The sequence below is a fragment of the Halichoerus grypus genome, chromosome 2 (genome assembly GCF_964656455.1).
Source record: "Halichoerus grypus chromosome 2, mHalGry1.hap1.1, whole genome shotgun sequence".
NCBI lineage: Eukaryota > Metazoa > Chordata > Mammalia > Carnivora > Phocidae > Halichoerus > Halichoerus grypus.
In genome coordinates, this window is record NC_135713.1 from 153,095,663 (window position 1) to 154,214,732 (window position 1,119,070).

The 1,119,070-nt window shown below is 49.1% G+C and overlaps 11 protein-coding genes, 2 long non-coding RNA genes and 2 other non-coding genes across 45 annotated transcripts; 7 read left to right on the forward strand and 8 right to left on the reverse strand.

The window, feature by feature from the left end:
* Nucleotides 1-253: 253 nt before the first annotated feature.
* PIK3R6 (phosphoinositide-3-kinase regulatory subunit 6) lies at nucleotides 254-50,999 on the reverse strand. 3 transcript variants are annotated; one of them, XM_078067909.1, is made up of 20 exons: nucleotides 50,839-50,999; nucleotides 36,401-36,502; nucleotides 28,163-28,246; nucleotides 27,647-27,738; nucleotides 26,918-26,986; nucleotides 25,982-26,114; nucleotides 25,755-25,824; nucleotides 24,543-24,678; nucleotides 21,120-21,285; nucleotides 20,350-20,436; nucleotides 18,966-19,389; nucleotides 18,574-18,652; nucleotides 17,756-17,878; nucleotides 14,972-15,082; nucleotides 9,110-9,197; nucleotides 8,760-8,830; nucleotides 8,164-8,254; nucleotides 7,226-7,341; nucleotides 1,533-1,645; nucleotides 254-949 (listed from the first exon to the last, which is right to left on the reverse strand). In XM_078067909.1, the coding sequence occupies exons 2-20, from the start codon at nucleotides 36,411-36,413 to the stop codon at nucleotides 796-798; spliced, it is 2,220 nt and encodes a 739-aa protein (XP_077924035.1). In that variant the 5' UTR covers nucleotides 36,414-36,502; nucleotides 50,839-50,999; the 3' UTR covers nucleotides 254-795. The 3 variants fall into 3 exon arrangements, with proteins under 3 accessions (XP_077924035.1, XP_035950552.1, XP_077924034.1); XM_036094659.2 differs by having other exon boundaries at nucleotides 24,543-24,726; XM_078067908.1 differs by having other exon boundaries at nucleotides 24,543-24,726; nucleotides 27,647-27,742.
* Nucleotides 51,000-60,785: 9,786 nt separating this feature from the next.
* Nucleotides 60,786-124,598, reverse strand: PIK3R5 (phosphoinositide-3-kinase regulatory subunit 5). 5 transcript variants are annotated; one of them, XM_036094669.2, is made up of 19 exons: nucleotides 124,470-124,598; nucleotides 83,613-83,728; nucleotides 81,492-81,592; nucleotides 79,216-79,284; nucleotides 78,325-78,463; nucleotides 69,900-69,969; nucleotides 67,903-68,077; nucleotides 67,246-67,399; nucleotides 66,912-66,995; nucleotides 65,900-66,638; nucleotides 65,631-65,793; nucleotides 65,214-65,321; nucleotides 64,627-64,752; nucleotides 64,425-64,518; nucleotides 64,232-64,308; nucleotides 63,497-63,590; nucleotides 63,313-63,395; nucleotides 62,734-62,846; nucleotides 60,786-62,625 (listed from the first exon to the last, which is right to left on the reverse strand). In XM_036094669.2, exons 2-19 carry the CDS (start codon nucleotides 83,713-83,715, stop codon nucleotides 62,478-62,480), a joined length of 2,640 nt encoding a protein of 879 aa, XP_035950562.1. In that variant the 5' UTR covers nucleotides 83,716-83,728; nucleotides 124,470-124,598; the 3' UTR covers nucleotides 60,786-62,477. The 5 variants fall into 5 exon arrangements, with proteins under 5 accessions (XP_035950562.1, XP_035950560.1, XP_035950561.1 ...); XM_036094667.2 differs by having other exon boundaries at nucleotides 64,627-64,755; XM_036094668.2 differs by having other exon boundaries at nucleotides 66,912-66,998.
* Nucleotides 124,599-154,147: 29,549 nt separating this feature from the next.
* NTN1 (netrin 1) lies at nucleotides 154,148-330,771 on the forward strand. 5 transcript variants are annotated; one of them, XM_078067914.1, is made up of 7 exons: nucleotides 154,148-154,315; nucleotides 169,553-170,634; nucleotides 270,553-270,741; nucleotides 285,610-285,759; nucleotides 288,342-288,395; nucleotides 317,383-317,457; nucleotides 330,410-330,771. In XM_078067914.1, exons 2-7 carry the CDS (start codon nucleotides 169,617-169,619, stop codon nucleotides 330,736-330,738), a joined length of 1,815 nt encoding a protein of 604 aa, XP_077924040.1. In that variant the 5' UTR covers nucleotides 154,148-154,315; nucleotides 169,553-169,616; the 3' UTR covers nucleotides 330,739-330,771. The 5 variants fall into 5 exon arrangements, with proteins under 5 accessions (XP_077924040.1, XP_077924038.1, XP_077924043.1 ...); XM_078067912.1 differs by lacking the exon at nucleotides 154,148-154,315 and adding an exon at nucleotides 168,670-168,755; XM_078067915.1 differs by lacking the exon at nucleotides 154,148-154,315 and adding an exon at nucleotides 168,696-168,735.
* Nucleotides 330,772-339,643: 8,872 nt separating this feature from the next.
* STX8 (syntaxin 8) lies at nucleotides 339,644-584,487 on the reverse strand. 2 transcript variants are annotated; one of them, XM_036085744.2, is made up of 9 exons: nucleotides 584,358-584,487; nucleotides 579,033-579,132; nucleotides 571,328-571,422; nucleotides 561,134-561,244; nucleotides 536,931-537,055; nucleotides 524,836-524,928; nucleotides 435,133-435,234; nucleotides 412,561-412,592; nucleotides 339,644-339,818 (listed from the first exon to the last, which is right to left on the reverse strand). In XM_036085744.2, exons 1-9 carry the CDS (start codon nucleotides 584,372-584,374, stop codon nucleotides 339,813-339,815), a joined length of 681 nt encoding a protein of 226 aa, XP_035941637.1. In that variant the 5' UTR covers nucleotides 584,375-584,487; the 3' UTR covers nucleotides 339,644-339,812. The 2 variants fall into 2 exon arrangements, with proteins under 2 accessions (XP_035941637.1, XP_035941635.1); XM_036085742.2 differs by lacking the exon at nucleotides 412,561-412,592.
* On the forward strand, nucleotides 356,370-356,895 carry LOC118531617 (uncharacterized). Its single transcript, XR_004915292.2, has 2 exons — nucleotides 356,370-356,534; nucleotides 356,635-356,895. It is a non-coding gene; the product is annotated as an uncharacterized LOC118531617 (long non-coding RNA).
* Nucleotides 584,488-585,071: 584 nt separating the features above from the next.
* On the forward strand, nucleotides 585,072-633,535 carry CFAP52 (cilia and flagella associated protein 52). The gene is made up of 14 exons (XM_078067918.1): nucleotides 585,072-585,237; nucleotides 599,226-599,425; nucleotides 599,864-600,000; nucleotides 605,958-606,086; nucleotides 608,543-608,642; nucleotides 609,627-609,743; nucleotides 612,086-612,186; nucleotides 615,234-615,404; nucleotides 621,909-622,057; nucleotides 624,054-624,199; nucleotides 626,947-627,098; nucleotides 628,973-629,075; nucleotides 632,120-632,231; nucleotides 633,096-633,535. Exons 1-14 carry the CDS (start codon nucleotides 585,087-585,089, stop codon nucleotides 633,269-633,271), a joined length of 1,944 nt encoding a protein of 647 aa, XP_077924044.1. The 5' UTR covers nucleotides 585,072-585,086; the 3' UTR covers nucleotides 633,272-633,535.
* Nucleotides 633,536-635,193: 1,658 nt separating this feature from the next.
* Nucleotides 635,194-724,774, forward strand: USP43 (ubiquitin specific peptidase 43). 3 transcript variants are annotated; one of them, XM_078067919.1, is made up of 29 exons: nucleotides 635,194-635,879; nucleotides 643,227-643,358; nucleotides 651,241-651,344; nucleotides 656,711-656,803; nucleotides 658,301-658,436; nucleotides 660,430-660,565; nucleotides 661,851-661,986; nucleotides 664,398-664,509; nucleotides 667,630-667,733; nucleotides 670,095-670,172; nucleotides 670,966-671,092; nucleotides 671,191-671,539; nucleotides 673,173-673,331; nucleotides 674,483-674,647; nucleotides 692,664-692,748; nucleotides 696,681-696,892; nucleotides 697,871-697,907; nucleotides 699,886-700,166; nucleotides 703,412-703,469; nucleotides 703,827-703,857; nucleotides 705,698-705,835; nucleotides 709,519-709,570; nucleotides 711,828-712,023; nucleotides 713,384-713,414; nucleotides 714,743-714,834; nucleotides 715,370-715,403; nucleotides 719,327-719,436; nucleotides 721,757-721,790; nucleotides 724,260-724,774. In XM_078067919.1, the coding sequence occupies exons 1-29, from the start codon at nucleotides 635,358-635,360 to the stop codon at nucleotides 724,281-724,283; spliced, it is 3,768 nt and encodes a 1,255-aa protein (XP_077924045.1). In that variant the 5' UTR covers nucleotides 635,194-635,357; the 3' UTR covers nucleotides 724,284-724,774. The 3 variants fall into 3 exon arrangements, with proteins under 3 accessions (XP_077924045.1, XP_077924046.1, XP_077924047.1); XM_078067920.1 differs by lacking the exons at nucleotides 692,664-692,748; nucleotides 696,681-696,892; nucleotides 697,871-697,907; ... (10 more) ...; nucleotides 721,757-721,790; nucleotides 724,260-724,774 and adding an exon at nucleotides 684,831-686,591 and having other exon boundaries at nucleotides 635,223-635,879; XM_078067921.1 differs by lacking the exons at nucleotides 692,664-692,748; nucleotides 696,681-696,892; nucleotides 697,871-697,907; ... (10 more) ...; nucleotides 721,757-721,790; nucleotides 724,260-724,774 and adding an exon at nucleotides 684,831-686,591 and having other exon boundaries at nucleotides 635,223-635,879; nucleotides 671,191-671,524.
* A 4,403-nt stretch (nucleotides 724,775-729,177) lies between these two features.
* On the reverse strand, nucleotides 729,178-745,094 carry DHRS7C (dehydrogenase/reductase 7C). Of its 2 annotated transcripts, none has more exons than XM_036090656.2 (6): nucleotides 744,941-745,094; nucleotides 736,858-736,970; nucleotides 734,667-734,877; nucleotides 732,932-733,024; nucleotides 730,397-730,552; nucleotides 729,178-729,386 (listed from the first exon to the last, which is right to left on the reverse strand). In XM_036090656.2, the coding sequence occupies exons 1-6, from the start codon at nucleotides 745,092-745,094 to the stop codon at nucleotides 729,178-729,180; spliced, it is 936 nt and encodes a 311-aa protein (XP_035946549.2). The 2 variants fall into 2 exon arrangements, with proteins under 2 accessions (XP_035946549.2, XP_035946548.2); XM_036090655.2 differs by having other exon boundaries at nucleotides 734,667-734,880.
* Nucleotides 745,095-757,332: 12,238 nt separating this feature from the next.
* GSG1L2 (GSG1 like 2) lies at nucleotides 757,333-779,432 on the reverse strand. The gene is made up of 5 exons (XM_078066434.1): nucleotides 779,123-779,432; nucleotides 770,766-770,813; nucleotides 769,542-769,694; nucleotides 767,654-767,765; nucleotides 757,333-757,591 (listed from the first exon to the last, which is right to left on the reverse strand). Exons 1-5 carry the CDS (start codon nucleotides 779,430-779,432, stop codon nucleotides 757,333-757,335), a joined length of 882 nt encoding a protein of 293 aa, XP_077922560.1.
* Nucleotides 779,433-782,456: 3,024 nt separating this feature from the next.
* GLP2R (glucagon like peptide 2 receptor) lies at nucleotides 782,457-832,567 on the forward strand. Its single transcript, XM_036100081.2, has 13 exons — nucleotides 782,457-782,681; nucleotides 788,403-788,490; nucleotides 790,466-790,570; nucleotides 793,970-794,091; nucleotides 802,814-802,920; nucleotides 804,918-805,071; nucleotides 806,773-806,932; nucleotides 807,916-807,976; nucleotides 808,389-808,458; nucleotides 816,925-817,013; nucleotides 823,018-823,156; nucleotides 831,183-831,224; nucleotides 832,133-832,567. Exons 1-13 carry the CDS (start codon nucleotides 782,568-782,570, stop codon nucleotides 832,469-832,471), a joined length of 1,590 nt encoding a protein of 529 aa, XP_035955974.2. The 5' UTR covers nucleotides 782,457-782,567; the 3' UTR covers nucleotides 832,472-832,567.
* Nucleotides 832,568-838,697: 6,130 nt separating this feature from the next.
* Nucleotides 838,698-846,262, reverse strand: RCVRN (recoverin). The gene is made up of 4 exons (XM_036100082.2): nucleotides 846,035-846,262; nucleotides 844,944-845,439; nucleotides 841,875-841,986; nucleotides 838,698-839,077 (listed from the first exon to the last, which is right to left on the reverse strand). Exons 1-4 carry the CDS (start codon nucleotides 846,127-846,129, stop codon nucleotides 838,962-838,964), a joined length of 819 nt encoding a protein of 272 aa, XP_035955975.2. The 5' UTR covers nucleotides 846,130-846,262; the 3' UTR covers nucleotides 838,698-838,961.
* A 2,994-nt stretch (nucleotides 846,263-849,256) lies between these two features.
* GAS7 (growth arrest specific 7) lies at nucleotides 849,257-1,049,825 on the reverse strand. 14 transcript variants are annotated; one of them, XM_036100092.2, is made up of 15 exons: nucleotides 963,067-963,210; nucleotides 961,843-961,928; nucleotides 932,369-932,489; nucleotides 907,992-908,072; nucleotides 893,564-893,649; nucleotides 884,071-884,124; nucleotides 877,378-877,467; nucleotides 874,106-874,221; nucleotides 871,202-871,276; nucleotides 867,387-867,465; nucleotides 863,032-863,160; nucleotides 862,149-862,272; nucleotides 857,866-857,945; nucleotides 856,118-856,216; nucleotides 849,257-855,543 (listed from the first exon to the last, which is right to left on the reverse strand). In XM_036100092.2, exons 3-15 carry the CDS (start codon nucleotides 932,478-932,480, stop codon nucleotides 855,430-855,432), a joined length of 1,239 nt encoding a protein of 412 aa, XP_035955985.1. In that variant the 5' UTR covers nucleotides 932,481-932,489; nucleotides 961,843-961,928; nucleotides 963,067-963,210; the 3' UTR covers nucleotides 849,257-855,429. The 14 variants fall into 14 exon arrangements, with proteins under 14 accessions (XP_035955985.1, XP_035955984.1, XP_035955979.1 ...); XM_036100091.2 differs by having other exon boundaries at nucleotides 961,836-961,928; XM_036100086.2 differs by lacking the exons at nucleotides 961,843-961,928; nucleotides 963,067-963,210 and adding an exon at nucleotides 1,049,460-1,049,811.
* LOC118540781 (U6 spliceosomal RNA) lies at nucleotides 953,825-953,928 on the forward strand. Its single transcript, XR_004919796.1, has one exon. It is a non-coding gene; the product is annotated as a U6 spliceosomal RNA (small nuclear RNA).
* LOC118540774 (uncharacterized) lies at nucleotides 962,630-973,270 on the forward strand. Of its 4 annotated transcripts, none has more exons than XR_013446012.1 (4): nucleotides 962,630-962,754; nucleotides 963,424-963,628; nucleotides 963,802-964,223; nucleotides 973,136-973,270. It is a non-coding gene; the product is annotated as an uncharacterized LOC118540774 (long non-coding RNA). The 4 variants fall into 4 exon arrangements; XR_013446011.1 differs by lacking the exon at nucleotides 973,136-973,270 and adding an exon at nucleotides 965,812-965,913; XR_004919794.2 differs by lacking the exon at nucleotides 973,136-973,270 and adding an exon at nucleotides 965,063-965,804.
* Nucleotides 1,049,826-1,081,332: 31,507 nt separating the features above from the next.
* Nucleotides 1,081,333-1,081,458, reverse strand: LOC118540782 (small nucleolar RNA SNORA25). Its single transcript, XR_004919797.1, has one exon. It is a non-coding gene; the product is annotated as a small nucleolar RNA SNORA25 (small nucleolar RNA).
* Nucleotides 1,081,459-1,119,070: the final 37,612 nt, after the last annotated feature.

Genomic DNA, 1,119,070 nt, shown 5'->3' on the forward strand with positions numbered 1-1,119,070 from the left:
TTTTGGAACTCAAAAGCCAAGGATTTTCATGTCTTTACTATCTGGCTCCTTTGAAATGACTTTGCATCCCCATCTCTGTTCTGGGACGGTGCTGGTCAGAAGTCCCTAAGTCCACGTGAACGGGGAGAGCGGTGGGCGCCAGAGAGAACGCACCAATAATACTCCACAGAACTCCCAACTGGCCTAAGAGGACTCATTAGGTCAGATCACGTACGGCCCTGGATCTCTATTAAAATCCAAATGTCACTAGGTATTAGATAAAAGCAAAAGGGCTTTAGTGTGCCTTTATTGAATCTGACATTTTCCTCTCCTCCAGGAGAGACACCTGCCTGGGCACGCAGGGTGTGGGTGGTGGCTGGAGGGAGGAAAGGAACAGACTCAGGAGAGAGGAGGTGCCTTTGCCCTGCTTCCCATTTCCCCCAGGCCATGGGGCCTGGACAAAACAGCAGCTCTCACTTGGGTTTTAAGGGGCGAGGGGGGAGCTTGAGTGGGAGAGGTGGGGACTAAAAATAAAGACGTGTGGACATTTGTGCTCAGAGCTGGGTCTTGCTTGTGTGTGTACAGCTTTGCTGGGACCATCTTTGGGCCTGGGTGTGGGCCCTGCACCATCACCTGCCACGGCCAAGCTCCCTGTGCTCCGGTCACTCGCTGGCTCCTACTCACAGCCAGAAGCCACCCAGGGCAGCCAGGCCTTGTCCCGGCTGCTGGTGTGAGGGTTTGGAGGCCAGCGGGGTAGTATATCCTTCCTCTTGGTCTGGGGCTCTCAGAGTTAGCGCTTCTGCCGCCCCTTCGGGCTCACTGGACGATGCCGGAGAACGTGTTGATGGGCATCAGAAGGGGCTTGGGCTTGGCTTTGGTCCCTTCCACCTCCAGCCGGGGTGAACCGAGCCATGGCGCCTTGGACTTGTGCGTCCCGGAACACGGCTCTGGGCAGGGAGCAACCTCGAACCTGTGGGTGGAGAGAGGCCGGCTCAGGAGACCCATCTCTGGGGTCAGATCGGCTGGGGCATTGTGAAGACATCCCCTCTATTACAGGATATACGGGAGGAGGCCTTGCAGACAGAGGAGGGGGAGTCAGGGCAAGGAAAGAGCACCCAGGCCAGGGGTGGACCCCGGGAGAGGAGGTTTGCCTGCGTGGGTCCCTCTGTGTACACCCCGTCCATACCCAACTACTCCGCCCCGGGGGAAATGGCTAGGGGCTTGCATTAACTGGGGCACAATTGCCCCAGAAAGCCAGCCTGTGTGGGAGGGATCAGTGCCCGCACGGGGGGTTGCATCTGTGGCTATGGCCGCCGGCTGAGCAGATGCAGAGGAAATCTCCGGAAACATTGGTATCCTCGGCTGCCCCATTCATTTGCTCTTTTTCCTGGATTCCCAGGAAGTCACCGGGCAGTGGCCTCAGTCCACGCCAGCAGGTGGACCCCACCTGCCCGGCCCCAGGCTCTGCCTCCGACAGGTGTCCTGGGCTAGAGGCAGGAGGTGGTAGGGGATCGCTCCGTGGGGCACGGAGGGGTGGCGAGGCCCGGCCTCACCTGACCACATCCCTGTACGTGCGCCGACTGTCCTTGTCCAGCAGCAGCGTCAGGAGCCTCTGGTCCTGGCTCTGGATCTGGATGGTGGCCGTCCGGAAGGTGTTCGTCACCGTCTACAACAGAGAGACAGCTCGTGTGCGTGTCACCTTCACGACCTTCACCTTGCCAACACATCCTGCCTCTGCGGTGTATTTCCACAGGCTAGCCCACGGGGTCCCCAGCTCTCTTCCTGCAAGTGACTTGGAGCACTGACAAGTCTGCAGAAACTGCATCTGGGCTCCCCCCGGCCCTTGGGTCTCTCATTTCTGCAAGTCTTCTCCCAATCTGTTGTCCTAAATTTCAAACCACCGCGAATGCTGTGGCTGGTGCTTGCCAGGTTATCCAGGTGCCTCAGCACCCCCATATCCCAGGTGCATATATCACAAGTGCAATGTTGGGGGGGCAGTATTTCAGGGGTTCTATGAGTCCTGACTGCCGATCTCAGAGTTGGATTACATGCAAAATTATTTCCCTGGGAAGCAGCCACCTAGTCTCACGACGCAGACCGGGCCTGTATCTGTTTGTATCGTGGAATCATCTAGGGGTCAGATAGTGGGGCAGTCAGATGGCCTTTCCAGGTGGCCGGCGCCCCCTACGTGCAGACAGCAGCTTTGGTGGTTCATCCCCACAACGTTCTGAGCCTTTAGGATTCATTCTCATTCAAGAATTCGCAAGTCCTGGCTGCTCATGAGCATCACCTTTCCAAAATATAAAATTAGAGATTCTGATTTAAGTGATCTGGAGTCGAGCCCAGGCAAGGACATTTTTTTTTTTAAGAAAGATTTATTTATTTATTTGAGAGAGAGAGAGAGAAGAGGGGGAGGGCCAGAGGGAGAGAGTCTCAAGCAGACTCCCCACTGAGTGTGGAGCCTGATGCGGGGGGTTCGATCCCACAACCCTGAGATCATGACCCTGAGATCATGACCTGAGCTGAAATCAAGAGTCGGATGCTTAACCAACTGAGCCACCCAGGCGCCCTACAGACAGACTGCCTGGGTTCCGGTCTCAACTCTGCCACTTATTAGCTGTGTGACCTTGGACGTATTTCTTAATCTCTCTGTGCTTTTATTTCTCACCTACCGAGAAAACAAAAACAAAACGTGGTAGTAATAGCAATTACCTTGTAGGATTGTTTTGTGAAGATTAAAAGGGAGAGAATATACCACGTGCCCGAGACACGGTAAGCCCTGTATTTCTGTTGGCCCGTTGTTACTCTCCTTCTTCTTAATTATAATTGTGCAAGAAGGAGCCAGGCATGAGTAGCGGCTTCAGTTGTCAGAGGGGATGGGGACCCCACTGTGGGTTCTTTTGCTGCTCCATCTGTCTCTTAGCCCAAGCCCCCTCCTGCCATCCCTCCATCTATAGACTCCTATGAGTCAGAACAGGTGGGTTTGAGCAAAGGCAGAAAGCCTTAAGCCTTGCTGGGACAGAGAGTGACACAAGGGGAAAGGGGACTTCTCCCCTGTTGTGCATCAGGACCCACGGCAGCATCGGGGCCTGGGGCCCTCAGCTATGGTGGGCAGTTGTGGTCCATGACCTTCCAGAAGTACCTGGAGAGAGGGAGGCTGGAGTCCTATGCGGGCTGGGGAGTGGGGAAAGCCAGATGCATTATGATAGCTTAGGGGGCCCCACCTGAACTGACCCCCGCTGGTGAGGGAAACTCCGGGTTCCCACAGAGGACAAGACCAAGGTCCGGAGGTATTGACTGTGATCTTCTAAAGCTTTCACAGTAGTAGGTGTGGGATGTATCTCCCTGACTCCAGACACAGTGCTCTTTCTCTGCATCAGGCCGCTCTAGGTAACTCCCAGCAGGATCTGGGCTCCCATGACCCTGCCCTCCCGGTAGCCAGAGGCAGTCTAAAGGCCTCCTTCCACGTGCTTGCTGTGTAGACAGATGCCTTCATTTCCCCTTTGTGGCCTGCATGCCTGGACACATGCAGACCTGCCTGGCTTTGGCCCCGTGGGGGACCACAGGACTCTGGGATTTCACTCTGTAAGTGCAGCCGTGGAGGTCAGTTGAAAGGGATCCACCTTGGGGCTTGAGGCTCGCGCACAGAGCTGTCCAATAGGAAGGCAGATTTCAGCTGGGGGGGGGGCAGTGGAGACCTCTCAGCCAATCAGAGCTCTCCTACAGTGGACAGGCTGTCCCAGAAATAGTGCACTATTTAGGGGTGAGGTGCGGGGGGAGGGATGGGAGCCACACTATGCAAAACTAGAGGGTTTTTCTGCCCTTCTGCCGTGGAGAATGGGAAATGACAGAGGGGTTTTAGAAAGAGCACTCGGGCAGAGATGTGGAGGGTGGACCTAAGGGGCATTGCAGTGGCATGAGGGGGACCAGCTAGGAGGCTACAGCGTTTGTCCAGGAAAAGGGGATGGTGAAGGTCTGGAGCAAGGGTGACCAACCCGCCCTGATTTGCCTGGGACTGTCCAGGCTTTAGCACAGAATGTCCCATGCCCCGGGAAGCAGTCCTCGGTCCTGGGCAAATTGCGGTGGTTTGTCAACCTAGGTGACTCAGAAGGAGGGGGATGGGGGAAAGGGCGAGGTTCGAGAAGTGTTGAGAGAGAAAAGCAGCAGGACACAGGGAAGGGAGGAAGAGGAGGAATCTGAGGGTTCTCCCAGGATCCTGGCAGAGGTGACTGGGTAATGATGATACCATTAAGTGAGAGGTCAGCCACAGTGGTGAGAGAATGAATTAAAAATCATTGTTAGCACATGCATAGCTTTTACTTGGCCACACACTCTTCTGAGAGCTCTGCATGTGACCATCACTTCATCCCCGCAACGACTGGGTAAGTTCAGTGCTATTACTATCATCCCCATTTACAGATGATGAGACTGAGGCACAGGCAGCTTGATTAACTCGCCTGAAGTCACACAGCTGGTAAATGGCAGAGCTGAGCTCCGAAACCCAGGCTGTCTCAGTCTGGTTCTAGAGAGCTCTTAACTATCTGAAAGTACTGGCTTTGGTTTTGCAGGTCTTGAGTGTGGAGTGTTGTGGGACGTCTGGTTCATGCGGAGTTGAATGCAGAGTCAGAAACTCGGGGTTTGACTACCAGAGCAGGGGATAGAGATTTGGGTGTCCTGAGCACATCGGACTCAAACCACATATGTGGGTTAGGTAGTCCAGGGAATGAGAAAAGAAGTGAGCTGTGAATGAAAGTTGAGAACAGTAGCTATTTAAGGAACGGGTTTAGGAAAAAGAGCCCAGGAAAGAGGCCAAAAAGTCACAATTCAGATATGTAGAACTTTGAGAAAAAGAGGGAAGAGGAAGGAAATAATTTTTAAAACTACATTAGGAAATATGTTAGAGCCAAAAGATGGGAGTCTCCAGATTGATAATGTCCTTTAAAGATCCACAATAATGAATGAAAAAGATTCCACCAAGGCATGTGCTTGTGATGTTCCAGAACCTTCTATGAAGTGAAGCATCAGAAGCTTCTAGAAAGGGAGAGAAAGGAACAGTCTTATACAAAGGCTGGGCAGAAGGAGGCATCCTATTCCACAGCAGCAGTATCAGAAACTAGAACACTCAGGTTTGAACAAACTGAGATCAAACTGATAAAATCAAAGCCATACTGGGAATGCGGACAAACCTTTCTTGTTTTGGATAGATGAAGCAGACCAGCATTTCTACATGGCAGATTTGAGTAGTATGATGTGTTTGACCTAATAAGTACCTTAGTTTGTATTCTGTAGACAGAAAACACACATGTCCTCTTTAGTTATCACAGGATATTTAAAAATCGATCATATATGGGGCAGTGAAGACAATGCCATATAAATTCTAAAGTTGAAGTCGTGTGGGTCACATGCTTTGTTGTCCCAGGGTCATTTGGTGATGTCAGGAATCAAGGGGCTTAGGTTTCAACAGCCATGGGGACCAGGGGACAGGCCCAAGGGATTGGAAACTGAGATCGCCTTCAAGAACTCTTGAAGGCCATGCTCTTAGCAAAAGACTCGATTAGAAAAACAGCAGCTGTGCTATGGGATGAGGAGAACGAGTCTCCCCTGGGAATTCCAAGCCACGTCTGCCCTTAGGGGGATCTGGGGTATACGTGTTCACTGTTTGCATGGTCTGGGAATTTCTGAGCCTAGAAATTAACTCCAAATACGGTCCTGGGCTGATGATATCCCGGGGGCCCGTGGCAAAGGCAGATACAGAATTCTCTAGAAGGTCAAGGTTTCAACCCAGATTTCCCACAGAGAAAACCCCAACAGGTAGGAGCTCCCAGTTGAGGAGACATACAAGGAAGTAAGCATCCATGTGTCTATAGCTATCTATTATGTACAGATATACAAAAAAGAGGCTGGATGTTTGCACCTTGGAATAGTAACAGTCATCATCTCTAGAAAATGGGACTCGAAGTGGTTTTACCTCTTTGTGCTTTTTAAAAATTTTTTTTGCATTTCTCCCATATCACTAAACTTTTGTTTATAGGTTAAAACATTATTGGGGCGCCTGGGTGGCTCAGTCGTTAGGCATCTGCCTTCAGCTCGGGTCATGATCCCAGGGTCCTGGGGTCGAGCCCCACATCGGGTTCCCTGCTCTGTGGGGAGCCTGCTTCTCCCTCTCCCACTCTCCCTGCTTGTTGTCTCTGTCAAATGAATAAATAAAATCTTTTTAAAAAACAAACATCATTTTTAAAGGGGAAGAAAAAGGAACATTAAGGACTCGAAGGTGAACTTTGGTCTTAGTGGCACGGAGGTGACTTTACCAAGGTGGGGTGGGCTGTATGCAGATGGCAGTGGGGAGGAGAGTCTTTGGCAAGGGACTGGAAACTCCTGTGGGGTATCTCTCAAGACCCCTGACCAGGAAGAGAAGGAGTACAGTGGTAGCTAGAGAGGTAAGTGGATCATGGTAGAGATTTTCCTTCTAGGATGGAAAAGACCCGAGCACATTTCCAGGCTACGAGGGAGGAGTGGTAGAGAGGGTCCACGCTGGAGAAAAGGAACTAACATAGATGAACAAGAGCCCAGAAGAGGTGCAAGAGAAGAGGGTTGAGCGATGCCAAGGGTCCTGTTGAGGTGGGAGGTCGGGTGTTTGCTCCCGTGGATGTAGAATTTATTCCAGAAGAAGCCACTGGAGCCAGACTGAGTAGGCGGCTTGATCCCAAGGGAGTGTCTGCCTGGTCGGTGGTGTGGGGGAGTGGAGGGCGTCTGGAATAGGGTTCAGGTGTAATCATGGGATTCACAGCCCGGTTGAGTAGGGAAGTGAAGTCCAGAGAGGCCATCAGATAGGGAGCATATGGGCAGGTCCTAGGTCTGTACCGATAAGGGAATCCAAATCAATAAGTATCAATAAGGACAAAGGGCAGCGAGGTTAAAAGAGCTGGTTCGATTTGGTCCAAGGTTTGTTGCATAGGAGTCTGACTGCTGGGTCCTACAGGGGAAGCCAGAATGTGCACGCAGTTTCTATTTGGGGGCATGTTCTAGGTCCTTGGAGGGCCAGCAGGTGGAGGGCAAGGCTTTAAGTCTCACTGTGTCTTACTTACGCTCAGCACCTCACAGATGGGGGGGAAAGCAGATTCTTTCCAATAGGAAGACCCACTTCGACAGCAAAGGCTCAAAAGACATTTCCCCTTCTCCGAACACCCCCAGCCCAGGCTCCCATCCACCTGCCCTGTCGGAGCATCCCATTCAAACCAGTACTTACAGAGAAGGACCTGCCCGCCAAGTTGGAGGACTTGACCACCTCCATCACGCTGACATTCAGGCACCTGAGGTCTATGACTGGAGCAGCAGATGGGGGGGCGTGGGTGGGCCCCGAACCTGGGAGGAAGGAGGTGGGACATGACCTTGGGTGGGTCATTTTTCTGGCTTCATTACCTCTCCAGTAAAAAGCTGCTAACAGTAATAATGCCTATCTCACAGGATTCAAAGCGTTGACGTGTTTGACGTTGAACGTGGCCTGGCCTCCGATGAAGGTGTTCGGTGACGTTAATCCACCTTACAAAACTTTTCATCATTTCAGAAGACCAGGGGGCTAACGGGAGAGCTCATATGTATAATTTACGATATGCATATAAATCGGTATCTTTTTTCATCCCCATTTTAGATTTAGGTAGTTAGGTAATTAGATCGACTGACTATCTGATTATCTACTGTATAGCTCTAATTAGGCAACTGGCCAGAATTAGATAATTTGGACCAGTGGTGCCTTTTGCGAACTGGAGAGTACCTGCCCCGTGGAACGACATTCAACATCTCCAGACCCAACACAACTAGCTCTGCGGGCCCGACGCAGAAGCAGGAAGGCAACTGCACCTGCCTCCATGGGGTGCCTCCAACTTCTAGCTGTTGTCTCATCAGGTCTACAGGGCACAGCCAGAGGCCATGGCCACGGTGCGTTCCCTGCTGGTGAGCAGCCTGATGGTGGGGACCACGCCTCACCCAGGTATCCAGTGCCCGGCCCTGGGCCCAGCACTGGTAGGGGCTCAGCCTCGTTCTAGGATCTCAGGGACAGGTGGGAGGCCCGACTCCCCTGGCTCTCCCCGTCTACTGTCACTCGACTGTCATTCTCCTTCTCCCCCGTCCTCCCCGCTTCTCGTGCCTTCTCTCTGTCTCTCTCTCTCTGCTGTCCCCACTCCTCACCCTCAGTGTCACTGGCTGGAAGGGCCTTCAGGACCAGCCCAGTGGCCCGCAGGGAACTGGAGACCTCTTGGGCGCGGTGGCTGAGCAGGGCCTGGGGAGAGGGAGGCAGGAACAGATGGGGGTCCTCAGAAGAGCCCTGTTCCTGGGCATCCTCATGTCAACAGTCCTGCTTCCCGCCCCTGGCCTGACTGAGATTCTTGTCTGTGTCGCTCCTGTCCAACAAGGGGCTGGCGGAGAAAGGCTTAGAGCACTCTTGGCCTCAGGGAACACGTTCAGCCTCCCGGACCCAAGGGAATATGTCTCTGATGCCATCAGTTCAAGCATCTGGTCGGCCAGGGAGGAAGGTATTGTTGAGCGATGGGACAGCCCCCTTGTTCCTTAAATCAGATGGCCTCCTGGGCTGCATGCAAGGCCAATTGTAATCCGCCCATCCCTGCAAAACTCTCCAGAGGCTGGGAGAAGTCTGGGGGCAGCTTCAAGAAAAGAGGCTGAAGGTTCTGGCTCGATCTGCTCCCCACCTGCCCGTCCCTGACACCTGCTTCCATCCTGCCGTACCCACCCCCCAACCTCCTCTGACCACGCCCATGGCCACGCACCTTCTGGTAGCAGATGGACAGCTCGGCCCCTGGGCCCTCGGCCGCGCCCTTCCTCCTGGGTGAAAAGCCATCTGAGGGACAAGGGGAGAAGAGGCTGAGGGTGGGAGGCTCCCACCCGTCCCGTCTTGCTCCCCACCTCACCCAGGGCGAGCTAAGCTCCTGAATTTTGACAGAACTTCTCCCTGGATGGAAGGAAGCCCCTCGAGGGTTCCAGTCTAGGCAGGCTTGGAGGAGCCAAGGGCATCCTGGTATTCAGCGAAGGTGAGAGCTGGGAGGACTTTCTGGAAACAGGGCTTGGGCGGGGGCAAGCGGAGTCAGCCAGCTCCGGGAAAGGGGAAACAGATGCTCACCTTTGGGGAATTTGGAGTCTTGGATCTTCACCTTCAGCTCAGTGAGGAAAATGTCCTCTGCGGGGTCTTGGCTCAGGTCCCTGAAGATCTGGAGGCAAGGGGGACAGGGAGGAGGTTTGGAGGAGGCCAGCTCACCCTCCTCCCCCAGAACCCGAGGGTGTAGATAGTTGAATAGTGTCTGGAAGCAGGGCGGAGGGTCCCCCACCATCCTGCTAGCGCTAGATTCTGAGCCGCATCCAGTGACTTCCTGCACCTGTGGTCCACATGTCTCCAGCCACGTAACATATTTATAAATCAGGGAAGAAGCTGGTCTTGAAACCCTAACTACCTGTAACCAGTGTGGTCTAATGGGGAGGGCAGGAGCGGGGAACAGAATTCTCACGTTGTGGGGCTGTGTCCGGTGAGGGGAACCACATTCCTGACTTGCACTGTGAGCTGGGCTGGGAGGGAAGGGCTAGAGGGAGCTGAGCCGCTCAGGGGTGGGGGGTGGGGGGTGGGAGGGGCCAGAAATGTGGGGCTGCAGGGGCCTCTGAGGGGAGCCAGGCAGCACAGCGGGGAAAGGTGGCTGCAGGATTTTTGAGAGCAGGGATCTGGAAAGAAAAGTGGCTACCGAGAGTGGGCCATGAGCTGGGCGGGCGCTCCCAGCGAGGCCTCGCGCTCCCATCGACTATCAAGGACTTCACAGATGCCAGCATCCTTAGGGGAGGCCGCTCTGTGACCCTGATGGGTCAAGACTGACACCAGGCCCTGCCACGGTCGCAAACACGGGAAAAAACGGGAACGCTGTGCGGGCCGCATCCCCCTACCCTCCCATCGAGGCAAACGTGAGGGGGACTGCTGCCTCTCAGAATTGAAGTGATCGATCACTCTGAATTAAGAACGTCCGAGATGCCCAATCACAGAACCACTCCCGGCGGTTGCCCATGCTGTGCACTGCTCCTCCCTTGTCCGCAAACCCAGCTCCGTGCTGGGGCAGGTGCGCTCCTGGGGCCTCCGGCTGAAGGCGTTGACCGTGGACGGATGCCTAACCTTTCCTTTTATTTGCGGTGCTGAGATGTTTACTCCCTTTACCTGCGTGAGAGGTTTCTCCCAATTGTCACAGTTTGTGTTGTTTGGTTTTGTCTTCTGGAAACCCAAGAAAGGGCCTAAATCCCTCAATTAGGTCTGGAAGGGGGGAAGGTGATAAAGATCCATCTCGGGATGCCAGGGGAAGAAGGAGAATTCAGAAGGGGAAGTCAGGAAGGCAGAGGCGGCCCCCAGAAATCTCTGGGGGATGGGGCGGTGCGGGGCCTTCCTCAGAACATGGAATTGGACAGCCACATGCAAAAGAATGAAACTCGACCATTCTCTTACACCATACACAAAGATAAACTCTAAATGGATGAAAGACCTCAACGTGAGACAGAAATGCATCAGAATCCCAGAGGAGAACATAGGCAGTAACCTCTTTGACATCGGCCACAGCAACTTCTTCCAAGACACGTCTCCAAAGACAAGGGAAACAAAAGTGAAAATGAACTTTTGGGACTTCATCGAGATAAAAAGCTTCTGCACAGCAAAGGAAACAATCAACAGAACAAAGAGGCAACCCACGGAATGGGAGAAGATATTTGCAAATGACACTACAGATAAAGGGCTGGTATCCAAGATCTATAAAGAACTTCTCAAACTCAACACCCAAAAAACAAATAATCAAGTCAAAAAAATGGGCAGAAGACATGAACAGACACTTCTCCAAAGAAGACATACAGTGGCTAACAGACACATGAAAAAATGTTCAACATCATTAGCCATCAGGGAAATTCAAATCAAAACTACACTGAGATACCACCTTACACCAGTTAGAATGGCAAAAATTGACAAGACAAGAAACAACAAATGTTGGAGAGGTTGCGGAAAAAGGGGAACCCTCTTACACTGTTGATGGGAATGCAAGTTGGTACAGCCACTCTGGAAACGGTGTGGAGATGCCTCAAGAAGTTAAAAATAGAGCTACCCTATGACCCAGCAATTGCACTCCTGGGTATTTATCCCAAAGACACAGATGTAGTGAAAAGAAGGGCCATATGCGCCCCAATGTTCATAGCAGCAATGTCCGCAATAGCCAAACTCTGGAAGGAGCTGAGATGCCCTTCAACAGACGAATGGATAAAGAAGATGTGGTCCATATATACAATGGAATATTACTCAGCCATCAGAAAGGATGAATACCCAACTTTTACATCAGCATGGATGGAACTGGAGGGGATTATGCTAAGTGAAATAAGTCAAGCAGAGAAAGACAATTATCATATGGTTTCACTCATATGTGAAACATAAGGAATAGCATGGAGGGCATCAGGAGAAGGAAGGGAAAAATGAAGGGGGGGAAATCAGAGCGGGAGAAGAACCATGAAAGACTATGGAAACAAACTGAGGGTTCTAGAGGGGAGGGGGTGGGGGGATGGGTTAGCCCAGTGATGGGTATTAAGGAGGGCACGTCCTGCATGGAGCACTGGGTGTTATACGCAAACAATGAATCATGGAACACTACATCAAAAACGAATGATGTAATGTATGGTGACTAACATAACATAATAAAAAAAAAGAACACAGAATGGGGACTCACAGAAATAGTCATTAGACTTGCACTAGCAGGGAGATCCTAGCGGAAGCCCGGGACACGTGCCGACGTCCAGCTCTGTCGCAGACGTTTGCTGGGGGAATGCGGGCCGGATCTTTGGATGAATGAGACCTGGAGCAGGAGGAGGCTCAAGAGTCCCTTTTGTTGGGACCTTACTCTGCACTAGACATTCTGAGAAAGGCCCTTGACCTACGTGACCTCATTTAACCCCCCAGCAGCACCAGGGGATGGGTCTCATTAGCCTCCATTAGGACCCTGGACACTAAGGCTCGGAGATGTGCGCTGACTTGCCCCAGGTCACAAGCGGCAAAGCTGGGCTGTCATTCAGCATCCCAGCCACTGCTCTGGAATTGCTCTGGAATCATCTGTGTGCCTACCTCCTTGCCCTGCCCCCCCCCATGTCTTTACCATACTTGAAGCCTCATGAAACCCCTAAGGCAGGTGAAGATCATCATGCCTCTTTTCCAGGTGCCCATGACCACAGAGCTAGCAAGCGGAGGGGCCAGCCAGGCTGTGGACTCTACCACCCCACGTGGCCCCTGATTCCACACCTGCTGCACCCTGACGGCCCGCCAGTGCCACACGGATTCACTGTCTGCACGCACACACACACACATGCATGCATGCACACACACACTATTTATTGTGTTAATGGCGGGAGACTCAAAACTCAGATACAGGGCGCGCCTGGCCGGCTCAGTAGGTAGAGCACACGACTCTTGATCTCCAAGTTGTGGGTTCGAGCCCCATGTTGGGTGTAGAGATTCCTTAAAGATAAAATCTTAAAAAAAATTCAGATTCAAAGTGCAGAACCATGTCTCCAGGGACTCACAGTTTGGGTGGGAAGTGATGCACAGGGCAGGGATGCGACAGAGGTGTAGGGAGAAGCAAGGGCTGTGCCCACAGCACTGTGGACACAGAGGAGAAGCACCTGAGCCCGCTTGCGGGGGCAAGAGGAACAGAGGTGAGGACTGGCGAGGAGGCAGGGGAGGATGAGGTGGGGTCAGGAAGGGAAGTCCAGGATGGGGCACAGCGTGAGCAAAGCCTTGGAGGTGGGAGCATCAGAGTGTGTATGGAAAGCAAAGAGAGAATGAAGGGGCTGCTGGGCAAAGAAGCCTCTCTGAAGGTCACAGAGGACGAGCAGCAGGAGAGAAGGTTCCAGAAGTCAGGCGAGGGGCGAGCTTCAAGAAGGGGAAATGCGGGCCTTGATTTTTGCTGTTGTAACACACACATGGATATCACACATTTAATTGTACAGACAAAGGAAAAAAGTATTGTGGCCCGGGATGTCGAATGCAGAAGAGGGCCCAAAAGAGAGGACAGGAAGCATCCTTTGGGCCTGGCGTTGGAGGTCACTGGCAAGAATGGTGTCAGAAGTGCCAGACTGCCTGGTTGGAGGACAGAGCGAGACAGAAAGAGACGGAGATGGTGGTCGGGCCATCTAACCCCACAGCCCTGGCTTCAGGGTGGACGGACGTGTGGCCCATCTCTTGGGTCATAGTGATCGGTGTACTGATGAGCATTGGCCTCGATCCCATTGGGAAAGGGACACTCTCTCCCCAACTGGGGTTGCTGAGCTTGAAAAAATGCTGACCCGGGACTGCTGCCGGTTATCTGGTCACCAGGACGGGAGACAAAGCAAGGCAGACGCTGTACTGATCACCCTGTTTAAAGCCCCAGACCCAACTTTTCCAAAACCACGTCAACTCTGCCCTTGCCAGCGAGGTGAGCCAAGAGAACTCTTTTCCTGACACCGATTTTTAAGATGTCTGTTACTTGCAACTCCAAGAGTCTTCCCCGACACAAAATGGGAGCCAGGAGGGGCATTTTGCAAGTGAACAGTCCAAGAGGAGTGGAGGGCAGTGAGCATCCTTCCACCCGGTGGGGACTGGGAGGACTGCCCACTGGAGACCCGCGCTCAGACGCCAAGCCTACGGAGGCTGAAGCATCAGGGGGCGGGGATGCAGGTGTGCGTTGGTGAGGGACGCTAAGAAAGTGCAACTGTCAGCAGACGCTGGTGGAACTTAGCACAGAGGGCAGAAACACTTCTCCTCCAAGAGAGCTCCTTTCTGACCAGATCAGCCTACAAGAGCTGGACAGTCTTGGGAACTAGAGGGTCTAAAAACCTGACTTCCCTGCCACCTTTTGAGCCTGGGAGCTTGAAAACAAGGTGGGAGATAAGGTTGAGACAAAGTCTGGGAAGAGTCTGATTCTCAGGCTCTCCCTCCCAGGCCCTGTCACTAGGCAACACGCTTAGCAGGAAAATGAATGGAAACCTTGCAGGCTCCAGAGGCTGTTCTGTGCATTTTCGGTGACAAGGACAGCATGGGGGAGGGGAGGGCCCAGGAGAGGGGCTGGCTGAGGGGGAGGTCCGGGAGGAGGTGGGTGAGGACAAGAAGGGCACGGATAACAGGGTTTTGCTGGAGCTGGATGTGCTCCGCGTCCACTGGAGAGGCGCACGCGAAGGTGTGGATGCATCGATAGGTGTGGACAGCATGCGTGGGGACACCTAATGGTCTCCATTTTCCCCAGAGGTGTGGATGACAAAGTCACTTGCTGAAAGTGAAGGACAGGAGAAAAGCAGGGAAGGGGGAGCTTGCCAAGAAGGTGGTGTAGGCCCAGCTGAGGCTGGACACCACGGAGGTGTCTGTGTCCAGCCAGAGGGCTTCGGAATGTTTTCCAGATGGTGCTCAGGAGCCCGAGCTTAGTGAAAGGTAAGGCACACTGCAGCACTGCTCTGGGCTCGGGAGACAGCAGGGCAGGGAGGCCAGGGTTGGGACAGGAAACCACAGCAAGGGGCCAATGGACATGAGAAAGTAGAAGGACCTGCCCATCTCTCTAAGGAGGCAGGTCCTGGAGGAGAAGGTGAGAGGGTCTTGCAGGGATGGGAGTTTGTGATCAGAGACTAGAAAGTGAGCATCTAGGAATTCTGAGGTAAAGCAATTCCTGGTGATAATTTTCACAGCTGCCTGTCCCCCATCCTCTACAGCGTCAAAGCCTAAGGCATCCCTCCACATGAACAAATTCTGTTTCTGCTTGCAGTGGAGGTCTTTGAAGCTGAGAATTATCCGATGCATCCAAAGATTAGGAGGATACAGTTAACAACCAAGTCCAGTGAGTCTGTGATTTGTACCCTAGTAACCTGCATTTCCCCAGAGCTAGGGTGTTTAGGGGGTGGGGTCCCAGGGTCCTGCAGGCTGGTACACTACCCGTGGAGTCCCAGGGCGGGGGATACCTACCTTGACAGTATAGATCTGGAAGTAGATGGGTTGGGTGCCCATGCGAACGTAGTAGGTGATGACATCCAGGATGAAGGGGTCCACAGTCCGGGATGTGTCCAGGGAAGGGGGCTGTGAAGGGGCAGAGAAGGTCTTCAGCCACCGCCCTCCATGTGACTGTGGGGGGTGCTATTTTGGTAACAGAGAAACTCCAATGCTCCCACGTACCCTCCATGAGGCACTAACCCAGCTGGTCCCTCAACACACTCTAGGCCTTTCCTCCCACCCGATTTCCACCCCCAGGTCCCCAGGGCCTCTGATTCATTCCACTTGCACAAAGACACATGGGGTGCGTCTAGGTGGAAGGCACTGAGCTGGGTGCCTTGGGTATAGACAAGATGCTTGGGAATATAGCCAATGATCACAGAGTGTGGGCTGGGTCCCAGCCACTCACTGGCCAAGTGACCTAGGGCATGAGAAGTGAAGGGATCTGCTGTCTCCTTCAGCTCTTGGGGTATTTAAGTATATCACAGATTAATTTACATTTGTAGGTTATTGGGAAAACACTAGTGCCATGTCCTACAGGCCTTCCTCATATGATTATAAAGCAGAACCATAGTTTTTTTTTCTTTTAGATAAATAGAATGCTCACATAGTACCAGAATTGGAAAGCAGCTAGAGTTTATCTCATCCAACTCATACCCAATCCTATAACATCTCTTCTGACTCTCCCATCTGGCCTACCGAAATATTGCTCCCTTCAGAAAGGCCACATGGAGGAATGGTGAACGTACTCTAACAAGGCTGTCCTCGCTCACACTGTTTCCAGTCTCTTCCTGTGGAAACCGCTTTTGGAGGAAGCATTGGGGCCGTACAAATTGTTAATTATGAGGGCAAGGAGAACAGGGAGGACCCTAAGTCCTGCATGTGTACCAGCATGGGAATAAAAGCTACTGATAGAAGAGGACAAATAAGACATTCCTCCTCTAACAGCCTCCAAGTTTTGAGCAAAAAAGTATTTCAATACCCAGCTAAACAGTCTCCTGTGCATACGCAAAGACATTTTTCGGGTAAGCAGTAATTCAGGAAATAGGCCTCCCCCCGTGCCTCTATTAGAATGTACAAGAAACCACCCTAATCAAGTCGAGTGTCAAGTTAGAAATCAGGTACCTAAAATCAAGAGGCTTGTTTTATGTAGGAGTACCTGCCGCCCAGATATAAGGGGGGGAGAGAGACACCATCCACAATGGCAAGAAAAAAACTAGGAAACATAGGGAGGAAATTTAACCAGAAATGGGTAAAAGCGCTGTGATTAACAGTGTAAGGCTATTCTGAGGGACACACACAAGACTTCCCTATATGAAGATAAACACCATGCTCCCAGAGGGGGCTGTGTAACACCCTAAAACAGGCTGATTCTCTTCCAAATTTCAATTGAAATCCCAAGGGAGGTGGAAGGATTTAAAAAAAAAAAAACTTGACCAAATTTCTAATATTTATCTGGAAAGAGACACGAACAAACATAGTCTGAAAGGTTTTCAAGAAGGAGAGTAACGGGGTAGGCTTACCCTGCCAACTATTAAATTAAAAAATGCTAACGTGGCCGGTAATGAATGGATTAACGAGAAAGAGTTAAGTGTCCCGGAATAAACTCAAGCATCTGTAAAAATTTAGTGGATGATAAAATGCGCATTTCAGACTGACGGGGCAAGATGGCTCGTGCAATAAATAGCTTTAGGACAACTGGCTAGCCATTTGGAAAAAAACAATTTGCATGCCTCACACTCAACCCTGAAATCGATTGCAGGCAGGTTATTTAAATGGAAAAACCGAGACCTGAAAAGTTACAGTAAATGATCAGTGAATATTAGTTTAATCCTGGATATAACGTAATCAGTGGAGAAGACCTCTCAATGCAGGACGCCAACGGCAGGTATCACAAAGGATAAAAGTAAAATGCATAAAAATATCGAACTTCTGTAAGTCATAAAACCCTACTGACGAGATTGATAGGCAAGTAAACAAAGTGGGAAAAAAAAGTCTGCAACACCAAAAAGGTTAAGATTCTCTTAATGTGAGGGGTGCCTGCCTGGCTGGCTCAGTTGGTGGGGCATGAGGCTCTTCATCTCAGGGTTGCGAGTTCGAGCCCCATGTTGGGGGTAGAGTTTACTGGAAAGATATAAAAAAAGATTCTCTTAATAGATAAAGGCCTTTTCAAGTCAGGAAAAGATGGGAACTCTCTCCCTACCACCCGGGAGGGTTGGGGGGTAGCAGCCTGGTTTTGTGGTCAAGAGGATATGCTCTGGAATCAAGCTGTCTGATTCCAAGTGGGACTCTACCTCTCATTTTGCAACTCTGGACTAAGTTACCTAATTTATTTGCATCCCCGCGGCTTGATCTGTAAAATGGGGACATGGCAACATTAGCATCCGCCAGCAAGAGTGCCTACTTGGTAGGGCTGCTGAGTGCCTGGCCCGTGTGAGCGCTCAGGAGGCACGGGCTCTTACAATCACAGAGAAACCATCCCAGGAACCTCAGAAGAGAAGGAAGAAAAGGGCCTACACCCTTATGGAAGAAGGTTCTGCTTCACATTGTCCCCAGTGTCCCCCCGCCCCCAAAGCAGGTGCCTGTTAAGAGTCCCGAGTGAATTTCCACCACGAGCTGGTTAGGGCTCCTCCCTTGTGCTCCCTTCCAGCCTCATCCCACCCCAGCGGGCCCTGGGGCTGACTCTTGAGGTCGAGAGCCAAGGGTGGTATCTGAAAACGGGCCCCTCCCACCTCCCCCCTACCCTCGCGGGCCCCCTACCATCTCTGCCAGCTTGTGGATGGCCGGGCATAGTGTGTTGACGGTGTTCTGGTACCACGGGTCTGCACGGCCCAGGAACGTGGCCAGCTCTCTGAGCTCCGAATGTCTGCATGACGGCGGCTCCTGGGGACAGGGGGAGAGGGCGGACCCATCAGGCCAGGTCTCTGGCACTTTCTTCCTGGCCAGAGGTTCCCCTAGGCAAACTGGCCAAACACTGAACCTCTTGGGGCCTCAGTTTCTCTGCCATGTGAAGACCATTAGGTTTTACGCCTCCGGTGAAGCTGGGATACCCTTGACTGAGGGCCGCTTGCCAGGGACATTGAAAAATGACCATGAGCCTTGGAAGTGGAGAGACAAGGACTGCTTTGAATTTACTGATCCCGGAAAAGCAAGCAGAGTGGGACAGCAGAAATGCAAAGCTGCAAGGGTAAGTTTGTCCCCCACCCCCCAATAGAACAATGGGCTCCCACTGTCTGAAATTTCCTTTTATGTGACCCCAGGAAGCGTGCTGTGTGTGCGAGCCCCTGTTTGAGGAGAAGCTTGCAATGAATTCCATTAGAAAAGCCAAACAAAATTCAGCCATGGGCAGGCTGCCCCCGTGAGGGGACGTTCAGCCTCCAGGGCCCGCATCTGGGGCTTCTGGAACACAGACCTGATCTAGACGGGCTCCCCCGGCCCCGCAGCCTAAGGAAGGACGATCCTAGTCCCTGGAGCCAGGGATGCGGCTGCCCAGCCCCTAAGCCAGACCCCTGCTGCGGACAGCCCCCCCACTCCTTCCCCCACGTCCCTCCCCTCCCTCCCCTGCCCTGCCCAGCCACCTCGGGCGCCAGCACGGGGATGTAGTAGAGCTGCAAGCTGAGTCTGGGGGTGAGGCAAAACTTCTGGGTCTCTCGTTTCCTGGAAAGGGGCAGCAGAGCACAGGGGTAAAGGCAGGTGTCGTGGCTCCCAACAGTTCCACATCCTGGTTCTGGTATTTAGTATCTCTTGACTTGGGGCGACATGCTCAATCTCTCTGAGCCTCTGTGTTCCCATCTACAGAATGGGTACAGTAATGTCTGTCTCGAGGGGCGGTGGCGGGGCTTACGGAGCTCACTGCAAAGTGCCGAGCTGGTGACCGCACCCCTGCTGCATGGGCCCACCTGTGCCCCAGCCAGCACCACCCCCACCTCCAGTTGCCCTCCCCCGCCCCCCCCCCGCCACGGGGCCCTACCTGAGGCTGTGGTAGGCCTGGGCCAGGCGCCCCAGCATCCTGTCGTCCCCCAGCACCAGCACCCTGGCCGTGTGGAGCCGGGAGACACCGGGCAGTAGCTCCCCATCCCCACTGGGCATGCCCGTCCTGCGGTGCAGCCCCTGGGGCCCGTCCCAGCACGCAGGCATCAAGATGTCGGGGGGCCACACCCGCTTCTTAATGCCTCCTTTGCGCTGCAGCCCAGCACGCTCCATCTCAGGGCTGCCGGGGACAGGCAGCTCGTCGGCTCCTGCAGGGAGGTCCCGCTCGATGCCACTGTCAGTGGACAGCATGGACGCCCGGGCCAGCTCCCGGTCTGGCCAGAGGCCCTGCAGATCCAAGGCCTCCAAGTCGGCACTGAGGCGCAACTGGGATCGCGGGCGCAGGAAGAGTACCAGTTCCTTCCCTGGGATGCCGAGAACAAGGGGACCGTCAGGGCGGAGAAGTTACGTGAGGCTGGCAGGGTGTCACCCCAGCAAGGCGTGTGGTTCCGTGTTTCTCAAACACCATTCAGCCAAATAGAAGCCCCACAAGATGCCCCACGAAGGAATAAAGGTCCTGTGGCTAACAAAGACGGAGCATCCCGCATATTCCTGCCACCTCTTGTTGAGTTCCATTAGTAAACATATTAAAGGCTCTGAGAAGTCCTGCAGTAAAGAAGTCAGCTTCACTCAGTACCTCCCACTTAGCTGACCCTGGAGTCCTCTTTATCATATCCACTCATCGGCTTCCTCCCATCCTCCCACTGTCTGTAGCCTCCCCCGGGACAAAGAGAACAGACCGCACCTGCTCCAGGAAAGACTTCTAGGCTTTTCTAATCTGCTTTCATTTTATTACCCATGAGAAAACTGAGTCAGTGTAGGGTGACCCAGCATAGGAAAGGAAGTGCCAGGACTTGGACCTGGTTCACTAGCCCAGCACTTCCCACCATAATCCACACCCCTGTCTGCCCCCCACCCGCCTGCCTTGAGAAGGGCTGGGGACAGCCGCATGGGAACACAGGTGGATAGAAGTGTCAGGCAGGCGGGTCTCTCTGGAAGGCCCCCTCCAGCTGCTGGAACTGGAACTGCTTTTGGTGACTGCCTCCTCCCTGGGGACATTCATTGTCTATTAGCATCAACATGGCATGTGGCAATTCCTAGGCACGTGAGCTATTCTGACATAGAGAAAATGGGTCCTCCTGGATGTGCAGAACGACTCGGGGAACAAGGAGCACACACGCGAACACACACACAACAGATACACACAGGCGGACGCAATACACACAGTCACATGAATGCATACACAGATGCCGAGAAATACACACACACACACACACACACCTATTTCCAGCCAGCTCTCCACGGAGAAGATGCAAGGCACTTACAGAGCTGCTCCTCATCGGTCCACAGGTGGAAGGTGATGTGAGGGCTGGGCAGAGGGATGCTTGGCTGCGGGTCCTGCAGGCGGTCACCTGAAGGCAGGAGGAGGGCTGTGGCATTCTCTGCCCTCTCCCCTCCAGTTCCTATAGGGCCCAGAGAGGGTGCAGAGACCCTCTCTCCCATATGGTCCAGCTCAGGCTTCCTCTCTGTCCCATCGGCTCACCCAGGGCCCAACAGCCACCTGTCCCCTCCCTGCCCGAGGCTGTTTAGCGGCCCCCTGTTTCCTGCAAACTTCCTAGTGTCCTTCGGGACCTTTCCTCCTGTGGTTGGTCCCCTCCCGCTAACCCCGAGCCAGAAGCGCAGCCAGGCCAGGTCGCCTTTCTTGCTGCCGTGTTTCTATAACACAGCCTGGGTCTGATTCTTAGTATCCGGGTGATGCTGGGCAAGATTTTTCAGCCTCTTTCTGACTCAGGCTTCTCGTCTATAAAACGAGGGGCATAATTTCTATCTCAGAAGTTTGCTCTGAGGATTAATCCATGCAATATTTAAATATATGTCAAGTGCCTCGAACAGCAGCTGGGGGACAGGCGGTGCCCCGCAGGTGACAGCTGTCATTGTGACCAAATCACCCACCTTCTTAGCCGCTTCCCCCCCCCCCCTTCCAAGTTCCTGGGCGGCCCTCAGTCCCCAGGCTCCCCGCGCGCGGCAGGTGCAGCGCTGCTCTCTGGCGCCCCCTGCGGGCCCTCGCCGGGCCTCGCTGCCCACGCCCGCTTACCGCAGCAGCTCCCCCTGGCGGCCGCCGCCGGCCCCAGCAGCGAGCAGTAAATCTCCTCTAGCCTCTCCAGGTGTCCCTCCCGGCTCGGGTTGGGTTCGCCGGCCATCTGCTCCACGGCTGCCACCACGGCGTGGAAATAGCGCTCCAGGGCGTGGCGAGGGCTGGCCTGTCGTGGGGGGGGGGGTGCGCGCCAGAGCCTGGGTCCCGGCCCAGCACCCACCCACCCCAGCTCCGACGTTGCCCGAAGCTGCTTGCACCTGCGGGTCCCCTCTGTCCCTCCCACTGTGGCTCCCTGCAAGGGCTGGACCCCAGAGCGGCAGGGATCGCCATCCTGGGATCAATGTGCTGCCCCCACCTGGATGCAAACTCCGGGAAGGCAGGCCTCTGTTCGCAGCTGCACCCGATGCCCCTAGAACATCTTCCGACACAGCAGGTGCTCGAGAAACAGTTGCTGAATATTCCCTAGACTTCTGTCATTCCTACGCTATCTTGACATACCGCCTATGCTAGTATTTACTTGCTATTTTTCTTTCAATCAGCTCACTTTTTTGGGTTCAGAATGATTTCAGAGGGGCAATTTATGTTGCTACTCTCTATAAAAAGGCTAGTGTCGCAGAGGTAACAGACAATAACTAAGGTGACTATAACGATCACAAGGCACGATTATTAAATTCTAGCCAGGTACTCTGGCCTGCCAAGCTTTAGAGCTTGGAGCTTCCCTTCTCTCTCTCTCTTTTTAAAGGTTTATTATTTATTTTATTTTATGGTTGTTTTTTTTTAAGATTTTATTTTTATTTGAGACAGAGAGGGAGAGAGAGCACAAGCAGAGGGAGAGACAGGCAGAGGGAGAAGTAGGCTCCCTGCTGAGCAGGAAGCTGGATGCGGGACTTGATCCCAGGACCCTGGGATCATGACCTGACCCGAAGGCAGATGCTTAACCGACTGAGCCACCCAGGAGCCCCAAGATTTATTATTTATTTTAGAGCGAGAGTGCATGCATGAGCGCCAGGGGGAGGGGCAGTGAAAATCTTAAGCAGACTCTGCACTGAGCTCCACATGGGGCTCCAATTAGGGGCTTGCCTTAGGGCGTTGTGGAGCTCGAGCTCACAACCCTGAGCTCACGACTCGACCTAAAACCAAGGGTCAGATCTTAATTAACTGCACCACCCAGGCGCCCCTGCTGCCTTCTCTTTTTAGAAAGGGAAGTTAGTGTTAAAGAAATTAGGGGTAAAGCACCAAGCTGAGCCTTTCTCCTTAATGGAAATTAATGGAAACAGGTTTTGTAAGCCTCTCGTTGTGCATTCTGTGCTCTTTAGCATGGCTGCTTCCTGCCTCCAGTCATATACACCTTCAAGATCTGTCCCACCACCTCATTTACTCTCTGATTCCATCTGATTCCATCTTCTATACTCTCCCTCTCTTCTGCTCTGCTTTGGCTACACAGGTCTCCTTATCGTTCCTCAAACGCACTAGACATGCTTACACCCCAGGGCCTTTGCACTTGCTGTTCCCGATGCTTGGAATGTTCTCTTGGATATCCACATGGCTCGCTCTTTCACTTCCTTTAGGACTTGACTCAAAAGTCACCTGACAGGGAGACTTCCCTGATCGCATGATCTAAAATTTCAGCCCCCCCCCCAATTTCATGTCCTTCTTCTCTGCACATTTTCCCCTTTAGCTGTTAGAACCCCGCATCCTCTAAGCTAGAAGATGGGATTCTTTAGTGGTGGGTGAGGGTGAGGGAAGACAGCCAGAGAACATAATCCAGGGCACTTGCTCTCAGAGGGTATTATAGGCCAGAAACAATCACCAGAGCTGCTGGGAGGCGGTGGGGGCTGCTGGGTCAGTAGACAAACTCCTCCCCTCCCCACATTTCTGAGACCCACGGCCCATTGCGGGGAGAAGGGACAGTAACCCCATCTGGGGCCATAGGTGTCTGGGCTGAAACCAACATGGGGCTTAGGTATGAGCTGGGGGTGCCTTCCTCCAGGATGTGGCCCAGTGCTGTGAACTCCCCAAAGGGGGTGCTATCAATGAGGGACATAAAGGATAGTGGGGAAGGGGAGTGAGTTGGGAACCTTCCACAGGTCCCAGCAACCACAAAGGAATGGAATTCTGAAGGCACGAAGGGCTCTTTGAGAGCAAAGGAATGATGGAAATCAGTCATCATGGTTTCAGGAGGGACCTAGCCATACATAAAAGTCACTGTCAAAGGAAGTGTCCAAGATGCTGGGCTCAGAGCATGGATGGAGGGTTCCAGATGGAGAACGGCAAGAGGAACGGGGCCGCATCTGATGCATCTTGATGGGCAAAGCAGGGTCTGAGACAGGGCTGGATGAAGGACTGATACCCCTTCCTGGGGCAGGACAAGCGGGGGATAGCTGAGCCCCTAAGAGCACCCCCCCTTCTGGTGCCTGTCCCTCCCATAGCAGCAACCCCACAGCCCCGAGCTCGGAACCTTAGCCACGATCCCACCCAGCTGCCCCAGAGGACCAGAGCCTTTCCCCTCAAAAAGGTCGCCTCCCACGGTGCGGGACGCACAGCCCCAGGTGGCATCCTCCCCCTCTAAGAAGTCCTGCACCTGCTGCAACCCTTGGCTGGAGCATCTCTAACCTACCGGAGTCTTGGCTGTGTACAAGGGCCCAGGCTGAGTCAGAGAGAGAAATTAGGAAGTAAACAGGTGAGCGTGAGAAATGAATGAAATGCCCACAACAGGAACAGGGGACTAGTTAAATAAATAACAGCACATTCATAGGTGAGAACATGGTGCAGCCATTAGGGGTACATATTTTCCAAAGAAAACGTTTCCCTATGGCGTATTTCCAGTGGCACGGGGAAATCAGTATTCTCTAAAGGCACATACCCGTGCGGTATATAAAAACTGTATACAGAATTTGGTATCTCCTTTTGTTAAAAAAGCACTGGTGGGGAGTTGGGGCTGGGAGGCGGCGGAACGTAGGTTTGAAGTCAGAGGGATCTGGGTTCAAATCCCGACTCGGTCCCTTTGTATCTGTGTGACCGTGGGTAGGTTAGCAACCTCTCTGTGCCCATTTTGACAATTATATCCATTTCACAACGTCGTTAAGATGTGGTGAGAATTTTGCGATACCCGTGAAGCGTTTAGCGCTGTGCCCGGAACAGAGCAGACGTTCAGTCAACAGCAACTATGATGATGAGCGTCGTCAGTATGATTCAGCAAATAGACCACAATGTTCATTGCTAGTATGTCTGGGTGGGGGGCGTGAGGGATTTTTGTTTCCTCTTTTGGCTTACGTGCATTTTTTTTTTCCCCCAGATCTTCCTCCGTGAGTGTGTACTCATTTTTGATTGAGGGCAAAGCGGTATGAAAATAGAAGAAGCGGGAGGATGAGTCAGAGCGCCGGCGTGGGCTACAGCCAAGGAGGGCTGGGGCAGGGCAGTTACCTTCAGCTTCCTCTGCAGGGAACTTGCATGGCAGGCGTCCCCAAGTGCGGCCTGCAGGGCGTGGGAGACCACGTGGCGCATGCAGGCCTCTGGGGTCTGCTGCGCCTGGGCTGCCTCGATCTCCAGCAGCAGGGCGCTGCACACGGAGGGAGACACCAGCTCAGGATCCACGAAGAGGAACACTCTGAGGGCAGGGGGTGGGGGGTGGGGGGGCTGGTGAGGATGACTACCAGGAGAGGAGCCCCTGGATGGGCACCCTCAGAGCCTCGCAGCCCCCAAGTGTTTTGTTTCTCCAAAAACAGGAGCCTCGAATTCGAAAGTCTAGGAGGGGGGCGGCGATAGGGAGCGGTGGGGACTGGGGCAAATCAGAGCAGGCAGGAGCAGCTCGTCCCTGTTGGGGCGGGGGGAGAGGGAAGGCTAGTCTAGAGTCCAGGTAAGCCCCAACCTAAATTCTGCTCCCTCCCCTAGCTCTGGGGCCCACTGATGACATCAGCCTCCAGGAGGGACCCTAAATCCTTCCTGCCCAAATGAGCTCTGGACCCTGAGTGGGCCCCATCTCCTCCCATTGCCCGATCACACCCGAAAGCCAGCCTCCCGCACCTGCTCCCCCTCCCCGCTGCCAGCTCCCCTGGGTCCCTCCACCTCCCTGCACCCTCTGTGAACACCGCCTCAAGCTGCCCCTTCCGGTGCTAGCTCAGCAGTGGTGCCTACAGGGCGGGAGGCGCGGCACCCCCAACTCCATCAGCCACTCTTCCCAACATGACAAGTGGACATTGGCTCAATCTTGCGTAAAGGGCGAGGCACACACAGAGGAAAGGCCCAGATTCCATGGTGTGCTTGTGGCCTGAGCTATAAATGCCCCGGAGCGACCTCTGGCTGCCTGGATGGTTGATGCTGCTTCACGGCCAAGGGCGGGATGGAGGTGGGACGACAGAACTCCAGAGTGGCTCAGGGCTCATGTCACCTTCTGCACGGGAGCAGGATGGCTCGGAAGCCCAGCCCAACAAGAAAGACCTACCCTGCTTCCGGTGATCTCCGGAGAAGGCAGGCCCCGCCCACCCTTGAAAATACACCCCACTGCTAGACACGTGTCATGCATGGGAAGCTCCGCTAGGGTTCCTCTCCACCCCGCCTGGTCCCCCTCAGTGAGCAGTCACGTAGTCCCAACACCTGGACGGGACAGAAGGCAGCAGTCTTCCTGGGGACACTCACCTCTCCTGGTAGGGGTACAGCTCACTCGTCAGGTTCTGTTCGGCAATGACCAGCCTTTGGTACAGCGTCCCTGCAAAGCAGACCACCTCAGCCAACCAGCCCCTGGTCCCTGACCCCCATTCCTCACCCTCCTCAGAAGGTGCTGGGGCTTCAAGGCTCCAGGAACCTTGGAGAAAGAGCAAGACGATGACGCGCTGCAGCTGGGACTTAGCTGGGATGGCTCTTACCTGGGACAGCTGTCTCTGTTTTCAGCCTTATGGCGCAGTCCAAGGCTACTGTGCAGTAGGGGGCGGGCAGGGTTAGCAGCCTCGTGCAAAAGTTGTAGGTTCTCCGGTAGAGCTCCTCCCTGATGCCGGTGGCCTGGGTGGGAGGGAGGAGTCGGGTGCCCAGAGCCCTAGGTCACAGAGGGCTCTGGGCGGGGTGGGAGAGTGGGATGGAGAGGAGGAAGGACGGGCTGACAGCCAGACCTGGGCTCACACCTCCCTCCCAAATGTACACCCCTAGCCTCTTCTGTCACCTGTAAGACACCTCTTCTCTGACACCCCACTCAGATTCACTATGGTATGGATCCATCTCACCCTGTTCTGCTGGCAAATCCACGCCCCTCACCACCCTTCGGTTCCTCATTCCTGCAGTGCTCCAGGCTCAAAGCTTGGGTATCCAGTGGGCACGATGCTCGCAGTGCAATGCCCCGGGGGCTCCCCTTCCCCCCGCCCAGCCTCCTGCCTTGGCCAGAGCCCAGCCCCATCCTGTCCCTGGATTCCAGCAGCCCCTGAACTGCTCTTCGTGCCCCTCATCTCCCTCGCTGCCCACTCCCACCCCCTGTGACTATACTCAGCTCCTGGTTCCTGTTCTCAAGACATTTTCTCCGTGGCTTGTCCGTTCTCTGTGCAGGGGTCAGTGATGGCCCCCAGTGCACACAGGAGCAATCCTGAGGACCTCATTCTGGCAGTCGAGACTCTCGTGCATTCTGTGAACCGCTTTCCCCACTTCCCCTCCGTGTATTAGGGAGAGGGCGCCGCGAGGGTGGAGAAGCCAGTTTGGGGCTTCCAAGAGTTCTAGGCTCACCCAGGCAGAGACCGGGTGTCCTCTGAGGGAGAGGACGGTTCTGGCCCTGGGACTTGTGGGGTTCCACGACCCCCCGGCCCTCAGCCCCAGCTCACCTTAGTGAGCACGTACAGTAGGGTATGCAGCAGGGGAATGATGACATGCCGGAGGTCTTCGCTTTCTGCCTGGAAAACAGGAGACCGCAGGGCATTTACTGGGCTGGGGCTCTGGGGGCTCCCCACATCCTAGCAGGATGCAGCTTGGGGGGTGGGGGTGGGCAGGAGATGGGGTGGAAGGCAAGCGTCCCATCACACCAAGGGGAGGGAAAAGGGCACAGTCTGCCCCAGTAGGGGAGGGGTAGGTGGGGAGGGAGCACAGGGGTGGGAGCCGGCTGGGAGAGCCTGGGGGGCGCGGGGCATCCACGCAGGGCAGGAGCTCGTGCCAAGCAGCAGGCCAGCCGCCCCCCCACCCCAAACAGGGAAGTCTCCCAAACGGTTGCAACACAGAGCATCGGGTGGTGTGGGGGATAATTTTGGGTGGTACAAGAACAATTTTGAAACATTTTTAATAGGTCTGCATTTATGTTTATCGGCGTTTTCTGTTCCCGCAAGTGGGGGTTTTCCATGTATGGCCACGGTACAGAGTTTTTGAAATATGCAAAGTCAGGTGAAACCATGGGATCCCTTATAGAAGTACAGGAGGGAGACAGAGCTGCTGAAAATCATGCAGGCGGGCCACAAGGGACCAGAGTTTGGGGGATGCAGCACTGATGGGACTGAGGCCCCGCCTCTCTCTACCTCCTCCCACAACCCATCTGCCTCCCCGCAGCCTGAGAGAGAACCCACCTTTTCCAGTTCTCTGAGCAGAATTCGGACCAGCACCGGACTCTTACCAGGATCTCGCTCGACCTTCTTGTGCAGGGACCATCTCCACATGCCTGGCTAGGACAGAGGAGAGCCCAGCACACAAGCGGGGCAGAGGGCTCTTAGAGGGGACCCTCCGGAGCAGGACCCTGAGCCCTGGAGCCCCACACCATGACTCTGACCAGCCACGGATCCGACCTCTCCGCCGGGCGCCTGGCTCTGGGGGCACAAGGGTGGGCTTGTCACACATGGGGGGATTCTGCTCTGCTACCCGTCGAGGACAGCAAATTCTCAGGGTGGAAAGGATGGGGACTGTGGAACGTTAGTGGGGCGGAGTGTGCGTGTGGCTTATGGGCTGGCTATGTTTGCAGCTCAGCTCCTCGGGCCACATTTCTGGAAGTCGTGCGGGCTCAGAGGTCAAGAGTAATTCTGATTGCACGGGGAGCTGGGGAGATGGTTGAGAAAGAGCGGGCGCGGAGGCTGCCTGCTGGCTCTTACCTTGGTTGTTCTGCAGGGCTGGGGCCTGGGTGCTGAGCTCCCGGAGGACTGCCTGCACACTCCGCTGGAGGTCCAGCTCCACATCTGGGCAGCAGGGGTGGGATGGGGGAGCACTGAGGCCAGGAGCTTTGGAGCTCAGCGCCCCTGGCCTCACCCTTGCCCCTACCCCTGCTCTCCCTGAGACCATCTTTCGCCCCTTCTATAAGCCCCAAGAGGTGCCCCAAAGTGAGCAGCTTAGAGCGGGCAGCCCACACACGGGTCTGCAATAGAGCCTTTCAATGAGCATCTCCGTGTTCTCTGGAAAACCCACGGTCCCCAAAGCGCTGGAGTGTAAAACCTGAATAATTACGCACTTTTTAAAATGTGTGTTCGAAAAAAATATAATGTGTTCCTAAGTTTCAAGTCAATTTCACGTCAGATCAGTGCTGGGACAGGAGGTGACAGACTGTCCCCTCATCAAACTTAGCTCAGGCTCCGCTAAGCCAACTTTCCCTCCAGACCCCGGCGTCGGCCCCGGTTCTGTCTCCCGCCCGCCTGGCCCAGTTTGAGCAGAACGGTGTTGGCCGGAATCCAGACGCCCCGTGTCTCCTCGGACCGATTTCCCACCCGCCGACCCCCTTGCGGTCCGTGGGCTTGTAACTCCCCAGGTTTGTGTCATTTGGGACTGAGCCCCATCTCTGTCCCCTGGTGTGATGGTCTAGAATAAAGTCTCCCTGGCCATTGGAACCAGGGTCACGGGATCGTTCTTTCTTCAACTGTGGTCCATTGACGTGGCAAAGCGTGAGCGTGGTACAAGGATGAGCCCCTGACATCGGGAAGCATGGGAGCAGTGAGGATGCCCCTGGCCCATCTCCCACTGCAGGGAGGTTAGCTGGCCGGGGTTGGGGGGTGCTCGGGGCTGTGCACCTGCAGTCCATCGCCTGGCATGGGGCCACGCTTCCGGCCACCGTGGCACTCCTCCTCCAAGACTTGGATACCCTCCAGGCACCTGACTTCAGCTCAGGGCTCCCTAACCGCCCTGCCGAGCCTTTCTTGGTCACAGCTCAGTCAAACGCATTTCCACGAGCTCGTCGACTATTTCTCCTTCCCTCGGAGCTGGATGTCAGTCAGCATCCTCTTCGTATCCCGCCGCTGGGCTGTGTCCCCACCTCAATCCCTGCATGGCCACCCTATTGTGAGGTCTGCTTCTTGGAGTCTCCAGACTAAAAACAGGAAGCATGAGAGACACTTCCCGCACCATAAATTCCTCTTTATGGCTGGCTTTCACCAAGCATTTGTCTTCATAGGCAAGCGTGCCTTCTTTGGTTGTCATACAATACAAACCACATGCCTCGGGGGTTCCTCTTTTGCTGCGTTGTCAGGAAACTTACAAAGTGGGGGCCCCAGCCCCAAAACCCAGCTCATCTCCAGGGACACGGACGCCTCCCCTCTGCTCCTTTTTGGTGCTCTTGCTTTATGTTCTACTAAACCTGTATCTTAATTCCCTCGCATTCCTTTGGAAGCAGGCAGAATAGAGATCACACATTTTACAGAATCAGCAGGTAGAATGTGTCCAGCCAAGGCGCTGGTGCTCAGGGACCGGCCCCTCCAGGGCTCCGGCGTGAGCTCGGCTAAGTCGGCCAGGGCCCCCCGGCTTCTCTGAAACCCCCACCTTTCTCCTGCCACTCACTTGGTCCCCCTGGACCTCATCAAGGTCTGTTCCTGAGTCTCCCCAAGGCTGAGAGTGGGCACCTCTTACAACCCAAGTCTCTCCACCGGCCACTCTGCTGGGCAGTGCAGCATTCCCCCGCCCCCACACTGGCAAAGAAATCTTTAAGCCTGGCACGAAGGCTGGTCACAAGTTATCTTTCCATCTACCTGTCTCCACCTTGCATGGAGATTTAAGGAGTTAACACAGGCGGAGTTATTAAAACATTATGTTATGTCTACTTTCTTCTTTTCCTCCTTCCTTCCTTCTGCCCTCCCTCCTTCCCCAGCCGCCAGACCATGGACAGCACAAACTTAAAACTATGATAACCGTGATCTCACTAGAAGGGCAGCCCCTCACTAGAAGGGCAGCCAAGCTTTTGTCTTCTGAGCCCTAGGTTCCCCTGCCTTGCACAGGGAGTCAAGCTTTTATGTTTCAGAGAAAAATAGAGAAGTTGCCAGTAGCCCCAGGAGACAGCCCCAAATAAAGTTATGTTTTCGAAAGTCTGGGCGGCTGGAACAAACGCTCAGGCTTTGGGCCACATCTGGCTTGCAGACATGTTTTGTTTGGGCTTGTAGAGTGTCTTGGAGAAAAAAAAAAATCGAATCAGCTGCCAACATGTACAAATCAGGAGATTTTGCATGAAAGTTTGGGTTCCTGGCATCTCTTGAAAGTCTGTTGACACCAGGAGCGCATTCTTCGCACATGTGGCAATCCACGGGGCTGGGGAGGGGGTCTCCCCCTTGAGACGGGGCATAGCTACTCTGGTTCTTCACAGTGCCCCCTCTCCTTGTTTCGCTCATCGACACCCTGTACCCGGTCCCTTGGGTTTGAGACCCCGGATTCTGGGACTGAGACAACCCAGCTGGATTGTCTCAAAGGGATGGGGATGAAGGCTGCTGGTTTTAGCTACTGAGGACAGTGGCGGGAGGCTGGGTTCCCCAGGACTGTGAGCGCCCAAGAGTTACGGGGACCCAGGGAATGAGGACTGGGGCTGGCTGGGACACAGCCTCACGGGGGTGGCAGAGATCTCAGCTGAAGGCAGGCGAGCAGTACACTCTGTGCTTGAGGGTCACTGCTGTGGTCTCCTGGGTCACCTTGGCCAGTGCACAAGAATGTCTCCAAAGGAACCCTCTCTCGCCCTATGGACCATGCAGACCTGGCCAACCTGCTCGGTGAGGGGGGTGGGCTGTAGCTACAGCGGACTGAAGACCACGGCCTCTTCCCATCATGAAGACTTTGTAACGCCTGGGCTTACAAGATCACAAAGACGGGGGAAGCACCCCAAGCGAATGACACTGGAATTTGTACCGACCTTGGAAAATGAGAGCTTGAAGCTGGATTTGATTTGATTAAGCAAAAGAAAGAAATGGGATATTTCTTGTGCCTCGAGCGTCTCAGGTTGTTCATACACGACATGCATGTCTCTATTATTCTTGACTCAGAACAGCCAATAAATAAATGACATTCAAAATTATTATCTTCCCCTCCATCCAGGAATGTGAGATATTACTATCAGGCATCACATTACTATTAATAACTAACATTTAAATAGCACGTAAAAGGCGTACACACAGAGTCTTACAGAGGTGTGGCAAGACAATGTTATGTGTTGGGCGCCTGGGTGGCTCAGTTGGTTAAGCGTCTGCCTTCAGCTCAGGTCATGATCCCGGGGTCCTGGGATCAAGTCCTGTATTGGGCTCCCTGCTCTGCGGGGAGCCTGCTTTTCCCTCTGCCTCTGCCGCTCCCCCTGCTTGTGCTCTCTCTCTCTCTCTGTGTCAAATAAATAAAATCTTAAAAAAAAAAAGACAATGTTATGTGTTCATCAAACTGATTTCATGTTTGTCCCAGGTCACTGGGAAGACTACATTTCCCAGAATCCCCTACAGGTAGATGGGTACCATGGGCTGAGTCTTGTCCAGTGGAATGCAGTGGACACAACGTATGACATAAAATCCTCTGCACTGGGGCGCCTGGGTGGCTCAGTCGGTGAAGCATCTGCCTTCAGCTCAGGTCATGATCCCGGGGTCCTGGGATCGAGCCCCGCCTCGGGCTCCCTACTCAGCAAGGAGCTTGCTTCTCCCTCTCCCTCTGCACCTTCTCCTGCTTGTGCTCTCTCTCACACACATTCTCTCTCTCAGATAAATAAATAAAATCTTTAAAAAAAATCCTCTGCATTATCCTCCACCTCTGTCTTCCCATTCCTTGGTGACCTTGGAAGACGTGTTGGAGAAGACGGTGCCATAAGCAGGAAGGAGCCTCAGTCCCTAAAGGACTGGAGCCTGGACTGGATGGTGTAGTGGGTGAGACATAAGTATCTGTTGTGCTAACCACCAACATCGGGGTCATTGTTATAGCGGCTAGACTTCTCTGACAGACTCGCGGACGCGCAGAGAGTTTTCTGGAATCTTATCTCATTGGATTCTGAGCAGAGCCCTGGGAGTTTGACAGGGCAAATACTGTTCTCCCTGTTTTGTTTCGTAGATTCCAAATCAAGAGCTCTTACTCTTGCCCCATATTGCCTCTCCAAACACAGAAGTCAGACCCAGAGGGACCCCAGAGGCTCTGGTCCCATTTGAGAGCTGGGCAAATGAAGCTCAGAGGGGAGAGGTGATTTGTGTAAGGCCACAGAGCTATTGGAACAGAGCTTTCTCTTTGGCAGGTGCTCTTCCTCGAAAGCTTCACCCTTCTATGTGCCCTTATATTCACCTGCTTACCCGGAAAAGGGAGAAGAACACACGTCCATCTATGTGTGTCTGGGCTTTGAATGCCAAAAGCCAATGCCCCAGATAAAGTTGCCTGGAAAAAGAGTCCCAGCTCTCGAGGTAGTTCAAGGTCCAGTCTTCGATGTCAGGCCACCTGAAGCTATAGCAGCATTTGGTCATCCCAACTCTGTGTTGCCCTGTGATCCCAGACAGAACCAGATCTCTCCCAAACATCTTTGTAGGATGTTTGCCTTTTCCCTCCTTCCCCATCTTGGCCGCACAGGAGAATCACCTGGAAAGCTTTCAAAAGCACTAATGTACAGCCCGCCCCAAACCAGTTTAAATCAGATCTTTGAGAGTAGGGACTAATAATGTTTTTGGTTTTGTTTTTTAATAGCTCCCCAGGACACTCTAATGGATAGTTAGGGTGAGAATTACTGTCTTAGGTGATAAGCTGAGAGTTCTGGACAATTAACCTGTTAGTCAAGGAAGGAGTCAGGTGCCAAAACACTCAGAGTTCACAGACAACAATCATCCCTGCATTAAGGATGAAGGTCACAGGGTCAGAATGGCTCCTCCCTGGCTGTCACAGTGGCGGGAGGAGATTCAAAGAATATAATTGGAGAAAGTTTGATTTTTGTTTGTTGCTGTTTCTGAGCTTGTTTTGCAACAGATATGGCATTCATCCAGAAATGTGACCCTGGGAGCTAGGAAGCAGACACTAGGTCTCTAACTCTCTTGGGGTCCAGCCATGACATGAATAATATCTTCTCAGATTTTTCTATTCCTACTTGTCATGGTTAATTTTATGTGTCACCTTGACTGGGCCACAGGGTGCCCAGACATTTGATCAAACATCCTTCTGGGCATCTCTGGGAGGGTGATTTTGGATGAGGTGAATATTTAAATCACTAGACTGAGTCGACAGATTGTTCTCCCTAATGTGGGTGGGCCTCATCTAATCAGTAGAAGGCCTGCATAGAACAAAAGGCTGACACCACCGCACCCCCTCCCCCCTGCCCCAAGTAATAGGGAATTCCTCCTGCTTGACTGCCTTCCAGTTGGGACATTGGTTTTTTCCTGCCTTTGGACTTGGAACTACACCATCAGCTCTCCTGGATCTCCAGTTTGCCAACTGCAGATCTTGGGACTTGACAGCCTTCATAATAATGTGAGCCAATTCCTTATAATAAATCTCATTCTATGTATGTGCATACAGTAGGATACCCTTCCTAACACACCCACAGAGGACCATGGCATCAGGATGGGGAGGGCTGATAGAATAATCAAACTTAGTGCTTCCTCAGCCTTCTTCAGCCAAGGAGTGGAATTGGGAGGTGGACACGTCCATCCAGATGCAAAGGTTACAGGGACACTCAGGTCATTTGGTATCCACAAAATTATTACCAAAGAGGTTGAATTTGTAATTCCTAAAGGATGTTCCCCTCAAACTAGAGTGTTGAGAAGAATTGTCCTTTTCTACTTTCTGGATATCAACCATCCGAATCAGCACCCCCTCCCTGGGATGGAAATGGATATTCACCAACAAACTCTTTCCGGTCTGTTCTCTTTTGAAATCACTATAAAATCACTAACCCCGGGTCCCGTTTCCTCATGCGAGGTGAGCCATAAAACAACTGAGAGGAACACGTTGGTCTATGTGTGTTCCGATTCAGACCTGGGACTCCCGAGGTAGGTACACATGGATGTCACTTGGTACACTGGTTTCCACTTCAGAGGATGACCTTTCTCTGACCTTGACATGTTGACCGTCTGGACCTCGCGGACTGCCCTTCCAACCAGGGCTGAGGACTTGTCTTGGAATCTCCTGGTGCATAGACCGCTGTCTCAGCATCTCAGCTGCTCACTGAAATCTGGGCTCAGCACCCAGATGCACCGTAAGCTGGAGTCATGTGGCTCAAGCTTTTCTTCCATCCCATGCTTGATCCCCCTTACCGCCATGTGGAACAAAGGCTCAGATTGCTCTAAAAATGTTTGCAATCTTGGCCCTGTTTGCAGGGGTGGCTAAGTAACAATAGCGTTGGTATCTGCAATTTGCCCTTTTGTATCCCTTAAAATAAATATCTTACTTTTCAGGTGCCCTTCTTCTTAACTCTAGAATGACAGAACCCCTTAGGGCTATAGGAAGGTGGGAAGTTATAAACATTTGTAATTTGGGAAGACAGCCCGTACAACTGCATTTCTGATCATGATGGGAAAACTCCCCTTCAGAGCTCCCAGGGCAAGCATCTTAATTTTGGGATGTTTCCTTCTGCCCATTTGATTTGGGTGGGTGGTGGGTCATCTGTCACATCTTTGGTGGTGGATATCTGTTGTTTCTTCTGCCCAGCAATCCTCCCTGCTTGTTGTTGTCTTGGTGAGACTGTGGCCCAGGTGCCCTGCTTTGCCTTGGCCTTGGAGTGGGCACAGGACCGAACTGGCCAATGGACTCTCTCTCCTTCTAGGCAAACCTTGTGCAGATGATGGCCAGCAGGGAAGAACGCGTGGAGCGCTCTCTGAGGTCACTGTCCACCTCTTCCTGTCCTGGTGGTGGGTCCACTCTGTTCCCTGCCCTTACTGATGCCTGAGGCTTCACTTTTCCTTCAATGCTTGGCCACTCTTTATTTTTGACAATTAAACTAGTCCTATGGGTTTCTACTGCTTGTATCCAGAGAAACTTTATTGGCACACCTCTCTTCCTAAAACAGCATGGCGTGCATCTATTATTATAATTAAAGTTGGGGCAAAGTAAGTTGGTTTTGAAATATTTAGATTTTCACAGGGCTGGCTCCACCACCATCCTCCTGGTGCAAACCCCAGCTGGTTAAAGACAACCCAGAATATCTCAACACCAGGATTCACGGACTTGCCTGATTCAGATGGAGCTTCTTCTGGCTGGGTGAGGCACTGTGACGGTGGGGGTGAGGAGGTTGTGGAAAGGATGCGTGTCTTAGGGATGGTAACAACCTGGTAGCTGCACCTGCGTTGGACGTGCCCTCCCCTTCCCTGGGATCAGGGTCTTCAAGGTCATTAGAGTCAAGCCTCGTGAGGAGTGCTGTGGGACTTCCTGGGTGACCACTAGGTGATACACATCTTGAGGGAAGGGTCGTCTCTCCTTGCTGTCCCAGGTTGATAGAGCATGAAGAGTCTGGGTTTGGGAAATGAGCTAGACCTTGGTTCTGATCTTTGCTCTGCCACTTACTAGCTGTGTAGCTTTGAGCAAATTACCTAACCTCTCTGAACCTCTGTTTCCCTTTCAGTAAAACGAGGACAATTACATTGATACTGTACCTCACAAATCCTTCTGATGAATGCACAGGGCAATCCTCAGTGAAATCATTAAGGGCATAGGGCTGGAGCTGGATTGAGGGGGTCAAATACTGGTTTGACGATACAGTATCAATGTATGGCCTTAGAAGTAATACCTGTCCCCTCTGGGTCTCACTTTCTCCTTCTGAGAAATGGGAGCAATGATAACCGTTATCTCATGGGGTCTTTATGAAGACTAAATGAGTTAATATTTGTCAATTGCTTCTATCACTACTTGATAGAGTATAAGCACTAGAGAGGTTTTTGTTAAATAAATGCAAGCATTTGGTGACAGATCTTGGCTATTATTGTCATTATCCCCAGTGTCCAGCTCAGTGACCTGCAAGCAGCTGGGGCTCACACAAGTGTGTGGATGTCCACTTCTCAAGATGTTCTCCCATTTGGGCAGCTGAGTTGGGGGTCGGGGTGAAGGTGAAGGTGGTCTTGCCTGCCCTGGGGGCCTTCTCACCTGCAAGGGAGGCCTACCCTGCGATGCAGCCAGGCGCCCTGGACCCCTCTGCCCCCAGTCATACTGACCTGAGCTCTCCATGGGAGCCTGGGGTATGTGTGAGGAGGATGTGGTTGTCTCAGACAGCAGAATGGAAAGTAAAGTGGTTGTTTTTCCGCACAGAGGTGGTTCTGCAAAATAAAAGGCAGTTAGTGTAAGTGGCGGGAAGGTATAGAAAGTATATTTGGGGGAATGGAGGGCTCCTCGGGGACCTAGGCTTCTAGTGCGTTGGAGGAAAGCCTAGATTTATTTAAGAAATTCTTCTATGGTGCTGGCTTTGTGCTGGGTACTCTTAAACACTTAAAGACGATCAACTTTTTAATATTCATATTAACCTTATAATCTAGGTACTATCTTCCTCCCCATTCTACAGATGGGGAAATTGAAGTACGGAGAGGTTAAATAATGATTCAAGGTCAAAGAGCTGGTAAGTAAAGGAATGAACTCAGACTGTCTGGCTCTCAAATGCATGCCCTTAGTCATGACCCCTGGCTGCCCGACCATGATCCCCGTCGGAGGGACCCCCAAAGCCTGCTTCCCAGAGCAATAAACTCCACAACTAAAAAGCAGAGGAACTATGAACAAATCCAAGAATAAGTGAATAAAAATATGCCTGAGAAAGCTAATTGAGAGAGAGAGAGAGAGAACAATAAGAAAATATCAGGAATGGTAAATATCAAATATACTCAATGGAATAAAATATAATGTACTCTGAATGATTGTAGCCTGTTGATAATCATAGAAATGAATATTAAAATGTGATATACCATTGGCAATGATTTAAAACGATAACATACATGCATACCACATATGCACATGTATATGATATGTGATATATGTTTATTTGTAGCAAAAAAAATATGAACTCTATATCTCACGCATGGTTTTCTAGGGAAATAAAAATGACGCAAAAGGCTTCATAAGAGTTAGCAAAACTGTTTATGTTAGTGAGCAGCGAAGAAATAAAGAAAGCTGTCAAAGAATTAGCTCTTAAAAAATGATATACGTCAGGGCACTTGGGTGGCTCAATTGGTTAAGTGTCCCACTCTTGGTTTCGGCTCAGGTCATGATCTCAGGGTCGTGAGATCAAGCCTGCATCAGGCTCTGCGCTCAGTGTGGAGTCTGCTTGAGATTCTCTTCCTCTCTCTCTCTCTCTCCCTCTGCCCTTCCCCCACTCATACACATGCTCTCTCTCTAAAATAAATAAATAAATCTCTTTAAAAAAAGGTGATATATGTCTCAGATGGTTCCTCTGATAACCTCTCTCAAACCAGCGAAGAAAAACGTTAAGCTATTTCAACTGTTCAAAAGCATAGAGAAAGAAGGAAAGATTCTCTGAAAAAGTCAACTTATTCTTGATAGCAAAATCTAATAAAGATAGTTTAAAAAGTAGATGAAGCACTCCACACTCACTGGGACAGCTATTTAAAAAAGAAAACGACAGAAAATAACAAGTGTTGGCAAGGATGTGGAGAAATTAGACCTGGTGCGTTGCTGGTTGGAATTCAAAATGGTGCAGTTGTGGTGGAAAAGAGTAGAGTGATTCCTCAAAAAGTTAAACATAGATTTACCACAGGACCAAGAAATTCCACTCCTAGGTAAATACCCAAGAGAATTGAAAATAGGGACTCTAACAGATACTTGCATATTGATGTTCATAGCAGCATTATTCAAAATAATCAAAAATTGGAAATACTCCAAATGTCCATCAACAGTTGAATGGGTAAACAAAATGTGGTATATCCATACAAAAGAAAATTATTCAACCTTAAAATGGAATGAACTTTGGACACATGCTACAACATAGATGAGCCTTGAAAACATCATGCTAAGTGAAATAAGTCAGGCCAAAAGGACAAATATTATTTGATTCTATTTACATGAGGCACTTACAATAGGCAGATTCACAAAGACAGAAAGTGTAACAGAGGTTCCCAGGGGCTATGGGGAAGGAGGAATAGGGAATTATTACTCAGTGGGTACAGAGATGATGAAAAAGTTCTGAAAATGGACAGTGGTGATTGTACAATGTTGTGAATGTACTTAATGACACTGAATTTTTGTACTTTAAAATGGTTAAAATGGAAAATTTTATGATATGTATATTTTACCACAATAAAAAATTAAATATTAAAAGTATAAAATAAATATCACTGATAGAATTCAGTGAATTAAAATTATAATGTATTCTGAATAATTCTAGATGATTGATAATCATAGAAAGGAATATTAAAATGTGATATGCCATTGGCAAAGATTAGAAAAGATAAAAACAACAACTGTTGCTGAAGATATAGAAAAATTTGCTCTACTCAACTGGTGAGAGTGGAAATTTGTATAGCTTTTCTGGAGGGTAGCTGGGCAATAAGCATCAAAATTCAAAATGTGTATACTTTTTGTCCAAGCAACTCCACTATTAGGAATTTCTCCTAAGGAAATAATTGGATGAGTGCATAAGGAAAGTATACAACAATGTCCATCGAAACATTGTTTATAAAGGGAGAAAAACAGAAGAAACTTAAAGGCCCAATGACAGAGCATCAGTTAAGCAAATAAAAGTTACTTGTGCAATGGAATACTAAGCAGACATAAAAATGATACATTTATTGAATTAAAAAGATTTTCAGAAGTATTCATTTTCAACACTAGGTAACAAAACAGTTAACACCTTTCTAACACATTAATTTTAAAAAGTATATTTCTAAATTTGCTGAACATCAAAACTTGACATTGGAGGAGGTCCTGGTTCTTAACATGGAGTAAGTATACTCGGCTGTAACTCTCCCACTCAATACAACTAAAAACTCTGGATGGTATGCATGGAACGGCTATCTAAGGATTCTGAAAAGTAAATGGTATCATGCAGAATGGGGAAGAAAATCAGTATGTGAACAATCTGACAATGAGTTTTCTGCACGTCCCCCCTCCCCATTATACCCTGGCCTGGACACAAAGACAGCCTGAAACTCACAAGTGCACACTTAGGGCAGACAGAAAGAGCTAGAAGAAAAGCCTCTCTTTCTGGTCTGAGGATCAAAAAATGGGTCCCCAAAGGATTGGAGAGATGGGGGAATTTACTTTTTCTTTTGCAATTCCTCCTTCCATATCCCCCAGGCAATCTTGTAATAACAATAGCAGCAACAGGGATGGCACTGGTGGCCATGCAGGTGCCTAAAATTCTGAAAAAGGGAAATTCTTCCCTCTGACTAGAGGAACTATAGTTCCAAGGGCATGGGAAGAATCCTTAATGCTTTCTTCCCTCTATCAGAGGAACAAAAGCCAGAAATAACAAACAGAAGATGAATATTAAAGAGGCAGACCTGAATAAAAACATATCGATAGTTATATTAAATCTAAATAGTCTAAACACACCAATTAAAAGACATAGACTGTCAGTATTTTAAAAAACCAGAACCAACTCTATGCTGTTTACAATAAATTTACTTCAAATATAATGCCATAGATAAGCAAAAGAACAGAAAAAAATATATACTACTTGAATATTAATCAAAAGAATGCTGAAGTAGCTGTATTAGTATGAGACAAAGTAGATTTCAGAGCAAGGAAAATTGCTAGGAATAAGCTTCTTATTACTTTTCATAATGATAAGAGAGTCAAGTCATGAAGAAGCTATAACAATCCTAAACATGTATGCACCTAAAAACAGGGCTTCAAAATACACAAAGGAAAAACCAATAAAACTAAATTACAAGTAGGCAAATCCACAGTTACAGTTGGAGATTTTAACAGTCCTTTCTCAGGGATTGATAGGACCAGCAGATGGAAAATCAGGAAAGACATGTAAAAACTGAATAATACTATCAACCAACTGAATTTAACAGGCAATCATTGAACACTACACACAACAATAGCAGAATATAAATTCTTTTCAAGTGTGCATGAAACATTCACCAAGATAGACAATACCCTTGGTTATAAAACAAACCTTAATAAATTTAAAATAACGGAATTATACAAAGTAGGTTTGCTGATCATAATGAAATTAAACTTGAAATCAGTAACATAAAGATAATTAGAAAATCTCCAAATATTGGGATATTAAGCAACACATTTCTAAATAATCCATAGGCCCCAGCAATAAAATAAGTGGGTTAACACTTCCCAACTCATTTTAGGAGTCTAACACTCTCCTGATATCAAAACCAGACAAAGATAGTACAAGAAAAGAAAATAGACCAATATCCCTTATAAACATATATGAAAAAAATTCTGAGCAAAATATCAGCAAACTAAAACCGGCAATATATAAAAAGAATAATGTGTAACAACTTGATGGGGTTTATTCCAGGGATCCAAGACTGGTTCAATATTTGAAAGTTGATCAGCGTAATCTATTATATTAAAGACTAAAAAAGAAAAACCATATGTTCCTATTAACTGATGTAGTAAAAACATTTAACAAATTTTAACATTCATGATAAAAACTTAGAATAAATTAGGAATATAAGGGAACTTCATTAATCTGATAAAGGGCCTACACCAAAAAGCCTCCCAACTAACATATATAATAGCAAAAAACCCTGAATATTTCCCCTCAAAGTTTAGGAAAAGGCAAGGACATTCACTCTCACCACTTCTATTCAACAAATCAACATAATATTGGAAGCCAGTGTAATAAGACAAAGAAAAAAAAGTAGAAAAAGAAAGGAAAAGAGGTATACAGCTCGGAAAGGAAGAAATAAAACTATTTGCAAATAATACAACCCTATGCACAGGTAACAGGTGTACATAGAAAAATCCCTCAGAATCTACCAAAAAACCTCCTAGAACTAATAAGTGAGTTTGCCAGGATCACAGGATATATGGTCAGCATACAACATCAGACATATTTATATATGCTAAAAATGAACAACTGGAAACCAAAATTTAAAACACAATGCCATTTAAAATAGCTCCAAAAGAAAAAAGAGAGAGAGAAATACTTTAAAAAAAGAGAAATAAAGCTAACAAAGCATGTGTAGGATCTGTCCAATGAAAACCACAAAATGCTGATGAAAGAAAGCAAAGAACACTGAAATAAATGGAGACACGCACTGTTTCTGATCTGGAAGACCCAATATAGTTGAGATGTCAATTCTCCCCAGTTGATTTATAGATTTAATATAATTCCAATAAAAATATCAGATTTCTTTTGTAGATAGAAGATAAGCAGATTCTAAAATTTCTAAGAACTGAAATAGCCAAAAAATTTTGAAAAAAAAATTTGAGGACTCATCTCCCTATTTTAAGAACAACTATAAAATTATTAGTGAAGGACTAGACACAGATCCAAGGAACAGAATGGAGTGTCCAGGAATAGACCCACATTGAAACAGCCAATTGATTTTTTACAAAGTTGCAAAGACAAGTCAATGAGGAAGGATATGTCTTTCCAGCAAATGGTCTGGAACAATCAATCAATCATCAATATGCAAAAAAACTGAAGTACCTCAACTTAAATCCCACACCTCAAAGCAAAGTGAACTTAATATGTATCACAGATCTGAATGTAAAAGGTAAAACTATAAAAGGTTTAGAGGAAAACAGGGAAAAGTCTTTGAGACCTTGGGTTAGAGAGAATTCTTAGATATGATACCAAAAGCACGATCCATAAAGGAGAAAATTGATAAATTGGACTTTGCCAAAATTAAAAACTTTGGCTTTGCAAAAAGTAGTTTTAAGAAAATGAAAAGACAGTACAGACTTGGAGAAAATAGTTTCAAATCACATATCTGACAAAGAACTTGTATCCAGGACATATAAAGAACTCTCAAAACTCAATAGTAAGAAAACAAGTAATATTCCCAAGCAGGAAAAATATTTGTTTAAACAGTTCATCCAAAAAGATATGTGGATGGCAAGTAAGCACAAGGAAAAAAAAAAAAATGCATGTTATTTGTCATCAGGGAAATGCAGATTAAAACCGGGAGATACCACCATACAACCATTGGAATGCCCAAAATTTAGTGGTGACAATACAAAATGCTGGAGAGGATGTGGGAGAACAGGAATGCTCACACATTACTGGTGGGAATGCAAAATAGCACTACCATTTTGGAAAACAGTCTGGCAATTTCTCATAAAGTTAAACATCGCTTACTATGTGATCCTGAAATCCCAGTCCTAACGACTTCCTGTAGAAGAATGACAATTTCACACAAAAACCTGTTCATGGGTAGGTATAGCAGCTCTGTTCATAATGGCCCCAAACTGGAAACAACCTAATGCCCTCAAGGGTGAAAGGACAAGCAAACTGATACATTCATACCATGGGATACTTGCTGATACAAAGAGATGAACTACTCTTACATACAACAACATGTGTGAATCTCATACTGAGTAAAAGAAGCCAGGTTCAAAAGGTTACATGCTGTATGTTTCCATTTATAGGACATTCTAGAAAAGGAATTTTTAAAACTTGTGCATGTTTTATATATTCTAAAAGCAAACAAGCCTCTACATCCGATGACCAATTTATGAAAAATACAGAATACGCAGACACATACTACCAGGATGCAAAAACCAGACTCTGAGAACCTCTACAGGACACACACCCTGTTCTCTCTTAACAGAGTAATTGCAAGGAAGATGGGGTGGCGGTGAGAACACACATGGAAATGAATGGCGTTGGGTGGGGGGTGGCTAGGAATTCACAGGGACCGAAGAGACTTTAATCAACCAAGATGATGTGTGTATCTTGTTTAGATCCCAATTCAAAATATTACAAAAACTACTACACAGAGGCAAGTGGGAATGTAAACACTACAGAAATTTGTGGGGAGGGAGATCATAGTATTGTAGTTACATTTGAAAAAAAGAAAGAAAGAGCTGCTATCTTTTTGAAAGTTCAGCTTTTCATTTTGAGATAATTGCAGATTCACCTGCTGTGGTAAGAAGAGATCTCACGTACGCTTTACCCGGTCTGTTCAGTGATAGCATCTCGTGAAACCACAGGATGGTATCATAACCAGGACATCGACATCAAACCTCCTCATTCAGATTTGCCCAGTTTACCTGTGTCTGTTTATACTCTGTGTGCGTGTGTGCGTGCACACGCGCACATGATATCACTTACCCATAGACACTGGGATCACAGGTAATTTTCATTGTAATGCTTTTCTACATCTTCTGATTTCCTAATACGATGTCTGGCTTTATTTTTATTATGGAACAGATGGTGCCCAAGAGGCGAGCTAACATATATGTACGTTGTGAAACCTAATAATAAAATGGACACCTGTGAGCCCACCACCCAACTTAGGAAGACTGCCATCACGTTGCCCTGTGGTGTTAACTTAAAAGCAGGGTAACTTAAAAAAGAAAAAACCACAATAGAACTGTTAAAATAATTTCCCTTCTCTCCCTTCCTGGGCACTGGTGGGACTCGTCACTGGCCTCTCAGAGCTATAGCTCACCCCTTGGTGAGATGGGTGCCCCAAGCGCCAGGTAGAATGTCAAACTGCTTCGTGACAAAATTTTGAAAAAGGGCTGGGTGTAGAGATGAAGGACCCAAAACTCCACCAAAGAGAGGAATGCGTTGAGCATTCATGCTGCTCATTCCTTCCGAAAAGGCTCCGTGGTGTGTTTTTGTGGGTGAGAATAGACATCGAAATCTGCAGGAATTGTGAAAACACAAACCTGAAGATCCAACCACAGATGAGAGCGTGTGGCTGACCCTGGGATGTCCCCAGTCTGGGGGGAGGGCCTGGAAATGGCAATGTGGGGTGGTCTGAGCCACTGCACAGTGGGGACAGGACAGACCCTGACTCCAGACCCAGTGATGTGGGGAGGCCAAGAGAAACTTCCCAAGTGGGACCCAAGACGTTGGATTCCCAGGTCCCCCCCTATTAGCTGTGGTTAAGGAATGATCATGATAGAGGCGCCTGGGTGGCTCAGTTGGTTAAGTGTCTGCCTTCGGCTCCGGTCATGATCCCAGGGTCCTGGGATTGAGCCCTGCATCAGGCTCCCCGCTCAGCGGGAAGCCTGCTTCTTCCTCTCCCACTCCCCCTGCTTGTGTTCCCTCTCTCACTATCTCTCTGTCAAATAAATAAATAAAATCTAAAAAAAAAAAAAGAAGAAAAGAATGATCATGATAATCTCTGCCCAGTGCATGGGGACCAAGCTACCATCGTCACCTCTTGCTCAGATCGTGGCCGTTCCCTCAATAAGTCCCCCTGTATCCACTCTTTCCCTATAACCCAGTCCTTGATTAAAGCCCACCAATGGCTTCTCTTAGATCCTAGAATAACTCCCCACTCCTCACCCTGCCAAATCTTGCCACATCTCGCTCTGGTGCAGCTCTCCAGCTTCAGGTCCTCCCCCTCTCCCTCTGGCTCACCAGGCTCTCACCTCATGGCTCGTTGTGCTACTCACACTTCCCAGACCTGCCTCAGGACCTTTGCACGCCTGTGCCTGGAACACCTTTCTGCACAGCGACACTCCTTCTCAATATTCAGGTCTCATTTTAAATGTCACCTCCTCAGAGAGGCCTTTCCTGGTCAATCTATCTAAAATAACCCCCCACCCACCCACCCCAGGTGATACTCTAGCACACTCTTTTTTTTTTATTCATAGCATTTATCAGTATCAAAGTTTTCCTGTCTCATGATTAATTTTCTCAGCTACTCATTAGAGCGTGAGCTCCACAAACACTGGGCCCTCCTGTGTCTATTCACCACAGCACGTCTAGCACCTTGGGCAGTGCTGGTACCCAGTAGATGATGAATAAACATCCTGCGGAACAAAGGTGAAGGATCTTGCCAAAAATCACATGGCTAATGAACGATGAAACCAGGGCTAGAGCTCGATCTCAACTGAGGGTATGAAGTCACGGCCACCTCCCCTGCCCTCTGCACCCCTTCTTCTCCCACCTCCAAACCTCGCAGGGCACCCTCTGCCCTAGTAAAAATGAAATGAACACACAGGTAAGTGTCTCTCCAGGTGGAATCAGCAGATATGGAATATTGAGCATGCTCGAAGGAAAAGAAATCACAAAGAGATAGATTAAAAGAGGTGCTTGTCTCAGGACTCGCGGTGGAAAACTGGGGCTATTCTGGGCTGATCTTTAACTGAAAATAAAAATTGTAAGAAGCGTAAACAACCAAGGTCAGAAAGCCTCCTTATCCATTTTTCTCTTCATTCATTTGCTCGCTCATTCATTCACCAAACATTTCTTCAGTACTTATATATACTTGCACAAGTGCTGGAGATGCTCTGTGCTCACCCCCCTTTACTCCTCTGCAGGGGACCTCTGTACTCTATTTCCTGTCCTTTGGGGCTGTTGACCATAAGGCGGTGGGGGAGCCCTCAGGGGACAAGCTTGCACCCAGACAGGAAATGGCAGTGAGCAGCACCCAGGTCATACTCAAAATGCAGCATCACCTCTGTCTTCACTTCACGATGACATGCATTTCTTAGGAAATGAAGCTTGCCCATTTTAGCACTGAAACAGGTCTCTGGAGGTTTTCTCGATGAATCTCAGGGGAGCTCGTTGCATGTTGTTGCACGCCGAAGATTTCAGGGGCTGTCTGCAGAGGACGGCAGCCTCCATCCTACCCTGAATGTCTGCTCAGAGGGGGTGCTTCTTTCTAATTCCAACAAAGACTCCCCTGTGTTGGCAGCAACCGTGTCTCAGCCATCTCTGCTCTTCCAGAAGGCTGGGAAGCCAGATAAGCACATGGGATTGTCTTGTAGGTAAAATACAAAAACAAAGCCTGAGGAAAACAGATCCAGGAAAAGAGCGGGAAGCTTCCATCCACAGACGTGGAACCTCTAGTTGGGCAGCTCAGAGGCCCCGCGGCTCTCTTCTTAGTTCCTGGCAGTGTTCGGAGTGACTGACTTGCTGAGCAATCAAAGAGCATCTATGGAACACGGTCCAATCCATGCGGCCAAAATTGGGCAAGGGCGTGGGAGTTCAGACATGAATGAGGGAGACGCGGTCCTTGCCCTTCGAACTGGGGGCCCTGACTTTTTAAGGACTTCTTAAGGATGGCAGTGTGGCCCTAGCTGCCTCGCTCCTGGCCCGAGATCAGCACACTGACACTCTCATGGACCCATGTCCACAACACGCCTGACAAAGAACCCATTTCACAGATTCACACCGGGGCCCCAGTGACACACTCTGCCTAGTAGATTGATAAAACTCACCTTTGGAAGAACAACCACGCCAATAGTAAATCGAAAAGGTTCAAACTGCTCTACAGTGAAAAGCCAGCATCCTCACCCCTCGTCTGGGCCATCACCCCCCACCCCCATCCCAGAAGAAGCGAGAGCTTCAGAAGATCTGAATCTGCAGCCAACTCTTAAAAAGTCGTATTTCACATAAAAATCCAGATTCCCAGCTTTTACATAAAAGGAATAACTGGGAGATCTGGCAAGACAGGGCCCACCGTTCTGCATGGCAACAGCCTGCAGGCATGCCCAGCCCGTGGGGATGGCCAGAGGCACAGCTGTTCCCTGGTGCCCGGGAGCTTGTCCGGGGCATCATTCATGCCCCCGCAGGACCCCTGGAGGCAGACATGAGCTATGCTGTGTCTCCAGTCCTGATGCTCCAAGAGCAGCCAATAAAGAATGGCTTTTGTGGGGGCACCTGGGTGGCTCAGTTGGTTAAGCGTCTGACTCTTGGTTTCAGCGCAGGTCATGATCTCATGGGTTGTGGGATCGAGCCCCGCGTTGGGCTCCACATTCAGCGGGGAGTCTGCTTGGGATTCTCTCTCCTCTCCCTCTGCCCTTCCCCTGCTCTCGTTCTCTCTCTCAAATAAATAAATAAATCTTAAAAAAAAAAAAAAAAAAAAAGAGGGCACCTGGGTGGCTCAGTTGGTTAAGCAACTGCTTTTGGCTCAGGTCATGATCCCCGGGTCCTGGGATCGAGTCCCACATCGGTGCCCATGTGAGTCAGTCAACAAACACCCACGGGGTGCCTCTCCACTTCTCTAGGCACCATGTATGGAGTCCCATTTGTGGATGGACTGGTTGCCTCTGCTAGAATGTTCCATGAGGGCGGGACTCTGTTTATTCACTGCTGGCTCCCCATTACCTGACGCCGCTTATACCAATAGAAGGACCCTGATAAATACCATTGAATGAACGACCACCAGGCACTCGTAGGAAGACAGAACAGGGTCACTGTTCCCAACCGCTCTCAGGCTAGGGAGCAGAAACAAGACTGTGGGGCGCGGCTGGTTGGACAAATGGCACATGACATGAAGATTATGTTGATGCTCAGAAAGCTGGCAAAGGAGACGACCATCCCATGGGAAGGGGACCCAGGCACAACGGTGAGACGGACATCGTGCTCTGCCACCTGGGCATGGGGGTCTGGGTCAGACCGCACCTGGGACAACCCAGGCTGCAATGTCCCGCTGTGGCTTTTGTGCCACTGCCCAAGGAAAGGGCACCGCAGGGCTCTGCAGGGCTCCAGTCACGTGCCCCCGCCCTCTCCCAGCTCCCCCAGTCACCGCAAGAACCAGACAGCACAGGAAAGGAACACACCAGCCTCCGCCACCAGTCGGGAAGATTCTCAGCAGCTGGTGTCGGCAGCAGGGAAAGCAGCCCGGGGTGAACCCCCACCACCAGGGAGAAGCCCCCAGTCCCTGTGGGCCGCCTCTCACCCTGCCCTGCCCCCCCACCCAGTGTCCATTCAGTGTCTCCTTTACTGAGCCCTGCTGTATGCCAGACACCGTCCTCCAGGCCTTCAGTGGGGGACCCAAGAAATGGATGGATTCACTCACTCATTCCTTCATTCAGCCCCTTCTAGATGTGAGACACCATTCCAGGTCCTGGGGAAATGGCATAGTTTAAAACAGACAAAAACACCTGCTCTCATAAAGGCTTCGCTCTATAGGGTGTGTAGTGAGCACGCAGGGGATGGATGATAGACTCAGGAATTAAGTCGTATTATTAGCTGATGGTCAGTGCTGCAAGGACGAGGCCGGGCAGGGGAATGTGAGCCTCCAGAGCTGGGGGTGAGGTTTCTAAGAGGTTGCTCAGTGAGGTCTCACTGAGGAGGTGAGCTCTGGGTGGAAACCTGCGAAGGCACGGGAATGAGTGGGGCCAGATCTGCCCGAGACGCTCCAGCCTGATGCTCACATGCTTGTCACGCCCTGAGTCATCAAGTCCTTCGTCTTGGACTCTAGACTCTTAGGTTTTCTGCCGGCGAAACTGTGGCCGGCTAACCAAATAGTTACAAGGAGGGGGAGATCTTAGGCGCTTCACAATTCTTGACGTAGGGACAAGATCAGAGACAAAGGATGAATGAGTGACTTGGGATTCAGAGGGTATTATTCCTTAAATATAGAACATTCACAATAAACAGTCCTCAGAGCAGGTGCAAACACCAGCTGGTCACTGCCTTGGGGTGAAACACGCCCCGGGACCCACCACAGAACCACAGTGGTGGCTGTAGGGGACGCAGCAGGAAGAAGCCAATGGGAGCCCGTTCCCTACTGCTGTTCCCAGCCCATGGCTGGTGCAAGACGAGGTGGGGAAGACTTCTAGCTACAGGAAAGACTCAAGGAAGCAGGGTTCAGAGGGGGATCTGGGGAGGCCTGGCTCAGGGCCAGTGTTCCAGCAATGAAGACCCTGGCTTCTGAAGATCCCTTGCCCACCCCGGCACCCCAACCCCACCCCCACCACCACCACCGTTGCTGGCTTCTAGGCCAGGCTCTTTACACAGAACCCACCACGTACCCTCCCTGCGGCCAGCCCTCCAGGCCTACAATCCGGGAACGAAGACACAGTTTCCCAAGATGGTAGCTCTGCGGCCCACCTGTCGTCCGCCCCCGACTCTGGCACAGGGAAAAGGGAATTCCCTGCCACCAAACCCACTTCCTCCTCTTCCCACCAGTGCTGCCTCAGAACCCCCTGAGTTTTGGGGACAGATGCTATTTCCAGTACTCTGAACTTTGCCTCCGTGGAGAAAGTCATACTTGCCAGAGTATGTGAGTATCGGACTCACAGTAGAAATGCAGAGCTCGGAGTCCTCAACCCTCAACCCTCATCCCGTGAGGCCCACTTGGGCTTTCTAGATTCCCGAGGCGCCAGGGACGCGGGGGCCCTGCTCCCAGCTGTCCCCTGGGGATGGGGCAGGCCTGTTTCCCTTGCTGTGTCTGCCCCTGGCCGGGAAGGAAACACCTGGATGTGAGGGAGGCCAGTCTGGGCGGTGAGGGGTGGGGGAAGGACAGCATTGTTCTGCGGGGCCTGGGGGGTGGGGGGCAGGGGTGTGCAGGGGAGGAATCTCACGGGGGACCAGATTCACAGCCACCACGTCAGCCAAGGAGCAGGCTGCGGGGAGGGGCTGTGTGGCAAAGTGGCTGGGCTGATGGCATTTGGTGCCAGATTGCCTGGGTTCTAATCTTCTCTGTTGCTGCGACATCTTGGGCTAGTTGCTTAGAGCCTTTGTGACTCAGCTTCCCGATCTTTAAAGGAGGGCTAATAATAGCACCTACCTCATAGGATTACTGCCAGGACTAAACAGGAGGATGCTCACTAACCTCTTAGAGGAAGGGAAGGCGCGGAGCGGGCTCACGCCTGCAAGCCCTCTACGGGCTCCAGCCTCAGCAGCCAAACGGAGTCAAGAGCTGTGCTTTCCCATAATCCCCTCCTCCGCACCCACTCTCCTGCTCTGTGGGTTTGCACACCTTGCTCCCCACTGGGACGCTTGCTGTCTCTGCACACAGACCCTCCCTGCCCCTCAAGGCTCACATGCCGCCTCCTGCAGACGCCCCCCCACCCCCCCGCCAGATCCCACACCCCAAGGTCACCTGCGTACCTGCCTGCCCTCACCAAGGGCCCTCACGCCCTTTACTTTCTGTCTGTCACTCACGCTGCATCTCAACGCCACATCAGCTAGAGCACGGAGACCTGGCCTTGCGTGGCCTCGGGCTCCTGCTCGATTGTGCGTGCGGAGAGAAGCAGCCAGCCCAGCATGATGGTCACCTGCCACCCCGGGAAGAGGGATGGACAGAGGATGTCCCAGAAGGGGTGCGGGCGGGACCAGAAGGCTGACTCTGAGTCCGGCGCCTTGCTTACCTGCCCTGCAATCCTTGGCAGCCTGCCTCATCTCTCTGAGCTATAAAACGGGCACTAAAACACGTATCCAGCCCACCTCCGATTGCTTGGGAGAGCCCGCGGGACGGAGAGTATACTCTGCTGCGCCGGGCATGTGTAATCGGCTATATTATTATTGGCACTTACAGGATTCGGGGAAGAAAGGAGAGGTCCTCTCATGGATCCTGGGTCCCTAGTTCTTGTGAAAATGAGTTAAATGATCTTAACTTGGCACAGTGCTCCTAGCAGCCACATATCTCGGTAACCCTTCTCCGGAAGGCTTTTGTACATAAGCGCCGGGGGCATCTCAACCCCTCGAGGGCTCCCTGCCAGAATCCCTCCTCCAGGCCCCTCCATCTGCTCTGCTTGGATCTGCCTCCCCAGCTTCCTCCCTGGACACCTTACCCCAGCCAGCACCTACCGTGGTTCAGGAGGAACTTGGTTCCCCTAAGTCTTTCTGCCGACTGGCTCCCCACAGTCCTGCCCAGGAATGTTGCCCGCACCAGAGACCCCGATGTTTTTAGTCTCCACGGCAGCCTCCAGATCTGCAGAGAAAGGCCCTGTGTCGCCCAGGCCCGGCTCTGTCCCCTCCTCTTCCTTCCCCTTCCCCGTGGCCTTCAAAGCTCCTCCCAGAATACATCCTGCAGTGAGGCTGCTTTCTACAGAAGCTCTGTGGTCACTCATGGGCACTGGAGGTTCTTTCTTTGGAGGGGGCACCTCCATAGAGTCCCGCCTGGTGCTGACTGGGCTGTGATGCCCGGAGCCCAGACCTCTCTCCCAAGCTCCAGACACACCAACCGCACTGTCCCTGCCCCGGACACTGTCAGCCAGAGGGTCATCCAGCACTTCCAGCTCAATGCGAAAAAAACCAAGCTCTCTTCCCCCACCCCCTGCAAACCCACCTCTCTGCTCCTCATCTCAGATTCAGAAACTTGAGTGTCATCCTCAACACCTCGCTCTCCCTCAACTGTTCCATCTAAATGGAACCAAGTCCTATGTAGCAAATCGTCCCCTTTTTCCACCCCCACAGCTGTCACCCCTTCATCAGGCCACCATTGTCCTCCTCCTGAATGGCCATAGAAGCCTAATCCTGCCTCCACCTCCCAGCCAAAGGGCTCTTTCTGGTGCTGAAACAGAAATCTGATCACCTTATGCTCCCAGTACAGCCTTCAATGGCTCCCTGTTATCTTTAGGAGAACGGCCAGACTCCTTGGTGTGACTGGCAAGGCCCGTCTCGAGCTGGTGGTTCCTTGATCCCCAAGCCCAGGCTTCATTCTGTCACTGTGACCCCTCCCGGGGGTCTTGGACACCTGCAGCTCTGTAGTGGTCTGGGCGGCCCCTGAGCTCCAGGCTGGAGTATATGCTGTGGAGTCCCCTCCAGACCTCTCAGCTCCAGCAGAGAAGAGCGAAAACACAAGTGAGAGAGGCCTGAGGACAGCAGAGTGCCATGCAAGCTGGGGGAGGGGAGGGTGTCAAGGACATGGCGGTCAGCAGTGTCAAAGACTGCAGAGAGGACACGGGTGAGGAGGCCATCAAAAGCATCTGCTGACCTTGGCAATTAAGAGAGAACAGAGCCAGGGAGCAGATCACCTCTAAGATATGGACCCATTGGCTAGCTCCTCATAGTCTTTCTTTTTCTCACACTTTGAAGCCAAGCAATACTTTGGGAAATCTTCAACACACTCCTAGACCTTTGAAAAGCTCAGAGTCGCTATGCCCTCAACTGATTTGGCCTAATGGTAAATGGTCCTGGAGAGAGACAGATTGCTGACAGCGCCGTTTGAACGCCTGGATTCAGCCGCGCCTGAAACCCTGATACCTAATTGTTTGACTACACGATCCAATACATTCTCTTGCCCACATTTTTTCAGTAAGACAGTTTGAGTTGGATTTCTGTCGCTTGGGTTTCTCCTTTGCAATCAAAGAAGTGACTGGTCTTTTTTTCTGCCAGGATTTGAATGGATTCTGCAGAAGAGGAGGAGGAGGAGGAGAAAAAAGAGGAGGGGGGAGGAGGAAGAGGGAAGAGGAGGGAGGACGAGGGAGGATGAGGGAGGACGAGGGAGGAGGAGAAGATCATTTGCTCCTCAGTTCAGTCTCCCTGCCATATGTACTTTTCTGCGCTCCCTCATGTGACTGGAATCATATTCTATCTTGTATCTTTGAGTTCTGCCTCATCCGTCCACCCTCCCCCAGTAAGTCCTGGGGAGGCAGAGGCTAGGTCTTATTCATTATCCTATCTGTCCCAGGGTAAGACACTGTTAAGAGAATGTTTGGCTCATTAAATACAACAAATGGATGGATGGATGGATGGGTGGATGGATGGATGGATGGATGGATGAATGGATGGATGGATGGATGGATGGATGGGTGGATGGATGGATGGATGGATGGATGGGTGGATGGATGGATGGATGGATGGATGGATGAAGGGATAGATGGATGGATGGATGGATGGATGGATGGATGGATGAATGGATAGATGGATGGATGGATGGATGGGTGGATGGATGGATGGGTGGATGGGTGGGGGAGTGAATGAGTGCAATGAGTAAGTCCAGGGCAGGATAAGGACCAGGGACTCCGCCCCTGCAGACCAGCACTCAGCAGCAGGCAGCCAGTGTGGCCCTAGTGGGCAGCCCCCTCTCCTTATCAGTTTTGGCCTAACTGAATCGGAAATCACAAGCTGATGAGGGCCTCCTGTGGCTGCACTCTCCTCTTTCAACAGCTAATGTCTTTGCCCGAGTACTGGGCGTGGTAGCCATGGGCTGCCTGGTGACCGTGGACAGCCCCAGAGCTGTCCCCTGCAAGGAGGGGCTGCGTGATAGGCAGCCAGGAACAAGGAGGAGTGAAGAGGAGGGAGAGAGGAAGGACAGAGGGCCCCTACCTGTCCCTTGCAGCATCCTACCATCACCAAGTCACTGCCCTTTTGACTGATCCCAGGGAACCTTGCCTTTCCAGACGCTGTTCTTAGGGTTGAATCTCTTTTCCGGGTGCGGGGTGGCTAGGTTTCCCATCTGCACCAATGTTGCCGAAAGACCCCCTCCTATTCAGGGAGATACTTTGTATCACTGCCTGTCCATTACTAAGTAGCCCAGGGCTTCAGACAAATTACATTTTTAACTTCCAAGCACCTTACATTAAATCCTCTTGATATGGTGGTGGCAGGGGGACCAGTGCTGGGATCGGGGCGCCCTGGAGGACCAGGGCATTGGAATCACTCAAGATTGTTTGCTTTGGATACCAGACACCCAGGGTCACCTGTGCCCTCGCTCCAGCTGCACCTTCTGTGGGAACCGTCTCGAGAAGCTCAAGCAGCAAACGCAGACTTCATCAGCTCTTGGCAGTTTCCTAAGGAATCCACCCACAGAAAATCCCAATAAACAATGTAGATCTTACTGAAGATTACAGGGCGAACATGGCAAAAGTGTGTACACATCTCTTAGCAAGCAATTTAAAAATCCTCTGTGGGAAAGACAAAGCTCATTTGATGCCACTCATATGTGGAAGTTAAGAAACAAAACGGATGAACAAAGGGGAAGGGAAGAAAAAATAAAATAAGACGAAAGCAGAGAAGGAGAGAAACCGTAAGAGACTCTTGACTATAGGAAACAAACTGAGGGTGGCTGGAGGGGAGGGGGATGGGGGGTGGGGTAACAGGGATGGGCATGAAGGAGGGCACGTGATGTAATGAGCACTGGGTGTTACATGCAACTGATGATTCACTAAATTCTACCTCTGAAACTGATAACACATTGTATGTTAATTAAATTGAATTTAAGTAAAAAAACTAAAATAAATAAATAAAAATCCCCTGTGGACATTTCTATTGTCCAGACAGTCTTGGTCCATGCCATGCCATTGGACTGGTGGGCTGGGGTAGGGTGGAGGGGTTTTTCTGTTTTCTCTTCTCTCCCCCAGTGACTCTGAATCACACACTCCTGGTTTCTTCCGCCCAGACTTTTTCACAAACAAAGCTAAGTCCTCTTAGAAGTGCATTCAAAGCGGGTGCCTGGGTGGCTCGGTCAGTTAAGCATCTGTCTTTGGCTCAGGTCATGATCCCAGGATCCTGGGATCCAGCCCCACATCGGGCTCCCTGCTCAGTGGGGAGCCTGCTTCTCCCTCTCCCTCTGCCTTTCCCTCCTGCTCATGCTCTCTCTCAAATGAACAAAAAGTCTTCAAAAAAGAAGCGCATTCCGAGCACTATACCTCCATTTTGACCCTTGACTCCAGTTTTATACCCCCAAACTCATGAACAACACCCAAAACCAAATGGCTCTCTGGTTGGTGAGAAAGGTGTGAGAGGTAAGCAGACCAGAAAAGAGGTGTGATGGAAACACACCTTACTTCATGCATACAACCGCCTCATGAACTAGGACAGTTATGAAGATGGCTCACCTACGTGGTGGGGGTGGGACTTGAACCAGGGGCCCCCGGGTCCAGGGGCTTCCCGCAGCTCCCCAGGGAGGACGTGCAGGGCCAAGTCAGCGAGAAGGCTGGCTCACCCTCCTCGGCTCCCATCCCCAGTCCAGGAAGACGCCTGCAGGGACATGGCTGGTATCCACCTGCCGCGCACCGCTGCTTCCAGTGAATTCCCTCCAGCCCTCAGAGCCGTGGCCCAGGGAAGTGGGGGCAGCGGGACAACATCATGCTCTAAAACAGTGGTCCGCCCAGTGGGGCCCCAGGATCAGCAGCATCATTATCACCTGGGAACCTGTTAGCGTCCAGGACTGTCTGCTGTGGGTGTGGAGAATGAGGAAGGATACAGTGTCGGGAAACTGCCATTCTTATCCCTGGCAGTGTTGTCCTATGGGGTGAGTGTGCGTGCAGAGTTAGGACTAGTGGGGGGATCGTTGTAGGAAGCAGGTTTGTGCTCTATACCCATCCACTCATTCTTTCAGACATTCTTCTTATTTTTGAGGAAAGACGGAGTTTTGATTGTAACATTAACGTGTTTTGTTTTGTTTTTTAATTTTAGTGTTTCAAAACATTACTTAAGCAACTCACAGATACATTTTCATTACAAAAAGCCACTCACGGGATGCCTGGGTGGCTCGGTCGGTTAGGCGTCTGCCTTCGGCTCAGGTCATGATCCCCGGGGTCCTGGGATCGAGTCCCGCATCGGGCTCTTTGCTCGGCGGGGAGCCTGCTTCTCCCTCTTCCTGCCTCTCCCCGTGCTTGTGAGCTCTCTCTCTCTAATAAATAAATAAAATCTTAAAAAAAAAAAAACCACTCACACATCACAGGAGCACACAGAGTGAAAAGAAGCCCCCGGCCCCGCCTTCCCAGTATCTTTTTTCTCTCCATCCAGTGATAATCGCTGCTGCCTGGGGTGATTATACAAATCGATCTTCCACGTGCTTTGTTTACTTGGAGAGTGTGGTAGATCAGAACCTAAGGATCAATTTCTTAAATGTAAATGTCCGTATTTTCCGGCCCAGCACCACACTGACATGGGTCGAGATGCAGAGAAAATCCGCCCGCTCCCCCTCGTACACACCTGCCTTCAAGGTGGGGAAGAAACCTTCCCTCCCCAGGATTCTCTTGGTCGGTGCACCTGTCGACCTTCCCAGACTCCTCTGGGGCAGCGGGGGGAGGGGCGGAGAGAGCGCTGGGCTGCCTTGGGGGCGGGGCCTGGTCTCCCCGCACCTCCTCAGGCGGGGCGGGGGCTGGAGGAGCAGAGCTAGGGAGCCAGCCTGCGCGCTCCCCCGAATGTGGAGGGGCCTGGAGCCTCTTTCTGTATAAGAGATCTAGCACAGTCGCTGTGTTCTTGCACACGAATTCCCGCTAGGAATAGGGACCGGCCGGCAGGGCAAGAAAGCTGGGGGTCAAGAGGGCTGGGGGGTAACTAGGATTGTTGAGAAAACTCAAAGACCCCAGCCCTTTATTATCCATGCCAACTGCCTGTCCCCCATGCACACGCGCACACGCACTCAGGCGCACACATACACCCCAAATAGGGGCTCTGTTGTAACTTCCCTCTAGCTGCGCAGGCCCCTCCTCCTGTCTGGCTCTCAGTTTCCTCCTCTGTCACAGAGGGATTGGGGAGGGCCTTTGCAAAGCCCTTGCCCGCTTCCTCAGGTCCCTGAGGACAATCCTGGTTCTGGTTCTGGCCTTGAGACTTGCCACTCGTTTTGCTCTGAGAAGGCCTCTGTGCAGGGGTGGGGGTGGGGTAGGGCTGCTCTGTCCCCTCCCGCCCCTCCCACTTCCCCTTCTTCAGAGGTCTCCGGGGACCCCCTGGGGCCAGCTCCTGGGCCTGGAACACTTCCACAGAGGGCCCCTTTCCTGACTGCGACCCCCCTCCGCCCCCCTCCAGTGGAAGGCTCAGGCTTGCCTGGAGTCCTGCCAACCCACCCGGGCCTCAGCTTCCCCGTCCTGCTCCCCCACCCCACCCCACCCACTTTCCCACCCACCCCCATTCCTGGGGGTCTGCGAAGACCCTAGCTTCCATTTTGAAACATCAGAGTTCCAGAATTCCATGACAACGAAGCCAACCCTCTGGGAGAGCTGTGTGAACTTTATTTTTCCAGGCTTCAGTTTCCCCAACTCCGACCTGAGCAGCTTGAGGGAGCAGCCTAGCTTAGTGGTTAAGAGCCCAGACTCTGGGACTCAGCGACGTGGGCTTGAATCCTGGCTTCTCCTTTCCGCGGTCTCTGTGACCTTGACCGAGTTCCTTAGCGTCTCTGTTTCCTCATCTGTAAAATGGGCCTAATAGTACCCACCCCAGGGGGCTGTTGGGAGGCATAAGCTGACAACAGAAGTATGTAAAGCGCATGGACAGTAAGCGCTGTTTGCTAATATCTCATTTTGTGCTTGCCTGACATTCGGTGGAGATTTTCCCCATCAGGTTGCAGTGACGAGGAGGCTCAGCCTTCCAAGCCCTAAATTTCTGAGATTCCTCCAACGGGCACTGCACGCGTGCAGGTGACTGGTGTGTCCACAGCCACCTTTCCAGCGACCACACACTCAGAGTTGCAGGGTGTTATGGACTGAATGTTTGGGTCCACTCCAAATTCATATGTTGACCCTCCAGTGTGATGGTAGTTAGGAGGTGGGGACTTTGGGAGGGATTTCGGTCTAGATGACATCATGAGGGTAGAGCCCCGGTGTCCGAGGAAGAGCTTCTTCTCTCCACCACGCGAAGACACAGTGAGAAGGTGACCATCTGCAAAGCAGGAGGTGGGGTCTCACCAGATGCAGAATCTGCCGGCGCCTTGATCTTGGATGTCCCAGCCCCCAGACTGTGAGAAATAAATGTCTGTTGTTTAAGCTGCCCACTCTATGGTGTTTGTGATGGCAGCCTGAGCAGACCAAGACACAGGGGACTGTGGTCGGAGCCGGGACGCACATGTGCTTGCTGCAAGGAAGAGAGAGAAATAAAGTGGCACAGGTAGGGACAGTCTGCCACCTGTCTGTCTCTGCCCCCAGAGAGATGGGGAGGACAGCCGCTTCCAGGATAGCCAGCTACCTTTACCCTGATTTTACCGGTAGGGTTGAGGAAATAGAGGGATTCAGAGATGGGAAAGGAGGGAGAAGCCCCCACCCGCCACCCCCAGGGCGACAGGCTGGATCCCAGTGCTGGAGGGGGTGGTGGGTGTGACAGTGGGGGAGGAGAGTCTGAAGCCCTGGGCAGGCACCAGACAGGTGGGGTCCACACACATCTCTGCTAAGGGGCTGGAAACAGCTCTGATGCCTCTGCTTTGAGCGGACTGAAGGGGATGTAGACATTCCCTGCCCCAGGGGTTGTGGGAGAGCTGATCCACTGGAGGAGGCATGACTTGGATGTCAGGGACCTCAGGGAAGGGTCTGAGGATGATGACAGACCAGTGCGTCCAGGGCCCCAGAGGAAGCTCCAAGCTGTTAGAGGAGAACAAATCGATAAATTGGACGTCATTAAAACTAAGACCATTTGCTCTGAAAAAGGCATCACTGTTAAGAGAATGAAAAGACAAGCCACAGAATGGGAGAAAATATATGTCAGACATGTATCTGATAAAAGACTCGTATCCAGAATATACAAAGAGCTGTTAGAACTCAACAAGAAGAAAATAAACAACGCACTTAAAAAATGGGCAAAAGATCTGAAGAGATACCTCACCAAAGAAGATATTTGCATGAAAAACACATGAAAAGATACTCAACGTCGTCATCCTCGTTACTAGGAACTTGCAAATTAAAACAACAATGAGATATCATCACTACGTACCCATTAGAATAGATAAAATCCAAAAAACCATGACGCCACCAAATGCTGATGAGGATGTGGAGCCACAGGGACTCTCATTCATTTGATAAGAATGAAAAAGTGCAGACACTTTGGAAGAGCTTGGCGTTTTTTTTTGTTTTTTGTTTTTTTTAACTAAATATACTTATACCATATGATGGAACAATTGTGCTCCTTGGTATTTACTCAAACGAGCTGAAAACATATGTCTGCACAAAAACCAGCACATGAATGTTTATATCAGCTTTATTCATAATTGCCAAAAACTGGTATCAACCAAGATGTCCTCAGTCTGCGAGTGGAGAAGCAAACTGGGGCACATCAATAAAATGGAATATCATTCAGCAACAAAAAGAAATGAACTGTGAGGCCATGAAAAGACAAGGAGGAACATTTACTACATATTGCTAAGTGGATGAGCCAGTCTGTAAAAGGCTAGTTATTATGGTTCCAATTCTATGATATCCTGAAATATGCTAAGTACAGGGGCAGCAGAAAGAAAGATTGGCTGCCAGGCTAGTTAAGAAAGGAATAGTCTCCTTTTCTGGAATATATATTTGCCTATCCAGGAAATCCATTTCTTTCACAAATTGTACTTCTGAGAAACTTCTCCATCTTATCCAAATTGCCAATTTATTGGTGAATTTATAATATCCTTTCATTATATTTTTAGTGTACGTAGGATCTGTAAAGATGTCCTTTTTTCCACGCATATTGATCATTTGTTCGCTAGGGCCTTATCCACTAGTACATTGGTTTTTTAATTCATAGATTTCTGCTCTTACACTTCTTTCCTTTCTTCTACTTTCTTTAGGATTGAGATGAATATACTCCCTTTGATTTCAGTCACTTGAAATTTGATATTCTAGTTGTACTTGAGATAATATGAATTCTGTGTCTGGATAGTGTTCTATTTTAACGAGATCAAATGTGTTCATTGTGTTGTCCAGATCCTCTATATCTCTATTATTTTTTGTCTATTTGTTCTATCAGCTACTAAGAGAGGTGTAATAAAGTCCTTCATTATGGTTGTGGAGATGTTAATTCTGTCAATTTTTGCTTTACAATTTTAAAGTTATGTTATTGCATGCATACAGATTTATGATTGTGGTATGTTTTTGTTGGATTGACTCTTTGATCTTTATAAAATGTCCCTTTTTTTTTTTTTAAATGCTTCTTGCCTTAAAGTCTTTGTCTGATATTAGCGTAATACCACCAGCTTTTTGGGTCAGGTTTGTATGGTGTTACCCTTTTAATCCTTTTGTTTTCAGGCTTTCTGTGTTATTAAAGTGTGTCTCTTGTGAGCAGCATAAAATTAAAAACAAAAATCATTGAACAATTCTAGATTGAATTTTCCAGCACTTAAAAGATGTCATTTCATTGTGTTCTGGCTTCCAATGTTTCTATTGAGAAGGGAGTTCTCAGTTTAACTGTTGATCTTTTGAAGATAAACTATGTATTTTTTTCCTTTGTCTGTCTTTAAGATTTTTTTATTACATTTTTCTCCCCCAGGAGTCTTACAATGAGGTGTGTGTGTGTGTGTGTGTGTGTTTGTGTGTGTTTAAAAAACTAAACTCCAGACTTTATAGGGATTTCACCAGTTTTTCCATTAATATCCTCTTTGTTTCAGGATGCAGTGTAGAGTACCATGTTGCATTTAGTTTTCAGGTTTCCTGTCTCCTTGGTTTTTGAGTTTCTCAGCCCTTCCTTGTTTTTCATGACACTGACTTCCTGGAGGAGTACTAGTCAGACTATCGTATAGAATGTCCCATAATCTGGATCTGTCTGGGATTTTCCTCATGATCAGACCGGGGCTATGGGATTTTGGGAAGACTATCAGAAGTGAAGTCCTCTTCTCGTGTGATTTTGTTTTTATCCTGTGTGAGATCTGCCAAGTTTATTCAATCTATGGGTTGATATGCTTCCTTGATTTGGATCAATTGAATTTTGGCAGAAGAGGCACTGTGCCGGTTCCAGGCCCAGGCCCTAGGAGGCATCCTATGTCTCTGCTTACCCTTCTCGTGCACAAAGAGAGAAACAGGACAACCCCCAAGAACTGACTGCTGCCGCTGCGTGTGCACTGGTTGATGTTAACGAAGCAACGAGCAGTTACTCATCGTGCAGCAAAATAACTGGGGATCAAGAAATACGAGACTAACCAAGTTTTATTTGAAAATAATATTAAATTCTATTCATTTATTCTTCGATATAGGTTTATCATGTAGTAACCTGTTCACCCAACAAAAGAGTATGGAAAGTATATGGCCGACCACTCTCTGGAGCCTGGAGCAAGTACAAATGGTGAGGACAGGGGAGGAACGGTGACACAGGGTAGGAGCCGGCTCTGTTCACTTCTCTCCAGTGGTGAGTGGTCCAGGCTGGGGTTCGGGGGCTCCTGTAAGCCCAGAACCTTTGGAGCTGGGTGAAGCAGGAGAAGGAGGGGACGGAGAGGCGCTGGGCAGGATACGATCATCTTCCATGGCTACTTTCTCCACCTGTACCGTCCAAATCCTGGTCCTCAGCCCTGCCCTCCCCCACTACCACCCTAGCCCACATTTGCTTCCAGCTTCCAAACCACTCCGACCCACCAGCTTTACGTTTTTGGCTCTCACGTCCTGTGACCCATTTCCCCCAGCCAGGCTCTCCCTCGACCCCTCCAGGATCCTGCCCAGACGCCAGAATGGTGCCAGTGATTGGGCTGGAAGCCTCTATATGCAATGTGCACCAGCCTAAGGCGTGACATGGGAGCGGAGGTCACGGGGCCCAACCCGGGAGAGAAGTCAGCGAGGGCTTGGGGGCACCCGTGCAACCCTCCTCCTAGCCTCGCCAAGGCCATTCCTCCTTCAGAGGGTAAAACTGACCACTCCTCACTCCCTCAATCTCGGTTCTGCCTCAAGGGTGAATGAAGAGCATCCCAGAGGCCGTGAGCGTGTCCCAGTGCCAGGCCGGGGGGGCGTCGGCACTTAAGGGTAAGGCCACTCATCTGTACTGAGCACCAGCTATGAGCCAGCCACTGGGCCAGGTGCTTAGCGGACGATTTCTTTTCAACCCCTAAAAGTCTTAGTGCTGAGGATGTTGAGGCTCGGAGAAGCTAATTCACTTCCTTCTGGTCACTGAGCTAGAAGGTAACCGAGCTGTTGAATCTATGCCTGTCCTGTCTCCCAAGGCTCTCAGATCCAGAAATGGGCTCCTGAGAGAATATGTTCCAGGGGCTGAGAGTAGACAGGTAAAGTATTAGTGCTGTTTTCCAGAAGACCCAGGGAACTTGTGAGACACGGCGGGGGGGGGGGGGGGGGGAGAGAGAGAGAGAGAGAAAGAGAGATGGGGTGGTACTGAAGGTCTGAGAAGAAATTCCTAGTCTTGTTACTACCACCTGAGCCCCAGAGTAGAGGGGACTGAACCCCAGATACAAAGGGCCCCCCAAGATTTTGACAAACTAAGGCGGGGGGTCCAGCCAAGCATTGGGAGAGGAGGCCTAAACCACACCCCAGAGCACCAGAGCCTCAGATCTTTCTAGAAAGGATCCTAGACCACACCAATGGCCGGGGCCTCTGGAGGTCAGCTCATCCATCCCTCTCCTCTCTACCGTGAGGAATCTGAGGGGCAGTGTGGCCAGCCGCCCTCTCCCTAATGCCTGTGTCTTTCCTAAACACAGCCCGGGGCCCAGAAACCACCAATCCCCTGCCCACTGTCCACTGCAGGGCCCATAGCAGGGCCTGATCCAACAGAGGGCCATCTAGTTCCCCAGAGGGAGCGAGACCCTCGAGGCCACCGTGTGGGGAGGGCCTCCCAGGAGGCTGCCTGCCCAGGGCTTCCTGTCCAGGCTGGTGAGGGTCCCACTAGGGCAGAGCTCCACTGAACGTCATGATGGGCAGGCAGAGGAGGGAGCAGAGGTCCGGCGGGGCCTGGGCTGGCGGGTCCGGGGTCCTCTGGGGTTGGGGGCGGAGGCTGCTCTTCTCTGGCTTGTAGCAAGGTGAGACCTCACACCTGTAGGGCAGGCGGGAGTAAGGGCAGGCCCCCCCATCCCTGCAGCTCCTTCCGGGGTTCTAGCACACGGCGCAGAGGCGGGCCCCTTCCCTGGGCCCCCCTTCCTACCGGACCACACTCTGCAGGATCTTCCTCTCATCCTGGTCCAGGCACACGGCGAAGGGGCAGCCATTGGAGCCGATGATCTGCACCTTGTCCACTTTGATCTGTGACGTGCTAATCTGGAAGCAAGGCCCCCATCAGTCCTCCCCGATCCCCGGCCCCAGAACTGCCAGCCCTCGGCGGCTCTCTGCCTCAGGCCACCCCGGCAGCGGCTCTGCGGGACTGACGGCCAGCTCCGGCGAGGGTCCGGCAGCCTCCGTGAGGCCCTGCCTCCTCTCCGGCCTCCACCCTCCCCGAGTCTGGAAGAAACAAGGGCTCCCAGGAGAAGTTCCCACGGCCCCACTGTGAGGCCCCGGGTCCCCGACACGGAGCCGTTCTGCGCGCACCCAGGGCTCCCCCGGCTGCCCGCCAGAGCCTTTGCACGCAGACACATCCGCCCGTAGGGCACCCCACAGCGTGTGCACCCCAAACCGCACCCCCGGCCCGCCTCTCCTCCCCACCCGCACCCGCGCATGCGCGCACACAGGCGCCCACCCGCGCCAGGGTCTCCGGAAGGTACGACGGCGGAGAGGGGGGCGTCTTTACCTGGTTGAAGCCCTTCTTGGACTTGGGGTTCTGCCTTTTCACCACCTCTGTCAGGTTTAGCGTCAGGGCCTCCATGCTGGAGTCTGAGGGGCAGGGGCGGCTCAGGCCAGGCTCGGGGCCCCGCCGTCCCGTCGCGCCCCCCACCCCCGCGCCCCTGCGCCCCCGCGCCCCTGCGCCCCCTCACCTAGGTCCTCCTGCTTCCGGCAGGCCTTGCTGAGATTGACGGAGGTGCACACCTTCTCCATGTTACTCCAGCGGCTTCGTCCACTGATGGCCCCCTGGAAACGCAGCCAGGCCCTCTCAGCCGGAGGCCCCCGGGGCCCACCAGCCACAGGGAGCTGCCTGTAGTCGGCGCCCCCCGGGAAGCTCTCACCGGCTCGCTTCCGCACCAAGAGCCCTCCGACTCCCGATCCCCTATAGACCTTGATGACTCCGCGGAGGAGCGTTAAGTCGCTGGCCTGGTCCATGGATCTGAGGGCACGAGAGCTCGGAGCACCCGCGCCCTCTGGTGGGCTCATGGGCGCCCCTCCCACACTCCGGCCCCCCAGATCCCCCCTTTCCCTTCCGACACGGCCCCACCTCCCATGTACCCAGCCAGGCACGCCAGCCCCGTGGACGCTGGGCTCTCCCTCACTGTGCCTCTGGACCCCTCACCCTCAGCCCGCAGCCAGGCCCTAACACTTCACGGGAGCTGCTGAGCACATCCAGGTGGGGGGAGAGCACACCGGGGGGAGGGGGGGCGCTTTGGAGGCCCAAGGGGAGAAGGATGTTCACTCCCTCCCCTTCTGTCCAGGGGAGCCTGCTGCAGCCTCCCAGCTTAAAGACTGGGGCCCGGGCACATGCGCGGGGGGCTGACTCTGGGTGAGGACGGGTCAGGAACGGGCCCCAGAGGGACAGGGGCCCCAAGCAGCAGCCTCACCTTGCTGTAAATAATCTGTAGTGTTAGAGGGACGGCCTCGCGATCACCATCGATGCCCAGACGCTTGCTGCCAGGACCTGGGCCGCAGGGACAGACCTTCACTCCCTCTGGTTTCCGGTACCCCTCCCAGACCCGGGGGCCGCCACCTCCCGGGCCCCGGCCCCCCCCCCCCCGGGGCTCAGGCAGCACCCACCTGAAGCCTTGATGGCCCGCGTGGCGGCAGAGTGACCCAGCTCCAGGGAGTGGATGAAGATCTCTTTCATCTTCTCCCCGGTGATGAAAGTCAGCTGCAGAGGACAAGGGCCGGCGTCAGTGGGGACCTCCCGGAGCGGCCCCCCGCCCCGGGGCTGCTGGCTGCAGGGGTGGGGCGGTGCCTGCGGTGGGGGGGTCCTCACCTCTGTCTGATAGACCTGCAGGAGCACCGGCCGGGCCGCAAAGCGACAGTAATACAGTAGCATGTCCGCCAGGATGGGCAGCTGGGCCGAGGAGCCGTCCAGGGGCCGGGGTTCCGCCTTCAGAGACTGCTGAGGGTGGGCGGCGGAGCCCGGTCAGAGGCACCGGTGGCCAGCGAGCGAGCGAGGGAGCAAGGGAACGTGAGGGCAGGAGACACGGACACACACACGTGTGGAGACTGAGGCAGACCAAGCCAGGCAAGGGGGTGGTGGGATCACAGCAGGACACACAATGGTCGGGGGACGACCCACAGTCCAGCCTCCGGAGCCCCCTCACCGGACACCAGGGCCACCAGGGAGGGCCCTGGCCGAGCTGGACAAAGCCGGAGGAAGTGAGGAAGGGGGCTGAAGCCTAAGGTCCCCCGGACCCTGCTGGGACCCGCCGTGACACTGCCCTCAATTTGGGCTCAGTCGCACTTCTCACCCCGGTCCTCCCTGGAGGCCTCAAGCTGGATCCCCCGAAACCAGGGCCTCCGAGCAGCGCCGTGAGACTGCAGTCAGTGCCCCCCGCCCCCCCGGGGGCCACTCACCTGGCACAGGACTTCAGGGGGCAGGTGCATGAGGCCCAGCACGTTGCGCTCATACCAGGGGTCGAGCATGCCGAGGTAGTGGGAGATGTCATTGGTGCTCTCCAGCTCCTGGGGCAAGGGGGGAGAGTCATTCCAGCCCCCCGGGGCCCCAGATGGCATCTGCAGCCCCAACCATAGCTCCTCCCGGCCCTGAGAGAAGTCTGTGAATCTTTAGTCTGTGTCGCACAGCAAAGCGCCGCCCCCACGTGCAGGGCAGGAGCTGCTCCCAGAGCGAGGCTCAAGCGGGAGAAGGCGACTGCAGTCGCCTAGACACGGTGACTGCTCTTGGCAACTTCTCACCAGCGCCCGTCGGGTCACCGGACCTGCAGGTGCCCACTCTGCGCCCCCACTGCATGTGGCCCGGGGCTGGGGACATACCGCAGGGCTGGGGTGCCTCGGGGAGTCTGTGGGGGGTGGGGGCGTCTGGCTGGCAGGGGGGGGGCAGGCGCTGGAGCCGGTCCCCTGGCTTCGCTTCACGGGCACGTAGAAGAACTGAAGCTTGAAGAACCGTGTGAGGAGCGGGCGGTTGTTCTCCAGCTGCCTGGTAAAGAAGAAGGCGAGGAGAAGAGTGGTCCCTCTCGGACCCTCAGCCCCCCCACCCCGCCGCCCCCCCAGGGCAGAGCGAGGCCCCCAGGTCCGGCTCCTACCGCAGGTTGCTGTAGGCCCGAGCCACCTTCCCCGAAATCCGATCAGAGCCAAAGACCACGACGCGTAGTGTGGACGCCTTGGGGTCCTCGTCCCCGCTCAGGAAGGGCCGTCGGCGCTGGTGCCGCGAGGCGGGGACCAGGAGCCAGCTGGGCAGCTGGGCGCTGAGCTTGGGCTGGGGCAGGGAGCGCGAGCGCTGGGCCCGCGTGGGGGGCGGCGGCGGCAGCAGGCCGTCCAGGGGGCTGCAGAGGCTCCCCGCGCGCCGCAGCGGCAGGCTTGAGCCTGAGCCCGAGCCCCCCTCCAGGCCCCGGGAGTCCCTCCGCAGCACCAGCTGGCTGGTGCTCTTGAAGAGTTTATAGATCCTGTTGAACTTCTGCCCAGGCCTGCGGTGGCCCCGGCGCTCCTGGCCGCCCAGCCTCGTGGGCCACTCGGAGGAGCTCTCCTCGCTGTCCTCCACGTAGCCGCTGTCCATGCCGTCCGAGAGGCCCGAGACGAAGGAGGTCAGCAGCTGGGGGGAGAGGGTGGGCCCCGAGGCCTGGGACGAGGCGAGGGACAGGGTGGAGTCGTGGAAGACCGCCGAGCTGGTGGAGAGCACTGAGTCCCTCTGGGCACAATGCCCGTCCGTTTCCAAGTCCTCCTCCTCTTCCTCCTCTTCTTCCTCCTCCTCCTGCTCCTCATCGTCCCCCAGGATCCCTGGCTGGAGCAGCTCCTGTTCCTTGAGCAGGATTTCCTGCAGGATGTCTGCAGGGAAGCCAGGGGAGGCACCATCTGGGCATCTGGGTCCTTGAAACCCCTCTTGCACCCCCTCGGAAGGGGCGACAGGCTCAGACCAGCCGGAGGAGGAGGAGGGCGAGGGCAGAAGGAGGTGAAGTGCAGCCCAGGACTCGAGCACCACCCCCTGCTCTGCTTAGAGCCTGCCCAGGCGGCAGGGGGCAGGACCAGGAAGCAGCATCCCCCCCCCCCGCCCCAGGGGGTGCGGGGTGGGCGCCACGAGGGCCCCAGCCGGCTGCTTACCGAAGCTGTCCTGGTTCCAGCTGTATGTGTGACACCTGGCGACAGGGATGGGGATGGTGCGGAGCTGGCCAGGTTGGGCAGTGTCTGCTAGAACAGGGGGACAGGGGGTGAGGGCTGGAAGGCGCTCACAGAAGAGACCAGCGCCGGCCACACAGCTGGACGGGGCTGGGGCCGAGTGGGAAGCTGGCCAGCCTCTTTCCGCCCTCGGGGGTGGTGGAGCACCCGGATGAGGAGAGCCTGGGTCCCCCACGGGCGGTGTGGGGCAGAACTGCTGGCCGGACTTGGACTGCTCACCCCCCGGGGAAAAGGCACCACGCTCTCCCAAGAGGCTCACCTAACACGCCGGGGAAGCCAGCTTTCTGTCCCACCGCCTGCAGCCTGGTCCTGAGCCACTGCCGGGCCTCGGCTGCGTCCCCGATGCCAGAAGCTAGCTCCTGAGCTTCCGCAGTCTCCGTGAAGATGTCTTCGAGCTCGGCCAGGCTCTTGGACTGAAAGGCCAGGAGGAGATGGGCTCGCCCCCCCGAACCAAGGCTTGGCTGCCCGACTCCTCAAGCTCCTAGGGGCTTCCCGATGGCGGCCGTGGCCCGTCTCCTCCCCTGCCTCAGCACCCACCTCCCCCCCACCTGGCCGGGGCCTCCCCAGGCCCCTCTTCTCAGGAAGTGGTCGCGAGAGAAAGGCCCAGAGCCAGGGCACTGCCGAGTTCGGGGAGGGTCCTTCACAGCTCCCCACCACGTCCCAGACTGGGGAGGGGGCTGTCCAGGGCCACAGAGCTAGTAGAAGTCAGGTCTTCCAGCTTCCCTCTACAGCCTGTTCCCAGCCCACCCAGCCCATGCCATCCTCAGAGGCTCCTGCCCAGCCCCCTGCCCAGGCTGCCACCCACCTCTGTCGGGATCCAGTGCCACCGAAACCTCTCAGTGTGGCCAGCCCTCCAGCCACTACCCTGCCACGTCAGCCACAGTGACGCTAAGGCCCCGGGGCCCCAGGCACGTACCTGCAGCCTGCCGTGCAGCCCCGGGAGGTCACAGTGGGCCCCGAAGGTGGCCTGGAAAGCGTGCAGGAGCAGGGTGGTATAGGCGCTGTGGGGCGAGTGCCCGGGCGTGCTCAGCTTGTTGGCCACAGCGAGGAACTCAGCCTGCACCTCCACTGGGTTCAGCAACAGCACGGTGCTGGGGACACAGAGGGCAGGCTCTGGGGGGGTGGGGACAGCACAGCCCCTCACTCTGGCGCCTGGCGGAGCTGCTGAGCCCCAACCCCCCTGGCGGCTGAGGCCAGGAGAGAGGCAGGGGGCTGGCTCAAGGGTCCCAGGTCCAAGTGCAAAGCTTACGGTCTACTCCTGAGTATTTTTCAGCCAGTGTTTTCAAAGGGCCTTTTGAAAGCGGGACTTCATTTTTACAAAAGGAATTTCACCTTAATTTTTATATCAACATTTTTCCTACAGGACATCGGAATGGATGGAAGGAGGACTCAAGAGGACTGCCCTCTCAGCGGAGGTGACTTGGAGCTAGGGGCTCATTTTGCAGGGGGGAGGGAGCCGGGCAGCCACATACCTGCATGCAGGCTGGCCTGGAAGTTCAGGCTAGGTGTCAAGGCTGCCTGTGAGTCTGCAGCTCACCGGGGACCCCTTTTCTAACTCCCGAAAGCCATCACCCCAGCTAGCTTGTACGGGGCTGGGAGTGGACTGTGTGCCCAGCCTCCCCCACCCCCGCCTCTCCTCTCCTGGACCCTGGGCTCCCTCTCCGGGCCAGCCTTGACATTCTGTTCATCATGGAAAACTTCAAACAGACCCAAATGTTCAAAGAATCGTGAACCCCCCAAGGTGTCGATAGCTCAGTTAACAGCCACATGACTGTTCTCACTTCGCCCACATCGGCCCTCCCTCGCTGTGTTTTCTCGAAGTGTGTTGGAGACATCACAATATCCCAGCTGTAGAGACTTTGGTGTGAGCTGCTTGCACTGCCCCCCGCCCCCCCAGGCTCCATGCAGAGAAGCAAGGTGAAGGCGGCCCTCCTGTCCCGTCTCTGCGGAGGGCCGCCCCGGGTCAGGGCCCCCCGGACGGGACTGGGCTCTGTCAGAGTCCCCATCCTATAGGGGGGAAACTAATGTTGATTTCTCTATTTGTCAGAAAAAGGGGACAGGCTTGCACAAGCCGTCCCTGCCTGAGCCACTGTCCTCCACTGCGTGCTTGCTCACTCCTTCCACGTACGTGTGCTGAGCTCCACTGTGTGCAGGACGAGACCAGCCAGGCGCATGCCCTCCCCCTGCATGCCTTCTCGGCACGCGTGTTCACCTAAAACTCATTTCAGTTCTGTGTGCGTGTGCGTGTGCGTTTGTGTGTATATGAACGTAGGCTTTCATATAAAATGCATTGTTTAGGGGTGCTTGGCTGGCTCAGTTGGTGGAGCATGCCGCTCTTGATCTCAGGGTCGTGAGTTCGAGCCCCACAGAACTCGGGCATAGAGATTACATAAAATAAATAAATAAATAAAAATGAAATAACACGCATTTTTTACTGTCGAAAAAAGTTTGGAAAATGCTATTTTAGTAACAGGCAGAAAGACACCGTAGAAAGCACGTGGGCTTTTGAGTAAGACTGAGGCTTAAATCCCGGCTCAGACGCTTACTAGCTGTGTGACCATCGGGAAGTAAGACCCGGCCTCTCTGACCTCCAGTTTCCCCATCTGAAAAGTGGGGGCAAAGTGAGGTCATGTGTGCCCAGGACCTGGCATGATCGGTGCAGGTGGTTTTTAACGTTTGTTGTTTAAGTTTCTGAGCCATTTAGAACTCGGAGGAAAACCCCTCCGCCCAGAGAAACAACCTTATGTACAAAGCATCACCAACTATTCCAAGGCGTTCCTGGTCCTCTCGAAGACTGTTTGTTGGTGGCTGGGGCGGGGGGGTACAGTGTTGGAGGGAAAACCAGATGCATGGGGCTGGGAGGGGGGACGGTGTGGGTGTGGGGATGGGGGAACCCCCCTCAAGAACACTCACACGGTGGAGCTGCGGTGACTTCTAATGGGCAGGCCCTGCTCGGCCCTCACCAGTCGCTGGTAGGTGATTCCTGTTGCCAGAACAAACGAGAGTTGGTAGGTTTATCTGCAACTTCAGCAGTCATGGCCTTGGGCCTCCCAGTGGCCCCGCACCGGCCAGCGAGGCTGCCCCCCCCCACCGCCCGCCATGAGGCTCAGGCCCTGTGCAGCTCTGCTCCCCACAGACGGTGGGTGCAGTACCCGAGGCTTTAGGGTGGCCAGCCTGCGGCTGCCCAGGGGTTCCCTGACCCTCTCTCGGCTCCCCCGAGGGTGTGTGGGCCCCCAGCTCAGTCTCCTCCAGCCCTCTGAGCCTCTGCCCAGCTTCCCACTGGCTCTCAGGGCAGCTCGCCCTCCCTGCTGCTGTCCCTCCCAGGCTGAGCCCTGCCTCTGCCCCCAATAAAAAAGTTAACCTTATGTCTATTTTGGTAGGAAAGTCCCTGAAACTGGCTACCGCTATCAGGACCTGGGACGCCACCTGGTGGCCACTCACATGCATGACCGAGGCGAGCTCCCCTCCCCACCCCCTGCAAGCCCCCCAGGGAAATGCTGTCGTGCAGACTTCGCTTGCTCAGTCTTCTCCTGACCCTCCTGTCTGTGGGATGGCTTCCAGCTCTGCAGAGCCACCAGCTCTGGGGGGGAGTGAAGCGAGACCTTCCATCTCGCTCCTTCACTGCCCTCCCCACGGTCACGACAGGACCAGACCCGCTCTGCCACGCCACTCTTCCTGGTGGGCCACATGCAGCAGAGACTTGTGGGCATCCACCCAACACCCATCCTCCTTCTTTACCAAAGGGACCCTGGGCACAGGGCAAGAGGTCACATTTCTCAACCTCCCTTGCAGGGGTTGGGTGGGGCTCCTGGAACACGCCTTTCTGCAACTCCCGCTTTCCTCCTTTCTGTTAACTGGAATAGGGCCATGAAAGCCGGAGCTCCTGCAGCCATTAGACCACGAAGTGGCATCAAGACCGATGTTTCCTGCTAAGGATGGTGGCGCAGAATAAAAGGAAAGGGCTGGTTTGGAATGTTAGTGGGACTCCTGTGCCCACTGTGGACTGCCTTCCACCGGATTTTTTTTTTTTTTAATAGAAGGAAAAAAATAAACCCTTATGAGTTTCTACCAGCCTTATACTGGGGGGGTTTCTGTTATGGGCAGCCAGCTTACTACTTTTTTTTTTTTTAATTTTTTTATTGTTATGTTAATCCCCATACATTACATCATTAGTTTTAGATATAGTGTTCCATGATTCATTGTTTGTGCATAACACCCAGTGCTCCATGCAGAACGTGCCCTCCTCAATACCCATCACCAGGCTAACCCATCCTCCCACCCCCCTCCCCTCTAGAACCCTCAGTTTGTTTTTCAGAGTCCATCGTCTCTCATGGTTCGTCTCCCCCTCCGATTTCCCCCCCTTCGTTCTTCCCCTCCTGCTACATTCTTCTTCTTCTTTTTTTCTTTCTTAACATATATTGCATTATTTGTTTCAGAGGTACAGATCTGAGATTCAACAGTCTTGCACAATTCACAGCGCTTACCAGAGCACATACCCTCCCCAGTGTCCATCACCTAGTCACCCCATCCCTCCCACCCCACCCCCCACTCCAACAACCCTCAGTTTGTTTCCTGAGATTGAGAATTCCTCATATCAGTGAGGTCATATGATACATGTCTTTCTCTGTTTGACTTATTTCGCTCAGCATAATGCCCTCCAGTTCTATCCACATCGTTGCAAATGGCAAGATCTCATTCCTTTTGATGGCTGCATAATATTCCATTGTATATATATACCACATCTTCTTTATCCATTCATCTGTTGATGGACATCTTGGCTCTTTCCATAGTTTGGCTATTGTGGACATTGCTGCTATAAACATCGGGGTGCACGTAGCCTTTCGGGTCCCTACTTTTGTATCTTTGGGGTAAATACCCAGTAGTGCAATTGCTGGATCATATGGTAGCTCTATTTTCAACTTTTTGAGGAACCTCCATACTGTTTTCCAGAGTGGCTGCACCAGCTTGCATTCCCACCAACAGTGTAGGAGGGTTCCCCTTTCTCCGCATCCCCGCCAACATCTGTCATTTCCTGACTTGTTAATTTTAGCCATTCTGACTGGTGTGAGGTGGTATCTCATTGAGGTTTTGATTTGGATTTCCCTGATGCCGAGTGATATTGAACACTTTTTCATGTGTCTGTTGGCCATTTGGATGTCTTCTTTGGAAAATGTCTGTTCATGTCTTCGGGCAGCCAGCTTACTTCTGATCCCACCCCATGATTTCTGGAACAGCGGCTCCCCACTCCTTTCCCTACATCTCCCCCTGTGACTCCGTGATACAAGAAATACATTATGTGGTCGTAATGTCCTCTTTCAGTTCCAGGATCCTATCAGGGTCCCACACTGCATGGACTTATTTCTCCTTAGCCTCCTCCACCTATATCGCTTCCTCAGTCTGTCCCGGTCTTCCGTGATCTTGACCCAAGTGTCCTGATTGGTTCCCGTAGAATGTCCCTCGAATTGGGGTGTCTCATGTCACCCCAGGATTGGAGTGATGCAAGAATCTTTGACAAGAATACCAGAGAAGTGATGTTATGTCCCTCCTAACTACTGTTTTTCAATCATTAAAATCTCTTTCACTGATGTTGTGTCATCAAATACTCAAATTTTTAAAAGTTCTCTGTATTTTTTTTTTTTTTTTTTTTGGACAGACCACTTTTGGTCAGTGATAATTAAGACTTTGAAAGGTAAGGAGTAGATTTCAATTATAATGTTTTCCCCTGCCAGTTGCGTCTCTCACTTTGGGTTCTTATCAAAGTGGGACTTGGAACTGGCATCCGAAATGGGTGTAGTCTATAGGATTGAGCTCTTAACCTGTGGGGTCTGCGTTAACTCTGGGTAGCTAGTGTCAGAACCGAGCCGGGTACTGGGACACTCAGGTGGTGTCTGGAGAGCTGGAGAATTCGTGGTTGTCTGGGGTGGGGGGGAACCTACGCATTTGGTGCAAGAGCGTTCTTTGAGGAAAACCCCTACCTGCTATTCAATGATGCTTGACTTTCCTTCAAGGGATCTACACCTTTTATTCCATAATCAGAGACAAGAAAAGTATGAAATGCAAATGTCTCTGGTCAGTAATGTTCTGAGAGAAACTTACGGCCATTGAAGATTATTCAGAATTCACCTGCCACCAGTTGATGAGCCAAAGTGACCGAATCTAGGTTTGTACCTGCTTCGACAGAAGGTCGAAGGGTCGAAGGCACCAAGTGAAAGGAAAAGCGGCCGAGATTGCCCAGAGAGGAACGTGCTTACAAAATGGCAGCTGGGACAGCCCCGGGTTTTCCCGTCACACACAACTCCCGGCCTATGCCTCCTGGCAGAAAGAGCTTTATGCAAATGTGAGAATAGGTTTCTGGAGTCAAAGGATATGGCTTTCGGGGATCAAACAGACATAGGCTCAAGGGGTAGAGCTCTTGTAAGCTCTGTGAGCGTGGCCAAGCTACCTACCTGTCTAGGCTTCAGGTTCATCCTCTGGAAGATGGGAATAAACTATATACCCAAAGGGGTGTTCTGAGGACAGAGGAGACCAACCCTTAGCAGCGGTCAACGCATGGGAAGCCCATGGGAGATGCAAACATCAGCAGCAGCATCATCATCATCACCAAAAATTACAGTCCTACTTTTGACAGGGAGGCTCAGAGAGCTTATATAACCTGTCCAAGGTTATCAGCTAGGAAGTGACAAAGCAGAGGTCATACCAAGGCCCGTGTTCCCTCTCTCACACCTGACTCTATAGCGTGGGCAAGACACATTAAACTTCCCTGAGTCTTGGTTTTCACCTGCATGAAATGGGAGGAATATTGCTTTTCCCTCTGCCCAGAGGGGCCGAGGTCTGGGCGGAATGCAATCAGCGTGTGCTTTGGAAACTGTCCTGTGACTCCCGGATGATGCTCACTGTCGCCCCTCACGATTACGGATCTGTTCTTTGCAGGCAAGTACTGTGGTCTACGCAGCTGTGCGGGGGGCTCAGAGCAAATACTCAACAAACATGTGGGCTGAACCCAAGAGGGCTGTGGTGGGCGGGAGCCGGCAGCACTGACCTGAGGCTTCCTGCCACCCCCAGACGAGAGGCGGGGGGCCACCCTACAGGGGTGGAGTCAGGAAGAAGGGGGAGGCCCGAACGCTCGATAACCTGCCCACTTCCTCTGCCCACCCAGCCACATCAAAGCGGGATCAACTGTTTCGCTCGTCGCTACGGCAACCGGCTCCCTAAGGCTCCACGGGTGGAGGGCCCGGCTCCCCAGGTCCCTTGTCACGACCTGTGTCTTCGCTACCACTGCCCAATCCACCAGCGACGTGAAGTCCATGGAGGCCAGCATTAACCCTCACGGTGCTCCGAGAGGGAGGCGTTGCTATGCTGCCATTCTACGGATGAGGAAGAAAAGCTCCTATAAGTGAAATAAAGGTCTGCCACCCCATCACGGCCTCATACCAAGTACTGGTAACCACTACGTGATTCAGCCTCGGCTTCCCCTCCAAGGGCTCATTCCGTGGCCTCCGTTCCAGCCTCCACCCCGCTGCCTCCCTCAGCAGGGAGAACTGGGGATGGGGACACTCTGCAAAGAGGCAAAAATATTCGCCTGTGCGGTAACAGAAGCTCGCTACGGCGCTTTCTAACAAGCCTACTTTGGGATCATGTAGGAAACGGTAATTTAGCTTAATTTACCAGTCGCCCCTGATGAGGGCTGAGGTTCTGCGAAGTGAGAGGTGAACCCATGGGTGTGAGACGATTGAAGGGATTTTTGTTCGGTGGAAAAGCGCACCCCATAGGTTACGGCGTTACCCCCCTCTACGATATTAACTCATTTCGCATCTAATTCTGCAATCTTACTCTGGCTTATCGAGAAACTTCTATCAGGCTCTCATACCCTCCTTTAAACCAGCTCTGCCATCTCGCCGGTTCCGTCGGTAACGAGCTCAGCGTCTTTGATGAAGACTCGCTACATGTTCATCCGGGTGAGGGTGGTTTTTTTTTTAACTGTTTGAAAGTAACTGATGTGCGAAAGGGTCCGTGATTTCCTATTTCGGTTCTGCTTTCCCTGGAAGAGGATGAGTTGCTAGCACAGGCAGTCTCTCCACCCGGGTGTTGGCCTTCTCCATCACCAGGACATCTGAAGTGTCACACGGTCCCCGGGGCAATGTCGAGGGGAAGGCTCTCAGCAGCGAGTGACCGGGCTTCCCGGGGTCCTCTACTCTGAGTGCAAGAGCCCTCATCCCATCAACGGCTCCCATTGTTGCTCTGCCTGGTTCTTGTCCCCCAGGCTTGGAAGGCCGCCGTCCCAGTGTCAGGCCCTCACCCTCCACAGCCCGCCCTCCATGCTCACTGGGCTGCCCAGAACAGAGTCCCCGCTCAGCTGCCCGCCCCCCAAATATCTCAAGGCATAGCGTGCATTCAGTGGAGAAGAGCCAGCTGGTTCTACCTGACATTGGGAGGCGGTCTCCCCGCGTGCAGGTGACAGCCTCCCCCAGCCCTACATCTCCCACCCGTACCCATTTCAAAGTAAGAAAGAGTCACTTGGATCTTTGCTTAGCCACTGAAGGCCCCGCCAAGGTATCTGCAGTTTGAATCCTTTCTGCCTACATTATAGAAGGGAAGAAAAGCTTCGCCTTCTTGTTAAAGGAATTCTGGTCACCAGCGAGAAGCCCAGACGCAATGCAGACCCGTTGGTTTGGGGGAGGAGTTGGAAGGAAGGGAATGGAAGAGATTAACCCTGAACTGGCTGGTTCACCTGGCGCACCTTGCAAAGTTAAGACTGGCAAACTGTCTATTCATCACGTGCCTGAGCACCTGTCCTCGTCCAGCACCTTCTCCTCGGGGCCTCCTGGTTTTCTAAATTCTTGCACCCAAGTCTCTACCACGCAGTGAGGTCCCAGGAACAGGTGGGCTTTGGGGCCGGCCAACCCTAACTTGTGCCGGGCTCTGCGCCTTTGTAACCGCAGACGGCTGATTGGTTGGGCCCGCAGATCAGCGGATTGGTTGGCAGGAGACGGATAAGCTGATTGGTTGGGAGAAGACAGACCCACTGATTGGCTGGGAGGAGACAGCTAGGCTGAATGTTTGGGGGAGGACAGCTCAGCTGATTGGCTGGGAGGAGACAAATCAGATGATTGGGGAAGGAAGTCAGGAATCCCTGCAAAGGAATTTACACACACAGCCGCAGTCCTGAGCTCTCTAGGGTTCTAGGAATTGTTGGGGAATAAGATTTGGTACTCCGGTCCTGTGTGTGTTCAATGTGTATGATGAGAACTAAGTGCTGTGGGCACTAAACAGGGTCTGGTACCTGTACAAATTTTAAAAGAGAAAAAAAAAAAAACCCCAAAAATGAGATTTATAATATACATAGTATTCTGGGGACCTGCTTTCTAACTCAGCAAGTGACTCGACATCTTTTGCCCTCGGTACCTCTGTATCTATATCTTTAATGATTGAATAGCTATATAAAAGCTTTAAATTTTATGCTCTCAAATCTGTCAGCCTTATCTTTTATCATTTTTGCCTGGGGGAGGGGGTGGCTGTTTGGTATCTCTTCTCTACTCTAGGTGGTTCATGTAACCTACTTCTCTTCTATTACATTCGTGGTCTCGTTTTCCACACTTCAACTTTTAATCTACCTGAAATTTATTTTATGTTTGAGACAGAACTCTTAATTTTTTTTTTTTTTGAGATAGAACTGTAACTCAGTTTTAATGGTCTTTCAATGGTCCTGATACCATTTATCAAATGACCGATTTGATTCATCACTGGTTTCAGGATGCCACTTGGTCATATAACAAATCTTTATATATTTAACCTGTTTCTAGCCATTCTATGTTGTTCCATTAACTTATCTATTCTTATACCAACAGTGCACTATTTTATTTTTTTTATTTTTATTTTTTTAAGATTTTATTTATTTATTTGAGAGAGAGAATGAGAGACAGAGAGCACAAGAGGGAAGAGGGTCAGAGGGATCAGGGAGCCCAATGCGGGACTCAATCCTGGGACTCCAGGAGCCGAAGGCAGTCGCCCAACCAACTGAGCCACCCAGGCGCCCCAAGAGTGCACTATTTTAATATCTATAGCCTTATAGTTATAGTTACAACCTTCAAAGACCTAGTATGGGAAATACCCCATTCTTCTCCTGTAAGAATGCATCAATACATACATGATAAATGCATAAATAAATGTTACTGGAGAGCATTTATTCTTTCAGACAGACTTTATCTATTTTGGTAAATTTTAAAAGATATGGTTGGTATTTTTTTTATCACAGTTGTATTTATTTCTATAACACCTGCTGTTACTACAATACTGACTCAGTCTGGCAACACATCTCTTAAATTATTTATCCTTAAGTTTGTTTCTCTATGTAGGTAATTCACATATCTCTTTACTTCTTTTATATGTTTAGTTGCTATTACAGATGTTTTTTTCCCCCCATCACTATGTTCCCTTACTGGTTAATGCCATTAGCTACCTGTTTACTAGGTCTGTCAGTTCTTTGGGTGATTCTGTTAGTCTTGACAGATAAGTAATTGTTTGATCTCTGCATAATTACAATGTTATCTTCTCTGGAAGAAGAAATATTCTTTATTTTTGCCTTTTTGCCTAGGCAAAATCCCCATAAGCACAAGGAGGAAGGTTACTGACTTAAATGGAAATGCCTCTAGCATTTCACGGTGGGCTGTTAAGAAGAATACTGCCACGTGTTAATAGTATCCATATATTAGAAGGGTTTTGAATATTAGGGATGGATCTTGACTTTTATTAAATGTGTTAAGGGCATCTATCAGGATGTTTATGTGACATTATTTCTTTGAGCTACTGACATTGATGAATTACTCTCTCAGGCCACCTTGCCGTAAATCTTACCTACTTAGGTTTTCTCTTGCTCTAGAACAGTTTGCTGGGCCCTCATTTTCGTATTTATTAGAGCACTTGCAATTTTTCAAGAATTCCTCCTTTCCAGACCCCACGTGTGAAAACTTGGCCCCAGGCCCTTGTCCATACCTGTCATGGCGCCCATCAACCCGTCCATTCCTAGACCCGGTCACTCCCCTGACCAGAACTGAATCGATCCACACACGCATTTCCCCATTTGCTCCTGAGGCAAAGAGGACAAGCAAAGGCCTCTTGTCAGGATTGTGGGGGCCCCTCTGTCTGACCTGGGCAGTCTCGGAGACCCTTTGGCAAGCCAGAGCACAGGCACAGACCATGCACTGGGGTCTCCTTGCCTTGAACCCCTGCTCAGCTTCCCCTAAGAATTCCTCCTTGAGTTACCGCCTGTGTTCACTTCTGTCAGCCATCGGATCCTTTGTGCACCATGAAGGCCCCACGCGCCTGCCACACCAACACTCACCTGGGGCCTTGAGTTCAGCATCGATGAAGGTGAGCAGCTCCTGGTAGATGCTGCAGTACGGGACAGGCCAGGTCAGGAACCGGTGGTAGGTTCTGGCTGCTTTCAGAAGGAGATCTGAATCGGGTGGGAAGTGTGGCGTCTGGATGGAAAAGGGAGCAGCGAGCAGAGAGGTCTGGGTGAGAGAGAGCTCACTGATATTCCAGAACAGACCCTGCTCCTTTCTGGAACGTGCCACAGAAGGCACTCTGTTCCTGGCGGCAGTTTGTCCCGGGACAAGGTCAGAAAGAACCGGAAGTTACCACTGGGAGTGAGTTACGGATGGGCAAGATGGCACCCGGGGGGCCCCTCTACCGTAAGGGCCATGTTTTCACCACACATAATACCCAATACGTAAGAGCGCCTCTCTGAAAAGCTGTCACCGGGGAGGTCAGTCTAATGGTGCCATTGCTACCACTCACTTGGGGGAGTGGTCTTCAGTGCCTGAACCACCTGTATTTACACATCCCCACGGGAGGCAAAGGTCTATGCTTGGAAGTGGACTGGCTCCCGCGTAGGTGCGGTCATTTGGTGCCACCGGTCTGGTGAAGACAGGATGCTCACACCGGGTGAACTGACTCCTGGGGTACAGAATGGGGTGGACCGAAAATCTCTCAGCAGGACCTGTGTCACGCCTCGTGAACAGGCCGGGGACGGCAGGCCCTCCACGGGAACCCGGAGGTGCCAGGCACCGTGGCGTCCTGCATGGAGTTCTGGAGGCCTCTCACGGGGGCCGCTCGGAAGCCATCAGAGGGCTGACACCCGTTTCAAGGGTCCCGGCTTGTCTCTGGAGGGGCGAGGCCGCCCCTCCGGGGCCCCTCCCGCCTCCCCCTGCTGGCCGGCGCTGGAACTTACGCAGAGGACAGTGGAGTAGAAGAGCAGGGCCAGGGGGGCGAGAAGGTCATAGGTGCCCTTCTCTTGGACCTGTGGACAGGACAGGAGAGGAGCGTGAGGCTCATCACAGGTGCAGAACAGAGCAGCGCTTTCTCGTTCTGTCCTTTCTTTTCTTTCTTGCTTATGGGGAAAAGTAATGTAAGCACTAGGCAAAAATTTGGGAAATACAAGTTAAAAAAAAAAAAAAGCACTCACAATATCCCCCCTCCAAAAGCGACCACAGCTGATGTCGCAACGATTCTCCTGACACCATTTTTCCTCTACGTATTTTCCTCTGCAAACGTGTAAATCATAGTGTGTATATTTTTACTCCTCATGCTTCTTACCTATTATTATTATTACAAATGAATTTCTGTTTTGCTACATCATCTCTAAGACCGCCTTTTCCCCCGCTCCTAGTTATGCAGTTCCTTTTTATTTCTGTTATAAAGATTTTTTTTTAATTTGTGGTATCTTTTTTTTTAAGATTTTTTAATTTATTTGAGAGAGAGAGAGAGATAGCAACAGAGAGCATGAGCAGTGGGGGGAGGGAGAAGCGGGCTCCCTGCTGAGCCCGGAACCCAACACGGGGCCCGATCCCAGGACTGAGCCACCCAGGTGCCCCTGTTGCGTATCTTTTAATTTTATAGATTTTTTCCCTGAAGTCCCGATATTAGAAGTGTTCAGTTTTTTTCCCTTATAGGTTTTTGCTTTGGCATGCAAGCACCATGTAAATATTCATATATCTTTTTTCTTCTTTTCTCTGAAGCTTCGTTTTCATAAATGTAAATCTTTAATCCACTTAGAATGCCATGTGCTGTATGGTATGCGCTAGGAAACGCACTCTGAATTTTTCCAAATGTTTAGTCAATTTTCACTAAACCATTTAATAAATCTTACTGATGCAATTTTTTTGTACCTTAAAATTTGTTTATGCCATTGGACAATGCCCATCTTTTTATTACCTGCATAATATTTCTTCTGCTAGACCTCCGTCATTTATTAGCTTCATTTTGGACATTTGAGATTATCGTCCGGCTGTTTTAAATCTTTTTGCAATGCACATTACTCTGTGCACATTACCTTTTTCCATAATTTGGATTACTTCTCTAGGTTCGAGTTCAAGAAGTGGGATCAACGGATCAAAGACTATAAACATTTCTGATCTTTGAAGCTCATTGCCAAGTTGCTTTCCAGAAGGATGGTGCCAATTTTAATATGCCATACTTGTATACAAAAGCACAGGTTTCACTCTACCCTTCCCTGCATTGCTCGTTATAATTTTTTTGCTAATTTGCTAGGCAAAGACTGTCTCATTATGGTTTTAATTTGCATCTGTTTTATTGTAACTGAGGCAACATTTTTTCCATATTTTTTTCCAAGGTCTATGTATTCTTCGGTGCATAATCCCTTTGACCCACCCACCACACTACATATGCACATGATTTAGAATTCTTTGGTCAACATGCTAAAGGTCTCAGCCCCTTCTGGAACTCGTGGGCGTTGAAGATGCAGAGAAAGTCCCACCATCTGTGCTGGGCTCCACAGGCTCAAATTGAGAATTCTCCTTTTCTTTACCCTGAACAGACCACGTGTCCAATACACCTGCTGCCCCATCCCTTCTACAAGCCCCCCCTCCATTGTTACAAGGTAGTTGATATTTACGTTTATAAAGTAAATACCCCAAAGGTGGTTTAGCTTTTCTGAGTTGGTCTGCTTGTGATCAGGGTCTAACAGCACCAGGTAAGTGGTGGGACCAGAACTGGGACCTTGGGCGTCTTGATAAAACAAGACTTTCCAGGGACAGCTGAGACAGTCACATGTCTTCCAACTCAGTCATGTATTTAAAAAAAAGAAAGAAAGAAAGAAAAAAAAAACACTTAAGAATTCTTTATACGAGAGCCAGCATCCTCTGTAGGGATTCCCAGCTGTTCTGGAAGACCAGCCCAGCTGAGCCTCAAACACACCCCTCTTCTTAGTCATAAAAGCCTATATTATGGACCTGCTGTTAGACAGGGTCTCAGTTTAATCACTTTTCTCTTCTGTGTCTACTTTTATGGATCTTTTCAAGGAAAGGAATTCGGGAGAGCTTCCCCCCTCCTTTCTAGTCAGAAACCTTCAATCCACAAGCAGTGCTGGAACAGAAAAGTCAGGGGTTCCCAGTGCCTTTGCCAAGCCCCACGCCGGGCCAAGCACCCCAGAACCGACACTCCGTGGGGACCTTTCCCTTGCGTCTTCGGTCCCCGGCCGGCGCTCACCTCTCGGGTTTTCTGCAGGATCTGCTCCAGGAGGATGAGGAAGTGGCCCGGGTCCCTGCTGACCAGCTCCTGCAGGCTCCAGCAGTTGAGACACAGGCCAGCTGGAAAGGCAGAGAGGCGAGTTCAGCTCAGGTTTGGAGAGCAGCGGGAATCCCCGCGGGGATTGCACGGGGGCACTCCTTGCTATAAAGTAAGAGTCTGAGAAAACTCTGGATCAACAGTCATCTCTGTCATGCCTCATCGAGACAAGTGTCTTAGTCCTGCAAGAGACACAGAGATGGGCCGGGAAGCTATGGTTCTTCCACAGCCTCCCCTGTCCCCGCTTTCCCACAGGGGTGCTGGAACCTGCAAGGTGCAGAGAAGGAGCGCAGAGGCAGAGAGTGCTGGAAGGAGGAGGAGAACAGCCGTGGCTCGCGCCGCTCCCCCAGAAGCAAGAGCAAGTCTCTCCCGGCCGTGGGGCTTTCCCAGGACTGCCTGGCAGGGGAGCGCAGGAAAGGGGTAAGCTCCATGCCTTCATCTTTTGAAAGCCAGAGTGGGCACTTGGTCATTCTGTAACTTCCCCAGACTTCCTTACTGTGTCGGTCTCTGTTTCCCCGCAGTCAGCAAGGGCAAACCCCTAGAAATTAAAGGGGTGGTCATGGGGGCCCGTGTGTGTGTGCACGCGTGCGCGTAGTGGAGGTCAGAGCAGTAGGGGCGAGGCGGGAAGGGAACCAGCCGTGAGTTTCGTGGAACTTGAGCTCCGCGCGCCTGCAGGTGCACCGGCTCCTTCCAAGGTTGGGGAGACCCTAACAGTGTTTTCATGTGGACACGGGGTTTTGTAAAATTGGCCAAAGTCAGATATTTTTGTCTTCTTTTACTTAATGATGCCCCCCCCACACACACACTCCATTCTATAGGCTTAGGCTCCATCAAACCCTAGGCAGGAAGCAAACTACCATTTACTGAGCACCTGTGTGCCGATAAGGTGCTATGCTCTTGTACACTCTGCCCCACGGAGTCTCCCATCCTCCCTTCAGGAAGTGGCCCCTGTTGTCGCTACTCTCACTTCATGGCCGAGGCGGGTGGGGTTCCTGGGAGGTTAAGCGACTTGTGTGAGGTGACAGCAGCCAGAGAGAGGCAGTTTTAATCTAGATCTGTGTAATCCCAAAGACCAAGGAAAGCCTCTCAGAGGAGGTGACACTTGGGCTGAGACCTGGATGAGAAGGAGCTAGCTATGTGCGGTTCTGAGGGAAGAGTTCCAGGCAGCAAGTGCAAAGGTCCTGAGGTAGGAAGGAACCAGGGAAAGAACCAGGTGAGTTCAAGGAGCAGTGGCTACCTATCTCTTGGGATAGTTAGAGAGGCAAGTGAGACATGGGATGTGCACAATCTCAGAAGCATGAGAAATTATTACAAGTAGGCACCAGTCTTCAGAGATGCAATTGCCCCAGCCTGCAGATAAGCCCGTTTCTCAGTCCTGGGAAACATGGAAGCCTCCCGCTCCCTGAAGCTCGGCTGACATTCCCCCTTGTCCTGCAGGGAAAAAGGAGATGGGGTTCTTGAAGGAACCAGAAACCAACTAAACAGAACTCTGGGGGGAGCCATCTACAAATTCTTAGCTGTTCTTTTGGAATCAGCAGCTGTGTTTTTTTTTTTTTTTTTTAAGATTTTATTTATTTATTTGACAGAGAGAGACATAGCAAGAGAGGGAACACAGCAGGGGGAGTGGGAGAGGGAGAAGCAGGCTTCCCGCAGAGCAGGGAGCCCGATGCGGAGCTCGATCCCAGGACCCTGGGATCATGACCTGAGCCGAAGGCAGACACTTAACGACTGAGCCACCCAGGTGCCCCAGCAGCTGTGGTTTCTCTAAGCAGGACCAATACCTTTTCAAGGAGCTGTGCTTCTGGCACATGCAGAGAAAGCAAGATACAGCCCTGAGGAGGAGGAGGAAGATGTCAGGGGAGGACAGACAGACTGCCACATTCTGACGGGCTACTCTCTATCAGGTGCTGTGCCGAGCACCGGCCCACGGGAGGTCCCACACACGGGCCTGGAACCCAAACCTGCGGGCTTCTGTATGCGCTCCAGTGCTCGCTGTAGCCCCCGGGGCTTTCTTGGGCCCCACCCCTGCGCCCCCAGACCTACCTGACCAGGAGGTGGAGCAGCGGCTGAGGCTGAGCCCATGTAGGCAGCGCTCCAGGGCATGCTGGATACGGTCCTCCGTGCACGTCGTGGCCCCTGGCTGCATCCTGAGTCATCGCCTGCACGGAGGACAGACGCCGGTCAGCCGGGAGAGCCCCAGGCTGGGGGAGCAAATGGCCTAGCGGAGCGGACGGCAGAGTCCGTGGGCGCTCGCAGCCCAGCTCGATCAGCCCTGCCGTAGCTCCGGTGTCCAGAGCACAGCACGGAGGTGGGGAGCTCAGTCACTGCGGCCCAACAGCACAGCAATGCAGGCAGTGAGGGTCAGGGCGGGACGCGGCGAGGTGGACGGGGGCAGTGGCAATGTCCCCATGAGTGCCCAAGAGAAGCCAGACCCCAGTGGGCAGGAGGACTCCTGGACAAACATCAGAATCACGGGAAGAATGCCCCAGGGGATGTGCCAAGCGTGCTCTCGAGACACGAAAGCCATCCTGCCACGGGCTTTGGCACACTCCCACTTTCCCGCATTCACCCCTTCCAGGCAGATCCAGTCGCTGGCCCGTCAGGCCAGGTCCTGGAGAGGAGCCGAGGAAGCAGTGGTCCAGCTCTGTGGAACTGGGGACAGACCAGGAAACCACAAGCAGAAGCACGGAGCTCAGAGCTGAGCCATGCAAACGACATGCAAAACTGCGAAATCTGAACGCGGACCCAGCTGCGTGACTGGAACCCCTGGCTCGCGGGGGCCCCACGTAGGCAAATCCTCCTACTTCCCCAGCCCGGGAGGAACCACGTACCCGGGGAACCATCAGCCCTCTGTGAGCTGTCCAGCGTCTCCCCACCTCAGTGATGTCCCCGCTGGGCTGTGCTCCTTGGCGTCAGACATTAACACTGAACAGTTCAATAGACCAAGAAAGAAGTCAGCACAGAAGGTGACGCTGTGAAGATGGATGGTGCTGGGGGCAGGCCAAATGGGGAGCCCACACTAGGTCATCAGGATGCCTCCCCAAAGGGACCTTGAAGCCGGACGAGGAATCGAGAAGTGAGGGGAAGAACATTCCAGAAAGAAGAGACAGCATGTGCAAAAGTCTGGGTGCAGGGACGAGCCTGCCAAGGACTGAGACACTGGAACAGAAGGCCAGGTCCCCCACCTCCCGGCTGTTGAGGTGGCAGACTGAACTCAGAAAAACCTCTCACTGGGGATTCAGGGCCGTGCATGCTGGGTGTTTCCGTGGGCGGCATCTGGCACCCAAAGATGTCCCTGGGCCCTTCCAGGGCAACTTTCCCAGTACACCTTTGGGCCTTTTGTCTGCGGACTCCTCCACGGGTGGCCCAGGCAATGAGTCCAATGCCACTGAGCCAGACGGGGCAGATTCCAAGCTTTCCGGCCCCTGCCTCGCCTGCCATGGGTGTGCGTCCTGGGAACGGACCCTAGTGATGAGGCCTCAGCCTTCTGCCTCCAGTGGAGCCCCAATACAAGACCCTCTCCAGCTTAGTCTTACCCAGACTCAGGGCTACCAGTATCCGTTGCAGAAGCTGGAAGCTCAGGCACCTTCAAAAGGATGACTTTGGGGCATGGATGGTTGGTCGGATGGATGGCATCAACGGACCCTCTGCCCCGCAGGCTGATTTCTCCCCGTGAGCCCCAGGGTGGGTTCTTGGAGGGAGCTCAGATGTTGCCCACCCACCCCTGCCTCAAGTCCTTCATTTCACAGTCCTTCATCGTAGGGAGGGGGAGGGGTGAGAACTAGCCACAAAAGCTGGACCGTAGCTGTTCTGCTGATACTTGGCCCTGGAGGGCTGGGGTGGGGGGGCGGGGAGGAGGGGAAGTTAGCAGTAGGAGGCTGATGGGTAGATCACCTTTGGGGAGGCGGATGGAGAGATGGGTCATCTGTGGCACAGAGAAGTTGGACGACTTGCCCAAGGCCACACAGCGAAGAGGTGGCAAAGCCAGGATAGGAACCCAGGGAGTCTGGTCCTGGCCGCTACAGTGCGCTCTCAGTACAGTCAAGATGCCAGTTACCAGAAGAAAAAGAGAACCAAATCGTGTTCATACCCCCCAAAATGGAGACTCAATTAGCTGTAACGTGATCTTGCTTTAAAAGACCTACCTTCCCAGCTGCTAGGGATCTTGAGCCCCCCACATCTGTCTACACCAGCTGCCCACCCTCCAGGGAGGGGATCAGGACTCACAGAAGGGCGCTACTCACTGAACTGGGCGATCTCTAGCCTGGAGCAAGGGCTGAACCACACCGACTGGGTTTAAAGTCCCCTCCGCCCAGTCCCTGCTGCCAGGGACAATTGGGTTGTGTCACGAGGCAGGCATGAGTCACCCTGCCCTGTTGCGTCCCACTGTAAACACAAGATGCAAATGAATGTTTTCAGCCAACACTGCCTCTGTTGCACTGCTGTCCTTAGGGGTCAGGACACAGTGTCCTGGGGCTTCTGGGAGCAGCCTTCCCAGCACCCTTCCAACGCCTGCCGGCCCACACTCCTTCCCTTCCCCAGGCCCCCGAGACTCCCACCTCCTGGCCTCAGTGTCCCCCGCGGTTCGCTGAAGACAATCAAGACCTTCTCCGCAGATGGGCCAGGTAGCCCCAAGGGCACGGGGCACAGTTCCCGGTGTGCCAGCTCCCCCGCCCCCCGGGCATCCTGACACCATCTAGAGTTTGCCCCAAGCTTTTCTGAGAGGCTGGACTTGCCCAAGGCACTGGGCCCTGGGAGCCAAGGCAGGTAGGAGCCCAGCCGGGGGATGCTCAGATGAGCTGCCCTGGGGGTTAACCCAGCGCCCCGTGGCTCACCACCTGGTCCTTTGGCACCCTCATTTCCGTTTGATGAGTCAGTCATCAGCCGTTTCTTGTGACTTGTCAGCAGAACCCTAGTGGCTTTGGGGTGGAGATGAAGAGGGAAGAAGGTGGCACTCCCTCCCTCCCCAGGGATGATGTCTTTTTTTCAAACACTTGGCAGGCAAGGCCTGGCTTCCCCGAGCACCTTCTAAGAGGAGCGTCTATTGTGAAATCCCAGCTGCTGCCTGGAATGGGAATGCCCCTCACCCACCGGTGGAGTCGTGTGGAAACATTCAACAGCCGGGCTTGCCCCCATCTCCAAGTTCCTCTTCTGAGCCAGTAAGGATGAGTCCTTACTAGGGACCCTGAGCAGAACAGGGAGGCCTGGAGCTGGGGGGGGGGGGGGCGGGCAGTGACCGCAGAGGGCACAGAGGGAGACCTCCTCTTCACATGTTGACCTGATCCCATGATGCAAGACAGGATCATCTTCCCAAATGCACAGGACTAGTCGAAGGTCTGCCTGGGTCCGACTGTCCTGGGCAGCCCCCACATGGGGCAGAGAGGGGTGCTTCTTTCTTGGAGGATTTCTCAAACACTGTGGAATGGTAGGGGTAGAGGGCCTACCTCTCATGGGGGAGAAGCATATACCTCCAGGCTCTGGCCGGCACCCACACAGCTTCCCTGCTGTTCTGGAATAGTCCAGGCCTATGCTTTGAAGCCTTAGTTCCACAGGTGGGAATCACAGAGGCACCAAGGCATGTGGTCCTGCACTGATCCCGCCCGTGTTGGTCCTGCATCACTCCTCCCTCTGCCCCTTCCTATGGTCCCCTGTGGTTTGACCTCCCCTCTCTGGCCCCCGCTCTTCTCCACGTGACTGTTCAAGGCAGAATCTCTTCTGCGACCTAATTTTAAAATTTCTCGCCATCAAAGCAGGAAGGATACACCCGAAACTAAAGATACTGGGGTAAGAAAGGGGTGAAAAGGAGAGGAGAATGAGATGGGGAGGAGGAAAGGCAACACTTCTTTGGGGCTATTTTTAAGGTATCCCTTTGACTCTTAGAACCATAGCCAAGATTTTTACATACCCCAAATTAGAATAACTCAAGTCAACTAGGATTGCGGGGGGCAGGGGGACAAAAATCCAAACAAAACAAAGGAACCCAACTGCATTATAAATGAGTAACATAACCACATTGAAGGGATAGGGGACGAGAGAATTAAACGGAGGAACTTTGGAAAATAGTATTGTGACTGGATACTGTCAGAGGACACGGGAGCCAGCTTGAAGGAGCTTCCAGTGGCCAAAGCCAGGACAATTTTAACGACAAAATAAATAATGAAAGTGTTGGACTATAATTTGTAGAATGAAATAAATACCCATGATTCTACACTCATGTCATAAACAGTTGAAGAAAAGAATAAATGAAGAAGGAACAGATCTTCTTTATGACAGAATACCAATTAATAAATGTGGCCAGAATGAGAAAAATACAAAAATCACCATTAGGCAAACACCACAGTAATAACCATCCTCAGTATGGATGTTAAAATCTCTGGATGAAATTCTGAGAGGGGACAGGATATTTGCATAGTCTCAGAGTATTTCCTCTAAGAAATTAATTGATTACAAGGGAAAAATAATAATTTCACAGTGGAGAAACCCACCACCACCTTAATCTCATGATCAAAGGTAATATTACCAGTAATAAGACATTTCAAGATCCTATCTCCCCTGAAGCATGGAGAGGGACCTAATGTCACTTCTGCAGGATTCTTACCAAAAAAATGCATAACTACAATTGAATCATGAGAAAACATTCTATAACATAACTGCCCAGTCCTCACCAGAATGTCAAGGTCATAAAAGGGAAGACTGAGGAACTGCCACAGATTGGAGGAAATTAAGGAGACACAATGTGGGATCCTGGATGGAATTCTGGAACTAAAAGGAGACGTTAATGGGGGGAAGATGGCTAAAATCCTAATAAGGTCCACAATTTTGTGAGCAGTATTGACCAATGATCATTTCGTGGTTTTGGTAACTGTACCAAGTCACGTGAGTTGTTAACATTAGGGAAAGCTGGGTGGATGGCCTCCATAGTTCTAAAACCCTTTCCATAGCCTTACATATCCTTTGAACATACTTCCAGGTAGTTATTCAATGCCTTGCTGTCCTTCATTACCCTGTTTCAAGTTCCCACTTCACGTGTGGTCACAGTTCCTAGTTACTGGTGGGTGAGCCAATGCAGGGCTAGCTGCCTCCCCACTAATCCAACGTTCCTCAACTAGGGTGGAGAAACTCTGGGGCTCTTGGAGGGTCTCTGAGGGCTCTCTGTGAGAATAGTTAGACTGTGTTTTCATTTTGATGGCAATCTAGAAGTCAGTAGTTAGTATATTTTGGAGCACATTGATGACACCTATGACCAAATGTTACCATAAAAAGTCGAAGCCTGGTTTGCATTTGAGACCATCGCCTAAAAGGACAGGGCATGCAAGGTGTGTTCTTGGGGTCAACTAGGGATCAAGGCTGCAGAGAATGAGTTGATGGAAAATGTTTAGTAAGAGGAGAAACACTTATATCATCTGAGGAGAAACCAGAATGTAAATTAATGAAAAATGTTTTTAAAAAGTAGTGGCATTCAGTAAATGCTATCTATTAGCTATCAGTGTGCTTTCTTCGCATAAACAATTCTATGGCCCAATTCCAGATAGCTTTGAGACTGGGCCAAGAAATAAAACACTCCCTGGATGATTCTGCTGCAGTCAGGCTTGAAAAGTAATGTTTTCTATTATTCAAAGACACACACGTACTAGACTATTTGACTAGGAAAGCATCCTGGAGGCCAGCTAGTGCAACCTTCCCATTCTACAGATAAGAAAATGAAGGCTCTGAGCAGGGAAGGGCCTTGCTCAGATTAAAAAGTGGCAAATCTATCACTAGACTCTGAGCCTAGGACCCAGGGGAGTCATGGCACCCTCTTGCTTAGGTGGGAGTCAACCTCTGCCGTCCATCAGTGAGACCTCGGCTCTTCCTCAAGGTTATTTCTAGACTCCTTTTCTAAATTTCTTTTGAAGTTATCGTATAAGTATTCAACTTCTTCATGTGTCAACTTTGTGAATTTAGGCTTTCTGACAACATCATTCATTTTAATCCAGATTCAAAATTTTACTAGCCAAGATCGGGGTCTAGAATTTCTATATAATTTTTTTTTTAATTTTATTTATTTGACAGAGAGACACACAGTGAGAGAGAGAGCACAAGCGGGGGCGGGGGGCAGCAGAGGGAGAGGAAGAAACAGGCTTCCCGCTGAGCAGGGAGCCCGATGCGGGACTCGATCCCAGGACCCTGGGATCATGACCTGAGCTGAAGGCAGATGCTTAACAACTGAGCCACCCAGGCACCCCGGAGAATTTCTATATAATTTTTAAAAATTGTTTCTGAACCTGCGATTTTAGCCCTTCTCTTAATCGAAATGTTGTAAAATTACATTTTCTTTTAAAATACAGATCTGGATCAGATTTGTATTACCTACTTTTACACTACATCACAATCCTTTCAATAATTCTTGTTGACATTCACAGTAAATGTAATAACTGAAAATGGCAGTATTTGGTCTGGGGGGAGGCAGCAGCTTTAGGATTGATTTACTTCATTGCTTGCTGGTTATTTTTGTTTGTTTGTTTCTTTGTTTTTAAACTATGTCATCCCTAGTTATGAGTTCTTTATTTTGACTCATGTCTTGCTCAGCTGGAGCATTTCGAGTAACTTCACGATGAGTGTGTGGGTGGGGTAGTTTCTGAGAGTTTATATGTCACATGTCATTTCCTTCATTGAGGCTCACGATGAGTTCTACCTTTGCCGATTAAAGAGCTGGCGTAACTCAAAATTTTTTCACCTTCAAAATGTTTATATTGAAACCCAAAATAGGGCGCCTGGGTGGCTCAGTCGTTAAGCGTCTGCCTTCGGCTCAGGTCATGATCCCAGGGTCCTGGGATCGAGTCCCACATCGGGCTCCCTGCTCGGCGGGAAGCCTGCTTCTCCCTCTCCCACTCCCCCTGCTTGCGTTCCTGCTCTCGCTATCTCTCTCTCTGTCAAATAAATAAATAAAATCTTTAAAAAAAAAAAAAAAAAAGAAACCCAAAATAATCAACCAAAGACATGGCTACCACAAAGAGAATTAGGTAAGGTGGTTTGGTACAAATATAGAAATTTGGTACAAGACAGAAATTAATTATTGTTCCATTATATGAATAAAAAACAGAAGTTGCATTGGAAAAAAAAGACCCTGCCTATAATAGCAAGAAAAAAATAATAAGAGAAAATAAGCTTTAAAAATAGGCAAAATTTTGATGAAATACAACTTTTGGAGGGATACAAAAGAAGGCAAATAAATGGAAATACATATGCTATTAGGAGACAGGAATATTCAGGATCAAAGAATTAATTCAAAATGGATCAGAGCCTCAATGTAAAGAGCTTCAGTGATAAAACTCTCAGAAGAAAACATAAGAGAAAGTCTTCCTCACACTGGATTTGTCAATGATTTCTTGGAAATGACACCAAAAGCACAGGCAACAAAATAAAAACAGATAAAGTGGACTTACACCAAAATCTAAAACTCTGCCCATCACAGTCAAGAGAGTGCAAAGGTAACCTACAGAATGGGAGAAAATATTTGCAAGTCATATATCTGATGAGGAGTCAATATCCAGAATATATAAAGAATTCCTACAACTCAAGAACAGCAACAACAACAACAAAAAAATTTAAAAAAATGGACAAGGGACTTGAATAAACATTGCTCCAAAGAAGACACCCAGATGGCCAAGAGCTACATGAGAAGATGCTCAACATCACTCAACAATAGGGAAATGCAAATCAAAACCACAATATAAGGAGCGCCTGGGTGGTTCAGTTGGTTAAGCGTTTAAGCATCTACCTTCGGCTCAGGTCATGATCTCAGGGTCCTGGGATCAAGCCTCACGTCTGTCAGGCTCCCTGCTCAGCTGGGGGATTGTGGGGTATGGGGGTGTCTGCTTCTCCCTCTCCCTCTGCCCGGCCCCACCCCGCTCATGCGCACTCTCCTTCCCTCTCTCAAATCAACAAGTAAAAAAATCTTAACACCAAACCACAATAAGATACCACTTCGCACCCATTACAATGGCTATTATAAACAAAACAAAACTAAAAGAAGTGTTAGTGAGGATGAGGAGAAATGGGAACCCTCGTGCACTGCTGGTGGGGATGTGAAATGGTGCTGGTGATTTCCCCAAAAATTAAAAATAGAATTACCATATGATCCAGTAACTCCACTTCTGAGTGTATATCCAAAAGAACTGAAAGTGGGGACTTGGAATAGATCTTCTACATCCATGTTCATGGTATCATTATTCACAATAGCCAAACAGTAGGAGAAACCCCAGTGTCCCCGGACAGGTGAATGGATACATAAAATATGGCGTATACCAAAATGGGATATTCTTCAGCCTTAAAAAGGAAGGGAAACCCTGTCACATGCTCCAACATGGAGGAACCTTGAGGACACTGTGCTGAGTGAAATAAGCCAACCACAAAGAGAAAAATACTGTACAATTCCCCATATATGAGGCACCCAGAGTAATGAGATTCATAGAGACAGAGCTGAATGGTGGTTGTCAGCGGCTGGGGGAGGGGACACAGGTGCAGAGTTTTAGTTTTATACAACGAAGTCAATGTGCTTCGCACCACTGAACCATACACTTACCAACATGAAGATGGTAAATTTATTTTATTTATTTTAAGATTTTTATTTATTTATTTGACAGAGAGAGAGAGAAAGAGCACAAGCCGGGGAAGAAGCAGAGGCAGAGGGAGAAGCAGGCTCCCCACTGAGCAGGGAGCCCCACGCGGGACTCGATCCCAGGACCCCAAGATCACGACCTGAGCCGAAGGCAGACGCTTCACCAACTGAGCCACCCAGGCGTCCCCGAGATGGTAAATTTCACATCATGAGTATTCTACCACAATTTTAAAAAAGGAATAAAGAAATAATTAATTGACACCTTTGCAATATTACACAGGAATGTCAATTCTCTATAAGTTTTAGCCTAGAGAACAGGAAGGAAGGAAAGAGGGCGGGCAGGCAGACAGACAGGCTGGCTATTCCAAGTGGCTGTTCTGTGTCAGATACCATGGGGGGGCACTTTCACTGGATTGCCTAGTTTAATGACCATAATCACCCCATGACATAGTCATAGTCATCACAATCCCTGCAGCTCGGGGAGAGTCAGCCATGTATTTGCCCAAATTCTTGTGGTCACAGTTCCTATGATCCAGGCTGGAAGCATATCCAAAGTTGGCCGGGCTCTCAAAGCCCACATTCTTTCCTGTGCCGTGTTCACAGGAAATCATCCCTGCTGTTTTCTAGACACTCAGAGGTCTAAGTATGTGGTTGCACCTCTGCGTTATAATTTGAGGCTTCCAGCGAGGACATCCTGCACACAAATGACCCGAATTCTCATTGCCAGTGATTCATTCTCCATGGGTTAGGATGGCTCATTTCCTCTGGCCTAGCTTACTCTTCAAGATGCAAGATTTGTGGAGGTACATTTAGCTAACAGATGCGTCCAACACAGTGGCGACAGTGGACGGTGGACATCAGAAGGACTCCAGGGCCGTGGAAGGGAGGAAATGGGAAAGGGTAAGCAGTGATGGTTGGAGGGGGTGCGGGGAGCAGGAAGGGAGCAGGGTGAAGCAGATGGGCACGAAAAGGGAGAACCGCCAAGGAAACAAGAGATATAAGCCTTCACTTACTTCTCACCTTTGCTCACGCCCTTCTTTACCAAGGAAAGGGTGCCGGGCTGCTCGGGAAGACCAACGTTGTGGTCAAGACCAAGAGGAAATAAGATGAGGGAAGGGAAGGAGAAAGACACTCAACAATGTGCGTGCGACTCTATGCCAGAGACCGCTTAGGGCTTGAAGCCCACAATCTCGTTCCTTCTGAGCAACCTTATAAAACTCTGACCACACAAGGATGAGGAATGTCCCGGTGGCTATATGACTTTCCCAAGGTCGCACAACTAGCAAGTAGCATGGGCAGGAATATTTGAGCCATATGAACCCAGTTCTGTCTGACTCCCTTCTACCCAGGGAATCATCTGGAAGGAAACAGGATGCCTATGCTGCCTTTGCCTATAATAATTATAATAATAGCAGCTAATGCTAACTGGAGGCTTACTATGTGCCAGGCACTGTTTAGGTTCTTTCTACGAATTAATTCATAGGAGGTAGACACGTTCTTGTCCCCATTGTACAGATGAAAAGAGTGAGGCGTAGAGGGCTCTCTCGCTGGCAAATGATGAATGGCCTTGCTTCGCATATGCTAGCAACTTAGCATCCCTGTGCAATAAAGGGGACCTTAAGACGGGCAAACTGAAATTTCTGCCAAGATGGGGAACAAAAGAAAGACTACAGGAACTTACCAAGGTATAAACTCCCAGGCTAACCCCTGGGCACTTAGCACCGGAGGCTGTTTTAATCCTGCCGCCTTTCAAACGCAGAGCCTGTCTTGTTTGCCAGCAAACGCTCGCACGGTAACAAAGCGACCAATAAATGTAAATGTCAAAACTCAAGAAAGGCCGATTACACATACACGGGCAGCTTTCTGAATTTTCTGGATGTGGCAAAAGATGGCGGTTGTCGTGATGAGTCGCGTTCGTTACAGGCTGCTCACTCTCGGCAGGATCATTTCCAGTTTGTAAGACGCAGTGACTATTTCGTAGTTTCAGGCAAAGAAGATTGTATGGAGCATTCTGACGTCCAGATGCCTTACCACTGGAACAGATTCGGCACAGACTGGTCTCATCTGTTATCTCTTCCCTCCCAGAGTGAAAACCACTCAGCAGCCCCCTCTTCTCTCCATCCTTCCAACAGCAGGTCATTGATCTCAGACCGGCACATCCACCTTCGTCAGCTGCCTTCTCCTCCCTCTCTTTAAACTCTTGCCAATTATTTAAGAAAAAAAAATCTCTCACCTCCTCCCTTTCCATCCCATTCATGAATATGGTTTATGGGTGCAAGAGAAACTGCTCTAACAAGAAAAGAAATCATCAAGGTTTGTGGATGGAACTGAAATCAGAAACTCGTCTTGATACTTGGCCAGGTGTGGTTTTTACAACTTTTTACGAAACAGACACTGCTTTCGAGAGTCCCAGTTAGCCCAGTCTAGAACCCCCTAGGACTCTGAGGGGCTATTCACTGATATTAGGGCAGCAGTGCTAATGCAGTCTTTCCCGTCTCACCAAATACACTCACAACGACACAGAAGAGCTCACAGTCCACACTGAAGACCAATATTTGGTATGGTTTGGGCATCATGTCTAAATCAGATGGAAATGGATTTGGCAAACCCAGGCTACAGTTCTGGCCAAAATCTCTATGGAAGGTGGGCGGGGCTGGCATCATGGCTGATTAAAACTTGGCCCCCAAGTGGATGTGCCCCCTTTCTGGATGCTTGATTGCCTCTGCCTTCTCCATTCATGAAGATTGGTGGGTCACATTCACCGACATGGGGAAGTTTGGGGAGAGGACAATTTGGGAGGAGAAAAGAAGAGTCCTCCTCTGTCCACGTTATATCACATTTCGAGCATCCAGTGTTAAGAGGTGGCATGTGAAGAATCAGCAAGAGGATGCTGAGAAGGTGAGATTCATGCAAAAAGAGGGGACAATGGTGTCACAGACACTCAAAACAAGAATGATGCGAGGAGGGAGAATGGAATACTGCTGTGGCATCCAAAACATGGGGACAGAGAAGTGGCCACTGGACTTGATGACATGGAGGTTTTGACGAATGAATTTGGAATGAATATGAAGGGGGCTAGAAGACCCAATGGAATAGGCTGAGGAGAGAAAAGGAGGTGAGGGAGAGTCTACTCCTTTGAGAAGCTTTGCTTGGTTGGGTTTTATAAGATACCCCGATATCCTTCTGCTGAGTTCTTTTTTTTTTTTTTAATTTACCCAGCACAAGTTCATTTCTGCTAAGTGTGACCAAAAGGATCCAAGATGCTTCCAATTATGTTTTTTTAAAGTCCTATATCTACACCTAAAAAGGGGCACCTAGCTGGCTCAGTCAGTAGAGCATGAGACTCTCCATCTCAGAGTTGTGAGTTTAAGCCCCATGTTGGGGGTAGAGATTACTTAAAAAATTTTTACATCTAAAAAAATTATATAGGGTTACCTGCCAAGTGTTAATCCGAGAGGCAAGATTAGATACCATTTTTACTTTATCTAAAAACATTTGTATAATAACATATTTTATACAGTACTTTTTGATCACACAAATAACAGGTGTAAAGTATATAAAAAATAGACAATGGTCTGGCAAAGTGGAGTAGATGTACTTGTCCCTATTCCTCCTGCAAAGTACAGCTATGAGCCCCGACATTATATACAAGACTAACATATGAAGGAGAGAGAAGGCCAAGGACCTTGAGAACAAAAAGGGACATGGTGGTGATCATGGTGGAAAAGGATTTCCTTTTTGCCCCATATATCCCAGACTTGGACCTGAGGTGCCGACAACCTGGAAACACCAATGGGTAGAGACAGAAAAAGCCCCAAGAAAAGCCTGGTCTTTCCAGCCAAAGGCTCAGCAAAGAGGCAGCCTAACAAGACACAAAACTTTTAGAGAATAACCGCTCTACCCCAGCCAAACACCACAGAAAGAACTATGGCACCATCTCCACAAGCAAAGGCCAAATGGGGGCCTGAACTTCACTCTGGCTGGGCTCTAATGAGGTGCCTGACCCCTCCTCCCCCAACCATGGGTGGTGTCTGAGAAAGCCAGGCCTTTCATCTTCTCTGCCAGTAACGAGCCCCCTACCGCCCCACGGTGTCAGTGAGGACCTCCAGGGATCCTGGACTTCCAGCCCCACCAGACAGTTAAGAGCCCCACCACCATCACCCCCTGACTAGGGTGGTGTCAAAGAAGCCTAGTGAGAGCCAAGACTTTCACTGCTGCCCAGTGGTGGTGAGGTCACTTCCTCCATCCCATGGTGTCGATGGAGCTGTAATGAGACACCCTTGTGCCTCCCAAGCAGGGAGGCATCAATGGAAGCCTAGTTGGAAGCCATAATTCCCACCCCACGCAGCAGTAATAAAGAGCACCTCCTTGTCAATGGAAGCTGTGAATGGCACGTGGACTTCTACCCTCCCCTGGTAGTAATGAGGCAGTACCCTCTCCGTTCAGCGAAGTGTTAGAGGAAGCCAGCTAAAACAGGGGTTTAAATAAGACCCAGAGCCTCTTAACTCTTATAATACCCCAAACGCCAGGTGTCAATGGAAAATAACCTGTCACACCAAGGACAAGGAATGAAATGAAGGGGATTCTATAAATTGAGTGAAAAAAAAAGACAATCAAGAGGCGCCAACACCCAAATCACAGATGTTAAAATTATCTGGCAAAGCTTTTAAAGCAGCTTCATTAAAAATGCTTCAATGGGCAGTTATAAACAAATAAAAACTAAGAAAGTCTCAGAAAAGAAACAGAAGATAGGAATGCATAGCTATGGAAATTCTAGAACTGAAAGATACAATAACTTGAAATAAAAACCGCAGTGGACGGGCTCCACAGCAGATGGAGGGGACTGAAGAAAGAATCAATGAACTTGAATCCAAAACAACAATGTTACCCAAGCCGAACAACAGAGAGAAAACCAACTAGAGAAAAATGAACAGAGCCTCAGGGACCTGTGGGGCTCTAACAAAAGGTCTAACACGCATATCATCTGAGTCCGAGTGGCAGAGGGCAAAGCTGGAAAAGTACTCAAAGAAACAGTGGCTGAAAACTTGCAAATTTGGCAAAATACATAAAATTACAGGTTCAAGAAGCTATGTGAACCCTAGACAGGATAAAGCCAAGAAATACACACCAAGACACATCACAGTCAAAGTTCTGAAAACTAAAGACAAAGAAAAAATATCTTGAAAGTAGCAAGAGAGGAATACCACCTTCTCTTAGAGGGAAAACAATTCAAATGACAGTGGATTTCTCATCAGAAGTCATGAAGGCCTAAAGGAACGGAACAACATTTTTCAAGTGCTTAATGAATAGCCAACCCCGAATCCTACATCCAGAGAAAATACCTTTCAGGAATGAAAAAGAAATTAAGACGTTCTTAGATGAAGGAAAGCTAAGGGAATTTGTCACCAGCATAGCTACCCTAAAAGAATGGATGATGGAAATTCTATAAACAGAAAGAGCATGATTAAAAAAAAGAAAAAGTATCTTGAAACATCAGGAATGAAGAAAGAACATGGCAAGCAAATATCTAGATAAATACGATAGGTTTTCCTTCTCTTCCTTTGTTTTCTAAATTGTATTTGATGGTTGAACCAAAAATTGTAACATCATCTGATGTGGTTTAAGTGTATACAGAGTAAATACTTAAGACTGTTATATTATAAATGAGAAAAGGTAAAGGGGCCTAAAGGGAAGTAAAGCTTCTACGCTCCATTAGAACTGTAAAACGATGACATCATTCAACTATGATATGTATATAAAATATAATAGGTAGAGCAGAGACTAAAAAAGCTATACAAAGAGATATATATAATAACATTACAGATACATCAAAATGAATTCTAAAAGTTTTTCAAGTATCCAGAGGAAGGCAGGGGGGGAAAAAAAAACCGAGAAACAACAACAAAAACAGACCCCCCCAAAAAAAAGACCCCAGAAAACAAATAATAAAAAAAAAGCAGACTTAAGCCCTAACATATCAATAATTACATTAAATTTAAATGGGCTAAATATATGAATTAAAAGACAGAGATCAGTAGTGGATTGCAAAACATGACCCAACGGCTTGCTGTCCATAATAAACTCACAAATATGATACCGGCAGATTGAAAGTAATAAGTAGGCAAAGACATACCATGTAAACATTACTAAAAAAAAAAAAGGAATGGCTATATTAATATCAGAAAAAGTACACTTCAGAACAAAGAAAATTACCAGAGACAGAGAGTGACATTACAGAATGACAAAAAGATGAGACCACCAAGAAGACACGGCAATCCTAAATGTGATTCCCCAAACAATGACATTGCAAACTACGTGAAATAAAAATTGATAAAATGGAAAGGAGAACAAGACAAACCCATAATTACAGCTGGAGACACCAACTTCCCTCTCTGAACAATGTAGGGAGGAACTATATAGAAAATTAGCAAGGACACATAAGAATTAAGTCACACCATCAGCCAACAGGATCTAATTGACACTTACAGAAAACCCCACCCAATGACAGCAAAACACACATTCTTTTCAAGTACCCATGAGACGTATACCGAGATAGACCATATCCTGGGCCATAATATGCAAGACTGTTGAATCACAGATCTGTACCTCTGAAACAAATACTACAATATATGTTAAAAAGAAGAAGAAGAAGAAGATGATGATGATGATAGCAGGAGGGGAAGAATGAAGGGGGGAAATCGGAGGGGGAGACGAACCATGAGAGACGATGGACTCTGAGAAACAAACTGAGGGTTCTAGAGGGGAGGGGGGTGGGAGGATGGGTTAGCCTGGTGACGGGTATTAAAGAGGACACGTTCTGCATGGAGCACTGGGTGTTATATGCAAACAATGAATCATGGAACACTACATCAAAAACTAATGATGTAATGTATGGTGACTAACATAACAATAAAAAACTTAAAAAAAAACCAACCTCAACAAATGTAAGAGAACTGAAATCATACAGAGTGTGTTCTCTGACTACAACAGAATCAAACTAGAAAGCAAACAGAAAGATAACAGGACAACCTCCAAACACTTAGAAACTAAACACACATCTGGATAATCCATGGGTCAGAGAAGAAGTCTCAAAGGAAATCCAAAAATACAATGAACAGAATGAAAAGGAATATCTAACATATCAAAGGTTGTGGGACATGGCTAAAGCACTCTGAGAGGGAAATTTATAGCACTAAATACATACATTAGAACTGCCATATGGCCCAGCAGTTGCACTCCTGGGCATTTATCTCAGGGAAATGAAAAGTTATGTTCACCCAAAAACCTATACATGAATGTTTATAGCAGCTTTATTCATAATAGCCCCAAATGGAAAACAACCCAGATGTCCTTTAGTGGGTGAAGAGTTTAACAAACTATGGTTCATCCATACCAGCAATAAAAAGGAAATAATTATTGATATACACCACAAACAGGATGAATCTCCAGAAGATTATGCTGACTGGAAAAGCCAATCCCAAAAGACTATCTACGGTATGATTCAATTTATATAACATTTTGAATTGACCAAATTATAGAAGGACTACAGACTGGGAGACAATATTCACGATACGCATTATCTGACAAATGACTTGCATCTTGGAATTGAACAAATAGGAACGGACACTTCACAAAAGATATCCAAATGGTTGATAAACATGTGAGAATATGCCCGCCATCGTTAGTTCTCAGGGAAATGGAGATTTAAAACCACAATGCGATCACACTACACTAGAATGGCTAACATTAAAAAGATTAACAATACCAAATTGGCAAGGATATGGAATAGCCGTACGTTGTTGGTGGAAACATCAAATAGTGCAGCTACTTTGAAAACCTGTTTGGCAGCTTTGTAAAGTTAACAAGTACCTACCATTTTGACCCAATAATTCTACTTGCTCACCCCAAACAAATGAGGACATATGTTGACATAAACACTTGTACAAAAATGTTCAGAGCAGCTTCATTTATCGTGGCGTCAAACCCGAAACAACCAGGTCCATCAATAGAGAATGCGAAAACGTGTTTGGTACATGTTTACCCATTTACTCAGCAATGCAAGAAACAAAACAAAACAAAAAAGCAAACTGCTAATGCAAGTAACAGTATGGATGAAAACCAAAAACATGGTGTGCATATGAAACCGGACACAAAAAGACAGATACTCCATGGCTGCATTTACAGGAAGTTCTAGAATAGGCAAAACTAATCTACGGTGAAATAAATAAAAATGGCAGTTGCCTCTGGCTGGTACAGGGAGAGCTGACCAGAAATGGGCGTGAGGAAACTTTCTGGGATGATGGAAATATTCTATCTCTTGCTAAGAACAGCCTGAACAGGTATATATATTTTCCGTAACTCACCAAACCGTACAATAAAATGTGTGTACTTCACTGCATATAAACCAGACCTCAATAAAAATGTTTTTAAAGACTCATGCAATACCTAAGTGGACAGAATAAATCTTCAAAGTTCTTCTTAGCCTGACCATTGATCTGCACCCCATTTTCCTTTTTCAAACACACGGACATTTGCTGCCTGTCTGACCTTGTTATCCTTCTAGTCCTTTTTAATGCATGAATATGCCCATATGCATACCTACAACATGCATGCATTTTCTTCGAACATAGATGGGATCACAGCATAGACATGGTATTCTATGCAGAGTTGTCCCCCAAAATGTGCATCTGATTATCACTCCCTCCCTGTCCCTTAAAGCTAATGGTCTTTTTGTTGCCTTAGGACAAGGTTCAACCCCCAACCTGGATTATAAGAACCCTGAGAAGTCCGAGCCCTTCCTCCCTGGCCAGTCTCATATCCTCACCTTCCCTCTCCATAATGTACATCTCCCTGCCTGGACCCCCTCTGCCTGAAACATTTCCACCACCTTCCCCTGCTTCTGCTTGTCTAATATGCATTCTTCTGTCGTCGTTTATAAAGTCACTTCTTCCGGGAAGCCTTCCTGACTTGCAACCTGGGCTGGGTGCCCACTCCCGCCCCTGTTCCCCCATGCCTATGTTGTAACTGTTTCCTCTACTGGGCTTTCAACTTAGCAGTAGTGGCCCACTCACCATACAAATGGTTCTAACTCCAGCCTCTGGAGCAAGGCCCCGATGGATTCTCCCCGGACATGTGAGCATGCTGATGTGCTCTGCAAACCAAAAGCCCCATCCAAACATGTGGCCATGATGTTGTGACCACACGAGCAATAGGGGATCTTCCTCAGGCTTTGGGGGAAATCACATCTACTGTAACCTCCCAGTAAGTCCGTCCTCAGAGGTGTGGAACAGGTCAATTTTGACTACCCGCGGTGTGGGCAGGTTGCCCCAGAGATCTCCTTCCTCCTGCATTTCCCTTCCTGGGACCGAAGGAAGAGATTCAGGTCAGAACGCAAGCTTTCCAGGAGCCGTTCCTAAGGCCACAGAGTAGAGGACAATTTACAGTGCTATTAATGTGTTTCCTTCTGTATACTGTTCCCTCCCCTCACTGCCTCCATGCTAATAAGGCAACCACCTCGGGGAAGGTTTGTGGCAGGAAAATGAAAATCTCTGAGCTCCTGGACAGCTCCCGGAAGGACGGGTGAAACTCAGACCTGGATTTCAGTTGATGTAAGAAGGGTCAAGAAATGGGTTCTTTTTTTCTTTTCATAAACTGCAATTTGTAGAGCAGTTGTAGGTTTACAGAAAAAAAACGAACAGAAAGTACAAAGTTCCCACATACTCCTTCTGACCCCCCAACTCCCTCCCGCCCACAGTTTCCCCTTTTATTAATACCTTCCATTACTGTGGTATGTATGTTACAACTGATGAACCTATGTTGATACACCAATATTAACCGAAGTCCACAGTTTACATTACGGTTCCGTCTTTGTGTTATATAGTGTTATATACAGTTACCAAATACAAAATGCCATGTATCTACCATGACAGTATCATAAGGAATCGTTTTACCCGCTCTAAAAATCCCCTGTGCTGTCATCTATTCATCCCCTCCCCTCTCTTCAACCCCTAGCAACCACTGATCTTTGTACCGTCTCTATGTTTTGCCTTTACCAAAATGTCACCCAGTTGGTGTTATACATTATGTAGACTTTTCAGACTGGCCTCTTTCACTTAGTAATATGCATCTAACGTCCCTCCGTGGCTTTGTGTGTCTTCATAGCTTCTTCCTATTACTAAATAACATTTCATTCTATAGATATACCATAATTTGTTTATCCACTCACCTACTGAAGGATATCTCGGTGGCTTCCAATTTTGGGCAATTATGAATGAAGGTGCAGGTTTTTGTGTGGGAATAAGTTTTCAACTCCTTTTGGTAAATACCTAGAAGCCCAACTGCTAGATCATATGGCAAGACTTCTTAACTTTCTAAGAAGCCTGCCAGACTCTCTTCCAAAGGGGCTGTACCATTTTGCATTCCTACCAGCAATGAACCAGAGTTCCCGTTTCTCCACATCCTCGCCAGCATTTGGTGTTGTCAGCGGTTTGGATTTTCGCCATTCTAATAGGTGGGTACTGGTATCATTTTAACTTCCAACTTCCCTAGGGACATACGATGTTGAGCATCTTTTTATATGTTTATTTGCCATCTCTATCTCTTCTTTGGTAAGCAGTTCAGATCTTTTGCCCATTTATACTTTTTATTTTTTAAAGGGAAATTTTTATTCAAGTATGACGTTATGTATAAAACGTACACAGATCATAAGAGTAGTTTGATGAGCTTTCACAAAGTGATCACACCCATGGAACCAGCACCCAGATCAAGACGCAGAACACAATCGATATCCTTAAGAACACCACCCCCCCAACTGCCTCTCCTGATTACTACACTATTGCCTATTTTTATTTTTATTTTTTAAAAAGATTTTATTTATTTATTTGACACAGAGAGAGACAGCAAGAGAGGGAACACAAGCAGGGGGAGTGGGAGAGGGAGAAGCAGGCTTCCCGCTGAGCAGGGAGCCCGATGTGGGGCTCAGTCCCAGGACCCTGGGACCATGACCCCAGCTGAAGGCAGATGTTTAACAACTGAGCCACCCGGATGCCCCAACTATTGCCCATTTTTAAATTGGGTTGTTTATTATCTTATTGTTGAATTTTAAGAATTCTTTGTATATTCTGGACACAAGTTATTTATCAGAGAAGTGTTTCGCAAATACTTTATTCCAGTCTACGGCTTGTCTTTTCATTCTCTTTACAGTGTCTTTAACAGAGCAGAAGTTTTCATGTTAATAGAGTCCAACTCATCAAATTTTTCTTTCATGGATCATACTTTTGGTATTGTACCTAAAAACTCATTGCCAAACCCAAGGTCATCTAGGTTTTCTCCAATTATCTTCTAGGAGTTTTATGGTTTTGCATTTTATCTTTAGGTGTATGATCCATTTTCAATTAATTTTGTGAAAGGTTTAAGCTTAATGTCTCAATTCACTTTTTGCTGTCAAAGATCAGTTGATCAGGGCACCTGGGTCGGCTCAGTCGTTAAGCGTCTGCCTTCGGCTCAGGTCATGATCCCAGGGTCCTGGGATCCAGCCCCGCATCGGGCTCCCTGTTCTGCGAGAAGCCTGCTTCTCCCTCTCCCATTCCCCCTGCTTGTGTTCCCTCTCTCGTTTTCTCTCTCTCTGTCAAATAAATAAATAAAATCTTAAAAAAAAAAAAACAAACACAAAGATCAGTTGATCATATTTGTGTTGGCCTATTTCTGGGCTCTCTATTTCATTCCATTCATCTATTTGTCCATTCTTTCACCTATATCACATTGTTTTGATTATTAAAGCTTTATAGTAAGTCTTGATGTTAGAAGTGTCAGTTCTCCAACTCTGTTCTTTTTCTTCAATATTGTGTTGGCTATTCTGCATCTTTTGCCTTTCCATATGAACTTTAGAATCAGTTTGTTGACACAAAGTAATCTGTGGGGATTTTGATTGGAATGGCATGGAATCTGCAGCTTGAGTTTGGAAGAACTGGCATATTGAGTCCATGAACATGGAATATCTTTCCATTTATTTAGATCTTCTTTGACTTCACTCCACCAGGGTTTTGTAGTTTTCCTAATGTAGATTCTGTACATATTTTGTTAGATTTATTCCTAAGTATTTCTTTTTTTTTTTTTTTTTTAGTGCTAATGTCAATGGTGTTACATTTTTTATTTCAAATTCCAACAGTTTATTGCTGGTATATAGGAAAATGACAGATTTCTCTGTATTAATCTTGTATCTTGCAACTTCCCATAATCACTTACTAGTTTCCGGGTTTGTTTGTTTGTTAGCTTTTGGTCAATTCTTTAAGATTTTCTACATAGATAATCTGGAACATATTGTAAAGAATTGATATAATTGTTCTTTAAATGTTTGGCAAAATTCACCAGTGAAACCATCTGGGCCTGGTGCTTTCTATTTTGGAAGGTTATAAATTATTGGTTAAATTTCTTTAATAGATACAGATCTATTCCAATGATCCATCCTTGTGTGAGCTTTGATTGTGTCTTTCAGGAATTGGTCTATTTTGTCTAAGTTATCAAAGTTGTGGATATAGAGTTTTTCATAATATTCCTTTATTATCTTTTTAATGTCCATGGGATCGGCAGTGATTAACTTTATAAAATTCAGATATAATTCACATAATAGAATATACACCATTTTAAGGTGCACACTTTAGTGCTTTCGGCATATTCACTATGTTGTGTATCCATAACCACGATCTAAATCCACAACATTTCCATCACTCCAGAAAGAAACCCCATACCTATTAGCAGTGACTTCTCCCTCCCCCTATCATCTGACAGCCACTAATCTACTGTTTCTATGAATTTCCTTATTCTGGACATTTCATATAAGTGGAATCACAACATACTATTTTTGGCATCTAGCTTTTTTTACTTAGTGTGTTTTCTAGATTCATCCATGTTGTAGTGTGTTATAATACTTATTCCTTTTCATGACTGAATAGTATTCCACTGTATGGCCATATCACGCCTAGTTCTTAAATACTTCAGTTTATGGATCAACATTCATATTGGATACCTGTAGACCACCTGCTCCTGTCCAGAGCAAAAGAAAAAGATGGTATGCATGTTTCCCTTCTGCATAAGGGACAGTAAGAAATGGACCTAGCCTGGAATCTCCTCTGTGATAAAAAAAAAAAAAAAAAAAAAAGGAGCCTGCTTGAGTCTCGTGGGCTTAAATAAACCACTGTCACTATCACCTACCAGGCAGGCATATGCACAGAGCAAGCTTTCAAGGTAGACCTTCTTTTACCTCCATTGACACGTGAAGAGACTACGGCTCCGAGAAATAAAGCCACTTTCTCAGGGTCTGCAGGAAGGATGCCAGTTAGGTCTGCCTAACGTCGAAGCCCCCCTCAGCTCTCAGGTAACATCCAGAATTTTTTCCCTAGTTGCTCTAGCAGCGGGAATTCCTAACCTTTTCATGCCCTAGATCTGAAGTCTACAGACCCTTCTTCAGAATAATGTTTCAAATGCACAGAACAAAATACATGGGACAGCAAAGGAAATGAATTACACTGAAATACTGATTATTACAACAAATTGGCAGTCTACTAGTTTGTTGTAATAATCAACCTTGTGAAATGGTCATTTATGTTCTCCTCATCAACACATGAAATAACAAAATCCAGCAGCCGTCTAAGCACTATTATCACTTGAAAGTAGTCAAAAGCATAAATGACATTTGAGATGTTCCCAACATGACATGCAAAGTGATAGGACCACACCTGGATTTCTACTGGGGACCAAGTCATAGGTGCTACTAATATGACTGTGGCTTGTTGTTTGCGTTCATAATGGAAGAAACACTGAGCTTCATTCAGTTAGAGGTGGGTGACAACAAAGATGGTGCAGGCTTCCCACGCAAGTTCTTGGACCCCCTGGGTAAGAGCCGTTGCTCCCCAGAAGCTGTGTGACCCAGAGGAACAGGCATGTGGGCAGGGAGAGTAGGGCCTGATACAGATCACCGTATTCAGGAGTCCTGCTGTGAGGAGGGGTCACCTTCCTGCTCACCCTCCTTCCCTAGTCCAGAACTCCTCAAATCCCCTTCTCCTCTGGGAAGGGCCCTAAATAGTGTTTCCATTTCCCCTGCTGGTTCCCATCTTATTCTTAGTCTTACCTGTCCTAGCTCTCTCAAGACAGTTTAATGCCTTCTTAAAATAACACCCTGGAGAGGTTTGGGGAGTTTCTAATCTCTCATATCAGACTTCTTATATGACTTCAGAAGGGCAGTCCCTAAGCACAGGTCCCCCGGGAGAGGGGGAGGCCCCAGCTAAATGTGTGGTACGGAGACACTGAATGAAAACCCAGGGCAGAGCCCAGCAAGGGGGGCCCTGGGGGCACAGCAATTCCCTGGGCAGAGAGCCACTGCCCTCCCGCCTCCTGGGGGGCTGCTTGGGTTAACAGAGAACAGTGAGTTAAGCCACATAACGTCTGTGGACCTCAGTTTCTTCATCCATAAAATGGGAGATGGGCCTCTCCATAGTGGCCCATTATGGGGTGGGGGATGGACAACAAAAATCCTTGAATACAGCCCCAAACGAACCATCAGGCATGTTCAGAGTTCACCCCCTAGCAAGATGAGACCCAGGGGAAACTCACCAAGTGGTGAGCACCAAAGGGGGGCTTTCTGGCCTCCTACTACAGGCTCAGTGCACAAAATGACCACAGCTCCCCCTCCCCCAACTGCACACCTCCTGCTGTTCTGAGACATAGCCACGGAGGGGATGGTTTGGGGCAGAGCCAGAGCATGGACCCAGACCTCTTCAGCCCCTTCCCGTTCTTCCTCTAAAGTCAAGGCACCCCATCTGGGGCCCGTGCAGAGTCCCCTCTGTCTTGGCCTCAGCGTCTCCATAGAAAAAGTGCCTTCTGAGGGCCCTTCCAGCTCCAGTCTGACCCAGGAGGGATGAAGCATTTCCCTTCCCACCTACGCCACCCACCTCCGTCCCCCAGCAAGGGGACAGTGGCCCCAGATGCAGTAGTCCCGGTGCACAGAGACTACTTTGCTTCCTGTCTAACCACGGTGATAAAGGTTGGGGGGGACCGCAGACGGGGCGGGGGGACAGGTGCAGGGAAGCCCGACTCCACAAAAGCACATGCCCCTGCATCACCAAGTGACGGCATCACCAAGATGCGACACCTGTTTCCATGGCTCTGGAGACCTGCCTGCCCCCCGCAGCAGTGATTGGGGGTGGGGGAGAAGGGGGCACAAGGCAAGAGGGACAGACAGAGAGAGAGAGAGGATAGGCAGCAGGGGGAGGCATGGTGAAGAGGGGGCTTAAAGGCCAGGGCTGACCAGAAATACCCTTAAAACGTCCTGGGCCTGGGGACAGATGAAAGAAGTTCAAAAACAAAAACAGAAAAGTCAAAATGCACACCAGCAGCCCCAGTGTTTCCTGTTTTTCTAACAAATCACCAATGATTTCCAAGAAAAGCAAGCCGTGCTGCGCTCGGCCCCGGGCACAGCCGCAGAATTTGCACATCTGGCCTGTGCTTCGAGAGCGCCCCGTGCCCCGCGCACCCCGGGGCACAGGATGTGGCCGAGGGAGAGGTCTGCAGCTCCGGGGTACACAGGGGCACAGGGCCGTGAGCGCTGGGGAGCCCTCTCTGCAGGAAGACCCCTTGCAGACCCTTCCGGGGCGGGGGGGTCACGTAGGGGGGCTTCCCCAGGTCTGATTTCTCTGAGAATTTCCAGGCTGGTGGTGCGGGGGTTTCGGGGAGACCCCGTGGGGCCAGGTTTCCCCTAGAGGAGGGTGAGGCACCCAGGGGCTTTTCCCAAGTGCCCCCCCCACACACACACAAAGGGTCTTGGGCTCTTTCAAAACCTCCCCTGGAGGGAAGAGCAGACCCTGGAGCTGGGCAGAGGATCAGCTCCCTTCTCACCTCCCCGGGAAGCGTACCCTGCTCCTACCTGCCCACCCTTCTAGGAAAATCCAGCTGCCCCTGGAGAGCCCCTCTCTGCACCCCTTCCCCTGCCCCAGTCCTCTTCCCTCCTCATCCTTAACCAGAGCCTCCTTCAGCGGTTCCTCTGCGCACTCCCGTGCTTCACCCACAGCTGATGCCCCAGGCCCTGAGCAGATAGATGCCTCCTTCCCTGCCAGCGATGCCAGGGCAGGGAGGGGGTCTCTACGCACAGACACTGAGCAACCTCGCATCACCCATTCAGGCTGGGGGCAAGTCCTATGGGCCTGCAGGCGCAGTGAACCCCCCCAGCAGCCGGGGCTTGGGTCAGTGGGAGGCTGTGGGTGGGAGGCATGGATGGAAGGAAGGCAGAGGTGTCCTACCTCTATCTGCTTTCAGCCTCACCCCTACTTAGCTGCTAAGCCAGTGGGCAGAGTAATCCTTAGGTTGACAACACACACACGCGCGCATCTTTTGCTGAACCATTTGAAAGCAAGCTGTTGGTTGCGATATCATGACAAATCACTATTAAATGTTAGATTGAACTCTATCAAACAGGAGTGAGTATCAGCAAGTGCATATGGTTCAATCTAACACCTGAGCACGCACCCCTTAAGAACAAGGGCGTTCTCCAACCTGAAGATACCATTCTCACACCGAGCAAAAAAATAACGACAAGGTTTGTCTGCCGCGCCCCAGGCGTGTACATACTTTGCAGAGCACAAGCTCTGTGCCTGACTCCCCACCATCCCCACACCTGGGGGGTGGGGGGGGGCTCATCCCTGGGGCAGGAGGGTGGGCAGGCGTGGGAGGAGGGAGGACGCTGGGCTCAGCAACCACCTTCCACTGGGAGTTTATGCTGGCCGGGCTGCCCGGCAAATATCCGAAAACCCTCCACAACCCCATGACAACAGAAAATGAGAATTCTTCCCCAGGGAAAACAGAAGGTAGGTGACGAGGCTGTATTTTCCCAAGATGGGGTCACCCCATCTCTCATCCCGTAGCCTCTTCCACGGTGCAGCCGTGCCCCTTGCCCATCAAGACGTGGAGCCTGAGCGGGCTTGTGACTGTTTTGACCAACTGGTGACAGCAGACGCAACAGTGTGTGGCTTCCCAAGCTGGGTCATCAGGCAGAGCAGCTCCTGCCGCATTTGCTGGAAGCCTTACACTTGGCGCTCGGAGCGGTCGAGTAATAGATCTGACTAGCCAGCTAGAGGTTGCCATGATAGGAGGAAGCCTTTAAGAGGGTGTCCAACCTAAATTCATTTACTCACAGAAAAACTTCCCTTATCGAGTGAATATGTCCACAAGATATTTTGCTCGATGCTGTGGTAGATACAAACATGACTAATACACCACCCTTCATTTCAGATACTGAGATCTGCTGACGCCACCCTGGAAGGTGCCACCTCCTGGGGACTAGAATGACCACAGCCGAAACACCAGGCGTGCTCCTGCCTCAGGACCTTTGCACTTGCTGTTCCCTTTGCCTGGAGTGCTCTTCTCCCAGATGTCTTCTAGGTTCACTCCCTCGCCTCTTTCCAGTCTTTAAGTTATGTTCTCAAGGAGGGCTTCTGGCAAACCCTACCTCTGGCACATCCTGTTTTATTTTTCCTCCCCTTACTACCAACGGACACACTATACATGTTACTTATTATTTATCATATGTGCTGCCCATCCTTTTCCTCCAGCCCCATTAGAATGTAAGCTCCACAAGGGCTTAGAAGAGTGCCTCGCACATATTTGCTGGATGAATGAGTGCATAACGAATGAATGAGGGAACAATAAAGAGATTTCAAGGATGAAAAAAGAAGAAAAGAAGAGAGACAGATATGGGACCACGCACACCTCGCCTGACTGAGGTAAGGATGCTGCTTTTCTCAGATGAATCTTCAGGTTGATCTGCAGCAAGGCCTCGGGATGGTGGCATGCTTCACCTGGACAGCAGCTGGAAGGTTTCCTTAGGTTAAAATCAAGCCATCTGATAAACTGTTGTTCCTCTAAACATCTGATGTCTTGGAAGCGTGATTCCTGGGACGTATGGCAAAGACAGAAGGGAGGTCCCCAAAAGAGAATGGACACAAAGGAGGAGTGAGCGTGTCAGGAAAGGAAGGCTTGAGAAAAGCACCAAGGACCCAAAAAGGGCCTGTAGAGTTATTTTCAGAACTCAAGCCTGGGGATAAGGCTAGCCACTCCGGGCAGGTGGGGCAATAGTTACAGATGCTCTAGAGAAAGCAGAACCACTCTACCGCCTACTTCCTCCATCACTCTTTCTCAAAGAGAATGGTCATCCTACTGGAAAGTATGGATTAGAGAGGGTTTATTTAACCAACAGTGAGCACGTATTCAGAGTCTACTATTGGAGGGTCTTAGTAGGCACTGGGGGTCCAGAAATCTCAAGGAGCTCACGATCAGATGGGAAGATGGGATCCTCAAAGGTCACCACGCATAGTGACAGGACCACCACTACCACCAATGACAAATACGAACCAGACAGAAATCACTAGAAAAACAGGCAAAAGACTTGAATACATCTTTCATGAAAGAGGCTCTCCAAATGGCCAATAAACATGAAAAGGTGCTCAATTTCATTAGTCATAAGGGAAATGCAAATTCAAACCATGATATAATACCACCACACACCCACCAGAATGGCCAAAATGAAAAACATAGAAAACCCTGTTTATGAGGATGTGAAGCACCTTGAACCCTCATGGCTGCAGGTGTGGGGGGGTGCAAACCAGGACAACCAGTTAGCAGTACCCACTCAAGTGCAACCTGTGCATGGCCCATGACACAGCAATTCCACTCCCAGACTTTTACTCAAAGGACACACACCACAAACTTCAGAGCAGCACTATTCGAACTGGATTGTACCTAAGGGGTGAGGCATCCAGTGAAGGTTAATATGCAGTGCAATAGGAACTTGGAAGAGGGAGAAGGTCAATTAGCAATGCTTCTCTGAGAGGGTAATTCCCAAGATAATTCTTCAGGAAGGAACAACTGCCCTGGGATTCAGGCACAGCAGTGGGAAGATGGACAGAGGTGGGATGCAGGCTCAGTGGTGGGAAGATGGACAGAGGTGGGATGCAGGCTCAGTGGTGGGAAGATGGACAGAGGTGGGATGCAGGCTCAGTGGTGGGAAGATGGACAGAGGTGGGATTCAGGCACAGCAGTGGGAAGAGGATAAAGGTGGTATTCAGACATGGTGGTGGGAAGATGGACAGAGGTGGGACTCAGGCACGGCAGTGGGAAGATGAACAGAGGTGGGATTCAGGCAGAGCAGTGGGAAGATGGGCGGAGGTGGGATTCAGGCACAGCAGTGGGAAGATGGATGGAGGTGGGATTCAGGTGCAGCAGTTGGAAGATGGGCAGAGGTGGGACTCAGGCACAGCAGTGGGAAGATGGACGGAGGTGGGATTCAGGCACAGCAGTGGGAAGAGGATAGAGGTGGGATTCAGGCAGAGCAGTGGAAGATGGACAGAGATGGGATTCAGGAACAGCAGTGTGAAGATGAACAGAGGTGGGATTCAGGCACAGCAGTGGGAAGAGGATAGAGGTGGGATTCAGGCTCAGCAGTGGGAAGATGGACAGAGGGGGATCCAGGCACAGCAGTGGGAAGAGGACAGAGGTGGGATTCAGGCTCAGCAGTGGGAAGATGGACGGGGGGGGATCCAGGCACAGCAGTGGGAAGAGGATAGAGGTGGGATTCAGGCTCAGTGGTGGGAAGATGGACGGAGGTGGGATTCAGGCAGAGCAGTGGGAAGATGGATGGAGGTGGGATTCAGGCACAGCAGTTGGAAGATGGGCAGAGGTGAGACTCAGGCACAGCAGTGGGAAGATGGACGGAGGTGGGATTCAGGCACAGCAGTGGGAAGAGGATAGAGGTGGGATTCAGGCAGAGCAGTGGAAGATGGACAGAGGTGGGATTCAGGAACAGCAGTGGGAAGAGGATAGAGGTGGGATTCAGGCTCAGCAGTGGGAAGATGGACAGAGGGGGATCCAGGCACAGCAGTGGGAAGAGGACAGAGGTGGGATTCAGGCTCAGCAGTGGGAAGATGGACGGAGGGGGGATCCAGGCACAGCAGTGGGAAGAGGATAGAGGTGGGATTCAGGCTCAGCGGTGGGAAGATGGACGGAGGTGGGATTCAGGCACGGTGGTGGGAAGATGGACAGAGGCAACAGGCATGAGAAAGCATGATTCCTGTAGGGAAGGGCAGGTGATCAGCTCCACTGGAGGATAAAGTATGACATGGGGCGCACTGGGAAATCTTCCTTCATGGGCTGGGGTGGCAGAAGGGAATGGCCTTGGATAGCAGGCCAAGTGTTAAGGGTTTATTCAAGAGCCTCGTGTGGCCATTGCTGAACTTTCAACCGGCGCATAACACATCAGCCTTGGGATTCAGAAGATCACACTGACAAGGGGGTGAGGGGGAGACCAGGGGAGAGACAGCCGCCCCACAGGGCTCTGAAGTCAAATAGAGAGTTTGCTGCTTAAAAGGAGCTGAGAATTGCAGATGAGCATAAGTACATCCCCGAGTCATAAGGAAACCAGAGTTTGTGAAAGGGGACTGCTACTGATCATCTTTGAAGAATTGGAGTAAATGAAAGATGTACAAGAGAAATATGGAGAGCGAGACAGACAGACAAAGACAGAGACGGACACTAGAAAGGGCCGTCTCAATTTTAGAGGATATCAAAAGCATAGAATCTTGGGAGCTACAGTCTCTGAGCCGGCCAGAACCCTGGCAGAGTTCTCTGTATGCCATTAAAAGCAGTTTGAGAACGCTCATGAAAGGACCCGGGGGTCACCAGGGGCTGGAATGGCCTCATGAACAGTAATACAAGAAAATGCACGAAAATAGCATCTCTGGATTTCAGCGAGTCCTGCTAGAGCCTCATGAGAACGTGGAAAAGTGCGAGCTGAAGAAGGACACAGACAGAGGGATTCACCACTGGCTTAATAGTGGTGTCAGCTAAAAGGATGTCGAGGATCTTCATCAGAACTCAGCTTTTGGCCCTTTAAAGCACGCCATTTTTCAATACACAGCTCAGTGGCATTAAGAACATTCACATTGCCGCGTAGGCACCACCACCATCCATCTCCAGAACTTCTTTATCTTCCCGAACTGACACTCCACACCCAAGAAATGCTAACTCCCCAAGCCCCTCTTCCTATTCCCCAGCCCCTGGTAATCACTGGTCTTCTTGCTGTCCCTATGAGTTTGACAACTCTGGGTTCCTCATATACAGGGAACCATACCGTATTTGTCCTTTTGCAGCTGGCTCATTTCACATCACATAAAGTCTTTAAGGTTCATCTATTTCGGAACATGTCAGAATTTTACTCCTTTTTGAGGCTAAACAATATTCCATCACATGTATATGCCATGTTGTGTCTACCCTTCAACTGTAGACGGACATTAGGGTGGATTCCAGCTTTTGATAGAGAATGCCATTTGTATTTTAAGGGTTTTCAACAGAGCTCAGAAAGCACGCTTGCCACACAACAGAAGGGATAAAGAACCTTTATATGACAGTGAGGATTCAGAAAGACCTCAAACTAGTGGAGTCCAAACGTGGATGAGACTCTCCTAATTGTCCTCCTACATCCATTCTCCTTTCTTCTATAATAATATAATGTTTAGAAATCTTAGATTACACTTCCCAGATTCTCTTGTAGTCAAGTGTGGCCATGTGGCTATCCTCTGGCCATTGGAATAGAGGTAGATATTGATGAGTGCAATTTCCACATCATGCCTTTGAAAGGAAGAGGCATGCCTCCTTCTTTCTCTTTCCTCCTCTTGCTAGCTGGAACGCAGATATGATGGCCATTGCTAGGCAGCCATTATGCACCACAAGATGAAAGCCACATGTTCAGGCAGGCAGATCAAGATAGAAGGAGCACAGGTTCCCAACCTACGAAGCTGTCTTCTTTACGCCACCACCATGCTGTCTGTCTGATACAATACAGTTCAGTCAATACTGAGTTGTCTAAGAAGCAAAATTAGATTTTTGTTTGGGTTCTTACTATGTCATTTTGATACAGCTGGTAGGATTTTCCCCAAACTGGTGGAGTAGGTTTTATGATCTGACCTTAGAGACCACAGAGTGTGCCCCCACATTCCCCTTTAAGGAGACACACCACAGAAGATGAAGTCATACTCCCAGAAAAGCAGCACGCAGCTTCTCTACGGCGAGCCCACCTCCGTGTATCCCACTCTGGGGGTGCAGGAGCAGGGACTGACTCATGTAAAGGTCAGACATCCTTTGGAGTGAACTGGGTTGGCCAGCTAGTATCGAAGCAATTCAAGTCGAGAGGGACAGTTTTGATAACTGAATTCGAGATAATCTCCTACTGGTTGGGTAGCCGGGACCACGCAAATACAGTCTAGGCATTAACAGAGCTTGTCTTCCTGAAACAAGATCACATAGTTTTGTGAACAATTACGTCCCCAGGGCAAAGCTATGAAGACAATAAAGATCAGTGATTGCCCAGGGTGGCGGAAACAGAAGAAAGGAACGGGCAGGGCACAGAGGAATTCTAGGACATTCAAAATGCTCTGTATAATATTACAACGATGGCTATGGGTCACTATACGTTTACCAAAACTCACAGAATGCCCAACACCAGGCGTGAACCCTGAGGTAAACTATGCATTCGGTGTGATTATGATGTGTCAATATAGGTTCATCCTTGGTTAAAAAGGTACCATTCTGGTGGATGATGCTGAGAACAAAGGAGGCGATGCATGTGTTGGAGGGAGGGGACGTGTACAGGAAATCTCTGCACCTTCCTCCCAATTTTGTTGCAAACCTGAAGTTGCTCTCAAGAATTAAGTCTTTAGGGGCGCATGGGTGGCTGTCTTTAAGCGTCTGCCTTCTGCTCGGGTCATGGTCCCAGGGTCCTGGGATCGAGCCCCACATCGGGCTCCCTGCTCCGCGGGGAGCCTGCTTCTCCCTCTCCCGCTCCCCCTGCTTGTGTTCCCTCTCTCACTGTGTCCCTCTGTGTCAAATAAATAAAATCTTTTAAAAAAAAAAAGAATTAAGTCTTTATTTAAAAAAAAAAAAAGATTATCCTGTTGCCGCCTCCATCCACTGGGCAGGTTGTAGGAGTAACAGGCAGTGAGAAGTAATCCCTGATCTTCAAAAACACTGAATGGGGAGGAGAAGGGGGGAAACTGGACTCTGAGGGGTTGAGCTCTGGACCCGAGGTGGGACTGTACCAACCCGATCTCTTTAACAGTCCCCATACAGGAGCCTTGATGGGGGGCCAGCAGAACGGAGCGTTGGTCCAAGAAGGGCCGTTCTCCATCCACCTCGGGATGATGCTGGACCATGACAGCAGGCTGCCTTGGGCCAGAGGCAGGAGAACAGGAGAATGAAGAATGGGTGGCACCTCCTTCTTTATCCACGGCCTCCAACACATGGCCATACAGTCTCGAAGGCTCGCTTCTGCCAACTCCCACAAGTCCCCAGCACCTTGTTTTTCCAGCTGACTCGGGAACCTTCTAGAACAGCCTCCTCTTCCAACCCCACACAGATTGCACGCCATAGGCCTGAGCTCCTTAGCATCACTAGCTCAGAAATGTGTTTTCTGGATGCCACCCAAGGCCAGTCCTTCCCCAAGGCCACCTCCTCAAATCACCTCCCGCAGCCAACTTCTGCCTCACGTAAGGGGTTTTATGACCAATCTCTTTAAAAAGTCATACCCTTGCTTTTTGTCCTTCCTCTGCATCTTAGAGCACCTTATACCCAAACCAATATTATCACACCAGGACCCGTAGGCTGCTGTGACGTCACAGGAGTCCTCGGCACTTCTGCCCTGCAGCTGGGCAGCTCATCTCTACCCTTCTCTAACGGGTTCAGAGGAAGAATTCACGGCAGAAAACCACCTCGGGGCGTGAAAAGTCAGGTGGCGATGGTGAGCCCCATCTTTAGATCACCCGCTTGCCACAGAGGGAACCCTAGAGTATTCCTGTCCCCAGGGCCACCAGAGCCCGAGGTGCTTTACCAGCGCCGTCCAGACGCTGCTGTCAGGTCGCAGGGATAGCAGGGGATCCTGGACACAAGCTTGTGCTCTTCTACGGGTGGTCCCAGGCTGCCAGGGGGAGCCCAGGGCCACTGCCACAGATGTTGGAGGAGGTGGGGAAGCCAGGCTCAGCCCCCTCGGCCCGTTTCTCAGGGGGCACAGAGAATGGCGTCACTGTCCATGCTGGAGGAATCAGGATGAGAGGGTTCTCTCTCCTAGGTAACCTTTCCCAGTGCTCTCTCCTTCCCAGAAAGCCCTCTTTCCTCTCCAAAGCATTACTCCCATTCAAAAGGTGGGGGAAGGAAGGGGAAAAAAAACCCAAACCTCATCCACGCTTACCCTGGCCCATCGCCCTGCTTGGGAGTGACCGAAGGGAATCTCCCTTTGCTCTAAAGGGTGCCCACTTGACTAGCAGCACCACGTTCGGGAACAACGCTTTGTAAGCTGGAAAGGGCAATATGCAAACTAACAATACTTAATGGTAGTACTTTACTTTCTCCCAATTTAAAAACTCCCAAGGGAGTTCTATGCCTCCCTTGGCCTCCCCCAGGGTCAGCATGGCCGGGCACCCCTGGGGATGTTTGCAGAATCCCCAGAAATCCTCCAAGCATTTCTTTGTCCCGCTCCCGCCTAAAAACACGGCTCCTGATTGCCCCACAGCCTGCCGGGTAGGCAGGACAGGAAGCCCCTCTGCCTTGTAAACATCGTGTTGCAAACAGACTCTTTACTTCCCCAGGTCCCTGTATAGAAGCAGCCATCGGTCTGGGAGTGACTTGTTTGGGGCCGGCTGCCCCGGGCTTCCCCACTGTCAGACTCACAGAACTGCTCGTCTTAAAGCTGACTCACCTGGAGGGTGGCACGAGGGTTCCCCAGGAGTGGGCTCTCAGCATGTGGAATTGGCCAGGGGCCCCTGGGGCCTGGAGGGACCCCACGATGGGGAGGGGGAGACATGTGCCTTGTCCTGTCCAGGAAGGCAAAGACACAGGATTTTGGTGCTCCTTCGGATGCCCACAGAATCCACTGAGGTGCCTGGAGGGTGCAGTTCCTGAGCTGGGGGATGACTGAACCCCGCGAGATCTCAGATGGGGGGGGCGGTCAATCACCTGCCATCCGAGGCGGGGCCCCGGGCTTCCTCCCTATGGAGGCTCAACCGGCCAACACAGACTGAGCACCGCCAAAGCCTGGCCCCGCTGGGCATTGGGGAGAAGGGGCTGAACACGACGGCTGGGGAGTCTCCTCATCGGGAGCAGGGAGGAGAGAGGCAAGAGCACATGTTAGGTCCTGGAGAAACTGAGGCAGGCAGCCTGGCTGGAGGAGGGGTGAGCGTTCGGGGAAAAGACTCCAAGAGCCGGACTCAGCGTTGACACCTGAACGGGAAGCCAAGGACTCTGGGCTTTCCCTGGGAGGCAGGGCGTCACCAGAGGCTTCCAGAAGCTTCCGAGCACGGTGACAAAGGGGTTTTCGCAGGAAGAGCCTGCTGCCGAAGCAAGGAAGGCCGCCGGCCGGGCTCACGGTGACAAAAGCTGAATGGCGAGCAGCAGGCGTGGTGGGGAAGTGACAGAAGCCAGGACCCCGGGCGAGGCGGCGCCATGACACGGGCCGGGGAGCGGGAAGATGGAGGGAGGACCCAGAGGTGACTCCAAGGTTTCACGTCTGGGAGGCTGTTGTCACCAGAGACAAGAATGGGGAAGTCCGCAGCGGAAGCCCTCTCTGTGGGTGAGGAGCTGGGCTCCCGACAGGGGCTGAAGTCGAAATGGTGCAAACGGCAGGCATGGGCTTGGAGACGCGGGTGTGGGACAGGGACAGAGACGTACCCCGGGACGGCTGGAAGAGGAGGGGCGGGCGGGAAGAGAGAAAGCCCCAGGGGAGCTGCGGGCATCGGAGGCCTGGGAAACCCCAAGAGACATACCAGGTAGGAGGAGGCCACCAGAATTCGCCATTACGGAGCCACCAGTGACCTTGGAGGGAGCCGTCCTATAGACAGAGGACTGGGTGGCAGGAGGCATGGCGCCCCTGGGGTCTGAACCTGGCAGCCGCCAGGAGTCCTGCCATTAAGACAAGTGCCATGTGGAAGGAGCAGCTCCTCTAAGTCCACACTCGGAGAGCAGATGGGGCAACTCACGGGCTGGGCCCCTTTGATCCAGGAGGGAAGGGGCTGGGAGGGATGAGCGCGTGACCCAGGGACAGAGGCCGGGACGGGGACCTGTCACCTCCCACCCCCACCCTGTGGTCTGAACATCAGGCCGCAGGCCCTGGGGTTCCCTCAAGCGCGATAGCAGGCCAAGGAAAACTCTGACTTTGTCTTCTCAGAACGCAACTCCCAAGATGTCAGTACAGAAGTGAATGCAAAACACAAAGATCTATGAAACACTGGCTCCCAAAACCCCACAATAAGAGGCCATTAATCCCCAGGTCCACCACCCGGAGGTTGGGCAGGCTGGCCCTGATAGCGGGTCTCGGATAGCCACCCGGGAAGGTGATCCTCAAAGTGGGGCTCGATGCGTGTCCCTCAGCAGGGGCTGGAAGGAGCCAAGAACAAAAGAGCCCCCCACAAAAGCCCACGCTCCAGCACAGGATGTGGGCGAGGGTCCTGGGGTCTCCTGCCCTGGATGGCAACACTTTTCTGACCACCAAAGCACCCCCACTCCAGAGGAACAGGCTGTGGGTTTTGTGGGGGGAACCGGCCAGCTTCGGGATTTGTTTATTCAAGGCCACTGAACTTCTTAAATTCAAATTCCGTTCTCAGAACAACCGATTTGTATACAACCAGTCAGACGTGGCCACTATGATTTGGAGAACTAGAGACCTGGGAATGGAGCAGCCGTGGCCTCCATTCTCACGACAATCATGTCTACATATGACATGTATTTCCCCTGAATGCTTCCCCCAACGGGGAACTCATTACCACAAGGCCACCCAGTCCATTGTTGATCTGTTCTGAATTTGTCCACGATCTTCCTTGTAGCAAGCTTGAGGCCTATTTAGGTCCTGTTTTTTCCTTCCTGGAGTATGATCCTCACAGAGCAGGCAGCCTTCGCCTTTTCCCTTCAAACATCTGGAGATAGACACCACTTGTCCCTGGTGCCCTCTTCTTCTTAGAGGAGGAAAACCTCTCTGCTTCTTCGGTCCTTTGGCATGATGTCATCACCGTCTTGGCGACCTGTGCCGTGTATGACGTGGTTTATCAGCGTCCTCACCAGACGCAGCACCTGGAGCCAAACTGGGGCCATCTGGTCGCCCAAGGGCGTGGGAAGCAAGGACTCGTGGGAATTCGTGGCTGACTGCTGGAGGCCAAGAATTAAAGGGGACGCCCAGCTGGGGAGCACTGAGGTAGCACCCGACGACAGCAGGACAGAAAAGCAACACACGGGCCGACCTTACTTACGAGAAAGGATGCAAAAAATCCGAAAGAGGTTCTGAGCACGTCAAACCTGGCACCGCCTTTAAAGAATAAAACGCCTTGACCAAATGGAGTTTGTTCTAGAAATGCAGGACGGGCTCAATCCAAGGAAGCTAAAGATATCATCTGTCACATAAATCTATGGCAAGCCAAAAAAGGATGCAAGAATCTCCTGGTAAGATGCCGACAGAACTATTCGACAGACTTCACTTCCATTCATGCTTCTAAAAATCCTTCGTCATGAGGAACTGAAGGAAACCTCCTTCACATGTGGCACCTGACTGGGCCCCCGTATCAGAAATACAAGGCCCCGGGCTCAGGCTGGTCCCTGGGCGCTCGGGGAGCTGGGAGCATCTGTCGCAAAGAAAGTCCCAGTGCTGGGACGGAGCAGAGGGTTTCTAGTAAGGACGCCACGAGCAAAAGTAACGCTTTTACGTCATCTTGAAAATGGGCTGAATTCAAGACTTGATGAGAAATCCAGAAACCGTAAGCATGGAGGATGGGGGCTCCGTGAGCAGTCAGGGAGCTCATCCCCTGCGCCCACCCCACCCCCACACACACACTTTTTTTTTTTTTTAAAGATTTTATTTATTTATTTGTCAGAGAGAGAGAGCACAAGCAGGGGGAGCGACAGGCAGAGGGAGAAGCAGGCTCCCGGCTGAGCAAGGAGCCTGAGGTGGGGCTCGATCCCAGGACCCCAGGATCATGACCTGAGCTGAAGACAGTCGCTTAACTGACTGAGCCACCCAGGCGTCCCAACCCTGACCTTTTATGCAAAACTTTGAAAGAGAGAGGGAGAGAAATCATGTATATGTGTGTACGCACACATGTGCCTTTTTTCTGCCCGGGGCGGAGGGGGGGGGGGAGTAGAAAATCTACCATCTCCATTATCAAGGAAGAGCTATAGGTGCAAACGTGATCTAACCCAGAAGAACACACCGAGGAGGTGGGCCGCCCCAGCCCAGCTGTGTGGACGTGGCTCTGTGACCATGTGCCTCGTGCCAAGAGTCCCAACCACGTGGCCATTCAGGCACAGATGCTCAGACCCCAAGCGCCCACACGGACTTCGTGGTTCTGGGAGGACAGCTCTGGATGGAGAAGGATGTGGTGGGGGGGGGGGGGCATTGACCGGATGATAGAAAACCAGCGTTTCTTAACCCTGTAAGGGCAGCTGCTCTGGAAAGGGACTGAATGAAGGCTCAGCAGACAATGTGGCACAGGGCCTCCCTTCGAAGCTGGGGGCCTCCTGCCAGGAGCCCACGGGGGCAGCGGTAAAACATGCTCCCTGCTGATGATCAGTGCCGAGGAAAAGGGGAACACCGCTAATAGAACTGATGGCCTCCAAGGGCCTGAGCCCCTGGTCCATGCCACACACTGGGCGAGCTACCTGCCTAATGGCAGGGATTACTACGATCGGCATTACTGTTTCTTTCTGTCTTGTATCTCTCAAGTCTCACCGTGAATAGGATTTGGCTAGGGAAGCCTTTCCTTCACCCTCCAAGCTATATGGAGCTCCCTTTGTGTAAAATCACAGGCCCCCGCTAAATCTCACCAGTGTGATGAAATGGGATGTGGGTCTAGTGTCTCGCCCGCCTGACGAATCTCATGAGGGCAGGAACACTGTCTGTGTTGCTCAGGAGGGAGGGAGGGAGCCCAGCACGTGCCCGGGACAGGGAAGGTGTTCCGTAGAAAAGTGCTGAGCCAGTGAAGGGAAGGCGGGAGCTCAGGAAGGGACTGCAGAGAGCACCTGTTACACACCTCCCCACAGGTGAGAACGGACACCCCCGGGGATGTGCGCGGATGCAATCAAGGTCACATGCCTATCAGCGCAGGAGACCCGCAGAAACAAGGCCAACCAACTCCAAGAGAGGCAGAAGCCCAGACGCCGCTGCCTTCAGCCCTCACGCCCCAGCCCCTGCCCCCAACAAGGAAACCACACAGCCTCATTTGCCTAGGTCAACAACAGCAGATAGAAGACTCCAGAGGACACGAAAATGAAAAGCACACCCCTCCCTCCTGACCCCACCCTCCTGCAGGCGGCAACTCCCACTGTTGGCGTGCACGGATTTCTTGCCTCTGACATCCTGGCTGGGGGGGTTATGGTGAGAGCTGAACAGCCACACAGAGCATCAGGTGGCTCAGGTGAGCAAGCCAACACGTTGCTGGTCGGACCCTGCAGGCCAGAGTGGTCAGTGCTAATGCAGGAGGACACACAAGGTGTGCTGACAGGGGGAGTGGTCAGGGCCGGGGAGTGGGGAGGGGGTAGTTGGAAAAGACTTCAAAGATGATGAGGTTTGAATGGGGGTGGGGGGGGATGGAGTCACAGTCCACTGGGCAGTAGAGGAAGGGAATGGCAAGGTGAGGGAAGGAATAGCAGGTGCAAAGGCACTGGGGTTTGCCCAAGCTTCCGGAGGGACAGCAGCACAGTGGCCCTGAGCTGGCTGGCGGGAGGCCCAGCTAGCCATGCCAAGGGGTATGGGCCTTCTCCAGGGGGTGGTGGCAGCTCTAAAGGGTTCACAGTCAAAACTCTTGCTTCGATCTGTCGCTTTACATGACCACGACAACAGGAGCAAGGTTGAGCTGGGAGCTGGGATAAGGCTGGAGCCTAGTACCCCAACTGGTAGACCCACCAGACCCAAGAATGACCCAGCGCCCACTCTGTGCCCCCAGTCACCCACTGCGTCCTATCCCTCAGCCCCCAGCCTCCACCTTGCTACAGCTCTATCTCCCTTATCCAGAAGGCACCTAACTGAAACCCCCCGTTATCCAGAGCCCAGCCGCGAGCCTGGAAGCAAACAGAAAAGACCCGTGGCGGGCCACCACTCATGTCCCCAAAGTCATTATTTTGTGCGCCACCAAGAAAGAAATATTGTTGTCTATTATAATGGTAAGATGCCATAGATGGTAGATGCATCTTGATTTCTGAGTCATTAAAATGTGAAAATATGTATGTCTTCACATCTATGGAATATCCTAATATGTCATACATGGTTGCTCTAGGGACGTCTCATCTTCCCTTTGGGCCCAAGTCAGATGTAACCCTTCCTTCGTTCCCTCCCACACACATCTATGGCAGAGCCTCAAAAATCAAACTTACCCCCTCTCCCCTGAGGGACTGCTCATCACTCTCTGGCCCCTCTAGTAGCTTCCTCTCTTAAGAAGCTGATCCAGGCCTTCAGCCCACCCACAGCTGAGGCAAACAACACTTCTGGTTCACGGGGATCCCACAGGGCTGGCTAGGTCAGCCCACTGGGGTGAGCCTCTTGGAACAAAAGCTGGAGAGCTTAGGTGAATCCAAGCTGGGGCTTCTAGGCTGTCCAAGCCAAGAGGCTACTGGGGGCTTCTGGCTCTCCTCCTCTGCCACTTCTCAGCCAAGAGGCCCCTGATCAGTGTGGGGAGCCTCATCATCATGACCCCTCCAGTAACCCCAAACATGCTTTTCACCTAGTACCACCACTTAGCTTCCACTGATTCCTCTTGAAAGAAACAAAGAGAGCAGCATGGGAACGAGGAAGGGGAGGCCGAGGTGGTCTGCTTCCATTACAGCTTGGGGAGAGAAGATAATCATCTCCGTCTTAAGCTGGAGGTGTGTGTTGGGGGGGGGGGAGACGACGCTTAAAATCCCAACGAGGCCCAGCATACAGAGACCCCAAGCCTGCCTGTCCCTACGGTCCTGGCAGCTTATGCTTCAAAAAGCAAGGAAGGGTATCCTGAAAAGAGAGGGTATCCAGGAAAAGAGAGCTTGACCATTGGAAACCTTCTTGTCTTCCTGGACCCGCACCATGGTGGGGAGCTGAGGAAGCAGGGAAGCCCCCTGATCTCCATACTCCTGTTCTGCAAACGCGCAGGAAACATCTCCCATGTGCAGCCAGTCTCATCACACTTTTCTCATGGAATTTCCCCACAGCCCCCGCCCCCGGGGGGGCACTATTAGAGCCCATTTCACAGATAGGGCAATGGGCTGGGGGAGGGACAGAAGATGCTCAAGGTCACACAGCAAGACCCCTGCGGCCGCTCAAGTCTCCTTTCCACATCACACAGGGCTCCCCAGCAATGGGTCCAGGGCATCACTGAAGGAGCTTATCCAAATTTTAGAAAAATACAGATTCCAGACTCTCCCCGCCCCCCCCCCCGCCCCCCTTCCCAAAGCTGGGCCCGGGGCCGGGGAATGCGTGCTTTAACAAGCTCTGGGAACCAGCGCCTTACCAGGTGGTCCAGGGCAGGAGGAAGAGTGTGGACGAGAAGATGCAGCGACCACGGGAGGGAGGAAGGGAAGGGCGATCCAGAAGGGGCCTTCCGGGCAGACCTGGCCTACTTTGAGCCCTCATTTCGCCTAAACCCACCCCTCCTCTCTGCGCAGAGGCTTGTTAACTCACTCGATACCACATCCTGCTGCTTTCATCTCGCGTTCCCTTTCCCTCTGAACGCTCGCCTTCCTCCTGACCTGAACCTCTCACTTATTTACCCCGGAGCCTGGGATGGGCCAGCGCGCGCGCACGCGCACACACACCTGCACACACGCACCCGCGGAGTCACGCAGGGACACCCGGGTGTCAACACGGCTCCTGCCGCGCGCCGACGAGCGGTGCTCCCGAGGAGCGGCCGGCGCCTGGGCACCTCCGCGACGCCCGGGGCCTGGCGGCGACGCCCACGCTCCCCGCGACCGCTCCCCACGACCGTCCCCAGGCGGAGGGGGCGCGGGCTTCTGACCCCCACTCGGGCCGGCCTTCGAAGGGGGCGGGAGGACGCGGCCACACGCACCGCCCCGGCGTTCGGCAGGGCCCCCCCGCCCCGGGACGCCCCTTCTGTCTCCGGGAGTACGGGGACGGCAGGTGCGCGGACCCCCGTGCCCCCGGGGCCGGGACACGGCAGGACCGCCCAGCCCGACGGCGGCGGCCGCCGCTCTCAGAGCCCACTGCTCCCCGACGGTCGCCACGCTGCTCCGCCCGCCCCGCCACGCACCTGCAGTCCCCGCCGGGCGCCGAGCCCCTCTCCAGCGGCGACTCCCCGCGGCTCGCGTGCGGTCGGGACCACGACGCCGGACAGGAGCAGCGCTGCGAGTCCCCGCATCGGCCCGGGCTGCGCTCGGACTGCGGGCCGGGGGCGGGGCCACGCCGGGGCGGGGCGGGGCGGGGCGCCCGGCGGGTCTCTAGCGCCACCTGGCGGCCGGGGCGCGCGGGCGCCTGGCCCACGCATCCCCCGAGTCCCACCGACCCCGCGCAGCGCAGGAGCGGCGGCGCCAGCGTGGAGCGCGTCTGCGCTGGAAGGGACAGTCCCCCGCGGGTGCGCGGCCGCGGCCGGAGGGGCCCCGAGCGCCACCGACCCCCCGCGAGTCAGGTGCGGCGGGTCCCGGGGAGCGGAAGCGCGGCCTCGGCCCCGCAGGACGGGTGGGCGGAGCCGGAGGGAGGCTTGGGGTGGGGGCTTCGGGGAAGGAGGAGAAAGGGGAAGCTCCGACGAGCTGCTTCCTTCTCTCACTGCGACCCAGCGCCCCACTTCCTCCTCCTACTTCTATTTTCTTTGGGTGCTCTTAACCTTTAAAATGCCTGCACCCCTGGTGCGCAGACGGGCGCCTGGACCCCCACCCCTCTGCAAGAAGGCAGGCTTTCAGCACCGCACCTCCAGCCCCCTGGCTGCCTTTCCCCCGTTACTCCGCCGGTGGCTGTCCCTCGGCCATTTCTCAGCCCCCGAAGCGGGGGGTAGGGGTCATGTCCAGAGTCCAGGCAGGCCCTCTTCGCCCCTTCCCCACCCCCGACGACGCTGGCAGGAAGAACTCAGCACGGAGTCGCGGGAGTCCCTGAGCTGCCCTAAGCCTCGTTTCCACACTTACAAAATGGGGGTAAGAAAGTTGTGCCGGCAGCCCTTGCAAGGGAAGAATAGCCTTGATTTCAGAATTAATACAGGGCAAGGCTGAAATTTCCACTTCCACTGTTGAATGGGACTCTGTGTCACAACAGCTGTGGAAGGCGCTTGAAACTGACCACAAGGTCGGACGTTACTGTTGGTCAAAAGCCACAGCCCTACCTGAGGCTTTGAGGGATGTGAACACCAATGGCTCTTCTCTTCCTGACTCCCAAAATACCAAGAAAAAGCACTTCCCCAAAGGCACAGAAACAGAAAGTACCCCTGGGCCGACACGACGGTCTGGTTCCAGCCTACAGTTGGAAAGGGCGCTCAGAGCCCGTCGAGCACTTGTATGCGCGTCATCCACCAGCCGGACCCCCGCACGCCACCCTTTCACAAATAAGGAACCAGAGCCACGAAAGACTGGGAGGGCACGCTGAGGTCACGCGACCTGATAAGGGTGGGCGCGGACTCTAGTCTCCCCAGTCCCTACTCTTTTCCACCACAATAAAAGGAGAAAGGGGAAGATGGAGACAGCCCAGAGATGGCCAGGGTGGGGACACTGGGGTGGAACTGCTCTGGAATCAGGAACTGAGTCTCCAGAATGGCGCAGTGTATCCCGGATTGACGTGTTGGATTGTGAGATCACTTTGCAAGGCTCAAGAAGACGCTAGAGAAGTTACGGCATCCTTGACCTCCTCCATGTCCTTGGTATTCCTAAAACTGAAGATGGAGGAAGGCAGAGTTGCCTGTTAGAGCTCACTGCCAGGGAGCTGAGCACGCCATGACGCCCACTTAGTCCCATCCTGCATCCCCCGGGCTTGCACGGTGTCCCACCCCCTCACCGAGCTCCACTCTGTCCTCAGAGGGCTGGCCACTGACCTGGAGATCTGGTGAACACCTGACACCTATTGGCCAGAACTTGGAACTACAGCCACTCTGGCACATTCTGCCACCTTCTACTCCCACCTCCCCCAAGCCACTGGTTAAGACTCAAGGTGCCCTTGTCATTCCTGTGGCACCTGATTATGTAACACTTTGTACAGCTCTTTGTCGTTGCTCCATATGTCTGGGGCGCCTGGGTGGCTCAGTTAGTTGGGCAACCGCCTTTGGCTCAGGTCATGAGCCCAGGGTCCTGGGATGGAGCCCCGCATTAGGCTCCCTGCTCAGTGGGGAGCCTACTTCTCCCTCTCCCACCCCCCGCCCCCGCTTGTGCTCGCTCTCTCTGTCAAATAAATAAAGTCTTAAAAAATAAATAAAAATAAAAACATATGTCTATCTATAATCTCTCTCCTTTAAACTGCCTTGTTTTCAAAAAGGAATCTACCCCGTCTGCTTCCTCTTCTTACATTTATCCTCAACGCTCTGAAAATAATCACCAAGGAAACACTAAAATTGAATAAATAAATAAGTAAACGGAGAAAAGACAACGCTCCCTTAATGGTAGAATTCCAGTGACTAAATGTAGGAGGAATGATGGAATTAGAAAATCACCATTTGGCAGACGTCACAGTAATCATGTTTGCAGGCAAGAATCATCAATGGATGCTCAGTGTGGTGGCCAAAGGTGTGATGATGAATGGGTTATTTGCTTAAAGTCGCTCCCCACAAGACACCTGTTGGCTACAAAGGAAAGAATAGTAACATGACAGTGGAGAAACGGGGAGACCCTACTTTCACCAAGTGAAAAATATCGACAGTATCATAGCAAAGCATCACAACGTCATTTACCTCTTGATTTGATGTGCTAAGAAAAGCACATCATTTCCATGGCATTCTGGTCAAAAATGCCTTACCCCCAGGGGCACCTGGGTGGCTCAGTCGGTTAAGCGTCCAACTCTTGATTTTGGCTCAGGTCATGATCTCATGGGTCATGGGATTGAGCCCCGCATTGTCGGGCTCCCAGTTACTTGTACCCTCTCCCTCTGCCCTTCCCCCCAATCTCGTGCTTACTCTCTCAAATAAATAAATAAATCTTTTTTTTCAATGCCTCACCTCAATCTAACCATAAGAAAATATCAGACTAAACCAAATTGAGGGAAGGTCTACAAAATCTTCCAACCGCATAAAAGTCAGGACACAGAAGACTGAGGGACAGTGTCACACAACAATTAAATGCAATGAGGGATTCTGGACTGGATCCCAGACCAATAAAAAGGACATTAATGGGACAGTTGGCAACATTTGAATAAAGTCTATAGGTTCATCAATAGTACTGTATCAATATTAATTTCCTGATTTCAATAATCATACTATGTTATGTTCTATCCTGATATTTAGGGAAACTGGTTGAAAGTTTTATGGGAACACTCTTTGCAACTTCTTTTGTAATTCAAAAATTGTATCAATATATAAACTTTAAAGAACAACAACAAAAAAATGTTCCAAATCTTACAAGCATTTGAAAAACTTCCCCTTTCATTTTCTGTTATTAAAACTTAAAAAGGAAACTATAGACCACTCTTCTCTATGATACAGATATAAAAATCTGAAATAAAATAAGCACAAACTACCTTCAGCCTTCAGTGGAAAACAGTAATATGCCACGACAAAGTGGGGTTTGTTCAAGGAATGCCAACATCCTGGAGGAGCCTAAAGGAATTCGGACATATTCGATGCCTCAGGTGGACTGGTTTGCCCAAAGCATCTCTGGTCAAAATTCAGGGGCCTGTGAAGAGGGGTTTGTGGGTGGACCAGAAAGAGTGGTCTCCAGTGGAAGTTCCAGAAGGTCAACATAGGAGAGGCTGAGGCTCTGACTGATCGACTGCCATCTTGAAATTTAGATGGGACGTTTGGGGAGCAGCTGGTGGACGTGGGGCCAACCTTCACCTCCACTCCTGCCAAGCCTGTCCTTCGGTGTTGCAACCAATGGGCCTGTGACCGCTGTACCTGGCCATCCCCACAGCTTAGCATCTGAACCCGATGGGGAAAGAGTTTCAGGCAGAAGCCCAAGGAGCTGCTTCCATTAGGGTCTTCCAACCTGGACACAGCAGCAGAAGGGCCAGGGGAGAGGGCTGGGGAGAAGCACACAGTGAAGGAAGCTTTGAAAGAAGCTGGGAGACTGGCATACGGGCCAGAAGCTCAAGTGTCTCTGAGAGCCAAGAGGTCAAGCTTATGGACCGAACTGGCCAGAAGGTGTTCATTTCCCCATATGAGGGCATTTCATGGCAGGATTGTTTATACTCTGTGCCTCCTGAAACAAACCCCGTTGATATTTCATTCTTTTATTTTCCCCAGTTCAGTGAGATTTTCTTTCCCCACACACAGTATTCTTACGATTTCTTTTCTGGTGGCATCTTAACACTGTATTCTTCCAAGAGACACACTTTGCATATTAAACATATAGGAATATTCTTCGCTTCCACTGATAAATATGTTTGCTCCCATTTCTCTTGAAGCCCATAACCCTCTTGGCTTCTTCTCTTATTTCCACATTTGCTAGAGACATGATTACAAGAAATATTTCACCTTCGCCTAATCCCATTATAAGAAAAACAACTGCACGAATACAAAACTGGCAATTGAACCTTGACCTTGATGTCTAGGAAACAATGGGGTATGGAGAAGACAAGGTGTGGAAAACATGCAAATAAGCTAACGGAGCCCCTCTCCCGGCCCCCCCCACCCACCCAGGGGGGCAGCTCCAGCCCACTGTGGGCATGTGGGAATGCAGGCCTTCTGAGGTCAGATTTTATAATTTTTAAAGAGAGATCAGAAATTGGAACTATTAATCTGAAATCTCTTGATTTTTAAATCCTGGCAGCTAATTCAAAATGGTATTTTAAAACCCCTGGCAGGCCAAGCCAGACATGACCCTATTGAGTTCCAGTCTGTGACATCTGTTTTATATTATGCAGGTGGGAGCTGCACCAGTGAGACCTGAGTTATTTCTGTTAATGTGAGCTAATTTGTTCCCACTGGCTCCGGAGACACTTCGTTTATGGAAGGAGGGCCAACGTGAAAAGTTTATGAATGTTGTTCATCATACGAATAGGACACAGGAGAAAAACCATATAATTATTCTAATAAGATGTGCCCTGATGAAAATGCATAGTGACTGGGGATAGAAGGACTTTGTCAAGATGACAAATGTGTCGATCTCAGTCCAACAAACAATAGGATACCTAGTGAGGACCTGGAATGGAGAACAAATACAGTCCTTAATAGCAAAAGCATTCCTGTGAAAATGAGGAGCAAAACAAGGATGTCACTCTGTGGATGGTGTCAATAATATTCTGAAATTCAAGGGAAATCCATAACAGTCAAAAAATGAATACGAAAAATAAATTCTGGGGCGCCTGGGTGTCTCAGTCGGTTGGGCATCTGCCTTCGGCTCGGGTCATGATCTCAGGGTCCTGAGATCGAGCTCCGCATTGGGCTCTCAGCGGGGAGTCTGCTTCTCCTTCTCTCTCTCTCAAATAAGTAAATAAAATCTTTTAAAAAAAGATAAATAAGGGTGCCTGAGTGGCTCAGTTGGTTAAGCGACTGCCTTCGGCTCAGGTCATGATCCTGGAGTCCTGGGATTGAGTCCCACATTGGGCTCCCTGCTCAACAGGGAGTCTGCTTCTCCCTCTGACCCTCTTCCCTGTCGTGCTCTCTGTCTCTCATTCTCTCTCTCAAATAAATAAAATCTTTTAAAAAAAAAGATAAATAAGTTTGTGAAGGAAACGTCAAGCTTATTGTTATTTGCAAAAGATACGATTGTCTACCTGAGAAACTCTAGCTGATGAACTGAGCAATGTTTAGAACCTATGAGAGAGTTCAGGAAGTAGCTGGATGCAAAAACAAATATATGACCTTCAGTAGTTTTCTGTACACTAGCAATGACCATATAGAAAATAGAGCTCATTCACCCTAGCAAGAAGAACACCTAGGGATTGGAAATCCAAGGGACCCAGAATAGCTAAAACAATCTTGAAAAGAAAAAGTTGGAGGACTCAAACTTCCTGATTTCAAAACTTACCACAAAGCTACAAGTAGACATATAGATCAGTGGAAGAAAGTTGAGAGTCCATTAAATAAACCCAAGCATTTACAATCAATTGATTTTTGACAAGGGCGCAAAACAGTTCAAAGGGGGCAAGAATTGTTGTTTTCCAAAACGATGCTGAAACAGTTGGCTGTTCATACGGAAAAACAAATCAGCTTGAATTGGAAAATGATATTATCAAAGACATCCGTTCTTCCCAGTTGAGTATATAAATGTAATACAGTTTCGATTAAAAGCCAAATAAGACTTTGGGGAGGGGAAAGGAGATTGACAAAATGATTTTACATTGTATCATTAAAAAAATGCTGTGTGAGAATAGCCAAGAAAATTTGTCAAAGGTTTAGTAATGAGAGGAGTTGCCATCTGGGATAGGAAGATGTTCTATAAAATCACAGAGTTCCATAAAATCACAATAATACTATATATAGAAGGTGTAACATCAATGGGACCAAACTGATTTGTCAGAAACAAACACGAGTATCTGAATGAATTTAATAGGTGCTAAAGAAGATAGGATCCATCATCCAATAAACGGATCAGGACAACTAACTAACCATAGAGGGGAAAAAAACGTAAGTGTGGCTTCTACCTCAAATCTTATACCACAAAAAACCCTGACTAATTAAAGATCCACATGTAAAAATTAAAATAAAACAAGAGAAGTCAGAAGGAAAAAAGGAAGTGTGTATATACTGTTGGAATTGTAACTGGCATTTTAAAGCTTGACACCAAAACCAGAAGTTATGAAAGAAAAGGTGGATTTGAATATTTTACAGTAAAATGACTTCTCTATATGAAAAATTACCATAAGCATTGAATTAAAAGGCAAATGGCACACTAGGGCAAAATGTTTGCAATAACAAAGGACTCCATCTTTGATATAAAACATATTTTTTTACATTAAAAAATTATATCCCCGAAAGAAGAGTGATCTGAGCAGATAAGTTGACAATTCACCAAATATATACAAATAGCCATAAGTATATGAAAAGTGTTCAACTATAAGTGAAAATGTAAATTAAAACAAGGAGATATAAACTTCCATCTGACAGCTGGGCAAAGATAGGAGAATTTATATTACCCACAGTTTTCAAACATTTGGAGACCTACTTCTCATAAGCTGTTCAGTAAGTATAAATTTGGTATTGTGTATGGAAACATCAAAATGCATGTACTCTTTAATCCAATAATGGTGCTTCTAGGAATTTATTTGAAGGAAAAATAAATCAATCTTGTATGCAAGATTGTATGCAAGAGTATTAATCACCAGTTTGCTTATAATTTAAAGCAGTGAATAATTTATTAGTAACATGAATATGTAAACATAGAGAATTAGTTTTAAAATATGCTTAATCTATGCGATAATAAAATATGAACAATTAATTAATAATATTATAGAAGAATATTTAGTGACATGGAAAAGTGTCAAAATATGAGGTTTAAAATGCAGTTTCAAAACAGTATAAAACTTTTTGACCTAGAAATTCCATTTCTGGGAATCAATCTTTTTTCTTTAAGATTTTGTTTATTTATTTGAGAGAGAGAGAGAGAGCATGAGCAGGGAGAGGGGCAGAGGGGGAGGGAGAAGCAAACTCCCCACTGAGCAGGCAGCCTGACATGGGGCTCATTCCCAGGACCTGGGGATCAGGACCTGAGCCAAAGGCAGACACTTAACTGACTGAGCCACCCAGGCGCCCCTCTGGGAATCAATCATACAAAATTTCCTGTGTATGAGTATTTGTGTATGTATATATACATACATGATGTAGGCTTCTAGTCACACACACACACACATACACACACACACACACACACACACACACACATACCAAAAGCAGCAAGAGAGGAGGAAAAAAGAAACAGAAAAAGTGAGAAATATAGAAACCAAGCTAAAACGGCAGAAACAAGCCAAAATATATCAATCATCATAATGAATGTAAGTGAAACAAAGTGACCTATTAAAAGGGATTGTTGAATTGGATAAAACAAAATCCAATTTGTTGCAGTTTATGAGAGGTAAATCTGAGGTATGAAGACCCCAAAGGGTTGAAAGTTAAAGGCTGGAAACAGAAACACCCAGCAAATACTAACTAAAATAAAGGTGGCTGATTGTGTTCATTTCACATTAAAATAGACATAAGTATTATTAGAGATAGAGATAGTCACTATACAGTCATATAGGTTTAATTCACCAACAGATAGAACAAATCTGAACTTGCACAAAACCAATTTTTAAAAAGCTAAATAATATATAAAGCAATGATAAATAGAACTACATGAAGAGGTTGAAAAATCTATTGTCATTGTGATAGCTTTCAACAATCCTCTCTGGATGATTAATACTTCAAAATATAGAATATAGTAAGCCTATAGAAAATTTGAACAAAACCAATTTAACTGAATTTGATGAACATATATAGAACCCTACATCCAATAATTGGAAAAAAATCATGTTCGTCTCAAGAACACATGCGACAACAGAAATTAATCATGTGCAACATCATAAATCAAGTCTTAATAAATTTCAAAGAATTGATGTCAGACTACATTCCTGACCACAGTGCCATTATGTTAGATGTCAAAAAGATTTTAAAATTACCATAAAACTTGACACTTCTGAATAGCCCCTGGCTCAAAGAAAAACATCACAATGGGAAATTTTAAAAAAAATATTTAGAGCTGAACGGTAATGAAAATAGTACATATCAAAACTGTGGAGGGGCGCCTGGGTGGCTCAGTCGTTAAGCGTCTGCCTTCGGCTCAGGTCATGATCCCAGGGTCCTGGCATCGAGCCCCGCATCGGGCTCCCTGCTCAGCGGGGAGCCTGCTTCTCCCTCTCCCACTCCCCCTGCTTGTGTTCCCTCTCTCGCTGTGTCTCTCTCTGTCAAATAAATAAATAAAAGAAAAAAGAAAAAAGAGATGTAAAACCTGCTGTGCCCTAAGTAAAATCAAATGCTACCTACCAAGTGTACATTCCATTTAGGAAAACAAAAACAAAAAAAACTTGTGGAATTCAATAAAGCAGTAGATAGAAGGAAATGTATAGCCTCTTAAATGCTAATCTTTGTTCTTTTGAACAAAGCCTGAAAATTTAGCTAAGTGCCTGATTTTAGAAGTTAGAAAAAGAAAACAGAGTAAGTCTCCAGTCCACCCCCCAAAAGAAGGAGATAAAGAAATAAGAGCCCAAATCAATGAACTAGAAAACAAATATTCAACAGAGGGAACCAAATAAAGCCAAGAGATGGTTTTTTAGAAAGAAAAACACATATCTGGCAAGATAGAAGAGAAATAGAAAATACAAGTAAATAATATTAGGGATGAAGAAGGAGACGTAACTACAGATACAGTGAAGATCATGAAAATAATATAATACAACAAACAACTTTATGATGATGCATTTTAAAACTTAAGATGAAGGGATTTTTTTTTTTCCCCTAGAAAACTTAATAAAACCAACTCAAGAAGAAACGGAATGCCTACAACCCCGCAACAATAAAACATTGAAGCAACTGGGGTGCCTGGCTGGCTCAGTGGGTTGAGCGTGGACTCTTGTGTTTGGCTCAGGTCTTGATCTCAGGATCCTGAGATGGAGCCCTCCCCCCGCCCCGCCCCGCCCCGCCCCGCCCTGCCCCAGGCTCTGCACTGAGCACACTGGGCAAGGAGTCTACTTAAGATTCTCTCTCTGCCCTTCCCCCTGCTTGAGCTTTCTCTTTCTAAAATAAATAAATAAATAAATAAATAAATAAAATCTTTTTTAAAATTAAAAATTAAAAAAACCATTTAAGTGACAATTTAAAATCTTTTCTCAAAGACAATCCCAACTTCCAAGGAACAGATCATTCCAAACGTGTATGAACCCCTTGAGACAACTGAAGAAGGAAAGGTCCACAACTCACTCTATGAGACCACCATAACCTAGATATTCACATTCGAGAAAGATGGGAGAAGAAGAGAAAGATTATAGGCCAATTTATTTGTGAATCTAGATGCACAGATATTGAGAGGCCAAAACGGATTATATATTATGGCCACTTGGGTTTATCCCAGGAATGCAAGGGTAATGTGATGTTAGAAAATTCTATGATGTCATTCATCATATAACAGTGAAAAAGGAGAAACGTCATATAATTACCTGGTTGGATGCCGAGAAGGCATTTTGTAAAGTCCTTTTAGAAAACTAGAAACAGAACTTCCTTAACCTGAAATAGGGCATCTATCAAATACCTATAATAGAAAGCTTCAGTGAGGAAATATTGGTAGTATCCTCTTTAAAATCAGGCACAAGTTACAATGTAGATGAACCTTAAAAACTTCATTCTAAGTGTGTCTTGGTCTCTCAGGTGCAGGGGGCTGCCTCAGCCTCATCCCCATGTTCTAGGATGCTCTCAGTGATGTCTTGTTCTTGAATAGATGTTGGCTGTTCTTCTTCGAAGGGAGAATGAAGTCAGGAACAACCTATGTTGATAGCTTGGTGACTATTCGGTGAAAGAAGCCAGTCACAAGAACCACATAGTGTATGGTTTCCATGTATTATGAAATATCCAGAATGGGCAAATCCACAGAGATAGAAAGTAAATTGGTGTTTGCTTAAGGGTGGGGTAGTTCGGGGGATATTTGGAGGGGGGTGACTGCTGAAGGGTATGGGGTTTCTTTATGGGGAGATGAAAATGTTGATTATAGTGATGGCTGCACCATGCTGAATATATGAAAAACCATTTGATTGTATATTTTAAATGGGTGAGTTGTCTGTGCATTTTATCTCAATAAAGCTGTTTTTGAACGAGCAGTTAATGAGCAGAAGGATGTTGCCAAGAGCAGTCAATTTGGAATAAAAACATCTGGAGTGAAAAAAAGAAGCAAGTACAAGACAAGGACGTGCAATGTTACCACTTCTATTCATCATTGTATTAGAAATCGTAGCCAGAACATTGGGATAACAGCAACAGCACATGTAAAGTCACTGTAAAAGAAGAAAAGATTCACAGATTATAGCACTGTTGACATACAAAACTAAAAAGAAGATGCAAAGAAATTAATCCAAACAAGAATAGATGGGTGTAGGATCACTGCACAAAAAATGGATTCTGTTGCCGTATACCAGCAACTAACAAAAGACACATCTTTTAAAAAAAATTTACAACACCAACATAAGCAATAAAAATTAATATAAGACATATGCAAGACAATAAGCAAAATATTGTAGAATGTCACCAAAAGACATTTACGTAGACCTAAATATTTGGCAAAGTATCCCATTTTCATGGATGAAAAGTACTACAGAGATATCGGTTCTCTCCAAACTCATCTGTGACACTTAATGCAATCCTGGAGAAGCACTTCCAAAATAGCAGAGTAAAGACCTCCTAAAATGTGTCCCATGAACCCAGTAAAAACAGTGGCCAAAAAACAAACAAACAAACAAGCAAGCAAAAAGCGACAACAAAATCCACAGACTGTCCAAATCAACTTTTTTTCAGAACTCTGGAAATTCACCAAAGGTTAATCCTCAGACGGTGACAACCTGGGGAGCATTTATTCAAGAAAAGCGTCCGACTGTCAGTGATAACAGCAGGTTTTGTGTCACTTTTTTTTTTTTTTTAAAGATTTTATTTATTTATTTGACAGAGAGACACAGCGAGAGAGGGAACACAAGCAGGGGGAGTGGGAGAGGGAGAAGCAGGCTTCCCGTGGAGCAGGGAGCCCGATGCGGGGCTCGATCCCAGGACCCTGGGATCATGACCTGAGCCGAAGGCAGACGCTTAACGACTGAGCCACCCAGGCGCCCCATTTTGCGTCACTTTTAACTTGCCCTCTCCCCAGCTCTGAGGTAGACTTGAAAACCAGCAATCTTACAGACACTGAGGGAGGCAGAATGGGCTTGGGGAACCCCAGAGTGGCCCACCCCGATAACTGTCACTATTTAATTCATTGGGCGGCTCCCTAGAAAAGCCCCACTCACCTGGCTCAGAGCTTGCCCTCCTCCCAGGTCCCTTGTTGGAAGCATCAGGAGGGATTATTTAACAGCACAGATGCCCGGGGCAACAGTCCCAGTATGGGCAGACAAAAGGCTGGCCAAAACACGTAAAAGAAAAAAATCTGGGGAATGAATTGTCCATAAGGGGCTTTGAAAAGTTCAGACACATTCCTGGAAATCTAGAAGGCTGTGCACATGTGCAGGGCTGTTTGTACGCCCAAGGAAGACCCCGGAGAGGGCCCTCATCTTTCACCTCTGACTGACCTTGAGGATCTGCTTGAGCAGGAAGTGGATAAGGCAGCATTGTAAACTGTCAGAGCACTGAGGTTTTCACCCAACACATACACACAGCCTGCTGGCAAAAGGTGGGATACTTAGTGTTTTAAGGCATGTAAGGAAAGCTCTATCGAATCTTTAGCTGACCACCAAGCTAACCGAACAGACTTCCTTACCATGTGCTACAAATAATCCAGGCTTGTTACAAGATTCATCCAGGAAACTCACTGAACGAATACCAGGACCAACAACAAACTCTGGGATGGAGGTATGAATTTGATTTCCGGGTTTAAAATACCCTGTATTCAATGAGAAATGATGACCCTCAAAGAAACAGTGAAGAATGGCCCATACACGGGAAATAAAACAGAAAATATTGGCTGTCCTTTAGGAAGCCCAGGTGCTGGACTTACTAGACAAAGACTTTAAGTCAGCCATTATAAATGTATTTTAAAAAACAACAACTAAAGAAAACCATGCCTGAAGAATTAAATGAAAGTATGAGACGATGTCTCACTAAATTTCATGAAGATTCAATGCCATCCCAAGAAAAATCCCAACAGAGTTGTAAATCAAACTTGCTAAGGTGTTCTTAATGGGATAGGGAAGACCAAGGGACTAAGAATATCCAAGACACTCCTTAAGAAGAATAAGTGGATGGGCAGAGGTGGTGATGGGTTACTTCCACACACGAGATTCTAAAGCTATGATTATGTGGTATTGGTGCGGGTATAGACATCCAGGTCAGGGGAAACAGGAAATGTGATTTATGAGAGACGGTATTACAGACAAGTGGGAGAGGGGCATGCGTTCAATAAAATGGTGCTTGCACAACTGATTATCCATATAAAAATTGAAATAAAGTCCTTACAATCTTAAACTTAACACAGAATTAACTGCATATGAATTATGCTTTATCTGATTAAGGGAAATTTCCTGTTTGCTGAGAGTTTTTATTCTGAACAGGTGTTAAATTTTATCAAGTGCTTTTTCTGTATCTATTAAGATCATCATATGATTTTAAAAAATTTTTAACTTTGTGAATATGATGAATGACATTGATTTTTAAACCTAATCCAATCTTGCAATTCTGGAGAACACCCCACTTTATCATTATGCACATAATCTCATTTATATGATTGCTAGATTAAATTTGCTGACATTCTACTTAGAACTCTGCATTTATATTCATAACAGAAATTGTCCTGTAATTTCTCTTCTTAGAATGTGTTTGTCAGGTTTTAGGATCAGGGTATACTGGCCTCACGAAGAGTTAGAATGTGTTTCCTCATCCTGTATACTTTGAACTTTGAATGAATTTATGTTAAATTGGTCTTATTTCGGGGCGCCTGGGTGGCTCAGTCATTAAGTGTCTGCCTTCAGCTCAGGTCATGATCCCAGGGTCCTGGGATTGAGCCCCGCATCGGGCTCCCTGCTCAGCTGGGAGTCTGCTTCTCCCTCTCCCTCTCCCCCTGCTTGTGTTCCCTCTTTCATTGTGTCTCTCTCTGTCAAATAAATAAATAAAAATTAAAAAAAAATTGGTCTTATTTCTTCCTTAAATATTTGGAAGTGTTAATCAGGAATGACATCTGGGTCAGAGTTTTCCTTGTAGGATTTTTTTGAAGATTTTATTTATTTATTTGGCAGACAGAGAGAGAGAGCAGGAGCCCAAGCAGGGGAAGCAGCAGAGGGACAGGGAGAAGCAGCCTCCCTGCTGAGCAGGGAGCCTGATGTAGGGCTTGATCCCAGGACCCTGGGATCATGACCTGAGCTGAAGGCAGATGCTTAACCAACTGAGCCACCCAGGCTCCCTCTTTGTAGGATTAAAAAAAAAAATTTTTTTTTTTTTTACAGCCTCATTGAGGTATATTTGAGATAGTGCATAACAAGGACACATATGTGAAGAGTACAATTTGAGAAGTTTTGCCATACATGTATACATATGAAAATACATCTCCACAATCACAGTAATGAACATATCTATCATTCCCCCAAATTTCCTTGTGCTCCTTCTTACTCCCTCCCACCCATCCCCTGCCTTCAGGCAACCACTGATCTACTTTCTGTCACTATAGATTAGTTTTCATTTTCTAGAATTTTGAATAAATGGAATCATACAGTATGTCCTCTTTTATTTTTTCTTTCTGGAGTGTTTTCCAACACCAGCAATCAATGCTCTAATTCTCTGGCCACCAACTGGGTGTTCAATTAGTCTGACATTAACTACCTGACATTAGCACAGATGCTGCAGTTGTAGGGCTTGGCCCCACAAGACTGGCCCCCACTTTAGATGCCAGTCACAAATCCCAGCGTTCCTGTACTTTTGACCAACTATATATATATAGAATTTCCAAAAGCCCTTCCTAAGCTTCAATAATTTGCTAGGAAAGCCCATAGAACGCAGAAGGGCATTTTACCAATGTTTATCATTTAATTATAAAGCATACAATTCAGAAACAGCCAAATGGAAAAGATGCAAAGGACACTGTGTGTAGGAGGGGTGCACAAGCTTCCAAGCTCTCTGCAGATGCGTCACTCTCCCAGCACCTCCACCTGTTCACCAACCAGAAAACTCCTCCAATCCCATTGTTCAAGAGTTTTTATAGGGCTTCATCTCCGAGACACCTCTTCCTAGAGGCTGGTGGGTGCGTCTGAAAGTTTCATCTCTTCAATCAAGTGGTTTTCTGGTAACCATGCCCATCTCATTAGCATAAACTCAGGTGTGATCAAAAGGGGCTCATTACAAAAACCAAAAAACACTCCTATTCACTCAGGTTTTAGGAGTTTCTGTGCCAGGAACCGGGGACAAAGACTAAATTATTTCTTTTTAGCCACAGCTTGGATTTTCTCACTTAGTAGAGTTATTTTGAGGTTTTCCGCCCATCCTGTTGCATATATCAAAAGTCCATTCATTTTTTTTTAAAGATTTTATTTATTTATTTGACAGAGAGAGAGAGACAGCGAGAGAGGGAACACAAGCAGGGGGAGTGGGAGAGGGAGAAGCAGGCTTCCCGCCGAGCAGAGAGCCCGACGCGGGGCTCGATCCCAGGACCCCGGGACCACAACCCGAGCCGAAGGCAGTCACTCAACAAACTGAGCCACCGAGGCACCCCAAAGTCCATTCATTTTTGTTGCTGAATAATATTCCATTGTATGGATTTACCATAATTTATCCATTTACCTATGATGGACATTTGGGCTTTTTCCAGGTTTTTTGGCTATTATACATAAATCTGCTGTGAACATTCATGTACAAGTCTTTGAACAGATATATGCTTCCATTTCTCTTGGGCAAATACCTAGGAGGGAGTGGCTGGATCATAAGAAATTTTAAGCATTTTAAGAAACTTCCTATTTTCAAACTGGCTGTATTATTTTACATTCCCTCCAATAGGTATGAATTCCAATTGTTTTACATCTTGGCTAACATTTAAAATATTTTTTAATCCATTCTACTGTGTAAGTAGTGGTATCTAGTTGTGGATTTGCTTTACATTTCCCCAGTGACTAATAGTGTTTGACATCTGTTCATGTGTTTATTTGCCATCTGTATATCCTTTTTGATGAAAGAGGTCTGTTCAAATAGTTTTCCAATTTGGAAGCATGAATTTGTTGTCTTAATATTGAGTTTTTAGAGTTCTTTATACAGTCTAGATACAAGTTCTTTACCAGATATATGACTTGCAAATATTTTCTCCCAGTCTACAGCTTTTCATTCTCTTATTAGTGGAAATTGTTACTTTTGAAGAAGTCCAATTTATTAATTTTTTATTTTATAGGATTGTACTTTTGGTGTCACACCTAAGAAACCTTCACTTAACCTGAGACCACGAAGATTTGTACCCTTTCTTTTCTTTCAGAAGTTTTAAAGTTTGGGGTTCTAAATTTATGTCTGTGATCCATTTTTGTTCATTTTTAACAGGTATGGATCCAAACTTCTGTTTTTTTATTGTTTTTTTAAATTTGTTTTTACATTGTTTTACAAATGTTCTAACACAATTGCCTCTGTTGAAAATCAATTGACCATTTATGTGTGGCTCCATTTCTTGACTGCATTCTGTTTCATTGATATATTTATGTATCTCCATGCCAAAAGTACTCTGTCTTGATTACTGTAGTTTTATAATGTCTTGAAATCAGGTAGTGTAGAACCTCCAACTTTAAACTAGTTTTGCTATTCTATGTCCTTTGCATTTTCAGATAAACTTTAGAATCACTTTGTTAATTTACACCAAAAAGATGCCTACTGAGATTTCAATTGGGATTTCATTGAAACTGTAGATCAATTTGGGCAGAACTGATAAACTGATAACACGTATTAAGTCTTTTAATCCATGAACATGGTATATGTCTCCACTTACTTAGGTCTTCTTTACTTTTTCTCAGCAGTGTTTTGTAGTTTTCAGTGTACAGGTCTTTAATATTTTTATCAGATTTATCACTAGGTATTTCATCTTTTTGATGCTATCATAAAAGGTATTGTTTTTAATTTCAATTTCCAATGATTTGTTGCTAGTCTGTAGAGATATAATTGATTTTTTGTGTGTTGATCTTCCAACCTGAAACATTGCTAAACTTGCTTATTAGTGCCAGTAGCTTTTCATAGATTGAGGTTTCTACCTAGACAATCATGTTGTCTGTGAATAAAGACTATTTTCCTTCTTTTCTTTTTTTCTTCTGTGCTACAGTTGTATATTTTTGGTTGCACTGTGTTTGAGTTTACCAGTCCTGTCTCCTGCTGTTAAACCCATGAGTTCTTGGGGCGTCTGGGTGGCTCAGTTGGTTGGGCATCTACCTTCAGCTCAGGTCATGATCTCAGGGTCCTGGGATCGAGCCCTACATCAGGCTCTCTGCTCGGCGGGGAGTCTGTTTCTCCCTCTCCCTCTGTGGGCTCTCTCTCTCAAATAAATAAATAAATTCTTAAAAAAAAAAAACCAATGAGTTCTTCTTAATTTCAGGTTCCATATTTCTTAGTTCTTGGATGTCCACTGGATTCTTATTTAGATCCAGTTCTCCATCTTCTCGTCCATTTTGTCTGCCTCTTCCTCTGTTTCCTTTAACATACTTTCCATAGTCATTTTTAAGTCCCTGTCTGCCTGCTCCAACATCCAGATCACCTGCAAGCCTACTACCATTGTTTGTGTTTTCCTCTTGATAATAGGTCATGTTTTCAGGCCTCCATACTTGCCATGTTAATTTTTATTGTATTCTGTACAGTGTTTATAAAAGAACCAGGGAGACTGAAGCCAATGCTGTTTTCTCCCAGCAAGGGTTTGTCCTCTCCCCTGTTGGGCACAAAGAGTGAGGGGTTGACCATCTCAGCCCAATCAAGAACGAGCCATTTCAGGAATGGGTCCTCCAGCTCCACTCAACCCACAAGTGCTTTCACATGTGTCCATGTTGAGACCTGTCACATGTTTGTTATATGACACTCTCTCTCTAAGCACTACAAGAATGCAGGAGATTTCATGCTACCTTTATAGCTTGCTCCCCAGCCTCCATGCCACCCCAGCACTCAGCAAATACATCCTTGGGGAAATCAGCCTTCAGTCTGAGGACCTCCTAGATTCTGGTTCATCATGCCCGGCCATGAAGTCATTAAACGTGCAGCTGATGTCTCTTTCCCCAATTAGAAGCCTCCCCTATGGCAAGCCTGAGCCTCAGTCTGTGCTCAGATTCAACAAATGCCCTTTGGAAGAAAATGTTGCTGATTGTGGCTCACCTAATGAGCATCCTTCCTTTTCTGAAATTTTAGTGAATCTAATTTTGTTTGCTTCCACAGCGCTTTGATGTGTTTACAAGTATGACTTTTATAATTTACCCAGCTGTTTCTGGTTGTTGCAACAAAACCTCACCACTACTTACAACATTCGATTTGGAAGTGGAAGTCTCCCATGTGGATGAAACACTTAAATGTGAAAAACAAAACCTTAAAAAGAAAATAGGAGAATGTCTTTATGACCGTAGGTTAAGAAAGGCTTTCTTAAACATGATATCAAAGTCATCATCATAAAATAAGATTAAAATATTTAAATCATTTTAAAAATAATTTCTGTTAACTAACAGCACAAGGAAAGTGTAAAAGACAAACCTCAGACTTGGAGAGTTTATCTCCAGCACATATAACTGACATTTAGCCACCAGAATATATAAGACACTTTTATAAGTCAGTAAGTTAAAGAATATATCCGAGTAGCAAATGGGCAAAAGACATGAACTTGCACTTCACAGGTAAAAAATAAAAGCATAGCTAATAAACATATAAGATGCATAATCTCCTTAGTAAACAGCAAATGAAAACCACAAAAGTGGGGATAGTGGTTACCTCTGGGAAAGCAAGTTATGATCAGAGGGAAGCCCATGGCAGGCTTGTTAAGGGAGAGGCTAATATTTTATTTCTTGGTGGTAGTTACGCATTTTGTAATTATTTATTAAGCTGTGTTTTGTAATTATTTATTAAGCATTGTGTGTGCTGTATGCTGTATGTCGCCTGAAAGCACTTGGCATTTCACAATTTTAAAAGTTTTTAAAGTTCTTTAAAGGTAGAGATCTTTTCCCCCTTTATATCAACATTTGCAGCCACATTATATGCTTCTGGGACCTGGTAGCCATTCTCCCTCCTTAAGGTAATTTTGCCTTGTTCTGTTCGACCAGATTCTATCTCACTGTATTATCATATGTTTGTCTTAAAATGCAACCGCCTGGCCAGCATTTGCTGGCCCCTGGGAGGAACCCCATTGCCCACTTGTGCACAAATACCAGTAGGATTTGGAGATTCCAAATTTTGATGTTTCGACTTGAACCACTGTGTCAGCCGTGCATCAGCCTAAGGCAGACACCACAGTGGTCCCTCTCTCCACTCGCCTTGATCCTGGCCATCCTGAATCCTATAAATGCACAGTGGGTCAGCAGCCTCTGCCTCTATGGCAGAAGAGGATCGGACTAACCCTGCTCCTTCCAAAGCAGGGTTCCTTAACCATTTTTATATCGTGGACTCCTTTGGCAGCCCGATGAAGCCTGTGGATCCTGTTTCACAATAACGTGTTAAATGCAGAATATAAAACACGTGTGGCCGCAAAGGAAAAACGACGATACTGTATTATATTTGTAACATAAATAAAAACAAATCAGAAATCCAGTAACACCGGCCTCTTTATCATTGTGCAACATAACATGACCCAGGGGCCAATCTAATAGCTGGCATCGTTTTAATGTCATGATAAACATAAATAGTATTTCAAGTTACCTGTAAAAACCCTAATGTGTTATAAAATACCTGTTAGGTTGCTGGGGACTGTGTCACGGGTACCATTTGCCGACACTACTGTGATTTGCGGCAGACGTTCATTATTAAAGGAAATGGCAGATTTTGGTTGGAGGTGAGTGAAAATTAAGATGTGTACTCTCCCCCTCCCAATTCAGACACTCCAGATGAAGACCCCTGAGGGGCGAGTGGAGGCTTACTCCCACTAGGGGGTGCTGGTATTTAAGAAAGAGGAGTTGGCTCCTCTGGCTAAGGGAGCATCAGGTGCCCATGGCTGCCTCGGATGAGGCTCAGATGTCTCCCCAGACCACCTCCTCCTCACCCTCCTCCACACCCTCACACACACACACACACCTTGACAGGTGTGACCATCTGAAGCTCACGCAGAGCCTTCCCGGGGGTGAATCACCTGCCAACATGGCTGTCCAGCTCTGGGTCCTTGGCTGTGAGCGAGAACCCAGAGGAATATCACAGGGGCTGGTTCCTGGCCAACCGCCATCCTTTCTTCTGCGACTGGTGGGGAGTCGGGCCTCGCAGGGGTAGCTTCTGAGGAAATTGGAGGTGGGCCGCTAGCCTTCTGGAAAGTTCACTCCTCCATATGTGGGGGCTCCTCAGGGAAGAATAATGGTCTGCCCCTTGAGTGGTGATGCTAGGATAGCCAGAGCAGCGTAATTCCTCCCAGAGTGAGAGGAGAAATAATGTCCCCTGGGGGCGGAGCACCATCATGTTGCTGTGTATTCAGAGCAGAGGACGGGGTCAGCTGTCCCCACCGTGGCCTCCCATTGATAGATGAGCCCGCCTTGGAGTCATTGGAGAGGTGATGTGACAGAGTGGTTGGGAAGCAGACTCCAGACCACCCGGCTTAGAAACCCTAGCCCTTCCACCTGAGTCAGCAGGTGGCTTTGGGCAGGTTACTTAACATGGGCGCGTCCATTTCCTCCTCTCCAAGATGACATTAATAACGTTACTGATCTTATTGGGTTGTTACGTGGGGTCAATACCATGTGACACAGAGGGCACTTAAAAGAGCGCCCGGCTGACAGGAAGTGTCAGATGAGATTTTGCTGTTACTGATCATAAGCATGAATTTAATAAAATAAACAAATAAAATACATCCACTGTTCCTTCCTTCCTTGCCTCCACTTACCCAAATGCCCACTCTAATGCCGTCCTCCCTTCACTACTCTGTTTTTATCTGAGAAATAAATCTTTCTTCCCTTTCTGAAGAGCTTATTCCTTTCCCCCCACCCCCAGACTTGCCCGTCCCTGTCCCCCACGATCTTTCCTGGGGAGACCAGTGGAACAAGCATTGGGGATGGAGCCCAGAGACCTGGGTCCGGTCCTACTTCTCTGCTGCTCTTCCCTGAGCCTCAGCTAAACGTCCAGGGTCCCCTTGTTGTAAAGTGTAGGATTTGATATTATTCATGTACAGTAAAGGCCCCTGCAGAGCTAAAGATGACAGCCAGCAAACAGACAGTTTATTACTCACACTTCCCAGGGCCATGAAGGGTCTCCTGGGGAAGCCCCAGCGGGGGTCACGAGGCAGAAGAAACGACAGGGAAACGTGGCAAGAGGCTTTGTTGTGGTTTCTGCGGGAAAGAACTGGTAATGCAGGTTCAGGATTGGCTGGTTTGAATCATTCCAGAAGGCTCTGGTGTTTAGGGGATGTTTCTAGTTGTCTGATACTTGGCCTGGGGTGGTTAGGACCCGGGGTGGGGGAGTAGAGGGTGGCTGGCAGGGGAGAGCCCAGGTGTGGTCTCAGGATTGGCCGGCTTGCATATCCAAAGCATCCTCATGGTGGGGGGTGGGGAGGTGGGGGAGGCTTTGCTATCTCTAGAATTAGCCCCATTTTGCCCGCATTATCCCATCCCCTGGGCGGGTGCTACTGAGGGCCAGGAGGGCACTCCCGGTCTAGACAGCTCCCCTCGCTGGGAAAGGAAGAGAGGGGTGAGCCACCAGCTTGCACAGCCTTTCAGGGCACTGCATGGAGGGCCCCCTTAAGTTTCACCCCACTCAGAGAGACTGGTAAGGCTGAGATGTGCAGAGATGGTTAGGAACATTGAAGAAGAGCAGGGGATGGCCAGCAGTAACCATGCAGGGGAGGGACCATGCAGTGGGAGGGATCTCCTCAGCAGATGACCCAGCCCCTAACAGCCAGCACGGCTGCCGCAGACCCCCGCAGATACCACCCGTTTTCACCCTACAGGTATTAACATTTATAGACACCAGTCGCCTGAGTCCCTCCCCACTCCTTTCTCTACCATGCGCCCTCCTCCCCCAGAGCCTGGGGTCTGCATGGGCAGCGAGTCCAGGTGTCTGCAGCCCTGGGATTGCAGGACGCCAGCCTGGACCCCTGCAGCTGATCCTCACCACTATGCGTGTTCTCTGGCTGTGCACCTGCATTCTGCCAGCCTGGTGCCTATCACTGGCACCCACTGCCATGCACAGGCTCAAGGGGGAACCTGAAGCCACAGGAGTACATGCCCACAGCCTGGGCCCCCACAATTGCCAGTGTGCCCACAGCTGGCCCCGGCCCCCACCACTATGGGTATGATTGCAGCCGGCCCCGGCCAGGACACAGACACGCGTAGTTGCGAGTGTGCCCAGCACTGACTCTGGCCACCACCACTACCACCACCTGCCCCGGTCCCTAACTGCTGGCCCTAGAGGCAGGGCTGAGACCCCATCAGCCCTTGTAGCTGATGGACCTCCCACGGCACTCGCCGAGAACCACACTGTTGACCCGTGGTTCAACAAGTGGTCAAGTGGACCTCCCACGGCACTCGCCGAGAACCACACTGTTGTTGATGCTGAAGACTCCCGTGGCCTGAGCTGACAAGACATCATGCTCCCCTGGACCTGCACACCTGCACTTGGTGCCCCGCACCACTAGATCCAGGGTCGCAGGATGCTCCAGCATGCCCCCACCCACAGGTGAAGGTCTATCCCTTATCTTATGCCACTCACAAAAGTTAACTTGAAATTGACTTTAAATATGAAACTTGAAACTATAAAAATGCTAGAAGAAAACATGGTGGAAAAAGCTCATTGACATTGAGCTTGGCAGTGTTTTTTTGGATATGACACCAAAACCTAAGCAACAAAAAGCAAGATCAACAAGTGGGACTACATCAAACTAAAAAGCTTGTACACAGCAAAAAAAATACCAAAACAAACAAACAAACAAACAAAAAACGATCAACAAAATGAAAAGGCAGCTTCCAGAATGGGAGAACGTATTTGGAAACCATCTACTGATAAGGGGTTAATATATATAATATATATAAAGAATATATATTAAAATATATATAAAGAATATATATTAAAATATATAATAATATATATAAATATACAAAGAACTCATATGACTAAATAGCAAAAAACAAAAACAAAAACAAACCAAAAAAACCACCCAAACAATCATGGGCAGAGGACTTGAAGAGACATTTCTCCAGAGGAGACATGCAAGAGTCCAACAAATACCTGAAAACATGCTCAACATCACTAATCATCAAGGAAATGCACATCAAAACCTCACACCATGGGGTGCCTGGCTGGCTCTGTCGGTGGAGTATGCGACTCTTGATCTCGAGGTCGTGAGTTTGAGCCCCGCGTTGGGTGTAGAGATTAGTAAAAAATAAAATCTTAAAAAAACAATTCAAACCCGTGAGAATAGCTGTTAAGAAAAAGGCAGGCGATCAAATTCTGGCAAGGAGATTCACCATCAGTGGGAATGTAAATTAGCAAAGCCACCACGGAAAGCAGTATGGAAGTACCCCCCAAAATTAAAAATAAAACTGCCCTATGATCCAGCAACCTCACTTCTCGGTGTCTATATCCAAAGGAAAGGAAATCACTATCTTGAAGAGATATGTGCACCCCCGTGTTCATTGCAGTGTTACAACAACCAAGACACAGAAAAAACTACTGTGGCCATCCACAGATAAATGGATAAATAAAATGTGGTCTATATAGAGAACGGAATATTATTCAGCCATAAAAAAGAGATCCTGCCGTTTGCAACAACAGGGATGGGCCATGAGGCCATTATGTCAAGTGAAATAAATCACACAGAGGAAAGCAAATACTGTCCGAGCTCACCTGTAAGTGCAATCTAAAAACTTCAAACTTGCAGATACAGAGAGTAGAGTGGTGGCTGCCAAGGGCGGTGGGGGGAGGTGCTGGGGGAAAAGGGGGGAAGTTGGTCAAAGGGCACAAAATTTCATTTATAGGATGAATAGGTACAGCCTGGTGACTATAGTTAACAACATTGTATCATAGGCTCGGAAGTTGCTTTGTATATGTATCAAACCGTGGCATGGTACGCCTTAAAATTACCCCATATTGTATGTCAATTCTATCTTGATAAAGCCGGGGGGGAAAAACTAAAAAAGGAAAAAGAAGAAGAAGGATACAGTTTCTGGAGTAAGATGATTTGGGTCCAAATGCTGGTTCTGTCACTTTGTAGCTGGGGACTTTGGGACATTTACTTAGCCTCCCCATGCCTCAGTTTCCCTATTTGTAAAACAGGGCTTACAGTACCTTATTTCATACGATCGTGAACATTAGAACGGATACCCATAAAGCTCTTAGGACAGACGGGGCATACAGTGAGGGAACCAATAAATGTTGACTATTATAATTTCTTGACCACACCAACCTGCCTTCTGGTTTTCGGGACTTTATCTGTGCTGTTCCCACCCCTGGGAAGTCTCTTCCCCACTCTCTTCACCTGGCTGACAGACACCTCATCTCTCAGGTCTCAACATAAATGTGACTTCGTCGGTGACTCCGGAGTCCCAGGTCCCTGGTCCCCTTCAGCCTTTGTGATGCTCCCTCACCTGGCCTCCATGTTCCTTGCAGTTCTTGCTGCAATCACATAGCTGTTTGTGTTATTGTCTATTGAACGTCTGTCTTTTCCACCAGCCTGTAAGCCCTAGGAGAACACGGCTTGTTCTCCTGCCCTGTTCCCACTGGACCATAGGGCATGGCATTCAGGAGGTGGTCAATAAATGTCTGTGCACTAGGTAAGCCACGTAGGTTTACAGCTGCAGGTGCATGGATATCTGAGTGAGAAGGCATTCGGACTCTTGTCTAAAGAGCAGAAATATACAGTTAGAGAGGCTTCTGACCCTTTTGTTTGATGGCAGGACGCATTCCGGGCCCTTTGGCTGCCCTTTTTAGGCCAGAGAGTCTGGAAGGAAATTCTTGAGGTGTCCAAACCTGTGTTGTAGATGACCAGCTGGCCCTGAAACATCAATTGGCAGAAGGGCTGGAATGTGTACAGAGAGAAGCGGCTGCCTCGCTCGGGAGGGATCCAGTCTCGGTTTGCTAAACTAGCTGAATTCCAGGAATACCAGCAGGGAGATTGGGTCATGTCATACCTGCTTCTCAAGACAAACAAGCTGAAAGCTGGGGTGGGGTGGGGGGAGTTCGGGGGAGAAGTGCCCTAACTGCTGGGAGAAAGGAAAGACCAGATGCACGGACCGGAAAAAACCCCATAGCAGGTGGAGCCCAGGGACAAGCCTGGACATGCCAACATGTCAGAACCTTGTTCCACCGAGCCCTGGTCTCTCTAAACCCATCCCTGAGAAAGCAGAGCAGGAATAGCTTGAGACTTCCATGCCAAGCAAACGTACAGCAGGAAATTCTCCTAAGCCAGGGGTTTGCTCAGAGGCCCCGGCCCCTGTGGCTAAAATCAGGATTCTGTCTGTGCTGATTTACTTCCCAGCTGGGTTTTAGGAAAAGCCTCAAAAAGACCACTGGGCTGTGCCCGGGATCGGCTGTTGAGGCCAGCCTCCCTCAGGGCCACCCCCCCCTTTCCGGACAAAGAGCCACATGAAGGGACGTCCTCGAAGTGTCCCCCTGAACATTCATAAAGATGCAAAAAAAATCATCTGTGCCCAGAGCCCAGTTTTATTTTGTTAACGAACACAAAGGATCTGCCTTGTTTTGTCTTGATGCACTATCTTTTTAAAAATTTTTTATTGTTATGTTAATCACCATGCATTACATCATTAGTTTTAGATGTAGTGTTCCATGATTCATTGTTTGTGCATAACACCCAGTGCTCCATGCAGAATGTGCCCTCCTTAATACCCATCACCAGGCTAACCCATCCTCCCCCCCCAGAACCCTCAGTTTGTTTTTCAGAGTCCATCGTCTCTCATGGTTCGTCTCCCCCTCCGATTTCCCCCCTTCATTCTTCCCCTCCTGCTATCTTCTTTTTTTTTTCTTAACATATATTGCATTATTTGTTTCAGAGGTACAGATCTGAGATTCAACAGTCTTGCACAATTCACAGTGCTCACCAGAGCACATACCCCCCCAATATCTATCACCCAGCCACCCCATCCCTCCCACCCCACCCCCCACTCCAGCAACCCTCAGTTTGTTTCCTGAGATTAAGAATTCCTCATATCAGTGAGGTCATGATACATGTCTTTCTCTGTTTGACTTATTTCGCTCAGCATAATACCCTCCAGTTCCAACCACATCATTGCAAATGGCAAGATCTCATTCCTTTTGATGGCTGCATAATATTCCATTGTATATATACACCACATCTTCTTTATCCGTTCATCTGTCGATGGACATCTTGGCTCTTTCCACAGTTTGGCTATTGTGGACATTGCTGCTATAAACATCGGGGTGCACATACCCCTTTGGATCCCTACATTTGTTTGATGCACAATCTTAACATACACGAACTTCGCTGGACGGCAGCTCGACGGAAACGTGTTGACCCGCTTTGAAAAATCACGTTGCCCAGGGCGGTGGCCACTGGTGATGTTGGAATCACCAGAGCTACTCACCTCGATCAGATATCATTTGTCACAGAGGTCTTCCTGGTAATTCTACTCCAAGACGGAAGCCTGCAAACTATTTCTCTACATCACTGAATGTAGCTGTGCGGTGCATTAGCATATTGAAATGCGTGTTATTTGACTTATATGTGACTTTCTTTTTATTTTTTGCATATGTCACTCACGGGGGGCTTATGTTGGAGGAGGAAGTTATGTGTGCGGGAAAGCTGCATGATTGTAAATTTCATTTCAGGATGATAAGGGAGGGTGTTACAAAATATTTGTAATCCAAAGGAGGAGGGTGCCCTGGGAGGGTGCATCACAGCGACCGTTCCATAGCAGGTCCTGAGCTGGTGCACAGCGGACATTTTGCCCCGGGCCACGCACTTTATTTGTACACCTGCACTGGTTTCTCTAGATTGGAGAACACTTTTCCCAGGGAGTGGCACTGACTAGCGAGATCTGCCGAGTCATAGATGATGTTGCTATCTAGAGCTCACAGATGGAACCAGCAGGAGCAAACTCTTGGGGTGGTTTATCAAAGCCCAGAGTTAACCATGCCGGGACCCAGGGATCCTTTTCCGGCGTCCGAAGTGGTATGTCTGCGCCACCTAGTGGGACATGAGAAAATAGCAGGTCTGTGAGCTAAGTCAAGCACCTTGATTGGCAGATGGGTAGCAAGGACTGAGTGGTAGCATCAGCTAGTACTTACCGGGCGCCCACCGCAGGCTATCATTTTATAGATATTAACTCATTCTCTCCTCATGACTTAGGAACTGTTATGCCCCTTTTGCCCATAGAGAAGCAGGCCCAGAAAAGGTAAGTGACTTGACTATGTGCCTGGCCAGAGGCAGGGCTGGGATTTGAACCCTGGAGGTCTGGCTCTGTCTACAGGTGCTGCTCTTAATCACTGCGCCATGGCTTTGCGGGCGGCTGCTCTCTGGGGAGACACTATTCTGAGAGCCAAAGTCCACTAAGTCTTCACGGCTACCGTAGCCTTTTCTTTCCGGGCAGGAGAAAAGGAGGAAAAAGAACGGGAAAGTAATACCTAAGCATCACCTTTGTCTTGTCTTTGTATGGGCCATGGAAGTCTTTGTGCACAGTGTGAGGAGGACGCTGTTTCGTTCTTTTGGCAGATCCTGAAAGAGCTAACCTCCCAATTGTGCCGTAAGCTTCACGCAAGCTTCATGAGCGCAGAGCCCACATCTCATTCACTTCTGTAACCCCGTACTCACCCCAGCACCTGACACTCACTGCGTGCTCAGGAAGGACTTTGGATATAACATCTGTATTGAGATATAATCCACATACCATCTAATTCATGCATTTAAAGTGTACAGTGGTTTTTAGTGTAGTCACAGGGTGGGTGCAACCAACATCACAGTGTTTATCAGCCCCCAAAGAAAGCCCATTCTCCTTAGCATTCAGTCCCCATAGCCCCCAAGCCCCATCCCCAGCGCTAATCAACCACCAGTCCACTTCCTGTCTGTATGGATCCGTCTATTCTGGACATTTCAGAATAAATGGAAGCATATGACATGTGGTCTTTGGTAACTGGTTTCTTTCACTCAGCATACCGTTTGCAAGGTTCATCTACTTTGTAGCATGCATTAGTATTTCATTTCTCTTACGGCTGAATAATATTGCGTTATAGGAATATGCCACCTTTTATGTATCTCTTCATCAGTTAATGGACATTTGGGTTGTTAACCCCTTTGGGGTTCCTACAAATAATGGCTACTAGAAACATTCATATACGAGTTTTTGAGTAGACTAATGTTTTCATTTCTCTTGAGGATATCCCTAAAAGTGAAATTGCTGGGTCATAGGGCAACTGTATGTTTAACCTTTTGATGGATTGCCAGACTGTTTTCCAAGGGCTACACCGTTTTCCCCATTCCCACCAGGAATGCATGAGAGTTCTGATTTCTCTACATCCTCGCCAACACTGGTTATTACCTTTTTTATTACAGCCATCCCACTTGGCGTGCAGTGCTATCCTGTTGTCGTGGGATGGTTGCTTTTTAATCATCCGCTAATAGGCTCCCAGCCCCCTGGCGCTAAATGGGACCACAGCAGTCATGTAGCCCAATTTGTTCCTTTTACAGGTGAGGGGAGAAGAAAGGACTAACCCAAGGTCAGTAACAGTAATTAATAAGGGAGGCAGTAACAGAACCTATATGTTTGTTTTTTTCTTTCAAGAAAGTGAAGAAAACTAAAGTCAGTGGCCAAAAAAAAAAAAAAAAAAAAAAAAAAGAAAAAGAAAAAGGGAAGAAAGGTCTGAATGATGTTATTCTCTAAAACTTCTCTAGGAGAAGTTCCTGCAACTATAAAAACCAGAAGACAATGAATCAATAACTTGTAAGGGGTCGTCACAAACAGTTAGGTCCAGGGATCCCCCAGGTGTATTAGCCACAAAGCAAAGCAAACACTTTCCACTCGTTTTCCTGTTTAGTGCTAACGACACCCCTATCTTAGACGGGTACATAAAGGGTTATGGGTTCTAGATCCTACAGGATCCTATATGCAACCAGTGTCTGCTTGGAAGTTAACAGAGACATTCCTGGACACGCAAAGACTCAGAAAGTCCCCATGCCCACATGTCCTTCCCGGGGGGTTACTCAAAGCAACATTTCAGTTGTGTGAGAAACTACAGTGAGAAACTCAGGAATGAGGAAGGCGTTTGTATAAACAGTAAACAACGTAGGCAGAAAACCTGAGTTAATTATTAATGCAGCCTGCAATCTCAATATAAATGTCAAAAAATAATTTCTGAGAGGGAGGACCCATGAGTCACAATTTTAATAATGGCCTGGGGCTAGAACGGTGGCTTGCGCCTGGCAGTCCGCGCCGGGCGGCAGCCGTGAGCCCTGCGCCGCGTTCCCAGGTGCGGCCCGCGGGTGAACGCACTCGCTCCCTTGAACTTGGAGCCGCCGCGCGGCGGACAGGCTTGCTCTAGGCTCTTTGCAGGCCGACTCCTGCTTCTCGCCGGAGGAACTGGAGTTCCTTCAACATTCCCTCGGGTCCTCTTAAACTTTTCTGGTTCAGGAGTGTGAATGGCACTTCCCCCTAGTTTTAAGTGGCGACAGCTCTCGGTCTGTTTAATCGCTTCGGTCTTGTCCGCGGCGATTGGGGGAGGCGTGTCAGCTCGCCATCTTGGATCAAGGGCGACAGGACCGGTTTAGCACGGACCTAAGGCGCGTCCCAAGGTGATGACAGCGGGGACGTAATCGCACGTCCTTGGACAAGACTTTCCAGCCCGGTCCTCCCCCGGCGCCACCCCAGCACCCGGTCCAAAAATAAGATTCCTCCCAGCCCCGGGCCCTCCTGAGCTAGAGTGGGTAGGATGAGTGGCTTCCTCTGGGGCATCCGGGGGTCCGCAGCTGTCCCCATCCTGTCCTCCTGTGCTCCCGGCTCAGCGCGGCAGGAGCGGGCGCCGCGGGGCGCGCAGTGGGAGCGCGCGGCTGCGGCTCTGCCCGGGGCGGGCCGGGAGCAGGGCGGCCGCGGGGGTGAGGAGCCGCCCGGGCCCGGCCGGCCTGACACCACCTGGCGGAGTCTCGGGGAAGAGTCTTAAAGGCGCGCGCTCCTCCGCGCCCCTCGCACTCCAGCGGGAGCCGCCGAGAGCTCGCCTCGCTCTCCCGCGCGGCGCCTCGGGAGGTAAGTGCCGTCCGGCCCGCGGGAGTCGGGGCCCGGGGGCGCGGGGTGGGGGGTGGGTGGGGGACACGGGGCGGCCCCGCGCTCGGGGAGCTCCGGCCCGGGCTGCGGTCGGAGGGCGGCGCCCAAGTTTGGGGAAGGCCTCGGAGGGCAGCCGGAGCGGCGCAGCGCCGGGGCGGGGACGGCGCGGGTGGCGGCGGGCTGGGGCCGTCCGGGGGCGGCGGGGCCCGGCGCCGCCTCGGGGACCCGCACCGGCGCGCGGCGCACGGCCGAGCCTCCGCCCCGCGCCCGGCGCACTTGGCGCGCTCCGCCCGCGGTTCCTGGCGAACCCCCGGGGGCTGGCCGGAGCCGCCACCCCCGCCCCGCGCCTTCCCGCCCGCCGGGTCCCCGCAGCCCGCTCGCCCCGCGGTCGCGCCGGGTCACGCCGGCAGGTCGCGCTCGGCCGCCGGCCAAGCCCGCCCGGGCCCCGCCGCGCCCGCGCCCGCGCCCCGGGCCACCCCGCCCGGCCTCTCGGCGCTGCGCCCCTCGCCTCTTCCCCAGCTCCAGCCGCTCGCTATTTTCACACCTCCCGGTGCCCCGGCCCCGGCGCCTGATTCAGTGCTTAGTAATTAATTTGGCGTTTCAGAATGGTCAGCGGGCTGGATAATGGGCGCATTCATCCCCCGGGCTAATCTGAACAGAGGTGGGAAGAAAGGCTTTCACAGACAGAAAATGCCATTCGCTGAGCGCTCAAAGGGGCTGTCACTCCCAGAATAAATCGCCGCCGCGCCCGCCGGCTTCTCTGGCCATTTCCATACAGCCCCGGCCCGCGCCGCGGACCCGCCGGCCTCGGCCTCGGCTCCCGGGAATCACTCACTCGAGGCCCTTCGACGGGAAAGTCGGGCGAGGGCGAGACCCGGGCGGGGGTCGAGGGAGACGGGGAAGCTGGGGGCTCGGGTTAAGGCCGCAGGGGACAAAGAGCTTGATTAGAAAATCAAATGCTAAACTAGAAGGAGGCGCCGCTAATTCAAGGCGCGGACTTTGGAGCTGGGGCTTGGGGAGCATCCGTCCCGAACCCCGCGGTTCGCAAAAGAGGAGGGCCCGCGGCCCCGAGCGGTCCGTTGCGTGCCCGAGGTCACGCAGCAAGCTTCTGGATCTCCCGAATTGTCGATGGAATCCAATGCACAAGCGTACGTAGATCGTAGAAACAGGGCCCGCTCTCCCGGAATCCCGACCCTCACCAGGCGCTTGATTCTGGGTTCCCGGCGGTATCAGCTCCGTCTCCCCGGGGACCTGGAGAGGGGACACCGTGCCCTCCGCGGCCTCCAGCTGGCCACTCCTGCCCAGACCCTAGGGGCTGCCCTGGTGCACCCGCTGAGTTCCAGTGGCTTGATCCTCTGACCTCCTCTCGACCCGAGGTCCCCGCGAGTGTTGCGCACAAGCGGTCTTCGAGCTCTGAAAGGGCCTTTCCCTGGCGGCGCCCTGTGCCCTCCCTCCGGCCGAGCGGGATCGTGCGCTTCAGCCGCAGCCCTGACCCGGCCGACCACGGACCGACAGCGCCCCCAGCCCGGCTGTGGGGTCTCCGGGTGGGCAAGGCTGGCTTGGCTCTCTCCAGGGTGAAGCTCGGGGCACTTGATTTTCCTGCTGTTGGGGCTCACCGTGCGTCCGCCTCGAGGGGCAGATTTGGCTCTGGGCCCTTCCGCCCAGTGGGACCCTCCCATCAAAGGAAGAGAAGGAGCTAGAAGGAGCTGTGGCCCTAAGAGCCAACCTCTTAGAGGCTAGAATGACAAGGGAAACCGCTGGGGGAGAAGGGGTCTTTCTGGGATTGCCAGATGGGTGTCCCAGGGTGTATAGGGGAGGGCATCCCATGCCTCTTCACCAGCTGCTGGGTGGAAGTCACTCCTCCTTACTGTGACTCAGTTTCCCTGTCTGCAAAGGAAAGATGAAATCGCATTTGGCTCCCAGTGGGGACCCTCAGTACAAGGATCCCACACACCACTCACACCCCCAACCACCAGTCCGGCCTCACACTCCCCTGGCATCTGTCCAAATCTTCACCAACACCTCTCCTGGGAGCTTCCGTGACTCCCCAAAATTTGTCTCAGGCTGCTTCCACCCACCCTTGCTGCTTCTGGGTTCTAGTACCCAGCTGTCCCTGAAAACACACCATCTGAGAGCGGGAAGGGTCTTTTCAGAGTCTGGGGCCGCCGTGCAGGTGGTGATCGTGAGTCCTGGAGTGGCTTGCTGGGGTCATCCAGCGAGTTTAGTCAGAGGACTTGAGCTAGAGAGGATTTCTCAGACTCTGGCATCAGCCCGGGGCCCTAACCCAGAGAGAGCTTCCCTCGGCCTGGGGAGGGGCCCAGAAATCTGCATTTTAAACAAGCTTCCCAAAGCATTTGGGTGCAGGTGGTGTAAGGACTATATTTAGGGAGATAATTTAGGAAACTGGGCTCTGTCCCCAGCTGACCCTCCTTTCCCAAGACCATGCCCCTGCTCACTTTCTGTGCTTCATATTTGATCAGCATTTACTGTCTCCTACCCCATGGGAGGCCTGAAGTGGGGGGGGGTCTATTTCTAGGAGATACTGGGGGATTCCCCCCTCCCCCAATGTGCAGCCTGAGAAGGAAAAGCTGTGGATGAGCTGAACACCCCTCCAGATGAGGATGGTCTAAATGGGCTGGCTGTTGAACCCCCCAAACCCAGGAGCCTTTTCTTACCAACACGCTTTCACAGCTGGATCTAACACTGTGCACCACAGCCCCGCCCCCCAACAGTACAAATGTGCCCAGAGGGGCCCCCCCCTTAGCAAGGCAAACCCCTGCCCACACCAGGGACAGAGCAGCCCACCCACCATAGGGGATCCGTGCCAGCAATAACCCAGGTGTGACCTGTGGTCCAGAGTACCCGACACCTGCCCCTTCACCAGGCTGGGGCTCAGAGGAGAGAAGGTGTGAGGGGGGCAGGGGGAAGGCCTGAAGAGTGGAAGGGGGGGGAGGAGAAGCTGTTAAAAACGGGGTGGGGGGGGAAAGGAGGGGACGAGTCCCTATTTATGTAAGCCGTTTGTAGCTGTGAATTGTAAAACTGGGCAGGATTCTCTGGAGTAATTCATAGTGTTTGGACAAGACAAACATTGTTCTGCTTTAAACAAACCTCCAGAAAGGTCAGCCTGGTTCATCCCTTTGCTGCGAGTCGCTGAGACTATCCAGATGATGAGAAAATCAGATCTTAGCTGAGGGGGCTCAGGCAGGAGGCAGCTGTCTCCTGAGTCCCTTGGACCCAGGGTGAGGGCACCCAGCCCCGGGAGGGTCCTTGGCTCCTGTTGAAACAGGCTGAGTCCCGCTCTGGAGCCAGGACGCATGGTACTTTGCGTGTGTGTGTGTGTGTGTGTGTGTGTGTGACAGATTATGGAATTTTGATGCTTCCAAGCATCATGTGAGTTCTAGAGTGAGGCTAACATGACCTACAATCTGAGTCTTCCTTGCTCGGGTGAAGGATTCATGGGAAACAAATGTTCACGGATGCAGAGCCGGATTAGACCCGCTAGCCTCGAGCCCAGACATGCGTCTGGACGTCAAGAAGTCCCTAATCCTTAAGTGCGGATGCTCTGTCTGGGCCCCCTGTCTGTTCCATTCAGCAAACGTTTCTCGAGTGCCCGCAATGTGCCAAACCGTGCTAGGGGTTGGGCACGCAGTCGTGGGGCTGGGGCTGGCTTCCCCTCCCCCTCCCTGTCTTCCCTAAGTCACGCTCATTGACTTATTCGTAATTAGGAAAGTATTATTAACCCAAAGACCAGTCTTTTGCAGTGCTGGTGTCACTGTCCCCTACCTGATCTCCGGTGGCCCAGGGCAGTTTGTCATCTGCTCAAGAGCAGGGTGACCCTGGGGGAACCATGTGATGGCAGCTGTACTGGGTTCTTTATAAAACATAAATCTGTTTAGGGCTTTGGACACCTCTGGGTCTCTTGCCTCTGCTTGTTGGCTTGGGACTCCTGGTACGCATGGCAGAGATGGAAGGAAGGGCGGGAGGGTGGGAGGCAGGAAGGAGACGTAATGTCACCATCCACGTTTTTCAGGAGAGCAGATTGCTGCTCAGAGAGGTGAAGTGACTTGCTCACTGATGTAACTGAACTCCACCTGCTGGGTGGCTTGAGCTATAGACATTTACTTCTCCCAGTTGGGAGGCTGGGGAGTGCAGGACCAAGGTGCCAGCCAGTTTGGCTCCTGGCAAGGGCTCTCTTCCTGGTCTGTAGATAACTGCCTTCTTGCTGTGTCCTAGTATTATCAGGAGTGCTCCACCTTCATGATCCCATTACCTCCCAAAGGCCCTCCTACCTCCAGATGCTATCACCCTAGGGATTAGGGCTTCGGCATATGGATTTGGGAGGGACGCACCATAGCACTCACCCTCACGGAGGTGTGGATGGAGATCTGGGGTGGGCATGACGGGAGCACTGCCCTGCTGAGCACTCAAGGAGCTCCCTGCAAGCAGGGCTAGGAAGCTGGGCGCCCCGAGAGCCCCCAGAGACCGTGTGCTCAGCCAGAGGCTAGGAGGTTGCTCCGTAGGGTAGGTCACATCCATGCAGGCTTCTGTCTACTTTCTGGCATCATTCCGGGGGCTAGCATGGTGGCTACTCCTTGCCAGGTGGCAGCATTGGTGACAGAGGTCCCCTCCCTCCCTCCACCCATTCCACGTTCCTTTAATACCTCGTTAGGTTGAATAATCTGTGCACTCACCCAAATCTCAATCAATAATGGTCTGTGTCTGTTTCCATCCTGTACCACCTCTTAGAATTAAGTCCCCTAAACTTTCTCCCTGTGTGACATGCGGCCCGGGAATACCTCATTTGAGTGACATTTGGGGGGAGGGTGGGGAAATAAGCTCTTCTGCATAGTTGATTTTTTGCAATTAACCGAAGCTTACTCCTTTAGGCAGAGAAACTTTCTATATAGTTGTTTGTCACGAGAAACGTTTTTCTGTCGAAGTCATGATTTTTTTTCCCCACCTAAGTTAGCAAGATCGAATATAGCAGGTTTTCCCCGAGTGCGGTTGAACAGGAGACCCGCCACCTACTTGGATGACTCACAGCCATCTTGAGGAACATCAGCTCCTGGGCAATTTGCTCAGCCTCTGGGCCTCAGCTTCTTCCCTTGTAAACGGGGGAGCAATAGATGGACATTCTGGAAGGGCTATTCCTACTTCTTCTCCAATACAGTGGTGCCCTCGGGAATTTGGGTGGGACCTGTCCGGCATCCCTCAGTGGTGGCTGGGATAGAGTCCACGGTCAGCTGTGACTTCATAGAGTAACAATGTCCAGTGATCTCCCATTCTTTCAAGCATCCTAATCTGTGGTTCCAGAAAAACAGAATATACCTGACCTCAGCTGACAAGCACTTCGAAGTAAAGACACATCCAGGCTTCCCCGTGGACTGGAGTCCCCTGAGAGTGTGGCTCCTCTTTTCTCAAATGCTCAGGAGACTCCGGACTTCCTTCTGGACTGAATCATAAAGGGGTTGGAATCCTGGCTTCCAGAAAAGGGGGTTTACAATACCTCAATACTGACAGCAAGCTCTTGGCAAGTGGTTGCGGAAAATGCTCCGCTCAGCGATGTGGGAGGGAATGAACAGCCAGACATGGTCCCTGCTCCTGAGAAGACTTCAGGAACATTTCAGGACCAGCGCGTTAGTGGTCCCTCGCTTTGCTCCTTTCTCCCATCCCCCAAGTCACCTTTTAAGATGTGAAGGGGACCCTTTTAATTCTGGCAGCTGTAGGATTTGCCAGATGTTGGAAATCAGCATTCCTGGATTGAAATCAAGGGCCGTGCCTCCTGTAGAGGCTGCAGCGGAGAATTGGTTCCTTGTCTCTTTCAGCTTCTGGTGGCCGCTGGTGGCCACTGGTCTTCTTGGCTTGTGGCTGCATCACTGTGATTTCTGCCTGTGGCTTCATGTGGCCTTCTCCTCCTCTATCTTGTCAGTGCTCCCTCTGCCTCTCTCTTGAGGCATGGCATTTAGGGTCCACCCAGATAATCCACAGCGATCTTCCCAGCTCATGGTCTCCAACTGGGTCCCGGCGGCAAAGACCGAAGGCAGGGCGACATTCACAGGTTCCAGGGATGAAGACGTGAATAATCTTCTTGGGGGCGGGGCGCATTTTTCTGCCTGCCAGAGCTATCACCAGTTGTCCATAATTCTGTAGGTTTTTAATTACTTAATTGTCATGAATTTGTAGTGCATTCCTATGCTGTGCCTAGAAGCGCGTGAAGACACTGGGGAGTCAGAGGGAGAAGATACGATTCCTCCCTCAAGAAGCTCACGGATTAGTCGGGGCAACAATGTGGTATTAAGAGCTACGGGTACCCAGGATGGATCCTGAAGTGTTCAGATTCCTTACCAAAGTCCGCGAGACTGTGTGTACCCTGACCTGCGCTCACCTCTCTGACCTCATCTCCTACCACTCCCCGTCTCGCTCCTCAAGCCCGCACCAAGCTGGCCTCCTTCCTGTTCCTTGGCAAGTCAAACTGTGCCTCAGGACCTTTGCACTTGCTGTCTTCGGTGCCTGGAAGGCACGTTTCTCCCCCCTCCCAACCTCCATATCCCCACAGCTCCCTTTATTACTTAACTCTGCTCTACTGGATCCTTCTCAGAGAGGCAACCCCCATTCCCCCACCCCAGTACCTTGTGTAAGATGCACCTTCCCTCCTGGCACTCCCCATCATCCCCTCCTCTGCTTTATTTATGTTCCCAGCTCTTACCACCATCAAGTTACTCTTGTCCCGGCCATCTCCACCTCCACAAGCATTTTGAGATACGAGGACTAGACCTTCCCAGAAGATCCTAAACATAAGTGCATCTTGTTTCGTTTCCAGTTCTCTTTCTGAGAATTTATTTAGCTTTTTCCTTTGTGTGTGTGTGTGTCGGGGGGAGGTGCTTAGTGGCACATTAGGTTAAATTTCAGGTAGATCAGAATGGGGTGGGGGAGTGGGAGGTTCTTCTAGGGGGGATATATAAATGTGAGGAGCTGTTTTCCAGTGATGGGAGTGATTGGTGTGTGTGTGTGTGTTTGGGGGACCTACTGGCATTTAACAGGCAGGGGTCAGGGATGCTAAATGCCCTGCCATGGCATAGAACTGTTCTGCCCAGTGAAGAATTTTCCGGCCCTAAATGCGAACAGCATCTCTGTGGAGAAATGATCTTCAGGAAACAGCCCGTGTTCGGGCCCTAAAAGAGCATTTTTCAATCGCAACTGAAAACCTTTAGCCCTATAAAAGTTTTTCAAGCTATTTCTCCCCCAAATACATCACCTTCTGCGAACCCTGTCTGTGTCCCCAGCCCATGTATTCTGTTTCTTGAGATCACCTCTGTACTTTGAGGTTTTCCTGAGAGAATGTCCTCCTTCAGAGCTCATGTCAGTGTTGAAGGAGCTGAACCCCAACTCTGGGCTCAGAGCCCCCCCCCCACTTTCTCCATCCAGAGGACTGTCCCTTTATGTGAACTCTTTGTTTCCTTCCATCCCTGACAAAGCTTCCCCCCATGGTGAAGCATTTTCTTTACTTTAATAGCGTTCAGGGTGGGACCTTGTCAAAAGGTTTTTGCAAATGAAAATAAATTACGTCGGCCGGTTCCCCTTATCCACAGGCATTTTCACCCCTTCAAAGAACTCTGGTAGATTAAAGGATTTGGTGGATTTGGGGTTTGTACAGCCTTCTGTGCCCAAATCCTGAATCCTCAGCCAAGAAGCTGGCAACTGGGGAGGCCCGAGCTGGAGGTGAGGACCATCCCCAACACTGAGGAAATGGATGGGTAAACCTCCAGAAACCCTCCACACTATACAGGCCTCTTCTTCCATGCTCCAAAACCTTTCCCCAAGCTGTCCCAGCTCCCGAAACCCTGCCGAGGGAATGGGATCACCTTGAGCAATCCTCCCTGAGGCCTGTCGGGTGAGCATCCCCTCATTCTTCCAGGGTGAGGGATCTGGGAACCAGATCTGGGGATTTTGAGAATAAAAAACCCAAAGTCCAAAAAAACCCTAAACTATCATCTAAGAGGCCAGCTTCGTTCTTTTCACAACCCACCTTTTTAATCACAAGCCTTTTGTCTCACAAGCCTATACGACAGGTGTGATGATCCCCGTTTCACCGCGAGATGGGCAGAGTCCCTTGCTCAAGGTCACACGAGGTCAGCTCGGGGGGACTTGGAATCACGGTTTGTCTGTGTCCAGTTCTTCCTGTTTCCCAGAGAAATGCTATCGAAGCAGGCCACCCTGACCCTTTTGGGGAGGCCAGATGCCTGCAGCAGACTCCAGAATCTTCCATGCCTCTGGTGCTAGAGTGTTCAGCTTCTGTCGGGGGTCCTAGGGACCAAATGGTTTCATGTCTGCCCTAGTAAGGGAACCAGACACGCTCAGAAGCTCAGTCAAGCCAGCTCTCGGCTCCTACTGCAGGTAGATCTGTATCCCCCTTCCCCTGTCCAGCCGTGGCGGAAGCCCATGGGTGCCAAATGTCAGCCAAGTCTGTCCTACCCGTGAGCGGTGACTGAGAGCTCCCAACCCTGGTACCGCATCGTGTTAGTTCAAATCCCTGCTCCTCTGCTCACCTGGGATGTGATCTTCAGCACATCACCTCCCTGTAGCCCAGTTTCCTTCGCCGTAAAGAGGAGAGAATCATATACCTGTCCTGTCAGGTGTTAGGAGTATTCTGAGCTAGCGATCGATGGAATGCTTGGAAGACGGCTTGGCACAAAGTAAGCATTAAATCAGTGCTTGATTTAAGAAGTAGGACCCTCGGTCACGCCCACGATGAAGGCCCTGGGTTATCTCATTTCTTCCGAGCCCTTCTTCTCAAGCCATGAGCCTGTGACATCCGGTGCCCCCCATCGCTGGGCCTTGCCTTCTCCTGCATCCTCCCCATGTTCACCGAGTGCTCCCCCTGACCTGCCTTCTTGCTCATGCCCCATTCCAGCCCCCCCTCACTCACACCACAGGCCTCTTCAGTGGGACTACTCTCCACACCACACTACCCCACGCCCAGGACCGGGGGCGTGGGGGGACCGTCCTCCTCAACACCCAAAGCTCCTTCCATCTTCATCAAAGAAATAATACCCATCTCCTCCTCTGAATCCCCACCCCACACCCCACAATCTAGGTCACTCTCCTCCTCTTTGAAGACACCAGCCCCTGGTTCAGCCTTCATCTCACCCCAAGTCCTGAGGCTGGTCCTGCATGCCTTTAAAACCCAGGTGGACAGCCCATCCGGCACCTGGACCTCCTTACGCCCAGTCCCCTTCACCTCTGCCTCCCAGCAGGAAGCCCCCTCTTGTCCTCAGCGGGCCTCGTCATCACCCAGAGCTGTTCCCACTCTGGAATCTTCCCTTCGGACTCCAGTTTGAGACTGCGATCTTCTCGGCTACTCACCACATCTCTTCTTTCTTCTTGAATCTTCCAGACCAGCTCTGTCCAACAGAACTTTCTGGGATGATAGAAATGTTCTTTATCGCCTCTGTCTGTAAATGAGGATTAACGGAGGACACTTTAACTTTATTTCCTTTTGATTCATTCAAGCCCAAATTGAAATAGTTACAATGGTTCCCGTCTATTGCACTGGACAGCACAGTTCTAGAACGCTGGGCTCTGTTTCCTGTTCTCTCCATGTGCTGTCTTCATGTCTTCTCTCTTTAGCTTTGCTTCCGTGGTCCATCCCAGCAGCCACCCCCCTACCCCTTCTGTCCTACTTCCTGGAAGAAACCTGCAACTCTAGATTAATCCGGTGGTCCTACTTTCCCTGGGTCTACACAGGGGCTGCCGAGCCCTGCTGGGGCAGTGGCGGAGGGCTGTGCCTTGGACGGTTGGGGCTTTCTTTCTCATAGATGGTCACCAACCTCAGCAGGAGCTTGAGTTCTGGCCAGCAAGCATCCGCCTCTCCTCCATAGTGACCCAATCAAGCTTTCCCCTGTCCTCCAACCTCCAGTGTTCCCACCTGCTCCCCCGCTCTCAGAAGATGCTCCCACTTCCTGACGCTTTGGTACCTGACCGCCTATTCTAAAAGGCTGGCTCTGTGTGTCTTCAACCTCTCTCCTTCCGTTCCTTCCTATCACCCTATCTCTTTCCTACCACTCGTTTCCACACTTTGCGAACTGCTGTCTACACTTGCCGTCCCCGCTTCCATGACCCGAGGCAGTCTGGCGTCTGTCCCCAGCACTCCTCTGCCCCTGCTAGCCAAGGTCACCGGTGACTTCCCTATCGTTCAGATCCAAAGGACTTGTTTCAGATCTTATCTTGACCTTGAAGGCACGTGACACGCTCACCAGCCCGCCTTCCTTAAAACTTCCCTGTTGGCTTCTAGGGCACCTGAGTCTTCTGGCTTTCCTCCCCTCCTCCTCTGGCTCCTTATAGATTTTCTTGAAAGGGCCACATTCTCCTCTTCCTAGAGTGATCCTCAGGCTTCCCAGGTGAGGCTGGGCGCCGAGAATGGCGGCTCCCTGTCCCCCCGCATTGCTTGCAGGAACACCTGGGAATTTGCTTTCTCATCCACGAGCGGCACTGTTGTGTTTTGAACTATTTGTGCCGAGGATCCTGCTGCCGGAGCCCGACATGCCTTTTCGGGTGTGTATTTATAACCCCCACTTTGAGAAGCTCTCACAACACTTGGACATCTGTTTTTTTCATTTGTCCCCTCAGAGGGCAGTATGCTTTAGGGAGGGACACTGACAAATGAAAGGGCATTGGGAGCGGCTGCCGAGGGGCCAGAAAACTGCCCTGTGAGAAGTCATGGAAAGAACTGGAAACATTTTTGCTTAACGGATAAAACTGAAGGATGATAGAGGGCTGATTGCAAAACTTGGAAGAGGCAGATCCTTGGGCTGGGCTGCCGTGTGGGGCTGGAATTGCATGGACTGTATTAGTTGCAGGGAGGTGGGTTTTGAATGGAGGTAGACATGCTCTACTGCGTCCCAGAATGTTCCGGACCTCCAGGATATCTTGGGGTCGTGAGTTCGAGCCCCACGTTGGGTGTAGCGATTACTTAATAAAAAAATAAAAAAATAAAAAATTCTCTGCGGACAGAAACAACACAGCAGGAGGAAGGCTTGGAGCGCGCTCTGCAAGCCAGCCTAGTAGATACCCCAAAAACAGACCCAACTTGGGTGGGCAATGAGCTGGGCACCCTGATTTGCTTCTTTCAGACCTGTCCTGGCCAGACTGGCTTTCCCTGACTTGTGTTTTGGTGTGATGCCACCAGCTTCTATCGCGGGCCGTCAGAGAGAAACTGTCCCATGGAGGTCACTGCTGTCACCACCATGGGGATGTTCTTGAGGTTGTGTGCTCAGTACCACCTACTGTGTTCCCTTTATGTCCTCCCCCACCCCCACCGCCCCGGGGAGAAATTCCTGTCTGATCTTAGTCCCAAGAATAGTTGTAATTCTCTTGAGTAATAGGTCTGTCTGTTTTTATCTCATGGACACCGGGAATCCTGTAACTGCATGGTTTCCTTTTCATTTGGGCTGCGGGAAAGCTGAGGGACAAATTTGTGGCCCACCCACAGGAGGTGAATAGAGCATTCCAGGGAGCATTTTTGCTTTATTCCCATTTCCCCCCTTCCTGGTTTTTCTTTCTTCTCTTCGCTCTCCTTCTTATTCTACCATACAAAATTGAGAACGCCCAAGCAAAAAGCAATAAAAATCACCTGTAATCTCACTATCCAGAGATGACCACGGTGAACCAAGTTGTCTTTTTATGCATACTTAAAAAAAATAAAAATGAGCTTATACTGTGCATAGTGTTCTTTTGGGGGAGACATCATGTTTTGTAATTTTTTTTTTTAAAGATTTTATTTATTTATTTGACAGAGAGAGAGCACAAGCAGGGGGAGTGGCAGGCAGAAGCAGAGAGAGAAGCAGGCTCCCCGCAGAGCAAGGGGAGCCTGATGTGGGACTCGATCCCAGGACCCTGGGATCATGACCTGAGCTGAAGGTCATCGCTTAACCAACTGAGCCACCCAGGTGCCCCTCATGTTTTGTAATTTGCTTTCCCCCCTTTTGTAATATGTCATGAATTACATTTGCATGTAATTAAATGCTCTTCTTTAAATTATTTTATTTTTTTAATTTTTAAAAAAATATTTTATTTATCCTTATTTGAGAGAGAGTGAGAGAGAGAGAGCACAGAGGGAGAGTGAGAGGGAGAAGCAGACTCCCTGCTGAGCAGAGAGCTGGATGGAGGGGGGGATCTATCCCAGGACCCTGAGATCATGACCTGAGCCGAAGGCAGATGCTTAACCAAGTGAGCCACCCAGGCGCCCCCTAAATTATTTTAAATATCTATAAAGATCTAGCAACTTAGTAGTCACAATGAACATTGCTACATCTCTTTGCTATGTGCCTGGCTTTATGCATATTTACATATACACTTTATTCGTGTAGATTATGTAAGTGCATTATGGGTGTGTCCACATATTATAAGTTACAGTCTTCATATGAGCTAACTCATTTGATGCTCATAACCCTATGAGATAGATATTATTGTCCCCTTTTTACAAACCAGGAAAGCAAAGCACAGAGAGATGGAAAACTCGCCAAGGCCACACACTCTGGCTTCAAAGCATTACTCCTCACTGCTATGCTTTCGACATGGCCCTTGGATCTCCCAGCCCACAAGAGTTAAATTTTCCCTCTGTCTCCTCTCACCTCACTGTCTAATTTATGTTATTTTGCCATGTTCTAAGTAGCCTCGTAAGTCACCGAGAATCCTCTCTGCCACAAGGCAGAAATAAACAGTGTAGGGAGTGGTAAATGGCACAGGGAAAGCAAAGCTAAAGCGTTCCCCTAGGGCAGAGGATGAATCCGGGCTGTCTGTCGTGCAAGGGAATGCATTTATTTCCTTGGGCTGTGGTGAGCTCCCATCCCTAAAAGAGCTGGCTTGGGTGGCCCTCTCTCAGGGAGGCTGGGGAAGGCAGTTTTCCAAGGAGACTGAGCTGGGCCAAACGAGCCTTGAGGCCCCTTAGATTCTCAGTTTATGAGAATGCCAATAAGACAAAAGGAGACACTTGATGGAGATAATGCAGCAAGCCGGCTCTTGGGCCAGAACCAGAACCCTGGGCTTTCAGTCCAGATTTATGACTAGATCACTCATCTAAAAGTAACAAACCAACAGGGATTGAGTTTCAAACTCTCAGCCCAGGGTATTCTTCCCCTAAAGGGCTTTGGCTGCGCAGCAGGATAGTCAAAGGATGCTGTCACTGTCCTCGGTCCTTCTGTTAAGGTGGCAGAGAATGAGGCAAGAAGGAGAAGCTGGGTGGCCCCAAGGCTGCCTCGTGAGACTATAATTGGGTGGGATTATTATCCACTTGACAAGGAAGAGAGGAAGGAGCCCTGGTTTCTATTCCCGGATTTGATCCATGTTGACATCTCCATGGGAGAGTTGGGCAAGCTTCTTGACCTCAGTTTCTTCATCTGCGAAATGGAGTTAAGACCTACTTTGCAAAGCTGTCGTGAGGCTCGCGTGAGCTTGTGCGGGGCAGAGCACCCTTGAAAATACAAGCCTGCCTCAGGGTACCTGGGGGGGGGGGCTGGGCTGCCCCCAGCCCGAGGCCCGCAGACCCGTCTGGAAGGGGCGTGGGCCCGGGCCCCGGTGCTGTCCGGCTGCTTTCTCATCTTCAGCCTCCAGTCCACCACAGGATCCCCGGGACGCAAGGAGCCAGCCGCCTTCCCGGCACACAGGCCCACCGCACGGTGACAACCGTGGGGGGACAGGGTAGCGGCCCCTTCTCGCCCGCGCCGGTGGGCTTCAGGAAGAAGGGGTGAGCTGGCAGAGGTTACCTCCCCCCCTCCCTCTTCCTCCGGATTCCCGGCTGTCCGCCCACGGGGGCACGGCCCTGTGCGCGGTGCCACCGGGGCCATCAGGCCGGGTTGGAGGAAGGCCCGACCTCGGCGCAGCAAAGAAAACAAACACAGATGTGTTTGGCCGGGACCAGGAGGGAGCACGTCGTCCCCTCCCCCCCCACGCCCGCGCGCTCCCCCGGGGCGTGGGGCCGGCGGAAACCTGCGGGGCTCCCCGGGCGGCGCGGGGGGCCCGGGCGAGGCTGACAGTCCCCGGCCGGCCCCTCCTCCCTCCGTGGGGTGCTCGCCGGGCCCAGCCCCCTCTCCGGGGTTTCCCCGGGCGCTCTCCTCGCTTTCTCTTTGTCTCTGCCGCCCTGCCTCGGGCTCCCCGGTTCCCACCCGCTCGCGCTCCCGCTCGCTCCGCGTCCCGGGCCGCTTCCCTTTAACTTTCTTCTTTCCCGGGGTTAAAACTTTGCTCGCGAGCGGGCGGCTGCTCGCCGACGTTATTGGCCGGCGCCCCGCCCGGCGGCCCCGCCCCCCGCCCCCGCGCTCCCCTCCGCCCCCCACTCCCGGCGCGAGCGGCGGCGGCGGCGGCGGCGGCGGCGGCGGCGGCGGAGCCTTCGGGGGCGTGCGTGCGTGTGTGTGAGTGCGCGCCAGCGAGCGTGAGTGTGTGTGCGCCCCGGGCGCGGGCTGGGCAGCACTCCGACCGCGGCGGGAGCGGCGGGAGCCGGGCGGCCGCGTCGTCACTCGGGCGAGCGAGGCGGCGGCGGCCGGGGCCGGGGGCCGGGGGGCCGGGGGGCCGGGGCTGGGGCAGCGGCGGCCGCGCCGGGCATGGAGCTGGCAAGCCCGCGCTGAGGCAGGACGCGCCTGCTGGCCGCGAGCGAGAGGCTCTCCGGCGTCCGGCGCGCGGGCTCCCGGCCGGGGCCGGGCAAACTTTTCTTTCTCTTTTGCCCTCGCCAGAGGTAAAGTCCCGAGCGCGGACTCTGCGGCGGGGACGCGACCTGGGCCAGCGCGGAGGGACCCCCGGGGCTGCGGGAGGAAGGGGCGCGGGGCCGTGCGGGCCGGCGGGCCCCCGCGCTGTCCCGCACCGAGGCTTGGGGCGCTGGGCGGGCTGGCTGCGGAGCGGCAGGCGGGCGCGGGCATGCCCCCCTCGGGCGGCGTGGAGGCGGCGGTGGCCGGGAAGCCGAGCGTTCGCCCGCGGCCCCGGCTCGCCGCCCGGCCGGGAAGGACGGGCGCGGGCGGTGCGGGCTCGGGGGAGGGGCGGGGGCCTGGGATTCGCCTGCCGCCCCCCTCCCCCCGGGACTGTGGGGAGCGAGGCGGGCGGGCGGCCGCGGGGTTGGTGCCGCGGAAGCCGGGCGTTTGCCCCGCGCCCCGGCTCGCCGCCCGCCCTGGGAGGGGAGGGAGGTGGAGTGGAGGGCGCGGGGCGGGCTGGCTGAGCGCAGCTCCACTCTCTCCGCAGGCGCCTTCTGCGGCGGGCGGACCGACTCCTCGGCGCGGCCGGGCCGGGGCAAGCTGGACGCAGCATGATGCGCGCAGTGTGGGAGGCGCTGGCGGCGCTGGCGGCCGTGGCGTGCCTGGTGGGCGCGGTGCGCGGCGGGCCCGGGCTCAGCATGTTCTCGGGCCAGGCGGCGCAGCCCGACCCCTGCTCGGACGAGAACGGCCACCCGCGCCGCTGCATCCCCGACTTTGTCAACGCGGCCTTCGGCAAGGACGTGCGCGTGTCCAGCACCTGCGGCCGGCCCCCGGCGCGCTACTGCGTGGTGAGCGAGCGCGGCGAGGAGCGCCTGCGCTCCTGCCACCTTTGCAACGCGTCGGACCCCAGGAAGGCGCACCCGCCCGCCTTCCTCACCGATCTCAACAACCCGCACAACCTGACGTGCTGGCAGTCCGAGAACTACCTGCAGTTCCCGCACAACGTCACGCTCACGCTGTCGCTCGGCAAGAAGTTCGAGGTGACCTACGTGAGCCTGCAGTTCTGCTCGCCGCGGCCCGAGTCCATGGCCATCTACAAGTCCATGGACTACGGGCGCACGTGGGTGCCCTTCCAGTTCTACTCCACGCAGTGCCGCAAGATGTACAACCGGCCGCACCGCGCGCCCATCACCAAGCAGAACGAGCAGGAGGCCGTGTGCACCGACTCGCACACCGACATGCGCCCGCTCTCGGGCGGCCTCATCGCCTTCAGCACGCTGGACGGGCGGCCCTCGGCGCACGACTTCGACAACTCGCCCGTGCTGCAGGACTGGGTCACGGCCACTGACATCCGCGTGGCCTTCAGCCGCCTGCACACGTTCGGTGACGAGAACGAGGACGACTCCGAGCTGGCGCGCGACTCGTACTTCTACGCCGTGTCCGACCTGCAGGTGGGCGGCCGCTGCAAGTGCAACGGCCACGCCGCCCGCTGCGTGCGCGACCGCGACGACAGCCTGGTGTGCGACTGCAGGCACAACACGGCCGGCCCGGAGTGCGACCGCTGCAAGCCGTTCCACTACGACCGGCCCTGGCAGCGCGCCACGGCCCGCGAGGCCAACGAGTGCGTGGGTGAGTGGGGGGCGCCGCGGGGACGCGCGCGGCGGGCTGGGGGTGGGGGCCTGGCGGCCGCACCGGACCACTGCCGGCCGCGTGGATGCGGCGCGGACCGTGGGAGGCGCGTTCCGGGCCGTCCCGGGACCGGGGAGGGCTGAGAGCCGGTTCACGGGCTCGCGTGGCGCTGGCCCTGGACGCTCGGATTTGCGCCCAGTGCGCTCTGCGAAGCCGGGAAGCATGAGAAATGCTTCGGGGCAGAGGGTTTTGCAGAAAACTTGCTGACTGGTCTCCCTGACTCCGGACTCGAATGCAGACATGCGTTGCCTTACCCTCAGTTTGGCGGGGCTCTGGGATCCACCTCCGCCTTACCCTCCCCGCCACCCCCCACCCTTTCCCAGGGCTGCAGCTGGGCGCGCAGTTGGGAACCCCGGCCCGGTTCCCGGGAAGTTCCAGCTCCCCAACCACAAATCCTTTGGGAGATGGCAGAGGGATTTGCAGTTTGGGGCCAGTTCGGCACCGGACGAATATATCACTCCTGCACCCTCTATTTGTCTTTTATGGTTTGAAAAAAAAAAAAAAAATCCCTCCCCCCTTTTGAACAGCGTATTTGTGTTAGCAGAAGAATGATGTGATTTAAATTAATTACTATCTACAGATTACAAAGGAGAGTTCAGTAATTATTTTAAAATAATTCAATCCTGGTCCCAGAAAGTATATCAACGTGTGTGTGTGTGTGTGTGTGTGTGTGTGTGTTGTTAGCATCAGGGTTAGGTGAAATGGAAGAGCTTTGAATTAACCAAGGGTCCAGCTTCTCGCTTTTTAATGGGGTTTCAAGTCCTGAAAGAAATCTGACAAAACCAGGACTGGTGAATACTGTTGGGTCAGAAATGAGGCTTAAAAAAAGGGTGGGGGGGGGGGGGAGAGAGAGAGAGATCCGTTCTATTTCTGAATTGTACAACTTTGCTGCTGTAGAAACTTTCAGGCATCAGTTTCTCCCCAGGAAAACAAAACAAAACAAAACAAAAAACAAAATGGGGGGGGGGGAGGAGGAATGCCAGAGAATTCCAGTATGAGATGTAAATTTCCAAATCCCACATTCTATTTTAATGAACAGTATTTAGTTCCTCCATACACCGTTCGGTGTGCATCTTTTGTGAACATATAGCTATCCCGCCCTCCCCCAACCCCCAGGCAGCCAGCGCGGGTTTCTTCAATCTCTTCCCGGTCGGAGGCACATTGCTAAGTGTGCTGGTCCCCACAAACACACGTTTTGAGGTCTGGTTCTGATTAATTGTGTCATGTTGTTGTCGAATAGTTTGTGCCTCATGACTGTGGATGCAGACTTTTGAGCAAGCGGATGGAAAACATGTCTTGGAGAGCTGGGTGGGCACTGAGGCCCAGTCAGGCGTCCTGGGCTGCAGAGGGCTGCAACTCCTGTTGCTTGGCGCAGGCCTCCATTTTTTGCACCGGGTCCCGCTTTTGCAGACCTAATTGTTCATCCCCCTCATTTAAGGGACTGAACGGGTTGCCAGCTTGAAGAGACTTTGCAGGATTCCTCGGCGAGCTAGTAGTTACACCCTGACTTAGTGGTCTTTGAGAATAAAATTGCTTTGATCTGCTCCATTCCTTTAGAAATGTTGGTTTTTCCCATCCCTTCTCTTTCCCCCTCCCTCTTTTCTTTGCTTCCTTTTGTGCGTAAAAGCCCTTTATTGACATTTAAAGGGCCTCCCACGGTTTTGCTATCAGTTTTAGTTTGCATGTGCATATGAAAGATATCTTCGGGTTGTCAACAGCGGGGTCTAATTGGGCAAATGCAAGTGAATACATTGAGGCAAATACACTGGATCTTGTGGTAACATTGTATTGGCTTGAAGATTCGTCTTAGCCTTGGTATTGTTCAGATTCACCGCCCGCCCCCATCTCTTCCCTGTCACTTTGGATGTGGAGATGGAACCCGTATTTGTTGTAACAATGGTCATGCACTTGAAATAATCTCTGTAGTTTAGGATTTTGTCTTTTGACCACAGCATTAACTATGTGCACAAATTGGATTGACTTTTTTTTTTTAACAGCCAAATTGAGCAATCAACATATTAACTAATGTAATTAGTAAGTGTTTTTTGTTCAAAAAGTTTAATTGGGCCTAATAAGTACATAATCTGCATGACAAATAATCGGCTAACAATATTTTCTGGTTTTTCCTGAAGTTATTTTAATTCTCAGTAGTTAGAGTATCTTTAAATCTTGCCAATTATTCAGTCATCTCGTAAAAGCAAAGCCAATTCAACTAAGTTAAAGTTATTTATAGTTTCCTTTTTGAATAGATGTTCTGATATCTTGTAGCTACAGCCCCGGGAACGTCAGGTTGAAGTTCCCATAAAGTCTTAATTGAAGTCTTAGTGATTTTTCCATCATTCCGCAAAAGAGAAAGCCAGCAAAGACAATTTAGAAGTGATTTACAATTAAAGGTCGAGCTTTTTATGAAAAGGCCCTGTAGTGGAGATATGTGAATGAATTAGTATTTGACAGGTGTTCTGAGACACTACAGGGCACTGTGCTAGGGAAAAAAAGCATTAATAAATCCTTCACACACTGACTTTTGTACTATCAGCGGCTCAGATTTTTTCCCCCAACATAATCCCAACTTGTGAATTTCACACTGTTGACATATAAAGTCAAGCTACCCAGATTATTTACAGTGAAGGCAAAGTCAAGAAGGATGTTTTTAAATTCCAAAAACCAGTCCTGATTAAAAAAAAAAAAAAAAGAAGCATTATCACTGTGATATTTTGTTTTTGCCTTTATAAAATAATGAGACAGTGATTTATAATAGACTAAAATGGCATCCTTCCCTAGGTTACTTCCCATACCGCCTCCCCCCTCAAAAAACCCTCCAAAAATTTAAAAAGACATGGATATTATGATTTGACTACACGGTTCTACACAGGGCCGAGGTACTTTCGGATTGCTAAGAAATGCGTACATCCTATAGGTTTTCTTTGGTCAAGCTTTCTTTTTGGTACCTTTTCAAGGTTGAGTTCTCTACGGAATAAATGTGAACTTTTCGTAAAGCCCAATTTTATTTTAAATGCAATTTTAGATTTCTTCTGGAAGAAAAAACCCCTCAAAACAATATGAAAGACAAGACCGTGTATAACGTTACAGTCTCGACAGCTCTCAGTGGAATAACTAAATACTTTCTTCCGCCCATATGTATCAGCGGTGCTCATATGCTCTTATACACATGTGCATTTACATTCATCGCGTAAAGAAGCATCCATGCATGGTGGGGGTGTGTGTACATTCAAGGGAGAATGCATGAACAGTTTTAAACCACCTGGGTTGCTAGGCCCTCTCTCTCCCCCCCTTCTTCTTCTTCTTCTTCTTTTTTTTTTCCAGAAGAGCATCTGAAGACCATATTGTGTTTCATAAATTATTGACATCAGTTTTAATCAGTGTCCCCCTGACGTCGGAGCTGTGTTAGTATTTAGTGCCTGACGAAGCATGCTGTTTAATCTTACTGTGGGGATGTCAGCATGAACCCCTGCCTGGTTTGTGACAGGGTGAGCTTATGAAAACTCGTTTTGCGACTCACTCTATGGCTTTGCGTTGCCCAGCTGAAACCCAAAACCCACACAAAAGACGTCTCTGCAAGATGAGCACCGTGCTGGGCTGGCCTCCTATGGTCATGGGTACCTGCAACATAATGCTGGTAATTGTTTAAACATGGCTTTGTGTGTGTGTGGGGGGGTCCTCATGCTGCAAATGGCTCTCACGCGCATCATCCCCAGCAAGAGAGGGGTGTTGTATTGGAGGTGTTGCTGTGAGAAATCCAACGCCCCACTAAAGACTCTTGCAAAATCAGAAGGCTAGAATTGTTTGCTGCTTAGTCTAGAGCCTGGCACATAGCTGTAGATCAGTGAGTGTTTTTATAGTCTTAGTAATTATTATAATTATCATCATTATGGTGGTTAAGTCTTGAGAGCTTATTTTTTTTGCCAAGCACTTGTATTAGTCATTTAATCATCGCAACCATGCTAATAATACACAGTATGATTGCACTTATTTTACAGATGAGAAAACCATAACCTAGGGACATTAAAATGGTTTTCCCAAAGCCATGGTGGTTAGTAGGTGGTAGAGCTGGATGTTTATGCTTTGTCTTATTGCATCCTTTGTGCTGACTCCACAGAGAATGGACGGATGGATGGATAGGTCGGTGGGTGGATGGTAGTTACGTATCCACGTATAGGAGAGAATTGAAACAACCTGTTACTTCTGCCAGAATTGGAGATGGTTCCCTTGTTGTGTTGGTTATGTTATGTTGTATTAATTACGTTCATACGTATATAAATATGAAGTTGTATGTAAGAAACCATCCTTCAGGGGCACCTGGGTGACTCAGTTGGTTAAGCGTCTGCCTTCGGCTCAGGTTATGATCCCAGGGTCCTGGATCGAGCCCTGCGTTGGGCTCCCTGCTCAGCGGAGAGCCTGCTTCTCCCTCTCCCTCTGCTGCTCCCCCCTGCTTGTGCTCTCTCTCTCTCTCTCTCTGTCAGATAAATAAATAAAATCTTAAAAAAAAAAATCATCCTTCATTTTAGCCATCAGGCCTAGTGGGCGCTGGGAGTTAGGAATATAGTGAAGAGGGTTTAAATACTTTCTTGCAGGTCTTGGCATCCACCAGGGTTGGTGATGGCCAAGTCTCTTCTTGATTTCAGGGCCCGTGATCTTTCTCAAAGGTGGGGAAACAGAGCTCATAATCACAAAATCCTCTTTGATAAGGCCTTTTCCGTTTCCCTAGTGCTCCGTAGCCCCCTTGCTTCTCTGGAACATGTAGAAGAAAATCTAGGAAGTAGGCTGAGAAGTGCTTTTGAAGAGATGAGCTTAGCGGCATACCCTGGCTGCTAGCATGGTAGGTGAAGTTCATGTGTGTTCGCACAGGGCCGTTGGTGATCTCGGTTGGCTGCATGGCAGCTGGAGTGAGGGTCTCTGCTGCGGTTCTCCCCAGCATCCGGTGGGCAAGGAGGCTGCTCCCTACTCTACCCAGAGAGAACGGAGACGGAGTTATGTCAGGGTAAACCTCCCAGGGTGGGTCTGTGCATTTCCAGGCTTTGCCAAGAAGCCTTTGGCCCTGCCCAGACTTCTCTCTGACCTCCTCCTCCTCCTGTAGAAAAATGAGATCCTCGGAAAAGTATTTGAGACTTTATGTCCAGAGTAAATATTGGAAAGGCAGTGGGTTGAAATTCAGATGTTCCCTGGAAGGAATCCCCTCCTTTTCTGCTCACAGCTGGTACCGATATCTCCTTCTGGAGATGAGTTGTGCTTTTCATTAAGTAAATTTTTTGTCTTGGGATTAAACCAACATTGTATTCTTAATAGACTTTTATGTTTACACTTCAAAAGTCCACTGGGTTGTTATTCCTGTTATCTTGATGGCTTTCACAGTGTCTGCTAGGAACACTGGCCTCACCAAAATAAATGGCTCCCTAGGGAACCGGATTATAAAACCTCCTTATCTGTCGAGGCACCAGGATGGATATTTTGTGAGCCAGTATTTTTTTTTTTTCTTCCTTTCAGAAGTGATAATCATACCTTGGGTTTCTGCAGTGCCTTTCATTAGAGGGAGCCCGGAGGTCTCAGAGGGCTTTTTGAAAGGCTCCGGATTTAAGCCTAATACTCGCAGAGTGGCCCACGGCATTTTGCCTGTCGTCTGGGAAGACCCACAGCAGACTCTGTGGGCTCTGTGGCCTTGGAAGACGTGGCATTAGTTTGGGAGGCCGGGGAACTGAGGAGTTGACAATGTCAGTCCAAGGCAGCCCAAGTGACATCCTGAAGATGGACCACAAGCCCCTACTAAGCACCAACCATTGTAATAGGTGCTTTATATGGGTTTTGTATCAATACATCAGATGGCCGCCAGGAACGGAAGCCTCCCCCAAAACGGATGTCCCTGCCACCCACAGAACTACCCGCAGACTGGTCCGCAGGGCACATCCTGGCTTAGTCAGTGAGGCCCTTGCAGACACAGAGAGCAGGGGGTTATCAGCGGTGCTGGTTTCAAGGCTGATCACATAACAGCCGCGTCCTATTGTACCCAGCCCCGGTGGGACGGCTTTTTTGGGGAGCACCTGGAGCACGGGAGCTGCCGGGGACAGTCCCCTACGCTGTCTGCTGTCCTGACGTTCGACCTGTGTCACATAGCCTAGCAAGCTCTGCATTGCATTCCCGCATGCTTATCCCCAAAATGCATTCCTGCTGTAAACTCGGAATTGGATCTTCATCGGCCTTCGGAACCCTGTACCACTGATGTGCCTTTTCTCCCCACGTCAGAAGGCAGACACCCGTTCCCCTGGTCAGCCCTTGGCCCGTGGCGGTAGCTCCTCCTTCCCATCCCCAGCTCCCGGGAGGCCTCAGCTGGGTGTGCGTTCAGCCCGGCCACCTTCTTCTGTGCCAGAGAGAAGGGGCTGTGGGCACGCGAGTGGCCGAGTGTGGAATGCCTCTTATCTGAGACGTCCCCTTCTTGACACTTCGGTGCTTGCCCCAAACCTCCTTCCCGACAGACCTTTCTTTGAGATGCCCACTGATAGAGCTCAAGAGCAGATGTCACCGAGAGGGGACAGGGCTACTGGTGACTGAGCAGCTCTGCCCGGGACTGGAGAAGCGTGCCCTGGCTTTGCCCGTGTGGGAGCCGTCCCCGGACACCCCTGGGCCTTCTGCTGATGGGACTAGTGTAGAGGCCATTGTTAGGGGGAGAGGAGTTCGTGTTGCAGTGCACGTGCACATGTAGAGAAGATCCAGAAGACAGATGTCTCTAGGTGTGGTTATTGAAAGGGGTGGCTTTTCAGCGGGCGAAGGAAATCTGTTGGGTGAGACCCTTGAAAGGCAGGAAGTTAACACCCTAGCGCGCTGCATCCACTGATAACCAAGGAGTCTTCCCAGCTCACCCTTGAAGCTGGAAGAAGGTGCCGGAAGTCCATCTCTGTGGAGGATTCAGGACTGGCCTGGGTGAGGTAGGTGAGGTGTCACCCCCTTGTGCAGGTGGTCGAGCTTCACATTGGAGCCCCTCCTTGCCCTCTTCCCGGCTGGTGCTATTGATAGATTTCTAGATTCTTCCCCAGGTCCTTTTCTGCCTACAGATAAGAGGGAGTATTAGTTGTCATGTGCAATTCTCACACATCGCCAGAGGCCCTGCACCTGAGTTCGACAATCTGTAGGACCACAGGGATCTTTAAACGGCCTGGGTTTGAATAACTGAGCCTTAGGTAACAGGGAAATGAGAATAGAGCTCGTTTAGTTTCCCAAAGCCCCTGTATATTGCATTCTGTTCTATATTTGATGGGGCATCCCAAAGGCAGGGACACTCCCTGCCTGCCTGATTATCACTGTTGGGGCTTCTTGGCTCATCCGTTCCAGCTTGGGGTGGCCGTGGTGCATACTTAGCAATCGCACCTTCACTCCCCCATTCTGAAACCGGGGCAGACATTGCTAATCAATCACAGCACTCTGTTCTTGCTAATCAGTCACAGCACTCTGTTCTTTTAAGGCCAGAGATGATCCCAGGGTATTAGCATCCTTTTCAATAGAATACCCTAGACTGCCATGATTTCTTAGAATTAGCCTCGGAGATGAAAACCGTGTGACGTTTTCGGCCCCAGAAGACCTTCCCCAGCTCCCCGAGCCTGCAGTCAAAGGAGAACCCTGTAAGTGGACGTTTCTGGGGCCATCAGCGGTGGTAGCCCTCTCTTGGGTCTGGGAGGTAAAGAAGTGTGAAGTGGGTGCCCTCCCTGCGAGTGGAATGCACTCTCGTTGGGGAGGTTGTGCGTGTGAAGTGTGAATACTTGTACCTTCATACTAAACGGTGAACAGGGCTGGGCCCTCAGAGGGAGGCACTTTGCCGAACGCGGAGGGTCTGGAGAGGAAGCGGGTTTCAGATTTAGGTCCTCTAGCGTGGGAGGATTGCATTGCAGTCCACTGCAACACATTTCCCACGTGCATTGGCTCTGCGGTTAGTATTTTTGTTTTCTCCCATGCCATGAGCTCGTGAGAGACCAGGTTCCCTGAAAAGGGTGCCTTCCAGGAGGGTCCGCTCCGAAGCTTCCAGGCAGGTTACCCTGGACGGGGAGAGCTCTGGAACCACCTCCCATGCCAAGGAAAGCATGCCCCAGCTGGGGGCAGGGCTCTGGTGCCTGAGGCTTCCTGGGGCCCTTACCACCTGAGAAGCTGGGTCCTGGCCCCCAGGCCACAGCTGGGGGGCATTGTGAGACTCTTCCCCGGCCGCTTCCCCCCGGTGCTCTGCTTCCATTTGAGCCAAACGGTAACTGATGGCTCCAACCCCAGCATGAAAAAGGAAACACATTGTGTTTGCAGATACAGAATCTGGCATCCGAAACATGAAAGTACCTTTCAGTCGGACGCCGCAGGGCAGGGCTGTTGGACACCCTGCCCCCGAGTCCTGCGGCCAGTGTGTTTCCTCTCCCCGAAGCCCGCCCTCAGAGGTGGGCAGGTTGATCGCAGCCAACTCTTCATTCCCAGGCCCAGCCCTGTCTTGCTCCGTGGCTCAGACCTGGGGAGAGTTTCTGGGGAGAGTTTCTGGGGAGAACGTGGCCCAGCCTTCCCAGCTGCCGCTCCCGCCAATCCACAGAAACCAGCCCCTTCTGAAACTGTGTTCTCAGGCCAACGGGCCACCGTGATAGCCAGCAAGGCCTGGGAAGAATGGGACAGGGCATTTCTCTGTGTTTCTCACCCCTGCTTATGGTTAGGACCAGGGCGGCGGGGAGGGCTGGTTGCTTTTCTTAAGTCAGTGATGCCTGCAGGAGAGTATGGCCCACATTTAAGCAGGTTCTGATTCTCCTGCTCCGTAGGAATTAGTCCGTTCAAAAGTCAAGATCGGAGAGCACAGCTTTCTATTTAATCATATATGGAAGAGCTGGATGTGTGTGTTAGGGGTTATGGTTGAGACCAGCCGTGTCCAGCCTCACACTGCACTCCACCCGCCCTGTCCCCGTGGGCACGCTGTTGAACCCCTGTGTGCCTTCAATGCCTTCAGCATGCTGGGGGTTCTGTGCAAGACCCCGGTGGGATATGGGGGGCCAGGGAGTGAGGAGACCCCCTGCTGCAGAGGGGGCTCAGAAGGAGGAAGGAGACCTAGAGGGAGAGCGCTTGCCCTAGACTTTGAGCTTTTATCAGTACACGTCTATCCCCCTCCTCCTGCCGCACCCTGTTCTGAACGCTGCACAGATACGGCCTCATTTTATCCTCACAACAGACTACGACGTGGGTTCTATCATCATTGCCCTGAAGTAAATTCCTTTACTGTGACATCCGTATGGAAAAGCACTCGGATCCTAAGCGTCCAGCTCAAGGACCGTTGATGAGCACCCACATCGAGAACAAACCAGCTCCCCCGAAGCTGCCCTGGGCTCCCTCCCTGTGGCCACGCCCCCTTCCCACCGGACATTGTCTTTGACTGCTTTTGAGCTCTATGCAAGTGGAGTCGTGTTCTGGCTCCTTTCGCCCCATATTCTGTGCGTGGTGTTTATCCGCGGGTCATCTCCTTAGTTCCCATGGCTGTGTAGTGTCCCGTGGTATACACCTGGCCTGGTTTAGTTATCCACCCCGTGCGTGGTGGACACTTGGGTGGTTGTCACAGGCCAGCTCATACAAAGGACGCTGCTGTGGACAGACTTGTCCACGTCTTTTGACTTGTGCGCGTGGGAACGCGTTTCCGTTGGGCATGTATCCAGAAGTAGAATCACCTGGATCCTGAGGTAGCGGTCAGTCCAGCTCCGTACATCGTGGTTCTACCTTTTGCAGAAGGTGGATGTACAGAGTTACATTTGTACATAATTTTATGGGTGAAGAAACAGAGGCACGTGGGGGACACGGACCTTGCCCAGGGTCACCCAGCTAGCAGGCGGTGTGGCCCCCGGGGGTCCTGCTTCTCACCACTGTGTCTGCTTGCCGCCTCTCATCTTTAATCTCTATATACCCTGTCAAGGAAAACTGTTAATACTGGGGGGCGGGGCAAAGGTTCCCTTTACTTCTCTGGGTCTCAGTTTTCTCTTCTGTAAAGTGAGGGGTTCAGCACCAAGACCGTCTTCAGCTCTGATAGTTTGTGTTCCAGTGGAATGTGCCTCCTTCCTGAGGCGTCTTCTGCTGTGTTACCCACCCCGCCCCTGCTAGCCGGTCTCCTCTAGTCAGATCGTGCGTGTGGAGCTGGATGGATGTTGACAAAGTCAACTCACCTGTGTAACTAGCTCAGCCATCAAGAAAGAAAACATTTCCAGAAGGCCTTCGTATGTCCTTCAAAATCACCACTCTGCGGTATACCACCATCTTGTCTTCTAGCACCGTGGATTTAGTTTTGTCTGCTCTTGAACTGTGCAAATGAAATCATATCGAATGTTCTCTTTGTACCTGCTTTCCTTTGCTCAGCCTTATTTGCTTGTAAATAGTCCTAAACATAACATACCCTAGAGTCCTTTTTAGTTTGATGGATGATCTCAGCTTCTTGGGGGTACTGATCATCCTGCTCACTTTGCTGACCTTTGCTCATGGGAATGATTTCCTTGTGTGTTTTGTGATGTCCGACTGTGAGCTTATCTTTTTGGGGAGATTTTATGGAAATCCCACTGGTCTTAGTTCTAGAGTATCCCTATTGAGCTGATTTTGCCAAATCAGCTCAATAATTAGCGGTATCATTGGCGTGGGACTGACTTTTCCGTTACTTAATCATCTTGGACATTCCTGTATCACGTGAGGATTTTCCTCCAGTCCCTCCTAGGCCTGGATTGCTGCTAGTTTTCCAGCTGGTCTCCTTGCCCGTCTATCCTGTACCCCAGCCCCTGATCTGTTCTTACTGATAGTTCCTGCTGCCAGATACCCAAATGGATGGTTTCCTCAGCCCCTTGATCAGTTGTCATTTCTTGGGGCAGCTGGCCCTGATTGTCCTACTTAATAATATCCTAAGACAGCTCCCTCATCTGTGTTTGTCTGTCTCCTTCACACACACACACATACACACACACATACACACATGCACTCACGCACTCACACATTCCTGATCACCCTTTCCTTGCTCTGCTTTCTCCTTCTCCCCCCATAACACTTACCACCTTCTGACACACTATGTAATTTTTTTAAAAAAGATTTTATTTATTTATTTGTCAGAGAGAGACAGAGCACAAGTAGGGAAAGTGGCAGGCAGAGGGAGAAGCAGGCTCCCCGCTGAGCAGGGAGCCTGATGTGGGACTCGATCCTAGGACCCTGGGATCATGACCTGAGCTGAAGGCAGCCACTTAACTGACTGAGCCACCCAGGCGTGTAATTTACTCCTTTATTATGTTTATCAACTGTCTTTCCATCCTCCCACTTATTCCATTTTAATACTCGCTAGAAAGTAAGTTCACGTAAGGGTGGGAGGCCTTGTCTGGGTCGTTCACAAGGGGTCTAGCATATAGTAGATGCTTACTAAGTATTTGTTAAAGGAAAGAATGCAGGGTCTCATTTGTACCTCCTGGCCTTGGAAGACCCAAGGCCTCATCTCCTTTCTGTGTATGGGTGCTAAAACCTGAACCCAAACCCACAAAGGCCTGTTTCCAGGTCAAATAACCAGGCTTTCTTTCCTTTGATCTCTTTCTCCCTCTCATCCAGCTCCACTCATACATACCCGTGGTCATCACGGTCTTAATGTTTCTCTTAATACTTTGGCTTTCAGATTCTTATTTCCCCCAGCACCTGGGGATTTCCTTTTATTTCTTGTGAGATCTGCTCTGCATTAAATATTTTTTAAAATTACATTTCATCTAGTATTTCTAGATGTTTGCGGTGGTAGGGGTTCTGCATGAGCTCAGTCCACCTTGTTGCCAGAACTCGAAGCCGTGTATTTTAAACTTTCATCCATCTGGAATTAATTTTGACATATGGTGTGAGGTAAGGATCTCTCTCTCTTTTTTTTTTTTCATCAAATATTTAGCCAGTTATTCAGTGACAATTTTGGGGGAAAAATCATTCTTTCTCAGTGATTTGAGATGCCATATTTATTAAATGCTTACGCTTTCTTATAAACTTGGATCTGTTTTCTGGATTTTCCATTTTGTTTCACTGACCTATTTTTCTGCCCCTTCCTATCTGTTCGGCTAGTGCATTTCGGTGTCTGGTGGGCTCAGTACTTACTCACTGATTCTTTCACATTGGTTCTTTTCCAGGTATTCTCATTGCTCTTCTTACATGTGTATGCATGCATGTGTTCATCAGCTCTAGGTGGCTTTGTCAAACCTCAGTACACATGCCATGGATAATTTGATGGCAGTGTTCTTAAACTGAACTTGGTGACAATGGATAGCTTTACACTTTTTAAATTGTTACCGTATCAACTGGACTGTTGCACTTAATGATTTGATGACTTAAACATCTCCGTTAGGGTTGTAAGGATATGAAATGGGTAGGATGGAAGTCTGGAAAAAAAATCACGGATTGTGTGTTTCTTTTTGTTGCTTCTTCTGGATGAATTTGTAAGACGTTTTATTGAGTTATAATTGAAATTCAATAAACTGCACATATTTAAAGAGTGTAATTTGGTAAGTTTGACATATGTGTGTATCTATGAAAGCATCACCACAATCAAGACACAGAATGTATCCGTCAGCCCCAAATGTTTCCTAATGCTACTTGGTAATTCCTCTCACACTTCCTGCCCTTTTCTCTGAGAGCACTTTCTGTCATTTTATATGAGTTTGCCTTTCTAGAGTTTTATATAAATGGAATCATATGGTATATATTCTTTTTTGTCTGGTTTCTGTCAGTCTGCACGATTATCTTGAGACTCATCCATGATGCGATGTGCATTGATAGTTCGCTGCTTTTTCTTGCTGGTAGTATTCCATTGTGTGGAAACAGCACTTTGTCCATTCACCTGCTGATGGACATTGAGGTCATTTCCCGTGTTTGGCTATTGCTGATAAAGCAGCTGTGAACATTCCTGTGTGCGTATTTGCAGACACACACGCTTTCATCTCTCTTGGGTAAATGCCTCGGAGTGGAGTGACTGTATAAGATGGTAGGTGTATGTTTAACTTTTTAAGAAAACAGCTATGCTGTTTTCCAGAATGGTTGTACCACTTTACATCCACACCAGCAGCGTCAGTGTTCCAGTTTCTCCAATTTCCAGTCCTCACCAGCATTTGTTATGGTCAAATCTTTTAATTTTAGCCATTCCAAGAGGTATATGGTAGATACCTTTACAATTTTAAATCTAACAATCCAGAAGTGTTGGGGGACGCCTGGGTGGCTCCATTGGTTAAGCCTCCACCCTCGGCTCAGGTTATGATCCCAGGGTCCTGGGATCGAGCACCGCGTGGGGCTCCCTGCTCAGCAGAGAGTCTGCTTCTCCCTCTCCCTCTGCCCCTCCCCTCCACTCATGTTCTCTCTGTCTCTCAAATAAATAAATATAAATCTTAAAAAAAATCCAACAATCCATAAGTGTTGAACATTTCCATTTATTCATGTCTTCTTTTATGTCCTTCCGTAGAGTATATAAATTTCTTTATATTAGCTTCACACTTTTTTAAAAGAAAGTTGATTTCCATGTATTTATAATTTTGGTTACTATTATGAAAGGGGTTTTTTTCCCTTCTCATTTTATCTTCTAACTGGATATTGCTGACATGTAGAAAGGCTGTTGATTTTTGTGTATAGGTGCTAAAACCTGAACCCAAAATTTTATGCAAGTATTTTGCAACCTGCAACTTCACTGAACTTTTTAAATTAGTTTGCATAGTGTTTCTGTTAATTCTCTTCTCTTGGATTTTTTCAGACTCAACTGTAATCCTCAAATCATGAATTTTTTAGCTCTTTTTTCCTAATACTTGTACTTTTATTTTTCCTGTCTTACTGCATTGGATAGAACTTCAAAGTAATGGTGTATAGGAATGCTGACATACACCCTTGTGTTGATTCTGACCTGACTAAGAATGTCTCTAGAGTTTTATCATTAAGTATGTTTTTGTTACTAGTTTTAGATATTCTTTATTGTGCTCAAAGAAATGACTTCAATTCCTGGTTTACTGGGAGGCTTGCTCCTTTTTGTTGTTGTTGTTTTAAATTAAGCATATGTGGAATGGTAATCCTTTGGATATCAATCAAGATGATCATATACTTTCGCTTTCACTATTACTGTAATGAGTTGCATTAATTTCATTCCTAAATTTTTTTTAACAGATTTACTGAGATATAATTCACGTATCATATAATTCACCCACTTAAAATACATGATTCAGTGTTTTTGAGTGTGTTTATAGAGTGGGGCAACCATCACTAAAATTAATTCCAGAACATTTTTGTCTCTCAGCAAGAGAATCTTGTACCCATTAGCAGTCATCCTCCATTCCCTCCTTCCCATCACCACCCCAACCCTAGCCAACCACTAATCTACTTCCAATCTCTGTAGATTTGCCTCTTCTGGACATTTCCCATAAATAGAGTCATACCGTATGTGGCCTTTGTGACTGACTTCTGTTAGTTAGCAGTGTTTTCATGGTTCTTCCATGTTGTAGCATGGATGAGAACTTCATTCCTTTGTATGGCTGAATAGTATTCCACTGTATGCATATGCAGCATTTTATTTATTTGTTCATCTGATGGTGATATGTGGGTTGTTTCCACCTTTTACCTATTAGGAATAATGCTGCTGTGAGTATTAATGTGTAAGGTTTTTGTATGGATATGTGTTCCTATTTCTCTTGGGTTATGTATCTGAGAGTGGAGTTGCTGGGTCATATGGTAACTCTGTGTTTAACTTTTTGAGGAACTGCCAGACCGTTTTCCAAAGCAGCTGTACCATTTTATACTCCCACCTGCAACATATGAGGGTTTCATTTTCTCCACATTCTTCTTGTCGATACTTATTCCCTATCTTGCTGATTGTAGCCTTTCTGGTGGGTAGGAAGTGGTATCTCATTGTGGTTTCGTGATTTTCTAAATTTGAACGATTCTAGCATTTTGTTTTTTTTTTTTTTTTTAAAGATTTTATTTATTTATTTGACAGAGAGAGAGATAGCAAGAGCAGGAACACAAGCAGGGGGAGAGGGAGAGGGAGAAGCAGGCTTCTTGCCGAGCAGGGAGCCCGATGTGGGACTCGATCCCAGGACCCTGGGATCATGACCTGAGCCGAAGGCAGACGCTTAACGACTGAGCCACCCAGGTACCCGATTCTAGCATTTTGGAATGCATTTATTTGGTGACATGTTGTTCTTTGCTAATATTTTATTTTTGATTTTTTAGATCTCTTCAAAAGTGAGATTTGCCTGAACTTTTTTTCTCCTTATATTGCCTTTCATATTGGGGCTATTCTAACTTTATACAGTGGAGCGAGAAGTTTCCGATCTTTTCTGTGCCCTGGAATAATTTAAGTAGCATGAGAGATAGCTCTTCCTTGAAGATTTGCCTGAATTAGCCCATCTGGGCCCTATGCCATTTTTGGAAGTAGTTATCTGATAACGATTTCAATTTCTTCCATGTTTATATGTTTGTTCAGGAATTTTTCATCTGCTTTTTGAGTCAAATCTGGTAACTTGTTTTCCAAGAAAATTAGCATTTACCCAGATTTTCATTTTTTAAGCATAGTTGTATGTAGCAATCACTAAAACACTTTTTAAAAATTTCCATATGTGCCTATATCACCTTTCTGATTTCTAATAGTGCATATTTATTCTCAGTCTCTGCCTAGGTTTGGTGTTTTTCTTGTTATTTTTGAGAGCAATGGTAATAACACCTGATAATATCTATTGAACACTCAATGTGTACCAGGCCCTGTTTTGAGCACTCAATTTTAAAATCTTTAGAACTTCATGAGTTGAGTACGATTATCCCCTTTTTACAGGTGGTTGAAAAGTTCGGAAATTCACCTTGCTTGATGTCACCCCGCTACAACGCCCAGAGCTGTAATTCCAACAGGACCCGTCAGCTCTCCGTGCTGGAGCTCTTACTGACTGCTTGAGCCTGCTGCTTGTTTTTGAATGTTGTATATTGCTTCCAGTTTTCTTTTTATTAATTAATTAATTAATTAATTTATTTATTTTAGAGAGAGAGTGTGTACATGGGAGTGTGCATCGTGGAGAGGGGCAAGGGCAGAGGGAGAGAGAGAATCTTAAGCAGGCTCCACGCCCAGTGAGGAGCCCGAGGTGGGGCTTGATCTTACGACCCTGAGGTCATGACCTGAGCCGAAATCAAGGGTCAGATGCTTAACCAACTGATGCTAAACCGACCCTGTTTCCAATTTTCTAATTTCCATTTCACCTTTATTCATTCCTTGTTTAGGTTTTTGTGACCTTCCTGATAATTTTCGTTAAATGCTCAGTTCAGGAAATAGCATGATTTTCTTATTCCTGCTTGACGGTGAAACCATGGAAGGCTGTGACCTCTCTCAGGAGCAGCTTTCACCACCTGCCCTTCGTTTTGATTTGTGCCTGCTCCCACTGTCACTGCTTTGACGATGACTATGTCATTGTCGTTTTGACCTTCTTTCTGCTCCTGGAGTTATTTATGAATTGCATTTTCATTTCCGGGGGAGTAGGTCCTTAAAATATATGTGTTGTTATTAATGGCCAACTTTATTTTATTGCAGCTGGTACAGTTTTTAACAATCTTGTGTGTGTGTGTGTGTGTGTGTATAAGATCAGTTCTCTTGATATTCCATAGGAACTGAAAGGGAACTCTGTTTTTAGGGCAGAGTTCAATGTATTTGTTAAACTGATCTTACTAATTTTTTTCTCCAGATACTCAGTATCTTTGTTTTTATGTTTGCCTACTTGGAGCAAAAACATAATCTTAGTGGGAGATGCTAACATTATCTGTCACTCTCAGTACTTAACTAATTAAGTGACAAAGTCATGCAACCTTTTAAAAATTGAGATAAATGTGCAAGTGTATAAGGCACGTGGACGCAAAGTAGAAGCAGAGGTCACAAGATCGTATCTGAAATGTTGAGTTCAGAGCAGAATGCAGTGAGCAAGACAAAGCTGGTTGTTTGATACTGCTATCAGGAAAAATGCATGCACTGTACCGTGAACTTGAATGGATGTCACCTGGGCCTTGGTCTCCTCCTCAGTGGAAAGAGGGAGCTGGCAGAGGATTTCTCAGTCTCTTCCAGTGCTCCCATTCCATGATGATGGTTTTGGGGTTCCCCACTCAGGGAGGGAATGAACTGGGAATAAGGATGAGAAGCAGAGAAAAGGCCAGGATGATTCCTGGTTGAAACTGGAGCAGTTTGAGCTGACAGCTGGGCTGAGTTTATTGCTTTGGCTTATTCCTGTCCATATATGAGGATCTGCCTCATTGCCTTTCAGCCTGGCAAAGGAGGTTTGCTGAAACACGAGTCAGTCTGCAAGGACAAGATGGTGAGGCCACGAGAACTCGCTGACACAGGGTGCCACCTCCCGCAATGACATATGACCCCAATGGCTTGGTTTGGTTCTGGAATATGCCCCTTGCCCCACCCCAGGAGCTCTGAGCTCCCCAAAAAGAGTGTTTCCTTGGGTGGCTTCCTGCAGGAACAGGCAGGATAGCCAGCTCCATTGCCTGCCTCTGTTTCTCCTCCCTCTCCTGCCAAGAGGTGATTAGTTCATGGAAGAAGGAGGGTTTGCTGAAGAGAGGCAGGCATTTCACAGGATAGCAGAACCATAAGAAAGGCTGAAAATGAATGAGAATGAGCTAAGTATCCAATTTAAGAAGTGAGGGGAAAAAATGAACAGAATAAGCCAGAAAGAAAGTGGTGGGGGGGAAAGAGAAAAATAAGAAGTCCATGAACTAGAAAACAAATACTCAACAGCGAAGATCAACCAAAGCCAGAAGCTGGTTGTTTGGAAAGACTCATAAAACAAACAAATATTGGGGAAGATTGGTCAAGAAAAAAGAGAGAAGGCACAAATAAAAACATTAGGAATGAAAAAAGACATAACTAGAGATCTGGCAGAGACAAAGGTAGCACCATGCATAACTTTATGCTAATAGATTCAAAAGTGTCATTTCCAGTATCATGATCAAACCCTGGAGCGTTTCTCATGGAGCTGCCCACAGATAATGTGCATCAAAATCTGACATGGAACCAAAGAAAAAAACCAAATAGACTGGACTTCATCAAAATGTAAAACTTGTGCTTCAAAGGACACGATCAAGAAAATGAAAAGACAGCGCATAGAATGGGAGAAGATATTTGGAAATCATGTATCTGATAAGGGTCCAGAATATATAAAGAATATCATATCTATAGAAATCTTACAACTCAACAAGAAAGGGCACACTTAAACTAAAAAACAGGCAAAAGACCCGAATAGACATTTCTCTAAAGAACATCTACGCATGGCCAATAAAGCATGTGTGAAAAGATGCTCCATGCCATTAGCCAGTGAAATGTGAATCAGTCTCATACTGAGATGTCACTTCACACCTGCCAGGATGGCTCCTAATCGAGATGCCTCTCTTCAGCAAACCCTCCTTCTTCCATGAATTAATCACCTCTTGGCAGGAGAGGGAGGAGAAACAGAGGCAGGCAGTGGAGCTGGCTATCCTGCCCGTTCCTGCAGGTGTCGAAAAGAATCTGGAGCAGTTGGAACCCTTGTGCATACATTGCTGGTGGGAATGAAGAGTGATGTGGTTGCTTTAGGAAAGAGTTTCTCAAAAGGTTAAATATAAACACAGAGTTACCCCGGGACCCACAGTTCTACTCCCAGGTGTATACTCGAGAGAAACAGAAATATGTATGCAGGCAAAGACCTGTACACGAATGTTCATAGGGGCATTATTCATAATAGCTAGAAAGTGGAAACAGCCCAAAATGTACATCAGTGGATGAATGGGTAAGTTAAGGGTGGTATATCCATTCAATGGACTATTACACAGCTGTGTAAAGGAATGGAGTACTGAGACATGCTTAAACATGGATATACCTTGGAAACTTCATGGTACTTAAAGCCAGTCACACAAGACCACATACCAATGATTCTACTTATGTGAAATGTCCAGAATAGGCAAATTCATACAGGATGCAAATTAGTGGTTGCTAGAGACTGGAGGGAGGGGTGAATGAGGATTTGGGGTTTCTTGTTGGGGTGAGGAAATGTTCTGGAATAGATAGTGGTCACGTGCAACCTTGTGATGGTGCTAAAAACCATGGAATTGTGTACTTTCCAGGGGTAAATTGCATCGTATGTGAATTATATTAATTAAAAAAAAAACCTTGTGGGGAGTGGGAAATGCTTATTGAAATGTGCATTTCTGAGCCTTTCCCTGGCTTCATGAAGTCACATCTCTGGGAGGTAGAGCCTACAAATCTGCCCTTTGGCTAATAATTTCAATGAAACCAGTGCGCAGAGAGGTTTCGGAATCTCTGTCCATGTTTCCTTGTAGTTGAATTCCAGTTAATCAATATAAAAAGAATGATGGATGTAGAAAATCTCTATTTGGGGGAAAAAGTTCCCAGGAACAGTTGTAGAGAATCATAATGTCTGCTAAAGTTTGCGAGCGAAGGCGTAAGAAATAGAAAGTTGCCATAGTGTCGGAATATCTCGCCGCAATTTCAGATGGAAAAGTGATCACTTTACAGTGAAGACACGAGGCAGACATCATCTTAGCCAAGCGATCAGAACTAACATAACTAGTAATGGGACATACGTCGTGTGCCTTCTGGTAGTATGCTATGCACGGAGGGGAGATACAACATCCCTTCTGTGGGATCTTGCTAAAAATCCACGACCGAATTTAATCACGACAGAGCATCAGAGAATCCCAAACGAGAGACATCCTCCAATGTAGCTGGCTCATACTCTTCAAGAGTATCAGGGTCTTTTATTAAAGGTAAAGAAAGACTGGGGGAGATCTGAATTGAGTGTCAGCCTCTGGCTCAGATCTGTCCTGGGCCAGGAAAGCACGTTAGTGGGACGGTTGGTGAAGTGTGGATAAGGTTTATAGATTAGATGTCCGTTTCCTGGGTTTTGATCACTCCTGGGTGTGTAAGATATTAACATTTGGGGAGGTTGGGTCAAGGGTACGCAGGAATCCTTGGCGCCATTTTGCAACTTTTTGGCGAGTCTCAAATTACTTCAAATTGAAAAATTAACAAAGAAACCACTCTCCTGGAGCATCACGATTCGCCATCTGAAAGGCATCCGTGTTTGGAATCCGACAGGCCTTAGCTGCACGCCTGGCGCCGTCACCCACCAGCTGGACGTCGAGCTTCTCAGCCTCAGTTCCTCATCTGTGAAATGGGATTAATCATGTCGGTGTTCTAGAAATTAGATGCTGCGTGTAAAGGACCAAGTGCGGTGTCTGCGTGTGGCAGGTGGCCAGGAAATACCAGTCCCCCAGTAGTCCACGCGTTCCGAGCTACGCCCCCCGCTCTTTGGGCTCAAGTCCGCATCTCACCTTGGAAGGAGAGGATCGGTCCTCTGGGCTGCGCTCCTCCGGCCTGGCAGGGAGCCACCCCAGCACCCCGGCCCGGCAGCTGAGAAAAGGTGCATCTCGGGAGAGGCAAGAGGAAAGCAGCGGGCCTGGGGAGTTTTCTCGTAGGTTCCTGCTGGCAAGCTGCTTAAAGTTATACCAACTTCAAACAAAAAGGGTTTTCAGACACAAAGGAAGGCCCCGCCGGGCCAGTGCCAGGCCTGGCTTGGCATTGGAATTCAGAAATCCAAGTCCTCAGAGCTCACAGACAGGCCTGACCATCCTGGTGACTCTCCTGCTCCCCCCTTCTCCCCCAGTGCAGGAATGCCAAGAACCTAGGGCAGGGCTCCTCTCCCGGGCTCGCTCCCATTGTTGACCCTGGGGACAAATTAATTAGACTTAAAGAAGAGCCCGTTCCCCCACGGCGTGTATTCTGCGGACAGCCAAGACTGGGCGACAGGCCCGAGGGTGGTCCTCCCATCCACCTGCCTCCCCGTCTGACTCCTCCCTGCATTGCGGCATGTGGGTGCCTGGGCTCCGCTGGTTTCCTTCATGGATTATTTTTAAATAAAACAAAGCAGGTGGTGTGCAAAGCAGGCCACGTACTTTACAGGGTTGCTCAGTCCGTGTTATTACATAGGCCCCTCCGGGTTCTGTCCCCTGGGTCTCCAGCGTGACCAGAGGGACACAAGAGAGAGCGAGCCAGAGTTAAAGGCACAGAGGACGAAAGGAACGACTGAGTGCATTTTAAAATGTGCTTTCCCTGTGGCTTGGCAGGTCCACCTCTCGGTGCTCACCCTTGGGGAACACACAGGTGCATGAATAGGTACTTGCAAGCGTTTGTCCCAGATTTGTATGGTCTAGATCTGTTTGTCTTATCTTCATTTTATCTCTCTATGTCTATAATCCATATCTATACTATCTACATGCACACAGAGTGAGAGAGAAACACAGCCTGGAAAGAAATGGCTAACTACACGGACGTATTCACACCCTAGAATGTAATGCTGCAGGTAAAGATCGTAAATTCCTGTGCGTGTGGCCACCGACGGGACTCCGTGATAGACAGAGTGTGATAACCACTGATGCATCAGAGCAAACTCCCATGCCTCAGAGCTCCCCCGAGGGTTCTATGTCCATCCCTCTACCCTCACCACAACCCCAGCACATAGTAGGTGCTTTTTAAAGAAGAGCCCTGATTTCCGGAACTTTGTGACCTAACGGACTTCGCAGTTACTGTGTGGATTATTAATTGAATTTGTTAGATTAACGAAGAATCAGGCCCGGACTTGGTCTGTCTCAGGGCTGACCTAGACCCTGTATGTAATTGGCAAAATCAGCCTCTGGGCCAAATTCTGCGTGGTGCCTGGTTTGTAAATAAGCTCCCATTGGCACGTGGCCACGCCCATTTGTTTATGGACTGCCTGTGCCTGTTTTCCGAACAATGGCAGGGCCAAGTAGCTGCAACAGAGGGTGTGTGGCCTGCAGAGGCCCCAGTCGTTATTATTTGGCTTTTTCCAGGAAAAAAAAAAAAAAGGTTGTTGTTGAACCTTGTCTTAATCCCTTTCTCCCAGACTAGCCCCCGTTCCTTCCAATACCTGGGCAATGTTCAAAAGAACCAGCCTTTCTTTGACTTTAGTGAGGTTTGGAAGAGCTGCCTGTAAGAACCCGGACTAATGGTCACTTTATTAGAAATTAATCCTTAAGAAAGTCACCACGTCCCCCTTTGCCTCTTCGGCACATGGAGTCCTGCAGCCACGTCCCATCGGGGGAGTTCTCTGTGGGGGTTAGCTATAGGACTTCTGAAATGCGTTCTTTCTTAAGTGACCCCCTCAACCTGCAGACCCTGACCCCCTTCCTTCCCAAGGACAGTCCCCTGGCCTTTTGTCTTTTTGTCCTTAGAGCCTAGCAGAAACACTGGCCCCGAACAGGTGCCTCACAAACATGCTGTGGTTAATACATTAATGAAAAGTATTTAAAAAAAGAAAACACACGCAGTCACCTTCGTTCTCTTGCTCTGGGCAACCCCTTCAGAGGGCAGCCCCCAGGGATTAAGGACATCTATGGACCTGAATGAAAGGACAGTCTGTATACATGGTGAGCAAAGGGCTCGAGGGTCGAGCACTTCGTGGGTGGAAAGGGAGTGTTTTGCGTCCCTTCACTGGGGACTGGGGACAGTGGAAAGGGAGCTGGGTGCTGTGTGGAGCCGTGAACCCCTTGGCCCCTCTGGGTGCCCAGGCTGCAGGAGGGGGCTTTCCCCAGGGACTGGTCAGTCCCCCATGTGCTTTTTCCCTATCGGACACCTGACATCTAATTTTGTAGGCTGTATGGAGGGACATGCCAGGCTGCCATGAGAAAGGAGAACCCAGTCTGATGGGAACTCAGAGGCAGACAGCGAACGCGATTCTCTGTCTCAGAGAACCTAGCAACTGGGTTAGCATTTCCAGGAGGGTTTTTGTCTGATTCAGAGGCTAATTTCAGCAGCAGGGCGATTATCTAGAACAATGTGCCGCTCAGAGCGACGTCCCTGACAAGCCCAAATGTTAACTCGAGGAGGAGTCGCTCATTCAGGCCTGGAGGAGGATGGAAAACTTAGAGCCGTGTCTGCCCAGGTTTGTCTGACCTGCCTCGCTTGCTCGGCGGATTGGCTTCTTCTTTCTCTTTGAGCAGGGATGGAGGACAAGGGGAGGGGGTGACAAGGGAAGGATTAACACCCCCACCCCCCCACCCCGTTTGTTCTATAATGGGGATATTCATCTTGCCTTGTAGAGGGGGTCTTTCTTTGGAATGAAAAGTCCCCCCGTGTGGTATTTGTCAAAAGGTGCCCTCATGAGGCCCCAAGAAAAGGGGTGGGGGGCGGAATTCTTCAGAACAGGAGTCGGAGGGCGAGAATACACACTAAATATCTGGAATGAGAGGACTGGTTGGGTTTGGCGAGCGAGGCGGGGAGATCATGCCAAGTGGCAGGGGGCTGAGAGGGGGTGGGGGTTAGGGGGTGGGGGGCGAGTTTCAGCTCCAGCACTGCCTGGCCTGGCCGGGGGGCAGCCGCCCACAGCCCCTTCCTTCAGGAACAGCCTCCAGCCGAGCAGCTTTGGGATGCTAATGGGCCTTTAGGAATGCTAAATGGAGCATTTCTGTCGCAACACAGGGGAAAATGAGTGGAGAAAGGAATTTTAGTTTTCAGGTTTCCTTCGGGGAGGGCCAAACAATGGTGGTGTAAATGGACAGAGTAAAAGTTTTATCTGGGTTACGGAAAAGAAGAACAAAGTGCACATGCCCTCTTGGCAGCGTCTAGGTTGGGCTACTTGGGCACTGAAGCGGATCCGCAGAGGCTGGATTGGACTTTGCTGGGTTCAGCGCCCCCCCTGGGCAAAGGGTCGCAGGCGGGGCAGAGGACCGCTAGGTGGGTGCCTGTCTGATCCAGATACTTCTGCATACCTTGCTGCCTTCATTCAACTACTCACTTGTTCATGGGCACATTCACTCAGTCAGTCATTCACTTGTTCCTTTTCTCAATCACTCATTCAATCATTCATTCATCATCCATCCGGTCATTCATGCACAGCTTCATTCCATTCATTTGCTTATTCCTTTTCCCATCCATCCATCCACACATCCATCTGCCCATCCATCCACCCATTCTTCCATTCGTCCATCCATCCGTCCATCCATCTGTCCTTCCATCCATCCTTCCTTCCACCCATCCATCCACCCTTCCTTCCTTCCATCCATCCACCCACCCATTCATCCCTCACACATTCATTCCATTCATCTGCTTATTCCTTTTCCCATCCATCTATCCATTCATCCACCCATCCATCCAACCATCTGTCTGTCCATCCATCCATCTGACGATCCATCCAACCACCCACTTATTCACATACATTCATTCCCTTATTCCTTTTCCCATTCATTTATTTACTCACTTATCCACTCATTTGCTCACTCAGCCAGCAACCAGTTGCTGAACAGCCACTGTGTCCAGGCAGAGTTCTGGAGGCTGCAAACACCAGTGTGGACAAGCAGGGTCTCTGCTCTCATGAAGCTCAGGTTCTGTGGGCAAAATCCACGTTCTAGATGTAAATGATGGGAGGTAATAGCAGGTAGTGATTGGTTGGAGGGCAGCGTTAGACAAGGCACCAGGAGACACCTCTCTGAGAAGGTGCATTTGAGCTGAGACCTGAATGGGAAGGAGGCAGCCGCACGGGGAGGGAAGGTAAGACCATTCCAGGTCAAGAGAACAAGGAGGAAGGTCCCTATGTGGGAAGAAGCTTGCTATATTTGAGGAACAGAGAACAGGCCGGTGGGAAGGAAGGGGGCTGTGGGAGAGGCAGTGGAGAGCAAGGCACGGGGGCTGCCATCAGGATAGGCTTTGTGGGCTCAGTAAGAAGGTTAGATTTTATTCTGAGGACCATAGGAAGCTTTAGGAGGGTTTCAGGTAGGCTGGTAACCTGTCTGGCTGCTGGTGGGTAATGGGCACAAAGGAGAAGCAGGGAAGGGCCCCGGGCTGGAGGATCAGAGCTAGAGACACCCAGGAGGTCTGGCCTTTGACCCCATGGGAACATCCAGGAAGCTTGCTCCAGGCAGGGGAGCAGGGTGGACAGTGGCCTGGGCCCCCCCAGGAACTGGCAGTGGGAGGGATGTTGGACTCAGGTGAGGGGCAGACTTGCCTGGCTTAGCAGCAGAGGGGGTGGGAAAGAAGCCAGCCAGTGTTTTGAAGGAAGAAACTGGTAGGATTTGGGGCTGGTCCAGCACCAAGGGTGAAGAGAAGCTGGTGAGACAGACAGGTGGTCAAGAGAACGTGCATCATGCAGGTGTGCTTGCTAGGAGCTCCACGTGCTCAGCAGCCGAGCAGAGACCCTCTGCTACTCTAGGGGTCGCCTTCTTGCCCCACCTGCTCACCAAGTGTTTTTTTATTCTTGGAATTCTTCTTCTTTTTTTTTTTTTTTTTAAGATTTTATCTTTTTAAGTCACATCTACACCCAACATGGGGGGCTCGAACTCACAACCCCAAGATCAAGAGTTGCACGCTCTACGGACTGAGCCAGCCAGGCGCCCCCATAAGATTCTTCTTCATATAAAATCTCAGGTGGGGGTGCCTGGCTGGGCACCCCTAGGGCCCCAGGGGACATGGTTTGTAAGGAGAGGCCTGGTACCACCTTATACCACCTTTTATTTTTGACCTCACTCAATTTACTGTGTAAACAACAGGCAGACGGGTACATGGGCTGAAATAATTTCATCACTTAATCCTCACTTTGACGTGTGAGTGGTTGATTGCACACAGATCCCGCGGTGACCCCCTGAGTCTGTTACCTAGTGATTGCTCAGGGCTGTCACTTGTTTCTTTGCTTTGTGCTCTTTCTGCTGATCTGCTTCCACGGGCCAGAGCCTGACCTGTCAGGCTCTTTCTTGGTGACCCTTCCCATTCTGCTTGACATAGCCCATCTCTGCCTGGATTGATTTCTTGGGTGTTTCTGATACTGTGGTTGCTGTTTCTCCCTTGTTTTTATCATTCATCTGCTGATTGCGGTTTTTGGAACATCTCCATAAAGCCGGCAGGTGGCAAGGCAGCCTTGTCTCCCCACCTCGTAGGCTCACTGACCGGCCAGCCACCAGCAGGCTTGAGAGCTTCTGCAGAAGAAAACTTTCCGGAAAATCACCCCAGCTCCTCAAGGGCAACACTTTTATTTTATCGGAGTCACTTTGATGCATCGTTCTGTAATGCATTTTATACGTACCTGCCTTCTTACACAGGGAACCCCAAACATAATTGGGCTTTTGTCTTGAATGATTTAGGTCATCGCTATGAACATCGGTGATCCCATCTTGTTGAACATGGTGTGTGGAAGTGCATAGGACTCTGTCCTGGCCCAGACGACCCCAGATGGGGTCTTAATAAATAGCATTGTGTATTTAAGGTGTCGTTTTGGGCGCCTGGGTGACTCAGTCGGTTAAGCGTCTGCCTTCGGCTTGGGTCATGATCCCAGGGTCCTAGGATCCATCCCTGAATCGGGCTCCCTGCTCAGCGGGGAGTCTGCTTCTCCCTCTCCCTCTGCCCCCACCCCCTGCTCATGCTGTCTCTCTCAAATAAATAAAATCTTTAAAAATAAATAAGTAAAAGCATCACTTTTCCTATCCATAACATGGAGGTAATTATACCTATCTTTATTGGATTTTTGTGAGTATTAGGACCTATGTGGGATACTTGACACATGATCGGCCCTTAAAAAAAAAAATAAAAAGAAAGAAAGCTTAAAGAAAAGAACAAAAAGTAGCAGTAGATGCTGAAGACCAGATATTTTTCATCATGAGCTCTTTTACTATGTTTTACCTGGTTTTGCATTTTGATCCTCAGGTATCGGACTACTCCCCCCACCCCCGAACACACACACACACACACACACACACACACACACACACACACACCCATCGTGTTTATTTTTAAGGAGGTGAGGGAAAATGCACCCAAAGTTATTAATTTTACATGTTATTTTTTTAAAAGATTTTATTTATTTATTTGACAGAGAGAGAAAGAGAGCACAAGCAGGGGGGCCAGCAGAGGTAGAAGCAGGTTCCCTGCTGAGCAGGGAGCCTGATGTGGGGCTCTATCCCAGGACCCTGAGATCATGATTTGAGCCAAAGGCAGATGCTTAACTGACTGAGGCACCTAGGCGCCCCGACTTCCTGGGTTCTAATTCATCTTGGCCCTGCCACTTCCTGGTCACGTAACTTTGGGCGAGTTCCTTAATTTCTCTGCATCTCAGTTCGCTCGTCTGAAAGATGGGGTTGGTAATAACAGTACGTACCTCACAGGGCTATTGTGAGCATGAACTAAGTCAGTACACATAAAGCAGTTAGCAAAATGCTTGGCACATAGTGAGCTCTCTGTGTTATCATTGTGACGTTCATCGTGATGCCTACCTACTACGTACGAGGCAGACACGATGCTGAGGTCGGGGTATGGTGTGCGGGTATGACATGAAGTTGTCTGAGCTGTCATTCCTGCTCGCAGACGACGCTGGGGGAAGATGGAGCAGATGCAAACTGAGGAACTCGTGCAGGTATCTCAGAAAGTTAAACATCGAATTGCCATATGACCCAGCAATTCCACTCCTAGGTATAAATCCAAACTAACTGAAAACAGGGGATCAAACAGAGTCTTGTACATCAGTGTTCTTGACATTCTTCACAGTGGCTGAAAAGACGGAAACAATCCAAATGTCCATCAGTGGTTGGATGGATAAACACAACATGGTGTATATAACACACAATGGAATATTACTCGGCCATAAAAAAGAAATGAAGGACCATAACACCGTTGGACCACAAAGACATCATGCTGAGTGAAAGAAGCCAGACTCAGGAGTCACGTATTATATGACTTCATTTATTCATTTTGCCGGGATAGGCAAATCCATTGAGATAGAAAGCAGATTAGTCTTTCCCCAGGGGCTGGAGGGAAGGCGAAATGGGGAGTGACTGCTTAGAATGGGTATGGGGTCTTCTCTGGGGGCGATGGAAATGTTTCGGAACTAAACAGAGGTGGTGTTTGTACAACCTTGTGAATGTCCTAACTGCCACTGAGTCGGATACTTTAGGTGATTAGTTGTATGTTATGTGAATTTCGCCTCAGTTAAAAAAAAAAAAAAGATTCACGTAGATGGGAAGCCACCAGAGGGCAGGTCCAAACCCCCAGGACCACGTACAGCTGAGTGTGTTGAGTCTTTGAGCCCTGGGGGCGAGGGAGGCTCTGATCCCACCAGGAGAGCCGCACAGTTCCCAGGCAGGTAGAGGAGGCCTGGTGGAAGAGGGATCCGAGGGCTCCATCTGGGTTACTTTAGTGGTAGTGGAACAAATGGGGCAGATTCTCGGGAGTGCAGTGAGTGCTGATGGTCCGGAGGGAAAGGGTGGGGCTGGCATTTTCAGGGGGCATCCGGTCCGTGAAGGAGTTTGGCTAGGACCTAGGCTTGGAATGGGGGGAAGCATAGGGGATGGAGCGGAGAGTAGCATGGGCAAGATGGTGGCAGGTTGAACCATGTGGGCTTTCTATAGGCAAGTGGTGGTCAGAGCCACAGATTGCTGGGCCCTTCCCCTAGAGACTCAGGAGGTGGGGGAGAAGGCCCCAGAATGTGCATTTCTAACAAGTCCCCAGGTGGGGCTGGTGCCGCTGGTCTGGAGGCCACACCTGGAGAACCACTGATAAGCGATGGGGAACCAGGACTGGTTTTTAGTTGGAGACAAGCTTGATGGGAAGCTACAAATGCTGGCCACTGGATGTGGCCTATCTCGGGGGATCCTCATACCTGGATGCTCGACCTGCTAGCAAAAAAGCTTCTGAGGCCACTGTTACAATTTGATGACCCCAGGCTTTCCTGGTATGGTTTTCTCAACTCGAGGTTGGAGATTGTGGCCTCACGGAAGACCTTGATGCCTATTCCCTGGGCTGGAGAAGCAAGGTAGAAAAATGTTTCTGTGCCGAAAGTGTTGAGATTTTCAGGATGTTTTAATGAATTCCAGGGGACGTTGAACAAAATGTTTAAACTTAAGACAGTTTGGGGAAATTTCAGGCTGTGTGATTACGGAGCCAGAATGCTCCTTGAGCCTTTTGACACATTTTTTGAAAGCTCTCTCCAGTATTCCCCGACCGAAATATGGCTTCTCCAGGTGGGTACTGAACACTTGCTTCTTTGCAGCCAGCAGTCTTTAGCGCAGGGAAAAAGCCCTCCTACCCTTGGTTTCAAAAGGTTTTGAAATGCTAATTCACAACCACGAAATATTCTGACAGCCTGGAATGTTATTCAGGGCAATCAGGCACCTTGATTATTACAGAAGTGTGAAAGGTAAATTACTACTACCCAAGAAGTTACCCTGCTTTTCAAGAGAAAGCTCAGAAAAATAGCACATAACATTATGTTCAGGCATTACATTTCATGGATCATGTGATGAGGATATCTGACACCCAGTGTATCTGTAGGTGTGACAATGTCAACTCGTAGTAGAAATCACACAGCTCTTGCCAGCATTGCGTTTATGTTAAGGGGGAAAAAAAAAAAACAGGGTTGTGGCAACATTTTTAGAATTTGTTAGATGCCTATTTAAAACCTGAAAGCCCATCTTCTCAAACTTCTGCTTTTCCTTTTTTTCTACTAAGAAATCCCACCCCCGGGACGAGACGATAATACCTTTCTTTCTTTCTTTCTTTTTCTTTTTTTTTTTTAAGGAAAGACTAATTTCCATCCGTCCTGTAGCCTTTTATAGATATCGTTATTAATGACTATCTGAGCTTTGTTGTGTTTTTGCTACACTAAGCACAGAATGGTGTTTCTCCGTGGTCTGAGCTCAGAGGCAGGCTTTAGTCCATAATCCGAAGGTTCCACGCCTTGCTATGAATGAGGTTATTACGTGTGTTTAGCAGAGTAATGATTCGCTTTTAGCCCAGACTGATGCGTACCTCGAGGAAGGGGCTATTGTCACAGCATTATTGTCCTGTGGGAAGGAGAGAAATCCATCGTGATCACTTTACCCAGCATTTTCCAGTATGATTTATTTATCTTTCAAGCATTAAGTAAGCAATGCAGAGCATCCCAGTTATAGGTCCCTTATTTGGCTATTGCTTGGTCAAGGTCTAGTGACCAGTGGTGGTTTGTTGCCATCTTTGGAGGAGTGGGAAAGAGGGGTTATATTGTCTTGTAGGGATGTAGAAACCATAAGCCAGCAGGGAAGATAATGAGTGTATTGGGGAAGTAGTCCTATTTACTTTGCTGATTACAGTCATTGGTTGGGGTTGTTTGCATATAAATCTGTGCATGGGTGCGTGCATCCTTCCATGCATGGGTCCATCCATGCATGCGTGCATCCATCCAGGCATGCGTCTGTCTGCGCATGCGTCCACCTGTCCATTTCCTGCACAGCCTTGTCTCCCGGCTCCTCCTCGTCTGTCTGACTGCCACATGGGGGAGTCAAGCCCGAGTTCTCTCCTCTCTTCATTGTATACATCCTCTCTGTAGATGATCTCACCCTTTCTCTTGGCCTCACACGAAGCCATTCAAACCCTCTCCGTTTTCTGTCTCTGGCCCTGGCGCGCCTCTGAGCTCCAAACCTTGCAACTCCCAATTTCTTGCCTCACTTGAAGGTCTCATAGGCGTGTCGCACTGCTCAGGCCAGACACCTAGGAGAGGACGCTCCACATCCTCTTACCCCGTGTGAGATTATATACATGCATCTGGAGCGTCTGGGGAAAGGTATAAAATGCTTGTATAATGTGTGCCTAGAGAAGAATGCAATAGAGTGGACACCCCCCCGCCCGTGGATATAGTCATAAAATATTAAAAAACGAATAAAATGCAATAGCATATATTCTTGTTGGGTGAAGAAAAATCACTGGTTGTATTGAAGACGTCATAGACTTGTTTTGGTTGCATTCTGTGTGGGCCAAACAGGAAATCCAATGACGGATGACCAGAATGGTCAAATCGAACTCCGGGGTGCCGTAAGTAACTCGTATTGACCATGGAACCTTCGGTAGGGATGCAGACATGATATTGACTCCTGCAATTGTTGAAGACCTCTTCCATAGACTGTGGACATGAGTATGGACAAGGAATCTGTGCTCTGAGTTTTAGAGTAAGCCATAGAAGAGAACAGATATTTTGTATCTTAGTGTCTTTGAGCCTTGTGCCCCCGTGGAGTAACGGTTTTCATGATAATAGTTACATGTGTCAGCGAAATAAGGTACATTTGCCATGGGCTGTAGACATATTCCTTCACACACCCCTTGTTCATTGGCACACCCACCTCCGAGCTCCCTGCTCCTATGATTCTGAGTCTCCATCCCCGTCTCTTACAGAATCAAGTCCAAACTCTGCACAGAATTCGAGGCCCTCCTCTGCCTGTTCCCAGCTCCCATCTTCCAACCTCTTTAGCCGGCTCCCGGGTCCTGTTAGGTTTGTGTAGCTCTAGTACTCTGGGCCTGGGTGTGGAGTTCTTGCAGGCATGTCTGCGTGTCCAGCCCGCCACCAGGTGAGATGAGAGTGGAGGCTCTGGGCTTGGGGGACGAATGCCAAGTGCATCGCTCCTAGGCCAAAATGCTCCCTGCCCAGGGCACAAACCCACACATTTGCTTCTGCCTACGTAGAGCTCCCAGCACAATGCTCAGTGTCTCCCTGGGGACACTTAATAAAGGTTTATTGGCTGGATAGATCCATAAACCACTGAGCTAAAAAGGCATTGATGAGCTTATGGAAGGACCTCTTTGGTGTGAATAGAGAGAGTCGGATTATGTTCCCTGGTGAAGGTCCTTTTTTTTAAATAGGTCTTTTCTCACTTTAGACCCTTGGGAGGGAACAGTATGTCAACCTCAAGTTTTTAGCAGGGGATCCACAGTGAAGGAGGGGGAGTGGCAGGTTTCCAAGTTACGCAGAACAATCCAAACTGACCCCTAGCTTTCTCTTCCTGGCTGGTGCCCTGCATTCTGGACACGCATCCACCCCTCCGTGAGTATAGGAATAAGCTTGTCTGCTTTTCAAAGTAGGACACCAAAGTTTCCCATCCTTGCAAATAGCCTCTGGCTTCCCAGCCTGGCTTCTTCCACGGTTTACGAAGACCCAGCACCAGGAGCCGCGTGCTGGTGAATTTCACAATCCTGTGGGCATTGCGGGCTGCTGAGACACATTTCTCAGCTGTTAAATTTGAACCTCTTAGACACCAACATCTCACTTCCCCTCCCAGGAATTTTCCTATTAAAACATTTTAAAGGTCTATTCAGCTAGTTTATAGTTATGGGAATTAAACAGAATGAGTAGGAATTAAGTTTTAGGGACATTTAAGCAGAGGAATGAATATTTTTTTCTTTCATATTTCATAATTACAAAGCCCTCAGCAGACCCCCGCGTATAAACTATTTTGGTTTGAATGTGGATTAATCCACTTTCATTTTGGCAAAAACAAAATAATAAGGCCAAGGAGGTCATTTCCTTTTCGAGAAGAGTTTGAGTCTGCTGAGCATCATCTTCCCTGGCTCCTTCACCTTTGAGATCTTGCCTTGTCTGCATCTCGGGGACCTAGCTTTTTGTCACCAGCTGGGATCTGGGGACAGAAGAGCCAAAGGCAGTTTGGAGGATGAATATGCAGAGCCCAAGAAAAAGTGTTTTACAGGGCTTCCAGGTGTTTCTAAGGAAGAAAGATTGAGTTGATTCCCCATGTTAAGAAAATGTTTGAGGTCTTGACCCTCTATTTGTGGCCCTAGTATGTTCCACCTTTGTCTTCCTTGGTGAGTGGGCCAAGACCCTATGTTATGCCACAGGTCGAGTGAACCACCTAGGGACCTCTCTCCTGGGAAGAGTTCGGTGGGTAGCCTGGGTGTAAGCGAGCAGCCTTCTGAGAGAGAGCCCTTCCCAGGAGGGTTCTCCTAATGTCTGTTGGGGGTGATGGTGACGTCCCCTCACGGGATTGCTGTGCATCAGATGGGTTATTTCAAGTGCGTGGGACCGTATTTGGTTCGTAGCAAGTGCTCGAGAAATGTTAGCTGTGATCCATATGGGTGGATTTTACTTAAGCACCTGGTGAGGACAACTCGGAAAATTTCATCTGTGGCTATTTCCCCCCTTATAGAAAGGGAACTGTGTTACTTTTGTCTAAACTCACTCCACTATTTAGAGAGGTCATAGAGACACAGGGAGTGGACATGGTGGAAGCCCAGCTCCTTTAGCCTAACCCCCACCCCCACCCTGGACCTTGGACAAGTGTTAAGGAATTAGGGACGCCTGGGTGGCTCAGTCAGTTAAGCGTCTGCCTTCGGCTCAGGTCATGATCCTGGGTCCTGGGATGGAGCCGTGCATCGGGCTCCTTGCTCAGCGGGGAGCCTGTTTTTCCCTCTGCCGCTCGCCCTGCTTGTGATCTCTCTCTCTCTTTCTGACAAATAAATAAAATCTTAAAAAAAAAAAGTGTTATGGAATTAGAACCTAAATCTCTTACCTCTCTGTTCAGCACTTTTGCCACTAGTCCAAGCTGCCACTGACCTGCAGCTTGCTTTTAAGAGACACGTGCTTTATGTATCAATTCATGGTGGCTAGACCCCCAACTGGAGCTTCCCAAGACTTCTGGACTCCTCTGTTCCAGAATGTTCCTGCCCCAGGTGACCTCCACAGTGTCTCCCAAAAGCCCTTCCCCGGTCCCTAGCTGTCCCCTTCCCCACAGACCTTGGTTCCTCCAGACTCTTGGAACTTTCGGTATTGAGAGAATAGCCACAGGCCTCTAAGGCCATGGGGCTCAAGAACCCAGGTTCTGTTCACCCCCATGGGGTGCCTGAAGGAGTCTGCTCTCTCCCAGGATACAGATCTAATTTTGATGTAACACAGGTTGAACGCCGATACCCTTGGACGTAGTGATTTTCTTCAGTATTTCTGGAGCATTTAAAGGGCAGTCTCTGGAACCGCCACATTAAGCTCCTGACATGGTCGAAGGCTTGCTCTAAGCCCGTTTTGATCACTTCTCTGGTATAATGATACCTCTTCACATTCTCGGTAATTAGACTTTATAATCCCTCCGTTCCACTCTGTTTGACCTTTATCTTAAATTAAATTTTTTTTATATGAAGTTGAAAAGCAAACAAAAGACCAAAAATTCGCAAAGACAAAAATGTTATTAAAATGCATTATAGTTTCTCCATCCGGCACGGTCGTGGCCCACGGAGGCCAACGCACTTGGCTTCCACCGGACCCTGGGTCCGGGGGTGGGGGTGGGGGTGGGGTGGGGTGGGGTGGGGGCGCACGGTGCCCACCTGCCTGCCCCGCGGAGGGAAAGCCCACGCGCATGCGCCTCAGCCAGCAGCCTGGATTGGAGGCCTGGGGGGCGGGGCGATGTGGCTGTCGCAGCTCAGTGGCCGATTTCACTTCTTTTCCCTACACCCTAGAAAAGGGACTTAAACCACAAACATATGTCTCAGAGTCACGTCCAGGGTCTTGTTTCCCTCCAGGATTCTTCAGATGCTCCGCGTCCCGGCTCGAAACCCGAATGGATGCTGGGGGCTGAGCGGGGACCTTAGGTGCCAGGGTGGTCCCTGCGTGCCACAGCCCCTAGCAGGTGCTGGAGTTTTAGCATCCCTGGGGAGGAAGGGGGGCTGGAGAAACCGCAGCGTCCTTTGTGGGGTCTGAGCAGACAGGCAACCCCGAGAGATGGGAGGGAAGCCAGGGCCAGGAGACAGAGCCCAGGTCTGCCTGGGTTTCTCCGGCCAGAGCCCCAACGGGACTGCCTTCCTGTGCGACCCCACCATTTCTTGGGTGTCTGCATGAAGGCCCTGGCCCCAGCTTTGCAGCTTCACACCAGCCCCCTCCCCGGCGGCCCCTGGAGCCTGGGTTATTTGCTGTTTTTTCAAGCTAGCACCACACCCTTGGACTGTCTGCCAAGAAGGACCATTGTTCATGAGAATTCCTCGCTGGCTCCAGCTAACCCTTAGATGCACTGTTCTGGGATTGTGCCCTGAATTATTCCTTTTCTTTTTAGAAGCCCCCCCACCCATCCTCCTGAGTTCTCCTTGCCTTCTCTCAACCCGACCTTCTCACCAAGCCTCATTTTGTGGTCCGAAAAGCCTTGATAGGTGGGCAGGGGGCGTGGAAGCGAAGCCCTTCGGGGAACCCTGGTCTCTAGAGCAGCTCTGCATCCTGGCCTTGGAGAGGAGGCAGGGAGGCCCTGAGCTCAGGCCCAGGAGGATGTCAGGTCATCTCAGCTGGGGGCGGGGGGTGGGTGCAGGGTGCTAGGGAAGTGAGTGGAGGTGGGGGTGGGGTGGGAATAAGAGGGAGGCTGGGGAATGAAAACCAATATCTCTCCCCCTCCCCTGAATTGAGCTGATTAACCTGTAGAAATAGAGGCCCTGCCAAGCCCAACTTCCTTGTTTCCAGAAACCTTGGCACCGAGGCCCCCGTTTCTGGCAGAGGCCCGTCCTCAACAGGGGAACCAGCAAAGCAGCTGCTGTGATTCCCCCCCCCCCCCTCATTTCTGGCAATCTCGAATGGGACTGTTTACTTTTTTCTTCCCCTTTCCTTCCCCACCCTGCTGTAGCAGGGAGTTGGTTCTGGTTAATGTTGAAGATCATAACATGATTACCCCAAAGTCTCATGAAATTAAATCACTTTTCTTCAAAGAGAAAAGGGTGGGGGGACCGTCTGGCTGGTAGGCCAGCGAGGGACGAGCGGATATTGAAAGCAGGCTGGCAGCACGCTTTGCTTTGCACGCTTTGCACGCTTTGCACAGCGGAGGCCCTGCGAGGAGGAGGCAGTGCCCATGGGGGCCCCCGGCTTGGCCAGCAACGGCTCAGAGGTGGCGGCGGGTCTCCCACCTGGGCCCCCAGACACCTGCCTCCTGTGTACAGAGAGCAGGGCTGGAAGAAGGCGAAGCTGCCCATGGGGTCGTGGCCGGAGCCCGACAGTGAGTCGTTTGGGAAGAACTTGAACTCAAGCAAGTCCCTATGACCGTTCTCAGTCACCTCCTGCCCGGAGAGTTCATCAGGTCAGGGCGTGAATTTGGGGGGCAGCTCCATCCCTGCAGTAGCCTGGGGTCAAAGTCTCAGTCTCTGCAAGAAAGGTGCTTTAGTGTCCGGGGTAGGCTGGGGGTGTGCGCGTGCATGTCTTTGCATCGGATTTTTATAGACTTATTGAATGTAAGGGATTGAGAGGACCTTAGAGATCATCCAGCATCTGATCCCCCGCCCAGTGGAGGAATCCCCTTTACACTTAACCCCGGCAAAGAACACTGAGCCTCTGCTCTGTCCCCTCTGGTGGCAGGTGCTCACTCTCTTGCAAGGTCAGTCCTTGGAGAAGGATTCTGGAAGTTGCACCTGTTGATCCCACTTGTGCCTCCTGGGGACGCAGACGGCAGCATCCGGCCTGGTTGGTGCCTGGCACGTAGTAGGTGCTTGGAAAGTGTTTCCCGTGAACGTGGCTGTGGCCTTCTCTTTGGTGTGGCTGCCTTTTGGGGTTCCCGGCTCTCCTGGGTGCGGGGGGTTTGGTGCCTCTCTAGGAGTTTCCCGGAGCTGGTTCCGTACCATTTTCAGCGGTCTTGCAAGGAAAGAGGGAAGCCGTTTGGAAACGGAGCCTGAAAGATGCGTGATTCTTGTTACCAGTATCACAGCGCCCTGAGCTCTCTGGGGACAGTGACCAGCGCAGGAGGCCCAGGGATTGGTGGATATGTTGAATGAGGACTCCAGGGGATCGGTCTGTTGGCACCAAGGGCCAGAGGCACTGCTCAGGCAATGGAGGGGGCATCCAAGAGAAGTCCGTGGTGCCGGCCGCTCATGGCACTGAAACCCAACCGATGCAGGAAGGAAACAGGTTGACGAGGATGGCGGCGTATAAGTTCAGCGATTGCATTTTTCAGAGGGATTAGGGATGGGACTCGGCCAGCTCGAGCTGGTTGGAGCTCAGTGCTGTGACTCATGCTCATCCAGGGTCAGCGAGCGTCTCTCTGCGCACGGCCTTGGGCTGAACTCCTCACCTGGCCAGCCTTCTCGAAAATGTGTGTCATTCCTTACGAAGCAGAGCTGAGGAGCAGGTGAGCGGGTGTGCACATCAGTGGAAATTCGTCTCCACCGCTGGAAAAACAACTCCCAAGTTCATGACTCCTTGGCTTCGGAGGTGTGACTCTAAAGGATGGAGCCGACTTTCTTGTTTTTCACCAAACAGACCCGGGTTGACAGGCCCAGATGAGTGTCCTGTCCACGTTAGTAGCCACCTTGGGAGGAGCAACACTTCCACTGGCCTGGGCAGCCCTTTTACCAGCCCCACGGGGGAAGCCGGTTTTGTTGCTTTGCAGCCCCAGTTCGTTTTTATCCAACAACAACATCACCTAGGCTTGATCCCTGAGCCAGTTCACCAGACTTGACACCCAAGGTTTGGGGCTTGAAGTCGTGTCCAGATCCCAGGGTCGAGAAGCTGCCACCCCCTGGGATATTCAGAAGCTCCTGAGGGCAGGTCCTTAGGACACGTGCTCACCCTGCCTTCCCCAGCATGCCAGCATCTTACTCAAAGGCACGCGTGCGTGTGGACGTGGAATGCTCTGGCTTGTGAAAGAGTGAGCCTCGCTGTGTTGTGGTCAGGCCTAGTTGGTTTGACTAAGGGTCTGAACTCTGGAGCCAGGCTATCTGAGTTCAAATCCCAGCTCCACCAGTTATGGTGGGTATGACCTTGGGCAAGTTACCTACTTTCTGTGGGTCAGGTTTCCCATCTACTTCTCAGCCTCCAGCGTGCCTAACACATGGAGTCCGAAACGAATACACAGAAATATGTATTTTGTGCTGTTATTAGTGATGGACATATTTTGACGATCAATTATTTTCACCTCCTGTGTGACTTTATCAGCTACCTCCCACCACCCAGGGTGTCCTGGCTTCATGCTGTCAAAGGAGCTTTCTTGCTGGGGGAGCTCCCCGGTACCCACTCTAGGAAATCCAGTGTAGAGCATCATCACATTCTTAAATGGTGACGATTCGTAGTGCCTCAACTCCAAGCTTTGTGTCGTGGGTCCCAGCGTCTTGCTCACCTTGCATAGAAGTCAGAGGGCAGGGCATGCATTTTTGAAGCTGAGCCAGCCACACTGCTGCTTCCCCCCTCTTTCCTGGAGTAGCACCCTGCCCTGTTCTGCAGCAGGTAATGGTCACACAGTTGGGTGAACGTGGGATCTGGCCATGTTATCGCTGTCTTTCCTGTTTGCGGCATCTTGGAATTAACAAAGGAAGAGGCAGAGGAAAGAACTGATAACAGCTGGAGATAAACTGTCTCCAAAACGTGGGCAACTAGCCCCAACTGTCCTGTTGGAAATGGAAATTAAAAAAAAAAAAAAAAAAAGAAGTGGAAGAAATGATTGTGGGTTTTGGCCAGGAAGAGGGACAGGGTTTGGGGCTACCCGTTGTTTGAGGAACAGACCCAGGAGAACATAAGGTCGGATGCAGTAGAGGTGAAAGGGAGGGCATCCAGAGGCAACAGGATATTGGAGGTGGGGCACTGGGTTGGGAGGGAAAAATGCCAGGTTTCCGAGGCAGGCGGTACCGTCAACTCATTTTAGCACTTTGAGGAAGTTGCTTCACCTTTGCAAGCCTCAGTGTCCTCACCTGCAAAATGGAGGCAGTGTTTCCCACCTGTCCCCCAGGGTAGTTGTGAAGACCAAATGAGCAAAGACAGAGCTGAAATACTTGATTTTTAGGGTGCTGTGCCATCACCATCATCATCACCATCATCACCACCATCACCGTCACCATCATCATCATCACCATCACCACCATCATCATCACCATCATCATCATCATCACCACCATCATCATCATCATCACCACCATCATCATCACCATCATCATCATCACCACCATCATCACCATCATCATCATCATCACCATCACCATCATCATCACCATCATCATCACCACCATCACCATCATCATCACCATCATCATCACCATCATCATCGTCATCATCATCGTCATCACCATCATCACTGACCTGATATATCCGGTAGAAACAAAGTGGGGAGAGGTTGGGAGGATGACCTTTAACTGCTAGTAAACTATTCAGGAAGATTGGCAAGATGGTGAAGAGGTCACTGGGGAGAAGTGAAGACAGAAGAGATGATGTGTAAACCGCCCTTTTCTTGGCTCCCAGACAAGAGATCCAGACCTCAATCATCCCAGAGAGCCAAGATTCTGTCTGAGTGGGTGTGGCAGGGCTGACGCTCAGTTATGGTCTGCTGGTCATCAGTGTCTGTGGAGGCTTCTGGGGCCCTGGGCTCCATGCTGGGAGCATGAAGGTCATCCCAAGGAAGATGTTTTCCATAACAGGTTTTATTGTCATTGCTCAGCTCATGTGTTCCCATTCCCAGATGATGGCTAAGGTCTCCTTGTCAACACTCCACATGCTATTTGGTCTTTTGCCCTTCCAACCCTCCCTCCCTCCTTCTGTTTGACTTTGAACCCACTCTTTGGGCTACGTAGAAACTGACTTAGGAGTCTGGGATACATCCTCTGGAAAGGAGCTGCCTATCTAGGGAGGTTCCTGGTGACTTCTGTGGTCCTTTAGCTCCCCCACTTCTCCCCTCCACACACCAGCCTTGGGCCCTGGGAGAGGAGCCCACAGCAGGAAGCAGGGCCTGAAATGGCTCCCAGGGTCCTTTGTGCATCGCGGAACTGAGGTCCTGACAGAAGGGCCTCCTCTGTCACCATGCTGTGGGAGAGGAGCCCTGCCTGAGGATGGCGGGTTGTCCGTCTTGGGCATGGCAGATCCCCAAGGGGAGAGCGTGGTGACCTCTTTGAAGCATTTGCCTACATGGACCTATCTTTCCCCACTGAACTGTCTTCACCCTTGGCTTCATGGCCACGTCTGTCCCCACGTCTCTGCTCAGGCCTTGTCTCTCTCCCTCCTTGGCTTGCCCTCCTCGAGCTCCTGAGATGTGGGTGCATTCTGAGGTAAGCCCTGTGGTCCACTTAGCCTTCTAGATGTCTTGTCTCAATGACTCTGTTTATTCTTAGAGTTGAAATGTAAATGGCTCCCAAATTATCTATCCACATTCTAGTCTTTCTTGAAACATCAAATATCATCATCTCAAACTTAGAACATTTGAAATCTCACCTATAAACCAAAATGTACTTCCTCTGTGCAGGCCAACGAGAGTCACCCAGGAGCTCCATCTTGGTCTTCTTTGACTTGTCAACTGATCACCCAGTCTTGTTGATCCTCCCTTTGTAATGCCCCATTCACACCTGTTCCTTTCTATTCTTAGTGCCAACACTCAAGTTTTCTTCACGTGGAGACTTGACTACCATCCCAACCAGTCCCCCCAACCTGCCCCACAGATCCTTGACTTGACTACCGTCCCAACCAGTCCCCCCAACCTACACCCACTGTCATAAAGTACCTCCTCCCATCATCGGCATCAACAAGAAAGCAGACCTGTTGGCACATTGAGTTCTAGGCTCAGGCCCTTCTCCACGTTCTTACTCTTTTGAGGAAGAGATTGATGGCCGGCCGGTAGAGTTCTGAATGGCAGGAAGCTGGGTGTGTGTGGGGTGGGATAGCCATGGGGGAAGCCTTTTAATGTTTCCTGGCTGAAGGCAGTAGTTGGCTGAATAATCAAATAAGTCAGATAAACACTTAAATATTTGACTTTAAGACATATAAATGTACATCCATTTGCCAAGCTTTTGATGCAGGGCCAAGGCATTTTCTTTGAGTTTGGGTCTGCTGGTTGGGTTCTGTGTTCTTTCTTGCATAAACCCTGCCTGTGATGCATGGTCTCTGGTCTCCGGTTTCATTAAAGTGAAGTGATTCTCCAAAGAAGCTGGTGAAGTTATCGGAGTTCAGAACCCTTTTCTTTTTTGACAACTGCTGCCCAATTTGTTCCCGATACCTCTTCCACATCTCAGTGGACGTCACTTTTATAAATTTAGTGACTTACTTGTGCTGTCTTTCCAGTTCATTTTTCTTAGAAACAACAGCCCTTTACTCGCTGTTTTGAATGGGCAGGGAACCTGCAGCACTTCCTAGAGCAGCAGAGAGCCACAGAGCCCCTGTAGCTAGCACTCACTTGGCTGAGGTTTCATGGCGAGAACAGACAGTGTAAATGATGCTGGCAGGTGCAATGATTAGAGATTGGTCGTAAGAGGTTTTTTGTCTTCTGTTCGGGTGAGGAAATTCACTGAGTCAGCCCAAACAGAGGAAGAACGTTGGGAAGAAATCTGAAGTCTTTGCCACAGGTCCAAAAAGTGAATGGCACCATCACCGTGTGATGGGTCCTCCTATGATCGGACAGACTTAAGGATTTTAGTTGAAGGGAGGATTTATGTGTGTCAAATATGGGATGTGGCTGCCAAAGGAAGTTAGTGTAATCTTCGGTCACTGATCATCTGCCCAGCACCTGTTCCGTCCTTTCTCCTCTGTGTATAGCCATGTGGTCCTGGGGGGGGGGGGGTTGGGGCGGGAATTGTCTGTGATTTGTCTAATCCGATCAGGATGACTCCATCTTCCTTGCCATGTGGTTGGTCAACACACAGCATTTCTCTGGCTATAAGAGTTGGTTCAGGAATGGACGTGTGACCCAGTTTGGTCTAGAATCATAAGAGCACATTGGCTGGAGGCTTTTGTAATAAGTTCCCTAACTCTTCCAGGGGAGATTCTGGAAGCCAGCCCTTTCTTTTTCTTTCTTTTTTTTTTTTTTTAAGATTTTATTTATTTATTTTAGAGAGAGAGGGGAGGAAGAGGAGGGAGAGGGAGAGAATCCTAAGCAGACTCTGTGCCAAGCATGGAGCCTGATGTGGGGCTCGACCCCACAACTCTTAGATGATGACCGGAGCCGAAACCAAGAGTTGGATGCTCAACCGACTGAGCTACCCAGGTGCCCCTTTCTCTCTTACCTTAGATGGTGTGGCATGTGGGTACGAAGCCTGGAACTGCTGTATCCATTTTGCCCCCATGAGGACACCCACCCTAGGTTGATACTGATACCACAAAGGCCTAGAGGACAGGTAGAAGCCAAATCCTTGATGACATCAATGAAACCAACTCTACCTCCAGACCTGTCAGTTACCCAAACCCACAAAAATCTCTTAAGCCATTTGGACTTGAGTTTTCCATTACCTGGCACATGGAGACTCTCATTTGCCACAGGACTGAGAGCCCTTGCTCGCCTGGGGAGAGACACCCTTGTTTTGAACGTTGCATTTGCTTCTGGGCCCCGGTCTTTTAGAGGCACCTCAAGGATCTGCAGTGTGGCTGATGAACAGCTGCTAGACTGGGTAGGCGTATGGGATCCAGGTTTAAAAAGAATCTCCAATGAGGGTGATGATCCACTTTTATGTATGGGTGCGTAATAGCACTTCTTTCAATGGAAAAGCTCACCACATAACATTTTTAAAAGGACAAGGTTTTGTGGAAACGCTGAGTTGTTAACTTCCCAGGAGCACGTGTTTTGCATGAGATAAGATGTCCTGGTAGCTGCCATGAACATGCTGGGAATAGCAAGAGAAAATTCTCACAAAGGCACAGAATGATGTGAATATGAATAAAAAGCTGTTTTGTCTAGTCATCTTGTGAGAGGAAAACCCAGATGCCACAAACTGTCATCATTCCAGTGTAGAAACAGCCACTGGGGTGTTGTTTTCATAAGTTGCTGTCACACCGTGGCCCTTGAGGGAGTATGGAGAGTGGCTTGTCCGGGAGATTTCCATCTGGGGAGCAGTACCCCTCGCGCGTTGGCTCATCCATCCTGCCACGCTATGGAGCTTTGGTGGGAGGAGACCTCTGGCCATGTCACAGCTCATTCCACGCCTTCCAAGGGGCTTCTTAGCTTTGATTTTGTTTTTTTGCAGCTTTCGCACTTCCTTCTGATCCTTAAAGCAACAAGCGTGAAACCAGCAGCTCCACTCCCTTGTACCAGGATGCTACGGAAACAAACAAATGAAATGAGCTGTGGGTCTTGGGCAGGGAATCCCTAGTTAGCAGTAGGCTTGGCTTCTGGAACACAGAGGCCTCAGAACACACTGGCTCAGACAAAGTGGATGTTTATTTTTCACTTAATAGCTGGGAGGTGGGCAGCTCTCTCCATGACGTCACCCAGCAGGACAGGACCCAGCCCTCTGTCTTGTTGCTCCACCACCCCATGGGTGTTGTCTTCATCTTCATGGTGGAAGCTGGTCCCCCAGCACCCAATCTTTGTTCCAACCTGCCCGAAGAGGGGAGAGAGAGCAATTTCTTTAAGGAAGTGATGAGGGAGGTGCATATATCACTTCTGGTCATATCCCATTACCTCAGACTTCATCACGTGACCACACCTAGATGCAAGGCATCCCTGGGGAGTATGGTCTTTAGCCGGATGGCCATGAGCCCCCATAGCTAAAAGGAAGGGTACTGGGAACAAGGACAATTAGATTCTCTTCTGTGACGCTTCTCTGTCTGCATCTATGGAGTGAGGTCCACAGGATCGCTCACAGTCCCTGCCTCAGCCTCTCTGAGCCTCTGTGCCTTCATCTGTGAAACAGAAATAACCAAAGTGCCGACCTCAACGACACATGAGAAAGGACTTTGCCCACCACCCACACAGAGTTGGGTACTCAGATGGGAGCTGCCATCATGGCTGTTTTCATTCAGCCAATCAACAAATAGGTCTTGAGTGTCCACTATGTGTTCTGCAGTGAAACCAAACCAAAGTCCCCATTCTCAGAGCTTACATTCTAGTGGGGGGACAGCAGTGCACATGGGGAGAATTGTCACCTCTTCTGACCACTCTCTCCCTGGCTGTCAGTGTTACTAAACATGGGATTTCCAAGTTGGGGCACTCTGCAAGAGTCTTCCAGGTGGCTTCTTATAGTTAGTGGTAGAGCCCAAGTGAGATGCATTTCTGCTGATAAATGTGAAAGCCATGCAATAAAAACCAGGTAGCACCCCACTTGTCCCCTTGTCCCTATTTTTAAAGTCACTGTTTTCTCCATTCTTTTTATGAGGGCTATTTTTTCTTTTAATGGTAGCAAGTGGAAGTAGGTGTAGGGAGATAAGTTGTCATGGTATCTTTATAAATAAAGACCAACAAATATTAAAATCCTTCAATTACTATTTCTTAAGCATCTTTCTCATGCTAAGTTTCTGTATAAGTGATGGAAATAAAATGGAGCCCACCACGAGGGTCAGAGGGGAACACACACCAGCAATTACAATACAGGGCAGTAGGTGCTGCAGTAGGGGTCAGAACCAGCACTGTGGAAGTAGGAAGAGGAGGCACCTGGGCCAGTTGTGGGGCAAGATCAGGGAAGGCTTCCCGGAGGAAGTGAAATCATCAAACAAATCACCACTACCACCTTCATTATCACTGCTCTTGTCACCATTGTCATCACCATCACCACACTTGCTGTCATCATCATCACCATCATCATTGCCATCTCTGCTCCCATCATCATCATCATCACCACTATGATCACCACTGTCTTCATCTTCATCACCACCATCATCATCACCACCATCACCATCATCACCATCACCATCATCATCACCATCATCACCATCACCACCATCACCATCATCACCATCACCGTCATCACCACCATCACCATCATGATCATCACCATCATCACCACCATGATCACCACTGTCTTCATCACCTTCACCACCATCACCACCATCACCATCATCACACTCACTGTCATCATCATCACTGTTATCTCTGCTCCCACCATCACCATTACCACCACCATCATCACCACCGTCATCATCTCCATCATCACACTCACTGTCATCCTCACTATCATCATCATCTCTGTTCACACAATCACCATCATCACCAGTATGATCACTATTGTCTTCATCACGTTCACCACCATCACCATCATCACTATCATCCCATTTACTGTTATCACCATCATCATTCAGTGTCATCATCACCCAGTGTCACCACCACCATCACCATCATCACCACCATCACCATCATCACTATCATCCCATTTACTGTTATCACCATCATCATTCAGTGTCATCATAACCCAGTGTCACCACCGCCATCACCATCATCACCACCATCACCATCATCATACTCAACTGTCATCATCATCACTGTTATCTCTGCTCCCACCATCACCATCTTCACCACCAGTCACCACTGTCCTCACCATCACCATCATCACCATCATCACCATCAACATCATCACCATCATCATCACCATCACCATCACCACCATCACCGTCATCACCATCATCACCATCACCATCACCATCATCATCATCACCATCACCACCATCACCATCATCACCACCATCACCATCATCACCACCATCACCATCACTCTCCTGGTCACCATCATCGTGACTGGCATTCATCAAGTACCTTCTGTGTGTGGGGCCCTGTGACAAACCCTTTGATGTGCTGTCTTACTGACTTCTCCCCATGGCCCCATGAAGTCAAGTTATTATTCTCATTTTAGAGGTGAGAAAAATAGGCTCATAAAGGTTAAACAGCTTGACCAAGGTCACACAGTGAGTTTGTCCGTGTGGGACTTGGGATTCAAGCCCAGACTGTTTGCTCTGGAGCCTTGTTTTACTGACCACATTCTAAGGGCGGGTGGGAGTTGGCTGGGCAGGTTGGGATCAGGAACATTTCGGGAAGAAAGGGTCACAGGCACGGGGCCCAGAGGTGGCAGATGGCTGGGTGTTTGGAGTCTGTGCGTGAGGGGCGAGAGATGAGGGCGGGGGGGCAGAGTCCACTCTACAAGCCCCTGTTGGTTGTGTCCAGCATTTGGATCCTGTGATGCCAGCAGGAGGAAGACAGGACAGAAGAGGCAGGAATGACTGGATTGTGCTGTGGATCACCACAGTCGCCAAGTGGACAGTGGCGCTAAGAGGGGAGACTGAGGCAGGGAGACAGCAGTTGGTGGAGGGGGAGGCATCTGAAGTAGACCACCTCCCACATTTGAGAGGCGTGGGGCTGAAAGAAGAAGGACGCCCCATGTGCTTTTGGGGTCCCCTCAGAGTCCCCTTTGTTTGGGGCCGTGATCCCATAGCCTTCAGATGAATTCACCATCTGATGATATCTCTACCTTCTGTGTATTTCCTTGGGGGAGGCTGAAGAAAAGGTCCACATGAGGCCAGAGGTGGCCTTTGGAGGACTATGACCTTGTAGAGCCCAGGACAAGAGGGGTCAGAGGCCAGTGCTCCCGAGTGCTCCCGTGCTGTGGCCACTGGACCCTCGAACCTGGTCCTGCAGTCCAGGGAGAGTGCACCACATCTGAGCCACTCCTCTCGAGGCTAAGGTTCAGGCCTCGGCGGGGCGGATCAAGGTTTAGGGGTGCCTGAGCTCCCAGGGTATTAAGGTGGCCCCTTGGGCATCTTGCCCCTCAGGGAGCTCACAATCTACTCAGGAGCAGATGCAAAAACACCCACTCCGTTCCGTGCTCCCTACTGCTGTCCCCTCCTCCCCGGAGGCTGCCGCATGGCTCAGTGACTTTCCTAGAGAACAGGGCCATCATGTCCAGAGCTGAGGGCCTCATCATGGCCAGAACCCCAGTCCCACCAGCCCAGTGTTGGTGGTGAACAGGCAGCCCCCCTGGGGACAGGCAGGAGGCCTTTTTGGGGGACGCTGTGGGTGCCCCAGTGTGGGTCCATCTGCCGGTCTGCCTCAAGGGTCTTGGGCCACCTGTTCTAAGAATTGAAATTTCCTGTCGTCCCGCTCTTGAGGTTTGGAGGGATCTCTCTGGAGCTGGAGTCAGGAGCTCTGGGTCCTGGGCCTGGCTTTACCACCGGCTGGCTGGGTGAGGTCGAGCCAGTCCCTCCCTTCTCGGGGCCTCAGTGCCTTTTTAAGAAACAAGGGCTTGGCCTCAGAAGTCCTCTGAGGTCCCTTCCAGCTGAGGGGCTGTATGGTTCTCCAGAGCTCCTAGAACCCCAGCCACCGAGGCTCAGACAGATGGGCGGGCCAGCTCCGAGTCAGCCCGAGACCCCACTCCCAGGTGGGTTGTGCATTTGAGGACTGAGACCTCAGGGCAGACCCGGAGGCCTGGCACGCGTTCAGTTGTCCCAGATGGAGGATTTTTCTGCTTCAATTATCTTCTTTGCAGGTTTTGGGTTTTCAGACAGGGCTGGCAGCTTGGCTGAGTCACGGTAACTATTTCTGAGCTGGCTAGAAGCACGCGTGGAGGACCTCGGGGTTGAAAATCTGTTCTTCTCCTTCCAGTATCCAGAGTCTGGATGACTTCAAATCCAGAGAAACAGCCTCTCTCTGGGTCCCTCGTGGCCAGCCATCACGAGCACCTCGCTCGCACCTGTCCACCCTGCAAAGCGTGATGAGCCCGCGCAATTCACATGGTTGGGTTTACTGATTAATTTCTCCGCAGCCCCCACGCCTGGACCTTGGGCGGTGATGGGTGTGCAGTGAGTGCTCCCAGCCCCGGGGAGAGGCTCTCCTCCGTTCTGGACGTCTGAGAAAACCAGGCAGGAGGAGCCTGATTTGCGCTGCTTTATCATTAAGTCAATGTACCTATTTGGGTTTACTTGACAATTTTTACTTTTCATACCTTGATGCACACGTCGGAGCCGTGCTCTGGGTGATGATCATTTCCTGGGCAGGCCACATGCTGTGATGAAAGTTTCTTTCTCAGACGTGCCCCCTTACAGGTCCCTGGTGGGTCTGTCACTACTGGCCGACCCTAAGGGGTGATTGCCTCCCCTCCCGAGAACCCCAGTCCTTCCACCTCCCTGCCTGCACGGGCCCCCTAAGTCCGGGTGCCCCAGCCACCCTGAGGCCTTCTCTCCCTGCTCACCCCGAACATCACCGCCCTGGAGATGAGGCTTGTGTTCATAGCTGCAGCCCCTTGCCTAGGATCGGCTTTTTCTGGAGGGTGGGGGGGTTCCCTCTCCCTTCTCTAACCTGGCTCCCGCCGCCAGCCAGCCTCCTGCTGTTTCAGGCGAGCACTTGTTAGAGCGGCCAAAGGTTGTTTTTTTTTTTTTTTTTTGCACTGACAAAGCTATCTGGACACAGCACTGCAGTTACTGAGCAAAATTAACACTAGTTTCTTCTGTGCTGAGAAATCCCGAGGCACACGTGCCTGCCCATCCTTTTGAGGGCCTGAAGGGGGAGATGGGCATTTGAGGACACGGGGGACATACCGAGGCTGCCGGACAGGCCACGGTTGTGAGCAGAGGATGCCGTGAACACCTGCTTCCCCCCAGCCTTGGACAATGGGTCATCTTTTGGTGGGAGCCTGGGGCCGGTGCCCTAGGCTGACTTGATTTCTCTCATTCTCCCCAGCAGTCAGGGATTTCATCTGTGATACTGAGCAAGAAAGTCCTTTGATATCTCTGGCCACGGATGAGCAGAAAAACGGGCTCATCGATGCCGATTTGTTGACCGGCGGGCGCGTGAGCACAGACTGGGGCTGGCTTCTTGCAGCCTGCGTTCCTCGGCCATCTCTGCTCCAGTACAGAAACCAGGCCAAGCGCCTGGGGAATGTTCAGCTTTTTGTTGTGGGAGGAGGGGAGAATCAGAAGAAAGTCAAATGCTCCTTCGGGACTGGGAGCCAAGAGAAGGGGGGCAGGGAGGCTGGTGGGGCTGGCGGAGGCTCGGCCACACTCGGGCGCCTGCCCATCCTGAGGCTGCTGCTGGGAGGGAAGGGGGTGGCCAGGGATGGGGGGACCCTGCTGTCCCCCACCATTCTGCTGTGGGACCCCCTGGGCCCCAAGCCCAGTGGACGGAGCTGACTGGAAGGAGATGGGCTGAAAAAAGGGCTCGCTTGGGAAGGGCACTGGGTGCCAAGCGGAGGAGAAAGGTCTCTGGAGTGTTGGTTGTCTCACCGTCTGCGAGAACACCTCATGCATTCCATATTATCAGAGAGTGAGCTGTTTTTCCTAAGTGACTTTTCTAGAGAACTGAGGCTCCTCCACCAAACTTGAACAATTGAATCATCGATGGTGTGTGTCCATCCGTTGGTGGACACTCGGGTTATTTCTGCCTTCGGGCTGGTGTGAATAATGCTGCTGTGAATGTGGGTGGACTCGTGCTTTCTTTGGCAAATGGCTTTTTACTTTTTTATTTTTTTAAGATTATTATTTATTTGAGAGAGAGAGCACAAGTGGGAGGGGCAGAGAGGGAGAGAGAATCTTCAAGCAGACTCCCCGCTGAGCGCGGAGCCCAATGTGGGACTCATTCCCATGACCCATAAGACCGTGACCTGAGCCGAAACCAAGAGTCGGACGCTCAACCGACTGAGCCACCCAGGAGCCCCTGCAAATGACTGTTTAAAAATGCTTTTTCTTACTGCAGAGGTATATTAATTAAAAAACATTTTAAAAATGTAGGCAAGTTAAAAGAACATGAATTGTCCATAATCCTGCCATCCAGGGAAACTTTTGGCATATATGTATACATATATATATGCCAAAATATATATATATGTATATATATATATTTACATTTTGGTATATGCCCTTGTGTGTCACTTAGGAATGCATATATGCACCTAGTTTCTAAAAACAGGATTTCATATTCAAACATATACCATTTTGAGGGGCGCCTGGCTGGCTCAGTCCATTAAGCATCTGCCTTCGGCTCAGGTGTGATGCCAGGGTCCTGGGATAGAGTCCCGCATCGGGCTCCTTGCTTGCTGGGGAGCCTGCTTCTCCCTCTGCCTACCACTCCCCACTGCTTGTGCTCTCTCTCTCTCTGACAAATAAATGGATGTAATTTAATAAATAAATAAATACACAAAAATTAAAAAAAATCTTTGCCAACTTGAATGGTAAGGAATAACATCTAGGTTTGAAAAGTGTGTATTTCTTTGAACGTTTTTTGATATATGTCCGTAGGCCATTTGTGTTCCTTCTTTTGGGAATTGCTTATTCATGACCTTTGTGTATTTTTTTCCTTGGGGGAATTAATATTTTTTTTATTAATTTGTAAGAAATCTTTTTGTATCAAGGATGTAACTTGTTTGCCGTATCGACTGCAAACAATTTGTTCCTGGTTTGCCCTTTGCCTCTCGGTTTTGCTTTTAGTGCTTGTTGATGTGAAAAAAAAAAAAAAAGCATTTTGTTTTCATGTAGAGACATTTCTAAATGTTTTCTTTTAAACATCTACATTTGGTGTTATTCTTCGCAACCCATGCTTCTCTGAGATGTTACAGCTATTTGTCTACATTTCTGTTTATCCCAACACGTTCATACTTAATTTTCCACACTTAAATCTCAAATCCTTTCCTAAAATGATCTGATGACTCATGTGAGCTAGAGAATCCAATCTTACATCTTCCTGACGTTGTCCTTTCCCTACCGGTTCAAAACACTCCCTTTACCATGTGTTAATTCTTGCATATTTTTGGTTCTGTTTCTGGAGTGTTTTTTTTTTTTTTTCTGTCCAATGATATGAATCTATGTTCTGTTGCCAGTTCCACACTGTTTTAATATATTAATTATTTTAGGGCATGAATCCCATGATTACAAAATTTCTTGGCTGTTCTCTTGCATTTTATTTCCAGATGAACTTTAGAATGATTTGGTCAACTTGGAAAAAAAAAATCCTCTGCGATTCTGATTGAAATTTCACTACATTTCTAGATGAATGTAGAGGGAATTGGAATCTTTATAATATTGGATCTTCTCATTTGCAACTTCAGTGTGTCCGTCAGATATTGTTTCACATGGTTTTCTCATGTGAAGTTTATACTTGGGCATTTTGAGATGTTTGCAGCCAAGGTGGCATTTTCCACTATACTTTCTAATTGTTTGCTTTTAGCATATATAAAAGAAATTGCTTTTCATGTATTTATTTAGTAATTGGACTGCTCACTAAACTGTGGGACTGTCTTCCTGAGTTTCATGGGTAGACCATCATAGCATCTTGGTGGAGCCTTCTGTCTCTTTCCAGTGTTTCTGCTGTTCATTCTCTTTTCTTATCTTGTTGCATTGGCTACACCCTCCAGAACAACTTTAAGTAGTAAGGATGACAGCAGGTATGCTTATCTTAATTCTGACTTAAGTGGGAATGTCTAGCGTTTCAAACTTTTCTGCTTAAAGACTGTTCAAGGCAATCTAATCGTATTTTGATGTTTCAGAGGCATCGTTAGTACATAATTTAAAAGTATGCTATATTGTAGTAATATCACCAGGGATCAGTGGGTCTTGCATATCTGTTTGACTTGTAGGTCCCAGACTTCTATTTTTCTCTCACCTTCATTCTGTCTCTCTCTTGCATTACGGACTTACTGAAACGTTGTTGTATCTTCTCTCTTGTTCCAAAGCTGTCTGTTATCAATTATTTCTGCTGTCACTGGGTCTACATCCAAAAGTTATCCCTCTCCCTGTTTCTTTTTTTAAACCATTGTTTTAATTGAAGTCATAATCCATGAGCATGGAAAACATTTCAAGCACTACAGAAGTAAAAATTCAAAAGCAGAAAATTCAAACATCATAATAAAAAGTATCTCCCTCTCACACCAAATGCTTATTCACTCTGAAAAAGGGAATGTTTTGTATCCTTCCAGTTATGTTTGGTGCTTGTACCAGGACATATGTGAATACATATCCTTGTGGGCTTTTTAAAATACAAATCGAGGGGTGCCTGGGTGGCTCAGTCGTTAAGCATCTTCGGCTCAGGTCGTGATCCCAGGGTCCTGGGATCGAGCCCCCGCATCGGACTCCCTGCTCAGCGGGAGGCCTGCTTCTCCCTCTCCCACTCCCCCAGCTTGTGTTCCCTCTCTCGCTGTCTCTCTCTCTGTCAAATAAATAAATAAAATCTTTAAAAAAAAAAAAAAATACAAATCGAAGCACACCATCACACAATTAAGCACATTTTCTCACTTACTATATTGTGACAGTCTTTCTAAATCAACATGTATGAATCTCTTATTATGCTGTTCAATGGAGGTAACAGAATTTATTTGTACAGTCACCGAGGTACTTAGGTTTCCCCGTGTTTTGCTGTAACAAAAACAGCTACACTGAACATCTGTATAAGCCTTTTTGCTCGCCTCTTCTGATTTTCTGCTCCTAATCTCCTTACTCTGATTTCCACAAGAAAGGGCATAGGTGAACTATTGAAAACTGAATGTAAACGGAGAATAGATAGGTTCCAAATGAGGGTCTGATGATTCTCTTGAACAAAACAAATGAATTTTAGTCAAGGACTTTGTGTTGTTTTTTGCAACTCTAAAGCAGACCCTTTGCTCATTTCTTCATTGTCACCTGGCCTTGTTGACTTCTGAGTTTGCCAGATAAATGGTCCCTCCCACTCCCACGCTCACAGGTGAGGTTGATGCCACCTGGCCATGTGACCTGCATCCACCACAGCGGTCATTTAGTCTCCGTTAGTTTCACCAGCATCACACACGGGCAAGGTGAGGCTTACCTGGGCATGCAGCACCCCAGGGATGCAGCCAGGTGCCCCAGGAGGCACCTGCGGAGTCTTGAGAGTTACACATCACAGTGAGCTGAACTGCAAGCCAAGGGGGATGAAGGAGGAGCTGTCTTGAAGGATGTGTGGAGAGTCATTGCTGCAGGTGGAAGCAGAGAGACTCTGGCACCCGGCAGGAACCTCATCCTTGAGGCCCATGTGGCTCCAGGCACATCTGGATGCTTCCATTATAGGACCTGGGCTGGTGCAGGCCTTAGGATGCTGCTGGGCGTTTCCAGCCATACCAGCACAGGAAGTAAACAAGCACCATCCCTAACTGGGTTGTGGGCCAGAGAGCTTAGTGAGATGCTGCTGAGAATGGAGGTGTGGGGGGGGTTAGGGTGTTGAGATTGATGGGCAGTTTTTCTCTTGCTTTTCCCTCGGTGTTAACCACTTAATGTTCGTTTCCTTTCTGATTCCAAAAGCAATGTGTGTTTTTTGAGACATCTAAGAAAATACAGAAAAATACAAAAGGAAAAAATGATCTGAAATCCGTCTAGAGAAAACACCAATAACATTTTGGCATACATTCTTCTGGTATTTCTTTTTCTTCCTTTATATGTACATGAATCTTTAAGGGCGATAGAATTATCCATATTGTTCTGTAATCTAGGCTTTTTATGTGCTTCATCGGGTATGTTTTTCCATGTTATTAAATATTTTATAACATCATTTCAATAGTTTCATATAGTCTTACTTTATGAGTATAGGATAATTTATTTAAAACCAAGCCCGTAATGTTAGAAACTTAAGCTGTTTTTATTTCTTTTTCTTCTTCCTTCCCTCCCTCCCTCCCTCCCTCCCTCCTTCCTTCCTATTAAAAAATTTTTACAATGAACGTCCTAGATGTATATTTGTGTAAATTCATAAATTCCTAGAGGTGAAATTTCTGGGTCAAAGAATAAGCATATTTAAATTTAACTTTGCTCTCCAAAAAGATGAAAGCAATCATGTTTCCACCAGAAATCTAGGAGAATGCCTTAAACTCTTGCCCAATAGTTACCATTTTAAAAAAAAATCTTTGCCTATATATTAGGCAAAATAATTATCACGTACATATATTTTTTAAGTAGGCTCTGCACCCAGCGTGGGGCTCAAACTCATGACCCCGAGATAAAGAGTCATACGCTCTCCCAACTGAGCCAGCCAGGCACCCCACACGTATCATATTTTCTTTTTTTTTTAAATTATTATTTATTTTATTTATTTATTTTTATTTATTTATTTTTATTTATTTTTATTTATTGAGAGAGAGAATGATAGAGGGAGAGCATGAGAGGGGGGAGAGTCAGAGGGAGAAGCAGACCCCCGCTGAGCAGGGAGCCCGATGTGGGACTTGATCCCGGGACTCCACGGTCATGACCTGAGCCGAAGGCAGTCGCTTAAACAACTGAGCCACCCAGGCGCCCCCATATCATATTTTCTAAAGTTGAATTGTTTCTTTCCTGAATTTTAATCAACGTTATTTTAAAACATTAACATAGAAAAAATGTGAAGAACAAAAAGTAACTGAGTAATCCTTTTCTACCTAGAAATAATCACCACTAACATACTTCCCTGTGTCTTTAAGTTCATGCTTTTGCCCATCTGGGGGGCCTTCCCTACCAGTTTCCAACTTTTGAGATGCCCTATCTGTTTTTCAGAGTCTATCTGAAGCCCTCCTTCCCCCATCAAGTCTCCTTGGTTCTCCACAACCAGGCATTTTCTCTCCGTTAAATTCATGATGTCTTGCCTGCATTACATTCATACCTGACTACATTTATTGCATCCTGCTTTTCTATTAGTTATGTTCTTGGAGATCATAAGCTCTCCGAGGGCTAGGACCATCTTCCGCGTCTGCGACCCTAGCATCATCAACCCAGTGGTGTGTGGCTCCTAGTAGGGACCTCAATAAATACTTGCTAGGTGGAGTTAAGTTGAATATGGGAGGACCAAGGGATCAGGTTCTAGCTCAGGGAGTTGGTTGGCATGACTCTTAAGACCAGACACGGATTCGGCTTCATCCCTTTCCTGATTGCAGAATTCTCCATATTTGTGGTGCGTGTTCCAGAGAGGGACTTGTTGTTCCTACGAATTGCACACTTGTGTTTGTTGGCTTTTTGCATCAGCCAGTGCCAGCCCAGTGACATCTGGCACTCTTGGCTAAAGGCCGGGCCCTTGGGACACTTATGAGCAAAGAGTTACTGAGGGGGGGGGCAGCCATGCCTAATGCAGCCCAGGGCCCATGACGGTCTGGCCAGGTGAGTAGAGAACTTAGCCTCATCTCCTGTAACACGGCTCAGCTTTGGATTTCATCCTGCACCCTGGCTGCGTAGGAGGCTGGAAGACCCAGCCATGCAAGACACTGAGATCATCCCTGCTGCACCTTCTTGTTGGGGGTTTGTGACCCGTCTCTAAGACATGAGAGGAAATAATAAACGTGACAAGGTGCTCGACCTCATTAGTCATCAGGGAAATGCAAATTAAAACCACAAGGCACTCCCACTGCATACCCACCAGAGGGGCTAAAATGAAAAGGAATATCAGGGATTGGTGAAATGCTTTGCAGGCAGGAGTACAAACTGGTACAAGCATTTTGGAAGACTGGCTTTATCTACTAGAGCTGATGTGTACACCCTTTGACCCAGCAGTTCCACTCATGGGTATATACTGACCGGAAAAGCGTCCATAGGCTTACCGAGAGCCATGTATTAGGATGTTCATAGCAACATTATCTGTAACAGTCCGTACCTGCCCATCAACAATAGAATAGAAAAATAAATTGCGATACCGCAGACGTTGGAATGCCATACGAAGAGTGAGCGCGAATGACCCACAGCGACACGCAGCAGGTAGCCGAACCTCACAAACCATAATGCTGAATAAAAGAAGCCAGACGCACGCTGCATGATTCCACTTGTGTAAAGTGTAAAAATGGGCAAAGCTGATGTACGCTGTTAGGAGCCAGGATATTGGTGATGCAGGTTGGGTGGAGGGTAGTGACCTTGGGAGAGAGGGTGACATGAGGGGGCTTCTGGGGAGCGGGGAACGTTCTGGTTCTCCATCTGGGTGCTGATTTCATGGGTGTGCTCAGTCTGTGGAAATTCCATGAGCCCTGCACTTATGTGAGCAATTTTCTGACAAATATTCTATGTCAAGAACAAGTTAAAAAGTAATTCATGGAGGGGCCCCTGGGTGGCTCAGTCGGTTGAGCGTCCAGCTCTTAGTTTCGGCTCAGGTCATGGTCTCATGGGTCGTGGGATCGAGCTGCACATTGGGCTCCGTGCTCAGCGGGGCGTCTGCTTGAAGATTCTCTCTTCCTCTCCCTTTCCCCCTCCCCCCTAGAATAAATAAATAACATCTTTTTTTAAAAAAAAGTAGTTCATGGGGAATATACCCAAAAGAGTTCATGGCAGGGACTTGAGCAGCTATTTGGCACACGCGTGTTCAGAACAGTGTTATTCACAACGGCCAAAGGGTGGAAGTGACCCAGGTGTTCTTGGATGGATGAATGGCTAAACAAACTGAGGTATCTATACCCAGTGGGATACGATTCAGCCTTAAAAAGGAAGTTCTGACACCTGCTAGAACGTGTTGCAACCTTGAAGACATGATGCCAAGTACAATAAGCCGGCCCCGAGAGGGACAAATGTTGCATGATTGCCTTACGGTGAGGTACGCAGAGTAGTCAAGTTCACAGGGACAGGAAGTAGAATGGTGGTTTCCAGGGCTTGGGGGGAGATGGAGCGATGGGGAGTCAGTGTTCCGTGGGGACAGCGTTTCAGTCGGGGAAGATGCAAGGGTTCTGGAGACGGACGGTGGGGACGGTTGCACATCGTGCGGCGTGAATGTACTCAGTGCCTCTGAACTTCACGCTGAAAGCTGGTTAAGGTGGGAGGGTTTCTGTTGTGAATGTGTTACTGCATTAAATAGCTGCAGCTCACGATGGATAGCGGGACGTCTGCTCTGCGGAGGGGCCGGGCTGAGCCCCAGGCAGGAGGTGCTGCAGCCACGCCCAGGAAGGGGGCTCCGAGCGCAGGGGGGGCTCCTCCACCTCTGGAGGAGGTTCTGAGCGGTGGAGGGGGCCCATTGACCTTGGAGGCAGCACGAGGGTCAGACCAGCGGGCACGCGGGCCATTGTCTGAAGCCAGCACCGCGCTGCTGTCAGGTCCAGGGGACAGGAGACTTCAGACGGGCGATTTGGCCTGAGGACGGGCAGGATTTCCCCTGTGGGCTTTATTCTGTGGAGTGAAAGTTGGAACCACCACGGAGCTGGCGTGACAGCCAGGGGCTGCTGACTGCAGGACATGCAAAGGCAGGCAAATCCCGGCACCCCAAGGGCCGCGTGGCAGGGAGCGCCTCCGAGGGGGCAGGGCCGGGGCGGGGGGCACCCCGGGCCGGTGGCGTGGGGGGGGGGCTTGCAGAACGCATGCTTCCTGAATGCGCCAGAACCCAGGGCAGCTGCGTGGTCAGGTGTTATGTTTTGAATGTCCACTTTGGAACGGGAAGGCGTGTCGTTAACACTGTTACCAGCAGGGACAGGCTTCCCAGAAAAGCCGCCTCCCGACACCTGGACTTCGGGGCCCGCCCTGGCCGGTCAGCTCAGGCCACTCTGCCTGCCCAGGCTTGCCCTCCAGGTGGCCAGCTGCAGACCCGGGGCCTTTACTGGAGCTATCCGGGGCCTGGTGTGTTTGCCTGGTGGCCCAGGAAGCCCGGGGAACATTTTTGGGCTGAGGAAAAATGCTCCCAGCTGTCAGGTAAGGGTAGGAGGCATGAATCCAGAATAATTTTTCCTGCTGAGACAGTTTTGTTATAAATCTGTAGAGACGTGGGAGTTCCTTGGTGCTCGTGATATCAATCCTGGCGTCTATGTGGAGAGTGGGGTGGGGGTGAAGCCTCCACGCTAAGGAGCAACGGGATTTGCCCCTAAAAGGTTTTCTTGAGTTCCTTGGGATCTGCGTGCACGCTCTCTGTCCATCTCTTCATGCTCTTGATAGAGAACAGCCAACCTGTCTCGGCTTCTTTAGGAACTATGGGATTCCTCCTCACCCCCAGAACCCATGGCTGGGGAGGTGAATGGATGGTGGGCAGACCTGCCTCGTGTTGTAATCAAAGCATGCTAGGCTGGGTCTGGGGCAACCAAGAAATCTTCTAGGCCGGTGCTCCCCGAAGTGTGTTCTCAGGGTACCTGGGCGTCACCTGGGAACGCGTGAGCAAAGCAGATTATTGGGCCCTACCTCCCACCCACTGAAGACTGCCAACTGGCCTTTTAACGAGATTCTCCAGCTGATTCACATGCACCTCAAAGTTTGGGAAGCGCTAACCGGGCCACACTTCCTGGCCCAGGGATATAAAGTGGCTGTCTGTGACCCCACAGGTCGTTAACCGCAGGGGGGCAGCCCCCTGCCCGCCGTGTAGGTGAGATGGGGCAGCAGAACCCCACTCTCGGAACTAAGGATTTGTGCCTGGGTGAATCCATTTGTGTTTTGTGACCCTGGGAGGGGTGGGAGTTTTGGGCGAGCTGTTGTCATGGGGAGATGCTAGCCCTGCGAAAGTGGAGAGCGGCCCCACAGTGAATGCGCAGAGCTGAGGGCCCCAAATGCTGCGGGCCTGGTTCCTAGGACCAGGTTGCTCTGTGATCACTGACATTTTTTTTTTAAAGATTTTATTTATTTATTTTAGAGCGAGAGGGAGAGAGTGCGCAGGCAAGGGGAGGGACGAGCAGACTCCTCGCTGAGCGCAGAGCCCACGCGGGGCTGGATCTCATGACCCTGAGATCTTGACCTGAGCTGAAACCAAGAGTCGGACGCTCAACCTACTGAGCCACCCAGGCGCCCTGACATTGCAAAACAAGCTTTTTTCTGTCATCATGGTCACCATCATCCCAGCACTGAGCCTTTATTGAGCGCCCACTGGGATCCCCACACTGTGTTTAACAGGTAGATTATCTCCTTGTCCCATCTGCCCTGAACAGGTCTCACTTTGAACCTAGGAAACCAAGGCTCAAAGGACAATCGTGGTCACTCACCTTGGTAACAGAAGAGATGGAATTTGGGCCGAGGCCCAGGTGAGCCCAGCACCACACTTACTTATACTCGGGAGGTCAGGCAAAACTGCAGTGTGACAGTCCCCAATTTCCATGATTGTGGGGCAGAAGTTCTCCTGTAAGTGCCAAAATTGGTGTAGTTATTATTACCATATGTTGAATTGCGTCGAGGCATTTTACAATATAAACACTAATGTCTGTATTAGTTTCAGTTTCCACACGCATTTTAATTGTGTTTTAATTAAAGACTGAAGTGGAAATCCTATATATCTTGGCCAGTTGAAAGAAAATCCTAAATATTTGCTCAAATAAAATGTAATTTATGCTGTTCTAAAAAAAAAATGGAAAGGACACGTGGATACTGTGGCCCCCGTTGTGACTATTTCCAGATTATACATTTTAAGAGAAAGAGGAAGTTGGGGATGGGGGGGTGGGGGACCCTGTGTAACCATGGAGACACGAGATCATGTGTGCAGCTCCTTCAGCTGGGAACGGGACATGGATGCCCGCGGTATGGCGGAATTATCCTACCTTTTGTACAGGTTGGGGTGGCCTTGGTGATTGGTTTATTGTATGTTTAACCTCTGGTGGGTGGTGGTTGGCAAACTATGGTCCACGGGCAAAATCCAGCCTGCCACCTCTTTTTGTAAATAAGGTTTTATTAGAAAGCAGCTACACCCACTCATTTACATACCGTCCAAGGCTGCTTTCAGACTGTGACACTGGAGTTAAGTCGTTGTGATGGAAATTGTATGGCGGGCAGAGCCCCAAATATCTGCTGTCTGGTCCTTTACAGTAAAAAAGTTGGCCAGACCCTGGTCTAATGTTCATGTTTCGGATGGTTCCTAAATTTTCTTCCTGCTGTAGGTCGTACATGCTCGAATCCCCCTCCTTTATTCATCAGAAGTGGTTTGATCCCAGCGGTGAGAACTCTTAGCTCAGGGGCCGTCGGCTCGTGAGAAAAATGTCATCAAAGACCACAGGCTTGATAAAAAAAAAAAAAAAATTCAGTGAATTTGCGTGGGTCAGGGTTCTTAGCTGCAAATAACAGAATCCACAACCTCAAGCAGAAGGGGATTTGTTAGAGTTTAGTACCTCTTGGAGGTGCCAGAAGTGCTGTAGGAAGATTCTATGTGGACTTGTAGGAGCTGAGTCCCCCCAAACCACCCCCGGAATGGCCACCAAGGGACCTGCTGCCTCTGCCACATGCCGTGGAGCGGTTGAGAACCACAGTTCTTTGGCACAGCCCACCCCGTGAATGGACGCTCCCACCCAGGCTCTCTCCCCGCCAATGCACACTGAAGCCTGATTGGTAGAACACAGGTCACACGCAGAGTCTAGCTGCAAGGGAGTCTGGGAAGGGTTTCCTGCCCTCTAGCCCCTGGGTGCTGATCAGGCAGTCCACAGTACATGGCACTACCACCTTGGTAGCTTTGCCTTGGAAGGTAGATATTTCACTTTCTATATTGAAATCTGAGCACTTAAGACATTATTCAGGAAACATGGCAAATGAGACTGGCCCAGAGTGCCCGAGAGAGCAGGCCTAGTATGCTATGGAGGGGGTTCTCAGACCCATCTCCAAATTCCACCCCTCCGTCTTTCAAGGCTCTGCTCCCACCTCCTCCGGGACGCCTTCCCAAAGTGGAAGTCTCTGTCCTCCGCCTTCTGGGAACACTTTATCTCTTATTCTCCAGGAAGTTACGATGTTTTCCCTCATTTGATAGTTATATGCTTTCCTGTTTTCTCTTCCATGTCTTTGTGACCTTTTTTTGAAGAAGAGAACAGTACCTTATTCTCCATTGAATTCCATTAAACTCCCTTCTTTGCAGAGACAAATCGTGCAACTTAGTCTTTCTGTATTTTTTTCAATGTGCACTACATCTGTGTATCTGTGCATGATACAGGGTGTTGTGTTTTTAAAGATTTTATTTATTTGTGAGAGAGAGAGAGAGAGAGAGAGCACGTGGGGGGGGGGAGGAGCAGAGGGAGAGGGAGAGAATCTCAAGCAGACTCCGCACTGAGTACAGATGCAGGGCTTGATCTCACAACCCTGAGATCATGACCGGAGCTGAAATCAAGAGTCAGACGCCTAACCGATTGAGCCACCCACGAACCCCCAGAGCATTGTTTTTTGAGCTAATGCATTTATCTGAATGCTTTTGCTCAAAGTGTATCATTTTGTAACTTGCTGTGTTTTTGAGAGGGATCCATGTTGCTTTGTAGGGCTGTGCTTCATTCATTTTAAGGCTTATCCCGTATGACATCATATAAAGAAGCTACAATTCATTTATCCGTTTCCTACTGATGGCCATTCACTCTTTGCCCCCAGTCAGCTCTGTCTGTCCTTCCATGTGCAATTTCTCTAGGATCGACACCAAGAACTGCGATTGTTTGGCTATTTCCAGCCCTACCAGATACTGTCAGATTGCTGCCCAAGATTGCACCAATTCCCACCAGCTCTGCATGGACATTTTCATTTCCCTCTATCTTAGCTAACACTTGATATCTGATCAGACTTGTATCTTTTTGTCAGTCTGATGGGTGTATTGTTTAAATCTGCATTTGCGTGGTGGTTTTAATTAGCATATGTCTGATAATTAGTGAGGGTGAGCATCTTTTCATGTTTATTGGCTGTTCACATTTCCTTTTCTCTTACATGCATATTCATAGCTATTGTGTGTATGTGTATGTGTTCTATTGGGTTTTCTTTTTCTTCTTCGTTTGTTGGTGTTCTTTATATATTCTGGATACTGATCCTTTGTTGTATGTGGTGCCATTCTTTTTGCCCAGTCTGTTATTCTTTTTCCCTTCTGTTTTCTGTTTTGTTTTGTTTTGTTTTGTATCCCCTGACCTGGTTTTTCTTCATGAAATGCTTGGGTGAGGGCAAAATAATCCTTCCCCACTGGATGCCCCCTGACTCAGAACCTCAGTGTCTACATCAGTGAGAAAACCCCAAATCCCTTTTGGTGCTGCCCCTTGAGGTGGGAAGAGCAGAATTCCTTTCCCATCTTCCCACCTCCTGCATCTGTTTCTCTCCAGCTGCATGAGTTTCCTGCAGCTGTTGTAACAAAATACCGTGAACCGGCTGGCTCAAAACAACAGAAGTGTATTTTGTCACAGTTCAGGAAGCCAGAAGCCTGAAATGAAGGTGTTGGCAGGGTTGTTCCCTCCTGGAAGCTCTGCGGGAGAGTCTGTCCATGCCTCTCTCCTAAATGGTGGTGGCTGCTGGTGACGCCCAGCATCCCTTGACTTGTACATACCTCATCACAGTCTCCACCTCTGTCTTGACATAGCCTTCCCTACTGTGTGACTGGGTGTCTTCTCTCTTTCCCTTTCTTAGAAGGACACCTGTCATTGGATTTAGGGCCCAAATCCAGGAAAACCTCGTATCAAGATCTTTAGCTTTAATAACACCTGCCAACGCCCTGCAAAGGTCACACTCACAGGCACCAGGGATTGAGACATGGACATATCTTTTAGGGGCTGTTCAATCCACTACATTTGGCATACTCCACAAATCCCGGAGAACGACTGTGCTAAAAGCAGGGTGTGTGTGTGTGAGGTAGGGTGCCATGTAGGGAAGGAAAGGCACATTCTAACAGAGGCATTATATTCTATGTGGTGCCATTGCCCCAGAGAGGAAGGGTTGTACATGTTGGGCATTGTAGTTATCAAAGTTTTTCGTTTATTCACAGTCTCAGAAAACAGGCAGTGGGCATACAGGAAGGTGTCCCATTGCATGAGCAGGTATAAGCCAGGTAGAACCTTGGAAGTGGCCATCAACCTGCCCCACACGGGCTACCGTACCCAGTCGAAATGGGTCAGGACTGGACCAAGGGTGAGCTACTCTGTCCCTTCACAGATACTAAACTTGTGTCGATCTTACCCTTTTGATGATACGTAAAGGGAGAACAAACAGGACCCTTAGGAAAGATCGAGCAGAGTCAAGGAAAAAGAGTAGTACCGTTGACTCTCATTATTTGTGGATTCCATATTTGTAAATCTCCCTACTCGCTAAGATTTATCTGTGGCCCCAAGAATAAGACTTCCATGGTCTTTTCCAAGTCACCATGGCACGAGGGTCGCAGTGAAGAATTTGAGTCACCTGATGGGCACAGCCCAGCTGGGGTCAAACAGGGCGATGCTCTGCCTTCTGTTTCAGCTCTCGTTCTGTTAACAAGTGTCCTTTTTGCAGACTACGTGGTGCCACATTTTTTGAATTTTTCTGCTTTTTGTTAGCGATTTCGCTGTTTATGACAGCCCCCGAGGGTGGTGCTGCAGCGCTGCTTGGTGCCTCCTAACCACAAGGAGGCTGCAGGGTGCCTTACGGAGAAAATACGAGTGTTAGATAAGCTTCCTCCAGGCATGAGTTACAGTGATGGTGGCCATGAGTTCGATGCTAACGAATCAGCCACATATACCAAATACGTGTCTTTAAACAGAAACACACATACAACAAGGTTAAGTATTGATCAGTTTGTGAAAAGGCTGTGATCAGTGGCTCGCAGGAACCTGACCTGTATCTCCCTTAGGAGCATAGTTCAGTATTTGCCAACTGAGCGTTCTAGCAACTTCATAGACTGTAACTACCAAAATGTTCACAGCGCCGCGGGTTAACTACACTGGAATTAGAATAAAAGTGAAAGAAAGGATAGAACCACCGTGAATAATGAGAATCAACTGCATCTGAAAGAGCCCACTTCTGAAAATGACTATCCCGCCAGATCCAGGGGCAGATGTCTGGACATCGGCGCCCTCCAATTGCGAGCACACCGCATTCTCTGCTCCACGGGAGCTGAAATTCCTCAGTGGAATGACATTGGGCTGACGTTAAAAGGCAGAATAAGATGGCATATCAGGAAAGATGACAAGAAAACGAAAAAGTTAATCGCAGGAGCGAGATCCATGTAGCATGCAGTGAGGAACAAAAAAACGCCTCCACCAATAGAATATAGTAAAGTGAGCTCTGATAGAGCCGTGAGGTGAAACGTGTATGATTCAGCTATTAAGGTATTGTGTATTATTCATTGACTTACAAAGAGGAAGGGGGGGGGAAGCAGGATTTAAAATAGTATGAGCACACGATCAGTTTTTTTATTCCCATTTTTTAAAAAAAAGGCTTACTTAGAGGAAGGTCTGGGTGACTGTGTTGCTTAGGGTGGGATAAAAGTTACTTTTAGTGTATACTATACATGTTTCTGTACTGTTGGATTTTTTGCAAAAAACGTATTGCTGTATTACTTGAGTTAAAAAAAAAAGTGGGGATAAGGAGAACCACGGTGTTTCCAGTGAAACCTGCGCAGAAACATGTCTTCTCCCTCTCTTGCCTCTCAGGGGTCCTGGTCCTGCCTGCCTATTGGCATCTGTCACATTGCTATCTATACTCATTTGGGTCTGCATCCAGCTCCCTCTTTAGACTCTGAACTGCCGAGGGCAGTCTTAGTATTTCTGGAAGCTGACAGAGTGGGCAGTCCATGTGAGATGCTCAGGGCACCCTTCCACGGGGATGTGGTGGGCATGCAACAGGGAACTGGTGCTCGGGGCCTGGGTGCTAGGGAAAGCATCCCCCATCCTCCGGCTCCTCGCTCCTCGGGTCTGCCGGGCAGCTCTCCCCTCCTCCGGCCTGAACTTCTTCAGGATGGGAACCCTGGCGCAAGGGAGGGGGAGAGAACGAAGAGCTTGACCTGGAGCTCATTCATGGGGGAGGACCAGAGGGTGTGTTGAGACCAAATCAGTAAGTTCAAGGCTTTGGAGAAAACCTTTTTTTTTTTTTAATTTTTTTTTAAAATTTATTCATTTGAGAGAGAGACAGAGAGAACACAGCAGGGGGAGAGGCAGGGAGAGAGGGAGAAGCAGGCTCCCCGCTAAGCTAGGAGCCCGATGTGGGGCTCGATCCCAGGACCCTGGGACCATGACCTGAGCCGAAGGCAGACGCTTAACCATCTGAGCCACCCAGGAGAAAACCTTTTGAGTTTTGGATGGGAGGGTAGGAACTGGAGGTAGCTCCATGGGGTTCTCCAAAGACCCACTATGTTGGCCTCAGCTTGGCCTATGGCCCCAGGCATCCTGCGGACCCGCTAACGGGTTCCCTCTCAGATCTGTGTCTCTGCCGAAGCTGTGTCCTGGTCCACAGAGGCTCTGGAGCTGGACAGATCCCGGCTGCGTCTGGAGCAGGGTTTGATAAATGCTATAAACGCCCCCACTCGAGTGTGCCGGAGTTAATTTAAAAACCAGCTTCGCAAACACAATCAGGAAGCCTCAGAAGGAAAGAAGGCAGGCAGGAGCGAGGTCTGCGCACTGACTCATCTTTCCCCCAGGGGCGGTGACACACGGCTCTGACATTTCCCGCGGCCACAGCCTCCAGAGACAACAGGCCGCGGGGAGGCCTCTGGAGGCCCAGGCAGCCTTGCGGGAGGCTGGCTGCGCCCTGCGCCCAGGGTGCCATGCAGGAGAGCCTGCGGGCCGGGAGCTGGGGCCCGGGAGGAAGGGCCCTCCTGCCTCCCTCCGCGACCAGTCTGAGAATCTTCCTCTCAAACAAAACAAACATGAGCTGATGGGGTGGAGGCCCCAGGGACAGGCTGGGTGGCCCTTGTCTTCAAACTCTCTGCGTTTGTTTCTCCGGGGGACAGATTGGAGACGCGTCGCAGAGATAGAACTTTGCCGCGAGAGCCGCCTGTGGGTCTCATCATCTTATTTGGTGAACCGAGCACATCGCCTCTTGGTGTTGACGAGGGCTCTGTTGTTCTTGGAGGAGAGGCTGTGGGCCTTTCAGACCCTTGTCCACACAGGCAAAGTGTCTGCAGGATGCAGAGCGGTAGAGCGGGTGCTCCTGGGCAGGGGCAGAGCCCCCAGGGGGTTGGGAAGCAGCCCCGGGTGGCCCCCCACCTGCCAACTAGCTGTGTGGCCTCCCCTTCACTGGACCTACACGCCCCATCTTTCGCTCCTGGAGGTCAAGCTGGATGACGGCTGGAGTTTCTGCTAGCTGTCCGGTTGTGCGAACCATGGAAGGGAGCGCCGTGATGGAGGGGGGACTTCCTCCTGAGGCCCCCCCCCCACTCCCCTGCCTCCTTCTCCCCTTCCCCCCTCCCCCCCTCCCCCTCTGGCTCCCTGGCTTGCCCCCTGTTTTATTTCCAAAGCTGAAATTCCCGCCTCTCTGTGGAGCAGAGGAAGACAGGGCCAGAAAACGCTCCCATCCACCACGTTGTCATTGTCACTTTAGAAGGTCCCAGAAGGTCAGCTTCCAGTGCCCTCGCGGCACAGAGTCTTACTTGTACTGCTTGGGCACGGCCCTTTCACAGGGCTGTGGAAAAATACCCCTCGTCCTCCCCAGAAAAGGTGGTAAGAACGGATAATTTCGAAGGCAGACGACAAGTAGAAGGTGGGAGAATATTCTGGTACATTAACGTACTGAGGATGGGATGTAAATATTTTTTGGCGGCGGGCACATCCTGTTTATTTTCTCCTTGATTGAGGATATCTTGTCTGCTTTCAGGAAGGATTTGTGGCCGAGGTACAAGGGGTGGCTTTTGATATGAAAATGTGCATTGTGGCTCCCTGAATGGGGTGTGGGGGAGGGGCTGGGAGCCCCCCCCACCCCACACCCCCACCCCGCCAGGCTGGGCAGAGGAGGGGCCTCGGTGCGGTCCAGCCCGGGGGAAGCTGCAAGGCCTCAAAGGGTGCTTTTAGGAAAGTCTGGATCAGACATGATGTTATAGGAAAAAATGCAGCATCTAAGGCAACCGCGTGTGAATAGAGAGAAAGCCGAGACAGGGCAGGGAGACAGAGAGGACACAGCACAGATTGTCGTGGGGGGTTGGGGGGGGGGGCGGGAAAGGGGCCATGCAGGGGAACGGAGCAAGGATGCTCTGCTCCCCAAGGGAAGGCCGGCCATGGGGGTGGCTGGTGATGCCAGGAGTCAGGCCTGCACATTTCTGGTCTGTGCCCAGCGGAGTGAGCTGTTTCTTCCAGAAGCCTTGCAGCCACCCTCGACCCCCAACGTTTGGGGTCAGGGACAGGGTCAGCCTAACACCCCTTCGGGGAAGGCCTGAGGGGTGGGGTCTGCCCCTCTTTGTCCCTTGCACGTTGCAAGCCAAAGAGGGACAGGTGCCCTCGCTGCAAGCAGTTTCCAGCAATGCTTGAGAGCCTGGCCCAAATCGTGCCTCTGCCCTTTTCCAAGTGACCTGGGGCAGGTTACTCTTTGAGCTTTGGTTTCTCCACCTGTAAACCAGGACTCACGTCCGCGCCTACCTCAAAGGGACGTGGGGATTAAGTGAATTGTTTTTGAAAGCAGCTTTATTGAGGTGATAATTCACCTGCCATATCATGCGCCCGTTTAGAGCATACAGTTCTGTGGTTTCGAGTCTGCTCAGCTGTGTAACTATCCCCAGCATCAGCGTGCATCGCCCCCAAAAGAAATGCTGTACCCACTAGCTGCTACTCCCCATTTCCTCCCATCCACCCACCCTCGATGGCGGGCTGATATTCCCGTGTATGGATATACCGTATTCTATTTATCTGTTCATCCGTTGCTGGACATTTGGGTTGGTTCCACTTTTTTGGCTCCTGTGGATCTGTGGGTAGGTTCTGGGTGGGTGTGTGTTCTCATTTCTCGTGGGTAGACCCCCTGTGTTCAGCTTCTTGAGGACTGTTTCCCAGGGTGGCTGCACCATGTTATGTCCCCACCAGGAATGCATGAGGAATGCATTTTCCCCATCTCTGTGCCAGCACCTAATACATTTGCCTTTTTTGATCGGAGCCATCCCCGTGGGTGTGCAGTGGTAGCCCGGGGTGGTTTTGAGTTGCATTTTCCTGATCGTGGCCTAAAGCCTCTTTTCACGTGCTAATTGGCCACTTGTCGATCTTTCTTGGAGAAATGTTTCTTCAGATCCTTTGTCCCTTTTGATAAGGAAGTTCGTCCTCAGAAGAGCTTGGAGGCATGCGTTGAGCAGCGGAAGTGCCCTATAACTTACTCGTAGGGAGATTTCCCAGGACTTGGCCTGTCAGGCTTCCCGCCTACCTGTGCTGAGGGATTGGGACCAGGGGACCCTGCCTAAATGGCCAGTGGATGGCTTTATGTTTTCTTCAAATATTCCTCCACTTGGGGAGAGGCTGAACGATTGCCACCCCCACGCCCCCCCGACCCTTTCCAATTTGGTTTTCCCCAAGTCCCAGTGGTGGCCACCTGCCTGCCCACATCTGGCTGCCTCGGATTTGGATTCTGTTCACCTGCAAGCCCCCAGGAGCTGCGGGAGGTGCACAGTGTTGATGGGGGCCCCATCAAGACGCCCCAAGTCCTGCCCTGCCCATCTCGTCCCGGCGACTTCGTCTTGAGCCGCAGTTCACTTACGCTTACGTCCCCCCGAATTGTTTGGTACCAGCTGCTTGCTGCTCTGGTGGCCGATTGACTCTGTATAAACCTTCGGCTCCTTTCATTTGCCTTTTGCTTAAAAATATTCCGGTTTTCCCAAGAGTTAATAGTCCTTGGCGAGGATCGAACTCAGGTTTGGTTTGACCTCAGCATTTCAAGGACATCTCTGGCTCTCGCAGGGGACCTGTCCTGAGCCCCGAGGTAGGGGATGTCCAGGGACCCTGGGGATGAAGCCACCAGGCTGTCCCCCACGCGGCGGGACCAGGAAGGAGGCCAGCCCCGTGTCAGTCCAGCGCCCGGGTGGGGGGTGGCGAGCGGTCCAGATGGACACATTGGACAGAGAGCTGGAGGGCATAATTAGAATTCCCATGGGGGATGAGCTGCTCACAAGGTGAACCAGCTTGTTAATGACCCACTGGTGATGAAAGTCCTGTCTCCTCCTGAAGGACACTTTTCTCCTTTTCCTAGAGGCCATTTTCATTCCGCTTGGAGCTCCCCGTGGCTTTCTGTTTCCCCTTGAACCCGCACCTCCCCTCGCTGGGTCAGGAGTGATCCTTCTTCCTTCCAAAGTAGAGGATCTGGGAATGGTGCCTCCTCCTAGTTTTGATTTCCTCCTCCCCAGCTTCTCTGTGAATCTGGCCTGTTCCGAACCTGTTTCCGCTGTCATTGTGCCCCCTGCTCGGTTCAGGCGCCTCATTTTTCTATCCTGGGACCTCTGGGCCTTTCCCATTCGCTAGGACTGTTATGATTCTGGCACTGGGATAATCTGTGCTTGCTCTGAGGAGACCCTGCCCCCTTTTTTTGTGCCCCTGTGTCCTCCCCACCCCCTTAGCAGAATGTGGTCTGCAGCACGTGGTCAGCCATACCAAGGCCCAGCCCAGGGTTGGTGGCAAATCACACATTTCTCCGGGGACGCTGCAGAGCACCTGTCCACTCCTTCTGCCCAGACCTCTCATCGCCTCTTGTCACCTCCCCCGATGCCCCGCAGTTGGTCATTGCTCCTCCTGATGTGAGAAAGCTGGAACGTGACCCCGGCAGGGCCAGGGGGCTATTGTCTTTCTCAGCCTGTTTGCATGTGGGATTTGAGAGAGTTACTTTGACGGTGGTTTTTTTTTTTTTTCAGTTAGCAACACTATGCCCCTCCTCGCACCCCAAAGTCCCTTCCAGTGTGGTTCATAGCTAGCAAATGGTGATTTGAATAAGAATCTTTGGCTTGGGGGCAATGGGTTTTGTTCCCCAGGGAGACCCCTGAGTGGAAATGGGGGCGCTGTGAAGCTTGACCTACAGCAAGCGAGGGGGTCTAGGAGAGCCTTCCATACCAAGGAGTGCTTGGGTTCTCAGGGCATAACCTCAGCCTCCCAGTCGTGGGCTCCTGTTTCTGATTAAACTAATTCATGGTCTTGTTTTCCGTATTACAAGGCAATACCTGCTCATTGTTAAAAAAAAAAAAAAAAAGCTATGAGACATAGGAATAAAAGTGACTAAGTAAGTAAAAATGTAAGCGGCAGGTAACCAGCCTGGGCTACTGTGCTAGCGCGGGAGAGGGTCTGTCACCTTGTGGGTCTTTTTCTGAGTGCGCGTGCATGTGCGTGCATGTGTGTGTGTACATGTGTGTCTGTGTGTTTCCCCATGCAGTCTTCATACTTCTCACTAATGCATCGTTGTTGTTTTCCATACTATTGCATAGCCTTCTACCCTGTAGTTTTGCTTGGCTGCATAGTCTTGTATCAGTGGGATATACCCTGACTCAGTTAATTGGGCATTTAAATTTGGACGCTTGGCCTGCTTCCCTCTAAGCTCTGCCGTACAGACCATCCTTCTGGGTTGACCTCTGTGCCGTTCTCAGTGTTCCCTTAGGATGGATTCCTGGCTGTGGAATTGCTGGGTCAAAGAGTGAGCACAGGCTTAAGACCTTTGATCCATGTTGTGTCCTTGCTCTCCCTAAAATTATCCCAGTTTATAGCCCATGGAGTGCTTGTCCCTATTTCCTCATGTGTACTGGGCACGGACTACTCTGAAAAATCCTGGCCAACCTGGAAGACAAAAAGTGGCATTTGATCGTTTTAATTTGTATGCCTCTCATAATCAATAAGAAAGATTGAATGTGATTCCTAAATTTATATCTTATGGATTGCTTCCTGGGGCCATTCATACATGTTTCTAGTAAAAGTTCATCTTTTTTCTGAATGAACTCTTTGTATATTAAAGATTGTAACTTTTCGGTCCATCTTTTGTCTTACAGATATTTCTCTCAGATTAATTGATTTTATTGTTAGCGAAATTTTAAGATCTGTGATGCTTTTGACATAGGATGCTTACAGTTGTCATGTGGTCAAATATATACGTTATAGCTTTTGCTTTTGGTATCATAGAGCCCAAGATGATAGAACTCTTGACTTCCTTTTTCTTCCAGTATTTTTGCAGGTTCATTTTTTACATGTAAACTTTTCATCTTTCTGAAGTATCTTGGCAGAAACGATGAACGTAGAGTAGAACTATCATAGTTCGTGAATGGTAGACCAGTTGTCTCAGTGCTACTTCCTACCCAACTGTCCTTTCCTTCCTAATTCCCCCTTCACCCATTTGATGATACAAACAGGTCTTGTTTTAGACTTTCCATTTGATTAAGTTTTCTCTCTGTTCTTGTATGCCAGCTCACACTGTTTTGACTCTTGTGGCTCATGCTATACTTTTAAGACTTCGGGAGGCTTTGGGAACAGAACGACACCACCCAAAAAGCAAGGGATCGTTCATGTTGCTGTACCAAGTCTTTGAATGTACTTAACGATCCCTGTCCTCCCTGGTGAGAGTAACCATCTGTGTTATTTTAAAGCTTTTCTTCAGGGATCTTCTGAACCCGTGAGCATTCATAGCTGTGAGCAGCGTGAGGCTTGTCCCCTGCCCCTAAGCCCCGCCACATGCCGATACCCAGGAAAGGCGGGTCTGTGTCAGCCCGGGTCCCTCAGTTCTATGGCATCCCATAATCACATCCGTTTTTCTTAAAAATCAGCAACCCCACTCTGCTGACTCATGTTCTCTGACTCCTAGACGCTTTTCTTCCATAATTGGGTGTGCCGGGCACAATCCTTGCTTTTTCCTTCCTGAGGTGGGGAATTCGGGCTGGAAATGCGGTGGAGGACAGGGAGCTCCAGCGGGTGAGGGACGCCCCTTCCCCGCTCCCCCTGTAAGGGCTGTTGCCATGACAGTGGTCGGACAGACATGTCCTCCTGTGCCCTCCTCCCTCCAGCTTCTCTCTGGATCCCACTTCCTGAACTCGGAGGGAGCTTGTGGGTGGGAAGCCTGCTGGGTGGTCTGCCCAGACTTCCAAGAGATCCTCGGCCACACCTTGTGCTGAGCCTAATACGGGCCCGGGCCACACTCAGACCACGCTCAGTCGTGCTTTCTTTTCCGATGACGAGGCCGGCGCGATAGTGACGACGAGGAGGGGCCCAATGATGACCAGGCAGTAGCTGGGTGATGTAGTGCAAATCCCCCAGAGGCCTCCCGTGCACAGATCACTGTTTAATTACTGAACACCTACCTGCTTTGTGCCCTGAATAGTCGCTGATGCTGGGGGGTGGGGTGGGGGGTCAAAGAAACCTGCCTTTTCAGTGTGTGTCCCAATCCTCTTTGCTATGGAAGCAGATCCAGGTAGTGGAGCTCTCAGACCCAGGACCTAACTGCGTGGACTTGAACCCCGACTCCAGCCCTACTATGATGCGTGAACAAACGACGTAACTTTACCGTGCCTTGCTCTCCTCATCTGTAGAATGGGGATGCTGCTTCACAGGGTTGGTGTGAGGGGTGCATGAGTTAGGACGGTGCCGGGCACATACTGTTTGCAGTTTGTGTGTGTGTGTGTGTGTGTGTGTGCGCACACGTGTGCGTGCATGTCTCCCTTATACTTCTGGCAAACCACAAGCTCCGTGCGAGCCTTCTGTCCTCCTAGTGTTCACCGTGGCTCAAGTGATTCCACAGACTGGAGGCTCAGTAAGCATCTACTGATGGTACTACTGATGCGAATTATTACCATCCTGTGCGGTGCTGGGCTTGTTATCACACTGTCTGATGGAACCTTCACAAAGCCTTTCAACTGGGCGTCACGTCAGCTTTATAGATGAGAAACCCGAGGCTCAGGGAGTCCAAGTCACTTGCCAAAGATGGTCCAGCAGCCAAGTGGCAAGGCCAGGAGTCATCCCCAGTTGGCCTGACTCCAGAGCAGAGCCCGGATGAAGGGATGGATGCAGAATGGGGTGGACGCAAGGGAAACCCATCCGAAAGGATTGGAGAACAAGATAGCATTTAAGGAATTTAATGGGATCTAGGGAAGTGGGCGTCATAACAGTGAAGGGCTCATGGGCACTGAGGAAGGGAGACGGTGGATTTCCCGCCTCTTGGTTTACGAGGGAAAGGAAAAGCGAGGGGTATGGAACGTGCTGGGCACATGAGGGGGTGTAGACCCTCAGCGTGCTCCCCAATGGTGCCCGTGCCTGGCCATGCTGGTCTGCCCGGCTCGGTGCCTGAGCTATGGGGACAGGCCCGTGGTCTGCGGGGACCCGACAGGAGCCACAGGAAACAAGGAGGGACATCCAAGCACACTGGAGAGTCATGGCCTCAAGGATGTCATGCTGTTGGGGGGCCACAGTCATGAGCTGCAGGAAGCTTGTGTTTAGGCAGCCGGGATGGGTGTTTGAGTGACGGACTGAGGGGTGGGGCTGTGGTGCAGGCTGCATGAGTCCCGTTTCCTCCAGAGAAGGATCTGGCACATGCCTGAGCGGCAATAGGTGGAGCACGTGGGAGGAGGGAGGCTGGGCGGCGGGCAGGGACTGGATTGCGGAGGGGGGGGTGGGGGGTGGGGAGAGAAGGCATTGGGGTTTTCCTCCAAGTGTAAAGGAAAGCTGGGGGCTGTGTGTAGACCTGATGTGATCTGCTTAGGTTTTCCTAAGATCACCGGGGCTGCCCTGCAGCAGGCGGGGAGGGGCTGTGGGAATTTCCAGGTGTACATGGTGGAGGGGTGGGTGTAGACGGGACGGTGGAGAGAAGCGGGCACATTTGGGGTCGGCGTGGGAGGGAGTGCCGCCAGAACTTGGTGGCTTGCTTTGGGGAGCAGAAGGCACGTGGGAAGCCCCCGTGTTGTCCTTCTCAAGCGCTGGTGGGGCTCTGGAGCTTGGTGCTGCTTGCTGGGGGACACGGGCCAGTGGCAAAGGGTGAGAGTGGTGCTTTCTTCGTCCCCAGTTTGTGGCCCTGGGAGCCTGGTGCAGGCTGCAGAGCCGGATGACGAGAGGCGGGGGCTCCGATGCAGAAGAGAAGGCACCAGACTCGGTCGTCTGACTTTCCTGGCTGTGCTCAGCCTTCCCTGGGCACACCTGACCTTACGAACCACTGTGGGCTCAGCGGGGGGTGGGGAGGCAAGTACCAGGTGCCCCAGACTTCCTGTAGCCCGGCCCTGGGGAACGGTGGAAAGTCTCCTAAGAAACGTGTGCCATCAGTGATTTCATTGATGATTAAGACATGGGTGGCTTGGGATGGAGTTGATCCTGGGACTCAGAAAAGAAAGCTCAGGTTCATGTACAGGTGTCCCAGGCCATCTTGACCCCTGTGGTCCAGATGCAGGAGCTTCTGATCCGACTGGCCCACTCCAGAACTGTTCCTGAGGTTCACCAGTGAAGTGGGAGGCTTTCGAAGGACCGGCCATAAACTTGATGCTCCTGGCCATCAGCCTGGGACCCAGGGAGCCTGCTGGAGGGAGGTGGGGGGGGGGGCTCCCCAGTCTGGTGCTTATTTTTTATCAACCCTTGTCCCCAGAGCAAAGCAGAGGAAATGCTCCTTGTCCCCTCCCATGCCTTCCCCTTGCCTCAGACTCCCATTTTTGTACTTTTCTCCATGTGAACCCAAGGCTGTACCTGGATGTTTCCCTTGTATTCAGATCTTTGGAGGAGCAAGAATCCAGGGCCCTCGGCATGCCTGCTCCCTGGAGTATACCACCAAGGGGGTCTTGCCCAAACAATGGGGCCTCTAGAATGTTCCATCCCACCCCATTCCCAGGGCTTATGTGGTTGATGCTCACCTAAATCGAGTGCAGAGTCGTAACCAAAAGCAGAATCTTCCTGGAGTTTCTAGGCACTGAGAACAGAAAACATGGTCCCTAGAGTAAAAAAAAAAAAAAAATCCCATTTGACATTTATCTGAGGTGCTGTGGAGAAGAAGAAAGAGAATTTGAAAATGAACCAAGGGGACTGCAGCCCCATCTTGGACACTGCCCTGTGTGACCCGGGTGGGGGCCTGGTTTTTTCACCTGCCAAATCAGGGTGCTGGCTCTGTGTTCCCCAGGCCCTGCTCGGCAGCAACACTATCCCATGCAATGCTCGCTTTCACTGCCCTAATCCGGCAAACAACGAGGCCCGAGATTCACACCCGCAGTTATATCTTTGCAGAAATTGGAAAAGTTGCCCCCAGTCGGCATGGAGCTGGATTCCAGCAAGTCCACCAGAGGCGCCATTCAGGGGATCACCTCCTGCAAGGCTGCAGAGCCCCCAGGGAGTCACTTTGCCTGGAAGGCTCCCCCGGAGAGCCGTTCCTTCCCTGCCGAGGGAGGAGCTGTGGGAATGGAGGTCGAGTCCCAAGCTGCCTGATGCGGAGAGTCTTAGGCGCCTCCGGTCTGAATGCGGCCACTCTGGAGTTACTTTTATTCCCCTGATGGATTCTTCCTGTCTGGGAGGAAGCAGTCCCTCCAGCCCCAGCACTGCGTGAAACCTATCACATGTAAGATTCCTGGGTGTGTGCATATGTGAAAAGGAAGAAGGTTTGGATTCCTCACCTCTGGGAGGTAGGGGTGCAGTAGGAAGGGCAGAGCCTTTGGATCAAGACAGATGTGGATGTCCTTCCAGATAACACGTGCCCCTGTTCTCTTGGCTCTAAGATGGGAGGTAATCCCGAAGACTAAGGGGGGTGGCAGAGAGACCTGTGCTTTGCTCACAGTTGCTCAGAGACTCCCTCCCCCACCCCCTCCCTTTCCTAGGTGCTGGGGAAGGTGATCAGAGAGCAGGAGTGGGGCTATTCCTGGAGTTTCCAGTCCTATTTGGAGACCTCTGTGTCCCCCACAGCCGCAGTGGGGGTGGCCAGCTCCCTCTTGCTGGCTGCCCCTCAGACTCAATCACCCAGGGCTGAATCCATCTGTCCTCTACCCCAGACCTGCCCCTGCTCTGGGTTTCTCCTTTGGTCCCTGTAGTCTCTTGGACCCTAAGGACCTCAGGGTCATCCCAGATGCCTCCCCCTTCTTCACACACTGACATAGAACCCCAGGTCTCCCTGACTGCTCCCCCAGTGTGCTTCCTCCCCTGTTCCCACTGCCTCACCCTGATTCAGGCCCGCAGCCCACACCTGAGTGGCCTCCAGGCTCCATACCATCCCCCCCAAGTTTGCAGCGCCTTGTGGCATGATGGTTGTTCTTACCTGTCATGAGCAGTGTATCCTGATTATCTTAGTGTCTTGGACTCTTTATTTGCTCATTAACATTGAGGCTAGGCTTACATCCACCAGGCAGTTTTCACTGTCCTGTCTTTGCTTGGGGCCAGATTAGGTACCCCTCCTCTGTCCCAGCCCTAATAACCTGTGCGTCTTCTAGGTATGGCCTCCTGCTACTCCCTAACCAGCCAGGTGCACTCTGCCTCAGGGCCTTTGCACTGACTGTTTCTTCTCCTGAAAGGCTTTCTTCCCCTATGTATCTGCATGACTTACACTGTAACTTCTTTAAAGTCTTCACTCACATGCTACCTGCTTGATGAGGCCTCCGTCACCACCGTTTAAGATCACAGTGCTCCTCCCTGACACCCAGCATACCCTGTCCTGCTTTCCTGCCTGATTTTTCTTCACACTTCTCACAAGCCATACGATTTCCCTGTGTGCCTTGTTGCTTCTCTCTCCTCAGTCACTAGTGACAAGGACTTTTGTCTGTCTGTCCACTGCCGAATCTGCTGTGCCCAACACTTAGGCTTTCAATGAATATCTGCTGAATGAATGAATGAAGTGCACAACTACATTTTTAAATAGTACATCTCGGCCTCTCCTGCACTAGAGCCCGGCCTCCTTGAGGGCAGGACTCCATTGTGTTTGTCTTTGTTTTGGACATAGGATGTCCTTGGTTCCTTTTTGATGAAGGGATGGCTGTCTCAGCCTCCCTCTGAATTCTCTGAGTAGAAATCTGAGCATGTCACTTCGGTCTTCGAGAGGCTGGCTTCTCCACAGCACGTACCCCAACCCCTTATCATCTGCCCATGGCCTACATGGCGCCTTCCTTCTCTGCCCCAACCCCTCACGCTCACTCTGGGCTCATTTTTTCCCTCCCTTTGTCCACGGGCGAGCCATGTGCTTTCATGAACATCATCTGTTTCCACCTCCAAGCCCTTTGCTCCTGCTGTTCCATGTACCTGGAATGGCCTCACTTTTGGCCTTCTGGGAAACTCCTGTGCATCCCTCACTTGCTTTGAACCCTTCTTCCCAGTGCACACCTTACGTCCGTCCCCTTGGCTAGAATATGAACTTTTCAAGCCAGCTACCCTCCACATGTTCCGCTTTGTGCCCCTTGGGTCTAGCACAGTGTCTCACTCCTGGTAGGTTAGAATTACCTGGGGAGCTTTTAGAAACTACTCACTGGGGCCTCACTTTGGACTGGTTCATCAGATGAATCAATCCCCCATCTAGCAGTGGGGAAGCCACACTTACTTCTAAAGCTTTCCAGGGGAGTCCGATCTGCAGCAAGAGTAGATCTCTACCAGAACATATAGACGATTGCTTCACTCTAAAAATGAGTTCTTCCTTCCAGCAGCCCTGTGGTCTCGGGGCGGTGCAGGAGGGGGTATGGTTCTAGGCACAGGTGCTCACACTTATTGCCCTGCTGGGACTGGTCCAAGTGCAAGGCGAGCGTGCAGACACAGCCCCTGGGCCTGATGCCTGAGGCCTGGGTTTTTTTTTCATGGTGGTTGCTTGCTAGGTATTTGCAGGCTTGAAGTGAACCTAGCCAGGACTCCTCAGTCCTGGGTCCTGAGAGAGGTGAGCAAACTCGTTCCAGGACTCGATGGTCTGGTTTGGGAGGCCTGTCTGGGTTCTGCTTGTCTTGCTGCCTTCTGAATAGACACCCCATCACGTGTCCTCCAGCACCTCTAACCCCCATACCCTGGACCAAGCCCTCCTAGCTCTCTGCCCAGAAACTGGCATCCCCATCTGCTCTGGGCCCAATCAGGCACGATGCCCCCCAACTCCTGACTGTCCCTGGTCCATCCCTTCTTCTCTGTCCCTACGCTTGCAGCTCAGGCCTCCACCACAGCTCACCTTTGCCACATCCACGCACCTCCACCCTCATCACCTGCCTGACCTGGCCTTTACTGGCCACCGGGGCGTCCCTGTTCTGCAGAACGTATTTGAGAGCAACTGCTTTCTGGGTCTGCATGCGCCCGGTCCCCAGCACACGTTTGCCTGACTCCGTGCCTGCCTCCAGTCCCTGAGCCTGTGTAGCCTTCCCCCCAGCCAGACCGTACCCATGTGGTTCTCATGCTGCCTGCCTCTGAGTCTTTGCACGTCCTGCCCCCCGGTTTGCGAAGGCCCCACTTGTCCCCTGGTCCCCAGCAGTAGTAAGCTCATTAGCCACTCTCAGGGTTAACTCCGTAGCCCTTTGTGACCGTCAGACTCTCTCCTGGCCCCGGGAGGAGAGGATTAGCTCAAGTCCATGCTCTGTGGAGCCCAGCGGCATCCCCCTGAATTGTAAAGACCACCGGTGCTGGTGGGGTTCACGTGGTGTTTGTGGAGCCTGTTCTCTCTGCAGACCCTGGACCCTGTCCCATCTACGGGGTGTGGAGCTCCCTGGTGTGGCCGTGCTGGAGGCCTTGCCCTGGGATCACACCCTGGCCATCGGATTTGGCTTCCAGAGTTCACAGAGCATTGGTCCCGGCTTTATATTTCAGGAGACCAGAGTGCCAGCCCTGGGCCCACCCCTGCCAACCAAGCGTGACTAAGCATCCCTGAGCCCAGCCCGTCCCCAGAGCGCAGGGTGAACACTCCCAGCCAACAGCGTGTGTGTGTGTGTGTGTGTGTGTGTGTGTGTGTCGGACCCCCACGCATGTGCCCTCCCACGCCCGCCTGCCCTCCTGCGGGCTCTGAGCGCCTTCCTGGTGCTCTGACCCATGCCGTTTTCTGGAATCTTCCTAAGAAGCTGTCACAGGCTACAGAAGGGGCAGCTTTTCCTGCAAGAAGTGGACAGGAAGTTTTCTAGCACCAGGCCAGCGGCTGGGGTCGGCAACACCTGTGCTCACCGCCCCCCCCCGCCCCCCATCCTTCAGTCTTTACAAAACCAGAGCGAACCAAAATTTGTTTTATTCTGAAGTAGTTAAGAGAAGAGGATACCGTAATGGGTACCTATGTGTCCACCCCCAGCTTTATCAAATTGCAACATTATGCTTTTTTAATTTTTTTTAAGGAAATTGGTCTTTATGACCACCCCACCCCTACCCCAGGTCTTGCAAACTGAGAACATGCACCGCGGAGAGAGAGAAAGGACTCCTCGGCCTGAATGCTTTTCTCACCTGCCCCATATACCCGGCTTCTGTTCATCCTCGTATCCCATGCCCCAGCCCACCTGCCCCGCCCCGGTCCGTTATGATAGGAAGCTGAAGCACTGTGAATGTTTGCTGAGTGAATATTTGTTTCCTGCTGTGTTCTAGAGCAGAACCTGTATGTGGTGGGCATGCCATGAAGATTTGTTGAGCGGGTCAATGAATGAACAAATCCACAGAGTGCCCTATCTCGGGGGGCAGGCATGTCTCCACTAGTAAGAGCTGATGACCATTTTGGGGTGTTCTGGGCTGGAATGGTGCTTTCCCCATGTCTGGTTCCAGGAATGAGGGGGGGTGTTTAGGGATGCCGGGCCAGAGGCTACGTCCCTACAGTTTGCTCAGGACGGGCCCCACTGAAGTCCCAGTAGTCCAGCCATGGGGAACAGTGAGCAGCAGGGCAGGCTCCCCGTCCCCTCCCCAGCCCGGCCTCCCCTGCTCCCCCACGGTGAGGCCAGCAACCTCCAGGATGAAGCCACAGGGCCTGCTGGTTTGCGGGAATCCCGGTGTGTTTTTTCCCAGCCAGTGACTTTCAATCGTCTTTAAAATGATTGCTCAACTTGAAAACCCCTGCAGGCGGGTGTCTGGGGTGGTTTGGATCCTGCTCAGCCTTTCATTCCTTTCCCCAAATTGCTCATTATTTCATTTGCATAAATTTTAGTGGCGAGATATCGCCCTAGGCCAAGGAAGCTCGAGTAGATCTGGTAATGGGGCAGCAGAGACGAGTGCAGAAGCTCCTTCAGGAGCGGCTGGGAGGAAGTGGGAGGAACACCAGAACACGCTGCTTCCAGGAGGCTGGATGCCCGTCGTCCGTGACCTTGGTCTGTCCCCTTCTCTCCTCACGTTGTCACCAAAGGCCCTGCCCCGGCAGGAGACAGAGGCCAGATGGACCCCCGGCTTCCACCTGGGCTCTGGTATCCCCTCCCCGTCAGTCAATCCGTCCACACCGACTTATTGAATGCGCGCACCGTCGTACTGACAGCCGGGCCCTGGGTGCCGTCCCGGGGAGATGAAGCTGAGAAAGACACAGGAGATAAGACATGGTCGGGGGCAGTGTGCACAAGACAAGGCAGCTGTGTTAGGTGCCAGGCCGGCGGGGGCCGGGGGGGGTGCTGGGCTGTCGAGCTTTGGGGCACAGGGTAGGGGGAGGGGAGGGTGGGCGGAGACAGAACTGGGGACCCACGGGCTGAAGAGGGAGACTTGAAGAAGGTCTTGAGGGTTGGCCAGGAGCCCTCTGGGGCTGGGCTCCCAGCAGGTGAGCCCCGGGTCACTGGTGTCTGGGAGCCCCCGGCCGGCCCCCCACCCCGTGGTGAGCAGACGAGTCTCCTGCGAGCCCAGCACTGGACCCAGCTTCTGGGTCCAGTGAGGGAGTAGGAAAGAAAGAAAACATGGCCCTTGTCCTCAGAGCTAACCATACCCACAGTCAGTGGAACCTAAATTAAATCGTTGGACCATGACACACAGTAGAAATATATTTACCATTATGAATCATGACCTAGGACGCCTGTCTATCCATCATCCGTCCGTCCGTCCCTCCATCCCTCCATCCAAGTCGAATGCACCCTTGCTATGTGTGACTCACCCTGATATTCCCTAAACTTCTTCTTTTTTTTTTAATGCTGCCCCAGAACCCATTACCCCCATCCTAGACCCGCTAATGGGTGGTTAGCGGTTAAGCACCGGCCACCCTGGGGAGCTGAAGCCAACACGCTTACATGGGTTAGCAGGTCTGTGTGCTTTGGGTCAGCAGGCAAGCAGCCGTCATCGCATGGACAGGTGGAGAGTGAGGGGGGGCTCAGAGCCCAAATTGGGGACCCCTGTGCAGGTCAAGGAGGGTGATGACTCAGACTAAGGTAGGGGGGGTCTGGGGGAGATTTGGGAATTTAAGAGTCCACAGGACTTGGGACTTGGTGATGGGATAAGTAGCAGGATGAGGAGGCGGGAGGGGGTGACTCCTTCGCGTCCCGCCTGCACTTGCTGGCAGATGTCCTGGAAGGCAGCCGGGTTTGGGCTCCCGAGACACCTGAGTTAGGGGGCGGTGGGGGGGGGGCGGTGGGACATGCATCAGGAGAGAAGCCCAGCTTGTTCTGGAAGAACCGCAGCTTCGATTAGGGCGATCCTGGAGGGGAGACGGGGCTCAAGAAGGAGAACAGGCATGGTGACTCTCTGAACATCTGAGCAAGCGGGGCCTGCGAAGAGCCGGGGACGCGCCTGGCAGGAGCGCTCGTGGACATTGGTGGGGTTCACGGCGGCGGGGCTGTGGGTGGTCTTAGCATGGTGCTCTGGTAGGACCGCAGGACGAAGCAGGCGGAGGGGGGGGCGGGCCGAGGTGAGCTGGAGGGGAGGCCCGGGGGAGCCAGGAAGGCCGGGAGAGCAGGTGGCTGCCGGGCGGTGTGGGCTGGACGGGGGTGCTTGGGGTCCTGCCAGTGGAATGAGGGGATGAAGGGGGACACAAGGGAGAGGTCGGGTATCTGAAGAGAGGGCATGCATGATGCTGGGCTTCCTGAGAAGGCACAGGGGTGAGGTCAGAACCCTGCGGTGGGGTGCGGGGACCGGCTCCACAGGGGAGGCAGGGGGCGCCCCACCCCCCGAAGGTGGCTTCAAGGTGGGAGCACCAGGACGGAGGAGTTCTTGTCTCCTCTGAGAAGCAGGAGGTGAGGCCACAGACTGCAAAGGTGTGTAGTCGAGGAGGGAGGTGCTGGGGGCCGTGGGTTTAAAGAGGGCGGGGGTGCTTGACCTGGGGAGTCGTCCAGGGAGTGGGAGACAGGGTGGACAGGTGTTGACTCAGCAGATATTCCTGGGGGCCTATTACATAGCAGGCCCTGTGTCCCAGGCCCTGGAGGGTACGGCAGGGAAGCAAAGAAACACAAAAATAAATTCCTGCCCGGGGCACCTGGGTGGCTCAGTCCTTAAAGCGTCTGCCTTCGGCTCAGGTCATGATCCCAGGGTCCTGGGATCGAGCCCCGCATCGGGCTCCCTGCTCGGCGGGAAGCCTGCTTCTCCCTCTCCCACTCCCCCTGCTTGTGTTCCCTCTCTCGCTGTCCCTCTCTGTAAAAAATAAAAAAATAAAAAATAAATAAATAAATTCCTGCCCTCAGGGAGCTTCCGTTCTGCACGGCGGGGGTCACGTGAGCGCAGGTGCAGGTCTGTGTCTGCGGTAAGATGATAGGACTGGCGAAAGTGCCCGCGCACAGCGCATGCGTGCGCGAAGCCACGTGTGCTGCGAACGCAGCAGGGGTGTGGGAGGGCGGGCCGTGAACTTGCGGTGTTCGGGGTGGGGGCAGGGGAGGCCCCCCGGGAAGGGACCGCTGAGCACTGAGCGGTGAGGTGTGGCTGTCTAGGGGGGGCCTGATGGCCACAGATTTATGGGTTGTCCCTCTTCCCTGTGGTGTGACTTGCCCAGAAAGGCCGGCTGTGCGGGCCGGAGTAGAGGGGAGAGGAGGAGGTCATGGCCATGAAGGGGCCACAGACCCAAAGGCCCCCCCGGGGGGCCCTGACGCTGCACGCTCCCTGAGCCCTCGCCTTGCTCGCGTCCTGTCTTCTGCCTCAGTTCCCCCTTCTTCTTGCTGTGTTGGAAACTCCGCGTAACGAAGACGAAGGAGAATCTGGGGACGGGGTCTCATGGGCGAGTAGCATCGCTCTTAGTGGAGAAAACTGGTGACCATCACTGTGGCCGCTCAGAGATGTTCCTCCTTCTGCATCATTGTCGCCTCTGCTCTAGGCAGTGTCGTTCCAGAAAGATCACCACAGTGAGAATCCCTTCAAACCCTGGGCACAAACCACGCCGGACCAGGGCTGGAATGGTCGTGTCTTAACCCTGGAGGGCCTTCCAGATGCGCTGGTCATGCTTCCCCAGGGACTGAGTCTCAGGAGGCCCAGGGTCGCCCCTGCGGTGACCCCGCTTGACATTCCCCTGGCGGAGCGTGCTGAATGCGTCTTGTCTGCTTTTGTATCTGTCTCCCCGTTAGGGACCCAGGCAGGGCACGGCCGGTGTCCGAGCCCTGTGTCTTCTGCATGCACTAGGTTTCCCACAGAAACCTGCACCAGGGGTGTCTGAGTGATGATAGTCACTCTGGTCACTGGTCCCGTGTTCGCTGCTGGAACAGATGGACCCCATTATGGCCCCCGTTTCCAGAGAAGGCAACCAAGGCACAGAGAGGCTCATGCGCGTGCCGCAGATCAAGTACACCGTGCTGGTGTGACAGGCGGGATTCGAATGCAGGTGCCCAGCTCGAGGCTCACCTTCTTCACTGTGTTTTACAAGCCGTATCTCATCTGATAAGAGAGAGTGTTCATAATTCCTTCTCTCTTTACGGACAGGCGGGGTGGCAGGGTGGCGGGGCCCGGCCGGTCAAACAGGTGCACGACGCGAACAGGCCCCTGAGCCCCGTCTCAGCACCTCCCTCCTGCTTCAGTGGCTTTTGCTGGTGAAGCAGACATGAAACCTCTTCCCTCGCCCCGACTGCAGCCCCAGTGAATCCCGTGATTGCAGCTTGTTTGCATTTGTGAAGTTAATTGGTTTTCCAGACAGAACCACAGACCAGTGTCCCTGCCGCCTGCCCACTGTGCACTCCCATCCCCGGGGGTCCTGACAGCCAGCCGCCCAGCCATCTCGGGTCCCAGTGTGGGCCGGGGAGGGGGGGGCGGAGGAGGACTCGAGAGGCAGGACGGCCATGAGGACAGCCGGCTCCCCGGCTTGGGGCAGGCAGATGAAATCTGAACTCTGGAGGGAAATTTACTGCACAATAAAGAAAGAATGGCCCGCTTTGGGGACAATTAAAGCCACATTACTGTGGAATTACAGAGGGCGCCCGGGGAATTAGCCAAATCCAAAGCAGCCAGAAGCACCGGGGCCAAGAAATGTGGGGCGTTCACATGCGGCGCCCCCGCTCCTTGTACAGGGGACCTGTCTGGTTCCCAAACCCCCTCATTTTAGGGCAAGAAAAAAACATTTCCAAAGACTTTACCTGAGGAGTACCATTGTCAAAACAACCCCGGTCCAGCTCAGCCTGTGCCTTAAATAGTTCTGGTTTCAAAGCCACCTGAGTCACCGTGGAGGTCCAAGTGGAGACTGAGCCCCACTGTTTGCAGCTGGGAGCCCAGGACCATGCCGGGATTTGGAGCTGGAGCCAAGCAGGGGCCCCGTGGGCTCTGCCCGGGGCCTCAACATCCTCGCCTGGAAAATGGGCTGTTTGTGAGGCTGTCAGGCTGACAAAGCATATAAAGTTAAGCCTCCTTAGTCCTCCATCTCTTTTATTTTATGGCTTCTTCCGGTGAGATAAAAAGGGAAAGCTGTAGGGTGTGGGGCGTTTGGAAGCATGCATGTGTTAGTACATTCCCCTCGCGGAGAGGAAGGGGACCAGGAGATGCTTCTGTGGTCACTAGCCGGCTTCGGGGCTGGGGGACCCTTCCGGAGGCCTCTGTACCTTTCACGACATCCCTCAGTCCCCTATCATGGCACACCTGGCCGGCGGGGGGGCGGGGGGGGTGGGCATCAGGGGTGGGAAGCAGCTGAGGGAGGGACAACTTCAGGAGAGGTTGTGGAGTCTGGGGCTCACCTGGGTGCACAGAGACGGGCCCCAGGCCGGTCACCTGTCTCTGCTGTCCTTCGTGTGTGAAATGGGCCCAGGCGGTCGGGAAGCAGTTTCCCCATCTATGCGGACTGCCTCCTGCCCTCTACTCCCACCGCTTGCCCACCTCCTCCAGGCCATGGCCGGGAGGGAGGTGTTCGGCCCCGCCATTGGCACTCTGGACAATTTGGAAGAGGAAGGTGAAGGGGTTGCTCAGGAAAGGACCCTCCTCTTTCCTGTAAGGGCCAGTCCCTTGTTTGGTTCTTCCCTGGGAGTTTCAGCCTGATAGAGCCAGCAAGCCACTGGGGTGGCTTGTTGTCCTAAATCCAGGGGAGGTGTTCAAAGTGCTCAGTAACCCTTACTTCCCGGCGCCAATCATCATGGAGGTGCCAGCCGCATACAGCTGTGTTGGGGCATTTCCATGGTAGATCCGTCAGCCCTAAAGCCTTTGAAACCCTTTGAAAGAGTGGCTGGTTTTTTTGTTTTTGTTTTTTAGCTAAGCCCCCATTGTCCCCTGTCCCCGCACTGATCTGAATGCCCAGGCAGAAGATGCTCGGCGGCAGAGCCATACTCTGCCCAAGAGGAGGAGGTGACCGTAGTCTCCGGGGCCATTTTCCCTAGATAACTAGGACGTCATTCCAGAAGGACCATTGGGTTTGTTTTCTGCGAATAAAGCCCCCACATTTGCCCGCTTCCGCTGTCTCCTTCAGACATACACAGCCCCTACCCCAAGGACGCAGGGTCAGTTACAGATTGGAAGATTTCTTCAAGACACCCCTTCTACCAACGCATGTATAAGAATGGTCACCAGGCTGGTCCTAGCCTCAAACCTGGAACGATCTCCCAGCCCAGAGGCAGAACAGTGTCTCCTCCAAGGCTGAGTTGGAAGGGAGTTTATCAGCATCATTCTGCCTTCTCAGAGCTAGAATCTCCTATACTGCATCTCTCTACTTGAATGCCTCCAGAAGTGGCAAGATCACTCTCTTCCCCGGGGGGGCCCCTTCTGTCCTGTGGTCGGCCACCTACATTCTTCAGTGACATGATGCTTAATTAAAGCCTTTAATTGTGATCTTGTGAACACTTTACCGATATCTAAATACATGATACCTGCTGGTTTGGTTAAAATAACTGGATTCAGAATGGGGGTGCAGAGTTGTGGGTCCACTCCACTGCAAAGCTTGCCCCAGTGAAAATGGGTAAAGCATTTGGGCCATTCTGATCATAATTACCTTCCTCCCCCTGTTTCTCCCTAAATGGCAATGTGGTTTCCCCCTGGGGATCTTTGCATGGGAAATTGGGGCATGCTGGGGAATAGCGAGCCCCCGCAGAGCCTGGTGGGGGCAGAGAGGCGGCCTATCCACTCAGCACTGACGGTGGTGTCCACGGCCAGGAGGACACTTTGGGGGTCATGAGATGGGCAGGGTCTGCCCCTACTGTCACATCTCCAACGTGGCCTCAGACATGTGATTTCTGTCCTCATCGAGCAGATGCGGAAAGGGAAGTGATTGAGAAAAGACAGGCTGGCATTGACCAAGCAGGAACGGAAGCCTCAGGCAACCGTGGGAATGCAGAAAAGCCTGAGCAGACCTCTTCCCTCCCGCTCCTGCTAAAGCGCGGGACCCCCTGCCACCCTCTGGTGGGACTCGCGGATACCCAGAAGATCACAGCTGCCTTTGATTTAAAAAAAAAAAAAGCTGTTATGTAAAAATCACACATTTCAGGCAAAGCACACATCTGATGGGGATCTGGAAGGTGCTGGAGATAGGATGGCCTTGCAACACTAGGGGCATACTTTCAGCAGAAAGTATTTGTTGAAATTCCACTGTAACTGGGCATCCCCGTATATTTATTTGCTGAATCTGGCGACCCTAGTTGGTAGAGTGCATTTGGTGTTGACCCGGCGCGACCCCCCGGGAGCCCGCTTTCAGCCTGTCCCCATCCAGGGGCAGGGGGCTCTGGCCCCTGGGCTCACGAGGCGCCGTGTGCTGTGTCAGATCCCTGGAGCGGTTTGGGCTGCAGGTTAGGCTGGTCTCCGGAGCCTGCAGCCCGAGTCAGAGTTGAAATAAATAACAGGTCCAGCACAGGAGGGACGCTGCCCGTGGGTCAGCAGTGTCGGGAATGGGAAAGGTGTCCTGGGAATCGAATGTGTTTCCGCCCGGTGTCACGGGGGCAGAATCTACTGCAAGTCATTAAACCTCCCTTGCCGCCAGCCTCGCCCACAGCCGCTGGAGTCCGGCCTCGCATCTCCAGCCCGGCATGTGCCAGATCCGGTGATGGTACCCATTACAGATGGGAAATGACTCTGGGAAGCCAGGGGCCAGGTTTGGCCAGCGCGGCTGGCAAATCAGCCCTCATATGTCCGTTTAATAAAACACAGGGAGTGTGTGCGCCACCTCCGGGGAAGCGGGCTTGGAAGGGAGCCCCTTCCGGGCAGGGCAGACAAGCCACAAGGCAAAGAGGATTTCGTGGCCACCAAAGCCCGGGAGGGGAGCTTGGCTCAGATGACCTAGCTTCTACTTCGAGAAATTTCTCGGCCTTCGGGAATGCGTTCCAGCGGCCGCACGCGGGGGTCTATCAAGCTCGGTCCTGCCCACGACCATGCCGCTCTCGCGTGCTGGAGGTCTGGAAAGAGCCCTGAATTAGGAGTGCCCCTAACGAGTTCCAGGTCCTTGGCAAAGTCCCTTTGCCATTTGGGGCTGCATTTTTCTCATCTCTTCGACAAGAGGGTAAGCTAGGAAACGCTGAAGGCCCGCACCAGCTCCAAAAATCCTGTTTTTGCCCTTGGGGGACAACATCCCCTTTTCCCTGTGAGGATGGGGATGGGGTGGGGGCGTTCATACGGGGTCCTACTGTAATGAAGAAGCAAGACCCCCTCGTCTCTGGACCTCTGCTTTGCAGCCAGGAATATCCTTGAGGGCAAGAGAGTTTGCATCTTGTAGTTAGCGCGCCCCCCCTCCCCCCCCCCGCAGAAGGCTCCAGAACAGGGCCCAGAAGGTTCCGGAACAGGGCAGCAACAAGGTGAGAGGAGCTTGAAGGGGAATTTGGGAAGGAGGGCCATGGGAGTCAGGGAATGCCACACAGTGGGCCCGGGCTGGAGTGTCCCCGCACCCCCCCCCCCACGGGGGAGGTGACAGGGCAGGGCCCCCTCCGCCTGGGGCGGGGCTCTGGAAGGGGCCGGGGAGGGAGGATCTAAGGACGGAGGGCTGCAGACAAAGGATTGATGACTGCTCCCGGCTCACCAAAGCCTCCTCGGCATTTCCTCCACCGAGAGGGGCGAAGAGGAGGATGTTTGTGCGGCAGGAGCCCTGAGTTATGCCTTAAGGCCTGCGCAGCGCGAGGAGCTATGGCGTCAAAGCCTGAGGGGAGACAAAGCAGCCAAAAAAGGGCAGAGGGAAGAAAACCCAAAGATGTTTACAGAGAGAAAAAGTCGGGGGGAAAAGTGACGGCGAGGTCAAGCCGATTCGGGGGGTGGCCCTGCGCCGCCCACAGTTCCCGGATGCCTGTGCCTGGGGGACAGCGGGGCCGCTGACCCGGGTACCCCTGACCCCTGCCCGCCGCCCGGTCCAGCCCCAGCTCCCCACCAGTCTGACATCGGGGTGGGGGCCCCCATGATGGGCCGCTTTCCCTGCCCAGCTGGAGTCCACGTTTGTGCTGGAAGAAGGGGGCGAGCCCCACAGACCTCAGATCTGTCCCCCACTCCCAGTCTGTCCTTCTCCAGCAGCCAGGAGAGGGTCTGGCTGGGTGGTGGTGGTGGCGGGGACGGGCTCCCAGCCGCTCTTTTGTCTGACATCTTGACAAAGGGGCCGGCCTTTCCCAAGCCCCACAGGTGTGAAGAGCTTGTTACGCCTAGTGTTTGTTCAGCCCTATTAGTGGCCTGAAGGACTGTTGACAGAGGGCCCCTTTGTGTGCAGACTGGGCTAAAGCTCTCTAAGCCCTCGGCAAACACAGGCCACTTATCTCTGGGGACTTTATCAGAAACCATCTAAAGCCCGCCGTGGCTGCTGGGAACCCCGGCCTCCTTGACTGACGTGGGGGACCCGGTTTCCCACTCCGTTTTTATGGCTCATTTTCCCGACCACCTTGATCCACCTCTTGTAGATTCTGTTTCTGATATCGGAGATAAAGCGCAGGTCCGGGGGTCAGAGTTTCTGTTTTCAAGTTGGAGCTTTTTTTAAAACAAAACAAAACCACAATACAAAACCATGCCTTGGCTCTGCAGGCCTTCTGTCCACCGAAGGGAGGCTCGTCAGAGAGACTTGGGGGGTGGTCGGGGCTCCTCCCCGTGAGAACGTGGCTTCGGCGGGGCTCCCGAGCCCACCAGCCAAGATCCCTGCTGCTGACCACCAAACCACTCCCCCCCACCCCGCCGCTCTGGGACCCCCACATGCCCGAAAGTGGATTCCTTCTCTTTCTCAGAATAGTTTCCTCTGCCTGATACCCCGCTGAGTATCCTTGCTACACCCTTCCCTTCTGGAACTCCCAGGTCGCCACTGTCCTGTCGGCTGCTCCCCTGCCCACCCCCATCACCTCCTCCCTGAGCAGGTGGAAGCTACAGGATGCCCCAGCTGGGTAGCAGGGCAGACCCTCCTGCCCCATCTACAGCCTACCTACGGAATCAGAAGCTTCCAGGGCCGGGCCTCGGCCGTCTGGGTTTTGGTAGGCAATTTCAGTGATTCTCTGCACCCGCGCTTGAGAACTGTCACATGCTGGGGTCTTGGGTGGATGGGGACGGTGAGTGAGTGTCTCCTCGAATTGCCAACCAGAGCTCGAGAGAAGGAGGAAGGGGGCATCATTTCGAGAGCCCCAAAGTGCACAGGCGTCAACCCCCTAGCAGCTGTTCTTCCTGACACTTTTTTTTTTTTTTAAAAAAAGCGGCGTTCACCAGACCTGTTCATGCCAGCTAACGGCAGAGACTCGGCGAGCGCGGGGACCGCGTCTGTCCTGCGCACTGTGACATCCCCAGGTGCTCAGGCGGTATCTATGGAAGGAAGAAATAAATCCATTTGCCATTAATAAGGTGAATTGACTGTTTTCTAAATGGATCTAGGTGTGTGTGGTCATCGCTTTTCTACTCTGCTCACCTATAGTGTAGGCATGAGAGGGTCCGGGCCCCAGAAATGCGGGGGCCAGCCCTGCCTCGCTCAGCCCCCGTCCAGGAAGGAGCCCTTGGGGAGCCCGGCTCTGAGCGTCCCCCGGGTGCTGGCGGGGGCCAGATGTGGGGGTGTAAGGAGCAGCGATGGCCCGGCCTGGTCACCTCAGGAAAAGCTGAGATCTGGTCTCATACAACACGCCACAGGGGGCGGAAAGCGTGAGATTTATAAACAAGGGTCAAACCATTTCTAAATAAATAGGATACCAAATAGAGTAGCAAAGTAACAGACAAAAGGGTATACAAACTGCCTCAGACTCTTAAAAACAACTCAAATATTTGCCTCATTCTGAACCAATCGGCCAAGGAGTTGTGTCTTTCGAAACCAGACCTCTGCCCGCGGCCCCAGCGCGGACGCCTGGCCATGAACTCTACCCAGCATCTCCCTGCAGGCTCCCTCTCAGCGACTGGCTCATGTTCCGACCCATTTCTTTTGCTTTAGTTCCGGCCCGCTAGCCTGGGGGCTTGTCTGGATGCAGACTCCCAGGCCCAGCCCCAGACCTCCCGAAGCCGAATCTGCATTTGAACCGGATGCCCAGGTGACCCCCACGTGCAGGTCGCGTTCGGGGCAGTGCTGGCCGGCTGGAATGTTCCGTCTGTGTCCTGGTTCTCTTCTGAGGCCCTGTCCTGTGCCCCGGTCCCCAGAGGGCCGAGCAGAATGCTCTCCCTGACAGGCAGTCCTTACGGCACTCAGGACACTTGGACATGCCCGATGGATTTCCTGTGCAGTTGCTAGACGGCTGTCCCTCTCCCCTCTGAGGCAGAAGCACGCTGAGGGCGGGACTCTGCCCTATGTGCTGCTGGCTCCCCTATAGTCCACCAGCTCCCCGTCCGTTCAAAGGCTCCAGGCGGCGTCTGCGGGAGGAGCGAACATCTCTCACCCCCTGGGCAATATTCGAATTTGCTCTTAGAGAATAGCATCTTGATCAGCTGTAAGGGGTATAAAAGCTCCCATGGGTGAGACCATTACAATCTCTCTAACCCAGGCTTTGCCACACTTGGCCCTACTGTGCCTGGTAGGACGCACACCAGCGTCCCTGGTCACCATCCTGTAGACGCCAGGAGCCCCTCCCTGAGTTGTGACAACCAAAAATGTCTGTGGATGTTGCCAGCTGTCTGTTGGGAGGCAAAACCGTCCCAGCGGGGAACTGTGAGTCCCCACCCCCGGGGAAGTTGTGAACACTTTGCACGTGCTGAGCGAGTCTCGTGGTCCCTACCCAGCAGCCTCAGACGAAGTCGGCGAAGGAACCATTGAGGGAGGCAGCACCTGCCCCAGCCTGCCCCTGGGGCCTGGACATGTAGAGATTTGTCCGTAATCTCGGCAGATCTGAGGGCTGTGCTTCCCCGGGGCTGGGTATCCCGGGGCTGCGGACCGGTTTCTTGCCTATGCAGCCTCCAGCCTGTGGATGGTGCACACGTGGGCCAGTTACTTTGGACAGTTTAGCTGCAGATATGTAAATCTAAAATTCCTATGCTGGGGGCACCTGGGTGAGGCGTCTGCTTTCAGCTCAGGTCATGATCTTGGGCTCCTGGGATCGAGCCCCGCATCGGGCTCCCTGCTCAGCGGGGAGTCTGCTTCTCTCTCTCCCTCTGCCCCTTCCCCCTGTTCATGCGTGTGCTCTCTCTCTCTCAAATAAATAAAATCTTAAAAAAAATTATAAAGAAATAAAACTCCTATTCTGCTAGAGCAATAACGTGGGGTCGCCTTCTCAGAAGAACTGCTCTAGAAGGGAGGAAAAAATTGAGAGCGATCCCCTGTGCTGGGAGAGCATAGGAGGGCCCCTGGCCCCAGCCCAGAGCTCTGAGGAGGCCCATTGTCAAATGGCCTTGCTATTCTATTGAAAGAACCCCGAGCCATGTGAAATAAAAGGGACCCAGGGCCAGAGTCCCTGAGAGACAGGGCCAGGACACAGCTTAATAATGTCTGCAGGATCCTTTCAGCCTGGGATATCCCAGGGAGGTGTGTGTGTGTGTGGCGGGGGGGGGCGAGGGGCCGTGGGCATTGGGAGTTAGTTTATAAGGGTCTCTCAGGAGAGGGCTAACGCCTGTTTTTGGTAAACTCATCAAACCAATGGATGCAGATTCAGTCCCTATTGTGTACCAGGTCCTCCTTGGGGTCCTGGGAGGAATCCAGGGCATCCTAAATGTGGGTTTTTCTCCTTAAAGCACTGTAGTTGACTTGAGCAGATACACTGGTGAGTTAAAGCAGCAAGACAAGTTTTAAGTAGCTCAAAGCAACAATAAAAGAAATGTCAAAAATGTCACAAAGCTGTATCTTGTCGCAATGTGGCCCAGGCAAACCACATAATTCTCCATCTGTCCTCTCTTTCTACTCATTCACCCATCCACCTACATACCTATCCACCCATGCATGCATGCATCAATCCATCCATCCATGCATCCATCTTTCCATCCATCCATCCATCTTTCCATCCATCCATCCACCATCCATCCATCCACCATCCATCCATCCATCCATCCATCCACTCACACACCCAGTCATCCATCCATCCATGCATCCATCCATGTATCCATCCATCCATCCATCCATCCACCTATCCATCCATCTATCCATCCATCCATCCATCTATCCTGCCATCCATCCACCCACTCACACATCCATCCATCCATCCATCCATCCATCCATCCATCCATCCATCCACGTATCCATCCATCCATCCATCCATCCACCTACCCACCCACCCACCCACCCATCCATCCATCCATCCACTCACACACCCACTCATCCATCCATCCATCCATCCATCCATCCACCCATCCACCCATCCATCCGTCCACCCATCCACCCATCCATCCATCCACCCACTCACACACCCACTCATCCATCCATCCATCCATCCATCTATCCACGTATCCATCCATCTGTCCATCCATCCACTCACATACCCACTCATCCAGCCAGCCAGCCAGCCACCCATCCACCCACTCACACACCCACTCATCCATCCATCCATCCATCCATCCATCCATCCATCCATCCATCCACTCACACACCCACTCATCCATCCATCCATGCATCCATCCATGTATCCATCCATCCATCCATCCATCCATCCACCTATCCATCCATCTATCCATCCATCCATCCATCTATCCTGCCATCCATCCACCCACTCACACATCCATCCATCCATCCATCCATCCATCCATCCATCCATCCATCCATCCACGTATCCATCCATCCATCCATCCATCCACCTACCCACCCACCCACCCACCCATCCATCCATCCATCCACTCACACACCCACTCATCCATCCATCCATCCATCCATCCATCCATCCATCCATCCATCCACCCATCCACCCATCCATCCGTCCACCCATCCACCCACTCACACACCCACTCATCCATCCATCCATCCATCCATCTATCCACGTATCCATCCATCTGTCCATCCATCCACTCACATACCCACTCATCCAGCCAGCCAGCCAGCCACCCATCCACCCACTCACACACCCACTCATCCATCCATCCATCCATCCATCCATCCATCCATCCATCCATCCATCCATCCACCTATTCATCCATTCACCCACCCACTCAGCCATCCATCATCTACTTTCTGACTTTCTTACTTTTGCTCTTTCTTATTTGTATAATGAAAACGTATTGAGATGTGCTTTGGGTTGGAGGATGTAAGGGCAAACACTGTCCTGTAGTCAAGGAACTGGCACAACTCAGGAGAGCATTTATCCTACTTTATCTGAAAGCTTGCTGCCGAGAGCCCTCATCTGCCCCCTCCTTCTGTCAGACAGGGAGCCCCTGGACAGTTGAGGATGCATCGTCCATCCCTGTCTCCCTCATGGCCTGTGGCATAGGGCCTGGCATGTAGCTAGAGCACTCAGGTGTGTGTTGAATTGAACCAGCTGGGGCGGTGGGGAAAGGAGGGCATGGATGGAGCTTGGGGTCCAGACCAAACCAGCTCTCTCTGGGTGGCTGGGGGACCCCTGGACAGGATGCAGAGCCTGCAGGGCTCCTGGCCCTGGCTCATGGAGGTTCCTCAGAAGTTGTGCTGCCCCCTGCCCCCTTCTCCCCCAGGCTGACCTCTCTGTTCTCACAAAGCTATCCTTTCCTTCCCTCCTTGAAATCTGATAATGAAACTAATACCCAATATTTTTGCCTCCAAGAGAGGCAGGAGATAAACAGGAAGGCATGAGGGATTAAGGTGTCTTTTTGAGGAAGAGGCTGGGGCCCAGCTGGGAGTGGGGTGACATCTCTGTGTGGAGCCGAGGGACCCAGATGGGGGCTGCTTTGCCTGGTGCATTTTTCCATTTGTGTAGAGAAAATAAAACACAGAGAAAAGAAAACAAGCTGTAAAATACTTTGCAGAAGCCTGAGCATGGGCAATTGCCACTTGATGTCCCCTGACAGCTCCAAGAGGAGGTGGGAGGGAGGGGAGCCCTGCCTTTTGAAGTTTGGCCTCTGAGCTTTCTTTTGTGTGACCGGTTGTTTGGGAAGAACTTTTGTTGGTGTAAGGTGCATATGGAAGAGAGATATCACCCAGGGGTTCCCCTTGGGATGGGGAAGGGGGCGCGCTGAGCTCCCTGGAGGGGCTCAGAGGTCAGGCAGCCCCATTGGGAGCTTGGGGGACACCTGGCACTGTCTTTACAGAGGAGGACACAGGGTGAGCATCTGCCTCCAAGAAAGACCAGAAGATGCTACTAGTGAGGCTTTTCCTGGTACAAGAGAGCCTTAAGGAAGCCAGACTTGAGTGATCTTCCCAGATCCCTGTCCCTAGGCAGGTGGGCCAGGCCCTGTGACTTCTATGCCCATAGGAAAGGTCCAGATTCTGTGCTGTAGTCCCCACTGTTCCTTCCAGGGATGTGGGTCCTTTCCTCTAGGGTAGTGGGCCAGGAGCCAGAAGACCTGGGTTCCAGTCCTGGGCCCCCTATTTACTGCCTTGGCGGTCCTGGGCTGGTGGGTCACTTAACCCTGAGCGGCCCGCAGCATCCTCGTCTGGCTGAGTGAGTCCAAAGGGACAGTGGATGTGCGTATGTTTGTGTGACGGTCCCTTGTGCTAGTGGACAGGCGAGGCTGAGCCAGAGGCTGGAGGTGCTGAGAGACCCTTGGTGAGGCTCTCAGGAATCATTCTGTGGCCTAATTTACCTTCCAGTTGTTTCCAGACTCAGGTGTGAACTGAACCTTTCCTCCTGTGGCCCCCACAGTGCCTGCCCTTAAGCCCCGTTCTTCTCTGCTTGTCAGCTGAATGATTAATGGGCGTGCCTCTAGCAAGAACATCTAAAGAAACTTGTAACGTCAGAGAGAAAAGTTAAAGAGGCAAATGTATAATTTTTAATCACAAAAGTAATAAATGAACACAGAGCTGGTACAAATTTGTGCAGCTTGTGTGATAGAAAAGACACATAGTTTTTAATCCATCATTTATAAGAGCATTAGACGTTGTAAGAAAAAAAAAAAAAACCACCTTATTTGAAAAGTGGGCAAATGGCATGAACAGGCAATGCACAAAAGAAAAAAATATATAAAGAAAAACAAACATATGGGGAAATGTCCAACCTCATGGTAACCAAAGACACACAAATTAAAATGTGTGTGTGTGTGTTTTCCAGACGAATTGGCAGAGATGAAAAATAAAGAGTACTGATAGCAAATGGGTCCTGTTGTTTTCTTCGAGGATGTGGTGAGACAGTAGCTCTCAGATTCTGCTGGGAGGGCCTGGAAGCTAGGACTGCCTTTCTCCAGGGCAGTTCAGCAGTTTGGATCCTGAGTTAAACATACGCGGATCCAGAAGTTACCCCAGGCATGCCATCAGAGCAGAGCACAAATGCGCAGGTCCAAAAGTGGTTACCGTTGGTGTTGTTTGTAATAGTGACAAACCCAAAACAACTTAACTGCCCAGCCCCTGGGGAGGCCCGGCTTTGAAATGCACCCACTGGGGATTCCAAAGAGCCCATTGCGCACATGCGTACAGGGGAGACTAGACAGCCTTTCACAATCATGCAGAACAGTATCTGGCATTAAAAGATGTTCATCATCCTGGGAAAATAGGCCACGGAGGGAGATGCACGAGTATGATCCACGTTTGTAGGAAAGAATGACGGAGCTCCACAGCTGAGCAAACGTTAATTAAAGCCTGCAAGGGACGACCCCTGTGTTAACAGTGGTTGCTGCAAATCTGAGTGCGTTTTTTTCCTCTCTTTTCTGCTTTTGTTTATCAAGTGTCTGGCACTAAGCATTTCTTTAGACATTACATAAAATGCGATTTGAAACAAACTTAGCACAAAAGCAGGCGAAGTATGTTGAAGAGGGAGCAAGAGTAGACCAGATGGAAGCTGGAGTTATCCTAGAGGTCGGAGCCCACAGAAGCAGGTCATGGGCAACACGGGGTGGTCTGAGGGGGCCACGCGGGATGCCCGGGTTGGGGGTGGGGGGTGGAAGGAAGGTGGGTCAGGACCAATATTTGACACCAAGGCGTGGAGGATGAGAAGGATGCAAGCAGATGAGGAGGGGTCTGGGGAGGAGACCGTCTGACAAGCCATGGAGGGGGCAGGTGAGGGGTCCTCACGTATGCATGGCATGTTCTAGAAGCTGAAAAAAGCTGGGGACCGCTCAAGCATCAGAGCAAGGCGGGGGGGCGGTGAGCAGAGCTAAGGAGAGGGTGTGGAGAGAAGCAGGACCAGCTTATTTGGGGCCCCGAGCGTGTGACAACCGACTTAGATTTTACCCAGAGGAAAAAACGGGAGGGCCATTGAAAGACTTTCAGCTGGTGATGGACATCCTCAGATTGGAGCCCAGAACTCCTGCTCTGGTGGCGGTGGCCGTGGGAAGGGAAGCAGGGCTGGGCAGGAGGGAAACCAGATGAGGAGGATGCCCGAGGAGAAGGTGGGATGGAAGCTGGTGCAGCCGGCCCCTGAGCCCTCGGTGGCTTGTGGAGCGGCCGCAGGAGAAGACAGCCTGGTGGCCGAGCTCAAGGGAGGGGGCAGTGTGCTGGTGCAGAGCAGAAAGCCCTGGAAACAATGCAGGAGTCTGCTCAGGCTGCTGTCACCGAAAACCTCAAGCTGGGGGCTTAACCAACACACATGTCTTTCTCACGGTTCTGGAGCTGGAAGTCCAAGGTCAAGGTGTCAGCAGGGTTGGCTTCTCCCAGGGCCTCTCTGCTTGGCTTGCAGACCACCTCTCCTCTGTGTGTGTGCGCCCCTGTGTGTGCAAACTGCCTCTTCTTATAAGGACTCCAGTCAGATTGGAGGAGGGCCCACCCTCAGAGCCTCATTTTGATGTAATCAGCTCTGTAAAGGCCATGTCCCCAAACACAGGCCTGTTCACAGCTGCTGGGGTAGGGCCTCTGCATATGAATGGGGGGAGGAACACCACTGGGTCCCTCGCAAGCAGGATTGGGGCACAAGGAGGATGCCAGCCCCACCTCCCAACTTTAAGGTGCGTGCGTGTGTGTGTGTGTGTGTGTGTGTGTGTGTGTGTGTGTGATGGGGGGTGCGGGCCGGCAGCTTGGGGGATGGAAATGAACAGTCTCCCTATGAGAGGGGAGCAGAGCCCTTGGCTGCTGGGTGGCTAGTAGGTGCTTCTGAGTGCAGACAGGGGAGCCAAGGAGAAGCTCCCGGGGAAGGACTGCGGTCCAGCAGTGGACATGGGGGGGAAGCTGGGGACAGTCTCTCCTGGGGTCCAGCAGTGGAGCTGGGGGGAGGCTGGGGACAGTCTCTCCTGGGGTCCAGCAGTGGACATGGGGGAAGCTGGGGACAGTCTCTCCTGGGGTCCAGCAGCGGGCTGGGGGGAAGCTGGGGACAGTCTCTCCTGGGGTCCAGCCGTGGACATGGAGGGAGGCTGGGGACAGTCTCTCCTGGTTCCAGCAGCAGAGCTGGGGGGAGGATGGGGACAGTGTCTCCTGGGTCCAGCAGTGGACATGGGGGGAGGCTGGGGACAGTCTCTCCTGGGGTCCAGCAGTGGACATGGGGGGAGGCTGGGGACAGTCTCTCCTGGGGTCCAGCAGTGGACACGGGGTGAAGCTGGGGACAGTCTCTCCTGGGGTCCAGCAGTGGAGCTGGGGGGAGGCTGGGGACAGTCTCTCCTGCGGTCCAGCAGTGGAGCTGGGGGGAAGCTGGGGACAGTCTCTCCTGCGGTCCAGCAGCGGAGCTGGGGGGAGCTGGGGACAGTCTCTCCTGGGGTCCAGCAGCGGAGCTGGGGGGAGGCTGGGGACAGTCTCTCCTGGGGTCCAGAGGCGGAGCTGCGGGGAGGCTGGGGACAGTCTCTCCTGGGGTCCAGCAGCAGAGCTGGGGGGAAGCTGGGGACATTCTCTCCTGGGGTCCAGCTGTGGACATGGAGGGAGGCTGGGGACAGTCTCTCCTGGTTCCAGCAGCAGAGCTGGGAGGAGGCTGGGGACAGTGTCTCTTGGGGTCCAGCAGTGGACATGGGGGGAAGCTGGGGACAGTCTCTCCTGGTTGCAGCAGCGGAGCTGGGGGGAGGCTAGGGACAGTCTCTCCTGCGGTCCAGCAGTGGAGCTGGGGGGGAAGCTGGGGACAGTCTCTCCTGTGGTCCTGCAGTGGACATGGGGGGAAGCTGGGGACAGTGTCTCCTGGGGTCCATCAGCAGAGCTGGGGGAAGCTGGGGACAGTGTCTCCTGGGGTCCAGCAGTGGACATGGGGGGAAGCTGGGGACAGTCTCTCCTGGGGTCCAGCAGCGGAGCTGGGGGGAGGCTGGGGACAGTCTCTCCTGCAGTCCAGCAGTGGACACGGGGGGAAGCTGGGGACAGTCTCTCCTGGGGTCCAGCAGCGGAGCTGGGGGGAAGCTGGGGACAGTCTCTCCTGCGGTCCAGCAGTGGAGCTGGGGGGAGCTGGGGACAGTCTCTCCTGGGGTCCAGCAGCGGAGCTGGGGGGAAGCTAGGGACAGTCTCTCCTGAGGTCCAGCAGTGGAGCTGGGGAGAAGCTGGGGACAGTCTCTCCTGGGGTCCAGCAGTGGACATGGGAGGAAGCTGGGGACAGTCTCTCTGGGGTCCAGCAGTGGAGCTGGGGGGAAGCTGGGGACAGTCTCTCCTGCGGTCCAGCAGCAGAGCTGGGGAGAAGCTGGGGACAGTCTCTCCTGGGGTCCAGCAGTGGACATGGGGGGAAGCTGGGGACAGTCTCTCCTGGGGTCCAGCAGCGGAGCTGGGGGGAAGCTGGGGACAGTCTCTCCTGCGGTCCAGCAGTGGACATGGGGGGAAGCTGGGGACAGTGTCTCCTGGGGTCCAGCAGCAGAGCTGGGGGAAGCTGGGGACAGTCTCTCCTGCAGTCCAGCAGTGGACATGGGGGAAAGCTGGGGACAGTCTCTCCTGGGGTCCAGCAGTGGACATGGGGGGAAGCTGGGGATAGTCTCTCCTGCGGTCCAGCAGTGGACATGGGGGGAAGCTGGGGACAGTGTCTCCTGGGGTCCAGCAGCAGAGCTGGGGGGAAGCTGGGGACAGTCTCTCCTGGGGTCCAGCAGTGGACATGGGGGGAAGCTGGGGACAGTCTCTCCTGCGGTCCAGCAGTGGACATGGGGGGAAGCTGGGGACAGTGTCTCCTGGGGTCCAGCAGTGGACATGGGGGGAAGCTGGGGATAGTCTCTCCTGCGGTCCAGCAGTGGACACGGGGGGAAGCTGGGGACAGTCTCTCCTGGGGTCCAGCAGCGGAGCTGGGGGAAAGCTGGGGACAGTCTCTCCTGGGGTCCAGCAGCGGAGCTGGGGGGAGCTGGGGACAGTGTCTCCTGGGGTCCAGCAGCGGAGCTGGGGGGGAGCTGGGGACAGTGTCTCCTGGGGTCCAGCAGCGGAGCTGGGGGGAAGCTGGGGACAGTCTCTCCTGGGGTCCAGCAGTGGACATGGGGGGAAGCTGGGGACAGTCTCTCCTGGGGTCCAGCAGTGGACATGGGGGGAAGCTGGGGACAGTCTCTCCTGCGGTCCAGCAGTGGACATGGGGGGAAGCTGGGGACAGTCTCTCCTGCGGTCCAGCAGTGGACATGGGGGGAAGCTGGGGACAGTCTCTCCTGGGGTCCAGCAGCGGAGCTGGGGGGAAGCTGGGGACAGTCTCTCCTGCGGTCCAGCAGTGGACATGGGGGGAAGCTGGGGACAGTGTCTCCTGGGGTCCAGCAGCAGAGCTGGGGGAAGCTGGGGACAGTCTCTCCTGCAGTCCAGCAGTGGACATGGGGGAAAGCTGGGGACAGTCTCTCCTGGGGTCCAGCAGTGGACATGGGGGGAAGCTGGGGATAGTCTCTCCTGCGGTCCAGCAGTGGACATGGGGGGAAGCTGGGGACAGTGTCTCCTGGGGTCCAGCAGCAGAGCTGGGGGGAAGCTGGGGACAGTCTCTCCTGGAGTCCAGCAGCGGAGCTGGGGGGAGCTGGGGACAGTGTCTCCTGGGGTCCAGCAGCGGAGCTGGGGGGAAGCTGGGGACAGTCTCTCCTGGGGTCCAGCAGTGGACATGGGGGGAAGCTGGGGACAGTCTCTCCTGCGGTCCAGCAGTGGACATGGGGGGAAGCTGGGGACAGTGTCTCCTGGGGTCCAGCAGTGGACATGGGGGGAAGCTGGGGATAGTCTCTCCTGCGGTCCAGCAGTGGACACGGGGGGAAGCTGGGGACAGTCTCTCCTGGGGTCCAGCAGCGGAGCTGGGGGAAAGCTGGGGACAGTCTCTCCTGGGGTCCAGCAGCGGAGCTGGGGGGAGCTGGGGACAGTGTCTCCTGGGGTCCAGCAGCGGAGCTGGGGGGGAGCTGGGGACAGTGTCTCCTGGGGTCCAGCAGCGGAGCTGGGGGGAAGCTGGGGACAGTCTCTCCTGGGGTCCAGCAGTGGACATGGGGGGAAGCTGGGGACAGTCTCTCCTGCGGTCCAGCAGCGGAGCTGGGGGAAGCTGGGGACAGTCCCTCCCTTGCCGCGGCCTGACGTCTCTCCCTGCCTCCCGCAGCCTGTAACTGCAACCTGCATGCCCGGCGCTGCCGCTTCAACATGGAGCTGTACAAGCTGTCGGGGCGCAAGAGCGGGGGCGTCTGTCTCAACTGCCGCCACAACACGGCGGGCCGCCACTGCCATTACTGCAAGGAGGGCTACTACCGCGACATGGGCAAGCCCGTCACCCACCGCAAGGCCTGCAAAGGTAGGCAGGGGCGGCGCCTCGCGAACCCGGTCCTCCTGTCCCCTCCTCTGTCCTCCCGCTTTGCCTTGCGTCCCCACGCACCCCGGCCTTGACCGGCACCGCGGCGCCCGCACGGCCGCCCCGGTATGTGGGGGCGTAAGCCGAAACAAAGGGGCGATGGAGCCACGGCCTTAAGGAGAAGAAAGGAGAAGGTGTGATCCCTGCGCGGGTGCGGGGCCCCCGCCCCCGGCCGGCTGCCTCCCCGCCTGCACAGGTGTGGTGCATACCACAGGGCGGGGGTCATGTTCACCGGGCTTCCGGCGGCACAAAGGGCCCTCTCTTACCCAGACCACGCAGACGTATTTCTCTGGATGTGTGCGCGCCCCCCGCCCCATGCCCCCACCCCCGGCGCTCACAAAGACACGCACGGTCACGGTCCCAGTGAGGTCAGCGGCTCCGGGGGCAGGGTCTCAGAAGGAACATTTAATCCACCTGCAAATAGCTTTCCTTCTGAGGACAAAAAAAAAAAAAAAAATTAAAGGGAGACCGGAGACTCTTTTCGTTTGCTGGAGCGAGCACGAGTGTTTTCACTTTTCCGCTGTTGTGTTTCCCCCGCTCCCCTCACAAAAATGAAGCCATGGTCAGGTGACTCAGAGGAGCTGTTGAAATGCCAGGGAACTCAGTGCTGTTGTCGGGGGGAGACCTGGGGGCCTCCCACCCCACATTTGCTTTTGGGAATTCCAGGAACCGGGGCTGTCCGTGTCTAAAACTTGAGGCCTAGAGGCAGGGCTTGCTGTAAGCATGGCTTCCCAAGAAGAGATTTCTCTCCGAGGGCTCTTGGGGCCACCATCCAGCATGATCGGGGTCCTGACACAGACCCGTGTAGACCCTGACACGGGCAAGACCCTAGCCTTGTCAGGCTCAGGCTCAGATGAGGAGCTGCGGTCCAGAAACCGGTCGGTGGGCACTGCCTAGCCTTTGGATGAAGCCAGAGTATCTTCTTATCAGGAAATCTGCACGATGTCGGGCACTCGTGGGTACCACCGCCTACAGGACTCGTGGCCTCAGTGCAAAATGAAAACACGGGCCTTGCTCAGGAATTGCTAAGAATTTTTAAATGGCAGCAAGCAGAGCTTCCACCAAGCGCGTGTCCTTCCGAGCATCGGGCCCATGAAGCCGGCCCTGCTGGTGGAGAATACTTTTCTCCAAAACGAAACAGGTTTCCAGCCTGTCTCCTCCGGGGGGGATCCCTTCGGTGCCACAGGAACGGGGATGAATCGGGTGGTTCCCCAGACACAAACAGAGCTGTCCTCCCAGATCTGTGGACTTAAGGCTGCCTCTGGTGGTTGTCAAGAGAAGTTTACTCCTAAAGGTAGCTCGGCGATTTCCACATCCCAAACCAGAGAATCAAGGTGAGACTCCCCCGGGGAGACTTGGAGCAGGAACCGACCAACCGACCTCAAGGTGGCCTGAGCCAAGGGACCCAGAAACACCTCTGGTGGCAGGAAGGCATGAGCAGGAGCATGACCGGGGAGAGAGAGAGGGCTTTGGGTTTTCAGAGACCGTACTTGGAAGGTATCCAGCCCCTTCTTCGCCTGTTGTCTTCCCTTTACAGAGAAATCAAAGCCAAGGAGTTGCAAACAACGGGTTGCACGTAGCTTTCTTGGGGATTTGGCAAGGGAATTTTAATTAGCAGGGGCCACTCAGGTGGGCAGCCCTGTGTCCGTGGTTGAGGGGGTCTCGGCTGGGCATGGAAGGGCAGTGGTCATGCACCGTCACAGCAGGAAAGGCACGTCCCCTGGAGAGGCAGGAGGGAGCAGAGCCTGGTCATCTTGCCCTTTGCCTCCCCTCCCTCTCCTCTGTTGCATGCAGAATGATGCAAGAGCCACCTGTGGCCTCTCCTGGCTCAGGCTGAGATGTCAGGAAGCCACCGGGTCCTAGGAACCTGCAGGTTGTCCTCTGGGGCTTTCCCACTCTGCTGGTTTCCAGGCGGGACAGGCCTGCCTTCTTCCTTCAAACCCTGTGGCTGGCCTTGGTGGCTCTGTCGTCCCTCGGAGCCTTGGACAGCAGTTGCCCCCAGCCTTGGTGGGACCCTGAGGGAAGGGCCCGAGGAGGAGAGAAACGTGAGGACAGATTCTGCGCGGAAGGACGCCTGCGTGTCCTGCCAGGGAAACATGGCAGGTGGGGGCGGGCCTCGGCGGTACCTCCTGCCTGGCGGGGAAAGACAGTGCTTCAAGGATCCTACCACCTGATTGGCGAGGAAAGACCCTACCTGGCGGGTCCTGCGTCCTGATTGGCGAGGGAAGACCTCACCTGGCGGGTCCTGCGTCCTGATTGGCGAGGAAAGACACTGCCTGAACGATCTGTTCTCTGATTGGTGAGCAAGAGGAACGTGACCTGAAAGGTCCTGCCTTCGGTGCAGAAGGTTCTAGATCTTTCCCCTTGTGCTCTCTTTTTTCTGGTGTCAACCCCTCGGGGCGAGTGGGAACTCTGAATCCTCTGTTTCCCCATGGGACATTTCCCACCAAATGGAGACCCTGAGATCTTGGGGAGGCGTGGGGAGACCAGCTGTAGGAGGTCAGACGCCAGCAGAGAGGGCTTTATACCCTTGAGGTCTTCAGATGGTAGTCTCTCTGTCCCCATCCCACCCCCACGGAGTCCGTCCGTTTGCCTTGTCTTCCCAGGGTAGGTCGGTTTCAGGAAACGTCTCCTTTGCTGGAAGCATTTGGCCCCAGCATTTTGATCTCTGGTGGGTTGCGCTCAGAGGCTTCTGCAGTCCCCTAGGCATGCAGCCACCCCAGGCCCCGGCCTCCTGGGGCTGACCTCGGGAGAGCCCCATTGTAGCCTTCGGTTATGTCCTTCTTTGCTCTGTTTCAGAGACATTTCACTGGGGAACTGGGACAACTGGCAGAGGCTCTTGACTCAAGTTGGCAGTTGACCCGAGGGTGCTTGGGAATGGCCACTGGGGCCCTCTTTACCCTTGACTTCCCAGGGCCTGGGGAGGAGCCCCAGGCAGGGGGCTGAGGCCACCCAGGCCCTGCTGGCGATTGGCTGGGCTCCCGACCTTGCTCAATTTAGAGCAGGGGTGGACCCAGACAAGAACAGCTTGGAGCAAGGGCATCGGATTCCAAACGTTATTGGGGAAGTTTCATAGCAACAAATTCGTTGGGTTCTTTCTCCCCTCCCCTGGTTTAGAACCAACCCGGGGCTGGCCGGGCTGGTGCATACAAAGGGCTGTAATAAACGTGCCCAGGGACGCAGGCGGCTGCAGCCCGCGCCTATTCAGCGCGATTTCCCAGCACTGGGAAGGCCTCATTATGGCGCGGGCTGTTGTCCTATACAAAGTCCGATGAGATGAATCTCTCCCTTTTCTCCGCAGAATGGTTGGTGAGCGATACTCGTCCTGGAATCTGTCAAAAGATAGGCGGTTTTGTTTACCATTTGTCTTCTTTATGGACTCGGGGGCTCTTTTTCTCTTTGGGGCCTGCAAAGAAGACGGTGCTATTTGACCATTCTAGCCATGTCTCTATTTGAACGATATTAATTTATCATCTTCCCAAACCATCTGTGATGGATAAAGACATTCCGGGAGTCTCCCGTGAACCGAATCGCGATGAGAGTTAAGAAATTAACCACTGCATCCGGCACCCCACCCCTTCAAGGCCACGGTCAGCATGGCCGAAATGCAGGCCGCCAAGAAGGTGTCCGGGTGCTCGGAAGATGCAGGCGGTGGCCGGCAGAGGCAGGCACTGGTCCTGGCTGTCTTGCCCAGTGCACGCCCGAGGCTCCCAGCCACCCCGTTTCTTCCAGCAGCTCTGTCAGAGCTCAGGGAGGAAGTGGACACCTCAGGGCGCCCCCTCGGGCCCCCTGACCACTGTGTGGGGCTCCCCATGTCTTTCTCCACCTCGATTCCCGACCTTCACTAAAGGGCATCCTCGGTCTATTTCTCTCTAACTGGTTCTCGCCCTTGGCTGCCCTTGGGAATCTCCTGGAGATTTGAAAATCTGACACCCCCAAGAGATTCCGTTTCAATGAATGAGTCCAGATGAGACCCAAGCACTTGGGGAATAAGGAGTGCAGGTGATGAGAAGGGGGGGCGGGGGGGGGGATTTATTGTCAATGAATTTAAATGTTTTTTTAAGGCTCTCTTGATGGAAATTGGGTGGGATGGGATTGTTTAAAAATTTTTTTCTTTTTAGGGTTTTATTTATTTATTTGACAGTGAGAAAGGGAACACAAGCAGGGGGAGCGGGAGAGGGAGAAGCAGGCTTCCCGCTGAGCAGAGAGCTGGACATGGGGCTTGATTCCAGGACCCAGGGGGATCATGACCTAAGCCGGAGGCAGACGCTTAACGACTGAGCCACCCAGGCGCCCCTGTTTAAAAAATTTTTTTTTAAATTATATTTTGCAGGCTGGGAGCTTAGCTGGTGCATCCTGATGATCTAGTGTGCAGAGGAAGGCATAGGATTGAATGGTTATCACAGCTAGATTGTGTGTGTGTGTGTGTGTGTGTGTGTGTGTGCACATGCTTGCATGCGTGCAAGCTAGATTGGATCATTTGAGGGTTTTTTTTTTTTTTTTAATTTTTGAAGTTCCTTTTAATTCCAATGTTATTTTTTTAATTTAAATTCAATTAGCCAACATATAGTACGTCATTAATTTCAGATGTAGAGTTCCATAATCCATCAGTTGTTTATAAAACCCAGTGCTTGGGGTGCCTGGGTGGCTCAGTCAGTTAGGCGTCTGCCTTTGGCTCAGGTCATGATCCCAGTATCCTGGGATCAAGCCCCACATTGGGCTCCCTGCTCCGTGGGGAGCCTGCTTCTCCTTCTCCCTCTGCTTGCCACTCCCCGTGCTTGTGCTTGCTCTCTTTCTCTCTGTCAAATAAATAAAACCTTTTTTTTAAAAAAAAGCCAAACCCAGTACTCATCACATCACGTGCCCTCCTTAATGCCCATCACCCAGTTACCCCATCCCCCCCCACCTCTCCTCCAGCAATCCTCAGTTTGTTTCCTAGAGTTAAGAGTTTCTCATGGTTTGTCTCCCTCTCATTTGAGGGTTTAGTCACACCGCAGCTAGGAACCTGGGATCCCACACTGCTTCCTGACTCTAAGATGATGTCCAGGGAGGCTACTAAAGCCTAAAAACCTCAGGAGTGCCCTTTGTTCTGTGGGTCCCATGTGACATTTACTTCTGGTCTGTGATCATGTTGGGAGTGCAGGGAAAAGCATGGCCATCTTAGGGAGGAAGGCACTCAGTGGCTGCAACAGCTCCCAGCTTAGAGGGTAGAGCCCACAACACAAGGAGTGGGCTCTGTCGGGGCCGATCTGGCCTAGCACTCACGGGGGAGAGGGAAAGTCGGAAGGAGAGGAAATTCCCCCACGGAAGAGCCAGCTCCATCTGTGGTCTCCGTTGCCACATCCTTCCCCTGTTCCCTGGGGACTGTGGGGGTCACAGACCCCGATCTCCGGATTTGGCTCCAGGTTCAAAGCCTGTGGAGCATCAGGCAGGTCACCTGACCTCGCTAGACCTCAGTATCCTCATCTGTGAAATCGTGTTCAGATTTATGGTCTCTGAGTCCCGGCCAGCTTCCACATTCCACGTCCTGCGTGCTCTTTTTAAATCTTCAGAATTTTACGGGTCCCCGATAACAACGGGACAATGTCCTGTGTCGGTGAAGTTTGTGACCCTGGAGCTTGGAAGAGTGGGCAGAGCCGGGAAATCGGGTGCAGGTGACGTTGTTCTGGGGTCTTTACAAGTCAAGAGAGTCCCCCGCTCCCATGACCCACACATGTGCCCTGCTTCTAAACGGGGTCTTTCAGGCTCAGCTCTGTGTCTCATTTCCCTGGCACCTCAGCCAGTTGCCTCTCCCCGCCCCCCAAGTGTCACCCACTCTCAATCTGTTTCCACACGGACATTCCTGGGGGGCCCCCAGGGCCCTCCTCTTGAGCAGAAAAGCCCTCGGATCTCTGAGCTGCCCCTAGTTAACGGAGGGCATTTTACTTGGGGGTGTCGAGTACATGAGATGGTGTAGGAGAGGTCCCAGGTACACAGGGCATGCACTCCATACCTGTTAGCATTTAGGATTCTTTGTCCAAGTAGAAGATCCAGTAACCAGAGCCCCCTGCCATTGGCCGCATGTGCATAGAGCAGAGACTGGTTGCCTTAGTTCCTTCAGTGAGTGGTGGCACGTGGGGGAACCGGCCCCTGTCACTGGAAGGGCTCAGCCCCGGTGTTTGCCCTAATGCTGTTGCACACTCACCATAAAGGGTTTATCGCCAAAGGATTTTGCTTTGGGAGCAAAAATGACACACGAGTTGAACAGCAGAGATGAGTGCCCAGCAGCTGCTTGTGGAAACGCTGAGTGGAGAGGTGGGGACGGGCTGTGTGCATGCAGAAGTACATCTAAAGGGGCGCCTGGGTGGCTCAGTCGTGTAAGCGTCTGCCTTCGGGTCAGGTCATGATCCCAGAGTTCTGGGATCGAGCCCCGCATCAGGCTCCCTGCTCAACGGGAAGCCTGCTTCTCCCTCTCCCCCTGCTTGTGATCCCTCTCTCACTGTGTCTCTCTCTGTCAAATAAATAAAATCTTAAAAAAAAAAAAAAGTACATCTAAAAGTGCTGCTAAGAAAGGTCTGGCAGCCTCCCAGGGGCTCCTGACCAGCCTGGGGCAGGGAGAGGGATGCAAGTTCCAAGCTGGTCCCCACTGCCCTGGTACATAGGACCCAGGTGCTCTGGTGCCTCCCCACTGTGGTGCTGTCCGGCCTCTGCTCACCTGCCCCGAGCCTGTGCGTGTAGACACACACACACACACACACACACACACACACACACACACACACACACTCTGTCTCTCCCCATCTCAGTCTCTCTCTGGGAACCATCTGTAGGACCCATGCCTTCCGCCTCAGTTGTAAATCAGGTGCAGGAAGGCTATGGTTAACTAGATCACGGAGGGTCAAATAACCCAGCTTGGGATTACGGGGCTCCCCTCCCCTTCTACTTCCTGCTGTCTGCACCTTGATCTGAAGGTGGCAGGGGAGAGGCGAGGTAGTGCAACTTGAAACATTTATTCTTTTGTGCCTTGTTAGCAACTGCTGGGAGAAAGGAAAGCATAGCTGCGGAGGAGGTAGACACAGACAGACAGCTGAGATGCGGTTTGTGCATAATTTACGGAAGTAAATTATCCTCGCTCCCTCGGGAGCATGCAGAATTTAGGAGTGGGGAGTGTTCCACATGGAGGTTGCTGATGATCTAGGATGTGAGGGGATTATCTTTCCTGCTGCCCCACTTCTTCCCTCCAGGGAGGGGATTTGGCCCGAGTTTGTGCACTGACTGCCCAAGTGATTATTTAGCACCTGCTGCATGCAGGAGAGGGGTGGTTACAGTGGTGACCAAGGCAGATAGGTTCCCTTGGAGCTCACTTCCTGGAGGGAGGTCGATGGTAAACAAAGGAGAAAAAGTAAGTAGAAGATTATATGGACTGTGAGTCACGTAGAGGAAATACACAGGGTGGTAGGAGAGTGTGACGTGGCGGGGTGGGGAGCTGCTCTGCTAGGTGGCCAGGGATGACCTCTCTGAGGACAGAACATTTGAGGCGACACCTGTGATGTGAGGAGCAAGAGGAAACTGAGGAATGTGCAGTACCAGCATCCAGAAGCAGGAAAGGGAGCTGAGGCAGGGGCAGGGCCAGCTCCTGGGAGTGTGGACAGGAGGAGGACCCCATTCCAACAGCAGTGGAAGTCATGGTTGGGGGGGGCAGTCAGGAGAGGAGAGACTTGAGTGATGCATCTGGCTTACTTTTTAAGATGCTCCTTCTATGAGACGTGCCACAGATGGGAGAAAATGTTTGCACATCACATACCCAACAAAGGACGTGATTCACAATATGTAAAGAGCTCTCAAAACTCAACAATAAGAAAACAGACCACTCAGTTAGAAATGGGCGACATACTTGAACAGGTACTTACCAAAGATGCACAGATGGCAATTTAATTAATGAACCATCATTAATCACTAGAGAAATACAGATTAAAACCATGAGATACCATTGCACACCTATTAGAATGTCAAAAATACAAAGTACTGACAATTCCAAGCATCGGCGAGGATGTGTAATAACTAGACCACTCATACACCACTGGTGGGAATTCAAAATGGCACAGCCATTCTGGAAAACAGTTTTGCAGTTTCTTATAAAATTAAACATAGATCTGCCATAAAAACCTTGTAGTCTGTGTACCAGGGAGCACTACTGGGCAATGAAAATGAAAGAGCGATTGATTGACACAGCAGCCTGGACACATCTCAGATGTATTTGGCTGAGTAAAGGAGGCCAGTCCCAAAGACTCCATACGGTACATCCATACATCGTACATACCGTACAGTCCCAGAATACGACGTTCTGAGAAGGTGAAGCTAGAGGGACAGAATAGATCCGTGGTCACCAGGAGTTGGGGTGGGGGTGCTGACCACAGAGGAACACAAGGGACTTCTTGGGAGAGTTGGAATGTTTTATATCCTGATTGGGGTGGTGATTACAGGAATCTACATGTGCGAAAAACCCATAGAACTGTACAGCAAAAAAGGTGATGTTGCTCCATGCAACTGAAATGATGATGATGATGATGATGATGATGGTTAGAAGCTTCTTCCATAGGGCTCTGTGACACCATGTTTTTGGACCTTTTATTCCCCATCTCCCGTTACTCACAGCTCTGAGCTCACTTGGCAACCAGTCCCCCTCGGGTCAGTCCCCCTCCGCTCCTCCTCCTGCCTGGCTTCCCTGAGCCCCACCCTGCTGGTCTGCCACCTTGCGTCTGTCCCCTCCATTCGGGAACACCCCAGCAGCCTTGGCCAGCTTCCAAGTTTCTCTTCTTGGTGGCCAGTCCTCCTCACCCCGTTTTGGGGAGTAGAGAAAAATCAGGTTCTTGGACACCCCTTAGTGCCCGACATTTGTCCTCTCCCAGCACCACCTCTGGGTGAGGGGGTTCCCACCGGGCTTCCCCCTAGAGGCCAGACACACATACGAGAGACATGGGAACCCTTCGGATCTGAACCTGATTTTCTCTGAAGACGCTGACCTTTTCTTTCTTTATGCGCTACTCTCACCTGCACTGAGCATGCTCCAGTCCTCCTCCTGACGGTCCTCCCTTCCTCCCTCTTCCTCCTTCCTCCTCCCTCCACTGCCTCCGCCCCCCTCCTCCCCCTCATCTCTCCCCCTCCTCCTCCTCACTTCTTACTCTTCCTCCCTCCTCCTCCTCCCCTTCCTCCTCTTTCCTACTCCTTCTCCTTCTTCCTTTATCCTACCCTCCCCTCTTCCCTCCTCCTTCCCCCTCCTCCTCCTCTTCTCACTCTTCCTCCCTCCTCTCTCCTCCTCCTCCCCCTCCTCCCCTTCCTCCTCTTTCCTACTCCTTCTCCTTCCTTTATCCTACCCTCCCCTCTTCCCTCCTCCTCCCCCATCTCTCTCCCTCCTCCTCCCCCTCCTCATCTCTCTCCCTCCTCCTCTCTTCTCACTCTTCCTCCCTCCTCCTCCTCCCCTTCCTCCTCTTTTCTACGCCTTCTCCTTCTTCCTTTATCCTCCCCTCCCCTCTTCCCTCCTCCTTCCCCTCCTCCTCTCCCTCCTCCTCTCTCCCCCTCCTCCTCCTCTCTTCTCACTCTTCCTCCCTCCTCTCTCCTCCTCCCCCTCCTCCCCTTCTTCCTGTTTCCTACTCCTTCTCCTTCCTTTATCCTACCTTCCCGTCTTCCCTCCTCCTCCCCCCTCTCCTCATCTCTCCTCCTCCTCCTCCTCTCTTCTCACTCTTCCTCCCTCCTCTCTCCTCCTCCTTCCCCTCCTCCCCTTTCTACTCTTTCCTACTCCTTCTCCTTCCTCCTTCCTCCTCCCCTCCCCTCCTCCCTCCTCCTTACTCCTACCACCTCTCCCCTCCCTCCCTGACCCTCCACAGCAGCTGGAGCTCAGCTTGGCTCACACGGAGGGTCCTGCCTGCCTTTACCTTCATTGTGGATGGCATCCAGGCACCCAGAGAAGCAGAGAAGGATGTTTCCCCCTTACCCAGCACCACAGGCAGACATGGCCTTGGGCATGAGCTGCAGGCCTTAGAGCCCCAGGCGGCCCCGTGGTCGGCTCTGGGGAGCAGCCACATTCACTGACAGCATGCTCAGGACCCCCAGGCTGTTCATCTGCCAGCGATGGGCCTAGGGAAGAAGATGCTGAGTCAAGGCTTAGCACAAGATGTGAGTGTGTGAGCCATGGTGACCTCTGAAGCCAGGGTCGGTGCTGGGTTGTTCCAACTCTCCCCTCCTGCCTGGAGCAGCTCCAGGGGGTCTGGGTGCCAAGGCAGCTCCCCTCTCCTCGCAAGCATGTCCCCTGGAGGGTCCTGCCTGACCCCGGGGGCCCCTGGAGTCAGACCTGCAGGAGAAGTAGCCAGATCTCCTGATAGGAGGGAGGAAATCCAGGATGGGTTTCCAAATACTGTGTGAGCTGTGGTGGAGGAGGCCAGCCTCGGACACGCATCCTCTCCTGATGAAGGCCATCAGGGACGGCCCCATCCTCAGGGACCCAGGGCAGAGGGCGTCAGGAGAAGCTGGGAGAGGCAGTGCTGGAGACAAGCAGCCCGGGATCGGAACTGTCTGCCTTTCAGGTCAACTTTGCCAGGGCTCTGGGTGTGGACGGAAGGCCTGGTGCACCAGGCAGCGTGTCCTCTGGGCCAGGACTGCGGTGACCTCTAGCAGTGGGGGGGTGGGGGTGCTGCCTGAGGCCTTGAAGCCATAGACACCAAGCATTGGACTGTTAAAGTGGAAGAGCCACCTGTGGTCCAGAGAGGGCAAGGCACTAATCCAGAGTCACACAGCGGTCCTGGCAGGATGGGCCCAGCCCTGGGTGTGCTGCCGCCCCTAGGAAACCTTCCGTATGCCCTGAGCCGGCTGTCCTTGACTGATGGCCCAGAGCAGAGACGGCCCAGGCTCCCCTCCGCGCCGGGAGGCACTCCAGCCCGCCGCGTGCGTGAGAAACCTAACCCTGCTGCCTTCTCAGGGCCTTGGGCTTCCGTCTGGTCTCACCTTCCTCTTGACGGAAAAACCCTGGGGTAGATCGGTTCCCATGACCAGGTGCTGCCTGCCCCATGAGCACAGGGTGACCTGCCACAGCAGGGATTGACCTCCTCCGAAAAAGTGGCTGACTTCCAGGGAAATAGGAGTCCGGATGGCCCTCCAGTGGCGGCAGGCGCTCTGCCCCAGACCCCGTTCTCGGAAGGATTAGGGAGGCTCTCTCCCTGTCCCCTCACCAGACCCCTTGCCCCGGGGGAAGATCTGCACTTCCCCCCACACCCCTGCTCGGCCCCGCCCCTCCACTGCCCTGCCCGCTGTGGTCCCAGGTGAGCCTGTGCGGTCTATGTGTGTGGGTCTAAGCGTGTCTGGGTGTGTTTCTGGGGTGAATGAATATGGCGGGATCCCTTTGGCTTTCTCTCCCTAAGGGCCGGGGTCCGGAGCCTCCTTTGTAACTGGTGGGCTCAGACTCCCTTCCTTGGACATTGCCAGGTGCTTGTCTTGTCTCAGGCTGCAGAGGAACCCACCGTGGGGCATGGTCACCTGTCACTTGTTCTCACACCTGGAAGCTCACCCTTCTTTGCATAGAGGACATAACTTGGGCTTTCCCTATATGTGGGCTTTGGGGGGAAGGTCCTTGCTTTGGGGCTCTGTTGCTTGGAATCGAGAATGAGTGCAACGCAAGTCTGTTGGGATTACATTTGGCTCCCAGGTAACAGAAAGCCCTCCAAGCCAGGTAAACTGGGATTTCTCCTTCTAGACCAAGAAGTGCAGAGGGGGCTGTCCGGAGTGGGTGAGGGTCTCCGTGATGCCCTGAGAGATCAGGCCCTTACCGCCTCCCTTCCCCTGGGGTTCTCCTGGGCAGCCTGCAGTCTCGTCCTCTGGGGTCGTGCGGACTCCACAGGCAGGTGGGAGGACCCGAGGGGACGATGTGTGGATGTGCTCAGGTGTTCCCAGGTATTCGGGTGGTGGCGCCGTGCTGGAGGCACCCTCGCCCCTAGTGATGGTCCCACCGCCCTGGAGGCCCCCCCGCCCCCCTTTGGCGCCCCGATGGCTTCTCTTCCCGGAACAGGGATTTTTTCATGGAAACACAGCTAGCCTGCTTGCTGCCTCTGTCAGACCAGGCGATGGGGCCAGGGGCTCACAGTCTCTGCAAAATCTGGGGAGAAAGATTAGAAACCCAGCAGTGAAGCACCCCCTTCTTTAATCAAAGGACGGGCCCGGAGGACGTGCCGGATCCCCGCCATCACTGAGGATGGCCCTTGTCCCCAGCCGCCGTCAGCTGGTGCCTGGCTATCTGCCCCCTGGCCCCGGCGGCTTGCCAGCCCAAGCGGCTGATGGGTCACCAAGCTGCGAGGGGCCACGGGCAAGGACAGTGCCGTCCGCCCACTGCAGCCCCCCGAGATTTTGCTCTGCACCGCTCCTGCTTCGGGAAAGACGACCTGTGCCTCTGGGTGACTCGGCTCTGACCCCTCAGTGCCCGAGCAACCTTTGGTGACCTCCTCCCAGCCAAGGGCTCGGATCCAGAAGTTCCTGGCGCACAGCTGTGTTCCGTCAGCACGGAGTGGGGGAGGGTTTGGCACGAATCTTAGCATGACCAGCAGGCTTGCAAAGCAGGCCATGGGAGGTCAGCTAGCATGAGCCTTGGGTGTCCACATCCGCCTGGCGCCCCGTGGCCCCACCGGGCTTGGGACAGCGGGTTCCCATGCTGTGGTGCTTTTGCCCTCTCAGAGATGCTGCCCAGGCCCGATCCGCCTTCCCACCGCAGGAGCGGGATTTCAGGGCGCAGGGAAAGGTCAGAGGGCTTCTCCAGACATCCCCTCCTCACGGCATCGTCCCCAGCCTGAGTCTTTTCTCACCACGAGAGAAGAGAGAACGCAAGACCAGACCAGCGGGGGATGAACTTGAATTTAGGGGAAATTGAAGAAGACATGTTCCTAACGGGAGGATTTACTGCTGCTTACAGGGACAACACGGGGACAGCCCCACTGTCCTCCCATGGATCCTGCAATAGGAGAAACCTGCTGACAGCCCCCCACCCCACCCACCCCACCCCACCCCACCCCACCCCAGCCCGGGCTGCCCGTGCGCCACCCCCGTTCCTTCCGTCCCCGGCCCGTGTCCCCAGCCCTCCGCTAGCCTCACCGGGAGGGCGCCCATGGCCAGGACCCCCACCCAGAGAGCTTCCAGAAGCTTCCACATGTCCAGACACCACTTTGACAAACAATTCCTCACATTCCTGTCCTTTCTGCCTCCTGCTTCCAACTTTTCCTCGTCTGGGCCAGTCCGGGCCAACTTTGGGGGGCGGGGGGCGGCCACGTTCTCACCGGCGGGCTCGTGCCTCATCGGGCAGTGCTGGCTGGACGCTCTGCTGGACGCTCTGCTCACACTTCTGTTCTTGGATGCTTTTTCTCCCCATTTGGAGCAGAAACACTTAGCAGCTTTCGGCAGACGGCTCCCCCCCCCACCCCCCTGCCTCTGCGCCCCACACCTGGGCTTCCCCGGGGAAGGGGGTGGGCAGTGGAAGGAGAGCCTGCATGTCTGCCCCCTTCATCCTCCCTGCCTCCCCCTACCTGCACCCTGAGCCCACCCTGGATTCCGGGAAGCGGGATTGGGCCGGGAACTCGGGTGCCCCCTCTGTGCGGGCATAGCTCCTCTTGCCCGAGCCCCCCGGGGTTGGTGGGCACCTTGGATGCTCGGGCTGCTATAACAAACACCACAGACGGGGTGGTTTAGACAGCAAGCATTTTATTTCTCACGGTTCCGGAGGCTGAGAAGTGCAAGATCAGCGCACCCCACATCCCGTGTCTGGGGAAGGCGGCTTCCTGGGGTGGGGGGGGGCGACCTTCTTGCTGGATGCTTGTGCAGACAGATCTCGCTCTTCCTCTTCTTAGAAGGGGGCCCACTTCCATGACGCCCTCTAAACCTGACCACTACCCGAAACACCACACTGGGGTTTAGGGCTTTAGCGTGAATTTGGGGGGGACACAAGACTTCAGTCCATAGCAGTGGGGATGTCCCCCCCCCAAAGTCCTCTGGCCACTCTGTCCCTGGGATCATGTCCTTGGAACACAGGGAGGTACCCTGGGATGTAGCACACCAGGGTGGGCCACCCCAGCTTTCTAGACTGTTCCGAACCAGGACAAGGGGTGCAGGGCCTGCTCTGTGGGGGCCTCCGCCTCCCAGCATGGCCACTCCCTTTTTGCGCAGCCCCGGGAGGCTCCTTCACACCTCGCTGCTCTCTGCACTTCTAATCAGGGTGTTTAACTAGGTGATTGCTGTGGTCTGGTGCCACAATTTACTGGTGGCACCTCGGACCTCCTGGCTGCAAATCAGGGCGGGCACGGCAGCCTGGTGGGTCTCACCTCCCTGGCCACCCCCTCTGACCTGGCAAACCCCAAGGCTGTATTGCGTCCCAAACGTGGAGGGTAGGGAAGGAGGCCTGGGGGCAGAGGAGTGGGGAGACACAGACTTACCTTGTGGGGAGTCAGACCCCTCCGCTTATGATCAGCCTGAGGGCTTTGCCTTCCTTCCTGTCTTCCCCTTGGGGCTTTGGAGGGGCTCCCCTGCCGTACTTCGCGGCTGCCCAACAGCCTTTCACAGTGGTCCATTCTGACTTCCAGTCCCCATCTCCAGGGAGGCAGGTGGCTGGTGATCAGAGCTTTTAGAATATGTGTGTGTGGGGGGGGCCTGACTGGGCCTGCCTCCCTCATCCCCACTCTTCCCCCCGTCTGCCGGGGTGGGGGTCCATGGGGCACCCCGAAGCGGGGCGGGATCGCGAGGGAGGGGCCGACCACCCCTCGCCCCCGCCCGCCACCCTCTAACCCTCCTGTCGTGTGTCCTCCACAGCCTGTGATTGCCACCCCGTGGGCGCGGCCGGCAAGACCTGCAATCAGACCACGGGCCAGTGTCCCTGCAAGGACGGTGTGACGGGCATTACCTGTAACCGCTGCGCCAAGGGCTATCAGCAGAGCCGCTCTCCCATCGCCCCCTGCATAAGTACGTGGTGCCAGGCGCCCCCCCTCCTCCGGGCTCCGGCTGGGCTGTGGGGGAGGGAAGTCCTCTCTGAACCCCGCTGATGTCCAGCGGGTTGAGCGCTTTTCCATGTGGGACCCCATGAGAGACCCCCAAGCCTGGGGGGTTCTTGCAGAAGCAGCTGGGAGCTCAGCATAGGCAGCCTGCTTCTTCTCTGTCCTGATAAAGACTGAGTCTCCCGTTCCCAGGGAGAAGCAAGCCCCTTTCCTCTACCTGGGGCCTAGTCCCATGTTCTGCCTTGGCTCCCAGACCTGGGGTGGCCTCGTACCAGGGGTTGCCATGGTGGCTGTGGTGGGCATTCCAGGATCCCCGGACCCTGGCAGATTCGGAGCAGAAGGGGCTGACCCTATAGCCTCCCAGGTGTGGCCCCCTCACGGCCCTTATGACAGATGATGGCTCCCCTGAGAGTCCTGGGGGCCCTTTGGACCAGCTGTTAGCCCCTTTGTTGCTGGAACTAGAGGACGGGGTGAGCAAGACGGCAGGGGCCACTCAGGGGCCCTGGCGCAGAAGGGACTTAATATTTTATAACTGGTAGGATCGTACCAGGTATTATGGGTGGAGACTTAGCCTTGGTTGGAAGTCAGGCCTGGCTGGGAGCTGGGCCCTGGCCCCGGCCTTCCTGATTCCTTTGTGCAGGGCTGACCTAACCCAGAAGGGAGAGCAGAAAAAGGAACGGATCCCGGCGGGTCTGCTTCTCCAGAGCAGGGGTTAGCTGGCCCGGGGATTTGACCCCACCACCTGTTTTGGTGGGGCTCAGTGTTTTCTTTTAATAATTCTTTAATGATTGAAAGCAAAGTCAGAAGACGAATATTTTATGACACGTGGAATGCTTGAAATGAAAAGTGGAGCATCCACGAAGTTTTATGGGGACGGAGCTGCGCCCGCGCGTACCTGTTATCCATGGCTGCTTTGAGCTCTAGCACAACTGAGTAGCTACAATGGAGTCCGTAGGACCCGCGGAGCTGGGCATATTTACTAGCTGACTCTTTCTAGGAGAGTCTGCTGGCCCAGGGGTCTGGTCCCAGCGGATAACCCAAATTCCGGCCCCGGGAAATTGAAATATCCATCCGGCACAGATCACCTTGAGACGGTTTCCACGACCACCTCTACTCATCAGAGTCTCACAGTTTGCAGAAACCCTTCTCTTCCGTCTAGCCAGAAAGCTGCAAAGTGAACATTTTGAGAAAGCTGGGAGGAAACCCAGCGCTGCCCACGGGGGTTGTGAAAACATAAGAAAAACAAACAAGCTCAGAAGTGGCTGGAGCTGCCACTTCAAAGCCCCAAGGGGAAGGACCTTGAAATGGAGCTGATGGTTCACAGTCAGGGACAGAAACCTGGGGAAGCGGGAAGTCTCGCTCTGCGACCCGCTCCGGCAGAGGCCAGGCATTCCCGCCAGCCATCTGAGGACCTGGCTGTCCACCCTGGGGTTTCTGGGAGCTCTTCCTGCGGCCGCCAGCTACAGGCACCCAAACCGTGTTCCCCCCGGGGGGCTCCTGCCTGTCTGGGCACAGCTCTGGGAGCCGGGCCCTCTGTGCACCTCCCGGAGCTCACCCGAGGCCCATGCCCGTTGCTGCACGTACCTGAGCCATCAGGACCACGGAGCTCCTGGGGGCTAAGAGCAGGCCCGGTCTGTGGTCCGCGTCTTACTGAGCTGCTGTGGCAGGACACCTGTGGCTTCAGTGCTGATAAAATCCCACCGAGGGCAAGAGCAGGCCCCCGAATGGAGGGCTGGGTCTCAGGCATGCCCCAGGCCCGAGCATCTCAACCCACCAAGCCTCAGGTCCCAGCTGATCTTGTCTGGAGGTTGAGGGAGGTCTTACCCCGAATAGTCAGATGGTGGCCAGAGTCTGAGGGGTTCGTGGAGACCTCTGTGGCCCCCCTGTTCATGGAGGAGGCGAGTCCCTCCCCTTGGGGACTTTTGGTGGCTGCCTGGGCGACTTTCCCAGAGACTGGAGGAACCTCCTCACCTTTCCTGAGCACAGGGCGGAGTCAGGAGCTAGTAGGAAAGAATTGGCATTCGAGGTAGAAAGGGAACAACCCCAGTAAAGTGCATGCTTCTCTCAGGCCCTCGGATCCTCCTTAGTCAGTCTTCTGGCCACCGAAAAAAGTGTGAGCCCGTGGGAACCTGGGCCAGGGGTGCAGACCTCCCCCCCGCCGCATGCGTGAGACACCTCCCAGCTCCCTCGCCTGCCACCCCTGCCACGGAAGCCTCCCCCCCACCCGCCAGCCGGGGGAGGTCAGAGGGGAGCGATCACATCGTACGGCGGGGGGGGGGGGCGGTCAGCCCTCCACGCTGTGGGCCCGCCCTGCCTTCTCCCCACTCCTGTCCCTGCCTGGTGGGGGGACAGCATCCAGAGGAGAACAAGGCCACGTTCCGGGCCCCCATGCTGGCTTCCTCCAGCTCCTGGCCCTCCTCCTCTAGGGCTGAGGAGTGGGGAAGGGAGGAGGGCCCAAGGAGGAGTCTGTGCTCTGCCCATCCTCTTCTAAGGTCATAAATAACATCTTTTTTACCTCGTTTTCTCTTCCTCCCGTCCCGAACCTCACAGAGATCCCTGTGGCACCGCCGACCACGGCCGCCAGCAGCGTGGAGGAGCCGGAAGGTAGGCGTGTCCTGCTTTGCCATGGGGATGGCAGGGGTGGGGCGGTCAGAGCTGCTAGACTCCTCAGAACCACCATCGGGGAGCTGCTGGGTGTGCGTGGTGGCCCCCGGGGCTGGATTGAGGAGGATAGAGCCACACGGCATTTTTCCGGTGATGCCCCCTCCGAGAATAAAAGGGAGGGGAGCTTCCTGGTGCCTGCAGGCTAGCTTTTTACCCAGGCCCGAGACCCTCCTGCTTGTCCACCCAGGGTAGCAAGGTGCGTGTGTGCCCAGCACCGTCGGGGCGCGTACTCCTTCCTGGGGCTGAAGAGAAGGCAGGAAGCGGGGATGGGGATGAAAAAGGCATCTTGAGCACAGGGGTCCACAAACAGGATTCACGGGGCCGGGAACCCGGACAGGAAGAGCATCACACCCTCACTGCCCCTCACTTCTGCCCAAAATCGAGCGCTCTCTCCGTGGGCCACAAACCCCTGGCGGGGTGGGCAGCCCACAGAAGTCACAGCGAATTTCACACCGCATTCGAGTCGCTGCAGAGATCATGAAATGCTGTGTGTGTTCGTTGTTGCTTCGGAAGGACGAAAGTTACCGGACCCGCAGCTAGATCCTGATTTATAATCGTTAATAAAGAAGCACGTATATTATGCAACTGTATCGTAAAGCTGGGTTTTTGGAAAATATTTGGATGGGTATATTCCAGTATTATTCGTTTCCTGTATTCCACAGGACTAGCTGTGTGTTTTATTTTTGCATTTAGAAATATTGCTGGGAGAAAGGGCCCCCGGGTGTCCCCAGACCCTTGGTACAGGAGGGGTTACGCGGCCTGGGCTTTGGGCACAAGGAGGGCTCATGGCCTGGCTGGAAGGTGCGCCTGGTGGAGAGCAGGCCAGGCCCGCTGTGAGGTCAACAGCCCTCAACTAGGAAAGGACAGAGGAGCATTGCAGGGAGTGCCCGAGGCCACACGGTGGAAAACCACAGAGATCTCGGTCTTGGGTTGTTGGGCAGTCTTCATTCCCCTTTGGTTGAGCTGCAGGGGACCCTTCCAGGAGGAACAGCAATGGGAAGGCGTTGTAGAGAAGTAGCATCCCCCAGTACCTGGGAGGCGGGATGAGGGAGCTCTTTCTGTAAGAACATAATTCAAAGGAACCTCCAGCTCTGGGGGGTTGGGGGGAACAGTGAAGACACTTCCCTTCAGCGGAGTTTTGATGCTAGCTTCCTCCTCATGACATGGGTCACAGGAGGACTCACCTGGCCAGGCTCCTCCTCGGGGCCGTGTGCACAGCTGGTCCAAGGGCAAGGCGGCTCCCGCCTCTCTCGTGCCTCCCTGTTTCTGGTCCTTGCAGCTTGACTTGAAAACATGCAACCGTCTTGGCTCGGCAGGTAAAAGTCTCCTGAGCAACCACTTAGAAACACTTGTAGCATCCTGCTCGGAAAAGTCTTTCTTAGCCGTTGTTTTGATTTCGTTACCATGACTTGCCTTTCTTCCCCCCGCACCTTTCAAATCATGGCTTAAATGGAAGCAGGCATCACATGAACGCCCTGACCAAGCGCTTTCCTCACGGAGGGGTGAAGTGCACAGGTGTGATGCTTGTCCCGGTGCCCGTGGCTGTGGCCCGACCCTTTCTGACCTCCTCCGGAGCTCTCCAGGTGTCCGGAAATCTCTGGTGCTCCCTCCGGAGAGCTGAGGCCACTGCCAGGCCCGGAGCGCCGGACTCTGGAGCCGGCCACCACCACACAAAGCCCGGATCGCCTGTCTGGGCAGGCCAGGACGTCGTGGGCAGGAGGCCAGGGGGCCCCCTGGGAAGCGGGGCTGGGAGCTCATACTTCCAAGCCTGTCGATTCTTGCAGTGTTTGAATAGGGAAGGCCTCTGTGCCAGGCCGCCCAAGAAAAGCTTGTTTACTTTTGCCTGCGTAATGGAGGAGAATTAATAAACCGAGAATTTGTCCTGAAAGCTGATGGACATAACCTCGCCCTGAACCCATCCCCTCGAACAAACGCCGTCCACCTGCTCACTGAGCTGGCTGGGACCCTCTCCTGGGGCAGGGAGGTGAGGAACGCCTGGCCCGTGGGAGGTCTGGGGCCCTGGGGTGGGGGGTGGGGTGGCGGCCCTGGAGGAAACCGAGTAGGAACGGGATCGGGACCACCCACTCCAAGCCCACCTGCTTATGGTCATAGAGACCTCCAGCCCCCGGGCCTAAAAGAGGGCCACCTGTCTTCCCTTGCCGTCCATCAACTCCGAGATGGTTGTTGATCTGCACGTTTGTTTGGTTCAGCGGGAGGAGCGTGGTTTGGAGCCGGGCGACCTGGGGTTGATTCTCCACTGGCTGCGAGATCTTGGACAGTGATCGGCTTCTTCCACGGTCCCTTATAGAGCTGTCCGCGGGCAGAAGCGCCCGGGGAAATGGTTGACAACTGGCTGGGCCAGGCCTGGTTTGTAGCATTTGCCACTTTCCCTGGTATAAACACTCCTCCCGTGTCCAGTTTCCCCCCACCTGGGGCCCTGCAAGGCACCTTCTGCCGCAGGCTCCCAAGGTGAGGCGCGGGCCTGGGCAGTGAGCCCCCCAGGGGGGCCTGCAGAGAACTCTGAGGAGCCCAGCAGCGGTAGGAAGGGCTCCATCCTCAGGTGCTCTCAGGTGGGGGTGCTGGGCTGGGGGCTGACCTTAGACGTGTCCCATCTGGGAGCCTCTCAGCCCTTCCATTTTTTTCTCATGGAAGAAAATCGGGTTTATATACACCTGCAGCCTGGATTAGCTTGGCTCTTTCTCATTTTTGGCTCTCGTTTTGCAAGATAAAGAATAGGTTGGGTGAGTATGGAAAACCAACTGGTAACACTTGAATGCAGTACTGGCCAGGTGTTCGGGGGCGGGATAGTGGGGAGGAAAGAGCACTGGCTAAATTGGGAGCCTGGGGCCTGAGTTCTGTCTGATCTGGTTTCCTGAGACAGTGGTCCCCCCACCTCCATTATCCATGCGGGATACGTCCCCAACACCCCCAGTGGATGCTTGAAACCACGGATAATGCAGAACCCTGTTCATACTGTGTTTTTTCTCATACATGCATCCCTGTGGCAGAGTTTAACATATAAATCAGGCACAGTAAGAGACCAACAATAACTCATAATAAAATAGAACAGTTACAGCAAACGTGAACTCAGTCTCTCGCTCAGCACGTCTTACTGTCCTGCACTCACCCATCTTCTGGTGAGGATGAAAGATGGGGAGGTGCCCGCGTGGGGTGATGAAGGAGGTGAATTGAGCCGAGCAGAGGTCTCCCGCCTGCTCACCTGCTCACGGGGAAGGTGGGATTACGGCAGGACTTGTGGGCATGAGGACAGGTGTGGAGGGTCAGCTTGCTGGAGGTGTCTTGAGAGGACCTTGGGAGGGAAAAGGTGGTGCTGCCCAGTGCGGGTGTGGGGGCAGCTGAGGGGACTGCTGGGGGTCCTTGTTACAGCCTTCCCAGCAGCTGCTATTAGACCTTGAATGTAGCGGAGAGTTGAAAACCGGAAGTCAGTTAAAGGTCAAGTGCTTGACTTCGTGATAGCCGAAAGGTGGGAACAGCCCACATGTCCATCGCTGCACAGATGGGTAAATGCAGCGTGGCACGTCCATACGGGGGACTAGTATTCGGTCATAAAAAGGAATGAGGTACCGATACACGCAAACTTGGATGGACCTTGAGGATGGTTTGCAGAGTGAGGGAAACCAGAGATAAATGGCTGCATGGCATTATGATTCCATTCCTATGAAATGCCCAGAATGAGCAAATCCAGACACCAGAAGTAGATTAGTGGTTGCCAGGGACTGGGAGGCGGGAGGAATGGCGAGTGATGTTTGATGGATATGGGTTTTCCTGTTGGGGTGGTGGGAAGGTTTTGGAACTAGACAGTGGGGATGGGTCATATTGTGAATGTGCTTAATGGCACTGAATTGCCTCTTTGAAAAAGGGTAAAATTGGTAAATTTTAGGTGTATTTTATCACAATTTTAAAAAAAAGTCACGTGCTTAAGATCAAGGGTCCAAGAGAGACGTGAATCTGGGTTGCTTGGGGTGGGCTGAGTGGAGTGTAGGAGCCATGGGGACAGGAGTCTGGGGCATGAGCAGCAATGGGGGACATGGTTGGATCACTGGGAGAATTTAGAGGCCATGGGGTATCTTTGAGCACCTTCTCACGTCACCTCCACGCAGGAGTAGCTCAGACAGGGAGATGGCAGACAGCCTCTGGGCTTCCTGGACATTCAGCAGAGGCCATGTTCCCTCCCGTTATGTAGAAAAGGTCTGGCCACACAGGCTGCATCCTCTTTCTCCTTTTGGGGGTCATCAGGGAAGGATGGGTTCCTTCCCTAGGTATTGGGCCTTCAGTACTCCTGCTGTAGGAGAAAGGGACCTGTGGGTCCATGGGGGGGGGGGGCTGCTGACAGGAGCTGGGGTCGCTGACCCCGTAGGCAGCCCATGCCACTTGTAAGAACAGTCTGTTAATGGACTGAAATCCTGGTTTTCAAAGGTGGTACGAAACGGGATGTTAGGCCGTCCGGGATCAGCTGTTTAGGTACGTGACCGTCAGATAAGTATGACCAGATGAGGCTGGACCAGACGCATGATTAAAGATAAACAGATTCTGGCTCAAAGAAGAAGCGGAAGGAGATGACATTCACGGAGTGCTTACTCTCTCCTAGGCACGCTTCTCAATTATTAGCCGTTAATCATCCGTTCCCCCCAGAGGAGGTGGGCACTGTTATTAGCTCCCATGGTACCGAGGAGAGACTGAGTCACAGGGAGGTCCATAAGGACCCATAAGTAGCGCAACCAGCATCCCAGGCAAGGTCTCCTGGCCTCGGAGTTGACCTCCGTGTCATTCTGTCTCCAGGGAGCTATGCTGGTTGGCCAATTCAGGGTAATTTCTAAATATATCTTCCTGACCGTGTGATAGCATTCTACCAGGAGAGAAGACAAACCGGTGCATCTGTTGGGACCGAAAACCAAGGTAGAGGCAGAGGGGCAGCCGGTTAAAAGCTTCTGGTTTTTTGCAGGTGCCTGTTACAGTGGCTCTTGGGGGTGTGGTTGGTCGGCATGTGGGGCTGGCGTGGAGGACCATGCAGAGCTCTGTCTCTTTGGTCACAAGGCGGCCCCAAGTGAGACGGGGCAGATGGATCAGCTTATAGGAGAAAACAGTTTGGGTGGGGGAGCAGGTGCCTTTCTCACACACAGGATGATACTTGCATCCTAAAAACATGCCAGTAGAGAACCAGCCAAAAATTGGTACAACGGATAGGAGCATGGCTGGGAGGCCATCACACAATTAACATTTAAAGGGCAGTAAGTTTTCTTATGTATCAGCAAGAACTACATAAAAACAGTGTCCTACTGAGTGAAAATGTTCAGGGGATGTCTGGCCTATAGTAAGTGATCAATGAAGACACAGCATTGGTATAATGGAAACAGAATCCCTATTAGAACAGTACCAGAAATATCAAATATACAGAAATAAGTGTAGCATTAAAAGTACAGAATGTAGATTTTTACAAAGGGTAAAATTTTTCTAAGCGACACTATGGAAGACCAGAAAAATAAGGAAAAAAAAAAAAAAAAAAGGAAGATCTTACTGCATTCTGGGAGGGCAAGACTCCACACTATAAAGTGCCAATTCTCCCCAAGATAATCTGTAGGGTTAGCATGATTCTAGTCAAAATCCTAATGGGACAGGACAGGATTCTTAAGTTCAGCTAGAAAAATAAATGAGCATTAATAGTCAAGAATTTTTTGAAAAGAAAAGTAATGAAGGGTGACTTGGTCTACCAGATTTTTACAATATTATAACCAGGATATTTAAATTAGTGTGATAGAGAAATCAAACAAGCTGAGTAGAAGTCCAGAAATAGACTCAAATGTAAACATAAGAATTAGTAGACAGTAAAGCTGCGATTACTAATCAGTGAAGAAAGGATGAATCAATCAGCAAATGGTGCTGGGAAAACTGGCTGTTTATTTTAAAATAATAATAAATGAGATTTCTACTACAGGCTGTGAGCCAACATAAATCCCAATGGATTAAATATTTCTATATTTTTAATGAATCCTTAAAAGTTATAGAATAAAACGTATCAGTGTCAATGTAATCTTGGGGTGAGGAAGCCTTTCTAAATATGATACAAAAGTCAGAAATCATAAGAGGAGAGATCTTAGGTCAATAAAAGTGGAAACTTCTGTACGTCAAAACTCTATAAGCAACAGAAAGACAAACTAAAAGCTGAGAAAAAGATTTGTGACATGGATGACCAAAGATTAATATCCTCAATAAATAAAGAGCTCTTACAGTTCAACAAGAAGGGGGGAGATTCCATTACAAAATTGGGTTGAGAGAATGAACTAGAAATTCAGAGAATTTGTACACATGGCAATAAGCATCTGAAGTATTATACTTACCTAGTAATAAAGAAACGACATTAATAAAAATACCATTTCAAAACTTATGACAACTATTTACAAAACAAAAAGTAATTCCCTGTGTTGAAAGGGTTGGGAAACAGGCACTCACCCACCCTGGTGATGGGAGGTCAGGTTGGTACTACTTTTTATGAAGGGTGATTTGGCCTCACGTATCAAAATGTATCTTTGACCCCATGCCTTTCTAGAAACTTAGCCTAAGGAAATAGTGATGTGTGCCAGGATTTAGCTATAAGGTTTCTTTTTGTGGCATTGTTTATAATAACAAAAGAGGGAAACCAGATATCTTTCAGTAGAGTTTTAGTTACTCAATTATGGGATATCCGTATAATTATGTTGTCGGAGAATATTCAAATACGAAATGGAAAGATACAATACATTGCCAGAGCAGATTACACATGGAGGGTCAGCTTTAGTGAAGAGTTGGACCAGATGCATGATTAAAGATAAATACATTCTGGAGGGTCAACTTTGGTGAAAACCTGGCTCGTAGAACATTTTAAATAAATGATTTCATTGTGCTCACATATTTCTGTGGTTCTCGGCAATGGGGCTAATTTTGCCCCCAGGAGACATTTGGACATTTCTGGAAGACATTTTTGACTGTCACAACTGGAGAGAGGGTGGTGTTGCTGGCACCCAGGGGGGAGAGACCACCCCAAAGACAAAGGGCAGCCCCCACAACAAAGAATTATCCAGCCCCATATGCTAATGATGTCATCGAGGTGGTATACTGATATAGGATAAAATCCATGTGTTCGCTCCAAAAGCATTAAGGAAAGATGTTGCTACATTCGTAGATAGACCAGCTCATTTCTTACTTACGTGTGATATTGAGATGGGTGCAGCTGGGGGTTTAGAAAGCGATGTTTTCTCAAGTCAGCAAGGAAATCTTGTGTTCCCATAGGAAATGTTTGCCAGTCCATTTTCCATGGGAAATAGCCCAATCTAAAATAAAATTTATCCCAAATTCTCGGTGTTCCTATAAATTACTGTATTTTGGAATTAACGTGATTTAACCGATTGTTAAACTTTTTATTCCGGAAAAACCTCAAGAGCCATAGAGAGGACAGAGTGATGGATGGATACCCACATTCCTATCATCTAGCCTTAGTGAGTCACATTTTGCCCCCTTTGCTTCAACCATTTGTTTTTTGCTGAAACATTTTTATTTTTTATTTTTTATTTTTTTATTTTTTTTAAAAGATTTTATTTATTTATTTGAGACAGAGAGAATGAGAGAGAGAGAGAGAGCACATGAGAGGGGGAAGGGTCAGAGGGAGAAGCAGGCTCCCTGCCGAGCAGGGAGCCCGATGCGGGACTCGATCCCGGGACTCCAGGATCATGACCTGAGCCGAAGGCAGTCGCTTAACCAACTGAGCCACCCAGGCGCCCTTGCTGAAACATTTTTAAAGAAAAGCTTAGGGATGCCTGGGCGGCTCAGTCGGTTAAGCGTCTGCCTTCAGCTCAGGTCATGATCCCAGGGTCCTGGGATCAAGTCCTGCATCAGGCTCTCTGCTCAGCATGGAGTCTGCTTCTCTCTCTCCCTCTGCCCCTCCCCCTGCTTGTGCTCTCTTTCTCAAATGAATGAATAAATAAAATCTTTAAAGAAAAAGAAAAGCTTAGACATTATGACATTTCACCCCGAAATATTTCAGAATACCATTTCTGAAAACTAAGAACATTTTCCTGAATCTTCTCAATAACATGGTTACACCTGACAAAATTAACAAAAAGTCTTTTCATGTCCTCTGGTACCCAGTCACCCTTCAGACTTCCTTGGTCATCCCCCATGTGTCTTTTTTTTTTTTTTTTTTTTTTTTTTTAAGATTTAATTTATTTATTTGAGAGAGGGCATGAGTGGGGAGGAGAGGGAGAAGCAGGCTCCCCGCGGAGCAGGGACCCTGATGTGGGACTCGATCCAGGACCCCGGGATCATGACCTGAGCGGAAGGCAGACGCTTCACCGACTGAGCCCCCCAGGCACCCCTTCCCGCACGTCTTCTATACCTGGTTTGCCCGATGGTTTCAGTGTTAAAGGGCTATGCAGTAACGTGCTTTACAAAGTGTTGTCTTTAGAGGTGCATCTAGTCCCTGGGCATGGGCTGCTTCTGAGGCTATAATGCACGTGGAATGGCGTATCTCATGACAAGTGCGACGTGGCTGCCACCCATCATCATCATTAGTCTCGTGGCTTAAAGAAGGGGAAGGGCCACGTCTGGCCTGAATGTGGCCCGCCCTGTGGCTTTGGGTGGGGGGTGGGGTGGGAGGTGTGAGCTCTGAGCTTCCTTTAGGGGAATGTCCCCGAGGAGGGGGCACCTCCACGGGGGCGGGGACAAGGGAGTGAGATGCCATCGTAAATCCTTGCCACGCCCCTCCATGGTGGGAGCCGAGACGTTCTGCAGTGAATTGTCTTTGGCCATTGGTGACCCACAGAGAGGGCAACTTCAGAGGGTCCAGCTTAGTGTTTGCTTCCCCTTGGCCAGGAGACCCGGCTCTGGGCAGCCTGCATGAAGCAGACCTCTTTCCTTCCTTCTCACTCTGTCTGTCTGTCTGCTTTTCTCTGCCTTTGCTTCTGTCTCTCTTCTCCACCCCTCGCCACCACCTTCCTTATTCCCTCTCCTTCCCCTCCCCCTTTGCTCTTCCCCGTTGGGGGTCTGCACAAAGGGTTGGGGCAGAGGTCAGGCTGGGGGGGTGAGCAGGGCCGGGGAGAGCACGGCCACCCCCACCCCCTGCCTGGGGCCTCGGTCACCCCAGGGGGCACAAAGGAAGCCATTTCCATAGTGGGTTTCAGGACCCCATTGTTTCCTCTGCAGGTGGGGCGGCCACCAGCCTGGAGGAGGATAAAGGGATGAGCCTGGAGGCCAGAGGAGCAAGCGGGGGCGGAATATTTAGCCCTTCCTGGGAGCTCTTCCCACTGGGGACTCCAGGGGACGGCTGATGGGAATGGGACAAGTGACAGGTGTCAGAGAGGGGATTGGAATCCCTGGGGCCCGCCCCTGTGTCACACAAATGTCACAGAGTCCTTACAGGCAGAGGCTGAGGGGGTGGTGTGCAGGCTGCCGGGCTGGGCAGAGGCAGGCTGGAAGCCTCCCCGCAGGCCCCCGGCTGGGCACTGGTGGGGGGCGCACCGTGTCTGGGCTGTGCCGGGAAGCTGCCCGAGCCCCTGAGCCCATGGTCCGTCCTCTCTCTTGGTCAGGATTGCGGTCAGGCTCGGCCCCAGCAGAACCTCAGCAACCACTGACCTGGAGCAAATAAGGCTCCCCAGCCCAGGGGTGGGGGTTGGGCAGCACCCACAGCGGTCCCCTAGATTTCCTCTATACCTTGTATTAGTCTGCCGGGGTGACCGTGCGGCTGAAGCAACAGAAATTGACTTTCTCACTGTTCCGGAGGCTGGAAGTCCAAGATCAGGGTGCCCGCGTGGCTGGGTTCTGGTGAGGACCCTCTTCCTGGCTTGCAGAGTGCTGCCTCCCTGGGTCCCCACGTGGGTGGGGAGAGAGCTCTCTGGCGTCTCTTCTGCTAAGGGCCCTGATCCCACCATGGGAATTGTGGTGGGAAACCATGCAGTCCTTAGCAAGTCATAATAGACAACCTTAAACCATATAGTTTTTTACTTAAGGGCATGGATTATGAGTATTTCATGATTCTCTCCCCACCCCGATTAAAGTGTCCCTCCAGGCGAATTGATAGCGTGGGGCTCAGTCTTCTCAATGAAATGAAGCCAAATGGGCTACATGATCTATTTGGTCCCTCCCAGTTGGTGAGGAAGCCAACTGAAGTCTTAAGGCCTGGTGGTCCCCGAGCTTGGGGGGTTGCCTTGGGGGATTTAGACCACAAAGGGTGCTGAGGCCCAGGGGAGGGAAAGGGAGGGGGAGAATGGACTCGGATACTATCTGCCCACTAACTGGGCATCCTCCCTACTGTGGACATAGACTTCAGGGTTGGAGGGAGCAACGTGGCCTTGAGGCGGGGACGCTACCAGCTGCCTCCTCCTACATCTGGGGTGATGCTCAGACAACCAACCCCTCCTCCTGCTGAGTACAACTCTGTTCTCTGCTGCTTTGTTCCTTTGCTCCTAAAGCTCTGGGTCCCTGCTGTGCCCCAAGGCATGGCCACAGAGATGGGGGACCTTGTGTCTTTGCCCTCCAGGGTAGAGTGTGAATTCAGTAAGAGCCACCCACATTGGAGTGGTCAGCTTCTCCCTAGGGAAGATGGTGTCAAGTGTCATTTGCCCCATTTTGTGATCTCTGCTCAATAGTAAAGGGCTCTGTAGGATTGAGAAAAGGAGAAAGTTGTTTTGTTTGCAGAGATTAGAAATGGACTGGGGTCCAGGCTGGATTAGGCTTTCCACCCATTGCCTTCCCCTGTCCCCTTCCATACCCAGCAAGTGGGACACACCCTTGGTTTCCTGGCCAAGCATTCCTTCTGCCCCACGAGGCCACCTCCTTCGGTGTCAGGGTTGGGAAGTTGTACTTCAGCGTCTTTAGCAGATGGAGAAAGCTCTGACAAGGTGGTCATCTTTTTAGGCTCCATAGTCCAGGATTGTCCTGGCTCTGGACTTCATCCCTGCCCTTTTTCCTCTTTGTGGCAAAGGTACTGCTGTGGATGGGAGAAGACGTGGAATGCCAGCCATTCTTTTGGGTTATCGGGGGCCCCAAGACAGAGATTCTTGTGCAGATGATTTATTGAGGGGTGTTCTTGGGAGAAACCAGTAAGGGAGCGAGGGAAGGACAGGGCAGCAGAAGAAGCTAGGAAAACATGTGGGTTTGGGAGAAGTCTGGCCTCAATCTGATCCCGCAGAGAGCTCTAAAGAGTGAATCCCACCACAGTTATCCTGCCTAAAGGTCAAAGGGCTGGACAGTTACACCTGCCCGGGTAGCCTGGCCGAAGGCTATAGACTGCCCCCTCCTCCGTGGGGGGGGGGGGGGCAGCGGTGTATGCAACTTCCCAGATATTTGCAAGCAGGGCAGTTTCCATCAGCTAAAGGCAAGCCTTCAGAGAAGGTGCAAGTGGGAGCCGTTAGCTGCCAGCACCTGGAGCTGGAGGTGGGTGCACTGGCCCCCTAAGGGGGCTCTGGGCAGGGCACCAACTACATCTGCTATACTGAGGACATTATTCGAGGGGGGCAACAAGTTTTATTGGGATTTGGGGACCATCTATGGGTCTCTGTCTTGTCTACTCCAACCTCCCTACACTGTAAAGAGACCTGGTGGTTATTCTCTGGGGCCCTGTGTCCCCCCTCTGATATCCAGCCAGTCAGTAATGACTATTGGTTAGGGCAGGCTATGGCTACAACAAGAGGTCCTAGCAGTCCAACGCAGGTGTTTCTGGTTGGGCGGCTCCGTTCCAAGCAGGGAGTCGGGCCCAGGCTCCTTCCATCATGTGGCTCTGCCATCCCCTAGGGCCTATGCGTCATCATTGGTTTGGCAGGCGAGAACTCAGGGCGGCAGTGGGAGACATGTCCGGGCATCACTTGCACCCGTGTCCCATTGGCCAGAACTTAGTCACATGATCATACCTGACTGCAAGGGATGCTGGGTAATGTAGTCTGTAAGCCTAGTAGAGACTTCTCCGGGTATCACTTCTACCTGTGTCCCATTGGCCAGAACTCAGTCACATGACCACACCTGACTGCAAGGGGTGTTGGGTAATGTAGTCCCTAAGCGCAGGACGTGCCTGAACCGGGCACACTCTTTCGCCAAAGACCTTTGTTCGCTCTGCTGACTTAAGGGACATCTGTGGCCACCTCTGTGATCGTGGTGCCCCAGTTATTGGCACTGGAAAGAGATGGTAAACTGTGAAGGCCTTTTCTCTGTGTAGGAAGGACGAAAGACGTGCATCCTGCCCGACAGCTGCCAGGGTTTGGGGTATAGCTCCCTACCCCGCCCCCCCCCCCCCGGGAAAGTAAGCAAAGGCGACACCGGGTTCCAAGGCATGACCTCATTGGCAGTGGCTTAACCAGCTGGGCTAACCCGCCAACCAACCAGCCGGCAGACGCTACGGGGCTATAGGCATGCCTCTTTCATGACCTTCCCGGGGAGCCCCAGCTTAGCCTCCCTCCCTCTTGCTCCCCTGAATCACCCTTCAGTGTAGACAGCAGCTCCGGGCTGTGTCCACCATTGGCTCTGGCTGGAGAAGTGTATCCAGAGCCAACTGGATCCCCATCGGGACAGCTTTGTTTTCCCTGCCGAACACAAAATCCCCTGTTCACTGAGAGAGCCGACAAGGAGACCCCGTGGGGCTGGCCCTGTGGGAGCAGATTCCAGTGAATACAGCGCCCGAATGCCTTCAGCTTATTAAAGGCGAATACACAGGATAACTCTGCCCTCCAAGTGGGAGCCAGAATGGAGAGCACAGAGCTGTTGGAGCGGATTAGCAGCCGCAGAGTGACGCGGGCAGGTGCAGCCTTTTCTGCAATTTGGAAGGGTTTATGAAATGCGGATCCCGTGCTCTATGAATCCTTCCCTTGGCCTCTTCTGGGCTGCAGGCTGAAAATGGGGATTTCTTGTCCAGCCAGGCTCCCTGATGGTTTGGAGGACTACCCACCCCTCCATTCCCAGCATTCCTTGGGAATTCCAGTCCGAGGATGTGTGCACTTGTCTGTTTATTCATTCGGTCTTCATTCATTCATTCCCTGCACGTTTCCTGAGGGATTGGTAGGGCCTGTGCTGGGTTTACAGAGATGAGGGAACACGGAGCCCTGAGTTCTGGGGACTGTGGTTCACTGTGCGGGAAAGACGCATAGATGATTCTGAATCAGACCATTACCTGGTACAGTAGAGCTAAGTGTTCATGTGTCAGCAGCTACCCACGTGGCCTTCCACGGGCCTTCCAGGGTCAGGCTTCCCAGAGAGCCTGCTGGGTCTGTTCCTCCTTCATCCAAAGCCTCAGGTCCAAGGTGGCTCGTCGCCCCTGCAGACAAGCTTCTCTTCCCTAACGGCAAACAAGGAGAACCAGTGGCAGAGCTAGAAAGTTGGGGTCCTCGAGCGAAACCCCTAGAAAGTTCATCTAACGTGGCACAGTTTACATCTTAAAACAGCTCAGGGGGCTGTATTTCTCCGGCTCTGAGGCAGATTCGGTCTGCATGTCTTTCCCTCGTAGAGATGGGACCCCCACCATCTGCCCTGGCCGGAGACCCCTCATTTAGCTAGGCAGCTCATCTTTCTGCAGCAGGGTGACCTCCTTGTCTGTCCTCTTCAGCGGGTTTTCAGGGCTCATCTCTGGTGCAAGAGTTTTGTTCAAGGTTTTGGTGAGCGTGTTATAGTGGGGAGGGGGAATGAAGGGGGTGGGAGGGACCGCAGGCCTACCATAAAGCCTGCTCTCCTAAGGGCAGAGGCACATGCAATGAAATCAACGGGCTCTGAATAACTGTCGGGGTGGGTGGGTTGCTATGGCCGGAGCTGGTGCTTGTGGATGCCCGGTACGGAGCTAAATGGTGTGTCCCACACATATGCCCCCACTCCGGGGGGTCAGAACCTGTTAGTCGTTTTGCACCCGAATTGTCCCGGCAGCTCTCCGGGAGGCCTGTGCGTGAACTTCCGGTGCAGCACTTGGCAGGTCTGCAGGATGCCCAGCCAGGCCTCAGCTCCTGAGGCACGTTGTCCTCTCTGTGGTTCCCTCTCATTTGTGGGTGGCAGCGGGGGGTGCGGGGGTAGTCGGGACGCCCTCCAGGACTGGGGGACGGATGCGGAGCACCAGTTGGAAATCCCGTGTCTGGGGAGTTCCTGGAGACCGAAGAGGTGGTTGGTTACAAAATGGAAGACCGGTATAAAAGATGACCTTGGCCATCTCGTGAAAGCCTGGACGTGTCCAGGTGGGGAGGGCAGGGCAGGGATGAAGTCCAGGGTGTCCACTGGCCTCTTGGTGACCTCCAGCCTCGAGGCCCTGCAGTGGCTCAGGGAAGAGTGGCTGTGCCTCCACCAGGAATGTGAAGACTTCTAGAACCTTCTACGTGGCGGGGTGGGGGTGGGGGGGATTTGCGTCTGTGGTTACATGGAGCCTGTCGAGAATTCTTTACTTCCCCAAAGCAGACACAGTACCTTCGTTCTCCCCGTGGTTTCGTCTGGACAGGGCGGATTTCAGTGTTTGCCAGGGTTCCTGCGCCGCTGGGGAATGAGAAACCCCCCTCCCCCCGTAAATACGGTTTGCAGACACCTGAGGCATTAATTCACTGAAATGCCGTGTACCTTTTTTCTCTTTTTAATCATTTTGGATGGAAATCTTTCTCAGATGCCTCGCCAACTTTCCTGCTCACGGAGCAGCGCCCATTGAACACGATCCCGCCTTTCAGGATGACGCAGTGGTTGCAAGACGGGCTGGTGCTGGGGTGCTCTCGTCATCCCGAAGCTGTCCAGCTGTGGTAGGACCGCTTGCCTCTGTTTGCAACGGCCCTCGGACGTGCCACATCTGCTTTTCTTGGTTTCCTTCTTCCGCCAGTGGGTCAATCTCCAGAGGGTCCCCCCTACCCTTTAAATCTATCTGTCCTTCCATACCATGTTCTGGGGCGGTGCTAACAGCATCCGTTCCTAGTGTCTGTAAGGGAAGGATACCTAAGCTATGAACGAAGACCCAGAGGGATTTACTTTGCGATGGCGGTTGGGCTGCTTGGACCTGCTCCTTCCTGGTTCTCCCCTGTCCCCATCCCTGAGACAGGTGGCCTCAGCTTCAGCAGGACATTGTAGTCATGAAGTATCTCCACACGCTGCAGAGATGCCCGTGAAGTGAGGAGGAGACAGGATTAGTCCCTTTGGCTCTCACTTCAGAGAACGGAGGAACAGAGAGGTTAAGGAGAGGGACCAGCATGGTGGGGCTTCTGAAAGCCGTGGTTTTGGAGTTTGGGGGAACCAGGGAGGCTTGGAAGGGAGGGACGCTTTCTTTGAAGGTCTTGCAGGCTGATCTGTTGCTTAAATGGGTGGTGGGCGTGTGCTGGGCTGGTGCAGAGAGGGGAGCTAAGGCCACCTGGAGGAGTTACAGAAACAAGTGAGGCTCAGCTCACGGAAGTCCTGTGTAACCCTAGGATCTGTGGTGAAGCAGATTCAGGCCCGGGGTGGCAGCAGGGAGGGGCCAGGGAGGGCGGGCCGACCTTCGAGAACCCTTCCAGCTCTGAGAAGCTGGACTCCCTGGCCGGTGTCCAGTGTATCAGTCAGAATAAACCAGGGATGGCAAGAATGTGTCAGCTTTGCCCTGGAGTACCCAGAGCACGTCGATGAGTTCTGAGGTTGATTAGTGATGTCTGCCGTGAGCTCGGCCGGGGAAGCTGTTGGTCTGTGTGCTGCCTGTTTGCTTTTCCTGCTCCAGACTTGCTCTTAATCCCTGTCTCCTCTGGCAGTCCTCGTTTTTTTGGTTTTTTGTTTTTTCTTTTTTTCCTGGAGATAAGTTGCTAATGATCAAGCCCTACAACCAGGAGCCCCGAGTTTCATACCTGCTTTCCTCTCTTTTCTGTCTCCTGTGCACTGCCTGGGGTCTTGTTTGACACTTAGGGCCAGAAGCTCATCTGCCATTTCAATGGGGAGCTTCTGAAACACTTGCAGGCGGAGGAGACTAGTCCCTGGATGTGGCAGCTTCTTGAGCGCCTCACAAGGGCTGTGGGGCAGCTGGTGTTAGCAAAGGTGACGTGTCCCCACCAGCCGGGGACCCGGGATACTGAACGTTCGGGGCCTCGGTCTTCTCATGTTTGTAACAGAAACGGCAGTGCTGACCCTCGCACCCGGTCTCCTTAGAGGTTGTTACGCAGCTCAAAGGAGGTTGTGGGTGGAAAGCGCTGGGGGCAGGCTGCCCAGGTGTAGACTCAGCACTGGGCAGGTGTACAGGCTGGAGATGGGCTGAGCCTCAGCTGCATCACGTGGACGGGACAGGATCTGCCGGCAGGGAACGGGGTGACCCCAAGCCTTGTGGGGCTGGTGGCAGAGCCCGGTCTGGGGCCATCTTTGCGGTAGAATTAATCCTCTCAGCGTGGTTCACACCAGCTGGGGAGGACTGGGGGTGGGCGGCCGGGGATCAAGAGAAAATTCTGGATGTCCAGGAGCTGGTTCAGCCTGCCGAGCTGTCCTGCCTCCAGTCGGGAGGGCTTTTTGCAGCCCCAAAGGCTCTGGGCAAGAGGCTTTAATCTAATTACATGCTTTATTTGAGCCAATTTGTTTTCCAATCCATCTTGTTCAGCAAGAAGAAAGAGCATGCTGGGGACTCATGGCACCCTCTTGTTCCAAGTGGAGAAGAGGAGATGCTCTCCTGCTCACGTGGCCAGTGCAGCCCCTGACCTCTCCCAGCCTGGCCACCCCACCCCCAAAACCAGGCTGGAGGCCGCCCTACCCCCTCTCCCCCAGAGAGGGTCCGGGGCTGGTGACCACAGTCATCAGCTGAGGGAGGGAAAGGCTGCTTGCTGCTCCCCTTTTCTGGGAGGCCAGTGTCCCTATGTCTTGCATCAGGCGGACGGAAACGGGACAGGCTTCCAGGGCAGGTGGAGGAGGAGGGTGGGGGGGGTTCTCATTCCCATGGGATCAGCCCGGCCCACAGCCTTCCCAGCTTCTGCTGGACGAGCTGCCCTCAGCATCCCAGGCCCAGTATTTTAAATCTGCAAATATATTTTCATAACGAGGCAGCGGATTTAGAATCTGTGTTATTAAAGTCCAAACCAAACACCAAAGCCCTTGCACCCTCCCTGGAGAGGGAAGATTTATGGCCCGGCTTTTGTGTTTCCCAGCGTTTTCCAGAACTGTCTTTCTCCACCCTCCCTTCAGAGTCCTGCTTCGGGCCTTTGCTTGCCTGCCTTTTATGCAAACTCCCGTGTTTCGGGGTGGGGTCCCTTGAGGGGCCTGGTGTCTTCCGCCTTTGGACAGGGGAGCACGGTGGTGGCAGCTGAGCGCCCCCCTTTTTACTCAGCTCATTCAACAAATATTTATCGAGGGCCTACACGTGTCCCGGGCCCTGGGGAGAGAGCAGCGACCAAGGCCGTGGCCCCCATGCTCGGGGAGGGAAGCAGAAGGTAAAACAAACTGAATATGCGCTGTGTGGCAAGTGCTGGGAAGGAACCAGATCCCCTAAAGATGGGTTTGCTTTTCCAAACAGCCAAAAGTCAGTCAGTCCATATTTGAGTGAGAATTGTAAAAAAAAAAAAATACATATATATATATATATATATATATATATATATGTATTTTTTTTTTTTTTTAATCGGGTGTGCCCAGCAATTCAGTCAGTGAGAAATCTCTGATTGAGAGAGGTGCAGTAACGTGCCCAGAGACACACAGCTTGAATGTCCCAGGGTCAGCATTCCCAGTTCCTCGACAGCCTACCTGCTAATGTCCACCCCACCCCCCCGCCCCTGGGATCCTGCAGCCCTGAAGTTCATGGGTATTCTGATAGACCATTCCCGCTGGATCACATCCCGGGGTGCAGGTAGAGATGGGCGCTCCAAAGAGAACAGGCCGAAGAGACCCGCAGGAGAGCCCCCCGGGGCCGGAGCTCGAGGATGTCACTTTTCAGCCACCAGCCGCAAATCCCAACATAGGCAGCGGGGCCTCCTGATTCGGGGGGGGCCGCTCAAGCCCTCTCCAGCCCAGCTCATGCCCTCTTTCTTGTCACAGAGCTTAGCCGGCTTCACGGACTCCCAAGCCTGAACCCACGCTTTCTCGTGGGTGTCACCGAATAATCGCAAAGGTTGCTGACTGCGTCCCTCGTTTGGGGAGCCCGTATCTGTGGGTTCGCTTGGCCAGGCAGGCTTGGTACCTCACAGGGGCGACTGCTTTTGGCTTATTTTACACCACGATGTCTGGTGGGTTCAGCGAACATTCAGGGGTGACCTGCACTGCGCCAGGTGCTGGGACCAAGGTCCAGTGCTCCGCTGGGAGAGGGGTGCAGCCAGGCTGTTCTGGAACGTCGGATGGGCGGCTCCGGGTCCAGAAAGGATGGTGATCTTGGAGGCAGATGAGGCTCCTGCTGGGGGCCCAGACCCCTCCACACCAGCTGCTTCTTGGTTTGGGTCAGTTTTGTAGTCTCAGCTGAGGACCAGGGTCCGGCCCCAGCTTTCCTGCTGCTTGTCATTCACCTCGTTTAGCTGGGGACCCGCTGAGGGTGCTCTGAGTGCGGGTTGGCAGGCAAGAGGTCACGTCCTCGAGAGGCCGTCTCTGTGTGATATGCCTGGTCTCTGTCACCACACCATCGTTACTCCCTCCTAAATCCTACACGTGGGCAGGACGGTTACTGTCATCACCGTGACCCCATTTTGCTGATGGGGAAACTGAGGCTTGGAGTGGTTAAGGGCCCCAGATCATTGGGCTGGTGATGTGACCCCTTTTGATAAGAAACAGCTGCTTCCCCCAGAGCCCCTCCCAGGTGACTTCCAGTGACGCCGTCGGGGCCAGAAGCAGGTACATGGCCAGGGTGGGCCACAAGGGAGTGTTGGAGAGTATTTAAATTGGAAACATTGGGGTTTGCTGTCTGGGAAGAAAGGAGGGTGGGTCCTGGGGAGGCAGTAGCAGATCTGTCAGACCCAGGTCTGATGGTTGAGCCGTCACACGCGGATGGCTCTGTGGGAGGAAGTATGGGAAAGGAGCGCCCTGGGTGGGCTTTGTGCAGTGCACCTGCCGCCCGCCCCTGCAGGTGCAGCAAGGAGACTACCCAGGAAGCCCTGGGTGCCCGTGGCCGTAGTTGGGGAAGGGGCAGAAAGGCAGGGCAGGGCTCCCCTTGGAGCACGGGGTGGGGGCCGGAGCACCAGCCTCGGCTCTAACCCGCTGAGCCCTGGGCCCCCAGCTTGGTGCAGGAAGAGGATCCGGCACTTAGTTCCTGCCAATAGAAAGCACGCGGGTCCATACTTCCTCACTGGAATACGTAGCTGCACTCTGAGAAGGAATGAGGCTCCTGGGGCCGAACAACAAGGTAGGTTTCTAAGAGCTTGGGAGCTGGCTCTTTTTAAGGACAGCACAGAGTGGAGGTCGTGTTCCTGTAGCCTCAGGTGTGAGGTGGGAGGGTGAACGCCTCCCTCCTCGCGCACAACCAGAGACCCTGTACCCCGCAGCGCCGTGCAACCAAGGCCGGGCTAGAACCTTCTAGTGGCTTTGCATTCCATTTAAAATAGAATCCAAACCATACCTGGCCCCACATGGCCCATCAGACTATGTGAGTCGCCTCTCTGCCCCCTTTCTTCATTCACTCTGTGCAAGGCACCCCAGCCTTCATTCAGTTGCTGGGAGGTGCCGGGCATGATCCTGCCTCAGGGCCTTTGCACAGGCTGTCCTCCCTGCTTGGAACCCTCTTCCTTCAGATCTTCTTGCCCTGCCCCCTTCACACTGTGTAGGTCTCCATGTTGTGTTACCTGCTCAGGGAAGATCCTTGGCCACTCTAGCTAGAGGAGCACCCTCACTCCCAACCACCATACGCACACTTGGCTGACAACTCACTTTGGGTTTGTCCCTTGATACTCATGTGTACGGAATTGCAAGAGAATGGAAGTTTGCGCGTGCGCGTGCACACACACACTCACCATCTCTTGGGGGGATAGAGCACTTCCCAGTGGCAGGGGCCCCATGGATTACAAATACAAGTGTCACCTGGTTGACGACAGATATCAGCTTTTTATAGGATCCCCCATAAAGAAGTGGTCCCCATCCTCACTGAGGAGAGACTGGCTTCGGAATAGTCTTAGGGTTTTTTTTTCTTTTGAATACAAGAATTATATAGTTGTTATAGTAAAATGAAAAATATAGAGAAGCCAAAGCAAGAGCATAAAAACCAACCATGGTCCCACCAACCCACATTTCGGTGATAACATACTCTTTTAGAATAAAATCCAAACCCCTGCCAAGGTTGGCCAGCCCCCAGGGACCCCTGGTCTCTGGCTGCCACCCCCTTCATTCGCTTCCTCCCTCCTGCCTGGCCCTTTGCTGCTCTGTGTGCTTCACGGAGCTAAGTCCTTGTCATCCTTGATGTCACCTCCCTCAGACTGGCCTTCATAAATCCTTCCCCTTGCCTGTTCTCCACCAGCGCACTCTGCTCATCGTCTCCCCTTTATGAGTGTCACTCTTGGGTGAGCGTGATCACACCCATGTTATTGACCTGTCCCTTCCTGCTGCAAAGCCCCCATGAGTGTTCCTGAGTACACCCAGCACCTCCCAGCCCTGGCCATGCGGAACTCGTTTAGCCAGCTTTGTAAGGGGGTGAATGGATGATACCTTCGTAGACGTGGGGGTGCTGCACCAAAGGGTGTGCATCTTTCCACGGTTTTGACATTTCGATACCAGTTGCATTCAGAGAAGAGGAATTTGCTCCCCTACCTCGTTGAGTGTGCGTATGTTTGCCTTTGCCTGTTTGCGAGCCACAAGTCCTGTATTCCCATTGATTTAAGCTGCATTTCCTTCATTACTTGAGATTGGCCATTTTACATCTCCTTGTCCCTCTTTTCCCCCCTTCCTGTGAATTGCCTGTTCTTCTCCTTTGAATTTTAAGTTGCTTGTCTTATTGATTCGGAAGAGTTCTTTATATATGAAAGACCCCAATCCTTTGCTATCTGTGTTACAAATGCTTTTGGCTTTTTTCTAGTCATTTGCTCACAAGGTTGCATGCCTAGCTCCTCTGGCTGTCCATTACTGGGGGCTGCCTCATTTCGCAGGGGGGTCCTTGGCTTTTCTGCCCCAGAGCCCCAAGTCAGAAGGGCATTATGTTATAGGAGGCAAGTAGGGCTTAGAGGTGTTGGAGTGGACGGGCAAGACCAGTGTGGGTTTAGAGAGATGTCTGGGTGCTCAAGAGCTGCCTGTGAGCCCAGCCCTACTCTCCCAGAGAGGTGGCTGAACCCTGGGTACAGTGCTTGTGGGTGCAGATTCTAAAAATGTGGTCTTACTGGGGGAAGAGCGTTAAGTCACCTGCAGCCTCGGACAGAGAGGCGAGAGTTGGCTTCATGAGGAGTGCCTCTTCCATCCTCACCATGCCTTCCCTACAATGGCCTAATTTACGAAACGCACGGACACCTGCCATGTGCAAATGGGACTCTGGCCTGAGGGCTTCCAGGTGGCTCTGTGGCTCCCGGTCAGATGAAGCCAAAACACACTTCCTCTGGGCAGACTGGCCTCACCTGCCTTTTGTCACCTGCTGGTGGGCAGAGTGGCCCTGTCGAAATGGATGGAGCCAGCAGGGGGTCCCTCCTAGCCCCACCCCCCTGAGCTCTTCCACCCTGGCCAGGGGGCGACCAGGAACCCCTCCCTCCCCTGCACCCAGCTGGTGGAATCTGCCAACTCACCCACCCTTCAGGCCTCAGCCTTGGGATGGACCTCAGGGGCTGGTGTCCCTTGCTCATCCCCCCCACGGCCCCACCTTCCCGAGCCCGACAGCCCAAAAGCAGAGAGGCAGGGGTGCTGCTCAGAGTGAGACCTTGGCCAGCTCCCCGCCCTGCTCCGAGGGAGGCACCAGATGCAGCGCCCTTGGCTCCGACCGGGGGACGCTGGGCCCCGCCTGCCATATGTTCCGAGATGAGCTTCGATCCGGCGAGCAGGCCTGCCCAGCAGGATTTTTGGCACCTGGGACACAGGCAGACCAGAGGGATGAGCTACCCAAGGTGGTGGGAGAGGAGGAGGCGGCTCGGCCGCTGGGATTGGGCCTGTATGGCCCCCTCTTGGCTCTTGGCTGTGGCTTGGTCAGGGGAGCAGGTGGGGGGAATAAAAGGGAGGTCGGCTGCTCCCAGGAGGAGCCAGGATGCCAGCCAGCCAGGATGGGCCTGCTGTGAGTCGCAGATGGCAGCCTCCGGGTCTCCACGGCTCTCCTGGGTCCCCGTGTCCCTCCCTGGCAGCTCCCTGTCTTTTTGGGGAGGAGGATGGGAGTGGCGGGGGACCCGGGTATTTCACTGTATTTACCTGTACTGTCAGTTCGAGCCCCAGAGGGTCCCCTGAGAGAGTGGGGGCCGCCGAGCATCCTGCTCACCCCTCACTCGGTACTCCCGTGCGGGGGCAGACCGAGGCGCCGGGGCCCCGCCACTGTTTCGGGGAGGCTGGGACCCCGCCGGGCAGAAAACATCGGGCCCAACTGGTGAATGAGATCAGTCGGCTGGTCTGCAGGGTCTGTGTGTGGATAAGCTCATGCTGGCTTTTATATCAGGGTTGAATCATAGGATGCTGCCCCCCCCCTTTTTTTAAGTTGCAGAACGATGGATTTTAGGTATTTGCACGTGGTCCAATTTCCACCTTTTCCTGTTTCTGCCCAGATCAAGTAGCATTGGATCCAGAGATTGCTGAAGATTCTTTGTCTCTTCTTTAGTTTGACTTGGTCATTTACGTTTTCCTAAAAAGTCACGCAGTTCATTCCGTGTCCAAGATTTCGGCCTAAAGCTGAATACTGTAGCAGCCTTATAATTTATAATTTATAATTATAATTTCGACTCTTACAATAGTCCCTTCCTCATTACTTCCTAACGCGCGGATCTGATTTCTCTCTCGTATTCATAAGTAGACATGACAGTGTTTTGTCTGGTTTTTGTTGTTGTTGTTGTTTGGTTGCTTTTGGTGTGTGTGTGTGTGTGTGTGTGTGTTTTAAGTTTATTGGTTTGGGGACTTTCCTGAGAATCCGTTTTTGGGGGTGTTTACAACGTGTGAGTTTTTTCTGATGTTCCATGCTGTTACTTTCTACTTCTGCTGCCAGTCTCTCTCCGACTTTCTTTCTAACTTCTAGAGTTGAGTACGTATATTTTTCATTCTTTTCTGTTTAACAGTAAATCCTGTTTATTACATTGTGGTCAGGAAATGTGGCCTGTCTGCTTCCAGCTCCTTTGGAATTAATTTAGCATCGTTTTACTGCTCAGGTTACTGTCTGTTCCTTTTTGTGTTCCTAACACTTTTGTTCTTAATATATTTCAATAAGATGTTATTCCACACAAAACATTCTCTCTTTTTTTATTATGAGGCAAACTTCTTAGTTAGTGGGTGATGAACTTAGAACTTTAAAGAAGCTTACAGCATCTTCTTTCAAAGTTGTAAGCTTTAAAAACAAATTGCTTCATTTAGTGATGTCCCTCTGAAATGGTTATTTTCATATTTTTTAAATCCATTTTTCAGTAGAGGGGTTGACTCCGTTAAGAGGCATTGTTTTGTTTTTAGATAGTTGCTCTTCTGTAATCTTGATTGATCTCAGTTGCTTTTTATATATTCCACTTTTTCTATTTTTCTTTTTTTTTTTAACATATTACCTATAATTAAAAAAAAATTTTTTTTAAGTAAGCTCTACACCCAACTTGGGGCTTAAACTCACAACCCTGAGATCAAGAGTCTCATGTTCTACCCACTGCACCAGCCAGGCACCCCCATATTACCGGTAATTTATTTCCCATTTTCTCTAGTGTTTTGTGGTTGCCTTTGGACTTTTCAAAAGCACTATTTGATCTAATGGCTCTTATTTGTCAGAGCCAAGCAGGGAGGAGCATGTCTTACATTCTACCTACTTAAGACTCATTCCACTGCTTAGTTTTTGTTAATATGATCTAGGTTTCAGACTACATTTTATAGTTATTTATACTTATATGTATTTATACTTAGATATACACAGACATTTTCTTTCAAACATTTAAAAATTATTTTGACATTTGCCTTCAGTTTTAGAACCAAATATGAAATCTCCATGTTCACAGGTTTCCGAGCCCATGACCAATGCATTCGTAGTGTACGATCTCACCAAGACTGTCCCCCTCTTAAACTCTTACTTTTGATTCATGTCATGGTTGGTTGGAAAACATTCTCAAGTACCTCTCTCAAAAGGGATGCATGATGAGAATATTGTCTGTATCCTTGCACGCTGGAGAATGCCTTCTGCTCATTGTGGCCTGCACACATATGAGACAGTCTAGCTGGGTATAAAATTCCTCGATCACAGACTTTTCCCTCCTCAAGACCTACGGGCTGGCTTCTTTTTGTTGATTTCTAATCCATCTATAATTTTCCCTCATCCTGGTATTTCATATGTTGTGCAAAGATGTGTCTGGGTGTCAGTCTCTCTTCCTTGATGTTTTTCCAAAAAGTCAGTGAGCCTTCTCCTTGTGCCTATGTTGATCTGCCTTCAGCTCAGGAGTCCGATCTTCGATCCTTGTTTCTATCCCACTGCCTTCGTTCCCCATCGTATGTTACCCTCCACGTTCTCTCTTATATCCTTACCATTCTCTCCTTCATGGTTTCCACGTCTTTATCCTTTTCCTCTAGAATTTGCGAGAGTTTCCCCAGTTTTTATTCTCTGTGTGTCCGAATCAGGTGTCTCCAGGATCATTTCTCTTTGCTGCTTCCAGAGTAGGTTTTAACTGTGCTACTGAGTTTTTAGGTTTTGGTTTTGGTTTTCCCAGCTCTTCTTTCTTTCCCGTGTCACGTTCTTAGTATTGTCATATGGCCTCTTCAGCTCAGGCTCGTCTTCCCTTCGGGCTTTCTTCTCCAATTTCACAGAGACTGTGTCTTTTTAGATCTTTTTTCATCTGCCATGCCGCATTTGGTTACACGTTGTCCGTGCCTGGTGTCAAGTCCCAGCAACGGACTTTGAATACTTGTGATACAGACCGTATGGTCTGCAAAGCCTAAAATATTTACTGTTTGGCATTTTGCAAAAAAATAAGTAAAAATTGCAGATCCCTCTACTAGCACAACAGCTGGATACCCATCTCAGCTGCAAGCTGGATGGCAGAGGAAGAGATGCCGCTCTGGCCCTACTCCCTGGCTCCTACCAGTGTTTCCCCTTGATTCACTTTTGCTCCATGGAGATGGTTATCCTTCTATCTGCACCACCTGATTTCCTCATTCTCTGCACCAGTAATTTTGATAAAAATGCAAATTGAAATATGCTGTCTGTCCTTCCGGGCCCTACCCTTCCTTAAGCTTCTCCTCCCTAGAGGAGGGCACCATCCCCAGTGCCCCTGCCTACTTCCTGCCCATTTGTTTTCTGGTTCTTGTCCCTGTGCCCTCTCTTTTTTCAAGATCTTCCCGTGTGTCGGACAAAAGGCCGTGTCTTGAGGTAAAACCTTGGACAGGTTTTGCTCATTCCAACACCATCTGCCTTTAATTAATAGAGATTGCTCCCAGATTCCAACATCGGGTCATCTATCAGTTTGGTTTTTGGCGTGAGTGTGAATTTTCATTTTTCTCATTGTCTTTACAGCTATTTTGGAACCAAACAAGGAGAGGCTCCATGGGTGGCTGCCAAGTAGATATGCCATTTTGAAGGAGTCAGAACTGCATGTAAAAGTTGTGGTTTGTCCATCTTGAGGCAGTCTCTGTGGCTGTGTGTGTATTTGATAGAAGAAGAAAAGGCGGGAACATTTTCCCTATCCAGGGACCACTTGTCCAATGACCTCAGTTCTCTGGAATACACCCAAAACAAAGAGTCCACAAGCCGCCAGATAGCTGCCACAGTGTCCACGTTCTGGACGTTATTCACATTACCCAAAGGAGAGCGTTTCCGTCTCCCTCATTGCAAGCCGATTTACCCGTGTTTTATGTACAGGTTCTAACAATCTCGGTCTTTGTTTCCCTAGCTCCACAACCAAATTGGAATCGGCAAATCTGAAGGGAGTGGGGAACATTTTACAATGAGCACACTGACCTAAGAAGTATTTCTGGGGCACCTGGGTGGCTCAGTCAGTTGAGTGTCTGTGTGCGGCTCAGGTCACCATCCCGTAGTCCTGGGATGGAGTCCCACGTCAGGCCCCCTGCTCAGCGGGGAGTCTGCTTCTCCCTCTCCCTCTGCCCCCCCCATTCATGCTCTCTCTCTCACTCTCTTTCTCAAATAAATAAATAAATAAAATTCGTTTTTAAAACAGAAGTATTTCTGATGGACAGAAAGGAAAGACATAGGACCCCCCCCCCCCCCGCCCCCTGCAACAACTATAAATGCTCAGAGGCTAGCGCCGTTTCCCAGAAGAGCAGGCAGCTTAGGGTTCTCTGTGTGAGCACCCTCCAGTGTGAGTCCACAACCACCTTCTCTGAGCCTCTCCTCTGCCAGTCTTCATGCTCCGTGCACCCTGTCCCCACCTCCCATAGCTCCAGGTGCTTCGGACAGTGGCTCCCAGGACCCTGGCTGGCTGCACATCAGGCTCCCCTGGGGAATGTCAAGAATCAGGACATGCAGCCTGCCCCCTAAACCAGGGAAATCAGGTCTTGGGGACGGGACCCAGGCATCAGTGTTTTTTAAGGCTTCCAGCTAATTCTGCTATATGGCCCGGGCTGAGAAGCAGGGCTAGTACTAAAATGTTCTCATTGGGCAGGGAATGGATGCCACACGTTCTAGGATGATTTCTGTCCCAGGTGGATACTTAGTTCTGGAAAGAACCACCGTAGATGTCACCAGGAGGGAAGGCAAGAAGTGAGAGCTCGAGGTGCCCTGGGAGGAGGTTGTCACTGGGCTCTGCCACCGTGCCTTTGGCCCCACAGCGTGTGGCGTACGTGCGGCAGGTGTTCTAGAACCTTCCTGAGCCCTAGCTTCCTGGCTTTCAGGCGGGACCAGCAGGGCCTCCCTCGCAGGGTTGCAGAGCCCGCGGCTGCAAGGTGCTGTCCTCACCCCCAACCCCAGGCTGTGTGCCTCAGGAGGAGGCAGGACGTAGGTGATTTCCTGCCGACCGGAATGCAGCCTCTGACGTGGGCCAACGACTTCTGACTTGGGTAAAAAAATAACAAGAAAGCGAGGAGCGAGGGGGTTCAAGGCTGTCCCAGGAATCACGTCACCCAGTGCTGCTCGCATTCCAATTAGCTTCCCTAAGTGGCGAGAGCAGGGAGGGATCCCAGCCAGCTCGCTCGGGACCGCGGGACTTAAGCACAACCTGGATTGGGCCGCGGTGGTGGCTTTGCTGTGCGCGTCATCTGTCCCTGAGCTGGCCGACACGTGGCCCAGAGCAGCTCCTCCCCAGCGGGAGGTGCGGTGCGGTGGGCCTGGTGCTGGTGCCACCGGTCTGTGCGTTCGGGCCGCCATCTCCTCGCCTTGACTTTGGCCGCCCTAGAATGCAGGCCGCGGTCTCTGGACGGCCCTGGCCCTGCCTCCCAAGAGGTCCGCCCTCCCCCGGTCGCCAGCTAGCCAGCCAGCCACATGGCAGAAGTCTCTAGCACAGTAGCCTCCCGGTGCCCCTGGCAGGGCGTCCTGGTGGGGGGCGGGGGGTCCCAGGGCTCAGACCACAGGGGAGCAGGAAGGGGGGCTGCTTTTTTCCCCCATTTCCTGAGACTGGTTCCCAAATGGGTGCCCCTCCCCTCCGCCCCCTGCCCCGGACCCGGGAGCTGGCTCAGGAGAAGCAGGGGGCTGCCAGGCCCGTGACCCCCAGGGCAGTGGGATGGAGCTGTTTCAACTCTAACCGAGGCACCAGTCAGTGTATTCTGGGACCTGGAAGGAGGCAGCCACCTTCCATGGGGCCAGACGCTGACTCTGGGGGCGGGGGGGATTTGCTGGAACACGGGGTACTCTTCATTCCCCGCTCTGAGCTTCATGCCCTGCTCACATTTGAGGGGATCCACCAGTGTTTGCTGAGACGCAGCATGGCATAACCAAGAGCGCAGTAATCAGGCATCCCACGTCCGAGTTCAAAGCCCACCCTGGGCACTAGCTGTCAGGGATGCCTTGGGCAGGGGGTCTCCGTGTTCTGATCTGCAGAACGGGACTACCACCCCCACATCCAGGAACGGTGGTGAGAATTGAGCGAGGCCCGGCACGTCGGGCAGTGGTGTGGGGCAGGCCGGGGTGATTTCTTGGGCCTCGCTGCCGGGCTGGCCATCGTGCTAAGGGTGTCGGTCCCCCGCGGATCCAGCCGAGCAGTCCCAACCCCTCATCAGAAGAGCGGGGAACACTGGCAGGGAGAGGGCCAGGCTGGGCCGAGGGGAGGCTTGTTCCGGTGGGTGGACATAGGCCACCCCCAGGAAAAGCAGGCCCGGTGGCTGGCAGGCCCTGGGGGGCCCTGTGCTTTCCGCCGCGCTCACGCTCCGGCTTCGAAAGCCCCCGACGGGCTCCCTGGCGGACGCAGGCCCAGCAGCCCTGCCTCTCAGCAGTAGGGCCCATTAGAACTGAACAACTCTTCGCAGGGCATTCTATTTGCACACTCCAGTAGAGTGGACACCAAAGGGGTTTTCTAATGCTTCATGGGCTGCTAATTTCCTCCGTGACCTCTTTTGTTGGGGTCTGACCCCAGCCAGAGGCTCTGCGCCATGCAAGCTAGCGCCTGACACAGACCCAGGGCGCGGGGTGACAATGAGGCTTCTATCAGCTTTAATCAGGCTCCGGTTGGGTCTGAAGAACGGGGTGGGGGGAATTTGTGTGGCGTTCAGAAAGCCCTGGGTGGCACAATACCAGAGCCCCCAGCGTCCCTCATGGAGGCCAAGGGGGCTCCAGGCAGCGGCTGAAGGGTTGGTCGGGCCACGGGGCGGGGGGGTGGGGGGGGTCGGGCGGGGGCCCTTTGTCCCAAGCGCCTCTTCAGAAGGCCGGGCCTGCCCTGAATGGCCGCCCGCCCGGCCTGGCCCATGGGTATCACAGGCCCCTAGGTATCTGGGGAGGCGGCCTCCCCCTCGGCCCCCAGCCTATTCATCGCCGGCCTAATTAGGTTTTTTTGTCTGTGTTCTCCCTCCCCTGCAGACTGCGATTCCTACTGCAAGGCCTCCAAAGGGAAGCTGAAGATTAACATGAAAAAGTACTGCAGGAAGGACTATGGTGAGTGCCAGTCCCCTTGTCTGGCGGGGCCCGCGGGGGCCACGTGACCAGCCAGGAGCCCGGCTCGGGGGGCAGGTGGCCCTGGCTGCGTGCTGGTCGTGGTGTCCCGGTGCCCGGACAGGGGCCTGGCTGGCGGGATCCCACGCCCAGGGAACTTGTTAGCTCTTCCTCCAAGGCCCTTGGAGGCAAGGGGCACGAGGGGCCTTCTGGGGTCGCGAGGGGCTGCAGGGGGGCACGAGGGCTGGGCTCTCTCCCCCTGGCAGGAGCTCCCCTGCGGCTGGGATTCCCAGCCTGGCCTCTGGCCTTCACTCTGCCCCGGGTGGGAGCCTGTGTGGCCTCAGACTAGTCGCTTCACCTCTCTGGTCTTCCGTGCCTTCATCCATACGATGGGCTTTCAACCTGAGTCTCCCTCCATGGCTTAACGTGGGGTGGGGTCCTCCAGGCAACAGGAAAGGGGGTTTAAAAGCCTTCTCCTCCTTCCGGAGGTTGACTCTGCAAAGGCTGAGGTGGGCCGGGGAATCTGTATTTTAAATGGTTCGCTGAAGTTTGAACGCATCTTACAGGGGGGTCCTTGAGGGTGCTTTGCAGTCAGGAGCTGTGGGGCTGACAGCCCTGTCCCCTGATCCGTCAGGCCTGGGGTGACCCAGCCCCTCGCTCACTACACACCAGCCCCCCTGCGCCCCCTCTCTGTCGGGCAGCCGTGCCCGCCTTCTGTATGCGCTTGCTGGGAGCCGCCTCGTGCCAGGCTGCCCCGGGGGAGGTAAGGAGCCGGCTTTGTGGCGTCTGGTCCCTCCGTCCCTCCGGGACCCAGGGGTGCCCAGCAGCCCGGCCTGCCGTCTTCCCGGGGCTGGCCATTGCAACCAGACCGAAGGGGTTTCTCTTTAATAAGGACAAGCGTCAGGCCCGTTGAGCATAACGAAAGGCATGAGGGAACCCAGAGGAATTTTGAGAACTTACAAAACGTAATCAGTGTACCCCGTGCGAGTGTGTGTAAGTACACGGATACACACACACACATTACACACCCCACACTGGAGCCCAGAGCGCCCCCCACCCCCAGGCCGCCTGGCCTGCCCCTTGATGGGGGTGCGTCCGTGGGTGGCCCTGTTCAGACCCCCGTGGGGCCCGCAGCAAATTCCCCAAAGCCCCTTTCAAGTGTTTACACCAGACACAGTGCAGAGACGTCTGACTCCCGCTGGAAAAAGAACAAGCTCTGAGACAGTTTAAGGATAAAGGGGGTGCTGTCTCTGAGCCCCGGGGACATGCACAAGAGAGGGATGAGGGCTCAGGCAAGAAGGCCCAAGGGTTCTGTCCCGTTCCCAGGCGTGGGGCCTGGGGTCCAAGCGCGGGCTGTCTGCGCAGGCCTGGAGAGCTCGGGGTCGTAGAGAAGAACCCTGCCCAGGACAGGGGGCAGGGGGAAGGAATGGTGGGTGTCCTTGGGGAAGGATTGCTTTGAGTTTTGTCTGGAAGCATCCTTTGGTGGACACCTGAGAGGGGCTGGAAAGGGAGGGCCAAGCTGTCCTTCTGGGAGGGGTTGGCCTGCAGCCCCTGTTCTGTTCTAAAAGTGAAGAAAGGAAGAATTAGGCTTTTTAAAAGTTACCAGAATAGCTCCTGCATTCCACCTGGTTCTATCCGACTTGGCTCCATTTTGTTCTCTTCTCTTCTTTTCCTCCGTTGAATTCAGCTTACCTGACCCCCAAGGTTCCGGGGGACCCTTGTCCCCCTCGGTGCTCTCCTGGCCCCCTACCAGCAGGAAGGCTGAACACCCTCTTTTTGCCAAAGGGAGCCGGACACCCTCTTTTTTATGAACTCAGAGGGGCCCCACAGGCTTGTTCAGGAAGGAGGGGGCGGCCCCCCAGGGCTGGGCAGGGGCCCACAGGTGCAGCCAGAGGCCTTGCGCTGGGGCTGGGGGGTGAGGTGTCATGACTGGGTTCGCAGGACTTCGTCGAGAATCTTCCCTGCATTCTGTTGGGACCACAGACCCCCGGGTAACATGCGAGTGGGGGCATCCCTCCCCTGCCTGGGGCAGACCTGGGCCGGCGCAGGGGTGCGATGAGCAGGAAGAGGACGAGGAGGGAGCTGGCCTGGGGGTCCGCAGGGAGGTGAGGCAGGCAGAGCGGGCCAGGCCAAGGAGGACTGGGGACCGGGCTTCTGAGGGGCTGCACCATCTCTGCTCTGACTGACACCCGGCAGGGAGCCAATTAGAAAACGTAAGCCGTGCCCTGGACATTCCAGAAGCTGCTAATGAGCACCCCGGGTTTACTGCCCCTGCCAGGTGAAGAGCAGGCCCCAGGCCCCCTTCCTCCTGCCGGGGACGTGGAGCTGGGTCTCCGCTGACCTGGGCAGCGGGCGGCAGGGGTGTGCGGGTGGGTCCCGTCCTGTGTTCGCTCCGGCGCGTTCCCGACGAGAGGGGCCCGGCGCGGGCAGGGCTGGGGTGGGCACCAAGCAGGGCAAGGAGGACTGGGGTCAGGGGAGGGCCGCAGGGCCAAGCCCCGCCATGCTTCTCACATCCCGAAAGCGCCCCAGGTGGGGAAGGGTGGCCCGTTGTGTTCCCGTCTGCGGGGAAGGGGCCCCACAACCTGGAGGCACAGACCCCTAACGTGCTGCGGGACTTCGGGCAGGAGCCTCACCGGCCTGGACCTCGGTTTCCTGTCACATGGAGGTGTCATCCAGGGGACACGACGTCCTTCTGGATGAGACCCGATCTGCTCGGGGCAAGGGTGCAGGGTGATGCTGTGGTCTGCGGCCACCCGGCCTTCTGTTGCCCTCGAGGGGACGCCGCCAGCGAGCCGCCCGTGAGGAACGGTTGTTCGCATTATTGCCCAGTGTCTTAGCGATACTGGCCGGCTCCTGGGGGACCCCTCGCCTGGGAGGGGCCCTGCCTTGGTGTGAATGCCCCGGTGGGTGCTCGTGTGACGGCGTGCGTGAGTGTGCACGTAAGGGTGTGCACGTGGAGGTGTGACTGTGCGAGCAGGTGCGTGTGTGCTCGTGGGTGTGCATGAGTGAGTGTGGGCGTGCAAGTGGGCGTGTGTGCACGTGTGTGCGCCAGTGTGTGGGCGTGTGAGTATGGGTGTGCTCGTGTGACAGTATGTGAGCGTGTGCGTGTGTAAGCGTGTGAGCATGGTGTGCGCACGTGGGTGTGCATGCGTGTGTGCCATGTGTGAGTGTGCACACGTGCCCGTGTGTGACCACACGTGTGGGTGTGCTTGTGTGACAGTGTGAGCACGTGCGTGTGCGAGCGTGTGAGCATGGTGGTATGCACACGTGTGCGCACACACGCGTGTGTGCCATGTGTGAGTGCGCTACGTGCCCGTGTGTGACCACAGGTGTGGGTGTGCTCGTGAGTGTGCACGCGTGAGAGTGTGTGTGTGTGACCCTGAGTGTGATCCCCTTTGCACACTCACGGAGCGCCTTTGGTGCGCCCTATCCTGACCTGGGTGCTGAGCTTACGGATGTGCAGGAGACGCCGGCTTGGCCCTCGGGGCCCTTACAGTCTAGGAGGGGAGAAGGACACAGACGAGAGCGGGGAAGGTGGACCAGCCTGAGGTCCAGAGGCTGGTTCTCCAGAGAGGGTGTGGAGGGAGGGCTTCCTGGAGGAGGGGGCCCCCGGTAGGCAGCGCTCACGGGGCAAAGCAAGGCTCCCAGGCAGAGGGAGGAAGAAGTGGAAACAGGCTGGGGAAGTGGGTGCTGGGTTCGGGGGTGTGGGGGCCAGGGAGGCTGGGGAAAGGCCCGTGTGGGCCTCAGCCGCCACAGCCACGTGCTCAAACCACCCTGAGCCCACCGAGAGCTGCCTCCTGCCTCTTCCTTCTCCCTGGGATTCGAAAGTGGGGGGCAGACAGACAGCGCACATTCTGAAAGGTGAGATCATCTCACTTTTGCCAGTTCTTGGAAAAATTATTCGTTCCCAGAAATGTTTATTAGTCACCCCTTTTGTTGAAAGACATTTTGGCACCGCCAGATGGAAAAATCAAAATGCTTTTCACAAGATGATTTGTGTCAAGAAGGCCTCCTGAGGTCCCGCAAGGATCATTCCTGGGGTACAGCTCAAAGGGGAGACTCTGTGGGCATCTGTGGGGGGAGACGGGGCTCGCCAGGCTGTGCACGCGTGTGTGCACGCGCACACTCCTGCTTTCTCGGGGCCCGTGGCAGAAGCGGGCTGGGACCTAAGCGGAGCTGTCATTCACACCGACATCCCCCTGTGGGCCCCGGGACCTCCTGCGGCCTCGCCAGGCCCGGGATGGGGCACCTCACTGCCTTCCTTCCCGTCCTTGCTGAACCCACGTGAACACCTGCCCGTGATGCTGAGACTCACCGAGATCCAGTTACGTGCTCCAGACCGGGGACTCCAAAGCTCCAGAGGCTTCTCCTCCCCCGGGCCAGGGCCCGGAGCCTCTGGCCGCGCAGAGGGGGCACAGCTGTCCCTTAGAAGGCTCAAGAACGCGTTTCCCCCCACGGGACCCTTGACTCCCCGTTCCTGGTAAGCCAGACACATCCTCCTTGGGAAACCGGCAGGTGTGGTCCCCGTGGTGTTGGGGTGACATTTAGAGATGATGGAGCCGACGTGGCGGACGTTGTGGCCGGGCCTGGGGAGGGGCTGGCGATGGGCATGGCCGTGTGGGGGAGGGAGTCGCGGGCCGATCCCTGATGGGGGACAGGTGTGGGGGTGCCCGCGGATTACCGTGGAGCTGGGGGGGGACAGCGTGACGGGGCCTGGCCCTTGCCTGGCTCTCGTCCAGCTACTCAGGCTGGAGATCAGATGGGGTCGGGGGAGAGGCTCCTAGCTCAGGCCTCTTTTTGTCTCACCAGCCCCAGGGACGCGGGGGGCCCCCCAGCAAAGGATGGCCTCTCCCCTCTTAGCACTCCCTTCCCTTCCGTTTCTTGACCTTGAGTTCAAGAGCTATTCCTGATCAGGATCAATCCCGTTAAGTGCGGAGAACTGGATGGGTTCTCAACCCCGTCCCGGGGGCGATGCGCCTGTGTGTATAGTGGGCTGCGATCTCGGGGCTCGGGTGTGGGTGCGGATGTTTCCCCGTCCCTGGGGGCCGTTCCTGGGAGACGCCATGCCCCCCCACCCCCAGAGCATCCCCCCCAGCCCCAAGGAGCGGGACGCAGACCAGCCGGCAGCACGTGGCGTGGTGTTTCAGAGGCTCGCTGACCCTTCCCTGGGGGTCACTGGCCCCCCTGGGGATCCTCCGATTTCCCCAGCCAGATGTGACCTCCCCTCGTCCCCAGCCCCAGAGGGCCAGCCCCATCTGGAGGCCAGATGTGGAGCTGGGTCCGCGTGAGTCAGGCCGAGGTCGAGGAATGCGGGTGACCACCAGGTTGGACAGGGAGGGCCCAAGGGCCCCCGTGACCGCTTGACGGAAAGGCCCCTGATCCCTCAGGGTGCTGCGCTGACCGGGCCCCCGCCACCCTCCCCAGCACAGTGACTCCCTGTCCCTGCAGACAGGGGAGCCCGGAGCCCGCGCCTCCCACCTCTGCCCCTCCCAGCCGGCTGCAGGGTGCTGAGCTCCAGAGGGGCCTGCAGGCGGCCGGGCGGGCGGCTCCCGGCTGTGTCTGTCCCTGTCGCTGGAGCTTCCTCCCCTCTTCTCTCTCACAGTTTCCTCTCCTCTGAACATCCTTTCTTAGGGAGGCAGGGCGGGAGGGGAGGCTCTAAGGGGCCAGCGAGCCTGGCTAATGAGAGGTGTCTCCTCCCATTTCACAGATGGGGACGCGGAGGCTTGGAGGCGGCAGGGGCGGGGATCTGTCCAAGGTGCCTGGAGAGCTGGGCACCTGGGGCTGGGGACCCCGGCTGTGTCCCACACCTGTGACGAGCAGCACTTGTCCCCCCTGCTCACTGGGGGCCTGTCTCCAGGGTCACAGAGCATCTCTCAGCGACGCAGGGCCGCCCCGTGGCAGGGTTCTGGTGGGTCCTGACGCTGCCCTGTGCTGGGAGCAGTGCCCAGCACCCCGTTCACTGTGCCGGGGGCTTCCTGCCCCAGGCCTGCCCCCAGTGTTGGCACGCCTGCTGCGTGCAGCTTGGCCCGGCTAGAAAATAGGGCCAGGCCCCCGTCCCCAGACCCGAGGGCACCCTCTGGAGCAGGCTGCGTGCGTGGCAGGGGACCAGGGACACCCTTCCAAGTGCTTGCAGGCACCTGCTTGTGCCCCCAGGGGAACGTGGCTGGCCAAGGACTCTGGTGCTGTGGGCTGGATCCCGCTTGGCTCCTATTTCCGGGCCGGAGGCCCTTTCTTCGGGGCTCCTTGCAGAAGCAGGTTCCGTCCTTTGGGTGTGGGTTGACTTTTAGGAGCTAGAGCTGAGTGGGGTGCATGAGAGGGTGCATGAAAAGACTCGTAGCTGCTGGACGCCCCCACTCCAGGGCTCCAGCTGGGGAGGCGGGGCCGCCCTTTGAGCTCCTGCGAAGGGGCTGCCTGGAGGTGGTGACCTAAATGAGGACTGGGCTGTGGGCTGTGTTTGGGGACCTCAGACGGGAGGGACCTGGGGGGGGGATGCGGGGCCTGGACTGAGGCCATATTCGGGGAGGTCGACCCTCTTGCTTTCCCCTCCTTCAGAGGCCAGAACCCCTCTGGTGCACCGGCCTGGGGCGGCGCGCCTCGCTGGGCCTTCCAGGGGGTGCTGGGAGGCAGGTTTGGTCGTCGAGCATCTTCTGGGCCTGTGTGACGCCATCCTGTGGGGGTGACACTCCGGCAGCTCTGGCCAGGCCTGGGGTGGGGGGCGGGGGACAAGCCAGGCTGTTTCAGTCCCTCCTGACTGGGAGCGGGGGTCCTCTCTCCCTTTGGCTCGTTTGAGGAAGAGACCAGCCCCGTGACGAGGGCGCCCCACTGGGCAGGCAGGGCTCAGGTCCACTCTCCTACGTGAGCCTCTGGCCAAGCGGGGCGGCCAGCGCCCCACCCCTTCTCACTTGTGAAGGGGGTGCAGGTGGCCAGGCCTGTTGTCCAGGGAACGGGGCTCCTGTCTTCTCCAGAGTTTGGCCCTCCGATTCCCAGATCTCCCGGCATCCCCTCCTCCGCGGATCCCTGTGCAAGGAGATGGTCCCAGGCACCTCACCCCTCTCCCCTCCCAAGAATGGAGCCTAAGCACCGGGGCCTGGCCAGGAAACTGAGGCAGCCTTCACATTGCTCTTGGTGCTGAGAGAGAGAGAGAGAGGCAAACCAGGAGTTCTTTGCTGAGAAGTAAAAAGGAGGGACCCTCAGCGTGCCCTAAGGTGGGCGTCCCCGCCTTCTTTGAGGTCTGAGGTGGGACTTTTTCAGTGTGGCAGCCCGGGGATTCCCAGGGACTCCCGTGGGGGGCTGTGGCCCGTGGCCTGGTCTGGCCACAGTGAGCCTCCAGCTCACCACCCCGTTTCACGCGGACGGCCGCGACACCTCGAGGTGGGTGCGCGGGTCCCGCCTCGCCGCCCCGCACCCCCGGCCCGCACGCTCGCTCGGTCCCCCCTGGCGGGTCAGCATCTCCGAGAACAAGACTTGGCCGGGCTCCGGCCTTTCTTACCTTCACGGGGGACTGGGAAACATGTGGTCAGGGCTGCATTTTATGAAGCGGCTGCAACTCATGACACACTTTCTATGCCGGGAGATTTATGGGGCTGCATGGTTTTCATGGTTTCCGTGGGGTTAGTGTCCTCCCCCATTCGTCCTGCCGCTGTCTCCGAGACAGATGGGTGACAAGCCTTCCCCGGCTGGACCGGCCCAACAGGAAGGTATGGCTGGGCGGGCAGCCGGGTGGGGGGAGGCCAGGGGCTGGCCACCCAAGCCTCCTTGGGAGGGGCCGCTGCTGGGAAGCCCCTGGGGCCCCCCCTGAGCAGCCCATAAATCCAGGAGACCTCCGGGCGGCAGGAAGCCTCCCCGCGGAGGTGTCCCAGGGCTCCAGGCCTGTGGGAAGAGGGAGATGGTTGGCAGCCCCTCTCCCCGCGGGGGGCCGGTGCCAGGGCCCCTCCCCCAGGGCCCGGCCCAGCAGGTTGTCTCGGGCTGAGCCAGCAGATGATTGAGCGACAACTGTATACTCTTCACGGAGCAAACAGGTTTCCTAGAACCTGGCCTAGGCCGGGAGCTTTGATGCCAGCAAGAGGTCCCCAAAATCTACCAGCAGGGCATAAGTCGGCTTGGAGCTACTTCCTGTCACTAACTGTCCCGGGAACGTGGCCGTGCCAGGTCCTCCGAGGGCCCAGAGCTGACAGGCTCTGAGTCTCTTGGGTCAGGGCTGGAGCTGGGGAGGGAGGCTCGGAAGGACCGGAGGCTCCGGACAGAGAGGACAAGCACAGGACCCGGAGCTTCTGACTTTTTAGGTTGCCTTTGGTGGCCCGAGAGTCTCCCAGCGTTGGGACCCATAGAGGTGGAGGCTTCCTGGAAGGAAGGTCTGCTCCTATAGGACATAGGGGGGCCTTGCCCACCCAGCAGCCGAGAGGACCCCCAGCGCTGGCCAAGGCACCCAGCCTGCCCTGGGCCTGCCTCCGAGCCCCCCGCCCACCTCCGACACAGGCCGTTCTTGCTGACTGTGGCCTCGGTGGGCCTGGCCCTCGGGGGGCTTCTCACCCGCTCGGAGTCACGGCCAGCCCTGCAGCCGAGGGATGGAGAGGTGCGTGCCCCCAGCCAGCCCAGCAGCAGGCTGGGATTAAGAGAAGTCAGTCGTCACAGCCCTGCCCTGGGGGCTGATAAGTCCTTCCTGTGAACCCCGGGATTGCTAAGGGGGGGTGGCTGCTGCCCCCCCCCGCCTGCCGCCTTGTTATCGGAGCTGTGCAGCTGACCGCAGCTGTGGGGGCTCCCAGGCCAGGAGTGCAGCCTGGCCCCTAGGACCTGGGCCTCGGAGGCCAGCTCCTCGCTCCCCGGAGCCCGTGAGCTCTCTCCTTGCCTTTCCACGGGCATCTGCCCCATTCTGCAGCTTTGCTCAGGGGCGCCCACGGAGAGAGGGGGCTGACCTCACCCATCCTGCCTCGTGGGCTCCAGGCCCCCCCCGCCCCCCCCACAATGCCTGCTTTTGTCCGGGCGGAGAGCAGGGCCCCAGGCCCCGGGTGCACAGCTCTCTTGCAGCCTGAGCCCTTATTTTGGGGGATGAGCAAGGGCTCAGCGTAAGGGAGGGCGTCCGCGGTGTGGACCCCGAGATGCAGCCGCTTATCACTGAGAGAGGGGCCCGAAGCGCCAGCAGCCTGGGGGCCAGGCTCCCCGGCGCGGCCACTGCCCGGTCTCAGCATCAGAGAGGGACCCCTCTGGCTGGTCCCTGCACGCCTCTTCCTGTCCTGGTCTCATCTCCGGCTGCCTTTCTCAGGGTCATCTTCCGCATTTCTGAAGACGGGATGGGGGATCCTCACCGGGCCCCCACGTTCTGCCCTCCTGGAGGCCAAGCTAGGACAGCGGTGCACGGACGGGGGTGGGGGGCGGCTGAGGCTCATTGGCCTGGTGTTGAGTGTCGTCGTGTGGGTGTAAGGGGCACGCCCGCAGGGATCGTGGTGCTCGGATGGGCAGAGCTGCCTGTGCTCGGCGCGCGTGGTGGGCGATGCCACGGGCCCCCAGGAGACCCCAGCCATCCCGGGCTCCCGGCCAGCAGGCCCCGCAGAGGTGGCGGCCGTCCCCGCGCCGCGCTGTGGCGGGTGCGGCCCCCGAGCGTGCGGAGTGGGTCTGCCTGAGGTCACTGTTTCAGTGTGTATTTTGAATATTTTCAGCTGTATGTGCACGGCAGGGACTTGGCCCGTGCGCCGCGTGTGCGGCTCATACTTGGTGGGCTGTGTAATGTGCCGGGGCGTTGCCAAGGGCAGCGGAACTGCGGATTTTTTCCAGCATAATCATGAATTCTACCGCCACCCTCCCCTGCCCCTGCGCCCGCCTGTGCCGTCCGGCTCCAAGGCCCGGGGGCCGCCGGGAGCTGCTGGGGTGGAGGGAGGACGGGGACCGTTGCTTTGTCCCACTGGACCGGCGTGCACCGCTCTGGCCCCTGGATTCTCGGGGACGGCAAGGTGTTCCGGGGTGGGGTACGCCTTTGGGCTGCGTCCTCAGTGTTGAGCGGATCCCCTCTAGGCCTGTACTAGCCGGGCCTGGGGAAGCGGGGTGGGGGTGGGGCTGCTTTGGATGCCCTGCCTGGTGTTCCAGAACATTCCTTCAGGGGAGGGAAACTCCAGACCCGGGAAGGTGGGTCGGGGGTCTCCAGTCCTCCTGCTGTGTGAAGGGCCACGTTCTTGCAGCCCCAGAGAGTAAGAAGGGCCAGCCCAGGGCCCGAGCGGGTCCGGCTAACTCTCTCCGGCTGGCCCACCTCACCAGGGCTGCCCTCCCGCCTGGCTCTGGGCTGACACCCCAGATCCTGAGCCCCTAGTTCCAACCGTACAAGTTTGCTCGGGCTGCCAGAACCACGCACCACAGGCTGGGGGCTGAAACAACAGAAATTTATTGTCTCACGGTTCCGGAGGCCGGGAGTCCGAGATCGAGGTGTCGGCACGTGGCTTCTCCGGAGGCCCCCCTCCTCGGTTCACAGACGGCTGCTTCTCGCTGTGGCCTCACGGGGTCTTCCCTCTGTGTGTCTGTGTGTCCGTCCTGATCTCCTCTTCTCACGAGGACACCAGTCATATTGGATTAGGGCTCCCTCTAATCACTTCCTCTGAACTCCATGACCTCCGTAATGACCCTGGCTCTGAATACGGGCACATCCTCAGGTCCTGGGGGGTTCGCACGTCATCCTATGAAATCTGGGGCCGGGAGACACGGCTCAGCCTGTCACACCACGAGACGCTCAGTGCCTGGGGTCACAGCCGCGTTCCCCCGGCGCCTTCTGCAGCGTCTTTGCGGGGCCACCCCCTGCCCACCCCGGCTGGATGGGAGGAGGGCCCCGTGGCTGGGCCGAGGGTCTGAGATCCCACCCAGGGAAACAGTGGCATCCTGATGGAGCCTCATTCTGCATTCAGCTCAGTCCTGAGGAGAGGAAACCGGGGTTCTCAGGGACACCGGCTCCCCCGTCGCTTAGCCGAGGGGCACTCAGTTGCCACGGTGACCTCCGTGTGCACAAACACACGGCCCAGCCTACTTCTGCGAGCTGGAGAGGGCTCCCCACCCCACCTCAGAGTTCACACTGAGTGTTGAGTCCCTTGGTGACAAAAACATGGAAACGGTTGCCATGGCAGCCATTCTTTGGAGCCCTCAGACTGGAGTGCAAAGTTCAGGATGCCCAGGAACGGCTGAAATGGAATATGGGAAAATCTGCCGCATCCCTCACCCCATAAGGACGAGCTGCAGGGTGGCGGACGCGCCCCTGGGCCCCGCCATCCCCGAACCTCCCCGCATTGTGGGCCAAGCGCAGGGACAGAAGGGGAGCAGCAGGGAGGGCCCTGGGAGTGAAGGTGGCAGGGTGGGCCCCAGGGACCGTGAGAGAGGCTGGCCGGCATGGGTGGCCAGGCCGGGCCATAAGCGGGCAGGTGATGACTGCTCAGCATGCCCCGGGGACATGTCCTCGTGGCTGTTGGAGCCGCTGAGCTGGCCCACGGCTCGGTTTCTTCAGGTGTAATCTGGAGAGACGAGCTGTTGCTCATTTTCCAGGAGGGCTCAAGTCCACTCATCCGCCAGGGCCATCTTCAGCCTGGTCCAGGGGTGAAGGGTGCGGGGGTGGCAGGCGAGCTCAGCAAGGGCAGCGTGCCCCGTCCTGACCGTGGGGATGGGGAAGATGACCAGGTTTTCCTTGGTCGGTCAGTGCAGCAGAGACCTCTCCCTTTATCCCCTGGAATGATTATGTGTCCCCCCAGCAGTTCCCCAGCTGGGCCCCATGGGGCTCTGCTAACTCGAGATGCACTAGCCCAAGAGGCCTGCAGTCAGAATTATTTGGGAAACCAACACACATGCGTACACACGCACGATTTGTAGATTCAAGGTTCTGAAAAGTCCTGCAGTTAAGGAAACCTCTTGACTTTAACCCAGAATTTCACAAACCCATCTAAGCAAAGTGCCCCCTTTTTCTTTAAAAGGCATTTCCTCCTACTTTTAAAATACCTCCTAATATCCTGCAGAAATGACATTTATTAACAGTCACTAGGGCACTGATTCTCAAACTGTATTCCCTGGAACAGCACCACCACCACCTGTGAACTGGTGAGAGAGGTGGGCTCTGGGGCCCATTCCAGATCCGCTGAATCAGAAGCTCTGGAGTGCGGCCCAGCAGTGTGTGCTTGACAAGCTCTCCGGGGGATTCTGACGCAGGCTCCAGCAGAGAACCCTTGTGCCAGGGGACGTTTCAGGGGAGAATTAGCAGGGGGATGGCCTGGGGAATTGGAGAGGGTCAGGAGGGAGGGGGCGCAGCACCAGGACCCTGGACTCTGGAAGGGGTGCCACGTCCACCTGGAAGGGTAGGTTCACGGTGCTCTGCACCTGGCACTGAGATCCCATCATGGTTTTCGGAGACTGGGTGTCCAGTCAAGGACACCCCTGAGAAGCCCCAGGTGGTGTGCCTGGAGGTGCCATGAGGCTTGATGTCAAGTGCTCGGAGCCTTTGGAAGTGCCACGGCGGGAGGCCGGGGGGGGGGGGGGGGGGGGCACTAAGGAGGTTCCCGCCCAGCCTGCGGGGAGTGATGGTTGCTGCTGTCACAGAGGCACCTGTCCTGGGCAGGCGACTCGGCCCAGAGTGCTGGGAGGCGGGGCGGTCAGTTCCTGTAAGCTTCTTCTGGTCCTGCCGGCCAAGCCCCAAACGCAGAGCTTCAGCCCAGGCATGAGTAAGGCCTGTTGGAGCAGCGGCCGGTCCAGGCGTCGGCAGGTGGGGTTCCCAGGATCAGCTTAGGCACCACCCACGCGTGCCCCAGTGGGGTACCCTGTGCCGTCCCTTCCCAGCTGTGCCTTCTCCATCAGACCGGCTGCCCGGTGCTCGGCTCTGAGAGGGCTCGAGCAGGCAGGGGCCACCCGACCACAGGAGCCGGGGGTTTGTGTGTGTGGGGGGGGTGCCCAGGCGGCACTGCTCGGCCCCGGGGCCCACTCTCCCGCCTGTGCTTCCTTGCAGCGGTCCAGATCCACATCCTGAAGGCGGACAAGGCAGGGGACTGGTGGAAGTTCACGGTGAACATCATCTCTGTGTACAAGCAGGGCGCGAGCCGCATCCGCCGCGGTGACCAGAGCCTGTGGATCCGCTCGCGGGACATCGCCTGCAAGTGTCCCAAAATCAAGCCCCTCAAGAAGTACCTGCTGCTGGGCAACGCGGAGGACTCGCCCGACCAGAGCGGCATCGTGGCGGACAAGAGCAGCCTGGTGATCCAGTGGCGGGACACGTGGGCGCGGCGGCTGCGCAAGTTCCAGCAGCGCGAGAAGAAGGGCAAGTGCAAGAAGGCCTAGCGCGGAGGCAGCGGCGCGCCGGGCGGCCGGGTGGGCGGGGCGGGGCGCGGGGCCGAGCGGGCTTTCCCGGGCGGTGGGGCGGGGGGGGGGGGGGGCGGGGGGCGGGGAGTGGGACGGGCAGAGGGCGGGGGCCGCGGGGCGGGGCTTCGGGCCGCGGCCCCGCCCCCCGCCACCCCCCACCGCCGCGCGCCCGGGGCGGGAGAGATGAGGACGAGACTTAAGCTACCTCACGGGCTCCTTCCAGAGCGGCGGCGCGCTCCCCGGGCGGGGCGGGCCTGACTCGGGGGTGGGGGGGCCGAGGGGCCGGGGTGGGGGCGCAGAGCCGCGCAGGTGGGGCCGCCCCCGCGGCGCCGGCCGGCTCTGGAGAGGGGGACGTGAGAACTGTGAACCCGGGGCGGGGGCGCTGAGCGAGACGCCCTCCTCCCCGCAGACCCTCCTTTGTCTGGGGATCCCCACGCGGGACCCCTGGCCGCGACAACTTGGGCCCCGTCCGCACTTGGGGGCGGCCGCAGTGGTCTGTCCCCCCCCCCCCCCCCCGGCAGTCCCCAGGCGGCCCGTGGCCTCCGCTGCCACCTGCTGAGTCCTGGGGTGGGGGATCTTGGGGCGGGGGGGGGGGGGTTCCCGTCGGTGGAGCCAGAGGAGCGCGATCCGGCGTCGGCGCCTGTCCCCGCCCGGCTGCGCGATGGGTGCTGGCCCGGGCTTGTGGCCCAGGTGGAGGGCAGCGGGCCCAAGGACACCCCTGAGAAGCCCCAGCCGGGTGGTCACCGCCTCACGCTGGAGCTGCCTGTCGGAGGAGGCATTGCGAAGGCAGAACCTCCCAGAGAGTTTCCTTTCTGGAAACTTGGAACCAGCCCCTTGATGACATTTTCCAGGGGAGGGGGTAGGGGCCCTGACACTATTTGTGTAATGATGTCAGCTCCTGGGAAGGGCCTGGGGCATGGAATGCAGGTTTGCACAGGCAGTTGGGCCGGGCTGGGGTAAGGGGCTTGCCCCCCGAAGGCCGGGGTTTGCGGGCTCAGCAAGGTCCCCGGGTGCCCGAGCCTCAGGCAGGCAGTGGCAGGGATGAGCGGGTTCCTGTGGGCCGGGGAAGCCATGACCACTTCCCGTTGCTGCCCTCACTCCTGGGTCCCTCGGGAAAGGGACAGCGGCTGCTGGACCAAGAATGCCGGCTGCAGCTACCCCCGCCCCGGGGCTGCCCCCTCCAGCCGGGCAGCACCTCGCCTGCTCCTTTCCGGCTGCCCCTTCTTTGTGGAGGCCTCCCATGCCCCCTGGTGTGGCCAGGCCCCCTTTCCAAAGCTTTCTGGAGACACTGTCCCCAAACGGGCGGCCCCAGACCTTTGGCCCTTCGGCTGGCCCGTCGCGGGGCCCTGGGGCCCCCTGCCGCCCTGCCTCGGAGCTCTCTGCACTGCCCCGGGGCCCCGGCCCGCGTCCTCACACCCGGCACACTGAATTAGAGGCCTGGCTCCTCTCTCAGTCAGGAAGTTGGTTTCATTTTCCCTGCCGGAGCTCGGCTCACGAGGGTCATACCGAGTATGAAGCTTGTGCCCTCGCGGTCTGGCTTCCCTCCGCCTCCCCCCGCTTCGGCCCGCAGCTCGGCGGCCTTTTACTGAGCACCTGCTCTGTGCCAGGCACTTTACCCACGTGATCTCACATAAGCCTCATGACAACCCTGAGACAGGGATCCTCACCCCGCCTCTGCCAGCGAGGACACTGAAGCCCATGCGCTCAAGGTCACAGGCAAATACGAGGCCGAGCCGGGGTCAGACTCCAGAGCCGGGCCTTCTGGCCACACTGCCCCTCGCTGCTACCGCAGCCCGCCCACACCCTCGGTTCCTGCGGCTGGGTCGCCGCTGAGACACTGGCCCTGGTTACTGCCTCTAGCCTGCGGAACAGAAGTCAGGGTGGGGATGGGGACCGGGTGGGCTGGGGGATGGACAGAGCATCTTAAGAGGTGGCGGCAAGAGTGGGTGAGGCAGGGCGTAAACTCGCCACAGGTCCAAGAAGGCAGGCCTTGGCTCATGCTAAAACGTCGTAGGATGGACATTCGGCCGCCTGGGGGTGTTTGGAGGGCTTCCAGGACAGACCGGGAGAGATGCCTAAGGGGGCAGGGAGGAGAGAGCACTGCTCTGGGAAGGAATATCCAGGCCCAAGGCTGGGTGCACAGGGACCCGTCCGAGCGGCCAGCCCTTCTCCAGGCCCCATGAGGTTTGCGAGCGCCATTAGCATCTCTAATTGCTGGGCCCTGTCCTTGAAAGGGCCTGGTCTCATTTCTGCTCACACTGACCTGGCTTCTTCACCCTGCCCAGAAGGGCTGTGCCCTCCTGGGCCTGAGTGTCTCCCCGCGTCCACCGAGGGGCTGGCACTGGTGGTCTCCGAGGCCCCCTCAGTTCTGGAGCCAGCGGCCTGCCAAGTGACAAGGCCTCTTGCTTTAAATTCCACCAGCTTCCAGCCTCGCCCTGGGCTCAGCACCCCGAGGGCGCAGGCTGTCCCCGTCCCCACCCCCACCGTGGCCGTGGCCGGGGCCCCAGAGCAGCGGGGTGGGGGTGAGGACCGTGTTCGGGAGTTCAGTCATCCCAGCCTGCCTCGCCCATCTCGAGGACCCAGCCCTCGGCTCCTCGGATTCCAGCCACCCACTTCAGCAGCGAGGGCCCATCCTGGGGAAAGCACCCTCTTCCCGCCCACCCCCCTCCCTGGGAGGAGACGGAAGGAGGAACGGAGGCGGTCCGGTTTGTACAGTTAGGAACGGATGTAAAATGGAGCTAGCTTTTGACTTTGAAGAGTGTATTAACCAGAATTGTGATATGTAGGTGTTCGAAGAAAAACATACCAGATTAGTTTTTAAAAAGAAAACAGACTGCCCACCTGTCCTTTTTCTTACCTGCTGGGTGGTCTGGAGCCCCTGACAGCAGAGTGCCTGCTTGACTGACACACAGTAACACTACAGATTTTGGGGGTGGAAGGGAAGGGGAAGGAGAGGGGCAGCCCCAGGTGCCCACAGATGGGAAGGAGGGAGGGAGGGACCCCTGTGGTGCAAGCCAGGGCGGCTGGGGGCTGCCCCAAAGCCCCTCATGTCCCCCTGGAGCTCTGCCTCCATAGTAGCTTGCAGGAAATGGGTACAGACGCCCTCGGGTGGGCCCCAGATTGGAATGAGACTGAAAAATGTCAGGGTCTCAACACTTGAAGGAAGCCCCCTATGCCCCCAAGAGAGAGACTGGCGAGTGGACGAACTAGACTCACGGATGGGGTCAATGGGCCACCGGTCATGGGCACAGCCACGCCATACCCTAGCGGTATCCAAATGTGTACTCGTGGGGCCTCGCCCCCCCCTCCCCGCCAAAACCAAGCCAGCCCCACTCCCGTGTCATCAGACTTCTCTTCGCTCTGCTCCCAAAGGCACTTCCATCCCCCCTCCCCCCAGCTCCCTCCTGCGTTTCTGAGTTCTGTTCACTCAGAATTGTAAATGTTTAGTTGTGACCATGACATATTGTTTGGGTCAGTGTTTCTTTCCAATGCATACTAATATATTATGGTTATTATATATGAATATATTTAATGACATGGAAAAAGTTGTGGATTTTCTTTTTTTTTTTTAAGTTTCTTTTTTTTTTTTTTTTTTTGGTTAGAGTTGTAATGGACCCAGATGGAACTTGTAACGTGGGCCCCACATGATAGAACTAAGTTCAGATATCATTTAAATAAACTCTTGTACACTGTTCACTGTCTCCTCGTCTTCATTGGAGGCCTGAGCGTGCTGTGGGGAGAGGAGAGTGAGTCTTCAGGCAACTCTTAAGGAGTATTGCTTCGTCTCTTACAACTCCCCAGCGACAGAGCCCTAACTACCCCAAAAAGACAGGAAAGGGGCCACTTTGCTTGCAAGGTCCTAGGGTTTGCTGGCTCTGCGATTTAGAGCAAAAAGCCTTCCAGATGGGACCATGTGTATTTCAGCCCCCCAGAAACCGCCCCCGGGATCCAGCCTTGACATTCCCCGGGGGGGTTCCAGGTCAGGGGCACCCCAGGGGGCAGCGAAAAGAGGTGTCCTCGCACACCTTTGAACTTCCCCTTCTCATTCAGAACGTGCAAGTAGTTTTTGCCTTTCACAGAATCCGTGTCTTCTCAAAGCCAAGAAGAGACTCCGGGGGAAAGCCAACAGGGTTGGGGAAACTCAGTGGGTTTCAAGCCACTGCTAAAGGCTTCGTGCGGGGCAGGCCCTGGGAGCTGAGCTCACTGGGTTTCTGGGAGGCTATATTTAAACCTCCAAATGGTCGCGCTTTCTTTATTAAATAAACAATTCAGTCATTAGGAACCCGTTGTGTTGCTATGCAAAGTGGGGGGCCCGATTGTCACCAGGAAGCTATAATTTCTGCACCCAGCTGTTTCGAAGATAGGTCTCGGCGATGGGCCTAGTGTGGCCGTGGAAGGCCCGGAAAGCCCTTTCCTTGAGGCTTGGAGAGGTGACAGAGATGCCTTGAGCTTCTCCTCGGGAAGAGCCAGGGCCAGCCCAGCTGCCACGGGGTCCAGCTCTGAGAGATGGGGGCCGTGTTCTCGGAACCAGGGGTGAAAGCCGGGCCAGCCGTGATGTCCGGTGTCCTCATCAGCTCGGGAGGGAGTCCCCGCTGGGGTGGCAATGCCTGGACGGGCCGAGAGGAGAAGAAGCCCCAGGGGTGGGGGGGGCATCTGCAGACCGAAGACCCTCCGAGTTGCTGGTGCTGAGGTGTGTGCTGCACGCACGGGCCGCACGCTCACCTTGGGTCATCCTAGGTCAGGGGTCCAGTTCTCAAGGATTTTCATGATGTGGCTTTTTTCCGTCCTTCATAAAAATCTTGTCTGTGCCCGAGAGCACTGTGACTCCTTTGGGACCCCGCCGTAGCCAGGCCCTGTGAGCAGCCGCGGCCACAGGCCAGAAGGAAGCTCGCCGTTGGTCAGAGACAACATGAGAGCATGGTTTGTAAAGGTAGCAGCCTGCCTTCCGGGGCCTTATGCTCTCGCTGGGGAGGGGACGCGCTGCCACCTGCCGCAGCTGATGCAGGAAGTAAGCCCCGGATGCTGCTAAGTGCTGGCCCGAGGTGGCCGACAAGCCCATTGAGAGATGGCCGCTGGTGCCCAAGGAAGCTGAGCAACCCTGTCCAGGACTCCAGGTCCCAAGCCCAGACCCTCCGGGGCGGGGACGCTTCCCGGGGTCTGCCCGACTTTCTGGGAGGCCAGGCCCCCGCCTTTGAAAGCCACCCCCTCCCAAGGCAGTGTGCGGGGACTGCCCGCTCACGGCCGAGACGCCGTGGGTTTCAGATTATGTCGAACAGGCATCTCCTTCCGTGCTCTCTTAAGACTAAATAAAGACAGAGGGCACATGCCAAGAGAAATGGGGAGGGAAGGACGGACAGAATGAGACACACGGTATATGGGTGCATGAGCTCACTGCTGGGAAGAGGTAAATGCTTCTTGTGATTGGCAGGTGGTTGGGAGGAAGTCTGAAACTGTACGAAGCAATTAGAGGAAAGACGAGTCTTGGCCCACGTTTTAAAATAAGGGGGAAAAACACCCCATTTAACTTGAGCGGGGCTAGGCTGGAAAACCCAACAGATAAAAGGAGATCTGTGGTCTATGCACAGAGGTCCCAGGGCAACCTAGCTCGGGCTAGCTGAAGACGCTGCGGGCATTAAGGGATCTAAGAGGCTGGGGCTGGCCTTGCGGACTGGGAGGGGGGACACAGCCACAGGCCGGCCACGCAGCCGGCCTCCGTCGCTGGCAGTTCTAGAAGCAGAGGGGCCCATGGGAATTCCGCAGCAGCCCCGTGGACGGATAGGGCTCTGCTGGGGCCCCGTGGGCCCTGAGAGGAGCCACAGGGTCCTGGGGCTGCTTAAGACTAAGGTTTAGTTACAGTTATTAATAATAAGGAAACTTAACAGAATGTAAGTACCAGTCATAAGCAGGTATCTGGACTTCTTTATATGGTATCCAGCCTTTAAATGCTTATCATTCATAATGAGTTAAGTTAAACAATACTTATACTGTTATTTTAATATAGTTTATTTTCACGGAAAAGGGCCCTATGTTGTCTCTCTTCTCTATACTTAGGGTGAGGTCCTAACTGCTCACATCGCCGATTCAGAGTACTGCGGGGGGGAGGGGGGGGCCCTGGGACTGCAGTCCTGACCCCCCCTGGGGTTGGGGGCCGGGGGGCAGGGGGAGACCAGGCCTTGCCACACCAAGCTGGAAAACGCCCCCATTACGTTAGCCACGTTAACTCCGGAGGGAGTCTCGACGCAACAGCCCCCCAAACGTGGCTCATCCCAGCCAGCTGCCCTTTACTTCAGAGAGGTGGGTGTCTCCCATGAGAAACTCAGCCGTCAGGAAGCTAAGGAGAGGGGGCATCCGTCCTGCCCGGCACCACCCCGGGGCTCAGACGGAGGTCCTCACGGCCGAACCAGCCCGCGTTTCGCCCCCTCCCCTGCCTGCGGGTCCAGAGAAGTGAAGTCACTTGTCCAGGGCGCCCAGCTAGCAGCGCTGGGGCCGGGCCCCGAGCCCACTCCGTCAAAAGAACAGAAGCCGCTGTGTGCAGACATCAGCTCAGTGTTTGGCTTGAAAAGGCCTTTCCGTGTGACTGAGCCAGGACGCCGTGGCTCTGGTTCAAAGACGCCCCACAAGTTGCCGGGGCTCCGTGCTGAGCAAGTCAAGAGGAGGTGAGAAAGTCAAACAGACCTTCAATGCCGCCTCCCATGAGCCCCAAGGTGGGGGGGGGTTCCAAGGAGACGCTGTTTATGCGGATTCGGGGGTTTCGCACGACAAGGCTGGAAGACCGGCTCTGCGGATTCTTGATCGGCCTTTGGGTGATCCATTAGCAACCACCCGCCTCCCCCCGTCCCAACAAGGAACACGCATCCTGGGGCGCCTTACTGTCCGTGAGCCCTTGGCCCCCTGTCCGGCACAGCCCCTCTCCTTCGAGAACACACCCACCTCGAGACAAGCCCGCATCAGTTTCCTGTCTCGGCGTCCCAGTCCAGGTCCCCGACAGCGCGGTTCCTGCTCCCCCCGCTCCCCGAGGTCTAGCCTCGCTTGGGTGTGTGGGCCGCTCCCAGAGGTCAGCGGGGAGCAGGGTCCAACGAGGCAGGAGAGCCTCTTCTCCGGTCCGGCTCACTCTCACGGCCTCCCCAGTCTGCTCCCTGCACGTGGCCAAGAGCGTGCGGTAGAATCCTGGGGCTCCGATCTGGAGACCGCGCGGCCCGACGGGTTCCGTCTTGGGTCAGAACCGGGGGGTATGCTCTGTGCGTGCACGCACTGCCTCACCGACTCCTCACAGCGGCGCTTGGGGGAGCGGTCACACCCAGCCGGCGGTCACACAGCTGGTCGGCGCTGGGGCTGACCCCGGGGCCGCTCCCCACCTAGCTCGGGCTCTCTGCCTTCTGGGCCACGTCCTGGGCCCCTCGTGGTTGAGCAGGGCCAGGTGACTGGTCCCGGCCAGTGAGCTGTGAGCAGAAGCAATGGGTTCACTTCCGAACAGAACATTCCACAGCTGCTGTGAGGGTTCCCGGAGTCCCCCTTTCCTCTGCCAGAGCCCGCAGTGGCTGTCCCCCTGGCTGTCACCCTGGCTCGGGGTGTGCAGTGAGAAGACCGGTCCCACGATGGACAGGCAGCAGGGCCAAGACACCCACGACCGGGACGGAGCCCGGCCATTCGGGTCTGGGTGGTTGTGGGTGCAGCACCATCCTGTCTGTTCCGGCTGCCACGGGTCAGGGTGCGGGCGTGAAGCCAGGCAGGCCAGGTCCAGGGCTGGACCACCTCGCCGACGAGAAGCAGGCGGGTCACGGCCGCACGCACACATCACGGGGAAGCGGGACCACTCAGGTGGAGTGGGGGCTGGCGGGAGCTTGAAGTGAGCCCACACCACCAGGGAAGGGCTGGTCACCCCCCCCTCACCCCCGCTTCTGCACGATCTACGACTTACCCAGCCTCTGACTGAGGGCCGGGCCTCTGGACCCAGGTCTCGGGCTCCCAGGACGCCCTGCACTGGGCGGTGCCGCGACTCTCCCTGAGCCTGTCTCTGCCCCCGGAGGGTCCGGCCGTGCCCTCTTGAGGGCAGTTGTCCGCAGTATCTGGGAAATCCATAGGAGACCCCAGGATTCCCCTCTCAGAGGCCACTCTCTCCTTTTTCCTCAGTGAAACCTCGGGCTTTGGGAAGGGCCCCATCACCAACCCTAATTCTTTCCCCCTTTGCCAGGGAGAGCAAAAGCCCGGCCAGCTGGCCATCCTGCTCTCTCTACACACAGGACAGAGGGCACCCTGGAACCTGGAACTCACCGAGGCTCCCACGGGCCTGGGGTCCTCTGCAGGCCCACCCCACCCGTCTGCCCTTACTCACGTGCGCACGCACGCACACGCACACTGCCCTCCATTCACACACACGGGGTGCTCAGAGCCATGTTTCAGGCTGGGAAAATGGGTTTACTGTCACTGAGAAAAGCAGAGGGGGGTGCTTCTGGGTCTGAAGGCGGCTCCCAAAGTAGAGTCTGGAAATGTTCCTGCGTAATGGCAGCAAGCCCCGGGAGCGCTGACTTGGGCAGGGGGGCGGGGTGACGGGTGCACACGCAGACACGCGCCCTTCCTCCCCGCCTGGACACCCCGGGCCTTGGCTGTTCACTCACTGTCTCCTTTGCGGGCACACGACTTCCCCAAGCAGACGATGCCTATTAATCTGGTAGCCCCCCCACCCCCCCCACCCCCCGCCAACCGAAGGACACCCAGCATGCTGCAGGGTGGCCAGAACCCACGGGCAGCCATGGGGCACGGCCACTTGAGGCTGGCACCCAAATGACCAGTGCCGAGAGCAAAGGGGTCGCACGGGGCCGGCAGCTCCAGGCAGCTCCAGGGCGGCCCCGCCACACACCTTTACTGAAGCAACGCGCAGCCGCAGTTCAGAGCTTTGGGGGGATTTATTGAGAGCGGGTTCGCGCACCGCGGGGATGCTGGGCTTCTCTCCAGCGCTGCCAGGCTTCACAGCTGGTGGTCCCCTTCCTGCCACTAGTTGGTGGGCCAGACGGCCACGACCACAATCGCCACGAGCAGCAGTAAAATCACCATGATCATCCCTGGAAAACAGAAGCACCGGAGAGCGCTTTAGCGATTCATGCCGGAAGGGCAACATGCAGCCCCGAACTACCGTGGCGGGGGACGGCGCATGTGGCTCTGTTTTCAGTTTGCATTGATGAAGCATCGAGAAAGCAAAGGGCTTTAGGGTCTGCAAGGAAAAGTTAAATCTAGACTCCATTTTCTCCACTGTCTACATGGCTTTGCCTTTTCTTCTTGAGCCCAAGATACTTAATGTCACTCATCAGTAAAAGTATCCAGTGGAGGGGCACCTGGGTGGCTCAGTGGGTTAAGTGTCTGCCTTCCGCTCAGGTCATGATCTCCGGGTCCTGGGATCGAGCCCCCTGTTGGGGTCCCTGCTCAGCGAGGACCCTGCTTCTCCCTCTCCCTCTGCCCCTCCTCCCCGAGTGTGCTCGCTCTCTCTCAAATAAATAAAATCTTAAAAAAAAAAAAAAGATTTATTTATTTGAGAGAGAAAGAGAGGGCGTGTGGGGGGAGGGACAGAGGGAGAGAATCTCAAGCAGACTCCCTGCTGAGCGCAGAGCCGGATGCAGGGTTGGATCTCAAGAACATGAGATCACAACCTGAGCTGAAACCAAGAGTTGGACACTCAACCGACTGAGCCACCCAGGTGCCCCACGTAGCATGCTCTTCAAACTCAACCCTCGTGAAGCACAGCATGGGCACAGTGTCAAATATTAAGAAGGGACATAAAAATATATCTCCCTGTGACAGTGGATGATTTTTTTCTAACACCCCCTGTTTCTCTGATGACCTGACCTTTCACGAGTAACCCCTCTCGGGACCTACGATTTCTCCCCAACTTCACATGGACACTAACCCAAGCCTCTCCATCAGGGCTCGGCAAACTGTGGCCCCTTGGGCCAAATCTGGCTGTTGGCCTGTTTTCGTACAACCCCTGAGCCAAGAATGGTTTGTACATTTTTAAGGGTTGTCAAAAGAGACAAAGGAGAAGATGTGACGCGCTGTCTGTGGTCTGCAAAGCCTAAACTATTTACTATCCGGTCTTTCACAGAAGTGTGCAGATCTGTGCTCTACATCACTGTGGCCGGTAACGACCCAGCTGCAGCCCGGCTCATCCACGGAGGCTCTGGTTTCCAGCTGTCCCTCCATTTCTCTCCTCTGGGGATTTTCTCTCTTCCTTGTAAATTCAGCTACGCATCAGCATTTGAGGGGCGAGGCTGGGATATTTCATCTTGCGTTTCGAGACGCGTGTAGTAAGGTGCGCACGTCTGTGTGTGGGTGAACGTTATCTCAGTCCATCTTCTGGCCAGAACCAGAAGAACATATCTCCTCTTCATTCATTTCTGCCTCCAGAAACATCTTCAGGTTGACCAAAAGCTCCCCCTGGGCAGGAATCCCACGACTTCCTGGCTGGGCTGAGAGATTGTCCTGTTTAGCATCAGGGACCCAGCATGGAACTGGAGGACAAAGATGGACTGAGGAGCGTTGGGGGGCACCTGCTAGCCCTACAGAGCGCAGGGTAACCTCAAAGACAAGGGGGAAGCCTGGGTGCTGAGAAAAGACGGGAGACGAGGCATGATGTTTCAGTTACTGCTGCTCAGGCAGGATCGGAGCTGGGGGAGCGCTTGGGGCGGCGAGGCTGGTTGTGCAGCCGGGGTCCTGGACTGGTGGGGGGAGGGGACGGCCGAAGGAGAGGCTGACACCAGGGACCCTGAGATTCACAGCGGGTGGTGACAAGCACCGCGCAACAAGAGACGGGAGAGAGGAGATGGAGGACAGTGACTGGCTGGGAAGAAGAAACCACACGCCCGGTTTGAGCTCATACACAATCCCAGGGAAGGGGCCTCTACGAGCCAGTGGCTACCTCCACCCCCTTCCTGGGCCACGGCGGCGTGCCCACCTGCCGCCCGCTCTGCCCAATCTGTTCCCCACAACTGAGCCGGAGTGTAAACCAGATCAGGTTACTGGCTACCTTGCAACTCTCAGAGGGCTCAGCTGAAATCCAAACTCTACGGGGGCCCCGAAGGCCCCACGTGATCTGGGTCCCGCTACCCCGGCAGCCACGCTCTGCCCCTGGGCTCCAGCCATCCGGTCTTCGGCCTTGGGTTACGCCCCTTCCTGCCCCCCCTTGGCCTACTTGCTCCCTACTCCTCCCCCAGAACCCAGCATCAATGTCACTTCCTCAAGGACCTCCTCCCTGGCCTCCCAGGAACTGTGCTCGGGCTGTCCCTCCGATGTGCCCGCAGTGCCCCTTCTTCAATCACGATTTAGGTGCTCAGACACGGTCCCCACCACTGGCACGTGAGGGTCCGACCCAGGGGCTGAGCCTGTCCAGCTCACCGCCACATCCCCCGTACCTAGAACAGAGCCTCACCCACAGAAGAGGCACGGACCATTTGCTGGGTGTTTTTTATATAAACACATAAATGTATTGACTATCTGGAAGGGATGAGAAGAACCAAGAAGAAAGACAAAGCAGGAACAGTCAACAGAGAGAGAGAGAGAAGCTGAGAACGTGTGTCAAGGATGCCAAAGGGAGAAAAGATTCAAAAGGCGGTCAGTGCCAATCAACAGACACCAGGAGGCCAGACAGAAGCTTCTGGGCTGGGAGTCCTTTAATGGGACAGTTCAGCTGCCGGGTGGGTGGGCCTCCTGGAACCATCATTAATACAGCAATTCCTCTGTAAGCTGGTAATGATTCTATCGCAGAAACTGCGAGTCACACACTGCATGGGAGCAAACGGGGGCCCTCTGGCTGCGACATTTTCACCAGGTTTCGGTAAAGGGGTGCGCGCGGACAGTCAAGTGAGGAAGTCATCTTGAGATGGCAAGTGACCGTGACCAGCCGAGGCCAGCGCAGCCTTCGGGATTCTCCCAAAGAGCAGGTGTTCACATACCTTACCCCATGACAGCACTTTCTCTTTAAGAGTCTGGCCTTCTTGGAGTGAGGCCCCGGCTCTGGCACCTTCCTTGAATGGAGTCTCTCTTCTCTTAAGGATGTTTCGGGAAGAGTGACCAAGGCTCGTACTGAAGCCAGGGAGGGCTAAGCCGTGCCAGGCATGGAATACGCGCGGGCCCCAGGTGGGACGGTGGGCACATCGCCTTGCTCACTGACTTTCTCAGCCGGGGACAGCTCCCCGTGTCACCTGGGAGGGAAAGCTCTGGAACTGGTGAGCCCAAGAGCCAGCCCAGGAATCCAGGTGGGACCCACCCCTGTTCCATCTCTTCCCCTTTCTCTGCACCCGCGGGGCCTGTGCAGGGGGAATCCTGGCCCCCGACACAAAGTGGGGCTTATCAGGGACAGGGAGCCCCAGGCTCGTTGGGGCTGAAAATTAGGGATACAGAGTTTCGACTCGGTTTCCTCCTCTTCTCTTTTCTTTTTCCTTCCTCCTCCCCCCCTTTGCACTTTGTATGGTGGAAACTTAAATAGAGATGAAAGTGGACAGGAGGGCATAATGCACCGTGATGCACAAGGATCGATTCGTGGCCAGTCTGGTTTTACCTGTGCCCTCCCCCGCACCCTGGATTCTCTTGGAGTGAACCCCACACATACTTCCTCTCCCACTATGTCAGTGCGGATCACTCACAGATAAAGCATCATTAACACAAAAAAAGTCACCACCACACGGAAGGGCGGACGATTTGCCTTTTCTTCAAGACAGAGGCAGGGAAGAGCCTCCAGCCCTTGAGACACAGGAAAGTGGCTCCGGCCTAGAGGTCGCAGGAGACCACATGGCCGGAGGGAATAGTATTGTTGAGAGACAAAGAGAGAGAGAGAGAGAGAGAGAGAACTTCTTTCTTTTGCCTCCGAGTAGTGAGTAAACCTCAGAGGGTCTGCTCATCCATCCCCCAGCTAAGGAAATGTTTGACATTTCAGAACAGCAAAAGACAGTTGAACTTCTGGGAACCTGCCAACTTCTCGAACAATGAAGGCTCTCTGCCCCCAGCCCCAGCACAGAAACACCTGGCGAGGCTCCTGAGCACGGGACCCTTCCCGCCACGCTTCGCTCGGCTCCACGCACTGCTGGGCAAGGCACACACACCCACGTGCCCCGCGCAGGGGCAGGCTCGGGGAGCCGGAGGCCCAGGCGTGGAAAAAAAATGGCCATTGCCTTTGGTCAGTTTACCAGATGGGGATTACTCAACCCCTTACAATATTTACAAGTCCAGCTCATGGCAATTAAAAAAAGATGTAAGAAAACAAACTCCTTTTCGGACTGGGAAGGGACACGGTTCTCTCTGGAACAGTGCTGTGTTTTCTGAAGGTTGTTCATCGGGATTAATGGCCCATATTTTTTCCAGTGAAACACTGGAAACCTGCAAATTAATGCAATGCATCTGCCACAGTTGAGCATAGGTAACAGCTCTTGCTGCTTACGGAGGAGGGAGGGGAGGGGGAGGAGGGGGAGTAGGAGGGAAGGGAGGAGATGGGGAGGAGGAGGGAAGGGAGGAGAAGGAAAGGGAGGAGGAGAAAGGGGAGGAGGAGGGGGAGGAACACGGACTCTGTCTCTTCTTGGGAGAGTGAGGGCGGACCTCAGCACAGCGCTCAGCTGTAGGGGACACGCAGCTAAGCGCTAAGCGCAGGGGGAGCGGAGGGGTGACGGGGTAGCAGGGAGGCGGATGCAAAGGGCAATGTTATCTGAAGTCTCCTGATCTGGTTTTGCTTATCACAGGCTGCCTGTGATTGTCCCCGGTGTACCTACACTGTTAGCGCCCGCGATCACCACCGGAGCTCCGCGGCAGACATTTAGGAAAGACTCCCGTGGCTGGCTGGGCTTTTTCCAGTTGTGCCTGTTGACAGGTGACATTTGCTTATGCATTAACCAGTGGGTTCTCCCTGATCAAACAGATTTCTTGCAACAGACTGCCTGAGCTGAGGTGGGGGATGAGCAGGAGAAAAGACAAAACTGGAATATTTGTTTTCCAAAGTTCATGTAAATGTTCCCTTTAATCCCATTACTGGGCAAATAAGCTAAGAAAAGAGTAGACGCCCAGCAGAGAAGGTGAGCATATTTACATTCTGAGTCTTGGGCCGGAGGGCGCAGAACAGCAGGTGCCCCTGAGACCCCCCCCCACGCGGGAGCTGGGTGCAAGGCGGCGCGGGGTGGGCCCCCCAGCAGCCTTCCTGCCCCCAGCCTGAAGTTCAGGTGACTTGGGAAAGGGGCATGGACAGCCTCACCCCTCCCCTGCAGCCCCTCCTTCACGCCACAGTTCTGCAAACAGTGCTTTCGTTAAAAAACCAAGCACAAGTCTTCTCTGATGTTCTGACTTTGGTTCTGTTCTCACCTGGCACTCAACCCACCCCCGGGCTTTCTGCTCTCCATTGGAGGGTGAGCCCTCCTGGGTAGCTCTGGTGGGCTCCGTCCCCTCAACAGACCTCCTGGCCCCCCTCTCCCCTCTGCTTTTGCCCTCTGCCCCGTCACCCTCCGCAGGGCACAGCCTGGGACCCTCGGCTGGGACCCTGCTTCCTCACTGCCCCTGCAGCCAGAGACGCTCGTCCTCCACCCTTCAATGCCTGCATTAGTTACTAATATTCCTTCCCTTAGGCCGAATGATCTGCAACAACAGGGATCCTGCGGTCTGATGTGGTGGCAGGGGCGCTGGTCGGGGGAGTCAGGGAGGCCCGACCTCCATTCCTTCACGGCCAGTTCAATTCCACCATCTGTAAAAGCCCCGAAATACCGACCTCCTAGGGGTGTGGGGGGAATTCGGTAAGATGAGGTGCGGGAGGCTCTCAGGGCGAATCTGGCGCACCATAAAGGGCAGTGCGGATGACAGTAATTACTCCTGCTTATGGGACCCGAGGCCCAAGAAGAGAGCCCGCGTGTCTGCATGCAGGTGCTGCCCAGTGTCCCAGACAGAGCCAGGCTCACGGCTTAACGACAGAACTCAAGATGCCATTCCTCCCCGAAGGGAAGGGAGAGGAGCAGAGCCGGAGGGAACCCCCGGGTGGCACTCCGTTCAGACACGGAGCCCTGTTCCAGCTGCGGCCGGGCCGTGATGACGGGTATCCAGGAAAGGTTGGAAGTTCGGGGCGGAATATCTGGCAGCCCTTTGGGTCATCAGCCACAGGAAGGGCAGCTGGGCTGGGCGTGGGCTGGTTGCAGCAGGAAGGCGAGCAGAACCAGCCAAGGGGACACCAGGTGATGGGAGCGGCGGGCTCCGGGGTGGGGTGCAGAGGGGGACCCCGCAACAAAGGCCAGATCAGAGGGGAGGCAGTGCCGAGGCCGGGGTCACGGGCAGGAGGACTTGGAGAAGCACAAAGCAAACCCAAGGGGAACCTAAGAAGCCTGACTCTGGAGTCGTGCCCGGCCCTGGAAGCCGGTCAGCCCCGCGGGGGGACGCCGGGCACCCCAGCAGCGCCCGCACAAGGTATCACAAGTAACAGCACTGCAGCGAGAACAGAAGGAACACAGGGGAAGGGCTGCCGTCGTGCCGCTAGACATACGTGGGCTCAGAACGTGCCATGCTCCCATCCCGTGCCGTTCCCACCAGAACAGTGCCCCCCGGTTTGTAGGTGAGGAAGTGGGGGCTCAGGGGTTAGCCCCGCCGGCCCTACGGGAGCCCCAGGAAGGCCGTAGGCCAACAGCAGGGCTGGCTCCAGGCCACGCTCCCTGGGAGGAGCTCCGGCCGGGGAGCGGGCTCAGGAGGGGACCCAACCAGGGCGACAGTAGGAGGCCGTGTCTGTGACACCGAGTGACGGACCCCTCAAAGAAACACGGGAGAAGGGGCACCCGGGTGGCTCAGTTGGTTAAGCGACTGCCTTCAGCTCAGGTCATGATCCCAGGGTCCCAGGATTGAGTCCCGCGTCGGGCTCCCTGCTCAGTGGGGAGTCTGCTTCTCCCTCTGACCCTCCCCCAGCTCTCTCACTCTCTCTGTCTCTCTCTCAAATAAATAAAACCTAAAAAAAAAAAAAAAAGACACACAAGAAGGCAAAGGATCGGCCCAGAATCGGCCTGTGCTTTGGTTCTGATCGAAAACCAAGAAAATTTAGATGAAACAGATCTTAGCGTTGCTTTGGCATTTACATCACCCCGAGTGTTTGTCTCTGCCTTTGGACAGGATCACGGCCCTGGGACAAGCACACCGGGCCCACGTGACCAAACCCTGGCTCCTGTGGAAAGGCCAAGCTTCCTGAAGGTACTGTACTCTTGTCTGGAGGGGCTCTGGAAGGGGCAAGCCTGGTGCCCCCCGAAGGGGTCTGTGCGGGATCTGTGCTGGAGTGACGTGGGGAGGAGAGAGGGACACCTTCCTCACCCTGCCTTCTGAAGTTCCAGGCCCCATCTGGGGACCATCCATCTCTCCGGTCCCGGGGCTGCCACCCCATCTCGATGCGAACGAGAGGCAAGCTTCACATCCACAGAGAAGCTGGAAGAAAGTCAACTCTGGAGAGAAGGCGGGAGACTGGGGGGAAGGAGGATGGTGTGGGGAGACATCTGGGGGCCAGAGAGACTGAGCGGCCTCAGCAGGAAGCAGGAATTGGGGAAGGTAGCCTGACAAGAGTGGGGGATGGGACGAAAAGACGGGCTTGCCTGAAACAGGAAATTGAAAGGAATTAAGACTGTAAGAGCGGGGGTGGGCGAGGAGCGGGATGCAGGCCTAGGGAAAGGCAGGTTCCCAGGCTCTGGGCTCCAGGGACCAGGCCCCTGCCTCTCTGGGCGTCCGGTGGCTCTGTCACAGCCACGAGGCCCCCATGAGGCCAAGCCCTAATGCTCGGTCTTTGGAGACGGGACAGGACAGCGCATCTCACCAGCCAGGGCAAATCATGTTGCAACCAAGGGGTCAGACCTGTGGGTCAAGCTGTTCTGATGGGCAGCCAACCCCGGGCAGGTCTGACCCCAGGGTAAGGGTCTGGCCAAGAGAGTTAGATTTCACCACAGCAGAACGGTCCGATGGGTGCAAAGACACGCATGTGGCTCTTCGCGGGCCTCCCAGTCTCAAGAGAGGGATGGAAAATCAACCGGCCCCCGCCTCCGCAAAACAAAACAAAAACACTCTGCAGATGATAGGGCTCCTTGGAGGGAGTATGTAAAAACTCGGCCATTCCTGTTGCTTCCTGCACAGAAAAGTGCTGACGAGTTCCTAGGCCCCATCTGTGTTCTTAAAGTGTTACTCATTTCCCTTCCCCGAAGTACGTTCAGTCCAGCAAATCACCACAGTTCAACAGCAGAACTCCATTGTAAATAGATGATCCTTCATATTGGCCATCAAAAGCAGCTTATTAGGAGTTGTCAAGTCAATAATTTAATGCCAATTCGCTGGCGCACCAATATTTGCTAAGAAATATCCCCTCGTTGTGCTGCGTGCTCCCCCTGGGAAAGCAAGGCTGTCTGGAATCTGGCAGAAATTCAAGTGTCTTTGAAAAGACAGTCAGGAACTCTGTTATGGATATCTTGTTTTGACAATCCCCTCTTGACTAAGTGTCAAAAGATTTCTGGATGGCTCCAGTCAGGCTATGGATTCACCATTACGAACCCCTCCGTTTGCGCTGTTTGTGCTAACAAACATCACCTGGCATCAATTAGGGAGACCGGGCAAGGTGACAGGAAGAAGCCGCCTGCCAAAGTTCTACGTCAGGTACAGAAAGAAAGGGCACGGACGTATGGCCATCAGGGGGATACTTTTTCAATACATCAGATGCCTATCCCTCGGATTTTTTTTTTTTTTCTAAAGCAAATCATTTGCCCGAGATGCAGAAGCCCACTGGGTGGTATATTTGAATGGAGGCTCTGAGTTCTAAACCCCAGGAGAACATCCTCCTGGGAGGGGGGTGGGGGCAGCAGCCATGCGTCTGTTCAACTTGACCCTGCCATCCGCACAGCTGGTGGGCCCAGGGGCCAAGCCCACGTGAGGCCACCGGGCTCTCTTCCCCAGGAATTGCGACGTTCGGACTGAGCGGAGTTGGGGCTCAGTCGCCGTAACGGGGACACTCTGGAGGGGTGGCCAAGAAAATGGGCCCGGAGGTCCCCGGATGTGCCGTGGTTCCGAGTCTTCCTGGCTCAGTTATCCCTTGGATTCTCGAAAGTCACCCGATATCATGCAAACAAATGACACGTTCTTTAACCTAAACGAGCCAGAGCCCTTTCCTCTGACTTGTAACCAGGACCTTTCAGTAAAGAGATCATCAGCAAAAATAACTATTTGTCTCCAATTATTTGGGAAAATGGAAGGGCGACGCAAGGACGGTTTTGCTTTACTGTATGGCGCTGAAAGAGCATCGAAGGCGCCACGGGCTGAGGTCCCATCGAAATAGCTTGCCAGCAAGAGGCCTTCTCAGACACTCCCTCGCAGTCACGCCTCCAATGATGTCACAGATATTCTTGGGATAACGCTATAGATGCTGTCCTAAAGAGTCAAAGCGAACAGGAGATGTGCTCGGGTTCTGGGGCAAGAGGTTATTGGGAGCAGAAGTTGGGACAGGAGAGCCCCCCCCCCGTAAACAAGGCGAACAAGAACCCCTTGGATGGGGTGAGTGAGTTGCTTATATACATCACGTGCATTACATATTGAGGTGCTCGGTAAATGTTCAATCAACAAGGAAACAGGAGGTCCCCACTCCTGATGTGGTTAGGAAAGCAAAAACAGTATTGAGAGCCTCTGGATTCTGCATCTCTACAATGGATTTTGATTTATTTATCTTTTTAAAAGAATTTTATTTCTTTATTTGAGAGAGAGAGAGAAGAGAGCATGGCAGGGGGCAGAGAGAGAGGGAGAAGCAGACTCCCCACCGAGCAGGGAGCCCGACGTGGGGCTTGATCCCAGGACCCTGGGATCATGACCTGAGCTGAACGCGGATGCCCAACTGACTGAGCCACCCAGGCGTCCCTGGATTTTGATGTATTTAACAAATATCGACTGATCGATCTACAGAGTGCCAGGCACTGTTCTAGTCATTGAGGATACAGCAGCGAACAAAAAGACAAAAATCCCTGCCCTCACTGAGTTGCTATTTGTGTGTGTGCGCTCATGCGCGCCGGGGGGTACAGTGGGTAAAGACAGACAAAGACCAAAATAAGTAAATTACATGGTGTACTCGAAGGTGCAAAGGGCTACAGAGAAGAACAAAGCTTATCTCTTCCCACTGTGATTGCTAGCTGGTAGCTCAGAGGCACAGACCCCCCCTCCCTCCGGTTCTGGGGGCAAAAGCGGGAGGGAGTGCTAATACTTTCCAGAAACCAGCCATCCCACAGTGGGATCTGGAAACGTGTTGCGGGTAAGATGAGGGTGCCTTCCTACGTGGCATCAGGAAACGGCCATCCGTGAACGCTAGTAATACGTAAGCTCAGCAATAACACATGACGAAAGTCGGTTGGAATGACGGGTGACGTCATGACAAGTGGAAACAGAAAGGGGACTTATTCTGGAGCGCTGAAAAAGGCGGGCCGGCGAGGCAGACCTTGTCAGTGGGTCGCCGGCACTTTCCAGGACGAGTTCCCCATACGGCCTGTTCTGACAGCTCTGTGCCCAAATGAACAGTGTGCTTCAGAAACAGATGGCTGCTGTCTTTTTTGGGGGAGGCCGGTTCACTTTAGAGGGGCGCTGGCCCCCGCTGCTTGCTGAAATCTAGAGGAAGCCAGGCTCTGGCTGCAGAAGGAGGAGGAGGGGGTAGGCACCAGGGGTCACCAGAAGTTTGGAAGAATTGGGGTGAATGCATTTCAGGGGGATTGCCAGTACCACTTCTGGGGCGTCAGGCGGTCAGCCACTCTGTCAACCCCGAGGCCGCATCTGCCCCCCCAAGCTCAGCATTCCTTTGGCCTCCGAGGTGACACGGGCCCTGTACAACCAAGAGCCACAGAGGAGAAAGGTGACCGGTAAGAGCCGTGGGAGGAAGAAGCAGTAAGGGCTGGAGAGAGCTGCCCGATACGGTCCTTTCCTTGGAAGAGCGAAGTCTTTTCCCAAAGAGCCAGAACGTACATCATGATCCCTCAGTTCAGTGGCGCAGCCTGCCTCACACCATGGCTCTGGCGTCTGGGGAAGGGGCCCCATCCTCTGCGCCTAAAATCGGGGGGAACACCAGCCCTCAGCTCCCAGAGCTGCCACGGAGACGAAATGAGGTAGGATGCTCCGTGCTGAGCACCCTCCCTGGCCCGTGGCACGTTCTCAACTGACATCAGCTGCCATGACTCCTGCCGGAAATTGTTCTGGCTACAAAAGAGGCCTTCACAATCTGTACTCTTTGGACAGAAGACGCTTCGGTCTGCACCCTATCCGCAAGTCCCTCTGGTCGCCAACACTGCCGCATCCTCCCACTAGATAACACCAACACCAGGAGGAAAGGGGACCCCTGAGGAGGACGGGACTACCCTCCCTCACTTTTCAAACACTCTAGCACAAACATAGCTCATGCAAAATTCCCCAACCGCCTCGATGCCCATATGTATGAAAATGCCCACCTTAAGCAGCAGCTCTTTCTGCCCACGGGTCCTGTCCCTGTGCTTTAATAAAACCACCATTTTGCACCAAAGATGGCTCAAGAATTCTTTCTTGGCTGTCGGCTCTGGACCTCGCCCCACCGAACCTCACCTATATTCCAAAGCTACATCATATGGCACCTGAACGTGGGGCTTTGAGTCTTTCCACCTGGACTCTGAGCCACGGTGCAAACTTGGTGAATACGTTCTCTCGCCCTGCTTCGGGCTCTGTGCTCAGCATGGAGTCTGCTTGAGATTCTCTCTCCCTCTCCCTCTGCCCCTCCCCCTACTTGTGCATGCACTCTCTCGCCCTCTCTCTCAAATAAATACATAAAATCTTTTTTAAAAATACCCACATTAAGAGCATTTCCATAAAATGCAGTTCCTATTTGCCCTCAGAAGGGACCTGTATCTTCTACCCAGAGCGCCCTGATGGTCTCCTCTTTGGGCCCTGGGCTGCTCCCTTAAGGACATCGCTAGAGGGAGATGCTTGGCTGCAGGGACAAGAGTGAATGCCACCCAGCCCACCGTCAGTGGCAGGAAGAAGGCCATCAAGAGTTGTGGGCCTCACGGGCATCACAAGATGGCCACAGAGAGATCCAGAAGCTGCTTGGCACTGGGTCTTCCAAAATGGGCCTCTTACCAGAAGCCACATTGGGGCTCGCAGTTCGCTCGGGGAAGTGTGCAGGTTCTATAGGGCCAGGCAGGTCACGGAGCCCTCACCCCAAACACTGTGGGGTGAAGGGGCCTCCTCCCTCAGCAGGGCAATCTGCAGTGATGCCACCTCCATTCATGCTATTCTTGAAGGCTTCTTCCCAGCCCCAGAGACGTCCTTCCATGGCCAGTGAACCATCCAAGGATCCATATAACTTGACCTTCGCAGAGGGTGGTTGCCACTTTCAGAGTGTTCCTAAGTGAAAACGTGGACCCAGAATTGATGCCTCCAAACCCCTGTGTGGCTCTGAGCCACAGACCCCGAGGAGCCCAGATTCAGTGATGGCCACCTATGAGCCAACTGAAAACAAATGGACAAGACCCTGAGCCAGACGTTCTAGAATACGGCCAGCCTAAAAAGTGTTGAGCAAGGATTCTGTTGGCAAGAAGGATGAACAGAGAAGTATTTGAGGCCCAAGGATTCAGAGCGCAAAATAGGGGAAATCTGCCTGGGGTGCCGTCCATAAGAAAGGGGGCTTATATCACTTTCGGGGATAAGGCGACCTAAGGAGAAGTCCTCCTCTCCCTTCCCCTGAAGGTGGTCAGTGTGGACGAAGATACAGTCCGAGAAAGGCCATCTTGATGACAGAACTGAGTGTCCCAGGCCTCACCAGTTAGCCCATTTGTGCCAACACCAGGTAAGTGCTCGTCGTCACAAGCCATGCACAAAATAGACCTGCCTTTCAGATGCGTGTCGCTGGTGCAAATAATAAAAGGTGTTTGAGGATAACATGGCAATGATGTCATCAGCTTCTCCTGATCCAGTCTTTTGGAAACAAGTAGTACAGACGATCCAAAATGTCAGATTTGGCTTTGAAACATTTGTTGACTTACACTGAACTTGGTCTGTCAGATAATTTCAGCAATCATTTCAAGGCCAAATAGCAAAGTTGAATTATGACACATTCCCAGTGCGAGGATCCAGTTTTCCCACCTTGGCTGCTCCCGCTCGGTGCTCCATGATCTCTCACACCTCCGTGCCTTGGCTTGGGGTTGTTCACGCTGCTCCAGAGCCCTCCGCGGTTTCCACTCACCCAACACACAGATGCTGGCTTTTGGCCTCGGCTCAAAAACATTCCCTCCCCAGTGACACCTCCTCTCCCGTGCCCAAGGGACCCTAGGACTGCTCTTCCTTAGCTTCTTCTGCATCCCCAACACACACGTTACAGAAATTAGTCCATTACTCGGGTAAATTAACAATCGATTGAGTTCACGGAAAGCACAGCCCTTCCCTGATCGTCTGTAAATTCTCGAGAGGACAGACAGGCCATGCACTGCCACGACTCTTGTCCCCATCATGTTATCCACGGGCACCCAGCACAGATGTCATATAATGCACACTTAACTGTGTTATGCACTTGTGTTTTGGTTGATTGGAAAGCAGCTCATCATTTAGACTCAAATATTGATTGCCTGGGGGTACTGAGAGTCAGCAGTGTGGATTTCAAATGGCACTTTTACTTGATGATAATTAATGTGGAGATATTCTAGCAGCTGGAATAGGACTTGGCACATACCAAGTGCTCAATGAATATGTGTCGAATGAATGAATGAAGAGTATTATATAAACTATCCATAAAACGGGTTATTATGGAGTGTTGCTTCTAAGAATTGTAAGGGGATACAAGTAAGCACAGTTGGTCCTGCCAAACTCAAAATCAACATATTAACCCTAAGTGGTTAATATCTGAATATAAAATTCCAGAAGAACATATTCGACTAGCATCCTTCAAATAAATCCATAGAGTCACATTTTAGTGAAATGCTGGGATTGTATTAGAGGTCCATGGGTTTCTTTTTAACACGGAGGATTTGGACTCAGAGTTTTCAGCAGGGTGGATCCTCTGTATTGAACGAACAGCCCACATTTTAACCATTCCCTGTAACTTTTTATCCCTCTCTATTTGCAGACATTCCTGAGAAGGAAATCACCTAAAGTTACCTAACAACGGAGACGCTAGGTTGGTGTCTGGAGCAGTGTTACACCTGTGTGATCGCTGGGGTGTCAGTCCCACCGCGGGGAGATGGTTCGAGATGCAACTTTCAGTCCCTGTGTCACACCTGCTGAGTCCAGACCTCCAGAGGTGGGGCGCGGGAAGCTGGGGGTCACAAGCCCTCCATGCCATCCTTCTAGCGCTACCATTTGGGAATGATGTCTTAGAAGGCAGAATCAAAAGTTCACCAGAAGTTCTCCAGCCCGTAAAGTAAAATATCAACTATTAACATGCCAGGAAGGGCTGTGCTTTCGCTGGGCACTATGAAGATGAAGGGTCTGGGGTTCCCCAGCCAGTAGGAGGGCTGCTGTCCTGGGGGCAAAGCAGGTACCCAATGACTTCCTGCTGATGACACTCAGCCTGGTGAGGAAGAGGTATATAGCCTGGGCTGTGTCTGATGCACAAAACTCATTGGCTGTCACAACGCCCCTGTCCCCCGCCAATACGACCCCCGCCCCATTTCCTCTCGACAGAGAGAGCTCTGTTCTGCGGCGGTCGGCGGGACCCCAGCAGCAGATGGGATGGCCAAGACTGCCTTGCTCAGAACACACAGAGTCATCTCCACGGACTGCCAGACTTCCTATTTAGCATTGGGTTGACCCAGATGGTCTGCGCTGCTAAGCAACGTTGACTCTCCTTCTCAGGGAAGCCTGAGGGAAGGCCCAAGATAGGAAGAAGCACCAGAGGTGACAAGGACAGCAAGGAGGAGCTGGGAGGATCCCAGCTTCCGACACGATGGCTGGAGGTGGACGGGGCCACTGTGACGCTCACTCTCCCGCATCACGGGTCCTCCTGATCTTGGACGATGCCCGTATTTCTAGCACACCCAAAGAGCAAAGGTTCACCTGTGCGCACGCACAGGGCGCACCGGGCGGGGGGGGGGGGGGGGGGGAGGAGGGAAGTCCACAGGGGGCGCTCTGTCACCCACACGCAGCTCCCAGAGGGTGCCCCAGAGCTGGCCCGCTGGAGAGCTGGTTCTGAAGCACGGGCAGCCCATCTGCTAGCAGCTTCCTCCAGCACTGTGGGTAAGGAAGTGAGAGAGGGAATGTCTACCGATTAGTTCCTTATGGGCCTCACATTCTTGAAGTGGATTCTTTACACCCGCTGGAACGCTTCTGCATTCTTGATAGCAGGACCAGAATAGAAGTCCCTTCTGTTCAGAGCGCTTTTATTGAAACACTAAAATACCCTCGGAGCAAGACCTGCCCCCCCGCCACCCCGCACACCCCTCCTTGGCCATGGCCAAGCTCCCCATGCCCGCCATTCCTTGTTCTCTTTCTAAGAATGCAATAAACATTTCAGCACGGCCTTTTCAATCCACATTATTTATAATATTCTGAACATCCATCGAGCCTGGCTAGAATGCGAAGTAATAAATCAAACTTAACAACAACAAAAAAGGAAAGGAAGGGGGGGGTCACCCTTTGGCGAGCCTAAAGCCTGGGCCAGTTCATCCCCCCCAAAGGGCTTAGTTATGTTAGGAAAAGTGAGATGAGGATGAGACTCAGGGTTTAGAATGACACAGATGTAGGAACTGGAATCTATAGGCATAATCATAACTTTGTATAAATCTCAAACAAACCTACCTCTCAGGGGTGTCATGAGGATAAATGAGATACGTGGGAAGCACTCTGGATGCCTCGAATGAAAGCAGCTAGAGCCCAGTTCTCCTGGCTGGGTCCAAAAGGTCATCTTCTTGGAATGAAGGGGCTAAAAGCCTTCCTCCTCTCCTGGAGCACCAGTCTTTGCTCATTAATGTCCCCTCTACCAGTTCAGATGGGGGGCCCGGGGAGGAGCCCTGAAGTGGGGCCCTGGGGGCCACCCTCCCCGCCCCCCCAGGAGGACCAAGCCAGGCCACACACAGCCAGAAGTCTCTCCGTGGAAGGATTCTGCTCCCGCCCACGGGGTGGGAGGCCGACCTCGTCCCACACCCCCATACGGCATGGCACTATGCAGCTTTATACAGTCTTGACTTTCTCCTCACAGAGGCAGAATCTGGCTCAAGAGCTCGCTGATGATTTCAAAATTTATCTAAACAAACGTGGAGGTCAGCATCGACTCTTGGCTAATTGCATAATTGGCCTGAGGCCTTGCTGCCTTGGCGACTTCCCACTCATTCCGAGTCTCGCACTGGAAATCCAAGCCGCTCAGGCTTGCCACGGAGAAGGCGCGTGTTCACGTGGCCAGACCTCAACTTGGTGGCCCTGCAATCTGCTCTAAGTGGTCCCTGCCGACGGTTTCCGGGAGCAGGGGAGCTGCTGCTTTTCTGTCCTTGTTCAGCAACACGAGTGCGAGATGGGGGTCACTGAGTCACAACCCACACTGTATCATCCTGGTCTCATGCTGCGTCTGGAGAAATGACCAAAACCGGCGGGTCATGGGACTTCTCTGCAAGAAAGCAACTTCTCCTATTAAGATGGTCAAACTTGCCAAGGAGTCTAGCTCTGCCAGGCTGCCACTCTGCATTTCAACCTCATCTGGCCTTGTTCTAAGACTAACGGGCCTTCCTGTTCTGATCTGTCACCTGTCTGCTGGACTGGGTGTCCGTAAGGTCTCGACCAATGTTCTAGAAGGGATCTGATATGGGCTTTGTCGTGTTCACCCACTTCTACCAGTAAGTGTCCCTCGAAAACCCCCCAGATTTATGGATGATATTCATATTTGCTTTAAAAGAAGTCTTATAAAATTCAACGTTTTCTTTACAACGTCCCTAGGTCATGGGGACCCCCAAAGTCTTCGGTACGTGGCTACTACGGTCAGTGATCTGCCGACAACGTTTGCTTCTGATCACATAGACAGCCCCGCAGCTCCAGCCCAGCAGGACTGAGTGGCTGATCCAGATCTCTCGGGTCTCCTCCTCAGCAAGTGTCCACTCTCACCCCATGCATCATGGGGACTCCTTTCCCTTGGCTCTCACTTCCTGGTCTGGAGCTGACTAAATAAAGGGCTGGCCCCCATGATGCCAGGAGCCACCACTCTCTGCCTCTCGCCCCTTCAACCACTTAACAGATGCTATCGTCTTGTCTTTACTTGGACGGTGTCAGTGACGTGTAAGGAGTGGTGAAGCCCAGGGCTTTAGAGCCAGACGGCCTGGGTTCAAATCCTGACTGTCCCACTCCCCATCTGCAAGCTACTTAACCTGTCTGGGCCTCACCCATAGAACAGGGATAATAGCAGTAGGTATATTTGTTGGGTAAGCGCTCAATGAACATGTGCTTCCCCTACGGCGAAGGCTTCACCAGACATGTTTCGTGGTGTACCTACAGCCCCTTCATATGGGCTCTGTTTTGATCTAGGCTCTGGTTGAGGGTGAGCCATGGTTATACCTCAGGATCCCACCCATCGAGCCATAGTGACTTGGGCACTCAGAGGTAACCCGATCCACAGGCTGGCCAGCAGCTTCTGACCCAGCACATGAAGCTCAGCTGAGTAAAAAGATTCTTTTCTCTTTTTGAACTAGGAAATAAGGAGCAACGCGGACTTACTTGGTGTCCTTATGATAAATCCACCTTTTTTGGGGGGTCATAATATGAGTGGTTCTCTGTTCTTTTGTCCCCAGCTGAAAGATCGCCCAAGGAACAAAAGTTTAATTCGTATACAGCTCATCTATGTCACACTGCAGATATATGCACTTAAAAAACAGATTTTGACTAAAGGAACAAATTTCTAGTTGCAAAATTTGGGGTCATCAGCGAGATGGTTGGAAGGCTTTCCGTCACTTTTGAAATTAAGACTTTTTAGAGCCATCAGTGAAATAGCTAAGACTTGAACAAAACTGGTTTTAGTCATTCCCCTTTTAATATCAACTGCTATTTCAAATCCAGATCCTACAACGTCTGTAGGTTTAATCAGGATGAAAGTCTTTTTTTTTTTTTTTTTAATTGACAGAGTGTTGACAGGATGAAAGTCTTCATGAATTAAGGTAAGTACAGAGCAAACTCTTTTCTGGTTAACTTCTTTGTCACTCTGGAGAATGTCCCTACCACTTTTTCTCAAATGAGGAAGCCTGGAGCTTTCTGGACCTAGGGACGTGGGTGGAGGCAAAAGAGAAGAAACAGCCGGAAATGACAGCTGGTGAAGGTTAGTGAGGGCTCATGATGGAGTCTAGGCTGAACAGAGAGAAGAGAGCCAGTCATCCTCCACCCATCACTAACCCACTCTATGCTGGGTACCATGTTAGATGCTGGGAACAGAAATATAGTCAAGATGGACGCCATACCTGGCCCCAAGGTATTTACATGCTAATGGGGGAGACAGACATTCAAATAATCACACAGTGAAACAATCACAGATCACAGATAAATGTTAAGGAAGAAACAAACGAGGTGCTACGATAATAAGTATGTTAATGGAGTGGTCAGATGAAGGATCTAGTCACAAGACAAGGTGGGCAAAGACCATCCCAGCTGGAGGGAGTAGTAAGCACAGGACACATGGGGAACTGACCAATGACAAGGACAGAAATCAAGGTGAGTTTGGTAAGAAAGCCAGGGGCTAAGTTTTACAGGACCTTGGGGGTCACGGTAAGGCGCTGGGTTTTATTCTAAGCACAAGGGAAGCCATTGCTAGGTTTAAGCAGGGAGCAGCAACATCCCATTTATGTTATGAAGTCATTTACACCACTGTGAGGAGACTGGACGGGACTGTCCCGTCTCTGCGTACAAGTCAAGTCAACAAGACCTTTCTGAGAGAACCAACACAGACGGCTTCCAGGTGAGAGGATGGGACAGGGAGGTGGTGGTGGAGATGCACGGATTTGAACAATATTTTAGAATAGAGTTACCAGGCTTCCTTTTGGATAAGGGAGAAAACCAGGGGCTTCTGGATCGGCTGCAGAGGGATTTCGGTTGAGATCTCAAATAAGCATGTGGGTGTGCAGTGGAAATCTGGAACTCAGCAGACAGGTCTTGGCTGGTGCCGTAGGGATGGTTACAGATCAAAAGGCCAAAGAAGAGCTTTGGGAGGAAAGGTCACGGGAGAGGCAGAGCAGCAGGGACAGAAGAGGCGCAATATCAGGAGGAGGTTAGGGCGGGCGGTGGTGGGAGGGAACACAGCGCTTCGGGACTTGGGAGACCAAGGCCAAGGGTTGGTGGAGGGAGACTGAAGGGAGATGTCTGGCTCTGTCACTGAGCAGCATCTACAGCCAGGACTGAGGGTCTCCCGTGTGCCAAGCCTTGTGCCCACGGTCTCAGATACACCATCTCTACCGCCATAACAGTCCTGCGAACTGACAGCATCATGATGATGAGGATGATGGTGACAATGACCGTGATCATGATGACAATGATGGCACCCGAAGCTCAGAAGAGTTAAGCAATTTATCTAAAGGTTTCACAGTTCTCCAGTGTTGGGAACTAGCTCCGACAGTCAGAGTCCTGGAGACTACAGCAACGTCGAAACCGTATATTAGTACAAATACCAACGACACACCTTCCAAGTCATCTTCTCTGCTTTCACAGCCAGCTGCCTTGTTCCAGGCAAGAAACTATGAACTTCTCACCATCTTCCTGCCACAGAGCAATCCAGTGTCCCCCTCTCCCTCTAGGAACCCAAGTCAACCCCCTTCTTCTTAACTGTCAACTCAAAGCCAAACCATATCTGTTCCTTAGTTTCCCTTCAAGACCCAGAAGAGGACAAATGATTGCTTGCAAGTGATGGAGCACCTAACCTGGAAATAACAAAATAACCAACAGAAAACCTCTCTGAGCTAAAGAGGCCAGTTAACAGATACACTGATAAAATGAATAAACAAATACATTGATAAACTCCAACCCCTTCTTATGAGGCAGTCATAAACACTATGGAAAAATTGATTAATAACTAAACAAATGAACAGAGAATAAAGGAATTAAGAAAATGGACAGGACTGATATTTTGGAAATTCTATAATGTTCTTGAGGTCTATAAAGGGATATTCAAATAAAGAGAGAAAGAGACATCCCATGTTCCTGGATGGGAAGATTTAACGCTATGCGCATGTCAACTCTCTCCAAACTAATACAAACATTTAACTCAGTTATATTAAAAATAGAAACAGGATGTTTCAGGAACCTGCCGAATTACTGTGAGGCAACCGGACCATTCCCATTTTGCAGATAAGGAACCCAAGGGCTCAGGTGAAGAAAGTGGAGTAGATTCTAAGGAAATTAACTAGAGGCACAAAATGGTAATTGTGTGATGTTTGCTGCAGTTGTGTGTGGACGTGTGTGGGCAGGAGATGAGGGGGACAGAAGATCACAGGGGGCCCTAAGTGTTGTCACAAGGAATGTGGGCTGTGGGGAATCTCTGGAAGGCTTAGTGGGGAGCAGTGGTGGTGGAGGGAAGGGCTGACAAGAGCAAGTCCATGGTCTTCAAAGCTCACCCTGGCTTCAGTGTAGAGAAGGCACTGGAAGGGGGCAGTTCTGCAGACAGGAGATGAGTCAGGAAAACAACAGGAGGACCCAGAAGATGACAGGCGTCCGAAGGACAGATGGACGGGGCGCATGGCTTCTACAGACACTGAGGATGGAGAACCAACACAAGTTGGCATCAGATGGGATATGGGGGGCTGAGCGAGAGGGAAGAGCCCGGGACAACTCCTGAGTGTCTGGCTTGAGAAACGGAATGGTCGGTGGGTCTGCTCATCAAAACAGAAAACAAAGAAGAAAAAGCAGGGCTGGAGAGGATCACGAGCCCAAGTTTGGACATCTTGGGGATTATTTCAAGCAAATTCTGACAGCACAGTATTGCTTTTCTTCCACTGGGATTATAGAGAACTTGTCTTTGGGGCTAGCAAGCCACTGGGGGAAATTTTCCTATTTTGGTGGGGGGCTTGGAGGCAGAACCACACCTACTTTACATATCCCAAATGTGAAACAGACATATAGCTTGGAGTGATTCTCAAAGTGGTAAAAGGGCTCGGGGGTGGGTCTGGCATCCATGGCTGGTAAAGGCCTCCCTGGAGAGACCCTCTTTGGGGTCTTCCCACGGTCCTGTCAGAGAGGCAGAGTCTGATGCCACTTCTCGGTTTTCTCCCCTCTACCCCAAGACTCCCAGATATTCATTTTATGTTTTCGTATATTTGATAAACTGTTGGTTGGCACTCGATGCCTCTTTTCTCTTCTCTTCTTTTTTCTTCCTTTCCTTCCTTCCTTGCTTCCTTTCTTCCTTCCTTCCTCCCTCCCCTCTTTTTTTAAAGATTTTTATTTATTGAAAGACAGAGAGAGAGAGCATGAGCAGGGGGGAAGAGGCTTGAAATAAACCTGTCTAAACAGGTTTTAGTCATTCCCCTTTTAATATCAACTGCTATTTCAAATCCAGATCCTACAACGTCCATAGGTTTAATCAGGACGAAAGTCTTTTTTTTTTTTTTTTTTAATTGACAGAGCGTTGACAGGATGAAAGTCTTCATGAATTGAGCAGACAGCCCAACTTGGGACTTGATCCAGGACCCCAGGATCATGACCCGAACTGAAGGCAGACGCTTAACCGACTGAGCCACCAGGCGTCCCGACTGATGACATTTTCTTACTATAATCTCTCTCCTCTTTGACATCCGAGAGTGTGCTCCTTCATTCGTTATATTCCTTCAGACATGATATTGTTTCCAAGTATGGTAAGACAGTTGTCAAGAGAAAAGCAAGTGATTGAAAGCCATCCTTTTTATCAACGACATGAGTGTATGTGGGGTCTGTTTTCTTAACCTATAACCATCTTCATCGTCCTGATCCTTACACTCAGCTGTTTATCATCGCGTACGGAAAAAAGGTCAGGCAAAGGAAAGCTAACTTTTTTTCTCTACTTGACACTCCTTTGGCCAACCTATTGGCCAGGAAGAGCAGAACTGAGGCGCTCTTGATCACCTGTGGCAGATTACCCAACTGAAAGAATCTGAAGGAAAAGTCCAAGCAAGAGTTACACTTGCAAATTTGAATCTATGAAATGAGAGAGTAGCTTTATGGGGATGATTTTTTTTTTTCTTTACCCAAACTAGAGAAATGCATGTATCTATCTTGTGGCAAATGGGTATCCGAGACGCCAGCCCAGGTGGGAGAAAGCGCTTCTGTGGTTGGTGTAGAGACTAGGGAGGGGCTGGGGGGACGGGGTAAGGCAGTCCGGGAAATCGCACAGGTATCCTCAAAAGGAAAAATGGGGTGTTCGCAAATACACATCCCCAAACTGACTGTGACCCCCAGGTGATTACCATCTGAAAGACTGTATCTTACGAAGCTCACAGGGCAGCCCAGAGTAACTTCCAAACCCTTCACCATCAGAGAATATTTTTTACGCTGACAAAAAGCTGTGGATAATTAGAAATGCCTTTTCTTATATGAAGGAGTTTTCTTCCTTTCTATAAATATTTAACCTTCTGCGTTTGCAATAAAATTCTCCAGGTTTTCATTTCATGGGGTGAAAATATAAACTCAAGGAAAGTACTCAGCATGCCAACTTGCAGTGCAGAGCTTTTGCAACGCACCGAAGGATCCCCTTCACTCTATAAGCTTAAACCGCACGCGTCTTTTAAAATTAAAAACAATTTTCTTGAGCAGCTAAATGTTTCCAACAACTTCTGTCTGTAAGGATTAAACCAGAGTTCCTTTAATTTTCTGGAATAATTTTATTAATCAAACGCAAAACGGCTATCCATTCAGTGGAGCCTGGTGGAAACAGTAACCTGAATAATATTCAAGGATTTTCTTTTGAAGCCGAAAGCCAGCAATTACTCTACTGGAAAAGACTATTTTACTATGGTGCATTTCCTCAGGAGAGGAAATGATTTCTGAGAATACTGAAGCCTTTTTTATTCTAAAGCAGACCAATCACACCTGTACACAATCTTTCTAGACAACAATAAGACTTTTCTGAGGTTTCGTGTCATGACCATTTAATTTAATAGCTCTGAGAGTTTAAACAGGACGCTAATACCTCAGTTAGCTGGCACGATTGGCGAACTGGGGATTCCAGTTAACTTAATTTTTCCATCAACTAATAGTAACCCATTTATGCAATGAAATTTCCTCAGCAGGATATAGGGGATCTGGACATCTCTTTGCAGGTATGTACAACTGTATGTTTTGTCTCTCGGTTTGACATTTTTTTTTTTTTGGAAGAAAAAAAGTCAACATTTTGCTCCTCCATAAATCTTCAAATTAATAAACCAATAATCAAGCACATGTGAGAGGCCTCACGAAAAAAAAAAAGCTTAAATTTCACACTGATAGTCTCCAGCTAAAGAAAATAAACCTAGCAAGGAAAATAAAATATATTCCTCTGAATCCATGAAGCGTTCATTTCACATGCTAGGCGTCAAACTGCACCCAGGGGAGACAGAGATAAACAATACATGTTTTTTCGGACCTTAGAGGCTCACAGTTTCCATATAGGCAAAGTTGAGAACTTCAGAAGATATGAGAAGTGACAGGTGTTTAAAAATTTTTTCTTTAAAAGAGTAAAAGGCTACCTTGCTTTTGAGAAGTCAAAGCAAGTGAAACGTACTTTTTGACATAATTAGTGAAAAGAAAATAAATTTAAAGTTGCCCCCAGATCTTTCTTTTCACCAGCAGAAAATAAGGACTGACTTTATATCTTGACTTCAGCTTGGCAGAATTAGGAAGCTTCAAAGATTCTCAGAAACGTGGGGCACCTGCGTGGCTCAGTCGGTTAAGGGTCCGACTGTTGATTTTGGCTCGGGTCATGATGTCAGGGTCATGAGATCGAGCCGCATCAGACTCTGAGCTCAGCAGGGAGTCTGCTTGGGATTCTCTCTCTCCCTCTGCTCCTCCCCCTGCTCACTCTTTCTCTTTCTTTTTTTTTTTTTTTTTAAAGATTTTATTTATTTATTTGACAGAGAGAGACACAGCGAGAGAGGGAACACAAGCAGGAGGAGTGGGAGAGGGAGAGGGAGAAGCAGGCTTCCCGCGGAGCAGGGAGCCCGATGCGGGGCTCGATCCCAGGACGCTGGGATCATGACCTGAGCCGAAGGCAGACGCTCAACGACTAAGCCACCCAGGCGCCCCTCTTTCTGTCTCTTTCAATAAATCTTAAAAAAAAAAAAGATTCTCAGAAATGTAACAGGTAAATGGGGAAAAGTAACTGAAGGAACTTTCTGGTTTGACTTGCCCTCAGTCTTGCTAGTTTCTTCGTCTCTAGCTGTCTTTTAATTACCAGATGCAAAGTCTTTCAAAGTCATGGGTGGGGCTTGGTTTCTTTCCTCTGATGGTTTCCAGCAGGCAACCTTGGCCTCAGGATCTTGAGTTTTCTGGAATGCTAGGTTCCCTTCTCCCTGCTTCCTGGGCCCACCCCGCTGGAGATCCTGAGCCAGTGGATCTGGGATGGGGCTCAGGAATTTGTATTTTTAGAAAGACTATCACGTGATTCTTATCATTAAGGAAATTTGGAAAATATGTCCCTGGATAATATGATCTGCCTAAGAATCATGGGGGTGGGCCTGGGGGTGGGGGAGGGGGGTGATGGTGCTGGGAGGGAAAAGCTGATTCCCAGGCCCCACAACCTGGAGCGGCAGGTTCATTAAGCCTGGGTTGGGGCTCGGCAATCTGCATTTTCAAGGAGCACCTCAGGCAACATCTGGTTGACAGAAACACTGCCCTTGTGCTGCAGACTTGAGCGCTGGACACAAACAACCAGAATCAGGAGGAAGCCCCGGAAAGGTCTGAAGTACTGATACAAAGCTTGGGCGTCCGGAACATCTCGGTCTGCCCGGGGCTCGGGACTGCTTCCTGTCGTTCCTGATCTGACCTAGTTGGGCCACTTCTCCAAGGCCGGCCTCCGGCAGCGGCCAGGATTAAGGCCAAAGCACTGCAAACACCAAGATGCCTATGTGGCCCCGCGCAGGGGCGGATCTAGGACGCCGAGGGGTACAACGGCCGCCGGTAGTCAGAAACAGCGATCGCCTCGGGGGAAAAGAGGCAGAATGTCTTTTGGAAGAGTCATGGCTTGGGGCTATCACGCCTGAAAGTCACAAATAAAGCTGTCACATGTCCACTGCCTGGTCAGGAACGAACACACCGCTTACTACAAAGTCTGCTTGAAATAAACCTGTCTTCACCAACAGTTGCTAGGGCATTCGTGCTTGGAAAAAATAAATACTTTAAAGACAAACAATACCTTCACATTTTCCCTTCAAACATGACTAATTTTACTCAATACTTGTGAAAAGTCGTAACGAACTTCTGGAAACCCCATATTCCTGCATTGCACCCTTGCCAGTAACTGCGTGGACCTCTCTCTCTGGGAACGCCAAGGGAAATATCAGACTTGGAGGGGCTAAAAAAAAAAAAATAGGGCCAGATCATAAATGGGATGAACAACTACACTCGAATGCTTCCCCATGAAGTCAGTCTAACCAAGTCGAACCAAGCGGTTGAACTCCCAAAGTGCCCGGGCAGTTCAGCTGTCTTGATCAAACCTCTGCCCACATGGCACATGGCTCGCATTTGCAACTTAAATATTCCGTATGAAAACAAAGTTATTTAACTGCTAGCACAGGCAGGCTGCTTCTCCAAAAGGGACAAGGAAGGGTATACGGTTCAGCCCACACGCAGGCACTCATCTCTGACTTGTAAATATCGATGCGCAACGCACCATTATTTTGGCTTTGGAAGACTATACTCTCTGCTTCGTTCGGGTGGGCAGTTACAAAATATAAAAAAATAAAAAAATAAAAATCTCGTCTTGAATGCGGCCAGAACTGAAGATTCTTACGCATGACGAGTACAAATGGTTCTCTTTCAGTTTGGAAAGAAAAGGCACCTAAAAAAGGGGGGGTGGTGGTGGTGGGGAGGCTTTGCAGTGATATTTCACCTCAACACATCTTTCAAGTTTGATGGCTTGTAAGTGCACGGTATTGGTTCTGGTCTTCAGCCTTCAGACAACTCTAAGCTGTCCGCAGCAGCTGCAGAGGCCGGGTCTTGAAATGAAATAAAGAAATAATTGCTTCGGGGAACAAAGGGAAGGAAAAAAAAAACGCTCTGTTGGCTGGCCCCTTGGGACTGTGTGTGGTATGTGTTCCTGATTAATACTGTTCAGTGTGGTAAAGAGGAATCCCTGAACAATCCCAGAGCATCAGAAGAAGTGTGATGTGGTCAAAAGAGCGGGTTTCAGAGGCATACCTGGACTCGAATCACAGCTCTGCCCCTGATCAGCCAATGTGACCTTGACAAAGGGCCTTGACCTCTCGGGGTCTGCACTCCTTAGCTGAGATATGGGAATAAGACCACCTACTACCTCGAGGGGACGTAACGGACATTGGGGAGGATGATGTATGTAACGTGCTGACTTCAGTAAAACCGAATACCCACGGTTGCACTGCCCACCCCACCCCCCCTAAAGGGGGAAGAAGAGGATTCATCTATAAACCAAAAGAACAGGGGAGAAGGTGATATCCACTCAGATATGTCAGTAAAATGCTGGAAGACAGTCAGTGGACAAGGACAGAGCACAAATGAAATAAACAACGGATGGGGCTGGGAATCTGAAGTGGGAAGTTGACTGGTACGCCAGGTCCCTGGAAAGGCTCAGGGATAGGGATGCACCACGTAGTTCTGAAGGCAGAGCTGGAAACAGGGGGGCTGGTTACAAACGACATGAGCCCCAGTTACACCCCAGACCCCCTTCTGTCACCCCCCTACAACCAGGCAGCTACCTCCCCACTATCCCCTCGGGAAAGAGGTTCAGTGGAGAAAGTGGACCAGAGGAGTTGTAAACACGGGGGTAGCAGGCCCAGGAGAAGGAAGAGATTAGGTGAGAGGTTGAAAATAGGGAAATTACATATAAGCTTTCATGTGGACCGGAGAGCTGGCTGTCCCGTCCCCCTACTGGGCTCCCAGATGCTCCTGGCTAAGCTTCTGTTCACCAGGCAGGAGACTATAGGTCTCCTCTCAGCAGAAAGGGCCCTACCAAAGAGAAAAAACCTACAGATGCTAGGGGACATCTGGGGTCCCCAATAAAATGACTAGGTCCTTCCCTATCTGATCATCCTCTGGGGGAAACCTACAACTCAACAGACCCCACCGATGCATACATAACTTTTGGGTGTCTTTGGTGTTTCATTCTTAAACAGTAATGGGTAGCCAAGCATCACTAGACATTTGACGGAAGAGAAAAAGAGAACAACCCCCCCATCACCCCCCTTCTCCCTGCCAACCACCCCCCCAAACCAGAAAAAAGAATTGAGAAAAGATAAAGCAAACAACAGAAGGGGCCATCAAAGAAACACTAATTAATATCCTGAGAGATACAATGTCTACTAAAATATTTTGTGTCTCTGAAACCAGAACTGAGTAACATTTAAAAATCAGAAAACCCAAGTTACAAAAATAAGACGGCAGCAATAAAGCAAATCAAGGGACGGATGTGAAGAAGCAGCTGAAGAAATGTCCCAGAAAGGAACAAAAACACAAAGAAATGAAAAACAGGAGAGAAAACAAGGAAATGAACAAATTAAACCAGGAGGCCCAATATCCAACCATGAACGCAGAATGTGCCAGAAGGAAAGGAAAGGAAAAGGAGAGGAGGTACTTATCAAAGCTATAACAGAAGAAAAAATGTTCAGGATGAAGGCCACGAATTCCAGCCGGAAGGGTCCACCAAGTCCCCAACACCAGGACAGGGGGCTGGCGTTACTCAAAGGCCTTCCGCGTGAAATTTAGAATATTCATGCTAAGGAAAAGCTCTTAAAAGCAAAGCAGGACGTATAACAAGGCTCAGGAGTCAAAATGGCACTGGACTTCTCGGTAGCAACACTGGGAGCTAGAAGACAATGAAAGATGCCTTTAGCATTCTGAGCACAAATCATCTTTAACCGAAAATTCTATACGCAGTCGATCCGTTAACTGCGAGAGGCAGAACAGAGATGTTTTCAGACATGCCATATCTCAAGAACTGTGCTTCGCAGGCAGTCCCCATCAGAGAGCTAGAGGCTGTGCTCCATCACATGAGGAGGTAAACCAAGGAAGAAGATACGAGTTCCAAGGAAGGGGGCTCTGCCGGGAGAGCGAGGGGATGAACAGTCTCAAGAAGACATCGAAGAGAAGTCCCATGGTAGCGGAGGGGCAGGGGGCCTGGAGAGCTCGAAGTCTGGGTTGGAACGGAAGCCTGGGGGCCCAGGAGGGCTGACTCCCGAGCAGAACACGGGCAAGATGGATTATCTGATGTGCATCTCACAGATCCACAGGCATTTCTTAGCTCTGTGGCAAGTCAGGGCAAGACTTAGGATAAGCAAAGGGAAAAGATGACACTAAGTCCAGGAAAACCAAAATACTGTGTCAGAAAGGAAATCTAATTATAGTAAGCTACGTGGCTTAGTTAAAGACACCAATACGGTCAAAATGAAAATGCTGAATCGTGATCTACCTAACAACTGTGATTGAACTCTGTCGGAAGCAGAGAGGAGTGGGAGTGTGTGTGAGGGGCTGGGGGGCAGCCAGTGAAAGAACTAAGTCCATCTTCCACGGCAGAAGTTAGCAGACAACATCTCAAACTGCAATCAGATCGAGTGCTATGAGTACAAGCATATTCTTAAGGAGTAAGAAAGTACGATCCAGGGGAAACAGGTGGGAGGAGCTGAAAGCTGTCTCCTCTGGAGACCGGAGCCCAGGGGGAAGGGAGGTGGGGCAGGTCACTGTGGCTTTCTGTTCCCGGTTTGAAATGGACCCTGCCCTTCTGTCTTTGTGAACTATGCCTGGACATTATTTCGACTCATCACCAGGCCAGATTCTGTGTGAAATGCCTACCCTGCTGCCTGGCATGGGGATCAACAGCAGCTGTGAAGCGGGGGAGAGGAGGAGGAAGGGTGAATGCCACCCCGATCTGAACCATACTGGACCATATGGATGGAGCAGGTACTGGGTGCAAGAGAGAAGAGAAACACAGACCCATTACGGGCTCTGCTTAGCTGTCCCGCAAACACGCTGCCACACACATAAAAGATTTCAACAAGCTGACAATACATTGATCATCACAGGACTTTTGAGTGCACCCAAAACTGCATTTGCTTCCTTCCCAAAGGGAGAAAAATCTCAAATCACATCATGCTATTGAACAGAGAAGGAACGTCAAGGAGCCGCTGTTGGACGAGTCCCAGATCTCTGGTCGATAGGTATTCTTTTCAATCCAGTGCATCTCGAGTTCTCCTTATCATGAGTAAATGACATAATCATCCTCCATATGTCCTGCATATACGTACAGAGAGCACAACGCTCACCAGTCCAGGGGCTGTGCTGACTGCCCCCCTGCCCCCCGTGCCAGGCTCATTCCCGTCTAGTGTCCTCTGTGGGGGGGACAGGGACGCCCCTTTTGGGGGCTTTCCCACCTGACCTAAGGTCAGCCGCAAGAAGGGGATGCAGCACAGCTGTGGGAGCAAATTCTGGGAAGAAAGGAGGCGTCCATCGGATCTAAAAGTAGTATCAACACAAACAAACATTGCTCGCCAACTGAACGAGAGAGTTCCTGGGTGTTCTGCGAAATCACTGTTGAATTACGTGCTGCCGTTACCAATAAATACTCAGGACCGGGACAATGCTAGCTTTTCTTGAAAAGGGACGTCCCTTTTCTTTTCTGGTAGCTATTGTCACTATGTAAATACCTGACAGTTCCTTCTGCCTGCTGGTTTCCCAGGATTCTCTTCTGGGCGCTAAATTTGGTGTTCAAGCATGGTATTAATTTAGTGCTTTGATACATTCTATTTATGCTCTTGTCTACATGTAAACATTTTCAATTTCTTCAGCAGCTTTGGTTTTAAACATACACACACACACACACATATTATCGTAAACTACTCCATATCTTCTTTGGAATACGGAGGTTACGAATTATAAATAAGATCTCCCCTGGGATTGAGGCTGGGCTAACCTCGTTCCAATCTGCTCTACAAGGTTCTTAGATTCCAAGGTGGGAGAAGAAACGAGCCTCTCTGGACAGTCTGGGAGCCCTGCTGGCCGGTCTGCACGGTGTGCTGTTCCATCCTTAAGTCCTGGTCGGCCGGCCAAACCCTGTGAGCTTATCCATTTATTTATGCTGTTGTGTATATTTTGCTGTTGTTTCCAAGGAAAAGTTCTGTTTGAAATCCTCCAGCCTTGCCTTAGTTGAACTAAGGGGAAGCAGGATTGTTTTTCTTATACGCCTATGTGTTCCCGAGGGCTGGAAGCTGCCAGCTAACCAGACCAGAACTGGGACTCAGGAACAAGCAGCTTCTTCACGTGGTCAAAGGGACACATCGGACAAGCAGTCCCCGAACACGAACCTCGTAAGGGTAAGAGCAGAGGCATCTTGAGAGTCCGAAGCACCGTCTCAGCCGTTGGTGCCAGGTGGTGGGGCTTCAGGCGGACGGGCTTTTGAGACCTACCCCTGCAAGCTTCGGTATGTCACCACCAAGTGGTGGCAGAGAGAGTAACAGGCGCGCAGGGCCAAGGGGGCTCCTGGTTCCCGGTTGGGAGACAGAATGCTTTTCCAAGCCATGGCTTGGAATAAAAATAGAATCTGTTTATTAAACTTGTCTCTTTCATAACACAACACAGGCTGGGAAAGAGAACCACTCAGCAGACACAATAAAGAGAAAGCATCGCGTGTTTCTCTGGCTACCTGTGCAAGCCTAACCTCCAGCATGCTCCCTTCTGAGCCCATGCCAGACAGAAAGAAGTCTCCTCCTCCCACCAACCCTGGGAAAGAATCCCCCTTAGCTGTGCATCCGGACCCCTTTCAGCACCGAAGTGCTCACTTCTGGCCTCAGGTCTGGAAAAGGCAAGGTTTCCTTTTGGGCCAGAAAGGCTTCCCGTCACTGGCTCTTTTTCAGTTTGCCCCTCCGGTCCCATGCTCCAAATGTTCAGGTACCACTGAGTATTCAAATGTCATGCCCTGTCCTCAAGCACATGGCCTTCCATGGGGCTAGTGAGCTGGCTCTCCGGAGATTATTTGCAATACAGACGAAAGGTATCCGACAGAAAATGGGACGGAGCACGGAGCCTTCGTAGCATTCATGATGGGTATTGGTTGGCTGGGCAAACTTAAATTCAATCCAGCAACATTCTGGAATTGGGTCGGACCGCTAAGTGAGCACACACCTCCGTAGCCGTGCACCTCCATGTCTACTGATGGATGGGGAAACATAACCTACGGAGCCTTCATTGCGGGCCAAGCGTTGTTCTAAGGGCCCAGCTGTGTCTTAACTCATGTCATCCTCACAAATCTTCACACCAGAGGGATTTCTCTCTCTCGCCTCTTGCACTGTGCCACCCTTGTCCCTGGTAGCTCTCTGCTGGCCTTGGGGTCAAGTTAGCAGACTCCGTGGCCAACAGTGCAGCTGTGAGGGGCCAGATGACCCACACCCTCGGTTTCCGGCAAAGGAAAAACAAAGGGCTGTTCAGGTCACACAGCTGGTAAGTAATGGAGGGAGTTCAGACCCAGAGTCGGGCTGCGCGACCGTCCCCGGGGCCCCCACATCCCAAGCCCCCCAAGGAAGTCATTCACTCCTCCCCCGTCGGGCCAGGAAGGCTTCACAGAAGGGCTGGAATTTAGAGACTAGTATTGAAAATGACTGCATCATAACCCAAGCACGCGAGAAGGGTGGGTGTGAGCGGGAAGGCGGCTTCGGAGAATTCTTGAAGACCCGGTGAAGGTCCTTTTGGGTACCTAACTACGGTGACATAGGGGATGGGAGAGGGTCCGATGACACGCCCGGAAAACATGATTGCAAAGATAAAAGGCTCTAATAATTTATGGACTGAATACTGCACGCTGCACTTTGCAAAGAGCCTTTACATATATGATCCATTTTGCGTTCTGCCGTCACTTGCTATAGGAGAAGTGGGAGAAGTCACATTTTTTCACTGTGTGTACAACTATGCTGTGCCCTTAATGCTCCGGGGAGCCAGGCAGAGAAGAGAGTCCCTGGAAAGGGAGATTCCTTGGGGTGGGGAAGGAGGCAACTGCAGCTTCCCCACCATGGCCAGCTCTGGATGATGGTGGAAACATCTGAAGCCTGGGGTTTTGTAAGTCGGAGCTGTGTCAGCCTTATGCTTTTTAGAACAGACATCAAGGAACAGACTGGAAATACTGAATCACCATGCTAAGACTTCTGGGCACGGGCAGGGTGCATGGGAAAGGACTCTTAAAACAAGCATCAACAGAGGGATTGTGGGGTGCCTCCGTGAGGAGGCATCAGGAGGAACTGGGGGGCCAGGGAATCCTGGGTGTCAGTGTGCATTATGGACTGAATTATGTCCCCTCCCCAATTCGTACGTTGAAGCCCTCACCCCCCAATATGGCTGTTTAAGGAGGAGGTAATGAAGGTTAAATTAGGTTATAAGGGCTGGTGTCCTTATAAGGAGAGGAAGCGACACCGGAGGGCTCTCTCTCCGTCTCCGTCTCCCTCGCCCTCCTCCTCCTCCTCCCCACTCCTCGCAGCACACCTAGCAGAGGGAAGGCCATGTGAGGACAAAGCAAGGAGGAGACCTCAACAGAAAGCAACCCTGCCAGCACCTTGATCCTGGACTTCCCAGCCTCCAGAACTGTGAGAAAGCAGGCCTCCGTTATCTCGGTCACCTGGCCCATGGTATTTTGTTATGGAAGCCTCAGCAGACGGACACAGTGAGCCCGTGGCCTTGCAACCCCCAGCCCTTGACCAGCACTCCCTCATCTCTCCGCACTCAGAGTTACCTCCTCCGTGAGGCCTTCCTCACCTACCCTTGCCACTTCCTCCTGGATGCTCCCACTCTACACGAAGAGATTCTGTCTGGGAACCCGTAGGAAGTCTGTCTGCCCCTATTTTTTAAAGAAAAGTCCGTCTGCTCCTACTAGACACCAAACCTCTTGAAAGAAGACACCATCTTAGGGGCGCTTGGGTGGCTCAGTCGTTGAGCGTCTGCCTTCGGCTCAGGTCATGACCTCAGGGTCCTGGGATCGAGCCCCGCATCGGGCTCCCTGCTCTGCGGGAAGCCTGCTTCTCCCTCTCCCACTCCCCCTGTTTGTGTTCCCTCTCTCTCTGTGTTTCTCTCTGTCAAATAAAAAAAAAAAAAAAAAAAAAAATCTTAAAAAAAAAAAAAAAGAAGACACCATCTTATTCAACTTTATATTCCTAGTCCGGGCATGTAGCGAGCATCTAATAACTTCATGGAATAAACAAAGAAATGAATGAGTCTAGGACACTGTCTTAAAAACGTGCATTAGCGTAAATGTTACGACAAGACTTGTTCACTCATTTACTCGACAACCAAGAAGTAAATAGTTTGGGGGGCGCCTGGGTGGCTCAGTTGGTTAAGCATCAGCCTTTGGCTCAGGTCATGATCCTGGGGTCCTGGGATCGGACCCCGCATCGGGCTCCCTGCTCAGCAGGGAGTCTGCTTCTCCCTCTCCCTACCGTTCCCCCTGCTTGTGCTGTCTGTCAAATAAAATCTTAAAAAAAAGTAAATAGTTTGGGGGTGGGGGAACAAAGAAGTAAATCACAAAGAGAGAAAACTAAAAACACAAGGACATTTCTAGATGATGAAGAAATGACAAGATGAAGGATTGGCAGTGTAAGAGAATACAAATACTGCTCATTTGTATGAACTATGTACGTGTGGAGTGACGATAATGTATAATTAAATGGGAAGGGTTAGCAGCACAGAGGAGAAGTTAAGTGGGCTCTAAAGGGGGACAAATGTAGTGGCTGAATCCTGCCTCTGGTGCCAGTTAGGGGACTTTGGGCAAGTCACTTAACTTCTCTGGGCTTCACTGGCCTCCTCTTTTTTTTTTTTTAAAACATAAATTTTGCCGAAGTATAACACACACACACAGCAAAGAACACAAATTGCTCGGGGAAGAGCTCAAGGAATTCTCTAGTTGCCGTATCTTGTAAACAGAGATAATGAACGTACCTGTTGCAGAGGGCAGATGTGAAGGTCAGATGGTATAATGCGTACGGAGCCCTCAGCCTGGTGCCCGGTGTGCAGGGAGCCTGTTACCTCTCCTACAATGACCTCTGCCGCATGTAACTGCAGTTCTAAACTTGATTCATAGATGTTCGAACCCTGCATCATTTTTTATATAGCTTGGTGCTATTCCCCAGACTCAAGGAAAAGAAACGATGAATCCTGCTCCCAATACACCCGCAAATCTAGCAACTCACCATTAGAGCTGAGCATTAGGATCCCCTTTCGGCCATCCTTCCCGCCACGCTGGTTTAATGGAGGGACTCTTCATCTACCTAAAATGCCAACTAAGTTCAGAGTTACAAACAGAGCTAATGGAGGAAACAGATCTGGAAGTTTCTTTGGTCAGCACATGAGAGAGAAAGAGAGAGAGAGAGAGAGAGGGAGGGAGAGAGAAAACCTCTCAATTTCAGGATGCGTGACTTCTCAAACAAGCAAGTAAGGGCTCTGGGGCTGGGCAACGGCAGGTACTGGGTAATGTTTGTTGGGGACACAATCAGAAGATGGACAGTTGGGGACTCCGGTGTATTTTAAGCAGCATGCCTATAAACCAGACAACCTCCATGTACCGAACAAGGCCAGATCGAATGGTCACCTGACTGGGGATAACCTGAAGAGTAGAAAGAAGTCCTCTCTGCTCCCAAATGTCTTCCCTCCCTGGATTTCAGGTTTAGGGTGCCCGAAATTCTACCAAGGGGGGGGGCGGAATTCTGTTTATGAATCTGTCATTCCCTTACTCTGTTCCCATCTGAAATGGCAAGATGGCTGGCTGGGACGACACTTTCTGTCCCCGGTATGTGAGCGTGAATGCACTTGGGATTCCTGTGCTCTTGACCAGAAGAGGGAGGACAGTGGACACACGCAATGACAGAAGAACAGTGCATGCGAGTACGTGTAGGAGCGTGTGAGCTGGCGGAGCGGGAGCGGAACGTCCTGACCCCTGCACCTTGGCCCCGGTCCGGCCCTGGGACCCACAGGCCCAGGACAGAATCTGGCAACCGAAAGGCTGAAGGAGCAAATAGTCCAGGATTTCCTGAGTGGCTCTCCACCCTCCTCCTCACCCTGTCCCGTTCCTGCCTCGTCTCTTGCCTCTCCCACTAACGCTCCATCAGCCGATCTATTTCTGTCGTTCAACTTTAAAAACCAAACCCCCGCCTGAGTGCACCCATCCTTGCAAACATTCCTCTGCAAGTCCTCAGAAGATCCAGGTTCTCCTAAGGAGCAAGGGCAGATGTGGCTGGAGGGGAATTTACAGTCTGCGACCAATTAGCCAGATGGGCTAACCTTCCCACCTGGTTTTTCTCTTGTCGGCATTTTGTGAGCTCTCTCACTTTCGTTGGCATCCCCATCCGTGGAAGGTCATTTCCCTTTGGCCTTGGGGGTTCATGGTCTGAGGGCCGTGTGGGTTCACACATGCTCTTGGACTTCGGATGGACTGGCCACCACCATGAGTTCCCCCTGACATGTGTCTGGGCACAGGCTGCATGACCTTTGCTTCTAGATGCGTATCTCAACATTGTTTCCACACTTCTGTGAACTCTAGCTTTGCAGCTGGGGCAAATGTGGTTACATGATTAATTCTAAACATATGCTGTGCACAGCACGCTGGGCCTTTCCATACGTATCTGCACATCGCTTACAAGGCAAACTGAGGAACTGATTTGGAGCTGTAAAAACCCATGATGTGAAAGGAGGAGGGGACGGCCTGTTTCTGTCTTCGTTCTTATACTGTTTAATGTGATCAGGCTACTTCTGGCCTCCAGTCAGAGGAGCTGGGCTACTTCTCTTTTTAAAGGTCATGCTTTCAAGTTCTTTGTCCCTGTGAAGGCCATGTAAACTCCCTTACTTTCAGTCTGGGCTTGCCTTAATCAACCAACTTTCCCGACACTTGGAGATGAAGAGGGCTGTAAGTGGTTATCTAGTTGAGATCTTGGAACTCAAGCTCGGTATGAACGTAAATCACAGAAGACAAACATTTATCTTGCCTTTTTTTTTTTTTTACAAATTTCCAGGGTTGAATATTCCAAAGCCAAAGAAATTGGACGTGACACATACCGACGAAGGCATTACCACGCATTACACATTTGCTTTCCTTTTCAGGCATGGGTTTACTTTCCCAAGAAGAGTGTCATTTACAAACACAAAACAAAATCACGAATGTCACTTTTTCTGACCTGCATTTACTTCCCATGTAACCACTTCTTTTTAAACTGACATTTCCTCTCTGTCCTTTTTTTTTTTTTAGATTTTATTTATTTTAGAGAAAGAGAGGGAGCGAGCGAGCACGAGTGGGGGGGGTAAGGGCAGATGGAGAGGGAGAAGCAGACTCCCCACCCAGCAGGGAGCCTGATGTGGGGCTCGATCCCAGGACCCTGAGATCATGACCTGAGCTGAAGGCAGATGCTTCACCGACTGAGCCACCCAGGCGCCCCTCCTTTCCATCTCTTTATTCCTCCATTGGCAAGGTGGCCAGCATGTGCTCTCTCTTAAGCCATCTCTGCCATCTTTGAAAATTCTGTACAACTTCAGGCTTTTACTACTACTATATAGAGATCCTTACATTTAAAACCTATGTCATCCATACCACCCCCAATGATGAGCAGTAACTAACTAACCCCCAATTTCTTTTGTATACTTGTAGTTTCAGATCAGATCATTTGTACCTTCTTCCGGCTCCTTTCATATTCGCAAACTGATTCCCTGAATCATATGGAATGACAACAAACTGACAATGTCTAATACCCATCTTTGGCTGGAAAAGCTGAGTATAGTAATAGGTGGGGAGGGAATATGCCTTCTATCTAATGAAACCCCACAACACCTAGTGGAGAGCCAGCATTCCAAATAATTTGAGTGACATTACAGTATGAGATGTTAGATCTCTGAATACCTAACTCCTAGTTCCCTGGCTTACATAAAAACTGTTCTGGGAGAAAAGCTTTAAAAATTAGGTGTCAACACTGGATCGTATTTTAAGCCTAGGACAGATGATAAAATAAGACCGAGATGAAAAACACACAAATTAACCTGGCTCCCTGACACTGGGCAGAATTTTCCTAGCTAATCTCACTACGTACGTCTGCCATTGCAGATAAACTTTAGAATCGTGATGTCAAGGAGCCCCCAAACTCCCTCTGGAATTCTGAATCAGACTGTGAAATTTATAAACTAACTTGGGGAGAAATGTACATCTCTACACTTTAAATGGCAGATCCCTACATTTATTCAAATCTTCTGTCTGTAGCTATAATTTTTCCTACCAACTATCACCCCAAGCAACCCGCATACCCTCCTGATAAAATAGCTTGCCTGCACCCTTGACCGGAGGCTAAACCAAACACAGGCACTCATGTTTCACAGACGGATGCAAGACCCCAGCCGGGACCCAAAGAAACCTTTCCCACGACTCTCCTGATTGTTGTTAAGGAAAGAACCCTTCCACAGAGTAAGAAGGACTTGAACATGGGGCTGCCAGGCGCTGTGCTCTCCACCATGAGAAAGCCAGTCTGTGGCAGGAAAGGGGGAAGCCAACGCAGAGATGATAAAGGAGGAACGGTACACAGCCCCACCACTAACCCCCATGGTGCCTCTGTGTGCATCAGAAACAAGTACTTCTTGCATGTCCTAAACCCGTTGCCCTAAACATATAAATCTGTGATGACTATGATGCTAACTGGCAAGCCCGTGGGTTTGGAGCTGTGCGTACTCCCAACAACTGAGCCCTACAGTCCTAGCACAAACAGTCCTGGGAGCTCTAAGAATCCTGTTCTGCTCCCTAAGGCTTCAGTTCCTCTAGTTGTGACCTGCAGTTCCTCTGGGTGTGACCTCCTCCCACTTCCAGCTCGGGGGAGTGCCCCTCCTTTGTTTTTGCTTCAGCTACAGTTGGGTCCTTTTTTTTTTTTAAGATTTGATTTATTTATTTGACAGAGACATAGAGAGCACAAGCAGGCAGAGTGGCAGGCAGAGGGAGAGGGAGAAGCAGGCTCTCCCCTGAGCAGGGAGCCAGACGTGGGGCTTGATTCCAGGACCCCAGGATCATGACCTGAGCCGAAGGCAGCCGCTTAACCGACTGAGCCACCCAGGCGCTCCTACAGTTGGGTCTTGAACCTGAGTAGGGTTTCTGTTTTCTTCAAGGTCCCCTATTTCTTGTTGAGTTTTTGTAGCTACTGGTTTGTTTTTTGGTTTTGGGTTTTTGTTTTGTTTTGTTTTAAGTGGGCTTGAACTCACGACCCTGAGATCAAGACCTGAGCCGAGATCAAGAGTTGGACGCCCAATCCACCACCGAGCCACCCAGGTGTCCCTGGAGCTACTGTTAATGTGCCCTCTCCGTTCCCTGTGACATTTTCTAACTGATTATGGGTATTTGTGAGAACCACTTTTTGTATATTTATCTTATAACTGGCAAAGGACTTGGCTTTCTTTTTGGTTTTTAGTTGATTCTCTTGAATTTGCGAGGTAGATTCTTACAAATGTTTACAAACATGATGTTTGATTCCGCCTTAATTATTTGCACATTGTAGAGACGAATGATGTGCATCAGCAGTGAAAGGGGACATTCTTGACATTCTTATTTGTCCCTGATCTGATCTTGTAATTTTTTACCATCAAGCAAAATGGTAGCATTTAGTCTGCAATAGTTATTACTGGGTATGATAATGAAGTACTCTTTAATTCCCAGTTTGAAGAGTTATTTTTAAATTTTTATTTTTTTAATTTGCTTTTCCCTAGTGCACAATATATACTGTTTTCCAATAATTCCCCAATGTTGAGCTATTTATACATGGTTTTTTCCCATTTATATATATTATTTGGTTAGGTGTCTACTCGTCTTGCCCTATTTATTTTAATTTGGGACGTCTGGTTTCTTACTGTGGTGTTCTAGTTCTTTGAATACTTTTCATGCAAATCTTTCTTCAGATAAGTGTTTTGAGGACATAGTCTCGTAGCCAGCAGCTTGTATTTCCATTCTTTGAATGCAGTCTTTCACAGAGCGGACAGTGTAAATTTAATAAAGTTCACATTATCATTTCTTTTCACAGACCATGCTTTCTGTGTCATATATGAAAATTAATCACAAAACTTTAACCCATGTAGATTTTCTCCTAAGTTCCCCACTATAACTTTTATAGTTTTGCATTTTACATTTAAGGCAATGAATACTTTTGAGTGAATTTATGTCTAAGGTGCAAAGTTTGTGTAAAAAATTCCTGTGGTTGTCCATTTGTACCCTCATTTGCTGACGATGACTAAAGACTAAAAACTAAACAAACAATCTTTTCTGCATTGATGTGCCTTTATTCCTTTGACCCAGGTCAAGTTGACTGTATCTGTGTAAGTCTGTTCACGGACTCTCTGTTCTGTTCCATTTATCTATGTGTCCATTCGTTTCAAAACATCATGCTCTCTTAATTATTGTAGCTTTATAATAAATCTTGAAATGGACAAGTGTGAATTCATTGACTTGTCCTTCATCAGTAACCCCTGACGCTACTCAGTGTCTAACACAAGTTTGTTGCTGTTTACAAAACAGCTTGCTGAGATTTCTTTGGGGATGGCACCGGACCTTCAAATCAATTTAAGAACTGATATCTTAATAATATTGTGCCTCTTGGTCATGAACAAGAAATATATCTCAAGTGAATTATTTTTTTCATTGCTTTCAAGAGTGTTTCTTAATTTTTACATTTTATTTAATTTATTTAAACTTAAAAAAGAAAAAAACAAAAACAGTTCACCCATTTCTCTCAGCCTCCAGTTCTTGCAACCACCAATCTGTTTTCTGTATCGATGAGCTTTGGTTTTTGTTTTGTTTAAGAATCCACACAAGAGAGATCATATGGTATTTGTCTTTTTCTGGCTGACTTATTTCACTTAGCATAACACCCTCCAGGTCCATCCACGTTGCCACAAATGGCAAGATTTCATCCCTTTTTTTTTTTCATGCCTGAATACTATTCCATTTGCGTGGGGGGGTGTGCCCCCCCCACACACACTCTCTACACACATCTTTATACATTCATTTATTGAGCCACTTACATTGTTTCCATGTCTTGGCTATTGTAAATAATGCTGCAATGAACATGGGGGTGCACATATCCTTTTGAATTAGTGTTTTCATTTTATTCGGAAATATACCCAGAAATGGAACTGTTGGATCCTATGGTAGTTCATTTTTTAGTTTTTTGAGGAACCTCCATACTATTTTCAATAATGGCTGCAGCAATTTACATTCCTACCGACAGAGCACCAGGGTTCCCTTTCTCCACCTCCTCGCCAACACTTGTCTCTTGTCTTTTTGATATCAGCCCATCTAACAGGTGTGAGGTGGCATCTCATTGGGGTTTTGATCTGCATTTCCCTGATGATGAGTGATGCTGAGCATCTTCTCATGTGCCTGTTGACCATCTGGTTGTCTTCTCTGGAAAAATGTCTATTCAGATCTTCCGCCCATTTTTAATTGAATTGTTTGGTTTTTTGCTATTGAGTTAGAGTCCTAAAATATCAGCCCCTTATCAGATACATGGTTTGCAATTATTTTTCCCCACTCAGTAGGCTGCCTTTTCATTCTGTTTGCTGTGTGCTTTTTTTAAATTTCAAACTGAGAACAGACACTGAGTTTTATTAAATGCCTTTTTAGTTTTGACATTCAGCATATACGTCATCTTTGTTGGGTTTTGACATCAGAGTCATTCCAACTTCACACAGTGAAATGAGAAGTCTTCCTTTTTTTCTGAATTCTGCCACAGTTTATATAATACAGGAATTATTTTTCCTGGGAAGTTTAAAAGAATTTGCCTATAAAACTGCCCACCACCAGAGCATTTTGGGAAAGAGAGGTGCTTTGGATTTTTTTCTTTTTTGCTGTTGGACTGGGCATACATTTATCTATCTATCTATTTATTTATTTATTTTATTATTTTTTTTTAAAGACTTTATTTATTTATTTGGCAGAGAGAGACACCGCGAGAGAGGGAACACAAGCAGGGGGAGTGGGAGAGGGAGAAGCAGGCCTCCCGCGGAGCAGGGAGCCCGATGTGGGGCTCGATCCCAGGACCCCCGGACCATGACCCGAACCGAAGGCAGATGCTTAACGACTGAGCCACCCAGGTGCCCCACATTTATCTATTTAATTAGCCTTTTTGGATGGACAGCTTTGATATTTACAAGGAAGTCTACTATGTATATGTTTCCACATGCACAGAATGGTCATCCTCCTTTAAAAGCTTTCAATTAGACCTTTCTGGCTGACAGTGATGACATTTACATCCTCTGTGTTGTGATAGCTCATCTGAACCAGTATAATAGTATCTCTCATCAAGAAGACTTGGTAAATGCTGGACGCCATCTGGGTCCACCCAAGTTCCTGGTGCACCCACAGAGCGGTGTGGCAGGTAATGCTGCCTTTTGTGGGGCTCATGACATTTCGTTACATGCTTGATTTCACAGGTCTGCTTCTTAAGGAATTCATTCACACCCGCCCAACGTAATCCTGAAAATTAGGTGGTAGGAGATTACTTAACAGCTTCCTATTAAAAGAACTATAATAATATAATGAAATATATTTAGGGATAACACACATGTAGTAAGGAGATAAATATTTATACATAATTTGTTAAACTTTTGGCAAGCCACTACAGGAAGGAGATGAGCTCAGGCAAGAGTTGGCCAGTTTACGAGCGGAGATGGAAGAAAAAGGTCTAGAAGATTGGATGGAAAGGCCAAGTACTGCCACACCCCGAGGAGCAGGAGGGGAGACTGTGGGTGTTCAGAGCCTTTCCTAATGGGCTCCCATGAGGCCAAAAAAGAGGTTCAGCCTCACGGCAGAGATCAGGTTTACTGCCATCCCTCCTAAACCCACCTTTTCGGGTAATCCCAAAGTAGCGGCTTTTGAAATGGGGAAGGCAGGAGGAGTCTAGCTGGAAGTCAGAAAATCAGCCAGAACTATGTACAGAGACGGAACTTGGATGGGGTCCCTGGCATACGGAATGGAAGTCCCATACATTCTTAAAGAAACCATAATCCTGGGGAAGTGATGGGCAGGGGAGATACAAATAGCTTGTGTTTTAGTTTTGAGGTCACTAGAAGCACGGGGAGCCACCTCAGGATCTATCGGGGAGGACTTGCCATCACCCAGAAATCCTGGCCTTTGAGTTGGATGTAGTGACTAGATGGGGCTTGGGCTGGCTCCCTTGGGGAGAGGGTGTGTTCTCTGCGTGGACCTAAGATGGCCGTGGATACGTGGGTGGCCAGGCTGCAGGGACAATGACGAGATGAGTCCACCAGAATTCACTTTCCCTTTCTTCAATGCTAAGCGAGTCCATTTCCTGGCTAGGTGAGCACATTGCTGCATTCTCACTAACTTTCCAGAAAGCAGAGCTGGAGGTGGGATGCAAACATCAGCAATGCGTGTTAATGCCCTTCTCCTTCTTCCTGAAGTGTGGCATGACGTGCCCACGCCCTGACTGTGACCACGGGGATGAGGATCCATACAGCACAGGGGAGAGACGAGAGAGAGAGAGTGGGCCAAGAATGGCCCCAGGACAAGGCAAAAACCATTAGGGACAGACTTTAGATCAGTGCTTGTCAGGGACTGGGTGTGTTTGGGGGGGAGGGAGAGGAAGGGAAGGGACTGACCACTAAGTAGTAGGAGAGAACTATTTGCAGTAGTGGGAATACTTAATGTTTCGATTGTGATGGTGGTTACACAATATATGTTTGTCAAAACTCATAGAACCGGTCACATATAAAAAGTTGTATTTTACTATATGTAAATTAAACTTTAAAAAAGAAAAAAAAAAAGGAATGACCCCATGGAGAAGAGACCTCCCTTTTTAACCTACACTGCTCACCTAGGGGCTGTTTTATGGAACAGAAATACCGTTCTATGTTGCATAAGCCACTATATTATACGGACATAGCTGTTATATTCTTTTTTTTTTTTTAAAGATTTTATTTATTTATTTGAGAAAGAGAGAATGAGAGACAGAGAGCACGAGAGGGAAAAGGGTCAGAGGGAGAAGCAGACTCCCTGCTGAGCAGGGAGCCCGATGTGGGACTCGATCCCGGGACTCCAGGATCATGACCTGAGCTGAAGGCAGTCGCTTAACCAACTGAGCCACCCAGGCGCCCCTGTTATAGATTATTCTTTACCTGATGTGTGTGCATGTGGCTATTACATACACAGAAAATATTAACAGTGGGAAATAGTAGAATTAGGATCACTTCTTTGTCCAAGTTTTGTTTGTCTATATTTTGTTCAGCAAACACGTATTCATTTTTTCAAACCTGTACTAATTTCACATGTAAAAAGATATTTTAAGGAATGTCACCTAATTTATAATACATTGCCAGGACTTAAAATTGATCTTGTCAATTAGTATATGATCATGGTGACATCCGTAATCAGTAGGGCTAAGGATGGAATTATTGAACCAATGGTGTTGGAACAACCAAGTAGCCATCTAGAAAGAGAAAAAGTTGTGTCTCTACCTCAAACCAGGAGAAACTCCTAACAGATCCAAAATTTAAATGTGACAAACAAAACCATTAAAGTTCTAGGGGAAAAAAATCCACAGAAGAATTCCTTTATGTCTTTGGCGTAGAGGCAAACTTAGCACGACTTAAAAATCTGCGTGTCATAAAGGAAAAGACTGATCATTACAATTACATAAAAATCAGAGACTTCTGGAGGCAAAAAGTTATCGTAAGCAAAGTTAGACAAACAAATTCGGGAAAAAAAATTGAAACTCACTATTGCAAGAGATTCTTCTCCTGGATGTTTAAAGGGTTCCTTATAATTGATAAGAAAAAGGCCAGCAATAGAAAAATGCACCAAGGTCAATAGCATGTTCAGAACAAAAAAGGAATACAAATGGTAGCTGAGATCTATCAAAAGGTATTTTGTTTCACTCGCGAGAAAAAATACAAAATAAAGCTATTAGGCTGAACCATATGAAAGTAGTGATGGCCTACCATTTCTAGCCCACATAAATTACAACTTCATGTGGTTTCACCTAATATGATGAAATGATAGTTTTTTACTCTCAGATGGGCAAAATTCCAAAAGCTGAGCGACACACTCTTTCAGCAAGGCTGTGGGGAAATGCTCTCCTATGGTATTACTTGGAGGTACCAAACCGTGCCGTCCTACAGAGGGCAATTCGGGAAAATTTATCAGCATGTCCACCCCTGGGAATTTCTCCCACGGATATACTTACATGTGTATATAAAATAATGGGCTAGGTGCAGAAGAGTGTGTGTGTCTGGGATACACTATCTTTCCTACGGGGAGATAGGGACATGAGGTATATAAACATACAGGGACGTGGTAAGACACACACACACACACCCCTGTATCTAGGAGGAGACATGAGAAGCAGATGAAAGTAGTTATCTATATGGGGAACGGGGGAGAGGAGAAGAGAGGAGAGAGGGGCCAAATTTCTCAGGGTATGCACTGTTGGCTATATTGGCAGTTAAAATACATACTCAAAATAAAAAATAAGTAGAAAAGTTAAGAAGTAAGATTGCAGGTATTTAAAGACTGACCATCTGTCACCGTCCTAACTAGTCAATGTCACTCTACTATACTCCGGTTTGCAGGGCAGGGGGGCTGATCTCCACATACTGCGTCACTGGGGCTCCCCTGCCTTGGGATTCCCGTTGGGTTTAGCCGGGAGAGGTGCTGGCTGCAGGTCAGAGGTCAGGAGAGAGAGAGAAGCTGGTGGATTTCTTCTCTGGTTCTCCCCTTGCTTTAGCACGACCCTCTAGCAGTGACCCTTCTGGTCTGCTGTCCCCTTCTAGGGCTGGAGCTCTTGCTAAGCTGCCCCACCTTGCTCCTTCGGGGTGGGGTGGTAGGTGGGTGTGGGTAATAGTGTCCAACGACTGTGGGTTCCTAGCGACTGGTCTGTCTTCTGGCTTCCCCATCCCTGCCTACACCTCTGTAAACTGCCCAACTCAGTCCGCCATCCACTGTAGGCTGGAAACCTGGCCCATCTATTCAGTCACCTGCTTCTTGGAAAAACCACTCAAAATCATTCTTTTCTCATCTTTGTATCCCAGGGCCAGCATATTCATGGAATATCTCACACACACACACACACACACACACACACACTTCTGCTCCCATGTATCTCTACACTTTCCAGGCTCACGATTATTTTCTTCCTCTTTCTCTCTTGCTTTTGACAAGCCTTGAAATTCTTTCTGTGCAGCCATCAGTTAACCCAGGACCTCACCCTGATGTCCTCCACCAGAAATACTTTCAACGATTGTACTCTCATCCGTCCACCCATCTATCGGCAGATACTTTCTGAGAAATGAGTTACTGAGATTCTAATGGCATATAAAAAACAGACAAGATCCTTACATACTCATGGAAGGTCCAATTTTTGTGGGGAGAGAGAGAAATAATATGATCATACCAAAAAATGTGGAATTATAACTATGAAAACGCTATGAAATTACGCGGTGAGAGAGCCCAGGACTCTCTGGGATGGGGATCAGAAAGGGCTTCCTGGAGAAAGCGACGTTTGAGCTGCAATCGATCAATCGACTGATCGATTGGAAGGACGGGAGGGCACTGGTCAAGCAGGGAGGGTAAATGGAGCGAGCAAAGCAGGTGCTTCTGCTGCTTCCTTCACACACAGCCTTCTTTCCAGCAGGAACTTGCTCCCCTCCCTATAAACTTGCTGAGTTTTGCCTGGTGGCTACGTAATGTGGGAAAGAGAGCATCTTTGTTCTGCCCCAACCGGGATCTGCTCCCAGCACGTTCCCATGCCTTCCTGTCTAGGTAAGATCTCATGCAACCTTCCTCTGTCCTCCACGGGCACAGCGCAGAATGTTCTAGGTCCCTCCCCCCAAAGTGAATGGTATTTCAGTGACCTTCCTCCACAGTAGAAAACCCATTTTGAACTTGTTAGTTTGATGCATTATCGTATTAACAAACTCTAGGATAAATGTGATATGAGGCTAAAAAAAAAAAAAAAAAATACAATCAGGAAATTTTAGGAAACATATCTTACTTTTTCTAAAGTAATATTTCTGGTTGTTGGCTTGCAGAGAGCAGCTTATTCTTTAGTGCTGACTTAAAAAAAAAAAAAAAAAAACAGGGGGTGGGGGCAAATTAGTGTGAGCCATTGGCAAAAACAAAAACAAAAACCTCCCCGAACTCCTCCAAGTAGCCAACATCCAGAGCCATCTGCAAAGCGGCCAGTCCTATCTCTGGAGGGACATTTTTCTCACCCATTTATAGTGCAAGGGAAAATATCTTCCAGGAAGCAAACATTTGTAAGATTTCAGCTTTTCAAATGCATGGTACTTGTGATAAAGGGTGTTTTCAAGCCCCTTCTTCCCTGTAACCTGCCAGCCAACATGGGAAACCATTAGCTCAGGCTGCTACAATTAACTCAGGGCTGTTTCTTGAAAGGCTCACACAATTCCCAGCTACTTATCATGCAAACAACCTGGGGGACTCATTTTCCTTGCAATGCAGTAGGAGGGGTAAATTACTGAGATAAGTAGATTATTGGGAAAAAGTCACACTCAGAGGCCTTACGAGATGATTAAACCCTGGGAAATTCATCCCCCGAAATCCCTGGCCCCTGAGAGTACACATTCATTACTGGCTCCTGGATAATCTACAATGAAGAACCTTCTTTGGAAGCAATAAATACTCCCATTCCGCTGAGTTTCCATCTAACTTTTCAAACAGCGAGTTCTTTAGTTTTATGGGTGAGATTCACCGCAGACAAAGTGAATTAAAGGAAAGGGGAGAAGTTATCAGACTTGTAAGATACATTTTTAAAAAAAGATTTATTTATTTATTTTACAGGGAGAGAGAGAGCGAGCAGGGGGAAGGGCAGAGGGCAAGGGAGAGAGAAACCCAAGCAGATTCTGAGCTGAGCACGGAGCCCCACTCGGGGGCTCGATCTCACGACCCTGAGATCATAACCTGAGCCGAAATCAAGAATCTGACGCTCAACCGACTGAGATGCCCCAGACTTGTAAGATATTTAAAAATTTCTAAGATAAAAGCACAAACACTAAAGCCAATAAAATGATTACTCTGGGAAAATATGGTCTTACTGACCTCTTTGTATTAACTTTGTAAACTCCACATCAGTAGAAACCATTTCAAATTCGATTAATGGCCATGGTCAAGGCCACTGTCACACTCTATCTTCTCTGTAGTAAGTACTTCCTTATAGGGCGCAAAAATCAATAGTCAAATTGGCAATTATTGGTGAAGGTGATGACTAGCTTAAAGTAACTTAAATGTAACCAGGGGCTGGAGACAGAAAATGTACCATGATTTTCCAGCAAAAGGGAAAAACCTACAAACAAATAAACCAACCAGGGAGCTCTGATAACCAAACTCTAAGTAAGACGACGTCAGGGGTGGAGGCTGTTGGTATCAACGCTGACTTCCTGCTGCAGTGGCTGAATTGCAAGCGGCCGGTATAAACAAGCATGACATTTCCCCCTGAGAAGCGAGGCAGCGCTGGAGGCCCCCGAAACAGGCGGTGTGCCCCCCATCCTTACTCTGGGCAACACTTAAAGAATTGTCAGCTCTCTGTCAAGCTTAGAGGAACATACTTAATTTGTAAGAGAGAGCTACTCCTTTTTTTTTTTTTTAAGATTTTACTTATTTGACAGAGAGAGACACAGCGAGAGAGTGAGCACAAGCAGGGGGAGTGGGAGAGGGAGAAGCAGGCTTCCCGCTGAGCAGGGAGCCCGACGCGGGGCTCGATTCCAGGACACCCCAATCATGACCTGAGCTGAAGGCAGATGCTTAACCGAGGGATGGCGCAGGTGTGGCCTGAGCCAGGGTGTGCGGGCCAGGAGGGTGAGGAGCAACGAGGCTGAAGGGGGCTGCTGGGGAAAGAGAAGCTGATGACAAAGCAGGGACTCTTCTTTTTTTTAAAGGGAAGATGTGCTTAGTGGGGCACAATACAACCTGATCCTCTGTCTCCATATGAAACCTTCAGTAAAATACAATTTATCAAATTTCTCTAGGCTGTTTCTGTCCATGTGCAATGGGTACGTGCTTGTTTGGGGAGGGGAGTGTGATAGGATGTGCTGGGATTAACCTTGTGGGGAGAAGGCTGGGGCACGGGGCGGGGGGGTCCATGGTGATCTGTTCACACTCAATTTATAGTAGGCTACCCCCAATCATCCAGATGAAGTACCTGATGTTTACAGGTTACATAACTTGCCCAAAGTCTCAATGCTTGAGCCGGGATTCATACCTACAGTCGGGTTTTGAAACCCAAAGTGTAAATACTGCACAAGACCTATCCTGGAAGACATCAGAGAAAAAAATACCAGCTGATATATCCCAAACTGCTATATTTCATTTATCAGAGGACGCATTTCCGGATGTAACACAAGGGATATTTTGAAAGAGGAGGAGTCAGCAGGGTAGTATAGAAAATCCATCACCCTCGCTAGTCAACAGCTGCCTGAAACATTTATCTGCAATAGTGTGACCCTATCTTTCACGGCAGAATTGAGATTCAAATCAGAATGCACAGCAAGGAAATAATATGGGAGAGAGAAAGAAAAAACATTTCATTAAAAAAAGAAAAACCTGGTGGACATATGAACGGAATTCTGCTTTTAGAAACTACAATGTGTGATGCTGACAGTAGGACAGTAATCACATATATGGTTAAAGAGGAAAAAGTGCTTTTCATATCCATGTAAAGATACACAGATATCTTGGCATCCCTTAAAACAGGTGAAGGGAATGCAAATAGAGAACAGCTACTAAGAACACGACAGCTTGAATCCCAGCTCAAGGACTTACTAGCTGTGTCGCCTTGGGCAAATCACTTAACCTTTCTGTTCTTCTGTCTCTTCATCTGTAAAATGTAGACGTTAAATGTCCCTATCTCAATGAATTGCTGTGAGGATTCAATGGCTTAATATATGAACGTGCTCGGAACAGTGCCTGGTATATGATAAGCACCTTATAATATTATATTATATTCTCAGTGCAAAATATGGGGCGAGGGTATCTACACATCTAGACCAGCACGGAGCATTTTAGGGGTTATCGTAAGAGGCAGTAAATTGTGAGTGAGTCTGGTGGGCTGCGGTGGGCTGCGGCTCACCGGGGAAGAGAGCTGGACTGACGTGTTACGACAGCAGGGAAGGACACTGAAGGATGCTCTGAGGTTAGAGCGCAGGTCCGCGGGGAGACAGTGGAGTGACAGGAGGCTGGGCCAGAGAGGGGAACTCTTACAGGTGACACAGTTCCAGCTGTAGCCGTGGAGAGGGAGAGGCGATGAGACCACAGTGTGGCAGAGACCATCACGCAGACTCCTCTGCCCGTTAGCATGATGGCAAGAAAATGGGGGGAGAGAGAGAACGGTGAATCGAGAGCCAGAAACCTCAAGGAACATGGGTGGGTGACTGGAAAGTCCAACCAAATGATACCAGCAGTTCCACACCACTGCTGCAGCTGCCTGCCTTAAGTCTCATGGGACGAGAGGCGCTAGATGCTAGAATCTTTGCGGAGCTCCCCGAAAGAGCCGAACACACTCCATCCCCGTGCCCATCGGGAGATCTGATCTCCCTGGGCGTCACTAACACCTCGCACCGGTCTCTCCTATCTCCGCGTCTTCTAGGGTAGAAACCGGGCCACACGTGGAACCCTCGTGCCAAGGAGCTTTTAACTTTCTGACCTGTGTGATTCAGGGAGGGGTGGTGGGAGGGGGCTGAAGCAGCAGGTCAGGAAGCCGACCCAAAGTACCCGCCAGCAGCGGCAGCGAGGAGATGGATAGGAATGCTGGCACCCCATGGCATGGACTTCCTTGGCTGGGCTAACAGGAGAACAGAGTGCTGGCAGGGATGGGGCGGGGGGGCTGTATTTCTGTGGTTCTGAGATATTAACGTCAGGGGAGAACAAAGACCCTCAATTGAACAAGGTCTATTGGAGGAAATGTATGCTTTAATTAATAAGCCAGTGCTAGAAGCAATGTTCTAGGAAAAGGGCATTACTTTCATGATGACATGTTATGAGCATCTTTGAAATTCTGGCTCCAGTCAAGACGAATTTCTCTTTGAACCCTGGACTCACCTGAGTTAATTCCTCACCTTCATCCCCATTGATCCAAATCCTCTGTCTTTCAGTGAGCCATTCTTCAGTTGGCCTGTTTTCATTTCCCTTACACCACACGTTAACTGGCAGGAAGTAATCTCTCCCTTTACTCGGAATCCCCATAACATTTTACTTATAGTCCTCATACACCACTGATCTCATTTTGCCTTGTATTTGAGACTTAGGTATGTGCCACCTCTCCTTCTTGAGGCAGAGTGACTAATCGGACAGACTTCGAGTTCTCCTCAGCTCCTAGTACAATCCCTTGCACTCTAAAATTCTTCGATGAGTGAAGAATGAATATGTTACATCCATCATATGCTCTTCACCGCATCATGTGATGATTTCCAATTTCTGTGAGGAAAAAGATCACCAGATACTTAGCCAATCTGTACTCAGGTTGATTCTAACCAAAACGCTAAATCTCTAAAACGCCTGTAATTCTGGGCCTTGTTCTACCTATACTATGGGCTTGCCACTGGATTATGGGATTGGGAATACATTATTTGTATCTTTCTAGTCCCTGTAATACCTACTTAGTACACAAAGAATACTTGTTGACTCGTCTAAGTCCCCGAGGTTATGTGGGACATGTGGATGGGCCCTGAACTTCGTCTTATTAAGGATGTCTATGAAAACTGCTGTATATATATTTGGGCAGAGGAATGGCAGTAACAGGTATTAGGTTAGCTTTACTGTGGAAAAGTATGGTTTAAGGGCAAAGAGAATGAGAGGCATAAAAGAGTAGTGTAGCCCTGCAAGAATGAGAGGAGATCTGGTGAGGCACCGTCAGTGAAGAGAGACCCCTGCTAATTTCTTTTTCTTTTTTTTTTTTAAAGATTTTATTTATTTATTTGAGAGAGAGAATGAGAGATAGCACGAGAGGGAAGAGGGTCAGAGGGAAGAGGGTCAGAGGGAGAAGCAGACCCCCCGCCAAGCAGGGAACCCGATGCGGGACTCGATCCCGGGACTCCAGGATCATGACCTGAGCCGAAGGCAGTCACCCAACCAACTGAGCCACCCAGGCGCCCACCCCCACTAATTTCTTGAAGACAGAAGACCAACGGTGTGGCGCTGGTGGCCAAAAGTGAAGAGGAAGCTTCATAGACATGGGGAAGAGCCGTAACTGAAGAGGGCGCCAACCCGCCAAACACAACTCTTGAGAGGCTACAGACTGTAAGTAAGACAGACAGTAAGCAAGACAGTGGGAAGCTGACAAAAAACAGGACTCACTGAAGATCTTTCCGTGGACCCTCCCCCACTTACCAGGCAGCCAAGTGTTTATGTCTACATTAAAAGCTGGAGTATTTTCTCTAAAGAAACCCAGCAAACTAGAGCTGCTACTGTGGGTGCTTTTGTCCTAGTGTAGAGTCCTCTGCTTTTTGGCATATTGAGGGGTAGCGGGGCATGAGGCCCATCAATCAACAAGATCTATCTATTTATACAGAGCTTCCCATCAGCCCTTCTCTACTTCCAGATTCATACACATGAGCTCATCCCCAAGATTCATCAAGCATTTAAGCAAAGCCCATAGCATGACATAGAAAACACAGATAAACAAATAAAAGAGCTGACACTAGAGGATACAGAAAGAATTCTGATAACAGACAAGAATTTAAAAACAAACCACAGCATGACAAAAAACAAACAACTAGTTAGTATTCTGGAAGAGATTTGGGAAAAATATTGCACCCATAAAAACAAGGACAAAATCCAATAAAAAAAGGAACAATCAAGAATAAGAAAGAGTTTTAGAAATTAAAAGACCCACAATCAGACACATTGTTTTGACATTTCAAAAACGGCAACAATAAAAGATCCTAAAATCTTCCAGAGCGAAAAACAAACAAAGGGGAAATGAAAAGATAAATAAGAACAGGTCGCAAACAAAGGAACTAGAATCATAGTGGTGTGAACTTCTCAGCAGCAACACTGGATATTATTAGACATTAAAGAAAGTTCTGAAGGAAAAGAATTTGCAATTTAGAATTCTACACCCTATCAAACTACCAACTAAGCATGAGGACGGAATAAAGCATCTTTACACATGAGAATTCATTAGGCATACCACTCTTGGGTCCTTTTGCAGAAAGTTGAGGATACTGTTCAGCAAAATGAAGGCTAAAATTTTTCAGAAAAAGGAAGACATGAGAACAGAGAAATGGTGTAAGCACACAGGTTAACAACAAACAGAAACATCAGGATGATAAGCAGTGAAAACCTCCCCCTTCCCCACATAAACTAAAAACAATCTAATTTAGATTGGACCAAAAAGGTTCTAGAAAACCTCTAGGAGTACCAACAAACCAACAAATAAGTAAACAACAAACAAACCAAAATAAATACATAAAAACCTTGAGAGATTATTTGAGGAATTTTCCCATGTGGAAATCAGTATTGTTAGGCGTTCTAAAGAGATGTTAATATATTGGGAAAAACTACAAATGCACTGAAAACTGAACAAAAGAAAAAAGGGAATTATCAACATCTGGAAAATAAAAAAATTATGTAAGATAGAAAATACAACAGTGGCATACCACTTGCTTCAGCAGTAAACAATATTTACAGAGTCATAATACTATCCAGATTGGAAAAGGAAGCCTGAGGGCTAGAGGATTTAGGTTTCCTGGAAAAAAAAGGGGGATTCAGTTCAAAAAAACTTCAAGAGAAAAATAAAGGCAAAGAAAGTAAGGAAAAAAGAAAGGCAACTGGAAACTCCAGGGTATGTAGATGGCAGTATAAACTCTGTTTTTTGGTATATGTGGAAAGGAATTTAGAACAAGCATATTAGAACAGAAAGTTGGTGGGCTTCCAGAAGAATGGAATGGTTTCAAAATAACAGAGTGAGTTAGAAGTTGGAAGATATCAGGTGTAGGGTGGAAAAGACATGTTTCTTTTCCCAATAAGAAAAAGGGGGAGGAAATCAGAAAACCAAAAAAGCAAAGAAACAAACAAAAAAATCTGATTTTTTTTTTTTTTTACCAGTGATGGAATGGAAGAAAAGAAAACAGATTTCAACAGGGATTATGATTTAGGATTATAGAGAAGTAAATATAATCAACCATAGTGCAGGTCTTGGTTTTGCAGTATATAATATTCATATTGATATAATAACATGAAAGCTATTTATTAGCTTCTAACATTGGAATCAACCTAAAATCACAGTATAGAAATCTTAATTGTGGTCAAAATGGAAGGGAAGCATTATCAACAGCTGATAGAAGTGAAGGGTAGAGAGATGAGAAATGAAGTGGCAGAAAGGTGAGGCAAATGTCCTGTCTGCAATCAAGGTAACAGGAAGTAGAGATTTAAGTATATTACTTAAAGTTACAATAATAATATACAGAGGAATAAAAGCTGGGGTATTGGAAAGAGAAGAATTAGGGTTATGGAGTCTGAGTAAAACCCTATATATCAGATCAAGAAATCAATAGGTAATATCCAAAGTTGAGAAATTAGAAATGGTGTGTATAAATATATCATTCCATAATATGCAGGCAATCACCAGAAGGAGAAAAAGCAAAGAGGATTCAGAGTGATTGATTCCGGGTTGGGATAGGGCATGAGGAGGGCCGGGGCAGAGGACTGGTTGATTTCTTTTTTTTTAAACTGTGTCCATGCATTATTTAATTCTTTTAAAAGTAAATATTTACTTTGGAACCTGCACATTTTGGCTCATGGCCGCTATGAAATTAACCTTTGACACGTACTATTAGGATATACTTATTTCTACTAGCATAGTTTCTGTCTTGGGTTCTCCAGACACCGGCTAGCAGGACACAAGTCTTAGGAGGGGAACAGTACCCAGATGGCATCCCACAGCGCAGGATGTAAAGGATGTAGGAAGTATAAAGTGTGGGTTACCAGCCATCTCAGGGAATTTCTGCGACAAGTCATTACAAAGACGAAGATCTCCCCCAGGCTTACTGCCGGAATAACCCTGGGTCTTACCAGACTTCCATGCTCCTGCTGGACAGAATAAGTAAAATGTCTTATATTTTCCTTTTGAAAGCACTAGGAACAGCTCAAGGATTTGCACAGCAGAATGAAAGGGGAGCTGTCACCGAGTTCCTTAGGACTCACAGCTTGAAAGGAAAGAGGAGGCCCACAGGGGGCCTGTGGACCAAGCCCAGCAGGGGAGACTGAGCACTTCCACAGCCCAGGGGGTGGGACCACAGCTCTTAAAGCCACAGATCTCCTCTGTAGGCACAGAGACCCTCGCAGCAGGAATCCATTCACACCAGTCACCCTTGGAGACTGCTATTTATGCTAAAGAAATTTATCCCACTCCATTGTATGTTTCTTGTCCAGAGTTCTCTTGGATCCCTTGTTTACGGCCTTAGTCCTATATTGTGAGCAGTGGAATGGACAGGCCATTTAAGAGGGCAGGGTGCCTAATGATGGGTCTGTTAGCTTTGCAGTCAGTCTTTCCTTTGTGAACCAAACCCAATTTGGGTGCATTTGCTTAAAAAAAAAAAGAAAAAGAAAAAAAAAAAAGAAAGCAAAAACCTCATTTAAGGTTGAAGAAATGTTGTGTTCCATCCCTTTTACTGGGGGGGTGGGGAACCCACCACTGGAAGAAACCAAAAACTCTAATATTTATAATCCATTCATTTGGGTGAAATACATAGGTATTCAACTATTTCAGGTGTAGGTGCAAATATTGCTGCTATAGCTCCTACCGATTGGGAGGATCTTAAAACATAGGGGGCCTTTTCATCACTAGAGGGATGCTAATTTTTATCTTGCAAAAAGTAAGGAGAAGCCCCTACTGAAATGTTTTCTTTTGAGGCAGAACTTAAACGTAAGCTACTGCTTTCATGAATTCTGTGAGCCAAATCCTTATAAATCCTTTGAGTTGACAGATCAATTATTCCTTCTAACAGCTAATGAACTAATAACCCTTGGAAATTTTTCCTTCCCTGGGTTTAAAATAGGAAAAAAAAAAAGACTTTAGGAGGGAGGGAAAAAAAATCAATGAAAGACTGCATAGCAATAAAAACAATGAAATTCATTATAGCTTTTTAAAGAGAGCTGTATTTTGTTCGAGAGCTATGAGTTTTAAATTAAAACCACGTCGCAGAACCTCGTATTTTATAGAACACCATAAATATTCTAATCTCATATTGTGTCCTGTCCAGGGAAGGGAATGAGAAAGGAAAGGGGAGAAGGAGAAAGGGACAGGCACAGGGGAAGGACGGCAACAAGAAGGTGCTATGGTCGGTTCTCTGGGAACCACTAGAGTGTGGGTCCCGCTCCTGGCTGGGGAGCACTGTGCTCCTTCCTTCCTGCAGTGCAGTTCTTGGAAGTGAAAGACGAAGTGTTAAAGGGAGCGAGCGGTCCTTTTTCTACAACAGTAGCAACTCTGGACGATGGTGCCCCGAGAGAGCCGTGTCTAGCCCAGGGGACACCACACGGCGTCCGCTCTGAGCTCCTGATGAGCAGTGGACATGGTGTGGAGAAAGGGCGATTCAGAGAGTCAGAAGGCCTCAGCAGGAATCACAGCCTCGTTTGCTTTAACTGTCAAATGGGGATGATTATAATTGTGAGCAGGAAATAAAATGAAATAACACTGATAGATCAGAAATCATTTGTATGGCTTTACGGAGGCCCCAAGACCCACCTGAGGACCTAAGGACAAACCAAGGCCGGCTTCGTGGGCGTGTAACCTGAGCGGTGAGTGGCACAGACCCCGTGCGCAGGAGGCCGCCATGCTTGGTCGATGCTCCGCTGTGGCCCTCTGGACATTTTTCATCAATTCTGAATGAGGGGCCCTGCATTTCCATCTTTCACTGGGCCCCACAAAGTACGTAAATCGTCTTGGGTAAAGCTGCCCAGTTCAGCGAGAGGAGCCAGAGATGTCCATCTGTGGCAAATGACTCCCAGCAGAGCTGAGTGGACACGAGCTCGGTTTTCAGCTGCTCAGCATCTGAATCCACTCGTATATTTGAGGACTTCCTTGCTACCTGAGTTTTGGCAGGAGGCAGGGCCAAAAGGGCCAAATGCTGGCACTCCCCCACCCCACCCCCGCCAGCTAGTGGGCAGCCACTCGGGTGCCAGGACTGAGGACCGTGGAACATTCATTTTGGTGGTGGTGGCAGCGAGGACATCCTCCAGGAGCATCAGTGGGAGCCCCCCGAGCTACGGCCCCTGGGGTCTGGCACTGGAAGGGCTGGCCAATGCAGGGCACTCAGCAGGTGCGGCGATGAGATCCTCACCAGAACGTTCTGTGGTGGGGTGGTGGCCACTGCTGGTTTCTCTCCATGTTGTAGCCTGATCCACCAGCCTTCTCGGTGATTTATTTTTCAAACTACTCAACACGCTTGCAGTAAATTCCTTTTGCACTTAAGTGACCAGAGATGGTTTCTGTTGCTTACGGTGGCGTTTTTTCAGATATAAAGCTGGACTCTGTGTGGAGTTTCTACCCTGATATCCCCTCAGCTGACGGACAGCAAAGGAATCCTGTGTCCTGAGGCAGAACCTGTTGGGCCATATCCCCCTGGGGACAGGCCTGAGTGCTGGCGCGTGCCCACATGGAAGGGCACTTGGAGGTCATCTGGTCCACACCCTTTCCGAAAGTAGGAATCCTTCTGGAATAATTCAGAGTCCAAATAAGATGCAAATTAAGATGCTCCAGATAACTAGAGGGTATGCTACGCAGAAAGCCTCTGTCATAGGTGACAAACCTTAAGGCTGTCCAGCTCCCAGGTACGCCCTGTCAGGCCAGTGGTCCCCTTAGGGCTTGTGAGGCTATCCCCAACTATCAAGTTGTCAACGATGAAGTCCAGGGGACCTTCACATCACTCATGGGCAGAAGATGGAAGGCCATGCCTTTGAGTATGTAATTAGGATGGTGGCTCACTCAGTTCCTGATGCATTTCCAGAGCGTGATGGGGTTTAGGTGCTCTGGGGTTATGAAACTAGGGACCACCAGGGAAGGATCCCCCTGTGGATATCATGGCCACAGAAAAAACCGTAAGCGTCAAACAGGATGATGCTGTTTCTGGCATCTGGATCATGATGCTACGGGGCAGTTTCTTTTCCTTCTAGAGGCATGTTCTATCAAGGACCACAATATTCTACGTTTTGCCAAAGGCTGGGAGACTTGGCGAAGAGTTTGGACGAGCTCATTTTCCAACACCTGAACTGAACTTCTGGCTGAAATGAAATCACTGAAGGTTGGCGTTACATATGTGTCTCCAGTGCCACTTGGCTGCCTGGGTGAGTGACCCTGGTGGCGGGACAGGGCCATTAGCCTGTGACAGCAGAAAGACCCAATCATGAGAAGCCTCCCTAGAAAGTCTAAGACGGGCCCACCCCGCTCGGACAGAGCCGGGGCAGACAGCCCAGCACAGGGCACCGGGACAGGGTTGGCCCAGCGCTGTCGGCGATCAGAGATGAAGGATGAAGGCAGTCATCATTTATGTACGAGGGAAGAGGACTGGATCTCATGAAGTCCATAACGTGGAGGGCAGGGAGGGGGATCAGAGGGTGCAGGCAGACAAGGGGCCAGGGCTGGGGTCACCAGGCGGCAGCAGACCCCCGAGGGCACCTGCTCCTGCGACAGAGGGTGCAGCCGGCCACGGGCAGAAGGAAGGTGAAGGCCTGCAGGCCCACCCCCCCCACCACCACCGCCCGCTCGCAGGGAGGGGCAGGCCGAGGAGCAGGTACCCCGGGAGGTCCCGCAGCTTCAAAGGGAAAGGAAGAGAGCCGGGCAGGGGGAGAGAGGGAACCGGGAGCCTCTCCGAAGGCTTTCCAGAGTGAGTAAAGTACTCATACCCGGGGCTTTATTTGAATTTATCACCTCTTATTAGTGTCTTTTGAAATGCGAATTAGCTGATTAACCACTGCTCACAGCCTTCCCACTGTTCTTTATTCTCCCGCATTCAGCAACTTTGTTCTAAATAGGGTAGGCCACAGTAGCCCACCAGGGGGAAATTATTCTCAAGGTTACGAGAACAGTGACCACAGCAAACTTGGTCCCCGGGCTGGGTGGAAGCAAGGTGGGGGTGAGACTGTGCCCCAGGCCGGGCTCGAGCCGTCCCCGGTTTCCATGCAAAGGGCTCGGGGTGAGCCCCTCGGCCCGTCCGGATGCTTTGGGAATAGGCCACTGGAAAACAGACAGCCTCTCTCGTACCCCCCCCACCCCCACTTTTTTGTTTACTAATATTCATTTTATAAAAGGTTCATTAGTTCTAGGTCCCTCCGGAATGTCCTTGCACTTGCTGGAGCTTTCTGTTTGGGCCGGGGGCTCACATTTAGGAACAACAAGGGATGACCTCTGGCAGAGCTTGGTCCGCGCTTGCTCCTGTCTCCAGTTTGGCAACACGACACAAAGGCGCTGTGGCTGTATACACTTTCCAGGCTGAGCCCCTATTCAGCGGGGGCTGCAGCTTGCGCGTAATGGGCCCCCTACAGACAAAGCCAGCAAGTTTCTTAATTAAGTCTAAGTGAAAGACAGATCCCGCTTACATCTTCAGAGAACCTTCCTTCAGAACTTCAAAAACACCCAAGAGACTGCCCTATCAAATCCAGGCACGAATAACTCGTGAACAATTTTTTTTTTTTCTCTTTTTAAATACAGAAAGCCAAGCCTCCGGCGCCAACTCCTCGGCCCCTCTCACTTTCCCTGCAATTTTAGACATGCCTCTGGTTTCTAAAACAGGAAACAAAGGGACTTCTTGTGTGTTGGAGGAACCCTCGGAGGGTCTGCATTTTATCCCGGCCTTCCCCAAAGCACCGCACTGTCTAAAGAGCCCTTTAACTGGTTTGGTCTCATTATCATTTCCACGAGGTATCAAAGGGTGTGCTCCACACCAGCATGGGTACGTGTATCACAGAAGGACAAACCCGAGTATGGGAGGATGGCAAAAAAATTAATTATTAGCTAATTACCTTTGCAAAAATGTGATTTTCACCGCCCACCTCCCCCCCGCAACGCACCCGCTTCTCCCCTGGTCTCAGCAACCCCTCTCTCTCAGACAGACCTTTCTGTTTTCTGGGCTTTGCTGTGATAATGTTCTTTGCAAACAGAAACCAATTATTCTGCAGCAGTAAGTCACCAGGAGTATGAATTGCTTTAATTTTTCCCCCTTTTAGCAGCTGCCCAGGGTGGGTTGGGAGGGGGGCCGCAATAATGAAGCTGGAATGAATACGAAAGCAGCACTAAGGCCGGGTGTCCTGCAGGGAAAATGATGTTCAAAAATAAAAGTGCGTGGTTTTTTTTTTCCGTTGCGAAAAAGCTAATCAATGAGTCAGACGTTTCCAAAAAAAAAAAAAAAAAAAAAAAGCGCTTTCCGTTCTGAATCTGCCTCGCCAAGGCCGCCTCCCCCAGTGGGTCCTGTGCACCTGACTAGCTTGTAAAAATGTCACCTCACCGTTAAAGTGCTAAACACGCCCTGTTTTTCCGCGCCTGTTCTCTTCTCCCTAACCCCCCCCCCGCCTCCTTTTGCCTTTTTCCTTCTGCAATTCTTTGCTTTCTCATTAGAAATGCCCAGCAACGTCCGGCAGACAAAGACACGACCAACAAAGTGTATGGAAAGGGGGAAAAAAAATTAAAAAGGAAAAAAGTGCAGAGGAATTCTTCATTCACTGATCTCTAGAATACATTAATATCTGAAACTGTTGGCACAGCCCGGAGGACTAGCGCAGCGAACAATGCGAGCAATGATTCGAAGTCTGGGATCTTCAAATAAAGCCCAGCGCTGTGTCACGGCCACCAGGAAGGAGAAGAAAGGCGATATTAGCTGACCTTCATTTTGTTGTCTCTTCAGACCTGACTGCTGGACCCCTGTTTGCCTGTTACTAGGATTTCTTGGCTCAAAAATTTTAGCATTTCCCAGGCAATACAAGAGTCAGTTTATTAGGTAAATAAACCAGGCCTTGAGCAGTGTTTTCTGCTTCATAATGGGGCCTGGGTGAATGGGAATGAGGGCTGGGCTGGAGTCAGAGAGAATGACTAAGAACTAGAGGCGATCTCATCATTTTTCCCTTCGTCCAGAGCACCAGTGGACTACGAGGGCAGATTTTAACAAATCGTCGAATCAGTGTGCTGGCTTTCTGGGTAACTTAGCCAACCAACATCAGCCACAAAGTCGGCAATGAAGGTAAGGCTCACGGAAGCCAAGAGCAAACGTGGCAAGGGTCTGCCCCTAGAGATCTAGATCTTCGATGGCATTTCACTTACCCCGAGTTTATGAGCAACTGGAGACCATTTTATAACCCATTCAAAAGGAGCTAATCGTATCAGATTGCGTTCATCTGTCATAATTACTTAAACGCGCTCAGGTTATCCACACTGCTCTCTGGTGACTATCCTGACGCTGTTAATAAAGTAAGTGATGCAGACCCGGATTTTTTTTTTTTTTTTTTTTCAGAGCCTTTGGATCCAGAGGGCCTACCAGCTGTTTAGACTATCACAATATGAGTAATTCTTACATTTTTGTGTCTGTCTACAGTTTACTGCCTCGCCTCCCCCCTCCCCTCCCCCGCAACAGAAGCTCATCGAGAGAGCAAGGACTGGCCTCTCTTCACCCAGCACAGCACCCAGCACCCAAGACAACAAGGCCAGCCTGCCGAAGGAGGCCAGGCTCTTTCTGGCCCGCCTTTGAGAAGACAGGCCACATCTTTCAAAGCTTTCGGCTGCCCCACCCAATAGGAAGACGAGGCAACATTTCCTTTTGTGCAGTATTTCCCCACTGCAAAAGGGCCTATGACTTTACGTCTGCGGTGGTTCTGAACTTCCAAGTTAAACTATATCTTAACATAAATACTAGAAACGTCCACTCTGCTTAAAGCAGGACGTCATGGAAAAGGATAGAATACACACACTTTTCAAAAAGTTAGTCATTGGAGGCACTGTCTTGGAAACGCCGTAAGGACAGAAATTTCTCAGACTCCAGGAATGAGAAAGGCAAATTACGTGGTCTATGAGATATGATCCCCAAAACGTTTTAAAAAGGTAACGCATGTAGACGTATTCTTCTGTGTGTGCCCAAAAAGAGACTGGAAAGATCCACCCAAAGCGTTAATAGTGATTATCTGTAGGTGGTGGATTTTTATTTTATCTCCTGTTCTCTACTTTACCACTTTTCTACAGTAAACCTATTCTGTTTAAAATAACAAACCTTCAATAAGCTTTTGTGTAAGAAAATATGTTAGTAAATGAGCAAGGTGTCTACCTCAAGAGTTTTGAAAAATAAATTGTGGTTCACGTAATACAACAGGAACCCAAGTGCTGTGTTTTATATGCACTGATGTAGGCATGCACACCCCCCCAAATCACACACGTGTGCTCCCTGCAAATACACGCCTGACAGCTAAGTAGAAACACTGTGTGTGTGTGTGGGGGGGTGTCTGTGGCTATTTATTTATTCTCGAGTTTATTGAGATAAAATGCCAAAGGAGCCCGGAGGAAGTCTCCCTCCCAGCTTGAAGCAACCTGGTTTCACATTTCTGGGTTTTAAAGGAGATTATATTCAAGGATGCTCAATTACTTTGAATAGGTGTGACATTCCAGGCTGATGGGTATTCATACCTGTCAACAGCTGTGCATTAGCATTTCAAAACCCTTCTAACGCGACTTAGGAACTTTTGCAGTCTGAGGATTCAGCACCCCGCGGGAAAGCAAAGGCTGAGCGCGAGCCTGGTGGAAACCCTTTCAGGGAGGGAGCAGTAACCAAAAGGAATCTTCCAGACCCAACTGCCCACCACAGCTTCCCAGACCTACGGGTCCGACATTCCCGTGTCAGGAGTTAGGAATTAGAACGTTGCCTTAAAGTTGTCATTGGGTGCTTGCTTACGGGGCGGGGTGGGGCGGGGGTGGGGTAGTGACTGTCCCTGGGGAGAAAGCATAGGGTGATGTGGGACATTTGTGACAGTTACTCCCCGGCTTCCCCCCGCCCCCTTTACCATCACTTGTTCTGTTACACGGTTCCTACAAGGCCCGGGCCGGAAACGGGAGGGGGGAAGCGGAGTTCACAAGTCTGTACTACTTCCAACCACAGTGTTGTCTTGAGGATGTCACTTTAATGTGATAGGGAAGTAGGCAGGGACCGATCCCGGGTACCTGCGGGCTTCCCAACGGAGAGCCTTCAGACAACGCCTAAGACGGCTGGAAAGACATTTCTGAGACACGTCATCCCTTCATGGGCATGCAAAAACCATCTTGAGGGTTCCTCGGGAAAAACACACACCCATCCATGCGTCCATTTATTTATTTAAAAAGCTTGGTCCTGATATTTTTGCCTTCCGCTTCCCTGAGTCTCCTCCCGAGAATCTACTGTTCTATTGAATTTGAACTGTGACATTCTCTCTGCTGATGAGCTCCTTGCTCAGACTAGCTTCTCCACACCTGGAACTTTGGCCTCGGATTTCTTGTCACTTTTAGGCACTTCCCTTGACAGGACCGTGTGAGTGAACAGATGAGCTCTCTCTCTCTCTTTTAAACAATCTGTGCTTATGAGGACCCTCTGTAATAGTTGTGCGTGTCTGTATATACACACAGACACATCTACACCTTTAAAACATAGTGGGTATACATTTCCTATCATCCATATTATGTCAGTGGGTCAATTTCTTTTTAAACCCTCTTTCTTTTTTTTTTTTTTTTTAAAGATTTAATTTATTTATTTGATAGAGACACAGCAAGAGAGGGAACACAATCAGGGGGAGTGGGAGAGGGAGAAGCAGGCTTCCCGCTGAGCAGGGAGCCCGACGCGGGGCTCGATCCCAGGACCCTGGGACCATAACCTGAGCCGAAGGCAGACGCTTAACGACTGAGCCACCCAGGCGCCCCTTAAACCCTCTTTCTCGAGGTGGCTTAGTCAGTTAAGCCTCTGCCTTCAGCTGCGGTCATGATCCCAGGGTCCCGGGATCAAGTCCCACATCGGGCTCCTTGCTCAGCAGGGAGTCTGCTTCTCCCTCTGCCTCTGCTCCTTCCCCTGCATGTACTCTCTCCTTCAAATAAATAAATAAAATCTTAAAAAAATAAATAAACCCTCTTTCTCCACCAGTATTCAATCAGAGCTATTATTATTACCTAATACAGACCGGGGGGGATGGGGGGAAGGGAGTCAAGGCTCAAATCAGCCAGAAGAAGGAATCTAGAATATCTAAGAGAACCACAGACAGGTCAAGTTCAAATGATCACAAAAGCGTAAGAATATAACACTCCCATTGAAAAAAGAAGCTGGGGCGTACGAAAATTAAAGAGAAAAAAAGCTGTTTCCCAGACTACAAAACACTGATTAAGGTGTGGGAGAAAAAGAGCTCATCAGTATTTCAAAGAAGGGTGCTGCCAGTCTAATTTCTGCAGCCACTGGGGCGGGAGGCCAGCCACTCAAAAACCCAAGGGATGGCTCACGGTCCCCTCCCTTCCCCTGCCTCTTCCCAACCCCATCTGCTTCTCCTTCCGTGTGACTGTTCACTTTCCACCAGGAATTTCACTTCTTCTGAGCCCCTCCCTCTTTTTTGTTACTTGTTTTATTTACCGATAGGGTTTTCAAGCCCTTTACTCTTAATTTTTCAAGTGCAGTGTAATAATTCAAGCGTATAACCACTCCCTGAATATGAGGGCTGGAGTTCCTAAAAACCCCCACTGCTGGAGAGAATTCAGTTCTAGAACTTCAAATGTTACTGGGGAAATGGGTGTTTAAATGAACCTTAACACGCTCCTATAAAAGAGAACATAAAAGACAGAACTCTGAATACTGAGATGATGGGGGGGGGTGCTCTACATACTGGAGATAAGTAATACCTAGCACCAACGAGAACTCCCCATTTGCCAAACCCGCTCACAAGACCTTTTGGAATGTTCCTCTCATCCAGGTGCTAGCCCATGCATTCTGATACTCTGATACGTATGCTGAACAACACTGTTTCCTCCTGTGCTTGTCCCTCTCTCCAAGTGCTGAATCCGCTAATTTGATGCTCTAGGGTTGGTTGATGCTGCCTCCCAGCTTCCAGGCCATCCAGGGACCGGGCATGGGGTACCTAGAGTGCTCAAGGTGCTTTGATGACAACCATTACCCACTCCCATCTTTCCTTCCATTGTCCTTCCCCCTCGCCCCTTCTTCATTCATTCAATACTTACTAAGGGCCCACCATGCCAAGGCACTGTGCTAAATGGTGGTTCTCCTTTTATGCTGTGAATTGTTTGAGTCCAGGGACCAGGTCTGTTTTGTCTTTAGAACTCTGCCCAGAGGACAGCATGGAAAAGGTGCCCTGGAAACTCCTCCTGAATGAATGAACAAGAGACAGCCCCCGCTCTTGGGAGGCTAAGGGCCCAGTGAGGGACACAGGCAAACGGTCAGTCCATGACCGAGGATGAGCATCTTGTAGGCGTCCATCGTAAGCCAGACCTGGGGACTCAGGAAGACTTCCTGGTGTAGTGGATCTGAACTTGAACGTTAGGGTCCTCTGGAACACGTCAACATCCCAGTGTACTACCCTCCAGAGGAATTAAATCAGAATTTACATGGGTGGGAAATCCAGGCATCCAGGAGCCTTTGAATCTGCATTTTACAGAGATTCCCGGGTGCTATGTATGAGCTACTCTGGGGGATGTGCCCTTTATACTGAATCCTGAAGGACTAAAAAGCGAGCAAAGCCAGGGAAATAAAGGGTAATGCCAACTAGGTCAGGACAGCTAGATCAGAGTCCCTAGGGGGTACAGGGGAGTGTTGGGGGACTAGACCCTTCTAGGCTACGGGAACCATGCTATGGAGTCTGGACTTTATTCTGAGGCCCAGGGTGCCACTGAAGGGTTTTTAAGCTGGGGAGCCACTTGCTCGGATCCCCTGAAGACACACTGCTCCCCCCAACGTCAGTGCTTCCGTTCATTCCATTCCCTTGGCTGAAGTGCTCTCCTCATTTCACGCCATCAAAATCCCACCCATCTTTTCTGCACTAACTCAAATGCCTTCCAGGTCCTGAGGCCGGAAAGGAGCTCTGCACTCCTCATTTCACGCCATCAAAATCCCACCCATCTTTTCTGCACTAACTCAAATGCCTTCCAGGTCCTGAGGCCGGAAACTTCGGTGGCACGTGGGGTGGACCACCAAGTGGCCTTACACAGCTGCTCTATTCTTGCTGTTATATTCTGTCTGCCATCATATCTCTCCGGCTTCTAGACCAAGGCTTTTCAAAGAATCTTTTCCAAGCATCACCTAATTCAGGACATCCGAGGGTGCTGATTCGATGACAGAACCCAAGACTCCCTGAATCGGTTTCACTGTGTGGGGCCCAGATGTCTGCATTCAAGGACTCCATGAGGGCCCTAGCTAGAGACTCAGGCTTGGCTCCCCAAGATCCGAGGCATCTCAGAAATCCTAGTGTCGACACTTCATCTCTGCGTACAACCGTGGCCAGGCAGATGAGCAAATGAAGTGTTTTCCCTTTTTCCCTGGACCCATCCGTGATTAAGTAACGAATCAAGGTGCTCCCGAAAACAAACCAAGAAAGCTTATGGGAACTTAATGAAATACGGTAGAAACGTACTTCCTCACTCCTGATTTGTATTCAGTCTGCTGGTCTATGCTCAGAAAAGGCTTTTCCACAAGAGCCTGGAATGGGTCTGGTTTTTAAGATGCACAAGACTGGAATCAAACTTCCCCACAGAGGTGAGGGAAGGACCCACAGAGATATCAGGTAGCTTTGAAAGCACTGGAGAAATATTCCTCTTAATTACTATTAACTTTCTAGATCGGTCATTTAGGACCTAAGGAACACTAACACAATTCTTCCTTGTATCACTGTGCTTGTGATGTTTCTGTGTCCTTCTTGCTAGATTTTTTTTAAGATTTTATTTATTTAGAAGAGAGAGCGAGCGAGCAAGAGAGCATAAGTAGGGTGAGGGGGCAGAGGGAGAAGCAGACTCCCCGCTGAGCAGGGAGCCCGATGCAGGACTCCATCTCAGGACCCTGAGATCATGACCTGAGCCTCAGGCAGCCGCTTAAGGGACTGAGCCACCCAGGCGCCTCCCCTCCCACTAGATTTGAAGCAACTTGCAGGCGGGACGTTGGCCCACGCACCCCGGGGACCCTCCCGACAGCTCAGCATCACTGAGGGGACTCAATACAAGTGTGATGAATGAATGAAAGATGACTGTCACAGAGGCCCAAATGCTATAAAGAAGAGTTCATTTGGAATCTGCACCTGCGTAGGAATTCCCCGAACACCTGCGGAGGCCAGAGCCTCCTGTTTTCTCAGCCTATCAAAGAGGGAAGCTGCTTCATTCCCTCCCTCCCTCCCTCCCATGACCTTTCATTCATCTGCCGGGAAAGGGCTGTGATCTTCCCCAACATACTGACACTCTCAGCATGTAACAGTGCTGCCCCCCATCCCCCCACCAAAGAGACCTGCCCTTTAATGTCAATCTGGTAAAATTCCACGTAAAAGTTTGTTTCACTGGAACATTTTCACAAATGAAAACAACAAGGACATAGTAAAGGCATCCGGTTTTACTGGTTTAAGGTGGGGAGGCTGTCTTACTGAAGTCATCTGCAAACGGAAAGAGGGACAAAACACTGCCCTATTTTACTCCTGTCATCTGAATCCCAAATTCAATTCCTGAATTTCCAGACCACCTCCTTTTCGAGATCCCAAACCCATTCGGAAAAGCAGAATTCTTACCCTATTTGGTATTTGCCCACGGAATGAATTGCTATTTCATAGCCACGGTGCACATACCGTAGTCTTTTTCTTTTTTAATATTTTATTTATTTTTTAAATTTTATTATGTTATGTTAATCACCATACATTACATCATTAGTTTTTGATGTAGTGTTCCATGATTCATTGTTTGTGTATAACACCCAGTGCTCCATGCAGAACGTGCCCTCTTTAATACCTATCACCAGGCTAACCCATCCTCCCACCCCCTCCCCTCTAGAACCCTCAGTTTGTTTCTCAGAGTCCATAGTCTCTCATGGTTCGTCTCCCCCTTCGATTTCCCCCACTTCATTCTCCCCCTTCCTACTTCTTTTTTTTTTCTTAACATATAATGTATTATTTGTTTCAGGGGTACAGATCTGTGATTCAGCAGTCTGGCACAATTCACAGCGCTCACCATAGCACATACCCTCCCCAGTGTCCATCACCCAGCCACCCCATCCCTCCCACCCTACCCCCCACTCCAGCAACCTTCAGTTTGTTTCCTGAGATTAAGAATTCCTCATATCAGTGAGGTCATATGATATATGTCTTTCTCTGATTGACTTTTCGCTCAGCATAATACCCTCCAGTTGCATCCACGTCGTTGTAAATGGCAAGATTTCGGGTTTGTTTTGATGGCTGCCTAATATTCCATTGTATATATATACCACATCTTCTTTATCCATTCATCTGTTGATGGACATCTTGGCTCTTTAATATTTTATTTTTAAGTAATCTCTACCCCCAACGAGGGGCTGGAACTCACGACCCTGAAATCAAGGGTCGCATGCTTCACCCCCAGAGCCAGCCGGGAGCCCTGCATGTAGTAGTCTTTAAGTTGTAATTGCAAGGGATGATGTTTCTCTGGGAGGGGCCACCTTTAAAGTATGATGTGAAAAAATGTAAATTAAGCCATTTCACATGGAAATGAAGATTTGTGGCCTTCCTGGAAAAATCAAGGTGGACCCACATGGCTATGGGGCAGCAATCACCCCCGGGGGCTGAGCCCTTCAAGGGAGGGACTCTCCCTACCAGGCTCGCTGGCTCCTGCACCTGCCTGACTTGGCTGCCTTCTGGTGACCACAGAGGAGGAGGCAAGGCTCCTCTCCCAAAGATACTTAAATTTGTGTATCGTTTTTTTAAGATTTTATTTATTTGAGAGAGCGAGAAAACAAGCAGCGGGGAGGGGCAGAGAGAGAAGCAGTCTCCCCGCTGAGCAGGGAGCCCGATACAGGTCTCGATCCCAGGACCCTGAGATCATGACCTGAGCCGAAGGCAGACGCTTCACCAACTGAGCCACGCAGGCGCCCCTGTTTGTGTATTGTTAATAAAGAGTAAAAATACATGCTTGCAAAGAGGGAAAATGGAGTGTTGGTCACAATAAGACCCAACGATTAAGTGGAGTTGAGGAAGACTGGAACGGAACGGCCACCAAGGGAAGGCCACCAGTGTGAGCAAGTGCTGGGCAGCAGAAGCAGACGAGGGGGCTGGAGACCACCTGTTTGGCAGGAGGGCAGGGTTCCCACAGGGGGAAAGGAAGAAGGTGGCAGACGGGAGAAAGGGTAGAGGGGCTGCACAGGGCCTTAGATCCAGAGCCAAGGGCTGTGGGCTGTGGGCTGTGTTCTAGGGGCGGGCTAGATCTGGCAGGTCTACGGCCAGCACCTTGACAAAGGACAGTGGGGTTTCGGAGTAATCAAGTGGGTGGCCTTATGGGAGATGCACGGGAGAAAAGTGGGACCAGAAACGGGGACACTGGGGAGCCTCTCGGGAAGGGACAGTAGCAGCAGCCAGCCTGCTTGAGTGGTGGAAACAGGAACGCAGAGGGAGAGGCTGGGTGTGGGTGCTGGGTGTGCGAGAACCACCCTGGCCTGCGGAGCAGAGGCATGAGGCACAGACGGGGAGGTGGGGGGGGGGGGGGAAGAGGGAAAGGAAGGACTGGGAAGGTCATGCCACACACAAGTACCTGAGAGGGGTACACTGTTTTGGCTTCAAGTGTCTAAAGGTTGTGGGTGTGGGATGTGTGTCTGGGTGGTGGTGGGAGGGGGGCAGTTGTAAGTGAGGAATTTGGTCTGAGACCCAGTTAAGTGTCAGGAAATGACCGGCCATCCTACAAGACAAATGTGCAGACCAGGGGCGCACACACAGGGAGCCACTGAGTGGTGAGGACAACTGGGACCAAGAGATGGCCTTGCTTTCTGAGAACGAAGAGCAGATGACATCTGTACCACCGAACCAGAGGCCTTTCTGCTCCAAATAGTGGAGATCTCATTCTTCCCCAGGTTAGCCTTAGAAACCAAACCAAACTGCTGCCCTGCATACTCCCAACCACTCCAAGTTTTTACTGAGCCCTTGGCGTGATGGATGGGGCTCAGTTTACCCAGAGATAGTAAAATCAGAGGAAGGGGGTGAAGTTCAGCCGTTCCCTCTACACCTACGAGCAAAATAGCCACAACGAAGCCAACATCTATTTAAACCGGCAAACTGATCATTTTAACTGTTTTTCTCTTAAAAAATAAAAATAAAAAAATAAACTCACATTTTAAGCCCTACCCTTGCTTCTCAAAGCCTCTCTAATAAAGAACCCCAAAGTGAAAGATGCCAAAATAATCCTAGACCTTAAAGAGGCCTTGATTTATCATTTCACAACCGGTTCCCATGCACCCCACCTCCCGCTTTCCATTTTTTTCCGAACTTGACTATAAATTCTGCCTTCAGAGCAGGGGAGGCAGGCGTGGTGGTGATGGATGGTGGGCCAGGGGCTGGGGAAGGCGAAGTGCAGCTCCCGACTGGGAACAGACAGGCATGCACGCTGGCCAAACCTGGCTTGCAGCTTTCTCCCAGAATGTTCTAGTTCCGACTCAATGGGCCAGCAGCCCTCCCTCCGCCAGGCCCTCCCCATCTGCCAGCCCACGGCTCTCTTCGGCTTCTAGCTCCTTGCTATGCCCACTCCTGCCCCGCGGATGATGCTTCCACTCCTGTTTCATCTTGGTTTAGGTGTTTTTTTTTTTTGAAAAATACCAGGTTAATCAATCCTACTAATTAAAAAATAAAGTTCACCTGTGTTCCCTTAACTTCTTAAAATTTTTTTCTTTCTTTCTTTTTTTTTTTTAGAGCAGATGAAAATACGCAAGTCACGAACAATGAGGCCCAAGCACAAGAACTGATTAATAGTACGGTGAGTTAAGTTACAAAACATAAAAGAGCTTAAGGCAAAGTTAATCTACCTTGTTCACGTGCCGGGGTTTCTGCTACAGAGGTGTAGGGCTCTTCCTTGCGTTTATCTGGAGGTTCCATAAGCAAAGGGGGCATTTCCCATTTCATTTGGGGAAGGGAGAGCTGGGCCTGCCCATGACCGGGAGGCTCCAGGTAAATGGGGAAGTCCGGCCCTCTGTCTTTGATGCCCAACTGATTTATTTCTTTTTGTGCTCTGTTCCCACCGCCTGGTTCTGCCCTTCCCAGCACCCAGACACCCCATGCCACTGCCCCTGCCTACCAAGACCCACAGTGTCATACCTCATCCACCCCACCTCCCACCACGGTATAAAATGATTTCTCATCAAACTCCAATTTCCTTAATATGGATGATTTCCTGGTGATATATATTTTTTAAATCAAATTATGCTACTCTGAAAGGTAAACTCTTCGGCCTCTCCACTACCCCCGCCCCCCCATATTCAGCCTTTGCGTCTGTATTAGTAATCTGTTGACTTCAATCACTGGTCATAACTTGGCAGCCAGACAGCCAGGTCCAGTTGGCAGTGATGTTTTCACTTGGGCAGAATTTTAAAGATTGGCAAATTTGACATAAAATCGGGTTTCTCTACTCCTCCAAAGAGAAAGGAGAGGAGAGGCGGCAGCTGATCTGGCAGCCCGGGGCCCCCAATTCCAGATGGCAGAGACTCCTGGTGCCTGAGGCGCAGCCATCTTGTCTGGATGGGCACGTGACGTACTCGCCTCCCCCACATGCTGACTACCTGGTCTGCGGCTCTCATGTTCTTTACCTGACTGGCATTTGAATTTGTGAGCCCTGGCCTACCTGACTCTAAACGACCACACAGAGAAATACAGAATTTCATGGAAGTGAGGAGAAGACATATTTCAAGGTATGGGTCCTTCCTAGCCTTTGGCTACAGATCTGGCCGTCTGCAAAGCCCTAACCCAAACATCCCTATTTTTCATTTCTCATTGATTCAGGAAATCTAGAAACAAGTCACTGTTGGTTGCTTCGCTATGAAGACCAAGAAAAGGAATCACAATACAGGAAGGGGATTCCTTAGGGGACCATGGGAGGCACTCATTATCGGGGGGTTTCTCTCCTTTGCCCTCAGTAGCCCTCTTCCCTCTCCTCCTGGCTCATCTCCCACATTTCCTTCCTTTCCCTGTCCTCCCCGGCCCTCCCCATCTCGCCCTCGACCAGCCATGTGTTACCACGGGAACACAGATCTCTCCGTGGTCTGCGGGGCCATTCCACTTAACCCCAACCCTCAAGGCTCTGGCGTGTCATGGAAAGTTAAGAACTTCTGAGAGGTACCATGGGAAGAAAAAGTTCAGCAACACGATGGCCACAAACCACGAGCACTGGCCACATCTGGTCACTGTTCTTTACAAAACTCGAAAACTTTATCAAACACTCGATGGGGGGCCTTCCAGCCTATGCAAATCTAAGGGCTGATTTCACATGCACCCAAATCAAGTATTTTAGGGAAAAGCAAACAAACTCAGAAACCGGGAGGCCAGGAAGCCAACAGTCTCCCTGGAGCTTCTAACTTGCTGACTGGCAGTAGTCAGTCACCAGACAAGAGCCACACTGAGTCAGATCCAGTGTTCTATCCTTGCCACTTTTATGACAGTGACAAGGAGGGACATACTCAGAAAGAAATGCCTCTCCTCGTTAGCTAGATGTCAAAAGCTAGATGTGCCCCCAACTTAACTTAGTTTACTTGGAGAACCTACTGTCATTCTGTATGGAACTGTTTAGGACTTTTAAACCAGGAACCCCCAGCCTTCCCAAGTTGCTTATGGTGCTTGAAACCACAGGACCCTAGAGAAATTAGTCTTTATAACAATTAAGTCCTTATCTTTAATGGTTTTTTAAAAATTGCCTTTAAATACAGGTAACGTAAAATTTACCATTTTAACGTGCAAGTCCATTGTCATTAATTACATCCACAATGTTGTACAACCAATGCTACTACCTTATTGCAGAGCTTCTTTGACATCCCAAAAGGAAAACTCATACCCACTAAGGAACGTCTCCCCATTCTTCCCAACCCCTAACTCCTGGCAACCACTGATCTGCCCTCTGTCTCTATGGATTTGCCTATTCTAGACATTTCATGTAAATGGAATCACACAAGATGTGGTCTTTTGATTCTGGCTTCTTTCACTTTAATAGAATGTTTCAAAGTTCATCCATATTGTAGCATGTACCCATTCCTTTTCATGTACTCATTCCTTTTCTGGTTGAATAGTATACCACTGTAGGGTATGTGTGCAAGTTTTTGCAATATGATTGATGGTGGCTGGAGACTATGTGGCCGCAAGCTACCAAACTTTCTTTTTGATGGTCCTAGATACTTGAGTATTAGACCAAATCCAAGTGTACCCTATCTGTACCATTTACAATCTAATAAATGTTCTATGCCTACCAAATCTCACCTTTCCAGGCTGACAAGTCCTTAAAAATAGTTTGAAGACACAGAAAATCCTCACCCACATGACTTCAGTTGCCTTTCAAATAAATCCAATTCAGAGCCAATCATCTCGCCTATTGCTAGGAATCAGAGTGACAGATCCAGTCAGAAGACCTCAAGAAGTTCAAGGTCTAGCAAGAAGATAAACACCCAAACAATTTCACCACAGTGGGATGACTTTCAGGATGGAAATCTAAACTGTGATGAGTTAAGTCCACAAAGCATTCCACCTGAGGGAGCACATAAGCTTAGTATGTGGGCAGGTTATGCTTCGGTTCCCCATCTTACCTTCTTGCTGGCCAGGGTCTTCAGAGAAAAGCCTGTAATGAGAGAGGTGTTGCTTTCCTGAGTAGCTGGAGCCTTATGATCCTGTATGCGTAGCATACACCAGGTTTGCCTAATGTACCACCTTGCTCACACTAAAGTGCATTCATCTTTAAAGGTCTTCCTATGGTTTAAACCAGATTTGAAAGGGTATATTAGCGATACACCTAGAAACTTCACTAGCTATTCATTCCCTCCTTAGAAAACATATTAAAATGTGAACTAAGACAGCAATCCATGGGAAACTTCCCTGTTTACATTTTCTTTCCCCTCCCCAATGTTTTAATTTTGAAAGATTTAGAACCTACAAAAAGTAGAAAAAAAATACTACAGGGGCGCCTGGGTGGCTCAGTCATTAAACGTCTGCCTTCGGCTCAGGTCATGATCCCAGGGTCGCGGGATCGAGCCCCGCATCCGGCTCCCTGCTCAGCGGGAAGCCTGCTTCTCCCTCTCCCACTCCTCCTGCTTGTGTTCCCTCTCTCGCTGTGTCTGTCAAATAAATAAATAAATCTTAAAAAAAAAAATACTACAGAGAGCACCTGTATACCCCTCACCGAGACACCAAGTAACACTGGTGAACAATTGGTCACATTTAATTATCTAATAAGTAAATAATAATTAGTGTATCTATTCTCTCTGTATTTGTATTATATGTGTGTGTGTGTTTTGCTGAGGTTTTGGAAAGCAAGCAGCAAACACATGACACTTCATTCCCAAAAGCTTTAGCATGCATCTTTTAAGAACAAGGACATTCTCCAAGAGAGCACAAAATTACTGTTATAACCCAAAATTTTAACATTGACACAGTAACTTTATCTAATACACGGTCCATATTCAAATGCCCCTCAAGGTCCCAATAATGTTCTTTCAGCTGTGTTTTTGATCCAGAACCCAATAGAAACCACAAGGTGCATCTTCTGTCCCCTTTAATCTACAACAGTTATTCCATCTTTCTCTTTCTTCCATGACAATGACACTTTCAAAGGGTCTAAGATGTTTTCACATAGATCGTCCACCAATCTGCACTCTTCTCATTATTTCTCTTGATCAGATCTGAGTTAATAATATGACATAAATGCGATGGAGTATTTACTTCCCACTGCGTCACACTTGGAGCCATGTAATGCTAAGTTGTCTCCAATGCTGGTGATGCTAGGTGCTCACTTCATTCAAGTATCTTTCCTCCTTTATAATTAATAAATAAACTGTGGGGTCATAATTTGAGATTGTGAATATCCCGCTTTCCATAACCTTTTTACGTAATAGTTCAGCATCCATTGATGATTCTGAAACAATTGTACTAGCAGTTGCAAAATGGTGATTTTATAATTTTATTCTTTTTCTACATTTATTAGGTGGCAAGAAGACCCTCTCCCCAGCATCACTTCTGCCTTTTTTGATTATTGATGATTATTGATGTGGACTCATGAATGCATTTTTTAAACCCAGTGTTTATTACCATCATTATTTTGATTGCTTCAATTGCCCCAAATCTGACCACTGGGTGTCCCTTTAAGGCAGCTCCTATATTCTTTTGATTTGCCTTCATCATTGTTTGTGCATTTCCTTGACTTCTGACACAAGATATTCTAGGCTTGACTTATATTTCTCTGCCTTAGACCTAGAATTAGCTGTTTCTGCAAGGAGCCTTGGTTCCTTTTCATGGTAAACAGTATTTAGAAACCAAGATCTGGGTGCTAATTGCGCTCACTGCTACTGGAATATCATGGCTTCTAGGCTCTTTCACTGGTTAAAAGCAGAGATTTATTACTCTTTAATCATGAGTCCACAATGATACTTAGAATTCAAATCTAATACCAAAGAGTTCGTTCTTACTTTTCCCATTTGCTATTTGTATCTCCCCAGTTTTTAAGTGCATTGCTATACTTACTCACTTACTCTCTCCTACTAACACACAAAGTAGATTCAGAATTACTCTACTTGGGAATGCAAGCTGGTGCACCCACTCTGGAAAACAGTATGGAGGTTCCTCAAAAAGTTGAAAATAGAGCTACCCTAAGACCCAGCAATTGCACTACTGGGTATTTATCTCAAAGATACAAATGTAGTGATCCGAAGGGGTATGTACACCCCAATGTTTATAGCAGCAATGTCCACAATAGCCAAACTATGGAAAGAGCCAAGATGTCCATCAACAGATGAATGGATAAAGAAGATGTGGTCTATATATACAATGGAATATTATGCAGCCATCAAAACCCCCCAAATATTGCCATTTGCAACAACGTAGATGGAATTAGAGGGTATTGTGCTAAGCGAAATAAGTCAATCAGAGAAAGACAATTATCATATGATCTCACTGATATGAGGAATTTGAGAAACAAGACAGAGGACAATAGGGGAAGGGAGGGAAAAATGAAACACGATGAAACCAGAGAGGGAGACAAACCATAAGAGACTCTTAATCTCAGGAAACAAACTGGGGGTTGCTGGAGTGGAGGGGGGTGGGAGGGATGGGGTGGCTGGGTGATGGACATTGGGGAAGGTATGTGCTATGGTGAGCACTGTGAATTGTGTAAGACTGATGAATCACAGACCTGTACCCCTGAAACAAATAATACATTATATGTTAATTAAAAAACAAAACAAAACAAAACAACCAGAATTACTCTATTAATACCATTCCCAACAACAAACCTACTTAGTAGAGCCTGAGATTTCTGCAGTTCATCATTTTGGGACTATTCAACTAAGGGTATACAAAGAACTCTATTCAAAAGTTACTTGAATTCTTTTTTACTTAATAAACTCTATATTTTTAATTAATAGATTTGTTTGCCATTTAGAAGCTTATCCTTTAAGACAATAGAACCTACAGACCTAAAGACCTCAACATTAAAGAAAAATGACTGTATCAAAATTATTTATGCCACAAACTAAAAAATTCAAATAATTCTAAAAAAGGCTTACTTTAAAAAAAAGGCAATATCTGTCTCCCCCTTCTGACTACTCCATCATTAGTCCCCACAATTTTTTTTTAGTCCATAATTTAAAATCATGTGCTTAGACCATAATCTCTAAATTCCATCAATTTTAGATATTACCTAGTCATTTCCTCTTTCATTGTAGGAGGATTTAGTTCTTTTAAACTCCACCTCTTCTCTTTCCCATCTACCGTACACTTAGATCATACATTTAGGTTATTTTAACAACTAATGTCTAAATTATTATGGCTATGTACACATTCACTCATAAGTAATGCATTATAACTATGTTTCCTTTTTTTGGTATTACCTTTTGTTTTCCTGGAGTTAATAACTGCCTTTCTTTTTCAATTGCTTAGATTCCCAGCTACCAAATCTCACACTCTCCAACAGCCTCTCAGTGTATTTTTTCATCTAGGAAAACATAGCATTCTATTTTCCCCCTGACCTCTAAATCTATTCTGAAATGGTGATTCTCTTGGGTCTGTTGCAAAGTTGATATCCCAGGTCTTCCCACTGCTATCATCCAGGGAATGCTCTTTTACTTCTCTCCTTTATTCCTGGCATCAGAGATCCCCTTTCTAGAGTTACTTTCTCATTTAAGGAAAGTACATCTGCCAGGAGCTTCCTGCAATACTTCACTGCCATCCACTGTTTTTCATGAGATATTGGATGCCATTCTGATTTCAGATCCTTTGAACATTCTCTCCCCCTACCCTCTTGTGCCCCCTTCTACTTACTCTGGGAAACTTAAAGGAATTCCTCTTTATCCATATGTTTTGAAATTTCATTATGCTGTGCCTTGACATGGGTCTTTTTTTTCATTTATTAAGCTGGGTATCTAGTAGATTCCTTCAAGATGGTCACTCCTGTCCCTCTGTTCTAGGGAAATTTCTTGCATTCTTTCCTTTGAAAATTTCCTTGCCCCTATTTTCTCATTGTGACATTCCTACTGTTCGGATCTTGGACTGATCCTTTAATTTTTATATCCTCCCTTGTCTTTGGTTCTAACTTCTGGAAAGTTTCTTCAACTTTACTTTCCAATCTCTAAAACTACAGGGGGTGGCCCATGGTCCTTTCTGTTTGTCACTTTTTTCACAGATAACTTCTCACAGTTCTTTCTTTCACAAAGAGATACAAAGGAAATAACTGAAGGATATAAGCCAATCTAATTATAAGACATTAAGTCCAACTGTTGTACGTTTGTTCATATCTATTATTATTTAATACGGTAGGTCCACTTGCCAAGCAGCGGAAACGGTATCATTTCTTCCAGCAGCTCAATGTGACAGCAACACTATTTTTTCTGTTAATGACAATGTATACATTGTCTGAAAGTCTGAGATTCATATGGCTAGGGATGAACAGCTGTAACCAGTTTTCTAGAATACATATAAACCTTTTTCCAGTTCAATAGGTCCATGAGGAACTTCCCAATTCTGAAAGAAACATGAAAAGCTGGGAAAACACCTGAGACGATTTCAGTGAGATAGATGTATAGAACATCTCAATGGTCCCCATGTAAAGAGCTTATGGGCCAGGAATTACCTGTTGTCTCTTAGCACTATACCTGCCCTTCTTTGCTCTGTTCTGTCATGCTGGAATTTGCAAACCACCTTTCCCAGGTTCCCTTGCCAGCTAGCTTCCTATTACATTCTGCCAATATTAGGTACGAGAAAGAGTTCAGAAAGCAAGAAGGATGGAAGCTGCTCTTCTTCCTCTCTTTCCCCATCTGCTTCTAGCAGTGTCTCTGCAAGTTTCTAAATTCCCTCAGTGATCCCAGCTGCAGCCACGGTGGCCTCTCTCGTGGTCCCAGAGCCAGCAAGGCAGCTCTCCTCTGGTCTGGTGTCATCTAACCATGGTCCTGCTGTTCCAGCACTGGCCAGGCAGCAGTCCTGGGAGGGCAGCAGTGACTATGCACCTGTGCTCTAGAACACGCTTCCACACCTTCCTTCTCCCATGTCTACGAGTGGTAGCTGCCTCACACAGGTACTCATGTCTGGATTACTCACCCTCTTTTTTTTATTCTCTCAGTCCTTCCGACAGTGTTGCAACTAGTTCTCTGTATTACGTCTCCTCTGGGTGAAATACCTAGTACGGTTACCCTTTTTACGGATTGGCCAGTGACTGGTAGAGCCTCCCTGAGGGATTAAAAGAGTTTTTGTAAGCAGCTACCCATCTTCATTACCAGAAAGAGCTAAGGGCACGAAGCCTCATCTATGGTTATGATTGCAAAAGTACAATCTAACTTTATTATTTAGATAAAGTCAGACGACTCTAGAAGATGGCAAAGCAAACCCTCATGCGAATTCCTACGTGAAAGAGGATATCCACCACTTTCCAAACTAAGTAGCCAGACGCATGACAGGCCCTTCTCCATAAAGTCTGACTGATACCAAAATGGTTGGCATACTGCTAAGATGACCAAAGAATAAAACCCCAAACACCTTTTATGAGGAGATAAAAATGAGTTGGGAGAAAGTGGCTTCAGTCTTCAATTTGGCAAAAACACAGTCATGCGGGATCACTCAGGTACTAATTCACTAGCTTCAACACACTTTAAAATGAGTCATGGATATGGCAAGAAAATGTATACAAAAGATATTTTTACAAAGTAAGCTGTACAGTATATCATAAAGATATGATACAATAACATTTTTAAAAATGTACTTCTTGACTATTCCTGTCTTCTATTCGGTAGCACACTTCCAGATGGTTCCATGCTCCATGACGCAGCGAGGAGAGAAAGTGGCTGGCTGGGACACACAGAACAGAGCAGAGGAGGACAGGGCTTTGCAGAAGCTGGCTGAGAGGGCAGGAAGAGGCTGAGGAGGGAAGCCTTTGAAAGGCATATTCTTTACTGAGATAATGAATAGAGAAGAGCAGTGGGGAGAGGAAGACCAGAAGTCTAAGAGTTTTCCTGAAAGAAAACAGGAAAGAAGAAGAAAAAGGCCTAGAAAGAGAGGAGAGAGGAGAGTACAGAGCGCACAGGGAGAGCCCAGCACCCAGAGCCAGGGATGCATCTTCAAGAGTGATGGGTTAGGGTTCCACTGCTTGTCACGGTCCAGAGCCCATTAAGGCAAGCCCCTTGGGGGATTCTCCTGCTTCAGGCCTGTGAGCTCAGAGGAACCTACTTAGAATGACACTTGACCCTTGAACCAAGAGGGGTTAGAGGCGCTGACCCCCATGCTATTGAAAATCCGTGTATAACTTTTGATTCCCCCAAAATGTAACTATCAACAGCCTGCTGACCGGAAGCCTTGCTGATAACTGTCCATTAACACACGTTCTGTATGTTGTATGTATTCTATACTGTATTCTTACAGTAAAGGAAGCTAGAGGGAAGAAAATGTTATTTAACAAAATCATGAGGAAGAGAGAATACATTTACAGGACTACACTGCATTTATTGAAAGACAAAATCTATGTATGAGTGGACCTGCACAGTTCAAGCCCAGGTTGTTCGAGGGTCAAGTGTGTTTATGACATCCTCCCACCAGACCTCAGGAGCTTGAGCCCGACTTGGAACATCAGCATGGAGAAGAAGACATAGTACCGCCTGTGGGAGTTAATACCCGCAAAATAAACCCATCAGCCCAGGGAGGAAAGGTTGAACAGAGAGCCTCAAATCTGTAGGCACAAGTTCTCCAAAGGGCTCCTTATTACTTTCCATCACCTACAAACCCGACAGTGTTCCAGGCATTTGGCAATGCCAGAGGCCCTGATTTGGCTTCTTTGAAATGAGCAGTGCAGATAAACAAGTTTGTATGTTGCTCGGACAGAAAAAACTCAGTAAAACTACCAGGTTCATTCTGAGCGTTCCTGGTATCATCAGTAGTAATTTGATCTTTTTCCAAAAAAACAAAAACAAAAACAAAAAACCCATGTAATATGCGCCTTTAAATACCTAAATCTTCTAATTTGCCACAGGTGAGTTGTTACGTTCAGCTCTGCGAGCATCAGAACAGCCACAGGACAAAGAGAAGCTCCTTCCAGATGGCTCTCCTTTCCCTCTCCCTTCACATATAAAATTGTATCACAATTATAGTCTCCATTTTGCAAAGTGCTTAGAAATATTTACTTAGTACTGACAGGCTAAAAGGGCTCTTGTTCTGAAAAATTTGCCTAAGGTCTAGAATTTTCGCCACCTGGCAATAAAGGTGCTTTGGGTGGGGGGAGGTGGTGAGGGAAGAATATTTAAAGTCCAGCACATCTGGCTATTAAATTGATTGGAGCCAGCACATGCTACCAAAAATATAAGACACAGCTAAGAAATACTTAAGGAAGGAGGAAAACCACAGAAGCCGCTCCAGATCACATTATAAAACAGGAAGAAAGAGAAGCAGAGTTGAAAAGACAGGGAGAAGAGACGTAAATTTGGATCACAAAGAGGATGACCGTTGTTTGGAAGGACTGGAAGTTTAACTTTGCTAAGGAAGGCACGGTGAAAAAACAGACTCGATGTCACAGTTAAGGTGAGCCTGCTTCCTGACCAAAGTGAAAAAGCACGTGCCCCAACTCTTAGAGGCTTCATTACCTGTAAACAAAATGGAAGTCAGAGCAGCAAGGTGGGCCAAAAGGCATCCCTGATTTATCAAGGATAAATATGCTAAGAGTCACGTTACTGAAATTATATGAATAAGTGTAATGCCAGAGGGCTGATGACAGGAAGAGGGAAGTCTCTGTAAATCAAACATTCCAGGCAGAAAACTCTCCTTTCAGGTTTCAGAAATAAACTGCCAATACTTAGGATATAGGGATGTATCAGTGATCAGGTAACTGTGCTTTCCCAATATTAATAGGAATGACAAAAATAAGATATGGCAACAATAAAGCTTAATTCCCCTACATTTATTTGTGAGATGTCCTCTAATTTTTGAGGGCATTTTTGCTCCCTTCTCTATTTTGCATAGGCAAATCTATATCGATATAATTAAGAGTCTGTTACCACATCACATAAAAAACGGTTGTACGGGGCGCCTGGGTGGCTCAGTTGGTTAAGCAACTGCCTTCGGCTCAGGTCATGATCCTGGAGTCCCGGGATCGAGTCCCACATCAGGCTTCCTGCTCAGCAGGGAGTCTGCTTCTCCCTCTGATCCTCCTCCCTCTCATGCTCTCTGTCTCTCATTCTCTCTCTCGCAAATAAATAAAATCTTAAAAAAAAAAAAAAAAAAAAAAAAAAAAAAAAAAAAACGGTTGTACGGGAGAGTATTGTATTTTATAATGATGCCAAGGAGTTTTAGAAATTGTATTACTATAACTTTGCCATAATTTCATGAAATGAAATTCCATCTGTTTTTTGAGATAGCCCTTTTTTAAATTAAAAAATTTTACTGTGATTAAATGCGTGTACCATGAAATTTACCACATGAACCATCCTTAAGTTTGTGGTTCGGTTGGCACTAAGTCCTTTCACAGTGTTGCGTGACCACCGTATTTATTCATTCTTAAAAGTGACCATTTTCTGGGGCGCCTGGGTGGCTCAGTCGGTTAAGCATCTGCCTTCGGCTCAGGGTCCTGGGATTGAGGCCCACGTTGGGCTCCCTGCTCAGCGGGGTCTGCTTCTCCCTCTCCTTCTGCCCCTCTCCCCACTCATGCTCTCTCTCAAATAAATAAAAATATTCTTTCAAAAAATGACCATTTCCCAGTTTCTTTTCATTTCTCTGTACTTACAGGTAGGAAGCTACAGCAAACCAATGCTGAAACTCTCAGATCCATATCTACAAGAAATTTTTAAAATATATAAGGCTTTCCAGAAATCCCAAAGTCATTTTGAAAGGAGCTATTGCTTCCAGGGCCAACGTCTCCAATAAGCACGAGTGAGCGGACACGTGGAGGCTGCTCAGGAGACACAAGGCCGACACAGATGTATGCCCGACGTGCAGAGACGAGCAGAGACCTGAGGTGCCTGCCGCGGGAGACGGCCCGTGTCACGGACCGCTGAGACTCAAGTCCAATACAAAGAGCATTCTACTGCTAATCCGGAGAAATTGATCTCCCTGTTCACACGCATGGGCAGAGAAAACTCATCAGTGATTTAAAATGAGCCCCAAATCAATTTTTCTTAGGAATTTAACGCTGGTTCAATGACTGGAAATTGTCATGATTGCTTGGCCCTGTGAAAGAAAGAAAAGGGGAGCCAAAGATTAAATACCGAGTCACTGGTGAGGTTGTGCTGGAGACGATGAAGGGCTATCTCAATTTCTCATTAATGTGACAACGTCTAGAGTCGAGTTCTTTAAAGGTTAATATCTGGCTGATAACACTGAACGTCCAAGGGGCTTGGTAAGGGAGAATTATCTAGTTATTTTTTGAATACTACACATTCCCTTCAACTACCCAATCCCTCTGACTTCATTCCAACATGTGCACTTCCAAGTGGGCATGTTTCATTAGGATCAAGAGGAAGTCACAAGGGCAGATTCTCTGGACCCTAAGCATTACTTTGCACTTGAGCTGCTTTTCACGCAGGCTGCAGGCTGAAGAGCAGGTGCGAGGGGGGATTCACTCGTGGACGGAACAACACATGTGCCTGGACAGAGTCAGATAGTACTAGCGCCAGCTATTAATTATTACCATTTCTAAAACCATGACAACTGCTCAACTTTATTTATCGGTGGTTGCTGTTTCTCCTAAGCAATGTTGGCTATTACAGCTAATGTCCTAAGTAAAACCGCCCCATTCTCTGAGCACCCACCAACAACTGGCTGGGGCCAAGAGGCCCCCTAAACAGGGTAGACACAGGAGATCAGGAAGATAATCTGATACCTGAATTTCTGTTTTGATAACACACGAAGAAGACAATCCATTTGTGAACAACTGTGACTTTAACAACCCTAAACTCAGCTCCGTGTCCATTTAACCCATTTTAGAGTTACGTTTTTTAAGAGGAGAGAGGCATGAAAACCGTGCTAAAAACTTAAATCTTAGAGATGTTTTCCAAAAAATTAAAAAAAAAATGTTCCACCGACTCACTTCTTTTTATTTATTTTTAAGATTTTGTTTATTTATTTGACAGAGAGAGAGATACAGCGAGAGAGAGAACACAAGCAGGGCGAGTGGGAGAGGGAGAAGCAGGCTTCCTGTGGAGCAGGGAGCCCGATGCGGGGCTCGATCCCAGGATCCTGGGACCATGACCTGAGCCGAAGGCGGACGCTTAACGACTGAGTCACCCAGGTGCCCCCACCAACTCACTTCTAAAACAGTAACTAAAAATAGCCCAACTTGAGAGAGAAGTGTTAGGAATCTCTTTCTAGCAACTACTCTTGAACACAGAACCCAGGAGTTACTCCCATTACCCCATTCCTTTATTTTCCACCTTTATAAACCTACCAAACTTCCTCTGTAACTTCCATTAAAAACTCCCCCGTCTTTCTTGTTTTGTTCCGATGAGAAAAATGATAGACGTTGGTTAACAACATTTGCAATCAACACAGAAACACGTGACGATGCAGGTAAAAATCCCTATTCAGCTATGATTTAATCCTGCAAGTATCTAACTTGGTGCTGGCCAGCCTATAGGAAATGAGACGGACACAGTTCTGGCCTACACCCCTGGCTCGTCTCTGATTTATTACTCCATGTGTGTGTGTAGGGTATGGCGGGGTTGCGAGGGGGTGCCTGATTCTCTTCAAAGGGGTGTGGAAAGAGGATGACAGAGCTGGAAGAACCTCAAAGAGCGTCTAGTCCAAACCACTGGTTTTGCATGTACAGAGACGTCCAGTCACTTCCCGCTCCCAGGCTTACCCAGCTTGGGTGATCTCTGTCACGACCAGAATCCAGTTCTTCATTTCATTTCAATTTACAAATATAAAAGAAAATCCATATACGAATGGAAGCACGTGGGTGTAATGGTGAAGTCCTGAAGGGTTAGGTTGGGTTGACAAGACATGTCGAGCAGGTGCTGGGGCACTCTTCCCCCCGCCATGGGCAGTGGGCAAATAACAGAGGTAAAGTATACCTCAAGTACGCAGAGCATACTCTGTCCCAGGCCTCCTGACGGTCCTTCTCAGCCCAGTCAGTCCTTATGGGTCCTGCAGGGCCAGCTGAAAGCACGTGAAGTCACTGGTGAACACACATTACCAGAAAACACGCACAAACATGTACATCGGGGGGGAGCACCGACCGAGGCCCATACGATGTAATTATTACTCCCGTAACAACAGAAGCCACCCTTGGAAATCACACCTTATCTTTCCAAACCACACCAAGCAAAAACAATAATCAAAAAATGATTCTACTTTGTGATCATTTCTGACCCCTTGATGATAGCCTCGTAGCAGATTACAGAAGCGTGGAGGCCTCTGAGGCTGTCAGCCCCTATCAATCACCTTCCATTAAATAAAGGTTTTCCAATTTTGCGCTTCTCTCAAAGGCTTCATTTTGCCTGGATTAAGCCGAAGCATCAACATTTGAACTTACTGCTCCTATTCCTGCTTCCCAAATAAATGCCATTAGCAGAAAAATGGGCTTTTCCACAGTAGGAACTCAAAATCAAAGCAGACAACAGTGATGTGGTCACACATACGAGACATCTGACCACAAATGCCTCACACATGCATTTTACACATTTCACGAGCGACCACAGGGCCCAGGAGGAAGGGAGGACGTAAGGGGTGCCTAGAGCAGGAGAGATCTGTGGGTCGTACACGTTAGCCCCTGAAATGCATCTGGGCCAATCCCAATATAGTCATCAGAGTGCCGCAGATTTCTCTTGGGTTCCAGAAGCAGGTCTAAGAGTCATGCACTGCACGGTTTTACTACTTGGTCTCTATCATCCCCATGACGGAGAAAAGTCATTTTGTCTAAAATGCAGCAGATGGGTCTAAGGGAGGGAAACAGTTTAAAATCAATTGGGAAAAGCAAGTTTAAAAAATAAGCACCTTAAGCAGAGAGACTCATCTTATTTCTCTTTGTAACACTGACAGCTGGGCGGGGGGCAAGGGGGGCACGTTTGCTGCATTCATACACCAAAACCAGAAGATGTGGGCCACAGTTTCTATAAATATGATCAAGACTCCACTCATGCACATTTTCCTGTCCCGATAAACAGGCTTTGTCATTATTATCTTTAATGGCCACATAAAAGTGACAAGAGCCAGAAACAGAGTGGTGAGAACATCAAGCGATGAAGAGGGAAGAGGGAGATCTCAGAGTCATTTCCAAATAGGCCCGGGGGACGGAATGGATGCATGTTACCGAGAGGTCCCCAAGAAGTACGCTGTGACATGTTTTATTTGGCCCACATGGACATTTTTTTAAATGTTAATTTACTGTCAACACTAAAATACTGGGAGATCTCACTTGAAGATCCAGATTTCAGGCTTCTGCCAAGAAAACAAGCAGAGAGGGGCGCCTGGGTGGCTCAGACAGTTAAGCGTCTACCTTCGGCTCGGGTCATGATCCTGGGGTCCTGGGATCGAGCCCCGCATCGGGCTCCCTGCTCAGTGGGGAGCCTGCTTCTCCCTCTCCCTCTGCCTGCTACTCCCCCCTGCTTGTACTCTCTCTGTCAAATAAAAATTAAAAAAATCTTTAAAAAAAAAAAAAAAAGAAAACAAGCAGAGAGATGACCGGCACGGCATTCCCACTTGGCGACAATCTGTTGTTTACTCTCCCATTTGTCCCTGGAGGTCATCGCGGTGGCCTGCTTCATTATGAAGGTTCCTGTCTGGTCTCTCCTGCAGGTAAGGAGTGTACAAAGAAGATGCCCAGATTGAGAGGGAGCTGGGGGGCAGGCCAGAGAAACGGACTGGCAGCACCTGAAGACACAGACCTCGAACTTCAGGTGCAGTCTGGGTCTGAGACTGTGGAACTTCCGGTTGACCATGAAGCCGTCCAAGAGAGCAGATGAAGCTTAAAGATAAAGTGCCAAGAGGACTGAGCCCAACGTAAGGTCTTCAGTGGAAGTAGGAAGAGGGAAAGCGATGCAAGCCAAAAGGGGGCTGGGTTTGTGGCCTGGGCCCCCCTGAGCTGGCCTAGCCTCCGCGACTAGCCTCACCGCCACACCTCTCCGGCAGGCACCCTCGGGCCCAGCCGGCCAGCCCCGATTCTTGTTTGAGAAACCAAGTGTCGTTTCGGGCCTTTGTGCCTCCTGCAAACCTGTATTTCCTACTGCCTGGAACGCTAGCCTGCCTCTGCTAGATTTCTACCCAACTTTCCAGAATGAGTGGCCCCAATGAGGTTGCTTTGATGGTGTCGTGCGACCATCCGGTAGGCTCTGTAAACGCACTGCCCTGAGCTTACTGCCTTCCTGTCTGAGTGCGTGCTCCCTGAGGCTGGCCACCAGGTCTTCTGATTTCTTCTCCTCGGTGCCCAGCTGTGTCACAGGAATCAAGGAAGAGGGATTTCCGGTGGACAGAAACTTCTCAATACCAGAAGTTATTCAAGGGTGACGGGTGGCACTGGATTTTCGCAACGTACTGTGGCCAATAAGTCCGAGTGGGGGCTGGTTCCTGATACATCGCTGGAAAATAATTTGGCAATATATATCAACTTAACACCGCTCCCACCCTGGGCCTAAATAAATCGACTTGGGAAATAAGTAATGTGGTTGTAATGGCCAAGTTTTGTCTTGCTTTGTTTTCTCCCTGGCTGTCCAGAACCAACCCCAATTTCCATTTTGAGGGAGCTCCAATCACACGAAGCCCAACAATGGTCAGATTCCTCCTCGGCCCACCGCCAAAGGCCAGGCCCAGCCAGCTCAGCACCCCTCCTCTGACCAAGAGAGGTGGGGGCGTCGCTCAGCTACTCTGGCTGCAGCATCCTGGCCTCTTTGTCCAGGGACGGCTGCTCTGTCCCTGGCCCTCCAGCCTCCTGGCGCTCCAGCCTCCTGCCCCTTCTCTGGGCTCCAACAACCTCCCAATCAGGGCCCTGTTGAAAAAAGAGCCAGACCCAGTATCTGTTTCTGGACCTGGAAGCATCCTAACCGATAGCCTACATGACAGGAACAAGTCTTATATATGGAGAAAAGCTTTATATAAAGGATGTAATACAGCATTACTTATACAGCAAAATGAGGAAACAGTCTAAAAGCCCCCAAACAAGAGTACCCAAGTAAAGGACGGTGTATCTATTTGACAGAATGGTACTAATGACACCAAAAGAAAAAAGGGCTTATAAGAACATGTTAAAAAGACAAAAGTGTTAAAAATAGAATATCATCATCATCGTGTAAAAAATACTATGGGTAGAAAAAAATGACTAGAGAGGTACCAAAATATTAAGATAGAATTATGAGATTAGTATTAAGATTTTCCTTGAAGTTTCAATTAATCAATTAGGAAAGTACCCCAGGCACTGACAGTCTCCGGCCGCCTGGCTCCAAGCTTGGCTGGCTCACACCACTCTGAAGGAACAGTGTTAGCTCTGTATGTTCTAGCAAACTGTCCTCTACAGTTCTGACATGGGTCTTCCCACCTTCCCTTCTGTCCCTCCCTCCTTTCTTTCTTCCCTCCCTCACTCCCCCCGCCGCCACGGGATCACAGAATACACACCCTGCTTACTTTGGGTTTCCACTTTACCAGACCCAGGGGAAGCCTGTTCTACTCACTCCTCAGGCCTCTGTTCCCATGTTGTGTCCTCCTGGAACCTTTGAGCCCCTAGGCTGGCTGAGATACTTCTCCGCCTGGGCACCCTGTAGTCACCGGGATCTACACTGCGTCCTTCTCCTCCACTCCACGGCAGGCGCCGTGCCCAACCCACCCTTCAGCTCTGGGACAGAGCCCAGTGCCTGGCCCGCAGATGACGCCCGGTGCTGACAGGGAAAAATGAAAAGAATGGATGGGGAATGAAGCTTGAGGACAAGATGGCTTTGAGGGCAGACATGCATCAGTGGAGGACCGGGCATTTCTCCATAGACATGGAATGAAAGACGACACTGGGTATAGAGACAGACACGCAGGTCTGTAAAGAATAAGGGAGCAGAGGAACTTACCTGGATTATCTCAATGAAGGAGGAGAAGAGAAAGAAGCAGACAATAGGCAAGAAAAATATTCTTGATAAGCAGTAAGAGAAAAGAATCTGCAGTTATTCTTCTGCCCCATAATTAGGTATCTAATTATCTGTGTTTACAGTAGGGTTTGTTTTTTTTTTTAAGATTTTATTTGAGAGAGAAAGTGAGCGAGAGCGAGAGAGAGAGAGAGCATGAGTGGGGTGGGGGGGGAGCGGCACAGGCAGAGGGAGAAGCAGGCTCCCCGCGGAGCAGGGAGCCCGATGCAGGGCTCGACCCCAGGACCCTGGGATCATGACCTGAGCCAAAGGCAGACACTTCACTGACTGAGCCACCCAGGCGCCCCTGTGGTAGGGTTTTAAAAAACAACTCCATGAGAGATTAAATGGTCTCCAAGGTTAGTTAAATAAACCAGACAACTTAGAATTCAGCTTCCTACCTATGTTGTTCAAAAGAGCTAATGTAAGAAAAAATATGTTCATGCTTATCCAAGGGAAGGCAGCACCATCCCGGGCGCACTAGACGTGCCCCTTACCAATTTCATGCCCGGTAATGGCTTCAGCCACAAAATTACACATTGCAGTTTATTTGAAAGAAAGCAATTCCATTTCTAATTCAATGAGGACATGAACCTCCTAGCTCCAGATTATCCCTGCGAAACTTTCTCAGGTCATCACTGTTCTCCTTAAAAGCCCTTCTATGCTGCCTTCCAACAAGGGTCAGAGCCTCTGAGTCTTATTTATGAAGGCGGCTCTGGGCAACCGATTGAGACCCACGCTTTCCCATGGCTGGCGTTTGCTGAGGACGCACTAGAACCAGTCACTGGGCCACCAGCTTGCTTTCACTGAATGTGCAGAATAACCACGCGGACAAGGCAGGTGGCTCTCTCAGGCACCCGGGTCCCAAGTGGCAGAGGCCACGTTGTGACCCAGCTCAGGCTCCACAGCACTGTGTTGTGCTACTCGTAAGCCTCCCTAAGAGAGTCACACGCCAAAACGCGGAAGGCCCATCGAGGGTCCCGTGTTCGGATGGTGTTAGTGCAATGTCAGCCGGGCGGATTTTTCCCCACATCACTGAAATGTGGCTAAAACCACAATCGACGTGCTTAGACAACATTACGTAATAGTCAATATGCTGAGAAGCAACACTGTCCCTCACCCCAAGTCATTCAGAACTCTCAGTCTGGCCTCTCACAATTGGCTTCGTCCGTCAGACTCAGACGAGGCTCTATTTTGAATTCTAATGAGGAGGAGGCACACTGAATATTTAACTGCGATGACAAAGATCTTGCTTTTGTGGAGACGCCCTGACACAAGTAACAGATCTGAAAGTACGTATAGGGACCGATGGAAAATACCAATCTAATCTGCGTTTGGACGCTGGAAAAAGACAATATTGTTTTCTACTTGATGCTATTTGGGGGCTAGGGGTGGGCAAGGAAAAAGGAAGAAGAGCCACACAAAGATCTCAGTAAAATTTTTGCAGCCGGGGCTCCTGAGTGAAAGGTTTACAAAGACGTGCTTGAATCCTTTGTTAACGACTGCACAAACAAATTCATCACCAGGCCCTTCTGTGTGGCCCCCTTGCACTTCAGTCTGTGCTAACAACTGGAAATTTCCTCCCTGCGAAAGCAGCTACGACTTATATGTATCAGATCAGCAAAGAAGACATGCTGCGGGGAGGGAAACAAAAGACCATTTCACGGTTCACAACCTACTTCTACAGTGAAAATGATGTGCCCGCTGCTACCCTCGGCTCACTCACGTCCCCGGAGTTAAACAAATGGGGTGCCACGTGAACAGTAACCGAGGGACACTTGAGTGGGTCGCTTAACATCTACCCCGCAAACAGTTAAAATATACCTCGCTCGCGCTTCCTGTGAGTGCGTGTGCGCGTGTTTACATGGAAATGATCAACCGTGCCTTGCATTTGGGAAGTGCAGGGGATCGACCCTTTGCTGTGTCTCGAGGCTCCTGGACCAAGCCCTCCAGACCCTTTCTTATCGAGATCATAATGTAACTTCCATAGCGTTTGGACATCTCTTGTATATGCTAGCTGACAATTATGGAGAGAGACTATGGCTTATATTTTTCTTAGCTGCCCGCTGGTTGATTATCTCTGCTGCTACCAAATATGCCCACGGAGTTTTGAATTTCAGGTATTTTTTTTTTTAATTTCTAGGAGCTTGCTTTTGGTCCCTTTTCAAATTTTCTGCTACTTTCTATGGTTTCCTGTTTTCTGAAGATCCTTTCAAGCCTGTCATTTCTTTCTTTAAATATACCAAGCATAGGTGATTTTCTTATCTCCGTCTGATAATTCTACTACTGCCAGTCTGTGCAGATTGGAAGTGTGGTCTGTGGCTGCTTCTGGCTCATGCTGTGCTGTTTCCACATCTGCTAGGTTATCTTTGACTGTGTGCTGGTCACTGCTCTGAACAATTCATTTTGGGGTGATTCTTAGAGACCAGGGATAAAGATGTCCTCTTCCAGACAGGCATGTCATTATTTTTGCCAGGCACCTGGAGCTCTAGCATGTGAATCTAGAACTCTGAACCAAATGCAGAGTCTGGGGTTTCCTGGCCCAGGCTGAGATGGATGCTCACGATGCAAATCCACACGAGGGCCTTTCTGTGCCCCTAACTCGTCAGGAACTATGGTTTTGTCTCTTTCCCTCTCCAATCTTCTCAGTGCCAAGGCTGCGTCTCCACACTTCCCAAAGGTACCTTACTTCCAGTTCACTTGTACCCTAAGGGTGCTCTCTGGGGACCCACCTCAATAGGGGAAGGGTCTCCTGTTACACTTTTCAGCTGGGGTGGGCCCAGGACAGTAACTTCTACCCCACCTGCCTGCCTCTCTCAGGCTACATAAGTCCCTGACCCCTGCCTGCAAATGGGCTTTATCAGGAAAAAAAATCAAACCACCAGAAAGTACCTAAGAGTTTAAGGACTGGAGGGCACCTGGGTGCCTCAGTCCGGTAAGTGTCCAACTCTTGATTTTGGCTCAGGTTGTGACCTCAGGGTCATGAGAACGAGCCCTTTGCTGGGTCCCACGTCTGGCTCTGTGCTCAGCGTGGAGTGCTCTGCTTGGGATTCTCTCCTTCCCTCTCCCTCTACCCCTCCCCCAGCTTGCAGGAGTTCTCTCTCTCTCTAAAATAAATAAGTAAATCTTAAAAAAAAAAGAGAGAGTTTAGGGACTGGAAGCAAAACAAAAGGACAGGTTAATATAATGGTTCCTTAAAAAAAATTAAACACTGAATTACCATTTGATTCAGCAACAGGACTTCTGCATATATACACAGAAAAGCAGGGACTTGAATCGATGCTTGTACACCTACGTTCATACTGGCATTATTCACCCAATAGCCAAAAAGGTCCACTGACAGATAAATGGATAAACAAAATGTAGTATTTATATGCACTGGAATATTATTTAGCCTAAAAAAGGAAGGAATTCGTGACACACTCTATTATAGCATGGAAGAATACTGAAGACATTCTGCTGAGTGAAATAAGCCAGACACAAAGGGGCAAATACTGTGTGAATTCACTCATTAGAGGTACCTGGTGGTGTCAAATTCACAGAGACAGAAAGTAGAGCGGTGGCTGAGAGGGGCCGGCTGGAGAAGAAGGAGGAGTCAGTCAGTGTTTCCCGGGGTCAGAGCTTCAGTTGGAGAAGATGGAAAGGTTCTGGAGACGGATGGTGCTGACGGCCGCACAAGAACATGAATGCGCTCAATGCCACTGAACTGCGTACTTAAAATGGTTATGATGGCAAATTTTATATGTATTTTATATTTATGTATCTTTTATCATAATAATTTTTTTTTTAAGTTAGGTTAATAGGGGCGCCTGGGTGGCTCAGTCAGTTAAGCACCTAACTCTGGCTCAGGTCATGATCTCGGGGTCCTGGGATCGAGCCCCGTGTGGGGCTCCCACTCGGCAGGGAGTCTGCTTGTCCCTCTGCTTCTGCCCCTTCCCCCACTCGTGCTCTCTCTCTCTCTCTCTCTCTCTCAAATAAATAAAAATAAAATCTTTACAAAAACAAGTTAGGTCAATTTTGGCAAGGGCTGATGGACCCACTCAATAAATTCCACAGGGCATAATAACTTCACAGGCTTAATACTGATCAATGACAGCAGGGTGTTACTGAACCAGTCTGACCTCTCTAGAGCTCGGGAGGCCGCATGATGAACCTTTATCAACATGCAAAAACTACCACTGCTTGCCAACAAACATATATATAATTACAGATTTCCCTATAAAAATATAAATGCAATAAATTTTCCTTTAAAGGTATCAGGTATCAGAAATGCTATAAGGTTAGTTATTAGGGTGTTGATCTACATTACTGATGGCACTGCTAAGTAAATATTAGGGAAACAAATGGACAGGATAAAAGAATTCTCTTTAAAGTATTTCTACTGAAAGAATGAAGAAATGTCTGTTTAACGCTGCTGTACTACTGGACTTCTCCCTTCTGAGTCCCTACATATACAGCTGACCCTTGTACAACACGGGTTTGAACTGCGTGGGTCCACTTACATGTGGACTTTTGTCAATAAACACAGTACTGTACTATAAATGTACCTTCTCTTCCTTATGATTTTTTTTTTAAAGATTTTATTTATTTATTTGACAGAGAGAGACACAGCGGGAAAGGGAACACAAGCAGGGGGAGTGGGAGAGGGAGAAGCAGGCTTCCCACTGAGCAGGGAGCCCGATGTGGGGCTCATGACCTGAGCCGAAGGCAGACGCTTAATGACTGAGCCACCCAGGCACCCCTCTTGCTTATGGTTTTAACATGTTCTCTTCTCTAGCTTCCTTTATTAAATGTAAGAATACAGTACATAATATATAATATTATTATACTTAATGATTATATATTATTATATTAATATATTATTATACTGTATGATATATACTTTAATTATAAAATATATGCTTATAATTATATATAATATATAATAATACAGTATATATAACATACAAAATACGTGTTAACTGACTGTTTATGTTATGGGTAAAGCTCCCAGTCAACAGTAGTCTATTAATAATTAAGTTTTGGAGGAGTCAAACTTATATGCAGATTTTTGCCTGCAAGTGACCTCTGCATTGTTCAAGGGCCAACTGTAATTCTGTTGCACATTATATATAACTAAATATAAATGGCACATAAGATAAATTTACAGCTAACTTATTTTAAAAACACGCATTTTAGTAATTATGGGAGTCTCTACATTTCTTCTATTTAAAAAAATGGAACAGAGTTCAAGTTAGAAGATTTTATGCACATTTCTGGGTATAAACACCAACACCAATAAGCAATACCGTAAAATAAAAAACTAGCAACAGAAGTAACATTCCTCATTACAACTTCACGAGTAACGTGTGCTGAGGGCCACTGGTTTGCAAATACAAGAAGCTTACCAACATATGTATAAATACGTTCATGCCAAAATAGTTAACAACATGACGGCTGCGCACATAACAAAGACTTCGAGAAAGTTGTCACTGAATCGGGAAGCCTAGTCCTACTTTATTTATTTTTAAACATTTTGTTTATTTATTTGGAAAGTGAGTGAGTGAGCGGCAGGGAGAGGCAGAGGCAGAGAGAGAATCTCAAATAGACTCAGTGTGCTGAGTGCAGAACCCAATGCGGGGCTCGATCCCACGACCTTTCGATCACAACCTGAGCCCAAATCCGGGCTGACTGAGCCACCAGGGTGCCCCAGACTATCCCTACTTTAGACAGACAGAGATAATAGCTAATACTTACTTACAGCTTACTATGTGCTACACACTGTTCTAAGTGCTCCGTATCTGTATTGATCTGTATCTATATCATCTGTAACTATACCTATATCTTTATCTATATTAACTCCTTTATCCCTTACAACAACGCTCTCGGGCTATACCATTAGCATTCCCATTTCAAAGACGGGAAAACTGAGGCAAAGGGGAGTCTGGACTTCCCCAAAGTTGCATAGCTGGTGACTGGTGGAGCTGGGATGCAAGCCCAGGCTCTAGAGCCCCCACTCTTCACCCCCCACCCCCACACACTGCAGGGCCTCTCCACATAAATACGGAAAGTCAGGGAAGATGGCCAGCTTTAGACCCCTCACATGTTCTATACAGTTTAATTTTGATAACCAGGTTACCGACTCTTTTAAGAGTCAATAAGATTAAGTTTCTATAGAGATCAAAGACAGTAACAGATGGAAGAGGGGGGTGAACCTGCATCTCTCTGCTTCCAAATGATCTAGTGCAGAACAAAGTCTCCCTGGGCAGAAGTTACATGAGAAGGTGGGTAAAGCAAGAAACAAGGAGGTGTTGCTTTCGGCAGGAAGCAGAAAGAAGCGCACGTCCATGGGAACAGAAGCACAGCGTGGCTGGTATCTGGCGGATGAGAACTCCGGGGCTGGGGAGCACAGACAGGTGATAACAGGGGAGCAGGGAGGCCCCTCAGAGTCCCCCTTCCGGAGGTCCCAGAGTCCATGGCTGCCTGTCCTCAGCTACCCTGTTGTTCTAGACTTCCGTTTAGCCAGCACATCAGGTAAAGAAGGTAATGCCTGTCGGGCCGTACATCTCAGGTCTCCCCCGCACAGAGATCCTTGTTCTAAAACTGGACAGATCAGAGGGATCCATTGCATTTTTCATATCGAAAGGGCCAAGAGGCAAAGCATGTGCTCAGATCACTGTGCTTTTGAGTGCTATCGTACTGCTGCTTGTAAGAAAGGTATTAGCTTCATAAACCTCGTGCACCTTTGTGAGACGAAGCACCCAGTAATGATCACTGTGGCCACTCCTACTGTCACTACCATTTATCATTGCTGGCCTCGGGCAGGGCACTGCACACAGGCGATAAATAGTTCAAACAGCACGGAACGCGGCCCTACTTCATCAGAAGCTCTAGGGCAAAGCCAGAGAATCAGTATTGCTAGAATCCCACCAAGGGATTCTTATCTTGGCCCATGTATCCCCACTTCATGTACAAGGTACTAAGCGGTAAGGCGATTGCCAAAGATAACGTCACTACATGTAGGATTTGAACTCAACCAGACTTCAGAACCTGGCCTCTTAACTGCTCTGTGGTCCAAGCTCCAACAATTAAGCTTGTGACTAAAAAAAGGCACAAAGTAAGCAAGATGGCCTTCAATACCCACGAGGATCTACCAGCACCAACCTGTATATTGTCTCACAATTTCCCAAACTGGTATTCTCTGTAAGCATACACAGAGGTTTCCTATTTTAAATTAAAAAAGAAAATAACAATGCATTGGATTTCTCCCACATTTGTAGCAAGTCACTTCATTTCATTTTATTTTATTATTATTTTTTAAAGTAGGCTCCGCGCCCAGCACGGAGCCCAATGCAGGGCTTGAACTCACGACCCCGTGATCCAGACCTGAGCTGAGACCAAGAGTCAGACACTTAACCGACCAAGCCACCCAGGCGCCCTTACAACTCACTTCATTTTAGCAAGATTTGGGTCTCTTTTAGCAATTTCGGTGCCTCATCAAATGGGACTGTCTGCATTAGAAGGGCAACCAAATCCCTGCAATAATTAGACAATGTGGGAAACTGAAAGTAGAGTAAATGTGCGAGCAATGAGAGAGGCAGAACAATAAGGGTAGCTATCCTTTACCACAAGACGTTGACTTTCTGTCCACCATATTCACACGCCTGGTCTCAGTGCGGAGCTTCCCATCTGTGTTCTCCACCAGGTTGGCAAGGTCATCAATTATCTCTAGAAAGGAAGACAGAGATGCATGGTTAATACTCCAGAAATACTCCAGCTCACATCACAGTGTCAGAGCTGTGGCCTCCCTACTAATCAATTCTCTCCTGTGAAGGGTGAAGAAAGGTAGAGTGAAGGGAAAGGTAAAGAGCTCATGTATGTTCTTTGAAATCTGCAATTCTGATTCATAAAAGGGGGTGGTGGTGGTGTGGGGGGAGTAGTAGTAAAGAAGAAAAGTGATTTCCCGTGAGGCTGGGACACAGAGAAGGACTGTCAGAAATCCAAGGGAAAGAAAGCAGGACCCAGCAAAGTTATGCTTGGCCAAGTTGTCATTCCAGCATAAAGCTGGTGGATGGACTATGGGAGACTCCAGGGACTACTGGGGTCCTTCTCGAGAAAACAGCTTGATGATGAAATCTAGCCAACCAAGAGGCAAGTAGAAATAAAGAACTCTAGGATGGAGAAGCCAGAGACCATGACCGAAGAGATGCTGGAGAGAGCTGGGGCCATCGAAATATTGAGCTGGGGATCAGCAGATACATGGATTACTTTACAAAAAGGTAGATAAATGTTGTAAACAGTGATGCTATAATTATAACTGAAAGTCAGGAAGCAGTTGGGGGGAGAAAGGTGGAAGGAAGTTGGAGGTGTTAATTTCTCCATCACTTCACAGAGGAGTCCTATCGAGCTGTTGAAAAGGGAAACATGGAGACCCACGGCTTTTCAAAACCACCATCTTTTTTTTTTGTCAACCTTAGACGGATCTTTTAGTAATTACTATCTCTTGTCAAGAACACTTTATGTGAAGTTCAGCTTTTCTTCTTTTTTTTTTTAAACACTAATCCTCTTCTTTTAAAATTGGAAGTATCGTTGACACTACGCTAATCTCCTTAAAGTGAAATTAAGCACTTAGCAACACTTAAAATAGTATATATTGCATGATCCTAATGATATAAAATTATTTCTATCCACCCTTTCATATTGGACAAACCTACAAGGATATTTCTGGATGATGTCAACCTAATGTGAATAATGATTATTTCTAGGTGCTGGGATCCTGGATGATCTTCCTTGCATTTTCTGTACTGTTTGAATTTCTTCTAATGAGTACACATTTATTATTTCAATTTTGGTTCCTGTTCCTCACTCCTTCCTCCCTTGCTCTTTTTTGTTGTTGTTGTTGTTGCTTTAGAGATACACTATCCAATATGAGTCACTGTTTCTGTTAAAGAAATAAAAGGAATCGACGGAAGTTTCCAGAAGGATGCCGGAGCTGAGTTTTGAAGGCCGTGTCGGTGAAGAGGTAGGAAGAGAGCAACGCGTATGGAATGAACAGCATGTGGAAGGCACAGAAGAGCTGGCTGCTCTCTCCTGGCTCCTGCAGCCCTTCCTACCACCTCTGTTTACTTACAGACCTTTAAGCTTCACATCTAATGATTTGCTCGCATGTCTTTCCTTTGAGGGAAGAGTATGACAGAGACTCCCTTTCATTCATGGCTCTACCTGTGATGCCCAGGAGAGTGCCTAGTACACAGCCAGATAAAATAAATACAGATAAACACAGATAAAGGCAACGAATGGATGAAGTCTAAAAGAGAGACATAATTTCAAAGCACTCTGCTGCATCTTAGACTAAGCCAAATTTGTCAAATATTACCTATAGAACACCTGCCTAGAAAACCTTTCACTGCCATTTAACAATTCACTCGTGACTCTCTATTCCTTCATATTCAGTGACATTCTCTCTCCCCGTCTTCCTTCCATCTGTCTCCAAGCTCTGTCTAGAGTCTCCTCTTCCCCTTAAATGCTGACAATCCCACACTGCTGTGTATTTTTACTCTAATACTACCATGGTGATTTTACATACCTTTTGGTGTCCCTCAATATGTAAATTAAAAACTTGAAAATCTGCTCCACATAGCTCTCCAAAATTCTGGACTCAGGCAGTGAACTGCCTACTACTTATCTGTACCCTGAGGTTTCTACAAATATCGGACTCTCAAGGTCTCTGAAACTAAACTCTTCATCTTCCCCTAAACCTGAGTCCCCTCCTACATTCCCTGTCCCCATCAATGGCACCGACATTCACTTGCTGGCCCACGCCAGAAATCTTCAGTCACTCGGCCTCCCCCCTTCCCCAGCTTGGACATGCCACTTGCAGCCACTCAGGTGACCCTGCCTCTGGGATCTCTCGATCCCACGATATCGCTTAAATTCTGTTACTCATATCTCACAAAATCGTGCCAGTGTTTCCAAAAACAATGTCCTAACTTATCTTCCTGTTGCTAGTTCTGCATCTTCTCAATCCATTCTCCATACTATAGCCAGGGACATGTTTTATTTCATTTTCAAGTTTTTATTTAAATTCCAGTTAACATACAGTGTAATATTAGCTTCAGGTGTAGAATTTAGTGATTCATCACTTCCTTACAACACCCAGTGCTCATCACAATAGTGCCCTCCTTAAGCCAGGAACATATTTTAATTTTTTCATATTTTAACTAATTGAAACTTAAAAGCTGTGTGTGGATGGTGACTACTGTCTTGAGCAACACAGATCTAAAGCAATCACTTAAAAAAAGAAAAAAAAGAAAGAAAACCACACACATACACACACACCCCAAAAAGTATAGATTTAAAAAAAAATGAAAAACAGAGGGAATAAAATTAAATACTAAAAAAATGCAGGATTTACCCAAAAGAAGGGAGGAAAGTAGGAACAAAGGAACAAAAAACAGACAGGACAAAAGGAACACAAATACCTAGAAGGCAGACCTAAACCCAACTATATCAATAGTCACATTAAATATAAATGGACTAACTCCTCAATTAAAAGACAAAGAATATCAGTCAATGGGGCACCTGGGTGGCTCAGTCCTTAGGCGTCTGCCTTCGGCTCAGGTCATGATCCCGGGGTCCTGGGATCGAGCCCCGTGTCCAGCTCCCTGCTCAGCAGGAAGCCTGCTTCTCCCTCTCCCACTCCCCCTGCTTGTGTTCCGTCTCTCTCTGTCAAATAAATAAAATCTTTAAAAAAAAAAAAATATCAGCCAAGATTAAGAAAAAAGGAAAGAAAGAAAGAAAGAACAACTATATGCTTTCACAAGAAATTCACTTTGAATATAAGGCCTATAAAGTGTGTGCCTGAGAAAGCCGACATGGCTACGCTATATTACACCAGACAGACTTCAAGCCAAGGAGTATTATCGGAGATGAAAAGAAACCTTTTCCCATGGTGAAAGAGCACATGTGACGAAAACTAAAAAAAAATCCCCACATTGGAATATTACGGAAACCACCTCTGAAAAACCTATGAGACAAAAATAAAAATCACAGGAAAAACAGAAAATACTTTGAACTGAATGATAATGAGAATTCAAAATGAAAGTCTGTGGGATGCAACTAAAGCAGAGCTTGGACAGAAGTGCACTGCTCTAAACACAAACATTGGAAAAGGAGAAATACATGAAATCAGTGATCAGACTAAGATGCTCATGATCATTTCAATAAACGCAGAAAAAGGATTTGACAAAACTGAGTGTCCGTTCATGATACAAATTCTCAGCAAAACAGGACTGAAGGAGAACTTCCTCAACCTGACAGAGGACATCTGTGAAAACACCAGAGCTAACACTATCCTTAACGGTGGATCACTGAACCCTTTTTCTCTAAGATCAGGGAACAACGTGAAGACATCTGCTCTGATGACTTCCGTTGAACATTTTATTAGAAGTCCCACATTGTTTAAGGAGGCAAGAAAAGAAAGGCAAAAGATTTGAAAAGAAGATATAAATACGTATATTTGCAGTTGACATGATTGTGTACAGAGAAAACAATGGATTTATTTAAAAACTACTAGACCTAATTAGTGACTTTAACAAATCTGCAGACACAAAGTCAATTATAAAGAGCAAGGTATTTCTATATACTAGTGACAAGCAACTGAAAAGTCAAAGTAAAAAACTACCATTTATAATAGCATCAAAAAGTACACCAAATGCTTATGTGAGAGTAGGCGGTGAGTTAGGTTCTAACAGCCTACCTGGAGGCCAACGATGAGGAGGTTATGGCCAGCTCTCGGGAAGGTCAGAGGCCTGTCCTGGCAGCACTCCACAAGAAGCCAGATCAAACCTACCAGGCCCAAGATGGCGGCTGCCATGAAGGAAACCCCTGACTAAATTAGGAAGAAAAGGTGCAAACCCCTGCATCCCTGCCTGGAGAGGTGAATATTCCACCCCCTAGTTAACAACCATCAACCATCAATAAAAGATAGAAACCCAACCCCCAGGGCTCACCTGCTCTCACATCTCAAGAGTGTATTTTTCACTTTAACAAACGTTCCTGCTTGGGTCACTCCTCTGTGTTGTGTCTGTCCTTAAATTCTTCCTTCTAACAAGACCAAGAACCTTCAGCAACACCTTTGGGACGGATTGGGTTGAGGTCCCAGGGCCCAGGGTCTCCCCAGTCTATCCAGTGACACTTAGAAATAAATCTAACCAAAGATGGGCAAGACGTCTACACGGAAAACTGTAACAGTGCTGGGAGAAATTCAAGAAGACCTAAAGAAATGGACAGCTGCTACCACCTGCACAGATTGACTCAGTGTTTTAAAGATACGTTTTCTCTCTCTCAATTGATCTACAGATTCATTGTAGTCCCAATCAAAATCCTAGCAGGTTTTTCACTCATATGTGGAATTTAAGAAAGAAAACAAAAGAACAAAGGAAAAAAAAAGACACAAACCACAAAACAGATTCTTAACTATAAAGAACAAACTGATGATTATCAGAGGGGTAGGGGGTGCGGGAGAGGTGGAGAAGGGGTGAAATGGGATGGGGATGAAGGAGGGCACTTGTGATGAACACAGGGTGATGTATGGAACTGCTGAATCACTGTGTTATGACCTGAGGCTAATTTAACATTGTAGGTTAACTACGCTGGTATTAACATAAAAAATTAATTAATTTAAAATCCTAGCATTAAAAAAAAATAGAACTGGTAAGTCAATTCTAAAATGTACATGGAAAAGCAAATGGTTTAGAATAGCTAAAATAATCTTGCCAAAGGAGAAAAATAAAAGTTGGAGGTATTATGCTACTGAAATCCAAGATTTATTATAAATATATAGCAATCATGACCGTGTGGTATTGGCAGAAGGGCAAATGGATCAATGGAACAAGAGAGAGTCCAGAGACAGACCCCTGTGTGTGTGTGTGTGTGTGTGTGTGAATGTGTATGAGTGAGAATGTGTGTGTGAGTGAGAATGTGTGTGTGTGTGTACTCAATTCTCAACAAAGGTAACAATAAGTCAGTCAAATACACAAAGAAAAGTCTTTTCAACAACAAATGATATTGAAACAAGTGAATACGCATAGGAGGAAAACAATCTTGACTCTGCTCCCATCAAACGCAAAAAATTCATTTGAGATGGTTCAAAGGCCTAACCGTAAAACCTCAAAGTGTAAAGCTTCTAGAAAAAAACAACAGAACAATTTCTTCATAACCTTGGGTAGGCAGAAATTTCTTGGATAGGACATAAAAAGACTATGCACAAAAGAAAAGAAAGTAGTCAACTGGAATTTATCAAAAATTTCTGCTCATCCAAAGACACCATGACAAAAATTAAGAAACAACCCACAGACTGGTAAATATCTGCAGGACATATATCTGACGAAGTATTCATATCTAGAATATATAAAGAACACACCCATCTATTAACAAGGAAAAAGACAATCAATCTAATCTTATTTTATTTTATTTTTTTAAAGATTTTATTTATTTATTTGAGAGAGAGAGAGAGTACAAGCAGGGGGAACAGCAGGGAGAAGCCGGCTCCTGCCCAGTAGAGAGCCCGACGTGGGGCTCGATTCCAGGACCCCAGGATCATGACCCAAGCCAAAGGCAGACACTTAACAGACTGAGCCACCCAGGCACCCCAATCAACCTAATTTTAAAACAGGCAAAAGATGTGAACAGATGTTTGGTAAAGAAGACACATAATTGGCCCATGAAAAGGGGCTCAACATCATTAGTCAGTAGGGAAATGCAAATTTTAAGCCACAATGAGATACCACTTCACACCCACTAGAATGCTAACATTAAAGACTGACAATGCTAATTGCTGGGGATGATTTGGCACAAAGGTAATTGTAGAAGTGTTCGTCACTTCTAATCAAGTTAACCATATATCTAACTTACGACCCAGAAATTTCACTCCTATGCATTTACCAAACAGAAACAAAAACATATTTCCCAAAAAGACCTGCACAAAAATATACATAGCAGCCTTATTCCTTAGAACCCCAAAGTAGAAACAACTCAAATACCCATCCGTAGGAGAATGGCTAAGCAAATCTGCATGCTAGGCATATCTGTATAATGGAATACTATTCCACAATAAAAACAGTGAGCTGCTTATTAATGCAACAACCTAATAAATCTCAAAAGCATTTTGTTGGCTAAAATGAAGAAAAGAAAATGAAAATCAATATTTATTTCCTGATTCTATTTATATGAAGTATAAGGATAGTACTGGACAGAAATTAGAAAGTAGCTGCCTCTGGGTGGTGGGGGGGGGGGCTGACTAGATGGGCACACAAGGGAATTTTCTGGGATGACAGAAAGATTCTAAATGATGACACAATTGTATACAGTTGTCAAAACACCCAGAACTGAATACTAAAGATCTGTGCGTTTTGCTGTATGTAAACTGTGCCTCAATTTGAAAATGTAAACCAGAAAAAAAATTAAGTTTGCAGTATTATGATACTCCTACGATTTTCCAGGAAGGCAGGCAGGCACGCGTTCTAGAAAGACAAAGCAAATGCCTTAGAATCACAAAACTGTAGAGCGGCTAGAGGTCATGTGATCGTCCCGCAGTCTCTCTCCTTTTTTTTATAGCAACCAGGGCAGCAGGATGATTAAACATTTTGCTGAATGCTCCCTGCGACTGGTAACTTGGAAACTCAGGAGGAAATCAGTTCCTTGCCTGAGCTGGAGGGTGACTCTAATTATTAAGGTTCTATACATTGAGCCGAAAACCTGCCTGCTTTTCATGGTCCACCTTAGTCATTTCCAGAACACAACACCAGTGTTCTTTCTTCCACAAGACACTTCTCATCTACCTCCCTAGTCTTCTCTTCTGGGATAAAAGCACTTAGCTGAAAACTTTGGTGGACCCTCAGAGGAAGTGATTTTGAGATCTTGTGATATCTTGATGCTTTGGGCACAGAATTCATCCTACAATACGATGTGAGGATTGGACATGCCACTTAAGCTTTTGTCTAAGTCTGCACAGAACACAGATAAGCTTATACATAGGAGCATATACAAAAGCAAATGTTTTTAGCACCCATTCTTCGTGTCCTATCTGGCTGTTCCACAGTAACAGTTCTGTTTCATATAGTTGCTTGGTACACGCAATTGATTACAGTCTAGTTAAGTTCTAATGCTGCAGTATGTAATATAAAATTCAGGCTTGATCAGCCTCTGTCACTAAAGAGAGTCAAGTGTGACACATGCCTTGTCTGACACTAAGTATTTGTCAGTTGTTATGGGTTAATTGGGTTTCTAGATAGATTCCTTTTAAACTTTACGTAAATATTTACAACTTAGAGGTAAATCAAGACTTTGTAGTGGATGAGCTCAGCAAAGATCAGTAGGCAACCCTGAGGGGGTTGATTCTTTTTTTTTAAGTTTGTTTATTTATTTATTTTAGTAATCTTTACACCCAACGGTGGGGCTTGTACTCATGACCTTGAGATCAAGAGTCTGTAGACTCCTCCGATGGAGCCAGCCAGGCGTCCCAAGGGGGTTGATGTTTTTAATCTCAGACCGAACACAAAGTTTTTCATTTGGTTGGTAAACCTCTTCTGATTACTAGTTTGTTTGTTTGTTTGTTTACAAAACCAACTCTATTTTTTTAAGCGATAAAAATTATTTAATAGCAGTTTATAAATGAGAGGGGGGAAAGTCAAAAGTTATCCAAATGCCCCAGTAATCACCTCTATGTGTTCTCTCCTAAGATTTGACATAAACATATTATTTTTATATAATTGCAACACAGAATCCTTTTGCCCCATGAACATGATACCTTTTGTGCTCTTTCATGTTGCTACAGTCTCCATTCACAGTTATAATTTCTAATGGTTACAAAATATTCATTCCATTAAATAAACACTCATTAAAAATAGCCCATTGTGGGGTACAGAACATGCTTCTATATTTACACATAATGAGTCAACGGATTTTTTCCTCCGCGATCATTTTCCTTCTTTTGTCTCATTTCCTTAAGTTAACAACCTGTGGTTAGGATCGCTGCGTGGACTTTGAAACATACTGTCAGATCCGTTTTTAAAAGGTTTATCCTGCCACTGGGGGGTTGGTCTGCTGGCGTCAGCTGGTAGGAACTTCCCAGATCTCCAAGGGCAGGGAGCCTGGGGGAATCCCCACCCTGCAGCCTGCAAGCTAAGGTGGGAATTCCCCCAACCACAGTCTCGAACCAGCAAATTAAACACAACTTGCAGAGAACAGGTGGAGAAACCACCAGGTGACTCTTTCGGATTCCGGACAGTCCAGCCTCCCGAGAGAAAGATTGGGTTGCATTGGGTTCTGAGAAGATTATTATTTCCATCCTGTGTTAATGTGAGACACCGAGTGGAGTGGCCGTTCCAATGCAGAAAGGAACAACGGACAATGTAAAGTATGACACACAACGGATGGGGTCAAAAGCAGGAAGAAATACATGATATTGAAATATCGGACTCCAATTATACTTCATAAATGTTCTCTACTCCCAGTTGCAAGTGTCGGTACATTCTATCTAAAGGCAGAACGCGCGCTACGTATTTTCAGATAAGTTTGGGGCCTTTTTGTACTCACGGTGGGCGCTGGTGGTTGTGAAGTCGTTATGCTATCAGGCCCTTTGCTTCTATTGCTCATCACACTTAAAGACAAATGTTAAAACAAAGAGTGAATAAAGAGCTTTTCTTGAGGGTATTCGTTTTATTCCCTCTATTCCCTATAATGGAGATTTAGAATGGGGGGGTGGGGTAACCTCTAACAATATCACTAGGAAAAGAAGTCAAATATGGAACAGAAACTGGGAACAGAAGGGAAGATCAATCTTGTGACTCATTAAAGAAGCTCTAACTCGCTCATGGCACTCCAAAAAGGGGCAGTTGGTGGGGAACTCCAGCGCACCCAACCAGAGCCTCTGGGACCTACTCAGACTTTGGAGGCCTAGGAGAAACCCCCTTGGCTACTACACCTGCTCACATCTTCAGCAGGGACAGGTAAATGAGTCCAAGCAGAAAGCACAGGCCCCTTTCCTTCTTCCCTCATCTGGGCCTAAAACTGTCCCAAAAGTCTATGCTGACATAGAGGAACCTTCTCCACTTCTTCTTCTTCTTTTTTAAGATTTTATTTATTTATTTGAGAGAGAGAGAGAGAGAGCACAAGCAGTGAGCAGGGTCAGAGGGAGAGGGAGAAGCAGACTCCCCGCTGAGCTGGGAGCCCGGCACAGGGCTCGATCCCAGGACCCTGGGATCATGACCTGAGCCAAAGGCAGACACTCAACCAACTGAGCCACCCAGGCATCCTGAACCTTCCCCACTTCTAACAGACGGACACTGATCTCCCTTGTATGAAGAGGAGCAAACAGGCAGCAGGTGTAAAGAAAGAGCTCAAAATGAGGGAGCATCCTCTCCCTCCCTCACCTCTTCTGCCCAAGAGAAGACAATTCCTTCCAGAAAAGGAGAAATCTTGAGGAGCCAGTTTCTTTTTTTAAAAAACAAGATTCAACAGGACAGTAACGGAGTGCAAGCCACAGTGAGTAACAACTTTGTTACTAGACACACTGCATCCAGACAAAAGTACAATTGTCAAATTAAAAACCACAAGGAAGGCAATTAAACAGATGGCAATCTAAATACAAGATTTAGACAATAAGCTTGAATGATTTCCCAGAAGTCACAGGAAAAGGCTAGAGAGGACAAAACACGGGAGGGGAAAACCAAAAAAGACAGGGAGAAAAAAATCCAGGAAAACAGAAGGAGGAACAATGGCCGAATAAATAATGAATTTTCGTTGAGCTGACAAAACACTTGAGTCTTCATGTCAAGGAAAACAAAAACAAAAACAAAAGAAACCAAAAAAAAACCTCACTGAGCTCTGAAAGGTCTAGAAAGATCCTGTGAAATTTCTGAATTTCGGAAAAAACATTCTGACGCACTCAAATGGTAGTGTGAAACACTAAATATTTAGTAAAAAGGTGTGAGGGACACAGGCTGTGACCTAAGGATTCAAAATCTAGCTGAGCTGTGGTGGAGGCTCATGGATGGGAGGGAGTCAGGAAGCGCTTGGCCAGCTGGTTTCTGCAGGAAACAGGACGCTAAATGGATCAGAACTGAAGAGTGTTTGACAGTCAGGTTCTTGCAGGATAGTGCACAGGTAAGCACTCACATCTGTTTGGGGCCCCGGAGCCACCGCCAGGCCTTGGGCCAGAGTGACACCCAGCTACCACTCAGTGATTTTTCCATTCGCTCTTCCCAGAGCATTGGAGAATTGCCCCAAATCCTTAAACTGCCTGCCCATCTTTAACCTCACTGCACTGCAAAAGCACCTGGACTGCCCTACAACTCCTCTTTTAAGATCCAGCAAGATCGTCTTCCTATATTTCTCCATGATAAATTTAGCAATATCACCTGGACACTTCCGTCAGCCGTTATAGCCCCGAACTGTCAAAACACAAGCTCAGCGGCAGGAAGACAGACCGAGCGGAGTAAATAACATATGCAAATCACATTCAGTGTAAGAGGGCTAAGTGGCTGAGTGCATTTGCCCCATGCTACACTAATATTCAGTGCCTGAGGGTATAATCTGCTGGACTAGCCTGCATTTGTAGAAAGCACGCAGAAGTATTCAGAGCTGGAGAAAAATAGAAATGAACGGTGTGCAAAAATGGATGGTTCTACGTACCCATGTGAGTGCATGCATGTACATGTGTATGTGTACACAGATACTTTATATGTTTGTATGTACATGTGTATATCTCTATATGCTTATGTATACATATATCTGTATATATGTATCTTAGGAGATATATTTTACATATAATTTTTCTAAGAGAGAATGATACATGTATCTTAGAAAAACATTTTTTTAAATTAACTTATTTATTTGAAAGAGGGAGCGTATGCCCACACATGAGCAGGGGGAGCAGTACAGAGCAGAAGGTGAGAATCCCAAGCAGACTCCCCACTGAGCACGGAGGCCGATGCGGGGCTCAATCTCAAGACCCCGAGATCATGACCCGAGCTGAAACTAAGATTCGGAAGCCCAACTGACTGAGCAACCCAGGTGCCCCTTAGAAAAACATTTTAGAGGGGCGCCTGGGTGGCTCAGCCGTTAAGCGTCTGCCTCCGGCTCAGGTCATGATCTCAGGGTCCTGGGATAGAGCCCCACATCGGGCTCCCTGCTTGGTGGGAAGCCTGCTTCTCCCTCTCCCACTCCCCCTGCTTGTGTTCCCTCTCTCGCTGTGTCTCTCTCTGTCAAATAAATAAATAAAATCTTTAAAAAAAAAGAAAAACATTTTAGAGACAATTATCTTTATAACATCCCCCAAAGTATGTGTGTATATATACTTTTTCTTCCTGAAAAAAAAAAAATTACTTGAAGAAGTATTTTCAGATGATGAAGAATTGAATGGAAAAAAGAGAAATCCAGATTAAGTCATGGTAAAATAATATAAAATATTAAATAAGTCATGGTGAGCAATGAATCCTTGAAACACAAATGTAAATATTATCGTGGAACTTCCATGCTAAAATCTTAACCTTTTTCACATACAGGAAAGTACATGTACAGAAAATGTATGTACAGTTCAGTGAATTATTACAAAGTAAGTATCCATTTAATGATCACCTAAGTCAAGAAAAAGGTGGCTGCAAACACCTCAACACCCTTCTTCTCCTTCCCGCCCCCCATGCCTCCAACTATCTAATCACTACCTCCCTCTTCCCCCAAAGTAACTGCCATTATGACTTTTACATAATCACTTCCAGGCTTTTATGTATAGTTTTATCACCCATAAAAAGTCAAAGATTCACACCATTTTGTAACCATCTATGTAATGATTGATTCAGGGAAAGATCATCAATAGATGTTAAAATCACTAGGTGCAGAGGCAGGAGTTTCTTTGACATGTCAAATTTCTTTGACAAAATTTTTCTAGATATGCTGCTTGAGACAAAGGAAACAAAAGCAAAAATAAACTACTGGGACTACACCAAAACAAAAAGCCTTTGCACAGTGAATAAATATTTGCAATGACATATATGATAGGGACTAATACTAAAAATGTGTAAAGAACTTAGACAACTCAACACCAAAAAAATAATAATAATTTGATTAAAAATGGGTAGAGGACCTGAGAAGACATTTTTCCAAAGAAGACATACAGATGACAAGCAGACACATACGAAAAGATGCTCAACATCACTCATCATTGGGGAAATGCAAGTTAAAACCATAATGAGGCACACCTGTCAGAATGGTTAGGCTCAAAAAGACAAGAAAGAACAAGTGCTGGCGAGGATGCAGAGAAAAGGGAATCCTGTGCACTATTGGTGGGAATGTAAATTAGTACAGCCACTATGGAAAAGAGTATGGAGAGTCCTCAAAAATTTTAAAATAGAAATACTATATAATTCAGTAATTCTACCAATGGGTATTTACCCAAAGAAAATAAAAACACTAATTTGAAAAGATATATGCACCCCTATGTTTATTGTAGCATTATCTACAATAGTCAAGACATGGAAGCAACCTAAGTGTCCACTGACAGATGAATGGATAAAGAAGATGTGGTGTATGTATACAATGGAGTATCACTCAGCCATAAAAAGAATGAGATCTTGCCACGTGGTGACAACTTGGATGGACCTAGAGGGTACAATGCTAAGTGAAATAAGTCAAAAACAGAAAGGCAAATATCATATGACTTCACTTACATGTGGATTCTAAAATATAAAACAAACAAACAAACAACAAAAAAGCAGAAACAGATCCATAAATACACGAAACAAACTGGGCATTCCCAGGAGATGGGCAAAATGGGTGGAAGCGGGAGGTCCAGGCTTCCAGTTATGGAAGGAGTAAGTCTCGGGGATGAAAGGTACAGCATAGGGAATACAGTCAGTGGTACTGTAATAGTGTTGCGTGGAAAGACAGTACCCACACCTCTGGTAAGCATACTCTTCCACAGTAACACATGGAGTTATCAAATCACTATGTTGTACCCCTGAAACCAAAGTAACATTGTGCGTCAACTATACTTCAATTAAAAAAAAACCAACCACCCAACCACCGGGTAAAGGGCTGCTGGGAACCAGCGTATCACAGTCTCACAGTATCACCCCGTGAATTCCTACCTAGTCACAGAGGGAAAAGGAACCTTCACAATGAAGAAATACAGCAGGTGTCACCTTAACCAAGTGAGCAAACTTAAGGTCGGCAGTAACGAGACAAACCGTCACTTTAGGTCTCCTGATGTCATACGGTGAGAAGTACACAACTTTACTTACGTGGTCTTTTTACCAAAAATGTTTACTTTGAATCTTATTATAAGGAAACACTTGGGAAAATCCAGATTGTGGGAAATCCAAGACAATTGGCCATGAACTTTTTAAAAACATCAATGGCCAAGGGGCGCCTGGGTGGCTCAGTCAGTTAAGCGTCCAACTCTTGATTTTGGCTCATCATGATCTCAGGGTCGTGAGATCAAGCCTTGTATTGGGCTCTGTGGTGGGCATGGAGTCTGCTTGGGATTCTCCGTCTCCCTCTCTCTCTGCCCCTCCCCTCTGCTCACTCTGACTCGCTTTCTCTCTTAAGAAAAAAAAAGTAAGGTAGATGTTCTAAATTCAAGGACATTAAAGACACATGACAACTAAATGCAATGCTTAAATTCTGAATGAACGCTGGAGAAAAACACCTCAAAAAAAGAAAGTGGTTAAAGGACATTGCTGGGGCAACTGGAGAAATTTAAATATGGGCTCCATATTAAGCAATATCCCATGTCAAGGTTAGGTTTCTTGGCTGCTAATGATACCGTGGTTATGTAGGAGAACATGCTAGTTCTCGGGAAATGCATGCTGAAGTATTTAGGAGACACATTCACCTGACTTTTATATGGTTTGCTGGAAAACAAAGTATACAAAAAAGGAAGAAAACAGGTGTAAAATGGTAAAAACTGGTCAATGTAGATGAATAGTGATCAGATATGCAGGAAGGGCATACTCTCAGCTTTTCTGTAGGCTTGAGAAAATTTTTAAATGTTTTTTTTATTTTTTATTTTTTATTTATTTATTCATGAGAGTCAGAGAGAGAGAGAGAGAGAGAGAGAGGCAGAGGCAGAGGGAGAAGCAGGCTCCCCGCCTAGCAGGGAGCCCGATGCGGGACTCGATCCCAGGACCCCGGGATCATGACCTGAGCCAAAGGCAGACGCTTAACCATCTGAGCCACCCAGGCGCCCGAGAAAATTTTTAAATAAAAAGCCAAAAGAATAAAAAAATCAGACTCAGATCAGGTTAAAGAAAATGAGAAGGAACCCTACAATATATAGTGGGAAGTGTACAGCAGAGTGGGGTAACTAAAGCCCCAGATTTGGGGCTGGAGGAATAAAAAAGGGAGCCCTAGAGACCAGAAAGTGCCAAGAAGACCAAGCATTGGAAGGACATTAGGAAAGAAACCCCTTAAGGTTGTTTCTGAATTCTGGGACCCCTCTGAGCTATGCATCCATGGATATGAACTACAGAACAGAAAAACACCCAGCTCCCAGACTGGCCACTGGTGGGTGCACAAATGGGACGGATCCAAATAGCACTGTGAAAACGGGAAACTTAGTCAACACTGGAACCGCAACCCATAGAAAGCTAGTTGGAACTTGTGGCCTCAACCCAATCAGATCAAATGTGTGCTAAACCAAAAAGTATCAACATCCCTGTAGGATTTAAACAAGAATCAGTGTCATATAACATAAGAATCAAAATGTCCGGGATACAATCCAAAATTACTCAGCATATGAAGAACCAGAAGATCTCGAGGTGCATGAGAAAAGATGATACCAATGCTGTCAATGGATGCCAATGCCGAGGTGACATAGTTGTTGGAGTTATCTGGCAAGGACTTTAAAGCAGTCAGAGCAAACATGCCCCACATAAGTAAAAGTGAAAACTCTTGAGACAAATGACAAGGCAGAAAATTTCAGCAAAGAAACAGAAGACATGGAAAAGAACCAAATGCGGAGGGCGGGGGGGGCGCGTGGGTGGTGCAGCCAATTAAGTACCCAACTCTTGGTGTGGATCTCAGGGTCGTGAGATCAAGCCCCATGCTGGGCTCTGTGCTGGGCATGGAGCCTGCTCAAGATTCTCTCTCTCTCCCTCTCCCTCTGTCCCTCCCTACTCGTGCTCTCTCTCTCTCTTAAAAAAAAAAAAAATAACCAAATGCAAATTTTGAAACTGAAAAATACAATAAATGAATTAGAAAAACTCAGTGGATGATTTCAAAAGCAGTATGGAGATGACAGAGGAAAGAGGCAGTGAACTGGAAGACAGGTCAATAGAAATGATCTAATCTGTACAAGAAGAAAGGAGACTTCATGGGGCAGGGTTGGGGGTTGATGAACACAGCTCCAGGGACCTGTGGCACAATGGCAAAAGGTCAAACATTCCTATTATCAGAGTCCCAGAAAAAGAAGAAAAGAGTATGGGGCAGCAGAAATATTTGAAGAAGTAATGGCCGACATTTTCTTAAATGTGGTGAAACACAACAACAAACTGTAAACCTACACATTCAGGAAGCTTGGCAAACCTCAAACAACACAGACACACAGAAACCCAGACCTAGACATGTTGTACCCAAGCTACTGGGCACTGAAGAAAGAAAAGACAGTCTTTTTTTTTTTTTTTAATTTATTTTAAAGAAAGAGACAGAAAGAGCATGGAGGAGCAGGGAGGGGCAGAGGGAGAAGGAGAGAGAATATCAAACAGACTCCCTATTGAGTGCAGAGCCTGATGTGGGGCTCGATCTCACAACCCTAAGATCATGACCTGAGCTGAAATCAAGAGTCAGACCCTTAAATGACTGAGCCACCCAGGCGCCCCAAGAAAAGAAAGTCTTAGAGGTGAACAGAGATTTGAAAGACTGTATAGCTCTTATCAGAATTCAGGGAGGCCAGAAGGAAGGGTAACAACAATTGTAAACCTGCTGAGAGGAAAGGAATGTCAACACAGGACTCCATATTTAGTGAAAGTCCCCTTCAGGAGTAAAGGGGAAAGAGAGAAATTCATTCTCAGATAAAGAAGTGCTAAGAGACTTTGTTGTCAGTAAAGTAAGTCCTTTAGACAGTCTAGTCTAGGTGATCTAGAACGTCGGAAATGAAGGAAAAGCAACCCAAGTAAAAAATATCTGGGTAAACAGCATAGATTCTCCTCTAATTAAGCTCTTTAGTAGTTGACGGTTGAGAGCAAAAGTCACCATGTCTGGTGCTCAATACGCAGAAGAGTGATACACAGACGAGGACACCATGCGGGCAGGGTAGAGGGGCTGCATGCTGGTAAGGTTTCTATGCCCGAATTCAAGCGGTAAAATACTGGTTCTAAGTAGACTATAGAACGTTAAGTATATACATTATCATCCCTAGTAACCACGAATACCGTCCGTACAAAGACATATAATAAAAACCACAGCAGAAAAATGAAAGTGGAATACTAACAAAGTTCCTATGTATGATTCCATTTATATATTTTCAGAAACACCCAAAGTGATGGCGAACAGAGCAGTCAGTGGTAGTTGCTATGGGTTAGGGATGGGGGAGGGTATGGCTGTCAAACAACAGGACAAGGGGGTCTCTGGAGGGACGGCACTGGTCTGTGCCCTGTTTGTGGGAATGGTTACACAAATCCACACATGTGTTAAAATTTACCATGCTACACGTATACACACAAAGTCAATGTTGCTGCGTGTTAATTTAAAAATTAGAGTTAAGGACGACAGAGTAAACAAAAAGAGGTTCGGGTAAAGGGGGAATCTCAGAGAACACTAGTATTTAAAGAATAAGAAGAGCAAAAAGCTAGCGGGGGGCGGGGGGTGGTGGTGGCAGAAAGACCAAGAGAAGAATGCCACCCCGGAGGGCAGCCCTGCAGAAAAGGGGGGGCGGGATAGACTGCATCTAGTGCAGTGACATCTGGGAAGCCGGTGTGGACCATGCTGTAATTGCTGCTTTGGGCGTGGGGGGTGAGCGGAGGGAGAGGACAATTTGCCGGAGCTGCAGGATAGAGTGAATGCCAAAATGTGGGGAAGGGAAGACAGCCAGGCTAGACTAGTGTATTACAGAAAGCGCCCATTATGTAAAACCATAACAACAGCTACTAATATTTACTGAAAACTTGCCATGTGCTCAGCCATTGTTTTCCTATCTTGAGTTGCATATAGTTAGAAAGTTAAAAAACAAATTCTTCGACACCCCTCAGCATTAATCATTTTGTTTAAATTGTTTCATTAAATATAACCACACATCTGGATACGTATTCTGTTTATGGCTCCGTATTCCATAGTTCTAAACATAAATATTCATAATAAAAATAAAAGCTATGAAAGTAAAATTCTACTTAACAACAATAATTTAATGTTGACAGATAAACCTTGTGTCGTTAATGCTAAATTGCTCTTGAAATGTGAATGTGACACAGACTATAGTATGGGTCCTTTGGGCTTGTCCTGCTGTTTTTCATTCTAGCTGTGGAGACACCCTTTATACACTTCTCACGGAAGCAAAGACATCATTCTATATTGAGTATACCTTCTTTTCTCATCAGCCAAGAACTGCTGGGATCGAGGACAATTACACACACACATATATATGTGGGCTGGAACTGGACAGCAAGACACAATGCCATGGTCATCCTGATGATCCAGAATATTTTTTAAATTTCTAAATATTATCATCAGCACAGAAACACAACATTTAAAAAGTCGCTAAAAAAATCAAAGAGCTCAGAGAAGATACCATGAGTCCTAATTTGAAGACAAGACCTAAAAGCATAACATACGTTATCTGAGTTCAGGCATTAAACAGCCCTACGATAGGAATGAAAATAAAGCCCTCGCCAGTTTTCCTAGACCCCCAATAAAAAGTTTACTTTAAAAAATGTAAGATACATCGGAACCCTTGCTAAATAAGGTAGCAACAAAAATACACTTCCCATTGCTTTAGGAAACTGGAATCCTGGTGATAATATGCTCGGTGCTGACTGATAATCAACATGTATTTCTTAGCACCCTGCATGCATAAAAAGGCTCCGTACTGTATGAATCCAATTATATGACATTCTGGAAAAGGCACAACTACTGAGAGAATACAATGACCAGCGGTTGCCAGGGGTTCGGGAGGAAGAGGGGAGGGATGAGTAGGTGAAGCGCGGGATGTTTAGGGGACTAAAAACATTCTGTATGATATTGTAATGGCAGGTATGTGACCTCATGCAACTGTCAAAACCCACAGAACTTTAGAGCACAAAGAGTGAGCCTTAATGAATGTAAATTAAAAAAAAAAAGTCATTTCGGAGGTGGAGGATTCCAGGAGGGAATGCACACTGTGGTGAGAGAATCTAGCTGTACTACAAACGTATAAAACTTCGTCACTGAGAGGGATAGAGAAAAGGTGCTGATCCTAGTTACTCTGGATGTGAGCAAAATCTGTAAGACTCAAGGCAGAAGTGGCTGCATATTAGAATGAAATTCTAGTTGATAAATTTGTTTTCTTTCTTTTTTTTTAAGATTTTACTTATTTATTTTTTTTTAAAGATTTTATTTATTCATTCGAGGCACAGAGACACAGAGAGAGAGCATGAACAGGGGGAGAGGCAGAGGGAGAAGCAGGCTCCCTGCTGAGCCACGAGCCAGATGTGGGGCTCGATCCCAGGACTCTGGGATCATGACCCGAGCCGAAGGCAGATGCTTAACCATCTGAGCCACCCAGGTGCTCCAAGATTTTACTTATTTATTTGAGAGAGAGAGCACAACCGTGGAGAGGGGCGAAGGGAGAGGGTGAGAGAGAATCCTCAAGCAGACTCCATGATGGGCACAGAGCCCGATGTGCGGCTCGATCCCAGGACCCCGAAATCATGACCTGAGCCGAAGGCAGATGCTTCACCGACTGAGCCACCCAGGCGCCCCTGATAAGGTTGTTTTTGGTGGGAGTTGGAGTTAACAATTCAGATACTGCTCAATTTGTATACTGGAACTGAACAATTGAGATGAATGATGAATGGCGGCAGCCAAATTCTCACTGTTTGAGTGGGAATTTAAAGATAAGCTAGGACAATCCATGTGATAGTGGATGATAGAGAGTTTAGCTTAGATAGATACAGATGGTTACATGTAGTTAAGTGTATATGCACAGTCTACTAAACATAACTGTATTTCTATGCTTCCTCAACTGGGAAGGCGTTTAAAAAAGCACTGCAGGGGCAAGGAACACACTTAGCATCCAGACCTTGGTTTCTAATCCCGTTCTCCAATAAAAAGAGCCAGGGCTCTTTGGAGAAATAGGCTAACCCTTGGACTGGGGCTGGAAATACACAACATGAGCCTGAAGTATCTGGTAGCACCAGAAACTAAGGAATTGCTTTAAGAAACAAACAAAAACAATCCCATCAGTGGGGGTATGTCATTGGAGCACAGGTACAGGAGCCAAATGACAGAACTTCCAACGACCAAAACAGGGAAAGTGTGAGCAACAAAATAAATGAAGTAGTTCTGGATCAGAGCCAAAATAATATCCATGCATCCATGCAGATATAAACACATGATTGCATAAACTGATAAGTGCGAGAGAAGAGACAAAACTCCTGTGCAGAGTCCCAAATAGTTTATGTAGACACTCTGTCTCTGAAAAGGGGATGTGGGCTGCAAGTAGTAACTCCCTTCCAAGGAACAGGGTATGGAAATGGGGGTGGGGGGTAAGGTGTAACTTTACAGTGGAGAAGCCTGACAAACACACCTCAGTTGGACGATCAAGGTCAACATCAACAGTCACAAGTCATGTCAATAGCACATACCCTTGATATGACAGGCTGAAAGAGGTCCTGCACCTCTGTGGTCTTCCTCCAAGCAACCCATAATCCCAGTCTTATCATGAGAAAACCATCAGACCAAGTCTGGTGTATCCTACACCATACCTGATCAGTCTCCCTCAAAAGTGCCAACATCACCAAGAACAAGGAGAGTCTGAGAAACTGTCACAGGCAAGAGAAGCCTAAAGAGACATGATTATGAAATGTAATACGGTATCCTGGATGGGATCCCAGAACAGAAAAAGGTCATTTGGTAAAAAACGAGGAAATCTGAATGAACTATGGACATTAGTTAATAATAATATATTGATATTGACTCATTTTATGTAAATACAAGGCTAATGTAAGATGTTAATAAGAGGTGAAACTAGGTGTGGGTATTATGCAAACCCTCTTGTACTATCTGCTAAATTTTTGTAAATCTAAAACTGTTCTAAAGACTAAGGTCCATTAAAAAAAAAAAAACCCTTATAGCTAACATCCTATTTTTTTTTTAAGATTTATTTATTTGACAGAGAGAGAGAAAGGGAGCACAAACAGGGGGAGTGGCAGGCAGAGGGAGAGAGAGAAGCAGACTTCCAGAGCCTGATGCGGAGCTTGATCCCAGGACCCCAGGATCATGACCTGAGCTGAAGGCAGATGCCCAACCAACTGAGCCACCCAGGCACCCTGCTAACATCGTATTTAAAGATGACACATTAAACACTTTCCCCTAAGATCAGAACAAGACAAAAATGTCTACTCTCACCACTTCTAATCAATATTTTGGAAAAATAAACCCAGAGTTGGAAAAGTAATACTCTCCAATCTCAAGACATCCTATAAAGCTACAGTAGTCAAGACAGTACGGTAAGGAAAAAAGGTCAACAGAACAGAAGGGAGTCCAGAAGTAGACTCACACGTGTGGCCAAATGGGTTTCCACCAAGGATATCCATCCAAACCTCAGGTTCCATAAGAAATGTCAGCAGGCAGGGTGCCTGGGTGGCTCAGTTGGTTAAGCATCTGCCTTTGGCTCAGGTCATGGTCCCGGAGTCCTGGGATTGAGCCCCATATTGGGCTCCCTGCTCAGTGGAGACCCTGCTTCTCCCTCTGCCCCTCACCCCACTTGTCCTCTCTCTCTTGCCCTCTCTCTCAAATAAATAAAATCTTAAAAAAAAAAAAAAGAAAGAAAGAAAGAAATGTCAGCAGGCCTACTTCCTCAATTTTCGTGGGATCCCTGTTCATATGCAAGAGTGAGAACACAGTAAGGGAACATATCAGTTCCCGAGTGGCCCCTGGGAGCAAGGTACTATTCCTGCTAATCCCTAGGATAACCCTGTGAGACTAGTGCGAGAGGTGAAGCTCAAAGAGGTCATTTGTCCAAAGGCACACCGCTGGTAAGCCGCAAAGCCGGTCTGTGCACTCATGAGTCCCCATGCTTTTCTGTAACATTCAGAAAGGAAAGGGGGCACCCAATCAACCACCTCAAGGCTGCTTGTTTTGCTCGGTTTGAAAGCGGAGATCATTCAGTTTTCCCCATAAATATCTTCTAAGTGACTGTTAAATAAATGTTTAATTATTATTTACTACAATGAACATATTAATTAGACCAAATATCTGATCCAGTTGAGTGTGTCTATATGCTGTGAATCTATGTTGTATAAACTTAGGGCTTTTTGCATAGGCAGTGGGATTATTTAAATACCATAAAGTTAAAAATATAAATATAATTAAAAACAATTTTTAATTGTTATATAAATGTACACTTGTTACTTGTTATGGTCTATCTTGTTGGTCATAACCATGATTATCTACCATCATGACTTTGGTCAAGGATACAACCCTCAATGGTAGGCCAAGGTCATTTGCTAGTATTTTCCCCTCTCATAATTGATTATATAAAACTGGACAAAGGGTGCCTGGCTGGCTCAGTTGGTAGCACATGTGACTCTTGATCTTGGGGTTGTAAGTTCGAGCCCCACACTGCATGTGGAGATTACTTAAAAAATAAAATCTTCAGGACGCCTGAGTGGCTCAGTCATTAAGCGTCTGCCTTCAGCTCAGGTCATGATCCCAGGGTCCTGGGATCGAGCCTCGCATCGGGCTCCCTATTCAGCGGGAAGCCTGCTTCTCCCTCTCCCACTCCCCCTGCCTGTGTTCCCTCTCTCGCTGTGTCTCTCTCTGTCAAATAAATAAACAAAATCTTAAAAAAAAAAAGACTTATTCATTAAAAAATAAAATAAAATAAAATCTTCAAAAAAGAAATAAAAACCTGGACAATTTTTATACCTCTATTTTATCACTTAAGTTTCTAGAGTCTCTCATGAAGTATCTGGACTCAAACTAGTAGGTCTCTACCCCCTTTGAAAAACAGCCTACTTCTCCCATCCAAAAGGATCTGTCTGCCTGAGTCATTTTCTTTCCTCTAGGACTCAAAAATGCTAATAGAATCACAGCCTTACATTTCCATATCTGCCCCTGCTACTGAGTATTTAGAGCATGTTCAAATTCTTATAACCTACAACAAAATGTATAACACCAAGAAGAGAATATTAGGAACGGAGAGTCTTGAACATGATTTCTGGGTTCTGCCTCTCAGATCTCAAAAAGACAGACTAGCTTTTCGTGAAATGCATGAAATGGCATCCTTTCTATGTTTGGGCTTACATTCCCTGTTTCAATCTGGTGTCATCTAAATGAAGAGTTTTAAAAATACTTCTGATGGTGGGAATACAGTTTTAAATCACCACCTCTGTGTATCTCTCGGATCCCCCTGACAACCCTGAAAGGTAGATGGGGAAACTGTTATAGTATTTAAAGATGTCAAAATGGGCCCATGCATATTATGTCACTTGTCCAAGTCACCAGGGGAGTGAGCAGGAGGGCACGGGAAGATGCGTCTCTGGGTTTCGATCCACGAGTTTACTCGGTAGCGCACGCCGCTCATGTCTCAGATTACAGCTCATGTCTGACTTCAGACTAAACACCGTCTGCATTTTTCCCATTCCATAGGTACATCACCTTGATTTCTCCACACTTCCCTTTTTTTTAGAAGCGCAAGAAGATCTCTGATGAAGCCCAGACAATTGGTGAAGACTTGGACTCTGAAAGACTCAGAACCGCGACATCTATCAGTCAGAAGGCAGATGCTAACCATGCACTCTGGTTTAAAAAAAAAACAACAAAGAACTTGAAGAAGAAACATTTCTCCACTTAAGGAGAAAATGCTCCTCCTTTGCAGAAGAGTAACCTGCCTTTTTTCCAACACGTTTCCACACTTCAGACATATTTTGGGCGTGTTTCTCGTTCTAGAAAGGGGGCACAGAAGGAGATCTATGCCCGCATTTATCCTGAGGCAGGTAGTTACAGGCAGGCCTCTCAGAGCCACAGTTCACAAGTGCGTCTTTGACTTTTTGACTATAAATGCATTTTTAATACTCCTTTTGTTTTACTGTAATAGGTATTTTTATTTTTATTTTTATTTTTTTAAAGATTTTATTTATTTATTTGACAGACAGAGAAAGAGAGAGCGAGAGAGGGAACACAAGCAGGGGCAGAAGGAGAGGGAGAAGCAGGCTTCCCGCTGAGCAGGGAGCCCAACGCGGGGCTCGATCTCAGGACCCTGGGATCATGACCGGAGCCGAAGGCAGACGCTTAACGACTGAGCCACCCAGGCGCCCCGTAAGAGGTATTTTTAAACTCTCCAAGCACAGAAAAGAAATCCAAATGCAAAGTACCACGGAAAGCACAGAACAAGTAAAAATCATTAATGAAAGAAAATGTCCCAATTTTATAAAATGCATCAATAGACTGACACTTTGCATTATATTTTACTCCTTTATGCCGATGGTCATTTTACTGCCTCTCGGCTCCAAATTCTGGAGAATTGACTCAGCGCTTATGGATGGTGCCAAGCTGCTCTCCTTTGCAGGGAGCCTGATGTGCTGCCTTCTTGGCAGAGGGTGAGGGAGGGACCATGTAAGAGGAAAGGGCCGCTCCAGGATCAGGGATGCTAGCGTTTTTTCTTTTTCCTGCTGCTGTGCCTGCCCCCCGAGACTATGGATACACACAATATCCAGTGGGGCTGGGTCCCAGCGGTGAGCCCAGGGCGGACAGCCCCTCCCCGTGGGCTCGGAGCCCGGGCCTGGTGACCAGCTTGCCATTGCCCTGCACACATGGGCACTGCACCATCCTGCAGGGAGCCAGCTCCCACTGCTCAACTCCCACTGTGTACCTGCCCACCACCCCGGCCAGCTGGAGGGGGGCTTCCTGCTCGCCAATCCTGGTTGTGGCTCTTTCATCTGTTGGCTTCTGTGCACCTTCACCCCAAGAACAGTGTTTTCCGTGGACCAGCCCTGGCCTAGGGAACCCAGCAAACGTCTCTGCCCTCCGGGCAGTACCTTCCCCAATGAGGTCTGAATCCCAGCTGGGGGGTTCCTTGTCAGGGCCACTAGGCACTGGTGAGGGAGGGGGTCTGGGGCAGTAAAAGTACAAGTGTGCCTGTAAGGTATGTGAGCCAGGCTCACTAGCCCTCCCCCTGAATCTCTTTCTAGTCAGCATCCAGAGCTCGAGCTGCACATACCCCCTAAGAGATCACTGGAGGGCTATTTTCCATGAACAGACTAGCCTAAGAGGAAAGACGTATATATTCTGGTATCTGAAAATCCTCCAGTGAAATGGTTGAGTCTCCCCTCTACTGCTCTCAAGTGAGGCCCACCAGTTCAAGTTCACCCAAAGTCCTTCTGATCAACTTGCAGCGCCTCCTTTTTAAATGTGAGCATTTAGAATCAGCAGACATTTGTAGAAAGGCTCCAAAACAAACCTTTCTGGAGCAAAAGAAATACATACACACAGACAGACACACGGACACACATATCCTCAGAGAGAGAAGACAATGTCTCCACAAAATTGTAACAAAAGGATGACAGAGGAACCTTCAGAAAACAAGAACGAGTTCTTAAAATTAGGATGGCAATAATAGTTCTGAGTCTTGATTGTGGTAATGGTCACATGAATCTACACATGTGATAAAATGTTATGGAGGGGAGCAGGGTAGCTTAGTCAGTTAAGCGTCCAACTCTTGGTTTCGGCTCAGGTCATGATCTCAGGGTCATGGGATCGAGCCCTGTGCTGGGCTCTGCGCTCAGTGAGGAGTCTGCCTGAGATTCCCTCTCCCTCCCTCTGCTTCTCCCCCACCTCACATAAATAAAAAAATAAAATCTTTAATTAAAAAAGGTGACATGGAACTAGACACACATACACTATACCAAAGTCAAATTCCTGGTTTTGACATTGTCCTGTAGTTACAGAAGATAGAATCCTTGATAGAAAGGGGGTGAAGGGTCCATGGGACCTCTGTACTATCTTTACAACTTGTGAATCTGTAATTAGTTCAAAATGAAAAGATAAGAAAAAAAACTTTTTTTTTTTTTTTTTTACAAAAGACTGGATAGTGAGCGAGATGGGGGAAAGGAAGAATTGTAAGATAAAGTTGAGGACATTATTTAAGAAATAAAGCAATATGACAAAGCAGTGAGAACAAAAAGAGAAAACATTTTTTAATCAAGTGGAGGATTACTTCTTGAGGCCCGACACTGACAATGGAACTACAAAGAGAAAGAGAGGAAAAAAGGGAAAAATCATATGGAGGAAATTAACAATAAAATAATACAAGAAAATTTCCCAGAATTTAAGGACACGAGCTCCCAGATGAAAAGGGAGTACCAAGTATTCAGAGCAATGAGTTGAGGGGGAAAAAATGTCACACCCATATCGTTGTGAAATTTCAGAAACTAGAGTTGAAAAGGTTCTAAAAGCTTTCAGAGAGACGGGAGGAAAAAAAAAAAGCTCATGTATAATGGAAATTGGAACGGCAGACCTTTCTAGAGCATCCCGGCAAACTGGAAGCGAATGGAGGAATGTCTTCAGAATTCCAAGAGAATTAACTCCATCCTGCAATGCGCTCCTTCTTTCAATCAAACAGAAAGGGCTAACAAGGTGATTTCCAAATGTGTCCGGTCTTAGATTGTTTTGACTTCCCACGCACCCTTTCTTGTAAGTTCCTGGAGAATGTGTTCCACCAAAGAGGGGAGAGGGAAGAAAGAGGTCCAGAAAACAGGGCATCGCGTTCCCACTGTGGTAATGTGCGCCATCCCAGACAGGGAGGCAGTCGCCTGAGTGTGGTCTGTCTAGGTTAGACAGGGAGAGAGAGGACTCCAAAAAGATGAAACTGGTGGGCTACTGCTCCGGTCTGAATGTGTGTTCATCACCCCCCCGCAAATTCATACGTTGAAATCCTAACCCCCAAGGTGATGGTATTAGGAGACAGGGGGAGTCTTTGGGAGGTGCTTAAACCATGAGGGTGGGTCCCTCATGAATAGGATTAGTGCCCTTATAAAGAGACCCCACAGAGCTTCCTAGCCCCTTCTGCCCTGTGAGACGCCAAGTCTGCGACCTGGGAGGACCCTCACCTGACCACACTAGCACCCTGATCCCAGAGTTCCAGCTGTCTGTCATTCATCAGCCCCCTAGTCTGCACTCTTTTGTTACAGTAGCCAGAACAGACCAAGACAGCAGGAACGGTATCAGTCTTTAGAAAGGGATTCCATAATGCTGTCAGAGGTAACAGGAGGGGCGTGGGGAAAGAATGAAAAACGATAAAGGCAACTAAGCAAGTGAAAAAAACAAAACAAAAAAGAAACAGGTAGGGGCGCCTGGGTGGCGCAGTCAGTTGAGCGTCTGACTCAGCTCAGGTTTCAGCTCAGGTCATGATCTCAGGGTCGTGGGATCGAGCCCCGTGTTGGGCTCCACACTCAGTGCAGAGTCTGCTTGAGATTCTCTCTCCCTCTCCCTCTGCCCCTCCCCTGTGCTCTCTCTCTCTCTCATTGAAATAAATAAGTAAATGTTTTTCTAAAAAAAGAAACAGGTATAATTCCTAACTTTAGAAAAAAGGGTGTAATGAAATGAAATCTGATTCTGGTATGCACTGCGATTCAGCCATGAACAACATTTTCAAAGTCATAATTCCGTAAACACTGACTTGGCTAAAATGTGTGAGCATGGGGGAGAGGAGAAGGGCACATGGGTAGGGCTGCTACAGGTTAAATTAACATCTTCCTCAGGTGGGGAGGTCAACAGCGCCTGAGATGGAAAACATCAAGAAATAGGAAGCACACTGTGGCATTACTGAAATATAGTAACTGCACTATGGATACTGACATATAAACCATAAGGAATCAGAAGCCTTGCTTCAGCCGGGTAGGACTTTGAGGTGGGAGGGTTGAGAGGGAGAAGCCCTGCTTCTCCGAGTCTTTCTAAAACTCTCTGACTTGTCAAACTATGTAGAGGTATTATTTTGATAAAAATAAAAATTTTTGAAAATTAAGTCCAAAGTAGGACTTTACATGAGTGACACCACACAAGAAGGTGACAAAAATCGTCAAAGTCTTGGAAACACAGCGTAGGCAGCGAAAACCCACTGAAGGGTGTCAGCAGGTGGGCGACATGAACAGAACTGTATTTTGCAAAAAAAATTACTGAGATGGGGAAAAAAAACAAAGGATGGGATGAAAAGGGGACAGTGCGAGAGTTAAAGGAAATAGTCAGAAATTTCTAGCGGGCACCTATGAGCCCTGTGGACCGCGTCTGTGGTAGGAATATCAGAAGGGTAGAGGTGGCGGCCACCACAAGGATGTCTCAATCTCTCTTGATCCGGTGGTTCTCTGACAGTGAGTTAGTATTCAGTACAAGGAGGGGACAGCCGGTCGGATAGATGCTAATATTGTAGTCTTTCTAGCAGAATACCCTCTCACATATGGATAAAGCACTGCCCTGGATTATGAATCAGTCTTTCAAGAGCTGTCACCTAGTGTGGATTTTTTAAATAATTTATTTATTTGAGAGAGAGAATGAGATAGAGAGAGAGGGCATGAGATGGGGGAGGGTCAAAGGGAGAAGCAGACTCCCTGCTGAGCAGGGAGCCTGATGCGGGACTCGATCCCGGGACTCCAGGATCATGACCTGAGCCAAAGACAGTCGCTTAACCAACTGAGCCACCCAGGCGCCCCCCTAGTGTGGATTTTAACCATGTCCTAACCCGACCGCCCTTGAATAACCTGACCATCAAAGTCCTGGATCCCAGGCTTGAAGAGGCCAAACCTTAAAAGTAAGGATGCTTGGGGTGCCTGGGTGGCTCAGTTGGTTGGGCGACTGCCTTCGGCTTGGGTCATGATCCTGGAGTCCCGGGATCAAGTCCCGCATTGGGCTCCCTGCTTGGCAGGGAGTCTGCTTCTCCCTCTGACCCTCCCCCCTCTCATGTGCTCTCTCTCTCTCTCTCTCTCTCACTCTCTCAAATAAATGAATAAATAAAATCTTTAAAAAAAAAAAAGTAAGGATGCTTGGTTAAACACTGCAAAGCCACACTTACTCATACATCCTTTTGCTCACCAGGGCTCTGGCCTTCGTGTTACGAACAGAGACTAAGGAACATCAGTTCATTTTTTCTTTATCCCATGGCTACCAAAAGATGCATCGGACAAAACAAGGCAGACGATGTGTCTGGATTTCGGGAAGATATGTGGCAAGAAGGACTGGAGGTATGACCTTCTGGGGCTCATGAATCAGAATTACACCCTAGTTCACAAAACAGTCCCCTGGGGGCCCTGCGGAGGTCCGTGAGCATCAGGGATTCTGAGAAATAAGTACTAGGGTGTACTACGAAGTAAGAGTCATACCTACCCGAATGCACTCGGGGCCAAGCCACAGACCGGAAGTCAAAATGAAGCCCAGGGACTCCACCCCCAACACCCCCGCCCACCCCACGCCTGTTTAGAACCCCACTGCTCCCATGTGGTCCTGCGGCATCCCCAGGGAGCTTATTAGAACAGGGGGTGGGGGGGAAAATCTCGGGCCCCACCCCACACCTAATGAATCAAAATCTGATCTCTGGGTGATATTTATGCTCATTAAGGTTTGAGAAGCACAAACTTAGAAGAAGGGAAGGGAGTCCTTCTGGATCTGTGATCCCCAGGGGCTCCCCAACTGGTGCTGGAAACCGCACACGCACCCAGATGTCCAAAACCACCAAAGCAGCAAGAGAGACGTGTGTACGGCGTGAAAGTGGTCAGCTGGAGACTCTGTCTCTTCTAGAAAATGCGCCGATTCCAGGACACTCAGTGATTTCTTAGGAGCTTGATTTTAGACTCAAGTGAGAACTCGGGCATGAACCGCAGATTTCCCTTTATAGCTGCCTATTTTACTTAAACAAAAAATGCTAAACATTAATTTTAGTTGTACTTAATTGAATAATTTCTCGGGGGAATAGTTCAGGGAGAGTTTAAAACTGCCTGTTTCCAAAAGCCATTACAAATTGGCATATACTCTAATGTCACTGTGCCAACCCAAACAGCCCGCTTCAAGGTCCCTGGGGCCGCCCTCACTCCAGATGTGCTCAGAACTCCTAGTAATCTAATGCAGGCAAAAACTATATTTACGCGAAGTCGTATTTTGAATATCCTTTTCCAATTATCTGAATGAGATAACAGATCCCTAATTGGAAGCACGGGGGTGGGGATGGGGGTGGGGGGTGGAGATCAGTCCACATGTCTCCCTAGTGAATGCTTTTCATTAGTAAAAACTAAGAGAGTCCGTCCTAGAGTAAAAGAAAGCTCCTTTGCCACACTGAATCATCTGAACATCTATAAACGTAGAAACTGCCCCGTGGTCACCCGTAATTAACTAGCTGATTTATTTTAAAAGACTGATCTTGTCTTTTCCTGTAAATCGTAAACACGAAGGACTGGGGTTGGGGGAGGGGGTGGGAGAAACGGACTCACGTGAAAGAAATCCACAAAATACTTTATGTGCAGGTGCTGTTCTCCCCCCGCCCCAACCCCATCCCACCCAAATACCCTCAATCCTGTTTCGTGCTGGCGTGAACAGCACCGATTCTCAACTCTTATTCCTGACTAGTAACGCTCGGAATGAGGCTGCCGGGTAAGCCATAACCGTTTCTCACGGATGCGCTAACCCATGTCCCCAGTTCAATGTACTGATAAGGAATCACCTTGTTATTCTCTTATTTAAGCATGCATAAACAATGCAGTGACGTATTCTACGCTTTTGGCCAAAAGTTTCCATCCTTCCCGTTTTTCTAATAAATGTCCATTTAGAATTCAGGTGTAAGTCAAGTAAGTATTTTTGTACAAACTGGCAGCCTGTTCGGTTCCAGAGGGGACTCGGACCCTCATACATCATAAAATGCTGTAATGTGCTGTGCAATCCCAGCATGCTTAGTTACTGGAGTTGTCTGTTTTCACAGAGAGCCATCTGAAAAACTGTGCAAAAATGCAGCTGTTCCTGGCTGTTAGCAAGATACGCTTGGAAACCTTGTTCCCGAAAAACGTTCAAAATTGCGAAGGGTTTTTCTAACTATAAATTAATTCCCGAATTCCGTGTGTTGACAAGCAAACACTCTAATGTTTACGCTTCAACTTGACAAAGGAAATTTAAGCATATTACCCAGAAACCTCTAAAGGAAACAAAGTCCATGTATGGTATTCACTTCATCACGTTTTTTCCTGAAATGCTTAAAAACATTTTTATCCCGAAATGCAACATGCAAATAGCAAAGCAAAAGACTTGAGTGCACAGTTTAACAAACGGTTACAAAGCAAAAACTGTGTATAACCATTGCAAGCCTGCTCTACCAATCGACCCAGTAAAAATCTAAGCTCATTTACTCAACCTGGCAATCAGCAAACTATATGCCAGGCATTGAATTAAGTGCAAATTTCAACACTTAGCGAGGTTTGCTTGCCAATGTATATGCTCAAATACCTATCACAAATTCCTTCATTGTTACCTACCTGAGTTTCAAAGTAAATAAATATATAACTTTATCATATGGACAAGGAGCATGTCCCCCCGATAAATCTACACTAAAGGTTTGTGCTCTTGGGATGCTTGACAATATATCACTTCTGAAAGCACCACAAGAAAGGGCTTGGTGGTCAGTAACACCCAGATGTGAACTTTTCTCTCTGACCTATACCAGCAATGAATGATGTTCCCAGTGTCCCTCCGATTAACCCCAGAACAAAGGCCTCCCCACTTGGGAGCTACTCAGAACTTTCCCAAGCACCTTGCAAAGAGTCTTATTTTTCATACTGTGTCTAGATCTGAAAAAAGCATTTGTTCCAGTATAAAGACAATGAAATCCCTGGTTATAATGTTCTCTTAACCCTCAGAAAAAAGTAATCCGTAGCTCTGCTTTAAGAGAAATAGTTTTACCTTATTAATCACAAAGCTTTCAAGTAAACTCTGTTCTTTGAGATTCTCAGAAACAGTTCAGCTGTTTCCAAATCACACACTGGAAAATTCCTACATTACACAGTCCAGGATAATCAGTGTAAAAACAATATACATAACAGCATCACTTCCTCACTAGGTTCTGTTTCTGTTGGGAAAGGAGAGAGAAATTCAAACCAAGATGATAATTTAAGCCAATAATCTACAAACTGGGGGGTGCAAGGTGATTCACTGAAATATGGCAAGAAAAAAACTAAAACTTCTTTTAATATGCTGTATTTATTTTTTAATTTCAACCATTACTAATTTTAGGAGCCCCATAATATGTAACACAGTAGTACATATAATCTTACTGAGGCAATTATTTTAAAAAAATCCTGGAGCGTTGATCATAATTTTTTTAAAAGATTTTATTTATTTGAGAGAGAACAGAGAGAGAGAGAAGAAGCAGGGGAAGGGGCAGAGGGAAAGGGAGAAGGAGACTCCCTACAGAGCAGGGAGCCCGATGTGGGGCTCGGTTCCAGATGACCTGAGCCAAAGGCAGATGGTTAACCGACTGAGCCACCCAGGCACCCCAGGGTTGGTCATAATTTTTACAAATGTGATACATGATCTCAAAGTGTTGGAGGCCACGTGTTAGGAGTGGTACAGATTATCTATAAAAGAATACAAGTACATGCAGCCCAAGCATCTAAGAGTTAAATATCTTTGTCATTGTTCAAGCAAACATTACATAAGTCCTAAGAGTAATAACCATGCATTAGTCAGCTTGAGTGGGGGGAGGGTTAAAGACCACACAAACACACAAGCCAAGGAACATAGTGGTTAAGATGTTCGTATTAGGGAAAGTGGACTGAGGGATATATGGGAACTCTCTGTCTTACTTCTGCAACTTTTCTGTAAATCTAAACTTAGTTCAAAATAAAACACTTAAAAGTGATTTGTTGAGGCGCCTGGGTGGCTCAGTCGGTTAAGCATCCGACTCGTGATTTTGGCTCAGGTCATGATCTCAGGGTCGTGAGATCAAGCCCCACACTGGGCTCCACTCTGGGTGTGGAGCCTGCTTGAGATTCTCCCTCTCCCTCTGCCCCTCCCCTCCCCCCCCACTTGTGCGTGCTCTCTCATATAAAAAATAAATAAAATTGTAAAAAAAAAAGTGATTTGTAACTGATCACAGCACCAAAATTTGCAAATTATTTTAAATAAAGCAGAGAGGAAGTAAACCCTAAAATGGCACCCATATTCACATTACCTATACCCCCACCTCTCCCCTCTCTGCCATAGATCACTGTAACTGATGCACTTATAGGAGCAATTTGGTGGTACTGCATTTGGATGTCATGGCAATGCCAAAATGCTATATAAAAGTCTGAATACCTTACTGTCAAATTTTTGTACTGACTTCATTATGTGCTAGAAACAAACAGTTCAAGGGTGGGCTCTGGTCCGGTAAGCACAGCTGGGGTTGGGGGACTTGCTCCAAGCCAAGTTCACACAGCAAGAACATTATCGGTACTTCCAAAGTGCTCCATTAGAACTGTAGCCAAAGCTCAGGGTGCCAGAGGGCCAGACAGTGCTCACCAGGTCAATCACGAGAACCAGGCATGCACAGATCTCTCCGTGTCTTTTTTAGATCTTCCTCGGTCACAAAACATAGCTTTTGACGCTTGTTTTGCTTTGCTACCAGATGCCCGATGTCTGCATTCCACCCCTTTACACAGCCCGAGGAAGAACAATGGGCCCCAGCACACACATGTGACAGGGTTGGTGGATGACCGCCTCTTTTCCTAGCACCTTTAATCTTCTTTTCCCTTCCCCAAGCACCTCTATCTCTGCCTTTAAAGATTTATTTATTTACTTGAGAGAGAGAGAGAAAGAGAGAGAGAGCGCACGAGTGGGAGAGGGAGAGAGAGAATCCTCAAGCAGACTCCCAGCTGAGCATGGAGCCTGACCAGGGCTCCATCCCAGGACCCTGAGATCATGACCTGAGCCGAAATCAAGAGTTGGACGCTTAACCCACGGAGCCACCCAGTGCCCCTCTCCCTCTCCCTTTAAACACTCACCTCAGTCTGGTTCCTCTCCTGTGTCTTCACCTGATTCTAAAACAAAACCTCAAGACCCTTCACTTAACCTTGATGCCCTCATGAGTTCTCTCCCGTCTGGTTTGCACCTTCCTTCCATTAACATGGCCAGGCGCTGAGAGTTCACCCCTGTGGCATCTGTGGGCTCTTCAGAGGAGGTCCCAGAATCTAGCCTAGGATCTACCCCAGCCCACTCTGCGGAAGCTGCTCCCGCATCAACCCCCTTGGGAATACAACCATTTCAAAAGCAACAGCTTTTCTTCTTGATCACCCAAGTCTTTGTCCTGGGCCCATCCTGCTGGTAATGGGCCCTCCTGGATTTATCTATTTACAAAAGATTTTATTTATTCATTTTAGGGGGGGGAGGGGCAGAGGGGGAGAGAGAGAGAGAAAGAGAGAGAGAGAGAGAGAATCTGAAGCAGACTCCACACTGAGCGCAGAGCCTGACACGGGGCTCAACCCCACAACTGCGAGATTATGACCTGAGCTGAAACCAGGAGTCAGATGCTTAACCGACTGAGCCACCCAAGCATCCCTCCTGGACTTATGTATAACTTGACAGTGACCCCCCAGTGGACAAGTCCAGACAGTCATTTCCTGTGAGCCCCAGAGCTGTGTCACTGGGGAGGTCCCACCAGTACCTTACAGGTGCTTCCCAGCTCTGCTTTCGCGCTTGAAGCACCTGAGGCTCCTTTAAGTCAGACCATCCCTGGGCCTCACAGCAATTCTGGCTTAATGGGACTGGAGGTGGAGCGACAGTTTTAATACTTTTTTTTCTTTAATATTAAGCATTTGAAACCACTGCCCGAGAAGACTGCTTCTCAAACTTGGCTGTGCACGGAATCACCTCAGGAAGCTTTAAAAATACAGATGCCTGGCTCCTACTCCCAGAAATTCTAATTGGGTTGGTTGTGCTATAATAAAAAAGATATATTTGGTCTCTGACCCCGGTTCCTGGCACAGAGTTCCTGAAACCCATGGGGATTTCTTTAGTGATACGAGCGCCATTGGTTATTCATAGCAAGGCCCTTGCAGCCATATTGGAGTTCAGCTAAGGAAGTGACTCTTGTCACCTTCAGGAGAGCCGGTGGTCACTAGAAGGAACCATGTGATTAGAGGATTGGAACTTTCAGTCCCACCCCTGCACCTTGGGAGAGAGAAAAGGGGGGTGGAGATTGAGTTCAATCACCAATGGCCAATGACTTAATCAATCCTGCTTGTGTAATGGAATCACCATAAAAACTCCTAAACAATGGGATTCTGAGAGCTTCCGGACTGGTGAACGCATCCACATGCTGGGAGGGGACAGAGACTCCTACACGTGGGACCATTCCAGATCTCGCCCTAGGTATCTCTTTATCTGGCCTGTTCATCTGTATCCTTGCTACTAAACTATATTAGTAAGTATAGCATTTTCCTGATTCTGTGAGTCATTCCAGCAAATTATCCAACGGGAGGGGGGGAGAGTGGGAACCCCCAAATTTGTAGTCAAGTTGGACAGAAGTGCAGGTACCCAATACCTCGGTACCTGATACCTGTGACTGGCGTCTGAGGTGGGGACAGTCCGATGGGACTGAGCCCTTACACCTGTGTGGTCTGACGCTAATTAGTGTCAGAACTGAACTGTACTGTAGGACACCCAGTTGGTGTCAGAGGATCTGAGAACTGGCATTGGAAAACCCTTGAGCTGGTATTGGGTAGAGCCTGGACATCAGGGCTTTAAAAATTCCGCAGGTGATTCTAATCCACAGCAAAAGTTGAGGACCGCTGCCCAAGATCGTGTGCGCACATCTGAACTTGCCGTTCAGTCCAAGTAAGCTCTTCCTTCTTAACCTCACTTCCCAACCATAGTGAACGAGTTTTAAAAATAAATGTACCAGTGCAACTCAGTGCTCAATCATACCATCCTCTATTATTTGCTGATTGTTTTACCTGTATTAATCTTCCCTCCCAGGCCGTAACGCAAGCTCTGAAAGTTTAGGCAGTATTTTATAACTCTTTCAAAACTCACGTCCACGACACAGCTGGGCACACCGCAGGTATTCAGCATTCAGCATATACTGCGGATTCAAAACTGCTTTTCAGGCAGCGGCGCCGCCTGAACCTGAACCTAACACCAAATCCCCGGCTACGTTAAGGCTTCTTGATGGAACTAACTGAATCATACACTTCTGTTTGTCTCCTGGGACAACTATAGTGGTTCTTTGCATTTTTTACACTAAATATTTATTTATTTATGGCCACAGAATCTAGAACAGCAATCTTTTTTTCTTTTTTTAAGATTTTAGGTAATCTCTACACCCAACATGGGGCCCGACCTCACAACCCTGAGATCCAGAGTCGCACACTTTATGCACTGAGCCAACCAGGCGCTCCGATGACTTTTTAACAAGGGGCGATGCACCACGTATTCCAGAAAATATGTGGCATCCGCTGGGATCATTCATTGGAGAAACATGGAAGGAGGGAGTTGAATGTCAGGGGCAAGAGCAACAAATAGGGGGTAGATGTTCAGTGTCAAGAATGCTGTATCCAAGAACACTGGTGGCTACTCACACTGGGTCCTGGAAACCTTTTGTTATCAGACTGCTGGTCACTGGGGCATCAACAAGCAATGGCGTTAGGAAGATTCACCCCTAACTTAAAGGGCCACTTATACCCCCACTAAAAAGATTGAGTTTTCTGAGCTCACAGACTTCTATCTTGCTCGCACAGTACCTGGTTTTTGCTAAAGCAAGCAAGCAAGCAAACAGAACAGGGGAAGGGGGAGAGAGAGGAGGAACACATGTCCAATCTAGCTGCCAAATTTCATAGGATTCACAAAAACCCTGCATGAATTGGGAACCACCTGTGTGTGATTAGGAATTATCTTTCATGTTGGTATAGTTAACTTTTCGGCAATTGTGTAAAGGTCATCCCTGTCGCCCATTTGACTAACCTATCGGAGGGCTGCACAGATTCAACTATTATGAGTCTACCTGCCAAAGCCGCTTCTGCAATATGAGCTTTGGGATGCACAGGTGAAGAATTAGCGACACTTCTTATACTCTGCCTCACGACAGTCTCGTTGAAAAATCAGACATGATCTCAAGTGTTCTTAGATGGGTAACCTCCTGGCACCCAGAACACACTCAGCAAGCATCTGCTGACTAGTGAGTCCTGGGAACTCACCCGTGGTGGTAAGCATCAGCCACCAGGGACTCTCAATCCCTGCTCACAGGGGCTGCCCAACCTCTGTGACTCCCTTACACCCTTGACCCCTATCCATCAACTTTCTCATTTATAGTCCACACTCTTGTCAATTATTTCACAGAGGTAAGAGGTCCTTTAGCAAAAAACTCTCCTCTCCACCTCTAAACTCACCTACAGACGCCCTTTCCTGCAGTCTATACGTCCTCTCTCCTTCTCGATGCAGGATCCACCACCCAGCTGCTGGACCTCGATATGCCCCCTTTCTCTGGGCCTTCCTCCCTCAGCCTGCAAACACACTCACATCTTTCCCTTCCTACAAAAACCAGCCCTCAAGCTCATGCTTTTTAAAGCTTCCTTCTTTCCTTTAACACCAACCTGCTGGAGAAGGCGGTCTACAATTCCACCTCCACAACATGAGCCCTTGCTCACTCTCCACCTGTGACCACTGGACCGTGGTGCCATTGTTCTAAAGACGCTGCTCCCACTGAGATAAATCGAGGAGCTAACTGGGAATTCCAATGGCTTCTTCCCAGCCTTCATCCTATTGGCTTCTCTACAGAACTGGAAAGCTCCCAGAAACCTGGGCCCCCTACTTCCTCATTGCCATTCTCTAGGAATTTGGGCTCTCATCTTCTCCAACCAGAACAGGGTCTCTCAAGTTGGGACTCTGACCAGGCATTTGTTCGGGAAAATGTACGTGCATGCACATAAATAAGCTTTGGGGGGCAAAGGGTCTGTAGACTCAGCAGCTTCTTCAAAGGGTCTATGGCCTCCTGCAATAGCCTCCCTGACTAAAGTCCTTACATCTACCCAATCCTTATACCTACATGGGTCCATCTGATCCAGCCTTCACATTACTAACAAAAGCATTTTTCAGATACCACCAGAGGGTGGCAAACGATGGGCCAGGGGCCAAACCAGCCTGCCTTCTCATACGTAAATCAAGTTTACAATGTACCGGAAAGCACAGCCATGCCCACTCATCTACATATTGACTATGGTTACTCTCCCCTCCCCCCCCAGGTGTGGACTGCGTCTCTTTTTTTATAGGGGTGAAATTCACATAACACAAAATTAACGATGTCAAAGTGAACAATGCAGTGGCATTTCATACATTCGCAGTGTTGACGAACCACACCACCGCTACTTCCAAAGCATTTTCACCACCCCATAAGGAAACCCGATTGCCCCCATCGAGCAGTTGCGACCCACTGTCCCCTGTCCCCAGCCCCTGCCAACCACCAATCTGAACCCTGTCTCTATGGATTTGCCTATTTTAGGCACTTAGTATAAATGGAATCATATGGTGTGCGACCTTCCGTGTCTGGCCCTCTTCCCTTAGCCATAATGTCGTTGAGGCTCATTACCCATGCATCAGGGCTACATCCTGTTCACGGCTGCATAGAATCCCACTGTAGGGACATACCATCACCTGTTCGCCCGGCTGGGGCTGCCTTTGCACTCTAATCACAGAGGTGAGTGTTTGAAACAGAGACCACTGCCCGTGGCAAAGCTGAAAATACTTCTTATCTGGCTCTCCGCCGGAAAGGTTTGCTGAGCCCTGGATTACACATGCCCTGACCTTCACAAGTAGTGGTTTTGAGAATCAGCTTGTTAATGGTCATGGCGGTACTGTCTGGAACAGAAGAACACTGGAAATGAAATGTCTACCATTAGGGACTCAGTTAAATTATGGTGAGTCCGGACTTGTAATACTATATGGCTCCTCGGACGAATCAGGTAAATCTGTACGTGCTCACAGGGAACGATCTCTGGGACTGATTAGGTTTTAAAAAAATGCAAAGGCATACGATACGTGTAGCATATATTTCCTTTTCCTTAAATAATAATGGCCCATAAATAAGTACATATGTATACCTCTGCATAAAACTTCCCTGAGAATCACAAACGTTCACTTACCCTTCTGTACTATCTGAAATTTCTTTCTTTTTTATTGTTTTTTTTTTTCACTGTCTGAAATTTCTACCTCTGTACACGCCTTCCTTTCTTAGCAGTAACTGAACGAGGAAATGATGGTCTGTTTATTTTTCTTTAGAGATCTCTGCATTTCCATGTAATAAAGAGAAGCCAATCTAATAAACATGTGTGTAAAGAAGAACAAGGAAAATTCAAAACAAAACACTACGTTAAAAGCCGAGAGGAGTTATGTATTTTTATGACTTTCCATTTAAAAAATTTTTTTTAACCCCTGAAGGTCAGTGATCCTCTAAAGAAAAAGGAAAAAACCCCTACCAGTGGTTAGATTTTTATCTGCCAGAAGACTAGACATGGCACCAGGCGATTTTTTTCACATGCTGGTCCCTGTCGGTCACAGACCAGGTTCCTACCCCAGTTTTCTGCTGATTATTATTAAAAAGCATACTGCATCTGTCAGACACAGGACACTGAAGGTCGTGTCTGGCCACAGAGCTCCGTACGGCGGGGACCCGGGCCTCAGCACACAAGTCAGCCATGACAGGCTGGCTTGCAGGGTTTATCGATGTTTCTGATGGTCCCCAAACGTGTTCCAGATGTGCTGACCTCATAAAACTGCCACCTACCACAGGCTGTGAAAGAATTGCTCCACGACTGTATTTTTCCCATCCCTCAACTGCAGCCCCCCCCCCCCGGGGCTCCCCGGCTGGGTCACCCCCAAGGTTCTGACGCTGGGTTGGGCGCCAGTGCTGAGCCTTGACGACAGAACAATGGCAGAGCGGCTCACCCGCAGGGCATTCCTGCACCTGCCCAGCTCCACTGTGTCCCAAGGCCAGGAGCCTGCCCGGTCCTTTTCCCCGGGGCTTTGGCCACTGCTTGGCTCTGGGACCCCGCCTTACTGCCCCACCCAGCCTGTGTCTGAACCCTGCTCCCTTTGGTTGGGTCCCCATCACTTGCTGCTGAAGTCCGCCTCCCAACGGACTATCAATCCCCTACAAACGCCCAGATGGACCAACACTGCATTCCCACTGCCTCCCCAGAAGCCCACATTAGAACTGCCTCGACTAACGTAGAGCAGCCGGCCCCTTATTTGCCTCCAGCTTGGAGATCCTTTCCCCCCTGATGCTTTTCCTCCCACTGTGAAACTGGTTTCCCAGCAGGCCTGGCTCATTATTGATCAAGCCCTAATTAAAATATCGGTACCACCTTTCTCATGGAAGCATGCTGGACAGGGGGATCGTTGCAGCATATTTTCTTCAAAGTTACCCCCCTGCCAAAAAAAGTGAACTGAGGAACCAACTCCAAATTGAAAATCGTTATCTTTCTCGAAGCTGCCTGTTGTACTAGGCACTCTGTGCATCTTCCAGGCTGCAGAGATAGGATGATGCTCTTCCCTTGAGGGGTTTGGAATCCAGTGGAGAGAGAACGAAGTCAGAAATAAGGATAAATCATCCGACACAAGGATACTCTCTGACCCGGGATGCTGGAGGGGTACCAAGTACTCCGGGGTTAAAGGATGAAGAGATCATCCCCGCCCAGGAAGCACAGGAAGAGGTCCACGAACGAGGCAGCGTTCGTGGTTCATACTGATGAATGATCAGGATTTCTGCTGGGTGGGATGCAGGCCATAGTTTCTGAGGAGGAGAAGGGCTATTTTTCAAACCCTGTGTATAAATAATGAGCAAATCTGGTCTCCTGTCTATATGTTCTTTCTAATCAGCTGGCTTTTTGTCTGAAACACTATACTATTTCATCCAAAGTTGTGCAGAGAGAAAAATATCTTTTAGGGAATCATCATTCAACCCTCTACGAAATCTCAAAAACTTCCATCAAGCACACCCCCGCCCTCATCCAGGTTCTTTCTTTTCGAAAGCCTAACTCGCCATATTTCACATATTCACTGTAATTTAAAATTATGTATCCTATTAATACCTGCACGATAAATGACATGATTCCTCTGTCATTAAAACAAAGATGTGTGCCTGGAGGGGGGGGACCCCATTTAACAGCTGCGCCTAATAATGACAGATAATAGCTACCAGCTATAGAACACCGCACGGACTTCGAATGTCACCACCTAAAGGTTTTCACAGGGCTTTTAACAATTTCCTTATCATCCATTATGATCAAAATTTTGTAACACTTGCAGAGTAAGGGCAGGATTCGGTTCTTCCTTCTGGGTAAGTGACAGGTAAACTGCACGGCCTCACACGCTCTCCTGAGATCGTCTGAGATGGTCTGCTAATGTTGTCCGGCTCAGCTCAGATCCCCAGCACCCGGTAGAGCTGTGCGGGTCAGTCCCTGCACAAAAAGGCTCAATACACACACCTAAAGGCCTGAACTTCTATAGACAAATCAGATTCGATCTCTGCCCCTCCCTCTTACACACACACACAACTGAAGACATGGCTTCAAGGTCACACCTTTTATCCTGTACCACTTGTTCCCTCTCTTCTCACGTAGCATTAGCCAACCTAAAAGTCACCCTGCAAATTAGAACCCAATCTGCCTTTTAATTTCCTAAAGTGCCAAAGCAGCTCCCAAATCCTGAATTTCGACATTCTGAAGGATTTCCCCCTAGGCTGATAAAGAACTGGGGTGGAAAAACCTATTCTCTGAAGATTTTCAGAGGTTCTGACCCGAGACAACAAGATAACTCAATGGAAGTTATGCCTAGATGTATTTATTAGTTGGGAGGTGGGAAGGCAGTCTGAAATTCATATTTTACCACAAACTATCCTCCCATTTCTATGATTTTCACAACACCTTCAGCTCCCCAAGTTCACGTTTCCCACTTTCTCCTTACTAAGTGGGGGTGGAGGTAAGAGAGTCGCTTCCTAAAGTTTACAGGCATTTGCCAATTTGCGAAGAGAACAAAAGTGTGTTAGTGAGTTGACCGTTTAGGACTCAATGCCAGAATACACTTTCTCATAGAAATGATGGTATATATACAGAAGACCAGTCCGCGGGCAGCCCACAGACTTACATACACCATATCCTAGGAGTGACAGTGTTGACCCAGCCATACTGGTCAACATACACAACGGTCTCAACCTGCTGGGAAATGCCCAAGAGCACACCTTCCCCGTGGGGCAGCAGTGTCCCCTGGGCATCCTGAGACTTGCCTACTGAAGGCGCAGGACACAGTTCACGGGGGTGGGGTGGGGTTGGCTATAATATGATACATGCGTTCCTGAAAATCCTCACATCCTGCAAAATCACATTCTAAAAATAACAGGGTTTATGGTGGAAAACACTGTGAAGGCCAGACCACTTGAAACCTATGTAACTCTGTAACCAGAGCACTAACCACAAGAATAATTAATACCTAGGGAGAGGACTTGGACAGCCCAGGCAAGCAGCGTGGCCGTGACTGTCTCCGGGGATCTTAAACATGCACGGGACAACAGAGCGGCAAGGCTGGCGTGCAGACAGATGCACTGAGGTCCCGAGCCAGAGGGACGCACCCCTGCACCCACACCCCCTGCCCGACCAGAGACAGAGTCCTACACGCTCGGCTGGGGGTGCCTTCTCTAGGGAGGGGGGCCCTCGGTTGAGGCGCGCATTTTTAATTTTCTTAAAACAGAGTTGAAAGTGCATCTGCTGCCTGTGAGGGCTCTTTCCTTTCTTGTCAAAGGCTGTAATTCTGGTCCTGCTGTTCCTGTTCCTCTTGCCAAAGAAAAACTGCCTCTGAACCGATCCAACCTCGAGAGCCTACTGACACCATTCCTCGACTTTCCGATGACGCTCCCTTGTGTTACGGAACCTTGCGTCCTAGCAGATCAAAGTGCATTCCCTCAACCAGGTGAGAGAAGGACCTTTCCTAGGTCTGCCATTTGCAAAAACTCCGATTTAGAGAAGAAGGCACAGCCACTGTTCGGAAGGTAAATTCTCTGAACCTTCAGGCCGATTCAGGAAATTCTTTTGTATTCTACTCGGTCATCAGAAGTGATTCTGAATCTCTCTCAAAGTCCATGAATCCTGGGTGGGGTCAGTCTGCTTTCTAGACCAGACTGTCCCATCGAAATGTGTAACCTGAGGGACACCTGGGTGGCTCAGTCGTTAAGCGTCTGCCCTCGGCTCAGGTCATGATCCCAGGGTCCTGGGATCAAGCCCCGCATCAGGCTCCCTGCTTGGTGGGAAGCCTGCTTCTCCCTCTCCCACTCCCCCTGCTTGTGTTCCCTCTCTCTGTCTCTCTCTCTCTGTCAAATAAATAAATGAAATCTTAAAAAAAAAGAAAAAAAATGTGTAACCTGAGTCACATCCACAATTAAAAAATTGTGAGTAGCCACATTAAAAATGTAAAAAGACACAAATATATTTAATGGTGTATTTTATATAACCGAGTACATCCAAAACACCATCATTTCGACATGCAATCAATATAAAAATTATTAGCAAGATATTTTGTATCCTTCATACCAGATCTTCAAAATTCAGTGTTATTTTGCATATGCAGCATATCTCAGTTCAGACCGGCTACATTCCAAGTGCTCAACAGCCATGTGCGGCCGGTGGGCCCTGGACTAGACAACCCAGATCTATTCAGACTCTCTGTAGATAGCTAAGCATCATATTTCTGAAGATATATAATTAACGGAATATACAACCCACTGAAGCACAAATCAATGTTTTTCAAGTTCTTCTTCTTATACCTCACAAAAGAATACCTTTCACTTATTGGTTTTGGTGCAAATGCACTCGTCCTTAATTACTAGAACATTCAGTTAATCAGAACATCACACTCCCTAACTATACTTAGTTTTCCTTAACAGCTTTAGCAAGATATAATTCATAGACCATAAATTCACCCATGTAAAGTATACAATGCAATGGGTTTTGGTATATTACATATTTTTTAAAAACAGGGGTAAAATATATATAACGTAAAATTTACCACTTTAACCATTTTTTTAAAGTTTGTTTCTTTTAGTAATCTCTACACCCAACGTGGGGCTCCAACTCACGACCCTGAGATCAAGAGGCGCACACTCCACTGACTGCGCCAGGCCAGGCGCCCCCTGATTTTAACCATTTTTAAGTGTACAATTCAGGGGCATTAATTACATTCACAGTGTTGCACAACCCTCCCCACTGTCTATTTCCAAAATTGTGTCCTTGCCTCAAACAGAAACTCTCCATCTAGAAGGTAGGCGTCCTCTCCGTTTTACCACGAAAAGCAAAAGGGCAAAGTGCACTTGTGTAAGATTAACAGGCTACGAGCAACATCAACGACAAACGTCTTGGCATTAACCTCATGCTGTCGGGACGGGGAGTGCTGTGTTGTGCACGCACACACTTCCCAGAAACCTCCCTTCCCTCCCTTTCTGAAGTTGGGAAGTTTCACAAAACGTTTTGCAATTCTGTGAGTGGCTCAGCACCTTGTCTGCTCCCCTGGACTCAGTCTCCGGTTTCCTAACAACACGATCAAATGTGTTTTTAAGCAATGTTACTGTCACGGATGAAAGAGATAAAGCTCCACCAGAATCTGAAGTTTAAAACCCACATTCGAAGAAATGAAACTCAGACGCTTTTCTCTAACATCGGTTTCAAGCCAGAACACACTGCTCTCCAGGTTCTTTCACCTAGTTCTTGTTCTTTTTTTTTTTTTTAAGCAGTTCTCAAGGAAAAATAAAGTTCCAATGGACTTTCTCAGGCTTATGATGGTAAAACGAGATGTGGAGAAAACTTTTCGGAGCACCAACCAGAGTTAATTAATTCCAGTATAACCTCACACAAGGCCGGTGCTTGCAAGCAGATGTGTTGGCTAAATATTTCAGGTCAATCTCAGCACATTATTGAGAGTAACCTTCCATTCCTCAAAGAGTCTGGCGGGCAGCTTGCAATCTCCGGCGAGCAGCTTGGACACGTGGAAAAGTGAGATTTCACATCTCCTGATTCCACTCTTCATTTATTCCCAAACCTTTGCATCTCAACAGGAAAGGAAAATGAAAAAAAAAAAAAAAAATGCCCCCGTTGTCCCAACACAGACCATACTAAGTATCGGACACTAAAAGATGAGGAAGCAATTTTAAACCCAGTTACCACAAATGTGTTTGAGGAACTTTCACCCTTGTTTCTCATAAACTAGAAAAGTGTACTTCACGTTCCTTTTGATTTCTAATGACCAATGTGTTTAAACTAACATTTCATTTCCAACCCGTGTCTGTTTCAGAGCTAGCAGCTGGACTATTTATTTTGCTAGCTGGTGATAGAATTAAATACTGAGTCTTTGAAAACATTTACAAGCTTTCCCTCTAACCTTCGGTGTACTTTCCAAATTAGGCTACTTTGATTTTTATTAGCTAAAGGTTTACATACTGCAGTACGAACACTGTTACCTTCAGAATAAATTGTTTATAGCTCAGGTGCGGCTTAAAACATTTTCCTCCATGGGATACTCTTGAGATGGAGGAGAAGAAAAGGTGAGCCGGGTCTCTGTGGATCAACAGTTTTCCTTTGTGAGTCAGACAATGTTAAGGGCCCACAGATACAGATGCGAGCAGGGAAGCAGTTGTGAAAACATTTCCAGTCCTCCACAAAACCACGGGCTTCCTTTGCGAGTTCCCAAGTGCTTTATAATCACAAAATCGCTATCCTCCTGGAGGGCCTCGTAAGGCACTCTTAAGATTTATTCTGTGACACCAGCATTTTGACATGGTAAAGACAAGGCAGGAGCCCAGACCCCAGACCAACCTGGGTGCAAATCAGGACTCCTTTGCTTATTAGTGAGTCGCGCCCCAATAATTTAACCCGAGTCTTGGTTTCTCTAGCTCGGCAAAATGGAAATAATCACTCCCTCCTTGTAACTTTATTGTGAGCACTTGCACTGAATAGACGTTCAATGAGTGGTTTCGATGGAGCCAAAGAGCCTCCGTCACAAAGCCTTCCCCAGTGTCCCCAGCCCACAACTGTTGCTCAGGACACACTCACTCCCTCAGTCGAAAACGTCTATTGTCCCTACTGGAGACAACAAGACTGATGTAGTCCCTTGTCCTGACTATGAAGCACTTCTGGGGTCACAGATACCGAAACGGGGCGGGGGGGGGGAATCCAAAATAGTGAGTATTTGAGTGGCTGCACGGAGAATGGTGAGAACCCAACAAAAGAGGTTCATGGAGGAGATGACATTTGAGCTTTGACTGTCTTTTAGGCAGGAAAGGCAGGAAGAGCATCACAGGGACAGGGAACAACATGTGAGAAGGCGGAGGAGTGAAATGGACAACAGGTGAGGCGGCCGAGGGTTAGCATGCCAGCCTCTGAACGCTACTCTTCTGCCCTAAATGGGACAAGGAGCCACTAGAGGTTGCTGGTTGTTCCTAAGAATCCAGTTCTGTCCACAGAGGGGCAGATAGACTGGGGCACTGAACGCTGGTGGCAGGTGAACCGGCCAGGGGGCAGCAGCGGTTCTCAAAGGGAGAAGCTGGGGCCTTGGGACGAGGAGGAGGCAGCACAAGTGGGGAGAAAAGACTGGAGAGGCTGTTGGAAGGGTGAAATGAACTGAATTTAGCAACAGGCTACAGCGGTCTGACCCGGAAGATAAGAGGGATAGCGACACCGATGACCAAGAAAGAAGCTAAAGAGCGGAACAGGTTGCGGGGGAAGGTAAGGGGTGGAGTGTTAGACATGTTGCACTGGGAGTCCCCCTCCAGGTACGGATGCTCAGTAAAGGCAGAAATGCGGATCTGGGCTTGCAGGGAAACAGTGAAACCTGATCAGCACCCCTACGAGGCTGGGGGCACAGGGATGGATGAGGATATGGACCAGCCGGTAGGGATGGGAGAGGACGTGGGGACAGCATGCAGAGTAAGTGGAAACCGAGGACAGGGTCCCGGACAGCCCAGGATTTAAGGGGTGCTTACCTATGTGACTCAGCTGTTCTTAACGTTCCTTTATCATTAGTTAACGGCATTGTGAAAACACATCGTCTCCCCAAGGACGTTAAAAACAGTGCTTCATTCCCACTGCTTAGAGAGCACCAGACACATTTGGAATTGAAACAGAAGAAATGTATATGGCGTCAAAGAAAATTAGAACTGGAATTAAAAAGGGCTTTAAGGGGCACCTGGGTGACTCAGTCGGTTAAGCATCCGACTCTCAATTTTGGCTCAGGTGGTGATCTCAGGGTTGTGGCATCGAGTCCCGCATCAGGCTCCGCTCTGGGTGCTGAGTCTGCTAGAAATTCTCTCTCTCCCTCTCCCTCTGCCCCTCCCCTGCCCTGCTCATGCTTTCTCTCTGAAAAAAAAAAAAAAAAAATTAAATTAAATTTAAAAATAAAATTAAAAAGGCCTTAAGTATTGACCCAAGGGGTTTTAACATCATCCATCAGATAATAAGAAAACACCTGAAGCTTTCTGGGCATTGAAGTCATGTGGCAAAAAAATGGTATTTTTAGAAAGATTGATATGAGTGGTGTACTGGGTAGAAGAAAACTAGAGACTCTGCCATGAGGGAACGACTAGGAAGTAACTGTGGGAAGTGATCAAAGCAAGCGCCAGAGGGGTAATAATCCATCCCACTAACTGAACGGAACAATATGCATGGGTCCTAAAATGGTTTTCTTAAAATGAACTTCTCACTTGCAGACAGAGAGAGAACGAGAACCATAATCAACCCAAGGACTGCATAAGACGCCCCCAAGAAGTGGGTGGGTAGAATGGGAAAGGCAGGGGAGGGTACCTGAGGGTATCTGTTTGGTGGTAAAAGTGGTGGGATGTGGCACCCACAAGATAAATGGAAGTGAGGATGGTCAGGATTTTTTGTTTTCAAGATTTTATCTTTAAGGAATCTCTACACCCAGGGCGCCTGGGTGGCTCAGTTGTTAAGCATCTGCCTTCAGCTCAGGTCATGATCCCAGGGTCCTGGGATCAAGCACCATCAGGCTCCCTGCTCGGCGGGAAGCCTGCTTCTCCCTCTCCCACTCCCCCTGCTTGTGTTTCCTCTCGCGCTGCGTCTCTCTCTGTCAAATAAATAAATAAAGTCTTAAAAAAAAAAAAGGAATCTCTACACCCAACGTGGGGCTCGAACTCACAACCCTGAGATCAAGAGTCTACATGCGCTCCGCCGGCAGGGCCAGCCAGGCGCCCCTAAAAGGGTCAGGATTTTGAAAAATATCAGTAAGCACCAAAAAAAAATTTTTAAAAATCCATTGAGGTTACATAGGATTGCCAACATGCTTAGGACAGAATCTAGACTCTGGGCTACTCAGGTTTTAATAATCAGGATAACAATTTGGTGGCAATGAACATAATCGAGTGGATGATGAAGAACCATCTGAAAAGCCCAAGCGAGTTGAAAGATGTTTGGCCTGTATCGACGTGGCTGGGCCTGGAGACGTGGGGGTGACAGGCGGATTTACAAAAAAAAAAGCCGCATTGTGTGCACGCTGCCTCCCACCATCTGTTCTTCCCCCAGGTTAGCAGAATGAAACAAACTCTCTGGGCAAGATATTGATTCACATTTTTCAAGTGCTGACTCCTGGTTTGGATACCGAGCTGAGGTCAGAATTCTTGTGTCCTTTTCCAGCCAAACTGATTTCAGGACAGGCAAGCAATCACAGAATGCTCTTCCGTGCAATAAATATGAAAATACTTAACCTCCCCGGGGGATTAGGAAGCATAAATCATGTCTTTAAAGGCCCGTGACAAGCTGAAATGAAAAGCGCTCCAAGTAGGAAACACCACGAGACCACGGCTACAGCCGCTCACTGGATTTGCTGCAGATTGGTGTACTATTAACTGAATGAGTTTTATGGTTCTGAACATATTCATCAATAGCTACATATCAGGTTGCTCAAATATGCTGTGACTCACCCATCTGTCTAAATGTGCTACAGTCTCCAACATTTATCGTCTTGCTCCAAATGGCTAGTTTCTTTCCCGCTTTTTGTTTTGTTTCATTTTTAAGGACTTCTTCACAGAGCCACAAACAAGAGGGTTCACTCATCAGAGCCTACAACAGCCTGCAGCTGGGGAATCCCACAAGCGCGGAGCCTTCCCCCAGGGCTGGGATTAAGAGATTTCAGGAAAGGGGGGCGCCTGGGTGGCTCAGTCGGTTGGGCATCTGCCTTAGGCTCAGGTCATGATCCCAGGGTCCTGGGTTCGAGGGAGCCTGCTTCTCCCTCTCCCTCTGCCTGCTACTCCCCCTGCTTGTGCGTGCGCTCTCTCTCTCTCGTCAAATAAATAAAATCTTTAAAGAAAAAAAAAAGAATAGAGGGAAGGGATGTGGGAGAAATGGACCCAAGTGGAGAGGAACAAGGGCGGGGATCACCTCTACCTGCTTCCTAAGTGAGCAGGACAACTGTATGAGTCAGGCACGTGCGGGCTTCTCAGCGCACACAAGGCGTGACTCGAGGGATAGGAAGTACAAACTGAATTCTAAAAACCACAGCGGATTTTGAGGAGTGTACTCAACAGCAGGCCTCGCTAGCTTGTCACACAGGTTGTGTTGCACCAGCTGAGGGAGATCAATGCAACGATGCCACCCCTGTTAGACTGGGCCCTTCCTCCCGACGTGCAATGAGCGCTTCTGCCTTCCCTCCTAAGGATTGTCTCCTCCTCTTTTCACTGTCAAAGGCACGACCCCGGAAGGATCTCAATCACCACTTTCCACTCGAAAAGTCCAGCCACTGCGCAACTCAAGAAACTTCTCTCTCAGCTTGACATTTACTTGCAGCCACGGCAATGATTCTATGATTCCGGTTAATCGTTAGAAAGTGCTTCCTAGAGTAAAATCCAATGCTGGCACCCCCCGGGTCCCGGCTCTGGCCTCTGGAATAAAGTAGAACAAGCCTATTTCTATTTGAAAAATTCTAGAAGGGGCACCTGGATGGCTCAGTCGGTTAAGCGTCTGCCTTCGGCTCAAATCATGATCTCAGGGTCCTGGGATCGAGCCCCGCATTGGGCTCCCTGCTCAGCGGGGAGCCTGCTTCTCCCTCTGCCTCTGCCTTCAGTTCCCCCTGCTTGTTCTCTCTCTCTGTGTCAAATACATAAATAAAATCTTTAAAAAAAAAAAAGAAAAATTCTATAATCTCTCCTTTACAGAGTACCTCTTTGTTTGTTCCTTAAATACCTAGGCCCTTGCAAAGCCAAGTATGACCCAAAGACCAGTGGTCCTGGCATCGTCTAGAAGCTGTTGGAAAGGCAGACTCCCAGGCCTCAGCTCCGGCCTCCTGACTCAGGATCTGCATTTTAACAGGATTCGCAGGTAATTCGTATGCACGTTCGAGGCTGGGGCCAGGAGTTGGTAAACATTTTCTGCAGTGGGCCAGATGGTAAATATTTTAAGCTTCGCAGGCCTTATGTCTCTGTGGCAATTAGCACAAAAGCAACCATAGATAATATGTAATCAAACAAGGATGGCTGTCTTAAAAATAAAAAAATAAAAAAACACAACTTTATGGACACTGACATTTGAATTTCATATAATTTTCACATGTCATGAAATATTATTCTGCTTTTGGGCTTCTCCACCCTTTAAAAATATAGAAACCTACATTCTTAGCTTGTGTACCGTACGGAACTAGGCAGTGGGCCCCAGTTTGCTGAGCCCTGCTCTATACCCCGGGACTTCATGTGGCATCATTTGCCAACTCCACTGGGGCTTGGTCCCCAAGTCTAGATAATGTGTTCCAGTCCCTTAATGCGGCATGCATAACTGAATCAAATACAAAGGATGATTTTTCATAATGCAGGGTAGGGCAAGACTGTTATTTCTTTTGATTCTAATCTCTTAACGTAGACCAAGGCTTAACACAATACTTATTTTAGCATAGTAGGATGTGACACAGCTGGATGGTATCAGAGTCATGAACAATTAAAAGGTTGTTGTTGTTTTTTTTAAAAAAAATTTTGCAAAATGAACTTTTATCCTCAATAGCCGTAACTTCTCCACACCAGGATAACGGATGGTTACTAACTACCACTACTATACTCTCCTCCATATAAATTCTGTCATTTTTATCAGGAAAGCACCACTGACTAGCCTTCCTGATTGGGCGGGGGGGGGGGGGGTATGGAGCTGGAACATTCTGCCATATGCTTTTCTTCTTCTTCCTCTTTTTTAATCCATTTAAAAAATTCTCACCAGAACATCCCCTGGTGTATGTGAAAAATAAAGACACGTGGGATTTTTCAAACCTTGGTCGGGACAGGTAAGGGAAGGCTAGCAGCCAAGCACGGTGGTGGCATAAACCAGCCCATCTCCAGAGCCCTGGAAGATCTCACCAGGAAAGGCAGCAAGAAGAGAAGCCATAAAGAAAAGAGTGTAGAATTACTTTCAGAGTCTAATGACTTCCGACCTGAGTTACTCCATGAGATCCTATACGGGGAATCACTGAATGAGATGACATTAGAGAGATTTTCTGACTCTAAAATATAATAGAGATTTGTCCCTGGTACCATTACTTACTGGGGCTGGGAGCCACCTCTCATTCATCCCAGGGTCCTCAGACCTCCCTTTGGATCCATCCCCAAAGCTTGCAGATTCCTCCTTTCTCTCTCTCCGATGTACCCCTCCCTCCATTCTTTGTCACCATCCTGGTCAATGCTTCCCTTCAAATCCAACAGACCACAGACATCCATGATATTCCACATCACTGCCCAATGAAATCCACACGAACCGCTTTTTCTTTCTCTTTTGCTGTCACTGTCATTCTGAACAATCTTCAGGAGTTTCCCAATACTTAAAATGTGGGCCCCATGTTCCCAAAGCTACCACCCAGTCTTCCTTCAAGGAGAATGGCCCAGCTCAGCAGCAATTTGAGGCCAAAGGGATTCCCACCCTCTCTTTCCAGAGCTCCCTCTTTCTAGCTTATCTAACCTTATTTTTATTTTTTTAAATATTTTATTTATTTGAGAAAGAGAGCAGGTGAGAGAGAGAGAGCGCACAAGCCAGGGGAGGGGCAGAGGCAGAAGGAGAAGCAGGCTCCCTGCTGAGCAGGGAGCTCCATGTGGGGCTTGATCCCAGGACTCTGGGATCATGACCTAAGCCGAAGGCAGACGCTTAACAACTGAGCCACCCAGGTGCCCACTAACCTTATTTTTATCAGCTCCTCCCGGGGTCTGGAGAGCCCCACTCTCTCTGGAAAAATGATGTATCCCACCTGCACTGACCAAGGTGCAAAAAACTCTCACTGCTCCTTTATTCCTCCGTACTCAGTGACAACAGAATCTGTTCATCCAGCAGGCTGAGGTGATCACAGACAAGAAAGAACAACCACTTGTGTTACTAAACCCCCACCAAACAATACGGGACTTTTCTATTTTTTTTAAGATTTTATTTATTTATTTATTTGAGAGAGAGAGAGAGCTGAGTGGGGAGAGGGGCAGAGAGAGAGAGAGAATCTCAAGCAGACTCCATGCTAAACGTGGAGCCTGACACGGGCTCGATCTCACGACCCTGAGCCCAAATCGTCAGACGCACGACCAACTGCACCCCCCGGGCACCCCACAGGACTCTTCTTTTTGACTCTTCTTCAAAGTTGTCCCCTCTGCCTTCTTCCTCAAGCCTACGGTCCTTCATTCATTCACACCTACCCCCCTCCCCAGACCTAGCACCGTACCCCAGCCAGTTCCCCACAGAAAGACCTTCCTCACACGTCCACTTCTGTGCACAGGTACTCACTCCGTCCCTCATCCGCTGACCTTTCACACACTGTGCTCTTACTTGCTCCTTCATCCCCACCAACTCAGTCCTTCTGCTGTGCCACGCTTCCTGGACTACGCTGGCCCCTTTCTGCATAGGGAACTCTAAGAAAGATCTCTTAATAGTACATAACTAGAGGGACGTCTGGGTGGCTCAGCCGTAGCGTCTGCCTTCGGCTCAGGTCATGATCCCGGGGTCCTGGGATTGAGCCCCGCATCGGGCTCCCTGCTCAGTGGGGAGTCTGCTTCTCCCTCTCCCTCTGCCCCTCCCCACGGCTCATACTCTCCTGCTCTCAAATAAATAAAATCTTAAAAAAAACAAAGTTCACAACTAGTAAGATGCATCATGTCCAATTAGCACTGACTCGGTGGAATCATCTCTAGCCAAGACCTGGTCATTCTACCTTAATTCATAATGTTCACGGCAAGATCACAATGCTGGCTTCACCTGGAGCTTAGAGATGTGAACTAAAAATCCTAAACCCCAGGACCTTCTCATATGGAAGAGAGAAGTCTCGAGAAATGGTACAACTTGTTTCATGAGTGCATCATCTTTACAAAAGAAAACCAAAAGCTGTTCATCACGTGAGCGTGTGCGTGCATGTGTGTGTGTGAGAATACACACTTAACATGCATTCTCTCTTTTTATTGGGGGCCGGGGGGGGGGCAACTTCCTGACCTCTCAAGATGATTTCCTTAGGATCCTGGCTGTGGATATTTGCATGGATTTTTCAATAGCTGGTTGTGTAAAGGGAGACAGACTTTTTGTCTTCACCCCCGAAAAGAATTGAAACAGACCCTTTCTTTCAAAAGTTGGCAGAGATATGTGGCAGAGGGGTCCAGCTCATTTGTAGAGGCAAACATGTTGCCGTCTAACCCAGATTGATCACCAGCTGGGAAGCAAGGCATTCCACTGGAGGTTCACAATAACACTGGGGCTGACCATCAGCGACAGATTGATGTGGAGTTCTTTGAGCGGGGAAGCTGGCTGCAGAGGAGGGCTTGGGGCAGCTAAGCAGGTTGCAAGTGTATTATTCATGCGCTCCCTGCCTAGAAAAATAAAAGTTTCCCACCTTGCTGACCTGAGTTTGGAGAGCCATCAGGGCCTGAGTTTGCTTTTTGACTTGGAAGGCTGTGTACAGCTTTCCAGAGCAGCATAAAAAATGAGTACCTATTGGCACTTCGCAATGAAATGCCAAAATCCACAAAGAGAAATGACCACGGCGCGTTTTTTTTTTTCCTTTTCCCACTGCGAGTGGGAAAGAAGAGACATGATATTTCATGTCACCGCTAAAGAGTTTGTTTTGTAAAAACAAATGAAGAAGTACGGCTTGTGACACCATTTGCAGCGAGACAGGCCAGGGTCTCGGGAAAAGAACAGCATGTTGCTGGGTGTCTTTGAGGACAGGGAGGAGGGCAAAACTCTCGAGAAAGGGAGAGAGCTTTAAGACACGACGCAAGCAGGCAAGGCACATTCACATGTTTAAGAAAACTGGTACCTGAGTCACAAGTTTGAAAAATGGATCAACCTGCCGATGGGCTTTATTTTGTGTAAGTTTGAGTTATTAAATTTTCCAAAATTTTGCAGTTAAAAAAAAAAAGCATAACATGCTTCCCACCCTCTGATTGATTTTTTTTTTTTTAAGATTTGATTTATTTATTTGACAGAGAGAGCACAAGCAGGGGGAGCGGCAGGCAGAGGGAGAGAGAGAAGCAGGCTCCCCACTAAGCAGGGAGCCCGATGTGGGGCTCGATCCCAGGACCCCAGGATCATGACCTGAGCCAAAGGCAGTCGCTTAACCAACTGAGCCACCCAGGTGGCCCCTGATCGACTTTTTTAAACCGTGATGATACTCTAGGTACATGAATACTCCAAAAGTCATTTTCTGCACTTGTTTTCCATCGGCTTCCAAGAAGACGTTTTAACCAAAGACATTTAGCCCACGAAAATGGGAGTGATCACACGGGCGTCGGGGACCATCTTGCTCGCCACGGGATTGCTAAAGCCTAGAAGAATGCCTGGCACATAGTAGATCCTCACCCAATATTTGCTGACTGCCTGGCTATTCGCTGGAAGCCAACTTAGCAACTTGTTCTTCTAGCCTCCTAGGAATGTTTAATGACCAAGTTTCGTGAGCCACATTCCCACAAGCTTCAAAAACCATCTTCACGAAGAGACACAATCAGCAGTGTACCGATTCCTCTATTACGACTCGGGTCCACGGTTACAAGGACTAAATTAAAGCAGAATGTAAAGAAGATGTTGGCCCGTGGGATTAATTTCTGCACAGCCAGCGAGAGGGAGGAAGCAGACTACTGTTTTCCTTTTCATGGGAGCGCTGTATGGGTTACTCTCCACAAAGATAGAGAGGAATAAATATGTACTAGCTAATGACGGGGAGAAGCAACAGTTTTTTGGCAGTAGTACAAAGCCAGGAAATTTAGCAGTTTCCAGAAAGCTGCATATGCTTTTCAGTGAAAAGGCTTGTGATAGCACTTCCTAATGAAATGCCAAGATCCACACCGAGAATGACTGAGTAGCATTTTTTTTTCCCTTTTTCCCACTGAGAGCAAGACAGAAGATGTGTGATGTTTCATGTCACTGCCAAAATAGTTTGTTTTGTAACAATATATGAAGAGAGACAGCGTATGACACTACCTGTACTATACTATTTGTTAGTATTTTAATAGGTGATTAATCTTGATTTGATAGGATTTAAGATTTTTATTTTTTGGCACATATGCTCAAGCTATTATGTTATAAATCTCAAACATTTCAGCAAATGTCATCCTGATTGTTCCCTACTGCACAGAATACTACCAGCGAAATATTCGAGGTCAGGAACTTGGATTCTTTACCCACTGTATTCAGGAAAACCAATTTATTGTTCTGTCTCGGTAAAGAGGGGTGATTTCTTTGGGGCCTATATCATATTGGCGGTCAATCTAGAAAACTTATAATTACTTTTAGGCAATGGGGGTTTGGTAAGTGCATTAATCTGTCTCTGTGAATTTAAACCCATACCCTATAGCTATTACTATGATAAAATTCAGAGTTCAACATTTTTTATTACTTTTTAAGAATGAAGTGTGTGCTTAATATGTTTGAATGGTGCAGGAGATCTTCCAACATAATTCAAGAGCACGTCTTTGCAATGGGAGTGAAATCTTGGGAAGGTCCTGAGGTGTTTTTAAAGCAACCTTCATACTGAGTGGTCCTGGTTTGGCAAGTTAATTTTCACATCAATTTATCGGAATAAAAATATTTGATGCTGCTCGGCCTTAAGACCAAACCACTATAAATCATTGTTTAAATTAAGCTGAATGTAAGCATTTTTGAAGACATAAAAATAAAGGGGAATTCGCCCACTTGCTAAAATGTATCTGTGACCCCCAAAACAATACCCGTGGCACGTGTGTGGTCATTCCTGGCCACGCACAGAGCAGAGAGAAATCTGAGTCATCTGACGCGCACATTCCCAGCCGAGGTGAAGCAAGACAATGCTCTGCCTTCTTGTGTCGGTTCTCACACTGTAACCGTCTGTTTCCTGGTCGATTTAGTGCCACGGTTTTCACAGTTTTGTGCTTTTTGTGGGTGGTTAGGCATGGCCCCCCAGCACAGGCTGTGATGTGCCTTACAGAGAAAACTCATTCATTAGATAAGCTTTGTTAGGGCTGTTGAGCATGAGTTCAATGTTACTGAATCAACAAAAATGTATTACACAATGTGTCTTTAAACAGAAACACACTCAAGAGAAGATTACGTATTGATCAACCGGCAAAATGTTGTGACCGCAGCCTCCTGGGAACCTAACCTTGAATTTCCCCTAGGATCAATGGTTCAGTAATCACAAATTCAATGGTCACAGTGACTTTACAGCCCATACGTACAATAAATAATGAGAACCGGGGCTAATTATTTTTTAAATGACCTTCATGCAAAACTTTCACTACTCAGAGAAAGAGAGACTTTGCTTTTGAAGAGGAAGGGGTAAGCTCTCTATATTATCAAAAGTATTCATGGAACCAATTTTTATTTTTATTTTTTTAGGATTTATTTATTTATTTGACAGAGAGAGAGCACAAGCAGGGGAGGGAGGGTGGAAGAGGGAGAAGCAGGCTCCTCACTGAGCAAGGAGCCTGATGCGGGACTCATAACCAGGACCCTGAGATCATGACCAGAGCCGAAGGCAGACGCTTAACCAACTGAGCCACCCAGGTGCCCCAGGAACCAATTTTTTAAAGAGGTGCTAAAAATGGCTTTAAAAAAATGTTTTTAATGACAATACCAAGTGCTGGCAAGATTGAGGGGCAACCGGAACTCTCCTACGCTGCTGGTGGGAATGCAGATGGTATGGTCAGTGTCTTTGAAAACTAAACGTACGCTCACCAAGTGCACCAGCATGCCTATCCCTAGGAAATACGCACGAGAAATAAAAACATGGATTCGCACAAAAACCTGAACACAAATGTTTGTGGCGGCATTATTCAAGAGCACCAAAGATCGGAAACAAGCCAATGTCCTTGGACTGGTGAATGAGTCGACAAACTGGTACAGTGATACAGTGGGAGAGTCTCCAGCAAGAAAAGGGAACAACTCCCGATACAGGCACCGATCTGGATGAAGCTCAGACACGCTTACGCTTTAGTGAAAGTAGACAGATGCAAAAGCCACACCGTGCCTGATCCCATTTTGGAAAAGGCAAAGCTGCAAGGAGAGAAAACAAATCGGTGACACGGGGGGACAGAGGAGGAATCGGCCACAAAGGGACATGAGGGAAGTTTCTGGGGGCGATGGACCTGTTCCATATTCCGGTTGCGCGTGTTTATCAAAACACATAGAACTGTTCCCCAAAAAAGGACAAAATTTACTATAGGTAAGTCATATCTCAAAAAACCCACTATACATACATACAAGGTAACAAAGGACAATGACGGGTTGACAACAGCCATGCCTTCAGATTCTCCTCTGTTTTTTACCAAGGTTCACAAGCGTGCTTTTAGCGAGCATCACATAAGTGGATGATTTAGTTTGTCTTTTAGAAAATCCGGTTCATCCTGCCCCTCTGGCGAAGACTAGCACGAGGCCTTGGCAGGTGGGACCCACGAATCGGCTTCCAGTTGGCATCTTTCTCGTGCAGGAGCGGTTTTATTTCTTGGGCGCTCTTCTCAGCGCATTGTGCATGATCTGCCCCTAACTGCCAATGACGGAGGAAGGCCAAGTGCGGTCCTGACACAAGGCCTCTTCTGTGGCCTTCCTGCAGGAGAGGAACCTTCTCCCGCTTCCGACATCAGAACCAGCGTGTGCGGAGCACAGACTGCGTACCAGGCCCAGGGCGCAGCCGGGGAACCCAAAAGTGGTTCAGACAGCCTGCCTCCTATCACTTAAAGCGAGGGTGCCTGCACAAACTTGATCCCTCAAAACCTCTGGCCTGCGCTCCACATTACGATTCTCTCCTTTGTTTACACTCTCTCCCTTCCAGCATTTATCTCGAGTTATTCCCTTTCTCCAGGCCTAATCCTCACCGTAATCCCATTAACGTCTGAACATTTGACTCAAAGGGTAGTCCCAGCTCATTGTGCTTAAACCCTGTCTCCCTGTGGAAGAGAAACAGGGCTACACATGTCAGTGCTGTCACAGGTACTTTTCCTCTCACGCTCTCTTACTGAGTGTGCGCGATCTACGGAGACCAGTGGTCCCAGTTCAAGAACTCACTGCGAAGCATCATTTCCGGGTTTAATGTAACCTTCCAAAGTAAGCACGAATTCCCTTTGGGTGCAATAGTTTTCATAATTTTCCTAAGTGAACGGCGCCTCTGACATAGACGTGGCCTTTGCTAGAGTTCATGGTTTCCAATGACTTACAGGACTTAAAATATCATATACCCTGTGTCAGCTAAAAGTAACTAGAATCTATATTCCAAGAGTTATAATTTAGCTCCTGCAATACGTATGTCCAAATTATCTTTCTAATCTTATAAATACACCATCTCTAAGTTTTCCTCTGAACAAAAAGTGAGTATTTAAGGAAGAATGGGAAGATAACCCAAGGCATCGGGTTTTTCCCCAAATGATCACTGACTTTTGGATACCTCAGAAGAAACAAACGGGTAAGGTAAATACACACACACACACACCTACACTCATATACACATATACACACAGTCCCTGGATTCTTGGAAAACTGAACCAAAGTCTCACTGCTTCGGAAATCTGCCCTTGATAGTTTGCTTCTTTTTTTCTTATTTGGTTTAATTCAAGGTGTTATCTGATGTATGCTTTTTCTCTTAATCCAATTAAATTATCTTGACCATTTATGTTTAAAATGCAGAAGCACTAGGGGCACCTGGGTGGCTCAGTGGGTTAAGCATCTGACTCTTGATTTTGGCTCAGGTCATGATCTCCAGGTCATGAGACTGAGCCCCGCGTCGGGCTCTGCATGGAGTCTGCTTGTCCTTCTCCCCCTCTCCTCCCTCTGCTCTCTCTCTCTGGAATAAACAAATAAAATCTTAAAAAAAAAACAAAACTCTCCCTCTCTCCCTTTCCCTCTGCCCCTCCCCCTTCTGTCTCTCTTCCTCTCTAAAACAATTAAAAATAAAAAATAAAGTAAAATAAAACTCAGAAGCACTTACTGCGATCTCTCAATATTAGGTGCATGAACTATTCTACTAGGGTCAAATGAGTAACCATATGAAGATATAACAGAGAAGATATGTCCCCATGGCAATTTCATCTTCATTACGACTGGGCTGTTAGGGGACTCAGATTCTGGTTATTAGTAACCTGTAACATAATCTGGTACCATCTTTGATGTTTTATTCTAAGTCTCTTAATTGATTCTCATGCCAGACATTCCCAACACCTGAAAGCTTCTTGGTGAAGTCTTTGCCTGAAACAATGAGCCCTATTTTCCCTTTCTCTCAAACACAAGAGTGCTTGTGACAGGAAGACTGATGGAGCAAGGTGGGGGAATAGGGAAAAACAATTCTCTTCAATTTCATATGTAATTTAGATGCCAAATACAGAAAAAAAAATCTTTGCTCACCTAGAAGCGAAATATAAATACAAAGTGTTTCTATTTCTCAACACTGGTTCTTAGTTACTCAGTTATAAAGCTTCTGACTGAGTGTCCCAGTGGGATGGGCTGGACCTCGGTCTTCTTTTAGGCCCGTCTCATTTCTAAGGCCCAACCTGGCTGACAACTGGTGTGGGGATCCAAAAGGTAAATTTCCTAGGCCCCGAAACTCACTGACACTGGTTCGCACTGTAGGTTCATCCACTCCATTGTAAAGTTCCAGGAAAACCAAGAAAGGTAAGTATAAATCAGCTTAGTTGCCATAGCTCTAGCGAAAACATGTTTACTCCAAGGAGAAAACACTATTGTTATTAACAGTGACTGTGCTCAATGGTTGTACAGATCGTGAAAAATTTAGATGCTCAGGGCTGAATTAGGCAGGAACCCAGACACTGTGCAGAACCTTCCAACAACACTTTGTGACTCCTATTACTCATTTTTCTTATATTGTAATTCTCTGTTCACAGTGCTGCCTTTGCCACCAGAGGGTAAATTCCTTCAAGGGGAGGAAAGAAGGCCAGGAGGACAAGTTCCAATTTATCTTTGTACCCAGCATTTGGCACACTCTGCAAGGAATGGATGTTGGATACAGGTTTGTTGAATTAATAAATAAAAGGTGGCATGAGTCTCTTGCTTCAAGGCCCTCGAGTCCCCGCGAGGGGGGTGATAGGGAGATATGGACTATAGCTGAAGAAGAGAGAAGGGTAGGCCATGGGGAGCCTTTCCAACACGATGTGGGTGTCAAAAACACTGACATCCAAGATGCAAAGGTGGAGTTTGAGAAAATTATGTTGTAAAATGAAAGTGGAAAAGGCTACAGAAAAGGCTATATTTCTAAATATTTTTAAAGTATCTTAAATATATATAATTAAATGACAAATCAGAGATAATAAGTAGGTAACTGATTATCTCAGCTACAGCCCTAAAAGCATATACATTCCAAGTTGGGCAAGAAATTTGGTGGGGGTGGGGCCTTCTCTTTAGAAATACAGGAATTATCTTATATTTAGGTATGCGCTTTTATAAGAGTAGATAAGTAACAGTAAAGGCACTGCGGGACAGCAGGGAATGCACAGCAAGGACAAAATTTTGGCAGGTTGGGTGTGAACAAAAAGCACAAATGAAAACATTACAACGCAGCAAGTAATTACAACAGCAGTTGAATGAAAAAGATTTTTCCTGTGGTATCAGGAAGGGAAAGGTAGAGAAGGAGGAACCCAAAATATGGACAAGAATACAGACACTCCTGGAATATGGTCCTATGCCCTGGAGACGGAACGTTGTATTATTCACAAAGTGGGCTGACTACACACCCACAGTCTTCCATCCAAGACTCTCAAATTCATTTACAACACTTTATAACTTACAATGGTAAGGGGAAATCTGCAACCAATGAGTCTAATTAGGGTCCTGACCACTTCTCTTATGAAAGACTCGTACCAACAAATCCTTTGTGGCATGGTCTGGGGTTTTGGGGTATGGTTTACTACCCCTAGCACAGCCCCCCCTCAACCCCAACAACACACTGTGGCTCGCAAAGATCCAGATCCTGGGAGGGACCATCATGACCAAGGACCTTAAGTATATTAAATATGCAACCTTTAGAGGAGGCCTCCACTGGGCAGGCAGGGCTGGAAGCCATGTTGAGGAAAGTGCTGTTTTCCCAAGGACATGACCTTGTGCTGGGGAAGGGGAAGAGGAGGAGGCAGCAAGACGGAGCAAGTGTAGCTGGGAAGTGCAGAGGGTGCTCGCGGGGCTCAGGATGGTCTTTGGAGCAGAAATTACAGAAACTAATTTGAAACCCAGAAGTGGTGGAGAGAAGGCTTGGAAAGCAACCGAAACAGCATTTGACCTTTGGCCTCTCTGCTCTGAACCTGGGCTGAGCCTCTGGCTGAGTTCATGGGGGCCACCGAGCAGCTGTTTGGTGATAACTGCTTTCATAGCTGTCAGCAGCGTTTGGTCAAAGCCAGTGCTGGGACCGCTCCTACTCTGTGTGGATGGAAAAAGAGCCTGTGTCTCCCTCCATTGCTTCCTCTGCGTGAGCTATCCTAAATTAGGAAATCATCTGGATTTGTACAAATAATCACTTCTTGGCATGTCCACGGGGTCTGCTGAAATGTTATTTCGGAGCAGAGAACGTGGATGCCTGCCGGTCACGATAGGAAATGAATCTGGCGATTTCGAAGCACACCTGCTGAAGTTCCAAGCTCCCTCAGCATTCAAACAACGTGTCCGTCCTTCCACACATCTTTTGTGTCTTTTATGAAAAAGAAAAAAAAAGTTGTAAGTTATTACACTTGCTATGAGCCAGAAAACAGCCCTGCTTCCTTAGATGTGGATTCTGGGGGTTTTCTCTAACATTTTGTCACAGTTCAACACACACTTGCGTAGAGTCTACCGTATTTATATGTAGTATTCCGCGAAGCCTGGAGGTATCGATTAGGACAGCTTGGGCTGCGAGTAGCAGAAAATCCAACTCAGGCTGGATTAGATGACAGAAAAGGCTTGTCTCAAGGGCTGAGACGTTCGGGGGGCACTGCAGGGTCGGCCGAAGCAGAAGTCCAGCCAAGTCATGAAGTTCCCAGGTTCTTCTCACCTTTCTGTTTTTCTTACAGCTGTTTTGACAAATTACCACAGGTCAGTGTCTTAAAACAACACAAACTGTCTATCTGACAGTTCTGGAGGTCAGAAGTCTGACGCGGGTCTCACAGGCTAAAATCAGTGCATCCACAGGGCTGCGGTGCTTTCCGGAGGCTCCGGGGGGGCAATCTGCTTCCTCGCCTTTGCCAGTTTCCAGAAGGTGCCTGCACTCCCTGGCGCGTGGCCCCGTCCATCTCTGAAGCCAGCAAAGACTGCTCGAGGCTCTCACGTCGCTTCACTCTGATGTTGACTGTCCCCCTCACTCCCTCTTCCACTTTTATGGACCTTTCTGATTTATACCAGGCCCATGCAGATAATCCAAAATAATCTCCCCATCTCAAGGCCCACACCCTTAATCACATGTGCAAAGGCCCGGTTGCAGGTGCCACGGACTAGGGCATGGGTTCTCTGGGGCCGCTACTGGGCCAACCACGAGCTCTGTTCCTCCAGCCTCGGTGAGGGCTTTGTCCCCAGGCTGGCTCCGCTCACAGACATAAAACAGTACCCAGAGTAGTTCTAAGTGTCACGTCCAGATGTACCTTCTAGAAAAAGAAAAGGGGGAGCCATCTCTTTCTTAGAAGAGAAAGAAAACCTTTGCCAGGGGCCCTAGAACAGATTCTCCTTTGTCTGGGATGGGTCACCTGCCCATTATCAATCTGATTTTTGACAAGGAGAGTAGGTTCACTGTGATTGGCATGACTAATAATTTGGGGATGGCTGTCACAGAGTCAGCCATCAAATTCACTATAATGTAGCAAATGCCCAGAAGGGAAAATAATTACTATCTACAGAATACTTCAAACTAAAGGCCCAGTACCGTGCTGATGTTCTATATGTCATCCCCCTTAATTTCGCATCAACTGTGCAAGGTGGGTATTACCCTAGCTTTACCAAGAAAACCAACGCTCAGTTTGAATTTTACTATTTCCTCTAGTTACAGATACTTCTGTATAAACTATTTTACATAGAGATACAAACCCAAACATGCTGGCTATTTATGAAGGATGGAAGAGTTGGTTTGAAATCTGTTGTTTGCTACCAAAAAAAGGCCTTTGGACATGATGACGGTATTGTCAACAGTGGTCATGGTATCAGGAAGGGAAAGGTAGAGAAGGAGGAACCCAAAATATGGACAAGAATACAGACACTCCAGGAATACGGTCTCCAAGGCATAGGAGATGGAACATTGTATTATTCACAAAGTGGGCTGACTACACACCCACAGTCTTCCATCCAAGACTCTCTGAGAAGCCCACCCTATGGTTTGCTAGAAAAAGATGAGCGGTCCCACCTTCGAGTCTGTCCATGTTCGTGCTGCTCCGAGGCTGTCTGGAAGCCAGCATCCCCTGAGCCAGACGGGCGTGCCTAAGACGCTGCCCACGGGACTGCTCCCCCAGATGCACACACAACCCGTGATGAAAGGAAGCTGAAGCAGAGCACCAGAAGGCTGAATTTTATGGGCGTATCAGTCAGGGTCTGATCAGGAGACGCCTCTCACACCGGTAATTTTAACAGCGAGAATTTAATACAGGGGATCGTTAACTCCATACAAAGTTGTCAACTAGCTTAACGGAAAGGATGGACGCACAAATCTAAGGTATCGTGGAAGCTGCACAGGTTAAGAAAAGGAAGCAGTTAGAATTATTAACATTAGAAGCCTGGATGAGCACCTGGCTGACGCAGTCGGCGGAACGCATGACTCAGTCTCGAGGTTGTGAGTTCGAGCCCCACATTGGGTGTAGAGATTACTTAAAAATAAAATCTTAAAAAAAAAAGATTAGAAGCCTGGAGGTGGGCTCTGTGGAGATGCAACCCAACCCTCTGAGGAAGAGGTGTTGCTCAGCTGGTGCTGGTCTCCGGGGGAGGAGGGGGGTGCCCGGAGAGGCAGGACCTGCAAGTGCCATATGCGATGGAGTCCAGCCACTGCATCAGGAAGGGATACCACTGCAGGGGTGAAGAGGCTTTGCTGGTGTGCCGCGAGCAGGTGGGAAGCACACTGGAAAGCGCGAGGCCCTTTTTGTCTTCCGGCCTGGCTGCGTCCTTCCTGGGCTCCCTGCCGGCGTAGCTTCCCGGAAGGCAGAGTGGGCTTCAGGGTATACACAGTGGTTTAAAGGCATCAAATCCTTCACATTTGGGGCCCGCTGATTTAGCTTTTTTGGACTGCAACTGTTTCCTCCCTCTATGGTCACACCCCAATGTTCACTGCTCACTCCTCGATATTCTCACTCTCACTCCTTCTTGGGGGCGCAGGGTGGACAAGGGCACAGGCACGTTGGTACCACAAATACCGCTGGGTTCACCATAATTCCTGGATATCACGCGGGGAGGCAGGAAATACACAGCATGGTTACAAGAGCAGACGTTGTGGCGAGACAGATCTGGGTTCGAATCCTGATTCTGACACTCAGTAGCCGTGTGGGACTGGGACTTCAGCCGCCTCAGCCTCACGTTCCCAGACGTTACGTGGGGGTAGTCACGGTACCGACCTCGTAAGGTTGTTGTGGAGATCCAAGTAATAATGACCACCACGTTAGCATCAGTCGGTTTTGTGACAATGTTACTTTAGTTTTGGGTGTACAACGTGGTGATTCCACAAGTCCACACACCACGATGCCCGCCACGCGTGGTGCTACCACCTGTCACCACACGACGATATGGCACCAGGAACTCTGTTCCTCATGCTGTGCCCTTCATCCCCGTGGCTTATCCGTTCCACCCCTGGAAGCCTGGACCTCCCGTTCCCCGCCCCCCTCCTTACTGGCGTCCACCACTTTGTTCTCTGTATTTATGTGAGTCACACAGCAGCCGACGAGAGAAAAACGTCCATGCCTGCTTCTGATAAAACCGCTTTGTAGCCTTCCACAGCATTCCTACCGCTAGGGCGGCTCTGATCTCAAGTGTATTATATCTACGTTTTTACAAATATGTTTCCAACTAAAATGAGTGGCTCAAAAGTGGAACTGCATATTTCCCACCATGTACACAGCTCCTGAAAAAAATGCTGTTCACTTTCCTGACAGATCCTAACATGGACCAATTCAAAATATGAGCTCATCCATACAATCCCACCCTGGGAAGGCACACAGGTAAAGCAGAAGAGGGGTGATTTTCATTGTGTGTTTTTTTGGGGGGGGGGCTGAGTGTACCAGGGTTTGTGTAGGAGAGTCACCTGGGACTTTTTTTCCAAAGGCACAAACCTTCCCCTACCATCACCCTAGATTTTGGCTCAACCCCCTTAAGGAAATTATTAAGACATGATTCCTTCAGGAGCTTGAGGTGGAACCAAAAACCAATATAAAGAAGAGACAGCCTTGCCTTCCCAGTAGCAGTGGGCTTGCCATAAGCCCAGGTATCCAGACCCAAATGCGAGGAGACAGTGTGACCTCACAGAGAGCCAGGGCCTGTGGAAAGTGGGTGAGGGCATCAGGAGGAAAAGGTACCATGGTGGCTGGTTCTACTGGAGGGAGGCACAGATATGTCTCTTGCTCAGTCACATACAGACGGAACCCAGAGCACGGGGAAATTATATATGGAAGCGCAAAGCTCCCAGTAAAAGCAGCAGGGAACCCTCAGTTCGACCTCATAATAAAGACAACTAACCTAGTAGCCTGATAACAGTTTTAAGCAAACCAAAGCAGAGATCATTCGTGACTGAACAGAGAACAAAACCTCACTGCAACCCCAGATTCTCTTCCCTTTCCAGGATTCTGATCAGGAAAATATGCCACACAACCCTAAATAACAATCATCAGTGAACAACATTCCTTTTACTAAAGTGAGTTGGAACACGGAAGGCTTGTTGGAGGCACCTTCTGGATTCCTCTCCACCAGGGCAGTATCAGGTGAGGAAGTGAGACAGAGAACTAGCTACAGAAATGCCCCAGCTGAGGAGCTGGCCATCCTCCCCTAGCACCAACACACGGGGACCCAATGTGTAGGCCACAGTTCTACTAAGTCCAAGGAAGAAATACCCATTCAAGATGGGCCCTACAGATAGGGAAGCAAGAGCCACCCCCCCCCCCCAATCTTCTACAGAGTGGGAAGAAGGTCTCACTGAGGAGTAGCATCAAAGAATCCTCATCCCTGAACACATCGCATGCCTACTTGGTCTAATGGTATGGAGCCTGAGTGGGCCCTGACACTTGACCGTGGTGCGATCTTGGGCAAGGATTCGATTCTGCTTGGCAGTTTGCTCATCTGTAAAATGGGAATAGCATTGCCACTCACTGGGTTTCTGCAAGGATTAAATACAACAGTTGATGGAAACCAGGAAAAGCTGTTCCCGGAACAAACTGGGCACCCAAAATGGTCACAGCAACAATTATATGTTTGTGTCCCTATCGTAGAACTACTGATAATAAAAGGTATCGCTGGGATCGATTTCATTCAGACTTAAATTCTTTCCTCCAAAGAAAAATAATTTGAACTCCCCAGTTCAAAGTGAGACATTTTATTTATCATAGGACTGAAATATAGTCTATTTGCGACCGCGACCATCTATGCCGTGTACCTTTCTTAAGTCTGATTCTTAAAAATCAGCAGTTACAAGAGGCAATTATCAAAGAGAACAGTTGCTTTAGAAAAAGATTTTCTGAGGCGTTCCTATAAATACAAAGATGTGCTGAGGGATTTAGATCATGGCCTGCAATTACGGTCTCTCACCGCTGATATGCAATTATCTTAGGAACACTGCCGCGACACAAGGCAAGTGTTTACGGCTCTATTACAAGCCGACTGCTCGGTAAAATCCTTCATCGAGGCTCAAAGTCAGGTGCGCGCCTTACATGGAGTTCGGCTGGGTAAGTGACTGCCGAACAACTTTCCCGATTTACACAAAGGAGCACAAGAAGGAAAGAAAAGTTATTTAAACATGAAATCAAACCATGATCTCTAGTCTCCAGTACTTGTTAAGTGTAACACTGAAATTCCTCGAGGGCTCTCCGCGCCGAAAAATGTCAAGTGTGTGTCTTAAGTGAAGAGTGTCAGACATGGGCACGTAATAAACGTTCAGAGCAAGTGCAGTAGCCAGACCCAGGGACCCAAGTGCCCTCCGATGCCAATCTCAGCCTCTTACATACACACTTTCGGTCATGCCTTTGAGCTTTTTTAGGTTTTAATGTATGCTCCGCCATGCAACTATTCAGAATTCCTCTCCCCTAAGTCATCCAATTTTCTTTCCTTCCTCACCAAAAGCACTTCCTCGGTAATAGGGTAGAGGATTATTGCTTCAGGTTTTTTGTTTTTTTCCCTCCCAACCGGAGAAATGTCAGGCATGTTATTTTCAGAGTGATTTAAATAGCTCTCGTGTTATAACTAAACAGAAAGAACAAAGATGTGAATGTATCAATCATTCTGCCCAGTCGTCCGCCGAGAGTAGCTGCGAACGGCAACACAGTGCTGTCTCCCCGCTGTGGGTCTAAAGCACCAGGCAGCTCACAAACACTCCCTTTCCTGAACATATGGAGCCATCTCGGGAAAGGATCTGCCTTGGTGAACCCTGACTGGCCAATCAAAACCAGAAAGTTCCCAGTTCGGTGACTAATACCAGAAACGAACTGTGCGTGGTGAAAAAGGGAATTTTGTGCACTGGACAAATTTATACCCTGAGATCAGCTGGATCACAGGTGCGCAGGATCACCTGGAGAAACTGAACTTTCCGGAGGGCGAGTTCAAACATTTCTTCAAGCGGTGCGCCTGTCATCACTGGGTATGAAACACTGAACGGCCCCTCCACGGTACCTGAGCGCCCCAGCACCCAGAGCTGCCACGGACTGAGGACTTCCAGGCCTTAGGGTGGGGCAGTCACCGTGCTAAGCGCCGCGTCTGCGTGATCCTATTTGGTGTAATCCTCACAGCCCATAAGGTAGGGGTTATCATCCCCAGTCTACGAAGCTTGGAAAGATTAAGTAAATTGCTCTTGGTCACACAGCTAGAGGAGGGGGCTGGGGGGGAAGGGGGGTGTCGGCTCCAATTCCAAAGCCTTTGTTCTTGCCCACCATACTGCTCAGTATTCTTCTTCCCCTTTCTCGTGCCCTGATGGTCACAGAAAAGGGTAAAAAAACAGTAATAATAACAATTAAAAAAATAAAGCAAATCAAAACAAAAACTACTGGGAAAATCAGATGGACATGAACAGGTACAGGGTGTGCAGAATGGTCTTGGAAAATCCATGGGGGGGCTACCTGTCTTCCAAGGAGTGGACTAAATTCACTAATCACCTCGAGAGATAAATTAAGGAGCATTTCCAAGACAAAAAATGTTTTGGTGTTTTGGCTGCCAAGACGGGTCAGCAACAGAACGCAGAAATAAGCACTGGAGAGATGTTTGCTAGCTCTTCAAATGCTATGTAAAACATAAGGGCGCCTGGGTGGCTCAATTGGTTAAGCGTCTGCCTTCGGCTCAGGTCAAGATCCCAGGGTCCTGAGATTGAGTCCCACATCAGGCTCCCTGCTCGGTGGGGAGTCTGCTTCTCTATCTGCCTCTCCCCCCTCCTCGTGTGCTCTCTCTCTCTCTCTCAAATGAATAAATAAAATCTTTAAAAAAAAAAAAAAAGAACATGAAAAACTCAAGAAGTACATTACGGATTCCTAGCCAGTTTTATCGTAAAAGGAACAGTGATATTAAATTCCCACACTGGTTTCCAACAACGAAGTGACACACACCTGTGTCCAAAAAAGCCCTCGTCCCACCTCCCTCAGCCTGACGGGGTTAACGGGGACAGCGGTGGGGGGCCCACTTGCTTCACGAGAACCCATGGGATCTCAGCTCCACAAACCGCCACCTACGAAGCGCAAGGCATCGTGATGACCATCACCACCAACAGTTGTTGAGCGCTTGCTATACGCGAGGCAGTGTGCCCTTTACACGCTTTCTCTCATTTCATCCTCAAAAAACCCCGGTGAGGTGGGCACTTTGTTGTCCCACTTGAAAAATGAGATAACTGAGCCACACAGAGGAATTAAGTGATCTGGTAGAGTCTCGGGCTTCATCACTTAGGTCGTGCTGCAGGTGCTCTGGGGTGAAACACGGCGCCTGGCCTTCTAGATTTCCCAGTGACGTAGAGATAAAGGTTCCCCCACCTCTGGGATTAGGGAGCAGAGTGAACACCCATCCACTCCCTCCCGCGCTGACAACACCGTAACTGGAGGAAATTGGCCAGAAGGACCTTTCTCTTCTCCTTGAGAAGTAGGAGGTGGGCTCTGTTCATCATAGGCGGAGAAGAACTTTCCGGAGAAGGGCTCACTTGGGAAGAGGGAGAGGAAACGTGGAAGAAGAGGAGGTGTCCCAACCCATGACTTCCACAAGCTCCTACTTCTCTGAAATGCAAGACACCTACCCCCTGGCGGGGGGAGTGATGGCGCAGCCCCAACTATGCAGAGCCACTCACGGTGCGGGAAGCCTCCAGTAAGAGACTCCAGAGGCCACCTGCTTTGACCCTCCCAGTCATTCCCATCTCGTCAAGGGTCCTCATCCAACACAGTAGTGACCACCCCTCGCTACTTCCACAAATGGTAACTCAGAATGGCTCTCAAGTGGACGTCAGATGCAGGAAGACACTTGGTGGAAAGGAGTTAATAACTGTGCTACTTTAAAAGGCAAAAAGAACAGAAAAGCTAATGCCTAAGGAAAACCATCGCCTTTCCAACTGAACCGAGAGAGTTGGGCTCTGTAAGTGGTTTCTTGTGGGGAAGTTCACCAGTCTCCAAACAAAAATCTGCCCATTTAATCCTTCCCTCGATTAATTAGTTAATAGTAAGAATTACCAATGAATGTGAAATTTTTAAAAGAGAACTATAAAGTCTGACTGGTTTTCCTTTTGTAAAGTAAGAGGGGTGTGATAATGAAGATGCAGTGCGTAGGATGCTGGCACATCTAAGATAAAGCAAATGAATAATCATTTCTATCGGGTCTGGGGTTTTTATTCTTATTTCCCAGGTTCCTGAAAAGAACCCTTTATGTCTGCTGACAGGTTCTAGTTGTTTTTGAACAAGCTTTCACAGGATAAGTTTTGAAACATAGAAGGCCCTAAAATAGAAAGCTCCTGTAATAATACACATTTAACTATAAAAAGTAAAGGTGAAAAGACAATGTTCCATATTTTCATCCTAACTACTAACAAAGCTATGGTTAGAAATTGGGTGAAATACTCTTGTTCAATTTCAAGGATTTATAAATATCTTTTGAAAATGCTGGACATGGGTCAGTCATTTCCAGAGGCTCGCATTCTAGCACATCCCATGTGACCTGTTGATTTCTGACTCTAGAGACCCAACAAACTTCAAACGCTTAAAACTGATCCAATGTGTGGTGGACCCAAAGGAGATGCACTACCCACTTCCCCCTTCAAGGAAGGACTTTTTGCCTAGCTATGTGGAATGCTGTGAGCGGATGGCTTTTAGCCATCAGCCTCCTTAGGGATTGTCTCAAAGGCACAGAGCTATCTTGCCCAAGGACACACTCTTCCCAGGGCATTCTATATCCAATGACTGCTCGAGATGGGGGTATAAAGGCTCAGCCGTGTGAATTCAAGATGGCCGCTGACAAGGGATTTGGGCTGCAAAGCTTCCCACAATACTGGCTGAGGTTGTCTTCAAGCTCAGCTTCTCCCTCTGCCCCTCCTGCTTACGTGATCGCCCTCCCACAGGGAGTTGGTCCCACAGGTGCTCCCTAATAAACATCTTACACACTAAACTCCCTCCTGAGAACCTTGCCCGAGCCTGCCCCGAGCCAGTGGTTCTCGGCTCATGCTGCATCCAGCAAGACACACTGCACCCCAACACCGACGGGGCAGATGTGGGCAAAGAGACGGGGGCCGGGTTCTGACTGGGCTGGCTGCTGCTTCTGGCACTACTCCTCTCCATTCAGATTTATTCAAACCAAACAACTGCTGCAACACTTTCAAGTAACTCCCCCCAGAACACCTTGACTGCCCCAAATCCAAATAATGCCACCACTGCAGCAACTGGCAGTGGTCTACAGCCAACAGCCTCTCTTTGAGATCTCGTTCTCCCTCCTATATCGCTACTGTTAAGAGACTCAGGTCAAGAAACCTTTATACTGCCCCATCTTCTAGACCCAATCCAAACGGCATCTAGACATCCAGTGTGACAAGGAAAAAACAGGTCTTCATTGAAGCTGCTAATTCTACCCCGTATTTTATTGACTCAGAAAATGTTGAGGATCCCAAATTTGACTGGTTTGAAGAACATGTAAAGCGTTTGACTAGATGATGAATGTCTCTTGAATCTACTGGCGTTTCAGAAACAAGATGAAGAGACAACATCCAAGATGAGTTAAGAGATGATTTCTTTAAATGTGGCTTAAGAAGCGTGGACACGTAAAATTCTACCTTAAACATGAGAAGAGATTTTATATCTTACCTAGATCTGAAGGATGGGATGTCAACAGATTGTTTTCATTTGGTTCATTAAATCTTTAAGGCCATAAAACAGTTAGGTAATACAAAAAGCTTCCATGATTCTACTTATATGTACATTAGAAGGAACTTCCTGGTGTTACTGTAATCCTCAATGCACTGTTTAATGCCTATGTACTCTGGATAAAGTTTTACATTGTTCAGCTCTCACTGTTTCTTCAGAACTGTATGCTTTCCTCTGAGGCTTTGGATTTGACATTGCCTTTGATTTTTTTATATAGTAATTGACATATGCCAGGGCAATAATGGATTGGAATCTTCCTCTGATTGAAGCCTAATGGGTAAATTTTGCTTATATACTTACCACCTATTCCAATTCAACAAGAGTGCCAGATATATTTTGTTAAACTGATTCCAAAGAGTTAGAAGTACGCTGACCTCAACTAATTCCAAAATGCTTCAATCTCTGCATACATTGAATACTTTTTACAATTAAAAAAAAAAAAAGATCTGTTTTGAAGGTAAAATTGACCAATCTTGAAATTGAAAACGCAAAATATGTGCAGGAGCCAAAACTGTAAATCAAGTATTTGGGAAGTAAAGACTGACCAGAAGCTCACTTACATTAAATTCAGAAAAACTTTTATACTTTCTGTAAGTACCTTTTTTTTTTTTTAAACTGTGAATCAGAATAGCCACATTTGGAACACTTTCTGTTCTCAGTCAATATTTTTAGATAGTTAGAACCTGGTCCTGAGCCGAATCTGGGCTTGACTCTGGAAAGCAAATCTTTTCACAGCTGCCTCGATGCACAGAAAGCTTTTTGAAAACAGACACTCTAAGGTCTTTTGTTCACGTGGTCACACACCAGTACGCAGATGTTCTGGTATCTACGATGGCCACAGCAGTCTTGATACCCAAAATCAATTTTTCCTGTCTTTAGAAAAAAGATGGCACCGGAACAACCACATCCAACAGATCTCAAGCTCCTGTGTGTGTGTGTGAATGAACATTCCATTTTGTTTCCTGCTGGAGTGCTGTGTGTCCATTTTGGGTTGTATATTGTATTTAGGTATTTATGCTTTGACTCACAGTAACTTCTCGTGTTATAGAATTGATTTGCATTGCACACAAACTGTAAATAAAAAGAAAAGGCAGAAAGAGCAAAAAGAAATAAATAAAAATTTTAAAAAATTGAACTCCCTCCTGAGTCTTCTCCCAGGAGAATCCAAGGTGTGACTCAATGCCTTTCTGCATAAGAAAAGGATGCTTGATTTTCAAGGTTAAGCAGGACAAGTTAAACAAGGAGGCTGAAACAGAGTCTTCCTGCTTCTCTTGGCACTCCTCCTCTATGCAACGCACACTCCACAGTGCTTCAAGAGTCAGCCTAGAAAAAGACGAGGCAGTTGTCCTGGGTTGGTCTTTTGCATTATTCCATTCAGATAAAGAAGCACAACCGAGCTCTTAGGGAGCTTCTATGTACACAAGTACATAGAAGATGAAAAATGAATACAGTCATCTCATTAATTTACACCCCAAACCACTACTTCCAGCCCGAGCTCCTCATGAGCCTACCCGAAACACATCTCGCATAGAATGCCAACAACTGACTTCTTCCTAGATCCTCTTCTCATTTCTGACAAGAACAAGCACAAGAGAAAGTACTATTTTGAAAACGAAGAGAAACAAAAATGGCTACTCTTAGGCTCTTTGACTGAAAACAGTGAGCACTCACCATACTTCCACCCCTAGAGACTGGCCAAGCTTGGAATGAGTGAAGTAGCACAAATCCAACATGAGTTAGTAGTGAATCCTAAGGATCACTTCTCTTTCTTTTCTTTTTTTGAGAGATTGCGAGCAGGAGGAGGGGCAGAGGAAGACAGAGAGATAGAATCTCAAGCAGACTCCATGCTCAGCGCAGAGCCCAACACAGGGCTCGATCACACAACCCTGAGATCATGACCTGAGCCAAAACCAAGAGTGGGACACTTAACCAACTGAGCTACCCAGGCACCTCCCCGCAGGGGGTCACTTTATATACAGGGCCTCAAATTATCTTACCTAAATAACCCTAAGGGGTTCAGATACACACCAGGATCTCCTTAAGTTCCCTTATTCGTAAGTACATACACTCAGTAGGTACATCACTCAAAATATTCAGAGGATGGTTATAAACATACTCTAAACAACTAGCTGTTAATTCTTTAATACAACTAACCTGTGTTTATGGATTTCACACTAACCAAATTGGCTGACGGAACGATTTTATCTTTGGTATCAATCCAGTTCCTAAACTACTGCTTAAAATGGTTACAATAATTTTAGTAAATAATAGAAATACAATTAAAGCTCTTTATCAGTGCACTTGAAATGTTTTCTCCAAGATTTCCCTCTCCTGGCAGGACCATCCAGATGGAAAGAGAACATCGTGTCTTTCCCCAAAATAAACGGTCCGGACCGCAGCACCTTCCTGCTCAAGCTCCTTTATGGATTCTAAGTCAATTCACACTGCTGCTCAGCCCTTCCGTTCCTCCCTTACGCTGTCTTTCCCTGCCTGAGCACTTGGTTCTAATCAGACCACTTCCTTCCTGCTGGCTTTGGATTTTGTTAACAAAGTTCTTCCATCCCTTTCCCCACCCCATAGTCTCAACAACTTCCACTGATGAAAGCACATTCTCTGACACTCCTGAAGAGAAGCTGGACTCCGTGGAAGGCTGCCAGGGATGGAAATGCCCCCCCCACACTATTCCAGAAGACACTGTGAAGGGCTCATGTTTGTCTTCAGTAGCCTGCACCTTCTTTCTCTGTCCCTGCCTTCTCAAGAGCACACGCCCACCTCTCTCATTCTCCTGCAAATCCTCCGATCACAGACAGACCCAATAGTATGATAAATAAATCGTACTTGGTGTAGGCATCTCTGCAAAAAAAAAAAAAAAAAGAGTTGACACAGCAGGCCTAAGTGCTTTTCTCAGAAAGGCCTACTTAACAAAAGTGGCTCTTGGCTAGCGTTTGGGCAGTTGGATTTTCAGAGGGTTCCCACCATTAACTGATAAGAGTGGTCATCAGTGTTCCTAAACTATATAAATAATACAGTTTATGTGGAACACCTGCTTTCCTTCTGGGAGGCTGAAAGTGGGGACCATGCCAGGCAGACAGTGCCTTCGTGACCAACACCCTCAAAATACCCTGGGCCCTGAGTTTCTAATGAGCTTCCTGGTTGTCAACACTTCACAGGTCACAACTCATTGTTGGGCTATTCAAGCTCTGTGACTCCCCTGCAAGGGGCCCATTAGAAGCTCACGCTTGTTATGTACTTTTTCCTATAATAAATCGTAACTGTGAGTATAACCAGAGTCAATTCTTGTTATTCGTGGTAGTCTTATAAAGTCATCAAGGATGCTGAATTAGCAAATACTGAACCACTGTTCCTAAAGGATTTGTGTGTGTATGTACATTATACAAATATCCCGCACTTTCCCAAAGTTCACATTATGCCATTCTGTCTTTATAGAAGGCCTACTACATTAGGATCTATTTCTGCTAACCAAAAGAAATCAAAGGAGGATTTTTTCCCTTTTACTAAAAAAGCAAAAATAGGGGCGCCTGGGTGGCTCAGTCATTGGGCGTCTGCCTTCGGCTCAGGTCATGATCCCAGGGTCCTGGGATCGAGCCCCACATGGGGCTCCCTGCTCCGCGGGAAGCCTGCTTCTCCCTCTCCCACTCGCCCTGCTTGTGTTCCCTCTCTGTCAAATAAATAAATAAAATCTTTAAAAAAATAAAAAAGCAAAAATAGCATTCAGCATTTGTTTTGCAGTGAGCTATTATAGAGGGAGCACGTACCCCAGGTAGTGCGAGGGGCGCCCCCATGTTCCTTCCCCAGTTACTACACTCAGCATCTTGGCACCAGGCTGCCATACTTAGGAACTGCGTCTGTCACCATCTGCGTTTTATCTTGATTTTGTGTATCCGTTAGCAAGATGTGTCCTAAGGTATCAGAAAAGCCTGAGAGAGGTTATTTTTCAGGTGTGGGAATGCTCAAAATGTTTTCCATGTAAATTAATGATAATTGCTTCTTTGCTTAATGCCATTTTGGCTTATGAAAGATTTCACAGGAATGCTCTAGTTTTGGATAGTGAAGGAAACCTGTGTGTGTGTGTTTGTGTGTCTAATCTCATAAAGATTATATCTTAAATCCTAAAAACAACTCATCCTGGTAGATTCTATTTTCTTTATTTTTCAAAAGAAAAATGAAGTTCACAAGGGTTAAATGACTTGCCTTAGGCCCCCCCCCTCCACCTCCAAACGCAGCTCAGAGTTGGAGTTCCAACCCTGTCCACTTGGCCCCAGAGCTGGGGTCTCCATCCTCTGCTTATCTCTGTGTAAGAGTGAAAATAAAAAGGCAGAGCATAGCCTCGTTTGACCTTGGCCAAGAAGGTGTGCACTGGATGACTCCAAGTTTTTACCTCTTCACACGCATCTGTGAATAACTGCAAAAGCAATGTGACTACTGATTTGAGGGTTACAAAGATGTGTTAGTGAGTAGACATGTATATGCTGACGCCTTCCAGCAAATCACTGACTCTGGAGTGGTCCTGGGGACCCCCAACACAGCCGCCAAGGACAGCTCTAGTTTCCCCTTCCTGCCAAGCCACCAAGGCGGAAGAACAGTATTATCGTTGGGCCCAAGTGCTAGGATGGGGAGCTTCCAGACTGACCTCTCTCCATCTGTGATTGCTTTGGCCTTTCTTCTGAGATTCTGTTTGGTCTCTCACTTGGCTGGCTTTTCCATCATCCGTTCTCCAGCTCAGCCGCTACGGTTGCCCTCACAACCTCCCTCTTGGAAGTCAGCTCGGAACCGTGGTGAAGCCCGGGGAGGGAGGAAGCCTAACAAATCACCTGGGCCGGCTATCCTACGGCTGGACGATAAATGCCCTTTTCCTTAACAACTGTTTCCACAGATCCTTCCTTTGGAAAATCCTTGCCTCTCTCTCATTAGATGGCTTTCCACACTGGCTTCATGGCCAAAGTAGAAACCAAGACGTGGGCCTAGAAGAAAGGGATAAAGGAGGCCCTAGACCAGACGGGCATGTAAGTGCTTGGGGCCTGATGTGGGTCCAACCCAGGTCATCATCAGAGTTAAAGCTGGTTGATAAACATCACTCGTGCAAACCTCTGGTATCCTTTTTTTGCAGAGTCAGCAAGTTAAAAGAATCTGGGTTCCTCGTGTGACCAAAGATTTCATCAACCATGCCGATGTAATGAAGCCTCGATAAAAACTCTCCAACGATGGGGCTTGGGGAGCTTCTGGGATGGGGAAAATACTGATGTGCCCAGAGGGTGATGTGCCTGGAGAAGGCATGGAAGCTCTGTGGGCACCTCTACCCCAAGACCTTGCCCTACGTACCTCCTCCATTTGGCTTTCCTGAGTTGTATCCTTTATAAAACAAAACTGTGATCATGCGTATAGTGTTTCCTGAGTTCTGTAAGTGGGGCCAGCAAACTACTGAATCCCAAAGGGGGTGTCGTGGAAACCCTGTTTGCAGCCAGTGGGGCAGAAGTACTTGAGGACATTCAGGACTTGAGTCTGGGATCCAAGGCAAGGGCAGTCGTGGAACTGAGCCCTTAAACCTCTGGAGTTTGATATTATCTCCAGGAGTTTGATATTATCTCCAGGTATAGTGTCAATACTGAATTAAATTACTGGACACCCAGGTGGTGTCAGACAATTATTGTTGGAACAACACACTTGCTCTCGCTAAGTCATTCTCTTTCTCTTCCCCACCAGACCCCATTATATAAACTAGCCCCTCCCTAGAGATGAGTAATGATTTTTTTCTTTTAGAGAGGGAGGGGGAGGAAGTAGCAGAGGGAGAGGGAGAGAGAGAATCTCCAGCAGACTCGTGCTCAGTGCGGAGGCTGACGTGGGTCTCGATCTCACCACCCTGAGATCATGACCTGAGCCGAAATCAAGAGTCAGACGCTTAACTGACTGAGCCACCCAGGCGCCCTAATCCTCTTTTTTTTTCTTTTTAACGAATGTTCTGATAAAGAACTGATTTTACATTTACCAGTATTTAATACCATAAGTGAATGGAAAATAATCACCTTCTTTGATATCTCTAATTGTCTTATCTTTACAAAGATGTATCTATAAACAAACACATCAGTGATAACTTGAAGGTATCACTCAAATCACAGAAGCCCTAGAGAACTTTCACAGACTATATTAAAAACTTGTTTAATTGAAGCTTCCAGAACACTAGCTGTTTCAGCAAAACAATTTCTATAGATATTGTGACCTTGTAAAGAAATATAAAAGAGACTCTGAGCTCAGGACAGTAGAGTAAACATACATGCTGCCCCCTTTCTTCCCAAGAGCACAATGCAATGCCAGTAAAAATATTTTTTGAAAGAAGAAATCCATGGTGGCACTGAAAACACAGAGTGCTATCAGTGAATAAGTCATTGTAAAGGCTTTCTTCTAAAAAGAAGATAGTTGGGACTGTATTGACAAGTCAACCAAAACTGGAACCTGCAATACATCATCAGAGTTACAGATAGGAGCTCTTTCTTCCTGAAAGAACTCTGGAGAGCCTCCAAGCTCGGAGTGAGTCAATGGCTATTGGGAGCCAAAGAACGGCCTACAAAGAAGTGGCTGTCAGGCAGGAATCAGGGCATCTGAGTGGAGAATTGTCTACAGAAACGCTAGGCCAGTTGGCTCTTGGGCCTGTTCTGTGTAGACTAAAGTCTGCAGTACTGGGTCCCAGCTGGAGCCCCTAGAACAGCTCTCTCTAGAGGGGAAGGGTTGCCTGGTGAGTGCCCATGGTGTTGGCAGCCAGGCTAGCGAACGAGTCAAAGAGCCTCTAGAATAGACAGAGAGGGGAAAAGAAATAAAATATATAAAAGATGTCACCCGAAGGTTAAAGTTCTCCTTACCTTAGTTAATTCTGGGATGAGGGTTATAGGGGAGGGTCCTGAATCTCTTCTACCTAACCACACACCCTAAAGGGAAACCTGCCTACTGGTATACCCTGTCCATTGAAACACAGTACACAACCAATCCTCCCATTCAAGAAAGAAGACTGTTGGGTAAATAAACCCACCTAAATACAAAGAAAGCCCATGTTAGCTACCCATACTCATTGACATGGTCTTTGATTCATAAATATGAAGTCAATAAAGAATTTCATACCATGGGTATTGGTCCACTAGGGTGGCCACAACGAAGTACCAAGAATGGGAATCTGAAACAACAGAAACTTATTTTCTCACAATTCTGCAGGCTTTAGAAGGATGAGATCAAGGTGTGGGCAGGGCTGGCTTCTTCTGAGGGCCTCTCTCTGTGGCTGGCAGATGGCCCCCTTCTCCCTACATCCTCACATGATCTTCCCTCCATGTATGTCTATGTCCTCCTCTCTTCATAGAAGGACATCGATCATAGCGGATGAGGGCCCCTCCTAATGACTTCATTTCAGCTAAATCATCTCTTTAAAGACCCAAGCTCCAAACACGCTCATATTCTCAGGTTCTGGGAGTTAGGACTTCAACACATGAATTTTGAGGGTATGTAATTCAGCCCGAAACAGCATGAAAGGCAAAGACCGAGATGAATAAACCAAAACTCACCCAGAAGAAACAGAAATAACATGAGGAGCTAAAGGAGAAATTTTATGTTCTAACTAGTACTACTCAAAGGTTTAATAGATTTTACAACTTTACATACTTTTGGGGGCACCTGGGTGGCTCAGTGGGTTGAGTGTCCGACTCTTGGTTTCGGCTCAGGTCATGATCTCAGGGTCGTGAGACTGAGCCTCGCGTCGCGCTCCACACTGGGCATGGAGCCTACCTGAGATTCTCTCTCTCTCTACCCCTGCCCTTCCTTTCTCTCTCTCTCTGCCCCTGCCCTTCCTCTCTCTCTCTCTCTCTTTAAAACAAACAAACAAAACATACTTTTGTGGAAAAAAAGCTGTGAGCATTAAAGTGTATTGGTGTTTTAAAAGTATAGTTTTCTAAAAATAGAAAAAAAAATCAACCAGAAGAGCTGAGTAACAGAATGACTACAACAATTATAACAGAAATCAGTAAACTATGCTGGTAAATCAGAATAAAATACTGACTGTAGGGAAAAAGGGGGGGCTCCACTGAAAACAGCACAAAAGATGAGGAGTTTGAAGGAAAGTTTAAGCATTCTAAACTTGATTTATTCTGAGATATTTATTTGCTTTAGACTTTCTTAGAAAAATGTAAACTTAGGTATGCATGTTAAAAATATAAGGGTGGCTGTGGCCCGAGGTGGGTGGCCTAACTGAGAATCTCATTCTTGGTGGAGGTGGGGGACATTAGCTTTCCCAAAGTGTCATTTCCCAGCTCCTGGCTTTACACGAGGACCCACTTGCAGCCCTTCACAGGGCACAGGGCTCACAGCCTCAATTCCCACCCCCGCATGGGTGTCTACGCACTGATCCCCAAGGAACACGTCTGGTTCAGCTCTCTCTGAAGGCCACGAGTCTTCGATTCCGCTCACCACAAGGGTGAAGTGCCTTCATTTCTGACACCTGGAGAACTCCCTTTCTTGCCTTCGAGGTCAGCTAAGAATTATAAAACAATTTAAAAAAATGTTTCATCTTACATTTCCATGTGTTTGCAAGAGGAAGTGGGAGGACTCCCCCATCAGCTCAGCCTACCATTTGACCCAGAAGTCTGTACTGTGAACAAATATAGTTAATAATGGAATAAAACAGTTTTACAGCATTTACAGTGTGTGAGGCACTATTCTAACAACACTCTGAAATAGGCACTAAAATCCTCATTTTACAGATGAGAAGCTTAGGCGAGAAGAAGTAACTTACTTGCTCAAGGTCACACAGCTAGTAAGTATCAGAAGCAGTTTGGCTCTTAACTGCTAAATACTGTTCCCGTGATACCCTATGTGCCCTTGAACCAGTACCTTCTGTCCCCTCCAACATCCAACTAGACATATTGGTAGGATTACACCTCCTGGCGGCTGGGTGGGCGCACACGATTAGCTCTGACCAATGAGCTGTGAAAGAGGTTGACCAGTCGCTTCTGGGCCAGAGCATTTCATCACACGAACAAGTCCCTGGAGAGCTCTCTTATCTCTGACATAGTATCCCGCAATGTTTGAAATGGTGGCTATTGCATCAGCCAAGGACTCAATTAACTATGCCCGCCAATGACTTACAACAGACAAGCACCGAAAGATAAAAAATAGAAGCCATTTCCTAGCTGAAGCTGCTGATGTTTGGGGGTTATTGTTCATAAAATTCAAGTTATTTACGTTAACAAGTAATGGTGCGCTACTGCTTTTTAAAAGAATTCATAAATGTTTTTAAAATGCCTACTTTTCATTTCAAATGCAGTTAATATTGATAGAGATTAACCCACATAAACCAAACGTCTCAGGAGTTCTCAACATTTTTGAAGAATTCAAAGCGGTCCTTAGACCACAATGTGTGAGAATCGCTATGCCAGGCAAACACTAACCAAATGAAAGCCTAGGGAGTGATATTAATACCAGATCAACAGCCCGAAAGGGCAAAGACATTAGAGAGAAAGGCAGATCTTTCCATAGTGATAAAAAGATATAACCACCAAAAATAAAATAACCCTGTGCATATACGTGCCTAAAAGCCTTTGCTTAAAAGGTAGACAATAAAAAAGAAAGACCCGATCACATGGAAAAACTGCTAACGTCACAGACAAGGAAGCAGATTTTACGTGCGTCTTGCAGAAATTGACAGAGGAAGCAGAGAGGTGGGAGGTCACGTCAAGATGTGGACAAGAGCATTCAGAAGGCTGGTCCCCTAGAAAGCATTTTCAAAGCCCTGTCTCCACGGCCTGGAAACTGCACCTTCTCCTCAGGCGCACGTGGGGCAGTGACTACTCAGGACCATTCCCACGCCCCAGAGGACATCCGAACAAGCAGAGAAGAACCAGTACGGTATAGGGCATAATTCTCTGGCCCCTAGGCAACTCAATGAGAAAATCAACACATATGCTTGGAAATTAAGAAACAAGGAGTTAAAAAAGAAAAAAAAAGCAATCGCCATTTATAAAATGTAATGGACTCAATGATAAAAAAGTTTTTTAAAAAAGGCACCAAACACAGTATTTGTGGTGCACAGAAGTGCTATTCGAAGGAGGATGTATAGGCTTTTGTATATTTGAAAAGAAGAAATAGTATACATGAGCCCGGAGTCGCAGTCCTGTTCAAAATTACTGTTAACATAACTGCTTCCTGACTAGAACTGTCGATTGTGGCTAAAATAAACCAGAGTCCTTCCTGGGAAAATATAAAACCTCTGTAATTTTCAGGGCTTACTAGGTGTTCACACTGTGACGCCTTCCCAGTCCCGGCTCCGGATCCCTGCACAACCTCATCTCGGTCCGTTTGCCTCCTGACTCACTCTTCCCCCGGCCACAAAGGCCTTCTCTGGATTTCTCAAACTTGCAAGGTTCTCTCCAGCCTCCGAGACCTCACATGGGACGTCTGGCCACTCCCTGGAGGCGGCAACTGCCGGCTCCCCCTTCCCTGGCCAACTTCGGCCCCTCCCCAAGACCTCAGCCACCATCTGGCCATGGAGCTCTGTGTCAGCTCGGCCACAGCAGCTGGCCTCCTCCCTCACAGCTCTTACCATGATCAGAGAAAACACCCCGATGTGGGCGAGTACCTGCTTAATGTCCGTCTCCTCCAGCCAGACAGTAAGCGCAGTTAAAAAAAAGTGGGGGAGGGATTTGGTTTTTAGGTGCTATTGCTAGTTTTCACGATATAAAGAACCATGTTCGATAAATGAATAAATGCCGCCACCAATGTGCTCACTTCTCCTCCCCAAGAGTGACTGGACACTCTCAGTTTAGACGCACTAACTACTATGGAACAATGCAGAAAGCACACACGTGCATTTATAGACCTGTCTCCCTGAGTCTAAGGGAGTTACACAGGCAAAATTACAGGACTGACGACGTAAGAAATTGCGCAATTCCGCACAACAGACAGCGCTAACGTGATGGACGCTCAGGGCACTGCACAGTGGCAGTTGATGGCCTCCCCTACACAGGCCCTGCCCTCCCTCAGCCTGCCCTCCCTTCTCGTCTTCCAAGGCTCTCTGCACTCTGGGGACGTTGGCCTTCTCGCACATTCCTCAACCTTGCTGTGCTCCTCTCCACATCAGGGCCTTTGCATATGCTGTTCCCTCTGTTTGAAATGCTCTTCCCCTTAAATCTCAGTACCAATATCATTTCCTCAGGGAAGGCTTTCCCGAGTCTCAAACTCTGTCAGGCTCTCCTGTTGTGTGTTCCAGCGAGCACCCTGTACGTTGCTCACCGTGGTCTCCAACTGGGGATCTGTGTAGTGATCTGTCTGATCTCTGCCTCCCCCACTAGAACAAAAGCTCCAGGAGGGCAGAAGCCGTGTCTTTTACCACAGCTGGACGCATGCCTTCCAGCAGAGCTTAGCACGTAATTGGCACTCCATGTTTGCTGAGAGAACAGAGGATGCACTAGGGAAGGAAAAATATTAATTTGGATTTAGGGCAAAGACCTTACTAGGTGTAATAGGGAAAAAAAAGTTGATTTCATCTCAAATGTGCAAACATATGCACAAATGTGGACGGAAGAAAGGTGAGCTGCCCCTGGGGATTCTGCGCATCAAGAGGATTCACGGTGCAGCCTCCACCCCCAGGAGACCTCAGAGGCAAGCACAGATGACCACAGGTCAGAGATGACTGAGCGCCGCTCCTCTAAAAGATGGCAGGCGGATTGGAGGCCTGGGGACGGATGACCCCAAACTCCTTCCCACGCTCAGAATCTCGGAGATGAAGTAACTCACAAGCTTCTTTATGAATGAAGTGCAGGCATGAGAGCCCGCTCCACTAATCCTAGCAGTCGGCCAAGTCCACCGAATGAAATCCCAGTAAAGGAAACGAATCCGGATCAGCACAGCCACTTAGAGAAAACCGTTTCCCCACCTGACATTTACATGTCTCTATTACAAATTTGGGGGTGGGGGCTTAGGTTCCCACATCAATTCATAAAAGCCCACCTGACCGGTAAAGTGCCTGATGCTACAGGGAAATGCTCGCCAAGTCTGGGCGCAGCTCTCCTGGGACACAGCTCTGGGCAGTGGATCGGATGTCATTCTTCTCACATGCCACCTGCCAAGCAGTCATGGGAACTCCCTACACCTCCGGCCATTTTATATTTCCTTGAAAGAAAAGCGGTTCCCGCCTGTCTTGCTTCCCTCAAAGGGCAGCTGTGTTTAGGTTCTGGGGGTGCAGGACCCGACAACATCGCTCCTACCACAGCCACTGCCTTACGGAGCTACAAGCTTGCAGGGCTGGGAGGCATCACTCCAGCTGGTCCTCCAGCCCCTCTGCTTGTCTAATGTGTGATCTCACCGCCGCGAAGGCCAAGTGGAAAGGGGGCACTTATTAAATCACAGAGCACTGTCCCAGGACAAGGCTGAAAACCAAGTAAGTACTCTATAGCAACCCAGACTTGAACAAAAAGAGTCTTCTTATAGCGGTGTTTCCCAAATGTCAGCTTTTCAAATACCACCTTTAGAATTCTTTGCTGTGTTCATATTTCACCTGCACCATATACGCTTAATGTTTTCCTTTATATCAACTCACTATTATGCTTCTATAATAATATATTATTACATAAATATTATGCTTATTATGGTACATATTATGCTTATTTTTCTGCTTATACGATTTAATTGAATAAGGGGAAATTTTATATTGCTGTGAAATTACAGGTTTCAAATGTTAGTCATTTTTATTTCGTTGAAATATGCAACTATTAAAATGGAAAGTGTTTCTCAACATATTTTCGAAAATCACCTTGCCTAACACACTTTGGGAAGTTCTGATCCTGGATACACCGCAAAAAGATTCCTTCACCAAACTGCCCACACATTTATTTCATTAATACAAGACTAAATTCTATTATCAAAGTGCTAACTAAATAAACAGCTTGAAAGGCCTTCGGGTAGAGACTGACTGGGGCACCAGCAATGCAAACATCCTTCTGTGAAGCCTGCTTTGAAGAAGTCTCTTTGAGAAGAAGAGCTACAGACACCTGGAAGACTCAAAATACATTTTTTAGCATAAGGGCGGTTAACCAGAATTCACTGACAATTGATAAAAATACACCATTATTACTTATATTAGCTTCCTGTTGCTGTTCTAACAAATTATCACAAACTTAGGAGCTTAACACACACTCAAATTTCATGTCTGTGTGAATTCCCTGCATGTACCAAACTAAATTTGATTTTCTCCTGTAAATCTGTCTCATGTCAGTTTGATTTCCAGTCCAGCTGGAAGGACCTTGAAGGACAGAGGAAAATTCTTCCTCCCCAGTAGTATGCACCAGGTTTTCTAGGAGTCAAATATGCATGTTCTGGAATAAAGTGTGATCTAAGACCCAGAAAAGAAACCCACTACCCGCCCTCCCCCCCCAAAAAAACCACACTCATTCCCTTACAGTCCTGGAGATCGGAAGTCCAAAGTCAGTTTCACTGGACTGAAGTTAAGGTGTCCCTTCAGGGGCTCAGAACTCATTTTCTGGCCTTTTCCAGCTTCTAGAGCTGTGTTCCCTGTATCCCTTGGCTTGTGGCCCCTTCCTCCATCTTCAAAACCAGCAGAATAGCATCTTTTCAGTCACCACCTTTTCTTCTTCTGCCTCAAATCTCTCTGCCTCCCTTTTATAAGGACACTTGTGATCACATTTTGGGACCCAAACACATAATCCAGCATGATCTCCCTGTCTCAATATCCTTAATTTATTATTAACACATCGACAAAGTCCCTTCTGCCATAATAAGGTGCCATTCACAGATTCCAGGGATCAAGACGTGTGTATTTTGGGGGGGGGAAGGGGCTGTTATTCAGTCTACCACATTACTTTCTTAAATGTTCAACATGAAAATTCAGTTGAGGGGCTCTAACAGACCTTTACAATGGCAACTCACTGATGTGTATATGAAATCTTTGGTCATCTTATGTCCTTCAAGGACATTAGTCATATTTTCTAGCTCTTTGAAAGGACACACTGGTCTCCTCAATCTCAGTACTGACACTGTGAAGGCAGATGTCCTTCTTTGTCATTTTGGTTTCTTTCAGAAAACAAGGAAGTGCTCAAAGATTAAGAGAGAAGTATCAGAAGGACTGGGCCAAATTTGGGACATCTGAACATCAAAAAGAATGATGAGGATTGGCACACATTAGCAAAACTTCATGGAACAGTCTGTTCTTGGTGCTGTTTCTACCATCGGAACCATGCCTCTCTGGTCCTTCTTGGTGATGACCTTAAGGTTTGGCCAATGCCAAAATGAGGTCTTAGGAACTACTATGTTAGTCAAGTCAATCCCAATCATTTTCTTGTGTTAGTGTTCTTTTCAAAAGGCCCTGTCCTCTTGAGCATGAACTTTAAGGAACGGTTTGGTAAACCAGCACCATGACTCCCCATTCTGGAACGGCACCTGGGTAGTCTGACATGAGCCCTTTGTGCCCAGCCATCCATACATTTCAGCTTGAACTGAAGGGCACTGAACTCTGTATTTCCACAAGGTGATCTCCTTGGCTCGGTTCCCCAACCCTCAGACCCAGGTACAGTTTAGGTCTCCAGTACTGGGATTTTCACTTAACTGCTAATCCTTTTCCTCATTAGGCTTGGTCATCGGCATATGAACAGGGCAGTTACTGGTGTTGGTCTGGCCCTTTTTAAATCTATGTGAGAAGACTGGAACCCAAATTCCTAAACTGATGATAAACAGCTTTGTGGTTATGTCCTAAATACAATGTATTTTGTTAGGAAGGTTTTGGTAGTTGATTCCAAAATAGCCAGCTGGCCATTATCTTAGCCTATTGTTTTTCTCATTTAATGAAAACCAAAAGACTAATTCAGTAGGTCAGTAAATCAAATAGAGATATTTACAACAAAAGTGGCATCCTTCTCCAGTGTCCCTGGCTCCTCATTATACACTCAGGTCACAATAAAAATCCAGATGGGGCTGCCACCCTGTTCTCAATACCTACGGATATAATGGCCTTTTTGCTTTTGACAAAAGGAATAAAGGCTGATTGTAGTCTTGGCAGGGATATAATTTTTTATCCTCAGAGTCTCTCAGTCCCTATGAAGGAAAATGGCTGACTCTGCCCTATTTCTGAGGAGCAAATGTGCACATTAGAAAACCACCAGCATAACTGCAATCTCTCTGGGAGGCCACCACAGAGAAAACACAGCTTATTTTGGCAACTAAGTGGAAAAATACCTCCTGTTTGCCTATGTACACATGTATGCATCCAGGGCTGGGATGGAGCTGAGGACTGGGAGGTATGGAGGAAGAAGGGAAAAGGATGGGGGTAAAATATGAGATCAGAACCGTGGTGAGGATGGTACGTGTGTGTCTATGTAACTCTGCGTGTACTTCTGTGCACGTGAGTGGGATCTGTAGCTGCAATGCGGGCATGGGAGAGACAACATGAACGGAGAGTGCTCACATTCAATGGAGACACTGGTTCCCAAACTCGGCAGCACAATGAAACATCTGGGAAGCCTTAAAGATGCTGATGCTTGAGCCCCACCCCTGAAGACTCTAGTCTAACTGGTATAAGTAGTGTGGGGAGTGGAACAATGGTCCCTGGAAGGTGTCTACTTTCCAGTCCCAGGAACCTGTAAATATGTTATAGTACATGGCCAAGAGGTATTAACATTGCTAACCAACTGACCTTAAAATGGGGAAATTATCCTAGATTATCTGGGTGGGCCAGATGGAATCACAAAGGTCCTTAAGAGCAGAAGAGGGAGATAGAAGTTAAAGGTCACGGTGATGTGATTTAGCAGGACTCAGTTCACTGGTGTTGGCTCTGAAGATGGAGGAGGGGGCCATGAGCCAAGGAATGGAGGAAGCCTCTAGAAGCTGGAAAAGGCAAGGAAATTAATTCTCCCCTGGAGCCTCCACAAAGGAATGCAGCCCTGCCCACACCTTGCTTTTTCCTTAGCCCAGGTAGATCTGGGTCAGATTTCTGACCTCCAGAACTGTAAGATGATAAATGTGTGTTGTTTTTAAGCCACTAAGTTTGTGGTAATTTGTTACAGCAATAAAAGAAATCAAAAACACTGGTATGGCCTGAGCTTCCAGGAGTTTAAAAGCCCCCCGGGTGATTCTAACGGGCAGCAAAGTATGATAACCACCAGACTACAGGGAAGACAAGACAAGGACATGCTGGTATGATTGCTTATGCTGGAAAGATGCATGGTGATCTCACCCGGGAAGTCAGCAAGTCACCCACCAAAGAATGTACCATCCGTTCTTAGCCACCTACCCAGAAATGACTACACAGTGGCTTACCAAGGCACATCACAGGATGGGCATGCTTCACCATCCTGGTGGCTAGAATCCTTCCTAGTCTGACCGCTAAATAGGCTATATTTCCTTTAGAGAAAGAATAATCAGGGGCGCCTGGGTGGCTTATTGGGTTGAGCATCCAACTCTTGGTTTTGGCTCAGGTCGTGATCTCAGGGTCGTGGGATTGAGCCTGAGGTAGGCCTGGGCGCTCAGTGAGGAGCCTGCTTAAGATTCTCTCCCTCTCCCTCTCCCTCTGCCCCTCCCCCCTCTCTGAAATTAATAATTTTTTTTTTTTTAAAGAACAATTATACCTATGATGAGCAGATTTTCTCTAGAGCTTAGTTTCTTACTAACACTCTAGGAAGGAACTGGCCAATCACTGAATTATACGCAAATATATAAATTAGTACATTCACGTTAGCACCATCAGGAAAAGGACTCAAATATCCTCCCCTCTGTGCTTAAACTAGTAATAACCACTATTAGCATTATAAAGATAGAGGGTTTCTCCATTTGCTTTAGCAATCTACTTATAAATACATGAATTTATTTATTTATGATAAATGCAGTAGTGTTGGGGGAAGAAATGAACTCATTCTTTATGGAGATTGAGACAAGAAATACTTGCTGTAGAGTTCTGACAGGTGCAGCCCTGCCCTCAGAGTGAGCACCGTCCATTCCCAGGGCTGCCGTGCTCCCAGGTCTGTGGTCATCGTTCTTGAAAGCCATGCCACCGTGAGCCTCCGTGGCACTGCCACCAGAGCTAAAACCTTAGAACCTCCCACTTGTCTCTCCTTCTGTTGTCTTCCTCAGAGAGGAAGGGCAATGTGGTAGAAAAAGTGGTCACGAGAATCAGATGACCCGTGCTGGAATTTCGATGCTGTCACTTACAAGTGATGTGACATTAGGAGGCCCCTCAGCCACTCTGAGCTCCATCGCTAGCAAACAGGGCTAGCGTCACCTTCATGATGCTGTGTACTGATTAAATGCAATGACACAGATGGAGACCCCGTCGTTCCTATGCTTTCACACGTCACCTCCACATGTCAGAAACTTCTGACATCCCTTCTTGTTGGTCCTGTGCTCTCACTGAGCTCTGGTACCAAACCTCCAACTGTCTACTCAACACTACCACTCGGATGGCTCACTGGCATCTCTAACTGGACATGTCCCAACTGGACTTGGGATCTCCACTTACAGACCACTGGCCCCCCGGCCCCCCAACTGTCCATCACAGTACAAGTACCATCAGTCACCTGCCTCTGTCCTCTTCCTCTCCATTCCAACCACCGCAGGGCTCCTACCAGGCCCTGTCCCCTCGCACCACGTGCTACAAGCACGGGAACTTTTCAGGTAGGCCCCCAACAAAGCTCTGTTTTCCCTAAGCCATCCTGCTGTGGTTTGCAAATTAATCTTGCTCCAACCAGACCTGTCACATCAAGTCCTGAACAGAGATCTTCAAGCACTTTTCTGCCCCACAGTCTGGAATTTATGAGGGAAGAGGAGCCAGCTCCACTGGGTATGTGGATGACACAGGGTCCCCGCGGCCCGGAGCACCACACACCAGTGTACGACGCTCTGAGCAATTTCATCCCATTATCACATAAAGGAAAAGCTCCTGGGACATGTGGCTCGTAAAACAAAGTATTTTTTAAAGCAGCGACAAAGGACTAGAAATTTCTTACCAAATTTTTTTACATAGTGTTCAGCTAACTACAATCTAAATCTGCCACAAAGCACCCTCAACTGCGTTGAACTGTAATAATCCATCAATGCTAAACTACGTGTTTTGTAGTATTAAAATCATTTAACAAATATTCGAGCCTTTAGTATTTACGCTAAACAGCAAACGTGGTCAACCCCAGACATGTTCTTACCGTTCTGTTCATCTAGTTCATTCCCAATTTCCTTCCCCATCTGTTTCTGGCGACTTATAATAGAGGACAGGGCATCCAGGCCTGCATCCTGTTCTGAAAGAAAAAGTACAAGAGGCCACTAAAAACCAAAGGAAAACTATTTGAAGTCCATACCCAGGCATGTAATACAATTCAATATACTGTAAAAATAACACTTAGGTCAGGAAAAGAGAAAAAACAGTTCATATTAAAGAGAAAATAAAGAAAAAAATATTAAATACCTACCTCATACCTTAAACTAAAACGATTTCCAGATAAATTAAAATTTTAAATATTACAAATGAAATAACATAAGATTTGACTACACCAACGTTTTAAACTTCAATACATAAAGAGCATAGGCAGATTAGTAAGAAAAATATTCCAATTTTATAAATGGGCAAAGGATAGAGACATGAAGTTCACAAAAGAATACCAAAGGAAAAATAAATAAAAGTCTTGAGAGCACTGATTTTTTAAAAATATCGATAAGAAACAATGATGAGATTTTTCTTTGGATTATCGTATTTGGAAGGATTGAAATGCATGCTAATGCCCAGGGTTAACAAACGTGTGAAGGAGAAGCTCCTAAGCATTGTCACGGGAGGACAGGAAACATACCTTTCTACAGAGCAAATCGTGCCGACTTTTCATCTCTCAATTCCATGTGTAGGAACGTAAGAAAACATTCAGATGGTATGCAATGAAGTATTTACAAGGATATTCCCTGAAACATTTCCTAGGCTGGTTATCAGTTTATTGCCTCTCAGTCCCAAAGTCACCCTTTTTGGCTGTTCGGTGAAAATGCATCTGGATCCTTTAAGTACTTTTTCCTTTGCCGGCTCTGTCAATAGGCAGGACTGCAGAGACTCGGCAGAAGGATGGTGTTTGGCTTCTGGGCTCCCGCCTGCTCCCTCGACAAGCTCCTGCAGCGCTTACAGCTACTGCCCCACCACCACCACGTGGCTGGCGGGACTTGGGCTCACTGGCCACTGAGTGTCCCGGGGCCCTGGTCGACCAGCAGTCCCTCCCCCAGAGCGGCCAGTAGGACTTAGGCTTGCCAGTCACTGAGTATCCTGCCTTGTTCCTCTACTCCCCTGCTCAGGTTAATAAAAATATTACATTTTCCCTGTTCAAATCTCTTTTTCCTGATTGGACCCCAGAGGCATACATGTATAGTAGTAGAAAATTGGAAACTATCTAATGCCCAAACACAGGGATTTGTTTAAAAACATATAGTATATTCATGAGTAAAACACTAGATAGCTATTAAAAATGATATCATACATGAACATTTTGATGTTAAAAGAAGTTAATGATACATAGGTCAGTTAAAAAGCAGGATACAGAACAATGTATAGGAAAATAGCATTTTTCTTTTAAAAATTGAAGATATATTACTTCGCTAGATTTTGAAAATTTAAAGGTAAAAGAATTCAAGTTACTCGAGATCCTTTCTTTAAAATGTGATGTTATTTTCTTTGTTTCTGTTTTTGTTTTCCACTGGGCAGTCTCGGTGGGCTCTTTGAACTTTCTTCTTCACTTTCAGGTGCACTGGGAAGAATGTTCTGGGGCTGAGTCTAATGATAAGGACTCTTTCTACCCCAGCAATATGCCAGGTGAGGGCAACAAGCCATTCACAACTTCACTTGTTGATGGGGATTTTTAAATGACTGTGTCACAGAAAATCGTATCTACAAAAGCAGAAATCACAAAGGTCTTTTCTTACCCAAGAGCATAGTAACATTTACTTATTTTTTTCCTTGTCCTTTTATGGAATTAAGCCATTACACCTAACTTGTTAATTCATCTGGAATTTATTTAAACTAACGGTGTGAGGTAAGGACCCCTCAGTAACATTTTTTTGACACTATGTACATTTTTAACTATACAAATGACCTGCCGTCTCCAGGGATTGTTCCAAGGGACCACTTTATAGCAAAATCACTTTATAATGAGGTCCTTTTGGTCTTTAGCAACAACCTTTTGGATGGCCTCCAAGGTAAATCTATCGTCAACCTAGTGCTGCCTTAGGATGGCCGACGTTACAGTAAAATTCCAAATGCATCCCAAGAATAATCTATATAAAGGATCAGGGGTCAAGGGTCAATGTGGATTAAAAGGTAAAACAATTTAACAAGAGGAAAGGAGACTCCTCTACAGTTTTCATTAGGAGAATCATGAATGCTCCGAAGTTGCTTTATCTGGTAGAGACATAGATTATGAATGGAAATACCGATACTACCGCACTCTCTTCTCTCCACCTTGACTCACTGTCTGACTTGACTACCAAAAAGTTATCTCGCTGATGCAAAACAGAACGAGGGTCAAAAATTCTGTGCTACTCGGCTCATTTCTGTAAGAACCTGGTACCTCCTCACTACGGTAAAGTGCTACGATAAGTTTCCATTCCATAATCCAAAGACACAGAGGGTCCAAGTAACAGAGATGCTGTGTATGTATTAATAATCATACTGACGACCTGAGCTTCTCCAGGCTTACAGTGGCATTTCTAAGGGGATGCAGTGCGGTCACCCGAGACACAATGAGCAAGAGAAAATGCTGCTACTCACAGAGACAGAAACAATAAAGACCCACGCAATTATGCAGAGCCATGCGAAACTACGCCAATGGCACACTCGTAGCTCATTGCCCCTAGTCTGCCCTCCATCACATAACCCCCGTCACTATGATATCATAATCGTTTGCAACATACCATACTCTATCAATCGTCTGTCGGTATTATAATGGTGTTAATTTTTAAGAATGGATGAGCATCATGCTACCCAGAATAATGGCCCCCTGGAGATGTCCACATCCCAATCCCTAGAACCTGAGATTACGAGACCTTACATGGCAAAAGTAACTCTGCAGATGTGATTAAGGCTAAGGAATTTGAGATGGGAGAGTGTTCTGGGTGACCCAGGTGGGCCCAGTGTAATCGTGAGCCCTTCAAACCAGAGACTCTTTCCCAGCTGCAGTCAGAGGGAGACTCGAAGAGGGTCAGGAGATGCAAGTTGCTGGCTTTGAACACTGAAGGGGACTATGAGCCAAGGGATGTGGGGGGCCTTGAGAAGCCAGAAAAGGTGAGGGAACAAATTCTTCCCTGGAGCCTCCAGAAAGGAACCAGCCCAGCCAACACCTTGATCTTGGCCCAGGAAGAGCTGTATTGAACTTCTGACCTGTGGAACAGTAAGATAATAAACTTGCACAAACTTCCCTATGTTTGTGCAAATTTATTGCTGCAGCAACGGAAAACTAATACAATCATTGTTTTTGAAAATCCCTTTGGAGTAATTAGGTGTTTGGATCCTTCCTATCTTTAGACATTCTGAAAAACCATCCTCTAACTGAACATCATGTAATTGTGGGAGGACTATCTGGTGGCTCTAGATCAGAGAGGGACAATCATCATAACGTGTTCTTGCCAAAAATAACAAACTTGATTCTGATCAAGCCACAAAATCTAACTACCAATTTACAGAAAATATGTGTGGCAGAGGAATATGTTAAACAATATATGGGATTACAAATAGCAAGTCTAGATAGTGGGAAAGTACAGGGCGAATGACCCTGCTTCCTCAACACAGAAACTGCAAAGGGAAAAAGAGAGAGTTGGCAAAAGTACCTATCTATTAAAGAAACTTAAGGGACATACCAATCAGTTGTAATGTATAGACCACATTCAGATCCTGAATCGAATGACCTAAAAAAAAGTCCATCGTGGGCAATCTGGGAGATCTGAACACTGGATACTTGATTACATTAAGGAATTCCTGTTAACTTATTAAGGGTGATAATGGCATTGTGGTTATATTTTAAAAAACAATCCTTATCTTTTATAAACATACTTTAGAGATATATTCCAGAATATCCACCACTGAAATGATATGACATCTAGGATTTGCTTCAAAAATAATCCCAGGGATGGGCAGGATGGGGAGGTGGATAGACATAGAGATGAAACAAAACCGGTTAGGAGTTGGTAATGGTTGAAGCAATTGATGGGCAAAATGGGATCGTTATCTTACTCTCTCTACCAACATAGTTCTGAAACTGTCCACAGCAAAAAGTTAGCAACATTTTAACAAATAAAGAAAACCAAGGGACATTCCTAAGAGCTGCAACCTCAGGCCCCTGACCGAGTACATGACAAGGGCCCCAATGGCTGGAGCTGTGTCTTCTTTTCCTGTATTTTTGCCCCAGTTCTGAGCCCAAGTGGTGGCACAGAGCATACTTAATACATATGCTTCAATCAAGGAATGACCACAGAGGGCCCACTAGGCTTGCACAAGAACGCACCTCAGTCTCTGCTGGACACAGGGGTGGGCTTGTGGGCAATACTAGATAGCCCTCTGAGTTTAGATCATAAGGAAAAGTAGTTGATGTTGTATTAGTTAGGGCCCGGACAGAAGCAATGGGAATTCTCACATTTGACACAAGGAGGAGCTCTCCCTGGACAAGGGGAAGTAAGGGACAGACGAGGATAGCTGGATCTGCTGGATAAAGTTAATTACTCCATTGGGAAAACTCCCAGAGCAAGTCCTAAGAGTAGATGTTTCTATTTTTGTTTGCATTTTAAGATTTGAGGAAAGGAATCCTGGTGTAGGTGACAGCTACCGGAAAGGGTATCTTCCAAGAAAGTTGTCTGTGAAGTTACGGTTGCCAGGGTTCAAAGATGAGCTGCCCAGCTTTGCCAGTCTGGCTGGCCACCTTCCCTGCTGCTATTTCACGTGATGACCCGGAGGGACCTAAGAACACAGAAGTCCAGAACGAGTGCCCAACTTTCTGCTAGAATCTACAAAGAATGTCGATGGAATCGTGGTACGAAGAGACGGCACTAAAACCCCATCTATAAGATAGCAGGAGGGGAAGAATGAAGGGGGTGAAATCGGAGGGGGAGACGAACCATGAGAGATGGGACGATGGACTCTGAAAAACAAACTGAGGGTTCTAGAGGGGAGGGGGGGAGGATGGGTTAGCCTGGTGATGGGTATTAAAGAGGGCATGTTCTGCATGGAGCACTGGGTGTTATGCACAAACAATGAATCATGGAACACTACATCAAAAACTAATGATGTAATGTATGGTGATTAATATAACAATAAAAAATTTTAAAAAAACCAACAACCTATCTACAGAGAGCCCCTGAGTAAAGGTAGAAGGGCACTTCATTCCTCCTCCACAGTCTGCCATCCGACTCAGAGGCAAGGGTCTAACCAAAAAGTCACCCTCCTTCGTTGTATCTCAGGGATTTTCGAGGTGATTTGGTTAATGTCAGCCCCTCACCCATCTTCTGCCTAATGGCCATTGGTGCCTCAAATTACAGCTTCAGCACAGAAGCCAAAGCTGGCTAACTGGTTGTCATGAGGCTTCGTTTCTAGGTTAGAAAAGGAAAGCATTCATTGCCTTGAGTCTAAGTTCTACCGATGAACTGTTATTTTAGGATGATTTTCAAAGTGTTTTCTAAGGGTCAACAAAAGTACAGAAAAGCTAACAGATTCCATGGGCGAAAGGAAGTTAGACATGACCCTTCATGGTCCCTTATTTCTTCCAGTGCAGGACCTGGCAATGAAGGAAAACCATGGCAACCTCAGTCCATCCCCAAGATTCTTCAGGCAGAGAAAAGGCTAATAATGGTTTAACGTCAAGATTGCTTCCATTTGTGTGTGTGTGTGTGTGCTTATCCTTGAAAAACAGCTTGCTGGGAAAGCGAAGAGGAATACAGCATTTCAGAACACCAAGGTAAGGGGAGAAGAAGAAAATGTCCTGAATGCACCCAGCTACTGTCCCCCACTCCTTCATCTGCCCGTCCCGTCCCCACCCCTCCACCCCAAAGGCCGGCGGGGCCTTCAAAGGGCGGGCATCTCAATAAGGATGCTCTCTGCTTTGGAGGCTCGACACAAAAACCTGCAGGTGGCATCCTCTCGCACCTGACCTACCACAGTCTCTGCACGCAGCGCCCTCTCAGTGATGGGGATACTTCTCCTGACTGAAAGCAGCTTTTCTGGGCAAAAAAAAAAAAAAAAAAAAAAAGAAACAATGCTAGAAAATTCATTACTCTCAGCGAGCAAGACACTCCTTTCAGGAACCGTGAATCCGGAAGGATAAAGCCCTGTAGGTGAATTGCTGTGCACAGTGCTCTGTGTGGTTCATTTTGCTTCAGACACAATAATGGGAGAAGTACATACAATTAAAGAGATAAGGGAGGCACAGAGGTCCATTTACTAGATAATTCCACTGTGAACAGGGAGTTCAAGACAGAATTAGACCTCTGCTTCTGGCCAAGAGCGAGTGACAGGGACCTGATTTACTTCTGGCCTGAAACAACTGAAAAAACAACTGGAAAAAAAAACAAAAACACAAAACCACAGGCAAAATATATAAAACAACAGTTTCAAGAGAGACGCGGACATCAGGAAATGAAGGACAATGCTCCTCGAGGGATAGGAAACAACTGAGATGAGCTCTAGGGCTGCTCCCAAATATTGCCCAGCATGAGGATGGGGGAGCATATGCCCAGGGGGAGCCCAGCCCTGCACTGAGAAGCATCCAAATAGGTCAAGGAGGGGAGAGTATGCAGGGCACAGCACAGAGGAAAGGGCTGCATACACAAGAATCTCTGAAGGTTTGCACGGGGTCCACCTTGAGGCGTCAGTTGGGTGTCCGCTAACCAGGACACGTGCATAAGGGAAAGAACCACCTGCAAGCCAGAGGGAATGACCCTCCGAGCTCAAACTGGGTTGGACATCGTTCCTATTCTCACCAACCAGGTTGCCTCATGATTTACGGGGCATCAGAGTGCTCAGAATGCTTTTAGCTCTGTAGCGGGCTAGACTACCTCTACACTGGAGCCAGCAAACATTTTCTATGAAGGGCCAGACAGTAAACATTTGGGGCTCTGTGGTCCATATGGTCTCCAGTGCAGCTTTCAACTCTGCCGCTGCAGCAGGAAAGCATTCGTAGGTAAGACAAAAATAAGTGAGCATGGTTGTGCTCTCACAGAACTTTATTTGAATTTTATATAATTTTTACAAGTCATGAAATTGTCTTCTTCTATTTTTCAGCCACTTAAAAATGGAAGAACTGTTTTTAGCTTGCAGCCCATTACAAAAACAGGTGGTGGATAAGATGTGGCCCACAGGTCGTGGTTTGCTGACTCCTCCTCTAAAATAAACACTGTTCTGGTCCACCTTACAAAATAATACCCAAATAACTGCAACACCCCCGCAAAATCTCAAGAATATTTCTAGAAATACAAAAACATCTAGTACCCAAAAAAGAAAAATTCACACCTGGCTTCCAAATGAATGTTCCCCCGCTAAGATTAGAAACAAGGCAAGGACGTCTGCTCTCCCAATTTCCAGTCAACATCGTACTGGATATTGTAGCAAGTGCAATAAGGCAAGAAAAAGAAATAAAAGGCATCCAGATTGAAATGAAGAAGGAAAACCACAATAATTAAAAGAAAAAGAATGTCAGAGTGGATCCAAAAAACAAGCATCAGCTACATGTTGTCTGCAAGAGCCCCACTTTAAATATAAAGGCACATATAGATTAAAAGTAAATGGATGGAGAAAGACAAATTGTACTAACACTCATCAAAAGAAAACAGGAGTAGCTATATTAATTTCAGACAGAGCAGACCTCAAAGAAAGTAAAGTTATCTGGGACAAAGAGAATCATTACCTAAAGATAAGGCAGTTGATTCCCGGAAGACACAATCTTTAATGTGTACATGCCTAAACAACAGAGTATCAAACGACATGGGGCAAAAACCGATAGAACTGTAAGGAGAAATAGATAAATCCACTATTACAGTTGAGATTTAACATCCCTCTATCAGAAATGGACAGATTCAGCAGGCAGGAAAATCAGTAAGGACTAAGTTAAACTTACCATCACTATCAATCAACTGGCTATAATGGACATCTATAGATTATTTCATCCAACAGAAGCAGAATACATATACTTCTCAAGCTTACATGGAATATTCACCAAGATAAACCACATTCTGGGCCATAAAACACACATTGACGTATGTTTAAAAACAGAAATCATACAATGTCTGCTCTCAAACTACAATGGAATTAAATTAGAAATCAGTAACAGAAAGATAACTGGAAAACACCCAAATATGTGGAAATTAAACAACATGCTTCTAAATAACACATGATCAAAAAGAAATCTTAAGGGAACTTCAATAATACTTTGAAGTAAATGAATATGAAAACAAAACTAAATTTACCAGATATGACAAAAGCAGTACATAGAGTGAAATTTATAGCACTGAATGCATATGTTAGAAAAGAAGAGAGGTCTAAGATCAAGAGTCTTTTCCACATTTCAGAAAACTAGAAAAAGACCAAATTAGGGGCGCCTGGGTGGCTCAGTCCATTAAGCATCTGCCTTCAGCTCAGGTCATGATCCCAGGGTCCTGGGACTCAGCCCCGTGTCGGGCTCCATGCTTGCCGGGAACCTGCTTCTCCTTCTCCTCCCCACTTGTGCTCTTTCTCGCTCACTCTCTCTTAAATAAATAAAATCTTTTTTTAAAAAAGAGCAAATTAAATCCAAAGTAAGCAGAAGAAATAATAAGAGAGATCAATGAAATTTAAATAAGAAATCAACAGAGTAAAATCAATGAAACCAGAAAGATCAATAAAATCAATAAGCCTCTAACCAAGCTAACTAAAAAAAAAGAGAACACAAATGACTAATCAGAAATGAAAAAAGTGGACACCACTACAGATCTAATGGACATCAAAAGGATAATAAAGAAATATTATGAACAACTTTATGCCCACAAATTTGATTACCTAGACGAAATGGCTCAATTCCTAGAAAGACACAAGCTGTCAACATTCACGCAAGAAATTGACAATCTGAATAGGTCTGTACCTATTAAAGAAATTGAATTAACAATAACCTCCCAAAACAGAAAACACCAGGCCCAAATGGATTCACTGGTGAATTCTTTTTTTTTCTTTAAAGATTTTATTTATTTATTTGACACAGAGAGACACAGCGAGAGAGGGAACACAAGCAGGGGGAGTGGGAGAGGGAAAAGCAGACTCCCCGCGGAGCAGGGAGCCCGATGCGGTCCTGGGATCATGACCTGAGCCGGAGGCAGATGCTTAAAGACTGAGCCACCCAGGCACCCCTCACTGGTGAATTCTACCAAACATCAAAGGAAGAAATTATACCAATTCTCTACAATCTCTTTCAGAGGACAGAAGCAAAGAGGATACTTCCTAAGTCATTTTCTGAGGCCACCACTGTCCTAATACCAAAACTAGACAAAGACATTAAAGAAAAGAAAAACACAGACCAGTAGCACTCATGTTAATAGACACAAAAATCCTCAAAAAAATATTAGCAAATCAAATCCAACGATGTATATAGTACACACAAACAGTGAGATTTATCCTAGGTATGTATGCCGAGTCCAACATTCAAAAATCAATTAATATAATCCATCATATTCACAGGCTAAAAAAGAAAAATCATATGATCCTATCACTAGATGCAGAAAAAGTACTTGACAAAATCCAACATTCATTCATGATTAAAAACTCACAGTAAACTAGGAATAGAGGAGAATTTCCTCAACTTGATAAAGAATACCTACGAAATCCCCAGAACTAACATCACACTTGATGGTGTGAAACTTGAAGCTTTCCCACTAAGATCAGGTACAAGGAAAGGATGTCCTCTCCCAACACTCCTTTCCAACACTGTACTGAAGTTCTACTGATGCAATTAGATGAGACAAGACAGGATGAAAAAATAGGTACAAATTGGGAAGAAAGAAATAAAACTTTGTTTGGAGATGACACAATCATGTAATGGAGAAGATCCAAAAAGGACTAACAAAAATCTCCTGAAACTAATAAGCGATTATAGCAAGGTTGCAGGATACAAGGTTAATATACAAAAGGCATTCACTTTACTATAAACCAGCAATGAATGGGTGTAATTTGAAATAAACACAACACCATTTATATTAGCATTCCTCAAAATAAAGTACTTAGGTCTAATCTAACAAAATATGTACAAGATCTATATGAGGAAAACTGTAAACTGATGAGTGGAATCAAAAAAGAACTAAAAGAGAGATATTCCATGTATGGGGATAGAAAGACTCAATTTGTCAAGACATCAGTCTTCCCCCCACTTTATAGACCTAATGCAATTTCAGTCACGATCCCAGCAGGTTATTTTGTGGATATTGACAAACGGACTCTAAAATGTACGTGGAGAGGGGCGCCTGGGTGGCTCAGATGGTTAAGTGTCTGCCTTCAGCTCAGGTCATGATCCCAGGGTCCTGGGATCGAGCCCCGCATTGGGGTCCCTGCTTGGCAGGGAACCTGCTTCTCCCTCACCCTCCTACTGTTCCCCCAGCTTGTGCTCTCTTGCTCTCTCTGTCAAATAAATAAACAAAATCTTAAAAAAAAAAAAAAAAAGACTTTCTTAAAATGTATATGGAGAGGCAAAAGACTCAAAATAGCTTACACAATATTGCAGGAGAACAAAAGTAGAACACCGACACTACTTGACCTCAAGAGTTACTCTAAAGCTATAGTAATTAAGACACAGTGGTACGGATGAAAGAACAAACAGATCAATAGAACAGAACAGATTGCCCAGAAATGGACCCACATAAATATAGTAATGATCTCTGACAAAGCAGCAAAGGTAAAACAATGGAGCAAAGACAGTCTTTTCAACAAATGGTGCTGGAACAACTAGACATTCACATGCAAAAGACCTTCAACTAAATTTTGCTATGTACCTAAAACTGCTCTAAAAAAAAGAAAAAAGAAAGTCCTATGCACTTTACAAAAAAGCCCTTAACAAATTAGTGAGTTTAGCAATGTTGCGTGATCCAAGATCAATATACATAAATCAGTTGTACTTTTATACACTAGCGACAATCAGAAGTAGAACTTTTAAAATACCATTAATAAGAGAATAAAAACCATGAAATACTTAGGAATAAATCTGATAAAAAAACGTACAGGACATGCACAGTGTCATACATATGTCAAAACTTACTGAATCACACATTTTAAATATGTGCTATTTATGACATGTCAAGTATATCTCAGTAAAACTGTTTTTAAAAGGAATTAGAAAGAATAACGTATCTGTAATACACGAAAACCATGCAAACCATGCACAAAAATAGGAACATGAAAAATATCTATGACACACATTAAATAAAAAAAAGTAAAAGCTATGGCATTACCTATATCATGATCTCACTGATGTAAAAATATGTGTGCTTACATGTGTATGTGTGTGTAGAAAAAAAGCCCGAGGAAACACACCTTGATCTGTTTACAGTGTGAGACTGGAGAACCAGTAAGGAGAGCTTTCCCCATTACACATCCCTGTATTGTTTGAACTTTCCATAACCAATCATGCATTACTTCTGCTATTTAAAAAAGAGAAGAACATAAAAAACCAATTAGGCTTAAAAGGCACTGGACAAGATGAACTTGAAGGTAAAAGCCAAGTGGGTTTATTTTGTAGAAGAAAAAGGTGGGAGTGTTGTGTTTGGAGGATGAGTCCCACCATGGAGTACAGGGAGGGAGGCACGTACCTCGGATTCCCACCTGGGGGTATCAGTCAGAGCTGTGTGAGTGCTCCCCCCAACCAGTGGAGAATCACTACTTCCGTGGGCCACCTTGATGGATGACACCATCTGTCTATATGCCTCAGGACCTGAGGCACAAAATCACCATTATTATTTATTTATTTATTTATTTAAAGATTTTATTTATTCATTTGAGATACAGAGATACAGAGAAAGAGCATGAGCAGGGGAAGAGGCAGAGGGAGAGGGAGAAGCAGGCTCCCTGCTGAGCCAGGAGCCCGATGCGGGACTTGATCCCAGCACCCTGGGATCATGACCTGAGCCGAAGGCAGACACTGACCGGCTGAGCCACCTAGGCGCCCCTCACCAAGAGTTTTAAAGGACCAACAGCTCTCCCTATGATCTTCAATGGGTGTAAGGAACACTCAAGGCTGCAGTAAGTATCTGACAAAGGCCCACACTCTTGGGGGTTCAGTACCTTGGATAATTTTCTGCTGGTGTTGCCGGATTTCATCAAAACCCAAACCTCTGATCTCCTCCGGCTCCTCAAAGAGCCAAGGGTTGGGGACTCCTTGCTTAGCCCCTCCAGGCATCAGGCTGGACCTAGGAACAAGATTAAATGCGTTACATAACTCAAAAAATATAGCTCTGCTGCAAATTACTCCCCACACAAGTGCAGAGGTGGCCAGCCTCACATGCTCTGAAAATTCAATTCAACCACAATTTACTGCATCCTCCGTTTATGCCAGCAACCGTGCCCAGTACTGGAAGAGGTACGAGGAAGAATGAGGCACAGGCCCGGTCCCCGGAGACTTACAGCCCGCTAAGGAGACTAGAGCAGCCCCATAATACCCTCACTCATCTTCCAAGATACATTCGAGTCAATAATCATAAATGAGGGTCTTACATTTCAAAAACATAAGGCCAAATAGAAGTGGCCTTTTTATTAGGACAAAGTCTGTCTCACAAGCTACGTGACACCAAAGGCACATGTATTATTTCTCAACAAGATACAATGTTGCGACCACAGATTACGGCATTTAAAAATGACCACAGAATTTCTTATTAAAGGGCGTTGGGTTGCGTACAGACAGAAACACATACAGGGTTTCGAATCCAATCTCACAAATATAATGTGGCGCTCCCAACATAATAAACAAATTCTGAATTATCAGTCTTAATCTCTACTCGCCCTAGTAGCCCACCCACCCCTTCTGCACCAGACATACCGGCCTCCTTGCTGTCCCAGGAACAGAAAACACACGTTTTAGGCCTCAGTCTATAGGACTTTCATCTCAAGTATCTCCTTTCCTGTCCCCACCTGCCCACATTCCGTCTAAGCCTCAAGGACCACCTTGTTCATGAAACCATCTCTGGCCATTTCAACCCACAAATGAACAGTCATTCATTTGGGAGTCTGGTTCATAGGATTCACAGAAAATGATGGTGACATAACCATAGCGGCGGTCAACACAGTGGTTACACGTAGCAAGCACACGCAGCGAGCACAGCTCCAGACGATGTGCACGCGTTCATTCACCTCTCCCTCACTTATAACCCCTCTAGCACTTTCCACAGTTCTCTTATTACCTGGAAATAACTGCTACCCTGTTGTTGAACAATTTATGTAACTGAGCCTCATGTCTACGAGATAGAAGGCAGGAACCGAAAGTCACCCTTGGCTGGACTCTACGCTGCTCCCCAACCCAGAGCAAGCAGCTGTCAACACAGGTTCAAATCCTGGCCCCACCACCTACCAGCAAATCTGGACAGCAAATTCTACCTCCGAGGGCTGCCGGGGAGTAAATAAGATAATCCATTTATCCAACAAACCTTTATTCGGTACTTAGTATGTGGTAGGCATTGTTCTCATTCGTGGGAATGAGGAAAAAATGAAATACAGGAGAGAGACCGAAATCTCTGTCCTGACAAGGTATGCGTTTTTGTTACAGGTGCTGCTTCTATTCTGGTGGTGGCAGGTGGGAGGGAGACCAGGTGTGAAATGTGTAGAAAGCGTTCGATGCAGCTCTTGGAAGAGAAGAGTCATTCAACAAATGTCAACTAGTCTCGTTCTATCACTTAATGCACTGCATACACAGGGCACAATACCATACATTCACTACACTGCATACACTAAGCAAATACTCTGCTTTAATAAGTGAGTATACCCCCAAAGGGCTGTATCAACTGCATTTTTAGTCGAGCACTCTGGAACCTACACAAGAAGATGCTCCGTGGGGCGCCTGGGTGGCTCAGTCGTTAGGCGTTTGCCTTCGGCTCAGGTCATGATCCCGGGGTCCTGGGACAGAGCCCGGCATCGGGTTCCCTGCTCAGCGGGGAGTCTGCTTCTCCCTCTCCCACTCCCCCCGCTTGTGCTCCCTCTCTCGCTGTGTCTCTCTCTGTCAAATAAACAAATAAAATCTTCAAAAAGAAGAAGAAGAAGAAGATGCTACGTTTAGAGAAACAAACCCAGGCAAGACTCCTTAGACTAAGATTTTAAACACAGGGCTGCCCTCTCTACTCAAGGGCACAAATGTGCCAAACAGAAGCACAACTTGCTTCCACCCTGTCACAGTGGCAGATGTATTTCTTTAAAGCCTTACTTTACTTGGTGGGCCCCAAGGATCTAAGACGTCAAGATGCCAGATTTATTCCCTAGAGTAATCATTCAGTCTCACCTAACTCTGAAGATGGGGGGACGAAAGCATCGGAGAAGGGAAAGGAAGAGTGAGTTTACAAAGCGCATTCCTTGACTCTACCACTTCCCTGCAAGCACCACTCTGGTTCAAAATAGGACTCCTATGGGAGGTTGCGTATGGACCACTGAAAAAAGCAAGTGCTAAAGATCAGTGCAGTGGGGGGCGCCTGGGTGGCTCAGTCGGTTAAGCGTCTGCCTTTGGCTCGGGTCATGATCCCGGGGTCCTGGGATCGAGTCCCGCATTGGCCTCCCCCTGCCCAACAGGGAGCCTGCTTCTCCCTCTCCCTCTGCCTGCCGCTTCCCCTGCTTATGCTCTCTCTCTTTCTCAGTGTCAGATAAATAAAATCTTTAAAAAAATAAAATAAAACACACATTAAAAAAAAAAAAGACCAGTGCAATGGGTCAGAGGTACATAGAGTAACCTCGGCAGTGCGTCTGTCCCCAGCTACGAGCAGCCACCCACCCAAATGAGTACACTGCACCTGCGCGGACAGCAGACATTGTCCCTCCAAAGTTAAAGCTGGACTGTCTCCCTGGTGGCTCTTGCCACACCAAGAGCATATTTTGACAAACTACTGAAGGAGAAAATAAAACAGATGTAATAAAACTGATTGAGCCATCTCAAAAACAACAAATGAGAACTACAGCCTTTACTTATATCTACATATATATTTAACACATATTAGAGAATACGGTACAATGTGGGCACAGTTTAATATTAACATCAAACACACATGAGCCAGCAGACATACAGGAAAGATTTCCCGGGGCCGAAGGCAGAGCTATGAAGGCCCTAAGCACTGAAAGAACGGTTTTGGTCTCACTCACATAGTTCGATATAAAAGCAATAGTAAGCTGCGCTGTGACTGGCCAAAGTAGACCAAAGTGAAAATTCTTCCCTAATGCCTCTCTCCTTGCATTGGAAGTTTGAAAAGAAAGCTTGGCAGTTCAAGGCTGACCTTCATCTATCTCTCCCCTTGGTGTTTATACTTTGTTGATGCCCCAACTCCAGTGGGAAACTCAGCAATGGATATGGCTTTACCTACGAGAGCTGGTAAGATCATAGGCATCAACGTATGCAGAAGACTTGATTTTCTTTCCGTTAGGTTTTACGTTCAAGCTAATATTTGGAATGACGCCTGTTATTACTCAGCACTCTCCTAGGTAAGAAGGAAAACGTGAAAGACTTTAAGACATGATTCCTGCTTTCAAAGAGTTTACCATCAAATTGAAAAGAGAAACTAACCACACACGAACGAATTGTTAACCAGAAGAAGACCACAGCTAGCCTTGTTATCACTGGGCATTCCAACAACCTCTTCAGCTCTGTTCTTCTCACCCATAAAACAAGCAAACTAAGTAGGTCAATGATGTCCAACCTGCTTTCTGGCCCAACTCTGGAGGAAGTTCCTCATTATGAGTTCCTCATTAATAGGGGAAGACTCACCTTGGGAGGGGGGGAGCAGGTATTCTTTATAATCCTGCAGATGACTTTCTATCAGAAATCACTGAATTAGATGAAGTACTAAATTGCATAAATAAGAGCAGGGAGGGGGAAAAAAAGAACATTTTCCCCACAAAAACCTATTCTCCTCTTCCCCCATTTTCCCAATTTTAATTCAAGAGCACGACTGACCCATTGGCTCAGGCCCAAAACCTTGGCATCAACTTTGACTCTTTCTTTCATACCCCACAGCTTCTACTGCATCAGCAAATCTGTGAAAACATACCTGAGTCTGACCATTTCTTCTCATTCTATTGCTTCTACGCCATATCCCTTCCTGCTTCCTGCTTCTGCTCCCACCCTCCACAATCTACCAGCACCCTCAGCATAAAATGCAACACCTTTACTATGACCTACAAGCCACATTAGCCTCCTTACTGTTTGTAGAACACAGTGAGCACATTCTCATCTCAAGTCCTTCGCACCTGCTGTCCCCCTGCGTTAAGGCACTCTTCCCACAGACAGCCACGTGGCCTTGCCCCCTCACTCTATTCTCCTCTGCTGAAATATCACCTCCTCAGAGATGTGCCCCTGACCACTCTGTCTCTGGGGCACCTGGGGGGCTCAGTCAGTTCTGTCTGACTCCTGATTTCGGCTCAGGTCATGATCTCGGGATCATGGGATCAAGTCCCGTGTTGGACTCCGAGCTCAGCAGAGAGTCTGCTTGAGATTCTCTCTCCCTCTGCGCCCACCACACTCTCTCTCTCTCTCTCAAATAAATAAATCTTAAAAATAAAATAAAATTAAATAGCACCCTTCCCTGTAACTCCTCAGCCCACCTCCTCCTTATTTTGCCTTATTTTTCTCTGTAGCACTTCAACAACCAGCTATTAGATAGGATGTATTTGTTTACTTTCTGCCTCCCGCACTAGACTAGAAGCTCCCCAGGGTAGGGACTGTCTTGCTCCTCACGATACCCTCAGTGCCTGGCGTAACAGGCACTGAAGAAAAAAAAAAAGTGGAGAGAATTAACTTACTCGGCAAAAACCAGACCTGAATGAATGAAATCAGTCAGCGGAGTCAGGAAATGGTAGTATCGCACCCTCGTGCTGTGTTCTGTGTGATTTCAGAGGCATTTTACAGCCCTGGTTTCATTTGCATCATACACAAGCCTGTGTGTAAGTCAAGGCAGGTATTACTGACAAGAAAACCAAGGAAAAGAGACTCATGTGACTTTCGGGAGGTCGCGCACTGAGTGGCAGAGCTAACGGTGAGACCCATCTCTTCGCATTCTTCTTTTTTTCTTAAGATTTTGCTTATTTATTTGAGAGAGAGAGAGAGCACAAGCAGGGAGGAGGGTCAGAGGGAGAAGCAGACTCCCCACTGAGCAGGGAGCCCGATGTGGGGCTCAATCCCAGGATCCTGGGGTCATGACCTGAGCCGAAGGCAGACGCTTAACCGACTGAGCCACCCAGGCGCCCCCCTCTTCATGCTCAACCCAAGGCTCTGTCTCTCTGCCATCGCAGGGGAGGCTTCGTGAAGGTAGGGACACTGGACGCAGCCCTGCAGAGTGGGTAAGGGTTAGCAGTACCGGGAGGGCAGGATGGAGGGCATTCCCAGAAAGGACACACACACGGATGAGGTCTCTGGGGCAGGGGAGGTGAGCCGCACAGGTGCACAGGACACGAGAGGAGAGGGTGGAATGTGCAAGGCTGGGTCTGACGGCATTAATTCCCGGGCAGGCAGCCGTGGCACACCTGCCTCTGTTCTCCTCGTCCCCTTCATCCTCACGCCTGCAGAACCTTGTCATTTTAGCGCACGAGTTGTTTCCTGTCCTAGAAATCCTCCCGTTCACAGCCAAGTTTCCCTAAAGAAGGAACCATGCCCACCCGCCCGGCTTCCGCTGCCATCCCAGGCTGCCCTGCAGCTCTACAAAACTCTTCCTTCCCACCCGTGGTCTCCTTACTGCCCAATGTCCCCTGTTGCCACCCCGCCCCTTTGCCAGTCCTCGTTTGTCACCACTGACCGTAGCCCTTATCCGTGTCCCAGCCACTCCTCCCTTGGCTTCCTCCAGGCTACTCTCGTCCACGGGCGGCCGCTTCCCTGTAATTTGCAGGGACCTCTTCCTCCATCTGCCCCTTAAATAGTCGTGTTCTTCAGCAGTTCTCCTCGGACCTTCTTTTCCTGCCGTCTGACCTCTCTCTGGGCAATGCTTTCTGTTCCTGTGGCTGTGGGCTCTAAGTACAGGAGCTGGCAGGGACGCCTGGGGGGCTCAGTCGGTGAAGGGTCTGCCTTCAGCTCGGGTCATGATCCCGGGGTCCTGGGATCGAGTCCTGTGTGTGGCTCCTTGCTTAGCGGGGAGCCTGCTTCTCCCTCTGCCTATAGCTCCCCCTGCTTGTTCTCTCTTTCTCTGACAAATAAATAAATTAAATCTTAAAAAAAAAAAAAAAAGAACAGGATTTAGCAGGTGCTTATGCACTTTTTCTGCCCCAGTACAAATGAAATAGGACACATTCTCACGGGTCCTTATGGTGGTGGGTTCTTAACTGGGGGTTGGGAGAGAGGCATGCTCCCCTCCCTAGCAAGGCAGGATCTGAATCTGAAACCCCACATACCAAAATCCAGGGGAGGCAGGTCCTCTCCCCTCTCTCATCCTGATTGAAAATCACCGTGCTCGACACTTTCAGCTTTACCTCTACCTATGAAATTTTCCTGCAGGCTCTCTTTGCATGTTTGGGACTCTCCAACTGGGTATTCCCCTGCAAACCCAATATATCCAAAATCACATCCATTCCTTTCACCCCATAACCTTTCTTCTACATGCACGCGCTGTTTTGGTGAGCAGCACCACTATATTCCCAAGTCACCCAAACCTTCCTCCCTTGTATGATTTTTGCCCCCTCCCATTTCATCCCTCCCCGAACCCTCCCTCAGGGCCGTGCTCAAGTCTGAGCCCTCATTCCACCCCCCCACCCACCCCCACCCCGGTACTGCCTTGCTTCAGACCCTAATCACCTCTCCTGCAGAGTACAGCCACAGCCTTGTGGCTGGTTCCCTTGCTCCCGGTCACCCGCATCCAAATCATCTTGTGCCCTGCGGCCAGAACTCTCTTTCTAAGACAGAGATCTCGCCTCTGTGACATTTCTGTCTTAAAACTTTCGCAGCTCCCTAGAAGCCACATATGATGTTTAAGCTCAACAACATGGCCCCAGGGATCTCTGCCACTTCATCTCCCAACACCCCCTTCCATACCCTACTCTTCCTTCAGCCCTACACACCGCTCACGGCTTCTCAGACAAAGGCACAAACTTCCACACTCTCATGTTTTTGTATGAGTCTGGAGGGTCCCCACCCCCACCCCTTTGTCCATCTGGCAAAATTCTATTCATCCCCTAAGGCTCAACTCAAATGTCACTTCTCCTGTTTGGTCCTTCCTGATCCCCATCCCCACCCCCCCTTCCCCTGAATCAATCACTCGCTGGCGCTCCCATGGTACTTTGTTCAAAACCTCCAACGTGGCATTTATCAAGCAGGATTGTAGTGAGTTATTTACTTATCTGTCTCCCTTCCTAAATTATGAGCTCTGCTAGGAAAGAGGCCACATGACAGTCATGTTTATATCCCTCTGTAGCCAAAAAAAAAAAAAAAACAAAACCCAACCCAAAACCCCCAAAAAACCAGTGCGTTGGAATATGCCAGAGAATAAGCATTCAGTACATGTTTATGCAACAGAACGAGGAAAACCACCGAGCTTTTTAGGCAAGAGAGAGACAAAATGAGGAGTATTTTAACATCTTCATCTTGAGAGATTAAAAAAAGGGGGGGGGGCAAACAAAACGTAATCAACTGTTATGTGCTTCTGAGACTCCAGCAGCAGAGACTGATACTGTTCAAGCAGATGGAGAGGGTATCATCTGAAAGAGAATTCTTTCACTAAAACACCTTATAGCTCAACCCTGCTTCTGGAATGACACGGAGAGTGCTTCTCCTCTAGAAAGGAAGTTAAGGAAGGGAAATGCTAAACACTATGCTCCGGAGGCTAGGGGAGATTGGAGATGTTTGTTTGTTTGTTTAATATATCAATTAATTTTCCTCCATATTATTTCAGGATGGAAGTTACCTAATGAATAGAACTTCTGAAAGGAATGCCACATTAGTAAATGGGTTGGATATCTGTCTTATAAAGATTTTATACCAAAAGGCTTCACAGCTGCTTCTAAAGATATAAAAATATTTCATTTTTCATCCCCCAAAGCAAATGATGAACATTAAGTTATGATGATACTACCTGGGGGTGGGGGACGGTGCAGGTAACCCATGTTTTTCTGCTGATAAACGTGGCTGAAGCTTGTTGGGAGCTCATAGGGAGGGCGTTCTCATCAACCAAACACAGAATTGAAAGAGCAGTGAATTCCAAGAGGTAGTTTTCCTTCGCTGTTCTTAGCATCTCAAAAAGTTGTCAAAGTGACTATATAAAATGTTTGTTTTGTCTAAAACAGTATCAGCGTTTGCATAGTCACAGACCACAGGGTGGTGCGCAGATAGGACCGGACAAGGTATTTCTAGGGTGGCGGTGAACTGAATTGAGTCTGCGAAGCTTTGCAATTAGGCTTGTCTGAAAAGATGAGAAAATGCTACCGCGGTATGCAAAGGGTAATTCCTTTCTCCGAACTTCTTTTTTGGCAGTTTCTTTCCACAAATATAAAGATGCACAGGGGCTCAAATTTCAATCAGAAATAGATTCTTTGACATAAATTCTTGGAAGGCAAAATCTGGCAACAATATGTGGCCTGGATTACATTGAGGAGAGGCCGCAGGCAGGGAGGTGGGCCAGGAGGCTGGTGTAATTCAGGCGGAAGGTGAAGGGGGTCTGGATGAGGGAAATGACAAGAGGGAACAGCAAGAGATGGACAATTCCCACAGTGAATCACAGGAGAACTCCCAAGTGTTGGTGAATAGACTGGAGACAGGGTATAAAGATTTTCAAACATGGGGGACTTGGGAAAGTGACACAACCTAGCAGAAGAGGAATTTTTTATTTCCTTCTAGAATTTTCTCAAACTTCAAATAGTTCCTAAGAGCAACCCCAAAGTAAAACTGCTCCTGCTACTATCTTGTAGCCCTATTTGCTAGATGGCTAACCTCTCTAGGTCCAGGACTCTGTCCTGTTCTTTTTCTGTATCCCATCCACCCGTCCATCCATCCTTCCTACTGGTACTTACTGAGCACCTTCTACATGCCAGGCTCTAATCTCAGGGCTTGGAGGTGAACGAGATAGACAAATATCCGACCTCGTGGAGCAGATACTCTGGGGACTGTAAGTGGCCTCACACTGTGCCTTTTGCAAATACTCAATTATTGTTTTTGTGGAGTTGAACACATCATCTTTACTGAGTATGAGGCCAGAACAGGTAAGAACTCAAACAAGGAAAATATCCTCTTACATAATCACCCAAGGAGATTCTTGCCATGGCATCTTTAAAATCTACTGCAGTCAAATATTTTTCTAGTTTTAAACCAATCTCACTTTTTCCTTCCTCACTGCCGACCACACTGCCAAAAACAAGTTTTAATGTTAAGTTACAAACTTGACAAGACAGTTCAATGGAGGCTGGAAAAGGTCACAGCAAGTTTTGACCTCCAAACCATAGTTCAGAAATTCCAGTGTGCTTTTCCAAAGAGTCATCCAAGCAGCCCCAAATCAAGAAAATAAAACCAAAAGCTACAGTTCTTTACCCTAAGTGTTTGATTGTCGGGGTTCCTGAAGAGTAGAGGAGGGGGACGCAGGGGTGGTATATAAAACAGAATTCTAAGTGAGATGAATTAGCTGTTCTGCCAAATTTACAGTGACTGAGAGCCATCTGCTGGTTGGTGGTGACAATTCAACTACAAAATGCTCAGCGATGCCCAATTGCCATTATACTTCTAAGTAGCTCCTTCCTTGAGTACACAAAGCACTCCTGAAAACATGTTTGGAAAGAGAATAAGCCAAAGTCAACAATATGCTTATATATTGGGGGGGGGGCCTTCAATAACAATGGCCCTACATCTCCCACTCAGTTCTTCACGACCAAGCACACTTGGACGACATATCCAATGGGCGCCCAACGTGAGGTTAACAATTTGCATTTAAGCATTCGGCATGACCAATGATCTGATCTTCGTCTCGACTCTACGATTTCCCCCCCTTATTTGCTTCCATTCTCACTCATCTTATAAAATAAAGATAAAATGCAGTAAAATATTCACTTAATTGTGTAAATTAAGAGTGTTCCACGACAAAGATGCAAGTGTGATAAAATGAAATTTTTAGCTGGCAGAAGGATGACCAACAGTGGTAGAAATTTGTACCTGTCAGCTGACGTACAAAAATCCAAACCTGGCATTAAAAGACAATCTGAGGGTATCAGCGAATAATGTGCATACATCCAAGATGCGCCAAAGCCATGAACCACCTGCATGGTCATCATTTCCATCTCAACAATCTTGTTTTGAATTATATCAATTCATCTAGCTCCCATCTAAAAACTCAAATTCTCGAGATGGGCACCCACACCTTTAAATGTGCTTTTCACTTTCCCCTTGGGGACAGGGCCCGGGAAACTCTAAGCGCCCTGAGGTGTTATCTCTGCAGCCAGCTGGACTCCAATATGCAGACTGGTGTGGACTTGATCAGTCTAGAAAGAGGAGGGTTCGAGAAAGCACACAAGAGGGAAAATACGCGAATTCTACCAACTCTACAATGGCTATGTCAAATCTCATATCTTACACGGACTTCTCAACTTCCTCTGCCTCACCTGGCTCTCTCCCTGTTTTTATCTTCTAGACCATGTATGGGCCAGAGCACACGACTCAGCACTTCACGTAACAGCTCTCATGTACCGTTCTCTAATCGGTGCAGGACAGAAAGGGCTCTCCAAAGGGCATGCCATTCTTGGATTCCCCTCTGCTAAGAGCCGTGACAGCACGTTAAACGTTTAGCACCGTTTACAAAGCACTTTACAGAAGCATAAACATACGCCTTTGTCTACGTTTATCTCATCTGGACTTCACAATATTTTGTAGAGTCGTGATGACCTGCATTTTTACAAAAAATGATGGGAGTCAAAATCGAAACCCAGGTTTTGTATTACCGGACCCTTTGTTCCCACCACTGAATTACACATGCAGAGTTTGCAGTACATGGCTTGAACGTATGGAGGGAAAGCTGTGTGTTACGTACAAGGATTGGGAAGAAGGACGAAGTACTGGAAGCCAGTGAGAAACAAACCAATGAGGGTCCCTACAAGGGAACCATGGAAGGAGACCAAAATCAAGAGAGGGGGGCCCAAGAGACAAAGCCTACAGCAAAGGACAGGGAGACCTGAGCTCTTTTCTTTCGCTCCCACATATTCACCTCGGGTACGATGGCTTCTCTGAGGATCAGTCTCCCCATCTGCAAACCAGCACTCCTCTCTCCTCTCTTACCCCCGAAGATTATTATGAGGCTCAAATACTACCTGAAAGTGCTTTTTAAAAAACCAGAAAATGTTTTCTTTTTCAGTTTCTCACACATTTTCACCTATATAAAGCCCAAGGTGGAAAGTATTAAATAGGCCTTTAAAAAAAAAAAAATCAACATAAGTAACTTACGATACAGTGCGTGTAGGTGATTTTTAGGTTCTTCTCCCTGCTTCTTCATAGACTGGAATTTTCTTTTTCAATTCCCACGTGGTTTTTAGAATTTAAAATTACTACACGCGGGGTAGGCAATCTTTTTATCTTCCCATCAAAAGTCACAAATATTAATACCACTTCCTATTAGTCTTCACTTAATGTTGTGGGTCTTTATTCCCCTCATATCTTCCCTCCCCTTGATCCCCTTCCCCAGGGAAATGTTTGTCATTTGAAAACTTCCCCTCTGCGACTGTAGACCCCTGCCCAGCCTTTCTGCCTGTTCTTGCTTCTCTCTCTCTTTCTCCTTCGTCTTCTTTCCTCACCTTTAGCTCTTTCTCTTCCATTGCTCTTTCCCCCGGGGGAAAAAATTTTCACCATCGTACCCGAGGTGAAATTTTAGAAACCTCCCCAGAGGTTAAGGACTGCAATTCAAAACAAGATACCATTTTTCACCCATCAGATCAAAAACACCCAATCGGTTCTGTAACGGGACTCCCCCATATGGCGCTGGGGGGACTGGGAGGCACTGGGACTTTCAGGAACAGACTGGCAGTGCCTGTGGAACTAGGGTACCCATCCCTCCGTTCTACTCACCCCACTTTTGGGACCGTGTCCTACAGAAATAGAAGCCACGTTCGCCATGAATCCTGACTGCTGCATTTACTTGTCATAGCAAAAAACTAAACAACTCAGTATCCATCAAATGGCGAGTGGCTGGATGAATTACTGCGTATTTATATTATGGAATAATGCAGCCATTGAAAGGAATTTGTTAGATCTATTGATTTGGAGGACTGTCCAAATTTAAATGGAAAAAGTAAATTACAGAGTAGTATGTACAGGACAACTCTGTTTTCATAAAAAAAAAAGGACAGGAAAGGAAAGCGCATATGTATGTAAATATATTTGCAATTATTTGTATAAACACAGATAAATGTGGGGAAGGAAACCGTCCAAACAGTTAACACTAGTTACTTTAGGATAATGGCACTGGAGAGAAAGAAAGGGAGAGAATTAATTTTTGGCTACACCTCAGTATGGTTTGACTTGTTATAATGAGCCTGTATCGTGTTGATAATTTGTTTCAAATCCAATTAAGGACAAGTCATTTCCCTGGGGAAGGGGATCAAGGGGAGGGAAGATATGAGGGGAATAAAGACCCACAACATTAAGTGAAGACTAATAGGAAGTGGTATTAAATGCATCCCTCTGCTTTTAAAATTAAGTGTAGGAAACAAACAGTAAAATCAAGAAATGCTAGAATCACAAATTTTTTTTTCCCCCGGGGGAAAGAGCAATGGAAGAGAAAGAGCTAAAGGTGAGGAAAGAAGACGAAGGAGAAAGAGAGAGAGAAGCAAGAACAGGCAGAAAGGCTGGGCAGGGGTCTACAGTCGCAGAGGGGAAGTTTTCAAATGACAAACAGGGTTGCAGTTAACAAGGGAAGGGAAGGAGGAGGAAGATGAAGACAGAACACAAGGGGGACACGGCTCCTTTTCTGAGGGTGGGCAGCACAAGCAAGCTGAGCGCTCCCCCCTCACTTTCAAGGGAGAAAACCCTAACTTCTGAAAATCTACACACTGGGAAGGCCTGAGCGACGTTTTCCTCTAGTTCTGCAGACTCACGTCTCCATCTTGTGGTCTGTTCAGGACATAGCTCTTAGTGCGTGCGTGCGTGCGTGCGTGTGTGTGTGTACACACGTATCCATAGGTATGTAAGTGTATGTATGTATGTATACTCACACATAAGTACATACGGTTATGTACATATATATACTTACAAGTGTTTCTAAGTATACATGTGTTATATGAGCTTACAGTGTATGTATTATTATACTCACTATATATTACGTTACATATATAAGTATACATACATATACAAATACATATAGGTACATACAAACTTGTCTGCATGTGTAATATATAAATTGTATGTATGTATACATGTACTTACATACATATTTTTAAGTTCAAGTAGAACATATAAACAGAAAAGTCGCTAAGTGTACAGCTCAAAGGTAATTTGCAGAGCAAACACCCCCAGTTGGTCACTACCCTGTCAAGAAACAGAGCGCCGAAGAACAACAGGCTCTCTTGTGCCCCCTTCTTACTCACTGCTTCCCGCAAAGGGACCCACTTTCGGGATCTGTAATACTATAAGGAGAGTTCTGCCTTTACGGGAAGGGGATCTTACAATACGTGCTCTTAAGTCAGACTCATTCTGCTCAACGTGACGTTTGTGAGATTCATCCATTGTATCGCGTGCAGCTTTATAAATTTTCTGCGTACTATCACTGTATAAATATGCCATCATGTATTTACCCGCCAGAGTGCAGGTGTTCACTGAGTTGTTGTGAGGTAGGAATATTAATAATGCTGCTTTACACAGTCTTAAAGATGCTTTTGTACAGCTCAGTTTTAGGAGATACAGTCAAGCGGTTTTCCAAAGTGGTTGCAGAATTGAGAGGGAGTTTCACCAGCAGGGTGTAAGAATTCCAGCCACTCCACAGCCAGCAACACTTGACCCATCTGCCGTTTTAATTCCCGCCATTCTGTCAGGTGCGATGGTCTGGTATCATGCTTTTGTTTCGCACTTTCCTGATGACTAGTTAAGTCACACATCTTTTCATATGCTCACCAGCAACTGGGCATCTTCTTTTGTGATGTCCAAATTCTAGTCTTCTGCCTCTTTTTCCTAATGGGTTGTCAGTCATTTTCTTAAATTATAGGGGTTCTTTATATATTCTGGATATAACTCCGGTATCAGATATATGCACTGCAAATACAGATTCTCATTCTGTGGCTTGTCTTTCATGCTTTGTGGTATCTCTTGATAAACAGAATTCCTTATTTTAAGGAGGTCCAACTTATCATGTGTTTCTTTCATGTTGAATGCTCCTTGTGTCCTATAAGAAATGCTTGCCCATCCCAAGGTCATAAAGACATTCTCCTATGTTTTCTCCTATAAGCTCTCATTTCACCTTTCACATTAGATCTACAATGCTTTTGGTATTGATTTTTATGGAGAGTGATGCAAAGGCTAAGATTCTTTTCCTTCCATATGCATATCCAGTTGATCTAACATTATTTATTGAAGGGACTGTCTTTTCTCAACTACACTGCAGTGCACCTTTGTCATGAGTCAAGTGGCAATATGTGTGTAGACTGTATTGTTCCACTGGCTTATCTGCCCTTGTGCCCACACCATAATACAGCTTTATGGCAAGTCCTGATAACTGATAACGTGAGCCCTCATGCCTTTTGTTCTTCAAGATTGCCTTGGCTTTTCCTGGCTCTTTTAAATGCTTATATATAAAGTTTAGAATCATCTTCTTAAATGACAAAAAGAAAAAAAAAAAAACTGCCTGGGGACTCTAAATGGGTTTGTTCTGAATCTAGAGGTGAATCTTGAGAGAGCCGACATCTTTACAATATTGAGTCTTCCAATCCCTGAACATGGTATATCTTGTAATTTTTCCTTAATTTCTCTAAACAATGCTATAATTTTGAGTGTAGAGGTTTCATACACCTTTCATTTGACTTATTCCTACATATTTCATGTTTTTAATGCTATAATAAATGGCATCTTAAAATTTTTTTTTATTTGATATTTCTTTGTTGTCCAGCTTTCAAAACCTTCTGAGGAGAGAAGTTACCAGGTTACTTCTGCTAACCTGTTTGTGGACAGACTACGTTCATTTCACGGGGTATCACAGGGTAGCTTTGTCGACTTGATCAACAGCGTGGGATTGCAATGACTAGTATTTATTCACATCTCAAGGTCTTTAGATTCACTTGCTTGATCAGTCATCCAAATGGATAATCTTTCTTTCCACTCAGTATCTATTTGGAAGTCAGGCTGCTGACAGAGTTCCTTTCCTACCCCACGGAGAGAAAAAAAAAATCTGGAATCTGGACTAAAATGACTTACAGAGATCCACTCGAGTGATCGTCAGTCTTCTGAGTACATCCATCACCAAAAAACTTTGAATAGCTACTCTGTCAAGTTCTGAGACACTTTTGAGACTTTGAGCATTAGTTTAAACATTCTACTTCACAATCTCCAAGATATCCTGTAGAGCTGAAAAGATAGTGCAGACAGTCAAGAGAGCATATTATACTATAATTCATATTAAAAATAAGAGGTGAGAGGGAGATCGGAGGTTTGTGTGTGTGTATGCATGTGCGTGTGTGTGTGTGTGTGTGCACGCGCACCCTTGTAAATATGTAGAATCTCTCTGGAAGGACACATTAAAAAACTGTTAGAAGTGGTTGCCTCTGGGGAAGAAATGAGGAACTTCACATCTGTTGAAGTGGGAGGGAGCTCCAATTTTCATTGATTACTCTTTTGTATACTTTGGGTGTTTACTACACGATGCACCACTTTTAGATTAAGTTTATATTTTTAAAAATTGTCAGTTCCCACAAACCACAGGAATATCTCAAAGTGTCAACATTTTGGCCTAACCCTTCAACCAAACTGCCTCCTCCACAAAAGGAGTTACAAAAGCCACTGTCATGTGACATACTCAGTTTTTCTCCCCAAGGAAACATGGTCACTATACACACTGCATGGCTGCTTTCGGACCAGCAGTTAATACAGAAAAAAAAAAAAATGTACCAAGCCAATATATATTCCAGACTTTTCAGGTCAGTCCTTACTCCAAATACTCTCTCTCGTCATATGAAGTATCAGTCCACGCATCGAATTAACCTATTGCATTTCTCCAGAATGTGGAGACGAGCTCAGAAGCTATAACCTCCCAAACGAAGAGTTAAACAATAACTGACATAAAATGCACAAGATCATCTGTCTGCAGAAGAAACCAGCTCTATGAAACTGCACAAATGTGTCACTATAAGAACCCTGTTGAACTTCAAAAGCATATCTCCTAAACCTCTTCAGGCAGACAGGTGGTAGCGGTAAATATCCCGGCTTCCTTAAAAAGTGAATTGAAGGTTTAAGGTGATTATCTAAGTTCCACGTGAACCTAAATAAAATCCCAGAAAGCCAGTGAGCTACCACTTCTCAGGGACTTCAGGAACAGAAGTAACAGGAGACGAAGGTCCTTAGTGCGGTCACAGAACTCGAGAACCTTCCATGTCCGGGTCAGAGGACACTTCGAGATGCAGTGAGTTAGCGCTGCTGGAAAAGCTGTGGGGGGAGGGTTGATGTAGTCACTATGGCTGGCCTTCCCAACTTCGCTAAGTCTCTTCTCACTCCTTACCAGAACCTTGATTCTGTTCGAGGCTGAACTGCTCGGGGCACACGAGCCCATCCTCAGTTTCAGCTCAGGGATACATGTCTCCTGGGCAGACCCAAGCCAATCATGTCAACTCCATTCTTCCACAGTTTTTGGCATAACCTAGCACGTGATGCAAGCCCAGTCTAGTTCTATCTTGAGCCAGTTTATCGATTGGGAAGCTTCCAGAAACTGCTTCCTTTCTCTTAAAAACAAACAAATATAACTGGAAAATATAAGAGAATCAACAGAAAGTCTAGAAGCAATCAGAGCAGTAAGAGTGGTTATCATATTAACAGCGTATGAACAGCTTCCATATAAACGACAACCAAAAAGCATGATGGCGTGAAAAAGTGAATTTGAAACCACCAGAAACACAAAATACCTAAAAATACCTTAAACCAGAAATGTGTACAGCTCACTTGAAGACATTCTGAAAGCCCTGAAAGACAGCTTGGCCCAATGGAGACATGTTCCTGGAGAGGGAGAGTCAACACTATAAAGGGTTTCAAGATTTAATGGAATGCCAATTTTAAAAAAGTGATTTTTCCCTTTTTAAAACCTTTTTAGGTTTAACCCCTTTTTAAAAACCAGGTTAGCTGATTCTAGAATTCATGTTTAAAAAAAAAAATCAAAACTCTAAAAACAGAAGTGTAATGACAGCAGGCGAGCCCAATCATGTATTAAAACATACAATAAAGCCTCGAGAGTAAAGGTGCTAGCATGTGAGTAGTCAGAGAGAGACCCCAGAACATACCACAAAGTCCAGAAACAGATCCAAATATATATACACACTGATGTATGATATTACAAAGCTCATCATGTCAAAATTTGTGAAAGTGGATCATTTGGTAAAAAAACATAGTCAGTCAAAAAAATAGGGTAGCCAAGTAGGGAAAAAAAGTGGGATTCATACTCTTCACCAAATTAAATTCCAAGTGGATCAAGTATTTAATGATTATAAAATAAGAGCCCGAGAGTACTAAAGAGAAACACAGGAAAATTTCCTGATCACCTTGGTTCATTAAATTATATATAATAACTACATAAAACTCCACTAAGAAAGAACTATCTTCATATATTAGATAGGAATAGGAAACCAAAGTTTATTAACACCATCTCTGAGGTAGACTGTATGGAAACAGGCACTCACATGAATGGCTAGGTTAGGTCTACACTGGTTCTGTGAGAGTTATAAGTGCATACGCCCTCTGATCCAGTCATCCTACTTGTAAGAACCTATCTAGAGACAGACTTTCCCACATGTGAACTCCCTTCAGTATAAGGTTATTCACCAACATCTTTTTGTAGTAGAAAAAAGTATATGCATTAAGTATATATGCATACATCTAAAATATATGTGTAATTGACTGGAAACAATACACACATCTGTTAACAGGAAGCTAGTTGAAATTATGGTACATGCATATAATGAAATATTGTAAGGCTATATAAAAACGAATGACAAATCTGCTGGTTTGGGAAGCTCTCTAATATATTTGACTGGGTGACCGAAAGTGTGGTAGAATGGTATGTATCATTAGTATAAAAGACAGAGGGAAATAAGGAAACATATTCATATTTGCTGGTATATGCTTAAGAGAACTTTGTAAGGATATGCCCACAATTTTTAACAGTGATATTTATGTCCAGAAGTGGGGAACGTAGCGGGAGGGAGGCTTGTCCCCAAATCCTGTTAAATGCTTTTTAAATTTCTCAGCTGTGTGAACATATTACTTATGCAGGTATGCATTCTTTAGCTACTTCCTACTTCTAGAAAAGTAGGTTGCTCGTGTGTTAATAACTCAAAGCAACGTAAAATATAAGCCAATGACTCTTTAGGAAAGATACAAGTCATCCTTCTTATAACTCAGGCTTTAATTTGAAATAAAACTTTCAGTGACTTAAAATGGGGGAGGGGTGCTTTTAATGTAAAATTTCATGTAGATTTTTCTTTCGCTCCCTTCCCCCGCCCCGGGCTTCCGATACAGTGACACTGACATGAAATACAAACTGGAGGTGTCATACTTTTTTTTAAGAGCTCAAAGAGAGATATCTGAAATCAAGTGTAAAGTTCACACTCTAAGAAACTGTGAACATTCCATTATCATCGTTATTCTTTTGATTTTAGCTATCGGTCTGCTTCTTCATATGCCATTCCTGACACACAGCCACCATCTTGACATCTAAATAACTTCCTATTTCCTATAATCCTCAATATAGTTGGTGGTGTGAGGATTAAAGCTTAGCCAATTAGCCACCCACTACAGCTGAGTTAATCACATAATCTTTGAGATGCTCACCGAGCAGTGGAGTATGCAAGGATTTTTTTTTTTTTCCTCTCTACAGACAAAGATTTAACTAATTGTGAGACTCAACAATGCTCTCAGATATAAAGGGCAGCAGGATTTTAAATCAGAAGCTGTGTCACTGCTTTCTAAGTCACGGCTTATCTTCTGAGAGACATTGTTACCCAGAGACTTCTTTAACAAGTTTCCAAATGCCCTAAATTAGTCAACCATTGCTTATTTAGACCCTGGTCGTACCTCAAGGTTTACTGCTTTCGAATAATGACCGGTTAATCCGTAAGGTATAACTAAGATTCCATCACATGACAGCTCCGCATTCAAGGGCGTGATTGCCACATTAATGTCTGGTTCAAGAAATGCTAATCCAAACTGAGGTCTGACAATCCTCTCCTCTCCTTAATAAGGCCACATATGAGGAGGAAGGGAAAAGAGGAGGAAGGGGAGGGGGACCCCTGGGAGAGAGGAGGCTAAGGGTTCGGGTGCGGGCAAGAGAGGAGCGGGGTCACACAAAGGAAACTGGAAGCGGGGGGCGGAGGGGGTCCACGTGATCTTGTGCTCTGGCTGCCGGTTATCATGGGGCTTCGAGATACTGATGAGCAGATTCACCCCAGGTCTGCCACGGGGAGCACGCCGTGGTGGCGTTATGACAAACTGTGCACAGAGAGCGCATCTACAACGTGTTTAAGTCCTGATAAAGGCTTTCTGGCCAATGTTATTCCTGTAGGTCGTGACCTAAGGCGAAGGCATGCGCCACCACCCAGCCCCCAGCCCCCACCCAGTGACAAAGCCACCCGCAGTGACAGAAAGGATGACAGAAGCAAACAAAAATGCTGGAGGAATCTAGAGATCGGAGAAGTAGAAACAACGCTGGAGAAGCCCAGAACCAGGAATCAGCCATGGGGAGGACTGAGTCAGAGAAACTGACTGGCAGAGAAGGAAATGAGGTTTCTCCCAAGATGGAGCTGAACGGCCCCAGTATCAGGAATGACCAGGCATCCTGACAGTCAGGAGGCAAGAGGACAAGCTGAACTGTGAACCCAAACTGCTCATGTCTACATCCGAACTCAGATCCTCAGAAGGCTATTACAGAAAGAATTATTAGGGTTTGAGAAGTTGGGGAGGGCCGGGGAGGCCTCAAGTGTGGGGATCAGGGGTACAGAGGGCAAAAATAACACTCTGACGTAGGCAGGTGAGTGAAATCAAAGATTGGAAACTCGGACTTCCAACCTAAGACAATGACTTCTAGCACAGACTTTGACATCCTTTCATTCATACGCTCACCAAGATACTTATTTCCTGCCTCTAACACAGGTGCTGTCCTCCCTGACGAGTTGGGTCAGTGCCATGTGGGTGTCCCTTTCATGCTCCATAAGCAGATTTCCCTACAAACACTTGAGACTGCTTTTATCTAGCATGCATCCTCTCATTGGCCAGATCCTCCTGGAGTGTCTATGGGACTCGCATTTGGGACTGAGTTCTGGGCTGAATTGTGTCCCCACAAACATTCCGATGTTGAAGTGCGAACCCCTAGTACATACCTCAGGATGCAACAATATCTGGAGACGGGTTCTTTCGAGAGACAATTAAATGAAAATGAGGTCGTTGGGGTGGGCCATGATCCAGCACGACTGGTACCTTTAGAGGGAGTTTGGACGCTGGCCCACACACAGAGGAACAACCACATGAAGTCGGCCAACTACAAGCCCAGGATCGAGGCCTAGAACAGACCCTCCGTCACGGCCCTCAGAAGGAACCACCCTGCCCATGACTCCTGGATCCGGACTTCTAGCCTCTAGAACGGTGAGCAAAGACATTCGGGGTAGTTAAGCCCCCCCGGTGTGTGATGCCGTTGCAGCAGCTCTAGCCAACTCCTACAGACAGGTGTGTATGCACACGTTCCTGTTAGGACAGGTACGGTGAGTCGAAAGCAATCCTGGCCCGATAGGGATTCACCAACAATTCACCTTCCAGGCCACCTAGCATTACCTCTCCTTGGTTTACCTGCACTTACCATACGTCTCCATGGAGGTTTCTCACTCTCGGCTAGCCCCGTGCCACCTGGACCGGACCATTCTATCCATTCTGTTCTAGCCATTCCTACCTTCTTCAAATCACTCCTCAGGAGTCACATCTCCGCCACTTTTAACAGAATTCTTCTGGAAGCTGTTCTAGACTACTGCTCCTGAGCAAGCAAACAAGACGCAACAATATACGTGGTCCCCTCAGTCTCATCTTGAGAGCATGTAGATAAGCCTGGCCGGTTACCTCAGTGATTTCAAACCCCCAGGGCTTTGGTCATCACCGCTTCGTGGTTCCTCCTCAGTGTGGCCTCTCTGTCCCCATGCCACCCCACACCACCCCAACCGTTCCCCTACAAGCAACAGCTTTAGGCCCACCGTGTGGATCAGCCTTAGGCCGAGGAGGAGGCAGTCATAGTAGGACTTCAGACGTCTCGCCCAAAACACCTCTGCCACTAATCCACCGACTACTCTAAAATTCTCCCTTCCGTCAATTTACTTGGGGGCCCAAGAGGCTTCAGGTGACAAACCTCCAGAAGATAAGTCACTGCCATCCATGGATTCCATGGCTAGAGTGCATGTGTGACCATTTGCTAGTAAGACAACGAGCAGCAAGCCGGGCACTGAGGAAAGGGGACATGACGAGATTTGGAAAGGGGAGAATGAGCTGGAACAAGACTGGTCAGTCAGGGAGGCCAGGGGATGGGACAGGAGCCCTCCAGGGTTGGGGGAGGGGAGGAGGGAGGCAGCAGCGTGAGCTTCCTCCTGGCCCCATGGCAGAACGAGGCGCCAGGAATAACATCTTCTATTTGTAAAGGTTTTGGAGTTCACGAAGCCCTTCACATACTGATCACCCCATCTGGTCCTCACGACAATGAAAGAGAAGCAGCAAACATATCCGCACTTCAAGGTCAATGATTTTGAAGCTGAGATGGCTGGGAGACCAGCAAGCCACAGAGCTGAGTCCTGATGCCGGGTCCCGCCCTGCTCGCGGGACAAGGGCGAAGAGTTCTCAACTGAAGACGCTCACATCTGGGTGAAATCCCAGCTCTGACACTGATTGGTTTTAGAATTTTGTGCAAGTGACCTGACCCCTCCAGACCTCAGTTTCTCTAGCATATAAAGTGGACGGATGCACTAAAGATCTCCCAAGCGAATGCGCAGGCGGAGCTCAGCAGGCCCCTGGCACCCCGAAAGCACGCAGACATGAGCCAGCAGCCTCACACCAGACTAACTCAACCCTGCAAGGAAACGGTCCTGACACGTGTACGCCTTTTCTCCTCTCTGTCTCTCTCCTCCCTTTTTATTGTTTTTATAAGCCTCTTGGGTGACTTGGATGCCAAGTGCCGCCCTTAAGAACAAAGGATACAGAGCCGTGTTTCTCAAATTGTAAGGTGCATTCAAATCACCTGAGGATCTTGTTAAAAATGCAGATTCAGTGGGTAGAGCATGTGACTCTTAACCTCAGGGTCCTGAGTTCAAGCCCCATGTTGGGCGTGGAGCCTACTTAAAATAAAATTTTTTAAAAACGCAGATCCAGAAGGTCGGGGGCGGGGTCTGAGATTCTGCATTTCTAACACGCTCCCGGGTGGTGTGGACACCTGTGCGCAGGTCACACTTTACATAACAAGGATGTGGAGAGGGTCATGGGAGAGAAGACAGGTGACAAGCAAGAGGGGGACTAGAAAACCCACAAAACCCATGAAGACCTAGTACACGTGGTGGCCCCCTCGGCATCTTTACATGACACAATGAAGAGCGATAAGCAGAGCCTGACACATGGCAAACTCTTGTCAAGGGGTAACTATCACCGTCCGTCGTGATCACGACCTCCATGACCACGAGGCAGGGGTGTGTAGATGCCCCCATCACCTGTGCACTTCACTCTGCCTCCTGAGTATGCCTCGGTTCACTTTCTGGACTATAAAGACCTCTTCCTCAGGGTAAAGGCCCTTGACAGATGGCACTGATTGTGCCCAGGGATCCCCTTGCTCATGTGGCCCTGGACCGCCGCCAGAGAAACATCCTGCCCACCTGAGGCTTCTCACAAACCCTGCCCAGGACAGGTTAAAAACCCTGATCACATGCTCCAGAGAGCTCTGAGGAGTACAGGAAATTGTTTCATCCTCCTCACCTTGCCCCAGGGCAGTGGTCTGCAATCCTGGCAGCTGCCTATGGACCTCACCTGGGACCCTCCTTCCCCGACCCCCACCCCCGATTTAATTGTCTGAGGTGGGGCCTAGGAACATGTGGCCGAAGGTCAAACAACATTGCCCTTGGGAAGCCACGTTATTCCTGACCGGGAACTCGGCAGAAACAAGCTCCTCTCCAGAATGAAAGCATCATCGTAGCGGGGAAGAGGGAGGGAAGCAAGTTTCTACCCTAAGTTCATTTCCTTCTGTGATGGTTCCCACAGAGGAGTTCTGGAAGCAGGGGGAGGCCAGTTCTAAAGATGTAACAGGGTTTGTTAACCCCAACTCTGGAAAGCTGGACGGCTTCTCCGGGTCTTCCAACAGAACTGGGTACAGGGGCGCCTGGGTGGCTCAGTCGTTAAGCGTCTGCCTTCGGCTCAGGTCATGATCCCAGGGTCCTGGGATCGAGCCCCGCATGAGGCTCCCTGCTTGGCGGGGAGCCTGCTTCTCCCTCCCCCACTCCCCCTGCTTGTGTTCCCTCTCTGGCTGTCTTTCTCTCTGTCAAATAAATAAAATCTTTAAAAAAAAAAAAAAAAAAGAACTGGGTACAGAGCGACCGTCAACTGCGTTGGCATGTGAATCACTCCCGGGCACAGAATGGGCAAGAATCCACCTGCCCCACTCCCCTACCTTCGTGAGCCACAGACGACAAGTCTTACTAGGACACAGCTTTCCAACGTGCCAGTGGAAAAAAAAAACACCTCTTTTCCCCCACATCTGGCTCCCTGCTCAGCGGGGAGCCTGCTTCTCCCTCTCCCACTCCCCCTGCTTGTGTTCCCTCTCTCGCTGTGTCTCTCTGACAAATAAATAAATAAAATCTTTAAAAAAAAAAAAAAGACAGCTCACATAGCAGAAAGCAACTAAAGAATGGCAAGGGAGATTTGCTGACATCGTCTGTCCTCTCCCCAGACATTCTTCCCTCAGGATGAGATTCGGCTGAACCCACCCGGTTTACTATATCTAGAACATTAAAGAACCCCAAACTGAAAGAGAAGGATAGTCAAACACTATAAAGGAGCTGAGTACATTTTACTAGTTAAATTAAGCCGTTCAGGAAACACATCTGTAATCTCTGCAAACACATCTTCACCCACCACGTAATCCCTGTAAATGAAAGCGTCCTACCTGATGAGATCTGGTTCTGCACCCTCGTTCTTAAAGGATGCCACGAGTAGTCTCTCTCGAGTTACAAGTTCATCCAGCAGGTTCTGTCTTCGGTCTCCTTCAAGCTGTGTTCTGGGGCGTCTTGTTAAGGTCCAACGGTGGGTGGATTACCTCAGTTTACCTACTCTGTTATTAAGTGAGCTCTCCCAGTCAGCTGTGACCATTACAGACTCTAAGCAATAGTGGCCAGAAGAGATGTGAACTGTTCTTCTCCCCCTCCTGCTCTGACCTTCAACATTGCAGATCTTCCAAGTAAAGGACCTTGACAGAACCATAGCAGGGTTCTGAAACACACCCACCACTGAGAAATACAGCAGGTCGAAATTATCTTCCTCCCAGCGACCAACACTGAAATGATTATTCCTGTCAGCAGAGCCATCTGACTCAGGGATTCCTTGGGTTTCAAGTTATAGGTGCCAGTGTTCAAGGGTGTCTTCCTAGACATTAGTACCCTTAGATACTCTGTAAAGAAGGAAAGAGGGGGGCACCTGGGTGGCTCAGTCGGTTAAGCAACTGCCTTCGGCTCAGGTCATGATCCTGGAGTCCCAGGATCGAGTCCCGCATCGGGCTCCCTCCTGAGCAGGGAGTCTGCTTCTCCCTCTGACCCTCCCCGCTCTCATGCTCTCTCTCTATCTCATTCTCTCTCAAATAAATAAATAAAAATCTTTAAAAAAAAAAAAAAAAGGAAAGAGGTTCTCTACATTGCCTTCTTTCTTCCATGTTAACGCCTATTAACACACTAGATTTTGTGAAGTGCTTCTCTATGCAACAGATTTGCTCTAAAAGGAGCTCCCATAGGTTCATTACTTAAATACACCGCATGACGTTTAACTCTAAAGACAATTACAAAGAAAGAATCAGATTTCAATGTGTTATTCTAGCAAGCGTGTTAAACCAGGAGTCCAAAGCCTGTAGTCTTACTTTGACCAATATCTATGATCTTGAATCCCCTTTTTGGATCTCCATTTCTTTATATGCAACGCCAGATAACAGATAATCTCTAACACCTTCTCCAGCACAATTCATGAGTTATGGCTAAAAAAATAAATCGGGGCTAAATCCAGAGTTTTCTGTACTAGCTTTCTTGAAGCAAGCTAAGTAAGTTCTTCTAGGCTGAGTGAGTGTGTATGTGTTTGTGTGCGCGCGCGTACGTGTTTAAAAACAAAATAAAGTGTTCAAGGAAAAAGATTTCTCCCGTAAAAAGAACAAGGGGAGAAAGCTAACCTATCCTTCTGAAAGGACGTATCTGACACAAGACATAAAAAGTTAAGTACAGAAATAAGCCACGTCAGCACAGATCTTCTCTGGCTTTGAGTTTTTTATTAGATGGCTTTTGTTTTATTGGACCTGAAACTCTGGTAATCCAGAGTTACCCCGGCCACAATTACCTAGTGCTGGTAACAGGAAGACATTAGTGAGCCCGCTGCTTTAAATTTAGAGACACTTTTCTATTTAAGAGAGGGAGAGCAAATGCTGCATGGAGGCCCAAAATATTTCCGAGAAATTGGCAAAATCAATTACTAGTATCACCATTTCCTGCAGGAAGTGCAGGACCATAGCCCAGGGAAGCCACAACGGCTGTTGCTAATTTTCAATAGAAAGAGCTAGCTTGCTAGTAAAATAATAATAATTTTTTTAAAAAGATTTTATTTATTTGACAGAGAGAGAGAGACAGTGAGAGAGGGAACACAAGCAGGGGGAGTGGGAGAGGGAGAAGCAGGCTTCCTGCCGAGCAGGGAGCCCGACATGGGACTCGATCCCAGGACCCTGGGATCATGACCTGAGCCGAAGGCAGACACTTAACGACTGAGCCATGCAGGTGCCCCAAAATAGTAATTTTTTAAAAATCCGTAAAAAAGTTCCCCGGTAACAGACAGTGGTAATATCATAAACCCCCAAACCAATGTAGCTAAGCAGTGTCAGTGGCTTCAGATATTAAAATAAGTAAATAAATAAATGAATGAATTCTCTCAACATTCCAGAATGCTTCCCCACGGAAAATCGCTCCATTGCTCTTCCATTTCCTTCTTGCCTGTATGTCACCCAGTATCCCATCTTGGAAACCATAAGGTAGCAACAGCGGGCTGGGGACGCGTGGGTGGCTCAGGCGTTAAGCGTCTGCCTTCGGCTTAGGTCATGATCCCAGCGTCCTGGGATCGGGCCCCTCATCGGGCTCCCTGCTCAGCAGGAAGCCTGCTTCTCCCTCTCCCACTCCCCCTGCTTGTGTTCCCTCTCTCGCTGTGTCTCTGTCAAATAAATAAATAAAATCTTAAAAAAAAAAAAAAAAGAAAAGAAACAGTGGGCTGGGCGCCTGGGTGGCTCAGTCGGTTGAGTGTCAGACTCTTGATTTCGGCTCAGGTCATGATCTCAGGGTCAGGCTCCACGCTGAGTCAGGAGCCTGCTTGAGACTCTCCCTCTCCCTCAGCCCCTCCCCCTGTTCATGCTCTCTTTCTTTCTCTAAAATAAATTTAAAAATCGTTTAAAAAAGGAAACAAACAGGGGCGCCTGGGTGGCTCAGTCGTTAAGCGTCTGCCTTCAGCTCAGGTCATGGTCCCAGGGTCCTGGGATTGAGCCCCACATCGGGCTCTCTGCTCGGCGGGAAGCCTGCTTCTCCCCCTCCCATTCCCTCTCTCGCTGTGTCTCTCTCTGTCAAATAAATAAAATCTTTAAAAAAAAAAAAAGGAAACAAACAAACAACAAACAGTGGGCTGAAGTACTTCCTCTGGGCCAAAAAAGAAAAGGCCAAATATCTGCCTTTTGATCAATGCAACATCAAGAGTAAGTATCAATGTGTTTCCGTTAGTGGTAAATTGTCAACAGAGCAGAAGGCTTGTCTTCTACCTAAGAGAAGTTCATGGGTGGGGAGGGAAGAAGAGGGAAAAGAAGCTTTCAGAAGCTATGGCGTGAATTATACACAGCAAAATGGGAATTTTAATTTGTGGAAACTATTAATCATACCACAACACTAACTCGCCTTGTCCTGTGTTCTGTGCTTGGCCTACTCCAGCAACCTGTGGTTTTCAGTGTCCAGCTTCCCAAGCAAACAAAAGCTGAACCACAGTCCATTCTTAAAATCAAAGACAGATTTCTCTGGCTCAGGGATTTAAAGAATAAAAAATTATAAAAGTATCATTAGAGAAGACATAGGGGAACTTTTTGATAATCTTGGAGGAGGAGAAATCTTTCGCATCAAGATTGAAAACGTAGAGGCCATGAAGGAAAAGACAAATCTGACTATATGAAAACTGTAAATATCTGCAAAATAAATTTATAAGTGACAAATGAATAGTGACAAATGGAAAGAAAGGCAAAGGTGTAATGGAGCACAGAAAAAAGAAACCCTAATAATAATGGAAAAGCATTCAGTTTCACGTTAGTAAAAGAAATGCAAATGGAAACATAGTATCACCTTCACCTATCAGTTAGGAAGCGTGACCAGGAAGTTCTGGAAAGGGCAGAAGAAGCATGCACCCTCTGACATTCCTGGTGGGAACATAAACAAGCTCAGCCAATCGCCAGACTGCCTTCTAAATGACAAAAAATTTAGAAGGCACATTCTTTCAATAGGACCTTCTGCAGATATACTCACACATCTACACCAAGACTTTGGAACAGAGGTTGAGTTCACCGCAGCATTATTTATAATAGCCAAACAGCAGAAATGTCCTGCCGTCCACCAATAAGGAATTAGCACAACCCCACAGTGGAATGTTTTGCAGCCTAGAAGAAAAAAAGAGTAGCAACACTCTTTATGGGCTGATGATGGTGATTAACGTTGCCGAGCACTTACTAAGTACTTACATGGATTATTTGATATGGAATCGTCTCTAAAACACAGTGTTAACACGAAACAAAAGAAAAAGCAGCAGCAAAGAGTTAAAGAGTGAATGGTGTGCTCCCACTACATTTAAAAAACACTCAGCTGGACACACATACGTTTGTCTATCTACACAGAAAATTTCTGGAAGGATACACAGCAACTGCCTCTAAGGAGGAGGAACTGGGGATTCAGGGTGTGAGGGAGACTTACTTTTCATGGAATATTGTTTTGTATTGTTTGCCAATCATAATGCTAATTAATAAAATCACAAGTTTCAGAGCCATTTGTATAGTATGATCCCTTTATATAGTCAAAAGAAATTTGTATCTACATGGATACATACTTATGCGTGCCTAGAAAAGTCTGGGACGACGGGTGCCCACCATCAACACCGTGAACCCTGAAGAAGGAAGTGGAGAGGGTGGGGATGACGAAGAGAGGGGAGAGGCGCTGGTAAAAACCAACCAGGAGAAGCATACGGGTAGAAGGTGCTTTTATAATAAAAATAGGAAAAGACAGGTTTTTAAAATACAGCAGACACCTATTACAGTATGAATCTCGTTAAGTCACGTCAGTTTCAAGAGCGGTAAAGCGTGGTGATTGTGTTTTGTAGGTTAGCAGCTAAAGAACAGAATCACAGATAGTTATGGCTACAGGAAACCTTAGGGTTCCCCTAAGCCAGCGAGGGTTCTCCTGGTTCTCCCGACCAGGAGCCTGGCCCTCCCGACCAGGAGACTGGCCCAGTGCGGCTGTCCCCTGGCTGGTTAATGACAACTCTCGCCCAGCTCGTTCTGCTTTAGGTAGGGGTTTTTCCACCACATCGTGCTGGCCTTGACCACCAAACCTCCCGGGGGCTTCTCCACCCTGGGGCTCCCAGGACTGCCCACGTAACTTTGCCACTGCTCAGCAGCCTGCTAAAATCAGGAACAAGGCTAGTAATACTAATTCAGAATTTTCCCAGAGACTCCCTGCTAACCTGGGAAAACTGGAAGTTTAACCAATTAGGAATGCCCTCCTTCTTTGTTTTACTTGTATTTTAATCTACTGAGAGGACATGGTGTAAGGAGATGGGGGAAAGGGGGCCAAAGGAGAAATCATAGAGTAATAGCCCTTCTGCATGGTGCACGTATTATATGGGGGTTGTTGTTAACAAGAGGTCCAAGAATCATGCAGGCAAGGATCCTACTACACGTATATGGACTGACGGCAGCTGGAAGGCAGGGCAGGGAAGGACAAGCAGAAAAGAGGGCACAGAGTTAGTGGCCAGTGCTGGGACCCCCTCTTCCACCAACTGGATGAATAACCAAAGAGGAAGGTTGGAGAACAGACAAAACCATAGTACTCTGGCATTGGCTAGGCTGGTTTTACATATAATTAAAGCCAAGTGATGGGGATGTGAGGTTGTACCTGAGACGGAAGCTGACTTCGTATTACCAGTACTTACTACCAATACACTTCAGCCCAGCTTCCCGGCCGAAACTGCATAAGCACGTGGATTCTAAGAGGAAGTGGAATCAAGATGCTGTGGGTCCCACAGCATGCCCCACCCCCACTCCAGCTCCTGGATTTTCTCTTTATTTGGTAGAAAGGCTTAAGAATTTCGGCAAGTCTGGGGCGCTGGGTGCCTCGGATGGTTAAGCACCTGCCTTTGGCTCAGGTCATGATCTCCAGGTCCTAGTATCGAGCCCCATATCGGGCTCCCAGCTCGGCGGGGAGTCTGCTTCTCCCTCTCTCTCTGCCTCTCCCCCTGCTTGTGCCCTTGTCTCTCTCTCTCTCAAGTGAATAAATAAAATCTTAAAAAAAAAAAAAAAAAAAAGAATTTTGGCAAGTCTTGCTTGTGAATTCATCGCCCTGGATAAGGAAGAAGTTTGCAGATAACACTTAGTTCTTGGTGCCTTAACAGAAGAACTGCAAGAGGACAGTTTAAGGTCCTAGAGGCCAGACTTTTCCGGCTCACATGCACTTCATCCTTTTTTTTTAAGTTAACAAACTGCACTGAATATTTTTTATGTACCAAGCCAGGTCCTTACCTTCCTCAAAGCACTGATTACTTTTGCAAGTACTATTTCAATACTGTCATTATCTGTGTGCTTTGATATAACCTCTTTACATGACGATAAACTCCATAAGGACTACCTGTAGGTTCTCCACGGTAGCTGGGATTTTTACAATAGTGACAAAATAATAAGCAGCAGGTAATCCTCAAGGAGGGCTCACTACACGCCAAGCACCCTCCCTGCACATCACTGAATCCTCACGGCAATACTATAAAGCAGGTGTATTTTTATTATCCCTATTTCAGATGAAAACAAAAAAGCAAAAAACAAAAAATAAGGTACAAAGAGGTTAAGTAACTTGTCCAAGTTCACACGGTTAGTAAAGGTTGAAAGCTACCTTGTATTTAACACCCCCCCAGTAGGAGGGGCTGGGCCCATGAGGTGCTTTCCATTGATTTCCTCCAGCTTTAACAACAACCTTGCAATGTAAGCACATTTAGTCCTACTCTAGAAAATGACATGAAGGTCCAGAAAGGCTAAGTTGCTCCTTGGCCTTGAAGAAGTGGCAGGGCTAGTCCTCAGTCTCAGTTCCGTCTGGTTCCAAAGCCAGTGCTGTCCCCGCTATACCAATGGACTTCGTGCAGCAGAAATACTTCCAAACTGGGGGGTGACGGGAGACTTCATTAAAGTTACCCATATACATCTTGCCAAGTATGAATATTCAAAACAACCACAACAGACAAAACCACCATCTACTCTTACTACCGAGGGAACAAAGCAAGGAGACCTTAACGTGGAACACTGGAAAGAAGGTAACAAGACTACAAATCAGAAAATCCCTACTGACCTCAACACTGTCTTGTCCTTACTTTCCTCACCATTCCAGGCACCAGTGAAAAGTGCCAAGTACAAGCACAGTGCTTGAGAACCAACCACTCCACAGGGGCTCTCCCTAAAATCTACCTGGTTAGCCGGCCAACGCCTGCATTCATTCAGTTACATTGATTGCTGCATCTGTCTATCCACCCACCTGTCTACCTATCTTCTCCCCCCCCAAAAGACAAAGGGGAGAAAAGTCATTTACAGTTTTTAAAAAATCATTTCTATAGGACTTCTCCCAAGACACCTATTTTAAAATACCTTTTCATACTGAACCCCTTTGTAAAGAGATTTTTTTTTTTTTAATTCTCCTTAAAGTAGTAAAAGTGCTATCTTTGAGAACCCAACAAAAAGACAAGCTTCAGGTTAGGCCAATTCTAAGAATAATTTTACTACTACCTGACATTTTACGTGCAGCCCTCCTGTGGCACATGACTTTTCTCAACCAGTGGAGCAATGAACAGTTCCTGTCTCCAAGAAACACGGTGAATAGAAATTAATGTTTTTCAGCAATTTTAAACTCTCTGGCTGCAGGACTTTGGCTTATGAATTGCAAACTAACCAATTCAAAAGCACGGAACTTTCACTTTAACTTCACATTAATTCTTGCCAGGAGAAAATACTTTTTCCAAGAAAGAGCAATAACATCTTATGCCTTCACTCCATGAGTTTAATTGTTTGGAAGGCATTTTCCGAGGACTTATCTTTCTGGCAATCCCTAGTGTTCTTTGGAAAACTGCACAAATGCATAAATTTACTAGGTAAAGTGCTGTAAACTCTCAACTACCCAACACAGTAAGGAAATGTGGTATTCAAATATTCACGTTAAAAAAGTCACCCAACATTAATTATGCCTCCAAAAAAAAAAAAAAAAAAAAGGATTAAGCAGTCACTCTGTTGGCGATTTATGGACAAAAATTTTTCTAAGAATTACAACATCATAAAGTGTACCTAATAAACCACAGTGAACAGTGTTTAATCTTTCTGATGATTAAGGAGGGTCTTGAGGATTTGCATTATAAACAGGATTTGTCTTGGCATGAGAGCAACGTGCCAATTATTAGGGAATTCTAGTTGAAGACAAGCCAGGTGACAGATGACTGTATTATTTCTACTAAAGTAGAATTCGGCTTTTAAACAACTGGCTTGGGGGCCAGACACCCCTGACTCTGCGTCCAAGCTCTTCCATTTCCCAGCTGTGGGGTCTGGGGCAAGTTACTTCAGCCCTCAGATTCCTCTCCTCCGGGTAAAACACTCCTCTGCTGGGATGCTGGATTCCTTTTCCAGCTCCGCCCGTGACTTGGGCTGCAAAGGTTGACCTGGCCTCAGTACCTTTTTTGTAAAGAAAATAAGGAACCACCAACAGAAGTAGCTATCCCATATGGCTTAAATCCGGAGGAGGACTGCCATCGAGTTATTTAAAATAGTTGGGAAGAGGAAGGTCAAGGAAAGGGAAGATGTGGGGAACAGAAAGAGAATTAAAAAGAGGCCTTCATATTAGAGAAGCTACCGCCTTTCCATTCTATCAAAAGAAATGGTCTCCCTGAAAACACAGAGGTCTTGAGCGCCCCCTTGGGGTGGGTGACCAGAATTCCGTCCTTAGTACAGGTCCCGCTTCCAGCAGAAAGAGACCCCGTTGTTTTGAAAAAATACTCAAGATTTTAAAGAACTCTGTTACAGTCCAGCTGAGTTTCTGCTTTATCCTACAACATTCTAAATTATCCACAGTAATGTCCTTAAATATTTTCATAGTGTGTTTAATAATTCTGTTCAATATTTTAAAATATTTTTATATATTTTTCATGCTTCGTTCAGCAAATTCTGAGATGACCACAAAACCAAAGTATACGAGATTTCAAAAGACGGTCAGGCTGAAAGCATTCAGAACAAAGTCAAGTCAATTATTACCGCCACATGCTTCTCTATAACTAATAAAGAGCAGAAGTTACCAATAGAAAAAAGTAAGAGTTCTTAATTTGTTTCTTTTTTGCCCTCTAGTTTAGCACATAAATATTATAAAATGCATAATAATCAGTTACCTTAATGGAAGTTAGCAAATACATAGTTGTTAATATTATATCGTGAAAGGACTATTTAGTTACCTTCCTAACATATGTGCTTTAGGTAACAAGAAAATGAGCGTGCGTAGCTGGACCTTACGTGCAGACAGTAGCCGGGCCAATCAGAAACCATCTGAGGTCTACATATTACGACTTGTTGATTTTGATAAAATAAAAACCCTTTTTATAATAGATGTGCAGGGGCCGCTGGGTGGCTCAGTCGGTTAAACATCTGCCTTCGGCTCAGGTCACGATCTCAGAGTTCTGGGATCCTGCCGCACATACGTATATAAAAGATGTGCAGTAATAAATGATAACAGATGGAGGGCAAAGTTACAAACTAAATGTATCAGAATATTCCAGTTGTGTTAAAAATAAGGCCCCCATTGTTTATCGAAATTAAACTTTTACTTGAAACGTTAGTGTGTTAGTAATTGAATATTTGGAAACTCATGCCATTAATCTAAGCAAACCTCCCTGGTAGCATAAGGGGTTACACTTGGGAGAAAATAATTGTTAAAACATTTTCTATTATTTTGTCAAAAAGCTATATTCCTACATTTTCCCATTTAAAATCAGGCAGTAATAGCCATTTCTTGAGATACTCAAATCTGGCTTTTTGGTATGAACTGATAATTTGAAGAAACGAGAGAGGAGCAGTTTGAGGCCAGTTTTCAAACCAAAATAAACTCAGGTTTAAAGGGCTGGTTTAGGTAACAGGTCACATGTATTTTCCTAAATTGATCAGATTATGAACTTCTAAAAAAAAAAAAAAAGGTTTCAGTACTTGACAGTGTTGGTGGGAGGCAAGTGCTTGCTGCCCACCCCTCCCCCACCCAAAAACTCCCACGCCAAGGGCGGCCTCTGTGCTTCTCAAAGACTATGACGGCAAACTTGGCCCATCTCAATAATCTACGCAAACAGGGATAAATCCCTGACGATGTATGATTTCTACCGGTACTGGCCTCTCGGAAAAGAGAATGGATCACTCAAAAGTCTGGACGCTGCAGCATAATCACAGCTCGGGACTGTCAGGGACGGTCCCCTGTGGGAGCAGCGGTTCACCACATTCAGGACAAGTCTAGACAGGGGGCAGCGCAGGGCTCGGAGCAGACACAGCACCGGCAGAAAGCACTCGCTTCCTACACGGTAAAGGTTACACCCAAATAAATACCCAAATAAGCTGATGCCTTCAGTACGTCTTGCTTCGCCAGCATATTCACTGTAAACCATGTAACAGACACTTTAAAATAGAAATCGAGATTATAGGCAATACTTTAGAAACCAGGTCTTCCTCAAGCTGCGGAAAAATCTGGGTGGCCCAGATTCCTTCCTTTCTTCAAATAAGACTGCTTTTCCTCCCACTCTAAAAAAGAGGTGGAAATGTTTACATGGATACATCTGATGTGTTGACACAGCTCTTAGCAATAAGTCCTTCAAAAGGGCGATCTTTTCCTTCAGATTCTGCAACAAAGTTCTGATTGTCACGGTAAGCTGGAAAGAAAAGAACACATCCTAAGTATGCTGGTCCAGAGGTGTAGGGTCTACTAAAAATAGCACATAAACCTACTCTGATTCCTTCAAGGGCAAGCCGGCAAAGCCGCCTAACCTCCCAAGGTACCCTCAGGGCTAGGAGGTGTCTAAATTTTGATCCAGCCACCCACCTGATGCTTGTATCCACTCTCTGCTGTGACCAGGCGGTAAGCTGGGCCACACCTGGATAGATACTGACTAGAAACTGCCACTTGGCCCTCACAGTCTGAATTCTGTCCCCTGAGCATCTACCCTCCGATCCTATTTGCCCACCTTGGAGCCATGCAGGAAATTGGGTTCCCTAGTCTTCATTCACCAGTGAATGAAGATCCCTCAACCATGCTTCAAAGGACAAGACATCCAGTTCCACTGCCATCCTGACCAGGCTTCTCTAAATACGCTGGTATACTTAAAACCCATTTAAAAGTTTTACAGCAGTGTGCCCTTCTTATACAACGTTAACCACACGTGACTATTTTTCTAAGAGTGTGTGAATTTTCTCAATCACTCTACAGACCCACAGGAAACTTTGGTTTGTGACTCTGAGTGCTGCCCTGAAGGATGGAGGAGGGTGGGGAGAGAGGCTCTCAGGAATTGAGAAATATGAAACATAAAACTGCCCATGTAAATTAAATCCGGTCAGCCATGGGTGAAATCAGAGATATGTTTTCAAAAGACAGACCATCACAGATTTCATTTGCTACCTTGTTCAGAGTAGCAATTACAAACCTGCAGTGGAATCCAGGGCTCCCTCCCTAGATTAGCAGGGTCACACTAGGGAAAAAAACAGCAGGACAAGAGAGGCTGGCCAAGGGTTACACACTTCAAGCAACCCTCAAAGGTATCAGCAGCCAAGAAAGTCTAACCTTAACTAATCTAATACCTCTGGGAACCATGGAAAAACCACCCACAATGTTTATGAGGAAATACCAAGGAAAGCAGATCTCCCCTCATTCAAGTAATAAAGAGCAAATCAAACAAACAAAAAAAAAGCACAACACACACACGCACGCACACACACGCTCACGTGTGCACACGCACATCCAACCTAAGAACAGTCTACAAAATTAAAGCTCAAAAGCATTCAAGAGATGAAAGAGAACGTAGCCATTAAAAAAGTATGATTGAAATCTCAATCTGTGAACACAGAGAGCCATCATAATTTATTCAAAGAAAAAAAATTGAAATGTCATCCACACTGAGAAAAATCAATCCAGGAACTAAATACTTTAAAATGCCAAGGGAAGTTATCTCTAAGTAGTGGGGTTTTTAAAATATTTTATAAGAAAATGATTACTTTTATAATCAGGAAAAGTTTTCCATCATCATAATTTAACAGAAACTTTCCAAAGCACAGAAAAAGACAGAAAGCCTAATTTGTATTTTAAGCTTAACATAACCCTGGTAACAAGCACTGACAGAGATACCGGGAAAAAAAGAAACCACATGCCAATCTCCCATAAGGATTACAAAATACAAAAGTCTTTAAAAAATATTAGCAAAGCAAATTCAGAATTATGTTAAAATGACAATATGCCATCACCAAGTAGAATTTATCCTAGTAATTTAAGAACAGTTTGATGTTAGAAAATCTAATAATAAAGCTGACAGCGTTAATGATTAATACAGCATAGGGGGAATTAATTAAAAACAAAACAGAAACAGAGAAAGAAAACTAGGAATGGCACAATACTGCCTTAACTACAACATTATCCAACTTTGGTCTAGAAGTTCTAACCAACGCACTAAGACAAGTTAAAGAAATACACAAGGGCGGGGTGCCTGGGTGGCTCAGTCCTTAAGCATCTGTCTTCAGCTCAGGTCATGATCCCAGGGTCCTGGGATAGGGCCCTGCATCAGGCTCCCTGCTCAGCGGGGAGTCTGCTTCTCCCTCTCCCACTCCCCCTGCTTGTGTTCTCTCTCGCGCTATCTCTGTCAAATAAATAAATTTAAAAATCTTAAAAAAAATACACAAGGGCTGGAAAGAAGGAGAGGAATTTCATTATTTCCAAATGGATTAGTCTGTTTGGGAAAATTAAGTGCAGCCACTGACAGATTACTAGGAACAGGAAAGGAATCAGTACAGTAATCAACTGTAAAATGAAAAAAAATCTAGGGCATTTCTAAATTTAAGTAATAGGTGGGGAGAATTTTTTTTAATTATTATTTTTAAACATCATTATCAATGCCAACAACACCTAAAAAATATCTAGCACGATGCCTGCCTGGCACACAGTGACTGCGCGGGAAATATTCGATGGAGGAATGAGTAAAAGGAAACACTTAATATTGTAGAAATGTAAATGTCCCCCAATTTAATCTATAAATAAACTACACATCTATTCAAAGTCCCATTTGGAGTTCTTTTATTGGAAAAGAGGTGGTAATTGAGGCTCAGTACAAAAGAATTTTAATGAAGCTATGCAAAATTATTCTAAAACATGGATAAAGGGAAATAGAGAAAGATAAGGAATACGTGTGATAGAGGGGGACTTTGACAATCAGATCTGAAGTTTTTATAATAACCACAAGAGTATGATCCTGGCAGTTAGCAAAGCTTCTTTAGTGCAACAGATCAGAAGGTCCAGGAATAGTGCAGCTGAGCAAAAATTGGGTGAATGAAATACAGAATATTTCAGATCGTGGGGGGTAAGGTAAGGAATAATTTAGCAAATGGAAAAAAAAGTAAAATTAGATGCCCACAACATACCAAAATAAACTTCAAATATTTTAAACATACGTGTTTAAAAATAAAAACTGAAGGAAATCTTGAAGAAGATTTAGGTGATCAGATAAAATATTTATACAATCTCTGGGTATGAAAGAGCTTTCTCAGCATTATCTCCCCTCTTTCTAGAAGAAAAGACCACAAATAAAAATATTGAAAATTTCAAATAGAGTTTAAAAACAAGTACATGTCCATAAAAATGTCATTTATAAAATCAAAGGCCAAATTAAGAGAAAAAATATTGGTACCAAATATGCCAGATCAAGTGTTACTATAGTCAACATACACAAAAAGAGCACTGAGATTAAGAAATAACAGGTTAGGGGCACCTGGGTGGCTCAGTCGTTAAGCGTCTGCCTTCAGCTCAGGTCATGATCCCAAGGTCCTGGGATCGAGCCCCGCATCGGGCTCCCTGCTTGGCAGGAAGCCTGCTTCTCCCTCTTCCACCCCCTCTGCTTGTGTTCCCTCTCTCGCTGTGTCTCTCTCTCTGTCAAATAAATAAATAAATAAATCTTTAAAAAAAAAAAAGAAAAGAAATAACAGGTTAGGTTAAGGACATATACTGGCAATTCACAAAGGAAGAAATACGAGTGTCCAATAAATATATGAAAACATGTTCAATGGCATAAGTAATTAAAAAAAAATCTATTGTATAATTTCACCTAACAGAATGAGAATGATTTTTAAAAGATAATCAGAATTGGTACAGAATTATATGTACAAGAGGCTTAAGATTTCATATGACCGGGGCGCCTGGGTGGCTCAGTCACTGTTAAGCGTCTGCCTTCGGCTCAGGTCATGATCCCAGAGTCCTGGGATCGAGCCCCGCATCAGGCTCCCCGCTAAACGGGAAGTCTGCTTCTCCCTCTCCCACTCCCCCTGCTTGTGTTCCCTCTCTCACTGTGTCTGTCAAATAAATAAAATCTTTAAAAAAAAAAAATTTATGGGCGCCTGGGTGGCTCAGTTGGTTAAGCGACTGCCTTCGGCTCAGGTCATGATCCTGGAGTCCCTGGATCCAGTCCCGCATCAGGCTCCCTGCTCGGCAGGGAGTCTGCTTCTCCCTCTGACCCTCCCCCCTCTCATGTACTCACTCTCTCTCATTCTCTCTCTCTCAAATAAATACATAAAATCTTCAAAAAATAAAAAAATAAAAAAATAAAAATAAAAATAAAAAAAATTATTAAAAAACAAAAAAACCCCAAAACTTTCACATGGCAGATGATACCATGGGCAAAGCCAAACAACAAATGATAAAGAAAATAAATTACAATCTATCACCAAGAACTAAATCTCCGTATTATGTAAGGAACTCTTAAAGACTAAAAAGACCAACAATCCAATAAAAAAAATGGGCAAAAGATAAGAACTTCTCAGAAAAATGTATATAAATAATGCTTAAGCATGTGAAAACACTTCCCTCGACTCGTATATGAAAAAATGCAAATTTGAAACTACACTGAAATACCATGTCTCACTTATCTGACCGGCAACAAGTTGGTAGACTGAGAGCACCATCCGTTAGCCAGCCTGTGAAGAAACAGAAATTTGTGTTCTGCTGGTCAGGGCGCCAAAGGTAAGCACACTTGTGGAGGGGAATTTGCCAATGGGTAAAAAAAAAAAATCACATACACCCTGGTTCTGAGAATTCACCCTTATAAGACACCTCCACAGGGACGCCTGGGTGGCTCAGTCAGTTAAGCGTCTGCCTTCGGCTCAGGTCATGGTCCCGGCGTCCTGGGATCGAGCCCCACGTCCGGCTCCTTGCTCAGCGGGGAGCCTGCTTCTCCCTCTGCCTCTGCCTCTCCCCCTGCTTGTGCTCTGTCTCTCTCTCTCTCTGACAAATAAATAAAATCTTAAAAAAAAAAAAAAAAGACACCTCCACAAATATAAGGAGGGAAACAGCATAAAGGTATTTATTGCAGCATTTTTCATAACAGCAAAATAGTAGAAACAATCCAAACACCCATCTTTATAGACAGGTTAAACAGACATGACACATCTGTGCAATAGAGTATTATGTAGCCCTAAAGAAGAACAGCAAAGATCTCAGTGAATTAATATGGAGGGATCACTGCAATGTAGTATTAAATAAAAAGAGCAAGATACAAAAGAGTATCTTTTTGTGTAAAAGGAAGAGAAATGAGAACACACACACATATACACAGATGCTTATTTCTGCAAAAAGTTAACACAGGAAGAATAAACCAAAATTAATGAAAATGGTTACATATAAGAAGTATTAAAAATTAATATAATAAACCCACAATTATATGGTCAATTAATCTCTGACAAAGCAGGAAAGAATATCCAATGGGAAAGAACAGTCTCTTCAACAAATGGTGTTGGGAAAGGTGTGGAATGGTGTTGGACAGCAACATGCAGGGGGAAGCTGGACCACTCTCTTACATCACACACAAAAATAAACTCAAGTGGATTAAAGACTTAAATATGAGGCCTGAAACCATAAAAATCCTGGAAGAGAGCACAAGCAGTAAAAATTGGCCGTAGCAATGTTTTTCTTTTTTGTTGTTTTTTTTTTTTAAAGATTTATTTATTTAATTGTCAGAGAGGGAACACAAGCACGGGAAGCAGCAGAAGGAGAGGGAGAAGCAGGCTCCCCACTGAGCAGGGAGCCCGATGCAGAGCTCGATCCCAGGACCCCGAGATCATGACCTGAGCCGAAGGCAGACGTTTAACAACGGAGCCACCCGGGTGCCCCGCAACGTTTTTCTAGATATGTCTGCTAAGGCAAGGCAAATAAAAGCAAAAATATACTATTGGGACCACATCAAAACAAAAAGCTTCTGAACAGCAAAGGAAACAATCAACAAAACAAAGAGGCAATCTACTGAATGGGAGAAGATGTTTGCAAAGGACATATCTGATAAAGGGTTAGTATCCAAAATATATAAAGAACTGATACAATTCAACACCCCCAAAACAAATAATCCAATTAAAAATGGACAGAAGACATGAACAGACATTTCTCCAGAGAAGACATACAGATGGCCAACAGACACATGAAAAGATGCTCAGCATGACTCATCATCAGGGAAATGCAAATCAAAACTACAAGATATCACCTCACACATCAGCATGGTTAAAATCAACAATACAAGAAACAACAAGTGTTGGCGAGGATGTGGAGAAAAAGGAACTTTCGTGCACCACTGGTGGGAATGCAAACCGGTGCAATCACTGTGGACAACAGTATGGAGGGCCCTCAAAAAGTTAAAAATAAAACTGCCCAATGATCCAGTAATCACCCTACTGGTTCTGAGAATTCACCCTTATAAGACACCTCCACAAATATAAGGAGGGAAAAAGCACAAAGGTATTTATTGCAGCATTTTTCATAACAGCAAAATAGTAGAAACAATCCAAACACCCATCCTACCAAAGAATACAAAAACATGAATTCAAAGGGGTACACGCATCCCGATGTTTATAGCAGCATTATTTACAACAGCCAAGCTATGGAGGCAGCCCAAGTGTCCATTGATAGATAAATGGATAAAGATGTGGTATATAGATACAATGGAATATTACTCAGCCATCAAAAAAGAATGAAATCTTGCCATTTGCAACATGGATGGAGCTAGAGAGTATAATGCTAACTGAGATAAGTCAGAGAAAGACAAATACCATATGATTTCACTCATAGGTGGAATCTGAGGAAAAAAACAAAGGAACAAAGGGAAAACAAAAAAGAGAGACAGATCAAGAAACAGATTCAACTATAGAGAATAAACTGGTGGTTATCACAGGGCAGGTGGGTGGGGGGATAGGGGAAATAAGTGATGGGGATTAAAGAGTTAAGTACAAAAAAAATGAATATAAACAGATACAAAGGATAGCATAAAACACAGAAAAAAAGAATCCATCCTAATTACTTTAGAACAGAATAACCTCGGTATTATTAGTGGGATATTAGTTTTAAAAAGTTGAAAAAAAAAAAAAAAGACAAATTCAAACTTTGTGTTTGTGGTGGTACCTGTGTAGGAATTCTGAAACTGTTTTCTGTAAACTATAAAATAGATGAAGTGAGCAAAAAGATATCATTGTTTTTGGAAACCAAAGTTCTGACTGTTGGAAAAGAAAAATACGAATTTGGAATGGAGAAGGTTAGAAACTCATGGTGTTAGACTTGAAGGTGCTAGCATGAACTCATGAGCGTCTAAAAAATATATTTCCTAGGGGCGCCTGGGTGGCTCAGTCGTTAAGCGTCTGCCTTCGGCTCAGGTCATGATCCCAGGGTCCTGGGATCGAGCCCCGCATCGGGCTCCCTGCTCCGCGGGAAGCTTGCTTCTCCCTCCCCCACTCCCCCTGCTTGTGTTCCCTCTCTCGCTGTGTCTTTCTCTATCAAATAAATAAATAAAATCTTTAAAAAAAAAAAAAAAAAAAATATATATATATATCCTAGTCAAATCCTGCCACTGTTTTTGTACAGCCTATAAGCTATTTACGTTTTTGCATGTAAAATGTAAAAAAGGCTATTATCCTTTTGGCAAGAATAGATCCTCCAAGAGGTGAAGACGTCACCTCTTGTCCTGCAAAGCCTGGGAGATTTACTGTCTGGGGTTTGAACTAGATTATGAAATTGTTAGAAACTTCTAAGGTGAAGTAGGAGAATTAAACAGGTGTCATGCTTCATTTAGTCTCAGTTATAATGATTAACTGATTGGTTGTAATGTCAATTCTACACGTGTAAGTTTGGAGGTCATTACACACATACACACACACACACACACACACACACACACACACACGGAGCCTCAGGAGGGTTTTCAGACCTCCAAGCTCAAAGAAATCATTCCAAGGACTAATTTCCTCCTGGTCTTACCCTGATTGTATTTTCACCATTTCTTTCATACTGATTTTGCTGTTGGATTTTCTCGGCAATCTCTTGCGCAATCTGGCAGGTAGAATCGTACGTGGAGAACCTGCATCGAAGTTGTAAAGGGAGAAGAATGTTAAGGTTCTTTAAAAGATGATTTCCGCGTTATCTGAGCTTCATTTTTTTTTTTTTTAAATTCTAGCCGCAGATTCAAACAGAAGGGGAGGGTAGTAATAGTGACAGTCATAGGGACATGTGTTGCTATTACAGTAAATAACGATGAGCTGGGCTCTATCCTGAATGCTTCATTTGTAATAATTCACTTAATCCACACAAAAGCAACAGGAGATGTGTCCCATTACCATCTCCACCTTACAAGGGAGAAAATCAGGCACAAAGAGGTAGAGCGACTTGCCCAAGAGATACCACTAGCCGCAAACCAAGGCTGTCCGGCCCTGAGCCTCTGCTCCTAACCGCTTCGCCATTCTGCCCATGGTCAGGGGTTTGAATTCATTCACTTCTAGAACATTCGGCAAACATTTATGGAGGGCCTCCTTTGTACTGAGCACTGTTCTGGGCCCTGCAGAACAGAGCAGTGAACAAAATGGACAAAGCCCCTGCTCAAGGAGCTTAGCGAAGGGAGAAAGGCATAAGATAAATAAATATGGAGTAGTCAAGCGCTAAGAAGAAAAATAAAGCAGGATAAAAGAACAAGAGAGTGACAGGCAAGGTGAGGAAGGCAGCCAGGCAGGGGAAGAGCTTTACAAAACAGGGACAGCAAGTACTGTTTATCCTACAACTAAATGTTCTAGGGACATGGGACACACACCCTCCTGATAGCTAAGCTTACAAGAACTCTCTCAGAACATTTGCTGAGTTTCTATTTGGCATTCAAAGCGTTGGAGGCTTTGAAAAATTCACAGTGAATTCACAATCGTCTCTTATTTTGTCCTTTTGTGACGGCCTTACTTTCTATTCGTTTCCCAGAGACGAGCTAAGTGCGCCCACACACTGCAGCTCTCCTACCAGGTAGTCTGCTCGATACGACCAACGTATTTCCCAGGACTGTCCCAGTACCAAATACTGAAAACTGCTGCTTCACCTAATGCCCCAATTTCTGCTTGAAAAAAGTAAACGATCCATTTCTTAAAATCTTTGAACTCCCACACGTTACTCCTACACTGAGGGAACTTGGCAAATGTGTTTTTCAGTGATGGGAAAAACAATCTCCAACTGCTTCCCCTGGCGATCTTACTACAGTAATTGTAGCAATGGGTAACAGCTGAGTACCTGTTCTGGGCCAGGTCCCGGGCTAAGAGTGTTGCATTCTGAACGTCACATCCCATGAGGTAGGATCTTTAACAACTCCCCTCTGTATGCTAAAGTAGCATCATGCATATATACACGTGTAAGTGTGTGTATGTTCACATATACAGAAAAAGAGCAGGTGATACAACACATAATTAAGAATATAGGAGGGAAGGGGCGCCTGGGTGGCTCAGTCAGTTAAGCGTCTGACTCTTGATTTCAGCTCAGGTCATGATCTCAGGGTCGTGAAATCGAGCCCCGGGTCAGGCTCTGCACTGAGCGTGGAGCCTGCTTGAGAGTCTCTCTCTCCCTCTGCCCCTCTCCCCGACCAAAAAAAAGAAAATAGGAGGGAAGCTGGTAAGGAAACTGGGTCCTGGCCCCTCTTTGCCACATTTCCCCTTTTCCCCTCCATACTGTCCTCTCTGAAAAGAGGAGCTTACGTCTGGCTCTGTGGTCCCAGACCATACCAATGAAGGATCAATAGTAAGTTACGATACAGCTCCTGCAAAACATCGAATCTGAAAGTGAGAGGAATAACTGGCGGCCGAGGACACTCAGACTTGACCGGGCTGGGTCAAGAGGGTACATCCTGGGCTGAACCGCAAGGTTGAAGCAGGAGGGAGGGGCACATCCTAGAGTTGGCAAAAGGCACAAGGAGCAAGCAAGGGTGAAAGGAAGGAAATGGAAGGACATGTGCCTGGTGCATTCGGCTGCGCGGCCCTGGGTGGGAGGATACGGCATCAGAGGGTACAGATGCGTGGAAGCTAGTTTCTGCAGAGCCTCGAACACCAGGATAATCAGGTGAGACTTTTGAAAGAGGGCTTCAGAGCTGTAGGGGACCCTTTCACACATCGAGTGAGCCCTTGAAGAGGTTCTGTGAAATGCAGAAGGCCAAAATCCCAGATGTTTTGCTCCCACTCCTCACGTTCCCACGTTAGCCCTGGAGAGCGGTGGTTCTAGAACTTTGCTGGCACTGGGATCACCAGGGGAATCTTGAAACAACAACATCGCAGCTAAGTCCCAGACTATGAACTGAGCCCCTGTTCTACCACAAAAACACTGAATGCACAACAGTTAAATTCATACATGTATGAGATTTACTTAAAAAAAAAAATCTCGGGGAAAAAAGACGTGGAGGGCAGAGATGATACAAGTATGGCAGAATATTGGTAATTACAGGAAGTGGGTGGGGAGTATAAAGGGGTTCATTATACTAGTCCACTTTGTATATATTTTACCTTCCATAACAGTTTTTAGAATAGACCCCAAAAAGGACCAACCAGAATATAAAACTGTTAGGGTCTGTTTAACCGTAATTTTTCCAGAAATGATGTATCATCAACAAATACGTTGCCCCAGCAGTAAAGTTAATTAACTTTAGCAATGAACCAGTTAAGAGGCAGTAATCACTTGCTACTTCTATTAAAAAGTGAGCTTGTCACTTGCTTTGATATGCCATTAAAGCAGTCATTGCTATATTCCATTTTTGTTACTGTTATGTTCAATTAGCCAAAATATATTCCATTATATCACTCAGGAGTAAAGCATCATTGACATATGATTTTTCAAGAGCACAAAGACAAAGCTGTATGTCATCAAGTCTGTTTTTATAGGTTTTTTTCAAAGTCCCGTTCCATACTCCCTTCCGCCCTCTTCATGAGCAACCTACTTTGCAAGGTACCCGATGCCAACACAGCGGAGTTCCCTCACTGTTTCACCATCAACAGTCAAATGAGAAAGCCGTTGGGTCAAACTACTTGAGAGTAACAGGAAACATGATGTGCTCTCAGCATAAACTGGGGAAGAGGCTTGGGGTCCAATGATCGCTTCCACCAATCTAAATGGATAACCGTCTCTGAGCTTTATTTCCCACCTTATGTGTAAAGTGAGGGGGTTAGCTCCCAGGAGGTGGACGGCAATTTAGCAATACGTATCAAGGGCCTTAAAAATGTTCATATCCTTCAATCCAACAGTCCCACTTCCAGAAAGCAAGTGGACGAAATAAGGAATGGAACAAAGGGGCAGTCTTTGCAATAGTTAAACAAAAACAAACTCTGACATTACAAAGAGGGAAATAAGTAAATAAATTATGGTTATTCATACAATGCACTATTACGCACCATAAAAAAATCATGTTTTCAGTAAATATTTAATGACATGGAGAAATGTTCCTTGCTTTGTAAAACATGCAGGTTTCCCTCACTATCCAAAAATAGTCTTCCTATAAAACCTCTCCTAAGCTGGGCACCTGGGTGGCTCAGTTGGTTAAGCGACTGCCTTCGGCTCAGGTCATGATCCTGGAGTCCCGGGATCGAGTCCCACATCAGGCTCCCTGCTCAGCAGGGAGTCTGCTTCTCCCTCTGACCCTCCTCCCTCTCATGCTCTCTGTCTCTCATTCTCTCTCTCGCAAATAAATAAAATCTTAAAAAAAAAAACAAAAAGAAAACAAAAAACTCTCCTAAGCCAAAATGGAGTAAAGCAAAGGGGCCAATTACCATAAATATATATGGGAAAATTTTTGAGCTTTCCTAGACCCCAAAAAATAACCTCTCTCAGGCTTTTCTGATACCTTAGGGCCCATCTTGCTAACAGATACACAAAATAAACCAAGATAAAGCCCAGATGCTCACAGACAAAGCTATGACAGCTTGATGCTGAAATGCTGAGTGTAATTCCCAGGGAAGGAGCTTGGGGCGGGGGTCACTCTCGCTGACTGGGGGTGCAATGTCTCTATGACAGCTTGCTGCAAAACAAACGCTGAATGCTATTTTTGCTTTCCCCATTTTTTTCAAAAGCAAAAATCCTCTTCTGATTTCTTTTGGTTAGCAAAAACAGGTACTAAGGTAAGTCTTTCATAAAAGCAAAGGGGCATAATGTGAAGTCTCAAGAAGCGGAGATACTTGTACATATAATATACATGTGTGTATATATACATGTATATATCATATTATATAAACTAATGTTTTCATTTTAAAATCAATAACGGCTATTATTCCAAATGATAGAGTTGAAGATGTGGGTTTTTTTTTTTTTCTCTGCGAATATTCAGTATTTTCTAAATTTTCTATCAGAGTGTATACAAGTGTTAAAATTAGGTGGAAAAAAATTAGAGTTAAATCAAGTGAGCCACTGGCGCAGGTAACCTAGATCCAAAGTAGTGCTAACTTTGATCCTGCAACCCATTCTCCTAATAGTCACACTGCCTACAATTTAAACAATTATAAATTAAACCAGAAATATTAACAAGAACTTTATAGAGCTAGAATACGCTTTTAATCATTAAACAAACAAACAAAAAACTCCAGTCCGACATGCCGTAGTAATAGGTTCCTTAGGATCAGACCTTGTGTCTTTTCATCATTCAGTCCTTAGGACTTAATTGTTGAAGGAACGACCCTTATCAGCTCCTTTTTTTTTTTTTTACTGCAGACTTGCTGCAGTAGAAACGGCCTTCAAGATACTGACTCAGGTAAGGGTTAAATGCCTTATAAACAAACGCGTAATTTCCCTCCCTGATTCCTCTAAGTTTTTTGAAGGGCCCACAACACCCTAGTGCGAACTGCTTACTAACTGGCGAGTGACCGTGGGTTCTGAACCTCGGTTTCTCCGCCTGGGAAGTAAGAGAGGGGAGGTCACCAGATGGACCGGCATGCCCCAAAAAGGTGACTTGAACTTCACTTTCCCGGGAGTCCAAGGAAGCCTGCACCAGCCAGCTCCGCAGCGAGGACAGGCGGGATATCCCCGCCGCCAGGTGCAGCCGAGAAGGGCTAAAGGCATGTGTCCGGGATTCGGTACTAGCCCCCGGCTCCCCGGAGTCCACCCGGTCCCCCTCCCGGGCCACCCCTGCGAGCACCGAGGGCGGCGGGACGCGGCGCGGTCCCCCTGGGCGCGGGAAGGGGCCTAGCTGCCCCGCCCCTCATCCTGAAGGGCTTCCCCGGCCCCAGAGCCCGGCTACCGCCCGCTCCCCGGAAGCCCGGCCTCCCCCGCGGACCCTCGGCGCGGCGGCCCTCACCCGGGGCTCACCAGGGGTCCGGGGCCATCGTGCAGTCTCCGCCCGCCGTCGGACACTTCCTGCTCGCGGCAGCTGACTACGGCGGCCCGCGCGGCTCATACCCCGCGGTTCGGCCCGGGCGCGACCGGAACCCGGAGTTTGCCAGCGGAGCGTGCACGGGGGGCCTCAAAAGGATGATCAAGAAAGGGAAGCGGCCCCCAGGGCACATTAGGTTGGAGCAATCTAACCTAATCTGCTCCCACTGAGCGACGCGAACAGCCGGGCGCAATGAAAATAAAATGGTTGGAACTAACATCTAAGCATTTTTCCCGGGAAGGCGGGAGCATCTCAAGACCTCCAGCAGCTACCTGAAATTTCATCGTGCTTTAAACAAAAAACAAAAGCAAAACTGGACTGTGGGCATAGTTGCCCAACTGTATAAATTTACCCAAACTCACTTAGAGTGAATTTTATATGTAAAGTGATAGCTCGATAAAGCTTAAAAATTCTTTTCAATCCTACTTCAAACAAGGGACCCAAAGAAGTGGCCATTATATATTATCTTATAGCAGCCTTCCTTAAATGACACTCGGTGCTTGATTCTATGGTTAGGAGAAAAAGTCACAGACGTGGAGGGAAAGCGTGCACTCAGCGCCCCTAAATTTCCAGGGAAATAGGAAAGAAAGGAAGCCCTATTCCTTTTGCACAGTGAGCTCGGGGCGAGGCAGCCGGGAGTCCGCGCGAGCGTGGGTCTGGTGCGCATGCGCACGTCCGTTACCATACCGACCAGAAGACGCTGCGCCGCCGGAGGCCCAGAGGCGGGAGAGCCCAGTCTCCTGAGGATGGAGAACCAAATTTCGCTCAAAGCCGAGGTGGCCGAGCTGGAGCTTGAGGCCGTGATCGGCTTCAACGGTGAGGCCTCGAGCGTGTCTGGGCTGGGCGGTTCGCAAGCGCCGGGGACGAGTAGTGCAAACAGGGACCGTGGGACACCGGGTGCACCTGGAAGGCAGCGCGGGATACTGGGCGGGGCCGAGCTCCCTCCTGCCCCAAAGCCCTGGCGGGATTCCCTTCCTCGCTCCAAGTCTCAGGGACTAGGATGGTTTCGCAGCACCTAAAAGGGACAAGGGCCTCCTCCCCGGGCCCGAGGATGAGTAGGGTGGCCGTAACCCTTCTCCCCCTGGTCAGCTCTGCCTTGGCCCTACGCCCCAGCGCAGCGCCCGAAGCTGCCCGCCCCTCGGTAACCGCGGGATTTTGCAAAGTCCGGGTCGGCCCCTGGGACCAAGAAACTCCTAGAATCCCAGCTGATGTGCTATGAGAAAGGGCTGGGGACCGAATGTGGGCGTGAGCAGCCGCTTTAGGGGATGGTCTTGTGCCCTAACCCAAGAAGAACTCGTAATGGTGAAGATTTCAGACCCCGATAAAAGGCGGAAAGGACGCCAGGGGGAGCTGGAGGGGAGAGATGCTCCGGATCTGGGGATGCCTGCTGGTTCAGCTCACATCTTCTTTATGACTGCCTGTTATTTTGAACATTAAGGGGGGGAAGTGCTCTTTGATGTTGTGTGTGAAGGATGGAAACAAGCAATGCATTACATTTTAGAAAAGCAAACTTTTTTTTTTTTTAAGTGCGTTGTGTTGCCTGAAAGTTTTAACATTGTAGTAATGCAGATGCAGAACAAAAGACTAAAGTTTTAGGCCCATTCTGGGACTTGGATCTCGACTCTTCGTTTTAGTTTAATAGTTTCTGATAGAAAGTGGGTGCTTAGTGCATCTGAGAAGTCGGCCGGTGACAAGGTCATTGGTAAAGCGCGAGTGGCCTCCGAGTGCAGGGGGTCACACCAGTGACCAGTACAGAGCTTCACACACAGAGCTCTGGGACTGAGTTCATGCTGTTCTGTCGAGCTCTAAGAGTAAATACACGGTCCCTTATATTCCAGTACCTCCCATGGCCATGGCCGAGTATAGCTTTCACATGGAAACAAATTAGAAGCCAATGCAAAGCCCCTTTTTCTCATTTTGACCCTAGAACTCCTTGCAGAGTTACATTACAGTTTTGTGATTTTTAACTTGAGGGTGTAAATGTGTAATGGCACTTGACTATTCTAGGTATTGTATTTTGACAGGAATTTATTATTCAAGCAAGCCAAATATAGTTGTACTGATTATGAAAACATTTTATAAAGCTATAGTTATTAAGAATTTGGTATTAGCGCAAGAATAGCTGCATTTATCAATTGACTGGAGTCCATAAGCCCATGATAATCCTATCATGTAAAGAGTTTCTAAACTGAAAACAGCAACAATGAAACAATAGATCAAGGGTCTGCAGTCTATAGCCTGTTGGCCAAATCTGGCCCTCTGCTGGGATTTTAAATGAAGTTTTTTTGGAGCCCAGCCATGTGCATTTGTTGATAGATTGCCGATGGCTGCTTTTACCCTACAGTAGCATACTTGAGTAACTGTGGTCCCTAAGGCCTAAAATATTTACTGTCTGGCCCTTTATAGAAAATATTTGCTGACCCCTGAAATAGATAAAGAAATATAAATGGCTACTAGCTCAAAATGCTAAAAACAAAAAACAAACAAAAACAAACAAACAAAAATCCCTTTTTTAACAATGACTCTTTTTTCTCAGACTGGTAAAGCTACACATAGGGATAATAGTAGGGTGAGAATAACAAATGGCTCTCAATTACTATTGTCAGAAGAATAAATTTTACAACCTTTTTGAAAGAGGTTTTATAGTACCCATTATGATTTGTAATGAGGGTAATCTTTGGGCCTCTAAAACTTGAATCACTTATTCAAGTTTCCAAAAAAGTATGTACTATGGGATTCACTATGGTATTGTGTGTCATAGCCCAAATACCAGAGGAAACCCAACTGACCATTGGTAAGAAGTTGGTTTAAAAACGGTTGTAGTCCAGCAATGTTCTGGAACTAGACAGAGGTGGTGGTTGTAGACAGTGTGAATGTACTAACTACCACTGGATTGTCCCCTTCAAAATGGTTTATGTTATGTGAATTTCATCCCAGTAAATTATTTTTAAAATTATAGTCCTTTTGTACAACAAAATACTGCATAACCCTTAAGAAAAATGAGATAGATCTATAGGGGAAGGGGCGCCTGGATGGCTTAGTCAGTTAAGCGTCTGCCTTCAGCTCAGGTCATGATCCTGGGGTCCTAGGATCGAGCCCCGCATTGGGCTCCCTGCTCAGTGGAGAGCCTGCTTCTCCCTCTCCATCTCCCGGCTGCTCTGCCTACTTGTGCTCTCTCTCTCTCTCTCTGTCAATTAAATAAATAAAATCTTAAAAAAAAAAAAAAAGATCTATAGGGGAAGAACAAGGAAAGATGTCCAAGATAAATTAAGTGTAAAATGCAACTTGCCCAATAGTATGCATGGTATGAGCCTATTATAGTTTAAGTGTGTGTGTGTGTGTGTGTGTGTGTGTGTGTGTGTTAGAGACAGTGAGGTAGGGAGAAGTGGGGCTGAGTATATATGGAGAAAAGAGGGAAATGTATTCATTCTAGGGGACATGTGTGATATCCTTTTATTTGAGGAGAATCCCAAAACAGGCAAGGGGCTGGGAGTTGTTCTGCCTTTGCTCGGGTCTTAAAAGGGGCAGATGCTTCCTCTCCTAACTCTTTGGCAGCCAGTTCAGAGACAGGTGACATCATGGGCTCAGCCGTTGGGAAGTTCCGACCCAGAGCTTCCCGCCTTCAGGAGGAGTGCGGCATAAGAGCAGAGCCCGGTGGGAATGAGAATTCCTTAGTTCATGTCACTTGGTCTGGCCCACCTACTGGTCCTGCCTCTTTTTCAAGTGTGATTTCCCATACTTCCTACCAATTCTGTGAGCTGTTTGTATTCCATCCACGAAATTATTTTTCCTCTTAAGTTCTGCCAGAAATGACCTTTCTTGTTTGCAACCAGGAACCCTAATTACTAAACACAAAGAAAATAAATCTGAAGAAATACATATCTGCTTATTAACAATGGTTTACCCTGGGCAGGGGGTATTATAGGGCTCTTTTATTTTTATCATAAAATACTTCAACAGAAATTTAGAATGCCACAATAAATACCGAGTATTGCACACAGAATTAGCAAATTTTGACACTTTTTCTTTTTTTTTTTTAAAGATTTTATTTATTTATTTGACAGAGACACAGTGAAAGAGGAAACACAAGCAGGGGGAGTGGGAGAGGGAGAAGCAGGCTTCCCGCAGAGCAGGGAGCCCGATGCGGGGCTCAATCCCAGGACCCTGGGATCATGACCTGAGCCGAAGGCAGACGCTTAATGACTGAGCCACCCAGGCGCCCCTTGACAGTTTTTCTAATCTGAGTTAATTTTTTAAGAAAAAAAATACACATTTTAAGTCCTCTCTCCTGACACACAATCCTATCCTTTCTCCCTCTCTAGAGACAACCACTAGCCTGAAGTTAATGTGTACTCTTTCTAGCTATGTTTTTAAATTTTACTGTACATGTAAAATATCAGATATGCTATATATAAACAATTTATAGTACAAAGTTGCATATTTCTATATTTTCTAGAAATATCATCCTGGACACATTCTGAAGCCTGCTTTTCTTTTCTTTAAATATTTTATTTATTTGTTTATTTGACAGAGAGCATAAGTAGGGACCTGCAGGCAGAGGGAGAGGGAGAAACAGGCTCCCCACAGAGTAGGGAGCCCAATGGGTGGCTCGATGTGGGGCTCCATCCCAGGACCCTGGGATCATGACCTCAGCCGAAGGCAGACGCTTAACTGACTGAGCCACCCAGGTGCCCCTGAAGCCTGCTTTTTTTCACCCAGCATTTGTGCAATCTACTCATGTTGATTAATTTATTTTACCTCCGCTACTCCCCGTGTAAATAGGCCAGGATTAGTTATCTATTGTTGAGGGTCTTTGAGTTTATTTGCAACTTTCTGCTAATACAAACAGTGCCACAGTGAACACCTTTGAAGTGGCCCATGGGCACCCTTGCAAGTGTTTCTCTAGATTATATACCGAAGAGTGGAATAGCTAGGTCCAAGGGTGTATGCATATTCAGCCATACTGAATACGGGTGTGTTGTTTTACAAAAAACAATTCCACTAATGTACCTTCCCACAACGCAATGTATGAGTGTTCCCTTTTGATCCACATCACCACTAATGCTTGCTATTATCAGCCTTTTTATTTTATTATTTATTTATTTATTTGACTGAAAGAGAGAGCACAAGCAGGGGGCGCTGCGGGCAGAGGGAGAGAAGCGGACTCCACAGGGCACCCCCCCACCCCCATGTGGGGCTTGATCCCAGGACCCTGGGATCATGACCTGAGCCAAAGGCAGCCACTTAACCAACTGAGCCACCCAGACGCCTTTTTAATTTTAGCCATTATGATGGAGATGAAATGGTATCTCCTTTGGGATGTAATTTGCATTTCCCTGATACTTGCAAAGTTGCCTATCTTTTCACATGTTTATTAGCTTTTGAGTTTCCCCCCTCATTAATTGCCTGTTCCCATCCTTGGGATATCTTTCTGTTGAAGCAGTTTGTGTCTTGTTTGTTTGCTATAGCTCTTTGTATATTCTGGATGGGATACCCATCTGTCATGGACATTGCAGGTATCTTCAACTGGTTTCAGTTTTTCTTTTCATCTTGTCAAGTGTCATGAAAAAATTTAAATTGTTAACATAACTGGATGAATATATTGGCCTTTTCTGTTAGGATTTGCTCTTTTTGTGGCATGTTGAAGAAGTCATTTCCTACAACTTGTGTACATGTGAAGTCTTGTTTGTTGCAGTTAGGTCCTCGATCTACCTGAAATGTGTTGTTTATGGATGGTGTGAAGTTGGATCTAATTTTACTTTTTCCATATGGATAGTCATATGATTGCTTGTGAGGTAACTGCAACTGAATAAATATATGAATAGATCACTCCCAAAGACACAAATCTTAGTCTTTAGAGAACCTACTGCATGAAAAAGGAATGATCTCAAAGCAAGAGAAATCATTTATTCAATAAATATATTTGGCAATTTGAGCAAAAAAAAAATATCTATTTAGCTACTGGAATCCCATTATGCACCAAAATAAATTCTAGAGGGAATTAAATGTAAAAGATGAATTCATTAAAAGACCAGAAGACGATATTAATAAATATTTATGACTCTTTTGATGGAGTAGGAAATAGCCATAGAACAATTTTAAAATACCCAGGAATAAATGTACTAAGAAATGTGTGAGATCTTTAGGAGGAAAAACTGAAAATGCCGCTGGAAACCCTGAAGGGAGACTTCATGGAAAAACACATCCTGCTTTTAGAAAGGAGATTGAATGTATTATTATAAAAATTATTTTTCCTTAATCTACACATTGAATACCACTCCACTTGAAATGATTTTTAGCTAATCAACCTGACTTTACAGTTTATATTGTAAAATAGTATCAAGCACAAATGATGTGGTTTTGGAATATAGGTGAGGGTCAGTGGGGTGGAGTCCGGAGCCGATGACTAAAGATCTCGAGCCATCTTTGGTGCAAAATGGTGGTTTATTGAAGCGCAGGGACAGGACCCGTGGGCAGAAAGAGCTGCTGCCCCAGGGTTGTGAGGGGTGGCTGATGGTATACTTTAGGGTTGGGGGAGGTAAGGAAAAGGGAGGTTTCAAAAGAACTTTCATATGCTAAGGAGGACCTACAAGATACTGGAGGCCTTGCATTGTCAAGGTAAGGTTGTTTTTCCACCTCTAGCAAGACATTAACATTAAGATAGTTGGGAGCTTCCTGGAAGAATGTCACACATGTCCCACCCAGGAGTGGGGGGTGAGGGGAGGTTACAGGGTGTCAGCTTATGCTTTGTCTTCAGCCAGGCTTCTGCTCCCTCATCAAAACCCCAAAAATTCTGACCCAAAGTTGAGTGATAAGGAAGGACTTCTGTCTATGTAATATTAAAACATTTAACAAAGGTTTGTAATTCTTGAGATGGTTCTTGGCAAATACCTGGAGGATGGTGGGGGGGGGCGGGTCTCACACTAAGAAGGCCTGGCTTCTTTAGAGTGCCTGGTGGTGCCTTAGAAACAAATTATCTTTTTTTTTTTTTTTTAATTTTTTTATTGTTATGTTAATCCCCATACATTACATCATTAGTTTTAGATATAGTGTTCCATGATTCATTGTTTGTGCATAACACCCAGTGCTCCATGCAGAACGTGCCCTCCTCAATACCCATCACCAGGCTAACCCATCCTCCCAACCCCCTCCCCTCTAGAACCCTCAGTTTGTTTTTCAGAGTCCATCGTCTCTCATGGTTCTTCTCCCCCTCCGATTTCCCCCCCTTCATTCTTCCCCTCCTGCTACATTCTTCTTCTTCTTCTTCTTTTTTTTTTTTTTTCTTTCTTAACATATATTGCATTATTTGTTTCAGAGGTACAGATCTGAGATTCAACAGTCTTGCACAATTCACAGCGCTTACCAGAACACATACCCTCCCCAGTGTCCATCACCCAGTCACCCCATCCCTCCCACCCCACCCCCCACTCCAGCAACCCTCAGTTTGTTTCCTGAGATTAAGAATTCCTCATATCAGTGAGGTCATATGATACATGTCTTTCTCTGTTTGACTTATTTCGCTAAGCATAATACCCTCCAGTTCCATCCACGTTGTTGCAAATGGCAAGATCTTATTCCTTTTGATGGCTGCATAATATTCCATTGTATATATATACCACATCTTCTTTAGCCATTCATCTGTTGATGGACATCTTGGCTCTTTCCACAGTTTGGCTATTGTGGACATTGCTGCTATAAACATCGGGGTGCACGTAGCCTTTCGGGTCCCTACTTTTGTATCTTTGGGGTAAATACCCAGTAGTGCAATTGCTGGATCATATGGTAGCTCTATTTTCAACTTTTTGAGGAACCTCCATACTGTTTTCCAGAGTGGCTGCACCAGCTTGCATTCCCACCAACAGTGTAGGAGGGTTCCCCTTTCTCTGCATCCCCGCCAACATCTGTCATTTCCTGACTTGTTAATTTTAGCCATTCTGACCGGTGTGAGGTGGTATCTCATTGAGGTTTTGATTTGGATTTCCCTGATGCCGAGCGATATTGAACACTTTTTCATGTGTCTGTTGGCCATTTGGATGTCTTCTTTGGAAAAATGTCTGTTCATGTCTTCTGCCCATTTCTTGATTGGATTCTTTGTTCTTTTGGTGTTGAGTTTGATGAGTTCTTTATAGATTTTGGATACTAGCCCTTTATCTGATATGTCATTTGCAAATATCTTCTCCCATTCTGTCAGTTGTCTTTTGGTTTTGTTGACTGTTTCCTTTGCTTTGCAAAAGCTTTTTATCTTGATGAAGTCCCAATAGTTCATTTTTGCCCTTGCTTCCCTTGCCTTTGGCGATGTTTCTAGGAAGAAGTTGCTGCGGCTGAGGTCGAAGAGGTTGCTGCCTGTGTTCTCCTTTAGGATTTTGATGGACTCCTGTCTCACATTGAGGTCTTTCAACCATTTGGAGTCTATTTTTGTGTGTGGTGTAAGGAAATGGTCCAGTTTCATTCTTCTGCATGTGGCTGTCCAATTTTCCCAACACCATTTGTTGAAGAGACTGTCTTTTTTCCATTGGACATTCTTTCCTGCTTTGTCGAAGATTAGTTGACCATAGAGTTGAGGGTCCATTTCTGGGCTCTCTATTCTGTTCCATTGATCTATGTGTCTGTTTTTGTGCCAGTACCATACTGTCTTGATGATGACAGCTTTGTAGTAGAGCTGGAAGTCTGGAATTGTGATGCCGCCAGCTTTGCTTTTCTTTTTCAACATTCCTCTGGCTATGCGGGGTCTTTTCTGGTTCCATACAAATTTTAGGATTATTTGTTCCATTTCTTTGAAGAAAGTGGATGGTATTTTGATGGGGATTGCATTGAATGTGTAGATTGCTCTAGGTAGCATTGACATCTTCACAATATTTGTTCTTCCAATCCATGAGCATGGAACGTTTTTCCATTTCTTTGTGTCTTCCTCAATTTCTTTCATGAGTATTTTATAGTTTTCTGAGTACAGATCCTTTGCCTCTTTGGTTAGATTTATTCCTAGGTATCTTATGGTTTTGGGTGCAATTGTAAATGGGATCGACTCCTTAATTTCTCTTTCTTCTGACTTGTTGTTGGTGTATAGGAATGCCACTGACTTCTGTGCATTGATTTTATATCCTGCCACTTGACTGAGTTCCTGTATGAGTTCTAGCAGTTTTGGGGTGGAGTCTTTGGGATTTTCCACATAAAGTATCATATCATCTGCAAAGAGTGAGAGTTTGACTTCTTCTTTGCCAATTTGGATGCCTTTGATTTCTTTTTGTTGTTTGATTGCTGTGGCTAGGACTTCCAATACTATGTTGAATAGCAGTGGTGATAGTGGACATCCCTGCCGCGTTCCTGACCTTAGGGGGAAAGCTCTCAGTTTTTCCCCATTGAGAATGATATTCGCTGTAGGTTTTTCATAGATGGCTTTTATGATATTGAGGTATGTACCCTCTATCCCTATACTCTGAAGAGTTTTGATCAAGAAAGGATGCTGTACTTTGTCAAATGCTTTTTCTGCATCTATTGAGAGGATCATGTGATTCTTGTTTTTTCTTTTGTTAATGTATTGTATCACGTTGATTGATTTGCGGATGTTGAACCAACCTTGCAGCCCAGGGATAAATCCGACTTGGTCGTGGTGAATAATCCTTTTAATGTACTGTTGGATCCTATTGGCTAGTATTTTGGTGAGAATTTTTGCATCCATGTTCATCAGGGATATTGGTCTGTAATTCTCCTTTTTGATGGGGTCTTTGTCTGGTTTTGGGATCAAGGTAATGCTGGCCTCATAAAATGAGTTTGGAAGTTTTCCTTCCATTTCTATTTTTTGGAACAGTTTCAGAAGGATAGGTATTAATTCTTCTTGAAATGTTTGGTAGAATTCCCCTGGGAAGCCATCTGGCCCTGGGCTTTTGTGTTTTGGGAGATTTTTGATGACTGCTTCTATTTCCTTAGTGGTTATAGGTCTGTTCAGGTTTTCTATTTCTTCCTGGTTCAGTTTTGGTAGTTGATACATCTCTAGGAATGCATCCATTACTTCCAGGTTATTTAGTTTGCTGGCATAGAGTTGCTCATAATATGTTCTTATAATTGTTTGTATTTCTTTGGTGTTGGTTGTGATTTCTCCTCTTTCATTCATGATTTTGTTGATTTGGGTCATTTCTCTTTTCTTTTTGATAAGTCTGGCCAGGGGCTTATCAATCTTGTTAATTCTTTCAAAGAACCAGCTCCTAGTTTCGTTGATCTGTTCTACTGTTCTTTTGGTTTCTATTTCATTGATTTCTGCTCTGATCTTTATTATTTCTCTTCTCCTGCTGGGTTTAGGCTTTATTTGCTGTTCTTTCTCCAGCTCCTTTAGGTGTAGGGTTAGGTTGTGTACTTGAGACCTTTCTTGTTTCTTGAGAAAGGCTTGTATTGCTATATACTTTCCTCTTAGGACTGCCTTTGCTGTATCCCAAAGATTTTGAATAGTTGTGTTTTCATTTTCATTGGTTTCCATGAATTTTTTTAATTCTTCTTTAATTTCCTGGTTGACCCATTCATTCTTCAGTAGGATGCTCTTTAGCCTCCATGTATTTGAGTTCTTTCTGACTTTCCTCTTGTGATTGAGTTCTAGTTTCAAAGCATTGTGGTCTGAAAATAGGCAGGGGATGATCCCAATCTTCTGGTACCGGTTGAGACCTGATTTATGACCTAGGATGTGATCTATTCTGGAGAATGTTCCATGGGCACTAGAGAAGAATGTGTATTCCGTTGCTTTGGGATGGAATGTTCTGAATATGTCTGTGAAGTCCATTTGGTCCAGTGTGTCATTTAAAGTCTTTATTTCCTTGTTGATCTTTTGCTTAGACGATCTGTCCATTTCAGTGAGGGGGGTGTTAAAGTCCCCCACTATTATTGTATTGTTGTCGATGTGTTTCTTTGCTTTTGTTATTAATTGCCTTATATAATTGGCTGCTCCCATGTTAGGGGCATAGATATTTACAATTGTTAGATCTTCTTGTTGGATAGACCCTTTAAGTATGATATAGTGTCCTTCCTCATCTCTTATTACAGTCTTTGGTTTAAAATCGAATTTGTCTGATATAAGGATTGCCACCCCAGCTTTCTTTTGGTGTCCATTAGCATGGTAAATGGTTTTCCACCCCCTCACTTTCAATCTGGGGGTGTCTTTGGGTCTAAAATGAGTCTCTTGCAGACAGCATATCGATGGGTCTTGTTTTTTAATCCAATCTGATAGCCTGTGTCTTTTGATTGGGGCATTTAGCCCATTTACATTCAGGGTAACTATTGAAAGATAGGAGTTCAGTGCCATTGTATTGCCTGTAAAGTGACTGTTACTGTATATTGTTTGTGTTCCTTTCTGGTCTATGTTGCTTTTAGGCTCTCTCTTTGCTTAGAGGACCCCTTTCAATATTTGTTGTAGGGCTGGTTTCGTGTTTGCAAATTCCTTTAGTTTTTGTTTGTCCTGGAAGCTTTTTATCTCTCCTTCAATTTTCAATGACAGCCTAGCTGGATATAGTATTCTTGGCTGCATATTTTTCTCATTTAGTGCTCTGAATATGTCCTGCCAGTCCTTTCTGGCCTGCCAGGTCTCTGTGGATAAGTCTGTTGCCAATCTAATGTTTCTACCATTGTAGGTTCCATATCTCTTCTCCCGAGCTGCTTTCAGGATTTTCTCTTTGTCTCTGAGACTCGTAAGTTTTACTATTAGATGTCGGGGTGTTGACCTATTTTTATTGATTTTGAGAGGGGTTCTCTGTGCTTCCTGGATTTTGATGCCTGTTTCCTTCCCCAAATTAGGGAAGTTCTCTGCTATAATTTGCTCCATTATACCTTCTGCACCTCTCTCTCTTTCTTCTTCTTCTGGGATCCCAATTATTCTAATGTTGTTTCGTCTTATGGTATCGTTTATCTCTCGAATTCTGCCCTCGTGATCCAGTAGTTGTTTATCTCTCTTTTTCTCAGTTTCTTTATTTTCCATCATTTGGTCTTCTATCTCACTGATTCTTTCTTCTGCCTCATTTATCCTAGCAGTTAGTACCCCCATATTTGATTGCACCTCATTAATAGCCTTTTTGATTTCTACTTGGTTCGATTTTAGTTCTTTTACTTCTCCAGAAAGGGTTTCTCTAATAACTTCCATGTTTTTTTCAAGCCCAGCTAGTATCTTTAAAGTGATGATTCTGAACTCTAGATCTGACATCGTACTAATGTCCATATTGAGTAGGTCCCTGGCAGTCGGTACTACCTCTTGTTCTTTTTGTTGAGGTGATTTTTTCCGTCTTGTCATTTTGTGCAGAGGAGAATAGATTAATGAGAGAACAAAATGCTGGCAGGGTAACAACGTCCCCAGAAAATATACTCTAAACAAATCAGAAAAGACCTGAAGCAGTGGGAAAAGAAAGGGAAAGAGAGAAAAAAGAAAAGGAAAGAAAAAAAGAAAAAAGAAAAAGATAAAGATAAAAACAAACAAAAGCAGAACAAAACAAAACAAAACAAAAACAGAATGTGATCAAATATGATCAGGCTGGATTATAGATCAGTGCCACACACTAGATTTTGGGTGTATTTTGGTCTGTTAAAAGAAAGTCCCTCCCAAAATTTTAAAGAAAGAAAAACTTATATATGTACAAAAATAAGGGTTGATATGATGAAGGGATGGAATATGACTGTAAAGATGGAAATTATAAAAAATTTTAAAAAAGGATTTGATAAGTTGTTTGAAAAAGGAAAGAAGAGGATAAAAAAAAAAAAGAAAGAAAAAAGGGAGAGAATGTGATCAGGCAGGGGAGTAGAAAAAAACCATACACTAGAGATTTAGAGTATATTTTGATCTGTTAGAAGAAACTATCTCAAGATTTTAAAGAGAGAACAACTTATATATATATGCCAAAAATACGGGTAACTACTATGAAGGGATAGAATATGACTTTAAAAATGAAAAATAAAAATGTTTTTTTTTTAAAAAGGGATTGATAAGATGTTGGTTGAAAAAGGGAAAAAGAAAAATTCAAAAAAAAAGAAAAAAGGAAAAAAGAAAAAAAGACAGTTAAAAAAAATAATTAACTTTGAAAGACTAAAGAATCATGGTAAAAAAGCCATGAATTCTATGTGCAGTGTTCCCCTAGCACTGGAGTTCTGCCGTTCTCATTGATCGGTAAACTTGGTCTTGGCTGGCTGTTCTTGCTGATCTTCTGGGGGAGGGGCCTGTTGCCATGGTTCCCAAATGTCTTTGCCGGAGGCAAAATTGCCCCGCCCTTGCCGGTCCGGGCTAAGTAATCTGCTCGGGTTTGCTCTCCAGAGCTTTTGTTCCCTGCAAGCTCTCCGTACAGCTTTGGAGGCGGAGAGTGAAAATGGTGGCCTCCCAGTCTCCGCCCCGGCGAAGCCGAGAACTCGGGGTCCCGCTCCTCAGCGAGCCCCCAGAGAAAAGCCATCAGTCACTCCCGTCTCCCCGGTCTCCGGCCGCACTCCGCGCTCACCCGGCCTGTGACCGCGCCTTTCTATCTGGCACCCGACCCCGGGTGGAGTCTCCAAACCCAGCAGATCCCCGCGGTGCACTCCCGCACCTCTCCTCCCGGGGGAAGAAGGTGAGTCTCCCCGGATCTGCCGCTTGTTGGGTCCCTGCTGGAGGAGCAGTGGCCCGACTGTGCCGCGGATCACGGTTTATAGCAACCCCGAGCTGAGAGCCCGCGCCTGGGCTCCGTCTCTGCAGCCGGCTTCCCTGCTCCGATACCTGGGAGCTCTGCCGCACTCAGGCACCCCCGGTCTTTCTGTGACCCCGAGGGTCCTGAGACCACACTGTCCCGCGAGGGTTCCACCCCCCACTTCGCCACCAGAGTGACGTCCCTCAGCGGAGCAGACTTCTAAAAGTTCCGACTTTGTGCTCCGTGGCTCTATCACTTGCCAGAAGCGGCCGTCGGAGGCCCCTCCCCCGCCGTCTCTCCTCCCGAATATCACCACGGATTCACTTCTCCGCACGTCCTACCTTCCAGAAAGTGGTCGCTTTTCTGTTCAGAGAGTTGTTGCTCTTCTTTTCTTTGATCTCCTGTTGAGTTTGTAGGTGTTCAGAATGGTTTGATCCCTATCCAGCTGAATTCCTGAGAGGAGACGAAATCCAGGTCTCCTACTCCTCCGCCATCTTGCTCCCAGAAACAAATTATCTTTACCAAACTTCTTTTTTTTTTTTTTTAAGATTTTATTCATTTATTTGAGAGAGAGAGAAAGAGTTCACGAGGAAGCAGGGAGGGGCACAGGGAGAGGGAGAAGCAGACTCCCCAGGAGCAGGGAGCCTGCTGCAGGACTCGATCCCAGGACCCTGGGATCATGACCTGAGCTGAATGCAGACGCTTAACCGACTGAGCCACCCAGGCGTCCCTTTACCAAACTTCTGCCCCAGGCAGTGAATTCACAGTCCCCGTGCCTCTGCACTCACCAAGACAGGCTGCTCTCCTATTTCCAGCACTGAGAAAATCCTGCTTCTCAGCATTGCGAACTTGGCCCTGGGGCCTTGCTATCCAGCAGTGAGGTTGCTGGACCAGCATCCGCATCTCTTGAGAGCTTGTCAGAAACGCAGAATCTCAGCCCCTCTCCAGACCTCAGATCCGAATCTGCATTTTAACCAGATCCCCTGGTGATTTTATACACTTTAGAGTCTGAGAAGTGATCCACTACGCTGACCTTGTTGGTAGAATAAAATTACATACATTACCCCCCCACACACACACACAATACACTTATTTTAGTTGAAATCAGGTTTATTCCAAAAGTGCTCTCTTTTGTGTCCAATTTTTTTCTTATTTATTTATTTTTCTAATGATTACTCTGTCTTTCAGGACATGTGCCCTCTGGCCTGAAATGCCATCCTGACCAGGAGCATCTGATTTACCCTCTGGGCTGCACAATCCTGATTCAGGCGATAAACACACAGGAACAGAATTTCCTGCACGGTCACGGCAACAATGTCTCCTGTGTGACCATCTCCAAGAGTGGGGCTTACATAGCCTCCGGACAGGTCACGTTCATGGGCTTCAAGGTGAGCGTGCTGAAAATAGCTCCCTGTAAATCAGTAGAGAAGTACCCCCCCACCCGGAAAACCCACTCCCTTCCAGCTCAGCTCTGTGCGGGCACATGTCCTTCCCCTCCCTCTTCTTCCTCTTGCCTCCTCTTTGAGCTCATCTTCATTCCTCTGGCTGGGAGTAAAGTATTTTGGTGTTCACACTAGACCCTGCAGCTTGCGGACTGATAATACTCAGGAACCAAAAGTCCCTGCTTAATTTATTTTTATTTATTTATTTTTTTAGTCCCTGCTTAATTTAAAACTCTTGCCAGTTTCTTGCGGTTGTGTGTGTAAGACATGATCTAATTTCCAGAAAAAGTGCGATTACTGATTATTTCTCACCAAGACGGGGAGCTCTCCCCTCGGACTCTTCTGAAGCCGGTCTGTGATCTGACAGTGTATTCTTGCTCCCAGGCAGACATCATTTTGTGGGATTATAAGAAAAGGGAGCTGATTGCCCGACTGTCACTTCACAAGGGCAAAATTGAAGCGCTGGCCTTTTCACCAAATGATTTGTACTTGGTATCACTCGGAGGCCCAGATGATGGAAGGTAATGAACTCAGCACGTTTATTTCTAGGTATGTCATGCACCCTCTCCCCCCACACCCACCCACCCCCGCTGGACATTTTCTGTTGGCCTGTCCCTATTCAGCTGTGCATCATGTGAAAAGCCCATGGGGAAAATACCGTAGGGCCACAGATCTCCACCTTTGATGCACATCGCAACCCACTGGGGAGCTTTATTTATTTATTTATTTTTATTTATTCATTTGAAGGAGAGACAGAGACAAAGAGAGCACAAGCAGAGGGAGGGGGAGAGGCAGAGGGAGAGGGAGAAGCAGTCTCCCCGCTGAGCAGGGAGCCCGGGGGCTCAATCCCAGGACCTGGAGATCATGACCTGAGCCAAAGGCAGAGGCTTAACCATCTGAGCCACCCAGGCGCCCCATGGGGAGCTTTAGAAATCACTGATACCTGGCTCCACCTTCAGAGAGCTGGATTTGATGAGCCTGGGCTTTAGGCGGGCCCCAACACTTCCCAGGTGATTCCAATGTGCAGCTGAATTTGAGCACCTTTGCTATAAAAGAAAGATGACATCATCATCATCATCATCACCATCGTCATCAATGACCACAGCTAATTTGGGGGCGGCGGGGGAGGGGGCACTTACTGTGTAACAGGTGTGTGTTGAACACCTTAGCTGTGTTATCTCCTTAACTTGAGGTCGGAGCTACTGGGGCTGTGTGACAGGTGAGGGACGAACACCACCAACTGGTAAGTAGCAGAGCTGGGAGAGCCACCCTGGCAATGTGACTCCAAAGGTGGCATTTTTAACCTGCCTCACCTGAGACACGGTCTTTGCCCCCACTGAGGAACTCAAGAGTCCAGTGTAGGAGGCAGAGAATACAGACACATGAAATTAGGAGGGAGAAGATGTAAAAGCATTGTGTTAGCAAGAGCAATCAACGAGGTACATAGTCCCACGTGAATGCTAAAGGAGCATAATCTGTAGAAGAAAAACAGGAACGTCCCAGGTTTGTTTCAGATTTAATGCTTCGGTGCACTCTTACAGATAGTTTCTTATTCAAGCTTTGCGGGTCTATTACAAAGGAAATTTACCTTTTTTTAAAAAAAAGATTTTATTTATTTATTTGAGAGAGCGCACAAGTGTGGGGAGGAAGAGGGAGAAGCAGGCTCCCCGCTGAGCAGGGAACCCGACGCGGGACTCAATCCCAGGACCCCCGAGATCATGACCTGAGCCAAAGGCAGATGCTTCACTGACTGAGCCACCCAGGCGCCCCAAAGGAAATTTACATTTGTGTGCAGTTATATCTTGACAGTTCTCTTACTAGATAGCAAATGAGCAGAATTTTCATGAGACTCCTCTTTTGATGATTATTCCCCCCATCCTGTAAGTGTGCTCACTTTCCCTGGGCCGTCCCCATTTGACGGTTTTTCATAAGACACGTATCCAGAAATCAACCATTACCAGTCTCAGCTCAACTTAAAGTGGCTGTTCTCCATCCTGGGTGCACACTGGAATCCCCTGAGGACATTTTGGAACAACTGAGGCCTGGATCCCACCCCCAGAGATTCTTTAGAGCTTGGCAATCAGGCTACCCCCAGCCCAGGCCCTACCAGAGAGATGCCCGGAAGATGAATAGTCACAGTGGGGGCAAGGAGGGTGGGGTTCTGTCTACTGGTTTCAGACAGGGGTCAGCCCTGAACTTGTGCAAGGGCCCGTTGGACCCAAACCACCAGGCTTCTCCGCAGATGAGGAGGAACAGAAAGGATGCCAGGAACTGCACTGGACATTCTGCAGTTTGTATATGCATATATATATTTTTTAAATATTTTGTAACCTGCTTACGGAACTATTTTGCATTAATGTTATGCTATCAATGTAATGGAACCTGCTTTTTGGTTTGGGGGGGTGTTTTGCATTTACATTTTAAATTTTATTTGCTAAAAATATTTTTTTCAAGCATAATGAACAGGGTTATATTAGTTTCAGGTGCACAATATAATGATTCAACAATTCTATACATTGTTGGGCACTTGGGCTGCCTCCAGATCTGGGCTATTGTAAATAATGCTGCAGTAAACACAGGGGTGCATACATCTATTTGAATTAGTGTTTTCATTTTCTTTGGGTAAATACCCAGGAACAGAATTACTGGATCATAGGGTAATTCTATTTTTAACTTTTTGAGGGCCCTCCATACTGTTTCCACAGTAACTGTACCGGTTTGCATCCCCACCAGTGGTGCACAAGGGTTTCTTTTTCTCCACATCCTCTCCAACACCTGTTGTTTCTTGTGTTGTTGATTTGCCATTCTGACAGGTGTGGTGGTATCTCATTGTGGTTTTGATTTGCATTTCCCTGATGATGAGTGATGTTGAGCATCTTTTTATGTGTTTTTTGGCCATCTGTATGCCTTTTCTGGAAAAATGTCTATTCAGACTCTCTGCCCATTCTAAATTGGATTTTTTTTTTTTTTTTTTTGGCGTTGAGTTATATAAGTTTTTTTTTTAAATATATTTTGGACATTAACCCCTTATCATATATGTCATTTGCAAATATCTTCTCCCATTCAGTAGGTTGCCTTTTTGTTTTGTTGATGGTTTTCTTCACTGTGCAAAAGCTTTTTGTTTTGGTGTAGTCCCACCAGTTTAATTCTGCTTTTGTTTCCCTGCCAGAGGAGATGTATCTAGAAAATGTTTCTATGGCCGATGTCAAAGAAACTATTGCCTGTGTTTTCTTCTAGGATTTTTATGCATTCAGGTTGCACATTCAGGTCTTCAATATATTTTGAGTTCATTTTTGAGTTAGGTGTAAGAAAGTGGTCCAGTTTCACTCTTTTGCATGTAGCTGTCCAATTTTCCCAACACCATTTATTGAAGAGACTGTCTTTCCCCCATTATATATTCTTTTTTTAAAAAAGATTTTATTTATTTATTTGACAGAGAGAGAGTACACAAGCAGGGGGAGCGGTAGGCAGAGGGCGAGGGAGAAACAGGCTCCCCACTGAGCAGGGAGCCTGATATCGGGCTCAATCCCAGGACTCTGAGATCATGACTGAAGGCAGATGCTTAACCGACTGAGCCACCCAGTATATCCTTGCCTCCTTTGTCATAGATTAATTGACCATAAAAGTGCAGATTTATTTCTGAACTCTATTCTGTTCCATTGATCTAGGTGTCTGTTTTTGTCCCTGTACCATACTATTTTGATCACTATAGCTTTGTAGTAATCTTGAAATCTGGAATTGGGATACCTCTACCTTTGTTCTTTCTTCTCAAAATTGCTTTGGCTATTCAGGGTCTCTTGTGGTTCCATACACATTTGAGGATTATTTGTTCTACTTCTGTGAAAAATGCTGGTATTTTTATAGCAATTGCATTAAATCTGTAGATTGCTTTGAGTCCAGTATGGACATTTTAACAATATTTGTTCTTCCAGTCCATGAACATAGCATGTCTTTCCATTTGTTCGTGTTGTCTTCAATGTCTTTCATCAATGTTTTATAGTTTTCAGAGTACAGGTCTTTCACCTCCTTGGTTGAATTTGTTCCTAGGTATTTTATTCTTTTTGGTGCAATTGCAAATGGGATACTTTTCCTAATTTCTCTCTCTGTCGCTTTGTTATTAGTGTAGAGAAATGTATTTTCTGTATATTAATTTTGTGTCCTGCTACCTTCCTGAATTCACTTATATGTTCTAGTAGTTTTTTTGGTGGAACCTTTAAGGTTTTCTATATATAATATCATGTCATCTGCAAATAGTGACAATTTACTTCTTCCTTACCAATTTGGATGCCTTTTATTTCTTTTTCTTGTCTGATTGCTGTGGCTAGGACTTCCAGTACTATGTTGAATAATAGTGGTGAGAGAAGATATTCTTGTCTTGTTCCTGATTTTAGAGGAAGAGCCTCTCAGTTTTTCACCATTAAGTGTGATATGTAAGCTGTAGGTTTTTCATATATGGCCTTTATCATGTTGAGATATGTTCCCTCTAGACCTGCTTTGTTGAGCGTTTTTATCATGAATGAATGTCGTACTTTGTCAAATGCTTTCTCTGCATCTACTGACAACAACCTGCTTTTTGCTTAACTTTATACCAATGTCGTATTCCCTGCGGGTTTGTGCAGACATAGATCTTATTCTTTGCAATGACTGCATTGTGTACCATTGTACAGATATGCTGTAATTTGTTTGGCCAACGCACTATGTCAGTGCCTTTTATTTGTTTTTAAATTTTAAACTTGTTTTTGGAAAATGGAAGCTATACCATGTCCATGGTTTATAAAGAAAGGATGTCATCCTGCTATGCACAAGAATTCAGAATTCATAGCCCTTCCACCGTGAAGAGCTCTCCCAAGGAGCACTGGGATTTTTTTTATACCTCCGTTGAGATATATCTCACATACCATAAAATTCACCCATTTAAAGTGTATGGCTGTATGCTTTTTGGTATAGTGGTTATTTGAGTGGGTCCTTTCTTCCTTCCTTCCTTCCTTCCTTTCCTCCCTCCCTTCTTTTTCTTTTCTTTCTTTTCTTTTTTCTTTTCTTTTCTCTTCTCTTTTCTTTTCTTTCTTTCTTTTTGCTGAAATACTTCCCCAAAGACATTTTTTACATGTCATGTTGTGCAACCACCACCACAAACAATTGTAGAGCATTTTAAACATTCCAAAAACACTCCCTCTGCCTATTAGCAATCACTCCTCATTCCTGCTCCACCATTACCCCCTCAGCCCCGGGCAACCGCTGATCTACTTTTCATCTCTATAGTTTTGCCTGCTCTCACTGTCTCACATAAGTAGAATATTACAATAGGTGGCCTTTTGTAACTGATTTTTTTTATTAAGCATAATGTTTTCAAGGTTCATCCATACTGTGGCATGTTTCAGTCCTTCTTTCTTTCTAGTGTCCAATAATATTCCATTGTATGGCTACACCACATTTTCTTCATCCATCAGTTGATGGGGCTGTGGGTCTTTCCCACTTTTAGGCTATTGTTCATAATGCTGTTATGAACATTCATGTACAAGATTTGGTGTGGATGTATGTTTTCATTTCTCTTGGGCATGAGGTACTTGGTTTTAAGAGTCTTTTGTGGGGGGAGGTGATATGCCTCTCAAGTTTTCTACTTCAGATGGTATCTATCAATTTCCTACTAAGAAAGAAGAAAAAATTATGGCTTTTACACTACCTCCTACCTCCCCATTCCTACCGATCTTGGTTCTACCTGGATTTTAGAACTCTGTGATAATACCTTCTACATGGAGGAAATTTGGGAAGCATAGCCAGACATGATTTTACATTAACAAAGTTTGTAACATCTACATTCCTTTTTCTTTAATATTTTGATTCAGATGTTCCCCAGCATTTTTGGTATTATTGTCTAAACACATTCAATTTAGGACTGTTGTGTGATTGCACCCAGAGAGAAGGAAATGGATCCCAACGCAGTGCTTCTCCAAGTGTGGTCCCCAGAACAGCAGCATAAGTGTCACTGGGGACTTTTTAGAAAAGTGAAATCTCAGGCACCCCCCCCCACCCCCCAAGACCTGCTGACTCAGAAGCTCTGGGGGTGAGTCCCGGCAGCCTCTGAGCAAGTCCTCCATGTGACTCTGGTACACGGTCACATTTGGGAGCACTGCCTGACGTCATCCTTTTCCTTGCACTGTCTTTTTTCTAGAATACTTCTCCAAGTAAATATTTTTACATGAGATAAATGGGTGGTAAACTTTTATGCCTTGCTTATCTGAAAATGTCTTTATTTTAGCATCAGGCTTCATTGACGGGGTCACAGGGTTCTAGCCTCATTATCATTTTCCTTCAAAACCTTTGAAGTGTCACCTGCTTGTCTTCTAATATCCAGTGTGACGCAGGAGACATCTGGGGGTCAGTGTAATTCTTTCGTTCCTTTTTTTTTTTTTCTTTCTAGAACCACTTCTTTTGAGAGCCTGTCTCCCCCTGACTTCTTTGGTCCCTCTTGTTTTGGCAGTGTGGTCGTGTGGAGCATAGCCAAGAGGGAAGCCATCTGTGGCAGTCCCGCGGCCGGCCTCAACGTGGGGAATGCCACCACAGCGATCTTCTCGAGGTGCCGGGATGAGATGTTTGTTACTGCTGGAAAGTACGTGCCTGCAGTCCGGGTTTTCAGAACTCAGAAATCACTATATTTGCTTGTATGGAAAGCCAGGTCATTCCAATTTGGGTTCCCCTGCAAAATTAGTCCTGCGAAATTACCTTCCGTCCTAATTCCTAATTTGCATGATTTTGTAGTCCTTAAAAATCCTTTTAACGGAAAGTCTTTTAAGTCTGGTTATTTGAGAATTCTGTGCTTCCTCCTGAGGAGGGCTCTGCTCCTCGGCGAAATTCATGTCGGGTTCTGGTCTGTTTGTAACTGATAACACACTACGTACAATGTATGCCCATGGAGCAATGTGCACGATTGCACGGATTCACTTACTGGTCCATGTTTCTTAGCACCTGCTCTTGATTTAGGTGTCCCGAAATGATAGTTTGCGAAGGGACTGCGCCAGGAAGCTTCAGATGTTCGACTATTAGCCATATGAGATTGTTTCCGGTAGAGTCAACTTTTAACCAGCTAATGGGGACCAAGCTGAAAGCCAACATCTGTCTAACAGAAGACACTAACTTACAAATTCACCAATTCGGGGCCCTGCCTGGAGTCTGAGCTGAGGGTTAAAACCGCACAAAAGCATCGTCTTTTACACGGTGTGCCAGTTCAAAGGTCCAAACGCTGTGAATGTGGGGTCGAAGTACCTGTTGGGTGGAAACTATCTTTTTCAGCCTATGGATGATGGTCTCTCATCTGTGAAAGGCACACACCACTAGCTACTTTTCCAGCCAGAGTAAAGAATTTCTGTATGGCCCCTCCTTGTGATACGCAACATGCATTTGTTCTGGGGCTAATTATGAGGACGGAATCATTTAGCAGCCATGAAACTAGCTGGCTGAATGGGAGCCAGCCCCTAAGGGGCGAATCTTATTAGAAGGGCGCTCTGCGCCCGAAGCAGCTAGCCGCGTCCTGCCCTGTCTTCCGAGGCCACTGACGACCATGCGTGTGTTCACTTCCTTGGGTTTGCAGAGTGGTTTCACAAAGCCTTTGCATGATGAGGGTTCAGCGGCCCCTCAGCAGCTGCCATAGCTGCGGATGTCAGCCCAGCCTGGTGTCCACGGACAGAGTTTCTCCAGGAGCCAAAACTTGAATTGAAGCCGCACCCCTCCCCCAAACTTTTTCTTAGGGCAATCTATATTCTAGATCGGCTTTAATTGCATATGACAGTGATAACTGAGAATGAGGACTCTTAAGCAAGATTTCTGGTCCGGCACCTACAACATCCTCCATGATGGTCCCAACTGCAGATGTTCCATATTGTCCTTCACGAGAGATCCTGCAAATTCCAATTTTGACATCCACCAGGAAGGCCACGGAGAAGCCGGGTTTTTTTTTAAATTTTGAAAGTAGTCAAAAAAAAAAAAATATTTGAACAAGAAATAAATAGATTTGTATTCAAATAGAAAAGTATTCAAAATACTTATTGAGTACTTACTAAGTGCATAACTCTGGAGGCTAAAAGAAAAAGGAAAACCGAACTTGATTGTTCTATTTTTTATTTTTTATTTTTTTATTTTAATTTTAATTTTTTTATTTATTATTTTTTAAAGATTTAATTAATTTATTTGACAGAGAGAGAGAGACAGCGCGAGAGGGAACACAAGCAGGGGGAGTAGGAGAGGGAGAAGCAGGCTTCCCGCAGAGCAGGGACCCAATGTGGGGCTCAATCCCAGGACCCTGGGATCAGGACCTGAGCCAAAGGCAGACGCTTAACCGACTGAGCCACCCAGGCACCCTTAATTTTATTTTTTTAAAGTTGATTTATTTAAGTACTCTCTATGCCCAACGTGGGGCTCAAACTCAAACCCCGAGATCAAGAGTCACGGGCTCTTCTGACTAAGCCAGCCAGGTGCCCCGATCAATCTATTTTTAAATTAATCTTTTCTGCCTTCGACTATTAGCTTCAGCTATGATGTTGACCGCGATATGTTTATACAGTTATTAATTCAGATTAACTCAACATGCAATGATTAAATGCCAACTGTATGCCAAGTCTTATGTCAGATGCTGATTTTGTGCGGCCCTTTGGTTACTTGGTCTCATTTCTCGTGAAGACAGGACTCTCCATAGTGAAGCACTTTCCTTGAAAAGATGTCCTTACAGCTGCAAGCCTTGAAAGAAACATCTTAGTGAACTCTGGTTTGCTCTTTGTTTATCTGCTCGCATTTATGTCTGCTCTCCCTACACTGGAGAGAGTATTCACTGGCTGTAAATCCTTGCTCTGCTGTGTTTTCTCATTTGGAGAGTAGGGGGAGCGTAAATCCTACCTCAGAGGGTGGTCGTAAGGATCGACTGGAAGATTTTAAGTAGAACACGAGGCCTAACAAACCCTCAGAAATATCCAGCTCTCTTCCCTTCAGCCGCTTCTTCAGGGGAAGGCAGAAAACAGGGAAGAGATCGAGAGATTCCTAAGTGGGTATCCATTTGATTGTGTCTCTCTTCCATAGCGGGACAATCCGAGTATGGGAACTGGATCTCCGGAATAGAAAAATCTGGCCAACTGAGTGCCAAACGGGTCAGATGAAAAGAATAGTCATGAGTATTACAGTAAGTATTACTCTAAGTGTGATTGTCAGTAACTCCTGGAACAAATCCCTTTAATAGTATTGACCGAGGGGTGTGTGTGTGTGTGTGTGTGTGCGCGCGTGCGCGCACACGCGTGGATGCGTGCACACGTGTGCACATACCTAGGTACACGTACCTTGGGCTGAGGGTAGGGAGGTGAGGTCTGGACCTCGGGGATGCCAACTGAGGGGGCACAGGTGAGGGGGAGTCTCACTTCCGGAGTCTCATTCCCTCCAGAAGTTGGAGAGGAGCTGCTTAGACGCAGCTCCGGGAGAGTCTTGTTTCACTGGGACTTGGGCTCTGCCATCGGACCCAGACGCCTGCCCCACCTGGACAGAAGCAGCGTATCCAGTAGGCACTTCGTGGACACAATGCCTCCCGATGGCACTGGATACGAAATAATTCTTATTTCTGCCACTGGACATAAAGTTCCTACCAATGAAACTCATTGTTGACACACAGTCCCTTCTATAAAGAGGAATTATTCCTATGTCTTTAATGTGGACTCACACACTCGTACAGACAGCTCCATCCTCCACTGACTTGTTTCTCTTATCTAACACATCATTGTTTTATGCAGATAGACTTGGAAAGTATGAGATAAAGCAAACACCTATTCTGTTTGAAGAATTCATCCTAGGCACCCTTCGGAGGTGTCTCCAGAACGGGGACTGGCAGGTTATCTATGCATGCGGATCTAACGTCAGACACAAAGAGTCTTCCAGCGAAATGCACAGGCTAGTGGGAGTCTCACATTTCCTCCAGTTCTGAGTTTGGCCCTGATTCTGCGCCCCACTCTGAGCTGTTCGTACTCATCTTAGAGTCTAAGGAAATTAAAGTCGTCACGAGCACATTTGTAGGTCTTCCTTGGGCCTCAGAGAAAGTCTGTCCCACCCCTGGTCGGGGCTCACGGGCATCCCTGAGAAAACACAGGTCTCTGGGCCTCTTTTCCTCTCTGATCCCCAGATGGCCGACGACGATAGCTTTTTCTACCTCGGCACCACAACTGGAGACATTCTGAAAATGAACCCAATGACCAAACTGCTAGCAGACACTGGGCCCGCGAAGGACAAGTTCAGTCTGGTGAGTAGAGACCGCCAACTTCTGTCCTGCCCTGCTTGCTTCTGGCGATTTCTTCCCTCCACTGCAGCATGGACCTGTGTGAAGAGTCTGTGGAAAAAAGACAAAGGGTGTGTTGTGTCCAGGGCCACACCGAAATTTGCAAGGTGCACTGACTTATTATTGTCTGAGCCCTCATCTCTGGTTTATATGCTGTATTCCTCGGGGTCCCCACTTAGGGAATCAGACCACACGTTTTTTACGTCTTCCAAGCACAGGGCCATAAATATACATACAGAGGTATGTCATTTTTGTCCTAATCTGATAACTAGATCTTAGATTCTAGCCCCAGCCAGCACTGAAAGTCATAAGCAAGACCTAGACATTGTGGATTATTTTCTATTTGCAGAGTTCCTAACAATTCTGGTTAAAAGTCCAGAAAGACCTTGATATTTAAGCCAAAATAAAAAGCCTACAATCAGAGGATCATCTTGTGGAATAAGTGCTGCTATTTCCAGGACCCCCAGAAAGTTACAAGGGCTGTTTCCACTAACCTTTGAATTTGAATTTGAGAGCTTGTGGTAGATTCTGCACCCGCCTGTCTCATGTCTGATAATAGAACAGATGGTTCTCAGCTTCAGTGCCTTCCCACTTAGCTGATATTCCCAAGAAGACGTGAAATCTTGCACCGCATGCCCAGGGAAGATGTTAGAGTTTTCTTAATCATGCAATCATTAAATGCTCAAACTTTTAAGGGCGTGCATAAGAATGAGAGAACTCTATAGTATGGGTAGAGAAGGGTTTAGAAATAATCCCACAAGAGGTTGAGGTGTAGTCCAAGTTATTTTTAGGAGGGGGATTCCAGGATATGAAACAGATAAAAGCAAAGCAGATCAGTTGAAGGAGGGCAAGACTCAGAGCCCTGCCGTCTCCAACTCCTGAGATCCTTCCAAAGGGCTCCATGAAACACTACGGAAAAATACCGATCTGGATATTTTTGGCACCCTCCCCCTCCAGCACTTGGGATCTAAGTGCCTTTCCCAAAAAAAAGATTCTGGCCGTCTTAGTGTTCCTCAAGCTTTGGGTACTTCAGTGCCATTGACTGTCTAAGTCCTAACCATGGAGGCATTTGGGTTGGATGGCAAATTCCACAAAGCAGTGGTTCCAAGATGCCTCTTATACCCGTGGAAAGAAAATAATTCTTATGGGATGAAGGGATAGGAGGTATCATTGAAAACATTTGGTTGGAATATTATGTGATCTTGGGCAGTTACCCGTTTTAAAACTCGACTTAAATGGTCACTCTCTGGTTAGAAGGGTAGAAGGATTGGAACGGTTTCAAATGGACCTGGTAGGCATACAGCACTAATATGAAGACAAAGATGCTGATGGTCACAATACTAATATTAAAAACAGTACACAGGCCCCCGGGATCATGACCTGAGCCCAAGGCAGGCGCTTAACCCACTGAGCCACCCAGGCACCCCATTAACTGTATTATTGTTGAAAACTTTAAGATGAAATATTGGCCATGCACATTTTAAAATTAGAACTTAAAAATAAAATAAATTAAATTAGAATTTCATAGTGGATGCTATAAAATGACCATCATATGTCCCCAAACTTTGAAGATGGCTTTGAATTTAACTATGTCTATTACTCGCAGGACTATATACTGCATGCTTTAGCTCAGGAACTACAGTCACTAAACAATAAGGGCTCTTTGTCCTTTCTTGGGATGTCAACTATGATCTCTTTGTAGTATAAGAATTATGTTCTGGGGCGCCTGGGTGGTTCAGTTGGTTAAGCATCTGCCTTCGGCTTAGGTCATGATCTCAGGGTGCTGGAATCGAGCCCCACATCCAGCTCCCCGCTCAGTGGGGAGTCTGCTTCTCCCTCTCCCTCTGCCCTTCCTCCCTGCTTGTGCCCTCTATCTCTCTCTCTCTGTGTCTCAAATAAATAAATAAAATCTTTGAAAAAAAAAAAAGAATTATATTCTGGCTTAAACAGTAGGCACTGAGGAAATAATGTTGCCTCTGCCTCTCTCTATCTTCTGCTCTAACTTCATTTGAGCCGATAGATAGTGTTAATTTCTAATACAGTTACAATGCACAGGTGGTTGTAAAGGGAGGAAGTTTGGTGAAGCGTGCTTGCACCTTGCAGGCCCTGGGGCGGGGGGCCTTCCGGCACGTGAGCCCATTGCTGGCACCGAGCCCTGGTGGACAGTCTTGGGGTACATCACAGGCAATGCCTTCCTGCATTTCGTCCAGGCATGGCCATGCCCCGTACCCATCTCATCAGCTCACACACCTATTCTTAACGATGAAACCATTTGGCCTTTTCTCAACGCTGTTCCTCCCCCTTAGGGAGTGTCCGCCATCAAGTGCCTGAAGATGGGGGGTTTGTTGGTGGGTTCCGGAGCCGGATTGCTGGTCTTCTGCAAAAGCCCCAGCTACAAACCCATCAAGTAAGTTCCAGACTCCACGGGGGTCGGGGTGGAGAAAGACCCACCACCACAGGGAGGTCTGCTTAAAGCCGGTGATGATGCAATATTCCCAAAGTAACTCTTGGTGAAAGAATTTTATCTTACCGTCAAAATGAGCAGTTGGAATCACAACAGCTGATTCCTTTGCCAATGAAAAGACAAGAGCTTATGTTGAATCAAGCCAAAGTAGTCCACAATTAATTACCCCAGGGGACATTGCCCTTCTGATAAATGCATCAATTATTATTTCGTTAATACATGGAGCCATGACTGAGGAAATAAGATGCTGTTTATGAAGATATCCAGCAAATGACCTCAAATTTCAAACTTTCAAAATTTGTTTGTTCAGTGAAATTTATTCTGCGACAGGTTGTGTGTCGGGCACCATGCTAGTGGTTAATTCGTTTGGATACAAGTGTTAATACAAATAGCCAGCATTCACCAGCTGCTTCCGCGTACCGGATACTGTGCCATGTGCTTTTTGTGGGTTATCTATCGCATCAGTTGAAATGAAATGAAATAAAACTTTATCCACTGTCATTAACACGGATTTACTGAGTACCTCCGGCCAAGCCAATGTGCCAGATGCTCTACTAAAAAATAAAACAAGACTCCGTCTTTGTCCTCCCAGAACTAACAGTCCGATCTGGGGATAAGGTAATATGCGCATGAAATAGTCCTTGTAATTCAAGACAGTATATAAACACAGATCCTGTGGTCCAGGTAAAGTAAAACGTATCATGGATATTACAGAGGGGATCAGAGAAGGGGGTGACCCCACTGTGGTGGTGAGGCTGGGAAAGACACTCCCCAGAGAAGCAGAGGTGGAGCTAGAGCTCACCTTCAGCCAAGCCAGGCACCCCTGGATACGCTCCATGCGGCCTCCCCCAGCTCGAGCAGAGCCAGGGACGCTAGAGTGTAGACTGTAGAGTGTAGACTGTAGTATCAGCTGTCTTCACTCAAACACGTCCGCGCTGCGCATTCACCGCGTACCAGATACTGTTCTAGGTGCCCTTGGGAGAAGCCATGACTAAAGCAAACAGAAATGAAGGGAAACGTCCCTGCCCCTCATGGAGCTGACATTCCAGCAGGAGGGAAGAGACAGTCATAAAGTAAACAAGTAATTACATCATCTTAGAGGGTGATGAGCAGAGGAGACAAATGGAGTTGCAGGTACACTAAGGGGGGGACTGGGGACAGGAGACTGGCTGCCATCTTAAATTCCGTGCTCCGGATAGGTCTTCTTGAGAATGCATTCAGACCGGTTCTGTGTTTGTGTGAAGGGGAATCAGAGAGGGAGGCTGCGTGAGAGCGGTCTTGGTTAGACTCTGGATATGTGTACAGAGTATAAGGCATTAACCCCCTCATTTGTGAACACCTTGTTTTGAATACACAGATGTTCCCATTGTGATGAGAATGATTAATTCAAGGCTGTTATTACAGGATTTGTGCCATGCCTGTCCCCATACTAACCTTGTGGGACAGCATAGCCTCCCATTGCTTGCAGGGGTTTCTGCCTCCTTGGGTTTTCGTGGATTGAGAAAGTAGCTCCCGTGTGAAGTCAGGAAGTAGTATGAGGAAGCAGACCGCTGGAGCTCAGGGACGCCTGGCCTCGCCCCCGTAGCCCTGGGCTTCACCCTGTCTTGTAGGGAGCCCACATGTCAATAGCCAGTATCTCTATTGGCTGCCCTCAGGGGGCCTCCTGTGCCTTAGCTTTGATCCTCACTGCGACCCAGCAAAGGAGAAATTATTCTGTGCTTGGGTGAAGTGAGGCCGGGAGATTTCTGGCAATTTATCCAGGGCCAGAGAGCTCTATCTATCTAGTTAGTGAAGAAGCCGGGAAGTAACTCAGGGTCAATCCTTTCTTCATTAACCGTCCTGGGTCCCACCAACAAATGGATCTTTGTAAAATACTGCATTTCCCACGCCGATCCCTTGCACAAGAATCTCCATTGCGTTCTTATTGTCAAAACTAAATTAGTTGCAGAGCAAGGTTGGGTTTTTAGGGACACATTCATTTATATACTCTTTTTTTTTTTTTAAAGATTTTATTTATTCATTTGAGACACAGAGATACAGAGAGAGAGAGAGCATGAGCAGGGCGGGAGACAGAGGGAGAGGGAGAAGCAGGCTCCCCGCTGAGCCAGGAGCCCGACGTGGGGCTCGATCCAGGACCCCGGAATCATGACCTGAGCCGAAGGCAGATGCTTAACCATCTGAGCCACCCAGGCGCCCCTCTTTTTTTTTTTTTTTTTTAAAGTTCATACTCATTAGACGTTTACGAAGCAGAGGGATTTGAAATGTGGATGGAGAGACAAGAGTCTCTGACAGTTCTGGGGAAGAGAGCCACTATTAACATTTTGTTATTTCTTCTTATGTTCTTCGTTTACATTTTAAAATAATTGTACTTCCTTTGTATACAAAATTTTATTTTCTGGTTTATTTTTACTTAAGGCAAACGTCATAAACATTTTCAGTGTTAATACCTTTTTTAAAAACTACTGTGGTAAAATATACATAATCTTCTAAACATGGTTTTACTGGCTAGGCAAATATCTTAAGAAGTTGCCTGCCATCCCATAGATGATTTAACCATTGCCTTACAATTGGGTATTTAGGTTGTTTCCAACCTTTTACTCTTTTCACCAAGGTTACAATAACCTCCCTTGACATAACGGTTTCCCCTCCCAATTGTAGGATTATTTCCCAGAAATGGACTTAATAAAGTATTTAATTGCCATGATCATTTGTGCCCATTGCCTTCCTGGAATGTTCCCTCTGTCCAGATCCTGCCTATGTTCCACAACCCATTTTAGACTCTGCCTGAGGAAACCCCCCGACTACTGTAAACCAGGCTGGCCTCTCTCTCTGCTGCCCATGGGCCCCCAGTACTGTGAGTCACTCCTGCCTTTCCAACTGTGTCCTCTCCCTGAAGGCATGTCCCCAGGCCCTACGCCTGATTTGTATCCTCTGTAACAAGTCCTCACTGATTGAGTGAATCTACTTCACCTTCTTGCTTCTCCATAAAGGAAAATCCAGTTACAAGGTGGCGTCACGTCAATCACAGTTCGAGGGGAAGGACACCAGTTTTTTGTCGGAACAGAAGAATCACACATTTATCGTGTCAACTTCACGGATTTCAAAGAGACTCTCATTGCAACTTGTCACTTTGAAGCTGTCCAGGACATTGTCTTCCCATTGTAAGTAGAAGAGCAAAATATTTTGGCTCCTAAAATCAGTGAAAACATGGAGGTCTGATGCAGTGTGCCAAGAAATTTAATTTTATCTTATTCGTGCATTTTCAACATGTATTAATATGATTATGATCTTTTGTCCTTAAATTTCTCAATTATAGTCAGTTATTTTAATAACAATTATCATCTAATATTAATTATAATAATTAGAACTATAATACTGATGTTTTGTTATTATTTAATAATTATTAACAATAATTATGTCTGTTGTCTTTACCCTATGGCTACATTAACCTTCACAGTCCAAATTTGGGCCACTTTAGAATGTTGGCATTTTTAATAAAGCTATCATGGAAACTTTTCTGTTTTCCCAGTGCTGTCTGGAAAAAGCTTACTAGGGCCTTTTTTCAGACTTCTTTCAAGTCATTCGGTTTATGCCTTTTGGGTCTTCCAGACTTGGAGCACTTAATGGAGGTGGACACAAGGGGTCTTCTGGACTTCCTGATAAATCCCACTTGAAACAAGTGAAACAACCAACCATCAGCAGTTTTGGTATCAAAAAGTCATAGTTTGCCATTACTTGCTTTTGAAACACATTTTGTCTCTGGTGGCATTCATCCCATGAAGTTGATCAGATAGTTTTTGCTCTGACCTTCCTCAGTATGTAGCTTGAATTTACAAAACTCATGATCATTGTTTTATAGGTAGTAAGACTCACTTTGAAGACTTGGCTGCTTACGATCATGCAATGTACGTTGGGTTCCCTGAGTCACTGCAGTTGGCAATTAGGTTCTTTGAAGTGTTTCGTTTAAGTAAGCGCCATGCCCAGCATGGAGCCCAATGTGGGGCTTGAACTCACAACCCTGAGATCAAGACCTGAGGTGAGGTCCAGAGTCGGGCACTGACTGCACCACCCAGGCGCCCCTACAATTACCTTCTTTTAAATGTTTCTGACAGGGGCGCCTGGGTGGCTCAGTCGGTTAAGCGTCTGCCTTCGGCTCAGGTCATGATCCCGGGGTCCTGGGATCGAGCCCCGCATCAGGCTCCAGGCTCAGTGGAGAGCCTGCTTCTCCCTCTCCCTCTGCCTGCCTCTCTGCCTACTTGTGCTCTCTCTCTCTCTCTCTGTCAAATAAATAAATAAAATCTTAAAAAAATAAATGTTTCTAACAGTGAAAATGGCCTATGCTTCCCATCAGGTGGATCTTTTTTTGAAAATTGGTTGGTCATTTCTTTCTGTCTTACTTTTTCCCTCTTTTTCTAAGGAGCTCAGTAGAATCGATCTGTAAAATTATTTGACCCTGGGGCCTTTTATAAGAGTAGATTTTTAACTATCTTTTTGAATTCTTTTTTTTAAAGATTTTTATTTATTTATTTGACAGAGAGAGCACAGGCAGGGGGAGTGGCAGGCAGAGGGAGAGGGAGAAGCAGGCTCCCCACTGAGCAGGGGGAGCCTGATGTGGGACTTGATCCCAGGACCTTGGGATCCTGACCCGAGCTGAAGGCAGTCACCCAACCAACTGAGCCACCTGGGTGCCATATCTTTTTGAATTCTTATATAGTCATTGACCTATTCAGGATTTGTAACTCCTCTTTTTCACCCCTCCTCCTTTTTTCTCTTCTTTCTTTCTTTTTTTTTTTTTTTTTTGAAAACGAGCTTTATTGAAACAGAATTTACATACCATAAATTTTACCCATTTACAGTGTGTAATTCACTTTGGGTCATTTTGCATATTTACAGAGTTGTGCTACCATCACCATAATCTAATTCTAGAAGATTTCATTATCCCAAAAAGAAACCTCTTAAGAGTCACTACCCATTCCCGCTTTGCTCTCTCTTCTCTCCCTGCTGAGCTGTGGAGAAAACTGAGCTAAGAGGAGAACGTGGGGTACGTGAGCATCATGTACAAGACTGTGTTTTTCCTTTCCTTGGGGATTCAGCTTTGTTAATGTACATTGTTTTCAGCTGCTATGGCTTTGTATGCCAAGGCATTAATTTCTTGGGAAGAAGTATGCGTGAACCAAAGCGACCTCTGCAATATTCTGCTATCACGCGCCTATTTGCCAATTGCAGATGAGCTAATGCACATTACAGAGACATGGGCTGTAGCAAAAGAAACTATGTCTCTTTCCAACCTATTGGTATTGTTTAGTTTTAAGTAAGTCTTGGTCTTTTCATAGAACTTAGTCCATTTGTACTTATTTCTAATATCTAATGAGTTTATAGATATTTTCTATTTAACATGTTTCCGTGTTTCCTTTTCTTGTCTTTTGTTGTGTTGTGATCATGTTTTTTGGTCCTGCCTTCCCCTCCCCTACTTCACATGACTTGGAAACCATTCATTGTATTTTTATTCACAGAGTGATTACCCTTGATTTTTTAATATGCATGTTTAAACATATTTTTCTGCCAAAGACTAGAGTTCACCAACATTTATATCATATTTTCCAAAGAAGCAAGAGTCTCAACGTACTTTATTTCCCTCTTTATCTTCTTCTCACCATCTCTCATGCTGACATTGTTTAGAATTATAGAATTACGTAGTTATGAATTACCTATAGAATTACATAGTTATTGTCTTTTATAAATAATTACTTTTAGATTTTTTAAAGATTTATTTATCTATTTTAGAGAGAGAATGGGAGTGGGGGAAGGGGCAGAGGGAGAGGGAGAGAGAGAATCTCAAGCAGACTCCCTGCTGAGCACAGAGTCCGATGCGGGGCTCAATCCCAGGACCCTGAGATCATGACCTGAGCCGTAATTAAGAGTCAGCCACCCAACTGACTGAGCCACCCAGGCGTCCCTAGTCCATTTACTCTTAATGTAATTTTTGATATGGTGGTATTAAATCTTCCGTTTTGTTATTTGTTTTCTTTCGTCACATCTGTTCTTTGTTCTTCTATTCTTTCCTGCCACCTTTTGCTTTAATCAAATGTTGTTAGCATTCCATTTTAATTGCTCTATTGGCTTTCTACCTATATACCTTTGCATTAATTTTTTTTTTAGTGGTTGCTCTAAGGATGAAAATACGCATTTTTAATATATCACAGTCTGCTTAGAGTTAATGTTGAATGACTTCAAGTCAAATGCAGTATGGGAACTTGGCGACAGTTTATTTTTCTTACCCCCGCCCTTATTCTTAGTGCTGTTGTTTTCATGTGTACCCATTAAAATTATAAACCCATTAATACAAAATCACAATTTTTGTTTTAAATAGTCATAAATCTTTAAGTCGTAAATACATATATTTGTTATAATAATTTATAATTATAGTATAAATATGTGGTTTCTAGTTCTTTGTTGATATTACCTGTCTGTTAATTCATTGGTATCATCGTTTCCTTTAATACTTTGAATGCATTTTAAATTAGTTGCTTTGAAGCCTTTCTCTGCTAATCCAACATCTTGATCTACTTGGAGTCCGTTTCTTTTGACTGCCTTTTTCCCAAATCATATTTTCCTATTTCTTTGCATGTCTGCTTACTTTTTGTTGAAAACTCAGCATGATAGCTAATACATTGTAGTAACTCTGATTTCCCTAGTGTTCTCTGAGGGTTATTGGCCTGGACTCAAACTGCAATTTTGTCTTTTTCACAGAATGCAGCAGCTGACATTCTCATGGCTTCCCACTGCTACTTTTTTAATACAGGTTCTTGGTACTCCTGTGGGCTTGCCAGAATTTAGCATTCACCAGGGATTTGTGCAGAGATGAAGCTCATCCTCTCCATGGTTTCCTTGCTCCTCAGGATTACCCCGTAATTTCCAGGTGTTCTTATGCCCTCAGGCCCTGGCTTCTGGTATTTTAAGCCTGTAAGGTCCAGCTTTCTGCCCCCCAAGCTGAACACAGTTGGTGAATGTATTCAGTTAAAAAGGCAAAACACCCTCTCAGGTTGATCCCATGTAGCTCTGTCTTCAAAAATAGACTCCTTAAAAAAATCAATAGAATTTTATAAAAAGAAAGGAAAGTAGAGTCCTCTCTGGTCTCTGTTTTTTCTTCCTCTTGGGTTTTCTCCCATGTATGTAGAATTTAGCTGTCAGATGGGAACTTGGGCAGTGTTTCTAATCTGAATTTAGGTTTTACTCTGATGGATCTCTCGCTGCCAGGATTTCCCCTCTAAATTTTCCAGCCCTCAGCTCCGATCTCTGCACACCTTCAGCCAGTAAGGCTGTGATTTTTCCTTCTTCTGTGGCCACCATAGCTGGGGGACTTGGGGGCACCCTCAGATTAGCCAGCAACACAGTAATGACTCTTAACCCTTTCTGGTTGCATTTTTACAAGAGCAAATGCTTCTTGATTTCTGTGTACTTTTAAATGTTTTCAGCATCTTTAGGATTCTAGGTTCTTGTTGTTGTTAATTCCATCCAGTGTTTCTTTCTTTTTCTTTTTTTTAAGATTTTATTTATTTATTTGACAGAGAGAGACACAGTGAGAGAGGAAATACAACCAGGGGGAGTGGGAGAGGGAGAAGCAGGCTTCCCGCAGAGCAGGGAGCCCGATGCAGGGCTCGATCCCAGGACCCTGGGATCATGACCCGAGCCAAAGGCAGATGCTTAACGACTGAGCCACCCAGGCCTCCCTCCATCCAGTGTTTCTAACTGTTGTATGTGTGAAGGTTTGTGTGACCACTTCACTGCTCCAACATTACGGGAACTACTCCCTTCTGGTGATTTTGATATTTTGTGTTTCTCTCCAATTCTGTCTCTTCACAGATTTTATCTGGCTGATTTCTCTTTGTCCTCAGTGTTTCTGGTCTACTTGATGATAATCCGTCTTGCCTCCCTGTAGCTACCTCTGCATCTTCTACCTCTACCCCTGTCTCTGTCCTCTGTGTCTGTCTCTTCATTTCGATGGGAGGCACGTGGGCCTGGTGTGCCACCTTGATCCAGTCAGTTTGTTTTTTTTCTGGAACTTAACCTTTCAGATCCTAAACTAGGGACAATCAGCTATTTGAAAAGCTCAGGATTGGACTAGATTCCTGAAGAAGTAGACTGTCCATCCAGGGTAGGGAGAGTTTGGAAAGTTCTCTGGGTGCGCTCATTCCTGTGATATTTGATTTTCACGAGGAGTCCACATGCCTCTTTAAGAGCTCACTTTCCCCACAGAAGGGGGTCGTTCACCGAAGGCAGCATCCTATATAAAGCCTCTCTTATTTTATTTTTTTTTAAAGATTTTTTTTATTTATTTATTTGCGAGAGAGAGAATGAGGGACAGAGAGCATGAGAGGGAGGAGGGTCAGAGGGAGAAGCAGACTCCCCGCTGAGCAGGGAGCCCGATGCGGGACTCGATCCCAGGACTCCAGGATCATGACCTGAGCTGAAGGCAGTCGCTTAACCGACTGAGCCACCCAGGCGCCCAAGCCTCTCTTATTTTAAATGAACATCATCTTCTAAGGTTGGCTTGATTTGATCAAGTAGCAAGCAGCATCATCTCAGCTGTCCCCTTCCAGCACACGCTCTTTCTAAGTAACTAGTCCAGCATTATAATTTTCTCTGAGCCCCAAAACTAAATATATGGAAAAGATCCACTTATTTTTCTATTAATTCCGAAGCGAGTAGATCTTAAAACATGAGAGGGACTCTCTTTTCCTGAATATGCTTTTGATGAAATACAGACATTTCTTGAGAAGCACTTAAAACTAAAAGTTAACTCAACCTCCATAGAGACTATAAAACTGTAAATTCATATTTATAAAGTGGGTGGACTTTATTGTACCCCAGTAGGACTCCTTTTTCTTATCCAAATTGCAATAACCTGTAATTTTTGATGTAATGGTGTTTTACACTCTATTTACAAGTTGTCCTTAAAAAAAAAAGTGGGGGGCACCAGGATGACTCAGTCAGTTAAGTGTATGACTTTGGCTCAGGTCATGATCCTGGGGTCCTGGGATTGGGTCCCGCATCGGCCTCCACGCTCAGTGGGGAGTCTGCTTCTCCCTCTGCCCCTCCCTCTGCTCATGCTCTCTCTCTCTCTCTCAAATAAATAAACAAAACCTTTAAAAAAAAAAAAAAAAAAAAAGGACAGACCAATTACCCTGGGTTCACGTCCTTGTCCAGAATCTCGTATTTTCTCACAACCACGCAAAGTTCTGCTTTAGGTTATCTGCAGACCTGAATTCTAGCGCCTGTGTCATTTTTCTCTTTGAAATTATAATGATGGGAAAAGTTTTGTTTAGCCTCTCTTGGCATCAGTATTCCACAGCCCTATTTGATCTCCAGTCTACCAGGACATTTAAAGACTTTGAAATTGACATTTTCCTCTTGAGCAACTTTGTCCCAGCCCGTCCTCCGGGCAAAGGGCTACACAAAAGATGGTCCGCAGATGACTTGTGGGCGTCAAATGCCATTTTACACAAGGTTTCTGTGAGGCCGTCAGGCTCGGAGATGCTGGGTGCCTAGAAGGCATCCTTCCCCATATCCTTGCGTGATCCGTCTAAGAGTCAAGCCCGCACGTAAGACACAGTGTGCGTCTTGTGTGGCTGCGCCTCTTTATTCTCACGGTGGCTCCTTCGCAGCGGCACCGCCGAACTATTCGCCACCTGTGCCAAGAGGGACATCAGGGTGTGGCGCACGCCGTCCAACCGGGAGCTGCTGCGCATCACTGTGCCCAACATGACCTGCCACGGCATCGATTTCATGAGGGACGGCAAGAGCATCATCTCGGGTAACGCTGACGTTCTCGGGCGTTGGCGCGGGCTCTGGCTGGGGCTTTGGACCTTGTTGTCCTTCCACGCTGGTCTCTCTGTGTGGTCTCTCCCGCTGCCCACCCCTCCTTGCTTCTGACCCAGCCTCTCTATGGAGCCCCTTCCAGCCAGGAGACTTTCTGAGCTCAGAATGACCAACGAGCAATGTCGCTCCCCCCAACATTGCTGCACGGAGGGTGCCGCTTTCTCTCCCGTGGGAGAATTTAGCAATTCGACGGCCAAACGGATTTGAGATCTTGGCCAGTACAGGGCGCCTGTGTTAGAACCCCTTCAGTTGGTGGATAGAGAAAAACCTGACTTCACCTGTTATGCCTCAAAGGGAATCCACTTTTAACTCCACTGATACCGTCGTGCCAAAATATTTTAACATAAATTACAGACATCATCATATTCCACCTCCAGATACTTTAGTATGCATCCCTAAAAGTAATATTTTCCTACGAAATAATAATTTCTTAATATCATCTTGTGTTCAACTCATACACAAATTTCCCCAGTGATCAGAAAGTAAATTCCCTTGTTCACATCAGGGAAGAGTCAAGTGGATCTTTTTTTTTTTTTTTTTTAAGATTTTATTTATTTGAGAGAGCACGCAAGCATGATCGGGGAAGGGGCAGAGGGAGAGTTGCCCCCAAAGCCCCCCCCCCCCCCGTGACCTTCTCTCCTTCCCCACCTCCACCTTCTTACCTCTGATTTTGTCTCTTACCACCACTCGCCCCTTGTGGCCACGCTTGCTCTTTGGCTATTCCTCAAGCACATGATGCATAGGGTCTTTGCTCTGGCTGTTCGGTCTGCCTGGGTTGTTCTGTCCCCGGGCAGCCCCATGACCTACTCGCTTCACCCTCTCAGTTCCTCAAGTCTTTGCTGAAATGGGATCTACCTTGAACATATTCTTGAAAATTGCCCAAGTCAAGAGGTGACACTAAGGCCGATGAGGAGGAGCCAACCCCATGAAGACCTGGGGGAAGAGCATTCCAGGCAGAGGGAACAGCAGGGGCAAAGGTCCTGAGGTGGAAAATTGCTTGGTGTGTTGGAGGAATAGAAAGATGCCAGTGTGTCTGGAGCTCAGCAGGTAGATTTGGGGTCAGGGTTGAGGGAGAAGACGAAGCGTAGTAGACGAAGGTGAAGAGCTAGGTAGGGAGCGGAGAGTAGTTACCGTGGAGGATAAAGGAGTTGGATTTTCACTGTTAGTGAGAACGCCTTTTGAATCTTCTTGATCAAAGGGGTGACATGATTTTAAATGCACCCAAGCCCTTGCATCAATAACTGATTGAGGGGAGCAAGAGTCTGAGGCCAGGGAGGAAGCTGTTATAATCACCGAGGAGAGAGGTGCTTGTGGCTTGGATGATGGTGGGCCCAGCGGAGGAGTTGGGAAGTGGCTGGATTCGAGATGTTTTTTAACTATAGAGTTGGTGGTGGGGCTTGCTGATGGGTTGGACGTTGGGTTGGGTTGGGTGGATAGATAGTGAGGAATCAAGGATGGCTCTGAAGTTCTTGGCTTAAAGAACTAGATGGTTGATGGCAACTTTTATTGAGATGGGGAAGATGGCGGGAGTCGGGGAAGGAGCATCAGGTTTAAAGTAGAGGGAGGGGTAGGAAGCCAACGTGTGTTTGGAGATGTCAAATTCTCCGGCCCAGGTGCAATGTCAGCTAGCCAGTTGAATGCACAAGTTTTGCAACTCACAGGAGAGGTGGGAGCCAGCCTCCTTCCTTTCTCCCCACCCCAAATGTCTTCTCCTGGGATGGGGTACGCCTAAAGGAAGCAGGTGTAGCCCATTTGGGGAGTCAGGGGAAAGGGGGACAGAATTCCTGGCAGTCGTGGGGGACCGGCCTCTCTCCTCCATCACCACCACGGCTCCCCAGTCCTGACTTCTTTATGATTGAAGAGGGCCACGGTCCGCACAGAGAGTAGGAGCGTACTGATCCTGCCTGCCTTTTGTTTCCCTTGCATGCCAGCATGGGATGATGGGAGAATCCGAGCCTTCGCCCCAGAGACAGGTCGGCTGCTATATGTCATTAACAATGCCCACAGGATCGGAGTGACAGCCATCGCTACCACCAGTGACTGTAAACGGGTCATCAGCGGCGGCGGGGAAGGCGAGGTATCGTTCTCGAAAACTGCCTTCTAGAAAACCACTAACTTGATTTTTTAGCCTATACGAGGAGTCAGGCAGGACCAAAGCAAGATTTTGAAGAAACCCTAAAATACATCTTAAAGTTCTAATAAAACAAACACAGATCTAGATATATTTGTTCATGAAAGAACATTCAAGATACAGACATGAAAGCGTTCTATATGGAATCGAGCTATGAATCCAAGTTAGTGTTTCACCAGAGTTTTGGAATTGCTTGCTCTTTTTTCCTTCAAAGACTATACTTATATAAATTGTCTTCATCGTATCTTTTAAAGGAAATGCTATTTTTAGAGTCCATTCTTTCATCCACCCAGATGTTTGACCGTTATTTTAAAGTCGTTACACTTGACCTTCCCTTCCATCATTCGGAGGAACCTGAAACATCTTCTGTTCACACATTTTTCTCAGCGCCTGCCCCTCCCCACTCCCTGGGTTTCTCCGCCCTCCCCCCCCCCCCCCCCCCGCCAAAGCCTTCCCTTCTCGAGAGAGGACATTTTCTTTTCCTTTCTATTCTTCATGCTATTGTAGGAATAACTTATCAGGGAGGAGAAAGATCCAGCATCTTGATGTGGCCTCTAGCAGAGTTTGGGCCAAGCAGACTCGTGGCTGAGTGTTTGGGTTCCAGAGTCCTACTGCCTGGGCGCAAATTTCACTTCTGCCACTTCCCAGCTGTGTGACCTGGGACATGCTCTTCAACCTCTCTGTGCTTCCGTTTCTTGTGCATAAAGGGAAAATGACAATGAAGACTCCACTTTGTGAGATATTTTGCACTACTTTGTAGCAAGTCTTCAAAATCTGATGTGCATCTTACATTCAGAGCCCACATGATGAGTCTCGTGGCAGGTGCTCCATGGACACATCTAGCCCTGGACCCTCCCCTGCTCTCTGCCCACCACCCCCTCAAGCGCTCGGATCCCTTCCCTTAGCTCTTCAGCCACGCTGTTGTTGACACCCTCAGCATCCTTGCTTGCTCCCTCAACCTTTTGGGGGCGTCTGCCTTGCTCATGCCCAAACTTGGCTTGGACCAGATCATCTGCTTCTAGGTGCCTGAGCCATAGCCCATGAGAGCTGTGGGAGGAAATCGTACATTACAAATGCATTCATTGCCGTTAGCAATTTTTTAAGAACACCACAAGAGCTCTTCCTGCCACTCCCCACTCAGCTATTACAGACCTTCCTTCCAGAGGACATGGTCTTCAAGGCCTTTGTTAAGTGCTGGAGACCGCTGCTGGTCAGCAGGTGTGCACGGGTATCAATTCAGCAGTTCCCGAAATACTCTAGTACTTCCATTTTCATTGGTAAATGGCGTCGCTGGAGTTGCAAAGACCCCAGCCCCACCATCTTATCCCCTTCGTCAAACCCCCTGCAATCCCACCACTAAAGGGCTAGTAATGCCCCAGAACACCCAAAGTTCCAGGCCCGGATGCTGTTTGGCTGGTGCCCACACCATATGAGAATTTCTCATTCAGAAATCTGAGAATTACTCTTGCTGAAGATTGTATGCCTCCGCATATAGTGGCATACAAGATGAGAGAATTATTTGGACACAGCTCATCTGGGGCAAGTTCATGCTTCCTCATCTTCCTTACTAAGGAAAAGGCTTAGAATCTTTTTTACATCGTTTATGGCTACTTTCCCCTTTCGGGTACAAATATGTTAGTCCGTTATCACTTAATCCTAACCCTAGTTTCTAGCCGGGTGTTCACCCAGACCTACTATTCTTGTATTCTTGTGTTGTCTTATGTTACTCACGCAAAATAATCTCTACTCTTCTTCTTTTCCAACATACTCGTTATAAGAAAGTGTAAGCATCTGACCACATTATTATGTGTTCTGGTACAGTCATGACAGAATGTTTATCTATTACAAGACATACAATGACTTTCCTTTTACGTATCCTTTTTATTACAGTTAAAGCATCCTATTGACTGTTTTGAAATTTTGTGGGTAGAACCTATGACCTATGATATTTTTTTTTTTTTTTAAAGATTTTATTTAGTTATTTGACAGAGAGAGACACAGCGAGAGCTGGAACACAAGCAGGGGGAGTGGGAGAGGGAGAAGCAGGCTTCCCGCTGAGCAGGGAGCCCGATGTGGGGCTCGATCCCAGGACCCTGGGACCATGACCTGAGCCGAAGGCAGACACTTAACGACTGAGCCACCCAGGCGCCCCTATGACCTATGATATAAATTTCACTTCCGGACAGCAGAGGATGGGGTGGTCAGAAAATATGCTGTAGAAAGTGGGTCTTAGCTTTGATGAGGCTAGGAACCATCGAGTGGAAATGATTAAAACCGAGCAGCTGGTGTGACATTTAAATATGGCTCTGGGTCCCCAAGAGCCTTCCTGATGGCCCTGGAAGTCTGAGAGCCAACACTCAGCAGAACTGAGCAGATACACTATTCCGCTTGGTTTCACAGCAGGTGTCTGGTGCATTTCTCAGCCTGAAAAGTAGACGTAGGTGTAGGATCATGGGTAGCATTTTCCTGGCTCCGTGGAAGAATATTCCTGCTCTGCGGCTTAGCGTTCCCACCCCACTCAACTGAGACAAGAACAGGGAATTTAAAATAATAAGCACAGCAGAGCTGAAAAAGCTCTTGGAATATATATACATATATATGTGTGTGTGTGTGTGTATGTGTGTGTATTTTTTTTTTAAATCCCTTCCAAAGTCCCAAGCTTGTGTTGGGAGCGTGTGCTTTGTGGCTTTCAGGTGAGGGTCTGGCAGATCGGCTGCCAGACCCAGAAGCTGGAGGAGGCCCTGAAGGAGCACAAATCCTCTGTGTCCTGCATCAGGGTGAAGAAGAACAACGAGGAATGTGTCACAGCCAGCACGGACGGGACTTGCATCATCTGGGACCTCGTGTAGGTACCCGTGATGGGGAGGACAACATGACACAAAACTCAGGGGTTGCCACATTTCATTGAACTTGAGGGCAGATCCAAACCAAGAGTCGAAATCTTCTCTAAGGCGACAGGAAAGGGATGTTCATCTGAGGCCGCTCCTCTCCCTGGAGCTGTTTCGGGTTTCCAGATGCTGGTAGAAAGGGTACAGTTTCCCGGAAGGGCTGGACGTTAGAAGATTCTGGATGCAGAGGGAAGTACCTTTCCGGTCGCACACAGGGAAGCCTGATTGAACTTCTCCGAATGCAATTCTAAGAACTCCCCCCAAAAAGGGAGAAGGGAAATGATGTTGTAGGCAGTTCCTCCTGTCGCGTCACCCAGAACAAGCCTGCTATCGAGGTGGAAGAGGGGGAGTGGTGTGAATTTGCCCTTCCCCTTGGCCGGCCGCACTCCTAGGGTCCTCTCATGCTGGAAGCTTGTCATGGCCCCTGGAGAGTGCCTGACTCCAAGCCAACTAGACCAAAGCACGTGAACTTTATTGTTGGGAGTCATACAAAGGGTTTTCAAGGGCAATTTTTTTTTTTTTTTTTTTACTATAAGCATTTTAGCTGTGTGTTTTTATTTGGAATTAGACCCTATTCCCCTAACCTTCTCCTTGCCCAGCCCCTCTCTACCGCTCCTAAGATGCCTTGCCTCTGCATCTAACTGCATTAGAGAGACTCGGAAGAAGTCCAGAGGCAGGAGGAAAGAGATCTAAATATAGAAAACGGATATAGGTATTGCCAAAGAGTACGGAACATTCTAGATTGCAGAGAAGGGGAATTAAGGCAAAGGCAGCACACTTTTCATTTAATGCATTAAAAAAAAAAAAACCCAAACCAAAGCAAACCCACCTACCGGTCCTGTGCGTCTCTCACTTTGATGCACACATGAAGCACCTGGAGATCTTGCCAACATGTAGATTTTTATTGAGTAAGTCCAGAGGGCTGCCTGAGATCCTGCATTTCTAACCAGCTCCCAAGGGATGCCCCTGGTTCAAGGACCACACTTGCCGGAGGTCCTAGCCTCCAGTGGAACTCCCGTTTGGGAACATACAGAACTAGAAGCGAGGGTGTGTCTAAGCTGATTTCCATGGATTGTCTGTGACCACCTCAAATCCCTAAAGCCTCCCTGCCACATTGCGGGACTATTTGGCTAATTTGTGCCCAAACCTTTAAAACATGGTCAGCCCCGGATACCATGTTTGAAAACTGCCCTATTGAGAAGAAACCATGCAGAAGGTGCATGTTTTCAGCCAGCAGAGGCCGGCCTGTGAGATGTGCACCCATCTCCTGGGGGGCTGGGGGGAGAAGCCATATGTACGTATTTGTTAGCGTGGTATCTGACTCGATGGTTTTCAGGCCGTGGTACACAGGAGAATGAGCTGGGATGCTGATGAAAAGCGCCCATCTCTGGGCCTCATCCCAAGCTGCTAGATGCAAATCCCTAGAGGGGAAGCTCAGTAATATCTGTTTTTAAGAAGCCATCCCCCACAATTTGCCACTCAGGTGGTAGGAACCTTCACCTCAATGCGGTGGCCTCAAGAATAAGGTGGCTTGTGTGGAAGACCGCAGGGTGACTCTGAATTCAGCCTCTCCTCCTTCATGCTCACCGGAACGCAAGGCTTCCCCTGGACTTCCGTGCTCTGTCTTTGGAAAACGGCCCACCCAGGGTCTTTGGGCTGCCCCACAGGTGCACAGAGGAGGGGAGGACGCCAAGGTGCAGTGGGCAGAATCGCCAGAAGTCTGTCTGGGGTAGATGAGCCAGCGCAAGCCAAGCTTGTACCAGATCCCGTCTGGACAGTAAATACCTCTTTGAGGGAAGGCAAAGTTACAGCTTCTGTGTCTCATTTCCAGACGTCTCCGGAGGAATCAGATGATCCTGGCGAATACCTTATTCCAGTGTGTTTGTTATCACCCCGAAGAGTTCCAGATCGTCACCAGCGGGACAGACAGAAAGGTAAGCACTCCCAGCAGGAGTCAGGATCCTCCCAGGACCCGACAGAAGCAGCCGAGTGTTGTGGCCGAGGGAGTGGGCTCTGGAGTTGAGCCCCATGAGGTCAGAGCCCAGTTTTGCTGGTGATCACTTGAAAATTCTGCGTTGCCTTCCCATGTCCTTGCTTCCGTGTCTGCAAAGCGGACATGATACCGCTGACCCAACAGAGTTGCAGAGCGCATTAAAGTTAGTCATGCTTGCATGTCATGCATCTGATAGCAGGGGGCCTGGCACAGAGTAGCTGCTCAGTAAGTGCTGGTTTTCATTATTAGGGAATTTCTGAGGCTGGAACCCAATGGCCCAACCCTTTGACTACGTTCAAATCGAATGACAATAGAGTTCTTATCTCTCATCCCCTCTACTTCATCAACGTTGTACTACGAATCTCATTAGCTGGGGAGTCCATGTCCTTGGATAAAGATTGGTCCCTCTTTGCGGGGGAACCTTGCCTCTTGGAGCAAACGAAAGGCTTCAGGAGAGAGGCATGTGGGGCAAGGACGCTAGGGTGTCATCTATCCCCCTGGCCACATCAGATCAGCCAGGTGTTAGTCTAATTACCTGCACATCCAATGAATGGATTTGGAGTCCCCTAATTCAGACTTTGAGATCACTGAAGAAGAGATTGTGTATTTATCTTTTCACCAGCTACAGAAAAAGTTGAGTTCAAAGTATAAAAATAATTGTAGGAAAAATACTAGAGGGACGTCTCTCCGCTCCCCCAACACTGAAGATAGAACCTAGGAATGGGATGGGGGGCACCTGGGTGGCTCAGCTGGTTAAGCATCTGCCTTCAGCTCAGGTCATGATCCTGGGGTCCTGGGATCGAGTCCCACATCGGGCTCCCTGTTCAGTGCGGAGTCTGCTTCTCCCTCTCCCTCTGCCCCTCCCCCCACTCATGCTCGCTCTCGCTCTCAAATAAATAAATAAAATCTTAAAGAAAAAGAATTTAGGAATGGGACTTTTCCCTGTTTAAGCTGCCCAGGTGATTGGGAACTACTGTCCGAAGATATTTTGTCATAAAAACCCAAGAAATGCCCCCTGGTGTGGGCCAGGGTTTGCCTGACACAGACAGACTGTGTGGGGGGCCCAGAGTTCTGCCTCGCTCTCGTCTCTGTGAGGTTGGCCTTGCTAGTTCTTTTGTGTCTCACCCACCCAAACTGGCTTACGTCTGCCCACCCCCAAACCCATTTCACTTCCGGTCTAAGCAGACTTCCTCTTGGAACAGGGGCAGAAAGGATTTGGAAGTTAGTCATGAGTCACCATAAATGCTTCAGAATGTGGTTCATAAAACTTCTAGATTTGTGTCCTGTTTCCCATATTCCAGGGAATGGAATGGTTTATGAGTTTATGAGATTCGAAACAGTCTACTGTCATCATCTGGGAATTGTCACCAGAATACTCAAAGCATAAATCATGAATCAGTACAACCACCATAAGGGCTGGCCAACTTTCCATAGTTATCATAGGTGGGAGGGGATGGAATGGACGGGCACTTGGAAATGAACCTGTCCATGAACAGCGGGTTCACAGGTGAACAAGACGACATCAGATGGCAAAAGGGATAAAAAGGAAGCAGAATAGGTCACAAGATCCTGGCTCAGTGGACGGAAGCTGCTTTAGCTAGGATGGTTGGGGCAGGTCTCCTCAAGGAGGTGACACCTGAGCTGAGGCCTGAGTGGCGGAGGACCTCGCTATGCTTAGCTCTCAGGGAAGACCGTCGCAGGCAGAGGATAAGCCTGAGGGAAAGTTGAGGCGCCATCAGGCTGCCCAGAAGAGGGTCACTGTGACTTTGGCCAAGAGAGCAGGCAGTCAGGCACCAGCTGTCTAAGTGGGTGTGATTCCCGAGAAACAAGGATTTGGGCGTGTGTCTATATTCCTTTATGCTTTTCCTATGAAAACAACTCTTTGTTAAAGCAATCGAGCATCAATAGAAATTAATAAATTAGCTAAAAAAAAATTTTTTTTAAATAGCGTACACAATTTCTAGCTAGATTCAGAGGAATATAGATTCCTGGCATAATGACTTGAACAGCAAATTTCTATCAACACGAAATAAGAGGAGGCAAAATGCATGCCCAGGTTCACACTCCTGAGTCCTGGTCAAGTGCTTTGTTGGGAAAGAAATTTTCTTGGGGCACCTGGGTGGCTCCGTCGGTTAAGCATCTGCCTTTCCGCTCAGGTCATGATCCCAGGGTCGTGGGATGGAGCCCCAGAGCCCCCATGTCGTGGGCTCCTTGCCCCGCGGGGAGTCTGCTTCTCCTTCTGCCTCTACCTGCCGCGTGCTCTCTCTCTCTGTCAAACAACTAAGTAAAATCTTAAAAAAAAAAAAAAATTTTTTCTTTTTGAACAGGTTGTTCATTTACAAGGTTCAAAGTTCAAAGAGTATAAAAGCAGTATATTGAGAAAAATCTCCCTCCCTTGAGCAGTAGATTTGGGTCCCCTAACCCAAGAGGGGACCATATAATCAGTTTGCCTCTAGCCCCCAACCTGGGGGGTGTTTCACTGCTTTGAGGCCGAAGAGAAAGTTGGAAATGGGGTGAGGTGGGGAAGAGCGCGGGGTCAGCCTCAGGGACCTGAGCCTGCAGAACTCTCTGGGCTGCTCATTCCCCCAGCAGCTGGAGGGGGGTGCTTCCCTTCCACCAGGCGCTCCTCTAAGAGCTGAGGTGGGAACGCGGATGCCGTGGCTGTTTTCTTCCTTCGTTTACAGCTTGCCTCGGACCCCCAAGCGCTTCGTCTCACCAAAAGCACTTTTTGTCACAATCCGGGCTACTGGCACAGTCACCATCTCCCTAAATAGAATGCCAATGTAAAAACCAACGCTAAAAATATGAAAATGCCTTTCTCCACCCCCTGCTCGAGCCTATTTATAATTTCAGCCCATCTACCCTCCCAGGGTGTATTTTTGCCACCTTCTATATAAAGTAGAACCATCTTTTGTTAGTGTGCGCCTGCGCGCGGAGGCTTCCGCCGAGCTGAATCCTCCCAGATGCTGCTTTTCTGAATTCCAGATTGCTTACTGGGAAATCTTTGATGGGTCAGTAATCAGAGAGTTGGAAGGTTCCGTGTCTGGGTCCATCAATGGAATGGATATCACCCTGGAAGGAGTGCACTTTGTCACAGGTGAGTCCTGGGGTGGGAAAAGGAAGCCCAGCCCTGCTTATTTAAATGGGAACCTAGAACTCCCTAGAAGGCGGGAGGCAACAGGAAGTGACAACAGAAGTGCCTAGAGGGCCCCGTGGTTAAAATCAGGCCCGAACGCCGCAGCCGGTGTGGCTGGAAAAGAAAGTTCCAGAAGTCATGCTTCAGTGGGAGGAAACGCCTGCCCATGAGCCTTGGGGGCACACAGAAAAGCTAAGCCTTGCATTGCTTCCCTTTTTTGGTGGTGGCATTGATGATGGAAATGGGCCTTTAAATGGTCTGGATTATCTGGCATGCCTTGCTCCGTGATTTCCTCTGGAAGTCTTAAATGCCAGGCTTTTAAATCAGCATTTCCAGGGGGCGGGCATTGACCATACAACATGCCTTCTGGAACATCATCGACAATCATTTCCCGCCAGGCCCTGATTCTTCAGGGCATTAACAAATAAATGCTCCGAACGAATTAAAGTTTCACAAACACGTTTACTGTGAGCATGATAGAAAACTACGCACGGTGAGACCGCCATCCACCCACACAGGTGCGTACCTAAACCTGTGTACTTGGAGCAAAGAGACTGGAAGGAGCTAAACCGGAGGTGTTCTCAGTGGTTATTTCTGGGCGGTGGGCTAAAAGGGGATGTCACCTCTTTGTGTTTCTTTCCCCCAAATCTGCTACAACAGACCTGGGTTTTTATAACCAAGGAAATGAGTTCCTATGCAGATGGATTTTTCTTCCTTTATGTGGGAACGTGGGGAATGTGTTGAAAATTAGCCAGCTACTTGAAATCAGGGCCGTTCCTCCCCATCCTCTTGCAGCAATGCCATACACCTGCTTGTCTTTTTCAGGTGGAAATGACCATCTGGTCAAAGTGTGGGATTATAATGAGGGTGAAGTGACTCATGTCGGGGTGGGACACAGCGGCAACATCACCCGCATCCGGATAAGTCCAGGAAATCAGTACATCGTTAGTGTAAGTGCTGATGGAGCGATTCTGAGATGGAAGTACCCCTTTGCCTCCTGAGGCCGCAAAGACTTCTGGGATCCGCAGCGCTGCCTACGGCTCTGCTGAAGGTTGACCTTAGATAACTCTTAAGACTGGTTTTGATTTTTCACATCCGTGATTCTGTCTTTGAGTGAAAATATTTTTATCTTGAAGTTTCTCCTTTTCTTCATAGGATGCATTTTACCTTCTTAAATTGTATATTAAAATGGGAATGTGTTCAAGAATAAGTTGTCGAGACTGTAATTGAAAGTTTTATTATGAATAAATTCCCAGTTGTTGGTTTCCTGTCCTTATCTCTGCTCTATGACGGCAAAACCCACGGCCTTTCTGCATAATTTGTCCACAGACAGCACTGCTGTTGTTCTCTAAAAATAAGGAGGGTCCGCTTATGTTCCTAATCAGCCTTTCATTGGTCAAGCTGCAATGGGGCAAGACTTGGTTTGAGTCCAGATCTTGGGTAGGATTTTAGGATCTTCCTTCCTTCCTTCCTTCCAACTCTCTGAGCCTCTGTTTAGCCTTTTGTAAAGCAAGAATACCTGCATGAAAGGTTATTTTTAGAATTAAGTGAAATAATGTGTTAAAGCATCGGCAGAATCCCTGACGGAGTGGACAGTTAAATGTGAATTTTGGTGCTTTCTCAAAGAAACCGTGGGTTCTTGGGGATCCTGGGGTAAACATCAAAGGTGAAATTTCGTAGATGCTTTTTTGGGCAAGGGAAGGCAAGGGAATGGCCCTTGTGTATTAATCATCCAGACGGGTGTCTTTTTTCCAGAGAGGGTAAATCATGGCATTTTCCAGAACACTTTAAGTCTCCAATGCACAGTACACTTTTTTGTTCTAAGCCCGTTCTTTATCCTTTAAGTAATGCTTCCTTTTTTTTTTTTTTTTTTTGTGCATGAGATCACCTGCTGGGGCCCTATGTGACACATCAAGGCAGATATTTTAATAAATGATCACTTATCAAATAAGTAACATTTCAGGGCGTTGATGTAACAATGCGTCCTGCTGATGTCTTTTTTGAGCCAGACATTGATGAGAAATTCTTCTGCGAGACTGTGCCTGATTAATTATAAACCTGACAGTTACAGGGTCAAGTGAGCAGAGGCCCCCAGGGTCACCCAGGGAACCAAGGGCGGGGCGAGGCCAAGCCAATTCTGATTGGGCACCAATTCAGCGAGGGGCCTGCACAGGGGGGCGCGCCTGAGAGCCGGAAAACTTCCTGGTAAGCAAACACCGAGGTTGGAAAGAGCCGAGGTTGGAAGAGCAGTCCGCAGAGGCGGGTCGAGTTCCGGTTTCTTGGCCTCCGTACAGGCGCGAACCTCCCTGGGCCCGCTTCTCCTCCAGCTGAAGCGAGGACGGTGAAGTCTCGCTTGCAAGTTTTGGGGAAGCGACTCTGACCTGGTCTGCAGTTTAAACAAGCAAACCACAGCCATCCCGGATGATTCTTCCCAGGGCAACACGCGGCTCCCAGTTCTGGAAGGACTCCCGGACCGGGCAGGCGGGCTGGAAGGAGGTGGCGCCACCTGTCCGCACACACCTGCTCCTGCAGGCGGGCGGACCCCGCCGCGCACTCCCCCAGCCGGCCCCAGCTGCCGGTGCGCGTCTCTCGCTGCGCCAAGAGGCTGCCCTCTGGAGAGTCCTCCTCTCCCTGTTCTTCATATTCACCTGCACGTAATTTCCAGAAACTGAGTCTAGTCGGGGCTGGGCAATCCACCAGGCGCTTTCAAATGTATCACCCCTCTATTGTTCGACAGCTTGCGGGCTGGCGGGAGTGGGAGTGAAATTCGGGGCGTCGGTGTGTAAGAGGTCAGGAAGGGTGGGGACCCAGAGCCGCCGAGTCCCGCGCCTCCGCTCGCGGGCGGCGCAGCGGGGCCGGAGCCGGCGGGCGGGGGGCGGTGGCGCTGCCCTGGGCGGGCCCTGCGGCCGGATTCCCGCGCGGGGCGGGGCGGCTCCGCCCCTGGCTCCGCCTCCGCCCGGTCCCGGCACACCTGGCCCGCAGGTAGCCGGCGCCCGCCGCCTTTCCGGGGCCGTCAGGGCCGGTTAGCGGGGCGCCTGCCTCGCGGCCGGGGGAGGCTCGGCTCCGAGGGCGCGCGAGCCGGGAGCCATGGACCCGGGCGCGGGGGCCGCGGCGGGAGAGGGGCCGCCCGCGCCCCGGCCCCGCCGCCGCCGCCGCCGCTCCCTGCGTCGCCTGTTCAGCCGCTTCCTGCTGGCGTTGGGCAGCCGCTCCCGCCCGGGGGCCTCGCCGCCCCGGCCGCGGCCCCAGCCCCAGCCGGGACCCCGCGATGGCGACGGGGACGGAGAGGGGGGCTTCGCCTGCGCGCCGGGGCCCGCCCCGGCCGCGCGCGGGAGCCCCGGGGAGGAGCGCCCGCCTGGCGCCCAGCCCCAGCCCCCCGCCGGCGACGGCGCGCGGCCCCCGGGCGCGCAGGGCTTGAAGAACCACGGCAACACCTGTTTCATGAACGCCGTGGTGCAGTGTCTCAGCAACACCGACCTGCTGGCCGAGTTCCTGGCGCTGGGGCGCTACCGGGCGGCGCCGGGCCGCGCCGAGGTCACCGAGCACCTGGCGGCGCTAGTGCGCGCGCTCTGGACGCGCGAGTACACGCCCCAACTTTCCGCCGAGTTCAAGGTAGGTAGCGCGCCCTTCTCCCGCCGGGGCCGCGGGGCCGAAGCGCGCGCCGCATCTGCAAAGGGTCTTCTGGGGGCCTTCTTCAGATGGCACCTCGCGCCGCCGTTCGCCTTACGCCTTTGTTTCGAGGTGATATTCTGCGCTATCGCTTGCAAACGTCTTCTCTGAATTTCTCCCAGGTGTTTTTTTTTGGGGGGGGTGGTGGTGGCGGGGCAGTCGATTTGAGGGATTCGCATTTTTGCATTCAACAAACTTCGGTTGAAGTACTGAAGGCCTTTGGGTCTTTCTAGCGCCACGGGCACTTTCCAGTCTGCAGGCGTGTGTTGTGGGAGGCCTGATTCCCAAGGCCAGGGCCTCGGAGGAAGGAGGAGGGGGACGCTGGCGTTGAGATCTGAATGAGAAGCACGCAGCCGGGTCACGGCGCCAGGAGTACCCAGGGAGAGGGAACAGAGAGCGCCGGAGCCACAGGCCTGGGGGCGCGAAAAGAAAACTAGTGGCCTGGGGGCGTGGATGAGGTTGGTCAGATCCTGCAAGGTCTTAGAGGCAGTGGTAAGGAGTTTGGGTTTTATTCTTGAACCCAGTGGAAGCTGAGATCCCGTGCGCCGGATACTGTGCTGAGTGCCCCGGGGAGGGCGGCAGTGGGTGTGCTCTGTTGGAATTGGCATCCTTTTCTTTAGTGCACGTTAAATCGCCCACCATGCCTTGGTTTGGGGTTGCATTCACTGGCCCCAGGATCACCGTCCACTTACCCTGCGCTGTAGGGTCACGAAGCGCTGGAAGTTATGTATGTCACATCCCCCGGGGTTAAGCGGTGTGTTTGGGATCCCAGCTGGATTACAGAGTTCCCGATAATTGATGCGCATGACTTGCTTCCTGCTACAAAACCACAGCTCTGGGCGGAGAGCTGAAGCTCCCCATAGACTAGGGGTTGTTCTTGGGGGAGGGGAACCTGTCAGTGTTCATTCCACAGGCATCACCGCTCTTGAGTTTCAGCCCGAAAGAGCAGTCCTTGCCATGTGACCCACAGGGTGTCAGCCTCCCCTTTCCTCTCTCCCGCTTCCACTACAAAAGCACCGTTCTGCAGGAGTTAGTGGGTCGACCGGGTGTCGTTAATATCTCCTTTCGGCAGCATCCGCCTTCTCAATAATGAGGCAGTACGGTAGTTCCCCCTTATGCTTGGGGGATACATCCCAAGACCCCCAGTGGGTGCCTGAAACCATAGATAAATACCAAGCCCTACCTAATAACTATGTTTCTTTCTGTACACACGTACATACCTACGGTAAAGCTTACTTTATAAGTCAGGTACTGGAGGAGATGCACAGCAGTAACTGACCATAAAAAAAGAACAGTTATAACAATATACCGTAATAAAAGCTGTGGGAATGTGGTGTCTCTCTCTGCAAATATTATATGCTGTACTCATCCTTCTGGCGAGGATGCGAGGTGATAAAATGCCTAGGTGATGAGGCCAGGAGAGGCGAGGGATGTAGGCGTTGACACACAGTTGATCTTCTGACCTAAGTCAGGAGGATCGTCTGCTTCCCTACAAGGTTTGACCGCGAATACCTGAAACCACAGAAAACTTAGGATGTGGGGGACCACTGTAGGCTGTAGTGGTTAAGAGCAAGGTCCCTGGAACTTTGTGACCTCCAGCAAGTTACCAAATCCCACTGTGCCTCAACTTTCCTCCTCTGTGAAATGGGATGGCAACGGTACCTACCTTATTATCAGATCATTGGGAGGATTCATTGAGTTCTCTGCACAGCGCTTACAACAGTGCCTGACCCCTGGGAAGCTTTTGTCATTCCTACCATTCAGCCTGCTCACCTACAGAGACCCGGGGGAGGGAGGGAGGGAAGGAGGGAGGTAATGTTTTGCATACCTTTCCTCTTGCCAGGTGCATTCTCATGCAAGTCCTGCCCCAGTGGGAGAGACTGGAGTAGCTTGAAAAAAATCTTGCAAATTAGTAACCGCTCTCAGTGACTCACTAGGATTTCCTATCTCACCCCTGCTCTCGAATCCCCAAGGCCTGGAAGCTCCCTGGGAGCCCCGGGGGACTGGAGGATAGTCAGGTTGTTAATTGTTAACGAGGGTGATGTCATCCGAGGTTTCCTGGGACTTTTTGGGTAGCCAAAAAGAGCTTGGATGGAGCAGAGGAGGCCAGCATCTGGGCTTGCAATAAACCCTGCTGATGCAAATCTAGGTGGGCTCCTCTTATTTTATAGATGACGAAACATCCCTTCGCCCAACAAATATTTCTGGAGCGTCCCAACGCTCTCCCAGGAACAAGGAACGCATGAGAAGCCCTGAGTGCAAAACCTCCTGGGGCCGCTTTCTAGGAGTTCCCTGTCCAGCGGGAGAGGTGGGTGTTAATGAAATGATCACACAGGCACATGATCGGAGCTGGTGACAAGTGCTGGAAAATCAAAATACAAGGCATTCACAGCAGTTCCGGCAGGAGCAGGTGATGGATGCGGGGAACGTGGGAGGGGGTTTCCCAGGAGAAGCAACCTTCAGGAGAGGTCAAGTAAGGACAGGGGAGGGTGGGGATGCGCATTCCCTACCGATCACTGATCGCCAGGATCGCCAATCACCAGGGCAGGTGGAGCTGGGGGGCCTTCTGTGGGCGGGGCAGCATAAATGCAGGATTAAATAAAATAACGGAAGGGGCTCTGGGTTGCTCAGTCGGTTAAGCCTCTGCCTTTGGCTCAGGTCATGATCCTGGGATCCTGGGATCCAGCCCCTCATGGGGTTCCCTGATCAGTGGGGAGTCTGCTTCTACCTCTCCCACCCCCCACCTCATGCTCGCTTCCTCTCTATCAAATAAATAAAATCTTTTAAATAAATAATTAATTAATGGGAGCCTCTGTGCCTGGGCAGAGGGACTGGAGAATTGTTTGGGGACAAGCCACAGATTTTGTCAAGGAATTGGGTCTTTTATTTTTTTTTATTTTTTATTTATTTATTTGAGAGAGAGAAAGAGAGAGAGAGAGCACATGAGAGGGGGGAGGGTTAGAGGGAGAAGCAGACTCCCCGCTGAGCAGGGAGCCCCTTGCGGGACTGGAGCCCGGGACTCCAGGATCATGACCCGAGCCGAAGCCAGTCGCTTAACCAACTGAGCCACCCAGGCGCCCAAGGAGTTGGGTCTTGAGGAGGGATTGGTAGCTTCAGACCGAGGAAGGGGGGAATGGAGAAGGGCCCAGCATGCTGGAGTGAGTTACCCCAACCCCAGCCTTGCAAATGGGCTGGCTTTGCAGTGTCCTCTTTCCTGACCTCCCAGGCACTCAGCCTATAGACAGTAGGACCGCTCTGTTTGAATAGCACATGAATAAATACATCGAAACAAATCCTGCCCACAGTATTATCTATGACACTTTGCTTCTCTAATGATGTCATTAAATACGTGCATAGTATAAAAACTCAGAAGGTGCTAAAAGTGCAAAAAGTGATTTGGAACTCCATCCTCCAGAGACAACCTTCGGAAGCATTGCTGTGTTTCAGAGCGTCTACATGTTGGAAATTCCAGTGTTGTATCCTGCGTTTTTCTCGTAAATATTGTCATAAGGCTCTCTCCTGGCCATTACAGCATTCTGTAAAACTTAATTTTAAATGATTGCATAATATTTCCTTCAATGAACCAGTCCCTGCAGAGGCATTTACTGTACAAGTTTCTAGTTATCACACTATTGAAGATCCCTTTGCTTAAATCATTGTCCTCCGCTCTGACCATTTCCTAAATTTGATCCCTTGACATGAACTTACGTGGTCAAAGCAACAATGGGACTGTTTTATTTTTATGTGTTTTTTTCTTTTTGAATCACCATCGTTGAGGTATAACTTATGTCCCGTGCAGTGCACCCATTTAAAAAAATCAAGCTGTCCCTGACATGCAACATTGTGTAAGTTTAAGGTATACAATGAATTGATTTGATAGATTTATATTGCAATATGATTGGTGTATTTAGCATCAGATAACATCTCTATCCTGGGTCACACGGTGATCATTTTTTCCAGTGTTGGGAACAGTTAGAGGCTGATCTTTAGCAAGTGTAATGTTTCAACTCACTGAACACAAAGAAATAGCATCTCACTTTTATTTTTATTTCTTTGATTAAGAGTGAGGTACAGGTTTTTTATGCTTCTTTGCTGGTGAGACTGCGCCTGGATTTTCCTGTCCATGTCGACTGTCCATTCTGCCTGCTCTCAACGCTCTTTTTACTTGTTTCTGTGAGTTCCTCAACCCTCATCCTTGCCACAGATATTTTCCGCAAACTCTCTCCTTCCTATCCCCAATCCTGGAAGTTGTAGATTTATTTACATCATACCTTTTGATAAAGGTTCTGTGTTATGTATTTCTAGTTTTCCCATGGCTATATTAAGGATTTCAGCCATCTGGAGTTTATCTTAGCTTATGTACTTAAGCATCACTTTTAGACGTACAATTTTAGACATACAGTATGCTTCACGTGATACACTAGAAGCATTGCCTTTTACAAGCAAGGATGATCGCTCTTATATTTTGGAAGTTCTGGATGAAACAGTAAGACACGAAATGGAAATGGGATAAAAGAGATTGAACCGAAAGGAAATTGCTAGATGGGTCTAGAAATCCCTATTGTAGCATTATGGCGGTCACTAACCAGGTCAGAGTCAAGATAGAAAATCAAAAGCAATCACCATTTAGAATGTATGAAAATTAGATTTCATTCACGAAAACCCCCGGAAATAGGAAATAATTAGGAATAATTTTGTAAGAGATGTGTTAAAAATTGAGTGTTGAGAGAAACGCATGTGCACACGCAGATAGAGCTGTGTCAGGTTGCAGGGTAGAAGGACTAGATATTTCCATCCATCTCTCCCAAGGGAGGATTTCGCTTTAATACAGCTCCGGTCACATTTTCATGGACTTTCTATGTGAGTGTCTTCTGTTAGGAATGAATAGGTCAGGTTATTTTGAAAAAGCCCAAACTCTGTACAGATACCTGCCAGAGACCATTCTAATCAGAAAAAAACCAAAGAATAAAATTCACTGTAAAAAAATTTTGCAGGGTACAAATAAAAAAAAAACAACAGTCATCACTTACGGTCCCATCCTTCAATGATAACCATTTGTTAATATTTTGCCATGTATTTCTGGGCTTTTCTAGCTATGGATATATATAAGTTTTCCCCAGGAGACTTCAGTACTTAGCAGTTATCTTTGCTCATAGCTCTCATTTCCTTATGCCAAATCCCCCAAAGCAGAATTAACTCTCTTTCTATAGAAGGACATTTCCAAGGCCCTATCCTGTCTGTCTGTCTGTCTTGGAATTCTCACATTCTTTCTGGAAGGGTTGTATGGCTTCCCAGCCAGGCTAAGATGAAGACCGTCCGTCTCAAGGGATTAACATGATTCGCCGGAGGGGAATGGGGTTCACACGGAAGGAAGAAAACATCAAGGTGTAGACTGTAGAATTGGAAAAATAAGGTCTGGGGCATCTGAGAGGCTGGATTAGCTGGAGCTCTCAAACAACGTGGGAAGGTGGTGAAAGATGGGGACGGGGCCAGACGGGAGGAGGGTGGATTGTTAGGTGGTGAGTCAGGGGAGGTTTGAGTCGAGGCATGAAGTTACCCAGCTGGGCTGTGCCCCGGTGTGGGCTGAGGGCTGGCAGGGGGGAGAGTCCCGGGGCCGGGCTCCTGTGCGGGGAAGGTACTATCATGTGGATCAGCCGCAATTAGGACTCTGGTGGGAATGTGTTTCTACTGAGGGGCCACAGAGACAGATTGGAAACCAGATTCCAGAATGCTTGGCACTCACCGACGTGGGTTCAAGAGAGAATCTGAAAGAAGGACACTGATGTTAAGAGGAAGAGCAGGTTTTGGAGATTTTGAGTTGGAGGCGGCTGCTGCCCCCAGGGAGAGAATGCTGGTACTAAGGATAGATAGAGTGGGATGTTGAGGGTGGCTAGGCGTTGGGTAAAATACACAACGCCCAGTTAAATTTGAATTTCAAATAAACAACGAATAACTTTTTAGTGTAAATATATCCCAAATACTGCATGGGACATACTTATACTAAATGCAGTCATTGCTTATCTGAAATTCAAATTTAACTGAGCCCCTTGTATTTTTATTTGCGAGATCTGGCAGCCCTACTTGGAGGTCAAAGGACAAAGAAGCCTGGAGGAAGAATCCAAACTAGATCCTCCAGTGAACCCCGAACTGGAGTGACAGGGATAAAGACTCCGAGCCAGTATTTCAGCTAATTCAGTCTTGAATTGTGCTTTGTCATATCCTAAAGTTTCCTTTAAATCTCAGTGGAAGGATTAAAGAAGGAAAAAGGAAAAAGCCCAGGCTGTTTTGATTCGGTTGGCAGTAGTGGTGAGGATCATGTGAGTCCACGGCTCCGACGGCTCCCAGGACGGGGTGGGGCTTGACGCCTGGCTGCATCTAAGGGGGTGGGGCTGGGGGTGGGGTCAAACAACCACAGTATACTGTGTGCACGTGCATGTGTGCAAACACGCAGACAAGGGGATTTGCTTCCTCTCAGATGCTCATGCTTGCACATGCATTTAAAAAAAAAAAAAAAAGTTCCCTGGAAAGATGCTTGAGAAAATGCTGGGTGCCGGGGGGCTGGGTGAGGGGAAGACTTTTCATGATCATCTTTTTTTATGTCTTGAATTCTTTAAGTATGTCCATATGTTACCCTTTAAAATAAACCTTTAAAAAGAAACAAAACCTGGAATATGCCTTCCCGTAGAAAATGACAACGTTGCCGCACAGAGGGAACGTAAGCGCCGAGCCTGTTGTTTGCCTTGTTTTCCCTGTTGTAACCCCAGTCCCTACAATAGTATCTGGCACTGATGGACAGAAGGGGTAGAGGACTGGCTCAGCCATCGTGTGATTTGACCACAGAAGTGTGATTTCACACCCACTAGAAGGAGGCATGGGGGGGGGTGCATGCGTGTTTAGGGCAGCCGAGTTCACCGTGCCGCCGCCCTGCATTCTTTCCCAAACAGAGCGCCAAAGCCATGGGAGTGAATGAGTCACCGACGGAGAGAGTAGGACAAGATGCTTCCACCGGTGGTGGGAGCTGAGTGCCAGGGATAGAGATAGACTGATGGCGGCGGCCAGGGAAGCAAGCGCCCTCGCCATCAAGGGACAAGAGCGTCCAGATATTCACCCGAGACAGCCCTGTGGGTTTCCAAAGGACAGGACATAGATCAGCAGGTGCAGGCCGGAACGTTCTCAGCCCACGCTGTTTCCATGTTGTCAGCCCCGCTCAGGGCTGAGTGGTGCTTACAGGTCCCAACTTGGTTGTTCGCGGGGCCAAACTGACCCTCTGGTTTTCTACTTTCCTCCCAGAACGCTGTTTCCAAGTATGGCTCTCAGTTCCAAGGCAATGCCCAGCACGACGCCCTGGAGTTCCTGCTCTGGTTGCTGGATCGGGTGCACGAGGACTTGGAGGGCTCGTCCCGAGGACCGGGGTCCGAGAAGGTGGGTCACTCATGAAACACCACGTCGTATCTGGTTTTCTTTTTTTCCCTTGAATATGTCCTCGATCTTGAAATTCAGTTTCTTGGGCTCCTGTGTATTTTGGCTCCTGCATTCACAGAGCTGTTCCATGCTCCTTTCTCTTAGCTCTGTTGGCTGTAGGCGTGACATTTCCTCCCATGGCAGGATTTCTCGTCCTCTGTCATCCCAGGAATCTAGTGAATAGGGTTTTCCTTTCATTTTAAAGTTTGACAGTCTCCTTTTTGTCTATATTCTGTGCATTAGTATGGTGCCATAGGAGGCCGTGAGTATTTCAGGTTTTTTTAATAATTATTTTCTTTTCTTTCCACTCGTTTTAAGATTTATTTATTTTTAGGGCGCCTGGGTGGCTCAGTCGTTAAGCGTCTGCTTTCGGCTCAGGTCATGATCCCGAGGTCCCGGGATCGAGTCCCACATCGGGCTCCCTGCTCGGCGGGAAGCCTGCTTCTCCCTCTCCCACTCCCCCTGCTTGTGTTCCTGCTCTCGCTATCTCTCTCTCTGTCAAATAAATAAAATCTTTAAAAAAAAAAAAAGTATTTATTTTTAGAGAGAGAGAGAGCACGAGTGTGAGGGGCAGAGGGAGAGGGGGAAAGAGAATCTCAAGCAGACTCCATGCTCAGCATGGAGCCCGACATGGGGCTCGATCTCATGACGACCCCAAGATCACGACCTGAGCCGAAACCAAGAGTCAGACGCTTGACCAGCTGCACCACCCAGGTGCCCCAGCCGTGAATATTTCAGGTGGTACCATTTTACCTCTTCCAATCCTTTTTCTCCAAACACAGGATGGATGATTACATGTGTGCACTCAGCATTCCTAGATTTTGATGAAGCCCCAAATCTCTGGGAGTAAGAAAGCACTAAATCATCTGTAAGAGCCACAGTTAATATCAGTTATGTTCTCTGCGGGCTTCGCTAAATAAAGATCAATGAGGGTTCTCCTCTCACGCTGTCCTTTTATCTCTCACTTAAGAAAGTCAAAGCGAGGGGCACCTGGGTGGCTCAGTCGGTTAAGCGTCTGCCTTTGGCTCAGGTCATGATCTCAGGGTCCTGGGATCAAGTCCTGCATCGGGCTCCCTGCTTGGCGGGGAGCCTGCTTCTCCCTCTCCCCCTGCTTGTGCGCTCTCTGTGTCTCTCTCTCTCTGTCAAATAAATAAATAAAATCTTAAAAAAAAAAAAAAAAGTCAAAGCGAGTGAAGTCATTATCCCCTTGAGTGAGCAAAGTTACTCTAACAGCATCCATGAATAATTGGCTGTAATTTAAAGAGGTGTCACAAGCTTTGGTAATTAATCAGACACCTTGGTTTTGATGTGTCTCAAAACTGATCCAGATGCAGCTGCAAGAACCGCTTTACTGGTTTTCTTTGTTTTAAATCTGGACACCTTATTCCTGTGCTTCTCAATTTAAAAAAAAACCCTCTGGAAGCATGTCTTTCAGGGGTCACTTGCCGATCCCTGCATTATTTGCTTGGAGCCCCATCATGCTAGAGTAATAGAGAAGGAATGGTGGTCATAGTGACGTAGGATGAGCAAGGCTAGAGATCTAACGTGCACCTGATGGCTATCATTAATAATTCTTTCTCGAATACCAGAAATTTGCTAAGAGACCAGATTTCAGGGGCACTCACCACACACAGAAAGGTAGCCAAGAAGATGCAAATGTTAACTACTTTGACTGTAGGCTTCATTTTGCTATGTATATGCGTATCAAATTGTCACGTTATACACCTTAACTCTACCATATTTATTTAAAAAAAAAAAAATGAATGGTTCAGGAAGCTGAGTAATTTTTTTTTTTAACGTGTCCACAAAGCCGGCTGTAACTTTGTTACTTTCTCTTATAAAACAACCAGTTGCAAGTTTAAGAAAAGAAGGGCAGAAGCTTAGATGTCTCAAATAAGAATAGACCTCTTTTAAACAGTATAATGTAATTAAAAGCTCAGAGTTGGACAGAGCTGCAAGAACAGCCCTTATGCTCAGGAAGGCAGTTGCAGAATGCATCGAACAAGGAAAGTAGTGATTGTATGCTCCTCAGATCATGTCTTGGGAGCATTATATAAAGTCTGAGTAACTTTTTTTTTTTAAGATTTTATTTATTTGACAGAGAGAACACTGGCAGAGGGAGAAACAGGTAGAGGGAGAAGCAGACTCCCTGCTGAGCAGGGAGCCTGATGCGGGGCTCAATCCCAGGACCCTGGAATCATGACCTGAGCTGAAGGCAGACGCTTAACCGACTGAGCCACTCAGGCATCTCCTATAGTCTGAGTAGCTCTTGTCATCTATGGAGTGCTGCTAGGATTATTACCTCCATTGTATATGTGGGTAAACCAAGAATCAGAGAGGCTGAGTAACCCTCCCAAAGCAACACAGCTCAAGAAGGAACAGAGCTAGGGCTCATGTACAAGGGGGTCTGGTTTGAAAGCCTGTTTTCTTATTTTAACAAGAGCCACCCCAGCCACCCCTAAAACACATAAATGAAACAAAGCAAAAACATCACCACAACTCAAAAGTTAACAATGTTTTATGGGATTGTGTGTCTGGGCTGTGGGCTTATGGGGGATTCTTCTTTGAAATGCAGTGATTTTCTGTTGATCCTACTCTGATCCTTTTCATTGCAAGCGACAGAAATTTACCTTGATCCAACTTAAGGGAAGGACATTTATTGGCTTTTATACTGTGTAATCCAAGGCTTGCACCAGCTTCAGGTAAGGCTGGATCCAGGGACTCAGATGATGCCCCCAGGTCTTTGGCTCTTTGTTTCTTGTTGGCTTCATTCTCAGACTGGCTCTGCACACATGGTGGCAAGAGGAGCCTCTACAGTGCTCACTTAGCCTTTTTTTTTTTTTTTAAATATCTTTTTTTTTTTAAGATTTTATTTATTTATTTGACAGAGACAGAGATAGCAAGAGCAGGAACACAAGCAGGGGCAGTGGGAGAGGGAGAAGCAGGCTTCCCGCCGAGCAGGGAGCCGGATGTGGGACTCGATCCCAGGACCCTGGGATCATGACCTGAGCCGAAGGCAGACGCTTAATGACTGAGCCACCCAGGCACCCTAGCCTTTTTTTTTTAGAGAGAGAGAGAGCGAGAGAGAAGAGCGTGCTTGCATGCACAAGTGGGGGTTGGGGGGAGGGGCAGAGGGAGAGGGAGAATCTTAAGCAGGCTCCACGCCCAGTGTGGAGCCCATTGTGGGGCTTGATCTCATGACCCCAAGATCATGACCGGAGCCAAAAATCAAGAGTCGGTTGCTTAACTGACTGCGCCACCCAGACGCCCAGTACTCAACATCTTCTTTAGAGTATTTGGGCTGGGTCGCTTCTCCAAAGAGAAGAATGCTAAGCAGAAAACTATGCCCACCAAAACTATGTCCACACTGTATTTTCATAATCTTACAGTGAACACATTTTGAAATCAGAATGATGTATTTTTAAAAAAGATACTGTGTACTGAATATTCGTTTTGTGCCACACATCCTGCTTGATGCTTTTTGTGACTTATTTCACTCCTGACACATAAGAGACATCCAGTAAGCTCTTGAATGGTTGAATATGTTTTGTAGCTACCCTGCTGTAATGTTTGTGAGGCTGGCTCATGTTGCACAGCTCATGAAGAGTTAGGGAAGTTGCCCAAGGTCACCCAACTTCTATTTGGGGGAAATAGAATTGAACTTGAGTCCGTCTCATTGCTGGGCTGGATCCCTTTCCTTATCACCGTGCTGGGGTGAGAGGAGACTACCAGACCGGTGGCGCCCCTTTCTTCTGGCCAGGAAAAGCCTCTCGTTCTATGTTCCCTTCCTCCCCCTCCCTGGCTGTGCTAGGCAGCCAGCAATTCCTGCCTGCAAACCAGGGGGCTAGGCAGTTTTGCATATTGCCTTTCAGTCTTACTTTGGGGACAGAAGAGGTATTGGGCTTACGGGTGGGGAAGATCACAGAGAGGTTAAGTAACTTCCCCCAAGTCACGCAGCAAGTACGTGGGAGAGCCAGGATCCACGTCTAGGAAATGGGTTTCTAGAGCCGGGTTTCTCAAACTCTGCACAGTCCATATCTGGGGCCAGGTAATTCTTTGCTGGGGGGGGCCGTCCTGTGCAATGTGGCCTCTGCAGTATCCCTCTACCCACAGGATGCTGGTGACACCCCTCCCCTGGTTGTGATTGACAACCAGTGTCCCCTGGGGGGCAAAAGCGCCCACTGGTTGAGACCCTCTGCTCTGGAGCCCTTGCTCCCGAGCACAGTACGCTGCCCCCAGGCCTTTCTTTAACGTTGAGTTTCTTTAAGCCGAGAGGACCTGCTAGTAATGGTTTTCACCAGCTTGAGGACGGACCCCCATAAAAGCAGCCACAGTCGGCCTTCCAGTCTCCCAAGGCGTCCTTCTGCTAGATGTTCTCCATACTGAAGTCAGAGATGCCTTTTGAGAAAGGACAAAAAGATCATGTCACTCTCCTTCTTAAATTTCTCCGGTGGCTTCCTGTTGTACCTCGCACAAAATCCAGACTTCCGACCGGGCCTGCCAACCGCTCGGCCTGCCTTCAGGCCCCTCTGCCCCTTGCTCATTGATTGTTCTGGGCCATGCTGGCTGCTTTCAATTCCCTGCACAGGCCAAGCCTTGAGGACCCAGGCAAGAACGGGGGGTGGGGTGGCTATTGGCCACAGAGAGGAGCTTGCCCGGCTCTTCGCTTGACCTGATTGAGACCAGAAAAGATCTTTTTCTCCACCTGGGGTGGAAGCGTCTCCTGAAATTTGCTCTCAGAAAATTGGGCCACCTGCGGAGGCCTGGCTGGGGACGCTTGAAGGTAAAGCCAGACCCGGCACGAAACTTCATTTTCCCTTTCCAGGAGGAAAGGCACTGTCCTCTGTAACTGAGCGTTTTTGTTTTTTTTTTTTTCTTTTTGAGGTTATTTCTGTTTCAAAACATGTGAAGGCCATGCAGCTAGATGTATGTGAAACTGGAAGAGAAAACATAAGGATCACTTTCTTCTCTGTCATCCGGATGGGTTCTCAAATGATTTCATCTGGTGAAAAGGGCATATTTTTACCATCCTATAGACAGCCTCATGTAGGCAATCTTTTGGGCAGTTAATTTTCCAGAAATTGCCACTCTTGTAGAATCAAGAACGGGAGGGGGTGGGGGAGAGGACCAGGAAGCTACCATTTATAAAGCACCTAGTGTGGGCCTTGTAGGACACACACATAATTTTTTTTAATTTTAATGGTGCCTTCGTGAGATGGATGTGACATTCCTGTTCCTTTTATCTATTGTTTTTTTAAGGTTTTATTTATTTATTTAACCGAGCAAGAGAGGGAGAGAGCACAAGCAGGGGGAGCAGCAGAGGGGGAGGGAGAAGCAGACCTGACGCGGGGCTCGATCCCAGGACCCCGGGATCATGACCTGAGCCGAAGGCAGACGCTTAACTGACTGAGCCACCCAGGTGCCCCACTCCTGTCCCTTTTAGACGTGGAATGAGGCTCAGAGAGATGCCCAGGGTCGCTTGGCCAGCAGAGTGGAGCCAGCCTGGCCGGACCTCCTGGTCCACGTTTCTCGAATGACCCCGCTGCCTCTGGGGATTTCCTCCTTCCGCACCCGCTCCTGGGCGATCCTGCCCACTAACACGCCTGACCCCCCATGTTATCACCCGGATGCAGAAGCACCTGTATCATTGTGAGGTCTTTGGCTGCAAGTAACGGCAGCCAACTTCAGATGACTGGAGAGAGGATGGAGGTGTAGCAGGCAGGATCAGAGGGGAGACGAGAACCAGGCTTGGACCCGGCGAGAATCAGACAGCACTTGGAGGGGGGTGAGGGCTGGGGGGTGGTTCACAGTGGCAGAAACTGCTGGACTCTGGCCCAGACACCGCTGCTGGAATCCGTGTTTTCAGGCTTTCGGTCACTCTGCTCGTGATTCACGGGGCAGGACCACCCCATCAGTCTCACTTGGGTCATGTTCCTGTCCCTTGCGAAGGGATTAAAGAGCTTCCCCACCTCCCCATGGACTGGGCTCAGTATTCCAGAAGGGGCGCCGTGACCAAGGAAGGGGCCTCAGCCCTGTGCAGCCACAAATCCCAGCGTCTGCTCTGCATCCAGGGTCCACCCCTTCCAGCCCCCCATCACCTCAAACTCTGGCGTGCCCTTCCCGGACCCACTTCTGCCTTCGATTTCCCTTCCTACGCTAACGGAAGACATGCATTCTCCGGGCACCAGATGGGAGCTCGGAGCTGTTCCTGCTTGTCCCCTCCCCCTTCCTTTGCTGCCCCACTGAGTGTTCCGCTGTGTGCCGCGGACACAGGGCGTCTTGAGTCCATCCCCCCTTCCCGTGCTCATGGCTCATTCTCCAGCTCTTCCCATTGTGCCCCGGGCCCTCGAGCCTCCTGATCTGTGTCCTTCCCCCGGACTCGCCCTCCTGCATCCTGTGCACGGCGGTCAGTTAAAGCATCTCTCCACGCATGGCGCCACCACGTGGGTTCGAAACCCATCGGATACTCCCTGCCGTGTCTTGGCGACCACAGACCGTGCTCCCTGTTCTGAGTGTTACATGTATGTCAACTCTTTGAATCTCAGGACATCCCCCTGAGGTAGGCACTGTCATTCAGCATCCCTTTCTAGAAGCCGGGAAATCGGGGGGGCCAAGGGGTTAAGTAACATACTTGGCTGGCTCAGAGGTTGGGCAGCGCTCCCAGAGGAGTGCCATTTCGGAGGGATTGGGACCCTGGCCGCTGGAGTCCGGAGGCAGATTCTCAATCCTGCTTCTGTGCTGTTTACTGAACTGGGTAGTCATCTTTAGGACATGGAAGCCCCCCCCCCCCCGCCCCGCAGCGTGGCCCCGTTTTCCACCTCCCTTCACACATCTATGTGCTGGTCGACTTGAGCTTCACAAAACCACGGGGCCAATGAGAATGTTCCGTCCTGAGTATTTGCCCCAATCTTTTAATCCAGAAAATTCCATACAGATGGAAACGTTGAATGAATGATACAGTGAATACCTCCTGCCCACCGCCTGGACTCTATAGTTTACATTTTACTAAAATTGCATTATCCTGTATTTGTCCATCTATATACTCCTCAGTCTATGGTTTTCCTCCCCTTACTGCTTCGCGATGGGTTTTAAATCCACATTTCAGATGTTGGCATGCTTCACCCACACACTTCACGTGCGTTCCTTTCTCCTGGCTTTTCGAATATGCTGGCCGTAAAGCCCGGGGTGATGGGGCCACCAGCCTTGGGATTCCCACAGCCACCAGAGGCCGGGAGAGGCAAGGGGCGCATTCCCCAGAGCCCCCGCATCCCTGTTTGTGCCCTGGGGATGCTGATTTTGGATGTCTGGTCCCCAGAACTATAAGAGAATACATTTCTGCTTGTTTTAAGCCGCCAGGGTGTGCAAACTTGCTGTAGGAGCACCAGAAAGCGGGTACAGAGAGGATGCAAAGAGGGGCACAGTAGGACTGATGTGGGGCGAAGGAGCGAAGCCTCGTGTGCCTGGTGCTCGCGTGCAGAGGACTCCCGAGGAGATGCGGATGGGGCAGGGTGGTGGAAGCAGGGAGGTGTGGTGCGGAGGTGTTTAGAGCCTAGCAGCCTGCCCGGTGTCGACACGCAGGGCCCAGCAGGATGGAGATGCGAACAGGACAGTCGAGACAGAGGTCACAGCGGAGGTGGCCGAGGATGTGGGAGCGTTCCCAGGCTTCCCGCTTCAGCTCTGCTCCCTCAGCACCTTCTCTGTCGGGGGGAGTTTGGGAGGTCTGGAGGCCGAAGGAGCTGTGAATTGTGGAAAGTCAACAGAAGGGCCAGGGCTCAGTGGTCCCGAGGTGCCGGAGCCCTGGGAGCCGGGCCTGACCTTGCTTCCTTCCCTCATTTCTTTGCAGCCTCAGCCTGAAGCCAGCAGAACCCCCGAGAACCTCCCGTCACCATCGGCTCAGCTTTCTCTAGGCCCAAGCTTTGTGCAGAGCCACTTTCAAGCTCAGTATAGGTAAGAATCTGGGTAAGAGTGGGATGGATGGGCTTGGAATGGGTCGCCCAAACTCGTATGCCGATAACTGGTCTCCTATTGATGGCAAGACAACAGAAACACCAGTGCCCTCCTCTCTCCCATTATAGATCGCAGTTAACCACTCACTCCTGTCGGCTCTGGCGCTGGCGATTAGTGTTTCTTCTTTCCCTTCTTGCTGGCTCCTGGGCCTCCCATCCCAACCCCAGGGGGTTCTAGAGCGTGACTGTGGAGGTCAGGGCTTCCCCAGCAGGCAAGGCAATCATTCTGGTTCGTTCCTGCAGCCAGAGAGCCCAGATTACCAAGTTCTTTCAAGTTCAAGATTTCCCAGCAGCATGGACGACGTAGAAAATAATTACACTGCCTTTGACTTCAGAAACGTTCTCTTTGGGCTTTTTATATATATGACAGTTCAGAGATTCGGATAAGGCAGCATATTTCCCAGTACTATGATGATTTAGTGAAGGTAGTGATTGCAGTGAGAGGGCAACGCGGGGAGAAACCCCCCTGGGCTTCTCGGAGGAGGCGTGCCTTTTGATGGGCTCTGAAGGATGACTAGGGTTGAACGGGTGGGAGCGTCTTCAGCCAGCACGGAACCTGCTCACACGTGGGAATGAGCATGATAGAATTTCGGGGAAGCCATCGGTTACAGAGAACCTCCTCTTGGTGACACGCTACGCTCGTAGCTCAGCATACTGGGGAATTAAAAACTCTTCGAAACGAGCGTAAGTGTTACTGTTGTATGCGAAGTAAGGCCCATTTCTTCCCTGCGGTGGCATGCACAGGGCGAACCTCAGTTTCACGGCTGCCGACCTTTTCTAGCCATGGGAGCTACGCCCAGGGCATCGGCCTTACTTACCTGCCCGGAGCGGAGGCTGCTTGAAACGAAAATGAGACAGGAGACGAAGAGAGGAGGAGAAAGAACATACGGGGAGTTTAAGGTCAGGGTAGGTTAGACTGGGGGGCAGGGACACCGAGAATTGCCACCGGGTACCGCTCTTGGTGTCTGTACAATCAGTTTGCTTATTTCTCGGCTCATTCCCTTCTCTCTGCCCACTCCCCCTCCTGGGCACACATGCTCACTTTCTTCCCTTCTTCCCAACATTTGAGCGTCTGTGCTTGTGCTTGGTCCACCGGTTACAGCGAGGAGCATCACTCCCTGCCCATGAGCGAGAAATACCAACCAAATACCCCCGCGTGCCCTCTGGATATTTAATTCCAGATAGATATGCCCTCGATATTTACTATTTCACCTACTACGGGCCACTGCCCTTCTCGGCACCAGAAGGGAGCTGCGAACAAGGCCCGGCCCCCGTTCTCATGGAGCTCACATTCTGCTGGGGCGGGTGTTCGGTAACACGCCACACACGTCACGGCGGCTCGTGATGGTGATAAGACACAGCTCGGGGTGTGGGGGAGGCAGCCAGCCTTAGATAAGGTGGTCCGGGAAGGCTTCTTTTTTTGGTGGGGGGGACATTTGAGCCGAGAACCGAGTGACAAGGAGTCAGCTATTCACGTATCTGGGGGACAGGGTCATCCAGGCAGAGAAAACGGCCGAGGCAAAGGGCCTGGGGTTGGAATGACGTTGGCACCGCAAGGGACAGAAAGGGCAAGGTAGCTGCCAGGGAGGGAGGGGCGGGAGGTACGGCTGGAGCGGTGGACGGGGCAGGTGTCCTGGCCAGGTGTGGGTTTTTGTCTGAAGGGCCCAGGAAGCTGCTGCAGAATTTGAAGCCGGGTGTGCTATCCTTTTCAATTTCAGAGATTACGCTGGTGGTTTTTTGGGGGCTGGAGGGAGGCTGGAGCCGCTGAGGAACCCTGGGAGAGGGAGGGCGCCTGGGATCCAGGGGTGGCCAGATGCGTTGCTCATGAATTTAAAGGTACAAGGGGGAGGCACTGAGGGAAAGGGGAGAAGCTAGGGTGACTCCTGGGTTTTTATAGCTGGCAGGTGCTTTCAGGTGCGTGTTACTGGTGGGAAGGGAAAAAAAACTGTTTTCTTTTACACTCTCTCCTCCTACCATGCTTACAAACCTGCCGGCACAGATGTGTGGGCGCAGGGTGCTTTCCCCACACCAGGCTGTTCTGCTCTGCGCACACAGGGACGGGGTGTCCTACAGTGTAACTCCCACCCGACACTGGTCACCTGTGCACACGGACCAGACAGTGGAACTCCGACCCGACACTGAAGCGCTCAGTCCCACAAGACTGCTCCCCCCCCACACCCCCGACCCCCAGGTCCCAGATTGTCACCCGTGCTTCTGACTGGCCGGCTACAGACCGGAGATTCCCCGACCCCCTCGCAGTTTCCGTAGTTTGCTAGGGCTGCTCACGGAACTTGGGAAAACCATTTACTCACTGGATTAGCAATTTGTTATAAAAGGATACGACTCAGGAACAGCGGGGATGGGCTGTGCTGGGCCAGGTGTGTGGGACGGGGTGCAGGGGTGCAGGGTTGCTGTGCCCTCTCGGGGGGCCCCGCCCTCCAGCCCCTCCAGGGGTTCAAAGCTCTCCAAACCCCTCCTGCTAGGGTTTTCGTGTAGGTCTCATTACCTACCTGTGATTGATTGAATCATTGACCCTTAGTGATGAACTCAACCTCTGCTGCCCCTTTCCTCGCCTGCAAGTGCCAACCCTCTAATCCCGGGTCGGTTCCCCTGGCAACCAGCCCCCATCCTCGGTGATCCAGGGGCCATCCCAGAACCACCTCATTAACAGAACTCCTGCATGTGGTTGTCTGGGGCTTGTTAGGACTGGCAAAAGATGGACCTTTTTGCCTCGGGGCTCATCCCTTAGGTAATTCCATGGGTTTTAGGAGCTCCGAGCCAGGAACTGGGACAAAGACCAAATATGTATTTCTCATTATAAGTCAAAATATCACACGGTCTCTGACTGGTGTGGGGTGAGTCAGAGGAGGATTCCTGAGGAAGGGACGTTTAAGCCGATCCGATACTAAGGATTACAAGTGCCCTTTGGGTAGGTTCCTGTAGGATGATGAGTAAGAAGCAAGGTGTTCAAGCTTCCAAAAAGGAACCAGTGACAGCTAAAAATAACCGCTTTGTGCCGGATCGTCTGGAGTAAAGAAAAAATTGAGTAAAAAAAAAAATGTCTGTCTAGGTGAGGGCTTCTGAGCTGTGGGAAGTGATTTTCTGGGGTGGCCGGTGGGCCCAGAGATGGAAAGTCGCTGTGATGTCAGCCCTTCTGTATGAAATTGGAAGCTGGGGGATTTATTGTGGGTTAATTCAGAGACCCCTGTTCACTGAGGTTCTCCCTCCCCTCCTTTTTAGGGTGTCGGGTTTTTGACTTTGGCCGGAGGAGAGGAGGAGGAATGGGGTCAGGGTGCTGGACTAGGTTATGGACTAGAGGAGAAATAATTGGTTGTTCCATATGGTTATCACCACAACCTAAAAACATCGGTGAGTTTAATAACCAAGGATTAGTGCTGCATTGCAGTTTGGGCTATGGGAGGGTGTATGTGTGCGCGTGCATGCGTGTTTTCATTTCTTTGTCACTCGTGGCTTTTATCCACAGAAAGTCTGGTCTGGTCCCCATGACAGGCGGCAATCCCTGTTAGGCTTTCTCAGGTACGCAATGGGTGAAGGTAGGAGAAGGATCAGGAGAAAGGGTGGCAGGGGGGACCCCACAACCATCGGGTCTCCCTACCACCTGGAGCTCGGTGTCTGATACACCATTTTACCAACACATTACCATCATTTTCCCAATGGGAAAATTACTAGAAGCAGCAAGTTACTGGACATTAAATACTCAGGTCTGTTACCTAAAGTCATGGATGGTGTGCTGTTAACTTGTCCCCCGGGGAGCTGACCTGCTCTGGCCAGCTCGCTTAGGGTCGCCTTGGCCAGCACCCTGAAAACCTCAGGGTTTCTTGCTTGTCCCTGGTTTTTCCCATTCTCTCTGCTCAGCGGGAAACCGCTGCAGCTGGACTCCCCGCAGAGACTCGAAACCTGGGTGTGATACCAGCCCCATTTTCCTTGCTGACTATCATATAGGAGCATGACTGTCGGCTGGGTGGTGGTCCATTTTCCCAAGGAAGAAGGCCGTGTAGATTTCAGGATGCACACATAGCATCCAGAAATCCCTTATGTCTTGGAAGAATATGGTCTGTCATATGGTTAAGGAAATTAAACTGGAGTCCCCATGTGGAATATAAAAATTGCATTTTACTTTCAGGGACAACATGCTCTTAAGTAAGGGAGTGTTGAGTTTGAAAGTTTAAAGAATGTAAGTCAACTGTGTGTATATCTACTCTTGACGATCAGTGCTTCATCGGCTTATACTAAAGACTCTGGAGGAATGGTGATGAGCGCAGACTCTGGAACCTGAGCCTAGCTTTGCCACTTAAGAGCTGTGTGGTCCTTGGGAAAGTTGCTTAACGTCTCTGTGCTTCAGTCTTCTTGTCTGCAAAACGGGGATGATCCTGGTGGTTATGGGTAGTAAGTGGGTTAATACAAGCCCAGTGGTCAGAATAATGCCCACTTCTTAGTAAACGCTGTTTCGATATTAGCTCTTTTACTATTAGCTGCTTTTCTCCGAGCTTTGTTGCTTCACTGGTACAATGAGGAGGGTGGACTCCTTTGGTGGTTCTGCATCCTGGCTGAACCTGGTGTCTGGGGAGCCACTGATACACCAATGCCTGAGCCTCTCCCGGCCCCCCCCCCACCCCCCCACAGACTCTATGGGAGGAGGGCTGAGACATTTGCGTTTTTAGAAAAGCTTCCTTTGTCATTCTAGGGCACAGTGAAGCTAAGAACTAGGGGAAGGCATGGTCCTAAGATTCCTTCCAGCTTGCAAGTCGGCCTGCTGTTTCTGTCTCGCGGGGTTTTTGCTTCCCTTCCCAAACTCAGCGCACTGCCACGTGTGACTAAACCTTTTTTTAAAAATTGAGGTAAAATCATGTAACGTAAAGTTAACCATTTTAAAGCGTAGAGTTCCGTGGCACGTACGTTAGTGTTGGGCATCTTGCACCTCTGTCTAGTTCCTAACCATTTTGATCACCCCAAGAGAAAACCCGATACCTGTTAAGCCCTCCCCACCCCTCCCCTGCACCTGGCGGCCACCAATCCGCCTTCCATCTTTGTGGCTTTACCTCTTGTGGATTTATCCAGTTATCCACTGATGGACGTTCGGGTTGTGTCTGCCCTTTGACTCTTGTGAATAGCGCTCCTACGAACACTTGAGGACAAGTACTTGTAGGAATCCCTGTTTTCAACTCCTTTTGGGTACGTATCTGGGAGGGGAATGGCTGGATCACATGGCAATTTTATATTTAACTTTTTGAGGATCTGCCAAACTGAGTGCGATTCAGCTTGAAACTTTATTTTTTTCCCTCACAGATCTTCCTTGACCTGTCCCCACTGCCTGAAACAGAGCAATACCTTCGACCCCTTCCTGTGTGTGTCACTCCCCATCCCCCTGCGCCAGACGAGGTACGTGAGCGTGAACTTGACTCCCTCAGTCCTTAGTCCTCCCTGGGTACCTTACGGCCTCGCACCTGCGGCTCGGTCTCTTGCGAGTCTCAACCAGCATTTCTGTAGAAACCAGCCTTAGAAGGCTGGTGATGTTTGGCGACCGAATGTGACAAAGTAAAAGGCTGCCGCGTCCCTTCTCTAGCTGACGAGGGAATTATCCGCAGTGCCTCGGTCTGTCACGCCGTAGCGGGGCTTCCGAAGTCTTGGGCCTGCTCAGAAGCGGGCATGGGCCGGTGGCCGGTCTGGACCTCTCAGCAGAACCAGGGGCAAATCTGGGGGGGGGTACCTGTCGCCACCTGCTTTTCCCGGCTTTGTTTCCACGTCCTTTTGGCTCACTGTGAAGGTGCAGGGAAACAGTGTCTCTAAGGAGCAAAGGAAAAAGGGGAGGGGGTGTTGAAGGAGAGGAGAAAAACAGAAAAGAGGAGAGTAGTAGGGTCGGGTAAGAGGTGTGGTGGGCTCGGCTTTTTAAGCGTAAGAGGCACACAGGGCAGGCATTCCAGAAGCCTAGGTCTTAAAGCCATTAAGGCATCTGGCCAACGTCAGTGTCATGGAAGTTTGGTGAGTCCTACACTGGTCTTGAGACGGTGGCATTTCTTCCTTGTGTTCTCCATCTCCGAAAATACCATCTGTCTTGCCCTCCGCCTGCTGACAGTCCCCCATCTTTAGGATGCAGATGAAGAGCCAAAGCTTCATAAAGCCTTTCCTGGCAACGTAATCCCCATTTCTGCTCCAAGTTCCTGTGCTGCTCATCATCCGTGCTATCCCTGTAACACTGGCTTGTCCTTTCTTGGGTGACCCGACCAGGGGATGCCTACTGATGGATGTGAGCTAAGATTCTTGGCCTCATGTGCCAGAGGACAGGGGTTGGGACCACTGACTCTGGGGCTGGACTGCCCGGGGTTCCAGTCCCAGCTGTGGCAGTGAGCTGCGTGAATCCAACAGGTGTTGCAGGAAGGGGCAGGAGAAGCAGAAGCTGGAGGAGGGAGCCCCAGTGTGCTGGTGGGGACAATAGGAAGTAGAAGGAGAGATTCCAGAGAGTGTGGGGGCGGGGAGGGGGAGAAGGGAAAGTGTCCTATTACTAAGGGCAGTTTCAGTAAGGAGGGTATCATCAATAGTGTTGAACCCTGATAGAAGAAGCTTGACCCTTTCCCATCTCAGATTTCCAAGTTTGTTTTGGCTTACCGTGATCTATTGGACAAACAGAACCTTGAGATCACAGGTCTGTACTGTGATTCTTAATCAAGTACCTTTAATTTTTCACTATGGAAAACTATACTTGAACTGAGACCCTTTGGAGATTTGGCTCTCTGCTGCCACCTGGTGACAGCATACCTAAAGTACAGTGACCCAACCAGGAAGCAGAGATGAGCCCAAGTGTTGGACTTGACCCAATGTCAATGGTGTTGACAGTTCATGTCCGTCCTTTAAGGATGTGGACGCCTTCCTATTTTCCAGATTCTTGAGCGTCACCTTGGTCTTCCCCTCTAAGAGCCAGCGGTTCCTGCGGGTGGGCCTGGCCGTGCCGATCCTCAGCACAGTGGCAGCCCTGAGGAAGATGGTTGCAGAGGAAGGCGGCGTCCCTGCAGATGAGGTGTGATGGAATGGCACGGGGGCCTGGTCACTGAATGTCGGAACGCTAACTGGGCCAGCTGTGTAGGGCTGTGTAGACTAATTTCTGGTTCCCAGGTGACTCCCTCGTGACTCATGAGTTTCTGTTTGATTGGTGTCTTGATGACTGAGCCTTGACCTCTCCCTGCATTTACACAGAATTACCAGAAAAGGATGAAGACTGTGATGACGATCACGATCCTAATAATTCCAATGACCGCGAACGCTCAGTAGTGCTTCCCAAGTGCTGGGTGCCATTTTGTGACCTTGGTATTCATAGCCAGTTCAATCCTCACAACCACCTTGTACAGTCGATACCAATTATCTTCATTTTTATCAGTGAGGAAAGAGGAGGCACTGAGAGGTTAAGTGACCTGCCCAGGGTCACACAGCTAAAAAATGTGTTTTAGCCTTCCTGTTGAGGACTAACACACATAGAATAAAGGGCACACACCTTGAGGTTATAGTTTGTTGAATTTTTACATGTAGCCACCATGATTACTCACTGTGTGGGCTCCTTCCTGCCCCCACCCAGTCAGTGTCCCTAATCGTATCACCGTGTTTATGAGGATTCATAAAAAATGAATATGAGGAAAAAGGTGTGTATCTTGCTCAGTGAACTTAAAGCTCTCTTCAGGGGTATATTGAGAGAGCAAGAGAGAGAATAGGACAGTGGGTGAGTCTTGGGGAAGAAATGGCCATTAAAAAAAAATGCCAAAAGGGGGATGCGACATAGAGTTTGAATAATTACAAGAATCAAAGAATTGTCAGGAATTTGCAGAGTGTGATGTGTTTGTTCAGGGAGATAGGAGTCACTTAGGGATTCCTAAGTGCATGTGTAGGCATTTTGATTGGAACTTAAAATCTGTTTTGATATTTTAACCAGCAGGGTTATTCCTTTTACATTATCTGCGACCATGAATATATTTGGATTTATTTATATTCTCTTATTTTATGCTTTCCATTTACCCTGCTTTTTCTTTGTTTCCTTTCCCTCTCCTTTACTGCTTCTTTTCTCTTGAGCAATTTTTATTCCATTTCTTCTGGTTTGGGACCTATATATTCTATTTCTATGCTTATTTAGTGGTTATCCTTAACATGCCGACATGCAGAATTATTAGCAAAGTCCTATGTTAATTTTCCCAAACAACACAAGGATCTTGGTGTGCTTTAATCTCCCTTCCACCTTTTTGATTATTATTGTGGATGGATATTATTGTCCAGTATTTTAATCCCTCCTGCCCTTTCCTCCTGGTTGTAGTACTACTATGAGTTATTATTATGGATTTATATAGTCAGTGTGTGTTTACATTTGCCAATGTTTACCATTTTCTTTGGCTCATCATTTCTTCTTACAACGCAAGTTTTTTTCCTGGAGTCAGTTTATTTGTTTTAACCCTGAAATGTATCTCTTACAAGAGAATTTCCCAGCCAGTGTGCCTTGAATGGCTTAGGTGTGTTGAGATGTCAATTCCTTCGGTGCCCAAGGTAACAGGACCCTTAAGGTGGTCACCCCTCTTCTCTGCTATGAGGGCAAGTTCTTCTGCTTACCTCAGTGTTCCATAAAAATATGTACCTCATATGCCAGGATGTGAAAAAAGTTGGCAAAACGATTTAGAAGTTCTTTCAGTAGAGATCGTAAATGGTAGACACTCTTAACTTTTAGTCTGAAGAGAGCTTTATTTTATTCTTAGTGCTTGCATGATAGTTTAGCTGGGTATAAACTTGAGATTTTTTTTTCCCCCCCTCAATTGTCTTCCACCATCTCTTCCTTCAGCAGTTTGAGATTCTGTTGTTGCCATTGAGATAGTCTATGGTCAATCTAATTGTTATACCTCCTCTGTTTTATTACTACTAATAAGTAGTGTTTCTTGCTTAGAAGGGAGGAAAGGGTAAGAGACTATCAGTCACTTTTAGATTTCTTGCTCAAGTTCCCTTTGAGGAATCAAGAGGAAAAATGATCCTCCTCGTTCCAGGTGATCTTGGTTGAACTGTGTCCCAGTGGATTCCAGCGGTCTTTCTTTGATGAAGAGGACCTGAATACCATTTCAGAGGGAGATAACGTGTATGCCTTCCACGCGCCCCCACCAACTGGCCAGGAGATGCTCTCAGGTACAGTAGTGCCTCGCATAATTTTATTGGGATAGTATGAGTTACACGTTTGAGAGGGTACTCCTTGTGTGCTAAGGCATAAGACGTTTTGTTTTGGTACTCGGACCTGTCAGGCTTATTTTCTCTGACGTTTGCTGTATAGATGGTTGATGATTAAAAATTATTCAATCAGTCGGGGGTTCTCAAAACCTTGATGAATACAGGATCATGTGGGAAGCTTGTTAAGGCAGAGTTCTGGGTCCTATGCACTGAGTTTCTGGTTCAGTAGGTCTGGGGTGGGACCTGAGAATTTGCATGTCTCACAAGTTCCCAGGGGATGCTGCTGCTGCTGGTCCCGAGAACACCCTCTGAGAATGAGGATCATTATTCAGGGCGATCTTTGTCTTCAGGACTCTTAGAGTTCAAGGTTTGTGCTTGAAGTCAAATGTTTACAAGTTGGAGCAGGAGATGACCAAAGAGGTTATTAAATGACTTTTGTTAACAGCCCCACTTCCTGAACTTTGGACTGGCCAAGAAGATCAGTATCTGACTGCCTTTGATTGCAGTTCAGTATATATTCTGGCCCAATTCTCTGGGCAAGAAGGCCCGTATTTGGAGGACCCTCTGCCAGTGTTGCCATATAGCCCAGGTGAATCCTGTACCCTGGTCCATATCCTCAGCCAGCCTCGGTGGCAGACTGTGGGAACCAGGGATCTGTGGTTGCTCTGAGTCAACAGGGAGCCCCTGGGCCTGGAATCTGGAGCAGGGCCTTGACTGGCCCTGATCACATCCTAGTTCAATGAAAAGACCCTCATTTCAAGTTCAATCAAAGGTGACACCCCTGTGCTTTAAAAGTCTGATTTTCAGAATGATTGGAAATTGAGGAGAGTCTAATTCTTCCACATCCTCAAGGGTAAAAGTTCTCACCTTCTCTCTGTACTTCTTTTGTGGGCTGAGAAAGCCAGAGCCAACTTGCGGCTCTCTGTTCCAGGCATAAAAGCAACCAAAGTCATTTTGGAGTATTTTTTGGATCAACTTTGGAAAGGCTTCATTAACATCCGTGCCTGTGTTTTACTATTATTGGCTGAACACAATGGCAAATTCAATACCACGTTTATGATCTTCGTGTACCAGGTACCAAATGGCACAAGTGCCTCGTACCTTAATATCTCTTTCCTTAAAGCACTCTAGTGTCTCCCAATGGTGGTTGATAGATGCTCAAAGAGAAGAAGTGGCTAGAGAAGCCAGGGTTGTGGCCCAGCGAATTTTTTTTTTTAAGACTATAAACATAATTCTCTCTCTTTAGCTCATCCATCTGGTCTGTCGGTCTCCCCACGCTTGGCAGCCCGTGAGGGTCCGCAGTCATCCCTGCCCGTCCATAGCGAGAACAAGGTGCTAGTCCTCTTCTGTAACTTGGTGGGGTCAGGGCAGCAGGCCAGCAGGTATGTATAACCTCATCTTACGTGATGTCTGGGCTGTGTAGACACGTGCTTGGGATTCCATCTAGAATAATTCTAATTTGATAAAATCAAACGTCCGTTCTCAAGGTTAATCAGCGAGGAATAGGGTACTTTCTGATCAAGAGGATCATCAGTAACTGCCTTGAACAGATGGCAAACGTTGTCCTTAACAATTAAGCATCAGAGACTTTCCTATTAATTTCAGGAACAATTATCATGGCTCTCACCGCTATCATTTTATACGGTGTCATAAGGCCTGGTCAGTACAGTAAGACAAGGGGAAAAACTGGCCATGAGAAAAGAGAAAAAAATGACCACCGTCTGCAGATTATACCATGGCCTGTCCAGAAAGCCAGGAACTGGGAAGTGATCAGAAGTGAAAGGGTCCAGGTATGGTAATGTAACAGACAAAACCAGGTCATTTTCGTAACTAGCCCAAATAAAACGCTCGAAAGCTATAACTAATCAAAAATGCCTATACTGATAAAATGTTTGTAAAATTCATCTGGAATAATAAACTCATAAGGACAGTCAGAAAATATTGGGGGAAGGAAAGGGGAGAAAGGGAGAGGGGTTGCATTATTAAACCAAAATAAAGTTTTAATTATAAAAAAATTATAAAGGCTATATAAGAAAAACTTTTAAAGCTAAAAAAAATCGTCATATAGCTGGAAGGATATGCACTTAAATCAATGGAACAGAATAGGCTGAAGTATATTTAGGTATTATATGATAAAAATGGTACATTTCAGATTATTAAAGAGTGAATAAATTATGTAGTATATAAGGGGGGGCAAATTGATTTTATATAATCAATTTTTTACTTCCACCATAGATTCACATGTTTAAATTCTAGAATGATTAAAAGGAAACCATAAAATAACTTGAAGATAATGTAGGGAAATATTTATGTCTTTGGGTGGAGGACTATTTTAACACCTAAGGCAGGCAGGAGGCTATAAAGGAAAAGGCTACTGTTTTAGACGCATTTAAAATTTTACGTACAAACGAGAAACATATTTACATCATGTGACAGGTGGAAGGCGCATAATCCATTGTATAAAACCCAGCTTGGAGGGCGCCTGGGTGGCTCAGTTGGCTAAGCAACTGCCTTCGGCTCAGGTCATGATCCTGGAGTCCCAGGATCGAGTCCCACATCGGGCTCCCTGCTTAGCAGGGAGTCTGCTTCTCCCTCTGACCCTCCCCCCTCTAGTGCTCTCTCTCCCTCTCTCTCTCTCTCTCTCTCTCTCTCATTCTCTCTCTCTCTCAAATAAATAAATAAAATCTTTAAAAAAAAAAAACCCAGCTTGGAAATTAGTGAGAGAGATACTCTTAGTAAAATGAGGCACGGAGATTAACGTTAATTCACAAAAGAAATACAAGCATAGGCTAAAATATTCAGCTTTGTTCGTAGCAGAAGAAATTCTCATTGTAACAGCAAGAGGCTGTTCACCTTTCAGATCGGTTACACAGTTTTAAAACTTGATAAGACTCATCCTGGGCAAGTGTCAAGGGAACAGGGCACCTGCCCCACTGGTACGTGGGTGTGGCTTTTCCGGGGGGGCCAGCTGGGGCATGAATAGCTTTGGTCTTGCATTTCCACTTCTGGAAATTTATCTCAAAGAAACAATCAGTCATGTGCAGACAAAGGTGTTGCACACGAACATACAGAGCTCCTGCTATAAGCAAGCACTGTTAAAATTAAAAGATCGGAAACAATCTGAATGCCTAACAGTAGAGGATAAGGTGAATAAACCGACCATGGACAACACAGTCCCTTTGCTGTTCCAGACACACCAGCTCAGGTTCGTGCTGGCTTTCAGCAAAGTTTATTCAGCAGCGTCACATTCTTAATCCCATTGGCTCTTTGTAGAACCTAGTGTGGTGCAACCACGGGACATCAGTGGTTGGTGATTCGTCCCGTGGTACCCGTGGCTGAGCCGGGACTGTGCTGGCGATCCGGGCAGTGTAGGCTCACCGCGGTGCGTTCATCAGCTTGGGTCATGGAAAACATTCTCCCGAGAATACTGATGCACATAACCAGAGCGTCCGCCGGACCGGCTTCCCTCTGGATTAATCCCTGCCTCGCTTTCCTCTGGCTCCAAAGTTCTCTTACCCTGTTGCGGGGAAGAGAGTCTCCCCAGCTGGCTGGTCATTTGCAGCCATCTGTTTTCACCACCACATCTCTCTCTGGCTTTGCATTTCTGGACCTCTGTGTATACCGCAGTGTGTCCATCTGCAGTGAGGTTCTCTGATGGGCATTCTCGAACCGTGCTTGGTGCTCAACTCGTACTCAGTGGAGACGTGCTCCTGAGCAGAGCAAACGCTCATGATTGTTGAGTGGTGTTGGTCTTTCCTTTGCTGAGCTAACTTGATGCCCTTGAATCGTTCAGGTTTGGGCCACCTTTCCTGCTAAGGGAAGACAGAGCCATTTCCTGGGTCCAGCTGCAAGAGTGCATTCTCAGTAAGGTCCGCTGTGTCCTGAAGAGTGAGGCCCCCATCCAGGTCAGTGTGTGTGTGCGTGTGTGTAGTGTGTGTGTTGTGGGGGATGGAGAAGGGGTAGGGATCTAGGAGGAGCTCGGGATAGACGGGCATTTGCCGTTAATGAGAGTGTTCACATTGCCGTATAAAACTGCTTTTTGCTCTTATGCAAGGAAGTAACCAGCCCATGGCCTGTGCTGTTTTACTCTCTGCACCATTACAAAAGACCTTCCACGGACAGGTGGAATCTTTTCTCGTTAAATCTTTAAAAACACCACTGGGATAGCATTTACACTGTTCTTCTCTATTTTCTATATTTATGGCTTATCTGTGGTTCTTCCTGGAGCGTGGTGTATTACAATAAATTGTAACTTACACGTTTCATCCAAAATTTCAGGGGACTTGAGGCCTAACTTCTGTGGAAAGTGAAAATGGGTGTTTATGTCCAAATGCGAACATCTAGATGTTAAAAAAAAAATTGTCCGGTTTTTTAAAAAACCGAGATTAAAAACTCGAGGCAAAACACCTTTTTGCCTTGCTCCTTTATTTATTCTCAGGTTGGTAGTTAACAGATAAACACAACACACGCTAAAACCATTCCTTTTGGCCCCTAGAGTAGCAGAAACCATTCCGATGGTTCGGAAGATGTTGACATTTTGGGGGACAGGTCAGGAGCCCCAGAATTTTGCTTCCCTATGGGAGAACTTGTCAGAGGTGATTTCTTCATAATTCATGCTCCTTCCTGCTCGGGGAAGACCGTATGTTTGATTCAGGAAGTACATGAAAGAACATTTTGTCAAACACCTTCTCTACATTCGTACCAACCTCTATCTCTAAAGGATTTTTTTTTCCCTGTGGTGTCCAAATTAGAGCCTCTAACTTCTCTCTAAATAGGTCAGAATATCTTGTAATAATAGCTCTAGCCTTCTGCAGACCTTGTGCTCCTGATCCTTGCAAGTGGATGAAACCACTTTTATGTGAACGTTGAACTCAGCCGTCCCTATTCTCCACCTGATCACACATGTACGCCCGCCTCTGCACCTCTCTGGTCACTAGGTTTGCAGAAACCCATAAGGCAACCAGTGGGGCCAGCAAAATTCTAATAGAGGCAACCTCCCGCGGGTTAGGGATGCTTTTCTGCGGACTCATTGGGCAATGTGTGGCCTGATTTTTTGTAGGAGGAAAGTGTTCTAAATGGTTGTGGGGTTCCTAGGATAGCCCACCCATTTAACCCATAATGCTTTAAGTACCATAAAAAATCCTGGCTCGCTATGGTCATGATTTGAACGCATTCACAATTCTCAACCTGGAGCTGAAGAGATGAAAAGTAGTAGATTTAAGAAACGGTCTCCTTAGGAAGTACACCCTTCCGTGGCCACCCCTGGATCAAAGCTTCTGGAGGCAGCTTGCTTCCCACCACTGCTTTTGTCTTTGTTGAAGCTATAGGTCAACCGGAGTGTGGTTATGGTCCAATCGGGCATGGACCCTGGACTTCACACTCAAGGCAACTGGGTTCCGATTCACCTTACCAGTGTCCCCTTGCTCCCCGCACATGTGAGCTGTCACAGCCAGAAGAGCGGGTCATGGCTGTTTGAGGATGTGTTGGGTCGTGCCCACGCACTGTTGCTCTTTCCTGGAATTCCAGTGCCCTCCCCCTCCTCCCCTGTCTGAATTCAACCTATATAGTTCACCAGTGCTTTGTAAGTAGATGTATGTCTACCTTTTATCATCGTCAGAGTTTGCAAGGAAATTTCATTGTTTTTCTAATTTAAGCTAAGGTCATCAGTGACCATTTTAAGAACTGTATTTGCAGGGCGCCTGGGTGGGTTAAGCGTCTGATTCTTGGTTTCGGCTCAGGTCCGTGATCTCGGGGTCGTGAGATCGACCCCCACGTGGGCTCCATGCTCAGCGCGGAGTCTGCTTGAGATTCGTTCTCCCTCTCCCTCTGCCCCTCCCCGCCAGGCACTCACACGCTTTCTCTCTCTCTCTCAAATGAATAAATAAATCTTAAAAAAAAAGGGACTGTATTTATTTTACTTGGAGACTCTATTGATTATTTTTAATGGTGGTAAAATATACACAACATTGATTTTAGCCATTCGTTAGTGTACGTTATAGTCATGATGTTGTAAAACCATCACCATATCCTTACCCCAAATTTTCGGCATCCCTACGAAAACTCTGTGCCCGTTTAACAAAACTCCCCATCCCCCAGCCCTTGGCCTCTGATCACCCCCATCCCACTTTCTGTCCTGATGCATTTGCCTGCTGTAGGTATCTCATGAAGCAGAATCATACGGTGTTTGTCCTTCTGTGTCTGGTGTGGAGTATTTCCAAGGTCCACACATGCTGGGGCACATGTCAGAACTTCCTTCCTTTTTAAGGCTGAATAATACTCCATTGTGTGTGTAGACCCCATTGTGTTTATCCACTCACCTGTTGATGGACACTTGGGTCGTTTCCACATTTTGACTATTGTGAATGACGCCATTTAAGGCTCCCTTCAACTTCAGAAGTGTTAGAATATGAAAAAAAACATACATCTTAGAATGAAAACATAGGTAGTATTTCCTTATGTGGCTTATTTTGTTGTTGTTGTTCTTTTTTGAAGCATATAAATACTTCTGAAGCATTTGGTATGTAAAGTAGACACTAGCTTTCTTTTAGATACCTCATTTTGGCCATTTGGTGATGATGATAATCATCTTAAAGTCAGGTAAATTATCTATTAATTTAATATGTTAAACAGTGTTAGATTGCTATGTTAAAAGGTGTAGCATGTATCTTTTTTTAGAGGGGGGAGGGGCAGAGGGAGGAAGAGAGAATTTCAAGCGGGCTCCGTGCGTAGTGCGGAGCCCGACACGGGGCTCGATCCTATTGACCCTGAGATCACGACCTGAGCCAAAATTAAGAGTCGGACGCTTCACCGACTGAGCCACCCAGGCGCCCCTAAGTGTGCATCTTGTTAAAAAAAAAAAAGATCTTTATATCTGCAGGTTTTGAATACTAATTTTTTTTAAGGGCATACTCAAAATATACCATCAACAAAAAGGAGGACAGTCTTTGACTAATTTATTTGCCCTTGAGAGTCTCAGTGCAGTCAACACGATGCTGACCCACTGTCTCTGTTTGATGTCTCGTCAGAACCCGGGATCTCTGTTCTCCGTCCGGGTTGTGGGGCTTTCTCTGGCCTGCGGCTACTTATCCCCACAGGACAGCCATCCCCTCTGTCACTGGGCAGTGGACAGGTAAGGGGGCACATTCCAGATTTGGTAAGAGAACAGGTGTCACTGTATTTTGACTGGAGTCCTTGGAGGTTCTGTGTCCGTACGTTGATTATCATCCTATCTACTCCCGGTTACTTGCCTCCTGGTGTGTTAGATCCTTAGACACATTCTGTGCTTTCAACCCTTACGTCTAGAGAGGTGCTGTGATGGCCATCTCGAAGCTGAGGGGACACTGAAGTTCCCAGAGATGAGTTAACTTGCTCATACTTTTTTTTTTTTTTTTTTTTTTTAATAGTGAGAGCATGAGCAGAGGGAAGGGGCAGAGGGAGAAGGAGAAGCAGGCTCCCCGTTGAGCAGGGATCCTGAAGCGGGGTTCAATCCCAGGACCCCGAGATCATGACCTGAACCAAAGGCAGACCCTTAACCAACAGAGCCACTTGGGCTCCACTAACTTGCTCCTACTTAGGTAGCTGATGGTCCAGCCTGAATCTGAACCCACTTCAGTCTGACCGAGAAACCCAAATTGGCTCAGTGAGCTCATGCTGCCGAATTCAACCTGACCGTCCCGTCTGGGGTAGGGGAGAATTCTGCCATTGAGTCTTTGGTTCAAGCTGTAGAACACCGTGTCTGTGATTGAGGGGTAACGCCAGTGTGTCCCCCATCCCCCCCGCCCCACGGCTTTCACCTTGCACGGCCCTGCCGAGCAATGCACATGAGCAGCAAAGTATCTGAGAGGTGGTTTTGCTCTGTAAACTGTCTAGTACTTTTGGTCATTTTCCCCACAGACACAAAATTGTCAATAAACATCTCTGATTTTTCTGACTCAGCCAGCCAAAGCCGAGTGAATGCTTAACAGAGGTGTGATAATTCTGATTTATAATAAGAAATATGTCTTTGGCCTTGTGGCACAGAGCTCGTAAGACCCTTGGAATGCTTTTAGTGATACGTGATAAAGTGCCTTATTCTCCCTAACAAGCCCCTTTCAGCCACACCCAAGTTTACATTAACGAGGTCATTTTTGGAAAGAACCTAAGGATGGGGCCAGGTTGCCAGGGGAACCAACCGGGTGATAAAGGTTGGAACTCTCCTTCCCACCCGAAGACCTCAGGGGAGGGAGAGGGGCTGGAGATTGATTAATCAGTTCAATCATGCCTGTATAATGAAGCCTCCATAAAAACCCAGAAGGGCAGGTTTGGGGAGCTTCCAGGTGGGTGAACACTCAGAGGTTCTGGGAGGGCTGGTGGTGGGCACAGAGAGGGCATGGAAGCTCTGCAGCCTTCTCACACACATCACCCTCTGCCTCTCTTCCATCTGGCTGTTCATGAGTTACATCCCTTCATAATAAACTGGCGATCTAGCAAGTGAAATGTTTCTCTGAGTTCTGTGAGCTGCTCTAGCAAATTCATCAAACCCAAGGAGGGGGCCCTGGAGCCTCCCGTCTGCAGCCAGGGGGTCAGAACGCCCAGATGACAACCCAGACTTGCGGTTGGTGTCTAAAGTGGGAGGGGGCAGTCCTGTAGGATGGAGCCCTTCACCTGTGGGAATCTGATGCTAGTCTTCTGGTAGATGATGCTGGAATTGAGTTGATTGCTTGGTGGTGTTGACAGAAAGCACACATTGGAATTGGTGTCAGAATCCAACTAGGTGTCAGGATCATAGTAAGGAAGGACCCCTCTCCTTTTTAAAAACCAGGAACCAGCAGAGTAGGGCATAAGCCCGAAGTTTCTAAGCACCCTTCTTGCTTGGGAGCTGCTTTACAGAGTTAGGGAAGCTGGAGAAACTTTGGCTGATCCTGCTTCAGTCTAACGAGAAAGGGGAGCACAGGGGTTTGGGGAGCTCTGAGAGGGGCCCCCTTCACGGCACTCTGGCTTCAAAGCGAGTTCCACAGACTGATGCCCACCTGACCGCTCATTGTCCCTGGCCCATGATAGAACGAGAGGAAGCGCTGAGGTGTGTTAAGACAATAGGACAGAGTAATTGAAAATATGATGAATATATATTATCTAAAGTATATAGATACATATTAAATTATCTATAATCTAAAATTATAATAATTTTTAAATTGGACTTTCATTTCGTCCCCCCATTATTTTTATTGTATTTTGCCAAAGGATCCATCTGTAGTGGTTTAGAAACCGATCAACAAACGGGTCTTTCGTCGTAGGTAGTTTGAGAAGCCCTGGAAAGTGGACCACGCTGAAGGAAGGCCTCCCCCAGGCCACGGCCCTTCTGGTCACGCGTCTGCCCGCCCGGCCTTGGTTTACCCCTAGTTCACCCTTAGTTCGGGCACTTGTGTTCGGGACGTCGGCCCCGGGCTTGGAGGCGGAGCTGTGGGAAGGAGGCCCTGTGCTTCCTGATGGGCCCCGTGTTCTCTCCCCTCAGGGCTCTGCACCTCAGGAGGCCGGGGGGCCCCCCCCACGTCAAACTGGCCGTGGAGTGGGACAGCTGTACCAAGGAGCGGTGAGTTCAACGGAACGGGGCTCCCGCGGAGGAGACTGGGGCCTGCCTGTACAGATAAATCTTCCCGTGCCCGGGGTCCCCCAACATGCCTAAGGCAGTATGCACACGTCCTTGATCCCATGTGGTCCCTGCATCTGAGAGACCCTAACGACAAGTGTCTGTATGTAAACAGTAGTGACCATGACCATGACCGTGCTGCGCGGTGTGAGGAGCGGTGGTAAGAGTAGTAACCACTTAGGTGACGCCGACCCGCTCCCGGCTCTGAGCGCTCCGCATAGATGCGGTGTATTTCCTCTTGGTCCCGCCCCGTGAGGTCGGCACTACCATAATCCACAGTTTCCAGGTGTGGAAACCGAGGCACACAGAGGTTACACGATTGCTCAGCGTCCCGCAGCTCGTTCGCGTGCCGGAGCCGGGATTCAAACCCAGGCTGTCTGGTTCAAGTCCACGCTCTCAGGCGCTCAGCGTGGCTGCGCCTGTCACCCCACGTGCACGTGGCCCTGCTTTGTAAAAAGGACCCCGTTCAGCCCAGCAAGTGTTCACGAGTCCCCTGTGAGGTCCCGGGCCCCGCGCTGGACGAGGAAGCCGAGGCGGATCGGCCGAGCGCGGGGTCCCTCCGGGAGCTGGTGGGCGAGAGCGGGATTCCCGGGAGCCCGAGTGCGGCCGAGGCGCCGGGCGGGGCAGCTTCGCCTCCCCTGGTGGATGCCTTCCCACCCGCGTGCTGTGCGGAGTCCAGGTGGGAGCCCCCCCGGCGGCGAGAAGCCCTGACGCGCGTGGTCCCCTCTCCTCGCAGCCTGTTCGGGAGCCTCCAGGAGGAGCGGGTGCAGGATGCGGACAGCGTGTGGCGGCAGCGGTGGGCCCACCAGCAGCACAGCTGTACCTTGGACGAGTGTTTTCAGTTCTACACCAAGGAGGAGCAGGTGGGGCCCGGAGGGTCCACGCCCCCGGGCTGGGACCGGTGGGTTGGCCACGTGCGTCGGGCCGGGCCGGCTCACGGTCCCCGTGGCTTCCTTTCCAGCTGGCTCAGGACGACGCATGGAAGTGTCCGCACTGCAAGGCCCTCCAGCAGGGCATGGTGAAGCTGAGCCTGTGGACCCTGCCGGACATCCTCATCATCCACCTCAAGAGGTTCTGTCAGGTGGGCGAGAGAAGGAACAAGCTGTCCACGCTGGTGAAGTTCCCGCTCTCTGGCCTCAACATGGCTCCCCACGTGGCCCAGAGAAGCACCAGCCCCCCGCCTGCGACGGGCCCCTGGCCCCCCTGGAAGCCCCCGGCCTGCCTGCCCGCCGGCTACCCAGTGGACTTCCTATACGACCTATACGCCGTCTGCAACCACCACGGCAGTCTGCAAGGTGGGCATTACACAGGTGAGCCTTGCCTCTCGGCTTGTGGCTGCCGTGGTCATGCGTCGTGTCCGTGGCCCGAGCTTCAAGCTGCCCCGGGAATGCCGAGCTCCCTCGGGCCCTGGGCATGTGCACACCCCTCATCACATGCCAGGCACCTGCCAGAGAATGGGGGGCGGGGGCCAAGTACCCCTTCTGTGTAGACTCTGTGCTGTGCCAGAGCTTCTGTGATGAGCAAGACAGACAGGAGTGCTGGCCTCATGGGGACACACACAGTGACAAGATGCTTGTCGCTTTAGCTCGTTCACTGCCTCGCATTATAAAGGGTTTTTGACTGACCGTGTCTGTGCTAGAGATAAGGCCTCTCTCTCTGAGGATGGCGCCTGTACACCAAGAGCTAAAGGAACTAGCCGGGTGAATAATGGGAGGAGGACCATGATGGGAAGCACTACCAGCATGTGCAAAGGCCCTGGGGCAGAGTTTGGTTTGTTTAAGAAATGATGAAAGCCTGTCATGGCGGAACTATAGTGACCCAGGGCTAAGTAACACGGATGAGGCTGGAGAGGTGCGTACTACATGGAGGCCATGGATGAGAGTTTGCATTTTTTCCAAAGGGTAACGGGAAGCCAGTAAAAGGCTTTAGGCAGAACGCTGAAGACATCGTCTAGTTCACACATTGAGGGTGTATCTCTCCTCTACGGAAACCAGGTAGAAGGGAGCAAGGGTGGAAGTTGGAATTCCAGTTCGGGGAAATTTCTGGGGCTCAAATGAGAGATGGTGTTGGCTGGGACTCCAGAGGGGACAATCAAGGTATTTGAGATGCATAAGTAGAATCAGGAAGACTGGCATTTGGACTGGGGCATGGCCGGGGGGGGGGCAGGGAAGAGCAAAGATGAGCCCCTAGGTGCCTGGTCTGGAGCAGCCCAGGGCTCAGCAAACTGCGGCCCGCGGGTACAGCCCACAACTTAAAAATGGTTTTTACATTTTAAACGGGTGTTAGAAAAAAAAAAAAAAAAGAACAAGGAGAATCTATGTCAGAGACCGTCTGTGGCCATACGTGACCGGTAAAGTCTAAGATATTTGCTCTGTGGCTCATTACGGAAAAGTGGGCTGACTCGGGGTTAACGGGTTATGGCACCATTCACTGAGATGTGGAGGGAAAGGAGAGTATTTTGTCACAATTGCTTAGAAGGTGGCGAGAACCTTATTTATGGTCTTTCCCCTAAATGTTTGGCTTCGGTTCTTAGGCAGGAAGGAAGCACACCATAATCCCAAATGAGTTTGTTTTTATCACACACTGAATCAGAGATGTGCATTTCGGAACTTCTCAAGGAGCCATGTGAACGTTGACATTATTGTCTGGCTGAGTAACTCAGGGCTCCCTGTCATTGGAGATTTTGCCTGAGTAAGGGCCACCACATAAGGACTCAGCTAAAGTCACAGCACACTTACCAATAAGCGTCGGGGAGCGAAACGGATTGATCTTTCTGATTCTGCAAAATTCAGTTCTGGCCAGAAATGGACCAATTTTTCTCATTCTGTTACAAATACGTCCATTTTTCAGCTCTGTTCGTGAGAAATGCCTTTCTGGGGGTTTTTTGGGGGTGGGGAGCGGGGGGCCTTCAGTAATTGGCACTTGGGGTTTGGACCTTTGCAGCCTACTGCCGGAACTCTCTGGATGGCCAGTGGTACAGTTATGACGACAGCACGGTAGAGCCGCTCCCGGAGGATGAGGTCAATAGCCGAGGGGCTTACATCCTATTTTATCAGAAACGGAACAGCATCCCTCTCTGGTCAGCTAGCAGCTCCCTGAGAGGTAGGTGCTACCTCTCAGTAAGGGGACGGGAGCTGGAAGGTACTCAATCGAACGACAGGGACCAGGAGAGGGGGCATGCGATCTGGAACGGGGAGCTCTTCCTGCAGCGTGGAGATTTGGGTACGACAGGCGAGTGTCCCGTTCGTAGGGTTGGGTGATGGACACAGTGAAACCCAAGAAGGGGAAAGGAATAATACTGTGTAGCAGGTGACTCTTGGCGGTTTGGGGATTTCAGGTTTCCGGTCTCTCATCAAGCCAGACTTAAAATATTTTTAGAAGATTTATTTCTTTATATTTAGAGACAGAGACAGAGAGAGCATGAGTGGGAGGGGCAGGAGAGAATCCCAAGCAGACCCCTGCGCCAAGTGCCGAGCCCGACACGGGGCCCCAGCTCACGACCCTGAGAGCGTAACCCGAGCCGAAACCAAGAGTCGGATGCTCCACCGACTGAGCCACCCGGGCGCCCCTCGAGCCAGACTTTAATTACGCTTGCGCACACACCTGCGTTCGTCCTGTTAGGAAGGGCGGGGTGGTTGTTAGGGACGCGTGGCCTCGGTAGGAAACTTAGCGGCTTGACCGTACCCAGTGACATGTTCACTAAACAGCCTCAAACTTGGAAGTCTGGAGGGGAAAACAAAAAGGGGGGGGGGTCAAAGTTGACCTTCTTATGTGATGTATTTCACTCACAATCCTACCTTATCTTTGGAATGAGAGAGCTTTTTTTTTTTTAATACTCCTATTTTCATCCTAATAATTATTGGAAGGTGGCCAAATTAAACCACTATGCCCCAAGAGGTCTAAATCAACCCCAATGAAGCCTGTGGCTTTTTGTAGGACACAGAATGAATGAATGAAAAACGTAGCCTATTTAGAAAACCGGAGTCATGGCAAGTTAACGCCAGGAGATGAGTTTCAGTGCTCGTCAACGCGCTGACCTCTCTGTGCCCGAATGCCTTTCCCTACGTTTTCACTTGGTCACGTGGTGAAGCCATTGTGGGGTTTCTCCTCTGGTCCCAACTTTTGTTTATGTCCCTCTGCTCTGGTTCTGCAGTCCCAGGGCCTCGGGGGTGGGAGTCTGGCCGCGAGAGGCTCCTCCGGGGACCCCGGCCGGGTGGGGCTGGGTCCAGCCTCCTCTGTGTGCTTCCCTGCAGGCTCTACCAGTTCCTCCTTCTCCGATCACTGGCTCCTTCGGCTGGAGAGCGATCCCAGCAGTGCCAGGGGAAGCCTGCTGTCGTGGAGCTCCAGCCCCGGCCCCTCCCGGCCCCAGGAGCCGGACCCTCCCATCCTCACCACCAGCCTCTCCGATCAGGAAAAGGGTACGTCCTTTCGTGTTGGTCAGACTGCCTGCTTTGATTTTCCTTTTCTGTGACGACCATTACTCCTCAGCTTTCTGAAAGTGCTGGTACTTCGCGGCTTTGGGTGTAAAGTGCCAGTCTTCTGTGACCGGCCCTCAGCTCCGACCCCCGTCCCCCGCCCTCCAGCTGCAGGTACATTCTCTCTCGGCTCCCTGGAGCTTTCTGTCTAATGGGCAGCATGACACGTGAATGAATCAATGCAGATAATGGCGTGATGAGAAGCAGGGACGAGGGGGAAGAGGTAGATCATCAGAAGGACAAATTTTCCAGGCAGAGGGCACCCCGCCCTGTTAGATGTCCTCATCACAGGGGGCGGGGACAAGGGTGGGAGGCCAGGTGGAGGGCTGATGGTGGTTGTCCCAGCCAGAGAGTAACGTAGGCACTCGAGTGCTGGGCAGGAGGTGGTCAGATTCTGGGTGCCTTTGAAGCTAGAGCTCGCGGGATTTGTTGCTGGGGGGGGGGGGGCGTCAGGGGAGGAGGGGAGTCAGGGAGGACTCTTTGCTGAGCGTCTAACTAGGTGGCCAGGACTGCAGGTCGAGTAAGGTCAGTTTTGGAGGGAAACCAAAACATTTTTCAACGCGGTCATTTGGAGACTCCTGTAAGACATCCGAGTCGGGATGATAACCAAGGAGAGGAGGTAAATAGTTGAGAGCCATCAGCACGTGGATGGCGTCGAAAGCCCAGGGAAACTGGGAAGACAGAAAAGAGGAGAGCCTGCCCCCAAGCCCTGCAGCTCCCCCCACATCAGGCGACTGAGCAGACAGAGAGGCCGGCCAAGAAAGCACGGGGCGGCCCCTGGGAGGTAGCAAGAACACCGGCTACCTGTGGCTCATGGACACACAAACGGACGCCCTTGCAGGAAGCCAGTGGCCCAGCGGTGTCACGCACTGTGGAGGGTGGGTGAGTGGCCATCGGGCTGGAGGGTCACACCGGGGGACCTGCCCCTGCATGTGCTTGGAGAGCACAGAAGCCGTGGCAACAGGTAGAGGAGACACCGGGCTGAAGACGGGCCGGTGGGTCACGGGCTCCATCGAGAGCTGTGGGTAAAGACGCAGTAGCCGCCGAGGAACACCAAGGTAGAGCACGTTAGCATCCAGATGAGCCAGTTAGGATTCAGATGATCCCCTCTGCAGAGGGAAAAGCGACGATAGGGCAGGAGAGACTCTACAAAAGCGGAGTCCTTCTGGAAAAACTGCGAACGTGCGCGTGCGTGCCTATCATTCAGGCTGTGTGTTCCTTCCCTCAGAAAGTGGCAGCACGCTCTGGTTACTTACAGTTTCCATGTTTCTGTTAGCTCCTGAATTCGTTGCTAAAATAAGATTTTTTTTTTTTTAAATGGAAGTATGACATATATACAACAAAGTGCATTCATCACAAATGTCTAATGAATTGTCATAACACATACACACTCCTGTAACTACCACCCAGATGAAGACAGAAAGTTCCAGGCCCTCCCCTCCCCCCTGGTGTCTCTCTCCAGCATCACTCCCCCCTTTCCAGAAGGGAGTGGTATTCCGACTTCTAACACCCTCGAACAACTGGGACACATAAAGTTCTCTGCACGGAAGTTTAAGTGTCCATGAGCGAGAGAGAGACAGACGTTGTTGTTATCTGTTGACCGTTGACTATGGTCCATAAAAACCAAAAGCAGGGATCTGGGAAAGAAAGAAAGCACGATGGGTGGGGGTGGGGAGAACCACCTCCTTCTCTCCGTGGGTTCTGAAACTGATCTGAGGCTGACCTGGGAAAGGTTGGCTTGATCATCAAGGGAAGCACCTCAAGTGTGTTTATTGCTCGGCCTTGACTTCTCTGTAGTTCAGGTCATCATTGTATCAAAGTGGCCCACACAGTCCCTTGTGTGTGTAGCAGACTCTGGTTACATATTTGCAAGTGAATAAATGTGATAGTGTAATCTTAAAGCTCCAGGTGGTTTTAGATCAGCGTTGAATCCTACCCCCTGGTGGATAGTGGTTTAGGTATCACAGTTCGGTTAACTGTTTCTCAAGGTTTGGCATGTTGGCTCCCCATATTTCCCGATTAGACCTAATACTGATAGGAGCGCCCCTACGTGCATATGACGTTTGTCAAGTTTCCTTAGAATGCGTTTCTGTGGAGGCAAACGGTTTAATGCATTATGTCCTGACTCACCCAGTCTGAGCATTCCTCTTCCCTCTCATGATGCACATTTAAGGTGGCGTCTGGCGAACAGAAAAGGCATTCTTTCCCAAGCTTGTCCATCCCCATCAGCGTGAGCCTCGGGCGAGCTCAGAAACCCGTCCCAGTTCTGCCCAGTGGCGTGGGGCCTCGGGCCACTTCTCACTTCTCCCGGGGACAAATGCATTGCACACCCACACCCTCACTCCCCCAGGGAGGCAACTTCAAAAGATGGCCCAACTTCTCAACATGGTACCCAGACAAGGGTCAGGCCCAGCGTTCGAGAACTCCCCAGAGAGACAGGGCTAGGGTAGTGGAGGGCAATAATATTGAAGAATAGTCATATCTCAGCCAGTCATCAGCATCTCCAGGAGGGTGAAATGAGAAAGCTGAGCCTTGGAAGTCACCAGTCGCCAGCTCACCACCTTGGAAAGGGGCAGGGCTGCACGTAGACCATCCCCCCAGCTCCCTCTGGCTGCCGGCATCCTGGCTCCATGCTGCTAGGTATAAATTCTAAAATCGAGTTTATTCCATGTGGCTTCAGCAAGGGCCTTGCTTCCAAAGGGAGCGTCCCCACTTGAGGTTTGACTGAAATGGTGGTGGGGTTTTGGAACCTGTTGAGACGGTTGAAAAAAATCCAGCCTCATTTTTTTATTTTCTGGTCTGGGCAAGCTCCCGACTCCAGCATATAGGTTTCAGTGGTGGTTGGTACCACGCCCTGTCCCTGTGGGTTTGGGGGAGAATTTTGTCATCGTCAAAAGGAGTACTCTAGTTCTCTGGAGAGAAACATGGGCAGCTGGGGAGCTCCATCCTTCCGGTAGCTATGCTATTCAAATTCTAAAGGCATATTATTTTATTTTATTTTATTTTTTTAAGATTTTATTTATTTGACAGAGAGATAGAGAGGGCCAGAGAGCACAAGCAGGGGAAGTGGCAGAGGGAGAGGGAGAGGCAGGCTCCCCGCCGAGCAGGGAGCCCGACACAGGACTCGATACCAGGATCCCAGGATTATGACCCGAGCTGAAGGCCGACGCTTAACCCACTGAGCCACCCAGGCGCCCTAAAGGCATTTTAACCAACAGGGATGGATCCAAGTTTTGTGGGGACTGCAACTTCTGTCATTGGGGACGAGTATAGGGAGAAGCTCCTCAAGAAGGAGGATATAAAAACACCTTACTTTTGCAACTTTTATTAAAAAAAAGCAAGAGCCTGTGAAAACCAATGACTGTCCCCCCACCCCCACCCCCAATCCATAAAGGGGCCCTGGGACTTCATCTTTTCGGCAGATGTGCTTCTGATGGTAAATTTTCTCTGTGGTTTTTATTGGGCCTTGGAGGCTTTGTTTTTCACTTTATCAGTGTTTTACCAGTTCCAGAGACTGTGTTATTTCTGGTTTTTATTTCCATTTTGAAGATTATCCGGGAGTTTCAAGCACTTATGATTTGGCGGGGGTCTCCCTTTAATTCTTTCTAATTTTGTGGATTGTGATCCAAGAATGTGGTTTTCAAAAAGCGTTCCCTTTTTTGTGACCAAGTTAAGTACACGATTATTATTTTGTCAGTGTTCTGTGTGTACACATGGAAGTAATGCCTATTTTGTCTATTGGAGGGATATGAGCTTTGTGTTGTAACTATTAAATGAGGTGAGTTGATTTTTGGATTCAGTTCACTTTGTCTTTAAATTGACTTTATCAAGGACTGCCTGGCTAGAAAGGAGATCTATTGCAACCTTCCTGTATGGCCGTATTTTTAATCAAGTATGCCAGGGACTTTAATCATTTCTGCTTTATATTGTTTGCTGCCTTGTTAACAGGTATCTATAAGCTGATGACTATTAGGTCTTCTTTATAAATTGTCTGTTCTCATTATAATGTGGCTCTTTATCTTGCTTAATGATTTTCATCTTAAATTCTACTTTGTTAAGGGGGCGCCTGGGTCACTCAGTCAGTTAAGTGGCGACTCTTGATTTTGGCTCAAGTCAGGATGTCAGGGTCATGGGTTCAAGCCCCACGTCCGGCTCCAAGCTCAGTGGAGAGTCTGTTTTAGAGTCTCTCTCTCCTCCCCCTCTGTCCTTCCCTCTGCTCATGCTCTCTCTCTAAAATAGTAAATAAGTAAATAAATTCTAAAAAAGAAAATTCTGCCTTGTTCAAGATTAGTCACTTCCCCCTTTCCCCCTTTTTGTTTGCATTTGCCTGGTATAATTTTGCTATTATCTTTTGCTTCATGAATTTTTCCTTTAGGTTAATTTTAAGTGGTTTCCAGTAAACACTGTTGCAGTTTTATTTTTTATTTTTTTGTTATTTTTCAATGTCAAAAATTGAGAGCCTGTCTTAAAGGGGAGCATTCAGTCCATCCATACATATATATTTTAAGATTTTATTTATTTAACAGAGAGAGAGCGCACAAGCAGGGGGAGTGGCAGGTGGAGGGAGAGGGAAAAGCAGACTCCCCTCTGAGCAGAGACAGTGGGGCTCCATCCCAGGACCCTGGGATCATGACCTGGGGCCGAGGCAGATGCTTAACCAGCTGAGCCACCCAGGTGTGCCTGGTCCATTCGTATTTATTGTAAGAACCATAAACTTGATTTTGTTTCATTTTTATTACTGTTTCGTTTTTCTTTTTTCCTTATTTTTGCTGAGTTGATCATGTTGCTCTTTGTTCCTTTTTTCCTTTGTCTGTCTGGAAGTTCTGCCCTGCTTTTCCATCTTGTCAGTTGTCCCTTTATCCTTCGCAATGTGTACGATCAAATGCATTTTCCTGTTCTATGGCTATGAGAAGCCAGGTCATGTTATTCTGTGAGTCGTGGTATTTCATTCCCTGCAGTGAGATGAGACTAATAATGCTTCCACGTCATTCCACCCCCCTCCAAAGTGAGTGCTTTGAAATGCTTGCACGTGTGTCCTCTGTTTTAGGAACCGCCCTCCTCCATTTCAATCCCCAGTTCTTAGATTCTCTGAGACGCTTCAGCCCTTGGTTTCAGGCTGTGAGCGCTGTACCTTTGCAGATCCCACACACGCTAACATCACTTCGTATTCCCCATCCTGAGACCATCTGCCCCCGAGGCAGGTGCGTGGTACATGGGTGGCAGGCTCCGCTGGGCCACCGCATCTGTCTTCTTTCTCTCCCCCTCTGTCGTGAGGTCTGGGTCCTGAATCTTTAGTGTTTGGTCAGAGTTCTTTCCAGGGATGGGTGACACTCCTTCTTCTGTGGAGGCACAAATATTTTTTGTGGCCGGGGCATGAGTCGCAGCTTGGCTCGCTGGAGGACTCCTGGATTCGAATTCTTCCCTCTCCAGTGTCTCTAGATATTTTCCCACGGTCCGCCGGGCCCCAGGCTTGCAGGTGAGCAGCCTTTTTTTTTTTTTTTCCTTTCCTCTACGTGAGAATCACTTGTTCTTTCTGGCTGGAAGCCTTTGAGATTCTGTCGTTGACCTTGGAATTTAGAAATTCCACCAGTATATGCCTAGGTCTGCGTTTCTGTTCATACACTACCTAGAACCCCCAGAGCCTGTCCGTCTGCAGACACAGGCTTTTCTTCAGGGAAATTGTTCTTTTGTTTGTTTAATTATTGTCTGACTTTTCAAACTCCTCTGTTATTTGCCTGGCGGGTCCCCTGGATCCATTCTCCGGATCTTCTAGCTTTTCCCTGTGATTTCTCTTTGTCATTTTGCTCTAAGGCGTGAGATGCTGCTTTCCCTTTATATTTTTGGCCACTGAGTTGAGTCTCAACAGTGACCCTTTGCGCCTTCCATGCATTTACTGCATCGTAAAACCTAGAAATTGTTTCAGCCCTCTTTTGTTCTATACTTGAATCTCCCCAAGAGCCTCTTTTTTTTTTTTAAGATTTTATTTATTTATTTGACAGAGGGAGACAGCGAGAGAGGGAACACAAGCAGGGGTAGTGGGAGAGGGAGAAGCAGACTCCCCGCTGAGCAGGGAGCCCGATGCAGGGCTTGATCCCAGGACCCTGGGACCATGACCTGAGCCGAAGGCAGATGCTTAACGACTGAGCCACCCAGGCACCCCGAGCTTCTCTTTTTGTCTGTTCCTTCCAGTGGCTCTGTTTCATTAGGGCCCTGTTCTGGTGGTTCTGTTGGTTCTTACTTTCTGACTCCCAGACCCCCTTCTGTGTGTTGTTTTTTTCTGTTTCTGCCCATTGGGGCTTCCCCTCCATGCCCTCCTGAGTGGAGGCGATTCTTGGAGTGATGGAAGGGGCTGGGGCCTTGGCCCCTGAGGCAGCCCTTTCCCCTTCACCAGCCTTATGCTGCTGGCTTGGCCTCGGAGGCAGACAAGGCTTGGCTCAGCCATGTAGCTTGTCCTTACCCTCTAGGGGACCAGAGGACGGCTTGCCCCACGTTGCCCTCTGCAACCAGAGACAGAGATGTCTCCAAATACAGGTGGGGGCTCAGAAGATGGAGACCCCTAGCGGGGAGCCTTTTCTCCCTTGGGTACAGCCATGGTGGTCTCTTCGCTGCTACCCTGACCCACCGGGCTCACTAGTGCCACAGGGCCTTTGCACATGCTGCTCCCTCTGCCGGCAGGCTGGTTTCCCCCCCAATCTCCACATGGCTTCCGCCTCCCTTTCACTCAGGTCTGTCCTCACTCCTCAGTCGCTGACCCCGCTGTACCCCCTCATTCTTTGTCATAGCTCTCAGCACTACATTCCACGGTAGCAAATATTGCTGCTTTCTGGCAAACCCCCACGGAGACAGGCACTTTGTGTTTTTTTCACAGCTGTATCCCCAGCACCGAAAACTGTCCTTGGCACCCAGCAGGCTCTCATTACGTGTCCCTTGAATGCGTCCGTGGGTGGCTGTAAGAGGCACAGTGAAAACCCTTGGACAGACTGAGACCAGTGGACCAGGCGGCTGGTCCTGTTCCAGGCAGACTAAGGATGGCCGGGGGCGGGGGGGGTGCTGCCCCTGCTCACAGCACACATCGTGAGGTCAGAGTGACGCCTGATTTCATTAGCCGAGGATACAAAGTCACGGAGGAACAGATGGGACATTTCTCAGGGTAGCATCTGCCATTTCCAGAGCCACGGTGCGGGTGGGGCTGTGGGTGGGGGCCGTGCCCCCAAGCTGTCCGCCTGCCGTCTGTGTTAGGAGGCCTTGCAGGACCTGGGAAGCCCATCATGCAGGCTCTGGGGCTTATATAACCTTCAGGAAGGCCTGAACTACTCACGTCCTCCGTGGGGCTTAAGGCTCTAGGCGCTTCCCGCTTCTCAAGCCGACTGAGCGTGAGCAAGGCCACCGATTCCAGGGCGGGAAGTAACCCTCGCTCGGGCATCTCTGAAGGCCACCTCTGCTTCTGGCTCCCAGCCTCCGGGACCCCCCCCCCCCCCCGCCCCGGGAGGATCAGGGGGAGCACCCTCCCCTCCCCTAGAAGGGAGAGCTCTGTGAGCAGAAAGCACAGCTTCAGTGCGGGCTCTTTCTCGTCCCTTCTGTCCATGCACCATGCCCACCTTGCCTCCCCCCGCTGCCGTCGGGAGAAAGGGGAGGAAGGGCTTGCGTGGGCATCTGCAGTCCCCGTGCAAGGGAGCTGCGGGGGTGATGTGGGCCAGGCCCCAGGCCTTTCATCCGGGAAGAGGGGATGCGCTGCCAAGCCACCTGCCAGGCTGCAGGCTGTGCCCTCTCGTTCTGGAAAGCTGAAAGTCACAGCTTTGTCCTCTGAATAAAAGCTTCGCTTTCTGCCCTGCCCAGGGTTGCGGACGAGAGGGGAAAAAAAAACTACGCGCACGCGCACGTGTGTGTGTGTGTCTGAGACCCCAGCGCATTGCTTCTCCCCCGAGGGATGGAACCCTGATGGGGGAGTGACAGGGCCCATCGAAAGTGAAGCTGCAAAATATTTTGGGTGACGTTGTATCTCTTGCTGACTGATCTAAGGAAATGCTTTAAGGACAACAGTACCAAGTAGTGAAAAAAAATGATTAAAAACCGCCAGAATGATCCGGGGCAGGTAAAATTCCCCAGGAACCTCTGAGATGTTGTCAGACTCCTCTGGGCACCGGTGGGCATTGGCCACTGCCTTCCCGTCACCTCTTCCCCGGGAGCCTGGCTGATGGTGCGCCCCACTTCCCCGGCCGGCACGCCCCGAGCTGTCGCCTGTCCCCTGAGAGCCCCAGGTCCCTCTGCATCTAGCTCATCCCAGTTGGCTGTGCTGCTGACGGGTGTTTTATGGAGGAGGAGGAGGGTTGTTCTCATACTCACCAATGAGTGTCGTCTGTGGACAAAAGGCTGTGTAGCTAACATCGGGTCTTCGTCTAAATGCACGGGACTGTCCTTGCACTGTGTGGTTCGAGGGGGGAAGGGTTTTTTTCCCTCCGCGATGATAGGCATCTTACACATCAAGGCAGTATAATGGTACAGTGACTGATGACTGTGAGTTGCTTTTCTTTTTTGCTTTTATTATGTTAAAAACACATAACGAAGTTTATAATTTTGACCTTTTTTTTTTTTTTTAAGATTTTATTTATTTATTTATTTGTCAGAGAAAGAGTGCACAAGCAGGGCGAGCGGCAGAGGGAGAAGCAGACTTCCTGCCGAGCAGGGAGCCCGATGCAGGGTTCAATCCCAGGACCCTGGCATCATGACCTGAGCCGAAGGCAGCCGCTTAACGACTGAGCAACCCAGGCACCCCATTTTGACCATTTTTAAGTGCACGTTTCAGTGGTGTTATGCCCGGTCATTGCCACCATCCATCCCTGTAACTCTTTTCATCTTGTAAATCTGAAAGGCTCTGCCCATTTCACAATAACACCATGCTCTCCCCTTCCCCGAGCCCCTGGCCACCACCTATACACTTCTGTCTCTGGTTTTGACCACTCTGAGCTCTTCATGCATGCAGGGGAATCCTGCAGTATTTGTCTTTTTGTGACTGGCTGTGGAGGTCGCTTGAGATTCCATATGAATTTTAGGATGGATTTTTCTATCTCTGCAAAAAATCCCCATTGGGATTTTGATAGGGATTGCGCTGAAGCTGTAGATCGATTGCTTTGGGTAATATCATTTTAGCAATATTAAGCCTTCCAATCCATGAACATGGGATGTCTTTCCATTTCTGTCATCTTTAATTTCATTCTTATTAATGTTTGTAGTGTTAAACAAGTCTTTCACCTCCTCAGTTAATTCCTAAGTATTTTATTCTTTTTGATGCCGTCATAAATGGAATTGTTTTCATGGCTGTGTCTTAAGAAGAAATACACAGCCGTGTTATGTGTGTATGCCCTTTAGAAACGTTAAGATTTAGGAAAGAATTAAGAAGAAAATCAGTCACACACAGCATCCCGTGGCCCCCTCGACATCTTGTCACTTTAGTATTTATTGCTCCATACTTGTTTGTACGTCTTCACATGCATGCATCACACACACACGTGTATATATTTTTGCAGGTGGGATTACACTGTTTTTCTAGAGTCTCTCATTTCACATTACATGTCAGAAATGTCTTTCCAACCATAGGCAGGTGTCGCGAAACACAGTGGAGACCTAAATGGCACAGATCTGATAAAATTAAATGCACGATTTATTTATTTTTTAGCCCAGGGTAGGATATCTGAGATTCTTGGGTTGGAAAGATAGAAGCACCTAATTTGACCTGGAAAAGGAGGGGCTTTTGCTGAGCATTCTGCTTCGTGCAAATATTTAAATATAAATGAAAATGATGTTCCGCCTTAGGGCTAGATGCCTCCGAGACCGGGCTTTCTCAGGAGCCTGTGCTGTCCGGGCATGTAGCTCCCTTTTTTGACACTGGCTTGCCCTGTGACTTTGAATATGTAAATGGATTCCGTGGGACAGAGGGTGCACACATCGATGCTCCCGAGCGCTAGAACCTCAGGGTCCTGCTCACTGCTGTGTCATCGACGCCCAGCATGGTACTGCCTGATGCATCAGGGATGCTTGATCAATGTCTGCTAGATGACAGGCATCACTGTAGTCCCTCATTGCACCCGGAGGGATATTTGGGCACTGATGCTCTTGGTGTCTCTTTCAGGAGGGTTGGAGTCCAGGCCTCTGGTACGGGGCGTACGAGGCCGAAGCATCAGCATGAAGGAGCCGACCCCTTCCAGAGCCAAGCAGGGGGCCTTCAAGACCATGCCCCTCCGATGGTCTTTCAGACCCCGGGAGAAACCAGTGGGTGCATCTGTCGAACTGGTGGAGTATTTGGAGTCCAGACGGAGACCCCGATCCACGAGCCAGTCCATCGTGCCGCTGTTGACGGGCGCTGCTGGCGAGGACGTGGAGTCAGATGCCACCGGCTCTGCTAAGGGGGAAGGTGGTGGGCAAGCCACCGAGAGAGCGCTGGCCGGAGTGCCCTGCCCCTCGGGCCACCCCAGCCTCTGTGCCGCCCCTGGAGTCCCAGATGGTCTAAACGCAGCGAGGAAAGCCAAGGAGCATGCAAGTCAGGAGATCAGGCTCCCCAAACAGTTTGACCTGCCCCTCGCCGTGATGCCCTCAGCGGGGACTGACAGACGAGCTCGGCCTGAGGGCCAGAAGACCACGAACTGCGAGGGAAGCGGCCTGGCAGGGAGCTGCGGCAGGGCACCCTCCCCAGCCAAGGAGCCTCTGGGCACCGCGGCATTATCTAGAAACAGCGCAGACAAGCGCCAGAATACCTTAGCCAGGATGAGGGCCAGTGTGGAGGCCAGAGACCCTGAGACAGACAGATTCCCACAGGGGACCCTCACCCTTCTGAGATCTGTGTTTTGGAAGAAGGAGACCAAGCATGACAAGGCGGAGGTGGCCCTCCGGGCGTCCCCAGGGTCCCTGGTGAGCGGCAGGCTGAGCCCAGCTATGGATGAGCACGCCCGAGGCTCCTCTCCTTCCTTCCAGATCCGAGAGAGCCTGGCCAGGGCCCCCGCCAACCTCCAGGAGAGGGACGTCTGGTCAGCCCCCAGCTCTCTCCGCCTCCCTCGCAAAGCCGGCAGGCCCACGAGGGCCAGTGCCCTGGGCCCGCCACAGAGGACGGTTCCCGGGGACCACACTCCTTTTGGCACTTTGCAGAAGGTGAAATACCACACTCTTTCCTTAAGCCGGAAGAAAACGTTACCCGAGTCCAGTTTCTGATGGTGTGTGTTCAAGTCCCGCACGAGGCTGGTGATCCTCGAGATGGGGCAGCCGGAAGAAGCTTGTGTTGTGTCGAGAGTGGGCTTTCTAGAAGCCAGTTGTCTTGTGACCCTGAAAATAAAAAAAAAAAAAATTTTGTTTTTGGTCCCCACCTCTAGATCTTCAACACAGCATGTCGGAATACCTTCGTGTACCTTTGGGTGCTTTTATACGTGTTGGCCACAAGATGGTGCTGTTGAGTCAACATTACCCTTTCAGGGCAAGAACGGATTTATTTCCCTAAATTCCTCAGCCTGAGTACCTACACTCGAGAGAGATTCGGATGCGGCCCAGCCTGACAGCATATAACTCTGCAGGGAAGCCTCGGAAATAAGAGTCTTCGACATCAAATCAGTTCTTGCCATTGCTTACCTTTCTCAAATCTCTAATGCTTCTCTGGGATAAAGCCTTCAAGATGCCAAAAAAACATGGTAGTGACCTTCAAGTAGGATTCTAGGAGAGATGGAACAGAAATGATTGAGAGTGTAGGAAGATATTTAATATATAGCAAAATAATTATGTTACTGTTTTTCAAGGTATTTAAAAAAAGAGAACTATTTTGATACTTAGGCATAGAGGAAATTCTTTTTAAAAAAAAATTAAGTCTGAGATCTATGTACAATTTTAATAAAAGCCCATTGGTGAACCATGCAAATGGCTGTCTGAGTTATTCACGTTTAATGACCGATCTTTTTTTTTTTTCCGAAAGATTTTATTTTTAAGTCCTCTCTGCACCCAGCGTGAGACTCGAACTCACAACCCTGAGATCAACAGTTTGCCTGGGCCAGCCAGGCACCCCAACCAGTGATCTTGTTCCTTTCCTGCTATGTTGGCTTGGCTCCTTGCTGTCGATATCAAAGTAGTGACTTGAGTTGTTTGACATTTTAAATAAAATGACTGTGCTCTTTTCTAAAGAAACAGGAGTCCCCTCAGGTCTCTGTCTGGAGGGCTCGTACTTACGAGGCCCGAGAGTCTGAATCTGTCCCCACGCCCCGGTGGTCGACTGTCCCGTTTCCTCAAGCTTTATTCGATCCTCGGTAGCTGTTCTGACAAATATCCTGTCACTTCTTACTGGGAAGCTGCCACGCCCAACCCTGGTCTGTACTCGGTCTGTTTTCTAGAAATATTTCCTCTCTGATGGGAACCATTTGTACAAGACATCCGACTCCAAAAATTAAGTTTTCCTTCATACATATTGCGTGACTCATTGGTATGTCTCTGCTACTTTTATTTTTTTCCTTCAGAAGGAAGATGAAGTCCTTTTTTTCCCTAGTGAGAAAGACTACCTTTTTTTTTTAAGATTTTATTTATTTTGGGGGAGAGAGTGTGTGAGCAGGGGGAGGGGCAGAGGGGAGAGAGAATATCAAGCAGACTCTGCTGAGCGTGGAGCCCGACATCGGGCTTGATCCCATGACCCTGAGATCATGACCTGAGCCGAAATCAATAGATACTTTTACCGTCTGAGCCACCCAGGTGCCCTGAGAAAGACTGCTTTGAACCACAGTTCTGAGATAGGAAAAGCTGAGATGATGAAGCAGGAGGACCCAGCCACTTGGCCCCGGAGGGCGATATGGAGGCCAGTAGACCCGTGTGCTCGGATTTCAAAAGACGTCCACGTTCTCAAGTGTGAGTTCACAAATCTCAGGCAACATGCAACACACGTGCCCTCTTGGGCTATGGGAGTTTAAGCATTCTGCTGCTATTTCCGGTTCTTTCTCCTGTGTTGGTGCTCATTTGTCGTCTTTGGCTCCCATGCCCTTCTAAGCTCAGCCTCCCTTCCTTGGTCCTCTAAGGGATTGGGTGGTGACTCCGATGTTTACCCCCTTGGCTTCTCCCCTAGAAGGTCTCAACTTTGGGGATACCCTTGGATACCATGAGCAGGTCCCAAGTGTTAGTGGTGGGGTCCATAATGCACCACGGGCTGGAGCATCTTCCCTGGGCGCCAGACTTGGAGGTTTAGTAAGAGGCAATGACCCATGGACCCTGGTGGCTATATCTGCCCTCCCAGGTATTCCTCGGGGATGCCCGAGGTCCCTTGGGCTTACCAAAGCCAACAGATCTGGCTTTCTATAGCTGAATTCTGGAATGTCCTCCCTACCTATGGCTATATGTTACGATGCCGTAGATCAAAGTTCATCTTCGTGGCCCTTTGTGGTCCCCAAATACCTCCAAAGTGACACCCGCATCACTTGGTATGACGTCACAATGAGGTCACAATAGAGCCTTGGGGGCTGTTGTCCCGAAGGTTTCTGTGGTCACACATTTCCTGCAAAGAAAGGCCTCCCGATTGGATGCAGACATATAGGCTGTGGTCCAGGACCAAGACAGAGGCTCGGTGTCTTCACAGGATGGAGGATGGAACTCAAGGGTAATTCTACTCAGACCAGGGCACTATGGTTGGGGATTCTCCCTTAGAGAACACAAGACTTTGGGAGGATGGAAGGACCGGACCTGAGTCACTTAGGTGGTCTGAGCAGCCACTCGAGAGCCCCAGGCGGACACTGGACCAGATCCTCCCTCCCTCACCTTGGCCCTGAGTCTTAACTTACTGCCTCGCACAGACCCTGAGAGACCAGACTCTGGAGCCGGAGTGCCTGGTGTTCAAAGCCCCCGTCTAGCTGTTTGAATTTGGGAAGTTACTTTAACTCCGCTGTGCCTCGTGTTCCTTATCTGTGAAGTGGGGATGATAATAATAGGACCGATCCATCGGGTGGTTGAGAGTACGAAAGGAGCTAGTTAGCAAACATTTGTTAATCCCTGTTACCAGGAGTCTGAGCTGCTGGCAGACAATTCAAGTCAGGCATGCTCTGAGAACCAAAGGTCCTCCCAGTCCTCGGAACAAGTCGGTTTACAATATCGGAGGGAGTCAGAGGGTAGATCCCAAGAGGGCTAGTGAGAGGCATTCATAGGAAGCCGGGTAAATACTTTCGTTGACATATAATTGATTCAGGAGGTTTAAAAGCCTTCTGTTCCACTGCCTTAGAAGTGGACTAAAGTTGACTCCGTTTTTAGAGATCCTGTAACTTCGTCTGTCTGCCGTTCCAGCCCATTTAGGGGCTGTATTTATTTTTGTTCCTGGCCGAACCCAAGCAGCTCCTACCCAGAGAATGTTCTGAACTGAAATGTTGACAAATCAACTGACAAATCTGTAAGAAATACCAAGAGTCATGCTCATGAAATCACTTTCACGTTACCCCAAATCCTAGTTTCTTTCAGGTGGGTTCGACCCTAAGTGGGGGGCTGGCAGGGGGGCACAAGTCCCGGCCAGGGGGTACTATTCAAGCAAAGGACTTCCGGACATAGCCCATTTCTTGTCATTCTAGCCACATCCCAGAATTCCCTCCAACAGGCTGGATTTGAATGGATTGGCTGCAGGTGCATGGGGCATCCCAGTGCCTAGGGCTGTCTCACATGCCCTTTTGTCAGACCTAGGCCACAAGCCAGGGGCTGCAGCCAGCTCCAGCCAAGCTACATGGACTGAAAATGTCCACCCTCCAGGAGGAACACACCGGTGCTCTTTGCATAGGCTAGGAATCCGGGAAGACAGAGCAGGTCACGCCCACAGTTGTGGGCACCCGGAATGTTTTTCTCTTACTCCGTTTACTTTCCACCTGAGCTGACATCTCTGCTTCTTCTCCCATTCTACCTTTTTCTTATTCCCTTCTTCCCATTTCTTTGCTCATTGGTCTAGGACCCTCCAATTCAGTCCGTCCAGCAGATGAAGAGCCCCCATTAGTGTCTAAATCAGGGGTGGGGGGGGAATATCAAATTTAAAGAACACTCCACTTGTCAAGAAAGTGGTCTGACCCATGTGTCAGGTAGTGATGCTTTCTTTTTTCCTTCCCTAGGATGGTGAGTACAAATAGAGTCATGCAAGTGAACAACGGCCTTTTTGTAGAGGTTCCAAGTTCAAATTCAGGGTTCGCTGTTAATTATGTGGTCTCACAGCATGTACATTGATGTCTTGGAGCCTTGGTCTGTTCATCCGTGTAACGGGAACTCTGCAGTGGCATGCTGGGGTAGGCTGGCACCAGCTCCTGGGAACCCACTGTTAAATATTCCAGGCATCTGTATGTCGAAATCAGCCATGGTGCAATTATTTACAGGAGAGAGATCAGCAAATGCTACAAATCAGGCCTTCTTTTTTTTTCTTTCCTCCCCTGGAGTACCAGTCTGCCAGGACACCACCGAAATTATGATACCATCACTTGTTACTTCATAGGATCATTTAGGAAAACGGATCTGAAAGCTGGAAAGTGAGTGTTGACCAAGCGGTTAGCAGTCTGTGCTTTGGAACCAACCAAGTGTGGTCTCGAACTCTGCCACTTCCCGGTTGGTGACCTTGGGCCACTCACTTCATCGGTCTGAGTCAGAGTTTCATCACGTGAGGTGACAATAATAATACACCCAGCTTGCGGTGTTGATGTGAGAACTGAATGTGTTAACAGTGGGCGCTCGTAACACTGAACAAGAAACAGTTGCTATGCTTTGCAAGGGATCAAGCACCATTCACTGAGAAAAGATTATTAAGAGGAGCAGGAACCTTCTCTGATTTTCGTAGAGGGTTTCATAGACCGTCAGAACTGATCACCTACTTGCACATCAGCTGGTGATGCTTTTTGGACACATTCCAACGTGGTTGGTGCCTCTAGCAAGGCTAGCAAGCCCGCTCTTAGGCAGATCTCTCTGTCTTGGTACCATATTCCTCTGTGTCAGAGACTGGAAATCTGCAGGGTTGGGACAGCCTACGGTCCTTCATGCTCTGGCTCTGGGTGTGGAGAGTTATATGGCTTTGGAGGAGAGGGAGGACCCCCTATTTCCCAGCCTCTCTTATAAGGCTCATTCCCAAAAGGAAGACATACAGATTTGAGTAGGTTGGATTCTAAGACACATATTTATTAGAGAGTATGTTATAGTCTTTCAGAAATCCCCCTGGATCTGTTCTTTCTCTAGCTTCCAGCCTCCGTGGGCATAACTTGATGGCTGGCAGCTCTAGCTATCTGATTATTAGCTTCAGGAGGTAAACCACGACGACCATCCCACCAAGGAACATTTACTCCTGCATTCCTGGGGCTCACTGATTCTTCTTCTTCTTCTTTTTTTTAAATTTTATTATGTTATATTAGTCACCATATAATACATCATTAGTTTTTGATGTGGTGACCCACGATCCATTGTTTTTGTTTTTGTTTTTTTAAGATTTTATTTATTTGACAGAGAGCATAAGCAGGGGGAGTGGGAGAGGGAGAAGCAGGTCTCCCACAGAGCAGGGAGCCTGATGTGGGGCTCGATCCCAGGACCCTGGAACCATGACCTGAGGCGTCCCCCCTCTGCCTTCTTCTTTTAATTTTTTTTTAAAAAATCATATAAAAGCATACAATAATTATTGTTCTTGCCACTTCCTTTTTTATTTGAACTTCACTTTATTTATTAAATTTACTGAGATATAATTGACCTAGACCATTGCCTAAGTTTAAATTGTACAGGGGCGCCTGGGTGGCTCAGTCATTAAGCATCTGCCTTCGGCTCAGGTCATGATTCCAGGGTCCTGGGATCGAGCCCCACATCGGGCTCCCTGCTCCGCGGGAAGCCTGCTTCTCCTCCCACTCCCCCTGCTTGTGTTCCCTCTCTCGCTGTCTCTCTCTCTGTCAAATAAATAAATAAAATCTTTAAAAATAAAAAAATAAAATAAATAAATTGTACAACATGCTGATTTGATACATTTATACAATTGCAATATTATTGCCATCCTAGTGTTAACCAGCACCTCCTGGGCATCACGTGATTATTGGTAATTATTTCTCTTTCTGTGGTGGCAAGAGTTAAGATCTAGACTCTTAACAACTTTGAAGTATCGCCATCTATAACCACCATGGCTGTGCATTAGATCTCCCGGACTTAATTATTTGTTAGTTGCAAGTTTGTGCTCTTACGCTTGCTTTCTCTTTTCATTTAAGTTTTTGGAGCTTTTTCCCAGATCTCTAACTTCAGATTTGCCCCATTCTTTTTGAATGCTGCTTACAACTTGCTAATGCAAATGTGTCACAAATTTAACAAAGGGGCATTCGCATTGTTTCTCCATTTCTGCTATTAAAAGCAATGATGCTCTTGAGACGCCTGGGTGGCTCAGTCGGTTAAGCATCCGACTCTTGATTTCTGCTTGGGTCATGATCTCAGGGTGGTGATCTCGGGGTTGTGAGATTGAGCCCCATGTCCGACTCTGCGCTGGGCGCAGAGTCTGCTTAAGACTCTCTCTCCCTCTGCCCCTTTCCCCACATCCCCCCTCCTTAAAAAATTAAATAACTCAATAAATAATAAAAGCAATAATGCTCTAGAAAGAAATGATGCCCTGAATATCCTTATCTGACATCTTGTAGGAGAAAAACTTCTGGTTGTACTGATTTATGTTCTGATGTGAAGGAACTTGCATACTGAAAGACATTTTTAATGGAGAGAAAGATGAGTTAGTGGCAGAATAGAGAACTTCTTAGGGATGTGGCCTTTCCTTACGTGGTGACTATTGAAATGTGTGATTGGCTTTTCAGTTTTCCCTAATTCTTGCCATTAGTGAATCACTCAAGCTGGGTATCAGTGATGAGCTTTTCGGAATGGCACGCACCTGCTTGGGGTGACTGTCCAATTCCCCCCAGCGCTGTCCCATCAGACCACTGCACCCATGGCAAACTTGCGAAGGTGACCCCACATCTTCATCTTCTTTCAGGAGCTGAGGACAATGACACCTCAAATAGAAGCATCCACACCAGCCTGGAGGAAGGTCTCAGACCCTCAAGTGCAGCCAAAACACAGTAAGGTGCCTCCCGGAGAAGGTTTGACAAAACAAACAAGGTCCTTCGAGATTCTTCTGAAGATAAAGGCAGCTCAGAGGAAGGCATAGTTTGGTAAAGGGAAGAGGCTCACGATGTGGGGAAAAAGGGACAGGCTTAGAGACAGCACTGAGGAGACTAAGAACAATTCAGGAGAGCTTCAACTGGAGATGTGGCAAGTCTGAGTTTAGAACCAGTCACCTCATCTCCCTGGTCTCACTGTGATTATATGCAAAATGCAGAAGGAGGTCCTTGCAACAGGAAGAGTCCTTCTAACTCTGATAGTTCTTTGATTGCACTGGAAAGTGGTTCTGGAGCCGAACTTTTTGGAGTCAGTGACCAGATCTGTAATTTACTAGATTTGCAGTTTGGGCACATTCCTCCTCTGTAGATCGAGGGTGATGGCAGAGACTACCCCACGGGGTTATCGTAAGGATCATACTTATTTGCAAGAGTCACGATCGTGCCTAGCACATAAAAATGCTCAATTGGTGTTTGTTTTTATTATGCCTCTTACCTTCTCATCGAGGGGAGCGTAATAAATACCAAGGGAAGATTTAGAAAGCGTGCAGGACGAAGGAAAGTAGTTCAGCTGGGAACATGTCATTAGTGGACAAGGTTCAGTTGTGGTGAGGAGGACATAGGACGTTCTTAATTCTCTCTTGAAATCGAGGGAGCCCTTCTCTTCAGCTGCCCACCAGGACCCTGGGTCTCCAGGAAGGAGGAAAGGAGACCACTCCTCAACTTGCTGTCTGTGTGCCCAGCATTTTCTGCTGGGTCCCAGAGTGACAGAACGGTGGGACCATTTTCTTTCCATGCCTTTCCTCGGTCCCCGACCTTGTTGGAGCGCAACCAGGAGACAGAAACCACAGGGGAATTTGGACAAGTTTAATATAGAGAAATATACTCTGTTAACTATAGCACGATTGCTGTGTTGAGGAACTGGCTTGTAAGAAGTAGAGAACAGGAGTCCCAGTTAGAAGGAGCAGCCTCCGCCGGTAGGATGGAGATAGAAATTCAAGGGAGAGCCCCCACCTCCCTAGGGCTGAGCTGCTCGTCTGAGCTGCAGGGCAGGTGTGGCCCGGTGAACAGTAGAGGTGGTGTGTGGTTTTGCACAGGCAAAATTTGCAGGGAATTTGCCCTCGAGGGTGTGCGGGAAAGCTGTTCTCAGGAGGTGCCCCTCCGGAGGGGTTGCTGAGGAGGGCACCCGCTATTGGGAGCTGCTAGCTACCATGCATACCCCGCACTGGGAAGTCATCCGTGTCCCACGGGAGCCTGCCGAGAGAAGCACCCAGAGCTAGGATGAGAAACCCCCTGTTTTCTGCAACACCTCTCCGATGTCCTTTACTGACAAAGCTTAGCGTCATACCAGCTAGAAAAGGAGAGATATTTAGAGGGTCCAGATGTGTGTTCACAGAGCAGATAATGAAGCATGCATTAGAAGGCAATATATTGATAACTGGTACCAGATGTGTTTTTCCCAGTCCCACCCTCTGGATGAGCAGGGAACCTGTTATGGGTCCTACCTTTATGCAGGGGTTCCTCTCCTAACCCCACAAAGGTGTAAGAAGACCCCTACGGGCATGAACTCCAAGCTCTGTGCGGTTCCAGTCCTCTGAGCTGTTCAGTTCCGGCTCTAGTCTGGTTTTCAATTTCATTTCCATTACTGGCACCTACAGAGATCCCTTTCTTAATTGTGAACATTGTAACACCTTACAACAGTTCACTGTTTTATGTCTGGAATCAGAAGGTGAAATTCTTTATCGTGAGTCCAGTCTGCCGTGTGGACTGGAGTTGACCCAAAAGTAATAGGCACCCACAGAGAAATATTTCACACACCCACAGAGACGGGGGTAGGATACTTGACACGTTAATTTGCAAATCCATGATGTGGTTTTATAAATACAATCTTAGATAGGATCCTCTCTTAGCAATGTCTTCCAGGTAAATTGATAGTCGGAAGGGGCCTCGTACTATTTGATCATCATAAAAGAACAATAAACACCATTAGAAACAAATGAGAGGGCACCTGGGTGGCTCAGTTGGTTGAACGTCTGCCTTCAGCTCAGGTCATGAACCCGGGGTCCTGGGATCGAGCCCCGCATCGGGCTCCCTGCTCAGCGAGCTGTGTGTCCATCTCACCTGACTGAGCAGCTTAACCTAGTCTAGCTCCTTAAGCAACAGAAGAGGACCAGAAAGTAAAAGCCTGGATACCCCAGCCCAGGATGGTAGGAGCAGTCCCCTTGAAACTGTCTGCTCAGGACAGTCTCCTCCTGGACACTCTGGAAACTTCTTTGAGTCAATCCCAGGTGGCCAGGGATGGGCCTCCCCCTTTTACCCTGCAGAGGCCAGCTGCCCGACAGGCTGAATTTTCTCCGCAAGCCCACAGCTATGAGTCCCTCTTTATTTTACAGGACAGGAGGGCGACGCTTCGGTAGACTCGAGTGCTGGAGAACACTCAGGACCGAGCTCCCTGCCGCCTTGGCTGGGAATGTGAGGAAGCACAGAGGCTGAGCGCATCTGTGGGCTACTTGGAAAAATCCAGAAGCATGTTAAGGGCAATGAAAACCTGCTGGTGCTCAGCCTTAAAGTAGGGTCTTGGAAAGACCATGTCTTGGCACATGGTCTGTAGGGGAGAGAGTCTCCCCATGATGGAGGGAGCTGAGAACAGTGCTTTCATAACTAAATGGGGGCAAAGGATGAAGCCATTGGGGAAGCATCTTCAGTATTTGATTTTTTCCCTTTGTGTACACATTCAGTTTTATTGTAACAAAGCAACTTCTACACTTTTAACATTTAAAACTGAGCATCATCTTTCCTTTCCAGTGAAACAAAAAGAAAATTTAAAAAATGAATAGGATCAAAATGACAGTAGAGAATGTCAATTCCAAGTAAGATCCTACAGGTTCTGCTATTTCTCCCATCTAATGGCAGGGCTCAAGTCATCATTAGGAGAGAGTTTTATTTTATTTATTTATTTTTTTTTTTAAAGATTTTATTTATTTATCTGAGAGAGAGAATGGGAGACAGAGAGCATGAGAGGGGGAGGATCAGAGGGAGAAGCAGACTCCCCGCCGAGCAGGGAGCCCGATGTGGGACTCGATCCCGGGACTCCAGGATCATGACCGGAGCTGAAGGCAGTTGCTTAACCAACTGAGCCACCCAGGCGCCCCGAGAGTTTTATTTTAAAAGTGTCATCTTAAACTGCAAGGGTGTCCGTTAAACATCACGATTAGACATACGCCAAAGGAGAAGCCATGTTGTCAAAATGCCCACTTAGCCCACGCAAACATTCAGTATTTTATTTTATTATTTTTTTAAAGATTTATTTATTTTAGAGAGACAGAGAGAGCGAGTGGGGGGAGGGGCAGAGAGAGAGGGGGAGAGAATCTTCAAGCTGAGCATGGAGCCCGATGGGGCTCCATCCCACAACCCATGAGATCACGACCTGAACTGAAACCAAGAGTCCAATGCTCAACCAACTGAGCCACCCAGGCGCCCCGCATCTCCAGTGTTTTAAATGTATATTTGCAAATTGGAAAAAGAGGCTAGCAAGCTGGGAAAGAGAAACTGATTCCCAGCTGGGGAGATTGCGCCATAAACACCTGCATTGGGTTTTCGTGAAATCTAATTAGATTCGTTTAACCTGAATTTCACAGAGAGGCAAGCGGAGGACTTTCACGTTTACTTAAACGTGTCAAAAGGTTGAAAAACCTGATTTAGGGGCTGAAGATTCTCCCGCCTTCTCATCCCATCACGGGCGTGAGGAGGTCCTTGAACCCAGGATGGCAGCCCCCACCTTGGGAGGTGCAGGGAGCCGTCAGCCGTCTCCGGGGCCTGTTAAACTGTGCATGTTGCAGTCTAGGGACCAAAAGGCCTTTCAACCATGTGTAATTTTTTTTCTCCTGCGACAGGGCCCAGGACGTCGGAGGATGGGGGGCAGAGGGAAGCCATCGCTTGGTGGCCGTGTCACCAACAACGCGGATTCCCGGGGTCACCCAGGCGAGGAAGTCGTCCTCAGTGAGGCAGAGGGCTGCTCCAGCAGGTGCAGAGCCTGTGGCCATCCCTCCTCCTGGCCTCACAGATGCTGGCCTCTGTGCTGGGCCCCAGGGGGCCAGAGGGAAAGGTAAGGGCCGCTCCTTGCCCTGTGGCCGCCCCCTCCAAGCCCCAGTTATGGAGCAGGGATACATAGTGGAGGCCGTGTGCTCTGCGGAATGGTAGCTCCCAAAGATGCCCACGTCCTAATCCCTGGAACCTGAGACCATTACCTTATGTGGCGAAACGGAGTTTGCAGGAAAAAAAAATGTGAATAAGTTAAGGACAGTGAGGTGGGGTGATCACCTAGATGATGTGCGTGGCCCCATCGCAAGCCCAGCATCCTCATGAGACACAGGCAGGAAGGTCCGAGTCAGAGACAGAAGACAGTGAGGACGGTAACAGGGTTTGGAGAGGCAGACTTTCTGGGGCGACGAGCAGCTAGTCCACAACACGGAACCGAAGTCGACTTTCCAAATAGTTGTTTTGTGAACGAAGGGCATTGTTGTTTCTGATTTTCAGATCTTTGAATCAGGTGAGTCGAAATCTATCTCAATGTATCTATATAGAGCTAGAGTATTTGTATATGGTGGTATAGCTAATAGATAGATTTCTTTTTTACAACCTACACACAAGCTTCAGGGACCCCATATTTTGAACAGTCCTGAATGCCACGATGAGGTATTTAGGTTTGATTTTAAAAAGAATCAGGATTGGGGCATCTGGGTGGCTCAGTCAATTAAACATCTGCCTTCAGCTCAGGTCATGATCTCGGGGTCCTGGGATCGAGCCCTGCGTTGGGCTTCCTGCTCAGTGGGGAGTCTGCTTCTCCTTCTCCCTCTGTACTCTCTCTCTCTCTCAAGTAAATAAATAAAATCTTAAAAAAAAAAAAAAACAAAGAATCAGGGACTTTGGAAAATTTTGAATACAAGTGTGACATGGAAAAAGTCATTTAGGAAAAATACTCAGGACCCATGAAGAGATTGCATTCACCACAAAAATACCACCCTAAGCGAATAGCCCTAATCCAGTTAGCACAGTGTAACTTTGGTGATCTTTTCTTTTCCAGAAAGCGAACACAGCACAAGGACCCGGGCAGAATCTGGGTGAGATGTGGGGCATTGGTGCGGGTGGCAAGGGACCTAAAGCACATTTTTTTCTTTTGAAATGAAAGTAGTATACTTATGGAAAGTCAAGAACTACAGAAAAGTATAAATATGGGTCAAGGGAATCAATGAATTGTTCACTTTTTGGTATGAAATCCAGTTTCTAGGGCTATTTTCCTCATGATCGATCAATTCCCTCAAAGGAATTCTTTCAACATTTATGGCTGGTTAACCACAAAGCTATTTTTTTTTTTAAAGATTTTATTTATTTATTTGACAGAGAGAGACTGCGAGAGAGGGAACACAAGCAGGGGGAGTGGGAGAGGGAGAAGCAGGCTTCCCGCTGAGCAGGGAGCCCGATGCGGGGCTCAATCCCAGGACTCTGGGACCATGACCTGAGCCGAAGGCAGACGCTTAACGACTGAGCCACCCAGGCGCCCCAACCACAAAGCTATTTTAAAAATTTCTTTATTAGGGGGGTGGCTGGATGGCTCAGTCGGTGGATCGTGTGTCTCTCGATCTCAGGGTCATGCGTTCGAGCCCCAGGTTGGGTGTAGAGACTACTTAAAAAATAAAATCTTTTTTAAAAAAATTTCTTCATTACAGACTAATAGATCTCTTGATGAATTAATAAATGTTTATTGCCCGTCATATGCAAGGTACTGGGATAGCTGTCATCCACACAATGTGATTCCTCAACTACAATTCTACGGCGTTATCTATATTATACTATTATTTTATCATATTTTGAGTTGTTTTGCTTTAAAATGACATAGTATATTTACAAAATGTTGTACGGTATCTAAGTGAATCCCTTCTTCCTGGCCCTACGTGAATCCTCTTGCCCTCCCCAGAAGTGACTCTTGTCACCTGTTTGGAATTTTTCCTTCCGCATTTTGTTGTGCATTGCTTTTCCAGGAAGAAGCATGTCATTTTGGTTTGTATGTGTGTTCACACATACATTTGCCTTTCTGCAACTTGCTTCTATAACTGAACGGTAGGGCTCGGGGATGTTTCCATATTGGTGTGTAAGGTCGCAATTCCTTCCTTTCAGCTCATGCTCTGTGAGCTATAGGGTGCAGGTACCAATGGTTTTTAACCCCTATTGATGGACATTTCATTTTATCCCCAGGGGTTTTGGTTTGTTTGCAGGAACAAACATGATTAGGTTCTTTAATGCGGGTCTTTTTTCCCCATCCTTCCATATTTCTTCATCTAGGTCTTATGTGTGTCTTTTATTTATTTGCAAATATTTTATAGTTTTTATTGCTATGGCAATGCATCTTTTTTTCTATTATACTTTTAATTAATGGCTTTGATACTAGTTTTTTTTAAGTGGATCTTGTATTTGGTCAGTTTGTTGACTATCATTTTTCTTTAGTTTTTTCTCTTATTAATGTCAATTTGTCTCTCCCAGGATAATATTCCTACTTCTTCTTAATTTTCTTATTTTACTGCACCAGTTAGGACGAGCAGTACATTGCTTACCTGCTGGCATTTAGGTCAAGTTTATGACTTTAACCTTTCAACCTTTTAGGTATAACATTTATTGTAAATATCCTTCCTTGATGGTCCTTTAAGAAGTTAAGGGATCTTTTGATAATATTTCCTTAGATTAGGAATAAGTTTTAATTTTTCAACACTTTTTCATAGTGAAATTATCATGGCTAGTTTATTTTTTGTTTTTTGGCCAATGTATAATGTGTGCTTCAAAAACGCATATTCTTTTTTTAAAAAAGATTTATTTATTTATTTTGGTGGGGGGAGGGGCAGAGGGAGAGAGAGAGTCTCAAGCAGACTCCCTGCTAAGTGCAGAGCCCGATGTGGGGCTCAGTCTCACAACCCTGGGATCATGACCTGAGCCGAAGGCAGACGCTTCACCGACTGAGCCACCCTGGTGCCCGACATTTTGACCTTATTTGGCAGCCAATGGGGAGCCCCTCATTCAAATATTTCCTGCAAATTTCTACCTTTCCAGAATTACCAGGCAGAAGGGAAGGACCAATGATAAGGACAGGAAGTTCAAGGAAAGGATCCGAGGCAAAAAGCTGACTGATGTGGCTCAGGATACAAATCATTCCATCAAAGGAGTGGACAAGAAGCAGAAACCAGGGGCTGCCCGAGAGCGCAAGAGGCGGAGACTCTGGTTTCAGAGGGTGACGCCCAGAAGTGGGCATCCAGGGCAAGCTCCTGACCCTCACCGAAGAAGAGGGTGTCTGCCTGCGGGTATTAGTATGGACACAGTGACTGTCACCCACAGTGAGTGCCATTTTCCTGCCCTTCCTTCTTTCTCTGATCTATTCCTCACCTCATTTTCTTCTAGTCTCCCTCTTTCTCTTACAGATTTAGACAGAATTACTTTTTCAATGGCTTTTCATCCTGCTATTTTTTCCAGCCCACCCACTTGCCTTTCATCCACTCAACAGATTGATCTCAGCATTTTCTTTTTTCCCTCTTTGGACCTTGTGTTGCTCATCTATGAAATAGCATTGCTTTGTCCTTAGATTCCCTTTCAGTTCTAATATTCTCTGTATCCTGCCAAGCTCCATCTACCTTCCCATCCCCTATGACCATCTTCCAGAATTTAGACAAGCCCCCTTCTGGTCACTTCCCCTGGTCTTGTGAAAGCCTACATATCCGTACCCAATAGGTTTGTATGTGTATCTGGTACATCCAGCCACATACAGTCAGAACATATTGGGATGTTTCCCTAACTTACTCTGGCCTTAGACTCCACACTCCTCGTCGATATGGGGGCTACCTTGTCACAATGCCATGCAAGACCTGTTTATTTGATTTGTATGGATAGGCAGGGTATTATTTGGGGAGGGGAGAAGCTTAGATTCGAAATCAGAGTGGCTAGGCGAGACGCTTTCTGGTTGTGTGACTTTTAACCTCTTTATGTAGGACTAATGTTTGACTTTTCTGCCTCATACAGATGCTATGAGAATCAGATAAGATACTATTGACCCACTTTTTCTAATGGAACGCTTGGTATAAATGGGAGGCACGGTATTGAGCTTAGTAGATTCATAATGAGAGCCATGTTCAAATGCCAAGAGCAGTCGGGGAGCAAAGCCCAGTCAAAGGGCACAGATTTGTTCTGAGATGCAAGAACATCTAAAACCAAACTACTTCTCCCCATCTGCATGACTGTCACTCTGGTCCATATTCCACCAACCCTCTCCTGGACGACTGTCTTAGCTTCCTAATTTGTCTGCCTGTCTGTCTGTTTCCACTCTTGCCTCTTACAACGCCTTCTCCACAGAACATCCAGAGTGAGCTTTTAAACGTGCAATTGACTCACAACTCTCCCTGCGTTAAACCTTCCACTGGGAGGACCCATCATGGATAATCCCCGTCTTGCACCCCGTCCCCTCTTTGGGCTCTGGCCACACTGGTCTTTGCTTCTCTGCCTGCAACAGTCCTTCCCTTCCCAGCTCTGGCTTTTTCTCAGCCTTCAGGAAGTTCTCAAATATCACCCCTCCGAGAAGTCCTCCCCTCCCCTTCTCTAAAGTAGCATCCCCTTTGTTTATTTCCCTAGTAGTATTCTTCGCTATCTGAATATATCTTCACCCCGTGTAATTTCTGTGATAGAGAGGGCTTCTAGTCTCGAAGGCATTGTAGGAGCTGTGAAAATAGCACTGAGTAGATGCTCAGAAATAGCCATTCAATGAATGAGTTAACAAGGCATTCACAGGTTTTCCATTTGGCTGTAGTGTTGGACCAGACTGGTCTTAAATTCCCAGATTTTATCCCTCATTAAAACAACAACAATGCTGGTTCTTAAATGCTGTTTTGAATGTTTCTTAAATGTCACATTCCTTTTTTTTAAATAAAGATTTTTATTTATTTGAGAGAGAGGGTATGAGCGAGAAAGCACAAGCAGGGGGAATGGCATAGGGAGAGGGAGAAGCAGGCTCCCTGCTGAGCAGGGAGCCCAATATGGGACTTGATCCCAAGACCCCGGCAGACGTTCAACCGACTGAGCCACCCAGGCGCCCGTTAAATGTCAAATTTCTATTTTTTTGGCTGAAGCAAGTGAGAATGAGTATCCAGCAAATATTTAGCGTATAGCTGTTGTGAGAAGTCCAAAGCTCTGAAACATCTTCATGATCTACATTCAGAGCCAAATAGAAACATATCATTAAAATTGAGGGATTTCAGGTGAAGGGTGGGCGTACCTGTCCATTATTCTTCAAAATAGTTGTTGCCGAGTGAGAGGCAATGGACTTCATGAATCCTGGTTCAAAACAAATTCCTAATGGATTTATATCTGCTTTTCCTTCTTTGTGAGGAAATCCTGCTGCTTCTCAGGACATTTGATACATTGCTCATGAGTACCCATGAATTCCCTAAGTTCACAAACACACGTGCAGCATCCGAGAAGGATTCCATTTCTTTAGGGCTTGTGCAGTGGAATGCGTCTTACATGGGGATTCTGTTAGAAAGTCAGAGTCAAAATTTGCCCTTGGGATTACTTTATGTCACACGTGGAGGGCAGGGCACCAGTTTTGTGTCCCCATACCATCCTGCAGATGCTTTGACTAGTCCCTCGGACTCTTCTTTAGAAATTTATTCCACTTCTCCTATAGGATGTCTTCACACCCATCACTAATTCTGTGTTTGGCCACCTAAACAATGCCTTCTAGTTCTTTCTCGAATGCTGGAAAACCCTTAAAATAACCTACAATGTATTTCTACAGGCTTTATCAGCATGCATTGGCTATTTCTTCCTTTTATTATTATTATTATTATTATTGCCAAGCCACCAAAATTGATTTCTCATAAATTACATGCACATAAATTCAATGCATGGATGATGTAGCCCCATGGTAGTAGAAACAACAATGGCTTGTTGGTGATTCAAGTTTCCGAAGGTCTTACTGACCCAGGCATACAAAGCCAACACCAGCAAAAATCATGGCTCAGGTCATGATCCCAGGGTCCTGGGATCGAGCCCCGTGTCAGGCTCCCTGCTCAGTGGGGAGCCTGCTTCTCCCTCTCCCTCTGCCCCTCCTGCTTGTGCTCTCTCTCTCTTTCTCAAATAAATAAATAAAATCTTTAAAAAGAATAATCAAGCAGGGCAGGGAGAAAGGTAAAAGCAAAGGTAATGACTAGCTCATTCAACCACCAAAGGGTCCAATTGTTCGCCTGGGAAAAGTACAATTAACACATGATTTCTCCCCTATTTCCAGATTTTCTGGATACTTTGTAGCATATAAACAGTCGTACTCATTACTTTACACTTAGAGGTACTTCACCCGAAAAAAACATCTGGAGACTGAAAAAAAATATTGCAGATGTTATTTTTTTAACCTTTAACAATAAGTTTACCTTGTTTGGGGCATTCTTCTGAATGTCAAGTTCCAGGAGTATTTCCCTCAGGTGGGCAATTTTTTTTTTTTTTTTACAGTCCTCTGACTCAGATTCCTTCTTTTGGAGGGGTGCAGGGAGGACGTGGTTCATTTCCTTCTTCCTTCTTTCTTTTTTTAATCTCTCAGTGGAGAGGCGGTACAGGTTTGACTCAGGGGACAGGAATGGCCTCACCATTACTTGGAGGTAAGAGGGTTCCCCGATGAGGGTGGTGTTACCAGCTCCACCAAGGGGCCCCCAGGGCAAAGGCTCACTTTTCTTCCAGAGGCAACTGGATCTGTTTCCTCTCCCAATACACCTGCTTGGGGAATTGCTCCCTGTCCCAGATCCCACCCTCCCAACACCACACCTTGAAGGAGCTCTTTCCCACGAGCTCAGGGAGGGAGAGCCAGGGGAAGGGGGCTTGCCAAAATCTGGACACATCTTGCCCTTGGGATCCTGAGAGAAAAGGAGTGCCCAGAGCTGACAGGAGCTACCAACCCCAGTGCTGCCTTGTTTCCTTGGAAAACAAGTTCTTTCGGGTCTTTTCTTTTCCTTCTTTAGACTGAAGATACTTCCCGGACCCAAGGGGAAGGTAAGTGGAAACATATGAAGCAGCGGCCATTTCAGCGTCCATGACTCATTGGCCAACAAATAGTGCTTTTACTTGAAGATATGGGATGAGAGGATGAGAAAGAGGCTGGTTCTCTCTCCCTCTCTCTCTCTCCCTCTCTCTCTTCTATGTAGTCTGTAGTCTGTCATCTATCTGCCCATCATGCATCCATCCATCTATCCAGCCATTGGGGAAGACAGAGAGAACAGAGTGTTTTATTTAAACACAAATGCTGTAGAAAGTTCTGTAGGGCAAGAGTAACCCAGTCTTGGAGTTTCTGTTATTTTCAAGATAGGAGAGTGGATTGTTAATTATAATTTTTTAGTTCTTGAGCTTCTAGGCCTGTTCTAAGGAAGCATTTCGTGGTTTTGCTGTGTTTTTCCTTACCTGCGCATGGTGGGCCCTCATGCAACAACCCCACTGTCCTTTGGAGTCAACCAGAGTTCTACAGGCGCCCATATGGAAACACACACGCTCATGCACTTTAACAAGGATAAATGAATTAAATGTACCTTTCATAAAAAACATCAAATAAAGCAAGGGTTGAATGGTGACTGAGCATCTTAACGAGCACCTTGTCTTAGTGGGTTTAGCTGGACGACCCCTGTCAGGTTACTCCTCAGCAGAGTAAGAGTATATGAGCGTCCTATCCTCTGCAGAAGGGCAGCCGTGCATTTATTGGATTGATCTTGTGGCTGATGGCTGAGGCTCAGCGTATGTACTCACCCAGTAACTTACGTAAAGTGATTTTTAGGGGATTGACTACGCCTTTCTCAGGATGTAAGAACCATTCTGAACTAGTTACTTAAGCAAGTTTCACATGATTGGAGGATTATCTGTCACCGACCCATTTATCCATCTCTTTTGTTTTTCATGATTTCCAAATAGGAGATTTTAAAAATACAGTGAAAGTCAAATGCATTACCTGTCTACAACAGAATGAATGATTTTCCCTGACTATCTATGTCCTCATTCCCTGTGAAAATAAGCTCTCCCCTAGACACCCATTGAACTACCTGAGTCTGTCTCCACAACACATGAATATAGTCAGAAAGAAAAAAATGCAAACTTAACCAGTTCCTTATTTTGCACGGGACTGAGTAATTGGGTGCCCTGTGACGTGTGCTGCTTATTCTTCCAATCTTCATCTGCTTGCTTTGGATGCAGCTTTTCAGGGGTGGTCTGGGTTTGCATTCCTGTGCTCTCAGCAGGTGTGATGTTCTTCAAACCAAGCAACAATGATGGTGGGTGTTGGTGAGGTGAAAGTAGGATGCCAGGGCAGAATCTTGGGCCAGATTGAGGATACAAAGACCTCGAGGGTGATGGGACCTATATCAGGGAGCTGGTTAGGGCCATAACTGGGACTAGGGAACAAGAATTAAGTGATCTTCTATAGTCCCCTGTAGCAATAACTCAACAACCCCAACTTCAGGATTTTGGACATCTAGTTCAAGTAGCCTTTTCATGAATGTGTGTGAAAATCTTCCCAAAAGTATGTGGTTATTTATCAATGTAAGATACAAATACCTTGCCCTAGAACAATCTCTGAACTGTATTTGTGGTACAAAGCAACTGTCCAACAAACAATAGGACACAAAATTCTAGCCATGGGAAGTTGGGTTCAAAAGGATTGATTTGGGGGCTCAGCTTGAGCCCCTGTCCTATGGTCATTTGGGAGATTCTTTGACTTTCCAGGGGAGGTCAGAGATGAGGGTGCCAGGAGGGGACACTGAGTAAATAAGGAAGCAGGGTATGTCCTTTTCTTTAACCGAGTCAGACTCGGAAGCAGTGAGTGTAAGTATTGCATCCTTTCTCTTTCCAGAATCAGAAGACTGATCACAGTAATAGCCCCCCATCAGACCTTCCTCAGTCCCCCAGCTGCCTTCACCCTTCGCTCATCTCTGAGGGATACCTGAGGCCATGCTGGGTCTTGCTTCCTGTGATTCCCCATAGAAGGAAGGTGAGCTGCCTTGGCAGAGGGATGGGATATACAAAATTTTCCTATCCAGTGCAGTGCATACTGGAAGAAAGGACTGATTAATGTTGCAGTAACCCTTATTGATTCCATGTTATTCTTAAAATTTCTTTTCTTGTTCAAATCTCTTCTAACCCTTAGTAGCCTACTTGTCAGTCAACCACCTCAAACTCAAAGGAGTTTTAAATGTGTGGTAAGAAGACTACTTGGGCAAATAATGGCTAAATACTGTTTTAATATGATTTTTCTCTAATTCATCTTCAAGAACATGGCGAGGTAGCATGGATAGCGTGTGTCAAAATAACTGTTTCCAAACATTGAAATAATGGAAGAACTAGAAGAAAAAACAGTGATGAGCACCTGGGTAAATCTAACAGAAAAAGCAAAGGAAGAACGATCAGAGGAAAAAGACAATTATTTGATTGTATACAGATTTTAAACTTTCTGTACATCAGAAGCAAGCTAAAAAAACTTGGGGAGATAGCTATAAAGCTCTACCTCTGTCTCTCTATATACATAGACTGACTCAACGTTTAATATATGAAGTGCAGTTTTATAAATAATAGGCAAATAGTAAAATAGGTATGTACACGAACAAAAAGTACATAAAATAAGTGTAATTGGCCAACAATCACAAAAAGTGTTTGAAACAAGACTGACAAAGATAAAAAGCAATCACATGACCTTGGTTATATGGAAGTGCTGAATCACTATATTGTACACCCAAAACAAATAACAAATATGTTAACTAACTGGAATTTAAATAAAACTTTTTAAAAAATAAATGACCTTGGGAAAAGCTAAGAAAAGGCAGAGGATGACCAGAATTTTCAGACATTTACTGCTGGGAGCAAAAATTAATGAAACTTTTCTATAAAATTGTGTGATGTGACAAAAGTCTTTAAAATATTTGTGTCCTAGCATTTATACTTCTAGGAATTGCTCCAGGTTAGAGGTGGCTAATCATTGGGAAAATGTTAATGATATACTTTCAGGTGAACAAGGTGGTTTACAAAATTGTACGTATAATATGATTTCCATTATTATTCAAATGTAAATATTTAAAAAGGCCAGACTGGACAGATTGACTCAAAAATGTTAACAATGGCTCAATTTGGGTAGATAGGTTGGGGCGGGATTTCTAATTTTTTCTTTCTGCTTTCCAACTTTTTGATATTTTTCTACATGGAGCCATCTGTCACTTACATAATTAAAAGTTGGTTTTTTTTTTTTTAAAGTAAGTTTTTGCTGCAAATAGCAAAGGAGCTAAGATTTAGCATATTCACTTAGCAAACCAACCCTAGTGTATCCTTAGGGTGGTGCAGCAGTTCTCGTTCTAGTTGTCATTCTTTTTTCCTTCAGTATAGACCAGCGCTGTCTGTTAGAACTTTCTGCAGAGATGGGAATTTTATATCTATCTGTGCTGTCCAGTATGATATCCACTAGCCACATGTCACTACTGAGCACTTGAAATATGACTGGTATGACTTAAGAACTGAATTTTTAATTTTATTTAATTTTAAAAGCTCCATGTGGCTGGTGGCTACATTCAGAGATGAATGAGACATTTTATTTTATTTTATTTTTTTAAAGATTTTATTTATTTATTCATGAGAGACAGAGAGAGAGAGAGAGGCAGAGGGAGAAGCAGGCTCCCAAGGAGCAGGGAGCCCGATGCGGGACTCGATCCCAGGACCCTGAGATCATGACCTGAGCCGAAGGCAGATGTTTAACCATCTGAGCCACCCAGGTGCCGGAATGAGACATTTTAAAAGCTACTTGGTTATGTGTGTGTGTGTGCGTGTATGTGTGTGTGTGTGTGTGTCCCAAGGATGTCGCAAGAGTGAGCCCTTGTCCACCTGCATTTGTGTCCACACTCTCTCTCGGGGGTCTCCTCCATTTCACTTTCAACCGAGGATTCCCATATCCACAGTCAGATCTAGGTCCCTTGCCTGAGAACTTCATTCTTATTTCTGATTTCATGCTAGACATTTTCACTTGGCTGTCCATAGCACGTCAGACTCAACATGTTTAGCTCACAGGTCTTCCCCTTCCCCGTGGAAAAATAGCCCCTACTCTGTAAATGGTAAATTCAATCTCTTAGACACCTGGGTTGTAAACCTTGGAGCCATCTTTTGCACCCTGTTTCCAACCCCAAAGATGTCCCTTTGTGTCTATCTGTCACTCCCTCCATTTCTACTTTGAAGGCTTTAACTCCTTATGTACAGAATACTCAGCTGCCAATTGGTCTCTCTGCATCTCTGCTCCATCCTGAATCCATGGTATATATGCTTCCTAATATGTCATTAATTCATATTCATTCCATAAACACCATAGAACACCTAGTGTGTTCATGGCACCATGCCAGATGCTGGGAGTGGTACAGAATGGGATGGGATATACCTCTGGCCCGCAAGGCACTTGCAGTCTAGTCTATGATTTGCAACTTGAGCAAAATAAAATTGTCCAGGTACCATAGTAGAAGCCCTCAGATGGGGTGTGGAAGTTCCAAGAAAGAAGAAATTACAGTATTAAAGAAAATCAGTGAAAACACAGGTTTGAAGATTGATAAAATGGATGTAGCAGGAGGGAAGTGGTAGGACCATTGGAAAGGTTTCAAAGAAAGACAAGGAAAGCAGAGGTGGAGCCAGTAAACTGAGAACTTGGTCCCAGATCCCCATGTTGTTGAAGAGCAGGTTCAAGAAGGGGAGGCAGAACTGGAGAGGTGGGAAGTAAGGGACCCCAATGGAGTTCATCATTTGAACAGGTCATTGGTGGGAAACCAACCGTGCATCCCGAGGCAAGAAGACAAAACCAACACATGAAAAATGAATGGAAATATCTTTTTCATGCAGCATGGCTTCTGAACATAAGCCAAGCATCTCCCATGTTTCCCAGCTGAAAAACAGCCACTTCGTCCAATGTCAGGACAAGCTGGCTGTTTTGGGTGTGTTGAACTTCCCGAAAGAAGTCATAGTACACTTAAAATGATCAACATTCTTTTTTATGGGTGACTTGTAGGATTTCTTGAGGGAAAATTTGACAATTCTTTTTTTTTATTTGAACACAAGATTTATTGTAGTTTTACGCCTTTATAGTAAATTTGACAGTTCTTAATGTTTGGAATTTGAACTGGCTTTATAACATAACCTCCCTCTAACATGTGATCCACTGATGACCTAGTGATGGAGGGGAGGAGGGTGGAATTCAGAGTTTGAGATCTTAGAGTCATTTTCAGTAAAGAATAAGATGACGTTGGTATTTACACATCCCAAAATAATGGTGGAGATTTCATATTTACAGTTCCCACTGTCTACTGGTCATTATGTTACTTACCGGGATTTCAGAGATGAATGAGACACTGTGTACTTCAGATAAGGAGTTTTACAGGGGATATGCAGAGGAAGAACTCCTGATTGGGGGTGGGGGTGTATTGTCACTTGTAAGCCAGCATGTGACACTAGAGATGTTTCAGGAGCAGGCTAGCCTAGCTGAAGCAGTAGGTTTGCATAAGATGTTAATTAAATACAAATCTGAAAGAGAGGTCTGTGGGTGCTGGGATGGGCGGTGAGGAGCCACTGAGTTCTTTGGACCAAGGAAGCAACAGAATAAAAGCTGTACTTCAGGAAAATTTCTATCTTATAACCTATTGTCTTTTTCTATTTTAGAAAACCAAGATGCATGAATCACACCCAAATCCAAATGAAAGATTTGAACCAGGTAGGGGGGATTCTTACTGGAAGCATTTGCTGAAAGGACAGAGAATCTAAAGTCATAAAGCCCTGCTTAAAGAGGGGGGGTGGTCTCAGGCATGAAGCAATTTTTGACTTTGATGTTTTCTGACCCGCTGTTGCAAAACTAAGCCATTTCATTTGGGAACTGCTTCATGGGAGCCTGGAATGACCTCAGTCAGGATGTTCTCAAACATAATAGAGCCAGCGCATTAACCTGCCAAGAATTGGTTTATTTAAAAAAACTTGGTGGGTCATTTTGCCTCTGAAGGAGCCCATAGATCATTTATGAAGGAACTAGAAGGATCTGTTGGAAATTCTCTTGGCGGTGATGCTCAGCAGTTCAGGTTAGGATTTTATTGCTTTGAGCTGCAAGCCAAGATGAAATCCATGTAATGCAGGGCATCTGAAATGTAGTTTCCATTAAGATATTAGGATGAGCAGGCAAAGACTTGAAAACAACTCTAATTAACTCAAGAACATAGAAATTGCACCAGAAAACTAGAATCTTTGTTTAAAAATAGTCAGATGGGGGACGCCTGGGTGGCTCAGTTGGTTAAGCGTCTACCTTCGGCTCAGGTCATGATCCCAGGGTCCTGGGATTGAGTCCTGTATCAGGCTCCTTGCTCAGTGGGGAGTCTGCTTCGCCCTCTGCCTGCCACTCCCCCTGCTTGTGCTCTCTCTCTGACAAATAAATAAATAAAATCTTTAAAAAATTAGTCAAATGGGAATTCTAAAAATGAAACATAAATGCAGTATCAGTAGGTGGATTTAAGAGCAGAACGGATGTGGCAGATGACAAGATGAGTAAATGCAACTTCGGGTCAATAGAAAATATCCCTGGAGGGAATATACTGTGAAATGCTCATTTAATGGAATACCTTGCAGCAAAACAAAACAAAACGAAAATACAAACTACTAGACATTTTTTCCAAAGAAGACATCCAGATGGCCAATAGACATGCGAACAGATGCTCAGTATCACTCATCATCAGAGAAATGCAAATCAAAACCACAGTGAGATATCACCTCACACCTGTCAGAATGGCAAAAATCCAAATCACAAGAAACAACAGGTGTTGGTGAGGATGTGGAGAAAAAAGAACTCTTGTGCACTGCTGGTGGGAAAGCACACTGGTGCAGCCACTGTGGAAAGGAGTATGGAGGTTCCTCAAAAAATTAAATACCATAGATCCAGTAATTCCACTACTGGGTATGTACCCAAAGAATATGAAAACAATAATTCAAAAAGATATATATGCACCCCTATGTTTATTGCAGCATTAATTTACAATAGCCAAGATATGGAAGTAGCCCAAGTATCTATCCATAGATGAATGGATAAAGATGTGGTGTATATATACAATGGAATATTATTCAACCATAAAAAGAATGAGATCTTGCCATTTGTGACAACATGGACGGATCTAGAGGGTGTTACGCTAAGTGAAATATGTCAGTCACGGACAAACACCATGTACTTTCACTTATATATGGAATCTAAAAAAACAGAACAAATGAACGAACAAACAAAAAGCAGAAACAGGTGCATAAATACAAGGAATAAACTGGTGGGTGCCCCGAGAGGAGGGAATGCGGGGATAGGCAAGATGGGTGGAGGAGAGTGGGAGGTCCAGGCTTCCAGTTATCGAAGGAGTAAGTCATTGGGATGAAAGGTACAGCATAGGGAAATACAGTCAGTGGCATTGGAATAGCATAATGCGGTGGCGGATGGTCGCTACCCTTCTGGTGAGCATAGCATAATGTATAGAGAGATTGAATCCCTGTGTTGCACACCTGAAACCAATGTAGCCTTGTGTGTTAACTATATTTCAATTTAAAAAATACAAAGTATCGACATATGCAACAAGCGGAATTGACTCATAAAGAAATCGTGTAAGCAAAAGAAGCAAAACACACACACACAAAGTACACTCTATGATTTCATTTTTATGAAACCCAACAGGTAAAAATTGTCTATGGGTGGTAGACATCATTGGCGGTTGCTTCTGGGGGACAGCTATTGACTAGGTAGGAGGAAACACTCTTGGGTGCTAGAAACATTCTGTAACTTGATTTGTGCAGTGATTTTGTGGGTACAGACACGTAAAATTCCACTGAGCTGGACACAGAAGGTCTGTATGCTTTATTGTGTATTAGAAATAGCTAAATTTAAAAAATACCAGAAAAGATATTTCCCCCATATAATCCCTATTTATTCTTTCTCACCTTTCTTATACTGGAAGGAAGGCCTCTTGGTATCTTCAGTTACTTCTACGGATGCTGGAAAGTCCTCCAAGGAGGAAGGGGCTGGAATGCCTTCAGAAAGCTGCAGAGCATGTACCATGGGTCACTGCCCTTGGAGGTAAGAAAAGTCAAGTCATCTTTGGAGAACATCTACTCTGCGGTCTGGAGGAAGAAGGTCAAGACCTTGGCTCCCTGGTGAGTAAACACACCTCTTTAGAAGTACTAGGATGATGGGCACTTCAGGAACCCTAGAAAACTTTGGCAAAAGATAGTCTAGACTTTTTTAAGTCTTTAAAAGTACACGCACGCACATGTACATGACTGTATCTCTTGGGTCTTACGATATGCTGCAGAGGAATTTAAAAGGAATAATTGTGGCGTTATTGGGAATTCACTCTTATATTCTCATGGGAAGAGTCAGGAAGTGTTTAGCCCCTAACTGAAGGGCAGCAGGAGGAGCTGTGGCTGAGGAGGAAGAGGTCCTGGGGACTCTAATGCAGATCACCTCTGCTCACTCCATGTTACTTTGCCAAGTTCTGCTGTTCACTCCTCCAAGTCATTACTTGCCCTCTCCACATTTCCCTCTAGGACAGATCAAACCACCAGAATGGTCCTGTTGGACCAGATGCATGGGTAGCTAGGTTCTGCCTTACTGGCTTTCTGTTTGGATTTGCAGGAACATGTTGAGTCTCTAAGTGGGAAGTACAGATAATCAGGAGGGATTTGGTAGAACTGGTGGGTGAAGAACTGGCTTTGAAGGGAGGCAGGCTGAGACTTTGTGGCTGAGCTGAGAGGAAGAGCCCCCTTTTAGTCACTAGAGACCAGTCCAAGTTTTTAGCCAGATCAAGTTCTTGAATTGCTTTCTTTTATTTTTTTTATTTTTTAAAGATTTTATTTATTTATTTGAGAGAGAGAGAATGAGAGACAGAGAGCATGAGAGGGAGGAGGGTCAGAGGGAGAAGCAGACTCCCTGCCGAGCAGGGAGCCCGATGCGGGACTCGATTCCGGGACTCCAGGATCATGACCTGAGCCGAAGGCAGTTGCTTACCAACTGAGCCACCCAGGCGCCCAAATTGCTTTCTTTTAAAACATTTGTACAAGAAGGCTTAGCTGGCTTGGCATTTTCAGATGATTTACATTGTGGACAGAGAAAGCGGGAGGATATTTATGCATACACTAGGCTATTCATTATGTAAACCCTCAAAATGCATCAGTGTCAAAAATGAGCATGTCCTTATTGAATACACATGACATGAGGTGCACCTGAGCCCTCTCCCCTTCTGTGGGATGGAACCTCTAGAAATGGCCATAATTCCCTCACTTCCTGACAGCCAGGTAATGCCAATCCAGGGCATGGAAATAGAATGAGTCTGAGGCCCCCCTTCTCCTCCAGGGTTTACAGAATCGGGGGGAATCTGGGGCAAAGTTCTTCTCACAAAGAAACCTCAGGTTTAAATAATTCTGTAGATTTGAGAAGGTAGCTTCACATTCTGAATTACTCGTGACTGATCAAAAGAAGGAAATATTCTAATGGATCCACTTTCCTGTTTCCTAGTGAGGAGGCATGTGGAACAAAAGATAAAAAAGTGAGTCAATGTATTTTTTCGTTTGTTTAAATTGAAGACTCTCCATTCAGTTAGGATGGAATTAGATTACAATAGAAACCGTGGTGGGCCTTTATTAGGTAGGGTTGCATAATTAGGCCTGAGAGATAGAGACAGATGGACTCATCAGTACACCTCCCTAACCATCCCATCCACCCATTCATCCATCTATCTACCTACTCATTTACCACCCACCTACCCATTTATCTATTCATCCATCCACTCATTCACCCATCCATCTATCCATCTATCCACCTACCCAACAATCTACCCACCCATCCAACCATCTACCCACCCACCCATCCACTCATCCACCCATCTATCCACCCACCCACCTATCTATCCATCCATCCACTCATCCATCCATCCACCCATCCATCCATTTATCTATTCATCCACCCATCGATTCACTCATTCACCCATCCATCCATCCACCCACCCATCTACCCACCCACCCATCCACTCATCCATCCATCTATCCACCCACCCATCTATCCATCCATCCACTCACCCATCCATCCATCCATCCATCCATCCATCCATCCATCCATCCATCCATTTATCTATTCATCCATTCATCCATTCACCCATCCATCCACCCACCCAACCATCTACCCATCCATCCATCCATCCATCCATTCATCTATCCATCTGTCCATCCAACCACCCACCTATCCATCCATCCATCCATCCATCCATCCATCCATCCATCCATCCACCAATCAACATTTATTGATTATATACTACATGCCAGACACAGTTCTAGGCTTCAGAGATACTCTGCTGATCAGGACAGAAAAAGCCTTTCCTCTCATGAAGCCTACATTTTAGTCAGGAAGACAGACAAAAAACCCCAAGTAAATGCTTCCTTATGTGCTACAAAGAAAATAAGAGTGATGACAAAACAGCTGGAGGATGATTGGTGATTACTCTGGGTTCCAGTTCAAACCCCTTTGACTAGAGACATTCTTCTCTCATAGTTTTCTGAATTCTTCTGCAGTGAACATTTGGGTCCAATTTACGAGATTTTTTTGGGTACATTGCAGTGGTAGGGCAGGATTTATTGTGCTTTCTTGATAGCAAATATGTTTGTATGCAAAGTCTGCCTGAAGAAGCACACAGGAAGGAACCCATCAAGATAAAGAGGCTTGTGGAATTCTGGAACAGGAGACAGACACGGAGTTTACTTTATAGCTCTCTCAGTCTCCTGAGATCATATGTAAATCAGTGATGGTGTATTAAGTTCCTCTCAGCTCAGAAGGGGGGAAGCCAGTCCTTGTGACTCACTGGCATGTTGCTGCTCTGTACAGATGGTTCATTGCTGGAAGGAGGAGAGGCATGTGCTCACACACAACATGGTGAGGTTTGGACCCAGGACCCTGGTGGGTGCCAGGAGGGCAAGGTGAGTAGATTGTGAGCCATGACGGCAAGGCTTCCCCCATCCTTGCCCTCTACTTCTCTCCCCTGTTCACGTCCCCTCTTCCCTCCCTTGTCTTTCATCCTTCAAACTGTTGAAACCAGCCATCCACACCCAACGCTGTGTCAAATTGTCAGTGTCTTCCTCAATGGCCATTTTGATGGCTTCCTATAAATGCCAAACATGATGCTTTCCTTTCTGTCCCGGGCTTGTTCTACTTCTATGACGCTTCACGCTGGCTCATTATTCCTTCTGGAAAGCACTTTTTCTTTGACTTTTGGGACACCACCCTTTCTTAGTTCCCTTCCAATTCTGGGGGGAAACCAGACTGACAATTGGGAAGGGTGTAGCTGGGAAAAGCTTCAGGAAGCAGGTGGACTGGCTCCAGGTGGGCTTAGAGGGATAAGGGGATGAGTTCACGGTGCAGGGAAGAGGGCAGGGCCATGCCTTCACCCCAGCCCCTAGTTCCTTCTCTAAAAGATGCAAGTAACTGAGATATTCTGTTGTTCTCTCTTTGTAGAGATGAGTTTCTAGGAACAGCTCACATCAGGAGGGTAAGTGAGATATCTTTGATCACATCAAAGTCAAGCTCTGTGAACCTTTATGTATAACAATGGTTTTCAACCTGTGGGGTAGAGGTGTGATCTTGCTTCCCTGGGAGCATTCAGCCATCTTTAGAGACATTTTTGGTCGCCACAGCCTGGGAACAGGAGAGCAGTGCCACTAGCGAGTAGAGGCCAAGGATGTTGCTAATCATCCCACAATGCACAGGACAGCCCCCAGCAACAAAGAATTATCTGGCCCTAGATGTCAGTAGTGCCAAGATTGAGAAATGCTGATGTACGCTCTTCTTCATTTATTTCTTAATCTTCTAGGTTTTTTTTTTTTTTAAAGCCACCAGTTGGCATTAGCATTTTCACTACCCAAAGTCTCATTTTAAAGTGGATGAACAGTATATTTTTTTAAAGGTTTGTGAACAACTTAAAAAAAGTGCGGGCTTATTCTCAATACGCATAAAATCACCTATAAACAGCACCACAAATACGCATCTGATCTGTCATCCATAGGTTTTTATATAGTGTGATACACGTATTACTTGCGGCTGTAAGTCCTAGGAATCTGTGAGATCTAAGGGCTTACGAGGTGACTCTACAGCCCGTTCTTCGCTGGTGGGAATGTTTATCAGCACAGAGCTTGAGTAGGGGAGAGGAGAGGACAGCATAGTTCAGTGGTTCTCCAACTTCAGTGGGATCACCTGGAGGACTCATTACAACACAGATCACCAGGCCCTGCCCCCCAGATTCCCATTCAGCAGGTCTGGGGTACAGCCCGAGATTTCGTATCTCCAAGTCCTGGGTGATGCTGTTTTTCTGAGGACCACACTTTGAGAACTACCACCATAGTTTTACTGGGAGAGGTTTAGTTTTTTTCTTGGAAAATGCCCCCCAAAACGACGTTTTTATCTCAGGTCTAAGTACCAAGTTACATAAGGGGCTCTTGGATCCCCTGAGTCCAGCATGCCATGATCCCAGCAGGGGACAGAAGCTGGGCAGTTTTCTTGCTCAACCTCAGAGAGAATGAGGTACCCTGTGTGTGTGTGTGTGTGTGTGGACACGCACGCATGCGCATGCATGCACACACGTGTGTGTATGTCCAGTATACAACCTTTGCTTACCCCAGAATAGTAAATGTGCCATTTGAAGCAAGTGTACATCTTTTGTGGTCTGGTTTTACTCCATTTTGGATCAAGTTCAATGTTCCAGGTCAGTAGACAGATACAAAACAACTCTGATCCAAGGTCCCAATCAGGAACTCATTTAAATTGAAGCACACTCATGAAAATAATTCTTGAGGCTCTTATTTAATTAAAAAAAAATCTTCCTGCCCTCAAAGTAGTGTTATGTCCATTTTAGATCATTATAAAATACAGATAAACAAAAATTTTAAAATTCCCACCACCCCAAAATTGCCATTAATGCCAAAGCTCTGTCTTTCCATGTATGTATGTCTTGTACCCTGCATTTTATGGTTAATGATCTTCACCTTCCCATGGCAATACCTTTCCATCTACTCTAGTATTTGGGCTTTATTCAGATTTCCACAATTGGGTCCCAGTTCCCTTTCCAGAATCCAGGTCCACACTTTGTATCTGGAGTTAGGTCTTCTAAAGCTCCCAATCTAACCTCATCCCTTTTTCTCACCACACTGGCCTGCTGATGAGAACAGGCCAGTTAAACAAAAGATGTCCCCCGTTCTGGATGGTGCTTCCTCAGGGTGTCCCTTGGCTTATTCCTTTATCCCTGGTACCCTATACTGGAATTGGATTTGAGGGTTTAACATCATCAGTCTTCATGTTAAGGATTTCTGTTAGTACACCTCATAGGTGAGGTTTGGTATTCTTACTGTGTCTATCATAAGACACATAATATCTGGTCGACCTGCCTAACTATGTGCTGACATTTACCACTCCATGATGGTGATGACTGACTGATGCTCCATGGTGCATTCCATTTCATCCCTCGCTACGAGGAAGTAATCTGTGGATTTTTATTTTCGTAGTATGAATTTCTTTTTTTTTTTTTTTTAAAGATTTTATTTATTTGACAGAGAGAGACACAGTGAGAGAGGGAACACAAGCAGGGGGAGTGGGAGAGGGAGAAGCAGGCTTCCTGTGGAGCAGGGAGCCTGATGTGGGGCTCGATCCCAGGATGCTGGGACCATGACCTGAGCCGAAGGCAGACGCTTAACGACTGAGCCACCCAGGCGCCCCTCGTAGTATGAATTTCTAATTCCTCCTGAAGTCTTTAAAGTTTTTAAAAATTTTCATTTCTAAACAGCTTTACTGAAGCATAGTTATTATACAATAAACACATACTTAAAATGTACAATTTGATATGCTTTGACATCTATCTCCACGAAACTATCACCACCATCATGATAATAAATGTATTATCACTCCCCAAAGTATCCTCAAATCCCTTTGTAATTTCTCCCTCCCTTGCTCCCTGTACCCCAGCTGCTCCCCTCTGTCCCCAAGCAATCACCCATCTGCTTTCTGTCACTAGGTCACTGCAGATCGACTTGCACTTTCTAAAATTCTATATTAAAAAAAGATCATGCAGTATGCACTTCTAGCTTCTTTCATTCAGCATAATTTTTTGAGATTTATCCATGTTGATGCATGAATCCATAGTTGACTTGTTTTTATGCCTGGGTAGTTTTCCCTTGCATGGGTATGCCATAGTTTGTTTATCCATTCATCCAGTTGGTGGACCTTTGGGTTGTTTCCACTTTTTTGGTTGTTACTAAAACTGCTCTAAATATTTGTGTACAAGTCTTTGGGTGGACATATACTCTCCTTTCTCTTGGAGATGTACATAGGAATGGAATGACCAGGTCAAAAGCGAGGTGCATGTTTCAACTTTTTAAGAAATGGTGGCACTCTTTTCCAAGGTGGTTGTAGCATTTTCCACTTCTACCAGCAGGGAATGAGAGTTCCAGTTGCTCCATATCCTCACCAATCTTAGTATAGTTCAGCCTTTTTAACTGTAGCTATTCTGTTAGGTGTATGGTGATGTCTCACTTTGGTTTTGATTTCCTTGTTGCCTTAGGATGTTAAAAGTCTTCTCACGTGCTTATTTAGCTACCTTCTATCTCTTTGGGTAAAGTGTCTGTTCAAACGTTTCACACATTTTGAATTGGGTTGTTTGTATTTCTGTTGAGTTTTGAGAGATATTTATGTATTTTGGATACAAGTTCTCCCTCAGGTAGGTGATTTACAAATATTTTCTGCTGGTTTGTGTCTTGTCTCTTCAGTCTTTTTTTTTTTTTTTTTTTTTAAGATTTTATTTATTTATTTGACAGAGAGAGACACAGCGAGAGAGGGAACACAAGCGGGGGGGTGTGAGAGGGAGAAGCAGGCTTCCCACTGAGCAGGGAGCCTGATGCGGGGCTTGATCCCAGGACCCTGGGATCGTGACCTGAGCTGAAGGCAGATGCTTAATGACTGAGCCACCCAGGTGCCCCTTGTCTCTTCATTCTGTTAACAGTGAGACCAGGGGCTGGAAGAGGCCTTGAGGTCAGTCTACTCTGAGGCTCTTGTTTTGTAGATGAAGAAACTAGGACCAGAAGTTCAAGTGACTTGCCCAGGACTGCACATTCACTGAGCTCAGATCAGGTCCTTTGTCTCATAGCAGGCTTGCCTCTTTGAGCTTCATCCATGAAATAACTTAACTTAGGTTATTGAGAAGTAAAATATCCAGTCAAACTAGCTATCTGTCATTATGAAGACTCAAAGATGCATTATTAAATTCTGCCAACCTTCCCCAAACTTAAAAAAAAAAAAAAAAAAAACTTTACTGATTGGATTCAAGCTGGTATTCTAAGTAGACAGATCCACTGGCTCAGCTCTCTTTAGAATGTTCGTATGCCTAGAACCATTCACTCACTCTAAATGATATCTTGTGATTATTCTCAGACAGCCAAAAAGAAGAGAGGAAACAAAATTCCTGTTCTGACCCACAGCTTGGTCAGATTCTGCTCAAGGACCCTTGTGGGAGCCAAGAGGGCAGCAGATATTTCTGACCAGTGAGTAGATTTGGGCGGGCGGGTGGGTGGATGGGTGGGAGGAGCTTGTCAAACAGATACTGGGACCTAAGATATCACAGATCTAAAGGACCATAAAATTAGACGGGAATTTGGAATGCATCTTGTCCACTCCAGCCCATTCGCAGCTGTGAAGAGGGCATGATTATTTGCCTTGGCCACAGTCACACACTGACAGATGAAATATGATTCAGCTGAGAGATGACCATGACAGGTGTATATGGAGACTAGGACAATAGGATTGAGGGTCAACCATTCTGAGACTGAATGGAGAAAAGAAGAAAGAAAATATTGAAAGCTTTCAAAAGGAGAATTTATTATCTTGGTCATGGTCTCAACAGTGGCATCAAATAAGGACAGAAATGCTATGGGGCTCAAGCCATTGGTGCTGTCCATTACTGGCTTACTTTATCCATAGCTTGATGGAGGCAAAGACCAATTTTGCAGACATTTTTTCCTTCAACAGTTATGAGCTGACACAATCTCAAGGGTGAAATGTAACATCGATCCATGTATCCAACTTAGTTTTAGGTTTAAAGAGTCAATTCTGTAAGCACAGCTTTGTATAGGCAGAAGCATCCTTGCATCTTCTGGGCTAGTCAAACCACATTTGGACCGTGCTTTGAGCTCCTGGGGCCTTGTGTTAAGAGGAACATTAGCAAATTGTTACCATATTCGAAAGGTGGGTGGTGAGGGGACTGGAAACCATGTTGTATGGGGAAGGGTTGGAGAAGTTGGGGATTTTAAACAAAGCCTGGTGAGGAGAATCATGAGCTGGGACGGTAGTCTACCAGTTATTGAAAGGGTACCAAATGGAAGAGGGATTCAATTTCTTCTGAATTGCCCTTGATGATTAGACTAGAATCAAGGTGAGGAAACAGACCCTGGCTTCCTAAAAGGACACCCTTTCTTTTAGTTTTCACTGACTTGGATGGGCTGCCTCGCCGAGGAGTGGCCTGGGAGGTCATACTGGCTTCCCTGCATTTGTAAGAAGTTAGGGTTTGCAGACCTCAAGGAGCTCTTACCTGTGCCAAGATTCAACACCTCTCCCTTCTTGCTTCTCTTTTCCCTCTTTCTCTTTTCCTTGTGTGTTACCTGTACAGGTACACAGAGTGTGGACAAGACTATGTAAGGCACAGATCTTACTTTCTCTTTGTAGGCACTCTTTGGGGAAAATATTGTTCCATATTGTCACTGATAGACTACTAAGTATATATTATCACTAATATACTACGAATATACCCCTTTACTAAGGGGTGAAGTGAAAGAGAACTCTTCTTTGGCTTACAGATGTTTTCTCACTCTGTCAGTCGGGGTTCTCCAGAGAAACAGAATCAATAAGATGCTTGTATATATATATGAAGAGATTTATTTCAAAGAAATGGCTCACATGAATGGGGAGGGTGACATACTGGAGACTCAGGAAGGAGGCTGGTTCTGGAGAGGGCAGCCTTTTGTTCTATTTGGGCCTTCAACTGCTTAGATGAGGCCCACCCACATTATGGAGGGTGATCTACTCTACTCAGAGTCCATTTAAATGTAAATATCATCCAAAAACACCCTCCCAGAAACACCCAGAATAATGTCCGACCAAATCTCTGGGCACCCTGTGGCCCAGCCAAGTTGACATATAAGATTAGCCATCACCCCTATTTACAGCCTTTTGTGTCTATCCCTGGAATGCTTTTTGGCAAGAGTTTTGTAGAAGCAAGCACCTCCCTTCACTCTTTTCATGTGTTAATCATCAATGTTAATCCCTGCATCAGTCCCCAGGAAGCAAGAACTTCCATTTCCCTAAGTGAAGTATCTAAAATAGTCAAATTCATAGAATCAAAGAGTGGATGGTAGTTGTCAGAAGCTGGGGGAGGGGGAAATGAGGATGTATTAATCAACAGGCATAAAGTCTCATTTAAGCAAGAGGAGTTAGCCCTAGAGATGTGCTGTACAACATTGTCCCTATCTCCAACAATTCTGTATAGTACCCTAAGCATTTGTTAAGAAGGTAGATCTCTGAACAAATTGTGAACTGTTCTTACCATAATTAAAAAAAAAAAAAATTAGCTGAGGAAGTGGAGGTTTGGGGAGGCCAGGTGACTTGCCTGAGATTGCACAATGCTGAAGAGGCCAAGACAGGGTCCAGGTCTTACTGTTTCCGCAGCAGATGCTCTCAACCACCAGGCCATGCAGCCACCCTGCGCAGGTGGACAGAACCTCAGGCTTAGAGCAGAGCTTGGCCCTCTGCTTGGCCTCATGTCATTTCAGACCATGGGAGTTCTCACCATCTTCCCTGTTCTTTGTCTAGGGAGCAGGCAGCTGGAATGAGGTCTCAGAAAAGGGTGAGTGACATTCTAAATATATGACTTGCTACCCTTCCCACTGCTATTCTCTGTCCAGGGAAAAGAGGGAGAAAAGTTTTAAGCAAGGGCATCTGCAAGGGGACCGTAACTTTGTCCAAGATGGCCTTGGGATCATGAGCAGTCATAGAGGAAAACCCTAACTAGCATGCTTCTCCATAAATGACTGAGCAATCGTTTCTTCATTAAAAGAAATACTTTATTTCATTGGTTCTGGGCATGCCTGTTTTCACACTTCACCATCTCTGAAATTGGGGTGTGTCTCACATTGATGGCATCTCAGCATTATGTCATAGCCCACTTGGCAGCTATATATTTTTTTCCTTAAGAATATATTTTTAAAAACCATAGTACTAATGAAATATAGTTGCTATGTCATGTGACAATTGGGTCAGATCACCTGTTGCTTACAATAGTTATTCATCAGCTAGAACTTTGGGTTCACTCTTTAAAATTTAAGAATTATTATGCAGTAAAGTGAACTTTTACAGGGTACATGTATGGTCTATGCATTTTAACCACGCACAGGTTCACGTAATCACCACACATTTAGGATGCAGAACAATCCAAATCACTCCCCCCCCACCACAAAATCTTTCTTGTGTTATCCCTTCATAGTCCTCCTTCTTTCTTCCCAAATGCCCCCCAACCCCTGGCAATCACTGATTTCTTCTCTATAATTGTATCTTTTTGAGAAGGTCCTATAAAGGGATTCATACAATACGCAACCTTTTGAGACTAGCTTTTTTTTCACTTAAAATGCCTTTGCGATGCGTGTAAGCTCCTGCCTACTGCATGTATGAATAGTTGGTTCTTTTTTTTCTGAATAGTGTTTCATTGTATGGATGAGCTACATTGTGAAGTCATTCACCTGTTGAAGAAAGTTGGATTGCTTCCATATTTAAGCAGTTCTAAATAGAGCATCTATGAACATTTATGTACACGTGTCTGTATGAACATATGTTTGTTTCTGGAGGGCAAATCCCTAGGTGTGGGATCATTGGGTCTCATGGTATGTGCATGGTTTAGCTTTTAAGAGATTGCCAAACTGTTTTCCAAAGTGGCTGCACCATTTTGTACTCCCACCAGCAATGTATGAGAATTCTGGTTGCTCTGGGTCCTTGTCAGCACTTAAGGTTGTATATTTAATTTTAACCATTCTAACAGGTAAAAGAGTGGTATTTCTCTGTGATTTTAATTTGCATGACTAGGATGATGGATGACAATGAATAACTTTTCATGGGCTTATTTGTTATCCATATATATTCTTTGATTCAGTATCTGTTCAAGTCTTTTGTCCACTTTTGGGATTGGTTGTTTTCCTATTGTTGAGTTTGAGGGTTCTTTATATATGCTGGATACAAATCCTTTGTGGGATACATAGTTTGCAAACATTTTAATGCAAACTGTAGCTTGTCTTTTCATTCTCTTAAAAGTGTTATTCACAGGGCAAATGTTTTCATTTTGATGAAGTCCAACTTATTTTTTAAAAAATTAGAGTTTTTGCTCTTGGTCATGTCAAAAACCTTTTTTGCCTAACCCTAGGTCCCCCAGATTGTCTGTTTTCGTGAAACAAAAAGTTTTATAGTTTTACATTTTAATCTATGATTCATTTTGGATTAATCTTGTATAAGGTATGAGAATTTCAATTGAGATACCTTTTTTTTTTTTTTTGCATACAGAGTTTGAATATTCCAGCAGCATTTGTTGAAAAGACTATCCTTTCTCCTTCGAGTTGCTTTTGCACCTCTGTCTTAATGGGCCATATTAAGTGCGTGTGTTTCTGGAATCTTTGCTCTGTTTTTACTTTTCAACAATACACACTGTCTCGATTACAGCAAGTGGCTCACTTTGGGTTTAAATTAATGTCATTCTACGAACAGGATTTGTCACATCCTGTGTAATGTGACATGTTGGCCTAGGCTGGGTCTACACAGTGGTAAGAATCAGAAGACTAAGGAAGCTTCAAAGAGGCGAGGGTGGGTGACTCCGAGACATGGAATCCGGAGAAGGGAAGGGCTGGGGTATAAGACTGTAGTTCTCCATTATACTCTGAGTCAGTTACACTCTGACTTTTTATACTCTGTGTCTGTTTTACTTTCAAGTGTTCAATACCAATTTTTGTTATTTAAAAGGGAATGGAGACAAATGGGCAATATTAAACGGGCATTTTGGAGGTACTGGTAATGTTCTGCTTTTTGTTCTGGGTGCTGTTGAGCAGGTGTCTTCTTCTTGCACAAACCCACTGACCTGTCTGCTTAATCTCTGGGCACTTTTCTCCACGTGTATCACATACTTCAATCAAAGAGTTTACAAAAAATGTAGCTACCTCAGGGACTGGGATTGTGAGTTGAGAGATAAGATGTAGAATTTTACTTTTCACGTTATAGCCTTCTGTTATTTTTTTCTCTTTGTGTTTTGATGTATTACTTTATAAAACGATATTTATAGGGATTTTCAGCATGTCAACCATAAGGAGAGAAGGAAGTGGACCTTCATATATGCACATAGTGAAGATGCCCAAGATAAACCTCTAAGAGAAAAAACAAGCTGTGGAACAGTATGGTATAGTATGATGCTTAAAAAAAAAAAAAAAGACTGGAGAGCCATCTACCCACTAACTTGGCTTTTTTTCTTCCTTAATTATGTATTTCCTTAATTGTATATGTAAGGGCCAGAATTCTGAGAGGTGGTGGGGATTCCATTTTCAATATTATACTTTTCTGCGCGGGACTTCCCCAGAGTGAACATGTATCCATTTGATAATTATAAAAAGCAAAAAGAAATGGGAAAGTTAGTTATGAAATAATAAAATTAATGGACACACTGATGTAAGGCGTTTTGGTCAATCTTAGGCAGTCATGTTCGTCGGGATCTCTTTGAGACCAAAACCTGAGCCTTGTTTTATCTTTGCAGTGTCTGTAGCATTTGGCACGTGGTAGGTTCTCACTGGATGCTATTTAAAATAAAACACATAAATAATAAAGGTACTTCTTAGGACTTATTCAAGTTAGTGTCATTGTTTTGTTTTGGCTCATTACTTTCAACTTTTCTTTAGGTCGGTCTTTTTCACTAATTCACTGTGGTCGATTCTCCAGAATAAGACTTAACAAGACCCCAGAGCCAGGGAGGGGAAATCAGTCAGGTGTCAGAGGCCGTCTGTCCCCATCACTGGGTACCCTTGCCTACAATGCCCTTTCTCATCCTTATTTACGTGACCCCTGTATTTGACGTGTATGGCCCACGGGTAGCCTCCCACTTGCAGGATGCTGTAAGAACAGCTGATGTTGACGGTGTGGGGCTGAACACTTGTCATGAGTACCCCTTTACCTTCAGATAGTCAAGATGCTGTGAAATAAGCACTAGATTTGTCCCCATTTTATCAATGACATTAATGTTGCAAAAGCCATGTAACGTGTCCCCCATCACCCGACCCGTAAGCCGTGGAGGTGGACCCCTTCCGGACCCCTTTGTTTATATTATAGCTTTGCGCATCTGTCATCTTCTCCTGCCCTAGAATGGACACGTGGCCCAGGCCTGGGTAATCCGACATGTGGTGGTGATTTCAAGATGATCACATGGCCCTAGTGGGTCGGTCGGTACCTTAGTTTGAACTACTGGGAAAGAGGAATCTCTCTCTATTTAGGTTTTAAGCAGGTAGGGCGTGAGCCTGGAAATGTTGGTGTATCTTGTCCTGATGAAGGGGGGAATCTGTTGAGAGTGAAACCTACCCAGGAGAATATGTTGCTGAGAGATGGGGGAAAAAAAAAAAAATGCAGAAACAAACAAACAAAAAGACTGAATCCTGGTGGCGTGGCACCATTTGGTTGCCTGGATCTAGCCATGCCTGAAATAGGATTTCCAGTGACTTAGGTGAGTAGATGTTTGAGTTGAGTTTATGCCACATGTAACCCCCAAAGTCATTACTGAATTCTCAAGGATTCAAATGGGAGATGGGGTGGTAACAAGTGTGGGAGGCCCAGGACAACCAGGGTGACCCACTCTGATTCCTATGTCTCCACCAACCTATGTCTCCACCATCCCTTGAGGGATCCCAAATCCAAGAAGACCATCTATTTTCAGGAAGGGTGATGGAGGGGGCTGGCAGCTGGCAGGGTCCTTCCTGGCTCAGGAGACCACATCTGCCTGGTTGCTGCTAGGCGGCTGACCTGGGGTCCATCCTCCTGCCCTGGACCTGGCCCACCATGCTGATTGGATGCTCCTCCTCCAGGGCACCAGCCTCTGTGTTTCTGACCCTCCATCCTCAGCCCTGCCCTCACAGCCAACTCCTCTGCTGATGACACTGAGTATGTTTGCTTGGAATATTCTGGAGATGGACAGTTGAACCCTAGAGGGCTTTATTTTGGTGTCTGGAAACCCCACTAGCAACTTTGGAACAAGTAGGGCCCTCTGGTTAGGTGCTACTTGATTCTCTGATGACATACAGAGCTGGTAGTTCTTTGGGCTCAGTAGTAAGCACACCTAGAGGGTGCTCGTGTCTCCTTGAGATATCGGCCCCATTTCTTCCGGTTCTTGACTTTCCCCAAGGTAGCCTCACAGATTTCTTCTGGGCATTGGCTATCAGTCAAGATCCAGGCTGGAAACAGATGTGCACTCAAGTGGGGTGTATTTGTTTTCTAGAGCTGCTGTAATAAATTGCCACAAACTCGGGGGCTTAAAACAACAGGAATGTATTGTGAGACAATACAGGGGGCCAGAAGTCCGCAGTCAAGGGGGTGGAAGGGTTGTGCTCCCTCTGAAACCCATAGGGGACAGCTCTTCCCTCCTGGTCTCATCCGAGGTCCTGGTGGTTGCCGGCAATCCTTGGCATTCCTTGGCTTGTAGCTCTAGCAGTCCAGTCTCTGTTTTGGTCATCACGTGGCATTCTCCCTGTGTGTCTGTCTTCACACCGCTCTCATAAGGACGACTGTCACATTGAATTAGGGGTCTGACCTACTCCAGTCTGACCTCATGTTAACCAGTTACATCTGCAATGACCCTATTTTCAAGTAAGGTCACATTTCAAAGGGACTAGGACTAGGGGGGAACTAGGGGTCCTGCAGCATCACTCTGTGGTCTGGGATGGTCACTGGCCTCCGTGACTCTGACTCAGTCCAGTCCCCTAACCGTCCCCAAGCTGTCCCTGTTCTGCCCTGAGTATCTCACAGAGCACGGTCACACTGAATTTCCTCATCTGTGAAGTGGATTTGTCAGCCCTGCCAGCGACTCAAGTTTCCTGAAGTCCAAACAAGGTCCCAGAGGGGAATACTCATTGGAAACTGGGAACTGCCCGGAATTTTGCAGGATTACACCTGTGCTGTGCGGGGAGTCGGTGGAGAGAAGGTGGATGTAAGATCGGCTTGGAGCCACAGTGACATCTGGTGGCCACTCCACATATTGCATGACACTTCCCCCAACCCCCAACTTACTCAATTTCTCCCCCCCTCTGTTTCAGGAAGGGTAGTGGGTTTTCCTTTGCTAGGCGGTGAGATACCCCATCGCCAGAGGGCAGCAGACTCCGAGTGGACACAGGGATGTCTGAAAGGCAATAGGGGCCAGCCAGCCGGAGGGAGACCAAAGTACAGGGACAGGTAATTCAACTTCAGGGTATTTGGGGTGCTGGCCAGTCAGTCCTGCTGAGGCTGCGTCCTCTTGCAGGGCCTTGACCTCCTCATCTGTGGGGCAGCCCGTGGGCAGGGGTCATCGGAGCAGACACGGGATCATAGACACAGAAGGTCCTTCTTCCTGCCTTGTTCTGCATATGGCTTCTCTGGGGGAGTCCCAGGGTCGGAGTTCTAAACCGCCCCCCTTTGGAGTCCTCATGGCTCCCGGGCTTCCTGCCCCAAAGGTGCATCTCTCTCTGTGCCCACCAATCAGGTTTCCGGTTTCCTGCAGCTGTTTTTCTCGCTGGTTCTGGCCCGAGCACTGCTATAGCGCCTGATCCTCCAGCAACAGGAATAAAAACCCCCAAAGACAGAAGGCTGACTCCCAGCCTGCCCTACCTGCTGCTCAGCTGGCCCTCCTAAATTCTGGCGCCACATCCTGACCATCAGCCTTATCCTGGGGTGGGCTCGGATCCACAGTGATCACATGACCCTGGGCATTTCGCTTCTTAGATTCGGGTTTGTACACGTGCCTATGTGTTCAGTATATATGTCGACTTTGTAAACGGCTTGGGTCCGGCGGGGGGACATTTGAACCCTCTTTCATTTATAAATATTGGAAAAGTTTGAGTCACCAGTTACGATATTAGTGCAAAAAAACATACCGTATGCTTTTCCAAAATCCCAAGAATCATGAACTGTTTTGTGTAAGAAAAACTACCCCTCAGAGAGATGCCCACCAATAACCAGAATGCTGGTTTTGAGTGAGTTTCGCTTTGAGAATGCATCAAAAGGCTGGAGTGAGGTAGATACCCCCCCAGGGCACCTTAGCATCGACTGAGGAATGTTTTAAAAACAGCTGTGCTGGGGCCCTCCTCGGACCCACTAATTCCAGGGAAGAAGCGGATTCTGCCGTGTGCAGCCAACGTGGGAGCCTCTAGCCACGTGCAGCTGTTTCGATTCACATTCCTGCAAATGAGATAAAATTCAGAATTCAGCCTCGCTGGCACACAGGCCACATTTCCAGAGGTCAACGACCACCTGTGGCTCATGGCCACCACCTTGGACAATGCAGATGATCAAGTATCTCCACCGTTCCAGAAAGTTCTGTTTGGCAGGGCTGCCCTGGAGGGTTGCCAAGTCCTGCTTCTGATGGAGGCTGACACGGGCAGGTCAGTCTTGTATAAACTGGAGGTGGCTTTCTAAGTTCCTGAGCGGGCTCATGGGCACAGTGCGTGTGTGCACGCATGCGTGTGTGTGCGTGGGCATGTGTGTGCATGCGTGCGTGCATGTGTAGGCATGCGTGTGTGCATGCATGTGTATGCATGCATGCATGTGTGCGTGCATGTGTATGCATGTGTGTGTGCGTGCGTGTGTATGCATGCATGTGTGCGCGTGCGTGCATGTGTATGCATGCGTGCGTGCGTGTGCGTGCATGTGTATGCATGCGTGCGTGTGCGCGCGTGCATGCATGTCTATATGGGGGTCGGACCCATTATGGTTCCTCTTTTTCTGCTTGGTGTCGCCCTACGGAGTCGGGAAGCTTCTGGAAGTGTGCCTTGGGAATGTCGAGTAGGAGAGACCCAGAGACCCTGCAGAGACTGGGCTGGCATCCGGGCCATCCTTACTGGGGTGGAGAACACCATAGGCAGGTATAGGTTAGGGACATGGCTCGAGTTGGGCCCCCGTGTTGAGAGGACAGAGGACCAGCACCTTGCCAGGAAAGCCTTTATTCCCATCGAGGTGACCCATCTGGCCTCCAGCAGTTAGCCCTCCTCTGGGACACTGAGTTTCTCCTTCACCCCACAGGCCACCACGGCGAAAAAGAACTCTGGGAAGAAGGTGCGGATGTACACGGCGGCCTTGGGGATGGGGTTGGCCATGAAGACCTCTTGTTTCTTCCTTCTCACGGTGCGCATCACCTCCTCGGCCACGTCCACAGGGTGCACCCCGTAGGTCAGCTTCCTGAAAAAGACTGAACAGCCCCAGGAGGGGCAAGGGTTACAGCCTCTGGGCGCCCAAGGAGGGGGAAAGGGGAGGGGGCCGGGCCTGGAGTCGTGGGCTCCCAGCCAGCTCTGCCCTCCAGTGGCCGTGACGCCCTGGGGGGTACTCTTCACCCCCTGAGCCTCAGCTTTTTCATCCGTAAAGTGGGCATATAGTTTCCTGCCCTATTCATTTCACAGGGTGGTTGCGAGCCTTTGCAGGGAGGAGAAAGAGCTGAAGGAAGAAGGTGCCCGATAAATTAAGGAGCTGTTGTTTATAGCTGTTGGGAAGCTGAGCTTGTCAAAAGCCTCCTGGAACCACCTGCCCACATCTTGGTTCATCTGGCTTCCCTAGCGGAGACAGAGCCTCGGGCAGGGTGAAGCAGCTCCCTGTTCAGAGCATTCTAGAAGAGCAGTAATTAGACTGCATTTACAGAGCGCTCGCTGTGTGCTGGTTGCTGTCGTAAAGCCTCTCTGAGCCGGAACCTTCCGTCTTCCCAATGCCGGGGCAAGACCGGTACCACCATCATTCCTCACTTTCTAAAGGGGAAACTGAGGCACGGAGATGAAGGGACTTGCCCGTGTTCGAACACTGAGTGTACAACAGAGGCAAGCTCCAAGTGTAGGCAGTCCCGTGCCAGACTCTCAGCCTCCACTCTGTGCGGCCTCCCAGGGAAGGGTGGGGGAGGGTAGGAAGGTCTTGAAAACCAAATCTGGTCATTCCACAGAGGAAACTGAGGCCCAGAGACAGGCAGTCACCTGGCCAAGGTCACAGAGCCTACGAGTGACGGAGCCTAGCTCGGGCCTCGGTCTGCCGGTTGCAGGTTAGGATTCTCTCTACCTGGTGCCTCGGGACTGAAGTTTGGGGGGACTGCTGTTAGCCAGGTGCGGGGTCCCCACCAACCCCCCAGTCTCGGGCTTCAGGAACACAGCCCCAGGCCGGTGACACCAGGCTGGCCCCCTCCCAGGGCCCTGTACCTCCGGCCTCCCTCGGAAAGCTCACATTTCCAGATGGAGGCCTCCCAGTTTCCTTGGCCTGGATCAATGTGGTAGGACCGGATGAAAGTGGGGCTCACGGTGCTGACGACAACATCGTATTCCTCTACTTCGGCTCGGAGGCAGTCGAAGAAGCCCAGGGCCGCGTGCTTGGAGGCAGCATCTGGAAGAGAAACCAGCCGGGGGTAGGTGCGGGGTGGGGTGGGGGGGTACCAGCTGGTGGCCCCAGAGAGCCCGGAGCAGGTCTCCCCTCCCACTTCCCGGCCCTTTCCCTCCGAGGTCCTGTCCAACCCAGCTACTCACCGAATTCACTCCAAATGGATGAGGCCATGGGTTGGGTAAATAAGAACGTTTCCAGGAATTTCAACAAGAGTAGAGTGGACATTCCTTAAAGCCTTGGGGGCTTAGAGCCACATCTGGGGTATGATGAATCTCAGCTTCCCATTTCGGGGGTGTCAGTTGGAGGCTGAATGAGGCGGGGGGTGGGGGTACTGTGGTCCCTGCCTCCACACCGATAACGGCCGGCAGACCCAGCCCCCTCCGAGGCAGTCCTAGTGAGGAGTGGGATGCGTGCTCCCCAGACGGCCCTCGTAAGCTACCTGACCCTCACCGTGCAGGGTTAAGAACACAGGTGCCAGGGGCCCAGGGGCCTCTCCCAAAAGACAAGGACAGTGACAAGACAGCTTCTCGGAGCTGCTGTGAGGATCCAGCAAGGTGGAACCATCCCGCCATGCCCGGCCTGGGGAACCCGTTGGAGGAGTGGTCACTCGGTTTTCAGCAGGGCCCCAAGCAATAATGCATACAGAGGGCAACAGGGGCAGTCAGGGAGAGAAGGGAAGGTGGGTCTCGTGGTGCTAGATCTTCTATTGCTCGGGAAGCTGGAAAGCTTGATTTTTACTGAAATGTCCTTGTATTTAAATAGTGAAATACTGAACAGTTCTGCACCTCACTCCAATGCCTGGGCTTTTGCCCACAGCACCGACTCTCCGACACCAGCTGGGTGTCCTACCACTTCATTCTGGCACGGTCTACCTGAAGATGAAGTCAGAGCCCGCAGGTTAAGGGCTCAGTCCCAGGACTGCCCCTTGTCCCAGCTCAGTTCAGGCCAATCACAAGTCCCCCTTGTCCTCTGTGCTTCTGACTGAGCCGCTGGAGATCAGAGGTTCCAATGACCCCTTCCCTGAGATCGACTAATCTGCTGGAGCAGCTCACAGAACTCGGAGAAAGGTTTTACTTAGTGGATCATCAGTTTCTTACAAAAGGACAGAACTCAGGAACAGCCGGACGGAAGAGATGCAGGGGGTGGGGGGATGCGGTGTGGGGGAGGGGCTCAGAGCTCCCATGTCCTCTCCAGGCAACCCCCTCTCCCCGATTCTCCACTTGTTCATCCTAGAAGCTCTCCAAAGCCCGTCCTTTCGGGATTTTATGAAGACTCTATTATAGGCATGACTGATTAAATCATGGGCTTTGGGTGACAGAACTCAATCTCCAGCCCCTCTCTGCTCCTCAGAGGCTGGGGTGGGACTAGAACATCCCACCCCCTAATTACATGGTTAGCTCCTCTGGCAAGCAGCCCCCCTCCTTAGGTGACGGCCAAATCGCCTCACTGATGTAACAAAAGACACTTCGATCACTCTCATCACTTAGGAAATTCAAGGGTTTTAAGAGCTCTGTGCCAGAAATGGGACAAAGACCAAATATATATTTCTTATAAACCACTATATGACAATACTAAATAGGGAATTAAAAAGAAGTTGGGAGCGGGGGCACCTGGGTGGCTCAGTCGGTTGACCATCTGACTCTTGGTTCCAGCTCAGGTCATGGTCTTGGGGTCGTGGGATCGAGCCCCGCATTGGGCTCCATGTTCAGTGGGGAATCTGTTTGGGATTCTCCCTCTCCCTCTGCCCCTCCCCCCAGCCCTGCTCACACTCGCTCGCTCTCTCTAAAAAAAAGAAAAGAAATGTATAAGGTATGCACCCTGCTCTCCCACAAAGTACCTCATGGGAGGAGGGAGGTTCCCCAGCTGGGTCCCAAGAACATCTATGGAGAAGTCTCTCTCCTCTCTGGACTTTTTTAAAGGACTCCTGCCTCTGGGACTTCTTTCTACCTCTCCTGCAATTCTGCGTCTTTCATTCTCCCCTTCCTCCGTCCTCTGAAGCTTCCGTCCCTCTACCATTGCATGATGTGCACCCATCTCCTCTTTCTGGGTTGTAGCCTTTCCTGTCCTTCAAGGGCATCTTTACGGAGGTAGGGCATTTGCGCCGGGGCTGTGTGCCCATGCCAGGGGGCACTGATGGGGTTCAGCCAGGGCCGGCCCTGACCACCTGCGGGGACGTGAGCCTCTGGGGGAGAGGGACCCCTGGTCACCTGCATATGCCACAGGTGCTCAGAAATGGGAACTGAAGGGATGAAAGTAAAACCAATAGACCGTTTCACCTCTGGACGTCCCTCCCTTATAACCACGTACTTAGTGCTAGACACGACATCCCTTGTCTTATAAGAATATAACCTAAGACGAAATGTTTCTGTCATGGCAACTTACAAGCTGTGCGGAATGGGATTCCAAGCTTCCCTTGGATGTTATTCACTAACACAATCTGGCCTGTCCTCCGGGAGATCATGTCGGGAAGCAGGGCTGGAAAGCACAGGACAAGGAGTCACGGTTACAGGTGGGAGACCCCTCCCCCAGACCTGCTTCCTCACCCAGGGCCCTTCTACCTCCCTGGCGATTGGATTACAGCAGGACACAGGTAGGCAGGAGCGTGGACATCACTGATCCCATGTTTCCTAAGAGTGGGCTAGGCTCAGCTGGTCATTTCTGGGTGGTTTTCAGTGACCCGCCCATGTGCAGATCTCAGTGGTGAGAAAGGTCACAGGTCATCCTATTTCAATCCACCGCAATTCTACTGTGTCTCGAACACCCCTCTTGCAGGTGGGAATCTTTTAACAAAGAGAGGAAAGGCCTCAGCCCTGCGCCGTGGGAGAACCTGCTACTTCGTTCTGTTTTCAGAGTTCTTCTATTTATTGAGAGGGAAGGGGGCTTTTAATTTATGGTGATACGATAAAGATTCCCCCTTCAAATGAACTCATTTGAAAATGCAGAAATTTAGAGAATGAGATAAATCGCAGTGCAGGTGGAATGGGGATATGGCAAAAAATCAAAAGACTATTTTCAGAATGGCATTGACATTGAGCCCTGGGGTGTTATAGATGGGCAAACTGAGGCCCAGAGCTAGTGACTAGACTCAGGTCTCTTAACAAGTTAGAGGCCCAACCAAGAAGATGACCCGGGCCTGCCTTCCCCCCCTCCACTCCCTGCATCCTTCACTTTGATGTCAATGAACCCGGAACTCTTAGAGGCTGCCCGGCACCTGTCACCGGCTGCCTGGCCTGCACGGTGTGTCCACAGGGACCGGACTGGGGGAAACCATTATCTCTGGGGGATCATTTCAGAAGCTCTGGAAAGTCATCTTTCTGCTTCAGATAACTTTCCCTTCCTCTGTCCTGGTGCCCCAAACCCCATTATCATGGAGATTGTGGCCGTAAAGAAGGCAGCTCTAAGATTATACTTCTTGAACCCCACGTTCGAAGCTCAGAAATTCTCCATGCATGTATCTTCCCTGTTGGGGTCCTGCCTTGATAAACTTTGCGGGTGGGGGTGCTTCAACTCTTGGTTCTATTCCATGTCATCTGCAGCCCCAACCCCTAGGCTCCAGAGCTGGATTTGAACTTGGCAGTGAAATATCTCCACAGAGTGGCCATTTTACCCTTGAAAGGGACTCTGCCCTCCCTGTTTCGGCAAAGGGATTGACACTATGCTGGGTCTCTTTTAGCCTGGGGATAAACCCTTTTCTTCTTTATTTCTGAGGGCAGAATCTCTACCCTTGACCAACTGACATGGGTAGGAACAGATCAAGGGTAAGGTCGATATATCAAAATATATGTGAAGCATGAAGACAATGGTCCAGAGATGTGGGATTGGGGTGGGGGGAGCCATGGACATGAGTGAGAAGAGGGGATAAAGAGCAGGGCTTGGGTGGGGAGGGGGATTTCCCAGAGAGGGAGGTTGGAATATACTAGTAAGATACTTTCAAAATCCCTTTTCTTTTATCAACATTTATAGCCAGAATGCTGAAAGCTTTCACCAAATAAGTAGGGATTTTTCTGAGGGGGGCTGGAGACTCCAACCAGAATTGGAAGACCATCTGACTATGTAACAGAGCCTCCTCTAGCAGCCAGTGGCCCAGAAATCTACGGGAAGGCCAAACTCACGAGACCTTTGGTCAGTGTGATGGGCCCGAAGTAATTGGCGTCCATGATCTTCTTGTCGAGCTCCAGAGAAATCTTATGGGCAGGCCCCTTGATCTTCATGCTGGCATTGTTGATGAGGATGTCCACACAGCCATAACAGTCCAGGACCTCTTTGGCCACATCCTGGACACAGCTGATGTCCGAGAGGTCCAAGAGGACCAGCTTTGGGGTGAATGTCTGCTGAACCAACGAGAGAGTCAAGGCATGTGTGGGAAGACCTCCCTCTTGCAGACCCTGGAGGCCCTAGAGCTGAGAACCAACCCTTTTGAAATTCAGAGCTTATGGAATGACTACAAAATAAAAATGAAGAGGAAAGAGCGGAGATGGCTCTGGGAGGAAGGAAGCTGTTGGAGAATCCATTCGTGGGTACCATGGCTACGCCACCAGTAATCCAAATGTGCAAAAATGCAGTAAAGTCTGAACTGTTGGCCAGAGGGGCCAGAACTGATAAAGCCAAATGAATATCACCCTTCATAGAGGAGGCCGAGCATGGATTCCAATGGAGACGCCATTACAATATTTATGAGCTCCTTTTTGCAAATGGCTTTCCAAACTGGCTTTCCAAACTGGCTTAAGAGTCATCATTGTGCTCTGCAGCCACATTTTGTTTTTAACCCAAATCGTACACTCCACGCAGTATTTTTGGAGCATCATCTACGTGCCAGGCATTGTGTTCAGCCCTAGACACTCAACTGCCATTGAGACTCTCATGGTCTAGAGCAGGGAACAGGTTGGAAAACTGAGGATACCATGTGACAAATGCAATCCCAGCATTTGACAAACATTAGTCCCAACAAGAGGGTTCCCTGGTCAAATTTGTTTGGGAAACATGGACTATTACATGTCCTTCTTGGGGATACACAATGCACATTAGCATATCAAAGGCTCTGAAAAGTCCTGCAGTAAAGGAATGCACCAGACAAGCTTGGCTTTACTCAGTATGTCCCACACAATTGACCTCAGAACCTCGTTTTAACTCAATACCTGTTAACATCCCCCCAAACAGAACTTGAATGCTGTGTTGTCCCGTTTGTTCATCTCCTCAAATACCGGACTTTGCTGTGAATTATTTTTGGCTATCTCCGAAAAGCAATTCAACATCGAGGCCAAATTGAACCAAACCAAACCAAACCAAACCAAACCGTGAAGACAGCTCTGAAGGTAATTCTCTAAACAATGCTCCAGAAACACTTTGAAACCTGCAGCCTCCTGGAAAGTGCTCACTTCCCAGTGGCTTCGTGGAAAGTGACTTCACTTCCCCGACTTCTTGGAAGGAAATATCACTTGAGGTATTATTTTATTTTAAAGATTTTATTTTATTTTTTTTTAAAGGTTTTTTTTTTATTTATTTATTTGACAGAGAGAAAGACAGCCAGAGAGGGAACACAAGCAGGGGGAGTGGGAGAGGGAGAAGCAGGCTTCCCGCGGAGCAGGGAGCCCGATGCGGGGCTCGATCCCAGGACCCTGGGATCATGACCTGAGCCGAAGGCAGACGCTTAACGACTGAGCCACCCAGGCGCCCCTAAAAGATTTTATTTTTAAGTAATCTCTACACCCAACATGGGGATCAAACTCACAAGCCCGAGATCAAGAGTCACATGCTCCACCAACTGACCCAGCCAGGCGCCCCTGATATATTATTTTTAAAAATCAGCCGTGGGCGCCTGGGTGGCTCAGATAGTTAAGCGTCTGCCTTCAGCTCAGGTCATGATCCCAGGGTCCTGGGATCGAGTCCCGCATCCAGTTCCCTGTTCAGCGGGGAGCCTGCTTCTCCCTCTGCCTCTCTCTCTCTCTGTCTCTTATGAATAAATAAATAAAATCTTAAAAAAAAAATCAGCCGTAAGCATTTATAATCATGCCCATCCCTGTGCCTTGCTAAAGCTTCTGGATCATCTTTGACTCTCACTTAAATACAATAGGGGGTGGGGAGGGTGAGTTGCCAGAGAGCAAATTCTTGGCATGGAGAATGTTCCAGATGAGCCAGCCCTTGTGCCTGGCAGACAGGCCTGGGTCAAGATTAGGAAGGACACTGCCTCCCATTCCCACAAAGCAATCACCAAATTTCACCCACCTGGTCCATGAGCTGCTAATGCTGAGCAGTCAGTGAAGGCTAAGGGTGCCCAGAACCTCCCCAAGCCGATTGCCAGAAGGCCTTACCTTGCTGGGGTCAGCCACGCTGATGAGGGCGTCATACAGGATCTCTAGCCTCTCCCAGTTCTTGCCACACAGGACCAGCCTTGCCCCACCAGTGTGGAATACCCGAGCACACTCTGTGGGGGAAGAAGGAAAGAGGGCGGGGCGCACTGTGTGGATGAAGCCACGGTCGATAGGCCTCTCTCTTAGGAATTCAAGATTTCAAAGAATTCCAAAGTCCTAAAGCCATGAGTCCTAGGTCATTTCATTCAACCTCCTCCCAGGGCTGGAAGTTTTTTTTGTCATTTCCAGCCTCCGCGTGGTTACCTCCTGTGAAGGGGAGCTCAGAGTGGAGACAGCCCTTCCTTCCTGGGATGGTTCTGATCATTAGGATATTCTTCCTTAAGCTGGACAGAAGGATGACCCTGTCTACTAGCCCTGCAGGATCAAAGCCCTCGATATATCTTAATCTAAAGATACTGGAAACAACCATCGTGTTTTTTTTTTCAGACATAATGCCGCCAGTTTCCTGCACATTTTCTCTGGGGATAGGTACTCCAGCCAGGATTCTTTTTATTTAAAAAGTAAACCTGCCTTGTGTCAAATTAATTTTATTCTGAACGCATTCCTGACTCACCCAACATAGGTCTTTCTCAACTGGGCAAGGACTGGTAGACACAAAGTATTTATGGGGGCACCTGGTGGGCTCAGTCAGCTGAGCGTGCAACTCTTGATCTCACGGATGTGAGTTCCAGCCCCCACGTTGGGCATAGAGATTACTTAAAAAAATAGACACCCAGTATTCTTGTGTAGCAATAATACTGATATTTAAGAACAATAAAAGCTAATATATTTTGAGTGTTTACTTGTTCTAGGGGCTCTTGAAAGAGAGTTACATATATTAGCTCATTTAATGCCCATGGGAACCACATGAGGTGGTGTCTTGGGTGGGGTTCCCAGAAGCAGAATCAGAGATAGGGACTCAAGCAATCAAGATTTGAGGGTGTGCTCTTCAGAGAAAATCCATGAGGGAGTAAGATCTCAGGTAAAGTCTAGCCTCTGTTGGATCCAAGGAAGGCTCTGGGGTGTAAACCCAACTGCAGAGGTGTCCCACCTGGAGGCAAGAGGACCAGCCTTTTATACGCTTGGGTCTACGGACTGTGTGCTGTCTTCCCCCGGGTCTAGGGGCCAAGGGTGTGTAACTCCCAGGGGAGGCAATGTCCACTGGCAGAGGGCAGGTCTGTGAGCCATGCAGCCGACACTCACAGCACCTGTGGAACAGATAAACTGGCCTCGTACAGGGACCTGGGAAGGGCACCACCAACACCTACTAGGTGCTCAGGACCTATGACCGCCTATTTTATACCAACCAGCAGTGGGCCTGACTGAACCAGGATGCCGAAGGATAGCTGGGCAGCCCTGGGTGCCCACTGGAGGCTGGATATCCTGAATGCAATGGCTCAAAGTGATCTTATGGTTGTGTGCGGGTGGAAAGAAAGGGTCCGGCCGGGGTGTGATCAGAGGGCATCGTGGGCAGGGGGATTGTTGTATTGGAGAACAGCTGTGGTGCTGGACCATGCAGGCTCAGCCAGATCGGAGCAGGGGTGGAGGATGGATGGAAGGTCCCAGTGAGGTCTAGAAGCAGGTGGACTGCGTGTGACTGAGAGCAGGGAGAGGGAGGATGTGAGCAGTTCTGCTGACTGAGGGAAACCTGAATCAAGAAATAACTGTGTTAATGTTGCCTTGAGTTGGGGCCACAGGGAAGGGATGATTTCTCTGAATGTAAGTGCTTTGCTGAGAAGGAGGCTGTCCATGACCATTCCGGATGGCAGAATTCAATGAAGATGTCGATCCATCTCCAAGTGAATTTGGTGCAGTAAATCAAGATTCCAACATGTCTTGGAAAGGGATGACAAGATCCTAAACTTTACTTGGGATATTTGACAAACCTTGTTTGGAATAACAAATGCACAAGAAAAGCAAAGAACAGTTTGATGAACAACAATAGGAATTGACCTACTCTATCAGTTATTAAAATAGATGATAAAGCTACAGAAATTAAAGCAGCCTGTTCGTGGCTCAAGTATGGATTGAAATACTGAATAAAAATAGAGCCAAGAATTCATAAGAATTTACCGTAAAGTTAGCATGATGAATCAGTGGGTAAAGAACACATTATTGAAAAAGCGGTATTTGAAAAATAAAATAAAATAAAATAAAATAAAATAAAATAAAAAATGGTATTTGAACTCCTAGCTAACTATTGGGGAGAATGCGATACACTAAAATGTATTAAATAGTTAAATGTTAACACAGAGCCATAAAAGAACAGAAAGGAGAAATTAATATATAACCTTGCTTTGGGGAAAGAGCCTGACCCCAAAGGAAGAAATCATAACAGAAATGATTTATAGATTTTTTTATCCTTAAAAAAAAAAAACCTTTCTGAGAGCAGAAAACAGAAATGAAAATTAAGACCAAGATAAATTGAGGAAACCTATTTATTTTTATTTTTTTAAAAGATTTTATTTATTTATTTCAGAAAGCAAGCAAGAGAATGAACAGGGGGAGGGGTGGAGGGAGAGAGAATCCCAAGCAGACTCCCCACTGAGTGCAGAGCTGGATGCAGGGCTTAATCTCACGACCCTGAGATCATGACCTGAATCGAAATCAAGAGTTGGACGCTTAACTGACTGAGCCACCCAGGCGCCCCGAGAAAGCCTATTTAAAATACACATGTCAGAAAAGGGCAAATTTATTTGAGCTACAAAGAACTGTTATAAATCAATAAGAAACCAGATAAAGACCCTAATGAAGGAATTGGCTAGCAAGACGGGTAAGCAATTCATAAGAGAAGCACAAAGAGCTAATGTACAAAAAATAGTTCAGTGCCAAGAATAAAGACATGCAGTTTGAAACAGGACACTAATTTTAATCTATCAGATAATCAAAAACAAAATTGGGGATAGTCACACATTCCCTGTTGGTGGAGTGTAAATTGCCACAATCTTTTGGAAGAAAAATTGGACCAAATCCTTAAAACTAACTGTAGACTTGGACCCGGTTATTTCATTTATGGGCATTTATTCTAAGGAGAAAATTAAGAACATCTGCGTGGACATAGTTACGATGTTTATCTCGGTACTATTATAACAGTAAAGAGTTGGAAATGGTGGTAAATGTCCAATATCACAGGAGCTTGGTCGATAAATGATGATATTTATCGAATATTTTGAAGCCTTTAAAACTGATGTTTCCCTGCCATGCACTTGACTCTGTGTGTGTATAATTGGATGTTAAATTGTGCATTCGCATGTGTAACGGGGTTTTAAATGGAAAGTTTGACCAGAGCGCCGAGATCAAACAGATATAAAATTCTGAAGTTAGTTGCTAACCCAAGATGCACATTTTCAAAGGAAATCACTAAAACCCTGTTTTATGGAGTTCAATACCCCTTGCCCCCCAAAATAGGACACAAATTGGACAAGGAAGAGGAGAGAGAGAGTGGACTTTGATGGAGGAATTGGGGAGGGGACTGCGATGTGTTTTTGCCCTTTATCTCTGTCCCAGGTTGCAGGGAGCCACCAGGACCTTCTGAACAGCAAGCTCTCAGTTCCCTGCAAAGGGGAGCGGTGGGGGGGGGGGTGTCTGGGTCCCACCTGCAAAATCTAATGCGAGAAGGGGGGCCACCAGGTATGTGCAGAACAGAGGAGAGGAGGGGCGGGCTGCCCCAGGGGATTGGTCTACACCCCAAAGGCCCTACCCCACAAGCATGGTGGACCAGACCTAAGCCCTGAGTTGCTCGGGAGCTATTTTGAATTCTGCCCAAGGTTCCATTAGCAGGGCAGTGGTGTTAGCTAATTAGAACCAACCCCAAAGGCTTAGCTGTTTTTGCAGGTGCTGACCAGTGGGAACTCAAGGTCCCAGGAAGAGGCAGAGGGGACCACAGAGCTGGCTAAAACCAGAGGAGTCCGGATTTCAAGGGCAACTAGATAAAAGGTGTGGGACCTTGCTCATGATAATGTTGAAATCTCCACCCCTGGGCGGGGCTTGTGCCCAATTAGCATAACGTGGGGTGTAGGTCCAGGCCTGATTTTACACCAGGCGGGTGCCCCTAAGACCCCCTCCTCTGCGTGTGCTGACACCGACATGGTGTATGCGTTCACGGGGCTGGTCAATGAATGCACACTGTGCTTTTTGCTCTGGGAGACAATGCTTTGGGAGCTAGCCCCAGTGATCTCCTTGCTTATGGCAAGTAATAAACTCTCTTTTCTTGATATCAACCCTGGTCAGGTCTTATTAAAACAGAGGGCCCCGGAGAAGCACCTGCCCTAACACCAGAGGCCGGGTGAGGATTGAGCAACTGGAGTGTCCATGCCTTGCAGAAAGGGTGGGCAGATATTCCCAGGGTGGGCCTCGGAAGGACCCACAGAAGGGGCCACAGAGAAAAAGCCAGACTTGGTTTTAAACAGGGGGTGCCAGGCCACTCCCATGACAGTGTCAGCCAGGTAAGGATTCCTCCCGCTCTCTTTCTGTCCTCTTCCTGCCCCTCCAGCCCCAGAGGGGTCAGGAAGAGCAGCGGGCTGGGCGGCCACTTGCCCTGGGTGAGTGGGTGGAAGGGGGCGTTCACTTCAATGAAAATCCACATATTTTCTCACGTATTAGACTGGGCATCCCAATTTCTGAATCGATGGATGGATGGTAGGTTAGGGGATCTATCATGCTCAAAGGGTTTTGTATAATCAAATAGTGATCAGAAGTGATCATGACTTATGAGACTATCAGATTGTTTTTAAAAAATCAAGACGCAGAGGAAGGGTTTTCTCTGCTGCCTGAATTTGAGAGTGGGGTGGGAGGGCTGTCTAGCTACCAGCCCCCCCACACTCCTGTGAGCCCAGAATACCGTGCCCATCAGACCATAAATGCAAGCTACACCTGTAAGCATCATAAAGGAGCAAAAGGAGACAGGATGAAGTATTCCCGAGTGGGCGGGGTTCTAGGTGTGTTTCCTGTTCTTTTTACCTGAAAATCCTTTTTAATATATTGTATTTTATAACAGAATTCACCAAAAGAGACTTCATCCGGAGGCCAAAAGCCCAGCCTTCCCTCCCTTCTGCCATAACTCTGAGTAGCAGCCACTCGGGGTGTGGGGTGCGGGGTGCGGGAGGCTGGAGCCCGGTGGTGTGACTGCTGCTGGGGGACAGTAAGCCTGAAGGCACCCTCCCAAATATGTCATTTCTGCTAAAGCAGGCCCTGGTAGACTCCTGTGCTCTGGTTTGCTTCTTGATCAGCTCAGCTCATGACCACAGCTCAGTTTATCCCGTGTCGGGAAGGTTGGCACCAAGCTTTCTCTTTTTCGAGCAGCCAACAAAGCTGAGCCCTTTTCCTTGCCTCGCTGGGGCCACCTCCAGATTTCAGGGAGATGACAAGGCAAAAGGACGGCTGGGGGTGGGGGGCCATCGTGAAAGGCCGTTGATTGAGAGGCAAGCAGCTCGACTTCAGAAACACTTCAAGTTCAAGCACACTCTTTCGAGAGTCCCTCGTGCTGCAGACACAGTGGGTACAAAGTGACCCGATTCCCGACGTGGCTGAGCTGTGTGGGCTTGGGTAGGGTCCGATGTCCTGATCTTTGTCTGGTTTCCCTGGGAAACAGCTTGGCGCTGCTTCCTTGAAACTCTCCAGCACTACTCGCCAGGTGCGCGCAGGTTCCAGGGAACGGGGGGTGTGCTGCGGGGTCTGTGTCATGGGCGCTGTGCCCCTCACTTTTTCTCTTGCCTCAGACATCAGGAACGGAGCCGCATGAACACGTAATCGCTGTGGTCAGCCGCACGTTCTTGGGGAGGCGTTTATTTAAGGCCACACACGCCCAGCTTCTCGGGTTACGTCTAAATATTTGGACTTACTTTTTCCCTGCTTTGCATTTCTCTCTGGGGTAGGTCCATAAGACACGTGAGTCACGACACAGACTGGACCGCATTCCTCTGAAGATGCCATGTTGCCCCTGGGGTGTATTTCCCGGGTACTCGATTTGTACAGTGCGTCACCATAACCGAATGAGACTTCAAAAATAAAGAGGCTACTAAAACAAATACACGTCTCCCAACAGTAGATAGAATGGCACTAACTAGTAACAGAAAATCGGGAGCATACAGGGTTGAACAGCCTTCTCAACAGGCAGGATCTGATCGACGCTTTGTGGGACATTTGACCCAAAGACAGCAGGATGCACACCTTTCCGGGCACCTGTGGATCGTTCACTGAGACAGGCCATGTCCTCAACAAATTTAAAAGAATTGAAATTGTAGAGAATGTGTTCTCTGATCATATTGGAATCTGGCCAGAAATTGACAAAACAAATATACAACCACATACTTAGCCATGTGAGTGTCTTTCCCTCATAAGATGGTGGCTTTTAAAGGCATTTATTCAATAAATGGTTTTTTTTTTGAGTGCTTACTCTATGCCAGGCTCCAAGCTAGGTGGTGGGACACCAGGATGAACAAAACACAGACTCCACCACGAGGGAGCTTGTGTCTGGTGGACCAACTGAGAAACACACGTGTCCCGCACGATGTGAGGCGTGTGCTAATGAATGAACGAATAGTTGGAAAGCACGGGGAGGGAAGGAGCCATGGGACCCCAAAAGCCAGTTCTGTGGGGACCATCCAAGAAGGAGCAGGGTGGCAGGGAAGGCTTCACGAGGAAGGCGTCTCATGTTGGCAGCTGGTCTGATGCTATATGGACAGGTACTGTTTGAAGAGCAGGTCTCCCCAAAGACTGACTCTGAGTGTGTCCAGGTGAGTGTCTCCCCCTGGGCAAACCTTCTTCCCTATTGTCCTGTATCTGGTCTGGTTGACAAATGCATGTGCCCTTCTGCATGGCTTGTGCATACAGAAGTTGGAGTTTGTACCCTTCCTTGCTTTTGAGCACTGAGTCTAAGGATGCAGGATGTCCTCCTTGGGAATTGCTTCTGGGACCCATGGCGGGCCACATGGAGAACCCAGTTTATCTGCCTCGTGCTTTATTTTTTTATGTCACATGGTGAGCCTGAGTTAACCACCCACTGAAATTGAACCCGCCTTCAAAGCATGTGGATTGGCTTCCCTTGGGATACCCAAGGGAATGAAGTTCTTAGAGAATTCCCAGACAGGAGGTTGCAAACGTTCTCATGATGGGGCTCTTTGGAAGGGGCGATGCTCTTCTCAATACACAGCACCTGATGGACTCAGTGGATGCTTGTTGAGCGACCTAATGAACGTTTGGCCATGTGGGTTCTATGTTTGGTTAAAAATAACAAAAACAACAGCAAAAAGTACACCCAGTGGTAGGAGTGATAGAGTCAGAATCTTACAAACCTAAGGACATTGACTACCCTTGTGTCACAGATGCCACCAGCATTAAAGCCCCTGAGACCATCCAATTCAGGGGTCACAAACATACGTGCCTTCAAGGCCAGGAGGTAAATGGTTGAGCTAATTAGCCTGAGTGTGATACGCTAGGGCTGAGTGGGGTGTATGACACACTAGAGCACATATGTTCTGCCTAAATGTGTTCATTATCATTATTACCATTATGAACACTTGAGTGGTTCTATATGCTTCCCATCTATTCATTCATTCATTCATTCATTCCCCAACAACACCATGAGGTAGAGACGACTAGTATCTTCACTTTCCTAGATGGGAAATGCAAAGCAGACCTGTGCAGTCACCAGCTAGTAAGTGATGGGGCCCGTAACTCAACCCAGTGCCCAAGTCTGGGCTCCTCGTTGGCATGCTGCCCCAGCTAAGGACTTTGCATTTCAAAATCTCCAGAACCCCATGAAGGCAAAAACAAATCACATCTGCAGACCTGTTTTGGCCCTGAGGTTATGAGTTTGCAAGGCCGGTTATCCCAATCCCCTCATTTCTCGGGCATGGGAGCTGCAGTCCCCAAAAGGGAAGACACTTGCTGGTTAATGAGGGATGCTGGGAGAGGATGCTGGTTAATGAGGGATGCTGGGAGCGTCCATCGCCCTCCCACCTAGCAGGTTGGCCGCACGCCGTCCTGCCACCTCTCGTCCCTCGGGTCGGGAGGGGGCACGGGGTAGGGGGCGAAGCCGGCTTACCCTTGCCCAGTCCTGAGATGGCATCAGTGATCACCACCACTTTGTTCTGCACCGCTGACTTTGACCACAGCCGGGACACCTCTTGGTAGATGAAGAGCAGGCCACTGATTCCCAGGAGTAGCAGAGGCAACATGAGCACGGCTGTGACTCCCATCTTGTTCTGGGGGAAACGGAGGGGAGAGGACTTGGCTTCGCAAAGAGACTCCGATGAGGACACCCGGCACAGGGGGAGGCCCCAGGCTACAGGGTGCGTTCACCGTGCACCCGTGTGTCCTCCCCAGGGAGCCAGGTTCTGTGCAAGCTCCCGGAGGGCTGCCTCTGGGCTAAACTCCCAGTGAGCATGCTAATCCCCAAACGTTCAGTGAATAGGAAATTACTCACGGTGTGTCCAAAACCAAACGGAATTCGGGGCCTGCCCTCCCAGAGGTTAATTACAAATTTAATTAAAATGGGTCTGCATTTTTGGAAGGAAATCCATGTGTTAAGGCCCCTTGCTTAGGTCCTAATGACTATTTATAGCTCTCAGTGCACTGAAGGGCTTTTCAAGATAAATATAGTGTCTATTCTGATATTCAGGGACACATGCTGGCCGGGTCTGATTTCAGAGTTCTTGCCAGGACTTTTTAAGCCCTCTGACATGCCTGACTATTGGAGATTTCCTTTGCAGTTCAGGGCTGGACATTAGGGATCAGGACCTGGGACTGTCAGCGCAAACATCTCCGCCCTCCGTTCCTATAACCCTTGTATCAGGAGGCTTCCAGGTAGCTCAGACCAGTGTGGCTGTGAGCCATCTGGCCTTCCCTTTCTGGTTGGGGACCAAAAGCATAGAAAAATTGTTAAGCAGAATGGAGCCTGTTGCAGAATGAACCACTGGGAAGTGTGACATGAGCAGAGTTTGGGGGTATTTCTCTTTACTTAAACTATTTCACTTCCCTGGGTCTTAGCTTCCTCGTCTGTAAAATGGGCATAGCAATCTCATCTTGCAGGGCTCTTGGGAGGACAGACTAAGATACTGTGTATTAACCCAGCATAGACCCAGCTCACAAGAGGATAACTGTTGTCCTCCTGAATGATTAAGAACACTAAGAATTTAGGGCGCCTAATTGGCTCCATCAGCGGAGCATGCAACTCTTGATCTTAGGGTTGTGGGTTCAAGCCCCAAGCTGGGCACAGAGATTACTTACAAATAAAATATTTAAAAAAAAAGAATACTAAGAATTTATCCCAAATGCTAAATTTTTCAGTTACATAAGGGAATGTGGTAGGATTAGAAATGAAGACACATAAGAAGCTAAAAATCTGCTCAAGTGTTCAAACGGCCAGAAATAGGAAGACCAATCAGTCCAACTTTGTGTTGGGCTGAGCAGGAAGAAGGGCGAGGGGCAGTGCCCTGGGGTGGGAGTGAGGAAATAGCATTTCTTCCTTAGAAGTTAGGATGTCCAGGGACATTAAAGAAAACCCAACTTTTTATGGGTATAGAATATACATATAGAAATGTGCATATCTGATAAGTGTAGAGCTTCCTGAACTGCATATCTGGTAAGTGTAGAGCTTCCGTAAACTGAATATATCCCAGATCAAGAAACAGAGCGTTGTCAACCTGCTCCCCAGCATGTCCCTTTCGAGCCCTTGAGGAGAGACTACTTTCTAGCTTTTAAAAGCATATATTAGTTTTACCCGTGATTTTTAAACTTTTTTTAAAAAAATAGATTCATAAAGTTGTTACTGTTTTGCTGACCATTATGTTTGTAAGATTCATCCATATTGTTGTGTGAGCCTGGAGATCACTCATTTCCATTGTGTGGACATAACTCACATTTTTAAAATAGATTTATTTATTTATTTGGGAGAGAGAGAGGGAGAGGGAGAGAGAATCCCAAGCAGGCTCTGAGCTGAGTGCAGAGCTGATGCAGGGTTGCATCCCTGGACCCCGAGATCATGACCTGAGCCAAAACCAAGAGTCGGACACTTAACTGACTGCGCCACCCAGGTGCCCTGATACCGCACATTTTTAATTCATTCTCCTGAGAGTGGCACTTGGGATGGAGGTATTTTTAAATAAAACTCTTCACTGAAATTAGGAATGGGAAAACTTCCAATGAGCATTTTTTTCTTTTAGAGGAACAGCTTGCATTGGGAGGCTGAAAATACTAATAATGGTATAATGTTTACATGCCAAGGTTGGCTTGGTCAACATAGAAGTTCTTGGGTTATCTTGCCCAAGTGTGACCATGGCTGTGGTTGAACAATTCACAAGTGCTTTGTTTGAGGACAAACCACACCATGGTACAAGATCCTTTATAAAAAAGGAAGTACCTGGGTCTCCTATAATAGTTAATGGCAGTTTTCTATTTAAGTACTTGCAGAAGACAATGGTGATCCATGACCAGGTACACCACAGACCATCAGCCTCTTCCACGCGATAGTACAGATGTTCGAGGTGCAGTTTCTCTGCTGCTGTAAACAGTGGTCATGGGCCAACATTCCACCCAAAGACTAGTAAACATAATCATGGCGTCAGATTTCAACTTAATATTTCCAGAAGATGTTCCAAGTTGTCCGTGAATGTCATTCATTGATTCTTTACTTTCTTTTTCAACCATTCCTTATTGCTCAGCTGTCATGAGCCCGGCAGTGTTCTAAGTGTGAGGAACACAGCACTGAATGAAATAAAGACAGTACCTGCCTTCATGGAGCGTTTTAACTACCTAGTGTTGGGAAGTGGACAATGGATCTGCAAGGAAGTAATCCTACAGTATGTCAGGAAGTGTTAAGCCCTATAAGGGAAAAACAAAACCCAGGGAATCCCTTGGTGTCCAGGCAGGAAACAAAATCATCCTGGATGGTTCAAGAGACTTTAATGGAAGGGTCACTTGCAGGGCTGTGGAAGGGTTAAGGAAACACACAAGGGCTGCTAAGACCCAGAGACCAGCAACAGTGAGAAGCTGTTAGTACCTCGTCAGACAAGGGATAGAAAAAGAGTTACTGCAGCCCAATGAGAGCTAGAACTTGAGTCGGGGTTGGAGAGGGGTTTGCCCAGCAGGTTCTGTAGTAGCTACTGGCTATGATAAAAGGCCAAACCAGGAAGAAATACCTCGATGGCTCTCTTTCCAGTCTCTGACACCATGGTGTGTTTGAACAAGCGTGGGGCAGGCTGGGAAGAGAGGTAGACCAACACCAACCGCATTGGTTATTTTGTCCACCTGATTAACAACAGCCCCTGTACAATGTTTGGTCTCTGGAGGACATGCTCACAGGACCAAACATCTTGATACTCAGTGTCATTACAAGAGGAATGTCCACACATCTATTCCCCAAATTTCCTTCTCAGCAATTTTTTTCCATAGTCTCCAACCCATTGGCCAATCCATTAGCCAACTACCAATATGTCTGGGCAGATCTGTAACTCAGGCCATGTTTCCTCCCCAAGGAAGTGGACAATAGGTATTTCTCAAAGTTCTGTGCATGGAAGGTCTTCCTTCTCCACCGTATGTCAGAGACATCCTTGAGCAGAATTGTCCACCTCCGGCTGATGCCAGTGTATCAGGCAGACTCATCCAAAAGCCAGCCCTACCATTTTCCTTTAACAGAAAGCCAAAGCAGTCCATCAGCACAGGTGGGTGTCATGGAGTTTTAATGCAATGGACCAGTGCCTTCTCTACCTGCTTGGGCCCAAGGTCAGGTCTCTCTAACTGGGGTGATCCCTGAAGGGGCTGAGAGCTGGCTATCCATTGACTGCACCACTGGCAGCTAGGGTAACAAGTCCATCAGTGAAGAAGAATCTGAGTGGCACATCCCAGGGCCTATCACGGGGGAAGGGAGGAGGCAAAGGGAGAATAAGTCTCTCTCACTTCATGGAGTGTTGGTGAAAAGATGATGCTTGAGTGGATGCCTGAGGAAGTGATAAGGATATATGGAGGACAGAAGTTCCAGGCAAAGGGACAAGCATGGTGCAAAGGCCCTGAGGCAGAATATGCTTGGGATTCTCAAGGAGCAGCAAGGAGGCCAGTGCGTGGGAGCAGAGTGACAGGAATAGGTGAGTAGGATGAGGTTAGACAGCATGAGAGCCTACATATCTTTAAAAATTTATTTAAGTGTAATTAACATGTGATGTTATATTGGTTTCAGGTGTACAACATATTGATTTAACAATTCTAGATATTACTCAGTGCTCACCTTGATAAGTGTAGTCACCATCTGTCACCATATAGTGTTATTACAATATTATTGACTATATTCCCTATTCTGTGGTTTTCATCTCCATGACTTATTTATTTTATAACTGGAAGTTTGTGCCTCTGAGTCCATTTTATCTATTTTGCCCATCTTCCTATGCATCCCCCTCTGGAGACCACCAGTTTGTTCTCTGTATTTAAGAGTTTGGTTTTGCGGGGCAGCTGGGTGGCTCAGTTGGTTAAGTGTCTGCCTTTGGCTAGGGTCATGATCTCAGGGTCCTGGAAAGGAGCCCCACGTCGGGCTCCCTGTTTAGCAAGGGGTCTGCTTCTCCCTCTGCCTCTCCCTACCGCTCGTGCTCTCGCTCTCTCTCTCTCAAATAAATAAAATCTAAAATAAAACATTTAAAAAAAGAGAGTTTCGTTTTGTTTGTTTTGGGTTTTAAATTCCACATATAAGTGAAATCATGTGGTATTTGTTTTTCTCTGACTTATCTCACTTAACATAATACCCTCAAGATATACCCATGTTGCCACAAATGACAAGATCTCATTCTTTTTAATGGCCGAACAATATTCCATTGTATGTATATATACCACATCTTCTTTATCCATTCATCTATCGATGGACACTTAGGTGGCTTCCATCTCTTGGCCATCATAAATACTGCTGCAGTAAACATAGGGGCACATATATCTTTTCAAATTAGTGTTTTTGTTTTCTTTGGGTCAATACCCCATAGTGAAATTACTGGATTGTATGATAAATCTATTTATAAGTTTTTGAGGAACCTCCATACTATTTTCCACAGTGGCTGCACCAAGTTACACTCCCACCAACAGTGCACAAGTGTTCCTTCTTCTCCACATCTTCGCCAACACTTGTTGTTTCTTATCTTTTTGACAGTAGCCATTCTAACAGGTGTTAGATGATATCTCATGTGGCTTTGATTTGCCTTTCCCTGATGGTGAGTAATGTTGAACATCTTATCATGTGTTTGTTGGAGGGCCTACATATCTTATAGGACATGATTAGAATTTTGGCTTTTGCTCTAAATGAGATGGTAATCCTTGGGGTGTTCAGAGGAGAGAAAAGATGTGATTTGACTTTCAGGTATACCTGTTGTACTGGGAATAGGTTGTGTGAGGACAAGAATGGAAGTAGAGAGGCCAGCTGGAGACTTTTGCAACAGTAACCCAGGTAAGCAGTGATGCTGGCCTTGGTTTGTCTTCATTGGTAGCAGTCAAGGTGGTGAGAAATGCCTGGATTCAGACATATTTGAAGGTACAGCAGACAGGATTTGCTCATAGGTAGGATAGAGGGGAATAAAAGAAAGAGAAGAGTCAAGATCACTCCAAGATTTTTTTTAAGTAGGCTCCATACCCAGCGTGGAGCCCAACATGGGGCCTGAACTCATGACCCTGAGATCAAGACCCGAGCTGAGACCAAGACTGACTGAGCCACCCAGTCACCTCTACTCTAAGATTTTGACTTGAGTGACTAATAGGATAAAGTTACTATAATTTTTCTTCCTTCCTACCATTCTTCCTTCCTTCCTTCCTTCCTTCCTTCCTTCTTTCTTCTTCTTCTTCTTCTTCTTCTTCTTCTTTCTCCTTCTTCTTCTTCTTCTTCTTCTTTCTTCTTCTTCTTCTTCTTCTTCTTCCTTCTTCTTGAGTTGGATAAGGCTACAGGAGGCAGAGATTGGGGATGTGGGTGAATTACAAGTTCTTTTTTGTCTTGATGAGGTCACCTAAGACATGAGTGTGGACAGGGGGGAATTTGGAGGGTTGTGCCCTTTGGTACTCCAACATCCAGAGGTTGAGGACTTGAAGGAGGGTCATCAAAGGAGACTGAAGAGATGTGGCCAGTGTGCTGGGGGAAACTCAAGAGAGCAGTGTCCTGGGGGTCCAGTGAAGACAGTGTTCGAAGAGGGGAAGTGACCATTTGCATCTGATACTACTTACTGGTCAAGTGAGATAAGGTCTGAGAAGTGACCTTGACTTTAGTAGTGGGGAGCCATTGGTGACATTGACAGGAACTTCTGTGTGAAGATTATCATGAATTCGGTTCTCCTTCAGACTTACTGTCAGTGGTTCTGAAACAAGCCAGCCCTCCAAGGTGGCTCATGATTCACCCAAATTGCCTGCACCTTCTGCTTTGACAACACAGTCTTCTGCACAACTTGACATTTGGATGACAGCCTCACCGTGTCTAAGAGATGCCCGGGGCCACCAGCTACAAGATCCTCAGAGCTTGGTTGAATAATGTTAGGCAGCTACCACTTTGCTCCATGACACTGGTGATGGGGAAGAGGCAGGACAGGACAGTGGGATCTCAGGCGTGGAACTGTGTTTGGGCTCAGACACAGCTCTCAGGGGAACTTTAGTTGTACCAGTGAAAACTCACATCTGCTAAGGGTGGTGGGGATTTCCTTTTCTTTCAGCTTGACTGCCACAGACAAGGGAGATTCCAACCAAAATCACCCTCTTCAGTCTACAGAGAGATTCTTGCTCCAAATCCCAGTCTACCTTACGGTTAGGAGAGAAGCCTAAGAATTTGCCTGACCCTGAAATAATGGTATTTTCTAGCCCAAGAATTGAGAACTAAGACTGAGCAGTGTGAATGTGCATCTGTGGGGCTGGGGGCCATCCTGGAAAATCTGGGATGTGAAAATCAGAGTCTAGATCAGAGCAGGCCCCAGCCTGCCTTCTCCTCAGGAGCCTCTTCAGTCCCCTTGGTTCCAAGCAGAAACCATGTTTCAAGCCATGAGTATAGCTTCAGATTGCCCTAACCCGTCTCTGGATCAGAAGAAAGTGCTCCCTCAGTGGCTTCCTCCCTGCATTTTCAACCCCTTTACTCCTCCCCCAAGAAGCCCCAGGGCCCTGCCCTTCCATAGTCCCACCTGGCGAGGGAGGAGGAGACAAGAGGATTTGTCTCTCACTCTGCCCCCAGAAAGGCAGCGTGATGGGCTTGGAATCCATCTGCGCTGAAGTCCAAATCTCAGTTCTGCTCTTGACTTGTGTGCAGCCGCAGGTACACACTTATAAACCTGAACCTCACAGGAGTCTTCTGGAAATGCAAACACTAATACTACCACCTTCATCATAGTGCAGAGATAGAATATAAGAGGTGGCGTGCATACAACACCCAGAAGGGGTCTGGCCCATCGCTGCAACTGATGGTCTGAGTTTCTCCCTTCGACTTGGCAATTTTTTCCTCACCTGTATTTGTTCATCTCATTGCCTTATCTCAATGCATGTCAGCACCCATTCCTGAGGACTCTGGGCAAGGCTCGGTGGTGAAGGGTGCCAGGGCTAAGTCAGGTAACATGTGTGCACGTACTTCCATAACCAGGACATTGTTGGGTCTGTCACCTCCTCACCCCCCATGCATAGTCTCTGGGCTGAAACGCAGGTCCTGTTAGCTCGATCCTTCTTTCCAGACAAGACCAGCACTTGTTTTGCTGCTCAAAACTGCTTCCACTCCTGAGCTCCCTTTGGAAGAGTGGGTGCTCCCAATGCCTAGAGGCAACATCACAGGGGTAACAGGGCTGTTGAAGAGGAGAAGCAAGGATGGGGCAAGATGGTGGGTCGTTGGACTCGCCGGACATACTAAAAAAATTGGAATATTCAGCCTTAAAAAGGAAGGACATTCTAACACCTGTTACCACATGAATGAACCTTGAGGACATTGTCCTGAGTGAAATAAGCCAGTCACAAAAGGACAAATACTGTGTGATTCCCCTTATAGGAGGTACCAGAGTGTCAAAGTCATAGAGACAGAAAGCAGAATGGTGGTACCAGGGGCCAGGGGGAGGGGACCGTAGAGAGTTAGTATTGATCAGTTTGGCAAGATGATAAGAGTTCCAGAGATGGATGGTGGTGATGGTTGCACAGCAGAATGTGCTCCATGCCATTGAACTGTGCACTTAAAAATAGTTAAGATGGTAAATTTTATATGTATTTTACCATAATAAAAAAATTGGTTAAAAAATTGTCCGACCTCGTTTGAGGAGACAATCTGAATCTAAGATGATGGCCATTCATATAATATGTGAAGCCAAGTCGGCTCAGGTCACGATTGCAGGGTCCTGGGATTGAGTCCCCTCATTGGGCTCCTTGCTCAGCAGGGAGTCTGCTTCTTCCTCTCCCACTCCCCTTGCCTGTGCGTGCTCTCTCTCTCAGTCAAGAAAATAAATAAAATCTTAAAAAAGATAAAATAAAATGTGAAGCCAAACAAGACCCTTTCGTCTGTAGTTTGTGGATACAGATGTGCGCAGTAAATGTGCGTAACAGTGCATAGAAGTGAGTTCCGGATGGTGGTTATGACCCGGGAGAGAGAAGGAGGAAGAGATGGGGAGGGGATGTGAGGTGTTCATTATATCTCTTACAATGTATTTCTTTTCTTTTTTAAAAAAGAGAGATCTGTGGCATCCATGACAAAGCATTTACTTCTGTTCCATCAACCAGTGGCTGTGTGCACCTCTGTTACATCAGCTCATGTATATTAAAATATTTCTTAGTTGAAAAGAGAAAATAAAATAGAATAATCAAACAAAGAAAGGTAGAAGCAGATGGATCCTGTCTGACATCCTTCTAACCTCGCCTGACCTCCAAACTCTCCTGTTTTCAGATTGCTACCTTCTTTTCTTCCGTGTTTTCACTGTGCAAAAGATGTCTCTCTCCTGCTTTGTGTGACAAGTAAAAAAAAAAAGCCCTAGGATTTCATGCCCCACCCAGATATTCTGTCTCTCTGATGTAGCACAGTTGACTTAACAAAAGTGAATGATATTGTTGGTCAACCACCAAGTGATGGACATGTCCCTTAAACTTTAACCTTGGCTGTTTTCCAGTCTCTCCCAACCTTCTTCCTGGGGAACAACACTAAATTGTTTCTATAGGGCCAGGGTATGGTGTCATGGGTTTGGGGGCATGTTCTCAGCCACACTTGTATTTCCATGACACACCCAGTGCTTTTTACATATATGTACACCTCACAGCGTTTAAGGAGTGAGCAACGCTGACATGAGCAAACATGATGCATCTCACTAGGTAGGCCTACTAACCTTATTCTGGTCTTCAAAGAAGTCCCTCTCAGCCCAGACTACCCAGCTGTGATTCCCCAAGAGGATTTGTCTGATGACAGCAATGAGGCTGAGTTGTCAATTCCATGAAAACAATCAGTAAAACAGACTCAGGGCCAAACAATGAGTTTAGGCTCACCTGAGATTTCTGTTTTTCTCGGTTCTTCATCTGTGAACACCTTGTTTATTCTTGCCCAAGCACTGGGAGTTAGCTGTCACCCTTCTTTGCCACCCACTTTGTAAGGGGAGATATGGACCCTTTGCCTCTGAGTCCCCCCGAGCCTGGTTGGGGAAGTCCATGGAGAGTCATTGTTGGCTGCTTCTCATGATGGGTTTGTTAGAACACTTGACACTCTGGAAACTGCCTTGTCTGTGCAATAAGTAGGCAGTAGATATGGACTGGTTCTCTAACAACTGACCCCAAATGGGCGTCTTGCTAATACCAGAAAAGAGTGAAGCTTGAGTCCTTACTTCTAGGAGGAATGGCGTGGTGCCTGGAACATTCTAGACACCTGATGAAAGTTACTGAATGGTTAACTAAGGATGGATGGTGTCCAAACTAAAAATGATTGGTGGGTTGGCACTCATTCGATCCTGGCTTTCTCCTGGACATGGTCACTGAGATTTCACCGTCGTTTCCCCAACTCATTGGCAAGGGCTCAGACTTTATCTTGTTTCCTTAAATACCCACAGGACCTGACACAGTGCTTTGCACATGGCAGATCTGAGCAGTTAATCTTCCTGTTGTGTTTACCAGGTGTCGAGTATTATTCTAAGAACGTCACACATCCTAATGCGCTTAGTCCTCACGATCCTTGAAATAGGGAGGATTATTCTCTCATTTTACAGATGAGAAATCTGAGGCACAGAGAGACAAGTGATTCACCCAAGGTCAAGGTGAGGAGCTAGGGCTTCTAGTCAGGCACTCTGGCTCCAGAATCCATGCCCTTAATCATAAATGACATTAATATCTACAAAGTACTAAAAAATAAAAAGGTCTATTTGATAGTATATATATATATACATATCTTCATATGATATTCTTTCTCTCTAGACACACATATATACACACACACATATATCTGAGGATTTTCTATTTGCTAACCACTGTTTCAAATGTTGGGAGAGGTACAGAGAACAGTCCTTGCCATAGAGAAGTAATTTAAAATCTTTAAGAGGGGAACAGATATATAGATTATTTCAGGACCAAGGAATCAAAATCCACCTAGGTCTGTCTTAGAGCAAAGCTAGATGAAAATGAGACACCGTGGCTCTGTTTCTTGATCTCAGGGGTGTTTGGTTACAAGGCTACATACACTGTCTGAAAATTCACTAAGCTGTACACTTAGGGTTTGTGTGTTCTTAGGGTTATGTATGTTATATTGTAATAAAATCAACATTTAAAGCATTTAAAAGGAAGAAAAGTGCCTTGGGAGCTCAGAGGATGTAGCAAAGAAATTCATTTCTTCTTTGGCACCTTCAGCCACATTCTACATAGATACGTTTGGTTTTGCTTTGCTGTTTAAAAGAGGACCGAGTGTCTCTGTGAACATTTCTGGCATGTTTCCTTCTCTCTAGGATCAGACTCTGATTTCATATTGTGACAGTGACACAGCATCTACCTACATGGATACACAGGGGTGACAAACCGTAGAAAATAACCCATATAGGGGCGCCTGGGTGGCTCAGTCATTAAGCGTCTGCCTTCGGCTCAGGTCATGATCCCACGGTCCTGGGATCGAGCCCCGCATCGGGTTCCCTGCTCCGCGGGGAGCCTGCTTCTCCCTCTCTCACTCCCCCTGCTTATGTTCTCTCTCTCTCTCTCTGTCAAAAAAAAAAAAAAAAAAAAAAAGAAAATAACCCATATACTATGGAGGGCAGAAGCCACTGGGTACAGACCCCCCTGCTCCAGGTGAAGAAATGGCCCAGAGGAATCTCAGCACGCCTTTCTGAGTTGGGTTTATTCTGGCAAAATTCCATTTTACATCGCTTCAAATATGCTTGGTTCAACAAAACATAAAATCCCGTGGGACCATCATTTGTTAGATGGGTACTTGACTAGAGCCCCAAACCTGAAGAAGTTAGCCGACTTCCCCTTATTCTGTGAGAGTATAAATACAATTTAGCATAAGTAGATTGAGTGATTTTATTTGAAACATTCAGAGGGCTTGTGTTTTTTCCCCCAGAAATAATGTGTTCACTAAACATATACTTTTTTAAAAATGAATCTAAGTTAGGACATATTTAGGGTTATTATAATTTAGCAGTTTATTATTTTTTTCAAAAAACCCAAATTATGTGTCTCACAACCTGTGGCCTCAATAATATGTTAGTTTAAAATACAAGATAAACTTACATAATATTGTAACTGAACACATTAAGAAACATGCACAACCCCACTGCTTCAAACAAAACTCACACATTTAGCAATGTTTATTTTTAGAAGCAAAAGTGCCTGGCAATTTAAGCACAACAATTCCAACATTTGTTCTACTTAATTGTGATAAGATGTCATTCCATTCGACTGTTCTCATTTTGTTTTATCATTTGATTATCCTTCCAAGTAGATTCTACTATAGATAGAAATTAGGAAATTGCAAAGAAAATATATATTTAAAGTAACACAAAACCAATTCCTTAAATTTAAATTTGCACTTTCTTAATTAAAATAACAGAGAAAGTATGGGATAGTCACACATACTATCAATTTGTGTGTGTCCATTAAGGGAAAATTTTCTGGACTATTCTGTCAACAAACAAGTGTGGGCAACACATTTCACACCCTTTGTAGTTAGAACCTTGCTTTCCCCTTTCTTCAACTTCTCTTACCCTTAGTGCTTACATGTTCCCTCTTCTTTGGTTACCCTTATTAAGCCCACTGTCATGAAAGCTTGAGATACTCATTTATACTAGAGTATCAATGGTTGATATCTTCTGTAAGCGTAATCTCACTTAAAGACACTGACATTTTACCAGGAATCATTAGCTGAAGCCAAAGCTGTTTAATAAAGGGTAAGATGGTGGGTAGAAAGTTTACCTGGACCACAGCCTTCTGAAGCCCACCCCAGAGATGTTCATTGTGGACATAAGTGTCTGGCTTGCCTGCCTGTGCAGATTTGATAGCCACAAGCACTGGCTAGCACATGGACACTTTGCCTGGGTCATTTGGTGGCAGGTGCTCTGACACACTCACGAGGGCATGCCTGTCAGGGCTGGGAGCAGCTTTTGTTTCCCAAACACTTTCCAAAGCCTTGGGTTCTGGGAAGTTTTGTTGAGAGTGCCGACTGCCCTTCTGTATCCTCTGCTTCTCTATGAACTCCAGGCGGGCTGCTGTGTATCTGTTCATGGCCATGACCGACACAGCCATGCAGAGGGCAAAGGAAACCCATGCGAGGCTGTCAACAAAAGGCACAGTTAGGAAGGAGCAGGAAAGAGGCTGTGGTTCCAGGGTTTCCTGCTGGTGGTCAGTCTGGTGAAAAACCAGTGCCTCTTTCCACCCAATTTGGACCTGGACTTTGGATCACAAGTTTCAGAGACCAGCCAATAGTGTTGTTGTAGCCCAATGGTTAAGAGAACGGACTCTGGGGACATTGTGCTAAGTTTGCACTGTGGGTTTGCCCCTATCTCTTATGAGCTGTGCACCCTTGAGCTGGTGACTTCATCTCTCTGGATCAGGTTCATCATCTGCAAAACTTGACTAATAGTAACACCACACACAGGGTGGTTGTGAGGAATTCAATGAACTAATGCTGGGAGGTACTCAGCATAGTATCTGCTAACATACCAGTGTTGCTTTTAGTTGTGGTGGTGGTTGGCTCTAACCCAGGGCACGACATTGGTGTTGTTACTTTCTATCTCTACCCTCTGGAAGCCTGTTGCATTCTGATATGATGATCTATACTTTTCACCTTCTATGGAACCCAGTGGAATGGTTGCTGAGAAAGAACCTCTGCCAACTGGCATTTGTGTGTTTTGAGGGGGTGAAATTCCCGGGTAAAATAGAAGTCCCCTTATCTGATTACCTACAAAGAAACCTACCCATAACTAATTTCTAAACCCACTCTAGAGTTTCCAATCATCCTTAAATATAACTTGACATCAAAGGTACCAACATCTAGGGGAAAGGCCCAACAGTAAACAGAAAAAAAGGGGGGGGGCATCTAAAGAAAAGAGATAGCACAAGGAACAGAAGAAAAGAGCAACCAGAAGAAAACCCTTTGATCACTATCTACAGAGAGATATGAGAAGATGCTACATGAACAAGGCAAGATCGGGATATATGAGAAAGGAACAACTAGAAAACAAGAAAGACCTTTTGGAAATTCAAGTAAGATCCAAATAATAATTCAATAGGAAGGTTAGATGACAAAGAGAGGAACATTTTCAGAAAAGATTACAAAAAGAAGGAGCTAGAGGGGGGGCGGAGCAAGATGGCGGAGGAGTAGGAGACCTGGATTTCGTCTCCTCTCAGGAATTCAGCTGGATAGGGATCAAACCATTCTGAACACCTACAAACTCAACAGGAGATCAAAGAAAAGAAGAGCAACAACTCTCTGAACAGAAAAGCGACCACTTTCTGGAAGGTAGGACGTGCGGAGAAGTGAATCCGAGGCGATATTCGGGAGGATAGACGGCGGGGGAGGGGCCTCCGTCGGCCGCTTCTGGCAAGTGATAGAGCCACGGAGCACAAAGTCGGAACTTTGAGAAGTCTGCTCCGCTGAGGGACGTCACTCTGGTGGCGAAGTGGGGGGTGGAACCCTCGCGGGACAGTGTGGTCTCAGGACCCTCGGGGTCACAGAAAGACCGGGGGTGCCTGAGTGCGGCAGAGCTCCCAGGTATCGGAGCAGGGAAGCCGGCTGCAGAGACAGAGCCCAGGCGAGGGCTCTCAGCTCGGGGTTGTCATAGACCTTGATCCGCGGCACAGTCGGGCCACTGCTCCTCCAGCAGGGACCCAACAAGCGGCAGATCCGGGGAGACTCACCTTCTTTCCCCGGGAGGAGAGGTGCGGGAGTGCACGGCAGGGATCTGCTGGGTTTGGAGACTCCACCCGGGGTCGGGTGCCAGATAGAAAGGCGCGGTCACAGGCCGGGTGAGCGCGGAGTGTGGCCGGAGACCGGGGAGACGGGAGTGACTGACGGCTTTTCTCTGGGGGCTCGCTGAGGAGCGGGACCCCGAGTTCTCGGCTCCGCCGGGGCGGAGACTGGGAGGCCACCATTTTCACTCTCCGCCTCCAAAGCTGTACGGAAAGCTTGCAGGGAACAAAAGCTCCGGAGGGCAAACCCGAGCAGATTACTTAGCCCGGACCGGCAAGGGCGGGGCACTTTTGCCTCCGGCAAAGACATTTGGGAACCATGGCAACAGGCCCCTCCCCCAGAAGATCAGCGAGAACAGCCAGCCAAGACCAAGTTTACCGATCAATGAGAATGGCAGAACTCCAGCGCTAGGGGAATACTGCACATAGAATTCATGGCTTTTTTACCATGATTCTTTAGTCTTTCAAAGTTAATTATTTTTTTAACTGTCTTTTTTTCTTTTTTCCTTTTTTCTTTTTTTTTGAATTTTTCTTTTTCCCTTTTTCAACCAACATCTTATCAATCCCTTTTTTAAAAAAAACATTTTTATTTTTCATTTTTAAAGTCATATTCTATCCCTTCATAGTAGTTACCCGTATTTTTGGCATATATATATAAGTTGTTTTCTCTTTAAAATCTTGAGATAGTTTCTTCTAACAGATCAAAATATACTCTAAATCTCTAGTGTATGTTTTTTTTCTACTCCCCTGCCTGATCACATTCTCTCCCTTTTTTCTTTCTTTTTTTTTTTTTTTAATCCTCTTCTTTCTTTTTTCAAACAACTTATCAAATCCTTTTTTAAAATTTTTTATAATTTCCATCTTTACAGTCATATTCCATCCCTTCATCATATCAACCCTTACTTTTGTACATATATAAGTTTTTCTTTCTTTAAAATTTTGGGAGGGACTTTCTTTTAACAGACCAAAATACACCCAAAACCTAGTGTGTGGCACTGATCTATAATCCAGCCTGATCATATTTGATCACATTCTGTTTTTGTTTTGTTTTGTTTTGTTCTGCTTTTGTTTGTTTTTATCTTTATCTTTTTCTTTTTTCTTTTTTTCTTTCCTTTTCTTTTTTCTCTCTTTCCCTTTCTTTTCCCACTGCTTCAGGTCTTTTCTGATTTGTTTAGAGTATATTTTCTGGGAACGTTGTTACCCTGTTAGCATTTTGTTCTCTCATTAATCTATTCTCCTCTGCACAAAATGACAAGACGGAAAAAATCACCTCAACAAAAAGAACAAGAGGTAGTACCGACTGCCAGGGACCTACTCAATACGGACATTAGTACGATGTCAGATCTAGAGTTCAGAATCATCACTTTAAAGATACTAGCTGGGCTTGAAAAAAACATGGAAGTTATTAGAGAAACCCTTTCTGGAGAAGTAAAAGAACTAAAATCGAACCAAGTAGAAATCAAAAAGGCTATTAATGAGGTGCAATCAAATATGGGGGCGCTAACTGCTAGGATAAATGAGGCAGAAGAAAGAATCAGTGAGATAGAAGACCAAATGATGGAAAATAAAGAAGCTGAGATAAAGAGAGATAAACAACTACTGGATCACGAGGGCAGAATTCGAGAGATAAACGATACCATAAGACGAAACAACATTAGAATAATTGGGATCCCAGAAGAAGAAGAAAGAGAGAGAGGTGCAGAAGGTATAATGGAGCAAATTATAGCAGAGAACTTCCCTAATTTGGGGAAGGAAACAGGCATCAAAATCCAGGAAGCACAGAGAACCCCTCTCAAAATCAATAAAAATAGGTCAACACCCAGACATCTAATAGTGAAACTTACGAGTCTCAGAGACAAAGAGAAAATCCTGAAAGCAGCTCGGGAGAAGAGATATGTAACCTACAATGGTAGAAACATTAGATTGGCAACAGACTTATCCACAGAGACCTGGCAGGCCAGAAAGGACTGGCAGGACATATTCAGAGCACTAAATGAGAAAAATATGCAGCCAAGAATACTATATCCAGCTAGGCTGTCATTGAAAATTGAAGGAGAGATAAAAAGCTTCCAGGACAAACAAAAACTAAAGGAATTTGCAAACACGAAACCAGCCCTACAACAAATATTGAAAGGGGTCCTCTAAGCAAAGAGAGAGCCTAAAAGCAACATAGACCAGAAAGGAACACAAACAATATACAGTAACAGTCACTTTACAGGCAATACAATGGCACTGAACTCCTATCTTTCAATAGTTACCCTGAATGTAAATGGGCTAAATGCCCCAATCAAAAGACACAGGCTATCAGATTGGATTAAAAAACAAGACCCATCGATATGCTGTCTGCAAGAGACTCATTTTAGACCCAAAGACACCCCCAGATTGAAAGTGAGGGGGTGGAAAACCATTTACCATGCTAATGGACACCAAAAGAAAGCTGGGGTGGCAATCCTTATATCAGACAAATTCGATTTTAAACCAAAGACTGTAATAAGAGATGAGGAAGGACACTATATCATACTTAAAGGGTCTATCCAACAAGAAGATCTAACAATTGTAAATATCTATGCCCCTAACATGGGAGCAGCCAATTATATAAGGCAATTAATAACAAAAGCAAAGAAACACATCGACAACAATACAATAATAGTGGGGGACTTTAACACCCCCCTCACTGAAATGGACAGATCGTCTAAGCAAAAGATCAACAAGGAAATAAAGACTTTAAATGACACACTGGACCAAATGGACTTCACAGACATATTCAGAACATTCCATCCCAAAGCAACGGAATACACATTCTTCTCTAGTGCCCATGGAACATTCTCCAGAATAGATCACATCCTAGGTCATAAATCAGGTCTCAACCGGTACCAGAAGATTGGGATCATCCCCTGCCTATTTTCAGACCACAATGCTTTGAAACTAGAACTCAATCACAAGAGGAAAGTCAGAAAGAACTCAAATACATGGAGGCTAAAGAGCATCCTACTGAAGAATGAATGGGTCAACCAGGAAATTAAAGAAGAATTAAAAAAATTCATGGAAACCAATGAAAATGAAAACACAACTATTCAAAATCTTTGGGATACAGCAAAGGCAGTCCTAAGAGGAAAGTATATAGCAATACAAGCCTTTCTCAAGAAACAAGAAAGGTCTCAAGTACACAACCTAACCCTACACCTAAAGGAGCTGGAGAAAGAACAGCAAATAAAGCCTAAACCCAGCAGGAGAAGAGAAATAATAAAGATCAGAGCAGAAATCAATGAAATAGAAACCAAAAGAACAGTAGAACAGATCAACGAAACTAGGAGCTGGTTCTTTGAAAGAATTAACAAGATTGATAAGCCCCTGGCCAGACTTATCAAAAAGAAAAGAGAAATGACCCAAATCAACAAAATCATGAATGAAAGAGGAGAAATCACAACCAACACCAAAGAAATACAAACAATTATAAGAACATATTATGAGCAACTCTATGCCAGCAAACTAAATAACCTGGAAGTAATGGATGCATTCCTAGAGATGTATCAACTACCAAAACTGAACCAGGAAGAAATAGAAAACCTGAACAGACCTATAACCACTAAGGAAATAGAAGCAGTCATCAAAAATCTCCCAAAACACAAAAGCCCAGGGCCAGATGGCTTCCCAGGGGAATTCTACCAAACATTTCAAGAAGAATTAATACCTATCCTTCTGAAACTGTTCCAAAAAATAGAAATGGAAGGAAAACTTCCAAACTCATTTTATGAGGCCAGCATTACCTTGATCCCAAAACCAGACAAAGACCCCATCAAAAAGGAGAATTACAGACCAATATCCCTGATGAACATGGATGCAAAAATTCTCACCAAAATACTAGCCAATAGGATCCAACAGTACATTAAAAGGATTATTCACCACGACCAAGTCGGATTTATCCCTGGGCTGCAAGGTTGGTTCAACATCCGCAAATCAATCAACGTGATACAATACATTAACAAAAGAAAAAACAAGAATCACATGATCCTCTCAATAGATGCAGAAAAAGCATTTGACAAAGTACAGCATCCTTTCTTGATCAAAACTCTTCAGAGTATAGGGATAGAGGGTACATACCTCAATATCATAAAAGCCATCTATGAAAAACCTACAGCGAATATCATTCTCAATGGGGAAAAACTGAGAGCTTTCCCCCTAAGGTCAGGAACGCGGCAGGGATGTCCACTATCACCACTGCTATTCAACATAGTATTGGAAGTCCTAGCCACAGCAATCAGACAACAAAAAGAAATCAAAGGCATCCAAATCGGCAAAGAAGAAGTCAAACTCTCACTCTTTGCAGATGATATGATACTTTATGTGGAAAATCCCAAAGACTCCACCCCAAAACTGCTAGAACTCATACAGGAATTCAGTCAAGTGGCAGGATATAAAATCAATGCACAGAAGTCAGTGGCATTCCTATACACCAACAACAAGTCAGAAGAAAGAGAAATTAAGGAGTCGATCCCATTTACAATTGCACCCAAAACCATAAGATACCTAGGAATAAATCTAACCAAAGAGGCAAAGGATCTGTACTCAGAAAACTATAAAATACTCATGAAAGAAATTGAGGAAGACACAAAGAAATGGAAAAACGTTCCATGCTCATGGATTGGAAGAACAAATATTGTGAAGATGTCAATCCTACCTAGAGCAATCTACACATTCAATGCAATCCCCATCAAAATACCATCCACTTTCTTCAAAGAAATGGAACAAATAATCCTAAAATTTGTATGGAACCAGAAAAGACCCCGCATAGCCAGAGGAATGTTGAAAAAGAAAAGCAAAGCTGGTGGCATCACAATTCCGGACTTCCAGCTCTACTACAAAGCTGTCATCATCAAGACAGTATGGTACTGGCACAAAAACAGACACATAGATCAATGGAACAGAATAGAGAGCCCAGAAATGGACCCTCAACTCTATGGTCAACTAATCTTCGACAAAGCAGGAAAGAATGTCCAATGGAAAAAAGACAGTCTCTTCAACAAATGGTGTTGGGAAAATTGGACAGCCACATGCAGAAGAATGAAACTGGACCATTTCCTTACACCACACACAAAAATAGACTCCAAATGGTTGAAAGACCTCAATGTGAGACAGGAGTCCATCAAAATCCTAAAGGAGAACACAGGCAGCAACCTCTTCGACCTCAGCCGCAGCAACTTCTTCCTAGAAACATCGCCAAAGGCAAGGGAAGCAAGGGCAAAAATGAACTATTGGGACTTCATCAAGATAAAAAGCTTTTGCAAAGCAAAGGAAACAGTCAACAAAACCAAAAGACAACTGACAGAATGGGAGAAGATATTTGCAAATGACATATCAGATAAAGGGCTAGTATCCAAAATCTATAAAGAACTCATCAAACTCAACACCAAAAGAACAAAGAATCCAATCAAGAAATGGGCAGAAGACATGAACAGACATTTCTCCAAAGAAGACATCCAAATGGCCAACAGACACATGAAAAAGTGTTCAATATCGCTCGGCATCAGGGAAATCCAAATCAAAACCTCAATGAGATACCACCTCACACCAGTCAGAATGGCTAAAATTAACAAGTCAGGAAATGACAGATGTTGGCGGGGATGCGGAGAAAGGGGAACCCTCCTACACTGTTGGTGGGAATGCAAGCTGGTGCGGCCACTCTGGAAAACAGTATGGAGGTTCCTCAAAAAGTTGAAAATAGAGCTACCATATGATCCAGCAATTGCACTACTGGGTATTTACCCCAAAGATACAAAAGTAGGGACCCGAAAGGCTACGTGCACCCCGATGTTTATAGCAGCAATGTCCACAATAGCCAAACTGTGGAAAGAGCCAAGATCTCCATCAACAGATGAATGGATAAAGAAGATGTGGTATATATATACAATGGAATATTATGCAGCCATCAAAAGGAATAAGATCTTGCCATTTGCAATGACGTGGATGGAACTGGAGGGTATTATGCTGAGCGAAATAAGTCAAACAGAGAAAGACATGTATCATATGACCTCACTGATATGAGGAATTCTTAATCTCAGGAAACAAACTGAGGGTTGCTGGAGTGGGGGGTGGGGTGGGAGGGATGGGGTGACTGGGTGATGGACACTGGGGAGGGTATGTGTTCTGGTAAGCGCTGTGAATTGTGCAGGACTGTTGAATCTCAGATCTGTACCTCTGAAACAAATAATGCAATATATGTTAAGAAAGAAAAAAAGAAGAAGAATGTAGCAGGAGGGGAAGAATGAAGGGGGGGAAATCGGAGGGGGAGAAGAACCATGAGAGACGATGGACTCTGAAAAACAAACTGAGGGTTCTAGAGGGGAGGGGGTTGGGAGGATGGGTTAGCCTGGTGATGGGTATTGAGGAGGGCACGTTCTGCATGGAGCACTGGGTGTTATGCACAAACAATGAATCATGGAACACTATATCTAAAACTAATGATGTAATGTACGGGGATTAACATAACAATAAAAAAAAATTTAAAAAAATAAAATAAAATAAAATAAATAAATAAAATCACCTTCCAAAAAAAAAAAAAAAAAAAAAAAAGAAGGAGCTAGAAAATGTGAGGGATACGATGACATTTAGATGATTAATCCAAGAGTCTCGATATTGAACTAACAAGAAGTTTCTAAAGAGAACAGAAAGCTAAGGAATGGAAATAATCAATGAAATAATAACAGAAAAATCCCCAGAATTCTAGGACATGAATATTCAGATTGAAGGACCCATCAAACACAGGAAAGAAGAATGAAAGTGAATGAAAGACTCCAAGGTGCATTATCCTGACATTTCTGAACACCAGTAATAAAGAGTAGAAAACACCAGCCTACTTATAATGGAATATGAATCAGAAGAGTATGGAACTCTTCCCAGAATCAGTAAGTTCTAGAAGGAAATGGAACTATGCCTTCACATTTTTCAGGGAAAATGATTTTCAACAAAGGATTCTACACTCTGCCAAACTATCAATCAAATATGGAGCATCGAATAAGTACCTTTCCAAATATGCAAGAAATAAAATAATTTCTCTCTCATTGGGAGATGTGCGCCCACATAATGTGAATGCAAAATAAGTAAGATAATGATATGGAACCTAGGAAACAGCTCTCCTGTACAAAGGAGTGGCAAAGGGAAGTGTCATGTGGCATGCCTCAGAATAGCCATCCCGAGTGGAGAGAAAGATGGGGGGCTTTGGTGGGGCTAGAGGAGTGGGATAGGGAGAGACAGAATTGAGAGATTGCTATGTTTATGCTATTTGATTTTTTTTTAATTTTATTTTTAAGCAATCTCTGCACCCAATGTGGGGCTCAAACTCACAACCCTGAGATCAAGAGTTGTGTGCTCTACAGAATGAGCCATCCAGGTGCCCCTGTTTAATACTATTTGATTTTTAAAAACTATTTGCATCTATTTCTTTGATTAAGAGTTAAGTAATTACAAGTAATTGGAAACGAAACAAAATGATATTGGAAACAAATAGACCATTCTACAGATTCCTTTGACGTTTGGGATCTACTTCAACCCACAGCATCAGTTGACCATAGTTGTTGGCCCACCTGACATTGATCTGAGCTCTAGTGCAGCTGGGTTCTCCACTGTGTGTAGCACCAGTGACGTCACCTCAGAAACAATGACACCTGTCTGGAAGGAGGCAACTAAAGTGACACACAGGTCGAGGGAATGGTGTGATGCTACAAAGAAATGTTTGTAAAAAAAAAAAAAAAAAAAACTTCTTCAGGTTGAGACACAAACTGAGAAGAGTACAAAATCTAATAAATCATGCGGGTAACAGTATACGGACATGTTCACCAAACTCTAGAATGGTAAGATGAGGGAGTAAACCTAGAATGTGTTATTTGTTTTACAAAGAGAAAAGTAACATAAGAGATTGTTATACAGGATGAAAATGTACGTGTGTGTGTGTGTGTGTGTGTGTGTGTGTGTATAAAACTGCAGCTGTACTTCAGAGATCCATATCAAAAAGAACCGCTGTGATCTTATATGGCATGGCTGAGTCTTTCCGTTAAGAGACAGAACTTTTATGTCCTGGCTTTGTCCATTAGAAACTGGGGCTGGGTCTCCCAACACTGAAGTATTTACTAGGCATTATTACTCGGGACTCTCCCCCCAGCTGTGTTTAAGAATGGAATAACATCAGTGTCTCCATGGCTTGAGGACTTGACTCTGGGTCAAAGATTTTACCAAACCTAATCTCTTTAAATGCCTATGAATGCATGAGACAAGTATCATCCCTTCACAGAGGAGAGAGCGGGGCTACAGAATGGTTAAGAAATTCATCCAAAGTCAGATGGCGGAATGATGGCCAAGGTCCGTAGTCCTACAAAACCCGTGTGCATCCCTGACAGCCCGTCAGGACTTGAGGACCACGGCCAGAACTCACCAGTAGGACCAGCCGTAGTCCCACGTCTGAGGCTTCCAATCTTCTGGTCCAAGGTTCACAGTGATTTGAAAAATGGTTGTGTACATCATGTGGGCCACCATGCTGAGAAGCCCTGCATAAGGAGAGCTCTGTGAGCCAGAGTTAGGAATGGAGTTTCTCTACCTTATGTGAGTTGGATGAAAGAAAGCCAGTAGCATCCTCCTTGAGTCCTTTCAAGCCGCCTTCATGTTTCACATACACACTAATTCCTTATTTTCATGAATTCGCACAGTGGCCAGGTAATTCCTCCCATGACCAACTCTCCCCCGTCTATAATACCCCTGTCTCCCTAGGCTCAGAGGCTCCGATGTTCCATTCTCTCTTTCCCAGCACAGATGAGGGGTCCTTGAGCTACATTTGGCCTGACACCACATTCTACAGTCTTCTGTCATGTTATTCTTTTTCATGTGGATGATTTGCTAAGGCTTCAACACTGGGATACTTTAGATAAAAATCTGAGCGTGTTCTGGCCACACTAGACTCACGTGGCAGTATTCAGGAGGAACAGAAATCAGCTGCCAAGGGGATTTTCTTTCCTTTGTAAGTGTCTTGGTTTTTTTGCCTGGAGACCCTCGAAGACTTTTTTTCCCATAGGTTTGGAGGATATGTTGAGGATTTGAGTGCACTGTGTCTATTTTTCCAGGTACTTGGAGGGAGCTTTCTATATATAGAGTTTGGTCTTCTGTTCAAGAAACCTTTTTTGAATTTTACTTTTAAACCCTAGTTGTTTTGTTGTTTTGTCTTTCTTTTTGCAGGGACTCTAATTACACATATGGTGTTTTAATTTAATAAATGTATGGCAAATGGTGGCCAGTTAGGGATTGGCTTCAGGGGCCCAAATAGAAGTAGTTTTAATTGGTGGGGGCAATTATATGTTAATAGGGCTGGCTAAAGTCCTTGTGATGTAAATCCTCAAACATTTTACCTGACATTGTGTTCGCAGATCACAATGATCAGACATCCAGAAAGAAGCCTACTCTCATGATCCTGGGGGGCCCTCGGGGATGCCAGAACCTGGGGAAGAGTCTCCAAGAGTCCATGGCCTGCCTCTTTGCTATGAAGATCCATAAATTGGATTTTATCACCCTATTCACTGGTGATAAGGCTTGGGAAAGACACCTGACACTTATCAAGCCAGAAATGAGCTCCCAGTTGGGCTGATGTACTATTAACAGAGCTTCAAGTATCGGGACAGAGAATCGAAGGAAGTCATTTGTTTGGGGTTCTTCTCTTGATGGAAAGGCCAACTCAGGAGACCAAATGAAGTTGCTCTAAAAGTTGCTTGGAGGACACAGAAGAACCCCACCCCCCAAAAAGGGTGTTCTTCATTCTTATATGTACACCAAACTTGGATGATGATTTTTAACAAGTGACCATTTCTTGCATTCTTACTACATACTAGGTGCATTCTTACCTAGTCATCACCATAGTCTCTTGAGAGAGCTGGCTCAGAGAGGTTGAGTGACTTGCCTGGGGCCACACAACCATTAGGTAGCAGGGATTTGAACCCAGGCAGAATTTTTCACGCACAACCACCCTACTAAATTAGGCAATTTCTGTTCTCAGAGCCAGTGTATCTCCTTCCCAGAGTTGTGATAAAGACACAGTAAGACATTTTATTCTCCAAGCCCCATGCCTACCCCATTTCTTTTCATCAGTCACCCAAAGCATCATTGCTTTCCCCGCAATGGGGTTAACTCAGTGACTTCTCTGGTAGACCAGCCAGCTGTCTTGATGAACTGGCCATCGACAGAAAAGAGCCAGCCTGCACTTCGGCTGAAGCTCTGTCCCTCCGACTGGGGCAGGGTGTGGGGAGTCAGCCTGTCTGAATACTGCTGTGGGCAAGTACCTGCGAGCACCATGAGGATGGCCACAGATGCGTCCACCCTGAGCCAGTGGAACCCAGAGCCATGGTAACTCACTCTGGAGCCCAGGAGGATGGCACTTGTCAACAACAGAAGGATATTCAGGATTTCGGCCCCAATGGACAACCACAGAACACCTGCAAAAATGTGAGAATGTCAGAGATGTTGAGCATTGAGAATTCAGAAGTACTGCCATGTCTAGCCCTTTGATTTAGTTCACTTCTAAAACAAAAGAAATAAATAAAAAATTAAAAATAAAAACCAAACACCAAGGGGTAAAAAAACCACAGCTACGTCTGTTGAATCTTGAAAGTTGGCAGTCACAGAGAGCTCCTTGGTGTTGAGAGAGGATTGTGTAAATATTGTCCTTTGCTGGGAGGGAAAAGAAATAGAATAAGAGTCTGATGTGAAGACACGAGAGATGCTGGGGGTCTTTATTCTCTAGCTCCAAAGCTAATGCGTTGTTTAGATTTCACCAGAAGACTTTATCTTTGTCTTTTTAAAGAAGATACACACACTTAAACAAGAGGACAGAGATGTCTGAGAGTTTAAGAGCCCTGGTTAGAGATCCCAAAACCTTGTTTGTTTCTATGTGAGCCAATTATTTGCCCTCTGGAGGGGATCCCACCTGCGGCTCCAAGGAACTGTGTTGGAGGTGGGGGCAAATGGGTCAAGAGGACAGGGAGGGAAGCTAATGTTTCTGGAAGTCCTCCAGTAGAGCAAGCTAGGGGCTGGGGACCCAGCAGTGGATGAAACAGGCATGATTCATGCCTTCACAAAACCTTTATTCCAGCTGGGGAAACAGATAGGGAGAAAGTCATCGCGGATTTGATGAGTGTTATGGAGACAAAGTGCTGTACGCAGTGGCGGCTGGAGCTCATCTCTTCCCAGCCCTGCATTTACCTTGTATTGGTAGTTTGCAGTGAGCCACGGCGGGATTATTCATACCCTGGGAAACAGCTAACACTACCCGTCGGGGCTTCCCGCCGGCAAAATGGATGGCTTGACATTTTCCAGCACCACTGACTATAGGGCACGTGGAGAGAGCCAGCGGTTCTAGCTTCTGGATTTGACTTCATGGGAAAACCATAAATATCTCTCTCATCTTTTCCTGCGTCCCAGCAAAAACAATAAAAGTTATCCAAATTATGGACAGAAAAAATTATCCAAATTGTGGCTTGTGGACAGAACACGAGTAAGGTATTTACCTTGTTCTTCAGCTGGTATTATACTCTGGAAACTCCTACACTTTTCACCTACAACACAAGGAGAATATAGTCATAAGTAGGAGTAGCTGTGACAATTAGCGACAGACTGTGTTACTATCTATCCCAGGTCATGTCGAACAAGGATTGGGGAACGTGGCAGATTGCTTTATTGTTCATAGACGTGTAGTGCCCCCCACCCACCCTACGGGAGCATGATTCAATCCCATCCCATCCCGTGAGTCCAGGTTTGGCCATATGACTTTCTTTGGCCAGTGAATAGGGAGCTGCTGTGAGATGGGTCACTTCTGGTCAGAAGCTTTAAGAGCCAATGGACTGCCCACTGGTTCTTGTTTCCCTGCCTCTGTGATCACAGAAGAACACGTCTGGATGGAGTCTCTATCAGCCTGGGTCCCTGAATGGCTGTGGGGAGGACTCACCCCTTGCCGACCTGAAAAATCCACACAGAATGAACTAGAAATGAATTTGTTCACTTAAACCACTGGGATTTGGGGGTTGTTTGTTACTGCAGCATAATCCAGCCCATCTGGACTGATACTGCGAGCCTGAGACCAGGGGTTCTCAACTTCCCCAACAGCATCCATTATGGTGTGAGCCTCAGATAGTTTGTTTCCAGTTAGAGGGAAAGTAACAAAGTTGGTATTGATTTTTAAAAATGAATTAGAGCAGGGGCGCCTGGGTGGCTCAGTCGCTTAAGCATCCAACTCTTGATTTCAGTTCAGGTCATGATCTCAGGGTCTTCCTGGGCTGCCAGGAACTAAAACAGGGCAACGCAGGGCACAGATCATTGACTCTTCAAAGGAATGGCTCTCTTGTCCCTAAAACAGGTTCAGGAGTCCCGGCAGTAGCCTCGCTTTGAGGATTTAATGACATAACACGCACTGAAATCGCACTGAAATAAATGAGTGCCGCTGGGCCCTATTTGCATGTGACTAGCACACATCATTATTATTTTTTTTTTTTAAAGATTTTATTTATTTATTTGACAGAGAGAGACACAGCGAGAGAGGGAACACAAGCAGGGGGAGTGGGAGAGGTAGAAGCAGGCTTCCTGCGGAGCAGAGAGCCCAATGCGGGGCTCGATCCCAGGACCCTGGGATCATGACCTGAGCCGAAGGCAGACGCTTAACGACTGAGCCACCCAGGCGCCCCTAGCACACATCATTATTAATTACAATAGACTCTAAGTACCCTGAGGGCCAGGATCACGGCACCTGCCTTTGCTGGAAGTTTTCAGGGACAGAAATAAGCTCAGGGGAGCATCTTTCGACTGTGGAAATTACTTCTCCTTCGGAGGAGAGAAAATCCCAGATAAGTCCCCTATTCAAGAGCCTACTGTGGCTCCTTATTCCTCCAGCATTGAGTCAAAATTCCTCTTCTTTTATGGCCAGCCTCCTCTCCCTGTCCTCCCAACACTGAGCCCTTCCCTTGGCTTCACTTTCCACCTGGTCAGGCTCACGCGGGAAGGATCCTATGCACGAGCAGGTGCACACTCGTGGCAGTGCTTGTCTAAAGACCATAATCCTTGAGATTTGCCGTGCTTGTCCTCATGAAACTCCAAGTGCCCTGGGGCCTCATTGCTTTGCACGTCTGCAGTGCACCTCTGCTGGGCTATAGGAGAAAGAGGAACAAAGCCTGGGTTTATGATACAGCCATTTGCTTGAGCCGCCCTGCTGGGATACATTCTCACCTGTCACATAACCATCCACAACAAACATTTTACACAGCTGGGGGTGAGGACGACAGCCTTGGGGAGCCATCTGCCGATCTAAAGCCACAGTGGCCTCTTCAGCTTTTTAATTAAGTCAACTTTGGATTGAGGCGATGGGTCCGTTCTCCTCGCAGAATCCGTGATTTGGGGCAGTGGCTGTGATGTTATGGTCACAGTCCCCCAAATTTGTCCACGTCCCCCTGGTTCTACCAAGGAGGCCCCCACAGCATGGGGGGGGGACATCTCTACATTCACAAGCTGCTCTCAGAGACTTCATACTCTAAACCTCGCTCTCTTCATCTGTGAAATGGGTGTCATACAAGTCCTCCAATGAGAAAGTTTGCAAGTATTTGATGAACTGCCTGACACTTTTTTTTTTTTTTTTTTTTTTGGAGTGTTTCATTATCCATAAAGGCAAGTACCCATAGTCTTTGACAGATTTGGAGGCCAGGCTCAGACAGGTTGGTAGAGTCAGAATCGGAAACTGGGCTCTCCCACCTGAGACTCCATATCCTTTTGCGTAGCACCACCTGCTGTCTTTCTACATAATGCGTGGGGGAGTAATTGTCTATGTTGCCTTCCCAAGAGGCCTGCCCTTTGTCACAGGAATAAAGAGGGGGCCAGGTACAGAACCAGGGGTGGGGCAAAGAGAAAGTGGAGGCCAGCCGAGGAGATTAGGAGAATTCACCAAAGCTCTGAAGTCTGAGGTCAGCCTGGGCAAAGAGTCAGGCCGTAGTGAGCCCCTGATTAATCTGAATCCTCAGAAATGGTGTTCCTTTGAATGAGGCCAGCAGGATTAAAAGGAAAAATCTTCATAAATCCCATGAAGCCAGAGAGGCGGGTGTTACATAGCTCGGCGGCAAGGGCTTCACCAGCCAAGCGGGGAGACAAGCCAGCTTGGGACACGGCAGCCAGGTCCCCAGCACTGGGCTCTCGCATCCCCGTCTGCTCATCCTCCACTCCCACCGCCCATGGGGTGCCCAGGCCCCTCTGTCCTTGACCTTTTGGGAGTTTAGCAGAACACTGAAGAATTGGAAACCAGCACATTTTGTTGACTCATCACTTCGCCATTTCAGAGGAGGGAATCAGAGGCGCCGCCCCCCTTGAAAGATACCCTGGCAACAGGAACGGGGATAGGAAGAGGTGGCTTGAGCAGGGGATGTCCCCAAATCGCACTCCAGGCAAGGGCTCCCTGGAGGGTCAGCTTTTGCAGGGAGGGAGATGAAGCTGATTCAGAAGGAAAACATCCACGAGGCCTCACGGTGCCGCAGAGCTGGGGGTGGTTGGGCTTCCCGAAGCCCCTTTCCTGGGCTTATGTGGATCAAGGGGTACTCTCTCCAGGCTGGAGTGCTTACTGGTAGGTCTCCTGAGCAGCCCGCGCCCCTTCTGACCCTCTCTCCGAGCACCATTTGGGTGCCTTCCCATTCACCTCCAGCTATAATCCTTTTCTTTCATGCACCCTGAATCTCCCAGGCACTTGTGATAAATTACACTAAGAGCAGATGTTTGTGTGGAGTGATCTTTAACTGGGGGCCCCAGGCTATATTCTGCTGCAGACATACTTTCTCAGGCCGATGCAATGTTTTCAAGATACTTTTTTTTTTAAGATTATTAATTTATTGGGGCGCCTGGGTGGCTCAGTCATTAAGCGTCTGCCTTCGGCTCAGGTCATGATCCCAGGGTCCTGGGATCAAGCCCCGCGTCGGGCTCCCTGCTCAGTGGGGAGCCTGCTTCTCCCTCTCCCACTCCCCCTGCTTGTGTTCCCTCTCTCGCTCTCTCTGTCAAATAAATAAAATCTTTAAAAAAAAAAAAAGATTATTAATTTATTTATTTGAGAGAGAGAGAGATTGAGTGGGGGGGAGGGGCAGAGAGAGAGAGAATCCGAAGCAGACGCCCTGCTGAGTACGGAGCCTGATGTGGGGCTGGATCCCACGACTGCAAGATCATGAGCTGAGCCGAAACCAAGAGTCAGAGGTTCAACCGACTGAGCCACCCAGGTCCCCTTTCAAGATACTTTAAAACTGGGAATTTTCACATGGAAATACAAATATCTTACTTCCCTTGAGAAATCAGAGGTTCTGACAACACCGAGCGCTTAAATCCATGTGGCCATAAAGCTGAGCTGAGCAAGGGGCTGCCCCCTTGAGCTGGGGATGAGGTGTCAAGGTCATTGACATTCCCTGATGGCCTTGCTCCATTCGCTTCTGTTACCACTTTCTGTGGGCATTGTTTTTCGACCTGTGATGAATATCTTTTGTTTTATTCTCTTGTATGTTTGCTATTATTTTAGTTATTATTTAATAAAAACTTAATTCTAAACTTTTTGCTCTGGGGGCATCTTGTAACATGTGAAGGTGATCACGTTTCTCTTAAAGGGAAAAAAAAAAGGTGTTCTGGGGAAGATGTCCTCTTCTTGGTTCTTAATAAAGTGATGACAATATTTAGAGACTATGGTTTACCCAGACAACATTATTATAATAGGAAACATATTAAAATGTGAGCAGGGGTTTCTTGGATTGATGGATACAAATGTACTCATTGGCAATTATAAGACAATTGCTTTTCAGTCAAGTTTTGGGCATGTTTTGGGGGAAACAGGGAGTCTGGGTTAAGAAATCTGAGCTCTATGTCTTGCTCTACTAGAACCTAACTGTTCAGTCTTCGAGGGGGCACTTCTGCCTCTAGATCTCGGTTTTCCCATCTATAAAATGCACCTCTTGTTTTAGGTAAGTCTTTCATAAAGAATGTTCCTCCGAGCAGACTCTTTTTCTGGGGTCAACTAATTTTGGGAAACCCTGGGATATGTAATACATAGTAAACAGTCTTCTTTATTGTGAGACTTCTCAGAAATGTTAATATGTTAATGTGCATTGCGAATTTTCAAGAAGAAAATGTAATATGCAACATTTTCCAATTTTTTTTGACAATCGAGAAACTTTTTATTTAATTTTTCAAAAGGCATCTCTTGGGGGGGTGTCATCTTTGAGAAAATCCAGCGAGGCGCTTGTTAAAGTCTCTTTCTGGCTTGACATCAAGTATCTAAGATGCACATAAATCTGAAAGGGGTCAAGAATGACACTCTTTATTTCTACTTGGCTTTGTGCATGAATCACTGAGAACCTCAACCCTCCTTAGAATTCAGCCTGTGTTCCTGACAACATATTTAAAAACCTTTTAGTGGTGTGATCCATGAGAAGGCAGTGTGTGTGTGTGTGTGTGTGTGTGTGTGTGTGTAGTAAACACACCCTGCATTAGCAGAAGTGCCAAGGAGACTCCTGGTCTCTAGAGGAAGAAGTTTGAAAGACCCTCACACAGCCATTGGTCCCTGTTTTAGGTCGAGAAGGCCCCTCCCCCGACCTGGTAATAGTTTTTTATCAGAAAGCTCAGGGACAGTTTATATCATCTATCTGCACAGTGTTTGTGTGAGTATGTCAGGCATGTGCCATACGCCAGTAGACAGTTTGCACCTGCTTCCAGCCTTGCCCGAAGCCCCTAGCTTTGACATCATTTAAGAGATGAGGCTTCCAGTCCCTGAAAAGCCCAGACTTCCCTTGAGTCCAACCCCTGCAGAATCCTTTCTCCCAGTTCGCTGGTCATTGGGGAAGCAGCTCCCAACTGTCTAATTTTCTAATTCCCGCCCTCAGGTTCAGGTTCCACTGTGGCCCAACCTCCCCTAACATTACAGAAGCTTCTAATATTCCTCAATTAGGTTATTAGGTTTTTCTTTCCAGGGAACATTGTCTTGCTCAGTTCCTTGTCCTGGAGTGACCGTGACCTTGTGTTGCAGGGGAGGAGAAGCTGCCTCAGGTGACACTGAAGAGCCATGTGAGTTAAATTCTTCCATGTGAGTTAAATTCTTCCACCCTGCCTTGTGTTCTAATGCAAATACCAGAACTGTTCTGCCTCAGAACTTTGCTCACTCTGTCCTGTCTGCCTGGAATAATTCAGCCCTAATCTCCATCTATTAAAATCATAGTCCTGCTTGGAGGTCTGGGTACCGTGGCCACCTCCTTTATGAAGACTTCGCCATGCCCAGAGCTGTAAGGAACTTCTCCGTCCTTTCTATTCCCATATCATAGATCAGTCTTTGTGATAACTTATCATCTTTTTCCTTGTTTTAGTTTCATCTCAGGTCTCACCACTGTGGCTCACTCGCCTTTCTATCCTTCCATTCTCCTAGCACATTCTTCCTGTGCTTAACAAGGAAATGGCTCTTAGCAAATTTATTCCATGCTGCTTTGAGTGTCCTCTTTCCAGGGGGCTTTGCTGTACCCTGGGTCATGTTTCTCTGACTTTGGTGTGTGTCTTAATCACCAGGGGAGCTTATTAGAAATATAGATAACACCAGATGGAAAGGAGAGCTGAGAGGAATAAAAAGCAATGCTATGAGGATGAGAAAAGAAAAGGCAATTAGGGGGGCGCCTGGGTGGCTCAGTCGTTAAGCGTCTGCCTTCGGCTCAGGTCATGATCCCAGGGTCCTGGGATCGAGCCCCGCATCAGGCTCCCTGCTCCGCGGGAAGCCTACTTCTCTCTCTCCCACTCCCCCTGCTTGTGTTCCCTCTCTCACTGTGTCTCTCTGTCAAATAAATAAATAAAATCTTTAAAAAAAAAAAAAAAAAAAAAAAAAAAAAAAAAAAAAGAAAAGGCAATTAGGAACTCTAGGAAAAGCAAAAAGCTGTACAAGAAATTTAATGTAATGATAGCACCTCTTTGATTCTGTGATGAACAATATTTATATACTCTAAATAAATTATTGGTTTATTGATTTATTAGGAAGATGGCAGAACAGGTGTGGGATGTGGTCGTATGAGAGATTTAGCCTTATCTATTATGACAGGAACTCAATAAATAATGTCTAACATGAAGACAGCACATGTTTTTTGAAACATGGAAGCAAATACCAGAAGAAACAACTAAGCTAAAAGTGGTTTCCCTGAAGGGTGGGATTAGGTTATGAAGCTGGAAGGCAGCAGGGGACTGTTGGTTTTCCTTATAAGCATTTCAAAATGATTTTATCTCTTATCCATGTGTAAATATTACCTTGGTTAAACATATTTTTTAAAAAAGGACTGTAGATTTTTAGACCCCATCCAAGACCTACTGAATCAGAATCTCCAGGGCTGGGCACCTGGGTTTGTATTAACTTCCCAGGCGACTATCATGCACAGCAAACATTTGATAGCCCGTGTGATGCTTACATGCAGCTCTGGAAAATGAAGTAGGCAGTCCTCAGATGGGGACTTGGAAGGGGAATGGAAGTCTCCAAGCAACTTGCCTATGGGTTTGGTGGCCATAGTTTCCAAACTGAAAATCTGAGACTGCCTTTGGTGCCTTCCAGAACGTGGGATCGTGAGCCTCCTGCGCCTGTTTGTGGGGGTAGAGAGAGCGGACTTATAGGAAGATAGCTGCACTCCCCAGAGGACAGGGGTAGGGAGGTGCTTCTGGTAGGCTTATCTCTAGGTACTGTGGCAGTGTATGAGCCATACTTAAAGCAAAGGCCATTCACACTGACTGGGACATGAAGAAGAGTAAGACTAGGCACTGCCCTTCTGTGGCCCCCACTGGGACAGGATGGAGAGGGGTAAGCAGCATATCAGAGGGTTCCTACTTGGAGTCTTTTACTTAGACCTCAGGAATAAACCACTAATGCTATGAGGATGGGAAAAGGCAATTAGAAACTCCAGGGAAAGTAAAAAGCTGGTCAAGAAATTTAACGTGTTAAGCCCAAGATCAAGAGAGAAATGGGGATGGGGGGGGCCTCTCCTTTCCACCTTGAGGGGTGTGCTTTCCTAGCAGGAAGGGAAGAGCATCCTGGCCCCAAGCATGGGCTTGGGTTTGCAGCCAGGCTACCTGACACTGGGGAGTCCAGGTCCTCCTTCCTCTGTTCCTTAGGAGGTAAAAAAAATTTTTTTTTCTGATATATAAGAGCTCCAAATATCAACCCTTCCCCTCCCTCTTCTCTCTCCTCTCTCCCCCTCCCCCATTTCCCTCACCACCATTCTGCCAAACCCACAGAAGCTCAAAAGATCAGAGCTTCGTAATAATACGGTGAGAAAGGGGTTGGGCTTACCAGCCATGTGACCTGAAACTCTGAGCCTCAGTTTCCTCATTTGTGAGCTGAGGAAACAATACTACTCTGTAGGGTTATTTCAAGGGTTTCCAGAGACAAAGGTCTAGCTTGTTAAGGAATCGTACTTCTGGTAGCTGCTCCACAGAGGGGGTTCCCTTCCCACCGATGATGATAAAAGTCAGTTTTCTAAGAGAACCTGCCATTCCAAGACCCCCTTAAAAGTGCAAGGACACAGTATAGAGTCAGATGGGGCCACTTTGGGTTCTCTAGGGATCGGGTGACAGTAGCAAATGGTAAAAGCGAGTGTTTATTAACACATCACAGCAAGCACTGTTGCAAGACCGTCAACACAGTCATTCAGTCTTTATAATGACTCTGGGTCACGAGTACCGCTATCCTTCCTATTTTACAGCCAAGAAAACAGGCTCAGAGAGGTGAAGAAGCTTGCCCAAGGACACAGAGGCAGTCAGTGGCCGGGCTGGGACTCAGAGCCGGGTAGCGCAGCTCCAAAGCTTCCTGCACCTGTCACCCATCCCTGTCCCCTGCGGCCGTGCTCACCTGTGCTGCCAAGGCTCTCCTCACAGGACTGCCAGAGCCCCACGTGGAACCTGCACTGGATGAACTTGTCGGCCCCCGTCTCCCAAATGTACTGGACAGCCTGGCTCCTGTTGTCCCTCCTGCCACCGCTGCTGTGGCCCCCGATGAAGTGAATGCAGTGCATCTTGCCCAGCTGGTCCTGGCACAGAGGCTTTGCCACCCTCCGGGTCCCCTCGCACCAGTGGGTGCTGCCCATGGCGGCGAGGGAGAAGGCCAGGGCGAGGCAGACGGGGAGGAGGGTCAGCACCTGCTGCTGCCTGGCCCTGTCCATGGCTGGAGGAGGTGTGTGGCGTCGGGATGAGCAGCGGGCCCCCTCCCTGCCTCCGGATGCTACCCGCCCCTCTCAGCCCTGCCATCTGGCACCCTTACAGGCTTCTCTCACGTCCCCCGGGGGGGATCCTGGGTGCCCCCCAGCGTGTGGCATCTGTGGCCTGAGAAGCCACAGGAGAAAGCACAGAGTGGGGACAGATTCCCATCAGCAGAGCCGACCCTTCAGTCCTCCCCAGGGAGAGGGTGCGCAGGAGGAGGTTGGCTCTCTGGTTTTGTCTTTTTCAACCTGGGGTAAAATATGCAGAGGACGAAATTTACCCTGGTGACCATTTTTCACTCTCACATTATTGTGCATCCCATCTCCAGACCTCTTCATCTCGTGACACTGGAGCTCTGCCCCTGTGAACACTTACTCTCCATCCCTGTCCCCAGCCCGGGCACCTGCCACTCTACTTCCTGTCCCTATGAATGTGGCTGCACCCGGGACCTCCTGTGAGTGGGGTCATGCAGTATTGTCTCTTTGCAACTGGCTTATTTCACTCAGCGTAATGTCCTCGAGGCTCACCATGTTGCAGCAGGTGTCAGAATTAATTCCTTTCTAACGCTCAGTAGCCTCTCATTGTGCGGATAGACCACATTTTGTGCATTCATTCCCCTGTCCGCACTCAGGTTCCTTCCCCCTTTTGGCTCTTGCGGAGGGCACTGGTGCTTGACTGAAGACCAAGGGCGTTTGGGCAGGTGTCTGGGTGAGTCCGCCCCACCCGTGCCTTCCGCATTCATCAGGGCACTCAGTGTTGGGTGCCAGAAATGCGGAATCTCACGGCCCACACAGCCTGTTCCCTGCCCAGCCCTAGAGAGACGGGGACGGCCAAGGACAACGTCCTGTTTCGGGGATTGAGAGACTCGAGGTGCGGGTAGTCTGGCCCAGGACCGAAGTGCTGTGCAGAGCAGGGGTGGGGTGGGCGGCGCACACCCCGCAGGGTGCAGCATTCAGCACCGTCCTGGGGCCTCAAAAGCTGGCAGGCACAGCCCTTGGTGCCCTCACTCCTGCCCTCGCCAAGGGGGCCCTCCGGGAGTGGTGACACAGAGGGGACTACAGCCGCTTCTTGGGCAGAGGACATTGATGCAGGAGCGAGGGCAGGAAGAGTGTCACAGAAGATGTCCACGTGGCATCTGAAACACACAGGTCCTAGACTGCATATTAGCACTCCCTGAGGACCCCCAGATACACCTGCAACATAATGGAGAATCACTGGACTGGGCAGGTGGGAGAGAAGGGCGGTGCCCTGTGGGTCACTCTGACTCTCTACTTCCTGCTGGCGCGGGCAGGGGAACACGTCCTGCGAGCGCTGTGTTTGCAGCCTTGGCCACTGGTCTTGTGGGAAGAGGATTTATCACGTCTTATCACTAGATGGCATCTGCCCAACAGCGGGGAGGTCCTGGGTGGCCCTAACCCCTCTCCCTTCAGAAAAAGAATGTTTTTGAGAATAAGTTCAAAGACATTTGCTAGAATATTCTTACCGGACAGGCATTTCCTTTGCCAGTGTGCAGCCTGGAAGACATAGTCGTTAACGTGTTGTTCCAGAATGGCTTTCCAGCCGTAAGGAAAGGATCGGAGCATCATTGGGCGCTCTTTGTCCTGCTGTCCCAGAGAAGACCACATTGATTCCAGAGGTCGTACTATCGTCTCAGTCCATTTTCGGGGTCTTGGTTCACTATGAACATTTGACCTCTAAGGTTTAAAATCTTGCCACGTGGGGATCTTAAGATTTCCAAGGATTTCTAGGAAGCGATGCTTACTTATTTTTCCCTAACCGTTCAGAATTCATTCACTCAGATAAGTTAGCGAAGATGAGCTCCTCTGTCCGACTTGAATGGAGAGAAAAACAAAACTAACCTCAATCCCAACAGGGTCTTCTTGTCTCTTGCCCACCTGCGTCTCAGCCGGGCAGGACCTCATCCTCCCGGGCTCTGGTCTGGAGGCTGGGAAGCTTGGACGTGGAGAGGTGGGGCCAGAAGGGCCGAGCAGAGGTTTTCAGAGACCCCGCGAGGGGCCCGCTAGAGAATAGGATCGTCGGTGGGGAGTTAAGGGAAGATCAGCACCTGACCAGGTAGCCGCGTCAGGTGATGCGGGGTCTCCCGGCCCTGCCATTTAGTGCTGTGGGGCCGTGGGCCAGCAATCCAACCTCTCTGCGCCTCATTTTCCCCGCTGTCCGGTGGAGAAATACTCACACCCTCAGCGGGTTGTTGCGAGGACGGATGAAGCCGGTGGTCGTGGGCTGGAAGATTCTGTGCATGCGCACGCGGTGAGCCCGCACAAATGGATTCATTAGCAAGCGCTGGTGGTGCTTTGCGTGCAAGCCTCTGCCAGGTGGGCCGGGCGGCACAAGGGGCCATCGGGAGGTGTGTTTGACTTTCCCGCACGTCGTTTGGCTCTCGGGTAGACGGGACCTGAGTCCTGATTGGGGTTTTGCTTCAGGGCCTGGGTCAGAAGCTGCTTTCTCCCTCGAACTGTTTGCATAGACAGCCCCCCTCTCCCTACGCCCCCCCCCGCCCCACGGAGGAGACCCTGCCCTTGGGGCCTTTGTAAGAAACGTGCTCCCTCGCCAAGACGCCCACCGCACAACTGGCCCGACGCCCATCCTCTTAGCCAGTTGTTGTTCAGCAGCTGGAACCCCGAGGCTCCGGCCCGCGGGCCTCGTGCACTGAGCAGGGCTTCGGGAGCAGAACCACCGGCCGCCTGGCCTCGCCTCCCGGGCGGCCTCTGCCGAGGAAGTCCCTGGGAGCACAGCTGACTTGGGGGAAGGTCTGGGAAAAATCTCCCTGCCTTTGGGGGGGCCGGGGCGGGGGATGAGCCACTGCTGATGAGAAACCCCGGAGAATCATCGGTAGGTGGCTCTAGACGGGTTCAGACGCTCTCCGCGCGGCGTGGAGAGGGTTTGTGCAAACATTTCCCCGCTCGGTGCCGGGAGGAATGCCGGAGGAGGCCGCCTGTGGTACAGCGTGGACTGTTCGAGAAACGTGCCGGCGCCTGTGAAGTTGCAGGGGGCGGGGGGGAAAGGCGAGGCCGGCACCGGGTGGGGCAGCGCCCGGGAGAAGGAAAGGGGGACCCCCGCCCCGAGTCCGCGCGCTGCCCATGGACACCGCCGCTGCCCAGGGGGCCAGGCCGCCCCCTCCCTCCAAGAAGCGCTCGCCCCCGGCCCCTGCAAGGCCCGTGCTCGCCCTGCTGCTGCTGGTCTCCATCAAGCAAGTAAGAGCGGTTTATGATTTGGATTGTCATGGTGCCTGCTGTTAGGGTCAGTTCTGCATCTTTTCTGATCCTAGAAGCAGTGTCGGGCTCTCGCAGGCAATTTGGGAAATATAAAACAGTATTGAGGCGGTAATGATTAACCATAAGCCTGGTATTCAGAGATCATTACTGTTAATATTTTGGCATATTTCCTGCAAATCCTTTTTCTATGCGTGTTTCTGGGCAGCCGGAATTATGATGCATAAAGTGTTTTGTATCCCGGTTTCCCCCCTTTACACCATTTTATAAACATTTTCCAGTGTCATCGTGAACTCTGTAAAGAGCATTTAAACTCGTCCCATATATGCTCCTGTCTGCTTTTACAGTTTTCTCAGGCCTGAGTATTTAAAGGTTGATGGACTGTGGGGTTTTTCTCTTCTTTCCTTTCTCCTTTTCCTTCCTTCCTTCTTAGTATAAAAATATAGAATGTTCATTGTTTAAAAAAATAAACATATAAAATCCAAAGAGGTATAAATATCAACTATAAATCACTATATTCCCACCACCCAGAAATCACCCTCATTCGCCTTTGGGGGCTTATACTTCCAGACCTTTTTCCTGCTACTTATTTACATATAGGGCCTTTTTCCCCCCAACAAACATAAGATCAGACTGTAAATACTATCTCGCTATCTGCTTATGTCTTAAGGAAATACACTAAGAGCTAACACAAACTAACCCTTCTATTGAACACACAATGCTCTAGGGCTGGTGTCAGGTGTATCCCTCATATTAATTCATTTCGTGCCCCTCAAGGCAGTCCCTCCTGTTAATCCCACTTACAGATGAAGACGCTTTTCTGTGTCGGCAAAGGTAGCCCCAGGGCGTGATGTTTGAGGGCTTCAAGGTTGTCTTATAATGTATGTGACCAACCTCTGCAGGTGGGCATTCTGGTACCTTGTTTTGTTTTGTTTTAAGATTTTATTTACTTGACAGATAGGGAGCACAAGTAGGCAGAGCGGCAGGCAGAGGGAGAGGGAGAAGCAGGCTCTCTGCTGAGCAGGGAGCCTGATGCAGGGCTGGCATCCAGGACCCTGAGATCACAACCTGAGCTGAAGGCAGGCGTTTAACCAACGGAGCCACCCAGGTGCCCCAGCTTGTTTTATTCTTATCCAGGGAGACTAAACTTTTGCCCCTTTTCCCATTTGAGGTTCTATTTTCATATTGGACCATGACGTGAAGGAACCCCAGTCCCATTCATCTGAGAAATGCAGGTAATGAAAGTTCTTTGAGGAAAGGTTCTCTTCCTCCTTTGGTCCATGAGTGGAGTTCATCCGTGTGTGTAGCTTTGGGATTCTAAATCCCTCCTGCCCCCACCTAGGGAGGGCCGTGGTGCCCGATCCTGTAAGTGTTCACCTCATCAGGCTTTCTTTGGTTCTAACCTGGAACCTGACAGGCAGAAAACACCTGCCAAATTCTCTGCCACCGCGTTTGTCCTCAGAACCTCTTTGGTCCGTCTGTCCTCCAGGATGCGTCTATAACCCCAATGAGCACCCCCTACACACACTTCTTGGTTCTCGGTCTTAAATCCCATATTATTCCTCCAGATGTTTACATTACAAGGCTTTGCTAGACTTTCATGATGGATTTTGCTCACAGACGCATTCCCTGCACGGAATATAAATGACCGTGGCATGTTTTCTGGCAGGAAGTCTTCCTAAAATTCACTTAATGAGAAATTCTCAGGGATAGTTTAGTTTCTAAATTCAAGCAGTCCACCACCACCCCTCCTCCCCGGCTGGACTCATTTAAGTTAATTAGCGGTGTGCTTTGGGTTCAAAAAACATAAACTCTCTCTCTAAGGCTCTTTGAGAAGTGAATTTGTGGCTCTGTCCTAGATTGCCGATGGGAGCGTAAAAAGGTGCATATTTTTAAATTAAAAAAAAAAAAGCTTGGCGAGGATAGGTTGGCAGTCCATTATCAAAAGCCTTTAAAAATGTGTATACTCTATGATCCAGAAATTCCAATTGAAAGAATCTCTCCTAAGCAAATAAAGATGTGCTCAAATGTTTAATTGTGAATATTTTCAGTACAACAGCATTTATATTAGCAAGCATCTCAGCCAGTGTAAGTGTCCGATGCTGGAGGATTTGAAAACTGAATCATATCACAGTCATTCACAGAACATCACGTAGCTGTTAAAATGGTGTTTTAGAAGTATGGCTCTCGAAATGGATACATATTCACAGTGCATCTTCTGGTGAAAGCATAAAACTAGATGATTTCCTTTTTTTGTTAAAATAAAAATGGAAAGAAAAAGAAAAAAAGTAAACGGAAGCATGTGCACCGAGAGAAGAGTCCGGAAGGAGATGGTAATTTCTGATACTGAGATTATATTCCAACTTCTCCCCTTTGGGGGCTTTCTTGTAATTTTTGTTTGATTTACAGAGAGGCGAATGCCTTCTTGAACAAAGAATACAATAGAATGTATTAAAAACAATGCACAGAAGGTCTTTTTTCCCTTTCCCTAGATCGTTCCTCAACCAAGTTAGTCCTTGATGGTGGTTGCCCGCGCAAGGGAAAGAGGAATCAAGGTCAAGTCGATTTTTCCAGTTAGAAAACATCCATTCGTGCTATTTCCTTTCCTCCTTACCTTGTTTGGATCTGAACTTGGATTTGCCTCTTGTGTTTTTCGTGTCTTTGGGACAAGTACCTGGGAAGAGAGTCTGTTTGTCCAGCTCCCCTAGATTGACCAAATTTGGTGCTTTGTAGGCTTCCTTCTTCTCCTTCTCCTTCCCCTCCTTTTTCTTCTTCTGACCATGGCCATCAGTCATGGCAAAGGGCAGGGAAAGAGGGTTAGTCCAGGGACACAGCTCATGTGCATGACTGATTTTATTGTCTCTTCCTTGGCCAGTTCCAGTGAGGTCCCTGACGATATAAATAGCACTTTATCCAAGAAAGGGTCTTACTTCGGAGGCTTGGAGGATTCTGGAAGCTGATGATTTGGTTATCAACTTATTTGCTGAACTTGTGAAAAATAATATAGACCCAGCTATAGTCCCATTAGGATGTTTATTTTCTTAAACAACGTGTTAATAAGCTTCCAGCTTGACTCTTGTGCCATAACTCAGAGACGGAAAGTATTGTGGGAGATTGAAAGTTTATTGGAAACTGAAGCCTAAGGATAAATGCCAATTATTTCCTCCTCATCATCATCATTATTATTACTTGTGGGCTAATCCCATGGGTTCCAGATTGTGTGCTAAGTTGCCTCAAGGCACCACTCTGAGCTCACAGGGCTGCTGTAAGATATTTTAATTTTTCAAGGGAGGCAAAGAGATACATGACATCTGCCAGACCCTGCAAATTACTAGCTCAAGTAGTTCATGGTTTCAGCATTAGATCACGTTCCATTCCCTTTGATGATGTCGTATCTCTGCAAAGCTGTTTTTTGTTTTTGTTTTATTTTTTTCTTGCAGTTGCTGTGATGAAAAGCAAGTACTGCACAAACATCAGTGTGGAACACAATGGTGCCCAATCTGATTCCCAAGTTTGGGAAGTTGTGCAATCTCCAGTAGGCACTCAGTTGTTAGGATGCAAATACTTAAGTTGTTTGGCCCTAACTACTCAAAAAATGGGACTTTAGGTATTTCTTTCGGCTTGGGGTACTGTGGAAAATGATGGAGTCACTAAGGGCACCATGATTTGAGAAAGTTTGGTAACCTCTGGTCTAACCATGACTATACAGCTCTTCTTCAAAATGTTGGCCTTGTGATTCTCTGGAAAGGATGCAAAGGAGCTATTCACAGACCCCATCATGCATTCCATAGTATTCCATAGTATTGGGGGGTGGGCCATGCTGGGCAGAGGAGACAGAGGGTAGACTGGACTAATGACTCAGAAAATGGAAGCTTACCACCCATTGGGCTCATAGGTGTTGGGGTTTTTTTTGTGGGGGTGGGGTGGGTGAGCATAGTGGTTGTGGTGCTGACTGTGTGTATGTGTGGGTTTGAGTGCCTTTTGGTGGAGCATCTCCCCAGTTTACACTGGGCTTCCCCACTCACTGTTGTTATACCTGTCTTACCTCGTTCTTTCAGGCTGTCTACCTGGCCCAAGAAAGCATTTGAATTTGTTACCCCTTGTGAGAGGACACAAAGCCTCAAAGCCAACTGAACTGGATGATCTTATCCCAGATCACATATCTAGCCCTTCCCATGTTCATACCCCCTCTGACTCCAACCCACACCTGTTCCTCTGTTTCTTCAGCTGGAAAATGAGGACAGTAACTCCTGGCCTGTGCTAGGGGCTTGTATTCAGGGATGGAGGGCATGTCTTAGCCCTCAAGGAAAGCATGGGGTAGCGAAGAGGATGGACAAATTAACCACCAATGATATACAACATGATGGGACATAAGACTTAGTCATGTGTGGGGTCACAGGGCACTGGGGAGAAAGGTTCCTAGCTCAAAACATCAGTGACAGAGGTGGTCAAGTATGATCGGGGTCATTAGGCTTGAGTTGAGCCTTCTGGGGTAAGCAGGGAGTGGGCCAGATGAAGATGAGGGTGGACGGGAGGTCCAGTGGGAAATGCAAAGATGCAAAGTCACAGAGGAACATGACTGGGGTCAAGAGGCTTGGCCCCGGGGTGGCTGAGATGTGATGTCAGCTCTATAGGCCATGAGGGGAAGACTTTAGGCAGGACAGCCCTGTGGACCTATCCCTCTGGAGCAGTGTGGACAAGGCCAGAGGTGGAGGAAATGCGAGGCAGGGTTAGACAGGAGAGAGGCATAGGACAGAATCTGGTGCCTGGTTGGATGATGTGGAAGGAGGAGGAAGGAGGAACCAAGGACAACTCCTGGTTTCTGGTTTGTGATTGATGGTGCCAATACTGAGCCACTAGGGGATGAGCCTCTTTGGGATCAGAGAATGATAGGGTATGAACGTCACTCGACTTTGATAGCCAGCCAATCATACATTGTCTTATCTTTAGCAGATTCTAAGTCCTTTAGGGCAGAAACTGTGTTTTGTCCATCACTGCATCCCTTCAATTCCTCCCTGATGCAAAGCCTCAGGTGCTCAATAAAGATGAGTAAATTGAAGAAGAGAAAACCCCTTTAAACCCCCCTGTTGTGTTAAAAACAAAACAAAACGAGTAGTACAGATATACAATTAGATATTGTTAGACAACTCAATTATCTGGAAAGCCCAAGGTTCTATGGGAGGGGATAGTTAATGTCAGAAAGGCAAATATCCCAAGGCCTCAGTATAGTAGCAGACCATCTCTCTACCCGGTCTTTGACTTTGGACCCACAGGCAGCCAGATGGGATGGCACAGGTCCCTACAATTCTTCTAGCCTTTCCCTGACACACTATTGGGCCCTTCTTACTGTGATGCTTCTCTTCTTCAGATCCACATAGTCTTAGGAGCATGCAACTATTCATCTGATAGGGTGTGACATTCAAGATGAGCATATTGCCTCCTCTTAAAATGTCAGCCTCACTTGAAGATTTTTTGGAGGAAAAAGTCTTTCATATCTGTATGAAAACCAATATGATTAGATTATGGAGTGAACGTAGAATTTGTATGTACCTTTAAGATAGAATATAAGATGCCAAAGAAGTTCTGTTTCTTGGTGCTGGCCATTATGGCCACTTCAGTGGGAAGTTTTGAGATTCGTGGTGAAATGATCACAAGGCCGCCTCTGTAGTGAACTGGGAGTCACCATGGTTTTCTTCTGCCCAGGTTACAGGATCCCGCCTTGAGGAAACAACTCGCAAGTGGGCTCAATACAAAGAGAAGTGTCTGAGAGACTTGCTCAAGGAACCTTCTGGTAAGCAGGTGTATGAGTTATCTATGGCTGTGTAACAAAGAGCTTCAAAGCTTAGGGTCTTAAAGCAATCATCATCATCATCATCATCATCATCATCACAGTTTCTTTGGGTGAGGAATTCAGACTGGGCACAGTGGGGATGACTTGTTTTTGCTCTACAGTATCTAGAGTTAAGCTGGAAGGCTCAATGGCTGGCAGCTGGAATCATCTGAAGGCTTGTTCACACTTACAACTGATGGCTGATGGTGGCTCCCAGCTGAGAGTCTGTTGGCCAGAACACTTTCACGTGGCCTGTCCATACAGACTAGGGTCCTCACAGCATGGTGGTGAGGCTTCCAGGGCAACCATGACCAGAAGCCATGTTGCCTTTTATGACCCAGCCTTGGAAGCTATTTTCCCCACGTTCAATTGGATCAGATGGTTACCAAGGCCTACCCAGGTTCAAGGGAAGGGAGGAGAGACCCCCACCTCTCATTATAAAAGAGCATGTGAGACAGGGTATACATAGATGCATAGATGTGACTATTTATCTAAAGTCATCTGTCACAGCACACTCACCACCAAATCGCATGACATGAGCAACTGTCGTAGATTAACCTGGGACTCTATCGGGTAGGTGGGTGGGAGGAGGTCTTCATCCCCTGGGGTGTTATCTGAATCTGAGTCATAATATTTCTCCTATCCAGGTCTACACTAGGTTTAGACTGTTCTAGAAAATATGTTAATCGTTTGATCAGTCCATGGCCTCTCCTGCCTTCATGCTAACTCTGGGTGCATCCAGATTCTTTTTTTTCTTTTTTAAATGATGAAATCTGGCCTCTCCTTATCCTCCTGGCTGCTTTCAGATGATTTCATTCAGGGGCTTGGAGGAGGACAGGATACCATAAACTCTCTCTTCCTTTTCCTGACCCAAAGAATCTCAGCCTTCAAGCCATACCCCTCTCCCTCTGAATATTTCTTCAGCCCAGGCTAGTGGCAATCAAAGCTTGATATCTGTTATAAGAACTACCCCTCACTTTAGGGAATACTGCTTTCTGAAATCAAAGTAGGGCATGTCCTCTTTATTTGGAGTCATGCCATGAGCAGCTCGGCCAGGTGAGTGCTGTTTCACACAGACCATGTGCTGACATTTGGCAGCCAGGTCTACAAGATGCCTTGAGCCAGCTCATAACCTGGCAGATCTGCATCTGTGGGGTCCTGATGCCAGTAACGTGGTTGTTCAAACTGAGTGGCCCCTGCATGCTAGCCCCAATAAGGAACAGACAAGAATGATGCTTAGTTCCCAGGAGTGAGGAGCTTGCAATATGGGCATTTGGGATCCAGCCTGAAACCCCTTCATTTCATTCCAGGAGGTCCATAAGGCTGTGCCATGTGTTTTTAGTGTCTCATCGCCAAGCGCCAGGGTGTAAATTGTCCCCTGAATTGGAGATGGTGCAAATGTCTCATAATGATTGTTGGATTGGTCTTCAAATGGAGAAATATGACCAGATAGAGGTTATGTTGGATACATGCAGCCAAGAGCCTCAACTTCACAGATCCCCCTAGATCCACAGGTCATTTTGCACATTTCACAGTAAGGGTGCTCCAGCATCTAACTGATGAAAGTTTGACAATTCTTTAGTATGGAACAGAAGGCACTGGCTGAACTTCCAAGTGTCCTTCTGACCCCAAGTTTGTGTGATAGTTCAGTCCATGTAAAATAAACCAACATCAGCATGACGTGCACACTAACATAACTGACAGGACCACTGCCAAAGGTCAGGTTGGGTAGACAAAGCCACAGTGCTTGGGGGTGCATTAAGCATTCCCTCCTCCCCATGCTGTTCCTCATCCTTGACCTATCTGGACAGTGGGACACCTGTGCTAGTTCCTGAATAGGGTCCACCAGCTTCCCATGCCAGGAAGGGGGCTCTACCTCCATCAGTGGCCCTGGTGCTCCAACATTGCTCTCATTCGGGACCTTTTCTCTCCACAGGGACCTTTTGTAATGGAACCTTTGATCGATATGTGTGCTGGCCTCATTCTTCTCCGGGAAATGTCTCTGTTCCCTGCCCTTCATACTTACCTTGGTGGCGTGAAGGTAGTAAGTCTTATTTTACCATTTCCTGGCAGTTCCTTTAAAGGCTGGCTCCTCCTGGGTAGACCAGCCAGGGAGCGATTAGAGAGCACACTCCAACCAAGTGCTTTTCTCAAGTCCTCTTTCCCCACAGAAGGTCTCTTTCTTCTCTGGGCACCTCCTCTTGCCTTCCTGAAATTCTTCTGTGTCTGGGTGCTCCATTAATACAATAGTTCTCTTTTCTTTGAAGATTGGAGAGTCCAGGCCCAGCTACCACAGAATTTGATGCAGTGAGGGTTGTTATGGAGAGGAGAAAGAGGTGGGGGAGAGATTGGAATGCTCACATCCACAACTTGGGTTTGCTGTATGGAGAAGAAGGGCATCAAAACTACCCTTGCAATAGCATTGGAAAGTAGTGCTACTGGATGGTGCCTTTAAGCCCCATGGGACTTGGATGGAGTCTTTAACCGCTCAGCTTGCCCCCATCTTGCTTGAAGGAAGTGGCTATTATGTAGGACCCCAGGAGGATATGCTGCCCCCACCTGCCCCAGCAGGCCAGCCTCTTGGTTGGTTTATTCTGGAAGGGGGAGAGAAACAATTACTAGTTAGAACTCTTTTGCCTTGAACTGAAGGTCATCAAAGAATAAGAAAAAACTGTTCTCAAGAAACATAAGCGATTACAAATTTCCAGGCAAAACCAAGTGGGAATGGGCTACTGAGCAGGTGAGATGGTAATATCGTGTATTTAATTTCAGCTCAGTAAATCATCGGTTAAAATTTGGTTTCGATTTCCTGAGGCCTCTAGTGCAAAGAGAGAGTTTCCAAAGAAGAGAGATGCATTTCTGGATAGGAGGGCTAGTGATATATTCTATGAAACTATCCTTTGGTGAAATCCAGTTGGAAGTGACCCAGGAGTGATGTTTAAGGGAAGATACCAGAGTTTGCTGGACCAGAGAGTCTGGATAATTGAGGGAAGCACCCCTGTGGGAGCCAGCTTAGTGGGGTAGGGAGAGCACTGCACGTGGAGCCTAGAGCCCGTCCATCTCTTTTATGCTCTGCGACTTTGGGCAAGTGTCCAGAGCCCTCTGAGCTGTTTTCTTGTCTATTAAGTCAAGTGAACAATAGCAACTCTTGAGGTCTAGTTGAGGAATGAATGAGAAGACAGGCACAGAGTCAGCTGCACAGTAGGTGCTTTGTAAATGGAACTGAGGCTGAGACCAAGGTCAAGCCCTCAGACTCCTGAAGGTCTTTAAGACCCGGATGTCCATGGATCTCAAAGCACATGGAACAGACTACCACTGCCTGGCTTCTCCGCTTACCCGTTCTTCCCATGAGCTAAAAATGGAGGTCTATTAAACCTGAAGGGAAAAAGTGGTCAAAAATCTAAACTTACAAAGAAGTTGAGTTAAAGGCTTTTTTTTAATGGGTTCTGGGCCTCTAGAGTGTCCCAAAGGGAGTGTGATTCACAGAAGGTGGGAAGTTACTCTTCCACTCAACATCCTGTGCATTAAATGTTAGACTCCAAAGGGGTCCATACAGTGAGAAGAAAACGTGGAGGCAGTGGAAGGGTTTAGAGCAGAAAGAAGGAGAAAAAGTCTGGGCGGATAAGACCAGAGGAACACACACTACAGTCAGAGGGCAGGAAGCGGATGGTGCCTGACTATACATAAGGCTGGAGCTTGATTGCATAAAAGTTGTCTGACACCAAGCGTTTCAACCTTCCTCTGATGGGCGAGATCCCGTGGATCCACGAAGGCACTGAGGCATGAGAAAGACTTAATATGATTTGTGGTTTGGGGATATGATGTTGATGGCTCTCTGGGTGGAAGAACAGGGTGGGGGACAGGGAGCTGACATTGGAAGTGACTGCAGGGATCCAGAGAAAGGGACCATGAGAGTGTGCATGCAGGCAGAGGCAAGATGAACCATCAAGATTGTCAGATGAAGCAGGAGATGAGGGACGGAGAGGGCTGAAAGGTGGAGGAGAGGAAATGAGCTCACACCCTGTCTGGTCCCACCCATGTTCACCATCATCTGGGTGGTGGCTCAGGGCCCCCACTGCTCATGTCTGGTGTGTCCCACAAAGAGCAAGGAGGTGGGTGCAGCTGCCCCAAAGGGGAAAGAGAGCCAGTAGGAGGTTAGGTCAGAGAGTATTGGGAGCCAGACTTTACAGGGCTTTGTGGGAGGCCCGGGAAGTGCTCTGACTTGTTTTCAGACACCCTTTGGAAGATTTGGAGTGAGGAATGATGTGGCATGACTGCTGTGTTAACCGTAGACCATGTGGGGCAAGAGCATCGAAGGCATTTGTAATAATCCGGTCACAAGAGAGTGGTGGCTCCAGGGAGCAGGGAGCAGGGGGTGAAAGCCAAAAGGCAGTGTTCAGATTCTGGGTAGTTGGAAGGTCCAGGTGACAGGATTGGCTGATGGGCCAGGTGAAGGGTAGGAGAGACAGAGAGAAAGCAAGGATGACTCCAAGGTTCGGGGCCCAAGGACTGGGATGATGGGTTTGCCATCAATAGAGGCTGGGAAATGTGCGGGTGGCACCGGTTTGGGGAGAAGATGAAGAGCTTGCTTTGGGGAATGGTGTTTGAGAGGGCCATTAGACACCCTCGCAGAGGCTTTAGGTGGGCAAGGGGAAGTACCCCATGGGTGTCCATCCATTACACTCAGCAAATAGTCACCATTGGTCCACGCCGTGCAGGGTCAGGAGTGGGAAGTTCGGACAAGTTCCATTGTTCATTTGCGAGTCCAGTCCCTGGTCTTCCAGGGGGGAGGGCAGTCCCTTTGGGGGAGGGCTCTGGGAATGGATGTGACTGGGTCACAATAGCCATCATCGTGGACACAGAGCCGGCCTGTCACTTACACACACACACACACACATTTAACCTCCCCCAAACTGGGGAGGGCTGGTACCATTACCATGATGATCCTCAGCTCTTGATGAAGACACTGGAAGTCTTGGACAGTGGAAGGGTGACAAGCTCAAGGCCACCAACCCTGTAGGTGGCTGAGCAGGCTCTGTCCACCCCCTTCACCTCTTCTCTTCACGTCCTGAGACACGACGCCCCTCTCTGACGGGGCGCACCAGGAAGCCCCAGGTCCGCATCTCCCAGCTGGGCTGCACCTTTGAGAGCTCTCACGTCTCTGAGTCACCAGGGACTATTCTAGCTCCAGAGACTTTGGGTAAACACAGCAGACATTAGTGGACCGTGGTTTGTTACGAAACGTAGAGGCTTCCGTGTTTTTCTTTCCATCCCAAATAAACAGGAGAGATGCTAATGAGCCCCTCCCCCACCAAGGGAAGTGAAAATCCCTTTTCCCTGGGATTTTCCACAGCTTTGTGGTGAAGACGAGGGCCTCACCACGTGCTCAGGAACGGGCTGCGTGCTCTGACCTTTCCCCTAGAGCTGTGTTTACTTTCAGAAAACTCAGGAAGGGCCTACAGATACTGCTTGGCTCCGGGCACTTGGCAGACGCTGGAAAACTCCACAAATATTTGGCAGGATGACTCCGAATGCTCCGAGAACCACAGCTCCCAATACAACGTGAGTCAGCTTGGCCCAGTGATGATGGGCCCCGGGCCCCAACCACCCTCCACCAGGCACCCCCCGCCCCCAGTTGGCTTTGGTGGCCACACAAAGAGCCGTCCCCCAAGAGCTAGTCTGCCCGGACTCCCCTGGGGAAGGTCCACAGTCACATGATAGCAACCTCTGGCAGCCACTGAATTTCTTCTGCAACGAGGGTGATGTGCAGACCCCTGAGGCCACTCAGTTTCTCACCCCTGGACTAGTACTGGGGTGCATAAAAGCGTGTACATACTGTGGGCACTTAATAAGTACTCAGTGAATGGTTTCACAGATTCCGAGTTAGTGGGTATGTGGTGGGGCCTGGGCATCAGACTGGTACCTAGTTCCCCAGGTGATGCCAATGTGCAGCTGAGGCTGGGACTCAGGTGATCTCGAGGGACCTGCCAGCAGGTGTGGGATGCCTGCAGCCTCCTCTGGGCTCAGGCCCACAGCGGGCAGGGACAGCAAAACCAGAGCTGAAAACTGTACTTCCCAAGACCGGAAGTTAAGATTTCTCTCTTTAGAAAGGTGAGGACTGGGGCATTGCCTCCTCCCCTCTGCAAATGGCCATATTTCCAAGAATTCAAGTACTTAAAAAAAAAAAAAGTCCCCAAAACGTAAAAAAACAGCTTCTGGCCATGTTGGCCTGTGTTTCTAATAATGGGTTGACATTTTGCCCACAAAAGGCTAGTGATAGTAGATCTTTGCTCTTCAGAGTGCTAGCAAACAAAATATGTGATTTTCTTCCATCTCATCAGGTGGGGGTCCTTATGCATGATAAAGGATACTCTTTAAGGAAATTGTGTTTGTGTGGGTATATATATGTGTGTGTATATAATTTTAATATATATATTTTAATGAAAAAATTTAGTTTCCCATACCACATAAGATATATCAATTGATATATACCTATTTTTTAACATTTTATTTTGAAGTATCCAAACACATAGAAAAATTAAAAGAATAATAAAATAAGCACTCACAAACCCACTATCTAAATTCAAAATGTATCAACATCCCCCCCAACACCATTTGCTTTTGCTTTGTCTCTCTCTTTGTGAAATATTTAACAAAATTTGCAGGCATCGTGAGGTTTCACCCTTAAATATTCATCAGATCCTTCCTAAGCAAAGTCATTATTCCACGTAACTACAATACCGTTATTCCAATTAACATTATATCAGCTAATGTTTTATCCATATTCAAATTTCCCCAATTTTCCCATCCAATTTTTATAGCTTTTCTCCCCTGAACCAGAGTCTAGTCCTGGTTCATATACTGGAGTTCATTTTATATCACTTTAGCAAGCTTTAATCTAGAATCTCCCCCATTCCAGCCCATGACAGCCCAGGACACTGGCTTTTTGAAGACCCCCAGAAAACTTTGTTGTTATTACATGTGTTCCTGCATCTTCTGTATTTCCTTAAGCTGGAAGTTGGGTTTAGAGGCTTGGTAAGACTCAAGTTAATACTCATAGGTTCTGGGTACACTGCATAGCATCACGCCAGGAGACCAAAATGTCAGGTGTCACTACAATGATGTTCTGTGTGATCACTTGGTCTTGGTAGTGACAGCCAGATCTCTCCATGGTATAGGTACTTTCTCCTTTTCTATCTGGCCAGTAATTGGTGGGATGATACTTTGGAACTGTGTGTGTGTGTGTGTGTGTGTGTGTCTTGTTCACTAACAAACCTTCATCAGTGTTACAACCTTCCTTGATGATGCTGGCTTGAGTTGATTCAAGCTCTGTCATTTCTTCTACATTTACTAGTTGGCATTCTTCTGAAAAGAAAACTCCTTCCCCTTCCCTCCAGTTTTGAGTATCACTATGAACTTACAAATTGCTTTATTCACTTATAATTTTGATGCTCAATGTTTTTCTAAATTTAGCTAGTGAAATCCCTCCAAACTGCCTTCTTGTGTCCTTTTGTGATAATCTCCTTGGTCTTGGAGCACTTCCTTATTTTCTGGCATAAGAAAATGGTCCAAGCTCATCTCATGATTTCCCTGTTCCGGGCCCAAATCAGCTATTTCTTCAGAGTTCTGGATTCTCTAAGTGGACGAATGTTATTAGAAATCAAGATCCCGGGGCGCCTGCGTGGCTCAGTCATTGGGCGTCTGCCTTCGGCTCAGGTCATGATCCCAGGGTCCTGGGATCGAGCCCCACATCGGGCTCCCTGCTTGGCAGGGAGCCTGCGTCTCCCTCTCCCATTCCCCCTGCTTGTGTTCCCTCTCTCGCTGTGTCTCTCTCTGTCAAATAAATAAATAAATAAATAAATAAATAAATAAATAAATATCTTTAAAAAAAAAAAAAAAGAAAGAAAGAAACCAAGATCCCAGGACACCTGGGTGGCTCAGTCAGTTAAGCATCTGCTTTCGGCTCAGGTCATGATCCCAGGGTCCTGGGATCGAGCCCTGTGCCGGGCTCCCAGCTCAGCGGGGAGTCTGCTTCTCCCTCTGCTTGTGTTCCCGCTCTCTCTGATAAATAAATAAATAAATAAATAAATAAATAAATAAATAAATATCTTTGGAAGGAAGAAAGGAAGAAAGAAACCAGGATCTGAATGCTAGGTGTGTTCACTGCCACTACTACTAGATCCTAAGAGCTTTGTAGCTTATAGATTTAAAGGGAAAAAAAACAGATTTGCAGCACGTTTTGTCCTTAGACTGTATCCCATGTTCAGGGTACTGTGTTCGTAATTATTTGAAATAACTGTTTTCTCTATGCGGTCATGGTACTGATTGGATATACAGTTTTATTCCATTGTTTCTTTTTTTTTTTAAAGATTTTATTTATTTATTTATTTGAGAGAGAGAGAGAGAAACCGCATGAGAGGGGATAGGGTCAGAGGGAGAAGCAGGCTCCCCACTGAGCCGGGAGCCCGATGCGGGACTCGATCCCAGGACTCCGGGATCATGACCTGAGCCAAAGGCAGTCGCTTAACCAACTGAGCCACCCAGGCGCCCTATTCCATTGTTTCTATTAGTGTTAAGGATTGGCCTTTTTCTTCTCTCTTTGCCTTCTTCTGTCTTTAATTTTATTTTTTTTAAAGATGTTATTTATTTATTTGAGAGAGAGAGAGAGCGCACAATGAAGGGGGAGAGGAGAGACAGAGGGAGAAGCAGACTCCCCGCTGAGCAGGGAGCCTGATGCGGGGCTCAATCCCAGGACCCTGGGATCATGACCTGAGCCAAAGGCAGATGCCCAACGACTGAGCCACCTAGGCACCCCTTTAATTTTATTTTTAATAAATAAAATATTGACAGGGCTTGAAAGCCAAGATGATATAAAAAAGTACAGTCAGAGAAACCACGCTCCAATCACTGTCTCTACCCTATTTCTGGTCACCCCCGAATGATAAACATTTTTATTATTTTCTGACTTCTTTTTCCCTCCTTTTTTTCTTTTTCTTTCCTTTTTATCAAATTATAATATACATCTTATGTTTCTTTTTGCAAAACTAAGCAAATATGTTGTTTTACCATTTTTCTTACATTGAAAAAGGTATACCAGATACCTTATCCTGCATCTTGCCTTTTTCACTTAGCAGCGTGTCCTGGAATTACTCTATATCAGTACCTACAAACATTTCTCTCTTTTTTTCTTTCACAACTGCATAGTACTCTACTGTGTGTATCTACTATAGTTTATTCAGCCACTGTCCTCTGACCATTGGGGTTATTTCCAGTCTTTTATTACTAATGATGCCACCTCAAATAACCTTGTATGCATATGTTGGTTCATATTTGCTTTTGGAAGAATCCCAGAAATGGGGTTGCTAGATTAAAATGTAGATGCAGGGGCACCTGGGTGGCTCAGTCGTTAAGCGTCTGCCTTCAGCTCAGGTCATGATCCCCGGGTCCTGGGATCGAGCCCCACATCAGGCTCCCTGCTCGGCGAGAAGCCTGCTTCTCCCTCTCCCACTCCCCCCGCTTGTGTTCCCTCTCTCGCTGTGTCTCTCTCTGTCAAATAAATAAATAAAATCTTTAAAAGAAAAAGTAAAATGTAGATGCAGGGGTACCTGAGTGGCTCAGTCGGTTAAGCGTCTGCCTTCAGCTCAGGTCATGATCTCAGGGTCCTGGGATCGTGCCCCACGTGTGGCTCCCTGCTAGGCAGGGAGCCTGCTTTTCCCTCTCCTTGCCCCTGTTCATGCTCTCTCTTGTGCACTCTCTCTCAAATAAATAAATAAAATCTTTAAAAAATAAAAAATAAAATGTAGAGGCATATATAATTTTGTTAAATATTGTCAAATTCCCCTCCATAGGAGTTGTGTCATTTTGCCCTCCCTTTAGCAGTGTGTGAAAATGCCTATCTCCTTGGTGCATGCATGGTACACGCTAATTATGAAGCATTTCATAAAGAAGTCTAAGTGACTTAAGATTCACCTGTTGGTACTGAGAGTGAGCTGGAAACCATCTGGGTGTTCTAGGATCACTAGGGAAGTGGCTAGATTTTACTGGAGCTCTGAACATAGAGAACAGTTTAAGAAACTCCTCTGAAGGAGTGCAATGAAACCAACTATACCAGGTACTGTTCGTGCCCATCTATAGCCCCTTGCCCTAACCAATTCAGTACACAATTGTCTAACTTCTTATGCATGTCTTTGCTGGTTCTCAGAGCCCACTTAGTCCACTCAAGGGCAGGCCAGAAGCACCAAAGAATTAATGTCGCCCTCCCACCCCGCCACAGAATAGCCCTTAACCAATGACTGGCAGGAGTTGCTATGTAAGTGGTCCAGGAGTTGGTATGTAAATGGCTAACTCTGAGGCTTCCAGAACTTCCCCAGTGGGATTAAGCTCCAGCTGCCCACAGTGGTAACTGCCTTGATAACGCACCATTTTATTTTTCCTGATTTCTTCCTTCCCCTACTAAGGGTTTGTTCACTTTCATGTAAAGTACTTGCATTCAAATCCTTGTCTCAGGATGTACTTCTGTGGGAACTCAAACTAAAACACAGATGAATAAAAAACAAGCAATTCCCCTAATGTGTTTCCAGAAAGCATAAAACACAAACATGTTTTAAAAAATAACAATTCAGAAACAGATTATTAAGTTACTTAATTAAATGTGTTAACCTCATAAATCCTCATATATCCATATAATATAAATGATGCTCAAATGACTCATGAAGGTCTTGATATGCCACCTGAATCATCAATTTAAAGAAATCACGCCACTCTGTGTGGAGAAACACTAAACATTTCTCTGCTTTCAAGATATTTATAGCCTAGGGCGCCTGGGTGGCTCAGTTGGTTAGGCGACTGCCTTCGGCTCAGGTCATGATCCTGGAGTCCCTGGATCGAGTCCCGCATCGGGCTCCCTGCTCGGCAGGGAGTCTGCTTCTCCCTCTGACCCTCCCCCCTCTCATGTGCTCTCTCTGTCTCATTCTCTCTCTCTCAAATAAATAAATAAAATCTTTAAAAAAAAAAAACAAACAAAAAACAACAACAACAACAAAAAAAAGATATTTATAGCCTATCTGGAAATACAAAACAAATGCAAACAACCATTAGTGAATAATATAACTAATGCCCCAATTTGTGAAGCAGACCACAAGTGCCTTGGGAGTTCAGAGTTGACAGTACACACAGAGGCATTCATGGAGGACTTCTTGTAAGAGGTAGGTTGGTGCTGGTTTTAGAAGGATAGATTTAGTTTTGAGTTGAAGAGAGACCAACAAGAGCAGTTAGAGATATGACAGGATTATAGAGCTCTTGATGAGGTCCATAGAAAATAATTCTAGATAGAAATATAGTTGGGCTTGATTTGGAAAGACTCAAAGGCTACACAGAGATTTCTGCATCTGGACCACCATTATAAGAAATGTTAAAGAAATTCCTTAACACAGAAAGACATACACGTCCTATGGAATTTTTTTATCAACATAAAGGAATGTAGAGTACCAGAAATAGTAAATATGAGGGTAAACTTTTTTTTATCTTATTTTTTAAAGTCTTTTAAGAGATGTGATTAATTAAAGTAAAAATAGTAACAATGTATTATGGGGTCTAATATATGTACGAGTAAAATGTGGGACAGTGGCACAAAGGCCAGGATGAGAGACATGGAAGTATGATAAGTTAAAAATGTATACTGTAAACATGAAAGCAACCACTAAAAAGCAAAACAAAGAGGTATAGCTAGTAGGTCATGGAAGAAAAAATGGAATAAAAAAATACACTCAAACCAAAATAAGGAAAGAAAACAAAGAAAAGATGGAACAAAGAGAAAACCAAGAGATTTAAGCTCAACCAAATAAATAATCACATTAAATGTAAATGATCTAAACACCCTAATTCAGAGGTTATCAAATTGCATTAAGAAGATAAAACAAAATAAAATCCAACTCTATTCTGTCTGTAAGACCCAGGCAATTGATTTTTGACAAAAATGCCAAGGCAATTCAGTGGGGCAAAGAATAATCTTACCAAAAATAACACCAGAACAATTGGACGCAAAAAAAAAAAAGAACTGCAACCTTTGCCTCACACCATGAATAAAAACTAACTAGAAATGGATCATAGACCTAAATTTAAGAGCTCATTTTATTAAACTTCTAGGAAAAAAGCACAGCTGAAAATATGAGGGCTCTTAGTCAGGTAAAGATTTTTGAAATAAGACACAAAAAGCACAACTATATAAGAAAAATTTGACAAATTGAACTTTATCACAATAAAAAACTTCTGCTCTTCTAAAGACACTGTTAAAAAAATAAAAAGGCAAGCCATAGAATGGGAGAAAATGCTTGCAAAACACTTATCTGACAGGAGATTTGTATCCACAATATATAAAGAACATTTTCAATTCAAAATTAAGATAAACAGTCCAATTTAAAAGATGGCCAAATATTTGAACAGATACTTTACCAAATGAGATACACAGATGGCAAATAAGCACATTAAATGATTCTCAACAGCATTAATCATTAGAGAAAAGCAAATTAAAACCACAGTAAGATAGTACTACATATCCATTAGAATGGCTAAAATTTAAAAGACTGATTATGTGAAGTGTTAGTAGAATCTAGAGCAGCTGAAACTCCTAATCCACTGTTGGTGGATACATAAATTGCTACAACTTATTTAGAAAAGAGTTTGGCAGTTTCTTAAGTTAAAACATACACCATACTACTCTACCATTCTATTTCTAGATATTTATTTGAGAGAAATAAAAACCTATGTCCACATAAAGACTTATACAGAAATTTTCATAACAACCTTATTTGTGAAAGCCAAACTCTGAAAACAACTCAAATGTCCATCAACAGGTGAGTGGATAAATAAATTGTGGTATATTCTCAATGGAATACTACTCAGCAAAGAAAAGTCAACTATTGATACGTGCTATGACATGGATGAATCTTAAAATAATTATTCCGAGGTAAATAAGCTTGAGAAAGAAAGAAGGAAGAAAGAAAGAAAGAAAGAAAGAGAAAGAAAGAAAGAAAAAAAGAAAGAAAAAGAAAGAAAGAAAGAAAGAAAGAAAGAAAGAAAGGAAGGAAGGAAGGAAGGAAGGAAGGAAGGAAGAAAAGAAAGAAAGAAAGAAAGAAAGAAAGAAAGAAAGAAAGAAAGAAAGAAAGAAAAGAAAGAAAGAGAAAGAAGAAAGAAAGAGAAGAAGAAAGAGAAGAAAGAAAAAAGAGAAGAAGAAAGAGAAGAAAGAAAGAAGAAAAGAAAGAAAGAAAGAAGAAAGAAAGAAAGAAAGAAAAAAAAAAGGAAAAAAGAGAAAGGGGGAGGGAGGGAGGGAGAGTACATATCATAGGATTCCATTTATATAAAATTTTAGAAAGTGAAAATTAATTTCTAATGACAGAAAGCAGACCAGTGTTTACTCGGGCATAAGATGGTGGGAGGGAATGAGAGAAGAAATATTATAAAGGGTCACAAGGAAACTTTTGGGAGGTTATGGAAATGTTCATTATCTTGAATGTGATGATGAAATCAGATATAGTCATGTCTAAATTCATCCAGGTTTATTCCTTAAATATGTACAGTTTATGGTACACCAGGTATGTTTCAATAAAGCTGATAAAAGTGTTATGTGGAGAAGTTTAAGCCATGATTTAGCATGTAATACATATTTGCTGTGGGTTCTTGTACAAAAATTTAGTGAGAAACTTGATGGCGAGTAGCATGATGGATTGAGTGAGAAGGTGAAATTCCATTGGAAAATCACAAAAACACAGAGTTTCCAATAAATTATCCTCTGTTCACAATCAGGGTACCCTGGGACTCAGAGAAAATATTCCACTGTTTTATGGGGTATTCACCTAAGTGGTCATGCATGACAAGTTATTTTAGGAGGGAACATCCAGATAAAAACCTGGCCCCATCTTCCAGAGAGAAGAACACCTACACTCTAGGGACAGCACACCCAGGCACAAAAAACCCCCACAAAAAACTGTCCTCATTTCTAAGGTACCCTCTTGTTCTGGGCACAATTCTTCCATGATACTGTGAATCTTGGTGCATCAATGCTGGGCTATTGGACCAGCCATAGAGGTGAGACCCCCAATGGGTATTTCATTCATCAAGGCTCTTTGGCCTCTGAGATGTGCCAGAGAGCAGTCTAAGTTATTCTAATTGGGTGTCAACAAGGCTACAGTGCATGCCTGGACTGTTGGTCATCCTGGGCATGGAACTAGGGGGTGGAGATCATAGCTGCCTGGCTTGGTGGTCATATCTGCTCTTTGTCTATGCTCAGGTGGAACACCATGCTTTGCTGTCGACATTGAAGGTGTTGTACACCGTGGGGTACTCTCTCTCCATCATCTCCCTCCTGCTGGCACTCACCCTCCTCTTGTTTCTTCGGTGAGTGGAACTTCTGCCTGCACATCTTCAGGTGTCCACCCTGGAATTTGCTCACTGGCTCCCTCTAGAAAGCAGAAGACTGGGCTAGCTGATGTCATGGCCCATCAGAGTTGAAAGGGATCTGAGAGAGTCTCCAGCCCATCAACTCTATTTTGCAGGTGGTGCAGGTGGAGGGGAAAGAGATATTAGAGGTCCAGTGAGAGGCACTGGGTCACGGGAGGTCACAGAGTACAGCTGGAACTGGAATCTGGGAGTCTTAACTCTGCTTTAGCCTCCTTGGGATTGGATAACCTCCTGTCTACCCCACCCTACCAGAGGCATGATTTTTACAGGAGAGATTAAGAAACTTCCCCAAAGCAAATTAGCAAGTGGTAGAGCTGGGCCCCCAGACTCCAATTAGCTATCAATCATTTGAGTGCCTCCACCAGGCACATTTCTAAGCACGTTACATGTATTAAGTCATTTAAATTTCTTGCTAATCAGAATTAAGGTTCTAATCCTAGGATATTAGCATTATTATTAGCCCCATTTTATAAGTGTGTTGACTGAAATATGGAGAGATCAAGTAACTTGCCCAATGTCATGCAGCTGGTGAGTGATGGGAGCAGGTTCACAACCAGGCAGTTCAGAGACTGAGCATTTTCATTCCCTTATATTATTTCTCAGAATTCAAAGCCTGAGTGCATTTTGCTAAATCATGTTTTTAGAAATCACCCAAGTGAGATATTTATGGATCCCCTAGGGAGCCCTCCAAGGCTGCCTCTTGGCCTTCATTCAGCAAATTAATTGAGTATAATGTGGCAGAATGAGCATTCAATAAAGATGCAGGAGACCTAGATGGGCACTCTGGAGACCTGGATGCTAGCTCCATAACAGCTCCCTGCCTTGTATCCTCTAACTCCATGTCTGACCCCTCAATCCCAGGATATTCTATGGCTCCTGGAGCAGAGTCATGACCATATGCCCCATCCAGAGAGCAATTCTTGAGCAGTGGGAGAATTCCATAGCCTGTACCCTCTGCTATCCATGACCTCCTCCACTCACCTTCCTAAAATCCCAGAAGCAAGCTCAGAGAAAGTAGCTGCCCAACCCTGGAGAAAGTTACTTTAGCTAAGCCTAAATCTGGTTGACCAGATGTCCATTTTGCCTCATGTGCTAGAAAGTAAGATCTAGTCCATGCCTTTGAGTGGCACCCAATCTAATTTGGGAGAAAGGTGCATACATAATAAAACACAACACCTGACTCAAGTACTGTTTAGAAATTTAAAAAGTAATAATAGCTCTAAAACCAGGCAGATATGTGCTGCATTGGGGGCTGCATTATTATTATTATTTATTATTATTATCACTATTTTTTAAAGCAGCAAAGCTTTTCCACATTGAAATCTGCTTCTGTTGTGATGCTTTTTCCTTTATTTGTGCAGCAGGGCTGTGAGGGCACAGTGATGGAAAAGGGTCCTTTTGGCTAGAGAGACTGAGGACACACAGTTTTACACCAGCCAGTACAAAAAAAAAGCCTACAGGAGGCTTCAAGTAGGTGAGGAGGAGGTAATGAGAGCTGACATTTTCTGGATACTTATGATGTGTAGGTACTGTGTGAGTACTTTGCACCCATTAACGGACTGGTACTCCTGCAATCCTTGAGGTACGCACTCTTGTCCTTATAGGTAGTAGAGCCTTGGAGAGTGGTGCTTTGGCCTCAGAATTTTTGGGTCTAAATCTCAGCCCCACCACTTACTTCTCCAGGACTTTGGACAGCTGATTTAACCCTTCTGCCTCAATTTCTCAATTTTTACTCAATGTGTAAATGTTATCCCCATTTTCCAGATGAGGGAAATGAGGCACAGAGAAAATCACATAACCCAGCCGTATCGCTCTGGAGTCTACGTTATCAACGTCTGCCCTCTAGTGATAGGTGGGCAGGTGTTTCGGGCACACACCTGTTGGTCTGAACCATTCTTTCCTGAGGGAAGACACCTGCTTTTCTCCCTGCACAGAAAACTCCACTGCACACGCAACTACATCCACATGAACTTGTTTGCTTCTTTCATCCTGAGAGCCCTGGCTGTGCTGGTGAAGGATGCCATCCACTCCAACTCTTACTCCAGGAGACCCAACAGTGACAAAGGGTGGATATCCTACATGTCGGAGGTATGTCCCTCCCTACCATAGCCTCCGACCTGGTGGATCAGTCCTGGGAATCATGGGGCGGGAAGGTGGAGCTGGGAAGAGGAAGAGGGAGATAAAGGGGTGTCAAACGCCTTCTGGTTAGAGAAGCATCATCTGACTTAAAAACAAACCCCAAAAACCAAACAAACAAAAAAACCCAAACCTCCCGAGACTGGGGCAGGTAAAGGAAATTGTCATGGAAGAGTCCACCGCAGGGTGCTGTGTGTCCTTGGGTGGGAAATTTCTTCATCCGTGAACAAAACAACTGAACCAGACCAGCCTTTATTACCATTATTATTATTATTTATTATTATTACTATTTTTTAAAGCAGCAAAGCTTTTCCACATTGAAATCTGCTTCTGTTGTGATGCTTTTTCCTTTGTCTTGTTAATAATGATTGTAGTAACCTGTTAAATTAACCCTGAATTCCTGGAATAAGCCCAACTCGGTTCTGACACATTACTCTTTTTCCTATATTGCTGGATTCATTAGCTGATGCTGTGTTTTGTTTAGCATTCCGTCATCTGCACCTGTGAGGAAATTTCTTTTCTTGTGATAAAGAAGATAAAGTTTATGCTGACCTCTTAAAACAAATCAGACTTGTTACCTCTTTCTCTGTTCTCTGGAAGAATTTATTTAAGACGGGTATTTTTCTTTCTTAAACGTTTGATAGATCACTCCAGTGAAGCCATTTGGGCTCAGAGATTTCCTTATTGGAAGGCTTTTAATTATGGACTAGTTTCGACTCACATTCAGATTCTCTATTTCTTCTTGTGTCAGCTTTAGTAGCTTGAGTTTTTCTAGGAACTTGTGTGCTTCATCTAACTTTTCAAATTTCTTGCCATAATATTGTTCCTAGTTTCTTAAGATCTTTTTGAGGTCTGTTGCAGCTATGAAGGTATTGCTTTTTGCATCCCTGATATTGATTATTTATACTTTCACTCTTTTCTCCCCTTTTGATAATCCTTGCCAGATGTTTTTTGGCTTTACTAGACTTTCCATAGAACAAAATTTTAACATTGTTGATTCTCTTTATGTTGTCTCTTTCAACAATTTCTGCTTTTATCTTTATGCTTTCCTGCCATGTCCTTTCTTTAGGTTAAGTTTGCTTTCTTCTTCAGACATGATACTTAAGATAATTAATTTTCAGCCTTTTTCTTTTTTTAATTAAGTCATTTAAGGTTATCAGTTTTACTCTCAATATGGTATTAGCTGCATACCACACATATTTTGATATCCAGTATTTTCTTTTCATTCGGTTCAGAAATAAGTTCTAATTTTTATCATTATTTCTTTTTTTGATTCATGGATTATTTAGAAATTTATTTCATCCTTTCCAATCATACGAAGATTTTTTTTAGTTATTGGTTTCTAGCTGAGTTGAACTAAGATCAAAGAGCATACCTTTCAGTGTTTCTTTTAGGGAAATTGCTGCTGATGAGTTCTCTCTGTTTTTGTTTGTCTACAAATATCTAGAATGTCAAGGAAGAGGCTGGGCTTTGAAACCTACAGGAAGCCCTCCCTCCCATTTTGGTATTGTTGCCAGCCTCTCTGAGATGGTCAGCAGATTCCAGGGGTGAGGCAAGGTAGAGGGATGGCTGTGCATGGGGAGGCCCTTCTCCATCCTCTCAGGTCCACATAAGAATGCCTGGCCTCACTCTCAGATGCTCTGTCCTCTGCAGGTATCTGCCTCCTGCCGCTCGGCCCAGGTCCTGCTGCACTACTTCGTGGGCGCCAATCACTCATGGCTGCTGGTCGAAGGCCTTTACCTCCACACGCTGCTGGAGCCCACAGTGCTCTCTGAGAGGCGGCTGTGGCCCAGATACATGCTGGTGGGTTGGGGTGAGTGACCTGAACCCCCAGCCTCTTCTTTTAGGGGCCCATCAGAACATAGGAACTTGATAGAGCCTTTGGTTTCCCAATTGGAGGGAGGCTCTGGGACAGAGAATCCTCCAGTGACAAGATACTGAAGAAAGGGGTGTGTGTGCACACATGCACTTACACACAAGCACTGGAGACCCAATGCATACGTTCAAAAACTGACAAGGTTTTTGATAGAATCAGATGCCCTTACTCCTACCCTGTCCCCAGCTGTAGTGATCTGCTCAGGTTGCCATAACAAAAGGCCATCGACTGCATGGCTCAACCAACAGACATTTACTTCTTGCAGTTATGGAGGCTTGGATGTTTGAGATCAGAGTTCTGGTGAGGGGTCTTCCTGGCTTGCAGATAGCTGCCTTCTGACTGTAGCCTCACATGGTGGAGAGAGAGAGAGAGAGAGAAGGCTCTCTGGTCTCTTCCTATATGGGCACTAATCCCATCAAGATGACCACCACCCTCCCTTCCAAACCTAGTTACCTCCAAAGATCCCATCCCCAATTATCATTACATTGGGGGTTAGGGCTTCAACATGGGGTGGGGTCTGGACACAAACATTCAGTCCATAACGCCAACTGAGTCTTCAAGTCGGGGTCTGGAACCCCAGTTGCCACAGACTCTTGGAGAATGTGAGGCTGCAGGATTCAGAAGAAATATGGTTGGCCTACAATCTGGGAGATTTGGGTTCATGTCTTGGATTTACTCTGAGCTGCTTTGTAACATGTGGCAAGTGTTTTCTCCTCTCTGCTTTCCTGGTTTGTCTGACAGTAAAACAACAGATGGGCTCTGTGCCACCCTACGTCTCTCCAGCTCTCAGCCTGCAATTCGGTGATATTTGGGCTTTTATAAGTTTTTACCAAGATGCTTTTGGCCCATCGGGCTGGGGTGGGAGGCAGGCAGGTTTGGCCAACCAGCTCCTGACTGCATTTCCCTGTTTTCACCCCCAGCCTTCCCGCTGCTGTTTGTTGTACCCTGGAGTATCGCCCGTGCACAGCTGGAGAACACAGGGTAGGAAATTCACCTGCTCTCACACTTCCATGAGCCAGTAATTCCCAGATATGCCCCAATACAAGGATTTATACCATTTTCCCAAAGAGAATATCCATTCCCTTCCATTTTGGCCACCTAGAATATACTTAGAAATGCAGATAAGATGATCACAGATCTTTCTTGTAGTAATTAGTTTGTTAGCTTAGTTACACATGCAAATTAGCACAAAATTAGCTCAAATTAACACAAAAAGTCACTGCATAGGTTAGCAGTGACCCTCGATATGGGTACAAAATTGGTTATTGTTTCACTGTTCACAGTGGGGTGGAGGGGGGGAGTCTTGAGTGCGAGCATCCTCCTTCCAGAGGCCAAGAGGCTGTTCATTCAACTTTGTCTCTCTTTTAAGTCTTCTTCTGCCCCTTTGCCATAGGTGCTGGGGAACCAACAGGAATAAGATAATCTGGTGGATCATCCGAGGGCCCATGCTGCTTTATGTAATGGTAAGGACCACCCCCTCCTGTTTTTTTCCTCTCTGAGCTTGGCAGCTGTGGGGGACCCCACTCCCCTTCCCCTGCCACCTTACCAAAACTCTCTGTCTTGGAGTGAGCCTGGACCAGTCCCCTTGAGAAGGAGTTGTTGAGATGTGAGTAGGATGTGTTGACTGAGAAGAGAAGGAACAAGTTAGAGGCTTCTCCTTGTTCTGGTTCAGGACTCAAATGCAGGGTTGAACTACATGCCTCCTTCTCTCTGGGTCCTCAGACTATGTCTAGAAACCTGTAACCAGCTCAGTGACCTTGTATTGGTGGCCCCTGGGGACGCGGGCGCCTTCAGTTACCGACGAGCTTAGGGATGGCAAAGTTATTGGCTTGGATTTTAATACCATTAGCAGGAGGGAGGGGGGGTGAAAGGAAGCCTCTTTAGAAGAGAAAAGCATAGTCAATATTACCCAAAGCAGGGATGGGGATTAGTCAAGAGATGCTGCTTCTCTGAGACCCTGAGGAGGAGGGGCCCTTATTCCCAGTGGCCCCAGAATTTTACAGCTGGGGAGGGACTGCAGGACCCAGAGTCATAAAGCTCTTTTGGATGATACTGTGTGAGACACAATCTGCCAAAGAGCCTCGGGACTGGGAGGGAAAAGCATCCAGAGAAGTTGAGGGGGAGTGTGGAGGTGCTCTTGATGATTCCGAGGCCAGTGTCATGTCTAGGCTTAGCGGTGGCATGGGTGTGCTGGCTGCGTCCCCTCCGGTCACTCCACACACAGTGAATCTGGCCATGCACACCCCAAGCGAGAGCCACATCATGAGCTCTGCCCTGCCCCTCCCCCGTGTCACTTCTCCACGTTCCTGTCCTCTCCAGCCACACTGCCCACTGTGACCCCAGCACCCCGTCCTGGCAGACACCCCCACCACCGCCCATGACCTGTACTGAGCGCCACCTCTATGCCAGCACCATCTAAGTGCCTGGTGTATATTAACTCATTTATGGGTAGGTGCCATTATTATGTTTCTTTGACTCACGAGGACACCGAGAAGATAGGAAGACACTTACCTCAAGTCCCAGTAAGTGGGGGCGCTGGATCTCAGCCCAAAGGGTCTGACTGGGGGCACCAGCACTTGTAACCACAGCCCAGTGCTACTGCCCGCCCCCCCCCCCCCCCCCGCCGATCTTTATTGCCTCCTACCCACGTGCCTGGTGCAGGCTTGTCACACATTAGTACCTCGCCTTGGACCCTCCTGAGCTTGGTACCTCCTCCCTCTGCCATCTTATCCCCCAACTGCTGTCCCCAGACACTCCCCACAGAAAATAGAATGGTCACACCCTCCTTTGAGTCCTTCCCAGACCCCGGACAGACTTCTGCTATGGTCCCAGCAATGCTTCATTGCACGTATCTGTCCAAAACCTGTCTGCGGCCACAGTAAGCCCCATGTCCCGTTCATCCTGGCAGCCAGCCTGAGCAGATGGCAGCCCTGCATGAACTTATTCGATGAACACCTGTGACCCACACCCCCCAGCACGGAAGGTTCCCGCTAACCAGGCAGAAGAAGGCAGGATGGAGGCCAGCAGGCCCTCCCTGGGATGGAGCTCAGGCTCGGTGTTGCTGAAACCCTAGTGTTTACCCTGCTCTTTTCTAAAGGCCACTTCAGTGGTTCTTGGTCTTGGCTGCTTAGAAGCACGGGGATATCTTTACAAATTCTTTTTTGCTTGGGTCTCACACCCAGAGATCTGTGTTTCATTGATCTCAGGTGTGACCTAAGGATTCCAATGTGCAGCCAGGGCTGGAGAGCATCCTCACTGCTCAAAGTGTGGTCACCTGAGCGCTTATTGTACATTCAGGTTGTCAGGCCCCACCCCAGACCTGCTGAATCAGAATTTGCATTGCAACAAGATCCCCAGATTTGGGGCGCACATGGCAGTCTGTGGGGTTCTTTACCCTCACACTGGTGGTTCTCCAAGCTGGCTGGGCATTAGAAATGTGGTGGCTCATACCCCAGAGGATTACAGCAGAAATTCTGGAGGTGGGGCCCAGACAGTTGCAGTTTTAAAAGCTCCCAAGTGATTCGACCAGGGCTGGTGCCACTGCTCTGGGCCTTGCTGCTTGGTTATGCATGGCCAGCTGACCTGTGTGCTGGTTTCTCTGGCTGCTTCTGAGTTACTGTAGCCACATTCTCTCTCACCAGGACAAGACAATGTGCTCTATCTTCTCATCTTGGATAAAACGACCTTTACATGTTCTTGCTTCTACCACCCCAGCTGTTACCAGCAACACAGAAAGGGCCAGAGTCACCTTAGCTCACAGTGGCTCCTCTCTTTCCCATCTACACCTTCTGCTCCTCCTGCTCACCTCACCCCATGGTCTCTGTTGTTTTTCAGCCTCTTGGGATTTCTTGTGCACACCTGTCTGGTCTCCCTCCTTCACTCTTGCCCCTGGCAATCCATCCTCTGCATTGTGGTCAGAGTGGTCTTTCTTGAGCAGAACTTGATGATGTCTCTCTTCTATGGGTGACTTTTTCATGGCACACTATTGCCCTCGGGCATGCTTCCAAAGTCCTTAGTATGGTGAGTATTGTCATTCCCTGACTACCCATCCAACCGCAAGCACCCCATGCTCAATTTATATGGGGAAACTCACCCTTCCCCACATCCATCCTGGTGTTTCACTCCTCCTATGCCTTTTGCACACACTGCCCTTCCCCCTGCAATCCCCATCTGATGGCTCCACATCTGGTGAACTCTCTTCTTCCCTGGAGACTAAGCTCTTTCCTAATCTACCTCTCAAATTCAGGGACGTCAACAGGCATGCTTGGAAGGGACACTTCCATAATCATCCTCAGGTCTATGAAGGTCTTATAGAGACCCTTGCTGGCTATGGTTGTTTGTGTACAGGGGCTTGGACAAGAGGAATGGGTTTGAAGAGAAGTGAGAAAAGTTCCTTTTGGTCACAAGGAAGGACATCAGAATATAAACTGGTAAAACATTGACACAGAACACAGAGAAAGGCTTTGGATTATTCATCTCTATCAATTTCCAAGAGGAGAAACTCTGTCCTGAGAAATGGGTTGCTGAACCTGATGTCTTCCTGCCACCCACCCCACCCCCGGCCCCACGCCAGCTCTAGGATCCTATTCTGTATGCTCCGAGGATAGTGGGATTCACATACCCTACACAGAGCATGGGCTTCATGGCTGACTTGTGGTGTGCCCTTGAGCCAAGTGAGTTGACTTCTCTGGGCTTGTTTCTTCCGTAAAATCAGAGTTTGGCTAGACCAGTGGTTCTCAACTGAGAGGGATTCTGCCCCCTGGGGACATTCGACCATGTCTGGAGACATTTTTAATCATCACAACTGGGGTGGGGGTCCTATTGGTAGCTAATGCATAGAGGCTAGGGATGCTGTTCCACATTCTACAGTGCACAAAGCAGCCCCCACAACAAAGAATTGTCCCACCCCAAATGTCAATCGTACTGAGGTTGAGGGACCCTGGACTAGACAGTGGTTGCACAGAACAGCTCAGGAGGTTAAGGGAAAAAACAAAACAGCCTGGACTCCACCCTAGATTGATGGAAACAGAACTGTCATGGTGGGCTTTCTTAGCACTGGAATCACATGCATTTGCTCTCTTGCACCTTCATTTAATATTTATTGAGCACCTGCTGTGTGCGTGGCTTGGTGCTAATTTCTTTCAGGGGAAAAAAAGATGAATGTCCCATAGTTTCTGCAGTTCAAAACCTAATAATTATGATTTTGAGACTCATCAGACCATGACTGAGCCAACAATTGTCTCCACGTTTGCTTAAAAGACCACATGTTACAGTTTTCCACTGACCTGAGTAGATATAACCCCAGGCCCAAAATAGGATTCCTGGAACCACAAACGGCAGGAGCCTGGGTCCCTGAATGTCTGCATGGAGCAGAGCTCCCCCTCGCTGTGATAGAGTATTTCCTAAGCAAAAAACAAAACCTTTATTGTGTTAGGGGCAAAAAAAGAATTTCCTGACCCCACCCCACATATTTTCCAGCTACTAAAAATATCATAGTAATCAAGATGTTGCTCATAACATTTGGCATTTCAGGGCACATCTTTCATCTTGTCCAAATTTGAGGCTGGTTCCTATTTTCTGGAGTATGGAGCAGAGGCTTCTGGGACGAGCCAATTGTGCATGGTGAACTAAGCTATGGGACTAAGGAGAATCTCCCATCCCCAGACTCAGGCTCCCCAGTGAGCATCCTCGTTACCATAGCTGGGCTTCTCCCACCACCCCCAGACTGGGTCTGCATCTGTGGATCTGCATCTGGGCTGATGTGAATGAACGTCACACTGGGTTTCCAGATATCCCAGCTGACTTTATCTGCTGCCCTCTTGATTCTCTATGTTTCAGAAATAACCATAATGTGACAATGCATAGAGTCTAGATGCTCTGTGAGTCTTTCATGAGACATAGAAATTGGAGAATTCCCATCTTCTTCAGGATATAAGACTCCACTACTTAAATTAACCTGTTACCCTTGAGTGTACATTTAGAATAGAACCATCCTGGAATAATATAATATTCTTATATCTTAGTCTCCTCTGCTCCCAGTAGAAAATCTGTAAAGCTTTGATTAGTCCTTCATGGACAGCCTTACAAAATACATACACTGCAAGATTGTTCTATCCACACCATGATTCCTGGAGTTAACCAATTAACCAAACCAAATTGAACATACAGTTGACAGCTTTTTTGAGCCAATGAATCTGTTGACTTGATGGTTTCATTCGTTCCTATTGAATCTTCTCTGATAACCTCAGGACTTGGCAAAGTTGAGAAATCAGTAAAATTAGTCTTCACTGGTCTTGTCCCTTTCTAGGTCTTCTGCCTCACCAGGAGCCCAGGGGCTTTCTGTGTCCCCGAAACATCTCATTTCCACATTTCCCTCCTCTAAGAGTTACAGTGGGAATCTCTCCATACCCTGTACTTTCCCAGCCCATTAAAACTTAGCTTTGTTGCATCCCATCTTCTGCTTCCCATGGTGAAAGTAGGTCAGATCATAAGTAGTGATTGAATTATTCACTGTAAAAATGAGCAAATGGATGAATAATAGACGGAGAAAGGGCACCCCTCTCCTCTCCTAGGTGTTCCTTACCTACTATGTGATATGTGCACTTCAGCAGGGTTCTGGGGATGAAGTATTTTAACCTAAAGGAGCAGCTCTAACAGTAGGCATTTTAGTCCACACGGCAGGCCAGATGAGGAGAGGATGGAGGTTGATGGAAAAGTTTAGGGATAGATGAAGCCACCTTCTGAGCCCCCTACCATATTAGCAATCACCTCTGCCAGCCTATAGACCCAGATCTAAGCACAGGAGCTGGGGTGCCACAGAAGTATCACCAAGAATGTTATATATGATAATGCATTCTGCACTGTCTAGGACCTGAAAGGGAGCCTTACATGTTTGGGGTCCTAAGGACCCCCATTCTGATGACAGAATCTAAGAGGAGTTGGCTGGGTTCTTGAGAAATGTCCTTATTCAGCCCCCTTTTCCTGCTTGTGCACGAATGAAGAACAGCACCATCCAAATATGCCTGCTGACTCTTGTCCTGTGGGACACCTAGATGGACACAGGCTCATCCAGGCTGGTGTTTCATTCCGTGGCATTGAAGAAGTGCCTCCATATGGCCCATGGGTTGATGCCCATTTTCTCGTGTCTGGTCCCTGGAAGACACAAAGAACAGCAAATCCACATGCTCCTCATCACAACTCTTCATTTCCTAGGATACAGTCCCGATTGAAATTAATTTGCTGAAATATGTTCCTTTCCCCGGTTAAACTTACTTTGTGAGAAAAATGCCTGAGTTCAACAAATCACTAAAGCCAAGGACACAGCGTTTTCTCTTTGTGATGAAAAGCAGATATCCCATTAAAGAAATAAATTACTTGGTTGCATTTAGTTTATATTTAAGTGTTCTGTTCCTAAATATTCTTTGGCTGGGAAGCTCCATCCCTGTTTGCTGGTGGATTGCATAAATAGTCTCTTGCCGGAAACTGCAGACTGTTAGTTTTGAGCACTGATTCTCCTGGGGCCAATAAGGCAAGTCACGGGAGGTACACGTTGGATCCTGCAGCTTGTGTTTCAATATGTGGCTCAAGGGTTTTATTTCCAGGTGGGAGGCATTAGTACTGTGCTGGCTCAATGTTTGTAGAGACTTTACTCCATTAATTGTCACCCAATCACCGTCTCTACTGGCTCTTTCCTCATTGCATAGAGGCATTCTTAAGTCTTCCATTTTAAAAACAACTGTAATCCCAAATGTCTTCCAGCCCTGCACGTAAAGAGGGGAGACATTATCCCCATTCTGCATTCCTTGTCAATTACTGCTCTATCATTCCGCTTCCCTTCACAGCCAAGCCTCTTCAATGTGGTCTACACTGGCTGTCTCCCTCTTCATGTCTAGCTCACAAAGCAAAGCATTGCAATCTGGCTTGTGCTCTCACCTGTGAACTGCACCTTTGCTCAGCTCCCTGTTGCTAAATGCAGTCTTAGTTTGCTTAAATCCCTTGTAGCATTTACCTCCTTAAATTCTTACGGCCATGAGCTCCCACTGCCCTGGAGTTAACCGATTAACCAAACCAAATTGAACATACAGTTGACAGCTTTTTTGAGCCAATGAATTGGATGAACCATCTGTTGACTTGATGGTTTCATTCGTTCCTATTGAATCTTCTCTTTGCTCCCACTGCCCTGGCTACTCTTTCTGAATCTCTTGTGCTGCCTCCACTTCTGCCACCTTTCCCTTCATTACAAGGTGAGTCTCTTAACCCTTTTTCTCTCCCAGTCTACCTAGCCTTTCTGGACAATCTCGCCTCCTCCAGTGCTGGCTCCATGCTCCAGCTGGGACCTCTCTGCTGAGATCCAGACATAAATATCTCACTGCTTTGGGACATCTCTTGCGTCCAAAATAACTAGACCTCCCCCTCTTCCCCCTGCACTGCTCTTCCTCCTCTATCCACTCTCAGTGAATGACACTACCGCACATTTGAGTTCTACTGAGAAACTTGGAGTCATCTTTGACCTCACATCCAGCCACTATCGAACGCAATTTGACTCAAACTCCTTAAAATTTTCAAGTCCATCTTGTACGCCCCATCGTTGGTGCAGCACACCTATAGCTTCACATCACTTCTCTATCATTCTTGCCTGGGAACTATGAACTGCTCCCAACCAGTCTCCCCTACTCTGGTTTTACCTTCATCCAATCCATATGCGCCCCCCTCCCGCCCCCCCCAACCGCCGCCGCATGGTTGTTAAAATGATCTTTCTGAAGTGCAGAAAAGCAAATCTGATCGGGTAACTCGCTTGCCTGACATTCATCACTGGCTCTCCATTGCTTTCAGAAGGAAACCCAAACTCCTCCATGTGACCCTGAAAGGCTCTGCAGGAGCTGGTTCTCCCCTCACCTCCACTCTCGTCTTACTCTTCACAAATCTTGTTCTCATTCTCCAAGCCCCAGCCACATTGAACCACTTGCCCTTCTACCTCTCCAAGAGCCTCATGATGTGTCATGTAGTTGCTGTCAAGGTGTTGGCTGGGGCTGCGACCATCTGATGGCTTGACGGGGGCTGGAGATTCAGCTTCCTAGGTGGCTCATACACATGGCTGGCAAGTGGTGCTGGTTGTTGGTAGGAGGACTCAGTTCCCCCAGGTGGGTCTCTCTACAGGTTGTGAGTGTCCTCACAACATGGCTGCTGGCTTTTCTCAGAGAGAGAGAGAGAGAGAGAGAACCAGGTCGATGCCATCCTTTTGAGGACCTAACCTCAGAAGTCACATAGCCTCACTCCCACCATGTTCTTTTCATGAGATGCACATAGCTAAGTCTAACTCACATCCCAGAGGAAGGGGGAAATTAGGCTCTGCTTTTCAAAGGGAACAGTGTTGAAGAATTTGCAGACATATTTAATCATTTCTATCAAGGCTGACAATGAAGGGTGGAACTGTCCCAGCCCATGACAGGTGTGGAATACAGTCTAGGGAGAAGAGAATGTGTGCTTTCCAGTAAATTCCATGGCAGCTACAGGACTCAAGTTAGACACCGATAGGGCTGGAGTTCTTTACAGAAGGGAGGCTGTTTAAGTGAAGAACAGGTTATTTTCAGGTAAAGGTATATTCAGTACCAGCTCAGTCACTTACTAACTGTGCAACCTTGGGAATTGTACTTGCCTCTTCCGTGCCTCTGTTTTCTCATTGTACCACAAAATAAAAATAGTGCAGCTTCTTCAGAGCATTAATGTGAGTATTAAAATAATGTGTGGACGTATTGAGATGGCCTTAAGAAGACTGGGGATGACCACGAGCACGTACTACCTGAACGTCCAACTGCCACATTTCCCCTGGCTTACATGGACAAGTATCCGATGGCCAGGCTCAGGGTGACCTTGATTTCATAACCATGTGGAGTCCATCACTTATTTGCCCATATCTGCTTTTTTCCAAGGTCAATTTCTTCATCTTCCTGAAAATTGTCAAGCTTCTCATTTCTAAGCTCAAAGCCCATCAAATGTGCTTCAGAGATTATAAGTACAGGTGAGTGGCCTGAAGTCGGCCTCCAGTGGTCCAAGATTGTTTTGACCCCTTCAAGTTATTCTGGTTAATGTTCTGGGAAGAGGGGCATGAGCCGCCTCACCAGTATGTCTATCTTCTAAGACAAGAATATCAAGAAGAGAACCTCTGAAAAAGGTGTCTTGGGGTTGTGTGGGGCTTTTGCTACTGGTGAGGGCCTCCTGGCCCCATGGAAATGAAAGGAGTGGTCAAGGTTACACTCATTCCCCGTAGCAGGAAACTTAAAATCCTCCTAAGAATGGGTGGTTGAGCCACTTGGTTGAGCCAAAGGAGTGGTTCTAAGTGTAAGGATTTTGGCCACAGGCAGAGGTGTGAGTGAGGATGGGTGGAACTCTATTTCTCTCTCACTAACACCAAAATCAGGCCTGACCTAGGTGTGCTGGAAAGGTAGTTTTTCCCTTTATCTAACAAACATTTCATGAACACCTACCATGTGCCTGGCACTGTGCTTGGAACAGAAGAAAGATACTATGTGGACCCTGTCTATAAGGAGCACACATCCCAACTCCCCAAAACTAGTATTTTGGTGTGAACGCATGTCAGAAGGGCTGATGCTGACCATGGCCGCAGATCCTCTGAGTGACCGTGGGCAAGTCACTTGGCCTCCCTGGGCCGGATTAATGGGTGTGTGAAATGAGAATGGCACAGGAGACCCATCTCTTGCTTTTTAGGAAGACCAAAGATGTGGGTTCTCAATCTAATTGGATATGGTGAATGGGTTTGTCCAGGAGGTCCCAAAGGACAAACACGCATTGTTCAGCACTAACAAATATATGCTATAATTGGCCCAAATATTTTGCAAACACCCCATCCCCAAGGCACTTGGGCTGGCTTGGACAACACAGAGACACGCCGACTTTCTTGGCGCCTCTGGTGGAGACTCTAAGTGACTCAAAGCTTCTTTGGCCCTTCTCCCAAGGCTCAGCCTCTAACTGCTCTCTGAGGGTGGAGGTCCAAAACCATGGTCAGAGCTGCTCTAGTCCTCCCATCGTGGGTCTGTTCAGGGGACACTGGGGCATCTGGGAAACCCAACAGAGGACGGCACTCCCAGGAGACAGAAGCAGGAAGGAGACAAATCCCAAGACACCACTTTCCATGCAGACCGAGAGCCTGCACCCTGCTATTTTCTGCTCCCAAAGCCCACCATGTACCACTGGGGCTTTCCCCATGTTCCAGACCCACAGCGCCCCCTATAGGAGCTTTCCATTCTGGTTGCTTGTAAGCATCACCTGCCAGCCAGCCCAAAAGCATAGACTCCTGAGGCCCTCCACTGGGTATTCAGACTCAGTAGGTGTGGAAACGAGCCCCACCACATGGACTTCTTATAGACTTCCCCCAAGAGATTCTGACACACAGAGTGCAGGACCACTGGGGTCAGCTGCTCTCGTGAAATAACGCATGGAATTTTCTAGTGGGGCTATGGCAGATGTGTTTCTAAGCAGCCTCGGTATCCCCTTCTGCAGGATCTCCTTTGGAGTTATCCAAGAGAGTGGTTTCCAAACTTTTCTGATCATGCATCTTTTTCAGTGAAGAAATTTTGAGCATGCCCCTCACCATATATATACATGGTCTGTTGAACTGATACAGCTATTATAAAATACAACAAAGAATAGAAAATTATAAAGGATAGATTAAAAATTAACACATAAAACTTCGATTATCTTTCCTTACTATATTTTCTTCTGATGCCAAATGGACTGTCTTGCATAGCCCTGAAGTGTGCATACCCAACTGGGAGCCAGGGATCTAGGGAAGCATAAATCAAGATACTGGGGAGAACCTCATGGCTGAGCAATGATTCAGGACAGCTGTTTTGGGGGGAGAAGGAATAGCTTGTCTGATATATACAACCTGTCTGGAAAATTCTTTTCCCTTCCCCACCCTTGTTCAAGGATAAAGCTTGAAAAGAGGAACCTGGGTGCATGGCCCACCTTGAGTCTTCCCAGGGTAAAACACCTTACTTGGCGACTTTGCCACCACCTGGGGATGGAGCTGGGGACCTATCAGTGTTCCCGAGTCTCAGCCACTCGGAAGGGCTGACTAATGTCAGCTGAACTCACAAGAGACTGATATATAAACCAGACTATACAATTGTTCATTCTTAGAGGCTGGGAAAGGCGGGGGTGGGGCGAGGTTTCCTTCTGGTGCTTGCACTCCTAGCACACTTGACAACAAATAATCCAGAAACTCACAGCAGTCACCAGAATGTTGCTGGTGATCACATCCTCAATGCAGAGTGGTCGGTGTGAAGGATTACTGACCATGAGAAACCACCACGGCCCTGCGGTGCCGCCTGCCTGATAAAAGCAGGGTTCATTCCCCAGGTTCTCCACAAATAGGGCTGCTTCTTTGTGATTTTCCCCACCATTTTGGTTGGCCATCTGCTTTCTGTTTACTTACTCTTTCTCCATGCAGAGCATAGTACAATTGATTAGTTTATGCTCATTAATGAGCAAAAAATGAGGGCCCTGTCTCTCAGGACACACCAGGCCACCTTATTTTACTGCCTGGGCTGGTGAATCCTACAGCACTGATGAGTGCATTTGCCCATTTTTCTCTGCAAGCAGTGCTAACACCCTCATTTCTACGTTCCATCACCCCAGTGGGTCACCCCCCAGCTCACACTGCCCTCTTCCACCTCCCTATCCCCCTCCAAGTCTGTTTTCCTTTGTCACCCCCTGCTAGGGTGAGAAGGAAGGGGCAATGGGGGCCGGTGCGTTTTGTCCAAGCTCTGGTAGAAACAGGCCTGCCTCCACCTCTCCCAGATTTTGAGAACTTTCAGAATGTAGCTCTCAAGATTTGGCCCCCCTCCAGGAGTATATTTTAGGAAAGTTTAAATTAAATATATCTAGGTCTTGCCAAAAAGACAAGTTGCTAGGAGCTGGAGAACCTTCTGTAGTCCTAGGCCTATCCCTGGGTTTCCCCCATTCCAGTGGAGGAGAGTTACATGGCGCACCTGCCTGGCCCGGAGCGCGAGAGCTGAGCCAGGCCCCTGGAATGTGGACAGATAGAGGCCAGTGATGCTCACTGTGGTCAGAGTTGTCTGTTCTTTGTGGGTCCCAGCACCCAGGCGGCTGTCCCCCTGGAGGACCGGTCTTAATGTTCCATGTGGTGTGTGGGGCAGAGCTCTTGATGAATTTATAAAGGAGAATCATTTCTTAACCTGCTGAACCCCAGAGCCCTTTCCAAAAAGACTTTCTGGTGGGCAGCCAAAAACAAAACATGTCACAAATGGAAGTAAAATTGATCAAAGTCATTGAGGTTCTAAGCAACCTGAAGGCAAAGACGGCTTCTTTTAAAAACAGTGATGGCTAAATACTATTGATCATTCATCAAGTATCAGATGCCATTATTCTCAGCACTTGCCACCTGTCAGGTAATCTTTAAAACGAAAAAAAAAAATAAAACGACACTGTCCATTGTATTATTACCAGTAATAATTTTTTTTATTGTTTCAACGCTTCATATTATATTATTAGTAGTATAATCCTCATTTTTACAGATGAGAGGTTAACTAATTTGCCCAAACCCACATGGCGAGTTACTGGTGGCGCTGGGATTTGAACCCAGGCCCAGATACTGTCCCTATACTCTGCTGCCTTTGACCACAGCACTTCTTCTCCCACTGCGCTGGTTCATGCTCCATAAATATTTGTTGGATCGCTGAATGACTGCAATAAACCAAACAATTTAAATAAACAAATGACTATAGCTGAAAAATAAGTATAAATACAGTTCATAAGAGTAAACGGCCATAGATATTTATGGATTTTCCATCTGAACCGGGACACACATGGTGTTTTGTCTAAGGAGAAGTTAGAATGAGTTCAGGAATGGGGAACCCCTTCACATCCAACCAGGGAGCTGGCAGTTATGAAAACGGCCCAAAGCTTCATAAAAAGATGGTCATTCTTTAAAAAAAAAAATCATCTCATACTAAATGTGGGATTCTGGCACATGAAAAGGACAATAAGTGGGAAAACTGGTGAAATCGAGTATAGTTATTTGTCACATGCCAATGTTGGCTTCTTAGTCTTGACAAGTGTACCATGATTATACAAGATTTAACATTAGGGGAAACTGAGGGAAGCATAGGCAGGAACTCTCTGTGCTCTCTTGGCTACTTTTCTGCAGATCTAACATGATCCCAACATAAAGAGTTTATTCAAAACACATAATGTCATAGCATGGCCCCAAGAATAAGTTGATGGTAAGATGTGGATCTGCATCTAAGTATGTAAGTATGTGTCACTGAAACCCAGATAACCCAGAGCAATCGTCGCAAACTCAGGCACTCGCAGGGGCCAAGCAAGGAACGCAAGGTGAGGTTTCTTTCATTTCCTTGATAACAGTACACTTGAATGGCTCTCACGGATGCAGGATCCATACTAAACACTTTATCTCGCGTACAGTTAAACCTTCCTGAGGACATCATGCATGAGCTGCTGACGTTCCTACACCTTTAATTCCATGGGGTTCGGCGGTGGGGAGAGATCTCTCCAAGTCTGTCCCTTTAAGACAAGTGACTTGGGCTAAAAAGTCATTAGGGATTAAACTCTTTTTTTCCCAATGTGTATATACAAGACAGTAGCTTTGTTTGTGCCCTGGATATGAGTCACTTTTGCTAATGTAGGTAGTTTTAAATTAAGAAGCGCCTCAATAGTAAAACAGCAGTCATTCCCAAATGTGGCTGCTTCTCAGAATCCCATGGGGAATTCCTTAAAAATTCACATTCCCAAGACCCAATAGCCAGAGGTTTTGACTCAGGAGGTTGACACTGGGGCTGAGGAAGCTAGCTAGCTAGCTATATCTATTTATATCTTTCTGTCATCTATCTATTATCTATCTATCTGTCTACCTATCCATCCATCCATCTATCCATCTCTCCATCTATCTCTCCATCCATCCATATCTCTCTCTCTCTATCTATCTATCATCTATCTGTCCATCGATCTATCCATCTATCTACCCATCCATCCAACTATCCATCTCTCCATCCATCCATCTCTCCATCTATCTCTCCATCCATCTATCATCTATCTATCTATCCATCCATCCATCCATCTCTCCATCTATCTCTCCATTTATCCATTCATCCATTTATCTATCTATCTATCTATCTATCTATCTATCATCTATCCATCTTTTAAAGTTCCTTAAGGAATTCTAATGGTAAACCATGTTTGGGAACCACCGGTATGTGATATGGAATGTTTGGGTCCCAGCTGTGCACTTTGCACGTGGGTGGTACAAAGGAATGTTTGTCCTTTTTATGTAGAGTGTATACAACAGCAAGCTTCCACACAGCACTTTTTATGAGGAGGATCAGTTTCTCATTTCCTGCAGCCCTTGCTGTCTTGGGGCTGAGGGGCGGCATGGGGGCTGATGGTCAAGCTCTGCATGGAGTGTGCAGGGTGTGAGTGTAAAGTCGCAAGCCTCACTTCCAGGCCTGGATTTGTCACTTAGTGGCTGTGTGACCCCAGACACGTCATTTGCTTTCCCTTCTCAGGTTCAGTAAAGCACTGACATTGGAAGTCCTGAATAGAGAAAGAAGTAGAGGCACCTGCCAGCCAGGTACTAGGAAATCTGTCAAACTCGGTAGGGGTGTAGTGTCCCAGGGTGACATCCATGCACATGGAAATCTATCCATCAGTCAAAACATTAAGATCTAGAGGCATTTCATAATCTATATAGGAGAATTCATCAATTCATCCATCCATCCATTCATTCATTCATTAACTCAATTTGTGTTGTCCAAGCGTCTGCCATGAGTCAGGTGTAAGGGTGCATCAGTAAACAAGACCACACTGGCCATTAAGGCATTCAATGTGTTGCCAAGGAGACAAACTGGAAGATCAACTATTTATCAGGATGATAAGAGCTACAATAAAGTTACACACAGAAGAGCAGTAAACATTGCCTATTCCCAAAGCAACCTTCATGACAATTTTTTGGTTGTCATTTGCAGATTGGCAAAGTCAACACTCGTCCTCATTCCTCTATTGGGTGTTCATGAGATTCTCTTCTCTTTCATCACTGATGATCAAGTGGAAGGATTTTCAAAACTCATACGACTCTTCATTCAGTTGACTCTGGGCTCCTTCCATGTAAGTAGGCATCTGAACCAGGATTCCTTTGCTTTGGAGAAAACCAAATGCCTTGACCCAGACAGGCTGAGATTTGAGAAAGCCCACAGGTGGAAACGAAGTTGTAGTGTCAGCAGGCTCTACAGCTTTAGGGTCTTTGGCATGAGAAGGGTGTGTAGACCAAAAATGTTGCCTTGATCCTGCCAGCATGACTCAGTGACTAAGAAGGGAAAAGTGGTCTGTTTCCTGAGCTATAATAGTTGGTGTGACTCACAATCATATTAACTGTGAGTGTCAACATGAAGACTTTTATTATGGGCCTATTTTTGCTGGGTTCTCTGCAAGGCATTGTGCACAATGAACATTGTCTATGCTTCAGGTGACATACTCAGAACACAATACAACTTGGTAAGAACCAGTGAGTCGAGACCAGGAGACTCTTGAAGCTTGACAGTTGTGTCAAGATGTGTTGGAGGGAGCTGTGCTTCCTTTACCTTAGTATTTTGGTTATCCATTCCTTAAATTGTTACCCATTACTTAGTAGCTTACAACGACAATAATTCGTATTATTTCTCATTATTCTGGGGACCAAAAATCCAGGTGGGCATAGTAAGGATGGCTCACCTCTGCTCCACGCGATGCCTGCTGGAGCTGGAACTTCCAAGATGCTTCACCACTCTTATGTCTGGTGCGTGAGCTGGGAAGGCTCACATGGCTGGGGCTAGCTGGAGTGGCTTCATTTGGATCAAATTTCTAGGGCTTCATTTCTCACTGCCAGCTACATCCCTTAGCTCCATACTGTCTTAGGGCCTCTCCCTTGCTGTAGGTTCTTTCTCTGTCTAGCAGGGAAGCTGAACTTCCTACATGGCTGTTCAGAGCTCCCAAGAGCACAAAAGCAGGAGCTTCTAGGCCTTCTAAATGCCTAGGTCTGAAATTCACACAATGATACTTCTGCTGCATTCTAAAATTTAAAACAAATCCCAGGGGCGCCTGGGTGGCTCAGTCAGTTAAGCATCCGACTCTTGATTTCAGCTCAGGTCATGATCTCAAGGTTGTGAGATTGAGCCCCAGGTTGGGCTCCATGCTGATTGTGGAGCCTGCTTGAGATTCTCTCTCCCTCTCTCTGCCCCCACCACTTGGTGCACTTTCCATCCCCCCCCAAAAAAAAACAAAAACTAAAGCAAATCCCAGACCCAGCCTGGACTGAAAGGGAGGAGACCACAAAAACATCTCCCTGAAAATCATGGCTCAGTAGCAAAGGCCATGAATGCAAGAGACCACCACAAACAGCGCCAGCAGCAGAGTCCCCATACAGTGGTAACCTTGGGACTAATAATCTTAAAATGCTAGTATAAGGCAGGACTTATGGAATGGAGGAGAGAGGTGCTTGGCAAATCTCCTCCCCAAAAAGCAACAATAAAATTGCACAAAATTGACAACAGCAACCACTTGAGGGCCCTGGAAACCAGCCAAAGGCATACAAAATGTTGAGAAGAGTTTATTCAAGAAAAATTATTAAATCTAAGTAAGAACAGTGGGGTCTGTTGGCTTAGCCTGAAGTGCACTTGTCTTCCAACCTCTTCTCCATCAGTGAGGAAATTCTAGTGAAAACTAGCAGCTTCACTGCAGAAAGGGGCTGACTTGATGTTGATCAGTCAAAGAGCAGGAAAAGCCCACACCCTGGCCATTGTCAAATACAGTAGTGATCTCGGTGGCAAAGCATCGAGAAATGAAAATGTCACAGCCTGAGACAGTGATCCTAGCTGGGATGAGAAACAGCCTGGCAAGCTAGCCAGAAATTTAACAGGAGGATTTGAGGAATGAGACACCCATCATGGGCCTTGATCAGCTCCTACATATCTCTCTGGTGGGCTGGAGGCTTGTGTACACGTGCAAGGTTGCATACACTCTCAGGAGATACCAGAGAGAATATCCACATTGTCGATGGCTGAACACGAGTTCCTGCACACACACCCAGAAGACAAGGGAGGTGGAAAGTAAAAGCCACAGAAGACTTATAAACTGTCTAAACTTGGAATGGGTCCCCCAAGCCACACACAGATCCATTGTCAAAGAGTGTGGAAGCCTTACTGGTTTAAGGTGGTTGAGCACAACTTCTGACCAATCATTGACTAATTGTTAAGCTGTTATAAACAGGGGCAGGAAGTCAGACTTAAACACAAAACCAAAAATTTTTGAAATGAGCACAGACATCAGTGGCTGTGACTACAGGGAAGAAAAATTTCACAGAACTAGTGGCCCAGGAAAATTACTAAACAAACAAACACCAGCAACCACCCAGGGAGTGGGGAGTAGGGGATCAGATTCTAAAACTTCCAGTTTTGAACAAAAAAAAATTTATGAGGCAAGCAGAGAAAGCGTGACCCATACTCAGGAAAAAGAAAAACAGTCAATAGAACTCTCTGAGAGGTCTCTTAGCAGACAAAGAATTTCAAAGAAGCTATTATAAATATGTTCAGGAGTGCCTGGCTGGCTCAGTTGATGGAGCGTGCGACTCTCAATCTCAGGGTTTGAAATCGAGCCCCATGTTGGGTGTAGATATTACTTAAAAATAAAATCCTTAAAAAATATGTTCAAATGGTTGAAAGAAATCATGTTTAAGGAATTAAAGAGAAGTATGATGACAAAGATTCATCGATTAGGAAATCTTAATACAGAGAGAGAAATTATAAAATAAGGACAATCTGGAAAAATTCTGGAGTTGAAAAGTACAATAATGGAAATGAAGATTTCACTTGAGATGCTTGATATCAGAATCAGGTGACAGAAAAAAAGTCAAAGCACTTGAAGATAGGTTGGTTGAAATGATCCAATTTGAGAAACAGGAAAAAAAAGATGAAGAAAATAAAAGAGTTTCAGAGACCTGCGGAACACCATTGAGCATACTAGCATACACATGGGAGTCCCAGAAGGACAACAGAGAGAAAAGGGGGCAGAAAAGTCATTTGGAGAAATAATGGCTGTGAACTTCCCAAAGGTGATGAAAAACATTGATCTGTGAATCCAGAAAGCTCAATGAATCCCAAAGAAGATAAAACAAGGAGATCCCCACCTAGAAATGTTACAGTCAAACTGTTGAAAGACAAACACAAAGAGAAAACTCTTGAAAGTAACAAGAGAAAAATGACTCATACACACAGGGACCAACAATACAAAGTGACACCTGACTATAATCAGAAACAGTAGAGGTCCCAAAGCAGTGATATGATGTAATCAAAATATTGAAAGAAAAACAATTCAACCAAGGATTGAAACTATGTTTCAAGATGAAGGTAAAATTAAAAAAAAAAAAAATACTCGGATAAACAAAGACTGAATTTGTTGATAGCAAACCCTCCTTAGGAGAAATATCAAAAGAAGTCCTTCAGGCTTGAAGATGTCACCAGTCAGTAGCTCAAATCCACAGGAAGAAATTAAATGCGCTAGAAAATATAAACACAACAGTGAATACAAAAGACTATAAATATACGTATTTTCTCTTCTCTTCTTTTAACTGTTTTTAAAGACATTAGATTGTATAAAATAATTATTACAAACTGTATTCTTGTCATAAACTATATTATAAAGATCATTAGATCTTTAGAGGAAGGAGGAAATGAAGCTATAGTGAAGGAAGTTTTCTATATTTTGCCAGAATTATGCTAGTATTAATATGATATGTTAAGATACATGCTATTATCTCTGGAAAACACACAAACTAAATAACTAACTAAAAAAAAAAAATACCAGAAGAGGAATTAAAATGGAACACTAGAAAACATCTGTTTACCCCCAAACGCTTTTGATTTCATAGAACCCTCACATTGTCACCATAAGGGAGAAATTATCCTACCACTATAGTGACAGAGGACTCGGGAGAACTTGCATATGCCAACAGCCATCAGAGATGAGGTTTCTTTGTAGAGGTTAAGCCCCTGCAGGGAAGCACTCCATCATGATGCTCTGTGAGGATCCCAACCAGGAGACGCCACGTTCCCCGTATCAGAGTCTTAAAGCTACTGTCACTGGGCAGAGTCAGGTGCTGAGATTGTAGGGACAAAGTGGAGAGAATGTTCCTGCCCACTGCATGCTCCCCAAAGGCCAGAGACAGAGCCTGGGTCACGTGGTCTGGGCAACTTTGGTTCCTTTTTCCTTCTGTTGGAACTGAATTGTGTGTGGCTCTGAGCTGAGACACAGGACCCATTGGTAGCCTTTCTTTTTTTTCCCATTATGAAACCATGTTTAATGTATTTCAGTCTTTGGGGGAGTATTTCAATGGTGAAGCTTTAATAATTTGGGTTTCCTATGTTGTTTGGTGTTCATCTTCTTTAAAAGATAATCCCAAATTAAAAATGTCAAGAACGAAACAAGAACTGATACCTATTATGTCAGCAGTATTTAATGGCCTTTCTTCCTCTGAGGGCTTGATTGGTCATGTGAGCCCTTGGTCAACGGATCTCACACACCCAAGGCCCTCTGAGGACCAGATGCTCAAGGGGAGCTATGGGGACAAATTTTGAGGAAGAATCAGCCTATCAGGGCGCCTGCATGGCTCAGTCGGTGAAGTATCTGCCCTCGGCTCAGGTCATAATCCCAGGGTCCTGGGATTGAGCCCCACATTGGGCTCCCTGCTTCTTCCTCTCCCTCTGCCTCCTCCCCCTGCCCATGCTCATGCTCATGCTCTGTCTCTCTCTCAAATAAATAAATACAATCTTAAAAAAAAAAAAAAAGGAATCAGCCTATCAGACTCCTCTGGCAAGGGAGCTTATTTCAGTCCTTCCATTGATTGCTATGTGACAAACTACCCCAAAACTTCATGGCTTAAAGCAGGAACCGTGTTGTTATCTTTAATGATTCTATAAGCTGGGCCACCTGGGCTCAGCAGAGCAATACTTTTGATACATGCAATTTTTGAATGGGGCTGCAAACATCTGAAAGCTCAGATGGGAACATATTTGAGAACATCCCATCTTTGGGAACATCCCAAATGATTCATTCACATGGCTGGACATTGACACAAGCTGTTGGCTGGGGCTCAGCTGAGGCTCTCAATCACAGAGTCTCGGTTCTCCTCTACATGGCCTCTCCATCTACCTTGGGCATCTCATAGCCTGGAAGCTGGACTCTCAGAACATTCCCCAGAACGAATGTTCTAAGAGGGAGAAGGTAGAAACTTCCAGTGCTCTTAAGGCATAGGCTTGGAAGTCCCAGAATGTCACTTCCACCATGTTGTCCTGGTAGAAGGAAGTCACAAGGCCATCCCAGATTCAAGGGGAGGGAAAACAAGGTCCTCGGTTTCATGTGAGGAGTAGCATATGCCTACAGGGAGGGGAGAGATCCTTGGGGTAATTTCTGGAGACTCACCACCACGCTGGATCCTTTGGTCCTGCAGCTGGAGCTCTGCCCACCACCATGCACCACTGAGAAACATGAGGACCCACGATTTGCTCTGCAGACTGAGCCAGGAAACACACTGACAGAGCCTGTGCATGGACAGAAGCCTCCCACCTTCTGAGTACCCCTGCCCTGCTCCCCTTCATCCCACCAGGCAGAGGTGAGAGTAGGCATGGGCGGATGTGTGGGAGCACATCCGGTGAGTCATATCTTAGTGCATGAGCAGGAATTGGCATGGACCCAACAGCTGCCTCTCCTTGATGCTTGGAGGCTCCTTCACTCTTCCAAGTGCTTATTTCTTAAAGAATTTCACCATCAAGGGATCTTTGGAGAGATTGCCAAGTGGTGGTGACATAGGAAGTGAGAGCCGTCTGTTCTGCGGGACCAATCCCTTCACACTCACTTTATCTAGAATCAGAGTTAACCAGACTCCAGGAGGCTCCTAAAACAGTGAATCAAGAACCCAAAGAGGTGAAAGACATGTTTGTGATGTGGAATCATATTTTAGCCAACTCATTTGTGAGGATTCTGACACGTGAAAGGTACCCCTTCTAATATATGCCCAGAGGCAAATATAACCCACCCTGCCAACTGTACATGGCTGCTGGGAACCTCCACTGAGACTGTGTGACAGTGATAAACTGGTACCACCATGCCCCTGTTTAGGAGCTATCGCCATGGAATAAAAGATGCATAAGAGAAAGAAAATCCCTCATTGGTGGGCAGAATCCAAACATGTGACTGATATTGGGATAGCCAGCTTGCAAGATCTCCAGCTTCCATTAAGAAGAGCATAAGAATTTCCCCCCAGGACAACATGTTATAACTCCTTTACAATTTCAGCTCCTTTTCCAGTACCAAGCCGCCCTTACTAGCCACAGGGGGCGAGAGAAACATGATCAAGAGAGATGGGAGAGAGCCTGCACTGTGACCTTCACTCTTCAGTTGGAAATGTGTCCTTTCCTTGTGAGTCCTGGCATTTTACAAGGTTCTTTCCATAGACACTCAAGTACTTGGTTCCTGCACGCGTATGGAGCTCCAGTACCTTAGACACATAGCCCAGGGGCCACAGATGCTCACGTCACGGGGGAAGCTGTGGTATGCAAGTTAGCACAGCTGGGTATCACATCAGGAAGCAGATGAGTCAGGAAACGCTGGAAGACAAACACTGGCTAGAGCAGCTTTGATTCCAGACTCCTGGCAGTTAAGCATTGCAGAGATTTGAGGGAAGAATGGTCCAGAAGACAGAAAGCGTGAAAGGACCTCAGTAAGCAATGAGTTGTGCTAGTTAGTCTCCAATATGGCCCCCAAGGATCTTCGCCTCCTGGTATTCACAGCCCCGCGGAGTGCCCTCTGACATGGAGTAGGGTTGACCTGCGTGACTGTTAAGGTATTGTGGACATGAAGCTGTGGCTTTTGAGGCCAGGTCATCAAGGTTGTAGCTTCCTCCTGGCTCCCTTGGATCACCCGCTCTGGGGGAAGCCAGCTGCCATGTCACGAGGACACTCATGCAGCTCTGTGGGGGAGACTGATGCCTCCTACCACCAACCAGCAACAATGTGGCAGGCACGTAAGCCATCTTGGAAGCAAGTTAAGCCTTCAGAACACTGACAACATCTTGTCCGCAACCTGAAGGATGACCCAGAGCCAAAATACCCAGCTAAGCCACAGTTGGGTTCTTGGCCCATAGAAAGTGTGTGAGATGGTAAATCTTGACTGTTTTGATCCACTGAGTTATACAGCAACAGGTAGCTAGTACGTTAGCTTGAGATGCTGGAGGAAGCCAGAAGGCGAATGGGGCTGGAATAGAGTAGCTGAGGGCAAGCAGGGCACAGGATGAAGTCAGCGAGGCAGCCAGAGCCCAGGTCACCTTAGTGCCTTCTGTGGTTGGGGGATTTTTATTTTAATCTACGTGTGATGAGAAACCACGGGCAGGAAATGATCTACTCAAAAGAAATGCTCTGACAGGAGAAGGGGTTATTTATTATCTCGCATAAATGAAAATTTCAGGATCAGGTGTAGCTGGATCCAGGTACCCAAACAAGATTGGGCATCCGTCTCTTACCATTTCTAGGCTTACTTTGACTGTAAAGTTGGCAAACACAGGGACGAGAGTGCAACCCTTCCTCTGTTCCCAGGGAAAAGAACTCACATTGGCCCTGCTTGGGTCCTGTGCCCATTTGGGCTGATTATGGTGGTGATGGCCATCCTAGAACATGGGGACCATGATTGACAGCCTTGCCAGAAGCCCAGGGAGTAGGGCAGGGTCAGTTCCCAAAAGGAAATGATGCAATTCAGGCAAAAATTTAGCCATTGCTCACTATAGACAAGTAGAAATGGGATAGTGGTCTTGTACAATATTTGGATAATTGAGTGAAGAACATAGGGTCTTTGGGATTTAATCATCATTAACCTACAAGCATCTAAGCAAACACCTGGGCTGATACGGGTAGTGGGGGTCAAAGTCAGAAGAGATCCCAGTGAAATCCAAGTTAACGTAACCAGTACGACAAACTCTAGTTAGGGCTAGCAATGTAGTTGCCTACCTCTTCGGGGGCTACTAAGACGAGGCGGGCCTTTGCACTTTCCAGGCCACTCCCAGACACATCTTGTCCTGAGTCAAACCTCACGGTACCTCCTCCTTTCTTTGCAGGGATTACTCATGGCCTTGCAGTATTGCTTTGCCAATGGAGAGGTACGTCTCCAAAGCTGCCATCCAGGTCCCGGTGAGGCTGGGGCTGGCATCCTGCTGCCCCCGGAGGTTTCTGATTATGTGATGGGGGAATGTGTAGTGACTGGGGCAAATAAGCACTGTGAGCACCCAGTAGGGAGAGCAGGAGGCAGCCCAGACAGCCAGGAGAAGGTGTCGGGATGCATGAAAGAGGCTCAGAACCCAACCCTGGCCCTGCTGGGGACACCCAGAGAACATTAAGCATGGCAGGGGGAACCCGCTTGAACTTTGGATTCTGGCCATGCCTCACCCACTTAGCAGGTCTGAGTCTGTCGGGTTACTGTAGCTCTTTGGGCCTCAGTCTTCTTATCTGTAAAATGGGAATAATAGCTGTCCCTGCTGTATAGTGTGGCCCTGGGCTTGCTGGGCTCCTGGAAAGGGCCCAATACTTGCTAACTATGGTGACTTTTATTATTATTATTATTATTACCAGTTCTCTGCTCCCCTGGAAAGAGGATTGAAAGGGGGAGGGCAGGTGGCTTCCTCCTGGCTTTAGGAGTTGGTGACATTTCCAGCCCCCTTTCACCCACCAGAATGCAGGCTTCTGGACAGCAAAACCCTCTTCCTTCCTGCTCACTCCTGCTGCCCGTCTTCCCGCGGGGGGTGCCCTGTCCACCAGGCAGGTGTCCTATGCCCCCTCCACACAGTCCTTTCCGGAATACGGTATCTCTAAGTTTTGTCTCCTTGCCCCACTATCCTGCTCCGTGGCCACACATGTAGGCTTGTTCGCTTCTCTCTGCTCATCTCCCCCAGTTAGAAGGTACGTTTCCCCGCGGCGGCACACTTGCCGAGAGGACACACACACACACACACACACACACACACGGTGACCTGACTCCAGCACAGTAACCCCCCCTCTTCTTCCTCCGCAGGTGAAGGCGGAGCTGCGGAAGCACTGGGTCCGCTTCCTGCTTGCCCGCCACTCGGGCTGCAGGGTCTGGGTCCTGGAGAAGAACTTCCGATTCCCGGGGAAATGTCCCAAGAAGCTGTCCCAGGCAGACGGCACGGGGACGCTGCAGAAGCTGCAGCCCTCATCCGGCGGCAATGGGCAGCTCCTGCACTTGTCCGTGCACGGCCTTGGGGGGCGGGGCGCCCGGCCCCCGCGGGGACACGCAGCCTGGCCCCGGGGCAGCAGCGTGTCCGAGAGCAGCGAGGGGGACTTCACCCTGACCCACACCATGGAGGAGATTCTCGAAGAGAGCGAGATCTAGGCTGGAGGCCCACCGCCCAGGCTCTGCTCCCCGGGGAACGCACAGAGTCACCGGTCTCCCCACACGTGGCGTGCACTTTGGCATGAAGTTCATGTCCAGGTCTCTCATGCTCCAGACCCGGCGTGGAGGGTGCTCTGGAGGCTGAGCAGGGCCCGGGGGATTAAGGTCAGGCTCAGTGACTGAAACAATACAGCAGGGGGCCCGAAGGAAAACCCCAGAAGAAACATTCCAGGGAAACACGCGTTAATGCCCAGGAATGTGGCTTTTAGAGTGTGCAAAATGCATGTGTAGGTGGCGGGTATGTGCCGGGGGCTAGATACTGCCTTATGTTAGCAGGAGGGCCTACAGTAGGGTACTCATCAAGTCCGGTTGCCAGATTTAGCAGTTAAAAGTCATAATGCTCAATTAGATTTGCATTGCAGATACATGAATAACCTTATTGTGTAAGTACTTCCCGTGGGGTATACATTATCCGTAATTCAAATTAAGTTGCACGTCTGGAATTTCACCTGGCAACTCCATTGTCAAGGACACTCCGCCGCAGGGCGGGGACTAGGGTGAGGCAGGTGAGGAACTCAGCTTGGGTACAAGATTTAAGACAGCACTGAAAAAAAAAAAAAAACCCATTGTCGAGATAAGTAATATTTTAACACGACATTTTAAAAACTAAAATCCACAAGCTACAGTGGATGGGCCATTTCTAAAGACAACTTTTTATTGTAACAGGGCCAGGATGAGGGTAAGACAAGCGAGGCCAGCTCATGCAAATGCAGAGTCTGATCCTGACTTTATTGAAAATGTTGACATTTCGCCCGTCGTGGACTTTTGGGCATGAATTTCTATTTTTCTTTTCTTTTTTTTAATTAATTTTATTTTATTATGTTAGTCACCGTGCATTACATCATTAGTTTTTGATGTAGTGTTCCATGATTCATTGTTTGCGTATAACACCCAGTGCTCCATGCAATACGTGCCCTCTTTAATACCCATCACCAGGCTAACCCATCCGCCCACCCCCCCCCAAAACCCTCAGTTTGTTTCCCGGAGTCTGTAGTCTCTCATAGTTCATCTCCCCCCTCCGATTTCCCCCCCTTCATTTTTCTCTTCCTACTATCTTTTTCTTCTTCTTCTTCTTCTTCTTCTTCTTCTTCTTCTTCTTCTTTCTTCTTCTTTTTTAAACATAAAATGTATTATTTGTTTCAGAGGTACAGGTCTGTGATTCATCAGTCTTAACGCAATTCACAGCGCTATGAATTTCTATTTTTCAACGATTGCCCCAAAATATTATTTATCTTGATTGATTGCATGTTTTGGCCCTCTCCCCACCCCGAGTCCCAGCTCTGCTTTCCAAAAGGAGAAACCGGAGCAGAGGCATTAGGCAAGTGCATAACAAAGCAAAGGTTTATTTTTGGGTGTCCAGATTATCCGTCGTTCAATCCTTAAAGTACACGTCCTTCTAATTTCTCCTTGATCTCAGTGTCCCTGCCTTTCCTGGTCAGGTCTGTTAGCTCCTAGAGAGCTGGGGCATGCTTTGTTCCCAGTCTGCACCCAGCATAGTGGGTTCAGAGTCGGTACCCAGCACACACCCGTCGATGACACAGGACAGAGATGTCTTTGGGAGCATCGGATGCTGTCCAGGGTCCGTTATGCAGGACCCAGCCCCGAATAGGAGACGGAAATTTTTTTTCCCCCAAAGCATCTGTAAATATATCCTCCCCCCTTGTCACTCCATAAATGGGGTGGCACGCACATACACACACACACACACACACACACACACACACACACACGCACATGCACCCCGCTTGCTCTTGTCTTGCTAAAGATTAAAGTAAAAAGTTTAATGAATTTGGTTTGTATTGGGTCAATTCTTTGACACGTGTTTTGCACAGGTGCTAAGGGTCTCTCGTGCCCTGGAGAATCTGGTGTGCTGTTCCCGGACAGGATTGGAAGAAAAGGCACTCAGCCTCCTCGGGGACCGAGAGGAGTGGGCAGAGGGGAAGGGGCAGAGGTCAGAGGTCAGAGGTCAGAAGGGCGGGAGGCAAGTGTCTCCCCTCATCTCAACCACCCTCTAGATCATTCGCTCCGCTTGTTGCTTTGAAGATCTGGCCTAGTGGGTCTCAATCCTGGCATGACAATCACCTGAGGAACTTTCTAGAAACACTGATGGCTAGGCCTGAGTCAGAGATTCTGATGCAATTGGCCTGAATGAGCCTGGGCATAGGTATCGTTAGAAATTCTTGAGTGATTTTTTTTTTCTTCTTACTGTGGTGAAATATATATAACATAAAATTCCCCATTTTAACCACTTTTAAGTCTACAGTTCAGCGGCTTCAACTGCATTCACACTGTTGTCCAACCATCTCCAGAACTTTCTTACCTTCCCAAACCAAAACTCTGTCCCCATTAAACACCAACCCTCCATGTCTCCACCCCAGCCCCTGGCCACCACCATTGTACTTCCTGTCTCTGCATGTGACGACTCTAGACACATTACATAAGTGGAATCACGCAGTATTTGTCTTTTTGTGACTGGCTTATCTCCTTCAGCCCAATGCTCTCAAGTTTCATCCATGTTGTAGCACGTACTAGAATTTCCTTCCATTTTGTGGCAGAATAATATTCCATTGTATGGACAAATTTTTCAGTCCATTCAACAGTTGACGGACACTTGGGTTGCTTCCCCATTTTAGCCACTGTGAATAATGCCGCTATGAGCATGAGTGTGCAAAGGATTCTGTTTGAGTCCCTGTTTTCGATTCTTTGGGTAGACCCCTAGGAGGAGAATGACAGAGTCATACGGCCCTTTTTAACATCGTGAGGAGCCACCAAGCTGTTCTCCACAGCAGCTGTGCCATTTTGCATTCCCACCAATGACGCACAAGGGTTCCAATTTATCCAGGGCCTTGCCAACACTTACTTTCTACTTTTTTTGATAATCACCATCCTAAGGGGTATGACGTGATAGGGTAGTTTTAATTTGCGTTTCTTTGGTAACTAAAGATACTGAGCACCTTTTCGTGTGATAATATCGACCATTGGCCTATCTTCTCTGGAGAAATGTCTCTTCAAACCCTTTGCCCAGTTTTTAAAAATCAGGCCGTGTGGGGTTTTTTTGTTGTTGAATTGTTGAATTTCTTTGCTTATTCTGGATTTTAATCCCTTATCAGATATATAATTTGCAAATATTTCCTTCCATGGTGTAAGTTGTCTCTTCACGCTCTTGATGGTGTCCCTTGATAGACAAAAGCTTTCGGTCATGATGAGGTCCAGTTTATCTGTTTATTTTCTTCTGTTGCCTGTGTTTTGGAGGCCATAGCCTGGTTTTAATATGTGACCAAGGTTGAAGACATCGGACAAGGTTTCAAGGTGAAACCTCCCCCCAAAACTCATAGTGCTCTGCTGACGTCCAAATAATCAGGTCTTTCCACCTGTGACACGTACAGCTCAGAAATTCCTCCCTAAGAACAGACTTAACTGATTCTCAGAACTCTGAGTGATAATCGATGTAGGTGTGGTTGGTCCAGTTTTGTGGAGGTTTTTTGTTCTGTTTTGTTTTTTGAAGGGTGGGCATCCCGGCTGAGCCTTACCCGGCCTCATCTGATAAATTTGTGTGGCCTCCAAGGGACAGAAATGGAGGTAGAGTGGGTGGTATGTTGTCTGTGTCCCCATCTGGCTCCGGGGACAGCGTCTGAGCTGTGGTGAGCAAAGGGAAGCCACAGATGACGTCTAAAAGAGCCGCTGCCAGGAGACAGTGACAAGAACTGTTTCCATGACACATGCCATTCGCTGTGGCCCAAACCATGTATTTTAACCCGGAAGGTTCACCAGCAGCCCAGCACATAGCCCGGGCACATCAGAAGTAATGTAGCCTCGGTTGTGCTGAGAATGTTGTGTTTGGTGTAGCAATGGCACCTGGTGCTGACGAACCTACTGATGAATCTGTCGGGGACACCAGCTAGGGATGCTAAGACATAGCCAAGGGGCATTGCACAAGAGGCCTTTGAGAGCAGTTTGGATTACTGCTCTTGAGAAGACCCATTTCTGCCCTTGAACTTACATGTATGTGAGGAAGCAGAAATTCAGACGTGAAGTGACTTTCCCCAAGGTCCCTAGAATGGACATCTATTTTTACAATTTATTCCTCTTATACTAATAAGACCCAAACTTTCCTCTTGGGAACCATACATCTCCGCACTCCCAGCTCATGACGTTTGAGCTGTCTCAACTCCACCCTCAGCCCCAAGGCTGGCCACAAAAATCTGCTTAGCCAATCCCAGCAGGACCTCCCCTGGCACCAGATACTGGGTCAGGGATGGGCATATCACCAATGAGAGCCAACGAGAGGTGGTCCTGGGACTCGGGCTGGGACTCTCAGCAGAAAGCCAATTTTTTCTTTTTTCTTTTTTGCTGATATTGGAACCGTGAAGAAGTAAGCCTGCATCTGCTGGTGGCCATCTTGCCAGAACGGGAAAAGCCTGCCTGAGAAGGAGACACCACGGCAGAGAGTAGGACCAGGAGATGGAGAAGGACACTGAGACATTGTTGGAGCCCCCTGGATTAAGCCAGACCTAAAGTTAGTGCTACTCCTGGGATTTCTGTTCCATGAGTCAATAAATTCCTATCTGTGCCACAGCGATCCATGTTGGGTCTTCTGTCTCTTGGATCCGGAAGAGTCTTGATGATGTGGCTCAACACCACCCCCACCTCCTTCCCTTCTCTTCAGTCTAGTTGGGATTTTGCACCGCTTCTGGATTCTCTCAGCATTTTCCCACAGAGAATCCTGGAACTGTACAAGACCCAGCCGGAGTGGTGGCCCTGCCACCTCAAGCTAACAGAAGATGTGCTAGTTACGTTAGCACTGCTGAGCTCTCCACTGGCCCTAGAAGATCCAGTAGCCCCTTTGTGCCTCTCATTGAACCATAGACCAACAAGGTTATTATGCAGTGTCTCTGCTTTTAAACTCAAGCCAGCAGGGAGGAGAGAGGGGGCTCACCCACAACACCCACAAGTGAAGACCCCCCTGCTTTGGGGGGGTTGCATACAGGTCGGTCAAGTGTCTGGGACCTCCGTATATTTTTCCGACCTCATTTTGGAACTTAAGGCTAGAGAGTAGATGGGCCTTCACAACAATGAGAACAAGGATATTGAGAGCCCATTGGTGGAATTCCAAGGTGTCCCAGGCCCTGGAGCTCTGACAAGGTGGTGTAGGCCAGTGGGCAGCCCTGACCAACCTTTGCTCATTAGCTGGTTGACACTGGGCAAGCTGCTTGCTGTCTCTGGGCCTCCTTTTCCTTGTCTCTAAAATGAGGGCCCCCACCTCTCTCACCCTATCAAATCTGAACTTGCCATTATCCCCTGAAACCAGGGACCCTCCCTGAGTTTCCCATCTTGGTAGACGACATCACTATTCACCCAGCACCCAGGCCACACACCTCGCTGCCATCCTTGCTCCTCCCCCCTCCCCCCTGCAGCCATTCAGGAAGATGCTACCTCCTGAGTATCTCCAGAGCCGTCCCACTCTCTCCAGGCTGGTCCCCTGCAGCCGAGGACCCCTGGGGTGACTATATAAGTGTAATCTCCAGGCTCCCTGTCCACAGTCTTATCCCTCTGACTTATTTCCACCACAAACATAAGTCCCTCCTACTTCAAACCCCACAATGATACCCACTACCCCCACTGCGAACCCCCATCTTTCCATGGGCTGCAGAAAAGCCTGGCGTGGTCTGGTCCATGCCTACCTTTAGGTATAACTCACAACTGGTTCTTCCTCCTCCCTGGGCTCCTCCCTGGGCTCTCTGGCTACACTGGCCTTCTCCTACCCTGGAACTTGGCATGTTCATTCCTGCTTCAGGGTCTCTGTGTGGGCTGCCCTCTGGGACACCGAGGTTCCTGCCCTCCCTGCCAATCCACCTCCCGTCCCCCACCCGCAGTCCACTGGGCCTTAATTTCAATGTGTCTATCTGGGAACACCTTCCCTGACCCTCTGGAGGAGCCAGCCCCTCCCGCAGCGCTCAGCACGTCTCCAGGGTCACCTCACCGCCTGGAATGGTTTCTTCTAGGTCTACAGTACCCCCCACCCCCCACCCCGTGCAGCTTCCAACCTCCACCACGGTCCCAGCACCCTGGCCCATGACTGCAGGGTCGTCCTTGTCTCCGAGGCTGAGCCGACAGAAAACATTTCCTTTTCCAGTTCAAGAACGACCCATCAGCTGGGTGCCCAGCTCCTCTCGCATTTATTGGAACCTGCTTACCCAGCAACCCACAAAGGAGCTTACGCGGGAGGGTGATATTGAGGACTCCGGTGACCTAATCCTGGGATTATCACAGAGGCACGGGCCGCGGGCGGGGGAGAGGAGGTGGTGGGTAGAATAGGAGGGAGGCTAAGGCCAAGGAAGGTCCCTTGGCCCCTGGGACATGTGCGCATGCTCACCCCGTGGGTTTCTGTGCCTGGGGAGGGGAGGGGGCAGGGCCGAGCAGTGGGTGGACATCACTGTTTCTTTTCCTTCAGTTTTTCCTTCACTTTTTGAGGCTCAAATTGGATCAGTCGCAGAATTTCCTTATTGGCCAGGGTCCCCTCGATGAACTCTTCCTCTGTGAGTTTATCTGCGCGTGGGGAGGGAAAAGGCAGCAGTCAGGATCGGCTGTTTCAAGCTGCAGGGCGAGGCTGACACTGGCCAGCGTGCCCCGTGGGGAAGTATCTGTTATGAAATCACTGAGTCTAGGTGCCACCCCTGAGGATACCTCCCCCGCCCCCATACCCAGCTCCTTCCCGGGACCCCTGGACCTCCCCCGGAACCAGCAGCCAGAGGGTTAATGACGGGCCTTGTGAGGGGCTCTTCTGATTGGTCAGTGCCTCTGCCCTGCTGGTTCTTAAATATTTTGACTATTACCCTAGCACCCAAGCTTGGAGCTCTGGGGGAGCTTCTGGGGGACGGAGCAGAGCAAACAGAATCTCTGTCGCTCCCCCCGGGGAGTAGGGACTAAAAAGTGAGGGGTCCAGCATGGTGCCAGGGAGAGCCTGGCTTGTGGACCGGTCTCTCCGCCTCCCTCCTAGCTCGGGGCTGACATCTCCTCTGTCCCAGAGCCACTGTGCTGGGAGCTGAGGCCACCGCAGGGGGTGGCCCGGGAAGGAGGGAGATAAAGCCCCTGCCCCAGGAAGCTCTTGGTCTGATGGGGAAGACAGTCGCACGTCTAAATAACTTTGGAAAGAGACAGGGGTTCCTTTCTGCTTATGCTCAGGTTCATAGTACCTGCACGTAGAGGGGCTCACCACAGCTTGGCTGAACCGACCTGGATTTCCACTCGGACATCCTTAATCCCTCCCGGCTTAGGCACAGGTCTGGGCAGTGAAATTTGGGTTTTAAAGTCCCAGCTGCCCCATCAGCCTCACACAGAGCTTGAAAGGCCCAGGGTCAGAGCCCAATGTGGAGTAAGGTACAGTCTGCAGAGGGACCCTCTGAAAACGGCAGCCCCCACACATCACCGCTTGCCCACCGGCCACGGCTGTGACCTTCCCATGGGTCGGTTTTCAGGTTAGCGAGTAGAACAGGGGACTCGGCACCTGCCAGACCGGGGTTAAAGAGCCAGTGGGGGAGGTGCCACAGTGTGCAGGGGAGGAGGGCAAGGTGCTCAAGGGGGAGGTCACATCAGGACTGGGACTACTATGCCTACCCAGCAAAGTTGAAGGAGGCGCTCACTCTCAGGGTGGTGCGAGCACAGGGCTAGCAGCTGAGAATGAGTGCCTCCTTAAATATTATGCCCAGATCTCGCCTGCCTCCCCCCTGCTTCTGGCCCCCCTTGCTTCTCACTCTTCTTCCTAGACTGCAGATTAGTGGGGCCAGGGCCATCTGTACCTGCCCTTATGTAACGTCCTGCTCAGGCCTGCCCCCGAGATCCCAAAAGGAGACAGGGCTGGCCCCGCAGAGGCGCTCGGGCCCCGCTGCAGGTCCTCAAGTGAGACACTTCAGATGTTCAAAATCTCCCATGCCCGCCTCTCTTTTAGAGAATCAGGTGATGAGGCCCCAGCGGGCTGGGTATCTCCCACGTGGCAGCAACCAGCTGGAAACCACCAGAGCAGATGTCCACTGTCCACGACTGGCCAGTCCCTGCCACGTCGTAGGGCTCCTGTCCACTTCTCTCCCTTCACCTTCTAGGCCCCCATGGCCACGTGAGCTTGCAGCCTGCCCCGCCTGCCCCCCTGCCTGACACCGCCCCCCTCTACCGTATCCTCCCTGCCTTGGCCATGAGCATCATGCCACAGCAGACCAGCTGCCCTGTTCTGGAATCTATCTCTGGTTTCAGTGACAGACCATCTCCCCATGGGCTGCTTCCAGCCCAAGACGGAGGGAGCAGGGCAGCGGACCGAGATAGGCTGGCCTGGAAGAAGGGGGCTCGAGGATGCCCCGGGGGGGCTTTGCCAAAGCTTTCCCAAAACGGGGGTACTACGGCTTCAAGTCTTCTGCCCTTGCCTCTCTATGCACAGGGGCCCTACCTTCTCTGCAGTCTGGGCGTTCCCAGCCTCCTCCAGCTCCTTCCCCGTTTTCCCTCCCAGGCCCGTCTTAGCCCTGTGATAGGTATTAAGGAGGGCACGTACCGCATGGAGCACTGGGTGTTATACAAAAACAGTGGATCGTGGATCACCACATCAAACACTAATGATGTATTACATGGTGACTAACATAACATAATAAAATAAAATTAAAAAAAAAAAGAACATAGTAAAAAAAAAAAAAATCTCTCCCAATCTAATCTAAACCCAATTCCTTCTGGCGGTGCTTCTCGGGGGGACCCAAACTAACTCCCTGGAGTAAAAGCAGGTAAATTGTGATCCCACTTCCTTGGGACTCGATGCTAATTCAGACGTAGACTGAGCTGAAGTTCGCCCTGTCCCAACTGTGCAGAAAGCATTCTTGAAACCAAGTAAAGCGCACCCAAGTAAAGAGCAATCCGTTTAAACAGAAACTGCTTGGCCGTGCTTCTAACCCCCCAGGCCAGCCTTATACTCGGCTAAGGACCTGCTGTCTTGACTTTTGACCGTTTCTTTCCCTGGGCGCTAAGGCTGTTCTAAGTTGCTAAGTTCCTTCACCAGCGCTCCAGAATTCAGAGCCTTCCCTCCGCCCTGGAGAGCTCAGGTGGTGATGGGGTTGGAGGTGCAAAGGGGATGTGACATTGGTCCCCATCAGCAGCAGAGCTGGACCCTACTGACCGGTCTGCTTACAGCCCCGTCCCCATTCACCCCCCTCCCCTGCACCCCAGGCCCTCAGCCCCGCAGCACATACTGGGATGGAGTGTCCCCGGTCCTGCCTGGACAAGGGCCCTGGGAGGACCAGTCTCATCGGGGATCTCTGGGAAACAGCCCGTGACTATAAAACCAAAGGCTATGAAAGGGGAAGGAATTCACCATCATCCTTCTTTCCAAAGAACCCCCAGACCTTCTCGGCTCGCTTCTCTGGCGTGTTTTCATCTTCTGGAAGGTGCTTCACGTCCTCAGGACTGATCATTTTGAAAATAGCCTGCACCAAATAAAGAGGAAGTTCTCATCAGAAGGAGCAGCAGGGGCTGACGACCCCCGGGCCCAGGCGTCCCCCGTGACAGAGGTTAAAATGCAGATGCCCAGGCCCCAGCCTGCCCCACTGAACCAAAGTGCGGGGGAGTGGGGTCGGGGTATCTGTATTTTTGAGGTCTTCAGAAGGGACAGGGAACGGGGTGGAGGGGTAAAGGCGGCTTTCAGGCCCTTTCTGCATTTGAATTTTTGGATTTCCTGACCATGCAGACACATTACTTTCATTTTATTAAAAAAATGAGAATAAGAAACAAAAAGCTTTCTGATGATGATCCCACAGCAGCCCTCAAGGTGGCAGTTTGGGAACCACTACCTGAACGCTAAAGCCCTGAAGTCGTAGGATATCAACCGGCTTCTTTGGGGTCCATGTGGTACCTTGGTTGCCCAGCCGGGTCCGCCTACGGTAATAATGGCTAATCTTTGTCAAACGCTTAACATACGCCACACTTCTAAGCATTTGTACCTGCAACCTCTACAGCAACCTTAGGATGTGGGTATTGTTGGCCCCATTTTACAGATGAAGAAACTGAGGTGCACCAGCTTGCTAGAAGTCTCCTGGGCTAGAAGCAGAGGAGCAGAGATTCTAACCCAGGCAGTTTGGTTCTAGAACCTTCATCCTCACACTGCACTGCTTGGAGGGCATCCTAGGGGCTGGGGTAGGGAGAGGGACAAGGTGGGGTCTCCGTGTGCCCTCCCAGCTCCAGGTTACGAGGACCCCACCAGCTCAGTAACTCCAGGCCTGGCCAGGCCAGAGTGGACACTCCGATGGTGGTCCCGAGCCCGTGCCTGCCTGCGCGCTCAGCGTTGGGGCAAGCTTGGGGTGCAGGCAGGTGAGTTGCATGGGAGTTGGGGGGCACCTTGCAGACACTCAGGCAGGGGCGGTAATGCCTGTGAAATTAGCACACTCCCCCCTCATGCTACAGCCAGAGAAGCAAACCCAGAAGCTCCAGGGAGCAGGCTTGGCTGGCAGCGCTCAGAGCCCGGGGGTGCCCAGCAACCCAAGTGTAGGGGGGTCACTCCCTTAACACCCCTGGTTGGGTCCTGAGCCAGGGGAACCATGTGCAGGCCGGAGGGCTAAACCCTGGGAGTGCCTGCCTGCCCTGCCCGGCTTCTAACTCCAAGGACAGACTGTCAGAGCCATCAGTCCTTACCCTGGGCCCCAGAGGTTTTTCCAAGGCCATGTAGCTAGTTGGTGGCAGTGCTGGGATTAGAACCAATAACTTCGGACCCCCGGGGCAGTGACCATGTGATCTAGTGAACTGCAGAGCCTTAGCATCACCTTGCACTGCCTCAGCCGTGGGTCTTATAGATCCTACCCCTCCCTCCCCTTCCCCTCCCTCTTCCTTTTCCTCAAGGAGCACCAGCTTGGAGGCCACTGCAGGGCCTTGCATCCTGTAGGTGGTTCTGAGGTCCTGCTCCCTGTCCCGGGCCACCTGCCAATCCAGGGGAGCATGCCCAGATGCCAGTAACTTCCCGCCCTTAACCGGAGACCCGGGCCGAGTCCGCTGCCCACAGGCTGCCTGCTCGGCCACTTGGTTTAGGGTCTCTCCTAATCAGGGGGAGAACCGTGCAAACACAAGCAGGATGACAAATGTACCAAAAGATGAGATAAAATACAAAAGACATTCTCCCTCTTACCAGGAAAAAATTAGGGGAATAAAACAAGGACATGGGTGGGGGGTTCAAAAATGCCAGGAAAAGATACCAAGTGAAGGGCAATACAAACGACATCAGAAGAAAAAAACAGAAACATCCCAATTATCCAAAACCATAGGGCTGGTTAAATAATGTTAAGGTCTTTCTGTAAGACGGAATTCTAAGCAGCTGTACAAAATGGTTTTGAAGAAGATACCTTGATAGGGAAAACATAACAAAATAGTAACTGAAAAAAGGTCTGATATGTCATTGTTCCAAAATTATTTTTAAATATATATATACAGATAACGGGCCGGGAAGGTATACACCAATATATTGACAGTAGCTCCCTCCGGATGATGGAATTAAAGGCAATTTCAATTGTCTTTGGCATATGCTTCCACATTTCACAAATTCCTTACCTAACAAATAAAACTATTCCGAAGACACCTAAAACCTTCACAACAAACGATCTGATGTGGGGCCAGTGTGGGCAGGGAGGAGAGCGTGGTTTGGAAGTGCAAGCCAGCGAGGGGCCGGCGACTCAGTCCAGAGCACAGGACGGGTGAGAAAGCCGAGCCCCCAGCCGCCCCGGAGTGAAGTGACCCTGCCTCAGGCGATGAAGACCATGAGGACTGGAACCCACATTTCATGTCCCTCAAAGCTGGCCTCTTTTTACTTTGTATTCGAAACATGTTACATACTTAAAACTAATTGTGGAAGAATCTGAATATGTGCCGTGGAAGGTTTGGAAGGACACTTTAATGAAAATAGGAAGGAAGGAAGGAGGGAGGGAGGAAGGAAGGAAAAGGAAGGGAAGGAGGGAAAGAAGGAGAGAAGGAAGGAGGGAGGGAAGAGTGGAAAGAAGGAAGGAGAGAAGGAAGGAAGGAAGGAGAGAAGGAAGGAAGGAGAGAAGGAAGGAAGGAGAGAAGGAAGGATGGAAGGAGAGAAGGAAGGAAGGAAGGAAGGAAGGAAACAATATGTAATTAACAGGAAATACCCAGATTCTTCTTCAGGAGGAAGATGAAGCTGCGGGGAAGTGGCCAGCCTCTATTAAAGTCAGTGCCCTGGAGACCCCTCCTCCCATGCTCTCAGAGCCCCTGAGCCCCAGCGCCTGGACCCCCAGCTCGGCCCAGCCAGCCCCGCCCCCGCTGTGTCCCCCTGAACCCCTGGCGGCTTAGGCGGCAGCAGGAGAAGCCGCCGCAGGACCCCGGACCCCAGGTGAGCCCAGGCCCACCATGTGGAGGCCAGCCGAGACTGGCCGAGACTGACCGAGACAATCTCCAGCACTTCGTTCTTGCTGATGGTCCCGTTGCCGTCCACGTCGTAGAGGGAGAAGGCCCACTCCAGCTTCTGGTTGGTCTTGCCCTCCGAGGTCATGTGCAGGGCGATGACATACTCCTTGAAGTCCAGCGAGCCGTCGCTGTTGGCGTCGAAGCTGCGGAACACATGCTGGGCGTAGGCCTTGGGGTCGGCCTCGGGGAAGAACTTGGCGTAGATGCTCTGGAACTCCTGCCGCGTGATGCGGCCACTGGGGCACTCCTTCAGGAAGGACTGGTACCAGGCGCACAGCGTCTCCTCCGTGAACTTGGTGTTCAGCTGCAGGTCCTCCAGGATCTCCTTGGACAGGGCCCCGCTCTTGCTGTTCCCCATGGGTGAGGCCGCGTGCGCCTGGCCGGGCAGCGGCGGCTGGACCGGCGGGTGCGAGCGACACGCTGTCCTGGCCGCCGAGGGCCGGGCGCTGCTGCTGGACACGGACTCGGAGGTCCTGGTGGATTAGAGGATTTGTGGCCGGTTCACCCCAGTCCTTGGAGGGAGGAGGGGCCGGGATGGGGGTGGGGGGCCAGGATCCCAGATACCCCCCGCCCCCACCCCCGCCCTGAGATTAAAAGAAAAAGCTGACAGCAGGTGGCCAATCCATCTTGGCCTTCTGGGAGGACAGGACAAGAGGTCAGAAGCAGAGCCAAATCCTTGGCCTTCACTGCGGCCCCTTGTCCCTCCCTCCTCCTCCCCTACTCCAGCTCTCCAGGAACCATGACGCTCATGGCCTGTCTTCCCCCCAAACTCTAAAAGTCCCCAGGGCAGGAGTGGCGTTTTGCATTGAGCTCTATACTGCAGTCGTTAAAAACCAGGCTCCGGAGCCAGCCCAGGTTTAAATCCCAGCTTTGCAGCCTACTGGCTGCGTGACCCTAGGTGTGTTTCTTAACCTCTCTCTGCCTAGGATATTCTTCTAATCCTTCACCTTCCTTGGCAAGGTCTGGACTGACCACTCTGTTTACAAGAGCATACCCCCGCCCCCAACCATCCACACGCCCCAAAGCCCGCTTTATTTTTCTTCCTTGTAGGTACGCCTTCTGACTCACTTTGAATTACCCCGTGTGCTGTGTGGGTCCACATCAGAACAAAAGCTCCGAGAAGGCAGGCATTCTGTCTGTTTTGTTCCCAGCCGCATCTCCATTGCCGACAGGGTGCCTGGCAGGTTGGGGCCCTCAGTGAATATTCCTTGAGTGAACGGGCATAATAATAGTGTCTACCTCATTGTTATTTTGAGGCTAAACTGAGTAAATATGTGCAACGCACTTAGAACAGAGCCAGGCACACAGTCAGTGTTAAATACATGTTAGTTTTTGGTATTACTCATCTTGGACAGAAATCAAAACCTAAGCTGCCCGCAGGGGCCAGCAGGTGGAGTACTGAGTGAGCAAAGCAGGTGAATCGGGGACAACCGGGAGTGGTGAGGCCAGTGCCACCCACTGGAAGGGGCTGCCCATGTTCAATGCCATTTAAATGTGGTCATTCGGGATTATCGCCCAGTGGTTCTAGATTTTTCAGTCCTGACCCCTGTGGTTCCAGAGTATTTCTCAGGAGGACTTAATGGTAAGGGAGTGTGTGTGTGTGTGTGTGTGTGTGTGTGTGTGTGTGTGTGTTTCTATGTGTCTGTGTGTGTACTTACTATTTTTTCCCATCAGTTTGTGAGAGCATATTATTTCTTAATAGAAGACCTTTCTTTTTTTCCCTAGACTTTCACTATCCTGGAGCAAGGTGTTTGTTCTCAAGAGCAGTTGGAAATAGAACAGTCACCACACTCAGAAACCAACCAACCAACCAACCCACTCCAGCCCATGAAAGTGAGGCCAGAGGCTTCACCCCTTGTCTCCGAACCAGGTTTGGGAGGTGATTAGAAGTGCCTCCTGGCAGGGCTCCTGGGTGGTTCAGTCAGTTAAGCATCCAACTCTTGGTTTTGGCTCAGGTCATGATTTCAGGGTCAGGGGATTGAGCCCTGCATCAGGCTCCGCATACAGTGTGGAGTCTGCTGGAGATTCTCTCCCTCTGCCTCTCCCCCACTGCAAGCTCTAAATAAATAATCTTAAAAAAAAAAAAAAAAGAAGTGCCTCTTGGTGTCAAGCCTGTCCACACCGAGCCTGCAGATCAGGGGAGGCCAATGTTACAGGCACGGAGCCCCAAAAGGCATGCAGCCTGCCGGGGTCATAATGGCTGCTAAACAGCAAAGCCAGAAGGAAAGCTCTGGGCGGCCAGGCTCCCCATTCAGGGTCTTTTCATTACATTACAACGACTCCTTTCCCAAGGCGGCCTGAGCGACCGGGCTGTCGGTGAGGGGCTGTCGGTGAGGGGCTGGGTTCACCATGACCTTGGAAGAGCCAGGGGGCAAGGAGACGGGGGATGCGTCCTGGGTTAATGCAGGAGGAAGCTAGAGGCCCCCAGGCCCTTCCGCCCTGGCCGAGGGCGAGGAGGAAGGAGCCAGACCCAGGTGGGAAGCAGCCTGGTACTTGAGGCCCGCATTCCTCAGGCCGCTGTGCCCAGGAGGGGCCGGGCCGCGGGATGAGACCACAGACATCTGTGTTGATGCTGCCGAGAGAGGGTCATGACCTGGGGGTTTGTTTGAAAACCTGCATAAACATCTTCTATCAGAGGGAGAGTTTATGCTTATGCTCCTTAACCAAACAAGTTGTTGGAGATGATGTATTGTGAATGGATTTGTTAAGTCTGAGCTGGGGCCATAAACTCTCTTCAAACCCCAAAGACTGCTGGGGAGAAGGCCCGCCCTCCAATCAGAGGACCTCAGTTTGTGACTCCCCATCCTAGCCTGGCCGCGGAGAGATGCGCTCTCTTCCGAGGCTGGCCCTGTCGCACCCACCCCAAGCCAGGAGCCCCCAGCACTCACCCCGACTCCCCTACCTTCCCCTGCTCTGGGCTGAAGGACAAGATGGCCCTTCTTCCCGTGGCCTGGAACCAGAAGCTGCCCCCCAGTCTGCACTGAGCCGGGAAAGGGAGTGCAGAGAGGGTGGGCGGGTGGCGGGGAATGGGAAGGCACACTCCTCCCACGGCCCTCCCATTGCAAGAAATGGCAGTCCATCCTTTTGGTGGCTTGGACCGAAACCCTTGAGGTCATCCTCAGCGCCCCTCTGTCACACCCCATCCCAATCTGTCGAGAATCGCATAGGAGCCACCTTCCCTGACCCCTCCCCACCAATTCCCCCGGGACCGTGACCACATCCTGCAGGCACCATCGTCCCCTCCCGGTCCAGCTTCTTTGCCTCCCTTTCGCCCCTGTTCCCAACAGTCCTGTAGCCAGCCCTACAGCCATGAAGTCGGGCCTCACGCTCCTTGGCTCGGACCCCCCAGCATGAAAGTCCTTCAAGCGTCCGCTGCCCCCGCCCACCATCCCTCTCTGTTCCAGCCACGTTGGCCCCAACCCAGCAGGCATCCCTCCCCCACCCCCACCCCCTATAACCAGGCCATCTCCTGCCTGGAACGTTCTTCCCCCAGCTACCTCCTGGGCTCCCCCCACCCCCCACCCGCGGTCTCCTTGCCTTTGATTTAACGTCACCTTCCCAAACAGGCTGCCCCCACCCGCCCTATTTAATATTGCAATTTACCCCGGGGTCAACCCTGAAACGACCCATCCTCACACCCTGCCCGGTCCTTCGATCTCCCTAACACTTCACACTTTCTGCACCTACATGGGATTAGTTACTCTGCGGACTGTTGTTGTCTCTCTCCCTGCTAGAAAGCCAGCTCCAGGAAAGTGGGGCTCTTCCTCTGTTCCACTCACCGATGGGTTCCCACTACCTAAAGTGGTGTCTGGCATCTAGTAGGTGCTCCATAATTATTGCATGAATGAATGGATAAATGGATGGATGGATGGATGGGGAAAGAAATAACAGCCAGGAACCCCTTCTGTCCACAGGGACAGAAGTCGCCAGGGGAGGGGGCCGAGAAGGGCCAGGTGCGTGCGTCCAGCAGCACGGTGACCATCTGTGTGGGAGGGTCCTCACCCAGATGCCCTCTGCTAAGACATCGGGCACAAGATTATCGCCAACCTTGGGAGCCTGGAAGGACTGCTGAGACCATTTATACAAAGGAGAGGGTGACAGACCCTCCAGGAAGGAGGGTCATCCAGCAGGACCCAGTGTCTCTGGACAGTTTATTTTACATGGGATGAATCTAAGCATCTTAAGTGTACACACAGAGCCAAAGTGGGGGGGGGGGAAGGGGATGAGAGAGCATTTCACTTCCTAAAAATGCTTTATAATAATGCAGAACAATTATATATAGCGAACGCCTTCAAAATTTAAACCCTTTAAACATTTAATTCTTTAGCATTAATACACACAAATGCTATTACGGGGGAACGGGGGCGGGGAAGGGCAGGTTACAGCCTCCATAGGGATCAGAGTTTCAACAGTGTTACTTATAAATTATAGTACATCAATTTTATTTACTGATCTAGGCAGCCAGAGGATGGAAGGATATACAATGCGGCGTAAACACATTCATACCGGGATGAAGAATGCTGGCAGGAGACACAGCTTTTTTTTAACATTAAAAATGTATAAAGTATTTAGCAAAAGTTACAGAAAACAGACCAAATAAGCAAGTTTATTCTGTTAGAAAATCCCACTGTCATAGGGTTTGCTGATGTGCTCATCTGTGAAAGGGCTGTCCCCCTGTCCCCCCACCCCCCCCACCCCCCCCCCATGATCTCCGTCCCCAGGGAAGGGAAGATATGCAAGTTTGGGACCCCTGTCACCAAGGGATGGCTGGTGTCCCTTTGAATGTCTGTTCCTGGTCCACGCGGCTGCCTGGAGGCCACAGCTCCCAAGAGCCGGTCTGCTGCGTGTGATGCTGCTGGAAAGGATGCGTCTCCGCTCACTTGACAAACGAGGGAGTACGGAGGTCCCGGGAGGGGATGTGACTTCACTTCGGGTTACAGGACACACGAGGTGGCGGAGTGGGGCCAGTCCATTGCTCCTGCCCTGGCACCAAACGCTTTCCCTCTCCATCCCCATGACGGCACCCGTGTGCCCAGACCCTTTGCCCTCCACCACTGCAATCCTGTTAGAAATGTCCCTCCAACACAAGGGGTCAGTGTCCCCTGAACAGCACACAAGGAGAGACCCAAAGCTCATCACCAACCCAGCTTCCTCAGAGACGCCTCCCAACAAAGGCTCCTTTCCACGCCCCGGCATCAGAAGGGTTAGAGAACAAAACATCGGTTCCTGTCACCTGTCTTATTCTCACCCAGACCTGCTGCAACAGCAGCGGGTCCTTCACTTTCAGGAAAGGCCAGACAGAAGTAATACTCCCGTGGGGGCGGGATGCCAAGAGTCCTGCCTGGCAAAACAACCCGGATGCGCCCAAGAAGAATGGGATCCTGCAGACTTGGGCTCCATGGCCCACGCCCTGCCTCCTGGCCTGGCCCCAGGAACATCTTCCGTTTGCTCAGAGGGCTGCCTGGTTGCCTCCAAGGGCTCACAGCTCCTCGAGCAGGGCACCGTCGAGACACGGCTTGGCGGAGTCACCACCTTGGGGGTCATGCCCTAGCCTGCCCGGCGCTGGCTGGGTTTGGTCCCATCTCTGCCACCATCTGCCGCCCCCCCCCCCCCCGCCACGGTGGGCTGCAGACACAGGCTTGGCTCGGTGTGACCACCAGCTGAGCGAGCCTCCAGCAATGCCAAGCAGCTCACGGGAAGAGGCTCTGTCTCCATCATGCCTGCCTGGCTCCTTGGAAATAGACCTCAGGACGTGAGATCAAAGATCAGGGGGCGAGACCCCAAAGGTAATGACGTATGAGTGCTCCCTTCAGGGCCCTAGGAGGAACTACCTCATTCTCAACAGCTTGGGAAACTCTTCATTTTAGCTCCATTCGTGTCTAAGTAAGAGAAGTGCCAGGGTATCCCTCTCAGGAGGATTTCAGACACCACCACGCACAACCCGCGCCGATCGGGCCCAGGTCAAGCGTGATGGGTGTCGGGTACAGACCCCAAAAAACGGGAAGGGGCGGAGGGAGTGCAGTAGCTAGAGGAGCCTGGGGAGACCAGAAGGTACACCTGCAGCCTACAGATGGAGCAACAGAGACCCAGGGAAAGGTCATGGCCAGCCCAAGGTCACCCCCTGCGTCTTCACCTGCAATTCATCCGTTCGCCTTCCATGCCCCCTCATGCTAAGAAGCCAAAGGCTGTGTGAGCTCAAGCGAGGGCCCCCCAGGAGTGTGTGGATCTACCAGCCGAGGTGCAAGCTTCAGGGTGCAGCAGAAGTGGGAGGCACCCCTCCCCTAATCCCCGGCCCCTTTCTGCACAAAAACCTGAAATGAACCACAAGGGCAAGTGTGAGCCCCAAGAAATACTGTGGGCAAGGCTGGCATTTGGGGGAGCCTTGGGAGGCACAGGAAGCAGCCGTGCAAACAAGCTGAGGACCCTGGGCCAGGAGCCTCCAGGGCAAACAACGCATTTCACGAGCGAGGAAGCGTGTGGTTCACCCATGCAACAGAGCGGGATTCCACAAGACGTGGGGACGAGCTAGGGATGCACACGACGTGGGTGACCCCAAGCACGAAGCCTTGGGAAAGCAGTCGTACTCGATGGCTACATCAGTGACTCCTTTCATAGGACATTCTAGAAAAAGGCAACACCGTAGGGTCCGATGATCCATCGGCGGTCGCCAGGGGGCGGGATGGGGAACAGGTGTGGGTGATCGGCTCTAAGGAGCTGGAGGGAATTTTCAGGAGTGATAGAAATAGGATGATGATTTTGGTGGTGGTTTTAAGACTGTAGGTTTGTCAAAATTCACGGAACCCTATCCTTCAAAAGGGTGCATTTCACTGTAGGTCAATAAACCCCAGTAGGTATGTCAAACACCTCAACAAATCTTAAAAAAAAAAAAAAAAAAAAAAGGCGGTAGGTCTGGGAGGGGTCGGAGGATTCAGGGAATATGCTGATCTGTACCCCACTTAACACGCCTGAAGTGCTTTCCCTACCTACATACCCACCAGTGGGTCTGCAAAATCCTGTTTAAACTCTCCCTTTCAAGGTCACTCGCGGCTGGAAGTCAAATCACTTCAACAAGCCAAAGTCTTTGATGTCCTTTGAAGTTTATGGCTAGTGTTTCCAAGAAGGGACTTTGGCTTCTTGGCTTTGCCAAGATTCTTAGGTACCCATCCACTAATCTAATACTTGATTGATTTTCACAAAGGGAAGAGAAACACCCCCCTTCTCCCCCCGGTCTGTGAGTGTGGACACTGTGTCTGTTCGCCTTGGTCATTAACCAGCCCCAGGGAGAAGCGCCTTCTGGTACAGAAATCCTCCCGGCCCGACAGGCGCTGAGTGGGGGGGGCGGGTAGAAAGAAGGCCCAAGGTGGTCCCACGGGGAGCTGGCCCTGTGGTCCGGTTGGCCAAGGCTTTGCAACACTGATCAAAAGCGACAGAAGGAAGGAATAGTGGCTGTTCCTGGAGGTTGCTGTGGCAACCAACTCATTTTGAACACCTTTTATCTTAGAGATTTTTTTCCCCCAAAAAATCAGGTTTTCATAAACAAAACTAAGTGCATCCATGTCTTGTAGGAGGGCAGGTAGAAGGGGCTCACTTGTTCTTAGAGAACAACGGATGTGCCCAGGAACATCCCAGACACTCTCTGAATAAGCCCGGCCGTACACTCTTATAACCTCAACACCGAATTTACAAGAATAAAATAAAACAGCAACAACCGGATAGAGCGCTACTCCGAAGGGCACTTTGGGATGTTCTAGACTTCAGCCTCATCTTGGTTCACCCAGGGCGGAAGCCCTGTTAACAGACCCCGATCCTCACTCCCTGGGCTCACTGGCCATCCTTGGGCTTCATTCGTCTTCTCTGTCAAGTGAGGAGAGTTATTTAAAAGAAACGAGAGAAATCTCTGAGGTCCGACTTGCATCCGGGCTGCATGCGCTGAGGACCAGGTGATTATATACCCTTGTTGCTGTCCACCTTCCACCCAGAGGGGAACTACTACACGGCAGTGGTTCATGTTAGGATGACATGTTCACGTTAGGCTCCGAGTCGGTTAAATGTGGAAGAGGTGCCATGCTCTCATTCTCCAGAGAGGTTTAGAGCCTCTTGTCTACGTGGAGAACAGAGGAGACCGGGAAAGAGCGCGCGTCTTGCATGTGGTTACATTTCTGGTGCCCTGCACGATGCCTGGCTCGTCCCAAGTGTCTGCTCAGTGAACGAATGAATGAATGCAGATGTACCAGCATGACAGAGAGTATCTCTGGAAACCACAACTCTGCAAAGAGTGCTTGTATGTGAAGGCCAAGGTTAAGGACCTGCGAGACCCTGGAGAAAACGTAAGTCTATGCAGAAGAAGAGACGGTGGTCTTTCCCCTGCCCTCTCTTGTCCCCAGAACTAGGCACATTGCTGACTAAGCTCTTTGATGAATGAAGGAGCATAGAGAAAAAAGAAAAGAATGTGAAGAGGCTAATGAGAGTGAGCTGAGGAGTGGGGGTGGGGAGAGGGGAAGAATGACTTCAGAAAACCCACACTGGGCCAACTCGGGCTCCCCTGGATAAGGCAAGAGAGCCCCCCGCCCCCTGTCCCAGGGAGGACCAGAAGACTCAGGAACCCTCAGAAGGGAGGGAGAAAACAAAAACCAATGAGCCATATCACACTCAAAATATCTGTGTTAGTAACAAGGCTATTGGCTTTGAACATTTGAAAATCACCCACAAATTAGTCCACTAAAGCCACAAGGCAATTACTACCGACACCCATTTTTCATAGAGAAACCAAGACATAATATCCCAAAATCGGTCGCTGGTGTCCTGTCCCAACCCCCGATCCGGAAGCAGTGGTCCTCCCTGCCAGGGACAGATCCATCCTCCGCGCTGACCTTTTTGGTTGAGATGGTTCAATAGGACAAGTGACAGAGTGTGGCTTACTTTAGGACATTGGGCATCTTTCTATTCTAAACTGTGAGCGCGTAATTCTGACTCAGCGAAAGAGGTGCCAAAAGACTCAAGATGAGTAAGTCCTCAATTCCCAGCATGAAGACCGAGGGACCAGGGAGTTGTGCTCTTAGGATCCTGCCCTTGTAGGGCACGTATGGGTCCTGCACGTTGGAAGTAATCAAGGGTTTGAAAGATGAGCTAAGAAGGATGGGTTCTCAGGGCGTGGGTTCTGGGCTAGAATCTGCCCCCTGCTGGCCGCGTGATCACCTTCGGGGAGCGGGGGGTGTCATTTCATCTTCCGGTCCCCTGGTGCGGATTCTCAGGGTCTGACATGGTGGAGAATGGGTTTGCTGTGTTTCTACAGAGGGAGGGACTGATGAGCGGTGTGCTGAATGCTTCCCACGTCATGCTCAGACCCGGCTTCCCCTGGAATCGGGAAGTGGGGGAAGGGGAAGGGGGGTCCCAGCACCAAGCGGAGCTCCATGCAGGGCTCTGGAATGTGCGGGACGAGCTGAGGCCAGGGTGGCAGGACGGGACACCCTGCTGTGACCATGAGAGTCTGCCATGCCTGTGCAGTGCCCACTAGGGAGAGAAAGTCACATGGGGTCCCACGCCCACCATGCACTAGCAGGTGGAGCCCTCTGCAGGGGCGGGGGGTAGGGGGGTGGGGACAAAGACCCATCCCAACCCCCCTCCCACAGGGGACTAAGCCAGCCCCGCGAAGAGCCTGGGAAGGGGGGGGCAAGGGGGGCCGGAGGGAGCTTCCCTGAGGAAGCAGCTGAGGGTTGGATGGATTGGGGTTTCCAGCCCGGACTCAACACTCTGACTTGGGGCTGATGTGCTGAATGAGGTAGTTCCATCCTGACCTCTCCAGGCAGGGTCAGTCTGGGTAGAGAGGAGCCAGGCCTTATTCCCAAGACCCCTGACGGTGGAAAGGGGGCCAAGAAGAGCCAGGATGCGGGCTCCCAGAATGCAACGGGAAAACAATAAAGAGGGTGGGCTGCAAAAAATTCTGGGTGCGGGCTGTTGGAGCTGAACGGTGCCTTCTATCCACAATTCTGATCCTGATATGTGGTTGGAGACAGGGACCTTTCTCCCGTGACCCTCCAAAGCCCGGGACACAGGGGGCCAGCTAGACAAAGGGCCTTGGGGCTTCCAGGGGCCTAAGTATATGACACAGGTGGTTCTGGGTGGGGAGGTGACCCCTCCGGTCCTCAGCAGGGACCACAAAGCTCCAGCCTCAGTTTGTCCTTAGAGATGCAAGCACGGTGCAGGACTCGGGGGGGGCGGAGGGGGGCTTCGGCCTCGGAGACAAGGGTAGGGCTGTGGATCCGTCTTCTTGGCCTGGGCACACTGGCAGCTCCCAGCAGGGCCGCCCTTCTGGAATCGCCCCAGCTCAGTGGACCAGGCCCAAGACAGGGGGTGGGAGGGCAGCTGAACTCGGCAGCGGGCCCCGTGGCGGGCGCGGCCGCCTCCTCTCCACGGGACCCCCAGCCCCTCGCCTCCGCGGGCCCCCCAGGGCCGTGCGTGCCCGTCTAAATCTCCATGTCCACGGGGCGGATGTTGCCCGTCTTGTGCTCTCTGACCCACAGCTCCCTGTCTTTGGCTGGGTCCACCTTTCGAAGCAGTTGGTCCACGGGCTCGACTGTCTGCAAGGGACGGAGAAGGGGACGCGGTGAGAGCTAGTGGCCGCGCCAGGGACAACAGAGGCCCCCGTGAGGGACGGCCGTGCGCAGCGCTACAGGAACGGGGAGCCCGGGGCTCTCGCCCCCACTCTGAGTCCCGCTCAGTGCCCTCTGCCCCCAGCCCACAGGCCTGCATGACAGGGCAGGGTGGCCCAGCTCCAGATCCGGGGCCTCCTCCTCCATCTGTCCCCACCTTTACCATCCCAGAACAGGGCCAACGGAACATTCGCTTGAGGGGGTTTGAATTTTTCTGGATTACTTATTTTTTGGTAAGAAATCTGCCACGGGAGGCGGTAAAGCCTCAGGTATTTTAAACCGTCCTGACCTGCTTTCTCCTCGGGCTGACGGCTCACGCGTGTCCCTATGGCCTGGGAGGGATTCACGAGGACGTCCAGGGGAGGTCCACGAGCCCATCCCAAGACGGGGCTCCCGGGCCCAGGCACCTGCCAGCGCCCAGCGCCAGGTGGCTCTCCTCTGGCCCGGGTCCCCCCACTGCCCCACCCCCGCAGGGGTCCTCGGCCCAGGGCAGGCGACTCACGCTTTGGTTGAACATGTCTGTCTCGTGCCGAAGCTGCGTGTACTGACAAAGGTGTTGCCGGATCATCTCTACCCTCTCCACCTCCAGCCGCTCCAGCTCCTGGCGGGGGGGGCAGACATCCCTGAGCGTGTGCCCCCAACCCGGGGACCCTCCCGCCACGCACGTCCCAGCCCACCCGACCCACAAGACACGAGTCACCGCCTGCTTGGCGCGGGCCCCCACGGACCCCCGGGGGCTGAACTCGCCCAGCATGGGGGTGGGGGGAGGGGAGGACTCAGCAGCTGGTGTCCCCTGAGTCCTGCTCTGCCCGGCGGGCGCGGTGGATGCTGAGAGCTTTGCATGCGTTACTTAATTGTCCTGGGTCATTTTAAGAGAGGTTCTTATCTGTAACATCACTTGCCCAAAGCATTATGGGAGGAGCGGGGTTGAAACCAGGGTCCGGATTCTGCCCCAGGGCAGCCCCGGCCCCAGTTCCCGAGACGGGGTGGACACATGGGTCACATGTCGAGATTCTGTGCCTCAGGCCTCTTAGGGCTTCGTCCCTGGGCCTCTGCCGAGCAGCCTCCTCTCCTCTGTCCATCTAATGCTGAAGTGCAGAACAGAGACCAGGCCAGGAGACTCGGGGCGGGGGGTGGGGGGGAAGGGTAGGAGTCAGATGGCCATGGTCAAATGGAAGAGAAAGGGCTTGTCCTTTGGTTTCTAGATGGTTCTGCATCTTTGGAATTTAGAGGATCAGACTGCTATTCTGTGCACAACTAGGTCACTGCCCAGGTGATTAACTGGGAAGAAGGGTAAAGCGGGAGCTTAATTAGGAGATTAACCAAGAGGAAGACTAGGTCACTGTCCCTGGGGGAGGCCTCTAATCTGCTCCGGTGGGCTGCCACCTGGGCACGCAGAGAGTTAGTCTGTCCTGTGCCGGATGGACGAGGGGAGCTCTGGGCAGTGGGACAATGCACTCAGGACCTGGCACCAGGCGTCCTTTCTCATCCAACCCAATGGCCCAAGTGTCAAGCACACTTCACGGTCCAAGCCAACGGGTGCTCACTGAGGAGGAGATGTGGTCCCTTCATAAGATACTCAGCAGGCGCCCGGGGGGCACAGTCAGTTCCGACTCTTGGTTTCGGCTCCGGTCTGGATCTCAGGGTCATGGGAATGAGCCCCACGTCAGGCTCCGCACTCAGCGCGGAGTCTGCTTGAGATTCTCTCTCTCCCTCTGCCCCTCCCCACAGTACTCTCTCTCTAAAATCAATCAATCTTAAAAAAAATACTCAAGAAGACAAAAAAAAGGGGGGAGTCTGATGCCTATTCCCTGAATCCCTTGGTCAGAGGCCTCCACTCCCATTCCTTCTGAACAGCTACCCCAACCTCACTCCGCATGTGTCCTCTATCTAGGATGGGCAACCCTTCTGGGGGGTGGGGAGGGCCACCCTTCCTATAACTTGGCTATTTGTCCTAAAGGCTCCACTGCACATCTGGTTGAGGGCATTCTTGTTTGACCCTGACCCCTCAGGGGACAGCCAAAGAGGATAGAGTGAGACCCAACCCTTGCCTGTGTTCACACAGCTACAAAGTGCCAAAGCAGGGTCTGAATCCACACAGACTGGCCCAGAATCAAGGTCTTGACCTCAGCGGTAGAGAGGATCTAATGACCACTTCTATGGCCACTCCACGCCATCACCCGCATGCCCACCAGCATGCCCCCCAAGGGCTTCCTGAGCACCAGCCCCTGGGTTGACAAGCTCTCTCACCAGTGTGGTGGTCACCATCTCTTCAAACCACTTGGACTGGGCTTGGTTGTAGAGGTCCACACAGCGCATGAGGTCATCTCCTGGAAAAGACCACCGGCCACCATCACACTCTGTCCTGTCGTCACCATGGCTGCCCTGCCCCATCTGTGCCCCATGCCCTCTCCTCTTCCTGGGTTGTGGAAGCCACTGGGAAGCGGAGGGAGTGGGAGCAGAGCGAAGGAAAGGGGGCAACCCCGCATCATGAGCGTCCATCTGAGCTTGACCCCAGACACCAAGAAGTCAGGATGAAGGTTTCTCAGTGTGTGTGTGTGTGGGGGGGGTGCTCCTAGGAACCCCCCAATCCTACCATGAGCCCAAGAAATGCTTCCCTCTCTAATGATGGCAGTTTCATTTGACAGTGGAGAGTCCTTCTCCAATAAAACATGTGTTATAAGCAACCTAGAAGTGGTTATGAGTTAAAGAAGAGAAGTCTGCAAGTTGCGTGTGTGCGCGCACGCACGTGGGGGTACACGTGCCAGAACGTAATTCCGAAACACAAAATAACGTGTCTGATGGTTTGTGGCCCACTCACACACACGGGTGCGCTGCGCACCAATCCCGGGACGGTGGCCACTTTGGGAAACAGAGGACGGGTGGGAGGGCAGGAGCTCTTCCCACAGCATTTAATTTCACAAAAGAGAGATGTGAAGCAAACCTAACTTTTCAATCATGATGCCTGGTAAGTTATTTTCCGGAATGGCAGGGACATTTGAAACATTTTGTAATTAGAAAGAAAACAAACCATACAACAGTTGCAAGCATTACTAAAGTGTACCCGCACAAAGAACCTTGGTTTTCTGATCACCACAGGGTTCCAGAGACAGGAAGGAATCCTGGTCTGTGTTCTCGACGGGAAAAACTCATGAGCCAACCCCAAGCTAACCGATCCACTGCAAACCTAGTAATTCCAGCAGACTCCAAGTTATTCCTCTAACCACATCCCTTGAAATGGAAATGAAGAAATCGGGGAGACTCACGTCCACGTGACCCAGGGCCCAGCTCAGCAACCCCCTCCACTGAACTACACCGCTAGTCGGGAGATGAGCCTGAGGAACAGAACCCAATCAAGGGCTCTAGATCGATCAGCAGCGAATGGGTCCCTGACCCCAAGAAGGACTGACCTGGAGAGAAGAAAGTACCTACTTCCCTGCAAACACATTCCCACCAGGAGCCCGTGCCTGACCAACGAGGGGGGCAGTCAGCATGTCACCCTACAAACGTACGAAACTCCCACAGCCCTCTTTGTCGATCCTGATTTCCCGATCTTGAGAACATGCTTTGGGATCTCCTGCCGCATCAGAAAATCGGGTAACTGAAGGAGACGGTGTCTTCTCTCCATGAAGCCAGCCCGAGGGTACCCTTCTGAACAGAACGAATTAAGGACGCGGGTTCTGGACCCAGAATATCTGGGCTGTCCTACCAGCTCCACAGTCTAGTAGCTGTGCGATCGTGGACAAGTCAGTTAACCTGCCCGTGCCTCAGGCCCATCACCTATAAAATAGGAGAGCAACGGTATCTTCTTGGAGTCATGGGGAAGATATTAAGTAAGTCCCTACGTGTCTAGTGCTTGCAACGGACGCCGGCAGATTTGGCACAACAGTAACACGAGCTAGGGTGATGGTAATGATGACAAAATGCGATCAAGCCCCCTGAGGATCCAGAGGCGCTCCCTTCTAGAGGTTTTGGGAAAGATGAGGGAGGAAAGGGGAGGGAGGGACAGAGCGAGGGAAAAAGAGCGGGCATCTTCTGGGTAACGGGCCATCCAGCAACATGGGGACAAGCAGTGTCTTTGGAACAAGAGACAGTGGAATTCTGGGCCCCAGCGCTCCGGGACTGTCTGACCCCTGTCTGTCACCATCTGTCATTCATCTGCTTCCTCACCCCTGAAAGGTACAGAAATACCCCCCTGCAGGAGGACCGGGGGCTTGGACGTGGATGCTCTGAGGCACGGGGCCGGGCGCCCGACACACGAAAGGGTTTCGGAAAGGGAGAATTTTTCACGGTTAGATCCAAGGACAAGGACGAGTCACTTCCATCACAACATAATTCCAAACGGTAGGGATAAGAGACCGTATTATCTGATGACCACGCAACAAACTGAGACACAAACAGCAAGACCAGAAAGCAAAGGTGGTAGAGCTCTAGCTGGTGAAAATGTAACATTCTTCTGAATTTGGCTGAAATTGGCTAGAAACTGCAAATAGCAAGATTATCTAGAATGTGAAAGAAACAGAATAGAAAAATATCTAGAACACGAGAGAAATGAAAACACAAAAAAAGTCAGAACTTGAGGAACATGGTAAAAAGCGGTGGTGTGAGTTCAAATAAACACCTGGTGGGTCAAATATGTATGTATTTATTTCTTAAACCTGGGGCCAAAGAAAAAAGGGATTTAAAAATATATATCGAGAAAGGAAAAGTCTTTCTAAGTCAGTCACAAAACCCAGAACTTGGAAGGGGAAGAGAGGATTCTACAAAAAAACTCAAGAAGAAAACAGGCCAGAGAGAGAGAAAAGAAAGAAATATAACGAAAAAAAAGTTAAATGATAAACGGCAACCTAGGAAAAATATTTGCAATTCAAACCACAGAAGGTTAATTTTCCTGACATATAATTAATCCTTGCTCATCAATCCATCAGAATAAGAGAAACCAGGGGAGAGGACAGGAGTTCATCAGTTCACAGAAAGAAGTCACAGATGACATACAGAAGTCTATTTTTAAAAAGCTCAAATTCACTCAAAAAAGAAACGTAAATTGCCAACAAAATAGTGTTTCTCACCAGATAGCTAGGATGTCGAAGTCTGATCTCACGCAGTGCTGACCAGAGTTTAGGGAACGGGCATCCTTATGTGCCCCTGGTGGGCACGCCTCTCTGGAGAGCAGTTTGGAACCAGCTATCCAAACCAACACAACGCTTGGACCCAGAAACTCACATCTACGTTCTCTCTCCCCGCGGACTGAGCCTCACATACACATGGTTACAGTGCCAACATCACTGAACACCCACCGACAATCTCAAAGTCCAACAAAAAGTCAATCAGGGGGATTGTGAAATAAATTCGGGTCCAATCGCACACGTGGACGCCATTCAACCATTTAAAAAGTCTTATGCGCGGCAACAGATGGGTAAATAAACGTCTAGGTGACGGATCAGAGCTATCTCGAAGATCTATCAGTAAAAATATAAATTCAGGACATAAAATAGAAGATGATCTAATGTGTATACATTTAAATATTAAGAAACATTTTTAAGAATTCAAACACTACGAAATTTGATGGCGATTATGATCTAGTCAATCAAATTTTATATTCTCACGTGCTGGTTACAATTTTCTTTTGCCAAGCAGCAATATAACTTTATTTTTAAAATAAATAAATTGAACTAAAATAAATAGGCTCTACCCGTCCTGGGTTTGCCCTCCCAGTCCCCGGGTAAGTGTATTATGCCTTCTATTGCTGGATCTGGTTATCACCATGCATTATAAGGTCTTTCAATCAAATGTTGTGTTTGTGTTTTGTGACTATTTCTATACCACTGTATCGTCACGTCCAGACGGTGGCTCTTTTGTTCTGTAACGAGTTTAACTGTGCCAGGTTCACCAGAAATTCAGGTGAGAAGGACTCGGGAGACCACCTGATCCAAAGCCTAATGAGAGCACACGCTTTAATCCCTTCTCAGAAAGCAATAAATAGCGTGCCCTTCAACTTGGGACTTTCTGAAGAAATAGGGGCTGTTTTTGTACTGGTTCAGGCCTTTCTCCCCCACCTTGTGCATCAGCTAATTTTCACCACAAGGTGGAAGCAGAAACCGACTCACTGGGGGAAAATCTTTGTGAGAGAATCTGAAATCTGATTCTTTCACGGAACAAAATGTCGGACTCTGGGGGGGTGGGGGGCAGGGGCCCCGGATCACCAGAGGCCAGCCCTGGGAGCAGCATTTGCTGGGGAGGTGGCACCGCTGGGTCGGCAGGTGGGGCCTGAACTTCTCCTACGGGCTCCTCGCAGGGACAGAGCCCTGAGTCCTGGGCACGTGGAGGAGTTTGTCCACCTCCTGACCCGAGGTCCAGGGCAGCGCCCCCCCACCGCCCCCCAGTAGGGCCTGGACACAGCACCACAGCCCCCCACTCCAGCCCGGTCCTTGGGATGCACCTCCCCGGGCACCCCACCTCACAGCCCTCCCCGTTCTGTGCCTCCAAGGCCCGGGTGAGGAGGAGAGAGGCAGGGCGCCCATGGCCACACTGACCAGCCTGCGTGGACTTCCTCCGCGCCTTCTTGATGTCCTCCTCCGTCTTGTTGCTCAGCTTGATCTCCAGCTGCTGGGTCTTCATCTCCAGGTCTCTCTGCCGTTCCGTGAGGGCCTTCCGGGCCTGGGGTCCAACGACACAGGGAAGCTGCTCACGGGGCTCCAAGCCGGGAGGGCCCCGCGGGTTACGTGGTACGGCCTCCCCTTTGCTGGGTAAGAGGCCTCTCTTCTCCCCGTGTTCGTGGATCTTTTTCCCCAGCAGTGCTGAGCGGATGGCGGCACCAGCCACCCCATTCCGGGGCCAGAGGGGCCCTCCGGTGGCAGCAGCGGGCCAGGTGCTCTACGCGCCCCCCGTCCTGCACCCCTCCCCACGGCTCTGGGGTCAGCAACAGCTCCCAGCCAGGTCGGACCTCCCAGGCCTCTGGCAGGGGGGTGACTCCGTCAGGAGGGAATCTGCCCAGAGGGGCCCGGATCAAGGGCCACGTGTGGACCAGCACACGGGCCGGCGGGACAGCCCACAGAACCCACAGAAGCGTGGTATACCTCATCTCCTGCGCCTGAGGGGGCCCCACTCTATCTCCCACCAGCCCTCTAGCAGTGACCCGAGTGCCCTGGGGAAGGAGCTGCTACCTGCCCTTTGGCCGGGGCCAGGGCTGGGGCTGGGGGGCCAGGGCTGGGGGGCCGGGGCCCGGGCTGGGAGGCCAGGGCCGGGGCTGGGGAGCTGGGGGGCCGGGGGTCTTCTGGTGTGGGCTGGAGGCTGGCACGCCCCCCCTCCCCAGCCCAACCCCGCCACATGGGGACAGAGGCCTCTGCCCTGGCACCGGAGCCCTGCTGGGGCCCAGCCCACCCCGTGCCAGCAGGCCCGGCCTCCCGGGCCCCTCACCTTCTCCACTGCGGCGTAGCGGCTGACCAGCTGCTTGCGGAGGTCCGCGATGTGGTGGTCACACTTCTTCATGTCCTTCTTGAAGTTTTCTCGGAAGTTCATCAGGGGCTTCTCCACCTCGCTGTGCAGCTATTGGGGGGGGGGGGGGACACGCTCAGGATCCCGGGGCATCGGCGGCGAGAGGAGGGAGGGGCACTGCCCCCCACTCCACGGGTGAGCATGGGGCCGGGGGCAGAGGCCTGGCCCAGCCGACAGGAGGGAAGACACAGGGGCCACACTTCAGGTCTCGGGCTGGGGGGTCACCTTAGCTGGCTAGACCCCAGGAGGCTCTGCCTCTCTCTCTCTCTCTCTCTCTCTCTCTCATGAATAAATAAATAAAATCTTAAAAAAAAAAGAATTTATTTTATTTATTTGACAGAGACAGACAACGAGAGAGGGAACACAAGCAGGGGGAGTGGGAGAGGGAGAAGCAGGCTTCCCGCTGAGCAGGGAGCCCTATGCGGGGCTCGATCCCAGGATGCTGAGATCATGACCTGAGCCAAAGGCAGACAAAGACTGAGCCACTAGGACCCTGGGATCACGACCTGAGTCAAAGGCAGATGCTTAAAGACTGAGCCACCCAGGCGCCCCAAGACTAATTGTTTCTTTAAGAACACTGGCTGGGTGTCTTTTTCTACTTGTTCTTAATGGCTGAGCATCTTTGCCCAGGGACAGAAGGCTTCCCGGACGCTTGTCCTCGTGACCTCCTGAGCGGGTCCGAGAGTAGTGAAATCAGCTTAGCGTCAGTGTAGGGTCAGGACCACCTTTTGGATGAGAAATAGAGAGCACCAGAGTGCATTTTAAGTAGAAGGACAAGGGCAGCTTCGGGAAACATTTGTCTTGGCAATGCATGTACGTATCTGTACGTGGCTATGTGGGTGCGGGCACCTGCGTGTTCTGGCTGCCCACGGAAAACAAAACCGGGGGTCCCAGCCAAAGAAGCTTCAAGCCACTGATCTGGTCCAAACTCTTCACTTCACACATGAAAAAAAAAGGAAGCCGAGAGATGCTAAGACTCGCCCCAGGTCACAAAGCTTGTTAGGGAAAGAGCACCGGTACAAAACTCACGTCTCTTGACTCCCACTGTCTCCCTAAGATCTTCCGTCTGCATGAATGGCCTCTCCTGCATGATGAGACTTCTCTTCCATCAGAAAGAAATTTTCTATTTTCCCTTCCCCAGCTGAAGCCAGGTCTCACTTCCTTTGCATACAGCAATCTTATTTCTTTAACAGCCTGTCGCCATGAACAGTGGCTGGAACCAGGAGACGAGCAAAGCCTGAAAGACTGCCCCGACGAAATTGCATTTCTTAAGGAGCTCTCACCCCCGACACGCAACATTCAGAGTGGAATTTCAACGAGCCCTCTGGAAGCAGATGCTAAAATGGGTTTCAGGGATACAGAGCCATGTGATCCACAGCAGATGAATAAATCCTCGGCGCCCCTTCGCCCTCAAGGAATCACTGTCCTCCCACGGCTGCTACTCTCGTTCCCTAAGGCCACCAACACGGACGGACAGGCTGGGGGCATCAGAAGTTCTCATCGAACATTTGTCACAAGTCCCCCCCCATCAGCTGCATGGTGAAGCCCTCTGTGCTTTAAAGGCCACTAGTCTGCCCAGAGAGAAGTCTGGGGGGCAAACTGCCAATTGACTGAGTCTTGCCCTTTGCTTCCTCTGGAGCAAAAGCCTGAGGCTACATGACCATGAGCTGTGATGGAGCCTCTCTGTGAGGCTCATTTGTGAAATGCAGACGCTGACTGTCAAGATGGTTGATAAAACCAAGGCAAAGGAGTTATTCCCTGCACAGAACCTTCTAGAACGCTTACACACTGGGAGACCCTGATACAACAAATACGTATTTTGGCCTTTGTCCCCGGCTCCTGGCCAGAACTCCAGAAAACATTGTAATCTCCCAAGTGGTAGGGGGCCTAGGAGCATCTTTTGTGCCAATATTTGGTCTCTGACCCTGGTCCCTGACACAGAACTCCTAAATCCCTTGGCATATCCTGGATGACGGGAGCATCTTTTGTTCTAATGAGGTGACCTTGGTGGTCTCCCGGAGAATTTCAGGATGGGGGCTGGTCACCAAAAAGTCCAAGTCATGATTAGAAGCTTGAAACTTTCCGCCTCTCCTCCACCCCCTGGGGAGGGAAGGGGACCTGGAGATTGAGCTAATAAGTAATCATGCCTACGTGATGAAAATCTACAAAAATCTATAAATTATCGGGTTTGGAGAGCTTTTGGGTTGGTGAGCACCCCAACTCCACGGGGACAGCAGCTCTTGCGCTCAAGACTCTTCTGGACCTCGCCCTATGTACCCCTTCATCCGGCTGTTCATCTGTATCCTTAATGATGTCCTTTAATGTAGAATAAACTGGTAAATCTAAGTACAAGTCTTCCTAAGTTCTGTGAGCCATTCAGCAAATTATCAAACGGAAGGAGAGTGTCGTGGGAGCTCCTTATTTGCAGCTACATCAGACAGAAGTGTGGGTAACCTCAGAACCCACTACTTGCAACGGACACCCTGTGGGATGGAGCCCTTCACTGGTGGGACCTGAGCTGCACCTGCTGAGTACCCTGGAAACAATCAAACCGGAGGGTCCTGCTGATGAGCAGCAGGTGCCACCAGGGTTCGTGGGGACCCAGCAGGTGACCTTTCAGAGGTTGAAGACTCAGCTCTACTGCACACGGGCAGCCTCCCCTGTCCCTCTCCCCCATCAGTGGAGGCTTCTGCCTCCAAAGAGTGCAGAGCCCTCGGGGTCAGGACACGAGAAGGGAGGCCTGAAGGGAACACTGTCCGATCGGCGGCTTGAAAATAACTCACTGCTTTGCACAAGGCAGGAAAAAAATGCCTCGTGGAGCCCCCTCCCCACGCCCGACCGGCAAGTTTCCCGCAAAGTGCTCAGTGGCTGGGTTAGGGTCCTGCTGTGAGCCCTGAAAGTCTCACTCATGGCTGAGTCATCAGTCAACCCAATCTTGGGGCATTAACATCCTTCAGAAGTGGGGAGCTTCTAACAGCACTGTTTCTTCCTCCCACCCCAGATCTTTATAGAGCCGCTTCATGGGTCCCAATCATTTGGGCCCTTCATTCTGCCCTCTGTGTGCAGGGGGGGACCATCACGGGGTGGGGTGGTGAGATGTGTACAAAGCTGGATTCCTGTCCTCCAACAGCACACATCCCATGGGGACCCCAAAACCCAGAACGGCGATTCCGATGAGGAAAGCTCTGGAGAACAGATGGAACCATGAGCTCGGAGTGTGGGAGTCAGGGAAGAGCAGCCGCCTTTAGGAGATGCTACCTTCCTACGGTAGTTAAGGAGGCAGGGTGCCCTCCAATTTCAAAACGGGGGCTCAGAGTTTAAGTGCTTTGCCCAAGTGCCCTGTCGGACTGCTGTGTCTGACTGGGGACAGTGGGGAGAGTGTGGACCCCAGGAGACAAAGGTCCCCGAGAATGGTGCTACTCTCAAGGGGTCTCTCTTCCTTTAAAAGGTAGCCCTATCAGTCATGCACACTTTAGTATAAATTATTTCATTTAGACACTAGGTTTATTTTCTCCCCCTGAAGAGTAGGTGAGAGCCTGAGATGGAATTTGGAGATACGAGCTGGGGAGTGGGGAAGAGAGGGTCATTTGGAAACACGGAGAAATCCTGAGAAAAAGTAGGCTTAAAAAGACGGGGGTGTCGGAAGGAGCTAGTCAGTTGTCCATGTTCATTTATTACTTTGGAAAATATTTATTGAGCATCTACTGTGCCCCAGACACTGCCCTGAGTACTAAGGGCAGAGTGAACAGGACAGAAACCGCACTGTCCTCAAGGTCACAAACCAAACCAAACCAACAGATCCTCCCTGTGGCACAGTCTAGCCTCTCCAGAGAGCATGAAGAAATAGAACATGCCCGCAAGGTCCTCCAGCGAAGGAGAGTGGGGGTCCCCTAAGGGACTGAGAGGTACTACCCACTCTCACCTCATAGATGTGTGCCGGGGCGGCTCGGAAGAGCCGAATGCTAAATTTGTAGGAATTTTGTGAGCTGGTTGTTAAAGATGGCCAGTGTTAAAAATGCAATGATCTACACTTAGTAAAATTGTATTAAAAACAAAGGTAATAAAAACTTATAACTACTAGCACTTATGAACCTTTTACGATTCTCCGAGTGGCTGATGGACATTTACACCTCCTGAGGCTCTCTTTCCCACACTGGAAATCTACACCACGGACCACGGAAAGAGGCCGACGGGACACACCGGAGAGACCACCGCGAGCCACTCAGAGGCACACGGCTGCGCAGAGCCAACCCAGAGAGGCCGCAGGGCCGGCTTACCTTGGCGGAGAACTTGAGATGGACTTCTGCCTCATCCGCGAGGCTCTTCTTCACCTGGGCCCACGCTTCTCCCAGGGAGCTGCAACACGAGGGAGAACGTCAGACCCAGAAAGGAGATCTCGGCCCCTTCCCGGGGGTATGGCGGGTCTCCACGTGAGCCATCCCAAACCGAGCTGAGGGGGCCGGTGGTAGCAGAGGCTGGGGAAACATCCGGAAACTCAGAGAACCGGGGGAGATGCGAGAGGAAGGTGGGATGCAGTTGCAGGGCGGGCCCGGACACCTGCCTGTTACTGTCCCCATGCTTCCGGGCATCCATCCCTGTTCATAGGTGGGCAGTGCAAGGGCTTGCTGGTCTATCAAGGAAGAAGGCCAGCCACCTTTTCAGGGAGAAGCCCTTCGCAAACAGAAAGTGCCACATAGCCCTGCCCGCTGCCAAGCACCTCCGTGGGGGACGGAGGATGGTCTTCTCAACGAATGGTCAGTTTACCCGCAGGGGAAAAGAAAGAACCCTTGACCCTAATCTGACGCCATACAAGTGGATTATCTCAAGATGGATCACAGATCTACAGTGAGAGCGGGTGCCACGCAAAAGCAGGCCCAGGAGGAGTGGGGAACTCGAAAAAAGGCCAACAGAGAAGATCTGTCCCTGCAGCCAAGCTACACACGAGCTTACGATCCAGAGCTTGGAAGCCAAAAAGGCCCGGGGTGGTGCTGAGTCCATGAGGCTACGGTCAGCAGGGCGCATGGTCAGTAACCGGCCCCAGGCAGCTTTAGTGGCCTGAGAATGTCACCTGGGTGCCGCTGTGGGGAAGGAGGGAGCCCAGGGTCACGCTCAGGACAAGGTCCAAGGCCCTGCCCCCAGGCTGGGCATTCACAGGTGGGCGGACCCCGTTCCAAACACTCCGATGGGTGCTTCTGAGCGAGCACACTCCCCGGTCCGCCCCCGCTCCCCCGACCCCAGAACTCCAGGACCCCTGGAATTTAAGGAAAAAAAAAAAAGCAATTTAGAAAAAAAAAAAAGCAACTTAGGGGAAAAAAAGCAATTTAGAAATTCTCTCACTTGAAGACAGATTTTTTTCATCTGGCGAGAGGTTAATGAAAGAAATAAAACCTGAGATATATTTCCATCGCAATACGCAGTCTGAGGCATGCCAAATCGAAACGCACACCACGTCACCATTACCAACGAAAAAAGGGCCCAAAAGGGCCCAAATCCCATTTCCTTTCCACACAGGCGAGAGAAATGGAAGATGGAATAAATAAGCAGTGCACATACCCTCCAGAATGGAATTTGGGCGCAGCGCCCGATGCCCCGCCCCCTGCCACCAGCATCTTCCCGGGGTGCCCCAAGGTTCTAGGCTCTAGCACTGCGCTTGAGAACTGCAAGGTGCACCCCGCTAAGGTCCAAAGCTGTGTGCAAATGCAAAACAGCACTGCTGCATGTCAGGGGGGGTACCCCATGCGTTCACACACCCCAAGGGAGCCTGCTGGGAGGAGTGTGTGCATGCAGCCGCGACGGGGTGCGCGTTCACGACCGTGTCACAGGGGCACAGCGTCCATGCACGCGAGGCGACCGTGTGCTGGGCTGCCCGGGTTTGTAAGTGCATGTGTGTATACAGCGTGGTGGCGCAGGCCTGGCTCGTGCAGCTGGGAGCATATGCTGAGCCTCTTGGCAGGATGCAGTGTCCCTGGCAGCAGCCCAGGCCGAGGAGGTGGAAGCCGGAAGACCCGAGAGCAGCACTGCGTTTGCAGGGCGGGGGGATATCCAGGAAAGCCTCCATGCCAGGGCGGAGGGGTGACCTCCCCCAGCCGTGTCCCCCACTTCCTACCCCTGTCTTGGGGCCTAGTGTGCAGGGCAGAAAGGGGCCACCGGGTCAGTGGCAAACCACAGAGGGGCGGCCTCTTGGCTGCACGGCGAGCCCACGCAGAGAGGCCTGAATCAAAGCCACCCTGCGCTGGCATGGCTCGTCCCCTGAAGGCTTCAAGCCGCGCGGGGGGATTTGGACTTAACGTCGCCGCCCTCCGACGACCACAACCACCCACGACAGGACGTCCACCGTCCTCGGGGCTCATTTCCCCTTGCAGGAGGGGTTCCAACATGGCCTGCCCCGGAGGGAGGGAGGCACTGGGGAGAAGACCTCGGGGGACCTTTCAACTCTCCCCTCCCGAGTCTGGTCGTCTTTATGATGGGAGGCAAAATTCAGGTTATGTAAAATTAACTGTTTTAAAGAGGACAATCCCACGGCGTTTAGTACATTCACCATATTGTGCAACCACCACCTCTATCCTGGTCCAAAACATCTGTATTCCCGTTATGGACCCCCCCAAATTCATACCTGGAAGCCCTAAGCCCCGCACCCTAGTGCGGCCCCCCAAATTCATATGTTGAAGCCCTAAGCCCCCACGCCAAATTCATATGATGTGTCCTTCCCAAATTCGCATGTGGAAGCCCTAAGCCCCCCACCCCAAATTCATATGGTTGTGTCCCCCCCAAAGTTACATGTTGAAGCCCTAAGCCCCCCACCCCAGTGTGGCTGTTATTTGGAGATGGGGCCTCTAAGGAAGTAATTAAGGTCAAATGTGGTCAAATGGGGTGAGGCCCTGATCCAGTAGGATTCATGTCCTTTTAAGAAGAGACTCCAGAGAGTCTGCTCTCTCTCCAGATCGAGGGAAGACCATAGGGAGAAGGCGGCCACCTACAAATCAAGAGGAGCGCTCTTGCCAGACCCCAACCCCGCCGGCACTGTGATCTTGGACCTCCCAGCCTCCAGAACCAGGATAAATTATATTCGTGTTGTTGAAGCCGCCCAGTCTATGGGATTCTGTTACAGCAGCCCAAGCAGATGAATACGCACCCCAAAAAGGAAACCCCAAACCCAGGAAGCTGTTACCCTCCATTGCCCGCTCCCCTGGCCAACCACCCACCTCATTCTGCCTCCGTGGGTTTGCCTATCTGCAACATTTCATATAAATGGAATCCTATCAAGTGCAATCTTTTCATCCCACTTTTTTCACTTAGGATAATATTTCTGAGGTTCATCCACATGGTAGCCCGGATCAGGACCGGATTCCTTCTTGTGGCAAAATAATATTCCATCACATATCCATATATCCAGTGCAGATGGACACAATTTGTTCATCCATCCGTCCCTTGATGGACATTTGGGTTGTTTGCATGTTTTGGGTATCACGGATCGTGCTGTTATGAACATGTGGGCACATTTATTTGTCTGAGTATCTGTTTTCAATTCTTCTGGGTCTAAACCTACGCGCGGAATTGCTGGGTCGTTCGGTAATACTGGTTAGCGTTCCGAGGCACCATTTTACATTCCCACAGCAGGCTGCAAGTCTTTGTCAAGAGATGAGCAGAGAAGCCTTAAGTCTTCCACCACTAGGGACCCCTCTGTGGTTGGGAGGGTGGCGCTGAGCCTCCCCCAGCCCAGGCTCGACCCAAGGCAGCAGCTGGAGAGGGAGGGGAGCCTGGGCTTCGGGCCCATGGGAGAGGATTCTAAACAAGGGCCTGGGTCCAGAATCCTCTCCCACCCAGTGCCTCACCAGCCTGCTCCCAGAGAGAGGGGCACTGGGTGAGTGTCTGGGGGCCAGTGTCTAGCTACCAGGGCACAGGGCAGAGGGGGTGGGAGGCCCTTGGTCACTACAGAGAAAATAATGTGGAATTGCCCACTTGGAGCCGGGCCTATGCAGAACTTCCCCATTTCAGTGGACCATGGCAGCGATCAGGGATCGGTGAGGAGGAACCCCCCCCTCTTTCCCATCTGTGGTTTCTCCCCATTTCCGTCACCGTCCTCCGCACTCACCCTTCCTCCTGAGCAGCCAAGGAGTTCTGAGAGAGCTTAGCTAGGTTTTTCGCGTATTCCTCTTCGATCTTTATCCTGCAAAGGGACAAAACCCCACACGTCAGCTCTCCAGCGCCAGGCCGTGGGTCTGACCTGCAGTCCTAGCGCTTACTGACCGCGGAAAAGGAACCCACTAGACCACACGCTCTGAGAGGTCGAGGCCCTTGTCTATGCACCCAACACACAGCAGGTGCTTAAAAAACCTTCGTTGGCTGGACGAACTTATGTGAATCTCTGTCTGTTCACCTGTAAAGGGGTATTTCCACCTGTCTCCCGGGCCGGGAAGAAGTGCTCTCATTCACACGGCTCCTAGCCCAGGGCTGGACACACGGGAGGCCTTTAGATCAAGACGTAACTCATGATGGACCACCGGGACACCCGGGGCTGCCTCCCTTCCAGCCCCAGCACTTGGGGCCTAGACCCTCCGACGTGGTGACAGCCCCTGGGAAGCAGGAAAAACCCCTCCCCCTGCGGCCTCCCAGCCTCCCTCCCCCCTCCCCATGCCTCCAACTATCAAGCCAGCAGGGACAAGTATTTCCATGGAAACCAGGCAGTGCCCAGAGCTGGGGCTGATTCCATTTCCCTAGAGAGGGAAGTGGCCTTGGATTTTGCTTCCAGCAGACGGGCCCTTGACACACTTTCCAGGCAACCCTCTGGAGGAGTGTTCTGTATTATCTGGCACATCTTGTTCCAGTGTTGTCAAAGGCAACGCTCACCGCCTGACTGGTCCTCTGGGGCGTGCTGGGACACCCAGGGCCACCACTTCGAAGCCCCGGGCCCATCACTCGGCAAACGGGAAGGCCCCCGAGACACTCCGGGACCTGCAGCATCTGTTCCCGGCCGCTGGGAAGCTGATGGCCCATGGGTGCAGTGATATGGAACGGGGGGGCCCGACTGAGCCCCCTGGCATCATTCTGAGTAAGATTTATCTTCTGCTTTGCCCTGAGAGACCCACGGCCACGTTCCCTCTCTCACGGGTCTGCCCTCACCACCACCTCTGGCCGGGTCCCTCCGTCACCCCCTTGCCATCGCTCTGCCCTCCCCAGGGTGACGTGGGCGGCCGGTGTGCAGCCCCCAGCCCGCGGCCAACACGTCTCTCTCGAAAGCAGGTCCAAGCGCTCCTAGCTTCACACCTCCAAAGCTCCTCGATGCCAACCGCACATGCCAGGCACATGGCCGGCCTGTCTCTGGAGAGAGCACGGCATCCCCTCCGAGCCCTGCCCAGCTGCCCTACACGGGGGCCCCGGCGAACGGCCCGGCCCCAGCACGCTCCACCTCTGCTCTCGCCTCTCCCGGCTCGGAAAGACCTGCCGAGACAAGTCTGCATTGCCCACGGAAGGCCAGTGTGTTCTCAGGTGGCAGATCCCGTTCATCTGCTAACACGACATTTTTACGAAAGGACAACACCGTACGTGTGTTCAAACTCTGACTCTATGGCCATTTTTCCTATCCACCTGCTTTATACGGCTATTAGCGCGCACCTGAGCTACGCATCCTCTCCATTCCCTACCAGCGTAATGGCTCGCAAGATAGAGATCTGATTATACAAATAGAAAACAGATCTCCGAAGGAAAAGAGGAGGTGCTTTAAAATGCCAAAGAATTATTACTACATTATGGTTATCCTTAAAAAAAAATTTTTTTTTTTTTTAAAGATTTTATTTATTTATTTGAGAGAGAAAGAATGAGACACAGAGAAAGCATGAGAGGGGGAGGGTCAGAGGGAGAAGCAGACTCCCTGCTGAGCAGGGAGCCCGATGTGGGACTCGATCCCGGGACTCCAGGATCATGACCTGAGCTGAAGGCAGTCGCTTAACCAACTGAGCCACCCAGGCGCCCAAAAAAATTTTTTAAATATATTGGCATTAGGGTTCTAGAGGGGAGGGGTTGGGAGGATGGGTTAGCCTGGTGATGGGTATTGAGGAGGGCACGTTCTGCATGGAGCATTGGGTGTTATGCACAAACAATGAATCATGGAACACTACATCTAAAACTAATGATGTAATGTATGGGGATTAACATAACAATAAAAAAATAAAAAAAATAAATAAATATATTGGCATTTACTGTAAATATTTCCAGCGTGCCCTGGAAACCCCAGGTGGAAGTTGCGTGTATGTGTGTGTGCAGGTAGGTGTGTGCTTTATAGGGTCTCAGAACTTGGAGGGACTGAGAGGCAGGAAGGTAGAGAAGGAACTTCTCCTTCTACTTTTTCCTGTTTCCATCAGGCTGAATTTACGGTTTCCTCGTTTTCGCTCAGACAAACCATCCCTCAGCAAAACCGCTATCATAATCCCTGCACCTGTCACAGTGACCTCACCTGACTCTCCCATCTCACCGAGCTCCCTGAACACAGGGATGGGGGCACCAGGTCCGGGACACGGTTTGGGTTCAAAGATGAATTACAAGGCGACATTGTCCTCTTTTGTTATGATGGGGACAGGGCTTCCAATGAGGGCCATGCAGGTAAGTCAAGGAGCTAAGCAGTCTATGTGGGGAGACAGCAGGGAGTGGTGGAGACTGTGACAAACCAGACCTCATGCTACCTCTACGGGGTGGCTGCCACTTGGCTCCGGCCCATTGTTCTGTGAGCCTTTCCTGCCAGACTTTCGGCCTTCTCAAGACAAGCCAGAGAGCCAGCTTTTAATGGAAAATCTACCAAACCTTAAACGTACCACAGAGCTCAAAGCAACACATCTGCAGGTTAGATCTGTCCCGAGAACCACAGCTGGTGCCCCCCAGCCTCACATTCCCCGTGGCGCTAACCAGGCCCAGTGCTCATCCCGGCCGCTCCCCGACCTCAGGCTCAGGGGCCAAGGGGGGGGTTGTCCGCGGCCGCAGGAGCTGGGAGGGGCCCAGGCCTCACCTCTCCCGGATGAATTCTGACATTTCCTTCTGCATCTGCTTGCCCTTCAGTTGCTTCTGAAGCAGGAGCTCAAACCCAGCCACCGTGCCGTTGCCTTGGGGGTCCTTCTTATCAGCCTAGAAGGGACACAGAAGCGCGAGAGATTAGGAGACGGGGTGCCCAGAGCCACAGGGAATGGAGCGTGGGGAAGGCGGCCCCCGAAGGGACCCGGGTGCCCCTGGTGAGCGGACCTCAGCCCAAGAGCAAGGCTGTGGCCACTGTCCCACCTCGTGTCTCTCTGGCTGCCCCCCACCTTCACATGTGTGCTGACGCTTGAGCCCTGCAGCCGCTGATGCCCCCCCCCGCCCCCCCACAACGTCCACGGCCCTCAATTCTCCCAATCTGGGAAAGAAAAGGAAAAAGGGCAAGTGGCCAGGAGTATAGGCTGCCGATGCCCAACACCTCCTACTTCCAACCAGGTAGCTGCTGAGGCTGGCTGGAAGCTCCGGGGAGAGTCCTGGTGGCCTGACACAGTCTGTGGCCTTGGGGGCAGGTGACCCTAGCCGTAAGCCCTCCTGTCTCCCGTCAGCCCCCCGCACCAGCCAGGCCGCGGTAGCCTCTCACACACACTCACACAAGATCACGGGGGCTTCCGGAGAGACCGGACTGAAGGGAGGCCCGAGTTCTGGAAAAGGGCAGGGTGCCAGGGTTGACATCCCAGCTGGGAAGTCTCGGGCAAGCTCTCCACTTGGTCCAAGCCTGAGCTGCTTCATCTGTGAAGCTGGGGAATACTGGCACCCACCTCCTGTGGTCATTTCAGGATAAGGGGCCTCTGGAAACGGCTTAGCACAGTGCTGGCCAGACCCTAAATGTTCAGTAAGCGGTATCTACTACTAGTCAACTTTTAAATAAATCAGGACTTGGGGAAGATGGCCAAGTCAATGAAATGGGAGCTCAGTACCAGATCCATTTTGCAAGCAAATACTCTCAAAATTTCAAAATTAAATGTTTTCGTTTTGCCTGCATTTCCTCAAGGACACCTGAATACCTCTTTCTTGCCTGGCAGCCCCTAGGCTCAGCCTTCCCTGCAGGACATTCGTCCCGGCATCTGCCCACATGGCTCTCAGAGACTTCTCAGCCCCAGGCTGGTACCCCACCTAAAGCCATGTTCTCCCCCATTACAGCCCTTCCCCACCAAGAATCCAGAGTCAGATGCTTTGGTACTTAATGGAAGGGGTTAAAAATGCATCTTTTGATTTCAGACAGGTGCATCGGTGAGGACCCTGTCCCAGGGTCCAAAAGACCTAGTCCTTGTCTCGGCTCAGCCCTGGGTGACACAGTCAGGCCTTTCCAATCCTAGGCTGTGTCCCCCCAGATCCCCCCTTTGCAATAGGACTGAGTTGCATCTCTAAGAACCCTTCCAGAGCAGATGTTTAGGAAAAGGGAATTTTGGAAATTTCAGAAAGGGGCGGGTGATGTCTAGAAAGAACCCCACTTCCTATCATCAAGCATTTGAAAAGTTTATGGACATCCGCCGCCAATTCCCCGCACCCCAACATGGGATCCCCTTTCCTCGGCTGTCCTGACAAAAAGCCCGCTGGGCCACACTGCTAATACCTCTTGTGACAGGGAGATCACTATCCCACGGGACGCACCAAGTCATGGCACGGCTGCTCTGGCCAATTAAAAGCTTCTCCAAGTGTTTTTAAGATCTGTGCACTTCATCAGGTAAATGCTACACCTTGGTTAAAGCAAAAGAAAAATCCCCCAAAATACAGAGCCCCAATCTGCCTCCCACAATGGATGGGTGTGCCGAGTGATGTGTCCACACTCGGGAAAACCAGCCAGAAACGGTGGGCTTGAATGACTGTGCCAGCAGGGAGATTTCTGTTAGAGGAAAAAGTGGTAGTCGGGAAAATAAAACCCAGAGTAAGTAGCAGATCCCGGCAGAGCCTGAATGAGGACAAGGGTGCGCTCTCTTGGATGCGAACCAGTGGCAGGGCCCCAAGGCTTCCCAATGCCCCCTCGTGAAACGCCATGTACCCTGACCTCCAGCTCCTGGGGTGTGCATTCCCAGGGCGCCAGGTAGTCTCCCCTGAATGCTCTGCTTCCTGCACCCCTCTTTAGGAATGACGTCTGTAATCTCAGCCACTTCTCCTCATCTCTGTGGCTGCCACCATCCTTCTTTAACTCCTGCACCTGCTGCTGATGTCCACCCCCGCCCACTCACAGCCCTCCCCGCACGATGCTTCTGAACCACATCACATCCTATCCCAACAGCTTCCTACTGCAAACAGAGGGAACCCCAGCGTGCTCACAGGGCCCACAGGGTCTCGTACACTCTGACCCCTGCCGCCCGAGAGAACCTTCCTCACGATGTTTGCTCCCTGCACATATCCCCCCGAGACCAGGAAGAAACACCAGCAGGGCCAATAGGAATCGCCGGGTATCTTCGAGAACGCAAGTGACTTGTCAACAGGACACAGCACTTCTGTCTGGTGCTTGGCTAGCAAATCTAAAAATGGGTAGCAATCCATTCTGCATGGTGGGGAAACAAACAGCTTTTATTCTGTTTATTTATTGTTCCTCGGGGTCCCTGCAAAAGTTGTTGTTGTTTTACTCCTGAATACTCCTGAAGTGTACAAGTCAGTGGTTTTTAATATGTTCACAAGGTTGAGCAACCATCAGCACTATGTGAATACAGAATGAGGTGATCTCACTTTGAAAGTCATTGCTGACTTTAAATGCCCACGCCAAGGGCTATTCCTAGAGTGAGCAGGTGGGCTGTGTGCATTTGTCAAAAGATACTTATTTAATTGTGGGAAAATACACATAAGATAAAATGTACCATCTTATCCGTTTTTGTTTTTTTTTTTAAGTAGGCTCCACCCCCAGCCTGGAATCCAATGCGAGGCTTGAACTCACGAGCCTGAGATAGAGACCTGAGTCTTAACCGACTGAGCCTGCCCAGGCACCTCCACTTTAGGCTCTTGCCCTTACCGAGCAGCCAAGAAGTGACCCTTGTGCTCATCTGCATCCTGTCCGGGGTTTCCGTGTTGCCCTGAATGAAAATCCTGTTGATCCTCTGAGATTTAGGGAATGATCTGGATTCCAAAGAGGGTCTTAAATTCCTGCCTTGGATCCTAAATCTACCACCAGGTTTCAACTGGAGAGGACCCTCTTTTTTGAGCTCCAGACCCTTCATGCCCCTTCTGGGTGTCCACTCCTGATCCTCAGGGGGGAGGGCGTGGTGGGGGATGGTCACACGGTGGGGGAAACTGAGGCACACTTACCCAGAAATAGTCACAATAGCTCCACTCGGTCGGTTTCAATAGCTGCTGCTCTGGCATCGTGTCTGGGTGTGGGAACGTCACGCAGTTTATCTGCAGGGCACAGAACAAGAAAGGAAACACCTTGTCTGGGGGGTTGGGAGCAGCTGGGAGGGCTCTGCCCCTGGAACACAGCATTACCGAGGTCTCCCGTTAGCGTCAGCTTGACAGGATGCGCACTGAAGTCCTGGGATGCTCCAGGGGCCCGCATTTCAAATGAGGGGCAACAGTACTCACGCCTACCCCCGAGGGGCTGGAACCAGTCCCAACACTCCGAACGGCAGTGTAACAGGATCCATCAAAATCGCACATGACCTGAGCCCCCAAACCAGTGACTGCAATTCAAAAAGCATGCCCTACGGATGTTATCTGCGTGTGCATGCAATGACGCACGCACACGGTCTTTCAGACCCAGCAAAAACACAACCCCACTGTCCATGAGCAGGGGAGTGGTTAAACAGAGCACAGGCCGGGGGGGGGGGGGGGGGGCATCTCTGGCATTTGCATGGGCAGCAGAAGACACTGGGAGAAAGTTCTTATGTGTTAATATGGAAGGTGCACCAGGTCCTATTATTAAGTGGGGAAGAAAAAAAACAAGATGTAGAATAGTATTTCTAGTATGCTTCCATTTGTGTAGAAAGAGAGGAAGAGAAGAGGAGAAAATATGTACACATTTGGTTATTTATCTACAGAATACTTCTGGAAGCTGATAACCTCACCTCCTTCCAGAGAAAGGAAGTACTCGGCTGAGAGGTTACCGTGTGCGTTTTAATCACCATATGTATTCTACAAAGAGAGTTGAGAGCGATCACGCAGGGTGTGTTCCTGGGGCTGGCCCTCGCCCAGGAGAGGGCAGTGCAGACACTCCTGGGGCCTGTCTCAGACTTTCCTGCCCAAGCATGTCCGCGGTGTCCCAGCTTTCCCCGCCAGGTGGAAATGGTTTTACCACTGCTCTTGCTGGTGTTGCTTCAAGCCCAGGATCTGCTCCTGGGGAGCCTGTTCGTTGGAGTGCTTTGTAAGCCTCACCGCGGAGCCGCCTGATGTTCGAGGCAGGAACTGTGCAGAAAACCCTGGGGTTCTGGACAGAGGCCTCAAACTCTAATGCGAGGCAGCCGTGCAAACAGGTGAGATCCCGCCTGCACGGAAACTGTGGTTTGGGGTGGGGGCGACCGGCCTCCGCTTTGGCAAGGGGTGGGGTCTGCGGAGATCTGTGCAACGAGCAGATTCCTCTTGGCTCCTGCTAGCTGTTGGCAAGCCAGCAGGAGTCCAGTGGGTCGTCCATCAGGTGACACGACCCAAGAGAGGCTGAAAATCGGGATGAGTGTGTGAGGCGTCTCCATGTTTCAATGTTGGCACATAATTCAAAGTTAATGGGAATAATAGTGAGGACAACGTCAATGACAGCACCGTGTAAGGCAAAGCTGAGTCAGGCCCAGGGGCCCCCAGCCTTGACCTCGGGGTCCAGGGGCTCACGGGTGGCTGAGTATATGTAGCACACGCATCGGCTCCCATCCCGCCCCGGCTGCCAGGGGCCCGGGCCTCGCTTGCAGTCCTGGAAGGACAGCATGGGAGAAGTCCCAGCCAAGGACAGGAGCCCCCTCCTCCGGGATACACACACCTGGTGGAAGGAAGGGCCGAGATGCCCACTCCAGAGGGAAGTAGGGAGGGGTAGGAAAGACCAGGGGGTAGAGGTGAGGGGGATGGGGAGGATAAGGACTCATCCCTGTCATTGCATCTACCACTTTGTAGGGGACACGGCTCCTTGGATGGACTGGCCAGGGGCCCCAGGGTGCCTGCCCTCTGCCTCCACCAACTCTGGTTTGGGGATGTCTGCTCCCAGCGGGCCCACAGGGATTTCCCCAGTGCTCCTCCGAGCTCTGCACCCCTGTGGGCAGCCCGAGAACTACACGCCCGCCAGCCCCCTGGTGGGGAGGCAGTTGTAACCACTGGGAATCCCTGAGGAGCCCTTCCCTCAGGCACCCCACCAGGAGCCTTGCACACATTCCCACGTCATCATCCCAGCAGCCCCACGAGCTGGGTACCATGGGCCTCATTTTACAGGAGGAAACGAAAGATCACAGAAGCTTAGACTCTGAATCCGGGCTGGGCTGACAGCAGAGCTCAAACCTCAACCGCACTGCTATTCAGAGGAACGCTTGCTCGTCCACTGAATGCATGCAAACATTTCTCGCGTGCCCCTCGCGATGCTAGATCTTTCCAGCACTTTGCACACATAACATTTGTAATTACACTTCTCATGACCGTTTAATTGGCCAGACCGTCTGCTCCAGGAGGGGAAGGAGACCCTTTCCCTGCTTTTTCCCTATTCCCTGGCAAGCACAGGCCCCCGAGGAGTGCTCCGAAAGAGTTTCTTGGTGCAATGACCAAAGGCCAGAGGCGGACGGAATGATCTCTGTCCTCGACAGTTTTGTAGTCCCTCGAGGAAGGCAAACAAGTACAGAAGTGATTGCACGACTTCGGGATAAATCTACCACGGGGGTAAGCATGGACGCTGGGACTGCAGGAAGGCCTGGGGCTTGGGGAAAGGAACCTGAGCGAGTTTTAGGCTAATAAGAGAGTGAGGGTTAGGCAGACAGGGGGTGGGAGGTACAAAGGGTTGCAGGGAGGAAAAGGGCCGGGGGTCTGAGGATGCACCCACAGCAGGGGAACGCAGTTAAACTGAGGCCGGAGGGGGGCCTTGCAGGCGTGGGAGGCCCAGAAATGTCTAGCAGGACAGTGACCTGACTGGGCTGCTGGTGGGGTGAGCTCTCTGGAGGAAAAACACGGACCTCGGCCACCAGGGAGGCTCCCCAGGGACTGGGAGTCGTGATGGGGGCTCCGAGCCACGCAGCAGAGAGGATAAGCAGAGGAACATGAGAGATTGTGCAGAGAGACCTCCCAGCACCGAGAAGTGAACTCAGTGACTGTCGACCCGGGGGCGATTTTGCTCTCTTACCACCCCACCCCCACCCAGGGGCATTTGGCAAGGCCAATGGAGACATTTGTGGTTGTTACAAAATGTGGAAACATTTGTGGCTGTTACAAAATGGGGGAGGCACTGCTAATAGTCCCTGGCAGGTAGAGGTAAGCATCCCACCATGTGCAGGACTGCCCCCCACCATGAAGAGTAGCCAACAGAAAAGATGAGCAAGTGGGGAAGCTTTCCCCATGGAAACCTCCAGGTGTGGATTCCCGTGCCCCCCTGGGGGACATTTTCCAGGTTAACACCATCTCCAGGACAAAGCCTGTCCTCCTCCCAAAGCCTCCTGGGCAAAGCACGAGCCTTGAAGGCATCCTCCTCCCCGAAAACACAGGAGACATGCTAAGGAACCGCCTTCTGCTCCAATAAGAGCTAATAACGTACCAGCCATTGCCCCAAGTGCTTTACCCACCAGGTGGCTGCCATTATTATCCCCGTTCTACAGAGGAGCAAAGTAAGGCACAGAGAGGTTAAGCAAGTTCCGCAAGATCACACAGCTTGTGTGATGGGAGAGTCCGTGTCTGAAGTCAGGCAATCCGGCTGTTGTTAACTCGCGTCACGCTACCTTCCACACCCCACCCAAGGCAGGGGCTCGGGTAGGAAGAGGTGCTCAACAGGGAGCAGGAGAGGGGGTATGCCTCTCAGTGACTGTTTGGGAGAAGTTCCGGGAGCCACCCCCACCCTCGCTCCTCCTGAGATCACCGTCCGCGACCAGTAACATCTTCACGCTGACACCAACTGTTTTCTCCAGCCCTCAGATACACAGAGTAAGCCCCTCTCTTCCCTGAGGCTCTGCCAGGGCCACCCTGCACAGGGGCAGCCCCCCGCCGAAACTCTCTGGGGCGTTCTAAGGGGGCTGCAACCACCACTTAAGGCCCTGGCCATAACATCACAGCTGCTGAACACACCTGCGACCCACCCAAGGGGCCTGACGTAAGGAGTCCTAAGCGCATCCCCCGGGGCCCCCAGTCCTGGTCCAGTGCCAAGCTGGGTCCTTCACCCACCTATCTGGCAGCTGGCTCTGAATTTGCTGATGTGGGAGGCTGTGGAGGAGGAGAAGTCAGAGCAACAGGGTCTGTGGAAGCAGAAAAGACCCCAAAGGCTCACCTCCAGCCCACCAGCTCCCTGCCCCCCCCAGGGATCCAGGGCATCCGATGCGCCACATCGGGAAGCGGAAGCTAGAGTCCCCCAGATTCCTCTTTCCAGGAGAGGAGTGTGGCTTTGTCATCATCTCCTCTGGAATCCTCTAGATTTCAACCCACCCCAAGGCTGGCCCTGCCCGAAGCTTGCTCCAGGCCAGCGCAGGGAGGGAAAGCTGGAATGTCAGAATCAAGTTCAATCCTGGCTCCTCAGCCCCACCTGGATGCCACCGCCCTTTGTTGCCCAGCAAGCATCTGAGCGAATGCCTGCAAACGTCCGCTGGGTGGGATCCGACAACGTGGGAGATTGCTCACCCCGTCCCCACTCGCCTGTGCCCCGGGAGCTGGGCACCCCTCCACCCCCCCAACCCCGTCCAGTGGCCCTGCAGGGTCTCCTCCCTGGGAAACTATGAGCTCTGGAGGATCAGAGCCCAGAAGGAGGGCTGGGAACAGGGCTGGGGGGCGGGGATCGAGTGCTCCGTGGACAGGAAAGAACCGCAGCTTGCACGCAGGCCTGCACCCATCTCGGCCCGGACACGTGCGGGGTGTCCGGGGCCCCCTGGGCGGGCAGCCGGCAGACCCAGCTCAAGGCCAGGGCTCTGCTCCTTGCCTGCTCCGTGCCCTCTGGCCAGTCCCTCCTGTCCTCGGTTTCTCCAGCAAAAATTCCCGGAGGCTTAAGTGTTTATTTAAAACCCCTGGGGGTGTTGGTGACAATGCAAATGTCCCAGTGGGCCCCAGATCAACTAAGTGTCGGTCTAGGAAGAAACCCATCGAGGAACTTGCATTTTAAACACGTGTCCCAGAGGCTAAGGCTGCCGACTCCACTTTGCAGGCTCGCTCTGAGAAGCTCTGATTTAGGTCAGTGGGAAGGCAGAGGGAAGACGAGAAGCAGGGACAGACAATGAACCGGAGAGGAGACTCTGACCAAGTGCCAAGCTCTGGCCCAAAGCCAGGGCACAGCAGGTGACTCGGGCCCCGCCCTGGGGCCCCCAGGACCATCCCCATCAGCCAAGTGCTTTCCACTTTGCATTTGTCCTTTTCACTTTTCTTCTACAATTCTAATATACCGCCCTCCCCTTCTTCTCCCTCTTTCTCCCCCGTTTCTGGGAACTTTAGGGGGCTCCCGCTTTGCCTCTGGGGCATTTTGCGGCACTTTGGAGATGAGGATGATGCCCCCGGGAGGTCTGCCCCTGGGGCCGGCTCACGCCCTGCCCCAGGCCCCACGTTCCTCCACAGGCAACCTCCACAGGCGGGGAGAGCACAGGTCTTGAATCCTGATGCACCCCAGCCAGGCGAGGCATAGCTGCCTGCCTCAGTTTTGCCATCTGTAAACAGGGTCGAGAAGATGAGTGCGCACTGAGCACTTACTACGCGCCAGGCTCTGTTCTAAGTGCTTTCTGCATACAGACTCATTTAGTCCTCACCCCACCCCCAGGGCACAGACACCCACCATCTCCCCATTGTACAGATGTGGACACTGAGGCACAACGGGGCAGAGAAACTCCCCCCGGGCTTCTGTGCAGCTAGTAGGTGCTTTAACAGTCCCTCTGGCTCCAGAGCCCTTGTTCACAGCCACCACGTGAAGTTGGTCCTGTCACCTTCACCTCACACAGCGAGTGGAGAGCTCAAGGAGCCACTCGGAACACTACTGGTGCATACTCAGTGCACACCAAAGGGGAAACAATTATTGTTGCTGATGTCACTGCGTACCCAACCCTCTCTCTTCTTCCAGAGCAGGATTTTCAGCCTGCACAAGCCAGGGAAGCATACCCACTCTCTGTCTCATGTCCGTGGGGGTGGTCAGAATGGCTCAGAACTGCCCCTACTAGAGCCTGGGGGAGCAGGTCCCCCATTCCCGGCTCCCCTGCACTCACAACCAAGCAGCACATCCAGGACCACACTTGGCACGTCTCTAGTTCTTGCAGTCGGAGCAAGGCATTTGCCCCCTTTCCCCAACACGGAGCTGGGGTGTGTGTGTGTGTGTTGGGGGGGACCCTCCTCAGCTTGCCCATGGGGGCTTGGTGGGCTTCTGGAAGAGCCCAGGAGGCGGGCTGGCAAGAGCTGCCTGCTCCCGTCCGGAATTCTATTCTTAGGGTGCTTTCTCTTGTTTTTAACTCTGACACCTTCCACAAGTCACCCCGCATGAAAGCAACCCGCTGTGGCTATAATTTACATGTCACATCGCTGGTGCCAAGCACGGTCCAGCCCCTCCAGCCCGCCTAGGCATGTGTACCCCCCACCCCCACCGCCCGCCCTGTGACCATGGCTTCTGCATCATTCCCACCCCGCCTGCACTCGGTCACCCGGAGGGAAAAAAGTGAAAGGTGAAATTAACAGAAGGCACAGGGAGGGGGTGCGGGTAGGAGCAGGGGTGGGGGTGGGAGGCAGGGGGAATTTCCACAACATCCAAGCTTTGGAACTTCCCAGATGCCAGGCTGGGCTTGCACTCGGTGGTCCACATTGCCATGGCAACCGCCCAGCATGGCAGAAGAGCCCCAGCTCGCCCCAACCTGTGGGCACCCAGCGTAAGTCGCTTACCGTGATGGTGTTTTCCTTGCTGTGCTTTTTGCTTGGTGATGAGGATCCCAGGTTCTGGGGAGAGAGGCAAGAGACATCATCGAAGCTGTTCTCCATACTGGACATTTCGGTGTTCTATTTGGGCTCCCCGAAAGCCCCCATGCTGGGGTAGTTCGGGGACGCGAGCGCGTGCTCCCATTAACCCTTACGTCACCATATTCTGGAAGAGGGCAGGCGGGAGTGCCCCTGACCCCACGCTGCTCCTAGGGTGGTGGCCGGGCTTGCAGGCGAATGGGAGGAAGGCTCCAGCACAGGCTCTAAGGGAACTGCTCCAAACCAGGTCTCCCTCCTCTTCTCCCAGTCCCTGATTTGGGGAGTTAACCCCTCAGCTGCCCTCTGCTGGTAAACCGTTCTGCGTGCCGCCTGCATCCTCAACCTACAGAAGCTGCCCGGCGGAGCGGAGAGTTAAAGCAGGCCACCACCTCCTGGCACCGAGGACTCAGAACAGGACTTCTGATCTGAATCCCCTGGGGTCCGGCGTATCCAACCTTCAATCCGTGCACCACGCACAGGGGCGCCTGGCCACCTCCGAGACGCGCTGCTCTCCAACCCCGAGAGGCAGGAGGGATTTCTCAGCACAGCCGCCTCTCCGCTTTCATTCATTCAGCCTTTGGATTGCCTTTTTATGTCTTCCCGCTGCCAGCAAATAAACCACCGTCCCAAATACCTCCAAACCCACGGGTCCTAAGCAGCTTGCCCCAGGCCCAGGATGGTTCTGGTACAGAATATTAAGGCTTACCAGCTAGAAACACCACATTGGTCACAGGAGCCTGCGACCCTAAAGAGGAGGGTCAATTCTGGGTCTTTGTTGCCCCATTATTAGCAGTTACATTAGTGATTCAAGAGGGTCTCTGAGCAGGGCATGTGATGGCCACTCCCATCCTGAGCCACTCAATGAGCGGGGAAGCAGGCTCACCCCAAGGCACGGTCGGGGGCCATTATAGGCCTGTCCTGGGACCCACAGCCTTCTTTCTCTGGTGGAACCTCAGGACGTGGCTGTCAGAGAGGCTTCTCCAGCCAGCCTCAGGGAACCAGATTGGGGACTGGCACAGCCCCGGACCACCGGCAGGATGAGCATCTGGGCGTGGGGGTCAGCCCTGCCTCAGGACCCCCTCTGCTCACCACACAAAACAGGACCCCAAATCGGGTCCCAGTTGCACCTCCCAGAGCTGACCCAGCAGCTCTCTGGGGGGGGAGGGGGCAGGGAGGGGGCAGCGCCTCGGAAGCAGAGTCTGGGGGCCTCCCTTGGGGACACACTGATCTACGTTCTGTCATTCATCAAGGCTCCCCTACTTCTGGTAGCTGGTATAGCAACCCCAGCAGGCTGTGGGGCGACTTCAAGCTTGTGACCAACCACAGCTTTGACAGACACTTCCAAAGCATCAACGCATCCAGCTCGCCTACCCTGGACCCTCCCGAGCTATCAGTGGTACCCCAGGGCATTTGCCCAAACTGGGCCACCTGGGAGGATGACGGAGTCCACGTGGTAGGGGCTCAAGCGCCACTATCCTATGACAGGTGCAGGGCTCTCTTGCAGGCTCATCCATGCCAGGGAGGGAGATGTGGGAGGGGAGCCTCTGGTGTGGTCAGTGGAGGAAATTAGAGCCCCGGGCTGAATATCTCTTTTCTCTATATTCTTCCAGCTCCCCACTTTGAGGCTGGCTGTTTTCCAAGTGTCTCTGCAGGGGTGGAGAAAGATCTCCATCATCCACAAACCTGGATTTGGGGACCACTGTGTCCGAGGCTCTACGGAATGAAGCCGGACACAGAGGCTGTCATCCTCCCCGTAACTCGGGCCAGGAGGGGAGGGTGAGTAATGGCATTGTAAGGGGACGTTCAACATGTGAGTGTTAGCGCCTTCCCACTCTCTGCCCTCCTGGTGATGCAGTCTCAGCCAGGGCTGGGCAGGGGGTGACCCCAGGCTCCTCCAGGCACCTCGGGCTCTGTGCTTGCTGCCAATGGCCCGTGGCTATTGTTCCAACATCATCCACATAAATATATGTCATATATACGCACTGTATATACATACGTGTATATGTCCATACATCATACACACATATCCCATTAGCACTTCATGAAAGGGCCCCAAAGGAATGACTCCTCCATCAGAGGGAGACTACCTACTAGCTAGAAGTTGGTTTCTAAATATTATTCCGTACTAAGAGGAACCGGGCTCCTTGGAGAAATAGCTCGTTCCAGATGCCGAGTCGATCTGGAACATCTTATTATTCTGGGAGGTTAGAGACCGTGCAAAGAACGATGTGATCTCGCAAAAGGACCCAGGCGCCTGCAGAAAGAAGTTCCAACAAGCCAAATTTGGGACAATTTGAGCATGATTATGAATAATGACTACAAATGAGTAACTTCAAAAGGCAGTGAGGGGGGGGGAAGTATTTCTTTTTGGAAGGATGCCCATAAAAATGGATAAAGCATCACAAAATCACCATTTGCAAACCCTACGTCAAAATGGATTCAGGCCACGGTCACCAAGGATGCTCAAAGCATTGAGCGACAAGCCTGTGAAGGAACAGGAGATGCCCATGGTCTCACACTATCATCCCCCCAATTACTGGCTAATTAAAAAGGGAAAACGTACCCTTGCAAAGGGATCATCGCATTAACCGGGAGCTCAAACTCCCGGTTAGCATCACTGGTAGGGTGCTAACCTGGGAGGCCCCAGGTGATAGATATTCTTGCCAGAGATGTTAGCCCCAAGTCTAAGCATAAGAAAACAATTAGACTAAGCATGTGGGTCATTCTGAACTGAGCTGGTCTCTTCCCAAATAGAGTCACCATGGGTTAAGACAAAAGACCAAATGTGTGGCGAATACAATCTAGATTAAAAGAAGCTAAAAGCCAGAAATGAGATGAAATCGTAAATCCCCACGATGGAATACTATTTGGCCATAAAAAAGGAACATGGTGTTAATACACCTGCAACAATGGGGCGCCTGGGTGGCTCAGTTGGTTAAGCGACTGCCTTCGGCTCAGGTCATGATCCTGGAGTCCCTGGATCGAGTCCCGCATCGGGCTCCCTGCTCGGCGGGGAGTCTGCTTCTCCCTCTGACCCTCCCCCCTCTCATGTGCTTTCTCTCTCATTCTCTCTCTGTCAAATAAATAAAAAAAAAAAAAAAAAAAAAAAAAAAAAAAAAAAATACACCTGCAACATTCACGGACCTTGAAACATTGTTCTAAGTGCAAGAAGCCAGACCCAAAAGACCACATGGGGTGCGATTCCGCGTATATGAACTGTCCAGAAGAGGCAAATCCACGGTGACAGAAAGTAGATTAGTGGGTGCCAAAGGCTTTTGGGGATTCTTTCTGGGGTGATGAAAACGCTCTAACACTGATTATGATGATGATTGTGTAGCTCTGTGACCACCACGCTGTGCATTTTAAATGGCTGAATTGTAGGCTGTGTGAATTACATCTCAATAAAGCCCCCAAAATGGAAACTAAAGAGATCCAGCCAACAATGTATCCACGTGCGAAACTGGAATGGACCCTGGACTGGAGAGAAAAGCAGCTATAAAAGACATGTTGAGGACAAATGGGGAGTTTGAATATGAATTATAGATATTAGATGAAAATACCAAATTAATGTTTTCTTATGTGGGCTAACGATATCCCATTCATGTCTTCCCCTAGAGATATGCTCTGAAATGTTCCCAGTTAAAACAAATGTCAGAGGTTCCTGGGTGACCCAGTTGGTTAAGCGTCTGCCTTTGGCTCAGGTCCTGATCTCAGGTCCTGGGATCGAGTCCTATGTTGAGCTCTCTGCTCAGCAGGGAGCATGCTTCTCTCTCTCCCTCTGCTACTCCCCCTGCTTGTGCTCTCTCGCTCTCTCCATCAAATAAATAAAATCTTTTAAAAAATAAAATAAAACAATATATTAGACTGTGCTTTAAAATAATCCCAGGGGAGGGAAGGAATGGGGATATAAATGAAACAAGATTGGCCGAATAATCGTTGCAGTTAAATGATTAGTCCCTAGGACTTTATTATAACATGCTTTCTACTTTTCTAAATGTTTGCCAATGTGCATAATAAAAGGTTTTTTGTTTTTTTTTTTTAATGTCTTTTGCCTATGATTCTAGAAAGTTTTTCTCCTTCCCTTTTAAAAAGTCCCTCCCCAGCCTGGTCTCCTCTCGCCTGGGTCACTCTGCCATTACTGTGAGGTGAGAGCCCCGGGGGGTGGTGGGCTACAAAGCAGTGCTGGGTAGACCCACGAGCCCAGGCTGGGCAGGTCTTCTGACCATCTCCCGGCCCCGTGAATAGCCTGGGTCCCACCTCCTCGGCAGACGGGATCCAGAATGAAACCTCTCAATGACTTCCCGGTACCGCTGGAATAAACCCAAGCTCCTCACAGTAGGCCGGTGCAGACTCCTCCAGCCCCCGCCCCCCTCCCGCCCTCCCTGCACCTGCTGATTCAAGAAATCACAGCCCCACTCGGCCTCTGCGGGTTCATTGAAACCACCGCTTTCCTTCACCTCCTCTAGGCATCCACATGTGCTGTTCCCTCCACCTGGAAGGCTATTCCCCAGCACCACCCTGGGCCAAGCTAACCCCTCACTCATCTGTCCAGTCTTAGCTTACTCTCGCTTCTTCTGGAGCCCGTCACTGACATTTCCAGCACCCCCTGCGGCCACCCAAGCAGGTGCCCAGAGCACAGACTTCTTCCAGCACTTACCACGGCCGACACGAAATGATCATTTATCTCCTGTCTCCTCCGGCACCAGTTACAAGCCTCCGCCCAGGCAGGGGCTCTGTTTGCCTGTGACTCAGAGCCTGGCCACGAAGGAGACGCTCAAAGGAACACGTGTCGCTGGACTGAGGAGGGTCCCCGTTAGGTGGGTGAATCTCAGCATCTTACTGCCACCTCAAGCTCCCTTCTCCAATGGGACCCTGAACTTTCCAAGCCCTCGGTCCCACCCCCTTTCTCCTCTCACACGTAGGAAGCCAGAACAACGGAAAGGTTGGTCACAAAAGGGCCCGGGCTCTGGTGGGCAGGTCTCTTACCCGCCCCCGTACCCACTCCACCTGCACAGGGATCAGAGGGGTCCCTCCACCGGCAGGCAGGCAGGGGACAGGCCAGGACGTGCTTCTGCAAAGGAGGCCAGCAAAACTCAGTCTCTCATGCCCCAGCATCCCAGGCCGGTGGGCCCCATTTATCCAGTATCCAGGCAGCCCGCCCTAGGGTTGCAGGCCAGAAACCTCCACTGGGTGGCACCAGATCACCACCACCTGTGCCCAGCCATCTGGTCTCCCAGGACTAGGGAAGGAGCAGGTAGGCTACCGGCCAGCAGTCCTGCCCATAACAGGGCACAGTAGGGACACGTTCCCCCCGCCCCAACATTCTAATTTCCCTGACGAGTTTGCTTAAGGAGGAACAGCTCACAGAAAAAAGAACACACAGGCCTTTGAGCAAACCCTGGGCAAGCCGTTTAACCCACCCCCAACCCTGTATCTCAAATGGCCCTGTGTTCGTTTGCTCATTCATTCATTCTTCAGGTATTACTACGCCATAATTGTTATCCATTCTAACTGGCAGCCTGGGACCGTGTGAGTAAACACTACACTCGCCAAAGAGCGCTATATATACTTTTGGGGATCATTTGTTGGCGGCACTCTCCGTAAACACTAAAACTTCTCATCCTAGGGGCGCCTGGGTGGCTCAGTCGGTGAAGCGTCTGCCTTCGGCTCAGGTCATGATCTCAGGGTTCTGGGATCGAGTCCCACATCGGGCTCCCTGCTCGACAGAGAGCCTGCTTCTCCCTCTCCCTCTGCTCCCCCTGCTTGTGCTCGCTCTCCCTTTCTCTGTCAAATGAATAAATAAAATCTTTCTAAAAAAATTAAAAAAACAAAAAAAACCTTCTCAACCTATTTCTGCGATTGGCCCCAAGCACCTTTGTGGAGAGCCTTCCATTGCCTAAAAAAAATAGTAAGCTACTTTCCAGTTCTGGGAACTGGTGAACAACCATATTTGTTCTCTCCACGCACTGCGTTATTTTTGTTACTTTGATGATGCCTCAACTTTCCACGTTATCATCTGGAAAGAATCCACTCCACCCGCTCCTTAAAACAGTTGCTTCCTGCCCCCTCCCGGGTCTCCACAGCTGGCCTACCCCGCATCCCCAAGTACCAGCACCCTGCTTCTCATAACGTGCACGGTACCTGCCTTCTACTCAAGTAAAATGTGTTCATTTTAAGAAACGTGCAAGATCCTGCAAAGTATAAAGAAAATAAAAAGTACTTTAGACCAAGGTTTCTCAACCTCAATACCACTGTATTTTCGAACCGGATAATTCTTTGTTGCGGGGGCAGTCCTGTGCTGTATGGGATGACTGGTCATATTCCAGAACCCTCCTCACTAGCTGCCAGCCAGCAGTGCTCCCTCCCCAGCCGTGACAACCGAAACGTCTCCAAACAAACGTCCCCGATGGAGAATCAGCCTTAGACGCAGATAGGACCAACATCACCGTTCCGATTTCTTTTTCTTCTAGTCCTTTGTCTTCATGAACATGTGATTTCCTCCTCGCAAGTAAGACTGGCTGTGTATGCAGTGTGCGTGCTGCTTTTCCCACTCAGTATTAGGTTCTCAGCCTTTTCCTAAACTCATGAAATTTTCTTCAGAAATGGGCTTTCTCATGTCTGCATCATAGAACGGGCTGGCTATGCGGGGCCAAAATCCACTGTACCCAGCTCCCCTGTTGCTGGACAGTTCGGCTGGGTCCACTACTGCAGGGCCGTAAATAATGCTCGAGGGAAACGCTTCTCACGCAAATCAGGATCCCTGAATGTATTCCAAGAACAGATGCTGGAGGGCGACGTTCCTGGGTCCAAGCAGCTTCCAAGAAGGTTATAGCAATAAACGTTAAAAAAAACAAAAAAGTTCGGGAACAACTTCACAGTATTTCGGGGCTGGGGGGTAGCGCCGGCTTGGTCAGGTTATGTGATAACATAGCCAAATTTAGGCTGGTGTCTTAGGAAAACAGTCCGCAGTCAGGTGGTGAATCAGCTTCATGCCGAACAGACTGATAAAGGCTGCATTGCAAAGGCTTGGGGCACGGCGCGGGGGGGGGGGAGGGGGGTTGCTCGGCAGAAAACACACAATACCAGGGCTGTGTGTGATGTGTGCCACGAGCAGGGGCGTGAAGGGGACGAACACACACACACACACACACACACGCTGTGCAATATCAACCAGGCCCAGATCCTCCTCGCTCAAGGCACGGTCCTCTGACCAGCATCCCCAGCATCCCCAGCTTCCCCAGCATCATCAGCATCCCCAGCATCCCCAGCATCCCCACCATCATCAGCATCCCCACCATAATCAGCATCCCCAGCATCCCCACCATCATCAGCATCCCCAGCATCCCCAGCTTCCCCAGCATCATCAGCATCCCCAGCTTCCCCAGCATCATCAGCATCCCCAGCATCCCCAGCATCCCCACCATCATCAGCATCCCCAGCATCATCAGCATCCCCAGCATCATCAGCATCCCCAGCATCCCCAGCATCATCAGCATCCCCAGCATCCCCAGCATCATCAGCATCCCCAGCATCCCCAGCATCATCAGCATCCCCAGCATCCCCAGCATCATCAGCATCCCCAGCATCCCCAGCATCCCCAGGATCCCCAGCATCCCCAGCATCCCCACCATCATCAGCATCATCAGGATCCCCAGCATCCCCAGCATCCCCACCATCATCAGCATCCCCAGCATGCCCAGCATGCCCAGCATGCCCAGCATCCCCAGGATCCCCACCATCCCCAGCATCCCCAGGATCCCCACCATCCCCAGCATCCCCAGGATCCCCAGCATCCCCAGCATCCCCAGGATCCCCAGCATCCCCAGGATCCCCAGCATCCCCACCATCATCAGCATCATCAGGATCCCCAGCATCCCCAGCATCCCCAGGATCCCCAGCATCCCCAGCATCATCAGCATCTCCAGCATCCCCAGGATCCCTAGCATCCCCAGCATCATCAGCATCTCCAGCATCCCCAGCATCCCCAGGATCCCCAGCATCCCCACCATCATCAGCATCCCCAGCATCCCCAGGATCCCCAGCATCATCAGCATCCCCAGCATCCCCAGCATCCCCAGGATCCCCAGCATCCCCACCATCCCCAGGATCCCCAGCATCCCCACCATCCCCAGCATCCCCAGGATCCCCAGCATCCCCAGCATCCCCAGGATCCCCAGCATCATCAGCATCCCCAGCATCCCCAGCATCCCCAGGATCCCCAGCATCCCCAGCATCCCCAGCATCCCCAGGATCCCCACCATCATCAGCATCCCCAGCATCATTAAGCATCATCCGGGGACTGCTTGGAAACAGGACCTTAGGATCTTTCCTAGACCTCCTGAATCAGAATCTACATTTTAACAAAGGCCTGGGTGATGAGTGAGCCCATCAGAATGTAAGAAGTCTCGGCCCACACGGACGTCCGGATTCTTTTCCAGAGCACTCGCTGAACTGAACCTGAGCCCGATGCTCAGCCTCCTAAGACAACTTCATGAAGTTTCCAAAAAGGAATGCTCTTGCCTGCATTGAAGCTAAGTGTCACATTTTAGCCGACTGCAGCAACAGATCATGAGGCCTTTCTTTCTGGTGCACAGGACCCACTGCTGGGGGTGACAAGCAGCTACTCTCATCCTGAGCACCGGCAACTATCACGATCACCACCATCATCCCTGGGGCCTGGAAAGGGCTGACGGAGTCCGCAGCCCTCGTTAAGAACATCTCCTGGATATAACTGATGGATAGAATAAATAAGCCAATCCTCACCTCCTTAGACACAGTTTAACGCAACTCAAAACACCAAGGGGCTCGGCATTGAGGTCCAGACTGACCGCTCGGTATTCGTGTCACCTGCTTAAGCAGCCTGAGACTCGGTGGCCTCGCCTTTAAGACGGGAAAGGTAGACAGGTGTTTGTCCAGGTGTCAACGGACAGGATGAATGAGAAAACAGGATGGGAATGAATCTTAAACCATTCTCCCGTTTCTTCCCATCCCATCGAGGTCTCGCTGCTAGATTATTAAAAGTGAGAAAACATTTCACAGAATTCCGTTCTGGGTGAAGTCTGGGGCAGGGAAAGGGGGTGAGTAGAAGAATGAAAGTGGCCTGGCCCCATCCATATCCTTAAAGTGACAGAAACCGAGACGGTATTTATCAGGAATCCAGACGGCAGGATGGACCCCTCTGCCCCAACGATGGTTACAATCCACCACCATCACCCCACTCCAACCACCCTCAACTTCTAGAGAAAACCAACAAACCACAATCGCCCACTCTCTCCCAATCACAGCACACAGGAACGACCCAGATATACCAGCCACTTTCTACTTGGGGCACACCCGGGCTGTGGTCACCTGGACCCCCATGCGGTGCTGTCTTCACGGCACCTCCCTGGTGACCCCTACCTCCCGTAACATGACCCCTTACCTGGGAATCACCGGTGGATTTTCGGACACTCATGTGGGCAGTCTCGGGAGGGTGCGCTGGGGTCCCTGCCACGTGGTATCCATTCACTGCGGGAAAGAAACACTGCTCAGAGGCCACGCCAGGCACACACGGGCGACACCGACTGCCTGCAACCGTGGTCCCTTCCCCCACGTCACGGTCCGCCAGCCTCTGAGATGTCTCGCTCGGCCAGGACCATCTCCTGGGCTCTGACCAGGGTTCGCGGAGCTAGAGATGGGTCGCAAGCATCTCTCTAATCCCCAGCTCCCAACTGTGCGACTCTTGGGAGGACCGCGTTTCTTTCTGAACCAGAGACGGACGTGCTTCCATAATAGGAGGTGGGGTCACTACAGTCCACAGCCGTCACTTGAAAATGCCACATCAGTTGTGGCCACTGGTGCTGACTCCACGGAGTCAGGTGGCCCCTCTGCCACCTGGTGGCATCTCCCCAGAGGAACGCCCCCACCCTCGCCCTCACAGCACTGTAATACTAGTATAGAATGGAAAGAGCACGGGGTTTACTGGTTTCTATGAAATTTGGCTTTGCCGATTAATAGCCGGGGGGATCACAGGCCATCCCTTTTGAGTCTCAGTTTTCCTAAAGTAAAAAAAAAAAAAAAAAAAAAAGGAAAAAAATTCAAGGCTGCAAAATTCTACCCCTGACACTCACTATGCTCCCAAGGTGTGCTGATCAACCTGCTCTCTTATGGGGGTGGTGGGGGGCAGGGCGGGCTTGTAGCATTTCCGTTTCCACTGGGAAACTGCCAATTCAAAGCTCCCAACACCCCCACAGGCTCCTGATGCCACAAGTACCCACTGGGACCCGTGCGATCTCGGGTCTGCTCCCTCGCGGACACGGTTACGTGAGCTTAGGGAGCAGTTCCTCCTCTGTGAGCCTCAGCTTCCAGATCTGTGAAATGGGGATAATCCTCCCCAGTCTCCAAACCTACTCGGTTGGCATGAAAATCCAATGGGGGCAGTACTTGCGAAAGGGAGCTTTGAGTCATGAAGTAATTCATGAAAAGGGGAGAAGGATAGATGGAGGGAGGGAAGACCACTGCTTCTGCTCCTTGAGCCCCAAGCCTGCGTGATCTCTAGTAGACACCAGGGAAGCATGCTTTCCGCATGCCCCAGGCTTGGAGGAATTGCTGCAACATATAGACTGCACAGGTCAAACCAGAGAAGATACACAAACTGAGGTCCAACGCTTGGTTCTTTGGGAGCACCCTGCAGTGTGGCAGGAAGCAAGGGGAGAGGTTGGCTAAAAGTCACTAACATCTACTGCTCTGCTGGAGGCAGGCAATGGGGTGATGAAGCAATGGGGGTGATGAAGGCCATCCCACGCGGGAACCATTTTCATGCTGGGGGATGTCCCCCATTCTCTGCCATTTGCAGTGAAAAATGCAGCGCCCCCTGCGAGCAGAAACACAGACCCCCCCTTAGCAGACCCCTCTGGGCAGCTGGGCTTCTCCCTGATCTGCGAGGCTTGCCTGACACCCTGGAAGTGGGTAGGCACAGACACAGGAAGGCGACAGGAAAACTGGGCACGTGGCTGGCCCCCAGTGCAGCTGGCTGGGGAAGCAACAACCACCAAGAAATTAACCCGCATGACCAGTCACAGCCCTGGTCTGCACTCAGGCCCCTCGGCAGCCAGTTACATGCTAATACTATATCCATGAGCACGCTGGTGTAAAGGGAGCTAGGGGTGCGATTCGAAGAGCATCACGGAATGCTGAGGGGATCGAGGAGAAGTTCCTCAGGTCAGCATAAGCTATGCCAGGAAGGGCACTAGGCTGATGATAAATACAACCCATGATGAAGGCGTAGCATTTGAGAACCGTCATTTATCAAACAGCATAGCACTGAAATGGATAAAACACATATGCCGGAGAATCTAAAGACGACAGGAGAAAACCTTAGTTACACTGCTTTCAGTCAATGACTGAGTAGTAGAGAAAAGTGAGGATGTAGAATATCTCAGTAATTTCATTTAGGAGGCTGAATGAACTGGATACTAAACATCATGGGTTACAAACAAAGATAACATCTTTTTTTAAAAGATTTTATTTATTTATTTGAGAGAGAGAGAAAGATGAGTGGGAGGAGCGGCAGAGGGAGAAGGAGACTCACCGCTGAGCTGGGAGCCCGATGCGGGGCTCGATCCCAGGACCCCGAGATCATGACCCGAGCTGAAGGCAGACGCTTAACTGACTGAGCCACCCAGATGCCCAAGATAACATCTTTTGCCAACAAGCCACGGAACATTTTAAAAGGCCTGGGCATACTGAAGTCACAAATAAGGTGTTGCTAAATCGCAAAAGGCATAAAGAACACAGGCCACATTCTTTGACCAGAACGCAATAAAAGCAGGTACTAGTAATGAAAGAACAAATACACAAGATCCCTATCCCTCCAACAACCAAACACTTGGAAATTTCAGAAAATGCCCTCCTAATGTCAGGTCAAAGAATTTAAAAACCGGAATTACACAATATTTAGAAAATAATCAGGAAGAACATATCAAAACAGATGGGATAAGGCTTGAATTATATTTGGAGGAAAACCCATAGCCTCCATTATTCCATTACCAAGACCAAGGAAATACAAATAAATGGACTAAACATTCAAATTAAGAATTCAGAAAAACCTTTACAAGCCAGTAAAGTAAACCAAAGGAAAACATGAGAAGGGGATATAAATATGGCACTAGAAATGAACTGGTTAGGAAACAGGATGACATTCGCAACTCAGGCGAGTTCTCTTTGTGTGGGGGTGGCTTTCGGCGGGGGGATCACAACAATAAAAAAGCAGGTCAGCCCATCTAATCTGAGACTGAGAGACTGCACGAATGCTCAGAATGTAGAGTTAGAAAGAAAACATAAGCAGATCTCGTAAGAGTTTTTTTTTAATGCAAGCGCATAGGATTTATAACTACATGCTAATAAATACATAACCTTCCATAAGAATCAAATGATCAAAAACGGTTTCAAAGGACACTAGAAACACCAAAATGAGTAAAACCTTAGAAAAATGACCTCCCTCCAAAAGGCACTGGACCCAGACGGTTTTATGGGCAACTTCGCTTAAACGCTCAATAAAGAAATACCTAGACATAAACTATACCAAGAGTTTGGAAACGTGGTAAATTTCCCAGTTGATTATACAAAAATCAGCATTACCCCGATCCCGAAAATCTACCAAAGACCACAGAAGAACCGAACCACAGTTCCGTGTGACTACAAACACGAAATATGTCAATTCTTACCCAAGCAGGTCTTAGCTAGGAAGGAGTCACTACCTTTGATGATATTGGATCCCTGTACACCAGGGTTGTCCCCAGCCCCTTCCGACCCCCACCTCCTCCCCTCATGGCACCTAAAAGTGCACCCTCAGTACACTGCTGTCTGTCTTTGCTTCCAGCATCCCCCAGGCGCCCCGCCCGCCACATGAACGGTGGCCAGGAACTGGCAAATGCAGGGGCATTCTGCCCCTAATCCATTCTCTTGTTCTCACTTCAGTTCTGAGCTGTCAGCTGCTGGCTAATTACTTTCCATGTCAAAACAATTACTGGGAAAGAAAAAATAATTTCCCATCCAACCATTTCTCCCCACCCAGCAGCTCTCCCCTGCCTGGTCTTGCTGTGTTTCACTCTACCAGTCCCAGGCACACTCAGAAAAGCAATCGGTGGAGATCTGAAAAGTTATGGCTCACCCACAAGCGTCTCTGATTATTTCCAGTCCTCTCAGCTTACCAGGGGTTAGATGCAAAACAAGTAAGGCCAGAAGTGGGTGCTTTTGAAGCCTCCAGCCTCCAGGGGGTGGGAGTGGGATTAAAATAAAATTGGTCAAGGACTGCTCATAACCATAAGGAACATAATTCAGTCTGGAGATATTAAAAAAAAAAAAAGTAAAATGCCAAATTCAGCTGTTTTTAAAATAAGAAAAAGGGAACAGAAAGCTCTTATGTAGTAACTTTCATAATTTCAAACACAAATATAAACACACACGCACACATTTCATTCCTCTTTGTGGGCAGTTAAACAGAGGGAGGGCTTGAGAGATGAGTCATGAGAGGAGGGGACAGGTATTTGGGTAGAAAGGGAAAGGAGGTCTTCAGGGGGCAGAGGGAGAGGATGTGAATAAAAACAGAAATGGAGCGTAGCAGGAATTGTCGAGAGAGGCCAAGCAACAGAGGAGAGCCAGCAACATCTGCTGCCCAGAATTCACACTCCCCTCTAGCTCCAGGCCCCCAACACAGAAAGCTCCAACCTCCATGCCCCACTGTCCACGTTTCTGTTCCCTAAAGGACCCCCAAGGGTAGACTTACTCTGTCAAACAAGAAAATCAGCCCTGGAGACAGCCCCCTTTTAGGTCTGGCCCAATCTCCCTTCTTTCTGGAATAAACACATAATTTCTTTCCTCAAACTGAAGAAACCCAGGAGCCCCAACAAGGCCTTGTTCCTGAACCCTCCCCCCACCATTCACATATTCAACACGGCAGAATGCAGAGTTTCCCCGGGCATGCGACACACGACACCAATTTGGCAGGATGTTCGTTCTAAGTGCAAAGCAGTGAAGGTAAAGGGTAGAGTCTTATGATACAAAGACTTTGGGACAGGTGCCCCCATTATTCAGATATAAATTACTTTATTGCAGGAGGCCTTTTTAAATACAGGCACACCTCAGAGATATTGCAGGTTGGGCTCCAGACCACCACAATAAAGCGAACGTCATAATAAGGAGAGTCAAATGAATGTTTTGATTTCTCAGTGCACATAAAAGTTATGTTTAAGCTACACTCTATTAAGTGTGCAATAACGTTATGTCTAAAAAAATGTACACACTTAATTTAAAAATGCTTTATAGCTTTAAAAAAACCATTAGCCATCATCTGAGCTTTCAGGGAGTCCTCATGTTTTTGCTGGTGGAGGGTCTTGCCTCAGTGTTGATGGCTACCAGATGCTCAGGTTGGTGGCTGCTGAAGGCTGGGGTGACCGGCAATTTCTTAAAATAAGACAACAGTGAAATTTGCTGCATTGATCGACTCTTCCTTTCACGAATGATTTCTCTGTAGCAGGCGATGCTGTTTGATAGCATTTGACCCACAGGAGAACTTCCTTCAAAATCGGAGTCGGTCCTCTCAAACCCTGCTGCTGCTTTATCAACGAAGTTCATGGAATATTCTCGACCCTTGTTTCAACAATCTTCACAGCATCCTGTAGATTCCATCTCAAGAAGCCACGTTCTTTCAACCGACAGAATGGGAGAAGATATTTGCAAATGACATATCAGATAAAGGGCTAGTATCCAAAATCTATAAAGAACTTATCAAACTCAACACCCAAAGAACAAAGAATCCAATCAAGAAATGGGCAGAAGACATGAACAGACATTTTTCCAAAGAAGACATCCAAATGGCCAACAGACATATGAAAAAGTGCTCAACACCGCTCGGCATCAGGGAAATCCAAATCAAAACCTCAATGAGATACCACCTCACACCAGTCAGAATGCCTAAAATTAACAAGTCAGGAAACGACAGATGTTGGCGGGGATGCGGAGAAAGGGGAACCCTCCTACACTGTTGGTGGGAATGCAAGCTGGTGCAGCCACTCTCGAAAACAGTATGGAGGTTCCTCAAAAAGTTGAAAATAGAGCTACCATACGATCCAGCAATTGCACTACTGAGTATTTACCCCAAAGATACAAATGTAGGGATCCGAAGGGGTATGTGCACCCCGATGTTTATAGCAGCAATGTCCGCAATAGCCAAACTGTGGAAAGAGCCAAGATGTCCATCAATAGATGAATGGATAAAGAAGATGTGGTATATATATATATACATATATATATGTATATGTGTATGTATATACACACACACACACACACACACACACACACACCATGGAATATTATGCAGCCATCAAAAGGAATGAGATCTTGCCATTTGCAACGACGTGGATGGAACTGGAGGGTGTTATGCTGAGCGAAATAAGTCAATTAGAGAAAGACATGTATCATATGACCTCACTGATATGAGGCATTCTTAATCTCAGGAAACAAACTGAGGGTTGCTGGAGTGGGGGGTGGGGTGGGAGGGATGGGGTGGCTGGGTGATAGACACTGGGGAGGGTATGTTATATGGTGAGTGCTGTGAATTGTGCAAGACTGTTGAATCACAGATCTGTACCTCTGAAACAAATAATGCAATATATGTTAAGGAAAAAAAAAAAGAAGAAGAAGAAGATAGCAGGAGGGGAAGAATGAAGGGGGGTAAATCGGAGGGGGAGACGAACCATGAGAGACGATGGACTCTGAAAAACAAACTGAGGTTTCTAGAGGGGAGGGGGATGGGAGGATGGGTTAGCCTGGTGATGGGTATTAAAGAGGGCACGTTCTGCATGGAGCACTGGGTGTTATGCACGAAAAATGAATCACGGAACACCACATCAAAACCTAATGATGTAATGTATGGTGATTAACATAACAATAAAAAAGAAAAAGAAAAAAAAGAAGCCACGTTCTTTGCTCATCCACAAGAAGCCACTCCTCATCCATTCAAGTTTGATCATGAGATCGCAGCGATTCAATCCCATTTCTTGGCTCCACCTGATTCTAGGTCTCCTGCTATTTCCACCACATCTGCAGTGACCTCCTCCACTCGAGTCTTGACCCCCCTCAGAGTCATTCCTTGAGGGTTGGAATTGACTGCCTCCAAACTCCTGTTTGTGTTGATATTTTGACCTCATGAATGAAGAAGGGAGAATCTTTTCCAGAAGGTTTTCAATTTCCTCTGCCCAGATCCATCAGAGGAATCACTATCTTTGGCAGCTAGAGCCTTACAAAATAGATTTCTCACATAATAAAACTTGAAGGTCAAAGTGACTCCTTGACCCATGGGCTGCAGATGATTGTCACGTTGGCAGGCAGGCAAACAACATGCATCTCACTACCCATCTCCACCAGAGCTCTGGGGAGACCAGGTGCATGGTCAATGAGCAGACATATTTTGAAAAGAATCCTTTTTTCTGAGCAGTAGGTCTCTACAGTTAACTATGTCATAAACAGATGTGCTGTCAAGCGGGCTTTGTTGTTCCATTGAGAGAGCAAAGGCAGAGTAGACTTAGCATCATTCCGAAAGGCCCTGGGATTCTCAGAATGGTAAACAAGCATTGGCTTCAACTTGAAGTCACCAGCTGCATGAGCCCCTAGCAAGAGAGTCAGCCTGTCCTTTGAAGCTTTGAAGCCGGGCGTTGACTTCTTCTCTCCAGCTGTGAAAGTCCTAGGTGGCGTCTTCTTCCAATAGAAGGCTATTTCATCTACACTGAAGATCTGTTGCTGAGTGTAGACACCTTCATTACTTAGCTCCATCTTCTGGAACTTACTGCAGCCTCTACATCAGCACTTGCTGCTTAACCTTGCACTTTTATGTCATGGAGAAGGCTTCTTTCCTTAAACCTCCTGAACCAACCTCTGCTAGCTTCAGACTTTTCTTCTGCGGCTTCCTCGCCTCTCTCGGCCTTCACAGAACTGATGAGCATTAGGGCTTGCTCTGGATTAGGCTTTTGGCTTAAGGGAACGTTGGGGCAGGTTTGGTCTTCTACCCAGACCACGGAGACTCTCTCCACATCAGCTTTCTTGCTGTCTCTCTTTCTTATCATTCGTGTGTTCACCGGAGTAGCAGTTTAATTTCCTTCAAGAATTTTTCCTCTGGGTTCACAACTTGGCTCACAAGCTTTGGCACAAGAGGCCAAGCTTTTGGCTGATCTTGGCCTTCAACGTGTCTTCCTAAGTGTAACCATTTCTAGCTTTTGATTTCAAGTGAGAGACGCGTGACTCTTCCTTTTCCTGGAACACTTAGAGGCCACTGTAGGGTTATTAATTGGCCTCATTTCAATATTGTTGTGTCTCAGGGAATAGGAAGGCCGAGGAGAGGGAGAGATGGAATGGCCTGTCACTTGGGTAGTCAGAACACACACATTTATCAGTGAAGTTCATAGTCCTATAGGCACATGGCTTGTGGTTGTCCCAACACCATTACAACAGTAACATCAAAGATCACCGATCACAAAGCAAGTCACCATAATAAATATAATTAGAAAGAAAAAGCTTGAAACATCGAGAGTATGATCAAAATGTGACACAGAGACGCGAAGTGAGTAAACGTTGTTGGAAACGTGGCGCTGACATTCTTGCTCGATGCGGGGTTACCACAAACCTTCCGTCCACAGAAAACCCAACATCTGTGAAGCCCTATAAAATGAGTATTCCCATATGCTGATGTGCTCGGTGAACCTCAAACAAGGCAACAGTGTGTGTGGTATTCCCACACTTACACGGACGCAGAACCCATTTGAGGCAGAAAAGCAAGGATACCACAGAACCCATTTTGGGAACAGCTGTTCTGTAAGAAGGCGGGTTTTGAAGTCAGGTGAACCAAGGCACACTTGGGGTCAGCGTTGTGCTCAGCACCTCGGAAGGTACTATGGGCACAATTCCTACCTCACACCCTCACCACACCCCGTGTGATCAAGGAAATTTGCGTCTACCCACTCACTCTGTTTGGGGGGAGCAGTGTTACATTAGAATCTTCCGGTCTGGAAACATCTGTCTGGCCATCTGGTTTTCACGGTCTTCCCTGACTGTCTAAACTATAAACTGGATTCCCCAAAACAGAACCCACAATACATCTGCCCATGTGGTTGTACATGGTTCCAAGCCTGTGGCTACTGTCCACGGCATCGATGTTAAATAGGCTTCGGTGAGGTCCTCGGGGGCCTCAGCTGACGAGACGCAGTAAGGAACACACAAGTCCCCTTCCAGTGGGAGGTGTCCTGTGATCTGGAAGCAGGCCCTTCACCTAAGGATGATCCCTCAGTGGGCTCAAGCCCTCAGGCCGGGCAAAGCCAGAATGTGAACCCAGGTTTCCTGATAACTCCCACTCCCTCACCAGCAGGATGACTCAGAAAGCGATGGATTTCCTCCAGCCTTTAAGAAACACACAAACGAACGCTCAATGCACATCCCAGTCCCGGAAGCTCAGAAAGGAATTCACTCTCCACACCTGCCCCAGCTGATAATTGAGCCACTAGGCAGAGGTAGCTATTTAAATCCTAACCAGTTACATTTATTTATTTATTTTAAAGATTTTTTTTTTCTAAAGATTTTATTTATTTGAGAGAGAGAGAGAACACAGAGAGAGACAGTGAGAGGGAGAAGCAGACTCCCCGCTGAGCAGAGAGCCCGATGCGGGGCTCGATCCCAGGACCCTGAGATCATGACCTGATCCAAAATGAAGAGTCGGATGCCTAACTGACTGAGCCACCCAGGAGCCCCTCTAAGCAATTAAATTTAAATAAAATATAAATGCCATGTGGTACCCAGGACTGGATCCCAGAACAGAAAGAGGACATTAGTGGAAAAACTGGTGACATCCGCATAAAATTTAATTAACGGTGACACAGAATGTTCGTTTCTTACTTTTGACAAGCACACCCCAGTTATGTAGGATATTCACCGTCGGGGAAACTGAGGCGAGGGTATATAAGAACTCTCTGTACCGGCTTCGTAATTCCTCTGTAAACCTAAAATCACTCCAAAATAAAAAAATATATGTATTAAATAAAGTAAAATTAAGTTAAGAATTCAGTTCCTCGGCTGCACTGGACACATTTCACGCGTCCATTAGCCATGTGCCTAATGTTACCACCGTGGACAGCGTAGATACGGCACATTTCTGTTATCCCAGAAAGTTCTACTGGACCACACTGCTCTGCAGTGTCCTTCGTTTTACCCAGTGACGCATCCACGAAACTCCCAGAAGATTGTTTTTCACTCTGCCCATAAATCATTGCGTCTGCACTGCATATTAAACCAGCCCAAGGATCATTTTTAATATTCGTAGCAGTTACTGAATAGAGCCTTTGCTGTTCTGTTTGGGTTACGCGGACCTCACCCAGAAGACCTGGCGTGAAACGCCTCTAGTCAAGCTTATGGGATAAACACAGCTCCCGACGCTGGTGGTCTTAAAGGAGAAAGTGGAGGGAAAGTCCCCAGCCCAGTGCTGACCCTTAAGCAGCACCCAGCATTCAAAGAGTGGAATCCCCTTTGTGGGGGGCACTGGGCGTGTTCCCAGATCTCGCTCTCCAGCTGGTAACCTGGCTGGGCTATGCTTCCGACCTGCACTAAGAATTAAAAACAGCCACTGTCCACAGGTGGTTGTTCAAACCCTCTCCACAAGCTACAACTCAGGAGTAAAACAGCCCCGTGGACTTCTTCAGCCTTCTGCCTCCACGAAGGGGAGGCTGCCTGAGCTGACCTTGGCCGGGTTCCTTTGGGGTTCCTGCAGAGATTCTTCCTGACCTGCTTTTCCATGTTCTTCTTCAGAAAGGACCATATGGGATGTCTGTGGTCAATGAATGAGGTGGAGTTTTCCACGCTGCTCTCACCCCCTACCCCCCCACCCCCAACCCCACCGTAATGCCCGTCGCTGCTTAACCAAGAGCAATCCTGACTCAGCTAAGTAGTGCCCGGCTGCTTCGAAAAGGCAGCATCTCATGAAGATAAGACACCTCCACTGCAAGTCGCTCTTACCCTCACTTCCAACCACCGAGCTCAGGATGAAATCCCACCACCTTCCTGTAGCTTGGGGAACCCGGCAGGTTCTGTCCCTGCTGACTGCTCTCCCCTCATCACCTACCACTCTCCCCCTCGCCCCCCACCCACCCTCCAGCCACAATGGCCATGCCAACGTCACTCCTGCCCCAGGGCCTTTGCACTGGCTGCTCCCTGGCCCACAATACTTCACCACCGCCCTCCACACATACCCATCTGCTCTTCACTGGGGCCGTCCCTGACTCCCCAGTCCCACTCGGTCCAACTTTAATGCCTTGCAAGGACAATCTGACATATTTCACGTTTGCTTGTTTGCCCAAGTCCCCTGCTAGAATGTGGGTTCCTGGGAGCAGTTCCAAACACAGGTGTGGCTTGTCTGTGGTGCGATCCCAGGCACCGAGAACAGCATCCGGCATAGCCTTTGAAGGAAAGGCTTGAAACCCCACCACTGCTGCATTTGCAGAAGCCCGAGTACAACAAGAGGGGCTGAGATCGGGGGCTCGGAGCAGTCCCCAGGAGGGGAGTCGACAAGCCCAGGATCACGGGGTCGGGGGGGACGGTTAAGCTCCAGCAACCTCATGTCCCCGCCGAGTCTTTCAATCTCCTGAAAGCTGCCTGCAAAACTGAATGAGAGAGTATCTGGAAAAAACCTAGTGCTCCCCGTAGAGGGAACTGCCCATGTGCCTCCTATTTCATTCTCCAGAGAAGTTTTGTTCAAAAGCTAGAAAAGAAGATGTCAAAACATCACGGAGGCTCCTACAGCCTCATGGATAAGGTTCCTTCCCTCCCATCCCCGAGCGTGGACACAGAGCGTGTCCGTGCCCTGGGGTGGAGAGAATCAAGAACCGTGATCCGCGGAGGGCTGGACAGGACCTGAGCCACGGCCTTTCTCCAGGCCCTCGCGCTGTGTAAATGGGCCAAACGAGGCCTGGTGAGAAGGCGCGGGGTGCCCGACGCCCGAGTCTGACCAGCCGTCATTTCTAAATCTCAATCTAAGAAGCCACGAGCGGGAGAGGCACCCTGATGTTCAGTGCCATGGGGGAAGAAAACAAAGAGGCCTCTCCTTGAATGAGGGATACATGCTGACTGTGGGATGCATCTGACTTCCACGGAACCCACGAAAGGTGGGTCTCTGAGCCAGGGAACGAGGCTTCTGTGGATTATGTTGCTGCTTCTCATTTCGATGGGCCGTGTGGTCTGTCACCCGTCCCCTGAATGGTGCTGAACGGACGTACTGAGTCACCCCGGGACGGAGCTCCTCAACTCTGGCACTACCCCCACATGGGGCTGGATAACCCTTTGTGTGTGGGGGGGTATGCTGTCCGGGGCAATGCATCCCTGGCAAAATCACCCCCAGGGGTGAGAACCACTGCGCCAGGGGCAGGAAAACCTAACTAGTACGGACGGATGTTGCCGACCAACAAAAGGGCGCAAGGAAGCACCGAATCAAACAGGGTCTTCATCAGAATGCTGATGTGTCTGCTCCATCTCCCAAGGGCCGAAGGGTAGGCAGAACTTCCAACTGCACGAGGTTGCAAGGCCCTTTTTGGCAGAGAACTTGACAGACCTAGGTACCCGCGGACCTGGGAACAGGTGTCCCAGCCCCCCCGCGGCTGGGGGCAGAGGAGGGCAGGTCGGTGACCACAGGCTTGGTCCAACGCCTTGGCCCTCTTGACCATCCTCGTCAGTGGGTCTGACCCTCTCCGCCCATCTCCCCGCCCTTCTCAGCTCCCCTCAGAGCCCCAGCACCCAGCTCAGTGCTCCATGGACAGGCGTCCAGTTGTGCTGCTCAGGTGAAGGCGGGAACCTGTCCCACTAGCCCCGAACCAGCTCCTGCCAGCCCCCATTCTGGGGGGACGGCCCCCACACAGCACAGAGGGGACAGGCTGCTGCTGGGGAGGGACCGCACCAGGGAGAGCGGGCTTTGGGAGGTGACCCTACTGCGGCAAAGGGCGAGTCCCCACCCAGCTCTCCCAGCCCCGCCAGCCCGGCGTACGTGGCAGGCTGCGACAAGCCGTGGCAGCTCATGCCTGACACCTGCACACGCCTCCGCCGGCCTTCGCAGACCAACCGCTCTGGCCCCAGACAAACAGCTGGGTTGTCTCCTTTCTGGTGTCTGGCTGGCCCGGAGCCAGCCGGGATAGAGGGCCACGCCTCGCTTCATTCATGCTGGCATCTCGATTGCTAAAAAGAACAAAAACAAAAACCCAAGGACGACAACAGGGAAGGCAGTGTGCCCGGAACGGCCTGTCGTCCGTACAACAGGTAGGAAGGCTGAATGGGCTCGGTTCTCGCGATGCAGGGCTCACCCCGTCCCTAGGGCATCACGAGCAAATGCCCCATTTCCCTCCCTCCCAAGAGGGTTCCTCTCTGTTTGAATTCTTTTTTTTTTAATTTAAGTAAAAAAAATACACACACACACACAAGATGTAAATAAAAACACTTAAAAAGCCTAGAACACCTGCTCGCCCCCTCTCCCGTGCCTTGGCTGATTGATTCTCCAGAGCTCTGTTTCTCTATTTTCCTACCATGTTGCTTTTTGAATTCTTCTGCTCTGGCAATTCTCATTTCCCAAAATCATATACTTGGATCATATAGCTTTATATTATACGGACCATATAATACACGTTGGGTTCTCAATGTATCAGCGGTAGAGAATGTCTAAAGACTCTTCTCGATGAAAGGCAGCCCACTCTCTGCACCCGAGACCCTTCCTCTGATCCAAGGGTTAAAAGCTGCTTGTCCTTCCTACGCCTGTCTGCACACATGTGCTCATGCATTCACACTGCCCCTCACTCGGTCATCATTTTAGCTCTTCCCTTGGTCACCTGGGATGGGTTAGGTAAGCTCCGTAGACCTCCGATGACTTGGGGCCACGTGAAGGTTGTGCAGGCCCTCACCGCCCTCCACGTAAGCTGCTGCTTCTCCCCTCCCCTCCCCACCCCTCCCCTCCCGTGTGCCTCCCCGCCTCAGTCTAGCTACACCGGGCCGCCAACATGCAAATTCCAGGCCGCCACCAGAACCACGATTTCCGGGCTTTGCTGCCCAGCTGATGCATAAAGTCCGAAGACCAACAAATGGGGTTCACGCCCCCTGCGCTTGTGGAGACATTCGTGAGTTCCCTCCACACTGAAGCCAGCCCGTGTCTGGGGACTGAGGATTCCACAGACGTCAGGGGGAGAGGAAGTGTCCACCCTCAGGGAGCGTGCAGCCTAGTGTGGGAGAGCCATAACCAACGGGGGGTGTGCTCTGAGGGCTGGGATCTGGACCGATGGGTGAGGGCTCTACATCAACCTGCCTCCTGGGGGCTCAGAATAAAACCCCCACCTAGGATAGGAATGTCAACCTCAACCACCTCCACTTGATTGCCTTTGCAGACGGAGAACTCACGCCCTGACAACAAATCCCAAGTGCCTTCTAGAGCATTCTACTCGAAAGCTGCCCCATAAAAATCTGCCTCCTTTGACTCTACTCTCTGATGCATTCCGGAACTGTGCAGAGCAGTTCTGCCCCCACTTTGGGTACCCACACCAGCAGACAGGTTACGGCCCTGAGGCCTCACCTCACCCGGCCGTCTTCCCTCCCTAAGCACCTAAAGGGAGTGAGGGTGAGCCATCAGGTTGCTGCCCACACTGCCAGGGAGAGCCCACCTGCCTGGTCCTCTAAACTGCTCCCTGCCTGGGTTTGGCCAGATCCCCAGCCTCGTTCCAGACCCCAGCACCCAGAGTCTTGGCCTTTCCAGGGAAGGTGGGTGTGTGGTCCCTCCCGGTCGCCCTGACGTAGAGAGTAGACAGTACCTGTTGGAGGAAGAGAGCTCCTGTGAGGGCCAGGGCTGGCTGGAATCCCAGGAGAACTGCCCGGACGTTCCCAGGTGGTCTCTGATCAAAGAAAGAAACACAATCACTTGGAGACGCTCATAGGGCAGAACCGGGAAACATAGAGACCTGGCCAGCCACCTCCATGCCCAACCCCCGGGAAGCAGGAGATGGCTTTCTGCCCCCACATCATCCCCCCCAACCCACGACTACACGGTTTTTCTTTACTGGGACCCTTCTCCATACAGCTGCGAGCAGGAGGAGGTGGCCTTGGGGCTGGGATCCTTGGAAACATCCCCCACCACCCCCTCCAATCCCCCAAGGCTGCCAACTCACACACCTCCACGTCTGTCCTGTGCCCTTGAACCCCCAGCTGCCACCTGGCCATTTCTCCCACGTGTCCACTGTCACCTGAAACCCCCAAGCCAGAGGAAGGAGCCCTGGCCTGGGGTCTATACAGAGACAAGGGGGGTGGGGGGCCCTCTGACAAATGGGGGTGATTTCCCAAGTCCTTCCCGGCTCTAGAGGCCCACGTCTTGTCTGAATTACAACTGCTGCATCAGACTGGCCGCTTCTCCCTCCCCAGATGCCCAGCCACACCGGCCAGCCAGGGAAAAAAAACTAATACCTGCAGCCGTGTGCTCGCCCCCGAACGCGGTATTAGCCATGTCATCCCCGTGAGCAGAGACGTCTCATAAAGTTATCCGGTGATAAAAACGATCCCTTTCTCACTCTATACAATTTGACAATGTAGAAAGACACAGAGAAAAGAGCTGCATCTGGGGCGCCGGGTGGCTCAGTCGGTTAAGTGTCTGCCTTCGGCTCAGGTCTTGGTCCCGGGGTCCTGAGATCGAGCCCCGCATCGGGCTCCTTGCTCAGCAGGGAGCCTGCTTCTCCCTCTCCCTCTACCCCTGCTCGTGAGTGTGTACTCTCGCTCTCTCTCTCACTCTCCCTCTCGCTCAAATAAATAAATAAAATCTTTAAAAGGGAGGAAGGAAGGAAGGAAGGAAGGGTAGCATCCATAGTCCCACAGCTCAGAAGTCCTCACTATCAACACTTCGGTATCTTCAGCGATATATTTTCGAGGCACGTATACATCTTTAAAATCAAACAAAATCATACTGTACTTTCTTTTCACGTATCGACTTTTTTATCTTTCGAAACCCCTTAAGGCGGCTGGAACGCACGTAGTTAGCACCCCTGAACAGCGGTGATCCTGGAGCCAGACCGCCTGGGTCAGAATCCCAGTTCTGCCTCTTCCCACCCGCGGAACCTCGGCCAAGCCACCTGTCTTCCTGCTCCCTTAGTTTCTTCCTCTGTAAGAGGGGATCGATAGGGGCGCCTGGGTGGCTCAGTCGTTAAGCGTCTGCCTTCGGCTCTGGTCATGATCCCAGGGTCCTGGGATCGAGCCCCGCATCGGGCTCCCTGCTCCGCGGGAAGCCTGCTTCTCCCTCTCCCACTCCCCCTGCTTGTGTTCCCTCTCTCGCTGTGTCCCTCTGTGTCCAATAAATAAAATCTTAAAAAAAAAAAAAAAAAAAGAGATTGATAACGGTATCCACTCAAGACAATCACTGTATTTGTGCCAAACGCCTACATAAAGTTATTTTTAGTGAGTCCATTACGTGGACATAACATTATTTAATCTAAAATTCTATTACTAAAATCTCGATGGTCTCAGATACTCAGAAAACAAAAATAAGCACAACTTTTCAATGGCCTCTCTCAATTAGGACTCAAGAGAACTGGGTTCCTGCCTCAGCTCTGCCTGTCATCTGCTGTGCAGCCCTGGGCAACTCACACGGCGTCTCTGGTCCTCTGATTCTTCATCCGAAATGAAAGGGTTGGGCTCACTGGTCTTTTTGGACCCAACACTCTGGCCCTCCAGCTTTGATCAGTGGTCTTAGGACTCCAGGAGTGACCAGAAGAGCAGGCTCAGTGGCTTCTGGTGGGAGGAGGAACCGGCAGGCTCACCCCAGAGCCCTGCTCTCCCTACAGGTCACACACACACAGGAACAATCCTTCGCTGGCTCCTCCCCCACCCAGCACACAGAATAACGTCCAAACCTCATAGCCCCCGCATCTGTCCAGACTGCCCTCCCACTCACTTCACTCCAGCACATTTGCTGGTCTCAGAACATGTCTTTGCTATAGTCACTCCCTCGGCCCCACCACCATCCCTGGATGGCAGAATCTTATTCTTTAGTCAAGCCTGAACCAAAAGGCCTCTTCCACCATGCAGCCTTCCCAGACTGCGTTTCTCCCCTGCTGCCAAATGCCCCAACTTTCTAGAGTCATGCCAGGATGTCTCCAGCTGCAGAGGCTCCCAGCTGAGTCCCTCTCGGGGCGCACTGCCTATGGCCAAAGGGAGCTAGCTGCCCAAGGCTCTGCCTGGGGTGGGGGACGGGGAGTGCTGCCCATCCAATAGCTGGTTAACACGGGGGTGGGGGGAGCGTAAAAAGCCCACCAATCCCCCTCCAGTCTTCAGGGTCAAACAGCCCCGTTCTCCCTACACACGGGAAAGGTCCCCAGGGAAACGTCCACTCTGTGTTGCTGCCTCCACCCCTTTGGTGGCTGAGGCCACCGACCTGATTTCAAAGTTCTGCCCCGTCGGAGCCTGGGACATTCGGCTGGGAGCAGGGCAGCAAACGCCTGCGAGGTTGGCTCCCAGGTCAGCTGGGCTGCGGATACATGGGGTCTATGAGGGACCACCAGCTCTTCTCAGCCCAGATGAAACCGAATTCTATGTGCGCAGGAGCTGCACTCGTGGGTCTTAAGAAAAGACCACCACGGTGACTCCTGGCAGCAAATGGAGTAACCCCGGAAGGCCGCAGGGGGAGGTGACTCGCAGGATGCGAACAGTGGCGTGGCTCAGCTGCCCCTGTAGGGCCCCTTCACCTCCCCACTGTGCATCCTAATGACAGAGTAAGAGAGCCAGTGTGGCATCGTGCACCCAGGGGGCTGCAGGACGAGGGTCCGAAATCACAGGGAGATGCAGGCTTGCAGTCAAGCAAGCACTGGCTGGCCGGGCTCACTTACAGGCCCCCCCCAGAAGCCGGAGCCCCTCCCTCCCACAAGAACCACAACTCTCAGGCCAAACTTCATCAGGGCAAGAAAACGGCCTGAAGGAGTCAGCCCAGCCCACCTCCTCATCCTGGCCAACCCCGGCCAACCCAAAACACAAGGCCAACCCAAAACACAGGGCCACCGCAAGCCTGAGGCAGGAAGGCAGCCGGGCCAGGCCGGGTGGACATCTGGAGCGAGCCACGGGGACTCTGGCTGAGTGACCTCCCAGCAGCAGAAAACATCACCCCAGATGACCATACCACCCATGGGGAGGAAGCCATTTCTAGGCTTTTTCCAATAAAAGATTCCCTAATCTGTTTACAGCACGCCAGGCTCCCTGACCAAGCAAAGCTGAAACAGCAGCTTGGGGCCTGACGGACCCTGGGTTCTAACCCTGGGGTTTCAGGTGGTTCCAGAAACACCCAGACTCCTACTACAAGAGGCATTACCAGGCATGCCCCAAAGGCTGGGGGGGGGGGGCGGCTTGGCGAGGTCAGAGCGGAAGTGAGACGTGTTCTTGGAGAGACTGCCCATCCAACTCAATCCACGAAAAACACATTTTCCCCCCAATGGCAACCCTAACTCGTTCGGACCTCTTCGACTAAAACCAGAAAAACCACACACACACAGATCAACCAGCCCAGGGAGGTTGCTCTCCTAGCCATCGACACTCTGGGCCAGAGATTTCTAATTTCCCCATCAGTGGACGACAATGACTGCCATGGAGAATAAAACTCTCGGAGAAAGTATAGTGGAAAGGCGGACAGAGATGTAAGCCTGGGATTCAAAGCACAGACGGCCCCTCCTTAAAATAATAATGATCATGATAATAATGCTAATAATAAACCAGGAAGTGAGACAGCAGTTATCAACCGTTTACACCGTTACTTCTGGACTTTATTGCCCTTGTTAAGACTACATCTTGCTTACATTAGAAATAGCGGCTTCCAGTGGGAAAGCCACAGGGATCCCCTGGATCTCTGCCACTGGTCCTGGTGATTTGCCTTGGGCAATGTGTCAACCCTGCCCCTCCCTGTCCCGCTTTGACCCCCCACCCACCCACCACCTCCTACTCCCCGCCCTGCCCCCCCACGGACTCCCCGTTCTTGATTGGTCTGCATCCTTCGCTGTGTGGTGGCTCTCTGCTGCCCCCAGTGGCTACCAGGTGAAATTACCAGAGGTACCAGCTCAGGGGGAATTGGGCCCTTTTGGGTCCCGGCTCTGAGATTCCTCTGAGATTCCTGCAGTCCCTTCCTCCTTACCTGCTAAAAAAGATTCTTCCTTCTTAATCTTTCTAATTGTGCCTCTTCTCTCTCTCCTCTCCGCTACTTCCTGTCTCTTCCTTTGCCTTGTTTGGGGGTGGCCCCAACTGTGGCTTCTCTCCTACCCCCTGCCCCCCTATTTTCCTCACCAGGAGGGGCTGCTAGGCTGTGCTCAGGTTTTCCTAGCCCGATAGCAGCCCTGCTGCTCCCTTCTCCAGCCCCCGCCCCTCCTGTCCTGGAAGCTAGTCCCCCCGTCACCCGGGGCTGCCCTGCTCTCCTTGGCCACGTCCCGCACCCCAACCAGGAAGGCGGGTCCCAGGAGAATCAGGAGACACCCCCACCCCCTGTGCCTTGGTCCTGTGTAGGCCTGCAGATGCAAACTCTGCAATCAGGCCGGCCTCCACCAAGGGAAGGTGCAGCACCCCACAGAGCCCAGGTCAGGGCCCGGAAGGTCCTGCTCATCTCTCCCTTGGGGAACTCGGCAGCAGACGCTCTGGTTTCCTCCCATATCCCAGTGTTTCCTCTGCCCCTGGGCTTTGCAATCACAGCAATTAGGGGTCTCTGGCGGCAGGACATTCCCAGCCCAGTCTTATAATTAAATGAAACCTGACCTCCGACCACAGATTCTCCGCAGGAAATGAACCACTGCTCTTTGAACATCCATTCCTGCCTGGTCTACCCCAAGCACCTCCACACTGGGCATCTCCTTCAGTGGTCCCCAAATCACTAAGAAATGGGTGCTATCATTTCCATTTCCTTTTAAGATCTTATTTATTTATTTGAGAGGGAGAGCATGAGCCGTGGGGAAGGGCAGAGGGAGAGGGAGAAGCAGGCTTCCCGCTGAGCAGGGAGCCCGACACGGGACTCGATCCCATGACCCCTGGATTATGACCTGAGCCAAAGGCAGACGCTTCGCCGACTGAGCTACCCAGGCGCCCCCCATTTCCATTTTCTAAAGGAAGAAGCTGAGGCCTCGGTGAGAAGCTGAAAAGCTGTGACTCAATCTGTCAGCAGGGACCCACCCCCACCCCGTGCAAGCAACACCAACACCCCCGAGTTCTGTGCTGGGGCTCCATGAGCTGCCGCAAAACAGCACCGTTTTAGTCTATACACCACTCTCTGTGTGAGAATCATCCTCAAAATCACAAGTATTACTATATTAATTTCACATAAATATCAGAAATATTTACGACATGGTAAATATTTGATATAATGTAATAAATCCTATTATCAAATATTAACAGGGCTACACTTGAAGGCCTACTCTGCGTCTGGCAGTGTTCTGCGCCCTATGGGCACTTCAAGAAATAGAACGGATCGAAGACCCTCCTCCCTCAGCTTACAGGCATGATGCAATTCTGTCTAGTTTGGAAATACCAACACATAAAATTTTCTACGAATGAAAATTTAAAAAATATCTGATGGGAGTGGAGGGAGGGAATCACGCCAGGAGAAAGGTAAATAAGTTAAGAAAAGCAGGTAAGGTTAGACCGAGGTACGTGCCAAAGAATAAAGTAGAGAAGGGGAATACAAAATAGTATTCGAAAGGGATGTAATTTTAGAAAGGGTGGCCGAGGAAGGCCTCCCCGAGAAAGGCACATTTGAGTCCAGTTCGGAAGAGATACTAAGTATCTCTTGCTGCATCGGAAATCACCCCAAACTCAGCAGCCTGAATGAACAGCATTTATGACGTCACACAGTTACAGCGGGTCAGGAATCCAGGAGGAGCTCAGTGGGGTGGTCCCGGCTCAGGCTCTCCCATGAGGTCACAGTCAGGGTCTTAGCTGGGGCTGCATCTCAATCTGAAGGCTTGAGTGGGGCTGAAGGAGCCATTTCCAAGACGCCTCACTCACATGGATGCGGGCAGGGGCCAAAGTTCCTCGCCACGGGGCGGCTCACGCCGTGGCACTGACGTCCCCCCCCCAAAATGTGTGCACCGACAGAACAGGGGGAAGCCACGATGCCTTTTATCAGCCCGCCTTAGGAGTGTCTCTCCATCGCAAGTGCCAGATCACACAGCCCAGTGCTGATAGAATGTGGGAGGGATCTCTCACTGTGGGGTCCTGGACCGGCAGCACCCGCATCACTAGAAATGCAAGTCCTCGGGAATCAGCCGCTCTGGGGGTGCGGCCCAGCGATGTGCGGGGCAGCCACTGCAGGGTCTGAAGCAGAGAAGCGGCAGGATCCAATGGTGGCCACTGTACCAGGCCCTGCGTCTGAGCAGGCTTCCTGCACTCAGCCACCACACGTCCCCTCGGCACGTCTCGTGCCCTAGATGCGTCATCTGTGAATGCTGCCTCTCCTGTCCACCCTGTCAGTCCTCCAGAGACGGAGACAAGCTTGGGCCCTTCAAGAGCTCCCTCCAGAAGGAGCGGCAGGACTGGGGAGCGTGGCCTGAGTGGGGCAGGGTCCGTCCAGGTGAGGATGGCACCACCACCACCACCACTGAGAGCTGGGACACCGGTGGGATCCAGGGATGTCTCACCCAGGAAGGCTCAGGGAAGGGGGTACCCAGGTGATGAGCCTTGCCCCTGCCCTCAGCTCTAGAACCAGATCTCTCCATGTTGGTTTCAGACCCCGTGGGCTGAGAGAGACAATTCCTGGACCGTGAAGTGACACCCAGGATGGACAGCTTGATGGAAGAGATTCTTGCTTGGGAAGCTTTATGTGGATCCACCTCCCATGGGGGGCGGGGGGGTTTCCGTTACCACCCCCAGCCCTGTTCACACAGCTCGGATCCCCAGCGGCAGGGACAGAGCAGGGAGCCTCTCAGCAAACAGGGACACAGGCTATTTGCAAACAGCCATCTACAGGCCGTCAGCAGCAGAACTACGTTCTGTGGGCTCCCCTAGGTCTGATCTACCAGCAGGAGGGCTACTGAGCCTGGGCGACACCTCTACTTTCAGGCAGCATGGAAGACTTCAGCGTGGTCGCTGGACCCCAGGGTCTGCATCCCGAGCTCCAGTCAGAACTGCAAGGCAGGAGTCAAGCCTGGGGGCATGGGAGCAGAGGTGGGGATGTGCTACCTAATAGCCCCCAATTCCCAAGGTCTAAGAGTCACGGGCAGCACACACATAACCCTGACAGCCCCCAGACTGCCCCCCCCACCCCGCCCCAAGCACTGAGAGCCCTCCTGCTCTGAGGAAGGGGTGACACCAGGACTCTGCTGTTCTGGAAAGAGAAAGAACTGGATTGCACACCTGTCCCAGGTGCTTGAAACACCCCTCAGCCCAGAGCTGCTGTTATGTGCCTAGAAGCTCAGGAATTGGTGTCAGAGACCCCGAAATCCCAAGTCCACCCCTTAGAACACATCCCCCAAAGGGAGAGGGAGGGAAGGGCCCCTCTCTGGCACTGCGGGGGAAGAGGGTCCTAGAATGCCTTCTTTAGCATTTCTGAGCTGTAGGGGTGTCCCTCAGTTAACCGAGAAACATCACTCGTGGTGGTCTACCAGCAGTTCCAAGGCTCCTTTCAGCAAGCCTGAGATCCAGGCAGGGCATGGATCTTTACGGCCGGTTCACAGAGGCTGGTGATACCAATGGGATAAAGAGGTAGCCAAAGGCAGGACCAGCAGTGGCCAGAGGAATTCTAGTGGGGACATGGGGAGTGGAGCGCCTGGAACTCTCTGAGCCTGTCCTTCAAACCCTTTAGGATCCCTGGTGTACCAAGCTCCTTACACAGAGTACAGATCCAGGCCAACACACCAGGAATCCCTGAACTTGGGTTGAGGGGTAATGAGCATTGATCGCAACGTAGGAACAAGTGTCTTGTCATGAGCCACCAGGTGGTGGCTGCTCACGGATATTATGACCCCCCATCTTACGGGGGAGAAAATGTAGGTGGGTCCCAAGAAAGAGACTTTGTCAAAACCAAAGCCTGGACCCTCGGGATCCAGGACCTAAGCATAGGTACCTGCCAAAGCTCCGATCTTGTTTCCCAAACTTGGTTACTCATCAGGATCACTGGGACTACTTGGTAAAAATACAGATTCCCAGAGCTGGCTCCTGAAGACTCTGGGGCTGTGTCAAATCAATGCACCCCTGTCTCCCGGGTACCGCGTACAGTAAGCAGTGGGTGTTTGATGAATGAATGCTGACTCGGGTCAAAGTAAGGCCGTGAGAACTGAGTTTGGTTAGGTTATATGGCCAAGGGCTGCTTTTTAAAAATGCGTGTGTGCACGTAGATAAAAAGAAAAACAGACTAATGGAAAGACAGACCAGAGAGAAGAGACAGAGCACAGAGTCCCTTCACATAGCATGAATTACAAATTACACGAGCAGTCCAATCTAAAAGGCAACATATACGGGTGCTTTAAAGAAATGCATTTACAAATAACCAAGAGGAAAAGATGTTCATTCTCCCTCAAAGTTGGAGGAACCCAACTTAAGATGACAAGACGCTATTTTCTTACTCACCGGACGTATAACATCAGACTGATAACCCCTCATTACCTGGAAGGATCTGGAAAAACAGGTTGGGGAATGTCTTGGAAAAGCAGCAGGAGATTGTGATCAAAATCCCAAACACACAGACCCTTCGACCTAACGACAGTTTTGGGTGTGCAATGATGTAAGTGTAAAGAGGTGGTTGGGGGCATCTTTTGTTAGAGGGGGGAATCTCCAGAGAAACGCTGTAAATGCCCAGGGGGCACACGCTGTGTTGGCAGGATGGCATTCCACTGGGGATCTGGGAGTGCTGATGTGGAGGGCATGTCCAACACACACTGCTAAGTCATCAGTGTACAAAAGGTTCTCAGATGCATTTTAGAAAGTGCGTTAAGTCAAATGTAGGTGCACAGAAAATCACCGGAAGAATACACAAGAAGCATCTGATGCTGGTTCTTAAAAATCAAAGTGGGGCACCCGGGTGGCTCAGTCGGTGAAACGTCTGACTCTTGGTTTCAGCTCAGGTCATGATCTCAGGGTCCTGGGATCGAGCCCTGCATAGGGCTCTGCACTCAGTGGGGAGTCCGCTTGAGATCCTCCCTCTCCCTCTGCCCCTCCCCCAGCTCGAGCTCGCTCACTCTCTCTAAAATAAATAAATAAAAGTCAAACCAAAGGAAGATGACTATATTGTTACAGCATACTCCATTTGAATGCTTTACCAAGTACACGATAATTTCCCACGAAAGAGAGACAACACTGTGTCATGTTGGTGCAGGAATAAACTCAAAGACAAATAGGAAAAGAAAAACAAGGAACAGACCCAAGCAGACTAGGTTAGCGTATGGTCAAGCGGGGCTTTTCAGGGCAACAGTGAAAGGCTGAACCAGTGAATAAATGCTGGGAGAACATGAGGCCAACGATCTGAAAAATATTAAAGTCAATCCATTCCTCACACATTTTCTGAATTTCAGTTTTTTCTGGCTTAAAAATTGTAAGGGGGGATAAAACAGTCCACGAGAGTACTAGAAGCACATATTCCCCTCTTTTCGCTGGCAAAGGCCTTTCTAAGTGTGACCTCAAAAGGGAGGAATCAAAAAAGCTAAAGACTGACTAGACTCTATAAAAAATGACCATCAGAATCTTAAAACGTCATTTTTCAATAAAGATTTTATTTATTAGACAGAGAGAGACACAGTGAGAGAGGGAACACAAGCAGGGGGAGTGGCAGAGGGAGAAGCAGGCTTCCTGCCGAGCAGGGAGCCCGATGTGGGGCTCGATCCCAGGACCCTGGGACCATGACCTGAACTGAAGGCAGACGCTTAACGACTGAGCCACCCAGGCGCCCCTTAAAACATCATTTTTAAAAAACAGAACTACTTGTTACATCTAATCGAGACCCTTCTCTAAGAAGGATCCAAACGCCAGAGTTCTTTCTTGCAGACCCACATCTGGAGCGTGCTTACTTGGCCCCTACTGGTTTGCACCAGCGAGTGAGGCACAGAGCAGGACTTGGAAGGACATCATCGACCGTCAGAGGCCAGTTTCTGCTAAATAGCTGCTAAAGAAAAAAAGCAAGTCTGCGGAGAAAAAGAGGTATGAACTAAACAGAGAAACAAGTGGGCTTAAGAGATCACGAGGTCCCAGAAACCGGACGAACAGCTCAGCACCTGATTTTTGTCCTTTAGCGGGGGCTTCTATGAGATGCCCTATAGCCTTCTAATAAATACCCCTTTTTCCCCCACTAGGTAGTTTGAGTAGGCTTCTGTTTCTGCCCACACATAACCACCAAACTGCACTGCCCTATAAACAGCCAACACCAGCCCTGTGGCCTTTAGGTCCTGGAATCTTCTTCTGGAATATTCTGTGACCTGGAATATTTTTCTGGAATGTTCTTCTGGTATATTCTTCTGTGACCTGGAATATTCTTCTGTGACCATGCTGAATGGTGGCTTCTTAACATACCCCAAGGAGGACTCCCATAAGCTCTCCATGGAAAAATCACACCACTCAACTGTCCAGAAGCTTCTCTTCCCACTACGTGGTACCTTCCACTCACACACTTTTGGGATCTGTTTCCGAGAAACTCGGCATTTGCGAACCTCAACCGCACTGCATCGCTAATCCTGATTTAGAAGACTTTCCAGTAAAAGGTGTGACTGTACGTTTATAAATAATGCTTGAAATCATGGAGAGTGTTGCTTTTCACAAGACAGAGGAAACCGTCAGAAAGAGCCACGGTTATTCTGGGGAATAGAAATAAGCCATTCTTTTTTTGAGGTGCGGCCGCCCAAGGCAACTTCCAAGCCTCGCTGGATTCCCGAGGAAGACCATCCAGCCCCCCCCAAGCACAAAGGGCACCCTCCGTGGGGAGGTCCTTATCAGGAACCAACCCTACAAAACACGGACGGAAATTCTAGACAAAACAAGATCTCCAACATCAAGAAAGGGCATTCAGGACAGAGAGGAGCTCATGAAATGGGGGAAGACATGGGTAGCATTTTAGAGTTGTCGAAATAAGATTCTCTGAGAACCGGCATGAGCAGGGTGGGAAAAAACCTCTCTGCCAAGAGGCCTGCCAGTCCTGTCCGCTACGGAAAATTCTAGAATGCTACCAACAGGGTCAGCCTTCAAGGTGGGCTGAAAGTACAGTAGTGTTTCTCCATCACCTGGAGGGCTGGTGAAAGCACAGTCCACAGGACCCCACTCCCAGAGTTTCTGAATCAGGAGGTCTGGGGTGAGGCCCGAGAACCTGCATTTCTAGTAAGTCCCCAGGTGATGCTGATGCTGCTGGTCCAGGAACCTCAGTGTAAGAAGCACAAGCCTGGGGGCAGCCGAGGAAGGGCAGAAGTCTCTCGGCAATAGCACTTCTCCTGTCTCCAGGTGTTGGGAGGGAAGGCCATTAAAAAAATAAACAAACAAGTGAAAATAAAAACAAAAATAAATTTCTTTTTAAAGATGCAACCATCAAAACAACCCCACTGTGCACGGTATTTCCCCCCAAACAGGTGGCACTGTTAAAAACTGCAGCGAATAGTCAATGTGGCCCAAGAGATCCAGAAAAAGAAAAGTGACCCCAGCGGGGCTGATGCTCTGAGAGCAGAGGAGAAATCCACCAGGACCAGCAGGACCACCCATATGAATTCAGGCCTCCTCTCTGCTTCTAAAGTCCACCAGCCAAGAAGATTTTGCATTTGCACACCTGGTCACAGGAGCTGGAGTTCAGGGGCAGGTACTCTTTATAGGGCAGGGACCTGGTGTCCAAAGCACTGTGTGCTCCCTGGCCCATTCTCTTCTGCTTCCCAAGCTCTACCCCTGCTGTCTGCTGGGCACCTGTTCCTATAGTCACCCCCCCTCCCCATTAACACGTATCGCGTTTCTCTATCAGCAGCACAAAGCAACTGAAAGTCTTTATCTGGGGACCGGGAGGATGGGGGGGCGAAGAGAAGGAGGGAGGAGACCCTCCTTGACTCCCAGCCTGGCACCCTCCTCCCTTTGAGGCAGAGAGCACACGGCCCAGCACCCCTGTGTGCTCCTCACCCCCACATAAACAAGACCAGGGCTCTGATTTGCGCACCTCGGCCCTGGAAGAGACCCCAAAGCTTAGCAGTGCTCCAAGATCCCACAGAGGACTCCCGCAGGAGAAGGGGGAGGACCAGGGGAAACGGGCGTCTGAGAAAGCAGAAGGGGAGAAACCCGGGAGGACAGGCTGGGATCTGGGGAATGAGCAGCCCCCATCCGCTTCTGCATCTCAGAGGGATTATTTTTATCCTATTCGTAAGAGTACTACAGGTCCCGGGAAGAGAGGCTGGAAAACGTGGAAACGTCAAAAGAGGAAACGAAAGTCCTCCCTGGGGTGCCTGGGTGGCTCAGTCGTTAAGCGTCTGCCTTCAGCTCAGGTCATGATCCCAGGGTCCTGGGATCGAGCCCCGCATCGGGCTCCCTGCTCGGCGGGAAGCCTGCTTCTCCCTCTCCCACTCCCCCTGCTTGTGTTCCCTCTCTCGCTGTGTCTCTCTCTGTCAAATAAATAAATAAAATCTTTAAAAAAAAGAAAAAAAGTCCTCCCTGATCCATCACTGGGAAAGAACCACCATGGACCGACACCTCCCCCAAGGTGTGCCATGGGAGTGAGGGAGCACCCCAACCATCAGGGATCGGGGACAGAAGGGGGGGTGGCAGGCGCCTGGGTGGCTCAGTTGGTTAAGCGACTGCCTTCGGCTCAGGTCATGATCCTGGAGTCCCTGGATCGAGTCCCGCATCGGGCTCCCTGCTCAGCAGGGAGTCTGCTTCTCCCTCTGACCCTCCCCCCTCTCATGTACTCGCTCTCTCTCATTCTCTCTCTCTCAAATAAATAAACAAAATCTTTAAAAAAAAAAAAAAAAAAAAAAAAGAAGGGGGGGTGGCAGGGAGTGGGGCCACCTGCCTGGTGAGCAGGGTCTGTCCCTCGGTTGGGGGGAAACACAGAGCTTGAAAGGGCTTTCAAAACCAGCCTAACCCGCTCCTGTAGAGATGGGGAATCCAGACTTGAGGATGCTGGGGATGCGCCACGGACGACCGAACCAGGAAGGGGCAGAGCTGTGGCCGTGACCGCCAGCCCGGTCCTCTCTGGTACATTCAAGCACAGTGACAAGAAGAATCTACAGTATCTGGAAATCAACTGCTTTACGTGTCTCTTTCCTCCAGCTTACATAAAAGCTTTTCTGCCCTTCCTTCTCTTGGAGCTACTAGAATTCTGGGACCCAGGGAGCTATTTTAAGCCGGAGCCCACGCCCTGCGTTCACCAAGAGGCTGGTGAGGCAACAGGAAAAGCAGGCTAGCTTTCTGCGGCTGGTGCAACTTTACCCTCAGGCCAGGCAGGTGTCAGAAACGGAGGGGACAGATGGCACCTCTCCAGGGCCTCGTGGAGGACACGACACCACCTGGTGGCCCGTTATGCCGGGGGCCAGGGAAATGTGTTGGTTTTCTGGGGCTGCCCCAACGAAAAACACAACCAGCTAGGGGCTAAAACAACAGAATTGTGTGGTGTCCCAGTTCTGGCGGGGGCCAGAAGTCCGAGATCCAGGGTGGGTTCCTTCTGAGGGCCGTGAGGGAGAGTCTGTTCCACAGTCCGTCCCCTCGGTCATCCCCGGGCTCATAGACGGTGTCCTCCTTGGGTCTTCACGTTGCCTTCTCTTTGGCGTTTGTCTCTGGGTCCAAAAGATCTGCTTCTGCTCCAACCTCCCCAACCCAAGGGCCCCCAGTCACCAGAAACCCCTACACTAGGTCCCCGCAATGGCCCCTAAAGGGTTAATGCCTGGGGGTGGTGGTTCGAGACCACAAGATCATTTCCACTCTCCCCCACTATTGGCGCTAGGGCTTCTCGGGCTGATGGTCTCCTTGGGCATGCAGACAGGAATTGGCTACAGCTGCCAAGACGGCAGGAGATTCATCCAAGAGCAATGATGGGGAGGGGGCTGCCACATGCGAGGACAAGATCCTCCCAGTACGGGGTCTCAGTGCCCCCGCGCACAGCCCAGCACGCTGCTCCCAGGGAGCGGCATGCAGTAAACACATGTGTCTTGCATGACTAACTTCTCACCCTGTTCTCCCACGCCTCTTGGATGAGCACTGCCTACTTTGGAATCCAACTCGGGCTGAAATAACAAAAAAAGCTGTTAGCCCACTCCAAGATCTCCCTCCAATAATACAGATCTGATCACCAGGAAACCACGCCAGTTTTACATACGGAGGCGCATTCCCAAACAGTGGTGGGCGATGAGCATTTGGTGCTGACTCCTGGTTTCATAGAATCTTAGACCTGGAAGGGACCTTCCGAGAGGTCTATTCGAGCAGGAAAAGAAAACTGACTCCAACCCACAAGGAAAGTCCCCTTTAACAATCTCCTCTCCATTTCAGGAAGCATTCGGTCTTTGCAAACATGTAGCCATTTGCATTGTGTTCCCCTCGCCCACACCGCCCCTGCCAGAAGCCATCCCAGTGGATAATTAGAGGAGCACAGACAAGGCATTTAACAAACACTTGTTGCTTGATAATCAATTCACGCCATCCTGGCCCACTCACTGATCAGAATGCATCCTGCAGATACTTTACATTTTTGCAGAGTTCCACCGACGGACTGAATGGGCCCTCACCCTTTAAACAGCTACCTGGTTGCCACGGTCCAGACCTCACCTTCCTGCTGCAGCCACGGGCTCCCACGGCCGCAGACACACGCACCAGCCTTACAGCAGCCCCAGAAAGGCGATGCTTCCTGCCCCGATAGTCAGGTGCACAGAAAACCTCCAGGAATAAGGCAGAGCGTGAGATGGGCTGGTAGGTCCTCCCTGAAACAGATGCTCCATCACTGTATACCAGCCAGGCATTTCTCCTTGGATTCCTGATTCTCTTCCCTGGTCCCCTTTCTTAATCTCTGATTCCCAAGAGCATTTTTTTTAAAAGATTTTATTTATTTGACACAGAGAGAGAGAGGGAGAGAGAGCACAAGCAGGGGGAGCAGCAGAGGGAGAGGGAGAAGCAGGCTTCCCGCTGAGCAGGGAGCCCGATGCGGGGCTCGATCCCAGGACCCCGGGATCATGACCTGAGTGGAAGGCAGACGCTTAACGACTGAGCCACCCAGGCGCCCCCCAAGGGCATTTTCATAACCCATCTTCCCACCTCGGCGCCTCATGCCATCTCTCTTCTGCAGTACTTGGGTGCAAAACCACAACGCTCTGTCTGAATGAACATAGGTCAAAACTCCCAAAAACCCACAGGAACCGGGCGCGTAAAATGCACATGTGAAGCTAACGGAGTGTACGAAAAGTCCGGGGCAATGGCAACCTTCTCAGCATCACATCCGGGTGTGTTCAGGCAGGCAGGTGGGTCCGACGTGGCCACACCTCATGATTCTCCAAGAGAAGACAAGTCACTGGATGGTCATGGAAGGCTTTCTGATTTCCGGCCAACAGGTGACCTCCACTATACCTCTATCTCTTCAGGACAGCTCAGCAGGATCTGGAAGGTTCTGACCCTGCCCTGACCAGCACACACAGAGGCCGATAATGCCGCTCCAAATTTAGTCATCGCGGATCAGCACTGTATTTTAAAGAGTTCAAGCCAAGCAAACATCATGCCTTATGAGGACACAACTCACAGCCATCTTCTACTTTCTTTTTGGCCTTTGATGAAAGAAAACTGGTCAAGCGAATGACTGGTAGAGATCCCGCCAACTGATATGGTTGGGTTGACCTGGTTTGGATGGATTAGTCACCGAACCCTGCTAGGTCACAGGGCATGGGGAGGGGACAGTAACTCTATACTGGCACTCACTTCCTAACCAAAACGGAGGCAAGTCTGAAAGCCCCAGTCTACCAACCTCCAGAGAAGAACAATACAAAAGTAGAAACCTTATGACTTCTCGCCGTATCAAAGGCTTGAACTATTTCACTGGACTCTAAGTTCCCCGAAGACAAGGATGGTATTCATTCCATCCAGATGTCCGAGTGCTCTACAGAATGGGAAAATGAAAAGAGCGTAAGCCCCAAACACTGACTGAACCGTACCTAGGAGTAAAGTTGAAACGACAGTCCATAGGGTTTTTTTAAATGGCAAAAACAGTGGGGCACCTGGGGGGCTCAGGTGGTTAAGCATCTGCCTTGGGCTCAGGTCATGATCCTGGGGTCCCTGCCTCAGGCTCTCTGCTCAGCAGGGGAGTCCGCTTCTCCCTCTCCCTCTGCCCCTCCCCCTGCTCATGTGCTCACTCGCTCTCTCTGTCAAATAAATAAAATCTTAAAAAAATAAAAAGGCAAAAATGCTGAGATTTAAAAAAAATTTTTTGAGCCTTTGACTCAAAAGCTTTGAAATTAAAAGATCTGCCACGATATCCTGTTTTATAACAGGATCAGAAGAAAGATGAGAAAATATCCACGAGTCAGTTACCTTGACAACACCAAAGAATATAAACGTTAGCCAGGCTAAAGGGCCTTCCTCCGCAGTTTTATGCTCAATCTGTACCTTGTCACCATAAAAATGACAGATCTATCTTTAAGGAGTTCTTCCTCGAGATTCTACCTTAACTAGAGTAGTTTACAGTGATACGGCCTCTAACCTTGAGACTAATACATGTTTACTTGTTTGAAGAAAACTGTATTCTTTCACTTGATCTCAGTAAAAGAAAATTGGATTTAAATTTACTCTTCAACTTCATAATATTTGATCCACTAACAATGCCTTCATCAATCTTATTGTCTCCTTGCAAGTCAGAAATAGGTAACCATTAGAAAACGCGTAAAAATAGAAAGGAGACCTTCTTACTCTCTCCAAATAATAGAATTGGATCCAGTAGGTCTGTGGTATTTTTTAACAAACTCCCTAGGTGCTTCTAATGCCCACCAAAGTTTGGGAATCAGGCAGAAGGAATCCCCAACCGAGACATCACATGACTATTTTTACTGTGATGTAATTTACATCCCATAAAATTTTCTCTAAAAGCACATAACAGGAGTGGTTTTTAGTATATTCACAGACTTGCGCAAATATTACCAAAACTATCTAATTTTAGAACACTTTCATCATCTCAAAATGAAACCCCATGCCCATCAAGAGTCACTCCCATTCTCCCCCTCTCCGGTTCCTGGAAACCACGAATCTACTTTCCATGTCTATGGTTTTGGCTATTCTGGGTCTCTCGTGTAAATGGAATCATACTGTATATGGTTTTGTGTGTCTGGCTTCTTGCACTTAGCATGATGTTTTCAAGGTTATCCATGTCGTGGCAGGTGTCTACTAGTATTTTGTTCCTGTTTATGCTTGAATAATCTCCCACTGTTGGGATATGGCATATTTTGTTTATCTATTTATGATGTGGTAGACATTTGGGTTGTTTCTGGCCACTGTGAAGAACACCACTATGAACACTCATGTATAGGTTTTCGTGTGCACATGTTTTAGATTCTCTTGGGTACGTATCTAGGAGTGGAATTGCTGGGTCATAACCCACACACTCCCTTTTTGTTTCACTTCCGTAACTGAACAATTTGCTGCTCATCGGCGACCCCACCAACCAGCCAATGGGACGGTTCTTACACTGTTGACCAATAAGCAGCCTTTTCAGAGTAACTCAACTTCCTAGAATACAATAAATTCCTTTTGTCTCCTTTGTCTTTTGATTTTTTTATGGGTCTTCCACATACTGGCTGTGTGCATGACTCCCTAACCCACTCAGCATTTGCCAAAATTCCAAGAGATGACAGGTCCTGAGAACAGCTGAGATACGAGGAATGTGTTGTGCATGTGTTACCTTAATGTTATAAATTAAAATGGATTTTCTGCAAGAAAAAAAACAAAACCCACACAGAAGCCAATTAATAGTAAGCTTTAAAGTCTAACAGCTTTGCACTAGAGTCCGTTAAATAAAAATAATAAAGCCAAAATAAGAAAACATGTACGAACACACACACACACCGAGCTACCTCAATCAACTGAATGTGCCAAACAAAAGCATCTTTCTCGTCTCACATCTGTTCAATGCAGACGGACATAAGAAAACAGATAGATGCTTCTGGGTGTAGAAGTTTCTCAGGGCAACCTTTAGTAACAGGGAATTATTAGGGCTGTTCTATCCGGGGAGCTAGAAAAGTATCCAATTATTTGTTTGTTTGTTTGTTTGTTTGTTTGTTTTAAAGATTTTGTTTATTTATTTGACAGAGAGAGATACACAGCGAGAGAGAGAACACAAGCAGGGGGAGTGGGAGAGGGAGAAGCAGGCTTCCCGCAGAGCAGGGAGCCGGATGCGGGGCTCGATCCCAGGACTCCGGGATCATGACCTGAGCCGAAGGCAGACGCTTAACGACTGAGCCACCCAGGCGCCACAAAGTATCCAATTATTTGTAACAAAGAAAAGCTCAAAGAATGCTTTGGAAAGTGTTCTACTGGAAAACTTATCCAGAAACTCACATTAGCTCCTGGTGTAATAAAGTTAAGTGGGAATCTACTCATTTAAAGAAAAATTAAGGGCGCCTGGGTGGCTCAGTTGGTTAAGCCACTGCCTTCGGCTCAGGTCATGATCCTGGAGTCCCGGGATCGAGTCCCGCATCGGACTCCCTGCTCGGCGGGGAGTCTGCTTCTCCCTCTGACCCTCCCCCTTCTCATGCTCTCTCTCTATCTCATTCTCTCTCTCAAATAAATAAATAAAATCTTTAAAAAAAAAAAAAAAAAGAAAAATTAAAACAAGAAATCAAGAAAAGCACTGGCTATTTGGCAAATGACTCCAAAAGCTCAAAGCCTAGTATATTCCTCCAAGCCTCACTCACAAACATAATAAAACATTTATACATAGGGATGCTTTATCAAAAGAGCTTAAAATACAACTCCTAGTTCCCCTGGATTTCAGTTGATGCTCAAAGAAGATACTTGTGTTTCTCTTAAAAATAAATGTCATTTCAGATTTTTTTCCTGTTAATTCGTAAATTCAGTTATCCTTATTGCAAATTAAGTGACCACCCCCTATGCCCATTCTCCTGAATACTGAGGCAGTGAATAAAAATAAAGGATGGAAAGATGGGATCCAGGCATAGCCTGGCTTATGAATGGCCAGGTAACTTGGATCAAGTTCCTGTCCCACATGGTGGGGGGCGGGGGGGGGGGTTGGCGCTCCACTTCCTCATGTGTAAAATGGATGGGTTCTATTTATTAAACCAGAGATCATCCAACTTTTTCTTTCAAGGGCCAGACGGTAAATATTTCTGGCTTTGTCACCACACCATGTCTGGTCTCTACTCTGCCATCATAGTGCGAAAGCAGCCTTAGACAACAGGCAAACAAAAGAGCATGGCTGTGTTCAATAAACCTTTATTGACAAAAATAGGCTGAATTTGGCTCCATGATTGTGTTCAATAAAACTTTATTGACAAAAATAGGCTGCGAGCTGAATTTGGCCCAAGGGCCCTAGTTTGCCGAGATGACTTGGAAGGTCCTCCCTAGGGTGACTGTGGAGTAAAAGTCATTGGCCAGTGAAACTCCGGGAACACTCAAATCATCAAAATCTGATAGAAGAGTTAGATGTACACCACAAACTCAGTGCTTTAGGAGTCCATGCACTGGGACACAGACCTTGGGCTCTTTCTCAAGTCTCCATCAATTGCCTCCTTCTATTTTGGTTGATACTTCACCTATGCTCCACTGACCATCCACCTAGGGCTTGGATGAAGCATCACTCTGTGGGGCTGGAGTCAGGCTTTCTGGGGGCCAGATGATACAACCCAAAAGGGTGGAGGAAATAGCTCTCCAAGGGGGAGAAGTTTGGCCAATAGGAAATAGGAGATGAGAGGGAGGTGAGCAGATCAGACACCTCTGCTTTCCCAGGGACTACTCAAAGGCATGGCTCTTCTCTGTAACCCTTCCAGAGAAGTGAACACACCTGCTGGGTGAGACCTGAACAGACCTGTTGGATCTCTCTGCGGTTCACTATCAACCCTAGCCAGCATCATGTGACATCTTCCCTCTCTTACCCACTCTCACTGCTCTGGGCTTATACAGCCTAAATGAAGTGTTAATACTTAATCCTTGCCTCAGGCTCTGCTTTCTAGAGAAGGAGAGCTAAGACATCCCCCTCAAGTGATCTTCTTCCTTTAGAAATGAAAAACATAAATAAATGAAGCTATTGGATTTGAAGTGTACAAAGACTAATACATAAGAGACAAAATATTGACTCATACATTACACAAAACTAATCTTGGCCTTCATTACTGGCTTGAAATACCCCTTCAACGTCCAAACGGTAAAATATATCCTAAACGGTATCTAAAGTCAGCACGTCTCCAAAAAGAGGACCTGAACAGCTATGACCATATCACTGCTAAGCGATTAATAACTGGAAGGCATTTCTGGCCTTCCAGTTATTAAGAGAACTAAACAACACTGAGCTCCATCTCTTGAAATGCAATTACCTGTTATACAAATAAGAGGTCCCCCTTAACACTAACTTAGGTCCCTGAAAAGGATAGGATATTAGCAATAGCTCAATATCCAGAAACTAAACACAACCCCATTTTTGGCAATAGTCAAATTCTGGTGGGAATATAGCACAAGCCTGTCCTGATACCAGAACCCCTGGGGTTCCTGGGGCCCAAGCTCAGGGCCCCTTTGCATGACAAAACACCCTGGAGAGATATAACCATGGGGAGATAAGGAGAGTTGGGGACTTCCCAGAGTCTCCTAAAGCATGCTTTGATGGCCTTGCTGAGTTTATATGAAAACAACAGCACTACTGCATGAACTTACCCACTGAAACTTCCAGTTAGCCATCTGGCCCAACACTGTTTATTAAATAATCTGTGCTTCCCCCAGTGATTTAAAATATCACCTCTACCGTAAATCTGATCTATATTTCAGTCTGTCTCTGAATGTCCCTTCTTAATCTTTTCTCCTCTGCCTTTCATGATATTGCCTTACTTCTCCTGGATTCTTCTTATCTCTGACAATTATTTCAAAGTCTCCTTCACCCCTCCTTTAAATGTTTTTCTGCAGGGCTCTCTCCTAGATGTTCGCCCTGGGTGATTTCCTGCATTTCACAGCCTTGTTTCTCTGCTGATTGAATGAAAATTCTGAGCCGCCATGTGTGGTTGTATAGGTTGGCCACTGCACAATGATGCCAGGCCAAGGGGGCAAGTAGGAGTGAAATCCATTCTGCTCTCTGTGTGCCAAGCCAAGCACCCACATGGCTCCCCAGATTCTCATCTCTAGCCAGGTGTCCCCTGAGTCATCCAAGGGAGAATCAGAGAGACAGCCCTTGGGCTAAGGAACAAAATCCTTAATATCCTATTCAGGGTCTGCACACGATCCCTCCCAGCATTGACTATGGCTTTGCCTTCAGAAAGGCATTTCCCATCCCCAACCCCTTCCTCAGCCCTCAGCCCTCCTGCATCTTAGCTGCAGGGTGTCTCCTCCTCCAAGAAGCCTCCCCTGATCTCTCCGGGGTCTCTCTGGAACGCACTCTCAAAACACCCTGGACTTCTCCTTCACAGCCCTGCTCGTAAGGGTAATCAAATACATATTCATTTCAAATCTGCTTCCAATGTTAAGAAGATGAGCTCTCCGAGGGGAGGGATGCTTCTTTATTATTATTATTATATCCCCAGCGTCCAACAGTTGGCCTGGGACTTGGGTGAGGCCCAGTAACTGTGTGTTGAATGAATCAATCAATCAATCCAACAGATGAGGATGAAATAAATAGTGCGTAAAAGCAGCATGTATCTCGAACGCAAGACCAAGAAGCCAGGATGACTGTGAACATACCAGAGAAGGTGGGGAAGGGTAAGGAGGGTCCTACCAGAGATAACAGAGAGCCTAGAGCCAGAGTCATAGCGTGAGGGCCCACCCCCCCTCCTTACCATACAGCCCGTACTCTCCTGAACTAAGATCGTCTTAAGTGCTTGAAAAAGGGGGGGGGGGGGGTGCCCAGGTGGCTCAGTCGGTTAAGCGTCTGCCTTGGGCTCAGGTCATGGTCCCAGGATCCTGGGATCAAGCCCCATTGTCGGGATCCCTGCTCAGCGGGGAGCCTGCTTCTCCCTCTCCCTCTGCCCCTACCCCTCCCGCTTTGTGCTCTCTCTCTTGCTCACTCTCTCTCTCAAATAGTCTTTAAAAAAAGATGCCTGAAAAAGAATCAAAAGAAAAATGTGCTTGAAAAAGAATCAAAAGAAAAAAAAAAAACATGTAAAAGTTATTTGAAATTCATGTTCCAGTGTCTGTAAATAAAGTTTTATTGGAACAGAGCTACACTCGTGGGTTTGCTTTTGCACAAGGATAGAGCTGAGGAGTGGTGACAGACCACAGGAACCTCAAGGACAAAACCAACGTAGTACCTGGCTCTCTACAGAAAAAAGTTTGCCAGCCTTTGACCTAGAACGTCTTGGGATCGCTATATCCCCGGACCCTGCCCCCAAGCCCGTGCTAAAGTCTGGGCCTCAGAAAAAAAAAAAAGCTGCCACATCCTGTCAGTTACTGTAACATGGGACTTTAATATCTGGTGAATGAAAAGGGGAGAGTTAAATTAACAGCAGCATACCCTTGCAGCAACAGGCTATCCCACGGCAGGTTACAAAATGAGCTGGACTAACATGTACGTGTATAGAAAGATGGCCACAGTACGCTGTCCGAGCAATTTCTAGAACATGGATCGTGTTTCCAATGTATTATAAAGCATAAGCACGCAAATGCTCGGACGGTTAGAGAATATACAAATATCTGGAGGGCTATATGCATGATAAATAGCTTTAGGGAGTGGAACCAGGGATTTTTACTTTTTCTTTTTTTTTTTTTGGTACCCATTGAGTATTTTTAACCAAGAATATACCACTCTCTAATTAAAAAAAAAAAAAAAAGACAAAAATGCAGATTTTTAGAAAGCCTCTTTTACCACTCACCCACCTCCAGCCCCTTTGCAACAGCGTGGCTAATTCCGGATGAGAACAGGCCCAAAGCCTTGCTGATCTCAGGATCATATGGTCCAATTTCTGCATTTCACAGATGGGAGCTGCGCATATATACACTTTCCTCTGAAACTTCAAAGGCCGCTAACAGTGCAAAGCTCCTCATGTGTTTGTTTTGAGGAAGCTTAAGATTAGAATGACCAGAAATAGTTCTACTTCCCTTTTCCTAGAAACCACAGTTACCTCTTCAGCTGGAACGCGCCCCTCGAGCCTGCGGAAGGCCGGTTGCCCGCGGACGAGAACTGCTTTCTCTGCTACTCCCTCTAAAGAACAGCTGGTCCTCCAGTTAAAGTCAGGTGGGTGCAGACAAGGGAAGTGAGGGGCGAAGGCCGAGCCAACACGTGGACAAGGATTAGATTTCGCATCCTGCCTTGGCACACAGATCTGTGATGCCCCCCCACATCTAACCTGCGTTTCCATCCTCCGGGGAGGCATGAGGTCAAGAGACAGAGCTCTTAGCTACACTGGCCTACCCTGCCCAAGACCGCCTTGCTAGAGAACCTGCCGCTCCTCCTTCTATAAACCTTCTCCAGCCTTCTTGCAGCCCACTCGAGAGCCCTCCTGCTGGGGTCCTGGGGTCCCTGTGAAGGCCCAGGAAGCCCACAGTCACTGGGGACAAGGAGGTGTAGTCCTAACTCAACTCAGAAATGCACACGGGACCTGTGTTATCTATTAGAATAAATAATCCCTAAGTAGCCCCAACATTTCCCAAAGGACATTCCAAGAAATGCCAGACAGTGAGCTACTACGGGGAAGAGTAAGCAATGTGTGGTGAAGTTAGGGAAATCCCTCGCTTGCAACCCTCTTTTGGGAGCTTCTGTCTCATCAGCCCATTCCATGTTCCAAGATAATCACGCAATAGCCAAACCTGGTTAACTTGACTCAAACCAGCTTGACCAGAGAAAAACCTTTTGAGATCCCAGTTCGGAAAACAGCCCTAGACCGTGAGGTTGGGTTCAACAGAGATGCCCAGGGGCGGCTGTGAGTTTCCAGGGAGGAACCCCCGACCCCCGACCCCGAAGGGTGGGCTTCCCGATCCAGCGCAGACCCCCAACGCCCAGCACCGTGGGGGGAAAGCAAGAACCCACCGCAGCCTCTGAGGCCGGTTTCCGAGGAAAAAGTCTAACCACTGGGAGAGGGGGACAGAAAGGCAGGGGCCAGTGCAGGATGCTCCCCAGAGGGGGACTCACCATTGGTGGCCGTGTTGACATAGTAACGGCGGCCCTGAGGAGACAGGTAGCTCTGCCAGCCAGGTGGAAGGACAACAATCTGGCTTTCCTCTCCGAGAGGAGGGGGGACCATTCCAGGCTTCTGTGGAAGAGGAGAGAAAAGGTCACACATGCCGGGCATTTCGGCGACTGGGTTGCAACCAGTTTGGGACCAGGCAGTCGGAGGCAGCTGAAGTCACTTTGGAAGAGCCGATGCTGGGGACGGGGTTGGGAGTGCAGGGACGGGAGGTGGCCCACTGGCCTCCCTGGGGGGAGGAGGTCACAGGCCACACACGTGGGATTCGGGGGCTTGCCCGAGCGTGAGGTGTGAGGAGCGCTTGCTGTTTCAGAGCCACCGCGGAAGGGATGGCTTCCCACAGAGGACAGTCAGCAGAGCTGGGCCTTCTCCCCGGCAGCCCCTTGTCCTCTGCACACGCCCACTGTGGAATCCAAAGCCTGGACCCCCAGGACCCCCACGTACAGCAGCGGGCGAGGCCCAGGGCCTGCTGGGCGAACCTACCAGAAGTTAATTAACCCAAGTCTCGGCAGAGCGAGATCTGAAGCCTTCTATAACCACGCCAAGAACGGATGAAGGGCTGGCAGGGGGCGGGGGGGGGGGGCGCTTTTCTGGTCCACTGTCCAAATCTCTCTGGGGAGAGAACCAGGACCCACGCCCAAACCACAGCTCCCTTTCCATCATGTGTACTTTGTGCACTTAATGTGTGGTTTAATCTTTTTTTCCTTAAAGATTTTTATTTATTTATTTGAGAGAGAGAGAGCATGAGAGAAAGAGAGAGAGCACAAGAGGGGGAAGGATAGAGGGAGACGCAGACTTCCAGCTGAGCAAGGAGCCCGACGCGGGACTCGATTCCAGGACCTGAGCCGAAGGCAGACGCTTAACTGACTGAGCCACCCAGGTGCCCTGGTTTAATCTTTTGACCATCAAAAGCAGTCCTCTTCTTAAAAATACAAATAAGAGAAAAATATATATGTGTGTATAAGAGAGAGAAAGCAGGTGAACCCACAGAGTCTACAAGAGAGGTGACTTCCGGCGGTGGCATGATGCACAAATTTTCTCCTCTCCCTTTTACTTATCTCTTGCATCTAAATGTCCCTCAAACAACAAAAATAAGTGGTGAGCTAAAGAACATTTAAAAATAAGGAAAGAGGGTCCAAATTAGCCCACACAATGGCTGTACCTTCTGAAGATAGCTAAGTGGATTCAACCACACAGGGAGAGGGGCCGTGAATTTCTCAGCAAAGCTGGACTCTGTTCAGATGTATTAAAAACTACTCCGCTCCTAGGGGCACCTGGGTGGCTCAGTCGTTAAGCGTCTGCCTTCGGCTCAGGTCATGGTCCCAGGGTCCTGGGATCGAGCCCCGCATCGGGCTCCCTGCTTGGCGGGAAGCCTGCTTCTCCCTCTCCCACTCCCCCTGCTTGTGTTCCCTCTCTCGCTGTCTCTCTGTCAAAAAATAAATAAAATCTTAAAAAAAAACAAAAAAAAACACTACTCCGCTCCTGAATGTCCCTGGCAGCTCTCCGCCATGCCCACCAGGGCAGTTTGGGTCACTAATGACGGCTACTTAGGAAAAACAGCTAACAGATCCAAAGCAAGCAGTACGGACACGAGGTTCCCTGCCCGCCCTGCTCTCCTACTGTCTGAAGGTTGCAAAACTAGCTACTTCTGCCTGTGTCACGCCCTCCCCAGGGACCGGGTCCATCCTAGATGGTCCTGGGACCCTGAGTAACCACGGCCTCCCCGTGGCCAACATGGTTAAAGGCTGTCAACCCACAGTGCCTCGGATTCAGTATGGAAGGTGTTGTTTTTTTTGTTTTGTTTTTAAGATTTTATTTATTTATTTGGCAGAGAGAGAGAGAGCGCGCACAAGCAGAGGGAGAAGGAGAAGCACATTTCCCACTGAGCAGGGAGCCCGATGCGGGGCTCAATCCCAGGACCCCAGGATCATGACCTGAGCCCGAAGGCAGACACTTAACCCATGAGCCACCCAGGCGCCCCTGGAAGGAGGTTTTTAAACTACCAGGCGCCAAGCACCAGCCAGGAGATCTCAACAACAGAACACGTCCACTGAGCGTGTTTACCTGGGCCTCCAGACACCGGCTCTGGCCTCTCCCGGATTGCAAGGTGGTCCAAATACACACACACAGAATCTCGGGATGAGTAGTGTGCGTGTGCATGCCACGCGCGCGTGTATAAAATATCCCACATGGGAGATGTGCATCTTGGCTGAGTGGGGCTAGGGGGTCACACAAGAATAGGGAGGTGAGGAGGCTTAACTTAAGAGAGAAATATTCTAGAACCAGAGAGTACGATGCCAGGCTGCTTCTGCTAGTCTTCGAGGATCCAAGATGGGAAGGCTATGTTGGTGTTTCTCCCAGCAGCCTGGGAGGGAATGGGAAATTGTTAAAGGGTATTAAGCAAGGACCAGAGACAGACATGGCCAGAAATAGGGTAGAGGGGAGAGGGACCCAGAAGCACCGTGGAAACAGTCCTCCAGCCTGGGCCTCAATCCTGACTCAGCCGCTGAGCAGCCGCATGATAGGAAAGTGACTCAGCCACTGCATTTATCTACACGTCTACACAACAGAGGAGGAGGACAGGAGCTCTGTCGTGGAAGGCACCTAGAAGGGTGCGTGTCACCAGGAATGCTCTGTTGACGGAGGGGTCCCAGCAGGAGGGGGTGTGTAAGTGCCCAGCGAGACCAAGCTTCACATGGCCTCTGCCCCCTGAGAGGTGAAGTTCAGGTGCCCACACCTCAGCCTGCCCCACCACGCCTGGCTCCAAGACTCTTCAACTCAGCAGGCAAGCACACACCTGCTGGGGAGGGCATGCGTTCAGAGGTTGACCAGTTGGCTCTTCGGGGAAGGCTGGGTGGGTGCAAGGAGTAAGCGGGGCTGGTTGGGTGAGTGGAGCAAACTTCCGACCCTCCATGCCCCAACCTGGCAGACAGCAAACAAGGCCACCTGCCCCGTCTCCACGGCTGCACGGTGCTTTTTCTCTTGAGAATGACTCTAGGGGATTTATCTGACTCTGTGGGCTCAGAACAAGCTCTGGCTTCCCCTGGAGGACACTGATGGCCAAGGAGGCACCATGACCGGCCGCCCTGAGGTCTCACCCATCTAGGAAATGCTGGACCCTCCATGCCCAAACCTATAGAAGGTGCCTGTGGGGGAAGCACATTCTGCTACTGAGCCAGGAAGGGCCAAGAGGCGCTGGAATAGAAGGGGTGGAAAGAGGACACCAGGGCCAACTCAGCCTGCTACCTAATTTGGCCAAGGCTGCCAAGGCCGTCCCCACATCCCCCTCCAGCATGACCACAGCTCCCCGCTCTGCCTGTCACCTGACTGTGCTCTGCCCCCATCCCCCCGAGGCCACCACAGTCCCCTTGCCTTGGCTCTCTCCCAGAAAGAAGCTCCCCCAGTTGGTGGCCTGAAACACATCAGGAGTCAAAAGACGCGGAGACACCTGGGGACGTATCCAAGAGACCTGAAAAGGGCGCTCAAACACTGGTAAAGCCACGTTTGAGTAGCCGTATCCACAATGACCAAAGGGCAGACGGGACCAAGGACAAAACATGGTGCATCCAAAGAAATACCCAGCCGTCAGAAGGAAGGAGGCTCCGCTCCACGCTACCACATGGATGAGCCTTGAAGCCACGCACGCGATTCCATTTACAAGAAATGCCCAGAAGAGGGAAATCCATAGAAACAGAAAGCAGACGAGCGGGGTCACCGGGGGCTGGGGGGGAGGGGAGGACGGGTACAGGGTTTCCTCTTTGGGGTGATATAAATGTTGCACCATACTACGAATGTATAAATATCACTCGGGATAAATTTTATGTCAGGTGTATTTTACCATTTTAAAAAAATCGTTTTTAAGCTGTGGAGGGGGCAGAAGTTGGAATCCCCACCTGCAGGCTCTCTCTCATTGAAAAGGCCCAAAGCACCCACATTACCTCATCACTCATGGTCATGAGGGGGGCGGGCCTCCTGGGAGAGCTGCCCCCCAGCCATCAAGACGATGCAGTGTGACTAACGACCCAGTAATTATGATCTCTGTCAAACTTATTCTTCTAATTCGTTTCCTTCAAGTTAAATCCTTCCCTTCCCTAGTCCCGTGGCTTCTCCCCTTCCATTTTGGCAGCTCCTTCCCATGGGAAGAGGAACGAGAAGCAGAGGTGACACGGGCCCAGAGATGGGGGCCCTACCTACAATGAACAAGATCCGAGGGAGTGGGAGTGAGCGGGGAGAGTGAAGGCAGTTTTCTCCAACTCAGAAATTCTTTTTTTTTTTTGAAGATTTTATTTATTTATTTGAAAGAGAGAATGAGATAAGAGAGAGAGCATGAGAGGGGGGAGGGTCAGAGGGAGAAGCAGACTCCCTGCTGAGCAGGGAGCCCGATGCGGGACTCGATCCCGGGACTCCAGGATCATAAACTGAGCTGAAGGCAGTCGCTTAACCAACTAAGCCACCCAGGCGCCCCAACTCAGAAATTCTTAACCTGATGCATATCACGGCTTTGTGGGAATCCTAAAACACTGCGTCTTCCTCCAGATGGGCCATCGCCCTGAGCACAAGGCTGGATTTCGGCCTCCCTCGGGTCCCCTTGTTCAGTCAACAACCTGCTCAACTGTTCACGGAGACCCATCCTCTGAGAATCTGAAGGTAACTATGGATCTCCTGCCCTCCAAAATGGAGTCATTTGTGCATGTACACCCTCACCGTATTTCCTACAGAGTATCAGGAGGCTTCTAGACAACTCAGAGCCCTAAACTAGCCAGTAATCAGGAAACACGCGCTCAGATCCCATTTGCGTCCATCAGTAATGACTTTTATCATGCACCAAATGTTGATAGTGCTCCAAGGACCCGGCCAGATGCTTTACACACTTATCTCTAGTTTTGACAATTTAAACCTGCCATGTTCCCATTTTAAAGAATGAGGAATCTGAGACTCAGAGAATGTAATAACTCGTCCAATGCTGCACAGCTAAACAAATGATTAGCCCAAGCTTTGAAATACTACCTTGTCCTAGAGACTTCTGTCCAGTTACCTACATCCAGGCTACCCTCCTTGTCCATCTCTCCCCAGCTGGCCAGGGGAGGCTCTACGTCTTCACCTAGACCACCTGATACCCCAGCTCCCACCAAGGAGGGTGACATCTCAGGCCTGCTTCTCCTGCCTGTCTCACAGTCTCCAAATGAGCATATGCCTTCCTGGGAGATGAGCAGAAATACCACCACCCACACCCAAGCAGTCACGTTCCTGGCTGCGGGCTAACTTCCTTGTCTCCTTATTTAAAACAGCACCACCAAAGAAATTTTCCTCTTAATGATGGCTAATGGTCCTCCCCGGGGAAGGAAAAAGAGCAGGCAAGCACAGGAAAGTCACCCAGAGATTGAAAACAAAATCCCCCTTCCCCCTTATAGCAGTGTTTCTCAAAGTGCGGTCCCTGGAAACCGCCCCGCCCCCTTGGTCCCCTGGGATGTGCGTTAAAAATGCAGATTCCAGAGCCCTGCTCCAAACGCCAGGTCAACCTGGAGCCTGCGAAGCAGCCTTTCAACATGCATCCTAGGGGAGCCTCATGCCCACTGAACTCAGACCAGGCTGGTGTGCAGCTTTGGAGAAAACACTCGAGAGAAAACGTGCTTCTGAAATCAAAACTGGGAACATAAAATTTTAATTAAGCACAATTTATAGAAAGACAGTGCTTAGCTGCATGGCCACTTATTTATTAAGGAAAAGGTGGCCATCCCCAAGCCCTTCAGAGGAGACTTCTTTTAAGAGGGATTCCATCTGGTCTCTGCAGAGTCCCAGGCACTACCAAGCCCCACACCCAGCCCCCCACTGGCCCCCGCCCCTCGTCAAGTTCAGCTGGGGACTCCTTCCCCCTCAGGAGGCTTCTGGGAACACCTGAGCCTTACCTTCTGCAGATGGGAGCCCACGGTACTTGACACGGTCCCGGGCGGTCATCAAATGCTTTGGCAGCCAGATCAGCCGGTTTTAAGGTCCCCCCATTCTGCGTCTTCTCACACCCCAAGCCCAGAAGCAATAGGAGCTCCAGAGAAAGGCATAGCCACGGGGCCCCACACCCCCACTCCCCCCCCACACCCAGATCTATATATAACATCTCTGAAGTTGTCAGCCTAACGAGCCACTTTCTGGCAGACCCGTTGCCATGGCAATTACTGCTAATGAGCATTGCTTGAAGGCTCCTCCACAAAGAACTCTCCAGCAAGTTCTCTCTTCCCAAACGCACAGCCAGCCAGGACACCCGGAAGCAGCCAGGCCTTGGCCAGGTGTGCCTGAGAAGCACCAGTCCCCGGGAACGGCTTGGGTACTGGTGCGCCCTGAGCAGTCCAGGACCCCGGGGGCCAGGGCTGGCCTCGCTGTCCCTCAACAGGGGGCCAGCCAAGCCGCAGTACTGACAGGGGCTGCAAACGAGCCACCCGGATGCGCCGGGGACTGGAGAGTCACGTCCACTCCACACCTTGCTGCGGGATACCTGTTCGGGGTGGAGAGACCCCGACACAAAGCTGGCAACGGCTACCAAAGGCAAGGTCATCTCCCCTGGCCATGGGTTTTAAGACACAAAGCAGGAAGCAGGGCCCCAGCTCCCACGGTGATGCCGCCAGCCTCAGGATCTGCACCTCTAAGAGTATGGGACACCTTCCCTCTGTCTCATAGGTGAGAAAGTCCCCGTCTCTCCAGCTCTGGCAGCCTTTCCATCCAGTCTGAGAGTGACTCACAGAGGAGAGCTGGGGAGGAAGTAAGGGACCCCGGCGACGGCTCAGTGCACCCTGGGAAGTGAAGTCCTCACGGGTAGTTTTCTAGGCTGGCAGGGAAAGATCTGGAGACCTGGCCGGTGGGAGGAAGAGGAGGAGAGACCACACAACAGAGAAACAGGCTGTAAGGTTCAGGAAGACGTGGCCACGTCCATGCTGTCCCTAGCATTAGTCTCGGCCCAGTGCCCAGAACACTGGCTGGAGGGACGGAGGGACTGAGGGACCAATGGAAACTTGGAATCGTTAGAAACTAGCTCCAAAGAGATCTGAGGTTTTCACCAAACAAGTAGACAGAATGACAATCCAAGCAACGTGTGCCCTACCTGTAACGAATCCCAGCTCTTAATGGATCCCAACGAATGGACTCTTCGACCTTGCGTACAGGGAGGTGGGGCAAGACAATTAAAATTTTATGTTCCGGGGCGCCTGGGTGGCTCAGTTGGTTAAGCGACTGCCTTCGGCTCAGGTCATGACCTGGAGTCCCGGGATCGAGTCCCACATCGGGCTCCCTGCTCAGCAGGGAGTCTGCTTCTCCCTCTGACCCTCCCCCCTCTCATGTGCTCTCTCTCTCTCTCTCTCTCTCAAATAAATAAATAAAATCTTTAAAAAAAAAAAAAAAAAAAAAAAAAAAAATTTTATGTTCCCAGTTTTGATTTCAGAAGCACGTTTTCTCTCTCTTCTTCTTTCACTGCAGAAAATAAATCGGGGAACAGTATCCAGAAGCCTCCAGGGAGGCACAAACTTCTAACCATGACCTCATACGGTATCCAGACGGAAAATTCCAGAAAAGTGTTCAGCAATCTCAAAGAAGGTAGGAAGATAGAGCATCTATGATACAACAGCAAAAAAATCATAAGGATCGGACAAACTAACGCAAACAAGGCAAGTGGCCTGGAAAAAGGAAACACATACTATAAAAAGGGGACAGGAAATTAACAAAATTGTAGGGAAATTTACGAGGCAGGGACAGAGGAAGTCCACGTGGGCTGCAATACAATGTGGAATTAGTCTTGCAAAAAGGAAAAAAAATAAAAAGGAAAGCATTAGTTACGTACAAAGCCAATGTAAGAATTTTTCCTGGAATGCAAAGGAAATGCACAAAAAAATGAAAACAGAGGTCCAGAAAAACAAGGCAAGATACAGATGCTAGGTGCTCCTGAAGAAGAGAAAAGAAATGATAAACCATGGTTGATGGGGGGGGGGGGGAGAGGGACTTTCCTCAGCTAAAAGGAGACACGTATGTGCAGCGTGGCTGGTCCCACACTGCTGCACGCAAAATGGATTTTATAAGCCCACGGCAGGCACACCGTGAATGATGTATTTACACAGCAGAGATAAGGAGAAGTCCCATAACGGTCTGCGCAGGAGAAGGGTGTCCCCAATAAATGAGCAAAAAAAAAAAAAATAAAGTTTGTCACAGGCTTCTCTGTAACTGCATTTCAAAAGGTACTTCTGGACTGTCCTATGGGAAATGCCGAGACCCTGCTATGTGTCCGAGCGGTCTTCCATGGAAATACGTTCCTCGGGGCGCCTGGGTGGCTCAGTCGGTTGAGCGTCCGCCTTTGGCTCGGGTCGTGGTCCCAGGGATCCTGGGATTGAGTCCCACATCGGGCTCCCTGCTCGGCTGGGAGTCTGCTTTTCCCTCTCCCTCTGCTTGTGCTCTCTCTCTCAAAAAACAAAAATGGATAAAATCAAGGAAGGAGGGAGGGAGGGAGGGAGGGAGGAAGGAAGGAAGGAAGGAAGGAAGGAAGGAAGGAAGGAAGACGTTTCTCTATGGACAGTGGTTCAGAGAATATAGGTCCGCAGACAGTGGGTCCAGGGACTTGTGTGTCCTCCTCAGAAGTGCTTTAGAAGATGCACCACAGCTGCGGGAGAGATGATGAGAAATAAAGGTGAAGAATTAAGGTAAAAAGGTCCCAGGCTGACCACCGAAAGCAGCTTTAAAAATGTGCCAATCATCATCATCAATCTAGTTACAGAGTCTGTGTACATATCGCTACTCTCCATAAACATACGGTATGAAACAAGGAAAGAGCTTGGATCACAAATTCCGGATACTACTAGAAAAGATCAAGAGGTAGAACAAAGTAGAGCACGGGCACCTAAGGGAAATGAAATCAGAACGCCTCTCTTCCTACCCCAACAAGGGGCCGTCCCTTCTTCCTCTCGGTCCAGATGGCCTCGCCAATTTGCTCCCGACCTCCGGCATCGAGTATCTGCTCTCACTGCTTTCCTGGATAATGACAGGTTTCCAGCCAGAGGGACCGTGACAGAAGGGAAGGGTCCTTGGGGACCACAGACCTTTCTTGGATCCGGGGGTTCTGTGAGTCTGATCTCCAGCCATGTTTCATGGACCCCATGGGCAGTCGGCTTCCACAGGGAGTCCTGACCTGAGCATCTCTGCATCCCTTGGGCCACTCCGGTTGGACCCTTGCATGAAGAGGGGGTCAGGCACGTAAGGCCCACCTCCAGCTTTTACCAACAAGAAGCCAGAGAGGGCCAGGCGGGATGCTTTTCTTCCTTTCCACTCCTCCAAGAGCAAGATTTCTCAGGAAATGGGACCGACTCATGAGAGGTTTTGCCAGAACTCCTCACGTGTATATTCAAACTGCTCTTAGTAGAAACCCCCTTTGGCATGGCTTCTCTGAGTCCCTTAAAGGAACTTTCCAAAGCGGGCTTTAATCACTTAAATGCAAACGTCCCCAGGACTCTTGTGAACCCAATACAACCCACATGTCCTCGGGCCTCCCGCTCAGGGTGAATGGCTGGAAGGGGTCATGCTTGCAGCAATAATCCACATCCTAGTGGCTGGCATCTGTCACTCACTCATGCCAGACCTCGGCCCCCATGACAAGTCCTCATGGATCATACTGACAAGTCCCCAGAGGGTGACTCACCCGGGGTCCCCAGCTCCAGCCCCCGCGGAGCGTCTGCCACATTCATGCTTGCCAGCTTCAGCTACCTTCCCCGACACCCCCATCGCCCCCCCATCACTGTCCTCCATCCACAAAACTGCTAGAGGAAGCTTTACACCTGGCAGCCACTGGTGGGCATCAATGCTTGGGGGGGGTTTCTCCCAACAGAGCTGCCAGCCACGTGCCCGCCGCCCAATCCGCTGCGAACATCCCACACGTGTCTAGCTCCTGAAAGACTTGGCAAGGGTCCCGGCCACCCTGAAGAGCCATCTATAAGCCCCCAGTGCCTCCCCGGGACCAATCGACTCACTGGGGCCTGTTTTTCAGGACGGGGCGGGGAAGAGGACACAGGACAATAAACTCTTATTTTCTGATCCTAAAAAGGAATGGAGTGATCTGGTTAACCAGGAATTTTGATGAACACAATTACAATGTAGTCTCTGCGAGGGCACAGGAAGTCAATCCTCACAGGGAAACTTGGCTAAGCCGGAAAACACAGGGTCTCCAGTGGGGCGAGGGCGGACAAACAATCTTGCGAACAATACCGCAAAGTGCAAGGATGAGCTGGACGCCCCCACCCCCGCCCCCCGCAACCCCCATCGTGTCAGAAGCCATTTCACAGCCCTGACGTGTCTGCGGGTCAAGCAGTGGAGGGCAGGAAGGAATCCATCCTGTAGGAAATGACTTCTTTTCGGGCCTTACACACATTCCCACGAGAGCCCTTATTCCACGGACACCAGAGAAAGGCACTTCTATTACTGGTGCACCTGCCGTCCAGATAGAAGACAGAGGGGCCGATGAATAGGGTTCCAAAGGAGACAGCGCACCAAATGAGGACCTCTGGATGTCAGCAGACATCTCCTATGTGAGATGGCTCGTGCTTTTGCTGGTGGCATTCCGCCCAGCAACCCCATACAGCATGACAGGGAACCGAGAGATGCCCACCCTTCAGCGTCTCTTGGGAGAATCTCCGTATTGACCGAACAACACAACTGTGTCAGTCCTGCTCCGTACTGAGGTTTAGGGCAGGTACCCGACGGCCTCATGGCCATGTTCAGGCTCACGTGGGGGAAGGCGGTTCCCACAGGCGCTCCAGAAACATGGAGAACAGCTCTAGGAATAAGATGGGAAGTTGCACCTGCTGCCCCATCTTGGAGCCTAGAGGGGCTTGAGAAACCCCAAAGAGAGCCTGTAACTTTGGTCCTACCTCTAAGATCTGTCCAGCCCTGATGTTTCAAAGTTATAAAGGGCAAGGCGGTGAGCTCCTCGCAGGCTGTCTGGGCTTCTGGCCTCTGAGCAGGAAAACCTGAATGAGTCTGCTCACGAGCTCGTGATTAACTGAGACATTTTATTCAAACTCTCCACTTCGAGGAATGTTGGCTCCTTTCCTCCTACCCTTTCTCCGGCAGATAAAAATAGCGTGGGCCATTCTGATATCGTACCTCCAACCTCGGGACCCCAGAAGCATCGGCAGAAAGCACACAGGCCTAGGCGCAAGGAGACCGTGTTCCCAGACGACGAGCTGTAACTCATGCAGTTCCCTGGGCCTCTCGGGGCCTCTGTCTCCTCATCTGTAAAACCAGGGGCTGCCAGCCCTCCGACACCGGGGTTCTATGACCTGGGGAACATGTCACGTAACAGGGCCCAAAACCACCACAAGGGACATTTCACGCTTGCAAATGCAGCTACCCCATAAACACAAGAGGACGGAGCCCTCCGAGCCAGAACAGGAACGTTCGTGTCACATTACCGCTCCCCCCGCTGCATGGTCCAGAGAGTGAAAATTTCCTCAGCCAAACCCAACGTGGAACGGATGGGAAGGATATGCGTCTGAGACCCCCAGTGAAGCAAAGCGATTTAACGGAACTTGGAAGTCATTAAAATGTATGCCCCAATCCAGGATTCACGAAGTTGTGAGCGTTACCGAAAACCCATACGGGGAGGCTGAACACGGACTTCTCCTCCCCTTGGCCACGAGTCACTGTCCCGGCCTCTTTAGGGCTCCAATGTCCCTATCTGTCAGAAGAAGGAGGTGGGCTGGGGGGTTAGCACTTCCCTTCGTCCTGAAGGATCTCAAAACGCACCCTGGAGGGATGCGTGGGGGGCTCAGTCATTAAGCATCTGCCTTCGGCTCAGGTCATGATCCCAGGGTCCTGGGATCGAGCCCCACATCGGACTCTCTGCTCAGCGGGGAGCCTGTTTCTCCCTCTCCCACTCCCCCTGCTTGTGTTCTCTCTCTCGCTGTCTCTCTCTGACAAATAAATAAGATAAAAATTTTAAAAATCTTAAAAAAAAAACCCTGCACCCTGGATTTTCTACACTAGTATATATCGGTAAAGATATCGATTACCCTGCCCTAGAAGATGCTTCCGAAGGACATGCTGAGGCTCATGCACCAGCAGCATGCTCCCTAGGCAGCTCCTGGAAGGGTGAGGACCCCTCCACAGGATTCCTGATCCAATTTCCCTTTGCAGAGGAGAGAGCCGGGGAATAAGCGAATTTTGCCAACACTTGGTACTGGGGGGAATGGGGGGCAGGGGGGTGGAGGGAGCAGGGAGAAGAGGAAATCCTAACGAAGCCCCTTTCGTATTAAGGTACAAAAATCCCAGAATGCCTCATGCCAGGGTTTCTAGCACTTTCTCAAGCCCCTGAAGAAAACCCCCTACCCACATTTACCGAGCATTCTGTTCCATTCAGAACAGACCCCGCAAGTTCAGAGGAGACGAACGGAACTGAAAGTCGCTCGCTCAGGTGAGGTCACAAGCTTGGAACCCACCACTGCTCTGGGGGCCCCCCCTGCGCAGAGAACGCGCGGGATGTAAGCAGGGAGGGCCGGCCTTGAGCAACCCCTTCATCTCTGCGGGGAGGCCTTGATTTCCTTATCTCGAAAATACAGAAGTCGGACCAGAGGGTCTCCTAGGGTTTTCTCTGGTTTCTCTTGCTCTCTTTTCTACGACTCGAGGATTCTGGATGTTGGTCTTAGTCCACCTGCTATGTAAGGACGTGCTGTTTCGTGAGAGGGGAAAAGTCTCATTCAAGTCTAGACACGGGTTCACAGGCAGCAGACTGGGCCCCCTGAACACTGGGCTTCTTCCTCTCAACACGGCGAGTTCCGGGGAGTTCTTCTGCCCTGAATGGCCTATGTCAGCCCCTTCCCTGTCATTCCTAGAGCCACACGCAGTTGAGCTTTATCTGCCCAGCGACCCCGGGCTTCTCTGTGTCCGAAGCTGGAACTCGCCCCACACCCAACACAGGCTTGTTCTTTTTGTTTGTTTAAGATTTTATTTATTTATTTGAGAGAGAGAGAGGGAAAGAGAGCACAAGCAGGGGGAGGGACTGAGGCAGAGGGAGAAGCAGGGCTCCCCGCTGAGCAGGGAGCCCGATACGGGACTCGATCCCAGGACCCCGAGATCATGACCTGAGCCGAAGGCAGACGCTTCACCGACTGAGCCACCCAGGCGCCCCCCACAACATAGGCTTGTTCTGAGCCTGCTAGAGATAAGCCGTTCACCACGCACGCACGCCAGGACCTGAACACACACTCCACCTCAGCTCGGGCACAGCATGCTTCCGTCTCTGCCAAGAGGCTCCCCTGGGCTCTCACCCTCGTCTGGGTCCAGCTTCTTTGCTGGTCCCTTCTTCTCTGTGAACCTCCCTGCTATGGCCCACAGCCAAGGCCAGACCCACCAGAACCCACCAGCGCTCCCCAGCACTCCATCAGAACGTGACTGATCGGTCTGGGTTCTTTACACACCATCTTTCCGCAAGTGTACCAGCCGCTGGGCTGTCCCCTGGGAGCTGGCTAGAAATGCAGAGTCCCAGGCTCTACCCGAGCACCCGGCTCTGTATTTTAAAAGTCCCTGGGCAATTCAGATGCGCTTTAACCTCCTAGAAGCCCTGCTGTGAACTTTCCAGGTGCCCCTGGGTGACGAGCACAGGCTCAGGCCTCCATCAGAAGCCACACCAAAATTAGAGATGCTGTCCGACCCCGTGGCCGGGAGACAGCGTCCTGGAGGAAGGCTACGTGCAGACACAGACGAGCCTTCCCATACGAACTGGACCCCCCCTCGGCTGTCCAGAGCCTCCAGAGAGTGGTCACTAGAGTCTTGGCTGATGGGAGGTCCCTCCTTCCAAGAAAGGGGGGGGGTGGTCTAACTTCCAGAGGCAGGAAGGTGGGCACAATAAGGCTATCCCACCCTTAAGTCTCAAGAGAGCATCCATGCATGCCCCTTATCACAGCCCACCCCTGCCACCACCAAACTGGACAGAAGCACCCAGCCCAGCCTGGAACCACAGTATAGACACCAGGCTCCCTGGGCAGATCCTCGACTCCCCGGGGGAGCCCCCAATAGGCTTTCCCTTGTAGACGGTCCCAGCTAGAACCGGGCCACACAGACGGCAGGTGGGTAGACAGGTAGAAGCCAAGCTTCAGATTTGGGAGAAGTGAGGGAGGCGAGATGTGGCCGCCAGTCCCCACAAGCCATGCTGCCACCATATGGTCACACGCCTCCACGGAACTGCTGCCCAGGTAACCGGGAGCTGCCCCCCGCTCCCTCCACCAACAACCCCTTCTGACATCACATCTCATTCCTCCCCCCTTCTCGATCTCACACAAGTCCTCTTTTCTCCCAGCTCTTTATGCTTTACAGGAGCCCCCCTGCCCAGCACACTGGGCCCCCCAGGGCTTCTCAGAGAAGCTCCCCATCTCAGAGGTCCTCAGAACCGCTTTCTAAAATACCCAAGTTAGTTCAGAAACACGCAGAAAAAGCTGAGCCCATTGGATCGATTCTTACCATCAGAGAAGAGCTAGTCTTCCTCACGGGGCTGCCAATAACTCAGAGGAGAGTCCTGGGCCCTGCATGGAGTCCCCAGACCCAGGGCCAGGCCCCTGCCAACTTCCTCTCCATGGCACCCTCTACGGGAAATGGGGCTGGTGCAAACAATCGTGCCAAGGGTCAGTGCCGGGGACACCCCAGAGGGCGTTCCTGCGGCTTTGCACGCTGCTCTTCTTTCACAAAGAACACCCTACATTGCACAGTTCCTTCCAAATCTGCCCCAGGTCCTGTGAGGAAATCAACGACGCATTCTGGACTTCCCAGTTGCGAAGTTTCTGGAGGCTTTTTTTTTTTTTTCCTTCACGCTCTCTTTTTCCCCTTTCTCAGCTAAAAAAAGTTGGCCGAGGTCACGACACACAATGGCCAAGCTTGTGTCACTGACCAGATGCCTCCCACCCCCAGGCCTGGGGACAAGAGCTCCTTTGTCCACTATATTTTAGGCGGGACTCCCTGGGCCTGCCCAAGCCCTGCTGGGGAATGTTCCGCCAACTTCTTCCCAACCCTAAGTCACAGCTCTGGCCTCGGCCCCAGCCCCAGCTGTGTGAACCCAAGGCCAGATAAAAACCAACCTACAAAGAATGGGGAATGCTCCCCCAAAGAACCATTGTGTTAGACCCATCCAGGGCTGAAAAGCCCCAGAAGGGCAAGACGAGGGTCCCCTGTCTTCGCTCTGCCCTCGCTGCCTCCAAACCTGGACAGACAGTGGGTGACCGGGGGGCGATGCCATGCATCTCAGAGGAAAAGGGCTTGAGGATCACAAAGCTGTCAGTTGCAAGTGGAGGAAGGACTGGACCCTGAGCTCAATATGGCACCCACCAACTAAATGAGTTCAGACCAGAGACTTGGATCCTGCGTGAATGTATCGAATCACTCCACTCAGACAGCTTTTTGGCGCAGCTGAAGGGTTAGCACTTCAAATCCACACATTTCTATGTCTGCTTTCAATGTAAACCTTTGTGATTTTAGGAAATGAGCCTTGATATCTTAGTAAACATGGCTTTCCCGAGGGACCGCAAAGTCTCGAGGTCCAGATGGGTTTCCTATAAATAGCATTCTCTCAAATGTATGGATGAACTGTGTATTTATGAAGAGGGTTCACTACCTACTAGCTGTGATACCTAGCATGGGGCCTCGAACCTTCCCCCATGCCAGGGGGAGGCATGTTGCCATTGGCCCTCTGAGTGCACGCCCCCCTCAGCAGACAAGCCCGTGGGTGACATTAGGATGCTGGCTGTGTGGCCTCAGTTTCCCCAAGACTGAACACCAAGTGGACCACAGTGAGCCAACTGAGCTGCAAGTGGAGGAAGGAGTGGACCCTGAGCTCAATATAAGGGAGTGTATTGGGAGTATAAAAGGGAGATGACTGGCAGTGCCTTTCTCAAAAGGTTGTTGGGAGGATTAAGGGGGGAAATCCACATAAACACTGAGCATAGAGCAAAGGGGACCAAAGTACCCAATAAAGGCAGTTGTTTTTGTGGCTGAAAGAGTAGGAGCTGAAGTTTCCCTAGACACACACAAAAAATGGGCAAAGGGCATTTCTCCCAAGAAGATATACAAATGGCCAATGGGCACGTGGAAAGGTGCTCCGTATCACTCATCACTAGGGAAAACACATTAAAACCCAAATGAGGAGTCACCTCCCACCCATGAGGATGGCCACTACCAACAAACAAATGAATAAAACCAGAAAGGTCAGAGAAGAACAGGCATTGGCGAGGATGCGGGCAAAGTGGAGCAGACGACATGGAAAACAATATGGCGGCTCCTCAAAAAGTTACACACAGAATTACCATAGGTCCAGCAATTCCACTTCTAGGTATACACCCAAAAGAACGGAAAAGTAGGGACTCAGCTATCTATACTGTTGTACTTTAGCATTCCTCGTGATGGCCAAAGAATTTAGAAACAACCCAAGTGTGTCCATCCATGGATGAGCGGATAAACAAAATGTGGCGTGTATACAGCGGCATGGTGTTCAACCTTAGAAAGGAAATTCTGACCCAGACTACGGTGCAGATGAACCTAAAGACATTAGGCAAAACAAGATAACCCAGTCATGAAAAGGCAGATATTGTAGGATCCTACTTTAGGAGGGGCCTAGAATAGAATAAACTCAGAGACCAAAAAAAAAAAAATAGAATGGCAATTGCCAAGGGCCAGGGGGAGATGGAGGGGAGGTGGGATGTGGTGTTAGTGTTTAATGGAGACAGAGTGAGTGTCTGTTAGCAAGATGACAAAGTCTGGAGGTAGATGGTGATGGTTGCACAACATTGTGAAGGCACTTGATGTCACAGATCTTGTAAACTTAAAAATGGTTAAAATGGTGTCATGTCTGTTTTAACACACACACACACACACGTCCGGGACCCACAGAGATAGCTTAGATCAAGGGCCCCTGGCCAGTGTGACATAAGCCACACCATAAGATACCCAGGGATGGAATCTCCGGAGATGCGAAGCACGCACCCAGAGAGAAGTCTCCCCAGCCTGCTGGTGAAGCCGATAAGACAAGTCTGGGGCAGCTCAGATGGCTCACTGTGGTCCATCTGGTGTTCAATCTTGGGGAAACTGAGGCAGCACAGCCAGCATCCTAATGTCAACCACGGGCTTGTCTGCTGAGGGGGGCGTGCACTCAGAGGGCCAATGGCAACATGCCTCCCCCTGGACACATCAACTCCCACCTTTCTGGTCTTTTTCCTTCCACCCCCAGAGGCAGAGCTCATCTCTTCCTTCTCAAAGCCTGGGGTGGGCTGCTCGAGGGGCTCTACTTCCCCTCTCTGCTTGTCAGGTTCCGATCCGCTGCAGGGGGCGGGGGGGGGGGGCGCGACAATGAGCTCTCTTGAGCTCTCACTCTGGGCCAGATGCCGTCCTAAGTGCGTCACATGCCTTGTGTCAATATAACTCACCCAACAAGCCAACGAGGAGGTTTCTAGTATCATCCCCGTTTAACAGAGGAGTAAACACAGGCTCCCACCCACAAGAAGGTAAATGCAAAACTCCATCTGCACCCAGACAGCCAAGACCTTCACCTTGGGTCCTTCAGGTTTCATGGAATTAAAATACCCATGGAAGCTCTCACAGCCCGTAACTTTTTGGTTTTATGGCAGCAAAGAGGGGAGAGTTTTAAGGCTATTCAGCCTTGGCACCACTCTGACACTGCACCACACTCATGAACAGATACAATCACAGACAATAACACACCCCTATGGGCAATACACAGAGATTGTCCTCACGGTTCCCGGGACGGCCTCCAGCCAATGGCAAGAGACCTTTCTGGGCCTTTATGAACCAGGAGGCTAATCTGCTCTGACCTGAGCTAAGCAGAACAAACCAGAGGCCCGCAAATGTTTTATCCTTTAGGATTCACCAACACGGATATCTCGGGGTGCGTAAAACTCATAAAGACATTCTCAGGGGTTTACGGTTTGGGGTGATCCCAGTGTCTCAAACCAGACGTCCCTTGAGTTTTGCTTTATGGGTAGTCTTCTATCATTTGAGTTGGCTGCAAAAAAGCACAAATTGCTCTCCTTCTGGTCTCTGCAAATAGGTAGGTTCCTACACCAGGTGTCACATGGACAAACGAAGGACAGTAGGAAACCCGTGATCCAAACCAAAAAAGACCAACAATCATTTCCACGGAGCTCCATTTTCCCCGGAGTTTCATGGAGTCCGATGCAGCCAACCTTCTTGCTATTATTCATTGTCTCGGTTGAGTTGAAAACTGTCAACCAAAAGAGGCCACGTTCTACAACCAAAGGAGAACCATGAGTCGTGTTGTCTTATAATGATAATTAATAAGAAAGACAGGGTATGGCGACGACTCGCTTTTTCTAAATGCTTCATAGTCGTGAAGGGAAAAATTATTCACCAGACTGTGCAATCTTGGGGGGGGGGGGCAGGGTCTCGAAGACGCTCCCAACCCCCTCACAGGCAGCCCCTTGGCTATAGGATTAGTCAAGCAACTATGGTTACCAGCAACCTCTTCCCAAATGCTGTGGAAGACGCAGGCAAGTGTAACACCAAGGGACCTGGCTTCGACAATTTGGAAGATAAAGCACAGACACAAGGAAAAAAGCAGAAACAACTACACAAGGGAGTCTATCCTAAGTGCCAAGCGATAAGTCGGCAGACAGTAAGAGCTTTCAGAATCCAGAGAAGGGCAAGGTCATGTTCGGCTGGGGAGGTCAGAGAAGGCTTCTCAGAAGATAACAGCATTTGCCCGACAGCAGGGATGAAAAGGAAGGGCTTGACCAGAATGGAGGGACAGTAAGTGACAAGTAGAATAGGCCTCGGTGACTGAGCAGATGTGGGAGAAGTGGGAGGAAGTAAAAGGCGATCCTGAAGGGGATGAGAGAAGCTGGACCCAGTACTCAGGGAGATCCGGCCACTGTAGAAGCCAGTTTGGGGATATACGGTAGAGTTCACGGCCTCCATACTCAAGGTCCAAGTGCTTGATCAGGGTCAGGGTGCAGCAGGGCTGCGTGTGGCCCTTGACCCATGGGGCTGGGGTATCTGCCCGGAAATGGGGGTGCAATCCTACAGGTGGACTCAGTTTATGAAGAAAGAATGGAGAGCTGAGCCCCAAGACGTGCTCTCACTTTCCCCCTAACCCTCCTTGGACCCAATCCCTCCCTCCCATGAGCCCCCCAGGAGTGCCTGCAGCAAACCTTGTGCCCCTCTCCGAGACCCTCAAAGGCTTCCGTCCTTCTCCCCTCCAATGCAGCCCCATGCCTCATACTCGGGGGCTGGCTCCATGATGGGCAAGGAATGGACGCGAGTTCTGGGAATGAGTCACAGAAAGCAAAGAAGGACGGGATCGTAAGGATAGGTAGCGGTGTCCACGAGCGAGACGGAAAAAGACGCTCACCGATGACGGAGGGGATGCTCCCCCTGCCAATCCCAGAAAGAGGAGCAGGGGAGTGAGGTGGGCGTGGGAATCTGGTCCTGAGCATATGAGGAGTTGGGGAGCCTGAGGACACATGGGGACGGGAGGTAAGATACTGAGATAGTAGAGGGTGGAGAGAGAGGACAAGGCTGTGAGTAGGCAATGGCTGGCCTGGGCCCATTGGGCCTATGGATGGCTCCTACGAGGGGCTTGACAGCTACCTTCTTGCCCTCAGCATGGGGGCGTCCGAGGCCCCCCATAAGGTTCCCATGTGTCCCTCTCCATAAAAGATTCCCAAGATCAAGTGGACATATCAGAAATGGCACCCGCCTTAACAGGCTCGGTTCCAGACCCAAGGGACGCCTCGGCTCAACATCTCCTAAACTCCAGCCATTCACGTTCCCCTGTCCCAACTCTGCCATTCATATGCATCAGCTGTCCTATTATTTACCCGGAAATTTTTTTTTAACTCTCTTATAATGAGCTTGAATTTAGCCTGACCCTAAGCAGGAATAGCTATGAAACATGGATTTGGCGTGGTTGGTTGTCTTCCCTGTTACACACTTAAACAAACATAACTTAAAAACAGTCATCACAACACGGTCTACGAGGATCTTAACAATATCCTTAGTGGTAACCTCAGCCCACTTTAAGAAACACAGTTTCAGACTATGTGTAAAATTACCATAGAGCAGCTGTGAAATGGCCTAGGGAGGGTTTCTTTTTGAAACCTAGAAAACCAAGCTCAAATTCTCCACTGACCACATACCCCTCACTGCAGGAGCGAGGTTGCCATCACCCGCTGGGAGGCCCAGGAGGGGAGTCACGGGAGAAACAGAGGACCTTCCCACGGTGAGGGCCATGGGAGAGCCTTGGCTGCGAGGAGTGTGCATCACCAACCCTACAGGTAGGCAACTGTGAAGGGGATTCAACCTTCCCCCACGAGCACACAGTGCCAAGACCAATGACACACGATTCATATTGCGTCCGACAGTACATGCAACGTCTACACGGGTGTTGCCTTGTTGGGAGAAGGAGGAAAGAGAGGGGCACGGGAAGGCGGGGAAAGGGTGAGGAAGCACCATGCTAAGGGCTCAAGGCAAGAGTACCTCTCAGAAGACAATGTCAGGAAACTGCTAGAAAGCAAGAAGTCCTCTTTGAAAGAGGAACAGAAAATTGCCATGGAAAAAGACGGCCAAAATAAGGACGACACAAAGAAAAAAAACAAATGAGGTAAGGATTATACCAAAATTGCTCACTTAAATCCACATTAGTGGTTACGGGTAAATAAAGATTTTTTAAAAAGTTAAATTAATAAAATGCAGGCTACACTTCAAAGGATCTCCCCAAACTGCAAAGGTTAAAAAAAGGGGGGGGGGCAAGGAAATGAAAAGGTAATGCATGTTTAATTAGAAAAGACTGGACCGGGGCGCCTGGGTGGCTCAGTCGTTAAGCGTCTGCCTTTGGCTCTGGTCATGATCCCAGGGTCCTGGAATCGAGCCCCGCATCAGGCTCCCTGCTCAGCGGGAAGCCTGCTTCTCCCTCTCCCGCTCCCCCTGCTTGTGTTCCCTCTCTCGCTGTGTCTCTGTCAAATAAATAAATAAAATCTTTAAAAAAAGAAAAAAAAGACTGGACCATGTAGACGAAAATCAATAATCGACTGCAAAAATAACAAAAGAGAATTTTCAGAATCATGCCCACCAAGAGGCAAAGAGAAAGGCTGCCTGGGAAATCTGTTCTTCCTCAGACTTTTCTTCTGCTCCTGCTACGAGCACTTCCCACAGGAACCAAAGCTCCATAAGGCCGGGACTCACCAAGGGGCTGGCGTCAGCCCTCTGAAAGTGCTGGAAAGTGCTGGAAGACATATCCCACCCAAGTCAAAGCTCTGTGAGGTGTGGTCATGGTCTCATTCAGCACTTGGGAGTTCAATAAGCATTTGCTGAAGGGTGGACCAAACTGAGCAGCAAGTATGAGTTTTTGTTCCAAACGTCTGAGATTTGTGCTCGCTTCGGCAGCACATATACTAAAATTGGAACGATACGGAGAAGATTAGCATGGTGCCGAACGTCTGAGATTCAAGACGTACACATCCAGCCAAGCTGTATTAATATTTCACATTGAAAGAGACAGAAAGGGCTCTCTAAGCATGCAGGTGAAGAAACCACCCATGTACTCTCCAGGCACTGAGAGAGAGATGAGCATGAGGATGAGGACAATGGGGCATCATCATATAAAAGCATTTCTTACACAGTGTAGATCCCCAGCTCAGAAATCCAGCCAACGGACTGTCCGGCTCGGGGGCGAAGCCCAGTGACCGGTGTCTCCCTCGGCCCTCCTCCTCTGCTTTGCATGCATCCTGGAATCAGGCTACCCGTGTCTCCTGCAACATCCTTCAGGGCCAGGACAGAGGAAGCCTCCAGCCATGTGTGGGGAGCACTGTTCACCAATGCTGTCTTTTCTGCCCAAGCATGGGCTGACACCAGGGGAGCTACTGGATCTTTGGCAGACCAATATCCCTGATGAACACGGATGCAAAAATTCTCACCAAAATACTAGCCAATAGGATCCAACAGTACATTAAAAGGATTATTCACCACGACCAAGTGGGATTTATTCCTGGGCTGCAAGGTTGGTTCAACATCCGCAAATCAATGTGATACAATACATTAATAAAAAAAAGAACAAGACCCATATGATACTCTTAATATATTGACGCAGAAAAAGCATTTGACAAAGTACAGCATCCTTTCTTGATTAAAACTCTTCAGAGTGTAGGGATAGAGGGTACATACTTCAGTATCATAAAAGCCATCTACAAAAAACCCACAGCGAATATCATTCTCAATGGAGAAAAACTGAGAACCTTCCCGCTAAGGTCAGGAACACAGCAGGGATGTCCACTCTGACCACTGCTATTCAACACAGTATTAGAAGTCCTAGCCACAGCAATCAGACAACAAAAAGAAATAAAAGGCATCCGATTCGGCAAAGAAGAAGTCAAACTCTCACTCTTTGCAGGTGATATGATACCTTATGTGGAAAACCCCAAAGACTCCACCCCAAAACTGCTAGAACTCACAAAGGAATTCAGTAAAGTGTCAGGATGTAAAATCAATCCACAGAAATAAGTGGCATTCCTATACACCAACAAGAAGACAGAAAAAAGAGAAATTAAGGAGTGGATCCATTTACAATTGCACCCAAAACCATAAGATACCTAGGAATAAATCTAACCAAAAAGGCAAAGGATCTGTACTCAGAAAACTATAAAATACTCATGAAAGAAAATGAGGAAGACACAAAGAAATGGAAAAACGTTCCATGCTCATGGATTGGAAGAACAAATATTGTGAAGATGTCAATCCTACCTAGAGCAATCTACACATTTAATGCAATCCCTATCAAAATACCATCCACTTTTTTCAAAGAAATGGAACAAATAATCCTAAAATTTGTATGGAACCAGAAAAGACCCCGAATAGCCAGAGGAATGTTGAAAAAGAAAAGCAAAGCTGGCGGCATCACAATTCCAGACTTCCAGCTCTATTACAAAGCTGTCATCATCAGGACAGTATGGTATTGGCACAAAAACAGACACATCAATCAATGGAACAGAATAGAGAGCCCAGAAATGGACCCTCGACTCTATGGTCAACTAATCTTCGACAAAGCAGGAAAAGAATGTCCAGTGGAAAAAAAGTCTATTAGCTACTGGACCCTTGGGGACACTGCGCTGGGAGCATCACTAGACAAAGTCTCTGTCACTCCTCCACCCAAGCCACCTGCGCTGTGTAGAGCACCATTCTGTTTGCTAAGGAACGGGAAGAATGACTTTTGCATATTTAAAACTCCCGTTGAATGAACCAAGCCTTCCCTCCTCCCCAGATCAGGAAAGACCAATCAGCCACCCAGCGGCCAATGCTTTTGTTCACCAAAACCCCCTTTCCTATCGCCTTCTAAGAGCTGCTCCCGCTTTAAGAACCAGAGTCCGCAGCACGGTGAAAAGGTGGAAAATGATGCGCCCCACACCCCTTCCCCCACCCCCGCCAATGAAACGCTGAGGGAACACAGGAAAATGTGAACGCAGGTCATCTTTGGATTCTGGGATTTCTCCGGCTGTTTTAATTGTTTTCATTTTATCACATTTAAAATGTTTATTTATTTTTAATTGTACAAATCAAAATTTTTCTTTTCTTTTTTTAAACGTGTTTATAAAATTACTTTTACAATCAGGAAAACACTGCCTTCCCCCAAAATCAGCATATCCAGTTCTAAAATATACCATATGATCCCAATTATGTAGACAAATATATACAGCCAAAAAAAAAAGAGGAGGGGGGAATGAAAAAAATCTGAAATATTTTTTTCTTATTTCTGTTTTTCTGTATTTTTCCATTTTCTATAATGAGCATATTAATTTTAATGCTTTTTTTGAGGAGAGAAGGGGCAGAGGGAGAGGGAGAGAGAGAGAATCTTAAGCCGGCTCCAAACGCAGTGCAGAGCCCGATGCGAGGCTTGAGCTCACAACCCCAAGATCATGACCTGAGCCAAAATCAAGAGTCAGATGCTTAACTGACTGAGCCACCCAGGTGCCCCAATTTTAATGCATTTTTTTAAAAAAAATATTTACTTTATTCCATTATGAACTGATGTATGAATACAGCCCTATTTAAAATATTTACAGAGTATTTGCTAATAAAATCCCCCTTGATATCTCCCTTCACAGTTGCCATTCTGTAAAATGAAGGGTTCATCATACTTTCTTTCAAATGATAAGGAGACTTGGGGGGTTTTATTTATAAGAAAATGAATTAAGATGAAATGGGCAATAGTAAGGAGCTTTCTGGTCCAGGGCAAGGCGGACACAAAAATTAGAGATGGAAGGGACCCCAGGGATCGTTTGATCCCATGCTACCATTTTACAGATTGGGAAACTGAACCCACAGACAGATGGGGACTGGATGCCAAGTCTCCCCCAGCCCAGCGCAGAGCCCCCTCCTTCTTGCTCTCTGGCCGCCCTAAATCTTGGTGCTGATGTTGCTGGCATGGCTAGAGGACTAGTTCTGGTCACACAGCCTGGCAAGAGCCAAAGCCCCACATAGGACGGCCCCCAAGCTGACCCCAACACTGCTCTGTGCAAGCCGACCTCCAGTGAGTCCAGCTCTCTGCTCAACCATGAGCCACTTCCCATCCGTTTGTGGCCAGTAAGGCCCCCCCTCCCCCCCGTGTAGGGAGGGGGCCCAGAGAGGAAACATCTGTGCACACAAGGGGAGTGAAGGGGAGTGAATAAACGCACTTGATTTTCCCTTTGGCAAATCCTCTTCAGCCTCTTTTTCCACTCATTGAAATGCAAAGCCCCATTCCAATGAGGAGGTCTGCAAGATTCCAGAAACTTCTAGAAACCACAATCCCCACTCCGCAACAGGGATTCCCAAAACAAGGTGCGCATGGATGTGTTGGGGCTGTGGGAAAGGATAAATAGCAGACACAACCCCCAGAAACCAGCCACAGGCATCCACTGGCTTGCCCCCAACCCCAGCTTCTAACCTTCAGCCAGGCACAGAGGAAGTTCATGTATGCCTTCCGGAGCTTTCCAGCCGTGTAACCTCAGGCAAGTCGCTTCAACCTCTTTTGAAACTCATCTTTTCTCTTTGCTGCATGCAAAAATGGAAATACCACCATCTCCTTCACAGAATTCTTGCAAAGATCTGAGGGCCAAAACCACAGGAGCAACTCCATACATGTTAGCTTTCCCCATACCTTCCCATCCCTGTTAAGTCACCGAGTAACCCTTGGGGAAAGTCGTCAACAACTCAGGTCACGGTGCTGAGTCACTCCCATGGCACTGACTGGGTTTTCCCAACAGCCGGGGCTCATCTGTGCCGATGGACACCTTCTACCATTCCTGACACAGACCAGGCTCATCGAAGGCGTGTGAGGAACAGCAGGTGAAATGGGATTCTTATGCTCAGCGGACAAGATTAGGGTCTAGAGGCCCACTGGAAGGGAACAGTAAAATCCAGGGAGCCCAGCACCTGCCATGTCTGCAGGGGCCACTTTTACATCTCGTAGCCTAGTTGACCCTCATGAGAACGCTGGAGAGAACTCTTCTTATTTTCCTTCCATAATCGAGTAAAAATGGGGGGTCGTCCCCAAGGTCTTAACGACTCACAAGACACAGAACCAGTCTGACCCTGGTGTCCTGGCTCCAAGAACAATGCAATTCCCCTGCTCAATGCAGGCCACCCCCAAAACACTCGAGGCTCCTCTGCGGTACCAAGAATCCTCTCTCCAAGGGCAAATACTCCAGGGAGAAGTTACGGTGAGTGAGGCCAAGACCGGCCAAGCCCCTAACTACCAGCTTCCCGTGGTAGAAGGTGGTGGCTGACTGCAGCGGGAGGCCTCGTGGGCTAACTGGAGGAAAAGGAGCTGGAGGAGGGAAGTGAAGGACTAAGATAAACATCCCCACAGAACAGAGCCCTGACCAGCAGCCGGGGTGGAATGACACCCGAGAGAGATACTGACTGAGCCCCACAAACTGAGTCACTGTGAGTAGCTTTCTGTGCATGCTGGCAGCCCCCCGTCCATCCACATGAGGAAGCAGAGGCAGCATGGAGGTTTGGCCTGCATTCAAAGCTCCAGCTGGGATGGGGGCCCGCCTTGCTTTGTCTGGTGGGCCTGGCGCCTCGCTTCTCGCTCTCCCCTAGGAGATGCAGCCCCACCTTCCCTCCCACGTGAGCTGGTCCACTCCTACTTTCACGGCTGCTCGTCTGCGTGGCCTACGATGAGTGGTCATCACTCCCCAAGAGCAAGCACAGTGTCCTACTCACATGTGTCCCCAGACACAGAAAACACACCCAGTGAACATATGTGGAATCAATGGAGATGCCCCCAAGTCTCTGAGTAGGATTTGTCAGTCCCCCCCTAGAAAGTGGGGGTCTTATCTTTCTGGGGTCACCTGGCCACCCATGTGAGGGGTACAGGAAGAGCAGGAGACAAAAAGGTAGAGGCAGGGGTGCCTGGGTGGCTCAGTTGGTTAAGTGTCTGACTCTTGATCTCAGCTCAGGTCTTGATCTCAGGGTCATGAGTTCAAGCCCCGCATTGGGCTCCACGAAGGGCGTGGAGCCTACTTCCATACTGAAATCCTGTCAGGGGTCCCCAAATCACAAATGAACCAGACAGGCTTGGGGAAGGGTCATCAGTAGCTTGGCTGGGTCTCTGAAACAAGCCTCTCATGGGCTAGGGCCCTCCAAGTAAATACATTCAGGAAAGACTCACTCTCTCTGTCACCTAAATTGTCCACAAACGTAACTGAAGTTTTTTAGCCAGAGAGAAAGTGGGTAGAGGCCAGAGGTGATCATCTATGACAAAATCAGTCTGAGCGACCAATGCTTGATGTGAAATGTACACATGTGGTGGGCTCTTACCCATACTTTTTAAAGAACTGGTATATTATTTTCACCCAAGGACTCCCAGCCCACGAATGCATAGTTACCTCTGATATGCTTGAGCAGCCAACCTGATCTCTCTTGACATCATTCAATCCACTGGCCTTGTCTGCTAGGGTCACACAACGCTTCTCCCATAAGAAGAGAGCCCAGTGACTATCTTTCTCTCTAGGACATTCAAAGGCACAGGGGTTTGCTCACTACTATTGCACTAGTGAGACCCACAGACAGAGGTGCTGAATAGCTGATGGCTGGATCAAAAGGGATTCTTAGGATGTGCTGGGATCCCACAAACAGAAATACTCCTCCAGCCCTCGAAGCATGCATGGGACTCTGCCAGGAGTGATGTGGGGTGAAATCCTCAACTCCTTTTCTTTGGCCAGGGATCCCCGTCTTTCCTCCCCTCTTGGTCTTCAAAGGATGGAACATGACAGTAACAGGTGTAGGCCCTCTATCCATGCTCTGAGCCACAGATACTCAGAACATTCCATCCAAAGGCAACAGAGCACACATTCTTCTCAACTGCACATGGAACATATTCCAGGAGAGATCAAATGTTAGGCCACAAAACAAGTCCCAAAAAATTCAAGAAGACAGAAATCCTATCAAGCATCCTATCCTACCACAATGGTATGAAACGAAAAATCAATTACAAGGAGAAAACTGGAAAAACTACAAAAACGTGGGGAAATGAAACAACATGCCTCTTCGTGACCAGTGGGTCATCGGAGAAATGAAGAAATCAAATAATGCCTAAAGACAAAACAAAAAACAAAAAACAAAAAAAACAGAAACACAACGTAACAAAACCCATGGGATGCAGCAAAAGCAGTTCTAAGGAAAATTCATAGCGATCCAGGCGTACCCGATAAACAAGAAAAATCACAATCTAATGTTAGGCCTAAAGGAACTAGAAAAAGAAGAACAAATGAAGCCTAAAGTTAGCAGAAGGAAAGAAATAACAAAGAACAGAGCAGAACTAACGGATAGATCTAGAGGAGTATCATGCTAAGTGGAATAAGGCAGAAGAAGAAAGACAAATACCACATGATTTCACTCATATGTGCAATCACAGATACAGAAGACCCATTGATGTTGACCAGAGGGGAAGAGAGCTTGGCGGGGGTGGGCACAAAATGGATAGAGGGCTGAGTCGTCTGGTGAGGGATAGACTTTTGGGGGTGATCACTTTGTAGCACAGACAGATGTTGAAGTACAACGTTGCACACCGACACTTATAAATGTTATATACCAATTTTACCCCAATGTAAAAAAAGGAATGATGGCCACTGTTCCATTATTGGTCTCAGTGCTGGTGAACAGAAGAGATGGGTGGGGGCTACGGCAAACTGGAAAACCTACCCCTCGGCATCAGCGTGTTGTTGCCCTGCAGGATGCCAAAGCTTGGCGTCACCAAAGCTACTCATTTTTTTTTTTTTTTTTTTGCAAGAGACGCTGGGTATCTTAATTTCTAATGTGAAATCTGATGATTTTTAGATGTTGGCAAACCGACTCAACAATTTTAAAATGAAACCATGGGCGAAAACGACAACAAAACCTCCCACGGTCCTGAACTCGATTCTAACCGGTGGCCACCAGTTTGCAGCTCCTCGAGAAATTGCTGGGTATCTGCATAAGCAGTTGTTTCGAGAGAGGGCTCCCTGGTTTTTAAAGAATTGAATACCACCATCCTAGACTAAGAGTATGAATTAGCTGCTGCCACCCTATGCTAACCATCCCTCCGTGGAGACCTCTTACCGCCAACACCACCTGCTGGTGCAGCTGAACTCCAGTGTCCAGGGATTCTAAGGGATGCAAATGTGTGGCCAACTTCCTCTCGCCCCAGAGCTAGGCACCCCGGCTTGGGTCTTCCCTTCCTCGGGGCAGTCGCTGCAAGAATCACAGTGTCCTTCTCAATCTGCCCACGGGGGGCTCTCCTCCTGACCTCAGACCCTGGGAAGAAGGGCTGCCACCTCCCCGTCCCCAGACCTCACACTTCCCAACTGCCCTGCCGTCCCCTCACGATGCGCACAGCACCACATCAGCGTCTCGAAATGATGCTTGCCCAGGGTTCCCCCTGAGAAGCCCTCCTTTCTCCTTCAGGCTTTTCCCTGGAAAGGAGATCCACAGCCTTCTCTCTGCAGGAGAAAATTCTGGCTCATTCAGGGAACCACCCAATGCCAGCAGTTCACCTAACTCTGTTTTTCAAAGTCTGACCCACAGTGAAAAGCGCATTTTACTTCATGACCCAATGTACACACACGCAAAGCACAGATTTCGTGTCATGATGTGTTCCCTACGGCATTCAACGCATGCTGAGATTTTCCCATTTGACCTTTTAGGCTGATTGATTAACACTGATCATATACACTGTGTGGCTCGAGACTCAGGGTTCCAAGAAACCCTGCTTTACCTCGTCCCGATCTCCTTTTGTGAGGATCCCCTCCCTGACCTCCCTCTGCATCAGAAATTCCTATAAAGGTTTCCTTCGCTTCACTTCCCTGGACCCACCCAGGCAGAGATAAATGCTCCCGATTCTCCCAGCCTCCGAGGACTGTGTACCACTCACGGGCGCTTAGAGTCCTCGGGTCTTCTCTTTTTCGAAAACAGGGTCCAAGTGTCTGGATCCAGTGCACTTAAAATCTCTGTCGAATGCTTGATGTCAAAGAAGAGGAAGCCCTGAGTGAGACTTTCCAATCATGATAAAATTGCACTGCATTTTGCTTCACACCACAAAACCCAATCTTTGCAGAACTCTGCTCCCGGCAACATCCCCCTTCCCTGCCCCAGGGGGAGAAGGAGCTGTGTGGTTTCCAAACTGCTCTGTGCACAGATGCATCACATCCCCCTCAGGGCCCGAACACAGACCCCGACCGGTTCACGGGGGCCGTGACACTAACTTACCGCAACGGAGCTGGGGAAGAAAAGAGATTCTGTGCGCCCCGTGCTCAGGTGGGGAAACCGAGAGAATCTAACACAACTGTCGCATGGGAAGGGGCTGAATCCACACGAATCTGAGTTTCCCAGACTCCCACTTGCATGCACTTTCCAAAAGCCTTAAGTGGCTTCAGATGCTATTACATAATCCTGTGTTTGTTATCTACCCCCCAACTTGTGCCTCCCTCTCTACAGCCCCCATAGCTCTGGTGTGTACACCCAGGGCCGCCCCGACCCGACAGAATGCGCCCCCACAAGGCACAGATGTCCCAGTCAGAAGATCCCCGTGGACCTGGTTGCTGTCCCACTCTGTCCCTGACCGGCCGTGTGACATCTGGCAGAACACAGCACCTCTCTGGGCTTGTCCCTCACCTGGAGCCCGAGGGAGCGGACCCTGCTGATTCCCGAAAGCCCCTTCCAGGCTTTTCCTGAGTACTCTACCTGCACCATTTGGAACCCTGTGGCCCTGAGAAGGCGTGGCCACACTCAGGAATTAAGAAAAAAGCAAAACAGAAGAGGTGAAGATTCAGAAGAGGGCGCCCAGGTAAGTTGAAGGCAGCAAGAAAAACTCTCTTCCCATTGAGCTCACCACCTCAGATACCCTCCACCCCCTGCCCAAGTGGCTTGCGCTTTCCCAAGCCTTGGAGTCCCCATGTGACCCCGACTCAGTGAAGGAATGCCAAGGCAGACAGGTGGGCGAACAGAAGCATCAGCCCGGGTCACTCCATCACAGAGCCAAGCACCTGCCCACAGAGGCTCTCCAGGGCAGGTGCCCCCCGCCCCCCGGCCGGGCCGGCCCCCTGGCTCTTGCCGGGCTCCAGTGAGCTTCGAGCACCTGCCCGGGGCTCCGACTCACCTCAGCGCTGCAGTCCCTCCTCTTGCAAAGCTGACACGCTGGTCATTTTCTGCCACCGTCTCTACATCCGCTGCTTTCCGTGGCATCAGCTAATTCACTGTGCAAAGCAGCATTTATATATAGAAAGTTGCAGCCACGCAGGTTAGCATTAAAATAGAGACTTGGCGTTGCCGTAGCAACCAAACAAATGATATTCAAAATGAAAGAGAAGTATTCTGCAATCGGGAAAGCATGTCCACAGCCTTCCAGGGCAGTTCGCCCAGTCCCCTCGAGGGTGGGAGGGACGGCCTCCAGAGAAAGGGCCTTCCCCTCGGTGAACCTCCCTCCTTCCCATTAAGTCACCGGCTCTGGTTGCAGCTATGACCACAGCCCCCCCGCATGAGCCCCTTCCTAAAGGCAACTCCCGCCTGGAGCAGCCCCAAGGCCAAGGCACCGAGGGAGTATGCTGATCTTGACCAGGTACCTTAATTTGCAAAAGCCCTGATGCTATCACCGAGGATGCTTCTGGAAACAAAGGTGGCTCCTGCCATGGCCCGCCACGGGCATGGAGTCAACAGACACAGTGAGTACATTTGGTCGGCTGCTTTGCCTGAGCCTCAGCCTAAAAATAAGAGGTGGGGGGCGGGGGGCTAAGGGATGGAGAAGCAGCCTAGTGCCTTCCACCTCTGTGATGCTAGGATGTGTGTCTTTCCTTCTGGGTCATCTCTTTGTTCTGCTTTCTTCTTGTTTCCCTAGTCCCTGGGCATGCGCCTTACTCGGCCACGCGGGCCCTGGATGTTGCTTGAGCTCCATTCACACTCAGAAGCTCCAGATCCAGCTTCCTAGCTCCTGATCAACACAGCCACCACCCAGAATGTTCCCAGCCTTCAAGGCAAAAGGTCTGGGTCCAAGGAGCCACCAAGAGGCTGGGGGGCCTTGACAACTCCGAGCCTTTCTGCGATTCATTCACACATTTTAAAATCAGCCCTGATCTAGAAGGACGAAACTTAATAAAAAGAATGCCAACCCCAAGTGTCGGCGAGGGCGCAGAGCCCCTGGAAATCCCGTACACTGCTGTGGGAATGCAAAACGGAGCAGCCCGTCTGGAGAGCAGCCTGGTGGTTTCCTAGAAAGTGGACATATACACTCACCATACGAGCCAACCATCCCTCTCCCAGGTATGTACCCGAGAGAATGGGAAAAAAATGTCCACACAAAGTCTTAGGCACGAATGTGCGTAGCAGCTGTATTCACCATAACCCCACACTGGAAGCAACCAAAGACCATCCACAGAGGATGGAGAGCAAACCACGGTACATCCATGGGGGGGGTCACAACTCCCAATACAAAGGAGCCAACTACGGATACAACTAAGTCACTTTGGTGACTTGGAGCATCTCACACGTGTGGAAGCCAGGCTCAAAAGGTTACATATCGTACGATCCTATTTACATGACGTGCTCAGAAAGACAACGCTATAGGGATGGATGGCTCATGGGGGGCGGGGGAGGGTTTGAGAGCAGAGGAGGAGCATGAGGGAGGTTCTTGGGGTGACGGAATTATTCTATATCCTCGTTGAGGGTGTGGTTACATGACTATATATATGTACCACTGTACACCCAAAAAAGTCCATTTTGGAGCGCCTGGGTGGCTCAGTCGGTTAAGCGTCTGCCTTCGGCTCAGGTCATGATCCCAGGGTCCTGGGGATCAAGTCCCACACTGGGCTCCCTGCTCAGCGCGGAGTCTGCTTCCCCTTCTTCCTCTGCCCTCCCTCCCCAACCCCCTCGTGCACGCACGCATGCTCTCTCTCTCTCAAATAAATAAATAAAATCTTAAAAAAAGAAAAAAGAAAAAAACAATTTTTCACCTTGGGGGAAAAAAAAATCAGAGCATGGCACAGTCTCGTCGTAGCGGTGTTTGGATCAAACACGGGGTCCCCATGCATAAACTGTAGAGTTCCGAGAACTGTTCGTTATCAGTACCATTTTTCATTACAAAGACCCTCTTCTGGTCCTAGGCCCATGGTTCTCAACCTTGGACCAGCTGCCTCAGCCACACTGGGGAATTTTTTAGAAAGTACAAACCCTTGGGTCTCATCCTAGCCCTCCTGAACCAGAAACTCTGGGGTTAGGGTCCCACAGTCTGTTTTAACAAGGCCTCCTGGGCAGTGACCGTGACGCACCCTGAAATTTGGGAACCACCGGCCTCCATCTATGGGTTGGATCCAGCTAGGCCAGCCCACCACGGAATGGATCCATCCCTCCCTTCTGACCCGGCCCAGCTCCCGGGCCAGGACCGGAACCCACCTCGCCAGCCAGTCCGCTTCCCGCTCAACTCCTGGAGCGCATCTCAAATCAAAGGGCACCTCGTGCTTGTCCCAATGAACCCTGGACAAGCACGACTCCCTACTTACCCCAGAACAACAACTTCAAAGCCACCTGGCTTGGTTTCTGGTTCCCAAGGCACACAGATGACAGATCACAGAGAAGAAATCAGAACCATATGAATGTCACATTCAGCAAAATAAACAGAATCACAGCATCAGGGCTGGGTCCAGGGGGCTGCGTATTTGGCCCAGAGCCCGGGCTTGGTGGCCCCCAGCGTGGGCTGGGCTCCCCAGCCTCTCCTCCCCGCCCACGACTCCTACAAATGGTGCCAAGGGCGCCCAGCGTGCTGGCCCTCCAAGCCGAGGCCTCCGCGAGCGATGCTGCTTCGGCTCACATTTCAGTGTTTTATGGAGTTTTTATATTCTCTTTTATGGTGTAGCTGAAGATAGCTCAGCTTCTCCTCGAGTCCTGTCCAAATATGCACAAGCACCAACAGGAACACTACGCCGTTAAAGGGCAGAGTGACAGCTCCAGGAGCCTCCTTACCCTTTATACCACTGGTTCCTCCCAGAGCCAACCCTGCTGGGCTGGGCATACTCACTCCCAGCCTCATTCCCCTTGCACGACACAGAAACCCATTCCTCTCACGGCTTCTGGGGAAAACAATATGACGCTCCACGGAGCCCGTGTTTCGGAACCAGAGGCGATTCCAGAGACATTTCCTGGTGGCCACCATGGGGGTGGGAGCGGTGGGCAATGTGTCAGTCCCCTCCTGCTGTTGGAACAAATAACCAAAAACTTGGTGGCTTGACGCAACACAAATGTATTACCTTAAGAGTTCTAGGGCTCAGTAATGGGTCTCAGTGGGCTAAAACCAAGGTGGCGGCAGAGCTGTGTTCCTTGTGGAGGCACCAGGGAAGAATCCGTCCCCTTGTCTTTGCCAGCTCCTGGAGGCGGCCTGCACTCCTTCGTGGCCGGCCCCCTTCCTCCATCTTCAAAGCCAGCAATGGTCTGTCCAGTCCTCTCCACGCGGACCCGTCTGGTTATATTGGGCCCATACGGATAATGCAGGATAATTTCCCCATCTCACAGTCATCTGATCTGCAACGTCAACTCTCTTGCCATGTCACCGCACATACTCATGGGTTGCAGGGACCAAGACAGGGATATCTTGGATGTGTGTGTATGGGGCTGGGGATTGGGGTGGTCATGATTATGCCCACCACGGGAGCTCCCAGCGTCTGATAAGCAGAGGGCAGGGATGCCACTAAACTCCAATGATGCCAACCACCACTCGCAAGCAACAAAGAATGACCCGGCCCCGAATGTCAATCGTACCAAGGCTGAGAGACCCCTGCACAGCCTAATGCTGGCCAGACCTTAGTTGGTCCCAGTGACCCTGACTCAAGTCCAATTCCCACAGAGACGTCAACTGTAGAAAGAAGCTGTGACCCACAATTAAGGAGGAATGTTTTTTACCATCCTATTAAATGCTTTCATGTGGATTCTCTAACCCAGAATCATCCTCAAATGCTTCTCGTTTGATATACAGAACATATACACAAGACTTTAAAAGCACGTCACATGCATCTTGCTTCTGGAAGGCACATAAACGCAGTGGACATAGATCATATGAATCTCTTTACGCGGAGAGGATTAAGAGGTACAAACTTCCAGTTACAAGATAAATAAGTCACGGGGATGTAAAGGACGGCCTAGGGAACGTAGTCACTAACACCGTGATAACTTCGTGTGATGACAGACGGTGACCAGATCTATTGCGGGGATCGTTTCGTAACATGTAAAAATATCAGAGCGCTATGCTATACGCCCAACACGTAATGCTGCACGTCGCTTATCGTTCGATAAAAAAAATTAATAAATCTCTTTATGTGAGTAACTTCAAATAACATGGCTAATTCTGCGTTGCTGTTGGGTTGCTTTCAGGTCTCAGAAATCGCTGAGCTAGCAAGCCAGCGTGGCCGCTCATGTCCCCATCCCCGCTCTTCCCTCCCCCAGGGGGAACTGAGCCACCACGCGCTGAGAATTCCCGAAGACCCTGCAGACCTCAGTTTTGGGCAGTCCTGAGCTCTTGGGGCGAAGCCTACAGCAGCCGGGCAGCCTGGAGAAGGGGAAGACGGGGAGGGCTGCTGGGGAGGGCTGCTAAGGAGGCCCTGCCCAGCTCTGCAGACAGCAGGGGATTAGCACCCCCTTCCCCTGAGGTTGGTCCCCCAGAGCAAGGGCAACCTCCGCATCGCCCCGAGGTCCCATCTGCTGGCTGGGTTTCCTAGAGGGTGACTCTGTAGTGGTTTCCTGGTGATTCCCCTGAAGGGACAGGTAGACAGGGCCTCCTTACCCCACTTCTGTGTCATTCTGACAAAAGGAGTCCCCACTCCCTCCCACCCCCATTGAAATGATGAGCAGAGGCCCAGTGGCATCTGGCATGATTATGCGTCACCCCCCCTGCATCCCTGTGCTCCGTACCCCCAGGCGAGCCCCTGCTATTCTGTTCTCTGCTTGACACAGCAAAGTGGTTATTTAATTCCTCTGCTGCAACCGTCCAGCATTCTCTGCTGAAGCCACGTGCCTGCCCCACAGCAGGGAAGCAATGGTCTCAGGAAGCCTGACATGATGCCTGAGATACTTTGGGGCCTGGGACCACCGGCCTCAAGAAGCCGCCTGCAGAGCACGCGGATTTATTCGATCGTCCATCCAGCAAATGCTCGCTGCACGTTTACAATGAGCCACACACCCTTCGAGACCGGGGACACAGAGGGCCTTGCCCACAGGGAGCTTGAATCCAACGCGGGGAGAACGGGAAGGCCCCGCTCTAAGCACGGATGTGCGCTATGTCATTTAACACCCATGCCAACGAGGGGGACAGGTGACCTTAACCATCTCGGTTTTCAGATCATTGCAACCTCAGCAGGAAACACTTACGTGACACCCAGCACGGGCCTGACTGTTCTCGGCGGTTTCCAGACGTGCATCCACTCACTCTTCACTCCCACCCCGCGAGGCGGGCTCTAGAATTACACCCACTTCACAGGGGAGGAAACCGAGGTTCAAACGGTCAGCCGCGTCCCCCAGATGTGTGCATGCATTTATAGCTCATAAATTGGCAGCACCAGGACTGGCCAAACGCTTCCTTCAGGACACCCAGCCCCGGGCTCCCGCTTCCGAGGGGCAGCCAGGGGGCAGAGGAAGGGCTTTTTTTTTTTTTGGTCCTCTAGCCACAGCAGACCCTTTGTTGCTCAGACCCCAGTGAGTCACCTCCCTCCCAAGACATTGCCAGAGAGAGCCCCACTCTCGCGGGGGTGCTCATCCGCACTTCCTTTTCCATTTCTCAAACACAGCTTTCACCAGATCCACGTGAGTCACGTAAATGCCAGCAAAAGTTCAAAGATGTTCAGATAATGGGATTTTCACGAACAAGGGGCCGATGGTAGCAGTTGTTAGTGCGACAATGTCTCAGCCCCCTCACTCCATCTCCACCTTCTGGGACCTCCGGGGTCAGCTCCTCTGTGTCCTGGGGCGGGGCGGGGGGGGGGGTGGCTGTGAGTCTGGTGGTCACACTTGGGATCCTTGTGGCAGAGGCCGGGGCACAAGGAAAACCTCAGTGGCATGCGTTAGCATTTCCAACCATGCCATGGCTGAGCCGGTGGCCTAGAAACCACAGGGGCTCCAAAGGAAGGTCCTGCCAGTCTCAGGAACCACAGCCAGACGTGACCATTCTGTTATTTGGAAAAAGGGGGGTCTTCGCAGATGCAGTTAAGGATTCTGAAATGAGGAGGATGTCCTGGATTATCCAGGCGGGCCCTAAATGCAATCCCAAGTGTCATTTATTTATTTATTTATTTATTTATTTATTTGCCAGAGAAAGAGAGAGAGAGAGAGAACAAGAGCGCAAGCCGGGGGGGGGCCAGCAGGGAGAGGGAGAAGCAGGCTCCCCGCTGAGCAGGGAGCCCGACGCGGGGCTCGATCCCAGGACCCTTAGATCATGATTTGAGCCGAAGGCAGACGCTTCACCGACTGAGCCCCCCAGGCGCCCCAATCCCAAGTGTCCCTATGAGAGCGAGGCCAAGGGAGAGTTTATTACAGAGAAGAGAAGGAATCTGGTCAGCCAAAGGTTGTCAGGGAGACCCGGCCCTAGGCCACCCCAAAGAGAATGGAGCGGCAGGCAGACAGTCCCCCCTGCTCTGACCGCAACCCGAGAGTCAAGCCCCGTGGAAACGCTGTGTCAGGACACGTGCACAACGCAGGACTGGCTGCTCTAGGGAAACACAGTGACCAAAACCACACTCGGAAGCTTTCCGCTGAGGTTTGCAGACCTGGATCACGGAACACTGCAGCGACAGGACTCCCCCAAAGCCCAGACATTCCCCTAACACTGGCGGCCCCCAAGACGGTCTCTCCGGTGGTAGACAAGATGACCCAGGCGTTCTCAGAGGCTGATTTCTAGACAGGTGCATATTCATTAAGGTCGGTTAGGAAACACCAGGTAACGAGGACATAAAGGGCACAGCTCCCTCCTCCCCAAGAGTCACAATCCCAGACGCCAGCCCAGATCAGCTGCCCCTTCTGCTCCCAGCCTGGCTCCTTGTTCCGTCCTCATTCCCAGTCTCTGCTTTCCACGGGCTGCACCCAGCTGGCCAGGCTTCGGGCCTGATCCTAGAGAGAGAGAATACCAGCAAAAAGGCCATCCCTCCAGCCTGATTCCAAAATCAAGAGGCTGCTGCGGGGAGAGGGGCAGAGGCTCCCTCATGGGAAGTGGGAGAAGAACGTACAAGACGTGCCATTTCTATAACATGGGGACTAGACTCGGGATTCCCATTTCCCCATCCCTACCCGACACCTCGCCACCCTCAAGTCCGACCCAACCACAGAGTCACTCAGCCAGTCAGGGGGTCCCCGCGGGGGCCATCGGCACGGTGGTCCCAGGCAGCAAGCCAGCAGGCACCGAAGAACAGACCACAGAATCACACAGGTGTGCACGGGGTAGCGTTATTCTTACAGAGCGCGGGACCAAGAACAAGAACAGAAAACCTGCAGACGCAGGGTGTGAGAAGCACGCGTACTCGGCCACGTGCGTAGTCAAGGGACAGACAGGTGGAGCCCAGCCCCTCAGAGTACGTGTCGGAGACCAGGAGCCTACCTATAAAAACCCGGAAATTTCCCATGAAAAAAATTAAGATTTCAACTGTGTCCCAAAAATCTAGAAGGACCTACTGAAGTTGCATCTGATAGGATCACGAGAACCGTGGCCGCCTTCTCCGCCATCCTCTGGGGTGGTGGCTTTCAACCGTGGCTGCCCGTGAGAATCCTCTGGAAGCTTTAAAATCGCCCTGATGCCCAGAAGTCCCTCGACCCCTTCAACAGCTCCCTAGCAGAGAGACCTGGAGATGGCTGTCTTTCAAGCTTGCTGGGGGTGATTCTAACGTGCAGCTGACTTAACAGGGCTGCTCTGGCATCTGCTCCTGCCTGGGGCAGACAGCTTATTCAGCCGAGGTGCAGAGAAAAGGGCAGGCTGGGGCCCCATACACCAAAGCTGGCATGCGGACCCCCACCGGAGGCCCCCTGCTTTACCCACAGTCCACATCACAGCAGCCAAGCCAGGGGTGATGAGCCCCATCCTTCGGGCTGCAAGACCTCTGCCTGTCCTAGGAAAAGCAAAAGGACAAAGCTCGCCAAGGTCCAAGACAGCACACGGGCAGGCTTCCCCTGCCCAGGGGCTCGGGACAGGCCTGAAGGCATCCCAGTTTCATATTATCCCACTGTATCAGAGGTTCCTCTGGCTTAAAAATATGCTTTCTATAAAACCCAGGGGCCAGGGGCACCTGGGGGGCTCAGTCAGTGAAGCATTTGCGTTCGGCTCAGGCCATGATCCCAGGACCCTGGGATCGAGTCCCACATCGGGCTCCCTGCTCAGCGGGGAGTCTGCTTCTCCCTCTCCCTCTGCTGCTCCCCCTGCTTGTGCTCTCTGGCTCTCTCTATCTCTGTCTCAAATAAATAAATAAAATCTTAAAAAAAAAAAAAAAAAACCCTGAAGCAAGACCACACCCATAGAAACCCCAGGTTCTGTCACTTACTGTTGGAAGATCGTTCTGTCCACAAGCCTCCCAGAGTCCTATGCACAGGAGTCGATATGCAGGGAACAGACAGCTTGTCTGCACCCCTTCTGAGATGTGATGGGGACAGTGGGGAAAGAGACCTGAGCCTGGGCTAGCGCCCGTGGTCTATCTAACCCCAGGATCAATGCATTAGTGGCTTAGCTGCAATTTGGGGCATTACCCACTGGTTTGGTGCCATTTCCCTAAACACAGGGAGACTGAAAAGGAAGGAAAAAAGTGGGTGTCGGGACATCAATGTCTCCAGCCCGTGTGGGGATTCTGAGAGCCGGGAGCGAGGCTGCCTGTCTTGCCCAAGGCAGCCAGCTCAACAGGAACCCAAGAGGAGGCCCTCCCTACCTGGGGACAAGAATGACAGCAAGGAGCAGCCTCGCAGGAATGAGGCAAGGAAATGGGATTTTGATTGCACAGATAAAGCGTGCGGGTGCCGGAGAACGGTGACAAGTGACATGTGAATCACGGAGACAAGAGCTTCCCAGGATGCGACGTGTCTGAACAAGCCATGTGGCTCAGCCTGAGAAACCGGAAAATGAGCACGAGTGTGCTCACCGTGCAGGGAGCTCGGCAAACTCCTTACGCCCCGAGCCCCGGGCCCAGCTGGAGTCGGGCCCCGTCCCCCACGCACAGGTGGAGGCCCAGGGGCACCCCTCCCCGGCCAGCGTGGGCTTGGAGCATTCTCTTTCAAACAGCCCCGGAAGTTAGAGCAGTTTCCATTTGAGCCTATGCTCCGAGCACCGGGCCACCGTGTTGTCCCCAAGCATCCAGGGAAAGCCTTGGCGTGGGTACCAGCCTGAAGCCTTGCTCCAAAGCACGGTCCATGGAGCTTGCAGGAATGCAGCGTCCCGGCCTCTCCCCAGACCCCCTGCATCGGAATGTGCACCATAACAAGTGCCCTCCCGGGGAACCGGGAGTGTGTTAATGCTTGAGAAGCACTGTTTGCAGCCTACAGGTCACCCCCGTCCGGACCAAGCATGTAACAGCCCCACAGCCAAGGAATTTATTGCTGCTTTCAGTCTAGACAGCTCACACTGACTTTTCTCCCCTGCCCCTACCCACCCCCCCCAATCAAATCTAAGGCTGCAGTGCTTTCCTCAGTCCTTAACGCCTGGATCAAGCAAGGCAAGTGCAGATTAAGATGTCTCCCTGGGGCCACAGAAGCTGCTAGAGTAGCTCTATTTGCAAGCTCTACCTCCGCGTGTTCACGTATTTATTTGTTGGTCATGCTCATCCAAACGTTTACTGGACACCTACTGTCTATCAGGCACTGAGAATCCATAGATGAGTGACCCAGCCTGGTCCTGGGAAAAGTCTGCCTCCTGAGAGAGTGAGAGAGAGAGAGCGCAGGCAGGCATCACATGCTTTCTCTTTACCAGACTTTTCTCTTTGCTCTTTCTGCTTCCTTCTGTCTGGCTTTCTATCAGGTTGATTGCATTCTCTTTAAGCTCCCTCCCGCCCCTGCAAACTTGGCATTTATAGTCTATTTATACTACTTAGGTGACTTAGGTGGTTGCACTGACATTTTTAACATGTATTCCCAACTCCAAGCATAAAGACGATCAATAGCTCTCTTTTCCTCCTGAATAATACAAAACCCTGGGACACGTTCACTTTGATATCCCCCCTCCCACTTCCCAGGTGCTGGTAGCATGAAGCGCTGAAGATGTTATCTTCCCACAAGTCTTGGAGCTGACTGGTCATTTGCTATCTCCTGCCACGGATTGTTTTCCAGAAAAATGACAAATTCCAAACTGACTCAAGAGGAAATAGAAACCCTGAATAGATCTATAACCTTCAAAGGAACTGATCCAGCGGTCTAAGATCTACCTTAAAAAGCTACAGCAGGTCTATATGGTTCTACCGATAAGTTTTTGCAACCCTTGAAAGAAAAGACAACATTTCTCTTCTATGCTCTTCCAAAAAAATACCGAGAGAAAAACACTCAGTTCCTTTTATACTACCGCGTACCGACCTTCAAAGAAAAATAATGTAAGAATTAATTAAAAGCCTACCTCCTAACCTCACAGGGCATAACTGTAAAAATCCTCAATAAACATTACTAAATCCTGAGAAAGGAAGAGTATTAAAACATCAGAAAACTCATTAGTTAAACTCACCACATTAAAAGATTATAAGAAAAAAAGTGTGATAACCTAGATGCAGAAAAATTTCTGCATCTGACCACTAAAACTCCTTACAAACTAGGACCGGAAAGGAAATTTTCTGTCTGATAAATTTTAACTATCCAAAATTAGAATAAATCTCATGTTTAATGGAACACACTGGGAGCTTTTCCTTTAAAGTCAGGAGCAAGACAAGGCTACTTACCACCACTGCTTCTTTTCGACACTTTAATGAAGATCCCATAACACAGTAAGGCAATAAAAAGAGAGAAAAAAATATAAGGGTTGCCAAATAAGAAACTGCTGACACCCTTATACCATTTCATTGTCTACCACGAAAGTCTAAGAAATTCTAAAAACTCTCTGAACTAATAAGACCACTGAAGATCTATTCATAAAAACAAACAGTATTCTTAAATATTAGCAACGATCACAAAATACAAAACATATGGTTAACATGGCAGACAAAAAACAGGCAGTTTATCCCCCACGGTTCCCTGAAATCCCACTAAAAATGGGAAAAAAGAAAAGGGACAAAGCCACCGAGAGAAAAAAAAGGAAGTAAGAGTCGACCATCAGTAACACACAGCTACAACATTTTGGACAATGGAATACAAGCAGATAAACGGTCATGACTTAGCCTGGAGGAGAAAACCGAAAACTTTATTCCCTTGGGAGGGAGGCATCAACAAGAAACAAACCAATTTATAATGCAGAACCTCAGAAAGGCCCAGGAAGACTCACGGGCACAAGGTATCGATGAGGTGGAAGTATTAAAAGGAGGTAGAGGGACAGAGCTCCCTAGATCCCTCCCCACGCTTGGTCGCCAAGTGACTCCCCAGACTGCCCAGGGCAGGAAATGTCAAGATTCTCAAGGGAAATGAGCTCAGAGCTCCTGCACTTGGGGACACCTACAGGACAGGGTGACAAGTCATTCTGAAAATAGGGCAAGTTAAGCAAGTGTTTACATACTGTGGGTTGAAGATCAGACCCACTTCTCTTCCAGCAAGCCACTGGAGGAGAGCAAGGGAGAAAACCCAGAAAGAGGAAAACGGAGACCCCGAAAGGAGAAGAGAAGCAAAGAGAAGTAATGGGATGATGTTGAAGGAACAGCCCAGGATGACAGGGGACATCGACCTGAAGAGCCACAGACCAAAACCAGAGCAAACAGACTCATCACCTACACCTATCCCTGGTGACCAGGCAGACCTACTAGATTTCTTCCAATGGTGTTGACAGTATTCGGGGAACTTTACAGGTCTGGTGAAGAATCTGGGGGAAGAACTGGTCCAAGAGACCGAAAACACCAAGCCAATAAAAAGATGATTGTTTTTTATTTATTTGAATTTCTTTGATTAACTAGGGAAAATAAAAAAGTGTCCCATCAAAGCAGACACCGAGAAGGAGTTCAGCTCTAATTAATCTCTGCAGGCATACTAATGTAAACTGCAGACTCTGATATAACCAAACATCGTGGCATCACCATTTGGGGGGTAAGGAAAAAGGTTACGTGTGCACATGGGGACAAGGGGTGGGGTAGAGTGGCGGTAGAAGGGCCAGGTCTAATCTCCTATAAGAAGAAGTACAAAAGGCAATGTGTACTATTGGGAATTGGGGAGTGGACAGGGAGTTGGGGAGGAGATGAGAAATAACAGGATAGGGATGCCTGGCTGGCTCAGTCCATATCGTATGGGACTCCTGATCGCAGGGTCGTCAGTGCAAATGTGTCCCTACCTTAGAGCAAGTGGGAGAAAGAAATGACAGATGGATCAAAGATCTCAACGTCAAACACAAAACTTTAAAATTCGTAGAAAACAGTTTAGACCACTTGAGGACTTCGGCACATGAAACGTTTTTCTTAAATAAGACCTAAAAAGCACAAGGCATGGAAGTCATAGTTTCGCCACATCTTAGAAAATCACACATACGCTCACCCCGTGATCCAGCAACTTCACGCCTAGGTATTCACGCAGGAGGGATGAAAACCGTCTGAAACACTCGTACACAAATGTTCATGGCAGAATTATCCATAACCGCTCAACGCTGGAAATGCCCCAAGTGCCCATCAGTTGACAAATGGAGAAGCAAATTATGGCATATTCGACTAATGGAATTCTACCAGGCAATCAAAAGGAACGAACCATTGATACAACAATACGGGTAAATCTCATATATTACCCTGTGCAGAAGGGGCCAGATTGCAGAACGCATGATCCGCTTGTATGAAATCCTGCAATAGGGCAAAACTGATGTACAGGATAGAAATCCGAGGTGACCTGAGGAGATGAGGGAGGACAGGAGAGAAACTGACTACAAATGGGCAAGGGAGAACATTCTGGAAACATGCCCTATGCTTTGATGAGAGTAGTGGTTATGTGGGTGTTTACATTGGTCAAGTCACTGACCTGCACACATGAAACGAATGAATTTTACTTTACAGCAAATTATAGCTCAGGAAAATGAATTTAAAAAGATGCGGGGAGGAGGGGGTGGCGTGCCTGGGTGGCTCAGTTGGTTGAGGTCCGACTCTTGGTTTCAGCTCAGGTCGTGATCTCAGGGTTGTGAGATCGAGCCCCACCATCAGGCTCTGCGGTGACCATGCAGCCTGCTTGGGATTCTCTCTCTCCCTCTGTCCCTCCTCCTACTCATGCTCTCTCTTCTCTCTCTCTCTCAAATAAATAAATAAATCTTTTAAAAAATACATATATGCATGGGGGGCACCTGGCTGGCTTAGTCGGTAGAGCATGTGACTCCTGATCTCAGGGTCATGAGTTCAAGCCCTACGCTGGGTGTGGAGCCTATTTAAAAATAAATAATAAAACAGAAATACATAAATAAATGGCAGATACATTTGTTACGATCTCTGTCACTTCCTGTGGACAAATTCTACTAAAAATTAAGTGGATTTTAGAAAACATCGGTTATTAATTACACAGACTAGGGAGCAGGAGGTTTTAGGGGGAGAATGGAGGAGACTAAGAAGCCTAATTATGCTCATTCATATTTCCTCCCTGTGGAAAGAGATGCCAACAGTTATCAGAGCAGTCCTAGGAGAAACCACAAGGTCGGGGCGCCTGGCTGGCTCAGTCAGTTGAGCATCCGACTCTTGGTTTCGGCTCAGACCATGATGTTGGGGTCGTGAGATCGAGCCCCGCATCGGGCCCTGTGCTCAGCAGGGAATCTGCTTGAGATTCTCTCTCCCTCTGCCTCCAGCTTGTGCTCTCTCTTTCTCTCTAAAACTAAATCTTAAAAAAAGAGAAAGAGAGAGAGAGGGAGGGAGGGAGGGAGGAAGGAAGGAGAGAAGGAAGGAAGGAGAGAAGGAAGGAAGGAAGGAAAGAAGGAAGAAAGGAAGGAAGGAAGGAAGGAGGGAAGGAAGGAAGGAGCGAACTCCACTGAGATCATGTAGTTCAAATCTCTCATCTTCAGGAAAGAAGCCCAAAGTGAGCTTTGTCCAAGAGCCCTGCGACTGACATCTGTTGCTAAAGCTACCCAATGTCCTCTACCCTGCTCGATAGCGCCCCATTCCATTTAGGGAATTCTCTCTCTCCCATTGGGCACTTTCTCTGCAAGACCATTCATCCCGGGACCAGCTCTGCCACCATAAATCCAAAGGGGTCTTTCACAGGACAAAGGTGTGTGTGACCCATGCTCACCTCCAGATGCTCTCTGCGGACACTCTGGGAGATGGGTGGACTTCATCCGTCACAACTAAGCAAACCTGAGCACACTACCTTTGCTGTAAGACTATCCCCTTGTGGGGCGCCTGGGTGTCTCAGTCGTTAAGCGTCTGCCTTTGGCTCAGGTCATGATCCCAGAGTCCTGGGATCGAGCCCCGCATCGGGCTCCTGCTCCACGGGAAGCCTGCTTCTCCCTCTCCCACTCCCCCTGCTTGTGTTCCCTCTCTCGCTGTGTATCTCTCTGTCAAATAAATAAATAAAATCTTTAAAAAAAAAAAAAAAAGACTGTCCCCTTGTGAGCCCTACCTCCGGGCCTCACACACCTGAGCACCAGGGTTTCTGTCTGTTTTCGGCTTTCCCCAGCCTCCTGCCCCTTCTGTGAGCTTTGGTATCTCTGCAGTCATTTCCACTTTGCTGACATCAGCCAGAATCAGTCTCCAGTGTTTATGACACAACACCCAACTGGTGCAAGGTGGACGCTAGGGTCCACAGCCCGGAGAGTTCTGCATTCTGGATGAGCGTCCCTGGGAGTGTCAGCCTCCTAGCCGACCTCATGGGATCCTCAGTGTCAATCCCGAGCCCCCCAGGCTGTCGGGAGATAGAAGGAAAAGAGAGGGATTGCTCACTGAGTGATATGCCAGGCATTGGGACATGCTTTCCTCTCGTCCTTGTGCAGCCCGGTAAAGTAGGGCCGGCCCCAGTTTAAGTCTGAGGACACTGAAGAGGAGGAAAAATATTTTCCCCAGGTTACAGAGCTCCTGAGTGACAGCAGAAACTCGAGCCAAATCTGTCCAACTATAAAGCCCAGCTCTTGTCACCTTGTCACACAGCCGCGCCCCAAGAAAGCATTCAGATTTCTGCTTCTCCTCCCACACAGCTCGGTCACTGGGACTTCCGAGGAGGCTTTGGAGGTGTGATTGGGTGGAGGGTTGCTGCACCTACAGGGCAGCGAGGGGGGGTCAGGACGCCAACCAGGAGGGAGCGACAGTGGATTGAGGGGGGGCGGGGAGCACACCGCAGCCTGGGGGAAAGCAGAAACATCCTTGTCCCAGAGGAGTGGAAGTGAATTCCTTCTGCTTTGACATGAATCCGTGCTCCCATTCCCATGGCAACGGAGCATGCCCACTGCCGTCCGTACCTGCAGCTGGGTGAGTCACATATTCGGCACTCGCACTCGCCCAGTCCAAAGTCATTAGCTAATCGGCCTAGAATGTTCGCGCGCTCTGGTGCTGATTGCATCTGGGAGATAAACGGGGTCTGCGGGGGTCCCTCTGAGGCTCTGGGAGCTGCGAGCGCATCTGCTTCGTTTCTGCACAGCATTCATCATACCTGGCACGGTCCCTGCTGACCAAACCATCAAAAGGGAGCTGGGTTCGTCCCAGGGGGGCCCCTCCACCAACACGGGGGCTGGTCACAGAGTGTGAGTGAAAGCCGAGGGCAGGGAACGGAACCGGACGGGCAAAGGGATACGCTGGAGTTGCCTTAAGTGGTTGAAATCAAGAATTGCTGATTTCAGACCCGAGCTCGTTGAGAGATCCTGAAGGGGTGGCATGCGGAAGGAGTGACCCTGGGAGATCCTGCGGTGTGGACCAGGCATCCTCCCAGGCTGAGCTGGGTCCCGTCACACACACGTCCAGAGAGGGTGAGAAGCAGCCTTTGGAAGATGCTGCGTAGCCGCTCGTTCCGGGGAACGCATCATGGCCCAGCTGAGTGACCACAACAGAGAAAAGGGGACAGGGCAGTAAGGGGCATGACATGGACGCCAAGAAGTTCCCAGCACGAGGAGCAGGCCTAGACGCTACAGGATCCCAGCACACCACCCTGGAAACCCGTAATTGGCTCGGAAGCTACTGGCTGATGCTATCGGTCCAACAAAGGGCCTCCGCAGGGCACCGGCAGGTACCCCGCGAAGGGTCCATAAAACCCAGTGGTTACACAAAACAGTTTTTTCCCCGTCTCGGCAAACAGAAAAGCCGCAGTTCCCACTTAGTTTCTCAAGAGTCAGTCACGAGGTTCGGGTGTGCGCAGGGAAAACCCAAAAGGGAAAATCCATCGGAGAAGGAGAGTCCAGAGTAGAGGGATGTCCCACGTGCACAGGCGGCAGAGTGAGCTTGGCGGGCGTCTCCGGGAGGGCTGGGCACACAGACCGCCCCATGTCTGCTCAGCAGGCAGCCCTCTGCCCGAGGACAGGAGTGCTGATGAGGAACCGGACCAGGATGCTATTTCAGGGGCCCTCATCACCACCACCCCATCGGATTGTGCTGGAACGTGGCCCGTGTCTGTCCCAGCTGGGCAGCGAGCTTGTAAGCTCCTGGGACGCAGACGGCCAAGTGTCCGCGCTGGGTGTCTACACTGCCCACAGCCCCCCAGACCCACCTTGCACACTGAAGACATTCAACAAAGCTTCGCTGAATCATGTGGAAGGAAGGAAGAAGGCATCAGGTGCCTCGGCCACTGGCTGCATCCCAGCACATGGGCATGCCCGGCGAGAGGGAGGCTCCACGCGGCACCAATTTGCACAGCACCGTTTTACAAGTTCAGCCTGTGACCCCAACAGACTCACGGTAAACCCTCACGTGCCAGGGTCTCCGCCGGAGAAATCAATCATCCTTAATCACACAGGGCAAGCCGCCATGCCCTCCTTGTGCAGCAGCTTCTTCCCATGTTGGGGGGGGTGAGGGGGGTGCGAGGCACCAAACCCAGAGAAGGGACATCCCGTGCCGGAGCAGGGACTGGCTGGCAGGATGCAGGGAACCCAAAACGAAGCTTCTCTGGGAAGGGACCATCAGGACTGGAGAAGACAATCAGTCACAGTCCCTGAACTACACCTTCCCAGATCGGACACCCAGGCTGGCAAATTAAGTGAAAACAGAGCAGGAAAAGTAAGGTGAAGGGCAGTGGGAGGTCTAGCCTTCCAGTTGCGGACTGAACAAGTCCCGGGGATGCGGGGATGAAAGGAACAGTATAGGGAATACAGATGATGTGTTCTAACAGCGCTGACCGGGGGTGGGGGGCAGGGGCAGCACGGGGGGTAGCCATGCTTGGGGTGAGCACAACATAACGTATAGAGTTGTCAAATCACTATGTTTTACACCCAAAACTGCTGTCACATTGTATGTCAATTATACTTCAATAAAAGGGGGGAAAAGGAGATAAATCTTAAAAAAAATAAGTCTGGGAGAAGCCGGGGCCTCTTTAATCCAATCTTCCAGCATACGAGGTGGGCCCCAAATTTGGCAGAGCTTTGCAGCCAGTGCAAGAGGGGGATGCATTTGGCTAAATGGTCCTCGGTGTCCTTTAAAAAAGCTGCCAGCTCAGGGGAAGTACAACAGTTCATGCCTGAACACCAAAAGAAAGAGCTCCCGTGGGTTTATGGAAAGAGAAGAGGGAAAAAAGTTTTTAAAGATCATGACTTTCTTTTTTTTTTTAAGATTTTATTTATTTATTTGAGAGAGGGAACACGAGCAGGGGGAGCAGCAGAGGGAGAGGGAGAAGCAGGCTCCCTGCTGAGCAGGGAACCCGATGTGGGGCTCGATCCCAGGACCCCAGGATCATGACCTGAGCTGAAGGCAGATGCTTTACTGACTGAGCCACCCAGGTGCCCCAAAGACCATGACTTTCATAGGGCTGTTAATTTTAACCCCTGGTTTGAACCAAGTCCCTAAGAAGCCATCCCCAGGTATCAGTTTTGTCCTCCTGAGGGCTGCCCCGCGTGCTCAGCCCTTGGGTGCCTATTTCATTTGTTTTCAATCCCATGCATGTTAAAACAAAGGCTTTTGAGTTTTCAGCACGGAGGGAAGCACAGAGCGCAATGCAGGGAGGGGCGTGCTGGGATGGGGATCACCTTGAGTTCGCTCCCGTTCATACACGAAAGTCAGTCTTGCTCAAACTTCCAGATTCTTAAGAACAGATCTCTGGCAACCGACCTCCCGACCGACAGAGACGCTGAAAGTCTCGGAGGGGGGCAATGATGCAGGCTTCCGACACCTGACTCTCTCGAGTCACCTAACTTTTGTGGAAAGTCAGTTTGCCTAAAAACTAAGTCCACGTCCCATCTAGATCACGCGAGCCCTCTATACAGCCTCCTGCCCCTGGCGTTCGGAGCCTGGGGGGTTAGGGAGAAACCCAGGTGGGCTGCCACGAAGAGGATGCCCGCTTTCCCCAGATGCGGGAGCATTTTTCACAAATGACAGCGATATCCCCTCAGGCCCCAAGTCACGGAATTGTGGAATCTCGAAGCTAAATGGACATCCCCAGGTTTGGAATGAGGATGCGGGGCGCCCAGAAGTGAAAGGACTTGAGGTCAGGAGCAGGAGGTGGGGACCTCAGCACTCGGTTCTCCGGAATTCTGAAACAAATATTCTTCCTGCTCCATCATCGTCATGTATTCTGGAACACTCCTTAAAAGGGGGGGGGAGGGGCTCCACCGTCAAATGGGCATGAAGCCAAGTCTTCTCAGAGGCCTAATGCAATGATGCAACGCATCCTGAATCCAAATCCTTACTCGCCATCTTTCTCCATTACCTCCACCTTTGGCCACAGGAAGAACCTACCTGGTCTCCTGGTTTTTATGGCGGCCACCACCTCCCCATCCAGGAGCCAGAGCAACTCTCCACAATCATGTCACAACAGATAATCCGCAGACACCGAGAGCAGACTGGCGATCGCCAGGGGGTGGGCAGGGGCTATTTCACGGGTACGAGGAGGTCTCCTTTGGGGGCGATGAAAATGTTTATCGCAAATGTGCTAAATGCCAGTGAATTATACGCTTTAAAATGGCTCATTTTATGTTGGGTGAATTTCATCTCAATTAGAAAAAAAAAATCACAACCTGTTTCAAATCTCTCCAGGGGATCCCCATCTTCTGCAGAGGAAAAGCCCGTGTCCACAGTGGCCTGAACAGCCGCCCTATCTCTCCTTCCCTCCATTCCAGACAAAGTGGAGGGGCCAAGCACGTGCCCACCTCTTGGCCCACATACGTGGACTTTCCCTCCCCCTGGAACATTCATTCCTCAGATATACCCACAGGCTTGTGCCTTCATTTTATCCGGGTCTGTTTAAATATTAGCGACCACAGACCCTCCCCGTCAACCCCATCAAAAATAGCACCTCCGGCAGCCCTATGCTCTGTGGGAGGAAAACAGGATCTCACTAGCTCCGTATCACATCATATAGTTAGTTTACTGTCTGCTTTTCCTGGGACAATATTGTTCTTTCTTTTTTTTTTTTTTTAAGATTTTATTTATTTATTTGAGAGAGAGAGAGAGAGTGTGTGAGAGAGAAAGCCGGAGCAGGGGAGGGGCAGGGGCAGAGGGAGAAGCAGACTCCCCGCTAAGCAGGGAACCCAACGTGGGGCTCGATCCCGGGACTCCAGGATCGTGACCTGAGCCAAAGGCAGACGCTTCACCGACTGAGTCACCCAGGCAGCCCTCCCCAGGAGAATCTAAGCAGTGAGGGCTGGGGCCTTTGTTATCAATATCCCTGCAACACATGCTCAACAAAAACGTGTTGCAAGAATGAATCAATGTTCGTGTGTTCGAGGTTCAACGTTACTGGACCAGGGAAACTCTTTTCCCAAGGGGCATCGCGACACGCAAGTGTTGGCAGGCTGCCTTTGACATATGCTCACGTATTCGTCTCCTTCAGCTGCTGTAACGAATAACCACAACCTTGGTCGCTTCAACCTACACATGTTGTTCTTTATTTGTTTGTTCTTTTCTCTTACAATTCTGGAAGCCAGAAATCAGAAATCAGTTTCGCAGAGTCAAAGCCCTGCACTCACGCTGCAGGTCCTAGGGGATAATCATTCCTTGCCTCTTCCAGATTTCCTGGTGGCTCCAGGCATCCACTGGCTTGTGGCCACATTGCTCTATGCTCTGCCTCCGCAGAGAACGGGAACACATCCTTAACCCACAAAATGATGGGCATGGGAGCTCATCACCCCAGCCTGCAAATACAGGACCACTCTTTGTTGGCTTTCTCTCTAGGTTTAGAAGGTGGTCCATGACACCAAGGAGAACATGGCCCCTGGTCCGTGGGCAGCTAAGCACCAACCTTAAGGCAGTGACTCCAAGATCAGCCTCTTGCAGTCCCTCATCTGCATCCTTGTGGATCACTCCCCAATCCTGTCCCAGGCCCCAATTCACAGGATAAACCACATTCATCCTCCAAGACACAGGCCACTGATGTCTCAAATGCAACAGGTCCAAAAACAAATTCCATTCCCAAACCACCCCCTCCCATCTATGTATACATAGGTATGGATGGATGGATCGATTCCTAGCCCCCCAGAAGCCCAAACCCCAAATCAGACCTCTTCAGTGTTTCCATTGATCAAATTCCCCACACTCCATCACTTCCGACGTGGTCTCGAAAGACCATGAGTTTCATACAGCTTGTTTATTTTAACCCTCGCTTGGAACCAAGTCCTTAAGAAGCAGTCCCTGGGGTTTCGTTTCCAGCTCACTTCCCACCCCCCAGGTGTCGTGAAGGGCTGGCGAGCAGAGGAAGTAAAAAGAAGGAAACTATCACATCTGGGAGAAGGGCAAGGAAGGGACTTCCCAAGTCTTGTCTATTCCACCACTAAGATCTCTCTGAACTTTCTCCCCCCACCGTCCCTCTTCCGTTTGCTAGGACAACATCCATCTACTCAAAACCACCTCTGGCAGGCCCTGCATGGTACACAGAATAAAACCCACAAGTCCTTCCAGGCTCTTTAACGTCCTGGGGAACCAGTGGTGAACGTGTGTTGACTCTCTATCCCCCGGTTTCCTTCTTTTGGGGCTAACACCCCATTTTTCCCATGGGGAGCCACACCTCTCCATTCTCAGGGGTGGGCAACACAACCCACCCCCAGACCCAGGGCGAGGGCCCACAAACCAGCCACTTAGTACATCCCCTTCCCGGGCCACAGTATCTGGCTCTGAAAGGCCACATGACTCGCTCTCCCATCCCTCCGCCAGGCCAGACCAAACACCTTCTAAACCGAAACAAAACAAACACTACTAAAGCAAGTTCCCTCATCGGATTCCCGAGCGCCCCCGTGGAACCTCTGTGCCTTTGCTTAGGCTGATCCCTGGGTCTGGCGCCCCCCCTCGGAACCTCTGTGCCTTTGCTTATGCTGATCCCTGGGCCTGAGTTGCCCTTCCTTCCCTGGCCTCTGGGAATCCTGCACCTCCTTTCACAGTGAGGTCCTCTTCGCCCTGTTCTGAGCCCCTGTGATGTTCTGCACATGTTTACTGCAGAGGCCTGCTTACAGCTGGCCTCCCCCCACCCCCCCAAGGACTGGAAGCCGACGCCGAGGACCACCCACTGTCATCTCTGCATCTTGCCCAGGAGCTGCTCAGTAAATGCTTCCTGCACAGAATGGGAGGAGGAGAGCAGAGCAGAGGGAACACTCTCCCATCTCAGGGCACTCACACACTCGGGAGCGTCCCTGCCGGGTCTCAACCTTCCACAGGCCGCGCTCCCTGGGACACCCAGAATGCGCTGGGCGTGTAAGGCAGGCGAAGCTAGTACAAAGATCTCAAGGGGCCCAGGTGCAAACGCCAAGCCATGGCCTCCCCTGAGCTCCATGGGCTCCCTCCCCTTCCAGGCTGCTCTGTTTTGCAAGTTTTTGCAAACCCATGACCTCAGAACTGTAAAAACTCACACGGGCTCCAGGCCTTTGCAGGCGGGCCCAGCAGGCCCACATCGGGAACGTCAGCCCTCACTGGGGTCAGGAAGGAAGGCCGAGTAAAGATGTGCGTTGGAACCCACTTCCTTCTGCCTGTGAGACACTGGGGTGTCCTCATGCCCTGTATCAGGATGCTCACAGTGCCCCCCTCTCCTCCCCGGGGAGCTCCTCCGGGGACGGGGGGGCGGACAGCCAGAGCTGCGGGAAGGAGAAGGGACCCAGAGAAGAGAGACGCACAGGGACCCCCCACCCTCACCCTGGCCATGAAAGCAGGAGGGGCTTCCTCAGCGGGCGCGAAAACCACAACTCCCCCTCCGCCCCAGGCGGGTAGAGCTGCCCTTTACGATGCCCCCTCTCCCACGCTGCCCTGCAGTGACTTTTGGGCTCAGACATTACCTGAGCTCACTGCACAGAATGGACCTAATGGGAGGACAGGGCGATCAGGTGGCCCAGACCCCACGCAGAAAGGAAGCGGGCGTTTGCCTAAAGTGGGCCAGGCCTTCTGGTCCCAGAGTCCGAGGGAGTGGAGGAAGAGGCTACAGAGAATACGGCGGCACTCGAGGAGGCACGGGGCGCAGCTCAAGGCTCTGGGAGCCACACGCACCCCCCATGCCTGGCACTCCCTTCCTCCTGAATACAAATGATCAAACAAGGTTAGCTGAGGGACAGAGCTGTGGGCCACGGGCACGGAGGCGAGAGATGGGTCCCAGGTGCGCACCTGTCCACACGGTGCGCCCACGACCTTCTCTAGGCGTTTCCTTGCGCTTGTAAAATGAGTCTCCGGGGCCCTTCTGGCATCACTGTGTGAGTCATGGGAAATGCAGTGGGAGCTGGGGATTCCTACGGAGAGCAGCTTCCACACGGCCCTGCAAGGTTTCCACCAGGAACACGGGCATCGGCGGCCAGGCGCACAGCCGGGCCCTCTAACACCCCATGTGCCCATCTCATCGGGCCCGCCCAACACAGTGGGAAAGACTGATCCCACCAGGGCAGAGCCCGTCACCACCGTGCAAACATGCCCACGTGCACAACACTGCATTTTAAAGAGAGCTGCGTGTCTGTGATTTTTGCGAGATTTGCCGCACTGGACGCACCAGCCAAGCATGCCAGGGCGTACGGGGCCCTGTGCCCGGTCCTCCTCCCCAGGCTGGGCACTCGCAAACCTAATGTAACCCCCCCCCAACCTGAGAGCATGATTCGCTCACTTCATCCCAGACTCACTGGAGACTGTCCACCGCCATTTCATATTGAGAAGCACAATGACGGGGACAGCGAAGGACCAAGGCTTTTCTCTTGTCTCCTGCCGGGCCTAAAGAATACTCTTAGCTTACTAGGGCTGGCTAGTGAGGAGGGGGCTGAGATCCATCTATTCACCTCCTTGTTGAGAGTTCTAAAGGCCCGGAAGGAGGCCACGGAAATTTCTGGTTAAAAGATTGGCTGGAATTACACAGGTTTGGCAGATAGTTGAATCGAGATCTTCATCGTCCGTCTAGCCCGGCCAGCAACCCTGTCTCCTACGAGCACACATGATCGACATCTCGCCACCAGACTGCTCAAAAGAATGGTCTCTCTCTGCTTGCGTGTTCCCACCTTACGTCTCTGCTCGGATGCGGGCATGCGGGAAAAACCTGGAACTCCGCTCCGCATGGGCCTCCACTTAGCCCTCATTCCCCCTGGTCTCCTCAAAGCCTTGGCCTTCACGCCCCGAGGCTTTTCCATTGATTTCTGTGATGCTAACCATTTGGATTCCCTCCCTGGCTCAGAGCTAGAGCTGGGTTCCCAAATCCCACCCAGGCTCACACCAAGGATCTCATGACTTCCACATCCTGCCAATGATCGTTTTGGATAGATTTGCCTTCTCTTTCCTCTGAAAGCAACCAGCTCTTGGCTTTCCTCTGGGTCCCACTCGTTCCTTTGTCAGCCCACACGGCGGGGATGGGGTTGACGCCACCTCCCCACCACGCCACCCCATCGTCCGTTCGAAAGCTGCCCACTCGCTGGATTTCTTTCTTCTTCTTTCTTATTTTTATTCTTTTTAAGAATCACCAAGAGTGTAGAATCCTTCCGAGGAGGTTGCAAAGGTAGAAAATGGAGCCAGCAGAGAGGAATGTAAAGCCAAGGGATGGAGCCTTGTGGAGACGTGGCCTGGGCCCCTTCTGTTAGTTATCTACAGCTGCGTAACAGACTCATCCAAAAACGGCTTCAAGCAACAAACATTTACCATCTTGGTTTCTGGGGGGCCAGAGACCTGGGTCCAGTTGGCCCAAACCCTGAGCCTCACTCGGGGTTTCTCACGAGGCCACAATCACAGTGCCCACCGCGACTATAGTCACCCCAAGGCTCAACTGGCAGAGAATCTGCTTCCAAGTTTGATGACGTGGCTGTTGGCACACCTCGGGCCCTTGCTGGCTGGGGAGGCATGAGTTCTTTGCCACATGAAGAGATGCACTCGTCCCTGGCTCCTATCATGATTCCTGTCATCACTTTGGGCAACTGGATCAGACGATTCATCGTACAAGCTGGGCTCTCAGTTTTTCAACCAGCTTTGCTCTTGACCGGGTTGCATGGCTCAAGAGGATGCCTCAGTTTGAGTGCCTTCTCTGAAACTGTCTGAGGGCCTAGGACCAGTAGGGACTGGCAGGACCATCTGAGCAACTCCCTCTCCAGGCCCAAATGGGTCCCCCAGCCAATGAAGCCCATACATAAGGTAGACCAGATGTCCTGAGGAGGCAGCCCAGGATCCTATGAAGATTCCAGAAGGCGAGCCTGGTGAGCACATTGCTCTTGCTGGCTGACATGGTAATTCTTTTGCAGGACTATGGAAGATCAGATACCCTTGGCGTGCTGACTTGGGGTGACTCAAATTGTTTATATGGACAAGAGCCCACACATCCTAGAGGCATCCCTACCTCCACCCCCTCCATGGCCACCTACTCCCATGGTCATCCCCTTGACCTGCTGTATTACAGATCAGTGTTGCTCAAGCCCAGATCAACATTAGAATCACCAGGGGAGCTTTTAAAAAACAGGGTGCCCTGGGAATCTACACGACACCACTTAATTCAGAAGCTCAATCAAAATCAAAATACCCAGGCCCTGTTTTTTTGGGGTTTTTTTGGTTTTTTTTTTTTAAATTCCCCAGATCATTCTAACATTGAGAAGACCTGCTTTAAATGGATGGCCAGGAAGCTCAACTAGGGACTCAACACTTGCTACTGTGCCCTAAGCGTAAGCTCCATGGGCTAATAATCTAGGCATCTCTTGGACACATTAGCGCTGTGGAGTCTTGCTACTCAAAGCGGGTTCCAAGGACAGCAACACCAACACGACCTGGGAGTTCATCAGAAATCCGAATCCACATCGTAACAAATCCCTGGGTGATTCATTCGCACACTCCCGTTTCGAGAAGCACAGCTCAAGCCATGTAGCAATTCTGCTAAAGTTACCCCGTGGACTGTTTTCCAACTTCAGAACAACTCAGATAATGGTCTTGCCTCACACATCACTGAGAAAGTCAGGAGCGACCTGACAGTAATTGTTCATCAACCCACGGCCCAAATTCCATCCTCCACACTACAGTGCCCATGTTCAAAGCCTTCTCTCCCACCACGGTGACTGAAAGGCCCTCCTCCTAGCAAAGGAAAACGACCTGCTTCCTACCTAGCAGCATGTAACACCTAGCTTTAAAAAGAGAGAGAGAGAGAAATATATCCTTTGACCCCACTCCCCCAAGCCCTGCCGATTCCTCTGCTTCTCGTCACAGCAAATATCTTCACCAGAAGAGTTACTCGTGGTCGTGAGCTCCACTTTCTTAGCTCCTACGCTCTCCTACTCACTCCACTGAGCCTGCTCTCCCAATGCCACCCAGAACCGTCATGCTGTTTACCTTGGAATATTCTCGAGTCTTCGGCCAATCAGCAGTGTACCGCATTTCCTCCTTCTGGAAACCATGACTTGTCTTGGCTTCCATGGCATCTCACGTCGCTCAAGTCATCTTTCTGGATCTTCCGCCTACGCTCAATCTTAAATGGGGCAGCAAGCTCCTGCCCTTTCCTCTCTTTTCTATATACTCACTCTCTTCAGTGGCCTGACCCTGTCCCACAGCATTACACACCCTCAATTCCCAGATGACCCTAAATTCTTATCTCTAGCCCTGACCTTTCCCCATGCCCCCCCTGGCTACTTGCTGTCTCTCTAGGGATCCTCAGGAGAAATCTCTAACAAACCCCCCAAAACAACCAATTCCTCACTTCCAAAGACAAAGCAAACTAACACAAAACCTGCTCTCCATGCCTCCTTTTAGAGGATCTGTCCTGCTCCTTAAGCCCAAAGTCGAGGATCATCAAATTCTCCCATCTTGGGACGCCTGGGGGGCTCAGGCAGTTAAGCACCTGCCTTCAGCTCAAGTCATGATCCCAGGGTCCTGGGATCGAGCCCAGCGTGGGGCTCCGTGCTCAGCGGGGAGCCTGCTTGTCCCTCTCCCCCTGCTCGTTCTCTCTCTCAAATACACAAATAAATATAAAATCTTTAAAATAAAAAAAATATTTTTATTTCTGCCATCTTCCCCATCCCCTCCCTGTCCACTCCTGTTGGATCTACCTCCAGAAGTTTTCCAGAATCCATCCATGGCTGTCTCCATGGCCGCCACCCTGTTCCCAAGGTACCAGCAGCTCTCCCGGTCTCATTACAAGGACCTCACTGGTCTCCTGGTCCACCCTTACCCTCTACAATTCACTCTACAAAGTGGCAGCCGGAGTGAACTTATACAACATTAATCACCTTATGTCAACCTTTCGGTAAAACCACCCAAAGGCTTTGCACTACGTTAGAAAAGAGAAATCCAGACTACTGAGCCTAATTCACGGAGCAAGAAAGTCTACCTTGTCTCTCCCTCGCCTTACCTGATTTGCACCGGCCACACAGACCTTTAGCTCCATGCTGTTTGGCACAAAAGGCGGCACCAGCTTCATGTGGCTATTGAAAGTTAAATTTAAATCGGCTAAAACGAAAATAAAATGTCCAATTCCATTCCCATCTCTGCAGAAAGCTCTGCGGACCGTGCTGATCTATCGGCTCCTTGGATAGGGCAGGTTCGGCCCTCCCTTGTGGCCTTGGTCCTGGCCATCACCCATGCCTTCCCCCCCAGCTCTTCCCATGGCAGGTCTAGACATTGGCTTAAACGTCACCTCCTCAGGGAGGCCCTCCTTGAACACTCCATCTTGCAATTATCGCGTCTTTATCTTTCCTGCCACCACCCAGGCCGGGCCTTCATCCACTCCACCCCTGACGGGCCCACAAACGAGCCCTGCCTCTGCCCTCCCGTCAAGCCCACAAACACCAGCAGGCTCACCTTCTGAGGATTCCCCTTGTCCAATCAATTCCCCGCCCCTGCCCCTGCCCCTTCTGGCCCCAAATGGTCTCCGTGTCCCCAAAGGTGGCCTCCTTGTTCTTACCTCAGTGCCGCTGGTAAGGCCCTTCCCTCCGTTTGGGCCCTGTCTCTGTCTTGAAGCCACACCTTCTCTTGCCTTCTCAAATGCCTCCTCATCCAGACGGCGGCCCCTACTCTGGTATTCTCCTGCACTTCCTGTCTGCAGCCTTGCTCGGGCTGCTTACAGACGACAAGAGGCTCTACCTCCCACAGGCAGGCACACAGGTAATCCCTGGGATTCCTCCTAAGGGCCACGGTTTCCAGACTTCACCGAGGATCAGAGCCGCCTGGAAAGTTCATAAGAACACTCAGGGCCAGGCTCGTGGAGGTGGGACAGGGTTTGGGCCTCTGTCCTTTTCCCACATTTCCCAGGTGACCCGGGGACCCACCAAATTCGAGACCCACCGCTTTTTAGAACCTCAGACCTACAACACGGTTGCATGAGCTCTGCCCTTTCCCCCCGGTTCAGAACGTCTGGGAGGTGACTGACTCAGGGAATACCCCCTCCTCCACACAAACTTGCTCTTTCGAGTCTTGAAAAGTGAGTGCCTGTGACAGACTGAAGATGGTCCCCCCAACACAGGTGCATCCTGAACCCGGCAGCCCGCAAGTAGAAACCTCCTATGAGCAAAGGGACTTGGCGGGTGTGATGAAGCCAAGGATTTTGAGACGGGGAGGTCATGCTGGGTTGTCCGGGTGGGCCCCGAATACAATCACAAGGGTCTTTCTAAGAGGGAGACAGGAACAGCAAAGAGGGAAAATGCCATGTGAGGTCAGAGTCAAGGAGAAAAGGCAATACTATGTGAGCCAAGGAAGGAGCCTCTAGAATACGGAAAAGGAAAGACTCCCAGAGCCTCCAGAAGGAACCAGCCCCTTACACCTTAATTTTAGCTTTAAAAGGCTCATTTCTGGAGACGCCTGGGTGGCGCAGTCGGTTCAGCGTCTGCCTTCAGCTCAGGTCATGATCCCAGGGTCCTGGGATCAAGTCCCATGTCGGGCTCCATGCTCAGCGGGGAGCCTGCTTCTCTCTCTGCCTCTGCTCCTTCTCCCTTGCTCATGCTCTCTCTCTCTCTCTCAAATAAATAAACAAAATCTTTAAAAAAAATAAAAATAAAACTGAAGACCCAGGTCCTCAGTGACACTCGCCGTATCTCAAATGCCCCGTTAGTGGCTACAGTCCTTGTTTGCACAAACACAGAACATTTCCGTCACTATAGAAAGTTCTACCGGACTGTGCTGGCTTGGACCATCTCTCCAAGCATGCTTGGCTCCACCTTCACCCCTGCCTAGAAAAACTCAAGAGGGAGAAAAATGCAGCCAGCGCACCCCGTTCTACCCCGGAATTCCCTCTTGAGCATGTGTCTTAAGACACTGTGTCTAGAGATTTCTGGCCCAGCCAGGGTCTGCCTGCCCATTGCAAAGACTCTATCTTTGGAAAGTAGGAAGCAGAAGTAGCAGGGTGAGGCAACGGCCTCATGCAGGGGTGAGGTGGGGGAACATGGAGATTAGAGAGGAAGAAACGGGGGAGACAAGGGGAGCAGCTCAGAAACGGATTCTCGTGATGCTATCAAGAGCAGAGAATTCAGATGTGGAAGGCAGGTCTCCCTGGAGACCCGAGAGCTTGTAAAGCAAGCCTCCAGCCTGGAGAGGTGCTAGACCACTGCTCAGAAGGCTCTGCAGGGCAGAGGGTCTGCTCCCTGTGCCCTTGGGAGGCTGGAGAACCCCATCCACTCACGTGCCCGCCAGAGCGACCGCACGGGGGACAGACGGAGAGAGGAATCAACGGAAAGCAAAGACACAAAACTCCTCTGCACAGAATCTTTAAAATTTGAAAACACCTGGGCTGGCAAGGCTGTGGGACATGGGTACTCCTAGACATTGCTGGTGGGTGGTGGGGGGGGGGGGGATGTAAGCCAGAGCTGCCCCATTGGAGGCAATCTGGCACTTTCCATCAAAATTACAGACACTGGGGGGCGCCTGGGTGGCTCAGTCGTTAAGCATCTGCCTTGGGCTCAGGTCATGATCCCAGGGTCCTGGGATCGAGCCCCGCATCGGGCTCCCTGCTCTGTGGGGAGCCTGCTTCTCCCTCTCCCACTCCCCCTGCTTGTGTTCCTTCTCTCACTGTGTCTCTCTCTGTCAAATAAATAAATAAAATCTTAAAAAAAAAAAAAAATTACAGACACTGGGGGCACCTACGTGGTGCAGTCGGTTAAGCAGCTGACTCTTGATTTCGGCTCAGGTCATGATCTCAGGGTCATAGGATCAAGCCCCACATCAGGCTCCCCATTCAGCGGGGAGTCTGCTTGGGATTCTCTTTCCCTCTCCCTCTGCCCCTCCCCCTGCTCTCTGATTCTCTCTAATAAATAAATCTTTAAAAAAAAAAAAATTACAGATGCTTATCCTCTTTGTTCCAGCCTTTCAACCTCAGGAATTCATCCTTCAGAGATACTCACCCACACGCAGCATGATGGACACACCAAGGCAATCCGCAGCCGGTAAAGGTAATACGAAAAGCCTAGAAGCAATCCACATGCCCGTCAGTGGAACAAGTTCAGGAAGGCATGAAAGAGAACAGGGATCCTTTCTACTGGCTAAACTCCAAGACAGAAGGTTATTGGTTTTAAAACCCACAGCAAGAACAGCAAGGTGCCAAGTCCGGGGGGGGGGGGGCCTAGCACCTGCGTGGGGGAAAGCACAGGCTAGTACATGTGTTTGTAGATGCCTGCATAGTTTCTAGAAGGACCCGTGGGAAACTGGTAACGTGTTTGCCTCTGGGGAAGAGAAGCGACAGGTAGAGGTCAGGTGTGGGAAGGAGGCCAGGTGTGGACTTCAGATTCTCTAGTCCCTTTCAAAGAGCAGACCTGATCTATATTCGATAAGCATCAAATTCACAAGGGAAGGTACGCTTCCGGTGTGTAGACGCCACAGAAAGTTTAAAATGCACTCCCAACACACCCTTCTGCACCCGCCAGGTGAGGGGGCCCACGGTAAAGGCACCTCCGTTCCCTCTCTCCCGGTAGCCGGCACCCCCTCCGCCGTGGGCCAGGGCCTCCGAGGAGGTGCCCAAACTCCAGGCCCTCGGCAGATCGGGGCTGCGCTCCAGCCTTGGAAATGACCAACCAGGGGTGTCCTCCCCCTGCCTCCGTCCAGGCTCCGGGGTCCCACTTCCAACCAGGGTGCCGCCACATCCTGGGGACCCCGATAGAGCTGGGTGCCCACAGCCACCGCCCAGCGCTCCCCCCGCCAGCCCCTCAATCCAGGGAAGAAAATAAAAGAAGTCCCACGGCTGCCGTCTGATAATCACTATGGACACCATACAGCAGCCTGCCTCAGGTCTGGGTCCAATTAACCACCCCCACACAACACCATAGCAACAAAGGTAATATTATTGTTCTAAAAAGAACAAGAAGAAACCACACACACACACACACACACACACAGTGTCATGCGACGGCTTTTAAAACCACAAAGATAACGTTTTTCCACACCCGATGACTCGGGCCTCTCACTTCCGAATGCCGTGGCTTCTTCAGTGTTAAGCGACCAGGCTCGGAGCAATTACGTCTCTACACACCCCCAAGATGTGTGCCCTCCACGGGGCAAACCAGGCACAAGAACGCGTCCCAGGCAAGCCTGGAGTGGAGGCTGCTCCCTCCCTCTGCCTCCCCCTCAGAGGCAGGGAGGCTGGCGGGGGAGCAGAGGGGGTCCTGGCCGGCTGGAGGCTGTCTGGCCAGCTGCCTGTCCTCTCGGTGCCAGACCCAAGCTGGGCACTGGGGTTTCGGCGGTTGCAGCAATGAGCCACGCACTGATCTTCAGACCTAAATGTGGAAAGCATTAGCCCAAATGAAAAGACATAAATCAGGAGGGAAGCTCGTGGCACGGAGGAAAACGGCCCTTCTCAGAGAGCGGGAGCCTGTTGCTGTTGGACAAGGGCGGAGTGAGTCACCAGCCGGCAGGGGGAGGACTGGGGAGGGAGGAGGCGGCAGGGAGGGGAGCCCCCAGTGGGACGGGGCGGGGTGCGGGGGGGGGGGAGCGGTGCTAAAACACAGCTGTGGGTTTCTAGCTTGAGCACACTTCATCAACAGTCTGGGGGGAGGGGGGCCAAATATCACCTCCCTCCCCAACACAGGACGTGTTTCAAAAACGTGTCCTCCCCAGAGAAGACAGCGGGAAGGAGTCTTCCCGAACAGCCAGCTGGTCACCCCCTACGGCCTGCGGCTGCTTCCCGGGGAAGCCACCCTCCCCGGAGCGCGCCGCCCCTTGTCCTCTGCGGCTCCTCCCACCCGTGCACCATACTCTTTGGGGATGCCTGGGTGGCTCCGTCGGTGAAGCGTCTGCCTTTGGCTCAGGTCCTGATCCCAGGGTCCAGGGATCGAGCCCCACCCTGGGCTCTCTGCTCAGTGGGGAGTCTGCTTCTCCCTCTCCCTCTGCCCCTCCCCGCCCCGCTCATGCTCTCTCTCTCCTTTAAATTTAAAAAAAAAAAAATCTGGGGTGCCTGGGTGGCTCAGTCGTTAAACGTCTACGTTCAGCTCAGGTCATGATCCCAGGGTCCTGGGATCAAGCCCCGCATCAGGCTCCCAGCTCTGCCGGAAGCCTGCTTCTCCCTCTCCCACTCCCCCTGCTTGTGTTCCCTCTCTCGCTGTGTCTCTCTCTGTCAAATAAATAAATAAAATCTTTAAAAAAAAAAAAAAGTCTAATAAAAGTTTTAGTCCTGGTCTCCCCCAGAGAGCAGGGCAAACGGCCGGGCCACCTGCAGCCACGGGACGCCCAGTAAGAGCAACCAACAGAAAGCCCTGATTGGGGGAAGGCCTCGTGAGGAGGGGACCCAGGAATGGCCTTATTAGAGGACAGGGTAGAAGAGGGCATTCCAGACCCGGGAACACTCATCCACTCATCCACCCGACAAATGACTTCCTGAGCACCTCTCATAGACCAGACACCATCTCAGGTGCTGGGACACACCGGTCCCAGAACAAAGTCCCGTGTCCTCACGGGACCTGCGTTCTCATGAGGGCAGACACCCAAGCCACGAGAAGTCCCACACACGGGCAGGAGGCCTGGTTTTGCTGGAAGGTGGTAAGCAATGGAGAAAAGGAAGGAGAGCAGGAAACACAAGTGGGCATGGCAGAGTGAGAAGATGCTGAGGGTAATTGGCGGATTCCTTTCCCGGAGGGGGCTGCAGTCCCAAATTACCCCAAACCAAGGGGCTCAAGCCAGCACAGGTCTAGGTTCTCAGGGTTCTGGAGGTCAGAAGCCTGAAGGGGTCTCCCGGGTCTGACGCCAAGGTGTTAGCAGGGCTGACCCCCTCCAGAGGCCCCGGGAGAGAGAACGGATCCCTCGCCTGGCTCAGCTTCCAGAGCCTGCCACGTCGTCCCTTGGCGTGAGGCCCCTACCTAGCATCCCCTAACCTCCTGCTTCTGGTGTCCCGTCTCCCCCTGACCCAGCCGTCTTGCCTGCCTCTTATATAAAGGACCCCTGTCACCATGCTGCCCCCCACCCTGGATAGGCCAGGACCCCCTCCTCATCCCTATAGCCTTAACTTCACTGCACCTGCAAAACCAGACTGCCGTGTGGGTACCCAGCCCGGGGCTCTGGGCTGGACATCTCTGGGGGACCCACGTGGGCCGCAAAGGCCCTCACAAGGAAGCATGCCTAGAACGTCTGCAGGGACACCGTGGAAGCCGGTCTGCAGGGGACGGAGGAGCGGGATGAGGCTGGGGGGCAGACGCTGAGGTCACGTGGCACCCTGCCAGCCACCGTGGTAGCTTCCTCTGCTCTACTCCCATCACCACGTGCTGAGGAGACGTGGGACACAATTGGGCTTGTTAGTTAAGAACAGATGGGACCCTGGCAGAGCGGCCAGGCGATGACCCCAAGAGTCCAGGGGCCCAAGGATGGTGGCTTCAGCTCACCAAGAGGATGGCGGTAGGGGTGGCGAGAAGCAGCTGCATTTTCTAAGAATCTATTTGGAAGGAGGAGCCCACGCGCTTACCTGGCAAACTGAATGTGGGAAAGGGGCCGGGGGTGGGGGGACAACGGGGAGTCGAAGCCTTTGAGGGTTGCGACCCACGCAGCTGGAAGGACGCACCTGCCGTTTACGGGAAGGCTGCAGGGGGCCCGGACCTGGAGGAAGGACCAGGTGTGATGTCTGGAGACCGGGCCTCGGCGGCGGCGGGAGACCAAGAGCAGAGCCTGGAAGCAGGCCTGCTGCTTCCACCAGGGAACACAGCCGGAGCTCTGCGCTGGGAATCCAGGTCTGGACGTGACCCCGCGAGGAATGGGAAGCGCCCAGGGTGTGGAGGCGGCCGCGGCTACCCTGGATTAATCTGGTGAGCCGGGAACTAGTTGCAAGGCAAGATGACAGAGGCTGAGTAAACAGGGATTTCGCCTTCGCCCTCAATTGCTCAACCCAGCATTTTCCACTTCCCACGGCCCACAGGGCGGGAACGGAGTTGCAGGGCAGGGAGGGGGTGGGCGGGATTCAGGAATGCGGTCCTAACAGGCTCCAAAATCCTGAGCAGCGACCAGCTCCCAGCTCCCTCGCTCACTACCTGGTCAGCCCCTGGGGCTCTGACCGTCCATCCGCAGGGAGATTCAGGAAGCCTCTTGCATCTCAGAGCTGGCGGCGTGGTCCTCCTCCGGGGAACCTGCACATCACGAGGACAGACAGCAGGGCCGAGGGCAGGCGGCCAGACAGTGTGGGCACCTCCCCGGGGACGCAGCTCTCCCCCTCCCACTGGACACTAGCAAGCGCTTTCCGGGCCTTTCCACCCATTCAATTCATCTGACAAATGCTTAGCGAGCAGGTGCTGTTTCTGGACACTTGGGGCACATCAGTGAACAAAACAGAAGGGGAAAAAAGGAAGAAAAAAAAAACCCTCTGCCTTCACTGAGTGTTGATTCCAGCATGGGGGGCGGGGGGGCAGAGAATCAAAACAAGAGATAAGTAAACTACAGAGAATGTGACACGGGGACAAGGAGACAGAACAAGGTAAGGGGAGCCAGGAGTTTGGGGTAGGCTGCAGGGTGGGTGGCAATTTTCAACAGTGTGAGATGTTTGAGGTGGAAGATCCTTCCAGCTCTTCGGCACCCTTTCTTCCTTCTGCCCCTCACCAGTTCACCCAGCAGTTCCTGGAGCTCACCACAGGCCTGTCCCCAGGCACGCTGCTCCCACAAAGCGTGCATTTTATTCAGGGGGACTCATTCCAGAAGGGCACGAAGGAGCAGAAAGTCGTCTCGTGGGATTCCTGCGAGCGCGCCCATCGTTACAGAACGTAAAGCCTGCTCGGTGGAGGACAGCACTGGGGGACCCTCCCGAGACTGCCTGGTTCTTGGTCAGGGCCCCCAGTCGGCTTCCTTCCTCCCACTTCCCGCCCCTTCCGCCATCACCACCACGACCATCATGACCCGGGTTAGCGAAAACTGCGCTCTTCTCAGCTCCAGAACCACGACTCTTGGAAGCCACCCACAGAATGCCCTTGCAGCTGGCCCAGCTGCCGTCCCAAAGCATCCACTGGTTTCAGGGCCTCCTCAGCTAACTGGTCGCGACATCTCCGGGGGCAGTGCCCACCCCAGGACTGAGGAGGCCCTGCAGGCTACCATCTCCTCTGATCTGAGCATCTCTGGTAGGCGGGGTGATGGCTCTCGCCGGGCTGTGCTCACTCCCGGGGCCATGGCAGCCTGGCGGCAAAGGACGGGCAGGAGGGGAGGTCACACCTAGGGTCTCACGCGTCTGACCCCAACTTGGAACTCTTACCAGCAGCGCTAACCACTGGGCAAATGCAAGTGAGCGGAGCACCCAGGCTTTTCCTGTTTGGAGGAAAGTCAAGGCTGACTTCGGGTACACATCTCTGACAGTGTCTTGGCCTGTGGACCCTCCCATCTCCTCCCACGATGCATCCAGCTGTGAGCCAGCTGGCCTGGGGCTGGCCCCAGGCTCCAGTGGAAGAGACAGCCACCAGGAGCTGCTCTGGCCACCGTCCACCTCCCTCTGCCTTGCCCTAAACTCTTTGGGTCTCATCACCCCCCAGAGTTGTGAGGATCTGAAAAGTTGGAACATCACGGCTTTTCCTTCTTGTCTCACGACTGAGTGTCCCCCAAATGGTTCGGCAAGACCAGGACTCAATCCCTAGGTGGCCAGCAGAAGATCCCAAAAGCACATGGATCAGAGTCGGCAGCTGGGGGCGGGGGGAAGGAGGTGTGAAGAGAAGGCGGCCCCAGGCGCCTCCCCTGCCCATGCCACCCTCCCCCACCTGCCCCCCCCGCCCCGATCCCTCCTCATCATTTGCTCCCCTTCACAGCTGTTCCATGAAAGCAAAGGCCTGCTGGGACCCCAAACTGGGGACACCTAGCTGCTAAACTGGGTGTGCAGATATGTTTAGGATCGGGGAAGTGGAGGGGCTGAGGGGTCCCCACTCCCCTCTATGGGGTGGGGATGCACAAGGAGTACGGGTGAAGCAACCAGCAGCTTCCATCGTAGGCTCTGGCGAGAGACGGTCCGGGTACAAATCCTGTCAGCCTTCCCATCTGTAAAATGGGCCTGGTCACCCCTCGTGTGTGTGTTGTGAGGATCAGATGGGTTAATGAAGAAAGGCACACTGTTTAGCACGGTGCCTAAAAGACCGTGCATGCTCTATAAACACTGTCGATTCTTACTACAGATCTCTGAATCGGCAGATCCGTCTGGAAACGTTCTACCCACCTGAGAGGCCATGGGCCCTCTTACTGGTTAAGAGGATATGGTTGAGGGGCTCCTGGGTGGCTCAGATGGTTAAGCGTCTGCCTTCAGCTCAGGTCATGGTCCCAGGGTCCTGGGATCGAGCCCCACATCGGGCTCCCTGCTCCACGGGAAGTCTGCTTCTCCCCCTCCCACTCCCCCTGCTTGTGTTTCCTCTCTCGCTGTGTCTCTCTCTGTCAAATAAATAAATAAAATCTTTCAAAAAAAAAAAAAAAGAGGATATGGTTGAGCACAGGTACGGAGATCCTGGAGATCTAATCGGGTGCTCCTGAGACTGCGTCCTTGCTCCTCATCGTCAACCTCTGCCCCATGCTTCTGCACCCCGTTCTGTCCAACCAAGTCTCGGAAGCCACTGACTGAGACTGGTTCTTCCGGGGAGGACTGGGGAGGTGAGGGGCCCCCTGACACAAGGGGGGCGGGAGCTGTGATCGGAATCCCCTGAGAGGACGCGTTTTCTGGTCCACAAACAGAGGTGCCACCGCTCTCCCCACCCACCCAGGGGACCGTGCCGCGGAAACCCCGAAAGCCTCACAGACGGTCCAGCTGCCGTGTCTGTGCATCCTGCCCTGCCCCGGAAGACGTGCCCTTCTAGCGCTTTCTTCCTGGAAGAACAGCTGGTGCCCAAGCCAGCGACTTTCAGGAACCCTCGCAGGTTGCGACAGAGACCCAGATACTGAGGCGCTTTCCCCAAACACTCGCATGTATGTGTGCGGCCCTATTCAAATACTCGGCAATATGCCTGTTTTCTCAGATCTGGCCAGGAGCTCCCCCACACCCCAGCAGAAGGGGCAGCCTGGCCCCACTGGCCTCACGCTGCTTGCACACTTACTGGAAAGCCCCCGGCTCGCGGTGGAAAACCCTGGCATCCTATCACACCTCCGCTGCACCAACCAGTTACTGACGGACACATGGCTCGGTGTTTTCACCCAGAAACCCCAAAACGTGACCTCATCCAGCTGTAGAATCAATTGGAACGTGTGAAAATGTGCAAGTTGGAAGTTTTTTGGTTTTTTGGGTTTTTTTTTTTTAGATTGAATGGGAGATGCCATATTCAAACAAATATTTTCAGATCTCTTGGTCTGATTGCCTTTCGGTGGAAACGTGTGCCCAGCAGGAGGTCGTGGCCCTCGGCACTCACCGGAGTCCCCGGACGGAGCGGGCAGAGCACTGCAACCTGTTTGCAAACAAGCCACTTATTAGGGCTGTGGTGCTGGAACACCTGCGTGCATCAGAACCCCCCTGGAGGAGGGGGTCAAACCCAGATTTCCGGGCCCCGCTGCCAGTTTCTGCCTGAGCGGGTCCAGGGTGGGGCCTGATGACGTGCATGTCCAGCAAGCCCCCAGGGGTACCGCAGCTCCTGCAGCGGGTTCCGGGGACCACGCTTTGGGAAGCCCTGCCCTCTGCATCTGAAGGCTGAGAACGACCCCAAGGATCAGCCCACGTGGTCGCAAGGAGAGCCCAGGAACACCCCTGGCCCCGTGCCAGGTTAAGAGCGCCTGGTCCAGTCCCGCTGCTGGAGTGACACGAGGCTGTCCCATCTGCCACCTGGGACCCAGGCGGGAGGGGGGGGGGTGCTGAGGACGGGAGCCCCAGCACCCCGTTCATCACACACCATCGGTGGCCCCTGCTGGTTCCTGTCTCCGGTACCTTGGGCTTGCAGAAGGAGGTCGTGGAGTTGCCAGGCGGCCGCCCGCAACACCCGGCCCACTCTCCTCCCCGCTCTCCCGGCCAGGGCTCTATGCCTCCCTGAGCAGAGCCTGGAGACAGCGGTCTCCGGGGGGCTGGGGGGCGCCGGGCGGGCACGCATGCACACTGCACCCAGTGTCCCGGCCGCACAATGCACAAGGGGCCGGCGGGGCAGGCAGCCAGGGCCCACTCATGCCAGTACCATCTGGGAGCCCTTGCCAGGCCTCGCAGGGCCGGCAGAAGAAGCTGGACTCTGTCCTGGGGCACAGTCGGGCTCTATTCTTATCTCAAGGGGGAATGCGTGACTCTCCTTGCCGTGAATGGGGGCCCCTGGCGAGGCAGAGGAGGAAACAGAGCCGTCACTGTGCCCCAGAGGGCTCCCCACACGGCTCCCGGCTCCGACCAGCCCCTCGTGGCGGGGCCTTGCACAGCTTCCAACAAGGAGAGGCCAGGCCGGCGGGGGGCGAGGAACCGGACCGCCCCGCGCACACTGGCCCTCACTCACATCACAGGCCGCGGGCCGCACCCCCGGCTCCCAGGTGAGACCCACAGGACGGGGACCTCGAGGAAACGCAGCCTGCATGACACGGCTCCTTACCAAATCCCGAAGGAAGGAGCCCAGGTATGCTCTGCGCCCCACACACAGGCACAGGGCCCTGCGGCGGATACGCGCCCCCCGCACCTGCCTCCCCTGGGTACCATCTGCACTGGGAATACCGCCCCACGAGGGGCCCACGCGACCCCGACATTCACTCATCCAACACTTCTAGACGTCCGAGGGCAGAGGAACGACCCACATGAGCGCCTGGGGCGCCACAATATACCCAGAGATCCAAGTCACGCATCTCTTGAGTCTGCCGGTAGGAAAGCCCCTTGTGGTGGGTTCAGTGACAAGTGGGGGTAACAGGGAATTCTGGGGGGGGGCCCAGGGGGACAGAAGAGAAGCTACCGGCAGCCGGAGTTGCTGGAAGAGGTCTTAAAATAAATATTTACTCGTCACACGCCACGTGACGAGGATGTGACACAAGCATGATTATTCCCATGGTGAAGATGAGAAAACAGATGCACCAAGACAAGAGCTTGTCCTCAGGTCTCTGAGGAACCAAGGTTGGCACCTGGGCCTTCAATCCAGCACCCTCTTTCCATGATAGCGGCCCCCCACTCGGTGTTCACAGGACAGGGAAGGACACGCAGGAGCGAGGCATTGGGAAGAATGTGACCCATAGGGCACTGGTAGAATCTGTCACTACGTGTTCTCTTTTTATGTTTTTCTCTCTAAAAAAGGGGGGGGGGAGCTCTATGTAGGCCTGCCCATCCCAGTCTTGGCCAACGAATGGGCCATTAGTCATTCCAAGGGCTGTGAATCCGTACAACCTTTCCGAAGAGAAAATCAGTCTTGGTGTGAGGAGATGTCATCATGAGGATGGTCAGCACCAGGGATTTTAATAGCCAAAAAAGAAAAAAAAGGAAGCAACCTCAGTGTCCATCACTGGGGGATTATAAATAATAAACAGTTCATCCAAACAAGGAACTAATAGTAAACACCAAAAAGAATGCTTTAGATAACACATACTAATGTAGAAAAATATTCAGTCGATTTTAAGCGTAAAGAAAGAAACCAGGTTGTACAACTATGGGGTAATAGGACTAAACAGAGGGAGAGGAGACGGTGCTCTTTCCAGTAGGACGAAAGGAGGAGGGAATGGTATGAGGGTGATGGGGTGGCGTCGGGGTGGTGCCCTGACGATCTCCTCCTGCTCTGGAAAAGTCCCCAGAATTCGGGGAAGGCTGTTCACTGGTCAAGCAACAGGTCTGTGTTTCGAGGGTTAGGAGCCAATCCCGGTGTGGAGCTTGGGAAAGAAAATATGCTCCAGAATCGAGCAGAGGCCAGTTCTCATCCCAGTAACACCAGGACGGATGGACAGAGCCAGCCAGTTTTGGGTTCAAATCCCAGCTCGGCCCCTTACTAAGCCGAATGATCTTCCTTCACCTTGCTTGACGGGAGGGTACTGGTAAGGTTGACCAGACACAGCCCCAGAGCCTGGGAGTCTAGAAACCAGGGTGTGAGTGCAAGCTGCTTACTGGATTGGCGACCTTGGGTGAGTCACCACCTGTCCCTAGCACCCCATTGCCTATGCAGAGAGAAGGCGTACAAGGAGGCTGTTGGTAGGTTTTGGCCAATGCACTGTGTGGTCTGCTGCTGTTTTCTATTTGAATCAATACCGACACTATAAGATGGGGAGATTTGGGATTTCCAGCTGGGCCAGCATTCCCTACGATTGGCTGATTGGCTGATTCCCTCCGATTCCCTATGATTGGATGATTCCCTAAGATTGGCCTGTTTCCAATGGCACATAATTTCTGGGATCTCAGGGAACCCCACCTGGCCCCTGACATCAGAACCCATCACCACCATCTGAGATGATCCAACATCCTGAGATTGTGGATACCGGCCTCACTCTGAACGCTGAAATTAACTCATCAACAGTAACTCGGGGAGCCCTGGGAGGGAGGCAGCAGGACCCCCACAAGCCCCTCCTTGGACCCAGCTCTGGCTTCCATCAGGGGGACTCCTGGGTTCCGGGGGGTCACTGCCTGGTCGTCCCCCTGTTGCAGTCTGTAGTGTGAAGGCGGACCAGCTGGGGGTGGCCGGCCAGGGGCTGGGGCTTTTGCTAGCTGGCTCCAGGCTCTGGAAGAGACCTGGGTCTGCAATACTGCAGGGAATGCTCACTTTTCCTTGGTTCCAGAACCCTCCCCACCACCAGCCCCACCCAGCTTCCCTGAAAGCATTTCAACTGGGCCCTCACAGAGGGACAGACTCAGGGCTGGAGGCTACAACTTGAGAACTTGATTTTGAAAAGCACTAATCTGAACCAGGGCGGAGAATTCCCCCAAAGTCCTGATTGGATTCCCCTCCAAGAAGAGAGCCACCGTCTCCACCAACCCTAAGCCCCCAAGACTGGGCAGGTTCCAACCCGGGCTCAGTGGAACCCAGGGCAAAAAGCTCCGAGTAAATCCTGGAACCCCCAAGCCTCTCCCCAAAAATGCTAATTCGACACGAGAACCACACCAAGATCTGAGCCAACTCCTGGACCACCTTGGGGAGCACGAAGGCTCTCGACAGATCTCATGCAAACGCTGAGTTAGGGATCTAAACATCTGGGACTGAGCTAATCCCCTGCTCTCGGGGGTTCAGCTGGGGTGGACGCCCAGGAGCGGCAGGGCCGGCCGGGGTGGGGGTGGCAGGGAGATGCGGGTCCAGTTTCCTGGGAGCCGGGCCAGGCCTGGGGACCCCAGCACACGGCCTTGCCCGGGGCTGGGGCCCTGGGTCACACAGGAGGCCGTGCGTGCATCCTCCCCAGCCCACACCCACAGTTCTGGGGCCGCCCAACCCACGCGTGGGAGGCAGAGGCCTCGGCGCTCCAGGATTCCGTTCTGCGGTGGAGGCTTCTAGAAGAAATAACTCCCTAATCCCCTTCCTGAATCAAGGCCAAAGAAGAACTGGCATCCCACAGCCCGCTGCTCCCCGTGCCCGGCTGTCCCAGGACTGACCTCCTGGAGCTAAGGAGGCATTGGGGGAGGGTGGGCTGGGGTGGGACACGGGGCTCCCCATGCTCCCAGCCCCGCAGCCTGGGCTCCCACACTTGATGCAATCAGCTCTGGTTTTCGATCCACACACCATCGAATTCCAGAGCTGGCTGTGGCCAAGTGCCTCCCCCCCACCCCCGCCAACTGGGCCAGTTTCATAAAACTCCGTGTTTCCTGACTTCTATCTATTCAACCGCATTGTTTGTTGCCGATTTTCATTTCCAGTGAAGGTTTCCATCGAAATCTCGTTTAGAATTCCAAACAAAAGCATTTTTGTTTTTTTTAAACTAAGTGATCCTTGATTGATTTGCTTTCTCCCTGCGGGTCAGTAGACGCTTCCCCACCCAGAGACTTAAAATAAATAGCACAGTTAAACCCTGATGGCAAAAGCGCCAAGGCCATAACATAGAGACAGGACAGCCTTTTTAACAAAGGGGTGCCGGGGCAGGAGAGCCACAAGCCAAAGGATGAAGCTGGACCCCTTTCTCACACCATTTACAAACGTTACCTCGAGGCAGATCTAAGTCCTAAATATAAGAGCCCAACCTATAAAAACTCTTAGAAGAAAACAGGTGTCAATCTTCACGACCTCGACTTAGCCACAGTTTCTCAGGTATAACAACGAAAGCCACACGCCAAGAGAAGGAAATAAAAAATACATAAAGTCGACATCACCCAAGTTAAAAACTTTTGTGCTTCAAAGGAGACCATAAAGAAAGTGAAAAGACCACCCCCAGAGAACAGAAGGAAATTTCTGCCAGTCGTCTATCTGATAAGGGACTTTTATCTGGAATATATAAAGAACACTTACAAACTCAGTAAAATGAAACGACATCGGTAATTTAACTCGGTTGCCGAAAAATGGGCACAGGTTTTGACAAGACCTTTCTCCCAAGACCCAGGAAGCCAGTAAGCACTTGAAGAGATGTTCAATATCATTAGCCTCCAGGAAAATGCAAATCAAAACCGCAATGAAGTCGCATGTCACACCCACGAGAACAGCCGTGATCGGAAAGACAGATACTAGCAAGTGTTGTCAAGGATGCAGAGGAATTAGACCCTCACGCAGATGGGGCTGTAAAGCTGCCAGCAGCTTTGGGAAAATCTTCTCGAAGTTCCTCCAAAGGTTAAGCATAGTTGCCGTAGAACCCAGCCACCGAATCCGTGACCTTCAACCCCGCCCCACCCTGCACACATACACACGTATGTGGACACACACGGATGATGGTCACCTGTCATCAAAGGCTGTCCACAGAGCCGTGGCCCGGACTCCACCCGGCATCGCATTCGACAAAACATCAGTTGGGCAGCCCAAAATTATTTAAAAGCTATTTAAATTTTTTGTTTTTTGGTTTTTTTTTAAGATTTTTTACTTTTAAGTCATCTCTACACCCAACATAGGGCTCAAACTCACAACCCCCCGAGGTCAAGAGCCAGCCAGGCGGCCCAAAGGGGATTGGATCTTTAAAGTCTCTTTAAAAGGGGGGGTGGTGGGGCACCTGGGTGGCTCAGTCAGGTAAGCCTCTGCCTTCGGCTCGGGTCATGATCTTGGGGTCCCGGGATGGAGTCCCACATCGGGCTCCTTGCTCGGCGGGGAGCCTGCTTCTCCCTCTGCCCCTGTCCCTCTCCCCCTGCTGTGCACTCTCTCTCTCAAATAAATAAATAAAATCTTTAAAAAAATAAATAAATAAAAAATAAAACTAGCCTTCCAGACTGCTCCGACTTTAAGCCTCTGCCCATTACTCAGATTGGCTCCCCAGACCCTGAGCCGGCCAGAGAGATTTCTCCCCAACTACTAAAGGCAGGCGAGGCGGCGGTTATGAACACCCCATCACGCCCTCCTGGCTTATGTTTGTTTGTGCTCCTGATTCCGCCGGTCAGTGTTATTTTTAACATGTGCTTTCCTGTCTTCATGTGGAGGAAACAATCTCGTCTTTTTCTCTCCTTTGCACCCACAAGCTCTGCTACCACCTTCTGAGTTCCGTGCTCTGCGAGCAGGCAGACCTCAGAGCTGCAGGGGTTGGGGGAAGGGGGGAAGCGTGGTGACGGGATGCCCACCAGCCCCAGTGGGGGGCTTGCCCTGCTCCGAGCCGGATGCCGAAGAAGCTCCGGGAAGGAACTAGATTTTCAGCATTCGATCCAAGGGAAGAAGATCGCAGGAAACAGCGGGGAAGACCCGAAGCCCGCAGAGGGAGAGAAGAGACTTTTTCCAGATCCGAGTTGGGGTAGTTGAGAGCACGAGGGTATAAACGAGCAACTTGCCCCCCCCCCACACACCCGAAGCACGTGGGTGGGTCCCACCTCATGAGAACACAAAGGGCTGTCTGAGGGAGGACGAGACGCCCTGAATTAAAGCAAATGCCTCCCAAATGTTGTCTGTCTTTTATTAATGAATCACGGTATCACCCATGGCCAAGTATTCCGTGACTAATGCCGACTCTGAAGGGGTGGTACAGGGCTCGATGACCCTCGGGGACAGGGGGCATGAGGGGAGCTGCCCCTCTGTGGGGCCTGCGTTCCTGGGCCGGGCCCCAGAGCAGAAATTCTCCCGCAGACATCCAGAGGTGTGGAGACATGCTGGGGGTCCTCAGTTTCTCCCGACTCAGCGCCCCAGACTATAATGAGGGTGGCAGACACATTTTCTTCTGGCAGGAAGAGCCAAGTAGCTGTTCCTACAGGAGACATGCAACTCATCAGCACGCTCCACCAGCGCCTTCTTCAAACTGAACCCCATATCCGATACTTCCCACCACATCTCCTGCTATCATCCCCAAGTGGACCACCATCCCCTTGGGTCGGCCTGTCTCCACCCATCACCGGCTTCCATCCACTCTCCACAGGCAGCCAGAGTGATCGATTTAGGATGGAAAACGAGGTCCTGCATGACATGACCCTCCTCGACCTCTCAGACCTCAAACTTTCCCTCCCCTCCTGCCTGCTCGCCCAACGCAAGCTGCATTGGCATTCCTGTTGTACCTCAGGGCCTTTGCACATGTCGTCCCTCTGCACAGAACAGCCTTCCCCCAGACCTCTATCCGGCTCATTCCCTCCTCTGCTCAAATGTCACCTCAGTGAGGTCTTCTCTGACCACCCCACTTAAAAGTAAGCCTCCCTGGACCCTGCCTCACACTCCCTCCCTCTCCCTGCTTTATCGACCTTTCCAGTGTTTATCTGTTTGTTGGAATGTAAGCTCTACTGTGCAGGGAATTGGTCTACTTTGTTCACTGCTGTGTTCCCAGTGTCTGGAACAATTCCTAGCACGTTGCAGTTGCTCAATTAATATTTGTTGGCCGAATGAGTGAATGAAAAACGAACTGTTGGTTGACAGTGGTCCATGGGATCACAATTTTTACACTTTTTTCATGGTTCTTTTAGAGATGGGAAAGCATTTAAATCAACGTAGGGAAGGGACTACAGATTCATTGTTATCCTTCCAACTCAGTGGTAGGAAAGGAAAGCATAACTATGCCCATTTTACAGGTAAGGGAACGGAGGTGTGGGACACTATTAAGGGGGAAATGAAACATACTGCCTTGTCCAAGGTCAAATTCGTAATCAAAAACCCTAGCTAGGGGCGCCTGGGTGGCTCAGTCCGTTAAGTGTCAGCCTTCGGCTCAGGTCATGATCCCAGGGTCCTGTGATCGAGCCCCACATCGGGCTCCCTGCTCAGTGGGGAGCCTTCTTCTCCCTCTCCCTCTGCTGCTCCCCCTGCTTGTGCTCTCTCTCTCTCTAATACATAAATAAAATCTTAAAGAAAAACAAGCTAGCACTAGAATCCACATTTCCAGACACTGCATCCTATGGTCTTTCTATCAAGTTGCCTCTGATGTCAACATTCTGTCCTGCTAGGAAAACTATTAATATTGGTAATCGTATTATTTTTAAATGAAACTATACATGATCATCTTGAGAGATGCTGGCAATGCATCCTTTGATAAAATCCCGCATCTATTTGTAGCTTCAAAAATACCTCTCTTTGGTATTAGGACCAGCTTCGCCTTAGACTCCCCATAAGGACACAGAAAAACACACATAAAAAGGATATTAAAATGCAACATAGAAAAGACCCATGCTATCTAAAACCAACAGCCAGTATCAGAACTACGAGGAAACCCCAGAGGGATTGCCATTAAAGACGAACATGACTATTAACATCCTTCTGGAACCATAGATCATCAATAACCAATTTTAAAACATAATTAAATTTTATTCACAGTAACAAGAAGGAAGATCAACTTCCTGGGAATGAACTTGATGCCATGGACTACACAAGAAGCCACTTATTGAGGAGATAAAGTGAGACTTAATTATGTGGAGATATTATGCTCCTGGATAGCATCAAGAACTACAGAAGTCTGAGATTTCTTACCCTCCATCCAGGAGCAAAGTGGGGCCCTTGGCATCCATTAATAACCCTCCACAGAGAGGGTATTGGCATCATTATTCCCCCCCTTCACGGAAGAGGCACAGATCAGTTTCCCTAAATTTAGGTCGTTCTGACGCCCCAAGCTGCTCTCTTCCCACCTCCTGGCGGTGTGATGGACTTCTAAGGTGTCAGCCTGGCCAGACTGAACATCAGTTGCCAGAGCACATTTTCTCGAATGTTCTGGGTTAGGGTGCACCATAGGAAGATTCTGGAGAGTTCTGGAGGGCAAAAGTAGCTCACGCATGCTGTGGATGACCTGCCCCAGACCCTCCTTCAGCTTCTCTGACTCAAGGGCCAAGTGTGTGCGGCTCACTCCATGACCAAGGGCCTTGGCTTCTTCAGGACACCCATACCACCAAGGTCAGAGGCAACTTTAATCCATTCCCACTGGTCTTCGGCTCATGATCCTCCCTTCCTCACCCTGCCTGCCCTGTGGGCTTCGAAGTCCAGCATCGGATGTGGAGACAACAGCCTAAGACCAATTCCCCGTAAAAACTCTCCTTAAAGGGGCGCCTGGGTGGCTCAGTCGTTAAGCAACTGCCTTCAGCTCAGGTCGTGATCCCGGGGTCCTGGGATCAAGCCCCGCATCGGGCTCCCTGCTCGGCAGGAAGCCTGCTTCTCCCTCTCCCACTCCCCCTGCTTGTGTTCCCTCTCTTGCTGTCTCAGTCAAATAAATAAATAAAATCTTAAAAAAAAAAAAAGTTACTATCCCAAGTGGCCCTGGGCAGGCTCTCTGTGAATCCCTCCCCTTTAAAACGGATATAATAAATTCCTTCCAACACAGGGCTGTAGAGACGGTTAAATTTTTTTTTAATTGTTTTAAATGAAGTATAATAAACATTCATTATTTTTGTTAAGTTATCACTCTTCAGAATAATTTTTTCACAGCTCACAGTGGTAGGTGAGTAAGTACACCTAAAGAACCAGGGACGGAGTATATTATAAAGTCGTACAGTGGTCACCAAGACAACCAGTGGAACTAAAAGCAGGTTGTAAACCTTTCAAATCATCGTAAGAAACACACGCATACAACGAAGTCAATAAAACAGACCATATAGTAAGTACACAGCAAGTTAACTATGTATTTTTAAAGGTTGAAACGAGAAAACCTAACATAAAATAAGAACGCTGAAGCAATCCATCGTAGTTCTTACAGAAAACGATTTTCGGAGGCCCCCTGTGCAATCCAAACGTGTATAAGTTTTACTATTTTCTAAAATCCCACGCAACCTTGATCAAGCCCTACAGTTCTGGATGCAAGCACAGGTGCAGATGAACAGACAGAGTATGTAACAGGAGCTGAATTGTGAACCTCACAAAGTTTGTGTACGTGGAAGTCCTAACCCCCAGGACCTCAGGATGGGACCCTATTTGGAGGCAGGGCTTTATAAAGGGGATTAAGTCGGCGAGCCTGGGTGGCTCTGTTGGTTGAGCGTCTGACTTGATTTCAGCTCAGGTCGTGGTCTCAGGGTGGTGGGATCGAGCCTCGCATTGGACTCCACGCTCAGCACAGAGTCGGCCTGAGATTCTCTCCCTCTGCCCCTCCCCGCCACACACTCTCTTGCTGTCTCTCAAATAAATAAATAAAATGTCAAGAGGTGATTAAGTCAAAATAAAGTCATCAGAGTGGGGACTTCATTCAATAGGACTGGTGTCCTCACGAGAAGAGGAGCTTAGGACCGCCGGGTACGGAGGGGAAGACACAAGGAGAAGGCGGTCACTTGCAGGCCAAGTAGAGAAGCCTCAGGAGACATCAGCCCTGCCGACACTTTGACCTTGACCTTCCAACCTCCAGAAGGGAGAAGAAATAAAGGTCTTGTGGAAGCCCCCCCAGTCTGTGCTACTTTGTTCTGGCTGGGGGCTGTGGACACAGTGTCCCAGTTCAAGCTGGGGAGTCTGGAGGGGAAAAGGCGCCCACGGAGCAGGGGTTCAGGCAGGGCCAGCCCCACCCCGACCCTGACCTGGCCCAGGGCTGAGGAGGGTCCACACCCCAGCAGCACGGAGGACGCAGACCCGCACCCTCCTGACCCATGATCTCAGGAGACTCCCGGAGCACCAATGACAAACCAAGGGACAGGGGACGCGGGGGTGATAGGTCCCGTTTGGGCATCCTGTTTGAAGCTGAGAAATCTGCCGCTCTGTCCACCTGCGCTCCTCGCTGTTCCTAAAACAGAGCCAGGAGTGTGTCCCGCCCACAGCGGCCAAGGAGCCCACCAAAAAGGAGGACAGACGGACCCCTGCGTCTTAGGGGCCGCGCCCAGGGAACTAACCCCGGGTTGCGGGTGGGGGGTGGACTCTGATCACAGCATGATCAAGCAGAGGATGTGCGTCCGGGGGCCTGGGTCCATCAGACCAGAGTGAACAGCATGCCAAGTTGGGAGATGGGTCCAAAGCAGCCAGCCCATCTCTGCCGCACCCCTCATTCCAGATAAGAAAGGATCTGGAAACGAATGTGTAAATGCACAGTGATGGGTGTTAAATTTCTAAGAAAAAATACCTTTTTTCTTGAAGCAAGAAGAGAATGGGCAGACACGAGCGGCCAGATGGATCGCTCCTGCCTGCCTCCTGACCAGAACCTTCTAGAAACCGAACGCCACAACGGACACAGCCAGTTGGGTGAGGAAGGGGGAAAAGCACACAACAGAAGCCAATTGTTACCAAAGATCATGGGCGTCTTCTAGAAACGCCTACGGCAGTTCCTGAAAACAAGCATGGCCGGGCCACTTTCCACCGAGACGTTGCAAGAAAAGCCGGATGCCCCAGGCAGAGGGTGGACGACCGAAAGGAAACCCACAGCCCATCGCTGGCGCTGCGCCTCGCTCAGCTCAGGACTGCACTCACGCTGGTGTTTGGGCTGTCTGCCAAGGTCACGGGGTTGTCTGCCAAGGGCACGGGGTTGTCTGCCAAGGGCACGGGGACAGGAGGTGGTAAGGAATGCTCAGGTGGGCAGCCGATGGAAAGAAACCAGCTCTGTGCATCGAAGAAGCACTGGGAAGCCTGTGTGCGAAGAACAAGAGTCCCACCACCCCCTCATACCCCTCCGGAGCAAGTCATGCTCAGGTTAGTCTAAGTGAAAGGCGCCCGGGAAGGTCCAGGCAGCATGTGAGAGCCTTTGCTAATAAAGTGAGTTAAGGGAGGAGGAGGCAGAAGAGGCTTGCAAGAACCCAAGAGCCCACGGCCCCCAGGACCACGTTCTGAGTTCCTACCTGGGCGTGTCAACCCAATGGTGGCCTGATCCTCCTGGCTTAGGGAAGAGGGGCATCCGTGGGTCCTCTGTTCCTGCCATGGACAGCACCTCCTCCCCCAAACTTTGCTGAGCAGATGGAGGGGCTGGGTCAGGACCGGCAGCCAGAGGCAACGCCTGGTCATGCCTTCTGAGACCCTACCCCCCCAGAAATGAGGGCTATCTCCTCACTTTCAAAGAGGTCTAAATCTCAGAGCAAAGTCCTGGAGCTCAGTTTAGAGGAGAGGCACGTTATTCCATCTCTCTGGGAGAGCAAGAAGAACCGTCTCGATGATGAGAACTTGCCCCTGCTGGTTCAAAGCCAGGGGTCTTCCTGGGAAGGGTCCAGAGCGTGAGCCCCAGGCCCTTTGAACCAGCAAGCATTCATCACGGAAGGGACCTCAGGGACGTCTTCAGAACTGGGACAGATCTTCCTGTCTTTCTTTACAAAGCAAAACTCTCTCAAGAGACAGGGAGTGAATTCTCCAGAGTCTTGCTCCTCAAAGAGGGGGCCACAGACCGGCATCACTGGGAATGTGCCAGAAGTGCGGATTCCCAGGCCCTCCGGGTGCCTCTGAGGCCCGCTGGGCTTCAATGCACCGTGGCTGAAAACTGACCACCTCACCTCAGTACAGAACAGTCTGGACGCATCACCGCCGAGGGGCAACGGCTCAAAAGAGCGCTCATTTTCCTGCAGCAAAACAATAAAATTTCCTTATTTTAGGACTTTAGCTCTTCCAGAATCCGTGCTCCTGTGAGCGTGCTAAATTGAGATTTACCTATTAAGTCAAGAATTTCCATAAGCACGGAGGAAGCCAAAAAACATATCCATACCTCCCCAATTCACTTGAAAACATGTTAGAGTATTTTCATCAGGGCAGTTCATCAGACTTGCACAAGATCCACTGGGTGGATGCGTCTGGGTTTCGGCTTATGAATAAATAGTTGTTTTCATACTTCCAGGCATAGCCACAGCCCTGGGGTTTGGGTGTATTTTCTTGGTGGAGGAGAGATGTAGGTGTCCATGTGTTTAATTCCAGTGAAGTATAAATACACAGCTGCTTCCCTGAACTTGCAAAAACTCTCAGAGAACCTCAAATAAGTTGTTTTTTAAAAACACTCCAACAGGGGCGCCTGGGTGGCTCAGATGGTTAAGCGTCTGCCTTTGGCTCAGGTCATGATCCCGGGGTCCTAGGATCGAGCCCCACATCGGGCTCCTGGCTCAGCGGGAAGCCTGCTTCTCCCTCTCCCTCTGCCTCTCTCTCGGCTCATGCTCTCTCTATCTCTGTGTCTCCAATGAATAAATAAAATCTTTAAAAAAAAACAAAAAACACTCCAACAGAAGAAAACATCCCGAAAGTTTCTGTGAATGGTTTTCGATCACACAGCCGAGATGATCTACCAGTTTGGAATTTACTAGCTATTTAAAAGTAACCGGAACGTCCTTGTATTTCCTCTTACAGTCCGAAGTGAGACTCTAAGACCAGCCAAGCAGGGTAAGAAACCTCATCTGCATAAACATAGAATAACAGACTTCTGAAAATACATTGGATAATTGTGTTTGTACACACGGGATGGGACAGGGAAGGGGGGGAGGGGGGTACACACGGCCATTCTTCTCTCTCATGCCAAAGATCCAACTGCGAGTTTATCAAAGCATCCCAAAACCAAGCTCAAACTCTCTAATGTGATTCTTAAAAAAAAAAAAATCAGAGTAGCTTTATCTAGATTTTAAAATGAGTATGAACACGGCCAAGAGCTCATAACAAAACAGGATGGAACTCCGAGTTAAAAGATCTGAATGCTTGATCTGTCCTGAGCTAACGGCCACTTCCTAACTGGAGCAAATCCCAAATCCCAAGGCTCCCGTGTCCTCGGCCATAAAATCAGGATTATGGAAGGGGTAAAGTGCCCGTCCAAGCTCACAGAGGTGCCGTGAGGGCCCATCACTCATCGCCCTGGAGCTCATGAAACCTTAATTATTACCTACAACAGGCGTTTTTGACTGGGGAGCTTGGGAAAGAGAATCAGAATCATTTGGTTTTTGTGTTTTCTAACTTTTTGATTGCGTTTTGGTGTTGGGGACAGGGGTGGCTTTGCTGGTTTCAGTTAACCTGGACTCTTCACTCCTATCCTCTCCAATGACCCTTTACTGCTGGTCAAGCATCACCGTGGAGAGGTGTGGGGGTCTCCCTCAGGGCACTGCATCCCTCAGGTGGCCTGGACAAACCCACAAGCTAACTTCCTGCTCCAGAAGGCTCGACAGAAGAGGGTCCATTTCTAAGGACGTACCATAACCCATCTGGTGGGATTTTAGGATACGGCAGCCAAAGAATGAAGACACAAAGGTATAGTTTTGCAGCTTCCATAAATGACATTTAAGAATTACGGGTTAAGGGCACCTGGGTGGCTCAGTCGATTAAGCATCCGACTCTGGATCTCGGCTCAGGTCAAGATCTCAGGGTCGTGAGATCAAGCCCCGTGGTGGGCTCCACACTCAGCAGGGAGTCCGCTTGGGAGTCTCTCCCTCCATCCCTCCACCCACTCATGCTCTCTCACTCTCTCTCAAATAAATAAATAAATCTTTAAAAAAAAAAAAAAGGGAGGGGCGGCCGGGTGACTCAGTTGTTAAGCATCTGTCTTCGGCTCAGGTCGTGATCCCAGGGTCCTGGTGGCTCAGTCTTTAAGTGTCTGCCTTTGGCTCAGGTCGTGATCCCAGGGTCCTGGTGGCTCAGTCTTTAAGTGTCTGCCTTTGGCTCAGGTCATGATCCCAGGTTCCTGGGATCGAGCCCCACATCGGGCTCCCTGCTCAGCGGGAAGCCTGCTTCTCCCTCTCCCACTCCCCCTGCTTGTGTTCCTTCTCTCGCTTTGTCTCTCTCTGTCAAGTAAATAAATAAAATCTTTAAAAAAAAAAAAAAAAAAGGAATAAGGGGTTAAAGAGCTAGTGCATTCAGCAGTTCCTCAAAGAGGCACAGAGTCACCGAAATGAAACATGTCCACACAAACACCTGTACACATTCACAGCGGCATTATTCATCATAATCAAAAATGAAAACAACCCAAATGGCCATCCACTGATGAATGGTAACTAAAATGTGTTCCATCCACACAATAAAATATTATTCAGCCCTAAGAAGGAACGGAGTACCGAGGGATGCTCTCCCACAGATGAACCCTTGGAGACACCGAGCTAAGTGAAAGCAGCCAAGCACAAAAGGCCACACAGTGTGGGATTCCATTTATAAAAACTGCCCAGAACAGGTAAATCCACAGAGACGGACAGTAGTAGTTTCGTGGTCCCTGGGGTTACAGGAGAATGGGGGTGACTATTCATGGGTATGGGGTTTCTTTGGGGGGAGTTGATTGTTTTCTAAAGTGAATTGCTGTAGCTTTTTTTTTTTTGATGTGCCAAATACGTAAGATACCCTCTCATTTTTGGGGGGATTCCCCCAAGATAGGTTGCTAATCTGGGAGGAAGTTACTAGTTGTCTCATAATTGGGGAGAGTCCACTTGCAGAGGAGAGCCAATTAGAGGTGAGAGATGGTGCCCTGTACACATTATGTGAGCCCCTGGAGCCAGTCATCCCTGAACTCCACCCCGAAATATGAGCTCATAAATTAACCTCCCCACCGCCTCTTCTTTTGGCTGAAACTTGTGAATTGGATTTCTGCCACTTGCAACTTAAAGTCCTGGCCCCTTTTCCCTTCCCTCCTGGAAGGCGACGACGATCCCTCATTATTATGTGCTCTGCACTGGCTAAGGCATTCTGGTGGACTATGGGAGGATTAACAATGGTACCCTGAGTTTCTACAATATCACTTCCAAGTGAAGAATTGATTCCATGTACACTTACCTCTTAACCCTTACAGCTCCCAGTATTACCAGCTTAATTTTACATATGATGAAATAAGGCCCACCCAGACGGGAGTGACTCATTCAAGGATGTGCAGCCAAGATAGGAACCCGGGTCCATTCCCCATCCCTTGGTGCTTCATACTTCACTGCACAGCATACAAGACTGTGCTGGAATCACAGAAGAGAGAGATTTGATCTCTGCCTTCAAGGACCTCTCTGTCTTAGCACGTAAGAAGCTTTACAACTGGGGCGCCTGGGTGGCTCAGTCGTTAAGCGTCTGCCTTCAGCTCAGGTCATGATCTCAGGGTCCTGGGATCGAGCCCCACATTGAGCTCCCTGATCAGTGGGAGCCTGCTTCTCCTTCTCCCACTCCCCCTGCTTGTGATCCCTCTCTCACTGTGTCTCTCTCCGTCAAATAAATAAATAAAATCTTTAAAAAAAAAAAAGAAGAAGCTTTACAACTGCCAGTTGGGGGCGCTATACAACAGGTGCTTCATGGAAGCCTCCACCGGCGGAGAGCTGGTTGACCCGCTGGACTTCCCGGAGGCAGGCCTTGCAAGACAATTGGACATACAACTTACATACATACATAACATTTTTTTTTTAAAATAAGGAGCACATAATGTTTTATAAAGAAGACAAAGAAAGCCCATGAACCATGGTTCTAAATTATTTACCTGTATTAACTCCTTCAATTCTTCCAACAATGCTATGAAGTAAGTCCCATTATTATGCCCATTTTATAGATGAGGCAACTAAGCCATTGAGAGGTGTGAGTTGCTTGCTGCAGGGGAGAGGGACCAAGCACGGATTCAAAACCAGTCTGAGCCCCTCAGGTTCCCTGTGTTCTTAATGACTATATTAGGCTGCCTCTCAGAGATACTCCAAGCCGGCTAGAAAACATCCTCGTTACAGTTGAAAAGAGATGCTCAGTGCGCTGTTCCAGGAAAACCCACCCTGGAGAAACATTTCATAAAAGGCAGAGCCACCATCAACCCACCCTGGGCTGCTCACAGGAACACACACCTAGAACCCACATGATGCTTCATGCGACCCTCTACTCCCAAAGTCCTACTGAGCCACTGACTCATCAAGACGAGAAACAAAACATTGAAATAAAAAGGCTGCTTCTCCCTCCACTCCCCTCCCCTCAACACCCTTCCTTCCCAGATACCCATGTCCTCAGGCTCTCGTCCAACTCTGCCTGATTGAGAATGCACAGGTCCTAATAAACTTATTCATACTAATGTGTAAACGGTAAGTTTCAAATAGCGGTCTCTGTGACAAATGGCCAGCCTCCAAATAGAAGGGAACTCAAGCCAATGTCCTTGGCTCGTTTCCTACAGCTATCTCAACGATCAATTTGGATCATGGCTTCCCTCCCATTTTCTCTGCCCTGGTGGTACCGTCTTCTCTCCATCCCCCCCACCCCACCCCAAAACTGCTGCACTAAGTCCTCTCCAGTGTCAGAGAGACTGAAGGTTGAGCCATAAAGCAGTGGTTCTCCACTCTTAACTACACACTAGAAACAGCAGGTGAGCTTTAAAAGTATGCTAATGTCTACGCCCTACCTCCAAGGCATGCTGGTTTAACTGGGGCCCCGAGCAATGGGTATTTTTTAGATAACAATCATATTAATGGTGGCCTGGTTCCTCTGTGCAGAGCATTATTCTAAAGCTTCCCTCTGTCTCTTCATTTGAACCTCAATACAACCCCCAGGAGACAGATATGATAATGGTGCCATTTCCGGATGAGAAATACCAGACCCAGAGAGGTTAAGTCATCTGCCCACAATCTCCCAGCCAGCAATCTGGCTCCAGCCTCTACACTTTGAAACACTACCTCAGAGTCAGGGGTGAGCGCCCCATCCATCACCAGAGGTCAAACTCCAAGGGCGTAACATCTCCTGGCACGGGCACCTGGCTTACACTCAGCCCACTGCACAGCCTTGTGCTTGCAGAATTTTCTCGCCCCACGAGCCAGTCTCTGTCGGCTGGCTTCTTCAGCCCTGAGCGGATGGATGCTCCTCGTTCAGCTCATCCTTGGCTCTGCCACGATCTCCCTCCCTCTCTTTCTGTCTCTGATAATATTTCCCTCGAGAGCAGACTTCTCACATCCTGGGGAGCTCATTCTGGCTTCCCCCATCTCCCAGACCCACGATTCCTCCAAGGTGGTGCCAAGACCCAGGGGTGCCCCTCTCCTGGCTAGCTTCCTCACTTAGGCCCAGCAGAGGAAGGGTCTCTATGTTTGTGATCCATACGCCGCATCCCCCCACAGCTTCACTCGATTTCAGTTCATCCCCTAGGTCAAAGGTCCCTTCCAAATTGATGATGAGTTTTAGTATATATTCCTCCAGAGTGAATATTTGGGGTCTACACTTGGCCCGTCTCCTGCCTGCTCTGTGCACCAGGGGCTGACCTGTATGGACCACATCTGAGGACCCCCTTGTCCACCGGCTGCCAAGCCGGTTCAGCCACTGGGCAGACGGGTGGGCCATGAGAGCAGGGCAGCGAGGCTGGGTCATTTCTCCAGGAAGCTCTCTGCGGGCTGGGGGGTGGCTGTGACTTGTCCCTCCCAGTCTGCCACCTCCCCCCCCCCCCGCCCCGATCTCTCTCTCTCTCCAGTTTCCTGTGGTTGCTCCCCGCTCTTGTCCCCCACGGCCTGCTTCCCCATCCCGCCCACTCCTCTGCAAACAGTCCCTCTTTAAATCCCCAGTTACCTCTGCAATGGTTTCTTTCCCCTCCGGACCCTTATGGAACAAACACAACCACCACTGGCCAACAGGCTCTTTGGGAGGCCCAGTGGCTCGCATCGTGGAGACCGCCTCCCCCTACCCAGTAGCTCCCTCCCAAAATGACAACTGGTAAGAAAGAGAAAGCTCAATGCAGCCGTGGGCGACCTTGTCCCCCACCCCAAGCCCCCCCTCGAGCCCATTCTTCATGACAAGGCCACACGTGCCTGGTCACAGGATGAGACAGACAGGACCCCAGGGAGGAGGAGGAGGAAATCCTCACTGTTTGCAACCCCACGGGGCTAGATCTCCGACGGGACCGGAGATGCTGGGGATGGGGCCTAAAGCCCTGAAACAAGACCCACCAACCTTGTAACTGACCAGGGAAGTCACTTTCTAAGATCCATGTGTCACCCGCCCTGAGAACGTCCGCCCTTGCTTGGGCCCCCTCCTCGCTCCTCAGTAAGAGGACAAGTCTGATGGGAACTCGCGGAGCTCGAGCTCAGAGTCACGCGCCTTCTGGCAGGGGCTGGCCAGATCTCCCGATAAATCTGCTAATGATTCTGAGTCCTCAGTGACAAGGATGAAAAGATAAGGCTGCAAGCAACAGGCTTCAAAAGTTCACTTGCACTCCCCAGTTTGGGGATGAGCTTCTAGACAAATCAGCACCTCCTTGTTGGGAAGCCCTCTCAGGCTGTGAGTGCACATCCCCAATTAATGGCAAGCACCCTGGAATAATATTGTCACAGGAATACACTCTTGGGTCCCCCCAACCAATCAACTGGACCCTTTCCCTCATCCCACCCCTACCCCAAAATTTTAAATGTCATCCTTAGGTTACAAAGACAGGAAACCCAAAGGGCCAAGAAGCATATTAAACGATGCTCAGCATCATTGGTTACCAGGAAGATGCAAATTAAAATCACAGGGCAAGGGGCGCCTGGGTGGCTCAGTCAGTTAAGTGTCCGACCCCTGATTTCAGCCTAGGTCATGATCTCGGGGTCATGGGATCGAGCCCCACATCGTCGGGCTCCGCGTTGGGCGTGTGGTCTGCTTAAGATTCTCCCTCTCCCTCTGCCCCTCCCCTCTCTCTCTCTCTCTAAAAATAAATAAATAAATAAATAAATAAATAAATAAATAAAGTCAAAGTTTATGTTTAAAAAAAAAGGATCATGGGGTGATGTATAATTGCTGAATCACTATGTTGTACCCTTGAAACTCCTATAACACTGTAGGTTAACTACACTGGAATTACAATAAACAGTAAAAATTAAGAATGGATCTTCCAGCCATCTGTAGAGTTCTGGAGTCTGGGGATTTTTTATTGGTTTGCTTTGGCGTTTTTTTACTTATTTCAATTGTCCTTTTATTTGTTTGTTTATTTTTTGCCAGGAGCAAGGTTTAAGAATCTTTTTTCTTTTTTTTTTTTAAATATAGTTGACACACAAGGCTACGTTAGTTTCAGGAGTATGACTCAGTGATATGACAAGTTTATACATTATACTATGTTTGCCCCAAGTGTAGCTACTTTTCGTCCTGTATGTCCCTTTACATCGTTACATCACTGTTCTGGTATCACTGTATTCCTTACCCCGTGCCTTTTATTTCTGTGGCTTTATTCATTCCATACATGGAAACCTGTATCTCCCACCTCCCGCCTTCACCCATTTTGCCCCCCTCCCGCCTCCTCTTTGGCAACCAGCTATCTGTTTAAAACAGACATTAAGGGGCACCTGGGCGGTTCAGTCGGTTCAGAGTCCGACTCTTGATTTAGGCTCAGGTCATGATCTCAGGGTCGTGAGATCAGGTCCTGCATCAGGCTCCACGCTGAGCATGGAGCCTGCCTGAGGTTCTCTTCCTCTGCGCCCCAACCCCACTCATGCACTCTCTCTCTCTCAGAAAAAAGAATAAAAAATAAAACAGACACTAAGTAAAACAGTTACAGGATCATATAGAGCTGAAAGACACCTCAAAGACCAACTAACTGACTGCCCCATTTTGCAGATGTTGGGAGCTGTGCCTCAGAAAAGTTAAGAGACACTCACCCAAGTTACCCAGCCAGTGAGGGCAAAGGCACCCCAGAACCTGTGAACCCCAACTTCTCTAGTGTTTTCTCCACTGCACATCATGGGTCCATCCTTGCCACCGGGCAAAGCCCATCAGTGTTCACAATATGGTATTCCCCCCACGATGTGGAAAGTTTATGATGTAGTTGTTTTAGACAGGACCCAAGGGGTTATAAGCCCCAGAACCTGAACTAACTTGTGTTGTTTTTTTTTTTTAAGATTTTATTTATTTATTTGAGAGAAAGAGAGCACAAGCAGGGGGAAGGGCAGAGAGAGGGGGTCCCCTGCTGAGCGGGCTCCATCCCAGGACCCTGGGATCATGACCTGAGCGGAAGGCAGACGCTTAATTAAGCGACTGAGCCACCCAGGCGCCCAAGAACCAAACTGTTTTACACACACACACACACACAATAGAAGAATGGCAAACACACAATAGAAGAATGGCAGTATTTACTGGCCTACAGGCCTACGTAACTTGGGAGCTCAGGAGTGCACTGCCTTCAGGTACCGATGGATCTAGGTGCTCAAACATTATCTCAGTTCTGCTTTCTTTTATGCTACCTTCATTCTCAGGTACTCCCCAAGTATTAGCAAAAGCAGTCATGGCAGCGCCAGGTTTATAACCCTACTAGTTTAACAATGTCGGGGTGGGGGGAGCAGCATGTCTTTCCCTAATGTACAGCAAAAGGTCCCAGGGAGGGGGACCAGCGGCAGTCACGTGCCCGCTCCTGAATCACGATGGCCAGGGCAGGGATGGCGGGGAGGGGGTCAGGTCAAGCCTGGGGCATGTGTGTACGAGTTCAGGGGTCCCACCAGCTCCAACCAAACCGTTCACAGTCTATGAATCCACTGCACCTTCGGTCCTCTGCAGAAAAACTGAGGGGTTACTACCCGAACAAGGAGAGGAAGAGACAACAAACATCAGACATCTACCACAGTAGGTTTCTTTCCCGGTCCCCTAACTTCTGCATTACAACAGAATGCCGCCATGTCACCGGGAAGGAAGGTCGCAGACTTTGACCTTGAGCTTCCTGCAAGCTCACATTCCACACATTTCAGCTGACCGCCCAACAGTGAATCTGGACAGATCTCCGTCATCCCACTCCGTGATTACGTATTACACGTACATCAACTATGCCCCAGAAACATCCAGCGAGAAACGAAGACGCCAAAGACGAAATGTTGAATTTGCCAATCCGCCCCCTAAGACGCCTTCCCAGCATCCTCGCGGGATGCTTCCAGGAGCTCTCGCTCTGAAGGTGCGACCATCCCCAGGCACAGGCTGGGCCCTTCTGTGGGTGCAAGTGACTGCAGGGACTTGGCTTGGGACCATCCCAGCTCTAGCAGCCAGGCCTGAGCAAGTGGGAGCTGCCCAGCGTTAGAATCACACAGCCTGTGTTCGGAGCGCTGGTGGACTTATTTCGGGGGGGGGGGGAGATCACATGAATCCCCTCTCTCTCTCTCTCTCTAGTAGGGAGCTGCATATTTTCTGAATGGTGTGAACCGTTCCTGGCTGTCACTTCCTGAATGTATCTGAAGAACTTCATTTATCCTTCGAGAACCCTGGGGCCCCCATCACGCTCACTCTTGACAAGCTCTCTGGGGGAGCTCGTATCGTCCGATTTTTTTAAGGAAAAAGAAGAAGAAGAAGGGGGAAAAAAAAAACCTCAAGGAATTACCAAAGGCCCAGTTTGTTCCATGGGTCATTTTGTTAAAAAATTCGAATTTTTTATATTGCTGACCGTCTGTCACGATGCTTTTGCAGGTGGGTGTAATGTGAGGGAAAACAGAGCCACACCCATCAATCCGTATTTTTGTATGAATCCACGACTTGTTGTAAGAGAAGAGCCTAGGTTATTCACCTAGTAAAAATGTTTGATAGGAAAACATCAGAACAAGGTGTAAAGAAATAATATCTAGATATAAAAATGCTATAGAGAGATGCCTGGGTGGCTCAGTCAGTGAAGCGTCTGCCTTCGGCTCAGGTCATGATCCCGGGGTCCGGAGATCGAGTCCCGCAGCAGGCTCCCTGCTCAGTGGGGAGCCTGCTTCTCCCTCTGCCTGCCGTTCCCCCCTGCTTGTGCTCTCTCTCTCTCTCTAACAAATAAATAAAATATTTTTTTAAAAAATGCTTTAGGGGTGCCTGGGTGGCTCAGATGGTTGAGCGTCTGCCTTCAGCTCGGGTCATGATCCCGGGGTCCTGGGATCGAGCCCCACCCCACGTCGGGCTCCTGGCTCGGCGGGGAGCCTGCTTCTCCCTCTGCCTCTTCCTCTCCCCCTGGCTCATGCTCTCTCTCTATCTCTGTGTCCAAATGAATGAATAAAATCTTTAAAAAAAAAAAAAAATGCTTTAAAAATAAATAAATAAATAAAATAAAATAAATGCTTTAGAGAGCAAGACACGGACTAGCACAAAGCTGAAAGGAAGAAGAGCTTTCTCACACATTTTAGCACCTGCTGACTATTGTTCTTTATCACTCCACGTCTCACACCTCCTCAATCCGTTCAGCTCACATTAGCCACAAGGGCGGTGCCTAGCCCCTGGGTCCCTGAGATCCTCAGCATTCCCACCCTCTCAGCAAACCGCCCCCCATCCCGCCACCTCCCCCTTGTCCCCACTGTTTACACTGAGGCTGTGAGTTCCTGTTAAAATCACAGTCCCACACTTGCCAGCCAGGTGCCCTCAGGCAGGATGCTCCACTCCTCACCTGCCCAGTGAGCAAATGAAAAGCACTCACCTCACAGCCTGTATGGGTTAAATTACAGAATGAGGGTAAAGCGTTCTCACAGCCCCTTGTCTGGTGCAAAGAAAGTTCTTGGGACATAATGGATGTCATTAACAGTGCCCCAGCACCACCACCCATCTGCTCCCCCACCCCTTAATTTTTCAGCTTCTTACCCCCGGCTGCTCTTTGGAAGCCTCTGAGGAGCTTCACCTGGTCTGATGTCCATCCTGGGTACAGTATGGGTACCCACGTCCAGTTATGCTTCCCAAGGTACAGCCAGGATTACAAGCCTGGCCCAGACTGGTCTTTCTCTTGGGAGGAGGCTGCCCTCAGACAAGTGGAGCTCACCCTTCCTATAGATGCACCATGACTTCCTCTTGCTTCTACAACAGAGGAGGAGGGGCACCTGGGTGGCTCAGTGGGTTGGGCGTCTGCCTTTGGCTCAGGTCATGATCCCAGGGTACTGGGATCGAATCCTGCATCGGGTCCCCTGCTCAGCGGGGAGTCTGCCTCGCCCTCAGCTCATGCTCCCTCCCTCTCTCTCAAATAAATAAATAAAATCTTTAAAAAAAAAAAGAGTCATCCATGTTGTTGCAAATGGCAGGATTTCCTTCTTTCTCAAAGCTAAATAGCATTCCATTACGTGTTTATATATAAAATTTATATATTTATATACATACATAAATGTATACATTTATAATATATATAAATCACAACTTCTTTATCCACTGACGAGCACTTAGGTTGTTTCCACATCTTGGCTACTGTGAATAATTCTGCAATGAACACAAGGGTGCTTCCTCTTACCTTTGAATGAAATATTTATTGATGCTTCTCTTTTACAATGTATTTTGTTTCTCCAATTAGATACTCATACATATTATCTGAAGGAAAGCGAGGAGAGGGGCTAACCGCAGAAAGCTCAGAAAAGCAACTATACACACCCATATCCCCTTCACTCAGCAAGATCTACCCCATCAGCATTCCAATGCACACTCCTTCAGACCTTCCTTTAGATGCACGCACACACGCGCGCGCACACACACACGCAAGCACACACATCTATTTTTACACAAATTCGAAATTTTATTGTGCATGTTTTCTAGCTTGCTTTTTTACTTAATACACAACGAACTGATTTTTCTTTTTTTTAAGAAAATTATTGCCTATTCTGCCTCATGAGTGAAAGCACAGGATAATAAAAGCAACTTCATGCACTCTAATATTCGAAAAATAAGGAACCCTTCCCTGAATAAAAGAAGACTAGCCTGTGGATAAAGCCAGGAGTCAGCTCACCATGAGCTCCATCCATGAGCTCCGTCCGGCAGCTGCCTGGGGCTCAGTCGGTCCGGAAGGACCCTCAAGGTCATTCACACCCACCACTCTGCGCGCAACGGACAGACACCCGGGTCCACCCTGCGCACCATGGACAGAGACCCGGGTCCACCCCGCGCCCCGCGGACAGAGACCCGGGTCCACCCCGCGCCCCGCGGACAGAGACCCGGGTCCACCCCGCGCCCCGCGGACAGAGACCCGGGTCCACCCCGCGCCCCGCGGACAGAGACCCGGGTCCACCGCGCGCACCGCGGACAGAGACCCGGGTCCACCCCGCGCACCGCGGACAGAGACCCGGGTCCACCGCGGTGGGTCCACCCCGCGCACCGCGGACAGAGACCCGGGTCCACCGCGCGCACCGCGGACAGAGACCCGGGTCCACCCCGCGCACCGCGGACAGAGACCCGGGTCCACCGCGGTGGGTCCACCCCGCGCCCCGCGGACAGAGACCCGGGTCCACCCCGCGCCCCGCGGACAGAGACCCGGGTCCACCCCGCGCCCCGCGGACAGAGACCCGGGTCCACCGCGCGCCCCGCGAACAGAGACCCGGGTCCACCCCGCGCCCCGCGGACAGAGACCCGGGTCCACCCCGCGCCCCGCGGACAGAGACCCGGGTCCACCCCGCGCACCGTGGACAGAGACCCGGGGCCACGTCCTCCTCTTCCACCACCTGCTGCGTGCCTTCCATGTGTCATTCCATCACTCTTAAACTCCAACTTCTGCATACCTAGAGTAAAGCATGGAAAACGCTCCTGTCCTGTGGCTGTCATAAAGATTAAGGAGACAAGGTGCCCGAGGGCCTGTCACAGAGCCTGAAGCGGGCTGGGCGCCCAGCCGACCCTCTTCCCATCTCCCACTTCTAAGACTGCAGCCTGTTCAGCGGACCACTGGCCCCATCACCCAGAGAGCCCCCTCCCGCCGTGACCCTCGAGAAACAGTCATCACATACACACACACACACACACACACACGTGCGCAAAATGACTACTACGTGGCATCTTTAATTGCAACAAAGGGCGGGGACGGGGGAGCAAAAGAAAACCTTAGAAATCCTCTATCTGTCGATATAAAATACAAAATGCACTATGTTAAATCCATACTGCGGGAGAGCACATGGCTTTTACAAGTAACCACAGATGGACATGTGCTAACAAGAAATTATCTTCAAGATACTTTACTGAGTGAAAAAAAAGAAACTGAGACATGATACATTGTTGTGGGGGGGGGCGCCTGGCTGGCTCAGAGGAGCATGCAACTCGATCTCGGGGTTTGTGGGTTCGAGCCCCACGTTGCACATAGAGATGACTTAAAAATAAAGATCTTGGGCGCCTGGGTGGCTCAGTCGTTAAGCGTCTGCCTTCGGCTCAGGTCATGATCCCAGGGTCCTGGGATCGAGTCCCACATCGGGCTCCCCGCTCGGCAGGAAGCCTGCTTCTCCCTCTCCCACTCCCCCTGCTTGTGTTCCTGCTCTCGCTCTCTCTCTCTGTGTGTCAAATAAATAAAATCTTTTAAAAAAAAAATAAATAAATAAAGATCTTTAAAAAAAAAAATACATTATTTGGGCGCCTGGGTGGCTCAGTCGGTTAAGCATCCGACTCTTGATTTGAGCTCAGGTCATGATCTCAGGGTCCTGGCATCGAGCCCCACACAGAGCTCCATGTTCAGCAGGGAGCCTGCTTGAGATTCTCTCTCTCCCTCTCCCTCAGCCCCACCCCCAGCTCATGCTCACTCTCTCTCTTTAAAATAAATAAATCTTTTTAAAATAACACATTCTTAACTAATGATGTAATGTATGGGGATTAACATAACAATAAAAAAATTTAAAAAAAAATAAAATAAAATAACACATTCTTGTTATTTATTCCAATGAAGAACTAAACCCACAAATCCTCAGGATGTATTTTCACAAGGGGCTTGGGAGGTGGGCAACGAGGGTTAGTCTAATTCTGGCTTCTCAACCTTTTTTTCAAGACAACACTCTCTGAGAAGCCTCTGAAGACTCATCTTTCCTCGTCCCGCCCCGACCACTGTGAAAATTTAATACCACAGATAAATCGCTGATCCGTTTGTGTATCGTGACCCTCTGGAGGGCCACCAGCAATCACTGGTCAGAGCTAGGATATTTTGTCCAAGAACCAACTTCCTCCCCATGGCAGATGTGTTGTTTAATTCATACGTTATTTACGTGATTAAAAGTTAATAATTTAAGAGATTCTCCCCCCAGCACCACATGAGACAGTAAGACCATATCTCCTGCCCCAAACTATCCGTGGATGGGACTGCCAGTGAGGCCTGGGTGGGATTATGCAGAAATGCAAACATGGACTTCATGCAGAAATGCAAACATGGACGTGGGCCATGCTGATATGTTTGCATCTGTACTGAAAGGATGCGGACAGCAGGAGAAAATTCAAATCCCCCTGAGGCTGCAAACCTTATATTGTTGGGGGCGTGCCCAGTGTCTAAACCTCCAGAGCCCCCACGTCCCAGTGACCGTGAGCTGCCTTCTAAGGGCCCAGTGAGAATGTTCTGGTCTCCTGGTTTCCCTCCTACCTCGTGGCTGAACCTTCTCTGTTGCAGCTGGTTTTCCCCTCACCCCCCTTTGGGGTGCCTCTGGGCCCCATCCCTGGCCCTCTTCTCTTCTCTATCCACCCCACTTCCTAGGTGATCTCATCCAATATGGCAGCCTAAAGACCAACACCAAGTCACCATGATGAGTTCAAAGTTATACCTGCAGCCCACTTCCCTGGACTCAAGCCTTACCTTTCCAAATACCTACTCAGTATCATTCCTTGAGTAGACAGAAGAATCTCAAACTTCGCATGCCCAAACAAACTCTGGATATTCTTCCCAAAACCCACAACTTCCGATCCTCACTTTCCCATTTATTGTTTTTAATTTTTTTTAAGATTTTATTTATTTATTTGACAGACAGCGAGCTTGAGAGCAAGAGAGAACAGGAGCTGGGGGGAGAGGCAGAGGGAGAGGGGGAAGCAGACCCCCCTGAGCAGGAGCCAGACACAGGGCTTGAGCCCAGGACCTCGGGATCATGACCTGAGCAAAAGGCAGACGCTTCATCAACTGAGCCACCCAGGCAGCCCCCCCCCCCATCCCTTCTTAGCAAAGCGGAGTGATCCCTGCAAGTGCTGAGTCAGGTACATCGATCCTCTGTTCAGTGGACCCTCTGATGACTCTCCTAGCATATGGAGGAAAAGTCTCCAAGGTCCTCCTGCCTTGGCCCCTCCCACCATCCCCCACACTCCCCACCCCTCACACACACTCACATTTTCCCAGCCACCCTGACCTCATTGCTGTTCCTGGACTCCAGGTTTGCCCAGGCCACAGAGCCTTTGCACTTGCTCTGCCTTCTACCTTCTGGCTGGAATGCTCTTGTCCCAGAAATCCACACACACTTGTTTCTTCATATCTTCCCGGGCTTTGCCCAGATGTCCTCCCCTGCCCATCCCATTTAAAATGACAAATCTCTTTAATCGCCACCCAGCTTACATAGTCTTGTTTACTGTCTGTAGCCCTCATGGTAGAATGTGAACTCTATCCGCTACTGGATCTCTGGCTTTGGAGGGTGCACGCTGCAGGGGCTCAGCTCTTTCATTGAACAAACTCCTCATCTTGTTAACGCGCCAAAGGGTTCTGCTGGGGGGAAGGCCCCCTTTTAACCTTCTAGCTAATGCCCAGCAATTCTCTCACCTCAGAGAAGTCTCCAGGCTTAAAAAATACCACTTCCCTCCCCGCCCCCCGCCCCCCGCCCCAACACATACACACAAAATGCCACCACAGGTCCCTGAACAGCTCAAAGGCTAGTGGGCACTTTCCGTGGCTGAGCCAGCAAATACCACTCGTGTCACAAGTTTTCGAAGCTCAGCGATTTGCTGAGGGTCCAGCCAAGGGCAAGAGCCTCTCCTACCCACCAGGCACCCGTCTTTCTCTCCAGAAGTCCACGCGAGCCACAAAGCACCCAGGCTCCGTCCATCTCTGAGCTCCATTCACGGCAAACCCTAAAACTTAAGTCAGAATCTTTTCCTCTTCTGATCTGGAAGAAAACCAGAGGTGCTAAACTGAACATCTTGACTGAATTTCCTCCGGGCAAGCTTTCCCCGGGCTCGCTCCTCCGACACCCCCCACCCCTCCCGCCAGACCCAGTCGGAGCCAGACTTTTCAGTGACTCCGTCCAACACAGAGCTGTGGCAGTGGACCCAGACCCCCGAGCCCAAGCGGCAACAGCGTTCTGAGCTGGCTCCACGCCTGTCACCACGAACGACAAGAGTTCCTTCCATCAGACCCTCTGGTAGCAAATGAGGAACACACCAACTTAGCAGGAAGTCGGTTTTCCTTAAAGCTTCTCTGAAGCTGGCTGCGAAAAGAGGAATCCGTACCGAATGAGTCATCGCGAAGGCCACCTGCAACTTCGACACAGTTCCTGGACTTGAACATTCTAAGACGTCGAAAAGCAAAAATCGCCAAAATGAAGGAGGTCCAACCGCGCAAGCATGCACTTCCCATCTCCCCAAAGAAGTGCCGCCACATGGATTTTATCTGCTGTAAACCCCCTGCGAGGGAGGGGGGAGGCGGTGGGAGGAGCTGGTTTCCAAGCAGAGAGCTCGGCCGCAACTCTGGCTGGCTGTGCATCCTGAGCAAGTTCCTTAACCTCTCTGAGCCTTCAGTTTGCGTATCTGAGAAGCGGACTGCACCTGGCCAGGCTGTTGAGAAGATAAATGAGACATGCTATCCAAAAGCCCTCCGTAGCCACTAGCAGACGAAGCAAGCAAAGTTGTGATCACATATGTCTGGAACGCTAGGAAGGGCGCCGCGAGCAAGCACAAAGCGGGAGAAACAGAACTCAGCCGTTGCTCTCTTGCCTTCAAGAAGTTTCGACTTCAGCTGGGACAACGTGCACCCCCCACCGCCACCGCCGAAGATTTAGCCCTGGTGAGGCAACCTACCCAGAAAAGCGCACGCCTCCATCTGCCACTTTCCTCCAAGTGTCCCTTGGGTCTGCTTATTTGGATTCTAATATCTGCCCAAGTATCCATCAATCTGGCTACCTCCTGGCCTGCAAAAGGCCTCAAAGCTGTGCCAACGAATTCCAATTCGTCTAATTCCAAGCCCGACGCAGAGCCTCCACAAGGATGCACGCACGCTCACCCCGCTGGTGCAGTGTCCCCCAGCCCAGCTAAAGAGACAGGACGGCAGAAGCCAGGGAAAGAGGATTCAAAGGCAGCCATCCAGGAACGGAGGGGAAAAAAGGAAGCAGAGGAGAAAGTGAGAAAAATCAAAGGAAAAATGAGGAATGGAAGAACCACCACTTGACATCTGCGGCTGGTGAACGACTAACACTCACACTCGAGGGTGGGGTCGCCCACAACAGCCTGCAGGGCTGAGTCAGGAGGGCAGAGGCTTTTATGCCCATTGCATGGATGAGCAAACTGAGGCTGGACGACAACCAAGCACACGTGGAGGGAGAAATGGACCGGGAACCTGCTTTCCAAACAAACACGGCCAGCGATCCGTGCGCCCCAGCACCAGACTCGAGTCTGCACCTGGAGGCAGGTGAAGTGCATGGAGCCAACCCGATGTCCACCGGCTGACGACGGGGCCCGCAGACTCGGTGTGTGCCTACAACACGACGGTCCTCGGCCCCAAGAAGCCGCGAAGCCCGGACACGCACTACAGCGAGTGAAAGAAACCAGACACGGAAGGCCACATGCTGGGGGACTCCCGCGGACATGAAATGCCCAGAACGGTCAAATCCACAGGCACAGAGCCGAGATCGGTGGCTGGCAGCGGCTGGGGGAGGATGGTGGAGAAAGTGGAATGGGGTGGGACTGCTTCTTGGGTCTGTGGTTCCCTTCTGGGGAGGCGGGGGGGTCTGAAACTGCTCTGTAACCGGATCACCCAACATCGCGCGCGTACTAAACATCACCGAGCTGCGTACTTGAGCGTGTCACCCTGCTAAGTTTTGTTATGTGAGTTTTACCACAAATCTTAAGAAGGGAGGGGACAGAGAGAAAAACCAGGAGAAAACTGGATACAGAGGAAGAGAAATGGGAAGGAGCCAAAGGTCCTTAGGCAAGAAAAGAGTTTCCCCAAATCGGGGACCCTGTGCATGTCAGGCGAGCGGGGGTCCACTGGATAAAGGAGGCCTCTCCTCTCATAGGGAACCGCTAACAGGATGCCTTCATCACGGGCTGCCGACAGAGACAGAACCCGAGGCAGCCTGGGGAGGAAAACAGCAGCAAGCAGAACGACAGGACATCGAGGTAGGGGCTGACACACCAGGAAACGCTCAGCATTTACTTCTCTGTGCTTTGTAATGACAGAATCATTCATTCCCCAAATAGGACTGAGTCCCCAACTCTGGGCCAGCCCCTGTCACCGCAGAGATCAAACCCCTGGCCTCTCTGAGTTAACCCTCCGGGAGGCTGGCCACGACCTCGTGGGCAGATGAATGTCATCGGTGGCTCAGTCCACCGAGCGCAAACGGAAACTAATAAATGAAGCTTTCTTCTCTGACTTTCACGTATGCTAATCACATGGGGTGGCTGAGTAGAGGTTAGAAAGTAGATGGACACGGTCAGTAGAAACATCAGCTCGTCCCCACGGGGCGTGAGCTCTAAGCAGAGACCTGCCCGCAGAAAACCAGCTATTTTAATTAAAAATTCTGGACTTAGGGCCAGAGAAAGGAATCTAACTTCAGGCCACCGTTTCTGACAGAATTCTTCTGGAAGACACGAACCCATGCTTAGATGGGCCTTTACTTGAGCTCGGTCGTGGGGACCCTGCGTGAAGAAACTGGACACACAGCTCCATCCTTGTGGGGCTCACGTGCTAATGAAGGACACACGCGATCATGGGACATACAGTGTGCCCACTAGGGACATATGTAAGGAGAAAAACGGGCCAAGCACGGTGCCCCCTGTCACTGCAAGGTTTTGATCCCACAAAGAACCACGTAAAGAAGTCTCCTACCCAGGGGCGCCTGGGTGGCTCAGTTGGTAAAGCGTCTGCCTTCGGTTCAGGTCATGATCCCGGGGTCCTGGGATTGAGTCCCGCATCAGGCTCCCTGCTCAGCGTGGAGCGCCTGCTTCTCCCTCTGCCTGCCGCCCTCCCCAACTCCTGCTTGCTCTCTCTCTCTCAAATAAATAAAATAAAATCTTTTTAAAAAAAAAGAAATCTCCTACCCAAATCCAGGCTAAAGGTCCTGCAGGACTCCGATCGGGAAATGCCACAGGATCAGGGGCGTAAACAAGAGAAATCCCAGGTCTGAGGCCAGAAGTGGGCGATCGAGGTGTGGGCAGGGCTGCGCTCTCCTGAGGGCTCTCTCCTTGGCCGCCATCCCCCTGTGTCTTCACAGGGTCTTCCCTCCACGTGTGTCTGCGTTCCGATCTCCTCTTCTTATAGAGACACCCACACGACCTCATTTTAACCTAATTACTACCTCTTTGGACTCTACCTCCGAATAGTTACCTTCTGGAGTGCTGGGGGTTAGGCTTCAGCATATGAATTTGGGGGCAGAGTGGGGGCCTGCACAGTTTAGCCCATCCCAGGCCCTGAGTGCCCCCACTGCCCGGCACATGCCCCCACCCCCACCCCAGCCACTCACCGGCTTCCCCACAGACGAAGAGCCCCCTGATCCCAGGGACCTGAGTCCCGTCGGCGGGCTTCCCAGGGCCGTCAACAGCTTTTCTAAGGCCTGAGCAGAGGACAAGGGGGTCTCAGGAAGCAGTCTCAGAAGCAAGTTCCAGGGGGGCCGAGGGGGACGGACCACCCAGCAGCGGGTGGGACAAGGCCGCCGGGGGGGGGACAGTGGGGTCCACAGGCACCAGGCCCCTGCCCATTTCCTGCACAGACTCTCTGAACCGGCCATGCATTGGTATCAACTTACCCTGGAATTTCAAACCATGGTCACATCCACGGTCACCTTGAAAACCCTTCCAAGCAACCTATGAGCCAGCGGGATGGATATCACCACGCTTACAGATCGATGAAGAAGCTGGTCAGAGATTTTAGATGAATTTTGCAAGGTCAAAGAGCCAAGAGGTGTGGGAGGGTGGGGGTCCTCCAATTAGACTCCAGGGCTCCTGACGGCTATCCACGGTCCCCTCGGCTACACCCAGCTGTCCCTGCAGCTAAGCAGGATGGGGCGGCGGGGAGAATACCAGCTCATGGGACATCCTCTCATCTTCCATCCTTCACTCTTGGAAAACAAAATGCCTTGTTCGCCAGGACCCGGAGGCCTTACTTTGATGTTCGGCATTCTGAGCCCACCTGGCTACCCTCCCCGCCCTTCCCACCTTGGCCTTCCATGACCCCAAACCTCACCTCGTGACAAGGCCATTCACACCTTTTTGGAGAAACACTGCTTAAGCCATGAGCCAAAATCAGAGCAAGATGCGCCCAGTCCTCTAAGGTAAGCTCTCTCTTCATCCTCTTCATACACCCGTCCATGCATCCAGCCATCCAACGCTTACTGAGCCAGACCTCAACGAGGCCAAGCACTGCGCCAGGCTGGAGAGGTTACAGAGATTTATCCAGAGACCGTCCTGCCCCGGAGGAGCTCAGAGTGCAGTGAGGGCAAGTCAGTGCGACCCGATGTGGTAAGTGAAGGGCGGGGCGGCGTGCCCCATGGAAGCCAGAGGAAGGATGACCACCCTGTCTTGGGTCTGGATGAAGATGCTCAAGCCCCGGGGCAGGCCTGAGAGCAAAGGGACTCCGGCCAGAGACAGCAGCTCTGCAAAGGGGTGTGTGCCAGGAGAGCAAGCGAAGAGGCTGGGGAGGGAGATCAGATGCTGTCTGTGGGGCGCCTTGGCACTCAGGGCAACGGAGAGCCGATGGAGGGGACTCGGCAGCACTCGGGCTTCCGAGGACATCACGGGTGGCCGTGTGAGCATGCAAACACCAGCCCTGGGGTTTCCCGGCTCAGAAATATTTACTAAGGATCCGGTTTGTGGAAACCTTGCCCAGTCCCAGGGGGAGGTCCAGCACGTCCAGACCGCTTCCCTCCCGACCTTCGCATCTCCCAGAACGCCTGCCCCTCCCAGAACGACTTCCTCTCCCCCCTCCCCCCAGAAACCAGGCGAAACCCAAAGACAGGTGACTCTGTGATTATCAATCACGCCCGCGGCGCGCGTCCACTCGGCAACCCTCTCCAGCTTCCCCGCATCTCACATTGGTCCTCATTTGCAAGACTTGCAGCTGTAGCTGAATATACATATATATATATATATATATGTAGTCTCAATGACTTGCAGTGAAGCATAATTTACACCTTCTCCTGCTTCCCAGGGAAATCATTTCCCCAAGACTAAGAATAAAGCGGACCAGCCACCTAGAACAACAAAGCACCCCAACCGGCCCCCGGTAAGCCCCTGGGAATCAAACCAGAGCTGCACTTGAGTTTAGCACCCTCTAGAGCAACGCTGCTGGGCAGAGGGGAACATGAGCGTTTGGTGGCACAAAATACTGGGCTTTTCCAACAGACTCCCACAGAACCCCGGAGGGCTTCCTGGAGGAGTCGCCCGAAGAGGAAGGGGAGTGATGGAGTCCACTGAGGGGGTATGTGGCCAGAGCAGTAGCCCTGGCATACAGACCTCCAGGAGCCAGCACCAGTGAACCCAGGTCTGGGAAACGGACTTTCAGACAAGGTCTGGCTCCCCTGCGTCCCATTCACGCTCAAGCATTAGCTGTCTTGTGGGGCCACGGTCCGGGCCAAGGGCAAAGGACCCGGGCCACAGCAGCCTCTCCAGGCCCGCCGGAGTGCCTGGCCATGTTTTGGTCAAGCCCCGTATCTGACATCTCCCCGCAGGCTGGGCTCCCCACCCACCAAATACACGTGGAATGAGGAAGCAACCTGGCTCTGTTCTCATCCTGGCGACTTTCTCCTGGGCGAGGCCGAGGAGGTCCGTCTGCAATTCCGAACTTTACCAGGATCTCTGCTGCCACCCCTACCACTGGGTTCCTCGGGGGCACACAAAGACCAGGTCTCCTAGCCTCCTCTCCGCCTGAGCACCCGCAAATCCCAGCTCACTGTCTCTCTGATCCCAAACTCCCAATCAGCACGCATTCATCATCGGGCCAGAGTGCCAAGCGGACACCCTATATTTTTTGTCCTGAAGGCCAAAGATCGCCCCCTCTTTTCAAAGCAGGGGGTCAGACACAGGAAGACTATGCCCTCTCTCTCCCCTGGGTGGGCTGCTACGAGCCCAGAGGGAAGCCTTTTCCTCTGTTCCCCGGAGACCAAGGATGAGCACAAAGCCCCAAAAGGGCCACCTTGAAGGGTCAGATTCTAGGCCCAGGGCAGACGGGAACTGGGGCACAGCAGAGTTTCCCACAACGGCGGTCGCCTTCTGCCCCTTCAAGGAACCCCCAACAGTACTCAAACCTTGCAGCTGGCTAGCTGAAAGAAGGAATCCATGTCCCCTCCGCCATGTCACAAAACACACCGACTTTAATATTAGAGAAGGGCACTTACCCATACTCTGGGAAGGAACCTGCCCAGTCGGGGCGAGGTCTCGGGGGGCCTGTTAACGCAATCTTCCATGTTTACAGGCTGGTTAATCTGGCATGTGCTCCAGGATAAGACTCCCCTTAATTACCACCCTGTAGGTACGAGTCCAATCTTGGTCACACACAGGAAGGTTTACCGTACCCGGGGAGGGTCCTCATGGGAGGGGATTTAGAAGACATTTCAAAATAAGAATTTCTGTTTAAGTCTGCGGCCTAAATACATACCATGACAAAGCTGAAGATCCTTCCCTACAAGGGTCACGATTCCTCGGGAAAGCACAGCTTTGGTGATGCTAGGCCTAGCAAAAAGGGACTTGGAGGAGCTACGAGATAAAATGAGCCGTGGGCGCCTGGGTGGCTCAGATAGTTAAGGGTCTGCCTTCGGCTCAGGTCATGATCCCAGGGTCCTGGGATCGAGCCCCACGTCGGGCTCCCTGCTCAGCGGAGAGTCTGCTTCTCCCTCTCCCTCTCTCAAATAAATAAATTTAAAAAAAAAATTTGGGGGGGCTCAAATGGTTAAGCGTCTGCCTTCAGCTCGGGTCATGGTCCCAGGGTCCTGGGATCGAGCCTCGCATCAGGCTCCCTGCTCGGCTCTCTCCCACTCCCCCTGCTTGTGTTCCCTCTCTCGCTGTGTATCTCTCTGTCAAATAAATAAATAAAATCTTTAAAAAATAATAAAAAATAAAGTAAATTTTTTTAATAAAATGAGTTAAGTGACAGTGACCAAAAGCCAGAAAGACAAGGTCACAGCCAGAAAGACAAGGTCACCGCCAGAAATGCGACCAAGAGGTTCCTTTCACTAAGAAAAAGCAAATAGTAATGACCAGCACTCTGGGTGATAGATGGGAAGCGAGAAACGGTGGTGGCTACCAGCGCATACGGAGTCGACACCACGCCACTGAGTAGCATTTACGCCAAAGGAAACGGTTCTAACTTGCAACGATGCTCACATCCCCATTTCAAAGACAGGGAAACTGAGGTCGAAGGTCAGGTAATCAAGGCGCCCAAACAAACCCAGGTCTGTTCAGCCCTGAACAGTGTGACACCTGATTGCCTCCCGACATACTACCAACTGAAGGGGCGCTCCCAGTCTGGGATTCTAGGAGCGCCCCAAGAATCAAATCAGCCTGGAGGGAGGTTAATTTCCTCAACACCTGTTTCCTCTCTCCAGCAGGAAATAATAAAAGTTTGTTGCCCTTCATATACAAGGTGACAATCCTACTTCATGTACTCGGGAGTTACTTGCTCCCACCGCGGCGAGGCTGCCGGCCTGCACGAGGACACAGCAAAAAAGGAAGCTAGGTTGCATCCCAGAATTAAGTGGTAGCATTCCCCCATGGGAAGAAAAGCTTAAAAACACCGCGGAGGCCAGTCCTGAATGACCTTGTAAACAAAGCTAAGGCCTATTATATCATAAAGGCAATGAGAAACCTACAAAAGGTCTTGCGTCTTGCATTCGCCTTTCCCTCATTGCAAGAAGGGCCTCTTGGGGGGCGGGGGGTGGGGGGGTGCATCCGGCGGCCAGAGACCCATCAGACCCAGGCAAGAAGCAATTCCCACTAATCAGCCCAGCCTCAGCAGCAACAACCATCAGGAGGTGGTTTCCAAGTCAACTCCAAATGGCCCCCGGCTACACGCTTACTTGCTTGCACGGGTAGGACCTGTGTCCTGAAACCGCCCCCCTTCCGAAATCGACAGACTTGCTACTCAAAGCGTGTGCCCAAGACTAGCAGCAACAGCCTCCCCTGGGGGCCTGTGACTCAGGCAGGACCTCAGGCTCCATCCTAGGCCTTCTGAAAGCCAATCTGCATTTAATAAGACACCAGGGCGGGGGCTCTGTGCCCGCGGCCCAAAGGCCTTGACCACAGTACTTCATTCAACCAAACAGTCTTGCACTATGACCTCCGGGGGGCCCACGGGAAAAGGCTTCTCCCACCCGGCTACGGCCCCAGCAGGAGCCCCCAGCAGGCGGCATTCAACTTGGCATGATGCCCAGAGCTCAAGGGATGTCAACTCCATTTACAGAGTGTATACGAGGTGCCAGGGTTCCCCCAGGCTCTCCTGGACCCTCACGGGAGCCCCCCTAAAACTGAAAAAGCTCCCGCGGCTTGCCTGGGGGTCTCACAGGCAGCAAGGGCTGAGCCAGGACTTGAACCCAGAGCTGCCACACTCTTGGCCGGCATTCTGCAGGGTCCCCATGGTAGGGGGGTGGGGGGGGCCCTGCGCTCCTACCCCAGGCCCTGGAATGTGATCTGGGAGGTCCACCTGGGGGGTAGCTGCCGGGCACACATTACAGCCCACAAACCAAACCGCACCAGGCATCCAGCATCCCCTGGGAACTGATACACTGCCTCAAGACAGGGAGGCCACACCCCTGCGAGATGTCACTCACCACAGTGTTCCCCAGCCTTTCCTCCTCCATAGGCAGCTCCTGGCCCTGCTCCCAACAAAGCGTTCCCGGCGCCCCCTCCACCGCGTGAGGGAGGGACCCCTCTGGGCAAACAGGAACTCTGGCTACCACCCTCCCCACCCTCCCCATCCCACCTTTTTACCACCTCCCTCTCTCTGTCCTCAGATTACACAGACTCAAAGAGGGGGTCTCCTTCCCAAGCCTGTGTTCTTTCTAGTACCCTGGGCAGCCTATAATCCACTAAAAGAAGAAAACTTTTACAAAGGTAAACAAAACCCAATCTCATTCCAGGATTTCATCACAGCTTACAGGCAAACTTAAAGACCCCTTAGGTGACCCAAATGCTTTGCTACTCAGGACACCGGGGTGGCTGAGTCGGTTGAGCATCCACCTTCGGGCTCAGGTCGTGATCTCGGGGTCCTGGGATCAAGCCCCGTGTGTCAGGGAGTCTGCTTCTCCCTCTCCCTCCCCTGCTTGTGCGCTCTCTCTCTCAAATAAATAAATAAACTCTTTAAAAAAAAAAAATGCTGGGGCACCTGGGTGGCTCAGTCGTTGGGCTTCTGCCTTCAGCTCAGGTCATGATCCCAGGGTCCTGGAATCGAGCCCCACATCGGGCTCCCTGCTCAGCGGGAAGCCTGCTTCTCCCTCTCCCACTCCCCCTGCTTGTGTTCCCTCTCTCACTGTGTCTCTCTCTGTCAAATAAATAAAATATAAAAAAAATTGCTTTGCTACTCAAATTGTGGCCCACAACACCAACACCACCATCATCACTTGGGAGCTAGTTAGAAAATGCTAGCGTTGGAGGCCCGAGCCCAGACCTACTGGATCAGAAATGACATGGTACAGGTAGGTTCTAAGCATGTGCTGACATCAGAAGACAAGCTCTAGGTACTCAGACCCTCCTTTATAATATGAAAATATGAGGAGGTTCCTGGCTGGCTCGGTCAGTGGAACACTCACGACTCGATCTCAGGGCTGTGAATTCGAGCCCCACGCTGGCTGTCAAAATGGCTTAAAAAAAGAAATAAAACTCTCTAAAAATAAATAAATACGTGAAAATATGAGACTGGAGTATCAGATTAGCGGGATCCCGTGTTGAATGTGTCCTTGGTGATCAACAACGCAACTCAGTTTTATTTTTCACTCTGAGCACAACAAAGGCTTACAGCTATTTATCAAAAAAAAATTTTTTTCTTTTGCTAAATGAGAACAGTAGACTCAAACTTCCTCTTTCTATTTCTAAATTGCATTAAGAATCAAAAACAAATGGTCTCAGTGACACTCTTCCCTGAGCCGCTGCTAAAATAAGGATCCTCTGTCATGATGAAATTAGGACAAGGGCTCGTTGCTGTAGAATTTTTAAAATATCATCTCTAAAGAGTTTTTACAACCTAATTAGTTTTTTGTTGCTGTTGTTGACTAATCCTGGAGTTTGCTGTGCATTTGACAAGCAAACGAGAAGGGAGGAGGGATTAAGGCATGGGAGACAGACCCATGGATGAGAAACATCCAGAAGCGTTTTCATTCCAACAGAACAAGTGTGAGGCTTAACTCTCTTAGGTCACCTGTCAGAGTCACCCTGCAGGGGACAGCACATCCCTAAGGTCTCCCCAAAGAGGACCCACTAACCTCAGCTCCCTGGCTCGGCTGTAGCTCACGGAGCCCTGTGGACAGCTGACCCAGAGTAGGTGCTCAAATATAAATGTTTAGGTTTTGGTGAACCAGAAACTGTGACAGATGTATTGACCACAAAGAAAAAAGAAATCATAGGAAGTCTGGGGGTCGGGAAATGATCGCATTTGTCCAAAACGCATAGGTAAAGTATCTATTCCTGTGCCCAGCAGAGTGCTAGATGGCAGGATAGCTTGGAGAAGGCGACAGAGCTTTGCAAGAACGGTTAAGAGTTCATCCTGGCTCTGAGGAGCTAGGGCGACCTGATAAGGTCTGCAATGGGATGAAGACCCTGCGGCTGTGGGAGCTTGTCAGACACGCAGCACCTCGGGCCCCCTTGCAGGCCTACAGAGCCAGGATCTGCAACCAACAAGACCCAGGGAATGCATTTTGAGAACCTTGCTCTAGAAGCACTGGATTTAGTCTTGAGGAGCACAGCTGAAGGTATGACCAGAAAATACTGAGCCTGACACAGCGTAGAAACTAGGGCATCCTCCCGGAGAGCATGTCCACATATATTCAGCATGCTCCTTTCCTCCTGAGCACATGGTAGGACAGCGACCTACCACATTAGGTGTGCTTTGGTCAATGAAGTATGAGCACAAGTATCATATGTCGCTTCTGGGCAGAAGCTTTAGGGACCAGATGCTGTTTGACATGATCACCAGCAAGATTGCAGAGAGTGGTGGCTCCTTCATCCTGGATCCTGGAGGGTCTCGTGGCCCCAAACCAACTTACAACAGACGTGCAGCCTGAGAAGGAAGCAAACCTAGGTTGTTTTACTCACCGAGAGCAGAGGGCTGTTTGTCACAGAAGCATATCCTAACCCGTCCTGACTGATACAGCACATAGCCCACGATGCCCGCATTTTTCTCAGAAACCTTCTGCGACTCCCCATTGAGAAATGCTCAGATGCATCACTACCAGTGGGTAGGACTTCTCAAAAACCCCGAACGGCATCACCTAATTCAACGACCCTCTTCGCTCTTCAGACTTCACTCTGCCAATTCCCTTATTTTCTCCTTTCCAGATTGCCTTGTGTATTTATGCTTTTATCTCATTGTGCCGTATGCTTTTTGGTAAGCTGCTTTAAATCCTCTTTGCAACAAGGTGATAGACAGATAGTCACACGTACAGATATACCAGACTTGGCTCCAAATGAATTTTGGCTGTTTCCAAAAAAAAAAAAAAAGAAGAAAAAAAAGAAAAGAAATCAAAACCACCCCTCCTCCCCCAAAAGACAAAGATTTGCTATCACTGAGGATATTTAAAAGAACGTGGCCCTGGGCCAGCAAGTATTCCTTCAACCTGTTCTCTCCACGAAAGGATACTTACAGAATGCATGGTACACACAGTCCCTGCTTTTAAAAAGCAATTCATTCCTGGACACACCATCTCTTTTTGCCTTGTCATAAGGCGAGATATGAAGTATGCTAACTCCATGAAACATTTAGCATCACTGACCAAATTCTTTATTTTTTTAAATCCAGCTTCAATATAGTTATTGAGCCCCTTCTGCTTATCTGACCTCGTGCTAAGCACAAGTAAGACTTATTTTAACAAGTAAGATGAATTTTAACTAATTTCATCCTGGTTGGAAATGTTGTGGCCAAATTATGCTCGAGTATTAGAAACGGTGCTACCGCGGGATTCCTGGCACCCACAGCTTGCCTATCAGATGCTTCCTGAGCCCAAATTTCTAGAAATGGAATTGCTAGATCAGAGGGCATGAATATTGTAAAGGTTTTTAAAGTATATTGCCCAATTACCCTCCAGGGAGGGACGCCTGGTTGGCTCAGTCCGGTTGGGCATCTGCCTTCGGCTCAGGTCATGATCCCAGGGTTTGGGGATTGAGTCCCACGTCAGGCTCCTTGTTCAGCGGGGAGCCTGCTTCTCCCTCTGCCTGCCGCTCTCTCTTCTTGTGCTCTCTCCCTCTGACAAATAAATAAATAAAATCTTAAAAAAAAAAAAAATACCCTCCAGGGAGCCTAGGACAATTTTCCTACACCATTCCTTGCCAATGCTCATTCTTTTTTAATTTTGACAGTTTTCATTAAAGCAAGTATCTTTTTTGGGGCGCCTGGGTGGCTCAGTTGGTTAAGCAGCTGCTTTCGGCTCAGGTCATGATCCCAGGGTCCTGGGATCGAGCCCCGCATCGGGCTCCCTGCTCGGCGGGGAGCCTGCTTCTCCCTCTCCCTCTCCCTCTGCCTGTCTCTCTGCCTACTTGTTCTCTCTCTCTATCTCTCTGTCAAATAAATAAATAAAATCTTTAAAAAAAAAAAAAATAAAGCAAGTATCTTTTTAAAAATGTGCCACTCTTTGGGGCACCTGGGTGGTCCAGCTGGAAGAGCATGCAGCTCTTGCTCTCGGGATCATGAGTTCGAGCCCCATGTTGGGTATGGACATGGCTTCCCATTCTTTGATTACTAGGGAGACTGAATACGCTGATGACTTTGCCTATCGTTTATTATCAAGTGACCACCCAAGGTCTTTGCCCATTCTCATATGGATGTGATCCTTTGTTTTTGTTTTCATAATTTATAAGAGCACTTTCTGCATTAAGGATATTAACTTTTTCCCGATTCGTATTTGCCTTTGCCTCTTGTTTTTAAGGAAGAGGTCTCTGGTGGCAGAATGGACGGACGATTCACAGATAAGGAGAAGACAGTAGGAAAAGGGTATCACCACCAACCTGCAAGAGGTGAGCCCCACCCCGAGAGTCAACCCACCAGCAAGTGCTTTTGACTCGACCTGCACAATATACTCCAGATCCACCCACTTCTCACCATCTCCACTGCCACCTTCCTACCCTCTTCACGGCCGGTCTCCACACCACAGCCCAGATGAGCTTGCCAAAACAAATCAGAGCGCACCCTCCCCTGCCATCAAACCACGGGCTTTCTGCGGCACTTGGAGAACTATCCACCAACTACGAAAAAGAAGGGATAATTATGCAATGTGCCGCAACGAATCTCTACGAGGGCAATCATGTTGCCATATAGAAATCAGATTAGCATGTTGACCGCCTTAACCTTATACAAGGTCATGTCAAATGGGCTCTTTTTTTTTTTAAGATTTTATTTATTTATTTGACAGAGAGAGACACAGCGAGAGAGGGAACACAATGGGCCCTATTTTTAAAAACCTTCAGAAGCTTGAAGTCAGCCAGGGTGGGAGTGTTGATACCCCAGAAATGCAAAGCTGGGGGAAAGGGCAAGAAATCCCAAATTATTTCACAGTACATTTCTTCTACTGTGCAGAATATTATAGACTCTTATAGAAAAATAAAGTTTTATATACAAATATATGTATATATAGTGAGGAGGGCAGTGGGTACAACAACAAATATCTAGATATCCTGCCTCTCTGTCACATCCCCACCTCTCTTGCCCCTGCTCACTGCTTTCTAGAATATTCTGGGTCTCGCAAATATATCATACATATACCCCTCTTGAAGGTTATTTGCATTCGTGGTGCCCTCTGCCTCAAATCACTTCTCCCCAGATACTCACATGGCTCTGCATCATCCAGATCTCTGCTCAGGTATCACCTCCTCAGAGAAGCTTCCCTGACGGTCTTATCGAACCCCCTCCTGCACCCCACACCCCACTCCACCACAGTCCCCTCTTTTATTGGCCCCACGGTACTTAAAACTTATTTTTTTCTAGTGTACCCTCTCCCCAGCTAAGTGTAAGCTTCTCTTCTGTGTCTGTCACTACCTCCCCCCCCCAGCACTTAACCAAAGAGCTCACAGCCCATCCTAGACACTCAGGGTTTGTTGAATGAATGAGTGATCGACTTCTGAACTTCTAAACTACATATAGCCCATAAGCTAAGGACGCCTTTTACATCTTTAAAGGGTTGAAAACAAAGCCAAAGAAGAAGAACACCGCTAGGGCCCAAGAAAACTGTAACAAAGTCAAATCTCGGTATCTATAAATAAAGTTTTATTGGAACTCAACCACACCCATTGGTTCTCGGATCATCTATGGCGGCTTCGCACTCCAACGGCAGAGCTGAGTAGCTGTGACAGAGCCCATATGGGGCACTTTCATGGCTTCTCACTGCTTCTGGCGCTCGGCAAATCCCAGCAACGCAGCTGTAACTCCACTTTGCCTCTTGGCCCGCAAAACCAAAAATGTTTCCTAGCCTTTGACAGAAAAAGGATGCCAGCGCGTGAAGAAGAAGTCTCTGAGAAATGTTTCTAAGGGAGAGCAGACAAGCCTCGCTAACTGAACGAACAGAAGAGAAGGTTAGGGGCGCGTGGGAGGCTCAGTCGGTGAAGCGTCTGCCTTCGGCTCAGGTCTTGATCTCAGGGTCCTGGGTTCGAGTCCCGTATCAGGTTCCCTGCTCAGCAGGGAGCCTGCTTCTCCCTCTCCCTCTGCAGCTCCCCCTGCTTGTTCTCTCTCTCTGTCAAATAAATAAATAAAATCTAAAAAAAAAAACACACACATACATCTTTATCAGATGGGAGACAGGGGAGACATGAAGCGTGCAGGGAGGAGGCAGTTAGTCCTCAGGAACCCACAAAAACCCCTCACAAGTCCATACACCTGTTGCACTTAGCCCCTCCACGCGGTCACCGTGTGCTCTGATCCCAGCAAAGGACAAGCCAGACCCCCCTGCCGGCCACCGTTTCTACTTCTCTCCACAGGTGTCAACACCACCCCACAAGTCTCACTACTGCAGGGAGAGAGGAATATACTAATTTTGCCATCAAGTAGAAGGCGGGGTGGGGGATCAGTCCTGGCATTCTGTTAGAGAGCCTGTCGTAAGCTGCCTCGCCACCACGGGTAATCAGGGAGCCAACTGCTGAGAACCACGTGCCCCGAAGCAACCGCACAGGGGTACAGGGCTTCCTGGTCTACCAACCCTCTCCTTCCTCCGGGCAAGTGGGGCCCCGGCACCTGTGCTCTCCAATGAGGTCGGTCAGACTGTCGGATGAAAGCTGGCTTTTTTCCCAGGCTGGGAGAGCCCAGGAAGGTCAGCATCTCATTCACGTTTCTAGGTGGTAATGGGCAGCAGGGATTCACGTGGTGGTGAACACATGTCAGGGATTCCTGCCGACTTGTTGCTAAGGGAACTTTTGTGAAGATGCCCTGAATCCATAGAATCCGTAAGCCCTGCCCACCGCTTTGAAGTCCTGGGGAGTGGCCACTTGACCAGAGATGGGCACAGCAGCCGAGAGGGGGAGGCTCTCCCGAGCGGAGGCGGGCAAAGGGGTGAGCTGAAGGTACATTTTCAAACAGCAGGAGCTGTTGGGGGCCACGGCCCCCAAATCAAAGGGCACAATGACTTAGTGGCGATGGCAGAAAGCCTGTTGGGTCTCTTCGGTCACGGTCACATCCTCTGGGCGCCTCCAGCCCTCCCTCGTTACCGCTTTGTGAACAGAGCTGAAAACTGCCTTAAAAAAAAATCCTGCTGTGAGGGACAAGGTCACACCCACCTTAGGTAATTCTCACGTTCCAGAACTGAAAAGTCCGGGATTAAAATCAATTTGGGCAACGTAGCAAGCAGCTACTAGGTGTCAGGCAGCTCGGATACACTGTGTCTATTCATCACCAGCACCAGAGCCCCCCACCCACCCACCCAAAAAGGCTGGCCTGCCATGCCAATGGCCCAGTGGACAGACCCAGGCTTTAGGGACAGGAAAATCTGGTTTCAAATTCGGCTGCAACATTGATCAGGTGGCCTTTATGAAGAAATCCCTGGCATCTTAAAAAAAGAGAGAGAGAAAGAGAGAGAGAGAGAATCTCCTCTGAGGATGGCAATGGAGAATTTTCTAGCAGAACAACAGCCAAGTCCCCTGCACTTTACCTCCCTCTGGGGGCTGTCTCTCTCTCTCCTGTCAGCCTGGGGTGACACCGTTTCCTCTCTAATGGATCGCTGTCCCAGATGTGTTCTGCCTACCCTTCTGCAAAAGGGCGCACGATGCACCTGTTTCCACACCTGTAGGCACCTTCCTCCCACACAGAATCCCAACTGGTCTTGTGACTCACTTTGCCAATAAAAGGGGCCAGAAGGGATGTGCCAATTCTGAGCCCAAGCCTCAAGGAGGCCTGGCAATTTGCACTTTGCATTCCTGGAAGCCAGCCACCGTGGAAAGTCTCGAGCTCCCTGCTAAAGAGGAAGGCCATGTGGAAGGGCCCTGGAGGATAAGACGCCATGCAGAGAGAAAGGCCCCCTTGGAAGAACACCAAGGTACCAGACATGGGAGTGAAGACACCATTTTGGAGTTCCAGGCCAGCTCTGCCTCGGGGACCCCAGCCCCCGCCATCATCTGACTGCAAATGCATGACAGACGCCGAGACAGACCAACAGAAGAACCACCCAGCGGAGCCCGTCGACCCACAGCGACTTGTGAGGTAATAGGAAATGGGTGTTTTGCAACACGAAGTCTTGGGGTGGCCTGTTCCACAGGAAAAGATGAACCATCGTTCCTCAATTATCCACAGCCCAGCCCAGCTCCCCAGCTCCGCAACTCTCTCTCACAGCCACACCTTGAAGGTTCGGCAGCACATCACGTGAACCCAAAATGGGAGAACAGAAGGTGGAGAGAAGGAGACCGGGTTCAAGGGTGACCCCCTGCAGCCTCCTAGTTCTGCTGGCAAATAGGGTCCCACTGTTAGCGCCTCTGAGGTCTACACCCCACAGCCAGATGGTGGCTTCTAAGAACAGCACCTCAGTCAAGGAAAGCTCTGTTGTGTTTGCATTCCAATCTTATTTACCCCCAGAATTATTATTTCCCAAAAGCTCGGGGGGGGGGGGTTCTGCAGATGCCTTCCAGTATCTTCCAGTATCTTCCAGGTCCCAAATTTCTTTTCTCCATTCAAGGTTAAGAGCAGCTCACCGGGAATTCCTGGCCCTCCACCCAGCGGACCTGCCCAGCCATGGGGTTCCCTCCTCCTGGTGCTGCTCTCCTCCTCTGGGAAACTCCACCATCCCCTGAGGAGCCCAGACCCTTGCGGCCAGCCCTTGGCCCCACCAGGGTCCCATCCCCCCTTCTCCCCCTTGGGCTCACGGTTTCCTGGAGGCCGCTTTCTGGAAGCCAAGGATATGCTGTACCCTTCTACCATTTCCTTGGAGGCCTGACCCAACAGATTCCCCCCCAGAGAGCCAGAACCAGAATCTCCCCGAGCCGGCCCCTCCCTGGGGGTTGGCTGGCCTCCAAGGCAGACCTCTCGGCCCTGTCAAGAGTTAGCTCCCAGCTCCCCTCCGTGGGGTATGCTTCTGGCAAAGCCAAGGCCTCTCAGTTCCCCTTTCTTCATACGAACAAGAAAGAAATCCTCGGGGAGTGTCCATTTTGCATACGCTGCTCTCGACTGGTAGCACCCTTCCGCCAAGATGGGGCTTCTCGGTATCACTCTTTCCACCAGGGAGCCAAAGGTCCACAGCACCCAGCTGTGCCCCCCACCATCGCACTCCTCCCCCAGGAGGCTGGTGCCGTCCATTCTGTCGGGACCTGTCTCCCCAACTGCTCCCCTGGCCTTCTGATCTCCACGCCCCCAGCAGGCTCAGGGCCAGGCACCTGCTGGCCCACCGCCCATGAGCTTGTCCACATCCAGGCCCCTTGTCCAGCTTCCTGGGTGCTGCAACAACTTCTAGCCTTGATGAACACCCGGCCGCTGCTTCTCCAGACTCCTGATTTCATAAACTGGCCGGCCAGCCCACCACCAGCGACTCCCTTGGGAGCTCTGCGTTGTCACCTGACCCAGTCTGGCTTTGAGGACTCACCCCATTCCAAGGGACCCTACCCACATATCCTCTGGCCCTCAGCCTGCGCGTCCAGCCTGCTCACCGACGAGGTTCCCAGACACAGAGGGCCTGATCTCCGATCTCCCGATCCTGCCTCTGGAAACTGCACCTGCCTTGACCCTGAAAAGTCCCAGGGCTCAGGCCCAGCCCGGCCTCCGCCCGCGGGAAAGCCAGCAGCCTTCCTGTGAAAGCAACCTTCAGGGTCAGCAGGAGAGATGCTGCAGGCGGGAAGGAGCAGGGCTTTCAACGCAGCCCCGCGTGCAGCCTAGCCTCCCCTTCGGGATGCTGTCACCGGCACGCTGACCTGGAGGGCCGCACCTGCCCTTCGCCACAAGGATCCAGACCTTTCCCTCACTTGCCTTTTAGCACTTGAGCCCACGCTGCCGTATTTAAAACAGATGCAGTCACAGAGGTAACGTTCAGCCATCTGAGCCGCTGAGCCAATATGCAAGCATTACCCCTGGGGCAACTGCCTTCAGCTCTCAAGCTGGCCTGAGAGATGGGGATGGTGCCTTCCCCTTCACAGAGCCGTCAGGGGACCCGGCGCCTAGTAGGTGCTCAAGAAATGAAAGCCCCTCCCAGCGGTAGGGCTCCCACAGATGGGCCCTTCGGGAGTTGGTCTGAAAGCCCCTCACTAAGCACCGAAGATCTCCTAAGCTTGTACTCGCCACAGGCCGGTGACTGATCTGCCCAAGACTGTCCCAGAGGATCACTCTGCTTGTCTCCTGGGTCTGGTTCACCCTCCCTTTCCCAGAGGAAAAAGCAGAGCCTACCAACCCACCAGCCTCGCCCCCACCCAAAACACAGCTGGCTGCGTCCAGCCAGGGATGCTCCTCACCGGACAGACAGCCAACTGCCAAATTTCCACATCAGGATTTCCTGGAAAAAGTGTGGCCACCAGAGACTGAAACAGGAGTCTCTCCCACGGCTCCTGAGCCAGACACCAGGAGGCTGCAGGTCCTCCTAAGAAGCGATACACTTGCTTTCTTGCACATCTGAATCCCGGGAAAGGAACCGGGGACGCTGAGGGACACACCTGAGCCTGTCCGACGCACGCACGTTTCTCAAAACACAGAACCACGAGGGTTCTGGAACCTACTCTTTTGCCAGGCCACGAAATCTCTTGCAGCCTAAATTTTGCTCGAATGCTACTAACCCATTTAGGGGGGATTCTGTATCTCTAGGAGGCCAGGTTCTCATTCTGGTACTATTTCCATAGGATATTTCTCAGCAAACTCACCCATAATCACTTAGCCCCATCCATCTATCCTTCTTTTTTTCTTTCTATCCTTTTTTTTTTCTTTGAGTCCCACCCAGCAATTTCTCTCGAAACTTGCTACTCTGTTCTTTGTAAAGTAGGTCAGGGGTCAAATTATAAATAAATTCAGCCTGGGTGATTTGGGAGGTGTTTCTGCAGAACGTTTGATTATACTTAACACAGTTGTGGGTAAACCGCCCATTGAAGTCTGTACAACGATCCTGGGGTTGGGCAGCTTTTTACGAAAGGGGATGTCCTACGCGGTCACTCCTCCACCCTCCCCCGCCCCCACGGACTTTTGAAACTTCGGAACCCACTCCGGCTGTGACCATGAGCTCAGCGATTAGAGGACAGGGAGGCCTCCCAACTGTCACCCAGACAATAAACAGCCAGCCGACTTGGCTCAGCAGGTCCTGTGCAGTCCTGGGGGCAGGCCAGAACCCCAGGAACAGGCCACTCTCAGGCTCTGGACCTTAGCCTGGGGAAGCTGGACCAGGGGAGGGGCGCTGCGGCACCCCTGGATCGGGCGGGCGGCTCGGGCTGGTGGCCAGCCAGACTCAGCCGACCAGCAAGTGGGCGGCTCCGAGGCGGCCAGGCAGCCTGACCGGGGCAGCACGACCGTCCACGGGTCGGCAGGCTCCGGGCTCCGGGCCCCGATCGATGCCACTTTTTTTCCAATCCCGATCTTCGGCGCGTCTTCCCTAGACCGCCGGACTCCTCAGCCCTCGGCCGGCCCCTGCCACCGCCTGGAGCGCGCCCGCCCGCCCGCCCGCCGGCTCCAGAACTCACACAGGCAACAAGTTCTCCTTCCTCAGGGCGGCCACGATGTGCTCGGGAGGCCCGGCACGGGGGGGCGCTCCGGGGGCGCTCCCCGCGCTGCCCAGCCCGGAGGGGCGCCCGCTGCCTCCGCCGCCCGCAGGGCCGGGCGCGCAGCGGCTGTCCCCCGCCGGCCCCGCGGCGCCCCTGGGACAGGGGCGGCTCCGGCATCCCCGGTGCGGGCAACAGGTACGCGGGCGCGCCGAGCAGCGCAGCCCCGGGTCTTCCGGCCCCCGGCCCTCGCCCCTTACCTCCAGCAACTGCACGTAGCTCGCCGGGAACCAGCCGCGGAGCCCGTCCTCCTTCTCGCCTTCCCACCAGCCGCCGTCCGGGACCTGCAGCAGCGTGATCAGCTCGCCCGCGGCGAAGCGCAGCCCCTGGCCGTGCCGCTCCCCGGAGAACGGGTACAGGGTCCGGCAGCGGGCGCCGGACATGGCCTTGGCGCCCGGGCTCACAGCGCAGCCTGCATCCCTGCCGAGCCCCGCGGGCTGGGCAGCGGCTCCGCGGGGTCCCAGGCGCCCGGCGCTCCGGGCTCCCGCGCTCTGGGCGCGCGCCGTCTCGGGGGTGCGCGGGGGGTCCCCGGCCAGGCGGGGGACGCGCGCTCCGCGCAGAGCAGCGGAGACTCGCAGGCTTCGCGGAGCAAGCGGCGACGCCCCCGGGCCCGGCAGCTCGCAGATCCAGCTCTGGGCTGGGGGGGCGGGGCTCAGGGGGAGGAGACCCAGACGCCGCGGGCTCCGGAGACAACTTCCCGGGGACGCGGAGCGCGGGCTGCGGCCGCGAGGGCCGGCCGGAGCCGGGGCCGCCCGGGCGCGCGGAAATGCGCAGCTCCCGGGGGAGGTGGGATCCGGAGCATCGCCGGGGGCCCGGCTCGGCGGCGAGGGAGCGGCCGGGCGTCCGCGGAGAGGGGCTGGCGGCCGGGTGGCCGAGCGGGGACTCGCGCGGAGGCGAGGGGGCGGGGCGGGGGCTGGACCAGGGCGGCCACGCCCGCCGAGGGCTGGGCGCTCCCTCGCCGAGGGGGCAGGTCGCTGGGGAGGGGTCTCGGCGCTCACACCCCCGCCTCCAAAAGCCGCTGGAACAGAAACGCCCTTCCGTGCGGGCTTTGTGGGTCTGGTGGCGGCGGGCGGGCGGCGGGCGCCTCCTCCGGGGTGCCTGCGAGGGAATGTGTGTGTGGCCGCCACTGTCGGGGTTGAACCTGGGGTTGAACTTGACTCACCGGAAACCGAACAATGGGTGAAGGACAGGTTTGAAGCCTGGCGCCAGAGCCGGGAGGCCGGGTGGCTGTGCGTTACGCTGGAGGCACTGAGCGGGGAGGAGACGGAGTTGGGAGCAGGCCGATGAGGATAAAGGAGGGGGGGGAGGTGAGAGGAACAGCCCCCACCGCTTTGCATGCAAAGGGGAGGCCGGCCCCAGGGTACCAGTCCTCCTGCAGTCCAGGCCGGCCAGGCTCTAGAGGTCTGCACTCATTTACTCAGTCAACAAACCGTGGGAGGCTGCCACACCTTCCATGCCGTGAGCCAGGTACCTACAAAGATCATCTGGACAGGTGCCTGCTCTCCAGGGACCAGAGGACCTGGATGCCGAAGAAACGACCTTGAACCGAGGCTTTAGAAGTAAAAGAAAGTGGATGTCTTCGTTAGCCTACTCTAAAGGAAAACTTAAAGTCTTATTTCCTAAGCTGTAAATAACTGGACCCTTTAATCTCTCTGCATGCTTCAAATGGCCTCCCCTTAGATCCTGCTCAGTAATCTTCCTTGGCTCCCTGTTGCCTATTAAATTAAGTACAGACTTCTCAGCCTGTGCCCTTCAGACTCTCTACAATACCTCCTCTAGCCTCATCTCTCATGGTGTTTGCCTGGATACCTGCCTTACAAAACCAGTCTGGCTGGGCTACAAGCACCTTAAGATCTTGCCTTAAGGGTGGGCTGGGCTACAAGAGCCTTAAGATCTTCCAGTGGTTTTCAATCCTGGCTGCACATTAGAATCACCTGAGTAACTTTTTTAGATGCTGGTGCCCTGGCCCACCCAAGCTTTGGAAAATCCACCTTGAGCCATAGTCTGCATTTAAGCCGTTTTACCTTGAACCGCCTCAGCCTGGCCTCTGGCCACGGGCAAGCTGACAAATGCAGATTGCTTATAATAGCCCATCGATTGCAAATGCACAAACCCTTGCTTGGCTAGAAACGGGGAAACAAACTCTGGACCACAGTCATCATCACGGGGCGTCGCTTAAAGCAGAGCTGCAAAATTTGATATAGGGGGGCGCCTGGGTGGCTCAGTCGTTGGGCTTCTGCCTTTGGCTCAGGTCATGATCCCAGGGTCCTGGGATCGAGTCCCGCATCGGGCTCCATGCTCCGCAGGGAGCCTGCTTCTCCCTCTCCCACTCCCCCTGCTTGTGTTCCCTCTCTCACTGTGTCTCTCTCTGTCAAATAAATAAAATCTTAAAATAAAAAAATTGATATAGGAATCAGTCACTAAAAGTAACTGACCTAATCAGTTACAAGGGCCTCAAATTCCTTGTATCGGGAAGGATATGTGACTGTTAGCAGACTGACCCCAGGTTTCATATCTGATGATAAGGCCCGACTCAATTTAGGACAGCCAGTCCAGAGCCTCCTTGCAACTCCGAATCTTCCATGGTGCCTGTTAGCCACCTGGGACCCAGTTTGGCTTTTGAGAAATCTCAGCCTACAGGGCATCCCAAACACTCCAGCTCCAAGTGACCTGCCCCAGATGATTCTGCAGCACCAAGATTGATAATGGCTCGCTGGTTGATACCTAAGGCCGGTCTGGGCAGAATTGACTGGCCTAGCAGTCAGGGGAACTCCTGTCCCTGATCCCTTATTCATGAAGTAACTTGGACAACACCAGAATCCAGTAGCTGGAATATGGGACTTGAGATGGTTAAACGCAGTCAGTAGCTCAGTGTGTCCTCTCTGATCTCCCTGTACTCAAACCTCAGCTCTGCCACTTTCTAGCTGTGTGCCCTTGGGCAACTAACTCAACCTCTCTGAGCTTCATCTTCCTCACCATTAGAAGATGGTAGTAGTGTCTATATCATTGTTTTTAAAAGGATTAAATAAGTAAAAATGTAAACTGTGCCAATATCTGGCATATTAAGTACACAAATATTAGCAGTTATTATCGATCTAGTCCAATGGTCCTGGTTGTTTATTATCGGACACTTTTTTCGAACTAAGATTTCCAAGGCAATAATAAGTGGGAACTTTTATCTTTGGGATGCCATAAATGTTAAAGAAACACACTCTGGGTTTCTGTTTTCTCACAAGATCTTGAAGGAAAGATGAGTTTCTCTCTCTATTATCCCTCTCCCTTGCCTTCCTCCTCCCCTGATCTTTTTTTTTTTTTTTAAGATTTTATTTATTTGTTAGAGAGAGAGCACAAGCACAAGCAGGGGGAGTGGCAGGCAGAGGGAGAAGTGGGACTCGATCCCAGGACCCCAGGATCATGACCTGAGCCAAAGTCAGACGCTTAACCGACTGAGCCACCCAGGGGTCCCTCCCCTGATCTTCTATTACTATCTTAAAATTCTATTTGAAATTTTTACTTATTTAACTTCTTTAAAACTAAATCTTATTTTACTGAGTAGTCTCTTAGCAACTCAGGGGAGGGAAAGTACGTTTGTTTTAATTCCTATCTTCCCCTCTTAAAGACCAACACTGAGTCTTGCAAAAAAAAAAAAAAAAGTAGTCATTTGGTACTTCCTGAATTCATTTTGCAATATGAGCAGGTTTGAACCCCTGCTCATTTTCAGATTTCCCATATTGCCAAGTTACTCCATAAACACATGTGTTGGAACATCTGGATTAGACTATAAACTCCTAAAAGCAGGCTTTAGTCTCTCTTTCTTAGCTTTCTCTTGACACTGTGCATTTATTTGATAACTATGGGCTGGCGGGGATTTTTCTATCCAACAGTCTTCGATGCCTTTCCATCATCACCCTATGGATGGCAGAGAAATATCAGGGTTTCCGTTTCTTAAAAAGGTTAAACACAAATTTGCCATATGACCCCAGCAATTCCCTCCTAGGGAATATCTACCTAAGAGAAATGAAAACAAACGGCCACACAAAAACTTGCAGTGTTCACTATTTAGAATAGCCAAAACGTGGAAATAACGCAACTATCCATCAATTGATGAATAGATCGACAAGACGTGGTAGACCCATACAGTAGAATATTCCTTTTTTTTTTTTTTAAGATTTTATTTATTTATTTGAGAGCGAGAGCATGAGCAGGGTGGAAGGGGAGAGGGAGAGACAGACTCCCCGCTGAGCAGGAAGCCCAACGTGGGGCTCGATCCCAGGATCCTGAGATCATGACCTGAGCCAAAGGCAGACGCTTCACCGAGTGAGCCACCCAGGTGCCCCCATACAATGGAATATTCACTCAGCCAAGAAAGGACCGGAGTCCTGACACAGGCTACAACATGCAGGAACCACAACGACATTACACAAAGTGAAAAAAGCCAGATACAAAAGGCTACATGTTGTGGGGCATCTGGCTGGCTCAGTCAGAAGAGCATGCAGCGCTCGATCTCAGGTCATGAGTTCAAGCCCCACATTGGGTGTAGAGATTACCAAAAATAAATTAATTAATTTTAAAAAAAAGTTCCATATTGTACGATTACATTTAGAAGAAAATCCCAGAAAAAGCAAATCTATAAGAGACGGTAAAGAGATTAGCGGTTGCCCCGGGGTTGGGGGTAGGAATAGGGAATAAGTAAATGGTCCCGAGGTTTCTTTTTGGGGTGACGACAATGCTCTAAAATTTAATTGTGGTAATGGTTGCACAACTCGGGAAATCATTGAATTGCACACTTAAAACAGGAAAAGGTTTTGGTATGTAAATTATACCTCAATAAAGCTGTTACATAAACCAAAATGTAAACAAGGATCTATAAAGGCCTCATTCATTCGTCAAGGGTCCCCGCCTCCTTTTCCGTGCTCATTCATTCAACAGCAACCTGAACAACAGAACTGTTAAACCCAGACTAGGAGATGGACAATGTGCTGGGCTTGGGGCTAGAGAGACAAACATAGCCGTATAAATAACGAATTCCTGTAGGTCAGTAGGAAAAATATGGGTGACTCCTTAGGGAAAAAAAAAAAAAAGGCAAAAGACTTGAACAGACATTTCACAAAAAAGATCCCCAAATGGTCAATACTAACAACAGCTCAAAAGGTGCTCGACCTCGTTCATCATCAAGAAAAGCAAATCAAGGGGCACCTGGGTGGCTCAGTCGTTAAGCGTCTGCCTTCGGCTCAGGTCATGATCCCAGGGTCCTGGGATCGAGCCCCACATCGGGCTCCCTGCTCTGCAGGAAGCCTGCTTCTCCCTCTCCCACTCCCCCTGCTTGTGTTCCTGCTCTCGCTAACTCTGTCAAATAAATAAATAAAATCTTAAAAAAAAAAAAAAGAAAAGCAAATCAAAATCCTAAGGAGGTTGCAATATACACCCATGAAAATATAAAAACAAAATAGAAAAATGTAGTAAGTATGGTTGTATTTATAAATAAAAATAGAAATTTACAAAATGTATGGTAACTATCAAAACAAAAGAGAAAATGCCACACACTGAGGAGGACCCAGCAAACTCCTACACTGCTGGCCGGAGCCTGCTGGAAATTGAGATATTCAGCAAAGCTGATTCATAGCATCCTCTATGACTCATCAAGTCCCCTTGTAGGTATATGTCCAACTGAGATGTGTTCATATGTTCACTGAGAGACATATACAATGTTCATAGCAGCAATATGCATAATAGCCCGAAGCTGAAAACAGCCCAAAGTCCATCAACAGTAGAGTGGATAAGGGGCCCCTGGCTGGCTCAGTCAGTAGAGTATGCGACTCTTGATCTTGGGGTCCTGAATTCAAGCCCCACGCTGGGTGCAGAGCTTACTTAAAAAAAAAAAAAAAGAAGAAAAGAAAATATTATAGTCCCTGACCTCAAAGAACATATAATCTGGATTCTAGATTCTAGAGTGTTGCTCTTCAAAGTTCTTTGGGTATAGAGCTCCATCAGTAAAACTCCCAAATATATGTATTTCTATTACTTATAAATTAAATACATGAGCCACTAAACAAATAGGTATATTATAATACACAAAATTAAAATGTTAAAAGGGTTACATTAAGATCTATGTTATATCCTAGCAGAAGCTCTTATATATTGTCTTCCTGTACCATAGTGGATGTTTTGGGTACATCCTGGAATCAGGGATCGTGAGAGTCAGCTTCAAGAAGACAGTGGGCCGGGGCGCTGGGTGGCTCAGTCGTTAAAGCGTCTGCCTTTGGCTCAGGTCATGATCCCAGGGTTCTGGGATCGAGCCCCACATCGGGCTCCCTGCTCAGCGGGAAGCCTGCTTCTCCTCTCCCACTCTGCCTGCTTGTGTTCCCTCTCTCGCTGTCTCTCTCTGTCAAATAAATAAAAACAAATAAATCTTTAAAAAAAAAAGAAGACAGTGGGCTGGAAAAGAAATTTAGAGTACTGGAAATAAGCTTTTTTGGAATCCTGACTTTGGAGAAAATAACTGGGTCCAGTTCTCCTCCTGGAGCCTGGGAGGAACCTGGCGCTGGGCCTGCAAGATCTGTTCATCTCCTCCCCAGTTCTCCCAATCTGGAATCTGAGACAGGTCCAGCCAAGGATTTGGAAACTTCAGTGCTGTAGAACCAAACTAAAACGGAGTCACTTCCGCCAGGGACGAAATGGAAACGGTCAATGTAGGCACATAACCTCAGGAAACTTAACCTGACCTTACAGGGATTCACACCTCTTCTTAGAACACCAGCCAGTCCCAGAATGCCAAGTCTGTTCATACCATCTCTGGGGGTCCTTGCTCCCCTCACCCAAACAAGAAAGAAGACCCCCAGGCAACCAATCAGCTGGAAAAAACCAAACGGCTTGTGCATTTACCCCTAAAAATCCCTTAGTCTATGAGCAACTCTGAGCACATTGCTCCTATAGCCCTGAGCTCCCTAGCTTACAGTCAAAAACACTGCAATAAACTCATCTTTCTGCTTTGTTTTATTCAGTATGCAGACTTTGGTTTTTGACAGCGTGTCTAAGAATCACTCGAGGACCTTGTCAGAAAACGATGTCTATTCCCAAGCCTCATCCCCAGAGATTCTGATCCAGTGGGTCAGGGATGGGACCCAGGAAACCCAGGGTTTTTAACAAACCCCCAGATTATCCTGCTAGAGTCCTCAGCCTGTATTTGGGAGAAACACCCTGCTAGGGCAGACCGTCCTTAAACACCATGGTGGTCATACATTTCCAGGCGTCACCTGGACCATCAGAGAACCTCGTCATTTAGAAGTAAGAAGGGTTCACAGTTGTGTCCTATCGGCCATTTGGAAGGATGGCAGGGGGGGCAGGACAGGGCCAGGGGCCGGCGGAACATGGGAGGCAGAGCACGTAAATAGATAAACACGGGGAGGAAACAATTTGTGGGGAAGAGGAGAGACAGAGGACACGGAGTAAGAGAAAAGGACCAGGGCTGGAAGAGAGAGGGTGGAGGGGAGAGACAAGCAGACCAATCTTTCTCCCAGCCAAGCCCCCCTCCCCTTCACACGGGCTCGGAGTCCCCCCCCCACCGTGCTTCCCCAAGAAAGCTGGGGGCTTCATTTGCAAAAAGAAGCCTGGAGGGAAGGAGAGAGAGAGAAGACATTAAGGACGCTGTGCGGGACCCAAAATCACATTCAGAAACAGAAGTCCATCTTTTTACTGGTCTTGGCGGGTGGGAGGCAAAAGAACTTTCTGTCCCATTCCCTCCCACTCCTGGAGGAAGCAGGGAATTATGGAAAAGAGCCTCCCCTTTGGGAGTAACGGCAAAATAACCACTGAGGAGGAGCCTGGCAGAGATATGCAAAGCCCCATTAAAGAGAAAGCCTGAAGGGCCAGGACCCACCTCCAATTCGATGGCTTCATTAACATATCTAAAGCTTGGACTGCCTTTTAAAGGGTATCCCAGCCTGCTTTTCTTACCCCAAAGGCAAGCCCGAGACAGACCCCAGTTCCCCCCTCCCCCGTCCCCGACAGCGACAGCATGCCCTCTTAACGAAGTGCAAAAGTAGTTCTAGAGTGTTCCTTTCAAAGGCGCTCCGGTTGACCCCAATCCCTGGAGACCTTTGAGCTTTGCAAAAACTCACAGGAGTCGCCGGCCCAGGAGAACTGTCAGGAGTCCGCACGTTTCTCTCTCAGAACAAAGCCCCAGCACGAGTCTCTATTCTTCTGAAGACTAAAAATAAATTCGGAATTAATCACAACAGACAAGGAACAGTCTCTTCGATGACTATAATTAGCTCTCCGTTTATTAAGGAAGGCTCTAATTATTAGGCTCGTCCGAGTCCCAAATTTTTGCTTACTACTTACACGCCTAGGACAAGTGGCTTCGCCTCTCGAGACCCCCATCTGTAGAATCTTCTTGACTGCACAGGAGCGGTGATGACACCTGTTTCATGAGACCGTGGGAAGGAGCCGTCACAGGAGGCCAGCCGGGGGATGTTCCTGCTCAAGGGTCCAGCTCTGCCGACGTGCACGGGGCTGGGTGCAGAATGGAAGGGACTCCATTTCTAAAGCCAGAGAGTGATCTCTGGAAACGTCCAGGCCTGGTATCATCAGGAGGTAGAAGGAATGCTTATTTACTCTCCAGACTAGTAAAAATTCCTGCCAGAGTCTTCCAGAACATCAGTGAGGAAACAGAACACAGGCTTACATTCCCCTTGACTTCCCCAGCTCGATCTCCCAATCAAGCAAAGGAGGCTTTTCCAAGCCCTTCTAATGGTCACCTGAGGGTCAGAGCCTGAGACGCATGAAGGACCCCGCGGGGACCCGTGGGGGCAGCCTGGAGACTGGGCAGAACGTGCTTCATGAGAGAACCTTCCAGCAAACTGCCCTTCAAAGCTGCCCTTTGTCGGCAAACACCTTGAGTGACCTCTGGGAAGCAAAAGGGCAGGGGGCAGGGGGTCATCTCTGGTTCTTCGAGATTGATGGTGATGGTGCAGCAATCTCTGCTTTCCCAGAGCCCAAGACCCAGATCCTCCAGGAATCCAAATTTCAGCGAGAACTAGGCAAAAGGAATTTTGAAACAAGCAAGGCGAGAAACGCGCTCGATGTTGTTAATCATCGAAATCGGGCTACATCAACAATGGGTTCCTTATTCTACTTTCCCTACTTTTTAGAGCCTTGACATTTTCCAGAATAAAACAGGAAGCGTGGGCCTCCTCGGTGCACCTGGCTCTTAACGAAAGTCCTTCAGAACCTCTGTAGAGCCTACTCACAAACGGTCTTCAAATAATTCTAACAAGCAAGGTTTTTTAATCTAGTCATTCAGTTTACAGTATATGGAACAGGGTATCTTGACAGCAGGAAGAGCGACAGCTTGACAATGGCGGGATAGAGATCCGGAAGAATCATTAAAAAAGACTCCAGAAAATAAAAAGTATCTGAGCCCAGAGCCAGTGGTCTCCTAGTGAGCTGGTATCAGACTGAGCCACACAAAAATTACACCAGATTGTTTCTGGTCTCTACACATACCGGCTTTAAGTCCATAGATTCAAGATAGCCATCCCCCCACCCAGACCCACCAGCAACAGGTAAAGCAAGGTGTTTGGAGGTCTCTACTTCACCCCAAGCCTCCTGCATTCCTTACACAGTGAACCATGCATGAGAGAGTTTGCAGACGTTCATTTTCAACGGCAGGAGTCACGTGTAGCCCCAAACGGACCACCTCCTCAGGGAGCAAAAATAGTGCAAGGGGAGGGCAAAGAGCCGCCCAGGCAGGTGGCTCTGGGGAGGTCCTGGGTCAAGTTCACCGCATTCCCGAGTCCGGACTCGCTGGCTTTGCCCAGCTGGCTGTGTGCCTCTGGGGGTGGGACACCTGCGAGGGCCTGCTGCCTCAGCCCCGTCTGTTTCCCGGGCAGCCTTGCCTTCCGAGGTCCGCGGCAGGACGGACACACACTTGGGAGCCACTTCCCCAGCCTGGGAGTGCAGCCCAGGACCCACCAGGGAGCGTGTTGCCATGACGATGGTAGCTCCCCCAGCCCCCTTTTGCCACTGCAAGAGCCCTGTGAAAAATCAGCATTCACCCTGGCTTCCCTGGCTGCCTGGACTTCTCCACAGGAGCGGGATGTGGGAGATTTTCCCCCTCTGTGCTTCGGGGGAGATGGGATGAGGGCAAGAACAACAGCCTCAAAACAAACCCCCAAATTTCCCCATCTGCTGGGAGACCTCCCTTACAGCGAGGATGATCAATGGTCATTGTTGTCATGATGTTTGTCGAGAGGAAAGGGGTTGGGGACGTATGTAGGAGAAGGGGCCATTTCTCCGGGTGGAAGAGGAGGGTCCGGACCGGGGGCTAGGAGAGGAAGTGTGGGGACCGCTCCAAAGGGAGATTTCTTCGAGAGAGAAAACAGCAATTGAAGAAAGAGGATGAGATGAAGGCTGCGGGGAGCAGGGGTGGGTAGCCTGATAAAGAAATCGGGGAAGGTACCAGGAGGAAGAAATGGAAGGAGCCGGGGAGGGGGTGGTGAGGGGGGCGTGGAGAGAAGACTGAGGCAGAAGAGTGTGTTAGTGACCCATTTTCGTGGAAACAAATGATTGCAAAATATAGCACCTTAAACCAACACGAAGTAAGTCCTCACAGGGTCTGTAGGTCAGGAATTCAGGAGCAGGTGCATTGGATGCTCCTGGCTTGGGGTCTGTCCTGAGGTTGCAGACAAAGCGTCAGCAGGACCTGATTCATCTGAAGACTTGACTCGGGCTGGAGGACCTGCTTCCGAGGTGGCTCTCTCATGCGGCTGGTGAGCCCTGTGGAGGCTGTCGGCAGGACACCTCCGTTCTTCAGCACGGGGTGCTTGGGTGTCCCCCGGACATGGCAGGTGGCTTCCCCCCAGAGAGAGGGGTGTCCATGAGCCAGTAAGGCAGAGCTGCAGTATCTTTAATGACCTAGCTTTGGTCTTCACAACATCTTCTCGGTTACACAGTCAGCTCTGTACAGGGCTGGGAGGGTCTTTAAAAGTGTGTGAATAGCAGGAGGTGAAGATCATTGGAGGCCATGCTGGAGGCTGGCTTACAACAAGGAGAAAACCCTTTCTGAGTCATGGGACTGCCGCATGTGGGGGTGCAGATTAATCCCTACACGAGGGAACCCAGCAAATGGGGCAAGTGCGGACTACCATCCAGGCTGAACTCAGAGCGTCTGGCCATGCCCCAGCCAAAACAGGCAGATACACCTTATTGTAATACGCCTTTCTAGAGAAGTACGTGCACTATTCCCCCAAAGGTGCGGATTGTGCCTCGGCCTTCATTTATCAGAATACTTTCAAATGTAAGTAACAGAAAATCCAACTTAAAAAAAAAACGGGAGAAAAAAGGAAACAAGAATAAAATATTGATTCATATAAATGAAGTGTGCAGTGGTATGAAGCTTCAGGCACGGCTGGATCCAGGGTCTCAAACAACATTGTGACCTCTCTATCTTAATTCTGCTTTCTTTGGATTTGATATAACTCTGTGTCAGCTTCACTCTTTTTTTTTTTTTAATTTTTTATTGTTATGTTAATCCCCATACATTACATCATTAGTTTTAGATATAGTGTTCCATGATTCATTGTTTGTGCATAACACCCAGTGCTCCATGCAGAACGTGCCCTCCTCAATACCCATCACCAGGCTAACCCATCCTCCCACCCCCCTGTCAGCTTCACTCTTAATGAGAGAAAGCTCTCTCATTACCCTGGCACCCAGCAGCACCAGAATGGAGAGTCTTTCTTCCAGCATTTGAAATAAATTTGGGAGCCTAACTCTCTCTCTCTCTCTGACCCCTCCCTTGAACGTTTACTGTGGCCAAGGAGATGGGATATGCTGATTGGCTTAATCTGTGATGTATAGCCACCCCTAGAAACTAATGGGGCTGGCTCAGCTCCACACAACAGTACTGAATAAGTTTTACCAAAGGGAGGTCTTGGATACTGGAACCAGAAAAAGAGAGATGATGCTGGGCAGGTCAAAATCACAGCATTCCACCAGCCCCAGGCCAGCATTGCACTGACCGCAGGGAGAGAGGTCTTCCTGGGGCCTTGGGGTGATGCTGCCCAATCAGATCAGCACCGAGGTACAGAGATAAAGGGGGTTCATGTGGCCACTGACTGAGGTGAGGTCAGAGGCTTGGTTTTCCCCAGGCTTGGCTGGTGGACCCTCAGATCACAGGCTCGGGATCCAAGCTATAGACCTTTCAGAATTAAAAAAGTCGCATTCTGTTTTCAGAATACTTTCTCAGCAGCACAAACAACATATATACTAAAAGAGAGAATCTAATGTAATGTATGGGGATTAACATAACAATAAAAAAATTAAAAAAAAAAAAAAAGAGAGAATCTAGGGGCACCTGGGTGGCTCAGTCGGTTGAGTGTCTGCCTTTGGCTTGGGTCGTGGTCCCGGGGCTCCTGAGATGGAGCCCCAGCGGCGAGTCTGCTTCTCCCCTCTCCCTCTGCCTCTGTGATCTCTCTCTCTCTCTCGAATGAATAAATAAAATCTTAAAAAAAATAAAAGAGAGAATCTATTCATTTATTGGGTTGTTTTTTTTTTTTTCCCCATCAGATGTGTTGGAAGCTCTGCCCACATGCACAATGCCTTAGGACAAATAATGCTTAAACAAACAGGGGTAAAGAAGCCTAGATCCAGGACTGGCCCCTTTCAGAGTTTAACTGTCGGTGCCCTTTGCTTGGTAGTATCTGCTCCCAGGCTTAAGCAGGACAAGCCTGACTCTCCTCTTGGAGCTGGAGGTCGCCCCGGCTGCACCCATTTTTCGAGGTCCAACTTTCGAGATGCAAGTCTGCTGCTTTGCCCATCCCCCTGCTTGAGGCATATTCTTCTCCAGGTGGGGGGATTTATCAATTCTACCACCTCTCCAACTCTCAGCCTCAGCCTCAAAAATCCTCACACCCTCCCTTGTACAGCAAACCCTCCTTAACCTACGTGGCCCTCGGTCCTGAGGCAGAGAGAGAGCAAAACGCAGAGAGCACCAATATCCTAGTTCAGGCTCTTAGTTAGATTCTGCCACCAGATCCAGCTCCCTGCTAGCACACTCCATGGCTCCCTCCTTCCCCTTTAAGGCTCCTTATCTATATGTCAGTAACTCCACCACGACGATTTCAGATTCTGCTAAATTCTGCATTTTAAAATCTGGCTCTGTGAAAATTTGCAGGAGAAATGGCTTCTATTTTTAAAGGGGCTGATTCTTTCCTTTTTTTTTTTTCCCTCTGATCGTTTTCAAGTGAAATTTGAACTTAACAAAGCAGTTTTGAAAGCCCAGCTGCACGATGGAGGCCTCCCAAGCTGCGTGGAGCTGGGTCAGTGTTTCACAACGTGGGGGTCACTTCCGCTGGTGGCCTTGTGGTTCATTAGATAATTGTAGAGGACTCGGGAATGAGCATTTACAGTGAGGCGACGTTGAATGTGTTGAGGGGTCTCGAACTTGGGATTTCACGAATATCGTTGCTGGCACCAGGTGAGGGTAAATAAGCTCGGTTAGCTCAGGATTGATTTAAAGAAAAATGTCAGCAAACGGTTTCCGGAATTGGTATGCAGACCTGGAAAGAGTCACCAAGGGCAGAGGGGTGGGGGGGGACAGGACTCTGGCAGTTCCCTGTGGCTACTATTGACAAATTATGACAAGCTCAACTTCCAGCCACACGTATTTTATTCTCTTACAGCGGTAGGAGCCAGAAGTCCGAAATCAGCTTTGCAGGGCTGAAATCAAGTGTTGGCAGGGCTGTGCTTTCTCCAAAGGCTACAGGGGAGAATGCGTGGCTTGCCTCTTCCCACCTGTTTGGGGGCTGTTGCTATGCTTGGCTCGTGGTCACATCATTCCAATCTGTGCCCCTCTGGTCACGTGGCTTCTTCCTCCTCCTCTGTGTATAGTAGAATCTTCCTCTGCCTCCCTTTTATGAGGACACGTGCGATAGCATTTAGGGGCCACCCAGATCATTCCGGGGTGATCTCCCCGTCTCAAAATCCTTAATTGAATCGTATCTGCAATTTTTTTTTTAAAGATTCTATTTATTTATTTGAGAGAGAGTGAGCATGAGCAGGTGAGAGGGGTGGAGGGAGAGGGAGAAGCAGACTTCCTGCTGAGCAGGGAGCCCAATGCAGGACTCGATCCCAGGACCCTGGGATCATGACCTGAGCCACCCAGGAGCCCACATCTGCAATTTTTTGTTTGTTTCTTTGTTTTTGGCCAAACCAGGTAACATATTCATAAGTCCCAGGGATGATTAGGATGTGGCTGTCTTTGGAGAAGGGGACAATTTATTCAGCCTATCACGGTGGGCACGGGAAGTTTGGAGAGCACAGAGCAGGTTAGGAAGTCAGACTCATAACTGGCTGAATTCATACCCTTGAGGCCACCACCCCCTATTGTGGAATGAATTTTGCCCTCTGCTCCCACCTTCTCCTCACCAAAGATATACCGGAGGAGTGGGAAACAGGGAGAAGGACAATTATCTCCGGGCATTTGGGGAAGACGTACTTGGGAGTGACCCTGGGCCCATTCATTCACCAAAACCTGAGACTCTTGGTTACGGTTTGATTCCCTGGTGCATAAACTGGTGACAGGCAGCCACCTTAGAAGACACGAAATTTAAATTGCCCAGGTTCAAATGAGCCTTGTTTTACTCCATGCAGATCACTACCTTGGGGCCCCATCTCAGATTTGCGCTGTATCTATTTAAATTGCTTTTGAAATGTTAATCACTGAATGTTAATAAACAAAGTAATTATTCTTGATTTTCTTATGGGTTCCATTTATTGAAGGGAACTGGTATTATTTACGATTTCACAGGGAAGCACAAGACCTGTAAGTAGGCTGATAATGTGCTTTCCTTATGAAATTAACGAAGATGTTTTCTTATTGCATAATCAGTAAATTGGAAACGGGATTATCACATTTCAGGGAAAGGTGCCTTAACAACTTCTCGCTCAATCTGATTAGTGCATTCACAGCAAGCGCTTTCTCTTGGGAGCCTTTCTGCAAGGAGAGTTTATCAGCTGAACTCATGTAATTCAGCAAGTTCAAATGTGCCCACGGGGCGGGTAGAGAAGGGGGACTATATCCCCAGCAGCTTTGATCCGCTCCGCCTGCTCCCCCCCACCCTGCCCACCGCCCACCTGCGCATCTGCACTGGCCTGTGATCCGTCTGACTCTAGTTTGCACCAGCAAGTGATGTCTCCTTTGGCCAAGCAGTCAAGAGCAGACCAAAGGAGCCAGAAAGCTCTCGGGGAGAGGCATGACGATCGGCTGCTGGCAGGAAGAGGAAGCCCAGGTGCGGTCAGCCCTTTCTTGGAGCAAAACCCTTACAGCCTTGGCAGGAAGGTGGTTCAAAGCACAGCCCCAAGGTGGGCCTGACAGCCTTTCTTGGACACTGCTCTTCTGGGGGCCTCACTAGGCTGAGGGAGAGATGCTGGCTCAGATCCACAACAACGAATCCCCATCGTGTTCATGCTTAACTCCTGCTTCCTAGTAAACCAGGTTCAAATCCCAGTGCAGGGTCTTCTCCCTAAATGGGGGTCCTTTTTTCTTTTTAAAGATTTTATTTATTTATTTGCGAGAGCGAGAGAGAGAATGCACCCAAGTAGGGGAAGGGGCAGAGGGAGAAGCGGATTCCCTGCTCGGGGCTCCATCCCAGAACCCATCCCAAGACCCTGAGATCATGACCTGAGCCGGAGACAGACGCTTAACCCACTGAGCCACCCAGGCGCCCCAGTGGGGGCCTTTTATGTAAAAGATGCATTGTTAGAAAAGAGAGGAGAGCTTTCGTCAAACACAGAGCAGGGGTGCCTGGGTGGCTCAGATGGTTAAGCGTCTGCCTTCGGCTCGGGTCATGATCCCAGGGTCCTGGGATCGAGCCCCACATCGGGCTCCTGGCTCAGCGGGGAGCCTGCTTCTCCCTCTCCCTCTGCCTCTCCGCCTGCTCTCTTTCTCTCTGTATCTCTGTGTCTGAAATGAGTAAATAAAATCTTTAAAAAAAAAAAAAAAACAGAGCAGAACTTCTCAAGAAAAGAGGATGAGGTCATACAGAGGCTGGGGGTCACAGGTTCCAGAACAAAGTGCTCATCAGAGCTGGTCAGAGACATGAGGGGAAGGACACCTTGCTGGTTTGAGTCACAGGAACTTTCACTGGTGACCAACAGTTAAAATCAAGAAAAAAAGGTCGAAAAACATTAAATCAGGAAAAAAAAGAAGCTTAAAATGAACATGACTTACATTTACTGTGATAAAGGGTGATTAATTTTCCTATAAATTATGCATGCGGCATATAGAATTTGCCTCAAAATTTTTCATAGATGTTCCCTAAACTGACCGTCGTGTTTATAATAAGCAATAATTAAATAAAACACATTTATTTTCGGTTTTTGAATATTAAAAACAAAAGGCTCTCAAGTCCAGTGGGGGGACGGACTCAGTGACTGTAAAGGTCCCTTACCTTCCTTGAGGGCAGAGCTGTGGGGTGGACAGAACATGGCCTCTGGCACTAGCCATGACCTTGAATCCCACCACTCACCTCTGTGTAGCCTTGGGTTCATCACTTCTCCAGTGTCTTGTCCTCGTCTACAAAAATGGCGATACCACCTCCCTCGTGAGGTGGTTGGTGATTACCGGACTGAAGGACATTGGGCAGGTACCCAAGCTCCCCAGTGTGTGCGCCGAAGCTTCTGGTCATAATTCCAACTTGGGCTTCCCCATGCCTTCCTTCCATCCCTCACCTGGCCCTGCTCCTGCCTGGCTTTTGGCAGGTGGACACTGTCCAGGTGTATCTGGACACCTTTGGTTTAGAGGCAGGAATCCAACCAGAGGAACCAGAAAAATGCCAGTATAGGAAGGGCTTGAGAGAATTTCCAGGAGAAATCTCAAGAGCCTGGTCCCGTGGACCACTTTGCTTGTCACAGCAGGTGTATCTCCCTTGGGCACCATCCCTGCGGTCCCTCCCCAGGGGTGGAGAACCACCAGGTGTGATGGGAGGGGAAGGAGCCGTGAGCTCCCCCTAGTGGCAATTGCCGAGCACGCGGTCAAGGGCCTCAAGGGGCTGCCGCGTCCCTTCCTTCACAACCACCTGCATCCATCCTTGTCCTCTCCTAAGCCTGCTTTCCAAACCTGGCCACGGCCCCTCACACACGAGGCCAGAGACCATAAAGTAGAGAAGCGTGGCTCTCGTGGCCAGCACCACGTGAAAGGGCCATTTTATTGCATGCCGATACTGAACACATCAGATGCGGCGTTCAAGACCCAGATATGTGATTTCTCTGGAAACATCGGAAGGTCTGGCAGCATGCAGCTAGCGCTCCTGCGCTGGTCAGGCCTGTTTACCAAACTAGCAAACATCCCTGCCCTCTTGGAGCTGCGGGTGTCGTGTGGGGGAGGAGAGATAACTGCCTCCTAAGATCAGTTATGATGCATGGGGAGGGGGGTGGACAGGGGAGGTCGGACCACGCAGGGCTCCCAGGGCACTTGGAGGGCACAGGATTTTGCTTGCAGTAAGTACGAAGCCACCGCAGGCTTTTGAGGAGGCGAGGGACAGGACCTGTTTACGTTCGACTAGCATTCTGGGTGCTGGGTCATCTGCAGGGCTGGGGGCAGAAGCAGGAGGCTATTCTAATTCAGGCAGGAGGTGAATCGGACTAGTGTTAGCCCAGGAGACGGAAGGCGGCTTGGTGGAACAGAGAATGAAACCCTCCAAGGATGTACAAAAGCATCTCCCCCCCCCGCCCCACCCCTGTGCCCATTTCTCCCGCTTTTCTTTTCTTTTTTTTTTTTTAATTTTTTTTATTGTTATATTAATCCCCATACATTACATCATTAGTTTTCGATATAGTGTTCCATGATTCATTGTTTGTGCATAACACCCAGTGCTCCATGCAGAACGTGCCCTCCTCAATACCCATCACCAGGCTAACCCATCCTCCCAACCCCCTCCCCTCTAGAACCCTCAGTTTGTTTTTCAGAGTCCATTGTCTCTCATGGTTCTTCTCCCCCTCTCCCGCTTTTCTGCTCCCACCCGGGGCAGAGTGTTCCTGGTTGCAGCCCCCGTCGACTGTAAATCTAAGCTGTCATCTACTGGAGCTGATGGGTCTCCCTCAACTTTTCCACAGAGGGGTTAACCCCTTCCCCCCAGATCTTGGTGGGTAGGGCAGGTTTCTGCAATTCCCAGGAGGTCACTAAGCAGGACTCAGAAGAATACCAGCTGTGCACGGAACCAATGCCAGACCCCAGAGTGACTGAGGATCAGTTCATCATCACTCAGCCCTGCTAATGAGCCAGGCTCTCTCTCTCTCTCTCTCTCTCTCTCTCTCTCTCGGGTTTTCTATACACTCTTCTCTTTATTCTCTTAGACGACATCTTCCCTCCTCCCAGCTAGCCTGTTCTCAGCTCACACATGGCTCTCTCCAGAGCTTCTTTGAGCCAGAAGCCTTTACTGGGGGTGCCTGTCCCAATCAGGAAGCGGCGACACATCCATCTGACACAGGACTGGGGTTGGGACACAAGCTTTCAGGAGGTGTTACTCTCACGGTTGTGCAAGTGTAGGTGCGGCTTCGGGTGGGGGTGCTCCTTAAATCCTGCACCCTAGGAGCCTCCCTTACTGCCCCGAGTGCCGGCCGTGGCCGTGGTCCCACACGAGGGAACCCTGGGTGAGGGGGTGTCTGCCTGGCCCATCATGTCAGTGCATCCCTTACAAGTGTGGTACTGGGTTAGATTGAGCCCAAGGCTCCCAGAAACTGAGTGATGATTAGATGACGACCGTTACTTTAAGCCACCGAATACTGGGGTGACTTGTTACACGGCAAGAGACTACTAGAATAGCTCCTGACTTTAAGGAACTTAAAATCTACTTGGAAAGCCAAGAAATGAGTGAATTAACCAAGTTTATTAGACAGTACCAGCAGGTAAGGTCCTGTCTAGGTGAACATAGTGAATACCCGCACCCATGCACCCCATCTTCCCCATTCCATCTGTTCCTATCCTCACCCCCTTCCCCTAATTTTGATTGCCCCCCAAAATCCTTGATTCCCATGCTGTGTCTGCACTTCCCTGCGGGGCTGACACGTGCCCAAACCCTCAACCTGCTGGGACCCTAAATTAACGAGCTGCCTGTACTCCCCAACTTCACTTGGCATATACTGCAGAGAGTGGAGTCAAGGCTGTTTAGACCACAAATCCCTGGTCCTGGCTCCTGGTTCCTGGCAACAGGCATCACATAAATTTTCTACCAAGAGACACATCCGCATAATTAGACCAAAGATATTGCAGACACAGACATATGTAAAGAGAGCGGGGCTGGGAGAAGGGTACCATTCATCAAAACCTCATCATAAATTCAAGTTGAAGGGCTGAAAAGAAACAAAACATGGACACTTCCCAAACCCAGCAGCTGGACCTTTCGCTGAAATCCCGAAATCACGGCAGCTCAACTCAACATCTGGGAGAGAATAAAAAATAATAAAGATTTAAAAAGAACAGACGCTGGGCAATTACCAATTGAAGTGCGGATCAGGAATATAAATTCTCCAAGAGCCTACAGACAGAAATATACATTGGCACACGGGTCTTAGGACTGTGAATTTCATCCAGCTGTCGCCACTACTCTTTTTTATTGTGGCTAATATTTCGTTCGTAAATGCACTTTGTAAGCGATGGACATAATTATGTTCAGGTTGACATGACCTGAATTAGGGTTATCGAATTTTTACTGACTCAACACTGGCGGCGCGGGAATGTTTCCAGAAGGATCCTGGTGCTGAGCAGTAGCACCGAAGTACATTGGGAAGCATGTTGGATCTAGATTTGAGAGACCTGGGTTCAAGTCCAACCTCCCCCATTTAATTGTGTGGAACCTGTTCTTTAACCTTCTAAACTTGTGAAGAAATCTGAAAATAGAGCTAAAACCTGCCCCACGGAGTTTTTATGAGGATTAAAATAGGGAATATATCTTCAAAACTCCTGCCACATTGCTTTCAGCTTCTTCCCCTGTGAAATGGGGTCCGCTATTTTGTAAGGATTCTTTCTCTGTTTGTTCGTTTCTTTGTTTCTTCCTGTAAGTAAGCTCTGCACCCAACTTGGGGCTTGAACTCATGACCCCGAAATCAACAGTCCCATGCTCCACAGATTGAGCCAGCCAGGTGCCCCTATAAGGAATCTTTAGCTTATGATATTACTTAAGCTAATTTTAAGACATTTAAGATACTTTTGGTAGTAAGTGACAGAAAGCAAGAGATTTATAGTAGCTTTGAAATGAAAGGAATTGAATTATTCGAGTTAATGAGAAGGCAAGAGGTGGATTGGCTCCAGGGTGGGATTCATGTGTCAGGGGTCACTAATATCAAGGCACTGGAGTCCCAGTCTCTGCCACCTATGGGCCTCTTCCCTCATGGTGGCAGGATGGCTGCCCCAGCTCCATGCATCTCGTCTTCACACCAGAGCACCAAAACACAAACAGAGAGGAATCTTTTCAAACATCTCTCTTACCAAGAAGGAAACATTTCTCAGATACCTCCCACGGATTTCCTTTTATATCTCGTGGGCCAGATCTGGGCCATGGCTATCTCTTGCTGGGTGGCCGCCTGGGGAAAGGAATATCCAGTACTCCCGAAAGCTAACAGGAGAAGCTACTTCTAACAGCAAGAGAGAAGGGAGAGAAGAATGACTTTGGGATAAGAGACGCACCGGACCTCCACTGTAATGTATGTCAGAATGCCTACCCGTTACTGGATGGAAATACCATTTATTGAGCACTTACTGTGTACCAGCCATCATCCCAAGTGCCAGAGGATGCTCAGCTCACCTCTGAGGTCTTGCTTGTCACCCATCCCTTTACATGGAGAATCAAAACATTATCTCCAGAGAGGGGGATGGCAAGCTAGGGGGCCACTGGGGCGCTGGGGAGAGAATCTCGCTTGGCACAAGGAACAGGGTGCAGTCACAGGGACTGAAGGTTCTGGGTGCAACACGGGATCTGACTCTGCCTGACCCCCCGTCAGGGAGCAGAACAGCGAGGAGGGGAGGGAAGCTCTTTCCCAAAATGATCTGGAGGAGAAAAGCAAGCCCCTGGCACACCAGACCTGCGGACAACGGCTGCCCTTTGATTTCCTGTCCTGTGCCAGGCACTGTGCCCGCTCAGCCCGTGCCCTCTACAGATTTCCAACAGGTAAAAAGGAAACTAAGAACCGAGCTCTAAGTTCCCCGTCGGGGGACGTGCAGGTGCCCCTGGGAGGGGCAGGCCCCCAGCTTCTGGGCTTCTGGGGTTCTCCCTCATCTCCCGCCCTGGTTGCTAAATGCTTCTCCATCCCGTTCCTCCCTCAGCACGCCCCACCCCCACCTGCACGGGGCAGCCTGAGGCGTCATCCTAAATCAGGGTTTTCTTAACCTTTTTCCATTACCCCCCCTCCCCCACCCATGAAATGTTACTATCACAGGCATTATATATCCCTGCACTTGATACATAAAAAAAGAGTGAGAGTCTTCCAGCTCCCAAGACCCAACTTTTGCAGAATCGCCCCCATTGAGAATGTACTTCCTAAAAGAAGAAGTCCATTTTCCACTGATTGGAGGTATAATCATCCTTGGCTATGAGCTAATGCACCTTCCTGTAAGGCCAGAAAATCTTTTCTGGGAGTAGAGCCCTTTCGCCTGGTGCTGGCACCTTAAGGCACAGATAAAGGCTCGCGTAAGGCCGTGGTTCTATCAGGCACCTGTTGCTCCATAATGATTCCTCTGAAACTAAGCGACTCAAGACACACATTACCTTTCAGTTTCTGTGGGTGAGGAGTCCCGGCAGGGCGTAGCTGTGTGGTCCTCCAGCTCAGGGCGTCCGACAGGCTTCAACCGAGATGGCCAGGGCTGGAGTCATCTGAGGCTCAGGTGGGGAAGGATGGTTTCCAAGCTCATTCATTGATCCCTGGCAGGAGTGAGTTCTTTATAGGCTACTGGACCAAGGACCTCAGTTCCTTGATGGTTACCGTCGGGAGGCCCCCTGTGGTTCCTTGCTTCATGGACCTTTCCACGGGGCAGCTTGGAACAGGGACGCTTGCTTCCTCAGAGAGGGACAGGGAGAAGGAAAGGGCAGGAGGGAGGAAGGGAGAGGTGCTATGTGAGTAGGACAGAAGTCACATCCTTTGTGACCTAATCTCAGGAGTGACTTCCCATCACCTTTGCAGTGCTCTGTTCCCTGGGGGTGGGTACCGGGAGGCAGGCTCTTTGGGAACCACTTTGGAAGCTGCCTACTGCAGTGGGCAAGCTAAAATCAGGGAACAGAAGGGTCACAACAGTCAGGCCGTAGGTAGTCTAGGTAGGGTAGATGCTCGACCATCAGGCCAGCAGCTGGGAACTTGTCTCGAAGGCAATGCCATGGGCCAGACACAGGAGGGTGCTGCAAAATCAGGCAGCTGGGGGAGTCAGGTGTTGCATCAGGTAAGAAAGGATGCCCCGGACCCTGAGAGCCTCCCTGCTCAAGCAGCCCAGGCTGCAGAGATAAGTCAGGACAGCGGGAAAATCTTAAAACTTGTCACTCTGAGCCAGGAAGCCTCTTACACACTGTCTCCCTGATAAAGATTGATTCTAGATCCTGGTGAGTCCAGAGCTTGAAGGTGGGAGGAGTGAACGTCTTTAGGAAGGGCCCTTGAATGGGACAGGGTAGTGGCAGAGCTCAGAGCAGATGGGGAAGCAGCATGGGGAAGGTTCTGGAACCAGGCACGTGGGCTTAGAGCCCCAGCCCAGCCATTTGTCAGCTGTGGGACTTTGGGCGAGTTAATTGACCTCAAACCTGAGTTTCCTTTTCTCTAAGATGATACTTAACCGACAGTAAGGCTGAGAAAATGAGATGAGATGCTAGAAGCTCCCCCCGCCCCCATATAGGGTCTGCTGAAGAGCAAACAATAAATGTTTATTATTGTTATTATTATATAAAGGTAATATATTTAGGAAGGGAAATGAGTCCAATTCTTTTTTTTTTTTTTTTTTTATGTCATGTTAATCACCATACATTACATTGTTAGTTTTTGGTGTAGTGTTCCATGATTCATTGTTTGCATATAACACCCAGTGCTCCATGCAGAACGTGCCCTCTTTAATACCTATCACCAGGCTAACCCATCCTCCCACCCCCCTCAGGGGGGTGGGAGTCCAATTCTTAAAATCAAAACAACACCAATTTTTTTTTTTTTTTTAAGATTTTATTTATTTGCGAGAGAGAGAATGAGAGACAGAGAGCATGAGAGGGAGGAGGGTCAGAGGGAGAAGCAGACTCCCTGCCGAGCAGGGAGCCCGATGTGGGACTCGATCCCGGGACTCCAGGATCATGACCTGAGCCGAAGGCAGTCGCTTAACCAACTGAGCCACCCAGGTGCCCCCAAAACAACACCAATTTAAAAAGCTTAATCTTCTCTGGTGGAGAAGATGAGATCTAACCCAGTTTCACATTTACTAATAAAGGGTGGCAGGCAGTGGTCCCATGGCCATTTCAGGCCAGGCATTGGGGTAGGTGCCTTATAAAGCTACTTTCATGCCATCCTCCCAACCCACCCAAATGAATAAATGATAGGAGTTATTTTTCCCATTTCACAGATGAAGTCACAGAGATTCAGAAAGGTCAAGTATGTTGCTAAATGTCATGCAGTGAACAAGAGTCGGAATCAGGAATTGAACACAAACCCTTTGGGGTCTGAGCCCAAGACTTTGTGAAGACCATGGATCCTATTCTACCTGAGAAACCTGGTTGAGTGGAGAAGTTAACCAGAGCCTACCCATCATACTCTTAGTGCAAGGAGGAGCTGGTGGGCAAGTCCAAATTGTAGAAGATACGACAAGAGCCCACTCCCAAGGTCAGGGGAATGATGTTTCCACCCAGGAACTTTCGGGGAAGGAGGCATTTCTCCTTAGGGAATCAGACTCAGAATCCAGGATAGTAGAGAACCATGGTCAACCTTATTAATTCGTTACCATTGGGATCTCCCCTGGGAAGGAATGCCTCCTCCTGCAATCCGTATTTACGTAGGACAGATTTAAATTGAATTTGGTCTCCAGAAGGCTTCTGGGCTTCCTGGGAGGTTTTCATTAAGGATGGGAGAGTCTGGGGCACCTGGGTGGCTCCATCAGTTAAGCATCTGCCTTCGGCTCGGGTCATGATCCCAGGGTCCTGGGTCCAGGGTCCTGGGATGGAGCCCCGCATCGGGCTCCCTCCTCAGCGGGGAGTCTGCATCTCTCTCTCCCTCGGCCTACTTGTGTTCTCTCTTTCTCTCTGTCAAATAAATAGATAAAATCTTAAAAAAAAAAAAAGGATGGGAGACTCTCTAACACTATTTTTCAGATACCCAGATACCCACAGCTCCATGAGAACTCCTGTGGATGAGTATGCACCAGAGGTCAATGTCCGTTGTGGATACAACAGTTGAGCTTCTTAGTTGCCGAAAAGTTTAAGCAGAAAGAGATTTCCTCCAGGGTACTGTGCCATTTGCAACATGTCCAAGAAGGCTGGAGAACCCCACACGGGTGTCACAGCCAGGAACCATGCGGCCGATGACCACACCACAGGACTTTCCTATTTTAAATTCTGCATTAAAGGTGTCTGGGATCTGCGTCAAAACAATATGGGGAGGGGAGAGCATGTGGGGGTGTAGGTGAAAAGAAACTGCCCTCAAGTTAATAAGTGTTGAAGCTGGAGCTGGTAAATGAGAGATTTTTTTTTACTAGTCTGTTTTAAAAAACAGATTTAAAAAAAAAAAAAGATTTTATTTTTAAAGTAATCTCTACTCCCAACGTGGGGCTCGAACTCACAACCCCGAGATCCAGAGTCGTGTGCTCTACCAATTGAGCCAGCCAGGTGCCCCTAAAAAACAGATTTATTGAGATATCATTACATACCATCAAATCCACCCATTTAAAGTGTACAATCCAATGAATTTTAGTCTATTTACAGAGGTGAGTGGCCATCACCACCATCTAAATTTAGACGGTTTTTATCCCCCAAAGAAAATCTGTCCCCAAGGGCAGTCACGCCCCTTTTCCTCCTCTTGCCAACCCCTGGCAGCCAGTAATATCTGTCTGTCTCCACAGATTTGCCTATTCTGGACATTTCGTATAAAGGGAATTATGGAGCACGTGATCTTTCATGACTGGCTTCTTTCACTTAGCATAGTGTTTTCTGGGTTCATCCACGTTGTGGCCAATATCAGTGCTTCATTCTTGCTGTTGAATGACATTCCATGGTAGGGATCAATCACATTTTCTTTGTCCCTTCATCTGTTGATTGGCAGTTGGGTTGTTTTTACCATTAAGACACCGATCTCTGAATCGTGCTGCTATGAACATTGGTAGAAAAGTTATGTGTTTGAGTCCCTGCTTTCAATTCTTTTGGATATATACCTAGGAGTGGAATTGCTGGATCATATGGTAATTCTATGTATAGCTTTTTGAGGAATTGCCAAACTGCTTCCCACAGCAGCTGTGCCATTTTCCATTCCTACCAGCAAAGCACAAGGCTTCCAACTTCTCCACATCCTTTCCAACTCTTGTTATTTCTGATCCTAGCCATCCTAGTGGGTGTGAAGTGGTATCTTATTGTGGTTGAGATTTGCATTGCCCTGATGGCTAATGATGTTGAGCCTCTTTTCATGTGCTTATTGGCCATTTGTATACCTTCTTTGGGGAAATGTCTATGCAAGTCCTTTGCACATTTTTTTTTTTTTTTAAAGATTTTATTTATTTATTTGAGACAGAGGGAATGAGAGAGAGAGAGCACATGAGAGGGGGGAGGGTCAGAGGGAGAAGCAGGCTCCCCGCCGAGCAGGGAGCCCGATGCGGGACTCGATCCAGGGACTCCAGGATCATGACCTGAGCCGAAGGCAGTCGCTTAACCAACTGAGCCACCCAGGCGCCCCTGCAAGTCCTTTGCACATTTTTAAATGGGGTTTTTTAAGATATTTTTTTTTGAGTTGTGATACTTCTTTCTATATTCTGCAAGTCCCTTATCAGGAAAACGATTTGCAAATATTTACCCCCGTTTTGCGGGTTGTCCTTTTGCTTTTTGGCATGTGTTGTTTGAAGGACAAATGTTTTAAGTTTTGATGAAATCTAATTTATCTCTTCTATTGCCTATGCTTTTTTCCTGCAACGCCTAAGAAATCATTGCCTAAGCCAACTTCGTGGAGATTTACTCTTATGTTTTCTTCTAAGGTTTTTATAGTTTTAGCTTGTGTATGTAGGTGGATGATCTATTTTGAGTTAATTTTGGGGTTTGATGTGAGGTAGGGGGTCTGCATTAATTCTTTTGCATGTGGTATTAGTCCATGTATCTTTGTGTACGTTGAGAGTTTTCCACAATAAAATTTAACTTAAGAAAAGTTAATGACAAAAATGACAATGACAAAAAAAATTATATGCTGGGTAGGAACTGCTTGTAGTTGCTAATAACAACTACTTAAGAATGGCTTCCACAAGAAACGTTTGTGCTTTTACTTATTTATTTTAGGTAAAAGAATTCTAGAGGTAGGTACAGCGGATGTGGCAGTTTTATCATCATTAATGAACCAGTGTCTTGCTGTCTGTTTGTTTCAACATTCCTGTATGTGGCCCGCATCCCCAGGGTTGCCTCATGGTCACAAGGTAGCTGCTGGAACACCAGCCAACACCTCCACATTATGAGCAGGGGAAAAAAAAAAGGAATCATACCTCTTTAAATAACTTTTCCTGGAACCAATTTAAAAAGTTGGATTTACACCTCAGTGGCTACTCCTATGGTAGGGAAGGGCACATCAACATACTAGTCAATATAAGGGCTCTGACCGGAAGTTCAGTGTCCATGCGTGGTTATCGAGTAGCCAAAGCAACAGGCTGTGATGGAGAGTGGCAGTTGCCCACCCCATATCCAGTCTTCAGTATCTTTAATAGCAAGTAGGATTGTGGGATTATGAGCCCAGGATTGTCAGAGCTTTTAAGTTTTAGAGGCTTCAGTTCTACATTTTGTATGAACGCTCCAGATTTTTCCGCACTGGCAACCAACCAACCAACCAAAAAAAAGAATCTCGCCTGGGCCAAACACAATACATCTGTGGTCCATATTCCATCTCTGTGCTGCTCATTGGCAACCTCTGCCTTCAGGTGGGCACCAGAGCCCTCTAGACACCTGAAGGGCACGGGGGCGGCATTACAATTCCTGTGTGGCTCTGAGCCAGCCGGGAGAAGTCACGAGGAAGGAGGTTTTGGCTCAACTCTAGGAAGAACTCCATCCGCAGAGCTGTCAGAAACAGAAGGAGCGGCCCCGGGGAGGTAGGAAGTTCTCTGTTGCTGGAGGTGTTTGAGCAGATGCTGGAGAACTGCTTGGCAGGGACTCCAGAGTCTCCCCAGCAACCCCAGGGGTGTCTGAGGCTGGTAGAAAATTGTCACGATGATGAATTCTGCAGGGTGACACACCGAAGGGGACCCCCGCAGGTGAGGGGAAGGCAGGATGCTATGCATCTGGGTTGTTAGGGTGCTGGGCAACCCACCAGCAGCTGTGTCCCCGCCCTCCAGAGGACAAGCAAGGGAACATGGAAATGCCCTCACCATCGAAGTGGCCCCTATTAAGTTTAGTCTGTAGGGACAACAAAGATGGACTTCCCAGATATTCACAAGCATGATTTGACTCATTTCCACCCACTGCACGAGATCGCACAACAGCTCTGTGGCTTCTCTTAGGGAGGATGATGCGGGCTGTTCAATGCAATTCGTTTGCTCGTTCGTGCTTTCAGGGCTGGCGTCACGGGCACACGCCTTGTGCAGGTGCGCCCAGACCTGCATTGAGAAAGACGCCACGTTTGGCTTAATGCTGTTCTGTCATCTGAAAATTCTCTGTCGCTTTTGAACAAGGGGCCCTGCAAATTAAGTAGCCGGTCCTCCGTACTTTTACTCAAAAGTGCTGAAGAAAAGCGCAAGGCAGTGAGTTTACAGAGTCTCACACAACGTGCTCACAGGGGTAGATGGGAAGACGGTGAGAAGTGAGCATAGAAATATCTGCTATGTAACGCACGAGGTATTTGTAAGAGGAACATCTGACTTAGAGAGGTCGGGACAGAGAAGGCTATTCAGGAATCCAGGTCTTAACTTTAATCGCTGGATGAAATGCCTTCTGTTATTGGAGAACTATAGACAGGCGCATGGCAGCTTAAGTAGGGCCTACATTTCCCAGCATCCCCAGCAGTCAGTTGTGATCACATGACTAGTTATCACCAATAAAATGCGTGGAGATGATGTGGGCCACTTCTGGGTCTGGACCGCAAAGCATCCCTGTGTGCCTTCTTCCAGCAGGTGGAATCTACGGGAGGAGGTGACCCAGCTTCAATCACACAGGGGACCGTGAGGGTCTGGAAGCAGGCAGAGCAATAACTCAAAGGAACCGGGGTCCCCGAATGACCACTAGGAGCCGAGCTGCCCACTCAGCTGGACAGCTCATCTCAGAACTTACTACGCGATTGAAAAGAAATTTATAGTCTTTAAGCTGCTGCATTCTGGGACGTCTTTGTTAGCCTACTCTACCAAATGCAATGACTAAACAGCAGTTAGCCATGTGAAGAAAGGGAGAGAAGAGACTCTGAAACACCCAGTTGGGAGAGAACATAGCCCATTGGGAACTGGGCGTGGTTTGAGATCCCTGAAGCTGTGGCTGGCGGTGGGGCGGGGGTGGGCTGCTATAATCAAATACTTTGGACAGGGTGCTTAAGCATCAGATACGTATTTCTCACAGGAGGCTGGGAAGTCTTAAGATCAACGTGCCTGCAGATTCAGTGTCTGGTGAGGGCTCCCCTCCTGGCTTGCACGCAGCACCTTCACACTCTGTCCTTGCAGGGCAGGGGGAGAGAGCTTTGGTCCCCCTTCCTGTTCTCATAGGGACACTAATGCTCTCCCGGAGGCTTCACGCCGATGACCTCATTTAACCCTAATCAGAGCTTGAACATACAAACTTTTGTGGGGGTGGGGAACACACACATTCAGGCCTTAATAGGCAAGGAGAAGGAAGGCTGGACCATATCTTAGTCCTTGTGTGCCAGAATTTTCTGTGCCAGGCAAGGGGCTGGAGCCATCCTGTGGGCTGTGGGGAGCCAAGCAGGGAGTGACAGGATGGGATTAGCTTTTCGGTTTGTCAGCTTGAGTCACAACCTGCAGATTGTAATTTATTTAATTTATGAAATATTTCAGAAGACTAGCCAGGAATACAATAAGCACTCACATACCCTACCACCTAGCTTGAAAAATACATTACAGATAAAGTCCCAGTACCTCTTACCTGATTCCATCTTTAACTTAGTTTTTTTGTTTGTTTGGTTGGTTTTTGTTTTTTGTTTTTTTGTTTTTTAAGATTTATTTATTTATTTGAGAGAGAGAGCAAGTGAGCATGAGCAAGGGGAGGGGTAGAGGGAGAGAATCTCCAGCAGACTCCCCGCTGGGCACGGAGCTTGATGCGGGGCTCGTTCTCACGACCCTGAGATCATGACCTGAGCCAAAACCAAGAGTCAGATGCTTAACCAACTGAGCCACCCAGGCGCCCCTGTTTTTGGTTTTTTTAAGGGCAGTTGGGTAGGGCAAGAATGGAACCAGGGCATGCATCATTGACTATCTGGCGTGTCCTCAGCACCACGCCAGATACTATAGGTACACATATTGAAAGAAGCAGCCATAGCTGGGTGGGAAAAAAAAACCCAACAACAATACTTGTGCATTCCCAGAATGAGGAGATTCCCTTCTGAGACCAGGCACACTGGAGGGGCACGTGTTTCTGGAGCACAAATACAGGATGTGATGGAATATTTGCACAGAATCTCCAGCCATCACCTACTTCTGATCCATGTGTAGATAAACAGAGTGGTCAAAAGAAGCCTGAACTGTGTCTCTGGAAGTTTTACAGCTCTGAGACGGACTCTGAAGGATTGGGGATATGGGTGGTGTTCCATCTTTTCATCCAGCGGATGGCTGTGACTTTGGAAGAGAAAGGAGGGGATATTGGGAGTAAATAGCTGGTGACGTTGACGGTGTTGAGGAGGATTTTATTTCCCTGGGCAAGAGGCCAACACAGTGGAATATGAGGCTACTGGCAAAGGACAGAGAGTGCTACCAAGTTAGGAAAGAATGTGTTTGGCCGATGGCCCCAAAGGGCATCGAAAAAAAAGATTGTTATGGGATGCAGAGTGGACTGCTGGTGTTCTGCTTAGCATCCATTTGTCATCTTCTTTCAACAGCCTCTTAGCTTTGAAGGGAAGCCATCCGTCTTCAACTCATAATCTATGTGGCCAAAGAGGGCCGATCCTATCCTTTGGCACCAAAAGAAGTCTACCAAAATCTCAATGACTGGTTCAGAGGTGGCAACATGACCCTCTCTGGGCCAATGAGAGTTGTCGCTGGCACTTTGCTCAGATGATTGGGAATGAGGTGTGCTTTCTTTCTCTAGTAGAGCAGCTAAGATGGTCAGTTATATGTTTGGAGCTGTTGAATGCTACTGTGCTTTAATGAGACTGAGAATGAAGCCAACATAGCAGAACGCTGAGCCTGAGGACAGAGAGAGAGAGAAATTCCTGAAAATATTACAGCACCTGGAGTTAGCCGTACCTGAAGCTAACACTACCCCTGGACTTCTCAGTTATGCACGTCAATATTCTCCCCACCCCCTCTGGTTTAGCGTAGTCTCAGTTGACTTAGCACCACTGATAGTTGAGGAAAAAATGGAAAACAGCCTTTGTGAAATAGTCCAAAACAATATAATAGAGACAGTGTCATTATTCTTGAGCAAAAAATAGAATCAGCTGGACCAGAACTTTATGGCCTTATGTGTCTATCTCCCAATGCAAATGGTATAGGGAATGGATAAAGCAAGATTTTCATGTTACTGAAAGAAGCAAAATACAATTTTATAAGCATCACTGTCACTTGGATGGGACTCATAACAAGGCAGTGCCAATGGAAGGCTATATGTTGTTAAAAAGATGCAAACCTAGCAGGAAGGGAAAAGTGTGTTGCGTTTCCCGCAAAGAAGGTCTGTCCATCAGTGTGGAGAGTTTTTGGGTCAGGACTAATAAGGAGAGCCACAGACCCAAGACCCCGCTCCACCCCTGCCGCAGCCAGAGGAAACTTCCAGAGGATGCTTCGCTAACACATATCACAAAAACCACAAAACAGGGTTTTCACGGGGAATTCCACCTACCCAGACATAAGCTGGAATTCTCCTTTTGCTAAAGTTTAGAACATCTGATAAATTATCAACTTACTTTTCTAATAGTTTCTCAGAACACAGGAGGTAGCAATGGAAGGAACTGTTCTTTTAAAAAAGATTTTATTTATTTATTTGAGAGTGAGAGAGAGCAAGCGAGAGAGGGAGGGGCAGAGGGAGAAGCAGGCTCCCTGCTGATCAGGGAGCCCGACACGGGGCTCGATCCCAGGACCCTAAGATCATGACCTGAGCCAAAGGCAGATGCTTAACCGACTGAGCCAGGCGTCCCTTGTGGCTTGCTTTTTCCCCTTCTTCTTTTTTTTTTTTAGTAGTTTTTTGGTTGGTTGATTTGTTTTTTTTAGTAGGCTCCACGACCAATGTGGGGCTGGAACTCACGACCCCAAGATCAAGAGTCACGTGCTCCATGACTGAGCCAGCCAAGCACCCCTCTTTTTCCCTTTCTACTTGATATCATAATACAAGCCTTTTCCCATTTTGTTTAAAACTCTTAATTTTTAAAAAGATTTTATTTAAATTCAAGTTAGTTAACATAGAGTGTATTATTAGTTTCGGGGGTAGAATTTAGTGATTCATCAGTTGCATACAACACCCAGTGTTCATTCCATCAAGCACCCTCCTTCATGCCCATCACCCAGTTATCCCATCCCCCATCTTAATTTTTTTAATTAAAAAAAGTACACATGTGTAAAATAGAGAGACTAATCTAAGGCAAGCTCATGAGCCCATCACACAGCTTCAACAATTAGCAACCAATCTTGTCTCCTCTGTTCAGTCCCCACTCCATTATCTAAAGCAAATTGCAGACAGCACGTTGTTTTATCTGTAAATATCCCAGTATGCAATTTTAGTAATTTCTCTCTTTTTTTAATCTTCTATCTCCTCAGGAAACCATGGCACTATTGAGTAATTATTACATCCTACGGAGAACTTCAATATTGGTCACAGCATTAAGAGCTCTTGGTTTCAGTCCCCAAATCCCTCTTTGAAATGACCTAAGTAATTTCTTAATATTATCAGAATCCAGTCTGTGCTCAGATTTTCCCCATGTAAGCGTTACTGTACATGCTCTCCTCAATTGGGTTCTGAGGACACATCAGGAAGGATGGGTGGGTGGCGTGGAAGTGTCAGAAAGCTTGACCCAAGCTCGAGACAGCGAATAAACAAGGACGTGCCCCAAATTTCTGAAAGTTCAGTAGAAAGAAATACGTCTGACTCCATCTCGCACCGCACTGTCCAGTGTGGTGGCACTGGCCACAAGTGGTTGTTTACATTTAAATTAATTAAAATACAGTTTTAAAGTCAGTACCCCAGTGGTTGGTGGCCACGTGTGGTCAGTGGTTGCCCTATTGGACAGGGCAGACACAGGACATTTCCACCATCAAGGAAAGTTCCGTTGGTCTAGAGTCAAAGAAGGGATGGTACTTACAAGGGGGCAAGAGCCTCTAGACAGTTTATTTTAAACCTGCATTTATAACTGTGGAAGGTCTTGGAAGAGGACAGTGTGCACATGGGGAACTTGACCAACTTAACATTCAAGAGGAGGTCGGATACATGCCTCAGGTCTCCCTGCTCATTTAACAGCTTTAATTGAACAATCTCCACTTTGCCTTGTGCCAACAAGAGGTTTGCTTTATTTTTAAACTTAACTTCCTTTTCTCTAAAAAGAACCCCTACTCATGCTCGGCAGTGGAAAAACTGAAGTTAGCCCAACCTTATAAATATCAGCTATGTCCAGCCACTTCCAGTTTAAAATAGTTTCATTTCAAGGAAAACTTCTGGCACATTCAGGTTGGTATTTTCTATGGTAGTCTGGTGCAGAGCCCCTGCCCTGGGCTCAGGAAGCAGAGGAGAGTTTTGTCCATTGGTGCTCCTTCCCCTCATCCTTGAAGTCCCTCGTGTCGGCTCCAAGAGTCCCCTTGTGGGAAGTGAAGGAAGACCTCTCCTTTCTCTGCCAGGCTGGGCTTCTCTGATCTGTCCCTCGGTGTCTGGTGGTAGATGCGCACTTGTGGGGATCCCAGGTAGGATTTGGCTGTGATGCTGTCCTTGGTATAGGCAATGACCCTGACAGTGTGTCTATCCAAGGTCCTAGGCTGGGTGGATCTTCAAAGGCAGGTGGTCAAGCTTTCAGACCCTCAGCCACTCCAACCCCCAGCAGGATCCTCCCTCCTTGGTCAGCTGAGCTGGCTCTCCCAGGTCAGCCCACCGTTACCCAGGATGGTGGGACCTTCTTGTATGGGCCTTCTTGTGTGAAATGCCAGGGATGAGGCACTATCTTCTGTGTGCCCAAGTGGGCCACCCACAACTGCATACACCAGTGAGTTGCCAACTGCCATTTAATAACTTCAGAAAAAAAGGAGTTACATGGCCCCATTCCAGACTCTCTCTTCTACTTCACAGGCACCTCCCTCGGAGTCCTCCAATTTGAGAAGACAGGTCAGGAATGGTTGAAGATATAAGTACTTCATAAAGGATTCTGCACATTTTCAGAGACATCCCTTTATCCCCTTTTGTCTTCCAGCCATTTCTCTCATCTCTTCCTGGTGCTGAAATTTACTGACCCAGTTTAAAAGGGTATATCAGTTATCTGTTGCTATGGATCAAATTACCCCAAAATTTAACAGCTTAAAACAATAAGGGCACCTGGCTGGCTCAGTCAGAAGTGTGTGGGGCTCTTGATCTCAGGGTCAGGAGTTCGAGCCTCACGTTGAGTGTAGAGATTACTTAAATAAATAAACTAAAAAAAAAAAACAAACCTATTCCTATCTCACATAGGTTCTGAGGGTCTGGAAGCAACATGTGGTCTAACTGGGTGGTTCTGGCTCAAGGCCTCTCATGTGGTTTCAGTTAGGATGTCAGCCGGAGTTGCTTCATCTGAAGGCTTGACTGGGGTGGGAGGAGCCACTCCCAAGATGGCGGCAATCACATGCCCATTGGCCAGAGGCTTTAATTTCTTGCTGCACGGGCCTCTCCAACGACATGGCAGCTGATTTCCCCCAGAACAATTCATGCAAAAGAGAGAGAATGACCAAGATGAAAGTGTCTTTTAAAACCTAATCTCAGAAGTGCTGTATTCTGTTGGTCTCACAGACCAACCCTATACAGTGTTGGGAGGGGGGCTACCTAAGGGCGAGAATACCAGGGATGCTGGGGGTCAATGGAGGCTGGCCAACCTTGATGAGGTCCATTGATTGTGAGGTTCTGGCTGGGAATCCAGCTCTCTTTTAACTTAGCCCTTCAGTATTAAGCAAGTTGTTTTCACCATGCCTGAGCTTTTCCAGGAAAGACCCAGTCATGCACTTTGCTGCAATTACCTTGTACACCTTATAAAATTACATTTTGTTATTTTTATACGAGTAACATGTATTCAGTGTAGAAAAGGAAAACACACACAGACAAGTAAAAAAGCAGATAAAAATCATCTCTTAGTTCACCATTCAAAAGCAAACTCTGACTTTATGGTTTTACAGAATTTTCTTCCCTATGAATGTTTACTTTTACAGAATCTTCCCTGTTGGTTCATGCTTTTAATAACCATTTTTAAAAATATTTGTATGTGTCGGTGATTCTACTTCTGAGAATTTACCGAAGGAAATATTCAAGTCCATGAGCAAAGAGTTAGTTTCAATCAGTTTAACCCAATATATTTACCTGATATTCTTTTTTTTTTTTTTAAGATTTTATTTATTTATTTGACACAGAGAGAGAGAGAGCACAAGCAGGGGGAGAGGCAGAAGGAGAGAGAGAGGGAGAAGCAGGCTCCCTCCTGAGCAGAGAGCCCGATGTGGGGCTCGATCCCAGGACCCTGGGATCATGACCTGAGCCGAAGGCAGACGCTTAACCACTGAGCCACCCAGGTGCCCCTTACCTGATATTCTTAATGTGGTTGTACATTTGTTTGCATTTCAGATTTAGAAATATTTCTTCATGGTTTCTGGTTCTAGAAGTTTTTATGCTCCTCTAAGTTTACTTAATTTTTAATTGGTGAGGTTTTTTTTTAAGTTTCTACTTTCTTTGAATTATAATAAAAAAAGATATAATTATGGCCATTCGGTGTCCTCTACCATTATAATTTTTTCCCTCATTTTTTGGTTTCTTTGTTCTTTTCCTCTGAAGTTTGAAAGAATTTTTCAAGTTGGTCCCGCCACATGAATATTCACCTGTTGTGATTTTAAAATTCTTTTTTTTTTAATTTTTTTAATTGTTATTTTTTTTTGTTTTTTGTTTTGTTTTTTTTTTTTGCCTTATATATATTTTTTTATCTTTTTACATTTTAATTTTTTTATTGTTATGTTAATCCCCATACATTACATCATTAGTTTTAGATATAGTGTTCCATGATTCATTGTTTGTGCATAACACCCAGTGCTCCATGCAGAACGTGCCCTCCTCAATACCCATCACCAGGCTAACCCATCCTCCCACCCCCCTCCCCTCTAGAACCCTCAGTTTGTTTTTCAGAGTCCATCGTCTCTCATGGTTCTTCTCCCCCTCCGATTTCCCCCCCTTCTTTCTTCCCCTCCTGCTACATTCTTCTTCTTCTTTTTTTCTTTCTTAACATATATTGCATTATTTGTTTCAGAGGTACAGATCTGAGATTCAACAGTCTTGCACAATTCACAGCGCTTACCAGAAAAATTCTTTTAAAATATTTAACAAAATAATTAAAGCAGGTAGAGTAATATTTATAACATATATATAAATTATAAACTGCCATCAGTTAAAAAAATAAAGCAATAAACAGTTTCTTAGAAGCTACGCCCCTGCCCCCATAACCACTGTTCTGAAGTTTGTGCTTATCATAGTCTTGCAACAAACATATGTATCTTTATACAATGCATTGTCTGGTTAATGCAATTTTTCCCTTGTGTAAATGCAGTCGAGTTGTATATGTTCTTCTCCGAATTGCTTCTGCTTCCTCCCCAACATTATGTTTATGACATTCATCCCTGTTGATGGATGTGGCTGCAATTAGTTTCTACTGTGTCATAGTATTCCATTGTGTGAATGCACTACATCGTTATCAATTCTGCCCATGGATGCTGAGAAATTCCTGGATTCTTGCAATTACAAACAACAGTGCTGTGAACATTCTAATGGATGTCATCCAGTGCACACACACAAGCATTTGTCTAGAGCAACCATAGCCAAACTTGGCTACGTGTTGGAGTCATGTGCGAATTTAAGAACTATTCAGATGTGACTCATATCCCCAAGACATTCTGATTTAACTGGCATAGTGTCTGATTTGGACATCAGGATTTTATTTCATTTTAAGATTTTATTTTATTTTTTATTTTTTATTTTTTTAAACTTTTTTTAAGGTTCAAATATTTCTTTTTTTAAAAGATTTTATTTATTTATTTGAGAGAGAGAATGAGATAGAGAGAGAGAGCATGAGAGGAGGGAGGGTCAGAGGGAGAAGCAGACTCCCCACCGAGCAGGGAGCCCAATGTGGGACTCGATCCTGGGACTCCAGGATCACGACCCGAGCCGAAGGCAGTCGCTCAACCAACTGAGCCACCCAGGCGCCCCTAAGATTTTATTTTTAAATAATCTCTACCCCCAATGTATGCCTTGAACTCATAACCGCACGATCGAGAGTCTCATGCTCTTCTGACTGAGCCAGCCAGGCACCCCTGATTTGGACATCAGGATTTTATTTAATTTTTAATATATTTTTATTTATTTTTTATTATTTTTAAGATTTTATTTATTTATTTGACAGAGAGAGAGACACAGCAAGAGAGGGAACACAAGCAGGGGGAGTGGGAGAGGGAGAAGCAGGCTTCCCACTGAGTAGGGAGCCCAATGCGGGGCTCGATCCCAGGACCCTGGGACCATGACCCGAGCCGAAGGCAGATGCTTAATGACTGAGCCACCCAGGCACCCCAAATTTTTTAATATATTTTTAAAAGATTTATTTATTTATTTTAGGGAGAGAGGATGCACACATGCACACAAGCTGGGGGAGGGGCAGAGGTAGAGTCCTCAAGCTGACTCCCCACTGAGCGTGGAGCGAGATGCAGGGCTTGATCTCAGGACCCTGAGATCATGACCTGAGCTGAAATTAAGAGTTGGTTGCTTAACCGACTGAGCCACCCAGGCACCCCCAGACATCGGGATTTTAGAAAGCAGGTTTGGAACCATTGCCTTACCGCATATCTGCTTGGGAGTGGAATTACCATGGAACCGCTAGGTCGTAGACCTTGTGCATCTTTCGTTGCATTGAATATTGTCAACTTGTTTCTCATAAGGAATGTGCAAGAGTCCTAGTTTCTCCAGGGCTCTGCCAATATATGGTATTGTCCAATTCAATTTTTTTCTGTAACATCAATTCTACCATTTGTGAAGGGAGCTATGAATTGTAATCTGCTTTTTTTTTAATTTTTAGAGAAAGAGTGTGCACATGGGGGTGGGGCAGAGGGAGAGAGAGAGAGAGAGAGAATCCCGAGCAGGCTCCACACTCAGCGCGGAGCCTGGCACAGGGTTGGATCCTGCGACCCCAAGATCATGACTCGAGCCAACATCAAGAGTCAGACCCTTAACCAACTGAGCCACCCAAGCGCCCCTGCTTTTTGTTTATGGTTTCCTTGCACACCTCCTTTATCACCTGTTTAATACTACTTTTATTTATCTTGGTGTGTTGCCTTTTCACCTGAGTCTATTTTTTCCTTATGATTCTGTATTTCCCAGACCCCACGTCTTCTTGTATCCCATGGTGGATGCAGAAAGAATTTGCCCACATCCTCCTGTCCATCTGGCAACAGATGGCTCTCTCAGTAGTTTGTTTTTCCTGTAGACCTTCAATCCCACATCTGCTTTGTTTTTTTCCTTCTCTGTTTTTTCATGGACCCCATGCTGCTTTTGTTCTCTTAATTTGCTTTTTTTAAAAAGTTGCAGTATAGTTGACACACAATATTATGTGTTTCAGGTGAACAGCATAGTGAGTGGACCCGTCTATATGTTACGTTGTGCTCACAAGTGTATCTGCCCCCTGTCACCACATGATGCTGTTACAGAATCATTGACTATATTTCTGAAGTACATTTTATCCCTGTGACTTATTCGTTGCATGACTGGAAGCCTGGACCTCCCCCCACCACACACACGCACCCACACCCTCTGGCAACCACCAGTTTGTTCCCTGTACTTATGGGTCTGTTTCTGCTTACTTGTTTGTTTTATCTTTAATTTGCTCTTGAACAAATACGATCTGATGTTTGTCAACGAGTAGAAGGCAAATTGCCTGTATTCTCATGGGGGCATGGTCCTGTGTCCTTCCCAGTCTACAGCTGAAGCGAGGCTTTGGAAGCACAGATCCTGGTCCACTTCCTTGATGAAAACAGACTCTCAGTTGGGACGCCACAGGCTCTACGAGGTGGCATCTTCCTCTTGCTCCCAACATAAGCTTTGGGGAGAAGATAGATTTCACTGATGCAGCACCAAGTCTGCCTGCATTAATGGCAGGGCAGGAGAAAGGTAAAATGCCAGTGGCCTTCTCCAAAAACATGGAGCTGATGATAGCGTCTGTGGATTAACTGCTCATGAAGGGCCTGACGTAAAGACTGGCAGACGGCAAACATTTAATAAGTGGAAGCTGTCATCATTACTGGTACTTTATGAGTGTCGTATATCTTTGTGTGTATGTTATTGACATGTAGCTTCATTACTGTTCACCATACTGGGATGTAAGCTGCAACAAAGGTAGAGGTATCTGTCCATTTTGTTCATTTCTTTATCCTCACCAACTAGAACAGTGCATGACCCATTGTAGACACTCAAGAAATATTTGTTGGATGAATGAGTTTTTGAGAATTTGGAGAGGCTATCGTAGAACTTTCTCACCAAGTGCCATTTTTTTTTTAAAGATTTTTATTTATTTATTTGACAGAGAGCACAAGTAGGCAGAGAGGTGGGCAGAGGGAGAGGGAGAAGCAGGCTCCCCGCTGAGCAGAGAGTCCGATGCGGGGCTCGATCTCTGGACCCTGTGGTCATGATCTGAGCCGAAGGTAGATGCTCAACCCAGGCGCCCAACCATGTGCCATTTTGAATCAGAAGTTGGCAGTGTTGTTTGTAATAGCAAACAATTTGAATCAACCTATATGTCAAATAGCAGGGGTTAGTTGAATGTGAACAGCACGTCATATGCTGGAATGCGATGTCCTTGTTGCAAATCACATTGTGCGATCCCTTTGATGGCGGGAAATGTTTACTTATATTGTTGGAATGAAGAAAAAAGGGAGTTACCAAAAGGTATGTACAGTATGATCTCAAATATAGATGTGTGCGTATAGAGAAAACCTGAAAGTCAGGTGAGAAAAGCATGGCTCTATAATCGCTGATGATTCTTTGCATTCAAAGCCTAAGAGGAAGGGTCACCTGGTGGGCTCAGTCAGTAGAGCCTGTGACTCTTGATCTCGGGGTTGTGAGTTCGAGCCCCATGTTGGGTGTAGAGATGACTTTAAAAAATTAAAATTAAAAAAAAAAAAAAAAAAAAAGGCCAGGAAGAATACGCCTGATTGGCAGATCCTAGGTCATGCGTCCACAGTCTTGCTGCCGAAGAGGCTGGGAAAGTGGGTGTCAGCAATGATCAGCTCTGCTTTGTACTAACACTTATGAGTGCGTGGGGTTCTCAAGACAAAGAGGTTCGGATGCTGACCCACCAAGAGGAATCATTGGTGTCTATGCCCTGCCCCAATATTTGGAGCAATCAAAGAAGCAAGAAGGGATAAGGTTGTTTTGTCTTAAGATGGCAGACAATAGCATTGCTTCATAATCATTTTGCTCTGGTCTTAAGAAAAATGTACAACAAATTCTTTTTTTCTTTTGAACTGTTTTTTTTTTTTTAAGTTTTATTTATTTAAGTAATCTCTACACCCCACGTGGGGCTCGAACTCATGATCCTGAGATCAAGAGTCGCATGCTCTTCCAAGTGAGCCAGCCAGGCATCCCACAACAAATTCTTTAAAAATGAATTACAAAGAAAAGTGTTAGGAAAGAGTCTGGTTAATTCCGTTCAATAACTATTTCCAGACTGATTAAAGATCTAAAAATTCTCTAAAACATTTAAAGAAAAATGCAGAAGACTATCTTTTTTATCATTGAGGTAGGGAAGGATTTTCAACATCAAATATGAAGAGCATAAACTAGATAGGGGAAAAAAACCCCTGCTAAATTCGATTATATTGAATGTTAAACCTTTGTTATCAAAAAGCACCATAAATAAGGCAAAAAGATGAGTCAAAGACTGGGAGAAGATATTTGTGCCCATGTAACTAACAAAAGATTAGTGTTTAGAATATTTAAAACAATTTCTACAGATCAGGAAGAAAGAGAAAAAAACAGCCCAATAGAAGAAAGTCCCCAGAATGTTGTTTTAGTTATTTGTTGCTGCATAAAAATTACCCCCAAACAGCAGTTTAAAACAATGAACATTTATTGTCTTATACAAAGTCAGGAATTCAGGGGTCTCTCAGCTGGGTAGTTCTAGCAGGCAAGATGTCTCCAAGGCTGGAGTCATCCATATTGTACTCACTTCCAAATTTATTCATGTAGCTGTTTTCTGGAGACCACAGTTCCTTGCCATGTGGGCCTCCCCAAAGACATCCTCACAACATGGCAGTTGGCTTCTCCCAGATTGAGCAATCCAAGGGAAAGAGAATAACCAAGATAGAAACTTCAGTGTCTTTTAGAACCCAATCTTGGAAGTGACATAGCATTTCTTTTGCCATACGCCCTCAGTCTCACAGGCCAACCTGGGCACAAAGCAGGAGGGGACCACACAAGGGTGTGAACACCACGCGGCAGAGATAATTGGGGGCCATCTTGGAGACTGGCTAGCACAGTTACAACTCAGCTTCTAGAAGAAGAAATTCAAAACAACCAATACACTTAGGAAAAGATGCCCGGGGTGCCTGGATGGCTTCGTCGGTGAAGCGTCTGCCTTCGGCTCAGGTCATGATCCCAGGGTTCTGGGATCGAGTCCCACGGCAGGCTCTCTGCTCAGTGGGGAGTCTGCTTCTCCCTCTCCCCCTGCTTGTCCTCTCTCTCTCTCTCTCTGTCAAATAAATAAATAAAATCTTAAAAGAAAAGAAAAGAAAAGATGCCCACTGTCACTAATATCCAGGGGAATGCAAATTAAAATATTGAGGAACTATTTCATACTCAAAAGTTTGGCAACTGGTAGGAGGCCTGACAATACCAAATGTTGGGAGAATGGAGGAAAGAAGGAACTCCTCTAGTCTTGGCAGAAATATACATTGGAACTAACTGGTACTTGTGGAGGAACACGGTAACATCAATTTGAAGATGCTCACATCCCATGACACAGCAACTCTTTTTCAGCAGGGGATTTTCTTTAAATGTGAGATTATGGGGCGCCTGGGTGGCTCAGTCGGTTAAGCATCCACCTTTGGCTCAGGTCATGATCCTGGGGTTCTGGGATCAAGCCACATGTCAGGCTCCCTGCTCAGCAGGGGAGTCTGCTTCTCCTTCTCACGCTCCCTCTGTGCTCTCTCTTTCACTCAAATAAATAAACGAAATCTTTTAAAAAATGTGAGAATACAAAGGAGTTAAAATGAATGAATTAGAGGGCGCCTGGGTGGCTCAGTTGGTTAAGCGACTGCCTTCGGCTCAGGTCATGATCCTGGAGTCCCGGGATCGAGTCCCGCATCGGGCTCCCTGCTCTGCGGGGAGTCTGCTTCTCCCTCTGACCCTCCCCCCTCTCATGTGCTCTCTCTCATTCTCTCTCTCAAATAAATAAATAAAATCTTTTAAAAAAAAAATGAATGAATTAGATCTATATGTATCAATATGGATACAGTTCAGAAACACAATATTGATAAGTCCTGGGAAGATACAGGCATGCAATGTTACTTATGGGACATTTTCAAATTAAAAAAATAAATCATTGATGTACATTGTTTGTGGATACATATAAGTGTACTAAAAGTACAAAGTGTAGGGGCACCTGGGTGGCTCAGTCGGCTAAGCATCTGCCTTTGGCTCTGGTCATGGTCCTGGGGTCCTGGGATTGAGCCCCTCTATCTCTCCCCTTGCCCCTCCACCTTGCTCATGTGCTCTCTATTGCTCTCTCTCTCTCAAGTAAATAAATAAAATATTTTAAAAAATAAAAATACAAGATGCAAAGGAATGGCATACTCCTCCTTTTGGAGGTAGGAAGGGGATGAGAGTGGGCCTTTAACTGTGTTTGAGACATCCTATTTCCTCTAAAAAAAACAAAAAAAGATCTACGAGACAACTATGACTAACTACTAACATCTGTTTCATCTTGGTAGTGGGTACGTGGATGCAAGCATGAGCTTAATAGTTTTCAACAACAGACAGCCCCTGGGTATCAACCAGCCAGAACAGACACTGAGTGCAGGGGCTGGGGCCCCATCCCGAGGTGCAGCCATCACATTAGTTGCTGGACTGTGGGTGGGTCCTTGAGAAATACCCAATGACATGTAAATTGCCCACCGGAGCTGCTCGGTAGGCTCATAGATAAGTATCTCTCAGGCTGAAGACATGCCTAGTAGATTTCTGGGGGATCCACTTCTTGGCCATCTTCTCTTCAACAGTTTCATCAGGGACTTGGATGAAAACAGCAGAGACACTAAGTCAGATTTGCAGGTGATGCAAAATCAGAAAGGACGAGTATTTCCATACTTGACTGAATCTCAAGACTCTTCAAACTCATACTTGACTCTTAAGAGGTAAGACTGAATTTCTTATGTAATAATCATCTCAACAGGTGGGAGAGAGACACTAGAGCCAATTAAATACAATTAAAGAAGTATAAATACAAGTATTTCATTTAGCTTAAAATCAATTACGACTTATAGATGCCTGGCTCGGTGGGCTCTCATGTGGAAATTTCAGGAGTCTTAAAGCCTTTTATAGTCTGCTGATGGGAGTATAAATTGGTTTCTGGAGGGTAATTTGGTGATAGATAATTAAAAGCCTCGTGAGAAAACACGTATCTTTTGAACTAGCAATTCAACCTCTAGGAATTATTTTTAAATATTTTATTATTTATTTATTTATTTATTTGAGAGAGAGAGAGAGTGCACACGGGCAGAGGGAGGGGCAGAGGGAGAGAGAGAATCCCAAGCAGACTCTGAACCAAGTGCGGAGCCTGATGCGGGGCTCTATCCGAGGACCCTGAGATCGTGACCTGAGCCCAAACCAAGAGTCGGATGTTTAACTGACTGAGCCACCCAGGCATCCCCCAACTTCTAGGAATTTTTAAAAAATCGGCTGTTATGCTAAGTCAGACAGAGAAACACAAATACTGTATGATATCACTTATATGAAGAATCTAAACTAACCAGGCTCAGAGTGGTGGTTACCAGGCACTGTGGAGTGGGGGAAATGGGGAGATATTGGTCAAAGGGCACAAACTTCTGGTTATAGGATTAACAAGTTCTGGAGATGTAAAGTAGAGCAAGGTGATTACAGCTAATAATACTCCATTACATACTTCAAATTTGCTAAGAGAGTAGATCTTACATGTTCCCACTGCAAAAAAGACATGATAATTATGTGATGGGATGGGATGGAGGTGTTAGCTTATGCTATGGTGGCAATCATTTTGCAACATATGTGTCAAATCAACACCTTGGACTTAGACAATATTAAATGTCAATTACATCTCAATAAAGTTGGGAAAAATAGAGAAATATACAAAGATGGATGTATAAGAATGTTAATCCAAGCATTGTTTGCAATTGCCAAACAAAACACAACGAAGGGAAAGAACCTATCCAGAGGTGACTAGTTAAATACATAACATACATTGGAATCGTGTATGGCAAATAGAAAAGACAACATAATAAACATAAGGAATAGTCTGGAAGATTTTACAAGAATGTATTTATAGTGGTTATCACCGGGGGTGGGGGGGGGGGAGGTTGTGAGAGCTTTTGAGATTTATCTTTTGTTTATTTGCATTTTGTAACTTCCAAAGATTTTGTGTGGTTTATATGATGAAGCAATGAGTTTTAAAAAATAGTTTTAGCTGACAGCACACCTAATATAATCCAAAAATGTAATGTTGCTACTAAAAAAAAGTGGCCATTTATGTAATTAAGGAAGAGACTGGGAGAAACAAAGATCCTATTATAACTTTCATGTTCCCCTGTTGGGGGTCACATTTTAAGGGTTGAGAAGAGTGGTACCAGGATGTTGACAAAGTTGGAAATTATGTTCTAACTCACTAGTGAGAGATTAGGGGCTATTTATCCCAGGAAATAAACCACTAAGGGAAAGTATCTTATCCTCAAACAATTGAATGTCCATCATATGGAGAACATTGGCTCAAAGTTGCTCCAGAAAACAGGAAACAGTTGCTTCAGAAAACAGAAACAGGGTAGAAGTTACAAGGAGCAGAGAGCTGAGCTTGCTAAAGGGAGCAACTTTCAAACAATTAGGGATTGTTACTATTGCCATAATGAGTTGAATCCGCCAGGGTTCCTTGGTTGCAAACAACAGAAACAGACTCTAGTTAACATATGCAAGAAACAAATATTGTAAGATTTGGAATGTCTCATAGCAAAGAGCCTGGGGAAACAGCCCTGGAAAAATGAAAGAATATTCTGAGTCATACGTAGGGTGTTTTGCACAAACCAGTGGCAATTTTCATCCAAGAATATTAAGGATGTACTTCTTAAAACTCCCCAGTGTCCTCTTTGTCATCTGATGCGGTTCCACTGCCCATGAATTACAGAAACCTTTTGTGAACCCAGATATTTTGTTACACTCTACCTCTACTGGGTTCTTCATGAGGTCCATCTGTTTTTGAAATCCCAAAGATCCTTATCATGTAAATGGATACTTCTGTTTCTTTCTTTTTCTTTTTTTTTTTTAAGATTTTATTTATTTATTTGACAGAGACAGAGACAGCAAGAGCGGGAACACAAGCAGGGCGAGTGGGAGAGGGAGAAGCAGGCTTCCCGCTGAGCAGGGAGCCCGATGCGGGGCTCGATCCCAGGACCCTGGGATCATGACCCGAGCCGAAGGCAGCCACTTAACGACTGAGCCATCCAGGCGCCCCTACTTCTGTTTCTTAGTTCCCCAGATTCTGCTCCTAGTCGTTCACAGATGTCCCCTAGTGTCACGTTTTGGGGGTTTGGTGAACCAAGTTCATGTTTGCCCTCAAAACTCCTTTCATTTTAAAAACTGTGGGCTGTTTGCCACCCCAGGTTTGTTAGCCTGTGGAATGATCTTTGCTGGGAAGAGTGGTTATGGGATGGAGTGACTCTGTATTTTCTTTCCTCCCACTTGTCAGAGCATCGTGCAGCTAGAAGAAAACTTGAGTGGAAGGAAAGACATGGAGAATAAGGAGCCAAAAAGAGAAAGGAATCAATTCGAAATTCCTACTCCATGCCAGGCATCCTCCTGGGCACTTGTGTAGGCAGGAGCCCTAGCATAAGCACAGAAATGGACTGAAGCAGATTAAAGCAGGAAAAAAAAAAAAACCACACACATAATTTTGAAGCTATTGGGTAGTGCACAGAATTCTCAGAAAGATTAGATAACCAGACAGAGCAAATAGGCAGGAACAAAATGGGGCTTTGCAGTCAGAGAATAGCAAAAAGCTTGCCACAGAATGGGTTCAGTTAAAAAAAAAAAAAAGAAAGAAAGAAAGAAAAAAGAAAACGGCTGCACTAGCACCTTTATTATTATTATTATTTTAGATTTTGTTTATTTATTAGAGAAAGAGAGAGAGTGCAAGCAAGCAGGGGAGGAGCAGAGGGAGAAGAAAAGGAAGACAATCTCTAGCAAACTCCACCCTGAGTGCAGAGCCCAACTCAGGGCTTGATCCCAGGACCCTGAGATCATGACCTGAGCCAAAACCAAGAGTCAGACGCTTAACCAACTGAGCCACCCACGTGCCCTTTTGCCAGCACCTTTAAAGTACGGAGCTTGCAATGCTGTCCCCTCTGGCCTGGACACCAGACACCGAGGCTGGTACTATTGTCCCTTGTACATGATTGTCACCCCCAGCCCCATCCCAGTCCTCTCTCCTAGCTTCAGTTCCTCTCTCCACCCTCATTTAAAGCCTAGTAGCATGACCATCTGATTGACTGAGTGTAGGTCACTGGCCCAAACCCACCAAAGTCCACATTAGCACTTGACATATTTTTCTAATCCAATCATCTTAGCAACCCCATGAGTGAGTATTTCCCCCATCTTTTAGATGAATCAGTGGAGGTTCAGATAGGAACAGTAATTGGACTGAGGTCAGGCAGTGAGTGAGTGAACTAACCAGAGCTAGAACCCCTGGCCTCCTCCTTCCTTATCTATTACACCTCGATGTCTCTTATAGGCCAGGCACTGCATTGAGCCCCGGACACAACAGTTCTATGAGCTAGGCATTATTATAGCCATTTCACAAATAAGGAGATGGAAGGTCACTCAAGGTTCTCAGTTCGTAAGTGACGGGAGGCTTGGCGGCATATCAAAGTCGGTCCTTGAACCACTTCACGGTACTGACTCTTGGAGAGAGAGAGAGTTTGGATGAACCCTCTCTTTCTCATGCTTTCAGTCTTTGTCAGGCAGGCCTGGGGGGCAGCCAAGTGAGCCCCCCAGACACCCATCTCAGCCAATAGTGCACTAACCCCTCCGTCACCTAAGGTTGGAAGCTTGGAGCATTCTCAACTTCTGGCTTCTCACTGCCCATATGATGAGTTGGCAACTTCTTTTCCATACGCAAGACGTGTTTCAATTTCTCCTCCTCCTTCCTGCCCACAGCTGCATCTCTGGTCCAGGGCTGATTACTTAATGCCAGTAATCTTTTTTATTTTTTTAATTTTTTGAGAGAAAGCGAGAGTGTGAGCAAGTGCTGGGAGGGGCAGAGGGAAAGAGAGAGAGAGAATCTTAAGCAGGTTCCCTGCACAGCGTGGTGCCCAATGTGGGGCTCGCTCTCACGACCCTGAGATCATGACCTGAGCCAACATCAAGAGTCGGATGCTTAACCGACTGAGCCTCCCTGGCGCCCCAATGTCAGTAATCTTGCACTGTCTTGTCAATTGGTCTCCCTGTCTTCACACTCCCCCTGGAGCCCCAGGCACACTCCCCCTGGCAGCCAGGGTCTTTGTGGTGGACATCATGGCTGACTCTCCAATATCATTCATCTCAGATGGCAGGTCCAAGCCAGCCATAGCAAATGCTTCTATCTTCTGAAAGGGCCACGTGACCCAAGACCTGGGGAGGGGTATCTGCTGGGGGGATGCTTCAGGATTTGGCTGTGCCTGAATGTGTTACTGGCCATTTTGCCATTTTGCAAAGCACCTCAAGAATAAAGCGATAACTAGTGTTTGCACAGTGGAGATGCAGGAAGACCAGGGGTCTTTGGGGGATTGATTACTCTATGCCTGCAGCCTGCCTACCCCTGCATTTCCAGTTAAGTGAGATAATGAATGTCCTTATTGTTTACACCGGTTTTGGTTGGGTCTCTGTCATATTTGCAGCCAAAAGCATGCTACTGACAGTCACTTAGTCTATACGAATCTACTGATTCCCCTCCTCCGTGGCTTCACATCACCTTTGAAATCAAGGCCACACTCCTTACCTTGACTCTGCGACTCGTGAAGCCCTTGCTGGGCTCCCTATCTGCGCATCAGCCCCTGGGTCTTAGAATCTCCCAACCCCTTTCCTAGGCCCTCAGCTTATGATTAGACAATCCTTCCTCCTCCCCAAAAACATCCTGCACGTCTATGCTGTTTCTTCTCTAGAAGAAACAGTTATTTTTTCTCTTTTCATCTTCCAGCATCAGCTCAAGTGATGACTCCTCTTTGAAGTGTTTCCTAATCCCCAGACAGAATTAAGGAATCCCTTAAGTGTCCCTGAGCACCTGTGTCTGTGTTCTGGTGCTTTCTGCATCCTCACGCACAATACAGGTGCTTTTATTCCTGCTCCTCTGCTAAAACATGAGCTCCTTAAAGACAAGGGTTATATTTCATCCACCTTGTAGCTCTGGTACCTTGCAGAGGTAATGATTCTGTATGTACTTATGAAATATTTTTTTAAAGATTTATTTATTTAGTAGAGAGAGAGTGAGTGCACAAGCGCATGAGGGGGCGTTAGGAGTGGAGGTAGGGATGGGATGAGAGCAGGTGCAAGTGGGGGGAGGGGCGAGGGGTAGAGGCAGAGGGAGAGAAGCAGACTCTCCACTGAATGTGGAGCCCAACTCGGGGCTCGATCTCACGACCCTGAGATCATGACCTGAGCCAAAATTAAGAGTCGGGGGCTTAACTGATTGAGCCACCCAGGCACCCCCGTACTAATGAAATTTTTACTGAAAAATCTTCGTTCATTCAGACTGTAGATAACTTGGCATATGGCTATTCATTATTACTTATTTTTATTAAAAAGTAGAGAAATATTATAAATAATAATGTTTTTAGGATTTTGCAGTTTAAGATGCTCTTTAATATATATTATCTCAGTTAATCCTCACGTATTCCTACGACACCAATATTATCCGTACTTTGCAGATGAGGAAACTGCATGCCCCATCGAAGTATATTTGTTGAGTGCCTACAATTTGCATAACGTTATATAAGAGGCAAGCTGTGGAGGGAGGTTGCAAAGGGGTAAAAACCATAGTCTCTGTCTTCACAGAGCTTGCAATTTACTTGGGGAGATAAGAACCAATGCAGATTATTTCCGTTGCAAGAGACAAGAGCAATGCAGCACAACAGCGAAGAGATGTTGAAGGCAGTAATTTATGACATAGAAAAACGGGTACAAAACAGAAGCACCATAAAAATAAGATGATAACACCTTGGGCTGGCACTGGGGGTCCATAAATGATCTTCCAAAGAAGAATTGAACCAGGGACACCTGGCTGGCCCCATAGGTAGAGCACACGACTCTTCATCTTGGGGTCATGAGTTTGAGCCCCACGTTGGAGGTAGAGATTACTTAAAAAAAAAAAAATTGAACCTAAATGTTAAGGATCAGTAGGATTTCACAAAATGGAAAAGGGGGAAAGGCATTCCTTGTGAAAAGTGAAGGCTTAGCATAGCGCAAGGAAGAAAGGATAGTGAAAGCCCTAAGGAAATGAATTAGTGTTTGGATGGATGGATGGACGGATGATTAGATGATAGATAGATAGATAGATAGATAGATAGATAGATAGATGATAAGATAAGTGGGTGGGTGGGTAAACAAATGAATAGAGAATAGAGAGATAAATCCACAGATATTTGAGGCTGGACTAACAGAAGCATGATGATGAGTTAGTTGTATTCTTTTGCCAAACAACTTGGTTTTCCTTGTCCAGCCTAAAGAAAGGACTTGTGGATATCCAAAGTCATGTTGAATTACGACATTTGAATGTGGTCAGAACTGCAAGGACATGCCTGGGCTTAGGAAGTAATCAGGCCAGTGTGGCCTTTTAACGTTATGTGTGGGGGTGTTTTCTCATAAACACGTGTGCAGAGACACACATAAAACTTTGTTTGGGGTTTTTCTTTTCCTTTTTACTGTGTCACGCCAAGCTTTTGTTTTGACTGAATTGTCACTCTCCAATTTCCCATATGTGTGGGAGCCCAAAGCCCCATGAGTTGGCATAAATGAGATATTTGGACCCATTTATTTTTAAGACTTTATTTATTTATCTGCAGAGAGAGACACAGCGAGAGAGGGAACACAAGCAGGGAGAGCGGGAGAGGGAGAAGCAGGCTTCCCACTGAGCAGGGAGCCCGATTCGGGGCTCGACCCCAGGACCCTGGGATCATGACCTGAGCCGAAGGCACACGCTTAACGACTGAGGCACCCAGGCGCCCCTGATAAAAGGATTCTTCTGACCGTTTTCCTATTTGAGTGTCCCTAATTTCTGTGACTTCAAATACCTCTTGACTCGAGTTGTAATGCGTTAAATCCCTTTATAGGAAATCCGAGATACAGTTGTGGCAAACTCCATTTGTGCCTCCATCAGTACCAAGTTAAAATTTATCCTTTCCCCGAATCAAGCTGCACGAGGGTCCGGATTTCCAGCTGTTTTTCTCAGCGTTTTATTCCTGAACAGTGCCTTGCACATAGTAGGTGTTCATTAAATAGTTGTTGAATGAGCGAAATTATTGAGACTTTGCCTTAAGAAGCTGTTGTTAGCTTGAAAGCAGAAGGCTTGGCAAATTAAAAACTGTGAAGTTTAGGGGGGCTCCCGGGTGGCTCAGTTGGTCGAGGGTCCGACTCTTGATTTCAGCTCAGGTTGTGATCTCAGGGTCGTGAGACTGAGTCCTGCATCCGGCTCCGTGCTAAGCACAGAGCCTGTTAAAGTGTCTCTCTCCCTCTCCCTTTACCCCTCCCCACCTCATGTTCTCTCTCTCTCAAATAAATAAATAAATCTTTTTAAAAAACCCACAAAACTATGAGGTTTGTGATCTGATCATATGGTTCGATCATAGATTTCACTTTGCTTCTTCTAAGGTCTTTTAAAATAATAGTCTTAAGGTCCATCATGTCAATAGATATCTTAAAACTAGTTGAAAAGGCACCGGTTATGGAGAATGGTCTCGGAAAAAGTGACCACTCCCTGTGACCTTCCAGCCAAGTTCTACTGGACTTTGAGATGAGTCCAAAATGAGGAAAGCCTAGTGTAGGGATATTTTTTGAGGACGAAGTTCTGCATAGTGCACGCGGGAAGCTTCTTTCATTTTGTTTAATTGTACACTAACTGTAATGTACTTAGTCTTTAATAGGCTGGCCTGAAACTACCCTCCCTCCTCATACCTCACTCACATGCCCTGCCTCGAATCTGACCTTCTCCTAGTCAACCCTCAAGACCCAGAGTGACCTTTCCCAATTCCCTGCCCCCCCGCCACAATGTAGGCATAGCTGCTCTCATTCCAGGCACTCTACAGCCCCTCTTTCCTGCCTCCCTGACATTAGCTTGTCTAGCTGTCCCAAATGCTAGGATTATGTCCTTCCCATCTTGTGCTCGCTTCGGCAGCACATATACTAAAATGTCCTTCCCATCTTTTTGCCTCTAGTACATAATGATGGTTGTAGTTAACATTTACTGAAACTCACTTCATGCCAGACACAGTTCTAGGTGTTTTATGTGTATTGACTCATTTACTCTTCCCCATAACTCCAAGGTAGGTACTACTGATAATCCCATTTTATAGATGGGGAAATCAAGGCACGGGGAGCTTGTGGGTCATCGGGCTGGTGGGTGGCAGAGCAACATTCATATCCTACTCTCTTAACCACTCCATTATGCTTTCCCCTCGTGAAGGCATGTGTGTTGGGATATGACTTGAGTAGTTAAGGATGACTTGGGTAGCTCATTTTTTAAAAAATTTTTTTATTGTTATGTTAATCCCCATACATTACATCATTAGTTTTAGATGTAGTGTTCCATGATTCATTGTTTGTGCATAACACCCAGTGCTCCATGCAGAACGTGCCCTCCTCAATACCCATCACCAGGCTAACCCATCCTCCCACCCCCCCTCCCCTCTAGAACCCTCAGTTTGTTTTTCAGAGTCCATCATCTCTCATAGTTCGTCTACCCCTCCGATTTCCCCCCCTTCATTCTTCCCCTCCTGCTATCTTCTTCTTTTTTTTTTTCTTAACATATATTGCATTATTTGTTTCAGAGGTACAGATCTGAGATTCAACAGTCTTGCACAATTCACAGCGCTTACCAGAGCACATACCCTCCCCAGTGTCTATCACCCAGTCACCCCATCCCTCCCACCCCACCCCCCACTCCAGCAACCCTCAGTTTCCTGAGATTAAGAATTCCTCATATCAGTGAGGTCATATGATACATGTCTTTCTCTGTTTGACTTATTTCGCTCAGCATAATACCCTCCAGTTCCATCCACGTCGTTGCAAATGGCAAGATCTCATTCCTTTTGATGGCTGCATAATATTCCATTGTATATATATACCACTTCTTCTTTATCCATTCATCTGTTGATGGACATCTTGGCTCTTTCCACAGTTTGGCTATTGTGGACATTGCTGCTATAAACATTGGGGTGCACGTATTGGGTAGCTCATTTAACGAATTCTGCAGATAGTCACTGAGCCACTACTGGATGCTTGGCGCTGTCCTAGGTACCAGGGATGGGGTATGGAACATGGCGGGGAGGGCCCTGTCCTCGTGGGGTTGACATTCTGGTCCCAGCAAGGGTAAGTCAGCAGAGAGGTGGAAAATATGGATGGGAGAAATCAGGCGGGCTGAGGATGGGAAGGGGCTGTTCCCCACCACAGGGCGCTACTACAAAATACCACAGACAAGCAGGCTAAAGATGAAGGGATCACAGCAGGAAACTTCACAAAACCTACTGGGCAGAGATCAGTCAGAACAATGAAAAGGAGGACGAAAGAGGGGAGAGCAAAGCGGAAAAGAGCGACGGGGGTCTGAGGAGCACGTGTCCGCGCTGCACAGAGAGAATAGGGTGGTTAAAGAACAGCCTTAAAACACTGGCAGGGCAGAAAGAGGAGCCCGTGGTAATGAAAGGGATTTTCACGAGTGCCTGGAAATAGGCTGGTGGTGATTGTACAGGCTAAGGTTCAAAAAGGCTTTGTACTTCTGTCGAATAAGGAAAGGCATTGTGGGGTACAGGAAATAAGGAGCTTGTGTGTGTGTGTGTTTGTGTGTGTGAGAGAAAGAGAGGGAGGGAGGAAGGGAGGGAGGGAGAGATAGGGAAGGAGAGAGAGGGAGGGAGGGAAGGAGAGAGAGTTTGGGGGGACGTTCCCTACCCCAAATGCAGAATGATCATCACTAGCAACTCTGTACCTTGTACATGCCTGAGGGGAAGGGCTAGAGCTGTCCCCGCGGGGACATCCATGATAAAGCCAGGCTCTGGGAGGTTGGGATGTTGTGTGCCTGACTCACAGCGCATGACTTTCTGTGAACCAGTACGACCCTCCCAGATCAGCAACAGGGCATTGTGCCCTGCTTTGGGGTCCCAGAGCCCACCAGGCAGGGGGCCAGGTGACAGGGACAAGGAGACTGACTGCAGCCTTGAGAACTTGCCCCCAAGGCCCTCCAGGTAAGACAGAGAACCAGTGAACAGGGAGCATGGTGGCCCGGAGGGAGCCCTTTGGGACCCCAGAGGCTGTGGGGTCCTATTGTTCGCTCAAGCGAAGACTAGAGAGTGATAGGGGGCTGCAGAGAACAGCGGGCTGGGATCTTCTGCCTTTCTTGCCCTCTCCTGCTTCTGCAGGGCAGTGTGATGAAGGACTGCAGAATGTGGGCTCTAAAGTCACCCCCACGGCGAAATCCAGGCCCCCTCCCTTTCTGCAGGGTGGCTTTGGGCAAACTCTAACCTCTGTTTTTGCAAATACAAAGTGGGCACAGAATATCCCCCTCATGGTGGTCTAGGGGGAGTAAAAAGCTGAAAAGAACTGTATGCAGAACATAGTAAGCACTCCATAAATGTAAATACTAGTTCTTATTGGTATTGCCTTTGGGGTTGTTTGGCACCAGAAGGGCACACACTCTTTGGGATATACCATTTCCCCTTGTTCCTTAGTTTCAAGGGCAACCAGAGTTTTTCAGGACAAGATGAAGTCTAAGGACAAACCTTACAGTGAAGTCCCAGACCCCTCAGTTGCCACGTCCTCCCTCCTCGGTCCTGGGAAGTGGTAAGTGGGTCTCTAAGTGTGGTGTCACCCTGGGCTAATGATTCCCCAGAGGAGTGGCTACAAACAAGCAAGCCCAGTTTGTCACCCCTTCTCTGGAAGTTCCAACAGCTCAAGTGGTAAGTTATCATGGGGGGACATTGTAACAATCCCTGCCCCTCCCCCACCTCCCCACCCCCATGGCATGATGCCGCCTAGACTCTGCATAGCCAGGGCATCGATCCTCTCTCTGCTCGCTGCTGAGTTTCTCCCTTGGCCCTAAGAGGAGGTGGGGGGCAGGAGGGGTGATTTGCATCACATTTGGAAACAGAATTTTAGCTGCTGTTGTTAGGTGCCAAGGGTTTTGTGAATGGCACTCATACTAAAGAGGAAAAAACAAAAGGAAATATTCTGGGAATTCCCAGTTTGTTCTTGGCACCCGTCAGAATCTTAATGCTCTAGGAAGCTTCTCTCTGCATCCCCATCTCCTCCCCCACCAATCCGCCCCCTTCCTCCTAACACTTTCCAGCTTTGTGAGTGCCTGGGGCTAATTTGAGCCTGAAACGCAATCCCAGAGGTTCCAATGGTTCCCTTGGGTCCCCCCGAGGAGACAATATGTGTAGGGCAGGTGAGCTCAGATGGGGAGGTCAGGCCCTGTCTGAATCTCTCCGCAGTGTGTTGGCAGCCAGAGCCCTTTGGGGACCAGGGATTCCACCGTGGACCTTGTTCTCACTGGTGTTCCTTGGCTTCGCTGCTGTCCCCTAAAGATGCTAAATGGGGCTGAAATGGTACCTACCTCCTTGAAGGGCTGGGAGGATAGAATGACTATTATTTACCCAAAAAGGCTTAGGACAGTGCCTGGTACATATAAGCACCCGAGAAATGTCAGCTATTTTCTGGAGCACATTCTATGCTAAAAATAAACTACTTTTGGGGCACCTGGGTAGCTCAGTCGGTTAAGCCTCTGCCTTGGGCTCAGGCCATGATCTCAGGGTCCTGGAATCGAGCCCTTCATCGGACTCCCTGCTCAGCAGGGAGCCTGCTTCTCCCTCTCCCTGCCCTCTGCTTGTGCTCTCTCTCTCTCTCTCTCAAAATAAATAAATAAACTCTTTAAAAAATTCTTTAGTTATTCTAGATCTTACACAATTCCTTATAAAATTTAGAATCAACTTGTTAATTTCTACCAAGGGGGGCAGAGAGAGGGAGAGAAAGGAGAATGTAGGGAGGGGATTAAGGAAGGAGGGATTAAGGAAGAAATTTAAAAGGCTGTAGTCATTTTTAATTTGGGTTGTACTAAATCTCTAAATTAATTTGGGAGGAATTGATACCTTTATGCTACTGACTCTTACAATCAATGAACGTGCTATATCTTTGTTTTAGGTGTTTTTAATAGCTCATAATGAAAAAGTTCTTTATTTTCTCTGTAGAAGAAAGCAACATAATTTATTTGCTGCCAGGAACTTGATTTTTTAAAATATTCATTTGCAAGCATATAATTAAAAAAATCACTTTTCTACCTGTTTGGTACGTGTTATACACAAATAGAATTTACTTTTGTATTTTGATTTAGAAAAGTTTTTTGTAAAGAAACTTTTGGTTTTGGATGAATTTCGATTTACAGAAAAGTTGCAAAGAATACAGAGTTGCTGTATTCCCCTCACTCAATTTCCCCCACTGCTAACATCTCACATAACCATGGCATAGCTATCAAAACTAAGAAATTGGGGTGCGTGGGTGGCTCAGTCGGTTGAGCATCCAACTCTTGGTTTCGGCTCAGGTCATAATCTCAGGGTCGTGGGATCAAGCCCTGCGTCCTGCTCCACGCTCAGTGGGGAGTCAGCTAGGGATTCTCGGTCCCTCTCCCTCTGCCCCTCCTGCTCATGCTTTCTCTTTCTCTCTCAAATAAATAAATAAATCTTAAAAAAAAAACAAACCTAAGAAATCAATACTGATACTTTACCAATACATAAACTTAAGATTTTATTTGGATTTCATCAGTTTTTCCAGTAGTATCCTTTTTTTCTTTTTTTTTTTTGGTTCCAAGATACAATCGTGGCTACTTCATTGCATTTAGTGTATTTTCATTTTGAAAACAGCTATCTGCTAAGCCCTCTTATTAATTCTAATATTTACATATGGATTCCTCAGAAAATTTTATGTCTACAACCAGCAAATAATGACAATTTTGTTACCCCCTTCCCAATCCTTGTCTCTTTTGTTTCCTTTTCCTGTTGTATTATATTAGGTAAGAAAGGAAGGGCTTTCAACATTTCACCATTAGGGTCTGATGTTTTTGTAAGCCTTTCTGCAGAGACTCTTTATCAGATCATGGAAGTTCCCTTTTATTCCTAGATTAAAAAGCGTTTTTTAAAAATGATGAATGGTGTTAAGTTTTATCAAACATTTCTTTCTGCACCATTGAAATGATCGTGATTTTTCTTCTTTAATCTGTGTATGTATTTTTTTTTTTTAAGTAGGCTGCACACCCAGAGTGGAGCCCAGCATGGGGCTTGAACTCACAACCCTGAAATCAAGATCTGAGGTGAAATCAAGAGTCAGGGTGGACTGCAGATCATGTATACCAGTCTTCCCTTAAGCTGAGCAAGAAACTCATTTTTTCTTGTTGTTGTTGTTTGGGTTTTTTTGTTTGTTTTTGTTTTTTGTTTTTTTAAAGATTTTACTTATTTATTTGACAGAGAGATAGAGAAAGCCAGAGAGCACAAGCGGGGTGGGAGTGGGGGAAATGATAGAGGGAGAAGGAGAACCAGGCACTTCACCAAACAGGGAGCCCAATGTGGGGCTTGATGCGGGGCTCGATCCCAGGACCCTGAGACCATGACCTGAGCCAAAGGCAGAAGCTTAACCGAGTGAGCCCCCCAGGCGCCCGTTTTTGTAAGGCTTGTGGGATATGTGGTGGTTGGGGAAGGTGCCCCCGTGGCTTGCTTTCTGGGCTGGGAAGGAGATGGGGGATTATAGAAAGCTGAGGTCTAGAGCCCCAGGGGCCAGTGTAGTGTATCAGTGACATTCACATTCACTCCTCAACTGTTCTTCGGAGTCTCGGCCAGAAGTCGCAGAATCAGCATCCAAGTGTGGACGATAAGCAGCTCTTGTTCTTTGGCCCCACAACCTCCCTCCACCTCTCACCTCTCCCGCCTGGCCCAGACATTCTCAGCATCTTCTGTGATGGGGTCGCCAGCCCAGAGTTTGTTTGGGAGGACAGGGCGTGACACGCACAGGGAGGCCGGTCAGGGCACATTCCAGGAAAAGAAGTGAGAGAAGGTTTCCTTTTCCTTTTTCCTCTACCGCACCCTGGGGAGGGTTACCTCACTGGGAGCAGGTTGAGGGGATACGTGGGGAGGAGTGGAAAGGGGGGGAGGTCTATATGGCTTTTCAAAGCTCCGGCCACAAAAGTTCCCTTCAAACCTTAGCTGATGTCCTGTGCTACCAGTTCTCGAAAGTTTTGTTTCCGGACCCCTTTATAGTTTTAGAGGAACCCAAAGGACTTTTGTCTGTGTGGTTCGTATGTACTGATACTTAGTGTACTAAAAAACAGAACTGAGAAATTTAAAAATATTTAATTTATTTAAAATAACATTAATTAACCCATTAAAATTAACACGCATAATACACTTTTATGAAAAAAATCATTGCAGTTTCCAAAATGAAGAAAAATTCATGAGAAGAATGGCATTGTTTTACAATTTTGCAAATCTCCTTAATTTCTGGCTTAATAAAAGATAGCTGATTCTCATGTCTGCTTCTAGTATTAGATCTATTACAGTAAGCTTTTTTTTTGTTAAAGTATGTGATGTGATGAAAATTTAGGCTCACGTAGATATGTAGTTGGAAAAGGAGGAATATTTTATATTATTTTATTTATTTATTTTTAAGATTCTATTCATTTATTTGACAGAGAGACAGCGAGAGAGGGAACACAAGCAGGGGGAGTGGGAGAGGGAGAAGCAGGCTGCCCACTGAGCAAGGAGCCCGATGCGGGGCTCGATCCCAGGGCTCTGGGATCATGACCTGAGTCTAAGGCAGACGCTTAACCAACTGAGCCACCCAGGTGCCCCAAGGAGGAATATTTAATAGCTTTTCAGATAATTATAGATGTTCTTTTTTGACTGTTCACCAAAACTTGACCATTTGTAGTTTCTTAAAAGTGAGTTGCAGTGTGAAATCTAATATCCTTCACTTTTATACTTTCCGTTAAAATCCATTGGCTTATTTTGCACTTTGAGTAGATCTTGTACCCATGTATGGTTTTGTAGCATCATGCTCTGGTCACTGGGGAAATACTGGTTCACTCAATTACATGGGTATTCCAAATGTTAACACATTTCCTTGTACAATATCAAAACATCATATTTATTTCCATCACCCCCAATATCATCAGAAATGTCTTTAAGTGTTGGGTGTTGGAAAATCCAGCAGTCAGGGTGGCAGATACAAGTTTTCAAAAATTTGAATTTTCAGGATGCCTGCGTGGCTCAGTCGGTTAAGCGTCTGCCTTCGGCTCAGGTCATGGTCCCAGGGTCCTGGGATTGAGCCCCACGTCAGGTTCCATGCTCAGCGGGGAGTCTGCTTCTCCCTCTCTCGCTCCCCCTGCTTGTGCTCTCTCTCTCTCTCTCAAATAAATAAATAAAATTTAAAAAAGAATATTTTAAAAGTGTATTCAAGGTTTGTGGTTTAATAAAAGCAATACTGCATACTGCTAATTGAGGACATGCAGAAGGAAACCTGAGTTTTGTGTTTTCCTGAGAGCGCCAGGCAGAGAGAAGACAATGGTGCTAGCAGACGTTCATGCCACTGTCTTGATTTGGTGAAGGCACCTATAATTTACCGCTGCTTTTGTGCCATCAGGACTGATGCTGACACAGTGAAATAGGGACATGACATATCAGAATTGTAATGAAAGTAGTTGTGACCTTGCAGACTTCAAGACGTCCAGAGGTCTGTGGACCACACTCCGACGTGTGGATGCTCTATGACGTCGACTCTACTGGACGTAGAAATTTTTAGTAATTCCCAAGAAGCGATAAGCCTTCAAGATGATGATGACGAAGATGATGGTGACCACTTACTGAGTGCAGAATGTGCGTGCTGGGTCTTGTTTAATCATTTCTCATGAATTGTCTCTTTTAATCCTCCCCCCTTTTTTTTGAGAGAGACATAAAGGGGGGGTGCGCCTGGATGACTCAGTTGGTAAGCGTCTGCCTTCGGCTCAGGTCATGGTCCCGGGGTCCTGGGATCGAGCCCCGCATCGGGCTCCCTGCTCGGCGGGAAGCCTGCTTCTCCCTCTCCCACTCCCCCTGCTTGTGTTCCCTCTCTCGCTGTCTCTCTCTCTGTCAAATAAATAAATAAAATCTTTAAAAAAAAAATAGAGAGAGAGAGAGTATGATCAGGGGGAGGGGCAAAGGGAGAGGGAGAGAGAGAATCTCAAGCAGACACTGTGCCCAACACGGGGCTCAATCACATGACCCTGAGATCATGACCTGAGCTGAAGTCAAGAGTTGGTCATTAACCAACTGAGCCACCCAGGCCTTCCCACCATCGTTTTCTTTTCTTTTTTTTTTTTAATGCACTGATGCTTTATTGGCTGGTTTCACCTCTGGCCCTAAGAGTGAGGGGAACAGGGAAGAGAGATAGGGAGGAAGGAAGAGCAGATACTGGATGGTGCTACTGAACTGGCCCTAAGCTGGTTATGGGGTTGTGTGGGATTTCTCTGGAGAGGCCATCTGGAACCTATCCAGTGCAGGCCAGTGGCCACCTGAGCAACTGTCCTCTGTGCTGTGATTCAGGGACCCAGGCCACCTCCATTCTGGGAGGCCCCCATCTCTGCCATCCTGGCTCCAGTTATGAGATGGACTTTATTATTATTTTCATTTCACAGATGGGAAGACAGGTTTGCTATGCCCAAGACTATCTGGCTAGTGAGTTGGGGAGATATGAGCTCTATCTCTTTGGCTCTCCAGAACAACCCAGGGATGGGGGCATGAAGGCGGCAGGACTGGTCATGGAAGACGTTGGATCGTGATGCATCCACAAGAGAGGTCTCAGTCGATCCCATGCGCTTGGGGTGATGGGTTGGGACTCCGGAGCTGGGCTCTTATCTTGTTTTGAGCAAGGGGCTCATCCTTTACCCCTTCTCTTCCCCAGGGAGGCGGCATGATCCTGGGTGAGGTGTAATTCCTGGTGGTAATGGGGCGGGGGGGCTTAGCTGAGAGCCGTCAGCTACCAACATTCCCAGTAGTGGTAGTGATGGGAGCCTGAGCAATTCAAGGGGGATCTGGGAGGACCACCGCAATGCCCGCCATAGGGTCTGTGGGTCAAGATCTTTGAGTACGTTAGCCTAGAGCCTGACTCCCAATGAGAGGAGAGCGTCACCTCTGGGGAATGAAAGCAGCTAGGATAACAGATCCGCATGAGCCCCGTTGAAGCCAGCTGGCTGGAATTCAGAACGAGGCTCCAGCGTCTTCAAGGCAGGAGAGACCTTAAAACCATCAGACCCAAACTCAGCCCCTCAGACTCCATCTGAACCACCCAGTGATGTGGATCTCTTCTGCCCCACTTGGCCGTGGGCAAATCAGTTTCCTTATCTCTGAAACAGAAATGCTAAGTTAACAGACGTGCTTCACGGGGCTATCGTGTTAAGTGTTTGTAAAGAGTGCCGGGCAACAGTCATTGTGAGGACACCCTTCTTTGTATTAAGCAAGCTCCTGGGGCTGTAACTCTTACCCATTGCTCTGGACCTGTCCTCTCCCCGCATCCCAGGACCAGCAGCATCAGCATCAGCATCCCGTGGGAGCATAGGAGAAATGCGGATTCTCAGTCCCACCCCAGAACGAATGAATCCAAAACTCCAGGGCATGGGGCGGGTCCGCTGACCACGAACCTGGATGCCACAGCAGTGTCAGATGGACGCACTATGTCTGGGAGGGCCCCCGAATTCTGCATTGTTAAGCCCCCAGGGGATACTGATGCTGTTGGACCATAGTGAGAGTAGACTAGAGCCTGTTCTCTTTTCTCCCGAGTGTCTTAGCTGTGTATCTGAAGCCACGATCACGCTCACATTCCCAGGCTGCTTCTCTGGGCTTAATATGAGCTGGTTTCCTCAGCTACTCTTTAGGCAGTAATGTTTCTACGCACCAACCTCTCCCACCCCGCGGCCCCCAATTTAGGCTGCTCCTAGAGACGTTATCCACTCCCTGGCCCTCAGCCTGCATGATCTCTTCTCCCTTCACCCTCTTCCCTCCCCCCCACCCCCCGTTCCTGGCACTTGGCCCTGTTTCCTTCAGCATTTTCTAGGCTGGCTCCAGCCCCAGGGGAATTTTCAGATTTCTCATGCTTCTGGGAAACTCTTCAGGCAAGAGGAAGGAAATCACTCCAGAGCTGGACAGTGCAGTGAGCATCTGCCCAAACTGGCCTCATGCCCTGGTGAGCCTCCTGCCCCCACCGCCCTGTCCAAGGACTCCCTGCTACCCCCTCTGGAGTCACCTCAAGTCTACACGAGTAACGTGGGCTTTCCTATCTGCCGTCCCTTGTAGCATCCCGGGGCTGGAGGGTAGCACTGAGCCGAAGACGGGTCCTTCCTTTGCTGGGAAGAAGGGGCTGTCACTTTTGTGGCACTCCTCACAAGGATCCCTCATCCCCACCCCCCTGTGGTCTCCTCCCCAGTCTCCTGGGACTGCCCAGAGCCAATGGGACTCCCCCCAAGCTTTGTTCCAGAAAAACCTATAAAATGTGTTTGCTGGGAAGGAACAGAACAGGGCCAGTCTCACGCCTTAGCATCTCAGCAAGGATCATCCATCAAATTAGTGAAGAGTTTGGCCAGTCTCAGGGGCATAAAACTCACAGGTAGATAACTATAAGAAATTAGACACCACTTCACAGATAAATGAAGACTCAGAGATTAGAAATTTCTTTTCATTACCCTGATCGGGGGCCTGCCTGACACATCCATATGTTTTCACAGGGCTATGATCTGTACTGATATATTGACTTGGATTTTGTTTGTTTAATTTCTTTTAGTAAATACGTTAATATATACATGTCGAGGTAGCCACATGTTGTTTGTGGTTTTGCCTTTTACAATATACATAACTCTCCAAGCAATCCTAGACTAGCATGGTGGTTCCAAGCTCGAACCCCACCACTCACTGGCTGTGTGACTTCAGGCCAATTCTTAACCTCTCTGAGCCATGCCTGTAAAGAATAAAGTAAGAGCCTGTAGCAGAGAGGAGTTTTGTGAGACATGAGATGATGCATGTAAAGTTCTTCAAAAAGCCTCCTAGCACATAAAAAGAGCTCAGTTAATGTTAGTGGCTCTTATTATAATTATGCCCATAATATATCCCGACAGTCCTCTATTACTAAGCAATTTAGGTTATTTGCAATGATTTTCTCACAAAGATGCTGTTAGGAACAGTTCATCCTTTCTGGCAACGTCTAAGAACTGCCTCATCCACCCTAGAGCATCCTAAGATGATGAGCTCCTGGACGGAGTTGGCCATTCCACGGGGGAGAGAAACCAGCCCTCCCCGGGCCCGGACGGAAGGTGCTGAGTGTTCGCTGAGGGCCGGGAGAGAGCACGTGAGGCCGGTAACGATCAGGAGCCGCTCGGGGGAGCAGCTGACCCTTTAGATAAATTTGGAATACCTTTGAGAGGAAAACGCTTCTCACACTTGTTATCTCTTTCACGACTACGTTCCCAGTACTTAGAACAGCTCCTGGCTGGTCTCAGTTCCCTGTCGAATGCATAAGCATCGAGCCCGGCAAGACCACTGCCTGCTGTGGGCTGGCCCTGGGTTCGGATCCCAGCCACGTCCTGATTTGGGACGAGATGTTTTGTCTGGCCCCACCTGGACCTCTCCTTCCTGACTCATGGGACAGGAAGCTCCCGGGCTTCGGGGCAGCGCCTCTGATCAATGGTCTTCCCCCTCTGTCAGCAGTGAGAGGCCCTACATGGAATTCAGGTCACGGGCCGGGGGAGGAAATGATGTTATGTTAGGAGAAGTGAGACTCTTAACTTAGCAGGAGTGTGGAAGGCCAAGGGGAGTCTGCTGGGTCTGACGGCAAGCTGGCTGGACAGTGAGTGAGAGGAACTACCCCATACGTTGCCTATAGCTCAGAGTCGTAGATTAGCCGCAGGGGCCCTTTCGTGGAGGGGGACAGGGGAGGTGAGTAAAGGGCAAAGGGGTAGGGGAAATGCCAACTGGCGTTTCTAGATGGCCCACTCTGTGCCAGGGGTTCATAGCCATCGTGGGGATTGGCCCACACCATGGCCCCGTGGGAAGGCACCATCAGCCCAGTTCCAGAAGGGAGAAGCAGACTCAGCAGGGACACGCTGGTGAGTCCTCATCAGGGACAGTGTTGTTTCCTACCCACACTGCTTCCTCTGGGAGTAGGAGCATCACCTGATAGGAGGAAGAAGGAACACCCCTGCTTACTCTCCATTCGTGGGGTTTGGGTGGGGTTGACCCCTGTGATTCAGACCCAACCAATCTTAAGCTCCCCCCCTCCTACACCCTCCTGACCACCTGGGCAATCAGAACCAGCGAGACCCGGCCCTGGGGCTCTTGCCGGAGCACCTGGGAAAGAGAATTTCTTTCCTTTCAGCGCAGGCATAAGATTTTAAGATAGAAGATAGAAGCCTGGCTGTTTTGGAATCGCAAAGGGGCAGGCTTCTTGGGAATAAAATTAATTTAGAGGAATTCAGAACTGAGATACGGAAAGAAAGAGAAAAATCAGAAATCATTGGAAAACCTAGACCCAACCATGTATCGGTGGGGTCCAGGCAGCCTGAAGATTGACTACCCTTGGAATTTTCATTTAGGTGAACCAATAAATCTTCGTTTTGCTAGACCCTGGAAACGGACTTTCTGTCAGAGCGGAATAAATTCTTACCACCAGGGTAGAGCCGTGGAATTCGGGCTGGGGCAGCAAGAATCCACTTTCCTTCTTGTTCTCCTCACTGCCCCACAATCTGCAGGATGTAAATCCTTATCCCTGAGAAGACCTCTCAATTTGCAGCCTTGAATAGGCTGACCTAGTGGGATTGGCGGGAGGCTGGTGGGGGAGGGGGTGGGTCTGGCCCTACATACCCCAGTATCTGTATGTACAGAATTGCAGATTGGTTTTAACTTGGATCCCATTGGTTCCACTTGGTGCTGGTGAACGTGTAACATGCAAACAAATAAGACAGCCCTGAATTGCAGTGTTCACCCATTTCTGCGATGTAAATATTTCCACCACGGCCAATGGCAAGCTACCAGCATGATGTCCCTGAACTCGGGCATCGGAGGAAATGCAAGGAACCCACCATTAAATCGTATTCCCACCACACAGTTTTAAGTTTTAAGTCGATAACCTTAAGATCATAAGCAATAATAAAATGCAGCAAATAATGAGGAAGTTAAAAGTTTTTCATTTTTTTAAATGACCTTTGTTTTTAATATACTTCGTCTCCTTGTAAATTTCTGTAATTTCATTTTTAATAATTGCAGTGTAGAATGAGTGGCTCGGGAAATTCCTAAAACGTTTACAGTCGGCTCTTGTGAGCCGGTATGAGCTGGTTCCAGTACACACTGGTGCCAACTGGATCCCAGAAGAAAGGACTGGGTTCGAGAGCTATGCGTGCATGTGAGTTCCGGTTTAAATAAAAGCAAAAGGACCTGGAAGCCATCTTAAAACCTTGATTTTGGGGAAGGTCTGTGCCAGGCTGAAGCGTGCAATGAAAGTGAAGGTATTATTAGCTATCTGGATGGAATTTGGGACCCAGAGATGTCCGCGCAGTGCAGCTAGGTAGCACTCTGTTGGAAAGGAGAATCCAAAGTGCAGCAACCACCGCTAAGAGAGCCATTCAGGATGGGGGGCGGGGGGCAGGGCGAGGGAGGGGACGCTGAGGAAGGAAGCCTGCATGCACCTCCTGTTTCAATTTTTAGAACACAGCGGACTTTTGACTTTTGTCAATTGCAACTTGTGAATTGTACCTCCCTACCTCCTGGAACACATCCTTCTACTTTGGACTGGAATTGAGACAATGTAGCATCTGTTCACTGAATAGCCAATCATGGGGTAGATAGTCCCTTTAACTCTGTCAGTGCCAATCGTAGTCCTTTCAAAATAACCCATGTCATTTTGTGGTTTTGCCTTTATAAGCTTGTACTCTCTGCTTGTCATTTGGAGCACACTTTCCATTCTGGTAAACTGGGTGCCTCCCGGATTTCAATCCCGAAGACCCCAAATAAATGCTTTGGTTGCTTTGCTTCCTCTTCTTTTTGGCCAGCACCTCTTAACTTGGCATGGTCTGCTGGTCCTGTTCCATAGGAGGGCAGTGGAGCCCTGAAATAGATGTGCAGGGTGGGGGTCTTGCATCAGGCAGAGGCCCAGCAGGAAATAGATGGCCCGCCCAGATTAGCATAATGTGAGGAGGGTTTGCAGGAGTGTGGTCAGGTACTGGGGAAACAGCAGGGTTGCCGCCGGACTCCAGGTCTGACATCTCAGGGCTCCATGACACTGGGCCTGAATGTGCAAGCAGTGGGCGTGAGGACCAGTTACTGGCGATGGGGATGGAGAGGGCTGGGGGGAGTCGCACATCTTCTGGGAAATGGGACCTTTGCCTGCAGGTCTGCAAAGAGGGACCCAGGGAACGAATATCGTTGGCCTTACTCTCTTCCTTCCTTCTGCTTTTCTCAGCTCCCCATTGGCTGGACCCACTCGCAAGCCAGAGAGCAAGGAAGATGGCCCTTTCAACCTCTTCGGGAGACTGGAGAAAGGTGGAGAGGTCTGAAGGGTCGGTCCAATGGCATAGGTCTTGATCTTGGGTATCTCGCTGGGGCAGGACCACCCTGATCCTTTGTCTTGGGGCTAGGAAAAAGGCCAAGGAACCTGACTTTTGGAACTGTCCTGGGCCACCTTCATCCCAGAGCCATTAAGGGTCTGGTCAGCTCCCCTGTTAGGGGCAGGGGGCTGTTTCTGAAAGTGTATTGTCTTCTACCCTGGGGCCAACACTGCTCTTCCAGCCTTGCAGAGGCTTCTGGGAGGAGGAGAAGGGGTCTGGGGAGCAGACCCTTGGTGGTGGTCCCAGCCTCTGCTGTCAGGGCCATTCACTCTTCTCTGCCTGGCTGGTCCTAGCCCTCCATCTGGAGATTTCTATGAGGCCCTCTTCTATGGACACTCAGGTGGGGGAGCCCTGGCCTGGGAACCAGGAGACCCAGGTGTAATCCTCAGGGATTACAAAACCTTATCACTAATCTGAATTCTCTCGTCTGCAAAAAGAGGGGCCCAGACCAGATGATCGCGAATCCCAAAGACACCTCCGATTCTCTGAATATCTTTTTTGGAGACTTAAGGAGTGCAGTCTCAAGGTCATTTGCATTTGCATAATGAAAAGTGTGTCCTTCCACAGCCAGGAGGTGGCAGCAAAAGTTCTGTTTTGAAGGGGCTGGGGTAGGTTCCGCTCTCCAAAGCCCAGAGGCCCCCGCGTCCTGGTTTTTTGGCTGGGCTTTACTACTGAAGAATAATTTAATTATCGTGGCAGCCATATCATTCTCTCTGTTGTTATTGCTAGTGAGACTTCGGCAATGCTACCTTCAGTTTGGGCAATACCACACGGTTGAGGAGACCTCTTGCACAGTATCACTTAGAAATTTTTCAAAAACCCCATCACCCTGGTAGGCAGTGCCCGGACTTCCAGAGACCTCACCTGACCTGCCCAAGGACTTCTAGAAAATATGACGCGCCAAGACAGGAACGCACGCATTGGTCCCATGCGCACTCTACCTTGCTCCGTGGGAGACCCAAGGCAAGGTGCTTTCTGCCACCCTCTTGGTTTTTCCAGAGAGTTAGAGGGGCCCGAGGGGCCCAACCAAAGAGCCTGAGGGTCCAGCTGTCGGCTGGAATTTGACATGCAGACGCTAGGAAATAAAACTCAGCACAGGGGCCTCATCTTTACTCCTTTCTCTTCTTCCGGTCCTTAGAAAAGAAAATTAAAAATGTCTCATCAGGACAGACTTGGTGTCTAGGTATGGAAGGTTCTCGTTCATTCATTCATCCCTTCATTCCATGATCAGGATTCGATGTAGTAGAAACACTGTCATGCACTGGGAAGGATAGAGGAATTTTCTTGCTTTCTAACTCAGAGATCTGGGGGCCCAGAGCTGGGATATGGGGAGCCGGGTAAGTGCAGAGATGTGTGGGGGTGGCTTCATTTTAGGAAGCGCCAGGTGAACTGGGGAGTGTTTGAGGGGATGGGATCCCGATCTGCTTTTGTTGGGATGTCAGAGAGGAGTGGAATTCCATAGTAATTTCTTTTGATGACCCCCAACTGCATGGTATATTATCTTCTCAAACCAGAGGAAGCCCCTTAGAGACACAGCCAAACCCCAGACTGTTGTGCATCTGGACCCCTGTCTTACATTCCATCCCTGTCCTGAGGCCATGTCTCACCCCTCTCATCATGATGACAGGTTCCCAGAGTGCTAACGAGGTGCCAGGCTCTAGACCAAGGGTACTTCTTGAATCATCTTATTTAATTCTCAAAATAACCCTATAAAGTACAGTGTTACACCCTCACTGTACAGGAAGGAGGCAGCTGAAGCTTATAGTCATGAAGCCACTTGCCCCAAATCACAAAGCTATTTAGTGGTGAGGCAGGTCTGGCACCCAGGCAGGTTGGAACCCAGGGCTCTTAACATTACATCACATGTCTACACAGAGGCAAAACCCACCATTGTGAGACTGTGTGCTGTACGGAGAGTCTGGAGAGCTGCAATCTCATCCTCTCAACACTGGACAAGCCTTAGCTTGTCTGCAACACCGCTAGAAAATGAGTGATATCAGCCTGATCTCCTGATTGGTTTGTTGTGTGGCTTGAATGGAAGGGAGAAAAAGGAGCATATGAACCCTCAACACATACACAGTTGTTTTGTGTATTTGAAATTATTGGGAGGGGTGGACTGGGGCTGATATCTAGGGACCTTGAGAATGACCTCAGTTTCCTTGTCTGTAAAATTGAGGAGATTGAAGAGATCTTTTTAAATAGACTCTTCCAGTCCTAAAATTTAGCACTGATGATGATGGTGGTGGTGCTGATGATGGTGATGATGATGGTGGTGATGGTGATGATGATGATGATGATGGTGGTGATGATGATGGTGGGGATGATGGTGGGGATGCTGATGATGGTGGTGATGATGATGGTGGGGATGCTGATGATAGTGATGATGATGGCGATGGTGATGATGATGGTGGTGATGATGATGGCGGTGATGCTGATGATGGTGGTGATGCTGATGATGACAGTGATGGTGATGAAGGTGGTTGATGATGGTGATGATGGTGATGATGGTGGTGGTTGATGATGGTGATGATGTTGATGGTGGTGGTGATGCTGATGATGGTGATGCTGATGAAGGTGGTTGATGATGGTGATGATGGTGATGATGATGGTGGTGATGGTGATGATGTTGATGATGGTGGTGATGACGATGGTAATGATGGTGGTGATGATGATGATGGTGATGGTGATGATGATGGTGATGAAGGTGGTTGATGATGGTGATGATGATGGTGGTGATGGTGATGATGATGGTGATGATGATGATGATGATGGTGATGGTGATGAAGGTGGTTGATGGTGATGATGATGGAAATGATGGTGGTGATGATGATGATGGTGATGGTGATGATGGTGATGATGTTGATGGTGGTGGTGATGATTATGATGGTGATGGTGATGATGATGATGGTGATGATGACAATGATGGTAATGTCAGACATATGAGGTCACCTGACCTCAGAATTATTTCCTGCCACCATCAGTGCTGCCACATGCCTTCAGCTTCCAACCCCACTGTGTTGTAAGTATGTGGGGTGGGCTGGTGATGAGATGGAAAGGAGGATTGGATCTAGAAAGATAGAGAGAAGGGATGATCCAAGATGTTAGAGGATAGTGTACTTATCTTGGTGCCTGGTACAGAGTAAGCCAGTTTTGGTTTTATTGAGATATAATTCACATACTATACAATTCAATGGCTTTCAGTATATTCACAGCTACACACCCATCTCCATAATCAATTTTAGAACATTTCATTATCCCAAAAAGAAACCTTACACCCCTTGTCACCACCCCAGCCCCTCACCCGTCCCAGTGAAGCTATGATTTTTATTATCTCCACCCTACAGAATAAGGAAAATGGGGCTCAGAGAGAAGACTGACTTGCCCAAGGCCACGCAGTTGGCATGTGACAGCACTGGGATTCCATCCAGGTTTGTCAGAACCCAAGCACATGCCCTCAGTCAGCATGACCACTGAGGCAAGTCAGGTTCAGAGAATGTGTGGCCAACCCAAAGCCAACCCAAGGCCAGGCATTTACAGCTATGAAGTGATCAGGCCGAGGCTCAAATTTAGTCTCAGCTCCTAATCCTGTCCTTATCCCATTCCACCACATCCTTATCCCTTCCGTGTAAGCAAATCAACACAATCTGATGAAGATCCAGGAGTGAGCCCCCAAACCAGCAGGGGCTTCTCTCTTGGCACCTGGGCCAGCCTCAGCCTGACTCTGGAAGCGAATGGCTCTCGGGGCCCACCTGCTCCCTTCACATTTTGGCTCTGGGCACCGTGGGAGGGATCCGTGCCAGTGGAGGGGAGTGAACACAGCTGGAAGGAGAAGGTAGGCAAGCCCCTACCAGTGTTTCCCAGGAGGGAATGAGTTGGGGCACACCTACTCCCTGCTCAGATGTCATGGGGAGCAGTGGATGAAAACACAGCCTCTAAGAAGGAAAGGATGGAAAAGCAGAATTTCTTAGCAGAAAGCACTCCCTGGGAGTCTGGGACCCTGAGCGTCTCGTCTCCACCCTACCTCGGGTAACTGCAGTCAGAGGGCTTAATCTACTTGGGCCCAGTTTCCCTGTCTGAAAGTTGAGAGAGAAACCGGGGAAGTGAATTTGAAACAATTCCGCGTTCCGAGGAGGAAAATGTGCTCTAGTTATCTGCAAGGGACTTGACTTGA

What these genes read in the sequence shown, in the direction of transcription:
- NTN1 (XM_078067914.1), top strand. Translation starts at nt 169,617, where the DNA reads ATGATGCGCGCAGTGTGGGAGGCGCTGGCGGCGCTGGCGGCCGTGGCG. An exon ending in CCACCGCAAGGCCTGCAAAG is followed by an intron (nt 270,742 to 285,609) that starts GTAGGCAGGGGC and finishes TGTCCTCCACAG; the next exon opens with CCTGTGATTGCCACCCCGTG. An exon ending in GTACTGCAGGAAGGACTATG is followed by an intron (nt 317,458 to 330,409) that starts GTGAGTGCCAGT and finishes GCTTCCTTGCAG; the next exon opens with CGGTCCAGATCCACATCCTG.
- GAS7 (XM_036100086.2), bottom strand. Translation starts at nt 1,049,642, where the DNA reads ATGTCCGGCGCCCGCTGCCGGACCCTGTACCCGTTCTCCGGGGAGCGG. An exon ending in GCTACGTGCAGTTGCTGGAG is followed by an intron (nt 932,490 to 1,049,459) that starts GTAAGGGGCGAG and finishes CCTCTTCCACAG; the next exon opens with AAGCCTGGAATGGTCCCCCC. An exon ending in AATCCACCGGTGATTCCCAG is followed by an intron (nt 884,125 to 893,563) that starts GTAAGGGGTCAT and finishes CTCTCTCCCCAG; the next exon opens with AACCTGGGATCCTCATCACC.
- PIK3R6 (XM_036094659.2), bottom strand. An exon ending in CAGGCCTACCACAGCCTCAG is followed by an intron (nt 18,653 to 18,965) that starts GTAGGGCCCCGT and finishes GCCCCTTTCCAG; the next exon opens with GAAACGAGAGACCCAGAAGT. An exon ending in TCCACAAGCTGGCAGAGATG is followed by an intron (nt 15,083 to 17,755) that starts GTAGGGGGCCCG and finishes GCCCCTTCACAG; the next exon opens with CCCCCTTCCCTGGACACATC.
- GLP2R (XM_036100081.2), top strand. Translation starts at nt 782,568, where the DNA reads ATGGACACCGCCGCTGCCCAGGGGGCCAGGCCGCCCCCTCCCTCCAAG. An exon ending in GGATATCCTACATGTCGGAG is followed by an intron (nt 805,072 to 806,772) that starts GTATGTCCCTCC and finishes TGTCCTCTGCAG; the next exon opens with GTATCTGCCTCCTGCCGCTC. An exon ending in CCATGCTGCTTTATGTAATG is followed by an intron (nt 808,459 to 816,924) that starts GTAAGGACCACC and finishes CTTTTTTCCAAG; the next exon opens with GTCAATTTCTTCATCTTCCT.
- PIK3R5 (XM_036094662.2), bottom strand. Translation starts at nt 83,715, where the DNA reads ATGCAGCCAGGGGCCACGACGTGCACGGAGGACCGTATCCAGCATGCC. An exon ending in AGTCACCGCAGCTCCACCGT is followed by an intron (nt 68,078 to 69,899) that starts GTGAGTGTTCTT and finishes CTGTGTCCCCAG; the next exon opens with CACCGTGCTGTTGCTGAACC. An exon ending in TGCAGGTCTATCAGACAGAG is followed by an intron (nt 64,519 to 64,626) that starts GTGAGGACCCCC and finishes TGTCCTCTGCAG; the next exon opens with CTGACTTTCATCACCGGGGA.
- RCVRN (XM_036100082.2), bottom strand. Translation starts at nt 846,129, where the DNA reads ATGGAGATGCGGCTGGGAACAAAACAGACAGAATGCCTGCCTTCTCGG. An exon ending in AGCACACGGGGTAATTCAAA is followed by an intron (nt 845,440 to 846,034) that starts GTGAGTCAGAAG and finishes CTAATCCACCAG; the next exon opens with GACCTCCGAGTCCGTGTCCA. An exon ending in AAGTGCTGGAGATTGTCTCG is followed by an intron (nt 841,987 to 844,943) that starts GTCAGTCTCGGC and finishes TATTTGGTGCAG; the next exon opens with GCTATTTTCAAAATGATCAG.
- DHRS7C (XM_036090655.2), bottom strand. Translation starts at nt 745,094, where the DNA reads ATGGGAGTCACAGCCGTGCTCATGTTGCCTCTGCTACTCCTGGGAATC. An exon ending in GCCCATCACACTGACCAAAG is followed by an intron (nt 733,025 to 734,666) that starts GTCTCGTGAGTT and finishes TGTGCTTTCCAG; the next exon opens with CCCTGCTTCCCGACATGATC. An exon ending in GGAGGCCTCCATCTGGAAAT is followed by an intron (nt 729,387 to 730,396) that starts GTGAGCTTTCCG and finishes GGGGCTGTTCAG; the next exon opens with TCTTTTTCAGGAAGCTGACC.
- USP43 (XM_078067919.1), top strand. Translation starts at nt 635,358, where the DNA reads ATGGACCCGGGCGCGGGGGCCGCGGCGGGAGAGGGGCCGCCCGCGCCC. An exon ending in CACTTTCAAGCTCAGTATAG is followed by an intron (nt 651,345 to 656,710) that starts GTAAGAATCTGG and finishes TTTCCCTCACAG; the next exon opens with ATCTTCCTTGACCTGTCCCC. An exon ending in GAACAGCTCACATCAGGAGG is followed by an intron (nt 715,404 to 719,326) that starts GTAAGTGAGATA and finishes GATTATTCTCAG; the next exon opens with ACAGCCAAAAAGAAGAGAGG.
- CFAP52 (XM_078067918.1), top strand. Translation starts at nt 585,087, where the DNA reads ATGCGCACGTCCGTTACCATACCGACCAGAAGACGCTGCGCCGCCGGA. An exon ending in CGAAGGACAAGTTCAGTCTG is followed by an intron (nt 609,744 to 612,085) that starts GTGAGTAGAGAC and finishes CCTCCCCCTTAG; the next exon opens with GGAGTGTCCGCCATCAAGTG. An exon ending in CGGCAAGAGCATCATCTCGG is followed by an intron (nt 622,058 to 624,053) that starts GTAACGCTGACG and finishes CTTGCATGCCAG; the next exon opens with CATGGGATGATGGGAGAATC.
- STX8 (XM_036085742.2), bottom strand. An exon ending in GCAGAACCAGATCTCATCAG is followed by an intron (nt 537,056 to 561,133) that starts GTAGGACGCTTT and finishes TCTTGTTCCTAG; the next exon opens with GTCCAGCCTGATGCCTGGAG. An exon ending in CCAGCAGAAAATTATCCAAG is followed by an intron (nt 524,929 to 536,930) that starts GTACTGAACCCC and finishes TTTTTCTTTCAG; the next exon opens with AACAGGATGCAGGCCTGGAT.
- GSG1L2 (XM_078066434.1), bottom strand. Translation starts at nt 779,432, where the DNA reads ATGGACAGGGCCAGGCAGCAGCAGGTGCTGACCCTCCTCCCCGTCTGC. An exon ending in GGAGAGCCTTGGCAGCACAG is followed by an intron (nt 770,814 to 779,122) that starts GTGAGCACGGCC and finishes CTTGTGTTGTAG; the next exon opens with GTGAAAAGTGTAGGAGTTTC. An exon ending in CATCCTCATGGTGCTCGCAG is followed by an intron (nt 767,766 to 769,541) that starts GTACTTGCCCAC and finishes CTCCTTATGCAG; the next exon opens with GGCTTCTCAGCATGGTGGCC.